General features: G+C 37.9%; 7 protein-coding genes and 5 long non-coding RNA genes across 87 annotated transcripts; 5 read left to right on the top strand and 7 right to left on the bottom strand.

The window, feature by feature from the left end:
- Positions 1 to 112,047: 112,047 nt before the first annotated feature.
- SLAIN1 (SLAIN motif family member 1) lies at positions 112,048 to 168,462 on the bottom strand. Of its 4 annotated transcripts, XM_008524084.2 has the most exons (8): positions 167,652 to 168,462; positions 153,979 to 154,118; positions 130,337 to 130,486; positions 129,058 to 129,207; positions 126,600 to 126,941; positions 120,275 to 120,430; positions 114,971 to 115,253; positions 112,048 to 113,132 (listed from the first exon to the last, which is right to left on the bottom strand). In XM_008524084.2, the coding sequence occupies exons 1-8, from the start codon at positions 168,266 to 168,268 to the stop codon at positions 113,057 to 113,059; spliced, it is 1,914 nt and encodes a 637-aa protein (XP_008522306.2). In that variant the 5' UTR covers positions 168,269 to 168,462; the 3' UTR covers positions 112,048 to 113,056. The 4 variants fall into 4 exon arrangements, with proteins under 4 accessions (XP_008522306.2, XP_070435127.1, XP_070435129.1 ...); XM_070579026.1 differs by lacking the exon at positions 130,337 to 130,486 and having other exon boundaries at positions 167,652 to 168,421; XM_070579028.1 differs by lacking the exons at positions 130,337 to 130,486; positions 153,979 to 154,118; positions 167,652 to 168,462 and adding an exon at positions 145,713 to 145,955.
- A 26,207-nt stretch (positions 168,463 to 194,669) lies between these two features.
- On the bottom strand, positions 194,670 to 467,542 carry SCEL (sciellin). Of its 39 annotated transcripts, XM_070578988.1 has the most exons (38): positions 467,383 to 467,542; positions 405,590 to 405,687; positions 365,033 to 365,113; positions 318,934 to 319,092; positions 283,774 to 283,835; positions 282,426 to 282,543; positions 279,290 to 279,349; positions 275,610 to 275,678; positions 270,215 to 270,283; positions 269,585 to 269,623; positions 268,419 to 268,499; positions 265,959 to 266,024; positions 249,217 to 249,297; positions 246,691 to 246,756; positions 244,908 to 244,967; positions 241,111 to 241,155; positions 239,861 to 239,920; positions 239,502 to 239,561; positions 238,796 to 238,855; positions 237,417 to 237,476; positions 236,836 to 236,895; positions 236,404 to 236,460; positions 235,280 to 235,339; positions 231,076 to 231,135; positions 230,385 to 230,444; positions 229,403 to 229,462; positions 226,807 to 226,857; positions 225,545 to 225,607; positions 221,859 to 221,918; positions 221,658 to 221,717; positions 221,232 to 221,288; positions 213,298 to 213,360; positions 206,908 to 207,000; positions 206,134 to 206,205; positions 204,222 to 204,296; positions 200,574 to 200,682; positions 198,130 to 198,232; positions 194,670 to 196,449 (listed from the first exon to the last, which is right to left on the bottom strand). In XM_070578988.1, the coding sequence occupies exons 5-38, from the start codon at positions 283,814 to 283,816 to the stop codon at positions 196,433 to 196,435; spliced, it is 2,217 nt and encodes a 738-aa protein (XP_070435089.1). In that variant the 5' UTR covers positions 283,817 to 283,835; positions 318,934 to 319,092; positions 365,033 to 365,113; positions 405,590 to 405,687; positions 467,383 to 467,542; the 3' UTR covers positions 194,670 to 196,432. The 39 variants fall into 39 exon arrangements, with proteins under 39 accessions (XP_070435089.1, XP_070435096.1, XP_070435090.1 ...); XM_070578995.1 differs by lacking the exon at positions 236,836 to 236,895; XM_070578989.1 differs by lacking the exons at positions 365,033 to 365,113; positions 405,590 to 405,687; positions 467,383 to 467,542 and adding an exon at positions 331,631 to 331,884.
- A 44-nt stretch (positions 467,543 to 467,586) lies between these two features.
- On the top strand, positions 467,587 to 723,760 carry MYCBP2 (MYC binding protein 2). 30 transcript variants are annotated; one of them, XM_070578951.1, is made up of 86 exons: positions 467,587 to 468,224; positions 495,564 to 495,639; positions 500,419 to 500,634; positions 508,479 to 508,632; positions 513,154 to 513,350; positions 519,616 to 519,858; positions 520,085 to 520,156; positions 521,864 to 521,960; positions 525,788 to 525,861; positions 526,003 to 526,141; positions 527,642 to 527,718; positions 528,615 to 528,819; positions 530,232 to 530,396; positions 532,650 to 532,808; positions 537,429 to 537,633; positions 540,330 to 540,475; positions 541,018 to 541,119; positions 550,174 to 550,281; positions 556,984 to 557,103; positions 558,067 to 558,148; positions 563,232 to 563,349; positions 568,956 to 569,160; positions 570,070 to 570,223; positions 579,190 to 579,362; positions 580,438 to 580,563; positions 580,651 to 580,778; positions 585,740 to 585,831; positions 587,831 to 587,965; positions 589,329 to 589,412; positions 590,759 to 590,855; positions 592,763 to 592,955; positions 593,456 to 593,730; positions 597,365 to 597,586; positions 601,475 to 601,666; positions 603,809 to 604,015; positions 604,883 to 605,014; positions 606,391 to 606,569; positions 608,965 to 609,107; positions 610,816 to 610,916; positions 611,614 to 611,832; positions 614,256 to 614,481; positions 615,514 to 615,632; positions 616,539 to 616,626; positions 618,937 to 618,986; positions 621,126 to 621,298; positions 622,802 to 622,946; positions 626,960 to 627,175; positions 631,735 to 631,790; positions 633,944 to 634,059; positions 636,240 to 636,337; positions 637,029 to 637,145; positions 637,846 to 637,986; positions 646,660 to 646,734; positions 649,397 to 649,621; positions 650,485 to 650,617; positions 654,201 to 654,323; positions 657,041 to 657,196; positions 670,986 to 671,087; positions 675,178 to 676,821; positions 677,752 to 677,921; positions 678,882 to 679,126; positions 681,659 to 681,826; positions 685,893 to 686,050; positions 687,088 to 687,287; positions 688,430 to 688,579; positions 689,915 to 690,075; positions 691,065 to 691,221; positions 691,383 to 691,607; positions 693,662 to 693,727; positions 695,123 to 695,362; positions 695,660 to 695,758; positions 701,637 to 701,717; positions 702,766 to 703,032; positions 703,513 to 703,796; positions 705,081 to 705,177; positions 706,517 to 706,636; positions 708,265 to 708,366; positions 709,152 to 709,280; positions 709,660 to 709,792; positions 711,074 to 711,177; positions 712,160 to 712,348; positions 713,166 to 713,273; positions 714,504 to 714,713; positions 717,243 to 717,350; positions 717,984 to 718,149; positions 722,927 to 723,760. In XM_070578951.1, the coding sequence occupies exons 1-86, from the start codon at positions 467,923 to 467,925 to the stop codon at positions 723,040 to 723,042; spliced, it is 14,370 nt and encodes a 4,789-aa protein (XP_070435052.1). In that variant the 5' UTR covers positions 467,587 to 467,922; the 3' UTR covers positions 723,043 to 723,760. The 30 variants fall into 30 exon arrangements, with proteins under 30 accessions (XP_070435052.1, XP_070435051.1, XP_070435050.1 ...); XM_070578950.1 differs by having other exon boundaries at positions 657,017 to 657,196; positions 695,660 to 695,749; XM_070578949.1 differs by having other exon boundaries at positions 657,017 to 657,196.
- On the bottom strand, positions 708,712 to 735,176 carry LOC139076486 (uncharacterized). Its single transcript, XR_011528142.1, has 3 exons — positions 735,050 to 735,176; positions 713,301 to 713,433; positions 708,712 to 709,314 (listed from the first exon to the last, which is right to left on the bottom strand). It is a non-coding gene; the product is annotated as an uncharacterized lncRNA (long non-coding RNA).
- Positions 735,177 to 735,206: 30 nt separating this feature from the next.
- On the top strand, positions 735,207 to 755,824 carry FBXL3 (F-box and leucine rich repeat protein 3). The gene is made up of 5 exons (XM_070578981.1): positions 735,207 to 735,619; positions 739,731 to 740,079; positions 742,902 to 743,024; positions 745,702 to 745,873; positions 752,156 to 755,824. The coding sequence occupies exons 2-5, from the start codon at positions 739,732 to 739,734 to the stop codon at positions 752,797 to 752,799; spliced, it is 1,287 nt and encodes a 428-aa protein (XP_070435082.1). The 5' UTR covers positions 735,207 to 735,619; position 739,731; the 3' UTR covers positions 752,800 to 755,824.
- Positions 755,825 to 756,113: 289 nt separating this feature from the next.
- On the bottom strand, positions 756,114 to 765,672 carry CLN5 (CLN5 intracellular trafficking protein). 2 transcript variants are annotated; one of them, XM_070578982.1, is made up of 4 exons: positions 765,430 to 765,672; positions 762,245 to 762,410; positions 761,336 to 761,561; positions 756,114 to 759,128 (listed from the first exon to the last, which is right to left on the bottom strand). In XM_070578982.1, exons 1-4 carry the CDS (start codon positions 765,582 to 765,584, stop codon positions 758,617 to 758,619), a joined length of 1,059 nt encoding a protein of 352 aa, XP_070435083.1. In that variant the 5' UTR covers positions 765,585 to 765,672; the 3' UTR covers positions 756,114 to 758,616. The 2 variants fall into 2 exon arrangements, with proteins under 2 accessions (XP_070435083.1, XP_070435084.1); XM_070578983.1 differs by having other exon boundaries at positions 756,114 to 760,379; positions 765,430 to 765,665.
- Positions 765,673 to 777,115: 11,443 nt separating this feature from the next.
- LOC139076484 (uncharacterized) lies at positions 777,116 to 1,089,944 on the top strand. The gene is made up of 3 exons (XR_011528138.1): positions 777,116 to 777,252; positions 844,067 to 844,124; positions 1,089,807 to 1,089,944. It is a non-coding gene; the product is annotated as an uncharacterized lncRNA (long non-coding RNA).
- On the bottom strand, positions 784,340 to 793,201 carry ACOD1 (aconitate decarboxylase 1). 2 transcript variants are annotated; one of them, XM_008526021.2, is made up of 5 exons: positions 793,000 to 793,201; positions 789,282 to 789,443; positions 788,426 to 788,515; positions 786,955 to 787,160; positions 784,340 to 786,069 (listed from the first exon to the last, which is right to left on the bottom strand). In XM_008526021.2, exons 1-5 carry the CDS (start codon positions 793,009 to 793,011, stop codon positions 785,124 to 785,126), a joined length of 1,416 nt encoding a protein of 471 aa, XP_008524243.2. In that variant the 5' UTR covers positions 793,012 to 793,201; the 3' UTR covers positions 784,340 to 785,123. The 2 variants fall into 2 exon arrangements, with proteins under 2 accessions (XP_008524243.2, XP_070435049.1); XM_070578948.1 differs by lacking the exon at positions 789,282 to 789,443 and having other exon boundaries at positions 793,000 to 793,091.
- On the bottom strand, positions 846,612 to 850,360 carry LOC139076483 (uncharacterized). Its single transcript, XR_011528137.1, has 2 exons — positions 849,356 to 850,360; positions 846,612 to 849,152 (listed from the first exon to the last, which is right to left on the bottom strand). It is a non-coding gene; the product is annotated as an uncharacterized lncRNA (long non-coding RNA).
- On the top strand, positions 850,409 to 856,703 carry KCTD12 (potassium channel tetramerization domain containing 12). Its single transcript, XM_008526028.2, has one exon. It carries the CDS (start codon positions 850,724 to 850,726, stop codon positions 851,702 to 851,704), a length of 981 nt encoding a protein of 326 aa, XP_008524250.2. The 5' UTR covers positions 850,409 to 850,723; the 3' UTR covers positions 851,705 to 856,703.
- Positions 956,424 to 1,001,982, top strand: LOC103554774 (uncharacterized). Of its 2 annotated transcripts, XR_011528135.1 has the most exons (8): positions 956,424 to 956,628; positions 957,146 to 957,361; positions 970,636 to 970,788; positions 972,665 to 972,773; positions 993,091 to 993,177; positions 993,827 to 993,965; positions 994,128 to 997,614; positions 1,001,719 to 1,001,982. It is a non-coding gene; the product is annotated as an uncharacterized lncRNA (long non-coding RNA). The 2 variants fall into 2 exon arrangements; XR_011528136.1 differs by lacking the exons at positions 956,424 to 956,628; positions 957,146 to 957,361; positions 970,636 to 970,788; positions 972,665 to 972,773 and adding an exon at positions 986,569 to 986,671.
- LOC139076485 (uncharacterized) lies at positions 967,062 to 1,028,634 on the bottom strand. 3 transcript variants are annotated; one of them, XR_011528139.1, is made up of 4 exons: positions 1,028,520 to 1,028,634; positions 1,008,092 to 1,008,224; positions 995,386 to 995,487; positions 967,062 to 968,715 (listed from the first exon to the last, which is right to left on the bottom strand). It is a non-coding gene; the product is annotated as an uncharacterized lncRNA (long non-coding RNA). The 3 variants fall into 3 exon arrangements; XR_011528141.1 differs by lacking the exon at positions 967,062 to 968,715 and adding an exon at positions 988,579 to 990,711; XR_011528140.1 differs by lacking the exons at positions 967,062 to 968,715; positions 995,386 to 995,487 and adding an exon at positions 1,005,594 to 1,006,172.
- Positions 1,089,945 to 1,153,433: the final 63,489 nt, after the last annotated feature.

Genomic DNA, 1,153,433 nt, shown 5'->3' with positions numbered 1-1,153,433 from the left:
AGACTGGGGTCACGAAACTCAGGGGAAGACAACACAAAAATAAAGGAGTAGGTTGCGAACCAGAGTAAGATGAGAATGGAAAAGTGACCTTTGAAACTGACAATTCAAAAAACATCAGAAACGTCATCTAGAGCAGTTTGTGTGCATGCATGTGTGTGTGACATATAGGATGACAATATGTCTTTATTTTCTCATCTCCTATTCACTCAATATATATTTTATACATGTCATATATCATGTCACCTTAGCAGTAGAAAAAGATTAAGCTTTTGGCTAAAGATAGTGTATTAAACATATATGCTTTTTTCCTCATCTTCCTTCCAAAATGCCACTAAAATGACAGGTAAAATAAAAATAAAAAGGTATAAATCCACAAAGACAGAGATGAAAGAGCAAACCAGCCAACTAGAAACATTAACAAAATTGTGTAAGATGAAAACCAGACAGATGAGGGACAACTTATTCAGATTTAACTTTCCCTACTAAATGTCTACCAGAGACAGGGCAACATGTTTCAGAGCCCAGAAGTGACGCAGGAATTGGAGGCAGTAAGTACCTTTGAAGACAAGAGACAGAAGTAAGGTCAAAAACAAAAGAATTGATTAAAAGTCCAAGAGCACAGACTCCAGCATTCAACTCCAGCCTGTACAACTGGTGATTGTCCCCAGTCAGCTAAGAGACATATGGCTTATTTCCTGGACAGGTTGTGCCAGATTACCCATGGACTTAGTCACAATGAGGACATCTGTTGGTGGAAATGAGGCCTCTTACTGGAATCAAAGGCTTCAGCAAAGACCTGCCTTATAGACTCTGAGAGCTGCAGCCCTCATTGCCGACTAGACACACAGAAGAGTGACCAGCAGCCTTACATGTCCCAGGCAAGAGACTGAAGATTCTGTTCTGAGAAATAACCAACTCAAGAAAAAAAAAATCAACATCAGGGATGAGGAGGTTCTCACTGAATTGAGTCTTGCACCTGCTCCATTCCGCCCACATACATAAAATGTCCAATTTGCCTCTTAGTGCCACACTATTACATATGAACAAGCAGGCAAAGGTCAGTAGACATTTTAGAAAAACTTCTGAAGTGAAAGATAGCACCTGAAGCAAACAGAAAAAGGGTAGGTAGACTGAGGAAACGCAAAAAGTGCAGAGAGCACAAGAAAAAATTCAACAAAATTATAATAAATTTCCCTATAACAATAAAAAACGAAAAGCAAAAGCATATGAACAAAAGGAACATTTAAAGATCTAGAAAATTTTCCTGCAAAATGAAAATATATTAAAAGAAGTAAAACAAAATACAATAAAAGAATTTCAAAGGTGAAGTTGAAGAAAAGTAGAATGTAAAGCTACTGGACCAAAGTGTGCTTAAGCAAAATGGAGGAAGGAAATTAGGGAAGCCAGGAAACAGGTGAATCCAACACAGGAAAGACTCACAAACTATTCCCAAGATGATTGAGGGGGGAAAAATACTGGTTAACCTGTCTCTGATGCAATCATCTGGTTAGGAGCCGACGAGAAAAGGAAGGATATCGCCATGAAAAAACAGAACAGAGAGAGAGCCTGTTATAGCTGATTTATTTGTAGGAGTTGGTAATTCTATGAAAGCATCTGAGGATCAATGAATGGGAGTTACATAGAAAGCAAGCAAATGAATAGTAATTAGGCAATTATTAATCTCCAAAATTTTTTCTTATGGAGAAAAAATATATATAATCGAAGCTACATGACTGGATATAAGCAAATCTACATTGTCAATGTAAACATGGAAGATTGTTTTAAATAATCTTGTGATATAAATAAAATTGATAGAAATAAATTGGAATAAAAAGGGGAGAAAATTATGTGTGATGGTTATGATACAAGAAAGCTGAATCTTAATTTTCTATTGTAAAAATGTAACATGCACTTTGGAAAATAATTGGGAACTATCTAGGAAAGTTGGAGATATGCTTATCCTGTGACCAAAATTTCTACTTGTAGAGAAACTGCTATGTGACCCGGATATAGATACCAGAATGTTGATGATAGTATTGTTTGTTTCAGCCAAAAATGGAAAATTCAAACTCCAATAGGAATAGTTTCAATAGCTAAATTTTGTGGCATGTCCATACAATGGAATGGTCTACTACAGGTTTCTCAACCTCACCACTAATGACATGTTGGGCCAGAAAATTCTTTATTGTAGGGGCTGTTCTGTGCCTTGTAGGGTGTTTAGCAGCATTCCCAGCCCCAACCCCACTAGATATCAGTGGCATCCCCTCTCAGTCGTGACAACCAAAATGTCTCCAGACATTGCCAAATGTCCCCTGAGGGCAAAATCACCCCCTGTTGAGAACTAGTGATGATTGAAAGGTGGGGGTAAGAGGGAGGAAAGAGTCAGTGATACCTCCCAGGTTTCTAGCATGGGTGATGCCTTTCACAAGGAAAAGCCAGCCTGCAATTCTTTTGAAGGATGTGTGTGTGTGTGTGTGCATGTGTACTAGAATTGAGAGGAGAACATGTATTTACATGTATTTGACTTGGCGCGTCTTAAACTTGAGTGGTTTGTAAAATGCTTGTCTTTTGTTTAATACACAATAGTCTTGGGAGAGTTTACATAATGATGGAGGTCAAACTGCTAGAGGGGAGACGTTGAAGGTACAGAAGAAAGGAGATATTTGAGGGATATTCGAGAGAAGAAAATCCTGAGAAAGTGTAAGGAGGTGGGAGTGCAGTCATAGCGGGAGAGACTGGGTTTAGACAAGAGGAGAGAGAGAAGGGAAAAAACCTCTTTTGATTAATTTTGGTTCAAGTCTCTGTTTTCTCATCTTGCTGCTTCTAAAAAGTTGTTCTTAAGACACATGTAATCATATATTTACAAAATATATTTTGGAGTACCAAAATAAATTACATTTAATTTTTTAATTGTACAGAATAGTTTCCTTATACATAATAAACCACGTTAGAGACAACAAAGACTTTGTTGAGATTATTATGAGAGAAAACTATTTAATTGCTTTTTATAAATATTGGCCAACAGCTTGAGTTGAAATTGTAAACTCCTTGGAGGTTTGTGGTTATGCCTCTGCCTCATTTGTAACTCACCACGATGCCTTATGTGATACTTTCTATGTTGTGGATATTCAGCTGATGCTGACCACAAGTTTATAGTCATTTAAGTGCAAATGTAAATTTTTGCTTATTAGATGACTTGGGTAAGCAGTAAAACTCAAAAGTTAGTGACTGATGACAAATTTTAAGTTCTAGGTCAGATGACATAAATACTGGTAACTGGACTATCTATTAAGCATTCCAGATACATCAGGAGCTGTGTAGCTTTAAAATTCTTTCAAAGACGGAAAGGCTACATTTCTTTTAAAGAAGAAATTGATTTTGACCATCAAAATTATTCCTAAATCAGCAGCATTGGATATGTGGTCTGATCTTAAGAGTGTATAACAGAAGGTGATCTTCCATGTCTTTCCTTCACATTTAATTCTTCGACCTAATGCAAATGATCTTCCAGCCCTACCAATTCCACTGAAACACCCATGTCAAGATCACCCAAAACCCAACATTGTCAAACTCAGTAGACATTACTCTGTCCTCAAGATATCTAAGAAGCAATCAACACAACTGACCACTCTCCCCTCCTTTCAACACTCTTCTCACGACTCCCGTGCACCATGTCCTGGATTTCCCCCTGCTCCATGGACCATCCTTTCTTAGATTCCTCTGTCTACTGCCCCAGCCTCTATTGTGCCCCTGGAGACTTGGTCCCCTGCACGTTCTTTTCTCTCCTTTCCATTCTGTTCATAGCTGATCGCATCCATTCCCAAAGCATTGAATTAGCTGCTGACTTCTACATTTATACCATTAACCCAGCCCTCCGCTGAAGCTCCAGATTTCTCTTTACAACAGTCTCTCTGACATCTCCATGGACATAGGAAATCTGACACATCTAAATTAAAATTCTTGATTTTCTCACCAAACCTGTTTTCCACCCCACCACTCTCAGTATGCCCCTGTTGAGCAAAGGGTACTACCAACCACCCACTAACTCAAAATAGAAACCTTGATTCCTTCCTTTTCCTCACTTCTCACTTCCAATGCAATAGGAAGCTCTGCCTCTGGGTTCTACTCCAACATGTCTCTCAAATCTATGCACTTTCTCCTTCTCTGCCTCCACATAGGCGGGTAAAGCCATCATCATCTGGATATTTTCATTGTTTACTGATTGGTCTCTCCACTTCCACTATTTGTAAAATTATAATATTTTAAAATGTATATTGGATCATGTCACTACCCCCATTTAACCCCTTAATAAACTCTCATTGTACTTGGAATAAAATCTAAAGCCTTTAACATGACTTATGAAGTCTGCCTGATGTAGACGTCTCTCTCTCCAGTCACATATTGAGTCACTCTCCCTTTTACTTCCCATCATCTAGTCACTGTGGTCTTCCTGTGGGTCCTCACAGCCAACCACTTTCCTGCCTCAGGGCCTTTGTACATACAAAGTGGTTAGAGCACTCTTCCTACCCCCACCCCCACTGTTCGGGTGGCTAGTTCCTTCTTTTTTCCTTTAGGTCTCAGCTTACATGCCACCTCCTCTAAAGGTGATACCTCCTCTAAAGGGGATATTTAAACTGAGACTGGAAAGAAAAGGCTCTCTTGTCTAAAGTAGATTCTTTTTGTTATTTCCTATCTGAGCCCTTTGCATGTTTCCTTCACAGCCCTTACTGCAATTTGTGATTTCTTTATTCTTGGTTTGCTTACCTGATTTGGGGGAGGGGGTTCTCCGAGACAAAACTTCCTAAGGGCAGGGTCCACACCTACCTTGTGTACCACTGTATACTTGGTATGAGTGCCCAAGAAACATTGACTGAATGAATGAAACGCCCTCTATAAAAAATACTCTCCGAAATAATTTTAAGGTAATTGTTTATTCAGCCTTGAACTTCCTCTTGTTCTGGACAAATAATTCAACTACCTGAAACTTTCAAAGACTTCTTTTTCCTCTAACAAATTGCTTGGTTTTGTAATTCTTTTCTGAATTGATTTCATTTTCTCTTTTATTCATTTACTCTAGTCAGTGAGAGAGCAATGAGAAGAGATATTCCAGTAATGTACTTTTCTCATCTTTCCTCGGGCCTGGAACCTCTTCTGTACCCAATGTTCTAGGGAAACACCACGTCTTACTTGTTATAAATAGAGCAACATGACACGAGCTCAGGTCACCTGCATGAGTAAATGGCCTTTCTTTTATGGAAAAGGAGGGTGATGGATATAAAAGTGATATTAGATTTGCTTTTCAATTTTCTTTTGTAAAACAATTGTTTGCCTACTTATCCAGCCAGATATCTTGTCTAACAAACATGTACTCTGTCTCATAAAACATTCTAAGTTTGCCTTTATGAAGAAAAGCATGAACCAGGAAATCACTTTAGAAAAAAGCATCAGAGAGTTTGTTTCCAGGACTATTACTTGAGAGATTATTTTTTCAGTGTCACCTTTAAGCTTTAAATATGATGTAAACCAATGTCAATAGGTCAAGGCACAACAAATAGAATAATAAATTCAGATAAACTCCAATACATCCAAAACAAATTATAGGCTATTCAGCCCACAACAGCAATAAGGAACAAATAAATCAAGCTGATGTCAATCCAAAGAACCCAGAATCGTGTGTCATGAAAAGTTCCCTCCAATACAATTGACCACTTAGGGACAACAAGGGGAATGGACTGTTTTCTTGTCCCCAACCTGTAGAATTTCTTTAAAAAGCCATTCCGTGCAATTATCTAGCTGAAATCTTCAATTCTGTTACTTAGGGGAAGAGTTATGAATCAATCAAAAGGATTTCTAGTGTATCTTTTCCCAAATATCTTGTTTCCTAAGAAATCAACTGTATCAAAAGCAGGAGTAAGCAGTAAGACGACACATGGTATCAAATCAAAAGAGGAAACCAAAATCAGGACATCGTATGTTTTTCTTCCTATTCAGAGACTGGTAAGAAATACGTTGTGTACCAAGAGAGCTGATAAAAACTGGATGCGAAGAAATACGTCCCTTGAATCCTATGTGCAAATAAATATTAAACTGGCCTCATGCAGTTGTTAACTAGCACTTACAGCTGGGGTCTGCACGTAATCATGCCTTTTAAATTGTCATAGTTTTAAGCTGAGCAATGAGAGCAATTTTTCTAACTACTTACCCCATCCCGTTTCTACCCCACCACACACACACACACACACACACACACACACACACAAACACACACACAAGCACCCACATCAAATAGACTCCCTGCCTCCAACACCATAAAGCATTTTAAAAATCCAGCACTGGATGAGCAAATAAAACTCTTTTCTTTCCTTCAGTAGCAGCCTCCTTTATCTAGCAGGCTGCAACATGTTAATGTCTAGTTTTCTGGGAGAACAAAGGGGGTGTGTGTGTGTGTGTGTATATATATACCTCTTGAAAATCCTGTAAAGACCCTAATATGTGATAAGCAGCAAATTTCCCCTTCTTTCCATTCATTCAAAATGAGCCCCTTCCTTTTGGGATAATCCATGAAATTTTAGATTATGCTTACACAAGAACATGTTTACATTCAAATCATATCAACAATCTCGCACTAACCTAGATTTGTGTCATTTAAGATTCTTATTGGCCACAATCTGAGGGTCGTCGCATTTGTGTGGCATGCAAAGAGTGCTGTGTGCCCCACAGTCCTCAGATCACCTGTGCCCCACAGTGGTTGGTGGCAAGAAGGCCCTTTCACCTTCACTTTGCAGCTTAGTTACCTTGTTTCTTAATAAAAATGTCATTAGAAACCAAGATTTTTCAGTGAAAGAGCAAGTACAGATATCAAATCAAAGAAGTTGAGTAGAAACTCTATAATCCTGTATTTGAATGGAAAATATCAGTCTGAACCCACAAAGTATTTTCTCTTAAAAATGTTGTTTTCTAGTTCTGTCCACTAAAAAGACTTAGAAAAAAATGACCAATATGGTAGCAATATATACCTTGAGGGCCCAGATTATAATTTCTAATTATATTTACCACCGGGAAGAACCAGGGCTCCTTGGAGAAGTGGAAGATTTCAGTTCTGAAGCAGGAAATGTACAAGGAGGGTCTTGAGCCTCTTGTAATACCACAGAGCAAGGAAATCTTCAAAGACTGGTAGGGTCGTGTCAAAGACATAGCAGCCAATTTGAAGAGGCTCCCCCTGGCCAAAGGAGTACCATTTGAACAATAAAGTAAATAGTGACTACCATGGATCAAAATGCATCATATGTTAAAAATCAGTGAGTTCAAAATAATACAATAAAGAAACAAAAACATCAACAGTTCTATTGCAGTTTGTAAATATTTCTATTGTATCACTTACCACATAATTGCCCATTTTTATGGCTCCTGATTAAACTGTGAGCTCCTGAAGTGCAAATATCACTGAAAGAGGTAAAGAACCACTGCCCTGTAGAAAATGTCCTTTGTACAGGGTCTGACTTTTAGTTGGAATTTTACCCCGGAACTCCACTGAAGTCATTCTTCCCAAGGTCACCCATGGCTGCCATGTTGTTCAGTCCAATGGTCAAATTTCTGTCCTTTCTTAACCTATCAATAGCATTTGACATAGATAATCACTCCTTCCTTCTTGAAACACTGTCTTCTTTCAGATTTTTTTTTTTTTTTTTGAGGATGATTAGCCCTGAGTTAACATCTGCCTCCAATCCTGCTCTTTTTGCTGAGGAAGACTGCCCCTGAGCTAACATCCATGCCCATCTTCCAGACGTGGGACGCCTACCACAGCATGGCTTGCCAAGAGGTGCCGTGTCCACACCCAGGATCCTAACTGGTAAACCCCGGGCTGCCCAAGTGGAACGTATAAACTTAACTGCTGCACCACTGGGCGGGCCCTTCTTTTAGTTTTTAAGATATTATTCCCTCTCTCCTTTCTTAGTTTTCTTTGTCAGATATTCTTCATCTTCCTAAACTCTAAATATTGGAGTGCTTCAGGGCTCAGTTCTCAGACTTCTTATCTTCTCTCCCTACACTCACTCCTTAAGTTATCTCTCCTAGTCTCCTGGCTTTAGATTCTATCTCTATGTTGATGACTCCCAAAGTTATATTGCTCGCCTCAACTTATCATATGAACTTCAGACTCATAAAACCAACTGCTTACTTGATAAATTCAATTGGATGTTTAATGGGTGTCTTAGTTTGAGGATGATCAAAACTAAACTCCTGATTGCCAGTTCCCCTCCAAAATTTGCCCTTCCAACAGCTTCCCCATTTCAGTTGATGACAACTCCATTCTTTCAGTTGCTCAGGACAAAAATCTTGAAGCCATCTCTGAGTTCTGTCAACCAACTTCCAACCTATTAGCAAATCCTGTTGAATTTACCTTCAAAATGCATCTAGAATCTGACCACTTCTCTCCAAATCCAACGCTACTTTCATTGTCCAAACAATCATCCTCTCTCCCCATCATTACTGTAATAGCCTCTTTGCTTCTGTCCTTATTTCGCTAGAACTCCTCAGAGTAAATCAGATCATTTCTCTTCTCTGTTTAGATCTTTACCCCCTTCCCAAAAAGTTTTCTATCTAGTCGAGAATAAAAGCCAAACTACAATTTTCACCCCAGTACGCCACTGAAACAGCTCTTATGAAGGTTACCCATGACCACCATATTGTTAAACCTGATGGTCAGTTTTCTCTCCTCCAGACACTACAAGATCTGGGCATCTTGCTACTTCCACATTCTCAACTCCCACCTCTCTCCTCTCTCACTCCGCTGTAGCCACACTGACTTCTTTGAATATGTCTTTAACACTCTTGCCCAGGGCTTTGTATCTGTTCTCTCTCACTTCTCTGCGGTGTCTACTCAAATGTCAACTTCTCCAGACCACCCTATATCATATAGCAACTGCCCCTTGCCTGGTATTTCCTGTCCCTCTATCTTAGTTTGGACTTCTATAACGAATACCGTAGACTGGGTAGCTTATAAACAACAGAAATTTATTTCTCAGTTCTGGAGGCTGGGAAGTTCAAGATCAAAGTCAGTAGATTGGGTGTCTGTGAGAGCCCTCTTCCTGCTTCATAGATGGCCATCTTCTCCTTGCGTCCCCACATGACAGAAGGGGCTATGAAGCTCTCTGGAGCCTCTTTTATAAGGACTCTAATCCCATGCATGAGGCCTCCACCCTATGAACTAATGACCTCCCCCACCTCCAAATACCATCTGATTGGAGATTAAGTTTCAACATATCATTTTGGGGGGACACAAACATTCAGTGTATGGCATCCCCTTTTCCTGCTTTATATTTCTCCAAAACAATGTTTATCAGATCTATCACACTATGGATTTACTTGTTTTGTTGTCTGTCTTCTTCAACTAGAATCTCGGCTCCACAAGGGCAGGAATCTTTGGTTTACTGCTCTGATCTTAGCACCTACAACAGTGCCTAGAACATGGTAGACACACAACAAATATTGGCTGAGTTAATGCATTAATTCGCCAAGTATTTATGATGAACACATTGGGTTCAGGCCAATTGTTGTTGAATGTTGTTACCCAAAATCACATAGCTGGTTGGAGGCACAGCCAGAATGAGTGTCAGGTCTTCCAACTCCATGTTCTGTACTCTTTGCAGTAGATCACACTGTCTGCTGCTTGGGGACTACTGTTTCCAGTAATTACTTAGATGAATGGACAGATTTTCTACAGTCTGTATACCTAAAAAGACATGAGGCACTGCCCACTTGGTATGTCATATTCTTTGAGATTCTTTAAATTAAAAATCAAGAAGGCAACAAGTATATATTGTAAAAAAATATTCTACATTTTAAAGTACATCAAAGAAATACAAAATGATGAAAGTGAACCTTTCTATTTTTTTGCATTTTAGACATTGGATTATGGATAATTGACCTGATCCCTTTGAAAGATACAAGATAATAAAAACCCAGGAAGAGGAAACAAGTTACTTGTTTTCCTGGCAATGTTTTTCAGTTGAACTGGTAACTATGAGTATATCTACCTCGTGAACATTACATAATATCAACTAAAAACTGCCTGGTGAAAAAAAATATATCCTTTTATTGCTATTCTAAGCCACTGGATAACTTCAGGTGCAAGAAGTGGGTTATTTCAGTAATGAACAACATAATTTAGAAACAATAATAACAAGCTTTACCTTAATCAGTCTTTTCTGTGAGTAATTCAATAACTAATGACATCATTACACGGTGTATGAGGAGCTTGGCTTCCCACTCCATTTCAAACAAAGGAAATCCTCTTATTTCTGATTAATATATTGGGCTTCCAGATAAGAGTTCTTTGACTAAAAAAAAAAGTATGAAATCCTCTGATTATTTTACCTTTCCCGTTCTGTGTATAAGGCAACTCAGTTCCAGAACCTGCTCAAGGTCCAGAAATTAGTGATCCAATATGAATAATAACCTGTATTCTGATTCCCAATCTAAACTTTATTTCATTATGCAAACTTCCTTCCCTATAAACAAATCCATTTTGAAACACAAATAATCTGGGGTAGGTCTACCAACTGTTACTCAAAAGTGTTTTAGTTGTGTGCTCTCAATTAGCTAAGGACAATGGGGAAAAATGATTAATTCTGAGGTATTTATCACCATAGAATCATTTACCAAAGATGAAGCTTGAAATAAGGACTCGCTTTCCCTCTGTCATATGACTTTTTCATGACCTTCTGGTTAGACCCAGGGAATCAGTAGGGAAATGTCCCTCAGATGTTCTGGGTCCTTAAAAGAGAGAGGACACATACAATTCCATTTCCCAGATCCCTGAGTCCTGATAAAAGGGACCAAATGGCTTCCCCTGAGGTTGAGAACAAGCTCCAGGACAGAAGGTACTATTCTCCTCTCGAGGAACAGAAGGGACCTCTGGAGTAAAGACATATTGCAAACACACTATCAAATCAATACTAAGAATTAATGTTCGCACATACCCACTAGAATGGCTATAATCAAAAAGACAAACAATAACAAGTGCTGGTGAAGACGTGGAGAAATTAGAACTCTCCTACATTGCTGGTGGGAACATAAAATGGTACAGCCAGTGGAAAATAGTTTGGCAGTTTCTTAGCAAGTCGTATATAAATGTATCATATGACCAAGTAATTCTGCTCTTAAGTATCTACTCTAGAGAAATGAACATCCGTGTCCACATAAAGACTTGTAATGCGGGGGCCAGCCCAGAGGCATAGTGCTTCAGTTCACACACTCTGCTTTGGTGGCCTGGGGTTCACGCAGACCTGCATACTGTTCATCAAGCCATGCTGAGGTAGTGCCCTACATAGAAGAACTAGAAAGATGTACAGCTAGGATATACAACTATGTACTGGGGCTTTGGGGAAGAAAAAACAAGGGAAGATTGGCAACAGATGTTAGCTCAGAGCCAATCTTCCTGACCTAAAAAAAAAAAGACTTGTAATGTAAATGTTCATAGCAGACTTGTCATAATATTCCCATGCTGGAAGCAATCCAAGTGTCCGTCAACTGGTGAATGAGTAAACACAATGTAGTATATCCATACAATGGAATTCTATTTATCAATAAAAGGGGAAAAAAGTACTGATACATGCTACACTGTAGATGAACCTCAAAAACATTATGCTAAGACAAAGCTAGACACAAGATCCAGATTTAAAGGCCACTTATTGCATAATTCCACTTGTATAAAATGTACAGAAAGGGCAAATCTCTACAAACAAAAAGCAGATTAGTGTTATCTAGTGCTGGGGTTGGGAAAGGAGACTGACAGCAAATGGACGGAGGAATCTTTCCAGGGTAATGGGAATGTTCTAAAAATGGATTGTGGCAATGTTGCAAAATTCCGTAAATTTGCTAAAAAATCTTTAAATTGTATACTTAAGTCAGATAACTTTATGGTATGTAAATTATATCTCAAAAAAGTTATTTTAAAAAGAGAAGTAGCAGACATTCACAGGGAATTAGGAAAGTCTGTAGAGAGATACTGGCTGCAGAAACTCCCATAGATCTTTTGAATCAGAATATGAGGTCACTTCAATACCTTATTTTCTCTTTGTTGTGCATCTTGCAAAGCAGTTGTGTATAATGGGAATCTGGTCCTGCCACACGTCAGTCCTCCTGTTCTGGAGCCTCTTTAATAGTGGTATGTCTTCTCACACACTGCTCTGCATCGTAAGCATTGCCAAGCCCAAGCACAATGCTGGGCACAAATGTAATACAGTTTGTTTTTAAAATGCTGTCTTGACCTAATTTTGAGGTCCTGACTAGTTAGAGGCCACTTAGTTCCCCTTCCTGAACAGTTAAGTCCACACCCCAACTGCTTCCCTTGTCAGACTTCCACACTCTGAGCTACTCTAAAACAGCCCTAATCACCCCAGGGCCTACGAACAGCCCCTGTACCCTGGGCCTGAAACTTGAATAGTTGGCCAAGCCACAGGGAGCCCAGAAACCTAGATAATCTCACTTCTTTGCCATATAAGCTACCCACTACAGCTTCAGCTGGTTGTTACCATGTCCCTGGGGGCAACACCGTGTATAGGTCTACCCGGCAGCCTTCTCTCTTTCTGAGCTCTAACTAACAAAGAGTTCTGCCTTTCATCCATCCAAGTGTCAGTGTGCTGTGTCCTGCCACCAAAAAGATGTTTAATTCTTTTTTTTTTTTTTAAGGTTTTATTTTTTCCTTTTTCTCCCCAAAGCCCCCCGGTACATAGTTGTGTATTCTTCGTTGTGGGTTCCTCTAGTTGTGGCATGTGGGACGCTGCCTCAGCGTGGTCTGACGAGCAGTGCCATGTCCGCGCCCAGGATTCGAACCGACGAAACACCAGGCCGCCTGCAGCGGAGCACACGAACTTAACCACTCGGCCACGGGGCCAGCCCCAAAAAGATGTTTAATTCTTATAAAACAACAGAGAAGACGCTCGATGGCTTACTAGGGAAGGATGTGTCCACGTGAAACCACGTATCAACAGAACTTTCAAGTGCATTTTTCCCAAAACTTCTCATTTGCTAAGCACTTGTGAAGTCAGTCTAACTGGTCTGGAAGTATGTACACTTGATTTGGCCCTGGAAAGCTCCAAGGTTAATGTATCTAACAGTTTTCTCTAAAGTATTTTTTGATTAAACAATATGGTACTGGCACAAAAACAAACACATGGATCAATGGAACAGAATAGGGAGACCAGAAATAAACTCATGCTTATATGGTCAATTAATCTATGACAAAGGAGGCAAGAATATACATTGGGGAGAAGAACATCTCTTCAATAAATAGTGTTGGGAAAACTGGACAGAAACATGCAAAAGAATGAAACTGGACCACTTTTTTACACCATATACAAAAATAAACTCAAAATAGTTTAAAGACTTAAATTTAAGACATGAAACCATAAAACTCTTAGAAGAAAACATGGGCAATAAACTCTTTGACATCAGTCTTAATATTTTTTTGGAGATGTCTCCTACACAAGGGCAACAAAAGCAACAATAAACAAATGGTACTAAATCAAACTAAAAGCTTTTGCACAGCAAAGGAAACTATCACAAAACAAAAAGGCAACCTAATGAATGAGAGAAGATATTTACAAATGATATATTCAATAAGGGGTTAATATCTAAAATATATAAACAAACAACTCAATAGCAAAAAAAACAAACAATCTGAATTAAAAATGGACAGAGGACTTGAATAGATGTTTTTCCAAAGAAGACATACAGACGGCCAACAGACACATGAAAAGATGCCCAACATCACTAATCATCAGAGAAACGCAAATCAAAACTACAATGAGATATCACCTTACACCTATCAGAATGACTGTCACCAAAAAGACACCAAATAACAAGTGTTGGTGGGCATGAGAAGGAAAGGCACCCTCATACACCTGGTGAGAATGTAAATTGGTGCAGCCACTATGGAAAACGGTATAGACGTTCCTCAAAATATTAAAAACAGAACTACCATACAATACAGCAATTCCACTTCTGGATATTTACCCGAAGAAAACAAAAACAATAATTCAAAAGATATATCACCCCTATGTTCATTGCAGCATTATTTACAGTAGTCAAGATACAGAAGCAACCTAAGTGTTAATTGATAGATGAATGGATAAAGAAGATGGTATATACTTATATAATGGATTATTATTCAGCCATAGAAAAGAAGGAAATCTCGCAATTTGCAACAGCATAGAGAGACTCAGGGGGTATTATGCTGAGTGAAATAAGTCAGATGGAGAAAGACAAATATCATATGATTTCACTTATATGTGGAATCTAAAAACAAAACAAATGAACAAACAAAACAAAACAGAAACAGACTCACAGATACTGAGAACAAACTGGTGGTTGCCAGAGGGGAGTAGAGTCAGCCACTGGGTGAAATAGGTAAAGGGGATTGAGGTACAAATTTCCAGTTAAAAAATAAATAAATTATGTGGATGTAATATACAGCATAGGGAATCTAGTCAATAGTTTATAATAACTTTGTATGGTGACAGATGATTACTAGACTTATCAGGGTGATCGTTTCATAATGTATTTAAAAGTCAAACCACTGTGTTGCATGCCTGAAACTAATGTAATATTGTGTCAACTATACTTCAGTAAAATAAAAGAAAAAGCATTCTTTGATTGTTTCTTTATTCTAAAACAGGACAGGTAATCACAGAACTCATTTTGACAAAGAGCCTAACAATGTGTCACTTTTAAAAAAACTATAGTCACTACTTTCCCAGGATTTTTATTATATCCTAGGAAACCTTTGATAGAATGAGAAATCACCGATGCTGAGGCAATCCAGCTTATCTCCTTTGTCACACAACTGGAAGAACATACCATTTTCATGCTTATAAAATTCAAAACTGAGCTATTGACTTAGAAACTGACAAACATCATTGACTTCCTTCATAACTCACTGGTGCATCTGCTATGTAGAGGGATTTGGGATAACTTAAAATATTCCTCATCTTGCGTCCTTCTTTTTTCCAAAGAGCTAAATGTTACGGTTACAGGGTACTGGTTGAGCAAGTAGCATTTAGTGGTTCCAGATTTTCTTTGGTAAACTCTTACATGCAAAAACCAGCAGTGTGACGTACTTTAATAAAGAGGAATGCGTTGTTTATTCTCTTTTCAAGTCTGTCTGGGAGATAACATCACTGTCCTCTTTCAGAGGCTGGCGCTTCAGCATGCTCACTGTTGCAGGAGGTTAAAGAGACGCAGCATATAGGCAGTAAGATGTCTATCAGAAGTTTGTCTCCTCCTCCGCCCATCACTCCTTCCAATCCTCACTAGTTGATTTGGAGCTGTTCTTAACTGCTTTCAGACCAGCTTTCTGAACATTTACATTGACTCCAGAAGGTACAGATTGAGACTAGATATAAGACCTCTTAAACAGCAGAGGATCCAGTAGAAGTTAAAGAAGATGTTAAAACCCATTTAAATGAGGATTATACTTACAGAGATTTATTTCCTCCACCAGACAAAATTTATTGGCGTTGCCTTAAATGGGAATCATTTGCATTGCTATAGACCTTTGAAAGATCCATTTAATTAAGTAATCAAATAAAGTTATCTGAGAGAAAACTGCCTATAGAGATAACTTGAGAAGTAAAACAAAGCTCCTGAATTCTAAAATATCCCCTTCACTAGTCTGCAAAGTGCTAGAGATTTTTTGCTGGCATTATACTTTGGGAATAGTTATTGTCTCCAGAATTTCCCTGCAATAAGGCATCATCACCAGATGGAAAGAATATAACAATTAGCTTAGATGGGTTTATTGAATTTCCTTGTGACAGAGAGCAGGTCTTGAGTGAATGTGGCCCAGCCTAGCCTGGTTATCCTGAAAACTTCTTTGGGGACAGCAAACATTGAAAGGCCTTATTTTTGCATTTACTCATTTATTTGCACAAACACAAGAGCTTTTACTATGACGTGGCTAGCTACAGTCAAAAATTTGGTATTAACCCAGCCATGCCCTGGCATGGACCCTGAAGAGGTCATGGATGTTCTACTTACAACAACTTTATTTCCACATGAGATTTGAGACAATCCACAACAAAGAATGTCCGTTAAAGAAGCTGGTAATTTAAAAGTAAGAATATATCAAAAATCTGAAAAAGACAAAAACTAAATCCAGATTTATATCTTTTCTATGAATGGGTAGAATTGGTTATGAGTGGGCTAACCTACTGACATACCATTTTGCAATATCAGAAAACCAAAACATTCTATCAGGGAAATGAAAGTTTTCACGGGTCCTAAATTATAGGAAATTTTTCAAATGAAACATATTTAGGAGACATTGACTAACACAGGGGACAAATTCTAAAGAAATAGTCTAAGAGCAAGTGCAAAATGGAGGCTCATGGGATAATTTCATGCACAAATCCTTAAGAATATGAGTCTCCAACATTTGTGAGAGAACGATTCTCACAAAGAACTACCAACATTCTGAAGGAAAAGAGACAAGACAACTAGCCACATATATCCTTCCCCCAAAAAGATGTGTGTAAACTCACATGAATAATTTTTAAATGATACTTTGAAGAAGAAAAACATTTTAAAGTATTTTGATTAACTACAGATTTTACATGAGCCTCCTTTCTACAACATCATGACTTCACGTTCACCCTTCACCCAGTAATTAATGGGAATTTGTCATTTAGTCATACGCAATGATAAATATCAGTGTCATTGGTTCACGAATTCATATTCTATGACTTGGCATGATTAAGCTGTGATAGCAGCTCATTCAGAGAAATAAAACTGTAATCTGTTTGACTAGTCTGCATCAAATAGAAAATAGAAAAAGGATATCACAGGGAGCTGCTAGCGGGTTGCCCACGGCAGTGACTCAGTGAGCAAAGCTGCTGAAAATGAGGTAAAACAGAAGTTTCCTTGCAACATCCCCTTCTCTGTAAAACTTTTATCTTTTGCCCATCAAGTTTCAGTGGATTCTGCTTTTGGAGGAAATTATTAGAGTTATATGTTTCATATTAGGAGGCCCACGCTTTAAGCTTTAGGCTCTGGAAGTTTGTATTTTGTCTAGCCGCTTTAAGTCTACTGGAGCCAAAATCATTTACCTGTTTCATTTCAAACATGCATTGCAATCCTTTGTTAGAACAGGATATTATTCAGATTCTTTGGAATCAAAACAGAAAGCTCAATGAAAATCAGAATTTGTCTCTCAAAGCGGGGTTTTGTGAACTTTAATTTCCTTTCTGTTCAATTTTAGAAAAATTATAAAGCTCTAATTCAGTTTATGTAATTATTTTCATTTAAGAAACACATGTTTTTAATCTCTTCATTACTAGACTATTGCAAATGTAAGTGGGAAAATACAACTTGAATACTTACATGGGTATATTAATAAATATACATACACATATATATGTATTATATATGTTTACTATGTACTCAGATATTCACCTAATTCATATATTGATGGCTGAGGTAACTAAAACATAAACGTTGGAATCGCAGGGCTCAAAAGAAGTGCATGAGTCCTATGGGCAGGCTCCTGCTACGTCAATGCTTTTAAAAGACTATACGATGTATGCGTTGAAGTGCTTGCGAAGTGCAAACCTCTGATGAAAATCTGGCTCCACCTGTCAGCTCCACTTCTACCCAAACACAGCAGAAATGCAAGATCCTCCTGTGGGTCCCAAAAGGATTAAATTTGGCATCCATTCAATGTGGCTGTCCTTTATGTCTATGCAGAATAACTTCTCTGCCAAAATCAGAAAGGAAATTCAATTCCATCAAGCATCTGCTAAAGGTTCCAAATATCTGAGAGTTTAGAGAGAATCCAAGAGATGATCAATTCTGACATCACTTAGCTCCTCCAAGTTCTTCCCTAAGCCCTCTTGCCTCAGACACCAGCACTATGGTTGTCTGCTTACTAATTGGGTCTCTTTGATTTGGTTTAAAAGTCCCCTCTGAATTCCCAGGCATCTAATCCCCCTAGGATGCCCCTCAGTGATGATTAAGAAAACATCACTTCCCACAAATCCCAATCTAATTTTAACTATTCTCCAGTCCTTTCCCTTGTGAATGCACACATGTGTGCGCACATGCACGCACTTGCGCGCACACACACACACACGCACGTCTTCCTTCAAGTGACTCATACTGAGGTAATGGAGAGGTGTGGAGAATCCTGGAAGGACCATCTTGCAGGATTAACCCCATCTGCTGCTTCTCGTGGCAGCTCTGGTCAGCAGGTCAACAGCTGCTACCCTGGCAGTTAGCACCAGGGCTTGTGGTTTCTCCCTTTCTCCCAGCTGTTTTAGGAAGACACAGCTTCGGCAGCTGTTTTCCTGCAGCAGCTCTTGCCAACATACAGGGTTTTGTGTGTGTGCCCAGCTTGTTCAGCTGTCTCTTAAGATGACTCCTCAAGTACCATGTCAACACCACCGTTACTGGGAACTCACAGTGCTGCATCTGTTCCAGTGGGAATTGCAGTGGTGTACATCTCTTCTAAAGAAAGGATCTATTTAAGATGCAATTGATTCTAGAGTTCTGCTACACTGTAATGCTTCCCAAAATTTCCAGCAAAATTCCGCTGACATCAGTGGAGAGAAGATATGTGACCCTTGAGGTTTTGAGGCTTAACATGAAGTTACACTGATTTATGGAATTTTACAATCACAAATTTCTTTGATGTCTCATATTTTAGCCTAAAAATCCATATGATTTAGAAATTTACTTCAGAATATATTTGTTTGTTTTAATGAAAAATGTTTCTTTCCCCATCTCAACTCATCAATCTTTTAGTAAAATTGACGCTCCAGAGATAAGCGTCCTGTCTGTCTTATTGTCTTGTCTACCTGGGAAACCTTTGCAATTCACTCCAGGGATAATGATGATGGGTGATGATGATGACAATGATGATAGCGAGGATGAAGACATCTATGATGACCACAAAAACAGCTAGTTTTTATGGAGTGATTACCATGTGTCAAGAATTGAGCAATGCCCTTGGCAAGCATTCTCTTACTTAATTCTTATAACAAACTTATCGGTTAGTATAATTATTATCCTTATTTTGTAGATGAGTTAAACGAGGCACAAAGGACTTAAATAACTTGCCACTTGAAGACTTTTAGCTAGAAAGTTGAGGATTCACAATACGAGCCCCCACAATGGTGAAAACCATTGATTTCTTTTTCTTAGTCTTCTTATTTCCTTTCTTATCCTTAAGAGGAACTAACAGTTTCCTACCATGAATCCCTATGGGGCTACATGCCCAGAAACTCAGGGAAGACTCTAGCCAATTAACAGAGATGACCCCACAGTAACTAGGCAGCCAGTGTGTTACCTAGAGGGCTACATAGGGACAGAACTTGAGGAACTAAATCGTGCCAAAATAAACTTGTCTGCTACATTCTTTCTCAACTCTCAGATATTTTGAACCCTATCAAGTGCTATCTCATGAATGAGCTCTCTTTCTGGTACCTGTAGAGCAGATATTCTTGTTGGTTACAAGAGCCATATGCTCTGGGGCACATGTGCCCCAGTAAGGTTTAGTGTCACTCTTCTGGATGGCCACTCGGCCCCCTTTTATTTATTTCCTAAGGCAGGACTCAGTTCCTTTCAGGTCCTGCCCTCTCTTATGTCTCAGAGGTAGCCTTTTCCCTTAAAGCTGCGGCTCTGCTTTCATCAGGGTCCCCCTCAAGCAAGTAACTATGGAACTTGGCCAAAGCTGAGATAGATTTTTATGTTTTCTCTGCATGAACACTGGGGTTCCTGTGCAAATCAGATCTCAAGAATATTCCTGGCCACTCTATGATTCCCCAGGCCAGATATGCAAACTAATTCTAATAGGGTAACTAGGTTATATCTAAATTAGTTTAATAATAAAAGAACTTTCTCTCTCAGGTCTCCTTGCTTCTTTACCTGGCCAAAACTTCTTCGCAGACCCATTTTAAGGAGATATCCTCTGCATCCATAACAGGTCTCTACAAGAAGTATTCATTTGAACAGCATGCCAGTATCTTTTGTAAGGATTCGATTGGAGATGTAAGTCACTACTCAAGACCTTACATAAGGGTCAACCAAGGAAAATTTAAATTCCATTCCAGAGATACCTCATCTCTAAAGAAGAGTTTTGTACACTTCACCCAGAAAATGGAAGCTAAGTAACATGCTTCTCCCTTAAATCATTGCCAGGAATTTTGATTTCAGTTTAACATCCAAATTAGATAATAAGTTTATTTCAGGTGCTTGGTATCATCTATTGAATATTGCAATTTGCTTTAGCAGCTCTCAAGCCTAGCTGTACATTAGAATCTTCTGTTTCAAAAATACTAGATGTCTGGGACAGAGTCCAGCCCAGATCTAAGGGTGGGGGCCAGGTACTAGAATATTTCAAATGCTCTCTGAGATGATTCAAATGTGGAGGGGGAGCTGAGAACCATTTCTACAGATTCTCTAAAATTGTTGGGGTTATTTTTCTTTTAATTCCAGTTGTCTTATTGTAAACTGACTTATTTACCCTAACTCAAGTTCTTTTGAAAGATAAGAATCATCATACGCAAATATATAAACTGTCAATCTTACAATGTTGAACAGGTCCATATCTAACCAGTCTTTCTCAGCCTTGGCTGTCCATCATTATCACTTGTGGAGCTGATAAAAATCCACACCCAGAGGCTGGCCCCGTGGCTGAGTGGTTAAGTTTGTGTGCTCCACTTTGGTGGCCCACGGTTTCACCAGTTCGGATCCTGGGTGCAGACCTAGCGCCACTCATCAAGCCATGCTGAGGTGGCATCCCACATAAGCAGAGCCATAAGGACCTGCAAGTAGAATGTACAACTATGTACTGGAGGGCTTTGGGGAGAAGAAGAAGAAAAAAAAAAAAAAAAGACGAGAAGATTGGCAACAGATGTTAGCTCAGGGCCAATCTTCAAAAAAAGAAAAATCCATACCCAGCCCATACCCCAAACCAGTTAAACCGTAATCTCTGAGGATGATATTGAGACATTGATAATTTTTAAAGCTCCTCAGGTGATTCCACGGTGCACCAATGTTGAAAATAACAGATCCATACTCTCTCTTCACCCTTATCCGTGTCTTCAAACATGCATTGTTCATGGACAAAATTACTAAACAAGTCAAGTTTATTTTGCTTCCAGCATAAGCTTTTTGTGGCCTTCTTTTCCAGCCATAGAGCATCTGCATCATGTTTCCTGACATCCTTTAAGCCTGCCCCAGGAGCACTTGCCCTTCCTACCCGGATCTCCTCCCTTCTCACTGAGTGTGTTCCACACCCACAGAAACGGTGCATCCTTCCAATCTGTCAAAGTCTGACTAGCTAAGTGCAAGGACACCCAAGTACAGAGAAACCCTGTTTGTTCCAATAAATAAAAAATTACAATACATTCCATCCTCCTTCTCTTTTCAAATTTCTTTTATTTTTTCCACATTTGTCACCCCTCCTGACACCTTCTGGGAAAGATTCTTGAACATCTCTCATCGCTAACTTGAATTGGCTAATCAATTTTCCTGTTTAATTCATTTGTTGACTTCATCTATTGTTTACTCAAAACTTCCAATTTCTTTAGAGCTGAATATCAAATTCGTGTTAAGAATTATCAATATTGTAGGGGCTGGCCCAGTGGCGCAGCAGTTAAGTTTGCATGTTCCGCTTCAGTGGCCCGGGGTTCGTGGGGTCAAATCCTGGGTGCGGACCTACACACCACTTGTCAAGCCATGCTGTGGTAGGCGTCCACATATAAAGTAGAGGAAGATGGGCACAGATGTTAGCTCAGGGCCAGTCTTGCTCAGCAAAAAGAGGAGGATTGGTGGTGAATGTTAGCTCAGGGCTAATCTTCCTCAAAAAAAAAAAAAGAATTATCAATATTGTTTGACATTTCAAAACTAGTATTGACCCAATTGCATAAGATTTCTTTGAAATTTCTAAGTGCTGCAAAACATCTACCTTGAACAATAAATTACTCTTCAAACTCTACCATCTTACTACGCAGTGGTTTGCCATTGCTCTTACAGAAATGGAGCACAGACTAGTGTTTGCCTGGGGATAAGAAAGAGGTAGGAGCAACAGGAAAGTGGATATGGCTGTAAAAGAGCAACATGAGAGATTTTTTTGGTGACAGAGATGTTCTGTACCTTGACTGTATCAATGTTAATATCTGGTTGCAATGTTGTACTGCAGTTTTACAAGATGTTGCAACTGAGGGAAACTGAGTAAAGGGTACACAGGTTCTCTCTCTATATTACTTATCACAAATGCATGTGGATCTACAATTATCTCAAAATGAAAAGTTTTAAAAAATCATTCCCATGGCTTACAAATCTCATGAACTAACACCAGTTTACCTCCAGCTTCACTTGGGCTTCTCTTTCCCTTCACTCTTTATACACACAATGCTCCATTCTGTCTCAAGGAAATTGCACATATTCCCTCTGTCCTAAATGGGGGCACAAATGCAGTGCCCTTCCTCCCTCTCGTGTATCATTCAGTTCTTGCTTTCAAAGTCACTTACTCAAGAAAGTGAATCATTTCCCCATACCAAGGGTAACTAAGTCAGAAGGATTGCCAGCATCAACTACACTGGGCCTAGAGCTAGCCTTCTCAAGACATTGGGGCCAGTTTGGGGTCCAGAATGTCAGTCCAGACCTATCACTCCCTCACGGTAAGTTTTCCTTCAGGATTCTGTGTGTATGTTCTTTGCATTTCAGCCATTATATTTTTTAAAATATTTTTTCTGCTTCTTTCTCCCTCTCCTCTCCTTTTGGCACTCCTATTACATGTATGTTGGTATGTTTAATAGTGTCTCACATTTCTCTGAGACCACATTCATTTTTCCTCATTTTTTTAAATCTCTTCTTCAGATTACATAATCTCTATTGATCTTTCTTCGAGTTAGCAGATTCTTTCTTCTGCCACTTCAAATCTACTGTGGAGCCACTCTAATGAAGTTTTTATTTCAGTTATGTTACTTTTCAACTCCACAGTTTCCATTTGGTTCTTTTTTAAAAAAAATAATAATTTCTATCTCTTTATTGGTAGTATCTGTTTAAATATGAGACATAGTCATCATATCTTTCTCTGTGTCTTTAAGCATCATTTCCTTATTCTTCAACCATTTATTTAATGGCTGTTTTGAAGTTATTGTCTCTTAAGTCCAACATTTGAGCCCTCTCACAGACTATTTCTGTTGCCTGCTTTTTTCCCTGTGTGTGGGCATTTTAAAGATTTTGGTTTTTTTCCTTTTTCTCCCCAAGGCCCCCCTGGACACAGCCGTACATTCCTAGTTGTGAGTCCTTCCATTTGTGGCATGTGGGATGCCGCCACAGCATGGCCCAATGAGCAGTGTCATGTCCATGCCCAGGATTCGAACTGGCAAAACCCTGGGCTGTGGTAGCGGAGCGCAAACTTAACCACTGAGCCAAGAGTCCGGCCACAGGCATTTTAGATAATATACTGTGACAAATGTAGGACTGATCCCTCCCTTGGGATTATTATTGTTACTGTTTGTTTATTTATTTGTTTAATGATATGGCTGTACTACTTTAGTGAAAACTTTTTACCCTACAGTCTGAAGCCTCTGATGTTGCCCCTCAGAGGGCACTATCCTGGCATAGCATAGTCTCTGTGGGATGACAGTAGTTTTAAGGGGGCTCTTTTTGACTATCTTTTGCCCTGATCTCTTTGTTGTCAGCTTCTGTTAGTATCACAACCATCTGTTAGTCTCCACTAAGTGCTGACTGATTCTCTCTTGTTTAGACAATGCCTTGGGGTATAAATTGCTCCATAGCCTGATCTAACTAAATTTAGGCCCCTTTGCAAGGGCAGTTTTTGAAACTAGTCTCTAAGTTTTGTTCTGACCTCAGGAGCACTCTTTTTATCTGTCTTTTTCTCTAATTCTTTCTAAAAAGTAGATACACTCCCCATACTCTGTTACAAATAAGTGTTCCTTTGGGCAGATTGTCAGCGCTCTCTGTTCTATGGCCTGCGTCTCATCCTCGGCAAAATCTCTGAGCCACCGCCCTAGAGCTGGGGGTTGGGACAGTGCCTGCTACTCTCAGAGCAATACCTCTGCTTTATGAGTAGGGAACTAGGCAAAGACTGAAGCCTTTGATCTTCTCAGCTTCCCTCTTGTCTTCCCTGGTGTGGGTCCTCTACCAACCAAAGCACAATTCAAGGCGAGGGCAATGGGAACCTGTGTTCTCAGTCTGCCATGCCTGGTGTAGATCCTCCACGCTCAGAGTGGAGGCTGGGTAAAGGAAGGTGAGCCCCCAACATCTCAGCCACACCCCCCTGGAATTTCCTCCTCTGCAACACAAAGCTGGGGGGAATGAAAAATGCCCATAGTCTGTGCTTCCTTGGGGAGATTCTACAGCCCTTGACTGGAAGCTGTGTGGGCAGAAGGAGCCCTGTCGTCTCAGCCACACCCATGCAGAGTGGAGCTTCTGTCATCATAAGTTAGGAGGGAGGGGGGAGAGGAAATAAGTCGTAACTCAACTGCTACAGACTTTCACTGTTCTTACTGAGATAGTGCATTTTCTTAAATAAATATTTCTTCATTTTCTGTATGACCTTAAGAAAATTTCCAAACTTTCTTTTTCTTTTTTTCCTAATAATTTTCACCAGTTATGGCTGTATCGCAAAGGAACAGGCCTGTGAAGCTCCTCTTACTCCCATTCTGGAATCAATTCCCATTAAGGCCAACTTGATTCGTAGAAAAGTTCTAGAGTGATTCTCAGAAGAGGAAGGCTGAGGTTCTTGATCCTTTTCCTTCCATGAAGTTTCTGAGACCTGCGTGAAAATCCCCAATACTTTGATACTATATACCAAGAGTATGAGGAGAAGCGATCTTTGTCAAACCAAAAGTAAGTATATTTTTCTATCCGTCTTCAGGAGAATAAGTATCTACTCTCATTAAAGCTACCTAACCAAAAATTTGCACTCTCCTCATAACAAAGAAATTTAAGAAGTAACTTGAGGGGCTGGCCCAGTGGCACAGCGGTTAAGTTCGCACGTTCCGCTTCTTGGCGGTTCGGAGCCTGGGTGCGGACATGGCACCGCTTGGCATGCCATGCTGTGGTAGGCGTCCCACATATACAGTAGAGGAAGATGGGCACGGATGTTAGGTCAAGACCAGGCTTTCTCAGCAAAAAAGAGGAGGATTGGCAGTAGTTAGCTCAAGGCTAATCTTCCTCAAAAAAAAAAAAAGAAGTAACTTGAGATTTCCAAAACAAGTCATAAAATTGGTAGGCAATAATTCTACCGCAGTTTTTCTTGATAATTTTTTTTATGCTCCACATTATCCGTCACACAATTATATAGACCTACTACACTGGTTTAATATCAGTCCTCCCATGTAGAATGTAAGCTCTGCGAATATAGGATCCATTTTGTCCTTAACACCTATCATAGAACATGATACATGGTATGAATCCAATAAATGCTAGTTGAATGAATAGACGTTGATAGTAGGACTTGGTGTTAGGACACTGATACACTTGAATATTTGGGGGAAAATTGACAATCCTTTCAGTGAACACGTAATTTGAAAGTAGCTTTAAGTCTAGGCCAACCCTAGGAAAGAGTACAATCTAAACTATCTTCCAGGAGTCTGACCGATGTCCCTTTTCCCCTGTCTTCCCCCTCCATTCCTCCTTTCCCCTTGAGTGAAATTAGACTGCATTTAATATCAAGGTTAGTCTTGAAAATGAAAACGATATCCCATGACAGAAGCCCAGGAAGAAAAGGAAAAACTTACCATTTGCCTTGATAGTATGGACCTTATGGATTGACTGTGCGTTTGACAAACTCCGCTGTTTTTAACTATCAGCTAGCCAAATCAATTCTTTCCATCAGGACATCCCTTCTTTTTCCATTTATTTTTTTATTGAATAAATTTGATGTGTTATGTTGTGTAAATTTAAGGTGTACGGTGTGTTACTCTGATACATTTATATATTGTAATATGATTGACACTGTAGTGCTATTTAGCACATTACATAATTATAGTACATTATTACCTATATTCTTTATACTGTGCATTAGAATTCTATGGCTTATTTACTACTCACTACAAGTTTATACTCTTGAACACCATCACTCTTATCCCCACCCCCATACACTGATAACTACCATTTATTCTGTTTTTTAAAGGTTTAAATTTTCTAGATTTCACGTATAAGTGATAGCTATTAAACCTTTATCCAATATATGGTTTGCAAAGGTTTTCTCCTATTTTGTAAGTTGTCTTTTCATTTTGTTAATTGTTTCTTTTGCTGTGCCGAAGCTTTCGAGTTTGATGTAGTCCCATTTGTTGTTTTTTTCTTTTGTTGTTTGTGCTTTTGGTGTCATACCCAGAAAGTTGTTGCCAAGACCAATATTACTGAGCTTCTTCCCTACATTTTCTTCTACGAGTTTTAAGACATCAGGCCTTATGTTTAAATGATCCATTTCCAGTTAATTTTTATGAGTGGTGTGAGATAGGGGTCCAGTTTCATTGTTTTGCATGTGTTCCTCCAGTTTTCCAAGCACCATTGTTGAAGAGATTATCCTTTCCCCATTGGATATTCTTAGCTGCCTTGTTGAATATTAGTTGACCATATTTTTTGACTGATTCTTTGGGATTTTCTATTTATAAGATGATATCATCAGCAAATAATTACAATTTTATTTCTTCCTTTCCAATTTGGATGCCTTTTATTTATTTTTCTTGCCTAATTGCTCTAGCTAGGACTTCCAGTACTATATTGAATAGGAGTGGTGAGAGTAGGCACACTTGCCCTGTTCCTGATCTTAAGGGAAATGCTTTCAATTTCTCTCCACTGAGTATAATGTTCATGAGCTCCCTTCTTGGTTCATATCTCAGGACCCTGAGCTTTGAATTAATCCAGAGTTCTAAGACCAAGATTATGACAAGATCTGCTGCACCTGAACGTTACATGCAGTTCCTCCTCAAAGCCATTTGTTCAGTTTTTATTCCATCTGATTGATTTGGGAACAAATAGCCCCATTCTGAAGGGGCTGACACATAAGGTTATCAACACTGAACCTTTGTTTCACAATCATTGTACTTGGTCTTCTGAGAATATAATAGGGATTTTTGTTTAGGAATTATTCCATTACTTGCTCAACATTGAGACCAAGCCCAACTCTCCAGAAAGCTTGTGATATATACCAGCAGCAATATACATCATCCCCAGGGTTATTTTTATGTGGTTATATTTCTTAGCGTCTGAAAGGTAGGGATTGGAAACCATAAAAGAAAGTAATGAATATTAAAATATTAAACAAGCAACATAACATGTGGCATATACTTTTACTATTACATTTGTCCTCCTCTAGAAATTTCAATTTTTCCTACTTAAAAAAAGAAATGAAGATCTAGGTTCTTACCTACCTACTTATTAAAATCAGAGGAAGAGAAGGAAAACTTTCAAGTTAAATTGTAACAAGAGGCAGGAGAGACAGAAATCACAGGCCAGATACACCTGCTGTGGAATTCCCAGTGTGATGCTCAAAATAATGGCTAAAAGTATTTCAATGGAAACTCTTTCCCAAAGGATTATGAACCCTGTTGCACTTCTCTGAGATATTTTATGTTATTTTGATTTCTACTATGATACCAAAGCTATCTACATGATACTGAAATAGTCAGTTATTATAATAATTTCAGTCAAATTTATGGATGGGTGTGACAGAACTAGATGAGGCATATCCAAAAACAAACAACTTGCCAAAATACCAATTCTAAATTGACAGAAGCATTAATAAAGTCACCAGTTAATGTTAACTCCTAACAAGAAAATATGAATTTAAAAATACATAAGTAAGCTTACTGTCTATAAAGATTTTCGCTGTGAGGAAGGCACAATAAAAGTGACATATCTATTTTGGAAGCACCACAAATCACAGGCGGACCACAAATTACTTCCAAGGAAAATAACTAGCAAAATAATGCTATCTAAAAAATGTCTCCATTTCATCTTTTCAGGATTATTCTGGCATTTAATAAGTCCAAAATTTTTATTGCTTCCATTTCTTTTAGCTCTAAAATACTAAACAATATTTTCTAAATTGACCTTCCAATAAATTTTGTTTATTTATATCCTGAGGTAATCAACAAATGACCAAAAACTTAAATGTTACTGAAAATTACATCACAAAACCTCGCTGTGGAGAATCTAAATTATCTGTTACCACGTAGCATATGGTTTAAGTCAAAATGACTTTACAGTTCAATCCTCTGCTCTAACAAGACTTTACTATTCCAGTAAACTGCCCAGGAAGATGAAGTTGCAAATAACTTAATTGTTTTTTTGGAGGAACTTCCCAAAACTCCATTTGTTCCAATAATGGACTACTCACCTAGCCCTCTTCAGAGTAAATATCCCATCTTGGGACATTGGATTGCTTCTCTAGGCTCATCAATCAATGAGTTACTCTTCCAGACTCATTTTAAAACTTTCACCTCACTGTGTCCACCAATTCTAAACTATTTTGGAACAAACTTTTCTCAGTCCCAGTCAGCCCCTCTACCGCACGTTAGAAGATGTGCCTTAACCAGAACCCTCAAAATCTTATAAATATCCCATCTACCCTTCCTCTTCTGAGAAGCTACAAAAACTGTCAAGGAAGGAGTCTCTCTTACTGAGGTAATAAATAACTTGACTTTGCTTTATCAATAGGTTATTTTGGTATTTTTTTCAGGACTTCATGGAATCAGCAAGTGGCACTGTAAACTTTAAATAATCCTACCATATATTACAAAATCAATGATACTATGCCCATTATCTTCATTTATGTACTACATTTATAATTATAGCAACTCCCTAGTAAGTGTTTTATTGGACTAAGTAGATAAATCTAACATAGAAGCTTAAGAAAAAATACTCATGAAAATAACCAAAAAGTACTCACATGAAAACTCATCTAATTACTTTTTACAGGATAGAAAATATGCCATAAAATCATTGAAGGTTTTTCATGCTTTCGGCCTTGGGTTGTTTTATCTAGTACTTTTCAAACTTCTGTTATAACTATATGAAGAAATCTGCACCTTCTCTAACTTGATTAACTTACCATAGTGAGCATAAGTCCTTTTGATAACAGCAGGTATACAGGACATTAGACTCACCCCATAACATAATTGACAGCCTAGTAAAAACTTCTAGACATTTTCCGATGTACTATAAATAGGTCAAGTCTTTTGTCTTCTAAAATTGAATGCCAAAAGATTTAACTAGATATTTCTATTCCACAACGTGGCTCTGTCATGTAACTTTATTCTGAAATCACTTCAATTTCTATTAAGGCATTCCTGAAACATACCTTGTTAATTAGTGTTAAAGCATGACAGTAGGAATTTGTATATTTATATATGGAAGACTAGTAGAGCAGTTCCTTTTCTTGGGCCTGGAGTTTGAGACCTAATACATAACTCCTCTTTTTCTCATCCAGGTTCTAAACCGTTTGAGAGGTAGATGCAAGCAATGGAATTCAAAATGTCAGATTCATTACTGATAAAGCTCTTGGAAAATGGAGCTGTAGGTCTATGAGTCTAGTGGACTTTACTGGCAATGCAGATAATGTTAGACCTCTCATTTTTAGTCCTTCCCCTTATAAAGTCTCTAAGATGAAAGCAGTTGATGCGAAAGAGCACCAGGAAAAAGAGATTGAGCTATGTTCCTTCTGAATTTTGTCCAATTTTTTCTTCTAGTCTCCCTAAGGAGATAAACCACTTTACCTCCCTTAGTGAGGCCTGAGTAAAGGGGTGGAGAAGACAAGAGAGTTTATTCCCAATGGAAAACCTTCCTGTGCAAACATAAAACCAAGAGAGGAGTTTGTCCCTAAGCACATAATACCTAGATAATAAGATTGGAGAGGTGACAATAGGTAACTACTACTAATCATTTATCAAACTATTTCCCCTGCTGTTTGGGGGAGATGCTGAAGATCCCCATCATCATAAATAGATTTAAAATAAGTTAATATTTCTCCAGAAATTTCCTGTCACTAGAAAATATATGTTAAAAGGTAATTTTCTTAAAGAGTGAAATCATGACTCTTATACCAATATAAAATTAAAACATGTCAAAGAATTTAACTCATTAATAAGCAAGGGAACCAGTAAGATGTTGCAATTGATTCAAAAAAGAATTCAACAAACACGTATACCTATATACACAATCAAGAATGAAAACAGATTCAAAATTGGTTAATGTCCACAGGAAAATAATAAATTGCATTTCCATTGGTAAAAGTTTTTTGCTTTTCTATGGAAAAGTTATTTACATTAGTATACAATTTAGACTGTAAATTTCTTAAAGACAGCAAAAGGCAGAGGTAATTAGGAAAAGTGCAGGATGCCCAGCCATTTTTTTGTACTTTTCAGTCTTCCATAACATTCCTTAATGTGTTCTATTAGTGACAAAAACTATTACGTAAACTGTTATCTCTTAATCTACATTTTCACATTAGCATATGTTATTTCACAGTCAAAAATATGAGATGCACAAAAAGTATGTAAGAACGTTCATCATTTTCTATAAATTTCTGTGATCGCCACATTTCCTCTGGACTCCGGTTGTCAGTATCCATTCCTGCTAGTATCAGCTGAGTGTATTTTCCGGCCTGGGAAAGGGCATGGGGCCTGAATGTGCCATTCCTCCCTCTCTCTCATCTCCCCAAAAGCAATTGCAGGAGCGATTACCTGGCTCTTCATCTGCTCTCTTCCAAAGATGGTCCTGAACCCATGAACTTTATTTCCTGATTCCCCCAGGGCTTTGCCTTTGATACTCAAAACCAAACTTTTGCTACTCAAAAACCTTATATAATCCAAAAGCCCAGTTACTGCAAACCAAAATTCTTGGCATTCAAAATTATTGTTTTTCTTTTAGTTCAAATCACTGTTTTAAAACTGAAGTGATGTCTCAACTGTTACTTTTTCTTGTCATCTCTGCTACAATAGTTGCAGTGTGCCCCAAAGCAACGGATGCTTCTGTCAGAAAAGGAAGACGTTTCTATATAAGGAAGTATAAGACCCTATGGTAAGTGCAAGATTGAATCTAAACAATATATCCTACTTGAAAATCTGCAAAAATTTATTATTTAATGATAACATAAAATCTAAGTCAAAACTATTTAGAACATGACCAAAAATACAATTACAGAAGGAATAAGCATTATGCTCACAATTTTTTTTAAAACTTGATATAAAGTCTATGCACTTGTTAACTCTTGTATAGGATGTAGACAAATTAGGTCTGCTAACAGAAAAGGGAAATTGTACAGATTCAGATAGATGTAGGTTATGTTGTCTCCTGCATGGCCCTCAGAAGACAAAATCATTTGATTCCTCTTTGAAACATGATTTCCAGGCTAAGCTCATCTTTTCTTTTTAAATGATTTATGTTTGGAAACACTATCCGAATTAACTGTGTTGATATCAGTAGACCTGGCTTTGCTTCTGACATCACCTAGCAGCTCTTACTCATATGGTTACTGCTGTGATTTACCAAAACTTTTCAGATTTTGAATTGCCGTTATATCTACGGCAGTTGAGCAAAACAGCTAAGGTAAAACAGGAAGATGGAGTTTACAGTTTGAGGAAAGCAACAGCTGTTGGATATCTGGGCAAGAGAATTGAGAACAAAACACAAACTTGTGTTGACCATGCATGCAAGCAGAGGAGATAAACGACTCAATGAAACGACTCACTTCATTTTCAAGTAAACTTTGTAGCTGTGGCTCCTTGGCTGCTGTGTTAAATATTTAAATTTACCTTTAATTATAGCCGAAGACTGGACATCAAAACCTAAATTCTTTCAGCCTGCTGCAGAAAAGATGTTAAATGCTTACTTCTAAAAATAACTTTGTTAATTGCTTTAGTAAGACATAGATCTGACAGCAGAGCCCTTGAAAATAAATACTGCATGGATCAAATTATCTATTATTTTAGACAAGCTATAAATGTGTTTTAATAGGCCAAAACTGTAAAATTGTTGGAGGTGTTGCCTAGTTTTTCAGGGGGGATTAAGTTGCTTTGCTTATTATTTTTTTGCTATTAATGATAGTATTTGTGTGTACTCAGATAAGACTTGGAACTGTACACAATATACGGTCAAGGAACTCTCAATTTTAGATTGAAAAGAAAAATAAAGCAGTCATGATTAAACACCTTCAAAATATTTTCATGTTTCTATTTTTGTGTTAGCTTTTTTCATTTTTCATTCATCCTTGAAAGCCTCCAAGTAAGAGAAAGAAAAACATGAGACTAGCAAGAAAGGAGGAGGGAAGTTTGAAAGAGAAGAAAAAATGAAGGGAAACAAAACAGAAAGGAAGTAGATGAGCAGTGGTTCAGCTGGGGGCACTGGTTGTAAGCAACAGTAACTGAGTCCAGCCAATGAAGCAAAAATGGAATTTACTGGGAGCCTATGAGTGAGTTCACAGAATGGTGAGTAAAGCTCAGAATCCAAGACTTGGAAAGGACAGGAATTAGGGTAGAAATGAATGCTCACATTCTTCCAGGTGGGATAGATCAGTTCTACTGATTTCCTGTCCTTCCATCACCGTGCCCTGGGTACAAATATCAAAGGCAGAGAGTCTGACCAACCTACTCTGGGTTAATGCCTGTCTCTTGGCTGTAGGGGATCCAGGTGGATTGTGATCCATCCAGATTGCATCTGTTGGGAGAATTGAGAAAGGAGAGTAGAATATCAAAACGATGAGCGAGAGGAAAAAGTGAATAACAGTAACCCGGAGCAAAAACAATGAATTCTTTGCATTTGTACATATCCATTCAATTAAAGCACACTTTTTGAGGCTTTCACTTGTTTTTTGTCAGGATGAGGATAGGGAAGGGATTAATGAGGATGATCAAAGGATAGGTAGAGGCTGATATTTCTCGGGAAACAGATAAGTAAACCATTTTTTTCAGAATAATTTCTAAATAGTAATATGAATAAAAGATATACCTTCTCATTGAAAATTCTGTCTTGAAATGGATTTATACTTGATAACTAACCAAGTAATTTGTAAAATCAACCCAAATTATAAGTTATGTTTAAAAGAAATACACTGTTTTTATGTTCACTTAAACACAGCAATTGAGCAAATGCCAAGAAATTTGAGTTTCTAGAATTCTGATAGAAATAATTTTAGTTAATAGACCATTTAATAAAATGCAAATAAATTATATTTAACATATCTAAAATAGTTTATTCTCTCAAAAAGCTTCTATTAGCATTTTTCATTGCATTATTTCTTTATTCATTTTTTTAAAGGGTCGTGCACAGGCAAACTCCACCTCAACCTGGATGAAATTCCTATGCCATTAGAATTACTAAGACCCAAATTAAAAAGGTTTTATGCTATCTTAATATACTAAAAATTATACTGAAAGTACTTGAACACCTTTGTTTTAGCATGCTTTAACTATTTTAGAAGCATTTCCAAATATTTGTTTCTTTTCAAAACTTAGCTTTAAATATTCAAATCTTAGGAAAGAGAGTTTCATTAACACAGGACCAGAATAATAATAAGGCAAGAAATGTAAAGGAAAATTATTTTGAAGGAGCTCATGTAACTAATGTTATTCAAATTCTGGGGATTATAGGCAAGCAAAAGAAACAAGAATTACAAGTAACAGCCTCATCATTAACCTACTGCTTCTGCTTCCTAGTTATATGACCTTATTAAGTCACTTAATCTCTCTAAATCTCAACTTACTTACCAGTAAAATGGGAATAATAATATTGCTTACCTCGTAGGTTTCTTGCAATGATTAAATTAACGTACAGTGTGTATTGTGATGTCTAGCACATGGTACTAGGTAGTTATTAAAATTGCTAGCTTTGCACCATATAAATAAAGATCTATAGTCTGAACAAAAAGAATGGAAAATTGACATCACTCCAGATATGAGGTAAAGATATTCCAAACTATGGAATTGCATTTCTTATAACTAGCCAATTAATATTTGTGATTGAGCTTACATAAAATAAAGTCTAAGCACACCAAAGCATCAGTGTAAACTTCCCATCCAGTTCTCCTCATCTTGAACCTAGCAGATGGTGCTAAAATAAACACTGATGGCAGTGAGAGGCCTTTCTCTGTATAGCATGACTATTTCCATTTAATTACCCAAACATGGCTATATGAATTGCTTCCTGATGAGAACTGAAAACCCCCCGGGACCTCCTTCATATCCATTCTATCCACGCTCAGCAATTGTGCTGTGCTCTGGCAATGAAGTCTGTCTGCATTCTTATTTCTAATTGTTCTCTCTTTGGAAACGTCCAGCTTCAAAGACACTGCAGAGCGAAGCCCCAACATCAAATGCTCTGCTCAAAAGCAGTAACCACATTTGACTGCTCTGCCTTGGTGGGTAGCTATTTAACTACTTGGGTGTCAGCTATTTGTTGAGCCCTACATTGCAGGCCTGTTCAACCCCTTAGGCACCCTGGGCTCAGTGCCTGGGGCCAATGAGCTTGTCAAAGACCTACAAAAATGTTTGAGACCCGAAAAAAAATTATGAACTCCAAAATACAAAAAGAAAAACCAAAGCTGAAGTAATAAATGTTTAAGTAAATGCCTATTTCTATTCAATTTCAATTTCTGTTCAATTTTATTTACTTTTCAAGTAAGTTGCTATGCATAAAAATTTCGTTATATTTGCAAAAACTTGCAGATTAGGTTTTCCTACTTCACTATTTCATGCAACTTTTTGACAATCCACAATGATTGCCAAGAAATATCAGCCATTCATAAATTAAATGTGTTATTTATGGCCAAGTAATTTTAATTATTTATAAAATAATTATTTTGATGTGGGATATGGGTGCATTGAAATGTATTTGTAATCACATGGCAGGGTGAATCCAAAGTAAAATGCTTATGGACTACTAAGATCTGTTCATTGAGGTTTCTCGGCTTTGAGAATACAAGAAGGACGACACATCTCCGCCCCCTAAGCTGTTGCTAAGTCTAAGGAAAGAGACCAACAAAGAAACATGAAAGGATCCACAACAGAAGGAAGTACAGGTCCTGTGGCTGTGCATAAGAACCAGCCACATGTACACACACACAGACACACAAACTGGTGGACACACACAAACGGGTGGGTGATGAGGAAGAAGGCATCATCCTCAAGTGACACTTACACTGAGCTATCAATCCCACTTTTGAAAACCTATTTGGAATTTCAGTCTAGTTTGGGAATCTTAAATCCATATTAATATGAACATGAGTCAAGAGTGATCAGGATACAGGATAGAGAAGCAGTTCTCCAAGTTTGTTTCTCACCCCAAAACACATGAATAGTGACCCTCTTATTGAAACTGGTGGCCAGATAGCCATTAATGATTAGGTAGATAGTAACTAAAGTTTTTTTTTCAGGCAATTATTAATTGTAGCCTTTAGTTGTTTGCCCATCCATTATTAGCTGTGCTGCTTATTCTTAAAAGTCACGTAGATAAGCAATATGTTATCAGACTCCCACAAGGTTCGTTATAGGTAACATCTCTGATGCTTGGGTCATGATGGTAGCAGTTGCCTAAGTTGTTTCTGAGGAACTGAGAGTTGACTCCTTGTCCAGTTCAAGTTGGTTGAGACCACCCATCCATCAACTAGGCTTGCATGGTTGAGTGTCCAATAGGTGACCCTTTGACATCTGGGGGGCCAAAAACTCCACCCTCAGATGATGAAGTCTTGTGAAGAGATATGAAGCTGGACTACATTTGTGCAGATCATCAATTCCCTCACTTTTCCTTACCTCCAATCATCTATCACCACACTTCAGACAACTCTGCCCTTTTATCCCATAAATATCCGTAATCCCCATTTTTGGAGAGGTGGATTTGAGACTTGTTCTCCTGTCCTCTCATTTGGCTGCCTTGTGAATAAAACCCTTTCTCTGCTGCAAAACTCATCATCTTGGTGATTGGCATGCTGCATGGTGGGAAAAATGAGCCTGGTTTGGTAACATTACATTTGATTCATCACTTAATGTGTATTGAGTACCTACTACATACACTTAATGTGTATTGAGTACTCCGTACCTTCTAGGTACTGGGAATACCTATATGAAACTCTCCTATGATTTTGAGGACATTCCTGCAAAATTCAGAGAATAAAGCCAAAAGATCTGCAGACTTCTTCTTTAAATATGATATTCACAAAGCCATGGATTAGTAACTTGCTTTCTAGAGGTAGCAAGCATTGATAAGATCCACTGTGAATTGTGGATCTTATATCCCCATTCCAGAAAACAAGAGAAAGCTAGTGAGTGATAGTGCATTAATAATTTTTTAATTGTAAATAATTTCCAGACATCCGTATTAAGGTCTTATTATCAACATCAGACCCCAGAATACCTTTTCCTACTGCTCTCAATTGCAAGAATAATAACTATTGGGTCAGAAGGGAATGCCAACAGATTGTTAGACTAAGAGGAAGGAGGGAGGGGATCTGTCCAGTCCTAGGGTTGGTAGCCAGGAGAGCCTTAAGTGTTCTTGAAGGTGAAATGACACTCACCACTCAAAGGCAACAGGGGGAAAAGCGAGAGTTCTATTGAGAAGGAAAGAAAGGGAGTGAGAAAGTCAGAGAAAAAGGGAAGAAAAAACAGGGAAAGGGAAGGAGGAGAGAAAGAAGAAAAAAGAGAGAGAGAAGAAGGAAAGATACAGAAAAGAAAAGGATGCAGATATTAGAACATTTCTGGGAACACGATGGCTCTGGAGATTACTATCCCCACTACTCCCCACTTCCTTTCTCCACCTTCCATTATTTCAGAATAACACATTTTGTAACCAACAGGAAGAAGTAATAAACGATACCTTCTCCCTCCAAGTTCTTGCAGATGGTTTGAGCACAAACAGTTAATAGATATATAAGATATATAACTGAATTCCTGGTCTAAAAGTTAAATCTAAAGCCTTTTTTCCCCCTCTCGTTCTCTTTCAATTTATTTAAAAAGTGGATGAAAGTATTTATCATCTTTGGTTCTTGGAAGTGAGTGTCATTTGATGTGGTAAGTCCTATCTTTGAGCCCAGCAATCATCATGGATTGCGTGGTTAGTGTGGTTTTATAGAGCAAAATGCTTGGCAGTCATAAAGCAAACGCATTGCTAAATCAGAACAAAAGGTACATTAATCCTCTGAATAAATTAGTATTAGATTCACTATTCTAGATGGAAGTGAACTAACAGGATATTCATTGTATGTGGCTTGCAAAGAGTAACTGAAAATGAATCTTCAACTGGCAAGAGAAAGGGAGATTCCGTCTGGTTTTCTTTTTCAACCTTCCAGTGCTGTTTTGAGATTGTGAAAAGACATGCCTGTAATATGACTTTATTAGCTTTCCAAAAGAAGTTTAAGATTAACCAGAAAGGATATGATTTAGCATAAAACATTAATAATATATTCTGCAAGGAAACAGATGCAAAAGAAGCCAATAAGCCCAGTCAAAACTAATTATTTAGTAGGCAAAACATCAAAACCGAGAAGCAAGATGTACTCCACACACGAGTTTGCATTTGTGCCTGAGCCACTGGAGCCCAAAAGGATCATTGCATTACTCCGTTGGCAGATGCATCCAAAGAACTGGCCGTGTTGTGTCTTGTCATCACAATGCTCCTTTCTGTTAAATGGTTTAAAATGTTTGACAAGCACATTACAAAGCCATCCAAGGAAATGCTTCCCTTCCAGGGATTAGATTCTTGCAGCCGACCATTAACACTGGCCTTTGTCAGTGATTCAACCCACATTAGCAACAGAAAGCTTCTTACAAACAGGCTGGCCTCTTAAGAAGCCTCTAAAGGGAACACTGAGCGCATTGTTATTGCTTCTTCACACATTATTAATGGAGGTTTAAGGGAGGGGAAGGGGGTTGTTCCTTATCCCCAGAAATTCGTCTTTTTTTTTAAACAATCATTTCCTATCTTTATCATATTAAGACAGTAGTCTAATCAGATTGCAATGAGATTAATGACTTGATTCTTAATGAAATGGAAAGAAGTCACCTAGCAAAATGGTCTTTTTCTCAAATGTGTACACCTACCAAAAAATCTTTGGCCAAATTACTGCCGGAAAAAGAATACTCAAAGTCACAGAAAATGAGACTTTGGCTCCAAATGAATATTTCTCTACATAATAAGGCAATGATACAAGAATGGATTCGTAGACCAACTTTCCTTTTCATTGAGTATTTATTACCATGAGATAGCTTGACTCTCAGTTGGTTTGCAACTTGCTTTCATGGAGTCATGTTTCTAATTAAAAATTATATCTCTCTCTCTCATCATCCATTCACGCTCTCAGGTTTCTTCGTCTTCTTATTCATGCTCTACCTCAGTTTCCAGACACCACTGACTGCACAAAGAAACTTCAATAGCTTGTCATGGCCCTCAAAAACTTTTCCCTGCTTGGGAGGGACATAGATGTATCTAAATTGGAAGCTGATTATTTGTCCTAACCTACTTTTCCTTACATTCAAATATAGAAGCAAAGTAAAATAGCGCAGTTTACTTTCTCTAAATCACATGCTCTGTTGTTGCCCTTCATTCCAATCTGAAGGCATGTTATGTAGCCAATAAAATACTAGACATGAAATAATTAAATAATGGCCCCAATCTCCAAACTATGGGCATGTTTGGAAGTTTCGTATAAGACCTCTTCTCTGACACAACGCGATTGGGATTTATAGATTATTACTAATTTATAGAGTCATTTTTATGTGTTTATTCTACGCATACGTAAAAAATATGTGTCCATACAACAACATTGCATTTTAACTTAATATTGTTGTACACTCATTTTCCAGTCTTCTGATGTAGAACCAAGGTCTTTTGAATGTTTGAATTTGGGTCCTGTTCTCTGCACAACTCCCGGAAAGATTTATCTAGGAATTTCAGGGTTACTTTTTAAATTCTTTTAAGTGAACCTAGAACTTACCAGTGCTCGCAAAGGACAAACACTGCAAAATCATCAATTTTAATTTTTCCCAATATTTTACAACTATCTCACCCACACTTAATTCAACACAATTTTTTAAATCCCTCTCCTTTGTGGTGTCTTTCCAATATTCTAAACATTTTCCACAGAAAACCTCTGTCTTTTCACATTTTAAATATTTAATTAAATATCTGTCACATTCTAACTGCAATAACACATACATCTGGAATAAACTGTTTAATAAACTTATATTTGTATCTTATATATATATCTCCTACATATATCTTAAATATATATATATTTATCTGGTATCTTATATATATATCTCCTACATATATCTTAAATATATATATATTTATCTGGAATAAACTGTTTAATGAACTTATATTTGTATCTTATATGTATATCTCCTATATATCTTAAATATATATATATATTTATATCTTAAATCACTAGAGCTTATAAACAAATTTAGGAAAGACACAAGTTAAAAGATCAACTTATACAAATCAACTGTATTTTTGTACACAAATATCAAACAATCAAAAGTGAAATTAGGAAAACAACATCATTGGCAGGAGAACCAAAAAGAATAAAATACTTGGAAATATATCTAATAAAAAAGTGTAAAAGTTATACACTAAAATGTGAAATATTACTGAGAAATTTTAAAGATTTTTTATTTTTCCTTTTTCTCCCAAAGCCCCTTGTTACATAGTTGTGTATTTTTGGTTGTGGGTCCTTCTAGTTGTGGCATGTGGGACGCCGCCTCAGCGTGGCCTGATGAGTGGTGCCATGTCTGCGCCCAAGATTCAAACAGGTGAAACCCTGGACCGGTGCAGCGGAACGCACAAACTTAACCACTCGGCCACGGGGCCGGCCACCTACTGAGAGAAATTTTAAAAGATCTAAACAAAAAATATTTCATGTTCATGGATCAAATGATTTAATATTGTTAAAATTACAATTTTTCCAAAATTAATCTTTATATTCAATGTAATCCTGATCAAAATCCCAGCAGGGTTTTTTGTATAAGTCAATAAGCTGATCCTAAAATATATATGACAATGCAAAGGACCTAGAAAATTGGGGAAAATTGAAGTTATCCAATTTTAAACCTTCCCATAATACTAAAGTAATGAGACAGTGTTGTATTGGCATAAGGATAGATGTACAGATCAACGGAATAGATTTGAAAGTACAGAAATAAACCCTTATATTTATGGTCAATTTACTTTCATTAAAAATGCCAACACAATGAATGAAGGAAAGGATGGTGTTTTCAACAACAGCTGCTGAGACAGCAGGATATTTTATGTAAAAAGAAGAAAAAGAAAAAAGCATCTAGATCCTTATCTCACACCATGCACAAAAGTTACCTCAAAATAGACCATAGATCAAAATGTAAGAAATAAAGGTAAATAACTCCTAGAAAAATAGAAATTTTCTAGAAGAGAAAAAGCTAGACTTATTATTGTGATCATTTTGCAGTATAAACAAATATGGAACCATTACATTGTACACTGGAAACTAACATGTTCTGAGAAACACATCATCAAGTGTTTTTGCTGTTGGGCAAACATCACAGAATGTACTTACACAAACCTAGGTGGTATAGCCTACTACTACCTAGGCCATATGGTACTAATCTTATAGGACCACCACCATATATGCAGTCCGTTGTTGACTGAATCATCATTATGCAGCACATGACTGTAATGCTATATGTCAGTTATATCTCAATAAAAGAAAAGAGAAAAATCTTTGTGATACTGAGTTAGCTAAAAATTTCCTAGATATGACCCAAAAAGCAAAATTCATTAAAAAATTAACAAATTCAACTTTAAGTTAGAATCTTTTGCTCTTCAAAAGACACTATTAAGGAAATGAAAAGATAAACCACAACAGGAAGAAAATTTTTACAAATCATATATCTTATAAAGGACTTGTATCCAGAATATATAAAGAACACTTACAACTCAATAATTAAAAGATGAACAACCCAACTAAAACATGAACAAATTTTTGAATGAATATTTAAACAAAGAAAAGATACACCAAACACTAACAAACACATGAAAAAACATTCCACATCATTAGTCTTTAGGGAACTGTAAGTTAAAACCACAGTGAGACACAATTTCATGCAAAATGACTACAAGTAAGAAAAACAAACAATTACAGGTTGTGGCAAGGACGTGGAGAAAGTGAAAGCTTCATACATTGCTAGTGGGAACATAAAATGGTGCAGATACTTTGGAAAATATTCGGCAGTTTCTTAAAAAGCTAAACACAAACTTACCATTCAACTTTGCAATTCTCAAGAGAAATGAACATATATGTCCACATGAAACTTGTATATTCATATCAGCTTTATTCATAATACTCCCAAACTGGAAAAAACCGTCAAGTGGTGAATAGATTAAACATGCAGTATATGATACAATGTAATAAAAAGAAACAACCTACTGATACATGCTATAACATAGTTGAACTTCAAAAATATTGAGCTAGGTAAAAGAAGCCAGACACAGAAGACTACAGATTCTATTATTCAATCTACATACGTTTTTTAGGAAAATGCAAATTGAGAGAGGCAGAAAGTAGGTCAGTGTTTATCTGGGCTGGGAATGGGAGCAGGAATTGACTGCAAACAGAAAAAAGGAAAATGTCCTAATACTACATTGTGGTGATTGTTGCACAACTCTCTAAATTTATGAAAAATTACTGAATTGTACACTTACAATGGATGAATTTTATGGTGTAAATTATACCTCAATGAAGCTGTTTAAGAATAACTAACATTTGGGGGCCAGCCTGGTGGTGCAGCAGTTAAGCTTGCACATTCCACTTCGGTGGCCTGGGGTTTGCCAGTTCAGATCCCAGGTGTGGGCCTATGCACCACTTGTTGAGCCATGCTGTGGCAGGTGTCCTACATATAACGTAGAGGAAGAAGGGGATGGATGTTAGCTCAGGGCCAGTCTTCCTCAGCAAAAAGAGGAGGATTGGCAGTAGATGTTAGCTCAGGGCTAATCTTCCTCAAAAAATAAAGTAAAATAACTAACATTTGGGGCCAGCCTGCTAGCATAGCAGTTAAGTTCACATGCTCCACTTCAGTGACCCGGGGTTCTCCAGTTTGGATCCTGGGCACAGACCTACGCACTGCTCATCAAGCCATGCTGTGATCCCACATATAAAATAGAGGAAGATAGGTACAGTTGTTAGCTCAGGGCTAATCTTCCTCCAAAAAAATAAAGTAACTAACATTTATTGAGCATTTACTAAGTGCCAAGCACAGTGTTGATTATTTTGCATCAATTATCTCATTTAATCTTCCCCAAAACATTATGAATGTATAAATCAAACTCGTAATGTTTTGAGGAAGACTAAATGAAATAATTTATTAATATCCCCACTTTATGGATAATGAAACTGAGTCAGATAGGGGTTAAATTATTTGCTCAATAGCATACAGTAAGTAACTAGTGGAGCCAGAACCCATACAGCCTGACTTCAGATTCCCATTTCTAAAGCACTGCACATATACTGTCTCCCAGTAAGACAGTCAGCCTGATTACTACATCCGACTTGTTTAGATTAGTATGATTCAGATCATTTTCTAGATTTTCCTATATTCCAGTAAAATAAAGTTCCCTACACCCTATATATTTATCTGTATGAAATTACTGATAGTGGACTATTCATGACTTCAAAAATGGCAATTTCACATAGTTCAATCTAATATAACTTTATTTTTTTTTAAGTTTCTGAACCAAGAGCCCATAGTCAAGTACATGTTATTTTAGATTCTAAAACTTTTCCCATAAACCAATTTCTGCAGTATCTTCCTATTAGTACCAATTCCGTAAAGCCTTTGGGCTCCTTATACAATGACTGCAAATAGTTCTATTCAAAACTGTTATCCCACTATTGCTGCCGATATAATCTGCTATTTTTCATGTCCTGGCTATTTTCTCTTTTCAGATTTCTTCGTTAGTATTTCTGAAGACATTTACTATCCCCCTTTGCATCCTTTTCAACAGAAATGCTTAAGTAATTTCTAACCAGAGACAATAAAGACACAGCATTGAGTCTTCATTTTCAATGACGTTATTCGATCACCATTGTTTCTTGAAAATGTTGGATGTTACTTTATAAGCATAAGACTCTCCACTTATTTTCTTAGTTCTGGACCTGTTTTTGTGAACTTCTAGATGCACAGTAAGTAAACAAACCTTCTATTTTGTTGTGCTCCTCCACACATACAAAGAGAAGTATTGTCCTGTGTTCTATTATTGATAAACAGTTCAAAATCCTTTCCTAAATAAAAAAAAGGAAGGTAAGTTTTTCTCTCAAATACCCTCACACTTTTGGAACAAGCTTTTCAAACTTTTCATTTCACATTCCCATGACACTTCCAGAAACACCTAAGCATTTACAAAATAAAAAATCCACTTTAAAAATATGCCATTTTTTTCTCTAGCTGTATATTACCTGTTATTTGATCACACCAAAATTATCCAATAGATGGGAAGATTCAATCCCACTGTCCCGTTGGGATCGGCACTCTGTTGGCACCACTCTTCCCTCCCAGCTCAAGATGTAGAGTCTTTAAACAGAGGGTCTAGCTTTGGGTTTCCTCTTTGGAGAATCTCTCTAAGTTTACCCACTCTTTGCCCTGTGGGACAGCTACGTTCACCTTGAGAATCTGTTTCTAACTGCCTTTCCCCTCCCTGTCATCCTTCCAAGATTAGAGGTTTTCTCCAGGCATGTGCTGTTCAGTACTCTGGCTACTGGCCACATATGGCTATGGAGCACTTGCAATATGGCTAGTCCAGATGGGTGTGTGGTGTAAGTGTAAAACACTCACACAACTTCAACTAGTACGAAAAATAATGTAAAATATCCCATGTATAGTTTTCATACTGATAACTTGTTGAAATGGTAATATTTCAGATGGTTTGAATTAAATGAAACATATTCTTAAAATTAATATCATGTTTCTTTTTGCTCTTTGAAGGTGGCTACTGGAAAGCTTAAAATCACGTATATAGTTGTATTACGCGTTTTGCATTACATTCCTTGTGGACAGCACTGATCTGTGCTAGCTCTTGGTAGGCAAGCTTCCTTCTTCCACTGGTGGAGAGCTTCTCACAGGCCCCTATCGAACCCTTGCTCGCAGCACCTCAGCCCCAGCCAGCCCTGCTGAACTCAACCAGAAGGGAATCTTGGCAATATCTGTAAAAATATCAATTAACAATTCCAAGGAAAAACTATAGAACTTCACAAAATGATTCTAGAATTCATCTGAAATGCAGGAATACCTAAGGATAATTTTCAAATGAAGAGAACCTTCCTAGAAACTCATAAGTTTTTGAGAAGCTTAAAGATTCTCATAAATGGGAATTATTTACTGCTATGTCTGCTGCATAGTAAGCAAGCACTCTATGTTAGCTATGAGTATTGTTGTTTCTTACCAAAACGGATAAAAGTATAACAACTAAAATCTTACAGACCTAAAAAAAAAGATGATTTTCAGACGGTTGGTATAGATCTATAAGTGACAACTTTTAGATATGTAGAGTATTTAGTACACTGTGTGATTAAATCTTATTGTAGATCAATGAGTAAAAGAATGGATTATTTAATAAGTAGTCTTCAGACAACCAACTAGATATTTGAAGAAAATGAATTCCAGACTGATGACTGGATGAAATTTTTTAAATATTTATTTTAGGAGAAGAAAAACTATAGGTGAATATTTATCTGATCTCCAGCATAGGAGGACATTCTTAGCAATAATAAAAAAATGGACCGTAATTAGTTTTTAGGTGGTGAACACTTGAAATATATTATGATGTACATCCAAAAGCTATATAATGTTATAATCCAATGTTACTGCAATTAAAAAAAAAAGAAAATATAAAAAAAAGAAAAAGAAAAAATTATACACGAAAAGAATGATATATTTGACAGCATCAGAACGTAAAGCTCTTTGTATAAAAAGCTGCTAAAACAAACAATAAACTATAAGGAAAAATCAATACAAATATTACAAAAATTCAAAGATTTTACTTTATTTATTTATTCTTTTCAGGAAGATTAGCCCTGAGCTAACATCTGCTGCCAATCCTCTTCTTTTTGCTGAGGAAGACTGCCCCTGAGCTAACATCTGTGCCCATCTTCCTCTACTTTATATGTGGGACACCTACCACAGCATGGCATGCCAAGTGGTGCCATGTCTGCACCGGCAAATCCCAGGCCACCGAAGCAGAATGTGCAAACTTAACCACTGTGCCACTGGGCTGGCCCCTGATTTTATTTTTAAAAAGGCATATATATCAATAAGAAATGTATCAGGAACAAAATAGAACTAAATACAAAAATGAACAAAAGATAAACCTGTCAAGAAATATTGAACTCCACTAATACAAATTATCAAACAGTTTAAAGTACTAATACTCACTGCTAGCAATGGTGCAATGAAATAACATTCTTACATGGTACGGATGAGATTCCAAGGGCTGTAATCCTTTTAAAAAATATTTGGCAGTATATAGCAAGAGCTTTATATCCCTTAATTTTAGGATTGTTACATAAGGAAATTATCATAATTTCCCTCTACGGGAAAGTTTAAATAAAGTTTTCTATAGCTATATGATGGAACATTGCACAATCATTAAAAGTAATGTATGTAGAGTGTTTAAAACTGTAGACATGTTTTATAATGTTAGAATAATATTAAGAATAGGTGGCAGGCTAGATCTAGTCTTGTGTGACAATCAGTAGACGTAACAGTTTATTTCTGTGATAGTCAACACTAGTCACAAATGATAGAAGCTCAGGTTGAAATCCAACATGCTACCAGGAGAATTTCATGGAAGTGCTAAGTACCGGATGAAGGGCAGGTCACAGCTGGGTCAAAGCAGTGGCTGGAAGCAGACTCGAAACAGTGTCAGAACACCCTGCCTCCCCCTCTGTGGTTCTGAGGTCATCTTTATTTTCTCAGATTGACTCTTTCTCCATGGCGGCAAGTATGGTGTCGATCTCATATCTCACAGCTTTATCTCCGGAGAAGAACTGGCTCACTTATAAGATTCTAAGGAGAAACATTTCTTGGTCTACTTTGGGTCATCTGTTTCATCCCCTGGACAAATCACTATGGCCAACAGGCAAGTTCCTGAGATTGACAAACACAACTTGAAATACAGGTTTGACAAAGCAAGTTAGCTGTTCCACAAAAGAATAGGGGTACTGGGCAGACAGAATGTGTTTGTAGCAAATGAAAACCTCTTTAAACAGGAAAATTTCAGAAATCAGCTTTTCTGATGGTCCTCAACAAAATAAAAACAACAACATATGTAAAAAGGGAAACATACCACTATGCTGTTTTAAAGATAAGTCCAGGGTAAAAAATCATAACAAAATGACAAATCCTTAAAGAAGTGACATTATTTCACTTAGTCTTCACGGTGAAGTATTATTATTTCTAGTTTACAGATGAGCAAATTGAGTTTTAATTTACTAAATTATTTAGCTACTAGTAGGTACTCCAAAAGAGATAAGTACTCAAGAAACTTAATTGCAGAGCCTCTAGTTTAAATACTATCATATGAATACAACAAAAATTAAGATGAAGTTCAAAGATCTGAAGAAAAGAAAAGAATTTTGTTCTGTGCGCCCAGGAATCTGGCTTTATTCTAGTTATTTTCTAATTATTGGCTCCTCTGACAATTTTTAAAAAGACTCCATGAGAGTGACATTATTATTCCTATCTTACAGATAAGGTAACAGAGGCTCAGAGAGGTGGAAGAACTAATAAAGTGTAAGTGGTAGAGTATAGATTCTAAATCAGCTCTGTCTGGCTCCAAGCTTAATAGAGTGAATTCTGACGTACTGTTGCCAAGGTGTGGAGCCATGAGCTGCTGGCTGGTTGGGGGATTATAAGCAGTTTGGTATGGTGCGATCATAGAGTGCAAGGGAGAAAATAAGAGTGGAGAGAAGAGTTGTTAATTTATTCTGGCAGTGATTTAATTTTAAGCAGGAGATTAATGCAGCCAATCAGATTAACACTGAAGTCACATATATACCCTGAAAAATTTGACTTTAGGAAAAAGTTCACCGTAAGTTTTTTCCTTAGACTTGGGGCTGAGGGGGGGAAAATTGACGATAATTGAACTTCCTAAGAAGGCACTAGCTTGTCTTGGCGTCTAAGTTTATTTGCATACTACAGTGCTTCCGTATTTAAATTTGTACACAAATGTCAGTAATAATTGATAAGTTGATTATTGTCCTTCTATTATTTATTAAGATGACATTTTATTGGGTATCTCCTTTCTCAATTGTCCACACTTGGGATAGTTATACAATCTTATGCTTAATTAAAGGACAGAAACCAGTCCTACAGACAAGTCTGAATGGCTTCCGGTGTCAAATCTCAATGAACTTTTTAATCTAGTATGTACAATCTGAATAGAAGACTATCTCCCTGGGATGGTTCCTGGAGGGTTATTATTATGATGATGATTTGCTTTTTCCTTGGCTAAAAAACAGCCATGTGGCTTTCACTTTAGGTCACCATCCCGTCATTAACTAATGGGTTTTAGGAACAAAAAGACAAAGTAGACAGTGTCTGATTTCCTCTTCCTTGTATCTCCACATAGTAGATGTTCACTAAATATTTATTGTATAAATAAATGAAACTCAGTTCAGGTCTTCTGGAACACTTACCGAGAATTTTCAGGATTTTTTTGTTGCTGTTACTGTACTGAAAATCCAAAGACAAATAAAACATTGTCCTTACCCTGTTTTAAATTATCATCAGGCACAAATGTTTATTGTAATCCCAATCTGGTAAATGCAATAACAGAGTGCCATGGGAGCATGGTTTGGCCACCTAGCCCTGGGCTTAAAAAGATCAGAAAAGATTCCTGGAACAGTTGATGCATTCGCTGAGTCTTAAAGGAAGGGTCAGAGTTAGAAAAGGAATAGGGAGATGGAGGCAGCAGTGTGGGGGCATGTGTGTGACAGGTATTAATTTCTCTCAACATTCCGGCGACAAAGATTTAATATAAATTCACTTGGAAGATGGTGCATATTTCACCTGTCAGTGTCTGGAGACCCTCCCATTTACCCCTGGGTTATCCCCACCCCCTCCCACCCACTACCACCCACCACAACACTCAGAGGAAGTTTTAAGTAATCATAAAGAAACTGCTGATGTTGATGAGATTTAGTATGAAAGTTAGACTCATACAAACCGAGCAAGGCCACTGGCCTGGAAAAGGCCTTTCTTCTGCGTGTATTCTTCCCCACATCTCCCATAGAAGACAGAGTTCCTTTGGATCAAAGAATCAGAGAATCCTGGAGCAACCAAGGAAAGATTTCCTTTTGTTTTTGTTCAAAACAGTTCCAGTAAACCAGCCCCAGGCTGCAAATCTCCGTCATAAATAATTTCTGCAGTGTGCGGTGAAATGCTAGTGCCTGGGGCAGTCACTAATGTCAGAGCAAGGGAAGACGGAAGTCTGCAGAAGTGTGATGATAAACTTGTCTAAGGATCCCTAAAGTTTGTTGTGCATACCTCACTGAGAGAGGAGGATTAGCCTACAGAAAAGGGCAGGGGCTTTGGGGTCAGACCCACGTGAGGTTGAATCCTGCCTCTCCTGCAAATAATTATGTGGCCTTGAGCAAATCACTCAACCTCCTTGAACTTCAGGGTCCACATCCACAAAATGGGAACAATAAAACCTTCCTTGCAGGGTTGTTCTGAAATTTTGTGAAAGTATATTTTAATTCTCCAACACAGTGCCTAGCCCGGAGAAGGTCCTCAATAATTGGTGAATACTACTATCATTGCATTATCATCATAACTTTAGTTATTTAATACATGTAGTTTTGGCAAGGAAGCTAGCAGCCCCAGAATCTTCCCTGATGGCCTTAACTCATTGAGTTCACTGGCCTAGGCCAGACCTGTGCTCCCTTGCTAATTGTAAATTAATAAAACGTCCAGCTAGATCTTATAGGATATTCTCTAACACTCCCACATAACCTGTCTTCACCCCTTATACCCTGAAACTCACCAACTCACCTTATTTGTTTGATGAGATGTGACATCCATCTTTCCTTGAGAAAGACTCTTCTCCCTGACGAGACTGGCCACATTACAGCTCAAGGCTTTAGTCATAAGATCTACTAAAAGGACTGACAGAAATTCAGTTTATTAGAACAAAAGTTGTTTTAAAAAATCAATTAATTAAATTCAATAGAAAAAGACAATTCCAACCAAAAGTTGGTTTTTAAATATTTTTGTTTGGTTTTGTGTTTGCTTTCTGTTTCATTGAATATAGAATTAATAGTCAAGGCATCTTCAAGGAAAAATTGCATTAATAAGAATACTGGGCACACTCTAGATTATATACTAAAACAGAATTCAAGTCCTTTTATGGAAAAGTAGCTTCAATATTTACTTTAGTCCATCTTTGCCCATTAAATATTTCTGTGTTTCTGAAGTACCATATGCTAAGAAATATATATATTTACCTTTGGGTGATATTTTTGTCAGTTGATACATCACATAGAATCTCTTTCCACACCATTGAATATTTCTATGAACAGATGCCAAAACTGCAAGATGAATGTTTGAGGGTTTTTTTCTGCTCTATTACATATCCAGAAAAATTCAAACTTTTTTTTCTTCCAATCATTTAGAACTTCTTCTTCTTTGGGAAGAAGAAAAAGCATATTCATATTATATTTATGCAATATAAAACAGGAGAGGAGTTTATTTTACTTATCCATTTTAGAATGTAGTAAACCAAGTTAAATAATTCAGATTAAAAAACCACGTTAGGTCTACAAGAGTTGGTTGTCTACACCGATGAAATTAGGCAGTTAATCGTGAGATCTGGACTTTACTTGGTATATTGAAAGCAACCTAAACACTGTGATTCATAATTTAAACTTCCCCTGTTAGTATAAGATGCATGCCTTGTTCTTAAGCATAAAACAATGCATCAAAGATTTGCTTTACAAAGCAAAGGATTTTTAACGATTACATTGATACTTTTCTTGTCCTTTGGACATTCCACCACGCTTTGGATTGTGGCAGAGAGGGCTGGCCGTTCTTTAAGCCTTCACGCTCTCTTTCCTTGGTAGCAAGTCATTGCTGGGAAGTGGCTACCCCACCAGAGACGGCATTTCCTAATCCCCTCCTTCTTTCATCTACATATGGGCATGTGACTGATTAGCCCCAGTGGAACGGGAGCAGCAGTGATGTATGCCACTGCCCTGCTGGGTTGGTTAAGAAGCAGATGTTTCTTTTTCCACTCAGCCAATACCCAAAGAGACCTGGTAAGCCACATGTTGAAGATGGCAGATCTCCCATCCACTTGTACCCTGTCTAATTAAATGGGTCAAAGCACCCCACCTCCCCACCGGGAACATCTGCATTGGAGACACATGAACAACAAGAAATAATTTACCCTGTTAAATGACTAGAATTTTGAGATTTGTGTCTTACAGTAGCTCGCAGTACCATAACTATTACAGGGTAGATACGTTCTAATTATTAAAAGCGAGAAACTGATCTATAAAACAAATTAATTACACAACATACTTACCATAGAATTCAACGCAGATAACGAATTGGGATTACTGCCAAAGTTAGGGAACAATGGCAAAGAGGCCAGTGACTAAGGACAATGTCTAAGGTCCAACGTCTAAGGACCTCAGGTAGAGCTTCCTACTGTGTAGTGTTTTAGTAGATTCATCATGATACAGGGTTTGGCCCTCTGTATTGTGGGAGCAAAGTTCACTTTACTCAGACGACCTAACCACATTAGTCAAACTCACAGGAGATGAATTTAGGAGGCTCAATGCCAATATACACATTTACTATGACACCTATACTTATTATGCTCTCTTGAGTACACTGGATAACTACTCCTAGAGACATATTCACCAATCCTATAGCTTTTGAGTTATTTCTTTCCCCTAAATTCTATGCAGCCGAAAATCCTGTTAACATAATTATTTTAAATAGTCAAGCTATAGCAAAAACGCATAGATAAATGTTACATGACTATCTCACTGCAAATATATCTGACTCACTTAGCAGACTTGGAAAGAATTTATTTTGAAACTATCTCTTAAGGAGAATTACTCCACAAATGACTATGGATATTTATCAGCTTTACTCTAAATGATTGACCTATTCTTCCATTTGGGGGCCACACTGTGCTGAAAAGAGATACACATGACGTAAAGTCATAGAAGGCAAGAAGTGGGAATGAAGAAGGAGGATTGAACAATTAGGTAGTGAGAGATAAGAGCCCAATTTGATGTATACATCAAATTAAAAGGATATTTTCCATGACATCAGTACCTAGATAGATGGCCAAGAAAACTGAGGTAATTGGATTATTTACAGAATCACTGTGCTTATGTTTGTGATCCATCTATATATTGCTACATCATCCTGCAGGCCTGAAGTGAACCTCTGGAATGTATTTATAGAACACCTGCTTCACATGCTATCATTTCCTCAGAGTCAAAATTCAGGTAAAAAAAGTCCCATCAAAAAGTAAAATTTGCTGGTCTAGGGGATTAGCAGGCCAATCTTAAATGGACAGATTCTTCCAGATAGAAGCAAAATGTTACTTTTAATATAAAATGTGGGTGATTCCTAGAGAATAGAGCATATCAGTTGAAAAGTACTAAGTGTGCTTGAACTCACTTCAACATAAGAAACATCCTACTACAAATCAAAGGTTGTAGACAGTGGAATATGTTTTAAAATCTGTGTTTTCAGGAAAATTCTGTACAGGGACTATCTTCTAGTTGATCAGACCATAAAAATACCTTTTCTATCATTGTACTTCATTGTATTCCTCTGGTCTACCAGATAAAATGTGAGCTTCCCAAAGCGGAGACTGCACCTTCTTCTTTTTTGCCTCCTTATAGCCAAGTCTCCAGAGCGGAAAGAAGGGAGGTAAGCAAGACAATCTACTGGAATGCAGGAATAAAAATATTAGAACTTCTACTAACTTACTTAATCATATTCTTCTACGTATTAAATGTGTTTTAAAACTTAACATTTTATTTTTAAAAGCACCTGTTTGGGGAGTGCATGCACAAGACTTCTTAATTAATAGTGATGTAGGACTAAAAATTGTATAGACCACTGCCTTATGGAAACTAGCATAAGAAAACAATTATTAAAATAATGTGCTGACTGGGCTGTTGCCACGCCACTGGTACAGCTGCAGAGAAAATGAAATGGATGTCCTTGAGATTGAATTCATTCTTTCATTCAGCAATTCTCCATTGGGTATCTACCATATGCCAGAGGCTGTGTGGGGCAGGAGCCACCAGAGAAGTGATTGTGTTGTTAAAAATAGAGTGAAGTGACAGTAAATCCATGACCATTTTCCCCACCTGGGATTGTCCTTCCCTGTCGTGAAAAGTGCTCTGATCCCTTATCTTCAGGTAAGGACATCCCTGGAGGAAACCCCCCATTCCTGTATGGCTAAGAAACTATGATCTACACTGTGATCACTTAGTGAACATTATTGACATACTGACAGTGGGATTGCCAAAACAGAAGAACAAAAGAAAAGTTCATTTAATTATTGCAGTATTGCTTAGGATGTTCAAGTACATATACTTTTCAATTATGTGGTCAGGATCTTAAGAGAGTAAATACGATCTACATACAGTTGTCATGAGTGGCAAAGAGTACTTTCTTACTACACGCTAACAACTGCCTAACAGATACCTGAGGAGCCCTGGCTGCTGCATTCACATGTAACCATATAATTAAATAGATGTAAACAAATTAGAGCAAGATTGTGATACAATACCAAAATTATAGTGATGCCTGAGTTTAACACACATGAGGGGGAAAGTCATAATTGACAAATTACAAACATAAGGCATCCATGTGATTTGGAATAATGTGCTGCAAAAAAGGAAATATCTAACCCAAGTTTGTTTTTTCTTTTCTATTTTTTTTTCACCTTAAAGGACACTCACATGGCTTGCATAGTCGTGTGATTTTCTGTCTTGCAGACATCTGGCTGAATACATCATAATGCATGTTGTGTCTCTCAAAGCAATGTTTCTTCAAAATTCAATCCCTGTTTTAACAAAAGTGACTTTCTCTCTCCATATTAAAATTGGATCCAAAGAAATAGTTTGGAGTATTATAACTACCACCAGCATTTCCCTTGCCTAAAAGTAAGGAAATTTGGCAAGATTTGATCCTTCTTCAAAAGGCCCACATACTTAAGAGATGTCTATTTATATGTAGATCACAATGATAAAACACGTGGTTGATTGGATTATCTTACTACATGGAAAAGTAGTAATCAGTCAGCCAGTCAAGTTCTACTCCACTCACTCCAGACATCCAATAGATGAGAACTCACAGCAGATCACTGCCTTTCTTCGCTCACAAAATCTACCAGAAACAGTCTCTGCTGTGAAGCACTAGAAAAAGAGATAGAGAATTTTGAATGTCACTGGTTTTCCTCCATCATTCTTTATTCAGTATGCCTGAGAGCAATTTTCAATAAATTCTTCATTGCCTGTAGTCTTATTCTATTTGATCCCTAGAAATAGGATCCAATCTGATTTAGATTTCTGTGTTAATATTCAAAGGTATCATAATAAGCTTATTATGTAAAGTAATTAAGAATTAAGCTATCAAATGTAAAGGAGTGCATTAGAAAAACATAAACCTATTCATCAAAAATATAAGCATAAATTTTAACATACCCCAGTGTATATGTGTGTATGAAATAGTGAATGTTTGTGATGAAAATATTATGATATAGACTCTGCCTAAAGTTTAGTCTTAAAATCTCAGAATCACAAATAAAAGACTCTAGTAGTCTAGCAACACAGTCTCGAAGAAAGGAAAAGTGGAAGCAAGCCAACTTAGGAACTGATTAAGTATTCAGCAGAGAATTTTCTGTGGCTCTGTCAAAAGGCTCGGTCAGTGCATTTAACTATCTGAACAAAAGGTTGTTGAAATCACACAAAGGATTTTCCTAATTCAAATGCTACAGATGAGATGATATTCACATAGAAGCACACCAGATCTTCAAAGCTTAATAAAGGCCACATCTATTCATTTTATGACTTTAACTTGCAAGCGGAGTAAGATATAAAACAAGCATAAAGAAATCTCTTTAGAAACGGAATTCCTGTTTTTACTTTACATATATACTTCAAGGCGCACATTCAGATAGAGGGCAAGTGCTAGATCAGACACAAAGAAGAGATGTGAGCAGGTTATTTTGCTCCAGTGTAAGAACAGCATCATTTTTATCAGGCCTAAAAACCCTCATTATGTGAAAAGTGGCCAAACACTTTTGAGTTAGAACATTTGTAAAAGAGAGATCGGCAGTTTAGCAGAACAGGCTGAAAACTTACATTCAAAGGAGCCACATATTCAAATTTGGATAAAGCTTAAGAAGTAAACAAAATGATTCCATGTATTTAGTGGCTCTTTGATAAAACTTCTTTACTTTCACGGGTCAGTGGGTACAATAGCTTCAATCAGTCTTAACAATAGAGAAAAAAAAGGAACAGGTCATACTGCCTCTCCAACTTGGGTGTGAATTCTGTGATATTCTTCCTGTTAATATTCTATCCTCACCCTGAAGTCAAATCGTATAAAGTTCCAATTAGAAAAATCTTGGTAACACTTACGAGAGAAGTTTTCAAACTATGTTCTACAGACGACTCAGTCCCACAGGGGCTGGCAGGAGAAGCCTGAAGTGAGAGAAGCCAGAGGAGCAGAACTTCAAACTGGTCTCTGGACCCCAGAGCAACCTTATTCTTTTTTTTTAAGTCACTTTATTGAAGTATGATTGACATACAAAAAGCTGTAATTTTTAACGTACACAGCTTGATGCATTTGGAGATAAGTATACACTGTGAAACCACCACATTCAAAGTTATAAACTTATCCATCATCTCCCAGACCTTTTATTTATTTGTTTATTTTAAAATTTTGTGTTAAGAGCACTTAACACAAGATTTACCCTCTTAGTAAATAAAGTGTTAAGTATACAACACAGTGTTGTTAATTACAGGCCCTTCATTGTGCACGAGATCTCCAGAATTTATTCACCTTGCATAACTGAAACTTTGTACCCTTTGGACAATAACTTCCCATTTTCCCCAGCCATCAGCCCCTGGCAGCCACCAGTCTGCTCTCTGGTTCTACGAATTTGACTATTCTGGATTCCTCACTAAAGTGGGGTCGTGCAATATTTGTCCTCTGTGTCTGAATTATTTCACTTAGCCTAAAGACATCTAGGTTCATTCATGTTGTCACAAATGCCAGGATTTCCTTCTTTTTAAAGGCTAAAGAATATTCTATTGTATGAATACACCACCTTTTCTTTATCCAACCATCCACTGATGGACATTTAGGTGATTTCCATGTCTTGGCTATTGTAAATAATGCCCAAAGAATAGGGGTGTGCAGATATCTCTCTGAAATCCTAATTTCAGTTCCTTGAATGTATACCCAGAAGTGGGATTGCTGGAGCAAATGGTAATTCTATTTTTATTTTTTTTGAGGAAGCTTCATGCTGTTTTCCATAAGTTCCAATTTACACTCCCACCAACAGCATGCGGGGTTTCCTTTTCTCTACTTCCTCACCAACACTTGTTACTTTTTTTTTCTTTTTTTTTAATAATAGCCATTCTAACAGGTATGAGGTGATATCTCATTGTAGTTTTGATTTGCGTTTCCCTGATGACTACTGATTTTGAGCACTGTTTCACATACCTGCTGGGGCCATTTGTAAGTCTTCTTTGGTGAAATGTCTATTCAGCCATATGCCCATTTTTTAATCAGGTCATTTGTTTTTTGTTTCTGGTTTTGTTTTTCTTTTCTATTCAGTTGTGTGAGTTCCGTGTGTATTTTGGGTACTAACTCATTCTCAGATATATGATTTGCAAATATTTTCTCCCATTCCACAGGCTGCCTTTTTATTTCGCTGAATGTTTCCTTTGCCGTGCAGAAACTTTTTAGTTGTTTGATGTAATCCTATTTGTCTATTCTTGCTTTTGTTGCCTGTGCTTTTCATGTCACACTCAAGAAATCATTGCTAAGTCCAATGTCCAACAGCTTTTTGCCTGTGTGTTCTTCTAGGAGTTGTATTGTTTCTGGTTTTACATTTAAGTCTTTAAATCATTTTGAGTTGATTTTGGATATGGTATAAGAAGTGATCCAGTTTCATTCTTTTGTGTGTGACTGTCCGGGTTTCCCAACACCATTTATTGAACAGACTATTATCTCCCCATTGTATATTCTTGACTCTATTGTTGTAAATTAATTGACCATACATGCATGGATTTATTTTTGGGCTCTGTATTCTGTTCCATTGATCTATGTGTCTGCTTTTATGCTAATATCACACTATTTTGATTATTATAGCTTTGTAATAGTCAGTGTTATGCCTCCAGCTTTATTATTCTTTCTCAAGATTGCTTTGGCTATTCAAAGTCTTTGTTTCCATACAAATTTTAGAATTTTTTGTTCTATTTCTGTGAAAAATGCCATTGGAATTTTGATAGGAATTGCATTGAATCTGCAGATTGCTTTCAGTAGTATGGACATTTTAAAAATATTAATTCTTCAAATCCGTGAGCACTGTTTCACATACCTGCTGGGGCCATTTGTAAGTCTTCTTTGGTGAAATGTCTATTCAGCCATATTTTCATTTATTTGTATCTTCTTCAATTTCTTCGATCAGTATCTTAGATTTTTCAATGTATAGATCTTTCACTTCCTTAATGAAATTTATTCCTAGATATTTAGTTCTTTTTGATGCAGTTGTAAATGGGATTAATTGATAGTTCATTATTAGTATATAGAAATACAACTGAATTTTATATATTGATTTTGTATCTTGCAACTTTAGTGAATTCATTTATTAGTTCTCACAGTTTTTGGAGGAGGCTTTAGGGTTTTCTATATATAATATCCTATCATCTACAAATAGTGAAATTTTACTTCTTCCTTTCCAATTTAGATGCTTTTTGTTTCCTTTTCTTGCCTAATTTCTCTGGCTAGGACTTCCAGTACTGTTTTGAAAAAAGTTATGACAGTGAGCATCTTTGTCTTATTCCTGGTCTTAGAGGAAAAATTTTTACCTTTTCATCATTGAGTATGATGATAGCCGTGGGCTTGTCATATAGGACCTTTATTATGTTGAGGTATGTTCCCCCCATTGAGAGGTTTTGTCATGAATAGATGAATTTCATCAAATGCTTTTTCTGCATCTGTTGGGATGATCAAATGATTTTTACCCTCCATTTCGTTAATGTGATGAATCACATTGATTGATTTGTGGATGTTGAACCATCCTTGCATCCCTGGAATAAATCTCACTTGATCATGGTGTATGATCCTTTTTATATATTGTTAAATTTGGTTTGCCATTATTTTCTTGAGGATTTTTGCATCTGTGTTCATTAGGGATATTGACCTGTCATTTTCTTGTCTTGTAATGTTCTTGTCTGGTTTTAGGACCAGGTTAATGCTGGCCTCGTAAAACAAATTTGGAAATACTCCTTCTTCTTCTATTTTTTGGAAGAGTTTGAGAAGGACTGGTATTAATCTTCTTTAAAGGTTTAGTAGAATTCACTCATGAAGCCATTTGGTCTTTGGTTTTTCTTTCTTGGGAATTTTTTGATTTCTGATTCAATTTCCTTATTTGTTATTGATCTATTCAGGCTTTCTAGTTCTTCTTGATTCAGTCTTGGTAGGTTGCATGTTTCTAGGAATTTATCCATTTCTTATAGGTTGCTTAATTTGTTGGTGTATAATTATTCATATTAGTGCCTTATGATCCTTTTTATTTCTGTGTCATCTGTTGTAATGTCTCTTCCTTCATTTCTGATCTTAGTTATTTGAGTCTTTGCTCTTTTTTTTTTTAGTTTAACTAAGGGTTTGTCAATTTTGTTTATATTTTCAAAAAACCAACTCACATTCATCACTTTTTTCTATTGTTTTTCTATTCTCTGTATCATTTATTTTGACTCTAATCTTTATTATTTCCTTCCTTCTCCTAAATTTGGGCTTAGTTTGCTCTTCTTTTTCAAATTCATTGAGATGTAAAGTTAGGTTGTTTATTTGAGGTCTTTCTTCTTTTTTAATGTAGGTGTTTATTGCTATAAACTTCCCTCTTAGTAATGCTTTTGCTTCATCCCATAAGATTTAGTCTGTCATGTTTTTGTTTTAGTTTATCTCAAAGTATTTTCTAATTTCCTTTGATCCCATCTTTGATCCAATGGTTGTTTAAGAGTGTGTTATTTAATTTCCACATGTTTGTGAATTTTCCCATTTTCCTTCTGTTATTGATTTCTGGATTCATTCTATGGTGATCAGAAAAGGTATTTGGAATGATTTCAGTCTTCTTAAATTTGATAAGGCTTTTTTGGTAACCTACCATGTGATCTATCCTGGAGAATGTTCCAAGTGTGCTTGAGAAGAATGAGTATTCTGCTGTTGTTGGGCAGAATGTTCTGTATAGTCTGTTGGGTCTGTTTGATCTATAATATTATTCAGTTCCTTATTGATTTTCTCTCTGGGCAATCTGTCCATTATTGATAGTGAGGTATTGAAGTCTCCTATTGTTATTGTATTGTTGTCTATTTCTTCCTTCAGATCTGTCAATATTTGCAAAACAGCTCTTCTTTTATGGGTCTAAATATGAAGGGTCCATGTAATAAGCCATTAAAAAAAAGAAGGGAGTGTTCTGCTAATTTTTTTAAAAAATTAAAATTCCATCCTTTTATAGAGAAGAAAACAGAAATTTGAGGAAACTACTTTCTCAAAGTCACAAAGCTAGGTGGAAGTAGAACCAAAGCCTGGATTTGGTTCCTTTGTCCATGCCTCCCTCAATGAGGAACCTGTGTGGTAAAGAGGCCATTTCCATTTAAGGGTGTGAAGACTTAGAGAATCATAGCCATTAACACTTAGAAGAGGCCATCTTATCCAACCTCCCAGCCAGCACAGATATCCTTTCAACAGTATCTATGACAGATGGTCATTCAGCTTCCACTTGGGTATCTCCAGAGATAGGAAAATCACTTCATGTAAGAGCATACTCTAGAGTGGAGACACTTCTAATCTAAAAGTGTTTTCAGACACTGGAAAAAACTCTACTACTTGGAACTTTCCTCCTTTAGCCTTAAACCTGATTTTAAGAGCCAAATGAAAGGATAAGCAATGCAAAATCATCACAAATGTGATTTTTTAGTGTTTGCATTTAACATGTTTAGGCGAATGTATCTCTTGTGCACTCCCATAAAGTCAAATGTATCAGTTAGGAAAAATGAGCTGAAAATCATGGAAAACTCAACTAATTGTGGCATAAACCATAAATATATTTTTTTGTTTTCTTATCAAGTGGTTTGGAGATAAGCAGTACAAAGATGGATTCAGTTGTTCAAAGATATTATTAAGGATCCAGGCTCCTTTGCTCTGCCATTTTGAGGGTCTCAGCAGTGTAGCTGCTCATCTAGTTAGCAAAGTGTTCTGTCTGAAGGACAACTGGTTTAAAAAACAGGTGGGAGCCTAGAGAGGAAAAATTTTTCAGAGTATCTCAAATACTGTAGAGGTGAAAGAGTATTCTCACTTATGAAACAAAACACTGGATTCCCTTAGATATATCCCTTTAGAGGAAATAAAATAATACAGCTAAGTTGCTCAATTACAGTAGCCCTATATTGGATCATTCAGCTTATCTCTCACCCTGATTTTAAATACTTCCAGTTATAATACAACTTTCCAAGAAGATTTTCCTGTAGTGAAAGAAGGCAGTTAGTGGACCAGAAGACTGTATATTCCAATGTGATAAAAATAAATAAACTAAAAAACAGCAGTAACTTTGAAGCTATACAGACCTCAGTTCATACCTGGGCTCTGCTATATAGGATCTATGTGAATATGAATGGTTTATTCAAAATTTTTGAACTTCAATTTCCTTTCTTTTCTTTTCTTTTATTGAGGTCGTAATAGTTTATAATGTTGTGAAATTTCAATTGTACATTATTATTTGTCAGTCACCATATATATGTGCCCCTTTACCCCTCTGGTAACCGCTAATCTGTTCTCTTTGTCCATGTATTTGTTTGTTTATCTTCCACATATGAGTGAAATCATATGGTGTTTGTCTTTCTCTGTCTGGCTTATTTCTCTTAACATAATACCCTCAAGATCCATCCATGTGCTTGCGAATGGGACGATTTTGTCTTTTTTATGGCTGAGTAGTATTCTATTTTGTATGTGTGTATATATACATATACCACATCTTCTTTATCCAGTCATCAGTCAATGGGCACTTGGGTTTCTTCCATGTCTTGGCAGTTGTGAATAATGTTTCAATGAACATAGAGGTGCATAAGTCTCTTTGTATTGCTGATTTCAATGAATTTCAATTTCTTCATCAATAAAAAGAAGACATTTATAAATAAGAGAGACTATGTAAAGATTCAAACAAGTGGGAGGAATTTACTAAATGGTTTCAGAAAGAAGGAAGGAGGGAAGGAAAAAGAAAGGCGTGAGTAAATACATATTTTTTCCATTATTTCATTAATATAGTATCACATGAGATTGGTTAGGGTGAGTCAGTCAAAAATCACCTCTGAAATCAGGCAAATTTTTGTTGGGATTTAAGGGCTAACCTTAAGTTCTAGTATCCCAATCAACAAACTACTCCAAGATTCTCTGCTCAAGCAGCCATAAGCATCTCAATGATAGCTCTAGATTGAAAATTCTGTACATCACATCCAATAGCTTCAACAAGCGCTTCATTGTTCTTGGGTCTGTACAAAAAAAATGACATCAACCAGGTCCCTGCCTTCTAGCAGTTATCCTCTGAGACGATCAGTACAGACACACCCATAAGACGCATGGAGACGGCAAAATAAAACCAAGATGCCTGCAGCTATGATATGACATAAACCCAGATAGAATGTTCTTCCGCCCCCATTGGAATCTTATTTTACCTTCCAATGGCAGAAGGCAGGTTAAGAGTCTAGTTGTCTTCCTGCATTTGGAGTCCCACAAAAACAAACTCTTCTGAAAATTCCTGAATGTGACCAAAATGACTTAAACACATGGGAGTTATTATCATGTGTGACAGAGTACAAAATATTTTTCCTTAAGCTAAAGAACTTTACGAAACACCATTTCCAGGTTAAAACAACATAGATTTTGATTGAAGCTGCAAAGAGGATATTTTGTTTGCAATCTGGCTGGTGGGAGGTGGGTACAGGCTGCCTATTATTGGGAAGAAAATGAGGGCAAAGACTTCATTCAGACTAGAAGATTCCTGCAAACAGCTATCAACCAGGAAATAGCGCAATACGCTTACCATTTATTAGGGAGATGGAATTATTGGGCCTCAACTAAATCCCTAAATAAAACATACTTTGAAAAAAAAGGAAATTACTTTTTGAAACGAAAGTGGCTTTTTAGTATAAACCCAATATTTTAATAGTTGAAACATTTATCAAACTAGTACTTTTCTTCAGATGCTTTCTCTCCATAAATGGAACAGTAACAGATGGCTCTACCAAAAATGAGTGGAAAGATCCTTGTAGGATTTAAGCCTTATGAACCAGCATACATTGTTTCACACAGCAGTAGTGTACTATGCCTGGAGGAAATTATCCTATGTAAATTAGGATCAGGACCAAAGGCCATTTCACCACTGACTCCTCAGTTTAAGCTGATGTCCTGTCTGTGAAACTATACCTGTGCCTGTGGCTGTACGCAAATAGCTAGTCTATTTCTTAGAGTTCTCATTCGGCAAATATTGGTAGATCAATCAAGCTCTTTGGGTTTTACCTTCTTAATCTACCTCACAGAAAATATCAATGCAGATCCATTCCCAGGATTCAAACTCCTCACAATTAAAAAGATGCTAAACAAATTCTTAAGTAAAATTGAGAGGTTTTAGGTAATTATGCAATGAGTTTTTCTCTGCCTTGCCCATGACAAACATCAGACACCATTGCTCTGCATTTCTAAAAACAGCATTCCCTGTCTTTAGAGACATTTAATCACAATACTGCAGAATATTTGAATACAGCTAGAGCAAGAGGCTCCTCTGAGTTAGAAAACTGCTGCTTGGTTACATATGTTCATTTGTCTGTCCTCACTGGATTCATTTAAATATTTGATCTACCCCAACCCTCTTCCCCGAAGCAATGCAAGTTGGCTCGGTGATTTTTTAATTAAAATTAAAAGAGAATGGGCTTGCCACACATCTCCTCTTGTTTTCATTTATGAGATGAGCTTGCTTAATAAAGCAAAAATGTTGGGAGAGATGACAAGTTCAAACTGTGTGGCAATTTGGCCAAATCTGAATTGCAGGGGGAAGGTGTAAAAAGGTGGATGAATGAATAAACTGGATGGGCAATTTGGGGTGAGTGCTTTGGGGACACCACCTGCTAAACACTGAAAGCTATAGAAACACTGCTTGTGTGGAGAATGAAGAAGGATAACCGTGGAGAAGAATTAAGAATTGTAGATGAGTTCACTGGATGGAGACAGTTAACAGAGGGAATACACTGAAGTTACCAAAGTGAGGACAACTGTCTTGTTAGTACTTAATTAGGATGATAGGTATATCCCTGGTACCCTATCAGGCCTCTTTCTTACTTTTAAATTGTAAGAGTTGGGTTATTAGGCCTGGTCTCTTTAATTACCTTTATAGTCACTTGTCTAATAAAACTGATAACAGTCATAGTGTCCTTCAGACTCAAAACATTAACTCTACCAGCAGTGCAAATGAATAAGAGGGAGAGGACCCCGTTCACCTCTAATGGGGCTTTTCAACCAGCCCTCTCATCAAGTCTACAGCCTGCTTAGTGCTATGAGCCCTGAAGATCAGTAACAATTACATGAATCCTGGAAGAGAGACTTTACTTTTTGCCTCTTGTGCCCATTTGAAAGCCCAGTCTTACCCAATACAACATGCGTAAACTACTCAAGAGACTTCTAGGAAAAGAATGCTTGGCTAGAAGTGGATTCAGTATCCAACATAGTCTATTCCATTATGTATACCTTAAATCAAAGTCATCAGTTCTTTTGGCAATCAGCCTTATAGGGCTTCACTAATTACCACATAAATCTGGAATCCTGGAACCAGAAGGGATCTTATTGAATAATCTAATTTAAACCTCATCTCACAAGTGCTATCCTCCTCAACCACAAAAAATGAGATGATTTATGCTTGAAAAAAGGATTCCATTTATTTCTGTCAGTATTAGTGCCTATATTTTAACCTTGACTTGATTATAAGTCAATTATGAAAAATATAAGTATCAAACTCTTTATGAGATGCCGTGGCGAATTAAAATGAAGACACAATTCCTGACTTCAACAAATTTACTATGGAATGCTGCAGGCAGAGCAAACGTAGGAAGTTAAAGACATTAGCTGTAAAAAGAACTTGTGATCCTCTTTGCTGAACTCTTGATCTAATAAGGGACCTGCCTGTAGCCAGGCGGCAAGATTCAGCTTCTCTGCCCAGCCCCTCTTGAATGATGTCTCAGTTGGAATATCTGTCATGTTTGTCCCTCAGGATAAGCCCTGCCTCACCCTGCACCCATAAGCCCACCCTCACCCAACTCCCAGAGGAGTTGTTGAGATAGAGAAAAAAGATGCATTGGATAAGAGAAATTCCAGCCAAGGGATCAGAGAGAAGCTGAGAGAGCAGAGGTTTTTACTTCGTGCTATTTCCCAGTGGAAATGAATAAACAGTACCTGTCCTACCATAAAATATTTACTAATTGACCCCTCAAACTGTTATTTTCACTTTACATTATTCTAATTATTTTAAGGACCCCAGGAAGTTCCCCTACTTCTAGTCTTTTAGTCACTTATATATATTTATTTTAAACTTTTTGCCTTCCATACAACTCTAAATGTATAACACATCTTTTATAGCAGAAAAATAAAGTTCTAGCTCTTGTTTGCCATAATTATAATTCTTGATTGATTCATTAATCATTGAGTTACATCATGTTTTGGTAAAGTCCAAATAAGTGTCAATCTGGTAATTCATTCAGTTAGGCTCCTGTCTATAATTCCATGGGGGAAACTCATTTTATTAGATCAAATCAGATGGATAACTTATTTACAATAACCATCATGGAAAAATATTAGGTAAACCTATGCCTGGTTAGAAATCTAAGACTTCAGTTCAAGCAAAGAGTTAGCACATCACTAAAGGAAATATATTAATAATTTCTCCATGATGTGGTCACTATAAAATGCGTCACTGAAAAGATCTTTCAGGGGCCTGTTCCATGGCCCAGTGGTTAAGTTCGTGTGCTCCGCTGCGGCAGCCCAGGGTTCGGATCCTGGGCGTGGACATGGCACCGCTCATCAGGCCACGTTGAGGCAGCGTCCCACATCCCACAACTCGAAGGACCTGCAACTAAGATATGCAACTGTGTACAGGGGTTTTGGGGAGATAAAGCAGAAAAAAAAAAAAAAGAGATTGGCAACAGTTGTTAGCCCAGGTGCCAATCTTAAAAAAAAACAAAAAAAAAAGATCTTTCAGATTCTTAACCATCCTATCTGATGTCTTAGAGTGGTTATATCATCTGTTAAATCTTATCCTATAATAATTATAAGTAATGTAATTAATATTTATGTTGGACACAATGTAATTCTCAGGGATACGACTACCTGCAAGTAAAAAATGTAAGAGTAGATCTGGATACTATGCTAAATGACCTATATTCTCAAATTTTGGAACTCCTGGTGGCAGGGAGTGATCCTCTTTTTAAATCCTGCGCTCCTAAGGGCTGTGAAATCTCACTTAGAGATAAGGAAGTACTAGAACTGGTATCCATCTGTCCTTATGTACTTAGACAATTGTATTAGCCAAGGTCCCAGCAAGAAACACAAGTCACTCCCTAGATTGTTCAAATGAAGAGACTTTAACAAGGGAAATAATTATAGAAGTGAGGGCAGAGCTAAAGGAACTAACATGGGATGTTGAGGCACTGAGATACTAGCAACAAAAGGAAATCATTACTATCACTTTGGTTAAAGAAGCAAGAGGAGGAAACAGTGTTATCAGAGCACAATGAAGGCTGGAGCCACAGAAGAGCATCTGCCGGACAAGTGCTGTATTTCAGCTACTGCCAAAGGCAAACTACCAAAGAAGAGAAGGAGTGGGGATGAAATACCGGGGTTATCTCTCCTCCAGCTCTTTCATCTCCTGCCAGTGTTTCCCAGTGGCTGAACCTAAGCAGAATCCAGAAAGGGAGCAGTCCTTAGGGATAAGCCTTCTGGGGCACAAAGCAGGACGGAGAAGAGAATAGATTTCAGGGAAGGCAAACAGAGGAGTACCAGCATAACCACCCCAAAGCAACAAAACCCAAGAGAAAGCAGTAACTTTGTAGTGTCTCCCAAGCTTTCTTCTCTACATTCCTAGAAACTTCTAATTTCCTAAGACAACAAATCCCTACAGTTTTCACTAGAAAATTCATGGGGCCATTCTAAATGCCTCTGGCTTTTACATACTGGGAGAAAACAGCCACATCTGTGGACAGAGAGTACTTGAAGCTGCTGACCAGACCCACAGAAACAGAAACAGTCAACAAATCTAGTCCTTTGGAGGCTGAACACAGAGCTCAGACTTTTTGGGAGCACTGACCAACCAAGGACCTGGATGAAGATGTCTGGTGGTGTACTTCAGCGACCTACTGAAGCTCAGAACAATTGTATATCTTTCTCTGCTTCTAAACATCCCCATGGGATGAACCATCAGCATTTCAAATGGAACATGTATCAAAAACAAACTGATAATTTCTCTCTCTACCTAAACTCGCCCATACCATTCTCCACCTGAGCCTACAACCAAACTTACACACACATACTACTAACCAAAACCTTGTTCTTCTTTCTGTCATTTCTAATAATTCTTTATAATATTTTAGTCTAAGGGATTTACTTTCATATCATCATCTTTAATTCCTCCCTATCCACTGAACCTGGAGCCCAATACCTCTAAAAGCCAACCTGCCCTTTCATGAGCACCCAACAAGAGTAAGCACCAGGCATCGTGCTTTGCTGACTCCACTGTCCAGAAGAATCTTGGTTCTTCCCACCTGAAAATTTCCTTTACAGTTCTTTCTGGATCCCATCCATTAGTGCTGCGTCCATTAATAAAAGACCCTGCTTCTCTGATGCTGACCTTGGCTCAACTGAGAGGATCATTTACACCTGTTCTGCACTATTCTTTGTTTCCAACATCTCCATGGTAATAAATATCCTGCCTGATTCTGTCTGATCCAGAAACTGACTCACTTGATGCATCCTTTCACCAAGTTTGCTCCAGGCCAAGGTAAGCGGAACTGAAGGATTGCCTCCCACATACAACTAGCTCCTAAATTCCATAGATTCTAAGTAAGTGAGCATTCTGTCCACTTTTCTGTATTCTCACTTATTACTCTTCTTCAAGTCTACATTGCTATATTATTTCGGCAATAATCTATTCCTTACAACCTTTTCTCCCTGCATCCAATCCATCTAACATCACAATGCTAGTAAATTAATCTTGAATGAAGCTCAGCTGTGAACACTGAATTCATCCACTCAAATATCTCCTTAGTCTTCCTTGTAGACAAAATTGCTTAACATGGTAGTCAAGGTCTAGCCTCTGCTTACCCTTCCAACTTTATTCTCTATTGCTTTTCTTTCATCCATCTAATATTCAAGCCAAACTCACTTACTATGTATTTCTTAAATGCACTTTATATTTTCTTCTTTTATTTTTGAAATACACCTTGTACTTTCTGCTTCTAAGACTTTCTTTTCTTCAATGAACGTCCCACCATCTTTATATGTCCAAAAAGTTCTTCTTTCTTATTCAAACCATCATTCATGGCCTTCCTCAAATGCCACTTATTTTTCAAAACATTCTTTGTTATCCACAGATTTTATAAAGTTATAAAGCACCTGGCATAGTGTACACCACAATTATAAGTGTCCCTTATCCTCTACCACCTTTTCTTATCTGAAGAATCAAAGAACGTTATATGTCCCTCTTGTAGGATTCATTACTTTATAGCTTGTATCATATAGTTATATATTTAACGTACCTCACAAGACTATATTCATGAGAGCAAAACAGTAGATGTTATTCGATCTTGTATATTCTACAACACCTAGAGGAGAAAAATGTTTAATAAGTACACCTTATACTTTGGAAACAGTATCTCATTTAGGCTCCATAACAACAGCAACTGATACAAATAGCCCTATTTTATAGATCAGAAAACTGAATCTCAGAATGGCTAATTAACTTGCATAAATCAGAGCCAGGGCTACAATCCATATCAGACTATGTAAAAGCTCTTATCCTTTTCAAAAAACTCTGCAGCATTATGTGGATGGATGGCCTCTACATGGTACTGTGGTGAGTTCAAAGGAAACTTAAGGCCCTCTGGTCTGAAGGGCATTTCAATTTACCAGTCATCCTCAGGTATAGTTCATCATCAAAGATTTTAACACTTTTATCAATCCTAATGGAAGCAACATCAAGAGATTTGCTTAGAATCAAAACCTGAGGGAGAACATTACAGACTTGAAACGATATACTTTTTTAAAAACGTGTTTTTCAAAACACGTTATATTAGTTTCCTAGAGCTGCTATAACAAATTATCACAAACTCAGTGTCTCTAAGAACAGACATTTATTTTCCCTTACTTCTGTAGAAGTCCAAAATCAAGGTGTCGACAGTGTTGGTTCCTCCTGGAGGCTCAGAGGGAGAGTTCATTCCACATACGGCTAGTGGCTGTAAGCAACCCTCGGTGCTTCTTGACTTGTAGCTGCGTCACTTCACTCTGTACCTCTGTCTTCACATCACCTTCTCCTCTAAGGCTTCCTCCTGTCTCTTCTTTCATAAAGAACTTGTCACTGGATTTAGGACCCACTCTAAGCCGTGATGATCTCATGTTGAGAGCCTTCATTACATCTGAAAATATTCTTATTCCAAATAAGATCAAATTCACAGTTTCTAGGCAAACATATCTTTCGAAGGGGAAAAAATTCAATCTACTTTGTGTGCTCTACAATTATCTGTTGAATCATTTGGGTAATATTGTCTTATTATTTTAAATTCAAAGATAGAGTTTGCATTTTAATAACTTTAGGGAAAATTTGGTTTGCTCATTTTTTTTGTCCAGGGTATGGGGATATAAAAACTATTTATATGAAGATGATCCACACTAACACTAGACAGCAATGTTTTGTTTCATTTTTCCACAAGATTTTGCTGATAAGAGAAGATGGAAAACATGGCATTTAAGAAGTTGCTACATGGCTGTATGTATGTAAAAAAAACCTACAGAATCTACAACAACAATAAAAAAGCCACAGGAACTACTACATGAAGTTAGGAAAGTTACAGAACGAAGGTCAATGTACAAAAATCATTTTTATTTCTACCTATGTAGAGTATAATACTGTACGGCCACTTTGGAAAGCAGCTAACATTTGGAAAATAAAATTTTTTAGAAATACTACTTATAATATCTTCCTCAAACATAAAGTGCTTAGGGACAAATTTTTTAAAATATGTGTAAAATATGTTCAATGAAGATTATAAAGCATTGCCGAGAGAAATTAAGGAATACTCAAATAAATGAAGAGGCTGCCATATACGTGGATCGGAACAACTAATACGGTTAAATGTCAATCCTCCCCAAAGTGAGCTATAGATTTGGTGCAATCCCAATAAAAATCCCAGCAGTTTCTTTTCTAGGAATTGAAAAGGTGATTCTAAAATTTATATCAAGATGCAAATAGCCAAAACAATTGTGACAAAAGGAAGAACCAATGTGGAAGGCTTTCACTGTCTGTAATGTTGTAGGCATGACAACACCAAATGTGGTATCAGCATGAGGATAGAAATTTAAATCAACAGAACAGAAAAGAAAGTTCACAAAAGTAGATGCATACATATAAGGTCAGTAACTTTTAAAAGGGATAGCAAAGTGATTCAATGAGGAAAGACAGAATCTTTTAACACATGGTATTAGCATGATTGGCTATTAACATGGGGAAAAAATGAACCTTTGACGCTTAGCTTATAACATACAAAAAATTAAACTCGAAACAGATCACAGACCTCTGTGTAAAAGTTAAAATTATAAAACTTCTGGAAGAAAACATAGGAGAAAATATTTTTAACTTTGAGGTGGGGGAGATTTCTAAGAAATGACAAAAAAAAATAAACCATTAAAAATGACAAATTAGGCCTCATCAAAATTAAAAACATCTCTCTGAAACTAAGAGAAAATGAAAAGACAAGCCACCAACTGGGAGAAAATGTTATTCATTACATAGACGTGAAAATGAATTTTAACAGGGCTCCTCATCTGAAACACAGGTCACAGAAATTGATTTGTGTGACTATTTTCTCTGTTCTCCCAAAATATTCTGCCAAGAGTGGTACATAACTTATGCTTTTATGGGAGCATTGGGGAGCAGTTAATACTTACATATAACATACTTTGGGCATAACTGTTTAATTCTTTCACTAAAATTCCCTTGAGAATAAATGCTAACTCAATAATAAGAAAACAATTAACCTAACTTAAGAATAGTTAAGAGTCAAACAGACGTTTCATCAAAGAGGATGTGCAAGTTATCAATATTAGTAGTAGAAGATGTTCAACATCAATGGTCATGAGAAAGAAGCAAGCTGAAACCACAATGAGATAGCACTGCAAAGCCTTTAAAATGGGTAAAATCAAAATCCTAATCATACCAAGTGTTGCAGTGATGTGCAGAGACCGGAACTCTCATACATTGCTGGCGGGACAGTAACATTGTACAGCCACCTTGGAAAACAGTTTCTTATAAAGTTAAATATCCTCCTACTATATTACCAAGCAATTCTATTCCTATGCATCTACCCAAGAGAAATGAAAACCCTGTCTACATGAAGACTCGTATACAAATGTTCCCTGCAACTTCATTCATAATAGCCAAAAACCTGGAACCAATCCAAGCGTCCAATAACAGATGCATCCTCAGCGCTTATCTATCTGTTTTGACAGGAACCTAGCAATTCACCTACACATAACTCTGAAGCACAATGCTTCTAAAATGTCTAAGTTAAAGTAATTTTATGAGTTCCTTTTCTCTCATATTAAAATGTGAAGCTTGGAGTCTATACAAGTTACCACTTATATCAAAGGAATGAGTTTGCTCTCACGCTTCCCTATGTGAGGCAGGTATGGCGGGGAGACGAGATCTTTCTTTGCGTCAATAGTTCTCAACCTGTGCTGCACATGTTGGCACCACCTGTGTGGAGTGTTAAAAAATTACCAGTACCTGGGTTCCACCCCCACAGATTCTGATTCCATTGTGCTGAGTGGGGTCTAGGCAAAATCATTTGTGTGTGTGTGTGCGTGTGTGTGTGAGGAAGATTGGTCCTGAGCTAACATCTGTGCCAATCTTCCTCTATTTTGTATGTGGGAGGCTGCCACAGCATGGCTTGATGAGTGGTGTGTAGGTCTGCGCCTGGAATCGGATCCAAACTCATGAACCCAGGCCACTGAAGCAGAGCATGCAAACTTAACCACTATGCCACCTGGCTGGCCCCAAGGCAAAGTGATTTTTTAAATCTCCCTTCACCCCCAGGTGATCCTAACATGCAGCCAAGGTTAAGAACTACTGCTGTGGGCTCAGCAAGCATCTCTATTTCTTCTGCAGCGGGTATGATGAATTAGAAGAATGCAGGGGCTTATGGTGACAATCAAATAAGATCACACATAGAAAACTGACTTCCTCAGTGAGTGGCACATGGTGGGTAGTCAACGATGTTTTTTTCCTATGCCCCTACTTCCCTTCCAGTTTACCCTCTAAAATTGCCAGTCTGTCTGGGGGAGGCCACATTCTTTTTAGGTGACATCTTCATTATCAAATAATCGTCAGGCAAGAACTAACCACTAGAAACAAAAATCCTGTAGGAGTTAGGCTAAGGGTAACAGCAGGAATGAGAAGAGGGTTGTTCATAGGGACAAGCTTGAGTTTGCCTAATTCAGACTCCTAACTTATTGTCAGTCTCTTCAAGGAAGCCAAAACTGTGATACACACAGATCCTTCCTTGGTAGTCAGTTTGTTTCTCAAAGATTCTACCATCATGGACTCAGAATTGGTCATTAATGGAAGCATTTTTAAACTATCTTTAAGAAGGACCAGAAAACCTTTCTTCCTAAGTCTTTCCCATCTGTCTGTTAAAGTCACCTTTCATCCATCAAGACCCAATTCCAATCTCACGTCTTCCAAGAAATCTTCCTAGATCCTCTGGGTTGGAATTATTCTCTCCCTCCTCCTTACCATTGTAACTTTTCATTTATGAGCACTGTGTGACTTAGCATTAGAGATACCTATATGTGTGACAGTCTCTGACAGACTGTGATCCTAGAAGGCAAGGACCAGAACTGGTCATCTGTACATCCTCCACCATGTCTGGTAACAGTGCCTCCCACATAACAAGTGCTGCATAAATGGTTGTGGAGTTTAAGAGTGTGATGATCTATATGCCACATAGGGTTCTTCTACAGTGTGGTATATGCTTTCCTAAGAACCCCTGTGCTATGCAATATCTTCCAATGTAAACCGCAGGGCACATGGGAAAATATGGGGTTAGGTGAACCACATTCATTAGTGACACATGAAAACACGATAGGAACTTATTAAAAGCAGTAGCACAGTTTTACACGTTAAGTGGTTAAGATACACAAATACTACAATAAATACGGCTCTTTACTTGAAAAAGACCTGAAGTTTGCTGGCAGACGTGGTGTCTAGAAGGATTGCAGCTTGTGAGTCATTGTGGAGTGGTGAAGGAGGGTTTTCTGAAGTCAGAGGGAAAGTTGTAACAGCAGATGTGGATGGGAGTGACTCATAATGCACCCAGTGGCCGGAGAGTTAGTAAATGTTTTAGGTGTGCGGGGGTGAGTTTCACGTATTCCCATGCCGCCAGGGAACCAGCTGCGTATATGGTTTTCTGTCTTTACTTAGTGTTTCTAAGGACAGAATTGCACCTACCTCCAAATTTGAAATTCTGTCATGCTCGAATCATTCTCTAATATATCAATCATGTTGGAGCAAACTCATATTTCCAAAATAAGTGTTACTGTAGGATTGACTTACCATACTATATATACAGTGTGAAATATTGTTGACTTATATTTGAAAATAGGCAGAAAACTCTAAGTGAAGACATATTCTTTAATGCCTCCAAAGAAAGCTAAAGTAAAACGATAGTGTGAAAGTATGAGCCAAAAATCTGGGTTATGATCTCCTTTTAGGATGTAATGTAGGCAAGTCACTTAGGCTTACCTTGCCCTTCTTTCACATTCCATAAAACGGGGACAACACGATGTCTCTTTACCACACAAGTGCAGTGTGAAGACTGGGTCATACTCTACAGACCACTGAAGATGAAAGTCATTCTGATGAACTCTGAGCAACGAGATTTTAGAAACTTCATAACGAAGTTATATTCTTTGCACATGAAGACCTGAGTGTTGTCAACAGATATGTTTTGTAATCTCTAGAATAAGTTTAGTAGCTGAGTGAAGGTCAATATTCCTATGTAAAGAGTACAGGGCCAGTGTTAGGCAAATAGAGGTCATTTAGGGGTCAGGCTTGCTTGTGTTATCCGTACTGATCATTGAAGTGACTGAAGCAGTTTGCTTCTCTCGCAGTAAAAAACTTACAGATTTGGACTACAGTTTAATATTAGACTTACCTTTCAAGACAAGTCTCAAGGAGCCAGCTTCACTTTCTGTGACTGTACTGAGGAAATGAGCCGATGCTCCTCAAAAATGGCTTAAGGCAAAAAGACAGTAATGGCTCTCTATTCTCAGATCAGAAGAAAGAGGAGGCCACACGAATACCGCAGGAGATCAGCCATTCATTTCCTGAGACGCTGCTTTAGAGTCATAGGTGATCAAATGGGAAATCACCATATTTTTTCACTTAGTGGCTACGATAAAGATTTTTTTTAAAAGAATGCTGTGTAGGTATTTACCATCTACCAGGAGATTATTTCCTACTGAAAGGTGTGAAGGTTATAATTTTCCTGCATTCTACTCATTGAAAATTGAGTGTTTCCTTTGCTGTCTCTTCATTCCATGTTTCTGAGACACATATTCTGTACTTCCTAAACAAAGTTGGAAATTTTATATTGGTTCTTAAAATTTCATATTGGTATACCTTTCAGAAGTTATTAATTTTGATACTTTAAACTGCGAAATAGAGTTAATATATTTGTATTCTGTTTTTCATATGACCCCTTATTGATTTTATGGAAAGATATAGTAACAACAGCAAATAATTATGTAGTGCGTACATGTGTTATAATTAATCTGCTCAACAGCACCATGTGTTAGGTAATTATTTCTATTTTACAGATGAGGAAACTGAGGCACAAAACAGTTAAGTAACTCATTCAAAGTCCGAAAGTTAGAAGGGTTAGAACTTGCATTTGAAACTAGGCAGGCTGACTCGACAGTTTATGCATTTAGCTACTATGCTATACTGCCTCCATATACATATATCCATGTTATGATATAGCATATCTTATTAACCTCATTAAAAGAAAGAACTTTGTAAATTCTTTGTTGCCAATTCAGGATCTCCATCGTGGTTCCAAATCAGTGCAAATTGCCTTTGCATGAAAACCTACCTACCCTCATCCTTCTTGTGCACGCTCTAATTTTACAGCTCTTGTTTTCTCCACCCTTTAGTTGATTTTGATGATTAAAGAGAACTGTTCATCTGCAACAAAAGCAAAGACATTTCTGCCAATAGCAAAAAATGACAGCTGAAACAGCATTTAAAGTACATCTTGAATAAATGTTCAAAAGCATAGCCTTAGGGCAATTTCCTGTTTTACTGGAAAATCTACTTTGCTAGTGTCTGATAAAATTGTACGAACAGTGGAAGCTTAATTCTCCCAGGCATGTTCTATGAAGCATTTGACAGCTTATCTGATGAAATCCACTCTACTACCCATTCAGAGAGACCACGAGCCCCTGACAGAGGAAGCCCAGCCTGAATGGCTCTTGTAGCCTTGGGGCTGACGATTATTAGTTACTAAATGAACTGGTTAGTGTTTTGTTGACTTATTTCCCAGCAACTGTACATATGCTTGACACGCCAAAGGTTTTCCGTGTTGTATAATCAATCCACTGTTGAAAATGACTTGCTTGTGCGTGGAAATCTTATTAGAGCTATTTAAAATTTTGAGCCATCCAGGTGATTCAATAAATTTAGACAAAATTAAATCACTACTTACATAAGATTGGATGAAGTGTCAGTTTAAGTCCACAATTAAATGTTTCACTTTCCACAAACCATGGCAGGAATAAGCAAGCAATCATTCATAAATGGAATGCCAAGCGGATGGCCCCAGTGCCTCAGATCTGCCACACAGTGGTAGAAAAGAGTATAACAGAAATTTGTTTTAAAATATTCCCCATTGCACAAGTTAACAATAATAAAACTTCAAATTCAGGTACAATTTCTTAAGATTTCCTACCCAAGATCCAGTGATCTGTGCCAGGGCTACTAGCCTATTCTAAGCCTCATTAAGTGTCAAAGTTTATGCTTACACATACAATCAGTACCAGAGTCTTTGCATTCCAGGTACTTGCCAGAAGGGGGGTGTGTGTGTGTGTGTGTGTGTGTGTATCCTACACTCCTTGCATCAAATGCTGATCAGTATTGATCAGCCTGGCTAGAGAGAACAGTATTATGACCTGATATAAACATGATCCTTCTAAATGGTCTAAAATTTATTCGTTGGATTAAGCCATTCCAGCACTGAGCTGGACAACTGGAAAGCTTTATTTTTGGGTTCTATAAAATTGATTTTGGGGTCCTTATATAATTATTTTTTATTCACTTAGGCTTTAGTGTGCTGTCATGTTATACGGAAAGAAACATAAAAACTTTGGCTATATTTACCACATAGACACTGTAGAGAATATTCCTCACATCACACAGTGTTCTCATTGTGAGAAAAGCCAAGAATACTTCTCTGGGGTCTCTAAATTGTCCTGCTTTTGAATCTCTGGTTAGTTTTTGCCTTATGAACACCATGAAGAATGGAATCGTTCTTTCTCTTCTAGGCAATGTAAAGCCAAAGTTGCAGCTGACCGTTAGAACGTGCACTAGAGTTTGTGATGAGCATTTTATGTACTGATTTCACCCCTGGCTTCATCCTACATCTTTAATTTCAGTTACTCTTGGGATGCTTTTCCTCTTCCACTTACTTGACCATGAATGTTATCTAACTTTATGGTGCATTTTTCTGAGCCACCTGAAATTTTGCTAGACTATGTCAGGGTATAAATGAATGAATGAATAAATGTCCTAAAGTTAAGCATATCAGTCGTTCACACTCCAAGGTGATTCTTGTGATAATATGACAAGGGTGAAGTTGAGAATAAAGATACAGTTATTGATGATTGTGAAAATCTGACAAATTCAGTGACATAGAAAATTCTGTTTGCTGGCTCTTCATAATCAAGGAAACTAGTAAACTTCTCTGAATCTCCATGTCTTTATTTTTTTAATGAGAAAAATAATATTTCACACAGTTATGAATACTTGATGAGATAATTTATTCATTTATTCAACCAAAACAGTAGCTACTATACTATATACAGTACATTATATATATACATATATACTACATACACTTCACACCACTCTGCATGCTGGAAACAGAACAGAAAACAAGATAGGCAAGGTTCCTTCTCTTTCGAAGTGTATATTCTCATGAGGGGAACCAGAAAATAAACACCCAAACCAATAAGCCAATAAGGCCATTTCAGATAGTAGTAAATGTTATGAATGCTGTGACCAGAGAAGCTGGTCATATGAGTCTTCTTGAGAAAGTGACATTAAGCTGAGAGACATGAGCCATGGGTAACATCAGTTATATGAAGCAAAGGGAGGAGCATTTCAAAGTGGTTGAGGCAAAAACCTCAGCAAACTCAAAGACTGCAAGTTGGAAAAATGCGCTTGTTGCCATCAAAGAACAGAAAGAAGGTCACTGGGTTGAGCGCGGTGAGTGAGGACAGAAGGGTTGAGGAGAGAGGATATAGATGTCATTGTCTCTGTGCTTGGCAAGTAGTCAGTCTTCTTAAATGCTAGAGAGCAATTACTATGTTATAATATCTTTAAACAGAGATTGCTTAAAGTTGTTTTTGCCACTCTTGGGAGAAAAAAAATATTCCATTTAGTTCTGCCATAAGCCAAGACATAAAGCGGAAAGTGAGGAAGGTGATGGACAAAGCGGGACAACGTCAGCTCCCTAAAGAGGCCAGCAGAGTTTGCTCTCTGAGTGTGATCGTAAAGTAGAAGCTGTGCTAAAGGTGCCGAAAGAAGTCATGAGTCCACCTCCAGAGTCCACACGAAGTCCTGACTCTTGATGAGGGTACAAAACTAGGACCAAGGGCTGAGGCAAGTTCATCTTCAGTCCTACTCCTTCAGGAGTAACCAATTCCCCAGTATGAGTCAACTGAGCTCCGTTTCCCTTCAGGAAAAGGTACTAAAAGAGAACCATGCTGCAGCCTCTGACTTTCAGATGCTTGATAACTACTAAGATAAGACATATGCACAAGAAAAAATTAAACATTACCGCAATGCAATAGGAACAATTACTACTCTCCGCAAAAGCTGAATAATAAAATGTAACCAATGCCATGTTTTACCAGCACTCTGGCTTTGGGGACATACTGGAAAAAATCTGGAAAATTCTTTATAAAATAATCCTTTAGAAAAGCAATAGCTATTTATTACATCAATTAACACAATTGTAAGGGAGCTTTGGGAGAACATGAAGCCTTTGGATCATTTTAAACCATTCAAACTATAGCCAGCATCCTGAAAAGCCTCAAAGTCTCAAGTGGCTTTTCTTTGTGAAATGAGAAGAGTCCAGTAGCCAAACCTGTGTAGCTGAACTATCAGAGGCGTCTAGAATTAGGTCAGATTCTTTCTTTCTGCCATCACTAGTGGGGGCTTTCCTGATGGTGAATATGCTGTGTGTTAGAAAACTTCCGATCTCAACCTAGAAGAACGAAGCAACAATTAAAGTGTCACTGTTCACATGCAGCTCTACTGCAGGCCACAGAAGCTCGTATCTCCCTGAGAGCCCCAGGAACTTCATAGTGGAGTCCATTCCCAACGCTGTTCCCTCAACACTGTCTCGGGGCCACAAATAAGCATTTGTTGCTGGTGCTTAGCAGATTCTGATGCCCTGCAACTGAGGGCTTCTCACCAGGCATCACACTTCACTATCTCCCGAGAAGAGATGGCAGGATTCTCCTCAGTGCCTTGAGTAGATCCAAATGTGGAAGGAAGGGCCTTCTTTACTTCCGACTCTAGAAGAAATTTATAGATAAAATAACAAGTGGTGGAGACAGGACAAAGAACAAAAACCAACAGGCCTGTCTGCCCATGTGACTTCTTGATATCTATGTGAGTTTTTATGAGATAAGAACCATCTGGTAGTTGTTGGACAGTCGGGTTTTGGATTTTGGTCTTATTTCTCTGTTGTTGCTATCATTCATTTGATGTAGAAAAATAGCAGCCAGAGCGGCCTTTGAGATGCTGCTTTTAACATTCTCCACTAAAACCTTAGAACTCTCACATGGAGGACATAAAGTTGATTTATCATGGGGGTTCCGAAAAGTTAAGCCTTTGTTGGTTAACACTGTAGAGAGTTGGGTGAATTTGCTCTGGGTATTTAAAGCTATTGAAACTACCTTAAAAAGAGGACCAAAACTAACCTTAAAATACTTCATATAACCCAGTGATTCACCTAGAACAACAGAACACTCATTTGGCTCTTTTACAAAATATTGAGAAGCTAACACCTGCAGGTTCGTGTTTGTGAAAGGATGCAATTTTTTTCAATTCAAAGTATTTCCTTCAGTTATAATTTGTTGTAGGAAATTAAAAAAAAGAGTTACTTCTTCCAAACATATCATGCACTTTGTAATGACGAGGTTTTCTAACAGGATTTTATTGAAATCATGAGACCCAGCATTTGCCACTTGGATTTTTCCCTGCCGCTTAACCAGATGTGAGCTCCAGGATCTAGTCACGTTGATGGGCTTCAGTGGTTTATATGACAGATACTTGTCTTCAAAGCCTAGATGAGAAACAAAATGTGGGTGGACAAGACTTTTCGGAGTTCACAAGTTTCTTCCATCCCAATCTGCTCCCTAGCCAAGAACTTCAACACCGCTCTAAGCACGTGTCCCTGGACCTCCACGTTTCCTTCATTTAAAAACAGCTCAGAGCAATTGCACATCAACTTACATCATTCGCTTTTCAAGCAGCCTTCAAGCTCAAAATCTCCCCCACAGACTAAACCAAAAGTTTGTTGTACAAACTTGGGCAAGATTCAAAATATAAATCACAGGTGCTTGTCAAGTTCATGTAAGCACTTGAGGGCTCCTGGGGAACACATGCACAGAAAACCTGCCTGGCTCCGAGAGCCTTCAGCTCCAATCAGTGTGTGGGTCCCATTTCCTTGTGCCTTCTCAATCAGTCCTAAGCAAAGCCTGCCTCCTTCCTCTTCACAGAGCGGCAGCTGAGTGTGACAAACACAACTTAGGCAAAAACAGGGGCCATAACCCTTGTTCAAGGGACATCAAGAAGCACATCTTGTCTCTACAGATTCATTTACCTCCACAAAACAATAAACAAAAGAGGCAGCCCAACCCACAACTCTCTCAGGAGAGTAATCGCTTCCTCAAGCGCCCCAGGACTCAGCTTCCTGAAATGTCACCATTTGTCACCAGGCACAGAAGTCTTCTACCTCCTGAGCAATGACTGTGGAGTAACAGTGCTGGGCAGCAGAGACGGCTGCTGGAAAGTGTTTCAAGGCCCAATCCGGAAGACTGTCAGGGCTAAATGACACCTGTAAATCACGCAAGAAGGGTAGGAACTCAGCAGCTCCATAAGCTGTTGACAACTCAGATTTCACAACTAAAAAGATATGATGCAGAAAGAAAAAAGTGGTGGGGAAAAGGGAGAGCATTGAAAGAGATCACAAAGTTAAGCTCCATGGAAGTTTCCACAGAGGTCTTTTATCATGTTTAGGCACTATCTGCTAAATAAGAACAGGAATGAGCTCTCCCTGCCCTCAACCACACGGAAGCAGGAGCAGCCAGAGGAGAGTCAAGTCACCCGGTGGGAAATTCCTAGGAAAATTACCCAACACTGCCATCATTGGTTGCATCTCTTTAAGAATTAAAAACATCCCCTTTTCCCCCCAAAATAAACAAGTATTGCTTGTAAGATCAGAAAATGAAAGGAAGAGAAAAATACAAGAAGATTAAGAAAAAGATGAAAGAGATGGAGAGAGAGAAAGAGAGAGATTGCTTCTCTTTAAAAAGAAAACAATAGAATTTCTCCTTTCAGGGAAAGCGTTCTGAGCACAGTGACTATTAACTTCACCTACACTAGGATGAAGCTGAAGCTGACATTTTTAACTGAACAATTTTTGTTTCTCCAGGATAAAAGAAATTTAAGGAGATAGAAGCCCTTCCCTTTGGCATGTGCCTCAGCATTCAATGACATAAATGGAATATTCATGCAACTTTTCTATAACTCAATAGAGAAGGAATCCAAGAGACTATGCTACTAGTCCCTTTGCATATGTTCTTCCAGTAATTTCTTGACATTGTCAATATTATTCCTACTTTATGCAAAGAAACCAAAACTCAAGAGGTTAATTGACTGAAGCTTGCACAGCTAGAAGAGTAAGGATTTGAATTCAAACCATGTGGCCTCGGTAATTGTGTACACTTTCTTTATCCCACACTGCCCATGAGCCAGAGCACCTGTATCTCAAGAACTCATCTCCTGTGTTCACTCATTTTACGACCTCAAGCTTCACGCAAACTAACAAAGATCTTGAACTCTGGCAACATCAATTATTTTAATCTTAACATCAATACATTGCTGAACATAAGAAAAATGTTGTTTCATTCTGTTTTGTTTTTGCACTCTATGTATTTTGTGTGTGTGTGCAAGTATGAGGAAGATTGGCCCTGAGCTGACATCTATTGCCAATCTTCCCCTTTTTGTTTCAGGAAGATTGTCACTAAGCTAACGTCTGTGCCAGTCCTCCTCTATTTTGTGTGTGGGATGTCCCCACAGCATGGCTTGATGAGTGGTGTGTAGGTCTGCATCCAGGATCCAAACCCATGAACCCCATGCCGCTGAAGTGGAGCGCGTGAAATTAACCACTACACCACCAGGCCAGCCCTGCATTCAATATATTTTTTAACCAGCTATTAAATCACTAAATAACATCAATTTGCTCAATTCAACCCCACCACTAAACTTCAGTCACTCTTGTCAAGGTGCCCAGTGGTTCCATCTTGCCAAATCCAGTTGTCAAGACAGTCTTCACCACACTTGATATGATTGACAGCATTTGATACTGTTGATTATTTCCTCCATCTTGAAAGTCTTTATTCACTTGGTTTCCAGAACTTTACATAGTCTGGCTTTCCTTCTGTCTCAGTTAATGATCCTCTACAGTCTCTTGTGTGGGCATTTTCTCCTTTTCTGCCCTCTTTTCTATCCACATCAACTCCCTGACTGATTTTATCCGCTGCCTCAGCTTCAAATATCATCTAGATAGCCCAGCTGCAACTCTCCCAAAAGCTCCAGATTTACATTTTGAATTGCCAAGACATCTTCCAATGGATGTCTAATAGACAGCTCAAACTCCACATATCCAAAACAAAATCCTTGCTTTCCCCTCAAATCATGATCCTTCCTCAGTCTTTCCAGTGTCAGTAAATGAAACCTCCATTATCCAGTTGCTCTGGCTAAAAATTCAGGAGTCATCCTTACATCCTTTTTCCTCTTACACACCATATAGAATCCAATAGTAATACTTTTGGCTTAACTTTAAAAAAAATACTTCTGAAATTTGCTAAGAAAGTAGAACTCAAATGTTCTCATCAAAAACAAAAACACAATAAATGTGTGAGGTGATGGACATGTTAGTTACATCTATGTGGGGAATCCTTTTATAATGTATACATATATCAAATCATCACATTGTACACTTTAAATAGCTTATAATTTTGTCAAGTATACCTCAAAAAAATTTTAATAAAATAAAACATTAAACCTCAGAAAAAAATTCTGGAACTCAAACACTTCTCCAGGATCTACTGCCATTTTTCTAATCCCAGATACCATCATCTCTCACCTATACAACCTACCCTCCTCTCTTACACTTTCAGAGTCCACGCCCAACACATAAAGTCAAACTTGTTGCCATGGCCTGCAAGTTCTTACATTATCTTGTCTCCCCTTCCTATTGTCCATCAAACTCACAAACTCATTTCTACCTCAGGGCCTTTGCATTTGCTATTCCCTCTGCCTAAAATGTTCTTCTACTAAATCTCATGATTCATCCTCTCATTTCCTTCATGCCTTTTTAAAAATGTTGTCTCCTTAAAAAGATCTCCTCAAATCACCCAAACCAAAGACATCTTCCTCTATCTTTGTCCTGCCATGCATACTGTATTTGGTTTCACTGCACGTATCCCTAACATGTTATATATTGTTTTGCTTTTTATCTGCCCATCCACCCAGGATACCAATTTCATATGGGTGAAGACTTTGTTACACCTGTTCTCATTGGTATTTGCATTGTATAGAACAGCAGCTAACACCTAACACATATCAGTTCCTCAAAAAATATTTGTCAAGTGAATCAATGAATCAGTGTCTTAGAGTAAGAGCATGTAGTAAGCAAAAGGAAATTAGTGAAAGAGACATTGCAGGGCTGGGCTAGGGTCAAGTGACACTGGGCCTTGAAGGCCACAGGACGTAGTTTGGATTCTATTCCAAATACAATAGAAAACCTAAATAGGATCTTAAGGAGAGACAAGATATCACCTGATTAATGTTTTAAAAGATGACTGACTGCTTTGTGGAAACTGATGTCCATGATTTCATGCAATTTCTTGAAAATCTGTGGGTGAATCAGATTTTGGTAAATCAAATAATATTCTTAAAGCATTATAGAAATCCTCAATTTTATAAAATAAAGAATCCATGGGCGATGAAACTGCTGTCTATTTTATGGGAACAAATTTTCCTCTTAAGGTACAACAAGAGCAGAAAGAATGCCAGCGATGAACTAAGTAAGCTTAAAAGAAAATATCTGAATATAGAAGAAGAAGAGTTACCCTTCATTTTTATCCCCTACAAACTTACGGACTTAGATCTTTTTTATTGTTTGTTTGAACAAGGAGAAAATTTAACCTCACTGTCAGACTTTTTAAAGTTAGTTTCACCTCAAGCAAGTGGAAAAATAACATATGGATATAGAAGCAAAGACACAGTGTGAAAAGACCAAGAGAGAGAATTATAAGGCAGAGAAAGTTATCTTTGTGAGATGGACTCATTTAAGCTTATCTTCTCTCATCAGAACAATATAACTTGCCCCAGAATAAGCACAAAGGCATGCAGCTGATTAATAAATTGAAAACAAACACTGAACTACACAAAAGAAATACAAAACATTACATGTTCTTGTTCCACGTCATGGCAATGGGGAGCCCTATTTGTGATATTCCACAGTCTCAAAAGTGGTTTAAACAGAAATGTCAACATTCCATGCCTATGTATGTAGCCTTTTTCTTATCTCTAACATCTTTGAAATAAACAGAGCCATTACTCTAAAGGGAATTCCCAGGATTGGAAAACTGAGGCAAAAGCATGCCTGTGGAGCATAGGATATTCAGCCAATTAACAACAAAAAGAAGTCTCAAACTTAAGGTCTTTGTCTAGCCTTGCACAATTTGCATTTTCTTTAAAAATGTTTACATGTAGAAGATGGATTCAATTAAGATAATGGGAGAAACCAACTCTAATCATGTGCACACAGAAATATGAAACAGATGGGAAGTTCATTTACAGTCAGTTGTATTTCAGGGGAAAGGAAGGAACCTCCCCCACACAAAAGGGATGGGTGGGTTTGAGGCAGACTTCTTAATTAAGGACTAACAAACCCAAACCAAAGATGACACATCCCTCTGTGAAAAAACAGGGGAGTTGAGCAAATGCAGGTGGCATGTGAGTTATAAAAAACAAATTTGGAAGGCTCATGTATGATGATGACAATGTTTTTGCAGAGATAAAGTGGAGCAGAGAGTAGAGAATTTAATTTTAAATGAAGAGAAACAGGGAAAATGAAAATCTAGTTCTTTCTGAAATATTTTCTTCTCTTCTTAACTAAATAACAATCTCAATGGTAAACATTATTGTCTGGACTATAAGTTCCTTGAAGACAGGAACTATGCCTTACCACTTTGTTTTTTTAAATTTCGAATATCAGGAACTCAAGGAAGGTTAAATAATAATAATCGAAGAGGAAAAACAGAGGAAGAGAAGAAACAAAAGAAAGTGAAGAAAAACAAGTGCTGTTATCAGAGGCCTTCTCCGTGTCTTGCAACAAGAAGCAAACAGGTAAAAATAGACGTCCACAGAATTTAGGGGCTTTCTGCATTTAAGTATTTGGCCTTAATTTCTAAATCAAAACTGCTCCCTTTAGAGTGAAGACAAGTGTCTAAGTCAAAGCAGAGATTTTAAAGTACACATTCCAAGGGCAGCTTTGCAAACTGGTACAGGATCATAAACCCTCTCAGAACTGGGATTGTCTTTAGAGCTTGCAGATTTAGGCGAAGGTAGGAGGTGGGAAAGGGAGCCCCATTCCACTGGGCCCTGCAAACTGCCCAGAGTGCCTATTGGTGCCCTATCTCCTCCTTTCCCTGGCCATCCCTCTCCACCAAAGCTCTGAGAGGTGGACAGAAGGGAGCTATCACCATCACCTCTAGAAGCCTGGCACTCACTCCAAAGATCCTTTACAGCCTACTAAGAAAATGACCAGAAGGAACTTTCAATCCCTGTAAGACAAAGACAATCCCCTTTCACTGGACCTGCAAATGGACCCAACTGACATCACTGGAGCTGCCTGTTTTGCTTACGTAGGATTTGGCACTGTAACCTTCCAGGAGGTAGAATTAGCCTGACTTCTGCTTTTAAATACAGATAAATGTACTCTTCCGTAGTGCATCTGAATGCTTTTGATAGTAATAATCACCGTGAGTGATTTGGTTAAGCTAGAATAATAAATCTATCCAACGAAGCATTACTTGTGTCAGGAGAGACAGGAGTGATCCAAAGATTCTAAAAGTAGGAATCTGGCTCAGCAGATGAGCCCAGCAGATACTGCAAGTCCAGGCAGGCCTGGTTTGAGATATACAGCCAGTTAATTTGTGAGGAAGAATTGTAGATCCATGTAAGACACCTGACATGAGCTCTACGAAAACAAGGAGATACAATGATCTGGACTGACACACTCACGCAAGGATTTCCAGCTAAAACGATTGGATTAAAAAAATGCTTTTTACTCTAGCACCCATTAAGTTCTAAAATTTAGAATGAAGGATAAAAATTATACCAGTTAATAAGAACAAAAAGAATTGTAGATGAGACGTTCAGAAGTAATATATGTCAATAACATTTTAGAAGATGAAAATTCCAGCTGACTCACTGGAGCCCAGCAGAGTTCTATGTGACTGAGGTCAGTCGCTACCTCAGATCCCAGCTCATCAGGCTGTTGTGGGAGGAGGTTGATAAAATAGGACTCATTTGGAAGTCTAACCATTTCAGTGCATTAGTCTTCCAGATCTACTCCCCGACTCTGACTGTTACAGCTGGGTTACTCTTCCCTTCAACACGATACACGACGGGAGATTATTCTCTCGTGAAGTTGGACCAAAAAGGCTCTGTGAGGAGAGAGAGCAGGGGAGGCCCAGGGTGAAGCGCCTCATTGAAAACAGGGGATTGTATTAAATTTTGCGTGTTGAATGTTTTAATGTTCTGCTGTGTGAGTAACAAAAGTTCCCAGGTCTGGGCTTGCAACCTGGGGGCTAGGAAGGGAATAATTTATAGATATAAATGAGCATATGGGCACAGGGCTTTGTCTTCCTGGGGATCTTACAATAGACTAGTAACACCTCATTTTTCTTAGTTAATAATAAAATAAAATGAGGGAAAAACAAAATGTAACAACCAAAGCTTTTCAGCATGCAATGCTTTTATAAACTCTTTATTACGGAGAATTTCAAACATGTACAAAAGTAGAGAGAATAGTGTAATGAACTCATTACCCACATTCAATAATTATGAACTTCAGCCATTATTAATTTATGGTCTATTGTATTTCATGTTTACTCCCTTCCCTCCCGGGCATTTCCTTCTTCCCTTATTATTTTGAAGCAAATCCCACACATCATGCCATTTCATCCACAAAGAGTTCAGTGTATAACTTAAAAAAATAAGAAGTATTTTAAAACTTCATAGATTTAGAACCAGCATATAGGTATGCCCATTTATCAAAGATCACGTTTATTGGTTGAGTTTTCTATAAGCATTTTTTTAATTAAAAAATAATAAGGAGGTAAATCTTACAGGCAGGACATCATGGAGTTGGAAAGACATTTAGAGAGACAATATAAATGCCCTTAGCCAGTGCACTATCTTAAGGTCAAGGTGTTTAAGTGACTTCCTAAAGGTGAGATGCTGGTTGGAGGTGAAGTCTAGATGAGTACCCAGGATTATCTGGAATCAATGAACTTCAAAGAAATATATATTTATGGCTGTATGGATTATAGAACCTTGTAAAATCTGCTATTTACTTAAAGTGACTTGGTCTTGTGTGAAATCAGCTAAACTAGAACCATGTTTCTCTGCATTGTTTGAGTTAGAATAGGCCAAAAGAAAAATTTGAGATTTAAAAGGTAGGAGAGAAGCAGCAGCCGTGTTTACACTGGGAAGATGGGTTGAGAGGCAGGCCCTGCTGTAGCTCACATCGTGCACAGTGTCGCAGATGTGCTGGGTCACTGTGTTGGCGTGGAGCAATACCCAGGCCTTAGTTCTTCCAGCTCCTCACAGATCTCCTCCTTCAACTTCTCCCCAGCGAAGCGCACCAGCTCTTTTGCAGTCACCCACATCATCAAAGTGGGAAGCTTGGAAGCTATCAGAGACCGCCATGAGTTCCAGTGAGAGACAGGCACACATTCCAGTTCCTCTTCAGGGGTTTCACTTTGTCCTTGACCTCCCACACTTTGTGTTCTGCTTCCCTTTCTGACTCCTCCCAGCTGACCTAGGCTCAGCACTAGCCACAAGGACAACATACTTCCATAACAGCTTAGCCAGCTCCCATAACTACATAGTGCCAAACCCTATAATGAATCCCTTTTATGACTCAGTGTGGTTCTGCTTCTCTGATCAAACCCTTACTGATATACCTGCATGACCAATTGCACTGAAATTCATTAAAATGTATGGTTTAAACATTATTTGAAAAACTGTTATTGGCTACCATTTTGTATCTAAATAGTCTCTTTTAAGATAGTATATTTCTCCAAATCAATAAAACAAGATGTCTCTAAGATATACATGTGGGGCCGGGCCCATGGTCGGGTGGTTAAGTTCATGTACTCTGCTTGGACGGCTCAGGGTTTCGCTGGTTCAGATCCTGGGTGCAGACCTAGCATGGCTCATCAAGCCATGCTGAGGCAGTGTCCCACATAGCACAACTAGAAGGACCTACAACTGGAATATACAACTATGGACTGGGGAGTTTTGGGAAGACAAAGAAAAAAAAATTGGCAACAGGTGTTAGCTCAGGGCCAATCTTAAAAAAAATAAAATAAAATACATATGTAATCTTAATTTGCACAATATTTTAAACTTTTCATAGCCTTCTCACTTCCATTATTTAATCCAATAAATTTCTAAGACTCTGTAAGTATTTAGCAGAGAAAGTTTTGGGGGCTTCTCATCAACAATTGTGCGCAAGCTTAACTGTATGGAAGCTAGAGGAACTGTTTTGCTAGCACTTTAGAAGGGGAGGGCTGAGCAATTGAGTTTCCTTTCTGTCTACAGAGATGCAGCAGGTCTTGACTTAAAAGTCAATTTAGGGATTTTCTGGAAAGTATATGAGAAATGTGGGGCCTGGTTGAGAGGATGTGCCCAAGGATCTCACGGAGATGAAATACTTCCTGGAAGATGATAGGTGATGTAAGAAGTAGTGGAGAAAACTAGTCATGACCTCATTTATTCATTCAATCTTTTGTCCAGATATGTTTATTGACAGCATACTACTATTTTCTGAATATAAAGTAGTGAACAAGACGAATGAAGTTCTGCCTGCACGGAACTTATTCTTGTTGGAATGTGGACATGAATGAATGATAAATAAACAAGCAAACAAAGACATAAATAATATAAATAACATAAATCCGAAGAATGATAAAGCTATGAAGACAATAAAATAGAGTAACAGGGGAAAAGGGTGAGTGGGAGTTGGAGCATCTATTGTCACCAGGGTGATCCGGGAAGACTTTTCTGAGGAAGTGGCATTTGTGCTAAGACATAGGTAATAAGACTGAGCCATCCCCACAAACATCTAGGAAAGAGCATGCTAGGCAGAGGGATTAGCAACTGCAAAGGCCTGGGTGGAAATAAGCGTAGAAGTGCAATGCGGCTAAAGCATGAGAAGGGCGAAGAGTATGGAGAGGCAGGCAGGACCGGATTGTGCAGAGCCTTGTGATCTCTCGTTATGGCTGTGGGAAACCATGAGAGATTTTAATCAGGGAAGAAACCTAGTCTGATTTATGTGTTGAAGAGTCTGTCTGGGGGTGGAAGAAGCAAGACAGGTACAAAATCAGCCATCTTCTTGAAGGCATTCTCCATGATATTGAGAATCTTTACAAGAATTATAAAGGACTAGATCCAAGAGGATAGTTAGTTTTCCCTCAAGATTATCCAAACAAAAAGCAAGGTAACAATCTGCGGGCATCCTTAATGACTGGGTAGTGGCTGGTGGGTCAGCCCCACTGCCTTGTAATGTCAGGCAGCAAATAGGCATCAATGCTATATTTTGCTGAACTCATTGGACAATATAAGAGGATATTCCCCTGTTTGCGGACTAGGGGCCCTGGCGAGAGCCCGTGAGGCCTGGAGCAGTATTGCAAGGTCACAGTCTCCACTGAGTGTAGGAGTCATTGCTAGAGGGAATTATTAACCTCTGATCACCAGACCATAGAAGGGTTCAGACCTCTGATGAACTCTCCTGTCCTGAAAAGGGTTGAGAAAGCTGTTAAGAACTCATATGAGGAACTGGGCTTACAGGCAAGATGCTTAATCATTTGAGAAATATCTTAGTTGTGACTGATTTATCTCATAAGTGGCTTGTTCTGCTACCCTGTTTATTTCAAATATTTGAAGCTCATATTTTACTGCTTAGGAAGTCGGAAGCAAGACTGTGGACAAAACCCTTATGTTCTTACTTGCAGGGCAGGCTGAGGCCTCAAAATCAGCTGCCAGAGAGGGGGAAGTGAGGATGGATCTGCAGAGAATGGGCTAGAAAAGCTAACTGAACTATAAGGCCAAGTCTTGCTGGAGTGGCCAGCAGCCCAAAGCACAGTGTCCGAGCGCAAGAAGAAATGCAGTTGGAATCCAGGCTGCTTTAACTCCTAAGTTGCCTGAGACGATGGGTTAAGTAGGGCACCATTTCAGATCCCCAAATGGTGGCATCATGATCCTGGAGAGCTTTGAGTGAGGAAGGAAGCGAAACCACACAATTGGAACAGGATATTTGTGGGCATAAGGGCAGATAAGGGTTAAAGAGTAGTCACAGCCCTAGCTTAGTAGCTTGTGGTTTAGGCTTTATCCCAAAGGGACACTCAAGAGCAAATCTGGGCTCCAGGCAAATCCAATCCCAGAATTACTCCAGAAACCAGCTGCTGGTGGGGTTGAGGCCAAGTTGGTCAGGATTAACTAAGGCACCAAGCAAGACAGAGCTTACAATTCTGCAGTTTCTGCAGCTGAGTGAGAATAGAGGCAGTATGCCCGAGAGCCACATCTCAGGCAGGCAGGTTAACGCTGGCTGTTATAGAAAGCATCCTTTTTTGTTCAGTAATGCAGATTTCCCTTTAGTTTTTCTGTGTCAACTCTTCTGCCTGCTCATCGTGACCTATGTTACACAGAACTGGTTGATAAGATGCAGGATTTTAGATAATGAGATAGCAAGTACTAACTTAAAAGTCGATTTATGATCATTCAGAGACATTGGGCTGTATCCACTTCTAGGCAGAACAGTGATTAAATATCAACTATGTTTAAGGTCAAAGGTTTGCTTCAAAATTTGTATTGTCTACTCCTACTTCCTGGTCTAAATCAGGCATGGAAAAATGTTTCTGTAAAAAGCTGCACAGGAAACATTTTAGAGTTTGTAGGCCATATGGTCCCTGTAGCAACTACGCAGTTCAGCTATAGACAACATGTAAACAAGTGAGCATGACTCCGTTCCAGTAAAACTTTACAAAGTCAGGTAATGGGCCAGATTTGATCCACAGTCTGTAATTTCCCAGCCTCTGGTCTATATCTCCACTCTCCAAACTTTTTTGATCACATATCTTATATGTGTATATAAACACACACACACATATATATACACATACATATATACACACACATATATATGATATAAATAATGTAGTATATATATTATAAGATGTACACAAAGTAGCAATTTTTAAAAGCTGAGATGAAAATACAAGTAAAAGTTCTAATATTTTCTTCCCATACTCTCAACTAATCAGCCTGTGTACCCACTGGGTGACACGTCCCCCACTTTAGAAATCCCTTCTGTAAACACAATGAAAGCATATGAGTGAGTGAATGTGTGTGTTGTGTTTATGCACCTGGATGCTCTCATTTGCATTATAACCCACTTCATGGCCCAAATGTTGAATCGTAGAATAAACATGGCTTCAAAGTCAAGTACCAACCTAGATTTAAATTCCACCTCCCCCTATTTACTAGACACATGACCCTGGGGAAGTAAATCTCTCTAAGCTTGGTTTTCTCTTCTAAAAACAATACTGTAATAATGTACAACTACATGTTGACAAGTGAATTTAAAACTTATTTTAAAATGTTCAACGAGATGCCTAGAACATAGTAAGAGCTCAAAACTAAGTATTTTTCTCTTTCCTTTCCACCAAAATCGAAAGTCCAGTCTAACTGAAATGTCACGTCTGTAGCCACGAGCAACAGTAGAATCTTCCCATCTTCTTCCTCCAAATGATCGCTCTTCTTCCTTCCCAACCATGCCACCCGACTCCATCCCTTAGGGTAGAAATCACACCATGTTGCTTCCACTGTGAGGGCTCTGGGCTTCCACTTTCATTTCTGCCTCCTTAGCTCCCATTCTGGTCCCTACAGAGATAATTTCTTCAATCACAAGTTGCTACCTACTATCCAGGAAGAGATTGACTGATGTCTTTAATTTCTCCGCATTCTGTAGAATCATTTTCCTTGCTAAGGTAGCTGGGCCTAGAGCCAAACCAACATCCACTTTACCACCACACAACAGCCGAAAGAAGCTATAAAACTTACATTCTAATATCCAGGGTGTTTTCTTTATCCTTTGGAAACAATCAGACTATTTGCGGTGCATCAAAAGATAGTTATTAGAAATTAGGATGATAATGGCAGAAAGATCTCTACTAAGTAAACAAAACAGTGTGCCAGTGCTCTCTGGCTCTCTACTTAGTAGCTGACCTGTGATATAAATAATCAACTCTGTCGGGACATTGTTAAACGTGTATCCTCATCTTCTTTTACCAAGAAAGCATGAGTATCTTGGGCCCAATGAACACGGATTTCTAGTTTTCCTGAATCATCTGGATGCAACTCTTACTATCTTTCTCAAAACACTAGTTTATAGACAAAAGCCATGAAAACTCTCAGAAATTTTATACAGGCACTGAGAGAAAATATACTAAGGCTCTGTCACAGTCAGGAATATTGAGTGCAAGTTCCTTTCAATAAAATCCAACAGAGGAACACACTGTCATTGTTCTCGACCTTTATCAATCCGGTAATGAGATGAGCCAAATGCAATCCAGACTAGCCTATCTCAGCAGGCCTTCCCAAGTCATTGTTCTTAGAACAGAGCCCTCCGGTTCCATGTTGAACAGGATGGGACCACTGGGATTGGCAGAGTGGCGCTGGTAATGCGATCCGAATCAGATTCTCAGGACCCCAGGGAGGCGACATGAGGGAATCCGTGTGAACCTGCTTTGAGCTGTTCAGAAGAACAACCAAAAGTTTTGTTATTGATATTTTTAGCTGCCTTTGTGTTCCCAGCACTTGGCTGGATATGCTGAGTTGGTTCAGGAAGATCAAAGACTACCGTTCCCTTCAAAGAGTCCCCATTTGTGAGGAAATAAAAACCTCCTGGTCGCCAAGACTTATATGGGTTTGCATTCCCCATCCCTCCTGCCACCTCTCCTTTCCCCAGTGATTTCTCAGAGTCACAGCATCAGGTAGGCACAATTTAATGAAATGGGGTTTCTGTTTGAAAGGGCTAAGAACCGATAAACTGAGTGTTCTCAGAATCGTTCTTATCTGAGGCTCAACTTTTAGATGCCTACATTCATAGGTCTCCTTAAATTTATTTTTATATTTCAAAACTATGAAAAATAACAAAATATAATATAACAGACATAAATGTATCTGTCACAAAAATTTAATTGTGGGATATTGGTTTCAGAATTTTATTTTTAAAAATATGCCACTATAGTTTCAGCTGTGATCCCCATGCCCCCATCCCCTTCCTCTCCCATCCCCTGGAAAATCAACATCCTGAACTTAGGATTTATCCTTTCCTGTATTTTCAAGTTTTGTTACAAATGTATACAATTTGTCATTTTGTTTTAACATCACCATTTACATAAATGTTCTCATTTTGTGCATATTGTCACTTGCTTTCTTCATTCAAAATTACGCTTTCATTATGTGTTAATTAGATGTCAATAAACTTGAAAAAAGTTGTCAAGATTTTTCCATGTTATACCATATAATTTAGCTCATTCAATTTAACATTTAACTATTATACAGTGTTCCACTGTGGCCCATGGTCTTTCACCCATATTTCTACTGATGCTCATCTAGATTATTTCCTCTTTTTCACTACTATAAAAAGTATCTCAGTGACTGTTCTTGTACTTGGATCTTTTCACCCATCATACATATGCCCTGCTCTTTAGATAGTTATTTTATTAGTCTCCTCCTTTTAGGCATAGTTATGAAAAACAAAATAAAAAAGAAACGTAAAGGAGACATGCTCAGCTCACCCCTCCTCTTAATGTTCCCACATGCATCCATAGCGAACAATCTTCTGTGCCTTCCCAAATACTTGTTCTGAATTAAGAAAAACTTGGTTTGTTTTCATCAATTGAATTATCATCTGTGATGGCAGCAAAGCGACTCAGCATTCATCTATTAACTTTCTGAAAATCGTTCTCTTCTGAGGGTTTGCCATTCCCTGACCACAGGGAGAATATCTGCATTCACAGGAGAGAAACTATCCAGTTTCCAGAATATGGCTCATTTTTGGGTTTTAGTAATAACAGTTTTTTCCCCAAGCCATCTTCAAACTGTGGTTTAAAAAGGTTGATTCTGGAATCCTTAACTGTGGAACCATATGCCATTCTGTGCTCCTCACAAAGCAGGTTCTGAACTGCTCTCCCCTAGGCTAGGCCTATTTCCATTTCAAGCGCTGAAATCACGATCTTGCCACCGGGGTTGCTCGGACACTCCAGGCCACAGCAAACCCAGGGCCCCGTCGCTTCTGGGAAGGAGGGAAAGATGAGTTCCGCCCGGCTGGGCAGTCCCTGCGCAGACGGGTGGGATGGGTGTTGAGTGTTCGGGGTTGCCTTTTAGGTTCCAGGACCTGGGAGACTGTGTGTGAAGGAGGAATGTGATGCTGAAGAGTTACAATAACTTTTTTTTTCTATGAGGAACTTGGAGTTTTTGTAATGAGATTTTTAAAAGAAGAAGAAAGAAAGGAGCATGTCTTTCGGAATAAAATCGGGAGCGCAGAGCTCTAGCAAACTTGTAGTTTTGGGTTTTTTCCACCTGGCAGGATGTTACTTCCCCTCCCTCCAGAATAGGTGGCTTCTCCTCTCCAGATTCCACTCAGGGTCCAGGGCAAGCGCCTGTGGTACACAGAGCATGAGTCCCCTCTGCTCTGCCAGGCCACCCTTCTGAGTTGGCGCCTCCTTCCAGCCCCAAGCAGCCGGCTGGCCTTCTGTGCCTCCTGGTGGTCGTGAGAACCAGAATAAAGGATGCCAAGCTGAAGACCTGTTGCCTGTCCCTCCCGAAACCAAAGTCTTTAGCTATATTTGCAACCCACACCTCCCAAACCTCTTCAGACTCTTGATGTGTCCATCGTCAGCTTACACGTCCCTTTCCCCACAATTTCTTGACCTCATCTCACCCTGTATTGGACACCTCTGCCATCCAAGCACATCTAATCTCCCACACCCCTGCCACGCTGTCCTCTTTCTACCCACAAGACCTTGTCTACCAACTTTTCTATCAAGGACCTTGTCTATCCACTCAAGGTTAACAACAGCATCAGCAGTTATTTCTGATTGTGTTCTACAAAAAGGCTCCTGTGTGCCCACTAGGGGCCAGGCACCATGACAGGTCTAGGAAGCGGCACAGTCTTGGTCTTGAAGGGGTATAGTCTGTTAAGAGACAGCGACAAGTCCACAGGCACCTACAATGCCGGATGATGAGGAACTTTAAGACACACTAGCCAAGGCCACACTTCCCAGAAGCAGTTTCAGGTGACTCCTGAAGCAGGGAACCGAGACAAGGAAAGGGCTGTGGGAACAGGACTTTGAGCAGCGCAAGCACCAAATGTAGAGGCCCAAAGGCAAGAGAAAACAGGTCAAGTGCAAAAACTCCCGAAGGGGCACAGTGGTAAGAAGAAAGAATATGAAATTCACATAGGTAGCTGTACTCATGCACTGCAGGCCCTTTAAAAATGTAGAAACATGATCTGGTTAACCCACCTCCTCCCAAAATAGAACCGTCTGAAACAAATACACACGAAAGGTCAGTGTTATCACCTGTGACAAATACGGGCCTAAGTAAAACAAAAGGCAGGGAATTCATTCCATATCTATCTAGAACGTTCAGGCCCTCTTCTCTATTTCCTGTTGACTGAGTCACAGGGTGATGTTAAATTAGACCACGATTTTAAGGTGAAACCGTAGTGGGTCCAGAGTAAGAGGTGAGAAGAAGGGATTCAAAATAGTACATTTCCTTCTACATTCATAATGAGAATTAAGCCTGAAAAGGCCTAACAGTCTAAGAACCCGTGATTAAATGTGCTGACTCATCTCCGGGCAGGACTCCCCTCTCACACACGTTAAGAGAGTGGTATCAGTTCGCAAAAGTGACACCACAAGAGCCACTGGTTAGCATAGGTAACAAGAGAGGTGGTGGAGGTCAAGTTCAGCTGGAAACTGAGGGACTCTACAATGAATCTGAGTCAGCATAAAATGTTTATGACTGACACTTCCTCAGGGCCCATGGTTATTGGGCCTTACATGGACCACCTGTTCTGGAACATAGGTGAGAGATAGACAGACAGGACAAAAAAGAAAAAGCAGGGAAAAAGAAAATGGAGTAAGAGAAATGCAAGAAGAAAGAAAGAAGGAATAAAAAAAGAATTCAGCTGATTCTCTTGGATCAGACAAAAAAAATAAATTGTAGTTCTTTTGGTTTTGACAGGACTGATTCTCAATTGCCAAGCATAAATCATTTTTTGCTTATACTAGTACAAGATAAATAATTCAATCACCAGAATACCTACTCGCTGGAAAACAGAGCACATTTAAGCCGAAAATATACTTAGAACAGATGCTGCCCTCTTGTGGCCTGCAATGATATTGCTAATTATCTTGTAATAATGTTAAGTAAAGTTTTGAAATTATCTATCTGCATCTATAATTAGGCCATATTAATTTATTTAGAGATAATTATTTTTGCATAAATATATTTGAGTGTTTCTATCAGGAAAAATGTTTCGAGATTACTAATTAAAATTTGTTCCTTACAACTGTTTTTCAAATCATGGATCATGAAATCCATTTTGTGAAATTCACTTTGAATCATAATCAACTTTTAAAAAAATGTCACAGGGCTGGCCCCATGGCCGAGTGGTTAAGTTTTCATGCTCCGCTTGGATGGCCCAGGGTTTGCGAGGTTTGGATCCTGGGCGTGGACATGGCACCACTCTCCAGGCCGCTCTAAGGCGGGGTCCCACATGCCACAACTAGAAGGACCCACAACTAAAATATACAACTATGTGCCAGGGGATTTGGGGAGAAAAAGCAGAGAAAAATAAATAAATAAAAAAAGAAGATTGGCAACAGTTGTTAGCTCAGGTGCCAATCTTTAAAAAAAAATGTCATAAAATAGAACAGGAAAGAATAAGTAGAAAATATTAGAAAGGATTGCACAGATCCTTAACAAGATGGTGGCACACTAAGAAATGGTCATAGTGAAGTATAAGTGCTGTAAGACTCAACTGATGAAATAAGTGATAAACTCACGTCTTTGCTAGGGAAGATCATTTGATCGTTTTTTTCACTAGCATCTCATTTGAATTTCTGGCTTGTGATAGTTAATTTGACCATCAACATAATGGACCAATGCGGTAGGCAGAATTCTAAGGTGGCCCCCTGGAACACTGCCCCCTAGTGTACACACTTTGTATAATTCCCTCCTGGGTGCATTCTGAACCTGCGTTTAGGATGGAATATCACGCTGGAGATTAGATTACTGACCCTTGACTTTTGAGCTGATCAAAAGAAAGATTATCCAGAGGGGCCAAACCTAATCAAGTCAGCCCTTAAAAGAACCTGGGCCTCTCCTGAAAGACAGATTCGAGGCATAAGGAGGGAGCCACATGACAAGGTAAGATCTTTAGGAGCTGAGACCCACCCCAAGCCGACAGCAGAAAAGAGGCATTGGTCCTACAAGTGCAAGGAAGTGAATCCAGCCCACAGCATGAATGAGCGTGGAAGAGAACCCTGAGCTTCAGAAAGTAAGGCAGCCCTTCGGGCTCCTGATTTCAGCCTTGAGAAAGCCTGAGCAGAGAACCCAATTCAGCTGAATCCTGACTTCTGAGCTATACAGACAGGTGAAAACGTGTTGTTCTAAGCTCCTAAATATATGGCAATTTGTTATGCAGCAATAGACAACTAATAGGTAATGTTCCCAGTGTACTGGCTTTGCTCTGGGGCTGTCAGCTCTGCCTGCCTGTCTCTCATCTGAAGCACTGCTGGGCTGCACAGCTTCCAGGGGTTACTGCCAGCCCTTCTGGTTGGATAGGGCCGGAAGGCACACTCCCCCGCAGGCCGGCCTGTGACTCCGCTCTTTGCCTGGGCTTAGGCAAACCAGGCTCTAGGGCCAGAAAACTCCTTGTTTGAAGATGCGAATTAGGTAGATCTGTACCCCGCCAAGTTCCCTGTTGGAGTGTGCCCCCAACTTGGTTCTACAGATGAGCAAAGCAGCCAGTTGGCCAAGGTCTGTGCGCTGGTTGTTGCAAGCCTTCTCCTTCACAGATTCCCAGTGGTTAAGCCCTGCAGATTCCTTTGCAATCCTCATGATGCGAAATCAGAATGGGGGCTCCCACAAAGCAACCCCAAAGATGGGGAGCAGGCGCTGTTTGTCCCCCTGTGTTCTCTTTCCCCACTGAAGGAACAGAGGCTCAGGGGAGACCTCACCATGTGTGCCTGCACTGGCCTGGGGGAGCGGCAAAGCGGTCAACATGCAGCTTTTCGTGCCCTTGGAAAGCAGTCTGTCTTGGTCTCCGAGGTTCAGGGGGTGTTTCAGCCTCACCTCTGTGTTCTAGGATCCTCTCAGTGATGTCTTGTTCTTGAATAGTTGTTAGCATTTCTTCTTTTGAGAGAGAGTGAAGTCAAAAATGACCCATTTCCCCATCTTAGTGACATCACTCACACCAGAATTTCTTTATCCATTCATCAATTGATAGACTCTTAGGTTGCTTCCATATCTTGGTTATTGTAAATAATGCTACAGTGAACATAGGAGTACATATACCTTTCCGATTAGTATTTGCATTCTCTTCAGACAAATACCCAGAAGTGGAATAGCTGGATCATATGGTAGTTCTATTTTTAATTTTTTGAGGAATTTCATACTGTTTTCCGCAGTGGCTGTGCCAATTTACCTTCCCACCAAGAGTGCACAAGGGTTCCCTTTTCTCTGCATCCTCACCAACACTTGTCTTTTTGATAATAGCCGTTCGAACAAGTGGGAGGTGATAGCTCACTGTGGTTTTGATTTGCATTTCCCTGATGATTAATGATGATCAGCAGCTTTTCATGTACCTGTTGGCCATCTACATGTCTTCTATGGGCAAATGTCTATTCATATCATCTGCCCATTTTTAAATGATTGTTTGATTTTTTGCTATTGAGTTGTATGAGTTCTTTGCATATTTTGGATATTAGCCCCTTGTCAAGTGTATGAATTGCCAATATTTTTTCCCATTCAGTAGGTTTCCTTTTCATTTTGTTGATGGTTTTCTTTGCTGTGCAGAGGATTTTTAGTTTGATGTAGTCCTGCTTGTTTATTTTATTAGCTAGTTATTGATGAGTCCCATTTGTTTATTTTTGTTTTTGTTTCCCTTGCCTGAGGAAAAAATATCCGAAAAGATATTATTAAGATGAAATGTCAAAGAGCATACTGCCTATGTATTCTTCTAGGAGTTTTATGCTTTCATGTCTTAAATTCAAGTCTTTAATCCATTTTGAGTTAATTTTTGTGTATGGTGTAAGATAGTGGTTTACGTTCATTCATTCTTTTTGCATGTGGCTATCCAGTTTTCTCAGCACCATTTATTGAAGAGACTTTTCTTTCTCCATTGTATGTTCTTGGCTCCTTTGTTGTAAATCAGTTGTCCCTGTATGTGTGGGTTTATTCCTGGACTCTCAGTTCTGTTCCATTGATTTGTGTGTGTGTGTGTTTCTACCAATACCATGCTGTTTTGATTACTATAGGTTTATAGTATAATTTGAAATGAGGGAGTGTGATTCCTCCAGCTTTATTCTTTTTTCTGAGGATTGCTTTGGCTATTCAGGGTCTTCCGTGGTTCCATAAGAATTTTAGGATTTTTTTGTTCTATTTGCATGAAAAATGCCATTGGGATTTTGATGGGGATTGCATTGATTGCTTTAGGTAATATGGACATTTTAACAATGTTACTTCTTCCAGTTCATGAGCACAGAATATTTTTCCACTTATTTGTCTTTTTCAATTTCTTTCAACAGTGTCTTATATTTTCAGTGTACAGGTCTTTCACTTCTTTGGTTAAATTTATTCCTAGATATTTTATTCTTTTTGTTACGATTGTAAATTGGATTTTTTTATTAATTTCTCTTTCTGCTTATTTGTTGTTAGTGTATAAAAATGCAAGAGATTTTTGTATATTAACTTTACCATGCAACTTTACTGTAATCATTTATTATTTCTAATAGTTCTTTGGTGGAGTCTTTAGGGTTTTCTATACATAAAATCATAGCATCTGCAAATAGTGACAGTTTTTCCTTTTTCAATTTGATGCCTTTTATTTCTTTTTCTTGCCTAATTGCTCTGGATAGGACTTTCCATACTGTTTTGAATAAGAGTGGTAATAATGGGCATCCTTTTCTTGTTTCTGATCTTAGAGGGATAGCTTTCAGTTTTTCACTGTTGACTATGATGCTAGCTATGGATTTGTCATATATGGCCTTTATTATGTTGAAGTGTGTTCTTTCTATACCATTTTATTGAGAGTTTTTATCATAAATGGATGTTGAATCTTGTCAAATGCTTTTTCTCCATCTGTTGAGATGATCATATGATTTTTATGTTTTAATTTGTTAATGTGGTGTATCACATTAATTGATTTGTGGGTGGTGAACCATCCTTGCATCCCTGGAACAAATCCCTCTTGATTGTGGTGTATGATCTTTTTAACATGTTGTTGTATTTGGTTTGCTAATATTTTGTTGAGGATTTTTACATCTATGTTCATCAGAGATACTGACCTATAATTTTGTGTGTGTGTTTTGTCATCATCTGGTTTTGGTATCAGGATAGTGTGGGCCTGATAAAATGAGTTAGGATGCATTCCTTCCTCTTCAATTTTTTGGAAGAGTTGAGAAGGATAGGTATTACATTTTCTCTGGATGTCTAGTAGAATTCACTAGTGAAGCCATCTGGTCCTGGACTTTTGTTTTTTGGGAGATTTTTTATTACTATTTTAATCTCCTTACTAGTGATTGGTCTATTCAGATTTTTTACTTCTTCATGATTTCATCTTAGAAGTTTGCATGACTCTAAGAATTTATCCATTTCTTCTAGGTTGTCCAATTTGTTGGTACACAGCTGTTCATAGTAGTGTCTTATAATCTTTTGTATTTCTATGGCATCCATTGTAACTTCTCTTGTTTCTGATTTTCTTTATTTGAGCCTTCTCTCTTTTTCTTTTCTTAGTCTAGCTAGGTTTTCAACTTTATTTATATTTTCAAAGAACCAGCTTTTAGTCTCATTGATCTTTTCTATTGTCTTCTTAGTCTCTATTTCATTTATTTCTGTTCTGATTTATATTATTTCCTTCCTTCTACTGACTTTGGACTTCATTTGTTCTTTTTCTAGTTCCTTTAAGTGTAAGGTTAGATTGCATATTTGAAATTTTTCTTGTTTCTTGAGGTAGGCCTCTATTGCTATAAACTTCTTAGTAATGCCTTTGGTGAATCCCATAGATTTTGTTCTGCTGTATTTTTATTTTCATTTGTCTTCAGATATTTTTTGATTTCTCATTTGATTTCTTCACTGACAAACTAGTTGTTCAGTAGCATGTTGTTTAGTCTCTGCATATTTGTGATTTTTCCAGCTTTCTTCTTGCCGTTGATTTCTAGTTTAATAGCATTGTGGTTGGAAAAGATGCTTGATATAATTTCAGTCTTCTTAAATTTGAGACTTATTTTGTGTCCCAAGATGTAGTCTATCCTTGAGAATGTTCCATATGCACTTGAGAAGAATGTATTCTGCTGCTTTTAGACGGAATGTCCTATATATATCTAAGTCCGTTTGGTGTAATGTTTCATTTAAGGCTGATGTTTCCTTGTTGACTTTTTGTCTGCATGATCTAGCCATTCGTATAAGTGAGGTGTTAAAGTGTCCTACTATTATTGTGCTGCTGTTAATTTTGCCCTTTAGGTCTGTTAATAATTGCTTTATATATTTTGATACTCCTATGTTAAGTGTATGTATATTAATAAATGTTACATCTTCTTGATGGATTATCTCCTTTATCATTATATAAATATATATATATATATATATATATATATATATATATATATATATATCTCATTATATATCCATCTTTGTTTCTTGTTACCTTTTTTTGGCCTCAAGTCTATTTTGTCTGATATGATCAGGGCTATTCCTGCTTTCTTTTGGTTATCATTTACTTAAAGTATCATCTTTATCCCTTCACTTTGAGCCTATGTTTGTCTTTAGATCTCAGTTTCCTGAAGGCAGCATATAGTTAGGTCTTGTTTTTTAATCCATGCATCTACTCTGTCTTTTGATTGGTGAATTCAATCCATTTATATTTAGGGTGATTATTGATACATGAGAACTTAGTACTGCCATTTATCTTTTGTTTTCTGATTGTTCTCTATATCCACTGTTTCTTTTTCCCTTGTGTTTCTGTCTGCCATTTTAGTTTGTTGGTTTTCTATGATGTTTTCCTCAGTTTCTTCTTTTTTTAATGTGTTTGTCTCTGTTCTAGGTTTTTGTTTTGCGGTTACCATGAAGTTTGTATAAAACGTCATATAGAGGAGCTGGCCCCGTGGCTGAGTGGTTAAGTTCATGCACTCCGCTTCAGTGGCCCAGGGTTTGGATCCTGGGTGCAGACATGGCACTGCTCATTAGGCCATGTTGAGATGGCATCCTACATGCCACAATTAGAAGGACCCAAAACTAAAATCTACAACTATGTACTGGGGGGGATTTGGGGAGAAAAAGCAGGCAAAAAAAAAAAAAAAAAAAGATTGGCAACAGTTGTTAGCTCAGATGCCAATCTTTAAAAAATAAATAAATAAATAACATGTCTTATAGATATAACAGTCTTTTTCTACTGATAGCATCTTATCTTCATTTGCCTATACAATGAAGCATTCCCTTTCCTTCTTCCCTTTTTGTTTTTCTTGTCACAAATTATCCCTTTTTATTTTGTTACCAAATTGAAGTAGCTATAGGGTTTTTTGGTTTGTTTGCTGAGGAAGATTTGCCCTGAGCCAACATCTGTTGCCAATCTTCCTCTTTTTTTGCTTGAGGAAGATTAGCCCTGAGCAAATATCTGTGCCAGTCTTCCTCTATTTTGCATATGGGTTGCCACCACAGCATGGCTGATCTGTGGCATAGATCTGTGTCCAAGATCCATACCCATGAACTTGTGCTGCCAAAGTGGAGTGTGCCAAACCCAACCACTAGGCCATGGGGCTGGCCCATGTAGTTATTTTTAATGCTTTTTTCCCTTTTTAACCTTTTGCTATTGTTTTACAACCAATTCTCATACAGAATTGTTATTTTCTGATTCTGTCTATTTATCACCTTACTCAAAGTTTTGTATACTTTTGCTTCTTCATTACAGATAGAAGAGCCCCTTTCAACATTTCTTGTAAGGCAGGCCTAGTGGTGATGAACTCCCTCAGCTTTTGTTTGTCTGGAAAAGCCTTTATTTCTCCTTCATATCTGAAGGATAGCTTTGCTAGATAGAGTATCCTTGGTTGACAGTATTTATCTTTCAACATTTTGAGTATGTCATTGGATTCTTTCCTGGCCTGGGGAGTTTCTACTGAGAAATCTGCTGGTAGCCTAATGGGGGTACTTTTGTAGATTACTGTCATTATTCCCCTGGCTGCCTTTACAATTCTTTTGACATTTCACAGTTTTAATACAATGTGTCCTGGAGAAGGTCTTTCTGTATTGAGAAAATTAGGTGTTCTATTATGTTCATGGACATATAGTCAGTTCCTTCTCCAGGTTTGGGAAGTTCTCAGCTATTATTTCTTGAAATAAGCTTTCTGCTCCTTTCTCTCTCTGCTCTCCTTCTGAGATGCTCATTATCCTTATGTTGTCTTTTCTAATGAAGTCAGATAGTTCTTGTAGAGTTTCTGCATTTTTAAAAAATCTTAGTTCTCTCTCCTCTTCTACCTGAATCATTTCTTGAGTTCTATCTTTGACTTTGTTAATTCTCTCTTCCATATGGTCTATTTGCAATGCTTTCTAATGCATTCTTTGTTAACTTATTGAATTCTTCACTCCAGAATTTCTGCTGGCTTCTTTTTTAGAGTTTCAATCTCTTTGGTAAAGTATTCCTTCTGTTCATTAATTTTATTCCTGAGCTTTTTAAACTGCCTTTCTGAGTTTTCTTGTAGCTCACTGAGTTTCTTCATGAGAGCTATTTTGAATTCTCTATCAGTTAGATCACAATCTTCCATGACTTTAAGTGTGGTTTCTGGTGAATTGTCATTTTCTTTTTTGCAATACTGTGTTACCATGTTTTTTTATGGTGTATGCTGAGTTCTTCCTCTGCTGGCACATTTGAAGGTGTAATGAACACCTTCCTTATTTAGGTTCAGCTTTGTTTACTTTGATTCTAACAGTTCAACAGGTTGTTAATTAGAGGCTTTTCTTGTATTTTTCAGTAGGTGCTGCTACAGTACAAGTTTTTGCTTTCTCTTACCTGAGATGCCTCTGGCTATATTTGAGAATCAGCCCTTTTTGTCCTCTACCACCACTGCCAGAGGTGTCACTATTGCTCTCCGCATTGCTGATTTTGCCTCTGGCATGACTGGTGCCTTGCGGCTGCCACTGTTGCTGTGGTTGCTGGCACCACTGGAATGGCGTGTGCCTCTACCGTGTCTGAGGTTGTCCAGATCCCAGGCACCACTGCTGCAGGAGCAGGGGCCAGATTTGCAGGTGCCTCTGTGGCTGGATGGACCAGGGTCATGGGTCCTGCCTCCACTGCTGCCCTGTTCCCTGTGGGCATAGGTGCTGTCGTGACTGAGAGGTAAGAATAGTATATGCTGCCTCCACACCTGCTACTAGGGTAGCTGGTGCTTTAGGCTCAGCTGCTGCAGCGTGGGGTTGGAGGAGAACCACAGGCACTACCTCCACTATTCCTCCACTTCTACCTCCTCTGTATGTTCCATCACCCACCTTCAGATGTGCAGATGTCTAGATCTCCCTAGTGTCCTAGTGTGTTGGGCAGAGGAAACTTTGTTGAGTTATGGATGTTTTAGTGGTTGTAGATTAAAGGGGAGAGATGAAGGCAGCATCTTATTGCTGCCATGATGCTGACATCACTCTCAAGAATTTTTGTTTTAAATGAAGCAGTTATTAACTCCAGGAAAATGTATAAATTTAATAAATATTGTTTTGATCAAAAATTTGTTTATTATATTGGGAAAATGGAGGGAAGATGTAAAAGAGCCATGGTAGACATGAGCAGTGCTCACCAATATTTCCAAGTCTCTTCCCCTTCCTGGACACAGAATGTTATGTTTCCTGCTTCCTTTGCAGCCAAGAGAGGCCATGTGAGTAGTTCTGGTAATACACAGTGATAGGAGATGGCACAAGTCCCTTTCAGTCTGGAGCACTAAAAGGTTTGTCTCTGATTCACATGTTCTCTCTCCCTGCTGTGATGAACCCTGGCCTCCTCTGTTGGCCGTGTCATAGGAAGGTACAGAATGCCTACATGGAGCAAACCCTCCTCTGACCTCCATTGGACCTAGAATGCATGTGAGAAACGGTTGTTTTTAACCTGAGATTTGAAGATTGTTACTGTAAGATAATCTACACTACAGGCTGGGAAACTTTTTCTGTAAAGGGTCATAAAGTTAATATTTTAGGCACCGAAAGCGACACAGTCTCTGTAACATGTGCTCCTTTTCGTTTTTAACAACTCTATAGAAATGTAAAAATCATTCTTAGCTTATAAGCTGAAGACAGGCCATGGGCCAGATTTGGCCTATTTGCTGACCTCAATCTAGACAATTGTAGCAGGTGCTGTCAGAGCGCTGACTGTGGTCTCCAAAGCTGGGGAAGGCAGCTTGGTCACCCAACACAGAAGGCCAGGAGGCCTGGGGAATTGACGTGCTTCGGGTGTATCCTCAACCATTGACTGGTGGGAGACTGTGAATAAATACCTCAGCTGTTGACTGGGAGACCCTGAAGGGTGTGTTCATACCACCTCCCAGAATTTCCTTGTGGGCTTAAGCTCAAGATGCCCACAGCGGCTACTCGCCTAATAAATAGTACTTTCCAAGTCCTCTCTTGATTCCTCACTCACCTATGACATTTCCTGCACCTCTCAGTTAAACTACTTACCCTTGTCTCAGGATCTGCTTCTGGGGAAAACCAAACTAACATATCTATCCTTAGTAATACAACTATTAGTGCAGGAAGTGGAGTGCTTCTGTGGCTAAAAATGTAAAAGGTGTGCCATTCATTGGCTTAGCAATCAAGCAGTGAGAGATCAGGAATACGGCATCGGAGTTGGAAAGATGGTGACCCGTGTTACATGGTGGCAAAGCATCTGGTAAAGCTGTTTCCTGTGATAACTTCTCTGGCTGGGAGGTTGTGAGAGAGCAGATCACAGCCCTCACTCACCTCTCATCACTGGACATATTGTTCACTTAAATGAATCTGCCAAGCACAAGCTGTTAAACTGGCTCAGCTCTGTTTAAACCAAAGTCTTTCCAATAAGTCACCAAGCCCTATCCATTTTACCTTCTGCGTCTCTCATATCTTTTCCTTCTATTCTATCCACTGTCCAATCATCTCCATTATAGATGTGGTGCTCCTTTGGGTGTGTCTCCCTACACTGCAGAGGACAGAAAGCTAAAAGCCTCATCTATCAGACTTCCTTGCTGCAAGGATCCGAGATGTGATCGAGGGTCCACTGATGACGTGCTCTTGCAGTGAAAGGTGACAGTTCAGGGGCGTCTGACATTTTTGTTGGCAAGCACAGCTATAGAGGCCTTGGCTTTATTAGCAGAGGTTCCCCTATCTGGTCACTTCCTTCACAGGTAGGACACATGGGACCTGTGGCCCATCCACTGTTTGTTGGTGCAGATCTGGAGAGCACGGCGACACAGCCTGGATGCAGTCCTGATCCCTGGACTATAACTATGGCAGTGTCTTAGTGGAGCCAATGGTTCCAGTGGCAGCTTCCAATTCCCTACTGCCCAGTCTCTGGCAACGTTAACAGGTCTCCTGGTCTGTGATGCTATGTGAGGAGCCATTCTGAGTCCCAGCCTGGCCTGACCCACTTGTCCTTCCAATAATCTTGAAGGCACTAATTTCCTCCATCAAATTCTTTCTGCTTCAAAATAGCTAGAATTGTTGTGTTACCTGCACTGAACCCTGGCTAACCAGTATTAGATGGCTTTCTTGCCTTCAAGTCTCCCCTTGGAGAGATCAGGCTCCCCATTCTTCCTTTGCATGGGTACAAGCCCCTCTCAAAATTACCTCCTGCCCATCCCTTCAGCTTAGTTTCTTACAGCACTCCCTTGCACCCTGCAGTGCAGCTAAATGAAACTACCCTGGCTTCAACAAGCAATTTAACTTTTGTTCTTTGCACATCCTGTTTTCTTGTACATACTGCTCTTTCTGTAAGGAATGCCCATCCTACCTTGTGCTTGCTTCCACTCTTGGCTCTCTTTAATCCATTCTCCATACAAAGCGGGTTATAAATTCACATTTGCTCAAGTTACTGCTTTTGGGTTAAAAGCCTGGGTTCAAATCCAGGCTCTGACACCTAATAGCTCTGTGATCTTGGGAAAGTTGTTTAACCTCTCTGTACCCGAGTTCCCTCATCTTTCAAATGGGGATAATAGAAACACAGCCAGCCCTGGTGGTCTAGTGGTTAAGATTCAGCACTCTCACTGCTGCCACCCGGGTTCATTTCCCAGTCAGGGAACCACACCAACCATCTGTTGGTTGTCATACTGTGGCAGTTGCGTGTTGCTGTGATGCTGAAATCTATGCCACCAGTATTTCAAATACCGGCTGGGTCACCCACGGTGGCTAGGTTTCAGTGGAGCTTCTAGACCAAGACAGACTAGGAAGAATGACCTGGCCACCCACTTCCAAAAAATTGGCCATGAGAACTCTATGAACAGCAGTGGGGTATTGTCTGATACAGCACCAGAAAGTGAGAGGATGGTGCAAAAAAGACCTGGCAGGGTTCTGCTCTGCTGTACGCAGGGTCGCTAGGAGTTGAAATAGACTTAATGGCACTAACAACAAAATAGACAAACATCGTATGATCTCACTTATACGTGCAGTCTAAAAAAAACAAAAGAGCTCATAGATAAAGAGAACAGATTGGTGGTTACCAGAGGTGGAGGGTGGGAAGTGGGTGAAATGGGTGAATGGGGTCCAAAGATACAAAATTCAAGTTATAAATATGTCATGGGAATATAAAAAAATAAAATGGGGATAATAATAGTACTTACCTCAGTGGGTGCTCTAACTGTGCTGTCTTCAATTCATTGTGTCTATCTGGCATCCATTCATCACGGGGCCAGACCATTTACCAAAGTGTTTACCTTTCACCTGAAGGTCAGCTTGCCCATGCAGACCAGCTGATTGAAGGCTGAGCCCCCACCACCTTCTTATCCAATTGTCACACACCAAACCAGTGTTTTCCCTGCCCTCAATCATCCCAGGGCCAAGTACCAGGCAACTAGAGACCACCCCGAGAGCCTGAAGCCTGCAAGAATTATTCAAACCTGGGGCCGGCCCCATGGCCGAGAGGTCAAGTTCGCAAGCTCCGCTGCAGTGGCCCAGGGTTTCACCGGTTCGAATCCTGGGTGTGGACATGGCACTGCTCATCAGGCCACGCTGAGGCAGCATCCCACAGGCCACAACTAGAAGGACCCACAACTAAAAATACACAACTATGTACCAGGGGGCTTTGGGAGAAAAAGGAAAAATAAAATCTTATAAAAAGAATTATCCAGGGGCTGGCCCCGTGGCCGAGTGGTTAAGTTCGCGCGCTCCGCTGCAGGTGGCCCAGTGTTTCGTCGGTTCGAATCCTGGGCGCGGACATGGCACTGCTCATCAGACCACGCTGAGGCAGCGTCCCACATGCCACAACTAGAGGAACCCACAACGAAGAATACACAACTATGTACCGGGGGGCTTTGGGGAGAAAAAGGAAAAAATAAAATCTTTAAAAAAAAAAAAAAAAAAAAGAATTATCCAAACCAGCCTGTCCTAAACTGTTTACTCTGCCTTTCCTACAGGAACCCCAATAAAGGCTGTGGCCTAGACTTTGCCCTCACTTCTGCTTCTGCCTCCACATCAAAATCTGACGCTTCTCACATGGCCCTGTGTGGTATGACCCACCCCTTCCTCTCGGGAAATGTAAGTAATAAAAATCTTCTTTTAATGGCATTGACCCATCTATGTCATCACTCAGTCATCTCCATAAATTAAAATCCCACAGGTATAATTTTACAACAGTAAGGCTGTGTGAGGATTAACTTGGTAAAACTTCTAAAGAATTTAGCAGAATGTCTGGCACATAGGAAGAGCATTGTGAGTGTTAGTATTACTATTAATATAACTTCCCATTGAACTTGGAATAAAATTCAAAGTCCTTACTTACTTGAGGTTCTTAAGGGCCCTGCCTCTGCCTCTTCCTCCGACTCAGCCCTCATTACTCTTCCTCTAGCCAGGGCTGGCTTCATGGTCCTGCGACCTGTGCAGCGGCACACAGCCCATGCTCAGAAGGACACTAATTGGTTTAATGCTGTACTGTTGCTATCCTGAAATTCTTAATATATTGTCAATTTTCATTTTGCACTGGGCCCCACAAATCACATAGCCAGTCCTGCTGCTAACACACTAAGGTCCAGCCCCACCACCCTTCTTTTGGCTCTTTATACAGTTCAAATTCTTCCCCATCTCTGCCTGAAATCATCCTTGCCTTCCTCTTCATTTGATTTAACTCCTCTACATTCTCAGCTTAAATATCCTCCTCTCAGAAAGGCTTTCCTGGAGCATCCTTGTCCCCCTCCTCTCACCCTCTACTTATCTTAGCCCCTTGCTTGTTCCTTTATAGGAAGGACATAGTATGTGGTTGGATTCGAACCTGTCTTTCTCACTAGAACCAAGAGTGTAACTTCCACGAGGGTGGGGACTGTATCTGACTTATTGACTCTGATATCCTCAGCATCTAGCACAAACCCTGACACGTAGTAGTCTCTCCACAAATATCTGTTGATTTGTAAACTTAGGGCCTGGTTTAGATAAAATAATTATACTACCTGGGAAATTTTCTGGCCTCATGGCAGCTGATCATTCCCTTGGTCCCATCACTACTCTGTGAACCTTTCTCTAAATATCTTTTATCATAGGATGTTGCATTGTTTATATGGCTAACTCTATGTTCTCTGAATTTCAGAGAGCGCAAAAAATCTACATATGATCTCTCCTCTCTAATCCCTGGCTGAAACTTGAATTACACATACAGAGATCAGATGTAAGAAGGTTAGGCGGTCCTTACGTTGCCTAAGAGGATGGTAAAGGTAAAGATTAATATTATCCTTTGAAGTTAAGGATACACAGTGTAACTTCTTGAGGTACCACTTAAAGAAGAGCAGAGGATTAGGGCATAATTTTCAAACTAATAGGACAGAAAAGTAGAATCATAAAATAGTCTAAAGGAAGACAAAAATGGGCAGAAAAGGAACAGATGTAACAAACAGGAAGCTCATAAGAAGGTGTTAGATTTATATCTACATATGTCAGTAATTATTTTATATATAATAGCTTAAAGGCTCAAGTTGAAGGGCAAAGATCTTCAAACTAGGTTTAAAAAAACTGAACTATACACTGTTTAACTTAAGAATGATAAGTTTGAAAGGAAATATTTAAAAATATATATCATACAACACTAAAAGAAGTCTGATATAGCTATTTAATATCAGAAAAATAGATTTTAAGACATTAATAAAAAAGAATAGTTTCAATGATAACATTCACTCTGGCAGGAAGATAAAAGATATCTAAATATGTAGATCCCAAATCTTATGGCCTCAAAGACAATGGCAAAATTTGACAGAACTGTGAGGAGTATATAGATACATCCACTATTGAAGTAGGAGATTTTATCATAATGCTCTTAGAAGTAAAATAAACACATGAGATTTTCCTGTGTGCTGGTCAGCAGCACACAGGAAAAGCATCCTGCCAACAACCATGTGAACTTGGAAGCAGATTCTTGCCCGGTGAGTCTCAAGATGACTGCAGCTTTGTGACAAACTCTGAGCCAGGGGACCCAGCGAGGCTGTGGCCAGGCTCCAGATCCACAGAAACTGTGAGATAATATTATTTTAAGCCTTAAGTTTTGTGATAACTTGTTACCCAGCAATAGAGAATACAAATGTAAACCAGGCTAGACTGTCTGTTAACCCAGAACCACAGCTCTCTCCCAGGACTGAAAATGAAGCTTCTCAGGATCCCTTTTCCTAAAGAGTCCTGGTTTGTTACCCAGTGTGTGGAAGTCGCATGAGATTGAAGGCATAAGTGATCTCACCCAGAATGAAGGTTTTCAAACCCACTCCCCCCATGGCCTTCCCCATCTCTATTGGAGGAATTCATCCTTGTATTTGCCAGCCCAAAACCCTTGGAGTTTTTTGTTTTTCTTTTTCTAACACAGTACCATCCAAATCCATAAAGAAATCCTGATAGCTGTATTTTTAGAATATATTCCAAATCTGACCATTTTTACCATCTCCACTGCTATCCTGCTGGTCCAATTCCTCGTTATCTCTTACCTGGATTACTGAATAGTTTAATTCATCTTCCCTGGCATCTACATGTTATCTTACTCTCTGTATGCCAGAGTGATGCTTTTAAAAATAAGTCAGAACATGAACTCTGCTGCCCAAAACCATGAGCAGCTCCCATTCTGGCGTAAAATCACTGTCCTCTCTGTGGCCCACAGTGCCCCACACCATCTTGCCCTGTCACCTTTCTGACCTCATCTCTACTACTTTGCTCCTTGTTTCCTCTGCTTACAGCCACACTGGCCTCTATGCTCTTCCTCAAACACACCAGGCATAATCTGCTTCAAGTCTTGGCACAAGCTGTTCCTGCTTTTCCAGCAGCCTTTCTTGAAGGAGGTTTTGCAAATCACCTGGAGGGCTGATTCAGCAGGTCTGGTGGGGCCTGAGAACCTGCATTTCTAATAAGTTCCCAAGAGATGCTGCTTCTGCTACTCCTGCTGCTGCTGATGGTATAGGGATCACACTTTGAGAACCACTCCCGTAGGGCATCCATTCCCCTAGGGCATCCACTGTATGCAATATATTAAATTGTCTCCCATGCATCTAGAAGGATAATTGCTATATACCGTCCCAGGGAGATTGTGAAAATCATCACTAACACCATTTGTGTTCTATAGAACTCCCGGTGAAAGAGGCCGTGAAACAGCCTTACGACTCACTCTCTCTTCATCTCCAGGTGTCAACTCCTTAATGAAATCTACCCAGATGACCCCATTTAATGGAGTGCCCTCTCCCCAGCTCCATTTTCTCAACTCACCTTACTCTGATTTTTCCTTTTTCTCCCACAGTGCTTAGGATCTAACATACTGTGATTTACTTACTTGTTTATTGTTTATTGTCTCTCTCTCCCCCAACTGGAACGTAAAATCCAAGATGGAGGAGTCTTTGTTTTTTTATCCTAAGGGCTAAACAGACTTTTTTGAATATAACGAAATATTTGAATTGAAAATGAAATCAAATCCTTTAATTTCCTCAGAATATAAACTCATTTTTTAAAAAAGTACTAACATAATTACATGTGTTCACAGGAAGAGAACACAATAATGGGAAAAAGAGACTTGAGATCCGTTAAACCTGGATTCAAAAGACACCTTCACTATTTACTAGCTAAATATTTCCACGAGGTCATATCCACCTCTCCAGCTCAGTGTCTTTATTTTTTAAATGGTGTAAGAGTAGATGATTGTTCAAATTAGACAAATGTATACAAAATACCCAGCACAGTTAGTCACTAAAGAAGTGCTCAAAAAATATAACTTCTCTTTTGATGTCTCACCTCCTAGTCTAGCTCACATTTCATTTAAAATGCAAGTTACTTAAATGCCGATTCTTTAGTTTTAGATAGAATTATCATGTAAAGGCACACTTTAAATAAAAATCTCTAACGACCGGAGGTAGAACTCTATTTTAAAACTTAACACTGGGGCCAGCCCAGTGGCGTAGTGGTTAATTTCGTGCACTCTGCTTCGGTGGCCCAGGGTTCGCAGATTTGGATCCCAGGTGCAGACCTAGCACTGCTTGTCAAGCCACGTTGTGGCAGCATCCCACATAAAATAGAGGAAGATTGGCACAGGTGTTAGCTCAGGGACAATCTTCCTCAAGCAAAAAGAAGAAGATTGGCAACCAATGTTGGCTCAGGGCCATTCTTCCTCACAAAAATAAATAAATAAATAAATAAATAAAATCTAACATTAAAACCTTTGCCTAACCTTTCCATAGTACCTTCAGGTAAAAAGTTTTCCAACATTTATCAAATGTAATATAGAATTATAATACTTTGCTATTTACTGATCTGAGAAAATATTCAAATTCAACCCCATAAAATATTAAAATCTCCACTGACAGTGTTCATCCATAAATGTGTTTTTGGGCATGAGGCTACTTGAGTTCCTATGGCCTTTCTAATAAATAGGATATAAACCTCAGTGCAAAACTAAAGCCTCACATTTCTTATCAGAACTATTGTTAGAGAAAAAAAGAAGTTTTACAAATGTGACTATTCTGTCTACCTGCCTTTGATATAAATGCCCTGTATAAGAACATAGCAACGATAACTACTCTTACAATTGTAGGGAAACATAGATATGGTATTTCTACTGTTCATGCTGCACATTCATGCGCGACCTGATATTGCTGAAATAATCTTTATTTCTGAACATTCCAAAACAGCAGTGTACACAGTAACAAATAGTAAGTCATATACCATAAGAAAGCATTCATTAGTGCAAATGGGTTTTGTAAAAGGTCTATCAAAAAGATTTATTTGCTTTAAAATGCATTCATTTCCAGAAGCATTGTTAATAAAACATTACAGTTTCATCCTCTGTAATAAAGTATTGAAAATCAATTGTGGTACAGTAGCAAACATTGCAGGTGTTAAGTGCAATGAGCTTATGATGCCATTATAAATAGGAAACCCATGTATGACAATAAATTAACAATGAAAAAGACAAGACCATTGAACTCTGCTGTCTATCTCCTTGCAATGCTTCAGATTATGTTGTGCTCATTCAACATAAAATTATGTCTCTCAAATTGCATGGTGGATTTTTGCTGATATATCCCTAGAGCTAAAAAAATAGTACCTTACCACAAAAATATTTTTATGGCACAAAATTTAAGTTGTTCCATAGTGGTTCACATAGGTGTAAAAAGAAATAGGCACAAAAAATAAAATTCCTGTAAACTATAAAAAAGTAAATCTCAAAGCATACGTTATAGAACCTAGTTGTAAATATGCAATGTATTAAAATACAGAACATGTAATGGGAAGAAGTTTAGAACATGTAAGTAAATCCAACAAGTTACTTTAAAAAACTCATATGGCAAAGAAAGCATTATTGATACATCTCAATTCTCTCAAAAAGTATTCAGGTACATAGCAGGTCTACAAAAACTTCCTAGATCTAAGTGTCAGAATACTGCAACCATGAATTTGAGAATGTTGCAGTATCTCAGGCAAATATTTAAGTGCAATAATTAGTCTCTGGTGATTGGTCCATTGAAAAACAATGCAGTAAATATGTTAAAATGCAAAAGGGAAAGAATATCCCGACATCCACTGCTACCCAGCCAGCTGGGTAACACAACCCTCATTTCCACTTCTTTCCCACTCTTTAAGGGTACAAAAAACTGCATCAGTAGCAACCATCTCTCCAGTTTCCATCCCTCAGAGTGCTGAGTGAAGACAGAGGCTTTGGAGGCTGAAGGAAACTATAAAAGGATGAAAAAAGGAAACAGCTCGTTAATAATCCCATGAGACATCACATACTGTGATCCACTCTCCCGTACAACTCCTCCACTCCAGCAGTGACAGCCTCTTGGCACTTCCCCAAGTGTACCTGTGTTTCTGGGCATTCAACACGCTCATCTGCTGACACCCAGTTCTCAGTGCCGTGACACCCAGCCCAGTGCCACGCACATTGTATGTGCACAAGTGAACTTGCAACATAAGTGAAAAACGATCAAAGGCTTAGTGTAGAAATTTTAAAATCAGGAAGAAAAAGATAAACTCCTCAATAGAAAAATGGACTAAAAAACATAAATGGTTACTTCACTGAATTCAAGTAGTAAATTAACTTGAAGAAATTTTTCACCTTATAAAAAAATCAAAGATTTGCCTATCATATTGGCAAAGAATTTAAAAAGAATAATACCCAGTGAGTGCCTAAGTTTGGGGGAACAGATCCTCTCAGAGAGTCTGGCAGTGACCACCTTTCCAGGAGGTGAGTTTGGAGACCTGTATCCGAGGGGAAATGGATGGGCCACAATAACCCATGTACCTTTAATAATGGGATTCTATTCAGCCATGGACACAACAACACAGCCCTGCGTTCACTGGGGAGAATAAGCCACGATTTACTGAATAAACACGCACCAAAAGGAAGTCTATCTGGGTAGCAGGATTATGGGTCTGCCTTTATTTACTTTTCTGTGTTTTTCAATAGGTTCTGAATTTGTTTTTGATCTGAGCACCTATTCTAATCAGGAAATAAAAAGTGAAACTGTATATATACTGACACATAAAGAAAGAAACATGACTTGTTCCCACATCCCTTTCAATCTTTCACTACGGTTCCCTCGCTCTCCTCCTTCATATCCAAATTTCTTGGAAGAGTCGTCCCTATTTCCTGCTTCCACTGTCTCATCTTCCAAATTCTCCTCAACCCACTGTTACGGAATTTTTTTAACCTCAAACACTCCAGAATATCTAGTGTAAGAAGGGGACATGAGCTCATCCAATACGTGCCCCACAAATAATCTGGGATTTTGAAAAATAAAGAAATTCTACCTGGACCATACTGAACTTACCAACATAAGCTAATAAAGCTCCAGCTAAATATTACTAAGATGCTTTTCAAACCATGAGTGTGGGGGGAGGGTGTGCGTGTGTATACATGCATATGCCTAACACATTTTTGCTCATGTTGATCAAGAGTTATTGATTCAACAAATACTTGCAGTCCTGTCCTGCACTGGGCGTAGTTCTTGGCATTGGGGATAAATAGCAGTGAACCAAAGAATCAACTACCCCTTCACGAGGCTTACATTCCAGTGGGGAGAGTCTGACCAGAAACTAATAGATAAATAGAATACACAGTCCATCAGATGGTGATAAATGCTAGGGCGAAAAAAACGGAGAAAGGGAAGGGGAACTGTCACAGGAGTTACAATTTTGGACAGACATGTCACCTGAGCAAAGACCTGAAGGGGCAGGGGGCAGGCTGTGCCAATAACATGGGGGAAGGAAAATATGAAAGCTCTGGAGATGGCACTTACCTGGTAAATTACAGCAAAAGCAAGCAGTGCCCAGGAGCGAAGTGATGGCGGAGGAAGGGAAGGGTGATGCGAGGGAAGGGGACCTGACCACACAGGGACACCCCCACCCCGTCACTTTCCAGAGGAAGGAGGACACAAGGCAGGCCATAAAGGGTGGCATGGCCTACTAGGGTTAGACTGAGACAAAGGAAAAGTCAGGATGGTTCCAGGAGCAGTTTCTAATTTCAAACTGCAAATAAAGTTAATGCAGACCAACGAACAAAGATTCTTACCTCCTAACGGGTTGTGCAATTTTGCTTCGAGGCAGGTTACTCCCATTTATTGCCAAAGAAGGTCTTGGAAGTGCGCTGCGGCCCATGATCCCAGAAGCAGCAGCTTTGTTTGGCGTGGGGATGCCCGTGTTGGAATGTAACTGTAAGCCGTTGGATAAAGGCATGTTACTGCTGCCTTGAACGGTTGGACTCACGTACGCTGTGGCTTTAAGAGGCTGTCGGACAGACACTGGGAAATGTCCCACGCTGTGGATTCTGTGTTGAAGCTGTCCTGGTGATGGAACTAGAAGAGAAAACGACATGCACGTGAGAGAAAAGCCCTACTGCTCTCTAAATCTGTGTTATATTAAAAAAAAAGCTGATATTGCTTCAAAGAGTAATATGTATGTATATAGAAGTAGATAAATGAAATAAGGGCTCCAGACAGCATTTAGTCCTGGAAAATTCTAATTTCTGACAAGACAGTCTCCTACTCTGTCAATCAGCAACAGTTCTGAGTGCCTAACTATATTTAGAACCCATTTCTAAGAAAAACCTCCTTTCCTTTAACAAATTTGATCATCTCTGTGATCGCACAGGGCAATTCTTCCTTGCCTGCTTGCAAGACAGGATTTCTTGATGGTTGCTTTGGGGATGGTTTCATGAAAATCAAACAAAGGGACAATTTAATAGCTGTAATTATAGAAAGGAAGACAGAGGTGACATCGGTAGGTACAAACAGCTTACATATAGATGTATTTCTTAAATAATTTTCATCACGACATTTAGCTATCTCATAGGCTTGGTGGAAAGATTAAATGAGTTAATCTACACATAAAGCCTCATAATGGCACCTGGCACTTAGTAAGCACTCAGCAAGTGCCAGCTATTATTACCTTGATAACAACAGCAAAATCTGTAAAACGAAGGGAGCACTCGGGGTTAAAAACCCATAAAAACTTCATCAATGTACTGGCCTAACATTGTGTATCATTTCCCATTAAAAAACACTGAACAGTTGGGCAGTAATTTTTCAATTTTATAATCCTTTTCTCCAAGGGAAAAAATTTAATCATAAATTTAACGGAAACTTAGGGACAACCTCTGCCTGCTCTTTATTAATGACTCTAGCCTTTGCTGCCTGGTACTTGAGATTCAGTTAGACAGGAACATACCTTGTTTTCTAGAACAGCCTAACTGATTTGAACTTGCTTAGCCATAAAATATACAATAAATATCTTTTTGAAATAAAAATAGGAGAAGGAAAGACAAAAAATGTCTATGGTTTTATTTACTATCTCTTGAAAACATTTCCTTAAAACATCAGTTTTGCTCAAGTATACATGAGGTGAAATCAACACAGGAACGCTGATGTATGCGTGGAGTAGTCAAAAACTTCTATGAAAGATAAGGTCTAGGTAAGATTCTGCTAGAGTTAGGTTCCCATCAAGTTCTGGGGACACAGTGAACTTCTGTTGGTTGACAAATCATCTCTAAGATCCTTTCCAACCAATTCTACAACTCCTTAATTTAGTAGCTTCTAATTATGAGTATTTCAATATATTGGCTTATCAGCTGGAACAAATGTACCATACTAATGCAAGAATGTTAACAATAGAAGAAACTAGAAGTGGGGGTATTTGGAACTCTATTTCTTGCTCAATTTTTCTATAAACCTAAAACTGCTAAAAAAAAATAATAAAGTCTATTAATTTTAAAAAATATATAAATTTGGCCCTATTTCTTTTGAAACATAATATACATACAGTACATAAATGTTAAGTCTAGGGTGCAATGAAATTTCAGTGAGCACACTCATGTAAACATTATCCATATCAAGATATAAAACATTACCACCACCTCAGAAGGCTCTCTTATGCCCCCTAGTGAATACCCCCCAAAGACAAGTGTTATTCTCACTTTTATCACCATTGGTTGGGTTATTCCTATTTTGAACTTCATATAAATGGAATTATGTAGTATGTTCTCTTTTGTGTCTAGCTTCTTTCATGAAACATGTTTCTGAGATTTATCTGTTGATGCATTGCCAAGTAGTATTCCATTGTATGAAAGTCACAATCTATACTCCTGATGATGAAAAGCTGGGTTATTCCCAGTTTGGGGTTTTACGAACATTCTTAAATATGTGTTGGTGTTCATATTTACTCATTTTATCAGATATATTCCAAATTCTATAACTATTAGGATAAATGAAGTTAGCAAAATCACTGACTACAACATCAAAATACAAAAGTAAACTACTAATAAACACCAGCAAACTGTGAAAATGTGCAAAAATGTGAAAAAAATACTATTTACCAAAAACAATTTATTTTAAAAATCAGATACTTAGGAATAACCTTAACTATAGATCTATAAAACGTGTATACAGAAAGCTACAAAACTTCACTGAGAGATGTGAAACAAAATCTAAATAAGTGAAGGAAAGTTCCCTGTTAATGAATTAGAAGACCTAATATTGTTAAGATACTAAGTCTCCTAAAATTTATCTACAGAGTCAATGAAATCCCAATGACTATCATTTGAAATGAAATTACAGAATAGTTATTTAGGAAAATAATTCTATTATCTCTCCTATACACAAAATAGATAACCACCCTTGATTTTAAAAAAAGTAGATAAGAAAAACTAGTTAAAATTAATAGACATAATCCTAATTTTACAAACGAGAAAACAAGAATCAGAAAGAATATATAATCAGAAAGAATATAATCTTGCCCAAGAGCTTATGATTAAGACCCAAACTCAAGTTTTTGACTTAAATCCTGTGTTCTTCCTTCTACATCATGCTGCCTTTCCAACTTTATCTTTGTTCTTTACAGAAAGTAAACTGGTCCAGAACTAGGAATCTTCATGCTATAAACTCAATGTTTAACTATTTGCTGGGAATGCTTAGGAATAAAAGCAAACGATGGCAGAATCCTAAGATTTGAAACAAGTTTATCACTGACCTTCTATTACACATTATCACTCTTCTCAAGTTTTTTCCTCTCATTATCCTTGGCTTACAAACAATGACTTTTCCATTTTTTTAATTTTTTTTACATTTATTAGTTGGAATTATATTGTAAAGAAGAATTTCCCTTCTTTATTTATTTACTCAATTAAGTATGAACCTATGGTTATTTATTTTATTCTATGGATTATAATCCTTTATTATTTTTTTTGTGGCTCAAATTGTCCCCGATTCGGTCACTGGGAGCTTCAAGTTGTCTCCTACATCTTTTTGACATGTTTCCATCATTTTTTGAGCACTTCCATCAAAACTGGCCATTCGGTGTAGTGTACATTCTATTCTATTCTGGGTTACATTTTTCTGGCACTCAAATCATGCTATTAACCCACACTGAGTTAGAGTTAACAAAAATTCCTAATCATTACCATATTTACCACTGTCAAACCATATTTTCCCATTCTACGCTTATACTATTGACTTTTGTACTCAAGTATACAACTGTATGTTTATCTCATGATAAATTTGGCCCATTGTCCTAACCTCCTGACATAAAATTAGTTAGCAGCCCTCTCAGCTTCCCACCATTAGTAAATTGCACTGGTTGTCTTCTGTGTCTTTACACAATCATTAATTCAAAGAATAACAGATCAAGCCCTAAGATACAACTCTATGGCATTCATTCATTCATTCATTCATTAAAACCTTTACTGAGAGCTCATTATGCACCAGGCAGCATGCTAGGTGCTGAGGACAGAAAATCAGATAAACTACGGTCCAAGCCCAGAGGGAGCTGACAATCTGTTATGGAAGATAAATATAACAACAGTAAAGTATGACACACTGAATTACAGAGGAAGGCACCAAAAATCTAATGCATTCTACACGTTTTGAGGGTACACAGGACAGTTTACTAGAGTCATCAGTGGAGGCTTTTCAGAAGGTGTGGTATTTGGCTGTACAATAATGGTAAATAGGAGTACACTGGATGAAGATGGGGACAGAAGAACAGCACGTGAGGGTCAGAATATAGTAGTGAAAAGCATAAACTCTGGGGTAAGCAGAGCTGTTTCCATCTCTATTCCTTCACCTGCATGGCCTTCGGCAAACGTTTACTTAACCTATAAAACTGTTTCCTCATCTGCGAAATGGGAACAACAACAGAAACCACCTCATGGGGTTGTTGGCAGAACTAAATAAGATATGAATATAAATCAGTTAGCACAGTTCCTTGTGCAGAGTAAATGTCATCATTTTGTCTTTAGGAACTAAGACACTAAAAGAATGAAAGAACATCACATGTTGAGGAAATACCACTTGAGCCCCAAAACTGGATCCAAGGGAGAAGGGCTACAAACCACTCTGGGTGCAGCCTTAGATGTCCGGTTGAGGACTCTCGGCCAGCACACTCTGAACACACTGCAGGCTTCCCAGGTTTGGGCACCTCAGTAATGAGACTGGGACCTTGAGTCTGCCTCCCAGGGGTCAGTCTCAGACTTAACCCCTACTACCCATACAGACAGCAAGAGCAGGAATGGGGGGAAAGAACCTGGAACTACCGCATCCCCACCCAAAGTGAAAATACACAAACGCTAGACTTAATGCTCACTGCACTGCTCATTGCTCGGTAAAACGTACAGAGAATGAGTCACAGACCATGAGTACGCTGAAATGGAGTGGATAAATACTACTTTAGACACTCTAAAATATAACTTCATTTGTAGGGGGGGAAGCTATAGACTGGTGAAAAACAAGACCAAAGTAACAACTAGACAAAAGTGCTTTCTTCAGAGTAAAGGTATCAAGTAGATACCTAGGAAGAGGTAGATCTGCAAAGAAAATAGATTATTTTTGTAGGACGAGTGGACAAATTAATCACCATTTAGTGCTTCTACTGCTATCCTGGGATATAAAGGATTACATATACAGTCATGCATTGCTTAACAACACGGACATATTCTGAGAAATGTGTCGTCGGGTGATTGTGCTGCTGTGTGAACATCATAGAGTGTGCTTTCACAAACCTAGATGGTAGAGCCTACTACACATCGAGACGATATGGTACTAATCTTATGGGACCACTGTCATAAATGGGGTCCATCGTTGACTGAAACCTTCTTATGCGGCCTGTGACTGTAATTTACTAATTATTAATTGGTAACATGGGCACTGGTGAAAACACTACTCAATTGTAATGACAAAATACACACAAAAAAGTCACAAGACAAGGAAAAAAGTTTCCTGTAATGATCTTAAGAGAAAAAAAAGAAAAAAATGGAACAGCAAGATATACTTGTCATGGCATCACAACTAATTAAAAATTACAAAAAATTAAAAATTGCTAGACTTACTACAAGACTGTATTCTTGAAATTCCATTTCCAGCTCCATGCAAGCTTGAGTCAAAGCTCTGACTATTTCGCACGGTGACTGGAGAACTAATGTTGCTACTAACGGTGGTTGTACTTGGCATCCGAGCTAGATTAGGCATACTTCTTCGGAGCTTATCTAGAAGAGAAAAGAAGGTTACTAAGTTAAAAAGAGCAAATTTTATGCAAATTTTAACACTAGCTTTCAAAAGTAAATACTAATAGAAATCATATTTTGCTCAGTAAAAAATAAAAATTATCATGTGCATTATGAATTGTATAATAAGCTAATATAAGATTGATCTCCTGTACAGGAAAACACAGTATCTCCAGAAAGGTTTCACCAAATAGCCTGTTAAAAGAAAACACACATTGCGGTCAGCCCCATGGCCTAGTGGTTCAGTTTGTCACGTTCCGCTTCGGTGGCCTGGGTTCACAGGTTCAGATCCTGGGTGCAGATCTACACCACTCGTCAGCCATGCTGTGGCTATGACCCACATACAAAGTAGAGGAAGGAAGACTGGCACAGATGTTAGCTCAGGGCAAATCTTCCTCAGTAAAAAAAAAAAAAAGAAAGAAAACACATGTTCTATAAAAAGAGGTGAAGACCAGCTAATCAATTAGCTATTTGTTCTTATACAATAAGTGGATGAATGTGTATCAAAGCGATTTTAGAAAATAATACAGCCATTTAGTCTAAAAAAAAAAAAACCCTAGAAATTGTTACATGTTAATAAAAAAAACCTAGAAGACTCAAAACCAACACTTACTGAATGTTTTGCTGGCATATCAAAATGGAAGAAACTATTAAATTTAACTTAGGATGTTTTGAGAAATCCACTCATCACATCAACATGGCCACATTAACTTCTGGAAAGTTTTAACTCTCATGAGTATGCCACCAAACGTTTGGAGACTTGAAAAAGAGAGAATGCTTCCATTTCTTTCTCCTTGCTAAGGACATCTTCTGCCACCAAAGGGCAGCAGAGAGTCACACACAGATCTCAGTGTCGCTGAGATTTGAAATCAGCTGCAGGACTGCAACTCAATAAGACAGTTTCTCTCTATTAATACACATCCTCCAAAAACTAAAGTACGTACAGCAGGTCACTCAAGCTCAGAAAACAAAGGATATATCTGAATACTAAGCCAAAACCCATTCGACTTCAAAACCAGATTCATTTCTTTCTCCCCTTCACACACGGCTCCTTCTACATAACTTACATGTACTGATTTGTAGCCCTGTCCAGCCACTTACCTAATCCAGAAGTCTGGGGAATCTCCCAAGATTCACCTCCCTTCTTCACTCTTTACTCCAAATCCTGTCAATTCCGCCTCATAAATATTTAATGAATCTTCCACACCTTCTAGTTTGGACCTCATTATTTATCAACACATTTTCACAAAATCCTCTAAATTGGTCCAAGGCACCTTATCTTTTTCCTCCAATCCATCTTCCACACAGAACAAGTTCCACTCTTCCCAGAGAACAAACACACACCTACTCATCTCTTGTTTAAAAACCTCCAATTACTCTCCCTCACCTTCATCTGACAGCCCAAGGCATCAGCTCTACATACTTCTCCAGCCTTATCTCCTGCTACTCCCACCACTCAGCCTTCTCTCCGACCATAGTGGGCAAATGAAGTTCCCAAACACTCCACACTCTTTTGTACCCGTGAGCGTACTGGTCCCTCCACTTGGACACCCTTCCTCACTTTGTGGAATGAATGAATGAACAGGGGAACAAGTATTGACTGTGGGTGTACTAAACACCAGATGCTCTAGAAGACATTGGGGATACCACAGTGGATTAGGTATAGTCCCCCATTCTCACTGAGTTTATTGTCTAGACAAGTGTCTCTCAATCTTTTTTTCCCAGTATCAATCCTAAGGAGAAAAACTAAAATAAATTTAAAATTATATTGAGTTTGTCCAAAATGAGAGAAATTAAATATTAAAGAATAACATTTTGAAAGACTGGGTTAAACTCTGGAAGACCACAAAGCATTGTAATATCTCAGATGTTTTTTACCCCCCCAATTCTATAGGATATTTTTATCTTTATTAATATGCACCCCAAAACACTAAAGTACACATATCACGACACTCAAGTTTGTGGTCATTTTCTTTCAAGCTCAGTCAGAAAACAAATGATACACTTGAATACTAATCCAAAATGTGTTCAACAGCAAAACCAAACTCATCTCTTCTCTCTTCCCCCTCACGCACGGCTCATGCTACATTACTTATACCCATTCACTGCAGCCCTGTCTAGCAATTTTCACCTCCTTGGGGTGGCCTAGGGAAAAGACAGAAAATTTATAAAGTATAATAAATATATTATAAGCATAAGAAAGTATAATAAATTGTAAAGACCACTATGATAGAAGACCAGAAAAAGACTATTATATCCACCTAGCTAACTTTCACTAAGTCTTTAAGATTTAGCACAACTATCCCTTCCTTAGAGAAGAGTTTCTATATACCTCCTAGCTGAGGTATCTATCACTCACACGTTTCCTTACTCCCTGTGCACATTTCTAGAGTAATAGTGCTCACATACTACCACTGACTTAGATTTCTTGTCCATTTTCCTCATTATCTCCTTGAAGCCTATTTTTAACAACCCTATGTCTCATATTCCCAAATTCTACTGAAGCGCCTAGACCCAAACAGCAGGCATTTAACACATTCAACAGATACTGTGTGTTGACAGGGGGTATGTGGTAGGAGTGAGGAAGTAAAGAGAAGAGAAAAGTCTTAGAGCCTTCATCCACATCTTTTGAACATCATAATAACTAGCACGAAAAAGTGAGCCTCTATCAATACAAGACTAAATTATTTGACTATATATCTTTAAGTAGCAAGAAGGCATAGGAAAATAAATATATGCTATTGCTTAGGAAATGAATTGAGTTTCTCCATTTCTTTTCTAAATTTCCCAACTATTTACTATAAAAGTTTTCTCATATATAGAAGCGTTGAAAAGTAGTATCATAAACGTGTAAGTTTTCCACCTGGATATTACTAGTTCTTTTCATTTTGCCACATTTAATTCATGTCCATATATACACATCTGTTTGCTGTTGTTAAACAATTTAAAGCTGCAGATATCTTGACACTTTACCCCTTAATACCCTCTCCCTCAGTTTTAATATGGTGCGATGACTTTGATTAAGCACATGGAATACAATGTCCTCCTGATATTATGAGCTTTAAAAAATTAGTCATCGTGACATTCTTTAGCTGCCACTGTTTTCTTTTAAATTTGTAATTTGAATATTCTCAGGTACTTTGAAATCTCAGGTATCTCCTAAGAATAACGAAATTCTATAGAATCACAATACTGTCATGACATATAAACAAATTAATAGGTTTTAATAATCCATACACAAAAGTTTCCAAACATCTCAAGAATGTGTTTCATAAGCATTTCCCCCCATATCACAATCCAACCAAGGTTCACACGTTACACTTGGTTGTTATGTCTCTAATCTCTGTTAATCTAAATGCATCCATCTTTAAAACTAATCTTTACTCACGTTTAAGCATCACGTCAGTTTTGCATAGCTTTAAATCTGAATTTAAATCTGAAATATTCTCTTTAAAATAAAGCCTTCCAAGTGTAAATATTTAAGACACTAGTCCTCTGGGAGCTAAGCTGTGATCTCCAAGCTGTATCAAGGACTATCTGGAAATGAGGTACACTTTCCTGTCAAACTATCAGGAATACATTAATGGCCATATATACTTTAAAGTTCAAGGAATCAAAAGTAATATTCTATTTCTAGCTTCACAAGAAATCAGCTCTCTCTCTTCAAGGACTGAGCTGCAGCAAGAAACTACAGAACAGACCAAGAAAAGAATTCCAATGGGTCTTCTCATATTAAAGAAGCAGCTAGACTCACCACTCTATGGAACAAAGACTAAGGAATCCTTAGGAACAAAGGGGATACTTGGTTACCCACCAAACAGCGAGATCTAGACCTCCAGTCAATACAGGGTCCAGGGGAGGTCCTCAGACAACACTGATAACATCATGCTATCAATGACCCCTGCCAAATCCTAAAAATTACCATTAATAAAGACCCTGCAAGATTCAGTCATTTTTCATATCTGGCAAATCATTCCAAATACATTCCTTTTAATTCTATGATCCCCAGAAGTCTTCCAAGAACTTTTTAAGAGCCATCTCTTTTGAACTTAGGCAGCGTAGGAGCTATGGAAGCAATGAATATACATACACATTTCTGGTTTATTTTTAATTATTTTAAAATGGATCAATGATTTAATAATTACTTTCTCCTATCTATATTATTTTAGTAGTTTAGAAAAATATTTGATAAATTAGTTTCAAAGTCACCATTCTCATTTCACAATTTTATTCAAGTAATATTCCATGGTAATAAATGAAGGCTCAAATATCTGAACAGTATGGTAATAAAAGTTAAAAAACAAAGAAAAGAGAGGGAGAGACAACCTTCACTTTCTCAGCACTTGTACTCCAGGCAGTGTCATAGTCATTATTTCATTTATTCCCTAAAACAAGCTTAGGTTGGGAGATATGTACCAGATGATTTATGTGCAATTATACCTGTTTTCTAAGGAAGAGATATTATTTTGTCCACATTTTGTAGCCAAGGAAATCAAAGCTTAGAGACATGAAAAACGCGTGAAAGCCCTCAGTGGTAGGACAAGACTAGAACTCAGGGTCTACTGGACTCTAGAGCCTGTGTTCTCAACCACTGAGTTCATTAGTAAGAAGTCCAATCCAGAAAAGTATTGTTTAATTCCGTTTTGCTTTGCATGTGGAGACCAGACCTTTTAGGAAAAACACAACTACCACAGTTGGACACTAAGCTGTGACATGTCTCCACTTTCCTAATAGGAATCATCACAGCACAGGTTCAGGGAAACCTAATCCTTTCCATAATGGTGTTTAACGTAAGGTAATATCACTTTTCTAAGGTAGGACAATGATCTCATTGACAATACTAATCAAGATGCAGAGCTAGCATCTGCTTGACAGGTAGGATATGACGTTCTAAGGCACCTGACAAAAACAAAAACCTTTAGAAAAACACCTCTAGGTGCCCTCTCCCTCAATTTTAAAATGATGCTATGACTTTCACTGAGCACATAGAATACATTGTCTTTCTGATATTATGAGCTTTAATAAATTAGTCACTATGACATACTTTAGTTGCCAATGTTTTCTGTTAAAATCTTTTGAAATCTGAAGGTACTGAAAAAGACGGAATTAAAAACATAAAACTTTATTTTCAAATGATCTCTCAATTAGAATGAATGACAGAAGTACAGAGAAAGAAAAGGTAAAAATTAAAAACATGATAGCAGGTGATCATTAATACAATTTGTATTTGGTGGCCCGGCAATATTTTTAAATAACCTGTTTGATCACTTCTGGGCTGAGCACTGAGAAATGATGCTATAAAATAATTAAAAGCTATAACTACAAATATGGTTTGTTTCTCCATATTACATGGGATTTGTGTGTGAGGGTCTCACTGATCATTAGTACGAAAACATACTAGGCTTGGAATATCACATGATTATTCTCACTATAGTTCTTGGAAGTCAAGGAACGTAACTCTTGAAAGTGGGGAAAGAAGATAAATGATGAAGAGACAGAGAAAAATACAACAGAGAATGACACATGTTGCAACTCACCATGTTGACATTAGGACAGATCAACTTCTCATTACCATGCCAAACATCAGCCTCTATATCCCTGCTGCTACACAGGTCTTAATTCTAGATGTTGGGAAATAAGAGGGAAAGACACAATCCAAACTTCCCCTAAATCTGGAGGTGCATGAGCAGCATCCTTTCCAAGCATCATCGTCCATGCTTACCATCATCCATCATTCTGCACTAGGAACATGCAATGAGAGACTGAACCTTGCGGGAAAGGTGAGGAAAGATGCAACTCAGTGCCTTTGATTCCATGGAGCAACACAATGAACTCCTCAACCTGCACAACCCTGCCCATCCTACAGCTGGACCAGCAACAACATAAAGATGCTCCACATTTATGATTCATCCTGTGCCAGCTGTATCATGGCAGGGGTTTTTTTTAAACTATAAACCTATAAATCTGGGACATGTAATCAGAAGCTGGTTAATTACAAATTTAAATTTAGACCAAACTGATAAAGGTCTTGAGGAAGTACTTAATAAATCTGGGAAACATTTAATAATTATTTATATGGACCTTAAAACCACTTTGTGACCACATATGAAAAACCAAAGCAAATCAAATATCAAAAGGGCATACAACCTACCTCCATTGGTCCTATTTGGTTGCTGATCTGGAGTTTGGGCTTGAGGTGAATAATACTGTTGCTGCTGGTAATTAGTTGAAGGAAAATACTGGGAACTGGGGCTCCTCCTACAGTCTCGAATGCTGGAGAAAGTCTGTGAATGGGGAATTCCTCTTTGGAAAGGTGAACATCTTGGAAGACGAGGTTGAGGTGGTGGCAAATGATCAAATTCTTCCTCATCTTCCAGACTGAATCGATCATATTCTTGATCGCTACATGTCCCTTTTTTTCCTGAACTCAGTGACACACTGGAACTATGTCTTGACACAGATGCTGAAGTAGAAGCATAATCTTGCCTGAGACCTATAAGATAACAAAAAATAGTATTATCTGATAAGACATTTCAATCTAGTAAGAATTAAGTTCCAATTATCAAGTATTGGAGGAAAATTTGTGCCCAACAAGTGATTCAAATGGAGACCCGTTATCTTTTTTTTTAGTTTATTAAATACCAAGAAAACAGACACATTTATCTACCAAACAGATGTAATATTAGACTATTCTGGTTTGCAAAAAGACTGCCCAATTCCAGGAAAGATTAAACGTACTGCAACAGTTCAATCAATGTCTATCAATTTCCCCAAATGATCCCTTCTCAAATCTGAAGAGAGACTTAGGAAGACTACTGAGGAAAAACTATTCATCATCATAGTTTGCTGGGACAATTAAATTAGATAATTAAAATAATCAAATTTCTGCCCAGGTAGGAATTGCTTCTGCTCCCCACCCTAACTTTTAAAGTCAAAAGAAAGTTTAAAATCTGGGTACAGTATTTTCTAACAAGGTCACCTCTCTTGTTTTGTTACTAACATTATCTTTTGCAAAGCATACATACACTTCAATACTTCAACAGTTTTGGGTCATCCTAAATGACAATCATCTAAAAATAGTCAAAGTTTCTGGTTATTCGTCTCATTGCCAAAGCCACAACTTTTTTTTAAGGTAGTCTACCCTGACTATTTAACTTCTGAAACTAACATCCCATCTTTTAGCCATATATTTTTAGAAAGAGTTACTGTTACTTTACTGTTATTAAATAATGACATAAAATAATCATGTTTCCCCTCAAAATGTATCTCATTAAATTCTGCACAAGCATTACCATGTTTCTCATAGTGGCCTTGACTAATTCTGAAAGCAGGAAATCGTTATGCTTAAACGATACTTGGCTGTTTCTACTTAGGTTGGCCTGAAAAGATAACCCCAAAACAAGCCTGGCCCAGTTCTGTGTTCTACATCTTATTGTGCCTTTTGATGTCATTAATACCCTTGAAGCAGTTCACTCCCAGATTGTTTGTTGTAACTTTATTGCGGAACCAGTGATAAATTGTCCAATTTCCAATGATCTTCTCTTCCATAATTATTTATCCTGGGAAGTATATCAATGCATTTTTAATTAAATTTTTATTAAGATAAACATAAACTCACAGGCACTTCTAAGAAGTAATACATAGAGATCCCTTGTGCACTTTGCCCAGTTTCCCCCAATGGTAATATTTTGCAAAATTGTAGGATAATAAGACAACCAGGATATTGGCAGTGATACAAACTAATCTTATTTAGATTTTCCCAGTTTTACTCATGTATGTGTGTATATATTAGTATTAAGTTCTATATAATTTTATCACCGTAGGATTAAATATCTACCACCAGTATCAAAATACTGAACAGTTCCAAAAATCCACAAAAAAACACAAAAATCCCTTGTGTTGCCCTTTAATAACCACATCTAGCTCCCTTCTGACATGGCACTTTGTCCCTAACCTCCAGCAACCACTAGTCTGTCCTCCATTTCTAAAATTCTGTCAGTCCAAAATGTTATATAAATAGAATGATACAGCATGCAGTCTCTTGGGATCATCTTTTTTCACTCAGCATAATTCCCTGGAGATTTATCCAAGATGTTACACGCATCAATAGTTCATTCCTTTTTATTGCTGAGTAGTACTTCATGGTATGGAGGTACCACAGTTTATTAACCTTTCACCTACTGAAGGACATCTAAGTTCATTCTCCTTTTTGGCTGTTACAAATAAAGCTAATACGAACATCATGAACAGGTTTTGTGTGAACACAAATTTCCATTGCTTTGGGATAAATGCCCAAAAGTACAACTTACTGGGCCTTATGGAAGGTACATGTTTAGTTTTTTGAGGAACTGACAAACTATTTCCAGAGTAGCTCTACCAGCAATGTCTTTATATCAATGAGTTTGGGTCAGAGTATGTCCTAATGCCTTATGATGCTCATGAGAGTATGAGGAGCATTTAACTGCTCCACTTACAAAGTAGAATATGAGAGAAAGAATCTAATTGTTGGCCCATTAGCGGGGGAGAAATGCCTCAAACCTCCCTGCCCCCTTTTATTGCAAGTAGAAGCCTCTAGGTTTAAGTTTTCTAGTTTAAAAAGAGGAACATACTTTCTTCTTGCAGACGAGCCATGATCTGAACGTCAGTGAGGTCCTGTAACTTATATCCCATGGAGATAGAATCATCCTCCAATTCTGAAGTGCTCAGCTCACTGTCTATAGACGACTGGGGACTGAGAGGGGAGCCCCTGGAGGTGTAACCTAAAAAACAAAGGAAATATGTTCATTATTTAGTCTAAAGAACTGATATCTATATATGCTTTATAATTCATATCGACAGTCAGCATTGTTTTTCCTGTTTTCATAATGTCACCAAGAAACTACCAATACATCACCATGTAATGGTGAGATAATATGCACATCTTCACATGTTCACAATCCGTATATACGAAACCATCTTTTTTCAAATTCAATTTTCACAATTTAAAAAATCGCTCTGTGCTGTACACTAAAAAATTGTTCAGAGGGTAGATTTCATGTTATGTTTTTCAACACAATAAAAAAAAGTCACTCACGCTAAAATCTGTATCCCATTAGATATGTATACACCTAAAGGCATGGTAGGAGAACACATATCCATGTATGCTTTCAGTGAATATTCAGATATGCTTGTCTCTGGTAGTAACTGAATATATATTTTAAAATTAAATTTTAATCTGGTCCATTTTTTAAACAGGTACAAACAGCAGTGCTATAAATGAATAAAATATCGCACATAAAAGGCACACATACATACAGAGAAGCATCTATAAAACCTTCCTGACTGAGAGCAGAGTAGTCACAGGGGACTTGTAGTCACTCATGAAAGGGAAAAAGCAATGGCTTGATGAGACAACCAAGGAAGGAAGGCCCCCAAGGGAGAGCGCTGTGGGATGGAACTGCACCAGTGCTGAGACGCATGAGGAAAGGTGAGCCCTTCACCTCATAGAAAGCCACGATGACAGTTTGTTCTACGTAGCCCTGGCTTAATCAAAAAACTACCAGAAAAATATAATGTAAAAAAAACAAGATATAAAAGCTTTATAATATTGAATCATAATAGAAACTATATGAATTGTGTTTGACATTTAATTTTGAAGGCATATTAGGCATGCGGAAACATGTAACAACACACGTATGCTTTTGTTAACCAGGAAGAAGGCCTTCTACCACACCCAACTGACAGCAGTAGATTGATGGTGTCAAACTACAAATTCACGGAGCCATTTCTGTACCCAAAGTAAGTGTGCAGCACAAACTCTCCACTCAAGCTTGTCAATGATGGATATTTAAACTGTGTTTAGTGACTGAATTACAAAGCAAGCGGCTAGACAAGAAGTTGAAATATTACCTGTTCTTTCAGGTGTTAGTATTGCTTTATTGGAGGTTTTAGAGAAGCTGGGAGTATTAATGCCATTGCTATAAGGGCTGAGTCTTGCAACAGGACTATAAGGAAAAGCCAGTGAGACATTTGAAGAGAAGAGACTCCGCCATCGGCTAGCTGTCACAGAAGCAGAAAAGAAACAGCAGCGGTTAGCGATATGGAAGCAGATGTCAGTTTGTCATGGGGAGAAAGAGGGGAGGTTAAAAAAAAATGAAGAGACAAAGCAACTTTCTCTAAGAACATCTTAACTGACTTGCAGTTATCTATCTAAGGGAAAAAACATGTAAAAATAGGCAATTTGTGAATTAGGGTCCTCTGTATACCTCCACTAAGAAAAATTCAATCAGTCTCACCCTGACTAAAACCAATATGCCTGTACAACAGAGGAAATTTGTTTTCAATGTCTAAATCAGAAAAGATTTCTATTTTCTATTTACGCACAAAGATCCAGCTGTTTGGTAATAATATAAAAGGTTAGTGTCAAAAGAAAAAGTGGAAACTTTAGAAATGGTAGGAAATATTCTTAAGTATTCATAGTCCTCGGTTTTTTCCTAAGTTTAATTTTCAACCCATTTAATATCAGAAAAATCTTGGTTAAAAACTTTTTATAGAAACTTGCTCTTGGATTATGGAAGAAACTTAGAATGACTACTGCATTTCTGAATGGCTTTGAATCCAAAACAAGGTTTATGGAAAAATGATCTACAAAATCACAAAATAGATCCACAAAACCAAAACTTAACAATAGTTATTTTAGATGGCAGGTATAGAAATAATTGGTGATCTGCTGAACTTTTTTAATAAAAAATATTCTCCAAATTTTCTGCATTGAACATATATTATTTCTGTTTAAAGGTAGAATTATACATAGCATTACTTTAATACTATACAATAATGAACAAAAAGGAATTTTACCTACAATAGGCAGATGATTTAATTCTTACATTAGCTCACCTATATTTCTCTCCTCCCAATTACCAACCCCTTGCTGTTTCTAAGTTCTTGGGATCATGAAAAGGACCCCAAACTTTAAAAACTTGAGTAGGTCACACCAAAAATCACTTACTCTCTCTTCAAGAGATACAAATTACTGTGCTAGTCAAAATCCATTTCTCTAAAAAGCAATCATTTAGATGTGTGCTAAGCAGGAAAGAGGGAATAGATAAAAAATACATTTTACATTAAATTTCACTTTAAGCAATAACTTGGTTTATATTTGCTGGAAATCTGACAAAACTTGAAGAAGCAAGTATAAAAAGGACTGCTTTGAAATGCTTTCCCCAGACCACTTTTAATGAGTAATGCTAATGAGCAGTCAAACATCTGAAAAGTGTTTAAAAAATAGGCAGTGGGTGGAGAGAAAGAAACTATGGGACATGGTTAGTCAAGAAAATAATCAGCTCCAAAACTGATCCTTGCAAAATATCATCAACCTAATTATTTAAAGAGCAAAATGCTGCCTTTTACTTTGGCAAGAATTCTTGAGATAAGTACCATCCCATTTCAGTAACTACATAAAAAATATCTTTTCCTTACATAGGTGAAAGAACTAGGCAAGGAAACCACATACACAGTGATTACACTTTCAGAATTCACAAGTTTCACGAAGTGGACACTGACGCAAAGCCACGCTCCTAATTGATGCCAGTCACGTCACTTACCCAATACATAATTAATTGTGGTTAAACAGCTCTTCTTAATCTGAGCCAGAGCAGAGACTTCCAGAGCTGGCACTTCCAGTCCCTTAACTTCTGAATATGTAAACCTGAGCCCCAATACACCATGTAACACATACAAGGTAGCTGTTCTCACATCTTTCATCTCTATTACTCAAAGTTTCTCATTAAAAATTCTATATTTAAAAAAAAGATCAATAGTTCTTTGTGACGGTTAACTTGCTTTACAGATGATGTTATTTTATACCAGTCTGACCATTCGCCAAGCAAATTACAGTGCCTGCGTGTTCTCACCCCCAGATGCAGGCAACGACACATCACAAGTAAACAGCATTCATTACTCTGCACAATAACTACTCTGACCCAGCCTCCCAGCACAATGACACAGTGATTGTGACTATGACAGCAAGATCCCAACTAAGAACACAATTAGCATCTATTGCAAGAAAGAATGCTCTCCATTGTCCTCTGGCAAGGAGGCTTTTCAGAAGAGGGAGGAGAATTATTGTGGAGGCAAGCTAACAAAACAACGATGCTATATTAGCGCCCAAGGTTGTGGTGGAGGAGGAGAGGGGGAAAGAGCGGAAGCCACCACATCCTAGTATCTCTTCACTATGTAGCAGAAGAATTGTAAGAATTGTAAGAGGAAGCATTTTTACACAGAAAAAAGCAAACAAAAGGAACTTCTTAAAGGGCAATTTTATCTTTCCCAATCAATTAATTTAACGGATTTTGTTCATATAGGGATGTTAAATTATTTGAGAGGCTCAGTGATAATCCAAATGACCCTCAAAGGAGTGAGACAACTTTACTAAAGGAGAAAATGGGTGATAAACTTCTGAACAATAACAGTTAAATTTTCCCATTCTCCTACTCCAAAGTTCTATAGTACAAGAGCTTCTCACACTTGGAGGTGGCATGAACTGTGTATTTTTCGGTTAAATCCAACACCTAGAATAGCAGAGTTGGGCCCAAACATAATGACACATTGGTTAAACGTACCTTACTTGGCGAGGTTTTCATTCCCAAATACCTTACGTTAAACTGCCTCACAGCACCCTTTCTGCAGCTCTCTGTAGCCCTCCTGCACCATCCTTAATCAAGACACTCGCAACCTCTCACCAGATTATTCCAATCTATTCCTCACCAAACTTCCAGCCACTGACACTGCCCTCCGCAAGCCTGTTCTGAACTTCACTATCAAAAGCTACTAGTTATATATTATTTTAACTGTGTTACTCTCTTCCATTAAAGTAGTGCAGTGACTTTTCATCGAATATACTCCAGACCATCTCACCAGCACTCTTATCTACTGCCATATAGCTCATGCCCACCTCTGGAGTGTGTCTGCAACTTCCTCGTTAAAAACACACTTGTATTACACTTCCTACTTTGCATCCCTTGTCTAATGAGTATTTTCTAATGAAATGAATGATAAAAAAGTACTAAGTTGTGGACTGAACCTTCATCTTTCTACAAAAACATAATTGGAGAGTGCCTAATGGTCTATTAATTTCCTGTGCATCTTCAAAGTTGCCCAACTTAAAAAATAATTTACAATGTATATGTGGTTATTTTTATATACCATTAAGTATGACCCCCCAAAAATAAAACTCAATTTGATAAATGCTCCAGTGATGATAGCATCAAGAAAAATCACAAAGAACAGGTGACAGAATAAGTTTAAGAAAGATCTAATTGTCTTTAATTCTCCATACAGAACATTATTCTTTTGACAACAAAAAAGTTCCCAGAAACAATTACATTCCTATTATGCCTTGATCATCTTTGCCTAGAGTTATAGTAAATATTCAAGTTTTTGTTGAATATGTAGGTCCTTGAGTATAATCAACATAAAGTTTAAGAAAGTAGCATGCCTTAATTCACATAAAAGGAAAAAAAGTAACTGATCTAACGAAAATTTTAGTGATAATCCCCAAAAGGTCAGTACTGCATCGCTCTAAAAGAATTCAAAAATAAAGCAACACTATAACATATTCTGGAAACATAATCATTTTCACTTTCTTCTCACTACAGAGAGCCAGTTCACTAATGTCCGTCTGCCACACAGCACACAGTCAGTAAATGTTAAATATGATCAAAATCTTCACAAGTTCAGTAATATTTCCTTACTTCAAATCATCCTACCATTCCTACCTTGACACATAAATGATTTTGCCCAATTTCTAAAACTTAATAACTATAATTTAGTATAATCTCTTTGAAGACAAAAGTTAGTCTAGACATTGCAGCCCAGCTAGAGGCTCAGTGAAAAAATAAACCTGTAGGAGCACTTTGTTAATATTTCCTAATAACTACTAAGTTGTTGAACTTTGTGTGTGTGAATCTCTTGGTTTCCACCTAAACGATTTTATATTACTACTGGCTAGGACCTGTGATTGGGTTATGTAAATGAACCATCAAGAGTAAACAGGAGTCACGGTCTAAGATGAGCTAGTTCCTACAGCACTGCATTGTACAAAGTGAAGACACTAGCTGGCAAGAAACCATGCAAGAAGGCAACAAAGCTCCCTCAAATTCTTGAAATGCTACCGAAGAAAGTCTTCACAAAACAGGTGAAAGTATGTTTAGCAGAATTTCTATAAATCCTACTGTCAATGATGTACCAACTGAGTTGGTTTGAGCTGGGTGAGGAAGTACTGGGGGGCAGTACTCTTACTCTTTCTAGTGCTTTCTAACAGTACAGCCAGATTTCTAATCAGGGTGCTACAGTCTGAATGTTTGTGTTCCCCCAAAATTCACATGTTCATGAGGTGGAACCCTCATGAACAGAATTAGTGCCTTACAAAAGAGGCTCTCGAGAGCTCCCTAACCCCTTCCACCAAGGGAGGACACAACAATAAGTCTTGCACCCAGAGGGGGGCCTCACCTCATCATGCTGGCCCCCTGATCTCAGAAGTCTAGCCTCCAGAACTGTGAGCAATAAACTGCTCTGTTTATAACGAAGTCTGTGGTACTTTGTTACAGCAGCCCAGACTGACTGAGACACAAGGGGAAGTTATTCTAGAAAACAAGCCCTACTCTACTTCTCCTATCCTTTTTCTCTTTTCTCATCTAAGAACAAGACTCTAAAAGGCAAAACCACAGCTTGCAGAGGCTATGGGTCACTCTCATTTGTCACACTCTATTACCTGCCTCTCACGCAAAGCAGGTGATCTAGAACCATCACTTCAGAAGGCTGGAAGGCTCCTGGCTGTGTGAAGAATTCAGTCCTTTCTCTCTTTCAGTTTTTAATGCCTGATGAAAACTCATTAACAGCAAATTTTAGATCTGTTTTACCAAAATTCACAGAACTGCTTTCTAAATAAGTCATAGTCTATCAACTCCTTGCTCATGGCTCTCTTCTTGGCTCCCAAAGTCATATTCTCCTTCATTCCCTATCCCAGGTTCTCCCTGAAGGAACTGGCCAACTATCATTTAAATCTTCAAAGGCAAAAAGCTATGTAGAAAGTGAAGTGCTCCAGAAGGATTCAGACACCCAACACTTACAGACCACATCCAGAGTCACTCCTTCATTCAACATTTACCAACAGATACCAAGATAATGATAAACATAACGGTCAGCTTCCAGTAGTTATCCAAGTATCTTTCATATATACACACAGCACATAGTTATTTCCCTGCTCCACAGTCATTCTGGGAAATCTGGCCTGACCCCCATGCTCCCCGCTGCTTTTTAAAATTCATTTCTCTATGCATTTGAGTGGGCACCCACCATGGTAGCTATAAAGTACCAGATGCTGCAGATATTGAGATGAGTCAAATATAGCTATTGTTCTCCCCTGCTTCCCACTCCAATTTGTAAAGACCAGCTTGTGCAGAAGACAGACAAGTAAGACATGAGTATCCTGTAACATGGTAAGTGCAAGAAAAGCACCATGAAGTACACGCAAAGTGAGGACAATGATTCACTGTGAGGGAATCCAAGGACTTCACCAGAAGACATGTTATCATGGCCCTTGAAGGTTGTGGAGCTTATCCCGCAGGGTACAACGCCATTCTAGGTAGAAATAACACACGCAAAGGCACGGAGGCATGAAAGAGCAGTGTATATCCAGGGGATGGCAAATGGTAGGACTGAAGAGCAGGGTACACAGGAGAAGAGTTAGGACTGCAGAGGCTGGCAGGATCAGTTTCTGCACTGTCAACTACAGTATACGCTCTAGTGTTCAATTAGCATTTTGACTTTGAGGAGGAGAAAGGCATGATCAGATGTGTATTTTCTGAAGATGACATCAACAGCCATATAGATGATGGATTAACTGGTCAGAGACTGATGACTGGGAGACCAGTTAGGAGGCCTCATAGCAGAGCTGGTAAGACATCACAAGGCACTGAATGATCAAGTATTAGGAGAACATCCGGTGAGAATACACTAAGCCACATCTGAGCTAAAGTAGAGATATCTGGTGACGCAATGAATTCAGGGAGTGGAGAAAAAGAGGAAGCCAAAGCTAACACCATGGTTTCTAAGACACTGCCGCCATCCACTAAGACAGGTAACAGGAGATAAGCAGGTTTAAGTGAAAGAAAAAACTGAGTTGCATTCAGGAGAGTTACAGGACATGCCTATGTGCTGGTGTCCAGTAAGGAGTTAGAGTTAAGGAAAGAGGGCTGGAGAGAAAGGGATCAGGGCACATCAACAAAGATATTAGATAAAGCCACAGGCATGAATGAAATCACCCAAGCAGAACGTAAAGAAGGAAAAGAGAAGGGGCCTAAGAGAAGGAAGATTTACGAGTGGATAAAGGGAGAATCAGAAGAGGAGACCGAGAAACGTTAGAGAGGATTCAAGACACTCAAGGATCAGTGGAGCCCAAAACAATAAAGATAATGAAGAGTTTCAACACAGGAGTGATAGTTAACAGTGGGAATTACTGCAGACAGGTCCTATACGATGAGGCCTAAACAAAGGTCACTGGTTAAGACAGCTAGGTCATTGATGACAGCAGGTCCAACAGAGGAATTAAAGCAGAAACCAGAGGTAATAGGTCAAACAGACAGAAGATGAGGAAGAAGAAATTATTCTTTCTAGAGAGATTCGGCTGTAAAAGTAAAAAGAAATCAGGTTGTAGTTTGAGGAGTATGAAACTCAGAGGAGGACAGTTTTTAGGATAAAGGAGACCTGCATGTTTACAGGATGCAGAGAATGGAACCAATGGAGAAAAGAAGAGTCTAGAGAAAAGGGGAAAGCACTGCAGTAAGATCCCGGAGATCAGAAGGAATGGGGCAAAGAGATTAGGTAGAGGGAATGGGTGAGGTAGAGCGGACAGCCTTGGAAAAAGGAGGATTCTTTCTTTCTCTGTACCACAGAGGCAAAGAGAGTGAGAATTATAGAGAACTGCAGGATATGAAGGTGGGTGTTATGGCCTCTTACCTGTAATTAGAAGGTAGTAAATATGCTGAGAAGGCAGAGGCTGGAATAAAGAACCTGTGTAGTAGTAATGGCCTGGCCACCACTGGGACAAGTAAAAGTTATTGCCTAGGTGAGTCTGGACAGCACCTCTTTGTAACAGTACTAATCTCAATGCGTCAGCCTAAACAAAACATTTGGAGATGTCAGCAAGAGTCTATTTTATGATTCTGTAAAGGACGTTTACGTCCTATGGGATTAGATTTAGGTAGCTGAAGTGTAGTCATACTGTTCATGGACATGTCAAAGTGACCAATTTTGTCATAAATAATTAAAAAAAAACAAAACAAAACAAATCCTAGTTACTGAAGGGTACTTCCCACTTGAAACTTTAGAGATCTAGGGTAAGATCCTGGTGAGAAGAGTTAGATGGGGGTCCAGAAGGGTTAGATGGCTGTATCCAACGTCAATGAAAGTCAGAGCGCACAATAGTCTAACACAAGAGTCAGCAAACATTTTCTGTAAAGGGCCAGCTAGCAAATATTTTAGGCTTTGCTGGCATATGGTTGGTCTCTGTTGAAACTACTCAACTCTGCCATCATAACGCTAAAGGAACCACAGACAATACATAAATGAATGAACGTGGCTATGCTCCAATAAAACTTTATTTATATACACTGATAGTTGAACTCCATAAAAATTATGGGTCATGAAATATTATTCTTTTGATTTTTTTCCAACAATTTCAAAATGTGAAGGGGGCAATACAAGAACAGGCAGAAGGCCAGATATGGCCGTAGTATGTCAACCCCAGGGTTAACATACATACCCATTTTATAATATTCACTGTGAAGAATGTGCAGGATTAGAACTCTATTGCAAGCGTATATCAGGTGTTGAGACATAACAATGATGGCTGATAGCATACTTCTTTATTGCAATTTTTCATAACATTCTAATAAAGACCAATAAGAGACTAAAAGGACAATGGACTAAGAATCCAGATACAAGAGTTCCAGTCTCCATTCTGCCACATGCTAGTTCTGAGATGTGGAGCAAATCAATGTAACATCCTAGTGTCACAGTGTTCTCATTTGAAAAAAAGGCATGTTTGTTGGAGGGTAATAAGCAGGGCTATGGCGAGCATAAAACAAAAGTCTGCAGCATGCATTCACAAATTATAAAGCACTTTCTTAGGAAAATTACTGAAAAGTTATAGCAAGTTGTAGCAAAAACATTCTCTAAATGCTGAGGGAAAGTGTTCTAGAAGCTAGGTGGGAGAAAAGAGAGTGCAGCAATTTTCCACTCTTTTCCACTTTTCCTAATACTTAGGCAGTTTAACCTGTCTTCTCAAAATCATGGGCATGCTTTTTATGTTATGTCTTATCTAGATGATTTCATAGACTTAGTCTTTCCTCAACTCAGAGGCAAAGTACTAAACCTTGTAATTTCAACAACTGGATCAGGATGGGTCAACAGTTCTCACTTATTTATCCAAAGACTATCTCAGAGGAAAGAAATGTCCTAAATGCCACAATTTAAAGAAATAAGGTTTCTTCAACACCACAGGCTCCTAAGGTCATGTTTTTGACTCTTAAATAATGATGTTCTTTACCACAGAGTCCTGGAAAGTAAGGGAAAAGGAAGCAAGGAGAGATTGACAAACTTTCAGTCCTTCTGCTTTTATTCTTTCCTGATACAACAGGCAGGCAGGCCTCAATTCCAAGTCAAACAATTAGAGAGATTTGATGACATGGCCCTTTACTAACACCAGTTACAGCATGGTCTAAGATCAGTGAAGGGATGGGAGACATCAGTTCTCTTAATACTTTTTATTCTTCCTTATAGTGGCAGGAAGTTTTACCCAGACCACAGCATTTTGACCTAAACCCACAAACAACCAGGGCAGAATGACCTTCATTTTCACAAATCATCCTCTCCTGTAAGAACTTCCCAGGTGACCATATGACACCTTTACATACCTAGAGCCCACAGAAATGCTTGGCATATAGATGCACTCAAACATTTGGACTAGGCTTAAACAATGGAATTAGGGACCCTAGGTGAAGATGGTATTTTACTGGTTCACTCTTACAAACTATGCACGGACTGAGGCAGAAGTTTTCTGGAGAGGCCATAAGTTCACAGTAAGCAAGCACTCCTGACTTGGCTCCAACCTAAGCAAGCTCCCCGGAGTAGTGACATATGGCTTGCAGCTTATCTGATCCACTATTTTTACTGGGTAAACTTGAGCTGTATTAATTTCTCCACACCTCTCCATGACCTGATAAATAAGCATATGGGTTCTAAGAAGTCCTGCTACTACTGTGCAACAGGTGTTTAAAGCCTTGTTTCCCAGATATACACAAAGTAAAGAGGATTTAACTATTATGTCTTTGCCAGGGTATTCATATAAGGAGAAGGGCTAAAGAACTAGTAAACAATGCCTCTCATTGATATTCCTAGGGACTATGTAATCAGGGTAAGTTAGTCATAACCCCCAAGTCTCTCAATCTTCAAATTATAGCTAGAAAAACCTCATAGGTTAACTTGAATCTTTTCCCACAGTTCCAGTTCATTCAACCTATGATGACAGGTGCAATGATTTAGAATTAGTAACCATGATTTATATGTGGTCCCAGAATGTTATAGTCACTCAATACTTAAATTTCCAGTTATATTAAAAAAATGTAATAGTTTACAAAAACATGACTTACATACCACCAATAAGAAACATCTAATAAAAGAGTTCATTTACCCATATAAATAATACCTAGAGCTAATCAAAGAAGTCATCTTCCCTATTAGGATTAAGTTCTAAAATACATTAGGTTTGAAAGTAACTAAGGGATTGTATATTTCCAACGACTGGCAGATAAATGCTTAATAAATATTTGTTGAATGAGAGTTACAAAATTTTACCATGAAGGAGTATTACTTAATAACCTTTAATCCATAGGGATCAGAGTTTTATAATTATTCTTGATTTGAATTTAATAGGTCAATTGTTTCCTAGGTCTTAATGGTTAAAGCGATCTTGCTGATTAAAGTATCTAGTTATCCTAATTAAAGCATCAGGCCCTTTCTCCTTCTCGGACTTTAACCAGCCCCAAGACCACACGCTGAATGTTCTTCTCTCACTGCCACCACTGCATCCTTCTGTGGGTCTTCTCTACCCGGACAATGGTCTACAAGTAAAGCTGAAAAATGAGGGTAGGAAAGGGGAAATTCTCTGGACTGTCAACTTGTTTCCACTTAATCACTGGTCAAAACTGAAGACCAGCTGCCAGCTTTAAGTACACACAGACCAAATCCACTGTTATCCTGGACTGGAGTGATCTCTGTAACTTCACAAGTCATCATTAGACTTCCCATCAGCAATTAACAGGGGAGATTAAAAAAAAAATCTAACTTTAGTAGTAATCACACTTCAAAGGCATGTTTAAAAATTCCCTTTTATGGAAGCCATTTTTTCCCTTAGGCCTGATTGCTATGGCTTAAGTCAAATTTAAGGACAGTGAAAATGGCCACGGAATGTGAGTAGAGGGCCTATGTGAAAGTAATACAGTCATGCACTATATAATGACATTTCAGTCGATGATGGACCATGTATACAATGATGGTCCTGTAAGATTAGTAGCATAGAGCCTGGGTGTGCAGCAGCTATACCATCTAGGTTTGTGCAAGCACATTCTATGATGTTTGCACAGTGACAAAATCGCCTAACAATGCATTTCTGAGAACTACCTTCATCATTAAGTGACATGACTATAATTCAACCTGAAAAGAACAAGGGGAGAGAGTAACCTAACAATCTGTCAATCATGTGGTGTTGTCATGCAGATTCTAGACAGCTGCTTTCAATTCAGACTACAGACACAATGCAAGCAGTGACAACCAGCTAGAAAAACTTCCACGTTCTACCCTGCAATAACGAGGTCAGTTAAGAAAGATGATAGAGACTCTAATTCTATGAAGAAATGGGCTAGATTATCTCATGTCTGAAAATAGTGGGTTCCCCCCCGAAACTAAGGATAGACTAGATAACCAATAAGTCTTCCCGCCCTTGACCATGTACAGTGTGATAGGAAATCCAAGCCCAGTCAGCCTTGGAAAGCACTTAAGTTCCTGCATAGAAGAGAGATGGAAACAGAATTTGGACAATCCTTCCTATTCAGTACCTCCTGGGGAAAAGTACTCAACATCCCGTAAGGGATACAATGTATGTCGCTTGTAGTCCAGTGGCAGAAAGGCCTCTGACCCACTAATCTTCAGAGGTGGTAGAAAGTAAACATAAATTTGATAGTTTTGACAAAGAAAAAACTATTTTTTTTGGCCCTAAAACTAACCACTTTCATGATTATATTAAAATACCAGCACGTAGAAGATTAAAATGCATATAAAGGTCTAAAACAGCCAGATCCACTTTCTAAGAGTTCTGTTTTGGAATTTAGGGACAATTATATAATTAGTTTGTAACTTTAAGTAGACAAACCCATACCACCTTGTTGGCATCTGACCCCCTAGTGAAAGGTTAGACATTTAGTACATGCAACCTTCTTTTATCTTCTACTTCCAGCTCCAGGTTTGACAGTTCCATCTGTACACTGTCAAGGTTTATTGTATTTTCATTCTGTTCTATAGCTGTGATAAGGAGAGCACGAAGGTGATCATTAGATGTTAAACCACATAAACATGGCATTTCAGTGTTTTGATGTATAAGTATATTAACTGGGGAAGGAAGCATTGTGAAAGGACCAAGGGAAAGAGGAGTAATTGGCACGAGACCCACTGGGTGAAGAACATCACAAGCCTTCAGGGTCAACTCATTTTCTTATTTCAATCTTTCTTGGCTTCTCCTAGCTTATTTTGGTAGCCACTGTTTTCTAGACCTCATGCATCTTTTTCCTTGTACTTTTTCCATCATTAAAGTAGGGTGCATAAAGTAAAACTTTAAATCTTTGCAGAACCAAAACCCTCTTCCATTTGTCTCCACAATTTATTACTTGCCTAGGTACAAAATTGTCATTTGAAAATAACTTCCCCTCAAAACTTTAAAGACCAAATTCATTTTTTGCCTAGCATCCAATATTACTTATGAAATGTCTGAGGTCTGTTACCATTGTAGATAACCTATTTCTTCCTTCAAACATTGTTAGGATTTTCTCTAAGCTTGGAAAATCTGAAATTCCACCAGGATGTCTAGGTACAGGTCCTTCTCACCTATCCTAGTTCATGCGGACACTTGTCTTTCTTCAGCTCAAAGAAATTTTCTCATTGTTGATTGATTTCTCCTTCCTCTAAATTATCTGTTCCTGCTTCTAGAACTGTTCAACATTAGAGGTTTTCATATGTCCTCCATGTCCCATAACGTCTCTCGCCTTCTCTCTCTTTTGGGAGATTCGTTGAATAAAAATAACCAGCTTGGTTCTTAGCCACGTCCAGTCTTATTTCAGTACTTCCAAGAAATTAAAAATGACTAAAAAACCCCCAATAATTTGACTGCTGCTTTTCCAATCTGTTCTTGTTTTACAGGTGTATTACCTTCTCAAATCTGAGCACACGAAGTTCTCCCATCCCTTAGTTATTTGTTTCCTACAAAGTCAGTTGATTTATTTCATTCATGCTATTATTAGTTTTCCCAAAGAGCAAACAAGACTTGGTTACTGCTTTGTATTTATGAATAAATACTAAGTTAAGCTGAATAGTAACTAGGATGAGTTTCCTCTGCACCAGTATAGGTATGACCCTGACAGGCCTCTAACTTAAAAGAGAAAATTAGGGGCCAGCCCGGTGGGGCAGCGGTTTAAGTTCACATGTTCTGCTTCTCTCTGGGTGACCCAGGTTTCACTGGTTTGGATCCCGGGTGCGGACACGGCCCTGCTTGGCAAAAGCCATGATGTGGTAGGCGTCCCACGTATAAAGTAGAGGAAGATGGGCATAGATGTTAGCTCAGGGCCAGTCTTCCTCAGCAAAAAGAGGAGAATTGGCAGTTATTAGCTCACAGCTAATCTTCCTCAAAAAAAAAGAAAATCAAAGAAAAAAAGAAAATTGACAACAGGCACTATGTAAATGCATGGATTATTCCATAAGCGAGACTTCCATAGGTGCCTAGCTATGCAGCAGCAGGGTGGCTGAGGACCCCAACAATGCAAAGGAAGGAGGTCTTTATTGTAGGAGCAGAATGCTTCCTAAGTTCATCCAGTACTCCTCCCACCCCCACTCCGTCCAATGTGGATGTATGAAGTTATCTCAGGCTCTGCTTCTCAATCAGGGCCAGGATCCCACACTTAGATCTCTCTACCTTCTTTAAGAGTAGGTCTCTAGTTCTACCCTGAAGACTAAACGCCCCACCCACTTGCAGTCACCACCTTCTAGCACAAGCTAGCAACTCCTACTGCTAGAATATCCTTTTACTGATCCGACTTATCTAAAAATGATATAAAAATGGAGGAGCAGACAGAGTATGCATGTGTATATATACACACACACATGCATATGAATACACAGATACATGCAAGATGACTATAAATCTTAATTCCAAAAGACTGATACTTTTACACACACACACACACACACACACACTATTCTTTGAAATACAATCTTAGAGCTATGACAGGGGGAAAAAATTAAACTCACAAACTGACAAGAGCTCCTGAACTCAAATGTATGAAACTTGTTACTATATAAAAGTTTAAAGCTCCACGTATTACAAATAATTGAAAATATCAAAGCCTTATATTTTCAAAGTAAATTAAGTATCATGAAGAGTTTGGCCACATTTTAAACTATCACTCCTCACATGAAGTCATGCAAGAAATTAAGGATATTAATGAGAGAAGCAGAAGAAAACATTTCCAAGTTTAACTAAGTTAAAGAATCCCCCTAAAAAAAAATGCTAAAGCCTAACTTTACTCATATTCTAAAGAATTTCTAAAATCACTATTTCAAAAACTCTCCGCATCTTGCCAGATTTCAAAAAAGACTCAGTCTTGTAAGATGATTCAGACAATAACCCGCAACTGTCCTATTCAGAGGCATGTCACTCCTTTGCTTAAAACTATCCAAAGGCTTCCCAGCCATCTTAAGATAAAGTCCAGAATCCTTAATGGCCCTGAAAACCCTACAGAGTTCTCTAGTTTCATTTATGGTCACTGAGAGAGCTCACATTTTCTCCCTCTTCGTTTCTCAACATTACACTCCCACCACAATGGTCTGCCAGCCTACCTCAGGGCCTTTCCATGTGCTGTCCTGAGGGCTGGGCCACTCTTCCACCCCCTAGCCTGCCCCACAGAGTTATCTGCTTAACTCCTGCTGACTTTCGACATGTCACATCCTGGGGAAAGCATTTCCTGGCCATACCCCTAAGACTCCGCTAGGTCTGTTAGCATCATCACGCTTATTTTAAGGCAAAGTAAGAAAAAAAAAACAAGAGTTGCTATCTGTGTAATCTGTTTCTTAAACTAGACTGCACACTCCAAAGGCCAGGTACTGAATTTGTCTTGTTTGCCACTAGCACTAGTACCTAGCACTGTGCCTGTACCGAGCAAGTAGTCAATACATTTATTTCATGATTTAGCATTCTAATTGTCTCTCAGTATTTCAGAAAAGAAGAATCTACAATTTCTTGCATAAACTTGACTCTACTTGGTAGAAATCCCAAGAAACAGGCATGGACACCTATCAAAATTAAATTTCACTGCCAAGAGGCAAATTTAATCAATCAGAGTAGGATGAAAGCAGTAAAGAACTATTTTAGAATTTCTATTGTTTTATTTTTCCTTGGTGGGCATGGGTAACAAAACAGCATGTCAAACATATATTCACCATAACAAACCTTACGCATCATCGTAAGTTATTGCTTCATTTAACAAACACTTTCTAATCATGGTGGAAAAGCAATACAAAAACAAAACAAAAAACTACAGAGAAACATATGCGTAACCGGCAAAAGAAATGAAAGGAGGATTGCTGAAGGATATCTGGCAATCATATATTTATGTTGCTGGACTTAATGGATGGAAACTGCAAATTTCATAGGAGCACAATCCTAATTATTTGTTACTTACTGTACTAAAAATTATTCCCAATACCAAAGTAAATGCACTGGAGCCATTCTGAACACAAGAGCAAAGCAAAGATGTGATGCAAGCCAAGAGCCATAACAATGTATCTTTAAGTTCCAGCCCACAGGAATAATAGCAAATGTCAAGAGACCCTGTCTCTGTACAAAACTTCGGTATGATTGCAGATTATTTTTCCAGTGAGAAAGGGAATCCATTACAAAGCTTACCTAAAATGAACCGCACAGACTAAGTTTTAATTTTGTGTTCCAAATTTGACAGAGCACCTCAAGACCGGAAACATGAGCTGATGGAGATAGCATCTTGGGCCACGCAAGGAGAGACTGGACAGGTCCCAGGAGACGGACACTTGATAAGCTTCTTAATGTCTCCGTTCAATCTGTGTGGCTTTACAAATGAAATGGCCACCTTCAGAACACTGGATTAGTCGACAACTTGCTTCTTCATTGGCTAAATTTAGAGAGAAACTCTCCATCATAACAACCTAGACAAGAATGGGAACTGGTATCATATGAAGATAAAAGAAAAACCCAAAAAAGAGGTAATATCTATTCACATTTGCTTAGCATATAATCCCAGAGGAAATGAGAGATGGTCACATGGAAACACGAGCCAAGACAGTAATTGTGCAGGGCTACACTATTTGTGAAAACTATACCCATACTCCTCAAATGTGACCTGTCCTGATTCAATAGTTATGGACATTCAAGTATCTTAAGGCAGGATAAACTTTTATTAACTGGCCCCAAATTAACTGAGCCACATATTGGGTGTTTCAAATTACTTAGATAAGCTTTATGATCATTATTTGGTTATTAACATCCCAGCCTCAGGACATGGATTTACCAAAACTCTAGATTAGCCTTAGTCCAATTCAGGACATCATGTGAGTTAGCACTACCCATAAAAGTCCTAAGAGTGTTTGTTATTTATATTCTAAAGTGGGGAAGAACAAAGAAAAGCATGTCAGAAATGGAATACATACAGATCTAAGAAACAGAAGAAAAGGAATAAACTAAGGTTGCCTTGAATTTTCTATTCTTGAATAAACTATACTCATAAAACTTTTCAATTTAAGATCCCTAAATCTAACAGTATCTTTATTTGTAGGTAAAGAAAACAGACCTCCACCAAAGAAAAAAAATGCTTAGTTTTCTATAAAGTACAAATAGTCAACTAAGAGGATTCTCTATATTTTTTGGTTCCATTTCTGAATAAAGAACTGCATATCAGGAATGTGTCCAAATATTTATATAGCTTTTCACATTTTTCAAACTAATTTCATTTTCTGAAATCAAACAGCCCTGTGAAATCTGTTAAATATCCCCACTTACTAGGTAAGACACTGGTAACAAGGGACATGCTCTTAATCACAGAGTTAAGTAGGGCTGAGGCACTAGGGGACACAAAGTCTAACTAGCAGATCAAACATCATTCCACCATATTCATTTATTCAACAATTAGCCTTCAACACCTACAATGTGATAGGAATTATTCCAGGTTCTGGGAGGGTTACAGCAGTGAACAAACAGACTCAAATCTCTACCCTCAGAACTGGTTTTTTTTTTTAGAAAGATTAGCCCTGAGCTAACTGCTGCCAATCCTCCTCTTTTTTGCTGAGGAAGACTGGCCCTGAGCTAACATCTGTGCCCATCTTCCTCTACTTTATATGTGGGACGCCTGCCACAGATGGCTTGCCAAGCAGTGCCATGTCTGCACCCAGGATCAGAACCAGCAAACCCTGGGCCACCGAAGCAGAACATGTGAACTTAACCGCTGCACCACCAGGCTGGCCCCTAGAACTAACATTTTAACAAGTACCACCATGTGATTTTTTTTTTTGGCTTGGCTAGTTGGATACCACTTACAACACTAAATGTTCGACTAGTTTCTTTGCTCATGTAAGGAATGCAAATGTACTCAAATTAATACATCACAAAAGTCAAACATTCAAAACTTAGAACATGTTTGAAAATTTATTAAGCATTGGCAATTCAAAAGGAAATTGAGGTATAGGCTTCTATCCTCAGATGCTTAATCTACTTGGAAAGAAGGCATATCCAAGCTAAAAATTCAATAGAAAGATGTTCACAAAACACGGTGCTTCCAAATGGAAAATAACAAACATTGTGGGACCATTTTCAAAAGAGAAAAACCAAGATATTGAGTTTTCCCTAAGACTGCATATTCAAACTTAACATTACTTTCTGTACGCTATAAAAAAAGCCATTTACATTATTCAAACATATTAGGAAGGAGAACTAATATTTAAGCCTTTACTACATCTGCTTCATAAACATCTTTATTTAATCCCTTACAACAACTCCACAAAATAAATGTAAATGTAGAAGAGGCTGAGAAAGCTTGTCACTTACCTGTGCTGACTACTTGATACATAAGGCTTTATAAATTATGAAATTTGAGTATTAAAAGACCAGTTTGGAAAAGGGAAAAATAAGTTTTGGGATCTACAATAAAATTAAAGTTTCAATTAATTTAATATTCAGTTAAAATATTAATTGACCAAGTCAATTAATATTCCCTATGAGAATTCAAGGGTATTGGATACACATTAGTCCTCTGTAAGTATATATATCTTGCACCAAAAATAATTATCCTATTACAGCTTAAATACACACACAAATTTAATCAATGTGCAAAACCGAAGCTGTGAAGACAACGCATTTCTTTTAGCAATAGCTTAAAATGGTCATAATGTGGGTGGCTACCTCCCCATAAAATTAAATATTATAAAACATCCCTTTCTTTCCCTCATTTTCTTCAGAAAAACTTTCTCCAGAAGGGCAGAATTTTAATAAGCCTGTTCTCACAACCTCAAGACAAAACTTCAACATCAACACTTCCCATACATTCTCCCACAATTTCCCAAGTTTTGTTATCTAGACCCTGGGTCACAAAGGCGTCAGACATAGCATGAAAGCTATTTGAGGATGCTCCCAAATAGAGCAGGTAGATGGCAAGAAGAGAGACAGAGGTTCTTCAAGAAGTTACCATCCCAATGAGCTCATTAGCAACTGTACGTTAGAGACAATCTTGGGAGAAATGTTACCCAATGTACCTCTAGAAACCAAGCTTGAGAAACCCTGACTCAGATGTGTTCCCAGGGATACTTACTCCTTAAGGAGGGAAGACAGCTAATTTGCAACGAAGAAAACAGCACAGGCTAAGTTCCCAGGGTACAAGAGGGAATAAGAAAGACCACGGGACCAGAGGGGTATAAGGTACACCCACTAGATACACTTTGGTTCCTCCTAACTATAGCCCCTCTCCACATGTTCTACAGGGAATTCATCTTTAATTTTTGAGTAATTTTCTTCCCAAAAACATCAGAGTCAACAAATAAAAACCAAATATCTAAAATATTTATTCTCTAAGGAGCAGCATCTTTCCTAAAGCCCCAGGCTAACATTAAAGAACACTTACCTATTCCTCCTTAAAAGAGAGTGCCTGTGCAAGAGACAAAGAGGATGGATGCCTCTACCCTTTCTTCAGGTCTAACCTTCAATCATTCCTTGTCAAGGCAGTGAATGGTCTTCGTGAACAGTCTTAAATTCGGGGGGAGCGTGTACAACTAGTAATCAGTTTGCAACAAAATGTGGTAAGTGAAAACTGATTAAAGTAAACATGCCTGTGAATGGGAAAACAAGGCTGCAAGCTGATACGTTCAACTGACACCAATGTTTCTTCTGAAAGAAAGAGATGGCAGGCAAGGAAAGTGGTGCAGATGCCAAAAACGCCGCCCCATCTTAAAATATTCAAAAACAAAAGTGAAATTATAACAGGAGTAATTGTGACATCGGGTTCAAAAAGAATTTAACAAAAATTCATTATTTTAGCAATAGCGTCTATTATATGTTGGGTTTCCTTCCAGCTGGTGTGATCAACAAAACAAAGTCCCTGTCCCTGGGCAATTTATATTCAAATGAAGGGAAATAACCCTGGTCTCAAAGAAAATGCTCAATAATATCTGTTACTTGAAAATGCTGACTGTTGAAGAGAGAAATGAAGTCTAAACAAACAGAAAATGATTTGAGTGTTACTTGAGACTTCTAAAATATGGAACGCTCACATTATTCCAATTAAATATTTATGCTATATTGTGAATAAAGTTAAAGTCAAAACTGAAATTTCTGTTAATTGCCATCATTGAAAGGACCCCCTTCACTGGAAGTCAGTAAGAGTTCTTCCATTCGGAGGACTAAACATGAATTCCTCCCTATTGTCCTCAAAACCACACCAGAATGACAGCTAAACTCAAAGTATTATAAACCCACCAGGAAGACTGAAATGAAAGGAGACAATATCAGTCTAACAGCGTCATTCCATTTAGAAAAGAAAAACAGATGAACATTAGGTATCAGACTTGGCTTTCAGCATCCTCTGCTCTAAGGGCCCAAGGTGGGGGATAAGCCAACAAGAACCTGGAAAGGCTGTGGAATTGAAGGTGCAGGGTACTACAGAGGGTAGGGGGTTCTACAGTGAAGCAGAAACAGGACGACTGCCTGCAAATCTGCAGGAAAGTACTGGAACCCTTGGGCTCCCTCCCCCGCCCAAGCAGCTGCTGTTCTCCTGCTGTTATCAAAAGGTCAGGTTCAAAAGGTTTTATCAAAAGGACAGGTTCTATTACTTAAATAAACTGAAGCAGGAAGCTGCTAGATTTAAGATATCTTACACAAATAAGGGAGCCTTACAAAAAACTGGGAGGGCTGAGTGAAGGTGTGCAGGCTAGAGGGTGAACTCAGGGGAGGCACGGACTTCACATCTGTTTCGGTCACTGCTGTGTATCCACACTTCCTACAATGATGCCTGGCACACAGAAGGTACTTAATAAATACGCAGCAGAGGAGTCTGGAAGAGGGGTTTTTAAAATCTCCAAGAAAGCAGAACATCACTAATATTAAGGATAGAAAACAGGAGAGGAAAATCTAAAATGTGAACATCAATCCAGGAGATGCAACATCTGCCTACAAGGAGTCTCTAGAAAGAAAGAATAGAGAAAACTGGAGGTGAGGGGGGATTACAAGGAAATAATACAAGAAATTTCACAGAGCTGAAGTTTCTTGGTTGAAAGAGCCCACTAACTGCCTAGCACAAAAAATTAAATTTCAAAATACCAGGAAGAAAAGATTCTAAGTTATCAGCTGCGTTTTAGACAGAAAGGTTTCAAGAATCAGAAATTAGAAGGGTGCAGGAATTCAACGGCAATCCTGAGGCTAAAATATAGTGGAATAATGCCTTCCAATCTGTTGGAAATGGTTTCTGACCTAGAATTCCACTCCTAGCCCAAAGGACAATCAAGTGTAAGAGTGAAGATTAATCAAGACATTTTCAGACATAAAAGCTCTCAAAGTTTACCTCCCACATATCCTCTCTCCTTTCCTACCCCCCCAAAAAGCAACGGGAGAAGGTATTCTACCCAAAGAGAGAATATAAGGAAAAGGAAGTCTTTGCTTCCAGGAAACAAGCAATACAGCACTGACGAAAGGACAGGGAATTCCCAGGATGAGAGCACAGGAGGACAGCTGTGCGCACGCCTGCAGAGGACCAGTGCAGACTGGGGCAAGAGAACAGAGGGCACCACCAGGAAGAACAGTTAAAAAACAAAACAGAAACTCTCACTGGATTTATATCTAACTGTACCAAGGATGGTTCATTTGGAGAGTTTGGGGATAACTTAACAAGAAACACCAAAAAGAGCAAGTAAGTGTGTTTTTACAATTAACTCCAGAAAAAACAAAAAGTTAGATGAAAAAACAAAACATGATGATAAAATATTGCATGGCTTAGATATGACTATTTCTACCGTAATCGATATTGATGTATCCTAAAATTGATAAAAAGCTACATGGGAGGATATACAGAGAAAAAATATAAGAGGGAGGGGGGTTAAAGAATTAAACCTTCACCATCCACAGGAGAAACTGACAACTCAAGTAACAACCAAACAGGCATGGAATTTAAAGAGAGGAAAACAGCAAAACGGAAGCAAACAGCTTTTGTTAAGTAACCGCGTCTAGGTAATAACATAGGAATGGGAGAATAGGGTAGCAATCCGCTATTTTCCTTACAATACCCATAAGATTAATATTTTCTAAACTGCAGATATATTGCTTTCTAAAATAGAAGTTAAATTTAAAAAAATTTTCATCCAATGAACAAATTATAATCAGTGACTTCTTATCTCATAAGGGGACCACGGATTACGGATCTTTGGAACAAAAGTATCTAGTCTCACAGCAAAAGAAGATTTAGATTTATATACAAATTTAGCAAAAGACTAATTTTAGTTTTGAAGAGCTAGTTCTCTGCTTAAACTCTCTCATGTGAAATTTAAATATATTACATCATGAATAAAACTGCAGCACGTCAATTCAGGTCCTATGACCTCACAATTCTGCTCTAACCCCTTGTCAAAGAAAGGAAAATTAGATAATCAAGCACTTAGTCTAAAATCTCAAAAGCAACCAGCAATTAGGATTATTTACATTAAATTTAACAAAGCCTCTCCTCTATCTTTTTTTTAACTCAACCTTATATGTAAATCTGACTTGTGTGCAAATGAACTAAGGCAGGGGTCAAACCTTGGCCTGGGTGGCCCAAATCCAACCTGCCCATTTTTGTTACACCCACCAGCTAGGAATGGTTTTTACCTTTTTTTTTAATAGTTAAAAAAAAAAAAAGATCAAAAGAAGAATATACTTTATGATGTATGAAAAAAATCACATGAAATTCAAATCTCAGTGTTCGCAGATAAAGATTCAATGGGACATGGCCTTGTTCATTAATTATTGCATCTACGGCTACTTTCTAGTGATGGCAGAGATTGTATGGCCTGCAAAGTCTCAAATGTTTACTATCCGGTCCCTTTCAGAAAAAGTTTGTTGACCCCTGAACTTTTTAGAGGACTCTAGTTTTGAATTTCATTTGAATTGTCTTCCAAATGAAATTGAGCCAAATTCATATATACAAATGTACATATACAAAGTCCTTGAATCAAGCATGTTTGAATAAAGAACCTTAGAGGTGGTCTTAGCTCTCTTCTAGAGAGAGAAAAGTCCAGTGGGATTTAATGGTTTGCTTAGGGTCACTCGGGGAAATGGAAACAGAATCATCTGGAATCTCCTGACTTGGAGATCTTTTGCTCCCTTAGATAAGCATCTGTCACCAAGTTAACCCTAATACTCCTTTGTTCCTACTCCACTCTTCAACTTACTACTATTGCTAATTAACTTACTTCGTTTTAGTCAAAATGTTAATAAAGCATGCTTTTTAATTTGACCATCTCCAAATATTTAAAACAGATTTCTGTTGATATTTACTTATGACTGTGCCAAAAAAGCGTAACAAATACTGGTTAAGGACAGTCTGGTGTGAGGGAGACCCAGGCTCTGGCTCTGCCCCCGGGGTATCACTGTGGCCTCTTGACCCTCTGAATTTCTCTAAACTGCACCTTTCTCATCTCTAAAAGCTAGTGTAGGACCTACCTTAGATGAATGTAGTTAGACCCAATAAAATGGAGGATGTCAAGAACTAATGCACTAACCATCACAGAATTAAGAGCTCAAGAAATGTTACCTTTATACTTTGTCTTACCAGGTCCAAATATTTTATAACCATTCCTGAAGAGCCTCAGAAGGAGTGTTCTCAAACTTCAGCGTACCCAAGAATCACACTGGGGAACTTGTCAGAGCAGATGCCCCTGAGCTACTGTGATTAATCTGGCCCGAGTGGGAATCTGCATTTCCAAGCTCAAGCATGATTTGGATACAGGCATGGAATAGAAACAGTGTTCCCAGATAATGAAACAGATAGCAAGAGGCTAAGAGACAAGCTAAGGCCTAAATAATCACAACCTTAATTAAGTAGTCTACTTTATTAAAATAGCAAGGAGCTGAGTACTACTAATTCCTTTTGCTGTTTTTCCTTCTACAACAGTTCTAATTTTTTTTTTTACTTATACTTATGTTGGGCTCCATAAATTAACCAATGTTACAAACAATATGAGGATTATTTCCCAGTTTATAAAGGTTAGGACTTTCAGTTATACATCCTTAAACATTTAAGGAACTCAAAAAGGTCAGTACTCAGGTCCCAACGGAACCTCAGTTTTCTATCTTAGAATTCAGTCACATGACCTTGGCACCATCCCCAGAGAACTTAAGACTGACTCATTTTACTTATTGGTAGACAGAAAGAAAAAAACAGAGAGAAAAATACATATTCCTACTTTACAACACAAACTAAAACAAGCTAAAAATCTGGCCAAAATCAAGCACAAAACTAAATGTATTCTATACTGAGAAACCCTATGTGTAATATATGTGAAGTGAACAACACGCAGCAGCCACACCTCTGGGTAAGGTTTTTCCATTTAACTGTCTCTTCCAAAACTAGCGACAAAAAAGGTGACAGTAGCAAGAGTTTGAGAATGTAAATGTACAGGGTCGCAGTTACCTTGCTCCAGTCTAAAGCACAGGGAACGCCTTGCTGCTTCCATCTCCGGAGTCGGATTATCTAGGACGTGTCTACACCACTGCAAGGGGCTCAGGGACTTCTCTGATGACGAGAATGTCTTTGAAGAGCCAGTGTATAACCTTAAAAAAAGAAATCTACATTATAGGTATTATATAGATACACAGAGATCACCTCTCTTCTAGAGAAAACAACATGCATTTAATAGTTTCTATTGAAAACAGAACTCAAATTTGATTACTTCAAATACCAAAATTATTTTTTAACAGGCAAATATCCCCAAATAGAATATGACACTTTCTGTAGCCTGGTGGGAAGAAGGACTTCAAAAAACTGAAACTCTCCGAGTCAGAGATCGGGGCTTATGTTACTGAGCTAACCTTGAAAGGGAACCTCGATGATCCGACTACCTCACTTACATTTCTAGAAACGAACATTTTCGTCTCTTTCTTTGGCAACAGAATCTTATGTGAACTTGGGTTAATGTATGTAAACATGATGTGCCAAACAAGGCAAATCTTAAGTGCTTTTTAAAAAAATACGTCTAAAATAAGTGAAAGTCAGTTCTTTATTGATTCTCTCAATGCTTAAATAACCAGATATTTCCCATCTCAAATCTATACTAAACTTGGCATGTGCTTCTTTCTCATTAAAGCCAAACAAACAGCTTTCAAAGATAATTTTAGAAGAGTCCACTTTCAGCATCTATACTATTACACAGTAATGGTTAGGATTCAAAATAACCACCGTGAGGCACTGTAAGTTAAAACAAAGATCTCACTGAGAGACTGTGCTAAGGTAAATTTTATATTTTCAGTGACAAGGTTATGCACAAAGGCTTCTCTTGAGGATTAACCAACAGTTGACTTAAAAAAGGAAGAAAGAAAATTATAGTCACTAGCTCCAGTAAGACCGTGCTTTATAAAGCTATGTTCTAATTACAAATCTCATTAAAGTGATACTCCTTCAAACAAAGTTATCCTAACTCTAATGAGCACATTTTCGGGAAGTAATATACTTCATTATTCACTCTTTCACTGTTATAGTCAGGATTTCCACCTACTAGTATAAATTACCAGTTACACAAGATGGTTGGGCAAAGTACTATTCTTTGGTAAATTATTCTTACAGATGAAGGGTTGGCAAACTTTTTGTGCAAAGGGCCAGCTGGTAAATATTTAGGCTTTGTGGGCCACGCAGTCTCTGTCACAACTACTCAACTCCACGATGGCAGCCCAAAAGCATCACAGATGATATGTAAATGAGTAAGAATGCCTGTGTTCCTATAAACTTCATAGACATTGAAAGGTAAATTTCCCACAATTTTCACATGTCACGACATAGTATTCTTTTGATTTTTTTCCAATCATTTAAAAATGTAAAAATCTAGATGACCAGCCATACAAAGCAGGCAGCAGATCCAATTTGCCCGTGGGATACAGTTCACTAACCTTTGCTACAGGTGAAGATTCTAAAATATCTTTTAATTGATATAATAGTAATCCTAATATATCATTCACCCCTTAGAGTATCGACCACAGTCCTGCCTTCATCAAGAGTAGATTGATTACAAATCCATAGTCCTGGGCCCCACCTCAGTCTACTAGGACAAGATTATTACCTACCTATGTAAATCCATCCCTTTCACCCTCCTTTGATAACAGACCCCTGATATAACTAGGTAGCTCTCCCTAGAACCTCCAAGGAAAGGCTAGTCAAGGCCAGTCATTCTCAATCTCTGATGTATCAAAATCTCTTAGAGGGCTGATTAAAACACAAATTGCTAACACCTGATTGCAGGCAGGTCTAACCTATCTGATTCAGTAGGTTTGGGGTGGAGTCAAAGAACCTGAATGTCTAACAAGTTTTCAGGTGATGCTGATATTGCTGTCAGGAGACCTCACCTGGAGATGGATGCACTGGGCTAAGCCAATCATAGTAATTCCATTATTCCCATTTGCCCAATGACTGGTTTAGTAACAAGCGCTGGGCACAATCCTAGCCAATAAAAACTAAGGGGAAATATTCTGATGGGCAAGTTTCTCCTCATGTTTAGAGTCACAAAATACCCCATTATATGCTGCCTACAAAATAGGCATTTCACATATCAAAAAACTACCCACAAAGAAAAGCCAAGCCCCAGAAATTTTCACCGCTGTATTCTACCAAATATTTAAAGAAAAATACCAGTTCTTCAAACTCTTTCAAAAAACAGAAGAGGAGGGAACACATCCTAACACATTCTATGACACCAGTATTACTGATGCCAAAACCAGACACAGATGTTACAAGGAAAGAAATTAAAGACCAATATCCCTCATCAACACAGAAGCAAAAAGTCTAAATATTTTAGTAAATTGAGTCCAACCGTATATAAAAGGAATACTTCATCATTACCAAGTGGGATTTATCCCAGGAATGAAAAGTTGGCTTGACATTCAAATATCATTGTAACCTACCACATATACTAAAACAGACAAATCATAAGATAATCTCAATAGACAAAGAAAAGGACATCCACTCCTGACAAAAACTCTTAGCAAATTAGGAATAGAAGGTAACATCCTCAATCTGATTAAAGGCACCTACAAAAACAGCATCCTTAATGGTGAAAGACCGAACACTTTTACCCTAATATCAGGAACAAGGCAAGGACCGGACATTCAAGCCAGTGCAATCAGGCAATAAATAAAAACATTTAGCGCCGGCCCGGTGGCGCAGCAGTTAAGTTGGCACGTTCCACTTCAGCAGCCCGGGGTTCGCCGGTTCGGATCCCAGGTGCAGACATGGCACTGCTTGACACGCCATGCTGTGGTAGGGGTCCCAGATATAAAGTAGAGGAAGATGGGCATGGATGTTACCTCAGGGCCAGTCTTCCTCAGCAAAAGGAGGAGGATTGGAAGCAGTTAGCTCAGGGCTAATCTCCCCCCGCCCACCAAAAAAGATTTAGATTGGAAAGAAAGAAGTACATCTGTTTTTATTCGCAGATGACATGATCATCTATGTAAAAAAAATCTGAGGAATCTACAAAAAAGATACTACAACTAATAAGTGAGTTTAGTAGCAGGATTGCAGGATACCAGATTAATATACAAAAATTAAAGATATTTCTATTAACAACAATCAGTATTTTTGAAATTTCACTTTCCATTTGCAATAGCATACAAAAACAGTAAGATGCCTAGGATAAATCTGACAAAAGATGTCAAGACCCGTACACTAAAATCTACAAAACGCTATGGGAGAAATTAAAGAAGATTTACTAAATGGAAAGACAGACCACGTTCACGGGTTAGAAGACTTAATATTGCTAAGATGCCAATTATCCCTAAATTCATTTATATAATAAAATTAAAATCAAAATCTCAGCAGGCTTTTTATAGAAATGCAAAAGCTGATTCTAAAATTCATATGGAAATGCAAAGATCCTAGAATAGCCAAAACCACCTTTAAAAAACAATGATTTTGGAGAGCTACCACTAACTGATTGAGACTTACTACAAAGCTACGATAAGCTACAATAATGAAGACAATATGGCACAAAGATAAACGGATCAATGGAAAAAAATAGATGGTCCAGAAATAGAATGACAAATACATGGCACACTGATTTCTGACCAAGTACAAAGAGAATTCAATGAGGAAAAGACAGTCTCTTGAACAAATGCTGCTGGAAGAAATGGATATCCATATGCAAAATTAAGTAAACTGTGATCCACATTTCAAACAATACCTGAAGTTAACTCAAACAGATCACAAAAATGTAAAACCTGAAACTATAAAACCTTTAGAAGAAACCATAGGTGAAAATCTCTGTGTCCTTGTGTTGGCAAGTACTTCTTAGATACAATTTCTCAGACTGAAAGCATGATCCATAAAAGAAAAAAATTTATCAACTGGACTTCATCAAAACTAAAAGCTTTGCTCTTTCAAAGACACTATTAAGAGAATATACGACAAACCACAAATTAGGAGTACTTGCAAATGACATATCTGATAAAAGAAGTTGTAATTAGAATATATATAAGAAATTCTGGAAACTCAATAACAAGCAACCTAATTTTTTAAAAAAAGGGCAGGGGCTGGCCCAGTGGCATGGTGGTTAAGTTCGCACACTCCGCTTCAGCAGCCCATTGTTTGTAGGGTCGGATCCTGGGCCCAGACCTACACACCACTCATCAAGCCATCCTGTAGTGGCAGCATCCCACATAGAAAATAGAGGAAGACTGGCAGACACGTTAGCTTAGCAACAATCTTCCTCACGCAAAAAGAGGGAGATGTTAGCTCAGGGCCAATCTTCCTCACCAAAAAGAAAAAAAGTGGGGGACAAAATATTTGAATAAACATTTCACCAAAGATGATATATGAACAGCAAACAGTTATATGAAAAGATGCTCATCATTATTCGTTAGGGAAATGCTAACTAGAACCACAATGAGATACTACTACACATCTATTAGAATGGCTAAACTTAAAAAGACCAGCCATAGCAAGTATTGGTGATGAAGTGGTGCAACTGACATTCTCATACACTGCTGGTGGAAATGTAAGATGACATACCCACTTTGGAAAAGATTTTGGCAGCTTCTTAAAAAGTTAACATGAACCTACTCTTTGTACCAACCACTCAAAAGTCATTAAGTATTTACCCGAAAGACATGAATGCCATGTGTTCACATAAAGACTTATTTGTAATAGCCAAAAATTGAAAACAATCCAAATGTTCGTTAAAAGATGCATAGATACACAAACAGTTGTTATGTCCATACAATCTAATAGCTCTCATAATAAAAAGAAATGAACTATTGATTCATGTAACACAGATGAATTTCAAAATAATTATCTTGATTGAAAGAAGCCAGACCAAACCAAACAAATGAAACGAAAAAAAGTACATTCTGTATGACTTCACTGATAGGAAAGTTACAGAGAACGCAAACTAATCTAGACTGACAGAAAGCAGATCAGTGGTGCCTGGGTTGGAGGTGGGCAGGATCAGGAGAGAGGGACCACAAAGGGTCCCGAGGAACTTGAGGTTGGGATACACTGACTGCGGAGACAGTCCTATGGTCATATATGTATGTCACAACCTATCAAACAGGACATTTTAAATATATATGGTTTATATTTCTTGTATAAGTTAATAAAGCTTTCCCAAAAGTCCTAAGACAGTAACTGACTGCTTCTTGTCCTTCAGTGTTCTTACAACTTAAGGTTGGCACTGCCATCTACCATGTAAGTAAATCAGAAGCAGGTGCCACAGCCCTGATGTAAATAAGCCTCTAAATTAGTCAACTGGGCAACTTCCTTATCTTTAGTCTTTTTTAAATTAATAATTTTCCTCTCTGTTTAATACACACAAATTTATGTCACTGTCTGAGCCTTTGCTTGTTCTCAAATCCCTCTCAGCTACTATCTGAAGCACTGTTCTGCCCACTGCCTCTAGCATCCTACAGGACGACTGCTCGTATCTTCTGCTGCTGGAGCTTCCACCAACCTGCTTGTCTCAGGATTCCAGATAGTCCCACCAGTTTTGTTTTCTTTTGTTTTGGTTGCTTTTTGCTTGCAGGGAAACTCCACAGGAAGATTTCCTTAATCTCTCATGGCCTATGTAATATAGTTCTCTCACTTGACCACACACCCTCACAGCATATTCACAAGAAGTGCTCACTTTCCACAGGCATACTGATTGCTAAGCAACCCACTGTGTCATATTCATTTATGAGGATTCCTCTCTTTCATCCTCTATTGTCCATCGATGCTGTCTGGTACTTATGTCTCATCCCCATGTGCAGTTCACAGAACATTGGGAAGATCATGTGATTGAAAGCAGGGAATTCAACTGAAAGTCTGTGTAAGGAACAAGTGGAACCCCACATCTCCTCCTCTCCTCCATACAGCCAGTTCCACCACCCCTTCTCCATCATTAAGATCAGAGGCTTACTATGGCAACAGGCTGACTCAGAGAAACTCTGACTTCAGGGTCACCAAACTTAGCTGAAGGAGGGATGAAGCATCTTCCTGAACCAGAGAGACTAAATCAAAATCTACATACCGACTGGTCAGAACCCAAGCCCCATTTTTCCTTTTACATTCCTAGAACGGACTGCCTTATTACTTACATCTCCCAGGAGTATAGAAGGTTTATGTCTGCAGAAACAGATGAACCCAAGAAAAGACCTAGAGATAACTGACTACCCACCCAATCACTAGTAGAGTGCACCAGTCAAAGAGCTCTACCACGCCAAGCTTTGGATCAACTTCAACACCTCCTTTGGGTATGAACAGACAACCAGAGACACCAGATAACTGAAATATCCTTTTAAATAAAACCCTGAGACTGGAAGTAGAGGAGAAAAACAATGCAGAGAACAGATGAAAAATCCAAGACAATGATAACTGATACTATCTATGAGAAAATGTTGCATTCACAAAACAAAAATAGGATATTAAAAAAGAAACAGTTTCTTCATTCTTGGCAAATGAAACTATTTAACTATTATAGCAGAAACGAAAGATTTAATAAGTGAGTTTGGAAGGTCAAGTTGAAGAAGTCACCCAGAAGCAAAAAAAGACAAAGATTAAGAATAGGAGAAGAGGTATAAAAAAACTAAATGATTGTACCAGGTGGGCCTACATCTGATTATTACAAGTTCTAAAACACACACATGAAAATGGAGAGGAAATTATTAAAAAAAAAAAAAAAAAACGCAGAAAATTTCTCAGAATTGAAGGAAGGCCATAGGGTTCTAGAGTAAAAGCCTCCACAAATATCCAGGACAACAAATGAATAGAGAGCCCTATATCAAGGTACAATGTGACATTTTAGAACACTAGAGACAAAGAAAGAAACCTAAAGAAAAAGTCAAGAGGGATTAGATACCCAAATCACAGTGCACTTCAGGAGCTATAAGATAAGAGAAATTAGAACAAAATGGAACAATGCCTTTAAACATGAGGGAAAACAACTGACTTAGACTTTTATAGCCACCCCAAATATGAGTCTCATATGAAGACGTTTTCAGATATGCAAGATTTCAAAGTGTACTTCTCATGCATGTCCCCTTTCTCAGAAAGCCACTGGAGGCTGTGTCCCACCTAAAGAATAAATGAAATATGAAGACAAAGGATTTAAGAAAGAGGAGATCCAACACTGGCAAGAAACCAAAGAAATTCCCACGACAATAGCACTGTGCATTCAGCAAACAATCAAGACTTGAGCAATGGGATTAAAACTTCCAGAAGGGATGGCACCACAAAATAAATTTTCAAAAACAGATTTAAGAGGTTATCAAATGTGTCTGATCTTGAGAATCTTCATGACTCCATTAGAGTGTCTGGAGAAATAATCAGTAAAAAGGGATTAAAGAAAGTGAAAGGGAAAAAGAGAGGCCATTATTAACTCTTGGAAGGACAAAGGAATTAGAGAAAATAAATGTAACATATATTAATGGGGCTCAGCTAGTAACAGTTATAATCCTACCACAAGCATTACATATGACTTAATAGAAAAATTATGAAAAGGAAAAAGAGAGATGGTGGTGGGAGGGTGAGGAAGAGAGAGCTTGGTCTTCATCTTCCAAAATAAGTCAACAGATGTCTAAGATCACATGGCTTAAAGACTGTTTACAAACAACAAAAGAAAACAGCTAGAGGACGATAAAGGGATGCCGATGTGGAGGACATGGAGGCAGGAAAGAGTAGAGGACTACTGCCTTCTGTAATAAGCCCTGCTATAGATGAGTTTTTGAACTACTTACATCCTATTTATTGTCCTACTTTGATAAAACTTTGAAGCACTATGCAAATATATGGTAATTTTCAGAGTCAGTCTGCAAACAATGTATCCAGAATAGCTTTGAGTCTACTATTTCTACAGCTAGGCCTAGAGCTAGATTTAAAGAAAGAAAAAGGGCAGTTCATTATGGAGTCACGTATGAGCTCTAGATAGAGATCATACAGCTACAAACATACAACATATCTCCAAAATCAGACGAGCAAGGTAAAACCCGTATTTCTCCTAAATGGTTTTAATCTTCTAAAAAGTCACCAAAAAATCACCTTATTCATGGTCATTACCATGCCAGCAACATTTACAATACCCTATTTTGCCATCATTAATACAACATACCTCCTAGTGACTTACAAACTACTCTTTCAACTTCCATAATTTCACTGATGGTGAATTGGGATCTGGCAGAAATATGCGAAAAACCTTAGTCGAAAACTTGAGAATTCTTTGAATATTAGAAAAGCTATCATTTGAAATCTCACTCTAATTTTCTTTAACGTTTCTTCAATAACTTCCAAAAACATATAACTAGAAACTATTATCTTTCTCATAGAATCTATTCCATACATTTCATATTCTGGACACTCTGGCTGAATACATGTGCTAACACTGGGAGTTCAGAAATAATACAAAGCCCACTAGAATAACCCTGAATGCTTCAAATTACATATTACAACTGTCTAGAAAAATAGTCTCAGTTATTTTCAAGCAAACATTTGGTTTTAAAGTCATCCTTTTGCAGATAACACAAAAACAAGTGGTACAGCAATATGCGCGCACACACACGTTACAGGCCTGTCACTGAAAAGCAGTATGTGGCAACTTGCAGAGAAGTAATTTTCAGAGCCTTCAATCACCCAAATTTTATTGTAAGGAAAGTTAAAACATCAGCACTGATGAACACAATGAATCCATCCTTAGTCAGCTTAAACAGTGTTGGATTCACTAGCACCTGCTAGGGTCAAACTGCAGAAGACACTTACCACTTACTCACCAGGCTACCGAAAGGATACATGAAGTCCAGATTTTAGTTACTGAGCTGTCCTACAGCAGACTCTCCCCGCTCCCTCCACAGGTAGATCTAAACTTGTTTCAGAGTCTCACGGTAGTGTTTCAAAGTTACTCATTTACAAGACACATCAGCACAGACTTCAGTCAACTCCAACTGCTCCCAGAAAACACTTCATATTTTCAATTAGCGCTGTCAGAAAGTGAAGCGCCCTCTGGTCTTTTCACTGAAAATCAATTATGCAAAAAAACAGTTTAGGTGGTCTAATTTCGCTGTGCCATATGTATAGTACAAGGTGTTCGACAGCTTTGATGAAGAACTGGCAATGATTTTAGCCAGCTGTCCGGGGTCTTGGTGTTACACATGGAAGATGAATATCTCATTCATTAAATTTTCATTAATTTGTATGTATCACCATTTCCCCCTTATATAATTAAGAACTTTTCTCCTGTCCTTTCCAGTTGGGCAAGTTTAAAATCCCTGCGACACCTCTTTTCCATAAGTCTCAATATTTTGTTAATTGCCGTTCCACTAAAACAAACGTCTCCTTATACAGCTGTATTTTATATGAGCTGGCATGTTTTAATCTTGGCATTTTCTGAATGTAGACTTGTCTTCCTAGTTGAGGAGTACATGACCTGACTTTCCCCAGCACTACACTATCTACAGAGAACTGTGCTCTTCCACCTGTTTTCTCCATTTTGCTATCAAACAGTATAAACTGGAGTTTTTCTAACTTTGGCCATAACACACAATACGTTTACTATTTTAACTAATGACACACACACATAAAACTGAAATAAGTTTAATCAAGACAAGTTTGTATTGTAAGATACAATGCCCTCTGATCCTGATTTTATATTCTACTGCATTTCATTTAAAAAAACTGTTGGTCACTCTATTGAGTTGACTTTATAACCCACTAATGGGTCACAACCATGCTTGTGGCGGAAAAAAGATCAATGGTGTAAATACTTCTGAATCAGTGTAAATAATCTGAATTTTAGCCTTAATTATTTCAGTAAATAATGGAGAGTTTGCATAAGTCATTTCACCTTGGAGCTTCAGTCCTTCAACAATGAATAAGAACACTGAAACAGGTCATGAGAAGGTCCAGTATGCAGTGACTGACTTACTGCTGCCAGTGCCCCCTCACTGCCACCTCCTATCAATCTGATTTCCTCTGCTTGCACCCTGGTGCTTCTCAACCTGTGACACTGGGACAGAGATCCTTAAAACATCCTTCTGCAGAGATTGGCAAAACATCCAGCTACACCAAGTCCCAGGTACGGCACCATGACTTTAGTCCTGTTGAGCTTTTTATTGGCTCCTAATACTCAGTTTCTCCACATTACTTTCTAGCCTACGGTCTTCTGGAGAGCTAAGGCTGTCAGATTAGCAGTACGATAACTGAAGAATCAGTACAGCAGGATGTGAACTTTGCGATGGCACTGTAATATCTGGACCTAAGAATAAGGTTCTGGAACTGCTTTAATTAATCAGCTTTAACTGTCTGCGATATTTAATTCTAGCAGCACCACGCTAAGATAACCAGGTTGCGTTAAGGCAAAATTAAATACTTTAAATTCAACTGAGATAAATATTTGAAGAAATAAGACAAAGCTTTTCATCAAAATGAGAAGCAAAACACACCATTCTTCTTACGAAGTTTTTTTTTAATAAATAGGGAATATTACAGATTAAATAATTGGAAATTATTTTGGAATAAAGACCTGAGACACCTGACTGATCATTCATTAACTAATGAACTATCATCAAGCAAATGCTTCTACTATTCACTGTGTTCCTTCTTCATGTAATTCTTGAGCCAAGTGTTGTCCAGATTAATAAAAGGTGACTAGTTACACTCTATGGTTTTATTAGGAAAAAATAAACTTACATAAAAGAACTTCTAAAATGTTCAATGATTAATCTACATTTGTGAACTTTCTTTCCTGAAGATATGACATTTTAGCAGGAAGTACTATTGTAATAAATTATCAAACATCAATTTTGTTTAACCCATTAGGATGAAATCATGATAAAAATTTATGAAAACTTGCAGGTGATACAGTTAACAGTAACTTGGTCCTTAATATTGTCACTTTACAATGATGCAATTGTTACACGGAGACAAAGAGGTTGAAGATGTGTTCAATGAAAAGTATGTGTAAAAAAACCTGATGTATATATATTTGCATATTGATTCATATAATTATATTTTTATCTTGAAGAATCAACAGAATAATAACCAAGTTAACTATGAGTCATGATAACAAACGGGACAAGAGGGAAGTTTTTTTATTTGTGACCTTATACTCACTTCTGTGTGTGTGTTTTTTAACGAAAATATAAAACTTCTAAAATATTTTTTAAATAATCAAGTATGTATTATTCACTATAGTTCTTTCTTAATAAACACAGGAAATGAAAATAAGTTGCCTTCCTGCAAACATATCAGAGAATCCATGTGAAAAGCACCCTGTGAGAGCACAGGACAGGGACACGTACACCCTGCAGTGGTGAAGGCACTTCAGAGGGCTTTGCGAGCATTAACAACTGCGTTAAACTTTGAAAATTAAACCCTCTTAATTATTTGTCCACCGGTAGGCCAAAACACTGCAATGCAAAAAGATCTTAATGTATAAAATGTGATGACCAAAGTCTTCTGTAAATCAAGTGACCCTAAAAAAAATCTGAAGTCCATCTCACTAAGATTAATGATCCCTCCCTGTTTTTCCACCTGGGATTCTAATCCTAGGTTTGTTTTGAGGAAGACACTCTATAAATAGTGTGCCATTTGTCTACAGAAACACTTGTAAAGTGTCAAGGCATTGATTTATTTATTCACCTACACTTGATGAGTAAAATTAGTAGAACCTGCTACAAATTTAGATTTGTCTCAAACCATTTTAAGTGCTAATAGGCTAATCCCACTAAGTAGGTGATTTTTTTAAAGTTAGCTATTTCAATGCTATTTTGATTAAAAAAATAAACCTACAGAAGGAAAGCCTAGATATCAAAATGCTAGCAACAGGTGGATGATAACTAAATATGGTAGAAGTCCATTCAAAAGATGATATTACAAGTATACTAACTATATATGTACTATCACCGATCCACCACTTTATTTTATAAGTGTATCATAATAAATTCAAAGCTGCTAATCTTTTTAAAACATAGGATTGATTGCCATCAAAAATACAAACAAGCTGTCTTCTACTATTTAAGTATATATCTTCAGAAAAGGCCAACGGGGGACTAAATCAATCTAAAATAATTTGAAAGTGGCATAAGGGCTTAGAGTTATTAGTGATAACCTAAGAATCATCATGAGAGCACGCTCCAGCACCATATTCAGGCTGAAACTGAGATCACAATACAGCCCACGCTCTACAAAAATAAAAGTGTAGCTTCTACACCTTTATGAATGGCTTAAAGTTTAAGAAAGGGGTGAGTTGTTGTGGTTTTCACAACGTGAGCTACCTGCACAGCTGCCAAAACGTAAAGTACTGAGGGGAGGATGAATATGCCTTTATTGTAGCTCCAAACATTTTAATTCTCAGAATCAAACCAACTGTAAAAGTACAGTTAGTGTACTTTACACTTCGAGTTCTCACATAAGAGTGTAAGGGAAAAGGAACACCACAGTCCCAGTAGGAAACCAGTAAGGTTCTCCATCTTCCACTCCCTCCTGTGCCATCATGCAACAGGAACACAAAGAAAGTGAGGAAAATCCAGCTTGGAAAAACAGGAAGGATCTTAAATAAAGGACCTAAGATAAAAAGATAGACGGAGGACTATTATTCCTGCCACTATGTTGAGGTGAATGCTGTTCATTTTCCCCCCATGAACCTAAATTGCACCTTATCTGACGCTTCTACTCATCTGACCACATCACACTACCTCTAGTGACCGGGAAAAACACATGAACCACCCAAAAGTCGGTCATGAAATGACTACTACTCCCTGAGCAAGTAGCATGAAAAACAAAGGAATCAGAACCGCCCCCCAAAGTTATTCATTGAGGGAAAGGAGAGCTAGCCAGATTTGAAGGAAGTAAATGCTGCCAGCCTCAAGTTTTCTGACAACCATCTTAAAGTTTCTCAAAAATAAACCTTCTCTAATCTCACCTTCCTTTAATCACCAGTTGAATTTTAAAAATTAAAGAAAGCTCCCTGGTTCCTAGATAACAGAGCGCCTTCAAGCTGCCCACTCCATTCTCTGAAAAGCCCTCATCTTTTACATCATCACTGATGGAAAAGCCAGTGAGCTCAGCACATTTTAAAAAGCCAGTCTCTCAAACGAGAAGCTATCAGAGAAAATGCAGCGAATGAGGACACACAACTGCACAACTCAAACCACAAGAACGCATCTCCAAGGAGACATCGATCCGATTCACCAGGCGGCTTGAGATGCCACAGGAAGAGGGACAACACGCAAATCCTGTCCAGCGTTCGTTTGAGAGGAAAGCACAGTAACGTCGCAGGCGGAGGCCAACCTCTACCCATCCCCCGCCACTTCCAAAAAAGATTGGGAAAAAGCGCAGGACTGAGCCACAAAAAGATAGCATGGATTTTGCAGTTAATGATAACGAGGACCTTGGGACCCAATAATCAGCAAACAGCAGAACACAGGAGATGGAGAGGACCCGTTCATCTCCAACTGGGTCAGCCTGAGCTATTAGAAAAGAGGTTTCCGCCCTCGTGACAAGCCCCCGCTCGTCGCCCAGCTCGCCACCTGCCAGGCCACCATGTCCGGGGGCAAAGGCGAGGTCCCCTCTCCCTTCCTGCCCACGCCCTCCCGGGGTCTCCGGGTCGCGGGTCCTGGGGCGGGAGCGGAGCGCGGCAGTACCAGGTGTAGTCGTCCTCGTCCCGCCAGGCGGCCACGCTCTCCAGGTCCAGCGGCTCCACCTCGTCCAGCAGCGTGGGGGGCGGCGGGGGTGGCGAGGGCGGCGCGGCGGCGACCCCCGGCGGGGTCCCCGCGCCCCCCGGCTCCGGCCCGCCGCCGCCCGCGCCGAAGAAACCCGCCGCCGGCTTGAAGTAGACGAAGGGCGCCTCGGGGGGCTGCGCCAGGCTGCAGAGCAGGGAGGGCGCCGGGCTGGGCAGGCAGTAGGTCCCCGAGAACGCGGGGCTGGAGCCGCCGCTGCCGCCGCCGCCCCCGGCACCCAGCGCCAGCCCGAGCCCCAGGGGGCTCCCCGAGGCGGCGGCGGCGGCTGGGGGGCTCCGTGGACCCAACGGGCTGCAGGCCCCTGCAGGGGGCGGCGCGGCGGGCGGCGGTGGCGGCAGCAGCAGCAGGTGCGGGGCGGCGGCCGCGCTGGCCGCCCGGCTCCGCAGCTGCTCGTTCTGCTTCTCCAGCTTGCGCACCAGCTCCTGCAGCTTCTTCACCTCCAGCTCCGCGTTCACCACCGGCCCGGAGCCCGCTCCGGAGCCGCCCCCCGCCGAGGCGCATTTCACCTGCTCCGCCATCATCGTGGGTCCCCAGGGCTCCGTGGCCGCCGGGGGTGCGCGCCGCCGCGCGGGCTCTTCGGACCGCGGGAAGGCTACAGCTTCTCTCCTGCCGCCCCGGCCCGCGGGCCCGACTACGCCGGGACTGAGAGCGAGCCGGCTTTGCGCATCAGCACTGGGCCCTCGCCTCGGGCTGAGGCAGTCGCCGCCGAGCCGCTCTGCACATGCTCAGAGCGTCCCTCCAGTCCCCTGGGCGCCGCGTCGGCTCCGGGTTTTAGCCGCGGCCCCGGGGCGGGGCGGGGCGGGGCGCGGGCGCCCGGTGGGAGGGGCCGGGGGCAGAGGACCTGCCTGGGGCTGAGGCACTGCGGAGGGGCGGGGCAGGCTGCGCAGCCTGGGGTCCTGGGGCCGCTGCCCCCGCCCACGCTACATAATCCCAGGTGCCTGATTGGACCCGGCCTGAACTTTCCCGCCAGAGGCGCTTCCTCCGGCTGCTGCGGAGAGGGCGAGTTGAGCGCGGCTCCGAGCCGGGGGCGGAGCTCCAAAGACCCCGCGGCAGGTGCCTGCCCTGGAGCGGTGCGCCTAGTGCCCGCTAGTTTGCTCTCTTCCGCGGGCGCTGTTATGCTTAACGACCTTATCCGCTGGCCACTGGCAATGAAACTTATAGAGAACCAAAAGGCCGGGGAACATTATCCTAAGAACCGAAAAGTAAATATGTGGAAGAAAAAGGCTTTGAGACGGTGCTATTAATCCACTACTTGGTAATACAGAAACAAAATGGTGGGAGTCCTCTCGAGAGGCCAAGGAAAAAGAAGAAATCCCTCACTAAGAGGGGGAGAGTGGCCAGATGCTAAAGAGCCAAGTGTTCACTTTATTGTAAAATAGTCAAATTTGAACTATTCTGTTACCACCAATGTTTGCCCCAATAAAACGAGCATTTTTTCATATTATATATATTCATACATTCATTAAACAAAAGATCTTTGAGCACCGAACTCTTGTGCCAGACATCATTCTAAGACTTGGCCATGCAAGCAGTGAACAAAACAGGCAAAATCGTTGTGGGAGAAACATGAGTAAAATTGTATAGTGCTCCATCTGTTTAATAATTTACAAGCTATTGAGGTCAGACTTACTGCAGGGAGGGGGGACAGAAAAACCCCAAAACTCTGCCCCAATATCCCTAATCTCTCTGCCGAACCTGCTCTTTCTTACGTCTTTTGGAAACCATTGGCAAATCTGCTTTTAAAAGGGCGGGTGGGGGGTGCTTTTAAGCAGAAGAATTAAATTGTTTGATTCAATTAATATTCACCTAGCATTTTGAGTGTTTAACACAATCAGAGAAAAGTCTGAGATGTTATTATGAGAAAAGTCCACACAACTGGTTCTCATCCCCAGATGACATACTATGTAGCGAAGGTCCCTGCTCAGGGACTTTACATTCCGATCTTTGTGACTATGTACCGCATCCCTCTGGAACTGCTGGCACATTGTATCCATTGGTTTAGATATGGCTCTGTGCCTTTCTGCTCAGAAACACTTGTGTCTTCTCAGTTGTCAATTTATATCTCTGGCTTCTGTGCGTAGGGTGGATGTTCTGCATTTAACTTGCTTGGTGGGAGCTCCCATGAATTAGATAACTATGTGTAGTAACTACCCCAAACCTTCCTATTTGGTGTCCCAGCTTGCTAGACCACCACTCAACCACCTGTATCACCCATCACCTTTCCGAGGTTTGGTCTATCTTCTGGATATTCTGGTTATTACTAAAACCTGGAGAAGTGGAGTGATACTACTGAAAGTCCTAACAGAAGAATCTATTGAAAGATTTTTCCGCATGCTCAGTGGCAGATGCGCGTAGCAGTTTCCTGCAACACAAAGAAAGGGAGACGACAGCCACAATGAGAACAAAGAGCAGCCGGGTTCCACATCAGCAAAAGAAATTGGGAATAGGCCCTAATAGCGAAGTCAACAAGAATTAAGAAGTAAAGGAAAGCAGTCATTTTTACTACAGAATTTATATACTCTAGAGAAGGACAGAAATAAGCAGCCTGCTCCTCCCCCATTTACCCAATGTGGTCTATAGACTACATGCAAGCAACAGTAGTCACGCTTTAGAACTGTTTTCTAGGTAACAATTATTATAAAACTCTTTGTTGCTTAAAAAGAAAGATTCATTGAAATTTAGACATAGAAAAGAGATGAAACATTTTGTTCTAAATTTCTATTCTGTATTCTTCCTCTGAAAAGACAAATTTGCCCTCTTCCTGTTTTAAAAGTGGGAAATGATTCGCGTCAAGTGAAATTTTAAATCATTTCTTTCTTTTCTATTAAAGCATCTCTTTTTCCCCCTCCTGTGAATTACACATGTACACACACCAGAGACCCTCAAAGTGCACAGATTTTAAGTTGGTGTCCCCAGGATGCCAGTCTTTTTAACACATAATTAAAGAGGTTGATGGTGTCAAGGCTTTAATTAAGCAGTCTTGATTTTTTATTTTGATGCAAATTTGTAAGCTTTAGGTTTTGAAAGAAACTGCATGCGTAGTTGCTCAATTTTAAGAGATTTTTATTTTGAATGAAGTACATCAGGTGATTTCAGAGGTTTGCAAAGAAGATATGAAAAATGAAAGTGCATGTCTCATTAAAAATGTTATGCTTTCAGGGTGCATTTGAAACACAATAAACTGATGAGAAACGTCCATATTTCACACATTCAAAACCAGATGAAAAAGTGTGTATTTCTCCAATGTGCCCCATCCTTTATACTTCAGAACTACGGTCACTCTAGTGAATTTTAAGAGAGAAAATAAACTTATTTTTATTTGTGTGTTTCACATATACCTGTAACAGGATCTACAGACATCAAATCGATCCAGCCACAGAATTGCAAAAGCAACATAGTTTCTTCTTGATTTTGTAAATGTAATTCTCCAAGGAAATCTAGGAACAGCCTGTTATTATCCTAGTTTTACAGATGAGGTAACAAGGTTAGGTTACTTGCCCAAGTTCAGTCATGAAAATGACAACAGTTCTCAGTACAGTTTCTAGGGGCCTAGCTGTTCTCCTTGTACATTTGTCTTAGAGTAAAATGCCTCTAAGAGTAAGCCCCATATGTTTTAAAGTAGATTTTCAATCAGTACATTGGACAAACCCTAATATGAGTACTACGTTCATTCAAGTTGCTAGATCCAATTCCTGCAAGAAGACAAAAGCACCTAATATGTTAAACTAAGATCAAAGATCCCCAAATGTGTTTTCAAGTTAAATCAGATGGACTACAGTGTTTGCATTTTTTTGCCCCTTAGTGCAGATTTCTGTTTATCCACCAAGAATAGACCTGAATACTGTGGGTCCCCACTGCCCTTGTGCAATGCCTAGCACAGTGTCAGGCCCATAGCAAAGAAACATCAAAAAGTTTTTTTTAAGAATAGATGAACAAATAAATGTATCCCCAAGTTCTAGCTGGAACTTAGACAAGAACCTAATTAGCTATTTCCGTAAGACTCGTTTATCACATGGTAACAACACAGGAGGGTTAGAAGGCTTTTTGCAGACCCCATAAGAATTGATTATTTCACATGTAACCCAACGAAAAGTTAGAAAACTACTTGCTGCATCTGATATATGTGTTTTCATGTAAGGGGATAATACAGAGAAAACAAAACACATGCAGCTGAGATTTATGTAATAATCCCAGTGTAGGTTGCTCCATTCGACCCCACCCAACTCTACTACTCAAATTCATGCCAACAACCCATGTAATTATACCCGGTAAAGTCACATAGAGTAGTAGCTGCAATGGCACTAATAGTAATAATTCTGTTTATCTGGCAAGCTATACTTGTCAGGGCCCTTTTTAATAAACACTTATTACATGTCTATTATGCTCAAGTCACAATGCTAGATGATTTTTTTAAAGTAAGACAGTGACTCCCCCACCAAGACTTTATCTAGTTAGAAAAAGAAACAAACAACTAACTATAGTATGAGTCTTAGAGTAATAAGTATCGTGATGAAAACACAAGTCAACAGCATAGGGAGTGCCCAAGAAGGAGCGATTAGTTTTGGCTAAAAATTGAGGGAAGACTTTACGTAGAAAGCGTCCATCTTTTCATTCAGTTCTCTTTATGAAGCTGTGAGGCACTGGGGTGGGTACTGTGATATTCAATTGTCAGACTGGATATCAGATGTATCAAAGCAACAGTAGAGCTAGGATACAGCACCAGCTCTAATTTCTAGTCAGTATTGCTTCCTCTGTGGTCACTTTGATTTGTTTTTATGAATAGCTCGCATATCTGCCACTCTCATTAGAATGAAACTTTTTATCTCCTAATAGCAGCTATTGGTGCTTTCTAAATGCCAGCAACTGCCCTAAGCTGTTTACTTGTATTAACTCATTCGATCATCAAACAACCCTTTGGGGTAGGTTCTATTATTACTCCTGTTTTATAAATGAGGAAACTGAGGCACCAAGAGGTCAGACAATCTGCCCAAGTTACCCAGCCAATAAGTGGCAGAGCCAGGATTTGAAGCTAGGCCTTCTGCCTTGAGAATCCAACTTGTAGACTGCAGATCTCTTTTCTGGTCTTCAGCAGCACCTAGCAGAATATTGTGCTCTGGTCTTGGTGGCTTATCAATAAAAACTATTGACTGATGCAAAATCAATAGCCAGGAATGTCTTGAACAAAGTCAGATTCATTAACAAGCAAATATTACTGAGACTTCAAAAGTCACCAAGCACAGATTAGAAAACAGTTGGTTTCCAAGATCAACAAAGTTGCCAGTGCTGGTACAACAGTTCTGAGAGTACAATGGCTATTCATTCAATGCTTATTTTTGTGCAGATGACAGAACAGCATAAACTATCACTGCTTTGTTTTGCATCTCTAGCTATTTGGATTCTTCGAATGTGAATACCACTCTAACAGCCTATGTTGGAACTGAACAGATCCCATAATGGTTTTGGAGGTATTTTAAAATTCAAAAATGTAAAAAAAATGTTCAGAAACTTTTTTCAAAATCTGAAACATATTTACCCAAAACAGATAGTAGACATTTTTGAACAAGGTTTTCCCTTCTTGAAAGTAAGTGTGAAAATCACTTAAACCTTGAAGGATAATGTCATACTGAAAATGATCTTTAAATTTTTTTTTCGAAATTTGTTAACTTTGTAAGAACAAAATGAATCTGGTATGATTTGAATCTTGCTGGCAGAATTGGTACTTTGCACTACGACCACACTGGATGGCTACTCTAGTGCTTTTGAAAGTATTTGGATTTAGAACAATCTATTTTCTTGTTTTCCTCAAATGTTTCTCTCATCGTAAAAGTCAATGTGGTAGAGTTTTCTTTCTTGAATTCAAAAGGGTTATTTACTTTGATAATTCCCAGAGCTTTTATAAAACTCCCTTGCAAAAAATTGCAGTCACACTGGAGTGTTGCAAACCAAAGTCAGAAATCATTTGAAAGTCTGTGTGACAGGACAGGGTGACCAGCCCTCCTATGAGTGTGGATCCTTTAGTTCTCCTTCAAGGCACTGGCACAACTACAAGGACATGACTCTTGGGATCAAAGTAAGTGGCAGTGGAATGCAGCACAGAGAAAACAGCGCCTCATTCTCTTGGGCAAATCATCACATTCTAGAAGTTAGAAGATACCCTCAGAGAAGTTCCTATAAGTGTATTCCAAACAAATTGTCAGTGAGTGCCCAATCACAGTCTGTGCACAGAATGAATTTTCAGAAAAGAAAAGTAATATCATAGAGGGGTGATCTGTGTTTCAACTGTAGTGTCTCATCCTAGGTCCTTCACAAAGACAATGATTCTAATCGTGTCACTGAAGGATTGTCACCATGATTACAGATATGTGCCTATTTCTTATCTTCAGGAATATCTTTTGTTTAGTTTTAGAAAGGAAGATATGTGTCAACTATCAGAAAATACTTTATTAAAGATATGGTTGCCTCCACCAGAACAGAATGCCAGAAAGCTTCAAAGATGATCGCACGCTCTCTGGTAACTAAAGAAGAGTCAGGTGGGTAGGATGGGGGAATTAACTCCTAGGACTGTTTTCCAGCTTTACAACCACTTAAAGTCTCTGTTTTCAGGCTCAGGGCTTTATTTGACAGTATTTGTTAGCCCTTTTTATTAGTCTGTGAAAAACAGTGTCTGAAAGTTCCCAGATGCTACTAAAAAACTGGAGACAGAGAAAACAATAAACAATAAAACACAATGCTTAAAAATCAGGCTCGTTAGGTGATTAGGCCAACAGATTGTAAATACAGCTCCAAAGAAGGAAATCTGCAATCATTCAGCTTGGGGAAGACAGAAATCCAGAGGATAACTGGAAACCTAACTTGGAAATGAGATGGTGGCAATGTGTCCCTTTGATGCTGTTGCACCGCACGTGTAGAGACAGGAAGAGAGTCAGAGGGGGACTCAGAAGATTGTCCTTACTCAGGTACCTAGGCTAAGTGAGGTTTCATCTCCATGCTTCTAGAATTGCCGAGGGAAGAAAAAAGGGCCTGGCCAACCAAATACTAGCTCATAAAGCTCCTGCCTAAAAAGTAGCAAAAACTTCTTCAACTCACATTTCATTGACCAAAGCAAGTCATATCACTACTTGTAACTTCAAGGCAACAGGGTATGCAGTCATCCCATGTGACCAGAAGAACTGGAAATATTTAGTGAACAGCAGAGGCTACTACTATACATAGTACACTTCCATGTAAATGTTTCCTGCTACTAAATAGACTTAAGGATTAGATTTATCTTAAATATTTTGGCTGATTCCCATCACTTTTGGAATCTCCTTCCTTTGTTTGACTGTAAATTCACCGTGATTGTGTCTTCTGCTCATCTGTAATTTAAAAACACAATTTTTGTTTGTTTATATATATGCTTTTTTCATCACCTTTTACTATTGATTCCTAATTTAATGGCATTGTGATGAGAGATCATGGTGTATGTAAATCTGATTCATTGAAATTGTTTTATTGAGATATAATCAACATATTATATTAGCTACAACATAGTGATTCAATATTGTGCATATTGCAAAATGATACCACAATAAATGTAGTTAACATCCATCACCACACATCATTACAATTTTTTTTTTCTCGTGATGAGAACTTTTAAGATCAACTCTCTTAGCAACTTTCAAATATACGATAAGAGTACTGTTAACTATAGTCACCACGCTGTCCATTACATCCCCAGGATTTATTTGTGTTGTAACTGGAAGTTTGTGCCTTTGGACTGCCTTCACCCATTCCACCCACCCCACTCCCTGCCTCTGGCAACCACTGATCTGTTCTCTGTATCTATGAGTTCAGCTTTTTGGTGTGTTTTTTTTTTTAGGTTCCACATATAAGTAAGATCATATAGTATTTGCCTCTCTCTGACTTATTTCACTTTGCTTCACTGAAATTTGATGAGATTTTCTTTGTACCCTAGTATACTGCTAATATTTGGAAATATTCCAGGCATACTTGAATAGTATGTATATATTCTATTTGTTAGGTGCAGGATACATGCACACATATATAATTTATATAAATATATGGCATTTATCTAAACACAATATTTATAAAAATATATAATTCATGTATATTTACTTGAAATCAAGTTGCTTATTGATGTTATTCAAATCTTCTATAGTCTCACTTACCTATCAGTTACTAATAGAAAAGTGTTTAAATGTCCAGTTGATAATGTATGTATAAATATATATATTTATTTTATATATTTTATGCATACATGTTCATGATTTATATCTTTATTGTGAAGTGTTCCATTTATTATTATGTAATGTTCCCTTCATCCTTTTTAACGCTTTTTTGCCTTAAAATGTATTTCGCTTAACATTAATAATATCAATGTTGCTATACCAGCTTTCTTTCAGGTAGCATTTTTTATCTTCTGATCTTTCTCTGTTGCTCGGTTTTAGAAGTGATTTACATAAGGTACATACAGCTGGATTTTGTTTTACCATCCATTCTGAGGGTCTCTGTTATTTATTAAGTGAATTCGTTTATTGTGATTATTGATATTTCTGGACTTATTTCTATCCTAATGTTTTAAATTTTCTGTTCATTCTTTTTTCCTTTTTCTTCCTCTTTTCTACATTTTCTTGAATTCATACGTTTTCATATTTCGTTTTTTTCCCTCTGCTGATCTAGAAGCTATGGGTTTTATTTCTGTCATTTTGCACTTACCCTTAAATTTTTAAGATTCACATTCAACTAGAAATTTTTCTAACGAAATTTCAATTTATTTCCTTGTACAAATAGGACAAGGGCTTTGAATGTATTGAGCACTGCTGCCTCAGAATCCTTGTTATTGTTGCTTAGAGTTTTAGTTTCATCTATTTTTAGCACACACTCATGCACACATAGTTATTTTAAAATTAAATATTGAATTGCAAACTTTTCAAAAAAACTAATTTATACTTTCATTGTTTTTTCTGTTATCTTTCTCTTAACTCTGAGTCTATTTCCTTCTTCTGAAATTGAGGATTTGCCTTTTTTTTCAGTAAGAGTCTGTAGCAAAATATTTTTCATTCTCATCCTTGAACAAGCGTTAGCTGGATGTGAAATTCTGGATGGACAGATATTTTCCTTAAGAACTTTGAAGATATGATTTTCTTTCTTTTGGCAAATACTGATAATAAGAAGCCTCATTGTAGGTAATCTGTCTTTTCTCCCTGGTCAATTTTAGGAATATCCTTGTGTGTTGCTGTTTTATTTTAATGTGTCTAGTTGTGCATTTACTTTTATTTATCTGGAGTGTACCCTCAATCTGACAGCCCATGTCTTTCATCAACTCTGCAAATTCTCAGTTTTTATCTCTCTGCTTGTTGTGTCTGCCTTTTCCTCTTTTCTCTTCTGGGATTCTGTGAGTGTGTGTGTGTCATTCATTTATAACTATCTCCATATCAGTCTATCTTGTGTCTCTTAATTGATCTTTCAAATGTTTGTCTTTCCCTTCACCTGTCTGCTATTTTCTGGGTGAAGGCCTTAGTATTTCCTCCCACTGCACCCTACTCTACCCTACTTCTCTGTGGTGCTGGGTACCTGTATCCCCACTGTCTCCACCATACCTGATACTGAGACTTGCAGTTCTGTGGCTTCAGTCCCACACTTCTCTTCAGTCCCTGGTCCATAAAAAGGATTATGTTTCTCTCCCATTGTTATATGTTTGGATGTGGAGTCTGTGGGTGGCTCAAAGGGTGAACTTTGAATGTCATTTTGATAAGAAGTCTACGTTCTTTGATTATCTGCTTAAAAAAAAAACAAACTAAACTAAACAGTGCATCATCACCCCAGTCTGCAGTACCCATCTGAGCGTGTACTACCTCTCTCTGCAGGTCACAGCTCCGGTAGCCTCCAGTGCCCTGTACACTGTACCATTTTTTTAAAGATTGGCAGCTAAACTAACAACCGTTGTCAATCTTTTTTTTCCTCCCCAAATCCCCCCAGTACATGGATGTACATTCTAGTTGTGGGTCCTTCCAGTTCTGGCATGTGGGATGCCGCCTCAACGTGGCCTGACGAGCCGTGACGTGTCCGTGCCCAGGATCGGAACCTGTGAAACCCTGGGCTGCGGGAGTGGAGCATGCAAACTTAACCACTCAGCCACGGGGCTGGCCCCCACTGTACCATTTAATCAGCATGCCCCATCCCTGCTCAAAGAAAGCTACAGTGGCTTTAAACATCTCTCTCCTGTATAAAAACTAGAAGATAAGTTACATAAAACAGTTTCTTATAAAGAGATAGATGAAACAATTTCACATTCATTCGGGTGTAGCGGTATGTTTTGTATCAATCTATAAGAGTCAACTGGGCAGTGGGTGCAGCTTGCCGCTCTGCTTCTGCCTCCTAGAAATTATAGTCTCATAACTCTTGTTTCCACATACAGGTCATCAGCCAGGAAAAGCTGATAAAAATGAGGCATTGGCTTACAAAAAAGCCACTGTTTAATATGAGTTGTAATGGGTTTTGAAACTTGGGATAAATGATACTTCTAAAATAAACATCTCAGAATCATACTTGTGATGTTTTTCTCTCCTTTTTTGGCAAAGAGTGGAATGGAGAAGAGGAGGGGGTTTACATTTGGATATGTTTTAAATTTTAAAAAGCTGTTCTTTTAAATTTACCATCTGCTACTTCAGTGCTTCCCAGTGGCCATGGGAACTGTTTGAGGATACCAGACAGAACCATGGTGTAATCGGGTATGGCTTGACCCCTACTGTGCCTTTCTCATGGAGGGAGATCAACTCATTGTGAGTCTTGTCACATTACAAGAGAGTTTCTCTGCAAATATGTTAGGCTTCTGGTTAATACACAGCAGAGATAAGAATTAGTTATAGACATTCTTGTGATTCATTTGAATTACAAGGTGTTAATTCTGAGGAGAAAATTCTACCATCCTCCTGAGCTGGGCTTCCACATGTACAGTACTTGAACATTTTTATACAGATCTTAAGTAACACCAAGTAAATGTGTCTAAGCCATGCAATTAGTCTTTGCTGAAGAAAGAATGATCTGTATTTCAGATTCCATCCTTATCCTAGAGTACTTTTATTTTAGTTGAAGAAGTTACTAGAAATATGTTGTTGGTAGTGGCGTTTAAATGGTTATTTTGAGACTGTGATGTGTGCACTATGGGCGTTATGTGTGTGTTGTTGAGAACTAGTATTAATGGCATGGGAGAAAAGAGATAATCACCAAAATCAATGAGTTTAACTTTATAATCCTGAATTGAATTGAATTAAATTGGAATATTAGTGTAAATTCATTTGTATTTTTTAGATAAAAATTAACTATGTTTAGCACTATACACTGAAATGGCCTAGAGATATTGACCAACCCAACAACAATGAGTAAGCCTTGTGCCTAGATTTAGGTCTTTAAATATCATTTTCCACAAAAACAGACCAGAGTTCTTGAAAAAAAGTGCTGATTGGAGGTTTAAGGTAGGAAATATACTAGATGAGCCAGAAAATTTTTATCAACGGCTGTAGGACTGTGTCAAAAGGACTCAGGAGCCAACTTGAATAGCACCCATTGTCCAAAGACGAGATGACTTATGTGTCAGTAAGGACAATAACTGCCATGGCTTGAAACACATCAAATACATTTAAATCCATGAGTTCAAAATGATAGTCAAACACACGGATCATCTTTGGGGAATACTAGGGCTTTGAATTATCATTTTGAAAACTAGTAAATAAAGGATAAATCCTTTATTCTGCGTTTGCTACGCAAATTCAGGGTAACCGAATTGTTGATGAGTGAAAGTACATTTTTATAGATGTGTTCTGGCTAATAAATGAAAAAGGAAAAATCAAATGAAACAGCATACTTTGCGATCCCTAGTTAATTGCTAAGACAACAAAATCAAAGATATTATGTGCCTCTGATGCAAATACCAAATGTCACTTTTTAAGTGGTCTGCACATACACAGGCATACACACGCCACCACCACCACCAAACCTGAACTTGACCACATCTCGAGACGTAGAAATACAAGGGCTGAGAAACATGAATAAAACAAAACAAAATGAAAATGCAAACTGCAGGAGACTCTGCGAGATAAAGGAAACAGCTTCTGCTTCTCTTTCCTCCCCTTCTCCTTTTCCTTCTTCTCCTTCTATGAGAACAAAATGGCAAGAGAAAAAAAGGAGAAAGACTTTATAGATCAAAAGAGATAAGATCGTATTAACCAAATGCAACGTACAGAGCTTTCTGAATCCCCACTCAAGCAAACTTAAATGGAGAGACAAGATGGACAGCATAATTTGGGAAATGTGAGTACTGCCTGGATATCTGAGGAGATTAAGGAATGATAGCTAATTTGGGAGACATATTGATGATGTTGCGTCATGTTTTAAAAATGTAAGCATGGTCACTGTAATGTAGGAAGCATACTGTATTAGCTACATGAACCAGTCTCCTGAGGCTGGAGGTAAGTGGAAGTAGGGTGGGATGGAAGAGTGGAGGGGTCAGGGAGGTGGGAAGGGAAGGTTTGTTGCTTCCTTTTGCCAAAAGAGTAAACTATAAATCGTATTTCAAATTTGGTTTTAATTCATCCTGAAGCATGTAGATGAGCAGTTTAACAAGTGAATTGATGATATTGTGAAGGCACGTAGATAGTGGAAAAAGTTTCTTGCTAGCTAATTTTGGTCTACTGAAGAAAGTGTATTGAAATTTTGTAACAGATGCAAGCATCTCCATACTGACTGGATTTACACAGAAGTCAATACCTTATGAAAGAGAGAAATATACATACATATGCCTGCATTTTAAGATTTTGTGTTTGTTAAAATTTGTTAGAATCCTAAGATTTTTTCCCTTTTCTCCCTAAATTAACCATCCAATATTGAGACAGAAGACAACCGTAAGACTAAAGAATAATAAAGAAAAAAAAGGAATCTTTGAAGCTGAATATTTTGATGGTTACATATTTAATTTTTCTTCCTGTGGCATATATTTCCTTTACAAAACCAAGATATCATGGAATTAAGCACTTCAGCAGTATATTCCTACAGTATTTCTTTCTTTTTTTTTTTTATCCTGGGAAAGATTTGTTCTTAGCCAACACCTGTTGCCAATCTTCCTCATTTTTTTTTAATGTGAGCCAGTGCCACAGCATAGCTACTGACAAATGAGTAGTGTGGTTCTGCACCTGGGAACCTAACTCAGGCTGCTCAAGCAGAGCCTGCTAAACTTTAACCACTAGGCCATCAGGGCTGGCTCACTACAGTATTTCTTGAATGATTTTGCCTCCACTTAGAATTGTTGAGAATTTTTTCCAGCTGTGACATCTCTGAAAAGGTGAGATATTAGATCTAGAAATATGTATATAAAGTGACTAAAACATAGTTCGTGTCTGGTGAGTGGAAGTTACTATTATTGTATCAGAAAAAATTATTAATATTGGCATATGCTTTAATTTTCCCCAGTTCCCTGGCTGTCAAAGAAAATCTGCATTGGTAAGCCCAATTTTCCACTTCTTCCTACCTCCTAAAGGGAATGGATAATTTTGTGCTGAATTTAACCCTAAATTAATCTCTCGAATAATGTGATGAGAAAAAGGAGAGAGAAAAGGAGGAAGGCAATATTAAGAAGTCTGGGAGCTTAAGAGGTTTTTTTGGGGGGAGGGGAGGTAGGGTTGAGGAGAAGAGAAGGGGATTTTAATAAAAGCGGATGTGGAGTAAGTATTTGGATCTTCTTGAATGTCTTTTGAGAGTGACTAGTAAAAGATGGACTTCTTCTTAATTACATCTCAAGAGTTGAACTGTGCTTCTTGAATGAAGCACTGTTATGGGACTGAACCCCAAGTGTCTCTGGATTTATAAGGCTTACATTATTGTTTACTTGAAAGTTGTGTAGTAAAGGATTACCCTTCCCCAAAGAGAGGTTTACCATTTGCCCTTGGCTCCTAGGAGGTCCTTGGAATGACCTGCCTGCTAAGTGTGACTTTGTTCACCTGGGGGCCTTGGGACCACTCCACATACTCCATGCTAACCATGTGCTTGATGGTGGAAGCTTTGCAGTATCAGCTCTATACCTGGAGGGGCTGGAGAGTAAGGTCAACTATGTGAGCCACCAAACAAGTCTACATGACTGAACACCAATGGCAACTCTGGACACCAAGGATGGGATGAACTTCCCTTATTGTCACAACTGAGTGAGTATTGTCACACATCAGTGCTGTGAGAAACAGGCACAGTCCACACAAATCCACCGGGAGAGGACAACTGAAACTTGGTGCCTCCTGAACACTGTCCTATGTGTCTCTTCCCTTGGCTGATGTTAATCCATATTCATAACAATGAGTATAACAGCTTTTCCAAGTTCTGGGAATACTAGCGAATTATCTAACTGAATGGTGATCTTGGAGACCTCTCAAACTCACAGTTAGTGTGAGAAGTGAGGATGATCTCAGGGACCACAAACTTTGCAAAAGTGCATGGTGAAATATATTTCTACACACAAATGTAAGGGGAAAGTATTTATGGAAAAGCCTAAAATTAAAAAAGGGAACCACAGGGGCTGGCCCAGTGGCACAGCACTTAAGTTTACACATTCCACTTCAGTGGCCTGGGGTTCACCAGTTTGGATCCCAGGTGCAGACCTATGCACCGCTTGTCAAGCCATGCTGTAGCAAGCATCCCACATATAAAGTAGAGGAAGATGGGTATGGATGTTAGCTCGGGGCCAGTCTTCCTCTGCAAAGACAGGAGGATTGGCGGTAGATGTTAGCTTAGGGCTAATCTGCCTCAAAAAAAAAAAAAAAAAGAAAGAATCCAAAAAAAAAAAAAGTGAACCACATTTAGGAGGAACTAGTCTAAAAATGTAGACCAATAAGCTATACTTCCAGAAGAAATACTTAAAATAGCAAAATATGGAAAATAATATGGCTGTTAAATGAGTAAATCCTAATCTTTTTAAATCATGATAAATATAATAAATTGGGGGCATATGATGGATATAATACATGTTAACTTTAGTAAAATTTTTATTTTGTCCCAGAGTTTGATTCTTTAAAGCATCTCATGTTAAATGGGATCTAAAAAGACTGTAAATTCAACTAATTCAACAGTGACACATGCAAAGTACAAAAAGGAACTCATGAAAGAGGAAATCTATACAAACGTAAGCTAGAACAGGACTTATCTTGCAAACGTATGGCATAAATTGATCCAGAATCATAAAAACCACAAGTTAAGTAGGAGTTAGCAGTGTGTCATTGCAATTCTAAAAGTTAATAAAATACTGAATTATCTAAATAAGAGACTGGCATGTGAGGCTTAGTCTGTCACTGTGTTCTATTCTGGTGAGATCATTTTTAGATTATTGTATTCATTTTAAAACTCCGTATTTAGTGAAAGAGACTTCAGCGTGCTGGTTCCCAATCCTAGCTTTGCCACTGACAAACTGTCTATATCACGGAACTGTTCAGGGACTCAGTTCTGTCCAGGACTCTTCATCTCCAGATCCCGTAAATTGAGGGCATGGGGCCAGAATCATACTCAAATGACCACAGAGATCTCAAATCCTGTGTTCGTCAGGAAAAGATGTTATTAAAAATGACTGGAAGGTTCGTTCGCAATGTCTTTGTATACAGAGAGCTGCTTTGTAGGAGACCCTGAGCTACCATCCACTGATAAGCTATCACAGGGGACAGGTCAGGAATCCCAGCTCAGAGGGCCCTGTGCCAAGACTACAACCCACTCCTACAATCCGTTTCTCCATCGTCCTTTAACAACAGAAACCACAGCATGTGTTAACAGGCGCGTGCTAGGAACGACATTTCACAGCCTCCCTTGTAGTTAAGCATGGCCAATGGGCTATGAAAGGCCAATTGCACATGAGGGACAGGAATGGGAGCAGCTTCTTCATCACATCCTTTCTTATCCTCATCCCTCAGGCAGGGGCACAGTTATGGAGCTGGTGAGTCAGCTTTGATCATGAGATAGTAGAGGATGGTACTACAACAATATGCTCTACTGAATTCCATGGACAAAGCTTACTTCTGTCTTGCTATGAGAAAGGGAAAAAAGATATCTGTTGTTCAAGCTACTGTATTTTAGAGGTTCTTTGTGACAGCCACTTAGTTGTGTCCTAACTTATTTAGAAACTGCTACTAGAAATAGGGTGTTATCAAACAAAAGCTAAAACATGCGGTATTGGCTAATTACTTGTGTAATAGGGAAGGAGGAAATAAATACTGTAGACTGGAAATTTCATGACCCTTGTTATGCCACGGCAAAACATTTAGCAAAGTTCTCACTTACCTTAACTACGGAGCCCATGATTCTAGAAGAGATTGGAAAAACTTGGAATACTGGTATATGTTGGCTGCTCCTTACTGCATTTAACAAGATACCAAGAAGGAGATTAAGTAAGCCATAAAGCAGCCAGTTTGCAAGCAGAAATGCTTAAACATTTCGGTTCTGCCCTGTCTGAAACCTGTGATTTAACTGAGTCTGGTGACTGAGGGCTTAACCAAGTTAGAAAAGCCAACTGCAACTTTCTGAGAAACAGCAAGAGATATCATTGTCTCTCAGAAATTGTGCCAGGGCCTTCCATTAAATGCCCTTCCCCAGACAATGGGAATCAATTCAACTGCAAAAATCATTTAATTAAAGGAGAGAGGGAGGAGCCTAGCACAGAGGACAGTAAATAGGAGAGGGGAATCTGCAGACAGAACTATGACCATGCAAGGCGCTTGCTAAAGTTACTTTCGTATGGAACTAACTAGAAGCAAATAGAATGGAAGCCTATTAATTTTTGAACAAATTGTTCTGCTGAAAAATAAAACATAACCCAGGCTTATTGAAGTCTATGATGGTTTGCCATCCCCCCAACCCTGAAGCAACCCCTTTGCCTCTAAGTCCATACCTCCAAATGGTTCAGATATGACCCTTGTGGATAATGGACAATGGAGTTCCTCTTAGAGAGCAGAACCAGGTCAAATCAAGGAACTCAATACTGGAGGGGACTTTTCAAAATTGCTGCCCAGCAAATGCTGTTACCTGCCACAGACCACTGACCACTGTGTGTCCCATTCTTCCCTTTTCTGAATGAGAGTTTTAGTTGTGATTACCCTGTTCCCACTCCACATTGTTTATTGGATGCCTGGGGGGATATGTAACTCCTCTTTCCATTTATAGGTCCCTGCACTGGAGGAGTCAGGTCAGGACCTGACAGAGGGCACTGAGAGTCAATCGGAATTCCTGGCCCTGGAACTGGGTGAATAAGTGAATGGGACTTAGGAATGCACCCCCTTGAGGGAGGTGTTGTGTGTGTGGGAAGAAAGGCGCGCTTGCATACTTGAGCAGGTAGCCAGAAGAACAGACTTACAATAGATACTACTCTTTGTTCCCAATATCCATCCTCCCTTCTTCCCTTAGTAATAGAAGCCCTTCGAATTTAATTGAGACTCATGGCTAGAGATTACGTTTCATCCTTTCGTGCAATCCGCCTAGCCATGAGTCCCAAGAAATTTCAAAAGGGATACGAGTAGAAGTGATGTGTGTAACTTTTGTGTCACATCTTTAAAAAGGAAGGTGGCTGGGGCTGGCCCCGTGGCCGAGTGGTTAAGTTCGCGCGCTCCGCTGCAGGCGGCCCAATGTTTCGTTGGTTCGAATCCTGGGCGCGGACATGGCACTGCTCATCAGACCACGCTGAGGCAGCGTCCCACATACCACAACTAGAAGGACCCACAACGAAGAATATACAACTATGTACCGGGGGGCTTTGGGGAGAAAAAGGAAAAAAAAAAAAAAAAAAAGAAGGTGGCTGCTTCCACTCTCTCTTTCCTGTGTGCTGGAAAAAGGAAGCAGCGCTGATGAGCCTGCTTGGGTCTTGCAGTAAAAGTAGTCTCCTAGGGGAGGGTGGGGCAACAAGACAGAAGGAACCAGCATCCCTAGGTGACCTCAGATCAGATCTGCTCACCTTTCCTGGGTTGTTACGTGAGAGAAAAATAAATTTCTATATGTTTGGAACCCCTCTCTTTCTGGATCTCATTGTTCTAGCAGCTTACACTGTACTCTTAACACCATATCTATCATTTGACAGTGTTTCCATGCCCAGCGTTAGTGAGATAGAATAGGATTTTAATATGAACTTCTCAATTCAATTTATTGAAAAAATTTATATTTTAGAGTAGTTTTCGGCATACTGAAGAATTGTGAAGATAGTACAGATTTCCCATATAGCTCACACAAAGTTTTACCTATTATTAACATCCTACATTAGTATGGTACATTTATCACAACTAATGAATCAATTATAAACTAAAGCCTTGGATGTGAGGGCAATCTGGCTGTGACATCTGTCACCCCATTGATTGCCAGGGTTGATATGGTTGATCTGGCTGGCTAGGCAGGTGTCCCCTTCCTCCCTCACTGCTCCATGTGCGTCCCTCCCAAAGCTGTGCACTCGGTCGAAGAGAATGACCTTCTCCGTTGGAGGAGGACTGTTCTTCGGTCAAAGGTATATGAGTAGCTGCGCTCCCTGCTAGAACTTCCAAACACGATCTCAAGGTCCGTTTGTAGGAGAACATAGGGAAGGCAGTCAAGCTTCCAAGACTCCAGACACATCCAAACAAGGCACTGCATGTGGCAGTCTCCTTGTCTTAAAAAGAAAGAAAAAGAAGTAAAAACCAAAACTAAAGCATATATTTTATTCAAAATTCTTTAGTTTTCACTTAACAACCTTTTTTTTGTTCCAGGATCTCACCCAGAAACCATGTTACATTTAGTTATCATGCGTCCTTAGGCTCTTCTTGGCTGTGACAATTTCTCAGATTTTCTTATTTTTGATGACTTTGACAGTTTTGAGGAGTATTGACCCCCCTCAATTAAGATATGTCTCATTTTTTCTCAAGATTAGAATGGAGTTTGGAGTTTTGGGGAATAAGATTACAGAGATATTGTGCCATTTTTAGCACATCCTATCAAGTACATGCTAGAAATAAGATTTATTATTGTTGATGTTAATCTTGATATCTTGTCTGAGGCAGTGTTTGCCAGGTCTCTCCCCTGTAAAGTTACTTTTTCCCCATCCCATACTGTCCTCTGGAAGGAAGCCACCGTGCAGCCCACACAAGAAGTGAAAAGTTATATTCTACCTCCTTGAGGATGGAGTAGTTTTATAAGGTATCTGGAATTCTTCTGCATGGGAGATTGTCTCCTCCATCATTCATTTGTTCGATCATTTAATTATACCAGCAAGGATTCATAGATCTTTATTTTATACTTTGAGTTGTAATTCAGTACTACATTATGTAGTCGGTCAAACTGTTCCAGCTTTGGCCATTGAGAGCTCTTTCAGTTGACTCCTACATCCCTTTGGTGTATTCACATCATTTTGTGTGTATATGTGTGTGCACGTGTGTGTTTGAGCACTTCCTTATTTTCTGGCACTAGAAGGTACTCCAGGTTCTTTTTTTTTTTTTTTTTGAGGAAGATTAGCCCTGAGCTAACATCTGCCACCAATTCTCCACTTTTTGCTGAGGAAGACTGGCCCTGAGATAACATGCATGCCTATCTTCCTCTACTTTATATGTGGGACACCTGCCGCAGCATAGCTTGATAAGTGGTGTGTAGGTCTGCACCCAGGATCCGAAACCTGGGCCACCGAAGCGGAATGTGCAAACTTAACTGCTGCACAACCGGGCCAGCCCAGAGATGCTCCAGGTTCATTTTATGTACATCCTGTCCCAGTTCTATAACCAGTCATTTCTCCAAGGAGCTTTGGTACCTTTTATTGGAGAATGGTATTAAAAATCAAGACCTGGGGCGGGGGCTGGTCCCATGGCCCAGTGGTTAAGTTCACCAGCTCAGTGACTAGGTGAAAAGATAGTTTTAAAAATAATGTTCTCAGATGATATTTCAAACAAGAGCTGAATGATGAGAAGCAGCCAGCTTGGGGAAAAGCACTCCAGGAGGAGATGTCTTAGTATCTGCCAAAATCAGACCATTTTCTGGGCTAAACCCGTCCTTGCTTCTTTTAAATGTAATGAGATGGAAGTTCAAAGATGCCAGGAGGGGCCGGCCCCATGGCCGAGTGGTTAATTTCCAGCGCTCTCCTCCAGCAGCCCAGGGTTTCACTGGTTCAGATTCTGGGTGCAGACATGGCACCGCTCATTAGGCCATGTTGAGGCAGCATCCCACATGCCACAACTAGAAGGACCCACAACTAAATATACAACTATGTACTGTGGGATTTGGGGAGAAAAAGCAGGGTAAAAAAAAAAAAAAAAAATCAAGACCTGGATTCATTGCTTCTAGCTTCTGTCAGCTGACAGAGCAAGAAAATATGTGTGAACAATAACCCATGTATATGCACATATCCATAAATATTTCTATATGTAACCATCTGTATATGTATTAAACTAAACATGAATTCATAGTGATGTCTCCAACTGTTATCCATCACCACATGAATCATTCTAGTCTCCTCCCCTTGCTTATCTGTAACCTCTCACTCCAACTGTGAGAAATCTGGGTCTGACCATCCACTGTCTATGTACTTAATTGTTCAATTCCAGTATACATATACAGTGTTTTCAGAGTTGTTAATCTGTACCCCATGAAAAACAACTTTATCAGCTAGAGTACAGCGTTCGTGTACAGTTACTTTTGTCTTCAGTCTTACACAGTGTTGCAGGAGGTCATGGAGAGGACATGACTGCTGGTTTGACCCGTCAGCTTGACCTGGGCAATTGGAGGCTCCTGACCCCTCCTCTGTCTTTGGAATGTGCATTCTGCTTGCCTTCCCTGCTCCCAGAAGCTGCCCCAAGGATACAACCTTGAGAGAGTAATGTGATGATGTGACTCTGGACTGTGTATGTGACTGAACCTCGTTAAGGCCTCCGTATAACTTTTAACTCCATATAAACTTTTAAGATTCTGGCGGGCTGGCGCGGAGATCTATTCGTCTTGCCATGGCCCAACACAAGCCTAAGTTCCCTTGCTTTTTAAAACTGCCACCTACCCATCTGGAGTGATCTGCATCTTTCTTTGATCTCTCCCTGCCCTCCACACACGGGTTGGGGGGGGCCCGAGGGGGGTGGGCAGTTTCAGATTTCACCCAGGAAGCTCCCAAGGAGGCTGAGAATCAACACACAATCCACTCATTTCCAAAGTTACTCAGGTCAGCACCTTTTCCCCTCCCCCCCTTTAGCGAAACTGTCACATACATTTGCAGAGCGGTTAGATGCATCTGTCACATTCCGCATTCCATCCAGGGATGCCCTGCCCCTGACCACCTAAATCAGATTTTTTTTCTTTCTCCCCAAAGCCCCCCAGTACCTAGTTGTAGATTCTAGTTTAGTTCCTTCCAGCTCTGCTATGTGGGACACCACCTCAGCATGGCTTGATGAGCCATGCTAGGTCCCAGGCCAGGATCAGAACTGGTGAAATCCTGGGACGCCAAAGTGGAGCACAGGAACTTAACCACTCAGCCACGGGGCCAGCCCCCTAAATAAGATTTTAAATTTGTGTACGTTAAGGTTCATTTCTACTGTAAAGTCCTACAGGTTTTGACAAATGCATAGTATCATGTATTCACCACTGCAGTATTATATAGAATAGGTTCATTGCACTAAAAAATTCCCTGTACTTCACCTATTCAACTCTCCATCTCCCCAGCCCCACTCCCCTTGAACCCCCAGCAATCACTGGTCTGCTTACTGTCTCCATGGTTTTGCCTTTTCCAGAATGTCATATAAGTGGAATCGTACAGAATGGAGCCTTTTTCAGGCTGGCTTTATTCATTTAGCAATACGCATTTAAGAAGTACCTATGTTTCTGCAGATTTGATAGCTCATTCCTTTTTAATGCTGAATATTACTCCATTGTGTGGATGTACCACACTTTGTTGAGACTTTTATTTATTGAAGGACATCTTGGTTTCTTCCAGTTTTTGATGACTATAAATAAAACTGCTATAAATATTCATGTGCAGCTTTTTTTATGGACATAAGTTTTCAAATCATTTGGGTTAAAAATCCAGGACACAATTGTTGGATTATATGATAAGACTATATTTAGCTTTGTAAGAAACTCCAAACTGTCTTCCAAAGTGGCTGCACCATTTTGTATCCCCATCACCAATGAATGAGAGTTCCTGTTGCTCTGCATCCTCGCCAGTAATTGTCATTGTCAATTTTTAGTTTTTAGCCATTCTGATAGGCATGAAGTAGTATCTCATTGTTGTTTTAATTTGTATTTTCCTAATGACAAATGACATTGGATAGCTTTCCTATGTTTATTTGCCATCTGTTTATCTTCTTTGGTTAAGTGTCTGTTTAGATCTTTTGCCAATTTTTTAATTAAGTTTTTTGTTTTCTTATTGTTTAGTTTTAAGAGTTATTTGTATATGGGGAACAAATTCTTTATCAGATGTGTGTTTTGCAAATATTTCCTCCCAGTCTGTGCCTTATCTTCTCATTTTCTTAACAGAGCCTTTCACAGAGCATGTTTTAATTTTTTTTTTTTTTTAAAGATGGGTACCTGAGCTAACATCTGTTGCCAGTCTTTTTTTCTTCTTCTCCCCAAAGCCTCCCAGTATGTAGCTGTATATTCTAGTCGTAGGTCCTTCTGGTTGTGTTGTGTGGGACGCTGCTTCAGCATGGCTTGATGAGCAGTGCCACGTCCATGCCAAGGATCCAAACCAGCGAAACCCTGGGCCACCGAAGCAGAGTGTGCAAACTTTACCACTCAGCCACAGGGCTGGCCCCAAGCACATTTAATTTTAATAAAGTTCAACTTAATTGATTTTTTTCTTTTTTAGATGGAGCTTTTGGTGTCGTATCTAAAAACTCTTCACCAAGCTCAAGGTCATTTTGTTTTCCTTCTGTGTTTTCTCATAGAAGTTTTATAGTTTTGTATTTTACGTTTAAGTCTATGATCCATTTTGAGTTAATTTTTGTGAAAGATGTAAGGTCTATGTCTAGGGTGTTTTTTTTTTTGTTTTTTCTTTGCATATGGGTGTCCAATTGTTTCAGCACCATTTATCAAAAAGATGATTCTTTCTCCATTGAATTGCCCCTTTGTGCTTTTGAATTGCCCCTTCGTGCTTTTATCAAAAATCAGTAGACTAGGGGCTGGCCCAGTGGCACAGCAGTTAAGTGCACACATTCTGCTTTGGTGGCCCAGGGTTTGCCAGTTTGGATCCTGGGTGCGGACATGGCACCGCTTGGCACATCGTGCTGTGGTAGGCGTCCCATATATACAGTAGAGGAAGATGGGCACAGATGTTAGCTCAGGGCCAGTCTTCCTCAGCAAAAAGAGGAGGATTGGCTGCAGTTAGCTCAAGGCTAATCTTCCTCAAAAACAAAAAAGAAAACAACAAAAGAAAATATCAATAAACTATATTTGTCTCAATACAATTTTAATCTGTTCATGAAATCAGTAATATTTTAATGACACAAATCTAAAAGGCATAAAATGAATTCTACCAAACGTCAACATTCATTTCATGATTTATATGTTTAATAATCCATTGTGAAACGACCTGTCTCTTGCCTGTTTCTTTAACCTCATCTCTTCATGTTCACTAATTCCAGCCTCCTGGCAGTCTTTCTGTTCCTAAATCACACCAAAGTCACAGTTGCCTTAGGGCCCAAACACTTCCTTGTGGGAGACTTTCAATCCAATTTGTCTTTATGGTCCTGAAGGGCCCTTGAAGCTCATGATCTTTCCTTTTCTCTTGGGAAGGGAGGTAAAATTAACAAATTGTGACTGTCAAGAAAGTTATACCAAGATCTGAATGTTCCTTTCCACCAGATACATTATTCATATTGCAATAAGGGAAGAGAACATGTAATGTTTATGAAATTCCTGTGAGAAGTCTCTCCTAAATTAGAAATGATGCTGCCTGTTTAATGTTTCTATTTGGAAAACAGAAAGGGACCTGATTCTGAGTGCCTCAAATGAGGTGAGGAAATGTCATATCTGGCCTATTGTTTCCATTCCAGGTGAGGGCTGGTTCAGACCCACCTTCGACACAGTCCCAGAGCATGCCTGTATCCTTTATCCAAGTGACCAACTACAGCCTGAGGTCCAGGACAAAGGAGCCATTTGGAGTAACCTACCCCTCGGCAGTAAGTCGAAAACTATCTGAGTAATATCGGGATATTTTCTTGCATGAGGAATAGAGGAAGCTTAAATATCCTTTGATTGGTCTCTGTCTCATGGCATCTTTGAACTTCTATCTCAGTATGTTTAAAAGAAGCAAGGACAGGGCCAGCCCGATGGCCCGGTGGTTAAGTTGGCATGTTCCACTTCTCGACGGCCTGGGGTTCACAGGTTCCGATCCCGGGTGCAGACATAGCACCGCTTGACAAAAGCCATGCTGTGGTAGGCGTCCCACGTATAAAATAGAGGAAGATGGGCATGGATATTAGCTCAGGGCCAGTCTTCCTCAGCAAAAAGAGGAAGATTGGCAGTAGTTAGCTCAGGGCTAATCTTCCTCAAAAAAAAAAAAAAAAGGCAAGGACAAGTTTAGCCCAGAAAATGGTCTGATTTTGGCCAATATTAAGACATCTCCTCCGGGAGTGCTTTTCCCCAAGCTGGTTGCTTCTCATCATTCAGCTCTTGTTTGAAATATCATCTGAGAACATTATTTTTAAAACTATCTTTTCACCTAGTCACTGTGAATTTTATTTTTTTCATGGGTCTTTCTTACTACTTTCAGAAATTACTGTGTTTGTTTTCTGTCCTTCAAACTGCTTGTCCACCCTCCCTTAAGAATGTAGGTTCCATGAAGGCAAAAATCTTAGCTATTTTGGTCATCATTAAGATCTGGAACATAGGTTCTAAATGAAAATTTTTAAGTGATTGAATAGTAGAACAAATGAATTACTGAATTCATGAATTACTGAATGATGGTAGATTATAAACCATGCATTTTTTTCCTACAGAGTCTGGAATGGTTGGGCATTTGAATGTATTAATGAGAAGAATGTATCAAAGAATATACAGAGGCAATGAAGTTAAAAGATATTTGTCAGACAGCATTTACAGCAGTCCCCCCTTACCCACAGGGGGTATGCTCCAAGACCACCAGTGGATGCTGAACTGCAGATAGTGCTGAACCCTATAAATGCTAAGTTTTTTCCTCTACATATGTATTTGAGGTGTGACAGCAAAACCATCACAAATTTCTTTTTCCTTCTTCACAATTTCATGGATAGTTTTGTTCTTACCGTAGATCTTAGCAACCTCAGCATACGATTTTTTATCTTTCCTTATTAAGTTGAGAACTTTCACCTTTTCACTTAAAGGAAGCACCTTACAGCTTCTCTTTGGCATATCAAATAGCCAGCATCACTACTCTTGTGCTTTGGGACCATTGTGAAATAAAATAAGGGTTACTTGAACACAAGAACTACGATACTGCCGCAGTCGATCTGATAATCAAGACGGCTGCTAAGGCACTAATGGGAGGGTAGCGTATACAGCTTGGAGACACTGGACAAAGGGATGATTCACATCCCTGGCAGGACAGAGCAGGAGCACACAAGATTTCATCAACTACTCAGAATGGTGGCAGGCAATTTAAAACTTATGAATTGTTTATTTCTGGAATTTTCCATTTAATATTTCAGATTGCTGTTGACCCCAGGTAACTGAAACCACTGAAAACAAAACCATGGATAAGGGGGGGACTACTGTACTATAAGGCAACGATCATGTTCAGTTTCCTTTCTTCTAGTGAAAAAACTGAGACTATTACCTAACTCACGTGTTTGAACAATTCAGTAATATCTCAGAAGCCATAGTTTTCAAATAGCAGAACAAAGATCTAGTAAATAAGATTCAAAATGGTACCCAACATTTGTGTTGTGATAAAGTCAAAATGCAATTCTAAAGTACATACAAAAACATTCAATGACTCGTAGGCATCTAATAAAAGAGAGAATCTAAGAATGTGGCAAGCAGCAGGAATAGATTCATAGATCCATGCAACGTCTGAGCTGGTGGGTACATTAGCGAGCCAATGTTCTAAATCTCACATTTTAAATAGCAGGGACTAGGCCCCTGAGGGAAATGGCCTGCCCAGGTTAATACAGATATTTATGGGTGCCTCTGGAAACTGTTGAGTACTATAGAACAGGTGGAACTCTAAAAGCAATTTACTTACATTGTACCAAAATAACCAGTAAATTCAGTAGTGCAAAAACATCACCACCATCATTGTTAGTTTGCCATGATGTAGACCAAACAGTCACTTATTTTGGTAGAGCTCTGAATCAAGCTGAGTAGGAAAATGTTCCATTCATGATTTTCTATCATAGTAAACAAGTCAGGGTATGCATGATAGTGAGAGCTGGACCATCTCATCACTCATATCTAAATTATAGGAGTGACTGCAATCATACAATTAAGGATGTACAGATTACTTCTTGAATACATTTTTACTTCTTGGCCTTATTTAAAAAAAGACATGATTTTAACCAATTCTATTTCTGAAATTATATTTTTGCATTTTGCTTTTTTAGGATATTGTCATATTGGAAAAATTGTTAGTATTTAGAGACATGTCTTAATTATTAATAGAATTCAGGACCTGATATTCCAAGATTTAGGCAGTTGTGTCCAGAAAAAGCATGCCAGTCATAACATAATTAGATGGTTGCAAAAAAAATGAGAGCTTCCAAATTGTTTGAGGAATTTGTCATTCCTATGGTGTGAATAAACCCAGACATAATGAAGTGGACTTGGTGAATCAGAAGCCCTTCTCTCTATGCTCCATATTTACTCAATTTTTATAACAGCTTTCGGTCTAATTTAATACATTATTCTAGAAGAAAGGATCCACAAAATGGCTACAGAAAAGTGAGAAATATGTTCCTTTTAGGTTTTTTAAAATAAAGCATTAAAAGTAGAATACTTTTAAAATGATATTCAAATGACTTTTAATTACCACAAAGGCATTGAGATGTTAATACACTTTATATAAAAGGGAAGGATACTATTCCATCCGTCCTTTTCTGCCATGAATTCCAACTCTAAGAAAATTATTTCTTTTGATCCACTCTGATAGCATGTAATAAAAGAACAATAAAACATATGGCCCAATTACCACTGCTTCTCATCAAGCATGAATTAATGAATATCAAATTATTATTAATTGTTTTTTCTGGCTCCCTCTCCATAGGACAACGATTATACATTGCTGTATTTTGATAAGCATTTTGTGTTTAACACTTTGTGGACCAGTCTCTAAGAGGAACAGATGCTTGAAATCATTATATAGAAGAATAATTCTTTAAATTTATCAACATTTAGAAAATACATGATTATCTTTTAATCTCTCTAGTTTATGCCAGTTTTTTACAACTGCCTTAAATTTCCCTAGAATTCCACCCTCTCTCAACGCTTCATATGCCTTCCTTCGAGAAGCAGTTGCTATGTGCATAGAAAATAGTTTATGTTTAATTTCTCAATTTTAATAACAATTCTAGTTCCTCACATAAGATTATTGAATTTTCAATTCCTTAAGAAAAAGATCTTTAAAAAATAAAAGCTATAGCTTCAGCAGTTAAATAATTAAGTTAAGCAGCATGGCAAAGAATATAGTAAATTGTGATCACCATAATTGACCAAATCAATGTCAGTGAATGATATTTATAGACATTCCACAAAAGATTCTGTGTAACTGACAGTTCACTTTTTTTTTTATAAGCCATCTGGAAATATAAAGTGCTATGGAATATGAACAGATGTTACACGCTAAAGGATATGTCTTTGTAGTCCATAACCGTTATTTCTTATACATTATTTATATGTCTAGATTTTGAAATGCATGCAAAGAAAACTTAGCAAATTACAATATGTAAACTACACGTCATATGATTTTACCTGTTACCCATAAATCCATGTCTTTCTGTTTTTAAAACACATTCTATAAAAATTATATGTGATAAACCGAAGGATGGCACTAGGGTTAAATTGTTTGGATGTCCTATCTAGTTCAATATGCTTAACAAACACATATTCGGATATGTTTCTAAAGAAAAAACAAAAACTTCTTTTAGAATCAGATGATTTTGAGAGCAGAAAGGAACCTTTGGAAACATTTTGGCCAATACCCCTCATGTTACAGATAATGGCACAGAGATCTGAAAAGTTTAAGTGATTTTTTGAGGTCCATACAACTTGATATGTTAACATCTTTTTGCCAAACTTCCTAAGAAAATTTCTATCAGTATTTCTTTTGCACATAAAGGAAACATATCTTGCTTCCTCGACAGTTTGTCAGGATGTCAAGAACATCTGTAAATCCAAATTCTTAGGGAAACAAAGGTGAGAAAATGAGAAACTTGTCTATAATGGAAACCATAAGGCACAGGCTAAATATGAAGCAGAGATGGACCTGGTTAAGGTTGACAATGTTCACTGCCATCAGAAGCATAATTCTTTTGACATTGGCAACTGGAACCACTTGAATTTTTGATAGCTAAATCTAGCCAGATACCAGATGGTTCCCTTTATGTGGATGACCTTATTGAAGGCAATTAGATTATTTATGCAATAGCAGAATTGTTAATTCTACACAAGAGTCAATCTTTGGGGTAAAAACTTTTCTAGATTACATATTCTTAAAATAAAAATTTAAATTCCTTAATGAGCGCTTTCATCTTGATGTCCGTGTGTCAGAATTATTGAATCCACTTTGCTGAAAATTTTAAAGAAAATAACAGTTAGATATATGAATTCAGTACAAAAATAAGCCTATAACTAAAATTTAAAAAATAATCATTCTTCCAGGCGTAGTGGCGGATTAAGCATTTCACTTTGTCCTTCTACTACATTCATCAACATTGCTTTTGGTCATACCATAATATGAAGTACCGATGCCTGGTACTCATATTTATGAGATGCCTCAGAGTGATGTCTTGACAATTTATATGTACTATAAAAAATGTGATGTCTATGGAGTGCACGTAGACAGGGAGGAAGACACAAAGATTCTGAGTCTTTTGGTAACCACGTTTCCCAAGCCATATCTCAGATCTGGGAGACTGAAAGTTTTAGAGCTGCCACTATGTACATCAAGGCCCTCGATATAATACTGGATCATGATAAGGCTGCTAAGTTAGGAAGGAAACGGAATATGAGAACTGGCTGGGGAAAGCAGAAGATAGAAGGCAAAGGATGAATATAGTGAGGTTTGTTCTTGTAACTGATTCTGCAGCCTGATGAAACGTGGGTTTCTGAATATTTTTCAGAGCACTTTCCAGATGTAGCCTCCCAGTACCTCATTAATATCACACATTTGTCATTAAATCCCATATTTTGGATTCCATGTAAAAGTCACAAATGGTCCTCTTTCATTCACCACAAGACTTGCACTTCACACGGTGCTGCTGACCATCTCCCCAGTATCATGCTGGTTATTCTATCTACTGACTATTGAATTTAAAAATAAAATATTGATACTAGCTTTAAAAACTAATCAAGTTTCGGGGCTGGCCCCGTGGCCGAGTGGTTAAGTTCACGCACTCCGCTGCAGGTGGCCCAGTGTTTCGTTGGTTCAAATCCTGGGTGCGGACATGGCACTGCTCATCAAACCACGCTGAGGCAGCGTCCCACATGCCACAACTAGAAGGACCCACAACGAAGAATACACAACTATGTACTGGGGGGCTTTGGGGAGAAAAAGGAAAAAAATTTTAAAAAATCTTTAAAAAAAATTAAAAAAAAATAAAAAAACTAATCAAGTTTCATAGGACTTTATATTGCTAACTTACTGTGCATTCTGCACATCTTTTATATCAACTTTTAAAGCTTTCATGCTGTTTGTAGAAAATATGAGTTAAAAATGCAGTTTTTAATGCTTTCTTCTAACATTATTTATGCTAATGAAGAGCCCAAATTATAGTAATGTTTGTCTTAAACTGATAAAAAGTACTTAGATGCGACATTTCATATGGAATTTTTAGAATTAACCCTAAATTTTCCATTTAAAAATAACATTAACGGGTATTTAGCATAATAACCAAATTAGGTAAAAAAGTATATTCTAGCACAAATGTAAGGTCATTCACAGAAATGGACTTCCATTCCAACCATTATTTGAGGAGAGAAGATCTACTTTTGTTTGAAAAAAGTTGAAAATTTTCTAAAATAAATGACCTCTTTGTTTAGTTATATCTATGTCTGGTCTGATATCAGAAGAAAATATAAACATTGATTGATTTTACACCATAATACTACCATAGTATAATTATCTGCACCTGAATTCTAAACTAAATATAATTAATAAAATATTTTTTACTTTTCAAATTCTTTATTTTCAACAATCTTAAATGCTCATTAATGTTAATGATAGTTCCTTACAGAGCTTAATACTCACCCACAACTTTAGAGTAGCAAGGTTCACAGTGTATCGTCTGTCTATAAATCCAAATGCTGTCACCTGCTTGTAGGTTTTCCAAAGGCCGTTTGCATATTTCACACTAAAGAAAAAATCAATATGTAATTCTGCATTATATATGAAGTCTAGATTCTTAGTGTAACAGCATAGAAAAGCCCTTTCAATTCATTCGGGACCATCCTCCATGGCAACACTCAGATGAAGCCTCAAGAAAAGCCACAAGGGAAAGTGAGAGGGTCCTTGTCATATGCCAAACTTTCCAAATAAATTCTCACAGCATCTCTCTATGGAGGTGTGCATTTCAGGCATATCTACCACTGAAGTTTCTACTTAACTCACAATAGCATAGATGTAAATTATCAAAAATTGGTTATGCCAAGGACAAGATCACCACTCAACATCTCAAACAAAAACACAAACTGTATTTATTGTTTGCTTACTAAAGAAGAGCCATGCTGTCCAGCTATAGACTCCTTAAGCAAAACAAACTTCTGCTCTTACACAGGGTTTAGGGGAAAGTTTGTTCTGAGTTGTGTTGGTTACGGAGGCAGGGAAGGGTTGAGCTCTGCTTCAGAACTGTGTGCACTGGAGCCGATCCACTACCCATTGGCTGACTTTCAAGCATGAGGCTTCACTGATTGGTTGGCTTTCAGAAGCGAGTTTACTGAAGCAAATTGTCATTGATCAATTTGACACGTTTAAACCAGTCCAGGTGGTTCTGTATTATCATGCTATAGAATAATCCATCTTTTCCCAGGAGTATGGGGACATTTTTATTCTCAGTTAGTAGTACTTTATAATTAACTTATAATTAAAGAAAATAGAAATAAGTCATCCAAATATAATAAATGGAAATTATTCCTATTTACAAAGGCAATAATCAGGAAAGTCTTCATTTTAAAAAGATTTATGCATAATAATTTAAAATAAAGAGCTACAGACTAACCTTTGTTTCACTGAGTAAATTTTATTAACTAAAAGAAATGTTCATTTTCTCATAATTAAATAATTATGCAATCTTCAGATTATATTTTATATAGAACTCTATATGTTATATACTGTTTGGGTTTTTTTGTTTGTTTGTTTTTTAAGGACGATTAGCCCTGAGCTAACATCTGCCACCAATCCTCCACTTTTTGCTGAGGAAGATTGGCCCTGAACTAACATTCATGCCCATCTTCCTCTACTTTACATGTGGGATGCCTGCCACAGCATGGCTTGATAAGCGGTGCATAGATCCGCACCAGGATCCGAACTGGCAAACCCTGGGCCGCCAAAGCAGAACAGGTGAACTTAATCGCTGCGCCACTGGGCTGGCCCCTATATGTTATATACTAAAATTGGATTTTCTTTTTTTGCTCAAAATGAGGTATCATATTTCTGATTGCTATGTGTCACTGCCTGAAGCTAATTGGAGGAGAAGCAATCAGTTGTCAAAGTATTATCTCTATTTGACTGAATTAGATAATTTGCACGGACCATAGAATGTCAGGACCAGAAAGAACCCATAGATTTGGGCTAATGGTTCTCCAACTGACTCCCATTAGATGTATCTAAGGAGCTTTTAAAAACACCAATGCCCAGGAATCATCTCTGAGATACTTAATGCATTGGGGCTGGTCCCAAGCATTCTATTTTTCTCCTAATCTCCCTAGATGACCACAATGTGCAGCCAGAATTTAGAACCAGTGGTCTAGTCAGCTACCTCATTTTACAGATGAGGAAACTGAAGCCAAGCTAATGTAGGTGATTAGCCAAAGTCACACAGTCCGTTAGTGGCATAGTTAGAACTCAAACTCAGGTCTCCTGATTCCCACTTCAGTGCTCATCCAGTTACACCAAAAACTATCATGCTGACCTACCCAATGTCACTGTGAGAAGTAAAAGAATGGCATAGGAAAATGCAAACTGTGAAGCATGCTAGTATGTAAGCTTTATTATTATTATACCAAGCCCCAATTCATTATAATTCACCATACTCTCAAAAGCAGATTGAGTTTCAACTGCTGTTAAGCCCATCAGTTCTAATTTCATGACGTAAGGAGCTGTTAGCTTTCTTCTCAACAATTTCTTTTCCTTTTTGGATTTCATTATATATTTTATGTAATGCATAATTTACTAAAATGTTGCAAAACTTTTATAAAGAGAACAAGTGTTTATCTTCTTACAAATTTAAATCTCTAAAGTAAGAGTAATAAATGTGTCCGTCGTCAATTCTAAACCTAAAGCCAAGATAGTAATTATAAACTTTGAGGTTTCGGCTGCAGACTCTGAGAAACATTCGAGTCGTGCATTATTAATGTAGATGATAGTGTTTCTGAAAGCTAAATTCATCCCAGGTATTTCATTAAATAATTATTTTTATTCCAGTCCAGTCGTTTTGCAATTTTATATTTACTTAAATGCAATAAACATATCCTTACCTTGAAGCAAGTGGAATGGCAGCAAATTTGTAATTCATCTAAAATCATTTTAGTTTCCACGCCCAAGGGTTTTCGGCAGTAAGTGCACATATCTCTTTCAATGACAGACCTATAGAGACGTAAGCAATTAAAAATAAATTTGTCTTCATGCAAAAGACAGATGTATTCCCCATAAATTCATGTGGAAATGATATGTTCATTTTGTTCATACTTTAGGAAATTGCATAAAAATCAAGGAAAGTTCAGAGTTTACTTATTCTAGTGATAGAATTGATTCTTCTGCTTACCTCAAAATGATATCAAAGAATTAACATGAAGAAAGGCTCAAATTATTAATTCATTAGCAATCAAGAGTGCATCTGGGCAGGGCAAAGATGTTCACAGTATCCTAATTGAACTAGGTCATAAGTACCCCTTGAAGCTAGAAGAGGGTTTTGAATTATTAATTTACATCTATCATGGAAAAATTATGCTACAGATTAATGTAAAATTTTAACTCTCAAAACATTCAACAAGGCAAAAATAGAAATCCATTTAAAGTGTGTTGGTAAATTTACAAATGATGGGTCTGTAGTACCCTAGACTCTAGGGTCTAGAGTCGCCAAAATGCTCCCCTATGACGCTTTTCTTGGTGTCGTTGTAAGACTCAGAATACTGTACTACTTTTCATGATAAAATTTATATTCTCCAACGAGACATAACCCTACCACCAATTTGATGGGGAAAAAAGAGTTTTGTTATTTATTTTGGAAAAATAATATTCAATAATAAATGAACTGTAGATGTGATCAGCAGAGTCCAAAATACCTTGGATCACAACAAAACGTTAAAAAAGGCTAATAAACGTGTGACTCTTCCTTTTGGAAAGTCTTTTGCAAGGTGTCTTAAATAGCACCTTGCAGAATTGACTAGTTTCAGGGTGTTAGCGTGCAGGTCTGAAATTTCCAGAGTAGGATACATAATGGGGTGGTGAAATAAAAATAGCTAATATTTATATAATGCTAATATGTTTAATGTATGCAGTGCATTTTTCCATGCACTTATATAAACTCATTTGTTCTTCACATCTCTGAGAAGTGGGTATTATTATTTATATCATCATTTTACAGAAGAGGAAACTGAGGCACAGAAGGGTAAGTAATTTGCTCCTGTCATGAAGCCAATGAGTGGCAGAGACAGGATTTGAATGAAGGTCCCAGAGTTCCTGTGCTAACTCTGGGCCTGCCCATGAGGTCTGTCGGGCTCACTGTGTTGAAATGAACTAGTCATGCCCAGGAACCATGATCCTAACATCAAGCCCAGGACTAGAAACAGAGAGGAGGAAAATCAGAAGGGAGGAGGAGGTGGGAGAGGAAAAGGATTAGAGTAGATAAACCCTGTCTCTTTCCACACTTTCGGTCATTCTAGTAACATCTTCCTAACCCTTATGTATATAAATAAGTATTTTCCTCTTTAGTTACTTGCTTATATATTCCTAGAAAATATTTGCCTATGGATAATTCATATATATATACATACATATATATATATAAATGTGCACACACACACACTCAAATTTCCCATGTAAGACCATAAGCACTTCAGAGTAGAACACAAGCACTCTATCATTATTCCATTCCAGAGGCACTGAGATAGGAGCTGGGAATATGAAGAAGAGCGAGACAGCCTCCTCCAATAAGAAGCTTTCTTTCCACTAGGGTTCTTATTGGATTCGATGATGGCAGCACATTATGGATATGTGGACAGAGTTAGGAGAGCAAGTCAAGGAAGTAACTAGTCCCTGGAGCGAAGCAAGGAAAAGTGCCATGTGAGTTAAAGCTTGAAGACAAAGGAGCTCTCAAGGTGAGCTCAGTGAGGTTGGGAGGGGCATTATGGAGGGGTCACAAGGGGAATGAACAGGACCTACCAAGGTGCTGCACAATGAGGGTGTCTGTAGTGACTGACCATCAGTCAGTAATCAGCAGGAGCAGGTTCTGAAGGCTCATAAATAATGTGCGAAGGAATTTAGTCTTTATCCTGTAAAGTGGGAAGCCACTTTAAATGGGATTAACATGCTTAGATAAGAACTGTGGGGACATAGCTAATTTCAAGCAATAATCAACAGAAAAAGTTACTTGATTGACTGGTCTTATAGACAATGGACTTTTGCTCTGATGACTAAGAAAAATTTCAAAGACCACTTGAGGAACAGAACTGAAATTTTTCATATTGAGAGCAGTACCTTTATGAAGAATGCTTTCTTTCCTTAAGTTGACAATAAAAATATGAGCCCAGAGAAAGCTCTGATGTTGGCATTGCCCTTATTAAGACCATGTCACTAGTCAAAGATCTTTTCAAAGCATTATGAAAAATCTAGCTCTGGGTTTTTTGTTGTTGTTATCTAGACAGTGTTTGTGGTTCTAATGCTTGTGTAGGTGACTTCACTCCTCAAAGAGGGGTGACTTAAAGGCGAGACGCTCAGAAGGGGATTGGTAATGGGCAATGTCTTATAAAAGTGACAGAAAGAGGATATAATTTTGATGCCTGGTCCATCAAGGTTAGCAAATGTGACATAGGTTCATTTTTTTAGAAAACATTTATTGAGTACTTGTTACTGAGTACTGTGTTACAGGCTGAGGCTGTGGATAAAAATAAGATTTGTCCTTACTCTCAATAAGTCATATTTCCAGCCCTGCTACAGAGAAACATCATCAGTAGAAGGTTGGACATTATAGCTGGTTTCCAGTGGTTGGCTGGAAATCTGCAGGCCACATTCTCCTGAGCGTCACCTATCTGCTCCACTGAACATTAAATGGTAAAAGAGGATCATCAACAGCAAAAGCCTGGGGTCAGTTTACCAGCGCTAAATTGAACTCATTGCAATCCCCCTCGTGGGAACTGAACCGTGGGCCTGGAGTGGGTCATAGCAGCACAGCCATGCAGCTGTTTGTAAGGTGAACTGGCCTTGGAAAACTGCAAGGAGGGAGGGCCGAGGGCACAGCCTAGTGATGCAAGAAGCCTATCGAGTAATAATGTGGCGGTACCGGAGACTCCTGGGAGTCATCCACAGCAGAGGGGCTGGCCTGGGAGGCAGCTGTAAGGCACAGAAAGCTCTACTGGCATAAAGTGCATCAAAACCAAAGAGCGGCAACAGTCAGGAAGCCAGGGAACAAATTCCTGGCAGCAGAGGGTGTTGTGCTTTGTTCCATTCATACACATGTATAACAATCACCATCAGGAGGGCCATCTCCAAGCACAACGGACAACAAGAATATACATATACAGAGTCAGCTTTCTGGATTCGCAGGTTCGAGATCTACCCATTCAACCAACCTCACATGAAAAGGCGTACAATGCTTGTGTCTGTACTGAACACGTACAGACTTCTTTGTCTTGTCATTATTCCCTGAACAATACACTGCAACAACTATCTACACAGCATTTACATTGTAGTAGGTATTCTAAGCAAACTAGAAATGATTTAAAGTATATAGGAGAATGTGCGTAGGTTATATGCAAATACTATGCCATTTTATATATGGGACTTGAGCATCTGTGGATTTTGGTATCTGTGGGGTCCTGGAACCAATCCCCCTGTGGATACAGAGGGAGGACAGTAATGTATATAAGCATGTGTATATATACTTCTATATACGGAAAAATACTCACCTATCTGAAGTTGAATAAACAGTTTGTATGTATTTTCCAGAGAAGTTCTCCTGATATCCACCCTTTGGTGGTTTACTAGAAACAAACACATACGGACATGTGAGAACCGGGCTATTTCCCTAGTATTGATATATATACCTCCAGGCAGGTGAGGAAGCACACACTTCTCCTCATGGAGCCTCATTCTGCTTCTTTGTGATGTTACAAGCCAGGGAAATGTCCTGACACTTTTTTTTTAATCCAGAGGAGTACTGATATGCAAACCACCCCCAAGTTAACACAAATTGATGTATCTACCAAAGTAAACAGAGAACTGGGCATGGAGTGCAGGAACAAGGGTGAGCAGGAAAAGAAGTTATCGTTTTTAATGAAACTTATACTTCTACCTCCCTCATCTATTTACCAAAAGAAAGCTATATGGAGTCCAACATAGATAAAGGAAATACATGTACCAAGCATGAGCTGGAGCTGGTGCAAGCACATATAGACATATTCTCTTCACATAGAGAAATACTCTTGAACTTTCAGAGAAAGCTATAGAAATTTTTATCTTTACTTGAAAACATCCAAGAAAGAATAGCTTAGAATGAAAGCAAAAAAACTGTAATTTTTAAAAGTCGTCTTCGTTCTATTTCTTAGATTGTTCCAGTTTGTAAATGTCTCTCTTTCCTGGAGACAAATGAAATCTGCAACGCGGTAACCAGCTGGCTGCTCATAATTGCTTCCCACGTACTTACGCTACCTGTGAGTGTATCAGGTCTGCAAGCAATATGTTCCTATTATTTCATACAGGGAGTGATAACTCCACAGCCCTCATTTGAGATTTGTTAATGAGCCATCTCTCCCTCCCTCCTAACTGCCCACGGGCAGACTGCTGTCAGAAATAGAATCTACTTCATAGAACACATAACTCACAATGCTAAATAAGAATGTGTACGTATTTATGCATGGTACATATATCATCACTCCACTTTATTGATGAGGAAACTGAGACATGAAGAGGTTAAGTAGCTTTGCCAAGGCCACATGGACATAAATGACAAACAAAGATTCAATCTCAAGACTGATTCTAGGGCCTCTATACTGAATGGCACTGCCAGTGTAGATTTTAGGAAGAATTGGGTTAAGCAGAAAAATCAAATCTGAGGTTGCGTTTCACAAGGTAAATTATGTGTGGGTTTGAGAAACCTTTTCTTGCATGGCACTCCTGGCACAAACTGTATTTCCAGGAGCCTCCTCCCCGCAGAAGCACTTTCCAGATACTCTGTTATTTGGTCTCTTTGAAGTGGGCTCTGATTAACATGTGTGTCACGAATATCTGCATTTGCATGCCCACCATTACATTACCCCACACTAGGCTAACTCTTGTTTTTATATTCTTTTAAAAGTGAATGGACCATGGATCCCTGACCTTGGTTGACATTTTCCTCAACATCTACCACATTGATGAGCAGATTTTGTAGGACATCAATTCCTTGAAATTTGGGCCAGAGTATATTACTAAAAGTTAGACCTTTTATTTCAGATTAGAGGTAAACAATAATAGATAGAACCATTTAATTAAAGTGTGACCCAAAATTAACATAATATTTGTGACTTTTACAAAGCTTGTTATAAACATATATTCATATATGTTTATGTGAGAACTTTCAAATGGCTATCTATTATGTATACACATGCTATATTAAAATATTATTTAGTCCATCTGATGACTTTTTATGATTATTTGACAACTGCTTAATATTGGAAACATTATAAAGAATTATATACCTAGAACTCAACGTACACTTAAATGGACTTCGATTTGAAAAAAGCCAACATACTCTAAAATAATAGCGTTTCTCCTTAAACATAGATCATTTCAAAATTATAAAATAAATATAGCAAAATAGTGAAAATAAATTTCCAGTACCTATTCTCCACATATGTCCTTGTGTACACAACTGTGTCCTTTGGTCCTGCATGCCTGGTTTCAGCATTGGAGCTGCAATACAAAAATTTTACTTTATTTTTAAAGTTAATTTATAAGGATAATCAAAATAAAAAAGCTATTATGCAATCTAATGCAAAAAATAATCCTCATCTATTCTTTCTAAACTCTAACCTTTGAAATATAAATGTTAAAGTGGTATTAATCCACCTTTGCAAAATTTCTTTATGTCTTCCATAGCATTCTTAACTTTCATGGTGTTGGCCTACTTTTAGAATACTGTTATAAAAACTGGTCTCTCAGTAAATCTGCTGTAGAGTATGAAGTTTATTTTGAATATTTGTGTAATATGTTTTAGTGTCTGTTTCCCTCATGTCCCATTCGTATTTCCAAACCAGAACCTCCCCCACAAACCTCTAACAAAAACCCTAATCAACTAACATGATAACATCTTATTTAATGAAACTTTTAAATCTACCTAAAGAATGTCAACACCAATGTCACAATCATGCCTTTTTAAAAAAAGAAAATTGTAGACTTTGTAGGGAAAAATCACGTCTTACACTTTCCTATCCAGATGTCACAACTTACCAAGGACCAAGATGCTAACTCAACACCTTTGTGTAAGCCTGTTTAGCCACTGATAAAATTAGAAATTTCTTCATTTCAAAGGAAGAGTCAGGTTGTATAAGGGATGTTTTTTAAAAACAGAAGGAGAATAGTCCCTGTCATTTGTTTCATAATTGATCACAGTACCTGAGCGTCTTTCTGGCTTCATAAGAATAGGCAGGGGTTCCAGTGGACTGGGGGTTTAAAGCATCAGTAGATCCATTGACTTGGCCATCTAGCCTGAGAAAGCAAATGCAAATATTTGGCACTTAAAAATTAGGCCACTGGGGCCGGCCCCATGGCTGAGTGGTTAAGTTCGCGTGCTCTGCTTCATCGGCTCAGGGTTTCACTGGTTTGGATTCTGGGCGCGGACATGGCACCACTCATCAGGCCACGTTGAGGCGGTGTCCCACATGCCACAACTAGAAGGACCCACAACTAAGAAAATATATATACAACTATGTACTGGGGGGATTTGGGGAGGAAAAAAAAGAAAAATGGCAAGAGTTATCTCAGGTGCCAATCTTTAAAAAAAAAATTAGGCTACTTAAACATTTTTTGTTTCATTAAAATTCTGTTCAGTTAACATCTTTTTGCATACAGTGAATCTCTTTATGTTTGCCTGCTTTCTGCACAGATACACAAATAGAATACATATACTGTTTTACTTCTCCCAGAGACCACTGTGTTACCTTTAAAAATAGTCTACAGGTATGTGTCACCTTACCTAAGGATAGGATAGAATACATTTTTATCAAGGGCAGGAGCCATCTGAAATTGGTTCCAGTAACGTTTTCACAACAGCAGTGCCATTTTAGAAAGCTTCTCATGTACAATATTTGTTGTTAGTCCCTGGACAAGTCAATTCCAACTCCTAGCAACCCTGTGTAAAGCAGAGCGGAATCCTGCCCCGTCTTTTTGTGCCGTCCTCTCACCTTCTGGTGCTGTATCAGACAATGCTCCACTGCTATTCATGGGGTTTTCATGGCCAGTTTTTTTGGAAGTGGGTGGCCAGGTCCTTCTTCCTTGTCTGTCTTAGTTTGGAAGCTCCGCTGAAAGCTCTTCACCATGGGTGACCCTGCTGGTATTTGACATATTGGTGGCACAGCTTTCAGCATCACAGCAACATGCAGCTGCCACAGTCTGACAGCCGATAGACGGGTGGTGTGGTTCCCTGACCAGGAAACCAACCCAGACTGCCTCAGTGAGAGTGCTGAGTGTTAACCACTAGGGCACCATGTGTACAATATATCTGAGAGTTTAACAATTTACTGAAAATTATCCAGGGGTTACTTTGAGAAATTACAGTTTCCACTTTATTTTTAATGGAAAGCAACGCTTTGAAGATTACAGAACTTTGACCTAGATTTCTGCTAATCTAAAAATGTCACTATGCTTAACAAAGCGTAGGCATGTTTGCTTTTTCTTTTGAAACAGAGGAACATTTTAATGCAGTTATAGTGAAAGTTTAACTCCTTTTCCTCCACCATATTAGTAAACTCTGACACAGGAGAGACACAAAAACCAAGAGCAGAGTTTAAATCTCAATCATGATGTCATTCTCAAACAGGCTGTTCCTTCCATTTCCAGAAAGCTCTTAAAGAAGAGGAAAACATTTATTCACATACTATCATCTCTGACCTCAGAAAATCATCTTCTAGTTTTAAGACAGATGTTTCACAAAACATACAGCTGAGTTAAAATAACACTAAGTAATGAAAATGTGGAATTAATATTATTAGAAGACTTCCTAAAGTGATTATGAAAATATTTCATTCCAGGAATAATGAAACCTAATTATGAATAGTTTGGAGATATTCAAATCATATAATATACAATACAAAATCCAATTTAACAAATAGCTTCAAAGGACAAAGGTTGTCAATGAGTTTGAAATGTGTTTGCATTGTCCTCAGCAATGTAAAATCAAATATCACCAGTTTGCAAAATAAGCAAATGGGAGAGGGAAATAATTTGCAAACAGTACTGTTATGGACTGAATTTTGTCCTCCCAGAATTCATATCTTGAAGCTCTAACCCCAGTGTGATTTGGAGACAGGGCCTATAAGGAGGTGATAAAAGTTAAGTGAGGTCCTAAGGGTAGAGTGTTAATCCCAGAGGACTGGTGTCCTTATAAAAAGAGGAAGAGACACCAGAGATTTCTCTATATGTGTGCACACACACAGAGGAAAGACCTCATGAGGACACAATGAGAAGGCGGCCATCTGTAAGCCAAGAAGAGAGGCTCACGAGAAACCAACCCTGACAGTACCTTGACCTTGGACTTCAGCCTCCAGAACTGGAAGAAAATAAATTTCTGTTGTTTAACCCACCCAGTCTGTAGTAGTTTGTTATGGCAGCCCAAATGGACTAATACAAGTAGCATTTCCTAGCAGTGTTTATAATGAGATTAATGACGATGCCTTCCTGAAAGATTCAATTTTTATAATTATGAATAAAAACCAATTGTTAGTAAATAAATTCGGAATGTGAAACAACAAACTTTTTGATAGATTTTGCTCCTTCAGTAGGTTTGGAGAACGATAGGTTCTTTTAAAAAATAGACCTTTTATTTTGGAATAATTTTAAATGTATAGAAAAATTGCAAAGATAGTGCAGAGAATCTCTGTTCCCCTCACCCAGCCTCTCTTAATGCCAATATCTTACAAAACCATGGTACTTTTGGCAAAACTAAAGAATTAACATTGGTATAATAGTATTAACTAAATTACAGACATTATTTATATTTCATTAGTTTTTCCACTGATGCCCTTTCTCAGTTCCAGAATCTAAATCAAAATATCACTTCCACATAATCATCCTGTCTCTTTAGTCACCTAGGGTCTGTGACAGTTGCTAGGTCTTTCTTTGTTTTTCATGAGATGGCAATAGATTGCATAAAGTAAATTCTATCTTGATGCCAGTTAGCAGTTACACTATTTTTTTTTATTATAATTTAGAACCATAGAAATAGTTAGACAATACTTTGGCAACCAATGAAATAACCAGTAGTGCTTTTTAAAATGCTAATGGATACCACATCCAGATATTCTGATTTAATTGATTTGAGGTACAACTTGGGCACTGGGACTTTTTAAAATCTCTCTAGTGATTCTCACAGGCAAGTCAAGGTCGAGAACCACTGCCTTAGAGGTTGGGCAGTTCAACGTCTTACCCAAATGAGCACTGTTTCTCAAAGTGTGGTCCCTAGATCAGCAGGTGATTCTGATATACACTAACGTTTGGGAACCAGTGCAATAGAAGACTCTCTGCCAAAGTATTCCCCTCAGATGCTTTGAATAATATTCATAAAGGAGAACTCATGACTCACAATGTTTGTTGCTTGACAGCATTACTGTTGAGAAGTTATCCTTCATTGAAACAAATTGCTTAGTTGTAACTTCCAATCAATGGTCATAATTTTGTTCCTTAATTAAATAATAACTCTATAAAATACCCAAACATTGTATTTGGTCTTAAAAAATTCCAAATGGAATTACACTTGAGAAAATGTTTCCTGCACTGGAAATTCACCTTGAAAATTTACCTATCTGGAACCCTCAAGCACTGCTAGCGAGAATATCAAATGGCACAGCTGATTTGAAACACAGTCTGGAGTTCCTCAAATGGTTAAACAGAGTTACTATACAATCCAGCAATTCCACTCCTAGGTATATACCCAAGAGAAATGAAAACATACTCCACACAGAAACTTATATATGAATGTTCATGGCAGTATTATTCACAATAGTGAATTACAATCCAATAGTGGAAACAACCCAAATGTCTATCAGTTGATGAATACATAAACAAAATGCTGTATATCCATACAATGGAACATTATTTGACAATAAAAAGAAATGAAGTACTGATACACACTATAATATGGATGAATCTTGAAAACATTATACTAAGTGAAAGAAGTCAGTCACAAAGGATCACATATTCTATGATTCCATTTATATTAAATGTCCAGGATAGGTAATTCATAGACAGAAAGTAGATTAGTAGTTGCACAGAGCTGAGGGGTTGGGGGAAAATGATGTGGACTGCTAATGGCTATGGGGTTTCTTTTCGAGTTGATGACAATGTTTTAAAATTGATTGTGGTGATGGTTGCACAACTCTGTGAATATACTAATTAGAAAACATATATTTACTTGGGCATCCAATTACTATACAAAGTGAATACATTCATAAAGTGAATCAAGTCTCAATTTAGCAGATTGGCCCAGGATTCTTATTTAGGTTTCCATTGTTTTATTAACCTTAGCAATTTGAGATTAAACAGCATAAAACAATTTCAACTGATAAACATCCATATTGCTACAAACTTTACAAATTTCTTTTGCATAAAGAATAAAAGCTTATTAAGAACTTGCCATTTGGTACCATATGTGTTAGAGTTTACATCTATAAAACTGTCAAGGTCTTGAGCTCTTGCAGAAATTACAAATTTTAAAACTATAAAAAGAAATACTCTACTGTAGAAAAATAAGGCGAGGACTTAATGCCAGAACACTTGGCTTCATTCTGCCTCTCTAATTTACTAACCTAATCAAGTCTCACTCGCTGATCCTCAATTTTCTTTCTGTTAATTATTTACCCATTTTGAGAGTCAAGCAAACTTTCCTTTCTGTAGCCAGAATACATAAGTACAAAAATTGAGGCCAGAGATTTCTTCTTTTCTTACTCTTTTTCAAGTCAAAATTTTTATTACAATTGTTCTGTCGGTGTTTGGATAGTGGTTACATTTTCCATTTAATTCGTAAATAGCAGAAACATGAGAAATCATACTGTAGGGATTATGATAGGACTGAAGGAGAATGAATCCCACCTGGAAACAGAACTCAGAGATCAACAAGTGGTTCTGTCATGGTGGTAGTTAAAGCCTCTGAATGTAGTAACTGAATGTGACGATCACCATCCCACTGGGGAGAGGGTGGGTGCATTTGTGAATGTGTATGTGATAGCTGGATTATGTCAGGCAGGAGGCACAGATGAAATTGCAGGAACGGAAAGGAGAGTGTGTGCAATTTATACTCAGCCATGGTGTTTTCCATCTACACGCCTTCTATGCAGATGGCCACACCCACGATGCCTGCTAAAGGAGGCCAGACAGACCATGGAAAGACAGAGTAAGCTGAAGTTATGAGGAAGCAGAAACTAGGAGGTAGCAAAAGTTCTTGGCTATCAAAGAGATAAAGAGTCAAGAATAAGGAAGCCAATAGGTAGAGGGAGGAGCAGGAGAAAGACAGGCAGAAGCCAACACTCAGGAAGTAGCTGAGTTAGATTAACGACAAGGAACTATGGTTATCGTTCAGGGATTCCTGATGGAATGTCCTCTGGTCAAGAATGAACAATCTTCCAGTTCAGGCCTCTATGAAGCGTGGCCACCCAATCATTCTTGCCTTTGAATTTTGATGAAATTCCATCTCCTCATTAATCTTTCCAATAAAATCCCATTTCATGAGCAAGTCCAACTGAAACTGGAGCTCCTCTCAAATAATATTAAATGGGAAGTTCCTTAATTAGATTTAATAATTTATTTGTAGTGTTTTTTACCTTGATCACTTCCAGATAATATTTGAATGAGATTGGTTAATTGTAAGCCCAGTCCTATTCCCAAAACAGTGGATGTATTTCCAGGATAAATAGATCCTATTGAAAATTTATCCTTCCTCTTTCTATCAAAGGCTTGCTTGGGATCACAAAACAAGAAGGCAGAAGATGATTTGGGAAATTAAGGGAATAAAAGGAAACTATCCACCTGTTAAATGCAAGAGACTTTTATAGATATTATGAAAAAAAAATTGAGCCAACTCTTTTCATGCTTTTCTACTCTCTGCACACAATATCAACAACATCATTTTTTTACAATCAAAAAAAATTTTTAAACAGAAAAAGCAGCAGCATTTTAGGAAGGTAGAAAACAGGAACCCATTGTTTTTAGGGTCCCCCCCCAAATGTGGGGGGAAGAATTGCTAAACGTGGAAGAGTTTTTTTAATTCTTTCTTAAGCAGTCTGTGACAGTGAAGTGTGGCTTGTATCCTAATCTTCCTTGTAAAACCAACCAAGGTACCACAGTTTTAAAGCCATTATACTCCGTGGTGTAAAGAAATTTCAAAGTTAGTTCCTTTTTTTGTAGCTGTGATGAATTTGCACATTCTTTTAGCACTATGCATCCAAGGACGAGATTCCCTGAGTGCTTTCTGCACCGCTGAAAACCGACCAAGCAACAGTAAGTAAAAATAAATCTTCACAGCCCCAGTGCAGAGCTCTGAATTTCCATGACGCCTTTCACACTAAGCAGTGGAACAGCAGGCCCTTAGTCAGAAATGTGAACAGAATTCCAACTCAGTTAATTTTTTTCTGTATCAGCTATTACACACCCTGTACATTGTTTTTGGTATTTAGATAGTATTTATATTTAAATACCATAATACAGTTCAACTCCTCAGAAAACTCTTCCAAGGTTATATAATTTATGCAGGCTCATACGGAATTCATAAGAAAAAAGTAAATTATAATGTCTTACCTTCCATTCTTATTTTTAGACACATTGGAATTTACTTCAATTAACTTTTCCAGGTCTTGGTCTCTATAGAAAAAAAAAAAAATATATATATATATATATATACACACATGCACACATACATAATTTAGTTACAATATAATTTTAGGAAATACATATTAGAATAAAATTTTTAAAAATCAGTACATAATCTTAGAAACAGTCATTTGTAGGCTAGAATGATATGGAATATTGAAAAATCTGACATCAAACTATTTGATCTATACAACTCAAGTATGAGAGCATGGATTACATCATGAGAGAGAAATAAAAAACTAGTTTTTTGGAAGGTTTGAGAAATCTGGTCTGAAAAGAAACAACTGACTGATATTCATATTCAGGTAACACTGAATGAGTGCTAACTTTGTGTCACAAAGTACTAACTATATTTCCTCATGGATTATCTCATTCAGATCTCACAAAATCCTGCAGGACAGCACCTGGGGCTCAGAAAGGCTAAATGAATGTTCCAAGGTCAATTAACAAATTTGTAAAAGAGTCAAGATTTGAGGCCGAGCCACCTGCCCATCTGAAATCAATTCTTGGATATTCAATTAGAACTGCATTCCAGCTTTTTGGATCACAGACACCTGAGAAGTCAACCCCAAATTTGAATAAATAATTCACAATGTGGAGGATAAATGGAATGATTAGATTCTTAAATCTTGGGCTGCAGTAACGATTTGACACTCTCTCATGAGAGACAATGTTCTCTGGTATGTTCTTTATATATTTGCTATAACACTGGTAGATCTTGATTTTTTTTTCGTGAGTTTGGAAAAGCCTTTGTCATGAACCGTATGGGTTAGCAGCATCGTTCAGGAGTCAGAACAATGAGGCCATCTCTTCCCCTACTTCCTTGGGCAAGCTAATCAACCTTTCCAAGCTTCATTTTGTAAACCAAGATAACAATACCTAATCTCATAAGTTGTGGTGGGAACGAATGAGTTAATGTAAATAAAATTTGTGTCACAATGACTCCCGTTGTGGGTGAACTGAAGAAGTGTAAATGAACGTTAGTAGAAGTGCAGTGACACAGCAGTAGGCACTAGTGAGTCCAAAATTTTGAGAGACTACCTTTTCAGTTTTATTTCTGCTCTGGCCTTTTACATGTGTGGAATTAACTCCAGTTTTTATAATTCTCCCTTCTCTTGGTCCCGAGCAGTGGATTTAAAGAAGGTTATCATACTTGGAATTAGTATATGGACTCTCACTCACAAAATTAATATTGATAAGGATGAAAAATAAGATAAAAGTTCTCATATTTATACGGAATGAGATTTAATACTCTTTTTATATAACATCCAAACCATCAATAATTGATAAATTTGCAAACTAAGCAGCATTCCATAGCTACACTTAAACTTCACATTTAAAGTACTAGCTGCATATTTTTAAAAATATAAAAATCGTTAAATTATTTTTTAATGTGAGTTACAGCAGAAAATATTCCAATTAGTATATTAAAAAAGCACAGGATTTCAGTAGTAGTTCAGAAGTATCAAAATCATTTGATTCGGCAGTCTGAATGATATAGAATTCAAAATTGACTTCCTCAAGATAACTACTACAACTGAGTAAGGATACCCCCCAGCTCGCATCCTTCAAATTTAGAAATGGAAACTGAGGGCTTTGCATTGGCCTAACCCCTGATGGTCCTTCACTAAGTACTAGAGCCACATTTTTGGCCTCAGGGGCCACCGTACTTTCTTAATAGCCCAGACATTGCCATCCTCCCCTTCACACTTTAAAGTAATACTTTACTACTAAATACTTGGGGACAATAGAATAAAACTAAGTGAAGTATCATGGTATTCCATAATCCAGTTTCCTAGGAATGCCAAACTGGGATGGTTGGCAGTGGTAAATAGTGAAAGATGGCCAGGAAATGTGAGTATTGCAGAATTAGAATTTTGCCCCAGGAAATGATTCTCCTTGTCCTGCTAACCTTGGATAAACCCAGTACCATTCTATAAGGAAGCTGGTGATTTTCATTATGACTTGGGAGTACAGTCACATTACCATGGCCTAACATGGCCTTGCATGTAGTAGCTGCTCCAAAAATACTTGTAGAGTTAAATTCAGTTCTCTTTTCCTCCTTCTCTGGGGGAAATCTATTACTGCCTTACCTAGCTCTGGGAAAAGACATTTCCCAAGGGAAAGATATTAGACCCTGAACCTTTAAGGCAATCAGTCAGCTCCACCCACATCCAGGTACATAGTGTACATGATGATCATGTAGAAAAAGATTAGTAAAGCCAGTGGTGGACATTTCACCTCTATTTGTGTCAATCACCCAGAACCTGCCTTACTTCATCCTTGAATTGTAGATATTTCTTTCCTTTTTTCATAGCTCTCAATCCTGGCTTTGTTTCCTTATTTGGGGATGTTGTTATGGGTCCAATCCTGCCCCCTGCTCCAAATTCACATGTTGAAGTTCTAATGCCAGTATGTCAGAATGTGACTTTATTTGGAGATGGGTTCTTTACAGAGGTAATCAAGTATAAATGAGGTCATTAGGGTGGTCCCTAATCCAATACGATGGGTATCCTTATGAGAAGAAGAAATTTGGACTCAGACACACATAGATGGAAGACAACGTGAAGACACAGGGTGAAGACAAGCCAAGGAGAGAGGCCTAGAGTAGACCCACCCTCTCTGCCCTCAGAAGAAACCAGCGCTACTGACATCTTGATCTTGAGTTCTAGGCTCCAGAACTGTGAGAAAATACATTTTTGTTTTAAGCCATCCAGTCTGTGGCACTTTGTTCTGGCAGCCCTCACAAATTAATACAGATCTGCTTCTGCCCTCACAACACGATTACCTGTAGTTTCTCTGCCTGATGCTGGACATCCTCACTTTCTCTGGCACTTTCCTGTCTTAGCTGCTTCAGACACTGCATCTTTGCTCTGCTTACACTTTTCCCCCTTTCCCCACCTAGTACCCAAGCCTTTTTGGACACCAGCTCTTGTGAGGGAGAGCAGGAATGGATTTGGACGTGAGGAAGGAGAAGAAATCAGAATCTTACAAATCCAACAACTACAGGTAGATAACTCAAAACTGGACCTATTCATGCCTTCAAAGAAGTACATTCCCAAACTGGTATAATTGCAAACCATCAAATAAACCATTTTATTAGTGGTTTCATAGAATTTTTGTTATTTTTATTAAACAGTATCACCTATCAGGTTTGGTAGAGTGGATTATAAAATTTTAATCTGAATAATCTACACTAATACTTAAAGCAAAATAGAAAGTTCCAGATTATGAAAAGTACAAAATGTGTATTTGCTTGTTCACCCTGGTTGATGTCATCAGCTAGATTTGAAGATCCAATAAAAGAAGTTCAGATTGCCCATAAACTCCTCAAGTTGAAAGATTTAAAAATAAATTTCATTCTTTAATTAAGACCACGTCTATTGCATCATGTCTTTTACACCACGGTAGAAGATGAAGAGCTGTGAGTCCAAGTGTGAAAAACCGACTTTTATAGAAGCCCAGCAAATGCTGCAGGGTCGAGCAAAGGCTTGATTCCAAACCCTTTTCACGGCAGTTGCAGTGGAAGGAAGACCTTATAATCCTGACTTGTATAATTTATGAGTAGTTGGAATTAACTCCAAGAAAAGTCACCAATTCTCTGTGATACAGTGAAAAATGCTAAAAAGAAACTGTTGTTAGTTATTGCAACTAAAAATGCTTTTTTAAATGTAGATTTTGAAACATTTAGGAGAAAATATGTTATCTATTTGGAAGGTCATAGCACAAATTTTGAATATAGGCATTTATCCATGTTATAATAATGTAATTTGTTTTTCACTGCCCCACTAAGGAATACAACAGTCCCTTACAGGGCAGATTAAGAAAAAAATACAGATTCTGGGGACCAAGTTATTATCATGTTTCTTATACAACTTTTCCTAGGATAAGCTCTTCATGAGCTTATCAGCTCACTCCCAACTGCTCTTCCTCTCTTATGAGAGTGTGGGAGGTATTTATTAAGAGCTGCAATATGTTTCTCGCTATATAGCTTACTTAAATTGCTTTTGTAGAGTATCAAACACATTTGCAAAATTAAGAGCCTCCATATAAAAAATTTACTATGGTACTTCTTTTTTGCCAAGAACTAAATCTTAGGCACTAAGCTTTAGTTCAAAAGGAATATTTGTCTCTCTGAAAGGAGTGTAGAATACAGTTAGATAACCGGTATAATTCTCCAACAATGCTATTGACATGGCAAAATGGGTCCAGCTTTATATATTTTCATAATTCATTTCAATGAGGGAGTCTTATAGATTTTAAATTAAAGAAATTAACAGGTCTATAGAGAAACTGGACACTTTAGGTATTTTAAGATGCGACCAAGAATTTCAGTGGCTCTAATTCACCAGGGTTCATTGAGATTATGTCATGGGCAAGAGGCAGTCATTTGCTTAAGCAAGGAGATCAGTCTTATATCAGATTCCTTTAGTCTGGTTTCATTCACAGGGGCTCGGAATATTAGAGTTGAAAAGAAATAGGCTTTACCTAGTGGATGATCACAGGGCCTCAATTAGTTTGAGATTTAACCTTTAATTCACAGAATATTTGTTAGGCACCTAGTGTATGCCAGGCATTGTGCTATGCCCTGTAGATAGAAATGAACAAGACAAACCCAATCCTTGCCATTAAAAATCCTATAGTCAGAGAGAGATGATTAAATAATAATTCTCTCTAAGAGACGAATGCCATGGGATGGGGAAGACAGAGAGCTTGATCATATCTAGAAGAAGCATCTGATGCAGATGTAATGGGCCAATGGGGCTTCCCAGAGCCTGAGAGAGAGACATTTAAGCTGACATCTAAAGGATAAGTAGAAGTTATCTATGCAACAGCGATGAAGGAGGAATGAGGAGTGTGAGAGTCAGGGTGTGTGTGAGAGTAGGGATTGCTTGGAGGTGGAGGGTAATAGGGGAGGGGAGTAGAAAGGTCTCTGGAGGCAGGATTGGTGGGCTTTGGAAACCAGGTTAAGGAGTACAGCACCTATCCAATGGCAGTGGGAAGCTACTGAAGGATTTCATCAGAAGAATGAGGTGATCAGATTTGTGTTTTAGGAAGATCACTCTACAATATGGCAAATAGAAGGGCAAAAGGAAGACTGGCAGCAGAGGGACCAATTAGGGGACTGCAGAATAATCTAGACAGTAGTGGCGGGGATGTTGAAGTGTCTCAGTTCCTGAGATAATTAGAAGCATCCAAAGTGACCTATTGATCACCAGAATTGAAGCAATGGAAAGAGTCAAGGTTACCCCTTCCCAGATTTCTGTCTCAAGGAAAAATATGAGAAATATGCAATAGGAAGATGGAAAGGAACTCTTATTGGAACACTAAAAACTTGAAGGTATGTGTCTTAGCAAATAGGAAGCCCTTAAAAAGATGGAAGGATGATACTACAAATAGTTTAGAATTTCTTTTTCTACTTCAGATGAAGGATGTTTTTTCTAACTGTAAAAGCCCAAGTGTCACTAGATGCTTTTCAATCTTCATTTGGGGGCAGCAGTTTATAGGCTGCAGATAAGTGGATATCTCTCTTTAATGTCTGTTCACCAAAATGTGAAACTGTCATCACCAGAAGTCATGCAGTTTCTCCCTGAATAAATGAAAATTCTGTGCACATCTGCATTCATTCAGGTTATTGTGTTCCTAGAAGGAGCTCAGGGACACCTGCTTACATTCTGATCAATGACTGGAGTTTATTCTGCCCCTAACTGTGAATTAAATAGACAGCTGCTGGAAATGCCAGCAAAGTCAGATAAAAAGAACTCTGATTCACTGCTGTTACACTATTAAATAATCAGTGCTCATGTCACACTGAATTGGATATAAAAGTGTATTGTGGCTGGCATTCCTAGGTGGAGGCACTTTAAAATGCCCCCTCTCTCTACCCGTTAAAATCAAGTGGGCAGCATAGACACACTATAGATACATGTGACTGAACCAATTGAATGAAGTCACTTTTTTTCAAATAGGCAGCTTTCCTGTTTGTCTGTTCTGTGATAATTCTTGAACATTCTGGCTGATTATGATCAAATCTGGTGTAACCACTAAAGAATAGTCAGACGTTGCTTAGGTTAGATCTGTGGATCAAGCTGCCATCCGAAAGCAACATCATGGTCAATATTTTTAAATTTCCTTTTTATAGTAATCCATCTATATAAAGGAAATCTCTCCTTTTTATAGATATTTTATTAGGGGTTGCTGAAATACAAACTACCTTTTTATAAAATTAACCTCTTCTAATGAGGCAAAACTCTTATGAGAAAGTTACCATTGTCTGTCAACATAACACGTTTCCCAGAGGGAGGGAGGAGGGAAGGAGGAGAAAGTAAGAAGGGCAAAGTGAGAGAGGGAGGGAAGTGCATTTTGTGGACTCGGCCACCGAGCGACGAACTGGCTACAGTAGAAGATACCGTGAGTTATTCCACATGTGGTTATTAAACCTAACCTCTTCCAGCATGGTTGGGAACCTCCTGAAACTGTTACTAATAGAAAGAAAAATCTACCCCAACCAATACCACTGTGAAGAAGTGGTTCTACTTAGCAAAGATATTTCCATACAATTATCAGTGGCAGGGTTGACACCCAAAATCTGCTGTTATTTCAGCTATGGGAAAACCTCTGTGAGACAAGTACTTTGTCTCCTCCCTGCCATTTTAACAATACTTTTCTAGAATAAATGTATCTAATTGTAGTCCTTTCACTCCCGGGCGGGAGGGGCATTGGAAGGGAAGCGACTGCAGAGAGTATGAAGGATGGAAAGAAGAGGAGAGTCTGAGCTTTTGTTTTTCACAGAACTTTTGTTTGTACTCGAGGTAATGACATCAGAAGGACTTGAGTTTAGATCCAGGATGTATTTTCTTTCTTGAGAAGGTTATTTCATGTCTTTGAGCTATAGTTTTCTCTTCTGTAAAATAGGGTGTATGACATGTTTGTCATGGGATGGCTGTGAGGATTAAATGTATATAAATTGCCAGTCACACCATCAGTGCTCAATAAATGCTACTCTCTAAGTAGCAATTGCTCTTCAGTTACCTTTGTACCTTCCCGCTTCAGAGACGCCAACACCCCAGTGATAAAAACGTACAAAAAAGAAAAAGCAAAATAAAGCACTAATGTAGAAAACAAACTAGGAGACATAAGAGCTTGGTCAATGAGTACATTACACTGTCCTCTTTCTCCCAGCGAGTTCAAAACACTTTTCCATATGTTAATTTGCTTTCTTCATCCAGAACATTGAGACTGTGATTCCCAGCTATATGATTATTATGATAACATTTCAAGTCAGCAGAAGTATTTGGACATTTAATACAATACACTCCAGCGTGTTATCTATTATCTATTAATAAAGCCCTTTTGGTGAAAGATATGACATAAGGACAGTGAATTATAAGATATTTGCAGAACTCAAAATGGAAGTTCAAGGTTAAAATCTGCTGTAATATTTTGCGAGCTCGCACTAGCTGTGGTTCCGTAATTCTGAAGACCCTGAATACCCTTTCCGATGCTCTGTAGGCATCCATGTAAACCACCAGTTAGGTTCAGCTTCTCCAAAATACTTTTTCTTCTTATTTAATTTCATTCATTTTCCATTTCAGTCCTGACACTTCATTTCCTATAAACAACAAATACTAAGTTGTCTTAGTGCAAATAAAAAGCACAGAATTGAGTGCAAAATAGTGCAATTGATTCCAAAAGAATGCAAGGTTTCCTTGCTGACAGGAGATACATGGGTTATCAATGTGTCCTTATTGGAACACTAAAGAAAAAGAGAAGGCTTCTTTAAAAGAGAGAGAGAGAAAAAGAGAAAATTCCTAACCTAGAATGTTGAGAACCTGTCAAGATAGTTAGACAAAGTCACTTACCGCTCCATGTTTCTGAGAGCTGAAGGTTTCACTTTAATAAGATTGTCCAAGTCTTGGCTATTCAAAACAGAAAAAAAGATGTTCAGATTAGTGATAGGTTTTTTGGTTGTGCTAGGTCAATAAAACAACATTTTATTTTATTTTACTGAGGTAACATTGGTTTATAACATTATATAAATTTCAGGTGTACATCATTATGTGTCGATTTCTGTGTAGACTACATCATGTTCACCACCCAAAGACTAATTACTATCCATCACCATACACAGGTGCCTTATCACCCCTTTTACCCTCCTCCCTCCCTGGTTCCCCTCTGGTAACCAATCTATTCTCTGTAACTGTGCAAATAAAACAACACTTTAAATCCACTCCATGCAGGGGCAACAGACAGATGAAAGTGTGAAATGATTGCTTTTATTTGATTACCTCTGATTGCTTCTGATTACTGCAGGATTCACTTTGATGAGGTTATCAAAATCCTTGTTTCTTTAAATAGAAAAAAAAAAGAAAGCCAGATATTATAAAGTTCTTTTGGTAAGATCATTAAGGTCATAAATCTTCTTGAAATGATAATAAAACAAAATATTCTTCCTGACCAAAGTACAAAAATGAATATAGTTCTATTACCTTCGATTGTTGGTGAGAGTTTCAGGATTCACTTTGATGAGTTTATCAAGATCTTGATTTCTTTAAGTGGAAAAACATTAAAGCAGCTTGGGTTAGAGATAATATGAGGGTAAATTGGTTGGAAATAGGAAGAAAGGATTAGCCATCTTATCATTTAGAATGAGACATACTGGTTTAGCATAGGACAGCCTTGAAATAAATTTTTTAACCAATCTAGGGTAGGATGAATTTTGCTGGGTCAGAAAATAAACTACTCTTACTTTACATACTTTATTGCCAGAGCACACCCACAAGAGCATGCTCCCTAAGTGTTCACGGCAAACATCCGGTGATTAACCACTTTTCACTCTCGAATGTTTTCACATTACAAATATATAAACTGATTTTAATGTCCTTGTTATTTTTAAAATCACATTCACGAACTAAAGATATTTTTTGAAACAATAATAAGCTCTAAAATTGGGATTGTACTTAACATAAGGCTTGGCAAAGAGAGTTCCAGCAATCCATCAAAATTGTAACCTTTCTTTTCTCTACAATGACTAAAAAGACAAATTAAAATCAGTTGTTCATGGTCAAATTACATACTCTGAAAACTATCCACTTTCTATTTGAAGTCCTACCAGTTTCTTTTCTCAGTCACAGAACAGTATTTCCTCCCACGTGGTTTGTTGTCATTCACTGTCTCAGCATAATACCTTGTTTTGAGGGTTCGAAAGTAGTGATTTTTCAAAGTGTTCCTCTAAATCCCTTTTTAATAGTTATTCAAAGAAATACAATAGCCTGCCATGGCAAGAAATCACAGGACTGATGACATCCGCTTCCAGTACCATCTTGGACAGCAATATCGCTGCGCTCCTTTCCCCCTAAGAGTCCTTTTTCCTTACACAAAAATGAAATACATTTCACTCATCAAAAAGACTGATGCAAGGTTAAGAACTGAAGGGGAACCACTTACAGGTTAACCGTCAGATAGGTCTGAGAAAGGTCTGCATTTCCCTTCCCCAGTCTTAAACCTTTCTGCAGAACGCGCTTCCCAGCTCATGGTTCCACTCAGTTTGGTCTGGTCCTCATTGTTCTCAGGTTTCCATGGTAGACAGACAACCCCTAATTGAATTTTCACTGTTTTGAATTACCTTCAAAATAATATTCTCAACTAAAGATAATCAACTGATGTCTACAAATACTATTAAAGGAATGATTAACAAATGAGAACTATTCAAAATATTATTTCCTTTCATAAATTGATTGCAAAATCTGTTATAAAACTGAGCTGTGCCTGGAACACAACAATCTTTAAAATGAGGTTAATTTCACATATTGCAAAAAAAATACAAGAATAAAACTTTGTAGAGGAGATAATATGTTCAAAGGCCACAACCTTTTCACGTAAAATTAATCACAATATTTTTTAGTGTAACTATGTTTAATATTCATGTACCAGCATAATTAAGAGTAAGCTGCACAGAAAGTGCAAACACAAACGTGAGAACTTCCATTTTCACTGTTCTGCTGAGCACAGAGAATTTGATTCATTCAACAACCTGGAACAGTGACATTCAAACTACTGTTTCATAAAGTCCATTAAGAAATACATTTTACATCACAGTCCAATACTCTCTTTTCAGACATAAACACACACAATACAATATACATTTCGTGAACTAACACTCTCACTACATTAGAACTCTCATATTTTCTGCTCGATTTAGTTCAATTTAATTGGGAAAAAATGCTGATTGCCACTCCCTAAATTAGTCACAAGACCCTTGAATGAGTTGCAACCCACAGTTTGAGAAACACTGACTAGAAAACATAGGAATGTATGCTATGTTCTACCCCTACACCTAAAAGACAATATCGTGTGTCAATAAAACAAGGATCTCAGTAACAGTCCTGAATTGCCTTGATTGATAGCATCATGCAATTTATCTCAATGAAGTGAAAGCAACAAATTTATAGATATTTTTTTCAGGGCCTGGATACCTGCAAACACAAGAATCTTATGTCTAAATTTAACCTGGAAAAATGTAACATTTTTCCTACTCAAGTTACTGCTTTTACTTATTTTGCTTTAAGGATGTAGTAAAGGGATAAACAGAATATTTAGCTGTGATTACTTCCATGTACTTTAAAAGCTGTAAAGAGCTTTGTAGTCATTTGCACATTTGTGCTGTTGTCATCTATGAAGTAATCTTTCAAAGGACACCTCCTGGCTGTCCCATGACAGGAGCAACAATCCTAGCTTTATAGCCTCTGCTATTTCCTGAGGTGCTTAATTAACTCATTTATTTTAAGATCAAAGTCTGTGTACTGTGGTTTAAAGACCAAGAGGTGGGCTGGGAGTTAGAAGAACTCACATAAGACTCTGAGATTTTTGCCCCTGGCCTCAGTATTCTCATCTGTGAAATGAAGAGATTGGATTGGATCATCTCCAAGGTTCTGTCCTCTCTAACATCCTCTACTCCTGGGAAAGGATGAATGTGAAGTTGACTGCCTGTCGTGTTTATTAAGTTATCTATTCAATGTCTCTTTTTCTTTTTAAATGCAATGCACCGACAATGCATTTTATATTCAGCAAGTAGTACATGAATATTCCAAAAATGTAATATATTAAATTGACAACCTATTATTGTCCTGGAGTAACATTTCTGTGCCCCTGGTACATAATTAGCTTTAATCTATGATAATTGCCTGCTGTTAATAAGATTGAGTATGTCTACCGAATTCTCTTTTTGGCGTTCACAGCCTGTAATTATACCTAATGTGCAACTAATGATACCTAGTTGTAAGCTTCAAACCCAGTAGGTGCTCAGTAATTATTCACTGCCTAACAGATCACAGAACTACTATCAGTCTTCCACTAGTTTTCTCTGTGACCCTGGTCAAATCACTTAACTTTTCTGATTCTTCATTTCCTCTTCTGTAAATTGAATAGGTTTGGCTGAAACAGTGGTTTTCAAAATTGTTCAAACTAATGGGGCTATGAGTTCTCTGAGGTTCCCTCCCTCTAGCTCTAAAATTTTGCAATTTTTATATGTACCAACTAAATTCAAAAAGGAAAATCATGAAAGCATTTTTAAGATATATTTATTAGTAGTGTATAATGATATAAAAATATTCATATAACCAGAGACAAAAAGTGAATTTCATCATCTTACAGACACTACTTAAAGTATTATCAAATTTTAGGTCCATAACTTTGCTGGGAGCAGCAAACCATCTAAGAAGCAATGACTCTCATGACATTTCCACTGACTAACAGAAAACACTCTTTGAAAACGAGGTGAATGATATTGCTGGTGATGAATCTAATGAAGCGTCTGGTCTTTTTTTCTAATTAACTATCATTAATAAATTTTAATCAGTTTCAGACAAAGGCATTAACATCAGTCCTATAAAACAAACAGTGCATAGACTAGCTGTGCTGTGCCCTAGTCACTCCTTCTAATTGCTTTCCTTGAGGCTGAAAGAAGTGAAGCCACCATCACATATTTTCCAGCTGCCCCTCTTTCTTGCTAGCAACAAATGGTTAAATATCTGTTTCCAGGGACATACAAAAATTGTGATGCTTTTCAAGACTTATATTCAATTTGCCCACAGAATGATTATAAGTGATTTATATTCATATTGTGTTTAGTTAAGGAGAAACAAAACAAAACAAATAAATAACATCCTTCTCTTACCCAGCCATGTTTTTGGCAGCTTTGGAGCTTACATTAATATGTTCATCAAGACCTTGTTCACTACTAAAACAAAATAAAATAAAAGGTCACATTCAGTTGGAAATCAGCAAATTTTATGATCAGTATGTTTTCTTTTGACAGTTGTGAATCATTCAATGCGATCCCAGATAAAAACTAATGTTAACTGAGTTTCTACTTTATGAAGTTTTTAAAAATTCTCAAAACAATCTAGTGAGGTAGATATGATCATCCTGCCTTTATAAATAAAGAAATTGAGCTTCATATAAGTTAAGGTACTCCTTGGGCCCAAGTACCTAAGAAGTGGCTGAGGGTGAACCAGGATTGAAACCATAGCAGCTGGACCCCAAACCTCATGCTTCCTCCTGCTGACATCCTTCCTTCCAATATGTTCACAATAATTCCTTCCATCTGCATAATGCTTTCATCAATGTTATCATCACAATAATTCTGAGAGGTAGCGTAGAGTTACTCTGTCATGCTTTCTTTTTTTTTTTGGTGAGGATGATTGGTCCTAAGCTAACATCTCTGTTGCCAATCTTCTTCTTTTTCTTGAGGAAGATTGTCCCTGAGCTAACACCTGTGCCAATCTTCCTCTATTTTGTAGGTGGGTCACTGCCACAGCATGGCTTGATAAGCAGTGCATAGGTCTGCACCTGGGATCTGAACCCATGAACTCCAGGCCACTGAGGCAGAGTGCACAATTTAAATACTGTGCCACAGGGCTAGCCCCATTGTCATGCTTTCCTAAATTTTGTTCCAGGGTATAATGGGTCTTAACTTCTCAAGAAGACAGAAGTATATTTAATGTCATGAAAAAATATTCTAATCAAGTATATGAATGCTGTGTCACCTTCTCAAGAGTCATTTAAAAATTAATCCTTGGGTTTGTGAAAGAGTAGAAAGCCAACATTCTTTGGTTTATTCAGTTTTATGAACTTACAATTTGTTAACTATACATTTACAGTAATAATCTAGTTATGTGATTGCATCAAAATGAATTTTTCAAGTAGTAATTAAACAAAATTAGTTTCAATATTATAATTTTAAACAATATTATAATGAAATAAATTGAAGCTATAATAAAAGAAGAATCTATCCGAGATTATTAAACATCAACAAATTAATATGTTCTCATTTTTTTATGTCTCCTTTCAAAATGTCCTAAAATATACAATTAATCTTATTTTTTGGCATAATTTGGAGACTTGCTCAGGAGTCTTCAACAGTCTTGATAAGCTTACCTTTTGTTTGCTGAGGGAATCACTTTGATAAGATTGTCCAGGTCTTTGTTCCTAAAAATATATTGTAAGTTTCAATAGCTGGTAAAATCAACTAAAATAAATAATAATTTACACATTTTTTCAACTTTAATATTGAATTAAGTGACTGTTGCTAATTTAAAACTTCATCATTACTTGAATTCCCTTTTTAGCTCTATGTAAAAGCAGTTGGCTACTATCAATCCATTTCTTACACAACTATGTACATATGAGAATTTAATTTAGTTTTAGTCATATTCCTTTCAAGACAACCTCAAATTTAAATTACTCTTAAACTCCTAATTTCCCATATTATATTTTGCAGTAGGATTAATATTTGGAATACTTTTGAAGGTTGTAATCAATAAGAGAAAAATGTAAAACTTTTCATCATTTCCATGTGCTCCTTGCTTCCCTTCAAAACAAAACCTAGGACGTAACAAAAAAAAGAGTTACGTCCTGATTCTAAGGTATGCAGGTAATAGACATAATGTGAATATGTAATATTGAGGCTATTCCAAGATATTAATCAAATCACTTTAGAATCGTACTTCATGCAATGCTAAATCAGAACAAGCAAGACTTCAGATTACACACCTTGTTTTTACTCCAAATGCTCAAATAGGCAGTCATAGCTCTAAAAAGGCCTTTCTATTATCACACTGGACTCTTATCCCAACTGTAACACCAAAAGGCCTGAACAAGAGGCTTAATCTGATATACCTTATTATTGGATGATATGTTATATATCCCAAAGAAAAAAGGACCAGAAAGGCTTATATCACTTAACTAATCTTTAGGATTAACCTATAAACTAATTTTACCATGCACATATCCTTGCATGTAAATTACTGCATTCTACTATGTTGAACTACATGAAATTGTCATTTTATAGATTCAAACATGGTTGACAGTCAATAATTTTGTAAGGTTCAACCTAATAGGATAATTTCTTTGCTATCTTCTCTGAATTAAGCATTGAGTGGTGCTATGTGACCCAACAATGAAGAAAAAATAGTAACTAATAATAATACCAATAGACAATGTCTAATAAGTACTTGAGCATTCAGTGCTTTACAAGCTTGATCTCATCTAATTTTTCTAGGAACTCATGAAGAAGTTAACTCTTACGATCCCCACTTTACAGATAAAGAAGCTGAGGCTTAAAGGGGATTAAGTGATTCGTCTAAAATTACAGTTAGTAAGTGATCTCTGAACTCAGAAATTTTACTACCAAGTGGAAGAAATGACACATGACCAAATGCAATACACGGTAGCATGCGGGTACTAAAATAGAGGCCCAAAGACTGTGCAGTAAAGGTCATATGATTAAGGCCATCTTCACCTTTAGATACTAAGTTATCTTGGAAGACGAACAAGGGACATCTATCTTTCTCTGAATCTTAATCTGTAATATAAGGTATTATACGGTCTCTGGATTCAGTACCTGACCCTCAGAAAATAATAATAACATTATATTCTCATTTAGTGATCAAAATCTAAGGACAATTTAGCACTAAATATTCAGGTAAAAGAATGATGGAATTTTTTATCTAACCATAAAATAAATAAAACGATATAAGTAAGGGAGAGGAGGATGGGCAGCAGGCTGTGTTCTGGCAGCTGCCCCAAATACATTCAGAGTTGATCCTCCTGCCCTACCCACATGAAATACTATCTAGTCCAGGGGTGAGCAATCTGCGGTTCTCAAACTAAATCCAGCCTGCAGTCTGGATTTGTAAATAAAGTTTTATTGGCACACAGCCATGCCTATTCATTTACAATGTATCATCTGTGGCTGTTAGTTGACTAGTTCAAACGGAGACTATTTTGGCCCCCCAAACCTCAAATATCTACTATCTATGCTGACCCCTGATGTAGTCTATTAAACTTTAAATGATAGTAAAAATAGAGAGTATTCCTATATGCAAAGTAAGATAGGAAATCTGTCAGAAAGAAGATACATACTTTGGTATCTTTTGTATTTAACTTATGTTCCAACTAGTGTAACAATGTATGTTTATAGCTCCCCAGTTTTGTCATGTCTCTTAGATTACATAACATGATGTGCCTTAGAGAAAATTCTCTCTATATAAAAGAAAAACGTCCTTCTTTGTATTCTTCTTTATTTCAATGAACTGAGTATAATTCTTGAAAACCATCTCCCAACTTTAGGAAGTGTTTGGGCGGCAGACAGAAAGAGGAGAGGGAATGGATGATGGAGGAAGAAAGGAGAATTTTTGTTCACATGAAGATCTTCCTTTAGACTGCTCAGCTCTAAGAAATTGTTTTGGGATGTTGTTTCATCTCATGGGGAATCCCAATTCATTTTGAGGAAATCCCAAGTGTGGGACATAAATCTTACATTGATATGAGATATTTTAAGGAATTCCCTCCCCTCCACTAAAGCTCACAGCTAGGGAGCCTGGAGCAAGGACTTGAACACCAGGTTTCTGACAGAAAGCTGTTGATTTTGGGTCCGTTACTGGCTGTCTCTATGGTGTGACAACAAATTCTATCATATTTTCAAGTTGAATAGAAAAAAAATGGAGAGCGAGAAGAGTTCCATAAACCTCACCCTTGGTTAGTTCTGTTTGTTTCAGGAGCCACTTTGATGAGGCTGTCAAGACTTTGGGCCCTATAAAACATGGAACAAATGATCAGATCCATGGTCAATTTACATCATGTGATTGCAAATATTTGTTAAAGCTGAGAAACATTTTTTCTTATAAAATACTTTATTATAAAATATTTATTAAAACAGAGATCACCTCAACAGTTTTTCAGTGCTGACTATGAATATATACTTTTGGACCTAACTATAACTGCATAGAAATAATAAACAATAACTAATGGTTTTAGACAATTCATGACATGCTGGGCATTGTCCTAAGTGATTTACATGATTTATATAAGTCAGTCCTCCCATCAATCCTTTGCCATAGGAAGCATTATCATTCCAATTTCACAAAGGGAAAAGTTGAGACACATAAAGATTAAGTTTTTCGCACGTAGGTAGTAGCGGCAGGGCTGGAATTTAAAGGTAAATAATCTAACTCCATGTTAGATAAACCACACGTGCTTTTCCATGACACCAACCCATCTTACTGGAACTTAGTAACTGAATTAGCGTTGGAAGTGACTAGAGCGTACTTGGTCCGGTTTCCTCACGTTGAGGATGAGAAAACTGAAGTCCAAACAGGGGAAGTGACCAGTCCCATTTCGCACAGTCAGTGAGGGGCAGAGCCAGGCTATGAGCTCCGTTCTTTCCCCTTGCCTGTGCCACCTTCTACTTAAGAAAAATAAACAAATCAACAAATAAAAGTGTCCTGTCCATCCTGGGAAAACAACTGTGCATCTAATGAATCAAAGGGTACCTCCCTTACATTAGAAATCAGTTGACCAAAATCTTTAACATTCCAGATGTGAGGTCATGAGGGTTGCATGGCTTTTCTTGAACTATTATTGACTTCAGTGTCAGTCTGCTGAAATGATAATTTAATTATGTTTGTAAGCATTGGTTAGTGTGAAAAAAATAAAAGGAGCGTATTAAATCTTACCCTTGCACACTTTTTCCCATTCTTGGATCCACTTTGATGAGGTTATCAAGGTCTTTGGAACTTTAAACAAAAAAAAAATGATAAGTAAAAATGGAATTAAATCAATTAAGTATTTTAATTGAAAGGATATATGTGCTCAAGATGAATTTTACTATTAAGTTTTGAGAAAAATAAACACCAGTCTATGCCCTTCATTTGAAAAAGTAAAAATTTTGACCTACATACAAATCATTGATATTCTGGCTCAGTTTCCCATTTTACCCTCAAAACGAAATTAGGGCAAGATTGAGTTAAAAAAATCAATTCAGGGACTACATAATGACTTGCCAAAAACTCTCACCTGGCCTCTCTAAATATTCCATCTAATGCTGCCACTGTAACTAAACTATATTTTGTTAATAATTTCTGTTTGTAGTGCCTTTTTGCTTTAAAGCGGTTTTATGTCTATTATTTCACTTGATTCTTACAACAATCAAGTGACAAAGATGGAACAGACATTATGATCTCGTTTGAGAACTAAAGATGTCTGAGCTCAGAGCGTTCAAGGGACTTGCTCAAAGGCATCCAGCTGGTAATTAATGGAGGTCAGACTTTCTGATTCCAATCCAAAGATTTTTCAACACAGCTTCTCTGATGAGTGCCACAAATTGATGCAGACAGGGAAGGAAGAAAGATAAGACATAATCCTTACCCTGGGGTGCTTCTGTTTACTTCAGGGGTCACTTGGATGAGATTGTCAAGGCTCTGGCCCCTTTAAAACAGAGAAGAAATGAAGAGGTTAATGATAGATTAGGACCAAGTGGATAAAACTATTCACTGAAATTCGAAAACAGTATAAAACACTCATAGATCATGCCAAAGACTTGAAGATGTTAAAAGTGACTATGCAGAAGTATGTAGGGATTTATACATCTCTGACACTCACTGAGACTCAGTGAGACAATATTTTAATCTTGGAGCCATTAGGCCTCTAGCAAACACTGCACTAGCATTCTATCTTTATTTTGATTCATTTAATGCTACGCTCTTAGCCTTTGCCAGGTACACTAAACATTTTTTAGTAGTCTATAGTCGCATCTCATGGAACATTCCAGAAGGCACGCCCTCTACATATCAACTTCCAACACATGGTGGGACTTTTGGACTTTGGAGAATCTGTATTTTGTAAAATTGCCATTCGTTAGCAGCTTTTCTATTCACAACACTGGAATAAGATAAATACACCATTTTGTTAAAGTCCATGATCTGCTTCTATTACTTATAACTGTGTGTTAAAACTACAAATCCTGACTAGTTGGGTGACAACAAACAATAGGAAGATGAAAACCTACAGAGTTCTGAAATGTAAGATGTATTTACTGTAATATAAAACTCCAAGTAGTAACTGAAAACACATCAGTATTTTATTGTTACCCTTCAGTATATCTGCTTCTGATCTTAATGAAAATTTGCTTTTCTTATCGCATCTACATGTATTTTCCACAAATGCAGTGCCAGGCAATGCTCCTCTGATCTACAAAGGATGCCATGTGGATAAAGAACATCCACAGAAGGTACTTATGTACCCTATTTCTCCATGCCTTCTGGCCAGAGTAAGAGCGTATCACAAAATCTCTGAGGTTGCATCTATACAACATCAAAGATACAGATATTTGGAAGCAACCAGATGTTGACTCAAGTTTTTACTTGTATCCAGATGTCTAAGAATTGTATACCTAAGCTAAAAGCAGCAATAAAAAATTTGGATCTTTTTTATGCAAATAATGAAACAATTAACCCAACAGAAACAACCACTCTACTCCAGAATATTCCTTGTTGATTATTTTTTTTTTTTGCCCTTTGTTGATTTTTGCCTCAATGAAGTATGTGAGATTTGAACGCCAGTGACTGGGAAAAAAACCTTCCAGGATTCTATTTCCAGATTTGAGTACTCAAAAAAATACATAAATAAATAACACAGGAGTATGCCTTGTAAATCCCCCCCTTGTAATATTTGTGTTGGTTGTGGAGTTTGCTTTGATTATATTATAGAGAACTTGATCTCTTTAAACATATTAAATAAAACACATATCAGTCTAAGGTTACTTAAATGTCAAAGTTCATAAAGTCAATGAAGAAGAGGATGCTAATTAATGAGGTAATGTAAAATAATATTTTGAGTTAAACTGTGTGAGGCAATGCCTCATAGTGCATCCATCTTCAATAGTTATGCATTCTCTCAACCCACAAATAGCTATAGAACTTCTACTATTGTCCCCAAGTGCTGGGATGGCTGTGAACAATATAGACACAGGCTTAGCCCTCATGAAGCTTCCATTCTAACTTGGGGAGAGCCAGGCAACATACAATCAAACATACAAATGAGTGCCACAATTCCAGATAACAATATATGTTATAAAGAAAATAAAAAAGGGTGCCTGGTGCCCACGGTGCTGGGGTTGGAGGAGGAGGTGGCAACTTAATTATATTCAGTGATCAGAAGCGGTCTCTTTAAGAAGGTGACAATATGCGGGCAGAGCATTCCCAAAGTGGGAACGGTATATACAGAAGTCTTGAGGCAAGAATGAACCTGGGATAGAAAAAAGAGTAATTTGGCTAGGCTATATTGAACAAGTAAAAGGCCATCGCTAAGGGTTAGATTTTTATTCTACCTGAAATGGGAGAATATTGAAAGTTTTTAGTAAGGGAGGGAGCATGATCTTATTTTACTTTTTTTTCTTTTTTTTTTTTTTTGCCGAGAAAGATTTACCCTGAGCTAACATCTATTGCTAATCTTCCTCTTTTTGTATGTGAGCTGTCACCACAGCATGGCCACCAAGAGACAAGCGATGTAGGTCAGCGCCTGGGAAGAGACTAGTGGTGTAGGTCTGACCCAGGAACTGAACTCAGGCCACCAAAGTGGAGCTTGCTGAACTTAACCACTAGGCCACTGGGGCTGGCCCAATCTTATTTTACTTTTAAAATATCTACAGAATTTAATTAGGTGTAGTAAAAGAAAATGACAACTACTGTCCCTAAAACCTCCCAGGAAGCACACACATATGAATAGACACACAAACAAACACACATGCACTGCAATGCTCCTACACACATACACACAGGTGCACACACATAGACACCCACGCATATATATACTCATATACATACAAAAGCACACAGATCCACTAACACATATATTTATGCACACACAAGCAAATATGCATATGTATGCGATCACACACATACATTTGCACAGACACGCACACACCCATACATATGCACTCACATACACTCATAGGCACACATATACACTCATGCACACACAAGCATACACACATAAATGCATACAAACATTTGTACATACATACGCATGCACACACACACACCAACATATGAAAAACAATAGGTTATGATTTGAAATATTCTCTTTAATAAAAATTGGAAAGAAAAACATGGATTTTTCTTGGAGAGTCAAAGAAAATTAAGTATTTGAACAGTATCTAAATCACTAAGAAAATATAATTCATGTGAATCTTTATTATTGCTAAGAACTACTTGTATCTATTACGCGCCAGCCATGATAGTCTTATGACCCCTATTTTGTAGATGAGTAAACTGAGACATGCAGGCACAGCCAGCTGGTGACACAGCCAGAATGTGAACCCAGGTCTTCTAGACTCCTTTGTTGCTCATATTCACTACCTCAGGTTACCTCCTCAAACCACCAAGGTAGCCAGGAAATTAATGCTTTCTTCTCAGTCTGTTGGTTGCAAAACTGTACAAGTCTCTAACTTATTGGGTCGCTGTGCCTTCAACCATGCCACACTGCTGGGAACAGGACATCCTGACAGTGTGAACACCAGCTTTTCATCTAGGCGAGCCCTTGCTCTGCTGAGTGGCCTGCAGGCATCGGTGACACACTTTAGAATCAACTAATAATATCATGTACTGAGGTAACTGAATGGAAAGGAGTTCAAAGGAAACCACATGGAATTATTTGATACACTGTTTTCAGCAACATGCCAACAAGCTCAGTTTCAAATATATTCCATCTGTTTTTTTAAAAATTAAAAGCAAGAGGACATAAGCTTTCCAGATTTACTTGCTAATTCATAGAAGAACTCTTTTAACAAAGTGCACTTTGTTAAGCTCTTCATCTTTAAACACACACCACACTACCTACAAATACACTATACATGTGCACACACAGTTCACACATCCACACACCCACACACATCCACACATACTATTTACACATCCACATACATACACTTATACACTGTTTATACACACACATACACTTATACACACATGCTACTTATACATACACACATACACATATATACACACATTATGATGGTTAATTTCTTGTGTCAACTTAACTGAGTGCCCAGATATTTGGCCAAACATTCTGCGTGTATCTATGACAGTGTTTCTGGATGAGATTAACATTGGAATTGGTAGGCTGAGCAAAGCAGATAGCCCTCCCTAACATGGGTGGGCCCCATCCAATTAGTGGAAGGCCTAGATAGAACAAAAAGGCTAAGTAAGAAGGGACTTCGCCCGCCTGACCACTTGACCTGAGACACTGGTCTTCCGCCCCTGGACTAGAGTTTATACCATACACACATACATACATACATACATACAAAGAAATTACGTAGCTCAGTAGAGAAAGTGGGTCAAATTCCCATTTAATTTCTCAAATCTACCTGATGGCAAACTTCATCCAAGAATAAAATGCAACAGATCACTTCTGTGTATCATTTGCATAAAATTGCTTAATAACATGTGTTTGGGGAAAAGAAAGCTCAGTTTTGGTTTGAATTTCAATTTACTCTTCTGTATATAAGCAGTCAGAATTCCAAAGTGCTCATACAATGCCAAAGGAAAAGAAAAAACTTTAAATGTCTCACCTCTTGATATTTTTATTTGTTTCGGAATTCACTTTAATAAGTCCATTGAGGTCTTGTTTTCTTTGAATATAAAAATGAGTTTTAATGAATGTCATTAAAATAAAATACTAATCAGGTGAACAATGGTTGGAAAAATTGTGGTAAATATTCAAGTTCACGATCTCTGTCAATGTAACTTTTAAAGATCTAAATGAAAATGAAAATTTTTCTCTTACACCTTGAGCTGAAGACCATTTAAGTTTTTATTTGTTAATAAGAAACATATAATTTTTTGTTTTGCTCTCAAAATGTGTAAGTATATGTGAAACTTGTTACTTAACAAAATCTACTTTGCCCTCAAATACGTCTTGCTAGAATACCCCAAAATGGGTGGCAGTAAAGTTATATAAGCTAGTTAAAATTCCATACTGGGTTCAAAGAGAACATAAATTTCTACTCAAAAAATCAGATATAATTGCCTATTTTGTTTTTAAATAATAGTAATAATAATGTTAATAATAGGAAAATTAATGACTCACTTCTCAGGGAGACACATTTCACCCTCATTAAAATGCATTGACTAATACAAAAGGGGCAGCACCTGAATCCGGAAGGGGCAGTAGAGGATGACAGAAGTATCATGATTGGGTATGATGTCATGTCAACATGCTGCCATGTCAACAGAGCTCTCAAGAGGACAGAAAGTGGTGGAATGTCCTCACTCCCAGTGTGTGTATCTGCCCAGCCCCTCCTCTGGGCTACCTTCTGAGACCACCATCTTTAGAGAATTGGTTTACCAGAGTTTTAGTCAAGCCCCCCTGGCTATCTTTGTGATTTTGGAGATCCACTTTGAAAATGTTGTCAAGATTATGCTTTCTTTAGACACAAAGAAATTCAATTCAGTAACTCATCTCTAAAAACAAACCAAAGCCCAAAATCTGGGAGAAAAGACAACTCACTATTAAATCTTGGGATAATTCTTAAAACAAATGATTTTACTGGAAGCAAGAAGGGAAGGTCATGTGGCCCATCATTATTGTCCAATTCCATGCTAATAAAATATGGTTATGAAGTTAAAATGCCAAATCATTTTATCTTCTTATTTGTCACATAGAGAAATCAGATTTAAAGACACTGAGTCTTACCCAGGCATATTTTCATTTCCTTTGGGATTCACTTTGATAATATTATCAAGGTCTTCACTGGTTTAAAAAAAAGTTTAGATCAGTTTCAAAGTATTCCCATCATATTATACATATATACACATTCCATATTATTGATGATTAATTCAAGCTTTTGAAGAAAATTACTATACTTATACTAAATTCATTTTGTTATAAAAATTGCCTGTTAATAATATAGTTTAATCTCTAGGATTTTATTGGGCTAATAAATAAATGTAAATTTAGATAGAATGTACTGTAGACTCTGCAAAGTGAAAATCAGGGCAATAGGGATCAGACACAGAAGAGAGAAGGCAAACTCAAAGACGTAACCCCCTCAATATCACTGAGAAGTTCACACAATTAATCTGGGAGAAAATAACCGAGTTTCAGAAACATCAAAGCAGTTCTCACCCTCTGCTAGTTTTATCTGTCCTGGCGTTTGCTTTGATAATCGTTTTGAGACCTTGGGTTCTTTGGAAAAAACATGAGAACCTTATGTCAGTTAGGTTACTTTCAATTTTCTCTGACATCTGTATAAACAAGAATGTCCTTGAAAGGGTGTCAGATGTTCCCAAGGCCAAATGACCAGAAAAACCTTTGATGTAATTATCCTTAGCTTATCTTTATTAATTTCTACAGTAGTACTTATTTTAAATCAGTTTAGGAAATCTTCCCAATGTATCTCTCACTTTGCAATTTTGTCCTTTTTATTTCTGAACTTAAATATAAGATTTGGCTCATTTTTAAAATTACTTAAGAAAACATAGAATAAGAGATTATCTAGCAGGTTTTCCTGCACTTACTTCAATGCAACTCAGACATGTGGTCCTATGGGACCAGGATTCATTGTGTCCCTTTGCCTATTATCTCTGATAGGCCAAAAGTGCAACAGTTCATCTGTGACAGAGGAAAGCACAACACTCCTATTTCTAATGAGGTGTAAAAAGCTAACCTGAAAAAAAGAGCCCCATCAAGGTAGGAGCTTTACTTACCCTTTCTCACTTTTGTCAGTCCTTTGATTAACTTTAATAAGACTTCCAAGACCTTGATTTCTTTATAACGTTGGGGGAAAGCGAGGGAGGGCAGAGCAACAGAGAGAAAAAGAGAGAGAACGATTCAATTTCTATGACAACAGCAGATTTCTCACAACAGGAGTAAGATGTTGTCAGTATCTAAAACATCAGAAGTCCTTAGAAATATTTAAGTCAAGTGGCTCTTCTTGCGCAAAATGCTGAAGAGAAATGCTAACTATCCTAACAGTAAGCTACCAACTATTACTCAGTAATGATGAAATCAATTGAAAAGTAAAAGTTCCTCCTAGTCTCAGCTTTTGCTTTCTTTGTCCTTTGAGGGTGGGTGGGTAGGAAATTAACTTTAATCCATTTGTTGAGATATTGTCTTCTTTAAACATGAAAATCATTCACATCAGGGGTAAAAATCAGGTGATCAACATTTTCTAAACACTTTGAAGATTTAGACAAGTCATTTTTAACAAAAGGTTCAAGGTTCTGAAGTAACCTTGGAAAAGTGGAAATAACTCTGATGGCTCCAGGACTTTATATAAATTGGCCACAACCAATAAAACTTTCACACAGGAATAGCTTAAAAGTTTTAGGGAACATGGAAGCTAATTCCTCTAAATTCCCCACTGTCCAAGGGTTCCCCTTTGCCGTTTTTATCTGTCTCCAATTTCATTGTGATAAGACTATTGATATTTTAGTTTCTTTCAGTATAAGAAAGAAGGAAGGGAGGAAGGGAGGAAAGAAGGAAAAGGAACTATGGACTCTCCCTACTACACCAATGAGATCAGTCATTCCTGCATCAAAGCCTGGTTGCTATCAAGTTATCCCAGGTCACAAATCACTTCTCAATTTACTTGCGATGCTCGTCCTACTTTTCCTATTTTCCATCACTTTTGTGGAACTTTCCAAACTTCATTTCCTAAATATCTGAAATCTCATCTTTTCCTGTAAAACTCATATAACCACTTACAGAGAATTGACTGCTTTCCCACTTCATCTGTTCTCCATTTGAAAAACATTCACCCATAATAATGCTTGCACATTTTCATTATAGTAATGTATTGTTAATAAGCATTCAATGTCTGTGGGATTGTTATTGCCAACACTTTTCATTATATAGACTTTGTTAAATGTTCTACCTCAGAGAGGGTTGAGAATGTATCTGCCAAGACAGACTTGAAAAACCAGAATACCATTCTGTGCACAGACCAGCACAGAAAAATGGTTTTTAAAGATAACCAAGACAATAGAAATAATTATTGCATTAGGAAAGCAAATTTAATGACTAAGAAATACAAGGTAGACAGTGAATCTAGAGAAAACACAATAGAGATCTTATAAATGCTTACCCTTTGTCATTCTCGACTGTTCTGGGATTTTCTTTAATGAAACTGTCAAGGCTTTGGTTTCTTTCAAGACAAAAAATAATATGAGTAATGTAACTCATTTTCTAGTATATCAATATCAGTCCAGAACTATAAGTTAAACTCTTAGATGCTTTCAATTTAGTTACTGATCACTCATTAACTCTTTTTGTGATACAAAATAAATAAAAGCATGGCTCTTGACCTTGAGATATTTACAGATATATCTGAAATACACATATGAAGTGATTCAATCAAGATTCCAACTGCAAAGTGTCTTAGTACATTATAAAGACTTCAGTGGTGAGGGGCTATGCTCCCAGCATCAAAATGTCTTATAGTAAATATATTTAGTTCATAAAGCAGCCTATTGTCCACTACTCATAATAACAAGTTTGATTTCTTTCATTTTTAGATATAAAAGGGAACTTGGAGATCATCTAGTTCATGGCCTCCATTTTATGAAATGAGGAAACAAAGGTCTCCAGAGGTTAAGCAACTTGTCCAGGGTCACCCAGATTGATGTTGGTGGCAGAGCCAGCACCAAGACAGTGACTCATCTCCAGTCCTTGACGGGGGGCCCTTTCCACCAGCCTATCTGACCTTTGTCCTGAGCAGGAGGTCTCCCGCAGGAAATGGTATACAGTCTAGGACTCAAAAGAGGCCTGTAAGAGTTTTAATCAAATCTTACCCTTTGCCGTTTTCGTCTGTCCGGGTATTCACAAAGATGAGATTTTCAAGGCTTTTGGCCCTGTAAAACACAAGGAAATTCAAATAAAAGACTGAATGTTGAAATTAAATTGTGTGGTATCTTAAAAGGTCAGATACAGTAAACATTCCTCATGAATTGCTCATTTACTTATCGAATAGAAGAGCAGAAATCTTTCTGGGCAATTATATCTGAACTAAAGGTACAATACTGAGAGTGCTACCCCATCTGCCAGTACATTCTCATGCCAGAGGATACAACTCCGTTCCAGCTAATGTCTGAAAGAATCAAACAAGCAATCTGGGAACTAATATTTTCAGGTTAGAGACAGATGCACTTACCTTTTCTCTGTTTGCTCTGCCTTAAGATTTGTTCTGAAGAGACCATCAAGACCTTGGTTTCTTTAAATATATTGAACAAAAAGCCTTGTCAGCGGTAACAACAGATACTTAACTCTATGGAAGCATAGAGCAGTTTACATCTAAGACACGAAATAGAAGCTGGTTGGGAAAGATGAGCCACAATTCTTGAAATTGCTTTATTCTAAACAGGTATTTTCATAGACTCAAAATTTAAATTGCAGTGGACCTTAGAGAAAATAAAGGAAAGATACAAACTGGGGATCCATAATCTGTAAGAGGTCCACAGATGTGTTGTTTGGGCTCATGGAGTGTTTTTGTTTTTAATGTGAGCCAATATTTACAAAGCTGGCCACGACACATAGAAACTGGAATTTTTAGGATCTGCTGAAAATGTCCCGCAACGTTGGGCTCAAATTCTCACACGTCAACCATCAGTGGGAGCTGAGAAACAGCTGGTCACTGTGGACAGGAGATTCGCCCTGTGCTTCACACAGTCAGCCCCCTTTGCTCATTTACACCTGCCTAGCCACAAGAGGCCATGAAGTCTCTGGTTCCTGATGTAATGCCTCCTCTGTTTATAAATGAGGAAACTAAAAAGCAGCCCATTTACATGAATCGTTGATAGTCAGTCATACAGATCATTATTGTCAGAATGAGGTATGAAAACCACAACTTTTCACCCTCAAACTAATTAACTAGTTTGGCATTTGCTTTGTTTCTCCTCTTTGTTCCCTGCCCATTGAGTATGTTAGTGTGCAAGCTGACAGAGAGATGATGAAAATTGCACACACCTCTAACACAAACCTCAATTATCATAACTTTTAAAATATGTAATTATAAACGATTCAAAATTAGCAGAGAATGTTAACTAAGATAAAAAGTGGTTTTTGTAATGTTAAAACTAAAAGCATTCAGTGACCAAACCAAACTCTATTTACATACTAAGATATTAATATTTCAGGAAGAGAAATGTGTTTACTTATATAACCGCCTTACTAAACAAATGGAGTATGAAAATTAAAAACATTTTAATATTAGTATCTTTAGATTGTAATAACCATTCATAATCACGATGAAATGATGATGATTTCTACAAGCTTTTTATTCAAGATTTGTAGGCTACCTTTAACGAGCCCAGTATGTGGGTCTTCACATAATGCTGAAGAGACATAAGAAGACACAATACGCAAGTGAGTACTAAAGCAAAAACAGATGTTTTAAAATCTTACCTATTCAAACTTTTGCTCATTTGGATGAGATTATCCAGTTCTTCACTTTTGGAAGAGAAAAAAAATCCTACATCAGTGAAAATCTGCTCAGGCTCAAAGGGAAGATTCACCTTAAAACAACTATTTCCATGTTCTGTGAAATACAACACGTGTCCCACCTTTTCATTTCAATAACCCTGTCTCTCTCTCAAGGTTCTCCTCACACACCTCCCTGTCCAAGAAATCTTTCCCAGTCCTCAGACTGAATAGAGTCCCTTATATTTTTGGTACCCTTGCAGCATTTGGGGGGTTTTTTCCTCTCCTTTATGGCACTTACATTACTATACTCAGCAATACAGCAATTGTACAATTGTCTCATGTCAATGCCCCTGCCCGCCGTCCCCCCACCACTTAAAATTTAGAGCCGTATTTTACATTGTATCCTCTTCAGTCTTCAATACAGTGTCTTTCACACAGTAGATGCTTAATACACGATTTTAATGGAATCAACAAATATGGGTACATTGACTAATTATAGATTCTATCTTTGCATAATGTACTTGCATAAAGTAGCTATTGGAAAACACTTGTTCATCAGGAAGTCTGGCTTCTTTCTTGAATTTTCCTCCTACCTCATTCCAAATCAGCTAAATTTGCTATCTTGTTTCCATATTTGAGAACCGCAACTTTCTGGCTGCTTCTTCAGGAGCAACCTGTTTAAGCTAAACCCCTCGTTCCAGAATATCCCTTAGAACCAATGAGCTCTGCTCCCTGCCCTATGAAGGCAGCCTCTGTGGGTTTCTTGTTCCTGTTCACTCCTCATAGTACGTCCTCTCCTCTTCTGTCCACCCATTTGTCTCCCATTTCTCTAGCCTCCCTCATCCAGTTTTTCAGTTCACAAATCTTGGTTCTCCCTTCTTGCTCTAGAATCACGTTTCCCACACTTTCTCAGTGTTTCTCTTTCTTCTTGATTCATCGCTGGTGTTAAACTCAGTAGCTACACATTCAGGACCCCAAGTGAGGGATACCTGGATTCCAATCCAGATTCACCACTTATTAGTTGGTGACTCCAGGTGAGTTACCTAACCTCTTGCTGCCTCAATTTTTTCATCTGTAAAATAAGAATACTAATTGTACCCTCCTAGGAAAAGAATCAATAATCTAATGAATATAGAGCACTTAGCATAATGCTTGGCAATTCATAAGCTCTCAATTAATTTTGCCCATTATCATAAACAGTTTCCAGTCAATACAAAATTTTTCATTTAATAAATGCTTGCAATATCTAATTTGTTAAACTGCACTTAGAGAGACTGAGACTTTGGCTCAGCTTTAAAGATGTATAGTTGCTGAGTCACTTATGTGCTTTGAAGATGCCTGGCACAAAATATTGCCAGAATAGCTGCTGAGGCAGTCTTCTTACAGATCCTAAAGACACCTTAAATTAACAGCCATCACACAGATGAACTCTTTCAAGTGATATTACACATTCAATGGTAGGATTGAAGGTTGAGAATAAATTCTGAAATACACAAGCTGTTGACCCTGAGAAAGAAAATGATCAACATTCTATCCTTGTATGGGACAAATGCTGCCTGGTCCCCTGACACAATGTCCCACTGTTGTTTCTTGCTTGAAACTCTACCTTCCAACACTGAGGCTTCCAATTTGTCCCTGTCCCCAGGGGAAAAAGCAAACCTAAGACTCCTGTAAATTTTAGCCCCAGATCTTCCTGACTGGTGTGAGTCACAATGATGAAATTATCAGGAGTTGGGGTTGCTCATGTTTATCACAAGAAAATTAGCCCAAATCACGGGAAGACACTCTGCAGTAAATTAAATAAAATGGAGATTGCATTCTGAACCAAGCAGTTGAGCTTTTAAAATGACCTTACACTGATGAAAGCTTTGAATATTAAGTTTCACCACTGCACTTGCAATAAATTAAATGCTGTTAATCAGATAGGAATAAGTCTATCGCACAAAGGAATATCACAAAAAGCAGCTCAGATAAATAAAGCTATTTCTAGTCCCTACGGACGGCCCACAGTAACAATACTTGGCTGTGTTGATGTAACAGACTTTCCCCCTGGCCCCTGTCAAAGCAGCAACTTCTCCCTGTGAAGAAAGTATCTGGCTGTGGAATTCGTGCATGTGACTAGGGAGAGAGGACAGGACAGTTAAACTAACTACGGCTCTCAATGTTTTTGTTCGATTAATGCCAAACCGTAATTTCCCTTCAGCATCACTCAGCTATCTCTCCCTCAAACACGCTGATCACTCACCAAAAAACTATCCAATCTCTATTAAAAACAAACTATCACCTGAGACGAAAATAAAGAAATAAAATTAGAGATCTAGACACTTAGGCAAGAGGAGAAATGGAAAAGACACACTCAGGATACTTTCTAGAGTCCTTGACTAGATTCAGAGCTCCTATTTTGTTTATGAATTTGCACAGAAAAGCTAAGTGTTATTTCTGTTTCTTCTCTTCAGTTCTTTTGACTGAGACCACGACCCCTAACAACACTGTTAGCATTGCTAAATTTCATTAGGCAAGGACATTTTTGTAGGTATGCGATTTAAACTATGGAATTTTTCTACTCAATGGTTTCTCACTGCTCATCACTATTTTACCATTAGCCATTATATAAACATCTACTTTGCACAAAGCATCATGTCAGATTCTGCAAATGATATACAGTGAATAAGACAAAATATCTACTCTAAGAGATTAAACAGATGATAGAGAAGATGAGACATTTACATAAAAACCATGAAAAAACACCAAATATAATCAGTTGTTATAAAACATGAATAGTGGGACTCTAATAACTAAGAGAAGCAGAAGTCACATCTCACTGGATCATTCAGGGAAGACTTCACAGAGGAGGTGGTATTTGATCTGGATCTTGAAAAGTGGGTCAGACTTGGATGGATTGATATGGTAGCTTTGAGGATGGAAAAGTCTGCCATGTGGGTTCAGTGGCATAAACAAAGGCAGAGTATCTGGAAACTGTAGAAAGGAAGTGGTTTAATTTGGTATTGCATGTAGGGTAAATGTAAGGGTGAAGTCAGAGATAACTCTGGAAGGTTAATTTGGAGCCAGGTAGCCTTGAATGAAGTTATAAGTAATTGAATGGGCAAAGGGGAGCCAGTGGAGTGATTGCTCAAGCAGAATCTTAGGAAGAAAACTCTGGCAGTGATGGGTTTAGTGGGAGGAGAGACTGAAGAAGTGTAAGTAAATGTGGACAGCTACGGCTACTCTAATAACTGATGGTGGAATCAACGATACTTTGAACTAGGGTGAGGCCATGTGGGCATGAGGGGTATTTTAGACATTTAATCTATACATTCCTGATCTACATAGAGGAGATAAGACATGGAAGAATCAAGACTGAGTCTAGAAAGATGAGCTTACCTGAATGAAAGAACAAAGAGAAGTCAAGAAACAGCATATTTGAGAATGAAGTTGAATATGGCTTAGGACATTCTAAATCGAGGTGCTGGGGAGACTGAGAGGTACAGATATGAGCCAGCAACATAAATACAGGACTGGGGATTTGGAACAAGGTCAAAACCACAGAGAGCTGAGGCAACTGGGATGAGTACAATCACCAGAAGGGGAAGCAGAGGAAACAGAGTATCCATAAATGTCAGGATCACTCAACTTTCAGGGACACATATCTAGAGACACTGATTCTTTCTTAAATTATATATAATACACAGCTCATACCTGGAACTTTTAAAAGTACTAGGTAAGCATTTTTGAAATACACAGAGAAGAAAAAAACAAGCTCAAAAGCTTTGGGATCTTACCCCTTGTCAGTTTTCTGAAGTGAAGTGGCCACTTTGACAGTGTTCTCAAAATCCTGACTCCTTCAATGAAAAATAAATCCAAGTCAGTGACAGTAGAGCTATCTTTGAAGTAGCTAAAACTTCTCATCTGTCTTCAGTGAAGAAAGTGAAAGTCCATGCGTTGTTCAGGAATTACTAGGTTTAACTGAATAACAAAATAGTTCTATCATACCAGCACACGCACAGACACACACACACACACACACACACACAGTTATTCCACCTGGACGTTGGCTCTGCCATCTAGTGTTCACTGAAATAACTACAGTTTCTTCTAAAGATTGTGTTGGCTGCTCCCAGGTTCTGTACTTAAAATAGGATACAGAAAAGAAAATAGTTAACTGCACAAGTACACATGGAAGTATGTTCAGAAGTTTTTCTACCAGAGCCAAGGAGCACTAAGCAACATATCCAGACGATTAATTAGTCCCTCGCCTGAAGTGAAAATATCTGTTGTCTTAGGCTTCCAAAGGGAAAGACAGTAAGTTTTAAACTATAGGAAAGGTGGAAACATCTGACACATAGAGGGCTTGACTCCATCCTGGTCTCCCTAGATCATGAAAAGGAGTAATTGTGAAAATCCTTATAGGTGCCCCTGTAATGAAGACCTATGTTTCACAAACAATGTCTCATAGAAGGTTAATAGGGTTCCATGAAGAATTTTGTAGTCAAGAAAATTTAGAAAATGTAACTGACTTTTGGAGATTCAGAATATATATGAGCACACTGAAAGTTCTGAGAAGTTCTGTGGCAGAGGACTCCATTAATTGTGTTTCCTAATGTGTTGAGCCATTAGCCCTTCTTTCACAGAACATGCATTGACATCTTGTGCCACATGGGACACAGTTTGGGAAAGCTGACATAGAGCCACACTTTAAGTTACCAGGTACAAGAGAACCATGATTCTCCCCAAAGGTAAGGTATCCATGTGACATCTGTTTCAAACTGGGACTCTTCAGAGAGTCAAGGGAAACGAGAGAAGAAAAGAATGAAAAATATGTAAGTTTTGAATTTTGAAAAACGTTTTCAGTCAAAAATGGTTTTGACTGAAAAATCGGCTTATAATAATGGTTAAGATGGCAAATTTAATGTTACGTGTTTTTTATCATAATAAAAAATTGGTTTATCATATTGGTACACCTATAAAATATCATTGTTCAAAAACTAATTTCAAAAATAGTGTTTTCCCCCCAAAATAAAAACAAGATATATCTAAAGCAAATACTAAACTAGATGGGATGTGCAAGACAACAGGCATAAATCAGGACTGTCATGGGGAAACCTTACCCAGAGGCATCAGTACAACTTATAAGCCTCTTCCTGATAATGCTGTTGGGGCTGGATGTGACCTTATCATATAGCCGATTCCAGGCAAAGCTTTTCTCGAACAAGTTCAATCAAATGACTATATTTCCACCTATTCATTTATGCATACATCAACACCAACTAGATCATAGACCTTGGGACAAGTGCTGGGGATAAAGAGGTATTTTCCTGTCTTAAGGAGTTTGATCTTATTCTGCTGTCATGTTCAGACAATTTTGGTAGTCTTCTTAATGTAAAGCTTAGAACAGAAATAAAAGGAATAAAATTCTTAGCTACATATAAAAATATTCATTATTCACTATATTTAAGTCAGTTGGAAAACTTATTTTATCTATTTTATTATTGTTTTGTATTTTTAAGTGTTCTAATAAAGGGTACTTTATCATTTCTAGAGTTATATAGATATAGATCATTGTACCTTATATTTCTTTCAGCAGATCTGTTGGTTTCCATATAAACACCTGGTTTAGGTGGACATATCTGCCTATATTTTTAAAGTTAAAGATAACATCTGTTAGGAAAGAAAACACTTCTCTGTTAAATTTAAATTTATAGGAAAACATTCATGTTCAAAAAAGATCAGTTCATAAGCACTACTTGAGATAAACTTACCTTAGGTCTTTCGGCTCACTAGAACTCAACTATCTTCTATTTGGAATTCTAGAGTTCAATATACCAACTTTGCAATTTAGCCTCTTTTTATATATATACATATATTTTATGTATATTATATACATATAGTATGTGAGTAAGGAAGATTAGTCCTGAGCTAACATCTGCTGCCAATCCTCCTCTTTTTGCTTGAGGAAGATGGTTACTGAACTAACATCTGTGCCCATCGTCCTCTACTTTATATGGGATGCCACCACAGCATGGCTGATGAGCAGTGCGAGGTCCATGCCCGGGATCCGAACCTGTGAACCCCGGGCCACCAAAGAGGAGCACGTAAACTTAAACACTATTCCACTGGGCTGGCCCATATTTTAATATATTTTTAACTGCTGGATATATCTAGATATATCTATTCCAAATATGTTCGTGTTTATTCTATTTTAGTTTCCAATCATCAATAAAGCATCTTCATACTTATCTCTATTAGATCACGATATAGTATTTTAAAATACTAAGAATCATTTTTTATTATTAGATGTCAGGGGAACGATTTTTTTCTTAAAACCATTCCATTTGAATACTATCAAGAAGTATATTTGCTCAGATAAGATGGGAAATATTTTCATATTTCTAGTACACCCATCACTTTGAGAAGGAAAACATTGAGTTGACAGTATTAAATTTTACAATGTTAGCTTCTGTCACAATTTATGATATAAGGCTTTTCTCTTCTCTTTTTCTAAGTATCTTATTGACCTACTTTATACATTCTTGCTTTTTCTCAAGAAGCTGTATTCAACTATTTTTTTGTACTCCTGAGGACATGTGTTAATTACATAGGAAACACTTCCCTTTCATATTCTTTCATTAAAATCATCTTGCTGTGATTAAAGTAATCAGGGTTTAAAACATGCAAGTTGTCCTAATTTTATTTTTAAGATCATTGGTGGAAGAAAGAAATCAGAGTAGTAAAGATGGATTGGACCATTTCCCATGAAATTTAGCCTCTTTCGAAACTGCACAAGCTCATTGCTTTAGAGCTGCTGATTTTAGGTTAGAATTCAGGTGGTACTAAAGCCAATTTATCTTAGCTCCCTAAAAAAAAAATCCTATTCAAATTAAGATTTAATTGTGTAATACAACAAGAGTAAAAGGCAAAATAAAATACAAAGCTTGAGAAGTTATTCTTAAGACTATAATTATAACCATCGTACAAATAAAAAGTTATAAATCTGGTCCATATTTTTTATTAATTCAATGAAAAAGTATTTTCTTGACTCATTAAGAAAAATTTAACCTCTCATCCTAAGGACAAAATTTCCAAGATCCTGTGAAGTTTCACTGAATAGGAATTCAGACCTGAGTTTTTAACTCAATGGGCTGAACACCTAATGCTACACGGGCTTGCCACCCAACTGGCATATTCTAGCTGAAGTTATCCTCTTACTGAAGAATAATTCTAGAATTGCCTCACATTTTGTCAAAAAATCAGCATGAAAAACGAAAATACAAAAGAATCAAAGCTAGGCCATAAAGTGGATCTAATGTATTCAGTCCTCATTGAGATACCATTTTTTAAATCTCGCAATCATAATGGAAATGTGCAATGCATGTCTTGAAAAATGGTTCAAGATTATTAAACAGTTTAACAGTAATGCATGGGAAGATTTTCACGTCTCTGAGTTTGTTTCTGAGGATTAATTATAGAGTGTCAGAGATTCAAAGTGGAAAAGCAAGTCTGTCATTTTTTCTTGATCCAGATACAAGTTAATTAGAACATTTTTCAAAATTTGTGGTAGTTTTGAAATAAATTACAAACTCCGTAGCTAAAACAAGACTCAAGAACTACCCAAAGGTATTTCTAACATGAGGGACGGTTCAAGCAGTAACCTAAAGTTTCAAGAACATATTTTATCAGAAAATGTATCTCTTAATGGCAAACTATACACACACACACAGGGTTTATATTATATACAATATATGTCGAATACATATATACATATATATTGGTATATTTACATACAGAGAGGGAGTTTCCTTACGTATTGGTTCCTAATACATAAATTAGAGGAACCCGAGTATGAACACTTCCTGGACATGAATGTTGCTCAGTTTCTATCTTGAAGGTGTAATGGCCATAAGTGTTCAAAGGCGAACATAAATACGCATTTGCATTGGCAAATAGAGTTAGAAAAGGTTTACAAGTGCCTCTTCAGTGAATGTGCACACAAAACATACCCATTCTTTGCACAAAACAGCTCAGAAATCATTTGCTTTCATTTCCCTTGAACTTCTTCATTTTGACACAAAGTTCTGGAGTGCTAGGTCTTACCTATTACCTCCTTTCAGCTGGTTAGGAGATGAAACTGGAGAACTGGGCTTTGGAGGTATTGGAGGGTGAATAGCTGATTCCCTTTAAAGCAGAAAACAGAAGTTCATTTCACCATGGGAGCATGGTAAATTTTAGCAACTATTAACCTGATGCATTTATTGCCTACGTGGAAATATCTCCTCCATCTTACAATCTCCATGCATGGAGTACATGAAAGGTCAGAATCTATGGAGCACTGAACTTTAATAAGTCAAATATTTAGATTGCAGATATTTTAAAAGTTCATTTAATCAGATTTTCGTAAACCCTATTCCCTTCAACTGTAGTTTGAAACATAACGTGTTCTTTAAACAGCTTAATATTTTGCTAGACTATCTCGCTCCAGTAGTGGCATTTTGGGTCAGCAGCACATGCGCACAGTAAGTGGTTCTTGGGCATTAACATATAAGCTTCTTTAGGAATTATGTCAACTATCAGGCTGCTACGGAAATAGCAAGAAAGAGTTTCAATTCCACAGACCTCCAGGTAAAGTTGATTTGAAGTTCTTAACTAAATCTGACTTCAATATTGTCAGCACAGGCCAGTTTGAGGCTAGCAAAGCATATATATACTGCCAGCCTAAACTTTCCAATGAAGCGCCAAGGTAGCCTCTGAGCTGGCATGACTGGATGACCAAGGAACTGAAGACAGACAATTATGTGCATATTTTGGATGGAGTCACCCAGGGCATGTCACTGCCCGCCCACCCACCCCCCCCCCACCACCACCATTACCACCCCAGGTGCTCCCTTTTATCCTCAAGATAAATTCCATACCTAGTAAAAGTACCCATGTGACCTAGACTCTGTGTACCCCTGTGGCTTCTGCAGCATGGAAGGTGAGCACATGGGCTCTGGAGTCAGGCTGCCTGAATTGCCAGCTGTGTGGCACTGGGTTAACCTGATTCCATTTTGTCATCTGTAATAACCCTTCTAATAAGATTGTCAGGGTGTTGTCAGGACTAAATGAGATCATGCTTTTATTTATTTATTTACTTTGACCAGCGTTGTGTACTTTATTTTTATTTTTTTATTTGTTTTTATTGGTGTATAATTGAATAGGTCATGCTTTTATTTAGCAAATGTTTTTGGGTAGCTTTCTATGTACAAGGCATTTTACAATGCAGATAATTTCCCTGTTCTCAAAAGGCTTTCAGTACACAAATTAACATATGACAAATGGAGAAAAGTGCTAAGAAAACAGAGTAAAAGGATATAGAGTGATGAGGGTAAGCACACTATTTTATATAAAATGGCCTGGGAAGGCCTCTCTGTGAGGTGAAATTTGAGCCAAGACCTGAAGGAAGTGATAAAATGAGCCGTGAGGATACTGGAGGAAGAGCATACAAACATAAATATTGTCAACTTAGACATGGTGTTTAATAGCTGAAACTGGACGAGATCACCAAGGGAGTAAGTGTAAGTAAAGATGAAAAGAGGGCCAGTGGTTGAACCCTGGGTCCTGAGATATTTTGATGTTAAGAATAGGATTAGAAAACAGCAGAAGAGTCTGAGGAGAAGTGGCCAAGGAGAAAAGAAGAGAAATATGAGGGTGTGGTATCCTGGAAGCCAAATGAGGAAAGTCTTTCAAGAAAGGAGTAATTGGCCATGCCAAATGCTACTGACAGATCAATAAAACAAGGATTGGGAAGTTAGCAAGATTTGGGCAATATAGCGGTCATTGGTAACCCTGGTAAGAGCAGCTTTGATGGAGCAGTGGTGAAAAACATTGTAGGAGGAGATTCAAGAGAAAACAGGAAGTAGAGGCATTCATGTCGATACTTCTTTTGAGGAATTTTGCAGTGAAGAGGGAGGAGAGAAATGAGTAGCCATCTGAAGGTTGGTGGGTCAAGAAAGCTTACTACACAATATAGTTATTATGACAGGAATGATCCAGTGAAGAGGCAAAATTTGATGGTGCAGGAGAGTGAGTAGAAAATTGTTAGACAGATGTCCTTGAGAACTGATGGGAACTAGGGCACATGTGGGGTGGTTGGTCCTAGATGGAGACACAAACAGCGCATCCATAGTAGCAGGAGAGAAGGAGACTAAATGGGTACAGCTGAGGTACGTTAGTTGATTTGGAATGGAAAAAGTTCTCTTTTGCTTGTTTCTATTTTCTCAGTAACATAGGAATCAAGATCACTAATTCAAAGTGAGGACGGGGAACAGGAGTTGAGGGAGAAGAGAAGCGAGAGAGAGAATGTGTGAAATGGTTTCTAGGAGAGGAGTAAATGGATTCAGGAAATATAATATGATGCTAATAAAAATAACACACCGTTATATGGAATTATTATGTGCCAGAAACTTCTCTAAGCACTTTACATATATTAAGTCATTTAATCTTCATTGCAATCCCAGAAATAAGTATTATGCTTCTTATTTTTTTTACAGATGAAAAGACCGAGGCACAGCAAGTAAAAATAAATATGCCATGATCATACAGCTGATAAGAGCAGAGTGAGGAATCGGAACTACGAAATCTGGTTCCATAAGTCCTCCTCATGCTATGATGCCTTTCAAGGGATTCTTGGGCAACACCAATGACTAGGTTAAGGTTAGTGGTCACGGAATCAAAATCAGGCTAGTTGGCACTGTTTTCTCTTACCATATTCAGCTCCTTCATGGGCAGGAACAGAATAGACAGAGTTGGATTTAACTAAGTTTATAATTCTGCCAAGTGAGTGCAACAAAAAGAAAGATGGCAAGGGAGGGGAAGAGGTACGCAAGGTAGTGATTACAACGAGGGACGGTGGAATCTGAGATGGACTTGGAGGGAAGTGAGATACGAGGGGAGAGGGACTGTGGTAGAATCAATGTATTGGTAGTTGTGTTGGACTGAAGAATTTCTGGAATCAGATGACTGGAGGGAGTGAGCTGGACAGATTGAAAGTGGAAGCCAGGGAAAGAAAGCTTCACAACTGAAACTTTGTAGCATGTGTGGTTACTTACAACGGCAAGATCTATGGATGGCTGAGGTCGGGTGAAGGACAAGATCATTGGAGAGGATGTCAAGGAAGTGAGAGGCCAGTGCAGGCAAGGATGCTCTACACAGATTTGGAAATCACCAAGCTCTATGACAGGAGGAGGGTTTGTGAGAGACAATGTGCCTGGTGCCAAAGTCTTCAAAGAGTGAGAGTGAGTGACTCAGAGACCTTCAGATGACTCCAGTGAGGAAGAGATGTTCATGATGGGATGGGTTCAGAGAAGATGGGGAGTTTAATGGGGGAAGGAATTAAAATTGAGAGGAAGTGGCAAGGAAGAACAAACAGGGCCCTCCCCCACTTCCTCCAGACCCCGTGATATGTGGAGTTAGGAGAAAAACAGCCCTCACTGAGAGGGAGTCTGTGGCAGCAGTGTCCTCTGGGAGAACTCAACAAAGAAGTGAGAGATCATGTAGAGGCGAGGCTGAAGGGTAGCAAGTTTTGATGGTAATGGACGACACATCCAGGGAGGCACTGTGCAAGGGTTTGAGAGGTTAGGATGCCATCAGGTTGGGTCAGGTTCAGTGATGCACAGAACTCTACGGAGATGCTCCAGGTAATAGGAAATGACCTGACTGGGGTTCCATTGGGGATCCATGGCCACAGGGATGGAGGACATGAGGGAATTAGTCCTGAAGCTTTCTCGGCAGAGTGCGGTAGGAAATCTCCTCATGATGGGCAGTAGAGCAGTAGAGCAGTAGAGCACAGAGCATGGTGGGTCTCCTGGGTCTTGTGTTGACGATGGCAGTGCAGCCAGCAGAAGGGCATGCAAAGCATTAGAGCCCTGACTGGCTCCTTGTAAGTGCTCAATAAATATCTAGTGCTGTGGTTGTTGTTGTTTTTACCCGACACGAACACAATACTGCAGCTGTACTGAAGCTAACAAAGTTGCACTTCCTAACCTGCCCCCACCACCATATTCTCTGCCCTCTCTGGCATGCCTCCTACTCCCTTACACCTGGACACCTCCTCTTCACCCTTTAGACTTTGGATTAGCCATTACTGTCTCTAGTGGTATCCAAAGCTATGCTGGAGACATCCCTATATCTCCCTGTAGGAAACAATCTATACAGCAAGTATCACATTGTTTTGGATTACCCATAATTTTCTGTCTCCACACTGGACTGAAAGCTCATAAAAGGATAGTTATACCCTAAGTGCTAGGATTGTGTATGATGCTGGTGCCCAATAAGGAAGTGTTGAAAGAGGGAGTGATTGACTGAATTTCTATTTGGTGAGGAGGGAAATGGATACTGAAGAGGGGCCTGAAACTTTTAACATCTGTTCAACTTCAGCTGTCCCATAGGAGAAGGCCATTGTTGATTCCACTACTAAACACCTAATAAGTACCGGGTGCTCAGATGAATTATTGTGTTACATGATATGCCTGAAAAAAACAATTTACATGAAAAAAGTCTCCTTCTTCTGGCTTAGTGTTAGGTTTTACAATTAGATGTTATTTTATTTGTATTACCGTCATCTTCTCTTTTCAAAAAATATCCCTGTGTGGAGGATAATGTGATAACACTCAAGTGATAATGTATCTCGAGCATGTCTGTGTGGATTAGCTGATGATATGCTTTTTTTTCAGGGGTAGAGGAAAAGGGTAAGAAGGTAGTTGGTCCTAGGTAATAATGAGTCTGCACAGGGTACTGGATATCTGAGAACAGGCGGGAGAGATGTAACAAGATGGAAAGGAGGATTACAAAAAGAAGAAATAAGATGGTACCCAACTCTGCTTATGCCAGAATCACCGTGATGAAAAGCTAAATTTCTTCCAGTTTAGAATGGCTAAGGCCTCAAAGAGGCGGGTAGATATTGATTGGGTGTGTCTGGGAGGCAGAGCCAGGTAGAGAGGTAGATCTGGGTACACAATGGGGAGACAGTTTGGGGGGAGCAGCCAGGAAAGGAAAGTGGGTGTGCAGTTGTGAAGGTCAAGAAAAGCAGAGGAGCACAGTTCTTTCTGAGGGTGATGCATTTATCTCCCTGCTGGGTGGGGCCAGGAGAGGCCACACTGACTTCAATTCACCTCAAAGGAGCTTTCATTTGCATCTCTGCAATGACAGCCACAGATGACAGAATCCGAGCCCTCAAGGGCAATGAGAGAAGTCATTCATGCCATGCCAGGAGCTTGATATGATGCCAAGCGGGGGGATTAAAATGCAAGAGCAGAGCAGGAAGCTGTGGTCTGGAATGTTTTGAAGAGAAGGAAACAAGAGACATTCATGTGCAATGAACCTGTTTGAATGCTATGATAAGATGTAATGTTTAAGCTTGGACAAGTTGACCCTGGCTCTACCCTGTCTTTCCTTCAACCCCATAAGACCTCTGCAAGATTGATGCCACCACATTAATGGTTATAATTGAAAAGAATAACTTGCAAGATAAAAAGGCAGCTTTCAGAAGAAACATGTGAAAACTTGTAGATAGTAGCCCAAAGGCCAGAGCTAACAGAAATAACACTGTAAAGCTATATATATTACTTCATTTTCATGTGCTGCTGCAAAGATCACTTCTTTCCATTATGACTCTTTTGGGTAACATGCTTGGCTCTGTGACTTCTGCTCAAGACTGACTTTGTGAAGAACATTCTATTACTGCAGCACAGGTCTAGGTTGAAACAAGAATATTGACTCTTAACATTTGTGAGTTTTGTTTTTACTTTCCCTTGTGCCTAGCTTTTGTATCCCACAAATAGAACTTTCATTCTAACAATGGCAAAGGAGATGCAACTTATATTTTTGAGTTCCAGTAACATGCCAACTTTGCCAAGTTCTCACATACGTTATTTTATTCCCCCATATATCTATCCTGTGGAAGTATATTATTTTTTTTCACTGAGTTTCAAAAAAGTTGAGCAATTTGCCCTGGGTCACGTGAACATATATAAACTTTAGCTGGTCGATAGCCACAAATAGACACAAATTTTTAAGTATTGCTGAATTCGTGGCAGTTTTTGGTTTTCAGATGTTTTTACAAAGATGTAGTAAGAATAGTCCAATTATTATCAAGTGAAACTGGAAATTTTCAGCATTAAAAAGGAGTCCACTCAAGATGGATCATAGACCTATATGTAAAAGATACAGCTATAAAACTTTTAGAAGAACACATAGAAGAAAAATCTTTGTGACCATAGGTTAGACAAAGAGTTCTTAGATATCACACGTGTAGCACAATTCATTTTTTAAAAACTTGATAAACTGGACTTCATTAAATTAAAAAAACTTTTGCTCTGAAAAATACATTGTTAAGAAAATGAAAATACAAGTCACACACTGAGAAAAAACTATTTGCAAATTACATATCTGACAAAGGACTTGTAAGCAGAATGTACTTTTTAACACTCTCAAAACTGAACAATAAGTAAACCGCCAATTGAAAAAGTAGGCAAATGATTTGAACAGATATTTTACCAAAGAAGATGTACAGATAACAAATAAGCATATGAAAAAATGCTCAACATCATCAGTCTTTGAGGAAATGCAAATTAAAACCACAATGAGACACACTACATACTTATTAGAATGTCTAAAATGCTTTTTTAAAAAACTGACAATACTAACTGATGTTAAGGAAACGAAGCAACTTTTTTACTTCTCACACATTGCTGGTGGGAATGCAAAATGGTACAGCCACTTTAAAAACTGTTTGGCAGTTTCTTATAAAGTTAAACATCTGCTTATCATATGTCTTAGCAATCCCACTTGTAGGCATTTATTCAAAGAAAGGATAACATGAAGAAAAATGTTCACATGAAATGTTCACACAAAAACTTGTGTGTGACCATTTAAAGCATCTTTGGAAGCAAGCCAAATGCCCTTCAACTGGTGAATGGATAAATGAAGGGTGTACCTCCATACAATGGAATACTACTCAGCAATGAAAAGGGATGAACCACTGATACTTGTAACACGGTGGATGAATCTCACATGCATTATGCTGAGTGGAAGAAGCCAGATTCAAAAGACTATATATACTTTGTGATTCCACTTATATAACATGCTGTATACATCTAAGAGAGGGAGAAGAAAGATCAGAGGACAAAGAAGTGTCCCCAAGTATGAAAACAGTCCTAAGTAAAATGGTGGTCTGTGCACCCCCCACCTCCTGTTTTTCACTGCCTTCCCCCAGACTCTTACAAGCACATTCCCTATGTCAGAGTATGCTCCTGTCACTCACACTACACCACACTCAGGCCTCCCTGCCTGCCAGAGTCTTCTTGCTATAAAGCCATCTCCTCTCTACAAAATCCAAACCACCATTCCCTGAGTGTGCTCCAATTCTACCTAGTTTTAGCAGGAAAGAAACCTGATTTACATAATTGACACTATGATTTGAGTAGCCAGAGACAGCCCCTTTAATCTCTCGGAGTTTTCATGCTTTTAATTGAGGTGAGATTTATAATCTCTAGTTGATAGACCTTTAGGCAATGCTACTAAAGGGTGTAATAAATGTTTTTAAAAATCAAATTGTTTGCTCTTTATGGTTGGGGCACAGGGAGCTGTAGCTTGGAGGGTGATGTTTTGGCAGAGCCCCTGCCCCCAGGCATCCTGATTCTCACAGCTTCTTCCTCGCCCCTGCTTCTGGACCTGGAGATGCTCTGCTGCATTGTCGTACTTGCTCAAGGGGCTCCCCTGGCAGGGGCAGAAGCAACAGGGGCTCAAAGGAGGGAGGGGCGTGGAATCTGGATTGGGGGAAGCATGGACTTTTTTTAGGGGGGGGGTTGTTGTTTGAATGTATGAGTTACTTAAAACTAGTGTTGGGAGATCAGAGACTATCTATGTTCGTCCTCATAGGACTGAGGAAAAGCAACTCATTGCTAAACGTTAAGCGCTTCATTTCCATATGCTGAGATAGCTTTCTCCTCAATCTATTCAAACAAGACTGTTTCAAAATAATAAAGCTTAACTCAGGTTAATATTTTAATTATTTTAAATGTTTAGAATGGATATTCTAAGCATTCAGATAAGATTTGAAAATCACTGTACTTTGACATTTTACTGAGAGTCTTAGAATTTTAATTTTTACAAAACAGATTCTAGTTAATATAAAGAAGATTTTTGTCGAGATAAAAATGAAATACATTGATTTAATTTAGCATGACAGCAAACTTTCTAGAAGGTTTGGTACAAATAGAGTTAAAAATGTTGCAGCATAATTAGAAAGGTTACATTTTACCATTTATAGTCACAGAAAGAAAAATATAACAGTAGTGCACGGTTGCCATGGCAACTGACTTCTCAATCAGGATTTCTTTTTCCTCCTTCAACTCTACCAATCAGCTAACTGGAAGTGGAAACCACTGAAGGAGAAGAGGTTGAAACAAATATGGATGACAAATTATGAAAGTACGTAGCAAGCATTTAAGTATATGGTAATTCCCCAGGTGTGTTCCCATTATTTTAATTTTATCAGACATTATTTTCTTCTCTGTCTTTGGAAACGATTCCAGAAAAAAAGACATTGTTTCTTTGTTGTTTGTGGTACTGGTGGTGTCTTCATTGTTGATCCTGAATCACTATAATGGGTAACATAATATTGCCTGTTAAGCAGCCACCTTAATTCAGCTTCAGTGGGTTTCTTAAATGAGCTTTACATGCCACTGGACTACTGAATCTCTAAGTCACCTAAATACATAGTCAGAAGCACTTGAATTTACCATGAACAGAAGACCAAGGTTTAATGGTGGGTTCTGAAATCAGAAGCAATTTCATTATCAACTTCTTAGAAATGCTGTTCAAACTTCACTATGATGCAACTAAACATTTCTCATGAATGGCACCTAACATCCATTCCATTGGCCCAAGACTAGTAAGTGTTATTACTCTTTTGAAGGACTCAAAGATGAGAAAAAGTTTAAGAACTTGACGAATGAAGACATACACCAGTGATTGCTGACAGATTGCTTTGCGTCATGCTTTCTGATAAATCTTAAAATGAAAGAAGTAGGAAAGGAAAAACTCTCACTGGCTCTGACCTAAAATTTTCTATATTGATGACATTTGTATTTTTAAAAAATATTTTATAATCTCTAGCACATAGTCAGAGCTCAAATTACATAACAGCAAAGCATTTACTCTTAAAACAGAAACATCATATTCTGAAAAATTATCTAAGCTTATCATAAATTGTGAATGGATATATACCCATAATGTCTTACACTGAAAGACATTTTTTCCATATGACATCTAATTTGTAATTACTGGATTTTCTGCTACCACTGAACATAAGTAATAAAGGATGAACGCAGAGAGTGCCTCTTGGATAGAAACCCCATAGCTGTACACATACAGACACATGCATGCACATGTTTGTGTGCAAACACACACATCCATACAGCATGCTCTCTGGCATTAAAACCTTTACTCCTCTTCTCCTTTCTACTTGGAATGGCTCCATCCCCACCTCACCTCTGCACCTGGCTTACTCGTGCTCATTCTTTAAAGTTCACCTCAAGCATCTTTTGACCCTACTGCACTTCTCAGTACTTCTGTACTACTATTGCTTCCCTCTCCATGCTTCCATTCATTTTGTGGCCATCTCCACCTTTGTGTTTATCATATCCCCAAGGACCTGCTCCCAGTTGGGGCCAGCCTTCACGTTTAGCATTCCTGGCTCAAACTGACTCCTTGACAGACTTTGCATTTCTTGGAATAGGGGCTGAGTCTAACACATGTCTGTATTCCTGGTTTCCAGCAAAGTGCTTTCCTAGCACACAGTCTGAGCTCAACAATTGCTCTGGAAAGAGAGAAAGACAGAGACAGACAGAGGGGAAGAAAACAGAGCAGGAGATGTTTAAACAGTCATCAAAACATAAGCGCATAGAATAATGCCTAACTACAAGTGACAAATAAAATAATGGATTGAGGAAAATTTCCTATCTTGTAGATACTAAGAAATATTAAAATTAATCAATCAATATGTACTTATTGACAAATTAGTATGGATAAATTTATTGATGATTCAAAGATTCATTGTGAAATGATGCCATCTAGTTGATGAGTATACCCCAAAAGTAAGAATGTTTCAAGATAATGCAGAATTAATTGTCAAGTGAGGATTGCAGACAATAAGCTTTCTGAGTTCAGGTGACAAAAACAACCCCTTGGGCTGAGAAAGCTGTTTGGAGGAAGTAAAATATATATAAGACTGAAGGATGGGCTGGTTTGGGATGGTAGGATGCATCTACCCTCTCTGTCTCCACCCCACCTACCTCCCATTACACCTCATCTTTATCATGTAATTACACTAATTAGGGTCTCATTTTCTAGTTCCTCCTTTACCACCTGATGTGTAGACACACATCCCCTGATGTTCAACTTTGATTCTCTTCTCGTTTAATATTTTCTCCATAGGTAACTTCACTCTGAAGATACCACATTTAAAATCTCTGGGCTTATTCTCAAATCTGGTTCTCTTATCCGAGCCCCTTCCCCATTTCTCATTGCTTGGCAATTACCTCCACAAATATATCCTTTCAGTATCCCAGACTCTACCTGCTCAAATCAATGCATACTCAGGTTCATAAGCTCAACTGTATACTCCCCATTCTGCTCCTATTTCTTCCTACTTTGATTGGTGACATCACTATGCTTCAAATCACCCTGGGCTTGAAAACCTAGCATTGTGTAATTCCTCTACTCCATACCCCCAACACGTCTTTCAGGACCTTTTCCCTGAATCTCCCATTAGGTGTTCTCCCTACTGCATCAGAGATCCCCCAAAATTGTGATGCTTATCTCATGATCCCACAGTAGATCTTGTGTTCTGGTTACTTGTGCATCCATGTTATCCAACTTTTGGAGCTATGAAAGACCTGAAGCTGCTGCTGCTCTTTGGAGTTCTCTGACCCAGGAATTGCCCACCATGCTGCTGAAGGGCCTCACCTAGACATGTAAGCCCCCTCTCTATTCCCTCCCTCCCTCAGGAGTTCCCTTGCCCTCCTCTCCTTCTGGGGGGTAGCCCCTGTACGGTTGCCTTTGGAAGGTCTCATGCTGTGAGTGACCCCCTCTCTGGGCAAACCTATCAAGGCACCATCCACATAAAGCTTGTGCTACTGGCACTCTGTGGTCAGACCTCTTTCCTTGATCAGCACCCAATCCCTCAAACTTGCTACAAGGACCGATTGAATAAGAGGATAAGGTAGGCAGAGAGGTTGATGACAGTTTTGGTTTTTCAAGCGTGGATTACTAGATGTTTATATTATTGTGACATCAGAAAATAATTCTATTTTAAAAGGTAGCATAGAGTGCCTCCCAAAGAGTGAATATATCATCAGGTTTGGTCGTAAGGATGAGATTCTCTGAGGATATCTTGGCACAGCAAGGAGAGAACTTAACTACCCGACATAAGTAATTAATAGGAATTGTGTGTGGAGGGGGAGGAAGAACAGAGCGAGAGAGGGAAAAGAGAAAAATAGAGATGGAAGAAAGAAGGAGTGAGGGGCTGCTGAGCAAAATAGCAACAGGGTCAGGCCTGTAGAGAAATGTCAGCCAACGAGAAAGGACCAATAACAGGGGTGGCCAAAGAATTCACAAACAGAAATTGCTAGTATTACAGCTTACGTAGTTTGGTCTGGGCTTCTGTGATGCATTGCTACCACTTGACCATCCCACCTCTTTATTAAAACTTTATGCAAGTGCCATTTGGACAAGTCAAGGAAAAGAAGCTGTCCTCTTCTATGCCTGGCTTAGTGTAGAGCAAAGAAAACAGACAGAGATAAGTCAGAAGTGATATTTTGAAAAGAAATCAGGTCAAAACATGACCACAAGAACATAAGTGTCTCAGGTGGGGAAGAAGACAGCATTGCAGGCAGAGGGAAGCTTATATGAGGGTCTGGGGAAGGTGGGAGTGCAGTGCATTTAAAACAAATTAAGTGACTGGAACAGAGTGCAAAGCAGAGTTATGAGGGATGGAAGGAAGGTAAGGACAGGCAGTCAACACTAAGGATTTGGGTCTTTAAGAACAACTAAAAGTGGTAATCTTTATTCAGGAGGGTGATAAGTTCCAATCATCTTTTTATAAATATCACTCTGGCAACTGTAAAGAAATGAGATGGGGGAGGTAATCAGGGTGAATGAAGACAGAATACTTAGGCAGCTACCATGATAGCCCAGGGGATTTATGATGACAGAAATAGAGACAGGTTTATGGATCAAGAGTTATTTAGGAGGTAAATTGACAGCATTTACAAATGGATTGGATAATAGTGGTTAAGGAGAAAAAGGTGTAAAATATAACTTCAAGTTTTTGGGGGTGTTGACTGGCTAGAGGATAGTATTATTAACTGAGATAGAAGCCCAGGTTAGCGTGGAGAACTATGAATCTCATTTTGAACATGCTGAGTTTGCAGTGTTTTTGAGACATTTTAAGTGGAGGTGTCAAATAGGCAGTTGGCTCTCCAAAGGTAATTCAGAGAAGAGTCTAGAGTAGACAAAAATGAAGGAGTCGCGAGTATGCAAATGGCCACTGAAGCCCTACACATGGATAATGCTGTCAAAGGACAGAGAACAAAATAAGAAGAGAAGAGGGACTTTGAGTTTTTAGGCACAGCCACATCTAACGGATTGGTAGAAGACGATAAGGTAGCAAAAGAGACTGAGAAAGAACGGCTGGAGAAACAAAAGAAAATCCAGGAGAGTGTGTTGATGGGGGCAAGGGATTCTCAAAAGGCAACAAGAGAGAAGATTTCATACAGATGTGAATAGCCAGTGGTGCCTTTTGAAAGGTCAAGTGATTACTGGGACTGATGTGTCAACAAGAATTTATCAGCAACGTTAATGATCTGGGGAGAGCTGTTTCCATGAACTAATGGTGGTAGGAGCCAGAAAAACTGGAGATGGAAAGTATCAAGTCTTCTGAGAACTTTGGCTGTGGTGGAGAGATAGGGTGCCGGTTGAATGGATTTGTAATATTAGGCTGTTCATTTTTAGGAGGCTATTTTTTCAGATGAAAGGCATTTGATCATGGAGAAGGGGGGAAACCTGTGAGGTGGGGGTTTGATCAGAGAGGTAGGAGGAGAGTCAGATGAATGCAACGAGCAACAGCAATTATAAAGCTAAAATTTTGATTCAATCTTGATTAAAATGGAAAGAAATTATAGGTCCTGATAGCATTTGACAAGAATATTTCAGAGGAAATAATTTTGCTGAAACAGGTTGGTCATTCAAAACACTATGTGGTTGTTTCCCTGCTCAGGAAGAGAAGGAAGAGGAGGTCAGAGAAAGGTTACATCCCAATGACTAAAAAGCAACCTTAGAAATCAGCTAGAAAAGGTTTTATTTAAGTTCAAAACTTTACATGTTGTCTTGCTATCATGAATTACAGCTTTTCTCTTTAATCTGGTTTTATCAAAAAGGGGGTAAGAGACTTTCAAAGATATTCAACTCTTAATCCCAAAATTTTGTTTGATTACCCAGGTCTTAACCCTCTCATGCAAGACTAATGTGTATCGTACATAAAATGATACTTGTTTTAAGAAAATGCTTTTTTCTTTAGCTATAAAATATGGCTATTTTAGAAAAGTAAATTTTCTCATTTACGCTCTAATTAAATTCACCAGGCTTATGTTAATTATATAGAGAGAACTACATGCAGAGAATTCCATCTATAGTTATAGATATAGAAATAAATACAGACATAGACAGACATATAGTCATAGTTATACATATAAATATAGATAAAGATGTGACGTCATGGGTTCTTCTGTTGATAAAAAAGCTTGAGACCCGGTGCAGTTTACCTCATGTCTCTAATAGATTTTAACGCAAACACAAATTTTCAATTCAAACACAACTAAGTTTGATTCTTCCACACTGTATAAGTCAAGAAAGGAACAACTGAGGATCAGGGTGATCCATAGTGTCAAAGGCTACAGAGGGGGGAAAAGGGAAGAAAGGTTCAGGAAAAGGACTCATTCCTGTAATGACTCGGAAGCCTGATGGTCTTTTCAAATGTGCTGCACAGACGCAGGTATGTGGGAGAAATGACATCTCCAGGAAAGACTAGGTGATGGAAAAAATGAAAGTTCACAAAATTAAGAACAGAAAAGAGAATGAGAGAGTCCATATTAAGGGGAAATTCTTTTGCAGAAGATAGGAGGGGAGAGAAGAGGGGCAAGGACACAGTGCATAAGTGTAGGATGAAGGGAAATAAGGTTAACATGGAGCCATTAGCTAGTATTAAAATCACAGTCCCTCATTTTTATCTATTTTTGACCTATTTTCATTTTCTTTGTGGTCTTCTGGGGACAAAGATCTCTTTTTGAAGACTTTGCTTCCTTTCATCATTTAATAATTGCTTCTATTTTCCAGTTTTTACTAAAAAGACTATTTCTCAGCCCTAGGAATGCACTGGCATTAAAGGTGAGAAACAGAAGTTGTACTTTGAGTTCTGCTGAAGAAAAGCACCTCAGAAATCAAAGGCATTGCTACATCGTTATTATTCTCTCCTTCCCCTGAAAACTTGGCATGACATTAGCTCTGATCCTCAAAGAGAAGTCTTTCAGTGTAGCCATTATATTAATAATCTGTGACTCTGAGAAAGGAATGGATATCTAAATTGATCAACCTAGTCCAATAATCTTCTCTTTTCCTTAGTTCCAGTGCTGTGGATCTGATCCAGGAATCAGAAATAGGAGCATTGGAACTCATTTTATCCTCCATGTAAATCACATCCAGCAATGCATAAATTGTAAGGGCATCTAGCCAAGCACTGTCAGTTCTAATGCAAACAGAGAGCCACAAGCTCAGTAGGCATTGAAAGCATGAGCTGGTAACTCATGAATAATCCTTCCATATTTTTACACAGTGATATAACCAGTTGCTTATTATAATGATAATTTATATCAATTTTGGAATAATGAATAGAAGACAAAAATAAGAAGTTATTTTAGAAATAAGTAATAAATATTTCTAAGTACCAGTTATTGTCTGTCAAGACAGAATTGGATGGATTTTACAATACTCAGGAAACAATAGTGTCTAGCAAAACTCCTAGTTAATATTCTCCCATTTAGGTAGCTCTATGAAATTTATCACTCATAGAGAAATATCTAAACACAGTTTGAGGGAAAATAAGGTTTTAAACTAGAAATATAATCCATACTTGGCAGTTCATATGATTGGAAGTCACCTATAAATGAGCAGGTTTAAAAGAAAAAAACATTTTAACAGAAGGTGTATGTAATTTCAAGTAGTGATTGTTCAACATGTTCAATAATTGTTATCTATATAAAATAATATATAACATATAAATAATATATATATATATATATACAGATACAACAACAGGTGTGAAAAAAGCAACTTGAGCTCTTTGTGTCTATTGGTCAACTAAAGTTTATTTACATCCTTATAGACCAAACCTAAGTTATAATAGAAGATATTTAGTTCCAAATATTTCCATTAGTTGGAAAGCACAGAGATATAAAAGCCTGCATAGCGGGTGAAAATTTTAGGAAATTAAAACAATATAGTATTAAACAAGCACAACATTTAAAAACTCTCTTTTCCAATTGTTGAATTTGGAAAATAAGTACCATTGAAACCTGGAAATATTTGGTGAAGATACTCTAAAGATTGGTGACCTGAAAACAATTTTGGATACCCTAAAGCAAAACCCAGTCAGAGACCTATTTTTCTTCGACATAGATTATAGGAGTTCTACACTTGTGTCTGCTTCCTTGAAGGCTGGAGTAAGGCTCCACGTTTTGTTTACTGACATATCTCAAGATCCTAGAAAAATATCTGGCACACAGTAATCACTTATTAAACATTTATTATATTAAATTGTTGTTGACATTCCTAGCATGGAAATGGTAGAACAAGGTGTCCTCCCCATATGGTCTATAATTTTAGTTATAATTATTGCTCTAAACAAAAAACTAAAAGTAAAAACCACCCATCTATCACTCAACGTTTTCAAGAAACTTGCCACAGCAACCCCATGCACTCCTCTGGGCTCATCACAGCCCGGAAGCAGCTGTGCACCAGGAGCTCATGTTGGAGCCCCACCTGCTGGTGGACTCCGTTCTCTTCTCTGCCACTCAAGCATTGGATTATGTTCCCCTCAAATTCATAGGTTGAAGTCCTAACTCACAGTGCTTCAGAATGTGAGCCTCTTCGGAAACAGGATCATTGCAGATGTAATTAGTGAAGTTAGGATGAGGTCCTACTGGAGCAGGATAGGCCCCAATCCAGTATGACTGGTGCCCTTACAAGAAGGGGAAATTTGGACACAGACATGCACGCAGGGAGAACGCCATCTAAAGATGAAGGCAGAGATCGGGATGGTGCTTACGCAAACTAGCGAATGCCAAAGATTGCCAGGAAACCACCATAAGTTAGAAGGGAGCGTGGAACAGATTCCCTCTCACAGCCCTCAGAAGGAACCAACTCTGCCAACACCTTGACCTTGGACTTCTAGCCTCTGCATCTGTGAGACAATATATTTCTGTCAAGCCACCCAGTGTTTGGTACTTTGTTATGGCAACCCTGGCAAACTAAAAAAGCTACGTACTTACTCATCGCAGCTTATCAGGGTTCCTGCCAGGGGCACTCATACCCTGACCTCACTCCCACTGGGCACTGTCTTATTCAGTGCTCAGAGTTCACAAAATTGCCTCCAATTTATTGCAAAGCATCCACAATTATACGTGTCAATATCCTACACCTTCCTCCATCAAGTTACATAGCAATTACATCTGACACCTTTCCCTTACCTTCTGCTTGCTCCTGTGCTTGGGGTGGCATTATAACCCGGAGGGGGTGGTGGAAACCAGGACTGTCTGTTAAGAAATGACATTAGTTATAAACATGGTGGTTGAAAGGCCTGGTCCCACCCACATGCCAGGCAAGAAAAGCTGAAAATAATTTGACAGTTAAAAAAGCAATGAGATGACTTTTCTACAAGGCCTTGGAAGTAAAATGAAAACTATTTCACAAATGCTATAGGAAGTAACTGCCCTACAATCCCAGCTATCCACTCCTCTGAGTAAATTCCTTTTCCCATGTCTTTTGACACTAAACAATGTAGACTTTTCTTTTAAAAGAAATCTGAGGGAAATCTGGAAAATAATAACATCTGTGAAATGTAAATACTAGGTTCATGGGTGTTTATCATCAACATACCTCTTTTTCTGTCTATTTTTCTACATATCTGAAATATTTCATGATAAAAATAACAATAGTCTTATGCTCTATTCAAAATACAGCTTTAAAAAAAAACTGTAATAGATGTTAGCTCAGCAACAATCTTCTTCAAGCAAAAAGAGGAAGATTGGCAACAGACGTTAACTCAGGGCCAATCTTCCTCACACACAATAAAACAACAAACAAACAAACAAAACTGTGTGATAGACAACTCTGACAAGTAAGAAAATTGGAAACATAAATGAACACCACAGTAATTCTAACTTCAATTATGTATATATGTATATGTATATACACAAATATATATACATCCGATTAGAAAGATGTTTTCCTATTACTAGAGCATAATTTTAATTGGTAGAGATAACTAAGGGCTCTTTCAAAAAGACTAAGATATGGACCAAAAATGAAGGTGTTCAGAGGAGAGTGACGTAGCTGAGAGAAGGAAAAGCTGGGATAAGCAGGATAGGAGAGCTGGCTGTAAATTCTTGAAGCAGGTATTCTCTGAGGCACCACAGGACTGAACCAAGATGAGATGAGAGTAGATCACAGCAGACTTCAGCTCAGTATAAGTAGTAGATGCTCTCCACGAGAGCTAGTCAAAGTTATGTCACAAAAGGGAGAGTCTCATTGCTGGCTAAAGTGGTCCTCAATTATGCCTAACTGGTCAAAAGAAAGATTCTTGCAGTGGGTAGAAGGTTGAACTAACTGACCTTAAATTTCCCTTCCAACCTTAGGAATCTGTTTCTAATAGGCAAAGTGTCAGGCGGATGTGAAATTTGAGTCTAAGAGAAAGGTGAGCACATTTCTGAGACTCTGCAGATACAAACAGAATTCCAACTACAGGAAAAATAGAATCGGTTGTTTCTCTCCAGGATGGCTATGGAAGCGTCATGGCAGTCAGCCAGTCCATCTACAAACATTGAGCACCTACCCTATACCAGGCATAATCCTAGGTGAAAGCAAAGAAAATAAGAAAACTGGGGCTGGCTCCGTGGCCGAGTGGTTAAGTTTGCGTGCTCCGCTGCAGCAGCCCAGGGTTCGGATCCTGGGCGCAGACATGGCATCGCTCGTCAGGCCACGTTGAGGTGGCGTCCCACATCCCACAACTAGAAGGACGTGCAACTAAGATATACAATCGTGTACAATCATGTACAGGGGGTTTGGGGAGATAAAGCAGAAAAAAGATTGGCAACAGTTGTTAGCCCAGGTGCCAATCTTTGGGGGAAAAAAAGGGAAGATTGGCAACAGTTGTTAGCCCAGGTGCCAATCTTTAAGAAAAAAGAAAAGAAAAAGAGAAAACTTAAAAAGCACTGAGGTTCATGAATGCTTGTTTTCCATTAGCATCATGAATCGCTAGCACTGTGTTCTCTTCAACAGGCAGAAATCACCTCCACCATCACATTCTGTGTCATGAAGAATATCCTGCCACCACAGGACTAGCTGCTCCGCCTACTAGATAAATGGAACTCAGCACAGGAAAAATGTTGGAGGCCACACAGGGAAGTCCAAGGAGGTGGCAATAATCACACAAACACAGATCTATGTCTCCAGATAGGGCCTTTGACTCTACTTGGAAGGAGGGTCGGCCCAGTCTACCAAGCAGAGGACGCGGCCGTGATGTGGGCTGGATTCAGGGGCATGGCAACATATAGTCACACTGCAGTCAATATTTCAGGGTAACACATCCCCTTTGGTAGGACTCTATTAAAAGGTGTTACCTGAAGTAGCTCACCCTTCAGTATTTGAGCTCTATCACCAAAAGCATTATCTAGATATTCAACACTGAAGGAAATGAAGAAAAGATCACATATTTGAAAAGGAGATTAGCAGAAAGAAGGACTGAAGTTTGAGGACAACAAAATCTAGTAGGCACTGAACCCCTGGGAAGTGGAGGAAGGAGCAAGGAGGAAGGGCAGAGCAACTTTCGAATGCTGCCCGGGGGCCTTGGAGGATGATTTGGTTCAGAAATTAAAGAACAGCCCCTTACAGAATATCAGCAAGAGGCAGACACAAGGAGCCCGTGGTACCTCTTTTTCTTTACAGGAGCAGCAGCAGAGGTGGAAGCGGGGGTGCTGGTGGCGTTTGCACTGAACAAACCTCCAGGTTGCCTGTTTAATGACAAGAACAGCAAATCATCACATTCCTGAAGCTTTTTTATTCTACCTTACCTTTGAAAGGTCTTATCATCTACTTATATCCCACTTGTGTTCTATCCACCACACAATGTTTCACTTGCAGAACGAAGAACAAAAAGAAAAATTTCCTCCCTAGTTGACCCATTTTATACAGTGTCAGGCTCTCATCTAAGTAACTAAAACAGAAGGAATTGAATGAAGAAAGCATTCATCATATGATGTTAATTGTGTGTCTGAAATCCAGACCAATCCATTCAGGTGTGCTATGGATTTGTATACATATGTATAGACTTATATATATATGTACTTTAATCCTGTAATTATATTGTGACCAACAGAATTATATAGCAATTTTTTTGCATTAAAAGCATTAACTTGTTTAAGAAAACACTTAAAAATATACCATTTAAAATCTCTATTTAGTATGTATTGATATACACAGACCCTCAAAAAAATGGAAGTGGTCCAGGCCTGTTTCAACTGCTGAGAAGTGTGGTCCATGGTGAAAATTACTTTATTTGTAATACAAATTTTAAAACTAATTAAGTTTTCAAAATTCTAGCAAGTTTGGGCTGTTTATAAGCGCCAGGAGTACATTCCAGGGAAAATCTGTTTTATTGAACTAGGTTGTTAGCAAACCCATGATTTCACGGATCAATTGAGTTGTAGACGTGATGGGTGTTTTGAGAGGCAAGTGCAACGGGGGGAAGAAAGAGTTAGTTGCCATAGGAATAGGGAAAATTAAAAAGGTTCTGTGGGGGAAAAAATAAAGAATCTAGATTTTAAAAAAAGGAAGAAAAGCAAAAAGAAGAGTTAAGCTTTGGTGTTTGATTAGAGGAAAGGTCGACAAACTCTTTGTCTTCAAGTCCAGATGGTAAATATCTGAAGCTGTGAGGACCGTTTTGGTATTTCTACCTCTCAAATCTGCCTAAGTGAAAGGGAGTGGCTATACTATAATGAAACTTTGGCCTGAGGGCAGAGTACCTTAGTTTTTCTTAAACACATGCAAGAGTTACACTTTATTCTTAAAACGTAACTTCAGTTAGAAAAGTACTTACGTCTTTGTTGCTTCTGGTGATCTAAACGTGGACATGTTTCTGGTAAGGAAAAAAAAATGCAACAGTTTGAGCAGCAAGAAAGAATTTATACTTGCATTGATTTGTAATTGTTCCTGGATTTAGAGTTATTATTATTAAAATTTAAACATTATTTGAGAGTAAGAAAGTCTCAGTATTTGAATAAATTTGATAAGGTAATTTCATAATCTTTTTATCTCTTATACGAGATTCCAAAGGAAACTTTTTTCCTTCAGAAAATTCAATATCATTTAAGCCCAAAGCTTTTATTTGTTGGGTTCAGTAATTTTCTTTAGCAATAAGAGTATAAAATTGGCAATTATATGTATTTCATAATCTTGCCACCAGGATAACTTAAACAGAAACATAAATCTGGTAGGAATGACGGCCTGAAGCAATGAGCTCTCTTGGTTTTTAACCCAGGCAACAAGATTTTATTTTTCTCTAACCACCAGCAGGAGTACTTTTTTACTCCAGAACTCTTGTATTAAAAAATAGACGATAAGAATTTACAGAAAGATATTAAGTAGGACTGAAGAATTGTAAGTAAATAAGTAATGCTTAGAGAAATATTATACTTGAGCCTTTCCCAAAGTCAGTAGATACTGGTACCTATTGGTTAGTCGGTTATCCAAGGTATTGGCCTTATAGGTTTTAGTGGCATCATTTCTGTCTGAGATCCTTTATAAAGAAACAAGACAAAAGTCTGGATGAACATTTGGATTATTAAACTCCTTTCAGACCTCTTTTATGCTAGAACAACTTCACAACACAATCTCTCTCTAATCAAGGGAACTTTTGCAGGTGTTACATTTAAAATTTTCTAATTTTACACTTAAAAAAAGCTGCTTATGGGGCCAACCCCATGGCCGAGTGGTTAAGTTCACACGCTCCACTGCAGGCGGCCCAGTGTTTCGTCAGTTCAAATCCTGGGCGCGGACATGGCACTGCTCATCGAGCCACGCTGAGGCGGTGTCCCACATGCCACAACTAGAAGGACCCACAACTAAGAATATACAACTATGTACCAGGGGGCTTTGGGGAGAAAAAGGAAAAAAATAAAATCTTTAAAAAAAAAAGCTGTTTATGACAAAATCTATTTATGAGGCTATTTTGATACAGTTTGGAATTTTTAAAGTTTATGCTTTTCTACTTGCCTCACTTGCCTTTCTGACTCATCGAGCATTTAACTCATTAACTATTTTATATTCATTATTGTTTAATAACATATCTACTCAATGACAGTAACTCCTATGTCAGTAAAAGGCATCAATGGAAGACATAAGGATTTTTTTTAATGTTTATGTTTGCCACACTCATTTTATTTTCCTTCTGAGCACACAGGAAGACCACATTTCCCAATCTTCATTGAAATTAAGTTGGGACCACGTGATTGAGTTCTAGACTGAAGAATGTGGCCAGAAATATTGTTTGCCACTTCCAGACCCATCATAAAACCTTTTGCATGATCCTCCATGCTCTTTCTTCCCCTTCCACCATGGCTTTGGTACCCATGGGTTGACGACGGAAGCATTAAAACATGGAAAGAACTTAGGTCCCTGAGTCACTTCATGGAGAGAGATCCCTCCACCTCTTCCAGCCAATCACAATGGACTCTGATGAGAGCAAGCAGTAATCTTCTGTTGTGCTAAACCACAGAGATTTAGGGGCAAGAGAGGGAACTTGTTAAAAGAGCTATTCTACCATGGCAAATTAGTTTACTTTGACTAACACATTTAGTTAATAGGCCCTACTGGCCATCAGAAGTTTTAATCTCGCTAATCTGGAGTCTCCTCAAGGAGGGTAGGTCTGGAAAAGGTATACTTGTCTGTTCTTTGGGTCAGGAAAGAAACTCAGGAATCCTCTAGTCTGCATGCTAATGGTGGGATCTCATGACTATAGCCCCTACTCCTTCCCTTTTCTCCCTCTCACCAGATAGGAAGGTTTTTCTTGTAATGTGGAACTGTCTTCTGGAGCATTCAGCAGGCTTGCACAAAACTAGGATGCAGCAAAATTAGGCTCAGGAAAAAAAAGAGTCAGAAAGAATCTTCTGTTGATCCCATACTATGGGTCTACTATAACTTTCTCTAAATATTCACTTTCACCATCAACTTTAGTACAGGGCTTTATATAAACTATTCCTGGGAAGATGGACACTAACTTTGCTTCACTCTACAAAATAAAAGTGGGGGGCTGGCCCAGTGGTTTAGCGGTTAAGATCACACATTCCACTTCAGCAGCCTGGGGTTCGAGGGTTCAGATCCCAGGTGTGGACCTACATACCGTTCATTAGGCCATGCTTTGGCAGCATCCCACATACAAAATAGAGGAAGACTGGCATGGATGTTAGCTCAGCAACAATCTTCCTCAAGCAAAAAGAGGAAGATTGGCAACAGATGTTAGCTTGGGGCCAATCTTCCTTACTAAAAAAAAAAAAAATCATGTAGGGAAAAATATGACTTAATTTTCTTAGCTTTAAAATAATTTCAATCCCTAGATGTTATTTTGACATGTGTAACTAAAATACTGGCTCAGGGGCCAGAGCCGTGGCTGTGGTTAAGTTCATGTTTTCCTTTTGGCTGGCCCAGGTTTTCACCAGTTTGGATCCGGGGCGTAGACATGGCACCACTCATCAGGCCATGCTGAGGCAGCATCCCACATAGCACAAGAGAGGCACTCACAACTAGAATATACAACTATGTATTGGGGGGCTTTGAGGAGAAGAAGAAGAAGAAGAAGAAAAAAAGAAGATTGGCAATAGATGTTAGCTCAGATGCCAATCTTAAAAAAAAATTAATAAAGTAAAGTAAAATAAAATAAAATACTGCATAAATATTTAACTCCAAAATTAAATATTGGGTAAATATTTAAACTCTAATATATTAAAATTCTATGAGTCAACCCCAAACACACTTTCTATTTATGGTACATACTGCCACAAACTGATAACTCTTGAATGCAAAAAGGAAGGAAGGCTGGAATCCTACAAGCCCCATAACCTCAAGAGACTGTTCACAGTACAGGAAGTGACTTGTACAGAATCCTAGAACCCACGTATAAAAACTCACACCTAAGGTGGTCATCAGGCCAAAGACTATGAACATCTCCCCTGCTACTGAGCCTCTGAGATGTTTACATTCAAAGGGCTTTGCAGCAAAACACCGTGAATACCATCAGTAGGATGTCAGGAAACCCTAAGTCTTAAATCTTATGTTCCTTGGGAACTCTACTTAGACTCTATAGCTCTCTGTGAGACCCTCATTCAAGATAAAAATAATCTTGGGAAATTGCTGCTCTGGTACAGTGAAAACAACAATCTGTCTAAAGCAAACAGAACTTTAATATCAAACCTTCTCAAAGTATAAATAAAGGTGAGTCAGATGTTAAAATCGAATGAAGTTAAATTCTACAGTGTAAATCTTTATGGGCAATACTGACTGCACGTAATAATAAAAATAGATACCCACTACTCTTTGCCACTCATTTTATACATTTTCCTCTACTCTTCAGAGGAATTACACCTACAGAGTAGGTGTAATTATTTCATTTTATAGATGAAAAAATGAAGTCTCAGAGAAGGTGGGTGACTTTCTCTTGGCCACACAGCTAGGAAGTAGCCTCTCTCTAAAATCTTTTCAGTAGGGCCCAATGTCATACGCCTGATTCTGTGGGGTGATTGTTCCAAGACTCATATGTTAGGTCAATGTGTCTTCCTTCAGTTATTATTCTTTCTCTCCCATGCCACTAGGGGTATCAGTCTATGAACAACAACGGAGAAAACTCTAAACCACCATTCCAAAGTATATTGCAATTTCTTATTAGGGAAATTAAGTTTGTACTTCTCTTGGAAATTAAGTTTCTGCCAACTTCTGATATAAAATAGATTGTTTTACTATGAGTCAGTCTTGGAGACAGGAAATACTCAAACAATATAAGCAGCAATATGATCGAAAGCAGCCAAGGAAAAGTTACACTTCCACCACAGAACACTAGAGGTCTCCCTAACCTCGGTTTTCCAACTTAGTAATTAAACTACCCTCAGGATTCAGGACATAATGCCTACTGCACACACTATTATTTACTGACGTCCCTGTAAAACATCTCATATTTTTACCTACATGTGTATATTTTAAAAGGGAACTCTTTAAATGTAAACTCAGTACTTTTCTCATATTCATTTAAAATAAACACAGTATTATTGAAATGCACACAACAGATGTATTTAATCATCTTCCTCCTAAAATTATTTCACATCTCGCATTTGGAGTGGCCTACGTTATAGAAGTCTGACTCCTGCTAACAGAACTTGCCTTTCTTCACTGACCCCTGTGTTCTCTCCCTCACATCTATTTCCACTCTTACAGAGATGTAGCTTACTGTTGGGAGACAGGACTGCCAGGGGAATGAGCTGACCAGGATACTTCTTCCAAACATGCCTTAAACCTCCATGTAATTAAAGCATGTAATCTCTGTCCTCATTTCCTAGTGTAGAAAAATGAAGGGGTCGGGCTAGATTTGTGGTTCTGAATTTTGGCTTCACATTAGAATCACTTCCTAAGGTTTAAACATGCCTGAGTCTCACCTCAGACTAATTAAATCAGAATCTGGGGGTAGGGTGAGAGGTGGTAGGATCAAATTGCCAGTAGAATTTTAAAGTTCAGTCTGTGTTTCTAATTTGCAGACCAAGCTGAGAACGACTCAACGAGTTTGCCTGTGCCGTCTGGTCTGGTCTGGTCCACTGCTAATGTTCCAAGGTTCTGTCTTGACCAACCTGAGAGAAACTTTCAGACACTCAGCCCACAAAAGCTTAAGTCTCCCAAATATTATATCGTTTCTTGAGGCCTAATTATCTCAATATCAAATTCATTCTTAGAAATAGTGTTTTCTTATTCAGTTAACGATGCAATAGGACAGTCTGCAAGGCCAGGGTGAATGAACAGAGGTCCTCTGACTCATCTCTCCACACGCTGCTGTGGAGACGAGATCTTGCACACATACTTCTACAAACTCATTTTTGTCAAGGCTTTAACTACAAGAGTGAGGCCAGCCCCTTAGGGATACCAGTCCTCTATTAGGGAGACTGACTTAAAAAAACCTATGAAGAGTGCAGAAGGATACACATTTGCTATATTAATTAACACTGGCATAGTCTGAATATAGAATCTGTTAGATACCATAAGTTTCAGCGTATCTGCTTAAAATGCGGCAGAGGACATTTTTGTCTACACTAGCAGCACGTCTTTGGCTACAGGGAGTGACCTCAACTCTCAATGGCCTCGGGTGTCTATTATGTAGAGACTCCAATTAAAAATGTTAACTCTTTTCTTATGCTTACTAAGCATCTCTACCAAATATAAAATAAAAATGTGATTTGTGGCATGTACACATCAACCTGAATAGACATTGCTACTTTTCTCTATACAGATGAGCCCTTTCCCTCTGAGCAAGAGAGAACTAACAGCAGGCACACTTAATAGATTCATTCTATGAGCCATATGGTGACTCCAGTGCCAAAAGAGCAGTTTCACTTTCCAAGGTAAAGAGGTAATGTCTTTATCCTAGAATAGATCAAACCTATTGTATTGTTAAAATTCACAGTCTCTCCAGAAAGTAGTTGTACAGAAACTGCTGTTTCTCCACCATCAGGATAGAAGGACCAAAAGTTAGAACAAGGACTGACTACTCATATTCACAAAAATAAATATTTTCTCTATTTTAAATTGAACAGATGCCACGTAGTGCCCACTCTACCTATACTCAATGCAATTTCTTTGGAATCTTTATATCAATTGACTATTAGCAGGATTTTAGAAAAATCTTTTAGAAAAAAAGATTTTATGAGTTGTGAAGAAAAAGATAATTCAGTCCTTATAGCCCTTCTGTCTCTGGGGATAAAATATCAATGGTTCAAAGCTTACTTTGGTAAACGTTTAAATACTTCATGCTTTATAAGAAATAGGATTTAACATGTTTCGCATTCCGCTTACAAGGTTCAAAAACACCTTACCTGTCCAAAGTGTCATCAGATCTGTACCGACTAATTGTGGCTTTTGGCTCATCTCTCTCATTTGTTTTCCTGTTGCAAAAAAAAAAAATCACAAAAAGATCAAATAAATTTCAAAAAAAAATAGTTTATAATGCCTATCATGTATTTAGTAAAATTTTGACCTATTCAGGTAGGAAATGTACATATTATCAAGAAAAGACAGATTTCGGGTATCCAAACTTCCGTTTTGACTTGAATAGAATAAATTATGGAAAACCCAATTCCCCATGCTAATAAAGGAGTTCTTCTCTAGGTCTGATTATTTCTAACTACAATGTAACACATTCAAACTGGGGATAAGGACATATAAAACAATATAACACAACATGCAAAATGGTTAATAACTAATATGTACTCTTGTCAATGTTGTTGATTTTTACATAATAGGTACTCAATCCCTTATAATCGGCTATGTCTTGTTTGCAGAGTTTCAGCAGCACCATAAGCCAGTATAACAGGCTAAACACAAATTGCTATATTTAAACTTCAGCACCGTGGACAGGGTTGAAAGAAGAGAATTTGCTGGCAATAGGGAGGGAAGGAGAGGGAAGAAAGAGGAAAAGAGAGAAACAGGAAACGCTGGAAAGAAATGAAAAGAAGAAAGTGGGAGGAGAGAGAAAGGATAGACGTGGGAAGAAAAGGAGAAGAGAGAGGAGATAGAGAGAAGGAGGAAGAGGAGAGACAGAGGCAGAGACAGTAGAGGAAAACAGATACACAGAAAAAAGGGGACAGGAAGAAGACAAGAAAACAAGGAAAGAGAGGAAAGAAGCTTCAATAATAGGAATCATGTTCATCAAAGCAGTGGAAATATCTTGATCAGGCATAAATCAGCAAAAAACAAAATCCTGTTTAATGCCTTATATGAGCCCATGGTAGAGGGAAAACAAGCTCTTTGAGAAATTATACCATGGTTTATTGTGTTTGCATTTCAAAGCTTCATTTGAAGCTGACAGATCAAAGGTATTGAATCAGTAAAACTACTAAAACAGTATATATAAGATTTAATTTTTAACTTAATGTAGTAAATTTTTATTAAGTAAATATTTGGAGGTAAACAATATATAACACACTGTGCGATGACTATGAGGAAGTCAAGAATGAAATAACTGCGGACACTACACACACAGAGCTAGAGGGACAAATTAGATACGTACATCCAAAGGTAGAAAATGGTCAGTGTTGTAAAAGAGGCTCAGGTGAAGTGCAAGGAAGTTCTAAGTTGAGAAACTTTATTTCCAGAGGTAGGAATCAGAAGGCTTTATGGATGAGGTACAGTTTGAGCTGCGTCTTGGAGGATAAACAGATATGAACATTTTCAAACAGAAGTAGAGGGAATAATGTCCATAAAGGCAAGAAAAAAAGTAAAGAAAAATGCCTAATGCAATTACCCAACTTTTTAAGGAAACCCGGAGTGAAATCATGGTATGGTTCAGCATCGTGTGTAATGGGTGAATGCAAATAGGTGGGGCCATCTGACCCCCTTCTATAAAACAGCCCCTTCACAGACACCATCACTTTACATCTCATTAGTTGGCTTTAGTCTTCCTAGCACTTGTGGCAACACTACATAGTACATTGTGTTTATTTATTTTCAGTCGTCCTCACCACCCACCTTCAACTAGGATGCAAGTTCTATGAAAGCAGGGACTTTGTTTTGTTCCCAGCCCTTAGGCCAGTGTCTGGCTCACAGTAGGCATCCCTGCAGGCATTTGTGCTATCAGCCTTATTTGACATGTTTTATTGATCTGGCAGAGGAAGTACACAGCAAAATTTCTTAGTTTGTGCATAATACGAAGCAGTTATCTAAGGTGATGAGAATATATTGTTTATCTTCCTTTTCCTTTATTTTCAGTCTGCCTATGCAGAGCTCTTTGCACACATTGTCACTTCTACAGGAAGCATTCTTTTCCCTGCTCCATGCCCACCAGCCACCCTTTCTTACTTGTAAACTTTTCCTCCTCACCCTTCAAGCAGCAGCAGCAACCCCAAAGACCACTTCCTTGGTGAGGTCCGATTTATTCAGGCAGAGTTAGTCTCTCTATTCCAACAGCACTGTCACACACTTCTACAGTAGCACTTTCCATAGCAAATGTTAGTGTTTTAGTTTATGGACCCATCTCTTTCCACGAATTTGAGAGCTCCTTAAAGTCATGGTAGTGTCAAGCATCTTTGTACTCCCAGCACCTGGCACAATGTCAGCATGAAGTAGGTGCTCTAAAGCAGTGTTGAGTGAAGCACCAAACAGCTTCTGCACAAGGGCAGGAAAGTGCCAAGTGGGCATCCATTTGAACAAATGCAAGGAGAAAAATAATCTACACTACCTTTTTAGGAAGATGTAGTTTGAGACACTAGTTATAGGTCAAGGTGAAAATGTCTCAGGCTTACAGATTTTTGTTACTGAAGGTAAAACCTCAATGTGCTACTTTAGCTAAAATGCTATCCACCAACAGGAAGGGTTCAGAAAACCGATACAGCTTAAAATACCAAATAAGCACACAAGGCATTAAGCTTCTGTTGTCCTAAAACATACAAAGAACATAAAGCTTAGTTTTCCCAGTTACACTTCAAAACCAGTATGTCCCTTTCGTTAATAGTTCCAGAGAAATGCAAATAAAATGGAGGGGGCCATGTCCACTGGTGGCTGAACTCAAAGATCAGGCTCCCTTTGTTTGGTGAGATGAAGCCCAACTGAGAACAAGGCTGTAATCTTCAAAATCATGAAAACCATGGAGAGGACACAGGTAGAATCTGTTGAATCACAGAACAGTCAATCAAATGGAGTAAGGCTGGAAACCAGAAAACCAATCAGATTCTTTGTGCAGAGGGCTATAAGCTCAGGACCCTTAGAACAAGTCAAAATTACGCACAAGGGTAAAAGAGGGCTTAGAGAAATTCATACATAAAAGTTTCTAAAGTAGTCATATTCAAGGTGTCTACTTAACTTTTTAAAGTCCACACAAAGAAAGACAATCACACTCCTTTACCAAGTACCTTTTGGTGACACAGAGCCTACTAGAGCAGATAAAATTGTATCTGATAAAGAATTAGTTTCTTCTGATGGGTGTGGTTGTTTGTTTGTGTTTGTGTGTAAACGTGTTTTAATAAGAATATTATTTAATTACTTGATCAATCTTAGATTATTTACATCATTGTGATTACTAATTTTGTCTGATTTTTCCTACTAATTTGTATTTGCCAGTCTAATTGCCACTGAGTATCATTTAGTGTTTTTCCACAAGCCTAAGAGTTTCTAAAAGAAGTGTACTGTCCAATACAGCAAGTGAACTTGGAGCTCTGTCTGTATTTTAGGTCTCCTTTCCCTAAGGTTCAGAGATGTTTCATCTGGTGATGTTTCTGTGGGAGCCCTTTCCCTTTCCCATCAGGAGGGCCCCCGCAGTGGGGCAGGCGGAGGATTGGTTCTTCGACACCTCCAGGCTGTAGTTCTGGAAGCACGGAGCTGAAGAAGCAGAGTTTACCCTGTAGAAACCCCTGATGATATCACAGATTCTCCTTCACGTGCTCAGAACATCAGGGAAAGCCTGAGGCTAGCCACAAATATTCAGCGTGTCTTAAACAAGTCTTCTCTCAAAACTACCGTCTTTGTGTTTCTGCTAATGATGTAACTTGTCTGAAACACTCACCTGTCCAAGGCATCATGGGAATTATGTCGGGTGAGCACCACCCTGCCATGATTTTCATCTCTACAGAGAAAGAACAAAATTAAGTCATGTGAAAAGTTACCACAGTATTTAGTAAGCACTAAATAAAGGAGACAGGAAAGAGCTCACAAGTTTTGGCAAGGTTAATTCATTTTACTTCAGGCATGAAAACACAACTACGTATTTATTTTAACCAGTCAGCACATGAAACATCATGGTGAAAAGAAATAAGTTTGTCAGTACAAATGACCATTATTCTAACTTATCCCACGAGATTTCCATGTGATTCAACAATGGAATGAGTGTTTCTTGTTTTGTTTGTTTCTTTGTTTTTACCAAAATATGAGAACATGCGGTCATCTACTTTATATGTACTAGAGAAGTCCTTTTCTATAGGAAGGCAAAAGCTTTCTACCAAGAAGTTTTAAATTTAATTATGCCTATTATGTCTGGAAATTTTCTTTTGATAGACTTGATAGTGTCCTTGACTAAAAGTAGGAAAATAAGCACCAATATTTGTGGTTAAGGATGTTTATCATTTGAAGGGAAATTTAGCCATTTTTGAACCGTGAGAACACATAGTTTGCTCTGTTTGGTCTTTAAAATAATCCTGTAAATTAAGCAGGGAAGACACCCTCATATCCAGTTCACAGATGAGGACATTGATCATGGATTTTGTGGCTTTCCCAAGGCCAAAAGGTTAGCAAGTGACAGAGGTGGATCTAGGACTCAATCTTTTTATTCCAAACCTCTGCTTTTCCTCTTGGTCCACCCTGCAACAGACCTTCCTACATAAAGTCCCAAAGCTATGTCTTTCTTACTTATATATAAGCAGACCTATAGCAGACCTGAAAGTACAGGCAATTTTAGGAAATGTCAAAGCTTGTAGTAGAGCCTTTGGCCTTGAGCCAATGCAGTATCTGAACCTTTTTCATATCAACCTAACCAAACCTGATATACCACATTTCTCCTGGTTCTGCTCCACTAACATTACTCAACACTCTGGAACCATTTATAATAAAGCTATAAAAGAACTATAGTACATAATTAAAAGGAAAGTTGAACAGTGAAACTGAAACAATTCCAGCAAATATACACCCTCAGGGACCCCAAGAGAACCTTTTCATCCCTCTTGTTATCCCCTCCCTGAGCTTGTGAGAGAGTAGCAAACACCAGACGTGTTTTTACCTGAAGTAGAAGTATAACACATAGCCCAGAACTGGGCCAGTGGGAGTGAGAGAAGCATCAGAGCCAATTTCCCTTTCATTCAGCAGCTGCCATGCCAGCCAAGCTGGCTTCCCTGGGCCTTTTTAAGGAGGCATGCCTGGCATAAAACCATCATTCCTACCAACTGTAATTTGTCTTAGACATCTCTATCTTTACCCATCTGTGCAAATGTTTGCAACCCAAAATTTATGATCTACATTTGACATCACTCTACCACTATGGGAAAATAGAAATGCTTCATTAGGCTTCAACAGTTGAAGAAGTAAATTTGCTTCATCGAAGGAAATGATTGCTGTCCAAGAGTGTTAACTCTAAAAGTTAGTGTGAGTCTCCAAAAACCCCTATAGTTCCTCAAAATAATAATATTTAATACCAGAAGTTAATAGACATTTTTATTTAACAGTTACAAGTATGGCTCCTCAAATAAGCACATATGGACAGTTTAGCAAAAGGTTTACAGTAAGTATTCTGTAATGCAGGGCTTTTCAACCTCAGCACTGTTGACATGGGTTTGATAAATTTTTGTTTTGAGGAGTGTCCTGTGCATTGTAGGCTGCTTAGCAGCATCCCAGACCTCCACCCATTAGATATCAGGAGTAATCCCCAATTTTGACAAGTAAAAATGTCTCCCGACCTTGTCAAATGTCCCCTGGGGATAAAACTGCCCCTGATTGAGAACTAGCGGTATAACGGAAAGGCAATGGGTCATGTTAAAAATCTCAACTCCACCACTTAATAGCTGCGTGCCACTGGACAAGTTACTAACTTCTCTGAGCCTCAGATTCCTCTTCTGTAAAATTATGATATAATACCTACCTTGTGTGATTGTTGTGAGATTTAATAATGCTTTATATGTAAAGTACCCAGTATCAAGCCTGACACATAAGAGGAATCAAAAAAGTATACATATTTGTATATATATATATATATAATTTATGATAAATATATCTAGGCTGGACAAGTGTCAATTGTAAATCTATGTTGGCAATGAGGCAATGTGCCTATGGTCATAGTTTTCAGATCTTTAAACATATACCTAACAGAAGCACAGCTCAAAGCAGACAAAACCTTCTTGGTGGTTAATATTTTCCCTTACAAATCTACCACCACCTTTCCAATACCTAGAGGTATATGGCCCAGTCAGGACTTAAATGAGCTGAGAATTTACTTCACTTGAGCATAAAGAAACTTTAGATTGGGGCCGCCCTGTGGCTGAATGGTTACGTTTGCGTGCTCCACTTCAGCGGCCCAGGGTTTCACCAGTTTGGATCCTGGGTGTGGACATGGCACCACTCATCAGACCATGCTGAGGCAGTGTCCCACACAGCACAAGCAGAGGCACTCACAAAACTAGAATCTACAACTATGTACTGGGGGACCTTGGGGAGAAGAAGGAAAAAAAAAAGAAGATTGGCAACAGATGTTAACTCAGGTGCCAATCTTTAAAAAAAAAAAGAAATTTTAGGTAAATGATTATTAAATTTGTAAATTTGGAGTAATACTACTATGCGTTTGTTTCAACTGACATCATCAACATGCCCCAGGACTGTCCCTACCATGGATTAAATATTAGCTTTTCGGAAACTGGAAAGCCATGTTTTCTTTTCAGTTTCTCAAGTAGGCACAAATGTCTATTCCAGTTATAACAATGAAACCCTGCTTTCTCTCACTAATGACTCACATTCTCTTAGCTATGTGAATATTAAAACTGGTAGCTATTCTTGAAAATATGATATAACAAATTTATGCTTGCTAAATTTTCCCAAAAATTAGGCCATGCAACAAAGTGTTTTAGAAGGAGAGTATGTGCTTTTCAGATGGCCATTAGCTTCCCAAACAGAGAATGGCTCTCTCTGCTCATCCGCCTTCCCCTCTCTCCATACCGTCTTACCTTTCTTCTTCAGGACGTTTCTTTATCCAGCTGTTATCCTGTAAGAAAGTCCTTCTTTTGTTCATCTCAAGAAAGCCCTGCTGCCTCAGTGTGGTCCCCTGAGTGGTACTCTTCATATCTATCAACAGAAAAATGAAAACCTGGGAGATGTAATTGCCTGGAGTTGAGTGTGGGTTTGTTAACCTGGAAATCTCGAGACGCACATCTGATGGGCCAGCGTCAATCTTCTAGGCTGGCAAGTCCAGTACTGTTTCAAAGTAGGACATACCAGCAAGAAAGAAGAAATCCCACACCCCATCATCAAAGATAACATATAAAACTGCTCAGGTGCCAACTGAAACTGCCAGTGCAGCTCATGAGGTCCCATCTGGCACCTGGGAATGTAGACCCACAGGCCTGGGATAAACCAAGCCAGGGTTTAGTGGGTTGGTCATTTTTCTTCTTTTTTTTTCCAAACTTGATTTTTTTTTTTTAATTGAGTTCCTAATAGTTTACACCGATGTGAGATTTCAGTTGTACATTATTTCTTGACTGTCACCACATAAGTGCTCCCCCTCACTTCACTCCCCTGTGCCCACCCCCCTTCCTCTGGTAACCACTGAACTGTTTTCTTTGTCCATGTGTTTGTTCATATTCCACATATGAGTGAAATCATCTGGTGTTTGTCTTTCTCAGTCTGGCTTATTTCGCTTAGCATAATTCCCTCTAGGTCCTTCCATGTTGTTGCAAATGGGATGATTTTGTCTTTTTTTATGGCTGAGTAGTAGGGTTGGTCATTTTACTCAAAAAGAAACACACCTCAGAAGTACACACAGGACTGTTTGTTGTACCTGGTAAATAACAGTCAATAAGTCCTGGTGCATTTCACTACAAATAACTAATTCTTTGATCTCATGAGAGCAAGCAGCAAAGAAGGTCACAGGTAAGAAAGGGCATATTTATTGATTAAAATAATATATTTAAATTGCAATTACATGAGTTAAAACTGTGGCACTTTTTTTTTCTTAAGCCTAACTTAAGCAATGCTAATTAAATTAGACTGTTGCTTCTAAGCTTTCAATATCTATATAAAAGAATTAGGGGGCCAGCCCCGGTTGCCTAGTGATTAAGTTCAGCATGCTTTGCTTTGGCTTCCTGGATTGGGTTCCTGGGAGCCAACTTACACCACTCTGTTAGCGGCCATGCTGACATACTAAAAAGTAGAGGAAGATTGGCACAGGTGCTAGCTCAGGACAAATCTTCCTCAGCAAAAAAAAAAAAAAAACCCAAAACAAAAGAACTAGGACCTTTGAGTTGTTTTTCCTGGATTTTTAAGTTTTCTGAGTAAGAGAAACATCATCTACATTACCATTTCCTGTAGGAGATGTTTTTCTCAAGGTAAAATTGGACATGCTGCCTTCCGGTAAGGATCTAAAAAAAAAATAGGGGTGGGGAAAACACAACAATGACTCTAAGAATCTACAAGTGACTCTTTCTTTGCTGACAAGACACATTCTTCAATGACATTGACAAAGTCACATGATCTGGTATAATGAATACACGACATAAAGTGTCCCCTAGGAATCTTAGAGTCCATCTATCCCAAAGAATTTATTTTATAGATGAAGAACACCAAGAGTGTTTAGTGTCCCTAATGTTATATAACAAGCAATTAGCTGAATCAGGTCATCAATTAATTCATTTATTCAATCAATAAGTAAGCAGGGGCCAGCCCCGTGGCCAAGTAGTTAAGTTCACATGCTCCACTTTGGCGGCTCAGGGTTCCACTCGTTTGGATCCTGGGCACGGACCTATCACGGCTCATCAAGCCATACTGAGGGGGGAGGAGGAAGAGGAGGAGGAGGGGGAGGAGGAGGAGGAAGGGGTGGGGGAGGAGGAGGAGGAGGAGGAGGAGGAGGAGGAGAAGAAGAAGAAGAAGAAGAAGAAGAAGAAGAAGAAAAAGAAGAAGAAGAAGAAGAAAAGAATGGCAACAGATGTTAGCTTAAATGCCAATCTTTAAAAAACAAAGTTTAAAATAAATAAGTATTGAGTGTCTGGCACTGATCCAGGAACTAGGGGGGAAAAGATGAGTAAGGCAAGTGTCTGGTCAGGTCAGTAGGGAGACAGAGACATGGAGCTGACTGCACAGTATGCAGGGTGCCCTGGGAATCTCGTCAGCCCTTCCCTAGGGAAGCCAGAGTGAACCCAGGCAACTGATGTGTGATCAGAAGGGAAGTAGCCAGAGGCAAGGAAATCACAGATCTGGGGAAACACGGGTGATTTTAGGCAACCACTGCATGGGAAAGCCCAAAGTTTCTTCGCTATGACCAACTGCTACGATTAGACTGTTAGGGAGTTGAGGGAGCCACAGTCCCAGTTTGCCCAGGACTGACTGGGTTTCCAGAGCTGCATTTTGACTGTGAATCCTAGGTACCTTTGCTTTCATGGCCTTCTTTCACACACACACACACACACACACACTTAAAAATTATATTTTATGACTGTGTTAGTATAAAGATGAATAATAATCCAGCCTGGCTCTATTACAATATATTCATTATTATTATAATATTCATTTTTTCTTCTGCTGTTAGAAGGAATTGAAATTGGAACCCTTTTGTAGGCCCCTAAAGGTATTGTGGACCCCAGGCACTGTCTTTTCTGCTTAAAAAATAAATCAGTTGGCCCTGGGTTTCCCTGAATGTGAGCCTTCCAGTTTTAAAACCAGGGAAGTCCCGGGCAAACAGGATGGCTGGTCACGCTAGGTGGGGTATCACGTTTTTTTGCAGAGCCCATACACAACCAGACAGTGTATGGAATGTTAGATGGAAATTAGATCTCAAGTCAGAAGCAAGTGCTAGGCTCAGCTCTATCGCATCCACGTTCTACAATTGAACCACTTAATCTCCCTGTAAAATGGGCTAATGAAACCTGCCATCTATTTTATAAGGTTGTTGTGATGATCAAATAAATAATGTATGCAAAAAATCACTGTAAGCTATCAATGCTATTTGGACTTACAGCAGTATTATCAGACAGCTGTTTATACGTATAACTTGGGGGTTCTGAAAGCCCTCATCTCCAGCCCTCTCATGCAAAACTATCTCCTACAATAACTCACCCACCATAGGACCTGAAGTGGTGAAGATCCATTCCTTTGGATGAAGGCATTGTTTTCCCTGGGGGCACCTTTTAGCATGTCAATTCCCCTAAAGTTGGTGAGAAGGGGAAGCTGTTGGTGCCCAGACCATTTTCCAGACTCGTGCTCGTGCTTCGGGGCTGCAGGCTCAAGCTGGACCTCCTCCGGAGATTGGCCCTCAGCTGGTGGGGCATGCTCCCCACGCACTACAACCTGCATCCAGTGACTGCCTGATCTGGAATAGACAGATGAGTCTCTTGCCTCAAAGTAGAGCAATTCTCCAGGTGATTTGTGCTTCAGAGCTCACTGTGGGATCAGACTGAAGCTAGACCATCAGAAAGCAGATCCTGCTCAGCTCCTTCCCTTGCCACCCCTTCCTGCTTCCTTTTCTCCTTTCCCCAGAGAGCACACCCTCAGTAAGTCACAGATGCCCAAATTCCTCTCAGACACTGCTTCAAGGGAACGCAACCTAAGACTGCCGACCGCTGTAATCAGTCGCAGCATTACCTTCACAGAGACCAGCAGCTGTGCACTCCACTGATAGCTGAGAGTCTGAAGGGTTAGTGAAGTTAGAAAGATCTGCATCTAAAGGGTGCTATTTACTGACGTGTCACCTTGAGTGTGTTATAGGCCATCTCCCTCATCTGTAAAATGAGATGTTTTGAGGATCAAATTAGATGACATATATAAAGTGTCTAATTATTGCCCAACACACAGTAGGTGCTCAATAATTCTTAACTTCATGCCTTGGAAAGCAGAGCAAAGACATAGGGGAGGTATGGTTGGGGGTGGGGAGGGGATGGAACAGCCTTGAATTTGGGCCACTGGGCACACAGGGAGTGTGGGGCAGCCCCTGGCTGGCTATGCTGGGGGATTGCTTAAACTTTGGCTGAAAGGGGAGGAAAAGAGACATGTAAAGACAATCGTCAATCTCAACTACTTGTACACTTCTTCTCAGTCTGGCCCCTCTTCTCTGGGTTCTTGGCTAATCTATTTCCTGTTTCTAAATGGGCTCTGATAAATTCTTTCCCTGAGCTAGTAAAGACCTGGAGAGTTCGCAGCTGATTGAGCTGGGATTCTGAGGTGATCAAAATGCTGAGTTATCTGATGATGCGTTTGTAGACACTGCACATTTGGTCGTGAGACAAGGGGCAGGGTAAACAGAGAGAAGGCATTTTACAATTATCTTGTATATTTGTCTCTCTCTCCTAAAAGGCTGAGAGTGTCCTGTGGGCTAGGCCTGAGTCATTCCCTTATATATTTTCAGCATCTGGGGCAGAGCAGGCACTCCCTAGGTGCTTGTTATGGGCTGAATTGTGTCCCTCCAAAATTCATATGTTGAAGCCCTAACCCCCGATACCTCAGGATGTGACTATATTTGCAGACAGAGCCTTTAAAGAGGGCAAGTTGAAACAAGTCTGTTAGGGTGGGCCCTAATCCCATCTGCTGGTGACTTTATAAGAGGAAAAATTTGCACACACAAAGAGACACTAGGGATGTGGGTGCACAGAGAAAAGTCCATGTGAGGACACAGAGAGAAGGCAGCCATCTGCAAGTCAAGGAGAGAGGCCTCGGAAAAAATCAAGCTTACTGACACCTTGATCTTGGACTTCTAGCCTCCAGAACTGTGAGACAATAAATTTTATTGTTTAAGTCAACCAGTCTGTAGTATTTTATTATGGCAGCCCTAGCAAACTAACAGAGAACTTATGGAAAAAGTGATTTAATCATTCCCAAAATAGCTAAGTCATTCAAAGAGCTTCGTGCCACACTATCTCTGACCTCCGCCCATTATGTTTTCAGTTATCCTACTGCATGGGGCAATTGCCAATAGCATTAATATCTGTTAGTTGAGCACCTGTTCTGAAGAGGGTACCTCACAAGCACTGTCTCTCATCCTTAAATAAAATCTGCAAGGTAGCTATTGTTACCTCCATCTCCCAGATAAGACAACGGAAGCTCAGGGAGACTATGCCCAAGGTGTAGAGGCAGAATTTGGCTTCTAAACCAAGCCAACTCCTTCCTTAGCAGCCAGCGATAATGCTCACCATGGGTGATTTGCAAGACTAGACCAGAGCCCTGGCACTAGAGTGAGAGAGGGGAGGGAGACAGCAGGGGTTACCTGACTCTTGATATCTCACTCTTTGGAAGTCGCCTGAGTTCTGCTTCCAGTGCCTGACAGCAAGAGAAGCATGGCAGCCTCTCAAGGAATCATTGCAGCAGACAAACCCTCACAGAGCAGACTTCTCTCGGTCTTCCCTTATATTCCCTTAGTTATAAATATATGTCCACAAACAAGAGTTATAGCAACATTATTCATAACAGCCAAAAAATAGAAAAAACTCAAATGTCCATCAACAAATGAATGGATACATAACGTGTGGTACATTCATACAGTGAAATATGACTCAGCAATAAAAAGGAATAAAGTACTGATAAGTGCTACAATATGGATGAAGTTTGAAACATGCTAAATGAAAAAAGCCAGACAAAAAGACAACGTATGTACGATTCCATATGGCTGTTGTCTTTTAGATTCTCCTTGGTCTGCTACACATATCCCACCTCAACTCTCCTCCCAAGCCAGGCTTCTGCTGCCCCTCTAGGTTCTGCTGGGCAAGGAGAAAAGTTTAATAATAACACTTTAGCTGATTTTATAGTAATTTATAATTTATCCCATTTGGTTTCCACAGCAACGTTTTAAGAGTTATATATATAACCCCTTCTTTGCAGAGACTCGGCTCCAGTAGCTAATGAGTGGCAAAGCTGGGACTGACCCTGAAGCTTTCTAGCTTGAGGCTCGTCACTTTTTCCTCTGTGTCAGGGACTGCCAGATGGTCAGCACTTCCTGCAGAGAGTTGGATAGAGAAAAGCAGGTATCTCTTCTTTACCTTATATTCAGGACTGGCTCTAACCAGATCCAATCTCCTGCTAGAGGGTCTGATATTTTCACGCCTTTGGTAGCAAGGCATTCTCCAGAAGGCCTAGTTGAATGGAGTCAAATGAGATAAGACATCTAAACAAGCTCACGGCCCTTAACTCTTTCTCCCCGCCAATGACTAGCCTCTGGTATCCTATAAACACCTCAGTGACTCCACCCCAGAGCCTCTGGGATACTTTCTAGGAATAGCTTCCAAGGAACCCACTCGCTTTCTCTTGGACATCCCAGTTTTACCCTGTTGGCTCTTATGTGAAAGTCAGCTGGAAGAACTTGGCCTTCTACACTTCACCCTTCCCCTTCTCTGAAACTAAGATGCCATGCAGAAGGTAGGAGCAGCCGTCTTGGAACCATGGACGAACCACAAGGACTAAAGGCACACACTGAGAAGGGCCCAGCAGGAAATAAGAAGGAGCCTAGTTCCTGGACAGTATCGTACAGCTGCCACAATAGTCCTGGATTATCTATCTCTGGACTGCTCTTTGCAAGAGAAAAATAAACCTCCTAGTTTGTTCAGGAGATTGCTTTACCATATTTTTGTTTCTCAAGTTTAATGCTTTTCCCACCTGTTACAAGGCCATTGTGGAACAAATAGAAGGTCTAAAATCCCATGGTGGTCTAGAAAATATAAGATATTAGTGACTCTTCTATTAATAAAACATTATTCGTAATGTTTAAATAAAACATTATTTCTGGGGCTGGCCCAGTGGCATAGCAGTTAAGTTCGCATGCTCTGCTTCGGTGGCCCAGGGTTCACCAGTTTGAATCCCGGGCATGGACCTACGCACTGCTTATCAAGCCACACTGTAGTAGGCATCTCATATATAAAGTAGAGGAAGATGAGCATGGATGTTAGCTCAGGGCCAATCTTCCTCAGCAAAAAGAGGAGGCTTGGTGGTGGGTGTTAGGTCAGGGCTAATCTTCCTCAAAAATAAATAAATGAATGAATGAATGAATGAATAAAAATAAAATATTATTTCCAGTGATATATGTGTTCAATGTTCCTAGCAAAAAGGATTACTTGTTGAGTCCCCACTATGAGCCACGTGATTTATGCACATTATCTTATTTAATCTTTTCAGGTGAGAACTATTAGCCCTAATTACAGGAACACATAACTCAGAGGAGTTAAATAACCTCCCCAACATCACTCAGTAAGTGTCAGAACCAGGAACTGTAATTAGGTCTATATCACCACAATGCCAGGGCTCTTTCCACTACATGACGCTATATTTCACTCAAAGTACCACGTGATATAGCCAACACCAACACTCAGGGAAATGCCCTGGAGTCCCAAAAGATGGAAAATAATAGCAGAGTAGCTGGGAGGAGCAGCAGTAATGAATGGCTACTCCAACATCCCTGGATGGCTCAGCCTTGAGCCTCACCCCTCCTGGGGCTACACTGAAGTCACGAGTGGCCTGGCACTAATCCTGACCAGACTACTTCCCTGTTTCTATCTCCCTACTAGATAGTTTGATAATGTTTTATACTCTTTCCTAGCCCCTTGTGGTCCATTGACACAAGGTAAATGAGAAGGGAAAAGATAATGTATTCTACTGTCAAGTGATAATGGTTTAATAAGTATGTAGGAGTTTGTTTTTAATTAAAATGGCTAATATTGTGGGAAAATAAATTTTTTCTCATCAAATCTACATGTTTTTCCTTACTCTCCAACACAAACTCCCTCAGCTCTGTCTGCACATTTTTTTTCCCTTAGGACCCATTGGCCGTGTCACCCTAACCATCTTGTCGGCCCATTTGGTGGCCCCGGAAGCATTTCTAGAAGCTCCAATTTAAAACCTCTAAGGTGAAGCCCCTATCTCATCAACCTCTAATTCCACAGAAATTTCACTGCAATGGACCTCTTTCCATCTTGCCCAGAATGTAAAGAAAACTTTTTATAAGTGGATATTTCTTGTACTGTTATTAAAAATAGATCAATAACATACGTCTCTGTGAATAACACCCTTTTTAAAAATATCCTTTTTTAGAGTGGATTAGAGATTATCAACCTCTCAAATTTGTAGTGTCAAAAAATATATGCAGCAAAATCTTTTATTTCTGTCATTCTTCAAAGAAATTACTGACTTCAGAGACTGAGGTTAGCCTGAGTTTCAGATCTACTCAACACCCAAATAATGACGCCTTAGTAGCCTCAATTTAGCCAACTGAACTTTCTAAGTGCCATCGTTCAGTTTCATTCTAATTAGCTTTTTAAATTCTCACAGGAAAGATGAAACTCTAATCTTGGCCCCTATAAAAAGCTGTTACCTGTACCATGCCTAACAATAGCCGACACCAGCAATTGTATTTTAAATGTGGAACATTATATGTAAAAGTTGCCTGTCTTTATTATGCTTGGAACTAGAAAAATGTTTCCCTTTAAAACATTGAATGCATAGGTGAAAAACTCTGATGTGAAATCACGATATCAAAGTCAGTAAGGGTAGTGGAAAAAAGACTTTTCAACTTCTGGTCCATCTTTCATTTCCTCTTTGCAGCCAAACACCAGAAGGAGCTAGTTTTTACTCACTACCTATAGCTTCCGCCCAAAGATATCTGTCTGTCTTTAGATTTTAGATAAAACCACTCTACTTAAATTCTGAATCACAAAACCAATCAACCTTATTAGTTCTCTTTGGATACATTTGAAACTATCAAGCATCCTCTATTTTTTAAATTTGTCGTTTCAGCTTCTCTCCATCTTCACATGGTTTTTCTCAATATCCTTCAGTGTCCTCTATTTTTAAATAATAGCACTTCCATGGGAGCGTTAGGGTCCATTAGGTAATCGATCCACTGCTCCCCTTGCCCAGTGCCAGCCCCAGCTGTCCTGTCCCAACTCCAGGAATTCCCTGGGCCGCCTCCCAACTAAGCCACAATCTTCTTCTTCTTCTTATGGGTCCTCTTGACAAAAAGACTTTGCAGATCTCACTCTTCCCTTCCCACCCCAGGACAAAATGCCTCTTGACTTACCTAATAATATCTTTACCACTCTCTGCTAATTTTCTCTTAAGAAAGATAGTGTGAGCAAAGAAACTGGAATGGGGTGGTGCATACAGGAAAGAGAACAGGAGAAATAAAACATAAAAGAAAAAGAGGAGGAGCAGAAAATAGATTAACAAAATAGAGGATGAGACACGAAAAGAGAAAAAACAAGAAAGAATTCAGTTCTGATTGATGATGTCTTGGATCACGTGATAGTTATAGCTATATTGGGCTTAGATTTTATATGTTGTATCTCATTTAAAACCCACATAATGCTTTAAGGTTGACACTATTATCATCCTCATTCTACACCTAAGTGAAACTTTATGGTGAATGATTTCAATGAAGTCAGAGTCGTTTTGCAGGCAGGGCAGGAGTTGGAAATGCCGACAGTGGGTGAAACTAGTTCTTTCTGGACAGACAGAGGCATTAGGATGAGTAGTTTGCCTGTGGTTACATAGCTAGCACACAGTTGGGATTCCAACCCAAATTATCCTGACACCACAGTTCCTGTCCCAGAAACCCAGGAAACAAAAAAAGGCCAACAGGTGGAAAGTTACTAGACTGAAAAGAAAGGGTGAGAAGAATGACATTCCCTTCGCGTAGAGATTCAAAATGGACCTCAACCAAGAGCAAGACTTGGAGCAGACTTTCTTTGATCATTTTACCAAAGGATCATGAGACCAGCACAGAGTGATAATTGGATATTTTACCTGCTCCCAGATCTTCCAATCAATTTATGAAGCTTGTAATATACTTATGTAAATTGATATCTTTATGGAAAAGACCAAATGTAAGTAGCTGCCTAGAGGAAATCTCTATAGTGATGGAAAGTATTAAAAAGCCAACATAGAATAAGGAAAGAAATACAGCAAAATTACCTAGAAAGTGGTATATGCACAAACTCTGGTGGTATTACCTTGGTGTATGAAAAATTCCTGAGAGTTTCACAGCCCACTAATAATGCCAGATTCACCAGTATTTGTTAACAGAAATCACTGGTAACAGGGAAAACCACCTAAGAAGTGGAAAAGAACAAATGCTGTAAAACCATTTTCAGTAGAAGAAGAGGAGCCCAATAATTACAAACCAATGAGCAGAAGCATTAACTCCTGGGAGATAAATAAAACAACCCATCAAACAACTAATTATCACCTAAGAGAACATGAAATATTACATAAGGAGAAAACAAATAGGGCTTCATGAAGTTTAAATATTAACAAGTCCATTTAAATTAATGGACTGTGTTTAGCCTGACTATGCAATGTAGAAGGAAATCCAGTAACTATCAAACTGGTAAAGACTCATTTAGCCTGCTGCAATGCTTAGAAATTGGCTAGTTCTTTAGTCTCATGGCCTCACAGTCTGTGCTTAGCATTGGGAAACTTGCTTACTGATGGCGAAACAGTTCAGAATGTAGCACAAATGAAATCTTTTAGCTAGCCAGAGGTCTATATGCTACCAATTTTCCGAGTCTGAGGAACCACCAACCATAAAATTTTCTCACTGTTGGTTCTTGTTTTTAATATAAGACCTTCACCCACGCATTTCCACAACCTATCTTTTCTGCAGAATGATAACATCAAGTTTCAGCATGAAGAGTCTTACTCTCTGGGGCAATTATCTATTTCATTTTAAAAAGACAATGGTCTAATGTTCATTAATAAAAATGTTATTTAATAAAAATTATGTATCACCTGAGCCCCTCATAGGGTATTTCCAGTTCAAGCTGAAAATATTTGTTAAATGAGTGAAAACTCAAATTTTGACTACAGACTATGAGGCAAAACGCTGTTAGTTACCTTAAATACTTTATCATATTTCAAATTCACAACACTTCTGTCACGTAGTCATTCTTGATTCCAATTTTACATAGTATAATCTTTCTCATTATATTGGTAATACGTGCTCATTATAGAAAATAGAAGAAAGCATAAAGAAGAAAATAATCAGATAACTTTCATCAATCATTGTTATTTTCCTCCAGGATTCTTCTTTGCCAATAGATCTACTGATACATATTTTTTTACTGGCATTTGAAAAATAATTAAATAATTCTTTCTGCTGCAAATACAAAATATATCATCTTACGGGTCTATTTATCAATATAATGTAATTCTTCTGATGTTTCCAACAGAACCATACACAAAATCTTTGACCACATCTCCAATTATTTCCTTTGGATGGATCCCTAGAAGTGAAATTACTTACCAAGGGGTATAACTTCTAAAATGTTATTGATCCCTATTGTCAAATTTCTTTTCATAAACTTTATACCAGTTTAAATCTACCAGCAGCATATGAGTGTCTATACATCTGCCAGCACTTAGAATGATCATTTCTTAATCTCTTTAACAATTTAATAGGAGAAATCAGAGTCATTTTGCTTCAACTGCATATTTTCATCATTTTACTGGTCATTTTATTTACTTTGTGACTTCTCCATTGACTATTATTATAGATTTATTATTGCTTTCTTACTTTCTTTACATATCAGAAACATTCATCTTTACTTTCTGAGTTTTTCATTTAGCTCCCAATTCTGATTTTTTTTTTTGATTGGCGGCTTTTAATTTTGTATTCTCCTTTCTTGTTATGAATCCTTCCACTCTTTAAAAATCTCTGTAGACCATCCATGAAACTTCTTTCTGACTTAAAATCCAAGCAATTGCCAAGTCCTACGATTCTACTCCTACATATCTCTTGATTGTATTTCTTTCTGTACTCAAGCTACCTATTCAAGTTATCATAATCTCCTTAGCATCTTAATGGTTTCCTAGCTATAGTCCCAGTCTCTAGATTTACTCTCTTCTAATCCATTCTTACTGGTGCCAAAGTAGACACTCCTCGCGTAACACTTTTCAATGATGCTCCATTTCTGTCAGGATGAAATCCAGATTTTAACAAGGCTGACAAGTCTATACTCTCCAGCCTCATTTATCCCCACTCTCCATTCCTCATTCAACTCTAGCTGCAGTTACAATGAGTCACTCCAGTTCCTCGAGCGTTTCATCCTTTTTATCACCTTTAGCTTGTTGCTCACTCTACGCCCTGTGCCTAAAACATTCTCCTTTTTGAGCTCTCCTTACCCTTTGCTCTCTTTTCAGGAAAAACTTCTATTCATCCTTCATGTCACACATTATATATCCTCTCAGAAGCATTCAGTGACACTATCCTAACCTGCCCGCATCCCTACCTCCCCAGGCTAAGTTTAGGGTCCTACTGAGTGCTCAAATAGCAAAAAGTACCTCTCCATAACAACACTTACTATATGGATTGCCCATTTGTGTGGCTGAGTATTCTTCCCCCATCCCCAACACACACACACAGACACACAGGTGCATGCACACACAAACACACACGCATTATAAATCTTGGGGGCTGTAACTAAGACTGTCTTCTCCAGACCTGTATTTCCAGAGCTTATTACAGTATCTAATGCATAATTAGTTCTAGAGAAATATTTGTTGAACAATGAGATTAAATATTTAAGCTTATCTTTCTAATTTTTAAAAAATATTTTCTTGTTACAAGGAAACTCTAATCCATATGGATTTACTTTGCTAATGGGGAAATGAATACCTCTCCCATTGATATATGATTCTTCCTTTGTCACATATTAAATTCTTCCATATTTTAGAACGTGCCTCATGGCTGTTTGTTTTATTCCAGAAATCTGTGTTTAGTTTCTTACAGTAGAAACAAACTATTTTGATTATTGTCTTTTTATAATGCATTTTATATCTAGTGCAAGCATGCCTCATTAATTTGCTTTGTAGAATTCTACCAGCTATTCTCACTCATTCATTTCTTTCAGATAAACTTTAAAAATTATTTTCTCAGGTTCCAAAATAAATGTTCTATTGGAAATTTTTATTGGAATTACATGAATCCTATAAAAAGGTTTGGGAAGAGCTGACATTTATGATACTCAATTTGTCCATCCAGGAAAAATACTCAAAGAAGCTTTTACTCAAGAAAGTCTTTATGCCTTACAGTAAACTTTTGTGATTTTTTTTATCCAGGTCCTACATTTTTCTTGCAGAGAGTTTTTTCTTGATATTTTATATCCCTTTGTGTTATGGTGAAATAGTCATATAATATACGTCACATTATGTCATATGATATGTATATTATATAATACTTTATATATTATATACACTATATATAATATATATACATTATATATAATATGTAAAATAGATAAAATTCAGTAAGAATCCTAAATTTTCCCTTTATCCATTGGTGCTGTGAGGTAAGCATGATCATATGTTACCCTTGGTCACAGTGGAGTCATGATTAAATCCAAGTTTATCTGGATTCCCGCCCTGCACTTTTTTCAATATGAATTCCTTTCAAACTTTTACCTAATGACAGAAGAGAAGACACTGGAAAGGAGTGAGGAGAGAGAAGGCTTGTAGGAGCAGTTTTCTCCAAAACCCCTTAACTAAAGTTGGCTCCCGATGCCTATGGCCCATGCTTATCCTGTGGTTTCTGTGCATTCTTTGCAATACTGCCACAGTTCCCCGAGATGGATGTATCCTAGTTTGAAAAGTATGGTCTATAGTTCACTATTTTCTCCCAGGAAGTTCAATGGAAACTCAGTCACATTTTAGGGCAGGGAAACTTAGATTTAGAGATAAAAAATAAATTATTTAGATGCTTAGCGCTCTCAAGTATACAATTACAATGAGTATTCAGGACTAGTGGCTCTCATGTCTAGAAGTGAGATGGCTGTCATTTAATGGATGTCTATAAAATTCGTTCTTTCAATTAATAATCACAATAAAAGCATGTTTCACATCAGTAAAAAAGTTTAGCAACTAACATAAAATGCAAATCTAATAACTGTAGCTGTTATGTGACAAAGCATCCATTTGAGGAAGGGACTTTCCAAAATTCTAAAATTAAATGGGTTTTCACAACAGTAAACTGGACATAATTCAAGATATTTCATAAAAACTTTTGATTAAAAAGTGAACTTTGAGCAACTGCAGACAGGTTCACATCAATTAATACATAAAACCCTTATCTCAAAGTTCTCAGCAAGAGAAAGGGGAAAAGTTTCAATAAATGGCCTAGAAGCAGAATTATGTCAGTAGACAAGCTGTGTGGGACCAGCAAAGATTTCCCATGGGCAGCTGCTGGCCAAGGACTTTATCACTTCCCTCTTGAAGAATGCTTCGAGTTAATGCCCAAATCATAAGGGAAACTATCAGTTAAATCATGTTTGCTTAAGTTGACTGCTTAGTGAATTATATGCGCTTCATTCCACAGTTTGAGTTCAGTCATTCAAAACATATCCTCTTTGTTTTGTTTACAAAGTCCTCAGGAAAATGAATCTCTCAGGTATTTCAGTCAAAATTCCAGTGGTTAGAGAAGACAGCCAGATAAGCAGCACCTGTGGAATGATAGTGAGGTGAGGGGTGTGCCTCACTGGGGGATTGGGTGTACCACAACCTACACACACATACCACACTACCTTCCCACAGAGAGGCTGCCGGCTCCTGAGATTAAGCCCCCATGAATATAATAAAAAACAAGACTGACTCCACAAACCACAAATTAAAAACATATCCCATTATGTTATAGTCATACCATACACACTATAACAACAGTTTCAGGTACTACTGGATAAGGAAATTCTCATTTACATACCACTGTAGTCCTTTTATAAAGCCAGAAGGAAGCTCATTTATTACTATTCCATATTTTACATGGAAAAATTTGAAAAATCATTGGGAAAATTCAGGTGATCTGGCTTCTCATTCCATTGCTGTTACTATGATCCTGGCAAAGTTACTTAGAATTTATACTTCTGTTGTCCTCATCCAGAGAATTCATAAGTTAGACTAAATAAGCCTATGCTCCATTCCAAGTGAAAATCTGTGTCAATTGGACCTACGATTAACAAGACGCTAAAATTTTAATTAAAATCCTGGCCTGTTTATCTGCATTCTCTGTCTATCCTGACATTTAGAATCAACTAAATGTCTTACTAAAATTTTTGATGATGTCATATCTCAGTTTTCTCAGATTGATTTTTTTCAGTACTTGAAACACTGGAGTACAGCAAATATCAGAAAGACCATATCTGCATTATAAACTGTGGAAGTGAAAGCCAGTTTTAAATTTGATCATATTTCATTAAAAGTAAAATTATAATTCACAAATGCTATACTTTAGCTTACTGATTACTCTACATGTTTGAAAGCCAAGTTATAAAATTCTTTAGTAAACCCTTGGGAATCGAACTCCAAACCCCTGAGATGGCACATGACCTAGTCAGCAATGGGAAGCAACAAAAACTCTAGAACTAAAGGCAGAGCCGATTGTGCTGTGGGGAACGCCCCTCTGGAAGACAGAGCTGCTAGCTGCAAACTGAGCGCCCCCTACGTTGGATTCCCACAGCTCTGTATCATAGATGGAAATGGTGGTTAAAAAAAGCAGGAGTCAGACAAGTCAGCTTAGCTATTAATTATAAAGGAAATCCTGGTTAAAATAACTTTTCCATTCTTATCAAAGGGCTTCCAAAACTGGTTTTTCAGGACTAGGATACGAATGGAGGTTGAAAATTGTCCCCATATCCCTTAATTAATTCTTAGGTTAGAACTCAGAATATAACACAGAAAAGTTGGTCAAACGCACACAGATCCCTGTGGGAAAACGCACGCCCCCGTTTAAGCCCACCCTGCTTTATTCCTTAGTACATTCATGCAAAAAAAAAAAATAAAATGTGATTTTCTTATTTGGGGAAGATAGGGTGGAGAGGGTATGGTTTTGGCATCTCTCTCACAGCTCAGTGACTTGTAATGTTTTTAGCAGTCAAGAAAAAACAATAAGACTTATCCATAAAACAATAGAGTTCACATTTCACTAAAAGCATCATCTGTGAAAACAGGGAGGTCCTTTTAAAAAATGCTTTCATAGTCACTTGAAAAAATAGACCAGCAAGTGCCAGTCCCTTGACTTAAAGACCTGACTATCGTAATATGTGACAGGATTCACTAGCTGACAGCTCCCACACGGAACTCAAATAGGCTTTTATTTCTATGATGCCTGTAAATTCGTAAAATTGCCAAGAAGTTAAAAGCCATGCAATCTGAAATCACAACAAGGAACAGCAGAGCTGTTGACAAGCAGAGCAGCCCGTTGGAAGCTGTGAAAATTTAACTGGAAAAAAGACAAAGTTAATACAGTCAGTTCTAATTTTAATCATTTGCGAAGAAAACAGGGAAAGTTATACAAGTAAAGCAGATGTATTTATGTTTGCAAATATAATTAAACTTACCTCTCTTGAGCAGAAAACCAGGACTTTTTGTCTAAACAGCCTGCACTGATCCGACGTGGATCCAGCTGAAACAAATGTGCACCTGGAGTTTACTGCATGTGGTTTCCACCCCTACCTGACTGCGTTAATGAACAGTTCAGAGGTTTCTCCCGCAGTGGCTGAGTCACCCAGGGAGGAGGTGGGTGGTGTGAAAGAGGGTGTCACCTTGTGTAAATACCAATTCAATTAAAACAGGCTCACTCATGGACCTACTGTCTTTGGTGAATTCTTCAAATAATTTATGGCCTTGTTATGCCAAAAAAAAAATGTGCTTCTCTTATCACCCTTTTAGCTGATATCAACAATATGTACAACTATATCACTGACAAGTTGGCATAGTACGCAGCCTATTTTGGATTCTCCTTTAAAAAACAAAAAACTCATGGCAGGAGGAATCTCCATCTGCCCATAGTACCTGGAAGGCTGGGGCACAGATACACACAGAGGAAGTACACTGCTCAGAGGAACCAAGATCCCTTAGGAGAGAAAAATCTTTTGGAATCCTGGGATCAGGAAATATGTAAGGAATTTGTTACACAAATTCTACACACAGAATATTTTGTAAAACTGTCAGAGGAAAACCACATTCTGAAATGTAGGAATTCGGATCCTCATATAATTTCACCATATATAAAAATGTGAGAAGGATGGTTGAAACTTCTCTCGCATCTGAGGAGGGCAGTAGACATCAGAGACAACACCTGCTTCTGGTGAGAGGAAGGAATAATGCAGAAGAGCCACCTAGCTGGGGGTTCCTATTACAGGTTCTGGAATGCACCTTCCATAATGGCCAGGAGGCTTTAAAAAAGCTTAGCAAATTTGGAACATTGCTGAGAGAAGCCGGGTCATTAGAATTTCCTGGGTCGCATTTATTCATCTGCCACACCAACAATTAACTAAATCCCCCCAGTTTCAAGACAGCTCCTGAAAACTACAGTCCAGCTGAGCTATGCCTATGGAGGGGACTATAACCAGAAATAGAAATGTTCAGCTTGGAAGGCATAGGCAATTGCTGTACACAATCATTATGAACGAGGACATCACTTCCTTAATGCGCCCATATCTGAGCTGAGTAATTTGAAAATCTAAAACGGAAAATGTTCTTTAAAAGTAAATCATATAGACATGTCTGTATAGCCCTTTTATGACGTTTTATATATGCAAAATATCTTAGAAATATATTTTAAATTTCTCTGATGCCCATAAATGTTGATTGGATTGAGGCTGGATATTAATACTACAGATGAGAAACTTGAAAAACCAAGATATGACTTGGCTCAATTCAAAAAGTAAATCAGAAGTTATGTTCAGCACCATAAACAGTTTATATTCAGCAAAATAGAAGTTATATTCAGCATCACTCAGTATTCATTTAGCCAAATGAAGGGCTAACAATTTAAGAGCCAGTTTGTAGGGACAAGTAGTAACTTTACAGAATGTTTAAATGTACATTTTTGTCCTTCATAAAATACAGAATCAGAAAAATAAATTTTTACCTTATAATGAAATAAAATACTACCCAAGGTAGATTCAAGGCTTTTGAGCTTACAAGCAATTATTTGTGCATGTAATTGAGAGTTTCTCTTATTTCACATACGAGGACCCCAAACCAAGTCACACCAGTGTCCTTTCATTTAGAACCAAATCTTTGATTCAAAAAAGAGATAAGTCTAAACGCTTGGGCAAAATTCAGACCTCCTCATTGCTGAACAGACATTCAGCAAAAAGACTGTCAAAAGTTAGGAACCTCAAAATTTGAAGAGGTCAGATCAAGAATGTGCACAGGTGTGGAGGTGGCCAAATAACTTCATTTAGGCCTTGAACTGGGAAGCCTTGAGTATGTTTAGAATAACTTGACTTCACCACACCTATTTCTAGGGGAGTGTCGGAGTTCTTGAGGTCTCTTTAGAACATAAGCTCCTAGGCTGGGACAGCAAATGTTTTATCGCAGGTGCCCATGCCAGTTGCTTGGTGCTGGCTGCCTGGAGGGATGTGATGAGGTTTGTAAGGCAACTTTGGACTTACACAGGGGAGGGCCGTGATTACTTAGCAGTGTCTGCCACAGGTCTCAGCTGGGGGAGTGTTTGCTGACTTGTCTCCTAAAAGAAGACAGTGCTTCTTCTCTGTTGTATCCAGTGAAACAATCAGGCAAAATGAGCACTTATTATGACATAATAATGAAAATAGCAAAACTTATATAACACTTTTAATGTGCCAGGTTTTGTTCTAATCACTTTTCACACATTAATTTAATAATTGTTATTAAATGATTGTTACCTCCTGCTGTGGTCTGAATGTATCCCCTCGAAATTCATATGTTGAAATCCTAACCCCCAAAGATGATGGTATTGGGTGGTGGGGCCTCTGGGAAGTGCTTAGGTCATGAGGGTGGAACCCTAGGTCATATAAGTGTTCTTATAAAAGAGACCCTACAGAGCTTTCTAGCCTCTTCCACCACGTGAGGACACAGCAAGAGGGCCCAGACTAAGATGCAACATGAAGAGGGCCCTCACCCAACCATGCTAACACCTGATCTTGGACTTCCCAGCCTCCAGGACTATGAGAATTAAAATTTGGTTGTTTATAAGCTGGCCAGTCTGTGGTATTTTGTTATAGCAACCCAAATGGACTAGGACACCTCCTCGCCCCAGAGAGATGCCAAACTTGATGCTGAACATGCCAAAAAACACAAAAAGGACAAACCAGCATCTCAAAGCTCCCTAATCTATTACACCGAGATTTAGAGGCTTTGAAAAATAGAAGTTTCCCCATTTTTCTCCCAGATGGAGAAAATAAATGTTAGGTATATTTTAAAACAAAAGAAATATCATTAGGGTGATAATTACAGAACCAATTCCTCCTTGGCTGGGAGTAGACAGATGTCAGCGTTAAGGAATAACCACCCATGCAGCAGAAGCTGGTGCATTGCTTAGTACACTTTGATGGCACCAACATGATGCAGACCAACGGAGAGCACAACACAGAGCCCACAGGAGCCCGGGTTCCATTTTCTGTACAGACCTGCTATTCACTATGGGCCAATCACTAACCCTTATGCCCACGTCTTTCTTGGGGCAGTGAGACCAACGAGATCTATCTCTTTGCCAACTGGACAGGTCACAATGAAGATATCAGGTTTTTTTAACCAGGACTCAAAACCTTTGCTCTTTAGATAACATCAGGAGGAACCAGGAGAACTCAGCCCTGAGTTCCTGCGGCTTTCTGACATGTCTTCATGCTCTAAATAGGCAACTACCCTTGCCCAAAGCAGCCAGCAGAGATTAGGCATGGTTGATGATGATTATAATGATGATGATAAAAATAACAATAATAGCTACAATAATAAAGTACGTACCAATCACTGCTAAGTGCTTTACATATATTATATCATCTGATCCTCACAAAAACCCTATGCTACAGGCACTGTTGTTCTGTCGTGATAGAGAGGAGAAAACAAAAGCCTAAGAACAAACAGCTAGGAATTAGATGAGTCCAGAATTCCAATCTAGACAGGCTGACTGTAGAGCCCACATTCTTGCTATGAAGATCCACTGTCTCTCATAAGTGCCAGAAAGAAGCCTGGGCACTTTAACTGAGAGCCTGTGGCTGGACTACAAGGTGAGTTAAACTTATGGCAGGCCTGAGCCCCAATTAATAGTGACAGAAAAGTGCAATGGTTGGTACCAGGAAATGTATGTTATATGCATGTATGCCTGAAATTACATCACGCATAGCATCAAAAACAATATACCACAGCCCACATATGCTAGATCACAATGTCAGACCAGAGAATGGCCAGGAATGGCTTCAGAATCTAGAATCTTTTAATGATATTGCAACTCTAACTCACTAGTTTTCTTTTCTTTTCTTTTTCCCTTCTAAAGAGACTATTTTTACAGCAGTTTTAGGTTCACAGCAAAATTGAGAAGAAGGTATAGAGGAATCCCATAATCCCCACCCCCTCCCCATGCATACATAGCTCCCCTATTATCAACATCTCCCACCAGAGTGGCACATTTGTTACAATCGGTGAACCTACATTGATACATCATTATCACTCAAAGTCCATAACTTACAGTAGGACATTACTCTTGGTGTTGTACATTCTATGAGTTTTGATGAATGAATAATGACATGTATCTACCATTATAGGATCATATGGAATAGTTTCACTGCCCCAGAAATCTGTGCTCTGCCTAGTCATCCCTCCCAGCCTGTTAATCCCTGGCAACCACTGACCTTTTTACTGTCTCCACAGTTTTGCCTTTTTCAAAATGTCATATAGTTGGAATAATACACTCTACAGTTTGTCCAGATTGGCTCCTTTCACTTAGTAATATGCACTTAAGTTTCCTCCATGTCTTTCATCGCTTGGCAGCTCATTTCTTTTTAGCACTGAACAATATTCCATTTTCTGGATGTACCATGGTTTATTTGTCCATTCACCTAATGAAGGACATCTTGGTTGCTAATAAGTTTTGGCAATTAAGAATAAATTTGCTATAACCAATCCATATGCAATTTTCTTTTTCAAAAAAAATATTTACACAATATTTTGAACCAGTCATATATTTATATTTTTCAGAAATTAAAAGTATGCAAAGGAATATAGTGAAAAGTCTTTCCCTCTCTTCAAATGGCAATCTCCAAAAAATGGCAGTTAGTTTCTTCTGGGTCCTTCCAGAGACATTCATATATATGTATATATTCATATATATATATATATACATACACAAACAAATGTAAGACATAGATATTTCCTCCTTTTTTTAACACAAATGTGTGCATATTACACTGTTCTGAATCTCACTTTTTTGTTTTAACTTTATATTGTGAAGATCTTTCCACACGGCGTTTTTCATAGCTGACTGGCATTCCATCGTATGGATATCCTGTAATCTCTTTCTTCAATCCGCTGTTAACAGACATTTTTTAATTTCTAAGCTTCTGCTAACAAACAATGCTGAAGTGAATAACAGTGTACCTAAATATTTGGCACATGTGTGTGTATATGTCTGTAAGATAAATTCTTGGAGATGTAATTGCTGGATCCAAGGATTTATACATTTTAACTTTGGTAGATAAATATTAACAAATTGTCCTCTGTAATGAATTTACCAATTTATTCCTCTTATCCTTATTTGTCTTCTTTAATCATTTGTTTATTTAAAAACTATTAAGAACCTAATATGCTTTTAGTACTGTTTCAGTCCCAAGGGACAGGAAAATTAATGAGACCCAGTGCTTGCTCTCTAGGAGTTCACTGTGTTTTGGGAGACAGACATTGAATTAAAAAGCTATAATACACCAGGATCAAGTAATACAGAGCAATATTATGGGCATCACCTAATGAAGAGACTGAAGAATTCTACCTGGACCTGGGAAATGATGTTGACACTGAGTTTTGAAGTTTAACTGGATAATGATTAGATGATCAAGAAGGAGAAGAGTCATCCATCCACTCTGCCTTCGTAGATCTTCTTCTTAATGTCTTCCAGATTTCTGCTTATGAATGTAGTTCACGGTTTGGCAATCTGAGGCATAGCTGATCCAATTAGTGAGAGATGTAGCAGCAGAGATATAATTGGGTAAGCAGGACTTGCAGCCAAACTCTCCTCAATGGTGCCAAAGTTGAGAAACCCTACTTGAAAGTTTTGCTGCTTTCTTCCTTATTCCCAGAACTACTAAAACAAGCATTTTTGCAGCCCATCATTACCAATTTCTCAGAGTGTTATATGTCCATATTTTCCTAGTCTGATAGTCTTCTGTAGACAAACACGAGCTGCACTGCAAATGTAGTGCCATCCTCCTGGCCCCAGGCTGAAATAAACAATTCCATAGGGAGTGGAAGGAAGAATTGCTCTTTCTTCCACTGAAAAACTTAGAATGGCAAATCAACTTTTATAAGTCTTACTTTTAAACCCAGATTATTTCATAATTTCATGATCATCATTTCTGATTTCTTCAATTCACAGTCATTTCTTCCACTTTACACCAGTCTATCCATTGCCAAATATTTCGTGGTATTATATCATAAACCCCTTGAGATCAGAGACCAGGCCTTTACATTTGCCTTTATTAAGACGATGTAATTAGGACAATGTGCTAAACATGTAGCATGTTCTTGACTCATAGTAGCACTCACTAATTGTTGATTGAATGAAGGACTAATGATCACAAACAATATGTGCATACACAAGGGATAGTCAATGTTTGCCAAAAATCTGTTCTATCTGTTTTTTAAACCTGATTTTCTTATCAGATTTTTCTATCCTTGGCTGAACTATAGACTATAGTAGGCTAAACTAAGGACTATACTAGTAGCTCTTTGACTCACCTGTAACACTCTGTTCTCTTAAAACAAGATTTCTCTACATTTTATAGAGATCGTTCAAATAATAGTTATCACAGCTGAACTTATTGCCCAAGGGTGAAACCTCTGTTGTCATTGCCTCCTCCCTCACTCTTTCCATATCCACATCCAATTAAATTTTCACTCACCCATCCCTGCCAATTCTATCTCCTAATTCAGTCTAACCTTCCCCTTCTACTTGACTCTCACCGCTCCTGCTTTGGTTGGGACCTCATAATCCTGAGGGAACACTACTTCAATTACCTGCTAACTCTCCTCTTCCCTGTCCAAATCTGTCGCCTGAAGGGTCAGTTAGGTTTTTTCAGGTTGCAGAGGTCAGAGATAAGCTCTGGAAACTTCAGGCAAGGGGAGTGCACTAACAGTGGCAGTTAAACAGGGAAGAGCCACAGTACCCAAAATGATGAAACTTAGAAATCTATAGTTTATTACAGGAAAAAGATGCAATGTAGCAACCACATGAAAGTAAAGATAAGCATCATAGCTAAAAGCTGTCTGACAGTAAGGCATCAGAGAAGCCACCTGTGAGCTCCAGTTGTCTCCCTCTGGAAAGGTCTTTGCAGCATCCACTTTCTCTCCCAGATAAGAACTCCTGACTTGTGAATGGATCACCCAAATGGAGTCTCAGCTGGAATTTCCTATATCCAGCCGGTCACATAAACATATTCCTGCTATGTGACCAGGTCACCAGGTATAAATCATCAATCTCACTGTTATTAATAAACAATGCTGACTAGCTGGTACAAACCATGCTGAAACTCTTAGGGCGCATGGTTACAAAGATATGCTATGAATCAGTATGTTTCACATCAATGTCGTGCATGCTCATTTCTTATTTTAGTAGAATAACTCAGGCTAATTCCAGGCCTGAAATTAACCTTCACAGCACAGAAGTTTAGTTTAAAAATTCAGGGGGCTATAAGGAAGACAGGATACAGTGTCAGCAGCCTTTCTTAGAAATTAAATAATATTTCCTTCTAGTTACTTTGCATAAACACTAGTTGTCCTGAGAAACTCTGGGCACCCAACAGCAAATCTATGAGTCTCCCTACCATGACTCAGTGCCCCAACCTCTGATTCTCTTCCTGCTTCTTCTTTTGACTAGGTTACCAATTTATCACAGACTCTACATATACAGTTTAAATTCTCCGAGCGAGATCTGTTTGAGTTGGTCAGTTCCCATCCCATTCTGGGTTCCTATAGGTAGGGGTCTTGCACCAGGCCATCTCCTGGGCTTCTGGTAAGCCCTAGAGGACAGTTTTGCCCAGACACCTACCCTATCTAAATCAGCTGTGACCAAGGCAACAGCACTGCCTAGTTCAAAGCACGGTTCCCCTAAGCCTTGCAACTGCTCAAAGGTGGGCTACAGGCATAGCACACATAAGTTATAGCTTTCTCCCTAGTAGACACATCACCCCCTAACATTATTTTTACAAAACAGATGCAATCATGTCACTCCCCAGCTTCAAACTCATCATAAATTCCCCATGTCCCATAAAATTCAAACACCTTACGTTCATAGCACTGTGCTGTCCAATGCAGCAGCCAATAGCCATGTGATGAGAAATATGTCAGTTTTATAGGGCTAGAGTCAATGTGTTGGCAGAGTTGGTTCCTTTTGGAGGTTCAGAGGGAAGAATCTATTTCCGCCTTTTTCAGATTCAGGAGGCTGCCTGCATCCCTTGGTCCATGACTCTGTCCTTGCATCTTTCTAACCTCTTGCTCCAGCATTACATCTCCTATTTCTGACTCTGATTCTTCTGTCTTCCTCTCATAAGGACACTTGTGATTATGTTGGGCCCATTCAGATAATCCAGGGTAATCTCCTCATCTCAAGATCCCTAATTTAGTAATATCTGCAAGCTCCTTTTTCCCAGGCCAGGTAACATATTCACAGGGTCGGGGGATTGGGATGTGGACATCTTTGGGGGAACATTATTAAGTCTATTGCACCTAGAATATTTTTACAATTTCTCAGCAGTCTCTATAATTTCATCTGCTTTTACAATTTAAAAACTAAACATTTCATTAAGTAAACAAAAATTCAAAATGCATGCAATTATTTGATTTAGTAAATAAATACAAAAAAATCTATCCTATTAAAAATAAGTAACCTCTTCAGGATTACATCTAAAATTTTGCATTTTAAAATCTTGCAAAATGCTAGAAAAACATGCAATTTTTATAAACAGTCATTCCCTATGTTCCATTCATGAGTGATACAAAAATATTAACTTCATCATGTTTTCAAATGATCACTGGATGCTTGAGTATTGACTGCAAAGATCATGGGAAAACTGTTCCCAGCTGAATTTTGGGGAAAACATACCTAAGCTGTATATATTACCTATGCAAGCACGCACACACATGCATACCTCTACATATATTCCCCCATATATTTATATTTCCACATGTATTTATATGTATATATCTCATATATATTTATACATATATAGAACATATATATTAGATTTATATATATCTACACACACACACATCGATAGTTTTACCTGCATTTTTCTTCCCCATCAGAACATAAGCATCTTGAGGGCTGGAGCCCAAGCTTATTTATCCTTGAGTCCTTAGTGTCTACACTGGGCCTGACCTATCCAATTCTCAGTAATTGTTTCTTAACTGAATACATTTGCATCACCATGTGGCACATGGAAAAATGGAACAGAAGTTATCTGACAAGAAAATGAAATCACCCTTTCTTTTCTTGCATCTTCCTTCTCAGTATCTCAGCCTTCAAGAGACTGAACTAGAGAAATGTGGTTCAAACCATCCTCCCCATTCATACTTATGTTTCTGTTGCTGTTTTCCTTTACTCCTTAGACGTTCTGATTGACTGAATCTCTCAAACCACCTGGGTTTCGCAAAATTGTGTTCTTGCTCCCTCCTCACACACAGTATCTGAAAAGCCCCCACTTACCTTACCTTCAGTCTCTCCCACTCACTTCCCCTGCCCACTACTTGATTCCTCCACCCTCTTCCTCCTCATGTTTTTCCTCACAATTCATCTTCAAATTATCTCCCATTTCCTTTACTTTGTATTATCAGAGGATAAATCCTGCAGAAGAGAGTAGAGAATTCTAAAAAAAAAATTAATTTCCAAACATTATTGTAAAACTAATGGATTATCATTTACTGAAACAAAACTGACGATAATTTTAATGACTTTCATAGAAAACAGTGATTCTCAAATATTTTGGAATTGGTGCACTTTATTATTTGATTTTGCAACAAATCCCCCTCCAACATCCCATTCCTCTCCTAAGTCTTTTAAAGTTATTAAAAACAGTTGGCCTCAATAATTTGGGAATGTGTGTGTGGGGGTGTGTGGGTGGGTGTGTGGGGGTGCGTATGAGAGAGATAGAAGCCTTAAGGTCATTGAGAATACTTTGAGGTAATTTGCTTTTTTTTTCATGTAACTAGTGCTCTTTTAAAATTTTTTATATGTTTTTAATTTTTTACTGTTGGCTTGCTTTTTATTTTCCATTTTCTCTACTTAATATTTAGTTATTTCAGGAAGAACAATTACATATGTTTATACCTTCAGATGCCTTCTATGAAAATAAATCTTGACTTTTATCACTTCTACTAATACCTGATGGAAAGAAGGTGAGGAAACGTTAAACTAACAGACCAATCAACTTCTCAAGGCATGAGAGAAAAGGATGTAAAGACTTGATTATATTCATTTTTATACATAAAAGGTACAATACCGACCTATAATTCCAAAGTCATCGTCTGTTCAAAATATGACAATTATTTTTAAAAAGTGCTTCATATGGAACATTTCCTCCCAATCAGGAGAAATTTCCAAGAAACCATCAAGATCCTTGTTCACAAATCCTGCATTAGCAAGTAAAATGTGACACTGCTTGGCTTTGAGCACAGATAGAGACAAAGGTTGATATGAAAGCATCGAACAGAATAAAAATGTTATGACAGCTTTCATTGTTAACAATAACTGATGCAACTCAGAATCAACCCCCTTTTTTGCTCTTTTTCTATGGCCAGAGGTCAGCAATCTTTTTCTTAAAGGGCCAGATAGCAAATATTTTATGTTAGGCTTTGTGAACCATATCCAAAAACTCAACTCGGCCATTGTAGCAGAAAGCAGCTGTAGACAATGTGATAAAGGAATGAGCACGGGCAGCACGGTCTGCAGCAGCTGGCGCTGGCAGCACTGGGTGAACTTCTGGTTCATGCTAACCAACTCTACTGGAAAAACATGTCTTTCATTTCCTCCTCTCCCTGTGGAGGGGGAATGATAAATGAGAAAAAAGATCATAAACACTTAGTCAAAAATCTCGTTTTCAAGACGAGAATACTGAGGTTATGAATGATCAGATGACTAGCCAAAGATTCAACAACTTCATTAGTGTGGAAGTGAGAGCAGAGGCCATTCAAAATTATGGAACATTTCTTGACCACTTACTATGTGAGGTAACCCTCACAGCACTTACATCTTATCTGATTTCATCGTCACAACAACTTTCTACAGTGCTATTATCATCTTCATTTCACAGACGAAGAAACTGAGATTCAGAGAGGTTAAGCAACATGCCTAGAGTTTCACAGCAGAAACATGGAACAGGGAAGAGCCAGAGTTTTTAACCCTCTGCTACTTGCTGTTGCATCTTCTGCTGCTCCTGCTGCAACACACCCACCATTCCACTTTCCTCTGCATACTATTGCATGATCCTCTTGAAAAGAAGCCTTTTCACTTTAGTGCATGTATTTTCTGTCCTTGGCAGCCAACACTAGACTTCCCACTGTCACATCTGACCTAAGCTGTCATGGTTAGGATTTTTTCCCCCTCAGAAGCACTCACGTAACCTGACTTGTCGATCCAGTCTAACTATAATTCTGCAACACAGAAACAGGGAGTGGACCCTGACTTCACACACCCATGGCCAACCCCATGTAGAAAGGCTGAGAAATTTAAGTGTTTGATCTTTGCTTGCACAACACCAACCCGAGAAGACCCACATAAGTGTCCCTCCTACTCTGTAGGACACCTGGGGAAGGTCTGTGGTTCATTCCAGTGTCACAGCCACTAGAGTCCAAGAAAGTTCCCCAGAAAAACTGGACTGGAATTCTCTTTCATTTTACAGCTCAAATATGTGATTCTTTTAGAAAATCAGACCTTTCCAGTACCCCTGACATTGCACTATATTCTCATCCACTCTCTTTACCTACTTTGTTTTTTCATAAGCCCTGTTGAACAAGTAGGTGTAGAAAATGTAGGAAGGAATAAAGAGACATTCAATGCACACTTCTTTTCTGAATAAATATACTCCCTCATGAATGTTTGGCAAGTGTCACGCTTAAAGGTCCACTGTTAAAAGAAAAAGTCATCACATCACATCAAATGGAAAGCTACGAGCTGAAAAAATGTTTTATAAGTTGATGTGCTCATGTTACAGAATCAAATATTATTCTTCACATATCCTATCCATGAATGCAAGCCACTGTTTCTTGTCCATTTGCTAAAGGAGAAGTTGTGTGGTCTTCATACTTTTATTTTCATCTCAGATTCTAGAAAAGGGCATATATAAAATGCATTATCCTCAGATTACTGAAACCTATAATCATGTATTCCCTCTCTGTCTTCCCCTTCCCAACCAAGCCCCATTTTGCTCTGTTAAAATAGATAGGTTCAACTGAAACAGTTAAATGAGAGCAAAGTTCTGTCTAGCAGCAAGAGTAATTCCTAGTGGATTTCTAATGAAGCTACTTGATAAGATCTATTGTCCATTACTCTTTCATCCAAATCTTTATTTCTGCAACAGTAAGAAAAAAAAAATCTGGAGTCAAATTGGGTAAGGTAGCCCATAGGAGTCCCCAGTAAGGTAGGACAAGACTGGGATACTGAAGCAATGGGTCACACTGTAAAACAGCAGCATTAAACACCTTACTTTCCCTTTCACTCACTCAGCAGACCCCATGGCAGAAAGAGTGGGGAGCTCTTCCAGGGGTTTCCTGAGCTGACTGCAAAGATTAGAAGGAAAGAAAGCCAACATTATTTCACCTAGCTGTGTGATTTGCCAAGATAGCCAAGGCAAGTTAAGAAATTTTAAAAATCATGTTATTGATGCCATTTACTGAAGGTAGATAAAGTTATTTAAAAAAAACAACAAATTTCCATGGAGAGGATCTCACTGAAGCACTTCAGATACCTCCAGGCAAAGGCCTAACCACAGGACAATAATTGTAATGTTGCACCTGAAGTTCCCACTGCCCTGTGAGTGGCTGGGCAGCTTCCTGGGTCTCCCAGGGAAGGTATGCAGCCCGCCCTGTGGGCTGACCCACCCTTCACAGCCAAATCTGACAAGGCCTGAGCAAATACACTCTCAAAAGCACAGACATTCTTTCGGGATTGTGCAGAGGAATTTGGCAGCTGTGTCTTCCTCATGAGGTGTGGCATAAAGAACAAGTTCCTCAGCCAGCGGCATAGGATTATCTACAGCCTCTCTAGAAGAAATCACTACTAAATTGTCTTTATTCAGAAATCTACTATCACCTTAAAAATACCTGTGCCCCTCCTCCGCTCATATCTTTAAAAAAATTTTTTTTAAATCATAAGAAAACAAAACACCCTGGCAAATGTTACTTGTACTGAACCAAGTAAAGGATGGAAACAATATAGTATACTTTGCATAAATACCATTTCTACTTCTCTCTTTTCTTCTGGTCCTTCCCTCCATAGAAAACCAATGAAACAGCTCCTGAGATTCATGGTGCATTCTGGGAACCCAGTAAGGATGACTCTGGTACCTCCTATATCCCAGGAGCGATGATAGCCCTCAGACATAGAACAGGCCCTCCCCAGGGTCCTTTTTCAATCCTGGAAAACTATGCAGAGAGATACCAATGTCTTTTGAACTATAATCTTGTTTCCACAGGCTACGTCAGTCATGGGAAAAGTCAAAGGGGTAAGAGTAATTTGGTTCCAGCCCCCATCTTTTTATCTCAAGGATTCCTACTAGACCCAACCTGAGGTCATTATCTGTTTATTTTTGATGTGTGCTTCTGTTTAGTTTGGACAGAATACAATATTGGGTGACAAAGGTGCCTCGTGGCCTGCAAATGGGTAAAACTACTTCTCTACTGGAGGGGAGGAGTCTTATGCTGAGTGAGAGAATCAGGGAGACTACAGAGGTGACCTGAGCTGTCACCCTGGGCTAAGGGCTGAGCCTCCTGTGGATTCTCAATGGGAGTCAATTGTCATGGCCCTGTGACTCATTTATGAACCAGGCATGACCCTCATGAATGCCAGCATTAAGTGGGTGGAGCACTGAAGGGGTTTTTGTTGTCATTATTTTGTTTTTTGCAATAAGGAAGACTCTCTGACTTGTCCATGGGTAGGGGTGGATGAAATAATAGGCCAGTTCCTGGAGCCCAGAAAGGCAAACTAAAAGACAAGAAGGATGCTGGGAGAAAGAATTCATACAAAATGTCCGTGGGATGGTTTCAACTCTGTGGGACTATACTTGAGTTACTTCAGGGACAGGAACCTGCACTGTCTAAATCATTTCTGTTCATGTCTGCTGGAGCAAAAATAATTAGTGAATAGTAGTTTATAGCCTTTCCGTCTCCCCAGCCTCTATTAGAGCATTAAAGCATTGCCCACTCAACTAGATCTTCTACTGCTTGTATTTCCAAGGTGAATCTTTAGGAGGAAAGTACCCATAGCTGAAGAACAACTACACACCATAGGACCTGCACAAGATGGAAGAGAAGGAAATTAATTTGTCCTAAAAGTCTATTGGATGGTGAGGAAGGAGGAGATCAAAAAGAAAGATGGTAGGGAGAAGGAGTGTGAACTAGAGAGAGAGTAAGTGCGGGATAAGAGAATGAGAGACTCCCTAGGGTTGCTGGGCACTAGAGAAGTACTATCCAAAAACACTTGATTGCACATCCTTACCAGCATAAAAACATTTTGAGCACATACCACCTATATAGTATATTGACTTCTTTTTTGTACTTTTGTGTATTTTGTGTTGTGTAGATTATCCATAGATAGCCCAGAACTATTCATCTTCCAAGATCTTTTATTCATAAGGGCTAAAAGACTAGAAACTACATTTCTTAGAATCCCTGCCAGCAGGGTTTCACGTTGTCTTCTGCCTGTGACAGATACTCATGTGAGCTTTGGAAGGTGGGAGAGAAGCAGAAATCATAATATTGTTCCTGTGCCATTGGTAGGCATGTTGTGTGCTTTGGCAGACAGTAGATTTAAGATGTTTCAAGAAGCTTCTGATATTTCTCCTATGATTTATTTCATTTCAGTAGTGAACAGGTATCTGAATCATGGCCAGCCATTTCCTGTAATTCCTCCAAGTTCTGACTTCCTGAAAGCCATCAGCACCATGGTTTAACCTTCATCCTCCCAGATTTTCTGTTTCCTTAACAGAAATTTGACACATATTCCTTATAAAGCATAATATACATCATAGAAATAAAAAAGAATAACATAAATACTACTTTAATTATTTTATTTTATAAATAGCATACAAACTTTTTTCTGAAATGTATTAGTTTATAATTAATTCTTTTCAATTAATTAGCATATAATTTGAATGTATGGTTCTAAATTCATTTATTTCAGTATTTAGTTTTAATATCTATAAGAGCTTAAAAAAGGCATCTCACAAAAACCTATAGAATAAAATGGAAGATGCACTCATTAGCTATGCCTACAAAATTGTGACATGCAGAAAATTATGAAACTTTCCAGAAGGACATTAAATAATACCTAAATAAAATGGAAACAGATCTTGTGTTCTTAGATAGGAAGATTTAATATTATAAAGACAGTAATTTTCCCCAAATATTCTACAGACTTAATGCAATTCCAATCCAGACATCAACAGAGCTCTTCATGGAAGTCAATGAGCTGATTCTAAAACTTACATAGACAAGAAAGAATATCTAACAACTCTCTGAATAAGAAGGCAGTTGTGGGGTGTAGAACTTATCTCACCAGGTATAAGAACTTGTAATAAAGCTATAATAATCAGTACAGTGCTGTATAAGGAGAGATAAGTTAATTAATTGGACCAACACTGTGGGAGGAAACCCACACAAATATTTAACTTTGACATATAACAGAGTTGTATGTATTAAGCCATCTAATTCATGGTACTTTGTTATGGCAGCCCTAGCTAACCAATACAGTCTCCAAGCCAGAATTTCTAAAGGTCACTCCTCCTCATATTTCCAGCTTTACATGAGTACAGCAAAGCCTGAAGCACACTAGCACCTTCTGCAGAATGATTTCTGTGTAGCTACTTTGCATCATTACAGAAAAAAGGAAACTGATAAACATTATTAGATTCTAAACTCTCCCACCAAATTCCCTTCTGATCTTATGATTACAAAATTAAATTTCACATGATGTGTGAATGTGTGCGTCAATCCTGTGTTTTGCTCCTTTTTGGTGATGACTGCATATTAGGCATATTAGCATTAATTATATTAATAACAGCCCACATGTCTGCCATTATTAATAGCTAAATAATATTCTTATATGTTTATGAAATCTACAAAATGGCCGGCATGAAAAGGTTATGCTGCTGTCACTAGAAATGGTTACCAGGGAAATGACATGAATCACATGACTAACTGCGAGAGACGTTGGAACCAACCTGAAAACCCACACTTCCCGTCAAAGCCAGCACGCTCCAGGCTGCTACTCAATTCCCTTCAAAGCCAAGAGAAACTAACAGAGCAGAACACTGAGGCAGCTAAGCAACAAGGACGTACAGTCCCAGAGCACAGCTATATGGCTGTGCTCAGAATGAGAGAAGACACTCCCTAAGTAAGAAGTAACTGGCACAAGAATTTTGCTCAGCATCTTAGAGCAAATGGACTTTGATTTAATGCAGGTGATTGAGATCACTGTCAGAGTGACACAAGTTTGATCCCTGAGCAGTGTTTTCCATGGCTGTGGAACACTAATAAGACTGTGTGTCTTCCCAGGAGTCAGGCCCAGGAGCATCGCTGCTACTCCACAGGTAAAGAACCAGGAGGCTGAAGAACAGCAGACACCACCATGAAAGCACAGTTTAGGAGTTTGCTTCTCTGAACTCAGACTCAGTGGGTTGGCCACTGAGAACAGTCCAGAAAAATCTCAGCATTGTAACTGTCAGGGGGTGTACAATGCAGAAGGAAACTAGATAATTCCTGTAGGATCTGCCTTAGCAGATCTATGAGAGTTTATTCTAAAGACAGCTTAAAGATCATTCATTGAAAGCCAAATAAAATATAATTGTTCCTACCTTTAAAAATCTCCAAATTTACTATAACTCCTAAAAAACAGAAAAACAATCAATCAGAAGCAACAACAAAAAACCTTTGCCAATATTTAGGTCAGCTTCTTAGATGATAAATGAATTAATGACTATGCTGGGTGTGTCTTATCTTTTGTTTGTTTGTTTTTGTTTTGCATTGTTTGGGTGGGGTAGATTGTTGCTGAGCTAACATCCATGCCAATCTTCCTCTATTTTGTACGTGGGACACCACCACAGCATGGCTGATGAACAGTATGTATGTCTGCACCCGGGATCCAAACCCATGAACCCCGCTGAAGCAGAGTACAGGGACTTAACCACTATACCACCAGGCCAGCCCTGCTGGGTGTGTTTTAAAAGCTCATAATAGTATACAGGCTCTCTGTTTCTCTCATTGAGTTTTTTTACATTTGAAAATGCTATTTTTTTTAATTACTAGACTTTATTTTTAGAGCAGTTTCAGGTTTACAGAAAAATTAGGCAAAGTACAGAGTTCCTATATGTCCTCTTGCCCATCCCACACCCCGGGTTTCCTCTATTATTAACCTCTTACGTTAGTGTGGTACATTTGTTACAACTGATGAGCCGATATTTATAGATTACTGTTAACTAAAGTCCATAGTTTGCATTAGCATACATTCTTTGTATTGTACCATTCTATGGATTTTAACAAATGCGTAATGTCATGTATTCACCACTACGCATCAGAAAGAAGAGTTTCACAGCCCTAAAAATCCCCTGTGCTCCACCTAATCCCCCTCCCTCTCCCCACCAAACCCTGGCAACCCCTGATCTTTTTACTGTCTGTATAATTATGCTTCTTCCAGAATTACGTGTAGTTGGAATCATAGTATGTAACCTTTCAAACGGGCTTCTTTCACTCAGCAGTATGCATTTAAGGTGCAACTTGCTATTGTACTTTAGAAAGTGGTGAAAAAGAGAAAAGTATAAAGAAAACAGTTAATACAGAAATACTCTTAGTGCTTTACCAGTGATTATCCCCCCCACACACACACACACATACACAAATCAGTCATTGAGGATCTACACTCACTATAAATGTGCCAAGTATAGGAAATACTGAGGTTTGGAGTAAGGACTATTCCCATGTTAAATCTGTAGCCTTAGGCCAACAGTAGATGGAAGTCCCACATTGGTGACTTTGAAATTTGTTCTCTCGTTAAAACAATATATATGGGGTAGAAAGTGGGGGCAGAGAATTTGAAAACAAGTTCAAATTCTTTTTAGTAGATTTACTTATTATAGTGGTATGAGTGCAGTGACTCTGAAACAACTGAGATATTTTATAGGATTGAGCAGTGAGTAAATGTGTTTATGTTGTTCAAAGCCAGAGTTCTCACTAAGAAAGAAGGGACATACAAATACACAACAGTGAATGGCAAAAAAGAACCTCATGGAAATGGATTGGAATTGGAAGTGTTGATGTAGACTCAATTTTTTTTTTATTTTTTTGAGGAAGATTAGCCCCCAGCTAACATCTGCCACCAATCCTCCTCTTTTTGCTGAGGAAGACTGGCCCTGAGCTAACATCTGTACCCATCTTCCTCTACTTTATATGTGGGACTCCTTCCACAACATGGCTTGACAAGCAGTGTGTAGGTCTGCACCCGGGATCCAAACCAGTGAACCCCAGGGCCGCCGAAGCAGAACATGCGAACTTAACCACTACGCCGCCAGACTGGCCCCAACTCTTAATTTTTTAAAATACATTGGGATGTGTATGTGCATGTGCTTGTGGACCTGTATACGCATATACATCTATATGTTTGTATATATGTGTGTACATATGTGTAAGTATATATGTATATACTTCCCAGCTTTGTGTACTGAAAGGGCCAAGAAGCAAAGACACCTCAGTAACCATAAGCGTACCTAATCCCAAAATTTGGCCTCTAATACCATTTCAACTAAAAGGAACCAAGGCTTTACTTCATGGAGATATGCTGAGCTAAATACTTTAAAATTAATATCAAATTTATGTGCACAAAGATTTGCAACATCAAGTAGGCTGAGGATCCAAAGATACAATATAATATTCACTAATCACCCACGAGGAGCTAGATTCTTTATAATACAAGATGACTCAGGAATGTATTATTATGTCTGAAAGTGAAGAAGTGTTTTAAAAAAAAGGTGATGGGGGCTTGCAACAAGGACAAGGAAGCAAATTGAATAGGCCTTCAATTGCCAAATCAAATTGGGGTTAATTTGAGCACCAACATACTAAGTACAGTAATGAACTACAAACCACTGAAAAATGAGCTAATGAGTTTATCTACTGATAAAAGATAGATAGATAAATAAATAAATGAGAGAGAAAGGAGGTCTCATGCTTTTCAGGCCAAACACTGAGTGCTGACTGGTTAACATGGAGGGGGCACTGGAGGTGAATCATCATTTTGCAGCACCATAGGAAAGACTAGATCAGGCAAGAATCATTAATGGGTGATCAATCTAGAGAGAAGTTTTGCTGAAAACCAGAAACTTGAAATGGACTTAAAGTGCCTCAATGCAAACTGCTAATTAGTTTCAAGTGAAGAAAAGTAATGATACAGAGGAGATCCTAGGCAACACCTTCCCTGGATGATTAATATTAATGTCACCAGTGAAGAGCAGATGCCCACTGTGTGCCCCTAGATGGGACACCTTGAGAAGGACACAATTTCACCTATGAAGTCTTTGGTTGAGAATATATAACCTCACTCTAGTCATGAGGAAACACCACATCAATGAAGAATATTAAAAAAAAGAGGAAGATTATAGTCTTCAAAAGTGTCATTGGCACAAAAGACAAGGAATGGCTGTGGAAATGTTCCAGATTAAAGAAAAAAAGACAACTTGTATTAATATGTCCCAGGTTAAAAATACAAGACAATTAAATGTAATATCTGACCCTAGATTGGATCCTAAATTGGGAGAGGAAATTCTATAGAGAACATTATTGGGGCAACTGAACAAGGACAATTGCTTGGATAAAACTATTGTATCAATGCTAAATTTACTGAAGTTGATGAGTGAACTGTGGTTATGAAAGAGAATATCCTTTATCTTAGGAAACATACAGCAAAATATTTAGGAGCAAAGTGATACAGGGGTAAAGGGTCATGATGTATATAATTTAATATTGGTAATATAATGTAAAATACATAAAAAAGCAAGACAGCAAATACAGTAGTCCCCCCTTTTCTGCAGGGGATATGTTCCAAGACCCCCAGTGGATGCCTGAAACCATAGATAGTATTGAGTCCTATATATACTATGTTTTTTCCCTAAACATAGATACCAATGATAAAGTTTAATTTATAAATTAGGCACAGTAAAAGATTAACAACAGTAACTAATAATAAAATAGAACAATTATAGCAATATACTGTAATAATAGTTATGTGAAAGTGGTCTCTCTCTATTTCAAAATATGTTGTTGTACTGTACTCACCCTTCTTCTTGTGATGATGTGAGATGATACAGCACTTACATGATGAGATGCCGTGAGGTGAATGGCATAGGCATCCATAACCTGACATCGTTTTCCAATCCCAGTTGATGAGCGGGTAACTGAAACTTTGGAAAGTGAAACCATAGATGGGGGAGATGTCTGTACAAACAAATAGAGTAAAATGTTCAGAATAGATGAACCTGAGTGGAGGGAATAAGAGGTGTTCTTTGTAGTATTCTTATTCTCAAAACTTTTTTGTAAATTTGAAATTATTTCCAAACCAAAGAAAACAGGATCTAGCGAAGTATGTGGTGACAATGAATGTTCTTCCACTGGATTCCTTATCTCCCGTCACGTGGGAAACTCCTATACATCCTTCAGAATAATCTGCCAAGGCATTCCTTTCTCTACATTACTTTCCCCAATACCTTCCTCTCAAAAAAAACCCTACATCAACTGAAATTGCATTCAGATTCTAGTAACAGAGTGAAAATAACAGTGGCTTAAACAAGACAAAAATGCATTTCTACCTCAAAATTAATGGAGAGACAGTTTAGGGTTCTGCTGTGTCATCAGTGACCAGCCTCGTTCTGTCTCCTTTCCTTGCCATCCTTCATATATGGCTTCCATCCTCAAGGTCACATCATCCTCCAGTATTCCCTCTGGAGCTCCAGCCATCACGTCCACATCCCAGCCATTTGTTCCCAGGCTAAAGAGACTTCCCAGAAGTCCAATCCCCAAACATCCCACTTGCATCTCGTGAGCCAAAACTTAGTCCCATGGCCACATGCAGCTGCAAGGGAGGATAGAGAACGGAGTTTTTATCTAGGCATTTTGCCACCTGTTATAAAATTGAAGTTCTTTTATATGAAAGAGGGGAAGAATTAATATTGGGTAGGCAATTAAATTATCAGTCTCTGAATACCTTCCTGTTGTGAAGTTGGCCATTATTTTGTACATATTCGGTTATTACCTGTATCATATCATATTTTGTTTATATTCATGTCACTATCCTAAACTATAGCCTACGATTTTTAGATATGAAATATCTGTGTTGGCTTTGGAGTGCTCCAACTCCTGGCTCAGGGCCTGTCCCATAGTAATTGCTCATGTAAGGCTGGTGAAGTTAAATGAGTTGATAGGCAGCCATTTGAAGTGTTCCAGATACATGTATTTGACTTTCCACAGAACTACCTCGCAATTATGGAAAGACCTTGAGAACCAACTCTCAAAATCTTATTTGGTTATAAGACTCAAGTTTAATTCTGGTGCTGACAAAATTCACTGATGATTACAGGTCATAGAATATAGAAGATAGTATACAACTGAAGGTTGTAACAGCAAAATAGCAATCATTTTTCCTTAGCTTCAATGACTTCCCTATATAGGCTCTGAATGCTGAGAGTTCCTTCATTTATTAAATGTTACAAAACATTTAATATTAGATATATCTCTGACCTCGTTTACCCAATCAATAAGGAAGTAGGCTCAGAAACAATTTCATCGGCATGCTCAACAATGAGCAACATAATAGGAAACAGGAAGCAAGGGATGTCAGATTTCTGAGTGATGTTTCATCTTTTCAAGCACGCAGTACACTGCAGAACCCAACAGATCTTCAGAAAAGAGCAGAGAAAAGAGCAATCTTTTTATATGAAAACACTAACTCAAAAGGAATTTTCATGCACAGAAAAAAAAATAAACAACACTCATGTAGTCATCAAATATACTTGAGCTTTTTCTATGCGCCAGGCAATTTGCTAGACACGAAAGGCAGAACGGCATAAAGGAAAGAAAAGACTCTTAATTTCATGGAGTCTTTAGCCTCAGAGAGCTCCCAGCTAGCAAGAGGTGGAGCATGTTTTCAGCCTCAAGGTTGTGTACTTTCAAAACCCACACACTTGACCACTATATTTTTATGTGAAAAATTAACTATTCTCAAATACTTCTATCCTAAATCTTGGGTCTACAGTCACGTGATAGCCGAATACCCTAAACTATTGCCTTTAGTACTCATTATTTCTCTTAAAGGTGAAGCTGGTGGTAAGGGGTAAGTGAACTGAAACACATTTTTTTTAAGTTAAAGAAAATGTTCATTGATATTTTATTTTTAAAGTCCCACTTCACTGAGTTCTATATAAATGAGTAACCAAAATTTTGGAGTGTTTGGATTGCTTTATGGTTGTCTCAACATAACAACCAACATTCTGAACTTCAAAGTAATGATCTGGATTATTATTTTTCTAATTGATGCCAAAAATTCAAATTACCTGATTTTTTTCCCCTAAACTGACCAGATAGTGGCACTGTGAGTAGCCTCAGCACGGTTGCCAGGGATGTTGGCAAAAATATTACCCAAAATTAAAGGTGGGGCTCCAGAATGAGTAAAACAAAAGCCATGCCAAAATAGATAAACACACAAACTCCTTTGAAGATTATTGCCAAGTGTCTTTAATGCCAAAGAAAACTTCTCATCCAGATTTACTTCATCTCAACCTTCCCTGTTCTAATTCTAAACACCCAAGATGTCAGCAGCACAATTGTTCTGTCTTGAGCTTTAAAAACATAGTAGGGAACTGATTGGCTGAAATCCGAGTGAAGCTGTTTTATTGTGCCATCTGATTATCATCTGATGGAGAACAGGCAAGAGTGTGAAGTTGAAATGGCTGGCCATGTATTTGAGAACACAAAAGGTCAGGGTTTGACGAGTTCCCAGTGCATCTATGTGTTTCCCTGCTGGCCTTTCTGGCACCTTCTTTGAGAAGAGGACAAAAGCGTCCCTGACTGGTTGTCACACCTAGATTTTCTGATTAATAGACCTGTTATTGTGGGAAGTTGTCCAATCTCAGTTGTGAGATCATCAAATCCGAGAAAAGCTATAAAAATATCATTTGGCCATATGCACCCTGCCTTCTGTCAAAATGATTTTAAATGGCTCTGAATCACAGTTCCAGAGCACCAGCCCAGAGCTACTGCCAAGCATATTCTTCCTCATTTAGAATATCAACAAGGTAGTAATTCTGCCCCAAAGGAATAACTCTTACTATGGTAGCACGCCAGGATCATTGTTCTCTATTTTAAGACTGGGGGAAAGACAGACATCTATTGCCTCAGATGCTCAGGGACGACCAGAAACATGACAAGGATGGTATCCCTGGGTCAAAAATGGAGTGCCTGACATCTGAAATTCAAATATTACTCTAATTCCCCCTTTAAAAAAATTACTATGTGTTATAATACAGTGAATATTTGATTGTGTTTGTATTAAGCCTATAACAATTTTTAGGCTAAAATTCTTCCAACTTGAGCCTAATACCTGCATATCATTATAATTTATAGCATTATTACATTCAGACAAAATACCAGGAACTGGTAGAAGATATGGAAGCAAATATGATCACGTGCTTGGTCCCTGGAAATCTGAGTGTTACCAGGAAAAGCAGTGTTCAGCGGTGCTGGTGGGTTAGAGAGGGAGAGGGGATTCAGGACTCTGGCCCACACATCGTCCTAAAAGGGGCAATAGTGCCCAGATTCTAAAAGGGACCGTAAGAATGAATCTTCCCAATTCCTTTCTAATGAACTTGAGTTGGACATGTCTCCACATAAAATACCCATGGACTTTTCAGTTTGGGGTACTAGAGGAAAACAAAGTAGGAAAAATGATGAAGTCTAAAGTATTAAGCTGTTAAAAGAACACTGGGTTTTTTCATTTTATGAATGCATTCTTCTGTTACCTTAGGGGGAAAAATGCTTTTAAATGGTAGCCTGGTTTCAAAATATACCAGTTTGGATTTTATTTCACAATATTTCAATCCTACTTTTGAGGAACAAATCTGTACACGGAACATTTATCTCCAATGAAGGCAGAAAAAAATAGTGAGGCAGTAAATCAGGTATGAGAAGGGCTTGGGTTACATAAGCCTATTATTCAAGGCTTATTCAAATTCTTTTTAGGAAATTACTTTCCCAATTAAATGTAGGAGCACATTTTTCACTGTTATTAAGAAAAGGAGGCAACAGCCCATTTTTGACTTCAGCTTCCTTTTTAAATATACCAATAGGAAGGTCATGGCTTTCAGAAATAGAAGAAAAAGAAGTATTACAATTTAGTGTACACACTTCATCGCCATCTTCCCATAAAGAAAATATCTCTGCGATTTCGTTGTTGACGATAACAAGTGTCACTAAGCCCTTTTGGGAGTTCTCAGTCTTTAACCCTCCTGTCTACCGTCCATTTCCATCTTTAAATGGAGCAAAATTTCAGGTGAAGGAAGTTTCATCTTCTAAGTGATACCCCAGTGATTATTCTTAATCATGTTTTACATATAAAATAATTTTAGAATTAGTTTTATATTGAGATGCTATTGATAACATTTGAAATTGAACTTGTAACTGGCCTCATCCAACCAAACAAAACCTAGGGATTATTCTTACTTAGAGGGAAAAAAACCCTACTAGGTCCCAGTAAATTTACTCAAAGTATTTGGGGAGGTAATACCTCATTTTAAAATGTGTACATGTAATGTGTGTGTACGTGTTTGAGTGTTATAGTTTTTTAAGAGGCAGTCATTATTAGAATAGAAAAAAAGTGATAAGTGCCAACTTTATTTATTTGAATTGTCTTTGTGAAAACAAAATATCCATATTTTGAGTGCTGGTGTACATTTGGTATTTATTTGCAGGGCTGAATGAGTACAAATTTAGTCCTTAGTCTTTTCTGGGTCCCTAAAATCTGGCAGTTTACAAGTGAAATGGTGTCTGGGGCCTCTAAATTTTTCCGTATAGTAATAGAATGACTCTGAAAAAGTAACATTGCACTTGTGTTTCATTGATTCCTGAGTTTGAAAACTTAATAACTCTCATAAATCTTATGAGTTATTAGAATTAAAATAATAATGGCAACACTTTTTTGTCTTTTCACCTTCATATTTTTGTTTGTGATGCTCAAATAAAAGTTACAGAAATGCAGCGAGCCATGTTCTGTAGAATTTGTCTAAAACAGAAAGGGAAACAATGTTGTAATAAAATATTGCAAACGCATTTACAGAGCGTACAGTGATTACTGGAATGCAAGCTCCATGAGGGCAGCAGCTTTCTTTGCCTTGTTCAGTGTTGTGTCCTTATCACTTGGACAGCGCTGAGTACATGGAGGGCACTCAGTCTTGGCTGAACGAATCTAAGTAGGGTTCAGGGAATGGAAAATTTGTACTCATCTTGAAAACAGAAATAAACAGGAGAGTTTAAACTGCATAAATTCTAAATATTCTGGCTAACAGGCTAGTCTCAGCTAGCCACTCAGGGTTCCCTAGGAAACGGACTGACCACACAGAGCCTTGTATCTGACCCTAAAATCTGTGGGAGTCATTGAAAGATTAAATGGGAAAAGAATCATTAATATTAGCCCATCTTATAGATGAGAAAACTGATTTACTCTGGTTTTCACAGTGGTAAATGGCAGACATGGAACTTAATCTCTGTCTGTCAACCCAAAGTTTGTGGGTTTTATCACTACACCAGCTCAAGCCAAGATAAGGAGCAAAATATGGGTACAGTAATTTAAACAGTGATCTTACTTTCTCACTAAAGCCAAGACCAAAGGTCATGACTAATGAATGGAAGAGAAGACAGAATTAGGGAACGTACAATTTTTAACAAATTAGTTGAAACAGATAGTGAGGACTACCACTCTGGCATAACTATTTCTAAAATGTAAACGTAATACATGATGTCAAATATTCTTCCCCTCAATGGCTCTCTGGGGACCTTGTCATAAAGCAGATTCTGATTCAGCCAGTTTGAGGTGGGGCCCAAGATTCTGCATTTCCAACAGACTCCCGGATGTTGCCAATTTACTGATCCATGAACTGCTCTGTGCATGGCAAAGCTTAACCTGATACCTGTTTGAAATACCAGGTGAGAACTGCATGTCTCTGCTTTGTCATATGAAGCAAGACATTTTCAGGTTTCACCAGCTTGAAACAGGTATAGTAATAGCCAGTTGTACCAGAAATCAAAGCAATCACAACAGGCTTAAAGTGTGATTTTGGAGATTAGAACTGGGATTTAGGTGGAGTAATAATTATGCAAAAATTCCAGAACACCTCCCTTTTGGTTTCCTTATTGAACCTGGCATATTCCCTTAATTTCTCACCACTCATAAAACTAGAATATAAACACCACAGTAATGGAGTTTAACATAGTATAACGGCAGAACATGCTAAGAGTTATGATTTTTCCAAGAGAACAGATTTGTGGTTACCAGAGGGGTAGGAGGATGAGGGAATTGGAGGAAGGTGGTCGAAAAGTACAAACATCCAGTTATAAGACAAGTAAGTAGCGGGGATGTCATGTACAACGTGATGACTATAGTTAACACTGCTGTATGGTATACTTGAAAGTTGTTAAGAGAAAAGATCCTGAGTTCTCATCACAACGAAAAAAATATTTTTTCTTTTTCTTTTCCTTGTATCTATACGAGATGTTGGATGTTAACTAAACTTATTATGGTAATCATTTCATGACATATGTCAGTCAAATCATTGTGCTGTATACCTTAAACTTATACAGTGCTGTACGTAAATTACATCAGGAAACAGAGGTTTAAGGAGATTATGCAGCTCTCCCAAAGTAACATAGTTGATAAGTGAGTCAGGATTCCCTGCAATCTGCCTGAACCCAAAGCCCAAGCTCCTACCCACTATGCTCTGATAGTTTCTTTTCTGAAAGAAAGGAGTACATTTTCTTTTGAATATTTGTAAAGAGCAAGTTTAAGGATTCTTTCTATAAGCAATTTTCAAGCCAAGAAGGCATTTTTGGCTTGCTGCAGGAAGTGATGCTTCCCATCCTGGACTGGATCACCAATAATCTCAAGTGTACCTGATTTTAATTTACATGATGATGAATTCTGACAGTATGCATGTTTATTCCTGTGGGGAATCCTTTTACACTGTGCATCTACAGCTCCAAATTTAATTGGTAGCTGAAGCTACCATAAGGAGTGTTCTCCCAATGCTAACTATTCCACCTTGGACTGTGTCTCTACAATGACAAGTATATAAGTACATAGGTTGTGTTTCTTTGTTTTACGCCATGCAATTACGACTTAGAACGAGTCATGGAACCTCTCGCTTTTCATCTGGATTGTTAGGCAGATGAAGACATAGGCTTTCTGGAACGCGCTGGAATAGAGAAGCAGAAACCCAGAGGATAAAGACACACCAGTGGGACAAGCAGTCCAGAAAGCTCCAGACAGTGCCCAGAAGCCCAGAGTGGCATAATGGTTCAGCAGCAGGTAGCAAATGGGTTTCTCAGCACCAGGGACACAGTATCAGAGACTCCAGTTAACATGAAGCTGTATGTGGCTGACATCAGGGACAGATGCTGACAGGACCTTGGAGAAAGGCTTAGGAAACATGTCCCCCAGAGGAATGGTGAGAACGTTGGTCCTATAGGAGTCATTGAATGAAGTTCAAGGCAAGGATTTGCTTAAAAAAAAAGCAGTCAATGTTTAGAATCACGTAAGGCATCTGAGAAGGAAATCCACAGCTTGTGACTTGATACTGAGCCTCCAAACCACAGACCTAGACTTCCCCAAATATCTTCCAGCTCAGAATGGAATTAACCCTCCACTCACTCATGCACCTAACCCTGTGAAGAATCCACTATGGGAATTTATCAAATGTGGCTTTAGGAAGCCAAGCAGATCACTAAAATCACATCATCTTGTTTTGAACTTCTAACTCACTGATTGAAATAAATGAGCTTCTTTTGTGATAATTAATTAAATAGTACATTTTTAAAAACTGAACAATTGGAGATGGCTCTGAAATACTTGGATAAACGTTTAAGTGCGTTTTTCATTGTATCTTCTTTTACAGGGTGACTCATAGTTACTCTAGACCCAGCATGGCAAAGGCTGCCATTGTCCCAAGAAAGCTGGTCTCCCTTCTTCCAGGGCACATGGCTGTATAGAATAAAGAGTAGAGCTCTCAGCCTTACAGATGGGCATAGCCCTGAGAGTAAGTTCTGGCCAGCGGGATATCAGCAGAGTGTTTTGTGAAGCATCAGGAGGTGTCCTTAAATGGTAGGAACATGCCCTTCTCCCTTTCTTGATTCCCAATGTCTGGATGGGGACATACTGGCTTGAACTGAGAAATGGAGACTGTGGGTGGAAGAGCAACAAGATAGAAAACTAGGTCCTTGAGCACTACAGGAAGCAGAGTTCTCTGCTATTAGAGCCATGGAATGCCTACATCCAGGAATTAACGGGAGAAAGAAATGAACTTTCTTGATTGAAGTGCTGTCATTTGAGTTTTATTGATTGTTACAACCAAACTCAATTCTAAGTAATTCACTGTGCCATCATCTTTGCAAAAGTAACATCAAGAAAAAAGTACTTTTGCTAAGTGGTCACAGTGGTTATCAATGTACAAAGCAGTAGAAATGAGGATAAGTCTGTGGGAAATCAGTTCTCAGGTCATCAGTTTCAGACATTTAACATTCCACTTAAGTCAACATGCAAGTTGAGCAGTAATGTTAACATTCCCAGAACAAAGCATCTTTACTTCTAGCACTATTTCTCTGAGAAATTTTCACAGTCACCAAATTTTCTTACACAGACATAAGATAGACATTGAACAACTTTTCCTTTTTTTTTTTTGAGAAAGATTAGCCCTGAACTAACATCTGCCACCAATCCTCCTCTTTTTGCTGAAGAAGATTGGCCCTGAGCCAACATCCATGCCCATCTTCCTCTATTTTATATGTGGGGCGCCTGCCACAGCATGGCTTGATAAGTGGTGCATGGGTCTGCACCCGGGATCTAAACTGGCAAACCTCTGGCCGCTGAAGCACAATGTACGAACTTAACCACTGTGCCACCAGGCTGGCCCCTGAACAGCTTTTATACTACTATTGCATAGTACAAAAAGTGTTTTTAAATTAATGGAACCGAAGGGAAAAAATATAACTGACTAGGGAACAAGAAAACTCTCCCGCTGACACATAACAGGGTTAGTGGACCGTAAGATGAGAGAGAAGGCTTACACTAATCTTTCTCTGGCAGCCACAGTGGTAAAGGTGCTTTAATCAGTGGCTGAATGACTCTCTGCAAAACAGTGAAAAAAAGAAAATCGATAATTTACACCCACTACCCTTCTGGGTGAGCTCTTCATATTATTTTCTAGCACTCCTACTGTTTTCAGCCCTATTGTTCTTATGATGCACCTTTGCTGCCCCCTACACACACACACCTCACTAAGATATGATTCCATCCTCTAGACTTTTCCTCTCATCTCGTTAACATAAGAGGAGTTGATACTTATACGGTTTTTATATATATTAGCTCATTCAACCCTATGAAGTACATGACTATGAGGTACCCTTATTATCCCCATTTAAAAGATGAATATGAGTTACACAGGTAGTAAATTGTGGAGCTGGCATCCAAATGCAGCCAGTCTGGCTCAAAGTAAATCTGTTCTAGAAATATATCTCATTCCCTCAGGAATATTTGTGAAATAAATACGATTGGCATTATCTATCAGGTAATAACATCTTCCACAAAGCACAACTTCTTAGCCTAGCTAAAATGTGTCCTCTTAAGGAGAATCAGTAACACAGATCTGAGCAGTCTATTGGAAGAGTATTTTGGGAAGGGGGCTTTATGGACCCCTCAAATCTCACTCTTTAGACACTCAACCAGTTAGTACAAACGGGCCTTTCATCAGAATCCTATGTGTAACCATGCTTGAGCTACTAAAATGCAATATGAACATTAGGAAGTAAGTTAACTTTGCAATTTTTTAAAATGAAATTAGTAAGAGTGAGCCCTGTTATATCTGAGCCCAACATATTCCCATTTTCAAAATTGTTTCCTTTTCTCTTTTATGAGGCTCAAGTCCTCGATCTAAGGAAACTGCTGGAGTTTTTTATTTCCAGCTTAGTACTGAGCTGCTGTTCTTCAACATCACTTATACTTCATTGTTATCTTCACTCTACCATTGATGTGTTTTTTCTCTGTGCTGCTAGCCTTTTGAATCTGGCAAATACAGACATTAAAAAGACTTTTTATCTATTGTGATCATGACATCCTCTATATTTCTGAGTTGTAATGCTGAATTTCTCAGTGAAGACACTACCTAGTGAAGTTACTCCTTGTGAAGTAGTATATTTATAATGATGTGATATTTGGCATTTTGTGAGATGAATTTTTTGGTCCCTGACTGCAGAAGAAAGTGAGGCTCTGAGAGATATCATGCATTGCCCAGGATTAATTGAGGGCAGGAACCCAGAACTCATCCAGATCACCTGACTCCAAATTTTGTGCTCTTTTCATAACACTGTGGTGTCATGTCTTTACCAGATTTAAAGGGTCCATGTTAGTAACAGTAAGAAGAAGTTCATGAATTATATCTTGGAGGTCATAAAATCAATGAAAATCATGATTCAATTTATAAAAATTTGTTAAAAATCCAATCAATGTTTCTATAAACATATTCACTTACATCTTTGGCCAATGCATGTTTTATGGTGTCTGTTGCCTACCCTTTCTTCTGCTGGAAACTGGGAACTGACTGACTTATACCTGAGCCCTCTACCAGGAGGCCGTTATACCCAGCTCTCTACCTGGTGAGAGACAGCAGCCATATTGTGCACATAGGATTCCACCTCCTACCCCTATCCATGGGATTGGACTAGAGCAAAGCACTTGCCTATGAGGCAGCCAATCCATTGGTCTGCTGAGAACTGATACCAATGTGGCCTAGCTCAAAAAGAAGAACTGAGCCAAAGAGATTCTTCTCTTGAGAATGTGGGACTGAGGTAGCAGCAGGGTCAGAGGTGTTTGTAGAAAGTATCAGGACAACCATCTTGATCCATAGGCAAGTGAAGTTATAAGGAAACGAAAATCAAATAATAAAAGCCACCATTTATATGGTAGTTACTATGGTGTTTCACTTTCTTAATTTATTTACCCTGTGAAGTAATGACTCTTATTAATGACTCTCCCCACCACATTACTGATGAGGATATTGAGACACAAAGGATCGAAGAAACTTTTCCCACAGCTAGGAAGAGGGAGAGCAAGACTGAAACCCAGGCCATGTGGCTTTGCTGCCGAACTTGATTTCACATAAAGGCAGCTTAGTGTACAGACACAGAGAAGATAATAAATGACAACATACATGCAAAGAGAAGCAGAAAGTTGCAAGAGAGAAAGACTCAGAGAGAAACAGGCAGAGAGAGAGCAACACACAAGACACACCAGTTCTCAGCTACACTTTAGCTCCTCTTCTCAGATTCCCATGAAATCCCTGATTATGTGCTCACACAGGACAGCTTAGTGAGTCTGTTCCTTGTAAATGAGAGACCCCTAAATAAAATAATACAGCTCATTTTGGTACTTTGTAATATACTACCCGAAGGTATGAAAGGTTATATCACTGTGTATTTCTTGTCTGAGGTAAAGATCGGACCTCTTAAAGATTTATGATTCAGTACAGAAGAGAAGGTAGAAAAATATGAATATAAAAGAAATATTTATAATTTCAAGAATACAATGAGAATATCATGTCAACTGAAGTTAAAGTAAGCTGAATAAACTCAAAACTGTTGATAATATATCATGAAAACTTCCTGAATAGACATAAGGCATAAGCAGGGATACAAAGGAAGGTAGGGAAATGTTTGTTTAATATACAGCTCGAACTAGGGTGAATAGAATACTTTTACCTCAATAGAGAGGAGGAAAATGCATGGGGAGGGTTGGATAATAAAATCTGTGTGCACACACGTGTGTGTGTGGTTTTGGAATGTAGAGGAAAGAAAAAGATAAAGCAGAAAATTTAAATGAAGTTAGGTATTGTACAACTGTATAAGAGCCCAGACCAGAGTAATGAATTTCTCTGGTCTCATAAAAATCTGACATATTTCTGGCTGATGCTTTAGCAAAAGCACTTAAAACAAACATAAAATTTTATGTTCATAAAACCATCACTAAATTCTTATTTTATTATGTTTAATCAAATAATCAAGTATCCTTAAGTTAAATGCCTCCTTGCTTGGTGTCTTCCAGCCACACCTGGTGTCTTTCTCACTGTCCTGTGTGCTGACACATTCTAGGCACTCAATAAATACATGAGGACTGAATAAATAAATGTTAGTGTTATCTCCACACTCAAACATGAGATCATATCAATAGAATTTAAAAATCTCATACAAATTCTTGTAATGAATTGCCTAGACTCACATCTTATGAAACCAAAAAATTCTTTGCTCCTATCTCCTTGCTTTCTGCATCCCCACCAGACTATCTATTCACATTGTGTCATGAACTTTTCATGAGCACAAAATAGATCAATTAAGAGATCCACTTATTGTGCTCATCAGTTTGCAATATATTCAAATATTGAATCACTATGTTGTACACCTGAAACTAATATAATGTTATATGTCAATTATACCTCAATAAAAAAAGATCAGTTAAAATATGAATTTTTAGTTATTTAAGCAGATTAGGTTTTGCCCTGAAATAAAGAGCTGATCATGCAATATTTGCAGATAAAGCCCAAATAACATCCCAGTTCTATCCAACCTGGAAATGCTAAATAGACTGAATCCAAGGAAACGTGATGCTAAAAATATGAACTAAAAACACTAGTAATATAAAAAGGAAAGAAAGTAATTCATAAATACATACCCAGAGAGCAACCGCCATATAAAATACCATTGAGAATCTTCTTTGGGCCTCTCAGGGACCTGTACAGAAAAACTTCAGGATAAAGCAGCTCTTTTCCCTTTTGTCAGAACATATATACTTGAAGAAGCAAGCCACCATGAGATCTATAGCTGCAGGAAATGAATTCTGCCAACAACCACTTGAGCTTGGAAATGCACCCCGAGCCTCAGATGAGACGACAGCCCTGACCAAAACCATGCATGCAGCCTCTGAGCAGGGAACCCAGCTTAGCTGTGCCCAGACTCCTGACTCACAGGAACTGTGAGATAATAAATGTATGTTGCTTGAAGCTACTAAGCCTGTGGTAATTTGTCATGCATCAATAGAAAATTAATACATTTCCTTTGCACGTCTCTGAATTTTTCAGATTTTCTGTAATAAATATGTTCATCTTATAACAGAAGAAAAACTTTCTGTAACAAAATAAAAGTAAATTAATGTAAGTGATTCGGATCAACCCAGCCATATTTTGCAGAAAAGTGAACTGACGTCATTTTTCTTCATGTTGTTAACAAACACATTAAACAGGAGGATATCTTCTCTTTGCATTTTAACACTTGGGATCAAATCTAGAGTTACCCAACTCAAGGACAAAAGCTAACACACTCTATATAATCAAACTGGGTGCGTTCTGAAAACAAATGTGCTGAAAGATAAACCCTTGCCTAAATCACTCTTCTCTTGCTGTACTAAGCTTCCGTGAAACCATCCTGAACAAACAGATTTTAATTTCAGTTTAGACACCAACACCCAGCAGACTACCCCACTGATTAGTGATGATAAAACTGAGTAGAAAGGGAAGCCATTCATGAAATAGACAATGTAACAATAAACAAGTTTACAGCACATACTATTTAAATACTGTATAGCACTCGACTCTCTAGCGCCACCCCATGGAGACCTGCTGAGCTGCCAAATGCTTTAAAATTAATACCAGAATTATCAGTGCAAAGGTTCACACTATCAGTTAGGATGAGGACTCAAAGATAAAACATGGTATTTACTGACCACCCGAAATGAACCGGATTCTCTATGTTGCATGTTTAGCTAAAATCCTAATAAAGAAATACGAATCCTTCTTTCCCCAGCACCCATTGCCTCCTGCATCTGCCACACAGGCGAGTTAAATGGAGAACAGATAGGGAATCGTCACCTCTGCATCTTTTAAGTCCTTGTTTGTGACTTTGATCCCTTCCACCAGGTGTAATTGGATTTTTGTTCATTATTTTTTGCAATCAGTGCTATGTATTATTTCATTATTCCCACAATCTACGTTTACATTGGTCACCACGAGAGGTCCAGGATCTCCCACATCAGCCCCCATCTCCTCGATTCTAATCCCAATTGGTTGTGTGAGAAATGAAGCAATCCCTCTGCCTCCACCTCCACTCCCACCCCATCCCTGATTTATTTTTTCCAGGGCACTAATCACTACCTGACATACCATACACTTCACTTACTCATTTGTCTTCTTCCTCTAGGATTCTTGCTCCACTAAGGCATAATTTGATTTGTTTTGTTCACTAATAAATTACCATTGCATAGTGTCTGACACATAGTAAGCATCAACAAGAATTGTTGAATGAAATAATGCATGAATAGCATTATTGTTTGAAAAACGTTAGGAAGAGTTCTAGCGGCTTCCACTCAGCTCTTCTTATCATAATAACCCATGTGTCAGGAAATCAACAAGGGAATTTTGTGGTTGCTAAGGGTTTTCATTCCAATAATGAAATCAGGAAAACAGTAAAGAAACAGAGATGAGTCCAAGTTTCACTGAGGAAGATTCAGCTCAAAGCACCATCTGTTACCTGGCCCCCTTAGGCCTTCACTCCTACTGAGAGGTCACAGTGGTCTTCTGGATGCCAGGAACCAGTGTTAGCTCAGAGTAACTCTTGTACTACATCTGAAAGGTCTGGGCATTTATTTCCCTTTCCCAGTGCACAGTGGTCCCAATAGCTGAAGGTCCCTTCTAGAAGGCTAGGAGAAACCCACACTTGTGATGTTATCACAGAATTCTTTTTCAAGAGTACCTGGTCTTCCTTTTAGCATCTGAAATTTAAGTTTGGAAATTGAGCAAAAGGTCAAACCTTTCTTATGTGTTAATTCAAGTTGGGCCTCTGATTGCCACACCTAGATTTTTCTGGGTTATTGTTGGTGTTGGCATTGTTTTACAAATCAAATGTTCTCTTGATGGGTTATACATATAGTTTGTTTCTAGAATAGCCCACAATAGCCATGAGTGATTAGCAAACACCTAAGATCTCTGGGGATGGAACCATTTTGATTACCACACTGACTCACTCTTTCTTTCCCCCTAAACCCACCCAAACCCTGATTGCCTCCAGTGCTCTGCCACTCTGGAATTCTGGTATCCCAGTGAAATCAGAGAGCTCATTTTAACTGTGCCTCCTCTCACTGCATTCTAGGTTCACAAAGAACACCCTCTATAGGGACCTTCTAAAAGGCTGGGACTCTCTTCACCAATGAATCAATGTGTGGCTCAGTAAGGAGGACTTGTGGCCACAGTCAGGAGTTAAGGGAATGGATTGCACACAAGAAACTCATTCTTACCTCCCTATACCTCTAAGTCTTTTAATTTCTTCCTCCATATTATATGAGAAATGTCCAGGCCACTGTTGAGTCTAAGTTTCATCAGTAGACCACCAAAAGTAACTAAAATGACCCCCAGTTGAATATAGCATTGCATATAAGGTGCATGTACATATATTGGTGCATGTACATATATCGACACATTCTGCTTTTTCTAAATTGCATTCCTCCACTCTTGGTCAACAGTCTTCAGAATTCATTCCCACATGTATCAGCCAGAGTTTTGCAAACGTAAGTTAATAAAATCTTGTAATTCTTTCAGGTTGACTTTGTAATAGGTCCTGGGGTATGCTTAAGCTGGGCGCAGAGCATTGGGGCAGGCACAGTGGTGTTTGATGGTCTGAACACTGAGCAACCAAATTCCACTCACACATCTCTATTCTATGTTGAGACCTCTACTTAGCATCCTTGTTAGTCAAAGTTGGAATTTCCACATAAGAGACTAGGGAAGGTTATAAATTGATATAAGCAACCTGAAGGCTAAATCTTTGAGTGTAGATTCCAATTGTCTCAGCTCTGTAGCTGAAAGAGATTACACATGTTTTTAGCACTATCTTAGAAGGTGACTGGTTTTCAGTTGCTGCCTTGAGCTGAGAGTTAAGGACTTGGAGTTTGTCATTTTCTGCCATTAAACTGCTGATTGCTATACCCCACAGTCCTGGAATTCCTCGTACCCTTCAACTGTCCTCTTGCAGCAATCACTTCGTCTCACAAACCCAGCCTTCAATGAGTCTGTCACTCAAGGGAACAAGAGGTAATAATTTGATTAGCTGTTTTTTCACCAATTTCAATGGCTGTTTAGGTCCATTTTGTTAATATTAACTTGATTTCCACTTCCCCTTAGCCCCTCCTAGGACAGGTAATAAATTTTAGTTTCCTTCCTATTTTCCTGAACGTCTATTGCTTACAACCTCTCCTGGTACAACTTTCAGTAACAGTGAGGGCTTTTGGATGCAAATAAAAGAAACTGACTCTGGCTAATTAAAGCAGAAATGGAAATTATTTTAAGAATGTTGGATAGCTCACATACTCTCTGGGAGGGTTGGAGAAACAAATTTAGGAATTTTACAGCCAAAAACAATTCCCAGAACCAAACCACAGGACTTGTCAAGTAAAGACATTTGGAAGATCCTACTGGGCACAGACACCGCAGCACATTCAGGCAGCCTTGGGGACCAGATCCTGGATGCTGCTGCAGGAGTTGCTGCCCCTGCACCCTTTTGGAATCCAATGTGGTGGTGGTTGCTGTCCTCAACTCCTCATGTTTTCCAAATATATTCTAGGTGGTGCCCACTTCTTGGTATCACTAGTTACCGATTCACAGTCTGAAGAGCAGAGCCTAGACCCATGCGCTAACTGCAAGGAGCCTGGAAAGGTGAGTACTTTTCAAGGCATCACAAAGGAAAACATTCCCTAAACATAGAAAGCAGGTTCTGATGCTAAGATGGACAAAAAAAAATGGATAAACGTCCACAATACCAGCTTTATAAGAAATGGCAAGGACTGTGGCTACAGACTGACTCAGGTTTGAATTTGTGCACTTCCTTCACTTTCTATTTGACTCTGGGCAAGTTAACCTCTCTGAACTTTGTTTTTTCTCATAAGCAAAACGGATATGACACCTCTCATATGGGAATTAAAAGTAAGGCATGTGGACCATGTTCAAAAATTAGAAGTGATTACTTGAAAAGTTAATCAAAATATACTCTATTTTTGGAGGCCTCATCTTGGTAAAATATTTTATTTTTATTGAACTTTTCAATGTATTTATGGTTATTTTCCCCATTTAGAAGATCACTTTACATTAGCAACCATGTTTTATACTATATTTATTTCCCCACAGCATTACACACACACACACACACACACACACACACACACTCTCTCTCTCTCTTAATAAATGAACTAATATCCCAGATCTCAGAAATCACAATGAAAGACAGCAATGCTTCACCCTATAGCAGTGACTCTAAGAATATCTGAGCACAGGGCATATCACACTGCAACTTTGAGATGGGCTCCTAGAGAGCCTCTGCTGGTGATCACAAAGTAACAGTGTCTTATTCTGCATTATACTGGGCTCTAAAAGACAAGTGAGCATGAATGAGAGCAAACAGGTCATCACTATTATAAGAAACACAAATAAAAGTTTCAATGATCTGAACTAAGTCAATTTAAGCAGAAACAAATGGCAGTATCTGGAAATAATATGATAGTAGCTAAAAGGTAATGTATTTCTTATACAAGTCAAAAAAATAAATCATGCCAAAAACACTAGAGCTTGAGTTAAAAAAAACAGAGTGAGAAATATTTTCTAAAATACATATAGTTTTTTAAAATTCATTCACAGAACTAAGAAATATTCCTGCTGGAATAACTTCCTGAAGTATAAATTTGATCAATTCACTATCTTTCTCAGATTCCCCACAGATTCTCAAATAGACCTCTTGGAATGGAGATTATACATGAAGAACAGGTAAATAAAACGTGATTTACATTTTTTTAAAAATCTCTCCTCCACTTACCCAGTGGTAGAAAATAGAATTTTTTTACTGTCTCTACCAAATATTAATGATTCTATAATGATTCAACCAAGCAGAGGAAATATGGCCTCCTATGTCTGCTCCCACACTATGGACTTGGCAAGTCACTTGGCCTCTTTAAGTTCAGTTTCTACACTTGCAAAATGGAGAAATTGGACAAGATTCTTTCTGGCCCTGAAGGATTGTCAACTTTGGTTGGCCAAAGTCCACTTGCTCATGTTCTACCCCACGTAAAGTGGGCTCTATTTCCATTTGGCTTGGTTCATCAAGGTAATCAGCCAAGGAGATAAAACACAAATTGTAAAGTTGCCAATTTTGAGTCACATAGCAAAAAATAATCTAGTTACCCAGAATCTCCATAATGCTTTATTATATTTTCAAATAGTGTTTAGCCATTAATCAACACAAATCATAGTCACAAGCCATAAAAGAAGACCAAGAGATAAAGGAAATTCTCTTTGGCAAAATTGGCACAAGTCAAAAGCAGACAAGATGAAATTTTTAAATTATGGGTGAATAATCCCATAGGTGACTAGGGGAGTCACACACAAGTGTGGTATGGGGTTGTATAATATAATGCTTAGTTGGGAGAAGGATGCCACAATCTGGATTGGGCCCTATTTCTTGGGTCCTCATCCCCTGAAGCTGGGATGATGACAGTTACTCTCTCACCTCACACCCAGGGACCACTATTCTCACCCTCCTATACATCTCTCTTTGTTACAATTAAATAATTCATTCAATCTTCCCTGACCATTTGTTATTCCTGTCAACGTTTCATAGAACCCCCAAAATAAATAAATAGTTGAATCTTTCTGCCTCATCCCCATCACCTCTCTGGCTTCTGCTCTCTCCCTGGCTCTGCCCCAGTCACCCTGGTCTTTCTTCCCCCTCACACATGGTGGAAGCCTCTGAGTGTCCTCTCCTGCTCTTCCTTCTCCTCGGATGCACCAACCCTCGTTTGCCTGTCCAGCTCCATCTCTGTCTCTGCCTGCTCCCCTAGCCCTACTTTCCCCCTCATGGCTCAGCCATCCTGAACCTGGGGCTTCATCTTGCGTGTGTGGGATTCCCTTGAACTCCAGCCTGGCATTCCACAGTTACATCTCCCTCCCCTTCCTTCAAATTTCAACCAGATTAGAGGTGACAACATTAGGCACTGACTGAACCTTAATTTTTGGTAAGGAAGTAACTTGTGGAATTTCAGAATAAAAGTTTTATATAGTAATAACATTAAGAATGACATCTCTGAAAATTAAAAATTAAGTTTTCCAGTGAAAATATAATGGAATCATACTTTTTCAAGAAAGACATTGAGTGCCTAATATGTCCTAAGGATAAAAAAGATGAAAAAGATATATTCTTGAGCACAACAAGTATACAGCCTACCAAGAGAGGTAGATGTACAAACAACTAAATTATAATGGCATAGTTGTTGCAATAGAGGCATGATTTAGACGGAAGAAAATGCAAAGCAAGGTACTACTCTGTTGTAGTTCTATTATGGTATTTACTGGAAGATATTAAAATTGCGTATTTATTTCTCTGTTTCTCCCTTTAGATTACAGGCTATTGAATAACTAAACTATATCTTTGACATCTTTGATATCCCCAACACCTAGAAAAATACTGTACTTTGCATATAGTAGTCACTCAATAAGTGTTGGACCTGAATTAGTTCCACCTGGGGAAGGGGGAATATTCATGGATGGATTTGCAGAGAAGGTAACACCTAAGCCGGATCTTAAACAATGAGTTGGAATTTTTTCCAAAGATAAAGGGATAGAGTAGCATTTGGAAAATTGTGAGAGACATGAAATAATAATAGTAATAATAACAGCTAACATAAAATATGCCAAGAACACTGCTAAGCACTTATATGCATTGCTATTTTATTGTTACATCAACCAAATGATGTAAGTACAATTTTTACAAAAGAGGAAAGTGAGGATATGGTGGTTAAAAAATATGTCCAAAGTCAGCCAGTAGGTGAGTGGTGAAGCTGAGATTTGAATCTCAGGGGCACCAAAGATTTTCTAACTCCAAAGCCCATGAATTAGGTAACACTATATGCTCTTCCAGAATTGAGCCAGCTCCAGTATCCCAAGCAACCCAGCACTATGGCCACCAGTTGTCTCACCACTCCCTAAGAGTAGGCATCTATCCATTCCTTCTACTCCTGTGATTCTACCATTTTCTTGACACAATTTCTGAATGTCCCACTTGCTGTTTGAGTCTATCTCATCTTTGCTTCTCTGTGCTATTGCTACTCTGTTTCTACTTCTCCTCTGTATCTGGCATTCTTGCTCTCCAGGAAAGCATCTCATTCTGTTAGGGAACCATCTATAGTCACCATTTGTTGGTTTGGGCTGTCTGGCATCCAACGCCTCTTAACACTCCAATCTTTTTTGGAGAGAATCTCTTACTGTGTGTAGATGTAGGGATGGAACCCATCTCCCATACAGTGGCCAGTGAGCCAGTGTTCTTTCTCCCCCCCAGCCCAACGTGGAACAAGCATGTCACTTGGCTTAGGCCAGTCAGACAAGTGTAGGGACAGCTGCAGACCACCTCCATCAAAGGAGCAGCAGTAGAAGCAGCAGGCTGAACATGCTGTTCTTCATGTATAACTTTTGCTATGCTCCCCACTGCAGAGTTCTTCAGAGCACCTTGGTTTCTGCCTCTTTTCTAAGCCAGGTTCTCTAGGTCCCTGTAGATATGTGAGCCACAGACCTCCTTCCAGTGAATATCCTATTGAGGTTAAATTAGCCAGAATCATTTTCTATTGCTTGCAAACAGGAATCCAAACAGGATGCAGACACCATGTAGTTTTGGCTCTCACATCTGAGCTGCCTTTGGCTACAGCCTTTACATCTGCTGCCTTTGGCTACAGCCTCTATCCATAATCCAATCCCCTGAGGCCAACGTGGCAGGATCACGTAACTGAAAACACGGCAGCTTCTGTCAAAGGAGCCACTTGTGGCCTCTGTGTTCCCCAGAAGGGAATTGGGGGTCATCACTTGGACTCTTATGGACCTTAAATCAATACTCTGGGACAGATGTGTGTCAGGTTTATATGCTGAGACAGTTGAGTCAGTGACCAGTGGGAGGTTGAAGATACCTGAGAAAGAAGAGACAAGGATGGAGCAAAGGCTCTGAAAAATTGGGAGTGAGGTGGAGGGATTGGTCTTGGAAAATCAGAAGAGTCTCCTTGCCCTCCATCCCCACCCCACTCCTGAGATTGCAGAGATAGATACATTTGAATGGAAGCTTGAAGGAGTTATTGTAGAGTCTATTTCCTCTGTGAAGTAAGAGCCAAGGTAATCTACAGACAGTGAGTGTAGTGGTTTGGGGGGAGGGTACGAAGAGAGAGATGAAGACTTGGAAAAGCCAAAATGAAAAACGGGAGGGGGATCTACTGGGAACTGGCAAAAGGGCTGTTGAGCTGCATTGAAGCAACTGTTTCTATTTGCATTCACTAATAGCAATTACCCACTCCATAGACATTTTTTGAACAAGGACCCAGACAAAGGATAACATAAGCTTTCCCTGAAACTGTTACAGTGCAAATTCAGGGACTTGGCAAAATCTAACAAATTTCACAAAACAGAAAAACCTTTGACCTCGCTTCTCAATTTTGCAGCTTTGGAACTCTTCAGAGTGAGCTCCTTTGCCTGCCCAAAAGAGAATAATTATTGGGCTAAAAAAAGAAACTTTGAGACAACAGAAATTTGTTCTTAAGGAATCTGGATTCCGTCTGATTCAGTTCTTCTTGAGATAAGTTGGTTCACTTTGTATATAAAAGTGTAAAAGAAAATTCAGACAAAAGACTTTTAGGGCCCTTACAGAAATATTAAATAGTGATAATCATATTGATAAATTTATTCAAAGTAGTCTTTATTATTCTTGGTGAAAAATGTAACCACAGAAATGATCCCTGTTGAAATTCAAATAGACAAGGAAAAGCTGGTCTCTAAAGTCTCTGAAGAATAACACAACTTGGGTGTGGTTACGTTTGATGATTCAGCACACTGAATTAAACCTTAAAATGCCCTGCCTGCTGGTTCTGGTAAGCAACTGAACTGATATATAAATTGTAGACTCCGTTTTAGACTGCTAGTGAGATTCACGAAGTAAACATGTGCTTCTGACATGTTATAAGAAAGCGAACAACAGCTCTGCATCAGTTGGCATATCCTAAAAGAAGACAGCATCTGGATAAAATTCAACATGCAATTTTAGCTTTTGTTGCATTTTGAATAAAAATAGTTGGCTGAACGACTACCTATTTAAATTATTGAAAGCGGGTGATTACAAATAAGCGTCCTGGTTGACAATTAGAGTGACAGTGGAAATCATTCAGAGTACGAAGAGCTTGGATAGGATTCCAAAAGTAGTTTTCCCTTAAATTGAGTAGTGCAGACAAAAGCAGTCTGGTCTTCAAAGAATAAGTATTCTTAAACTATTGCTTTCACTGAAGGAGGCTGCACAGATGTGGGTTCATTTACTTAACACTTCAGAGGTTTGGGGTTTTCAAAGTGCAGCAAAGATGAGGCAAAATAGAAATTAAAATTCATCATTATTCTCTTATTCTCTTATTCTTCTCAAACACGAAAGCATTGCATTCTTAGAGGAAAACTCCCAAGCACACAGGTTTTTATTTGAGACATGTTAAAGAAACAAAAAGATAAATTCTCTTTTTGAAACTTAATATGATTCAAAACAGCCACTAGAGGACAGTCAAAACACTGAAGATGTAGCAAGGCAAGTCGTTAGATCAGAGCCTTAAAAATGAAAGCTGTTTTGAAGGATTTTAAAAGCATTTGAATGTTTAACAGGGAGAGAGAGAGGGAAGGAGGGAAGGAGGGAGGGAGAGAGAGAACAAAGTATCTTCTTGATCACATTAATGTATAATTAATGGGAAACAGCAACAGAAATATCGCGCAACCCTGAGAAGATTTTTTACTGGCACATATCCATGACAGTGGGAGGACAGTGCAAAGTCTGCCCCATGCCTAGGCGACGACAGTTGTAGGACAGTGATTCAGCACATACAACGTAATGAGGTCAGTCCCCCAGTACACTCTGATTTAACGCTGCCTCCAAAACAGATAAAGATGAAGGATAACACACCAAAACACAAGTTTCTGGCATTGAGCTTATGGAACATTCACAGGCAGCTGTATTGGCAGGTTACTCACTGTCTATGTGTGTATTTTTAATGAAAGTGATGTCTTTTTAGATTCCAAAGTCAGAATTATTTACTTTTTTTTTTAATTCCCATGGCTCCATTTACCCACGCTATTTGTGGGAGGTGAGGAAGAAATGACTCATGTGATTGCTAAAATGCTTGTGAAAATGCTGATAAAATGGTGACAGACATTGAAACACTCTGCTCCTATTCTTTAAAAATCTTTCCAAAAAGAGAATTGGGCCAGCAGTGGGGAAGCAGTGAATAAGAATTAATTCTGAGCATTATGTAGAATCCTAGACTTTAAAGCTAAAAAAGTACTTTAAGGTTCTTAGTATATAATATTTTCCATTATTTCCAGCCTACAATTTTTCTCTTAGCCATTTTAAAGTAGAAAAATCTCTATCTATCACATACAAGAGACTTTTTCTGCTTCCTCCTGCTGAATTGCCCAAGAAAACAGGGCTATAGATACATTCTGCAAATGTTAAAGTCACTAAAGAATTGTTAGGGATTCTAGGCATAAATATGATGAATAAAGACAGAAGACAGGGCCAACACATTTTGATTTCCCGAAGCAGAGCTCCGTCAGCCAGTGTTGGGACTTCCGTGAATAGCACCCTGGCTCCTTGAGGAAAAGCCTTTGGATGCTTTGAGCTGAGACAATGGGAAATAACTACACCCTTGTTCCTTTAGAGTAAGATGACTAATCCTAACTTGTTGACAGTAAAAGGCAGTAAGCGTGATATTAAGTCCAAGAGAGTTTCTCAACCATCTGTCTAAAACATAGCTACAATTAATTTATTGAACATAATTATTTATATTTTTGTCAATAAATACTTATATTTCTTATGAACACTTTAAAAAGCAAATCATTTCGTCTAATGTAAGATATTTTATATGTAATGGGTCTTCTGACTATATTTTATTCTAATCTCGTCTCTAATAATCTATGTGACCTTGGGTTTGCCTTTCCTTTTTCTTCCATGAAAGAGTTGCATAGGGGCAGTAGAATCAGGCATGCCTTAAATATTTGGTCACTTGGATTCACTGGAGTCATTCTACTTAGTGTGGGAGACAAAGAAACCTGAATTAGTGATTCCTAAGATTCCTGAAGAGAGCTTCATAAGCTTAGTGGTTCTGAGCACCAAAGGGTTTTTCTATATCTGCTTCTACTGCAGGCAAAGAACCTCGCTTGTAGGGTGAGTTGTAAAATAAGTTAGTTATATGCAAGAGTAAAAGTTCAGATCCTAACGTGCCTGCAAGTTTGAGATTTGGGGTCCCAGTTAAAGTGTGCAATGGAATAGAGTCTAGAGATTCCTCTCTGATGCTTTCCTGATATCACCAGAAGAGAGATGTGCACCCCCATAGTTCCTAGTTGTATCTTCTAGATGGTCCATCCATCTTGCAGTATAGCTACCACACACTCCTAAAAAGCAGGTTGTGTCTCACACATCATTCAATTGCCCCAGACTGTCCTGCACATTTGTAATTCAATAAATTTTGACTGGATGAATGAGATGGCAAGGTGGAAGGTAAGCAAAGGATGAAATTCACCCAATACACATGCTACCAGAAGCCCGTGGTACTTATGTTCTAGCAGTGAGTCCTGCCAGGAGTGAATGCTGATAGACTAAGAGATGAGCTTATATAACTAAAAGAAAAGGAAAATAATTAAACCTGATGCCAGGGGGCAAGCCCTGTGGCCTACTGGTTAAGTTCAGTGCACTCCACTTCGGTGGCCTGGGTTTGGTTCCCTGGCATGCACCTACACCACTCAGTGGTGGTCATGCTGTTGTGGCAACCCACATACAAAATAGAGGAAGACTGGCACAGATGTTAGCTCAGGGCGAATCTTCCTCAGCAAAAAAAACAAAAACAAAGACAAAAACAAAAACAAAAACCTGAGGCCAAAATAAACACTGAAATAAAATTCTGCCTGTTTATTTTTTCACAGCTGGGAGGAAAATTTCAAAAATAATAGGATCAATTGCTTCACAAAACAGTACCAAAATTGTCATGAAAAATAAGTGTGAGGGTGTTTATATATTAAGTATGATTCTTCCTTCATGCCTTCCTCTCTCCCTTCCTTCCTTCTTTCTCTTTAATTTGCTCATTCATTCTTTCATGATTACACATGTAAACAGATAAAACAAAGGAGCTTTTCTCCTTTTGAAAACATGAAAAATGAGAGAAATGAGGAGGAGTCAAATATTCTGCAAAAGTGGCAAAAGTCTGACTGAATTGTCTTCAATGTACCCTACAATACTGTTAATTATTTTGCCATGAGAAAAATTTAATATATTGGCAGAGTTGCAATTCTGGTGTATCCACCATGGGTATTTTAAGCTTTGGTATACTTTCATATACCTAATTTTGTTTCCATAACTTGTTATATCAAAGTGTAATAGTTTTACAACTGTAAGAATCTTTGAGGACTTTGTACAAACTCTTTAAGGCTGTCATATTTTTTCTTAACATTTTAGTTAGAATCCTTTGAAACAGAGACTCACTCATGGCATCTGTGACAGCAACTAGTTAATTCGACAAACGTTTTTTCCTTTCATCCCAAGTCCACTGGTGGGCGACATGCCATAGCTACTTTTCCAATTCGATGTTGCCTTATGACTTGGGTGTTGGTCAATGGAATATGAATATAATGAGTAGTATATGAATAGTAGTAGTATATGAATAGTAATGTATATGACTTCCAGGCCTCACACACAAAATTCCCTCTTTTTTACCCTTGTACTCATTGAATGGAGAAATCTAGGGATGGAGAGAAGGATCTAGAGCCTACATCACTATTTGAAGGAAAGCTGCCTAGTAGAGCCAGCCAACCAGGCTAAGGCTGTAACATGAGTGACAAATAAACTTTTATTTTGGATTTCTAATCTAAATTCTAAACTTCGAAATTTTAAAGTTCTGTATTATAGCAGTTGGCTTTCAGTCCCAACTAATACTCTAGTCTGAGAAAATTGATGTTATTCTAAAGAGCTTCATGGACTGAGCTGGAATGGGAAGAACAAACTGCTGGGAAGTGGTGTGAATACAGAGATCTGCTGTTTTTTCCCTCTCTCTGTCACTCATTCATAAAGCACCAGACTAAAGTAAGACAGCCATGGAAAGATACTGTGAACATCCAATTCTAAAACATTTAGTAAGTAAGGTCATTTACTTACTAAATGCTTTAGTAAAAAACATTTATGTGCCAGGAATGAACAGGATGGGGCTTCCTTCAGTGAATCACTCCATGGGAGTGGTAAATAGTTCTTATTAAAAGGGTAGAGACCTAGAAAACAATACAGCTTAATAAGGACAATTAACTAAACGGTTGGGTAGGGATAAACAAACCAGGTATGAAGAAATGGGGGAGAAAGGGAGGACGGACACCAGAAGAAGGAAGTACAGACGGAAGCAGGCAGCAGGGCTTGAGACATCCCTTGCGGCACTCCAGAGGATTTTCAAAGGGACCTTGAGGTCCTGTCCAGGGATGGGGAGGATATGGTAACAAGTACCAATCTTGGATCTGATACTTTCAGCCTTCTCTTCATCATTCCCCATCTTCTTTAAACTTCTCTCATAAATCCTATTTTCTAACCATTTTATTATTTTATTCCCTTAGCTATCTTTTAAAATAAGTAGACTATTTCCTGGTTTTGCATAGACAGTTTCAATTATAGTCACCTAGATAGATACAAGCTAAAAGACTGACCAGAGGAAGCACTTCCCCATGCTTCTCCAGGCCATGCTCCATAGTTGTACCTCAGGGGATACCCCAGGTATCCAGCCAGCATCTGAGGGAACTGTCACACCAATCAAGCAATAGCAACTTCCAGATCCTTTCCTGCCACAGTGCAGCACAGACTATCATGCAGTGTCTTGGATTTCTATACAGTACTTTTGGTAAGATATAAAAAAATATATCCTGACCTAATTTTTGTGATTGTCTGGAGTTGGCTGCCACCAAGCAAGGTTGAGCAATCTAGTTCTCTGAAGGGAACACCCATTTTTCTGGGAAAATTTAGGCACATTCCTTCCTAGAAAAGAAGGGAGAGACTAAGCGGCTTTTGGCAGAATTTTAAGAACTTACTATCTTAAAAAATGACATTTCACAATGATAAAATGGTGTGGCAGTGAAAATTTTGATTTGACGTTGCTTATTATCTCCAAAAGATTCACAGCGCCTTTGCATCATTAGCCCTGAGATACTTAGTTTGGTAACAGCCTCACTTACAGAACTAAATAAATTACTTTGTCCAAGGCTTCCCAGAGACCTTTGAAGGTCTAGAACTGGTACTTTCATTTGAGGAATAACTAGACAGAGTCTGGAATCCTAATATTATCACTTTTGAGTCAAAGAGCCCTGAGCAGCCTAGGTAACTCTGACCTCTGGATCTTTATCTGTGAAACGGGAGTAGAGTGGCTAGACCAGGTTTCCTTTCCCTTCACTCCTTCAACTCATTTTATCCCATCCAATGGGTCAAGGTAGATTCTCTTTGGTTCCACCCCTACCCTCAGTGGAGAGGGGTCTTTTAGCATAATATTGAGAACGTTCCTGACTGCTCAATCTAATGTAAATATTCAGTAATTCTCCAGTACGTTGCCCTGGTTTATTTTACTCAGAAAATTCATCATTATCTGAAATTATCTTTTTAAAAAAATGTATTGGTTCATGTATCAACCATTTGCACCACCCCCCTCCCACATACACACACATTAGAATGTATGCTCCATGCTGCTTGTTCACCACTGCATAGTACAGTACCAGCAAATAGCAGCAACTTATTTAAACGGATAAGAACATGAATAAATCCAAGATGTACTGAAAAGTGATGAATATTAGCTTTTGTTGGTATTATGGGTGCTTCCCAAGAATGGGGCAATCCAACGCAAAGAGAATTTACCAATGTAGGTAAAAGTAGCACAGTGACGTAAAGTCAGGACTGAAGGAGAAGGCAGAGGGCAAGACAGAAATGAGAATGAGCCAGAAGGGACTCTGTGAGCCCCTGCTGAGAGCAAACTTGGCAGTGACTGGAAGGCAACCAAGGTGAGCAGTAGAGAAACATCTGCACTTTCCTTTGTACTTCAAGGACATTCCTAACAGACATGAGTAAGCCTGGGACCATTCTTGTCGGACTTCCTAGCCATTTGGATGTAACACAAGGTTACAACTGTGATTCTTATTCCTAGTGGTGTTGTGAGGATTAAAATGGATTCAAGTCTACAATACCCATAGTATCTTGATACAGAATAAGTAGTAGCCTCAACTTTTTGTCCCCCTTCTCCCAGGCATCTTCAGTATCACCTTCTCTCCTCATTACTCCCATCAGCATTCAGACAGGCACTCATAGCTCCTATCTTTTAAATAATATCTTTGTCCCTGCATCTATCTCTATTTAACTCTGTTTCTCTACTGCCCTTCACAACCAAGCTTCAGAAAAGAACCCTCTACCCCATCACTGATTGGTCTATCACAGTCCACTTACAGAAATTGCTCTTGCCAAGGCTGCTAGTAACCCCCTTGTTGTCAAAAACAAGCAGCTCATTCAAACCCTTTCCCCCTACTTCTTTCAGAATTCAACATTCTTGAGCATTCACTTCTTGAAACCCTTTTCTCCTGGCTTTTTCGACACCACACTCACCAAGACCCTCTCCTACCAGTCTGGCTACTCCTTCTCACTCCCCATTGCTGCCTTTTCTTCTTCTATCTGACTTTTAAATGTTGAAATTCTTCAAGACTCAGCCTCTAACCTTCTTCTCTATCTTCAAGCATTCACATCTGTTCATATGCTTTGAATTCATCTATATGACAACTCCCAAATTAGTAGCCTCCATATTTATATCTCAGCTCCAGATCTGTGTATCTAAACATTTATTTGACATGTCCACTTGGATATCCTACAGACATCACAAACTTAACATGTCCAAAACAGAATTCTTGCTCACCTCAGCCCAAATCAATGCATCCCTCTTCCAGTCTTCATCCTGGCAAATGACACCTCCATTCACCCAGAGAATAGCAAGCCTCTCCCTTGGCTGCTATGACCAATCTATTACTAAGCCTTGCCCATCTTCTCTCCAAATTAAATTTTGACTCTATCTCTTTCTCTTTATCTCCACTTACTTCCTCCATCATCTTGCATCTGAAATCTTTTTGTTTCCCTTTCAATTTTGTGCAACTCCAATTCATTCGTAGAATTCCTATTATATCCTAGAATGATAAACTTAAAACTCAAATTTGATCATGTCACTACCCAGCAAGCAGAATAAAATGTTCTTTTCCATGGCCCATCCAGAACAATCTAGCCTCTGACTACTCCTAAAGCTTCATCTCATCTGTTTCTTATCCCTTGCCATGTACCAAGCGCATGGTCTTCTTCCACCCTTCACATCTGCCGAGATTTTTCCTACTCCTGTACCTTTGCACAACCTGTTTCTTCTAGATGGCATGTTTTCCCCATCCCCTTCCTCTGCCTACTCTTAGTAACTCTTCAGATTGCCATTCAAATATTTCCCTGATTCATCAACCTAAATTAGACCCCTCCCCATTTTTTCCTGAACTCTGTTCTTTTCTTTCATACCATTTAACACAATTTGTAATTATATAGCTGTACATGTGATTATCCATGATATCTATCTGTAATTAAATATAATATGTAAGTATTGATGTAATATATCAACGTTATATATAATTTTATATATAATATATTTAAATATATAAAATATACAGATATTTATAGAGACAGATAGAGATATATCTATAATTATATAGCTGGACATGTGATTGTCTCCCCAGCTAGATAGCAGGGACTATGTAAGCTTTCCTCACTACTGTATATCCAGCACCTAGCAAAGTGCTTGGCACATAATGTGCATGCAATAAATATTTGTTTCATGAAAGAATATCATTACTTAGGAGTAGTAACACAAATATTTATAGTAGTATAGACCCAAATCCCTTTGTGAAAACTTTAGAACCAGAGGTATTTTGGAATTCAGCAATTTTCAAATTTTTGTAGCAATGTGGTGCATATGCAACATTATGGAATACTCCTGGCATGGTCTGGGGCACCATCTGTAATCAAACATTAATATTTCCACAGTTAAATATATGAATATTTATAATGAGTAGAACCAGTTAAAATTGCAAATAGCCCTGCATGAGGTCAGGTCCAATATTATCACCAATGCAGTTGTGAAAACAAACACTGAGTTTTCAGAGGAGCTTGGATTTGACAATTGCCCATAAAGGAGGATATCTGGCTTTCATAAGAGGTGCCCATAGAAGAGTTCATTTTTACCATGTGAAAAAGCACTTGACATTTATTCAGACTGACCCAAAATAAATTCAAACCACTCATGAGGAAACAACTGACTCTCGATGAACTCCAGTCCTTTCCACCACGAAATTCACTCTCACTGAAATAACCATCTCCTGGGAGCACTTGAAACTATATTTTGCAACATATTTGGGAAGGAAAAAAAAATTAAAGAATCTTGTCCGAAGTCAGGGCCACTGCTGCCCAAGATGTATTTAACAGTAAAAGTTCTGCCTTACACATCCCCATCCCTACTCCCACTCATGACTTACATGACTTCTCTGCTAATAACTTTCCTGAAACTTCCAAGTATGTTTGTACTCACGTTATAAATTCTTTCACCTTTAAATTCAGTAAAGTGTTACAGGATATTGATTATTCTTTGCAATAATTGTTTTATTTTAAATTCTTTATACAAGAACTAAGCATTTATGGAAAATTTCTGTCAAAATTTAAGTAATAACAGACTCATTATAAAAAGGGACTAATGAAGGTGAAAAATTCAAGGTGCTTTATACGCTGCCAAAAATGTGTCTAGGTGGTTGGATTTGTGTCTTCTCACCTATCTTTCATCACTATCCTATGGGAGGAATTCTTCTAAAATAAATCGTATGCAAGTTTTTGGAAGAGAAGCTGAATTTTAAAACACTTGATAGATTATTGTGATTTTACTTTAAAAAAAGGAAAAATTCTCACTCTAGTATTATTTGCATGAAACTTTGACACATAAAAGATATTCATGATAGTTATTATAACAGAAAAATAACTTTTGGGGGCATTATTAGCCTAGTTTAAGCATAATCAAAAAGTAAAAGAACAGTAGTAAGATTTGGTCAGATATTCATCAGGGAACAAGAAGCATATCATCAACAGCTGGGGCTCACTTTAGCAAATAAGAAAATATTCTATAAGTATCTTTAACTTGATGCCCAAATATGTATTTTTAAATATGTTCAATAATAAGAAGACACGGTAATAGCACATGTTTATGTAAATTGTTATGCATATACCCTCCCAAAAGGCAATTTTCCAAGATGATAACATTATTTTTCTTAATTAACCTTCCACATTTGTAATTGTAAAACAAATGCAAGATGTAACTGAGCTGTAACTCTATTTTGTCTGAATTCAAAGCCACGAAGATGTGTCTTAAAGCTCATGACCTACCAAGAGAGACATCTTAAAAGAGGCAAAAAGCTGTTGGTGACATATTATTCAGCCTTAAAGCAGCAGAGACATAGAATTTTGGAGAAATGAAACTCATCCCCCCATTAAATTAGGAAAAGGGATAAACATGAAGACGCAGTTGAAGTCATCTTGAACTTTTTTCAAGTAAAATTTAGTTTTTTTAATTGTGATAAAATATACGTAATGCAAAATTTGTCATTTTAGCTATTTTTAAGTGTTCTACTTAAGCCAGTTCTGGCTTTAAGTACATTCACACTGTTATGCAACCATCACCATTAACTATCTCCAGAACTTTTTCATCTTCTCAAACTGAAATTCTGTACCCATTAAACACTAATTCCTCATTCCCTACTCCTCCAGCCCCTGACAATCACCATTCTTCTTTCTGTCTCTATAAATTGGAATATTCTAAATACATAATATAAGTGAAATCATACAATATTTGTCCTCTTGTGACTGATTTACTTCACTTAGCATAATGTCTGCAAGGTTCATTCATGTTGTAGCAAGTGTCAGAATTTCCTTCCTTTTTTAAGGCTAAATAATTTCCACTTATGCATATCACATTTTGTTCACCTATTCATCTGTTGATGGACACGAGTTGCTTCCACCTTTTGGCTACTGTGAATTATGCTGCTTAAAACTCTTTTTTAAAATATTTCTTATAAAATCTTGGCAATAAAAATTTCCCAAGATAAAACTGACACTCTTTGCTTCTAAAGGAAATCTATTCAGTCAGGAAAGAAACTCCTCATTGTTCAGTAATACTACAATTACCCTCCCTCGAGTTAAATGTTGTTTCATTAGTAAACTGTTCTCTTAACCTCCTTCCCTCCCAAACACCAAACTTAGTTTTAGAATTCATGTAATATAGAGATTGTAACAAAACAGCCTCTTGTTGTTACTAAATTTGTGCCACTGAAAGGTGACAACCAGTTGCTAAATTCACCAAGTTAGGAACAAGAACAGAGAACAAATCCTTGTCTCCTAATTTTCCAGGAAATTAAGTTCACAACAACTCTGTGGATACATATAAGCTTCAGAATCACAACAGTCCCACCACCAGGTAGCTTCTAGGATAAATTTAGGTACACCTTAACACCACACAAGGAGGTTTATTATTAAGACGTCACCTTAATATGCTCCCTTGTAATACAGTTTTGAAGGACAGATTCCCCAAATTTTCCCATAAAAGCTGTGATATGGACGACACCTTAGAGATTATCTTGGGCAATTCCTCATTTTACGTAAGGCCAAGAAGCAGTATTTCCCCATTACATCTTATAGCCAGTTGCCTTAAATCATTTTAGGAATAAACGGGGAGATGAATTAACTACTAACATTCAATGTCTTACCTATGTCTTCCTTTTATGTCTAAAAGGAAGACTCTAGGATAATTTGATGGTTTTCAAGACAGCATACCAGGAAGTTATGATTTCATATTTTGAGGCTGCAGAGATTCAGTGGCATACATTTTGTTTCCTTGAAAGAATCTAAACCTTTCATCTCAGGAATTGCTCCTAAAGCGAATGTGATTCTCAAAGGCCAGATCTTGTTGATAGCTGGCCTCACTGAATGCTTCTTGGAGATGAACTATTCATGTGGGAGAATCATCACATTGCTCAGTAATACACACAGTTACCTTCTCGCAAGTCTAGGGCTTTTTCCTTGGATGAAAATTATACTTCCCTCCTCACACTCGCCTTTCCTCCCAATCACTGTCTTAATGTTGCCTCTCAATGTGATTTCATCAGGAAGGCACAGAGGAATAATTTTGGGGTTTCATACTATACAGAAATCATAATAAAACACTCTACTGTTGCTACTAAATTTGTGCCACTCAAAGGTGACACCTTGTCATCTATTTAAAAACACTGTACTCAATCTCTCAAACAATGTCACATGAAAAGTAAGCTAAAGGGAAAGAAAAGACAATTCATTCACCTTCCTGACTAATAAAGGATTCAATCATCGAAGTAAATGCTGAACAGGTATTTCTTGCTTTAAAGGGGTGAAAAAGTTTCTCTTCACAATTCCAAACTTACAAAGCCAATAAATTAGGGAAATTATTATTAACATTGTAAAGGAATTTTAATTTTTTTAAATATATGGGTTCAATGAGCCTCTATTCTGCCTTAAAAGTCTTGCATGAGCTCATTTCATTGACAGAACGTAAATTACACCCAGAACGCCAAAAGTAAAGGTGTCTGGGAAACAAGGTTCTCAGGCTTCCAGCCGTCGATACAGGGGAGGGTATAAAAGAGTGTGGAAATAAATGCTGGTGAGATATAGATAGAGACAGAGAGAGAGATACAGTATAGAGATATACAGTTATAGATGTAAAATCATTGTATGGAGAGAGACAGAGAGAGAGAACAAGTCATAATATAGAATATATTCATGTGAGATATACACACACACATCTGCCAAGACGGGCAGTGGGTTTCCCTTTGCTGCTTATTAACTGTGCTAGCTGGAAGCCACACCACCCATACAGTGTTTCCTGCATAGAATCATCTCTAGGCTCTTCCACAGAGATGGTTATAACACTGCATTGTGAAAGGTCATCCCTTGCTCTGCCCATGTACTCTCTTCTTAATGTTGTCACAGTTATTCAGCAATGTCGAGTTCAAACAAACAAAAAAAAAAAAGGGAGGAAAAAAAGGCAGTAAGCCTAGTAATTCCATTTCCCACTTATGAATTAGATGAAGAAGGCTTTCCTCCCAAGACTTTGTCTATAGCTGCCAGCTGGCTTGCATTTTATAAGCAAGTTTCAGCATGTGCTCTTGTGTTTGCATCTGAGTACTCACTTTTTTGGCAACATTTCTTGAATATCCACCCTAAAGGGAAAGAAAGAGAAACCACAGACATCTCCCTGGATGAACAGACATTCTAGTGAGTTTCCTGAGCACTTATTGAGCAGTAGAAACTTGACATATATTTACATATATCATTAAAATAAACATGCAAGGTAAATATTATCCTTATTTTACCAAAAAAAATTAAAAGGAGAAATTGAATATCTTGTAAAACCCAAACTCCAATCTAATTGCTGTTGACAATAGGAACACAAGTTCACTTGAGGCAGAAGTGCTGAAAGGATGCAGAGCCAAGTAGGGGGGGGAGTTGAGTAAAGAAAGGCGTACACAAAACCAAAGGTTGCTGAAGTAGATACATTGCCTCAGGTCTCTTTTAAAAAGCAAAAACATAACATTTATATAAAATTCTTGCACTAATGCTTTATGACATTTAAAACAATATGTCTAAATTAGTTTCAATTTGTGCTTCTAACATGCAAATTTTCCTTTAACAATAGATGGTATTACACACTAAATTTTTGACACCACACACATAAAAGTTCCAAGTTAATTAAGAACCTATGACTATACAATCATTTCCAAGGAAAGTTTGATGTCTAAAGGTGGTTCCATATTAACAAAGATAATGTGATATGACCAGAGTTCACAGGACTCAGCTACGAGAAAACCTAAAGTTCTCCTTGCATGGCATAGGTACATTCCCAGGCTCCTGTCATTCATTGAATTTATAGACTGGCTCCTGACAAATCACTGGTCAGATTTTCAGTTACTTTAGTTATGCTATACTGAGAGCGGACCCAGTCAAAACAAGGAGGAAATTGAATAATAATCTGGTAAATAAGATAACTAATCTGGAAAATTTGAGCTAAAATCACTTTCTCACAAGTAGGACTTTTGTATCCCTCAGCTGCCTTCTTCCTGTTAGCTATTTGCTCTCAGCCTTAGTGTCCTTCAAGGCCTGCAATTCTTTGAGGCACATGCATCAAATATGTGACCTTGCTTTGGAAATAAGTTTCTGAGATTAAAAAGGTCAATTTAGTAAACAATTGAGACTATTTTTAAGGCTATTTTTAAAAGCAAAAATTGTTTCTTGCTTGGAAATTACAGTAACCAAAAAAAAATTGTCTTAAGGATAAAACTTTTAGAATCTTGGACTTAGTTTGTTCAAACAATAATCTATTACCCAAACTGCAAAAGACTTAGCTCACCTCTCTTCCTAGGGAATGGTATTTGATGTTGCTGGGTTTATGTCATTCAGATGTTCACATCCTAAACCAAAGATCTAGTTATGCTGGACCATCACTTTACCTGCTTCCATATGCCACTACAGGGCTCTGGCAGGACTCACAGCTACAGGAGAGTATTCCGTGGTCTCTTCAGGTCATCACAATTGTCTTATTTCCAAAATGAAAAGGTTGACCTAAATTTTCTTTAAAATTTTTTTCAGGACTTATTATTGGCTAATTTTACAGTCTACACTGGAACTCTACGTGGATCAAATGATAAGATTCTTCCCAAAGCTACCATCTAAGTCAACACAGGTTGTTGGGTAGACAAAAGCAAGAGAAGATGACCACAGGGCCTTGTCACAGATGTAATCGTATCTTCTACTGAAGGACTCTACTAAAGCTGCCCGAGTCAACTCCATCAAAGGGGTTCATGATTGCAATATGTGTTTAAAGGAGAAGAATTTTTCTTAAAATGGACATTTCTTGGCAGTCACTCAATAATCATCCTTAGTCTCATATTCTTCTCTCTTTCCCAATAACTAAGTCTTAATGTAATTATCTCCAAACAACTATGGGTGATTGTGTATGGACCTCTGAGATTTAGTTAGTTATATTATTTTTGCACTATAATTAATTGTTATGATCCTGCCTGTCATCCCCATTCATCAACAGCAAGAACCATCTTGCTCTTTTTCTTCCCACACAGACCTATGTCCTCCACACTCCACTGGGGTATAGACACTCAATGGTATTTTATAAACAAAAATTTCAACAATCAAAAAATATGTTTTAATTGCTTTTACTTATTTTCTAATCTCTTAAATACCCATTGTAATGTTCTATACATTGCTTCCTACTCATTAATATCACAAAATCTTTTAATGTGACATCAAGAAGAAATATGTAAGCAAATTTAAAGATTTTTCAAATTAGAAATTTTATTTCAACATGTATTAGCATTGTCAACCTTCTTTGATCCAAATATGAACTTAAGGAAGTGACATTTACCTCCAGTTCCCAAGGAATGCCTTTGCTTGCATATTTAAAGTCTGAATGTCATCTACTAACACAATTTGAATCACTGTTATTTAATTTTCTAGCATGAGCCTTGCTCCCACAGGTTGCTAATTCTCCTGTACATGCTCTCTTTCTCCTAGTAAACTGTGGACTCCTCAAGGACAAGAGTAACATTTTATTCTTATGAACAGACAGGAACTGGCAGACTAAAAGATTCTTATTTATGCTTTATTATATCTATTAAAACATTCTGAACTAAAATCCACTTCACTAGAATAATAGTAATTATATCATTTCAGTGATTACAGTCCATACTTTCTATTTCAAAGGGAATATTGTAAAGCTTTCCTTTACTTTCCCTGAAAAAAAAGAAAAAGAAGTACAAAAAACATGAGGACAAAAGTTGGAAAATACTATAGCACAAAAAATAGCATTCATATGCCATTATTAAAATGATCCATTTATGTGAAACTAGTAGTAAAAGCGTCAAAATATAAGGCGAAATTTTGCAGAGTTAAGCTCATTTTCAGTTCACTAAAATGTATATTACTTGCTTACATACAAAATAAAGAATTCATTTTGATATAATATAATGTACTCTTCCACAAAATTATTATATCAGGTGCTGTTCTGCTGAACTTAAAGCAGGGAAGTTCAGACAAGCATTTAGGCCAAGATTTGGAGAGTCAGAATCTGGGTTAGATGCAGCTCCATTTCAACCAAAAAGGAATAAAGAACCTTATTTTTTAAGAGCCTATTACATCTGTGGTAAGCAGAATAATAACTGGCCTGCCCACTCCCACCCCGCCAAATATTTCCATGTCTTAATCCCTAGCATCTGTGAATATTGATTCATGTGGCAAAAGAGATTTTGAAGCTGTGATTAGATTAAGGATCTACGTGACTGAATTAAGAGGAGATTATCTGGGTGGGCTCAATGTAACCACAAGGGTCCTTATAAGTGAAAGAGGGAGGCAAGAGTCTAAGAGTCAGAGAAGGCGATATGATGAGGGAAACAAAGAGTGATAAGTATGAGAAAGACTTGCTTGGCCATTGCTGGCTTTGAAGACAGGAGAGGCCTCCATTGAAGGAATATAGGCAGTCTCCAGAAGTGGGAACAGGCAGGGAGTGGTTCTCTCCTAGAGTTTCTGAAAGGAACACAGCCCTGATGACACCTTGGTTTTAGCCCGGTGCAGCCCATTCCAGACATCTGACCTCCAGAAATGTAAATATAAAATCATATTGTTTTAAGTCACTAAATTTGTGGCAATTTGTTACAGCAGCAATAAGAACCTAATACAAGGCCACCAAGCCCTCAAAACTCTGGTCCAAATGCTAAATAATCACATTGTAATAATCACATTGAAAGAATTACGGCACAATTTATACCTAGAGGAAGTCAATGTGGAAGGAAGGAAAGAGAGAAGGAAGGGGGGGCGGGGGAAGGGAGAGGGTGAATCTAATTTACCAAGTTCACAAAAACACTAGAGTCTCTCAAAATTCAAAGCTTGTGGATTTTGTGGAAATGGGCTACGGGGAGGAGAAATATTATGAAGCCTAGTAAGTAATTCAAATTTTTAAAACTGAAAAAAAGGTTAAAAAAATTTAACAGGACATAGATGAGAAAGGAGTATAGATACACAGTCTTGCTGGATAAATCTAAGCATTGCAATGGTGAACTGAGATCTCTTTGGGGGCATGTGTCAAGTTTTATTCATTTTTTTATAGTCATGCTCCAGCATAGTACCTAACATAAAGTAGACACTTACTAAGTATTTGTGCATGTATAAACATGGGCTCTAGAGAAGCAGGCTCTAGAAAAAGAGATAGCAATACAAAAAAAAGTCATTCATTCATTCATTCATCCAACACTTAGTTATTGAGTGCTGATTTTGTGCCATGTGATAGAATAATAAGAAAATTACAGCCCCTGCTTTCATGAAGCTTCAAATTTTCTTTACTCCTCAAATACCCTCCAACCTTTAAGTATCTTTGACATCAGTATCTTAGGGAGATACAGCTTTAATTTCCTAAATTACCATTTCATTGTGTCAGGTTTTTACATACTCAATAATCTGAGCTATTTTGAGGTCAAGATTTACTTATTTCCCACCTTGTGCCAATAGAGCTAAGTTATTTTAAGCAGCATTTTTCAGACTCTATAAAAAAAAAAAAAAAGAACAAGCTCCTCAGTGTACCAAGCAGTTAATCCTCTAAGGGAATCCTCTGCCTCTAACTGCAGAGCTTCCATCACTCCCAAGTGCCTGAGACAAGTTGAGAAAATCCAGGCAATACAGTGAGAGTGGGTGTCCTAAGCACAAAGAGAAAACGAAGAGTACTTCAACTTAATGAAAGAAATGTGATCGACTTTTATTTAACATCATGGATGGGACTAACTGAGATACAGAACAGATTCTCTATGCCCTCAATCAAGCAGGAATTTTGTTACATTCACGGGGTACCACCAGTACATTGAAGAGTGTTGAAAAGAGTGTACCTGCTCAGTAAATGAATGAATGCCTGATGATCAGGGCTGGAGCCAAATTCTTCTTCCCAGAGACAAACCTGTTTTCCAGGTCAATAAGTAGTATACCCAGTGTGAGCCCTAGAAACAAAGAGGGCTCTAACCCATTTCCAGTTTGAGTGATGATGGAGAAGGCAAGCAGAGTTAAGCATCGGGTTAATAGTTCACTCATCACATCTTTAGTTTACCAACCTTCACCCTGGCAACCCTTACTTAGAGCCAACTCCAGCTCAGAGCCAGGAAGGTCAGATCTTCACTGCTTGTGGCAAATTTAAGCAAGGAGACAAGCAGAGTGTTGCAACTTTGTACAGACTCAGAAGAAAGCCAAATGGGGAACTGTTACTTGTATCTCGTGACTTTGGCTACACTAAAATTTTTTAAGAGAACTACTTTTTTTTTTTTAATTAGAAAATATCTTGCTTGCCAGCCTCAGGAAATTTTATGAAGAGGAGAAAATGTTTTTGATCCTCTCATGCCTTTCTTGGCTTCCTCCCCTGCCCTCTTGCCTTGTTCAGCTCAGAGAGACTCTCCCTGCGTTACTATGCCTCCTGTGTCAAATCTTGCTATTAAGGGCCTCCCCTCATCGGGACTATGGGCTCCATTAATTCCCAGCTGACTAGAAAATGCTCTGTTCCCCAACTCCATTCCCAACTGGGCTGTAACTGTTAGCAGCCTAAACTGTTCCTGCTAAGGAATCCTGCCCTTTAACATGGAGTGTATGGAGACCTTTCCTTGGCCCCAAGAAATGCAACTTAGTACAGGATTCTTATCTTACCAAAAAGGCTTCTCATCCACCAGAAGTCTTATTATAAATTCAGTGATGGCCACCCCTCTGGAAGTCCTCTCCCTATGAATGCAACACTCCAGGAGTTAGATAAATAGCAACATAGCATGCAGAGATCAAATCATGTACTAGAAGGTTCCCTCTATTGGCTTGCGAATGATCAAGGTGATTGAGGAAGAGTGAAACTATATTATGTAGTGTACTGCTCTAGCGTGTTTTCTTTTCTGAACATCAGGTTCAATTTTGGAAGATCTAACAAACATCCCAAAGGTGTGTCATGCTTCTGTAAAGTTAATATTTTCCTGCTTACAAAGATGTTCTTCTTTTGTCCTTGGAAAGCAGTGTAACAGAATTTCACTGTATTATGAACAGCTCTGCCAAGGAGGTATTTTTAGTCTCCTTTAGGGACTTTAGTATATATCTGTACCAGAACTTCCAAATTCTTAAACAGATTACATACAGCTTTTTTTTAGGAAGTGATACTGTTTTCAAAAAGATACAATCTATGTAAATGCTGCTACTACACAAAATATTATGCTGATCCAAGACATACCAGTTAATAGAAAACTCACTTTGAGAAACAATTTCTCTAATATAGACAGTATCATCTTTCTTATAGCCATTAATGCAGCAATGGCACATGTGGCCTGAAGTTGACTCGCCAAGCCTTGTGAAGAGTTTCATTAGTGGAATAGGATTGCTTAGGTGGGTGGTTTGTCAATATGTCTGAAGTGGTGTATAATGTAATCGTTTTTATGACTACAAGCACTAGAGAGGCTATTTTAAAATTACAACTGGGGAAAGATAAAAACACAAACTATAATCATTGTGGTTGTTGCCTGTCATTTTAGATCTATTCTTCTGTTGGTTGCCACTAGCAACAAGAAAATCAAGCTGAAGAAATTTTTATCAAATGAATACTGTTTGTTACCTCCCTGATCATTTACTCTGTTACACTGAAAAGTAGGTAAGTTCAATAGAAATCGATAATCTGAAATATGAATTCTTTGGATGAAACTTTTCCAAATCGTAAAACAACAATCATCAGTCATAAAGATTAGGTTCTTGGAGCATGAAAAATAACCTTCATTGAGCTCACGAGCATCTTTCTGCTCCGTGGCATGTACAACAGTGAGATTTGCTTCTTTAGCCCTCACAAACAGAGGCAGAGACAAAATTAAATATCCAGTATTTGAACCAGAAATTTATCTGAGCTCTACCATTGCTGATTGTAATCCTGAGGGCTATGATCATTCCAACACAGTGACAATTAGGTGTCTTGAAAAAAAACCTTAAAAAAATCTTGATAGCACATTAGTGACATAACTGAAGCTACTCTTAACTGAGCGTTTATTACGCCAGGCAGTGTGCTAGGTGTTCACATATCCTAACTCATTTAATCCTCACGTCTGCAGATACAATCTTCTTTTTCTTTTTTTATACATGAGGAAAGAGAAACTGAAAGAGGTTAAGTAATTTGTTTAAAATCAGACAGCAATGAGTAGCAAAGGAGAGTGAGGCTGGTTTTGTACAACTTCAAAGGCCTTGCTCTCTCCACCCTGCCACACTGGCTTTCTGAAAATGCAGAAAGTCACTAGGTGTTCAGAGTATGTTGTGGCATAGGGTAAAAGAAGGAAGAAAACAGAGAACCTCCTGTGTGCCAGGCACCTTATATACATTGTCTCCTCTAAAGCACACTGTAACCTTGTGAGGCAGGAATATTGACATTCAAACCTGTTAAGGGACATAATCAAGATTACAGAAATAATAGGTGGCGCAGCTAGTACTTGAAACCAATTTTACCTGACTCAAACGTATGTTCTTTCTGCTCTCCCATCCCACCTCCTACAAAATGGAATCTTCAGATAATACTGGTATGTATGGATTGAACAAAGATCATCTTATATGAGAATTTTTTTATTGAATATAGTTATGTTTCAGAGGATAATATTTGACCCACGGCATAGCCAAATCTGTATATATCACAAATTGCAGTATAACAAAGTTCTACAATATTTTCTAGCTCTCATTAGAGGTCACAATCTCCTCCAAAATTTTTTTATCTTATTCTACTTGCATGAAAATAAAAAGGCACAATGGAGTAAAAGAATGTTACTGTGAAATGGTATAAGAATAAAATGCTATTGCTTATGCATAATCTATTTAAACTTTTATTGAGTCTTATAAATGTCACTTAAGAAAGAAAAAACTTAAAAAATCCAAATTCAAATGGAAACTAACACCAAAAATTCACTGATCAAGTTACCATTTTCTATAGACCAAATTTTAACTTACATTCTTGCAAATATGCATGGCATTTGCAAATTTCAAGAGCATGTTAACTGGAGCAAGAACAGGTAGCCCTCACTTCTAGATGATATTCTCCTGGAGATCCTGTACTAAGACTAAACCTGGCCCTGCAGGCACTGCATCTTGAAAGGAATCTACATGGATTTGAATATTGCTGCAAACAAGCAAAGGCAATAGCAGTGAGAAATCAAGTGAGGTTCTCGTCAACAGTGTTGAATGGCAAGGAGAGAAATTGGAAGCACAGAAAAGTGGCAGGCACTACCTTTATTTTGAACAATGTAACATTACGCTAATATTTTAAATTTCAAAATGTTGTTAAAAATAATACATGCCTCACAACACTATTTGTGCACAGGCAGAACAACAGTGTCAGCAAGACCCCTCATATAACTGGATGTTTTCTACAAAGACTTGATGATATTGTGGGGTTTTGTTCAATTTCTCTATCAGTTTTTTCAATTTCATTGATTTCTGCTCTTGTCTTTGTTAGTTACTTCCTTCTATTTATTTCCACTTTACTTTGCGTTTCATTTTCAACCTGCTTAAGACGGAACTTTAGATTACTGACTTTAGGCCTTTCTTCTTCCCTAATAAAAGCATTGAAAGATTTAAATTTCTAAGCGCTGCTCTTGCTTCATCTGACAAATTTTGAAATGTTGTCATTTTGCTATTACTCAGTTTGAAGTATTTTCTAATTTCCTTTATTACTCCTTTGGTGCACAGGTTATTTTGAAGTCTGCTGTTTAATGTCCGAAATTTGAAATTTTCCTAGATGTGACATTCTTATTGATTCTTAATTAAATTGTTGTGGTTAGAAAACATATCTTATATGATTTTAATCCTTTCAAGTTTATTGAGGCTTGTTTTATAGCCTAGTATAGTATAAGTATCATGTACATTTTAAAATAAAATGTATTTTGCCCTTGTTGGGTGTAGTGATCTGTAAATGTCAGTTAGATTATGATGGTTGACAGTGTTGCTCACATCACCTATGTCCTTACTGATTCCTTTGTCCAGTCTATTGATTAGTTGGAGAAGAGTATTAAGCTCTCCAAATATGCTTGTGGAATTGTCTATTTCTCCCTTTAACTCTATTAATTTTCCTTCATGTATTTGGAGGCACCATTGCTAGCCATTGTATTATAATAAAAAATAAATGTTTGGGGCCAGCCCCGGTGGCCTAGTGGTTAAGTTCAGTGGCCTGTGTTCAGTTCCTAGGCATGGGACCTACACCACTCACCAGCTGCAGCCATGCTGTGGCAGCAGCTCACATGCAAAATAGAGGAAGATTGGCAACAGATATTAGCTCAGGGTGAATCTTCCTCAGCAAAAAAGAGGAAGATTGGCCACAGATGTTAGCTCGGGGCAAATCTTCCTCAGCAAATAAATAAATAATTTGGACTTTGTCCCTGGTTCCTGACATAGAGCTCCTAAAACCCCTGGAATTTACTGTTTTTTGTATGTTTATGAGATGCCTTATGGGAGGACCCTAGATAGCTTCAGCATAGGGGCTGCTCACCAGAAAAACCAACCGAGTGATTAAAGGGTTAGACCTCTGGGAGTCAAGAGGAGCTGGAGATTGAGTTCATTTACCAATGGCCAATGATTTCATCAATCATGTCTACATAATAAAACTTTCATAAAAACCCCTAAAAGACAAGGTTTGGGGGGCTTCTGGGTTGGTGAACACAATGATGTGCTGGGAGGGTGGTGAACCTGGAGAGGGCATGGAAGCCCTGTGCCTCTTCGTCCCAATCCTTGCCCTAACCGTTGCTCCCATTTGCCTGTTCCTGAGTTGTATCCTTTATAATAAACCAGTAATTGTGAGTTAAGTGCTTTCCTGAGTTCTATGATTCATTTTAGGGCATTTTTGAATCTGAGGGAGGGTTCTGAGAATCCCCCAATTTTTTGTCAGTGTGGAAGAAGTGTAGGTCTCCTGGGGACCCCACTTGTGGCTGGTGTCTGAAGTGAAGGCAGTCTTGTGGGACTCAGCCCTTAACTTGTGGGGTCTATACTAAGTCTGGGTAGTTAGTGTCAGAATTAAATTGAATTGAATCGTCAGACACTCAATTGGTGCCAGAGAATTGGAGAATTGGTTGGTGTCAGAAAAAAACCACACAGGCATATAAACATTCATAATTGTTACAGTTTCCTGCTGAATTGATTCTTTACCATTATGAAATATCCCTATTTATCTCTAATAATACTCTTTCTCTTGAAGTCTGTTTTATCTGACATTTGAATACTATATCTTTCTGCATCTTTATATTTAAAGCGTATCTTTTGTAAACAATACAAACTGAGTCTTGCTTTTTTTTAATTATCCATTTTGACCTTCTCTGTTTCCAACATTGTCTAACAGAAACTTATGCAATGAAGAAATGTTCTACACCTGCACTATCCAACATGGTAGCCACTATCCACATGTGCCTATGGAGCATTTGAAATGTGGTTAGTGCAGCTGAGAAACTGAATTTTTAGTTATATTTAATTTTAATTAATTTAAATTTAAACTAGCCACATGTGGCTGTGGCAGCCATATTAGACAACACAAGTTTAGTTAATTAACTTTCACTGTAATTGCTGATCTCATTAGATAGAGGTCTACCATTTTGTTCATTTTCTGTTTTGTGTCCCTCTTGGATAATTTCTATTGATCTCTTTCCAAGTTGTCTGATGCTTTATGATGTGAGCTTCAACGTTCGTGCACATTCCCTTCCTTTCCTCCATCACCAGGAAGCACATACCCATTGTTCAATACTCAGTTCAATGATTTACAACTCTTTAAAGAATTTCCTGAATTCCCACAAATGGACCTGACAATTCCTCTCCTTGTTGCCCTTACTATATTGTACACATTTATCTCTCCTAGCACATCTGATCTTATTTTTAGGTTGTAGCCCTGTCTCTCCCTCCTAGCTGTCTGTGTCTTATTCGTCTTTTTGATCTGTCTTCCTAACTCTGTGACCTGTTCTTCTAATACCATATAGATTTTTTTAAAAATCATTTTGTAAATCTCATGATAAGACCCACTAGAAGTAAAACCATTCCTTAGAATAAATCTTTTCTCTGCCGTGGACTGGACAAATGTTAATAATGCTATCCTCAGATTCATCTGACTGAAAAAGTTATGAAAGAATTGCCTCTCGGAAAAACTCCTAACAACAGCAGATCCTTTGTCAAGACAGGGCCTTGTTGCTGTAATATTGAATTGAAATCCACATCAATGGAAATAATTTAATCAGCTACAGGGAATCAGTATTCTATTAAAGAAGAGAATGTAGAATTCCCTCAGAGGTTGTGAAATCGGCAGCAAAATATTTGGTATTCACTAAGGAGACAAGGTGGTCTAGAGGTTAAGATTTGGTACTCTCACTGCCGAGGCCTGGGGTTCATTTCCTGGTCAGGGAACCACACCATCCATCTGTTGGTTGTCATACTGTGGCAGCTGTGTGTTGCTGTGATGCTAAAGCTATGCCGCTGGTATTTCAAACACCAGCAGGGTGCAGAGCTTCCAAACTAAGACAGACTAGGAAGAAGGACCTGGCCACCCACTTCAGAAAAGACTGGCCATGAGAACCCCATGAATAGCAGCGGAGCATTGCCTGATACAGCGCCAGAAAGTGAGAGAGGACGCCACAAAAAGACAGGGCAGGGTCTGCTCTGCTGTACACAAGGTTGTTCGACAGCACTAACAAAACAGGGAAACAAAACCCATGCTGATTTTCACTACATGTGACTGGAAGGACAAATTTCCCAGACCACTTGACGTATTCTGAGCATACAGCAGGTGTGGTAGAAAGAACAAAGGCTCTGGAGTAAAACAAACCTGGTTTTGAATCCCAGATCTTCTGTTTACTAGTTGTGTAGCTTTGAGATGTTTCTTAATCTTTCTGAGTCCCTGCTTTATCTATAAAATATGGAAAATGATAGTTAATTTGTGCCATTGTTATAAGTATTTAAATTATATATTTAAATTGCCTGGCAAATAAAGTTTACATGGAACACATAGAAACCATTAACGTTATTATTTTTATAAGCATTATTATTATTGTTTTTCTTTATCGTATACATCTAGTCAAGTTAACTGGAAACAATTTAGGGCATACTAAGGCTGATTTTGTAGCTACTCTTGGCAACATATTCTGTTCTGCATAAATTCAAGAGTCTCCAAAATTTTATCTTATTCTAGCTATTCCTAGGACTAATAATTCAACCTATGAGAAGAGAATTTCAGACCAAAAATGATTCTCCAGGATCACAGGACAACAACAGAAAAAAGCTATCACTTACCAAGCACTGAGTATGTGCCAGGTACTGTGCTAAATGCTTTACCTGAATTATCTAATTTAATCCTTACAACAGCCATTTAAGGTAGGTGCTGTTGCAAAAGGAGAAAACAAAGCCTTTGAGAAGTTAAACAACTTGCCCAAGCCCATACAGTAAAACACAAAGCTGGGATTCAAAGTCACATGTCTAAAGCCCTGGCCCTTTAATTACCACTCAATATTGCTTTCCATATGATCTAAACCCTCTCTTCTCCAAATCTGCTAGTTCACCTGGAGGCCAATCCAGGATTTGTACCTGCTTAAGGGTAAAACGAACGGTAAAACCAACACGAACTCGAAAAGAAAGTGCCTTGACATCAGGGAACCACATCATTTTAAAGCTGCTACAAATTAATATGTCCAGTAAAGCAGGGGGCAACCAATATTGGTAGGCATTAGCAATCCTAACACTAAGATTAGCTTTTCTTCTTAAAACTTAGCTATATATTTCACTAGCTCTCAAAGGGTTTTCCTGAAGGAGTTGTCTGCCCTGTTTACCAACTGAGAAAGCAGAGCCTGCTTCTATCCTCCCACAGACACTGCCCACACAACACGGTGAATCAGAGCTAGTGAAGGTACAAGTTCTCTTCTTCATCATCAGAATTCTTTCCACTTTGCTGCTTAGGCTTAAAAAATGAGAAACTTCTGTATAAAGTGGAAGATGAGAATTAAAGGGAACAACAGTTATTGAGATCCATCCACCGAGATCACACTTTTAAATGCATTTGGGGGCAGGAAATCAATGTTCTAACCTGAAAACTTGCAAACTGAATTGAAACATTCTCTTTCCCAAAAAACATAAAAATTGAAAATGATTCTGTGGTCCTTATTAAAAGCATATATATACAAATATCACTCTTAAAAAGCGTGTTACAGCAGCGCTATAATCAAGGCCAAAAAAGCTTTAACTGGCCTCTCCATTAGTCAAGAAAGGAACATTGGGGCTCGGTAGCACAGCGGTTAAGTGCGCACGTTCTGCTTTGGCGGCCTGGGGTTCTCCGGTTCGGATCTCGGGTGCACAGATGGCACCACTTGGCATGCCAAGCTGTGGTAGGTGTCCTACATATAAAGTAGAGGAAGATGGGCATGGATGTTAGTTCAGAGCAAAAAGAGGAGGCTTGGCAGCAGTTAGCTCAGGGCTAATCTTCCTCAAAAAAAAAAAAAAAAGGAACATTGGTCTTAATTCCTTATTTTTTTTGGAGCGTGTGTGTCTAAGTGATATGAAATGGAGTTCTAAGACTTCAGCTTTAACAAACTCTTCTTGAGAAACTATCACCACGATGATTATTTGCAATTATCGGAGCTGTTCAGAGAGCGACTAAATTCCAACAGAATTTCTGTGTTGCTTACTATGAATCAAGTTGCCCTTAAATTCTCACTTAGCACAGAAAAGCTGTGTGTGTGTGTGTATGTGTGTACGTGTGTGTTTGGTATGTGTGTGAGAGAGAGAATCTGGAAGAGAAAAAATGATTTCATGTTTTTTAGACTCTGGGTTTAACTAATTTTTTTTTCTAGTGGCTCATCTAACACAAAATAAGAAGAATGGCACAAGAAAATCAGTAGAAAATTCTCAGAATATTCCAGTACTAAAATATCCAGATTCAGGGCTCAATATTTTTGGTTTCCAAAATCTGAAAAGAGCCTACAGAAATTACTTATAGATTACAGTGTAAGGAGTGAAGGAACTAATCTACCTAATGAATTCTTCTTGAAAAATAAAGACTGACATGGATGTTTAATAAGATATAAATCAATAAAATGCAATCATTTTACATCTTTTCAAACGAGGCAGACTGGTTCTTTCTTAAGAAAGACAAAAGTATACTTGCCCTTCCCCCTAAAAAAAATCAAGAGGAAGATAAGATAAACCAGACCACGCTGTACAGTTGTACATTTTGTGCACTGCTTAAACATGCCTCACCAAGCTATTTGCCTAGCTGGAGTCCACGGCTCTCTGGAGCTGGCTCTCTGCAGGGTGGACCAAGTCAGAGAGAGCACATCTGCTCAGTGGGTGCCTTTTCCTAATTTATCCACCCAGAGGGAGCACTTTTTCTAATTTTTCTACAGCCACTGTAGAGGCTGACTGTGGCCTGACAGGGTCACATTCTTCATGATATGCATTTTCTTCGTTTAAATCTAAAATTGTTTATGCTCAATTTCTTACCTACTTCATTCACTCAATTTATCGAGTCCCTTGGCTATGCCATTCACTGATACAAGCATGAACAAACCATTGCACCTGGTCTAGGGACATGAAGACAAATGACCAAAGATTACAAGGCACAATTACTTCTAGCCTTTTGTGGGGTCATATTCCTAAAATTACCATGACTGCCAAAACTGAAGCTGGCAAAATTAAGATCTGGTAGAAAACAGGGGATCTGAAAGGATGTCATTTCCGCAACAAACCAGATTCCCCCATGTTAAAAACCTGCCCCAACGGCAAACATTTCTCTTGACTCATTTTATCCAGTTATTCAGAAAACATTCCTTGTAACATGGCTGTGATCTGGAAAACTGTAGAATTTCCTATTAATTCCACAATTTGTGGATTCTCCAGGTCTAAGACAAACTTCACCCTTTATTAGTATATGAACTGGGGCAGGTTCTGTGCCTCAGTTCTCACTTGTTAAATATGGATTATAATAATATATTTACCTTACAAAATTGTTATGAGGATTAAATGAGATAAATCACATAAAGTGACTAGTATATAATAAATATTCTATGTTTTCTGCATTTACTTTAAAGTTTTCAAATCTAATATTGCTAGCAAGTTTGAAGTTAATGGGTGGGTTTTGGTTTTGGTAGGGTTTTTTGCACTTATATTTTTCTTTGGTCTATTTTCACATTTCACAATTTTCAATAAGATTTTTATTTATCTCATGAGTCTTTCAGAAGTGTCATGGTAGTTGAGGAATGATTTTCTGAATCTGAAGAGCCAAGAATAATGGTAAAATATTGGTTCTGAAGTCATAAAGTCCTAAGTTCATACTTGCCTCTGCCACTCCTCAATTTGAATGCTTCTGACATCAGGATTATCTTAGAAGTAATATGTGTATATAAGGCCATGTTTCCTTCTCTTCTTGAAAAGCTATTGTTGAACCAATGTGTTTTGGTTGTTACTGTTTTGAGTTTTTGGTGTTTGGGTTTTTTGGTGTCTTGTTTTGTTTTATTTTTACAACCTATGATGTGTCAACATTTAGAAACAGTAATTTGTGTAATGGTGCACAATTTATTTAAACTCCTTAGGTCTCTGTTTCTTCCTTTATAAACCTATTTTACTCCTGAATCTGTTCCTTAAAGTTGATATCAAAGGAAGTGAAATACTGCATATAAGATGCCTGGCAGAGTGTCTGGTGTGTAGTGAGTGAGTTGTACATGTTAGCCATTAACAATTTGTATCTGCACTTTGCATTGAGAGGATAAAATATAAACAGCTTCTCTTTCTGTGCCGTAAACCACAAAACTGCCCCTAGAAGGGCCTATAAGAGGAAGAGTCATCATCACTGCCTTTTTCAAGAGAAACACATAGGAAGATTAGAGATCTCAACTTTTGGTATTTATATATAAGTAGGGGATTGTTACAGTGTGTTGGCTATTTTGATAAGATGAGTAGAGTCCAAAGAGAATTTGCAGATCAGCCTCCTGGAAATCATCCTTGGGGAAGTGATTTCTGGACTGAGCCCTGGAGGATGAACAGGAGTTAGCCAGGCAAGCACAGGGGAAGAGATCTGCAAGCAAGAGGAACAGGATGTGCCAAGTCTTGAAGGGAAGACGAAGTAGGGTGTGTTAGAGACTAAGTTAATGCTATTCATAAAGCTTTACTGTGTTTACAAAACACACTGTATATTTGACCATAAGTAATGAGTGCACTTCCTTCAAGATTAGGGAATCATTTCCAAACCACAGAACTTTAGATTCTTAAAGAACTTAGTCATCAAATTAAAGCCTTCCCTTTTTAAGACAAGGAAACCAAAGTTCAGAGATGAATGAAAGAGAAGAGGAGAAGAAAGAAGGTAGCTAACATGATGGGCACCTATTATGTGTCAGGAAAGTGACATTATGCAAATATAATAGATGAGGAGGCTGAGAAACAGAGATGCTAAATAACTCACTCAAAGCCATAGCTTTAGTAAGAGCAGAGTCAGAATTCAAATCCAGATCTACAACCTTCCAGATTCTAGGATCATTTTCACTATACTCCTCTGGAACTTTCATCCACTTGTGAATTTATCTCCACAAAGGCATTGTAATTGTTTATTTGTGTGTTTATTTATGCACTAGTCTGCAAGCTTCTGGGGAGTCTTTTTCTATTTGCAGGCACATTTTCTGGCAGATGGATGAATCCAACAAGATATCAGATGACTGGATAGATGAATGGGTGGTTGGATGGATGAATGAATGGATGGATGGATGGATGGATGGATGGATGGATAAATGAGCAGTTGAGGGATTACTTAGATGGGTTTTTCTGAGGATCTACCCAATCATCTTTCAAGAGTATTGTGATACTCTCAAATATTTTTCTAAATCTAATCAACACCTACATTTCAAAAAGACAATAAGAAATCTAACATAATTTTAAATTTTAAAAAATGTAAAACTGATGGTTCTGAATAAAGTAATAAGTGGCAGGACCAGGAACAGAAGTCCTGCATATTGAGCTACCTGTGGACACAGTCCATGGCCAATTCTCCTTTTGTCCCTAATATCTGGCCTCTGAACACATTTGGCATGCCTACACTGAGAGTCTAATAAATCAACAGCTCTGATTAAAGTCATGCATGGCTGGCCTTTTAAATGATAGAAAGAGTCCAATTCTGAAAATAACATTTTCTGGTGGACAAATAATTCTACACTGATCTTTAACAGAAGAAGAGAGCAGCTAATGCTTTACAATGCAAAGGATCTACATTTACTATCTTCGTAATGAGATTCCAGTAACGCTAACAGATATCAAGTTAAATGTTGACTCTGGGCAGGAATGACATGTAACATATCTAACCACATACAAGCAGCAACTAATCAGAACAGATGCCATGGCCCAGAAGGAGGATGCCTCGATACATCAGAACAGATACCAATATAAATAGTGAGTCCAAGGCACTGTGTGGGGCGTGGATATCTGCCCTGCTCATAGGTCCTTGGAGATGAGGAGCACAGATGTGGTTCATGAGGAGCAGAGACTGGTAAGAGGAAAGAGGACAACAGAACTAGGCTATAATATGAGGACTTTTTTTTAGGAACAGGATAGAGCACAGTTTTTAGAATTTAACCACATAATCCTTATCAGTCTTGTAGCAAGGCACAAGGGATACTAAAAAGACTGAGCACAGATATCAGATGCTTGCATATTTGGTGATGGAAAACCCAAGTATTGACCTGGAGGTCCTGAGAAAGGATGGGATCGGTCCAATCATCTCTGGGGTTAAACTGAAACTTTAGGTGGAGATTACTTGATTCAGCTGTGGAAAAGGAGAAAATCACTCCGACTTCAAAAAGAGTATCATATGTGTTAGCATGGCCAGCTTCCTTTCTTCTTTCCTCTTTTTGTTTCTTTTCTGTCTGAATTAGCTACAGTTAGTCTCTGTTGCTTGCAATCAGATAAGAACTGTTACATAAGATACTTTGCCTTACTCTTGACACACTATCCCTATTAATTCTATCTAAGCTCATTAGCTCTTTCAACAACCCACTGCTTACTCATTAGGTATTTCTGCAGATGTTCATGCAATTTGTGAGTTTAGCTCTAAAATAGTTCGATGCAAGATAATCGATAAAAACTACTTGAGTAAGATTTATCAATACAAAAAACAGGGTTTTATCCCCACAACTTTATATTGAAGAGGCCATTGTCAGTTATCGCCCACTGCCAAATTCCAACCGTCTCTTTCTCCACAGCCCCATCCCTTAGCTCATGCTGCTCTTTCTCCCAGAAATGCCCTTCCTAACATCTCCACATGTAGAAAACAAATTTATCCTTAAAGGACCAATTTAAATATCACTTCTGCAAAGCCTTCCCTATTTCCCAAGATAGAACTAATCACTCCACATCTGTGATTCCTGGCAACATCATCTCTGTTGGAAGGGTGCCCTGGTGTGCCTTAAACTACAGATAACTGGATTCCTCAAAGAATTCATCTTAGGTTACCTAGGGCCGCAACAATTATTAGAAGTTACATTTATGACTCACCAACATAAAGATAAAGATATTAATATTACACACTAAAACATTTACCTTGACCTATAAGTTCATTTTTTAATTCCAATTTCAAAAGAAAATATTTTTGTGGACCCCTAAAAGCAGAGTGGACTCTTGGCTCTGTGCCCACCATGTCTAATGAGTAAGTTGTCCCTGTGTGTGTGCTCTTACTTATACATTTTTCTCACTTATACAATCAACAGCTTACAGGGGTTTCTCTGAAGGAGGACAGGATTGGTTCCAGAATGTGAGGATAGGAAGAAACTTGAGGTGAGGGTCAAATGATTCATCTTGTAGAGGCTTCTATTAAAGGAGGCTTATTTTTTTTTCTAATTGAATGGCTCAAATATATAACGATTCTTTTAAAAGATTCTAAGCCCATTCACACTTTTCTAATTAAAAGTTTTCTCCAAAGAAAATTTTTCTAGATAGAATCAGGCCTACTACAGGCATTAGCAGTCATTTATTTTGTTTGAGTAATATTTGAATTAATCCGAAATAAAATAATTATCCTTTGCGTGATGCTTTACATTTTACAAAGCATTTTCAATATATTTACCTGAAAGTTTGATATCTTTTATTTTTCATTAGACAGGCAAAAAAATCAAGCCTCAGATGAATTAAGTGACTTACCCAAGGTCACACAGCTGATAGTGCCATGTCTGGGACTCATGCCCAGTTCTTCTAATTCCAGAATTTCACATTCTTTCCACTATATCATGTTGCCCATAGGAAAAAAGCATCTATGTAAACACATGCATAAAAATGTTGAGCTCATACTTCTAAGTAGATTGGTGTTCTTTTAGAAAACCTAATGGCATTTCTGGAGATGTAACTGTGTTGTGGGTTTAGATCTCAAACATTTGAACAAGAAAATGGTGGACAAATTTATTTAGTTTTATTTATTTATTTTTTTGATGAGGAAGATTGGCCCTGAGCTAACATCTGTGCCAATCTTCCTCTATTTTGTATACAGGATACTGGCACAGCATGGCTTCAAGAGTGGTGTATAGGTTCATGCCAGGGATCCAAACCTGCGAACGCCAGACCATGGAAGCAGAGCATGCAAACTTAACCATTATGCCACCAGGCCAGTCCCAACATATTTATTTTCAATAGAAGTCAAAATTAACTGAACAATATTTTGAATTTACATGAAATTCTACGGATCACGAACGTTGGTCAAAGTTATCGTAAATATGTCAGGAATGTATAGATAGCTATATATTTTTAATTTCAAGTTCCAAGTCTTTGTTCTTTAGGTTGTTAGATTTCCCTTTTCTTCCTTTCTCTCCTCAGTCTCTTAAGCCTGACCTTGGAGGTAGACTCCTTTCATACCTCTTTTTAGTTAACAAGCTAACATGAACTTGACTGTGAGTTATCTTTTATCAACTCCTTTGTTCCTGAAGGGAGTAATTTCCCCTCAAAAGAAACAAATGGAAGGAAGGAAATGGCATTGAGCAAGTCTGATCTTGAAAAAGGCATAATTCTGCAAAGCATGAAGACTAAATTATTCATTATCTAGAAAAACGAAATAAAGGCTATTAAAATCAGTCAGCATGGATACTCAATCTTCACAAGAAAGTTGGGCAAAACAAAGGATGAGATTTCAGAAAGATGTGTGACCCAATACTACACAATATCCAAATTGACTCTTTCAAGTATAAATTCAATAGTAGTTTTCACAGTTCTAGGAACCAGTCTAACAGAAAAGAAATTATATTAAGCTAAGTTTGCAAGTTCAGGAAGTGGATAATTGCATAATTGAATGCGAACATGTCATCTCAGTTCAATTTTATTTTGATTACCCACAGAAAAAAGGTTGGGAAATAGTTATAAGATTTTTCTGGTATGCATTTCTGAAGTTTTAAAATATTTGTGTATTATTTTACTCAGAAATACGAATGAAATTAATTTAATTTCACAAATATCTTGATTTTACATATCTTACCATATGGTATTCTATTCATTTGTGATATGAATAGAAATAATTATACTGAATATTTAAACACACAACTTTATGTCATTTTACATTCTATGTTCCTCAACTTTTTGGTCTCTGAGTCACAAAACAAAAGGCATATTTCAGGTGCAGTCTCATAAAGCTAGCATTGCACAGACTGCCTTATCTACAGCAGACATCCTAACCGGAAAGTCAACATTTCAACCAAATGCTGCACTTCAACCCAGCTCAGCACAGCAATGAAGTACTTGAAGCAATGTTTGCATAGTGTGTGTCCCTTGTCCTCAGGCAATTTGTTGCCATAGTAGTGACTTTCATTTGAAAATCTAAGAACAATATTTGCTCCCCTATATTTTACTGATTGGTACAAAGAATGTCCCCAAAATTTGAATAAACATTATTGGAACTAAGAGGAAACAGTCAATACAGATGGGATGCCTCACAGGGCAGATGGGTTTTGGGGGGATGCTTTTCTTAACAATTTATGGAAGTTCTGCTAGAGGTCAGGCGTGTGTCAAGCACTGGAGGGATACCAGGATGGAGAAAACCACCCCTAACCTCAAGGAGCTCAAAGGGACTACCATTATCTTATCTCCAAAATTCAGCACACTGATTGGCACATAAGAGGTCCTCAGTAAATCTTTGCCGAATTAGTGGAAGGCCTACTTACTGCTGAGAAAATGCTGCTACAAACATGCACACACACGAGAGTTCCAAGCCAGAGAGCCAGAGCAAATAAATGGAGGAGGCACGAACGGAGTGAAAGAATAATAATAGGTGTGACTGGTGTCAGACAACATGGAGGAGAAAGACGGTGTGGAAAAACATTCTTAAAGTGAAAGATGTAAGTGAATTTTGTCAGAAAGGAAATGAGAAACTAATGAAGACACTAGAAAACCAAAAAATGTACAATAAATAATTTATATTAGAAAACCAAAATTTACTTTGAAACAGAGAACTTAATTTCATTGATAAATACACTATATTGTGTTAATTTAAAGTATAAATTTTAAAAGAAATTTTAGAGACTTTAGTCATGACTTTCCATTAACAAAATCACCAATGTTTTAAAACTTCCATTTTTTCAACCATTTGAGCTCCTATGCTGAACAATGATAGATTGTTAAATATTGTTTTCCCATAGTATTCCTTAAATAGTTTTTAAGTTTGTTTTGAAACTTAAGGAAAGAGTGTTGTGCTACAGATATGGTGGTAAAAATTGTCAAAAATAAAATTAATAAAGAGCACACTTTAGGAAAAACTAGCACTCACATAATTTATGACTATCCTTGACAAACCTTAGTTTAACTTTTTTAAATTTTACTTTTAATAAAATTACACAAAGAAAATAGCTGGTAATGATTTGCATAAGTATACTGAAAATAATTTTTTCATCTTCACAATGAATTTTTTCATCCTTTTATAAATCAGTAGGATTGGAATCAGAAATACAAGCAAGTCATCACTTCACTTAATTGTTGAAACCTGCCAAGTTTCAGAGAGCAATTGGCAAACCAGACAAAGCAGAAAATGCGAGAATTTGATATTTCAGATCTCAGTGACATTTTGACTATGGGAGTTTTTTTAATTGAAAGTGTGATAAATCTTAAAAGGACAATTTCCACATAGCTTTTATGAGAGCTAGGCACTGTTGACAAATAATATATGATTCTGACAAAGATTTCTTCACCCTTAAAGCTAAAATGTAGCCAACTATCAAAGAGTTATCTGCTGCTAAGACAGCTGTTAGTCTTTGTTACTGCCCACAGAGACTTTTCTATTCTAAAAACCTAACAATGTTCCAAACCCTTTCAAAGAGGCCCTGACTTCCCGATAAGATACATTTATGCTTTCTTTACACAGTAAAGTAATACAGGCATGACATACTTTTCTCCCAAAGACCTGCACAATAATAAATGCGTTCATTTCACTTTAAACTTGTTCATTAACCAGAAAAATTCTGAATTACAAAAGACAAGTTCGACCTGCTCAGTGATATTATGTAGAGGTGAGCATTTACATTTTACCTGATGTTATACAATTTGGTTTCGTAACTGCTTAGCCATTTAGACATTAGTTAGGTGAGACAGTGTCTCAGGCATTTCGCAGAATAATATGTCAATTTTTTAGGTTATTGGAATAAAATATAGATTTTCTTTAAATCTATACCTACTCTATTCTTGTGAAAGCTAGTGACAAATTAAAATATGTATGCCAGTAGCAGTGATATTGCAGCCAAAACTGTTAAGAAAATCTGGCAAAATTTGATTCTATTCAAGAACAAGTTTTCATTTTCAAAAGAATATTGGCAACTATCAAAATTAGTAAAATTTTCTTTACTCATAAGCCCCTTATAGCCGGTGGACTCCAGCTTACTCCAGGGCTGCATTAACAAGTTCTACTCTGTTTAAAAAAAAAAATTAAAAAATTGATTTGGATCTATCAATTTATTTTGGGAATAAAAGGACTAACTCCATTAGAAATAATAAGAGCATTACCTGGAACAAGGACCCTCCCAGTGGAAGCAAAGCAAGTATTTTCCACGATACTGGGAAGAGAGTACTGAGAAGACGCCAATGTCCTGAAGATAGAAAGAGAAGCCTAACCAAGAACAAAGGACCTGCAAAGGGTCAAGAAAGGCAAGATGTTGCAGTCCCAGAAAGCAATGGGGTTCAGGAAATTTAAAAAGAGGTAATAGGAATAGGGCATAAGTAGGTTTGGCTAGAAAAAAAAAGACAGAAATATAAGTATTAAAACTGGGCCAAGCAATTAGAAGAGGTCCAAGTAAACTTTTCTCTGTTTTAGATTAATATCGAGCCCAGGGCTTACGTTTTGTCTGAGCCTACTGGTGGAAAGTAATTGAACTTAGCTGCTGGTAGAAAAAAAACTTCAGGGCAGAAGCCAAACAAGCAATATAGTAATCAGTAAGTTGAACTGATAAAAGGAATTTGCTCTTTTACAGGTAGCTACAATGTGGTAGATTGTTTTTAAAGATGGCCACCAACAATTCCTCTTATCTCTGTATGTGCATGCTGTTCTTCCCTTCAAGAGGAGGAATCAATTTCCCCTCTTCTTGGCTCTGGACTGGACTTGTGATTGATTTTTACCTAGAGGATGTGGCAGAGGTGACAGACACTGTGACAGTTTTAGGCTGAGGTAAGAAATGTAGCAGCATCCACTTTTGCTCTCTTGAGGAACAGCTATCATGTGTGAAGAAAGACAGTCTAGACTGCTGGAGAAAGGGATGTGCATGGAGGAGAACCAAGGTGCTCTAGCCACTCAGCTCACTCCAGTTGAGGCACCAGACACATGAGTGAGGACTTTTTTGATGTTCCAGACTCATTCCAGCCACCAACTACTTGCAGCCATGCGACCCCAGCTGACACCACATAGAGCAGAAGAGTTGCCAACCAAGCCATAAGAGAAATAATAAATCATTGCTTTAAGCCACTAACCTTTAAGGTACTTAGTTATATAGCAATAGATAATTAAAATTTGCAGCAAATTAAAAGAAAACATAAGGAGTGGCTGGAGAATAGTAAATGAATTTAAGGTGAACTTTTTTCAAAAACAACAAGAAGTAATAAATGCTGGAATAGAGAGCAAAAGAATGGCAATAGAAAGTGGCAAAGAAAACCAAGCAATGAGTCTGGGAGGCCTGATTATTGAATGTCTAAAAGTATTTTTTAAAAAGGTAAACAAAAAAGTATCATGAACATAAGGAGAAAAATAAATTGTCCTGATAAAAGAAAATTAGGTCATTTTCAGTAACAGTAAAAGAGCTTACTGCATTCCAATTTGAATATGACTAGAAAATTTAAACAAAAAATCTTTTTGGAGAAATCAGGATGCTACCAAGGTGTCAATACCTAAAGAACCAGGATCTCAGAGAGAAGGAAAGCTCATTAATATGAACCCAACATTCTGCAACACTTTTCTCCCTTAGGGTATTTGATGATTCCTAAGCTATATGGGAAGGAGAGATAAAGAAACGAAGCAGAAGACAGTGTCTAAAGGGCTGGATTCCTAAACTGGGATTTCAATAGTCTGACTGCTGAAAAATCAGAGTCCAAAGCCATACAAGGAGTAGGATCCCCATGAATCTCTCATACTTCCACTAATTGGGGCTGGCCCAGTGCTGTAATGGTTAAGTTCATGCTCCACTTCGGCGGCCTGGGGTTGATGGGTTTGGATCCCAGGCATAGACATGCACACTTACCAAGCCACACTGTGGTGATGTCTCACATATTAAATAAAGGAATATTGGCACAGATGTCAGCTCAGCAACAATCTTCCTCAAGCAAAAAGAGGAAGATTGGCAACAGATATTAGCTCAGGGCCAATCTTCCTCACCCCCACCTCCAAAAAAAAAATTCAGAAGGACTATATTCTAAGAATAAATATAAGCCAAAAATAGATAAAACCTTACCAAGGACTGAAACCCATCTTTGAATCAGCTCAACCCCAGGTAGGATTGAGATGATCTTCCCTTAATCTAATTGCCAATCAGAAAGGAGAAAGAAAATCCTCCTTGGAAGAAGAGACCTCCGTCAAAGCCTCAAATTATCTCTACTATTTTTTAACCCTAATGTCTCATACTCAATAAAAAACTGCCAGGCATGCCTGGAAAGGACCATATATCTGGAAAATAAAAGAAAAAACAGACAATAGAAGCAGACCTACAGGTGATCCAGATATTATAGTTATTATATACAGTGTTTGAAATTATCTGAGAAAATACATGACAAGATGGATAATTTCACTAGAGAATGGGAATCTATAAGAAATAAATTTAAATAAATATTCTGTAAATGGATATTACAATAATAAAAATTTAAAACTCAGTAGATGGACACCAACTAGACATACCAGAAGAAAGGATTAGGAACTGTAAGGAAGGTGAATAAAATACACCAACTGAAGCATGGAGAGAAAAAAATTATTTAAAAAAAAACACAGTAAAGAGTATAAACATATAAGACATGATGAAAAGATCTAACATACTTATAAGTATCCCAGAAAAAGTGATGAGAGAGAGAGAGAAGGAGGGGGAATGGGCATGAGGGTGGGAATGATGCAGAAATAATATATGAAGAGAAACTGGCTGAGAAATGTTCAAAATTGATAAAAGACGACATCACACATTTAAGAAATTCCATGAATCTCAAGCAGAACAACCACAACAAAATATCCAAGCACATCATAGCAAAACTGCTTAAAACCAAGGACAAAAGAAAAACCTTTAAAGTGGACACAGCAAAATAATCAGCTCCTTCAAAGGAACAACAATAAGACAGGGCTGACTTTTCAACAGAAATAATGAAGATTAAGTAAAAATGGAATAATGTATTTTTCAGGTTCTCAGAGAAACAGAACCATTATTTACTCTCCAGAGTAACTAAGAAAAGAATAATAAAAGAATGTACAGGTACACAGGTAATAGCTGGGGGGAACAGAATGCTGATTAATGAATTAATTAACTAATTAACTATAATTTCTTGTCCTCAAGAAAAAGAGAGGAAAAGGGAAGATAGATCAGGAGAAAAAAAGAGAAAAAAATATTAATGTAGTAAATTTAAGCTCAAATATATCAATAATTGCATTAAAATTAAACGGGCTAAATATTCTAATTAAAAGACAAAGTCCTCAAAGTGGATTTTTAAAAAATAAGCTGCTTATAAAAGATAGACCTTAAACATAAGGACATAAAAATATTGAAACTAAAAAAATGGAAAACACACCACAAATAAAAGCAATAAAAAAATAAAATTGTAACAATTATGATAACGAGATAAAATAGACCTCAAGGCAAGAAGGATTCCTAGAGATAATGAGTACTCCTAGCATGAAAAGTGACAATTGGGCTGGCCTGGTGGCGCAGCGGTTAAGTTCGCACATTCTGCTTCGGTGGCCTGGGGTTCACCGGTTCAGGTTCTGGGTGCAGACCTGTGCACTGCTTGTCAGGCCATGCTGTGGCAGGCATCCCACATATAAAGTAGAGGAAGATGGCAACGGATGTTAGTTCAGGGCCAGTCTTCCTCAGGAAAAGGAGGAGGATTGGCAGCAGATGTTAACTCAGGGCTAGTCTTCCTCAAAACAAAACAAAAAAAACCAAAAACAGTGACAATTGAAAAGAAAGATATAAAAAAGCTAAATTTGTATGCATCAAATAACATAGTTTCAAAATACAGAAAAAAATTAGCAGAACTCAAAGGAGAATAAGACAAATCCATAGAGTATGATACTTTAAAACAATTCTGTTAGTTACTAATAGAATAATTGTGGAAATGTATTAACTGAAATAGAGAAGATTTGAACAACACAGTTAATAAATTTGACCTGACACGCATAAATCATTGTATGGTATTCAACAACTAAAAATTATACATGCTTTTGAAGTGCACATGGAACATGCAAAATTGACTCTATGCTAGGGCATATAGCAAACCATAACAATGTTCTCTGACTAGAGTAGAATTAAGCGAAAAATCAGTAAGACAAAGATAATATTAAACCCTAAACTGTTTGGAAATTATCCCCAAAACTTCTAAATAACTAATGGATCAAGGAAGAAATCACAATAGGTATAAGATAATATTTTAAACTAAGTATAATTAAAATATGACATATCAAAAATATGCGAAATGCAGGGCTGGCCTGATGGCGTAGCAGTTAAGTTCATGTGTTCCACTTCAGCAGCCTGGGGTTCGCTGGTTCAGATCCCCGGCATGAACCTACACACCGCTTATCAAGCCATGCTGTGGCAGGCGTCCCACATATCAAATAGAGGAAGATGGGCACAGATGTCAGCTCAGGGTCAATCTTCCTCAGCAAAAAGAAGAGGATTGGTGGCGGATGTTAGCTCAGGGTTAACTTCTTCAAAAACTAAACAAAACAAAAAGTGAAATGCATCTAAAGCAATTGTTAGAGGAAATTTTATAGCCTTAAATACATATTTAGATAAAACATATCTTAGATAAAATATATCTTGTTTAGAAAAAATAAATAAGAAGGGAAATAGTTACAATAAAGGCAGATATTAATTTTTAAAAAGTCAAACAGCTCTCTGGAAAAAATTTTTAAATCTCTAATATGACTAAGAAAAAGAAAAAAGTCACAAATAATCATTACAAGAATGAAAATAGAGACAGCAATACAAATCCTAGAGTGATTAATAAGATAATAAGAGAATATTACAACATTTTGCCAATAGCTTTGAAAATTTAGATGAAGGTGCAAATCCTAGAAAAGCACAACATACCAGAACTAATTCAAGAAGAAACAAAATAAAGAGTCCTATATATAGTAAAGAAAGTAAATCCAAAATTAAGTGCTTTCCCAAGAAAAACAAAAATCAAAAACAAAAACTCCTCCAAGCTCAAAGGGCCTAACTAGTGAAGTTTAGAAATAGATAGACAAACTCTTCTACAAACTCTTCCAGAGAATAAAAAAGAGGGAACAAGTTGCAACTCATTAATGAAACCAGCATAACTTTTACCCGAAAACCTGACAAAGAAATTGTAAGAAAGAAAATTACAGGACAATATCTCTGAAAAACATTGATATAAAAGTCTTAAACAATGTATTAGCTAATATATAAAAAAATCATACATTATGACAAAGTGGATTTTTTTCTAGGAACTGAAAGGTGGGTTGACATTTGAAAACCAATAAGTGTAATTTACAATATTTACAGAAGAAAGAAGAAAAATAATGTTATAGTAGATTCAGGAAAAATATTTAATAATTTTCAACACCCATTTGTGATTTCAATACATAATAATATGTTTTAAAAACTTATAACAAGACAACAGTAGAAGGCATCAAAGATTAAAGATGGTCATCCGCTCCTTACCACTCCTCCCATTGAGAAGTGGAATCCAATTTCCTCTCCTTAAATCCGGGCTGGCCTTTGTAACTTTCCTGATCAAGAGCAGATGGTAGAAATGACATCCTGGGACTTCTAGGCTTGATCATAAGACCTGAAACTTCCACCCAAGTTTCTCTGAACACAATCTCTGGTAGCCTTGAGCTGCCATCTATAAAAGTCAACTATCCTGAGACAAGCATGCAGGAGAAGCCATGTGTAAGGAACTATGGTGAATACGTAGTACCAGCTGGGCCCAGCCTTCCAGTCATCCCCAGCAAGAGATACATGTGAAAGAAGTCATCCACCAGTTGAAAACCTCAAAGAAACCTCTGTCAATACCATATGAAACAAAAGAATTTCCCAGGGTTATGTTAATTAATAATATAGCAATTAATTAAAGGTCAAGTATATCTTGTACTTAAATGGGGTGTGTTGACAAATGCTACCAAGCACTTTCTGATTAGTTGTGGAAGACTGAGATGTCAGAAACTGTCACAATTACACAGATCCTCCCCTGCTTCCTTCACTAGAACAGGGATCAGCAAAAGTTTTCCATGAAGTCCCAGATATTTTAGGCTTTGTGGGCCAAGAGGCAAAAAAGGGGATATTTTATGTACTTATATAACAAGAGAGAAAACAAACTTCTACCAAGTTTTTATTCGAAATTTAAAATATAATAATAACAATTGAGTATAATTTTTTGTAACACAGGTCTGCTAATGAGAAGATTGGAATTCTTCGGGCAGTGACAGCTGAACTGGGGTTCAAAAATTAGTGGGCACAATCATAGAATAAATTATAAATGTTCGTCTGTAAAAACCATTCTTAGCTCGCAGGCCATACAAAAACAGGCAGCAGGCCAGATTTGGCTCACAGGCTACAGTTTGCCAACCTCTTCACTACAATATAAAAAAATTGAGGAGATTTCCTTGAAGATCCTCTGCAATTAAGTGAACACACACGGTCAGTTGTTGTTTTATATGCCCTTCTATTGGCTTTGGGCAGAGCAGAGCAGATTCTCAAACATTTGTTGGGTGCCTTTATATGATTACTGTTACATATAGGTAAGGGAATAAGAAACTTTGCCCTTCAGCCTTCTCTTTACTTTTTCCCACATCTCTTGACTTCCCTTAGCACCCCCTTTAGAAAGCTCCCCTATCTCTCTGGCATAGAATCTTAGAATTGGCTCTATCCCCTAAAAAAAAATACATTTGGGTCTTGAGACTTGGGTGACTCATCCTCCATCTATAAAATCTCTCTCTAACCAAGTTTAGGCATCTCCACTGTAAAAAAAACTTTTTTCAACCTCAATCACTTCCATCTCTTCCTCTAAGTGTGTGATAACGCCTCCTTGACTATGGTGAGTTGCTAAGAAGCACATTGTTGTGCTGGATCTAAGACAAAAACGAACACCGTCAATTAAAATAGTTACGCGATATTTTTATTTCCTACCTGTAATTAGCTACGGAGTTTTTGTTAAAACCCAACAGACTCCTTCTGGAAAACAATACGATTTGAGATGAATCAACATTGTTAGAAAACTTCCAGTAACTCCTATTGAAAATTGTACACTATCATTAAATAAATTCACATGTTGCTAGCAAATAAACACTCTTTAGATAATTGAATTCAATTACTCTATAATTGAAACAGTACTATGTTAGAAAAAACAGCATTTTAACTGTAATTACTAAGCATCCTCCTATTCTCCCATTGTATTTCTTGGCATGAAAACATTTCTTTTGCCCCACTAGTACTATTATTTGTGATTTGAGAACTAAATCATTTTCAAATTTTTCTGGTAGCACAATTTGTCTGAAATGATAGAGGATGGTGAGAAATATATAAGGTATAAAATCAGCAAACATTTACGCAGACAAATGAATAAGCTACAAGCGGAATTTCTTCATTATTTTCCTATGCCTGGAAATTCAAAAGAGTTTGTATCCATTTTACCTTCAGACTTTATCCATGGTGTTTCATTATTTCTTACTGCTTTCTAATGAGTGAGTTATCTTGTGTGCACATCTTATCTTACTTAGCAGGGATTTTCCCTGCCCCATGTCCATACATTTCCATCTGCAGCAATGGAATAATGATGGGCCAAATTAGATTGATTAAATTATCAGCTCCGAAGAGATCCCACCAACTTGAGCATTTTCATCTTTGTTGATAAGGCAATGAAAGGATCGCTGTGAACATTGTCCACTTTCATAACAGGATTGCATCCTGGCTCCAGTTGATCAGAACATTACTTTGGAGTGAGCCTTTCCTCTAGAATATACCAATTAGGACCCTAAGGAACATGGCGTTTTTGCTCACCCAACATGTAAAATACGACATCCACTTTCTATTAGAAGAAGTTCTCTTATGAGAAAAATAAGCTTTTCAAAATGTTGTGTTGTGGTTTTTTGTTTGTTTTTGTTTATTTGCTTGTTTTTAATCTCAACTAAGCTGCATTAATATTTGTAAGCCTAGGCATGACAGTTCCTAAGAGCACAGCAAAATTCATTGCAGCAAATTTGATTATCTCAAATGGGCAGATCCATCAGAAGACTCATTAGCTGCTGGCTTTGTTTGTCGCCTGGGAATGGCATTGAGGAACTGTCCCCAAGGACCTCTTTGCTCTTCTGAGTACTTTCATGAAAGGACGCAAATGTGTCCTGTCATTTTACTTACCATTTCCATATCACTTCATCAGGATTGCCCCATTTTGGCTTTGTGTGTTCTGGGAGGAATGGCTCAGTCTTAAAGTAATCATACATGGCAAGAAATTCCTTGTTAAACAATTGATTTTTAAGTGAATTCTACTATTTGCACTATCTGGACTATCTCACTCTTCTCTGAATTTTCCAAAAGCAATTTATTTGCATCTTTTATGACCCTGAGTATGTGTTATGGGCTGAATTATGTTCCCTCCAAATTCATATGTTGAAATCCAAACTCCCAGTACTTCAGAGTGTAGCTATATTTAGAGATAGGGTCTTTAAAGAGGTAATTAAGGTAAAATGAGGTCATTAGGGTGGGCCCTAATCCAGTATAACTGGTGTCCTTAATAGAAGAGGAGATTAGGGCACAGACAAGAATGGAGGGAAGGCCACGTGAAGACACAGGGAGAAGGCAGCCATCTACAAATCAAGGAGAGAGGCCTCAGAAGAAACCAACTCTGTTAATACCTTGATTTCAGACTTACAACCTCTAGAATTGTGAGAAAATAAATGTATGTTGTCTAAGCCAAACAGTTTGTTATGGCAATCCTAGCAAACTAATATGGCATGCTACCTTGAGCAAAAGTTATTCATGTATATATACCAGCTCCTAGGGACTGACCTTATCATATGTATGACTCATGGAATGTTAAACTGAGAAAATATTATGCAAATTTCACAAACACACACACTTTTGTCATGCCTTAAAAACATTCAAAACTTACAAAGGTATCTGAATAATTTTGAAACCCTTAAAATATAATGCTTATACCAACCATCACCAAACTTTTTCTAAACAGTCACTACATTTTAGATATATATGAGTAAACAGGCAAATTCAATATTCTATACCATTGGGTAGAGTAGCAAACAGAAATTCTTTTCCAAGTTTAACTCTTTATACTACCTGCAAAACCACAGGCAAATCACATACCTCATTAAGCCTCATTTTCCTCCTCTGAAAAATGAAAGAATTAAATTAGGAGATCATACAAATTGCTTCTGACTCTCAGATTCTATGATTTTTAAGACTGTGTGTTCTCATTACCCACATGGTAAAACCCCATTATGGTGAATTTAATACAAGCTTTACAATTTTTAGTCAAAACAAAATGTTAGAAAGGAATTCAATATTAGAATTCACACATTGTTCCAATAGAACCTAGAGATAAAACAGCCAAAAGAGGCATATTAAGGGAAAAGAAAGCCTTGGAATACACTATTAAAAAGGAAAAAACTTTTTCCCTCCATCTCAGCCCATCTTCCTACAAACTCCTGGATGCTCTCTGTGCAGTGGGTGCTCTGGAAATTCAGGTGTATTTTCCCAGTAGGAGTTGTTGAAATACAAGTGAGGCAAGAAAGCAAAAATGGAGGGATGGTCATTAGTTGATGTCTTTGACAAAAGAATTTGAGAAATACATGTCAGTGTGATCTTAGATCTATGATGCAAACAGCACACAAAATAAGCTATTTTGACAAGGTGTAACAAAGACCAAGAAAACCATTTCTAAAGGAGCATTCAGAGGATAGAGACAGCAGAAAACTGTGGGCCATTAGCAGGGGCAGAGAAATAACTTTGTTATGGCAAACTTTTCCTTTGTAATGGTTTTCTCATAAGTACACATTTAACTATAAATTTTCCTTTTACCTGACCGAGACCTGCCAGCCCTGTCCACCTTTAGTGGGTACCAGTAGCACCCATTGGCTGTGTGTGGAAAAGACTAAGGCATGTTTACAGAGAGAACAGATGGGTGCATATGGCCGTAGGCAGTTCTGCCTTCCCAGAAGAACCAGCTTGTTCTGGCAGAAGGGTTTAGAAAATGAGCTGAAGGAACCACTCTGTTCAGACAAAGCAAAAACATCACCATTTGCCCTTTTGCATGCATAACTGGAAGCTACATGATTTAGACTTCTTGATTACAAAAAAACAGTAAACAAGTGGAATATCTACAGTTCTCTGTTACCGAGAATGACTTTCATTAGATTTCATAGTTAATGAACTGGGTTACTGGAGCTTAGGGTGGGGAAAGGCATCTTTGTTTCGCCAAAGAATGTCTAAAATAAAACAAATTTGGTCATGGATGCTAATAAAAGCCTTTCAAAAACAAAATATCCCCTAACCACTAACCAAAGTTTGACCCATGATGAAGACAATGGTTTTATGGAAAAAACAAAAGCAAAATTTAAGCAATTACCTAATTATTTTTATCAAAGACATAATCTGAGCTGCCTAGACCTCCACCATTTGCCTTTTTTTCCTCTCCAAACAGGTATGTGATGTGAAAAATCTGGGTAATTTCCCTTAAGGCATAGTAGGATGTATGTAGTTTTTCAGGAAAAACCACATTCTCTAGTGAGCTCCAAATAAGAAAACGTCCTTCCTGATTCCTTTACTTATTTAATTATTTTTCTGGCTTGTTACTCATCACCTCATGACTGATCTCAGGGAAAAACTTGGCACTTTTACTAATGGACAGGTGACCTTCATTAGACCTGGCATGCCAATTATAAGGGAAGCTAGAGACTATAAAACCAAAAGAACATAGGCAATCAATCCTGACCATAATTCCTCAGAGTCTGCTTAAGGGAAGCTGCTGAATACAGGCAGAAATCCAAGTTGCCCAAACACTTCAAGTTTTGCAGTATCATAGAACATTAGATCTCAAAGGGTAGGCTGATGTCCTAACCCAAGCGGAAAGCAGTCAAAGCAAGTGCACAAGGAGCAAAGAAGAGAGATAAATGGCAGATCCTTCAGGCAATTGCATACCTGTGAATATTATTCCTTTAGACTGAGTTTTAAAGATTAGATATTCATATTCATTAATTTTGTTCCTTTAGTGGGGTTTTTGAAAATCACTGAGAAGCAGAGTCTTTAAGGTTAAGATTTTTGGTGGTTAACCTGAGGATGGCTAGTCTGTTTCTAAGGGCAGATCAACACGCTTTTAAATAAGTGAAACTAGTGCTTATCTACTACGAGTGCTGAAGAGCTGAACTAGGACTCGTGGTCACTAGACATCTGCATGAAGGGAGCAATAAAGCATTGTCATTGTGAGGTCACCCCTGAAGCATCACTCTCAACATTGCATATTACTTAAACAGAGGGAGTTCTAATAATATTTTATTATTACTTTTTATTTTTCTCTAAAATAGATTAAAATGTCTCTGTTATGTTATTCGGGGGGTGTGTGTGTGTGCGTGTGTATGTGATAACTGGAGCAAATTGAGCCCAGCAAAACTGAGTATCTCGATCGGCAAGGTAACATAGAGATCGAATTAGAAATAATTTCCTCATTCCCAAGCTGCTGTACAAGATGCCTAAGCAACTGACACATCAGTTAAAACCAGTGACTGAAATCAGGGAGGGCTAAACAACTAACTGAATTTCCACTTTCAACCAGTCACATGCTTCTGCTTGAAAGAGCTACGAGTAAATTGTATCAATTATCTCACACAAAACGGTACAAGTCTCAAGGTGCAATTTCAAAATTCCTTCTAAAGGGAAGCCATTCAGCAGCAAAATCTACAAATTATCTGCTGCTAAAAGACAGGCAAAATTATGTTTTCTTCCATGTGACATCAGACAGAAATCACTCAAATTCAAAATAGGACATTAGGTTGTGATGTAACTGGATTATCTTAATTAAATAAGCCAAATGTTTTTCTATTGCATTATAGCAGTAAAACAGCAGGACTGTTGCTGCTGCATGTTCATGGGTCAATATGCAGCACCTTGGAGATGTCGATGTGGACATCAACATTTAAAGTCAGAAAGGTTTTCCAATCTTTTACTGGAGAAAAAAAGGGACGATGTTTTATACGTGTCTTCTCTACCATACTAGTTCAGCTCTCAGATATATTTTAAATTTTATTCAAAATTGTTTTCCATAAAATGTTTATATCTATTTTATTATGGACATAACATATGCATAAAATGAAAAAATATTCAAGTTAAAAGTATACTAATGAGCTTTAAAGCTTCAAACAACTAAAGGTGTTTCCTATTAAACACATGAAAGCTTTTGTTAACATTGTACTTGCTTTCATAGAAATTGCTATAAAGGCTATTCTACAGACTTCCCCTTTCAACATACAATTTGGCTTTATTTTGGTAAGCATGAGATTTTTCAGTTATGCTGCAAGAACTGAAGGTCCAATCTGTGAAAAGATTTCACAATACTCAAGCAGATGTTTAAACAAACAAAAAGTGAGCAGCCCGTTAGAGAGGTGCCCCACATGAAATTAGTTTCCATTGTGGGACACTGCTTACTTTATGTTGAGCAGTTGTTTTGTTATAGGAAGGTGTGCTCAGAGGCCTGAAATAACTCAAAGTTGAGACGTGCCTCAGCCACAAACAACAATGCTCACAATAACTATTTAGGGCAATGATGATGCTGGATTCAGGGCAGACTACAGGTAGGTTAAGTCTCATGTTCATGAGCTTGACTTAGTAAATAGGAACCAAAGATTTCAGTACACGTTGAGCAGACTACATACAACGGTCAGGATCAAGCAGAGTGAGGAAGGAAAGCTGGCTTCCATGGAGACAGCTTGAGAGCTGCCTGCCAGTCCCTGAGGAGAAGGCTGATGCAATGGTGCTATAACCTTCAGGTCACCAAGCTGTAGAGAAGAGCCCAAGGGGCCCTTGGCAAAGATGATGTTGCTTTCATCTGGTCTCATGTGGAAAGCTATAAGTAGGAAATCAGAACTGAAATGGTTGCCTACATAGGAACCAGACCACCCAGGTTTTGTTCTCGGCTGCTAAGTGTGCTCTGGGTGTGCCCATGCCCAAGTCCCAGTCCTTGAGGGTCTCAGTGTGGGGCATGTGCGATGGGATAATGGTACCTTTCACAGGGCCTTTGGGAAGACTGGGAAAGAGCTCTGGACTGGGAGTTGGGATGTAGCCTCAGATTAGTCATCACCTGTGAGCCGGACTTGGCCCCTCCACTTCCCAGAGTCTCATCTTAGTCCCTGCTTCTCAATTCCTTTGTCTCTGCCCTGGCCGGGTCCCTCACCATCCTTCCCAAGGTCATTCAAGGTCATCTAAACTATCTTCCTGCTTCTAGTATCTCTTTTCACTTCATCCTTCAATAATTATCTTTTCAAGGTTACATTTGGTTTTTGAATACAAAAGTAATATGTGTCCAGAACAGAAAAGATGTTAAACATAAAAAAACAAAAAAGTCAAAATCACTCATAATCCCACTTTCATTTTTTAACTGAAATGAAATGACAAGTGAAACTCTCCTTTCCCTTTCTCCTGCCTCTTCAGCTCCCATCTCTGTAACCAACATTAAGAAATCATCTTATAGTCTTCCAGACTTTATTCTATGCTTAAAGGAATAAATAGTTTTGTTGGTTTTTTCCCAAATGAAAATAGAATCAGAGTATGAATATGGTTTTGCAATGTGCTTTTTGTTTTACTTATAATGAATATTTTTCCAAGTTAGTTCATATGAATCTACTACTTTCTTTTTAATTGCTATATGAATTTCCTTTAATGAATATTCTGTAATTGATTCAACATTTTCCTATTCATTGAGAGTTCTTCTGTTTTTGGCTAGTAAACAACACTGCAGTGAGCATCCCAGGACATAAATTATTTTGTAATTAAACTAATATTTTTCTAGGATTGGCCCCTAGAAGTAGAATTTCTAATGAAACTGCCAAAAGTCACGCATATTTTAATTTTGATAGAAAATATCAATTTGCCTTATAAAAAGCTATACCCATATTCACTCCCATCAATACAGAGTACTTATTTTCCCTCAACAAAGGTGGATGTTATCAATCTATTCAAATGTTGCCAGTCAAGTGGGTGAATAAGATACCTTGTTAATGTTTAATTTCATTTATTTAATAATGACTGAAACGGATCGTACTTTCATAAGTTAATTGGACATTTATATCCCTTCTTTAACTAATTTCTGTTTGTATTCTTTGTCAATTTTCTATTTGGCTGATTGTCTTTTTCATATTTATTAGTAGAATATTAGTAAAATATCCTAGATACTAATCTTTTGTCTTTACATATGTTGCATATATTTTTCTCCCAATTCTTCACTTATTTTTTAACTTTATTTTTATCTTTTCAAATAAAAGGGTTTTTTATTTTCAATATGTTGATTTTTTTAATAGTCTCTAGGTTTATATCATGCTGAAAAAGTGCTTCCTCATCCCATAATTATAAACCTATGTTTCATTCCTTTTCTTCTAGCATTTTTGTAGTTTGGGTTTGTTTTCTTTTCATGTCTAGAGCTTTAACCTATTTGGAGTTTACTTTTGTGAAAGGTGTGGTATAGAGATCTAACTAGATTGCCAAGTATCTTAACATCATTTGGAATAATCTTTTTGTCTATCATTTCTGAAATTCCACAATTGTTATTACAACAAATTCCCAGATGTGTCAGTGGATGTTTTTAATATAGACATAGGGGGAGTGTGTGTGTGTGTGTGTGTGTAGTTGCTACATATATACACATGTTTTAATATCTGGTAGGCAAGTTTCCTATACTACAGACTTCATCCTAAAGGTAGCAATAATGTCTATGGTCTATAGGGCATAAAACAATAAATGAAATTATGCTCAAGAAACTCTGATTTACTTATTAAAAATGATGCTATACGAAAGCACATAATGTTTTTTAATTAGTTCTTTTAAAATGTTGCAAAATATGTAGTTTAATGTTTAAAATAGTATTGTAGAAAACATTCCTCTTTTTTTTTAACATTATCTCACAATAGTCTAGTTGGAAAAAAAGATTTTTAAAAGAGAGCAATTTTCTGTCATTTCTTTAAGCTGAGAGTAAATTATTGCTACCACATTTTACAGTTCATGCCAGGACATAGCTTCAATTAGGAAACAATTTATTCTGTCCAGTGAGACAGAATAAATGGCTCGCAGTGGCAGTCCATTTTGCCATTGCCAGGTCTCTAGTCCAATAGAAATAGAAATTTTTCACAGATGGGTAGTTCCCAAGAGATCAAGTCTCTGGAATCTTCTCTCAGAGAGTCTGTATTTTTTTAAATCTTTGTTTCAGAACAGGAGAAATGATTTTACACTAAGGTTTATTCTTACTAGCACCAAAGTATAGAAAAGAAACTTTTTTTAAAGATTATTTAATAAGTCGGACAGAGCTAGCATGGACGATATCATCAGTAAGGGGTTGCTAAAGGCATAAGGTGCTAATAAACCCACCACTTCTTCAGCTCCATCAAATGTTCAGTTCACTGTTGCTAAAGTCACAGACATTCTAGAAGGAAAACTGGCATGGGGACAGGGTGGCAAAGAGACACCACATGAACGTGACTCCAACACAGGACATAGGTCTTTCCAATGCCTCCATCCCTGCACCATTGTTATGCAGTGTAACCATCTTCACAAGGAGGATGAATAGAAATGTACACAAACCACTGAATTATTAATGTTCTTCACACTGTGAAGTTAAGTGATGAAATGTGCCCTAAAGTAGCTTGATATGAAGACGTGGATTTTGTCATCAACTAGTCTGTCTTTGTAGTGGCTGAAGAATATTCAGGCAAAAGTCATACATAGTAGAAAACAATTTGAGAAAAGATCTTCTACCACATGGTAGATCTTAAAGAATGTAGCATGAATTGAAATCAATGAACATTTCCCGCTGCCCATAAAAAGATATAGATTAAGTGCTCCCAAGGGAGTATTAGCATCTGTCTACACACCTGATCGTCTGCTTCCTCAAATTGATAGAGATAATTAAGCCAGCTGTAATTTGCATATTGAGTATACAATTATTCTTCATCTTAGCCAAGGTAAGATCATGCCATTAATATTAAAACTGCTTGTTATCCTTTAAAGATAGTACTGACTAGCCCGCTCTGTGTCCATGTCTATCTGTAATTGTCTTAATCCCTCCACACTAAGGCCAGAACTATGCTTTACTCATTTTGATATTCCTTACATATCCCATACTTGTTTTTATATCCCTTATAGTATATTGCCTTGTACATAGTAGGTGTTCAATAACTATATGAATTAGGTGAATTATATGAAACATCAAATATTTTCTAGAACAGTATGATTTAGGTGCTCACCTGGTCCAATATAATTCATGTAAAAAGTCAGTACTCATTCGAAAATGTAATATTCACTGTAAGATTTAAAGATATAGTCATTCAGATTTTAAAAACCACTGTACAGAAAAACAGAGTTTGTAGACATAAATTGTGAATAAGTTAAGTCTCAGATTCTTTTGAATTAATAGCTCATCTGTTACATACCAAAGGAAGGAAACACACATCTAATTCCTTAACTATATAGCCTGCTTATTCCCCTACACATTAAGAATTTAATATTTACTACACTAGATATGTTCTCATGCATACATTGATGTCCCTCAGAATTAAGCAGGAAGCAACACTTCAAACACCTCCAAGAGACATAACAAACTCCAGTTCATTTAATCTGATATGGATACATGGGTGGCCCTCCTCCTCAGAACCACAACCATTTCAGTTTTGTGATTCTGAGCCAGTCTTTTGCCCTTAGCAGGTATTTTAGAGAGAATTACCAGAAAAGGAGCTGACAAAGTTAGGAAGAATATAGGGTCCTAGACAAGAGGGATGAGTTTAGAAGCATAACATCCATTATGAAGATGAAACTAATGTACAGAAAAATAAATCAGGAAAAGAATTTTGTCATTTTACAACATGTGAAAGTCAAATCATTATGCAGTACACCTTAAACTTATATACAGTGCTATCTGTCAATTAAATCTCAATAAAACTGGGGGAAAAAAGAATTTTGTTATCAAATTTGGGCAAATACGCTGAGAGGGTTGGGGGGGCACAATGATGGTTGAGGTGATGGTTCATAGGAATATGCTACTCAACTTAGACTCATTCCAGACCCCACCATCTGCTACGTTAGAGGTCAGTGATAGACTGTTGCCTCAGACAGGATAATTTAGAAGCTGGGTACGAGAGGAGTTTGCTACAGTGAAGATCTTCTGTATCTGCAGCTGAATGGGGCTGGGACAGCCATAATGGGAAACGGACCAAGGCATTAAATTCATTATTGGATCAGTGTTCTCTCCCCACTATCCCACTCACACCCAGTGACCATATCTTCAGAATAATTTAGTGTTGTGTGAACACAGTTCAAATATGCTGCTTTAAAAATATTTATTTTGAATAGTGATAATCATCATCAACATCTTCTTTTGAAGATGATAGGAGTTGATGAGGATTATCAAGGAGAGTAGGTAAAAATGTTTAGAAACATTTGTAAAACCGATTTTGTGGTTTTTAATCACAACCAATGATAAACATGCATCGAATTTATAAACAAGTGTATGAAATGGATATCAGTATATCACTGCCCTGGAGGCCTATGCTATGAAATTATCTTTCTGTGCACTAATTTATTTAAACACAAACACTACTTTTTATGCTTCATCCAATAAATTGTCTGAGATAGGATAGAGGGGATTCCATTTTATACCAAATTTGCCTCCATCAAAAATTGTAACTGATACCCTGGACTGGGATCTGGAACAAAGACTTTCGAATTGGGAATCAAAAATCAGTACTATAGTAAAACACTCTAGGTTAAGTCCAATAATCTGAATCAGGATATCCAGATATCCAGGAGAAGATATCCAGATACTTCTTACAAAGAGAGAAGTAAACAGTGTGGAAAACAGCCAACAGAGGCATGACTAGATTCAGAGCCTAAATTAAAGTAAAACTCCAAATAAGTTTTCAAAATAACATGATTTCTAGATCAGAATGTCAGGAAAACCAAAGAAAGCCAATGTTAGATTAAGGTCTTTGGGCTCTCATTCATGACAGAGGATTCTAAGACTCTGGGTTGGTAAGTGAGAGAAGGTTGAAAGGCAGCATAGGACAAGCGACTACCATCCTCTTATCAGCTACAGCCTAGCTGGTCAGCCTAAATAGTTAATAAATTTGAAACTTAAAAAAAAGAACTAGCTCAAAAGCATTTTATGAAAGCATATTAGAAAAGCTTTCAGTAAAAGTCTCATCTCTGCTTAACTAACCCAACCTTATCTGCCACTACTCTACAATGAGCTCACTAAACACATTTACTCACATCTCCCAAACATGCCTCATGCCTTCCTACATATTCACCTTTTGCTAGCTATTCCCCCAATCCAGTAATGCCCTCTACCATTCCCCATTTACCCAAGCATTCCCTAGGCAATAAGACCAATTCAAATCCCACATATCCCATAAGGCCTTTTTTATTCATCCCAACTTGAAATTATTTCTCACTCCTCTGAACTCTCAGGTCAGTCATTTGACCCTTCACAAATATTGCCTTGCATTATTAATTTTATTTTCCTTTTCCTATAATTAACTGGATTGCTAGGTCTGTGAGGAGGCACTTATTGTATCTTATCATCTCTGGATCCCTATTGTATATTAAAGTACTCAATAAAGATTTACTGAACTGAACTTGAAGTCAAAGGCCTTGTCTTAGAGTATATTATCTCCGTATCACTCCAGCCCTAGCACATGCCTTGCTATAAAGCTAAACAATTCAAAATGGTACCGAGTACTGGCTCTGATTGGTTAAAATACAAACACGTGTTTAATTTTCTTCTTGTTTTGCAAGTACATTTCATCTTTTCCAAAGCAACATCACATTGCTAGAATACGAAAATTCTCTACCAAATGGAATTATATCAAAACTAAAAACTACAGAGGAAAAAGTACAAATCACATTGTAGTGATATTATTTCCTTATTTCTCAAGTCATACATAATCATTGCAGAAAAATTAGAAAACAGAGAAACACAAAAAGAAGCATATATGTTTTTCAAATCATTTATAATCCTGCTACCCAGAGATAGCCAACATTAATTGTCTGGTGTCTAAACTTTCCTTATTAGAATTACTTTATGCTGCCTATCTGTCCAGGTGATTCTAAATGAAATTACCCTACCCACACCCTTCTACCATATAAAACTTACCACCCCAGCCCATGACCCCAGCTGTAAGTAAACATCTCCCTAAAGGAACTAAACAACAGGTTGTCCAGAAACAAATCTAGACCAACAAAATAAGCCAAGCAATAGGCTCTATCTTGATAATTTAAACTAAAAACAGTTAGCAATAGGATCTGAAACCAAAATTTCATGAATTGGAGACACCAAAATGTGCTTTGGGCAAGTTAAATTTACAAGGAGGGGATATTATGAGTATGCCAGCTGAAAGTGAAACAGAAAGAAGCTGAAAGGCACAATGTGACTTAGTCATGTTCAAGGGGAGTATTGGAGGGAAGGCTCTCAATTCTGATCCCCTAGAGCCTTCTTAAATCCAGACCTACCCCTAGCTCCAGACTTCACAATGCCAGCTGTACAATGACATGAACTCCTGGATTCCCAGATTTCCTTTGAAATTTCTTATGTAATCCATCAATGCTATCTTTTTATTTAGGCAGGCTTGAATGTTTTAAGAACCAAACTAAGGACTTTCCCAGATTTTTTCCATAGTTATCTTTTTTCAAAACATAGTATATATGCTGTTTAGAAGCCCACTTTTTGACACAGTGATATGTCATAAACACTAAATATCAATATACATCTTCATTACAAATGGATTCATGACATTTTGTTGTATCATAATCTGTCTAACCTATACTAAATTACTGAATATTGAATGATGTCTCCAGTTTTACCCTAATACAAATTATTCTTCAATTGGCACTCTTGGCTACACTGTGTTTTCGCATTATTTCCTCAGGATAAGAATACGCTCTTTATACAATATAACTTACTTAATAGGGTCATCAAAATTCTATCCTTGAAATTCTATGCTGTCAAATACTGATTAAAATAAGTAACTCAGAGTTTGGAAACAATGTTATTGCAATCACATTCTATAAACATTATACTACAGCAGGGATTCATATGGTAGGAATCTAGGAATTGGCTTCAGGAGATCCATAGGTCCCTAAAATCATATGCAAACATTTGTGTTCAGGTATATATTTGCTTCTTTCCTTAAGTGGGTCCATAGCTTTAAGCAACTTATCAAGAGTCCACAACCCAAAAGAGGTTAAAATATCACTGATATAGAGACTGAATGAACTTCATATATATACTGAACAATGATTATATGGACCCAAATTAAATTAACATAATGCATCTAACGTACTTAGCACTATACCTGACACATTAAACTTGAAATAAATATTAATTACTATAATTAATAATAATTGTGTATATCAGATATTCAGTTGCCTTCTACAGGGTTTTAATCTCTATCCCCAGATGACACAATCATTAAGAATGTATCCACTAAAATGATGGATATGAAATGGATATGAAATAAATCCACCAAAATGGTGATTTCTATGTACCCACAAATTAAGCAAAAGCTTGCTGGTCTATGCCTAGACTCATATTATGCAACTGCAGCATTTTTATTACTTGTGGAAAGAGATCAATTTATTTTCTGCTTGATAAGGTAGGTGATAGTAGTACAACTAACCAAACCTTGTGAATAACTGATTTTTCTCATCTCTTTTAGGTTTATCAAATAAAGTTGTCAGTGTATTTTCTTTTAGACAAGTCACTGCAGCTATACTTAACCTAAAGTCTTTATTAGTTTGCTTATGGTCTTGAGAGAGAAGATATTCCACTGAAATAAAATAATCACCTACAAAAACTTTGATTTTTTTTTTTTTGAGGAAGATTAGCCCTGAGCTAACATCCGCCACCAATCCTCCTCTTTTTGCTGAGGAAGATTGGCCCTGAGCTAACATCTGTGCCCATCTTCCTCTATTTTATATGTGGGACACCTGCCACACCAAGGCTTGATGGTGCTTATGTCCCCACCCAGGATCTAAACTGGTGTACCCCAGGCCACCTAAGTGGAGCTTGGGTAACCCAACCACTCCAACACTGGGCTGGCCACTGATTTTTTTTTAATAATCTGAGTTTAAATCACCTGAAAAAAATTCATCAGCCCACATAGATAGCTCCAAGCACCATTTTGAAGATGGCACTGATAGTGACTTTTCCTGAAACTGACTCACAGTTTCTATTTGATAAATATACTATTTGACTGCCTTCATTTCAAATGTTCCTGCATAGCTTAGTAATGTGTGGCCCACGATTTCATTCTGGATTATTGTTATAGCCAAAAATGTACAACCAATCACACAGAAGCTGGAATTCCCCTCTCAGAGCCCTTCAGGCAGTCTTATTTACCTTGTCAAGATTGCCTACTAAGAAATATTGTGGAAACATTTGATAATTAATGACTGTGTACTGACCATGAGGAAGGAGGGGCATATAATAACAACATTCCCTTCTCAAAATATAAATGAAGAATCCAAGACTAATCTCAGCTTTCCCATCCATCAAATTAAATGAATATCAACTTCACGATTTTTGTTTAACGATTAAACAAAATATGTGAAATCATTGAGTTAACCTAGTATATGGCACCTAAGTGTTCAGTAAGTGTTTGTTGCATCTGAATCTGAATTAGTCACCTCAGGAATCTGAGCATTGGTTTTGGTCTAGCTGAGAGCCAATGAAATCTCTCAAGAATTTGTGGCAGACTTAGAGGTAGTTCTACGTATAAATTCAGAAAAAGATGGGGAAAAAAAACATCAAATTCCCAGAAAAAGTCAAACGAGTTTTCTAGTCCCACTTACCCATAGTATTGAAGACAATTGACATCAAGAGAACCCCCAAAATGATCCATTTTTTGTTATTTCTAACATAATCTAAGTTTGGATACAATAGATCTCCAGATGGCGTTGAGAAATAAACAGGTTATGTAAATACCATCCTGGTTTTAAATAAAAGGAGAAAAAGGATTTTTAAATGAGCTAATAGAACCAACACAAAGAGACTTGGTTTTGAAGAATAAAACTAATCAAACTTTATTAACCAGACAGGGAGGATTGTTGGCAGTGGAGTGCTGGAGCTGACTCATACTGGCTTGCAAGAGACAATAGTCAAATTTTCAGGAATTTTGCAAGCCAATTGGTAGAGGCAGCCATTATTAAAAAGTGAATTACATAACTTATAATTAAATTGAAAGGTAATAAATACTCAAACTCATCACTTCCTAATTATTTACTAAATTTCAGTATTATCCATTCTCTTGAGATTATTTGTGTCTGTTATATCTGTATGGTAGAAATCCTATACAATTGTGTGCTACTGTGCATCTCTTGCTAACTCTGCGTTCAGCAGTGTCCTACTGGTAGCTTAAAATCAGCCATGATGGGAATCTTCACACCATAGAAATCAGCAAATGCTGCAAACCAGGACTTCCTCTTTCTCACTTTTTTTTTTGGTCTCAGAGAACCAGTTGTTGAACATTTGTCAGCACACTACAGAGTATTGGTCTCAGTTTTGCTTTTAAAATGACACAATTTGGACCAACTCTTGACTTTGAGAAAGAGATAGGTCTTTATATTCTTGTTGGAAGACATTTCCCCATGAGTCTCTTGTGATTCAACATCTCTTGTGAAACAAGGCACTGACCATTGTTCATTCTGAACTATTTTTCAAGGATTGTTTACAGCAAACAGCCTTGAAAGTTACAGGCATGCCTGTTATTCATTACCAAAAAAATCAGGTTCCTTAAGATCAGCGTTCCTCTCCTGTAATTCCAGCCACCGCGTGAAGGCATCCATCTGGGCCAATCTGTGTCGTTTCTGTGGAACTTGGAGACAAAGGGAACAAACACAAACGTGTGCCGATGCTCAGCCTGCTGGCTGTGCTGTATTTATGTTACTCTCAGGCCCAGGAGTCTCGTGTCTTCCACCAGTCTCCACCAAACTGTGGCCGGCTCACTCAGCTTGCAAAAAGGGTGAAATCTCAGGCCCTTCACAGTTCTTGATAATCCTTATCTAAAAGAATGATCTAATAGTTTAGAACAGCCTAAAATAAGGCTAAAATGGGCTAGAAAGGTTTTTTTCTTTATATTTCAATGTGTTTCTTTCCTTTAATGCAGTTCCAAGGATTTTAGTTGCTAAATGTTTCCTCAGTCCCTTTTCTACTTACCAGAATCTTCATATTCTCTCCATTCCAGACTAGGTCCCTTCGGTTCCTCTTCTATGGCACAAGCAACAAAATGTCTATTTTCAAGATAATGACAGAAAAAATAATAAAAGGAAAAATAATAGCTTGGAAAGAAAAAGAAATATTGTTCTTTTTCAATATTGAAAATTAAGTTTAGGGACCGGCCCCCTGGCTGAGAAGTTAAGTTCACACGTTCCGCTTCTGTGGCCCAGGTTTCACGGGTTCAGATCCTGGGCGTGGACCTACACACCACTCATCAAGCCATGCTGTAGCAGCATCCCACATAGAAGAACCAGAATGACTTACAACTAGGATATACAACTAGGTACCGGGGCTTTGGGGAGAAAAGAAAAAAATAATAAGAGAAAGATTGGCAACAGATGTTAGCTCAGGGTCAATCTTCCTTAATAAAAACAAAAAAGCATAGAGTTGCATATGGGACTTTATTTAAAAAAAACGAAAGAAAGAAAATCAAGTTTAAAATGCCAGTAAAAAGTAGAAATCTAAAGACTGTTAGAAAAATTAAGAAAATTTAAAAACCTGTTTTAAGAAAATGGCAATTGACATTGAATAATAAATAAATTCACCTAGGAAAAATGCTGTCTGAAGATTCCAAGAAGGCATGACTATATAATACATTGATTACTATCATTATTATTATTATTATTTTGAATGATACTATACCCATTTTAGAAATATCCATGTCCCCAAACATCACAAAATCTTATTTTGTAGGGGATTGTGATATCTGGAAGGAATGCCCTCTTAGCCAATCTGAGGCTCTATGAAGTCATATTCCTGTTTAGTTACTGCGACAGGCTCTGGGCACTAGAGGCAACCATGAGAGTCACCAGAATGAAGATTTGTGAAAGCTAAGTTCTGTATTATCACTAAAGCAAAGCCTGATCCAGATGGCACATGCTTGGAGCATAGCCAGCACTGTTTACGACAATTAAATTGCACCTATTCACAAAGAAATGAGTAACAGCATTTACAGACTACCATCCCTTAATAGTATATTCTAACATGAAATCTCTTTAGTTTACCATTTTCAAGTCAGTGGCTGTGTTTTATTTCTCAAAAACAAATGACAATGGCATAGCAATAGAAAAATAATCCATTACACATGAACTTAAAGTAGATAATATTTTTTTAAATCACATCCTCTGCACTCTTTACTATTTACAGACCCGAGAGAGCTTTAGAATTAATTAGCGCTTAGAAACCACAGCAAAGTTTTCATCATTTAAAAATAGTCAAGAATAGCAAGAAAATAATTACTGTGCCAACCAAGAGGTCCCTTTTATAAGGATATGTTGATTAGTAGCTGATTTTATCATTTTTTTTTCTTTCTTGTATCTCATTATCTGGACTCAAAATATACTACAGTATTTTAAATTAACCTAACCAGAATATGTTGCCCATGTCTCACCATGTAACACCCACCTAGAGGATAGAATTAGGGCACATTAATAGTGACAACCCATATTTCTTCTGACTTTGCCTCCCCAACCACAATTTTGGGATCCCCAGATTCTCTCAAAATCCCTCCAGTTTTATCTAAGAGTCCCCAGGAGCAAATCTGTTCTGCCTCCACTACCTGCAAAGAAGCAGCCACAGAGACTTTGTACCTGCAGATGCCAGCCCTCGTGATGCTAATTCTCATGATGCTAAATGTGGAGACCTCTCTGGAAACTCCTATGTGTCAAAGATATCCTGTTCCATCCAGAAAAGAGAGAGTACTTTCCTTTTTTGACTTTGTGCCTAGAGACCAAAGTAGAGCTGCTTAGTGCCCCACGTCTTATGTAGACGCTCCTATCCTCAACCCCTATTTTCCATAAGGCCTATGTGGTGCTGGATCAGTAACGTTGCTGAGAGGCTGACAAAGTGCTACACATTAAATCAAGGTTCCCTTTGATGCTAGAGGCATCTGTTCAGCCAAGTCTTGCCTGTCTGACTTTTCCTTCTTAAGCATGAGTTCTGTTCCAGGAGGCTTCACTTAGTCATGCAAATAGACCACCACAGGCAGGTCCACTCACCTAGCCAGCCGGACATGCTTGAACCCTAGCAGGAAATATAGCTTAAACTCTAGTGGGTCCCCTAGTATGCTCAAAAAAGAACCAAAATAAAAGTTGGCAGCCATCCTTAACTATCGTTATATACCCAGTGCTGAATAAAAGTCTAAAAATGGTCTGGTGAATTGAGACTATAGAAGGTTAAATGAGTTCTTCACAATCATCTAGAGAAATTCCTTTTCATCTGTTATTTAGAGCATCAGGTAAGGTATATTTACCTATTTATAGATTTACTCTTAAAAGATGAACTTCAAGAGATGATTGCTACATATAATGCAAAAATCCAAATCACCTAAGTTATTGTTAGAGGCCAATATTAACCACACGATTATCCAATATTCAAACAGAAGTGAAGTGAACTGCTTTGAACAGCACAAGCATTTACTTTGTTCCTTTTTCCTCTTTCTTTGTGTCATCAGGAATAACCAAGAGTTGTCTTTCCTCCAAAGCTGGATGTTTTAATACTGACTTAATAACTTTTTTGCCTCTATTACATGCTGCGTGTCTCTTTATTTCCAGAAATTTATCATCCTTCTGTTATAAAAATTTATATTAAAATCAGTATAATTTAGGAGTTTTGACATGCGGTCTGTCCCATCAACACTGGGGCAACATAGAAAGATTTCACCATGTATTAACAAGCTTAAAAAAATTATATAATCATATAAATAATGCAGTATTTGACAAAATCCAAACCCATTCTAGATAAAATTTCAGGAACATAAGAAGGGAACTTCCTCAAACTGCTAGGTGATATCTACAAAAAACCTACAGCCAACATCATACTTCTTGGTAAAAGACAGACGGCTTTCTCCTAAGATCATGATCAAGGCAAGGGTGTCCACTCTCAGCACTTCTACTCAGCAATATATTGGAGATTCTAGCCAGTGCAAAAGGGCAAGAGAAAGAAATAACGTCCTCCATACTGGAAAAGAAAAACAGTCTTTATTCAGAGATGATATAATTGATTATGTAGAAAATATTATAAAGAAAGCTATTAAGTGAGTTTAACAAGGTTTGGGATATAAGATTGACATTAAAAAATCTATTTATTTCTGTAGAGCAGGAACAAACAACCAGATTAAAATTGAAAAGACAATAGCATTTATAACAGCATAAATAGATGAAATATTTAGGGATAAATCTGACAAAAGATGTGCAAGACTTATACATTGAAAACTATAGAACATAGTTCAGAGAAATTAAGGAAGACCTAAACAAATTTAAAGATACGTCATTTTCATAGGTTGAAAAACCCAACATTGTTAAGATGTTTGCTTTTGCCAGATTGATCTATAGATTCAACATAATTCCAATCAAAAAAAGGAATTTTTCTGTGACAAGGTTCTAAAATTCATATGGAAAGGCAAAGGATTTAGAATAACCAAAACAACTTTGAAAAAGAACAAAGTTGGAGGATTAACACTACCTACCTGATTTCAATATTTTTGATAAAGCTACAATTATCAAGACACTGATATTGATGTAAAGAAAGACAAATAGATCAATAGTACAGAATAGAGATTCTAGAAGGAGACCGACACATATATGGATAACTGATTTTTTAACAGATCTGCACAAGCAATTCAGTAAGAAAGAACAGTCTTTTCAATAAACTGTGCTGGAATAATTTGGATACTAGCTTGGTTTTGTCAATTTTTTAAACTTCTGATCTTAAAAACTCACTGCTAAGAGAAAAAAAAGAAAAATCACACACTTGCAGAAAATATAAAGAATATATTTAAAATATTGTCAAAATTCAACAGTAAAAAGCAAATAATATAATAATTTAAAAACGGCCAGAATATTTGAACAGATACTTCACTAAAGAAGATACATTGATGGAAAATAATGATATAAAAAATTTTCAGCATCTTTAGTCATTAGGTAAATGCAAATTAAAACTACAATGAGATATCACTACACAACTACTAGAACTGTTAAAATTAAAAAGACTGACCATACCAAATGTTGGTGAAGATACCAAGCACCTACAATTCTCACCCACTGCTAGTAGGAATGTAAAATGGCACAATAGCTTTGGAAAACAGGTTGGCAGTTTTTGAAAAGTTAAACACAGACCTACCATATGATCCCCTCATTCTACTCCTAAATATACCTAAAGAAATGAAAGTATATGTCAATATAAAGATTTATATAAGAAGTTTCACAGCCACTTTATTGTAATGGCCCAAACTGGAATCAACCTAAATGACCATCAATAGGTAAATGGATAAACAAGTTGTGGTATATACTTACAACAGAATATTTCTCAGCATAAAAATGAATGAACTATTGATACACACAACATAGATGAATCTAAAATAATTGTGCTTAGTGAAAGAAGATAGACAAAAAAAGTACATAATGCACAATTCCTTTTATTTTAATTCTAAAACATGCAAACTAATTTATAGTAATAGAAAACAGATCAGTGGTTTCTTGGGGATATGGGGTGGGGAGGAAGAGGAGAGAGGAAGGATTCTAAAGGGGCACAAAAAACTTTGAATGTGATGAATGTGTGCACTATCATGATAGTGGTGATAGTTTCACAGGTATATAAATAAACCTATCAAATTTTATACTTTAAATATCTGTAGTTTATTGTATGTCAGTTATACCTCAATAATCCTACTAGAAACAAAACCAAGCACACACAAAATACTTTCCCTAGATTATCGAACGGCTAAGATCACTTGAAGTTTCAAACTTGGCACCAATATTAAGAATTACTAACATTCATATCAACTTCCTAACTTCTAAACAGTCTGCAAAACTTAAAATAAATGGATATTTGGAATTACAATACTTTGTCACTAATAGTCTTATTCTACCACAGTGAAACAGTAAAATATTGCATTACCACTCTTTTTGAAGCAGTGAAATATTAAATTACACAACCCTTTAACTTGAAAGGCTTTAATCAAATTTGTGAAAGACTATACAAAGGGATCCTGGAGTAGGAGTCTGCTCTCCCTGGAGTTTTACATTAAACGCCTAGAACACAGTGCATTTCAGTGGGCCATGCTAGGAACCCCAACCTCTGAAGGTGTTAACCAGCCACTAGATACCTAGCATTCTAGCAATTCAGTGGTAAAGAAATCCATTTCCTTAGCAATAGGATGATAACGCTTTTATCTCATCCATATTATAGGCCGCTCACTGTACTATGTGCTAGTCCTATATGTATACCAGGCATATAAGAGAGATTAACATCTCTGCCGTTAAGGAATTCATAGTTTAGTATTATTTTGATATCAACAAGCAATGCTATTGTGTCATGAATATAATTTAGCATACATATTGCTAAAGAATAAAGTGCAACTCTATAATTACAGAGATAATTGCTTTGAATTTATAAGAAATATAGCTTTATGCCCATGGAAGAATAAAGATTACTGAATTATAGTTTTGAGTTGTCAACACACTGTGAATCAGACACTATAACACAAAAAATATCAAGCATAGTGCATGGATGGTACAAAGAAAGAGAGAAAAATCTAACACTGTGTAGCAAATTATCTGTTCACTAGGCCTACATTATCTTTCATTTGAATTTATTCTTGTCAAATATGAAGATTGTTGTTTCCATATAGACTTTCTTTTGACATCTGTAGAATGTTTCAAGACTGATTCATTACCTTGGTGATAGACTTCACATTCTATTTCCAGGCTTTTTTCTTTCTTTCTTTCTTTTTTATTTTACAAATTTCAGGATCACGATTAACTTCCTGTTATGATCATTTTTTAAATAAAAAAGTATTTTGCATCATCCACATAGACGTGTCCTAGGTTGTGGTCAGCAAGTTTAAATAAACAAATGTATCTAATGGGTGTAGTCCAAGTACAATGAGTGTAATTAGGCAGGCACTTCCTTATCATTAGTTTGTAACCTTTCACAATAACCCTCACTCTTATTAACAAACCATTACTTTTTCGGCACTTAACCCTGCTTCTGAAACTTGCTTTAAATTCTACATGCTCTGGCCATTTCTACACAACACAGAGCAAAATGAAGACCTAGGGAAGTTAAGACAGACACAGTAAATCTGAATGATTCACACTCAGGTATATTGCTAACCTGTGACAGCTAAAACACTATTCAGTCCTAAATTTATCTCTTTCACTAAAAGTAAAAAAAAAAATTGTTTTAGTTAATACAAAGTAGAAATAATTACATATTGTACCTCTGGTTAACATTCCCAAGTTGAATTCCAGGGGCTTTGGTGAAGTTCTTGAGGTATCTCAGCTCATTGTACAAATTCAAATTTTCCACCAAGTAATACTGAAAGAAAGCACAATATAAAAATTACATTCTGAGTTTAGTAATACAAAATAACGTATTATTTTGAAGAGTAAGATTAGTTGGGCTAGCAACTAGATTATCACATTGCTAGAACACTCAGAGTTTGTTTCACTTCTTCATTCTTCTGAGTCAACATCAATCACAGCAAGCACAGTGATGCTGTGAAAACTCATTTCTACCATCAAGAACCAAAGTTAAATCAATACTGACTGATTTAGCTTACAGAGTACATTCTTAGTATAAACAGACATCAACTTGACTTCAGTTTTCTAGCTATTTTCAATTTGCTGGTAAACTGAATGCATCTTGCTGCTATACAAATTTTTGTAACATCATTATAATATTGTAATTAATCAAATTTTATGATATTGAAGTGAGTGAATGAAAATAACTGAAATATGAGCCTCCTTTGGGAATTTCTAGAATGCACACTCTAACATCGGCAAGAGAAATGAAAACAAAATCTAGTTTTCATGATTCTGCTCTCTTTCTAGATATTCCTTCACTAAGAATACAGCAATGCTAGTTTTTATCTATTTCCAAAATAAAAACAAAATGTTCTAAACAGGAACTGATCTGTGCATAGTTACAGAGAGAATTACAAACAGTACATTTATATCTCCTCTAGTGTTCTCTGCCCTCTTAATTACATATTTCAATTGCATTAACATTAGTTCTCTTGGGAATTTTCCATCAACTGATCAATCTGTCCATTAGGATATTTTCTCTGATATAATATTGAGCTCCTGCTCTCATTTGCTATTTTCCCCCATTAGTGCTAATTAGGTCCCCTTGGATCAGGGAGAATAATACTATTCCATCTTGTCATTCTCTCCCAGATGCTGTAGACAATGATGCACAGCTTTATTTATTATGCATTGAATACTTTTAAATTGTCCTGAATAATTCTGTCTGAGATCGTAATTATGTTGACTTGCCCTTCTTTGAAAGTTCTTACACTTTCTGATCTTTTCAAAGCAAAGGTATTTAAAATTTACTATAACATATTATAAAAAAAATCAGCTTCCACACCAATGACTTCCGACTGTAGCTAAAGAAGAAAGAGAGAAAGAAAGAGAGAGAGACAAAGGAGAAAAAGAAAAAAGAAAGAAAAGAAAAAAGATTTGATTTATCAAAGAACATTACATGCAGAATTTAACACAAAATACATTTGTGACCATTTTAACTATGAGATTAATTAACCCAATTTCTAATTTAAAGCAAAAATATTAGAACTTTAAAATTAGTCCAGTTCTTATGCTTAATGAGCTTAAAAAATTTGACAACTTTGTCTTCTTTCCTTTTGTATTCCTCCTCTCCTCTACTGTGATTCTCTCAAAAGGCCTTTTGCTCAAACCATCTTAGACATTCAATAAATACTGGTTAACTGATAAGTATAATATTGATGGATGATGGGGGAAGAAATACAAATAGGATTAAAATGTGTCACTTCTGTTAGATTTAATGTGTGACATGTGTTGCTATATAATTTAAGTAGCTATGGGAATCCATGTTCTAACTCTTTTAATGATTACGAAATTGTACAAAGTCAATGCCATGAAAAATATGTGAGGGAGACTGTTCTAGACTAAAAGAGGCAAAAAAAGCTCTAATAATAAATATAATGTGAGAATCTAGCTTGAATTCTGTTCTAAACAAACCAATTGTAAAAAGACATTTTGAGACAATTGGGGCAATTTGATTACAGACTGAGTGTTACATGATACCAAGGAATTATTGTCAATTTGTGAGGTATGATAATGGGTCTGTGGTTGTGTAATAAAATTTCTGTAATTCTTATTGACACATACTGAGTTAGTTAAGAGTGAAATTGTATGCTGTCTGAGATTTGCTGTAAGGCAAAGAAAATAAGAGGTAGGGAGTATATGAAGTAAATCAAGTAAAACCCTAACAATTGTCAGTTGTACTAGATTACATATATGGAGATTCACTATTCTATTTTCTACTTTTGTGTATATTTAAAAATTTCATAATAAAAATGTTTTAAATAATACAAAAGTAATACATATTCAGTATGTAAGAGTACTGTACAAATAATATAAGGCATGTATAAGTTAAAACGCAAAAGTCCTCCCTCACCACCACCCACCAAAGCTACTCACAGGAGGAAACCACTGTTAGCAATTTGGTGTATACCAATATGGACATTTCTATCTGCATACATACCTATATATACATATTTAATTTTTTTTTACCAAAATGCTTGTTACCTTCTTCTTTACTAAAACTATACCTTGGACATTTTTCCATGTCAGCAATTCTTATTCTTACTTAACTTAACTAAACCTTATTCTTACTAACTGATACAGAGAACTCCATTGTTTGGATATTTTGCATGGATGATTTTATTTTTACAATCGCATATAGGGGATGAATATTTAGTCTGTTCTCAGTCTTTAACTATTACAAGCAGTATTACAGGGAACCTTTTTGTACATGCACCTTTGTACGTTTGTGTGACCATGTCTGTAGGATGGAGTTTAGAAGTAAAATTGAGAGGAAGTCTAAATCAGTGGACAAGTGGGTGGACACTCCAATCAGGCTCCCTGGGTCCTAATCTCAGTGCTGTCTCTACGATCCAAGTGATGTTGGGCATATTGTTTAACTCTCTGAATGTCAGCTTTTTCTTCTGAAAATAGGATTCATAATAATTGTATTCATTTATAATATTATCATGAAAATAAATAACGTATATAAAGTGTTTAGAACAGCTGTGAAATAATAAGAAATATATCTGTTGGTCTCCTACTAATATTTGGTTTTTGACCCCATTTTCTGACACAGAGCTCCTAAAATCCTTGTAATTTCCTGAGTGATAGAGTGTCTGATACAGAGCTCCTAAATTCTTTGGAATTTCCTGGGTAAATAGAAGCATCTTTTGTTCTAATGAGGTGACTCTTGGTGGGCTCTTGGATGGAGGCAGGCTGCTAGAAAGACCAAGCCATGATTAGCAGCATGGAACTTTCAGTCCATGAAAGGTCCCCCCACGTTCCTACTCTCTGGAGAGGGGAGAGGAGTTGCAAATTGAGTTTATGATCAATTATGCCCAACTGATGAAGCCTCCATAAAAATCCAGAGCTTCCAGGTTAGTGAACACATCACATGCAGGGAGGATGGCACACCCCAATTCCTTGGGGACAGAATCTGCTGTACCTGAGACCTTCCCAGGCCTCGCCCTCAGTATCTCTTCATCTTGCTGTTCATCTATAACCTTTGTCACAGCATTTATAATAAACTAGTAAATGTAAATAAGTGTTTCTCTGAGTTCTGTGAGCCATTCCAGCAAATTATTGAACCTGAAGAGGGGATCATGGGAACCTCCAATTTATAGCCAGCCCATCAGAAGTAGAGGTGCCAACCTGGGACTTGATATTAGTGTCTGAAGTCAGGGCAATCTGTGGGACTAAGCCCTAACTTTTGGGATCTGATGCTAACTCTAGGTAGATAGTGTCAGAACTGAACTGAATTGTAGGACACCCACCTGGTATCAGAGAATCGGTTGGTGTGGGAAAAAACCCACACACCTGGTTACAGAAGTGTTCTGTATGAGTGTAGTGAGAAGGAAAAAACAGAGCTTTCCATTAGGTGGTGTAGAGAGTTTTTTCCCTTCCTGTAAAACAGTTTATGACACACACAGGAAGTGCTCAATAAGTGTCAGTTATCATTATTGTTAATGTAGGTTGGGTTCATTTACATTCCCATCAATAGTAAGAAAATCCTTTTTTTAATCTGATGTAAGAAAATCATCTTCTTGTTTCAATTTCCATTTTCTTAATGTTTATTGAGATTGAACATTTGTTTATAGATTTCCTGGCAACTTTTATATTATTTCTGTGAAGTACTACTTAGTTTCCTTAGTCCATTTTCCCACTGAGATAAAACTTAGTGATGGCACATTCTAGAGATGAACAGCCACCTACAAGTTCTGATCAGACCTGAATTTCCAGGTAAGAGAATCTGCATACTTTAGCTTCAACCTAACCTAAAGAAATTCCAGAGGACATCCACCTCCAGGTATGTATCAGACCAAGACTCTCACCATTAAGCCAGATGAAATCTTATAAAAGAAATCAGCTATTCAAAGGCACTAGAGAGCAATGTAGGCAGCCAATGCTTAAAGGGCCAACATCACAGAGAAAAGAAAAGCACATAGATGCGAGTTCAACATTCTGCTTCACTTTGTCCCTTGAGAAGTTTGCCAATATTTAAGCACCACAGGGCTTAGTGGCCAGCAGAGCATCCAACCTTCAAACTCAGAGCTTTCAACATTTTCATAGGGATGAAAAGATAAAAACTGATGCTCAAGAACCATCAAGGTAAACGTTTTGGCTTTGCATTAGACCCCAGAAGCCTATGTGCTAGGATTGAGAACAAATCAATATGCCAGAACTTACATGGATTGAATTCCATCACAAATCATCTTAATCATTCATTAAATCAAAGAGAGAAAATTTTACACAAACTGCCTATCAACAGAAAAGTAAATCCTCTCTGAAAGGAATATAAAATCATCCAGTCTATAATTTTTATACCTAATATCCACTATTCAAACAAAAATTACTAGGCATGCCAGGAGACAGGACCAAATTTCCAACAACTAAAAGCCAAAACAGAAACAACATAAAAGAAATGAATCCACAGATAACCAAATAATGGAGTATCATTTATGGCAAAGAAACAAAAAACATTTCCTTCAAATAAGCAACAATAATATTGACAGCTGACTTATCATCATAAATGTTGAAAGAAAATAATTGTCAACCTATATGTTGAAGGGGTTCAGAACGGGCCTCCCCAAGATGTGCCACTTTGGCATGTGGAATGTTTTGAGCTAGAGGCGATCAAGACTCTGAGGGCTCAATAGAAACTTTTACCTCTCCCTTAAAGAGTTTAAATTGTGGGTGTTGCCCATAATAAGAGCTATTACCAGAAATAACTTTTTATGACCTATCTGTTTGAGAGGGCAATCACCTAATTACTAAACATGTGCTCTTTTTATCATCCTGTGAGTTGCCCTCCTCCCCTCTGAAGCCTCGGGCCCCTACCCATTCCTTGGCTCAGAATGGCATATTTACTTCATTTTACCTTCCTGTCTCTGAACCTCTCATGTATGTAGAGTCTCTGATTTTCTCATGTCTGTGGGTTTTCTGTATGAAATTAAATTTGATTTTCTCCTGTTAATCTGTCTCATGTCAATTTAATTCTTAGACTAGCCAGAAGAACCTAGAAGGGTAGAGGAAAATTCCTTCCTCTCCCACAATGCCTATATCCTCCCCAAAATAAACATTAAAAGTAAAAGAGAAGTTTTGCAAGTTGAAAAAGTTCTAGAGCGTAAGTGCACAACAATGTTAATATCCCTTAGCACCACTGAACCATACACTTAAAAATGATTAAGATGGTAAATTTTTACACTGTGCGTTTTACCACAATTTTCTTTAAGTGAAGGAGAAAGTTAAAAACAAAGTGAAGAAGAAGACAGGGCTGGCCCCATGGCCGAGTGGTTGAAGTTATGCAGAGCGTTCCGCTTCGGCGGCTCGGTTCGTGGGTTTGGATCCCAGGCGCAGACCCGCTCCACTCATCAGCCATGCTGTAGAGGCATCCCACACACAGAGTCGAGGAGGATTGGCATGCGTGTTAGCCCAGGGCGAGTCTTCCTCACACACACACGTGAAAATAAATTTAAAAAAATAAAGTGAAGAAGAAGGTGACTTTTGTGGTACGTAAATTGTACCTCAGTAAAGCTGTTTTTAAAAAAGTGAAGAAGAAATAAAGACATTTTAAAACGAGAATTCATCATTAGCATACCATGATTTAAAGAAATATTAAAGGTAGTTCTTCAGAGAGAGGAAAACAATCCCAGGTAGAAACACAGAAGTGCAAGACAGAATTAAAAGCAATAGAAAGGAAATATAATAATTGTAATGACAAAAATCAATAATACTCTTGTGGGGGCTAAAATGTACATATATATATGAAATTAGAAGAAAAAATGCAGGAGTGTAGTATATGGAGTCTGTGTTCTAATGTGCTGACATTGTTAGGAAGTGGTAAAAGTGCTAACTTTTATAGACTTTAGTAAATCAAGAATAAATGTTGTAATGTCAATGGTAACCACTAGAAAATACTATAACATATAATCAACAATTAATAGTGGAGAAAATAGATTTATAAAATTTATTTATCAATTCAAAAGAGCCAAGAAAGGGAAGGAAAAAAAATCCAGAGGGACAAATAGGAAACAAATAATAAAATGACAGATTTTAAACCAAAAATATTAGCAATTTTGGATGAAAGTCTAGCATAAAAGAGATCATCCGGGGTCGGCCTGGTGGTGCAGCAGTTAAGTGTGCACGTTCCACTTTGGCGGTCCGGGGTTCCCCGGTTCAGATCCCAGGTGCAGACATGGCACCACTAGGCAAGCCATGCTCTGGCAGGCATCCCACATACAAAGTAAAAGAAGATGGGCACGGATGTTAGCTCAGGGCCAGTCTTCCTCAGCAAAAAGAGGATTTGTGGGAGCTGTTAGCTCAGGGCTAATCTGCCTCAAAAAAATAAAAAATAAAAGAGATCATCAGACTGGATTAAAAAATAAAACTCAACTATATATTCTTATAAGAGACTTACCTTCAACCTAAAGACACAGAGGGGTTAAAATCAAAATATTGGAAAAATGCACACACTGCAAAAACAAAACAAAAGCTGCTATAGCTACACCAATATCAGGAAAAAAAGAATTACTAGAGGTAGTGAATGTTTTATAAAGATTGAAGAGTCAATCCACTAAATTGACTTAATAAATGTATGTGCTACTAATAACAGCCTCAAAAGAAGCAAAAATTGACAGAATCAAAGGAAAAATGGGTGCATCACAATTAGATTTGAAGATTTGAACACATCTCTTCAGTAAAGGAAAGAACAAGCAAAAAAAACACAAAAGATTTAGATTTTAACAACATGATTAATGAGCCTCATTTACCTGCTATATACAATATAATAGCATGCATATTTTTTCAAGTGCACATAAACCATTTGCCAAAATTAACCAAGTGTCGAACCATAAATCAAGTCTCAGCAAATTTCAAAGTATTTATATCATTAATCTTACGAAATAAAGCTGGAAATCAATAATAAAAAATAACTAGAAAAGGCCCAAATGTATGGACAAAAAGCAGTACACTTCTAAATAACCCATTGGTCAAAGAATTACTCACAATAAAAATTTTGAACTAAATTATAACAGAAAATATGGCATATCAAAATGTGATAGATGCAACTAAAACTGTGCTTGGAGTGAAATTTAGAAACTTAAAGGCTGATATTAAGGAAACAAAGGGCTACAATTCAATGATCTCAGTATCCATCTCAATAAATTAACACACACTTTTGATTTGTGCATTTCTCAGTATGTATCTTCTACTTCACTTTTTAAGTTTACTTAAAAATTTTTTTAAGAAAAAGAAACTCCCCAAGGTCCAGTCTCTGGTTCTACAAGATCAAAGGATCTCAAAGTCTAAATTTATTTGATAAACCAGTCAGCTCTAGCCCCTCCTTAGCATATATTTAAAATCCTATGCATACTCTACTCTCCTAGGGTTTTGGAGGGATTTTTGGTGTGTCGTTTTTTCCATTTTACATATGATCTAGGGTCAGATTAGCTTCTTTATAAACTTTCTGCAGCAGAAAAGAATACTCAAACACTCAATAGTTCAGACTCACCCTTCCAGAAACAGGCAGACACAAGCCTCTGGGTTTATAGAAAAAACTAGTTACTCTGCAAATATTCATCTCACCACACCCATTCAGCAAGAAATATCTGTTCAGCCTATGTGTTATCACACCAGCCTCAAAACAAGATTTGCTAAGTATGAAATTACACAGGCAGTATCTTTGGAAAGTTTCTGACCTCTTTTCATAACACAATAAAGTACAAAGTTAAAACTCATTAGTTACATGTTTTAAATTATTAAGCAGCAGATACTTCGTTACTGTAATCTACTGCAACTGACACTGCTACTATATTAATGAAACTAAATATTGTTTTGAGAAAACAATGAATTCAGTATTTTAGTTCTAGAACTTAACTAATATACTAAAAGAATTTTCATGATGTAGTTATGAATTTTCATTTGAAAAAGTATTTGGGGTGTGGCTGTGTGTGTATTGTAAAGGTATTCAAATTTATTTCCTCATAAATAGAATTAGATATCTGTGAGCACTAATTAGAAAGACTTCATTGAAAACAGATTAACTTATTATTAATATGATATAATTCCCATCAGACTACATAGTTAAGACCTTTAAAATTTTCTTGCTTACTTTTCAAACACTAGTGTGACACTGGTCCACTCATATAGTATCGTTAAGTAAAAATGAAGGAAACTGCTTGTTCATTGAAATTACTAACTTCATTTTGAATAGTCTCCTTCTTACAGAAATATTATTAGAAATAATACTCTTGATAAATCTGAGATCAGTCCTCCCCATTGACTATAAGCAATGTATTTCCTGGAGCACAGAAGGACAAAGAAAAATTGCCCTGCCCTGTGCCTAGGTTACTGGGGTAGCAGGGTGCCTCTGCTGCCAACATGACTCCTTCTCTAGTCAGGACAGGAAAATCAGGGGGGAAAAGTCTCTGCTCTAGCCATTCCATCTTGGAGGTTTCCAAGGCCCCGGTCAATGTCTACTACACTACGAGTGACTGGGAGAAGACGATGCTCCTTCTCAAGAAACCCTTAAGGATTCTCTCTGGATGTTTACAACAGCCTGGCAAGCAGGGAGGATGACTGGATAGGAGGAGCTTGGGGCAGACTTTTAATCCCAGATATTGAGGACTGCCAAAGAGAAGAACTGTGCCCTTTTTGCAGTACTTGTGCATCGAGCACCACCCTTTGTTGAAAGATAATAAGTGTCTTGCAAATCTTTCTCCATCTCCACGTGTTTCCTCACTTCTCATGTTCCTTGTACATTTAAACTATTAGAACAGGCATTCCGCTAACTCGCTGCTTCCACTAATCCTGATCTGGACTGCTTTCTGTTTGAATTCTGCACCTATTTTTTAATGCACCCTTGGAAATTATAACACCCTTCTCTCATTGAAGCTACAGCTCTCTTTTAAAGCCATTATCTTTAAAAAAAATTGCTACCTATTTCAAATGTGTTCCTGCATCAAAACGTGTTGAATTACGGAATCAAATGTCTGTCAATCTGCAAGTAGAGCCCTAAATACTTACAGAAAAAAGAACCCTAAATGTTATTCAATGTATTGAGACACTACTAAAAAAGTCTTAAATGACAGCATTTTATCCATTTTTTCACTTATTTGTCAATGTTTCATTAAAATGTCTCTGATATATGGTAATGCATTCCTAGTTAAAGGATGTATTTCGGAAGAAAAAATTTTTTTTTAGAAAGCTAGACAAGGAGCAAGTCAACTAATAATGTCTTATGTTTGCATAGCATCCTAATGATCTTTCATTTTCATATGCTTTCTGTAACTTAACCTTTCAAATAACCACATGAGGTGGGCAAGGCAAGCCTCATTACTTGCATTCTAACACCAGAACCATCAGAATCTTGTGGCTAATACAGCATTGTAGTACTTTCATTTTAACTCACACTCTGCCTTTTCAAGCATTCATAGCAACTTAAATATTCATAGCAACAACCCATCACCATAGATAATATCTAAGCAATTCTAAGCAAACATGACATTTTCATTTTCTGTAACATCTTTAAACCAGAAAGGAAGACACCAAATATGAATTTAGCCCAAGGACCATAGGACTTAAAAGATATAATAGACTTGGCCTCCCAGGGGAAAAAGGCCCAAAGATTGTCACAAGTGCATGTCCCAGAGTCTGCTACTTATTTGGAAGGTATGAGTCCATATCCTTCTGCTAAGGAAAGGGCTTACGGAAAAAGTCATCATGAGTTTACCTGGGTATGCTGGTTTGTGACACTATTCCAAAGATTCAAGAGTGGGGAGTGGTAGAATCTTAACCTGTGGGTCTATGTGCAATAAAGAGGTCATTTCCACTCTCCCTCTCCACCCCACCCCAGCCTTTGAAGAGAGTGCTTGGACTCTTTCATGGTGAGAAAGGAATCTTGCGAGGGTCAGCTGGCCTAGAGAAGTGCCCAAAGACAATTAAGAGAGCCACTATTGCCCATGATTGGAGCTGCTCTGAGAGACATAAAAGTGAGTGCTTGAGTTTCCCTACCACTGTAGAGAAATCATGACATACAAGATGCTCCTTATGGCTCTCCAGCTTCACCTACCCTGAAATCTTGAAGGCTCTTGAATGCATCATGCTCTCTCTCAAGTCACAGAATTTGCACAATAGTCAGTTTAGAACAATCTTCACCTTTATCTGCCTATCTTCTACTCATCCTTTTTGAAACAGTTCTATCAACACCTCCTCCAGGAGGCTATCTTTCACACACTGCACTCCTCACCACCACCTTGTATGTATGCTCCTGGAGAGCCCTGTGCTTATGTTTAGCATGGTTCTTACCACACTTGATTGTAATCAGCTTCTCTAGTTTACGCATAAGACTCTAAATTATTGGAGGGCAGGGGCAATATCTTATCATCTTTGTATTCTCAAAACCTAGCATAGAGCCTGGCACCTAATATATACTGAATGAATGAAGGAAAGAAGGAATGGCTACCCCTGATTCCATCCCAGAACTTCTGATACCTTCTGGCCCCTCAGTTTGGCAGTGTATACAAATCTCTCTGAATCAATGCACTTAGCTTCACTCATGTTTAAACTCGCCCCAGATTTGGTTTAGAGGCTCTTAACCAATGCAAGCCTGGTGGACCCTCCCAGTCAAGGAAATTTTGTCCTCCAGCCAAGGGAGGGAGATACAGACAGCCTCATTCTTGCTCCAGTTATTCCTAACATCACAGCTATCACCAGGCACAGTCGCACCCAATCCCATAACAAACTGGATTGTAGTTTAGCAGGTTATTAGTAGCTCCTTCTTCACCTCATTTGCTTTGTTAAAATCGTCTGGTCAGACACTCATTGTCTGGTGCTTTGTTTTGCTGTAATTATCCCACCTGTCCTGAGCTGCCAATATTCCTGAATAATCCTTCTGTCTATATTCTTTTTTCCCAGTCTCTGCCACCAAGCTAAACTTTTCTTTTGCTTTCTTGCATTTCAAATCAAGGGATCTTCCCTCTTAACAAGCTGTCCTTGAAATCTGTTGTGGCTGTGTTCAGAATTCCTAAAGTCATCTGATTCTACCTGCTTCTCTTGGATTACCCTCCAACTCTGCCCTTCAATTTCTATACCTCCTTTGAACTTGGTTTACAACAACCAGTTCTGCTTCTGGGCCCAGGACCTTTACTTTGCTTGGGGTTTTTTCCAGTCCTGTTTGCCTTTTCTATTCCAAATTCAACTTTCAAAATCATGTTCCCCACTGAAGATAAGGATAAAATCAAACTGAAGGGCAACATAGGGCATTATACATTTCTAAGATAGTTAAACTGCTCCTAAATGTTCCGCTTAAAGTCATGAAAATTTGTACTTTTTGTAGATCCTGCCAATAACATTGATGGAATAGCTGATCAACCATTTAGAAGCGCACTATAAATAGGGCCAAAATTAAGAGTCTGAAATAGCTGGGGAGTTTTCTCCACAAACTTTCATGTGATCACACCGGGGCCATTGCATTTCACAGCATATCCATTTTTATAAGTCTATTTATGAGTACAAAGAGGCTTAGCCACCACTGCTTTGGCTTGCCAGCTTGGACTGACTGCTGCTATTTTAACCACATTCCCTTTTACAAAGAGCACAGCCAACAGTTCCAAATTCCTGAGGGAACTGTAACTGTTTATACTGAGAAAACTGAATGACACATCATTTGGAAATTTGTTACTATTTAAGCCACTGTCAACTTGTTTTTTTTTTTTTAATTTATCCATAGTGATCTCTTAAGGCCCAAAGTGCCATACTTCCACCCTGATACTCAAAGGTGACTGGTCCCAAGTGCCAAAGATCATCCTGGAGATGAGCCTAGACAACCAGACACGAAAACCAATACACCCTAAAAGAAGAAAGTCTCAGGGCTCAGCCAGTGTTCCCCAACAGGCAAAGAACATCACTTCCTCTTAAACAGTAATAGTGAAAATGACTAGGGCTTTGCATGCCGAGGGCTAGGAGATCCCAAGACTTAGAATTTAAGAACTCAAAGTCTTACCCTAAGGGTCACTTTTGGAGGAGGGAAAAGAGCCCAATCTGTATGAAAAGTCATGCTCTAGAATAGAAAAGAATGAAGTGGTTTCTTTCTGCCAACCTATTTCTGACCACTTTTGTCTGGGATTATGTGCCTACCTGAGCCATCCTAACCTCAGAGGGCTACCTATTTTCTAGTCTGTCCATTCATTTAGGTCTACTGGGAACCCAGCTTAGACAGCTTCTCTTAGATAATATCCAATTGCCCCTATTCACCTGAAAATTGCCTCAGGCCAGTAGTGCTTTTCCCTCCAGATATGCCCTACTCTGATTATTCAGCAATGATACACATCAGGGGTCCTGATCCAGGGCAAGCCTTGATGATACCCAGGAAAAAACCTTCCAAACTCATTTCCCTGGAAAGGATGCTTCTTTGCAAGTATCAAGAACTGCTACAGCTCTGAGATTTTACCAAGCTTTGCAAGCTGACAAGTTAGTCTGCCATAGTTTCTTGGACACTGGCAGAAGACATGAGATTCCTGGGTCAAAGACAAAGAATTTTATTACTCATGACACAGTCAGCACTTTGAGCATCATGTTCATATTGGTTCCCCTTATCCCTCAAGTCTCACAGGGGTTACACAGAACAGCCTGAGTAGATGCTGCTCACACCACGGGCTTGCACCACAGCTGAGAAACTCTGAGCTTAGGAAACTCCAATCTTTTAAGACTGGGCTGCAAGGAAGCCTGTCCAAAGATGCTTGAGAGGGAGACATTATTTTTATTATACTAGACAGCAAACAAACTGGCCCTCTGCTCTAGAGGGAGATACCATCTCTGTCTTCTGTTTGCTATCAAACATCTTTGAAAAGATCATCAAAACAAAAGGCTATCAGTACCTCTGTTCACAAGATGTGCAGAAACATGAGAAACCCAGGGGAAATTGTCTCTCAATAGTAAGTTGAAAAAGTTAGTGAATAAATGAATGAATGACAAAATTTATGGATACTTTATAGAAACAAAGTAATGAGTACTCAATACAAATATTTCACCCATTCTCTACTTCTCTAAATAAGCACACAGGCATATGTCAACAGAGGTCATTTCTGTTCACCAAGGAAGATTCTGATCTTATTTTTATTAATTTAAATGCGTATCGCTCTTTCAATAATTGGTACTCATTTGAAGGAATCCTGCAATACTTAACAAGTGACACTTTTGAACTTACCAAATACTATCTATCTCATGGAAATAATTTGTTTCAAATATCATTCCATCACTCCACACATAAGTTATTGCATATATCTTTTGATTCTGAAAATCCTTATCCCAAAGACTAAAATGAAAATGACATAGAATTTAAGATTGAAATTAGCCAAATTAAAGAAAGAATACAGAAAACTGTACATAAAGACTGTGCTCCCAACTTCATAGCAGAGAGTTGATCACAGACCTTGGAGGGCAGATAAACATGGGTTTAAATCACAGAATTAATTCGACAAGTCCTCCCTATCTTCTGTGGCTTCCTTCTTATAAGTGCCTTGTAATATCTTTTTGAGGATGGGGCCTTTTTCTAAATAAATTATTCCAGTCAGAAATGGCATGAGCAACATTCAAGGAATTCCAAGCATTATGATGGTTAAGCAGCATTTCACAAACTGTATTCTGGAAAACACAAGTGTCCTTCATGATGTTAATAAATATTCTGACATCCAAAAAATTCCTTGGTCAAATAAGTTTAGTAAACTATACATTAAATCGGTTTCTTACTGCCAAATTTTTCAGAGCCTCTAATTGGGCTAATGTACTCATTTATCATTGAACTTCCAATAGGTGGATTAGAGATATGGTATGAAATGTTTCCCAAACTTGTTTCACCATGCAAAATGTTTAATATCAGATGTTTTGTATTAGGGATACTAGATGCTTTATATTAGAGGACCCCAGAGCTCCATGGAACACATTTAGAAAAACTCTGGACCACAATGCAGGATAGATGTGGGACAGGAACAGTAAATGTATTGAGATAATTGAGTTAGTTTTGCAAAGGACCTTGAATTATATGCTAAGATATTTGGACTTTATTATGTAGGCAATGGAGATACAGCCTTTTGACATTCTTTTTATCTATTTGGTATGTTTAGATGCAGTCATTTTAGTCAGAAACATACTACAAGATCCTAGAAATTTTCTATTTTGTAATAAATTCTGCCATGGAAGAAGAGATCTACAAAAGAGAATTATTTCAGAACTCAATAGCCTCACTCTTAAGAAAGTCTTCCTTATGTCTAAGAATTCCTATGTAGTAGTTTAAATTAATTTTACTTTTTTTAAATCTGTTCTGTGTTCATTGTACTCCCTCTTCTCTGAATTCCAGCTCTAGGACTTAATCTTGCAACAGAGACCAGTTGAGACACCAGATCCATTCATGTATTATCCTGGTCTGCATAAATTCACTCTCCAAGTTTTATTATTGAGGCTGATTTTCCAAAGTTTGATCAAAGTTATGACTATCTTGGATACTCTAACCAAATTTTCTTTGCTCTGCCATTCAAGGAATATTTAATGAGCATCTACCTGATGCAAGGCATTGTAATAAGTGCTGAGAGAAATAAAAGGAGGACTTAGATATATTCCCCTTAAAACACTTTTGAATATTTTGCTTTAAGATCAACTTGACTTAATTTCTTTCAAGCTTTGATTGATTTGTACAGCTAGGAAGGGCCAAGTGTATAAAAAACAACTCAGTGCATCCATCAGTGAATGTTTATTGTGTTCCTACTATATGCCAAACACCAGATTAGGTGTTAGGGATGCAGCAATGAGCAAGACAGGCCTAGTTCCTGCCCTCATGAGCTTATAAATTTAGCTGTGACTAAAGGCAATAAAATGAGTATGAAATTTGTATTAGTTATCTCTTTTAAACTCTTTAAGAAATAAATATAATTAGTTATAAAGGAACATAAAACATATATGGCAAAATGTTAACAATTAGCTAACATAGGAAAAGGGTATAGACAGTGCTTAGGTCAACAACAAACTTCATATACAACAGTGGTCCCATGAGATGAGTACCATGTAGCCTAAGTGTGTAATAGGCTATACCATCTAGGTTTGTGTAAGTACTGTAGGGGAGGAAAACATTTTCTTCTACCTTTCTAGATTCTTTTGGCTGTTCTAAGAATTAAATTGACATGAGACAGATTAACAGGAGAAAAATAAGGTTTAATAACATATACACATGGGAGAAACCCAGGAAAACCAAGTAACTAGACAAAATGGCCAAAGCCCTCACCTTAAATACCATCCTCTGCTAAAGACAAAAGAAGATGTTGGGGGTGGGGAGAGTCAGGAACGTCAAAGGGAGGGAAGGCATTTCACAGGTAGGTGAAAAGAAGCAAACATTTTGGAAAATAAGTGTTTGGCCATACAGAAACAGAAGAACACACTGGGGAGTCCAACAAATGCTTTTCTAGGTTCCTCCCTGTCTACCACCTAGTTCATGTTATGCTAAGGTGATAGCTCACTTCCTAGACATATTTTTCAATCATTTGACTTCTTTTAGGCAGTAAAGGGAGAGGTAACAAGAAAAACTTTGAGTCTTTTGTTTCTTGAAAATAATCAGCCTAAAATAATCCTCACGTTAAAGAGATGCATTTTGGGGTGGTGAACTTTGTTCCCCTTCAGCACACTCTATGATGTTCATACAAGGACAAAATCATCTAATCACACATTGCTCTGAATGTGTCCCCATTGTTAAGCCACACATGACTGTATATGGATATTCATTTTACTATTCTTTTGATCTTTCCATTGAGTTGAAATTTTTCAAAATAAGAAGATGGAGGAAAGTTTATTAAGAACAAATCTGTCAAAAAATAAAAAAATTTTGGGACAGCTTGGTGGTGTAGTGGTTTAGTTTGCACACTCCACTTCAGTGGCTCAGGGTTCACGGGTTCAGATTCTGGGTGTGGACCTACACACTGCTCATCAAGCCTTGCTGTGGTGGCGCCCCACATACAAAATAGAGGAAGATTGGCATAGATATTAGCTCAGGGCCAATCTTCCTCAAGCAAAAAGAGGAAGATGGGCAACAGATGTTAGCTCATGGCCAATATTCCTCAATACATACCTACATACATACATACACAAATTTGGAGTCAGATTTCTTCCATAATCTAATACGTTCTTTGCTTGGTTTTAATGTTTCTGTGTTCTGATTTCTGATTCCATTGTTTCCATATCAGAACCCCAAAGGCAGAAACCAAAGCATTACCAAATGAATAAAAGCAAAAACTTGGATTGGATTTTCCCTAGCACAGAATGTCCTGCCACAAGTGAACGCTGTGGCTCTTGAATTTGGCCAGGATTTTTGCTAACTTTTCTATAAAATATGTCAGCATATTCAGTCTGTGGCTAAGTAGATAAGGAGAATTACAATGCCCAGATATGCTATTTGCTGTCATTCATTTGGCATTTCTTAAATCATTCTCTAATGCAAGCATATATGTTTATATGATTATAATAACCTATAACAAACAATAAACTCAATGTATTTGCTGTATTATGCTAAAATATACAAAGTGGAACCTCTTCATTTTACTAGTGGCATGGACAGGATTAACACTGCCTGTAATATATCCAAATAAAACAATGGGTGTTAAAAGAAAGTATGGGTAGATTTAAGTGGCTTTTAACAATGTCTTCCCATGACTCTTAACCCCAGGCTCACCAAATAGGTATTACCATTACTTGCATCTTTGTCTTCTTACCTTCTCAAGTTATTGGACACATCTTTGTCTCTGATGCATGATCTATCTGTATTTTCAGCAAGGAATGCATATAGGAGAAAATCTAGTGCATAAAAATGAAGGCCAATGATTAAAAGGGAAAAGAAGCATGAAGGAATTTTATAGGGAAGTAAATGTGAAATCAAAGATCTGCTACAGGTATTCCCAAAGAATAGAAATACGGGTTAATGGGTAAGCGACATTTCCATCTATTCATTCATTCAAAAAATGCATTGTATGTCTGCCATGTGCCAGACTCTATGCCAGTGGAGATAAAAGAATACAATACAGTCTCTACCTTCAAAAATTTACCAGCTTCCAACTAAGTAATCAGACCAGCAAAAGAGAATCCAGTATGCATGGTAGAGATAAGAGAGGTGATAGGTGTAGCAGAAACAGCAACGTGGGCCTTGGAATCAAACTCAAATTCAGTCTCTGTCATTTATGAACTAATGCCTTGGCCAAATTACCTACCTCTGAGCTTCAAGTTCCTCATCTGTAAATGCAAATAATAATACCTTCCTTGTCCTATAGTTATAAAAATTAGGAATAAGGTATGCAAAATGTCGGGCACATATAAGTACTCAAAAAACTGCTATTACAAATACTTCAATGGAGGTATGTGTGTAATGATTAAGGAATACAAAATTCATCCCTACTAATATTTTATAACCCAAGGAATCTCAAAAGTGATGCTATTAATCAGTGTCCTAAAGGAAATTGAGATTTTGAGTAGAATTTAATGAAGGGACTCTGCAGGGATAAGGGCAGGGTTAGGGGACCCAACAAGGCATGTTGAGTCCCCAAGGGGCCAGCAACTGAAGGGAGCCGTTACTACCCCTAGACCTGAGTCCAGTGAGAGGTAGAGCCTTGGAAGAGGCTCATCCCCTTTATAGCCACACCCTTGGTGTGGAGATGACAGCTCAAACTATCAGAGTCTGATGTCTTCAAAGATAACTATTACCCTTGCTCAATAATCAGCTGGCTAGGGGGCTGGCCTGGTGGCGCAGCGGTTAAGTTCACACATTCCGCTTTGGTGGCCCAGGTTTCGCCAGTTTGGATCCCAGGTGCGGACATGGCACTGCTTGGCAAGCCATGCTGTGGCAGGCATCCCACATATAAAAAGTAGAAGATGGGCACGGATGTTAGCTCAGGGCCAGTCTTCCTCAGCAAAAAGAGGTGGATTGGCAGATGTTAGCTCAGAGCTAATCTTCCTTAAAAATAATAATAATAATAATGATAATCAGCTAGCTAATTACAATTTTGTTTTTCTGTTTAGGTTGCCTGCTACAAATAGAAGTTGCTGGCCAGTTAGCACAAGTTTACACTGCTCATTGAAAAATAACGAATTGGTAGTAAGTATAAATAAACATTCAGACAATCAAATAACCTAAACAAGCATAATGCTCCAGATGTGGATTAAACCCAGCAGAATACACTGGCACCATTGTCTGGCTATTGTGCCTCTATTAATTCAGGTTACCTATTTTAACCACCATGTGGCCTGCAATTAAAATACCTAGGTCTTTTTACTCATGAGACGCTGCTAAGCTATGCTTCTATAGTAGATTTTTAACCTAAATTTCACATTTTACCTCTATCCCTGTTAAAATAGTTTTATTTTGGCACTTCATTTCAACACATTGAGATATTTATATATTCCATTTAAATTGGTAGTTTTACGTCATCTACAAATTTGATCAGCATGTCTTTCTATGTATTTTTCTAAGTTATTGATAAAAAGGTTGAATGAAGTAAACACAAGAACAGAGCCATTTGTATGCATTCTTTTAAAAAAAATTTGAGCATCTAATATGTACCAGGCTTTGTATTGATTGCTGGGGATGCAGATAACACAGAAAGAAGTAATAAAACTTTGGTTAGTGATAAATGCTACAAAGAAGCAAAATACAGTAATAAACTAGTGACTGGATAGGGTATAGGCAACTTTAGATAAGAGGACTAGGGAGGCGTCACTGAGCCTCAAGTGATGACAATGAGACTATTCTACGCATATCTGATGAGAAAATGTTCCAAGAAGAGGGACACGGGAAGTGCAAAGGTCCTAAAACTGAATGAGTTTGACATATTAGTGGAAAAGATAGGAAGACAATTTGGCTGGAAGAGAATAAGCAAGGGGAAGAATAATACTCCACGAATTTAGAGAGATGGACAGAGATCAGATTATGTAGGGATCTGTAGTCTCTAGTAAGGACTTTGAATTTTATTCAAAGTGCAATGCTACTTTCTTCTAAACTGGCACTGATCCCACTGATCTGTTTATGAATATAGCTTTAGAACAATAACCTTACTGTAGTAACAACCAGCCTACTTAAAATCAAGAATCAAGACACCATGGAAATCATTCACAGGGACACAAACAATCAAATATTCTCTGCCAAACAAGGATTTAATCTTCCTGAGAAACCTATTCATTACTTTAATATGGTTTACATATTGGGGTTCTACATAAGCAATCAGAAGAGAATTTACGTAAGCCCCCCCACCCCATCTACACACCTACCTGAATGGACTACCTGCCCACGGACTCTTTCTTGCCTCCTATTACTGTGGATGAAATGTCTTCCTCCTGAGACCAACCCCTCCACCTGTGCATTCGTGTCTACCACCTCTCTCTTAATCCACAACATCACTCCAACTATTCTTTCCTCTCTTGTGCATCTCAATTTTTGCCTTACTATAGGTTCATATCCATCAACATTAAACAATGCAGTAATTTCTCCAATCTTAAATGCATACACACATACATCTCTCTTGACCCCAACATCCCTCTCCAGCTACCACCTCATTTCTCTTCTAGCTTTTACAGCAAAAATTCTCAAAAGAGTTGTCTATACTTACTACTTAATCGCTCTCTTTTCATTCTTTCTTGAACCCTCTCCAATCATATTTTCATCCTCACAGCTTCCATAAAACTGCTCCTGTCCAGGTTACTTGACTTATCTGCTTCATGCATTGTAGTTGTCCAGGCAATAGCCATTTCTTTCTACCAACTTCCTTGCTCATAAAACAGCCATGTGCTTTAGGAGACTTGGGTCTTTCTCTAGCCCAAGCACTGGGAATCACAATTAGTCTCTGAGCCATTCACGATACCACCATTACCTGTACTGTGACCTGTCTTAAGTCAGACAGACACGTGTCACAATTCTGGCCAATGAAACCTGAGGGACTATTGCTTTGATAATGAAGTGAATGTACTAGTGTAACTATTGCCCTAGTAGCGAACATTAACCTGATTCCAACATAGTCTTAATTATTAATCAGACAGGGACAAACATCTTTGTGCATGTAGAGGTTCTCTTTCCATCCATTTTGTTGATTGGACAGAATCCTGGAAGTCATCCTTTCAAGAATGATTCCCCACTCCCACCTCCATTCCACACCCTCTCTCATAAATTGCTTATCTTTCAGCCCTCAAATCAAGATCACTCCCCACTCCCATCATCCACTCTTAATTAGGTTCTCTTGTTCTCACTTTCTTGTAAACAAGTTTCTTTCCTTTTGGATACTCATCTCTATAGTAATACAACAGCCAGTATCATTATTTGATGTTATCTATGTCCCCTATAAATTGTAAGCTCCATGAGGGCAGGACTCTCCTTATTTTTCTTGTCATTGAATATTGAGCACTTGTTACAGTGTAGGCACCCAGGAGGTACTCAATAATTATTTGTTGAAGGCAGGAAAGTGAGCCAGAAGAAAGGAAACCCTCTGCACAGTAATAGATGAAAATGTTTCACATGCAGAATTCTGTTGCTTTCAGACATTCTGTTCCTTGTAATATAAATGAGTTCATTTCATTCAGATGGTGCATTGGATAAGCATCTTTTGATTCTAAGTAACTCAGTAACAGAAAAGAATTCTGGATAGCTTAAACAAACAAAAAAAGTGGGGAGGAGGATTTACTGGATGAATCCTGAGGCATTTCACAAGATCAATGAAAGAGATAGACAACAAAACCACAGGAAGGCAGGAGCAAAGACAACCAGGAAACCTCAGAGCAAGAGTTCATAGGCCTTGTCTCTGGGCACTGCCATTAATGCAACAGGTCTCTAATCAGATCAGTCTGTGTGCTCCTTTCTTACAAGTTTCAAATTGTCAGAAGAGAGAGGATGATTGGCCCAGCTTGTGTCAACTGTCTGCCTATTACTACTAGAGGCCCACTCCTGTGTTTTGATCCATTATCAGGACAGAGGAAACTACCGTGAGCAAAATGGCCACCCCACATGACATCCCCTTTAGATAAGGATGGGGAAGACATTTATATTGTCCAGCAATCATTCCAGAGCAAGGGAAGGGGCAGTGTCAGGGGTCAATTCTGTTAACAAACAAATATTTTAATATAGATTTATATTTATTGCTTATTTTTATATTTCTTTATAGTTATATATAATTTATATTTATATTATCTACAGTTATATATAATTTAACCTTTATTATGGAAATTTTAAAACACATGAAAGTAGAGAAACAAAGTACAATGATCCCCCAATGTGCCCATAACACAACTTTAATAATTATCAATATTGTATTGTCTTTATTTTATCTTCTCTGTACCCCAAAACTTGTTCCCTGTGGTATTTATAAATAAATGCCAGATATCACATTTCACCTTATAAATATTTCAGAATATATCTCTATTAGGTAAGGAATTCTAAAATCATAACCATAATATCATTATCATACTGAACAAAGTAACCATAATTCCTTAATGTTAGATACTATTGGTGTATATCCAGTTCTATAAAAACTTGCTCCTTGCTATCAAAAAGCTTACAATCTAGAAAGAGTGATAAGACCTTTACTTAAATAACCAGGAGAAACAAACACCATAAGAAAAACAGAGATGAAGTACCATGTATCGGTTAAAGAAGGGAGATGGTAAAGAAGTAGAATATATATTACAATATGATCAGGAACCCAGAAACAAGTATGTGACCAAAAAAGTCAGGGAGATAACCAGAAGCTAAGTAAGTAGAAGACCCCAAATTCAGATCAGCACCTGGGACTGAAGGACTGAAGGAACAGTAGAAGTCAAAGCACCTGGCACAGTCCAGAATCACAGCAAGAGAGGACACAAAGACAAGGAAGGGAGACTCAGCTGTCCTGGACTCAACTGATGGGCAAGTGAAAACCCCCAGTGAATGGCCGACAGGCTGCAAGTGATGAAACCAAGAGTTAGGTCTTGGGGACACTCAGCTGGTATGCACTGGTCTAGCTGAATCTGTTGTTTACTGCTGGCTTTGCTCCTGATTGTATGGGACTGTGATGCGTGAGTTGTTAAGTATTTGAACATCACCCCTGATTACACATAATATTTCCATGATATCAGCTTTTATCAAGAAGTATCTTTAGTGCCTAGTCTTGTTCAGTGCCTGAAACAGAAAAGACACTCAAATATATTCTGATAGAACTGATGAATGCATGAATTCTATATTGCTGTTCAGACCCTTTATTAAGCTATTTCTAAAGCTGTATAGAAAAATCTCATTCATTTACCTGATGGTTTTAGAGCTCCTACTATGATAGCTCCCAGCATTATTGAGATATTTCTTCATTAACTCAAGTATAAATTGGCTCCAAGAAAAAAATAAAGAATATTCGAGAGAAATATTTTTCTCAATATGCCTCAAAAAGTATACATTTCCTGGTACTAATCAGAGAATAACCTTAGAAGAGATCCTTAAGATTATTGCCAAAGTAACACTGTTATCAATTAGATATTTCTCTTATTTGCAGAAGCATGAGTGTAAAAATCACACATCACAACAAAATATCTGATGGATGAATGCCCTTAACTGAAAGACAAAGTTCCTTTTTTTAAAAAACCATAACAGCGGTAATATTTTAGGTTGTTCGATGCTGTCAAGTTGGCTCCAGCTCCTGGCAACCCTATGAATGAGTGATGTCCACAATGTCCTGTCCTCAACTGCCCTACTCAGCTTCTGTAGACTCATGCCTATGGCTTCCTTTATGGAGTCGATCCCTCTCATATTTGATCTTCCTCTTTTCCTGCTGCTTTCTACTTTTCCCAACGTTATTGTCTTTTCCAAAGAATTTTGCCTTCTCGTGATGTGCCAAAAGTAGGACAGCCTCAGTTTTATCTTTTTTGCCTCCAGGGATAGTTCAGGCTTAATTCTCTCTAGGATCCACTTGTTTCTCTTTCTGGCAGTTCAGGGTATTCATAGAGCTCTCCGACACCATATTTCAAATGAATCACTCTTTTTTCTTGTCAGCCTTCTTCACTGTCCAGCTTTCCCACCATACATAGTGATTGGGAATATGAGGATGTGGATAATTTTGGTCTTCGTCTCTAATGACACTTCCTTATACTTGATGATCTTTGCTAATAGTATTTTAGTATTACTTTATTATTCCATAAATCAAGAGTTACCTAAAGATCACATATTTCTGCCATTTCTAATAGTATTGTGATCTTTCTTATCACTCTTTCACTATTGGAAAAAAGATGGAGTCAGTGTAACTATCATTTCTTATTCACATAAACATTTAATTCACACTCTCATCTACGTAACTACTCTAAAGGGGTTCCTGAGCAAGTTTTATCTCGTATGGGGGTGGTGGGGGGGGTGTGGGCTGAGTCAATTAAGCTCCTAAAACCATGTGTTAGAAAGAACAAGGTTGGCTAATAACGGATCATTGAATCATTGGGCAGGAAAGATCTTTGTCACACAAACAAGCTTATAAAAGTGCAGTGCTGAGTAAGAAATTTGGTTTGCTCCACAAATCACTGAAGGTCATAATTTAAAATTATATGTAGTTGCCTCAAGCATTCCTCTCAGAAGGTTGTACGTCTGCTTTTTTTTTTCTTCTGAGAAGTAAATATTCACATTAAATTAGAAAACACTTTGCTTGAAGTAATTAAAATAAAAATTGTGATTTCCAGAGTTACTCAGAAATTTATAGCCACTACCTGTATCAGCTAGAATGCTGTCAGGATATAGATGAGTAAGGAGAGCGTTTAATGAGAGATCTTTAGAAAAGGCAAGGTTAAGGAAATCAACAAGCGTTAGTGAAGAACCCAAAGGCTAAAATAATTGGGAGGTGTTACCACTCCTAGAGCTGAAGGCGCAAGAGGAGCAAGCTACTGCTGGAATCTGAAGAGAGTTGTAGCTGTATGTGTAGAAGGATACTGAGAACAGGCTGTGGACTCAGGTAGAAAGCAGCTATGAGGCCCTGCAGAGCAGAGCTGGGTGAATAAATACCCTTATCTCATTCCTTCTGCCCTTCGGATTTCCTTCCACTGCCTTCTACTGGCTGAACCCAAGTGGAAGCCAGAGGGCAAGGGAGGAAATTAACACAATCCACAAAGATCAGACAAAGTAGGATGGGGAGTGGGTCTGGAAGGATAATAGGAAATATCCAACACACATTCCTTTCTACGATAATAACTCTGGTTGACTAGCCTACAATATTTTTCAGCAGTTTCTCTCATCCCCATGATGAGAAGCAATCAAATATGTATTTAAGAAGCTCTATCTAGATTCTAGCACAATATTCACTACTTACAGGAAAAATATAAAGAAGTGCAAGACATGGATTTGGCCCCCAAGATGTAAGGACTATGGAATAAATGGGAGCAAGATAATATAAAGAGTAAGTTATAAATCATGAAAAGACTAAAGATTTGGCCTCAGGCAAGACCAGGTGTCCCCATTAAGGCAGTTTTCAGAAGGTTGTGTGTATAAATTGTAATTTTTACAATTTTTATAGATAATGCAGGAAAAGAAAGTTGCAGAGCAAAGATATTCTTTGGGAGTAACAGCAAACCAACATGCTTAGAAATATTCTCTAGCAACCTGGAACATTGCCCAGCCTATTTTGCTGGGTAACCTGTTCCAAAAGGAAAAGGAGGCTAAAGAAGGAGAAATTGACTACTCTTTTCATCCTCTTAACATGTACATTTCCCTAAAGAGCAAAGACTGACAGTCCACATAATATCTGCTTTCAACATTTGGAGAGCTATCATATAAAAGCTAAAGCCAACATCAACTGGCGAAGTCTATTCCCTCTCCCTGAAATTCTTTCCCCACTTCCTCATCATGTAAATTCCTACTAATTCTTCAAGACTCCACTCAAACATGACACTTATGTAGCTTTTGAGGAGTATTCTAAGCAGAGCCAGACCCTCTTCTGAAATTTAACTTCTAAAATGATTAAAAAGAGTTACTTTTCAACCATATCCCTGGTTCATATAATCATTTTTGAAGAAGCTACCAGGTATTTTCTTTTCCTACTTCATTCCAGTATTAAAATTTCATAAAAGATACATATGACTTGGTTTGTTCAGGATCAGAAGCATTGCCCAGAGAGATCTTTCCATGGTTAATAAAATTTTCTAAAAGAAAAAAGTAGGAACTTGCAATAACCATTGTAGCTTCTAAGACAATAACTCTAAATTTGAACATATGAAAATTTTTAATATAGCATTTAAAGAAAAACTCACTTCTCCCATTAAATAGCTCATCCTTTCTCGAATAAAAAGCTATTACTCAACCACCATTCATTTATCTTTTATGTATTTTGCATAGCAATAATTAAGGTTGTCACTTTTTTGTTCTCTAAGCATACATATGGGATCTGGTGACTTCATAACTTAACAAACTATCATTGAGCCTGATTAATTTTGAGACATAAAACAGAAGTACTTATGGATGCTCAATAAATACCTTTTTATTTGAAAACCAACCATGATGAAACCAAGGAGAGTGTATCCTGGAACTACATAGAGCAAAATAATCTAAACGGAATGAAAAACTAAATAAAATGGGTACAAATATGAAGAAACAATAGTTTTCCATTTATGATTCTAGAAAGTATGACCATTTAGAATCCAAAACAAGTTGGGGGTGAGGGAGAAAGTGAAATAGCTACAACCTCATCCAATTTTCCATTTGAATCGCATTTATGCCTGGTCTGAATACAGAACTGTTCACTTAAAGCAGGTAAAAAGTCACAATTTCCAAAGAAATTTGGAAGGAAATCAGAGCTATTCATTCATTAATCAAAGATTTATCGAGTGCCTAGTCAGGACCAGACACTGTGCTAAATCTCTCTCCCTGCCTGAATAATCTAGTGGGAGATGTAAACATGTTAAAATTATACATATTATAAGCCAAAATGAGAAGCAAGGAGTTAGTGTTTATTAATGGGCCAGGCACATTGTATACAGAATCCTATTTAATCTTCACAATGACTCTATAACTTAGGTATTATTTGTCCAATTTTAAAAATGGGAAACTAAGGTCAGAAGAGACTCAGTGAGTCACCAATTTGACCCTGATAATAAGTGGTAGGGTTTAGATGCCAACTAAGATCTGTCTGACTGCACAGTACATTCTCTTTTCTCTAGCCAGTGAGAGGTGAATCTTGAGGTATATGAGGAGAATCTTGAGGCACCTCTGCGTAGGTATCTTAGGGTGTGGGCAGTGTGAAAACCACTGTTGGACACAATGTCTAGAGGGTAGAGTGCAGTGGGACACAGGGCTAGGAGTGACTGATTCTATGTGGTGGAGCCAGGTGTGTCTTCACAGAGACAATGAACAGAAATTGGGCAGGCTAAGAAGGGGAAGGGAATCCCAGGGAAAGCAAGAAAAGTAATACTCACTTTTTACAAACATTAAGGACCATGGCTAATTTGGGGAAGGTGGAGAAGACCAATCTGTGCAGCTAGAGCATAGGAGGAAGTGGCCATGGTGCAAATGGAAAGTGAGGTTGGCTCAAATTGTAAAAATTTAAGAGGCATTTTTAACCATGCTGACAAGGAGCATGATGGTAAATTATGTACTCAAATTTGGATTCCGGAAAATAATGGAAAGAGGGACCAGCCATGTGGCCTAGTGGTTAAGTTCAGCTTGCTCCACTTCAGTGGCCTGGGTTCAGTTCCCGGGTGTGGACCTACACCGCTTGTTGAAAGCCATGCTGTGGCAGTGACCCACATACAAAACAGAGGAAGATTGGTGCAGATGTTAGTTCAGGGTGAATCTTCCTCAAGCAAAAAGAGGAAGCTTAGCAAGAGATGTTAGCTCAGGGCAAAACTTCCTCTGGAAAAATGAAAGGAAAAAAGAAAATAATGGAAAGATTACAAAATATTAAGATAAAAATATTGATGTGTCTTACAGAGATGAAACCCTTCATCTAAAGAAAACCAAATGCCAAGTTTTCCTAATGCCAAGGGAGTTATTGTTGTGCAAATCACTGTGGTGTTTCTGTTAATGGGGGCTTATTCTCTATAAAAGAAGAGGAGAAAAGTTTTTATCTTTAAAAACGCAAATTAAACGATTTTAAAGTATACAATGAAACTCAACAAAATTGCAAAGTCTGTCATTCTATAATTAACACTTTTTCAGTGACCCCATTTTCTATGTTGTCAGTATAGTATCCTCACAATTTGTATTGGGTTTTTTTCGTCACTTAGTAATATTCAGTAATTTTGTCTTTCAGTAATAGTAAATTCCTATCATTGGTTAAAACTTGTACAAAAAGCAAAAAAAAGTCCCCAGGCAATGATAAATAAGCATTTAACACTTTTAGAAATTCCTCCCAAGCTGAAATGTAAGGCTAGGATTGAAAAAAAGAAATCCTGGTTGATTGGATCTAGAGTTCTATAACCTAAGCTTGGTACTTGGGACAAACTTTGGAGATCTGTGACCACTAAAACGAAAGCATTTTCCGCATGCTCAACAATATTATCTAGTCCCTGTGGCTGGTCTTCCGTCCCAATCCCTGTCTCCTGTTACTGGGACAGGGGCCCTTAACCCCATCCTGCTATGACTGAGGTTCTGATATTCTTGCCAGTCACTCCACTAGTGAAATATATACATTAGCCAAGTTCCATTCTACAGTGAGTAAACCTTTGCAAATCATAATGCCACTTCTAGTCCAATAGTTTGACTATCATCACTGCCAAGATATTCCTGCTGCTATGCTCACAAAGAAGACTAGCATTCACCACATCCTTACCCCAGCTTCCAATCACCCTCCATCTGGCTTCCTTCTCTTCCTAATGGCAGGTACTCTGAGAAGTCAGCAAGTCTCATGAAATCAAATGGCTTTTGTCACTGTCACTGTCACTTACCCTTGCTAAAAGGGAGAAGTGTACGGATTTTGTTTTATGTTAATAATCACTAGCGTCTAAATAAGGCAAAGCTACTAAGGCTAGCAAGGCCAGAAGCAAAAATAGAAAAGTTGCATTCTTCTAAAATCACCAACATTTGTATCTTTGTATGACCTACATCAAATATTCAACCCTTCAAACCCTGCTACTGAAAACATTTTTGCAATGGGAATAGCTTTATGATTAGTTGCTAGCCATTAACATTAGGGGTTTTTTTTCTGGCATATAATTTTTTTTATTGAAATACAATTCATAGTTCATAAAGTGAGCCATTTTAAAGCGTACAATTCAGTGATTTTTAGTATATTTACAAGTTTGTACAACCATCACCACTATCTAATTCAGGAACATTTCCTTTACCCCCACAAGAAACTCCATACCCGCTAGTGATCGCTCTCCATTCTTTCCTCCCCCCATCTTCTGGCAATCACTAATCTACTTTCTGTTTCTATGGATTTGCCTCTTCTGGACATTTCACATAAATGGAATCATACAATATGTGGCCTTTTGTGTCTAACTTCTTTCACTTAGCAAAATGTTTTCAAGGTTCATCCATGTTGTAGCATGAATCAGTACTTCATTTCCTTTCATGGATGAATAACATTCCATTGTGTGGACATACAAATTTTGTGTATCCATTCATCAGTTGATAGACACCTGGGTTGTTTCTACTTTTTGGTTATCTTGAGTAATACTGCTATGAACATTTGTGCATAAGCTTTTTTGTAAACATGTTTTCAGTTATCTTAGATACATACCTAGAAATGGAATTGCTGGGTCATACAACAACTCTATGTTTAACTTTTTGAGAAACTATCAAACTGTTTTCCAAAGGTGGCTACACCTTTTTATATTCCCACCAGCAATGAATAAGGGTCCTAATTTTTTCACATCCTCACAGATACTTGTAATTTAAAAAAATTATTATAGCCATCCTAGTGGGTGTGAAGTGGTTTTTATTTGTATTGGCTAATGACTAATGATGCCATTTAAAAATAATAATAAAAATTATACAGTGTTGTTCAAATCAGCTGTTTCCTTATTCTCTATCTGGATGATCCATCCACTGTTGAAAGTAGCAAAAATAACAACAATAAAAATTAGGAAAGAGTTATTTTTATGAAAAAATAACAGTAATAAGTGCTTTATATGTTAGCATAAATAACATATTTTACAAAACTGAAAAACAAAAAGAGTGGTATTCTTTTACATTTTGTCAAATCTCTTTAATATATGGTTTAAATAGAAAAGAGTTGGATTTCCATATCTTCTTCTACATTTAATCTGTTGTGATATGTTCTTGTGGTTGAAGTACATGAAGAAACTCCAGTCTTACATAGATATGTAGTTGGAGAAGGGAGGAGTATTTTAATAGCTTTTTCAGATAATTGTGGATAATCTCTATTGATGAATTCACCAAAACTGGGTACTGATCATTTCTGAGAGGTTAGTTGTAATACGGCATCTAAAACCATACCAGTGAATTTTTCATTCTCTGTTATAAAATCTATTGGTCTATCTTGTACTATAAACAGATTTCTTTGCCATGATTTTGTAACGTCCTCCATTGGTCGCTTGGCAAATATTGGCTCACTGAGTTCCAAATGTTGACACAGTTCATTATATTATATTTTTAAAAATCACATCCATTCATTTTACCAACAGTCTCATTATAAAAATCTTTAAGTGTTAGGATGTTGTCAAGTTCATGGTAGCAGATACAAGGTTTTCAAAATTCTAATTTTATCATTGGCAACAAAAACAATTGGTTTCCTAAAGTGACAGACTCATTTCATTTACTTTCAAGAAAATATCTGCCAACTAACTAAGGCCCCAAAGTCATAGTTTGTCAGTTATTCTTTCAAATAAAAATGATGTTCTACTGGGGGAGAAATGGCTAGGTCAGCTCACAACTCAATCATGCAAGTGTTTTCCTTGAAGGAACTGTGCATTTTGATGGGAAGTAGAAGTGTTTCATTTGTACCTTCCTTTTCATTATACTGATTATTAAAAAGCTGTATACTTAAGGATCAAGTTTTAATAAAAATAATACTTTTTACTGCATCATCAAAAATATCCTTAAGTGAAACAGCTTTTTTTGTTTTTTGCTACAAGTATGTGGGTGAAGAATACAGTGATTACTATGTACTACTGACACAGTTTAGTGCCACTGCCTCGATTTGTGCTAAAGAGCAGTTTGCTTTTGTATTATCAGTGCAAATGTCACCATAATGTAAAAGGCAAACAATATCTTAGTATTACTACGAAAATAGTTTTAACCTTGCAGAATTTGCTGCAAGGGTCTCAGGGACCCCAGCTGTGCACACTCTGAGGACTATGGAATAGAACACTTATGAACAAGATGTTGGTAGTTATGCTACCAAGAAAATTGAATATGAGGATGCTTTGAAGAGAAGTGAGGATTCTTTAGGGAAGCTCTAGAATTTAATCTCTACAATTTTCTCACCTATTCTTTCATCTCCTTTGCTATAGACACTATCCAAGTTAAAGTACCTATGACTTTATGTTTGGATAACTCTCTGGACTGCCCACTGGTTTCTCTGCCTCCAAAACCTCCTTTCTTCAAGTGTTCTTCTATGCAAACTGCTGTAGATTAATATCCCTAAAGCCCGCTTTGATCCCTTTGTGTAGAAATTTCCAGGGACTTTTTCTGCCTACCAAATAAAGTCTAAATGCCTTAATTTGATTTCCAGGATATCCTTTGTTCTGGGTTCAACTTCCAGAGCTTTTCCCCCATGCTTCCCAACCACAGAACATACATAGCATTTCCCAACTTGTGTATTTGTATGAACTGCACCTCTGCCCCAACTCCCACCCATGCTCCGTTTCATGTCTGGAGCATTTCCTCACCTTTTGAATCTTCGTAGATGGCAGAGTCTAGCTCCCACTAAAGAAGTTGAAAAGGATGGATATTTGCTTTCCCAGGAAGTGTGGTAGTTAGGATATAGGTACATGAGCAAAGCTCAGCCAGCCATCAGGATCAAACTCATTAGGATTTTGAATTTGGAGCTAGTGACATAAAGAGCCATAAAGAAGGTGAGGTGGCAGATTCCTTTGGCAGTATTGAGGCAGGGCAATGAGCCACATTGGTAGTTGCAGTAGCATCCAGTATCCAGGGGCCACTGTGGTATCAGTGCCAGCAGCAGGAGCATCTGGGAATATCAGGTGGTACCAGTGGCATCGGAGCTGCAAGCAGTAGAGCCCAGCTCTTCACATCCCCTGGGCGAACTTGGCTGGAGTGACTGGTCCTGACTAGGGGGAAACAGGGTTTGCTTCTGCACAGCAAAGTCAAATGGCAAAATCAACAGGCTCAAAATAAATGTGAATTCACTTTTGCCAAGTAAGAAAGAAAATATTGCAAGTCGAATAGACGATTCATCTTCAGTCAGTTATTTATGAGTAGTTTATCAGAGCTTGGAACTAATGAGGCAATGTTCACTATTCCAAAGGTCAAAAAGGTAAACCAACTGTTCTGAGTTGTTTGGTCACACACCACTGGTTAGGGCACAGAGGTGGCAAGTGGTCATAGCGTAGTCCCAGGAAAAGAGAATATTTGGGTCAACGTCAATATTAAAATCACACTCTAAGTGCATGGTTCAGTGAATCGGTTTCAGTGTCTGTGTATACATTAACTAGAGTTCATTGACTATGTCTGCCCCTCAAACCTAATCTGGCAGAAAATTCCATTTATTTCATGAAATTTGAATCATCAGCTACTTCCTTGCTACTCATACCAGTACACTAGGGGGACAGAAACATTTCCCTCCATTAGGCTCACAGGAGGACTAACAAAAAGGACACCATATTAAACAAGCCCTCTGCTGTCTGATTTTTTTTTTCCAGAGGGCTGATGGGAGTGGTTATCATGTCCTAAGTTTGCTCTTGTTTTCATGATTCCAGTGACCTCTGGATCCCACAAGTATACGAATGACTTAACATCGTGCAAACAACAAAGCTTTAGTCTGAACTTTGTAAAGTGCATGGCAATCTCGAGAAAGTACATTATAAAGGTAAAGATATAATTTAAAGTTTGCTAGTAAGGAGTGTGAGTAAAAAAGTTGAATTTATATGACCTGAAGAAGGTTTAAGAGAGATTGATTCTTGTTTTTGAGTATGAAAAGGGTTCCTAAATAAATAATAGCAAACAATTATTCTCAGTTCCATGTGACAGATTAAAATTACAGCAGGGAGAATTTAAACTAGACATTAGAAGAACTCAAAGGATTGTGAAATGTGGGTATATACTGCCACAGGATTATAAAGGGGGTTTTTAGATATATCAAGTTAAGTTGAAAAATAAAGTCTTTTCTAACAAATATAACTTGTCCTTGGTATAACTTGAATAACTCACAACTGCGGGAAAGATGTTGGTTTCCTCTGAGGAAGCAATACGCTATATAGATATATTTTTACAACAGGATAGAGTTGATAGTTATTTTCAAATAATTTTAACACATACTAAAAACAGGATGACTCAACTCAATTTCCTAAAATAAAAATTCACATCAAGACTCTTTGCAGGGATGGAGTGACAAGACACGTCTCTGCCTTCTGAGAGTTACAATTGAAAGGGGGCAAGCAGAATTAGCCAAATACAAAAATAACTGCAAAACAAAGCAAAGTATAACTGATAAATACCAAAAACAAAATCCTATTTTTCTGCAGATCCTATCACTGTAAGGACCACTTATCAGGTTATATCATTGGTGATGAAAACTGCAAATCAGATGTCTCAGCCCATAGGGCCATGTTTGCTCCTCAAAGTGGAGCTGAGCAATAGTTGAATGACCATAAGATCAACTCACAACAGAAAATAAAAAGAAGCTGCCATTTGGCTATGCCCTTCAGCAATACCGTTTAACACAATTTGGCAACCAGGATTGAGCATTATGGGTTTTCTCATCTTATCTTTGAGGAAGTATATAGGAAGGGAGAGGTTTCAAGTTACCCAAGCTTGCAGAAGGAAGAAAACGTGCTTAAAGAAGAATCTTTATATTTCAAAAATTCCAATTTCAACATAGGCCTAGAAGAATTGTAATTTTAAAATTTCTACAGCATGTCCACGTATAGGTGACTCTCTGGTAATCGAAAGCATGACCATATCAAAAACACCATGAGGAAACGTCTACAGAGGAATTGAGCAGCAATGGAAGCAGAGTTTGGAAACTTGCTCCATGTTCAGTGCTATGCTTTGGACACTTAATAAACACATTCAGGTTCATTGCTGAAATATTTACCAAAATCAAATGTCCACTTTGCAATGGCATCGATTTTTAAATCACTTAGCATGCCTGATTCTCATCTGCATGTGCTAGAAAGAAGCTCTCTGGAAACAAAGTGCAGAGAAACCCTTTTCCCATGGTAGGATCATAGTATCTCTAATAAAACAGCCTTCTTCAAAAGTCAAACTGTAAAAATATAATTTGCAGTAAAATATAATCTAGTACATGGTTATTCAACATTCATCACTAAGAAAATGCTGAAATTGCAGTAGAAAAACTGGCAATGGAACGACCAAAACAATTTACAGAAAAAATACGTGTCGAATTAACATGAAAAAGAAAGAAATTAGAATAAAACATTTTTCTGTTATATTCAGAAAAGATTTTTAATTATAATGATCAGCATTTAGGAGTATATTTAAGTAAATACTTAAAAACACAGCTGGTGTAAGTGAAACTTGGTACAATCTTTATGAAAAGCTAACCAGCAATTCAGATCATTAGCCATAAGGTTTGTAACATTGACCGAGTTTTTATACTTTTAAGAATTTACTCTAATGGTTTGGCCACTATGGAAAACAGTATGGAGGTTTCTGAAAAAATTAAAAATAGAGCTACCATATGATCCAGCAATCTCACTTTGGGGTATATATCCAAAGGAAATGAAAACAAAATCTTGAAGAGATATCTGCATTTCCATGTTCATTGCAGCATTATTCACAATAGATAAGTTATGCAAACAACCTAAACGTCCATCAATGAATGAATGGATACAGAAGATGTGACATATATATACAATCGAATATTATTCAGCCATGAGAAAGAAGGACATCCTGCTGTTTGTGACAACACGGATGGACTTTGAGGGCATCATGCTAATGGAAAAGAAGTCAGACAGAGAAAAACAAATACTGTGCGATATCACTTATATGTGGAATCTATAAAAGCCAAACTCATAGAGACAGACTAGATGGTGGTTACCAGGGACTGGAGGGTTGGGGAAAGAGGAAATGTTGGTCAAAGAGTACAAACTTCCAGTTATAAAATGAATAAGTTCTGGGGATCTAATGTACAGCATAATGATCATAGTTAATAATACTGCATTATATACTTGAAAGTTGCTAAGAGGCTAGGTCTTAAAGCTCTTACCACAAAAAAAAATAGTAATTATGTGATGTGTTGTAGGTGTTAGCTAACACTCTAGTGAGAATCATTTTGCAATATATAAGTGGATCAAATCAACATATCATACATCTTAAACTTACACAATGTTCTATGCCAATTATATCTTAATAAAGGTGGCGGGGGAGAATTGACCTTGAGGAAAAAGATCTAGATTCAACAATATTCACTATTTATAATATAAAAGTTGGCCCCTTGGTCTTCCATGGTGAAGGCAGCCATGAGAACACTCTGCTTAGGATCACTTTTGTCTGCCGTGTACCGACTATACAGAAACAGCAATGAATATCCTGCTCAATGCTTTCAGCTTGTGTAATTCAGAGCAGAGGGTCATATTTCCTAAGAAAATGTCTGGCAATATGTGAGAAATTTGGTAGGAGTAGGAGTGGGACAAAGGGTTCTATAATACTTAGAAAACTATGTATTAGTCTGCTTAGGCTATCCTAACAAAATGCTATAGACTCAGTGGTTTAAACAACAGAAATTTATTTTCTGACAGTTCTGGAGGCTGGACATCCAAGATCATGGTACCAGCATTGTCGGGTTCTAGTGAGAGTTTTCTTCCTGGCTTCCAGCCGGCCACCTTCTCTCTGTGTCCTCACATGACAGGGATGGAGAGAGAGAGAGAGAGCAAGCTCTCCAGTGTCTCTTCTCATAAGAGCACTGATCCATGATGAGCGCCCCACCCTGATAACCTCATCTAAACCTAATAGTCTCCCAAAGGCTTCATCTCCAAATACCATCACACTGGGGGAGTAAGTCTTCAATACATGAATTCTGAGGTGACACAACTCAGTCCATAGATAGTACTGTATTAAAGAATTATATTTCTAGGTTAACCTAACTATAGAATAATAATAATAAATGATAATCATGTTAAATTTAACTCATTCATATAAGCTATCACTCTGATGCAATTCTTAGAAACAATAAAGGTATTGAACAAATTTCCCATTAGTATGACAGAATTAAAAAGTCAACATTTTGTAATATCTAGGAAATGGCTGTGAAAATCATTGAGTGGAAGGCTGTTGAGAGAACAGGATATTCCCACAGTCCCCAAATATCAGCTCTCAGATTACTTATTAATTCCAAAGAGTAAAATGCACCTTTACAACATGGAGATCTGGCAGTTCCCATCTGAACTTAATGATCACAGTAAGTATCACTAGCATTGGGAAAATCTGACATTATACCTCTCCTGTTTAGATGTGAAGTCACAATATTACCTGTGTTGTGAATGAAGGATTCTTGACAAACAGATTTAATCTGAATTTAATCAAGTCTAGACCTAAATTTCAGTTTACATGAAATGCAGAGAATAGAGGAACAGGTTAAATAACATCATGAGAAACAATCAAGATATAGAATATACTAGATAAGACAACTGGCCTGAACTCTTCAAAAAGTCAAAGTCATTAAAAAACGGGTTGACACAACCAGAGGCACTCACAACTGGAATATACACTTATGTACAGAAGGGTTTTATGGAGAAGAAGGAAAAGTAAAAAAAAAAACGATTGGCAACAGATGTTACCTCAGGTGCCAATCTTTAAAAAAAATAGGTTGAAATTGTTCTGGATTAAAAGAGACAACCATCAAATTCGATATGTCAAATTCACTATGTCCAAATACACCTCTATAAAAGGCATGTGGAGATAATTGGGAGAATTTGAATATGGAGTAGATATCAAATAATATTATGAAATTATCATTAATTTTCTTGGGTATAATAATGGCATTGGGATTAAGTAAGACATTCTTATTCTTAAGGGTTGTATGATAAAATATCAAAGGGTGGGGTTTTATATGTCTGCAAATAACTTTCAAATATCTCAGCAAGAAAATAAGGGTGGAGTTTTATATGTCTGCCAACGACTTTCAAATATTTCAGTAAGAAAATAAATTTATGCAGCTATATAGATAGAAATATTTTAAAATTTGGCAACATATTAATAATTGTTGAATTTAGTGGGGGTATATGAATGTTTTTTGGTATTATCCTTTCAACTTTTCTCTATATTTGAAATTTTAAAATAAAAAGTTGTCAGAAAAGTAAATTAAAATGTTTTCATTTACAAATAAATAATATTAAGTAAATAATATGCTATAAATATGTAAGTTATAAAACATAATATAATAAATACTCATAAATACACCATCCAACCCAAGATCTAGAACAGTAACAATATCATTAAGTCTACATAGATGCTCCTCTCCATCACATCCCCTGAACTCCTCCTCAGCTATCTTGATATTTTCTAAATTTATTACAGAAATTTTCAAGTATATACAAAAGTTCCAGTCCCAGCTTTGCTGTTCTATTTTTGTATTTTAGGAGTTATCCTTAGAGAATTCCCCTAACATTTTCAAAACCAGTAATCCCTTCAAGGTGCATAGTGTCCAGAAGTTAAATATTCTATAAAGGAAGATACTCTCAGAGATATTTAGACCAACAGAATATCAGAAGCAGAAATCTTTCATGTAATTCTTAACCTTTCTTTGGATGGAATCAATTCTAAAAAACAGCATTGATTTGGATACAATATTTTTTTTTATACAAAACCAAATAGATATTTAATATGAAATACAGAATATATCTTATAACAAGCAGCACCTGAAGAAGCTGTTCTGGCACTTCATTCAGTTTAATTTATTGCTATTGTGAAATGAGCTTGTAAAACAGAAATGAAACTTAGTTCTCTGTCATGAGAAACAGTTGAATCGAAAGCAAGTATACCAACCAGGACACTGATATTCTTGTTGTGTAATAATTAAAGTAGCTCAACAACAAAAAAACACATAGATACAGAGAACAGATTGGTGGTTATCAGAGGGGAAGAGGGTGGGGGAGGATGAAGGGGAAAGGAGGACATTTGTACGGCAACTAGACTTTTGGTGGTGAACACGATGTAGTCTATACAGAAGTCAAAACATAATGATGTACATCTGAAATTTATATAATGTTATAAATCAGTGTGACCTCAGAAATAAAAATTTTAACAAATATAATTAAAGTAGCTAGTACTTAGTCAAGGATGAAGAAAGAATTCTAGTTAGTAAATGTAATGAACCTAGCACAACACTGAAAGGATTAAGAACAAGAAGCATTAAAAAAAAAAAAAAAGGAAAGAAAGAAAGACTTGAGTCAAACTTTAGAGTTCTGTTAAAGAGGAAATAAGAAAAGGAAGTGGTTTACAGAGTGAGGGTTTTTATATATTAACTTGAGATTTTTACCTCTATTTAAAGAGAACATAAGAGCTACCATTTAAAATAAAGCTAATACATGATAGAAAGAAACTGTTAACGTACAAAGTAATTATATTTTCCCATTAATCACTTTTCCATTGTGTATCCAGATGCTCGCTCATCGTTTGATTTTAAAGGATGATAAAATGTTGCACGCTATTATGTGCTGGATTCTCTTACGGATCTTCTAATTCTCACAACCACCCCAGAAGACAAGGATCATCCTCTCCATTTTATAACTGAGTTAATTGAGGCTCAGAGAAATTAAGTATGGATACAGATCATAGAACTAGTAAGTGGTAAAAATAAATTTTGAACTCAGTTTTCTCTGGCTCCAGCTTAAGGCTTTTATTTACTAGGCTAAACTACCTCAATAGCCTAAATAAGTGTTCACAGTTAAGCCTACCTTCAGAAGACATGGGATTTCTGAGCTGTTAGCAAATGAAACATTAGACAACTTTATTTTTATTTAATCAAATCTGAAAAATAGAAATAACTAGAATGAGCTTTTAAAACTTGCCAGTGAGGGGGCTGACCTGGTGGTGTAGTGGTTAAGTTCACAGGCTTCACTTCAGTGGCCCGGGATTTGCCTGTTCAGATCCCGGGCATGGACCTACACACAGCTCATCAAGCCATGCTGTGGTGGCATCCCACATAGAAGATCTAGAAGGACTTACAACTATGATATACAACTATGTACTGAGGCTTAGAGGAGCAAAAGAAGAAAGAGGAAGATTGGTAACAGATGTTAGCTCAGGGTCAATCTTCCTCACCAAAAGAAAAAAGCTTTAAAAAAAATTGCCAGTGGTGGTTAGAAAAGGAAAGAACTGTTTCTTTGCTTGAGGAAGATTAGACCTGAGCTAACATCTGTGCCAATCTTCCTCCACTTTATATATGGGTTGTCACCACAGCATGGCTGATGAGTGGTATAGGTCTGCGCCCAGGATCTGAACCCACGAACCCATATGGCTAAAGTGGAATGTGCCAAACTTAACCACTACGCCACAGGGCCAGCCCCCACATATTTATTTTTTAAAACACCACTCTAGTAAACAAAAAATGACAAATAAAAACAATCATAGATCCATTTTGCCCATTAACTTGGCAAATTTATTTTAATGCTACAAGAGTGCTATGACACAGGTGCTTCCAGAATTGTTCTTGGGAGTTAAAATTGATATCATCTTTCTTGAAAGCAATGTATGGTATTCAAAAGCTTTAAAAAGAAAACCTGCTCATCTAGTATGTCCACTTTTAGGAATCTAGCCCAACAGAAATAAAATTGGAGATCATGGCAAAATTTTATGGAGAAAGATGTACACCTCAACATCATTTATAAGGGTGAAACAATGGAAACAATTGAACAACAAAATGGGAATTATGAATAAAACATGGTACTTTCATATGATGTTTATTATATAGGCATTAAAATGAATTTCTCAATTATATTAAAAAATGATTAAAATATAATTTTGAGTGAAAAAAGATACAGTATTGGATATACACTATAATCATAAAATATCTTAAGAAATACATCACACAGAGAAGAAATATTTAATGAAAATACACCAAAATATTAATTGATGTTATTGCTGGGTTGTGTGATTATGGGTGAATTTTTGTACTGCATTTCCAACATTTTCTATAAATGAGCACATAGCAATTTTATAACAAAAAATTATAAACCTGATTTTTTAAGTGGCAAGGTTTGGTCATCTTTTATTGATATAGTGGTAATGGTGTTTCCTATGAAAGAATACAGTATCAATCCTTGGATTCATTTCTTTTTAAAATTACTTGCCCATAATGACATGTTGTATTTCTTTTGGTCTAAATTTTGGGAACAAACAAGTATCATATTCTTTATGCTGGTTGTCCAACTAAAATGAACAGTGTATTTTATTACATGCTTGGTTTATTTAGGAGTAGCAGTTCAGGAGAGGTATAAATATAAGATGCTTGTGTCTTCTTTATTCAACCATGCTCTGTTAACATCATTTTTTTTTTTTAAAGATTTTATTTTTCCTTTTTCTCCCCAAAGCCCCCCGGTACATAGTTGTATATTCTTCGTTGTGGGTCCTTCTAGTTGTGGCATGTGGGATGCTGCCTCAGCGTGGTCTGATGAGCAGTGCCATGTCCGCGCCCAGGATTCGAACCAACGAAACACTGGGCCGCCTGCAGCGGAGCGCGTGAACTTAACCACTCGGCCACGGGGCCAGCCCCTGTTAACATCATTTTAAGCCGATTCCATAAGATTCAGTCACTTTTTTCTCTGCCCCTTATTGCCCCCATGGGGCTCTCTCCAGTTACTAGTTGTATTGCCACAGGTTTGCTAAAGGGTCTAAAACGTGAAAAGGGGTATGGTTTGCTCATTCACTCCTCTTTTCCATTCCTCTTCAAGGTATAGGTTTGATGGGTCTGGGGGTGGGAAAGAGGGATTAAGAGAAATTGAACAGGTGAGGAGGTAGTTCTCTCTACGTTGGTTCTCATTACTTGACTCGTTACAGATACCTCCTGCCCCAGGCATCCAAAACACTGGTTCTCTCGTGCAGTACATGTGTGAGTTCTTTGGCAACCTGTGAAGGATATCTCCACTACAGAATTCCCTAAACTGTGGGAGACCTGGCTCCAGTTCAGTCTCTTTTGCCTACCTGCTACCCACAGCTCCCACCATCTGTGGGACACCTACAGTCTCCAACTACTGGAGTCCCCCTTCCTGCAGCAAGTGATCCTAAGTGGCATTCTGAGTAGATGGCTCAAATCTGGCTCCATCCTGCCCCAACCTGCTCACTTGACCTAAGGAAACTCATGTCCCCTGGTCCTATGTGAAAGACTGATTGCATTAAGAGTCTCAATTTTTTACCTTCCCTGTATCAACCCCCTTTAACATGACTTTGAAGATTCTTTCATTGGCTTTAGTCTATATCCTTATTCCTTGAACCTGGACTTGTCTTAGTATTTCTTTGTTCCAAGATGGTTTCCTTTTCTTTAATCAACGTTATTTCCGGTTGTTCTTTAGCTAATGGGTTACTAGCAAACATGACACAAGTAGGAATTTGGAAAGTATTGGCACGATTGAGTTTGCCAGGCTCTTGCTTGCTGCCATCATTGTGAGATGGTCAAATTTGTGTTGATCCACTGATCCCAGGGTCAGAATGCTGAAGCCATCCTAGGTCATTCCAGAACCATGAACTCCCAGAGAAATGAGTGAACCTAGACCAAATCGGTGATCAGTAAATTTGTCAGAATTTTGAGTGTAATAAAAGTTCATTTTTGTAGCTACTGAAATTTCATTGTTGTTTTTTGTGTGACATTATTATGGCAATATATAACTTGTATACTCCAGCCAATGGTGGTTATGCAAAAGCTGTTCTATTCAATTTCTTCTTTCTGCCTTACCATCTTTCTCTGATTCCCTTTTCCTATGCTCAGTAAGGACAGGGGAAGAGCAACACCCATCTACCACCTAAGCAGACTGTCAAGAACTGTGAAGAGTCTGAGGCTTTCTCTTCCTTACAGTCTCACAAGTTAGCCTAGCAGTTTTAAGGATGCTGGTAGAAAACACAAATTTCCTGCATCAGAGAACAGGAGCAGTTTACCACTCACAGCAAGAATGTAGCCACAGTATCATTAGGTTTGTGCTGTTTCCCTAAGCCCCAATTCCCATATCACAGAGAGTCGTGAAGAGGGCCACATGACACCTGCACATGAAACGGGCTGCATTTGGGGAAAGAAATGTCCAGCTTAGGAAACCCGAATCTTTTAAGAAAGGCACTTAGTGGGCCTGACCTTTGCTCCAGAAGGAGACTTCTTCATTATACTAGATGGCAAGCATTCTTGCCCTTTGCTCTGGAGGGAGACACTATCCTTAACTGCCAAAACTGTTTGCTATACAAACATTCTTGAAAAGGTAGACTAGAACAAAGGGTAGTCCATGCGTCACTTGTAAGACATGCATATATGTGAAAGACTCATGAAGAATGGGAAGAATTTTCTCTCAACACAGATGTCTACCAGGAAACAGAATGGCAGTCTCTTCTTCTAGCCAGTTATACCCAATTTTTAGAAGAGATTTTCTTGGCCCCTCTCTTTACCACCCCTTCACCAGGCTAACAATTCCCAACTGTCTTTCATTATCTTTACTCTCAGACATATGTAGACTGAGAAAGGGTAGCGGGCACCAGTTTTTTCAGAGCCAGTTTCTGTGGCCTCTAAAAAATCCCTAGCCCAATTCTCAAGCAACAGGAAAAAGTCCATGTTTTGGTACAAATGGACTGTGTTGCTCAATCAGCGTGTGTACAATAGACTCTCCTAGGAATAAGGCAAGCTGGCAGCACAAATTCGATAAAAACTCATAGCCACACAAATTTATATGTGCAGCATAGATGTGTTCCACTGGAACTTGGCAGCAGATGCCATATGAACAAGTCTTGCAACAATCTTAGATAGAGAAGTTCTTTTTAGAATATACCAGAATCCACATAATATTATACAGCCTATGAGGCAAACAAGACTTAGAATTGGACTCAGCAAACGATAAATATCCTTTTCACGAATAACATCTCAAAGTTAACAGGCAAGTCACAGATATTTGCAACATTGCAACCAATTAGTCCTTTATTACAACCAATGAAGGATCAATATTTAAATATGTAATAGATTCCTTAGTATCAGTGAGAAAACACTAGACAATTGTGGTGTCCAGGGAGATGCATTACTCTCATCTCCCTTTAACAGAAACTGTGGCAAGAAGGGTAATTGGCAGAGCACTGCAACATCTTTGGATCCACTGCAGTGTTCATACCAAGGCCAGGCTCTCCAGGTTGGCTCCCAGCCAGTAACTGAGCACGGCAGGGGCACTGGGGCCTGACCATTCCCGCCCAACACAGGACTCCTTTGACAGGTATTCTTTGCTCTGGGACTCTCCATTGGCCTGGCTGACATTTTCTCAGAGCCACACTGCAATGAGTGACTCATATTCAATCATCTTTTCTTCCTTCTCTCCTTTCGTAGGTGTCAAATCCACACTCAGGTCAGAGGCTTTTACTATCTATTCCTAATCACTTTATCTTTCCTTTCTTCTTTTTTTTTTACAAATAATTATATATTTTTAATTTCAAAATTTGAAGGTAACCACAGATATATGTTTCCCTCACAACAATAAAATCAGAGGCAGGAAAATATAAAGGTGGCAGCCTTACATCTCAGCATTAACATATCTTAAGTCAACAGTTAAAATGGATGCTATTATTAAAAGATAATGTAACAAATAATCTCATAAAGCAGTAGCAGACACATCGCTATCTTTCCCACCCTAGACAGACAAATACTCCACTACAACACAGCCAGCCAAAGCAATAGCAACAGAAAGTTTCCCTGCACAAAGGAAAACCAGAGAAGAATCCTCCCTTCTCCATTCGCTCTATTAGCAGGTCACCCTTTTCCCACTGAGTTTGTCATGCAATTATAATTAATAATAAATGTCTCTGTAATGTCCATCTTGGCATCTGCTTCCTAGAGGACCCAGATTCACAAAGAACCCAATGAAAAATAGCAAATGATTTGAACAGGCAATTCATTAAAAAGGAAACTCAAAGTCAGTATACACAGATACACATACAATACACACACATAAATAAAAGTAGAGAAGACAGATTAAAAAAATCTACCTCAAATATATGAAACTGAAGACCTACTGGAGGAAAGAAAATGGAATTCGAATTCAGAAAAGTAAAGCTATCCTCCAAAAGAGCAGGATTATTTATGGACCAGGAAAAGGACTATGGAGCTCAATGGTCTCTCAAGAGCAAGGGTTAACATTTACTGAGCAGTTAGTCTGTGCTGAGCACTGCTATATGAGTTTCCACAAGTTAACTCACAACGGTCCTGTGAGGCAGGTACTACTCCCATCTTCATTTTAGAGATGAGGACATTGAGGGACAGAGAGATTAAGTAACATGCCCAAGGTGTTTAAAAAGAATTCACTCTATTTCAGTTTAAAAGGTTGTATACATACATGGTTTAGAGACTCTATTCTAAATGGAAAATGATAACAGAATGAAACATAGCACTCAGCCACATTTTAATTTTGTAACCTTGGGAACATTTTTTAACCTTCCTGGATTTAGTTTCTTATCTAGAATATAGTGATGGTACTTCATTATTTGCGATTATATTTTGGAAATTCTATTTACAACTATAGCATGCTATACAAATATGAGATATTAACATTAGCTTATGTGTTACAGACACTGAAGTTTAAAAAGAGAATAGCTATAAAGTACAATTTAGAAAATCCTAAATTTGGAGGCATGTAATAAATAAAGCCAAATATCAACTGAAAATTTATTTTAGCCAGTGATTTTCATTCTTCCTCAGCTATGAATTTATGTATGCACACATGCATGCATGTGTGTATACCTGAAGATTTGTAAGTAAATACGCATTTTACCAGAGCTGGCAATAAATAACAAAATTTAAATGGCACTACCTTCCAAGTTCACTCTCTTGGGAAGGGACCAGTAACCATGAATCAGCTTATTGAGGTTCTTTTTGACAAACAATTTATCATACTCATAAAGCATAAGATGCCATAGTGAAGATTTCTGTGTAGAATGGAATGGGAAGGACAAGAATGGAATGTTCTCTCTGATTCTGCAAAATTCTGCTAAACTTCTAATTATCTTCATGCCCCATCCTCTCACATTTTATCTCTCCAATCCAATTATTTCACTTTACAAACTAAGGCTGTTTTCTTTCTGAATGTTAGCCAAATTAAAGCAGTCAAATAAATTAAACAGTGCAATGGCCCCAGAAGTATTTTAGCTTTTTAAATTTGTTTATAGGGCTACATCATGTTCCCACATGGTAACAAGTTCGTTTCATATGAGACAAACTGTTACTGTGGTATTCTACAACTGCATTGTTCTATCACCAGTTACATAGAGTATGGAATCACAGCAGCAGGATTTACATAGTTGATAATAAGTTATTCAATAGTTATCAGATCTGTGCAATTATGAAAAAGTAATATCTCTAGTAAGTTAAAAGTCCATAAAAATAACCCCATTATTTTGAATATTGAAATTGTAATACTACTACTGATTAATGTGTTTATTATTTTTGAACGTGTCTCATGCTACACTTTGAATTGGGAGATGCATTTTTCTTGGACAGGCTAGGAAGTTGAGTCTTTCCTTTGTACTAATTTACATTTTTATGTCAGAGTAAAGAAAGAAATTTAGGAGTGGTGCTCAGTTCTGTAACAGTGGCTAGAAAATGGATTCATGGGGCAAGATATTGTACACACACACACACATACACACACACTATGAGGCAATGCTTCTGTTTGTCAACAGAATTAATTTTCTCTTGCATTCTGTAAATTTCTTTAGGACAGGCCAATGTTCATTTTTGAAACCTATATTGCTTTGAAATAAGGATAAATTAAAGCATGTCAGGGACATGGTATTAATTCAGACTATGCGCTTATAAACAATATTGGTGGCTTGACTTCTAAAATTTACCATTATTTGGTTTTCTGGTTATATTTTCCTTGGTTCAAATATTATGTAAAGTTAAATTTTTAACCCACTGAAGAAAGACTTTATCATTTACGTGGGAAGAAAAACGGGGTGACAAAGGAGATGAGTATGTCAAAAAAATATTTGTAATAGCTTTCAATACTGTATGTTGTCAGTGTTTTAAAAACTAACAGTTAACTTAGTCACTATTTGCACTTATAAGGAGCCAGACTAATTTTTCTGTTGCCACTTTAGAATTGGGGCTGATCTAGTTCCTCAAAATAAAACTGAAGTAGACATGGTGGTTGGCTTAGAGCGGGGATTTTCTCTCTGTGGTCAAATATTCATGGGGTTCCCACACCAGTCTTTAGTTTTATAAAGCATGTCGATAAAGCTTGACATGAAGGTGGATTTCTCTTGCCCCTCCTTAAAATAGTTTAAGAACGAAAATGATAGTGTTTACCTGAGTCTATTATAGCAACAGTAGTTAAGTAATTATGTCTCTTACATCCTTTCCATGATACACTTCTCAGGGGCTATTCATGCCTCACACCAGTGGTAACTAACAAAGAATTATTTACTCTGTTTCCTGAGCAGAAGCTGAGTGATGATTTATAGGACTGTTTTAGTTTGCGACCTTGCTTCTTACTGCTCTACCAGACCAGAAGGCCAACATCTACCTACTAGAGTAGAAGGGCAACGTCTGTCTACTGGATCAGGAAAGTAGCATCTACCTATTAAATAATGAAGTAGCATGTGTCTACCAGATCAGGAGAGGAGAATCTGTCAACCAGACCAGGAGGGTATTACCTGTTCACTAGGGCAGGAGGATAGTATCTGTCTACCAGAACCAAAGGTTAACATCTATTCAACAACTGGGAGGGTAGCCTTTGCCTACCAGACCAAGAGGGTAGCATTTTTCAGAGCTCACAGCAAAGAACATTAAGTAAATTTATTTGGTTTTTATATTTGTCTACTTGCTTTAAAAATCATATTGTGGGAAATTCTGATGATTTAATAATCAAAAACCCATTTATACATTTTGGTATGAAAGATAAATATTAAAAAACAAACTTTTGAATACAGAGTAAGATACTATAATTTTATAAGCAGTAGGTCACAGGAATAAATTATCAATACTTAGAGCTCTACAGAATCTACTTTCAGATGATAAATATATTCTAAGTACAGTATTTATTCAACAATACTTTAAGGAAAGCTATGGGATAAATACACTTGTACATAGGATGGCTTCACTAAAATGTCTAATGATATATCTTTTTCTCTTGAGAACATCTCAAAATGAGGTGAAGCACTTTGCAATGTTAGAAATCTAAAGTAGTTATGCGTAATTTCAGTCGTATTCCAAAAATATGATTATGTAGTAGATAAATCAAGAAACTATTCATATTAAGGTATACCAATAAAATATAACAGTGTTAATATGACACATGCCTAGACAATCTTACTAATCTAGCTCAAAGTAGAAAATAATAAAACTATTTCTGTGGGAGAAAAATCAGTTTTAAAGATAAATACTATATTTTCTACAAGAATTATACATTTTAATAATTGGGAAAAACCCAGAACTAGCTATTTACTTATTCATTCCTGTATTTATAGTCTCCACGTTATCATTCAGAGATTTCAGTTGATTTGTGTCCAGAGTACATATTTTGAGTTAACAAAATACAAACCAAAGTAGAAAATTAAGATCAAGGAGAAGACAAATATGGAAACCAAAAGGGAATGCCAGAGTATCAGTTCAGTTCGTTAAGATCAGTGATTTTTCAACTCTATTACCACATCTCTTCCTAATAGCAAATATTGTGTAACAACTTCTTTACTATCCTAATATTAAATTAATAACTTATCTCTATATGTAATTTAAAAAATACTATACCGTAAAATAAAGGAAAAGTAAAATGAAAGTTCGTATCTATCCTTCTATCTATCCATCTATAAATATTTTGGTGTTAAATCTATTTAATATACATTTAATAAATAATTTTTTATAAAATAAAAATATATTTACTTATAAATATATTTTAATATATTATTTTATCTTTTATATTTTATAAAATATAAATATTTTAATACATAAATATGCCTAAAGTAAACAAAAATGAAACACTTATATATACATATATATATATGTACATATATTTTATCATACAGCAGTCGACAACCAAAACAGCATTTATATGTAGAACTGAATTCGGCTCTAGGTTCAGGCCAATATAAACAGGTTTTTCACCTATTTGAAAATCTAGTGGGACATTTGACAGTCTTGCAGGACAGGGAAGAGTTCTTCATTGTGAAGGACTGTCCTATATAACACAGGATGTTTATTTAGCCCATACCCTAAATGTCAGTAGTGTTTCCTGGTTATTATGACAACCAAAAACACTTCTACAAATTTCCAAAATGCTCTTTAGGGGGATGGTACTGACTCTGCTTAGAACCACTAACTAAAATGATTATTTGTATAGTGACTACAGTGGTAGGTCCCGGGAAAGGGAGAAATGAAATACAACCCACGCCTTTAAGAAACTGATTTCAATTGACAAGATGAAGAAATGAATGAAATTATAACACAGAGTGATAAAGGTTATGATGGGATGTTGTCCTGGCACTGTGGTTGTACAGAGAACCAGCCGTTAAATCAATCTTGGGAAGGGTCAGGACAAGGTTCCCGGAGGAGTTAATTATTGAGCTGAGTTCTGAAGTCAGCCAAGTGGAGAAGAGGGAGAATAGAAACTCAGGAAGAGGAAACAGCTTGTGCAAAGGCATGGCGTGGGGCACTAGCAGCCATAAAGTAACAAGGAAAGGGGCCAAATGGTGGCATGTTTTTTTATGCCCTGTTAAAGAGTTCACAATTTTGTAGTACTAGCCAGGGATAATGTCATATGTTCACCACACCACTATCCCTGCATCCCCTGCAGTTAGCTTGAGGCCCTGTGACTTGTTCTGGGCAATGGAGATGGAACGAAGAGATGTAAGCCACTTCCAAGCCTGGCCCTTAATAGAATCCCCTGCAATCTTCCAATTCACTCTTTGCCTGCCTTGGGTTGGAGGCCATGTGGTCTAGATGGCAAAGCTCCAAGATGAAAGAGGGCTCTCTGACTTGTATCGGATGTGTGAGGAGTAAACCTTTATTGTGTTAAGCCTCTGAGATTTGGGGGGTATCAATCAGAATTCTGTCAGGAAACAAATCACCCCAGATGGTTCAAATGTAGAGATGTTAATGAAGGAAATCCTTTCACAGGTGTGGACAGGGTAAGACAAGAAATATGGGAGTCAGGAAGCTGTTCCCACTCCTAGAACTAAAGAGGCAAACAGAGGAAATAGAGTTATCATAGTCCTGAGGCTGCTGCCAAGGAGGAGGAGCTGCCCAGCAGGAACTCTAGTCATGAAGGGACATAGCTACCACCAGAAGAAGCGAGAGAGCTGGAAAAAAATACTCTGACCTGCCTCTTCTCCTATCCTTCTGTCTCCTGAGAAGGTATCCCCATTAGCCAAACCCAATCAGAATGCAGCCTTGAGGGAGCCCAGGTGATGTGTGCACAGGAGCCAACCTCCTGGGGCACAAAGCAGTTCAGTGAAGGGAAGAGAAGGCTCTGGGGGGTAAAGAGAATAAGCACTTCAGGAGGTTTGTCTCTTGTGGCAACTAGACTTACTCTGACTGATACAATACAAAATCACTGAAGGATTTTAAGCAGATTTTTGAAATAAATTTTATTGAAATGTAATTTACATAACATAAAATTCATCATTTTAAAGTGTGTAATTCAGTGGTTTTTAGTATATTTACACAGTTGTGCAATCATCTGCACTACCTAATTCTGGAACAATTTCATCACATTCCCCCCACCAAAAAAAACCCATACCCATCAAGCAGTCCCTCCCCATCCCACCTCTTCCCCCGGCCACTGGCAACCACCAATCTACTTTCTGTTTCAATGTATTTGTCTATTCTGGATGTTTCATATAAATGAAATCATACAATATATGGCCTCTGTGTCTGGCTTCTTTCATTTAGCATAACATCGTCAAGGTTCACTCATGTTGTGGCATATATTCCTTTTTATTGCTGGATAATATTTCATTGCATATGGTACAGTTTTCAAAGATGACAGCTGTGCAGAGAGTAGTTTGGAGCAAATCAAAAATCAATGGCAGAGGAATGTATGTAAGTCAGGGAGTGATTGCATTCTATGACGATCGTCTCAAATTATTTTCAGACCAAGAAATAAGTTAGAGAAGATAAACGGCACTCTTCATCTTCCATTCTGAAACAGCCCTCTTTTCCTGAGTTCCCATTTCAATGAATGACACCATTGTCCACCCAGAATCTGGGAGTCACCTTAGGATCCTCCATCTCCTTCACCCTCCACGTTAGATCACCTTTTCTTGTGCATCCTACCTCTTGAATGGCCCTCTCCCCTCTATGCTGATTGCCTTAGTTGAGGCCCTCAACGGTCATGCTGAACTACAACTGCCTAACTAGTGTCCTTTGTTTGTGATGCCCAGCCACGCCTATCATCCAGAGGAGCAATGATGACAGAAGAGGGATGGATGGGGGAGGTGCGGTACCTTTTCTCAATGTTGAGTTAGGAAGCAGAAATTGGGCATTTATATCCCAGCCCCTTCCTTCTTTCATTCAATTGGGAGTTAGGCGCCATCAGGGAGCATACAATCTCTTCCCTATAGCCTAAGGAGGACTGTCCTGCCAGTATTAAAGTGAGTGTATGGCTAAAACTGCTAATATCTGGGCTTCAGAGAAGAGAGCTCCTTTGCCATTACATTAAGCTCCGTCCTCTCATTTAGCCATTATTGTAACAAAGATGAGTTTTGCTTCCATTTGCTACAAACACTTTTACAATTTTTTTTTTCAAAAGTTGGGAGAGAAAGGACTGTAGCAAACACCAAATTTACTGTTTCTCAGTAGCCAAACGTAAAGGGAATCATGATAAATTATGTAATTTTTACTAATAAAAAGGGAAAAAAACAAGTTTTAGGGAAAGCAATGTTTTTCAGAGTACTTAATTGTAAAATAAGATTTGGAATATGGCATGATGTCATGAACAATGTCATCAATAGTTCAAGCAAATACAATGACAGATTTGATGTCTTTTAATCAGAGTAATTGTCTTAGTTTAAGTTCCCTGGGAAACCAGCTCTGAAACAAAAACTTGCATGCAGGAAGTTTATCAGGGAGTACACTTAGGAACAAAACGTGTAAAGGAGTGAGAGAAACAGGATTAGGTAGAGGGAGAAGTTGACCAACAGAGAGCTCTGGAATTGGGATGGCCCTTAGAGTTGTCCCCAAATTAAGGCAATGGGGCTAGACTCTTGGCCGACCGCAATGTTAAGTCACTTGAGGCAAACTGCACCTCAGGGAGGGGACATAGCGTAACCATGGTCCAGGCAGCAACCTTTCACTGACTTCTCATAGCGGGGCTCAGCTGTGAGCTGTCAGCAGCCAACACTTCTGACCCCTGGAAAATAAGTGAATCAATCCCGAAAGGGCAATCCATCTGGGCAACAACACTATAGTAGCCATTACAGTGTTGCTCCATTACAGCGCTCCAGCATTGCTCAGATTCATTTGTTTCTCTAGACAGTTCACCCCATATCCAGGATTCTGGGTAGTGTTTTTTTTTTTTTTTCTGCAGAAACCTAAAAGTGGAAGATAAGTGGGAGGAACCGCAGCCCTTGTTCCTACAGCTGGTCTCAGTGCTACAAATGAAATTCATACGACCCTCGTCCACACCTGTCCTAGATTGCCTTCACCTTCAGCTAGAACCTCTGCTAGTCTAGGTAACCTACCTAGTAGGGTCACCCACATCCTTGCTCTTGAGAGATCTGAGCCTCCTCTAGTCGCCTTGCCCTGCTCAGGCCATGGGGACTGTACATTAAAACTGTGTAAGGAGCACCAAGAGACATAACCATGGCTGGCTCACCTAAGTGGTATACATACTCTTCCCTGTTTCCATATGTAACAGCAGCCTTATCTACCCTTGATAGTAGGGGTTAGTTACTCCTACCAGCATTTCTTTGTCGGCTGGTCTCTTGGACTGAGGAGCCAGAAGTGACTTAAAGCAACCATAATTTAAAGTCCGATGGGGCTCTTACTGGGTCTGCTGGAAGCAATCCACCTTTGGGAAGCTCTAGAACTACAGAGCCCTAGCAGGGCAGAAAGCACATATTCTCTAGGGGTTGCTGGGAGTATGGCCACTACGACTTCCCCTCTGAGTTCCTGAACTCATATATTGCACCCCTTCAGGTCACAGCACCATGTAATAGCTGTTAATTTAAAAGGTATTATGTGTTGCTTGTGCCCCAACTGCACCTTCAAAATACCACACCATCATTCAATCATCAGCAGGTTCTGGATGGCATTTTATGTGACAGGATAAGTGGACCCAATGGACATTGTTATTAGTTTCCTTTTGCTGCTGTAACAAATTTACTGGGTTAAAACAAACCACATTTGCTATCTTACATTTCTGGTGGTCAGCAGTCCTAAAATCAAGGTGTTAGCAGGGCTATATTTCTTCTAGAGGCTCCAGGGAAGAATCTGTTTCCTTGACTTTTTCAGCCTCCAGAGGCCATCTGCATTTCTTGGCTCATAGCCCTTCCTCCATCATCAAAGCCAGCAGCATAGCATCTTCAAATCTCTTTCTTTCTTTTTCTCTCTTCTCTCCTTCTGTCATCATATTTTCTTCTCTGACTCTGCTTCCATTGTCACATTGCTTTCTCTCACTCTGACCTTCCTGCCTCCCCCTCATAAGAACACTTGTGATTACAGTGGGCCCACCTGGATAATCCAGGATAATCTCCCCATCTGAAGATCCTTAACTTAATCACATCTGCAAAAGCCCTTTTCCATGTAAGGTGACGTATTCACAAGTTCTGAGGATTAAAATGTGCATAACTTTCGAGGAGGGGGGTCACTATTCACCCTACCACACACATACACATCATTTACCATATATTGGGCCCCTTGGTCTGAGACAACGCTTTTCAAGATCCCATCAATGTTTCAAGATCTGTGAAACAGAACTCTCTGCAAGCCTTCAGATAATAGTGGTGGCCAATGTAGGCAGGGAAGGCAAATCCATACCAGAATATGCATTAGTCCTAGCCAAGTTGAATCACTGACCCTTCCAGGGTGGAGTGTAATCAATTATCCAGCAAGTGGCTGATTGGTCTCCTTGAGGGATCGTTCTGTACTGGGGGTTTAGTGTTGGTCTCTTTTGCTGGCAGGTTGTACATTTGGCAATAGCAGTAGCTAGACCAACACTGTTAAGTCAGAATCCTCACTGTAATTTCCACGCATAACTTCTATACTTGCCACCACGCATAGTTTCCATCTCAGCACCATGGCTACTCCATCCATCTGCCCTTTGTGCCCCCACTGGGTGGACAAAAGCAGAGGCTAGCTGACATCAACTGGTGGAGTCATCCTGTCTATGTGGTTGTTTACTGTCTCTTCCATGGTAAGATGTTCTCTGAGAGGCATCACCATGAGATTCAAAGATATTCACACTTCATGCCCACTCCCATAGGTCGCAGAGGTCCATTCACATGCCTCTTCCACAGACCTTCTCCCCAATCTTCCAACCTTTCTACTTCCAGGACCCTACCAAAAAGCTAAGCCATCTGCCACTACCCATGAGTCTTACACGTTCTTACTACAGGCCACTTCTCTTCATGTGCTTAATAGATGACCATGTACACTGCATGAAGTATGAACCATTGAGAGGACTTTGCCTCATCACCATCTGTCAGATCATAGTGCAGCAGCAGTTCACTTCAGCTTGCACCTACTTACCAAGTCAACCTGTTCTTGAAACAAACTCAACTTTTTCCTCCTCTACCATTTGGTCATAAGGGACTCCCCTGCCCCAACTCTGCTGCCAATCCCATGCAGCCACACATTTGAGCTTAGAGGCAGGTACCAGTGCCATAATGGTTCATCACATAGGAGTTGGGCCACACACTCATGCAGCTTGCTAGTGCTCTGGCCCTGCTGGTGCCTGATCCTGGGCGTGTCACCCCTATCTTACCATAGACTTTTGCTTATGTGTTGGTGGGTCTGACAAAACCCAGCTTCTGATGTGCAGTTCTAGCCACTTGACATCTTACAGTCAGGTGCTCTGTCTCAAATAGGCCCAAATAGCCTGCCAGGAGCCATTTTTCAATAGTGTATGATATTTTTTTGCTAAAAATTTTTTGCCTTGCTCCAGAACCCTTAGGCTTTTCTTTGTGATTTTCTCATTGAAACTTTCCATTCACTCTATGGCATCCTTCCCTACCAATGATATATCTAATGTCACAGGTTTTGTCATATTATATGGTCCAAGAAGCAGAATGCTTGCCCCACAGTTAAGTGATGATGCAGAGACCTTTCCTGCTCTGGGCACTACTTAAAGTTGGCAGCTATCTGTGTCAGAGGAAATGTGTCAGAGTAACATTTTCAAGTAAATGGTACGCCTTCAGAACCCAGAAAAGCCTAGCAGGTGTTGTCCCTTCTTCTTTGTGGTAGGAAGTGTGAGATGTGATAACTTATCCTTTAGTTTGTAGGAGATGTCGGGCATGCTCAGATCTTTGGACCCTTAACACAGCATTTCATTGTCTTTCTCCAATGCATCGATGACACTCAGCAAGAACAATCTAGTTCCATTACCTCTATAATGAACACCTTCCTGGAACCTCTCAAAAGCTTGAGATTTTGCACCTGTAACTACATTCCCATCTGCAGGTATCCCATCTTAGTTCACTTCCAGTGAGAGTTTCGGCAATTGCACAGTTCCATCCATCATACATCAGGGCTATCAATGCTCCTTCTATCATCAGTGATGGTCTATTAGCTTTCTATTGCTGCATAACAATATTACCACAGACTTAGTGGCTTAAAATACACATATTTATTATCCGACACTTTCTGTGCATTAGAAGACTGGGCATGGCCTAACTCCATCCTCTGCAAGGCTGTAATCAAGGTGTCAACTGAGACTACAGTCTCATCGGAGACTCAACTTGGAGAGGAACCACTTTCAAACTCACATAGTTTTTGGTAGAATTCAGTCCCTTGCAGGCTGCCAGACTGAGGGACTTAGTCTTTGTTGGCTGTTAGCCAGAGGCTACCATCAGCTCCTTGCCACCTGGACCTCTCCATATGGTGGCTCACAATATGGCAGCTTACTTTCTCAAAGTCAGCAAGGAAGAGAGGGTCCCAGTAAGACGGGAGTTATAAAATAATGTAACTTAATCACATATATGTAATCATGTACATCCTGTCACTTTTCCTGTATTCTATTGTTTAGAAGGAATTTGTATGTCCTACCCACACACAAAGAGAGAGACTTATACAAGGGTAGCGATATCATGGGGTCACTTTATAAATTGTCCACCACAAATAGGGTCTTCATTGTCACCTGGCCAGTGGATGATCCAGCTCCAAAATCCCATTTTAGAGTCTGCTTCTTCAGACCACTCTCCATACCAACTGACTTACATCAGGTTCCCTGGGAAAAGGCTCAGAGATGGAGACTTGCACACAGGATGTTTATTGTGGAGTCCTTTCAACAATACTGCCCGTGAAGGAGTGAGGAATGCAAGATCGGTCAAAAGGGAAAGAGAAATGGAACTGCAATGCAGTTGCAACAAACGCCTTAGCTAATTCCATGGGAAGTCCTGAAGCTGGGATGGCTCTTCCGAGTCATCCTGAATTAAGGTCAGAGGGCCAGGTCTTTGTACACCACAATGATGTTATCTGATGTGTGCTCCCCCTGGAGAGGGGGTGGAACCTTGGGTGAGACAGCTCCTTAAGGCCAAGAGCAATTTATGGGAAGATGCTTACCTGAGAGCAGCCAGCAGTTAACACTCCCAGGAGCTGGAGGAATAAATGCCTCAGACCTGGAAGGGTATCTGGGAGGCACATCACTATAGAAATCTTTAATAAACCAAAAGAATGATATAAAATGCAATTCAGTGAAGTTTCTGATGTTTGACTTGAATAAAGCAAGAATGTTTAAGACTTGGGGAAATGAGTGGATTTTTAGGTTTTGGATTATTTTCCACAAATATTTCTTTTTTCAGACAGCCTACTGATAGAATCTAGATGGAGAGTTCACTCTTTGACATGATGCTGGAGTTGGTGTATCAGGTAGGAACGTTTTTAGCTACAAGTAACAAGAATACTTCATTAACAGTAGCTGAGACAATTTGGAGTTTGCTTTTTTCTTGCATAAAAATCAGTTTGAAACTTTGTTCAATGGCTCTACAGTGTCAAGCCCAATGTCAGTCATGCTCTTGGCCTTTATCTTGTACCTCTGGTCTCATGGTTACAAACGTCAGCCATCCTGTGCATCTTTGAGGTAGAAAGAAAGAGAGAGAGACAGAAGTAGTTCCAGCATATTTTCTTTTATCCTGCCGGCCTGAATTGTGTCCCAAAGCCAACCCTAGATGCAAGAGATGGTGAGTCAACCAATATTGTTTTCAAAGCAGGTTTCTGTTTTGCTGATTGAGGTCAGATGCACAAGCTTTAAGGACCAGATGAAAGATGAAGAAATGCCATCATTTGGCTGAGAAGCTAAATCAGGTCTATTATTTGGATGGAAGACTATCTGCATCATTCAAGGTCCAAATAGGAAAACAGATAAGTGCATGCCAGGTCATTAAGAAAGGGAATTGAATATGGGGAGCTAATTGCAATGTTACTGAAGCAGCTGCAAAGCCAAACAAGGGACAGAGACATTGTAAGGATTAATATCAGCAAGAAGTCCAAAGGCTGGAGAGACCAAAAGAGGAGACGCTGCTGGCTGGGATTGCAAGTGAGAACTGGTTCCACAACAGAGGTGACCTGGCTGGAGCTGGATCATGGAAAGAGAAGCCGCCCAGCAGGAGCTGGAACCACAGAGGAGATATTGCCCAAAGCAGAAAGAGAGGCAGGGGTAGGAGGTGGGGGCTGGAGGAGGCATGGTTTCTCCCCTCTTCCCACTTTCCCATTATCCCTCTCACACCACAGGCTGAATCTAACTTGAAGCTAACTGGCAAGAGAGCCTAGAAAATGTAGTTTGCAGGACACATTCCCCTGCTGTACAGAGCAGAGCAGGGAAATGGAGAGGAACAGACTGAAGAGCACACAAAGAGATTATTGTCACCCCATCCCACGTGCACGTAGCGGTGGACTTTAGGAGTACCTGTAGAGAAGCCACAGTTTTCCTCTGGAAGCAGTGCTGTCTTTGCTCCACCACATAAATAATTCAGTTCCCAATACTTAACATCATATAGATAAGATTATTCTGTCTAAGCTAAGAAAATACTGTCACCACAAATTAATTCAGGAAAAGTATGAACGATTTTTCATGAATTATATGTTCTAAAAACTTTTAAAATAGCTTCCGGCCCGGTTGAAGGCAAATCTGACAATAAAAAAGAGGCAAAATATTTTTAAGAGCATTGACTTCTGAAGAACTGGTAAATTCATTCCTTTTTACTTTCAAAATATAAAAGTAAAAATATTGATCAAAACAGGAAGTTGAACTAGGTGGGTCTAAGATTTTTATGTTAATTACAGATAAATTAACAGAGAATGTGAGCCACGGATGATTTAAAATTTTTGACCCAAGAAGTGTACCATAGCCACTAGCCACTTGAGAAGAAACTATAATCTGACTGTGTGTCAAAATGTAGCCATCTTTTAAAATTCCAAAAACTCACTGAATTTTTGAAAGTAAGCAGTATGTTTTGTGAATTAACAAGTTATCCAAGAGCAGGATGTTTTAGGGAAACAACTAGTCTTTGGATTCTATTCTTCTTGTCATGTAAAGATATAGTAAATCTGTATTTGTAGATAAGACTGTTAAAAAACAAACTTCTATATTCAAGTGTTTATAACTCAAAATGTATAACTGTTTTGCTACTTCCTCTAGCACACAATTGGGACACCTCAAATAAGGGACAATACATAATATTAATAATAACAGTTATTGCCTGCCAGATAACGTGCTAAGCAAGTCCTTAATGCATAACTTAACCCTCAAAGAATCTAATGACGTAGGTGCTATTATTACTCTCATTTTATTGATGAGAAAACTTAGCTTAAGAGAGGTAAAATGTCTTTAAAATAAGACCATGTCTAGTATAATCAGTTAGAGCCATTTAGATATATCTTGATATCTGGATTAGCCAAGAACCCTGTTAAAAATAATATATTTCAAGAAAACTTTGATATGATAAAATTGCTATTATATATAAGAATTTCAATAGTCCTTTAGGAGTTGAGGAAATATCATTTAATTATTAAACTATTTAACCTTAATAATAAAGATCAACCAAATAATTTATAAACTATTCTAAAGTTCTCAAGGTTAAAATGCTATGGTTCTTACATTTCTCTCTTACATAAAGTTGCACTTTACATGACTTTCTACATGCCTTGTAAAAATTCCCTCTGGTTTAAAATGCATTACCACAATGAGATTTTTAAAAATGTGATTGCATTCAAATATATATTAGTGAATTCACATACTTCAAAGAATATCCTCACTTTCTAATAAATATTTTAGAATAATTTTTCAGTGAGTCCATTTTAACTCAGGCCTCCCTGGATCCAAATTTTTTATTTGTAGGAAAACTTGGACATAAAATTTGTACCTTTTGAAACTAATATGAATAAAAAGGAAAAAGCATTAACTCTCATGCCTATGAATTACTGAATCTTCGAAGTCTCTGAAAATGTAGTTGTTTAAAGCAAGAGGTTAAGATATCTAGGGGATCCAATATGTAATTTTTGTTTAAAAGAATTTCAAGTGCCAAGTTGAATTTTTCTGTTCAGTATGGAGTATTAAATATATTAAAATATATTTCATTTTAAAGTGTAATATGGTCAGATTTGTCAAGAATGTAGAATACGAAGGTTCTTAAAAAGTGAAGTTTACTCAAGAGTGAAGCATTTCTTCACTCTTCAAGTTGAGCACTTTTTTTTCTTCCAAATTTGTTCTCAGCTACCAAGCTTGTTTTAAAATGCTCAGTGACCAATTTTGTTTTTAACTACTCCAATACTTTACTGTACAAATCCAGGAAACAAATTCAGACTCTTGACCACAGGATTTTCAGCAGTCTTGATGTTCCTGATAATATACATGCTTCCTGTGTTTGTAATCTTGTAGCATTAGTACAATATTAACCTTTTAAATGAACCTAACAACATCAATCATTGCCCTCTTACATACACTTTATGGTTTCCGCGGTGTTATTTACTACAACAGTGCTGATGGTTTCCTTTAAAACAAACAAACAAAAATCCTTAAAGATACAGAGTATAAAAATATGTAAATCTGATGAGTTGAAAAAATTGTAGTCCTAGGTTTACAATTTCAAGTGGAAAGAGCATTAAAATCTGTGCTAATACGAATGAAGGATGAAGCCATAATCTTATATCATCAAAGACAAGAGAGATGCTTTTGTGAAATGAACATGATATCAACCAGAAAGACGAAAAGATACCACTAGGCAGATGTTTCACTAATAAAATGGGAAAAGTCAGGTTTTCCCTTAGTTTAATGTTATCCTTTGAGGGCGACTGTGTCCTGAACTCCCGTCCAGCCAATTCTGACACCCAATCCGCCCAGTGCTCTCTCCAGTGTCCCTTACTCCTCTAGCCCTCCCTCCCAACGCAAATGCACACACACGCCCAGCCTGGCCAGAAGATAAAGCTAAGATGGCAGCGTGGAAAGTACAGGAGCCGCGCTCAGGGGGGCTGGAAAAACAAAAGCAAAGCCCTCTACATTTTTTCATTCTGCACATTTCCTTGAATAACAAGACTTCCCCCCTCCCCCCAACACCTAGGCAGCGTTAAGGCATTCAAGAGTAGTGCGCGCAGGGTTGGCGGGAGGGGACGCTTGCTTTGCACACTGCGAGAAACACACCTCTCCCGTCTGCAGCGAAGGTTCAGGTGGCCCTCGCGACTTGCCTTGGGGGCCACCCTCCCCTTCATGTCCCCTTGACAGGGAATTAAGGGTGACTCCAAACGTCCTTTCCTTCCCAGCATGCGCCCCATTCCCCGCCACCCCAGGGGAGCCTTCCAAGGTGCCCAGCTGCCCAGGCAGAAACTGTAGCGGTTGCAGTGACCCGGGAGCGCACTGTGCGGAGGCAAGAAGAGGAGGAGGAGGAGAAAAAACGCTGCATTGGCTATCAATCTAGAGTAGAGCAGCCGCTGCCGCTGCCGTGGAAGGAAACGCTGCCAACCGCAACAGAAACGCCACCCTCGGATACCTAAGTGAGCATGTGTGTGACTCTGCGCACGCCTAGTGCGCCGCTCAATGACAACGGGTTTGTTAGGAAATTATCCAGTTACCGGGTTTTGTGTATACCCAGAAGGCTCAGGAAGGAGCCTGTTCGGGACCAAAAGGTCTGGTTAAGACTGAAGAGAAACTAAGGAAGGGGTGGCAGGAACTCGGAGACCGGTACAGCCGCTTAGGTCAGTCTCCACTAGAAAGTCTAAACGGGCAATGACTGCGCATGCCACCACCTAAGCCTGAGTTGGAAAGATTCTCTGTGCAGGCAACATTCATTCATTCATTCAACTCACATTTATCTCCCTCCTGCTTAGGGCTAGAATCTGTGCTAGGAGCTGGGAATGTAATGCGGGAACAGACATAATAGATATCATTCCAGTCCTTATGGAAAAGTCTAGTTATGTTTTGTTTTGTATGTTACCATTTATTAAAAGCCATGTGCCGAGGTGGACATTCTAGATGCTGAAGTCTTCCCACAATCTCATGCAGTATTATTTTGACCATTATTCAGAGGATGAAAGTTGCCCAAAGACATACAGGTAGCAGAGTCAAGATCAAATCCTCGTCTGTCGGAGACTTTTGGCTACGCCGCTGCCTCTTGGAACAGTAATAAGCCCTTGCAGCTGCTGCACGTTGCAGGCCTTTAACATTGCCAGCCTTTAGCTGCCTGGTACCTGTATCTTGGCTCTCATCCCAGGGTTTTAGTGCGCGGCCCTGAGGAGGGGGCGTTCCTGTTCCACCCTGAGTTTTATAACTGTGCTGAAGTATCAGGACAGGAATTTAGCCTAACAAATACTTATTGGATACCTACTATGTGCAAGGTTCTAGACTATGGGCTGAGGAAGATACAAAGATAAACAAGAAGCTCTGAAGGGGCTTCTAAGATAGTTGAGTAAAGAAGAGAAGTACAAAACCTGTTTAACAGGGCTACTTACAGTACTAAAATACTATGATTCTCTGTGCCTGTCTTTTGTCTCTATGTTTTCATTATTCCACTTCTAGCTATCCTTTTAAAATCAAAATGACACCCATTTATCATATAAAGCCCCAGATAAAATGCACTTCTTCAGCACTCCCTCTCCCCAAAAGCTAGAATTAATTTACTTCTCCATTCCTTGTTTGTACTTCTCAAAACACTAGACAGGGCTTTTTTTTTTTTTTTTTTTTTTTTAAATGAAGGCCATTCAAAGAAGATGCACAGACTTAAGAGCAAGTAAGCAGATAAAGGATATAGTACTGGGATGATAGGACTTAGAAACGATTTTGTCAGCAGTATAAATTAGGTAAACTCTTCAAATTGAGAGTCAAAAGGATAAAAATAGGAATCAGGGTGCATTGTTGCATATATTTCTAGAGCACTTGCTTAGAAGGGGTTAATAGAATAGCTTGGAACAGGGGACTCAGCAAACATTACATTTTTATAGATAATGTTAAGAGTTTTGGTAGATATGACATTTTCAGATATTATACAGTCATAGTCACAATTATAGTTTCAAGTCATATTCAAGATTTATCTTTAGTAACGTAAGTCTGGGCCGAAAAAGATCAGCCATTAAGTGACCACTGTCAAGAATATCAGTGCATTCTTAGGGTGAGTGTGGAGTCAACAAAAAAGTATTATTGCATTAAGATTTAGCTCTGATGTAAATGTTGAGAACAAGAATTTAGGAATGACCCTGGCTTGTGAATACTCGCATATCTGTGAATTCTACTTACACAGAAAAAGAGAATGCACTAGATTCTACCTATTTTTTGTAAGTAAAAGCTGTTTTAAACAGACAAATCCTAATGACAAAAAATCCAAAATAAGATCGCCAAAGGGACTTCTAATTCGGCTGGCCTTGTTTGCCTTGAATTCTGAATTAACCAACACTATTCACAGTAAATCTTCACGTCGGCAGCACACACTTTGGCAAAAGGTAGCAGGAGTGCGTACACACTCATCCTCTGACGGTGGGCACCCTCCTGCTTGCTTTCAGGTCCTAGTTCTCCCACCTGGAGGGAACCTCATTACCTGAAGCCGGTGGCATGTAGCTGACAGCCTTCCCAGCACTTTCCTTACTCCTCCTCAAGCTGCTAGTAAAACCCGGAGAAATGGATTTCTTTCGGATTCCGCACCACACCAGCGCCCCACACCCAAAGCCCCGAGGCTGAGGGAGTGGTGGCGGAGAGGCGGGGTGAGAGAGAAAGGGGCTGGAGTTACTGAGCATGTGCGAGGAGTGGCGCATGCCCAGTGCGGCCGGCAGCTTCCCATTGCGGGTAGCCCCGGCGGTGGCAGCGGTGGCGGCGGCGGCAGCGGCGGCACCGCCTCCTCCTCACGCTCCCGGGGTGGCGGGGTTAGATGAGCGGCCCCAGTAGCGGCGAGGGCGGCGCGGGGGGGAGGAGGAGGAGAAGGAGGAGGAGGAGGAGGTCGCTGTCTTTGTAGTCTCCCTGCTGCGGGAGCGAGAGGCCGCCGCCGGAGCCGTCGTCGTTGGAAAAGGGCTGTGTGTGCGCGCGCGTGTCTGCCTGCCCGGCCCGCGGGGACGAGGCGGCGGCGGCGGCGGCGGCGGCTAGGATGATGATGTGCGCAGCGACTGCCTCCCCCGCCGCCGCCTCCTCGGGGCCCGGCGGGGACGGGTTCTTCCCAGCCGCCACCTTCTCTTCCTCCCCGGCGCCGGGGGCGCTGTTCATGCCGGTTCCCGAGGGCTCCGTGGCTGCCGCGGGGCTGGGGCTGGGGCTGCCGGCCGCGGACTCCCGGGGTCACTACCAGCTGCTGCTGTCAGGCCGGGCCCTGGCCGACCGATACCGGAGGATTTACACAGCTGCGCTCAGTGACAGGGACCAGGGGGGCAGCAGCGCTGGACACCCGGCCTCCAGGTGCGTCTCCGGGTTCCCTTCCTTGCGCCACATGCCGCATGTGTGCCCGTGCCCGTTTGCGTGTGTGTGTCTACGTACATTTTTACCGAACTGTCTTTCAGCCAGCGCTTGACGCTGGGTGGTAGAAGCACTTACTGAGATGGAAGGGTGCGGTGGCAGCAGTTGCTGCTCTAAGTGTGTGACTCTCTTTATTGGGGGGGGGGGTGTTACTGAGGGTGGGAGGGTAGCGTGTGATGCTAGAAAAGGTGATCGTGCTGTTCGGTTATGACACGTGTGTGTGTATTGTTGAGGAAGGGGGAGGAATGGCTAGAGGGTAAGGGGGTAATACACGAAGAGAATTTGCAGGAGTGGTGAGGGAAGTGGCGTTTCCAGTGTCTCTGCCGCAATGGTATTTGCACGTATTTCTTATCCCCTCCTACCCCCCCCCCCCATGACATTCCATCCTCCCCTTTCCACTTCTCTAAAAAAATCTGCCTTTCACTAAGGGGAGCAGTGGTATAGGTTAAGGATAGTGTCATATATATAGGATGAGTTTTATATAATCAGCCTGTCGGATTAAGGCTTGGATTTCAATTTAAGAGATTTATGCAAAAAAGATTCAGAATGGGATTTATGTGGATGTGAAAGGTGGCTGATACAGATTTTTAGAGCTGTGCTGTGATAACCAGACCTTTTGGTCTTCTAGAGATGTGGTTGCATCTGCTCTTGTGTTCTGATGTCCCTTCGGCCATTTCCCTTCGTCTTCTGTTGTATTTCCTCTGTCACAGTCTTTATAGTAAAGGAGGTTTTGTGGGGAAAAGGGAAAGCTGAAGAAGTTCAAAATATGACAGCTGCTATAGTATTCAACTACCACCAACGAGAAAATTTGAGTAGCTCCTGGATCTCTTCCTAGGCTAGCTGCACCTTCAGCTTCATTGATGTGGGAGATGTTAAATCACTTTCATTTTCTTTTTCGTAAAATGTGGGTGTCTTTTTGCTAAGGCTTCTCCTATTGTTTTCTTTTCCATGCCCTTACATGCCACATACCCTGAAGGATGGTGACTGACTTGTTTTACCAGTTTGGCTTTGACAGTGGTAATTGGGAGTTGGCTTCATCTTTTTTCTGACTTGCAATACGTATGAAAAGCATTGTAGGATTTTGTCAAGTAAGTTAGAGTTTACTGTATTTATTTAAATGTGTAGTTTGTTGGACAATAACCGGATGTCATTTTCTCCCATTATGAAATGGGCTGGGCTGTAAGTCAGGTATTTGTAGTTTACCAGAATGTGTGGTGACTCTTAGCCATTGCAGAGGGTTGTAAAGATGGAGCTTTGTTCACACTTTTTCCGGATAAACCAGTCTTCTCGTGTCTATAATTGTTTACAGGATTGGGCACATGAGTACTTTTATCATAAGTCTATAAATGTTTGTAACTACCTTTTGCTGTCTAAACTGAAGGCCATAATGGCACAAGTCTGATTCTTGCTAATGTTTTTGAAAATAACACAGAACCTCGTTGGACAGTTTGCTCTGATAATTAGGTATAATTTTGAGCTGTGAGTCTCTAAATTATGGCACTGTAGGTACATCTTTACAGACCCCTCTCAACTTGAATTTATTTTGTATGTTGTTTCCATACTTAAGCAATAATTTGTGACTGGTATTTTCCTATTTTAACTTTCTACTACTATTTAACTTAAACTTTAACTTACTACTACTTTTAACTTAAAATTGTAATAATACAATTTCTATGTATCTAGAACTGTATTTAACACATATATAGATTAACCACATATATAAAATTTGTGAGTAATTTTTAGTCTTTGGTCTATGTTTCTACTAGCTGTCAATTAAAATTAATGAAGAATTCAAGTATTTCAAGAAGTACTCATGGAAACCAGCCTTAAATTGTATAATATTGCCTTCTAGAGCTTATTCAGAACATTATTGTTTGTTATAGTTCACGTTATTTTTTCTCAGTCTTAGCCTGTACCTATTCTTTATTGAGGATTTACTTAAGACTTCAATCACATTTCTTATTAAATATGATGGGGAAAGTGGAGCTAGGATTTAGGTTCTGAATGCATGACACAATTATTTGTATAGGGGCACTAGTTGAGGTAGAGGAGAGAGATAGATCTTTTCAGAGGCAGAGAATGGGGCAAAGAATAGAGGATGAAGCTGTAGTGAGCACCAAATGTAAAGGTGTGAGAGAAAGGAGACAGTGAAGGAAGCTGAAAAAAAGAGATAAAAAATTAAGAAGAGAACCATGAGACAGTAGCATCTCTGGTCCTAAGAAAGTGGAGTGAAAGTCCTCAGCAGTGTGAAATGCTGAAGAAAGCGAGAACACTTTCCAGGTCACTGATGACTTTTGAGGAAGTGGTCATACTAGAGAGATGTGGTGAGGAGTCAGTGGGAGATGTTGGGGTAACGGGGAGATGCATGGTTGAAGGAGGAGTATTCAAGTGTGGGAGGGTGGTGGGAAACATTCAGTAAGTGGAGAAGGAGGGATTGAAGAAGTGAGAGGGGATAATTGATGGGGAGAGGTCAAAGGGAGATCTCAGGGAAAGGTTTAAGAGGACAGGTGGAGAGGTTAGCCGTTGAAAAAAGTTAGGGGCTAGTCTTCCTTTATGAGAGAAGAGGAGGAGGTAAGTATTTATAAATGTCAAGACTAGGAGTTTATTGAGGGTAAGAAGTATATTCTGTTTATTTTGGTAATCCCAGTGTCTAGCATACTTTCTGGCACCGATTTTGTACATATCAAGTGCCTACTGTGTGTCAGACACTGTTTTAGGTGCTGAAGATGTAGCAGTGAACAGGATAGACAAGGGCTCTGTTCTCTTGCAACTTCCACTCTAGTGGGAAGAAATAAACAACTAGATAATTTCAGGTAGTGTTAACTATGAAGGAAATAAAACCAACTTTGTGTGATAGGCAATTTGTAGGGAGGGGTTATTTTAGGTAGGGTGCTCAGGACAGGTCTCTTTGGGAGTTGACATTTAAGTTGAATCGAAATGATGGGATGGCGGATCTAGAGGAAGAGTGCTTTAGGAAATTGTAAAGGCTCTGAGGCGGCAACCAGCTTGTTGTGTTCAAGGAACAAAAACAAGGTGAGTGAGTTATCAGTCAGTGTTGAATGAATTAATTACTGTGGATTAGGCATACAGTAGAGAAGTTGAGGGCTGCAAGCCTAATGGAGTCAGTGACTTTGATGGCATTCTAATGAAGTGGTTAAGAGCTTGGACTCTGAAGCTAGACTGGTTTTAAATCCTGACCCTGCTACTTTTTAGCTGTGTGACCTTGGGTGCATTATACAACTTCTATGCCTCAGTTTTGTTTTTTTTTAAAATTTTTTTAAATTGAGATATAACTGGCACGTAACGTTAGTTTTGGTTATACAACATAGTAATTCCATTTTTGTATATATTGCAAAATGTTCACCACAGTAAGTCTAGTTAACATCCATCACCACAGTTACAATTTTTTTCTTTAAATGAGTACTTTTTTTTTTTGAGGAAGATTAGCCCTGAGCTAACATCTGCCACCAATCCTCCTCTTTTTGCTGAGGAAGACTGGCCCTGAACTCATGTCCGTGCCCATCTTCCTCTACTTTATATGTGGGACGCCGACCACAGCATGGCTTGCCAAGTGGTGCCATGTCTGCATTCGGGATCCGAACCAGCAAACCCTGGGCCACCCAAGCAGAACATGTGCACTTAACTGCTGCTCGGGGGGTGGGGGGGGTGGGGGGGTTGGCCCCATAGATGAGTACTTTTAAGATTTACTCTTTCAGCAACTTTCAAATATACAATACAGTATTTCTTTCTTTCTTTGGTGAGGAAGATTGGCCCTGAGCTAACGTCTGTGCCACTCTTCCTCTATTTTGTATGTGGGACACTGCCACAGCATGGCTTAATGAGCAGTGTGTAGGTCCACGCCTGGGATCTGAACTCACAAACCCTGGGCCACTAAACAGAATGCTCGAACTTAACCACTATGCCACCAGGCCAGCCCCATACAATACAATATTATTAACTATAGTCACCATGCTGTACATTATATCCCCATGACTTACTTATTTTATAACTGAAAGTTTCTACCTTTTGACCACCTTCACACATTTTGCCACCCCCCTCCCCCCACTCCCCAACCCATCTGGCAGTCTGGCAACTACCAGTCTGTTCTCTGTATCTGTGAGTTTTGTTTTTGTTTTTGTTTAGATTTCACATATAAGTGAGATCATACAGTATTTGCCTTTCTCTGTCTGATTTATTTCACTTAGCATAATGCTCTCAAAATCTGTCCATAGTGTCACAAATGCAAGATTTCCTCCTTTTTTATGGCTGAACAGTATTCCATTGTATATATGTATCACATTGTCTTTATCCATCAGTGGACACTTAAGTTGCTTCCATGTCTTAGCTCTTGTAAATAATGCTGCAGTGAACATGGGGGTGCAGATATCTGTTCGAGCAGTATTTTCATTTCTTTCAGATAAATACCCAGAAGTGGAATAGCTGGATCATAATATAGTTCTATTTTTAATTTTTTGAGGAACCTCCATACTGTTTTCCAAAGTGGCTGCACCAATTTACATTCCCACCAACAGTGCACAAGGATTCCCTTTTCTCCACATCCTCTCCAATACTGATTTCTTGTCTTTTGTTTGATAACAGCTGTTCTACCAGGTGTGAGTTGATATCTCTTTGGGGTTTTGATATGCGGTGCCCTCATGATTAGTGATGTTGAGCACCTTTGCATGTACCTGTTGGCCATCTGAATGTCTTCTCTGGAAAAATGTTTATTCAGATCCGCTTTCCGTTTTTAAATTGGACTGTTTGCTTTTTTGCTGTTGAGTTGCATGAGTTCTTTATATATTTTGGATATTAACCCCTTATGAGATGTATGATTTGCAAATATTTTCTGCCCCTTGTTAGGTTGCCTTTTCATTTTGTTGATGGTTTCCTTTGCTGTGCTGAAGCTTTTTAGTTTGATGTAGTCTCACTTGTTTATTTTTGGTTTTGTTTGTACTTCAGTTTTCTTATATGTAGAATGGGGATGATAATGAGGATTGTTTGGTAGATGAAATGAATCCATATATGTAAAGTGCTTGGTACATTAAGTTCTATTAAATATTAGTTATTGATTTCTACTGAGAGTGCAGGGGCAGATGGGGTTTGGGGACTTAAAGAGAAGACAAGGATCATGTCTTACTCTTATTTATGGTCTCAATAACAGTTGAATGTGGGAATAACCTTCATTTGTTCAGTGACTGAATAAATATGTTTTTGTATGATTGGCTCAATCAAAATTGGAACATTCCCATGGGGAAAGGGATTGACCAGGAGGTGAATAAAGGAATGTTTGCTCAGCTCTGAGTGTGAATGGCAATATATCATTGCACTTGGGAAGACCCATAGCACCGTGCCTAAATCTGCTCTGGAGGCAGATTGCCTTAGTTTCAAACCCAGTCCTGCCTTTTTTTGTCTGTCTTAAATTGGGCAAGTTAATTAGCATTTCCTGGTTCCTTTACTTGTAACCTTATGCGGTTATTGAAAGGACGTTGTGCCTGTATATGGTAAGTGCTCATTAAACGTTAGCTGCTGTTGTTGTTGTTGTTGGTATTATTATTAAAATCACATATTTAAATTCCAATCCGTATGATATTGTAAGTTTTTCCACTCAAAAAAGAAATGGAAAAGACTGCTAGTTGAGTTGATTCAAGGCTGAAGTGTGACTGGAGGTCAAAGAAAAAAAGAAAGTGAAGGTTTTTGGTGACAGTGATTGACTAAATGGTAAAAAGAAAAGTGATGCTAGGAGGGGACTGATAGACTGGAAGATAAAGAGGAGTCAGGGTATCTGGGTTGAAGTGGTAGAGGAACAAGGGTGGTGGAAACAATAGCGGAGGTTGTGATTAAAATGGGGAATTGCTTTTCTTCTCTAAGCTAAAAGCATTTTGTTCCTCCAGCTGCTTTATCTCTTTCTTTTTAGAAATGGTATTTGAGCACATCCCTCAGATGCATGAGATTTCAGTTGTAAGAGGTTAAGTAATCAATCCAACAAAGGTTCAGGGATTACCACTTGATGCTAACCGTTGGCCTTGTAAAGATTTATAAGACACAGTTTCTATGCTTCAGTTTATTGTCTGGATGGGGGTGAAAAATACAAAGGCAGGTACTTATAAAAGTGTTAAATGAAATGACTAAGAAAACATAGCCTATTATAACAAAGGGATGGCATTCTGGGCTGGCGCAAAAGCATGAGCAAGAGATGAAGAAAGCACAGTTTGCGTGTAGGTAATGGTAATAATTTGTTAGAATTAGAATGTAGGTGTTAGGCGGGATAGTAGTGGGAATTCACCTGAAAATGGAGGTATTGGCCAGAGGGTAGGGCAGCTTGAACAGCAACGTAAGAATTAAATTTTATTCAGTAGACACTGATGGTTTTGAGCTATGAAGAGACATTATTATAGGAGTGTTTTAGGAAGTGATGTGGGATTGAATTAGTGAATCAGTGTATCTATATTTGTGGATGGGTAGCAATTTGCTTTGTAAGCTGTTACATCTATAGAGTCCCATATAAACACATGTTAAGGCAAAAACTGCTCTGTTGGCATATTGGTAGGTAGAAATATGAAATGACTTAGTCTCCTAGCTCAAGATAGGAGAAAATCTTGCCTTTGCCTTTTCTTAAAAAGAAAATAAAAATGTTAATTTCAAAATTCTTTTGCTTTTTAAGATATATGTTTAAAAAATCAACAGAATAGTGAGAATAGTCTCACATTTTTATTCAAAAACATTAAATATTCAGGTTTTTTGGGGGAGGGGCCAGGTTAATTGCGGTTTAATTTACTTACGTATAATAAAATTCAGCTTTTAAGTGTTCATTTGAAGTCTTAGAACCATCACCACATCCAAGCATAAAACGTTTCTATCACTCTGAAAAGTTTCTTCAGTCCTACCCCTGGCCACCACAGATCATTTTTGTCACCAGTATTTTCCCTTCTCTAGAATGTCTTATAAGTCTAGCTCCTTAAGGGCAGGGCCCCAGATATTGTTAATCTCTGTGTCTTCTATCCTCATATTTCCTGTAAATGGAAGTTAGGCCTTAAAGCTTCATTAGGTTTTGGTTAAACATTTTTTAGCAAGAATATTTGGTGTATAGTGCTGAGTGCTGCATATGGCATCCTATCCAGAGGTTTTCAGGTTGTCTCGCTGTTTAATAATGCTCAGTCTAATTACTTGGGTAAGATGGTACCGATCAGATCTTCTCTACTATGACAAGGGTATGGCATTGTGGGCTGGTGCAAAAGCATGGGCAAGAGGTGAGAAAGCACAGGTTGTGTGTAGGTTATGATGGAATTTTTCATTTGCAATAAGCAGGTAATCATGGGTAATAACTTCGGCATACTGTGAATATCTTTTATCTAATGGTTTTAGCATCCTTTGATAATCCTTGTCTGAGTTAGTAATTTCATTAGGGGTTTCAAAATGATGATTTTTATAATTCTCTTATTCGTTTTATATTTATGCATTGGTGCTCTTTTGCAAAGGGGACTTTTCCCTCATCAACTGGTGATGAACTGTAGTTCCTCCTGAGAAAGCAGGGTAAATGCTTAATTCTCTCCCCTAATTAGCCACATTGGTGTAATATCCAGTAGTGGTGTGGTGGGTGCTGTGGTTCACCGCCCAGATCTCTTGCTTCGGGTGGAAGTTCCCCTGGCTGCTGGGCATATTGGCATCTAAAACTGATTGCAGCGGAGCCCCTCTCCCTGTGTTGCCTGAGCCGGCAGAGCTGCTTCCCTCAAAGTCATGCCTCTTCTTCAGGGTCACCAGTCTCCAGTGCCTGTTCTGTGTGGGCATATAAATGCCCGGCCCTCTTGCTCCAATGCAGGACAACTTTGAAGATCTGTCTCAACTCCAGAGCTTCCCATGGGATTGGCTGAGGCCTTCCTATGACAGCACTGCAATTCAGCTTCTTCCTCTGTTTGGTCTTACTTCCTTCACTCTCCCATAATTGTTGATTTGGAGGGTGTTCCCCAATAAATTTCTGGTGTTTAGATCTCCGTTCAAGAGTCTGTTCCATAAGGAACTTTATTCAAGACAATTGTGGTGCCCTGAGTGGTCTGAGGAAGTAGCCTTTGATTAAGGAGGGGCCAACTCCCAGGCATAGTGGTTAAGTTCAGCAGGCTCCGCTTTGGTGCCCAGGTTCATGGGTTTGGATCCCTGGCGTGGAACTACACTGCTTGTCGGCCAAGCTGTGGTGGTGACCTACGTATAAAGTGGAGGAAGATTGGCACAGATATTACCTCAAGGCTAATCTTCCTCAAGCAAAAAAAGAGGAAGATTTGCAACAGATGTTAGCTCAAGGCTAATCTTCCTCAGCAAAAAATAAAGAATAAAAAAAATAAAATGGGATTAAGGAGCTAGATTATCTGCTGGCCTGGCTGGCAGTGATAACCCACTACTGGCTATAGAAGGAGCACTAATACTGATAACTTTTGGCATGCACTGTAGCTGTGCACCTGTTAAAACTTTAACTGATGGTGAATTGGAATGGGATTTCTGTAAAAGGGAATGCACTGGTGGGTACCATATGTTAGGCTTTTGAAAGGTTCAGAGAAGTTATTAATTATAAGGACAGCATAATCAGATGGTTGTTGGTGAGTGCCATTGATAGATTGGAGAAAGACACTGAAATGCTGAAGGTAATTTGGGGCAAAATGAGAAAGCGATTTCTTTAGCATCATGTAAAGAAACTCATCTTCTGCGGTAAGAGGAAAGGAAAAGCTAAAGAGTAGGCCCAAGACTTAATTTCAAGAGTAGCGGAGCTCCAGGATGGGTTGAATTCTGCACAAGTCAGCTATGCCAGTGTCTGTGCTTTCGTTAGAAATGAACGGGACCATGACCCTTGGGGTGGGACATCTGAGTTGATGTACTTGAAAAGCTTGAAACCCCTAATTCCCCCAAGCCCTCTGGGCCTGCAGAAGTGGCCTTTGTCTCCTGGCTAGAGGATAGTTGCTTGAAGACTATGCTACCCCTATTACCCCCATCTACTCTCCTTTCCCCTGCTGGATATCGCCAAACCATTGACTAGAATTACAACAAAACTTACTGGGAGGTGCTGGGCCTGCTATGGGGGAAAAGGGACTGCATGTTTGTGTGCGCATGGGTGCACACTCGCACGTGCACACACACACACACACACACACAGTGATTCCCCAACTGTGCACCAAGGCACCCCAAACACCACAGCAGACACACAGAAATTACCATGGAATATTTCAGAATTTCAAAGGAAACACCTCAACGTCTGTCAACAAACTACCAGCTTGAAGTAGTTCATGGTTCCGACGTTGGATCATCTTACATTCCTTTTGATGGTGTCATATCTTTTTGAAGTTGAATTTTTGATATTTGCTGTGATACGAATCAAGCACTGCACCAAAGTCAATGTGGAACAGGGAAGGAAGACTGCATGTTCAGTCTGATTCCACATTTGAGAAATTGTGCAGTACCCAGCAGGTGCATATATCCTATTATTAAGTAATTGTGGTTATTTAAGAATGAAATAAAAGTGTTTTTTCTTTCAATTTATGTGTATTCTTTTTTCAAATGGCTACTAAGTTGTTAGGACATAAATTCTTATTAATTATTTGAATCTAACTGCTTAGTAAACACTGCTGTTAAGTATTTCTTTTGGCCCTCAAGTGATGTGAAAAAATTACTGATGATGGCTGTACAAGGGTCCAGTAACAGACTTCTACTTATCAGTGCTGATCTAGGACCTGAGTTGCTGAATGTCTGGCCTGACAGTAGCAGAGACTAGCTGTTCTTCAGGGAGAACAACCAGTCCTTATGCCCTGGAAAGCACTGTGATTCATTTTGACTGGATTTGATGCGTATTCTGAGTCTGAGTTTGCCTTTCCAGCTTGCAGGGGCTCAGCCTGTGCCGCTGTTTGAGGTCTTACGGAGTGTTTGATCCTTCATCACAAGGTCCCACATAACATTGTTTCAGAGTAAGGGAGCTACGCAAAGGAGGATCCGTGGGATCCATTTGTCCCATCATGCGCCATACCACCCAGAAGCTGCTGACCTAATAGAGAGTAAAACAGTCTTTTGATGGCACAACCAATGATGATACCCTGGAGTTAGGACGTGATAACCCTGCAAGGATGAGGTCCCATCCTCCTTCCCAGGAGGAAGAACACATGGAAATTGTAGTGGCTCCACTTAGCATCACTCTCAGTGATTCACTAGGGAGTTTATGCTTCCCATTTCTTTAGCTCTGAGCACTAGGGGTCCTGGTTCTCAGAAAGGAAATGTTTCCAACAGAAAACACTCTAAGAGTCATCTTACATTTTAAGGCACAGCTACCTCTGGGACTTGGTGCTCCTTTTCCAGGAAAAGGAGTCACCATTTTGACAGGGCTTGTGCACCTGATCATCTGGAGGAGGTAGGGCTGCTGTTACATAATGGAGCATAGGGGTTTGGCACACAGGTGACCTGGTGGGTGTATCTTAGTACTTCCATGTCCAGTTTTTTAAAAAATTTTATTTCTTTATTTTTTATATATATATATTTTGTTTTTCCTTTTTCTTCCCAAAGCCCCCTGGTACATAGTTGTATATTCTTAGTTGTGGGTTCCTCCAGCTGTGGCACGTGGGATGCCACCCCAGCGTGGCTGGACGAGCAGTGCCATGTCTGCGCCCAGGATCCGAACTGACGAAACACGGCCGCCTGCAGCGGAGCGCACGAACCTAACCACTCGGCCACGGGGCCGGCCCCTTCCTTGTCCAGTTTTGATGATAAATAGACATGAGAAAAGTCTGAGGACCACCTCATGAGATCAGCCACCTGAACCGGGAGAATTGCTAGCCAAAGATGAAGGGAATCTAGAGTGGCTAGCAGAGAAGAGGTTGTGACTATAAATTTTGGCCTTGAAACCAATGGCAGGGGCTGTATTTTGTCCTACTTTACTTCCTCTGGAAAGTTTCTCCAGGAAATGAAACTAAGCAGAATTCTGGAGGAGCTTTTTCCAGTATTTATTTGAAGTAAATGAATCCTAGTAGTGTAATAGATGGACTATAGTAGAATGCTGTGGATTAATTTTAATAGTTGTTTTGTAGATTCTCTTAGATGTTCAGTGTAATCATATCATCATTCTTTCTGATCTCCTGATACCCCTGCACTCCCCCTACCTTTATTCTAATCACAAGAACGTCCATAACGGTGCTGAATAGAAGTGGTAAAAGTTGCATCCTTCCTTGTTCCTGTTCTGAAGAGGAAACAATTACAAATTAGTCTTTCAGGTTTTCAATGTTAAATATGATGTTAGCTGTAGGTGTTTTGATGGCCTTTGTCAATTTGAGGAAGTTCTTGACTATTCCTACTTTGCTGATAGTTTTTATCATAAATGTGTAGTAATTTTATCACATACTTTTTCTACATTGATTGAAATGATCATCTATTAAGAGAATAAAAGGCAAAATTAAATTAATTAGTTTTTGAATGTTGAGTCAACCTTGCATTCCTGGGTTAAAAGCGTCTTATATGTGGTGCATTGTTGAATTTGATTTGCTTATATTTTGTTAAGAATTTTTGGGTTTATATTTATGAAGGATATTGGTCTATAATTTTTTTTTTTTTAATGAGGAAGATTGGCCCTGAGCTAACATCTGTGCCAGTGTTCCTCTGTTTTGTTTGTGGGATGCCACCACAACATAGCTTGATGAGTAGTGTGTAGGTCTGTGCCTGGGATCCAAACCAGCAAACCCCAGGCCACCAAAGTGGATTGTGCTCCGCTAATCACTATGCCACTGAGTGGCCCCTTTAATATATATATTTCTTTATAATATCTTTGTCAGGTTTTAATATTACAGTTATCCTTGTTTTGTAAAATGAATTGGACAGCAATCCCTTCTCCTGTATTTTCAAAAAATTTGTATGAAATTGGTCTTATTTCATCTTGAATATTGGATAGCATTCACCAGGGACACCATCTGGTCCTGGAATTTTCTTTTGAGGAAGTTTTGGCAAATTCAGTTTCTTTACTAGATATAGAGGTATTCAGATATTTAGTTATTTCTCATGTCAGTTTTGGTAACTTGTATTTTTTTTGGAACAGTTTGTCCATGTCATCTAAATTGTTGAAATTTTTGGCATAAAGTTGTTCATAGCATTCTTTTATTATTTAATGTCTGTGGGATCTGTGATGATAATCCTTTTTTCATTTCTAGTATTGAGGTTTTCTCTTGTTTTCTTGATTAATCTAGCTAGAAGTTTGTCAATTTTGTTTATAAGATCAAAGAACCAACTTTTGGCTTTGTTAATTTTCTCTATTATTGATCTGTTTTCTATTTTATTAACTTTTCTGTTATCATTATAATTTATATTGGTTACCTATTTTGGGTTTACTTTGCTCTTTTTTCTAGTTTCTTAAGGTATTCTTAGATCACTGAGTTTAGATTTTTTTGCTCTTCTAATGTAAGTATTTCAAGCTATAAATTTTCACCTGAGCACTGCTTTAGTTACATCCCACAAATTTTGATATTCCATATATTCTTTGTCACTTAGTTTAAAACATTTAAAAATTTTCTCTTTGATCCATACATTATTTAGAATTATTTTATTTGACCTTCAAATATTTGATGTTTTCTTATATGTATTATTATTATTTTTCATGCACATCTTGTATGATTTTTATCTTTTAAAATTTATTACGAGGTGCTTTATATCCCAGGATATAGTCTGCTTTGGTGATTGTGCCATGCCCATGTGAAAACAAAAATTCTGCCATTTTTGCATGTGGAGTTCTATGAATATGAATAGTTGAAGTTGGTTGATGGTGCTGTTTGGATCTTTTATGTCTATACTCATTTTTTGTCCAGTTCTATGAGTTACTGAGAAGGGGTATTAAAAATATCCCACTCTAACTGTGGATTTGTCTTTGTAACTTTAATTTTGTCACTTTTTGCTTCATGTACTTTGGGGCTCTCTTATTAGGTACCTATACATTTATAATTGTTACAGCTTCCTGATAATTGTTCTTTTATTTCAATGACACATTTCTCTTTATCTCCAATAATACTCTTTGTCTTGAACTTATTTTATCTGATATTAAAATAGTCTTCCCAGCCTTCTTATGCTTACTGTTTGCATGGTAAATTTTTTTCCATCTGTTTCCCTTTTTTTTGAGAAAGATTAGCCCTGAGCTAACATCTGCTGCCAATCCTCCTCTTTTTGCTGAGGAAGACTGGCCTTGAGCTAACATCCTTTCCCATCTTCCTCTACTTTATATGTGGGACGCCTACCACAGCATGGCTTGCCAGGTGGCGCCATGTCTGCACCCAGGATCCGAACCAGTGAAGCCCGGGCCGCTGAAGCAGAACATGGGAACTTAACTGCTGCGCCACTGGGCCACCCCCCCCATCCATTTACTTTTGACGTATCTGTAGTTTTATATTTAAAGTATCTTTTCTTTGGGCAGTACATATAGGATTCTACTTTTTTTCTTCAGTCCACTCTGTCAATCTTTGCCTTTTATTTGGAGAATTTAGACTATTAATATTCAATGTAATTAATTATTGATATGGTTGGCTTTAGGTCTACCATTTTGTGTTTTGTTTCCCTCTTTGTTTTTCCTTCCTCTGTTTCTCCTTTTCTACCTTTGTGGGATTATTCTTTAGTATTCCATTTTAATATATCAATTAGCCTCTTTGGCTTTCTCTCTTTCTATTAATTTTTAATGCCCTAGAGATTACAGTATACATACCTAACGTTTCATGGCCTCCTTAGTGTTACTGTTATACTGCTTCACTTCACATGGAGAAAGCTTGCGACCATACAGATCCTTTTTTCTTCCTCTATCCTCCAACCCCAAGCTGCATGTTGTGGTTGTCATATATATTGTGGCTGCATACTTTGAAAACTTCACCATAGAGTATTAGAATTTTTGCTGTCAGTATTTTATTTTGCTGTCAAATCTTTTAAAGAACTTAAAGGAAAAAGTAATATTTTATGTTTACCTTTATATTTATTATTTCAGTTGTTCTTCCTTCATTCCTGAAGATGCTGCATTTCCTTTCAGCCTAAAATACTCAGTTTAGCACTTCTTGTAGAAAAGTCTACTGGGGATAAACTCTCTTTGTTTTTCTTCATCTGAGAATGTCTTTATTTTGCATTTATTCCTAAAGGATATTTTAGGTGAGCATAGAATTCTGAGTAGACACTTATTTAACCTTTCAGAATTTTAATGATGTTGTTTCACTGTCTCTTCACCTTTATTATTTCTGATGAGAAACCTTTGGTAATTTGAACCTTATTCCCCTCTATGTATGCCATTTTTCTCTGTCTTCTTTCAAGAAGTTTTTCTTTGTTTTTGGTTTTCAGCAGTTTGATTTGATGTATCTAGTCATTATTTTCTTTGAGTTTATCCTCTTTGGAGAATGTTCAGGTTCTTGAATCTGTAAATCGGTCTTTCACCAAATTTGGGATGCTTTCTGCCATTGTTTCTTAAAATATTCTGCCCTAGTTTCCTTCACTTTTCCTTCCAAAATTCCAGTGACAATTATAAAACTTTTGAGATTGTCCCATACGTCTCTGACTGTTTAGTTTTCCTTTTGTCAGTCTTTTTTTCTCTTTGTTCTTCAGATTGGATAATTTTTACTGATTCGTTTTCAGGTTCACAGACTCTTTTTCTCTGTTATCTCCATTCTCTTGAGCCCATCCAGTGAATTTTTTTATTTCATGTACTGTGTTGTCCAGTTTCAAAATTTACATTTGGTTCATTTTTAAAATAATTTCTCTTTGTCTTTTGAGAACTTTTTTCTGTTCAGTTCAAGTGTGTTTGCCTTAACTTGTTGGAGCATATTAATAGCAGTTGCTTTAAAGGTATTGTTGGGTAATTATAATATTTGGATTGTCTCAGGGTTGGCACCTGTTAATTGTTTCTTCCTTTGAAATTGATCACATTTTGTTGCATTGTGAGAATTTCGGATTGTATCGTGGACATTGTGAATGCTATGTTTTGTAAACTCTGAGGCATAATATAATTCTCTGAAGAATGTTGATTTTTGTCATTGTTACTTTTAGCTATCAACCCAGTTAGGTTCAGATGGCAAATTTGATCTTGCCTTCTTTGGGTGGTGATTCAAATCTCAGTTCAATTCTCAGAACCTTTCTTATGTTGGTATGGGTCTATCTTATACCTGTGCAGTTCCAGAGTGAGCCCAAGACTTGTGTGAGTTTATAGACAGGATTAGGGAATCCTTCTCCATCTTTCTCCTTTCCAGGATTTCTTCCACCTTATCCAGCATGCAGGAGCCCCTTTCCACAAGTTCTCTAGCCAGAAAGTTAGGGTTTCTTTTGGAGTTTTAACTTCCGTGTTGTTGCTCTGTATGCAATGATTGCTTCCTGGACTTAGAACAAAGCTTTTAGATGAAGGAGAAAAAGTAACCAAGCAGGAAGCTCAGTCTCCTGGGGGTCACTTTTCCAAGTTTCTCTGCTCTTCACAGTCTGCTTTTGTTTGCTTTCCAGAGTCCTCAAGTAATTTTATCTTTTTTCCTTTGTTTTTCTCTTTTTGCACTTTGTCCATGTTTTCAGTTGTGAACAGTGGGAAAGATAAGCTGTATTTGGTTTATGCCACCATACTGGAATCAGAATTTCTTACCTGACTGCTTTTAAGATTTTTCTCTTTTTCTTTGATTTTTTTAGTAATTTGACTATGCTGTCCCTAAGTATGTCTTATGTGTCTGTGTGCGTGTGTGTGTTTATGTTTATCCTTTGCTTGGTGTTGATGGAATATCTTAGATCTGTGTGATATTAATTTTTGTTTAATTTGGTACAGTTTGGCCTTTATTTCCTCAAATATTATTTCAAACCCAATTTCTCTCTTATTGCCTGCTGCGAATCCAATTATACACACATCAGTCTGACTGCTTGATATTGTCCCATTGGTGAGGGGTCAGCAGACTTATTCTGTGAAGGGCCGGATAGTAAATACTTGAGGCTTTACAGGCTGTACAGTCTCTGTCGCAGCTATCGCAACTCTGTTGTTACAGATTGAAAGCGCCATAGACAATTTGTAAATAGATGAACATGGCTGTGTTCCAGTATAACTGTATTTACAAAAATATGTGGCAGGCTAGATTTGGACTGCAGGCCGTATTTTGCTGACTCCTCAAGTAGACGGTCATAGTTGCTGGAGCAACGTTGTGAATTCAGGGATAAAATCAAAGAAGTGCAAAACACAAATATTGGCAATGACTAAAGTGTGGGGAACTGGATGAATGAGAATAAGGGCATATGAGAGACTAGAAAGATGTGTTCAGACCGGCTTATTATGTTCCACATATGTCTGAGAACAGCAGTGATAAAGTTAAACTTTCAATTTATAAACATATCTCTAGTAGCACTGTAGAGGATAAAAAGGCACAGATCCCCAAAGCAGGGCCACCTTTAAAGAAGCAATTGCAGTAGTTCTGACAGGTGATGATAAACTCTGAGAAAAGGCAGTGGGAATAGATGAAATAGAATGGATTTGAGAGACGTTTTGGTGTTAGAGAGATGAAGAAAGAATGATAGGTGTAACAGATGGCTGGATTTCAAGTATAGAGATAATAATGCCTTTCCTCTGGTTAGTAAGGGAGGAGGGAAGAGCTAGTTTCTCAAGAGTTCATTTTTGGTACCCTTCTCTCTAAATTTTCTTCCTTCGTTATTTCAGTTAGTCCTGTGCTTTCAGCTATTACCTAATTGTTTTTGACTTCCTGGTCTGTGGTTTGTATCTAAAACCTTTCCCTTCATCTCTGGACCTGTATTTTGGGAGGTATACTGTTAGGAGTCTCTCAAACCTGTCTCAACTACATTATGTTCAGTATATTTGAAGGCTCCTCATGAACATACTGTCATTTATAATAAACTGTCTCTTTCCCTGTAGGTCAGCTAAACAGAAGTCTGAGACATCATCTTGAAATTGACATTAAAAGATCATAATCACCTAACACCCACTCACCCTCACCTCCTTTTTCCAGAAGGCCAGGAAGAAGCCATATTTCAGTGAGAAAGTGAATTGAGGTTAGGTGGAGAAGAGAGTAGAGTATTTAGAAATTAGCGTTTAAAGGAAAAGGAGGAAGATGGTACCTTGAAGAAGGAGACAAAGAATTAGTTTTTCTTTTGGATAAGAGACACTGTAGCAGATGCTCTTAGTGTCCTAGTCATGTCTCTCTGGCATTCATCTCCATACTGTGTATTTACGTCTATGGCTCCCTGCCTGAGAGCTTTCTTACTGGCCATAGAGACATGCTTGGCCTGTATGCAGGGCAAGCCAAAAATGCCAAGGAGTTAATATCTTCAGAAGGGCTTTCAGCCAGTGATGAATGGGGAATTGGTGGATAAATACCTCATTTTTGTCATCCTTCAGTTGGGATAACTGAGCCATGTTCTATATAATCTACTTGAGTTCTCCAGTAGGATCACACTCTTGTTGCCCGTGAGGGTAACTGGCATAATAATGCACCCTTTGTTGACTGCCTTCCCTTCCCTATCTCACTTCTGATTTCCCTTACCTGTGTTTTCCGTGGATTGCCTCTCAAAACAACTACTTACACCTGAGTCAAATCTGCTCCTAGGGAAACCCAAATCAAGGTGGACACTTTACTTTAGCATGGTGATGATAAGAAATAAAATTTGTTTAGCACTTACTAATGCCAGCATAACTCAAAGTGCTTCATAATCCAATGGAAGAAGTACTATGTTCATTCTGTTTACAGATGAGACAACCGAGGCACAGAGAGATTAAGTAACTTTCCCAAGATTGCAGACCTAATAAACGACAGAGCCTGAGTTTGAATCTGTGCAATTTGTTTCTAAATTCTGTACTCTGAATCTGGTAGACTAAAGGAGAAAGACAGGAATAATGAACAAAAAAGAGAGAATGAGAATAATTAATGGAGTCAGGTCCTCAAAGAGATCATTTCAAGATGGGTGGAAGGAAAGTAAAGGGAGTACCTTCCTAATGGTGTCCCCATTTTAGCAATTAAGTAGAGGGTTAGATTGTCTGCTCTGAGCTAAATGGGTAGGGGTGGGATTTTGAAGTGGCTAGAAAAGCCACTTTTCATGGTGGATGTACCTTTATTGTCATAGAACATCACTGGCTCTAAACCAGCATTCTGATGATGTTCATGAGCTCTCAATAGCTATTATTGTTTAGAATTGTTTTAGCTTGTTGAAAACAAAGTTTCTAAGTTACCAATATAGAAACAAACATGGAATATGAACAGATAACTCTCATAAGTAATATATGTACTAAAGATTTAAGGAACAGGAAAAGGATGAAAAAGGAGCTAATAAGACTGAGAAGGAATCATCAAAGGTAGAAGAAACACTAAAATAAGGGTTGTTCTAGAAGCTAAGGGGGAGAAGTATTTAAAGTATGACAGTACTCATATGCAGAAGAATGGGAAGGATAAAGACTGAAGATAGGGAATTCACTAGGCAACAAGAAAGTTTGTGGTATCGAGAATCTCATATGCTGTAGGAGTTTGGTAGTAAGTGATTGAAAAAGTTGGAGACAGTTTTTCCTTAGGAAATTTAGTGATGAGGAGGGAAGAGGGATCGAGAATCATTTAAACTTCTTTTTTCAATTGGAGGAAGCTAGTAGGCCTCTAAGGTTAAAAGCCATAGAAAAAAGAGAGCGATTAAAGAGTGAACAAAGGAAGGTATAAGTGGTTGAGCAACATCCCAAGGATGCTGAGTGAGATGGGGCCCACTGGATGAGAGGAAGGGTGTGCTTGGCCAGGGCCAGTGCTGTCTCTGTTGGGATGGGGGGAGTTGAAGGAGGAGAGTTCAGATTTGGAAAAGGTCTTAGGGACGTGTTTTCACCCTTTTTATCTTTCTGTGCTGAATTCTAGATATATTTTTCCTGATCTCTTCAAATTCTCTGTTCACCTGTGTCTAATATGCTGTACACTCACCTGTTGAATCTTCAATTTCAGTTATTGTAGTTTTCATGTCTAGAAGTTTGGTTTGATTCTTTTTCAAATGGGCTATGTTCCCAATACCCTGCAGATATTTTAAAACTAGTCTTTTATTTGTTTTAATTTTTCTTAAATATGTATCTTTTAATGAATTAATATTTTTATATATTAATTTATTTAATATATTAAATGAAAAATCTTTTAGCTATTTATTTCTTTAAATTTAGTAAGCATCGTTGTGTCTGAAAATCTTACCTGAAGTCAGTTTGGGTGTCTTCCTGTTATCTATTCTGCTGGTTCTCCCTTATGGTGCCTTATACCTTTCTGTGCCTGATTATTTGACTGCTAACTCTCATTACCTTTGTGGTGGCTCTCTGAGGCCTGGGATGAATAGATGGTCTTCAGAAAGTTTTACAGTTGCTTCATGGCTTGAGTTTTCCTCACCCACCTAAGCTATGTGTACCTAGAGGCTAAATCTGCATGAGACATAATCTAAAGTCATAATTTTTCAGGGACTTCTCCTCCCCTCACTCCCTGCTCCCACCCTCTTCCCCACCTTCTTTTTCTTTTTCTTATGCTGCTCTGCCCATTGCCAAGGTAGCTTTATTTATAGTCCTTACCACCCCCCATCCCTCATGTGAAGACTTCCAAATAAAATCAAGAGACTGAAGCTATGTATAGGAAATGTGTTTGCATCTCTCTGCTAGATCAACTTGAACTGTTAAAATCTCTTTTCTTGTTACTAATTATCAGCTAGGTTAAGTAAATATAAGTTTTCTACTTAGTAATCAGACTACTATTCCTCCCTAATTTACTCACTGATGCTTGAACACAGTGGTGAGAGTATCATTACATTAATTACACAGGAGAAATTAGTCTGGCTTCTACAGAAAAGCTGTGGTTTACATATGGTATTTTATAAATTAGTTGATTTTTAAAAATTGGTCTTGTATCTAGTGACCTTGATAATTCACCTGTTAATTCTTTATTTATAAATTATTTTGCATTTTCTATAAATACAGTTATGTTGTCTACAAATAAAAATGCTTTATTTTTTCTTTTTCAACCATTATGACTATTATTCATTTTGCTTGACTTACTGACTTCCAATGAAGTATTAAATAGAATTGGTGGTAGTGTGAGTCCTTGTGTTTTTTCCCATACTTAGTGGAAGTATTTAAGTTTTCATCGTAGAGTATAATTAAGTATAATGTTAGCTGTAGGTTTTTTATAGATAATCTTTATATTAAGTAACTTCTTTTCTTTACCTAGTTTAATGAGGCATTTCATCACAAATGGTTCCTGAGTTTTATAAAATACTTTTTCTGCTTCTATTGAAGTGATCATAATTTTCCCCTTATTCTGGTATTATGTTGAATTACATCGATTGAATTTTGTATTTTACCTATTATCCTTTTCATATGTTACTGGACATTGAAATTATTTTTAGGTCAATGGCTTTTTTCCTCATAGTCTTTTTAATTGAGATATAATTCACACACCATAAAACACACCTTTTAAAAGTACAACTCTGTGGTTTTTAGTATATTCACAAAGTGTGCAACCACAACATTTTTCTTCGCCCCAGAAAGAAATCCCATACCTTTTAGCAGTCACTCCCCTTCTCCTTTCTGTTAGCCCATAGCAACCACTAATCAACTTCCTGTTTCTATGGATTTGCCTATCTGGACATTCATATAAATGGAATCATACAATTAGTGACCTTTTGTGGCCTTTGTTTCTTTCATTTAGCATAATGTTTTTAAGGTTCATCCATATTGTAACACGCATCTGTGTCATTCTTTTTTATGGCTGAATAATATTCCATTTTATAGATGTGTACCACATTTTGTTTATCCATTCATCAGTTGATGAACATTTGGGTTGTTTCCACTTTTTAGCTAGGTAGTATTTTTGCTTCTATGTTCATGGGAGGTGTTGGCCTGAAATTTTCTTATTTTGAAATATCCTTTTCAGATTTTGATATCAGAATTATACTAGTCTCATAAAATGAATTGGGAAATGTTTCTTCTTTTTTATTCTCTGGAAGAGTTAGTCTAAGATTGATATTGCTTGAAAGAATGTCCTAGTAAATTCTTTAAGAGTTTGAAGGAGTTCACTAGTGAAGCCATCTGAGTCTAGAGTTTTCTTTGTGGGAAGGTTTTGATTAAGGATTCAGTTTCTTTAACAGATATAAGACTATTCAGATTTTTTTCCCTGTTTAGTGTTGAGAAGTTACATTTTTCAAGGAATTTGTTCATTTTATTTAAGTTGTAAAATTTATGAGCAGCATCTGGAGTGATGTCCCCTTTCTTATTTCTCCTATGGGATAATTTTCTATATCCATGCTGCTTTGTCCTCTACTTGTTCTATCAGTTAGAGAGAGGTATTTTAAAATCTACTCTTTTGATTATGAATTTATCTTTTCTCCATTTACTTCTCAATTTTGCTTCATATATTTTGAAGCTATGTTATTAGATGCATTCAAATTTAGAATTATGTTTTCCTATTGAATTAACCCTTTTAGCATTATGAAATGCTCTGTTTATCCCTAATAACACTTCAGACCTTAAAAATTACTTTGTCAAATACTAATGTAGTACAACATCTTTCTTTGGGAGGCCAGTGAGTGTGTTCAAGCTATACCTTCTCCAGTTCTTTTACTTTTAGTCTATATTCTTTAACATAAGAATTATTTAACACAACAATTATTAAAGGTAACAAAACAATTATTAAAGAAATTCCTTTTGTATTTCTTGTAGTGTTGGTATGTTGACAATGAATTATGTCAGCTTTTGTGGGTCTAAAAACATCTCTGTCTTTTTTTTTTGCTTGAGGAAGATTTGCCCTGAGCTAACATCTGTGCCAATCTTCCTCTATCTTGTATGTGGGTTGCTGCCTCAGCATGGCCACTGATGAGTGGTGTAGGTCCACACCCAGGAACTGAACCTGGGCTTCCAAAGCAGAGCATGCCAAACTTAACTACTAGGCCATGGGGCCAGCCTCAAAACATTTCTATTTTTGTCTTTATTTTTAAAGGATATTTTTGATAGGTATATGATTCTAGTTTGCTAGGATTTTTTCCATTCCTCAGCACTTTTCAGCAAAAGGAATGAAAACTATCAATCTTGTTTCTTTGAGTGTATCTTTTTTTCTCTGGCTGCTTTTAAGATTTTCTCTTTATCCTTTGTTTCATCACTTTGTGCCTAGCATTTGGTGTGTCTAGGTGTCGTTTTCTTTGCATTTTCCTACTTGAGATTTCCCAGAGTTTCTTGAATCTCTGAGTTGATTTCTTTCCTCACTTTTGTAAAATTGTCATTAATTATCTCTTCACATATTGCTTTTGTTTTATCTCATTTTTATTTTCCTCTTTCTCTGTCTGGGATTCCAATTACATGAATATGAGACCATTTGACTGTGTCCCACATGTTTCATACTCTGTTTTGTTCATCCTATTCTTTTCTCTGTGCTTGAGTTTAGATAGTTTTCTTCTTGCCCTGTCTGCAAGTCCATGAATCCTGTTTTCTTCTGATCTAGTCTGCTCTTAAAACCATCTGACAAGTTCTTAATTTCAGATATTTATTTTTCAGTTCCAGAAAATCTGTTTGGTTTTTTCCTTTATAGGTTACATTGAAAATTACATCATTTTATCCATTTTTTTCATCTTTGGTGTATTTCAAGTCTTTGGCTCTTAACTTCAATATCTTGATTATTTGGAGTCTGCCTAATTGTTTGGTTTTCTCTTGATTGTCTGTCACATCATTTTGCTTCTTTGGATGTCTCTTAATATGTTTAGTGTGTGCCTAACATTGTGTGTAAAAGAACTGTTATTTTCTTCCAGAGAGTTTGCTTTTTGTTGTGTTAGACAGATAGGGTGAGGTGTTGACTACCTCAGTTCAATTATGGATCAAGTGTACTGCTCCCTCTGTTGGGATTCTGTCTTCTGAACACTGGGAGACTGTGGGAAATTGACTCTGCCCTGTTGGCCCATCCTCCCTATCCTTCTTCACTGGCCATCACTAAATAGATGAACCGTTGGAAAAACTGACCACACATCTGGCCTTTTCTGGATTTCAAGTCTGTCATTTAGATGCAGACATCAAAAACACCACTAGTTTCTGGCTTTCTTTAGTAGAGTTCTTCTGTTTGAGCTTGGCTCTTTGAGTTGTACCCAGACTCTGCAAATGCCCCCATGGAAGAAAACGCCAATGGTCTGAGCTTACCTTGGAAGTGCTTTTCTGTCACTGGAATTGTAGTTCATCTAGTCCTTAATTGCTTCCACAGCTTTCTTATGTTAGTCTAGGTTTTGAAGGAAGAGCAGTGGCTTACTCCTATCTAGTATCTTACATTAGTAAAGTGGATGTCAGGAGTTTATCTTTGCAAAAAGAAAAGGCAGATAATTTTAAGAGTGCTTATTTATATAAGTGTAGTGATGTTTTTAATAGTTTATCTGTGTTGCATATTAGTATTTTTTCTTTCTGATATGAGCCTGTTTATCAAAATATGCTCTAGAGCAGGGGTCAGCAAACTATGGTCCGCAGACCAAATTGGTCCCAATTCCTGGTTTTGTATGATATGTGAACTAAGAATGGCTTTTACTTTTTAAAAGGTTAAAAAAAAAAAGAAAAAATTTTTGTGGCACATGAAAATTATCTGAAATTTAAATTTCAGTGTCCAGAAATAAAGTTTTATTGTAATACAACCACGTTCCTCTGTGTGCTGTCTCTGGCCACTTTCATTGCTATAAGGGTTGAGTAGTTGCAGCAAAGATCCCATGGCTCACAAAGCATAAAATATTTACTATCTGGCCCTTTCCAGAAAAAAAAACTTTCCTACTTTTGCCTTAGACCATGGACTCAGGAATTTTTTCATTTCTCATTACTCAGGGAAAACAAAAGACTTGAAACCCTCTTATTCCAGAAGTTCTTTGAATTTGGACTTATTAAAATCCTAGCATTTTAGAGTTAAAAGAACCTCACAGATAATTTCCTTCATCTTGTTATTTTACAAATGGAGAAACAGATTCAGAGTGAGAAAGGTTTTTAAATTAAGTTATGACTAATTATTGTTTTGTTAGAAAACAGACTCAGTAATGAGCTGATAGAGAAACTAATGATCTGTATCGTGGAACAACTTGCAAAATTTGTTTGTTCTTGTACTGCAGAAGTATTTTGTTTTCCTTAAACAGTGGTAGCTATTAAGAAAACTTCTTTGGAATTTTTAAAGTAAATATTTTAAAATAATTGTATAAAGTGTGTTAATAGTCTTTGCCTTTCATTACCACTCATAATTCTTTCAAATATCATGGGTGGGAGGTTCTTTTTGTGAAAAGACTAAAAATCTTACAGGACCAATTCCAGACATTTTTCATTAAGCTCCTGTTTGATTTAGGATTTAAAGTCCTAAATTATCAGAAATTCCAAGGTGACTTATTAATGTGTTAAGACTGGTTTCTAGAGTTTTTCGTTTATCTGTCCATCCTCAGATATCATGAAAAGTTTTTTTAAGCTTAGTTCTTAAATGCAGTCATATAATGGGATGTTCTGTTACTAACAAATAGCGTTTTTGTTTTCTGATGTTGAATATAGGTTTTCTTCATATGATTTTTAACTTATTACTGGCTCTTTTTGACAACCTACTTCTAAAACAAGGCAAATCAACAAAAATCATGGTAACATCAATTTGTGGTTATTTGAGGAAAGCTGATTCTTCACCTGGTCTATATTCAGGAATTAGTGGGTCCAGATTCATTAAAATTGCTATGACTAATTAAATGCGAAATGCACAGAAAGAAGTATTTTAGGAATAAATATACAGTCGTTTGAACTTTAAAGGTCCATTAAACAAAACAGACAAAAAGTATTGGTGTATACTTGTGAAAATTTAAGTCTGTGATCACTTCACTGACTTCAGGAAATTATCTTAATCTGTATTTATATATTCTGCTTCTCTGAAGATTGGTTTTGAGTGAACCTTAATGTTTTTCTAAATTGTATAGATGGGGATAACCTTTTAGCAGTTAAATATTCGTTACTGAAACAACCGATTTCACTCAAGTAAACTTTAGTATAAAGGGAGGTTGGTTTCCTAACCGTACACGAGAAATACTCATTGCTTTTTATTAACTTGTTTCTTCATCTGATATTTCTTCAACATCCTTGATGTGTCAAAGACTGATGCAGGTGCTGAACATACAGAGTTGAAATAGACATTCTTCGTGCTCTCACAATGCTCATAGTTGAATAGATTATGTGAGCAGGTACATCTGTTCATGTGTAGCATTTGATACTATTAATCACTCTCTTTCTCTTTACTCTTTTAGCATACTGTCCCGGGGAAATCTCATCCACATGCATGGTTTCCATTACCTCCTTTGCACCAAAATCTGCTTAAGATAATCCCATGGATAACAGCTTAATGAATATTTCTGGCTAGATATCTTTTAAATGTTTTGGTGTATCTATGGACCTATCCTTGGTCCTTTGCTTATTTTACTCTCTGGGTAAGGCTTGTAGCTTCTGAACTTCCTTCTTTTCTCCCCTTCCTCTCTCCTTCCTCTTACTTTCTCTTTCTCTCAAAATAGTATTGAGTACTTTGTTACATGCACTTTTCTGGGCAAAGAGGCCACAGCAGTGAGCAAGAAAGACATGGCCTCTGTACTCTTGGAGTTTACAGCTTGGTGAGGGAGTGATACATTAAACCAATAATCCTGTACATACTGAACAGTTGTAGATTAGACAATGAAACACAAGTGTAAAATGAATGAGTGTATGTTAGAGAAACCAACCCAGTCTGAGACATTCCTGAGTAAGTGACACTTACACTTGGACATCAAAGATAAGTAGTGGTTAGCAGGAGAAGATGTGGGAGAGAATTCCAGGCAGGGGAGAACCTTTGTGAAAGCCCCTAAGGTGCTTAGCAGATTCAAACAACTGAAGGAGTGTCCTGTGGCTGGAGTATGGTAAGTTAGAGAGGGATGCAAAATGAGGCAGGAGAGGCTGGCAGAGGTCAAATCTTGGTCGAGGATCTTTTAAACCATGTCAGTGCTTTTGGACTTTAGCCTAACGGAATTGAGAAGTTATTAGTAGAGTTTTAAGTGGGGGAATTACTCAGATTTGTGTTTTAAAAACTCGGCTTGCGTTCCTATGTGAAGAACAGATTGAAGGGGCAGAAATGAGTTAAGTAGCTTTCGCAGCTGTCCAGGCAAGAGGTGGTGGTAACTTAGATGATTAGCATAGCAGAAGTAGAGATGATGTAGACAGATTTAAGAACTATTTACAGGGTATACTTGACAAGATTTTGTGATGATTTTGGTTTAGGGGGTGATGCTGAAGGAATTTTCATATGCTTGGTCGTGTCTGTCTTGTTGACATTTTAGTGTCTTGGCCTCAAACAACTTCAAAATCGAACCCATTTTTTCCTTTCGCAAACTGATTCTTCCCCTTCACTTCCCTATTTTTGTGATTGGCATCCCTACCTCCAGGTGACCTAGGCTCACAACTTTTTTTTGGTTACAGCTTCCACCAAATTAGTTACCCAAAGTGTTAAGGACTTGACCTCTGTTGCATCTAGAATCCCTTCCTTCTCCTCCTCCTTCTCCTCCTCACATTTTGTCTTTATTATAGTAGTAGCATCCTCTTGCTAGATCATTAAACTATGCTTTTCAGTCAAGTCTCTGAGCTCCTTGAGGGCAAGAACTATCTTTTTCATCTTGTGTCTTTAGTACCTAGCAGTGTGCACCTCAGCATGGTCGACATAAAAAAATATTAACTGAAATGCAAGTAAAATAAGCTATTTTCCTTGACTCTTATTTCTTCCAGTAGATTCTTATTCTTTGCCATGTATTTTTTTCTCTTTCTGAAAATCATTCAGGGGCTTCCTTTTGCTTAAAAAACAATCCGGTCTTAGGGTTGTGAGGTGATGAAAAACTGGCTGCTGGATATGAGAAATGTGTGACTTGGGATTTTCTTATAGTAATTTAGTAAAATTGGACTCCTGATCCTTTTTGCACTGTAGCCCGCACTACTGCAAAGAGCAGATTTTTCTGGGAAGGGAACAAAGCTGATATTTATTAGCATCTTCACTGTTAAATAAAGTTTTAAAAAGTTCATTTTATGCCTTTTTAAATTTTATAAAACTATTTGCAGAAGTTCAAACAGTTTTCGGTCATTTAATGTATATTTTCTTCCAGTATTGTATCATCTCAATAGCTATGTTATATTTTAATGTCTTATATGTACATGTAGAGTATATTGTTTCAAAGGAAGAAAGTTTGTGGAAGAACTACTCTAGTGTCTGCTTTGGAAGTACCTATTTTTAGTAGCTTTGTATGTCCTAATATGAACTTTTATAATTATTTTTTCCACTTTTTTTTTTACCTTTTTAGAAATAAGAAAATTTTAAATAAGAAGAAATTGAAAAGAAAACAGAAGAGCAAATCAAAAGTGAAGACAAGAAGCAAGGTAAAACTGCTGGCAATTTATGGGGAATAAGGACTTTTTCCGTATAGTAATTAGAATAAAAATGCCAAGATTAAAAAAGTATGAGTATAATTAACAAACCATTTCATTTCTGTGTGCTAAAGTAATTTTTTAAAAGACCCTTATTTGGTTACACTGTTTAGTTTCATCTTTTGGGTATTTCTTGACCAGTAGCCTGGAAGTTAACATCTGGGTGTTGAAAATTATTTATTATTTGTTCTTCATACCTTCGATCACTTCTTTGGGGGGACATGTTCATGTCTCTTCTCTTTTTCACTCTGATTACATGTACTAGAAACTGAGTGAAATCGTCTTGGGTGTTGAGACTTGGATTTGGGTTCATCATATGCCTATGCATATGTCATGGATTAGGGAGAATCTTGGTGCATCTGTATTGTTCTGAGCTGCTTTCAACTGTCGGTGGCTGTGCAAATGAAAAGGCAATATAGAATATTTGAGTTAGGTGGGACTTTAGAGATCAAGGATCTCTTTTTTCCACCTAGTACAGAAATCTTCTCTATAAAATCTGTCTAGTTTTTTCTTAAACATTTGGAGGGGCCAGATCCCATTTAGTCTAAAAGAGTCTCTTTTCTTTTGTACAGTACTTAGAAGCCTAGACAGGAAGAGAGGAGTCATAACTATGATTTCGAACAGCTCCACTTTTGGTTAAAGAAACAATAGCTTAGCTTGGCCTGTATATCATATTTAACTTCTAGAGACAATTGTTTCCAGTCCTTTAATTAGTGTTCTTGCAATTTTAACTGAGAGAAATATACTTTAAAGTAGTAAATCAAAAAAATAAAATAAAAGGATAGGGGGTAGAATTTATTTGGTGGGTCTATCTTGCGACATGGCTGGATCCAGGAATTAAGTAATGTCATCAAATTTATGTCTTCGTCTCTTGCTTCTGCTTTCTTCTCTGTGCAGGCTTATTGCCTGTGGCTGAGGACTAAGGCTACTGGCAACTCTAACTTCATTTTCTTTGAACAAGAGGCAATCTCTCTACTAATTCCAGCAGAAAGTCTTGGATATGATTTTTGGTTGACCTGCACCGTTCACTTTGGCTTGGAGATGGCATCTTTGATCGGTTAGACTGAGTTATGTTATAATCCATTGATGGGTGGTAGGTGAGCACCCTGATGAGCAGGCCATGTGGAATGGGAGAAGAGTGGTTACCCTAAGGAAAATGTTACTGGGTGCATGGATAAATAATATGTATTCACTACATCACCTCTTATTACTTCTGCTTTTGGGAGAGAAGAGGGAACTGGAGAACATTCTTAATATACTTAATATATAAAAACCTTTAACAAATACATAGTCATTCAGATTTCCAACCTTTACCCCTTTCCACTTTTTGGGGCTATGTGCAAAGTCAGAGTATGAGAATGTTGAAGGTCTTTTTAAGTTCTTTTAAGGTTTCCTTTGTTGATTTCCCTAAAAGTGGTGGCATATGATATCCAGGAAGAGGTGGGAAGTACAAGTCTTTCATCCCCTTCAGTTCCATCTCTAACTAGCTTTGTGCCCTTAGTAATTCATTTTTCTTCTCTTTTCCTCAGGTTTTGTATCTGCTTTTTAGAAGCAGCTTGTGATAAGTGATATAAAAAAACTTATTCAGTTATTCCTCAAACTTTAATTGCACGCCGACTGTGTGTAGGTATTATGCTAGGTATTTGGGATAGAAAGATGAGTAAGAAACATTTCCTGCTCCTGATGAGCATGTAAAAGTGGTAAAGTGGTGTCGTGAGTCTCCTTGCCCTCTATTACTGTTTTTGGACTATTTTCCATCTACTTTCTTTTTTAAAAATTTATTTAAGAAATGCCAGTGGGGTTTTTTTCATATATTTAAAAACAAGCGTTTCTTTTCAGCAAAAAAGTTAAAAAGCCATTTAGCTGTTTTCTTTATCTCCTCCTTTATTCTCTCATTGACCTCATCCACGAGCCATCTCCTTCATTTAACTTCCTTCTCAGCCAACTTACATACCACAGTCTTTTTAGAAAAACTCTTGCTTAATCTTCTGTAGTAGTTCTCTATAGCTACTGTAACAAATTACACAAACTTGATGGCTTAAAACAACATAAATTATCTTACAGTTCTGGAAATCTGAAGACCACAATGGGTGTCACTGGGCTGGAGGCTGAAGGAGAGAATTTATTTGCCTGCCTTTTCCAGCTTCTAGAAGCTGCCTGCATTCCTTGGGTTGTGCCCCCTTCCATCTTTGAAGCTGCCGGTGGTTGGTTGTCTTCTCATGCTGCATGACTGACACTTTTCTGTTGTTACTGCTTATTCTCTGACTGTCCTGCTACCCTTTCTCATTTATAAGGCCCTTGGGATTACTTTGGGCCCACCCAGATAATCCAAAATAACCTCCCCATCTCAAGATCCTTAATTTAATCACAACTGCAGGGTGACTTCTGCCATGTAAGGTAGCATTCACAGGTTTCAGGGATTAGGGGGAAGACATTTTTAGAGGCTATTATTCTGCCTATCTCATCTTCTTTTCCCTCATGTGTATTTGTTACACTCATCTGACAAAACTCTATCCTATACGAATCCAGCAGGTTTTTTCTTTCTCTGCAGGTGAGTACCATGTGCTACTAAAGGGAGTTAAACAAGTTAGTTGATACCAGTACACGTTCATGATCACCAATCTCAAATGGACCTTCTATAGAAGCCAGGCTGTGTTCTTATTTTTTCTGGTCAAATGGTTCTCCCATTTTCTCCTGTGACTATTTCAGACCTTTGCCACTGTCCTCACACTTCTGATAAATCCTGCCCTCCTGCAAATGACTTTACCTTCTTACAGGAGAAATCAAATGTGTCACATGGGAAACTCCCTCAGTATCCTGCTACCAAATTTGTCTGTCTTAAGTTAGGAGCCTTAATAGCAGAACCTGACACAGGGATTTTAAGTGTATAATTCAGTACGTTTTGAAAGATACAATCAAGATTCAGAAAATTTCTATCATCCCCAGGGGTTTCCTCATCCTCTGCTGCATTCCATCTCTCTGTATCGTCCTGGCTCTAAGCAATCACAGATGTTCTTTCTGTCACTATAGATTAATTTTCACTTTCTAGAATGTCATATAAATGTAATCATACAGTGTATACTCTTTTGTGTCTGTTTTTTTTCCCCTCAGCATAGTGATTTTGAGTTGCGTCCGTGTAGTTGTATATGTTAACAGATCATTCCATTGTTTTTCTTGATTAGTGTCCCATTGATTTGTTAATCATTCACTTGCTAATGGACATTTCAGTGTTTCCAGGTTTTGGCCATTGCAAATGAAGCTGCTGTGAACATTGCTGCTCTGTGTGGATATATGTTTTTGCTTTTTTGGGGGCGTAAATACTTGGGAGTGGAATGATTAGGTAGTATTTCCTTCTATGATTTGCCACAGAACTCAAAAGACTTAAAAGCAATTTATACTAATGGCTAAGATTTATTCCAACAAAAGTAGGGAGCAAGAAAGAAATGTATTGGTGATGTCTAGGGAGTTATGGTGTAGGCTTCCCAGTCCTTCCTTGTCTGAGCATACAGGACATGCTTTCTCTCTGGCAGTGAACTATTGGGATATGTGTGGAATGTTTCTGCCCAGGGAAGCCCTCTTGAGTCTTAGGATCCGAGACTTTTATCTTCTCAAGGGCATATCCTGCTATGTAGCCAGCCATGGCAAGTGAAACTCAGGTGCACGTCATCCATCTTGATGTTTGTGCAAAGTAATCGGACAAGCCAGGAGGCGTGGTCCATTGTTCCAGGTGTATAACAAAATCATCGATAACTAACTTAAGGGACGCTCTAAAGACCACATTCCCAAGGGTTGGTCAAGGGTCGAGCATGGTTCCCTTGGAGAAAGATAAGGAATAAGCAAGCATACCTACAGTGTTAACTCTTTCCTCACAGGTGGCATGGTAGATGAATGTTTCACTTTTTAAGAAATTGTGAAAACTGTTTTCCAAAGTGATTATTCCATTTTACTGTTCCAGCAGTAGTGTATGGAGAAATCCAATTGTTTTACATCTTTGCAAACACATGGTATTGTTTGCTAGCTTTTAAAATTTTAATCATTCTATTAGGTATATAGGGGTATCTCACTGTGATTTTAGCTTGCTTTTCTCTAATGACTAATGATGTGAAATCTTTTCATGTGCCTTTAGTTGTGAAATATCTTTTCTTTGTATTCATACAAAAAGCTTTAGGAAAAGCATATGCTTTAGGAAAGCGTATGTCTACAATCTGCAGTTTTCTTGGCATTACAGTTACTTGAATGAGAATGAAATTAGAAGAATTGATTAAAATTAAGGGTTTTTTAAAATCCCTATTTTCTTTTTAAATCCTTATATCTACTTTTAAAAGAATCAAAATGTAATTCAACATTTGTAGTACATCATTGAGACTCTGCAATACATCTGGTGTCCGTAGAAAAGCACCAAATTAATATCCTTCAATACTCCAGCAGTTAAGCTTTGTTGGCTTTATTCCTAACAAGGGGTAAAAGTGTATTCCTGTTAAGTTCTTTCCCTGCTGCTTTCCACCCCTTGTCAAGTTGGTTATTGCTGTGTTACTCAGAAAGTGGTGAAGTGTAGTAGAAAGGGTACTATAAGTTGAGTCAATAGACTTAGATTTTCTTTGCTATGCCTCTTATGTATGTGACTTCTGCAAATCAAATCATCTAGCATGTCTAATCTTCAATTTTTTATTTAAAATGAGAATCGATGATAGAAAGGAATATGAAATTGAAATATTATATCTTGTATTTTAGTCCGAAAACTTGGAGAATACAGTAATCATACCAGATATCAAACTACATAGCAATCCTTCTGCATTCAATATTTATTGCAATGTACGCCACTGCGTTCTGGAATGGCAGAAAAAGGAAACATCATTGGCAGCTGCATCTAAGAACTCTGTGCAGAGTGGAGAATCAGATAGTGATGAAGAGGAGGAATCCAAAGAGCCCCCTATCAAGCTTCCAAAGGTAAGTCACTAAATTCCGCTTAGATGCATAACCTACAGGTGTTTTGGCTATAATACATATATTTGCATTGCTAAAATACCTTGCTTTTTATAAAATTGTCCTCTAAAAATAACAGGGCTTATGTGTAAAAATAGGTTTGGGGCAGACCAGGAAACTCTGTGCAACTTGATAACTGGAGTGCTAAGAGTCAATAACTGGTAACTCAGTGGGGAGTGCTTGGAAAGCTCAGGCAGGGAGATCAGTGGGTTGGAGTCTGTTGCAGGGGCTGTTAAAAATGTACAAAAACAGTAGAGTGGAAATGGTCTTCTGTGGGTGTTGAGCCTTTGCAGATGGGCATAGAGCTCTGAGCCAGTGGGCTGCCATTAAGGTGGGCACAAGAGGAAGTGTAAGTTACTACAAACCAAGCGCCATGGGAAGCGGGGGGGTACTCCCCTCTGGGGAGGGAGCCTTGTGTACAGGTATACATTTTAGTTTTTCTTGAAATATAACTAGAAGGGCTCCTGGCTGTGCAGGAGCTGAGCTGAGAGCTTTTGCCTTTTCTGCCTAAAGTTATTTTGTACTCATGCTATTCTGGCTTCCCTTGCCTAGGAAAAAAATTACATGCGAACCAGCAAAACTTCTCCATTGTTCTGATGTCACTCTGTTATTTAACAGGGGCATATAAGCTAATTGAAGTTACAGAAACATATATTGTAGTACAACAAACTGTTCTTAAGGTATTAAGGAACTGTTCTATTTATGTATTGATATATTTCAAGACTATAATATTCTTTCATACATAATATATTTTTTCTGTGTAGTAGGTGTAGTTAGTATTTCTAACAAAAGATTATGTGAAAATATACATATTTTTAAAATGGTACCTTTATCATAAGTGATTTATGTATATTGCTTTTTTCTAAATAGAGACATTTTAAATTATTTCCTTTATCATAAAGGATTCATGTAGATTGCCTTTTTACCAAATTGATATCTTAAACTATGCTTTGAAAACTTATATATATATATATTTACACACATACATGAGGTACCACGTAAATACCGTCATGTGCCACATAATGATGTTTTGGTCAATGATGGACCATATATGATGGTGGTCCCATAGATTAGGACCGTATAGCCTAGGTGTGTAGTAGGCTGTACCATCTCGGTTTGTGAGCAGTACGCTCTATGATGTTTGCACAACAATGAACTCACCTAACGACACATTTCTTCCCGTCTTTAAGCAACACATGACTATATTTTTACTGTTTGGAAATAGCAGCCAGGATAGAAACTATGTTCCTACTCTCATTTCTTTTGCACATTTCATGGTGGCTGTTCCTAAGTGCACCACTGTCCTTAATCATTACTGTCAAGTTTTTCTCACCTTATTCTCAGTAGATAACTTGCTTCCTATTTCTTGGGGTAATAGAAGTTTTCTGAACTTTCTCAGCCTTCTAATCAACCATCTTCAAATGTCCTTATCTCCTCTTCTTGGGACCCTTCTCTTTCCCTTAGTCCTTTTCTCTCCAGTGTCCTTAGCTGTACTTCTCTACTAGCTTCTTTCTTCAACTTAAAACAAACAAGCTCATCTTTTCCATGTATACCCCTTCAGGTAGAGGTCATGATCTCTTATTCTAATTTCTTATGTTTAATTAGGGGAGGTTGAGGAACATATATTGTTAAGTTTAGGATATGAGGCTGTAGGACTTAGGTAGTGTACTTTGGTAAGAATTCCATTCTGTAATGTGAGTGAGTCACAGTATACTACTGTAATTGCCCAGCTTAAGTTCAGTATTGGGAAGAAAAATAAAAACCCAGAGAAATCATTCATACAGGTTTGCAGATTTTGAACAGTAAACCAGTTTAACTTCAGATACTGCACAATCAAGAATAACTGATTCTTAAGACTGTTTCAAAACATCAGGATAAATGAGTATTAAAGAAATAAAATATCAGGCATTCTTAAGACTTTTTTTTTTTATCATGATTAACAGAGTCAAAAGGGGATCTTTCAAAGAAAGTTAAAATAAAATTAGTTGGCCCAACTGATTAATATTGAGTTTTCCATCAAGTACTGACCCATCAGGAAACAGGATATAGTGATTAAGAACATGGGTAGTGGAGTCAGACTGCCTGGGTTCAAACACTCATTGGTAAAAATATTAGCTGTGTGATGCTAGGAAAGTTATTTGATCTCTCTGTGCCTCAGTTTTGTCATCTGCGAAATGGGGATAATATCTACCTGATAGAGTTGTAGTGAGGATTCAGTGAGGTAATAAACGTCAAATGCGTGCGTGCTTAATGAATGATAGCTATAGTTACAAGTATCACGTTAGGTCCAAACAAAGAAATGTGCGGATGCAGATGAATTTGAGTTACTTTTCAAGGAACTCATGAGTTTATTAAAAAATATTTTGTATCCAAGGAAATGAAACTTCTCGACAGTCAGAGAGATCATGCGATGAACGAGATGAACGAGAGAGGAAGAAGTGAGTGAGGAGATGCCTTTGTGCAGAGGCAGTTAGAATGCTCTGGGTTGGGGCCTGGGTGGGGAAGGAAACTTTGAGGGGATGTTTGTGGGAGCCGTTTGCATGACGTGAAGGATTGACATAGAGGAAGAGCTGAGGCCTTTAGGGTTTGAGGTGTTGGGAATTTGAGGACAGGTGAGAAATGTTGGCATTTTTCTTTTCCTTTTGACCATTTCCATGCTTCTGCTCCAGATGCCACTCTTTCACGTCAGTTCCTTCCTTCTCTTTGTTGTTCCTCTCTTGCTCCTCCCAAGTGTGTGGCTGTCGCTTTCCTTCTCTCCTGAGGTTTCTTTCTCTCCTACTCTTTTCTCTCATGTAATTAAGACAATTTTTATTTGTTGTTGAAATATCATTTTGACACAATTTCAGTTTTTCCCATCCTGAATTTTAAAAGTTAAATTGAATTTGACTATTATGTAGACCTTGCTTGTCAGGTTTTTTTGGTTTTTGGTTTGTGTGGGTCAATAATCATTGACTAAAAGGACTTTCTTAACCCCACATAAATGCTTCTATATTATATTTTTTATCCAAAGCACAGTTTTTGCCCAGCTCAAACTGTCTTTCACTATCTAATTTCCAGATCCTCTGAAGTATTCCAGATTTTATCGCTATGTGATTTTTTTTAATAGTATTTAGGATTCATACTTCCCGTTCAGTCTTATTCGGGGCTAGTAATGCCACATATTTTGTTAAAAGATGTAGACCTAGATAGACTCATTTATTTGCTTCTTAATTCAGTAAATTCCTTTTGAGTCTATCGCAAGCGTTTTATTAGGCCCTGAGAACAAAATGATGAGACACAGTCCCTACCCTCAAGAAAGTTATGTCTCCCTGGTATAGCAGGCTTGTGGAGTGCCTTGAGCATTGATAGGGGTGTGCTGGGCATAGTGGGACACGGTGGGGTAGAGATGCAGACTGACTGCAGATGCACTGGCAGGCAGAGGGAACAGGATCATCATAAAGTGTGAGTTGTCTATTTTGGCTAGAGTGGAATGGCTGAATAGGGCAAGAGGCAGAGAGCAGGAGCTGGATCATGAAGGGCCTCATATGCTATGCGGCCATTTTCAGATTTTGTCTATGAATTGGAACTCCTGAAGATCTTAAGCAAAAGAGTTTGATCAAACTTGTATTTTAGTAAAGTTACTCGGGTGCCAGTAAGGCAAGTCCGCTAGAGGGTGGTGTGATTAGAGCAGAGGGACCAGTTGGGCAGTTTCTGCAGTTGTCCAGGAAGTGTTAGTGAGGGGTGGAATTAGGGTATGGCAGTGTTTGGCGTACAAGAAATGTTAAGGAAGCAGAATTGACAGGAGTTGGTAATGAGTTGTATATGAAGGCTGAAAGAGAAGATGGAATCTAAACATATTTTCAAAGTTTCTGGGTGATGATGCTGTTTACAGAAAGGGAGAACTGGAGGAGAAACAGTGCTTTGTTGGCATGATGATCAAGTTTAGTTCTGGCTGTACAGAGTTTGAGGTAGCTGTGAAGTGTCCAGTGTACACCTTGTAGGGCTGAAGTTCAAAAGAAAGGTCCCAGCTAGAAGTAGAGACTTTGGAGTTATTACAGTGTGGTGGCAGAAGTTGAAACAATTCTGTTAGAAATGGAATGGAGGATGGGATCAAGAGCATTGTTTAAAAATTAAATTAGCTTTGAAAAGTTGTAAGAACACTTTTTCCTCTGAGTATGAAGAGAAGGGAAGAAGATGGTAGTAGTTGTAGATAAATTTGTTGTGTTTAGAGGATAGGAACTTCGACATTTCCCACCCAAATCTTCTGAGAAGCAGAATTCTTCTTCCTCCCCTTCTTCCCCTACCTCCTCTGCTGCCTTTGCTGTCGTCTCTTCCTCCTCCCTTCCTCTTGCTCCCCTCTAGATTTTTATTTTTTATTATTTGTAAGTGTTGTCTCTACCAAGTATTTACTTTATACAAAAAGTTTAAAAAGACAGTACACTTCATTCTGTAGTAACATATAAATTACTTTTGGTTTCCTCTTGAGCTTTTTCAAATGTATTCTGAAAGTATTAGTATTGATTCTAGGACTTTTTAATAGAACAAGATATAATTTCTAATAGCAAAGAATTGATTATTATTAGTTTGTTTTTTAAAGATTTTATTTTTTTCCTTTTTCTCCCCAAAGCCCCCCAGTACATAGTTTTATGTTCTTCGTTGTGGGTCCTTCTAGTTGTGGCATGTGGGACACTGCCTCAGCGTGGTCTGATGAGCAGTGCCATGTCCGCGCCCAGGATTCGAACTAACGAAACACTGGGCCGCCTGCAGCGGAGCGCGCGAACTTAACCACTCGGCCACGGGGCCAGCCCCAAGAGTTAATTATTATTAAATCTAAATGTAGTGTAACTAAACTTTATGTTCACACTTGTTAGTGAAATTAAGTCACCTTTGGAAATAACGAATTAACGAGAGCAAAGTAAAACCTTGAAAGACTCATTATGTTGTTATGTTCTTTGGCCACGTATGTTTTTATCTCAGTTTCCCCAGCAGTGACATTGGACTGGCTGTATCAGGTAGTTATTTGGGTTTTGTGTTCCTTCAAGTATAGTAGAGAGCCCTCAGGATTTAATTATTTGAAGGCAACAGTAAAGGTAAAATTCAGTAAATTTACAAAAGACTATTTTCTGAAGGTAAGTGGAAGACCATGTGTTGGGTAGTTAGTTATAGCTTCTTATTGAAAATATTGAATCTTAGAGTGTTATCTTATTATTATAATGAACTATTCTATTTAAAAGTCACATTTATTAACTTATTTTTGCTAATTATAAAGACAGTACATATTCGTTATAGATAATTTGAAAAATGCAGAACATTTTTATAAAAAGGAAATAGAAATTAAAAACTGGAAATCATTTCTAAAATTCTATTAACCAAAAAATACCCACTATAAACATTTTTATATGCACACATTGAGTATATTTATTTCTGCACAAATGAAATCATACAGTATTTGCAGTACTATATTTTTTCTCCTTATACTTTTCCTTCCTAATATTGAGGGAGGAGAAAGTATAGTCTGTTCTCAGTGACTATAAGATACGCTTCGTAGTGTAAAGTGCAATTTCAAAGTTCATGCCTATGGTAAAGTACTGTCAGCCAAAATACTCTCAGAAAAAAATGCTTACTTCACAACATGTTTTGTTCCTCTGCTCAATAATAAATATGATTGGAAAACTTGAGGTTGATTTTTATTTTGTTGTATATTGAATATATATCACTATTCTGGAAATAAATTAGTTTTCCTCCTTATTAAAAAAAAACCTACAGTGAATTAAGATAGAGGATTAGTGAGAATCCACAGTGGTTGACCTAGACAGATGGGTAATTCTTTGTCCTGATCATTATGACAATGTTTTGTGGGTACCTCTCAGTAAACTAGCTAGTGTCCTGTTCTTAGGCAGCCGTCCTGAGGTGCCTATTGTCATACTTTTGTTATTGCACCTTAAACTTAGCAGAGAGACAACTCAGGAACCTGTTCAGTAAGTAGCTTTACTGTTTTTGCAAGATTCAATACTTTCTCTATTACTGTAGGAATCTTACAACAAACAAACGCTAGCCAGAAATGTCATTTGTGAAGAATCTTCTTTGAATTATAAAAAGTCATGATTAATAGTAGTAGAGTAAGCAATCTTAAAGACTCTTGGGACCTAATAGTCTCCCATTGGCCTGAGAATAGAGCCTCATGTTTTGTACTTAGGAGATCCTTGACTTCAGATTTATTTCCTGTAAGTACATAAGCAGATGGAAATCTTGGACACCATATTGTTATTTTCTAGTCTATTCTAAGAAAAGAAACTATGTCAAATGGAAAATTTTCATTGCTTAATGCGTTTAATCAATTGAAACTATACAAGCACTTCTGTAATCTTAGCTATAATCAAGTCTGCTAGGATTTTAGATAACTTTTCTAAAGACTATCCTGCTAGTTATTTTGACTTCTCAGTCATATCTGTATTAATGAGAAACTTTGCAGATGGTAATCATAACTGCAGCTGACTTGCCTGCAATTGATTTGACCCTTGTCTGGAAAATTTATTTCGGAGTTGCAGTGGTTTTTAGCACACAACTGAGAGAGTAATTAAATGTTTATTGTCTGCCTATCATGTGCCTGGCACTGGGCTAGTCATGGAAGATATTAAGCTAAAGACATGCTCCTTGTCCACAAGGAGACCACAGTTTAGTTAGAAAAACAGAAACAAAAATAGTCAGTTGTGCTATAACATAATAAATGCTTTAACAGAGGTCTGGACTGGATAAGAATTACGTGCAAGGCTCATTTACCCTGTTAGATTATAAACTCTGAGAGGACAGAGTCTGGTATGTCTTTATATCTCCTGTAGGAAGGTGACCAAATAAATACTTAAGAAATATTTATTTAATATATAAATCAATGCACAAATCTCAACAGAGAGAATATTCTTCTACTGTTACATCTAATAGAATTAATGCTTTGATGCATTTCTAATAATTAGTCTTGTTTTAACTTTTTCTGTTACTTGTCCAAATAATTTAATATCTCCTGAAAAGATCTTATACATCGGGTTCTCAAAATGTTGGCATAGCCTGAGAGAGAGAATTTCATTGTCTGTTGTTCTGTCAGTCCTCTTGAGTATCTCCTTGTTTATACCAGTTCCTCACATTTCCTCTGTCTTGAGTTACAGATTTATCTATCTTTTGCTAGATACTGAGTCAGATTTTTCTTGGTCCTGATGAGGAATGGTAAGATAACTAAAGTAAAAGTAGCCATGATCTTTTAGGTAGGCAGTTATTAATTCTTTTTGTGATAAATCCTGTAAGAAAAAGGGGCACCATCTATAAGTAATATTATGGTGATTGTACCATTATAGGAAAGGCTAATGTGAAAAGCTCCTTTTTGAATCTTTTCACCATATGTGCTATATTGACTTTTTTTCTGATCGTAAGTCACAGTTAACATGACTTAACAGAAGAGTGCTGATTTTTACTTGAGTACAACCAAATTAACTTTGTAAATTAATACAATTTATTTTTTCTGGGTGAATGCAATCTAGTATCATCCCTGTTATAAACAGTTTTCATGATGTTTTATTATGGCTTCATTATACTAAAACTACTTTTTAAACAATGCCACCATTTTTAAACCTTCCATGTAACTAGACGGTTTTCTAAATCTTCAAATTAAACACACTTGATTTTTTTCTTTTTTTATGTGTTGATTTTTGTTTTTCTCATTTAAATATTGCAACATTAATCATTTGCCATGGAAGTAAGCTGCACCAATTAAACTGCCTGAGAAGTGTTATTTGCTTACATGTTATAAAGTGTAATTCTTTTTTTTTTATCTTAAATAGATCATTGAGGTTGGACTTTGTGAAGTTTTTGAATTGATCAAGGAGACACGATTTTCCCATCCATCACTGTGCCTCCGGAGTCTCCAAGCCCTGCTTAATGTGCTTCAGGGTCAGCAGCCAGAAGGCCTCCAATCAGAGCCACCTGAGGTCCTAGGTAAGCCCTCAGGCACATTGAATGAAGGCTTTAAATGTAAAGAGCTTCTTTTATGAAGCTCCTACAACCGCCTGGAATGCAGTCTTTGTTTAATTATGTTGCTGAAACAGCAGGGATATACATTTTAAGTGATTTTGCTATGTTCCACTGGAGTAATGGATTAAGAGTTATAGTTCATGTGCAGGCATCTTTTGATTATTGTGTTGATGGGGAAAAAGCAAAAGATAAATCCTTGGAACTCACAAATAATCCTCAAGCCTGATAGTCACTGTTAACTTAAATTGTTCTTATTAAACCTTTGGCCAAAATAGCTAACATTGACTTTCTCTAATTTTACATGTTACTTTGGAGAGTTAAAAAAGTAGCAAAAAAGGGGAACAAATGCTACCAATCCCAAACAGCACAATTAGGTTCTAAACTGAGAGAGCATTTCTTTTGTATTCATCATAAATAAATAATATTTTTGTTATAGTTCAAGCTTCTGAATTAGTAGCAACTTCCATTAAGTAAAAATGTTTGCTTTTTGTAAAGTGTGTTTGAATTTTATGAATGCCTGCCTTTTGTGCCAGTGACCTAGGTTCACCATATAATTCTGTAAGTGAGATAGGAACTCTTAAGGAACAGAAATAGAGGTGAAAGCACAATTGTGAAATTGCCTAATTGCTTTTCTCTGATGCTAATAACCATGGGCCTTCAAAGAGTCAAGAGTTTTCTAAATCTCAAGCATTAGCTTGTATCAGAGTCCTGTGGGCCCTACCTGTGGAGTGTCTGATTTGGTAGATTGGGGGTGGGGCCCAAGAATTTGCATTTGGCCTGAGTTTCAGGGTGATGCCCATGCTGCTGGTCTGGACTGGAGTTTGATCTTTTTTCTCTACTGGCTATTTGGATTTTATTCGACCCACATGTGAGAACCTAATTACATGTGAGATGGGGGGGATTTTGGGCCATGTATAGTGATTAGTTTTTGTGTTTGATTTTTTTGTTGTTTTGTTTTAGTGGAGAAGGGGAGTGCTGGCCGTGAAAACAAGCTGAGGAGTTTTTAAAACAACTCCCCTCACTCACCCCCCATGTTATTAAATGCTGCTGCAAGAAGCAGACACCTTGCTGGTTATTGTTACTGGTGGCACCAGTGATCAGATTACTATTGTGATGCACTGTATCAGATACTATTATGATAATTGGCTTCGTGGCTTTTTACTGAAGATTTTATTTAATTAATTAGTTAATTTTATTTGAGAATATCTTGCTAGCTATTCTTAGCTCTGGTCTGTCAATTACCAAATAATTGAAATATTTAAAATATCCACTAAAACCTGTATATCCTATTTCTTACTTTGAAAAATGTGCTGAATCATTGCTGTCCTCCTACATCTTCTACCATTCTTTTGTCTTCTATCTGTTGTTAGATGCTTTCTTTTGTATCCATCTGTACATAAATGCTACCTCCCATTTATTCTTTTCAAAGTAGATCTTGTTCTTAATACTGATTTTTGAAATTATAATGTGTGCTTTATCTTAATCATCTTCTATCAAAACTTTCATCTGATGAATTTGTTCATTTTTATTTTCTTAACAGTTTCAAATGCTATACTGTCTTTGGTCTCTCTCTTCTATCCTTTCAGTGCTTGCTTCTGATCTCTTCACTGCTTTGACATTTTTCTATTGAGGGATTTACCATAACTTCATATTTTTTATTTCGTTTAATTAGCACAAATATAAATAATTTGGTTCTTTAAAACTAAATTTCTATTGAAATCTGTCTCTGCTTTTTTCCTTTGATCTAATATCATAATCACATTACTTACACTTTTTTCAGCTTTGTTTTTTTATGACATTCATGAAAATCTATGTATATATGTGTTACTCTTACTGTCAGAATAACTTGATGATTATTGTACACCAAGCTTCTTCTCTTTGCAAATGGACTGTGATTTATAAATTATCTAGTTAAAAAAAATCGGGGCCAGCCCAGTGGCATAGTGGTTAAGTTTCTATGCTCCACTTCAGTGGCCCAGGGTTCGCAGGTTCAGATCCTGGGTGCAGACCTACACACTACTCATCAAGCCATGATGTGGCAGCGTCCCATATACAAAGTAGAGGAAGATTGGCATAGACGGTAGCTCAGGGACTGTCTTTGTCGACCAAAGAGAGGAAGGTTGGCAACAGATGTTAGCTCAGGGCCAATATTCCTCACCAAAAAGAAAAATTACTCCCTTATATCTTATCTTTCTATTCAACTTAAAGTTAGAATATCTGTTCTCAAGTATTCACTTAAATGTAATAGCACCTCCTGTGTTCTGTGCTAGGAGCGTATAATTCAGGGGTGATCAATACAGACATTGTCGCTGTTATCATGGGACCTAGGATCAGATAGTTGGACACATGTATGATTGTAAATGTGGATAAATAGTGTGGGGGAAAGTAGAGGGAGTTCTGAGAGTCTATACCAGGCTTCCCTGAAGATGTGACATTTGAGATTTGAAGGATGAGTAGGAAGGACTTAACTAAGTTTCTAGTCAGAAAGGACAGCATGCAGTAAGGCTCTGGGTCAAGAAGGAGAATGACTGAAAGAAGACTGTATGGCTAGAATGTGGAAAGTGAAGAGAGGGAGGGCTTTGCCATATATGAGGAAAGAGACATGGACCAGATCGTGTGGAGCTTTATAGGCCATGTACAAGGAGTCTGGTTATGGCTCTAGGAGGAGTGGAAAGTCACTCTCTATCTCCTTATGCTTAAAAAATATTCTTTATTATATAGCCCTTATACTCTTTTCTTCCACTCGAATCTAAGTTTTTTGGTGGCAGAGACATTCTTTGTCTTGTTTGCCAATGTATTACCCCAACTTAGAATAGTTCCTTATGTACAGGAACAATTCAGTAAATATTTGCTGAATAATGAAAAGAAATGGGCAAAAGGATAATAATAGAAGGAAAGATGGACTAACAGAGGGATAAATGAAAGGATGGGGGGAAGGAAAGGCAGAGAGACGGTTACATGGAAAAAAGGAAAGACTGAAGGATGTATAGACAAGTGAAGAAAGGGAGGGATAATAAAAAGGAGGAGGAGAAACAGGAAGGAATTAACAAAGGAGTGAATGGATTTTAAGTAGAAAACCAGAGTTTTGGTTTAAAAGTTCTCTTTGGCTCTAAGGGAGCAAAAGTGAATGGTAGAGGTTAATTTATGAACACTTTTTAGTAGTCCAGTTCAGAGATGGTGATAGACAGGATGAATTGGGAAGATGGTGATGAGATAGAGAAAGTGGAAGAGTTAATTAGGAAGGGAAATTGATAGAACATAATTGGGGATTAGATATGGAAGATGAGGAGTAGGTAGAGAGAGCCTAGGTTTCTGTGAGTTAACCAATAAACCACAGATGGCCTTTTAGTTTTCAGAGAATTGCAATACTCTTTCTCTTGTTCTCCTCCTTCCTTCCCCTTTACCTCTCCCTTTCTTCATCTTTCTCACGTTTTCTGTCTCTTTTTCTGACTGTTTCTTTCCTTTTCTCGCTAAGCGTTTTCAAATCCACCTTCTCTTCTACAGAGGAAATAGCCAGAAGTCTTTTGATTCAGTCTTGGGAGAAGTTGTTCAAGGACTTTTGTGTGGAGACTTCTGATGGCCATGGAAAATTCACGTGTTATTTTTCTGGTTTTGATACTAAATGGCTTTATGATTTAGGGACAGTCTTTTAACCTCCCTGTGTCTCAATTTCATTATCCATTACAGGAGGAGAATATCCATCCTGTTGACTTGGAGGTTTTTCTAGGCTATAAAATCAATTACATACGTACTCCCTCCACAATGTGAACTGCTGTTATGTTAGCAATACAGCCAATTTTCTATTAAAACAAAGTATAGCATGTGTTTTGTGTATTCTGTTGTTGTTTTCCAAATAAACACTTAATTTTCTGGACACTTAACATTTTAAGAAGCGTCTATTCTTCCCAGTCTAAAAGGTAAAATAAGTGCAATGAATACTCTGTTACTTGATAGGATATTTCTTGAATATGTGAATGCCTCAAGGCAGGTTTCTTCCTTTTTTTTTTTTTTTTTTCTGTGAGGAAGATTCACCCTGAGCTAGCATCCATTGCCAATCCTCTTTTTTTTTTTCCTTTTTTTGCTTGAGGAAGATTAGCCCTGAACTAACATCTGTGCCAGTTCCTCTGCTTTGTAAGTGCGTTGCTACCACATCATGGCTGATGAGTGGAGTAGGTCTGCACGCAGATCTGAACCTGTGAACTTTAACCACTCAGCCACAGGGCCAGCCCCAAGGCAGGTTTCTTTTAAATGAATTTGGAGAGATTCCATGTCTTCATTTAGAAAAATTAAGGACTAGATGTTCTCTAAGGTCCTTTTTATATAAATATTCTAACTTTGGGGGAAAAAAGGTACTAGATAGGATCTAATGCAAAGTGTCCCAGCTGCCTTAAATATTTTTTCATAATGAGGCAAGGTATAAATAAATATACACATAAAATGTTCTGTATGTCAAATGAATATAATTGAGTTCTGTTTTATCCACAGAGTCTCTTTTCCAGCTCCTTTTGGAAATCACTGTTCGGAGTACTGGGATGAATGACAGCACGGGACAGTCTCTGACAGCACTTTCCTGTGCTTGCCTCTTTAGTCTGGTGGCTTCTTGGGGAGAAACAGGAAGGACACTTCAGGCCATCTCTGCTATCCTCACCAACAATGGCAGCCATGCTTGCCAAACTATTCAGGTATTTCATATTTACAGCTGCTTAGAAAGTTATAAGATGCCAAGTTGCAATTTCATCTCAATTTCTGTGAGTAGGAATTCCCTGCTTTTTCTCATTCAGTATAGTGGTTTGATCTGTCCAAGGTTGATATATAAATAATCTACAGTATTCAAACTAAGCTACATGTGTGTTTAACTCTGTAGCATTGAAGGTAATAAAATGAAATTTGGCAAAACCCTAAATCTTTAGCCTGGTCTTTGTGTCAGTACCATAGCTTCCTCTTTCTGTGCATTAGTTTGTTCTCTGCCCTCCCACATCTCCCATCTTGCCCTGAATTTTCAAATATGGAATTCCTTCATAGTTTCTAAACATCTCTTCTCTGTTGAAAGAAGAGTATGATATCATTCTATATTTTTGATTGTTGATTATAGTTTTCTTGAATTTTATTTCTGAGCTACTTCAGCTTTGCATATAACTTTTCTTTTCTTTTTTTTTTTTTTTGCTGAGGAAGACTCACCGTAAGCTAACATCCATTGCCAATCCTCTTTTTTTTCTCTGCTTGAGGAAGATTAGCCCTGAGCTAACATCTCTGCCAGTCTTCCTCTATTTTGTATGTGGGACACCACCATAGTGTGGCTGGAGAGTGGAGTAGGTCCACACCCGGGATCCAAACCCACGAACCCAGGCAGCCAAAGCAGAGTGCATGGAACTTTAACCACTCAGCCATGGGGCTGGGCCTGCATATAACATTTTAAGCTTTTAACGTCCAATTGTGGAATAAACTCTTCATCATTGTTAGTGCTGGGAAATATAATGCTCCTTATAGGCAACTTGATTTAATTCTTTTGCAATGTTCTGGAAATTGAGTAAAAAGTTTCAGTTTTAAGTCTCTATTATGTGCTCTTCTCTGGCTGCTTTGACAACCTCCAGAACAGGTGAAAGGGCTGCCTCAATCCTGTTATTAGCAGGTCAAAGACAGCAAAAGGAGTATTTGGGTCATTTTCTGTGACTTATTCAGCAATGTTGAACTCTGCTTGTCAAACATGAATAGTCACCTTACTCCAGATTTCTGTTCTTAGTCTGTTTCCTCTTTATGCTCTTCTTAAAATCCTCTTTTCCCTGTTTTTGATCCTTAATTATTTTGAAGTTCCTCTAATGCAGTGGTTTTCAAACTGTTCTACACTGTTCTTTGAGGATTTGGCAAAATTTTAATTTAAATATATGCTTAAAATATACAAATACTTTTTAAGTTTTAAGAAAGTAACACAAAGATTCAGATACCATAGTGACCAGAAACACATGAGCTTATTTTAGGCATGCGTGTGATTTGTTTTTGTGTAGACTTATACCTGAGGATATGAGGTGAGGTCTAAATGATGATTTGAAATTAATCCAGAGAGTGGAGGTGTTAGCGTTGGGGGTGTGGAGGAAGAATGTTCTTGGTATCCATGTGTCACAGCCTGGAGGTAAGAGTGGAATATCGAAGGCTTAAAGAAATTTAGTATAGTTATAGAGAGCTGTCAGATAACGGAGACAGAACTTGAATGCATATCTGTCTGACTGCAGTATTATACTCAAGCACTAGGCTGCACTCAACTGCTAGCTCCCCTCGATCAACCGCTGAGGTTCTCGATAGACCTGCCCCATCACTGCATCCCCAGCTGCAGCCCAAACACCACATTAAAGCCCGCTATCTTAACACAGCTTACAATGTTCTTCATGATTTGGCCCCATCCCACCTACCAACTTCATTTCATAAAACTCTCTTGGCCAGGCTAAGCATGGAGAGAGAAAAGTGAGAGAAAAGTCTTCCCTGAAAATGTATAATCATAAGATCTCAAATCATTCTGGGGTCCAAATGTATATTACCTATTTTGTTCCAAAAAGCTTAATTTGAGAGTTTACAGTAGGGTAAGGATGGTAATACTGTGAGGGACCTTGTTGAAGGAGATGAAAATCCTTTCTGGAGGGATGAACTCCAGACTTCAGAGGCTTTCCACAGACAAAACACTGCTGCATCTGAGCTCACAAACAAAAAGCACATGGAAAAAGGCACCATCGTTGAGAGTCAGTAGGAACCAGTATTGATTATAGTAGAATCAATCCTGCGAAGTCTTTATACATTGAAATTATTTGATATAGAACGTAAAATTTATGTGTGTGTGTGTATATGTATATTTAAGAAGGTTAAAGTAATAAAACAAAGTGTCAAAAGTATGATTAAGGAATAAGAATATAAAAAGTAATCAGATCAGAAAGCGAACCAAATTGAACTCCTAGAAATGAAAAACCAAATAATAACAATTAGAGACTTAAAGGATGAGTTAACCAGGGGATAATATAGTTGAAGAAAGAAATAGTGAACTGAGAGATAAAGAGGAAGAATTGTTCAGAGTGCTGCACAGAGAGACAGAGAAATATGAAAGATAAAATGAGAAACATGGGTAGAGCATGAGGAAGTCTAATGTAATCAGTACAATATGAGTTCCACAAGGCAAAAATAGATTTCTGGAGAGGGAACATTTGAAATAATGGCTAAGATGTCCCAGAATTAGTGAATTACATGGAATCCTCAGATTAAGGAAGTCTCATTTCTCTAGGTCCTGCCACTGTGTTGGGGAGAGAAAATCAATAGGAGAGAAAAAGGGGAGTCTATCTGAGACTTCTTATTGTAGCACTGGGTTTCCCTGAAACTTCAGCACCTTGGTGGAAAGCGTGAGAGAAATAGAGCCATGTTGAAGACACTGGTTAATTTCTGCTCCCTCCCCAGTCTCCACTAAGATTATAATAAAGAAATTTTCTTTTTAAGTGTAAACTTTTAAGAACAGGACATTTTTGGAAGATAGAAATTAGGGAAAGCTTAAATTTAAGTTCCTCAAGAGGCTAATGTCCTTAGAAAGTATTTTCTAAGAAAATAAATCTTTCTAAATCTTAGAAAGATTTCCAACTAAAACTCCAGATAGGATTGGAATTGGAAATAATGGGTACGTGGAGAGGGGTGGTGAGGGGAAGAGCTAAAAATCAGTTAGAAAATGTGTATAATGAAAAGGTAGTGCACCCCAGGGCACTTCCTCCACCCTTCCCAACTAGGCAACTGCGCTTTTCTCATACCCCTAAGAGTTAGGTTTGCAGTCTAAAGAAATTGAGCCAGACAGGTCACGGGAAACCAGGCACGATGGAGAGTGGAATTGAGGAGGTAGGCTGAAACGGAGATTAAGTGAAAGTCTCTGTATTGATGACGAAGTTTCTTAATCCTCACAGAGTTCCCAGTACACTGACAGGGAGGCTTATTATAGCTTCTCTGAAAAAGACTGGCAGATTCTTCTTTGGAGAAAGAGTGAAAAAAGACCCACAGATGCAGACACTTGGGAGGGTCCTTCAATGAAACTGCTAAACTTAGTGTAATCGTTCTGACATGAGCTCACTAACATCAAACCGTATTCACTCACATCAAGCTTCCTATCAATTTTTTTGTAGCTTACTCTTAAAAATAAGTGTACAGCCAAGTATCACTAGGCTAACATGAAAGATGGAGGTCCTCCAAATCAATAATAATATAATAATAATAATAGTAAAAGAAACTTTGGATAAAAAGAGTGTTGAGAACAGAAGATACTCTAAGAAAATGTAATTCATTAGTTATTATTATTATTATTATTTTTTTTGGTGAGGAAGATTGGCCATGAGCTAACATCTGTTGCCAACCTTCCTCTTTTTGCTTGAGGAATGTTGTTTCTGAGCTAACATCTATGCTAGTCTTCCTCCACCTCGTATGTAGGATGCCACTGCCGCATGGCTTGATGAGCAGTGTGTAGGTCCACTCCCAGGCTCCGAACCCATGAACCCCAGACTGCCAAAGTGGAGCACACGAACTTAACCACTACGCCACCCGGCTGGCCCTGTAATTAATATTTCGAAGAGGGATAAGAGAAGAAAATTGTTTACATTAAACATCAGTATTCTATTTTTTTAATAACTCAGAGGACAAGAGAGAATTTTTATAAGTTAAAAATAAGATAGCAGCAATGAAAAGAAAGTCAGAGCAGTTAGAAGATCAGGTTGAAGAGGTCCCCAGAAAATAGGAAAAAGAGAGAGAGAGAAAATAGGTGATTTAAAATAAAATTAAAGGATCCATCCGGGAAATCCAGTATCTCATAGGCATTCAAGCAGAGTGGAAGAAATTTCCTAAGAAATCTTATAAGGAGAATTCCTCTACCCCACAGACAGACATTTTCAGATTGACAGAACACACACTGAGTGCTCAACACAATGAATGCAAAAAGATTCACACCAAGGTATAATTTTCCAAATCAGAACACAGATAATAAAGAGACAGTAAAGCTTCCAGAGAGCAAAGACACTTTACGAACCAAAGATCAGGCAGAGTGGCATTGGATCTTTCAAAAGCAATACTGGCGTGGAAAATAACAGAACAATGCCTTCAAAATTCAAAGGGACAATGATGTTCACTAACCCTGGCTCAACCATCAGTCATGTCTGAGGGAAGGTAAAGATGCTTTTGAACATGCAAGGTATGGAACAATTTTAATTTCTATGCCTGCCCCTGTCCTTAGTCTAGACAGGAGCTGGGCTTCACGAGGTGGGTTGCCAAGGGAAAAAATTAGAAATGACATGTTTGACTTTATTGAGAGGAGTGTAGGGAAGACTTAGCAAACACAAAAATGGGGCAATTGTTGACTCAACAAAAAAAGGGAAATTATACACAGAGGCAGATGGAGGATGTTATACAATTTGGCTTAGTTCTGAAACCATGACTACACAGTCAAAGTAAAATGACCTCTGAATATGGATTTAACCAGAAATTATTGTGTATCTCCATTTTGAGAATTTGAGAAGGGAGGAGAGGCATCCTCTTTGGTAATAGACACCGATAGAAAGTATCTGAAAGAAAAAAAAAAAGTTAACAATGGAAGCTTTGGCATATTGTATGGAAATGTGGATATTAATTGTAGATAAAACAGCTGTAAGTTTGGTGTAGCTGTTTCTAGGGAGATAATTTGTAGTATTCAATTATATATAAAAGTTTTCTAAAAATAAAAGTTATGTATTTTGGCTGAGTCACAGGCCTTAGAACTGGAAGGGGAAAAGAATCTCTGTGAACAGTGGGTCAGTTATCCCTTTGAAAGCTCTATCCTCTAGAACAGTACTGTCCAATAGAAATATAATGTAATCTACATATATAGTTAAAATTTTTTTATTAGCCATATTAAAAGGTAAAAAGAAACAGGTGAGGGTAATTTTAATAATGTATTTTACTCAAGTGAGTATATCCAAAAAATAATTTCGACATATAATCAGTATAAATTTATTGATTCCATGTTCTTATGTTTATATGAAGTCTTCAAAATCCAGTTTGTATTGTACATTTAAAGCACACCTCTAGTCACACTAACCACATTTCAAGAACTCAGTAGTCACATGTGGCTAGTGGCTGCCATATTGGACAGTGCAGGTGTAGACCTATAGTTGAGTACAGTGCCCTGGGCTCTGGTCCTGCAGTTGGATGTGTGGCAGTCCTCCTTGGGTGGTGAGAGGCATTTGATGAGGAGCAGAAAGTTTCCTCTAGTGGCAGTGTTGGTCTCATGCTGGTGATTCTGGAGGGCTCATTTACAATGCCCGGGATTTAACAAGTCTTTGATAAGTATTGGTTAAATGGATGCTGAATGAATACACAATTAACACAATCAAGTTTTCATATGATGAAAAATTTTTGATGTCAGTGGATATTAGGCATAATGGAGAAGCAAAGTAGAAGAGAAAGACTGGGAATGTTATTTTATCTATGGAAGCAGCACTGTTTCTCTCATGCTTTTGTGCTTCATTATCATGAGTTAGCACGTTAGTGATTATACATATCATACAAAAGAGATCATTTTGGCTTGTGTATTTTCTAATACAACAAATAATTTTATTTCTGTCCAGTGTTTATACTTTTTACTACTCTAGAATGTTTTCATCCACAAAACTTAAAATAATAGGCACTACTGGTTACTTGGTGTTTTGGAGAAACATGCATACGTCAGTGTTTTTGATCAAAAATACAAGTTAATATTCTTTGGCTTTGACATTTTTATCTTGGCGTGCTTGGGATTTGCTTCTTATTGGTGAATTTCTTGTTCATACTTTCTGCTTACATGCCAAGCATGATCATTCCAAACAAATTATTTTCTTATAAATGATGATATATTACTAAATTATTTTTATTTTGTCTGTTCTGTGTTTGGGACATTTAAAAATATCTTTTTTTTTCTTCTCTTTTGAATAGGTGCCAATGATACTAAATTCACTACAGAGAAGTGTACAGGCAGTGTTGGTGGGAAAAATTCAAATTCAGGACTGGTTCAGCAATGGTATTAAGAAGGCAGCTTTAATGCACAAGTGGCCACTGAAAGAAATATCTGTTGATGAAGATGATCAATGTCTACTTCAGAATGATGGATTTTTTCTTTATCTTTTGTGCAAGGATGGATTATACAAAATAGGCTCTGGATACAGTGGAACAGTTAGGGTAATATGATTCCTTACAGTTCTTAATCATAGCACAAGTTATATCCATACTGAATTGTGTTCTGTTTGTTTTCAACTTCATTTTTAGAGTACCGTCTAATTTTGTCATGGTAGTATTTCTTTAAAAATCGTAATGGAAACATATGTATTACATGTCATTTATCCATTTGTTATTTTCCATTGGTTACTAATTGAAACTATTCATAGGCTAACTTTTTATTTTGCAGGGCCATATATACAATTCTACATCTCGCATCAGAAACAGAAAGGAGAAAAAGTCTTGGTTAGGGTATGCTCAGGTAGGAGAATATTCACAACAAACCAAACTTTTCTTTGTCATCTTTTAAAACGTGGTTCATACTTATTTAACCAATAAATAATACCACTTCTATTTAAACAGATATGGTATATTTTTAATAACATGGCTGTAACAATGGCATAGTGTAGTGTGAAGAACATTAGCTTAGAATTCATAGGAGGTTTACTTTTGGTTCTAGCCCTGCTTCTTACTAGCTGTGTGACTTTGGACTACTCAGTTAACTTATTCGATCCTCTGTTATTTAGCTGTAAAATGTGAATAAAACTGTCTTCTGTGGGAGTTTTTGTTGAAGTGGGCCTTTAAATAAGAAAGACTGCCTTTGTCACTGGCAAATCTGAATTGGGGATGTATCTGTGCCCTGAGTCCAAATTAGAGCTTCTTGCCACAAACTCCTCCATTCTAAGTCTAGATCAGTACCTTCCAGGAAACTGTGTGGCCTACCCAGTAGCTGGCTACCTGCACCTGCATGGAGGATCATACAAAGTATGACCACAGAGAGAAAAGAGCTGGGCCCAGGTTACTTTCTTTTCTTTTCTTTTCTTTTTTGGTGAGGAAGATTCACCATGAGCTAACATCCATTACCAATCTTCCTTTTTTCTTTTGCTTGAGGAAGATTAGCTCTGAGCTAATGTCTGTGCCAGTCTTCCTTTATTTTGTATGCGGGATGCCTCCACAGCATGGCTGGCTGATGAGTGAGTAGGTCTGTGCCTGGGTCTGAACCCACGAAACTGGGCCGCCAAAGCAGAGCACATGGAACTTTAACCACTCGGCTACAGGGCTGATCCCCTCTGTTACTTTCTTAATGCTGTGGTCTCATCACCTGACTAATGTGGCCACTTGGGTGTCAACAGCCAGATGCATCACTCTCCTCCCATGGAGAGAAGCAAATGAACGATGGCCAAAGGGCTAGAAGTGTTTGTTTCTATATCTTCCCTTCCTGAGAGGTGAAGCCCAAGTTCCCTTGTGGAAGGCTGTAGAATAAATATGTCCCTGTAGACCTGTATTTCCCAGCTCAGAGTTTGTTGTCAGCATCAAATGATAAAAGATTTTTGAAAACTAAAGAAATTATTATTGTTTTTATATGAAAAATAATCCTGTTATATCAACTATTAGGGAGATTTTGAAATTAAATTTTAAATGTCAAATTAATTACTCAATAATTGTCTCTTAAAACTTAACCTGGTTTAAAATGTCTCATCAAACTTTTATTTGCCCCTATTGTATTTTGTCTAAGAAATAATGCCATGGAAAATACATTATTACAGAAATATGTTCAATGGCATATTATGTCACCTAAAACCACTACTCTATTCGTTTTAAAATATTAACCTAAATATTTCATTTTTTTTTTTTAAATATTTGTTAAAGTAACAGTGGTCATTTCTATTATTTACTTGTCAAGTGATATAAAAATTTTGAACAAGGTGTGCTATCCTGTGTAGTATATCTAATATATGTACCTGGGAATATGGTAGATTAAATTGGTATGCAGTATTGTACAATTCCTCTTATTGAAGTATATCTGTGTTCTTATATTTTTAATCTGTAATCTATTTTAGACATCAATATTGATGTATTACTGTATCTCAGAAAACTGTAATGCACACCTGTGTGACTACTTTTTCTGCTAAGTTGGTAATGAAAAAATATTTTAACATATAACAGCAAAACTTTTTGTTGTTATCAGGGTTATTTATTGTATAGAGATGTGAATAACCACAGCATGACAGCCATAAGAATAAGCCCTGAAACACTGGAACAAGATGGTACTGTAATGTTACCAGGTATGTTACTCAACTAGTCATTTGTTTGCTTTACAGGTGATTTAAGAGATGTGCATGTTAGGCCATTTAGACATATAAAGAATTGATTAGCAAGGAATAGTGCTTGCTTACAAGTAGGTTAAAAAAAATCTTGACATGCGAAACATTTTATAGGCTATATAAAGTTAACGCATGTGAGGAAAACAGACACAGAAATACAGTATAAAGTGTTTTAATTTTTTTTTTGATTTCCTATTTGCTTTATTTATTTATTTTTTATTGCGTAACATTTGTTTTCAAATTCTTGTCCATCTGCAGTCTGATCCCCTTGTCCCACCAAGACTGTTTCAGCGCTGAATTATTGGGGTGTTATTTTACACTGCTCTTAATAAAACCAAAACTCCAGCTCTCATATAGCCTGATATAAAGAACCTTCTGTTTACTTTTACTTTAACGACAGTGCACTTTGGGTTCACATCTTTATTTTAAAGGATTTTTAGAGACAGATTTTAGGATTGTTCAGGAATTTTTTTTTAATTCCATCATTTTATACTTTTTAATAATACTCAGATAAGGCATGTTGAACGTAATTCATTTTGCTTTATAATTTTGAGGTTGTACGTAGTGTTTATGACTCAAATCACTCTGCTGTCTAAATTCTGAGGCAGTGGGTCTTAAATTTTGTGAAACACTGGGCAAATGCATAATATATTCTCTATTGTAAGGGCTTTGAATTTGCATATACCTTTAATACATTCTAAAGGAGTTTGTTTATATTAAAATCTTGAATGTGTAATGTATCTATCAATAATTTCATGGTAAGCAGCCTTATTACTTCTGGGCACTTGGCCATCTGAAGATGATTGAGAGCTACTTCTGAAGAACACATTGAGGAGGATAATTACTCCCAGGCTGCTTGTTAATCTTTAAAATATTCTTATAACTTCGTCAAACATTTATTTGAACATTGTTATGGATACATATATCCAAATTAGTGTACATGACACCATGTTAAGGTAAATGCCACTTTTTGTATATTTCACAAGTAAAGCTACTTTGGAAAACTAATGACTTATTAAAGCCATTTTGTAGATAACTGTTTGTTTTCTGATATGTCTACAGGGTTGTTTTTTTTTTTTAATCATCATAAGTCCTGGGCCATGTCTCTGGTCCTAATAATAATAATAATAATAGTAATAATGATAATAAATATTTTTAAATGATAACATGCCCCCTCATATATATACATATATTAAAAGTAATCATATTTATTGTCTAAGTATCATGTAAGCAAAAAAATCAAAATTAACTGTAACCCCACTTACCATATATAAACACTATTAACTTATTGGTGAATATCCTTCCTGTCTTTTTCCTATGTATGTGTGTACATATTTGTAAAAAAGTGATCATATGCTACATATTGCTTTTTTAACCTTTCTTTTTCACTTAATATTCTGAATATATTTCCAGGCTGTTAAATAGTCTTCTACAACATCATTTTAATGTTTTAAAATGTATGCCACTGATTAATATATTGGAATGGAAGTTCCCTCCAATTTTTTGCCATATAGATTACACTATAATGAGCATCCCTATCACTCTGTCTTTGTGTAAGTCATTTTAGGATAATGTCCTGGAAGAAGAGTTCTTAACTCCCTGCCACCAACAGATGGATACTAATATAAAAGATTTACTTCTGAGAAACCCTGATCATTTAATAGAGATTGTGACTGAGAAGACCATTTGAAAATGGTTTACCTACAGCTGTTTTATTTATTCTACCGTGATAAAAACTGACTTGTTAATGTCCTCATTCAGTTTAAATCCTTCTATGTCATTTAACATATGAAATGCAGCTTTTAACAATACAAGTGAGTCTTTCTGTGTTTCATAAATAAGTGCCATATTCATGGTGAAGAATGAACCAAACTTTGGGAAGATAGTCCCATGTTGTGTGTCTTCTGAACTGCCAGATGTTGCTTGATGTTTTCCTGAAGATGCTGCCTTCTAACACTACATGATGGATAAAGAGAAAATCTTTTTGAAATCACACAGCAGGAAGATGTGCCCTCAAGCTTGAAGAAACCGTTGTCATTTTTCCGTTTCTTTGACCTGGACTGCAATTTCTTCAATAGTACTTTTTTTTTTAATTAGGGGCAAGTCTGCTCTGTAGCTTTCCCATCAAGAAGGAGCAGGAGTGAATTTTGAGGTTTATAGATGGTAATGAATACCATGTTTAAAAGTGACATAAATCTGGTAATTCCTTGAGCTTCGTGTTCCAACCTGTCTTACAGTCTAGTTTAGAAATAAGTTATTTTCAACCTAGCATTGACGAACGTAAAACATACTTTTTTTCCTTCTGTTAATTGTCATTTTGGCTTGTATATGTTGGCATACCTTTTATATTGTATCTTTATGTTATTTACTCTTCATGTCTGGTGACATGTTGCCTCAGATCATGAGGGTTTTTGCCACTCTTCTTGCGCCGCTTCACTCCTCACCCCTGCGTTTATCTGAAATTATAATGAGTTTTTCTTCTTTGCTTTTTAGTTTAAAATCTTACTGCTTAGAGCTTGAGAAGCATCTTTCTTGCGCCTCTTTGTATTCTGTACAGTGGACTAGGAACTCTTTCTTTCGATTTCTCCTCTCTTTGATTACCAAGTCTCTTGGGCTACCAGTGGGCCTTGTCTCCCAGTTTCTATTTCCAGTTTGTGATCACTGAATTCTCTATTTGGTAAGGGTCTGCCTGTGTTTTGCATATTTATAATAAGGAAGTATGCTAGTATGAAGCTCCTGGGCAAAGATATAGAGTAATCCAGCTTATTTGGGTGGGCTCATTACTGCATTCCAAAAACAGAATTTTATGTTTTGTTGATTCAGGTACAAATAGAAATGAAATATGTTTTTTTGGTATTCTAATTAATGGAGAGATTCATCCTAGTTCTCTGCAGTTATTTTGGGAAGTGTGTGTGCTTTTATACTTGCTTGCTGAACATTTGTTTTTTCAAAAGGATCAAGTTTATACTTAGATGTTGATTTTGCTTGTAGTTTCATGTTATTTAGTAGCAATCACTAACACATGTCCAGTGGTCCTTCTCTAATACTGGTATCCCTTGTTACAGTCAGGTTTGTGCATTATTTTGCTCAAAATATATAGTGTACTGTTCCACAGAGATATATACAGTATTGACAAAATATGGTATTCCAGCCAAAATATGAGCCCTTTCAGACAAAAAGAAACACATAAGCATAGCTTTGTCTGTTCTATAAAGGATGAACACTTAAAAAGTGTATGGCATCCTAAATGCTAAAAATACTGGGATAAGCATTAAACTTCTAAGTGGAAACTGAACGACCAGTTCTAGTTTATAAAGCAAGGGATATCTGTAGTTGGACACCATAGACCTCAAATACAGAAGCTTTAGGTCTATCTGTATTTTTCTGTGACACTAATGACTGTGATGTATGTCTGAGGGTAGAGTGTTGCCTACATTGCATGTGTTGGTATTGAAATGATTATAACTAATATTATAGTTTTGTTCATCGTGGTGCATGTTTATTATCAGACTACATCTAATATTAATTCATTTTGATATTAGGTGAGCTCTCAGGTCCTTGATTATGGAAGATTTATAAGTGTAAGCACAAAATATAATAAGTATTATTAGCTGAATTATTTAGTTTCTGCTAATTTCTAATTCTTTATTAAAAAGCACTATCTCTCTTTGAGTTTAAGTTTATCCTTATTGCGTGGAGAACTCTCATTCTGACTTCAACAGAGGAATAAAGTCATTTTGTGAGTTATTTATATTGTAATATAATTACCTTTTTCTTCTTTTGCACAGATTGCCACACTGAAGGTCAAAATATTTTATTCACTGATGGAGAATATATTAATCAGATAGCTGCTTCAAGAGATGTAAGTACTCTGAATCATGATTACCTGGTGTAAATGGAATCTCTCTCTCTCATAAATTATCTGATTTTTATTAGATGGAATATAGAGCCTTAAATGACCAATTTATGCAATATAATAATGTGGATATTTTATTTCTTTTAGGATGGCTTTGTTGTCAGAATATTTGCCACAAGCACTGAACCTGTGCTACAACAAGAATTACAGCTTAAATTGGCCAGAAAATGCTTACATGCCTGTGGTATCTCACTATTTGATCTGGAAAAGGACTTGCATATTATAAGTAAGATGGTCAAATAAGCCTTTCTGCCATATTTTAATTTTCAAATTCTGTATTTTTTTGAAAATTAACATTATGTTTTCAGTAGTGTAGCTTATATTTTAACCACTATTTTGCTCTTTGTTACTGTAAAGCAACTTTAGAATTAATATGCATAAGTAAATAAATATGGTCTTTAAAACAGAATCTGGTATGTGAATACCATTTTAAGGAAGTGACTGATAATTTCCATTTTTACTTTGAATAGAGAGCAAAAGAAAATAAATTTACATTTGATAAGAATTATAGACAGACAATACTTGTGTATGTCATTAGTTTATATGCTTCATCTTTAATTATTTAAAATTTTGAAAACTTCTGTTGCAAATGTTACTGCAATAATATGCATAGTTCTCTCATTGAAACCTTTAATTTTTATTTGAGCGTATTTTCAGGATAACCATAAAATGATCCCATAGGTTATGAAAATGATAATTGGCCTGACAAACTGATTAATAATCTTTCATTTGGATATAGAAATACAGACAACCACAGAGTATTTCTCAGGCTTAGTATTCTTACTCTTGCAGTGTCATAGTAGTAATTTAGGATCACTAGTTCCCATGAGGGTCTCAAAATTGGTCAGCCATGCTACGGATTTAATTGTGCCATTTTTTTTAACTATGGGATTCTTTGTAAGACCACCTTTTTGACTGATATCTCGTTAAACTTCATAAATTTGACATTAGTCATTTACTTTGCATATTTTATTTAATTATGTAGTATTTTTCTAATTCTTCCGTAGAAAAATATTGAATTGAAATTATAGTTTTTAAATTTAAAAAGCTCATAAACTGATTAGTAGTTTGTATAATTGGACAAAATCATAAGATGTGTAATATATAATTATTTACTTATAGTGTTATAATTTGAAAATGTGCATAAGGGTCTGTGTGTGTATATGTTTGCATATGTATTCAAATTCATGGAGTAGGTACATGAAATGTTCTTCTGTAGAAAAAGTACGAAACAGGGAATCTGAAATATCTTAATTCAAATATCTGCATCACATTGTTCAAGCCCGAATGACTCTGTGTCTGGACTAACCTAAGCATGCTTTATGTTTGCTCATTTGTAAACTGGACAATATAGTTGTGAGGATCAAATAGGCTAAGTTCATGCATTCTTTAATGCCTGATACCTAGTAGATGCTCAACAAAAGTTTGGCATTCATTAATTCAAGGAATATTGCTGACATTGATTTAAAAATATTTTTCTATATTAAAAAAATTAGTTTGGCACTACTGTGGAGCAAATAGAGAAGCTTATGGTAACTTTGTTTTTCCTTGGAGTAGTGTACCTATTGTTAATGTTTTTTTTAAATTCAGGCACATGACATGTTTCGTCATCCTTTGAGATTTATTAATTGAACTGATTTTTTAATCACCCAGAATAGTACAAGTTGTACTTGAAATTATTCATGTTAAAAAATAATGGTATTTATTAATCTTGTTGTATTATCAGGTACAGGATTTGATGAAGAGTCAGCAGTTCTTGGTGCCGGACGAGAGTTTGCATTAATGAAAACAGCAAATGGAAAGGTAGATTACTCTTTTAGGCTTAAAAATTAATATTCTCTGCTTTAGGAGACAGTCAGTTGATTCATTTATGTAGTTCACATGTTTAAGCATCAAATTTTAATTTTGTTTAAAAACATTTAAATTTTGATTTAAAATTATTTTATGTTGTTTTATATGGTAAAATTTTATTCATGTTGAAATAATATGAAAGAAAATTGTGACGTTTAAGATTATGAGACTTTATAAACTTTATCAAACGTTACATTTTTACAAATATTTAATTTTAATTATGGAGTTCTTTATATAATTTTTTGAGCTGAGGTGAATTCACATTTTGTGTTTATTTTGATGAATAGGCTATCCATTGCAAATTTCTCAAAATGTGCAGAAATACACAGACTACAACTTGGGGGAAGTAGGAGCATAAATAATTAAGTTATAGATTGTAGAGGTCAATCTATAGAGAGGGAAGCTTCTTTCTTCTCTAGTGGGTGTGGCAATAAAGTAAGATAAGTAAGTAAAAGAATTCTGAAAGTTAAAATTAGTAGTCTAATAGAGTATATGTGTATCTAGGGCTTTTTATGCTGTGAAAAACGAATTGAGAATTTTATGAATTCCCTCCTGTTGTGAGTTTGGGGTATATTTATTCATATCTATTCAGGATACTTAGAATGAAAGATTATAAATATCCTGAGTAGATATGAAAAAATTATTATGAACTGTGTCTTTTTGGAAAAATATGCCTATTTCTCTCCTGTGGAGCTCACAGAAGTCAAATAGTGTTAAAACAGGGTTTGGATTCTTGTTATTTTTGTTTTTTGGTGAAGTATGGAAGTTTTTTTTCTCTCGTATGAAACCTGGTGCGCTACTCCAAAAGGCATTATAATTCTGTTTTTTTCTTTTTTTTGATATATAAGATATATTACACTGGCAAATACCAGAGTCTTGGAATCAAACAAGGTGGTCCTTCAGCAGGAAAATGGGTTGAGTTACCAATTACAAAATCTCCAAAGATTGTACACTTCTCAGTTGGACACGATGGCTCTCATGCACTTTTAGTTGCAGAAGATGGAAGCATCTTCTTTACAGGATCTGCTAGTAAAGGAGAAGATGGAGAGTCAAGTAAGTTGACTGGTCAAATGGACATTCAGTAAAAATACTGTGGAATTTATTAAGATAAGGTATATCAATTTCAATAGCACTAACCTCACCAAGTTAATAGAGGATTTTACTTGGGGGCATATTTGGTTAATGGTGGTGCTATACTTTTCCTTAAAGAATTATGATTGCTGATTTCACCCTAGAGTTCATGTTCGTGAATTTTTATATGGTTTATGGATACATGGCTATTCATCTACTTTGTCAGTTGATGTTACTTTTAAAAACTGACTGACTTCAATGTATTGTTTTAGGTAACCCAGAATTTTGGAAGGAATAAATATTACAGAATGAAGTAAACTTTATATAACCTCATGTAATAATGTTAGTTATGGATCACTGTTCTTGGTGTTATTTCTTTCTGATGCAGTCATTCCTAAGCAATGAAAAAACAGTTTTATCTCTTATCTTCCCTATACTTCAGTTCAGTCTTCCTCAACGTGTCATTTTATTTCTTTTTGTAACTTTTCATATACTTTATGCATTGTAGCAGAGCATGGTAGCATTTTATGAGGATTAGGTTTGAAGTCAACATCTAATGTAAAAACTGTGAGTAAATAGAAGTTACCCTGAAAAACATCCCTTAAAATAGCCTGAAGTGTCTTACCATATCTCAGAAACATCACCACAATCAGTTTTTCCTTCTAGCATTCAGAAGACATTGTTCTTCTTTGCTTGAGCACCAGATAATGTAGTTGCCGTATGTTTGTAAATGGATCATGTTATATGAAAAAATATAATGGTGTTTTAAGTTCCAGAATTGTACCCAGCACAGCAATATGTTTTTGTTCCAAAAGGCATCTGCCAACTGGAGTCGACTGGAGGAACAGAAGATTGCTGTTTCCCATCTTTTGCTCATTTCAGGGTTTTAGTTTTTGAGAGCAGAGGCTGCTTGAATCACTCACATTTAAATTTCTTCGTTCTCCCTCCATTTGTATATCTCCCTTCCTTACAATCTCTCATTGACTAGGTGTTGATTTTACTTTCTAGGCTCTAGCATAAGAATACATGTGAGCAGAGTTTGAGGAAAAAGGGAACTTTTTTATATACACGATAATGGAATGGTGTTGATTATGTAAGTAGCTAAGCTAGAGATTGTGCTTTCCAGAAGTTTGGTAGGAAATTGGTGTTTCCCGTTGGGAATTCCAGTGTGCTACAAAGAAGAGGATCTGACAGTGATAGCCTAAATATTAATTAACCAGATGAGGCTTGTAGGTTGATTCATTTTAATTGACATGTTGGGAAGCCCAGGCCTTTGTGAAAATACGTAAATAAAGTGTATCATAAATGCAAATAATGTTTTTTTCCTTGGCTTTCTATGTCATTATTTTTATTTGTACATGGATGCTTTAAATTAATTTTATTTATTTTTTAAGCTAAGAGCAGACGGCAATCAAAACCTTATAAACCTAAAAAGATAATTAAGATGGAAGGAAAGATTGTGGTGTATACGGCCTGCAATAATGGAAGTAGTTCTGTTATTTCTAAAGATGGAGAGCTGTACATGTTTGGAAAAGATGCCATTTACTCTGATAGTTCAAGTAAGTTAAACTTAAATGCCGTTTTGCTTTTATACAAAGAAAGTCCAGGACTAGACATTATGAATTGCAAGATATGTCTAGAAAATTAACATTTGTAGCGTGCTTTTTCTACATTTTTCACATCTCTTTCCAAGTACAACATTTTGTGATTCCTTCCTGTCTTACTGCTGGGAACACTGTTGCTGGTTTTGGGGAAAGCTAATCATGGGATATGGCTCGTGCAGCTCCACCCTAGCTGTTACTTTCTCTGGAAAGCTTTCCATAGACTCAGTTAGATGCTCACGTGACATGTTCCTGGTAGTACCCTGGGAAATGCTTTTTATAACGTAGTTGATTTATGATTGGTGGATTAATCATCTCTTCCTGTTAGGGAGGGATTCTCTCTCTCTTATTTACTGTTAGATCCTCAGTGCCCAGCACAGCATCTGGTGCATGGGAGAGTCTTAGGAGTTACTTAAGTGGCTGAGTGACTGATAAACCAAAAGTAGTAGATATGAAGGATGGAACCAGCCAAATAAAGAGTTTTATATTTATAAACACTAATCTCAAAAACTTGTCATATTTGGTTGCTAGATTTTCTTTCTAGCACTTCGAAGTGAGTATAATAATTGTGGTAACCAACTTGGAAGGACGTTATGTGAGGTAAATGTGTAAAGCCTGTGAATTTCTTTGTCAAAAGGAAACCAGAATTAGGAAGTTTCTGATTGGAAATTTAAGTGATTATCTCATGCTGGGGAAATGACATACATCAAACATAAATAGCAATTAATTATTAAGTTGAACTGTACTCAGGTGATATGAGAGTTGGCTTAATGTGGTAATATTTAGGTTCTAAGTGGCCTCAACGGTCAGAGTGAATCAAAATTTTGGGGTGGGCTCGTGTATAGTTTAAAAATAATATTCAATATAACTATTGCTTGCTAAAGTCCTCTTGACTAAGGCTGATGGAAATTTGTGCATTTATTCAACATGTATTTCTTGAGCACAGATAATATGTCAGGAATTGGTGGACCAGACAGATGTGATCCCTTTCTTTTTGAGGATGTGAGAAACAACTGGGCATTATAGAACTTAAATATTAGAGACGTGTGGCTTTATGGTTATGGATATAGACTCAGATCCTGGCACCGCCACTTTTTAGTTGGCTAACTAGCTTAAATTACTTAACTTTTCAGAGCTTGCTTCCATTTTTTTTTTCCCACTTGCAAAAGGGAGCTAATGACAGTACCTGCTTCGTATGGTTGTTATAAGATTACAGGAGATAATGCTTATGAAATGCTTAGCACAGAACCTGGCACATGTAAGGGCTCAAGACATGTCAGCTAGTGCTGTTAATTATAATAAATACTGTTGCTATATATGTATATCTCTTTCAAGTATGCTAAATACTGAAAATGGGAGTTTTCGAGAAGTACTTAACAAAAAGACCTAAGCTAGTATAGAGTGGTAGAGAAGGTCACCTTAAGGAGGTGATATCTGAGCTTATAATGTAGAATAGTTTTCCCAAAGTGTATACAAGAATTATATTGTTTGTAATTTAAATAAAAGAAGTACTTTAATTTTTGAAAAAGTGTGTTTATTTTAGTGTATGTTGGAAAAAATCTTTTTTTACTGTTATTACTACTTGAAAAGGGTAAAAATGCTTCAGTCAATTTAAAATTGATGCAAAAAATATTAAAAGATAATATGGATGGCACTTGGATATAGCAAGTGTATGAAAGTAATATGTGAATAAGTGAAGTTTAGGAACTAGCTTTGTATTAGATTGTGGAAGAAAGCATTGTAGGTTAAAAAGGATTGAAAGATACAGCTTTGAAAAATCGCAGGTTTCTACAAAAACAATGTTATTTCAGTATACTCTAGTGAGTGTTTTACTGAGGTAGGACGTGATTTTAGGCTTCTTTGTGACCAGGAAAATTTGAGAACTAACTAGTGACCCTTCTGAGAATTGCTGACAGGTGTTGCCGTCTAGAGCAAGCATTCAGGAGAAGCGAGCTTGAGCTAATGCCACAGGAAAGATTTGTCCCACATCTGGGTGATAATATTTTAAGCTTTTGAAGGTTCATTACAAAATTACAGAATTGATATACCCTTTCAGTCTTTTGACCACTTATTTCCAATTTTGGTGGGTTATTTTATCCCAGAAATGAAAAGTTCTGCATTGGAATGGTCCTTTTACATTACTGGTGATTTACTAGGCTCAGAAAGCCTTTTTTGTTGTTGTTTCTTACCAAATTTGTATCTTTCCTATAGGTTTGGTAACAGATTTGAAGGGCCATTTTGTAACTCAGGTAGCTATGGGCAAAGCTCATACTTGTGTTTTAATGAAGAATGGAGAAGTTTGGACATTTGGTGTAAATAATAAAGGACAGTGTGGACGAGATACTGGTGCCATGAACCAAGGCGGGAAAGGTAGGTGTTGAATGTGTGGATGTTAAAGTTTGTGTTGTCTTTTTATTAGTTTTGCAGAACAACATGGTGAAGAATCGTACTCTTTTCAAAACAAATGACTCTTTGATTTCATACTTATAAATTCGGAAAACCACTGCATTTCTTGTTTATTGGACAGTATATCTCTGGAATAATCCAGTATACTTTAGACTTTTAATTTCTGAGCAAATGATCTTGCTTACTTTTGTATTCTTCTTAGTTTTATATAAAATATAATAGTACCTTTTTGACTTAGCATTTTTGGTGACTAAATTATTTCAGAAAAGTGCATTCCTTAAACTCTTTGTTATTAGCTGCTTTTATACATGTGTTTTTAGTTTTAACCATTTTTGGCAACAGTCTGTCTGTTTAATATTATCTTCCTGTCTAACAGCACACACTACCTGTAATTTAATCATTTCTTGACAACTAAGAATGATCCTTAAGAATGCTTGACCTTTATCAAGAACTCCATTGCAGATGCACTGTATCCTTTGCCCCAACACTCAGTCTGTTGAAGGGAATAAAAAGGTTTATCCTTTGCCATGCTCGTTGTGGTCTTCTTTTGGAAATAGTTTGTGTCTACATCATGCTGTTCTCAATTTTTATTTCTAGCTGCTGTCAGTACTATCCTGTACCCTTCACTCCAATTTCTGGTTTTCTGTTTTTAATTTTGTGTGGGCTGGAGAATAGGAAATAGATACGTATTATTAGAACTAAGCATTGAACTGTGTTTAAAGTACAAATGAGTCAGAGGATTAATATTGGTATAAATTTACAAAAACAAATTTAGCAGTTTTGGGGCCTTTTTGGTGGCAGACTTATCTGGATATCAAGAGCTCACTGTTTTGTTTCGTTTTTTGTTTCCCTTGCCATATTTATATGTGTGCGTATTTAAAATGCTTTAGTTTTTAAAAAAGCAAGTTTGTCAGAGCATATTGATTTTTTTTAAAAAAGGGAAAACAAAAGAAAGAAAAAAAATGGATTACTCCAAAATGGAAATATTTTTTCTATCTGCTAAACTAATGAATTGTAGCTTTGGATAATACCTGCTAGGCAAAGAGGAGAGAAGCAGTTTGCTTTTCTATATATAATATAAATATATATTCAAATCATATTTTATAAAAGTTCTGAACTGAACAAAATTGTTTATTGTTCCGAAACTCTTTTATGCAAATTTGGCATACATTTACACCTATGTTATGGATTCTTAATGTAAATTTTGTAATAACTAAAATAAAATTATTAAAAGGTTTTCTACTTAATAGAAATCACACCCACTCTGTTTATAAGTGATGAATTAGAAAGCAGGGTAGTAGTGTAAGACATGTAATGAATACAGATTGCACAGTCATAAAGAACATAAAGGGATTGTTTAAAAGTTGTTTTTAAAAAAAACAGGAATAGTACAGAAAATAATATTTAAATATTAAAAATTGTGTATCTACCACCATGTCTTATCATTTGTCAGTAAAAAAAAGAGAAACTATAAGATTCAAGTGTCCTGTATTCCCTTTCCAAGGTTTGGTATTATACTCCATCTCTCCAGAACTAACCACTATCATGACTTTATTAATATCCTCTCAGTCAGTTCCTATATTTTTACTTGTTCTTAGATATTTTATATGTAGAAAATATTTATACTCAGGTATTTTCCACATAAAAATAAGATTTTTTATAAGGCTAACCTATTCATATTTTTCTGTAAATTTTTTTGTCTCACCATTTTGTTTGAAATATATTTAAGTTGATACATATAAATCTAGATGATTCATGTTAACTGCTGTGTAGTAAACCACACCACCAACATACCACACTTTATTCTCCTGCTGATAGAGTTTATTTCCAATTTTTCATTATTATAAATAATTTTAAGACCTCCTCCATGTTTTCTGGCACACGTGTGTGAGAATTTCTCTAGTGTAATTGTGTTGTAGATTTCAGCTTTGTTAGATTTTTCTTGGAAGAGGTTGTACCAATTTATACTCCTACCAGTAGAGTTTAATTTTTCACATCACTCCAGTAGTTAGTATTGACAGACTCTGATTTTTGTCAGTTTAATAGCTATAACATTGTATTCCATTGTAATTTTTTATTTGTTATATTCAAGTATAACATACATGCAGAAAAATACACGTAGCATAAGTGTGCATCTTGATGAATTTTCACGAACTGAACACATTCATGTAATCAGCACCCAGATCAAGAAATAGTATATTACCAGCACTCCAGGAAGCCCCCTTTCCAATTACAGTCTACCTCTCCAGTTAACACCAGAAGTTAGTTTTGCATGCTTTTGTACTTTATCTAAGTGGAATCATGTGAATGAACTCTTTGGTGCCTAGTTTCTTTCCACTCAACTTTATGTTTATGAGATTCATCTATATTGTTACAAGTAGTTATAGATTATTCATTCTCATTGTTGTATAGTATTAAGTTGTATGAATATACCACAGTTTTAAAATCTTTTCTAGTATTATGGACGTTCGGATAGTTTCTAGTTTTGGTTATTATGAATAGTATTGCCGTGAACATTGCTAGTAAATGTCAGTGAAAACATATATGCATTTCTTCTGGGTATATAACTAGGAGTAGAATTGCCAGGTCTCTCATTTTTCTTTTAATTTGCATTCCCTTGATTATTAATAGTGAGTTAGACTATCTCTTCAAACTTCTTATTTTGCTTGCCTTTTTCTTACTGATTTGTAGGAATTTTTTATGTATTATGTTGTATGTGTTGCAAATATCTTTGACTAACTTGTGGCTTATCTTTTACATTTACTGATGGTTTCATTTGTTGTAAATAATTTTTAAATTTTGCTGACAAGTTTTTCATTCTTTTTCTTTATAAATTTTTGCTTTGTGTAGTCAAGTTGGGGCCTTTATTTCCCATATCAGTTAAAATTAGTTTTTGTACTTGGCTTTGAGATTGGGATTGCTTTGAATTTAGAAATTAATTTGAGGGTAATATTTATGGTCCTGTTGGGATGACTAAATGAGTAATACGTGTATATCCAGGTACAAGTAAGTGCTCAATATATTTTAGTTATTGTTAAAATAGAGTCACTCAGGCCGTCTTCAGGATTGCTTTATTCTAACTCTAGACATAGTTATCCAATACTTGGTTGTCTAATTTCCCAGCCTGTCCATAGATTACAAGTGGCAAAAATAAAGTAAGGCTGTATATTCTATGAGTTCGTTTCTTGATTAGACAGACATATACTGAGACTGTTACAAGTCTAAGTGATGAAAGAATAACGTTGACTAAGAATAAGAGATATAGCAAGGTATAACCTTGCCTTTGAGAATCTAAGTCTAATAGGAAAGACAAACATAACTAATTACTTGATTCCTGCAGACTTTCTCGTTCATTATCTGCTGTTATAGTACTACATGTTTCTTCATAGTCCTGTCACATTTGTATGTTTTCACTTTTCTGTATGGTTATTAATGACATTAATTCTGTATATATTGATGTCTATCTCTCTCCTTAGATTATAAGTTTAATAATAGCTCATTATCATAGTCCTCAGTGCCTAGAGCAAAGATCTGAAAGCCATAACTTTATGCCGTGTCTGCTCAGTGGCCAGTTTCTGTATGGCCCTCCAAGCTCAGGATGGATTTTACATTTGTAAAGGATGATTTTAAAAAAATGTGACAGACTTATATGGCCCACAGAGCCTAAGTTATTTACAACCTGGCCCTTTACAAAAAAGTTTGCTCACTCCTTGACATAAAGGAATGCCTATGGCATAGTAGGTGTTCAATAAAAAAAAAAATAGATGAATGAATTATAATACAATTAAATAAGTCGTAATTGAGGTATAAACAGGCTTAGAGGAGATAGTGACTGACTCCCTGAAAAAAGTGGTAAATCCTTTCATAGGAAATGACTTTGGAGCTGAGTTTTTGGAGGCTGCAAAGGAGTTTCTCTGGTAGATGAAGTAGGGAGAGGCACGTGGTAAGTGAAGTAAAGAGATACAGATGGAGTAGGAATGAGCAAAGGCCCTGAGCACATGAAAGGACACAGGATGTTTAGAAAGCAGAGGGAATTTCGGTTCAGGTAGAATGTAGTTTACATGGAAGGAATGAAGTTGGAGAAAATTGGGAGCCATATTGTGATTGACTGTATCCTGCTCAGGAGTTTTGTTCTTTTCAAGACCTTGGAAAGACATTGTAGGTTTGTAAATTGTAAAGTCATAGGATCAAATATATATTTCAAGAAGCTGGTTGCTAGCAGCGGGAGGATGTTCTAGAGTGGAGAGACTATGCTTAGAACGTGGTTAGGAGACTTTCTTTGGTCTGTTGAACAGTGAGGATGGGACAAAAATCAGAAAAAATTGAAAATATCATTGACAGAAAGTAACAGCTAAGAGATGTTCCGGCCTTCCCTGACTCTTTTTGCAGAAGGGAAATGGGGAGAGCATTTATTCGTGATCCCTAAATTAAATTTTGTTTTTGTTGCTGTGTATTTTAGCATTCCTTTGTGTATTCATTTGGATTATTATGTGTTATGTAGTTTTTCAATTGGGAAATATAATTATCAGCTTTTTAGACATGGGAGTAATCTACATAAAAATTATAAATTGATCTGTCAAATAGGATTTGGAGTTGAAAATATGGCAACAGCAATGGACGAAGACCTGGAAGAAGAGCTAGATGAAAAAGATGAGAAGTCCATGATGTGCCCTCCAGGCATGCATAAGTGGAAGCTGGAGCAGTGCATGGTGTGTACCGTCTGTGGAGACTGTACAGGTTATGGAGCCAGCTGTGTCAGTAGTGGGCGTCCAGACAGAGTCCCTGGAGGGTAAGACAGTGTTTAATGCTACAGAAGTAAATTAGTAGAAATGTGTAGAACACAGTTCTTTTCAAAATTTTTCTAGAGTGTATTCTACTGTGTTGTTTCTTAAAGACATATTGGCATATACTAACAATTCTTATAATTGTTTTCTAATATAATAATTTCTAATTCAGTGTCAGTTTTATTTAATTTGCTTTTCTTTCAATTGACTCATTTAAACTATTATTTAAAAACGGGTCATAAATTCCTTCAAGGCTTGGGGCTGTGCCTTCATTTGTTTTCTTTTCCTAAGACTGCTTTAATGCCAAGTATTTCTATTCATTTTTGTTGAACATGGATCTTTTCTGAGTATAATTATCAAATATCATATAAAATACTCAATTAGGGATATATAATTTTTTTAATGAAATTTACTGTTCACAGTTTTAGGAGTTCTAGGAGCTGTCGCTTCTAAGTTGTGTTATACCTGTTAGATTTATCCTTTTTTACTCTTGTTGGACCACTTTTTTCTTTCAGGAACCTGTATTGTTGTCATTTTAAAGTTAATATGTGAGTTTGGCAGAGTTGGAATGCAGATTTTTCCCTAGCATGTTGGGGAGAATTTTGAGTCCTGTTTTGTATTGCCATTTATAGCAATGTAACAAAATGGGGTATTCTTTGTAGGATCAAATTAATTATGCTAGATCTTTGCATTATGATAGCTCTGATCTTTGTAAGATCAGATTAATTATGATAATTAGCTGACTTTGGGAAGTAGGGGCAATCTTGTGAGGAAAAGCCCAAGTGAGTACAGGCACCCCCCATCTCTGACCTCCCCATGTGAGCCCTCTTGAATAGTCAGGTGCTTCTTCCCAAATCATGTCTGGATCTAGTACGACTACATTTCTGGGTTTATACTTGGCCTGACATAGCTAAATAGATCATATATAACAGGGCTTTTCTTCTAGATATTGAAATACTATGATTTTATAACAATAAATTTTCTTTGCGTTTTTAGCACATAAAAATATTATGGCTCTCTTTATCAAAGGATGATATTTCTTCTACAAAGCTGTCTTTTTGGCTCTGTTTACTATATTTAAGTCCCTAAATTGTTTATTTTAAAATTTAATTTGGATACAGAAAGATTCTACGATTTTTCTTTTTAAACAATATTGGAGTTGAAATTTGTCCTCCTGGATGCTCTCCCAAGTTGTTTCTACTAAAATTGTGTCCCCCAATCTCTGAACTTAAGCAGTTGATAAATATCATAATTGAATTTCTGAATTCTCTGGTCCTTCTTGAAATTAATTCTTCTTCTTTACATGCTTTTTCCCCCATAGATTTACTGTCGGTTTTCAATTTATAGATCTAAATGGACAGTACCTAACCAAGTACAGTAATTTCTTTATCAATGATGCAGAAATGAGTAAAGTCAACAAAAGAACATATGCCAGGACAGTAAGCACTGTTAAAAATGACTTTGATTATAAAATTGTGACTGGATATCTTAGAATAAATTTAGAATTAAACATTATTTTTTAAATAGTGCCCACGGACAATTCAATAGGGCAAATTATTTTATCAGTTTTTATTGTTGTAGTTAGTGATCCTCCAAATTGTCAGTAATGCTTGCATTTAAAAGCCAGGAGTTTCACAAGCTACCCAGCTGTGTCTTTCAAACCTACTGCCAGGTAGATCCTTCCTCTTGTACCTCCTCCAATCTGGATAGCCAGAGGCTCAATGAGGCTGTCCAAAGTTTTTTAGGACTGATCCAACATATAACATTAAAACTATGACTTCTACATTTACAAAATACGTGGATAAGAAGTTACTTGTTCACTGACCCGCTAGCCAACTTCTGAGAGTGGTTTTGTCTTCTTTATATTATACTCAAATGCCATACGCTTACTTAACAACTAATAGGAAAAAGACAAAGAAGAGAAAAAAGAACAGGTAATTGGACACAGTGAAAGGAGAGAATGGGAGATGGGGGCATAAAAAGCAGAGTGGGGGAAGGAGACGTAATGTGTGAAGCTGACAAGCTGGGCTCACTCAGTGAAGGCTGCCCATGCCTCCTTTAACTTACCTGGTAGATACAATGTTGTTTGTTTGTTAACCAACCAGCCTTATCCAGACTGCTTACTAGTAAAGCTTCTGGTGCCTCACTAATTGTGAAAACTTTAAAAGTATTTGTTAATAGCAGCTTTGAAGATAGCAGAATCCATTTGTATTTTCTGTAGAAGTAATACCAATTATGCCTTTGAGGAGCTTAATAAACTCTTGTTTTTTAATTATTCATCTTTTCATACCTTTTCTTTAAAATTGACACATCCTAATTGGAAGGCGTGATTTCATTGCTGACTCATTTAACACAATCTCAAAAATGCAGAAAAGGGGGCCGGCCGGGTTGCATAGTGGTTAAGTTCACATGTTCCACTTCAGCGACCCAGGGTTCACTGGTTCGGATCTTGGGTGTGGACATGGCACCACTTGGCATGCCATGCTGTGGCAGGCATCCCACATATAAAGTAGAGGAAGATGGGCACAAATGTTAGCTCAGGGCCAGTCTTCCTCAGCAAAAAGAGGAGGCTTGGCAGCAGATGTTAGCTCAGGGCTAATCTTCCTCAAAAAAAAAAAAAAATGCAGAAAAGGTGTTATAGAAGGCAGTTTTAAGGAAAGAGTAGAAGGATTTCAGTTAATTTTTTTCTTTTTCTTTTTAGGATCTGTGGTTGTGGTTCCGGAGAATCTGGCTGTGCTGTGTGTGGATGTTGCAAGGCTTGTGCAAGAGAGTTGGATGGTCAGGAGGCAAGACAAAGAGGAATTCTTGATGCAGTGAAAGAGATGATACCTTTAGATCTTCTGTTAGGTAATTTGATTGATTGTGCTAAACGTATTGTCCTCAACTCAATAATTCTGATAGTTTAAATATTTTCTATTAGATATATTTTAAAAAATTAAGATAATTATGCAGTAGTGCTTGTATGGCAACTGACAACATGTCATTAAGAAGGAGTGACATTCCCTTTCCCTAAGATTCTTGCAGTAAAAATAATTTGTGTTTTAGACGATAGTTTTTTGGTTTTGGCTGAGGAAGATTTGCCCTGAGCTATCGTCTGTGCCAGTCTTCCTCTATTCTGTATGTGAGTCCCCTCATGGCTTTGGACAAGTGGTGTAGGTCTGTGCCTAGGAACTGAACCCAGGCCGCCAAAGTGGAATGTGCCAAACTTAACCACTAGGCCACAGGGCTGGCTCCTGGACAATGTGTTTGTTAGCTTTTACTTTTTGGAATTTCACGTAGTTCTGTCATATCTATTATGTAACAAGTTTTAATTGTAAAGATAGATTTATTATTTATCTTTATATATATATGTAATTATTGTAATTTTTATCTTTTGGTCAATCATCTAGCTGTCCCAGTACCCGGGGTTAACATTGAAGAACACCTTCAGTTACGACAGGAAGAAAAACGGCAGCGTGTAATCAGGCGACACAGATTAGAGGAAGGAAGAGGTAAGATGTGGCTGCAGAGAAAAAGTATATGAAAATCCGTTTTCTTTCCCTATATGGAGACCACTGAAAAGTTTACAGAATAGCCTGATTTGGTAAGAAATTGAAATTAAAATTAGTAACATTCTAGTGACTCATGAAAATTATTCAGGATATTTACAATTGTGCTAATAACATACGTTTAATTCAGGAGGATGTTTATGGCGTAAGTCAACCATATTAAGAATTTTTGTGCCATTTACCAAGCATCAAAAGCTATTAGCAACAACAACTTTTTAAATAAAATGAATTCTAAGAACTTGTCTGTCACCCAGATTTTGGATTCATCTGTTTAACCATGAACAACGAATTAGGTTAATATAGTATTTTACTTTCTGTTTTCTTAGTCATTTATGACCATTATCATTCGGGCATAGTCCCGCCACTCTTCTTCCAATCTAGAGTAAAATGTGCTTTTCTGTCTCTTTTTTGGGAAAAACCTTATTCCGGTTATGTACAAGAAGGGTAAGTTGGAGAGTCTGCAAGTTTTATTAGCAAAGATAGATTTATTATTTATCTTTTCCTCATTGTTTATGAACATTTCTCAGCCTAAAAATACATTTAACAGAGGTTATAATAGGTATTTTAGTATATATCCAACAAGCAGAGATACGTAAGTATTACGTAAAGCTGTTGTTGCCCAATGGAATCTTTTCTTTGTAGAATTAAGACAGATTATTACAGAGGTCTGTGATTTTATTCTTCTACTAGGCAAAATCTTCAGTAGAAATATTTTCTGATACTGCGTATTTTAAATACTTATTGGAAATGACATGGTATTTGATACATGAGATAAAACCTATTGCCTGTTTAACTATCATTATAAGTTTTTCTAGACATTCTTTTTTTAATGTAAAATGGAATGAGTAGTAAAATATATAGCACACATGGTAAATCTGTTTTTATTAAACTTAAGTTGTAAAACACATGCTTGAAACTTGAAGATTGTTCTTTATAGTTTCTGATAAGCTATATTGATTCATTGACACAGTGAATATTTGCTTTTAATTTGGCTTTGTTTACATAAAATCATTGCCTATAAAGAATATTTTAATAAGATTCATGTATGTAGTCATGCGTCATTTAGATGGGGATACGTTTTGAGAAATACTTCATTAGATGGTTTTGTCATTGTGAGAACCTCATGGAGTGTATTTATACAAACCTAGATACTATAGCCTACTACACACCTAGCTATATGGTACTAATCTTTTGGGACCACCGTTCTGTGTGTGGTCTGTTGATGACTGAAATATTGTTATGCAGTGCATGACTATAGTGTCATTATTTACATTATATAAATATTTGGGAAAATTACATATTAAGTGTTTCATAGAAAACAGGGTAAAATTTAAGTTCTGCATTATGACGTGGTAGTTGAGTGATAATTCCTTTTATGTTAATGATATGATTTGCTTAAGGTTAATTATCAATGTATCTTTTTTACTACCTAGGTTGAATCATATGAACTGACCTATAAAACCCAGGAATTTCTTATGTTTTAACCAAAGTATAGCAAAAATTCTTATGATGACATTTACTTACTTGCCTAATGCTATGTATCTTGTTAATCTTTTTTCTCCCTCTATAAAAAGCTATTCTTCTCTAGCTATAGTATATTTCTGCATATCAGAAGTAAAAGAACATTGACTGTGCATGTTATTCAACAAAGCTTTGTGATTACAGAATATTCTTTTGCCATTGATTTTAAAACGTGTCATAGACCTCTAAAACATAAACTGTAACATTTTAAAGGTTAGAAAGCTTCATTATTTAAATATTTTCAGAAATTATTTTATTGTATCTGATTTTACAAACACTGACTTAGGTTCTAGGCAATTGGTGTATATTTTGTGACAAATCAGTTTCATCTGCAGTTCTCAATATATAGAAATACTTCTTCAGATTATTGGTGCCAAAATTTTGTGTTATCCTTATTTTTTGGTTGAGCTCTTTTCATTTTTGTTGAAACAGAATATGTAGTAAATATATTTTCTTGATGGGTTAGGCTCTTCATTATGGACCTTAATTATGGCAATCATTGCTTTGCAAGGTACCAAAATTAACTGAAATCTGTGCATATTAGAATCATGTCCTTGCTTTGCACAGTCACCATGGTTACTTTGGCATCATGCAGTGAGGACATAGTTCCAGTATACTTGACAACCGTGTGTGAAACACAGTACCATGCAACAAGAATCCTGCTTATATATTTTATTTTGTAAAAATCTTTTAAACAAGAATTCTAACTTTGTATCCATTTTTGAAAAGTCAAACTTCAAATTCTTATTCAGCGACTTTGGAAAATCCTTATACTATGTTAAATAATTAAAAACCAGTATTGTAATATGATACTTTCATGATTTTATCTTTATATTCCTTCTCATCACTCCCATTACAAGCAATTTTATAAGAAAACAGATTTTTGTAAGAAAACAAAATGTACACAGAGATACACCCACACTTGCATAGGGAAAAAATTAGAAAGGTAAATACCAAAATGTAATACCTGAGAAGTGAGTTTACAGGTGATTTTTATTTTGTTTTTTACAATTTGTTTTCTAAGTAGTCTTCAATATGCATATTACTTTTGTAAACGAAATAAGAGTTATGTTTTAAAACTTAAGCCATTGTTTCTTAAAAAATATAGACTAGTTCTGGGGTATTTACACTTTACCTTTGCTTTTTAAAAAATACTTCTCTTTTGATTGGATGGAGGATTCCCTTTCATCATTTTAGGGCAGTAGTTCTCAAAGTGGTTTCAACAGGACCAGTACAGCTTGGGCACATGTTAGAATTGCCTGTTCTCGGGCCCCACCCGAGGCCTACTGAATCAGAAACTTGGGGAGCGGAGCCCAGCCAACTCTGAAGAAGTCCCCCAGGTGATTCTGATGGTGGTAAAGCGTGAGAATCACTGCTCTAGGGCAGTGATGTCCAAAGTTTGTTCCATGGACCTTCTACACCAGAATCACCTGGGCCTAATGAGTCAGAATTTCTACGTGAGGGTCCTGGATGCAGATTTGAGTCACTTACACAGTATTCAAGGACTCTTGTTTGGCATCATGCTTTAGAGGATTTTCAGTCTTGTTTTGTCCTCATGAGGAACAGGAATGTCAAAAAAGTTTTTAGTGTTCCAACTGCCACACATAATTTTTTTTTTTTTCTTGGCCTCTGCTTGGTACTTTTTTTTTTTAAAGATTGACACCTGTGCTAACAACTGTTGCCAATCTTTTTTTTTTCTTTTTCTCCTCAAATCCCCCTAGTACATAGTTGTATATTTTAGTTGTGGGTCCTTCTAGTTGTGGCATGTGGGACGCCATCTCAGCGTGGCCTGATGAGTGGTGCCATGTCTGCGCCCAGAATCCAAACCACTGAAACCCTGGGCTGCCGAAGCAGAGCGCACAAACTCAACCACTCGGCCGTGGGGCCAGCCCCCTGCTTGGTACTTTTTAGATAACTGACCGTTTAGTAGTATGTTAGTAGTAACTATGCTCATTAGTAATTGGCTTTTACTTGTGTTGAAATTTCAGAACTTCAAGATTAGTTTATATTAAATTATTTTACTTGATTTATCTATCCTATTTACCCAGTTTGTATTAATTCTTTTGAAGGTGATCAGAATTTTAGGACCTAGCTGTTGTAGTAAAGCCTTGCTCAGTCAGCCTCAGGCTGATTGATGTAATTTAAGCTGCTGTTTATGACCCAGAGCCTTCTATAATGGAGTGTGCTGTTGAAACCCAAAAAGGAGTGTTATTACTGCTTTTCATAAGTTTGGAATTTTGCTTTTAAAGTTTTTATGATATTAATCTCCCAGATAATATTTTTCTTAAAATATATTCTTAAGTGCCAGTAGTATTCATTTACAGATTTTATTTCAAGACATTTGTGATAACTGTTAGTTTTTTAGATTGTATGGGGTTGATTGGTACATAAATTCTCTGAGACTTCAGTGGAATTTTTAAGTAGAATTCTCTTAAAGTTGTTGGCAGGACTACTGGGTGATTCTATCAATGATCCTATCTTTATATTCCTTCTCAGTACTCTATTGTAAGGAAAATTAAGCTCAAATATTGTTAGCTATTTTTCCTTCTTTCTTTTCTTCCTAAATCTCAAATCAAAGTTTCATAATTCTGAGCTATAGAGATGGGGTGAGCTTATGTCCTGGATTGCCTGGCACAGTACCATTTTATGCCTACTGTCCAGGCATATTTCTTAATAATGCCCTCTTTTACTCTGAGTAGGTTCTCCTTGGATAATAAGTTATATGGTTAGTGTTGCTGTATAGCATGGTGATTAAGAACATGGGTTCTGGAGTTAGACTTTGGTTCAAATCCTGTCTGCTCAACTTTTACTGGGGTTTATGACCCTGGAATTTAATCACTCTGAAGCTCAGTTTTCTTACCTTTAAAATGGGGATGACTACTGTATCTACCTAAGTAGGGATGTTAAGGAGGATTAAGTGATATGCATGAAAACGCCTGGCATGTGCTAAGCCCTGAGTAAATGTTTGGTGGTGGTGATGATAATGGTGATGAAGATGGTGCTAGTGGTAGTGGGCTGTTTAGCAGATTTCTGTTCTCTTTGGATTTGGTTCTTTTCCAGCTCTGGCCTTGACTTGATACATTGGAATGCTAATCACACGTCTTTGATTATTAATAACAAAAACCTCCACAGCTTCTGTAGAATAAAATAGATTGCATTTTGATAGGAAAAACAATCAATTTCCCATAGTTACAAATTAGAATGTAAAAAGAAATTTATTATAATTAGTGTCTCTAATTTCAAAGTGATTGAACAGTTATTGCTATTGACTTTTAAGCCTCTAAAACCATTGTTTTCTTGATTTGACATATTAAATCCAGTATTAGCTATCTTCCAGTGCTACATGAAAGTCCCTTTTTAAATTAAAATATTATATGAAGCATTTAGAAAACATAAGTAAGAAAAAAGGATCAACGTAATTCTTCATCCAAAGATAACCACTGGTAGAATTTTGATGTACTTCCTTACAATTTTTTCTATGCATACTTTTTTGTTTTTTTATATCATTTCATGCTGTGATATATATTGGTGTCCTGTTTTTTTCCCCTTAATGTTATATCAGAAAAATTTTTTTGTGCTTTATTGCAATACCATATTAAAGTAATATAGGAATTTAGGTCAAAAGTTTTCCACAAACCTATCCTTTAAGTAAATTAATTGCTTTTATTTTGTTGTCATCTTCTAATCAAGTTTTACACATTTCCAGTTGTATCACTGACTGAATTTTACATTTTATATATTTGCTTAACATTATAGCATATACATTTTTATATTTTGCTAGTATTTTTTCCCTTGCCTTCACATTCTCCTCCACCAAGCAAATAAGATTTATTCTAATACATATACTTGCATATCTTACTCCATTATAATATAATTGTGTGCTGACATCTGCACATGCGTGAAAGGATACGCATATATTATTTATAAAAGTGGTATTGTATTACATATAAGATTATTTACAACTTTTTCTCATTTTACAATATGATGTGAACACACACTAGGACAGTAAATATGGATCTACCACATTCTATTTAACAGAATAGGTTATAGTAACACCTTTGAACAGAAATCTTTTAAAAAGTATTTTAGTTTTCCTTAGGATAGATTTCTAGATGTACAATTACTGGGCCTAAGGATAGTAATAATTTTTAGGTTCTTGAAATGTATCACCAGTAATTTTCTGAAAGGCTTGTACTATTTTCCACGGCCACTTATTCCAGTCACCCTTTCTGCCTCCTGCCTATGGATGTGCTCTGAAAAACCCATTTTCTACACGTGAATGGAAGGAGCTTTTAAATATCTAAATCTGTATTTTCACACTCTTTTAAAATTCATGCCCCTCCTACTAAAACATGTAAACCAGCAAGTTCGGTTAATTTTACCTTCTTGGTTCTATTAAGAAACTAAAGCTTTTGAATATGTCTACTTCTTAGAATACCACTGCTGTTTTCTTAGTTCAGTCCCCTTCTGTTGTTTGACTGAACTACAGCGAAAAGCTTTTAAATGTTCTTTCCCCCAGTCCTATCTTTTAAGCCTTTGTCCACCTTCTGTCTAGAATGTTTTTTCTAAAATGCAAATCTGATCAGCAGCACTTCTCTGTTTAAAACCAAAAAGCTATTCATAGTTCTCTAAACGAATTACACATTTTATCTCTGCAGTTTCATCTCCTCTTACTCTTCTTCCCGTTCTCTGCTCCTGAACTTTTTTTCTTTGTATCTCTGAACCTTTACAGCACTCACTACCTCTTTTATTAGGTCTCAGCTTATGTGATATTTTTCTCTTCTTGTACTCCAAAACTTCCTACTTTCTCACCCTCAAGGTTTGCTAGCTGCACCTCCATTGTGCTTAATTTTGTCTTAGCACACTGTCATAATTTCTTGTTGAGTCGTGTGTGGTCTCTCCCTCCCCTATTAGACTGTAAGCTTCTTGAGGCAGAGATGTGTGTTCTTTAAGTGTTCCTAGGACCTAGCCTGGTATCTGAAATCAGTCAGTACTTAATATGTCTTTGTTGACTAATAGAAAACATTTCATGGACTTCTCATCAGCTCTACAGTGAAGTTGCGTGGTATAAAAAGATTTTAATTGTTTTTTGTATACATCTCCAAACTCATTTTCCACCAGTTTCTGCTAAATCATCCTATACTCCATTCATTTCAGCTATGTGTGTTTTTAATGGCTATACAATATTCTTGTTTAACATCTTCCTATTTTTATAAATCCTGTTCCTTTTACCTGGAATGCCCTCTCTTCCTTGCTTCTCTCTAGGCAAAGTTTTTCTCATTCTTTGAACCCTCTCTATTCACCCTGGTTGATTTGGTCACTTTTCATCCTTCAAGATATAATATGTTCAGATTTCCTTTATAACATTTATCACAACATATTGCAATTCTTTGTTTTTTTATTTCTGTCTTCCCTAGTGGACTGAATTCTGATAAGATCTGTGTCTTTGTCATTATATCCATCACACCTACTGTCTATTACATTAAAGATAATAAAAAATTTTTGGTGAATAAATGAATGACTGAACTATGTTTATTTAGGAAAACTATAAGGAAAATTATTTTAGTCCATGGATCACAAAAGTATTTTAGAACTTGATAGCCTGGTATTGTAAATGGTGATTTAAATTGAACTCAGATGGTATACTTTCTTGATATGATTGCCTGTGGACCTTCTATATTTATACATCAAAAGACTCTAAAAAGGTTAAATTTAGTGAGAAGCTAAATAACTATGAATGTTATGGGTGTAATATTTTTATGAGAAGAAATAATATCCCAAACAGACCATAGAAATCAGAAAATGGTAAATACAACTTAATATCATTATTATTTTAATATTTACAGTTCTTTTTGTGTAGTTGCAAAGTGTCTTACTTTTCAGAGTGATTTACATTATCTGCTTTAGTAAATCAACTAAAAATTAATGCATGTTGAAGACATAAGACATTTTGTTCATATTTGAAATATATTCCATTTTATCACATTTTTAAAATGGAGCTCAATATATATGATCTTAGCTTGCAAATAATTGGTACTGCATTACTAGGAAATAATATTTAATTCTTCTATTAACATTAATTAGCATATTTTTATCTGTGGTAATCACAGAATATGTTATTCTTGGATTTTCATAGAGTTACTGCTGCTTATATTTTTATCTATATCTAGAAACATAATTAAAATATATTTTTTCTACCTGTTTTTGATGGTTAATGAAGGATACTTTGGTATTTAATGTGGCATTTGTCAAATTTTAGTACAGACCAATAGTTTAATTTTTGTTCCATTGTTAGAAAAATTAATTATAGCTGAAGATCTATAGAGAATCCTGTCGAAACAGTGCTTACATACTGTCAATTCCCTTTTCAAATACTGGTAACCTCTTAACTGTCAAATTTAGAATGTTTTGAAATGTGCAGGCATTTTTGATGTTGCTAAAACTCAAGGAAGCTGTGGTTCTGTTCTGTAAGAAAAGAACTAAAATTTTAAGGTGTAATTTAAAGTTTCCTTTTCAAGCTAAAGGATAATGAGGAAAAGCAATTTTTAAGTTTTATTGAAATTAATTTGGCTGTAGATTTTTTCCTTTAATACTATATAAGTGGAAATAACTGTAGTCTATGTAAGTATGAATTTGTATATGTATGTTATGTATATGTACCTGGTGGAGCTTGAGAAAGAAATTATTTTATGAGAGAATGGTTAATGTTCCCGAGAATGTTACCTTGGGTTCGATTCCCCTATTCAGTGTCGATATGAAGCTCAGCTTATCCTTGTTTCTGATTTTGTGTATGTGGTTACAGAAATCATACATAAAGTTAGACTTATCTTTTTTAGGACATCAAATCACATACAACTTCTACAATTCTGTCTTCATAAAGCAGTGATTTTATATATATACATATACACGTATGTGTTTCAATTTTTAGTTGCTGTTTTTGACCATCTTGTGACCTCTTATGACCAAATGTAGTTAAGTCGGTAACATTTCTCTTGGTTTTATAGCAAGACTCATAAGGACATTAAATCTTGAGGACCTTGTTAAAACTTAATCATTAAATTAAAAATTAATTGGTTTTTGGTATTTCAATAGGAAACATATTTGTTTTTAATGAATGTATGGTTTACTAAGTTTGAATAAATATGATATTAAAAATGTTTATAAGATAATTTGATTTATTCTAATTGAAATTTCTGATTATTTGAGACTGTTAGTAACTACCTGATAATTTTATAATTATAAAAGATAGAATTTGTACGTTATAAACTATATTTAAGATATTAAAACTTGTGTGTGGAATAGTGAATAGATTATGGTTGGGGGTTGGGGGTTAATATAGGGGAATTGGGAAGACAGTATAATGTCCAAAACAGTAAAGAATAAATTTCCATGCTTTTTAGTTTGAATTATTTTTGTTCATTGTAGTGTTTTCATTTTGTGAGCTTTTCTATGCACATACAAAATGTTTCTCCTCAGGCCCCCTTGTATTTGCTGGTCCTATTTTTATGAACCATCGAGAACAGGCTCTAGCCAGACTCAGATCCCATCCAGCACAGCTAAAGCATAAACGGGACAAGCACAAAGGTATTTGGTCTTCCTTATCAACTAGGTGGGATACTTTCCCGATTTCTTCCACTCATTTGAATTTTGTCTCTGGGAAAATGTACAAACCTAATTCTTCTACTTTGCTCCTATCATTGTTATATAGCCTGAGGAGAAAGAACATGCTGAAAGTTGTACTGTTTGTCAATGACTGTCAATCTTATTTCTTTTTTGTTGTTGTTAATTTTAATAAAGAAGATGTTTTACAGTATATCTTTTTGTTTTCCATTTCTTTTCAAATTTCATTAAGTTAAGGGAAGGTAGAAAAAGTAATTATTGTTTTTCTATTTTTTATCCTTTATCATCTGCTCTTAGATGACTGCCATTTAACATTTTACAGTCTTTTTTTTAAGGCTGTTCATTTGCTTTAGAATTAGCAAAATTACTAAATTCAGTGTGCAAAGTGATAATGAATTGACTACTTTTACTCTTTTTTAAATTGTTTTAATATTAAAGTTTACATGCATAAGACATGTGGATTATTTGATATTTGAAGGTTAAATAGTGATAGATGTAAGCAAAGAGTGAATTTTGTAAACCTACTCTCTTCCTCAGAAACTGTCAGAGGTCTAAACAGAGTCTGTGAGTGACTGGGAGTCTATTTTTGTGTAATTCTTTGAGATCTCAGAGTTCTGGATTAATTAAAAATATTCCTAAAGCAACCTTATTTTCTTTCTAACCACAGACTATAGGTCACCTAAGATCAGGAAAGAATTTAATGCAGAGAATTTATAAGTTTATATGTAAATTCTGCCTTGAATCCTGGCATGTGAACCAGGGGCTCTTTGACTAATACAACTTACGGTTGCTGTTTTTCTTAAATGCCTAAGATAAACCCTGCAAAATAGAATAGAAAGGTTTAAAAACACGTTCCGTATAGACAAATTAATCTAACTAATGTTTTATGTCCTATTTTCTCCTTTGCTGTAAAACTGTTATACACTAATTATGCTTTTAAACTTTCACATATGATATATTATAATCAACTTTATTTTTATTTGCCCCTCTCAATCTGTCAGTTTGCCACTCAAAGCAAAAACGCAAAACACAACAGACAAAACCACTGTTTTTAGTAAAAAGCACAGAGTACTACTTAAGATATATTCTGCAGAAATAAAAATTGGAAGTATTTTAAGTCTAATGTGATTAATGATAGTAAAATTTGTGATTGCTTGATTTACTGAGTTCTCTAACAATGCCATAAATATTTAAATCTAAGGAACAATATTTGGACGTGCTATGTAAATTATTTTAATTATTGCCAGAATCTCTGATCTCGTATTTTCTGCTATGCCACTATTAGAACACATTTTCTCAGTGTCTTTTTTCCCCCCCAATTACATGAAAGTGGAGTTTTTCTAATACTTTACCTGAGGTTAAATATTTACATTTCATGAAACAGCTTAAAACTTTTTCAGCTCCGTGTTAGTATCTTATGGACAAACAGTTTTATTTTTTCCAGAATTTTAAAATGAAATGCTAAATGAAAACTAAGTTTACAAATTCAAAACAGACTTTTTACAACTTTTCATTGGTTGGCTATAGAAAGTACTCAACAATAGCTAGCCTTACTTCCATCTTGCCTGCCCCAGGGTTCTGTTATAAGAAGACTCTTTGTGTATTTGTAGCAACCTCTTTGGAGGGACTTACTTTGTAGTATTACAGTGTAGGGCCAGTTTTGCTTTTTTTTTTGTATTAGATGTTACGGTTTTATAGAGTGAAACAGTTTCATCTCTTTACCACCAAAATGAATTTAAAGTGTAAGTAATATTTTATGAAATGGTGCCCTATTTTATATAAAGAGTATTAACTTACCACTTACTAATTCCTGCACACCCACAGATTCTCTCTCCCTTACCTCCTTTGCATTCAATGTACCTAACTGTCATTTAATCATCTTCCCATTCACTGCTTTTACTCCTGCTACATATAGTCATAGTCTTTTAATAAATATATTTTTCCTACATTTACCTTCTCTCTTTTTTTCTTATTCTGTTTGTTTTCCACTGAGAAATTCACTCTATTAATTGCTATATTCTGTCTTACATTTAATTATGTTGATGGTACACATTGTGGGATGGTAATAGTTAAAATTTTCTAGACTATGACTCTTCCATGGGGGTGTGTGGAGGGTAAGAACTGTGGATTTATTGTTAACAGGATTGAGTTCTAAGATGGAAAGTTGGAGAGCTTCTGGCTGATTGGAGAGAATTCAGAGAAGGTGATGGAATCTATTGTATACAGGCAAATTTTGACTTGAGGCAAAATAGAGTATATAAGGCTGAATCAATAAGTATAAAATATAATCCATATAACATATAGTAAGTTATTTTAAAAATATAACCATAGACTATATTTCAAGCAGATATCTGGATTAACATTTGTTTCAGCTATTCAGTGCCTTACATAGAAAAAGATTTTAATATGGTATTCCTAGTTAGGAACGTCTGGAAATAGTCTTGAAATCTGTCTTGAAGTGACTGACTTGGAAGTCCAAAGGCACGCTGATAAACACTTGTATGTGTTTTATGCCTACCTTCTGTTTAGAAATGAATGGTGTGGTATAATGGAAATATTATAGCTTTTGGAATTAGTCCTCAGTTTTAATCCTAAATTTGTCGTTTACTAGAACTATGTGGCCATTCGTTAATTTCTTAATCTCTTTGGCTTCAGTTTCCTTATTTTAAAAATAAGAATGATTGTGGCCAGCTGCGTGGCGCAGCAGTTAAGTTTGCACATTCCGCTTTGGTGGCCCAGGGTTCACCGGTTCGGATCCCAGGTGCGGACGGACATGGCACTGCTTGGCAAGCCATGCTGTGGTAGGCGTCCCACATATAAAGTAGAGGAAGATGGGCACAGATGTTAATTCAGGGCCAGACTTCCTCAGCAAAAATAGGAGGCTTGGCAGCAGATGTTAGCTCAGGGCTAATCTTCCTCAAAAAAAAAATAATAATAATAGTAAGTATCATAATTCCTAACTGATTTTGTTGATATGAAGATTACATCAAGATACATGTGTGTGTGTGTATATATATATATATCTATATATATATTCTTTGCAAACAGAAGTCCTCCATGAATACTAGTTTAATTCTTTGAATTGAATTCTTTGCTTTGTCTTTTACAGTTATCCTAAAGGTACAAAATTTGAGATTTGTTAAATGTGTAGTTGGTTTATTTTTACAAAAGATTTAGGGTGTCAGCCATTTGATGGTGATAAAATGCTTCATGAGCCTTATTTTTTTAATCAAACTCCAAAACTGCTGTATCATGTATTACTTTGAGCTGGTTACTTAACCCCTCTAAGCCTTGGTTAGCCCAACTGCAAAATGGAATCACAGTACCTGTGTCATTGGATTATTGTATTAACTAAAGGAAGCAACAATAGTAAATACTGATTGAGCACTTTTCGTACATTATTTCACTTAATCCTCATAAGAACCTTGTGAGGTAACATACCATCATTGCTGTTTTATGGATGGGAAAGCTAAGACTTAAAAAGGTCCAGTGTCCACTTGTCACACAACCAGTAAATAGTAGAGCCAGGGTTCAAATCCAAATCTCTTAGGCTCCAGGGCCCCAAAACACTAGAGTGTTATCTACTGTGCACTTTAAATTTTCACAGTGTTTAGCACAAAGCAAGTGCTTAGCAAATTGTAGTTGCTGCTGCTTTGCTGTTTTATTTTAGTGATTTTGCTCAAAATACTCACTGTGTTCTGTGATACTTTTTGTGATATGCATAACTATAAGATTACCCCAAAAAGTGTAGATTTAAATAAAATTAGAAGTTGGAATCCTTTAGATACTGAATTCTCTTTTCTCTATATGTGTACACAAATACGCATATTGTATATATACTTACAGCGTTTTAGATACATATATGTCAAAACTTTATAGCTATTATAGTTTCAATATCACATGATATATGTATGAACATACTCATATTAGGGAAATACAGATATGCATATACCTAAATGGCCAATTATAAGAAAAATCTTGAGAGTATTTCAACACTTCACTAAATAATGATCTTAAGCAGTTAATCTTGCTACATTTCACTTGCTGATTCTTGAATTTTACACTAAATTTTTGGCCGCTTATTAGGTACCTTTCTTTTTTGATGAACTTTTATAAATTTCTAAATTATTAGAATTGTACTTGATTTTTTTTAATGGACATCAGATACCAGATACAGACATATATTTTTTAAATTCTGCCTCTGCTGCTGATAATGTTAAGAACCTCATACTTATTTTTGAGTTTGTAATACTAATGTTTTTGCCATCTATAGTAATTGAGAATTATTTTATATAGATAAAAGTTTGTTTAGATGAACTTGAACAAAATGTTTCTAGTATTATTTTTACCTTTAAATAATAGCCACTACTCTTTTAATCACTATGGTTTTGATCAGTATATTACTAGGCTTTTTTTTCCCTCCTTCCTAGATGCTATGTCTCTATTGTAGGATTTGTGTCTATATTTAATCTCTGACTCAAGGGAGGGGACAAAATGCTAAATTCAAAGTTAAAAGCTTGTAACCAGGCTCGATACATTTATATAAAGTGGAATGATACTTGTAATAATGAATTTAGTTAAGTCTGGCAAAATCAGATGAAGACAATTTGTTTTCTTTGTTAAATCAGATTTGATTTTAGTAATTAGATATTTTTACCAATTGAGATAAAAGCTGTAAAATTTCTATACGTCTGTCATTTTACTTAAATAGTCTTTGGAAGATACTCCTTTTGGTATAGGCCCTTGTTTATATTTAACCATCCCATTGTCTTTCCAAGATGAGGAGTCTTTGAACTAGGGTTGTGTTTCCTTTTGGATGGAGTGAAACTAAATGTGATTTTTTTTTTTTAGCCTATCCATTCTTGCAGATTTAATTTGGCAAACCCAGGTTAGATAATTTAACAGAAGAGGAATCATTATCTTTATGCTATTATAGTAAAACCTCTCACTAATTCAGAATTTATGATACTTCAGATGCAGTATTTGTGATCTTTTTTTGAGTAAAAAAATCAAAATAATTTCTTCCTCTGAATTTTCAGGGTCATACATATAAGGGGAAACCTGTCTAAAATCACTAGCTTTTCAAACCAAGGGCTCAAGAAATGAAGGATTCCTTCAACGTGCCTTCAACCTCTGGGTCCAGCAATTAATTCTTGTATGTTAAAGGACTTTTATGTTTATGGTACACTTTTATGTAATATAGGCCTATTTTGAATTATAATGTAGGTAACCACATTTTATTTATTGTAGCATTTAGTTTAATCTATAATCTGTACTGCTTGAAGGTAATAAAACTGAATTTTTACTTTGATGTTCTATGATTAAGACCTTTCCAGTAAGTCGTATGGGGCAATCCATTCTATGTTTTTCCGAATTAGTGAGGTTTTACTGTCCTAGTGTTATAGAGAGTTTAAAGCTTTTTGAAATGATAGCCATTTAGTTACAGAAAGGGAAGTCATAACTTAGGCCAATTTTGTCTTGTCTGGATATTACTAAAGGTTAGAAATATTAGATAAAAAAAGGAACACATAATGTGAACATGAAATGATTTGGTATTCTGTTTAGCATTCTAAAATGGGCAATGAAAATATAGAATTAATTAAAAATGTGTGTCTGTAGATCCACATGTGTATCTGCATATTATACACACTTGTTTAGAGTTGCTATACCACAGGACAGTAGCTTAGACTAGTTGACCTTTTGAAATTCCTTTTATATTTACATTTATTCCATGTGCAAGGAATTTGAATCTTGATGATACAGAGGTCATATTTTAGTGATATGTAGTTTTAGACTAGGAAAAGTAAGTTGCCTCCCTTATTTACACATTCCAAACTAGAATTTTTATATTCTTGAATGTGGCTTTTTATTTTGTGGTTAGGATGCCAGAATATTCAAAGTCAAATGTAGAAACCAGGGGTGGAGGGAAGGCCTAAAGCAAGCATAATAGAGGAAAGGATAAAAAGAAGGGAGAAGGAAAGAAGGAATGGAAGCAGGAAGGTTTGATTGAGAGTAGTGGTTGGGGGTCAGAAGAAGACCATAAAGCAGAATGGCTGAAGGGCCAGGTGGAACAGGAAAGATGAGTTGAGAGTAACCCATTGAACTACAATATATTGGATAAAGCTATTTGGTCTTTATAAATTTTTTAAAGTTCAGTTGAGTTTAGCAATATTCGTGGAGAGGGTAGCCTTTCTAAAATGTGTTTGGGGAATCTGCATCATTTGTAAGTCAGCTAGGAATTTTTAAAAAACTGGCTAGTACTAACAATATCACTAAGTTCAAAATAATTGTTAAATGACTTTGCATGCAGTTATTTTTTATGCAAACTAAATTTTCACATATAAACTATTACATTTAGAATTTTGTTATTTCTATAACTTAATGACCCATTTACATTACATAACTGATTAGCTTATTAGGTTTTATCCATAACCAGATCTTCTCTCTGTTTTTATTGATTTAGTGATGTTTGCAAACAGAAGTATGTAGTGTATCTTCTCAAAATGGCTTCTTTGCAGGTAGATTCTTGATCTATCAATTCTAACAGCTGCAGATTCTTCTTGCTTGTTCCTTTTAACATTTTTCTCTTGTTCTTCCATAGTAAACTGATGTAAAATTTTACTTTTAAGATGAATAATGGCTTAATACAAATTATAACACTTACAGATGGAAGTGGAGAACGGGGAGAAAAAGATGCAAGCAAAATCACGACATACCCTCCAGGCTCTGTGCGATTTGACTGTGAGCTCCGGGCAGTACAAGTCAGCTGTGGATTTCACCATTCAGGTAGCAGCCGGAACTTTAGGGTATAACTGCATTTTTACAATCGTGCTAAATAACTTATTTGTTTAGTTTTGATGAATCTAGTCTGTTATTTGTGTGTTAAAAGCTATAGTGTGGCAATATTTCTCAAATCCATAAAAGCTTTATATTTATTACAGAATCTCTTTGCTATGGCGTGATGAAATAGGTACTTGTCTAGAGTCTTCCAGTCTCTTCTGATGAACTTCTAGTCTGTCTTCTGATGGGTTTATTGTGTAATTCAATTCATGAAATTCCCAAAGATGAAATAATCACTGAAATCCCTTTGAACTCTAGAATTCTGTGATTTTTATAAAGTAGTCCCATATTTCCTTAATGTTCAATAAGAAGTGTGCATCAACAGATTTCTTTATTTTCTTAAAATGTAGAAAATAATTACATTCTTAGTAAATTATTGACATTGGATTATATAACTTAGGTTGTGCTAGTCAACCTTTACAAAAATAAAAAATGTTAAAATCTTTGATATTAAATATTTCCTTATTTGATAAGGCATTGACAGATATTAAAGTTCTAACATTTCATTGATTTTGCACATAATTGTGCAGAGCTCAAACCCATTTGCTACCTCTATAATTATCCTATATTTGAGGGAACAATATTTTATATGTGGTTACTCATTATTAGAAAGATTTTACAGCTGACCCAAACCAATGTTTTGTTAAATATTAGTGTTATTAAATGGTATTTGTAAGAGTTTTAAAGTATGTATTATGAACAACATTATGTATTTTATAACCTACAAAAGCATTTTACAGAACTAAAATTATATTTGTTTCTCATTAAATATAAATTTATGCTTCGATTGCCTATTTTTAATGGCTCTATAAATTTTAAATAATGAACATTACACTGCTTTCAGTATAGTTGGGATAGAAATATAAAATGCATATAATGAAAAAATAAAGCTGTGTGTTTTGGTTTCAGTGGTTTTAATGGAAAATGGAGATGTCTATACATTTGGATATGGACAGCATGGACAGCTAGGACATGGAGATGTCAATTCCAGGTGCTCTGACTTTTTGTTTGAAGGAACTGGAGTTTTTTTCTTTTCTTTCTTCTTCCTTTTCCTTCTTTCTAAATGTAATTTCTACACTTGAAATAGTATTTATACTGCTGTTTTGCAAAGTGTGGCTCATAGATTACTGGTGGTTCTTGATTTTGTGGTTGAGTGCTTTTGTGGGGATAGATGATTTTGTGGTTCAGGAGAAAAATTGATGTATATATTATACATTTAAAATATGAGTAATTATGATTATCACAAAATCCTATTATATTCTTAATAATTGTATCTTTTTAAAGGCCCTTCATGGCAATTGAAAAGACAATGAATATCCCCAAATTGCATTTTAAAAAAATCAGCAATGGATTCAATCATATTCCTTGATGTTATCTGTTTTGAAGTTTTGGTCTAATATTAACTTGAAGTTATTGGGGCTTTTGAATAATTTTCAAGCAAAACCTAATGGTCTCTCAGAGGAACCGTTTTGAGTTATCCAGAAGAGTGAAGAAGTAATTATGGTAGAGTCTGCTAGACGTTTCCTAATACCCATTCTTCCCTGCTTCGTTTGGTGATAGAGTTTTAGTTGGTGACATGACCGTGCAGCTAAAGACTTCATTTTCCTGCCTCCATTGCAGCAAGATATGGCCATGTGCACTGAGGTGACATGTGCAACTTTGAAATCATGCTGTTAAAGGGAAGAGGGATACTCTTCCGTTTCCCCTTCTCCCCTCCCTGCTTGCTGCCTGGAACCCATGCATGGTGGCAGGAACTGGAGAAGTCCTCAGAGCTGTCATAAGTTGGAAACCACGTGTTGAGAATGGGAGAATTATAAAATAGAAATAGTCTGGGTCCCTGACACCATGGAACTGCCACATAACCTCCTTACAATTGTACACTTACCTGAGAGAGAAATAAACTTCTATCTTGTTTAAGTCCCTCTTACTTTGGCTTTCATGAGAACAGCTAAAGCTGAATTCATATCCTGCTTAACACAGTGAAAGTACTTTTAGTCGAAAGTATAGAAAATCCATCCTTATTACTTCAGGTTTTCGAAGAAGATACTAAGACAGGATTAGATATGCAAGTGATTTATTGGGGGAAAGCTCTTGTGAAAGGAATAGACAGGGAAAGCCTTCAGACATGATGTAGGTCTGACTCCTGTAAAGGAAAGAAGGAAAAGGATGGGGTAGGAAGAATCTAGATTACAGTGCTATTCTGAGAGAGTTTCAGCTGGGCCAATGGGGTGTCCTCAAGCCAAAATTGCCTTTGGAAGTGTCCCAAATTGGGCAAGATGGGCCAACATTAATACCTTCATCACGCTTAGTCACAGGCTGATAGCATCCCAGGGGGAGAATGGCCTCGTGGATCCAAAGGGACAGCATCTGAGGCTATCAGTCAGCTATGAGTCTACAACCCTCTTTTTCGTTTGCTTATTTGGTTTAGTTTGCTCGTAAATTTCTGAATTCCAAATTCTTTTCCCATTTTCAGTAAACTTAAACCTGGATGTTGGGAAAGAGACTATATAGTTTAGATGCTTTTATTCTCCCTTTGCCTTTAGAATTTTGATGATTCTTATAGTGTTTCTGAGTTTCATCTTTTTCTTGTGTACTGTACTTCTTCATTAATATGCTACGCAGTCATCATGTCTGGAACCATTTAGACAAGGTTCACATCTTTGCTTCATCTCTTACCAACTGTGTGCCTATAATTTGCCAAATATCCCGTAGGATTGTTGAAGAATTAATATAGTGTATAAAGTGCCTGGCATGCATACATACACATAATTTTTCTTTTCTCTTCTTCCTATATTTTCCAAATAATTTAATAAATAGGCTCACTAGTATGATGGAAAGAGTTCAAAGACTGTGTGTTAGAAGCCCCCAACTCTTGGGAAGATCCTTTTAGCTCTTCAGATCTACCCATAGAGTTATTTTGATAATCAATGATTATTGACTCTAAATATTTATATATGAATAATTATATAATAATGTAAATAATGAATATTTTATGTGATGGTACTTTGTAAACTACCAAATAAACAGTTATAGGAACTTTCCCTTTAATTCTTTGTTTGAATTGAAGCGGATATTTCTATGAGGGCATTAGTTCACCAGTCAGCCTTTTAAAGTAATAATTGTTTATTTGCCAAAACTCCCTGTACCTCAGAATTGAGAACCACTTACCTTTCACTGCTGTTTCTAGCCATGAAGATGCTGTTCCATCTTCAAGTAAAATAGCTACTGCTCTTTTGAGGCATGACCATTCTGCTATACTCCCCTTTTATTACCTACCTACCTTTCATTCTTTGAAAATTTAGTGGCTGGCTCACAGTGTTTTCTCACTCTGAATCTCGTCAAACTTGTGAGTAACTTCAGTATCCATGTAAATGGTCTCATACAGTATACTTATCTTGACACCTTATATCTAGTGAACTTTACTTCCACATTCATGGTGGTTATTCCCAGACCCATCCTGGATCTAGCACAGCTCCAACTCTGAATTCTTAAGTTTAAACAACCCATAATCTGGTGACAATTTCTTCTTCTCTTATTTAGCTTTGCTTTATTTTACTTGGCCTTTGACTTTATCAGCACTTCATCCCTACAGCCCTCTACTTCTGTATTCTCTTTCATTGTTTTGACTTTATTTCCCACACAAGGTAGAGACTGTTACTTGTTCTCTTCACTTATGCTCTTCCAAGTATCCTCAGTTTTCTCACCCTCTTGGTCTTGATGCCAGGGCATGGCAAAATTTCAAGCATGAATCAATCTATCTGTGTTTTCCATGTCTAACATAGGCTTCAGGAAAAAAAATAACAAATGCAGATTGCTATGTGATTTCTAGATTTGACCAATCCTTCTACAATGGGCAGTAATCCTCACATTTTACAGTTTTGAACTATTTGGTTTAAGACCTTTTGAGAATTTGATGAAAGATATGGGCTCTCTCTTCAGAAAAATAAACATAAGAAATACACATAAAAGTTGGCTTACAAATTTAGGAGGTTCACGTATCTCCTGAAGTTCACTCATAGTCTTCCTAGAAAGTCTTTGGATCTAGGTTAAAAACTGCTGATCTGGGTATTTACTTGTTCCATTCACTACCATACCTTTTCTGTAATCTTCAAATTCTCTACTCACTCATTTCCTTCTTCCTTTCAGCACATGGCCTCTGTTCACATCACAACAAAAATAAAAACCATTAGATGGGAAATTCTTCAGCCCACCAGCTCTACTAACCTACCTGCATCCATACTACTTCATTGTTCCTTCTGCGTGTTCCACTGAAGGAGGAACCTCTTCTTGCCTGTGCTGTGAGGACTGTCTACCTTGTCCTTAGGGATCTAGGTCTGCTTCTTGTCTCCTTTCTGAACTATATCTTTAGCCTCTTTATCTTCCCTCACAGGTTTAAACTTCTGCAAATCTCTGTCATCTTAAAAAGAACAAAGCCTCTCCTTCAGCTTCATTTTCCCTTTAGCTTTTGATTCTCCTTCTTTTTCTTTTTTGTGCTGAGGTTCTTGAAGGGGTTTTGCATAGTCTCTGACCCCACTGTTAACTCCTCATCTGCTACAGTGTTCTGCCTACTTCCACCAGAGACTTTCTTCTTGCTAAATTGAAAGATCACTTGCATGTGTCTCTAGAGCATTTAGCATGTACATTATTTCCCCCTTCTTGAAACTTTCTCTTCCAATGACTCTCTTCAGACCACATTTTCCCAAAGTTCCTTTTCCTCTTTGTATGTCCTGGATTTCTATGAGCTCTTCTTCCTCTATCCATACCTAAAGTGTTAGAAGAGACCCATAATGGAAACTAGGATCTTGTCTTTTCTCTCTAATCATCTTTTTAGATCTCATTCTCATAGCTTAAGTGAATGTTACCACCATCTACCTTGTTGCTTAAGCAAAAAACTTTCCTTGCCCCTTATCAATCACTTACCAAGTCCAGTCAGTTCCATTCTGTACAGAGCTATCAAATTCATTCATTCCTTTCAGTCCACACTGTTCCTAGTTCAGACCTTCATCGTAACTCACCCAGATTATTGTAAAATTTTCTTAACTAGGTTTCCAGCTGCCAGTGTTGCCCCTTTACAGTTCATTTTTCATTGCAGCTTGAATAATCATTGAAAATATTATATGTAATTTTAAAATTTAAAGTATCGTAATTACATTTTCTCAGAAACAGAGCATTCCTATTATGTGGACTGTTTCTATAGTGATGGTGATTCTAATTACAGATAATGATTACTGAAAGTGGTTAGTAAATGGGAAAGTGATGCAAGGATGGATACAAGGATGTCGTTTATCGTAATAGTTACAATTTATTAAATGTTAACTGTGTGCTACACACTGACCCAAGCACTTGACATATATGAGCTTCTTTATTGTTCATAGGAACCCTATGGAGGAGATACTCTGTAGTATTATACTCCATGTTATGGAAGAGAAAACTGAAATGCAAAAAGGATGAGTAACTTGTTCAAAGTCCTGGTCATGTTGCTTTTACATAGTAGACCAAGGCTGCACACCCATGCAGCCTAGCTCTGGATCCTGAGCTTTTAGCCACTGCTGCAGTGCCCCTCACGATGCTGTGTTCTGATTCGTTAACTACTATGTTAAAATCTAAAATTATAGATCAGAGAAAAATGGTAGAAAAGAGGCCATAAAATTGTTTCCTATAGTTCCTGGATTGAATTCCTGTTAAAACAGTGCATGATTTTTTATTTCATTCAACAAATATTTGTAGAGATCTCTAACACACCATTCTGTATAAAAGATAAAATTTTTTCCTTTTAAAACAAATGTAGCACACCAGTCTTTCATAAAAAATAAAAATTATGTGTCCATAATTAGGGGAGTAAATTCAGGAAATCTTTTTAATGATCTCCGTAAAGTCAGTGATTAGATCTTTTTCATCTTTGTACACCTAGCATCTAGAATGGAGACAAGCATATAGTACCTAACTAAGTGTTTACCGGATATTCTTATTAGTGCCTTTTATCTCTTCTATTTCTTATTGCATTGTTTATTTATTGTTTTTTATTTCAGTTAGGTCTTGTAAGAAGTTAACTTAATTTTTTTTTTTTAACCTAGGGGATGTCCCACTCTTGTTCAAGCATTGCCAGGCCCTAGCACACAAGTTACTGCAGGCAGCAACCACACGGCAGTACTTTTATTGGATGGACAGGTCTTCACATTTGGAAGTTTTTCTGTAAGGAATTTTTTAAGCATTGATAATATTGCATTGTACCATTGCCTTAAAATTTGTCTGTTAGCTATTTTTTCTGGTTTCAGTGAAATTCTTATATTATAATTATTGCATATGCATATTTTTTGTCTCCACACCTAACACACCCAAAACCTGAATGATGTTACTTTGAAATAATTTTCTTCTGTAGTGTAGCATTACACTTTATTAAATTTAACAGCTGTGTTGGAATTGTACATGTTTATTCCAGGCCAAAGTCCTTTAAGCATTCAGTAGAACTGATTCTTTGATTTGAAAGCTTATTTCCCAAGTAGTTTGTAGAAATTCATTTTTCTTAACATATAGAATTATTTCTATTTTAGAACTGTTTAAGAACCTAGTTTTCTTATTAGATTTGTTTAAAATTATAGTTTCCTCTTTCCTCTCCCTCTCTCTCTGTGGTCTCTGTCTGTTTGCCTGTCTGTTTCGCTTTTCTCTTTTTGCCAAAGCTTGAAAAGAGTGAAAATGCTCTGAGAATTTTGTGTAGTTTGGGCCTAGTAGAGATCAAGGAAAAGCTTCGTTAAGACTGTGCTAGTAAACCTATACCATCTCTGACATGGGTAACTATTCAGAACTCTCTAACTTAAGTCTCTAGGATGTAATTTGCAACTCTTGATTTTTAAAAAAACGTAAATTTGAACTTAAAAAAAAAATCTTTTATTTGGAAATGATTTTAAGTTTACAGAAAGGTTGCAAAAAATAATACGTAAATTCACCTATTGGTAGCATTTTGATCGGTTTGCTTTACCATTTGCACATGTGCACTCTCATTGTCTCTCACACACTCTGTGGGTATGTATGTATATAAAACATTTTTTTTTCCCGGATCCTTTCAGAATAACTTACATACATTATGACCCTTTTACTCCTAAATACTTGAGTTGGTATTTTGCCAGTTGACCCAATAATTATTTTGGCGTTTTTTCTCCTCCAGTCTAGGATCAGGCATTGTATTTGCTTGTCATTTTCTTTAGTCTCCTTTGATCTATAACATTTCCAGACCTTTTCTTTGTCTATTAGAACATTGATATTTTCAAAGAATATGGTACTTTACAAAAAATGCTCCTCATTTTTGTTTCTCTCATATTTCCTCATGTTTAGATTCAGATTGTGCATTCCAGGCCAAAATGTTGTATAAGTGATGTTGGTGTTCTTCTCAGAGCATTCCATCTGGAAGCACACAATGCCCACCTGCCTCTTATTAGTGATGTAAATTTTGATCGCCTGGAAAATATTGTCTGATTTCTCTGCTGCATACTTAGTATTTTTTCCCTTGAAACTAATAAGCAATCTGTCAGTTGACGCATTTAAGAAAGTTTTAAGATATCTGTTTCTCATCAAAATTTCCCCCTACATTCAGCATCCATTGATTATTCTTGCCTGTACCAGTCTACTATAATGGCTGCAAAATGATTTTTCACCTCCAGCACACACTCACGTTTTACCTGTCGGCCCTTTGCATTTTACTGTCAGCAGGAGCCCTCTTTTATTATTTGTTTGTTTGTCTACGTATTATTGGTCTGTCAACTTACTATTGTATTTGTATTTTATTCATTACTGTCCTTAATTATTTGGGTACTTAGATTGTCCCAGAGTTGGCCAGTGGGAGTCTTTTCAAACTGGCTGTGTTCTTGCGACATGCCCCTTAATTTTTTTGAGCGCTTTCTTACTTTGTGGCATAATGGGTATCCCAGGCTTGTCTCTATCAGTCCTGGAATCAGCCATTTCTTCAAGAACCTGGGTTCTTTTTAGTGGGGAATAGTATTGGACATCAAATGAAGACTCGATGTATTCATTACTATAGGATGTCTTTGCATCCCCAGTACACATATATGTACGTATATACATACATGCATGTATTTTAGAAATCACAAGCACACACTGATACCTCTAATTCCAGTCCATTCCCACAGGGTACTTTCTTACCTTGTCCCATTCCATATTTATGCCCCTTCTTCTACAGTAAGAATCCTGGCTCCCAGAAATACCAGTACATTTATCTCTTGCTCACTTGTTTCTAAACTCTCTACAGTAGTTTTATATTTGCTTTGTCCACAGCACTGTAGCAAGCTCACTGAAAAGATGTCAGGGTTTGTCTGTCACTCTTGCTCCTGCCCCCTCTCACCTACGTCCTAACCCTAGACTGAAGGTATATGGTCACATACTGTGTTCGTAAGTTACTTAGATCCTTTCTCCCGACCCCCCTTCACTGGAATTATGTTATTCCTTTGGAATAGAATTGACTTTGTTTGGTTGTTTTTTTTATTATTAAAAAAACACTTTTATATGAATAAAAATAGATAGAAATGATAGATTCTTTGTAAAGAACAGCAACAGCCAAGGATCACCCCCCTTTCCCTTTGTCTCTGAAAACAGACCCTTTTACCAGGTCACTTTTATCTCACCCTATCCTGGACAAGGTTAATCTCTGTAAAGTGAATAAGATCTGATCTCAGGAGTTGGGGGAGAAAGCGGGATGACCCTTCAGCGTGGAGATAACTTTGGCCTTCAGCCATGAATGAAGAGTGAGGCTCCCTGGAATGCCATAGGTAGGGCAGAAAAGTCCCAGGTTCAAAGAACTGTCACACAGTGGGGTTCCTCTTCTCCCTAGATTGAAGATTGAAGATTGTTACCATCTTCCTAGCCTTCCCTAGGAAGGCACTGGTTAAAATGCTGACCCCTACCATGTCCTGCCAACTTGGAGCTCTCACACTTCCAAGGAGTGGGGTTTGTGGTCCAATATGCTGTTTCAGTTTGCTTTTAGTTTAAGGATCCCTCCTCCTACATCCTTAGATGGAATTTTATTTTTTGAATATGTAGAACATTAACATGTTTACAAAAGTTAAGTTATATAAAAATGGTATACTCAATCAAGTGTCATTCCCTCCCATATCCCTGGCATCTCTGCCTCCCTACCCCCTTTGCTCCATGCTTGTAGGTAACAAACTTCATTGTTTTTCAGTTCATTCTTCCTGTGTTCCTTCTTGTAAAAATTAATAAATAAATAAGCACACACTGTCTATCTATCTGTATCTGTATTGATCTAGATATAGCTATGTGTGTGTATATACGTATATATAATTATTTCCCTTTATTTTTTAAAAGGAAGCATTTTATATATGCTCTTCTACACTTTGCTCTTTTCACTTTACTGTATCTCCCAGAATCTTTCCATATCAGTTTATAGATATTTTTATTCTTTTTTTTAACATCCGCATAGTACATTGTGTATATGTACTATAGCTTATTCAATCAATTTCTTATGCTTGGACATTTAAGTACTTTCCAGTATTTTGCAAAATAGCAATGAATATTGTTAGAGGTATATCTTTGAGCTAAATTTCTGGATGTAAGATTGCTGGGTTGAAGGTTAATGCCTATGTAGTTTTGTGAGATATTAATTCTCCTCTATTTTGCATTCTTACCAGCAGTGTATGAGAGTGCCCATTTCTCCACAGCCTTGCCAATAGAATGTGTTGACAAACCTTTTAATGTGCATCATTCTGATGAGTGAGAAATGGTCCTGCACACTTTGGAGCCTTTTTCCTGTAGCTGATGCTATGAGCCTTCAAGCCCTTATACATATTTAGTATTTCGACATTAAGGGTTGGATTTTCTCCTTGAGGGGATGATTTTGCCAGTGCTTTTTCTAAGTCTGCTATACTCCTCTCCCTTTTAAGCCTCCCCTTTTGCACTTACCACCTGCTCAGGCTTGCAGTGGCAGGTGGGTAGAGAAAACTCTGTTGGAATTTGGTTTCTTCTCTGTTACAGGTCACTGGAAGGTCGTGAGATCTGCTGTTTCCTAATATTGCTGAAAGCTTGAGTCGTGTGATTTTCTTTGCTCTGTTTTTTGGTTTTATGTTGTTTTGGGAGAAATGTGAGTGGTAGTATTTGAAATCAGACAACCATTATTCTCCTGTATCCCCAGCAGTCCTACTTGTGAACTTTTATGAATTTGAATGTGGCTTATTTATAACCACAGCCTGAATCCCATGGAGCTGTCCAGACACTTGTCATATTTTTGGACTACTTTTCTTCACATTAGTTGGTTGATAATAAGGGAATAGATATTTGTTTCAATAGTCAATGAAAAATAGAATTAATTTCTTTTTCCTCCAATAGCATAATATATCCCTGAGTATGATGTACTTTGCTCACTGTTCACATTTTTATGTTCCTTTTCTTTGTTGTTAAAAAATAAGGGTAAAGGGGCAGCCTGTTGGCATAGTGGTTAAGTTTGCACGCTCCACTTCATCCACCCGGGGTTCACTGATTCTGATCCTGGGCACAGACCTAGCATGGCTCATCAAGCCATGCTGTGGCAGGCACCCCACGTATAAAGTAGAGGAAGATGGGCACAGATGTTAGCTCAGGGCCAGTCTTCCTCAGCAAAAAGAGGAGGATTGGCAGTGTATGTTAGCTTAGGACTAATCTTCCTCCAAAAATAATAATAATAATAATAAGGATAGATATTGAAATAAGCTGAGAATAAACACTAACATTTTTTGGCTGCTTCTCTCTCATGTGCTTGCCACTTTTCCCTCCCCTGGTTCAGCCCAGGGACTGAAGCTCTGTTGCTTCTGCAGTCACTTTGTGGCTGTGCTTTCTTGCTGTGGTGTTGAAGGAGTCATAGAACTTACCAGAAACCTGGTTGTCAGGTGAGAACTTAACTAGGCTGTTTGCAGTGCTCCAGGCTCCCCTGTTCTTTGGGTTTTTTGCTATGGTTTCTCATTCCTATCACTTGTAGATAACCCTGGGTGCCATGGTGGAGCATTTTCTACCCTGCAGAGGGTTTTTAGAAGGAAAACGCTGAGCCCCTGAGCCAGGGGAGGATGAGTAGTTACCAGTCCAACATCAACTGTCTTTTACAGCTGCTAGCTTAGTAGTGAGAAACTTTCTATTACTTTTTAAACTCTTACTTAACCAGGTACCTATAGACAGCCATACTTTTTAAGTGAGTTAACAGTTATTAACTTAAGACATCATTCCTTACCATTGATTTTGCTGTTTATCTTGAAACATAAATAACTTATTAACATATGATCATGAGGAAAATACGTAATTTTCTAATTGTCTTCACAGTTGCAGTATTTATGATTTTGATCTTTTACCCAAATATTTTCAGACTCTGTGAGTTCAACAGTGACTTTCTGTTATACTATCAACTTAAAATATAAAAGTGATTTTTTTAAATGAACGATTTGTAATGCTAATTTTTTAACGTATTGTATATTTATTATACTTTTCATTTAAATGTAGTGAAGATAGTCACAATACTTCAAGGAGATTTCTTGCATGGAAATACTTTAATCTTATTATTATTTTTCTTAATAATGCAATTTGTGGTTTATTAGGGGGAAAATTCCTAGGAATAGTAGAAATTGTGTTATCCCTTTATAAATCTTTGGTCCAAATTTCACATAAATGTCATTTGTTAAAAAACACTACTAACAATTGATGAAGAATAATGTCTCATAGAGCTATTTTTGTCTACTGTCTCCTTAACTTTATAAAAAATTATAGATTATTTATCCAGTAATATTGTTAATATGGTCTGTTTAATCTTTTAGAAAGGACAACTGGGCAGACCAATTTTGGATGTGCCATATTGGAATGCAAAACCAGCTCCCATGCCTAACATTGGATCAAAATATGGAAGAAAAGCTACCTGGATAGGTGCAAGTGGTGACCAGACTTTCTTACGAATTGATGAAGCACTTATTAATTCTCATGTGCTTGCTACATCAGAAATTTTTGCCAGTAAACACATAATAGGTAATACTCATCACAAACAAACGTCCTCCCCAAAAATCCTTGTCTTGACTGGTAGTAAATGGTTCATCTTTTCCTGTTATGAGATATAGTCTTGTAGCTTTTTTTTCTTTCTGTTTAAAGAAGTTTAAAAGAAGCTTCTAAGTATCTGTGTTTATCTGTGTCTATGTGCTAGAAGAATGAAATAATTGGGAGATCTAGAAACCAAAGTATTTGTAAGCTAAAGAGTGGTAGTAATATGAGCTAAATTGTAGTAGGATAAAACCTAGACTGGCGTGGCTGGCCCAGTTGCATAGTGGTTGAGTTCGTGTGCTCTGCTTTGGTGGCCTGGGGTTCATAGGTTTGGATCCCAGGCATGGACCTACACACCGCTCATCAAGCCATTTACTGTGGTGGTGTCGCACGTACAAAATAGAGGAAAATTGCCACAGATGCTCAGCAACAATCTTCCTCAAGCAAAAAGAGGAAGACGGGCAACCGATATCAGCTCAGGGCCAAACTTCTTCACACACAAAAGAAAACCTATATTGGAAGAAGAAATTTTTCTGCATTGATTCTTGTTAAATAAAGGGTAGAAATTAAATTTTATGGAAGATTACATAAATCAAACTTTGAAGTCTCATTAAGACCAAGGTATTAATCCATACTTGTGTCCATGGTATCATGAATAATATAGAATGGAGTGGTATAGCGTAGAAATTGAGTGTATATTGTGAATTTAGACAGCCTGAGGTTTTAGTCCTAATTCTGCTACTTAAAGATTTTTAGTTACTTAACATCTTTAAGTCTCAATTTCTTCATCTGTAAAATGGAGATAACAATACTTACCTTATAAGTAATACTTACCTTATAAGTTGGGGGGAGTATGAAAAGGTAATGCATCTTTAAAATATGTAAATATTTTTCCCCAAGGCTTGGTGCCTGCTTCTATATCAGAACCCCCTCCATTCAAATGTCTTCTAATAAATAAAGTCGATGGGAGTTGTAAAACTTTTAATGACTCTGAACAAGAGGATCTACAAGGATTTGGTGTGTGTCTTGATCCTGTGTATGATGTCATTTGGAGGTAAGCTTCTCTGTTTATAAAATAGTGTAGTAAATAAATTTTGATCAAATTATACTGTTGTGATAGTATGAAATTCATGTATAGGCAGACTCTTCACACATGAAAACTCTCCTGTTTGTTAACTACACTTCTGTCATAGTGATTCACAGGAACCGTTATAGGATGGGGTGGTGGTTAAGAACATGCATTCTGAGCCAGACTGCCTATGTTTATCCCAGCTTCACAATTTGCTTTCCATGTCACCTTGGAGGAGTTACTTTGACTCTCTGTGTCTCATTTTTCTCACTTATAAAGTAGGGATAATTATAGTACCCACCCCATATATTGTGATGAGGCTTGAAGAACTTAGAGCAGAGGCACGTAGTAGGTGCTACAGAAGTGTTGGCTACTGTCATTGTAATAAGCAGTTTACTTTCAAGAGTTTTATTGTTAATTATTTTTAGTCTATCAGTAATCTTGTCTATATTGTCTAGGATTCATTCTGTTTCTTGTTCCCATAAATATCTTATTATTGCCAACTATGTAGAAGAAATTACACTAAAGACAGTACAGAATAAATGAGATAAATGAGCTTTCCCTTTAAGAATGTACATAACAAAATTCTCATGTTGGTAGAGAAATGTGCAGGGTTATCACACTCTGGAAACAGTAAAAATGTAGAGATGGATACAGGTACACAAGAGATTCAAGAAATTATATTATTTGTTTAAAATTTATTATGGTGCTTTATATACATAATGAGTAAAGAATAGAGTTATCCTTCTCAGCATTTCTAGCTTTGAATACTAGTAGGAGGTGTACCCCACCATTACCAGAGTGGCTTATCACAGGACTTAGCATGTTTTCCGCCTCTGGCATTGTTTATTTGCCAGCCTTAGTAGGCAGGAGTTCAGATAAGTTGAAAGGTTTAAGTGGCTTGAGTCAGGAGAGGGAAAAGACTTTCTCTGTCTTGCTTCTCTGCCCATGCCTCCTTTACTCTCCATCAGCCAGGCAAGTCTTAAGAGGCCGTGTTTTCATTCCTGAGGCCTGCATTCGGGGTAAAGGAATTAGAGTTCTTCCCAGGTTGCTGACCAGCTTACTGTCTGTTGGGCATTTTGTGTGAAGGCCTGGAGGCCAGAATTGAGTTGTGCTTTTAGGTCTCCTTAGCAGCATTAAACAGGATAGATTAGATAACAAGAGACTAGAGGGGAGTAGTCTTAGAGTAATTCTTAAGACATGAGGTACTAAGAACCAAAATTAGAGTGGTCACAGTGGGATAGAGTGGAGGGGATAGAGAGGCGAGTGGTGTAAAGACAGAATTGTCCTCAATTGTTTACTGATTAGATGTCAGTGTACAAGAGACTTAGCAAAAAGTAGGCTCTGGTTTGGATCTAGGTTTGAATTGATATTTTACTTTCTATAATCCTTATATCTTTTATTTTTAAATGAAGTAAATTTGCGTAACAAAATAAAAATTGAAATTGGCAGTATGGAGTTTGTTTTTGGATACATTCGCTAAATTAGAAATTCATTCTCTAAATTAGAGGTAACAGTAGAACTGAGATTCTAACAGTAGACTAGAGCCATTTCCTTGGAGTGTTAACAGGACTCAGAAGTGTGCAGTCCAGTGCATTGAACCTTGCCTTCTCACATGTGGTAGTAGCAGTGGGTCAGATGATCTCAAATGCCTTGCCAGGTCCTGATTTAGCCCCTTGTTCCAAAAGGGAGATTAAAAGATGAGGGCAGTCTCCTTCTCTGTTTCAGTGAAACAGCTGGAAGGTGTTTTCCCTTAATCAGGATCAGAGTTTGTTACCTTATCCTTACTTCAGGCTGCTTTGTGTCCATTGTGTTTTTTAGCAGGGTACTTGCATTTTACAGCTTTCAAAAACATTGCAGATTCGGTATTAGCTTACTTTGACTTTCCTTCTGCCCTGAGTCTGCTTCCTGTTGTATTTTTTTTTATTGTGGTAACATTGGTTTATAACATTATATATATGTGTATATATATATATATATATATATATATATATATGTATATATATTCGAGGGTACATCATTATATTTCACTTTCTGTGTGGATTACATCATGCTCACCACCCAAAGACAAAGTACAATCAATCACCACACGCATGTACCTAATCACCCCTCTCGCCCTCCTCCCTCCCCCTCCTCTCTGGTAACTAGCAATCCAATCTCTGTCTCGATGTGTGTGTCTGTTGTTATTTTCTATTTATGAGTGAGATCACAAAGTATTTGACTATCTCCCTCTGACTTATTTTGCTGAGCATTATACCTTCAAGGTCCACCCATGTTCTCACAAAAACCCAGGTTTCATCATTTTTTATGGCTGAGTAGTAGTCTATCATGTATATCTACCACATCTTTATCCATTTGTCCCTTAATGGGCACTAGGTTGCTTCCAAATCTTAGATATTGTGAATAATGCTGTGATGAACATAGGAGTGCACGTATCTTTATGCATTCGTGTTTTCATATTCTTTGGATAAATACCCAGCAGTGGAATAGCTGGATCATATGGTAGTTCTATTAATTTTTTGAGGAATCTCCGTATTGTTTTCCATAATGGCCACACCAGTTTGCACTCTCACAAGCAGTGTATGAGGGTTCCCTTCTCTCCACATCCTCTCCAACACTTATTGTTTCCTGGCTTATTAATTATAGCCATTCTGATGGACGTGAGATGATATCTCATTGTAGTTTTGATTTTCATTTCCCTGAAAATTAGTGATGTTGAACATCTTTTTCATGTGCCTGTTCATCATCTGTATATCTTCTTTAGAGCATTGTCTATTCAGATCTTTTTCCCATTTTTTAATTGGGTGGTTAGTTTTTTTGTTGACTTAGATGTATGAGTTCTTTATATGTTTTGGATATTAACCCCTTATCAGTTATATGGTTTGAAAATATCTTCTCCCAATTGTTAGGTTGTCTTTTCATTTTGTTGATGGTTTCCTTTGCTGTACAAAAGCTTTTTAGTTTAATGTAATCCCATTTGTTTATTTTTTCTATTGTTTCCCTTGCCTGGGCAGACATGGTACTTGAAAATATGCTGCTAAGACAGATGTCAAAGAGTGAACTGACTATGTTTTCTTCTGGGAGTTTCATGGTTTCAGGTCTTAGATTCATGTCTTCAATCCATTTTGAGTTAATTTTGTGGTATGGTGTAAGATAATGGTCTCCTTTCATTCTTTTGCCTGTGGCTGTCCAGTTTTCCCAGCACCATTTATTGACGAGACTTTCTCCATTGTATGTTCTTGGCTCCCTTGTCAAAAATTAGCTGTCCATAGATGTGTGGATTTATTTCTGGGCTCTTGATTCTGTTCCATTGATCTGTGTGTCTGTTTTTGTGCCAGTAGCATGCTGTTTTGATTACTATAGCTTTGTAGTATATTTTGAAGTGAAGGAGTGTGATTCCTCCAGCTTTGTTCTTTGTTCTCTCTTTGTTCTTTCTTTGGAGTCTTTTGTTGTTCCATATAAATTTTAGGATTCTTTGTTCTATTTCTGTGAAAAATGTTGTTGAAACTTTGATAGGGATTGCTTTGAATCTATAGATTGCTTTAGGAAGTATGGATGTTTTAACTATGTTAATTCTTCTAATCCAAGAGCATGGAATATCTTTCCATTTCTTTCTGTCTTCAGTTTCCTTCAGTAATATTTAATAGTTTTCAGTGTACAGGTCTTTCACCTCTTTGCTTAAGTTTATTCCTAGGTATTTTTTGTTGTTGTTGCAGTTGTAAGTGGGATTATATTCTTAATTTCTCTTTCTGCTACTTTGTTAGTAGTGTATAGAAATGCAACTGACTTTTGTATGTTGATTTTGTATCTTGCGACTTTATTCACTTATTATTTCTAAAAGTTTTTAGGTGGATTCTTTAGGGTTTTCTATATATAAAATCATGTCATCTGCAAATAATGAAAGTTTCACTTCTTCCTTTCCAATTTGGATCCCTTTTATTCCTTTTTCTTGCTTGATTGCTCTGGCTAAGTCCTCCAATACTATGTTAAATAAGAGTGCTGAGAGTGGGCATCCTTGTCTCATTCCTGTTCTTAGAGGGATAGCTTTCAGTTTTTTTCCATTGAGAATGATATTAGCTGCGCATTTGTCATAGATGGCCTTTATTATGTTGAGGTACTTTCCTTCTATATCCATTTTATTCAGAGTTTTTTTATCATAAATGGATGCTGTATCCTGCCAAATCCTTTCTCTGTATCTATTGAGATGATCGTGTGATTTTTAGTCTTCATTTTGTTTATGTGGTGTATCACGTTGATTGATATGCAGATGGTGAACCATCCCTGCATCCCTGGAATAAATCCCACTCATCATGGTGTGATCATCATACATCATCATCATACATTTAATGTATTGTTGTATTTGATTTGCTAGTATTTTGTTGAGGATTTTTGCATCGATGTTCATCAGTGATATTGGCCTGTAATTTCCTTTTTTTGTGTTCTTGTCTAATTTTAGTATCAGGATAAAGTTGCCTTCATAGAATGAGTTAGGAAGCTTCCCCTCCTCTTCAGTTTTTTGGAAGAGTTTGAGAAGGACAGGTATTAAGTCTTCTTTGAATGTTTGGTAGAATTCACCACAGAAGCCATCTGGTCCTGGACTCATTTTTTGGGAGATTTTTGATTACTGTTTCAATCCCCTTACTGGTGATTGGTCTATTCAAATTCTCTGTTTCTTCTTGATTCACTTTTGGAAGGTTGTATGATTCTAAGAATTTACCCATTTCCTCTGTATTATCCAGTTTGTTGGCATATAGCATTTTGTAGTATTCTCTTATAATCTTTTGTATTTTTGAGGTGTCTATTGTAATTTCTCTTTCATTTCGATTTTATTTATTTGAGCCTTCTTTTTTTTTTTTTTGAACCTTCTCTCTGTTTTTCTTGGTGAGTCTAGCTAAAGGTTTGTCTATTTTTTCAAAGAACCAACTCTTAGTTTCATTGATTTTTTTTCCTGTTGTTTTTTAAGTCTCTATTTCATTTATTTCTGCTCTAATTTTTTTCCCTTCATCCTACTGATTTTGGGCTTTGTTCTCCTATTTCCAGTTCCTTTAGGTGCACTGTTAGATTGTTTATTTGGGATTTTTCTTGTTTCTTGAGGTAGGCCTGTATTGCCATAAACTTCCCTCTTAGAACTGCTTTTGCTGTATCCCATAAGTTTTGGCATGTCTTATTTTCATTTTCATTTGTTTCCAGGTATATTTTGATTTCTCCTTTGATTTCTGCGTTGATCCAATCGTTGTTCAGTAGCATTTTATTTAATCTCCACATATTTGTGGCTTTTCTAATTTTCTTCCTGTAGTTGATTTCTAGTTTCATACCCTTGTGGTCTGTGAAGATGCTTGCTATTATTTCTATCTTCTTAAATTTATTTAGACTTGTTTTATGGCCTAATATGTGATGTATCCTGGAGAGTGTTCTGTGTACATTTGAAAAGAGTGTGTATTCTGTGGGTTTTGGATGGAATGTTCTGTATATATCTGCTAAGCCCATCTGGTCTGTGTCATTTAGGGCCGGTGTTTCCTTATTGAGCTTCTGTTTGGATGATCTATCCATTGATGTAAGTGGAGTGTGAAAGTCCCCTACTATTAGTGTGTTACTATTTCTCCTTTTATGTCTGTTAATAATTTCTTTATATATTTCAGTGCTCCTATGTTGGGTGCATAGATGTTTACAAGTGTTAAATCCTCTTGTTGAATTGTTCCCTTTATCATTATATAGTGCCCTTCTTTTTCTCTTGTTGGTTTTTGTTTTAAAGTCTATTTTGTCCTATATAAGTATTGCTACCCCAGCAGAATATAAAAATCATACCTCCATGAAGTGACACTTGAGCAGTAAGTAGTCAACACTATAAGTACAGGATCTCGCTGAGGGTAAATGCTGATATCAGCACTGCAATTTGGCAAACAGATTGGGCCCACTGCAAGGTGAGGGCGATGGAAACTCATCCTGAAACTCTCCGATTAAGTTTCTGGCCTTGGAATGATGCTAAAGTGGGATCAGATAGGTAATACCCCTTTGTCTCCAGCAGAAGACAAGTGTAAATCATCTTTAGAGAAAAGTCTCCTCCATTTAGGCCCATAGGTTTTTAAGTAATTAAGAGTCAATCAAATAAGAGCACAAAGTCTAAGATTGCTTAACATATAAGGAGTATCACTGTTAGTGAAATTTAGCAAAAGAACAAGCAACAGGATCAATTTCAGAACTTGCAGTTGTCAGAATATAACAGTGTATGAAATGTTTAAAAAGTAAGCGATGGAACCTCCAAATTGAGCAAGCAGAAGAGACTCAGAATGGGGCCGGCCTGGTGGCGCAGCAGTTAGGTTTGTGTGTTCCACTGTGGTGGCCCAGGGTTCGCTGGTTTGGATGCCGAGCATGGACCTATGCACCACTTATCAAGCCATGCTGTGGCAGGTGTCTCACGTATAAATAGAGGAAGATGGACACAGATGTTACCTCTGGGCCACTCTTCCTCAGCAAAAAGAGGAGGATTGGTGACAGACGTTAGCTTAGGGCTAATCTTTCTCAAAAAAAAAAAGAGACTCAGAATGAGACTCAATGAGGTATATTTGAAAAACAACCAGCAGAACTTGTATAAATGAAGAATAGTTTTTTAAACAAATGCATGAGTAGATCAGGAGATTCAAACAGGTGAAATTACCCAAACTGCCACAGAGACAAGAATATAAAGAATATGAAAGTTAAGAGATTTGAAGAATATAATGAGAAGATCTAATAGACATCCAAGAAGGAAGTATTAGAGCTTAGAGAAAATAGAGGAGAAGCAATGTTTGAAGAAATAATGCCTAAGAATTTTTCAGAACCAAAAAGCGATTTGAATCCACAGATATTAGAAACAATGTGTTTCTATTATCTGCAATCAAGAGACATTATAGTGAACTTATAGAACAAAAAGACCAAAAGAAAAGAATGATCATCTACAAAAGAGCAACAATAAGATCAATAGATTAAATTAAAAAGCAATAATACAATAATATTAATGCTACTAATTATAGCAGCTGCTTTCATGGAATTTATTCTGTGCCAAGTATTATTTTTAAGTGTATTTTTTTATTTTTAATTGTAGTGAAAGGCATAACATAAAATTTACCATTTTAACCATTTTTAAGTGTACAATTCAGTAGTGTTAAGTATATTCACATTGTTATACAATAGATCTCCAGAATGTTTTCATCCTGCAAAAGTGAAATTCTGTACCCAAAGGACAGCTCTTCATTTCTCCCTTCCTCTAGCCCCTGGCAACCACCATTCTACTTTCTGTTTCTATGAATTTGACTACTTTAGTTATATAAGTGGAATCATGCAATAGTTGTCTTTTTGTGACTGGCTTATTTCACTTAGCATAATGCCCTCAAGGTTCATCTACTCTGTAGCGTGTGACAGGATTTCCTTCCTTTTTAAGGCCGAGTAATAGCCCATTGTATGTTTCTACTGCATTTTGTTTATCCATTCATCTATCCATGGGCAGTTGGGTTGCTTCCACCTCTTGGCTAGTGTGGCTAAGGCTGCAATGAACATTTGGTGTGCAAATATCTCTTCAGGATCCTGCTTTCAGTTCTTTTAGATATATGCCCAGAATTGGGATTGCTGGATTTAAGTGCTTTTATATTTAGAAAATTTGGATCATCAAGCACCATTGATTGAGAAGACCATCCTTTCTTAACTAATCTTAAATGTCAGCTATATCTGACATGAATCAAATTTTCAAGGGGATCAGTGTTTTCTGTGTAGACATACCAACGAGAGAAAGAATGAAGATTTTGTTGTACTCTTGTACCTATGCTTTAAGAGCTTTGAATAAGGTTGTCTATAGCAGCATTTTTTGTAATGAAAAATTGAGTAGTTTTCATGTTTTTGCCATCAATAGTAGAAGGGATAATTAGTTGTGATGATGACATGACAAATACTCTATGACAATGAGAATGAGCCATATGCCTCTGTATAAACATATTGTAAGAATATTCTATTGTTTGAAGAAAGCAAGCCACAGAAGAATAAAGTGTATATCCTGTTCGTATTCCATTCAAAAACATGAAACTTAAATAAGATACTATTTTGATACAAACATAGGAAAAATCATGAAGAAAAGCAAGGGAATGATAAATTTTAAATTTCAAGATGTTTGAAAAGGAATTGAGTAGAAAGAGAGACACAGGGTAATTAAAAGATGATGGTAAAGTTCTTTTTACTAGTGTACATCGTGTCATTATTCATCATACCTTATTTTTAAAATATTTTGTTACTGTTCTTTTGTGTGTACTCAGTAGTTGATAAAAACAACTTTCCAAAAAAGAATTCATGGAATAAAAGAGGTAAAGAAGTAGAGACAGCTTTTTGAGAATTTTGTTATGAAAGCGATAAAAGCAATGAGATAACGGCAAGAGGGCATTGTGAGCTCCTTATGGTTTTTATTGATGCTTTGCTGTTTTCTCGTAAGGTTGAACATCTGCACACCTTCTGTTTGTGCTTCCTTTCTAAGAACAGCCTTCCGTGTCTTTTGCCGTTTTGGGTATTGGATTGATTGTCTCAGTGGCTTGCTGTAACTCTTACACCTTATGGATATTGTTGTTTTGTCTCATATGTATGTTTCACATATTTTCTTTTAATTTATCCTTTGTCTTTAAACTTTTTTCATGGAGTTTTTGTTGTACAAAAGCTTCATATTTATATGTACGCATCAGACTGTTAAATATACTGTTACTCTATTATTCATGAAGTATTGTCATCTATTTTACTGTTTTGTTCAAATTATTTCACTTATTGTGACATAAATCATTTTATTTATATGTTTAGGTCAAGTATGGAAAATAATGAGGTACATTTTATCCTGTTTAAGCTGGCTGTGTGTTCTCTTTGTATTATCAACTATACTTCAGAAGTTTTTCTTAAATGAAACTATTATGTTGAGGTGCTGTAATTATTTTCTTTCTTGAAAGGTTTCGACCGAATACTAGAGAACTCTGGTGTTACAATGCAGTTGTTGCTGATGCCAGACTTCCCTCTGTAGCAGACATGCAGTCCAGATGTAGTATTCTAAGTCCTGAACTTGCCTTACCAACAGGATCAAGGGCTCTCACCACCCGATCTCATGCAGCTTTGCACATTCTAGGTAGGGTTGCTATTTGATAACCAGCTAATTTTCATTAATGTGTGCTGAGGAATTTTTTTCTAGAGTATTTAAATTTGTATATCAGTCTGTCACGTTTGTTAAGCAATAATATGCTACGTGCAAAATAAGTTAAATCCTCTAACTTTAAGAAGTTTATCCTACAGAAAACAATATATCAGACTTATACCAACACCATGAAGGATTCATATATGCCCAAATATAAAAGCAGTCCTGAATATAATTTTCCTAATAGGTAGATCTTTAAAAATCTTATTTTGCTTAACTTGAATATAAACTTTAGAGATCTAGGTTAAATATTCAAATATTTAATTATAATATTTAATTTATATACATTATAAAATAAATTCTATAAAATATTATATCAATTTTATAGATACTACTTCTTTCTCTTCTTACGTAGCACAGTTTTCCACAGCACATTATCTTCACTACTATTAAATTAATTTGAGATATAGGGCTTTTACAGTATATATTCTGTTGCTGGAAACTTTATATGAATCCACACAACTACTTATTTTATTGCTTTTAAACATTATTAAAGATAATTTTTAAGCACTCATTTATGTTTATCTAGAATTTCCAATTGTGAAATCATATTTCTAAACATAATTACTAGATCATAAACATAATTCCTTGCTGCTTTTTCCACAAATTTCATCTCATAACCATAATAAATATCCCAAACTAGCATCAATTAAAGTTATCTTAGGCTACTGTGTCTTTCTCAAATGGGACTTTAAGAATCAAACTAAAGTAATTTAGAGAGTTTCACAAAAGGAAGAACCTTGTAAGGGTTCAACAATTAAGCCATTCCAATGTTTCAAAGATACAGTTTTGTGTAAAACATTATGATATATGTTTAAATATGGTAATTACCCAGGCAGAGGAGAATTTTTGTAGGTTTTAAGTATTCCATGAAATGTTGCTTAAAGCTTGGAATAAATTTGTTGAGCACCCTCAGAGTTTATTATTTAATTATCCCCAGCATTCATATCTTTAATATTACGGGAAATTTTAATTTCAAGGAATTGAATTTTTGTCCGTTTCTTTTTAGGTTGTCTTGATACCTTGGCAACTATGCAGGATTTAAAAATGGGTGTCGCAAGTACGGAAGAAGAGACTCAAGCAGTAATGAAAGTTTATTCCAAAGAAGATTATAGTGTAGTGAATAGGTTTGAAAGTATGTATGTTTATGTTTAGGAGATACTGTCTTATAACTGAAACATATGGATATTTTAAAACATAAATTATTATTTGTATCTTTCAGGTCATGGCGGGGGCTGGGGTTACTCTGCCCATTCCGTGGAAGCTATCCGTTTCAGTGCTGACACCGATATTTTGCTTGGTGGTCTTGGTCTGTTTGGAGGTAGAGGAGAATATACTGCTAAAATTAAGGTAAGCAGTTCGTTGATGCCATTGCCCTTTTTGTTTGAGGATACTGATTTTTGACTTAGTTTATTATTTTATTTAATGCCTCTTTTTAAAAAGGACTTGAGACATTGCTGAAGTCTAGTATAACGCTACTAACTTAATTCATTAAAAAATCAAAAGTCACATAGTAAGGGAGTAAAATGAGTAGAAAATGATTTTTCAAGGATTTTAGACTGAAAAGGACTTAAATAGTCAGTCTCGGTCCTTTGTGCTGTACTTCCTGGTGGCCTGGGAACAGCAGTAACTTTCTATGTGCCTACTTTCTTGTAGTCTTTTAATGACAGGAGGCACAACTGTTTTGATGCAGGGACATTTTGATATGGCTTTAAAAGTTTTTAGCATTTTTATTGCCAAATACTATGTAACCAGACATCGTCACCCCAGGAATGGGGACCAGGGATGAAGTGAGAGACAGAGTATAGGGGCTGGATTCCCTCTGGTAGACAAACTGAAATTAATCAAGAGTCATAAGTTTACCACACTATTCATCTTAGAAAACGCCAGCAATTACATGCAGCAAAGGATATGCTCTTTCTTTGAAAATTCACTAATAGCTTAAATATTCTACTTCTCAAATGAACTGATTTTGCTCTTAAAGTAAAAGAGAAAATTATAGTTTCTACATTAATTTTAATAGCAGACTTCATCTTAATTAAATGCCATTTGCTCAGGAGGTATTTTCTTAGTTCTCTCAATAATATCTAAAAATTATATTAATATGTTAAAACTCCCATATAGTGATGGTTTGTGAGGACGCTTCCCATAGAGGCCCAGCCAGAACTGACAAACTTCAAAAAGTATTTGCTTATTTCTGGTTATAATTGGAATACATGTGCTAAAAAAAATTCAGATAACATAGAAATGAAGAAAATAAAAGTTAAAAGTCCCTGGAGTTATACAAAGAGTAGGGATGGAATAATGATTAAGGACATCTGTGGCATATATATGTTGATATAAGAAAAACAATAGTTTTAGTTGTGGCTCATTACAGAGTACCTGCTTTGAACTGGTTGTTTTAGGATGTCTTGATTCAGAGTCAAGATAGAAAAACAAACTCAGTGACTTCTGTAGTTCTTGCTGGAGTGTCTGTCGGCAAACTAAGCTTATCAGGAAGATATATTTTTTCCTGGCCATGAAAGGCTCTTTTTTATAGTAGTGAACACCATAGTGGACCCTGTCTCCAGTAGTTGTGGTATAGAGTTATAGAGGTCTTCCATTATGTTGTTTTTATATCGACACTACTTTTCTTTTTCAAGTCTCATATCCTCACTTACTCCTCTCCTTCTCTGGACATGATCTTGCCTTTGTATTTAGTTATTCGTTGAGTGGACTGAGGCCTTCCTACAGGTGTCTTTTTGTTTTTTCCCCCTTCACCACTCTAAGGTATACATTTTTTTCCTAGCAGTAAGCCTCTTCTTTACTTTGTTTTGTTTTGTTTTGTTTTCATGTTTCTGGTTGTTTCTTGTGTCTCCTCTGTAGGTTTTTCCTCTTCTATCAGGCAACTGAATGTTGGAGCCCTTCTAGGCCCAGCCCTGGGCCCTATTTCTTCACTCCTTATTTTCTCCTAGGCATTCTCTTCTAAGCCTGAAGTTTCAATAGCTGTCAGCACACCATGATGCCCAAATTTCTATCTCTAGTTCACACTTCCTTCATCCGTTTCCATGTAATGTTTTAAAGGCATGCCAGTTGTCAGTCATTATATCTCAATTGAATTCATGCTCTTCCACATGACTTGGTTCTCTTCCAGTGATCCCTCTCTCTTGAATAGTACCACTCACCATACGCTTGTTACATAAGCCAGAAACCGAGTTGTCTTTCTTGATAGGTCCTCTTTCATCTCTTTCCTCTCCTGAAAAAGACTTCCATCACTACCCTAGGCAAAGCTACTTGTCTTAGATTAGCCATCTAGCTGGATTCTGTGCATCTTCTTAACTTTCTGTCTCCATTCTCTCTCTTCCCGTTCCTTCTTGAACCTACTTTAATCAAGTTTTTTCCCCAACCTCTCCACTGACACTACTCCTGTCAAGGATACTAATGACTCTGTATTGCTAAAGCCAAGGGTCAAGTCTCAGTCCTCATCTTCCTTAACCAATCAACAGAATTTAATCCAATTGAGCTCTTCTTTGAAACACTTTCTTCACTTGGCTCCCAAGACACCACACTGGTTTCCTCGGTCTCACTGACTGCTCTTCTTACTCTTCTGCTGGTTACTAATTGTCTTCCTGACCTTTAAATGTTGGAATGCCAGAACTCAGTCTGGGACATCTTTTTAAAGTCTACTCACCCCATGGTGGTCCAGTCTTATGGCTTTAAGTATTTTTTCTCTGATCACTCTCAAACTTAGAGACCTCCAAAGTTATATATATAACTGCCTACTCTGCATCTCTACTTTTGATAGCTAATAGGCATTTTGGATGTAACACATTCAAAACTAGGCTTCTGATGATCTCTCTTAACTTGCTGTTCTCATGTTCTTCCCTATCCTAGTTAACTGACTCAGAATAGAGTTAACTTCATTCTTCCAATTACGCAGGCCAAAAATCTTGGAGTCATTCTTGACTTCTCTCTTTTCTTTCACACCCTGCGTCCACTTTATCAGCAAATATTGTTGGCTGCACTTTAAAAATAAATCCAGGATCTAACTACTTCTAAAAACTCTCCCTGGTACCAAGTTGATCCAAACCACAGCCATGCTCACCTGGATTATTACAGTACCCTCCCAACTTATATCCTCCTTATCTTCATGCTTTCTTCAGTCTGTTCTCAACACAGCAGTGTGATTCTCTTCAAATGTACACCAGAGAATGCCACCCCTCTGTTCAGATTTCTGCAGTGTCTTCCTATTTTGGAATAAAAGCCAAAGACCTCACAAGAGCCTACAAAACACCATCAGAACTGACTGCCATCATCACTCCATCCTTAAGTTATACTAGTTCCTTCATTCTAATCCAGTCACACCAGCCTGCCCTTGTTTCTCAAACATGCCAGGTGTAGTCAAGCCACAGGACCTTTGCACTTGCTGCTCCCTTTGACTACAACTCCTCACTATCTTCCTACCTTCGTGGCTCACTCTTCATCACCTTCAAATCTTGACTCCCTGGTGAGCCTAGTTAAAATTATAAATCTGGGGGCCGACCCCTTGGCCGAGTGGTTAAGTTCACACGCTCCGCTGCAGGCGGCCCAGTGTTTCGTCGGTTCGAGTCCTAGGCGCGGGCATGGCACCGCTCATCGAGCCACGCTGAGGCGGCATCCCACATGCAACAACTAGAAGGACCCGCAACTAAGAATATACAACTATGTACTGGGGGGCTTTGGGGAGGAAAAAAAAAAAGAAACTATAAATCTTCAGGCCAGCCCCAGTGGCCTAGTGGTTAAGTTTGGTGTGCTCTACTTCAACTGCCTGGGTTTGGTTCCTGGGCGGAGACCTAAACCACTGTCTATCAGTGGCCATGTTGTCACAGCGGCTTACATACAAAATAGAAGAAGATTGGCAATAGATGTTAGCTCAGGGTGAATCTTCCTCAGCAAAAACAAAAACACCTGTAAATCCTCTCCCTTACCACAAACTTATTCCCAATAGCCCCTGTTTTTTTGTTTGCATCGTTCACCCCTGTATGCCCAGTTCTTAGAACTATGCCTGGCACACAGTATGTATTCAGAAATATTTGTTAAACATAAGCAGGGGAGCCACGTTGGAGCAAATTATTAAGGATCTTTATATCACGCTAGGAAGAAGGAGATGAGAGACCATTGAAGAATTTTAGGTTAAGAAAATATTCTGATCAAATATTCATTTTAAAAAGAATACTAAGGATCATTAAACAAAAGCAAAAACCCTCAATTTTGTGGAATATTGATTAGAGCAAGGAGAGAATGGAGATAAGAAAACTAATTAGTTGTTATTAAAGTGTTCCAGCCAGTAACAGTGAATACAGTTGAATTGGCAAGTAATAGAATAGACATAGTGATGGCAGAGAGAGATGGAACAGAGGATTATTCCCGGTTTTTTGTCTGAGTGACTAGGTGAATGATAGTACCATTAATCAGAACAGGGAAGGAGAAGGGGAGAGATGAGTCGCTGTAGAACTAGTGAGATTGAGCTACCTGGGGGAATCCAACAACTGTTGAGAATCAGATCTTATGATAATACGTAATACATACTCTATATGTATTACGCCATTTTTTAACAAGACCTCTTGCTCATAATTCTTTATTTTCACTTAATATCGTAACTTCCCCTATTTGATATCTTCTTCTCTTCCTTCCTTTTCCCAGGCTCTTTGGTTCTCCTCATTTTCTCATAACCGTTTTTTTTCCACACTCCTTATCTCTCCTTTACCCATGCAATATTACTTTGAACTGTTTTTTTGTTCCTGTTTTTTTAAGAAGCTTTGTCTTCTGTTTTTCCTCTTTCTCTCCATAGCTAACATTTTCTAGCCTTTTTTGCTGGGTATTCTTCTGTGTTTTCCACAAGTATTATTTTATTTAATTCTCACAATTACAATGAAGCAGTAACTGTTAGTATCCATCTCCCATTTATGGATAAGTAAATTGGGTCCTAGGATCTCACAGCTAGTAAGTGATGAAGCAAGATTCTATCTCACTTAGATAAAATGCTTTGGTTGAGTTCTCTCATCTCCTTCAGATATTTATATCTGGTACAAAACTATTTGGAGAATTTGATATAAATAGATGAATGTGTAAATTAGGAAAAGTGAGATCAATATAGGCCAGAAAACATTTATATGTTTCTTAATTTAAATATATTTTTGTATATTTCACTTAACATTAAGAAAGCAGGTACTCTGATTTTTACACTCTGTATAGTCCAGCATATGTATTGGACACTTGCGAAATTATAAACATATTCATCTGATTTACATGACTGAATGACTGGGCACAATATGTTTTTCTCCTTTCCCCAGCTGTTTGAGTTGGGTCCTGATGGAGGAGATCATGAAACTGATGGCGACCTTCTTGCAGAGACTGATGTATTGGCTTATGACTGTGCTGCTAGGTAAAGATTTGTTCATTATTCAGTATAATCCTTATATACTTAAAATGAAAAATTCATTATAAGTGAATAAACATAGCTTAAAAAGGAAATTTTAAATAATCTTTTAATCATGCTTGAGAAATTAAATTTTATATTACCGTGAGTGTTGCTTTTAACAATGCTGCATTGAAACGAATAATATCTTTCACATTTGTATTTCACAAGATAAATTGAGTGTTTCTACATTGAAGATAAAATGGAAATATACACATATTTTACACACTTTTATCTTCATGCATCACTTAGAGAACACCTAATATGCTAGTGTTCTAGTGATGTGACACAATTACTTACTACCTGTAGCATTATGTACATAGTGTCAAATAGTCTCAGTGGGCCATAATTCAGATCCCCTGTGTATGCTGATACCGTGCCCATAGTATATGCTTGATTATAACACACCTGGGGAGGTGACCAGCTTTACTGGAACCTCTTAGGAGATTACCAGAATCAGGACATTTATTTGTGAAGGTTCATCAAGAAGAGACCTAGATTAGTCCTCTCTGTGTAATGCTAAGAATTTTCTCATCACTGTGTTGTGACAACTTAGTGATTTAAATCAGGGAATATTATGATGAAAAAAAATTAAAATTGAGCTTCTCAATAATAATAGTACACCATACTTCCTACAAGAATGATTTTAAGGAAACCTTGTGTGGTGTCCATAAGCTTTTTACTAGTGAAAATGTATATGTTCTGGAATAAGAATGGTGGTAAGGCATTGAATTTGCTTTAACAGATAAAGACTTTTGAGAACAAAATAGTTAACCTAAAGAAAATTTTGACTGTTTCTTCACGTGAGATGTGAACCAATATTAGGAGATAGTTTTTCAGTCATCTTTTATATTTTAAATGAATGAAGATTAGAGAAATTTCAGGAAAGTTAATTGGTTGATAAATTTTTAAGAAAGCCTTAAGATGCCATTGTCATTTAGCATTTATTTTTGAGCATGTGATTATGTCAAGAATATAATATATGGTTTCATGTATGAGAATCATCTAGATTTTCTTCATTTGCCTACTAACAAAGCTCAGATTCCTAAGGCCAACATTAAAGGACTTCCATAATCTTTCACAGCATCTTTTTTGACTTTCTACTTTCTACTCTCTTACATCTGTCGTAATGCTTTAACCTAACTGGACACCTTGCCTTTTCCAGACCCTGTTTTGTACTTTCATACATCTGTCGATCCATTCATCACATTCTTCCCCTTCCTACTTGCCCTTTATTCTTCTCTCTTTCCCAGTTACAACTGATACTCATTCCTTCTACTCTGTTACCTAAAACTTTGTAACTTGCTTATATCTTTATCAGATGCCCTTATTTTTATACATACCTTTTCTCTCCTAATTTAGTAAACTTTTTTGTGTAGTTACTGTGTGACAGTCACAATTCCAAACACTGTCTGAATTAACTCTAACCTCAGAACAACCCTATGAGCTAGACATTATTGTCATCCCTATTTTCAGATGAAGAAACTGAGGTACAGAGAAGATGTAGTAACTTGCCCAAGGTCGTGCAGCTAGCAGGTCACAAGCCAGGCCTGAACTCAGGCCATGTGACTCCAGAGCCGTTTTTTTAACATGCTACCTCTCAAAACACTGTAGTTAAATAAATAAATTATAGAATTGAAGTTCAGAGTTTTATTTTCCAACAAAACTGGCAAGGTTTTTTTTTCCAACAATTTAAAAAATTTTGTCTTATTTTAATATGAAAGTTTTAATTAGGCAAGTTTTAAAATTCAAGATGGGGGGAAGAAATGTAATTCCATCACCATAACACAAATACCTATTATCTGTATTTTTATTCAGACTTCCTAAAATCGAGGGTTTTTAACATTGTTTGACAAAGAATCTTGTAATACAATGAATTTTGTGTTTTTAAAAGCTTTAAAGAAATAAATGTATGTAACGGGGAAGTGCAAACACATTGTCTTTGACTTACTAATTTTTCTCTCAGAGAAAAGTATGCAATGATGTTTGATGAACCAGTTCTCCTGCAAGCTGGGTGGTGGTATGTAGCATGGGCTCGAGTGTCAGGACCCAGCAGTGACTGCGGCTCTCATGGGCAAGCTTCTATCACCACAGATGATGGGTAAGCGATTGTTTAAGTATTACTTAAGCAACTCATTTTTATTAGTGGAATACTGTTTTGAAAGCTTAGAGGTGTTTCAGTAGGATAAAAATCTTAGTAAGGCTAAAGCATAATATGACTGCTAAAAATTAAATTCATATCACCTCATGCCAGATTAAAGGTCTAGACAGAACAAGGAGGTAATAGGACTACTGTTCTTTGCTCTTGTCAGTTGGAATTTGTATGTATTTCTGGATGTTATGCTGTTTAAAAGCTTATTACCAAAGCAGAAATTATCTAGAGGAAAGTGACAAGGATAATGAGGAGTTTGGAAACCATAAAAAAGAAACATGTACTTACTATAAAATTCGACAGTGCTTATGAAAACAATAAATTGAGAAGCTTCAACGATATGAGATGTTATAGTTTTAATGAAATGTAGTGGAAAATTTACTGTTTAAATTTCATGTATAGAGTGCTTTTCAGTTTATAAATTTGATGCTCAAAAGAACTTTGTGGAGCAGTTATTAGCCCCATTTTATGCTCAGGGAAATAGAGAGACAAAAAGTGAAATGATTGGCTTTGAGTGATGCAGTAACTGTGTGGCAGGACCAAATCTGGACCTGGCGTCTCTTGACTCTAAGTCCAGCCTGCTTTATACTCTCTACTCTGGTTCATGTGTTTGAAAGGACCATCTTTTGTAGGAGAAATTCAATTTATTCTCTATTATTCTTGAACATAAACTATTTGATATGGGTAGAAGTTATATAGTAGTATATTTCAAATAGCTTTGTTCAACTCATAACAGAGCTGACCAAAAAAGAACAGACTAATTTATGAAGTCAGTTCCATGTTGCTGAATGTTCCAGTGGGATGCTTTAGAAAACTTAATTCTGTTGTTGTCTGTATCCTTTTCAACTTACACTGAGTTTGTATGCTGGAACCAGGGAGGCTGCTTTGATCCTGGACCATATGATTCCTATATACAGGTCATCCAACCTGGGAATATCATAGCATTTTGAAGCTAAAGCTTGTAATATATTTAGTTGAGCAGTTTTTAAGCAGATTTTAAATTGTTTTTAAGTAGAAATATTTTGTTAGAAGCTTATTGCTCTAGTTAAAGCTGGGCTGGGGGGTCGGGAGCGGGCAGGACAGCCACTCACCTAGCAGTTCCCGATCAGATTCAGTTCCTTTGTTTTACTAATAAAGCCATTCAGAGCTAGAACTAAAAACCATGCCTTTTCACTTGAATTGTTTTCCTTAAAGAATGAATCTCTATTCATCAGCATATGATTTGAAAACATGATTATTAAATTCCTTATTTCCTTCAATGAATTCTGAATCATGTTGTTTTTGGTATCATTGTTATTTTTTCTCTCCCTAGGGTTGTTTTCCAATTTAAGAGTTCAAAGAAATCAAATAATGGTACAGATGTTAATGCCGGTCAGATACCTCAATTATTATACAGGTATGTAGCATTTTTATAGTTAATTAATATGGTTTATTCTTTTACTGTAATGAGCTAGGATCACTATAAAATATACAGTAGAAGGGATGCTATTTGAGGCATTCAGCAAATTAGAATATACTGGTGGAAATATAGCTGCATTTAACAAAAATATTTAATGTTTTGCATATTTTTAAACATCTACATCAAGCTTAATTTTAAACTTAATGACTCAGATTATCTGTATTATGCCAATAACAATATTTTAATAATGTATTTTTTTAATCTATTGATTTTCTTACCAATTCCAGGATGTTATAAACTAATAAAATTTTTTAGAGAAATGAAATCAGTGTTTAGATGGGGGCTTTAGATGTAGACCCAATTGAGTTTTGGCAGTCTTATGTTTCTTGTTCATCTCACGATAGAACCAATTGAAAAATCACTTACTGCTGAAAAATGTCTGCTTTTAAGTGAAATATCAAAAAATAACTTACTCATGTGATAATATTTATTATATTTCTTGGTGGTAATTGAGACGTATATGGAAGCATATGCCTATATGTGTATCCATCTATTTCTAGGAGATTACTGCAATTATTTTTAGAATAAAAAATTCAAATAGGAGCCAGCCCAATGGCACAGTAGTTAAGTTCACATGCTCTGCTTTGGAAGCCCGGGGTTAGCAGATTCAGATCCTGGGTGCAGATGTACACACTTGCTCAACAAGCCATGCTGTGGTGGCATCCCACATACAAAATAGAGGAAGATTGGCAACAGATGTTAGCTCAGGGCCAATCTACCTCACCAAAAAAAAAAAAAAAAAAATCAAATAGATATATACTCTCACTTAAAAATGTCATTCTTACTTTAAGTAGTAAAAATCAAAGGAAATACCTCCAGAATAGTGATTCTCTGTCTCCCATATCTTCCTTTCTAGTAGTCACTTTAAGAATCTGGGTGATATAAACCTCACTTTTCCCAAGAAGGGACTTTTGCTTGTTTGTTTTTATGCAGTCTTGTATAGTTAGTAATCATAACGTAGCATTATGAGCATAAGTTGCTTAGACTACTCCTGGTAATAGTAGCATTACCAGAGAACATAAGTTATATATATTGTCTAGTAAGAGAAGAGATTCTCTACTACCCATTCTTACAAAGGTGAGATTTAAAAGATGAAGTGCTCCTGTGCTAGAAATGTTGCTTAGCATTGGAAAATGTTTCTAAAAAGCCCCATATTTGCATTTTACCTAAAAAAAAATTTAGATGTATAATTTAATTATTTTGCTATTGCAAAATGTATATTTTGAAGAGAAAAATGCCATTGGACTTTCCAACATAACTTTATGTGTGTCTGCTACCTTCAGACTTCCAACCAGTGATGGCAGTGCTTCAAAAGGGAAGCAGCAAACCAGTGAACCTGTACACATTTTAAAGAGATCTTTTGCAAGAACTGTCTCAGTGGTAAGCCTTTTTTAAGAATTTCAGCTTTTGTAGCCAGTGCTCAATTTCATTTTGGTGTTTAGCATTTAGCCACTCTTCTAAGAGTTTATCTCAGCATAGCTTTATGAACTCAGATTTGTTTTTGTATTAGCATTAACACCCAACTCCAGAGAATATGCACTTTAAATAATGGGAAGATAGAGAGGTTGACTGATTTTAACATGCCTTGCTATTTCTGAAATAATGGGTGGATTTTCTAATAAATCATGTATGAATACATATGCTGAAGGAGTCAGAAAGTGAAGGAAAATTTTGGGCTGGTTTTGACCAAAAAGTGTTCCTCTAATGCTTGAGGAACTAAATAAAAGAGTCATGTATCTAACTAGGGACTCTTGAGCTACTTGACTATCCCCATTCTACATTTAAAGATGCATAAAGTACCAAATTAATTTACGTCCCTGATGGGAATAGAGTGGAGTGGGAATAAAACTGTACTAAAAGTATATTAAAGTTTTTTCCTTATCACCTATTATTACCATATATGACTACTGTTTACATTTTGATGTTTGTGCTTCCAGACCATTTTTTATACACATGCAAGTTTATTAGTCTGTTATATACAGTGTGCTATACAACCTTCTTAGTTGTTTTTAATGATACTTTAAAGTTTTGCATCCTCCTTTTTAACATTTTCATAGTATGCACTATGGACATACTCCATGTTAGTACATTTGGCTCTATCTCAGTCTTGTGTTGCATAACGTCCCATAGAATGGTTGTACTTTAATTTATTCAACCCTATTCCTGTCAAAGGATTATTTGATTCTCGTTCTTTACTGTTATATCCGGTCTTTGATTATGTAGTTATGTGAATATTTCTACTGGAATTGTACTCATTTAAATTTTCATGTATATCAAATTGACCTTACGGCAGTTTACAGAGATTGTGCTTTGAATAAGAGACTGCAAGAATTTTGGTTCCTTGGTACCAAGTATTAAGGTCAATTTAGTGGTATCTTTTGATCCAAATAAGTATCTTTGACTTTGTTGTATCTTTTTCAGTGCTTTTTTCTGTGGTTAGTAATTCTTTTATATTTATGTCTAAGTGGTTTTGTGGTCATTAGGTAATTGTAATCCTTATATGAGAAACTTATTCAATCCTTTCTTTCAAAAGTTAAACTATAAACTCTTATTCTTGGTATTACTACACCAAAGGACTAGAATTTGGTGGGGATGAGGGAATAAGTGCTTTGCTTTGAGATTCGTCTAGTATCTGTCATCATGTAAGCATAATAAAACCTGCAGACCATGGGATGCTCACACCCTCAACTCGGATCCTAGAATTTTTAAATATCCAAATAAGAATTTTTTAGTATTTTCTAGTCAATTTTCATCTTCTGTTAACTTGTTTGTCAAAAGGTGGCTATAGTTTGTTTTGTAAAATTTAATATGTAGACGTAAGTTATTTGATACTGTCGCATATCTAATACTAAAATAGTTTATTATATTCAATAATTATTAAAGTGTTTAAAATATTTTTGGTTTATTTACATAAAACTACAGTCACAATGTAGAGTTTAATTTTCCTTTCAAGTAAACATGTATTTTTAAGTGTTTTCCCTTTTTTTTTCCTTACTTACATGATAAACTAGATAGATAGCACGGAAACTTAAAAATGTATTTTTAAAAAGGTAAATATTGAAGAAAGTTGTTTTTATAGTTGCCTAACTACCTGTTTTGTCAAGCTTCAAAGATGCTTCTAATGGTAATATAATGAATGAACTAATAGAACATCTAATATTTTGGCTACCAAAACTCAGTAAAAAGTTCAAGATAAAGTTTTGAAGTTGAATGTCATCTTTCCATTTGATTTAACTTATGGTGTCATTTGAACTAATTGTTATTTATTTTTTCATATTCTGGATTAGGAATGTTTTGAGTCATTGTTGAGTATTCTTCACTGGAGCTGGACCACCTTAGTCCTAGGAGTTGAAGAACTTAGAGGATTAAAAGGTTTCCAGTTCACAGCTACACTTCTAGATTTAGAGAGACTGCGCTTTGTGGGTACCTGTTGTCTGAGGTTATTGCGCGTCTATACCTGTGAAATTTACCCAGTGTCAGGTATGATGCATTTTTAAATTACTTTAGGGAGAAAATATTTGAGACATTGAGAAGTTTTATACAGGAAAACCAAGAGTTTAGATGCCCAGCTGCCTTTAAGCTGCTCCTAAAATGAAGGGAGAAAGTCGGCTTGCTATGGTGCTTATGTGTTTACTTATATAGAACCACTTAGATTCCATGTCATCCTCGTAACAAAAAGTCATGTTAGGCTAAAATTAAATACCTAAAGTGTTATTTTAAACAGATCCTGTCAAATAGAAATATTTTATTTTGAATTAATGTGGACTTAAATGCTCAAACTAGTGTTGTTATTATGTTTTTACTGTTAAGATTTTAAAACGAAATGCTTTTGGACCACACTTAATTTCTAAATTGTTTCGTTTCTAGGTGATGAGTACTTGTGATTTTTAGTTATATAGGACATTACTTGAATTATATTGAATGTTTCCATGCATATTTATTATTCTATTTAATTAGCTATCTGCTTTGTTCTCTCAAAGCTACAGGAAAAGCAGTTGTAGAAGAAACTAGCAAATTAGCAGAATGTATTGGAAAAACCAGAACTTTGTTAAGAAAGATTTTATCAGAAGGAGTTGATCACTGCATGGTGAAGTTGGATAATGATCCTCAAGGATATCTCAGTCAACCCTTGAGCCTCCTAGAAGCTGTCCTTCAGGAATGTCACAATACCTTTACTGCCTGTTTTCATTCTTTCTACCCAACTCCTGCCTTACAGTGGGCTTGCCTTTGTGATCTGCTGAATTGTTTGGATCAGGTAATTTAAGTTTGTAAAATGGTAGTTGCAAATATGACATACTGTATTACTTAGTACTCTTCAAGAAAATAAATTGCAGTTGTCTCAGTCTTTCTAACTTTTATGAAAGGTAAATTAGGAAATCAGTTTGGTATATGTGACTTAAATAATCAGAGTTAAAATTTTTTTCGTTTTGTGTTTATCATTTTTTAGCTATAAAATTGGCAGGCCTGTTGTGCAGCTGCTGATCTGCTCTCTGAATGTGTGGGTGAGTGTGTGTGTATAAGAGAGGGAGAGAACAGTAGTGAGGGAGGATGTGAGAGCAAAGACAGCACTAGAAGAGCAGTCACTTCTGCCCCACATCTGAGATCAGTCAGGAGAGAGCTGTGGGTGGACTTGGATGCTAACATCACTCATTGATTCGTTCACGAGGAAACCGTGACGCTCACAAGCGTGTCTGCCCCAAATCCCAGTTTCAAACACCTGAGGCGAAAATCTGAGAGAGCTAAAGAGAGAAATAGACAAATTCACATTGATACTTGGAGACTTCAGCACTCCTCTTTCAGTAATTAATAGAATAACTAGACCAAAAAATCAGTAGGGATACAGAAGATGTGCACAACACTGTTAACCACCTTGGCTTAACTGACATTTATAAAACAGAATGTGCAAGTGCAGTATACATGTTGTTTTCAAGTATACGTATAATGTTCACAAAGATAGATCATATGCTAGGCCATAAAATAAGCCTTAGTAAATTTCAAAAGATTAAATTCTTAAAAGTGTTTTCAGACCACAGTAGAATTAGAAATCAATAGCAACATATGCGGAGAAAAGCACCAAATGTTTGGAAAATAGACAACACTTGTAAGTAACCAGTGAATCAAAGAAGAAATCCAAAGGAAATTAGAAAATATTTCACACTGAAAGATAAAACTATTAAGATACCAAAATTTGTGAGATATAGCTAAAGCATTAACTAGAGAGAAATTTATGCTTGCTTATACTAGCAAGGGAAAAAGGTTTAAAATCAATGATCTAAGTTTCTACCTTAAGAAACCAGAAAGAAGAGCAAGTCAAAGCCGAAGTAAGAAGAAAGTAATAAAAGAAGGAAATAATAAAGATAAGAGCAGAAATCAGTGAAATAGAAAACAGAGAAAATTAGCAGTCAAAAGTTGGTTTCTTTGAATATAAAAAAAAATTAATAAATTCCTGCAAGTCTGATTGAGAGATAAGAGAGAAAGAAAAAACACAAAATACCAGTATCAGGCATGAAATAGGCAATATCGCTATAGATCCAACAGGTGTTAAGCTAAGAATAAGGAAATTTTATGAACAACTTCATACCAATAAATTATAACTTTAGATAAAGTAGACAAATTTCTTGAAAAATATAACTTAACTAAAACTGACACAATAAGAAATAAAAAAATCTGAATTGCTTTATATCCATTAAAAAATTGAATTCAGGGGCTGGCCCTGTGGCCGAGTGATTAAGTTAGCATGCTCCACCTCGTCAGCCCAGGGTTTCGCCGGTTCGCATCCTGGGTACAGACATGGCACCGTTCATCAAGCCATGCTCAGGTAGCATCCCACATGCTACAACTAGAAGGACCCACACTAAAAATATGCCACTATGTACTTGGAGGCTTTGGGAGAGAAAGGAAAAAATAAAATCTTAAAAAAAAAAAAATTGAATTCATTAGCAAAAACTTTCCCACACAAGAAAACTCCAGATCCAGATATTGTCACTGGTGAATTCTGTTAAACATATAAGAAAGAAAGAAGATCAATCTATTACAAACTCAGAAAATAAAGGAGACAACACTTCCCAACTAACTTTATCAAGGTAACCTTATCCTGATATCAAAATCTAACAAAGATTAAAAGAAAAAATTGTTACAAATATTACTCAGAAACATAGATGCAAAAGTTCTTAACAATATTATCAAATCAAATACAGCAATATAAAAAATATACCTAGTGGGGTTTATCTTAGAAATGCAAGTTTAGTTTAACATTCAAAAATCAACGTAGTTCATCATATTAGCTGAGTAAAGAGGGAAAATTGTGTGATCCTCTCAATAGAGACAGAAAAAGTATTTGACAGAATTAGCACTTAATCAGTGATGAAAACTTCTCAGCAAACGAGAATTTTTGAAGTTTGGAAGGAAGTTTTGAGGAAGAAAGGAAACTTCCTCAGTCTGGTAAAGGATATCTACAAAAAAATATACAGCTAACATCATATTTAGTTGTGAAATATTGATTACCCCCCTAAGTTCGGAAACAAGACACACAGTGTCTGTTCTCACTACTTCTATTCAACATTGTACTGGAAGTTCTAGCACCTCCTCCCCCTATAAAAAAACTCACTGTCACCACCAAGGCATCCTAGCCTAGTTGAAAGATATTCCAGAGGTCACAGCTGGGTAGGCAACTTTGTTTTTATGTTATTATTTTTAGCTATTAACATACTGAATTTATTTTTCTTGGCATTTAAAAAAAATTTATTTCATTATGGTAAGAACACTTAACATGAGATCTACCTTCTTAATGAATTTTGAGTGTGCAGTACAATACTGTTAACTACAGGTAGAGTGTTGTACAGCAGATCTCTAGCATTTATTCATCTTCCATAACTGAAACTTTAAACCCATTGAACAGCAATTCCCCATTTCCCCTCCCCTAGCGCCTAGCATCCACTGTTCTAGTCCCTGCTTCTGTGAGTTTGACTATTTGAGATACCTCATGTAGGTGAAATCATGCGGTATTTGTCTTTCTGTGACTGGCTTATTTCACATAGCATAGTGCCCTCCAGGTTCATCCATGCCATGTAGCAGGGTAGTCCATTGGGCCTCTCGATTTTCTGAGGCAAGATTATTGGTGGGACTAGTGCACAACTTAATTACTCTCTCAACTGCCAAGTCTGATGTGGTGGTTTTGTTCCTTTGCTACTGAACAGGCCAACTTCAACAAAGGTTCATTTAACGTGTAGAATGTTGCTTTACTTTTAGCCTGACTTATAACACAAATGTTTGATGAACTAAGTAATGTGTATACAATTTTTGTGAATTAGGATAGCCTATGTTAAGTTTTTAATGCTGTGTTATAGAATTTTACAAGTATGCTACTAATTTTTCTGAATAAACTGTACAGTGTGATGACATAAATTTTGTGACCCTAGTGAAATGTTATTAAAGTAGCATAATAACATTATGCTACATTAACATTAGTGAAACGTTATAGTAGCACAGAATTAGAATGTAAATCATTTATTTGTGGGAAATAGTTTCAGTGCTTATTTTTTGGAAGTGCCTTAGATGTGTACTAATTGGGAACTTTTTGATATCTTTCTTTAAGAGTAGAGCTGGAGAGCCCTGTGATTCTGAGGATATATAGATGTATAAATTCATTTGCTAAAGGACAGGAGGCTGATTTTTCATGACCATATTTCATAATTCTTCATCTTCATTGGGTAGTAAATTAAACAACCGCGTTTAAAGTATCGCTATCCTATAATAAGACAATTAAAATGACTGAATGCTAGAAAATTTTGGTATGATTTAAAAGGTTGTTTAACTCTTATATATCCATAAACTTGGATTATGTTGCTGCAGTATTTCTTTGACGAGGTGCGTATTTTTGTTTTTAAAAGGATATCCAAGAAGCAAACTTCAAGACGTCAAGTAGCCGACTCCTTGCAGCTGTCATGTCTGCTCTATGTCACACTTCTGTTAAGCTGACCTCTATCTTCCCTATTGCATATGACGGAGAAGTGCTACTACGATCAATTGTTAAGCAAGTTAGCACAGAGAATGACTCAACACTAGTTCACCGTTTTCCCCTTTTGGTAGCACATATGGAAAAACTCAGCCAGGTAGGTCTTTCTCTGAAATGTATTTTGTATTGAAGCACTAAAACTGTAACTGGAGGTGTCTTTAGCTTGATGCTTATTCTTCTAGATAGGTAAATATATTTACCAAATAATTATGTGTTTCACACAAAAAGCTGAAATTAAGAACAAAAACTTTGTCATGTTTACCTATAAATGAGCAATCTTTTTTCTCTAATTTTTTATTTTGAATGATCAATCCCTAACCTATAAAAAATTTGAGTGCACTACGCAATGAATTCCTATATATTTGTTTTATGCTGAACCATTTAAAGTTACAGATGCTATAAAGCAAACTTTTATATTCTGAATATAATATTTTAGATTGCCAAGATAGAATTCTAGGGAAATAAATAATGTTTAAAACATTTTTTTTGTAACATTTTGGTAAGTTAAAATAAGCAGTGTAAAACAATAGTCATGGGAAACATTCTTCAGGAACTGTTTGTAGTTTGTTAGAAAGCACTGTGGAGGAAAATTAACTTAAAGACCCATGAAAACTGTACATAATTACTACCAAGTTGATGAGAAGTAATCTTTAGAATAAAGCAAAAAAAAAAGAGTAGAAAATAGAATAGTTATCTTATTACTATACAGCAGCAGTCTTCTGTTGACTGAAACAACAAAATTTATGAGGAAAATTTCATATAGACATATAGAAACAAAAAAGGACGATGGCAGAATGAGAAGAAAATTTGTAGTTAGAATAATACCTTTGTGGGGTTACGGTAGAAATAATAAAAGTAAATGTAAGTGAGACTTTAGACAGTAAGCCAGAATGGGAAAAATTTTCATCCTTACTAGTAATTAAATGTGAGTAAAAGTTCTATTGAGGTATCAAGTTATTTGTAAAAAGATCAGGAAAAATAAATTTTTTCCTCTTATAAAGTCCTATGCTGATGAGGCTATGAGGAAACCTACTAAACTTATAGATGATTTATGGTATTATGTGATTTACCTAAATAATACTTTTCTTTCAGTCTTTCAGTGGGTATTTAGTGTGTGCTTGCTATTTACTGAGATTTTAATTAGGTACTAGTTGAGACAGGAATGAAAAAATAAATACAGCTCTTGAATTGGGGTTCTATAAATTGGAAGATGTTTTTACAAGATAAATTGTCAATTCGGTTTTGTGTGTGATAAGAATTTGCAAAGGAAATTATCCAAGGGATAATTGGAAGACTAAAGCTATATGTGTGTATTTTATTAAAAGGAAAAATGAAAAACCTTAATTAGAACCTTAAGTATTCATCATTAAGTGAAATAATTGAATTTGGATATGTCAACGTGATAGAATATGGTTCAGCCATTAAAAATAACTATATTTACGGGGCTGGCCCCGTGGCCGAGTGGTTAAGTTCGCGCGCTCCGCTGCAGGCGGCCCAATGTTTCGTTGGTTCGAATCCTGGGCGCGGACATGGCACTGCTCATTAAACCACGCTGAGGCAGCGTCCCACATGCCACAACTAGAAGGACACACAACAAAGAATATACAACTATGTACTGGGGGGCTTTGGGGAGAAAAAGGAAAAAAATAAAATCTTTAAAAAAAAAAAAAAAACTATATTTACTTTTAATATCAAGGCAGATGTTTTTAAATTTTTAAATTAAATCAGTAACCAAAAGTATATGACTATGTGAAATATGTAAGCAAAAGACATACATATGTTATAATATGTATATAATACATATTTTGGAAGAGAATACTGAGAAATGAAAATAATGCTTAGGTGATAAAGTTGGGGTAATCTATGTTTTTCTTTTGGAATTCCCTATAGTGTTGCAGTGTTTTCCTTAAAAATATAGTAAAATTTTAAAATATGTAAAAAACATTTTTGAGAAGTTCTAACATTTGGTAATTATTAACAATTGTATATTTGTATGTCTGTCTTAATGTTCTTTGAAGATATATCCTGGTTATTATATATTCTTCTACCTTCTTTTCAATATGTTATAAAATTCTACCATTTGAGTATAGCATAATATAGTTAATCCTTTATATACATATAATTATATATGTATGTATATTTAGATTATTCCCAATATGTCAGTATTTTAAGCAATGCTGCTGAAAATATCATTGAACAAATTTTTATGCATATTTATGGTGACTTTCCTAGAATAAATCTTCAGGAGTGGAAAAATTCTTAAGTCAAAAGAAAACATGTTAAGACTGCTACAAGTTGCCAAAATGCCATCCAGGAAGCTTGTGTCTGTCAGCTTGCTTAAGTGGGTGCCCCACCACTGGGGAATGAGAGTTCCTTTTTCTAAAATTTTAGTGGACAATGATGTGCTAATTTTTTTTTTTTTTTAGTCCTTCAACTAAAACATATTGACCCTATTAACTTTGTTTTCAGAGTATATGGAAAGCTTCTTGTATTAATCTTGTCAATTACTAATTAGAAACTAAATGGACATAACTAAATAAATACACTCCACTCATCCTCGTGCCCCACCCCCCAAATAAAGCCCTTCCAGATTATTGATTATGGAGTACAATTGGGGATTGAGTTTCGTCGAAAGCTAATTTTCTGAGATGTTCCAAAAAGTAAAGTTTTTGGAGAATGAAAATGATGTAAGGGATAAAAGAATTATAATTTTAACAAAATCAAGAGTTGATTATTTTAAAGCCAGGAAAACTAATTACGTAAGAAATCAACCTAAATGTTATGGTAATCTTATCTCCAAATGACTTTTTCTGGTCTAAGATTATACATTAAAAATATGTTGAGAGTGATTTATAATAACACTCATGATGATTTTAACTGAAGTTACTTTATTTCCTCTAATGGATTAAAAGTGCACTTAAGTACATATTTGATTTGTCTTGGGAAGAGAGATTTAACTCGAAGACCTTTTTCTACTCTAAGACTTTATCACTTTATGAAATCTGTTGAATCTGTTTTATATACTGTATCTTGTAAAAGCAGTGTGAAATGTAAGTATTGTGAAAAAAACTTGCTTGCTCAGGGGGCAACAAGGTGATTTTGATAACTGAATCATGGCAAATAGTTCCCCTGATTTTACAGATGAAGTTGAGGCACTATGAAAAAACTGGAACTGAGTCCCAAATTGTTTGATTCCCTACTCCACAGTAAAACTGAAACGGTCATTGGTCATGATTGGCTCCCTGATGAAATTGAATGCATTTTGCTTTCTGTTCACATAGGCTAAAAGATATTGAAGATGGTAAAAGAGATAAATAATGCTCATGTTGGATATCAGTTTTAAATAAATCATCTTTCCCTTTTTTTCTGAAAAAAAAATTTTCCCATGGGTTTTTAATAAGACTGTGTAATTTCTATCTTGAAATTTTTCCATTGGTAGAGGTTGGGATTTCTTATCTTCACTTATGAAATCTGGTACAGTAGAAATTGTAAAACTGCATAGGAATATTTGTAGTAGAATTCCATATTTTTATTACATTCATGTACAGAAAGAATTTTATTAGAAAATAGATTTGTACAGACTATTTCTCAGTTGCTTTACCTCTATATATACCAGAAATAATCATCTCAGATTAGGATCTTGTCCTATAGAAAAAGCTTAAATAGGAAGAGTTTTTTTCTGTCGTATACAATCATTATTGAAGAGTTGAATAAGTGAAAAAGACTCAAAGGTAATAAAAACACAAACTCCTTGTAAATGTGTGCTGTTTCTATAATATACAGAGACTAGTCATTCAAAAGACTTCCAAGTGAAAAGCAGATCTAGTGACACTCCGTGTACAACTGGGTAGGTTTCTAGTCATAAACTCAAGTCTGAATTTTAAAGGTATCGTCTAGAAAGACAAGATTTTGCAATTGAGTACTCATGTGATGGAAAATAAAGCAGTATCTTGGAAATGTTTTTTTTTTTTTTCACGTGTCATAGAATGAAGAGAATATCTCAGGGATGACAAGCTTCCGTGAAGTTCTGGAGAAAATGCTGGTTATTGTTGTGCTCCCAGTCAGGAACAGCCTGAGGAGAGAAAATGAGCTGTTCTCCTCCCACCTGGTCTCCAACACCTGTGGACTACTGGCCAGTATTGTCAGTGAACTGACAGCATCAGCCCTGGGATCTGAGGTGATGTTATATTTTGAGTTTGGATAATAAGTACGTGTTCAAACTTTCCTCATAGTTTCTTTTTTCATATACTTTGGCTTTGTAGAAACTCATTTTAACCCCATTGTATTTTTTTTCCCTTAAGAAAAGAAATACCTTCAAGCTAGGCTGTTTGTTTTACCCTTTCTTATACCCCTTCTCTACTCTTACGTGCTTCCTCTCTCTCGTCAGTTTACCCAGGATGTCACAGTAATACAAAGTGTATGTTTTCCCCTTACCTGCTCCATTGCACAGCCTCACTGCCATGTCCCAATAAAAGCAAAAGCAGTTCACATCGCTGGGTGATGAGTAATAGAAGTAGGACTAATAATAACATACAGTGGGGAAAAGGTAAAGAGGTTCAAACCTTAGCTCTGCCCACTTGATTGACCCTGGACAAATATGTATGTAAAATAGGAATAATAATTTTTAATTTCACTTATATCACAGGTTTTTTAAATTGTAGTAAATATAGATAACAAAATTTACTATTCTAACCATTTTTGTGTGTACAGTTGAGTGGCATTAAGTACATTTACGTTGTTCTACAGCCATTATCACAAAGTTTTAAAAAGATCAAATATAATGTTTGAGAAAACGACTTTGAAACATTTTAAAGTGCCTTTACATTTTGTAAAGTAACGTTATTTTTCACTATTTCCGTGCCCTGCTCACTCTGTTTTATAATTTATCTAAATATTTTGACTGAATGTGGAGAATGTTTTTTCCCAAAAAAGCAGACAGTAGATTGGTTTTGAAAATCATGTCATAATGTGAAATATCTCATATCATTGAAATGAATGTTTAATAACCAGCATGTACTCAATGCTCCCAGGCCTTAAGTTTTTCACTAAGGAACATCTTTCCTGTATTTTACTGTTATAATTACTAGTTTCGCTTTTTCTTACTTATAGATTTACTTTAGAATCTATTCTGAATGAATGCATCTGGTGTCATTTATTACTGATTCATAGTGACAGTTTAGCCTTTAGGATTTCTAAATGATTTCATGCACCTGAGCAGATTTTAGTGTCTCACCCTGGGAAGCACTTCCTCTATTTTTTTATCAGCTTTGACTTTGGCCTAGGAGGCCATTGAAGCCTTTGTCAGAAAATTTAAATTTTTTTTCGCTTATTCATTCAGCCTATGATATGCTTGCCTTCTGTCCTAGGTCCTGGAGGAAAAAGTCTATAATGCGTACTTCTCCCTCAGAAGGTTACTATCTAGTTATCCTCTGTGAACTTCCCTTTCTAATGAAAAAGAATGTCCAGAATTGCAGGTGCCTAAAATACAACCTTGGGAGTTCCCAAAAGTCCTGGCTTAGATATCCATATTTCTTTCTTTCCCAGAGCAGTATGTAATTCTTGCTAGAGTCATAAACTTCAATTGTTTTCCTTTTGTAGGTCTTCCAAATTTGTGCAGCCAGTTAGATCAGAAGCAGGCTCTATAATTAAAAAGTGGTTTCAAACCAAAATAAGTTCTCTGATCCTCTCTAATGAAAGTCTGTAATTAGTGAGGTTGTACTGGTATATATATGTTCAAATATTGAACGCAGAGTTATCATAATGTACATTAGTGATATTCAAACTTAAGACACAGAACATTTTCTGCAAGTGAAGTCTTACTTGAAAAGTATACAGAGAAGAGGAGGGACAGTCTGACTGAAGAGGCAAACCTTGAGTCCACTTCTTACTTGAATACCTATCTCTGCAGAATTCCTAGAGCTTTGTGTGGCGTAGTTTGAAAACTATTGTTCTATAAAATGTTGTTGGAACTTTTGGTATCTCTTTTCAAAGTGGATGATGATTCATTCATACATTACTATGTTCATATGATAACTTACAAATCACAGTTCTGATATTATAAATTAAGTAAAATGTGTGGTTTAATATGACTGAAAGAAGAAAATATGTCAAGTGATATTGATTTGTGAATTTGAAGGATAAAATCTGGTTTTATTGCTAATTAATCTCAGTAGAATGTACCTTTAGGAAGATTTAACCCCACTTATTAAATGCAGATTATTTTATGGAACTTCTTAAAAACCTTTGTGTAGTTTTGTTAAAGGTATATCATTAACGCTCAGGTACAGACTGCTGATGTAATTGCTTTTGTTGTTCACAGGTTGATGGACTTAATTCTCTTCACTCTGTTAAAGCCAGTGCTAACCGGTTCACAAAAACAAGTCAGGGAAGAAGTTGGAACACTGGGAATGGGTCCCCAGATGCAATTTGTTTTTCAGTAGACAAACCTGGAATAGTTGTGGTTGGTTTTTCTGTCTATGGTGGAGGTGGAATTCATGAATATGAATTAGAGGTGTTGGTTGATGATGTAAGTGCCCTCTTACAGTGTTCATCTTGCTGTGTGGGTTTGTGTCAGAGCTTAGCATCATTATAGGGTGATGGTCCAAATCTTTGAGGGTTTAGCAGATGAGTCATAGAGGGATGACATTAAAGAAATTGTAAGAGTGATTTTACATGATTGCTTGTGTGCCATTTTGGATCGCTCCTGCCTCATAGTTTTTACACTTCAAGGGAAGATTTTAAATGAAAAGACTAGAAATTGTATAGCTAAGCCTCTGATCACAAGTCTTGAGTATTTTTTTTTACTGTTGTAATTTTTCAAGAAACAAAAGCAATATTCAGACTGATATTACCTGTATCAATGATTAAGCAATTTTGTCATAGAGTGCTAATAGGTGATTCTTAGTAAAGATAGTATTTATTGACTGATTTAGCTGTATATTGCTATATTCTCTAAATTATTTAAAGTACCTGAGTTTTCACAAAGTTTTATTAAAATGGGACAGAAAGATAACATGTAACTCTTTTCCTAATACATAGTAATCTATCTCTATCTTGGTTCTTTTGAGCAATTATTTTAAATTAATTATTTTCGTACTTCATTAGGCTCTGTAATTAGATATATCACTCTTTTATGAGGAAGTGAGAATCATTTTAAGACATCAGATGAGAAAAGACGATTTATGTGATTTGGGTTGTAGATTCCTCAGGAAATCAGAAAAACATGAATTAAGTACTAAAAATTATTTCTTTAGTATGTATGGGGATATGCTAATAGATAATTTTATATGCAAGGAACTAAACTGCTTAAAAGCAATAATTGATTATAAGTCAAAATTGTTCATATAATAAAATTAAGAGTATGGTGGATTTTGTTTTCTTTTGTTTTAATTAGAGTGAACATGCAGGAGATTCAACTCATTCTCACAGATGGACATCTCTAGAATTAGTCAAAGGAACGTATACAACAGATGATTCACCCAGTGATATAGCTGAAATCAGACTTGACAAAGTTGTTCCTTTAAAGGTAAATTTAATGGCATATCTCTTTTGTAAATAAGAGGTATTCTTAGGTAGTTTACTTAAAAAATAGTGAAAGGATTCCTTTATGTGATGCTTTTAATGTTTGTGGGGTATCTACTATATTCCTGATATGGTACTGTATTCTATTTTTGCAAAAGATCTCTTAAAGTCTGATACAGTTGAAACTATTGTTAGGTTTTGGAGTCACACAGACCTAGCTTCAGATATCTGGTCTTCCGCATATTAGCTGTAAGACATTGGACTCATCATCATTTAACCACTCTGAGACTTCCCTGTAGATTGGGAAGGAGAATACCTACATTGTAGTGTTGTTCAGGTTAAATTAAATAATAGAATAAAATACTTGCCTCAATGTCTAGCACAGTATAGAAACTCAATAAATATTATCTCCTCTCTTTCCTTCTCTTGTGCCAAAACTCTTAAAAAATAAGTGGTCTTATTAGATAGTATTAACTATTAAAGTTATTATTACTTTATATAATTTAATTTTCTAGTAGTAAATAACTATTTAGCAAAACAGAGGAATTGTACTTAATGGTAAAGTAATTGTCAATAGAGTAATTCTGAATTCAACTGTAATGATTTTCATTATAGGGCAGAATTTTGGATAAGGTAAGTTTATCAAAGACTTCATCAAAAAGACGTTAAATACCAAAAAACAAAAAACCTTCGTTATGAAGTTTATATCATGGATCATAAGGCACGAGTATCCATATCTCACATTTTCTATGTATAGTGCATCTTATTATGGACAACTTTTTCTTGTGGATATTTTTTCCCATGTCTGTCTGCCTATCTATTTCTGTCTCTGAGTGTCTCTTAAAATAAAAATATAATAGACTCACCATTATTTTTTCCCATATTTAAAATTACTTCAAAAATTAAACTTGTCAAAGAAAAATATTAACTTATGTCTTTAACATCTTTTATTATGGTTAATACTTTTTACAGTATGATTAAGAGCAGGAACTAGAGTTACACTGCCCATATTCCCAAATTCTAGTTCCATCACTTATTAGCTGTGTGACTTTGGGCAAGTTACTTAACTTATCTGTGCCTCAGATTCCTCAGCTGTAAAATAAGGATAATAATGGTACTTACCTTATGAGATCGTTTTAACAATTAATTTGATTAAATTACATAAAGTACTTAGGATAGTTTCTGTTAAACATAATAAACATCAGTAAGTGTTTAATAAACATCATCTTGTTTGATTCATTAAAAACTCATTTAACCAAATTGTCTATAAATATGAGAAAGAAATTCAGTATATTTGCCCAGTTTACTGCTAGAGTTCTTTTTTATACCCTGTGTACATTATGAATAAATATAAACATGTCTTACATCTTTGTCGTGAAGGAGAATGTTAAATATGCTGTACGCTTGAGGAACTATGGGAGCCGCACAGCCAATGGAGATGGAGGAATGACCACGGTTCAGTGCCCTGATGGTGTGACGTTTACGTTCAGCACCTGCAGCTTGAGTAGTAACGGCACGAACCAAACCAGAGGACAGATTCCACAGATACTCTACTATCGGTAGGTGTGTGTGTAGAGGTAAGGGGACTGTTTTAAAGTGGTAGAACATACGCAATTTACTACCAAAGGAAAAATGCTAAGTGGGTGGTTATAGTTAAATTATACATTGTATCTTCCTTACACATACTTGTGCTCATTCATATAAAAAGGTCTCATTTTAATATATAAATTCACTGTTAACTCTAAAGGTGAATTCTTTAACATGTTTTTTATCATTATTTCTTTAATATCTTTGAATTTTATATGTACTGAGCCTGTGTGCCATTGTCACTTTTATAGGTTGTGGTCTACAGTTTCAAATTTAAATGGAATTTTTTCATTTCTTTTTTAAAAATACCAAACATTATTGATCAACTCTACCCAAGTATTAGAGTTGCCTTGATCTTATTATCCAGTCCGCAGAATATTGATGTCTGTGAATCTAGTCCTTGGGGCCCTAGAATATAATAGTGATGTATTTCTTATAGTATCTTTAACAAAAATCATTGCTTATGCAAACACTGGAAAACAAAGAATGATAATTTAGGGTTTAAAAAAAACTTTAAATATACATTTCTCACTAAGTGTGAATTTTTTCTAGAAACTTAGCTGGAATCGTAGGTGGTAGGCAGTACCATTCACTGCATTTGTTCTCAGCCTGACAGCATCAAATCACTGAAGTTGCATATCATTTTCAGAGGCTTGCTGCTTCCTCTGTTTCCTTCATAAATGATCTAGAGACACAGGTAGTACAAAACAGTTTCCCTAGATGTCAATTTTGTACTTTTTCTGTGTACAGTAGAATAGAAATAGTAGGTGTTAAATAGCTACATAGTGGCATGTTGCTGCTGAGATACAAAAACTTTCTAGTTCTTTTACCCTAATCATGAAAAACATTTTTTGTTACATAGCACTATGATAAACAGTACGTTATTCTCTAACCATAGAATAAAAACCATATTATGCACAAAAGAAGAGTTAGATATTTCAAAAAGCTGGAGAGCCCCTTAGAAGCATCTGCTGTCCAGACTTTATATCTTATACAAAATACAATGTTTTAGATATTTTGATGTTTTCCACCAAGTTTCACATACCCTTGGCTTTAAATTTAAAATTAACTAAATTTAAAAAAATTAAAATCGCTTAATGTTAAATGCCATCCTACTCTGATGGCTTCCAAGTGTCTATCTCTAGCTTTAGTCTCCTCTCAGCCCTGGACTGAATATCCAGGTCCCTCCTTGATGTCTTCATTTGAGTGACAACAGTGGTGATGATGATGGCACTTAATGTGTGCTGAGCACTTTAGGCCACACAGTGCTCTCGGTGCTCTTCCTGTTATCTCAGCTAGTCTCACGGTAACTCCATGAGGTGGGCGCTTTCCTGTCCCTGCTTTATAGAGGAGGGAACTGAGACTCTGAGTGGTTAAACAACTTGCCTAAAGTCACACTTCTAGTAAATTATGGTCCAGGGACTTGTAGGCAGGAAATTGGGCTTCAGATGACCTACCCTTAACCACTATGCCACACACGTCCTCTGTAATGCTCTAGGGAGTTGGCTCATAGACATCTTAGACTAATGTGTCCCAAGTACTCCTCCCCATACACAGTTACAGCCAAACACCTTGGAGTCATTCTTGACTTCCCTCTTTCCCTCACACTTTACATCAGCAAGACCTGGTGGCTGTACTTTTAAAATGTCCTAAATCTGACCTTTTCTACCACTCCCATAAGTAACGGTCTATAGTCCAACCATCACTACCCCTACCTGGGTCCCTGTAATAGCCTCTAAACCACTCTCTCCCTCCTTTCACTGTTGCCCCTCTACAGTCAGTTCTCCTCAGGGCAGCCAGCAGCCAGAGTGATCTTACAGAAATGTAAATCCTATCAAGTTATGCTCTTGCTCAAAATCTCCTCCCAGCTTCCCATTCCCAGTGCAGTGTAAGATGGAACGTTGTTACTGTGGCATCCAGACGTCACATCACGTGACTCCTGGTTACCGTGCCCACTCTGTCACCCTTCACTGTTCTCTTTTCATTCCAGTCACACTTGCCTTCATCTTATTCCTTGAGCTCACCAATCTAGTTCCTGTCTGAACCTTTATCTTCTTGTTCCTTTTGCCTGAATACTTTTCCCTCAGATCCTTTTGTTTTTTTTAAGATAATTCAGGCCTTTGTTTAAATATGGTTTCCTAAGATAGGCTGTCCTTGATCTTATTAAAATAACTTTATGCTGTTATCCTGCTTTATTTTTCTTCAAAGCCCTACCACTTTTTGAAATTATATGATTACATACTTACTTTTTTTAACTTTTAACTTTTTAAACTTTAAATGAGGAGCTCTGATCTAGATATGATTCCTAGAGTTAGATCGTATTTTACCTACCATGTTAAATAATCTCATGTGTTTCTCATGTTACAGGAGTGAGTTTGATGGAGATTTACAGTCGCAACTTCTGAGCAAGGCCAATGAAGAAGATAAAAACTGTAGCAGAGCTCTCTCTGTGGTAAGCACTGTTGTTCGAGCTGCAAAAGACCTCTTGCACAGAGCTCTTGCTGTGGATGGTAAGACTTTTCTTTTACTTTCTTAATAGGCATATTTTAGATTCTTTGTTCCCTAATTTATGCACAGAGTTATTGAAGAGGAACCATCTTATAGAATCCAAGTGTTTTATTCATTGTAGATCTGCAAACACATGCTTTCATTTTGGGTCAGCCAAACCCTTAATACTCCAATGCAGAATTTTTTAGAATGTTCAAAAGCAATTACCCGATACTGTTATTTTCTTAGTTAACTCAGTAAGAGAACAACTCTTGATTAAACTGAATCTTTGCTTTATCCTTCATTTAGTAGTGAAAAAGCATTTTGTTTTCTCCTTTGAACCTTCTTTTCTTCCTGTATGTCCTATTTCCAGTAATGGTGTCACCATTCACCCAAAGGTCTGGATAACCCTAAACATCTCCCCAAGTTCACTTGTCTAAATTGAGTTCTATGAGTTCTTCCAGGAGAAACTCTCCAGTTTGTATTCCTCTCTCTCTTCTCCCATAGTTCAGGCTGCCGTGGTACAAGAACGTGTGCTCTTTTTCATGGATGGATAACATCCTAATAATCTCACTGCCGCTTTTCCCTCCTTCCCCATCTAGTTATCTAGTCATCCTCCACACTGGCAGCAGTGTTATACGATCATGCACCACATAATAACTTTTGGGTCGATGATGGAATGCATGCACAACAGTAATCCCATAAGATTAGTACCATACAGCCTAGGTGTGTGGTAGGCTGTCTTATCTAGGTTTGTGTAAATACACTATGATGTTTGCACAATGATGAAATTGCCTAATAATACATTTTACAAAACATATCCCCGTCATTAAGCGACATGTCACTGTATTTACAAAAACATTAATTGTTACTCACCTCTCCCTCCTTACTATATTATCTGTAACATTTGTTCTTAAGCCGAGCTGCCTGTCAGAATTATCTGGAAAGCTTGCTAAAAATAAAGAATATTTGGCCCATCCAAACCAGGGAGTTAGGCTGGGGTGAGAAACTATATTTTAAATAAGTGCCCAGCCTGTTCTGATGCAATAGCAGATCTGGAGATGAGTATTTGCGAATAATTGGCCTGTAATGTAAAAGTCTTCACAATCTAGACAGCTTATCTTCCCAGTGCCGTGTTCATAGATAAATGATTAAAATGTCCATCAGCAAAGTGTTTTCTTTAGAAAAATAGAAGGCACTATAGCTTAATAACAGCAAACATTTTTGGAGTGCTTAAAATGTTCAGGAATTGTTCTAAGCATTTTACATGTATTAACTCATTTAATCTTCACAACATCCAATGAGGGAAATACTGTTATTATCATCTTTTACAGATGAATAACCTGAGGCACACACAGATGAAGTAATTTACCTAATTCACATGTATAGCCATGTGTGACACCAAGAGTGGTGGTTTAAAATTATGGCTGTTACTCTAGGTTCTAATGCTGGCTCTATCATTTTACAGGTGTATGATTTTGGGTTTGATACTTAAACACTGTGTGCCTTGATTTCCCCTTCTAAAAAGTGGGATAATAAAAGTATCTTATTGTGAGGATTAATTGAAGTAGCACATGTAAAGAAAGCCCTTAGAATAGTCCCAGCTTCCTTATAAGCGCTCAGTCAACGTCAACTATACTTTTGCTCAAGAGAAAAGAATATAGATTTAGTATAGAAAATATAAATTACAGCGAAATTGCCTTCTAACTATAGTTTTAATGCCTTTTTTAGCTGATGACATTCCAGAACTGCTTAGCTCTTCCAGTCTGTTTTCCATGCTGCTTCCCCTTATTATAGCCTACATAGGACCAGTAGCTGCTGCTATTCCCAAGGTGTGTAATTTAATTCTATAACTTTGAATCTTCTTTTAAATATAATTATTTTAGAGTTTGTATCTTTCCTTTAAAAATATTTTAATCTTTGAGGCACCTGGGTTGTAGATAATAAGCAGAGGTGGACATGTTAAATGGTAGAAGTTATTAGTTAAACCTCTCTGTTCTTAGTGTTGTTTACTGGGTTACTATGCTTACTTATTGGCTTTACATCTGAAGAATTTGGGAATGGGAAATATATTTTAGAAATATGAGATGTAAGGAAAGATTAAGTTAACTAAGATTTTTTTAATTTATGAAGTTGGTGCCTTATCCTTTTTCTGTTTTGAATAAAAATAGCAGTGTAAAAAGATAGGAGTGTTTTAAAATAGTGAAAGATTCAAGACATGGAAGAAATCATAAACTATTTATTCTTTGACGCAATTAAATATTGAATAAAACCTAGTTTACTGCAGATGACAAAAAGGCGGAAGTGTTCAAAAATATAGATTAGGTTATTTTCATATAACATCTAAGACATTTAAGATAAATCTTTTTTTTGCCCCATAGAGCAAATTTCTCTTTGAATGAAAGCTTAACTAGAAAAACCTCTAGATGGAAATTTTTACTAATAGGGTTAACCAATAATTATAGTAATTAGTAATTTTAAACAACTTTCACATTTATTATCACATTTAATCTTTTTTTTTAATATTAGGTGGCTGTAGAAGTCTTTGGCCTTGTCCAACAGCTGCTGCCCTCAGTCGCCATTTTGAATCAGAAGTATGCACCCCCTGCCTTCAATCCTAATCAGTCAACAGACAGCACCACAGGAAACCAGCCTGAACAAGGCCTCTCTGCTTGCACAACCTCTAATCACTATGCTGTCGTAGAGAGTGAGCACCCCTACAAACCTGCGTGTGTGATGCATTACAAGGTGGGCACCAACTCCAGGGAGACCTGAAACTTAAAACCTGGGTTGGACGTTCTATAGCGGTATCTTAAAGGATACTTTGTTCAGAAGTATAACTTCTTTTGTAGTGTTTAAATACAGAGAATCAGTAGATGGTTAGGTACTAGCAGATATACAAGAAGGTTTAGGACATAATTTTTACAATTAAGAGTATAGTTTTGTAGGATTTATGAGAGTTGTTCTGATGACATTTTATAAGTAGAGTGCAATATATAAAGCTAATCTGCATATTATAGATTGTAATAGTGGATATAAGCATTAAAATTTAAAAATCCTATTTTTTGAACTGATATTGTGTCACAGCGTGTGCTCTGAAAATTTACACACCCAAAGTAGGATTTAAAGTACTCTATATATATAATGTAAAAAAATACATATAAAACATTTATAAATATGTTATTATAGAGTATTCAAAATCCTTATTCCTTGCTTTTTAAATTGTATCATGTAAATTGAGGAGGAGGAGGATTTGTCCACTTCATCAATTTAATTATAAGTTTTATGTGCTTGTAAAATATTCAACTTTTTATCGTAGAATGTGGTAAACATATAAAAGGACAGATTAGTACAGTCACCCCATTTATCCGTCATCCCAGATTCAACAGTTGTCAACTCTTGGTCAAGCCTGTTTCGTTTATTCCCCACCCACTCTGTCCCACTCTGTCCCTTCCTATATTATTTTAAAGCACTGTCATGGATATTTCATTATGTGTCTCTAAAATACAAGGAACTGTACAAAATAACTATATTATCACACTAAAAATACAAATAATTCCATCATGTCATCAAATATACACATTTTAAGCTGTTTGAATTAGAACCCAAATAAAATCTGTATATTGTGATTGGTTATGTATGTCTTTTAAGTCTCTTTTAATCTATAGGTCCCTCTCCATCTGTTATTTTTTGTACTTGTTAAAGACATTGGTTTCTGTGTCTTTGTCAGATAGGAGCCTCTTCAGCTTGCCTCCTGAGTCCTGTAGATGCACTTTTTGTAGTCCTGTAGCATACTTGCTCTCTGGTATCATAAGAGGTTCCAGGCCCATCTTATACCTTTCGTGCCTCAGATCTGAAACCAACCATTTTTTCAAAGTGCCCTTGTTCCTTTCAATGGTGATGGGTATTTAAAAGCCAAAATCTGGCTCTAAGGATGCTCATTTCTCCTGGCTTGGTGGTTGTTTCTAGATATTTATGTTGCACAGAACTAGTTCATACACTCACGTATAAACAGACATGTATTTATACTCACAGGCACATATTGTTTTTATATGTGTGTATATATATTTCTGTGTATGTGTGTATATATTTATGTAGAGACACATTTATGTGTATATGTATTGTTTTAAAGATAAAATACCTTATGAGTTTGTATTGATGATACTAATTCAAAATAAAGACCACAGGATGTTAGACCTGAGTCTCCTTTCTCCTACATCGTCAATTTTAGAATTAGAAAGTCACTTAATTATTCATTTCCTCTATATGTGTGTATGTTTTTGTTTGTCTTTTGGGTATATCCCAGCTAAGGTGTATGGAGAAATGACTGTGTTTTAAAGTAAATGGGAATAATCTGTCTCTGTGCGAATACCACTAACTGGGTATACATTTGGTGTCTTTTGTTTTATTTTATTCTAGATTTTTAGGACTTGCTTTTTAAATCTTGCTTTGTTTTATAATAATTTAATATTTACATAGTCCCAAGTCAAATCTATGGCAGTCTAGGCTTTTATGAAGTGTGTAAGTGTGTGTGTGTGCGCGCATTTATATTTATATATAATATACTCATAATATGTGAAGTTGTAAAGCTTTTTTGCTAATGAAAAGAAGCATTTGTAACAGATACTATGAATGGTAGATAACCTATGACTAAAACAAATAAAACAAATGATGCCAAAACCTTACATTTTAATTATTTATTCATTTTCTATTAGTATCTTTATCTTGTACTTATCAAGTTGTATTTTCACTGACCCACTTATATTCCTTAAATGCATACTGACTGAAATGAAAAATTTATTATATAAATAAACTATTCCACAAAGAAATCAGATAGCTGAATGTTTATGGAAATTAAGCAGCTTTGTAATATTTTTTCTAAAGATATCAACATGTACTTAAAACATTATTAATGTAATATTAATCAATTAGGTATAAAGCACTAGATATTGCAAGTGGGGAGTAGGGACAATTGATAATGAACATTAATTACTACCTTGATTTCTGACCATATTTAAACTACTCTATTAATTCCTTACTTAAAATTTATTTTACAGTGTATTTATATGAAAATATCATCTTTACAGTATGAGGTCCTATTTCTAAAATAGACAATAAGCAGAAGTCTAATTCTTCTTAACAAATGTAAGTGTCTTGCCTCTTGACCTCAGGTGACATTCCCAGAATGTGTACGGTGGATGACAATCGAATTTGACCCTCAGTGTGGTACTGCACAGTCAGAAGATGTCCTCCGTTTGTTGATTCCTGTCAGAACTGTTCAGAATTCAGGATATGGACCAAAATTGACATCTGTTCATGAAAATCTTAATTCCTGGATAGAATTAAAGAAATTTTCGGGATCCTCTGGGTGGCCTACTATGGTTTTAGTGTTGCCAGGTAAGTTATTTTCTCTCTTCTATTTTATATGGTAGAATATATGCGCTTACAATAATTGTGTTTAGTAAGGATACATCACTGAAAATCTTTATTTAATTTTTAGAAGGATTTCTTTAAGACCTGTTGTGTCTCTGGGTTGCAGCTGAGGAATAAAGAAGACTCTCTAGACAAGGGGCATACCATGACTGAGTTTTAGAAGAGAGAATGTTTTGAGGATCTTGTGAAAAAAAGATTAGCTTGACCAAAGTAGAGTTAATATTGAGGAGTGGCTGTCTGTATAGTTGGGACCAAACTATAGCAAAAGTAGATTAGATCTTGTATTTTCCCAAACAGTGCTGAATTTTGAGAACTTACGGAGGCCTCCTCCCTTTCAAGAGAATTGGTGAACCACCTAACCCACTGAGTTGTGTTAAAACTATTGTTTTCAGTCCTTCGGGCTTGGTGGGCTAGGGGGTACGTGCACACATGCGAGAGAAAGAGAGAGAACAAGTGCACTTTTGTTATTGCAGTTACTAGTATTTTCCTTTAAAAGAAAGTTTGTAAGTTTTTAAAACTATATGTAGTCTGTTGTTTTTTTAACCAGTTAACCATAACTACTCTTATGATCCCTCAAACTAAGAGCCAATTTGAATTCAGAAACTTCCTTCTTCTAATCTGACCTGCCTTGTTTGTTAGTGAAGAGATCAGACAAAGCTAAATGCCAGGGCAGAGGATTGCTCACTCTGAAACAGAAAAGGCCAAGCTGAGTCACCTCAGTAATTGACAGATAACTGAAAAATGATTGTTCACGTAGGACGTTTGATTAAGGAGAATTTGATCAAAAAGAAAAATAATAACAGTTCACTTCAGATGGTTCTATTTTTTCTAGTGTTTTTAGCACAGTTTTGTTTAAGTAGATATAGGGACTCCAAAACAAGACCAGGTTTTTGGTATCTGATTTATATTGCTACCTATCTTGAGATGGATGAAAAATAGGGAAATTTTAATAAAGTTGTTTCAGATTTTGAGCTCAATGTTACCTTTTTTCCTTAGGAAATGAGGCCCTTTTTTCATTGGAGACTGCGTCAGATTATGTGAAAGATGAGAAAGCCTCTTTCTATGGTTTCAAATGTTTTGCAATTGGATATGAGTTTAGCCCTGGACCTGATGAGGTAAGAGTGAACTATCTTCTCATTCTCTTAAGAAAGACTGTGTTTCAAAGGGCTGCTATTGACTGCTATTGTGCTTGCTTCCTGTATTCAAGAAGTCTGAAATTTATTTTAAGCTAGGATGTATAAATTTAATAATTTAATATTTAATATTTTGTAGTTTAATTTTATTCAGTGATCTGTTTATGCTAATTGATTTTTTTTGGTGAGGAAGATTCGCCCTGAACTAACATCTGCTTCCTATCTTCCTCTTTTTTTGGCTTGAGGAAGATTGGCCCTGAGCTAACATCCGTGCCAGTCTTCTTCTATTTTATATGTGGGATGCCTCCCTAGCATGGTTGATGAGTGGAGGAGGTCCGCGCCTGGGATCTGAACCCATGCACCCGGGCCACCAAAGCAGAACACACAGAACTTTAACCATTCAGACATGGGGCCAGCCCCGTTTTTGTTACTTTTAACACATGAAGAGAATGGAGGCTGTGCAAGGAGACCCAGCCTTTAAAAACTTAGTACAATTGTGCCTGTTCCAAACCTGCGTAGGTGGCCATACTTTTCTGAGTAAATAATAGAACCTAATTTCACAATGGGCCTAACTTAATCTCTCTTCTGAATGTTTCAAATAATACAATAAAACAAAATCAAGGTGAAAAAATGATCATGTTCCTTCAAAATAATGAATGAAAAATTCTTTGGACAATGAACCTGTAGGCTCAATCTTATAACCAGCATGAGACATTATATTAAATCTCTTCCCCTCAATTTAACATTAGCTAACACATGCTTCCTCCGAGTTTCAAAAGTTACGCTTGAAAGTAAGTCACATTTTGTTGATAATCCACATTATCTTCCAAACATTTTTATCTTTCAAACATTTTTAAAGCAGCTGATTTTTTTTTTGTAATTCTCCAGGGAGTCATTCAGTTGGAAAAAGAATTAGCCAATCTTGGTGGAGTTTGTGCAGCAGCTTTGATGAAAAAAGATCTAGCACTTCCTATTGGTAAGTCTGGTCAAGCATTAGGTGTGTGTTTGTGATTTTTTAAAAAAATTTTAAGAATATGTTTATTATAGAACGTTCTGAAAATAGATTAGCAAAGTGAATTTGCTAGTCACATACATTTGTGAGCAATAACTGCTCGTTATACTGGTAGTTTGGTTTTTTTAAATAGAAACTGAACAGTGTTCTCTAGTCTTTTTTATTCACACACACACATGCACACAAACACCCTCCTTATGCACATATATGCCACGTGCCAGGCACTGGGTTAAGCACTGGATGTATAGTATTAAACCACAAGTTTGAGATATTTCTTAAATAACCTAGTGGACATATCAGGTAATCAATTGGATACTCATTGTCTGGAGCTCAGGGCACAAGTCAGTAGAAATGTCGTTTGAACATAGTTGATATCTAAAGACATAGGACCATGTGAAAGATGAGCTAGGAAGGGAATGCAAATGAGAAAGAGAAGATAGCCCAGGATCAAAGCTGGAACTTGGCAAAACTTCAAAGATGGACAAAACAGGAGGAAGAGGCTGTAAAAAAGACCGAAGCAGCAGCCAATGAGGTAGGAGTAAAACCAGGAGAGTGGATATGCATGGCATTTTTTTAATGTGGCCGAGAAGTCAATTAAAATTTATCCTTCAATTGAAAAACTTGTTGGTTATTTATATACTCAATAAGAAATATATCAGTAAAATGAGAGGAATATAGGGCCTATTAGAGTTGAGTTGGAGAATGGAAAGTCCGGAAGGGGAGTCAGGTTGAATATAAATAGCTCTTTGAGTTTTCCTGTGAAGCACAACAGAGAAATGAGGCAATGGCAGACATAGTGACTCTTTATATGATACAAAGTTGTATGATATGTAAGTTGATGTATAATCAAGATGGTAAAGATGAAAATAAAGCTAAAAATATTTACTAATTTTATGATGTTCACACGTCATAATGTAAAAATTTATTTTCACATTATTTGGGAATAAAAGGCATTATTGTTGTATTTCCTCAATTCTCATCCCCAAAACTCCATCTGTATCTTCTCCCTTTGAGACTGCCCTTTCCACTTAATCCTTTCTTTCCTCCCTTCTCTTTCTGTCTTTTCTTCCTTCTCTATTCCGTTTCCTCTTCCTGCTCCCCTTCATCCTCCTCTGTTCCCTTGCTCCTACTTAATGTTAATACATGTGTGAGGAAATAAGACATCTTGTATTCTTTTTACATGAAGAAAATTGGTACAACCTTTTTGGAGGAAATTTGTCAATAAGTGTTTAAATTTTACGTGCATATACCTTTTGATGTAGCAGTTTTTTATACATACTTGCACAAATACTCAACAAATATATGTTATAAGATAAATTTGGCAGTGCTTAATGATTGTAAAACCTAGAAGCAACGAAAATGCCTATCAGTTGAGAACTGGTTAAATAAGTAATGTTACATCCATACAATGCGATGTGTTAGCTGTTAAAAAACAACAGAGTAGACCTCTATGTCCTGACGAAGAAAGAGATCCAAATTATATTAACTGAGAAAAGCAAGTTGCAGAAGAGAGTCCCATTTTTACAAACATTATCTTATATGTGTATAAATATACGTATATATGTACATGTGTGTATGTTGACAAACACATGCATACACTTACTATTTGCACATAAAGTTTCTAGAACGATACATAAGGACCTCTTGACAACATATGTCTTTGGAAGGGTGGCAGTGGCAGGATTTTTCATTCTACACTTGTGTATAATTTGAATATTTCCCTTTGAACATGTATTACTTTAATAGTAACATTTTATAAATTAAACTATCAAAGAAAATTCAATAAATAAAATATGTTCTGTATTAAGCAATAAAGCAGAAAATGGCTAGAGGAGACAGTCACTACCTTATGTTTTCCTGTAAGTTATTACTGTTTACTAAAGGTACAGCTCTTCTATAAGATAACCAAAATAAAAAGACTCAGATTCTGAATAATCAGTTCCCCTATTTTTGGGGGGGGAAAAGGAAATAGACTAAATTCAAAAGTACACATTTATATACATAAATATAGTTTATATTTTTTGCGAATCACTCGATGGATGCTTTTTGAGTAAATATACTGAAATTCAAAATAATCTCAAAGCTTGAGAATTATAGCTTATATTCACACTGAAAATTACACTTTAAAATGTAAACCACTGAGATTTATCCAGAATGATAATAGTTCTCTTCAATCTGGAATATCAGAATTGTGAAAAAGGTATAAATGCAAAGGATTCATTAAGTTAACTAAGTATTGATATATTTTAGTAAAACTTTTCATTTACACAACAGGTAATGAATTAGAGGAAGATCTTGAAATTCTAGAAGAGGCTGCATTACAGGTATTGTCCCAAACATTGTAAAGATAAACTTTGTAGATTAATTTAAAAGCAGTATTTTCACTCAGATCAACCTTATTTTTCTTGAACATACAACTCGTTCATTAAGTACCTCATTCTATTCATTGGCGATTATAAAGATAAATAACTCATAATTTCTCCCTTTGATGGGAGAGACCCGTGTAGTCCTTGCTATGCTGCGTGGAGAGTGTTAACTCTGGAGTGAGACATAAATCCTGTGAGAGAAAGGAGAGCTACCAAGTGCCAGGGGTGCAGGGGAAGGCTTTGCAGAGCCGTGGACATTTAAATTGGATCTTGAAAGTTTTATTTACCGGTTAAAAAAGGGAGAAAAAAGGTGTTGGTAGTAGTAATTTAAATACTATGTATAGAGCACTTTATAGTTTGCCATATCTTTAGTATCATCTGTCTAGTTTTGCAGTTACACTTTGAGGTCAGTATTATCTCTTGTATCTTACTGTTCCAATAACTGAAATTCAGCAAAGTTGTGTGACTTGTCGAAGTACACAGCTAATTGGGAGATAGAGGCTAGTATCCAGGTCTTCTAAAACTCACAGCTAGTGGTCTACATTTTATTTATTTCCTGAAATGAATTGATCACAGCACTAGTAATAAAAACAAACATTTATTTAATCTTAACTTTATCAAGTACTATTCCAAATACTTTGCATATTTTAACTCATTTAGTCCTCACAACAACGCTATGAATTAGAGACTTTTATCTCCATTTACAGATAAGGAAACTGGGCCTGGAGAACTTAAGTAACTTGCCCAGAATTGCACAGCTAGTAAGCAACTGGGCTAGAATATGACCTCTGGTTGTTTGGTGACAAAATTCATCTTCTCGATCCCTATGCTCTAATCATAGGGAGCCATGGTGTCCTTAGTAATGTTAAGAAACGTCTGGGTTTTAAAAACCCATCTTTTGTTCCTGTTAAAAGAGTTAAATCTTTGTACCTTAAGATACAGAAATAGAAATTAATTCAGCAAACATTTAATAAACACAATATGTGTCAGACAACATTCTAGTTAAGGAGAACCATCAAGGAGCTCATGTATTATTCATCATTACAGGGAGTTTTATGGTTTATGTAATGCCATTTCGGCCAGATATGAAGAGATCTTTATTGTGCTGCTGTTCAAGAAAAAAAAATGTCCCCAGTTGCACGCCTTTTTCGCATGCAAGGTAGTCGTTGTGGTCTAACATGTTTTAAACACCTACTACTTGTCAGGCAATGTAGTGTGCATTTTATGTGTTATTTAATTTAAATTTTATAATAACCACAGAAGAGATGTATTATTTGATAACCAGATTATACATTTTACAGATTCAAGAATTGTCTATAACTTGTTAGCTCAAGAGCACGCAGCAATAACTTGTCCAAAGCCAGGGTTTGAATTCAAGTCTGTTTGATTTTAAACATCATGACTTTTGAAATTGCATAGCTTGTAGACTGCACAATTTACTGTTGTATAAATTTGATAGTACAGGAAGTATCATCCTTTTCTATGAAAAATGTTTTGAAGTTTCTAGAGTTTTAGCATTTAAAGCAGGTCTTTCCAAAACATAAGGCTTGCTTGTCAGATAGGTGAGAACTAAAATTCCAGTTTTATATACCTCTTTTTCTTAACTTTAATAAGGCTTAGATAGGCTAATGTAGTTTATGTGCAGCCACAATCAGGCTTCCATCCACTTTTTGCCCAAATCAAGACCTTGGTACCCACCCACCGAAGAAAATAGACACAACCTACCCGTGATAGCTGCTGATATTGGAGACACAAAAAGAGAGAGACTGCCACAGCTGTCTACAGAAGGGAGCCCTGTTCCTGACAAATGGGGATGTAACATGCAGGGGACTAGAGTGGGAGGAGATGCACCATTTCAACCAGCATGCAGATCTCTGATAAGTCGCTTATTTTTGTGGGGGGAATGAGACTGGAAGTATTATCCTGTATTTTTCTCTCCGGGAATTTTTCTGCTTTATAGGCTGAAGGAACACTGGGGCTTGGGCAGAAGATGATTTCCCCAAAAAGACCTATCAAAAATTGTGTGCAAGTTCAAAAAATTCATGTAATTAAAATTTTATATTGTAAAATAGTTAAATGTTCTCTTTTACCCAACAGGTGTGCAAAACCCATTCTGGTATTCTTGGAAAGGGTTTAGCTCTTTCTCATTCACCAACTATATTAGAGGCCCTTGAAGGAAACTTACCACTTCAAATCCAAAGCAATGAACAGTCCTTTCTGGATGATTTTATTGCTTGTGTTCCCGGATCAAGTGGTGGAAGGCTTGCAAGGTAATGTCCTTTAAGTGCTATAATTATTTCTTTCAGGGCTTGCCTCAGTCTTCATTTCTGAAGAGAAGTGAAAGGGGAGTCATTAGGATGTTAAAATGCTGCCTAAAATAATCTAGTCTATGTGTTTTGAACTTCCTGAATTATAAAATGGTAGTTAATATTTCAAAATATTTTTTAAATATATGCTAGTTGTTAGTTGATTATTTTCAAGTTTCCTAGGTGAACTTTTATTTAAAAAGCATGTGGAATGCATGGTATAATTGAGAAGTCTGCGTATTTGGTAGTAATATTTAATATATAGACTAAACTCCTAGATTTATCACCATATTTTATCTTAATAATATGAATGTTTTCAAATCCACAATCAGTGCAAATATAAATTTAGAATTTAAAATCAAATCATGAGTTTCTGGAGTTCTCATTTATTTTTGTTGCTATTTGCTTTTATCTTTTAAGAAAAAGAAAACTATGCTGACTTAATGGATTTACTAGTTAAAAATAGAAATCCAGGGGCCAGCCCAGTGGCCTGGTGGTTAAGTTCATGCACTCCACTTTGGTGGCCTGGGGTTCATGGGTCGGGACCCCAGATGTGGGCCTAGACACTGCTCATCAAATTATGCTGTGGCAGCATCCCACATATAAAATAGAGGAAGATTGGCACAGATGTTAGCTCAGGGACAATCTTCCTCAAGCGAAAAGAGGAAAATAGGCAACAGATGTTAGCCCAGGGCCAGTCTTCCTCACCAAAAAAATAAAAATCTAACTTCTTTCTGGTTTTAATTTTAAAAATACAGAGGTTACTCTTTAGTCTTTAAAAACCAGAATGGTGATGGGAGAGTAACACAAAATCTTTTAAGTCAGCCTCACTGCTATCTTTGTGGACATTTTTTATGTAACACATGACAGGATTACTTATTACTCATTTCACAGGACAGCTTGAATGTAGACCATGAAAAGAACTCAGGAATGGCTATCACAAAGTATAGAAAATTGACAAAATTTATCTGGAAAGGAAGGTAGTGAGGAACATAGTTGAGAAATTGTGTAGAGATGGACAGTACGTCTTGAACCTAACTGCTCTCAAGCAGGCAGAATGCCATTTCTGTTCCCGCTTTTACAGAGAAGCTGCTCTTTCCCAGGTTTTTAGGCTGGGAAATTAAGGCAGGTCTCCTTCAGTAAGAATGAATATACTCAGGACTTCAAATTATACACAACTCAAATTCATTTTCTTGGTTATTTTAAATCATCCATAGTTAAAATTTCAAGTTTCCTGATTTTAAAGTTATTTCTGTCTTATTTAAATCTCATGTGCTTTGTCATATTTTTTAATCAATTTGTCATTATCAGTTTCCAAGGGACACACTTGTGGTGACTATCACTGAAATGCAAATGAAGATCTTGTTTCAGTATTTTTTTTGATACAGTGTTATTCCTTTGGCTTAATTTCATGTTAATCATTGAAGATGTTGATGAATATTTGTTTTGTTTCTTTATTATTGTTAGGTGGCTTCAGCCAGACTCCTATGCTGACCCTCAGAAAACGTCCTTGATCCTGAATAAGGATGACATTCGTTGTGGCTGGCCTACTACCATAACTGTTCAAACAAAAGACCAGTATGGGGATGTGGTACATGTTCCCAATATGAAGGTAATTATATCAGAATTAAATTAGTAGGATCTGTGCACTGACTATAATAACTAAAGAAATTTTAGAAGTGGCAAGTACATAGAGTCCATGTGCAGTGTGCCCTTTTTACATAGACATAATAGAGGAAGCCAAAAAAAAAATGTTTAAATAATGTGTTGATATTAATTAGTCCCCACTTTTCCAAGTTACATGTTTTGTTGTTTGTTTTTTATATTTTGCTAGGTGCTATGGTGATTCAAAGGAGGGATAAGAAAGTGTCCATATAAAGAGTGCTAAGCACGTAGAGGGACAGCCCTCAATATACAGTGGTTGAATAAATCAATGAAAGAATACATTTTTAAATTTTGTATATATTTTTTAAAAGACTCAAATACATTCTGCATTTGGTGTTATTGAAACAACATTTAAAATATAATTTTAATACTTACGAAATGAATTAGAAATACATGAATTTGGATTGCAAAGAATGAGGAATGGAAATAGTCGTGTGCTATGTTGATGAATGTAGAGCTCTTTGGATACCCCTTTCCTGAGACATTAATTAATAATCACATTTTTTGAGCATATTGTAATGGCTAAAATTAAGTCATTTGTGATATAATCTATTAATGTAAATATCTCATTTAAAGCTTTTATTATATTTCTGAAAAAATCAATACTGAAGGAATTTTATTAATTTTTTTTCATGAGGAAGATTGGTCCTGAGTTAACATCTGTGCCACTCTTCCTCTGTTTTTTATGTGGGATGCTGCCACAGCATGGCTTGTTGAGCAGTGTGTGGGTCCACACCCAGGATCCAAACCCGTGAACCCCAGGCCGCTGAAGCAGAGCATGTGAATTTAACCACTACACCACTGGGCCGGCCCTGAATGAAAATTTTTATAGGCAATCCCCAGCCCTGAGCCCCCAGCCCCCAAAGGTGTATTACAAAGTGATTTGGTTGTTTGGAGGTTAGAGTTGATTAAACCACAAAATCCGTTTTAACTCATGGAGCAGCTAATTTTACCTCAATGGTACTTTTGGTAGAACTATTTCAATTACTTGTACATTCTTTGCTTTATACCATAAAGAAACACAATGCCAAGGGAGACTCTTTCCTGATACAGTAAAAATAGACAAGAGACATAATAGTTCACATGTCTTAAGACCAGTGAATAAAACTGTATGGAAAAGTATATGACTTTGATAAAAATATATGTCTCTGATACTAAGCAAAAATCAGTGTTTACCAGTGTCTTTCAAAGTTTTGGCCATGACCCACAGAAAGGGTTTGCATCAAGACCCAAACATACACGTATAGGATGGAATAGTACACACTCTTAATTACATACAATATATATATAAAAAATACATATTTATATAATATATTGCACTCTGATATTTTCTCTTCAATCTTACTTTTTTTTTTAATGAAGATCATACTCCATCAAAGTGATTTCATGGCCACTATGAATTACTCTATGGAATGCCAAAAGCATCACAAATTATAACAAAAAAAATTGAATAGAAAGTAAAGTAACTGTGGTAGTGCTGTGAAAAATAACTCCACCTAAGGACAGAATCTTGATCACAACATAATACGCATTAATATGTTGAGGGGCTTGTGTCTTCACTGAGAATTTCTCACTTGAGCATATGTAGTGAGTTGTTAAATCCAGACTTTGAGCCCCCAAGATTAAGTTCTTTGTTCACGTGACTACATTGTAATAACCATTTTCCAGGTCAGCATAACATTTCTTTTTAGTTTTCATACTGTTATGCTTATGGTATTTCTTTAGTTATATTTTCTTATGTTTTCTTCTTTCTCGTTTTGTTGTCTCTTATTCCTCTTCGGTCTGTGGATTTGTCTATATCTTACATTTCAAAATCAGACTTTATGCTTTGTCTTTTGTTCTTCTCCTCTTTTGGCTCTTTTTGTTAACCACATGGTCTGTCTTTCTTTACTTCCTCTTTTTCTCCCGTATATTTTGCTTCTCCTACTCTCTTTTCCTTTGCCCCAAAGCTCTTGCTTAGTATGCTGAAAATCCATATCAGATTTATCTCTAATTTAGAAACAGTATCTAGGAAACTCCTGTAAATACTATTTAGGAAAAGTGATTTGTGTACCTATTGATGTTTAATTCATTAATATCACGTTGTTATATTAGCTGAAAAGAAAATTTAATCTGTTTTATTTTCAGCCTCTGATAGATGGCACATGAAGTTTTAGGAGCATTTTAGACTTAAAAATTGTTGAAGTATCTTTATGTAGTAATACCCAATTATTTGAATCATAAAAGTTGATTTGCAGCTAATATTTTAGTGAGATCCAAAATGCTTTTTAAAGCACCAAGTATTATTGGTATTTTTTTTACTTATAAAATTATTATTCCAAGGAAATCTTATTTAGTGAAAAGAGAAAGTCACATAGGAAATAAAAGAATAACAAAAATTTTTAAAAGGAGCACAATTTATTTAAAAAAGCAGAAATGTCAGTGATTTCTTCAGTGATTTATGTCTCAGTATCTTAGAGTATAAAATTATTCAGTGATTTACTTCAAAGTTCCTAGTACACAGCAAATGTACTTCTACTGTTAGTTTACCTAGGGTAAATATAGTTGTTTAAAGAAAAATTAAATCAAAATGGTGTGTATAAAGATAGTGGCTATAATTTAAAATCAAGTGTCTTAAATTTTAGAAGCATTTACTTTTTTCTTTTGCTTTTTTAATTACATTTAAAGTTTAAAACTTTTAATGGTAGCAGTGTATATGAGCTGAAGAATTTTGCTATATACCTTTAAACTTCTGCGTTTTAAATATAAGATGGATTTTTAATTTTTAATATTTCCAGGGCATTTTGTCATTCCAAATACTGATTTCTCGTAACCGCAACCAAAGATTGTGGTTTTTTAATGGAACATATTTGCCAGCCACACTTAATTTTATGTAGACAGTAAGAGTCTCAAACTACTGCCTCCCTAGAATGGCATTAATAAGAAAAATAAACATTAACATTCCACATTTCTGGGATGTCCCTCAATTGCTTACGTAGTACTGTCACTTTCATTTATGCTACCCTTCCTGTTTCTATGAAAATCCTGTTATTGAATTACCTGTTCTTGCCAACCACAAAAGTAGTATCTGTAAGGAACAGAAGAAACTTTGAGTGAACCTCAGAATGATACCTGATAAAGAGCCAAAGTAGTATTTAAATTGTTGGTAACTTTGTGGTTGCCTAGGAATCAAGTGTTTTTTGCCAATGCATAAGTAAACAACAATGAAATGTTTTGTGATAATTCCTGGAAAGTATTTCTGAGTATTGGTTGTAAGATAATTTGTACTTTCAGTGTTTTAACGTGCCTTAGCAAATCTGTTCTTTGCATTTCTACAGTTAAGTAGATGAAAGATACCCCCTTTATGGTTGAAGAAATTGAGTTGAAAAGTTGAGATTACTTAGTTCAAATAATTTATGTTAGTGATAGAGCTATCTAATAGTACTGTTTCTGCACTAGAGTAAGTAAACATCTTTAGGCTTTAGGTATAAGATTTGTTTTATGATGTGTTAATTTTTAAGACTTCTATCACTGGAGTGCATTTTCTTCTGTAGAACAGTGCAGCTAAAACTGAGATTAGTGCTTTAAAATATATGGAGATTGTGGGAAAGTATTTATACTTGAATTACCTGATTAAATAATTTAATGTTAGTCTCTGCAAGACTTCAATGTAGATTCATTCTACTGTCTTTCCTGTACTTAATTAGTGGTGGCCTTTATTTTTATTTTATGTTTTGATATCTGTGATTGTTATTCCAAAAACAAGGCCTCTCTTTTACACTGTGTTCAGAATCCATATTGTGGACCATCTTGAGGTCATTCTGGCACTGTTAAATAAGCCTTTCAAGGGAATGCCCAAGATAGACCAATGATAGCATAGAATTTTTAGACTTATGAGCCCGTAATTATAAATTGCTTTTTTGGAGGTGTCACAGACAATTATGTAATGATAGCATTTGGTTTTTATAATATCATGGTTAGGTGGAAGTGAAAGCCGTTCCTGTTTCTCAGAAAAAAACATCTTTACAACAAGAGCAAGGAAAGAAACCTCAAAGGATTCCTGGCAGTCCTGCAGTAACAGCTGCATCTTCTAACACTGACATGACTTTTGGCGGGCTGGCATCACCAAAGCTGGATGTTTCCTATGAACCGATGATAGTGAAGGAGGCTCGATATATTGCCATAACAATGATGAAGGTAATTTATTTTACTTATCAGAAAAATTTTATTTTTCACCATTCGTTTATTTAACAAACATTTCAATGATTCAAATTCAGACACAAAATTACAGGTCTAGAAAGCTGTTGATAGATGTAAAAATTGCAGCATATTTTTTAAAATGATGTTATTGTCCTCCAAAGAGGATTTTCGTTTGTCTATGGCAGATGTCTAGAGAGGTTACCAATTATAGGTCAGGTTAATCCAGTCAGAGATTGAGATTGTTGAAAAGTGAATTTCAGTTCCTGCAGAAGTACTTGTCTGTTTCCAGGTGACCATTACTCCTAGGACGTAGCCCTTCTGGGATCAGCGTTTACCTGGGCCTCTTTTAATTTTGCTCAAGTGTCGTGATTCGGGTTAATCTCTTTGGGAGACTATTGATTTAATCTGGTGAGATATGCTGATCCCTTGGACTAGTAAATTGTCAATTAGAATAGATTGAAGTGATAATTGGGATCAGTAGGACTTGGAGGCTAATGGGGATGGGGTAAAGAGAAGAGGTAGGATAAAAGATGAAGTTCACATTTTGAGCTTAAGTAGTAAGATTGATCATTTTGAAGCAGGGACAGGTTTTGGTTGAGGAAGTCAGTAGATTCAGTTTTGAACGTGATGAGTTTTAGATATCTCTGAAATACCCATGTGAAATCTATAAAAGAAAGTTTGATGTTGGATCACCAGAAGTGATCAGTCTGATCTCAAGAAAAGAATTTGAGGATCATCAGCACTTGGATTACTCATGAAGTCATAGAAGTAGGTGATATCTATTTTCTATGGTGAGTGAAGAGAGAAGTTCCAGTATGGGATCTTAAGAAACACCAATATCAGTGATTCCCAAATTTTGTCTACCTCTGGAGCACTTATTAACAGAGATTTTCTGATCATCCAAAGATTTAGATTTAGTAGGTCTGGAAAGAGGTTTAATAATTTGCATGTAAAACAAATGCAGAGTGATTCAAATTCAAAACCTTCACTTTGAAAAACATTGATTTACATGCAATAGATAAGAGAGGGGAAAAAAAGAAAGAAAGAAAAAGGGAAGAGAAATACATACCACATTGGTAAGAATACTGGCCAAACAGGTAAGACATAAACTAGGACACCAGTGCTTACTTTTGCCATTTTCCCCACCACTTTTCATATAAAACTCATTAAATCCTCACAACAACCCTATGAATTACTGTTTTAATTCCCATTTTTACATATGTGGAAACTGAAGCACAGAGAGATTCAATAACTTGTCCAAGGCCACACAAATGGCAGGGAGTCTGGCTCCAGATTTGATTTTCCTAACTACTTTGCCCAGCTACCTTATAGCATGTCCTGAAAGTCCAGGAAAGAGCAGTTTAAGAAGGGTTAACATGTTATGCTGCAGAAGTGAAGTTTTAAAAAGAATCTAGCAGCAGTGAATTCAGCAATGATGTTGGCAGAAGTGGTTTTAGAAGCATAGTGGGTTGATGAATTTATAAATGAAGAGGAAGTGAAAATAGCTAAAGATAAAATGAGTGTAGGTAAGTCTTTTAAGATGTTTGCTTATGAAAAGAAGCAGAGGAAATGGAATTGAGTGATGGCTTTAGCGTTTGGAAATGAGTATAGAAAAACTTACATGTTTTAATACTGATAAGGAGACAGTTAGAGGAAGGAAACCATGAAGCTACTCAGAAAGATAAAAATAGTATCTAGACCTCAGATGCAGGAATTGGCCTTAAATAGGAGGAGTATTGCCTCTTTCACTCTACCAGGAAAGGGAAAAGAAAATAATTAATTCAGATGCTAGTAAATTTGTAGGTTGTGCAGCCAAAAGAATTACTTATATTAATAATCATTATGTTTTACTTTGGAGATGGGAGTGATGAATCTTAGAGTCAAGATTTTGAAACAAAGGGGACAAATGAAATAGTCATTGTGGAGAATGAAAGAGGACTGATCAGAAAAGATTCATCAGATATCCTTAAAGAATCAGTTGAAATTGAAGATTATATATAAACAGTGCGGTGTGAGTGATATGAACATGGATAAGATTATCATTTGGATTGGGTTCAGCATTGAAATTTTGCCAGATAGTTAATCAAAAGAATAGTGAAAGGCGGCTGGCCCCGTGGCCAAGTGGTTAAGTTCGCGCGCTCTGCTGCAGGCGGCCCAGTGTTTCGTTGGTTCGAATCCTGGGCGCGGACATGGCACTGCTCGTCAAGCCACACTGAGGCAGCATCCCGCATGCCACAGCTAGATGGACCCACAACAAAGAATATACAACTATGTAACGGCGGGGGGCTTTGGGGAGAAAAAAAAAGGAAAAAAAAAAAAAGAATAGTGAAAGAAGGGAGTGGAGCATATGATGCTTAAAGAAAGGACAGTGGAACCTAATTGGTTTGGAAAGGAAGATGGAAGAGGATTCAGAGAGAGAAAGTTGAGGGGGTTAGAAGGACTAGAAATCTAAGAATAGACATAGTAGGAGTTACTGAGGCAGAACAACTGGGCAGGCTGTTTTGTTTTCATTTCAGAGAGAGAACAATTCTGAGTAATGTCACAGGTCTATGACTTTTGGTATGAGTGGCTAAAATAAAGTTGAAGTTAAGATTAAAGCTGGAGTTTTGGATGAGTTGTCCACTACAGTTAAAAAATTCAAAGCTAAACATTCTCATGCATTTCAACTTTTATTTAAGGGATTTGGTTTCTGGTCTCCTTGCTTCCTTAATCATTCTTTTAGTTTCCTATGAACATGCTTAAATTTGTATAATTTCTTTGGAACGTCTAGTTACCAGAACTGAAAGCAGTATTTCAAGAATGCTCTGAGTTGCCCAGGGTTAGACCAGTTACAGAATACCCTTCCCAAACTGTCTCTTTGAGATGGTGATTCATGTTCCAGGAAAAGGGATTTTCTTATATCAACCATTCACAGATACTGTGAGCCAAATCTCGTGGAGGATAGAAAAGTGGTATATGATCTATTCTTTCATTATTAAATATAATAATATGTATTTGAGAGAAAATGGTGGAGTGGAAAACACATTGTATTGGGAACCTGGAAACCTGGATTTTCCTGCTATTCACACCTTTGTATTCTTGCTAAAGACTTAACCTTAAATTACGTTTTTCTCATTTATAACATTTTAGTAGGTGAAGGCAGCCAGATCATTTCTAAATCAAATTTCGTGAAAATAGAAAGGGTGAGGAGAAGGAAGGGGGCTTGTGAGTGGTGAGGGTATGCTTGTCTTGACTATAAGCACAGTGGAAGTTAGAAGTGAATGAACAGTTGGAGAACTTAAGCTGAACCTTGCAAGATAATGACTAATTTGGTAATGTTACAGGAATACAAAATTATCAGGAATAATGTGACAAGTTTGATGTACCTGCAGCCCATTTTTGTCTTTACATTTTACTATAATTCTTTCAGATGTTTTTGTTATTTTTATTAAGAAACAGATTGTTACCAGCACAATTGCACTCTCTGTAAACCCTGCCCTGGACCCATTCTTAGCCCTTCCCTAGAGGTAACCCACTATCCTGAATGTAATGGTTCTCATTCCCAGATATGTTTTTATACTTTACTGAATAAAGATTTGCCTTAAGTGATATTTAGAGTTTTTTTAATGTTTTTCAGAAGTTTGTAAAATTCGTGTCATATACACGTTGTTTTGTGAGTATTTTGCTCAAGCTTGCTTTTGAGGTTTTAGCCGTGTAGCTGTAGTTCATTCATTTTAACTGCCTTAAAGTACTCCAATGTATTACTGTTCCATAATTTGTTCATTCTCCTGTTGATGGGCATTTAGGTTGTTTCTAGTTTTTTTCACTGTTACGAACTGTGCTGAAATAAACATCCTTGTTTGTGTCTTCTTTTGTACATGAGCAAGAGTTTCTCTAAGATATGTCTAGAAGTGGAATTGCTGGATTGTAAGGCATGCATATCTTCAGCTGTATTAAATACTGGCAAATCTTACACTCCCATCTGCAGTGTATCAAACTGCTAGGTACTTCATGTTCTCATTAGCACTTGGTTCTTACCAGCATAATTTGATGACTGATATGATTATTTTGTTGTTTTAATTTGCATTTTCTTGACTCCCAGTCTAATTGAATAACTTTTCAAATGCTTATTGGCCTTCCAGATTTCTTCAGTAAATGATCTTTACTCACTTTTCTTTTGTATTGTTTCTCTCCTTTCTAGTGATTTGTTTTTTATATATTATGGATTCATGTCCCATTTGATTATGTAAGTTACAAATTCCCTTCTCCCAGGTGAAGGCTTATCTTTGCCCTCTTTATAGTGTCTTTGTCTTAGAGAATTTTAAAATTTTAAATGTACTCAAAAGGTATTATCTTTTGCTTCTTCTAAATTTTTTGATGTTTTGTGTGTTACATTTGGGCTCTTAACACACCTAGAATTTATTTTTGAAAATGGTGTGATGTAGGTAATTGAGTTTTTTCTTTTTCTCCTATATGATGAATAACCAGTCGTCTCAACACCACTTATTGAATATTCTACCACTACATTAATTAAGAATGTTTCTAATGATTTTATGATTCTTACTGGTCTCTTAAAGGTTTATGAAAATTACTCATTTGAAGAACTGCGTTTTGCATCACCAACTCCTAAGAGGTAAAGATTATTTTCTCAAAGCATAGCAGAAACATGTGCATTCAACTGCTTGCATCTAAAATCATCCTGCAATCCAACCTTATTCTCCATAAATAAATATTTCATAACAGTTTTTAATTTCAATAGAGATTTGCCACAGATTTTATAATGTATAGATTTGCAGATGTATTGATATTCAACTGTAATACTGCCAGTATATTGCATAATACTAAGTAAGGTACTAGAGAAAGAGGAACTAGTATCTAAAAATACATAAATTGGTTCTTTAGGCTTGGTTAGTTTGGTTTTTTTTGTTTTGTTTTTGCTATTTTTTTCAATTATTCCTTTTCCCCTTCACCTAATGAATTGCGGAGAGATTTCAGTGTGTGTTGTATTTTTATTTTTGGTCTTGAGATCTTAATTTTTCAGCCCCTAAATAATTCTAACTCCTGATTTAAGCAGATTTTTTGACTTACTGTTTTATTTGCTTGTTGGGAGAGGTACTTTTTAAAATAAATGCTTGGAAAAATGATTAAATGGATTGTACTCTGTAGAGATCACTTTGTAGAGAATTTAGAAAAAGCTCCAAAGTGAGTGTGAAAAAGCATAATTACTTATACCTTTCAGTGCATCACATATCACATGACTTGTTAATAGATTACTCTGACTTTATCTGACATGTATACAAAGTAGAGTTTTAATGCACAGTCTAGAAATTTTGTTTTGTTGGGTGCTGGCATGAGTGGGAAATAAAAGTTTTTCTTTGGATACATTAAAATTGAGATGCCAAGATGCCTCTTAGTTATCCAAGTGGGGCTATTTCCAGGTAACTATAAATATTAGTTTGAAATTCAGGGGAGAAATAAATTTTGGAGTCATCTATATAGAGATGGTATTTAAAACTGAGGAATAGATGAATGATTAACTAGAGAGATGGTATTGGAAGGAAAAAGAACACCTAAACCTAAATCCCAGGGCATCCTATAAATTAAAGGATGGTCAGAAGAGGGGGAGACAACAAAACAAAACTGAGAAAGAGTGGCTAGTGAGGTAAGAAAAAAACCAGGAGATGGGGCTGGTCCAGTGGCACCCTGGTTAAGTTCGCACGTTCTGCTTTGGCGGCCTGGGGTTCACCGGTTCGCATCCCGGCTGTGGACACAGCATCTCTTGGCAAGCCATGCTGTGGCACGCATCGCACATATTAAAAAAAAAAAAAGTAGAGGAAGATGGGCACGGATGTTAGCTCAGGGCCAGTCTTCCTCAGCAAAAAGAGGAGGATTGGCAGCAGAAGTTAGCTAAGGGTCATCTTCCTTAAAAAAAAAAAAAAAAAAAAAGGAGAAAATTGCATAAGCAAAAAGAAGGTATTTCAAGAAAGTAGGAGTTGTCAGTTATCAAATGCTACTGAGAAATTGCTAAGGACGAAGAAATGACCATTGAATTTGGGGACATGGTAAAAGTCTTTGGTGACTTTGACATAAGCAATTGCAATGAAGTGTTGGGAACAAAGGCCTAGTAAGGATAAGTTGTGGAAGAGAATTGGAAATGAGGAAATGGAGCAGGTGATTGTAGACCATTCTTTGGATAAATTTTGATATGAATGGTAGAAGAGATATGAGACTTTATTAGAGAGGGCTGTAATATCAAGGAGGGAGGTGTTTGTTAAGATGGAGGATTCTGAAGTTTGTCTAGAAATGAAATAGAAATAGAAATGATCCAGTGAAGTGGGAGAAATTGGTGATGAACGAGAGAGAACAAGATAATTACAGCATGGAAGTGTTGAGGGAATGAAATTCACAACACAAGTGGAGGGGCTGGCTTTGGATAAGACCCAGGACACTTCTTCTATTGTAACAGGAGAGAAGGCAGAGGAAAGTGTTTTATTAATCTGATTGCAACTTTGGGGTTTGTTAATATGATTGCCTCTGTTTTCTCACTGAAGAAAGTGATGAGGTCATGAGTGTGAGGAAGGAGGGCGATGGAGGTTTGAGGTGAGAAAAAAATAAGGAAATTCAGTCATTTTGGAGAGTAGGAAAACATAGTATGGCAAAGCAGTAGGATTGCCATTCATTGCAATAATACAATCAAAACATAAGTGTTTGCTGATGTGTCTTAATGATGTTGTCAGCTGTTTAACCAAAAGTAAATTTTCCAATATCCATCTTATTTCTTTTCAGACCCAGTGAGAATATGCTCATCCGTGTAAATAATGATGGCACTTATTGTGCAAATTGGACTCCAGGGGCTATTGGACTCTACACTATTCATGTTACCATTGATGGCATTGAAATAGGTAATTTTTTTTAAGTTATAGTTAGTACAAAGAACTAGAATCAAAATCGTCTTTCGGTTCTATTTTGCCGTTTAACTTGTGTCATAGACATGGACAGGTTTCATAACTTATCTGGGGCTTCATTTCCTCCTTTGTAATGAGTATTTACTTAGTACATTCATAAGTCCTTAAAATTTTGCAATAATTTATGGTGTCATTATAGCCCTCCTGACTCTTTTTCTCCATTCTCTAGTGTGACTGACCAGGTATGATCTCCATGCTGCTGTGTAAGGCTGTGCATACCTGGTCCCCCCTCGTAGTATATCTGTCTTCCTTTCCTAGCTGTGAGCAGAGACCATCTCATTCATCTTTGGATGTCCCAGTCTAGCTCAGTGCCTGGAATGTAATGACTGCTCAATACATACTGTTGAATGAATGAATTTTCTTTATCCACTGCTAACTTAGAGAAGTATATTGCTTTTCCTTTGGGCATTAATCTTTTTCTTTATTTTTAACTATCCATGTGATAGGACATAGCAGAACAAGAAAGCCCTGATAAGTGTTTGTCGATGTGAATTCCTTGTAACACTGTCTTTCCTTGAGAAAAACGGTTCCTATGATCAGATAAATTTAGAAAACCTGGTACAGTCAGCCCTTAGTATCTGCGAGTTCCACATCCACGGATTGAATTATGAGATACAGAGAACTTGCAGATACGGAGAGCCGGCTAAGGGGCTTTGTTATTCTCAAGCAGTCCTGGAACCAATCCTCCGTGGATACCAAGGGATGACTCTATATTATAGTCTTATCTTAGACATTCATACAATTCCCATTAACATGTTAGGCATTCTAAGAAGTCCTGAAGTATCTTGTCTAACTTTGTTTAATCCTTAATCTTGAGACCCTTGTATGTGGGGAAGAGGAAGCCAGGTAGAGATAAAAGTAATACTGATTAACATTCCGCCAAAATAGTCTTTGGGAAACTCTTGTTTAATTAGTTTGTTTTTGCGGTGGAGGTAAAGAGGTACTTTGCATTGATGTAACTGTATAGAATATATGTTAATGCAACTGTGTAGTATCAGATATGTCATATTTGTCTGTACCGTTCCAGAGGCCGTTATCCTCAGCCTTTGCTGCACTCTCCTTTATTTCAATATATCCATAAAGACTTTAGTTCAGCAAACAATTGTTGGTTCTGAGCAAAACATTGTTTTGGGTAAGACAGTTCCTTTCAAGTCTTAACAGTTTACTGACAATTACAAGGTAAAACAGGCAAACAGAATCATACAAAGTAGAATATAAGTAGTAACATGCGAGAGGAACAAATTACAGCAGGAATTCAAAAGTGGAGGTAGTCAAGAATGGCTTCATTTTTGCTAATAGTGGGGTGAAGGAAACTGATATAAAGTAGATAAGAGAAATCCACTTATATCTTTTTTTTGGAATGAAACTGAAGAAAAAGATTCATATTTACTTAAAATCATCTATTTTTTTGCCTGCCCTCTTAACTCAACTTTCTCCTGAGGTGACCAAACTGTTAGTAGGCTGGGACCTTGCTTGACCATAGACAAGGACAGATGATAATTCATTAGAATAATGATGATGGTAATAGTTTACATTTATTTAGCACTTAATATATATCCAACGTTGTTTTACGCACAATGTATATATTTTAAATCATTTCGTTCTGACAACAGCTCAGTGAGGTAGGTAGGTGCTATTTTCATTCCTATTTCATAGAGGAAAAAATTGAGGCACAGAGAGACAGACGATTGGCAGCAGATGTGGGAGCATCCACGGCAGTCTAACGTGAGCACCCCAGCCTTTAACCACCATGCTGTGCTGCCTGTTAGTCACGGAGATGAGTGGTGTGGATGACGAGTGGTGCTCTGATCTGATGTTGTGAGAGAGCATTTAATCACACTAGGATTTCTTTTTTTATTATTTTGATTTTTTTAGCCTATCATTTCATATGTTCCAGTTAAAGAATCAGAGCCCCTCCTCTTTCCCTTTTAGAATCTCAGGGCCATTTTTCAAGTATTTCTCTTTTTTAGCTATTAAATGTCAATCACCTTGAAAGAACAGAATTCAGATATTTGTTTTCATTGTTTAAAATAGCCTGTGAATGTTTATAGGGTTATTTTTAAGATCCTCCCTGCTGTCTATTTTCAAATGTTACAGTTCCCTTCCTTTTCTTACAGATGCTGGCCTAGAAGTAAAAGTAAAAGACCCACCAAAGGGGATGATACCGCCAGGAACTCAGCTGGTCAAACCAAAGACTGAACCTCAGCCAAATAAGGTTAGGGTAGAGTGAGATCAGGATTTAATTCTCTTCATTGATGCTTCAAGGTGGCCGTGAAACATGTAGTGTTTTACTTGATTTCAATATTTGAATTCTAAATATCCCTAAATAAATTTGGAGAGTAGTTCATAGTAATTCAGATCATGTCTAAATTGTAGAACCTATACTTTTTGGCTGCTTTGTATAATGCTATAGTAATTTATAGGCCTTGTATACTTTCTTTTACTGCAAGTTTACAATTAACAAAAAGTCTACTGAAATTGTGTGTGTAAGGTTTTCAAGGTTAAAAGAAAAATTAATTTCCTAATGTCTAAAAATTAAGTATAGAAATTTTAGTAAACTGCTTAGTAAAAAGGAGACCTTGGTAGTAGGATATCATACCTTTCTGAAAGGAAATAAATGGTTCTTTTCTCCATTTTATCATATGGCTTCAAAATTTAGGAAGGAAATTATAAATGTATATTAATAATCTTATTTTTTTCAGTAATACACATTTTAATACTTTATAAAAGTTCTACTGTTGTTGTTATAAATAAACCACTATTATTTGCAAAGGGTAATGAGCTACAAGTAATTTTGGAAATCTTTTCAGAGTTATACTTTCAAATCTGTTTAGTTTTACCTCTTACTACTTGTAAGACTTCTGTTCCATGATTTCCCTGTCTCACTGTCTATCTTTGCTTCTCAGGTTCGAAAATTTGTAGCCAAGGACAGTGCGGGGCTCCGTGTCCGTAGCCACCCTTCCCTTCAGAGTGAGCAGATAGGCGTAGTGAAAGTCAATGGCACCATCACTTTTATTGATGAGGTAATTTGTAAAGAAACACTGGGTAATAAATTTTGGGCAGAAAGTTTTTGTGTTGTTTGCACAAAAATAATGTTACAGATCTTCTGTTAGAATATGTTTTAAGCAGTTCGGAAATTTGTTTTGCAGAATATGTTCATTGAGTTTCAAACTTTCATTTATTTTCTTTGTCAGTAAACAAGTAACTGAAGTTATATTTTTAACATGAAAGGAACTCAATTAACATAGTAGTCAGTGCTTTGTTACAATTACTCCCTGAAAATGGGTACAGTTTTTCTTGAATTTTTAAACATTTGTTTTTAAATGTGTTTATTGTATTGCTTTAACTTTGGACAGTACATTTTTCTAGTAGTACAACCAAGTAACTTCTGATTATTAAAATCTGAATTGAGAGGAAGGAAGACTTATGTCTTTGGGAAGCTTCTGATTTCATATTTAAACTGTTTATCTTAAAGTGTGACTTCTTTGTGCTTTAACTCCTAAGTGACATTGTTTCTACAGTGTTACCATGTAAATTATTGTATTGCTTGGCATTCCCTGCTGCTTTTTTCTTTAAGTTTCTCTCATACTTACCTTCTGCAAAAACTAGATGTGTAGTCTCCACATTCCACGTTATTTGCCTGCTTTGTAGCCTTTCAGCCCTTTCTACCCTCAGAGGAGTTACAGAAAGGCATGGCTCGTTTTTGTTGCTTATTTCCCGTAGATCCACAACGATGATGGTGTGTGGCTGAGACTGAATGATGAGACGATAAAGAAGTATGTTCCTAACATGAATGGTTACACTGAAGCCTGGTGCCTCTCTTTTAATCAACATCTCGGCAAGAGTCTTCTGGTGCCTGTTGACGTAAGTAAAAGGTGGTTTTAAAAAGCTTTATAGGTGTGCTGTGTCCTCATTACAGGGCTTTCTTTAATTAAGGCTTTTCAGTTCTGAGGTAAACCACAACTAAATAACTTTTATTTTATAAATGCTTAAATTCTTAAGAGCTTCTGTGTAATGAAGGTGGAGTTTGGCAAGGCTCTCAGGACCTTAATACTTAATTTGATTCATCACAGGCGAGAAGTAGTAAATTAAAACTAGGCTTAATGAATTCCTTTCAAATGTGTAGGAAATGAGAGTAGTTGCATATTTTCTTTCCTTTCTTCTTCACATTACTGTGTAGAATGAATTCCAAACTAAAATCTGTGAATTCCATGTTATTATACGTGCAAAAACATGTGTAACGTGCTTGTTTTTTATGTTAGCATTTTGTAATTAGTTCTCTGTGTTTTGTCTAAATTTGAATCTTTTCTCTCTTTTGCCTTATAATTCTTTTGAGTTAAAATGAAACATGGGTTTTTAGACTTGTGGTGCTGTAGTGTTCTAGTTGAAGCTAAATTCTAGCATCTGAGAGAATTCGTTGAGCCTCTTTGACAAATGCAGTAGAATTCTTAGAGCCAGTGTTCACAAGATTGCCATATCACCAACTATGATAGTAACCCACAGCTTTTTTTGTAATTTAAAGAGAAGAGTATGATTTTTCTTCCTTTTCATCACTGTCAACTGTATGTACTCTGTATGACACTGCTAATAAGTAGCACTGAGGAGAATTTTATTTTAAGAAAACCCTAGTGTCTTAAACAGTTGACCCTCTTAAAAATCAGTGTACAAAGTTAATTATATCAAACCATTCGATATATTATTCGTTTTTCTCCTTCATAGGTCAGTAAGGTTCTCCAAAGGGGCAGTTATAAGATGATGATTATTTGGGAAAGAAAATAATGGAACTTCTATTTATATTTATTGATCTCATTCTTTTTTATATTCTTTTGGATATGTTTAAAATAGTACAGTGGGGAGAGATATACCTGTATATGTTTTTTACTAACAGATGCGTGATAAAGTTGGGAGAGTATTGGCTTACTGCTTTACTGCAGTTAAGCTAAACAATGGTAAATCTATAATTAAGATATAAAATTTTTTTTTTTTTAAAGATTTTATTTTTTCCTTTTTCTCCCCAAAGCCCCCCGGTACATAGTTGTATATTCTTTGTTGTGTGTCCTTCTAGTTGTGGCATGTGGGACGCTGCCTCAGCGTGGTTTGATGAGCAGTGTCATGTCCGCGCCCAGGATTCGAACCAACGAAACACTGGGCCGCCTGCAGCGGAGCGCGCAAACTTAACCGCTCGGCCACGGGGCCAGCCCCAACATATAAAATTTTAAATCAAATCTTCTTAAATTTTCCTCAGATTTGTATCTGTGGTTAAAAATGAAAAGGAAAGAGGGACTAGTCTGGAAGAGAAAGAATAATTCTTTATGATCTGTGGCTAAAAAGTTGGCTTTAATTAGATAACTATAAAAGCCATTTTTTTATTTTTAGTTTTTTAAAAAATTTTGACAAATTTAGACTTTCGTGTATTTTAAGTCTCTAATAAAGCATTATATTAGATTAGATTATCATTACTACCTCCTCCACTCCAAAATTTTCTTCCTAATTCCTTTGCTCATTTGAGGAGACGCTTTTGGAAAAGGAAAGTATTCACTCAGATAAAACAAGAGAATAAACAAAGCTAGAAAGGAAAAGGCAAGAAGTGCTGTTTTGAAGTTCTGAATTCCATGGTTTCATTTTGGAACATTGGTGTTTGTTATTTGATGCTTTGAAACCCCATCCAAGACACAATTTATAGTAGACAATCCTGTTGAGGTCAGAGAGAAGGGCAGTAACAAAGGTAAGAGAGAATGCTGAATGGAGTGAGCCATACAAATACTTGTTGATGAGTTTTCACTAGAATGTGAATGAGAAGGTTGTCACTGATTTGTTTGAAAAATCTAGATGCAGAATATTGGAGATAGAAAGTAAAATGAAGTGGCTTTTGGTATTTTCTAGGCTTTCTTTATGTTGAAGAAATTGCTATTGTAATGTAAATAACTCAGTGGTATCATTAAGAAGACAGGTTTTTCTGGTTCTTTTATTTTAAAGATGGCAGTGACTTGAGATCCTTACAAATTAAAGATGCCTATAGAAAGAGGAAAAATTAAAGATGTAGATGAGAAATCTGAAGACTGAAAAAGGAGGTGAAAATAGAATTAAGAGCACATTTGGGGAGTTGTTTCTGTGAAGGAGGAGGGGATATGCATGGCAGTAGCTAAGTTTTTAGGGATGGAAGGAGGAAGGGAAAAGGTTGAAGGAGACCATGATTTCCCTAAAAGAGAAGAGAGGAAAGTCATCAGTTGAGACTGAAACAAACAACTTAAGTTAGAGGGTTTAGAAAAGCAGTAAAGATTTGGAATAATGTTTGAGAGAAATACAAGAGGGATCTGATTAAAAACTACTTGTTTTTGGATTATTGGGCCACTAAGGACCCTATAAGACTACTGGATGGATCCATTTTGGATGCCCTTCCTCCTTCGCCCACTGTGGAGTCCGGCCTAAGTTAGACACCTGAAAGGACAAATGGAGCGTCCAAGAGACTTGGAGGACTTAATAAAATCCTAGAACAATATAATGAGTGTGCTGTAGTTAAAGAGCTGAAAGGATATAGGCAGTGCATGTGATCAGGTAGAATATTTGAGTCTGATTTCATAGTTAGAGCCCTTTGTTGAATGAGATGACCCATTAATGTGGCCGTGAGAGGGTGGCTGAAGTACACTAGAAGTGAAAGTCACTGGAACTGCCTACGTGTAAGAACTAAAAGACTAGGCAGTTGGATGATCATCCACATCAACACAAAGACACACAGATGATGACAGCACTGTGACCCACAAGGTTAAAGATGAAAACCAGTTTGTTTGCATTGGAGGAAGGGTCCTATTAGAAACAATACAAAGTCATGGGATGAATGGAAGTAGTTTGATGTTGGGTCAGGGAGAAGCATAGAGCAGCTTTAGTATAAAAATAAGAGAACAGGTAGATGACATAAGGGTTTATATTTTATGTGGTGACCAAAGATTACAGAGAGGATACAGTGTGGCAAAATTAACTCGCCTAGGGTTCCAAACAGATCTGGTGTAGAGTTGCTTCAGTGCAGGTGTTAGATGAGGACCCACACAGAGTCAGAATCTGGCCTAGGCAAGAATAAATAAGCTAGTTTTCCAAGGTTTGTCTGTAGGGACTGGTGTAGGCCCCGTATACAGTCAGTAGTTTTTAATGAGTACCTTACTCTGCAGGGCAAAACATGATAGGGCATGGAGGGAATAACGATACCATCTCATCCCCTCAGGGAACTAATACAGCTGAATAAATGCATCTTGCTACTTTTTTCTTTTTGTCTCTTACTACATTTACTCCTGGAAAAACACTTTCCACCTTTTCTCCCTTTTTACTTCAGTCTGTTTGTGAATAAATCAGCTATAATTATGGCTGATCATTGCAAAACACTATGCAATAAAGAAAGTGAAACCTGGGAGATTTGAAATAAAGTTAGAAATAATCAAGGATCAATGCCATTAACTTACAAAGAGGCAAAAGTACCAAGAAGTTGCCTTCAGCAATCTTTACCTCTACCTCTTCAACCTTTTCTAGTTAGAACAATTTTGCATTCGCATCAATGCGTACACATTGTTTGAATCCTGACTCAAACTGTTGTGGAGGGTGGAGGTGGGGATTGGAAATTTGAACACTGACTAAATATTTGATGAACTATTTTTTAAAAAGATTACCCTAAATAATCATATTAGGAATAAGCTTTAAAGTGACACTTGTTGCACTGTCTTGTTTATCTACTCATGTAACAGAACTCTTGCTTTCTTTGTAGATAGGTACTTTAGCTAAATTTTGGCCTGCCTAGCAATAGTTCTATTTAAACATCATTACTTTGCTAGGAAATAATGGCATTCCAGCTTAGTTCAAATGTGACTTTAACTCTGTTTTAGCACTTTAATAATGCTCTTGTTTAGAGATTAAATAGCAAGGCTTTCATATTATGACTATGTATTTTTTAAAATATTTTTAAATCAATGAGAAGAATAGCAATAAATATGAAGAAAGCAGATCCTTTTTGTGAGGAGCTCATGGTCTATTAGAACACCTTGCCCTTTTTAGAACACACTGTTCAATTTTACATCATAGTAAAATGTTATGTTTTATTTGTCTAGAATGCTTTTGCTTCCATTTTTTTCTAACTTTTCTAATATTTTCCTGGTTGACTAGGCTCAAAAATTTCTATTGACCTTTTTTCCTCTGTACCTCCTAATAATGCTGTATTTATTAATTCATTAACTGTTCATTCAGCAGATATTTATTGAGTCCATATTATGTATCAGATACTAAGCTCAGAAGTCATTGTTGGGTGGAGAGGCAGAGGGGAGAGATACAAAATCACTAAGATGGAGTGCAGTTCTTGCTCTTGGGATACTCACCATATAATGTGATAGACATATCATACTCGAATAATTAAGTTGCTTTGTGATAAATTATAGAGTGGCTTCACTTAGGAGGTGACATTTGAGATGATGTTGAAGAAAACTTGCCAGGAAAGAGTGAAGAAATTTCTAGACACAGAATCAAATGTCCAAAGTTATGGAGGTATGCTGTGTTTAGGAACTGATAAATAGTCAATATGGGTGAAGCAAAGGATTGGGGATAGAAAACATATAAGTACTGGGGAAATTGTTTCCCTCTCTCTTTTCAGGTAGCTCTTTGTAAAAGTAGGAAAGACTTACTTCTTTCTCCACCTACCTGTAAGGTTTAGGTTATCTTGCCTTCAGCTCATTTATATTTATACACCTCTTATTTCTGTTGTTAAGCTCCTTAAAGGTAAGGGCTCATTAAGGATGTCTTCTTACTCATAGTTGTTTCTTCCAAAGTGTTAAATGTTACATTTTGCTCATAGTAAGCTTTCAACATTCGTTGAATTTAGTTCTTGGCGTTTGGTATGATCATGCTGCTTAAAATAATTCCCGACACATATATGCTCCTTACTTTAATTCTTTCATTTAATTCTTAGTGTGACCCTGTGATGTTAAATATTTTATCGTTCTTATTTTTCCAATGACAAAAGATAGCTACTCTCCCAACATCACAAATAGAAATTAGTAGAGCTGGTTCTAGAACCCCAGTTGATGTGATTCCAAACCCATGCTTTTATGTTTAGTCTACCTTAATCTGGTGGAGAGATAAGGATGAATATAGTTATAAAAGGATAAAGTAAATATAGCTATAAAGATCATTACTTTGGCCAGAACTCCCAAATTAAATAAGTGTGAATACTCATAACCTTAATGGTTGAGTGAGGATGAATACCATGATACATGTTGAAGGTGACATGGGTCAGTCTGAGAAGGCATACTTGGGGAATGTTGATTTTAAATTAAAATTCTAAAGATTTGGAAACTATAAAATGTGAGCAAAAAGAATGTTTTGTATATCGGGGAACATATAGGTAAAAAAAGAGAGAGAATCAATTATGCATTTGATTGCCTAGAATAGAGCTTAAATTTTTTGGAAAGCAAGTTTACTTCTAGGATAGGAGATATTAGTGATATGAAACTTATATGCCCAATTCCAGCATTGTGAAGGATGTTGAATGGTAGAGAAAGTTTATATCAAGGAAAGTGGAAAATACCTCATTGCAAGTGTTTTAAGATATCTTTGTATTGCCTGTGTTATCTGAATTCTTGCAGAAGTGATTTGGGTCTCCAAACATCTCCACGCATGTATACAAACTATTTTTCTGCCTACTTAGGCTGATTGGTGTTCACATGTAGAAAGTAGGTGGATTTTTCCAAATTTTGAAGCCCCAAGGATTTGGAGGAGAGATGAAGAAAAAACATTATTTGGTAGTCTGTCTTATAGCATTACCTGGGGTAATTGGTAAAATTAGCAATTGTTTCTTGCATTTTATGTCCAATTTCATTTTGGGGGGCTACCTAATGATGCCTGCTAATCACAGCTTTAACATACCCCCAATTTTTTGGTTTTGTTTTATTAATAGATGTTTGTGTATGTGTATGCGTAACTTGTTTTTTAATCTTAGTGAATACTAAGTATTTACTTAATACACCACTGGTATAAATGTGCTGTCCTTAGATGGTTATCAAAAGCTTCATCTCATGGTTTAGCTTTGTGTTTAAGTTTCCTAAACAGAATGAGATTGAAGCAATTAAAATAACACTGTAATTGTTTGTATATATGCTATGTTTAATTTTCCTCAGATAGTTTATCTTTTTCCTTTTGAAAATGGCCATTCTTAATTCTGTGCTTTTCAGCACAATGAAAGAATTATCATCATTATTTTTTTGCATGAGCATTTGGCATATTTGATCATGTATTTTCACCATGAAAATTATTCACTTATTTGGTTTCTTCTATACCTTGAAAGATTATCAGTTTAGAGTTGCAATTTGATGCTCATTAATTTAATTAGGTTTTTAGTATGCTTTAATTTTCTTGACAGAACTTTTTTGCCTTTAAATAATCTTTGAGAATAAAATGACTCAGATTATTGTAGATATGTGTGTGCATATTTGTGTATTATATATATACATACACTTACACATACACATATAGTGGTGCTCATATTACGCAATGAAATTATACAGTGTGAAAGCCAATTTATATATTTTAAGAGTGAGAAATTGAGACTTTGGGGAAATTAATATTTTCATATACGTTCGTATCTTTAGACTAATCTTTCCTAAATTTTCAAAAGAGAACTGTGCAAGTATATTTTATTTTTAAGCTCTAGCTTTCTATTTGAGGCATTTTTGGTACTTGATAATTATCAGTGCAATTCTATTAGGGCACCATGTTTTGAAAATAATCTTAAAGTAGACCAAGTGCAGACTAAGAATTTTCTACAAACGCAGAACAAAGCAAAAAAGTGTGAAATTGGAATCCACATATAATTAACATCTACAAAATTGATTTTAGTGGCAATTCATTACCATGGTTAGCCATTGCATCACCTTAAAGTATCCTTATACGTGTTAACTCATGTACTCAGACTCAGGAAACACCTGTTTGCACGCTGAAATAAAAGAGAGGTGCAAGCTTTAAATATTGTCAGTCACCACATTGCTTCTTTATCACTAATTTCATCTGCATTGCTTTTCACAAGGTGTTTCGCATTGCTTTTAATACTAGAAAAATTTACGCTAAAAAATAGAAAATGCTGAAAAAAAATCTTGATATTCTTTTACATCAAAAGGTCTGCACCACTATTCTCTCTGAAGGAGTAAAACCATTCAGAAAATACTCAAGTTCTTATGTATGTGGATGAACCAATAAGGACGTCTTTTTCCCAAAAAAACAGCATTTCAGAATGCTTTGCACCATGTTTCTACTTCACCTAAAGAGAAAAGACCCTATCCACTGTCCATTTTTAGACATGGAGCGGGGATTGGGCTTTGGATTTTCTTTTGTTTTACATTTTTTTGTAGGCATATTATTAGAAACTCATTTGTACTGGCTTTTTATCTTATATTTCTAAATTGGCATATATGTATGTATATGGGTGTGTCTCCATCTGTCCATAACATATGTGAGGAAAATACGGAACTAGAGAATATTAGATAAATTCTCATTGTCTAAAATGCCTTATAAATGGTTGGGAATTGTGTTGTTTCTTTGTGTTGAGGTCTTGGATGGTGACAACTTTTATTAACATTTTTAATGTCCTTTTATTGTTCAAGATAACTATACATTATTTAGTAAAATTGTGTAATTGCTACTCACTGGAAAGATTTTAACTTCAAATCAGATAAATATATTCAATGGCATGATATATCTATGCAAAATGTGTATCATTTAAATTTTCATTAAGACATTTTGTGAAAATGTTGATTTTTCTCGGACCATGCTGCTGTAAATTGATGGTTCTTTAACAAAATATTTTTAGACTTTAATGTAGTGATCCTGAATGCTCTGTGCATTTCCCCAACTTTGAGATGGAGAAAACTAGGCCTGTCTTTTGATAAAAGATTCAGATTGAATTTTTTTGTATGCTTTTCTTAACAAATTTGCTAACACCTTTCAGTTATATTTCCAAATGATTTTTTCCCGTTTATAAAAAAGAAGAAAATTGAGAAATGACTTGGACTTTTTTTTTACTTATTGATTTTTTTCTTTTTCTACTTTAAAAAGTAATAAATAGTTCACATATACTACATGCCATTATTATTTGTGATAATTGCACTATCTGTACAATCTATATTGTTCACATTTTCTTTAAAAAACAGCAGACAGTTTTCTGTCATAAAACAAATCTGGCTTGTATCGATTGGAACAGATACATCGTCATTTAAAGGAGTTTTAAGGTTTCCTTCTTGCATTGACTGATGTAAGCTTTAAATCCATGTCTGGCTCTTAATTTTAGCAAATGGCATGACACACTATATCCATGAAGAGCTTTTGACAAAATTTATCAGAATATCTTTGGTGTGTGGTTTACTCAGGTGGCTTCAGTTTCCCTTTAGTAAAATACTATTCCAGTGCTGCTGCTAGAGTACAGAACAATGTTGTTACTGTGAACGCATCTTCTGCAGATGATATCCTGTTCCCTTTCTTTGTTGATATTTTTCTTTCTTAAACTTTGTCGCTCAGAATATCTTTAATGCTAGCCAAGGAGTCAGGGATTTGGACGTATTTTCATGGACTTCCAAAGCTTTTTTCCCCCAGGTGAGTTACCTGTAAGGAACAGTCATACATTATTCAGGTATTTCATTTCAGCATGTGTAACAAATTTTACATTATATCTTTGAAGCTTTTGCTTAAGATTAATAAAATTTTTTTTTTACCAAAAAGAATCTATACAAAGTGCTGTAATTGAGTTTCTCTTGTAATCTTTTTCCTTCTACTTCTGCCGAAGAATCTGTTATTAAGTTTAACTTGTACATGACTTCAAATTTGCTATATTTGATTTTATGACTAGCTTCTCCAACCACTGCATCGAAGTCTAGCATTTTGAGAACTTGCTTATTTAGGTGGGAGAGTCCTGACCCTATGGCTCTTCTCCTTTTTCCTAGCCTTTCACAATGCCCTTTTTAATGTTCATCTGAGATTGGAGTGGGAATGCAGGGAAAAAAAAACTTTGCAGTTTCATCAATCTCATCTGCTGGTGCCCACGTCTTACATTTCTGTGTTGAATAAAACGTGTATTTTAGGATTGTTTGAAAATGACGGGCAGTTCTGTCATTTTATATCTGTCAGGTTTTTTTTAATACTGAACGGTATTAAAACAGTATATACTGTTCAGTATTAAAAAAATGGGTAGACTCTTTTACATTTATTTATATAGTTTCTTTATTCAATTAAATCAATAAAGTTTCTCATATATTACCTTTTGGTGAATAACTTGCATTTATTCTTAGCTTGTGCCACGATTTACCTCTCAGTATTACCCTGAATGATCCAATTTGGAAATACTGTTATAACTTAATTAAATGCTCTAGCTATATCATTAAAGATCATTGAAATTGATTTTTTGCTAAATCTATTATTTGCTTGTTTTTAACGTCATACCATGTAATTTAAAAAAAAATCAGTTGTAAATAGGACTAACTTGCCTCTTCCAAATATGAAATGACATAATGTGTTTACTAAAATTAATCATTCACAACTAGACATTTTTAAATGTTTACTGAGAACCTTGTGAGTGTAGTAGCACAATTTAAGGTTTAGACCTTACTCTCCATTTTTATTTTGAGTGCTCTCTTTGTATTTATGTAATTTGCACATATATAAGTTTTACAAATATATATGCATAGGTATATAAAATGCATACTTTTAAGTTTATTTTAGATTGTAAATCTAGTTTAAATTGTTCAAGTATTTAAAATTCTCATTTCCATTGACTTGCTGATATATAACTAAAGAATGTTGGATAAATATGGTATTATAATTATAGTAAATGTAAATAAATATTGTCCATAGTGCATATTTGTATAAGTAAAAATTGATGATCATTCATCACCCCAATGAAATTTACAAAATATTGTGTAAAGGTTAATAGTGTGTTTAAAATTTTCCGTGACCAACCGTATGTTGAATTAAAGTTACAGTCACACAGAATTCTTGAATCCACATTTTTTTAGCGTCAGAATTTTATTTTTTATTTCCTGCTATGTAATGGACATGTATACATACCTCTTAGTATGAGACTACTTATAGGGATAGAGCTATTCAGTAATATTTTATCTTGCATAATATGTTAATGTTTTTTCATTTTTATTCTATTTATAACATTACTAAATATTACTAAATATTAATTTAATTTTAACCTAATATTTGAATAAGTGTGCCATTATGGTCATCTTTTAATGCATTTGAACATAAAGCAATTTGTAGGGTCTTTATTACTGTATTTAAAAGTTGCGTTTAAATCTGTTTTAAAGGAATAGTCATGACAGTGGAAGAACCCCCAGCGCGGAACTTTCATTTACATTTAGTTGGAAGGAAGAGCAAATATGGGAAGGCCATCATTTCTCTTTGTTGCATCCACGTAGGAAGCAATTTCATCACAGCATTCAGATTCAACAGAAAATTTAGAGCGTGTTCTTTAATTTAGAAGTGACTCTTTTATATCCAAATGCGCTGTATTTATGTAAAAACGTATCTTCAATGTTAATCTCTCCTCTCTACTAAAAATATAATCATTTTTTGTTAAGAGCATTAATATATCACTGATTAGTAATGACCTAGCAAATCCAGCAAGATATTTTTATTTGTACTACATTAAGAAAGTGTGAGTTAAAATCTTACAAGCATTCTTATTTCATTCATAACTAGTAAATATTAAGATGTAGCTATATTTTATGCACATTTTTCATCGTTATCTCTGTTTGTAGATAAGTGTCCAAAGTCTTCACACCTATTTTCTCTATGTATAAATAATTATTATAGACAAAAATAGAAGGAAGTGAAGTTTAGACTTTTTAACCCATACCAACCTACAGAATGGACGTAATAATTCAAAATTATTCAGTTGTGGTTCACATAGAAAATTATTTCTGTTTCTCGTATTGTTAAATGTTTCATTAAAAGATAAAAGTAAAATCAAGTCCTACTGTCTTTCTCATATTTTGGTGGGCAATGGCCAGAGGTTCAGCTGCTCTCCTGCTATATTTTCTTTCTTCAACTTTATTTTAAATATTATTCAGCATTGAAAAACTGAAAGAGTCTTTAATGGTGGTATTGACTAATACTTCAGTTACCTTTGGATATGTATTCTCTTTCTTAATTGGCAACATTGTAGATTGCTGTGAAAGCTATTAATAGGAGGATGTTGAAAGTGATAATAGATTGTATTTTGTTTATTTTTTTTTCCTATTCAAATTTTCAGGAACCTAAAACTAATACTGATGACTTTTTCAAAGACATAAACTCCTGCTGCCCACAGGAAGCAACAATGCAAGAACAAGATATGCCGTTCTTGCGAGGAGGGCCAGGCATGTACAAGGTAGTGAAGACAGGACCTTCCGGTCACAACATCAGAAGCTGCCCTAACCTTAGAGGTATCCCAATTGGAATGTTAGTTCTGGGAAACAAAGTCAAAGCAGTGGGAGAGGTATGGATTCTTGTAGCTTCATGACTTCTAGATGTTCATTTTTAATATAATACAACCAAAGCATCACTTTCTTCCAAAGGTTGCCATTTCCATCCCAGGTTTTTAAATGTTAATGTTCTTTATCTTCACTTGTATTGAAAATCCTAACGTAATTTTTCTGTGCTTCTTTTCTAATAACTTTATTCTAATAATTGTCCTTGTGAAAACAATATTTATATTAACAAAATGATGTGTATTGTATATATAAATGTTCGGTATTTGCATATATCTTTTCATTATTACAAATGTACTATACCGTCATGGATTAACAGCACTTTAAAATATTTGCTATGAATCGGTATGGAGGTGTGATATATAAAGGGTTTCATTTGTTTGTTCCCATTCGTGTGTCTCACTGAAGTCCTGAGCAAATAAAATTACTCCAGTCAACTGTGGCATTTGCCTCAGCTGATGAGCTTGAAGATGTAGTGTGTCATGCTATTTCTCAGTGTCAGGGTCATTTTCAAGTTGCATTGTAGGGGCTACCAACCTAAATAATAGAAAATGCTGTGTTAGGACATTTTAGGTACCAAAAAAAAAAAGAGCCATGTGTTTTTGAGTAACATTTAAAATTATTTAGGGATTATTTTTGTACCTTAAAAACTGTTATTTTAACTGAAGTCATAAATAAGCAGTATTTTACAGAACTCTTTTATTGATTTCTGTCTTACCTCAGTCTGTGGTCTTAATTTCAGAAACTAATTTCATGGTAGAAATTTATTGGAATGATTATACTGTTCAAACACTTAAACTTTTTGCTGGTTTTCAGCCTAAGTACCCCGAAAGAATCAAGCCAATCAATCATGCTTTTTGTTATGTACTAGGTAACCAATTCTGAAGGTACGTGGGTGCAGCTGGATAAGAACAGCATGGTAGAGTTCTGTGAGAGTGATGAAGGAGAGGCATGGTCCTTAGCTAGAGACAGAGGCGGAAACCAGTACCTCCGACATGAAGATGGCAAGTTGGCTTAACTTTGTGATTTATTCCCATTAACCTTTGAAATGCAGAAGTTTACAGTGTATTGTATTCTTTTGTTGTTGTAAAGAGCTTTTTGTGTGTTTATTTTTTAAGTAACAGCAAGACTCAGGGTTAAAAAATCTTGCATTTTCTAAAATTCGTTCATAAAATACATGGATACTAAATGCACTGAAAAAAGAGAATTAGAAGAAAATATGAAACATATGAATCCATTCTTCTGTGCCAGTCCAGGACTGAACATTTTACCATTTCTGCCAATAAATGGAAGTTAAGTTTTCAAACCACCAATGGTAGTACTTCTTTCAGGCAATTTCATCCAGTTGATTTCTGTTTCAGGAAAGGAGCATTGATTGAATAAATGCATAGCATCTTTTTAGGGACTCCTATTTTGTTGCTAGAGTTTCAATTTTAAACTTGATTTCACCTTTTTCAACAATGATCTCATTTAATAAAAGATTGTCCTTTTTGTCCCCCATCTTCATTCTCCTGTTGTCAAAAACTTGTTCTTCAAAAACTTGATGACCCTGTCATCACTTGGGTGAAGCTTTGACTGATCTTGACAGAGTCAAGAATTCCCTCCGTGTTCCTAAAGAACTGTATTCACCACTAAAACAAAACTGATATTATATTGAAGTTAATTTTTATTTCTTCATACCCAGATTGTGAGTTCCTTATCGACAGGCACAGGGTTTTTATCTTTGTATTGCTAATTCTAAAACAGTTTTGGCACACACTGACTGCTCACTAAGTTTTGTATATACAAGTTGAATCACAAAAATATTAGTTAGGACATCAAAATAAATAGACAAGTCAAGCATAGACTTTTCTACCAAATCCGAAAATTTTATAGGATAAGATCAGATAAATAAAAAAACATCCTTCTTTATCCAAAAGAGAATAAACTTATAATAGTCATAATCCAAGAGGTAATAATGGCCATGAGTATAGATAGATTCAAAAAAGCTTTGACATTTTGCGTGAATGACAGAGTACATTTAGATGTGTTAACGTTATACATTAAACATTCTCCCTTTTTCCTTACAACAAGACTTTGAGATAGGTTATATACTCTTCATTTTACAGGTAAGGAAACTAAAGTTCATAAAACTTAAAGTGACCTGCCTGTGGTTCTACAGCTGGATGCATGGCAAATGTAAGACTTGAGCCAGACTCTTCATTCGTATATCAAATGCTGTGCTCATTACAGCTTATCATACTGCATCAATAATCTGTTGAACAGTTTGAGAACCTGCTCCCTCCCTTGTCTTTACCAACAAACTTTTCTTAGTCAAAGATTATGTCATAAAATAATGTTCTGAGATGGTAGAACTATTCTTCCTTCTGTTTGGAGAAACAAAATGGTTTTATTTGGTATAAATCAGACATTTTACAAAATAACCTCCCATTTACAATATACTTACTACATATTACAGTATATTTATATATTCATAAATTCTTAAACATTTTTATTGTATAAGAATATTCAGATATAAATGAGAATACCTAAGCTGAGATCAGCTTTATATAAGACATAGTTAAAAATGAAGAGAATGGTTTAGGTGACCATCAAAGGACCTTTCTCGCTTAATAATGATTTTTACTGGCAGTACAGCATAATGTGTAAGAATGGACTCTGGAGCTGGACTGCCAGGGTACAAATGCCAGCTCTACAACTGGTCAGTTGTGTGACCTTGGCTAAATTACCTAACATCTCTGTGCCTCATTTTTCTCATTTACAAAATGAGGATACTTTATAAATTCAATATGAAAGCTAAACGAAAAATCCCATGTAGTTAGCAGATGGTAAGGTTAGCTATTATTGTGAAAATGTAAAATGCCTTCCATACTAAGGAGCAAGTTTTAACATGGGAAATTGAATTCCCATATACTTAGAAGGTAGAAGAGTCTTCGTAGAATACCTCTTAAACTAAACTAGGATATTGATTGTTCTAAGATGCATATTCAACCCTAAAAGAGGTTCTAGAGTTTCTCTCTGTAATAACTTATTACAAAAGAGTTAATCCTTTACTCTTTTGATAAATATATATATATTTGGTCATAATATGAGTCTTCATATTTTAACATGAAAGCTGGGATGATAAGGAAAGAAGCAATAAGAAGTTAGTACCTTAAAATCACTAAGAGTAGTTGATGTATCCAAATAGTCTGCTCACTGGAATTAGTATGTAAATGTATTTAATATGGAAATAAGAAAATTTGACACTTTTATAATTTATTTATATAAAGTAGTGTAAGTAAAGCAAAAGCTTTCCCCTTTGTAAAACTTCTCTATAGGTCTTTGGTATGTGTAGATAAAGCTAGTAGGCAAAGTTACTGCTATGGTAAAAACAGACTTCGCACTTGGTGCTAGATCGTCCTGAGTCTGGAAGGTGACAGTGATGCTGTCTTCTCCATTCAGATTACTATTCATGGGTATTATTTTCCAGAAGAAGTATTTCACTGCTGAAGTGTTTCATACTGAAGAGTATTGCCTAAGGGAAGTGCTAGGATTGGTTTCTTGAAAAAAGTCTTAAAAGTGCTGGTAAAGGGGTAGACCATACAGTACCACTGGTACAGCAGAATTCTGACTTACAGGTAGGAAGAAAACACTCCACCACTCTCTTCTGGTTCCATTTTTTGTTTAAAGGGGTATTGACTTTTAAAAATTTATTTAAAACTTTTTATTATTATTTTTTTTTTAGTGGAATAAATACTTTTTTCTTCCTTGTACCTTTTATTTGACAGATTTTCTTTTGCCTTTTTTCTAGCTGGCATTAATGTGACAATTTAATTATGGTATTAGTGTTTTTAGTATAATCTCAGACAGAATCTTATAGCTACTTGATTGATAATAGGAGATTAACTTAGTTTACCAGTTTATACATTGCATTCTTGCCATTTGTAAACTGGATAAAATATTTGCCATTTCCTTTTTGAAATAAGAGTTCTCATACATTTGTTGACGTCAGGATGTCTTAATAACCCTAATTACATGACCTGGTGTATTATCCTTTCACTTAGGGAAAATATCCTTATATAATAAGTAAAAATAAGTTAAAAGCTAAATTTTTCATAATTTTCTCATTCAGAACTTAAAATATTTTACAAGCGAAAATTCCTTTTGGTATCATGTACTCTTAGGTATTTTGAAGACACTTTTTTTTCTATTTGAGTACTAGCATCCAAAATATTTTGATTTCTGGTTTATAGGGTATCCATTTTTGTCTGGTAACATGCCCTTGTATAAATTTGTTAGAAATAAATGAGTTCTTGGTCTAGAAATATTAGTATACATTCAATGATGTATCCTGCCACAATAAAAGTAAATTGGCTGTATAAGAGCATATCCCATTTCTAAATTGCACTGTGTATTTGATAAAGGAAAAGAAAATTTTGTCATATACTTTGTCAGTGTCAATAACCTAATAGAATTATCATCAAATCTAAATGGAAGCTTATTTTAAAATCGAGCATAAAATCTTTCTTCAATTTTCTCTTTCTATTCTATGAATAGGGAATATCACAAAAGAAACTAATTTTATAGCTGTGCCTTTTATTGTAGAACAAGTTCTTCTGGATCAAAATGCCCAAACTCCTCCTCCTAGCCCCTTCTCAGTACAAGCTTTTAATAAAGGGGCGACTTGTAGTGCCCAAGGATTTGATTATGGACTCGGAAATAATAAAGGTAGGTGTTTAAAAGTGAGTCTTTTACTTACCTAACTTTACTATTTTTTATTACCTTCTCTCCTACCCATTTTTATTACTGTTCACCCACAAAATTTTGTCAAAGTTTGTTCCTAAGAAACTAATACTCAAAATTTTTACAAAGGTGTTCTTTTTACAGTATTGTTTTTACCAGTTTTAGCTGAAGTTTATAGGAGTTCTTGCTTATTGGTTCCTGTTTTAAAGACACTCACTTTGAATTCGCCACAAAGATTCCGTCACTGTACGTAGTAAGAGAACTCTGATTTTTATCATCAACTTATTATTAAGAGTGATGTTAATGAGTAAAAAAGAACTTTCCAAAATGATCCATTTAAAATCAGAATATTTTAAATAATATATTTAAGTAATATTGCACATCAGTTTAATTAAATATGTGTGGTCTCGGGTGTCTAACCAAGTATCTCAGTTAATTTAGAATTACATGAAATGATATTTTTGGGTTTGGAATGTATAGTAAAACCGGGAAGTGGTAAAAAGAAAAACAAAAACCCTAAGCCGCGTGAATATAAAATGTGTGCAGCTGTTTTTGGCTACGTTAATGGAAGAGACCAGCATCATGGACAGTCCAAACAATGATTATTTTAGAAAAATTTCTACCTGAATTTCATCCAAAATTGCATTTGTATTAAATTTGGACATTCGTGTTCTTTCCTGTGTACCTAATCCTGACTCCTTCAAGATCAGCCATATTGTCAGCAAGTAGCATACAGCTGGATGATGGGTAGGATGGAGAAGATAACCTACATCAAAATAATTTTACTTTAAAAGGTTATTTAAACTAATTCACAGGATTCGATTTCAAGAAACAAATACAGTGTCATTATACCTGATTTGCAGAGCAAGTGAAATAATGAAATAGTCAACAAAATACAAAATTACATCAATGTAGAGGACACATTCAGTGTAAAATAAAACCATTTTCTCTTCAATATCTTTATTACTTTCCACAAAGTACTTTTATGGAGGAAGCCTAGCCACAAGATTTCTTTTTTGGCTCTCCCTTCTGTACTGGATTGTTCTATCCTACAGGCTTGAGTACTGTCTGCTTTCTCATTTCTAGTAGCTCAGACTTCAACCAACCTAAGTTAGATCTTCATACTTAAATAGGGTGAATGCTTGGTGGTGTTTTCTTCATGTCCCTTTCTCTCTACCGTTGTCAATCCTTAAATTAAAATCTCAGTGTTTACTTACCACTACTATGCTTCTATAGTAATCTGTTTTAAAGCCATGTTTAATTCAAATTGTATGCTTTCAGTCTCTAAAGTGTCTAAATTGTGCTGGTGCCTACCACTTTAAATCAGTCTTTAAAATATAATTTGTTAAAACATCATAGGAATAAAAATCAACTTTTAGGAGACAGAGACATTGCTGAGAACATTTGTTATTAAATAGAAATAATAAAGTATTATTTTTTTAAAGGAGTGATTTGGGTAATATTGTTCAAAAATAGCATGCATTTGTTAATAGGCATTTTAAATATTTAAATGTAGCAAAGAAGTATTAAGAAACTTAAATCTGATTAAATATACCTGACCTTTATTTATTAACTTACATTTAACAGTAGTTCCCATTTTCTTTAACTCTTTATACTGTCCAAGAAATTGTTTTCTACAAAAGTTCTTTTTCCTTAAAACAATTTTATAAAATTCTTCATAATCTCTAAAATTCTTTCTATAATCTACAGCTTTAATTTTTTAAAAGTAAAGACGTGCAGCTGTGTACACATCTTTCCATGTAAATCTATTCCTTGTTAGTGCTTCATTTGAAATTTTCGTTTACAAAACTATTATGTTTAGGGAATATGGCTGGAAAGGTACTGTTTTCCAGTTTCGGCATCAACTAGTCTAGGTATTTTTTTTCCTCTTCTCTTCTTCAGCATCATTTAAACTGTTTAGTATACTTATTCTCGTAAATAAGGAGCTATCATCCTTCTAATTGTTTCATATTTTCAAAAATATTTTTCTGTTAAAGTCCCTTGTATTTAATTTTAAGGAAAAATGTCAGAATTCATTTTTAAGGTCTATTCGTATTAGGTAACTCATATTCCTTTTTATCTTATAGATGTTTATATTATCCATCCAAGCAAGAATTCATGCTTTTAAAAAAAAGTATAATTTCTTTGGCATAACAACTTAAAAATATACATTAATTTATTAACTATAAAGTAAATAAATTACTAAGTTTAACAACATATACTTTGCTTCCCTTCAATTCTACAATAAAAATAAAACTCTATTCATATTATTTACTTATTTTCTACATGAAATGTACTGCTTGTGAGTCAGGGTGGTCTAGTCATTGTTGGGCACTATGTAGAAGACATCATTTACTTAGATCTTCATTTATACTTCTATGATGTTGAATCAACTTATAGATTCTTCGTAAACTCTGCATTCTCTCATGCTGCTGCTGGATGTTGTATATGAATTTACATGGATTTGTTTTTGTAGGTAGGCTGTTATATAAGATTTTGGTGGGGTGGTCCATAATTAAAACAACATGCAGCACTTGGTCCCTATTTTGAGGATAACGAACACCAACTTCCACCCATTTCTGAATTGGCGTAGTTTTATTTAGTGTTTAACTTTACCTGAATGTCATAAAGCACCATTTACTTTGCCATTTGGGATGTTAATTAATAACGAGTTGTAGTTTTGACTGTTTTGCCTACTGCAGGTGACCAACTGAGTGCCATATTGAATTCCATTCAGTCACGGCCCAATCTCCCAGCTCCTTCCATCTTTGATCAAGCTGCAAAACCTCCCTCTTCCCTAGTCCACAGCCCATTTGTGTTCGGACAGCCCCTTTCCTTCCAGCAGCCTCAGCTTCAGAGTAAGTCTGTCAGTCTTACCTGCCTCATCAAGCCATTTCTGAAGCTTTGTTCTGAGTTGTTTATCAGTTAATAATTATTTATCAACTCACCTGACTGTTTTTATTTAATGAGGATGTTATCCCTTCCCACATTTCTGAAGCATTTAAGCTATTCTGAGCTAAGACCTTCTGCAGCTAAGACATTTATTTTTAATCACACATTTTTTAATTAAGTGTAGTTATTAAAATATGACTATTATGCTTTCTATTCTAATTCCAGTATAAGCAAATACATACTATAAAGCATTTTTTTAAAAAACTTATTTAAAATCTTTTATAATATGCACAACTATGCTAAGCATCAGTTATAGGGATAACTTTCATTGTTTTATGTTGGATTTTTGTTACTTTGCCCCAAGAGAATAAAACTATTTCACTATGCTGAATGAGATAGTTTATGAAAGTCTCAGCTTGCACACCCATTGTTTAGATTTAAATGCATGACTTCTTTGCTTTGATAAAGTACATTCACACTTAGGTATAAGTTATTTTTCTACAAAAATACTTTGATAACTGTTATTAGGATTACTTAAGAGAATGCCAGTTGGTTTAGTTTATATTAGGAACCAGGGTAGTATACAATTAGCAAATGATGTTATTCATTATGATATTATTATCTACCTTAGATAAAGAGTGTACAAAAGTATGAATGTTTCTAGGTTTGCACTATACATTAGACAAGTTTAATTAATGAAATTAGTTTGGAAACAAGTATTATCAATTTCTAGCTAATCATCTCTATTCATATGTAATATTCAGTTGAACGTCTCTTAAAAGAAGAATTTCAAGGAAACATAATAGTGTCACGTGTATGAAACAGTTTTTTCCTTCCTTGAGAAGCATTACAGAAGAATGAAAGAAAAGTGAAGACTTAGTTTACTCATTTTATGGAGCAGCAGACTTCTTAGATTTAGGTGTACCCAGGTTGCAGGAAGTTTTAAAAGTGAGGACAAAAAAAACAAGAAGTAAAAAATCATAGTCAGGCAGAGTATTCATATTAGATATAAAGTTTTAAAAGAGAAATTACCTTGATAATGTCACAGCAGCAGCAGACAAGAGAACAAAGGAGTAGGACCTTGTTCTTCCTAAAGGGCCATTGCAAGTCTCACCAAAAAAAGTGTAGTTACTACTTTTATTTTACCAAATTATTTAATAAAATATTTCAAAACAAAATATAAAGACCATGCTAAAGTCAGATTTGTCTCTTTCAAGGGATAATAGCTTTCCGACTGACATTGTGTCAATATAATTGTATGCATATTGTGTCTAAATGTTATCGGTACCACTATGTCCTTTACCACCATCTTGGGGAAAATTTGAAATTGTGGCCTAGAAATGTCTTAATTACCAGTTTTCTGAATCTTTGCTTGCCTGTACTTCAACAATGGGAATTACGTAGTTTTACAGACTACTTATTCTCAGCAGAGTATCAGTGAAATTTGACTTCCAAATTCCTGAAACCAGAAATCTTAATCTGTAGGATAACTAAAAAAAAGTATAGAGTCTAAAAGTAGTTTTAATTTTTTGGAAATAAACTTGAATTCTGTTAATTACATCATATTAGGAAAATTAAATGTGGCAGAGTGCTCATTAAGACCACCTAAGTAAGATATTCTTCTCTGAACTTCACTGCCATCCATCCCACCAGCATTTCACCTTGCTTTAGATTTATCCATACTGAACTTCTCTTTACTAATTAGTGAAATGAGAATCATTTTTGTCTTAAGCTTTTGTGACACTAAGATAAAACAGGTATAGAAGACCCGTATTTATTAATTTTGCTTATACTGATAGTCACCACCATGTACTAAATACTGTACTTAAGTATTTTTAATACATCTTCCTTTAAGATAAAGTCTCTATTTTACAAGTAAGGAAACAGAGGCTTAGAGAGGATTTTCCCTAGGTGCATACATAGTAAAACAGTAAAGCCAGGTGTGAGGCCAGTGCTACCTGACTACTAAGGCCTTGTTTTTAAATATTCACCTTTGCCTACTGATAAATAATGCAAAATCTGTCGTTTAATATGTATTTTTAAAATTTCTATCATCTAGAGTATTATCTTTTTTGGATTGGCTATTTTTTCCTTTATAATTTAATTTTAGGAATGTAGGATAGTTTTAAATGAAAAAAAAGATTTCTTAAATATCACAACTCAAGTTCTCAGTTAAGTAGACAAGTTCTACATAGACACACATAAACTGCCCCACATGTTAACTTTGTCAAGCATTTCTATGAGCATTATTATCAGTTGTTTTTTTGTTGTTGTTGTTGAGGCATAGTTTTTTTGCTAAGCTTTGGAATTGGTATTTAAAATTATTCTGGAACATTAATTTGATAACTTTTCAAACTAGCAAAATTATTTTGCTATATATATGCACACATGCAAATTATTTTGACTGTCATTCTAGTGAAATAAAATTATTAAAAAAAATAAAAGTTACAGATTTTCCTTGTCTTACTGTGTGTGTGTGTGTGGAAAGACATGAGGGAGGGATAATTTTGTATGTAGAATTTTCTTTACTGTTTTATAATTTACTTTTTTACTTCAAAATTATTTATGTAGTTTTTAGAATTGGTAAGCAGTTTGGCAATAAGGCCCTGGTGGACTGAGGTGGGGAATAATATCTGCACCTGCGTTCTTTAAGAATGTTGGGGCCAACCCAGTAGCATAGTGGTTAAGTTTGCGCTCTCCGCTTCAGCAGCCTGGGGTCCCTGGGTTCCAATCCCGGTCACGGACCTACACACTGCTCATCAAACTATGCTGTGGGGGCATCGCACATTAAGATAGAGGAAGATTGGCAACAGATGTTAGCTCAGAGCCAATCTTCCTCACACACACACACACACAAAAGAATATTACATTCTTATTTTCATTATCTTTCCTTATTCCTTTTGAAAGCATTCTTTTATGTCCCAAGCCCCTGACAGTGTCTTACACATCATATACATTCAGGGAGTACTTAATGACTGTAGATACCTAACATTATCACTTCTTCGTTGTAAACCGTGAATGCAAGAGCGCGTTTGTCTTGTTATCTTATGATAGATATTTCACTGTTTACTCAGAGTACATCTTCAAGGAAGTGAAAGAGTATTTCAGTCATAATTAAAACCAGCTATAATATGATGATATGACGTCCAATAATTCTGAGTTTATGGTAATTGAATCCTAAGCAAGATCCTCCATCTGAAAAACTATATTCCAAATGACTGTGTTTAACATAGACATTTCTATCTACTGTCCAAGAAGCTAAATAGTTTATTTTTGTTTTTCTTGGTAAGAAAAAGTGGTAAATAAAACATTAAGACAATTTACTATTCTCCCAGAGATTTTAAGCATATAACATATATGTCAAAATATATGTTACTTTCAGGCCCAGATAGGGGACCGCTAGGTTACCTTGCAATAAGCGTTTTTCTGTTATACCCCTGTCACAGTCTTAAATAAGACAAAAATGCTAAAAGTGACCCAAAAAGTCCACTTGAATATCTGCTTGTGTATTTATTTACATGTGAGAATACTAACATATACTAAAGCACTGTTTACTTAGTTTATAGAGACATAGTGATGGAAAGACTTTAAGCTCAAATTTCCCCTCCAGCCACTTACTAGCTTTAGTTAAGGTATTTGACATGTCTGAGCCCTTTTTAGCTCATCCATAAAATGAGATGCCTAATAAATATTATCTGCTAATATTATTATTGCCTTTTGATGCAAACGGTTAACATCTCTCATGCTGCAAGGAAGACTGGAAGAAATTACAGTCTGAAAGAGAGCTCTGTTGTCTGGAATGAGTTGCAGGAGGGAATTTGGAAAAGGACAAATGACGTTTCCTAGCTACTCCTTGGTACATTTTTACAGCATAACTTCATCATTTCTTTTGAGGTTAATTCTTTATATAGTAACACCATATTCAAATGTTAGTATGAATGTTAGTATCAAGGCCAAGTTTGTTCCCAGGAGTTAGAGATCATTTCTATCCTGGACTATAATGACATTACAGAATTTGTCCGTTAGTTTGCTTGCCTGCTGTGGAGGTGTGGCATGGATGGAACACTTAGGAAGGAGACCTGTATTTTAGTCTTTGTTCTCCCTCTGACGAGTTTTGTAACATTAGCCTGATTTCTAAGATCCTTTTTCTCTTTATAATTTTTATAAAGAAAAATTGTGTGATGATTTTTAGCAAAGATTTTATAAAATCAGGGTCATCTTTTATTCAAATATTCAAGTTCAATAAAATTTTTTACACTTGAATCTATAGCATCTATCATAGCAGCCAACATATTTATTTTAGTTTTGGTTCTAACATCTCTAGCATTCCTACAAATCCTTCTCATTTTAATCTTTGCCATAATTTATCATCACTCAGCTTTTCCATCTTCTCTGTGGTGTGAAAGCTTTGACCCGTATTCCTTTTCCTCTTCATCAGCAATTTCTCCATTGACTCTTTACTTTATCCTAGGAATTCAAACCAAAGAGAATGCTGCTGTTGTTTATAAGACAGTGTCTCCTGGTACATCTGTTTGCTTTCTCCTGTCCATATTTGAGCTTTTAGCTCTCCCTCTGCCCCCACCTCTTTCTTGGCTACTATGTTTATTCCATCCTTCATTACCTTCTTTCTTCAGGTTGGTCACTCATTCTTCCCTCATCTATTCACTTGCTTTTATTATCTACTCTACACTAGATTTTGGGGACCAAAAAGGTGAATAAAATACCATCACTAGTCTTGAAGGGCTTCTGGAATATTGTAGAAGGCAGCTATGTTTAAAAAAAAAAAGGTATTGTAAGTGCTGCAGGAACAGTATTCACAGGATGCACTGGAAACAGAAAAAGCTCCTGGCTCAGCTAGAGAAAGCATTCAAAAAAGAGGTGGCCCTTAGTCAGCATGTTGAAGGACTCATAGGAGTTCATCATGTGGCAGTGGGGGTGGGGAAGGTGGTTACAGGAGCATTCCTTCTGTGAGAATAGCATAAGCTCTGTTATTGTGCACTGCCTACGTGTCAGGCTCTCTTCTAAGCACTGGTCATGCAGAGTCCAATTTGGGAGACTTTTTGCAGTAATCAAGGTGAGAAATGATAGTAGCTTTACCAAGGTTGTAGCCAAAAGGATGGTAGTAAATCGTGCAATGCTAGATATATTTTGCAGGGGAAATCAATAGGATTTGCTTAAAGATTGAATAAGCAATGAGAACATTGAAATAGTACAGGGTGAATCTAAGTTTTTTGCCTAGGCACTTGGAAGAATGTAATTTCCAATTGCTAAGGAGACTCCAGGAGAACTGGGTTTGGTGGGCAGTAACAAAGGCTTAATTTTGGACCTTGTATTGGTAAGCTACTGTTGCATAACAAGCCACCTTAAAACTTAGTACTTAAAATGAACACTATTTAGCTCCCAGTTCTGTGAGTCGGCAGATTAGGCTGGGTTCATCTGCGTAGTTCCTTTAGTCATGGCTAGGTTCCTTCATGCATCTGTAGTTAGCTAGGTAGTCTTGCCTTGGGAAGTTGACTGGCCCTTGGCTGGCATCAAAAGGGTAATTGAGGGGCGAGCCCTGTGGGCAAGTGGTTAAGTTCCCCTGCTCCGTTTTGGCGGCCCATGGTTTCACCAGTTCGGATCCTTTGGGAAGGAGAAGGGAAAAAAAGAAAAAGATTGGCAACGGAGATTAGCTCAGGTGCCAATCTTAAAAAAATAAAAAAAGGGTAATTGAGTCAAGTGTATTATTAGGCAAGCCACCCTTACTTTATTTGCATGGACGTTGAAGGATTCTGAGAAAGCAAAAGCATGCAGTCTTTGAGGCCTAGGCTTGAAACTGACACAGCATTACATCTACCACATTCTGTTGGTCAAAGCAAGACACAAGGTAAGCCTGTGTTCAAGGATGGAGGTATAGACTCCACTTGTTGATTAGAATTGTTACAAAGGGGCATGGATACAGGGATAGAAATAATTGTAGCCATGTTTGTGAATGATCTATCCCAGATATAAGTTCCTATTAAATCCAGTAGAGATACTAAGTTGAGATCAATGTATGACACTGGAGTTCAGGGGAAGTGTCTAGGCAGAGCATGTAAGTTGGGAGCCCATTGGTGTATAGCAGAATAATTTGAGAATTATTATATATAGGTAATATTTAAAGCCATAAGCGTGGATTAAAGCAGCAAGAAAGTAGAGATATGTGAAAAAGAGAAGAAGCCTAAAGACTTGAGTCCTTGGGTACTCCATTGTTCAGAGGTGGCAGGGAGGAGGAAAAATCAGCAAAAGAGACTGAGAAGTAGCCCTGGAGACAGGAGGAAAACCAAGCAAATGTGGTGTTTATGAAAGCCAAGTGAACAAAATATTTCAAGGAAATAGTGATAAGCTGTATCAAATGTTGCTAATAGGTCAGTGAGGATTAAGAATGGACCATTGGATTTAGCAACGTGGAGGTCACTGATGATCTTGATAAGGGCAACTCCAGTAGTGTGAGATGCTAAAGCTTGGTTAGAGTGGGTTCAAGAGAAAAGAGGGAAAGAGAAATTGGAGACGAGTATCGATATATGTGTCAAGATTTACTGTAAAGGGGAAGAAAAAACATAAAGTGAAACCAGGAAAGGGGACGTGAGATCTGGAGAGGTTTTTGCTTTTTAATGGAAAAAAGGTAACATCAAGCTTGTTTTCTAATGAGAATGATCTAATATAGAGAGAAACTGCTGATACAGGAGAGAGAGGAAAATTGCTACAACAATATCCTTGCATAGGAGAGGGGATGGGATCCTAGTGCAAAGTGGAAAAGTTGGCTAAGTAGGAGCACAATTAGTTTTATCCATCACAACAGGAGAGAAAGAAGAATGTACAATGTTAGGAGCTTGAGAATGTCTCCTTTTTCTTTCCCCCACTCAGTAAAATAGGAAGCCATCATCAGCTCAGAGTTAGCTTGGGGAGAGTGTTATAGTGGTTTGAGGAAAGAGAAGTTATGAAATAGTAAAAGCTAGCACATATCAGATATTTGCCACATAACGGGCACCGTTTTAACCACTTCAAATGAATCAGCTCATCTGATCATATAAGAGAACATGATTCACTTGAAAAGTGTCATGCATTTGTAGCTTAGAGTGTGAGTACCCTGGTGGCGGTCTCTTACTCTAGAGAGGATGGGGCCAAGATTGCAAAGGGTCTTGTAAGCCATAGTTAGTAGTTTAGACTTTATCCTGTAAGTATAGTGAACAAAATGCAAGGAGCAGATGAAGGAAACATATAGTTCTGCAGAATTTTAAACAAAAGGAATGATATAACCAGCTTACATTTGTGAAAGATAACTGAAAATATTATGAGAGGGAGAATGTTTGAGTCATGGAGTCCAGAGAAAGCTGAGTGGGGCTTAAACTAAGGTAAATTACAGTGGGAATGTAGAAGAAGGAACAAGTTTAGAAATATTAAGGCAGTAAAATCCACAAGACATGCTAATCACAGTTAAGGGAGCCAGTCTAGAATGACATGCAGTTTTCTAGCTTTGTTTTGAAAGATAATATGCTTACCTAGTACCAATACAGGGAATAAAAAGCAGGTTTTAAGGAAAAATGAGTCGTTAGGTAACTTAGCTCTAGTAAGCTGTAACGTAATTTGAATATGAGAAACATATTTAGTATTCCCATAACTGAAGACGGCATTGCTGACTGACAAGTTGAAAATATATCAAGTTATTCATTTATACATTTTAGTAAAAAATCATGAAGCATTCTTAGGATTTTGCAATTATTTTAGAAAGTGTTTTTTTAAGTATTTCAACTATATTTTCATACTAGGTCTGCCATATCTTCCACTTTGCTATTCTCTGAAACTTCTACACTGTAGTATATTTCATTACTTGGGCTTAGCAAAACTAAAACTAAATGTTTACCTTTTTGTTTTTGACAGCTTTATTGAAATGAAATTGATATATAGGAAATTGCACTTATTTAATGTATGCATTTTGATACCATCACCATAATCAACTAAATGTTTATCTTTTAAATCAGACTTTTCATCCCTTATCATTAGGGATTGTCTTTCTTCTTTCTCCTCCTCCTTTTGTTTATTTAAGTAATATGTTATATGATGGTATAATTATTTTCTGGTGTTCAAGGGGCCTGAGAAGTCATCCAGCAATCGCTTTGGAGATAAGGGAATTCTCAGTGACTCGCAGAAGTTAGCTGGCAAATCTAAGACCTGAATTCTTAAGAGAGACTCTTAACTCACTCCAGTGATTGTTTTTCTACTACACCTCAGTTACCTTACATTGACTAAAAATTGGAAAAGTCAAGAGGTCATTTAATCTAGCCTTCTTATTTTATTCATTTAATTTTTTTTCCCACCCAAAGTCTAATTCCCATCCATCACCGTAAACATGTGCCCTTTTACCCTTCTCCCCTCCTTCTGCTCTGGTAACCACCAGTGTATTTTCTGCATCTCTGTGTGTGTTTGTTGTGGGTTTTTTGGGTGTTTTATCTTCCACATATGAGTGAAATTACGCTGTTTTTGGCTTTCTCCGTCTGACGCATTTCGCTTAGCATAATGCTGTCAAGGTCCATCCGTATTGCGGCAAATGGCAAGATTTCATCTTTTTTTTATAACCTTCTTATTTTATATCTTAAATCCCTCAACAACATCCCTGATAAACTTTTTCCACATAGGAATTTCACAGTATCACAAGGCTGTTGTCGTTGTCTCTTCTTCTCGGTTGGTTAGAGAATATGGAAATAAAAATCTACCCCCCTCCCCAATAATAATCAAAGAATGGAACAATGCCAGGACACTTAACTGTAGTTGACACTTGCTTAGGGTTCAAGGCAGTGAGCTGGTGCTTGCTTTTTTCTTCTTTCTCCAAACGTAAGTATCATGTCCCAAAAGCCCTTTGGTTTTATCTGTCTTCGTGCTACATAAGTGTATCCTTCTGAAGGCAGGGCGTAGTTACAGTTAATGTTAATCACCTGATCAAAGTGTCTGATTTCCCTGATGTATTGTTATTACGTTTTCCCTTACAACTAATAGGCAATTTATGGAGAACCAGGTTTTTATTTTTGAGAGCGTCTTCAGCCCTCCTGTGTCTCAAGTTATTGCTTAAGGAACAATACTTAATCTCTTCTTACAGTTTTTTGAAGTTAGTCTTTCTAAGGCCCAGGATACATAAAAATCAAATTTTTCTCAGAATTTTCCTATGTCAGCCATCATACACTCTGAAATATGCTTTTCCCTAATGTTGTATCCCTTAAACGTATTTACTAGCGATTTACTATATATTCAGTAATATGTTACAAATGTATTTTATGCAAGTGCAGTTATGTCTAGAAGTCATTTGGAGACACATAGTATTTTGGGGGTTTATCCACCTTACATGTTTTCATCCATCTTCCTTTCTACATTCATATCATGTGGATTAATGTTGTATTCTAGTGAATATCTTATTTCTATTTTATCCTTAAGTTGGAAATTTTATTCCAGTTTGCATTCTTTTCTAATTTGTTTAGTATACTTACATTTATGTAAATAAATTTTAGTTCCTATTTCTTAAGCTCTTAAGTGTTTTAAGCTCCTTCAGCATTCACGCAATTCCGCCTTTCTCCTGATAGATTTACTAGAATTCTGGATATACCAATCATGCAGTGATACTGCATCTAAAGTCCAGACTGCTGCTAGCTAAGAATATGTAATTATTGTCACTACTACCTTATTTTAAATCCTTCAAAACATCAATGGAGAAAAATGAGAATAATAATTATATTTAATTATACTTATTTGTTATCTGCATATTGTTTGGTTACTCACATTTTTTTGCCAGGTTGAAGATCAATTTATTGTCTCCTTAAGAACTAATAAACTAGTTTTTTATATTTTTAAAAATAAATAGTTTTAAAGTAAGTAATTTCCAGAATATCTGGAATATATATATATAAAACATATATCCAGAATTATAAGTTAGACGTAAGCATTTACTGCCTCTTGCAGGAGTCTATACTGTCAAAAATATCTGAAGTTCTATTCAAAGAATACAAACATACAATTACTGGGATTTTAATTGGATGAAGAAAGTCAGGAATACTGTTCCTATCATTCTACCATAAACTTGATAAAATTTTATCATTATTGTTTGTGAAGGATCTATTTTTTTCTCATATCTTAAAAAATATATACACACATAAATGTAGGTCTATATAAGCAGGAAAAGAATATAGTACATTTGAACATTGCCATAGACTTATTTATAAAACTTTCTCAACTTCTTTCAAATTTCTATGTTAGGATTAGGATTCTGTGTTAGTAGTTTTATTGAGACTATAAAATTTGTAACTGCTGCGCTGCCTCCTCAAGATTGAGAACTAGACAACATGAGCAGCAAAAATAGATGCTGAAGATTATTTCTGCCATTTGTTATTTGTAGCATCCCAGTGGAATGTTCTGTGAAAAAAATTCCCATCAATATTACTTCCCCTGTGTGCGTATCAGGGAGACCGTATGCAAGTGTCATTAGACACCCGACCTCTTGAATACAATGTATTTCCATTACAATGTCCTTCCTAACTAGTGTCCTGTTTGACCTTGCCTGCCAATAATTTGGTAATTAATAGCTTGAAGATAGCGCATAATAAGAAATCAACAAATTTAATGCTAAATTGAATTTACACAAGTACAATACTTGTGGGAGTTTGTATCAGAATCCCTAAGTAGTCAACTTTGTTTTATAGTGCTCTGGTGTATTACTGATTTTTAGTTGTGAAATTTACCAGTTCTGATCATTGCGTTATTGTTGACTCAACATTGAAAAGGAATATATGACATTTTTTAAACCCCAGAACTGCGGTTTTGTGTACTGCCACCACATGGTGACAGGTGCCTTGATTCTTCCAGTTTATGGTCCCAACAAGGCCAGGGTCCTGATATTCGTAGCAAAATCACAATTTGTCTTTGTTAAACTGACGTGAGAATGCTTTCCTTATAAAAAAGAAGAGTTATACTGTTTTATTATCATCAGTACCTAGGGAGTAATTTTTTAAAGTACAATTTACAATGACCTCCAAGTTTCTGTGACCAGAGAATGAATGAAGTCTCCCAGGGAACAGTATTTCAATGACTGAGGGTCCGCATATACAACAGTGGTGTCATAGGATTAGTACCATATAGCCTGGGTGCATCGTATCTGTACTATCTAGTTTTGTGTAAGTATACTGTGTGATGTTTGCAGAACGACGAAATTGCCTAACAACACATTGCTCAGAACATATTCCTGTTGTTAAGTGACACATGGGGCTGTATATCGAAGTATGTTTAAACATGAGCAAATTTTGTAAAAATTAAATGCGTAGAACAAATATTGTCTGCAGTCACAGCTTAATTTCTTTAGGCATTTAACAGAAACCTTTTTTAGACTTTCAAAAAATATTTTTTCTTCTTCACTCTGAAACCTGCCTAGGAATCCAATCTCTCTAAACTTTCTAACATATTGAAAAGCTCTCAAGGCTATTTGGGCTTCAAAACCGTTTCCAGGAGTTTGTCCTTAAACCTCTAACATGTTATCAAGTGTCTTTGTAGTTTTCACATATATGTTTATGAGTGCTTCCAATTAAGGTAGTAATCTGATTTCCTGCTCCTGTATCCTCCTGCTAAACCCGGTCTTCACAGATTTTTAGCAACCAAGCCACGAGACAGACTGTATCCTTACATTGGCAGTTTGAATTCCCCTTGTATTAACTCTTCTAGTCAAAAGCTGGCACCCTCCTAATTGATATTGTCAGTAAGAGTTGCAGACTGTGTATTGTATGTGATAAGCATAAGAATTCCTTTTGCAGTGCCTGGTACCTTTTAGGTTTTATAGACTTTGAAAAGAAGGCTGCTCAGAAACATTAAAAATTGAACATTTTTTTTAACTTAGGTGAAGATAGCTTAATGGCATGTGTGTCACATCTCTCTATCCACTTCTACCATTCTGCCTCTTTGTTTTTAAAGATTGGCACCTGAGCTAACATCTTTTGCCAATCTTCTTTTTTCTTTTCTTCTTCTTCTTTTTCTTCTCCTCAAAGTCCCCATTATATAGTTGTATATTCTAGTTGTAGGTCCTTCTGGTTCTTCTATGTGGGATGCTGCCTCAGCGTGGCTTGATGAGCGGTGCCATGTCCGCACCCAGGATCCCAACCGGTGAAACCCTGGGTCTCTGAAGTGGGTCACACAAACTTAACCATTCGGCCATGGGGCCGGCCCCCTACCATTCTCTCTTGAACCCACTACAAGGGGTCCTTGCAATTGTCCTTACCCACAGAAATTGCTTTAGTCAGTCTTTGACTTTGTTTTGCTAAGTTCGATTATCAATTCTAAGATTTCGTTTTACTTGATCTATCAGGTATCAGCAGTGTTTGACAGAGTTGCTCTCTCTTTCTTCCTTGAAACACCTTCTTCCTTTGCCTGCTGAATATTTCCTACCTCATCAATTTGTTTGTTTCCAGTCTCTTTCTTGCATCCTCCTCTATTCTGTATTCTAGGAATATCCCAGGGCATTGGTCTTTCTAGACCTCACTCCATAACTGATTTTATCCAGGCATAGAATATCATCCAACATCTGCATGCTTTTGACTCCCAAATTTATCATCCTTGATCTAGTATGTATTTACTTTTTCATTGTCTCTCTGCTTTCCCCTGAAGATAAGCTCCATAAGAACAGGGACTTTATTTCTTTTATCATTTTATCCTCAATTTCTAGAACAATATCTGACACATAATACATACTCAGTACCTTACGTGGAATGACTTCTTGATTTATGAGTAGTTCATCTTTAATAATGAATCAGTTAACTATTACTTTTTCTGTTTTGGGAAAAGTATATTGTATCCAGTTTTTTATTTCAATAATATTAAGAAAGTTATCTCCTTATTACCTGAATTTATTTCAGCTCAATTGATTACATTTATTTTAATTACAAGTTAAAGTTTTAAATAAAAGAGGGTTTTTTTCAGATTTAGATAAAGGGTTTTTTTTTTGTAGCATACTGCTTTTGAAAGACTGCACTTCAAAGATTCTAGTAATTCTTTGAAAAAAGATAAATTATTTAATTTTAAGTACTTCATTTTCTGCATGGTAAATCATTAATGTGTCTAACATTTTTCAGTGACTTGTAATTTTTTTTTGGCTTTGTGTTGTGAAACTTTTTATAAAGAAAATTTGGTATCTCAGGATCTACAAAACAGACGTTAAGTATTGAGATTAGCACTAACGTTTTTCACTGAAGGTGGACTCAGAAAAGTAGTCAACCATAAATGTCAGCTTAGGTCCATTCTGAGATACATACTGGAAAAATCATAGTCATATGTCCATACAGAAAACCAGGTGACAGTAGGTTAAACTGTAAGTAACATTTCTTTGTCTCTCACTATTTACAAAAAAAATTTACTTATAAACTTTCATTTATAAGTAAATGAGCACCAAATTACAGAAAACTGAGTTAAAGAAATATTAGTCTAAAAAGAAATGCTCAAATTTGATTTATCAGAGCCATGAACCTTAATTAACTTCTAAGTTAGCACATTTGGAGCTATCATTATTAATCTAAATTAACTAATTAGACCTTTGTTTCCAGTTTTAATTTTAGAGAAATATAAACTTGTTGAAAAATTTAGCAGAATATAAACTATTTAATAAGTTAATAGTTGCGCATACCATTTGAAATGCTTTGTTTCTGCTTGTGTTCTCTGCTGCATTTTTTTTCCATTGAATCTGTGCTGCTTCTTTGCCAATGTTTTCCACTGTAGAATCTCCATCTCGCAACCTTGCTTCTCGTGAGCGCATTTACAAAAATTATGGTGTAGCTGGGCCTGCCTCTGCTCTCTCATCTCTGTCTCACAAACTGAAGGGTGGGTATGCGTGCATTCACGGATGGGCCATTCTTAATGAACATAGGAGGTTTCAATAAAGAAGTTTTAGTTCACCTCAGTCATTTTCATCCCATTCCATTTTTTAAGATTAAATTTTATCATTTTATTTAAAATTTGATACTTTGACATAATTTGTGGTGTATCTATTCAATATTATAGTATTGATTATCCTAATTGATATGTATGTTTACTGTATCTGTAGGTTAAACATTACTGTTATTTAATTTCAAACCTATATGAGGTTTTAAAAAATAAAGTACGTATATAGAAAGAAGTGCCTGATTTGAGGAGTCGTAAAATCATTATTATCAGAACAAGATGGTGTATGTATAAGGTGTAAAGCACATTGTGATCTGTTAGAATATAGTATCTTTTGTGACAGGTTAGTCTTAAACTTATTTTTCTGTTATGTAATATAAAAATCATTTTCCTATTTTAGTTTTTTATGAGAAACACTGGTAATTAAGTTAAAGTTTTTTAGTTTAACTTAGTTATCAGGGCATATATATATATATATAAACCTACCTATCCTGTCTGGCATGAGTCTTCCTTATAGTATTTTCTTAATCACTTAGTTTTAATATTTTAAACTTAGAAATGTTTAAACTATTGACAATTGATAAAATTTCAGATAATTTAAAAATATGCCTTTGGTCTGTTAAAATACTACAGATGCCTACTCACATATTTTTATCTTAAAGTAATATTTAATTAAACTTTTAAAATCTTATCTTTTAAAAAAATGTTATCAGAAAGTTTTACAGCAGTGGCTAATGTACTGCATAACTTTTTCAAGTAATTATTAATTTTATTTTTTTCTTAGAAATGAGTAAAACAGTTTTACATTTCTCCTTTGTACAGTTGACAGATGATACTACATAATATTCTAATGTAATAAATGGTATTATAGAACCTGATCTCTGGAGCATATAGTGTTGTATAGCCTGATATACTATATATTATGGCATGCCATATTACCATATAGTATTATGCTATCTTATGACCTGATGCTTTACGATTTGGGCATGAAAAAAATTATGCAGGTCATTAATGAATGAATACTTAACATTTAACATGTTTACTAATTTGTTTGGCTGTACTAAATTTCTATCCTGTCCTGTATTATTTTTTTCTTCAGAATTTCTTTGTCTGAAGTTAGAAAATTTTTGGCCCATTATCACTTAAACTTAGATATGATAAATATAATCATTAAACTAAATTAAGTGACGAATGTGAAAGTATTATGTATGATCTAAAGATTTTTAACAGTATTTATTTTATTGATATTTCAAGCAGCTACAATATGACAATTTTTAGTAATGCTTACTACATGCTTCAAAACTTTTGAAACCCAAATGAAGATAAACATCAGTTAGTTAGCATACAGGTTTACAACACTTAACAAACATGACATATTCTTTTTTAAAAATATATGAAAAATATTTGGGAAAAGTAAATTTTTCAAAAGAATTTAGTTATAATTTGACAGTACATCTCAGGAAGAAATAACTCCACATTATTTTTGCACCTAGACTCCAACAGGTGTTCAGCTATCACCACTTACAGTACTTAAGAAAGTATTCACCACTGGTAGAGATATAGAAATAAGGTATACAGAGGCCTGTACTCTCTAACACTCTCTACATAACAAACATTTTTGCCAGCATATGACAAGTAGTGTTCCTGATATTTGAAAGATTCTGGTATTCAGCCAACCACAGAGGAGATTTCCTTTATGAGGAATTGCACACCATTAATTTAGAAAGCAAACCTCTTTAAGTTCATGAATTGAACTTCTAGAGAGAAGAGTGCCAGATATAAAAGATTTACTACTTACTTGTCTAGATTCACCACTATGTATGATTCAGCTTCTGAGATAAATGTGATGATGAAGGCATTTCCAGCTATCAAAAGTTAGTACTCCAAACATCACACACTCAAAATTAGTGGCAAGGACTAGGCTGTTATTTAATTCTACCAAATGCAATATATTTGTTTATCAGATTTGCATCTATTCGCAGATTGATAATATGGGCAACAGTTTCTTAAACTACTTTTGTGCAGTTTGAGAGCACTTATTATCAAGATTATAACAGCTTTTTATCTGTGCTCTACCAAGACAGCATCAATGTCTAGAATTTTTTTCTATATTGTGATTTTTTCACCACTTTTCCCCCAAATTTAGCCTAGTCTCATACACTGCTCTTATAAAAGGACACATATACGTAAATGAAATTCATGATAGAATAATAAATAACTTCAAGAAACTGAAGAACATTATATTTTGGTATAGTTACTTTTATTCATCCAAAGAATGAGAGTAGTTATTCGAAACACTGGCATGTGGAAATTAAGATAAATATTCAGTTCATCATTATGCCCTCAATAGGCTATTTGCCATACTTTGTTATTTTACTACAGAATTACTCAACTTGCATGCAGCTCACCCTTACACAACAATGGCTACTGTCACCTCTGTCCTGTGGCTTTGAGAGCCATAATTGTAAAAAGTGGATTTTTGGAGAATCTGAAGATTTGGGAATAGCAGAAGAAAAAGAAATTAAGAAAGTAGAAATTCATTTACTCAGTCAACAAATGTTATTGAGCACTTACTATATTCCAGGACCCATTTTTGACATTACATCAGTGAAGAGTAACAGACAAAAATACCAGGCCTTGCTGGACCTTCCTTTAGGAGGGCAGATTCTATGGCAATACTGTCTTGATTTATAAATAACTAGAGTGTGACTATAAGCACATGTGCGTGCTTTTGTGCATGCACAAACACATAAGCAGGCCCAAAAACATTTCTCTGCATTATCCAAATTTGTTCACATCTCTTTTGCCAAGAAAAGAAAGAAAGAAACACTTGCAATGTAAACAGTTAAGAGTATCAATTTACTAGATACCCTTTTTGAAAAAATATAAATACTTCTAGCAAAGTTTATGGCTTTTCAGTTTTTCGTGCCACTCAAATCTCTTCAATCAGACTGCTCTCCTCCTAACTAACTGATATCACTTATTCTAAGAGTAGGAGTTTTTATTTTAGGGAAGAAAGGTAATGTTGCAGGTTGTACCACTTACTGGCAACAAAGGCAACCTGGCTCAAATGCCTCAAAGGAAAGCATAAAGTAGTAGGAAAGAGAGACACTGAGTATGAGTAACAGCCAGGATGCCAAAAACAAATGGTGTTCATTTAGAAGTAGCTAGTGCTTTGCCTAGGCAAGAGGAAGATTATTTTTCTTTTTATCTTTTCTGTTATTCACCTGACTCCTTGTTTTGAGGCCCCGCAATTCAGACTCGTACTACTAATTCTGAGGAGCCTACCATTTCTCTTCTTTCCAAGGAGACACGCGCTGAGTTCTAACCGGCCAAGCTTAATGAACTAAATAAACTTTTAGAATACAGTCTGTTTATAAACAACGGACTGCCCGAATTACTTGTAATTAAATAATAGCTTTAGGGAATTCATATGTTAATTATAAATTATTCTAATCCACTCATTAAAATAGAGTGTCTTCTAAGCAGCTCTTTGTTAGCCTCATTGTATTTATTTGTGTACTTGAAAACAATAAGTGTATCTGTACATAAATTGAGTTCCCTAACTCAACAAGACCTGCACCATTACCCTAATAAGGATGTGAAGTATTAGTATACTGGAAATTTAGCTTGACTCCTTCATATTTAAAAATAATAGTTTTGCATAATTTTTTATTCCAAAAGAAATTCTTTTTTTTCTTTCTAGTCCCTCACTGAATTTAAATTCTAATTAATTATTGTACTAGGGTGAGGTTAACATATCACAAATAATTTATACTGGTGCATAGGCACTATTTATTCAGTCTGTTTTGCATCCATAAAAATAGTTTTTGGTGGAAATGTTTGTATACTGATGTAATAGAAATTTTATGAGAAATCTCTCCCTTTTTGTCTTTATTCTTAAAATACTTTTGTCTATGACAAGCAATATGCATTTTTTAGGTATGTTTTTTATTTTAGTGTTTAGTGGCTGAATTATCAGTGAGTTATATTTTTATTAACAAGTTTCACTATGAAATGGACCACACAGGTGACCGAGGAACTATTTCAACATCTTCTAGACCAGTCTCTACATCAGGAAAATTAGAACTGTCCTCCAAACACAGCAGAACACTTAAACCTGATGGACGTATGAGCCGAACTACTGCTGATCAGAAGAAGCCAAGGGGTACAGAAGGTTTATCAGCTAGTGAATCCCTCATGTTGAAATCTGATGCTGCAAAGTTGAGGTCAGATTCTCATAGTAGATCATTGTCCCCCAACCATAACACCTTGCAGACGCTAAAATCTGACGGGAGGATGTCTTCTAGCTTCAGAGCTGAATCCCCAGGACCTGGTTCTCGGTCATCATCTCCTAAGCCAAAGACTCTCCCAACCAATAGGTCTAGCCCATCTGGTGCCAGCTCCCCACGCTCCTCCTCACCACATGATAAAAACCTACCTCAGAAAAGCACTGCTCCTGTTAAGACAAAACTTGATCCTCCTCGGGAACGCTCCAAATCAGACTCTTACACTCTTGATCCAGATACCCTCCGCAAAAAGAAAATGCCCCTCACGGAACCATTACGGGGACGGTCAACATCACCAAAACCAAAACCAGTACCAAAAGATCCTAAAGAGTCCCCCGGATCTGAAAATAGAGCTCCCTCTCCCCATGTGGTACAAGAAAACCTTCACAGTGAGGTGGTTGAAGTCTGCACTTCAAGTACTTTAAAAACAAACAGCCTAACAGATAGCACCTGTGATGAAAGCAGTGAATTTAAGAGTGTGGATGAAGGTTCAAATAAAGTTCATTTCAGCATAGGAAAAGCACCGCTGAAAGATGAACAGGAAATGAGAGCATCCCCCAAAATAAGTCGAAAATGTGCTAATAGGCATACCAGGCCCAAAAAGGAAAAATCTAGCTTTCTCTTCAAAGGAGATGGATCCAAACCTTTAGAGCCAGCCAAGCAAGCCATGTCTCCTTCTGTGGCTGAGTGTGCCAGAGCAGTCTTTGCCTCTTTCTTGTGGCACGAGGGCATAGTGCACGATGCAATGGCTTGTTCTTCGTTCTTAAAATTTAATCCTGAACTTTCCAAAGAACATGCTCCTATAAGAAGTAGTTTAAACAGCCAACAGCCTACAGAAGAAAAGGAAACCAAATTAAAAAATAGACACTCATTGGAAATATCATCTGCACTGAATATGTTTAATATTGCACCTCATGGACCAGATATATCTAAAATGGGTAGTATCAACAAAAATAAGGTGTTGTCTATGCTTAAGGAACCACCTCTGCATGAAAAATGTGAGGATGGGAAAACCGAAGCCACTTTTGAAATGTCCATGCATCACCCAATGAAGTCTAAATCTCCTCTTCCCTTAACTTTACAACATTTAGTAGCTTTTTGGGAAGATATCTCTTTGGCTACTATCAAAGCTGCTTCCCAGAATATGATTTTTCCAAGTCCTGGTTCTTGTGCAGTTCTTAAAAAGAAAGAGTGTGAAAAAGAGAATAAGAAGGCCAAAAAAGAAAAAAAGAAAAAAGAAAAGACAGAAGTTCGGCCCAGGGGTAATCTGTTTGGTGAGATGGCCCAGCTGGCAGTAGGAGGACCAGAGAAAGATACCATCTGCGAGCTGTGTGGAGAGTCCCATCCGTACCCAGTGACATATCACATGAGACAGGCTCACCCAGGTAAGTGATGTAGTTGAATATGTATAAGTACTCTTTATGAAGAAATGAACTAGGTCACTTCTAAATTGAGCTGTTCTTTGAATTATGTTAAGGTACAGGGAAACTCTTGCCCAGAATTTATAGTGTCTTACAGTACGGGTTTTAAAGTGCGTTATTAATAGAGGTTTTGTGAAAAATAGGTAAGGAAATTCTGATAGAATGGTGGTAAGGCAATTTAGTACTATTTCATTTTAATGTATCACATTCTGAAGTATTGTTTATTTTTAAAAAGTTTTATGTGTTATCCAAAGGATGATTTTTAAGGTGTCTCACACAATAGAAATAAGGGCGTGTCCATACACACAGAAAAGATCCAAATATTAGGTCTGCTTTGACTTTAATTTTCAAAATTGCAAATTAGATTAGATTATACTGATTTCTTTGGGCATTTTTCTATGGAGGTGATATCAAGTGTTTCATCAGAAGACTGTATCTTAGATAAATGTAAGGATTTCTGTAGCAGTTGATTAGTATTTCAAAATTTGCCTGAGTTTGGTTAAATTTTTTCTCTTTCTACATATTACACCTGAAATCTTTTGTAAAATATGTGATTCCTTAAAATATATCATTCTTACAGAATATTTTATACCCATTTAGTCCAATTTTATTGACATACTCAAGTAAATCTAAATGTACTCATATCTTATATTTCTTTTTATCTACCTGTATTGAGTAGCTCTGATGTTTTAGGCATTATTTAATTGATTAGTTTTTGCTCAAGCATGCTATTTTTCTAATATAGGTAATAGCCTGAAAAGAAAAAGTCAGTAACTGGCTGTAGTAGGTTGCTTACTTTGAGAATGTAAATCTGTCATTTCTGTATAAGTGGCAAGGATCAGACTATTAAGTACACTTAAAGTGTTACGTATTTGTTTTTGTTCTTGTCTCCAGGTTGTGGCCGGTACGCTGGTGGACAAGGTTACAACAGCATTGGGCATTTTTGTGGAGGATGGGCTGGGAACTGTGGTGACGGTGGCATAGGAGGAAGCACTTGGTATCTGGTATGTGATCGCTGTAGAGAAAAATACCTCCGTGAGAAACAGGCTGCTGCACGGGAGAAGGTATATTTGTTCTGTTCTGGCTATACTGTCGCGATAAGGATAAACTTATAAAAATCTCTTTATGATCGTATTACATCAGATAACTCAACATAGTTGATATTAAAGATCAGCGTTTAAAACAAGAATAATATACCAATTTAATATTTGTTCTAGGCCAGCCGTTTTGAATTAGAAAAATGAATTATATCTTGGGATAACACAAGATGACTAACCTGTGGCACATATACCTTATTGACGAATGTTTATTGTGTAATTCTTTATTATTGTCTACACATATACATAGCTTTCCCGTTTCACCTTTCTCTCTTAACTCTCCCTCTTTTTCTTTTTCTTTTTTTTTTTCCTACTCTTTATCTCCTCTCTCTTTTTTTTAACCCCTAATTACGTTGTAGGATTCGTAGAAACTTAAGATCACACTAGTGGCACTCATAACTGAAAATTTTTGCTGAATACAGACACACACACACACAGAGATTATTTACTCTTCTTTAAAAAATAATGACATTTAGGTTTTACTAGTTAGGTTTTTAATTTTTCCAAGGAAAGAAAATAAATATAGTTTGTATTCAATATAAAGTAGTTTCGGGGTCTGGCCCCATGGCGTAGTGGTTAAGTTCTGTGCGCTCTACTTCAGCAGCCCGGGTTCATGGGTTCAGATCCTGGGTACAGACCTATACCATTCGTCAGCCATGCCATGGCAGCAACCCACATATAAAGTGGAGGAAGATTGGCACAGATGGTAGCTCAGGGCTAATCTTCCTCAGCAAAATAAAAAAAGTATAGATTCGGTCAATTCAAGAGAAGCATGAAGTAAATGTTGTTTTTGCTAATCACTGTTATTGTTTTAAAACAGTTCATAAGTGTTTAAGAATTTTTATTAGAAACTCAAAGTACTTAGGTTAAGAAATTTAAAATTTGAATATAAGTAGGCAAAGATCACTCCAAATTTTTCTTCTCCAGGTCAAACAGTCTAGGAGGAAGCCAATGCAAGTGAAGACCCCTCGTGCCTTGCCCACTATGGAAGCTCACCAGGTGATTAAAGCAAATGCTCTCTTCCTGCTGTCCCTGAGCAGTGCCGCGGAGCCCAGCATCCTGTGCTACCATCCTGCAAAGCCGTTCCAGTCTCAACTGCCCAGCGTGAAGGAGGGCATTTCTGAGGATATTCCCGTTAAAATGCCTTGTCTCTACCTGCAGACATTAGCCAGGTAATATAACTTGGTTGTTGTTTTTTCAAATGACTTTTAGATTAACAGCTATTGTTGATTAACACCATCACACTACATTACATATTGTGTACGATAAAAAGAGACCTCCAGGGGCTGGCCCAATGGCACAGCAGTTAAGTTTGCATGTTCCGCTTCGGCGGCCTGGGGTCCACCAGTTTGGATCCCAGGTGCAGACATGGCACCATTCATCACGCCATGCTGTGGTAGGCATCCCACATATAAAGTAGAGGAAAATGGGCACGGTTGTTAGCTCAGGGCCAGTCTTCCTCAGCAAAAAGACGAGGAATGGCAGCAGATGTTAGCTCAGGGCTGATCTACCTGAAAAAGAAAAAGAGACCTCTAAGAATTTATTTTCTGAGTTGCTTGGACCAACATATGACTGTTAAAGTACACACTTTATGGTAGTACGTATTTAAAAAGCACATAAATACTATGTCAATTTGTATTATTATTAATAAAAAATACGTCTTAGAAAGTAAAACTTTAGCTACCTTTTACTCTTTGGTAGGCTAACCTCAGTCTGTTGATAGTGGGAAATGCTAAAGTGGAAAGAAACTGATATTTGCTATTGAAATTTTTCATGTTTTTAAATTATTCATTCTGTTAGCATTTAAATGTTAGTTACCTGACTACCAGCTTTCTGCTAGACCTTGAACACCAAGATGAATGTAATAAAATCCTGACTTCCATGTGCTCACACTCCCGTGAAAAGACAGACATGTAAATGAAACATTTAAAATGTTATGTGAAGAGTACTATAATAGAAGTGTGTATAGGATTTTGTTAAAGCATAAAAGATGGAGAGCACCCCCAGAGGCCAGCCTGGTGGTTAAGTGTGCAGGCTCCGCTTCGGCAGCCTGGGGTTCACTGGTTCAGGTCCCAGGTGCGGACCTGTGCCCCACTTATCGAGTCATGCTGTGGCAGGCGTCCCACATATAGAGGAAGATGGGCACCAGTGTTAGCTCATGGCCAATCTTGCTCAGCAAAAAGAGGAGGATTGGCGGCAGGTCTTAGCGCAGGGCTAATCTTCCTCAACAACGACAAAAAAAGATGGAGAGCACCTAAATCTTCCCAAGGAAATCAGGAAAGGTTTCCCAGAGAATCTAGCACTTTTGCAGAGTCTTGAAGGATAAATAAAAATCAGTCAAGCAGGTGATGGGAAGAAAGTGATTCCTAACAAAATAAACCACATGAGTGAAGACACAAATGAAATAGCATTCCACATTTAAGGAATCACAGGCTTGTTAAAAAGCATTCGCTGTGGGGGAAATATATGAAATGCCCTAGAAGTAGTTACTCAAGACCAGGGGCTCTGTAACTCATGCTAAGGTTGGATTTTATCCCATAGACAGACGAAACACTGGGTGAATTTTAAACAGGGAAATACATGAACTGGTTTGCAGTTAGAAGATCACTCTGCTACTAATGTGGAAACTGGATAAAAGGGCATAACTGAAGGTGGAGAGAAGCCTGTTAATAATATACTATTTTCCTATATTGGACTTGAGTGGTGCAGCATGTACTTGCTTATATTATATACTGATACTCTAAAACAGCCTTTCATATACCAAATTTAAACTTTTTTCATCAACTAGCAAGTGAAGATTCTAGAAATTGTCTGCTGGCATGGCTTACCAACTCACAGTTCCACTTGGGCAGTGTTGTCCTCTTTGTGTAGAAGTGTTATATAGGGTTGGTTTCTTTTTTAGTTGTGTACTTACTATTTCAATAAAGTGAATAGGAAACGAAAATGAAAATGTACGACTGAATACATTTGAGACTGAGGTGGAAATCATCAGGTATGCCAAATGCCACGAATCTTTAGCTTCATTCAGACCATTTAGTGAACTTAGGTTAACCCCTCTTTGTTCCAGTTTGGAAAAAAAAAAGAATCAAATTGTAAAACATGTAAAAAATGTTAGCATACCATAATTATGGACTTTATATTTTTAGCTCTCTGGGGAATGGACACTCCCGCAACCCATGGAACATTTCATGTATCTAATCTTTCTCAAATTTGACTCTTTTATATGTTCCTACAAGAGAGGTGACTGCCTCTATTTCAGTCGTCCATGCGGGAAATATGAGCCTGAACCAAGGCAGTGATGATGGGGAATGAGGAGAAGAACAGTTGTGAGAACAAACCTGGTGTTCCTTGGCCTGAGTGACTGGTCATGGTTGAAACCTAAGCCTGCTGTGACACTGAAATAGTTTAGCTTAAGCAACTGGATAGTTGGTGGGGTCATTCACCAAAACACAGGAAGATGGAAAAGTTCTCAAAAGAAAAGAAAATGAGTTCAATTTTGGATTTGAAATGTTTCTGGCACCTGGAATATCTATGTGTAAAATTATCAGACTTTTATTTCCTCCGACCTACATCTATGGTTATTTTAATACTTTAATCCTTAATTATAGATTTACATGTCCTGCTTTTACTTCTGCAAAGCAGATTACAAATGGTAATTGTCTGTATTGCAATCATACTTTGTTAATGGATTTGATTTAATGCAGGCATCATCACGAAAATTTTGTGGGCTATCAAGATGACAACCTATTCCAGGATGAAATGAGATATCTACGTTCAACGTCTGTACCTGCCCCGTACATATCAGTAACTCCTGATGCAAGTCCTAATGTATTCGAAGAGCCAGAGAGCAATATGAAGTCTATGCCACCAAGGTATCTGAGTTCTCTCCTCTCTGTTGAATAGCCAGAGTTTGGTGGAAGAAAGACTCTGGACTAGAAAAGAATGGTCTAGAAGTTCTTTTGTACATCCTTCCATCTCAGGAAGGACACTGAGTCTGCTTTGCTAACGATTAGAATCGTAAGAAAAAGCATACATACATGAATAAGGTAAGGTCCTTTAGGGCAGAGTGAGACTAGTTGGAGAAAAAAGAACAATTAATGGAGTAATAAAATATTTGATTATGTGATATTATATCATTTCATGCTGTAGTAAATCAGACTAGAGAAATGTCACTTTGAGGCAGTGTTTAGAGAAGGTTTCACGGGAGAAGTAGCACTGAAAATAAATCTCAAACTTCTTGGATTATTGCTTGCAATGTGCCCCCTCACTTCCCCTGCTTAGGTGTGATATTATCAAAGAGCTTCTTGAAAACTGAATAGAAGCGTGTAAATATAATGCAGAAAGAAATAGGATACCACTGAGACTTTTTAGAGGAGGAATGACATGATAAAAATACAGATAGTCTCACAGTATCAATTAAGAAACTGAAAAATTTAATCAAAGATTTCAGCTAAGTCTGTAAATTGGATTATGTTGGCAATTGTTATGAAACGAAGATGGATAAAGAAAATATTTTGTAGGAAAAATCAGTGTGACTTGTTGACTGACTGACTAAGGGAAAGGATAAGTTTAGGAGCATCAAGATTTCAGGCATGAATAACTGTGAACATATTGGAAAGGAAGACATTCACTGACAGAGGAAAGAATGTGCTTATTAAGATATGCCACTGTGTTAATACTATACAGTTATAATTATATACTAATATAACAGATACTTTAGTAAAGATAATAGAACTTATATATCCAAATGAGTGTTTTTCCATTGAAAATACTTACTACTTTTTCCCCCAAGTGTGTGAATTATTCATCAGAGTTTTTTTAGGAACGCCCCTTGAAATTTTTTCTGAACAGTGCAGGGCAGCCTTTTCTATCTTTAAAGGTAGTAAAGTATCTTTAAAGGAGAGAGATTTTTTTTTAAAGTGTTAGAAACCGTTTTGAGACTAGTTTGATAAGTGTGATTCATTGGGTTAGTATTACCCTTTAGGATGAAAATCAAGTGGTATAAACTTTAGGTAAAGATAATGAAATATATCTATGATGTTTATTTTATGTATTATGGAATATCATAGTCAAGATAAAATCCTCTAGTGTAGAGGTGTCTAGTATCGTCAGTAGTGTCACAGAAGAAGTTGAAAATCTTCTAGGGAATTCTGTTTTCCATAGCTCCTTCCAGAAGCAAAGCCACAATCCAAGGACCTAGGGAATGCTGCCACCGAAATAGGATATACACCCAACTAGGTGGGATGGTCCCTGCTATAGAACATTGAATAAAATCTCAAGTTATCTCTTAGAGGGGAATAAAACAGACATCAAATATTGTGGAAAAGGACGTCTAGGGAAATCCACCCATACTTTATCAGAAATAACAAAAGACCTAGACAGAGCTGCCTACAGAAAATAAATGGTATGTCATATAGGTCAGATGAAGAACTCAATCTGAAAGAAAACTTTCTCAAGGAAAAAAAGAAAATTTCTGTAAATACTCTGTAGTACTGAAAAACTTGATATAAATTTAATAAAACAAAGACTCAAATGTGAGAATGGGTTAAAAAGCAGAATGAGGTAAAAAGATCCATTACAGAGCTAAGAGGACAGACTGAAAACCAAATCAGCATCATTATAAGACTAATAAGTTAGAAATGTTTAGAATAGTAACTTGAGTTATTGACATAGAGGAAAAGTTTGAGATAATCACAATGACGAAAGAATAAAAGGACAAAGAGATTATAGCAATTAGCGTGAAGATAACAGGTATGGAAACAGGACAATCCAACATAAGAATAACTGGTATTTTCATAGTAGAAAATCCAACAAATATAGAATAAAATTTATCTAAAGCAAAATATAAGAAAAAATTTCCCAAAATAATAAAGTGCTGAGTTTCCAGATTAAAAGGAAATTTTTGTAATAGGTAAATGTAAGAAATAGCTTAAGTTATTGAAACGCTATGAGAAAAACCATGAGAATTTTTCAAGTATCTGAGCAGAGAAAAACAAGTCATCTTGCAAAAGGAAAAAGACTGAATTCAGACTTCTGTATAACAACTTTGAATGAAAGAAAAAAATGAAATGATGTCTCTAAAGCTCCAAAAGAAAGAAAATATTACCTTAGAAGTTTTACCCAGTCAGACATACTCAGAAATATAAAAGATCTATATATAAGATAGATAACATTTTATATTTTATATAAGATAACACTTTATATAATACAATAAAATATAAAAGAATCTAATTATGGATTAATCAAATGATTAATGAAAAGCATGTTTAAAAGACTATACACTTATGTATATAAAATCCTAAAGAAAAAAACCGTGATCCAAGTGTTTTATATTCAGCCAGGTTGAGACATTCTTAAGCATACAATAATTCAGGAAACATAGCACCTTTGAGCTATTCTTTAAAGAAGTTTTGACAAACTGAAGCTATTATAAAAGGTGATGAATAATGAATCCATTAAATCAGTGGTTCTCAATGGGGGTTGATTTTGCCTCCCAGGTGACACCTGACAATGTTTGAAAGTATTTTTGGTTGTCATAACTGGGCTAGTTCCACGGGCACCCTAGTGAGTAGAGGCCAAGAATGTTGCTAAGCATCCTACAGTATGCAGGACAACCCCCTACAACAAGGAATTATCTAGCTCAAAGTAGCCAAGGTTGAATTAATGGTGGTCATCTTTGTTGCTTCTTTTGGGTATTCCTGTGTTGCTTGAGTTTTTTCACAAGCATGATCACTTTTATAACAACAAGTCATTATTTTTTAGGTTGTATAACAATTCTTTTTTTTAAGGTGTTAGATAAACTTCCTCTGAAAGCAGAACAGATATCTTGTGGTTTATAGTAGCACCATATGTAATGTGGATTAAATTAACATATCCCTATATTCTGGTCATTCTGGAACCAAACAGCCCAAACTAACATCCCGGCACATTTACTCCAGTCAGTTATGTACAACATTTATAGTTTATTTAAAAAAAATGTTTATACACTTAGAGAGGTGGGTGAGTAAAGAAGACAGCCAGGGAGTTAGCCACTTACTAGAAAATACCTAAGCTGTACTGGGGGATGTAGGATTTCAAACCTGGCTTGAAATAATGGAAAAGAAACAACTCCAGAACTCAAGGAGAGCAAAAATATCCCACTTTGGAATGAGGTCTCAGAAAAAATAATAAATGAAGAGAACAGTTTGTAAATTTGTCTCAGGGAAAAAGTAAGGGGAGATAATTTCTCTTTTTTATAAAATGCTTCAATAAAGGGAATTATATAACCATCGTAATAACTTTTCAAGTGTTTTTTAATGTTGCTATAGTAAATAGAGAAATTGTTTACTTGAACTTCAATGAAAATCATTGAGTTTTTATATAGAATGTAAGTATAATATAAGTGATGCCAAAAATCAGTTTGTTACCTTTCATTAACACTTTGGGGTGGCCATGCTCGAGAAAGGGCTTTGAGCGGCACTTCCCAAGAATGAGAAACCTACTAGGACACTCATATGCCAAAAGAAGATTGACTCATTTCACTTTCCATTTTATTAGGTCTCTGTATGTACATATCCATTTCCTTTCTATTCAGTGCTCTTATGAATATATCTGCCTGTTTTTCTTGAATGTCATGATACACGACTTTCACCACCATGCTTTTGATTCTGAAAGGAGCTTAGAACATTTGATGCCTTTTCTTCTTTTTCATTTAAAATGCAAAGTAGATTTAAGAAAACCGAAAGTTTTAAGATGCAGTTCTGAAATCAGTCAAAATGTTATTGCATGTGGAAAGATCAAACTATGATTTAAACAGAGATTGTCAAGTTGGCTTTGAATTTGTGTTTTTCCATGTGCATATAGGGTCACATAGTTGACTACACTATTATAAACTAAATATAGTCTCGTTTCATTGACTTTTTTCCTAAGTTTTTTTCTGTCCTCTTGTTCTGTCTGCAGTTTGGAAACTAGTCCCATAACTGATACTGATCTTGCAAAGAGAACTGTCTTCCAAAGATCATACTCAGTTGTTGCTTCTGAATATGACAAACAACACTCCATTTTACCTGCACGAGTTAAAGCCATTCCTAGAAGAAGAGTTAACAGTGGAGACACTGGTAAGTATAAAGAAGAAAAGGAAGACTGAGTGATCTAAATGGTTTTATTTGCAGATATTTTTTAAAATCTAATTTTTGAAGGAAGAGGAATGGATTAATTGTAAATTGTGGTACACATACGCTCTGTGACACAGCCATAAATGTGCCTTTCTAAATTTTGCATTAGTTAGAGGAGACCCCCCCGAGATCATTCAGTGATTATTCAAGAATAAATTGACGGTTAAAATCTTGCTTGTTAGATGTCTAAGCCAAATATTGCTGCCGTTATCTCTTCCACTAAGTGTCAGTGAACCAGTAGTTGCAATGACTTTACTTTCACAATTGTCTTCCGACTCCCAACAGAAGCTTATAACTCTTGCAGCTGCTACCACTCTACCTAGATAATAAAATTGGGTGATATGAGTAACTCTTAATCAGATAATCTGGACCAATTGCTATCTTGGCCCCAAATTGGGGTTGGTTGAGTCTGTCTCAAGAATAAAGAAAGAAACACAAGAGAAAAAGATAACATGGTACTGATTTATCAGGTAGGGCACTTACTAAAATGAAGATCTGACCTAATATTTATAGATAGATGATTATGTATCTTATTGAAGACCCCAAGGAAAACATTGAACATCTCCCAGTGATGTATAGATTCATTCAACAAATATTTTTGAGCTTTTATTGAGACAGCTTTGTTATAAAGCACTCCTTTAGAAAATGATGGGGATAAAATGTAGATGCCGTTTAGGGAGAAAATAAATCACTTAGTGTTTAGTGTTTTAGAAACATGAACTTTAGATTCAGTCCTGGATTCAAAACCCGCCTCTGCAACTTAATAGCTGTATGACTTTAGGAAAGTAAGATATTTACTCTTTCTGAGCCTCAGTAAAAATTGAAGTCGTTATGATTTGTGTCCCATGCAAAAAAAAAAAAAAAAACCCAAAGACTCTAAAGTGAATAAGCCAGATACTATTATTTTTAGTATCATCTGAAGTATATTAATCTTATGTATTGCATGTGAAAATTAATTTTCTTTTTTTTTTTTTTAATAGAAGTTGGTTCTTCCCTCTTGAGACATCCATCTCCTGAGCTTTCCCGGCTAATCTCAGCCCACAGCTCTCTTTCCAAAGGAGAACGAAATTTCCAGTGGCCAGTTTTAGCTTTTGTTATACAGCATCATGATCTAGAAGGTCTTGAAATAGCAATGAAACAGGCATTAAGGAAATCTGCTTGTCGAGTTTTTGCTATGGAGGTATGAATACATTCGTGGGGTTGTTGATTCATCATACAAATCATGTGATAATTCCATTTAATGATGTCCCTTTTTTACCAAACAGAAATTGCAACAAATTAAGAGAAACAGTAGCCAATTGAAAATATCAAACATTTACATCAAAATTAAACTCTTAATTTTATGAATATAAATGAATTTAGAGTTCCATAGTTAAGCACTCAGAAGAAATTTATTTGTGAATTGCTTTATTATTTGAATCCTGATATTATCTTTTTTAAAAGCTTTTTGAAATCACAGTGTCATTTCAGTTAGAATAATCAAAGGTTGCCACAACTAGAAGGACCCACAACTAAAATAGACAACTATATACTGGGGGGATTTGGGGAGAAAAAAGCAGGAAAAAAAAAAGAATAAAGGGGATGAGAAGTAGGGCTTTTGAGTTATAAATTTAATGATATCTGAGTCAATCTATTTTCTGGAAATGAGAGGATTGTTGTATATCATAGATTTGTATATAGCATACGTTTTTTTCTTTATCATAGGTATGATAACCTGCCACTTTGTTGATGGGAGCAATATAAATATATTTAACTAAGTGGTAGTTTGTGTAGAGCTTGAGGAACAGCCTATGTTTTTCCTAAATGCAAGTTGGAAAAAAATTTGCTTGAGTAAATTAATATTAAGATGAATTTTTGAAATAAAAAGTGGTTTGAGGGCCAGCCCCAATAGCCTAGTGGTTAAGTTCAAAATGCTCCACTTTGGTGGCCCAGGGTTCGGTTCCCAGATGCAGACCTACACTACTCGTTTGTCAGTGACCGTGCTGGGGTAGCAGCTCACATACAAAGAAAGAGAAATTGGCAACAGTTGTTAGCTAAGGGCAAATCTTCCTCAGCAAAAAAAACGTGGTTTGAAAAAGTATTTTGGTATTGCATTTTGTAAGTACTATTTTCCCTATTATTATGTTTTTTTTAAAATTAGGACCAAAAATATTGACTATTTCAAGTTCAGTGGGCTTTCAGTGGAATGAAGGTCAAACTTAGTATCTTTCCTTGAAACACTTAGTCTGTGGAGGTACTTTGTTTCTGAGTAAGAAAGGCCCTGCATTTTTTAATTGTATATTTTCTTTTTATCTTGGACTCATTTAACCATCATTTATTCAGGCTTTCAACTGGCTTCTGTGTAATGTCATCCAAACAACTTCTCTCCATGATATTCTGTGGCATTTTGTGGCATCATTGACTCCTGCTCCAGTAGAAACAGAGGAAGAAGAGGATGAGGAAAATAAAACAAACAAAGAAAATGCAGAACAAGTAAGTGAGATTTTTGTTTTTTTAATTGTCTATATTTTTATAAAAGAGTAGTACCACCTTCAGATAGTGCGGTAATTTGAATGAGGTCATTCACAGATTATATAACCTAAAGGCAAGAATAAAATTTTGTTGCTATGAGCAACATATTAACTATACTTACTGAAAGTTTTCTCTCTAGCGAAAATACTGTCAGTCAATTCTGATTTCTCACTAAACATCATTGTCAGGAAGCAATCAACTAGAAGGTATAAGCTATTACAGTAGAATATAAGACAGATAACCAGGGCAACATTATTACATAGACGATCAGTCTACTTTACGATATTGCTGTAAGATATCAGAGAGTAAAATGATACTGTGTAGGGACATGAAATTCAAAAATCTCCTTTTGGCTAGAAGACACTTGGATTTTATAAGAGGCAGCCTATATAATGGAAAAGCATTGAACTGGATCCCTGGGTTCCAGCCGCATTTTTACCTTTGTAGCTCACTGTGGGCCTCATTTCCATATCTAAAGTAAAAACATAGAGGACTAAATCCTCCATTTAAAAGACAAGGCTATCAAAATAGATAGCAAAAAAAAGCTAGATGCTGTTTATAAGAATCACATCTAAAACATAAGGATACAGGAAGATTAAAAGTAGAGAGTTAGACAAAGATATTCTGGATAAAAACCAACCAAAGTAAAGTTGGTACAGCTAATTAGCACCAGAAAAAATGGATTTCAAGACAAAATTATTACTAGGAATAAAAAGATTCTTTACAAAAATGATAAAAGATTAATTCTGAACATGTATGTCCCTAATAATATAGCCTTAAAAATATTAAGTAAAAATTGACAGAACTGCAAGGAAAAATAGAAAAAAATCCGCATTTACAATGTGAGATTGTCACACACCTGTACCAGCTATCTGTTCCTGCGTACCAAACATCTCCACAACTTACTGGATTAAAACAGTTTCTTATTGGCTTACAACTCTGTGGGTCAGCTTTGGGTGAGGCTCAACTGAGAGGAATGGCTCATTTTTACGTACACATATAGATTGACCCTGCTAATAGATTTGTGAGCACACTAGAATTGATACTTATATATGTTACTCATTTGTTTGGTGGTTTTATTTATGAGTGATCTTATGATTGTTTCCCATAAAAGTGGTATAAGCATAATTAGTTAATCTTAACGTATGTTTTGGGTATGGTTTGGTTTTGTTTACATTTCTGTTACACGAGTATCTTTAAAGTATACATAACACTTTTAAATATATGTAATATGTTTTTGTGGGGAAAATTCCTTCAAGCACACAGACTGATCAGTTTGCTTTCAATTTGTCTCAGGAGAAAGATACAAGAGTATGTGAGCATCCACTCTCAGACATAGTGATTGCAGGTGAAGCCGCTCATCCTTTGCCACATACGTTTCACCGCCTGCTTCAAACAATCTCCGATCTTATGATGTCTCTCCCCAGTGGCAGTTCATTACAGCAAATGGCCCTCAGGTAATTTTATATCTGAGCATTCTGAGTCTATTGGAGAAGAGGTTTTTATGGAGCATTCAAAGCACAAAATGCTTGAAAGACTTCTCTAAATAGTAAGTTACAAAGAATCCCTATGTGATGTGATGGTGCTTCCCTCGTTACTGTCATAGTTTAGAATTGTCCTTCTTAGCTCACACCTGTTTGCCCCTCTGTAAAATGTGGATAATGTACTTCTTAGTGCTCTAAATTATCACCGGCTGTGGCAGTCTTCCTCACTGAATCTTAAATGTCACAAAAGGGAGAGGGAGAATGACATCTCAAAAACAGAAATCAAGATGGGGTTTTGAATTGAAGAGAATCTTAAGAAGTGGAGCCTAGTTATATGCAACCAATCCTACAACTACCTTGAGAAGCATCACCTGCTTTTAAGTCCACATCTGCTCAGATTTAGCATTACTTTTACATTGTGAACCTTGTTTTCAGATCCACATACTAGACTACACATATATATAAATCCTCCAGTGATTTTTATAAGAAATAAGTTCATGGAGTGATTTTGACTACCCACATCCCTAATGATAAGATCAGCAAAGGGGAGATTTTCTTTCCTCTTCACAAGATTTTTGAAGTACAAGACGTGTCATACTCTGAATTAGTGTGGAATTGTAAGACTAGTAAATTTGAGGGGCTATTATAATTGGGGGAACACTTGTCTACAAAACTGATTTCTTAACCTTTTTTGCTTCTGTAGTCTTCATCTTCATATATCCAATTTTTCTATATTTAAAATGGGTGCACTTTCCTTAGAACTTGCCTTGTTCCAAAGAACTTACCTTTATCTCTCAAAAAAAATAACCCAGTAGCAATGAGTTTATTCCTCGAATTTTTACATTTTTTTTCTAGAGTATTAAGATTTCTTGAAATATTAACTCCAGAGTGCTTTTTTACCAGGAATTCTTAGAAATTCCTGGAAAAAAGAATTATTTAATGTATTGCTTCTGCCTTTATAGATGCTGGAGTCTGAAGTTCAAGCAGTCTGATCACCAGTTCCTCCATCAGAGCAACGTCTTTCATCACATTAACAACATTTTGTCAAAATCAGATGATGGAGATAGTGAAGAGAGTTTTAGCATCAGTATACAATCTGGCTTTGAAGCTATGAGTCAGGTCAGTCATTTAACTGTTAACCCTGTTAATATTCAACAATGTATTGAAGGAGAAACTGAAAGTTACTTGTAAACAATTTGATTCTTTTATTTCTTATGTCTTCCATTATCATGGAAGATTTCCATTTGAGTATTATAATTATTTATATTTGTTTCTGGTAGGAATTATGCATAGTGATGTCCTTAAAAGACTTAACCAGCATTGTTGACATAAAAACTTCAAGCCGGCCTGCCATGATTGGCAGTTTGACAGATGGTTCCACAGAAACCTTTTGGGAATCAGGAGATGAGGATAAAAACAAAACTAAGAACATCACCATCAACTGTGTAAAAGGAATCAATGCCCGCTATGTATCTATTCACGTGGACAATTCCCGAGATCTTGGGGTAAGATAGGAAACTTAACTTGTGATTCAGTAGTTCTTTTCAGACCTTTAGTAATCATGCACTCTCATTTGTGAGTTTAGCAAAAGGATTTTCATTTGGAACTTCACCAACCAAACAGCATTTTTATATTTCAAAAATAAATCTTGTCTAAAGACAGATTAATATGATTGGGGATACTGTGGAATATGAATTCTATAGACGTCTGATTACAAATATACCATGACTACAACTAAGCAAAATAAATGTCTGCTCTGTAATTTTCTACCTCCATGGCCTTGTTTAAGCTATTCTGTTGGCCCAGAAGTCCTCCCTTGAACTCTGCCCGTCAGCTTCTCCCAAAATCTCTAAGACCCAGCAGAGAAATCCACTACCAGTACCTCCTCTATATAAATTACTCTTTCTCTCCCCTGGGTTCTTTTTTACATTATTCTCATGGCACTTAATACACTTTGACCTGTAGTGTAAAGAGCTTTCAGTTTCTAATCCTCACACCCAGCCATCGTAGGGGAGTAGGAGAGTTCCTGGACTAACCTAAGTAATTATAATTTATATTCTCCCTAGCCTTAGCCTGTCCACATGTTTAAACTGAACTAAGCATTCTTTCATAAAAGGCACTGATCAGAGGAAAAAGCGTCCTATTTCTTGGAGTATTGAGACCAAGGACAAAGTAGCGCCAACGGCCAAACTCCCATACTTCTACCCCCATTCCTGGGGAAGAATACTGCTCGGAATTGTTTCCCTCAGAATGGATGTGGCTTGCTAGCAGATCAGTATTAATAAATCCCCGTGGACCGTTGCCAAGCTGCTCCTATCCCATTCCCATATTTCCTTTCCCAGGAAGAGCCACAGCAGTGGGGTTGGGTGTCAGATAACCTGGATGGAATGCCAACCACAGAAGTCCAGTCTGTGGTCAGAGCACTCCTTGCCGTCCATAGCCACCCCCAACTCCTGTCCATCTGTGCAGATTTTATCTTCCCTGGTATTGAAGAAGAAAAAGGGACTTAACTAGTATATCATGAGCTTATCTCCTCTTCAGTCTCAAGTTTCAATTGGTACAACTACTTTATCAAGTGTAATAACTCAAAACATTTTTTTGGCTAGAACTCACTGCTCAGTATGAAGTTATCTTTGATTCATGATACATTTAAGCCAGAACATACTCTCCCCTAGAACAATGATTGCAATCGATATGACATTTTTGCCTTTTAGAGGAGATAATCATAACAATATTTATGGGACATAATAGTCTCAGTATATATACTGGCATCTGCTTTACTTTTAAGAAACCTCCTTTATATGCAAACTTAAGGCTTATGTACCTCTATGTCCCTCAGCCTGCCCACCACAGTGCCTTATATGCTGCATTTGTTGATTTGAATTGCATCAACCTATGGCACTTAAAGTATGCAGCTCTCCAAGGAATTAATATGTTAGTTAATCTTTTTCTTGATGTGCTTTGCATAAAATTTACTCATCCTTGAGGTCTCTAGCTCTAGTACCAGCATGACTCTTTTCAGTCCTTAACGCTATTAAACTTCTGCTATTTGCTATTTATTTTATGTGTTAGATTCCTCCCCTAGGTTGGCAAGGATCTCAAGGGCATGAAACCTATCATTCTCATATATCTTTCTCCAAGTCCATAAGACAGTCTTGGTACATTGTGATACGCACAAGTATTTGTTGGTTAAACTACCTGCCTTCCTTCCTTTTCCTTGCAGAAGCCATGAGAATATAGTGATAAGAGTGGGACAAGAGTGACAAGCAGAGTTGTTGAAAGGCTTCTTAATAGAGATAGAATTTAAATGTTTAGACTTTGGATAAAAAGAAAGAATGCCAAGCCACTCTCTCAGAACCCGTGGAGAAAGGCTGAAATGTGAGATTTAAGATAGTTTGTAAGAATAAAAGACTGGAGTTGTAAGAATTGTGGCTAGATAGACAGATGGAGTAAGGTCAGTTAGAAAGGACCGTAAAAGACAGGCAGAAGAGCTGATGTGATATTGTGAGTTCTGGAGCAGGAATATGACAAAATAACTATTTTGAATTGTCTGTTTTAGAATAAAGTTACCTCAATGACCTTCTTAACTGGCAAAGCAGTAGAAGATTTGTGCAGAATAAAGCAGGTAACTAAAATTTTGTCATTAAATGTTTGGCTACCTAGGGAGAAATTTCTTCTTCTCAGTCTCCACTGTTGAGTTCTAATCTTGGCATGCTACCAAAGCATTATAGGAAATCGGCTACTTACAGAACACTAAATTGACAAATGGTCCATATATAGGAACAGTTACGACCATCCCTGTGCTAAACATCTTACCCATTGTTGCCCAAAATGTTCTCTAGTCATGAGCAATTATACTCTGCCTATAGTCCTCCACCCTCTACAGCCTTCTGCTCCCCTGCAAAGATTTAGGGTGACTTAAAATTTGTCACAGATCCGATTCACAATTAACACCTAAATTCATCTACACTTCAGGTTAAAATGTGGGCTGTTGTCCTCTATCTATCACTTTAACACTGCAACTGTATCTAGGTTGCAAGTCAGTTTACAAACCAACTCTAGAAACAAGTTAAGGTTTATCTGGGCATGTGTCTGAGATTCTCTATAAACTCGCTTGTGTTAGTGAAACTTTTATCAAAGGTCTTCTGCAGCTACTTTATCCCACTAAAGTTGACCTTTTGTTTTCTTTTCGGATCATATTGAAAGAATGAATTGAGATTTTGGATTAAAGAAATATTAAATTTTGCTTAAATTTTTAAAGAATTTGGGGAAATAATCTTTAATGAGATATTTGTTTATGCTTAATACTGTTTAGAAAATTGACCTTATCAATTAAAATAATATCAATTTAGGTATCTATAGAAATAATGTAGAAGTTCCAAGTCATTCCTAGGACATCAAATGCCATAAGAGCAAATTTTCATTTTATAAAGAGAATAGTGTCAAAAACCATTTCACGGTGCACTGAAATTTAATCTTTGAAAAAAGTTATATTCTCAATGAAATACAGTGAAATAAGGAATCACAAATGTGAAGTTATGTATTATATAATTTTCCTTCAAAAGTAAAACATATTAACTGTACATTGAAAATGCCTATCTTTTATGATGCTTTAATGTGAAGATGTACAAAACAAGACCTCATTAGTGATCTGGTGTTTCTACTTACAGTCAGTATAGGTAAAATACAGTCACATAAATTGTAATGGTTTCACTTATGTAACTTGGGCCCAGAAGCCATATAGTGGTCAAACCTGTGTTTCAATTCTCAACTTTGTCACTTACTAGAATCTTTCCACCTGTGTGGATAATAGCTCACTTCTTCGTCTGTATAATAGCTATCATAGTATTACTTATCCTCACAAGGTTTAAATAAGGTAATCGATGTGAAATAACCTAATGAACTTGAATGTGTACAGTTGTTTGTCATTTGAGCTTGGTGTCATTAGTGCTAAATCTAGGACAGTGATAAGACAGTAGTACGGCTGTGTCAGGTTTATATCCCTTTTCTGCTTTACTAGGTTGATCTGGATTCCAGGCACATTGGCTGGGTAACAAGTGAACTTCCAGGAGGAGATAATCACATCATCAAAATTGAATTAAAAGGCCCAGAAAATACACTGAGAGTTCGACAAGTTAAGGTTCTGGGCTGGAAGGATGGTGAAAGCACTAAAATTGCTGGCCAGATTTCAGCCAGTGTGGCCCAGCAAAGGAACTGTGAAGCTGAGACTCTGCGAGTGTTCAGACTTATTACATCTCAAGTGAGTGGCCTTACTACATTTTCTAGCACAGGATAAATTGAAATAATATATTGTTTTAATAAGAGGGTAGCAAAATATTTTGTAAAACTGGCTAAAAATGTGGCTGGCCCATTTTTTCTTCTTATAGCCCTAAATTCTTGTTTCATTTTTCATTCATAACTCTGAAAAGTAGTGGTGTATAGCAGGAATAGCATAGTAATGTTATAAAACCTGCAGAATCAGCTAATGAGTCCTCTAGCTTTCACAGTGATAATGCCTGCCATTAGTTCCTTCTCATGTTCCTGTCTTCTGTATCAGGTATTTGGAAAGCTCATCTCTGGAGATGCTGAACCCACACCAGAACAAGAGGAAAAAGCACTGTTGTCATCACCTGAAGGAGAGGAAAAAGTATACAATGTATTTATTTGTATTCTAAAAATATTTATTTACATTTTTCATTTTCTTTCTTTTGTTGTATGAAATAATCCATGTATTGCTATGTATTTTTAATGATTATATGATATTAGTTTATATGCGGTTAATTTTTTTTACTTAGAAAGAAAATGAAGGAGCTATCAAAAGAAATTCATTATTTGTTCATGTATAATCTAGCTAGTATTTTAAGTAACAAAAAAATTTCCTCTAGGGCCGGCCTGGTGGTATAGTGGTTAAGTTCACACACTCCGCTTCTGCAGCCCGGGGTTCGCAGGTTCAGATCCCAGGCGTGAACCTAGCACCACTCGTCAAGCCACGCTGTGGTGGCATCCCACGTAAAATAAAGGAAGATTGGCACAGATATTAGCTCAGCGACAATCTTCCTCAAGCAAAAAGAAGATGATGGCAACAGATGTTAGCTCAGGGCCAATCTTCTTCACACACACACAAAAAATTTGCTGTGTACCTTGGGCTGTTGTGCTCAAATGTTAGCATTTGTAGAATTAACTTAGTCATTTACTGTGCTGTGCACTATCAGTTATCTTCTCCTTTCTCTATTTTATCTGTCCTTCACAGTCCAGCTCAAGAACACTGTCTTCTCCATGAACCTTCTTTATGATTTCCCCCAAACAAAAAGCAGTTTTCCTTCTGCTAAACTTTGTAGTAATCTCTACATGTCTCTTCTTAGTTTCTCTCTTGTTATTTTTATTTATATGCATATGTTACTTCTACTGAATCATAGCGTCTTAAAGACCAAGTGCATGTCTGGTTTGTCTGTGTATCCACCATGGCATAAACACACATACATTCAGTAAATTTTTATTGTGATAACCTGTTCTTTATACTGTCCTTGAAATTTCTTCTAAAATGCAGTTGCCTTCTTTATTTGGTATAAAGTAAAGCACTACACCTAATAGGAAAACCTCATGCATTTCCAAGAAAGAGAAGTCACCCCTGGTCCTACTATTCTTGTGTCTTTAGATGTTACAAATAATCACCTTGGCAGCCCTTTGAAAGATAATTTCAAGGACTTACCTAGGCTAACCCTGTGCATTCTGATACAGTAGTATCTATATCAACTACATATTTCTATGTGGGGTGGTCTGTGAAAAATAGAATTTCATAAACTCTGGTAATTTCTTCCAGCATCTTTTGGAGATATCATTTACTTGACTACAGGACTGTGTTACCACTCATTAAATCAACTAGATTTTAGCAAATGGCAATTCTGTGCTAAACAACCATGAGCATTGGTACCAAGCCCTTAAAAAGCTTACATTCTATTCTTAGATATGAACCCTCCACCCTTCCTAGAAAAGAAATCAACCAGGATACGGTATAGTATATAACCAGCTTATTAAATATGTGAAAAAATTGTGCATGTCATAGGATTTCAGAGTACATTGAGATGCTTGTACACAGGAGTAGTCAGAGAAGGCTTCTTGGGGGATATTGGATATGAGTTACCTGAAAGAGAATGAATGAAAGTTAGATTAATAGAGAGGATGGGAGCAAGGGCTCGTTGAAGAGGCTGGCCCAATAGTAGGAGAGTGTATGTTGAAGTGTTAAGGTTGAATAGGAAAGATTGTGATAGCTGTTGGATGCCCATGATAACATAATTTTTAAGAAAATAATTTGTCAGGTTTTTTAAGTAAAATTTACATATAAAAAAAATTCATCCTTTTAAACTGATGAGTTTTGGCCAATGTATACAGTAGTAAAATTATCACCACAATCAAGTTTTAAAACATCACTCCCAAAATTTCCTTCATACTCCTTTGTATTCAGTCCCCATATCTCATGCTAGACCCTAGCAACCTCTGAAGTGTTTTCTGCCCCTGTGGTGTTGCTTCTCCTGGATGTCATATAAATGGAACCACATAGAATGTAGCCTTATATCTGCTTTCTTTCACTTAGCGTAGTGCTTTTGAGATTCATCCATGTAGGAGCATGTATCAGTAGTGCATTCTTTTGGTTGTGAGAAGTATTCCATTATAAGAATTTACCATAATTTGTTTATCCTTACACTTTTTGATGGATATTTAGGTTGCTTCTCCTATTTCGCTATCATTAATAAAGCTGCTATGAATATTTGCATACAGATCTTTCTATGGGTATGTTTTAATTTTTTGGGTGGTAAATACCTATGAGTAGGATTGCAGGTTGTATGGTAAGTGTATGTTTAACTTTATAAGAAATTGCCAAACTTTTTCCAAGGTGGGTAAACCATTTCACATTTTTACTGGCAGTGTATCAGATTTCCAGTTGCTCCACATCCTCAACAGCACTTGGTATTGTCAGTCTCTTTAACTTTAGCCATTCTAGTAGGTGTGTAGTAGTATCTCTTTGGGGGTTTTAATATGGATTTCTCTGATGATTAATAATGTTTAGCAGATTTTCATGTGCTTCTTTGCTGCCATCTCTGTACTTTATTTAGTGAAATATGTGTTCACGTCTTTTACCCATATTTTTTATATTGGGTTGTTTGTGTTATTATTAGGTTGTAAAATATTTTTGTATATTCAGGATATAGGTCCTTCACCAAATATGTGTTTTCAAATATTTTCTCCTAGTCTGTGGTTTATCTTTCAGAGAGCAGAAAGTTTTAATTTTGATGAAGTCCAGTTGATCTGTTTTTTTCTAAGTGACTCATGGTTTTTGTGTCTTATCTAAAACCTACAGTCACAAAGATTTTCTCCTATTTTCTTCTAGAAACATTAGAGTTTTAGGTCTTTTGTTTAGAGATATATACATTTTCAGTTAATTTTTCTAAACAGTGTGAGGTAAGGGTTGAGGTTAATTTTTTTCATGCAGCTGTCAATTGTTCCACCAACATTTGTTGAAAAGATTATCCTTTGTCAGTGATCAATTCACCATAATGTGTAGGTCTGTTTCTGGACTCTCTTTCTCTTCCACTGATTTATATGTATATTCTTACACCAACATCAGACTGTCTTGATTACTGCAGATTGATTAGTGCAGTCTTGATTACTGGAGATTTATAGAAAATTATGAAATTAGATTCCAACCTGGTTCTTTTTCAAAGTTGTTTTGGTTATTCTAGGTCCTTTACATTTCCATATAAAGCTTAGAATCAGCTTGTCAGTTTCGTCCCCCTCTAAAAAACCCTGCTGCACCAAATTGATGAGCCACTTTGGGGAGAATTGACGTTGTAATAATATTGAGTCTTCCTATCTGTAAACGTGGTATATCTCTGTATTTATTTAGATCTTCTTTAATTTCTGTCAACAGTGTTTTGTAGTTCAGTGTAAAAATCTTGTACACGTCTTATTAAATTGATTCCTAAATGTTTCATGTTTTTGTAAATGGTATTTTTTATTTTGCTTTCCACTTGTTCATTTCTGCTATATAAAAATACAATTGACTTTCTTAAGGTTATAAGTATACTGACCGTATAACCTGTGATCTTCTTAAATTCACTTATTAGTTCTAGAAGCTTTTTGTAGAATCTTTAGGATTCTCTTAATAATCATGTAGTCTGTAAAGAAACTTGGTTTTACTTTTTCCTTTCCTATCTATATGCCCTAAATTTCTTTTCTTGTGTTATTGCAATGGCTAAGACCTTCAGTACCATGTTGAATAGAAGTAGTGAGATCAGACATCTTTGCTTTTTCTGGGTCTTAAAAGGAAAGCATTCAGTCTTTCACCATTCTATGATCTTAACTATAGATTTTTTGTAAATGCTTTTAATCAGATTAGATTGAGGATGTTTCCTTCTATTCCTAGTTTACTGAGAATTTTTATCAGAATCGATATTCTTGTGTATTTCTCTTTTGTCATTTTCTTTTATTCAGTAAAATAATCTACATATTGCTATGTTTGTTAATGGATATGCAGTATTCGCTTATATGCAGCTCATTTTTCTTTAATAAATATGAAGATAAATTAGGGGAGTGATAGCTAAATGGTACATTGTTTTTGGGGGGAGTGTTGAAAATGCTTTCAATTCACTGTGGTGCTGGTTGCACATGTCTGTGACTATACTAAAAACCATTAAATTGTACATTTTTAAATGAGTAAATAGTAAGGTATGTGAACTATATTGCAATAAAACTGTTTTAAGAAAGCAAAAAAAGAAACAAATTATGAAAGTAGTTTAAAAATAAGGAGGTAAAAAAAGTATCTGAAAGGAGCTCATTTGTTAATGTTTAATCTAGCTAGTATTTTAGATAGCCAAAAAAATACTCTAAAATTTACTCTCTTTACTAGATACAGGGCTATTGCAGTTATCTATTCTTGAGTGAGCTCTGGTAGTTCTTTCAAGTAATTTGTCCATTTCATCTAAGTTGCTGAATTTACTGGTAGAAGTTGTTCATAATGCACCTTTATTATCCTTTTAATATTGGTAGAATCTGTAGTGATATATCTTCTCTTATTATTTATTTCTACCTGTTTTCTTTGGGTTTGATTTGTACTTTATCTAGTTTCTTAAGGTGCAAACACAGATCATAGACTTGAGACCTTTCTTTTCTCGTAGAAGTAATGCTGTAGTTTTCTTCTAAGCACTGCTTTAGTTGAGGGTCACAAATTTTGGTGTGTTGTTTTTTTCATTACATTCAGTTCAAAATATTTTCTGATTTCCATTTTGATTTCTTCTTGAACCCCTGGTTAATTTAGAAGTGTCTTGTTTAATTTCAAAATATTTGGGCGTTTTCCTGATACCTTCTTATTATTTATTTCTACTTTAATTACATTGTGGTCAAAGAATATACTTTATATAAGTCATTTTAGAATTGTTAAGATTTGAATTTTGACTCATAATGTGGTATATTTTAGTTAATGTCTGTGTACACTTGAAAAGAATGTGAGCTCTGCTTTGGTCTGTGAGGGGGTTCTATAAATATCAATTAGTTCAACTTGGTTGATGGTTTTGTTCAAGTCTTCAAGAGCTTTACTGATTTTTGTTTGCTCATTTACTTGTTCTGTCAAGTACAGAAAGAGGAGTTTTGAAGTGTCCAGCTACTATATAGATTTGTCTCTTTGGATTTCAGTTTACCTGGTTGCCAAGCTCAGCTCTCCAATGGGTACCAAAAAAGTTATGGTTTTGTAGATTATGAGCTTTTTCTCATTGTTAAGGTGGGAGTGACATTCTCTTGTGGCTTTCTCTATTCTACGAAAAGTGAAACCAAGAGTCATTTTTTATTCTTAAACAAAAGAGTGCCTTCTGTCAGTTTTCTTACCTGTAAAATAGGCAAGACATCAGATCTTAGCTTAGGAGGTTGTTGTGAAGATTAAATAAGATTATGTGTGTGTGTGTGTGTGTGTATGTGTGTATATATGTATGTATGCCTGTCTGTATATCTGTCTATCACTTAGAAGAGTGCCATGCATGTAGTAAGCACTGTAAAACTTCTTCCGTCATTTTTCTTCTTATGATATGTTTCTTTGATTACTGCTGGTATTGGAAGGAGCGTAGTTCAAGACCACCATTATCATAGAGTTTTGTTAGGACACTTTCCTTTTAACCAAATGTCATTTTCCTAAATTGCTCTTCTAACAACTGAATGTAGGATGTGAACTAATAATGTTCACAATTTAGAAATAGATTCAATCAAAGTGACCTCAATTGACTACATTAAAGAAATCCGTGAAAACCTGGTATACTCCTCTAGATTTCTTAAATTTGGAAATTTTGTTCTTTTTATAGTCACCTTAGCCAGTAGTGATTTCTTCACACTTTATCCTTTGTCTTAGTATTATAGACATCAATTTAAAGTAAGTTCACCTTATAAAAATACCTGCATAATTATTTCTCAAGATACTTTAAAATGTCAAATATACAAATTTTATTCAAAGAGCCTGCTTCTTTCTTTTTTTTTTTTCTTTTTTCTATTTAAAGGCAACATCAGATGCTGACCTGAAAGAACATATGGTTGGAATCATATTCAGCAGGAGTAAACTGACTAACTTACAAAAACAGGTTGGTTAATAGCCATCTCATTGTCTTCTCTTGTTTTTTTTCAGGTGTAAAGTGTTTTCCAAAATTTATGGAAGCTTTTTTATGCTGACTTTTTTATAGGTCCTCCATCGTGTGTCTCCCTTTTTCTAGAGAGAAGGGAGTATATTGGCATACCTGCATCACTTTAAAGCTTTTGTTATGAACGTTAACTTTCTTTCTTTGCTGCTCTTTGTTATTTCTCATTTTCAGGTAGATTGTTTTCGTTTTCGTGTCAAATACCCAGCTATGTCAGATTTCATTTGTGTTTCCTGTGATCCTTTCCCCACTGTTTTTTTAATTTGTTGGTGGATTATTTTTATTGTTATTTTGCTGAGCAGTTATAATATTAGCTAAATCAGTGCTTATGTTTTAATGAGAAGGAGGTGGGACAGCAGCACTAGACTGTTCAGACAGTGGTGTGCCTGGGTGACTTAAAAGTTAGCCCTTCAAAGGTTAGACACAGTATTGGTTTTAAATTAGCCCGTTATTTTAACTTTCAACACTATTAAGTCTTTTCTTAAATAAATATCATAAATTTATTTGTGCTTTATCTTTTTAAGAACATTTCATGGAATCCTAGATGCTACCAGTTATAAAATGTGCTCTTATTTTATATATCACTAAAAAAGAAAATTTGCTACCAATTAAATTGTGGATGCCATTAATTATAAAGCACATTGTGAATAGAAATGTTAAAATGTGAGGGAAAATGTACCTTGGAAGTGATAAAATATGGTAATTTGTTTTTGTTTGATATCTTAAACCACAGGCAGAGATATTGGTAACTTGTAAAAAAGTAATTTCTACACCGTAGTTGATTTCAATATTCAGATTTTTAATCATGGTTCCATTAGTTTTTCTTGATTGTTTTTAAGATGAGTTAAGAGAATGGTATGATGGAGAATTAACTGAGAGGAAGAGTATTAAATTGAGTATCAGCTAATATTTTTTGCCTTTTTTTTTAGCCTAGGAGTAGTAAATTGGTCTTAAAAATGTGTTTTTACGTTTTCTTTATGTTGCTTTTAAATAGGTGTGTGCTCACATAGTCCAGGCTATTCGCATGGAAGCTACCAGAGTTCGTGAAGAATGGGAACATGCCATATCAAGCAAAGAAAATGCCAATTCTCAGCCCAATGATGAAGATGCCTCCTCTGATGCTTACTGCTTTGAGCTGCTCTCGATGGTTTTAGCACTGAGTGGCTCTAACGTGGGCCGGCAGTATCTGGCTCAGCAACTAACTCTGCTCCAGGATCTCTTTTCACTGCTCCACACAGCCTCCCCTCGAGTCCAGAGACAGGTGACTGCTCATACCACTGAAACGTTGTTTAAAATTATACTAGCAAAGAGAATCACCTTAGGGCCTTAAGTATTGATTTTTATTTTGTTTTGTAAGTTTTAGTTTTTGGATTGTATTTTAACTCCATGCTTTTTATTTTTGACTCATTGTAATGAGAATATGAAGAAGCAAGATATGTTCCATTTTACTAATGTGCTGTTGTAATAAAGAGTATCCTGGCTATTGATTGTCATATTACCATGAGATATATAGCGTAATTTTCCTTTAATCCTGACCAAATGAAAGACACGTTTTTTTTTTTTTCTTGCTGCCCTGCAGTGTTAATTACCACTTGAGAAATTTAAAATAGTGTTTAAATCATATTTCTATCCTTTTCAAAGTTTTCGAAGTCATAGAATGGCAGCTAGGCTTATTAAACAGATGAAAACTTTAAAACACCAATCTTTAAATGGAATTTGTTCCTTTTATTTTTCTTACCAGGTGACCTCCTTACTAAGACGAGTTTTACCTGAAGTGACCCCTAATCGGCTGGCCAGCATCATAGGAGTGAAATCCCTTCCCCCAGCAGATATCAGTGATATCATTCACTCAACAGAGAAAGGAGATTGGAATAAGCTAGGTATCTTGGACATGTTTCTAGGATGCATTGCCAAAGCACTCACAGTACAGCTAAAAGCCAAAGGAACCACCATCACAGGAACAGCTGGTACCACCGTGGGCAAAGGAGTTACAACAGTTACCCTTCCAATGATTTTCAATTCCAGGTTTGTCATTGCGTCTCTTTTAGTGCAAAAATAGAACAGAGCAAGCCACTCTTTGAAGAGTTAAGACATGATTTCAAATTGCACCTTGTCTGCTTCTTCACCAACTATAAGCCATAAACGACTGACCTGTATATAAAAAAGAATGCCATTTATAATAAAAGTGTCATTTTGAATTAGTGGGGAAAAGAAAGTCTGCTGAATAATGTTGGAATACTTCTCATGTAGAAAAAAATTGTAGGCCCCTACCTCACACTGTATACAAAAGTGACCTTGAGATCAATTAAAGCTTTATATATATTTCTTTTAAAACTCTACCAGAACGAATTATAGGAGAATATTTTTGTTATCTTCAATTTGGGAAGACCTCCTTAAACAAAACACAGGACCTAAAAGTTTCAGAAGAAAAGATTCACAGATTTGGCTATATAAAAATGTAAATTAACTGATAGCACAATTTAAATGTTTTAAAATACAAGCAACTTACTTGGAAAAAACATTTAACACAGATAGAGTAGGCAATGAATTATTAGTTGTAATATTAGAAGAATGACTACAAATCAATGAGAAAAAGACAAACATTTTGAGAAATAGGCATTTTTTTATGACACCTAATGTACATTGCTACAGCCTTTTTGGATGTCAATTTGAGAACATATCATGTATTTAAAATATATATCCTTTGACCTACCAATTCTACTTCTAGAACTGTTTCCCTCAAAAATGTTCATACATGCACACAAAGATATATATACAAAGATATTTGTTACAGAATTGTGTGTGACAGCAAAAAATTAGAGACATCTGGAATAATGCTAGTCAAAGAGCCAATACATGACATTAAGCAAATAACACCAGAATGTAAATCAATGTATCGCTTCCTTCATTTAGTCTTGCTAGGGGAAAAAAAATGTCAGGTGAACTAAATGGTAGTATACTCAATGATATAGTTGGCATATTCTGGTGCAAGCTCTTTATCATCTCTATGTGGACTGGTAACAAATAGTTTGAAGTCTATGGAATATACTTTAAATAGCACTGTTCTAGAAAATGCCTACAAAAATAATATATAAACAGAAATATTTGAAAAAGAACACATCAGAATAGCTATTCTCTGGGGGTTGAAGAGATAGATTCTGGGTAATGTTTTGATTAATTTTCTTTTAAAATGCTTTAATTGATTGAATCATTTAAAAAGTTAAAATACCTGCATGCTGAAATAAGTTTTCATCTTATTCATTTATAACTGTCACTGATTGGTTTGCAAATGCTGACTTTCCTTTGTAGTTATATCCGACGAGGTGAAAGTCATTGGTGGATGAAGGGCTCAACTCCCACCCAGATCTCAGAGATCATCATTAAACTTATTAAGGATATGGCGGCAGTAAGTTCCCATCCTCCTGTCCATTATGTCAGGGAAGTGCAGTAGAAATCTGATGAGTAAAACAAGCAGCTTATTCTACTGGATTGATAGGAGAAGTACATTCATGTTATTTTCTTTACTTAAAGACTCTGTTTAGTAGGTTAACTATTGTGCCATTTGTCTTTTCAGTTAATAGTGAATTTATCCTTTGTGTAAAGTATGTTCATTTCAAGCTTCCCAATTAATTTACTTGAGAATTGTTATGAAAGTTTTCCAAGACTTTAAAACTTAAATTAAAAAATAAAACATACTCTTTGAACCCTAAAAAACAGCCTGAGTCACGAGCCTAAAGGGAGAAAAAAAGGGCTCCCCAAAGTAGAAGTTTCTTATTCTCTTCAGTTCTCATGGTTCATAAAACCTTTTCTCTTCTTTATTAATGTCCTATACCACTATCTTTAGATGTTGGCTTTGGGGGGAGATCTGGGAATGTGGAGGAAAGGGAATTACTTCTCAGAGTGCCCGGCTCTTACTGGTTTCTCCGTAATCTTAGTTTCCGTACATTCCATTATATTTCCAGGAGTCCAGCCTGAGGAGGGCAGGATACTGTGGATTATAGGTTCCTGAGGGGTAGAGTAGACAGCAGGCATTTTGGAGGAGAAGGAATTTGAATTTGAACTGCCCCGTAAAAGATTAGTAGCATGTGGATATGAGACGAGGAAGGATATTCTGGGGAAGGAGGAAGTTCTATCACTTTTCCCAACAGTGTGAACATTTCCTCAATCAGAGAAAAGGAGAATTTTTTCAGTTCTTAAGTAGGCTTTCTCAATATGTTCATTGGATGAAAATACTTTGGAAAAATGTTTAGGAACACCTAAATTCTATGGTAGTATTGGTGTTTGGTAAAAATCAAGTTAGCAAATTAAGGTAGTTATAATTTGAACCCATTGAGGCTCTTGGGTTCCAGCAATACTCATCTAAAGCAGTTAGCTTAGCTGTATAAATTTCATGTTAAATAACAAGGTTTCATAATTTAAATTTCTCATGCATAGACACCTTAGTACCTCTGTTATGTTTTTGTCTACATGTAAGAGGAAATGCCCTTGAACTCTACAGGAAAAGAGTATTGAGAACCTACATTTTTATTTACTTTTCTTTTGAATCATCAAAATAGTGATCTGGAGTTGAATTTTTCTTAGGCTTGTAAAGGATTTTTATTTCAAAAGTATGCCCCTTGATCTAAAAGTTCACTAATGATTAAATCTTTTCTTTTTGGTGAGAAATGTTATTTAAGAGAATAGAATTTGCTACTATGATTAATCATTTCTGGTTGTTTATTAAATTATTCTCTCCTGCTCAATAGGGTCATCTGTCAGAAGCATGGTCCCGAGTGACAAAAAATGCCATTGCAGAAACCATCATTGCCTTGACCAAGATGGAGGAAGAATTCAGATCTCCAGTGAGGTGTATTGCAACAACTAGGGTAGGTTTCTGTTTCATTTGCCTGTGTCATTCTATGTTCTTTTTCAGTAATAGGTTTGAACAATTTTAAATCAATAACGTAGCTTAATCCATGTGGTTTTTTTTTTTTTTTTACCAAATACTGTATTTATTGAAAACATTTGAAGGCTTTTTTGAATTATGAGCTAAGTATGGTGATTATTAATATTCACTGCTATATGTTCTTTATCGCTTGTTTTTGTTATTATTTAGGAAGCTAGGGATATACTGGTTAGAAAAGGCTAAATTACCCATATGTCAGTGTATTGTCTTTCTAATAATGTATTTACTGTAACTTACCACAGTATGTTTAGTGTCAGCATTATGCTGTGATAGACTGAAGGTCCTCCAAAGGAAAGGCCCCTCCCTACTCCTTTTGGTATGGCCATATAGTAGAGCCCAAAAGTATGGTCCCAAAGTAGAGCGCTAGAGCCTACTTCTGGGTTTATGGGCCTTACTTTTAAAAAGCAAAAAGTTTGAGTGCCCAGGGCGGGGTAGGGCAGAATCTCTTAGGAAGTGGAATTGCTTTCTTCACATGTAAATTTGTACATACAGTAAATTTTCACCTACTAAATTTCGTGTCCCATATACTTCCAAAAGAGGTTTGAGGTTTCCTTGAAGCAGGGCAATGTAACAGCATCAGGAAGAAGTAAATACTGGTAGAAATTGCTTAAGTTAATCCTCAGAAGTCTGAAAAAGAAGATAAATTGTATTTCCCTAGGGCAGAAAAGGCCAATTTATGGGCTGTTGCTAGTGAGTGTGACTTCGGAAGCATCTGTTCTGACAGTAAGCCTTTCCCACCATGCACGCATTTCCTTCATTCTGCGCTCCCCTTTCTCCTTGCATACTTTCTTTTTCTTTTTCTGCTTTTTCTTTCCCTGTTTTTTCCTCTCTTACTCTTCATATCTAGTGACACTCACATGTACCTCATAGAGTTGAGACAGTTAAGTAATCTTCTATTTTTCAGTAATGAAGAAATGTATCATTTTATATAAAACTGAACTTTACCCTTTAAGCCTCAGAAAGTTTAAAACTATTTTTGAGGGCAATTTTCTAAAGTTTTTAGACATTTACTTATTTCTGATAAAGTGTAACAAGCATAGTGCTAGACGATTGGGGGCTTACAGAGACTTCTAAGGAACTATTATTATCCGAAGGAATTTAATATATACTCAACTCCTCAGGGAACTGCGCAAAATTAAACACCCATTTTTGCCACCTTCCTTTGAATGTGATGCCTCAGGCAGACAACACTAGATTGGAAAAATCTGCAGGAGGCATTGGTATATTAAATATTTAAATTCATTTACTGATATATAATTTACACAGTAGACCAATAAAGAATAATTTTATATGTCAGGTAGAAAACAGAATGGTTCATCAGAGCAACAGTCCTTTATTCAGTAAATATTTGAGTGCTACTATGTGCGTGGCACATACTGCAGTGAGCGTGTGTGCCTGGTAGCACATCAGGAAAACTTGAGTGCCACAAGGTAGCTGTGTATTTTCAAGTTTAGCTGGCATTTATTAAGCTGCTATCATGTGCCAGGCAGTCAGTGTTTTTTAAATCTTTCCTAAAAATTCACTTGTAACAGTCTTTCCTTTCAACAGCTCTGGCTTGCTCTAGCATCACTGTGTGTTCTTGATCAGGACCATGTAGATCGTCTCTCCTCAGGGAGATGGATGGGAAAGGATGGACAACAAAAACAAATGGTGAGATCAAAATTATTTTATAAAAATTTATCTTGTTTTACTTTCTGGTAAGCTTTAGCTTGGCTTTAAAAAACACCCTGCAAGTCAAAATACACAATTAGTGGAACTCTTGAAAAATTGTGTCACATTGCCCAAGTTCATCTTACAAACCTGTCTCACTTGGGATCCCCTCTCCATAGTAGATTAGGGGCTTTAATTATATAAAAAGCTTGCCCGTTCTTCTCTGAGTCACGTTTGCATCATATCAAAATGTGTTTTTAGCCAGACTTTGATTCTATTTCTAGATTTTGTACTAAATTGTAATCCATCTTATGGTAAGAAGAAAATAAAGCAGTTAAGAGAGGCAACATGACATTACCATTTATTCACAAATGTACTTAAAGCAGTTTTGATAGAAATCCCGAAGTTCACTGGAAGGAAAGACTTTAGGTGCTTTCAGCATTTCCTTATTAACGTTCAAGTTTCAAAAATGAATCATTTATTCATTTAGCATACACAATGTTTGAATATAATGGGGAGAAGTTTTCTTAAGTCACTAAGCAAAATATATGTGTTTATTTATCATTAAACCTGCATAGCACATTAATCACTGAATTGAGGGTTTTGAGAGATTTTTAGTTAAGTACACTTGCCATAATTCTGTTTAGTGTTCAGATTCTAAATTCTTCATAGACTTCAGTTCAGCATAATAGTCTCATTGTTGTAAGTAAATTATATTCAATTTGTATGAGTACTTGAGACTTTCTTCTTAATCTAATATAACAAATGGAAATGTCTTATTTTAGCCCATGTGTGATAACCATGATGATGGTGAAACTGCTGCGATCATTTTATGCAATGTATGTGGAAATTTATGTACTGACTGTGACAGATTCCTCCATCTTCATCGGCGAACCAAAACTCATCAGAGACAGGTGACGGTTTCTGTCTTTACATGCAGAACAGTATCTGGAACATAGAATATATACAATAAATTTTGAAATAAATGTGGAAGGAGGCTTGGTGTAACGGGAAAAAATGGACTTTGGAATCAAAGACCTCCGGGGAGTTCCCAACTGTCTAGCTTATCAACTGTGTAAATCAAGCAAATTGTTTAACCTGTGTGAGACTCAGTTTCTACATTTATGAAAATGGGGCTGTTGTGAAGATGAAAGAGAAGATTGGAAATATCTGGAACTTCTTAGTGTGCTTAGTAAATAAAAGCCATTATTATTGTTATTGAATAATTAAAATTTATACTTCGTCTTTCAGGGAGATAAATATACTTTTCCCTTTTCTTTGATGATGCTATAGGTCTTCAAAGAAGAAGAAGAAGCTATAAAGGTTGACCTTCATGAAGGTTGTGGTAGAACCAAATTGTTCTGGTTGATGGCACTAGCAGATTCTAAAACAATGAAGGCAATGGTGGAATTCCGAGAACACACAGGTAAAAAAGATTCAAGATTGAACCGTCCCTTAAAAAAAAGATTGAACCCTGCGTACTGATTATAATTAAACTAGATGTTTAATTATTTAATGTGAATAATTTTGAGTGTATTCTGATAAGTGGTTATGACATCATTGATCACTGTCTATATTATTATATTTACTAGACAAAGTTCTATGGTAGAAAGAGCATTAGACTAAAAGTCAGGAAACCTGGTTTGCCACTAACAAGCTGTGTGACTTTGGGCAAGTCATTTTATCTCCAAAACGTGGTTTTTCATTTTGACTTTTTTTCTAAAGTCTGGCATATTCCCAGCTTAAAGTTACAGGGAATCTTACAAATCCTCAATTTACGGCATCTCTGTAGTCTGCCATTTGTCTGACTAACACAAATGTCTCATGTTGGAATTAGGTGTAAACCTGAACAAATGTAACTCTAAATACAGGTAACTTTTCATGCTACAAGAGCATGGTATTTTTTTTCTCATAGCTGACTTTTTTCCCCCTATAATCTGTCTGTGCCATATATTATATTAATAAATGTTCTAATGTTGAACCATTATTCATAATATAAACTATCCTTTTTTAAAAACCATTTTCTATAAATATTGCTCAATTTAGTGTATTACTGTTATGGTTAGAGTTTTTGTATCTATGTTTAAAAAAGAACTTGATCTGTATTTTCCAAATCCTTCTGTTCTTTTTCCTGTTCTATTCTGGTTTTATGGATTCTGTTCCTTCTTTAACTATTTCACACATATTTAAAGTCCTTTTCAAATTGCTCTGTCTCTAGTTCCTTGGGTGTTAATTCTTCTGTCTTTGAAGTTTCATGTTCTCTGATGATAAGTTTTCTCCTATGTCTTGTAATATTGTTATTATAGAAAGTTACTTAAATGTTTCCCTTTCTTCTTTGTATTTTTATTTAATTTTTGTTGTTATATTTTGTATGGTATTGTGCTTTATAGTGAGGGGCTTGCCATATCTGCTCAAGCTGCTATATTTACTAGAAGTCTAGTCTATTTCTTTTTACTAAAAAAGTGTAAATAAATCAGTTAATTTATTTGGCTTTGGATAGATCTTTAGTTTCTTATCCCTTTTTTTGTGTAATTATTTACTGTGTAATTAGGGCCGCTGCAACCCTTCAGCTGTAGAACTGCCAGGCTGATTTCCCAACTGATACAAACGTGGCGTGGCTTCTTGTTATTGTTTTTTAATTAGTTATATTAAAATGTGTAGAAAATATATCCTTAAGGAGGATTCCTCTTGTTCTGCTTGAACCTAGGCAAACCCACAACCAGTAGCTCGGAAGCATGTCGCTTCTGTGGTTCCAGGAGTGGAACAGAGTTATCTGCTGTTGGCAGTGTTTGTTCTGATGCAGATTGCCAGGTGAGTATACAGGCAGACCACCCAGTAAGGAATAGCACGCATTCCCTCATGACACCTTCACTTCATATTAATAAGAGTTCCAGCTCAGCATCACTCAATTTTCTAAATATATCAAGAGTTAAATGCTGGGGCGAGCCCCGTGGCATAGTGGTTAAGTTCTGTGTGCTCCACTTTGGTAGCCCAGGTTTGCGGGTTCAGATCCTGGGCACAGACCTACATCACTCATCAGCCATGCTGTGGCAGCACCCACCTATAAAATAGAGGAAGATTGGCACTGATGTCAGGGCTAATCAGGAAAAAACAAAGAGTTAAATGCTTTATCAGAGCTAGAGAATGGATCAGATAAGGCTCTCAAGCCCAAACCAGACTTTTTTGTGTTTCCCAACTACCATCACCATATATATTTAACATTTGCTTTTGTGCCTAGAAGCAGTTAAAAATCTTTGGACTACATTTTCTTTGCCTCTTACGTGTTTTATTCGCTTATTTCTCTAAAATAAAATTCCAGAATCTGGAAGTTCTTTAGGCCTGAACATCTATACACATTTCCATGCTATCCAAATATTTTTGATTACTAATTTAATCAACAAGAATTTGGATTGTGCCCAGATAGCAAAAGATAGCTGTATTTTTTTTTTCCAGTTCCCATTTTGGGGAGGGGATGGGTGGTGATTGGGAGATTGTAACAGGAATTTTTTTGCTTCATGGCTATGCCTGATAACAGATGAAAATTGTAATTCACTTTTTATCAGCATTCCTTTTATGTGGAGTAAAATTTTTTTAAATCACATTAAAAGAAAAATGAACTCTGTGAATAATCCTAAGTTATATTCAAATAAAGAAGAAAAATAACTTTCCTTTGTTGTAATTTAGCCTTAACATGTATTTCCTGTGGGAAAATATAAATTAATATAATGGATATAATTACCAGGATGTGTGCCATTTTGATACGTTGTGTGCCATTGTAATTCATCTTTAACAGGAATATGCTAAGATAGCCTGCAGTAAGACACACCCTTGTGGCCATCCCTGTGGAGGTGTTAAAAATGAAGAGCATTGTCTGCCCTGTCTACATGGCTGTGATAAAAATGCCACATCGCTGAAGCAAGATGCTGATGACATGTGCATGATATGTTTCACTGAAGCACTCTCGGCAGCACCAGCCATTCAGGTTGTCTCAGCTTTTAAAGTATTAAATGTGTCTAGATTTTAAAATGGGAAATGTAAATATACTTGTCAAATAAAGAATTGATTGAATGTTTTTTGTATAATTGAGAGAAAATGTCCCATTAATACCTACTAGTTTAGTAAAGAGCAAATTCTGTCTCATTATGCTCATTAAGCACTCATTTTGTGTGCTTAGCTTTAATGTGTGATTTGTATGAGCCTATATAATCAATAGAAGGTATATAATGTTCATAAGTGAGGAAAAAATAATTAGATTATTCAATAGCTACTCTCTCCTTGATTTCCAAAATCCAGAATGGTAGTTTATAGCATTATGTAATTGATCTGATACATACCTCTATACATAATGTATACACTTACATCTATAATATTAATAATATTATGGAAGTTACTATTTGCTAAATACTTTTTTTATAACTTTTACTGGTTGTTTATTTATATTTTCAGTTCTTGTGATTCCAAGATAATGAACATTCTCAAAAATAAATCTTAAATCTTTATTCAGTAGCTTGCTCTTCGTTCTGTGAGATACGAGATTGAATGATTTTACATTTCTCCCTAACCCAGCTTTCTCTCTATAAGATGGCCTTAATATATGAATGATGAAAAACTGGGAGATGCTGAAGAGCTAGTTATAACATTCCATGAATAGTAGAGAAGTGCTGAAATTTCATTGTACTAAGTTTCTTGATTTTTCTCTTAGCTGCTTTAAGTAGCACCTTACATTGAGTAATCTGCCAGTTACTCAAGTGTTTATCATGATTACATTTACTTATCTCCTTCTCTTTTCTTTATTTAAGCTGGACTGTAGTCACGTATTCCACTTACAGTGCTGTCAACGAGTTTTAGAAAACAGATGGCTTGGTCCAAGGATAACATTTGGATTTATATCTTGTCCCATTTGCAAGGTATGAAAAGAACCAGAAGTGACCTACTTTTTATTTTCATCTTTATCTTCATCTTTTATCTTTCAAGATAAATGTGTTTTCAGCATCTCTCAGTGTCCTTTGCAGTTTATTCTTTACCACCAGCTTCCATCAGGTTCTGCTCTCCTCATCCAGGTGGTACCTGAGAATATTATAAGATCCCTGTATCTATTATAATGCGTTTCAAAACAGTAATTGTCAATTAAAGGTTGGTTAATTTAAACATATTGTGTCAGGAAATTCATGTAAACATTTAGACATGCATTAAAGGGCATGCATGCATGCATCATTATTTTCAGACCCCCTAAGAGTTCGGATCATGTGACATGGCAATGAGTGACTACCAAAAAGAAAAATGAGTTTCTGATGCTTGTAGGTACTGATACCTGCAATTAAAGAGTGAAATCTGAACTTTCAGTGCCATTAGGACAGAATCTTTTAGAGCTTAGGTAAAATACGGAGAAAATTTTTGACATTTTGACACATCTTTACAAAGATCGTATGCAAAATAGCAAATTGTTTTGCCAAGCTAATACTGATTAACAAAAAAACCTTTGTTTAAGAATGTGATTGACACTGTGTTGTCTATTAATTCTTCATCCCCTTTTGTTTTGTTCAGTTCTCCCTATTTTCTTATCCTCAGATTTACAGACTGGTATACAGGGTATAAAATGAAAAGACTTAACACAGTCATTGCTTAGTTAGACTGAGAAATAATTTAAAAGATTGTAGTATTTTGCTCTTCCTTCTCAGATAGTACCGCAAAGAAAGGTCACGTTTAGAGAATGATACATGAAAATGGTATAGAAAATATTACCTGCACATTTCCATCACCTGGCGTTCTACCCTGCCCCTAAGGAACCAAAATACACACACATGCATGCACAGAGGGAGTGTGTCTTATTTGTGGTAGCAAGGTAACCTTCTATCCCCAGAATGGCTAAGGCAACAGGAGATATATTTCATACTCAGGAATATGAAGCTAATAAAATGGGATTTTCATGCTCTTGCCCCACTTGCCCCCATTTTTCCTGTCTTGGAAAAATATGGGCTTGTAAGAACTTCACAAGATTATTTTTAAATGGCATTTTTGTTTTAGAAAATGTTTGGTTATCTCCTAGCACAGTGCTTAGCACTTAGGTGCACACTAAATGTTTGTTGAATTAATTAATAAATGATTCCATTAAAGAGTGATCATTTTTTTAATTTCAGAACAAAATAAATCATATAGTATTAAAAGACCTGCTTGATCCAATAAAAGAACTCTATGAGGATGTCAGAAGAAAAGCCTTAATGAGATTGGAATATGAAGGTCTTCATAAGAGTGAAGCTATCACAACTCCTGGTGTGAGATTTTATAATGACCCCGCTGGCTATGCCATGAATAGATATGCATATTATGTCTGCTACAAATGCAGAAAGGTATGCTATAAATTATACTAAGAACTTTTAAGAACTAGAGATTACGGATGTGATTAAGGAGTTGAATTATATAGTGATAGCCAATTATTCTTATGCATGTCTGAAGTTAAAAATGAGAAAGCTTGGTACTGTGATTCAAGTTGAATTTATTTACTTAATTTGTTTTAAGATTCTTTTTAACCCATATAAACTATTTCTAAAACATGAAGTATTTCTGTACACAAGCCATTTCTCATCAGTAATAACCTCCTGTTTGCCGAATCCAGTTGGTTCTTGAATAAATTTCTCATACTTGATTCTTTTGACTATTCCCTCCTTAAAATTCTCACTTCCTTGGTTCCCAGGAGAACCTCCTTCCTTTCTGGTGATTTGTCTTGAACTCCCTCAAAGAGTTCCTTTTCATTCGCCTATCCCTGACATATCTGTTTCCCCAGCACTCCATTCTTGCCTCATAATACCTCATCTTGGGTGACCTCTGTACATCCATGCCTTCGCCTACCGCCTATACTGTTCTGACCTTCCAGAATTTTTGAGTTTTACATACAGATATCTAACTGCCTACCAGACGTTTGTATTTCCTACAGATACTTCAAAGTCCACGTGTCCAGTATTACCGTCATCAACTATGACTCTCTCAATCTCCAGTCTTTATTTACTAAGACCTGTCAATTCTGTCTTCAAATCTCTCAATTTTTTTCTTTCTCTTACATCTTTGGCAGCCCTAATCATTAATTATAGTAGCCTTGTTACTGAGCTCCTGTGTGGAGCCCCTTCCCTCTCTATTCCATCCTTTATACTTACGCTGCTACTAGTAGATTAATATAGATCTCAATGTGATTATGTTATTCTTCTGTAGCCCTGTCCACCTCTCCAGTCTCATCTTCTGATATGCTACCATTTGTGCCCCATGCTACAAAATACTGAACAACTTGCAATTCCCCAAACTTGGCCATGTTTGCTCACTCACTGACACCTCCTTGCCATCGTGTAGGCTATTTCTCTTCACAGAATGCTCTTCTCTACCAGCTGCTCTGCATTTCACTCTCACCTGCCACCTGCCTGCACACACGTGCTCATATGCATAGTCAAATCTATCCAATCATACTTTCAGATCCAGCTCAGGTCTCACCTCCTCTCTGAGGTGCCTATGCCTCTCCACCACCACCACACAATTTTGATATCTTGCACACATCCATCCTAGCACTCGTTATTCTGCATTATGATTACTGGTTCACTTGTCTGTCTGCCCCACTTGATAAGATCCATGAGGGCAAAGACTTTTTTCATTTCTCTGTCATTAGACACTAAGTTAATTAGAGAATGAATAAATGATTGAAGGAATCAATAAATGAAAGGTGCATAGTCTCCCAAGGTAACCAAAAAAAAAACAGATAACGAATGGAAGGCTAAAGAGGTAGATGATAGCCAGAAATGCAGACAAATATGCATACACCCAAGGAAAGACCAATAGTGTGCATTTGTGAAACTTGTATTGTTACAAATAATAAAATATTATTTATTGTGTTTAGTATACTAAACATCATAAATGAATATTGTTGTCATCACAGGGATGACAGTCAAATGTCCAGAAAGCCAGGCAGAGAATCGAGAAAATTGAAACAGCTAGAATAGGCCCCAGGATAAATGAAATATTTCTGAGGCTGGATTTAGCTGGTGGACAACCATTTATAATGTCTGTATCAATGGAGCCTATCTTTTGACCTGTTTTTCTAGTATAGATAATAGATTTATCTTGACTCATCTTGTTTATCCCCAATTATGGACATAGCTTTTTGGCTATGCAGATTGCCCCAGCTACAACTGGCCTCATTTATTTTGTGCCCAGAGCAAATAGAGATAAATCATCTATCATGATAATTTCGTTTATTCAAGTATCTACATTGGATGCTGTTGAGTTCCTGCAATTAATGTAGCTTTCTAAGTATGAGCAGTATTCTGAACAGAATTGCCAAACTTTCCTTTCCTTTTTGAAGATTTTTGTATGATCAAAACTGATTTTTTCTTTCTCATTAGCCTCAGGATTATAATTCTGTACTAATATTTATTTTAGGCATATTTTTTTCTATAGTATTAAAATTTGGAAATTTCTAAGCATACTTTTTAAAGCAGAAGAAGGGAATATGTTATTTAATATTTCAAAATGAGAAAAACTAAACTTTGCCCTGAAAAAGCATAGTTTCTCTTTACTACTTAATATCCTATTATTGATATTTATTTGAAATCTTATACAGTTTTTTTTGTTATTTTGCTTTGACAGTACAATGTTTGAACTTCGTACTGTAATGATTCTGTAATGAATCCATCCCAGAATTGAAGTAGCTTTCTCTCTTACTCTGATCTGCCCTACAGGCAGCAAAGTGGGCATCCACTTGGCATTGCCAGGGAGTGTCTAATAGACAGTAATACTTCCTAAGGCCTCTTGATCTTACTTCCACTCCATCCATACTGGATCTCCCATGGCAGAGTTTTCCTTTTTCCTGCTATAATATAAATATGTTTTCTCCACAGGCATATTTTGGTGGCGAAGCTCGCTGTGATGCCGAGGCTGGACAAGGAGATGATTATGATCCCAGAGAGCTCATTTGTGGTGCCTGTTCTGATGTGTCCAGAGCTCAGGTGGGCAGAACACTTTATTAGAAAGGACAGTTTAAAAACCTTAAATGTTAAACTTCTATTTTTTTGTTAATAATAACATAACCAATATGGTGGGAATGGTATAGCAGACTTTTTCCCCAGTGTTTTCTGGTGTTTGTACGGCAGTATATACTTTTCCAAATTGTTTCATGTATATTATTTCTTTCGGATGGTATTTGTATTTTATAATTTTGTCTCTCATGAAAATAAGTAGTAAATTTACTTATTTCACTTTCTTAAACCTGCAGTCACACTTTTATGTTTTCCCCTCTTCACTGAAATCTTTATAGTACATCTATGAGACAAGTGAAATATTAATTTTCAATTTGGCGGACAGAAAACATTCACAAGGAAATTAAGTGGCTAGCTTATTAAATAAGATTGGTTATGATGGAGCTGGGGTTAGAACTTGGGGATTTGTCAGGACATGTTATGCAAAGCCACGTATTTATTCATTAATTTTTTTAATGGATGTATCGTCAGTTTTTCAATCAGTTTTAAGAGGTATGGATACTCTCAAAAGTATGAATCACTGAGCTATATATATGACCATCTTAAGTATAATTTAAAAAGACTCGCTATAATCTTGTGTCTATCTATTTTCTTTTGCTATAGATGTGTCCAAAACATGGCACAGACTTTTTGGAATATAAATGTCGCTACTGCTGTTCAGTGGCTGTCTTTTTCTGTTTTGGAACAACACATTTTTGTAATGCTTGTCATGATGATTTTCAAAGAATGACTAGCATTCCTAAGGAAGAACTACCACACTGTCCTGCAGGTATGCTTTTAATATTTTTAAATAGGATTATGATGTATATGGTATCTAGTTTTATTTAATAGTCACATGAGAACACTTTGTTTCAAGTGGCAGAAACCCAGTTCAAACTATCTAAAGAGGTCTGGCCTGGTGGTGCAGCGGTTAAGTTCCCACATTCCGCTTGGGCAGCCCGGGGTTCACCGGTGTGCGGACATGACACCTCTTGGCAGGCCATGCTGTGGTAGGCATCCCACATATAAAGTAGAGGAAGATGGGCACGGATGTTAGCTCAGGGCCTGTCTTCCTCAGCAAAAAGAGGAGGATTGGCAGCAGATGTTAGCTCATCTTCCTAAAAAAAAAAAACCTATCTAAAGAATCAGAGGGAATCCCTTGGCCCTTGTAAGCTTCTGACTTTTGACTTTCTGAGTGAAGTAGAAGGTAAGATCATCATCATGAGTGAGGGGTGAGGACCTAAAATGGAGCAGACTGCTTGCAGAATGAGAAGGCAGTCAGCTAAGATTATTAAAAGGGTTGCTGTTCAGCACTAAAGGGCATGTGAAGTTTGAAATTGTAAGTTGATAACAGAACCATTTAAAGGGATTTCGTGGGTTTTTTTTTTTTTTTTATTTAAGAAGCTTAGAACTAGTGCCATAAAATGTACAAGTGGTGTGATCTAGAATGGCTGGGAATTGGCAGTGTGTGAGAATTATAAAGCCAAGAGAATTAAAGAAGCCACTGAGAATATAGGAGAAATGATTGTGGAGGTCAGGCTGAGAAAAAATGAATATGAAGCCAAAAAGATACTCAAAAAATTGGAAAAGGTCAGGAAGCTGGTGATGACAGTGAGGTGGAATACTAGGCTTAACAGAAGTGAGAGAAGTAGAAGGAGAGGCAAATGGGGCCGTCAAAGAGAAGTTTATATGAGCTGTATCTGGAGTTAGTGAAAATACCTATACAAGTACACATGCCGCAATGTGCAGTGTTGTAAAGCTGGGAAACACACTCTCATCCATGGCTGGTCAGAGTGCAAATGGTCAAACCCTAACGTGTCTCTCAAAATTCAAATACATCTAGTGTTCCACAATCCCACTTCTGGGGATATACCTACATATGTGAGGGAAATAAAAAGGGCAAATACACCAGGTTATTGATTGCATCATGCTTATAATAATAAAATATGTAAACAATGCAAGTATCCAGTAGGAGGTTGGTTAAACACTAAATACTATGCACCATTAAGAAAAAGAAGATGACTGAGGATGGAGTTTGTATGTACTGATAGGGAAAGATCTATAGGGATAGTGTTAAATGAAAAATCAAATTACAGAACAAGGTATATATAGTATACCTTGTATGTCACCTTTTGTAAGAAAGGGAGAAATCAGTATATATACTCATTTGTTTATATTTGCATTAAAAAACTGGAAAGATATGTAAGAAATTAATAAAATTGATTAACTATTGGGGAAAAAGGGAAGATGGGGTAGAGATGGGGGAGGGTGACTTCTTATTGTGTAAAATTTTTTAACATTGTAATTTTTAAACCATGTGAAATATATTATCAATTCAAAACCAAAGATAAGATAAATCAGATTTTTTAAGTATGGCTACTTTTTGCTCTTTGCTCATGTCTAATAGATATTGTTGTATTGTTCCTCCTCTATTTTTAAAAAAATAGAAGTGGTGGACTTTGAAAGAAGCAAGATCAGAATACTGTGAGGCCAGAAGGTTTAAGATAATAGCCAGATTGGAGATGTGAGCCATGATTAGCAGGAGGAGAGTGGTGAGCTGGAGGTCAGCAAAAAAGGGAGTGAAAAGGGGCCAGTGTTTTAGCTTCAGGGGAAGAGGGATTATTGAGTGAAAGTTGGAGGTTAGTGGTCTGGAAATTAATGGCAACCAGGAAAGTCAGTCTTGCCTCCTGGCCTTATGACGTGGAGGAGCTTGGGAGATAACCAGCTTCTAGTTGAGAAAGTGTAGAGGCAAGCAGTGTAGTCAAGGAAAATCCAAATTTTACTTATTGAAAGCAAGTTTCTTCTATGTTAAAAAACAAAGCAAACAAAAAAACACTGAAAACTTTAAGGAAGTTAGCGGGGTAGTCACTGAAAGAGGACCGTCAACGCTTCTCCTCATACATTCACATGATCGTCCCAGTCAGCCAAGAAAAAGGACTTTGTCCTTTAAACAGTTGTGAATTACAGGAATGAGGCGGGAAAGGAGTTAGGGAGAGGCAGAAGAAGGAACTGACATTGATCCTGGGTATTTTTACATATATTTTCCTCACCTAATTTTTCTAACCTACAAGGTAGATAGTATTATCCCCACGTTCACAAATGGAAAATTAGGGCCTTAGAGAGGTTAAATAACTGGCCTCAGATCAAGATTGAGGTGTGCTCTCCCAGCCTCACACATTCCTCCAACTCATCTGATCATTTAGAGAATTGGAAGAGAATTAAAGGAGACCCCACAGTGAAATCAGCAGGGAAGATGGCCATGCAGCCTACTTACAAGGACGGAAGGATCATTCTCTAACCGTTGTCAACCCATTAATTCTAATTTTTAATAGATGGATGAGGACAAGAGTCCAGATTAAGAAATTGAAGTAGATAATCCCTCTATCCATTCCTTTCTAAAATATTTCTTGACCACCTTCTTGAGCCAGGATATTTAATCTTCACAGCACCCTGTGAGTTAGATATTGTTGTGCCTATTTTAAAGATGAGGAATTTAAGAATCAGAAAAATTAAGGTAACTTTGCCTCAGTTTCCTTATCTGCAAGATGGGGCTATTTCCTGCCTCTAGGACTGAGAGAAGATTAAGTGGGTTCACACACTAGAACAGTGCCTCAATAATAAGCACTCAAATGTCTGCAGGTGTTTTTTATTTTTTAGCATAACGTTAGATTATGAACTCCTTGAAGATAGGGGCCATATACATCCATCTTTAAATCCCAAGCGTCTAACATAACGCCATTCATTTGTTAGGCACTCAGTAAATATTTGCTGAATAAATGACCATTTATTTTTCCCTGAAGAAGCGCAAGGGCTGCAGTTTGCAGGAGCCACCGTTGATGGCGTTGCGTGCCTCAGCTAGCTCCACCGTTGATGGCGTTGCGTGCCTCAGCTAGCTCCACCATTGAGTGTCCCCGTCCTGACCACTCTCCCCACCCACTGGGGGCAGGCAGAGTATCAGTGTGTAGTATGATTTGAGGATGAGATACTGATATACTTTATAACAGGAATAATCACCTTCCTAACAAACCTCTGGTGTGCTCCCACCTTGACCCATCCTGGGGTCACATGCCTGCATTTATCTGAGGCAGCACTAACTGCCATCCTTGTGTCTGTTAACTGGAACCAGCGGTTGACTTCTCCCTCTGAGATCAGCTGTCTTCGGTTTGATATTTCCCTTCATGCCTTGGTTTTACTCCTATACGAAACTTTTTATTCCTCTAGATCAGGCCATAGTGTGTTCTTGTTCAGGAATCGTAATAACAGCTTAACATTTATTGAGTATTTATACATGCCAGGCTAAGAGCTTCTTAAATACTAACCTTTTATCCCTCGTGTTTTGCTTTTTTAACGTCACAGAAGTTTTTAAATCTGGAAGAGGTAATTTAAATGAGATCTCATTCCCCATTGATCTGGATAAGCTCATTTCATCCGATGTCATGCTAGTTTTCTCTCAAACAAAATCAAAATTTACATTAATTATTTTGGAAACTAGCTGTAGGAAACGAAGGCATAGTTGTATTCCTCCCTCTGCTGTTAATAAGGACTCTGCATTCAAGTATGAGCCCAGCCTGTATTCCCTACACAGTAAAGCTCTTCGCTTATAGAGGAGTTAAAAATCCTTTTTAAATAATATGAAACACATGACACGAAGCACATTAGCATAGCAAGTCTTTTAAAAAAATAGAAAAGTATAGTTTTTCATACATTTTTAAGCCTAGTTTATTTTGATTAATATCCACAAATTTTTATCTTCCCCAAAGTGTTTCTTCCAGATTATTACATTTTATATTATTTTACCATTCACATTTTTAAGATGATTAATTTTCATTTTTCTACTAATCTCCCTTCAAATACTTTTTAAAATAACACTAATACAGTCAGGCATTGTTTACTGGTGGGGATACGTTCTGAGAAATGAATCGTTAGGCGATGTTGTGTGAACATCATAGAGTGCACTTACACAAACCTAGGTGGTATAGCCTACTACACACCTAGGCTCTATGGTACTAATCTTAGGGGACCACCATCGTATATGTGGGCCATTGTTGACTGAAACACATGACTGTAATCATTCTTCCCATTTTACCAATTGTGCTTTTTCTTCACAGAAGGTAGAAGGGTAACATGGCCTATTTACACTTAAATTTGATTTTACCTGGAGGATAACATTCTATATAAAGTCTCCATATGTTCTCATCCAGAATAATTTTCTGCTAGGCTAAACTGAGAGATTTTGTTGATTGCTCTTTGTTTTCAGATGATGCATCTAATTCATTTATTAATAGAAAAAGATCTGTAGCGCATCGTAGTTATCCCTGGGCAGGGTGTTGTGGGTGAGGGACCCTGTCCCTTCTTCTGTTGTATATATCTGGAATGTTGAATTTTTTACGGTGAACGTTTTTACTTTTGTGGTTAGAAGAAAAGATAATGTTTTGATTTTATATTTGCATAACCATAGTCATGTTATTTCTTTGAAGAACTTTTCGGTGATGTATATTTACATTAGGTTTTTATGTGTGTATTTTTTTTTCAATTACATTCTTTTGCCTCCTTCAAAATTTATACAGGTCCCAAAGGCAAACAGTTGGAAGGAACTGAATGTCCACTCCATGTTGTTCATCCACCCACCGGGGAAGAGTTTGCACTGGGTTGTGGAGTGTGCAGAAATGCTCACACTTTTTAGAACACTCAGATTCCTTTGTCTACGGAGAGAAAAGTTGCCTTCATCTTCCAAGCGGATGTGATGAAGTTTAAACTCTGCTCAGGATAAGGACGGGACCATTTTTACATCCATGAAAATGAACCATTCACAGTGCAAGAAGGATGCCAAATACCATGTACATAATTCTTGCTATGGAAAGTTTCCCCATTATTTCGGTTTATCTTCTTTTGAACCAAGACATCAAACTTGTGAGGTGTTTGCATGTGGCCATTACCGTCATTGGCCTGTGAAGCATTGGACATTTATAGATAATTGATATAAAAGAATTGCCATACCTATGGACTAAGAATGATGCTGGCTTTCAAGCAAAAAAGAAAAATAATCATTGTTTATTGTATACTACCTTTTTGTAATCCTGTACAATTGCATCACGGGTGGGGATAAAAAAATGAATATTCTGGTTTATTTCCTAGACTGTTATTTAAAAAAAAAATTGTGTTAGGACGGCATATAAATGTAATAAGTATCACACTGTATATAAAGATATCAATGTTTGTCCTGTATAAGAATTACTAAATTACAAATGCAGTTTCATTTAAACTTCTAGGTTAAGTTTGAGCCTGAAATTTTAATGAAGTGCAATACTGAGTGTGCCTCATTATCTTGCAGCTGTAAACATATTGGAATGTACATGTCAATAAACCACTGTACATTTTTATACAGTGATAAAGTCTAACAATTGTGTATGGTGTTGCTTGAAAAACAAAATTTAAATACTTTTAAAGTCTAAAAAACTCCATCCAATTTTCCTTGGAAAGAAATTTACTACCACAGCACAGTGATAACTTTCAAAACTGTTAGGGAAAATAAGAGTAATGAAGTAGAGCCAGCCGTGATGAGCCCAGTGGTTAAAGTTCAGCGTCCTCACTGCTTCGGTGGCCTGGGTTCGTTTCCCAGCCTCACAACCACCCATCTGCCGTTTGCCATGCTATGGCAGCTCACACAGAAGAACTAGAAGGACTTACAACTATGCACTGGGGTTTTGGGAAGGGAAAAAAAAAGAGGAAGTAAATGTTGGAATAGTAATTACACTGGGTAGAAATATATATATATATTTATTTTTATCCATAAACAGACATATGCCAAAGACAGAAGAAAACTTTTAGGATATCGACCAACCTCCATCTTATTAACCAACTCCTTTTTGAACTTTTATAAAACAATTAACAAATTCACTAGTGTTTTCTTTATCTACTATAGACTACAGTGTATTTCAGTAGCTCTTTTTTCAGTTAACTCATGAAATTGACAAATTGTTGACTTATGACTCATCGTAAATCAGATTATATTTATTTCACGAGACTGACAAAAGTTTTGATCAGTTTTATTCTAAATTCCCATTTTTGAAAATATATAATTTGTTACTATCCATGATCTTAATGACATTTATTGCATTTGTGAGAAATTTAAAATAATCTTTGCCTTGAAGGAACTTGAAATATAAAGTAAAGATCAAATCTGAGCACAGATAACTATTTAGAATCATCGAATTTCATAAAAATGTCCAAGCCAAATGCTTCAGGATTTGGGAAAGATCGTGGTTATTGGTGTTTTTGTTTTTGTTACAATTGTTGTTGTGGGGGGGGGGGTAACTAAGAGACTGAGCTGCATCTTGAAGAATAAGTCACATTTCAAAGGGCAGAGATGTGAAAAAGGCATGAGGAAAAATGTATGTAAGTAGAAAATTCTAGAATGTGAGAACAGTGTAAGTAGTCTAACTTCCCAGTAGTGGAGACCTTACTGCATAAAAAAAAAAAAAAACCTGAAAATCACAAGGACTGATCTCTTCATGATGCAGTTTGTGGATCCACTGTATAAGCACCGGGGCTTCCTGAGTAAGGAAGGACTTTGAAACAGTACAGAAGTTTTCCCTTCATCTAAATAAGAGACATCTGAAGAATCCCTGAAAAAGTAATAATACCACTTTCTTTTAAAATCTCTCAAGAGCAGATTATGCAAACTTCCTTTGCAGCACCTGATGGTGCCTCAGAGTTGCAAGCAATTTTTAATTGCCCAATGTGTTTGAAAGCAGGAGGAGTAATTTGTTGTCATTGGGTCCCAAGCCAAGCTGAAAGGGTTGCAGGCAGGACTAGTTCAGTTTCAACCTCTAGAATACCTGGGATTAACATTTCATGAAGAAACCCTGATACCTTAAGCAGAAAAGTTTGTTCAAAAGAGATTCCAGAACCTTCTATTATGTAGGCAACACAGCCTGTTTCTTCAAAACAATCATTCTGCCATGAGGATGTTGGGCGACAGGCATCAGGAAGGACGACCCTGCTCCTCAGACAACCCCTCCACCCAGCTTCCACCTCTCAGGACCTGCTTAGGAAGCCCTGCCTCTCCTTTGCCAGCCCTCGCCTGTCACAGTAATCTCATTCCATGCCCAGGCCTATGGGGGACAACCGAGGGGACAGGCTCAGGATTGGCTTTAAATGTTTCCAGAAAACACGAAGTAAGTACAGAGACAGAAGCTCTTCCTAGGTATAAGCCAGGGAAACTGGAGGGGAGAATGCGATGAGGCCATTGTAAATAAAGCTGACTTAAATTCATAGGCCACAGCAAAGAAACTAACCTTGAGAATGCCACACAGATAGGAGACATCACAGACACTTAATGAGAACTGTAAAGAATACCATTTTGTGTCTGTTAACATTGCTGGCAAATCGATCAACTCCAGTGCGTAGCTTGGAATGGAAAAGAAAGGGAAACTATCGAGATGGTTTGACTAGCAGGAGCCATCTCAAGTTAATATTCTAGTAACAAAAGGGATAAACGCAGCAAAGCCCTGTAATGGATTCTCACAATGACTTCAACTTAGCTTCATTTATGAGGAAGCTATTTTTAATCATATCCTAAGTGTCTATAACCAGAACACTTAAACATTATAGGAATAAGTTGTGACAAAGCACAGAAGGGAGATGGCTTTGGCACACGTTCGTCTCAAGTATACTGTGCACAGACCACCTCCAAATGCTGTATGTAATGTACCAGGTAGGAAACAGCAGAACCATGACAGCAGGTACTGGAGAACCTGGAAAGAAACTTTCTTTTCCTGTTATATTTTCAGGCCTAGGAAAAGCCACTTTTCTTCAGCAGTTTTCTGGCCACATTGTTTAGGTCTGAAAACGCCATATTCCATCTATTTGAAAAATATATGCAGTACTCTCTTCATTCACTTTTCATTCACAGTGGTTACTGATGCTCCTTCCTTTCCAGATTTTTCAGCCCCAACATCTCTCCCTGCCTATTTCGTCACTGAATTCCACCTGTACACAGTCACATGTGTTTCTGACGGTGGCTGTAGAATGGAACATGGCAACTCATTTTCCTGAAAACTGACAATAGTACATAAAGAGTGCTGAAATTGAAGCCAGAAGACTTTAAGTCCCAACCCTGCCTGTTTCGGTCCTGTGACCTTGAGTCAACCCTTACCCTTTATTAGTCACAATTTGTTAGAAATAATACCTAATCTAAATCAAATGAGGAAATATTTACAAAAGCACATTATCCCACAGTGAAATATTATTCAAAAGTGAAAAGCAAAGGAGAGAACATTTATTCAATTCCTCAGTAACAGACACTAAAAGGTAGGCATTTTATTTAATCCTCTCAGCAACTGTATAGGGTAAAACATTATTAATCTTATTTTAGCAGATGACTTTTAAAGGCTTAGAGAAGTTAAATAGTTTGCATTAGATTCCAGCAAATCTAATATAGATTTGACTGAAAAAATACCTGAGATGTGAATCCAGATCTTTCTGTCTCTCAAACCCAAACTCTTTCTAACACATCATGCTATTACTATTACGTTACCAACTGGTGCTAAGAAAAGAATTTATAAAGTCGTAACTGGACACTTGTAATATGGGCAAGTTTGCAAAGGGAACAAGACAAGCATTTGCCTCAAAGAGTGTGCAGTATAGATCTGGAGTGCACGGCTCAGATCTCCCTTCAGGGGAGACCCTACTTCTAGGAAGGCAATTAGCCGACAGCCTCCAGCTGCAGCACCTGTGGGATCCACCACAGCATTTGATTGAAAGCCACGCTCTTCCCAGGCAGCCCCAGTCAATGACAGAGCATGGCAGGGGTGCTAGAGCCTGGCCATTTCCTCCCAAGGGAGCACTCCTTCCTGGACAATCTGCACCAGACTCACGCCAGCAGAGACTTCCTCAGTGCTGCACTGCAGTCAGAGGCTTTCCTACCCAATCTTCCTTCTCCCTGTCCTCTCATAGACACCAAACCCACATGGCAGTTGAAGGCTCTCCCTGCCTACTCCTGCTCCCTCACGCCTTGATCTCTCATCGGCACTACCCCCAAAAGATTTCTTGCACTTCTAACCTTATTTTGGCATCTGATTCCTAGAGGACCTGACCGACCAACACAGGAGGATAATACATTTAAATGACTTATGGTTGCTTCATTTCACCAATGACATAAGGTAGCTTAGAAAAAATACATAGACAAATACTAAAAGACAAATACTGGAGGGAGTTACAATGAAGAAAAATTATGAAAAAAAATAAAACAAAGATTAGAGATGAGTGTCCAGGAAGTAACCATACAGTTTTACATAGTTGCTAGCGAATAGGCCATCAGCTTTGCACTAAATATCTTGGCTAACAAAGCACTAAAAGAAACATATTCAATAAAAACTTAACAATGTCCATTTCCTCAAAAAAAGCAAACGCAGGTATTCGAGCCTAATCTTGAAGGATGGATAAGTTTTGGCAAGCAGAAGTGGGCAAGAGCATTCCTGGGAGAGTGTGGTGAGAATTAAGGCAGTAATGTGTCCTCAGAAGAGCAAATAAGATGTTTTGCTTCATCAATTCATTCAATAAACACTGGAGCGCGTGTTCTACATCCACTCGATGGTACAAGCTCCTGAGGGTGCGAACCATATTCCACTTGCTTAGTAACCAAGACTTATACAGAGAAGATGCCTGATGAATGAACTGGGTGTGTTACTGAATAAATATGTGTGGCATGCTGTGCCAGGTGCTAGGGATGAGACGTTCACAGAACACAAATGCAGAAACAAGTAAATAAAAGGTTATTAAGAACTATAATCAAGGTTTTCTAATCATAAGAGAGAACATTTATTGAGGGCTTACAGTGGTCAAGCACTGTGCTAATACATGGGTGTGGTAGGCAGAATAATGGCCCCCCCAAATATGCCCACATCCTAATCCCCGGGAGATGTGAATATGTTGCCTTACATGGCAAAAGGCACTTTGCAGACGTGATTAGGGTACAGACCCTGAGATGGGGAGATTTTCCTAGATAAACCCAGTGGGCCCAATGTAATCACGAGAGTCCTAATATGGAAAAGAGGAGCAAGAGTGTCAAAGTCAGAGAAGGAGATTTGATGACTTGAGCAGAGCTCAGAGATAGAGACATGAAGACTGTTCACTGTTGGTCTCAAAGATGGAAGAAGGGTCCAGGAGCGAAGGAACACAGGCAGCCTCCAGAAGCTGGAAAAGGAGAGGAAACACATCTTCCCCCAGAGCCTCCAGAAGGAATGCAGCTCTGCCAACACCTTGATTTTACCTACTTTACATACGTTAATTCATTTAATTTTAATGACAATTCTATGTGGTATATTCTTCTTCTTCTTATTATTGTTATTGTTATTATCTACATTTTACAGATGAGGAAACTGAAGCACAAAGAAGTAACTTGTCCAAGCTCACATATCCAGTAAAGGCAGAACTGTGATCAAAACCTAAACCATGACCCAGATCCACATCTTCTCCATCTCACTCTGCAGCAGCTCTGACTGAGCAGTGGAGACTGGGGGCTCTCAAGCTTGCAAGGCCTGAGAAGAGGATGAGGAGACAAAAATTCCTCCTCTTGCGAGGGAACACCAAACTGGGAGACCTGAAAGGAAAGAGCTTCAGAAGAAGGAGAGGAAATGGGGAAGAAAAAAAGAGAGGTCAAAGAGTGAGAAAGAACATGTGGAGCATCCTCCTTATGAAACCAGAAATCCATAAGGCCCTTCCCTTGTATGATTCAAAGGAAGGACTAAGAGAGAACTGAAAGTTCCTTTCCTCGTCAATCCAACTGCTATTTAGAGATCTACCTGCCCCTCGGGAAAGAACTTCATGCATCTTTCTCATAGTAAGTTCTGTGGTTCATCTGTCAACTTGGAAGGCAGAAAATCCTTCAAAAAGAGGCAGTTGTCATGCCCAGTCTTTTTCCTGGGGCTCCATCCAAGACAGGCCCATCCCCATCCACCACCATCTCTATATTACTAGGCAGAACCCCCCTTGGTTCATGGCAGCTATGGAGAAGATGCCACGCCCAGCCCCACTCCCAGACACAGGACACGGTGAACCAAATTCCATGACCACCTTTCAGTTAAAAGGAAGCATGATCTGAGACCCAAAGAGGAGCCTTTCCAGGTCAAGTTTGCACTGGTAAGGAGTTTTTGTTGCAAGCCTAAGGAAGCAAATTCAAAATAACTTCAACAAGCAAGAACAAAATGCAATCTCTGGGATATCTCCAGGCCTGGGAATAGGGTAGAATCAGGGCTGGGGACTGTGGCTCCATCACTCCTCTAGGTCCTCTCTCTGCATCTATTTTGCTCTTCTTTCTCACTGCAGGGCACTTTTTTCTGCTTTCCAGAGCATGTGGTAGGAAATGACCACCTATAGCTCCTGGGTCTATATGTTACAAGTTCAAGCACCCAAGGAAAGGACTACTCTCTTTCTTTCAGTATTCATTCCAAATTCCCAGGGGAGAGACTGTCTTAGCTTGGATAGCTAAGGTGTCCATTTCTGGACCAATCAATTGTGGACAGGGGCCAGATTCATGTGCTACAGGAAGCCACTACTAAACCAAGTAGACGGGGAGGAGCTTCCCCCAAAAAGAGCTACCAGGTGGACAACTGAATATGTGTCCACTACAGGCGCCATAACAGATTTCAGTGCCAGGTGAGAGTTGAACAGGATGACCTTCTAATTACAATTCTATCAACTTACTAACTCCTGGTTTTGTGCTTTTCTTGCCACCTGGATAGATTGCCTGTCTCTCTTCTGCCAAATTTCCTTACTTTCTTCAAGATTTGATTCAAAACTGCCCTTCATCAATGAATGAGCTCTCCCTGTCTATCCCTATTCCATCCTGCATCTGATGCCCTTAGCACTTTTGTACACAGTGTTAATCTTATTATAAAGAACTTATACATATTTATACAAGTGTTTTCTAATTTCATTGGCGGCTGTTATCTTTCTAGACAGCTATCAAACAACAGAGCTCAGAGGAGTTTCCTCATTAGCAACCACCAAGTACCTTGTAGACAGCGGAGGAGAAAGAGGAGAAGGTGGAGAAGGAAGAAGAAGAGGAAGAGGAGGAGGAGGAAGAGGAAGGAGAGCAGGGGGAAGATCAGAAAGCGGAGGTGGAGTAGGATGAAGAGAAGAAGAGGAAGAAGAGGGGGAAGCGAAGGAAAAGGAGGAGAAGGAGGAACTTGGTAGCTGCAGTTTCTTTCTCCTGTGTTTTATTAACAGATTTCCTGTTTTCCATGAAGAGGTTCCCCATTCTTCAAGGGACTTGAGAAATTGGTGAATCATAAAAGCACAAGGATTCCTTGTATAATCTGAGTCTTCTGGTCCATAATCAAACTCACTTATGACTGTCCTCTCATCACCATCCCATTCACCTCTTAAGATTCTTCCCTCCCCTGTAATATCTAACTGCCCATGTACTCCCCATGACAGATTTATCTTTGTCACAGCATGGCTCAAGTCCAAGACACTACACCATAAGCCCTGCCCTGTCACGTTCTTTCATTCTTCAAAGAAACATTTACTGGGGCCAGCCCCACGGCCGAGTGGTTAAGTTCGTGGGCTCCACTTCAGCGGCCCAGGGTTTCACTGGTTGGGAACCTGGGTGTGGACCTGGCACCACTCATCAAGCCATGCTGAGGCAGCATCCCACATAGCAAAGCCAGAAGGACCTACAACTAGAATATACAACTATGTACTGGGAAGCTTTGGGGAGAAGAAGAAAGAAAAAAGAACACTGGCAACAGATGTTAGCTCAGGTGCCACTCTTTAAAGAAAAAAAAAGAAACATTTACTGAGCCAGGAACTATTCTAGGAGCCTAGTATCCATGAATAAAACAGACTAAGATTCACATTTTCATGGTGCTTAAATTCAACTAGAAATATAACGGGAGACAGACATTAAACACAGACATACAATATATAACATGCTACGAGGTGAGACATGCTGTGAAGGAAAAAAGGGGTTTCTGGAGTGTTATTGCCATGGTTTTATTTTTTGGTTTTAGTGGTACCTTGTGGGATTTGATTAATATTTCTTTTTAAATTTTTGCACCTATTTTCAAAAGGAAGATGTGGCTACAGTGGTTTTTTTTTCTTTTCCACATTTGGTTTGGTAATCACAATTATAGTAGCCTCATAAAATGACCTGGTGACTTTCCATCTTTTTTCTCCAACAACTTGTACAAGAAAGGATTAACTCTTCCTTGCAAGTCTGGTGGGGCTCACTTGCAATTCCCTCAGGGCCTACGGTTACTTGGAGAACAGGGCTTTGATAATTATTTCAGTGCTTATTGATCCATTCAAATTCTGGCATTTTATATTTTTCTAGGACTTTATTCATTTTATCTAGGCTTTCCATTTTATAGTTGATAATTATAACATACTTTTATTATTTTAAGTATCTGTAGTGGCTATATTTGTTCCCCCTTTTAAAAATTCCATATTTTGTTAATTTGCAACTTTTTTCCCCTTAATCAACCAGACCAAAGTTGTATCTACCTTATTCACTTTTATTTAAACCAGGTTTTGTTTTTGACAATCTTCTCTTTTTATTTTTTTCCTATTTTATTGATTCCTGCCCTCACGTTTGTTACTAAATCTCTTCCAGTTCTCTGGAAGATAACTGTCCACTACCATAGGACAAACCACTCAACACCTACTGGGTTAGAACAGTAGTTTATCATTGTCTCTCGGTTCCACGGGTTCACTGAGCATCGCTCCCTGAGGTTTTGTCTTCTCACAACATGACAACTGGTTCTTTGGACACACTGTCCAAGGATTAAGCAAGCATTCCAAGAGACTCAGGTGAAAGCTATAAGGTATCTTATGATGTAGCCTCAAGTTTTAGAACATCACTTCTGCCTCATGCTATTGGTGAAACAAAGCACTAAGGCAAGCCCAGGTTTAAGGGCAAGGGAACAGGGCTTTACATCTCAATGTGAAGAGCAGCACTTGCTTACGGGGAAGGGAGGCATAGATGATGGCCATCTTGTAAACCGTCACTGTACTTTTTTGTTGTTTTGGATTTTTTCTGTTGCTTTTCCTTTCTTTCTTTTTGTGACTTGAGTTAAATACTTGGCTTTTGTTAAATTGTATTTGTTTCTGGATTACTATATTTAAAACTATGAATTTTACTTGGTGGCAGTAGAAATGTTTTTCACAAATATTGAAAAATATGGCATTTCATTATTACACAAGAAAACATTTTCTTAATCTTTGTTTTGATTTATTTTCTAACTTATTTTAGTTATGTTATTTAGTATCCAAACAATGGCATTTTTAGCTCTCCCTTTGTTGTTTATTCCTAACCTTATCATATTATGGCTCACAAACATAGTCTGTATGATGCTAAAACTCAATTATTTCATATAATTAAAGTGATTAGAGAAAAAAAGAATTAAAAACAAGAGAACATCAAGAGAGATCAGGAAGATGTGAAAAAGAATCAAGTCCAAGTTTTAGAAATAAAAAATATAGGCAGAGATTGGCTTAAGAGACTAAACACAGCTAAAGAAAGAATTAGTGACTTGGAAGACAGATCTGAGGAAATTATGAAGATTTTAGTAGGGAAAAATAAAGACACAAAAATATGAAATTAAGAGACATAGAGGCAATCCTCCCATGCATTATGTAGACATTATGCATGGAGGTAGAGCATAACTCCACATCTCTTTAGTGTGAGCCATACTTAGTGACTTCTTCCAAAGAGGACAGTATGGAAAGGGAGAAAAAAAGTAACTTCACAGCAGAGCAACTTGACCTCAATCTCTGATTAATATTAACACCAAAAGGAATAAGTCCTTTTGACAGCATGTGCTGTTGATGTGAAGTGATGAGAATGGTACCTTATTCATTTGTGATCTTCCTCCCAAACACTCATAAACTCAGGCTAATCATGAGAAAAACAAGAGACAAACCCAAAATGAGGAACATTCTACAATATACTGGAGCAGTACTCTTAAAAACTGTGAAGATTATCAAAACAAGGAATTATAAGATGGTGTTTAAGGAACTACTCAACATAACCTAAGGTATCCTTATCAGTGGAGTGCCAAGGTGGGGTGGGGGTGGGAGGGGCTCATCCCCAGTGGAGAGGGTACACTGTCTGTGGAGAATTTAAAAACAATAATAAAGCTGATTAAATGTTGGCTTGCTTTTCATGACATTTCATGCATTGACAATTCTAAGCAAGGCTGGTAATAAAATAGCCTTTCCTGCTGGATGAAACTACTCCACAGCCAGCCTACCCCTGCCTCTCACCCCCCAAGCCACTGACCCTGACTAAGACAACTTATAAACGTAAACAAGTATTGACTGATTTAAACGTAAGCATGTTTCTTTTTTCTAAAAGGTGAAATAAAATCTTTAAATACCAATAACAGGGAAGAAGAGGAAACACTCAGTAAAGTGTGCCAAGATCCTTATCTTCTTTAGGGAGAGAATAGACTATAATAAGGAATTAAAAAGAGTCTACAACTGGAGTGTGAACATTTTAATGTAATATAATATATAGTAGTTATGTTTGCTGATTTCGTTTAATGTGTTTTGCTGACGCTTTATACTGTTAATCTACCTTTAAATAAACGGGGCTGTATTTGACTGACTTGTTCTTCTTCCTCTAATAATTATCATTGCCTGTCTTAGAACTTCCTATTGTCCTTCATCATCAGTCACTGAGGGACCTAAAAAAATGTTGCAGTTCAGGAACACCCACATTATTATGTTGGTCGAGACTTGTTCAGTTTGACTTGATCAGAGAGCCAGGCCCTAACAGAAAGTACAGACAATTTCCCACACTGAATCTTAATATAATTTTACACATGGCTTCCTACCTCAATTTGGGGGGGGCAGTAGAAGGGGAGAGGCTCCCTAAGCATCAATGCCTTCCAGTCTCTTACACATGGGTCAGAAGGTTGACATCTTTCGATAGAAAATGACTTTCTTTTGTTTTATTTTTGAGGGAGGCAGGAGGGATGGTGCATGAGTCAAGTTATGATTTGGAGCCAAAGGACATTTCTGACTTTAAGAAAACCCAGGATCCAAAAGTCGAAATTTTTAAAACAAAGTTAACTAGGCAGCAGTTACCCACAAAGATGCCTGAACGTACAAAAAGCTTCATCAGAGGCTTTCTTTCAAATAGCCATCTTCTCCTTTATACTTTCCTTATGTGTTTCACAAAGCTATTTACAAATTTCAGGGGTCTATCTACTTTATAAAGGTGGTGTTTAAAAAGTAATAACTCTGATGACAAAAGTCGTTTTTAGAAAAATAGGAAAATACAATTATTGTACATATAAAAATCATCTGTAACCCCAGCCTTAACACTGTCACCTGCTGTCACTACTGTTAACCTCTTGTTAACACTGTCATTCTGCTATAATTCCTCGCACTTTTAAAAACACACCTTATGGATATATGATGTGTGTACTGTATTTTTACAGGCTGTGTTTTAACCCCCTGGGTCACCTGGCGCGGGCGTGACCATCCGCGGCCGCAGCTGGCCGCGAGGAGGTGTGTCCGCTGTCAGCAGCTGCTGTGCATCCTTCTGCCTGGACCCAGCTGCTGCGCTACAGCAGGCGCCAGACACGCCCTCCTTTCTTCTTTCTGCTCCACCTCCCTAAACTGGCCAGTTCCAGCCGCAGATCGTCTCTTAGGCATCTACCTAGCTCCAGCCCTCCTACCTTCGGCTGCAAAACGAAAAAGCTCCTAAAAGCAGTAGTCACGTCTCAGGAGAAAGGCGACAGACTCTCCTTCTGGAACAGGGAGGCGGAGGCCCCCAGTTGCGCCGGCGGCGCGCGCTCCCGCGTGGGCGGGCCCCGCCCCCGCCCTCCTCGTGCGCGCCGCGGCGGACACGCGCCCGCCCCCTCGGGCGGAGACGCGCGGGGAGAGGCGCGCGGCCGCGAGCCCCGGGCGCCATTTTGGACTCGGTGTCTGGGCCGAGGCGCTGGGAACTACGCGCTGGCCGCCGCTCGCCGAAGGAGTCCCTTGCGACGACGAGGGATCCCGGGAGAAGGCCGCAGACGGCGCGGGACTGCGAAGGAAGCTTCTTTCTGGGCAGCCGGAGCCGCCGAGGTGGAGCCGCGTTGGCGCCCCACCCGGGACCGGCGCCTCGGATGCGGGCGGAGCGCGGGGGTCCGCAGCGGCGGGAGCGCGACGCGCGGGGCCCCGGGGGCCTCATGTGAGAGCCGCGGGAGCAGCCGGCGACCCCGGAGCCCGGGGTGCTGTGTGCGGGAAGCCGCCTCCGGCCGCAGGTAACGGCGGAGGGCCAGCGGCCTTCGCGGGAGCAGGGCGGGCCGGGGGCTCGGGGGCCGGGCGCGTGCGGGGCGGGACGGGACGGGGCGGGGCGCGGCGCCCAGACCTGGGAGTTACTGGGGGCGTTTCTCCGCCGTGCCTGCTTCAAAACATGTCACCAAGGCGTGGCGCTGTGTCAGCGACCCCGCGGCCCCGCGCACGGCCTCGGTACCCTCGGCGGGGGCTGGTGACAGGCGCTGCAGGGCTCGCGCTCTCCGGGCTCTGCCCGGCGTCGACTGTGCGCGTGCTTGTAGCTGGAGAAGTGAGGGGCGTTAAGATGTCAAAACAGACTGCCCGGGGAGGCGCAGGGGAGACGTCAGGGCGAGCCAATCCGGGGAGGTGGCGCAGGGAGGCGGGCACGCCCCCGCCGCGTCGCTAAGTGGAAAACTTGGTTAACTTGTGCTGAGCAGCTCCGCGCCTGCTTGTGGCGTGAGCAGCCGTCTCAGTTCGGGTTGCAGACAGGGATCGGGAAGCAGCCTGTTAAATGATTGGCTTGCATCTCCAAGCTGAGAGGTGAGATTACTATTGTTTTGCTGCGGATGGTGTCCAATCGAATGGCCCAGATCTTTTCATTAGGCTTTTTTCTGCTGTTCTTGAAATATTTCTAAAAAGACCGTCGACTCCCAGTTATCTGCAAATGACCACTAGATGGATTTTCCCCATCACGCTCTCCCTACCGTCTTGTTCTGAGAGTTAATCTCTTTCCACTGTTTTATTCTTGTATTCCAGCCAAGGAATCCATTTTAATTTTGATATTAGTCAAAGCGAAACATGAATGGAAAGGAAATGTGATGCCCAAACAGGCGTTTTAGAGCTAAGTGCAAATGGGCTTTTAAAATTACTACATACTATAGTGTACTAAAAGTGTCTAACACAATGGGGGACACCAAACTAAGTGTTCTCTTCCGCCCTTCGTCGGATGGGCATGTTGACTGCTCATTTCAGAGTGTATGGAGATGCTGAGCGTGTTCAGTAACTCCCTGTGCTGCTCGACTAGTCTGTAGTCTTTCCTCACTAGTTTGCTTTTGGGTGCTTTGTAGAAATACCAGTCCCTCACTACGTGCTCTTGGTGGCCTAAGTTGCATCAGTTACTTATTTGGGGCCTGGAACAGTTGGAATTTGAAACTGAACTGTCAGAGCCCCGAAGGGGCCTGGTTTTGGTGCTCTGCAGTCTCAGTGTTTATTGTCCAGCTTCGTCCTCTGCACTCCTGTTCAAATGTAAGAGCTGTTTTCGCTTTGATTAAAAGTAGGAGATAAATAGTCCATTCTTTGCAGATTGGTGGGTGCTCTGAATTATTTAACTTTCCATACAGCAGAGTTTCATGTGTAAAAGATTTAATAAGGTACTTCTGAAAGCAGTGTAACTTTTTGCGTGAGTAAATGAGATCATCTTGGGGAAAACTGACATTTAAAAATGTAATCAGGTGCCCACTGTGTTGTGTTATTTTCATGCATATGTGAGGATAATACAGAGATCATTTTTATTGGCATTTGGCCTTACATTTTTTTTCCGTTGCATAATATACTATAATTCTGACATGTTATAGTCATATTACATGGGACAATTTACAGACTTCTGTTCAGCTATTCATAAACCAGTAAGTGCTTAAAATATACTTTGGTGGTCATACAGTCTTATATCCAGACGAAGAAATACTATTCCTCCGTGTTGCATCTTTCTTTTTGATATGTCAGCTTTTTTCTCCTCTCAACTTGGAAAGGTATTGAAATATACTTTGATAGACAATGAAAGTGTCTATTGTTAGAAGATCAGCAAAGTATTAGCAAAGATAATTTTGTGAATAAGGCTGTCATTTTATTTTGTTTATATGTCCATATCTTACAAAGTAAAATGAATCATTCCATCTTTAAGTTGAATAGTTCTGGTTTTAGAAGACTTTTCTCCAGAAACAGGCAATCAGTATTCTATAATAAGGAGTAGAAATTATAAAGACAGCTTCATTCTTTTTTGAATCTTTTTATCTCAAAATTCTGAGTAGTTTTAGGTAGTCAGAAGAGAAATGATAAACCCTGGGTAGCAAACTCTTTGTTGTTTGACCCAAATTTTATATGCTAAAATTAAAGAAAGCCTTCAGAATGAGTTAAAGCAGAAAAATGGGTCATAATGACAGTGTTATCTCAGCGTCTAGTGGGACATTATTACTAGGAGAGATTTTTTTAAATTAAAGACTATGTTGCAGGTTATACTACTTTTTCTCTAAACACATTTTTAAACATGTATTCTTAGATTCACACGTAAGTTTTAGGTTTCCATGAAACTACCCTCTTCCTGTCACCTCTGTCATTCTCTTTTCTCCCTTCTTCTCCTGGTAGGATATATACATTATTTACTTCACTTAACTCACGCAGTTGGAAGTAGGAGCAATGAGGAATAGGCAGTTTATTGCACGTGTGCTAAGACCTCCTGGGCTGAGTTTAATGGCATGAAGGCCAAGGGCCTCTGCCATTGTGTTTCCCTCCAGCCTCCAATCCTCTTACAAGGTTTGCTAGCTACCGGATAGAGAGAGAGTCTGCAGAGACATATTTGGTTGAGTCATGCATGTGCACATCCTTTGACTCACGCAGAAACCAGAAATTCAAATATGCTAATGTGCCAGAAGAAGGGAGTTTGAGCCACAAGCCATCTTTTTCAAAAGCTGTGACTCCAAATCCAAACCTGCTCTGCCAGAACTGCTCTCTTGAGACAAAAGAAAAGCATTGCAGGCTCTAAACTAGGTGGGGGTGCAAAATGCTCTGCAGTTACCTCACTTAGTGTAGAGACTGCAATACCTATTTTTCCAAACAACAAATCAAAACAGCACTTTTTTTAATCTGATTACAATGTAATTCATTGACATTAAAAGAAACCTGTAAAATATAGAGAGACATATTGGCAAAAACAAAAATTCACCTGCAAGCCCACCACTATTATAATCCCATTCACTATTATAGTTACTATATTAATATGGTAATTATATTACCAATGTGTGTTTCTTATACATAAGCGTGTGTTCTTGCACTCTCTCTCTTTCTCACACACTTCATTTTAAAACAAAAATAGGGTCCCTCTTTGCCTTCTGGTTGGTAACCTCTGTTTTTACTGTGTCGAGCACTTCAATGTCTTTGACACTGGACTGCTTTCCTATACCTGAATTCAACAATCATCTGTCTCCTTTCAAAAGCCCTGATATATTTAATTCCTCAACAAGAATCCTATGTGTTATTATCTCCATTTTACAAACTGAAGCACAGGGAACGTCAAGTGATTTGTTCAAGGCCACATAACCAGTGAGAAGTAGAGCCAGGCTTCAAACTCAGGGAGCTTGATTCCAGAGCCCATTCTCCTTGACCATACTGCTGTTTTGCAATAAAAAGATTATTTTCAAAGAAACAAATGGAATGAAGGTAGTACAAATACACAGAATAGAAACATACCTATCATTCAGAAATAGAACTTGGGGAAAACATTTCATTAGTAAGTGATGTGTTGGAAGAAGAAACCACATTTCAGACAAACCCAATGCTTATTTTTTAAGCAGAGATTGGGTTTGGCAGTAACACAAATCACAGACTGTTGAATGTGGAAACATCTGTTGGCTACTTAATTCACATCCTCTCTGGAGGTTCCTGGGACTCTGGTCTGCCCTGAATTCAGGAACTCAAATACCTATAGCAGGTATCCTTAGATGACTTGTAAGAAACCTTTAAAAAGTGTCACTGTAGGTTCTCTTTTATATTCCTTTTAGTTAGTTGCCTACAACTTTTGAAATGTAGATTCTTGATTTTGTTTCAAAAATCATGAAAAACTTTTCCCCCAGGTAGTACAACATAAATACAAATATTTAAAAACACCTGTATAGAATCTCTAAAACAACAATTGGTCTCCACTGGCATTTTTCATTATATTTTGTTTTGATATTCTTCTTGAATAACTGGTCTAATTCTTCCTGCTTGTTTCCGTTTGTATTTATAAACACATGTATACACATCTCAGTGACAGAAAAATGAATTTTGAATTTATTTCTATTCAAAAGTTAAGTATGAAAAAAAATGATGCATTTTTCTGAATAGGATGAAACGAGGAGGAAGAGATCATGACGATAATTCATCAGAAGAAGGTACTACAGAGAAATCCAAGAAACTGAGGACTACAAATGAGCATTCTCCAACTTGTGATTGGGGTAACCTCCTTCAGGACATTGTTCTTCAAGTATTTAAGTATTTGCCTCTTCTTGACCGGGCTCATGCTTCACAAGTTTGCCGCAGCTGGAACCAGGTATTTCACATGCCTGACTTGTGGAGATGTTTTGAATTTGAACTGAATCAGCCAGCTACGTCTTATTTGAAAGCTACACATCCAGAGCTGATCAAACAGATTATTAAAAGACATTCAAATCATCTACAGTATGTCAGCTTCAAGGTAATTCTTTAAATCCTTCTTTTAAAAACTCAAGCATATTTAGTGGCTTTTGTATACTAAACCAGTACATCTTTCCATGTCTTTAAAATAATGTCTTTTTAGGGGAAGTGCTTAAAAACTTAGAATTATCATATATCTTAGAAGCTGTCAAAAATAATTAATTTGAGCTAAATTACTCCATTATAATTATTAGTAATTTCTTAAAAGAGTAGAAGTAACCACTAAATAAGCATAAATCATAAACCAAAGCTGTCAGTCACATTGAATTATTGTGAACACAAATCTGAGGAAAGAGAAATATATAATAAAAAATGTGGAGCTTTTGATTGACTAAAACTTAATTACTGTCTCTAATAGGGACTGAGTTTTGCTTATTGATGGCTTTATCAGAGTCTTCAAAGAAAAAGATATAGACACTTTATGTAAAAGGTTTAGATGAATATATTTTAGAGAGAAATAGAAGGTACATGGAGAATGCCAAAAAGAGCAGTTTGTTTCTTTCCATTGCCAGAAAGGACGTATTGGAAATCATGCAGCAATGAGATAAATGAAGTAGGGTGGCTTTTTGAGGTTCCAGAATAGTTTAAGGAACCACAGCGGTTTGTATAAGCACTGAGGCTTGTAATGTTTTGTTTTGGGGATGAATAATGGAATGTGGGCATGTTTACTAAATCCTTAACACACCTGATACTTATTGTTGAAAAATAATGCATGAGGGGCCGGCCCTGTGGCCGAGTGGTTAAGTTCGTGTGCTCCGCTTTGGCGGCCCAGGCGCTAGTTTGGATCCTGGACGCGGACATGGCATCGCTCGTCAGGCCATGCTGAGGCAGCGTCCCACATGCCACAACTAAAATATACAGCTATGTACCAGAGGAATTTGGGGAGAAAAAGCCAAAAAAAAAAAAAAAAAAGAAAAGTAATGCATGAGTACCGGATTTTCCTATGTGTAGCAGTTGTTAAACAGGTCAAGTTAAACTTAAGTTATGGTTCTTAATCCAGAGTTCCTTGCCCAAACTAGTCTTGTCTGCTTCCCAGAGTATCATTCCTTCTTAGCTGGAGATCACTTGCTTGTTCTCTAATATATGTCTGAGGAGGAGCGGAGACCTGGTGGGGGGAATGGTTGGGTGTATTATGGCTTTCCTCCCAGAAAAATGCACAAAGTCACTTAGGCCACTGGGGCTAGGATTGCTAGGTTTAGCAAATAAAAATAGAGGATGTCTAGTTAAATTTGAATTTCACATAATCAATGAATAATTTTTATTATAAATATGCCCCATGCATTATTTCAGACATACTTAATTCTTATTTAACTGGATGTCCTCTATGTTATCTGGCAATGCTAACTTAGGGGCAAGGGTTGGGGAATAATGGGAGGATCAAACAAAAATCCAGAAACTCCTCATATGTTGCCCCTACCTCACCTCCCTGTGAAGAAGCCTGAAGAGCCTTCCCTTTGTTTTCAGTTCTTTGAGTTGTCTGAGAGTGTTTTAATGGTAAATCCTATAAAAAGATGAGTATAATATGTTAATCTCATAGGTCTAAAGACCAGTTCCATCCAGTGGATTGGCTTGGTCGATGTTATTCTTTTACAGCCCTGTGACATCATTCAGCTGTATCCAACTTGTATAGCCCTCATAAAACCATTTGTCCTGTAAGCTTTAACATTTTTATTAGGAATTATTTTCCTGAGGAAATAATTTCTGATTTGCAAAAAAAGCCACATCACAGGATTCTTCTGGGCTCTCCTGATAATATTTGTGTTTAATTCATCTCTGACTGTATGCCAAAGAGGCTTGTACTCAAAGCTATTAGTGTAGAACAGTGATTTTCAAACTTTATGTGTATCAGAAATACCTAGAATGCTTGTTGAGCCAAAGATTCCTGGGTCCCACCCCTAGAGTTTCTGATTCAGATAGTCTGGGTTGGGCGTGAGAATTTGCATTTCAAACAAATGCCCAGGTGATGTTGATGCTGTTGGTCCAGGGGCCACATTTTGAGAACCACTGTTGTAGAGAAACGTAGCCAAAAGATAATAATATAAGAGCTCTGAAACTGTAATATAAATCAGTACATCAGTTTTACAACCAGCTCTTCAGAACGTTCTTGGGTTATGGTAATGTACATCAATATAGAAATTAAATTAATGATACTACTTTTAAGTGTCCTGTTTAAGATGCTTTTTAACCCAGGGCACAACTTGGTTTTTGATAGAAGACTTTGTCTTATATCCTTGAGTTTTTTGGCCATATTATCCTTACCCCAGGAAATGTCTATGCAGAAGAGCATGTAGGAGCAGCTACTTCTCGATTGGTTCAGATTTTCATGCTTAACTGGTTGGAGGCTCTCATTTTACTTCACATTCAGCTTTCTTTTAATAATAGATCCCAGGTTGTAATTCACTTGAATCTTCTGAGTAAATACTCATTTATTTTCTGGTGTCTTGAAATGTGTACCATAGACACTGTATTTACGTGTATGATGGGCTCTACTGCCAAATATATAGTATTTTTCACAGATTATGAATTCATGTTTTCCATTCAGTTATATAGTCAGTTTGGAATAAATCAGCTTAAAAGCTAAGTCCTTTCAACATTAAATATATGTCTTATCATAACAAAAGTCTTGACAATTGCCCTTAATGCTTCTTCAAGGGGACTCAGAAAAGGCTAACGTTGTATGTGAGGGTGGATGATTGAAAGAATAAATATTAATTCTTTAAATTATAATGCAGTAAACCAGTAACTTTCTTGCTTTTGTAAAATTAAGATATGCACAGAGAAATGTAAATATATGTATGGGTAAATGATGTTTTCTTTTCTAAGGTGGACAGCAGCAAAGAGTCAGCTGAAGCAGCTTGTGATATATTATCACAACTTGTGAATTGCTCTTTAAAAACACTTGGACTTATTTCAACTGCTCGGCCAAGCTTTATGGATTTACCAAAGGTATCTGCTGGTTTTGTTTTATTAGCTGTTAGTGAGAAATCCAGTGAAACCCTACCCATTTCTTTGACAGTGAGAGTGTAAGAAAAGTAGTATATATAATGGAAAACCACTTACTGTTTAGAATGTTAAGCAATAGGATTTTTTTAAAAGCTTTTCCTTTTTTTCATCACCTTGTGCTTCTTCATGGGTAAGGTTAAAGAGTGAATGAATTTGCAGAGGATTCTATAGGAAGTACTAAAAGAGACTAAGTAAAACTGAGAAACGAGCTTATTAGGAAAAAATATAAAGATGCTCCTTTTTGGACTCTCAGAGCAGATTGGTGAAATTATAATCAAAGAAAAGTAGACAATGTGCCAGTATTGAGAGTAGGTATAGCTTACTTATAAAATCTTTTGGTAAGTGTATAAAGATTTATTCTTGAGCAAAGTTAGTATCAGTATAGCTTGGATTAATTTACAGATTTCATTTAAGGAAAACATGTTTTTTTTGGTGAAGAGTTAACTATTTATATTCATATATATGTTCTCACATGATCCTGCAGGTAATTCGAGATCGTCTCTCTCTTTAATAACTGTTGTCTTAAAAAAGAAAAATAAATGTGCATTATTAGAAAGGCAACTGATAAAGGCCCCTGAGTATGTCAGCTGATGTTCAGTAGGTTAGCACCCAACAATAATTTGAAAGTTTTTTCCAAAGTACACCATGATCTAAAATATAGACACCCCTTTAAACACCTTTACTAGGATGATTCAGGAAGAAATATTAGAAAATGGAGTGTATATTATAACCCAGGTGGTTCAATGGAATATCAGTATCACCAGTTGATTTCAGTCTTAATTGATTTTTAAAAAGGCTCATTAAGTATGTATATTTGAGATAAAATGTTTTCCTCGTGTAAAATAAGGGAGGTAGGCAAGAGAATCTCTGTCCATTTCAATATAAGATTCTAAGTACATGTGTTAGATCACAGTGATTCTCAAACTTAATGTGCATAAAAATCATCTGAGGAACTTCTAAGTTCTGGATTATTATTCCTATTCCAAATCTCCCCTTCCTAAGAGCAGTCCAGGTGATTCTGATTAAGATGGTTCAAGGACCTCTAAGAAGCACTGAGTTACATGGTATAGTAGCACCTTGTTCAAGGTTCATATGGGAAACGAAACATTCTGAATTGATTTTCTATGTTCATACCATAGTTAAAAAAGAAATATACATATGGCATCTATAAAACATTGCATATTAAAAGATATGTTGAACATAATTTAGTTTCCTTCTTTTTCTTATTACTCAGGATTATTCTTATGCATATCTAGGACAAATACTATGCTTATATGCAGTAGTTTTGTCTTTGGGAACTATTGATGCATCTAGGACTACTTCCTTCTTATTAAATGGGCCTAGGATACTTATACTTTTTTCCTTTTTTTCTTTCCTATTATGGCTGTTGTAGGAGGTTGAAATAGGGTGTGGCTATGTCTTGGAAATCCTGGGAGAACTGAAGAGAACATGAAAGAAGTATATTTGACCAGAGCTAAACCTGAGGGAAATGGGAAAAGAAGGCAGTGATGCAGTCATGAGTATACTAATGAAGAAATATGATTGTGCAAATATAATTGAGTTTGATATGAAAATATTAGGAGACAGATGTTAACATTTAAGTAGTTCAACAGTTACTTAATCAAAATTTAAGTAGTTAACCCATTATTTAATCACAGTAGGGAAAAGTTTTAAGTTAGAGAATGTGACCAGAAAGATAATGTTTCATTGTAGTTTCTTGGCTGTTAGCCTGCCCTTATCCCTTTTCACTGCTGTAGTGAATTTATAAAGCTAAGTGGAGGGTGAGATTGGTTATGTGGAGGAGCGAGTTGGCACATGTATTGGCCTCTCTTTCCTTTCTCTCCCGGATTCTCTGTCCCTTGATATGCCTTCTTACCTTGGATTCAAAGTTACACACTTTAACCATGCTTTAATTCCTGTTTCCCTACAGTGGTTCCTTTAGGTCAGATTCTGTGTCCAACAGATAGTTATATGTATATAATAAATGGTATGATACTAATTGGTACATTTGTGGGAAAAATACATTAAAATAGGCTTGAAAATATTGTGGATAACGTAACATATTTAAAGGAGTTTTAAATTTAGAATTTTATCTAGGTATGATATTGAATATTTTTGAATCAAACTTTGTGTTTCCATATTCCAAACAAGTCTTTCATAGCTTCTGAGTTGATTGTTATTTTAATTTTTAATGATTATGCCAATAGTTATTTCTATTTTAATGGCCATTACCATCAGACCAAAAAAGAATGCATTTCAGTTTTATAAACCACTAGAGTAGGGTTTCCAGATAAGGGGATGTGAAGTATCTGAAAGGTATTCTCATCCTGGATTCCAGAATTCCTTTTTACTTACCAATGATTGTTGTGATTTAGAGACACTCATCCTAAGGCTTGAAATCTTCTTTTTTCTCCTACAGGTAAAAAGGCTCTTCTTAAAGATGGCAGATAGTCACCTCTCTTTTTTACCATACTCCCAACAAGAGTGAGGGGATGCTACCCCTAAAATAGTTAGGAAATAGATCATTATCATTCAGATGAACCATACATGTATTATATGAAAACCCCTCATTTCGCATTTGTAAAAATTTAAACAATGTTTTAATTTTTTTGCTTTTCAGTCTCACTTTATCTCTGCACTGACGGTTGTGTTTGTAAACTCCAAATCCTTGTCCTCACTTAAGATAGATGATACCCCAGTAGATGATCCATCCCTCAAAGTACTAGTGGCCAACAACAGTGATACGCTCAAGCTGCTAAAAATGAGCAGTTGTCCTCACGTCTCTCCAGCAGGTACATTGTGTTTTTTGCCAGATAACATTTTAGTAAAGTGTATTGATATGTATCAAATAAGAAAAATGTTGATTATTAACCTTGAAGGTGAGTTAATATAATTATTTTGTCTCTTTTGCATAAAGATATTTTTAATGTCATAATAGCATAAATTTTGTAGCATTCCTACCCTAGACACTTAGTTTCAACTTACTGTCTAATCTTATTTGGTAATTTGTGTCCAACTTATGCTAGAAAATGGATAAATTAAAAAAATAAAACAAAAAGACAATATGAAGTCTACTTGAGGTGCCCCTTTAGGTAAAACAGAATTTTCTCTAATTGTAGTTGAGCTAACTGGGTAGGTTTTGAGTCAGAGCAGTCTCATAATTACTTTCCTTCTGACTACTTAGAGAGAGAAGAGTTGTGTTGAAGTTGTTGCCTTGACCTTTTGCATGATAATACTTTCCTAAGTTGAATTTTAGAGCCCATCAAATGGGAGAATAACATTATAAAATCTCTTTCCAACTTTTCACATATAGAATTTCTGTGCATTATTGCATTATCAGTTTGAGACAATTTAAATTCCAAGTGGTTTGTATTGTAAAGTAAGTATAAACCTGCACTTCATATTACTCTCTGAGCTTCACTCCTGACTCATCCTCCCACTATTGACATCCCTCCCTATCCTGTGACTGTGTTATTTGGGAAACCTGTTTTTAAGGGACAATGTTAAATCCTTGATCTCTTTATGGAGAACACTTCCCACCTTCTTGCCAGAACTAAAGCCTGGCCTTCCCCCAAGAAAATGATTCCCTCTTGGATGGAGATTACTTGCTCCTTCTCCCATGTCTCCTACACAAAGGGTCTTGGTGATGGGAATGGCTAGATCTATTGCAGTATTTTCCTAACCACTTCTGCCACTTCTAGATTATCACTGAAGGTGGTAATCTAAATAAATTAGAAGTTAAGAAGAATGGGCTTTGGGAGTTACTACTTATGTGACCGTGGTCACATTTTCCTGTGTACTGTATAGGTTTGCTATGAGAGTAAGGTCCATACTTCGTAGCTTCATAGTGTACAATGTCCCTTGTATCCTGACCTTTACCTATCTCTTTAATCTTTTTTGCTGCTTACTCACATGCAGCTTGTACTTGAGCCCTACACAACTACAGTTCTTTGTACCTGTGTAGTTAGTACACTGTACGTTGTGGGATACCTTTTTATTTTTCCACTTCTTCATCTAGCTAACTCCAACCCAGCCTTCACAGTTCAGCTCAAGTGTTGCGGTTTTGTTCCTGTTTCTCTTCCTCTCTGGTTTAGATCCCCCACCGGTTGTTTCCATAGCTCTCTGAACATAACTTGTAGCACTTACCACACTGTATGAGAGCCTTTGTGTCTCTGCTTTCTCTGTAAGACCGTGAGCTCATTGTTCTCTTTATCCTGGTACACCCCATGTTCACTTGTATTTATTAAATACACACATCAGTTCTGATAATGCAGTATAAGCTTGCTTGGTCTTACCTAATGGCTTTTGGACTAGATGTTCAGGAAGAGGAGGGAAGAGGAAGAGCACTTGTAATACTTTTTAATTTAAGAGTATAACTATAAAAGATTTCAGTTTAAAATTTAACATAGTTGTATATTTTCTTTCTGTCCATATTTGGACAGATTTTTTTCTCTAAGTTGAAATTAAGGACTATTTTCTATTCTTTCTTCACTAACATTTTATCAAACTTTTTTCCCATTTCATATAGTCCTTATAATTGTCTATTACGGGACCTCTAGGCACCATTTGACATTAGTGACTGTTGCCTCTTTGATATCATACTCATGCCTTTCCTCCTTCCTCTCTGATTGTTCCTACTCTGTTTCCTTTGCTTGTTTTTCTTTTCATTCCTTATGTTTTGGTGTTTCACTGTGTTCTTTACTGAGTCCTTTTCTGTTGTACTCCGTAAACTTTGGGCTGTCTCTTCATCATCGATGGCTTCAGTTACGTTCTGTGTGTTGATACCTCCTCCTTTTGGTGTCTCTGGAACTCCAGAGCTATGTGTTGAGCTGCCGATGGCCCAGTGCCTCTAGAATGTCTTGCCGCTACTTCAGATTAATGAACTTCTTTTTTCCCCATCCAGATCTCTTGCTTGTCCCTTTTTACTGTTTCAGTGAATGGCACTATCCATCTAGTTGTCAGGGATCTAGCAGACAGGTCGTTGATTTCTCCTACCCTTACTTTCTCCATCCCTTCAGTCACTGAGGTGTGGTGACTCCATCATTGAAACATACCTTGAATCTCTATGCTATGGACTGAATGTGTGGTTCTCCTCACTTCCCTCCCAATTCATATGTTGAAGCCCTAATCCCCAGTGTGATGGTGTTTAGACGTGGGTTGGAGCTAATTAGGTCATAAGGGTGGAGCCCTCATAAATGAGATTAGTGCTCTTATAAGAAGAGAAAGAAGAGAGATGATCTGTCTTTCAGCCATATGAAGACACAGTGAGAAGGTGGCCATCTACAAATTGAGAAGAATTGTGGTCCTCACCAGAAACCGACCATGCTAGTACAGTGATCTTGGACTTCCAACCCTCTGAACTATGAGAAATAAATGTTTATTATTTAAGCCACCCAGTCTATATATTCTGTTAGGCAGCCCAGACTGACTAAGACCACCTACCTTTCTTCATCTCCACTGTTGCTACTCTAGTCCAGGCCCCCATACTCTTTGTGCAGCACCCTCTTAACTGATTTCCCAACTCGCATCCTTGCTCTTTGTTAATCTCATTTCCATGCTACAGCCAGAGTAATCTTTCTAAAATATAAATCTGATTTTTTTCTCCAGCCTCCCTTGGAACTTCTCACTGTGCTTTACATAAGATCCGAATTCCTTTCCAAGGCTGACAAAGTCCTATATAATCTGGTCCTTGCCTATCTATTGGGCTTCATCCTTTAAGATACTCTCTTACTTGCATACTGTGTGTTGAGCTCCCTTCAGCTTAGAATGCTTGTGTTTTCTTCCAAGTCTGGGTATTCACACAGGAAGTAATACTCACTTTCCTTCTCCACTCGCCTTTTGCGCTAGCTTAATCCTTCTAATTCTTTAGGTCTCACTGTATTAGTTCTCGGAAATCTTCCCTGATTCCCTTGTTATGACTCCCAGAGCATTCTTGTTTAATTACCTGCTGCCTTCTATTAGGGATAAGGATGTCATTCCTGTTGTATCTTTACCTTTGTAGCACCAATGCTTGACGTATAAGACACCCATTAATTACCAGATGACCTAATGGTCATTTACTTAGTATTCTACCTTGTTGACAAGCCAACATTTGTCTTATAGTTCTTTTAAGGTTGGACACTTAACTTGGTTCCACATTTTTGCTGGCCTTAAAAAAACAAACTATTTTGGCACATAACAGTTTGCTTCTATTAATTTCTTCCTTAGGACAAATTAAGAAGTGGAAGAGCTAGATCAGAGGGTCCAGATCTTTTTAATGCTTTTTGCTGCCTTTTTTCCAAATGAGTTTTTTGAATTTATAATACCAACAATGGATTTCTATACCAGTTTTGTAACAGCTTTAATTGAGATATAATTCATATACCATACAGTTCACAATTTATTGGCTTTTAGTATATTGACGGAGTGCATCCATCACTACAATCAATTTTAGAATATTTTTGTTAATTATCTCAAAAAGAAACCACGTACCTCTTAACTGTCACCCCTGCCCCCTAGACCTTCATTGCAACCAGCCCTGGGCAACCACTAATGTACATTCTGTCTCTGTAGATGTGCCTATTTTGGACATTTCGTATAAATGGAATCATACTATATGTGGTCCTTTGTGACTGGCTTCTTTCACTTAATGTGATGTTTTCAAGGTTCATCCATGTTGTAGCATGGATCATTATTTCATTTCTTTTTATTGCCAAATAATATTCTGCTGTATGGATATACCACATTTATCCATTGATCAGTTGATGAGTATTTGGGTTGTTTCCACCTTTTGACTGTTCGGAATATTGCTGCTATGAAAATTCATATAGAAGCTTTGTGTGGACATATAGTTTAATTTCTCTTGAGGATATATGTGGGAGTGGAATTGTTGAATTATCTATTAACTCTGTTTAACCATTTGAGGAATCGCCAGACTGTTTTCCAAAGCAGCTGCACCATTTTACATTTCCACTTGCAGTGTGTCAGGGTTCCATCTTTTCCACATCCTCACCAACACTTATCTTTTTGATAATAGCCATCCTAGTGGGTGTGAAGTGGCATCTCACTGTGGTTTTGATTTGTATTTTCTTGATGACTCAAATGTCTTTTCATGTGCTTTTGGCCATTTGTATATCTTCTTCGAAGAGTTGTCTATTCAGATCATTCACTTATGTTTTAATTAGGTTATTTGTCTTTTTATTATTGAGTTGTAATAGTTTACCAGTTTTATCTTGGAAACTATTTTGTGTTCAGTACTTAAACACTTTAACTCTGTATTAGTTTTCTATTGTTGCATAACTAAGAACTACAAATTTAGTAGCTTAAACCAAAACTCATTTATTAGCACCACAGTTCTGTTGGCCAGAGCTATAGGTGTGATTCAGCTGGCTTCTCTGAGGCTAGAGAAACTGATTCTCTCTGAATTCCTCTTCTGCAACCAGCCAGAAAAACTCTTGGCTTTTAAAGGGTTCATGTGATTCGATTAGAACCACCTGAATAATGTTATTTTAAAGCCAGCTGTGCTGTATAACATAACATAATCATGGGAGTGATATCACATTCACAGATCCCAGGAATTAGGGCATGGAATCTTGGGGACCACTTTTAGAATTATGCCCACCACAACTACTTTAGTAGTATTAGTGATATCTCAAAGTTTCCTTTGTTTGCATCTTTGGTTACCATTTCCCATCTGTTTGTTTTCTTTTTATATCTGGCTTTATGAGATTGCAGAGAACATTGATGTGCTCAGGTTACCTTGGGTGATCGGGGTTCATTTCAAAGTATATACATACCTCGTGGAGAATGAAAACTTTGCATTGGCTGAAGAGTGAACCACAGATGTCTTTTACTCTCTCTTCTGCTGACTCTCTTATTACTAGTGATTCCATTTATCTCTTCACTGATTCTGTTGCCTGTATTCTGCCACTGCTCTACAGCTTTTGGCTTATTGGTGGCCTCTGTCTTGTCACTTCTTGAGCAGTAGTTAAGCACATGAACTTGAGAGTCACACAGTCTGTTTGAATGCTAGCTTTGCTAACTTTAGCTAGCTGCCTCAACTTCAAAATAGAAATACTTATTTTCTAGATTTATTGGAGTATTTGTGGTGTAACATGTCTGGTACCTAACATACTTGTACAATAAATAGTAGATATGATGTGTTTGGTTGTTCCTATCCTTGTTTCCAAACACAATGAAATGGTTTGAGTGGGCCATTTACCAAGTAGTTTGGGGTGTCTCCTTGGGGCAGAGTTCTTATACTAGGCCACTTCAGAGATCAGATATTGACCTTTGGTGAAATCATCTGCTGCTAGGGGTTTGGGGCAGTTTTGAAGCCTAGTAAGCCTAAGTATATAGGGAACCATTTAAGGAACTGCTTTCTGTGTATGTGTTAGAGCTTTAAAAGTCATAGTGTCTATTTCCATTAATGTGAATTGGGTAGTTATCTTTTGACTCCTTTATCAGGTGGTATCTTGGTATTTTTTAAGAAATTTGACAAGGTTATTATATACTATTAGCAGTTAAACTCTTTGTTGCTCATTTGATGAAAATCTTTTTAATTTTTCAAATGTTTTATTTAGTTACATCAGTCATATTTGATATGGTTTTACCTCATCTGTTTTTTTTTATTAGGAGTAGGTTTTGAATTTCAGAAAATGTCCTCTGACCTCTGTTGCAATGATCATTTAATTTTTCTTCCTTAACCTATAAGTTTACTGTTAGTAATCAGTTTTTTTAAAAATAGACACTGTCCGTGCATTACTGGGATAAACCTTACTTAGAGTCATGATATATTTTAAAATGACAGTTATTTATTAATAATTTATAATTATTCTGAGTTAAGTGAGCTTCATTTCTTCTTAAGGTATCGGATTTAGAATTGGTCTCATTTTCTTGTAGACAAAATTAGTAATAGATTTTTAAGTGTGACTTTCTGCTCTGTTCAACCATACAACTGAATTTTAAATTGTATAGCTTTGTGGTAAGGGAAATATGGTAAAATTTTATTGTGGGATATGTATTTGATTAAATTTTTGAACATATGATGAACTTGTACAAAAATTTGTAAATAACTACCTATTTTTTCTTCCAAGGTATCCTTTGTGTGGCTGATCAATGTCATGGCTTACGTGAATTGGCCTTGAATTACCACTTGTTAAGTGATGAATTGCTGCTTGCTTTATCTTCTGAAAAACACGTTCGATTAGAACATTTGCGTATTGATGTAGTCAGTGAGAATCCTGGACAGACACACTTTCATACTATTCAGAAGAGCAGCTGGGATGCTTTCATCAGACATTCACCCAAAGTGAACTTAGTGATGTATTTTTTTTTATATGAAGAGGAGTTTGATCCATTTTTTCGGTATGAAATACCTGCTACCCATCTTTACTTTGGGAGATCAGTAAGCAAAGATGTGCTTGGCCGAGTGGGAATGACATGCCCTAGACTAGTTGAACTAGTAGTGTGTGCAAATGGATTACGGCCACTTGATGAAGAGCTAATTCGCATTGCAGAACGTTGCAAAAATCTGTCAGCTATTGGACTGGGGGAATGCGAAGTCTCATGTAGTGCCTTTGTTGAGTTTGTGAAGATGTGTGGTGGCCGCCTGTCTCAATTATCCATTATGGAAGAAGTATTAATTCCTGACCAAAAGTATAGTCTGGAGCAGATTCATTGGGAAGTGTCCAAGCATCTTGGTAGGGTGTGGTTTCCAGACATGATGCCCACTTGGTAAAGACTGAATGATGTAGGGCATGATGAATAGCACCTTAACTTTAAGCATATTGTATTATAATAAAAGTTTTATTTCTTGTAGTTTTACTATTTTGTGGCATGGAAATTTGATATCTGCATTGAGTATATAAGGACGGTTTATTGGAGGACCCACGGACCAGTTTTGGTCAGAAAACATCTGTCTCTTTAGCCTAACAGCAGTCAAATGTTAGAAAAGTTTTTTAAAAATGTGGTTCAGATCTGAAAGTAATAACCAGTTATAAAGATTAAAATGTTACAGTCTGAAGGAAGCAAAACATATAATATCCAAGAAGTGAGTACTAATAGATTTTCCAAAATGTTATGTTCTCTATGCATTTTTTTAAAAATGAAACTTGACATTTTAGGGTCTTCAGTTATACTTACACCTGTTATAAGGTGTTTAATATAGCTCAGGAAAGTGAGCATTTTGTGAGAAAAATGTAGGATATATTGTATCTAATGAAAGAGATTGGTTGAATGTTCTCAAATGTTACAGAGCTATTTAAAGAGGTATATATAGATAATTGGAATACTTAGAAAACTGATGTCACACAGTTGTTAGCACAGAAGGATAATAAACAGAACCAAGATCAAATTAAAAGAAAATAAGTGGAATAGAAGGGAGGCAGTGTTTAGCTTTGTATAAATTTCTGTTTCCTCTATAATCTGCCAAACCATATAATTCTTTTCTGTGATATGTTACTATGTATATGGCACTTGAGGCATCATGTGTAAAGTAAGGAATGCTTTACCAGTTCTCCTTGGTTTTGTTTATCTTTGTTTAAACTAGTTTTGAAGTGTTATATAACAATTGAAATGATAAGCTTATCTATTTTAAAAAGCCAAATTGAAATAATTAAAGGTAGAATTTTAAAATGTTGATAAATTGTTTCCATGAAAGAATATTAGTCTCCACTGAATTTTAGTGGTGGCTCATTTTTCCATTTTGGAATTATATAGTAATGTAAGTAGAATTTTCAAAAATCATAAAAGCACCAATGTACAGTTCAGCATAAAGAGTAAATTTAAAAGATATATTTAAATTCATAATCATATTTTTGAGTAAGTATTGCTCAGTGAACTGGAAAGTTTTAATAGAAAAATGTCTGCAATTTTGTGATTGTTAATTTGGTTAAAGTGCTATTTTATATTATTTAAGTTAGGTAGCATTTTTATTACTTTCATATGAATAAAGGTAATTCATATATTGTAGAATCTGTAAAAATATTAAGTTTTGGGCTACACTGAGTTTTAGATATTATATAAACTTTGATTCTGAGCACTAGTGCTAGTAGATATCACCCCCCAAGGGGAATTAGAAGTGATTTGCCCCCAATGGAATATATTAATACTTGAGACTTGGAGAAAGCATTTCCGTAGTTATGGAAGCTAATAGTTTTACAGATTGAATCTATTTTTAAAATAGATTACCTTCCTAAGAATAAAGTAAAAGGTGATTTTCTACATAATTTATGCTTTTCAAAAGTGATGGTATTCTGGCCACATAAAAATGAGATGAGGAAAGGCTGATCCAGACTTAGAAATGAAAAGCAATTATTGTAATCTTTTCCCCTCTTACTAAATAGTAAAAAGCTTTGATTGTACAAGAAATACTGTGTTAGTGGATAAAGTTATTTTTCCTTGAATAACTTTGGAAAATGGATTTGGCAGTACATAATCAGTTCTACTAACCAAAGCTTTATTTGGAAATTTACTTTTTGTACAAATTGAATTATATAATGCTTGAAATACTTTAAGTTACTTTATAAGCAAAATGCATAGCACTTGATTTGTTTATACTGTAAAGTATGTTAAATGCTTTTATCAGTTTCAGAATAAAGATAGTTACTAATGCTGTTGTTATTACAATTCTTCAGAACTACACTAACATATATACTTACTTGATTTTAAAACAAGTTAAATTTACACATTTATAGTTTTAGTTTCAAATACATATTTGATGGATATAATGCTTAACATTAAATAATGTTTTTGGTAGAGTAACTTTTTTGAAGATACAAGATTAAGCAAATGGACTCTATTCTTGAAATATGCTCTGATGTCTGAAGTGATAGTAAATTAAAAATGGACCATGAAATGTAAATTTATTTTTCAAATTTTATAAATAAAATGGTTAAATTAAAAATAAGGAATAGGGTCTTCCTGCATTTAGAATAAGAATTTATAAAACAGATTATTTAAAAAAGAATTCTTAGGGTCCTTGAACTCAGCCAGCCTTTTTAGAGAGAATGTCTATATAAATCCATGCAATAAGAATAGTTTTTAAACTACTGAAATTATTTTCATCTCCTGTCTGTCTTAGCTTCCAGAAAAGAACTTTAATTTACCTTGATATTCTGGACTATTTTAACAATATTATCAGAAAAAACAGGCATGATTGAAGATTAAATCAATTTACTGCATTCACAGAATTTTTTCTATTTACAGAAAAGCTTAGGCCAGAAGGGAGGGTTGGTGTGAAGAAGGCTCAGGCTGAACTAAGTCCTTTAAGACGCTGTAAGCAATGTCTACCCTGTACACGGCTGGACAGTCTTTGCACAGGCTCCAGCCCCCTTTATCTGTGGGGCTGGCTGTAGCGTTACCAAGCAGCCGGAAGAGTTTTCCCTGCTCACTGACACCCAACTTTCCTTTCAAAAGGGGCATATCATGAGATAACATCATAAAAGGACACAAAGCCTGGTACTCCAAAAGTGAATTAAGAGCTTATTCTTAGAATAATCAGTCCAGTAAAAGAATATATGTTTAATAGCCTATCTTGTTTTAAATAGGGGAGAGAAAATAATGGAAAGGAACGTTTGAGGAGCAGGAAGCTGCTTGGAAAACAAAGGGTAAATATGAGAAAGACGCTGGAAACAAACTGGCCAGCCCATTTGCCTTTGGCTGTGAATAGGGTAAAGCATCTGTGTGGTTTATGAAGCATTGCCCTTTGTATAACATGCCAGTAATTTCTTGAAAAAAAAAATAAAGTCATCTTCTTAAAGGAACTGTAGTCCCAGAGAATTCATTAAATGCCACCAGAGCAGATTATAAAACTGGATGAAATTTCCCAAGACTTTTTTTTTTCTGATTGATTTCTAAGAAGGAGCCAATATTGATTGAGGGTTCCAAATAATCTAAAGTTTAGTAGTTATTTTCACCTTTTGACCATTTAACTGTACCTACAGAAATATATTTGACGACACTTTGTGAGTATACTTACCTAATACCCAGATTTGAGTGAGAATATATATATTCTAAAGCCCTAATAAAATAATTCAAACTTCAACACAATGGTTTTTCTTAGGAAATTTAATACATTTACAACTTAAATTGACAGAAAAACAAATCATATTTAAGTTATACAGTAGTTAATGGCAGCAAAATTTAATTGGCAAATTCCTGCCTGGCCATGATTTGGTTTCCCAACTACCATTTTGAAAGCATGTTCCTGAATCATTTCTACTCCAAAGCCCTACGTCGTCATCTAAGTACAGTTGACAGGTCTGATACATTCTTAAGAAGTACTTACTTGTATGAATGCTGTGCTCTGGTGCTATAGTCATCTGAGTCTATGTTACTTTCACAGAATTTCTTCATTTATTAATATTCTTAGGAACAATGAAAAATCTTGAATGCTTTTTTAATGTAACTATTAGAATCTTGCTTTAAAATTCATGCACACAGGTCCTCATTTGTCTCTGCCTATGGAACCAAGTTCTGTGATTTACAGTTAACACAAACTTGGCACAAGAGTTTTTGCCTGTTACCCCAGTGCAGTTCTGGAAATCCAAAATACAGTTTTCCCAGAGCAATTTTCCTAAGAATCTAGTAGAAGTTGGTATTGCCCAATTTTAGCCACTAGATGGTGATAATGCAAAGATCCAAGTTTTCTGGTGACATACCCTGAAGACAACTAGTAGGTTAAAGAGGCAAAATTAATTCGGAATGTTTAGGCACTATTAACATGAGCAGACAGACTAAATGATGGGCAGTGAAAGAAAGTTCTCCCTAGGTATTTGAGTAAGACTTTACTTCTGTGTAATAAGCAGAATAGTGCAGTACTTCTCAAGCTATTGGTGGTAAAGGGCTGGGTTTTTATTTTCAGACTGTTGTAGTGCCTATAGTTTTGAAAAAGAGTAAAAACGAATTCCTAGACAAATAGAAACAAAGAAAATATAAATCCCAATTTTTTAATTAGGTTCAACAGAAACAAAATTACTCCAACAAGTTGCTTTACAAGTTTCTAAATGCTTCCTATCAGCATCTGTACTTACCTCCTCACAGACCAGTACCACACGGTGTTAGTGACATACAGTGCAGGCACTGGTTTGAGGACCACACTTTGAGTAGTGCTGAAAAACTGGCTTGATAGTGCATCCCATTCAGTCAGCAGAGCCTGGTTCAAAATGTGGCTCCATAACCACCAGCTGGGTAGCTGTGGAAAGGTCACTCAACGTTTCTAAGCCCCAGTTTACTCATTTGGATCAGGTAAACAATATCTATGCTTAGGCTTTTTATGAGAACTCTGTGATAATGTGCTAAACTCTCAGGAAGCACTCAAATGTAAGCAGAAACTGAATAATATAATTGGTACCTTTACATAGTAAACAGGGATCGTTTTCTCTGATTTCTGTTTCATCATCTTACTGACTGGTGTTTTTTCCATGAATAGAAAGAATGTGTTCAGTTGATCATCAAACACTTAGAGGACCTTGAAATTTTGTTTGATGGTCCTGATGGAAACACAGCTACTTGGAGACCCTTGACAATACCTGTCCTCTCTCTGGGAAGTGGACCCTCTTCCACTGAGCCGGCAGCTTTGGTGGGCAGAGCGAGGACTACACGAAGCAGTGAAAGAGTCAGAGGGTGCATGTCCACCCAGACGTGTCTGCGTTCAGATACTTCCAGGCCCCACGCATCTGAAGAACTGCAGAAGCACTCTGCTGTCAGCTCAAAGTCTAGGTGGTTATTACAAAACTCAGGAAAGGCTGGCACGTAAACGACATTAGGCAAGATGAAGGATGGCAGTTTGTTCCTTGATTAATCATTATATTGTGATTAAATACCATTTATTACCATTTAATACCAGTAAATACCATTTATTGTGACCTTACTATGCCAAACACACACGACTTCACTCTTTACAACCATCCTGACAGATGAATCGTTTTAGAAATAAGGAAACTAAGGTTTGGAGCTGTTAAGCTGCTTAAATCACAAAATGCTAACCAGAAACTTGTGCTCTTTAACACTGTATTTACCACATCTGGAAGCACAACCACTCCAGCTATGGTGTCCCAATCGGTCTTTAAGGTTATGTAAACGGAACAAAATCAACTATCAGACCTGGTTCCAAAAGTTACAAAAGCTGTAAAGTCACTCAAAATGACCAAAAAGTACTTAAATGAAAAAGCATAACCACCATACCGGAAAAAAGTAGCTCCCACCATGAAAATGTCACTGGGGGTATTTTTAAAATCTTGGTACACCATATCCACAATTTAAAAATACTGGGTTCAAAGATCCTCTATATCTGCTATGAACTATATAACTCAAAAAGCTTGGTAACTGAAATCAAAATCTCCTAACATGCTCACTTTGGCCAATACATTAAGAGTTTCAGCTTCTTTACAAAAAAGGTCCTGAGATATTATGATGCAGCAATTCTGCCCATGTGCATTTTACCTTTCTGCCCCAAGGAAGAAAGGACTAAGAAATCCACAAAAGTAAAACCAGGCAGGCCCTGAAAAACTGATATGCTGGTGGCAGGAGAAAAAAGAGCAGTAGAATTAAGGTTTTATAAACTGGAGAACGTTTTGTTTTTGTTAGGTAAAGGGATTTCTTCATATGTTATTTTAATAAAAGGGAATTTCATAGGTAAAAACCAATATTCAAAATTATAAAACAAATAGAACTGTCTGTGTATAATCACTGCATCAAAAATTTGCAAGAGACTCAACAGAAATTCTTTAGTTGGCAAATGCGGTTTGAAGGGGTAATAAAATCTTTTTATGGCTAAAGCAAGAGTCTTGTTTCCTGTTGGCCCAAAAATAGATGTTTCATTTCCCAAATAAGTAGGTTCTCCACTGTAAAGAAATATTCTTGTATAGTTGGTTTCTATCTTCTTGAACTCTGCTCCAAATTCAGCCAACTTCTCATACGTCCTTAACACAAATTTGGAACAGTCGTAGGATTCGAACCATGTCTCCGCCCCTTTTTCTGGGCTGGCTTGAACAGTCCACGTCTCGTAATAAATGCCTGTTTCATTGTCCCGTTTTACCCACTTTGCCATTTTGTTAAATGCGTTTCCTAGTTAAAAGAAAAAAATCACCTATGTAAACATCAAAGCTAATCACATTAGTTTTAAGCAAGATGTTCCAACCTGATTAAGGCTAGGGATGTATGTGAATAAACAACAGGTTTTGAATTTCCAAACCTGCATCTCACAATAGGAATCCAAGCTCAGCCAATTTGTATTCCATTCTTCAAGGCTCAAGGTGTTTCTGAATTGTGAACACTGAATATAATACTTGTATAAAGAAGTCTTACACACTAATTCTATAATCATTTAAGCTACAGTCAAAAGCAAAATTATGCATATACAGAAGCCCTCTTTCTCTACCCTACTCAACAAATCTTGGATTTAGAAGCAAAAGGGAGAAAGAAAGGAAGGAAAAGATTGTGGAAGAGGAAAAGGTGAATGGGGCAAAGACAGTAAGAATTGAGGAGGGTGAAATATGAGGTTTTCAGTCCCAAAGTGTAGTACGCATACTGTAGGAATGGCTGTCTGAGGCACAGCTACTCTAGAAGGCTGGCCTACTTATGTTAGTTACAAGACAAAACACCATAGCCCCTCCACTTTGAATATCTGGTATTTCCCTTTTCTCCCAGTACTCACAGCTATTGGGAATCTGCTTACAACCTTGCCAACCACCACGCAAATTCTTCCAATGAATCAACTAAACTGGAAATGTTTTTGCCCAAGTTCATGAACTATACAGACTCTAGGATGGCTAACACTCTCTCCTGCCACCTTGTACCAGACCAGAGGAATGTGGTCCAACGTTAACAAAACACCACACTCCACATGGTTACAACCTCATCTGGGCATTTATAATGCCCAATAGAGCTCGGCTCCAACATTTCACTTTGTCACCGTGGGAACCTTTCCCAGGTTACTCCAACACGAGTCCATAAAATCAATACCTCATGTCCTAGAAAATGAACAGAGTGGCTGCCTGTATCAATTTTAGGGAATTAAAATTGTGGAATAATATAAAGCCTGTTTTCTTAGAACTGGGGATACTGTTCCTAGTGTTCTTCAACTTTGAAAAGCCACTGCTCTAATTAAGAGTTAAGAATGCTTCAAAACACTATTTTGTAATGTGAAACAAAGATCAATGAACAGGATTAATCACAAGGCAAATGGATAACAAAAGATTTAAGTGCGGTCGTATTAGAGAAAATAGTGATCACTTGTTCGAACATATGATCATACACTGATGCAGTAGGAAGAATTTTCAGATAATGGAAGTGAAGAAAGGAGAGATGCAAACTGGCCTGGAATGAAAGAAAGAGCAGCTATTTATTATATGGAGCACTGTTAAAAGAGAAAGACTTTTATATTGTTGGGATGGTTTGGGGCACATCTGTATTCGATATACGAGGCAATGAGTCGATATGGTAAAATATGACCCAAGGTCACCTAACCAGTTGCTGATAAAAGTTCTCCTGAACTCCCTTCATCACTAACCAACAATGCTGCACACGCAGCAACATTTCAAGTGTTTCAGCAACTTTCCCACACATCCAAAAGGATAGACAATCTCGGGGATAAAATATTTAAATTTCTCAGGGGTCCTCAAATGCATAAGATCATATCTGTTTTGAGAGGCAATGTAGCAAAGCGGTTAAGAAAATGGTCAATGGGACTTCACTGCCAGGGTTGGAGTCCCACTTACTTAGTTCTGTGACTTTAAGCGCTTTGTGCCTCAGTTTCCCCATCTATAAAATGGGGAAAATAACAACTACTCTCTCAGGAGGTGGTTGTGATGAAAAATGATGTGATATATGTAAACACTCAGAACACCGCCAGGACCAGAGAAAGTCCGCATGAATGGGAGCTATTATTATTTCTTGACATAAAAACATTTTAATTTACCATCACTAAAATCTTTTTTCAGATATAGTTAATAGGTCCTTTAACCAATTATTTTTTCTGGTATTTTATGGATTTTCCTCCACTATTTTATTTAGAAAGTGCAAATCAATTACAAAATGTTTTATCATGGCATTCATTTTTCCTATGGGAACACAGCAGGAGGAAAACTACTCATGACCTGTAGGGGAAGTTTTGCATGAGTAATAGTTTGGGTCAAAAGTTAGCGGTTCCAGAAGTACATTTTATAAATTCACCTCTAAAAAGCAGAACATTAGAGACATGCCTGAATGCCACTAATTTCTTTCATTTTGCTATCGATACAATCATCACATACTGCCATATTTTTTAAACTTACCTGATATGGTCGCTACTAGAACTAACGTCCCATTTTCCTTCCAGTGAATATCATCAATTCCTTCAAAAAAGCAGGCAGCACCTTGATTACACCAGAAAGGGGCATTCATTTCAGGTCGGAGATGGGGAAATGTGCAGTTTCCAAGTTGGAAAAGTTCATACCATTCCATCGTGTAATTCTTGCCCGTTAAGGTACTCCGGAATCCAATGGCATCATGCATAATTTTCTGCGTAAGGATCATACATGTATAAAAAACATTTGTGAAGTGGCCATTGATCGAGGAACCAGGTGGGAGAAAATGTGATCTACCACAACGGCACATCAAGGAGAACAACTGCTCAGCTGTTCCTCTTCCAAGCTGCTACTCTCATGGCCACTCCATGGGTCCTCAAGCTCCAGGCCCTCTTCCACTCTGTTTTGGCCACTGCAGCTCAGCTCAGATAGGAAGACGTATGCTATGTGGACACACTTGTAATTGCCTTACAGCTCAGAGTGAATGCCAGAAGCCTCCATGCCAGTCTCAGGAAGGGCATCTGTGTACCTCGCAGGGTGATGAGAGGCTCAAATGGGGAGCTAACCTAGGAAAAGCATGTAACCAGGGCCTGGAAAAGAAGCTTCCTGCCTGCCTGCTCTTCCTCTGGGTCTCCTCCTTTCCCACTTTCCAGGAGCTGAGTACAGGAGTTGGGTTTGGATTCAGAATATTAAAAGGGATTCAAGTGATTGCGTTTGCTATTGTCAAGATCACAGAACCTGATAATATTCTTTGACAACTCATTTTAAATATGCTAAGAGGAACACCAATAAACCTGATCTGAAATCAGCCTTTTGAATAGTGATTATTCCCTCAAATCCACTTAATAATGGCATCATTTAACTGACGAAAGTTGTAAGATCAAGATGCATCCTTACCAAGTGTCCCAGGAGGTCCCCGTATTTGAACTCCCATACCGGGGCTTGTAACCGAAAGACTTCAATGACGTCATCACCCTTCATAACTGGCATAGGGGAGCTAGCTGGACAGAAAGTATATTTAGCTTGACAGTAAGGATCCGGCTCCGGACGGAAGGAAAAGCGTCTAATAAAGAAAAAGAAGCCATCAACTTAGATTCTGACAGGAATTGGGTTCCTCTCGCATATTTTAGAACGCATAAATTTCACTGTCAATAACATTTTTAGAGAAAACATTCAAAACTCAGTCCATAGTGTATAAACATACGTTTTATTTGTTATAAACAAACTCCACTGTCGTTAATAGCAAATGACACTTTAAAAACACTTTGATAAATGTATGCTTCCTTGTTTCCTGCTCCCATTCTGAGAATTTTGAAGACAGGGATCCTATCTTAAAATGTTTATAGCTCCAGATTTTATTATAGTAGACAAATATTTACTGAATACATGAATATTTTTCAAATGATACTTAATTTTCCAAACAACCCATACATTAAGATTATCTAAAAATAATTAGGATTAAACAGAATCTGTTTTCTATTTTCCTAAGAATTAACCAACATTCCTTGAACCAATATTCATTGAGGATCTACTATGTGTGGGACACTGTAGTAGAAAGAGAGAAACAAAAATTCATACACGGTTCTCTTCCGTAAGGAGCTGTGGTGGAGGAGGGCGAGGCTGGGAGGAGATTACAGAAGCAACGCAGGACAGTGTGCTAAGTGCTAAAGGAATACAGACAGTCCTATGGGCACGAAGGAGGGAGAAATCATTTTTACCTGGTGTGGGATGGCTGGGGGTGATGAGGGCAAAGAAAGACACGAAGACTTGGCCTAGGTTTTTAAAATACTTTCCAAGGTCAGAACAGAAAATGAGGGAAAACATGAAGTATTACAAGACAAGTATGATGTGCTGGGAGTCTCACATGGGTAAATAAGGCTGGAATTCAGGCTTCAGGCAAGGGTCGTGGGAGTGGCATTCGGGAGGCAGAGCTGTCAGTCTGCACTAACACAGTGTGAACCACACCCCCCTGGGGGGTCCCACCACCAGGGAGGACTGAGCCCCGAGCCCGGGAGGGAGCCTAAAGGATTTTAAGTAGCACATCTGATATAACTGAGTTTGCTATAAAATCCACTTTATGAATTAGGAGAAGGTGGTGAGAGAGGCCAAATTCAGGCTGACAGGTCAGCTAGGAGGTTACCGCAATAATGCAACCAGAAAAGAAGGTGGCCTGAGGAGGCCATGGCAATAGGACCCGAGAGGGGACTACGGCTGAATTCAGCTCAACAGACACACACTGGCCACATTCCATGTTTGGCACTGGGAGGGAAAGATGAAAGAGCCAGAAGCTGCCTCTATCTATCCTCTACAAATCCTAGATCCCTAAGATTCTAGCCAGATCTATTGTTTTATCATCCTAACACATCAACAAAAAAATTTAACTTTTTTATTTTTATTTTTTGCTGAGGAAAATTTGTGCTGAGCTAACATCCATTACCAATCTTCCTCTTCTTTGCTTGAGGAAGATTAGCCCGAGGTAACATCTGCACCAATCTTCCTCTATTTTGTATGTGGGACATCGCCACTGCATGGCTTGACAAGTGGTGCAGGTCTGAGCCCAGGATCCAAACCCATGAACCCCAGGCCACCAAGACGGAGTGTGTGGAACTTGAACCACTCATCCATGGGACTGGCCCCCAAAAATTTTCTTTAAGAAGTTAACAAAATGTTGATGTTAGCCAAAAATATTAATGACCTTCCCCAGAATTTATGAGACTTAGGTATACTTATCTATTTTATAGGTATTTACCTGGTTTAAACAAATACATAACTATACACAGGTTTTACTTGCCCACAGCAAAACCCACTTTAAGTCAAAGGTAATTCCAAAAGCATAATTTAAGTATGAGCTTAATAAAGTTAAATTTTATTATACTCAGTTGAAAGGATGAGATGGCAGGATGAACTTAATACCTGAAACTTTTAAAGAAATGTAAGAAGTCAGAGTCAATACCTTGCCCTTAAATCTAGTAGTTCTGGATCTACAATCTCTTTCTTGTTTTACAGAATATTTAATTTTTACTTCTTATAAACATTTTATTAACATTTTCCAGAAAACTAGCTTCAACCTCAAACTTCCCTTTTCTTGTATATCAAGCAAAACAAGGAAGTGATGCAAACCATTCAGTGAGCAGAATACACTAATATCCACGGTTGACAATACCTGGCATTTACTAGATTTAATCGTCCCAACAAACCTGAGGTGAGTGCTACTACTATTCCTACTTTCTGACTCAGGACACGTGGGCACAGAGATTTGGAGTCACTTTCCCAAGATCACACAGCTCCTAATGGTGGAGCTTGCTTTGATCTGCAGCAGTCGGAAGCTAGAACTCGCTCCCGAACCGCGATTTTGACATTCAAAATACTTGTGCGTTTTCAAAAGCTGCTGGCCTTTCCTCTGCCTGATGTTGACACGGTGTTATCTTTCTGTTTAGCCATCTCTGACGGTCCTAGGCCTGTCAATACTTTTCCAGGTCAAAGGCTCAAATCAGCTTCACAGGTTTGAGTCTCTGGCCTCGACTTATGACCAGGGTCCCCACTCCAGGCTGAAGACAGTGGACAAACGAGGTCACCAACCTCCCCAGTCTGCCCGGGACCGAGGGGGCGGGGGATTCCCCGGAGGCAGGACTTTCAGTGCGAAAAACGGGAAGTCTCAGCGAAGCGGGGCGAGTTGGTCAGGCTGTAAATTGGGCCAAAGGTTCCGCACCCATAACTAATGACAGGGCATGCCAGAAGTGATAAATGCGACATTAAAAGTCCCCCCAAAACATTCAGAGTCAATCGCATCTAAAAGGCACACGATAAGATACCAGTACTCCCTTTTCCTCCATGATTCGGGACAGCCCTGAGCCTACGTCACCTCGCAACTGGCTCAAGGGTCCCGAAAGAAAGAAAAGCCCCGGGCGGCGCGCACCCAGCAGCTCGCCTAGCGAGCCCCAACTTCGTTCACCCTGAGCCCGGAGCGTCACTGGGCTCCGCCTCCAGGACGCGTGACCAGTACAGAGACGCCCGGGCCCCGCCCCGCCGCCCCCGGCCGTGCGCGCGCCCGCCCCGCGCGCCCCCGCGCCGCGCGCACTCACCTGTAGGGCACTGGCCACTGGCGCCGGGAGCGGGTGCCGGCGGCCGCCGCCAGCCAGAGCAGCGCCAGCGTCCAGCTCCAAGGCGCGCGCTCGGGGGCCGCGCCCGCGCCCCGCAGCCCCCGGTTCCCCGGGCCTGCGCTCCCCGCCTGCGCCATGCGGCGGCTCCCGGTGCTTCCGACGCCTCCCGAGCCCGGACGCGGCGGAGGGCCCGCGAGCCGAGCATGCGCGGAGCCGCTCCTCCGCGCCCGCGCGCACCCCGGGCTCGCGCCGCTGTGGCCCCGCCCTCTGCCCGGCGCGCCCCGGCCCAAGACTCGGTGCCCCAGGTGCCGGGCGCCTACCCGAGCTCCAGCGTGCAGGACCACGGCCCCCGCGCGGCCGTGGCCTCTCCTCCCCAGCGCCCTCCCTGCACGGCGGCGGCTTCCAAACTTTGCTGGCCGGCAAGGCACTCCGGGCCGCTCTCAGGAGCGCTCCCTCTGAGCCTTGGGGTCGCAGTCTCCGACTGACAGGTGGTGATGCCCAGTTCTTCTGGCCTCACGTCTCCGGTTAAGGCTCACCGCTTCCTTGGCGCTTCCTCTGACTTTCCCCCACTAAACACCAAAACCAAACCAAACCGAACCAAACCAAACAAGCCAGCTTCTGGGCTCCTCCCTTGGATTCTCTATCACTGAGCTCTTCTTATCTCACAGGGCCCAGACTAGGTGGCAACAAAATTTGAGTGAAGGAGAATCTTTGGGGTGGCGGGTGCAGTGAGGAAGACAGTAATGGGCAAGTGATTTGTCCTCTCCCAACCTGAGTAGTGTCAGCAGTGGCCAACACTAACAATATATAGCCCACGCTGCTGCTCTAAACCCTATTGAATCCAGCCTCCCAGCTTCCCCAAGATGTTCTTCCTTGTTTGGATCTGCCGCTTCAGTGGGGAAGAAGATTCTACATTATCCTCTCTTCTTTGACCCCTCGACCACCCCAAGAAAACAATGGGAGCAACTGTCCTGCTTCTGATGAGACACTCATGGCCTGACCTGCTGTTAGACAGATGTTGACTTAAGTCTGTAACTAGCACAGTCATGGCCTTGTCACTTACAATCACTTGTTTTACAAGAGAGCAACCAGCAGAGAAAGCCAGGGCTTTCCAGTGCCTTGACTTCCCTCACAAGTGAGCCATCCTGATAGTTGTAAGCTTATTGGAATAAGGGAGGTGGCTACAATTATTACTGCCCAAGGGGGATCCTCTGCTCACCACAAGACATGCCAATAGACAGGAGGCAAGGTAGGAGAGAAAGGACTGTATTACAGCTTGCTAGCAAGAGGGAAGGTGGTTGACTAATGTCTGAAAGAACCCACTCACCGAACAAAGACTACAGGCCAGTAATATGTGGGGCTATTCTCCAGGTGGGGGAGGTGGCTGGTCTCTGGGTGGGGCAGACATCTGGTCCCAGTTCCTCATAGTCCTTTGTTTTACTGGCTATGCGTCAGAGAATGGAGCAATGCCCTCTACCCTGATCTTTCAGTCGTCATTGATGATGGCTATCGGCATAGGCTCTCTGCCCCGGGCTCATCACATTCCTAAGGAACTCAAAAGAATAAAGTTATCATATTAAAGCAGCTGGGAGGGGGCCACAAAATCTACAGAGTATCTCTGGGCTAGTTAGTCAGAGGTCATTTAAAGTTACAATATGGTTCAACCTTGTGTTGAGCTAGTAGCACCATGGCCAGAGATGACCATCATGACCCATGGCGGAGAGGGGTGGGAGTGTCGCTGGCTTCCCCAGGCCTGCCAGGCCACCTCTCCTATACACGCACACACACCTTTGCCCATTTGCTGCACTGGGGTGGGGAGTTCTGTGGAGGTTCAGGCAGGCCCCAATTTGACACCCACTTGCCTAAGTGTTTAGGTGGCTCCAAGTCTAGCTCTCCTCCATTTACCACTCACCAATTTCAAATCACCAAGGCTAAACCGGCCTAACCACAGACCCTCCAAGATGAGAGGGGAACACATCCTAGCCACGAAAGCTGAAATGTACGTAATGTCTGATTTGAAGGGCACCTGTGGGCTCGCAAGCGGTCCCATGCTGGAGCATGGCTCAAAACTAATTAAAAGAAACAGTTCCCCTAAGCAACGTTATAACTTTACAAACAATGGGACCAAATACTAGAGGGCCACAAGGGAACTTCCCATCCAGCTCAGGACCTCCCAGAGCTACCAAAACAAGCTTCAGGTTGACCTTGGGCAGTGGTGGGGATCTCCCCTCTTGGGTCTGCAGTTTCTTCGCTTGTGTGCAGAGAGCTCTAATGGTGAGAAAGCATGTCCTCATATTAACCCTAACACAGCCTCTTGGTAGCTCCCATCTGCTCTGGTCTGGTTCTACCACCTTCTGTTTCTCTGAGCTATGATCCAGCACCCTAGGCTAAAGATGTTTGTAGATTGTTGTTGCCTGATCCTTCATTGTACTTGTTCTTTCTCTCTGGTCCGTGGTTTTTAAACCTTGAGGGCCCGTCAGTAGACTGAATTTTAATTCAATTGGTCCTTGCCCAATTAGCTTAAGACCACAAGAAGCATTGCTGTAGCCTGATAAAATCGGGTTTGTCAACCATTGCAACGTGGGCGATTTGCACACCAGAGGAACAGCTTGGCATCTCCCCAGTGGAAAAGATGGAGTTATAGGATTCTGGAGTATGGTGGAATTTAGGTGAAATTTACATGAGCAATATTTCAGGAGGCCCAAAACCAAGCAAGGCTGTGTGTCAACACACAGGGTCAATGTGCAGTGTAGACTACAAAGTGGACCTAGGGTCCTATTTCCTTGGAAGCCCCGATGTTAAAATAGAGGTGGAATTTTGTGTTTAGAAACCCCTTATTGGAAGCTCTGCACCTGGGTTGTAAAGGTTATAAATTGAGGCTGGTTCTGTGTGTCATGACTGGGATTCCTCAGGCAAAGGTGGGGTAGTTCGTTCTTACTGATATAATTTCAAATACAAAGTCTCTTTAAGTCGTTAATTTTAGAGAATGCATTTTCTCAATGAGTCAGAAAGCAGAAGGTTATGACACTTCACAACTCTACTGTGTTTGGGAAGAAATATTGTTTTCTGTTAATTTTGCAACTGGTTTTATCTGCCTTTTATTCCAGGCTCATGAATGGCAGGGTAGATTTTTTACTGTCCAAGCTGATTTTCACTTTCTCACTTATAATCCGATGGTTTTTAATTATTATTTTAGACATTAAAAAAACATTCTGAGAAGAGGTTTTCCCAGGCTGCCAAAGAGGTCCATGGAACACAAAGAAAGGTTAAGAGTCCCTGCCCCGGACAATAATTTTCTGCACTAATTTTAGTGCAAGAGGTTAACAACCTCTTGATGTTAACCAAAACATTAACAGTCTCGCTCAAAAATCTTATGAGACTTGGGTACACTTACCTGCTGTATAGGAGCTTAACTCACTTAAATACATCAATTATATGTAGGTCCTATTATCAGATTTTTATTGGCAGTTTCATTACCTACAGCATAATTTATTTTAGGTCAAAGATAATTTTAAAAGTATAGTTTGTGTGAATTTAATAAAGTTAAAATTGTAAAATTCGTGGGGCTGGCTGGGTGGCGCAGCCGTTAAGTGTGCACGTTCTGCTGCGGCAGCCCAGGGTTTGCAGTTCAGATCCTGGGTGTGGACATGGTACCGCTTGGCAAACCATGCTGTGGTAGGTGTCCCACATATAAAGTAGAGGAGGATGGGCACAGATGGTAGCTCAGGGCCAGTCTTCCTCAGCAAAAAGAGGAAGATTGGTGGCAAATGTTAGCTCAGGGCTAATGTTCCTCAAAAAAAAAAAAATTGTAAAATTCGCTTAAGGAGGGAGTTGGGGAGGTATCTACTTAATATGTGATACTTTAAAATAAACAACTACAAAGCTATACTCAACACCTCACTATAATCTGTATCTGGACCTCAACCTCTCAGTTTTAAGTGTCATAAGAAATTGTTTGTCTTTCAGCTCTGATGTAGAAAGTGTGCAATGGCATTTCCCATTCAGTCTTCACTGTCAAAACACCACTTCAACTTTCAGCTTGGGAATTGAGCAGTTTAAAAATCTATTATATACGATTAAAAATTATTTTTAAATTTAAAAATTATTGTATATTAATATTGCCATTCTCTCTTGAAGTAAGTTCCGTGGAAGTTACTTTAGTCCAGCTAAGGATAAAATCCATATTTCTTTCTTGCTCTTTCATTTAAAGATAATTTTCAAATGAAAGTCTCTAGTGTGAAAGATGACATGAGTGGAGCCATATTAAAGCAGAGCTGGAGCAACCATTTCAAAGGAATTGCCTTGCATGTCTTGTTTTCTTTATTTTGCAAACGTCTTGTATTCTTTATTTTTATTGTCCAAAAAAAAAATTTCTTTATTGGACCAAACCGCCAACATTCCAACAAGTCAGTAAGGACAAGAATATCCTGTTTGTAAGGACTGATGAAACTGGACTTTGCTGATGACCAAATCGCTAACCAATCAACGAAGTACAAGTCTAGCCTTTTACCTGATGATGGAATCTCAGGCCAATCTGTGAAGTACAAACCTAGCCTTACCTCATCTAGCACCAGTGAACTCTTCCTTAATACAACTCAACTCATCTTCCTGCCTTTTACCCATGAAAACTCTGAGCCCCTCTCTTATAATCGGGACATTGTTTGGGTCTCTGAATCTGTGCTCCCGGAATTGCTACTCTTTGATCCCAAATAAACACTTTGCTTCCTAAACTGTTTCTGTTTTCGTAGATTGACGCTAGTTAATAAAATGGGAGCTCTCCCTTCCTTCCTAACACCAAGACAGAATAGTTGCATTCTCCGCAGGTCCCTAATGAGCAGTTTCAGCAGGCACGTGTCTGTCCCACCGCCACCGGCGGCCGGCTGGACTCTGCGCCAACGCCGGATCAGCCCCCAGGGGGCGCGCGGGGACAGCCGGGAGACGAGCGCAGCGCTACTGCCGCCGAACTGCAGCTAGGCTCAGCTGCCCATCCTGGCCGGAGCAGCCTCAATGGCAGCCAAATGCACGTAGCCTGGGCAGGGCTGGCGCATCTGAGGCGGAGGGACTAGGACAGGGCAGCCCTGGGCCTGCGGGCAGGAGGGGCACGCGCCCTCTTCCCTCTGGAGCATGCGCAGTTGCGGGGAGCCTAGGCTTCAAAGACTTTTTCCTTTCTTGGGGTTTACTTCTGTCTAATTTTAAACTGTATCCAACGCTTCTCCCTCAGGCCCCTCCAATCAGTCGCCAGTTACTGCGCTTTAGACAAAAAGCGGGCAGTGGGGATGCCCGCCATCCAAGCGAGAAAGCAAGGCTGAGGCCAGACGTACACGCCCACACTTCACCCCCAGCACCCTTAACCCCACACGTCGCTGTCCTTTAGTCAACAGTGGGTCTTTGGTTTGTCGTCGTCTTCTTTTTTTGTAGTGAAATATGCGCAAGAAATTTTACCATCTTTACTATTTTTAAGCGTACATTTCAGTAGCATTGAGTACATTCACAATGTTGTGCAACCACACCACTCTTCATTTTCATAACTCTTTCATCATCCCAAATTGAAGTTTGATGCCCATTTGTGATATTGTGATTTATAATAAATGTATATTTGGTCTTCATCCCCTGGCTTTATACTCTGGCACAGAGTTCCTAAAACCCCTGGAATTTCCTAAGTGATGAGAGAATTAAAGGTGTCTTTTGTTAAATCAATGAGTGACTTTTAGAATCAGCTAAAGATGGGGGCTGATTGCTAGGAGAACCAACCATGTGATTAGAGGGTTGGAACTTGCAATCCCTCCCGGCTCACCTCTGGGGAGGGGAGAAGGGCAGGGAGGTTGAATCAATCGCCAATGACAGGGGATTTAATCAATCGTGCCTGTGCCTATGTAATGAAACCTCCGTAAAAACTTACAAGGAATAGTTTGGAGAGCTTCCAGGGTGGTGAAGACTGAGTGAACTAGAGTTGGTGAACTAGAGTTTTGGGGAGAGTGGTGAGCTGGAAGAGGTCGTGGAAGCTCCACGCCCTTTCCCCATACTTTGCCCTATGCATCTCTTCCATCTGGCCATTCCTGAGTTATATCCTTTTAAAATAAACTGGTGATCTAGTAAATAGAAGGTTTCCTTGAGTTCTGTGAGCAGCTGCTAGGAAATTAATTGAACCCAAGGAGGGGGTCCTGGGAACCTCCCATCTATGACCAGTTGGTCAGAAATGCAGGTGACAACCTGGACTGGCATCTGAATGGGGAGAGCAGTCTTGTAGGAATGAGCCCTTAACCTGTGGCATCAGATGCTATCTCCAGGTAGATAGTATCAGAATTGAGTTGAAGGGTAGGAAACCCAGCTGGTGCCTGAGAACTGCTTATTGGTGCAGAGAAAAAAGCCACATATTGGAGGTGGGTGCAGAATCTTACCATTAAACAATAACTCCTCATTCCCCTCTCTCCTCCGCCCCTGGTAACCTCTATTCCACTTTCCGTCTTTATGAATTTGACTACTCTAGGTACCTCATATAAGTGGGATCATACAATATTTGCTCTTTTGTGGCTGGCTTCTTTCACTTAGTGTAGTGTCTTCAAGGTTCATCCACATTTTAGCACATATCTGAATTTCATTCCTTTTTAAGGCTAATATTCCATTGTATGCGTATCTCACATTTTTTTGATCCATTCATCTTTTGATGGATATTTGGGTGGTTTCCATTTTTGGCTGTAGTGAATAATGCTGCTGTGAACATTGATGGAGAAGTGTCTGTTGAGTTCCTACTTTTAATTCTTTTGGGTACATACCTAGAAGTGGAATTGTTGAATGATATGGTAATTCTGTGTTTAGCTTTTGAGGCACTGCCATACTGATTTCCACAGCGGCTGCACCATTCTTTTCATTATTATTTAGGATAAGCTACTCGTTAATTTCTTTGACTGAAGGACTTGAAGTTTGAAGTCAGAGGACATTCCTGTTCCTGAGGAACTCACTGAGTTTCCCTGGGAGGAAAAATAACTTGTTCAAGGTCATTACTAGTTAGCGACAAAGCTCATCCTCTTAGAGGCCAGGTCTTTTGTCTAAAACTTAGGAAACTGTTTAAACTGACCCCTGTTTAACTTGAGGGGTATTAAAATTAATGTGGCTGTTCTTCATTCCTTTGTTCCACGAGTAGTTGTGGACTTCCTAACAGGTGAAGCGTCGTGTCCTGCCTGCTCTGTTCTTGTTGTTGTTTGATGAGCCCAGGTCTCTGTCCTTGAGGTGAAGTCGGGCGGAGGTAGGGGGACTTGTACTCTCGATTACAATGCATCACTTTGTTACCGGCTCCAAGGAACACGCAAGTGTTGAAAGTGTGTTTCACCTTCACCTCCTCCTCTGGCAGGTGCATTAATTCCATGAAGCAACTGCAGGCCAACCTGCTTCCAGAATTATTGGTTTAAAAACCAATCTATGTTTCTTTGCATCTGTCTTTCTTGCCCTTCAGAATGTTCTAAGTATTTTTCACTAATAATGGGATATATATATATGCTTAGAATCTCTCTCATATATTTCACAAATAGGAGATATGACTCAATTTTGCAAAACCAAAAATAAGAAGAGAGAATGTTCAGAATATTAATATATATTTTAATCAAGTACAAAGTTTCGTAACAGGACTCATGAGCTAAGACTCATGATCTTGTGCTTTCTCCCCTAATGATACCTTCTCAGAAAGTCAAGAGACATTTGACTCAGACCAGCCTTGTCCACTTTCCCTGGAAGTGGACCTCTGTGTTTTGGGATGGAGTCGAAGGCAGGGAAGAAGGTATGACTCAAAGTCCCCCTAGTATAGAGGTGCCTACCCTGAGCTTCCTCCCTTGCCTCCGAATCCTTGTGTCTCCATCAGTGCCTTTGCAGGATCCAAGGGTTGGGGGCAGGGGAACTAGAGCGATCCCTTCCTTCTTCAAGTGTTTCTGTTGGCAGACTGGGGGTGTTAATCCAGGGCTTGATGAGGCTGGATGCGTGGAAGCAGGTCAAATGAGAGCTTCCAGATGGTCTGCTTTTGGGTTCTTGGCATTAAAACTCCTGGGATTTTAACCTGAGGTTGTGAGTTTTACCTCCCATTTGCTTTAGATCAGTGGTTGCCAACCCTGACAAAGGATAGAATCACCTGGGGAGATTTTAAGACGTACCAATGCCCAGGCTAGTGCCTCTCTCTGAGATTTCCCTCTAGCTGGTCTGTTTGGGTCTCAAACTCCCCAGATAATTCTAATATGCAGCCAGGGTTGAGAATCACTGCTTTGGAAAGATTTCAAGTGCGGATTTAACCAATCCTCCCACGTTTTTGAGCCCTATATTTTCCTATCTATAAAATCAAATCCTCTCTTCCATCTCTTTAAAAAACATATATAGGGGCTGGCCCTGTGGCCGAGTGGCTAAGTTCACGTACTCCGCTGCAGGCGGCCCAGTGTTTCGTTGGTTCGAATCCTGGGCGCGGACATGGCACTACTCATCAAACCACGCTGAGGCAGCATCCCACATGCCACAACTAGAAGGACCCACAACTAAGAATATACAACTATGTACTGGGGGGCTTTGGGGAGGAAAAGAAAAAAATAAAATCTTTAAAAAAAATTATAGTCTTAAAAAATATATATATTTTTTATATACAAATATATATATGTGTGTATTTGGGAACCAACCTCTTTCTGTTCTGCTTTCTTTCTAGAAGCTAATTTATAGCTCTTTTCTTTTTCCTCTAGAAGTCTCCTGCAATTTCTTCCTTGTGGTTGAGCTGTAATATTTGTAGTTGGTGTTGGCCCTGAGGACTTGCAGAATTACTTAGTGGTTTGCTGACTTTCCTTTCTGGTTTAGGCTCTGAGATTGATTTGCTTGATTGTTTTCATAGAGGCAATGACATCATTTGTTTTTGTTTCTATTTTTGAAGGTGAAGATATTTGCTCCTAATGCCAAGCAGATGCACATCGTTAATCACTTGAAAGGGAGCCCAACAGAAGAGAAGAGAAATGTGCTGGAGGAAACTGCCAGGAGCACTCGTGGGGATATACAAGATTTGGCAAACTTGAACTTTAGCGAGCTTGATGCTGTCATTATACCTGGTGAGTTAGCTGAAAGCTGTGATACCAACTGTTCATTTTAATTAATGCTCACTGACTTTAAAACCCTCTTTCTGAAAGAGTGGTGCAGGCTCAGCTACCATTTTGAACCCTTCTGTGCCAGGCTTTAGCTCTGTGGTTCTCAAACTTTGCTGCACATGAGCTTCTCTTGGGGAGCTTTTAAAAACTCCCAGTATCTGGGTCATACCTGAAACCAGCTACATCAGACTCTCTGGGGGTGGAAACAGATATTAGTGTTTATTGTGTTTTAGGTGACTCCATTGTGCAGCTAAGTTTGAGAACCAGTGCTCTAGAGGGAGAGACTAGTGATTCCCAAACATGGCTGCACCTGGAATCACCTGGTGGGCTTCAAGACCACCAATGCCTGTGTCCCTATAGAATGGGTTTTGGAATTTTTAAGATTCCCAGATGATTCTCATATGCAGACAAGTTTGGGAACCACTGATCTGTACCAATATGTCTCTAACTTTAATGGGCATATGAATCACCTGGCTATCTTGTTACAATGCAGTTTCTGATTCATCTCCTAGGCGGCATGCGGCGTGCAGCCACCATTCTGAGGCCTCAAGGCTCTGGAAATCACAGTGGAGGATTGCCTGTTTCTGGAACTTTTCAGTGCAGGAATCATTTATAGATGAGTGACTCCACCTTTTAAAATAAAAGATTGATTTGTAAGGATAATTGTCTTAGATATTTTTGATTTCTAAGTTCTTTTAAGTTCCTTCATAAGGAACTGTATGTTATATATTTATTCTTTTCAAACCAAACAATTAAAATGTTTCATTTTAAGATTATTTTAAAAGTTCACAATATTCTTGAAATTTTTGGAGGCAATTTGGAGATGTCCCACAGTGAGAATCAGGAATCATTGTTTTAGATCAGGAGTGTGTTGCTTGTGGATACTTATATATCTCTATCTAAATAGGAAGTATTTCAGATATCTATTGCTATGTAACAAACACAGCCAAAATTTAGTGAGTGGCTTAAACAATAACTTATTATGTGTAGATTGACTGGGCTTCCCTGGGCTTTGCTCGAGGTCTCGCATGCAGTTGCAGTTGGATAGCGGCTGGGGCTGCTGAAATCTGAAGGCTTTACTGGGCTGGAAGATGCTACTTGGGTGTCTTGACTCCCATGTCTGGTGCCTGGGCTGGGATTGGCTGGAACAGCTGAGGGATGGCCATGCAGCCATATGACACATTTCATGTGATGATTTTGGGCTTCCTCATAACCACAGATCATAGACCTCGAGGTGGTTGAGCTTCTTACGTGAAAGCTGGCACCGCCCCAGAACAAGCATTCCAAGAGACCCAGGCTTTCTGCTTATGATCTAGCCAAAGCAGTCCCTCAGTGTCACTTCTGCCACAATCTATTGATCAAAACGAGACCAGATTCAAGGAGAAGGGACTTCAAAAGGGCATGAACACAGGGAGGCATGGATATTGGGGCACCATCTTTGGAGACTTGCTACATGTTACGTATACAATATAAGTTTAAATACTTATTTACAAAACCCCAGAGAGGGTGAAGGGGTGAGGGAGAGAAATTTTATCTGAGCTGCTGCTGTGTGAGGATTGACTCTTTTCTTCCTTTGCAAATGGTTGGCCCTAAGACAACTTTGGAAAGATTGTTGCCTCTGACATTTGACGCTACAATTAGTGTTTTCACATCTAAGACAGCATTACTTGTAAATCAATTGAAAACATTACTGCTATTTTAAAAAATCTTTCATTCTAGCACATAAAGATAGGTATTTGTTTTTGGGAGAAATGAAGATGTCTCAAATGCTTGTTAAAAAATATATTCTACTTTGGGGCTGGCCCCGTGTCTGAGTGGTTAAGTTCGCGCGCTCCGCAGCAGGCGGCCCAGTGTTTCGTTGGTTTGAATCCTGGGCGCGGCCATGACACTGCTCATCAAACCACGCTGAGGCGGCGTCCCACATACCACAACTAGAAGGACCCACAACGAAGAATATACAACTATGTACCGGGGGGCTTTGGGGAGAAAAAGAAAAAAATAAAATCTTTAAAAGAAAAAAATATATAGTTCTACTTTGTACGAAACTTGAAATATTTAGCGAAAATTAGCGTCATGAAAGGTTTCTCAGCTTGTGTCCTCAGAATGTCATACTGTTGATGCAAAATGTTTATTATTTTTATTATAGTTAGGTAAATATAAACCCTTTAGGTCTGTAAAGTCCACTTGCTACGAGGGTTACACTGAAGCCTGTAAAACCCCTAATGTTTGGCTGTATGTTTTAGCGCTTGGCACCAACTTTTTACAAAAGAATCTCTGAGCCACTCTGACAAATAAAAGTTGCTATCTTGACTTTTTAAAACAAAGCTAATGAATTAATCAAAGTCATTATCAACTCCAGAAGATTGTAAAGAGATGCTATTTTTACATTCTCATCATGTGTGTTATTGCTCTTCTATGCCTTAATTCTTTGCTTAAGGATGAATTGTTCCCAGGTTCTTCTTGTCAGCTGCCTCAGATAGTCCTGGGTCCCCCGTCTGTGCAGGTGGTTTGAGGTGGCCCAGCACTGCACTGTCAACAGTTCTGCAAAGGACTCTTCAAGCCTTCCACTGTGCTAAGAAGCTCGTCAGCTGGTGCCGCATTTCCCCTGCGCTGGCAGCTAAAACCTTCCAGCTTGTCTAGTCACAGTGGGTCAGGGTAGTAATGTGGATGGAGGGGAAGGAAAAGATGAAACGCTTACTGCCGGGTAAGCAGGTTCTACAGTGCTTTTCTATTTTCCTTCCTCCAGATAAATAGAAATGTGACTGCTTTTCTGATAGCTTAACAAGTTATCTTTTCATTATGGGGCTGCGGTATTTGGTGATTGGCATTAGGGTGGGGGTGGGCATGGTAAGGGACTGTGGTTTAAGGTGATAAGACCAGGTAGCTTTAAATCATAGAGAAGATGTAGTCTTTCAAAATACATGGGCTTACTCTGTAAGAACAAAATTCGATATAGCAATTCTCTTGTATCATTTAGCTGTGTCGATCAAATTGTAGTTACTATAATTATTTTCTATTGATCCCAGTATGTATAGCCTTCATTTCTCTAACTGGATATTTAAATGAGCCTCATGTTGGAACAGATTTCTTATGTGCACAATGTCTGTGAGCTTTTGTTCTGAATATTGCAGTGCTTGAGAAGCCCATGTGAGCTGATAATTTTAACTTTCCTCACAGTCATGCTGTCAGGTGCCTAAGAAACATTTTCTCCCACTTGGTTAGATCTTCTCTTCTGGTAGTTTTGCTGATGCAGAGAGAGCCACTGCCGTATAGAAGCCTAGATGCAAACACGGCTGCAGGGATGTGAGAGAATCCTGCCAGGATGCTACCGACTAAGTGGTGCAGATGTGCGCTTTCATGGCCTGGCCCCTCTGCATGACATTTTTTACAAAATAGGAAAAATGGTGGGGGATTGTTTATAATGTATTTAATAAGTGATGCTTTAGTTATAATATTTAGAAGAAATCGTTCAAATCAAAATATTTTAGCTCTAACCAATGAATTACATACTCTATTACTTGATAGGTACTTTCAATGTGACCTTGACTCAAAGATAAAGTAAGCATCATTGAAGTATTCAGATATACATGGTTTCTACACAAGCATATTGTCATTTTTATTTTTCATTTTTTAAGTCAGAAGCAATACTCTCATGCCATGTTTCAAACAGATGGACATTGGGCTGTTCCAAAGGCTTTTTCCTGAACCTCCAGGCTGGCTCCTACATGGGCACCAGCTGTAACTGGGCAGGTTGACTTATTTTTAATAATAACTACAACAAAAAGCAGGGAGAATTTTTTAAGTGAGATGATGATATCTGAATGTTGATTTCTGCATTAACTTCTGAACTAGATGACTAGGCTAATTTTCATGATTTCTGAGAGGTATTTATTCTGTACGTTATGATTCGAATAAAGCCATGACACCTTAAGTTACTATGTATCATAAATTCTTTTGATGTGCTTTATAGCTGTCAACTGCTGGGCCCCCAGGATTTAGCAGGAGCCAGAGTAGCTGCTTCTGAAGCACTCGTCTGCTTTGGATGTCTTTTGAATGATCACTTTTTGTGAACTATCCCTATGCTATTTTTTTTTTTAACGTAGGGTAGAAGAGAGCAATTTCACTAATGAGTAATAAAAAGAAACTGCTGTGTTGCAGATAGATTTCCTCTTGGTGGGAAGAGACCACACATTCGTGCATACATACATAGCATGTACCTGCACACACGTGCATACTTCTGCTGAAGGAAAAGCAGTATATCTTCTTGCAAATTCGCCCCCTTCCTTCGGTTCCCTATACCTTTGCTCCATGCAGGGAAGTCCTGCCAGAATTGACAAGGAAGCCACATTTCTATAGTTCCACAAGTCTTTTGTTGTCACAGGCTATATTATGGCCCAGGAAGGACTGGAAGCTATTAATTTCACTTAAGGAAGGCTCACATTCATTGGACTCCCTGGTGCCTGAACCCAACTCAGCCTCTAGAAGCTCACATTGCCACCAGAGGAGGAACAAAGGAAACACAGCTGGCCTGGAAGAAGTTCAGAGCACTTTCCTTGTCCTGATTTACTTATTTTGCTTGTCTCTCTCCTCACGCTAGATTGTAAGCTCACAATTGTGAGGGATTTTTGCCTGTTTTCCTCACTGCTCTATCACTGTACCAAGGACATTCTCTGGCACCTCATAAGCCCTCAATACACGTTTGTTGAACTGAGTGGATGCCCTCCATTTACCCAGCATTGCCAAAGAGGTTCCCTACCAAGCTATCACAGACCTTAAAGTGGTCCCAGATCTCTTGGGGGACTTATCTGACTGCGATCTCCTTTTTAGATAAAGGCTTCCAAGCAAAGTAGTTATAAAATATAATTTATAAAGATTTTCTTTAAACTCACATATTCTCATTTTTAGTGCCTGGGTTAAGACCACTATAGCTCTTTGGTCTGTGTCAGTTTTAAGCCTATTGGGGACATCAGTTTCAGTTAATACTATGATAAAACACACAGCTTATGGAGCTCAAGTGCTGCAGAGCAGAAACAATTCCTAAAGTGGGGGCAAAGTCCAATTTTTCTGTAATATTTTTCTACCCTACGAAGCCACGCAAAGAGGAAAGGAAGATGTTTCAGGATGGGAAAAGCTGTTTAGGAAAGAGATAACACAGCTGGCCGGAGGCTGCTATCTTTAGCAGGTCCTATTTATAAGGTTGGTCCTGGGCTGACGTCTGGGAACTGGGCACTTGACTCACTCTCTAACCGATAAAATTGGTTCACATTGCCTGGACTGTGCAAACAATGTGAATTATGTCGAACTCCTGCTTTCCTTCTTTGAGATTTGAATTATGGTTGTTGCTGGACAGAGGGTGCCTACATGACCAGCCACTAATAAAAACCATGGGTGCTAAGTCTCTTCCCAGGGCAGAAACGTTGTATACACTTTACTGAATTTTTCGCTGCTGGAGAAAGGAGCACATTGGTGTATCCCCTCCCTGGAGGGAGAGAGCATCGAAAGCCTATGTGTGGATTTCTCCACACTCTGCCTGTGTCTTTTTCTCTTATTGATCCTGTCATGTCTCTTTTCACTGTGATAAACCTTAGCCATGAGGACAACTATATGCTAAGTGCCATGAGTTCTTCTAGGGAATCTCTGAAAGTGTACGCTGTCTTGGGGACCCCAAGACATAGACAACAACCAGCACTAGGGCTCCTCAGAGCTGGCAAGTATGTGTCTGGTGGCTAAGGCAGTTTGACTCAGGGCTCTGGCTGTGAGCTGAGGAGGCAGAAATACAGAGAGGGGCTGGAATGAACCTCCCTCTGGGAGCTGAGCCTCTGTCTTAGTCTCATGGTGGGTTTTCTCGCTGGTGGTCTGGCCCGATGCATGTGGAGGATTCATTTGCCTACACATAGGGCTTATAACACTAAAAGTAGGCTGAACAGCATCCTTTGTTGCTATCCCCAAGGGAAGGGAAGGCAAGGGAAAAAGCAAGCATTTGTCACCATGCCTAGACATCAGATCAGAGCTGTCTAAGCTGCCATCTTGGGCTTTCTCAGGGTAAAGTAGCTCACAGCAGTCCTTGTTCTCTGGCCTCATGGAAGGAAGAGACAAGGGGCTCAGCTTTAACTCTCCCATTCCATCAAATGATCTCCCTAGTATGCTGGCTCAAAAATGCCCTAGCTTTTGACCCTCATAGAAAGGAATCATCTAGAAACAAATGTGGGGAGCCAATCTCTCTTGCTGTCTCTTTTCTATTTTTTTGTATGTGGTTCTGTAGGTGTGGATGGTGTTCAGGGCTGCTGGTGAGAGGACCCATAAACTCTCTCTACAGACCTGTATTCCTCCATATTTTCTCCTGCTTTTAGTTAACTCAGTGGGCATTATAACCAATGTCAAGGTCACCTTGAGTGCTGTAGTCCCCCTCACGAGACATGACCTTCCCAAACATCTGTGGTTGGTCCGAAGCATCCATCAGGGGAGTTAAAGATAAATAGGCATATTAAAAAAATTTGAGTTTATTTGAGCAAAAATTGATTCAAATTTGGCAGCATCCAATCTAACAAATAGAAAGGAGCTTCAAGGAGCTGTACAAAATGAAAGACTTTCCCAGTGAAGGGGAGCGGGAACTAGGAAGCTATACTAGGCAAAAAGGCAGGTAGGTTATTGCAAGGTTACTTCCTTTAGGGGATGGCAAGGATCTGTCAGGTAGATTACCTAACTATTGCTGACCAGGAGATTCCTGATTGACTGGTTTAAGATTCTATTTCTGGGAGGGCTGAAACTGTAATTAAGTCTTAGTCTGGTGATGTGGGGCTTAGCATAAGCAACACCATTTTGGACCTGGTTGTCTTGTTTTTAACAGGGGTTATCTGAAGATATTATTAAAGACCCTGAGTTCTTGCCCCTAGAAACTTCCAAAATGTGTAAAGAGAGGATAATAAATTTTATCTCAAGGTGACAATAGAAACCACTTCTTCTATATTCTCTTTTATCAACTGTGTTCAAACAAATTCATTGGAGTTAACATGATGTGTCCCATAGAACAGCATAATCCAGGTAATTGGAGCCAGTAATATAAAATTCTACACATTTCTAAGTACTGCTTTTGCTATATCCTACAAATTTTGGTATGTGATATTTTTGTTATTGGTAAGTTCTAAATGTTTTATAATTTTCATTATAATTTCTTCTGTGACCCAAGAGTTATTTAGAGGAATGTTTATTTCCAAACATTTCAAGCTTTTCTAATTATCTTTTTTTATATTGATTTTTAACTTAATTGCATTGTGATTAGAGAAAATGATCTGTATGATCCAGTCCTTTGAAAAGTTGTTGAGACTTGCTTTATGGCTCAGTATATAGTCCATTTTTATAAATGTTCTGTGAGATTTTTAAAAAATTGTAAGTTGTCTAGACATTGGATGCAGAGTTCTCTATATATCCATTGGATAAAATATGTTGATTGTGTTTACAACTTATATAGTCTATTTATTTTTGTTTTCCTTGAAATATCAATTATTCAGAAAGAAATGTTAAAATCCTCTCAGTACAATGTTGGATTTGTCCATTTCTCCTTGCAGTTCAATATTATTTAGATGCATATAGGATTAGAGTTACTTTAGGTAGCTAGTGATTTGAATTTTTTGGCATTGTGTAGTGACCCTCTTTATTTCTAGTAATGCTCTTTGCTTGAATTCTGTTTTGTCTGTTAACATTTATTTATTCCAGCTTTCTTTTGTTAACATTCCATCCATATTTTCCTCATCTTTTTTAAAAAATTTATTATTTATTTAATTTTTTTATTTTGAGGAAGATTAGCCCTGAGCTAACATCTGCCACAAATCCTCCTCTTTTTGCTAAGGAAGACTGGCCCTGAGCTAACATCAATGCCCATCTTCCTCTGTTTTAAGTGGGACACCTACCACGGCATGGCCTGACAAGTGGAGTGTAGGTCTGAACCTGGGATCCAAACTGGAGAACCCAGGGCTGCCAAAGTGGAACGTGCGAACTTAACCACTGCACCACTGGGCCAGCCCCTCCCCATCTTTTTAATTTCAACTTTTCTGTACCCTTATGTGTCTTGAATGAAATATATAACTGGATTTGAAAAGATTCCTGCTGATGACACCAAAAACAGGAGCAATAAAATTTTTTTTAAAATATGGTAAAATGGACTTGATCAAAATTGAAAACTTTTGCTCTTCAAAAGAGACCATTAAAAAGATGAAAAAGCATGCTACACACTAGGAGAAAATATTTGCAAAACATATATCTGATAAAGAACTTACACCCAGAATATATAAATAACTCTTACAACCCAATAATAAGACAACCTAATTAAATTAATTGTCAAAAATGGGCAAGAATTAGTCATTCGGGAAATGCAAATTAAAACCACAATGAGATACTATTGCACACTCACTAGACTGGCTAAAATAAAAAAGAGTGACAATTCCAAGGGTTAGTGAGGATAAGGAAAAACCAGAACCTTCCTACATTGCTGGTGGATGTAACGTGATAGAGCTACTTTAGAAAACAGCTTTTTATAAAGTTAAACATGTACTTAACAAATATCCCAGCATTCCAGGAAACTCCTAGGTATCTACCCAATATATGTCCACACCGAGACATGTTATGTGAGTGTTCATAGAAGCATTGTGCGTTATAGCCCGGAACTGGGAACAAGCCAACTGTCCATTAACTACTGAATGGTGAACAAATGTGATACATCCATACAATGGAATGCTACTCAGCAATGAAAGGGAATAAAGTACTGATACATATGTGGAAAAATCTTAAAACCATTATGCTAAGTGAAAGAGCCAGACACATAAGACTGCATGTCTTATGATTCCATTTATATGAAATGTCTGGAAAAGATAAGACTATAGAGACAGAAAATGGATCACAGGTTGCTGAAGGCTGGGGTGGGAGTAAGGATTGATTACAAGCTGCATAAGGGAGTTTTTGGAGTGATAGAAATATTCCAAATCTGGATTGTGAGTTGTTTGCACAACTCTATAAATTTACTAAAACTCATTGAACTGTACATATAAAGTGGATGAATTAATAGTATGTAAATTAGATGTTAATAAAACTATTAAACATTAAAAACAAATTTTTTTTTGATCCCTTTTTTTTTTTTGCTGGGAAAGATTCACCCTGAGCTAACATCTGTTGCCAATCTTTCCCTTTTTTCTCCCCCTCCCCAAAGCCCCAGTACATAGTTGTATATCCTTGATATAGGTTCTTCTATTCTTCTATGTGACCTGCAGCCACACCATGGCTACTGACAGAGGAGTGGTGTGGTTCTGTGCCCAGGAACCAGGCCCAGGCTGCTGAAGCAGATTGAGCAGAATTTTAACCACTAGGCCCTCAGGGCTGCCTCTAAACATTTTTAAAAATGTATTCATAGTCTTTGTCTTTTTTAACTGCAGCATTTAGTCCATTTACTCTTTTTGTAATTATAGATATATTTGGATTTTTTTCTATCATTTCATATTGTGCTTTCTGTCTGTTCTGCCTTTTCTATATTTCTTTCCCCCCTCTTTTCTTGCCTTCCTTTGGATTTTTTTTTTTCTAATTCTGTATTTCTTCCTCTATTAACCTGGAAGTAATACATTCTTCTGCTGTCTTGTAATGGCTACCCTGGAAATGTCAACATGCATACTTACAAATCAAAGTCTAGAGTTAATAGCTTTGCCCTTTTCTCAAATGACACAAGGAATTTAGAACACTAACTATGATAGTTCCCTGCTTTTATCTATTGCTAATGTTATAATTTTTAACCTCATAAGACATTGTTATTATTGTTTATCGTCAATATTTATTTAATTACCCCATATATACTTTTATTTTTGCTGTCATTCTTTATTACATCTTAGACTCTTCATCCATGATCTTTTTCTCAAAAATTTTCTTTGTAATGAAAGGTGATATATTGTAGTGGTTAACAGCATGGCTTCCAGAGCCGAACTGCTTTATTTTTTAATTTCTCCTTTACAAATAGAGAAAGTGAGGCAGAGCGACACCCAGTGACATGCCCAGGGTCACATCAAGTAAGTGATGGAGGCAGGATCTGAACCCACTACGCTGTCATATTTAAACCCAATAGCATCCCCTCCACTGAGGAGGGCTTCTAATAATCCATGGTCTAAGAAATCTGTTAGTGGCACGACAGACGAGAGCTCTTCTCTGCTGTCAGCAAATAAATATATAGGTTCAAATTTCTCTCACACGTTGAGGTTCGTGAAGTTCATAAATAACTCCTCTGAAAAGATGAACTTTACAAGCAAATTACAGGTGACTTGAATTTTAGCCTTATGAATGCTTATAAAGTCAATTTCTCTGCGTTTCTTGCATATTTATTATTTTGCTTTAAGTAATTGGAACTGTCTTGCAAAATTTAGAAGGCTCCTTCCATAAAAATCCAGTTTTACTCCTGGACTCTTTCCACCTTGCTTCATTTATTCCTGGGCAGACCAACAGCATACTCTGGCTTTATAAAGCAAGTCATTGAATTTCCCCAAGTACAAAGTCATTAGATGTCGGTAAGCCCCAGGAGAGATTGTGCGATGGCGCTGTTAAATGCTAGATGGATTTTGACATCATCTTTGGTGGGGAAGGGCCTTTCAGAAGTGCGATTAATACAGAACAGTCTTCTAGGTCTTCCAGGCTTTCCACTCTCTCTATAAGTCTTTCAACTGTGTCACAGGACAGCATCCTGGAGGCATTGGCTCTGAACTTCTCCTGCAGGTCCTCCTGACTCAGTGGCTTCCTCCAGTGACCGTAGAAGGTATCCGCGCGCTCTGTGAAGGTGGCTCCATCTTTGAGAGTGACACTTATCTCACAGTACAGTGTGTTGAAGCTTGGCAGGTTGTCCTGAGGGTGCTCCAGCTCCACCTTACCAAGCAGCTCCCTCACCTGGGGCCTGTGGATCTGGCGTTCATAGAATGATGGCACAGTGATGCCACCATCCAGCAGTGTGGTACAGGCCACATACTGGAAGGAGTGACGGGCTTCATGCTCCGAGTCTGGAAAGGGCCTATTTACATACTGGACCTCTGGAATTCTGAGCACAATTCTCTCAATGTGGTCAACAGGAAGCAGGGCTCTGTCTGTTACAAGGTGCTTTCTCACAGATACAGCTGCGTCTGCCACCCAGTGGGTGGCCAAATGTGCAGGGAAACGCTTGAAGGCCACATCCTGCTGGTCCAGCAGCCAAGTGTGGGAATCCAGGTTTGGAAGGACTTTAGGGGAATAGTTGGTGTAGAAGGCCCCAAACCCTGTCTCCAGATCCAAGACTCGCTTGTTTCCTTGGAGACCCAGCATTGCCAGAAAAACAGCCTCAAGCCCATGCCTGGCGGCATTGCCAATATGAAGAGGCTTGGTCTGAGTGGCAGCATTTGCCATGGGTGCTCCAGCATGAGACACAGCAATAGCCAGGGCCTCTTGGCACTTTGTCATGCTGAGCCCTAAAATCTTGGATGCAGCAGCAGCACTCCCCAAAGTTCCTACCACTGAGGGGGGATGGAATCTGGAAAGCAAAAAAAGCAAAGAGTTGGAGATTTACAAACCTCAGTCACCAGGAGGCAGTATAGAGTAGCGGTCAGGAGCGTAGATAATGGAGCCACACTGCCTGGGTTCAAATCTCAGCTACCACTTATTATCTGTGTGACCTGGGGAAAGTTATTTAACTTCTTTGTACCTGTTTTCTCTTACATAAAACGGTGATAATAATAGTATCTACCTCATAGGGTTTTGTGAGTTTTAAATGAGTTCATGTGCTTACAACAGTGCCTGATACAGTAAATTCTATATAAATGGTACTGTCACAATTATTGCCAGAATGCTGAAATCCCATGTAAGTAACTGTAAAAATTGAAGGCCCTGTAAAAATGTGAAAGTTCACTCAATATTCTAATTTACTCCTCTCCCAGCAGGCTGGACCAAGTGGCAAAATAAATATTAGAGTGAACCATATGATACAGCCAACATTTGACCATTTTTGATCTGTTGGTTGAACAGTCAGATGCAGGACATTCTGAATGTTCTAAGTCTGAAGGACCCTAGCAAATATCAAAGTCGATTCCGTTTTGAGATGGAGTAGGGAATGTTCAGGGTACCCATGGATGGCAGACATGAGTTACTCTGGGATGAGAGACCCCAACTTATTTCATGGTCTTGGTTGCTGGATTGGCTCTCTAAACCCAAAGGAGATTTTTCATTAGCAACTTCTGAAATCACAATTTGTGTATGGACATATGGTTTGATATGTGACAGGTACATTGACTCATCTGCCAGCACTAATGTTAACATCTTCAACTGACCTAACCTCTGTGGCAGAAGGTTCTACTGAGGCAACCACTGACAGCTGAAGGGGAACGTGATTGCCTCTCAATCGGGCAAATTCTCTCCATACCTCTTTGGTATGTCATTGGCTTCCTTGGAGAAATGCATTAATCGACCTTGTACTTCAATCCCAACATTGAAAGCCAGTAGCAGGTCAAGGCCAGAAAACTTTGGACTTGGAGGCAGGGCTTCTGATAAAGCCATGAGGACAGGAAGGACAGCTCCGGAAGGGTGGGTGGCAGGGTGCCAGGTGTCATCGAAATCCATTGAGTGAATCTATGTAAACAGAAACACAAACAACCACCAAAACCCAAAATGTATTTCCGTGAATGCAACAGCTTTTGGACCAGTAAGCGTTTAGTTTGATGTGAGACTTTTAGGTCTGATTCTCTGAAAATAAAACTTATGAACTGGCTGTAATTCCAAATTACATGGCTGGACCCTGGACATGCTGTCCTCTGCCCAGAGCAGGTGGGACTGTGGGGAGCAGCTAGTGAGCCCCAAGGAGCTTGGATCTTAGCTAGGTGGCCAGAACTCTCTGCCATGGCCCCTGGAAAAATCTAGATACCCCCAAAAACACAGCTCTGGAATTAGGTGGCTGCTCCTTTCTCACCTACCCTTCAAACGATCGCACTAAAAGTTTAATCTCATTTGTTCCATATCAGGCCATATATTTCTGTACCTTTAATTATAAAATAATTTAAAACTTATGGAGAAGTTGCAAGAACTCATGAACCTAGATTAACTATTAAGCTATATTTTAAAATCATTATTTTCTGCTATAAGGTTTTATTCCTCTTTCTCTCAGCCATTTGCTTTTCCCTTATAAGAAATAGTTAGTAATAAGTAGAAGTTCGTTTAAAAGTAGATTTTATGATTATTGGATGTGGCTGGTGCATTTCCTATTGTTTACTGGACGTTTACTCCTGGATACACTTTGGATTTGGCTTTCAATATTCTGGGCCACTGTTCCCCAAACCATAAAAATATCTCAGAAATCCCAACACATTATGTCCAGGGTATATCTTGTAGACTGCTCCTGACACATAAAAAAAGCATAAAAATTGTCGGATGAGAAGTGCTGATTTTTGGTTCAGAAAGTATAGACATCATATGGCCATTGTTTCTTTCTCAATAAACATCTATTAATGAATGAGTGAATGAGTGAATGAATGAATGAATGAAGAGCTGGTTACTGGATAGAAACTGGTACTAGCCACAACAAAAGGAATTGAGTCTGGATATTGGGTTTTATATTTTTTGCTACGTACATTCAAAGTTTAAAGTTGAGATACCTTAAGGGTGTTTTTATCTAAGTCCTTCCACCTTATTTCCTCTACTTCATAATTTGTTTGAAAAGCCTCAGTTCACTGTAAAACATGCAAACTGAAATTACTACATAGAAGAGGGGGTGGGCCACTTCATTTCTCTGAACCTCAATGATCTCATCAATGAAATATGGAAATTGGCCCATTTCTGAGATATTTCCTGGCTATGAAATTATTATGATTGACATGGAAAAGACACGGAAACCTCCTTACAGCCACACCGTTGACAAAAGCAGCATATGTTGGTGGGAGCCTGAGGTCTGGCCGGCCCCAAACAGTGCTGGACATATTGGAACTGTAGATCTGGAACAAAAGAATATCAATCAGTGATACAGAGTGTGAACATGACATGCCAAGTCACCATTTCAGGAGTTCTTCTTCATATTTTGAGTCATTACATTAATAGTCCTTGTTTGAACCCTTTGTGCTAACTTGAAGCCTTGATCATTGGATTCCTCTCTTCCTTGTAGAAGAATACACTTTCTCCTTGGAAGGGAGAGGAGATGCTGTTGCGCCATCCCAGAGAGTAATCCAGAAGTGCTCCAGGAAATGGAGTCTGAATTTACTCGTATTTACTCATTGGAGTAAATTCTGAGGAAGGTGGACTATCTAGCACCAAAGCACATCCTTTGGAGGGGGAGTGTTACATCTCCTACATACACGCCCGCTCTCTGCTCGGAGTACTGGCCCAGCCTTTTCTCCAGAGATTCTCAAAGTTTTTGTATGAATGAATGGTCTGGGGTAGGTACTATTGCTTCTAAGACTCTTGGGTAAAAAGCGTTTTCAATTATAATAGTAATAAACTATGAGATATGACTAGAGTTAAGACTAGTCTTCAGACAGTGACTTAATAAGGGATACGGATAGACATTAAAACTCAGATAAATAGAGCATAGAAAAGCATAAACTATATACAGCAATGCTATATACACGAAGTACTATCTCTAGAATGAAGAGTAGAGTGATTGAAGACAAACACACAACTCTGTGTACACTCATGGGTCCACCTCACAAGCAGCCATGTGCGCACACTAGGTTTTATCTCTAAAGGAGAGATTGAGCTTCTTACTTTACTATATTCGCTGACTTTGTGAAACACTTCTGTACTGGTTCCCAGGAACCCAACGCCCAGCGTATCCAGAATCATCCTCTTGCTCCTCTGAATAACTTGATCTGTCAGGTGTCCCACGCTCAAGCCATGAATCACTTTGGCAAAGCTTTCTGTGACAGACTTTAAAGGGAAGAGTGTTAGAACAGTGCTACACCCACTTTGCATTTGCATAATTCCTTTCTATACAAGAATTTGAGGTACTTTTCTGTAAAGAGTTTACTCCACTAGAGGAAACCCGGTTGGTCAAATTAAGTTCAATTCCTAAAATTGATGAGTACTGAGCACCAACTATGTGTGAGGCAGAGGGATATGGAAATGCACAAGAGCAAGTTTCTGTCTTCAGATGAGTTGAGGACACAGACTAGCAAGCAGCTGATGACCACAGGTTGTGGTGGGCCATGGGGAAGGAAGCACAGAGAATCAGCACAGGAGGACAGGAAGGACATCTCGCCCATCAAGTGGGCACGCCTGGGCTGGGGTGCATCCAGACAGCTAGGAGCTGCCATTCTTAGTTATGTGCTGACCTTTTAAAATACAGTATCCATTTAATACCCACACATCTCCAGGTAGGTATGATGAGTCTTACTTTGCAGGTAAGAAGACTAAGACCTAGAAAGATGACGTCACTAAGTTACACAGCTATACGCAAGTCTGGACGCAAACTCCTATAAGTCTAACTCCAAAATCAGTGCATCGTAGCATCTGGCTATGAAGCCCTCATTTCCTAAAATGTGGTCTGAGAACCATGTACATCAGAAACACCTGGGATTCTTGTTGAACATTTCTGGTCTCCACTCCAGACCTAGAACTAGAACCTCCAGGGAATTAGAAGCTTTGGAAGCATCGCACAGGGTTCTATGTTTTCAATAAGATCTCTAGGTGATTCTTAATTGCTCCAGTGCTGTCACGTCCAATGTGGTAGCTACTCTTCACGTGTGGCTGCTGAGCATTTGAAACGTGGCTAGTCCGAACTGAGATATATTGTAGGAGTAAAATCAACATTGGATTTTGAAGTCTAGTAGGCAAAAAAGAATATAAAGCATCTCATTATTAATTGTAAAATATTGATTACAAACTGAATGGGTAATATTTAGATATTATTAAAGTTTCATCGGTTTCTTCTTACTTTTTAAACTATGGCTACTAGAAAATTTTAAATTATACTTGAGAACCACTGCTTGCTTTCGCTGTTGGTGGAGGATACCTGGAGGCACTGATACCTGAGCTGGTTATAAAATTTCTGGGAGTCAGCTGGGTGAAGTTGCAGGGGATGAGGATGGAGGTTAGAGGCAGAGGTAGCAGCATGGGCCAAGGCTTGGGTGGTGAGGGAGGTGCAGTGAATTCAGCAAATTCCAGCTGCAGAGCTGCATGCCAGGGGCAGAGGTGAGAGGGAGAATGGATTGCAGGCTAGGACAGAGTGGTGAAAGTTACATTATGCTAAAGACTGTGACATCAGCAGGGAGCCATAATGCTGTCTTAAGAAACAGAGAGAGATGATTGGAACTGTGTTTTCCATAGATCTCTGAGGGCACTTGTACAGAGAAGGGATCAGAGTTGGGTAGATAAGGGCAGGTAAGAGACTGATACTGTAGCCCTGGCTCTGGATGGGGAAATGGCAGTGCCATTTGCCAAGAAAGGGAACATAGGAAGAGGAGCAGACTTTTGGGCAACGACGATGGGCTCATTGTGAACTTGTTGCATATGAAGTGCCTGTGGTCACCCTGTGGAAACCATTCCACTTCCATGGAGAAGCACTGCTTCACAGCAGGGGAGAAGCTCATTCTCTTTCTTCCCACAGACCAGATAAAACAGCCTGCAGGATTATTTGCATTTCATAAACAGCAGAGTACTTTGCAGTTCCTTTAAATATCAAGTTCTTCAATGCATAGGCAATTATTTTGTTTTCTATACGTCTTCAAAAGAGAATGTCTATTATGTGTGGTTAAAAACATCCACTCTTAAGTCATATTTCGCTATATGCCAAACACTTAGTACCACTTAGTAAATGCCGGGTCACTTCTTTTCTCTCCTCTGATTATTGCATCATTGTACAACTTCCTGCATCTCTGAGCATCAGATACATCAAGTGAAATGTTAGCTGTAGGGTGACGAGTTGTCTTGTGAAAGGAGGTGGGGTGTTTGGGGCTCTCTGACACTAAGCTCAGCGCTGGGGCAGAGGTGCAGAGATGGAAGCAGTGCTCCACTGAAGGTCCTTCAACCTGGCCACTGACTAGTCCCATATTTTCAGTCTCCAGATTATTAAGTTCCGGGAAATACTGCCATTTTCAAAAGAATACCCTGCTTTTTATGTCTCTGAAGCTTTGGTAGAAAGGCAAGGGAGTCTGGAGTGGGAGAAAGCAGAAGCTAAGCTGGTTGGAGAGAGAAAGGGTACTGGCACAAAACTTTCTGATTAGGATGGAGAATAACAATAGTTTTGATTGTCATGCTGCTAGAAGTTTAGGTAAACATATTTAGCGGCAGAGGGAGGGAAGGAGAGAAAGCACTGGCTTGGTGATCTGCCAATTAAACTTAAAATTTCAAGTACTGGTTGGATCCCCTGTTCCAAACAAAACTGCCTCTTTTCAACCTCTCTTCCCACCCCTCACAATTCCCAGAGTTGAGGGCATTTAATGATTGATTGCTCATCTCTTTAGGATTAGATCTGACCTGGGACTGCCTGGTGGGGGAGCATGTATGCCTAGGGAGCATGTGTTAGTTCGGCACCAACATGGAACCTGGAACCTGATTGTGGTGTCCATCCACACAATCCCATAGGGTTAGGGACTCATGAAAGCAGAACCCTACGGGCATCCCCTGACAAGTCCTGCACACCGCTCCATGTCCCGAAGAACAAATGGCCTCTTTCTGGCCCCTGAGAAAGGGTACATGAGGAAGTAAACAAGCGGCTGCTCAGGTGTCTGTGCCCTTATACCCATCCATTTCTAAAACATCTTTTTGGTCCTCTTGACTTTCTCTTGGCATTTACATCTCTTTTTAGTAAAATACTGTGATTAATGTATAAATTAAGGCAAAATATGCTGTCATTTAATAAATATTTCACAAGTTCTTGCTGTGTCTGGCACTATGCTAAGCTCTCTAGAATACCAAACCAAGATGTTATGCTTCCTGCTGCAAAAAGCTTATCTTCTCCATGGGATAATTAGAAACGCAACTTGGGGGGCTGGTCCAGTGGCACAGTGGTTAAGTTCGCACACTCCATTTTGGTGGCCCAGGGTTCACTGGTTTGGGTCCCAGGCACGGACCTACGCATAGCTTATCAAGCCACGCTGTGGCAGGCGTCCCACACATAAACTACAGGAAGATGGGCACGGATGTTAGCTCAGGGCTAATCTTCCTCAAGAAAAAAAAAAGAAAGAAATGCAACCTGGCAATGCCATAATGGACATATACAAAACTAGGAGGTTAAAATTCAATGAACTTATAATGATTCATTTTCCTCCTAGTGTTATAGAATAGAATCATGCCTATTACTGTTAAAACACCAATTAAAAAAACCCAGGATGCAGTTAGAGAGCCCAGAGGCTATGAGAAACGTTAAAATGCCGTTTTTGAAGTAGAAGCAGGTACTAGAAGGAGAGGGCAACTGAGAAAATTGAGAAAGCGAGAGACAAGGTAGAAAACTAATTTAAATAAGCCACATAAGATGTAACAATACCTTGAGTGCCATGTTCTAAAGAGAGGTTGTCTCACGAGTGAGTCCAAGGAGTAATGCGTGTGCTGGGTGGCTGCTTTTGGACCCTCTGCTCCTCTTGAGCCCATTCTCTTTCACTTTGGTCTAATTCTAAAACTTTCCACCATTTCAACATCTGCCAGCTAAACTTACTTCCACTTCCTCTGTAACAAGTTAACTCATCTGCAGATAAAGAATTAGATATGACCAGGAAGTACAGCAACAATAATCAAGTGTTTTCTCCCAGGCCTCAGAAAAGTACATTGATGGCAAAACTAAGATCGCATCTTGTGCCTAGATACCGTGTGTCAAACTTAGAAAAATAGTAACACTCTTTTATCTAGGTATCACACTTCCAAAAATGTATGCTAAGGAAATAAGCATAGGTGTGTGGAAAAATTTAGCCAAAAAAGAAAATAAAATTCATGGTCTTGCTTATAAGATTAAACATTGGAGACAATCAAATGCCCCCCAGTAGGGGATTGGTTAAGTAAAACATGGCATGGACAGTATTTAAGGCACACTCTCATTTTCCCCTTCTACCTCACCCCTGCTGTTCACCATTGTCTAGGGACAAATGTGCCATCCAGAATTTTCTGGTAGGTTGAGATTATTCTGAACCTGTTGTTCCAGATGTTGTGGCAGAAAATGTCTTGGGGGAAGATTGCATTTCAGTTTTGGAGGGAATCTCCATGAGCCTATGGTTCTTCTCCAATCCTATTACAGAAGGCTTTGTGACAAAGAGGAACTAAATTGCCCTGCATGAAAGTGCAAAAGGCTATCTTTTGTGTGAGCAGGTGATGTCTCTGGGAGAAGGAGTTGAGTGGTTTGGCTTCTCTTGGTTGAAGCCTGTGGAGAAAGAGTGCTGAGAGTCTGGACACAGGGCCAAGGGCAGGATTAGTGGGAACCTTTATGGATTGTTGGGGGTGATACCCTGGTTATAAGCCAGAACTACATGGGGTGGTGAGGGTGGGGGGAGGTGGTCAGCAGGGAACCCCATGGGGAAGGACACACTTAAAGGAGCAGCAAGATCGGGTATCTAATTTGAAGTGTTCTTTACAACACCCTAATTCCCTTCTGTCATCCTCCGAAAAGTTTGCTACATATCACAACCTAGCGTCAGCCATGCTTTGGGGAATGAAGGTGCTATCGAACCAAAATGAGTTTGCTCCCTGGTGAGTTAAAATCAAACTCTCTGCCAGAAGTAGTTATCACACAAAGTAAAGTATATTTGCAGTAAATAGGAGACCACATGGAATCATTTCCTAAGTCGTGGTGGTCCCCAAACAGAGGGAGGCAGGTCCTTTTATTTCTTCAGGTTGGGAATGAATATCTAAAAGGGAAGTTTTGTCATCACATATATAGTTGGGTATTAGCTGGCATAGGAACAGTCTGAAAACATGCTCTCGTGTGTTATGTTATTAGCATCGTGTGTTACGCTAATAAGGCCTAGACCCCTCCTACGGCAGAGACTATAGTATTAAGGTGAGGAAAAGGGCATTTTCTGGTCATCTTCAGGTCGTCTGCTCAGGCACTGCCCTTGCAGTGGGGCTCGATCTGGTTCAGGCCGGTTGATACTGGTATCTCTTCCTAACATCGCTCTGAAAAACAACCTTGAGGGAGTGTTAAGAACCTTTAAACTTCCTTCGAGCTGCTTAGGGAATGCACTGGTGACAAAGGCAGGGGTGGTTGTTTGTGAATAGAGAGCTAGAGAGAGAAGCTCAAGGTACCAATCGGAGGGAGAAGTGACCAGCAGCAACCTGGGGAAGGTAGGTAGTCTCTGGTTATCCTCCATAGATAAGGAAGAGGCAAAGGAAGTGGGTGTGATTATATCTACTGGATGGTATAGGGAAGAGGGACTCGGAAGGATGAGGACTTGGGATGTTTGGATTCTACTCTTAAGCCAACTGCTGCCTAAAGTGGGCTTCCCAGCCATGGTCGAGATCGGGGAAACGCAGAGCTGGGTTCAGCACTGGCACACATGGTGGTTGTGTGCGTCGGGGTCCATTTCAGATGGTCTTTATTTTGCCTTAGTGGACTCCAAAGCCAGCTTCCAGTGGAAGGGTGGATTTCTGTATCCAAAGAATAAGATGGGTGTTTGGGGATGGGGGGCAAGATGGGTATTTTGGGGCCATTTGGATAGACTCCAGCAAATAAGAACACTCTCATTATAGGATTTTGTGATTTATTGGTGGTTAGTCTACATAAATTAGTGTTAAGAGTAATCTTATCAAGTTGAAAGGAAATAGACGTCTAGTTTGACAAACACTTAAAATAGAGCTATCCTAAGCATTATCCCAATTGGGAGTTCTGGAGTTTTCAACTTAAATGTCTATAGTTGGACATTTAGAGACTCTGAAGACCACTTTTACATGAAAGTGAAGAAGGGGCTCTCATGAGCCCAACCAGCTCACCGAGCAAAACTTTATAAAGGGATGATGAGCTTTATCAAGGCTGATGAGCTTTAACAGCAGCTCCCTCATTTAGCTTCTCTGGGCCTCAGGTTTTGCCACTATTAAATTCAGAAGAAAAGTTCAATTATTTGCTCATTTAATTACTTTGCGCTTTTACGGAGCTGTGACCAATTTAAAGACCAAGGCCCTCTGTAATTAGAGTCACTTCCTAACTATCCAGGGGCTTGAATGATAAGTTGGATATTGAATGTCACCTCTCCAGTCAAAAACAGTTGCTCACTTCCTGTGGCCTTTTGCACCTAGCCCTAAGTAGAAGCCAGAGCAATTGTTTTGAAATGCAAATCTTCTCTTCCATCAATCTCTGTGGGGAAGCCATATGGTGAGCAGCCCTATGCCTCCTGCTAATAGCCAGTTGGATGCTCATCTTTCCATAGCAAGTCTTCAGCCGCTGCAAGCCCAGGCCCATAGCTTGACTTGTAACCTTGTGAGAGACCCTAAGCCAGAGCCACCCGGCGGAACTGCTCCAGGATTCCTGACTCTCAGAAACTGTTGGGATAATAAAGGTTTATTGTTTTAAGTGGAAAAGTCTTGAGGGTAATTTGTTACCTCAATAGTAATAGATAATTAATTAATAAAAATTAATTAATAAAAAATAATTAATACAAACTCCAAGCTGTTAATGTGACTTATATGAGTGTTTAGGACTTAATCATCTCATCATTCTCATATTGGGATTAACATCTCCCCCAACGTAAGGGGCCCAGTTCTTTATCGTCTTAGGGAAATTTGTACCAGTGATTTCTTCTCACTTTTCATGTCTTCCCCTCTTCTCTCCTTACCCCATAACTTTCCTCTTCTCATCTTCCATCTAAGTCAGTGTTTCTCAGCCAGGAATAAGTTTGTCCCTCAATGGACATTTGGCAATGTGTGGAGACACTCACCATATTGCGGCATCTAGTGGGTAGAGCCCAGGGATGCTGCTAAGCATCTACCCTGTTTATCACTCTGTCCCAGGGTCTCACAAAGGACTCCACAAGTAGTAGCCGCTCAGTAAGTTTTTGTTGAATGAATTAATGCAAGCCTGATGATTTCAATAAGTCAATCATACTAACACATGAATGACATTTCACCCCTCTTCATCCCAAATGGAAATGTGTCGGGAAGGTACTGTTTTAATGGCTGTGGCTTTTATTCAAGGAGGAATGCTGGTGTGACAGCAAGTAGTGTGCAATGAGCAGATTTTTCTCTTGGCAACAGCAGTTTTAGGTGTAAGGGATTGCTCGTGAATGTGAGCTATGAGAGGAAATCAGAAGTTTTTGAAACAGCAAAGCAGGAAGATTGGGGTGTTTGATTTTGTTTCCCTTTTCCTGCCCTGCCCTTCCTGTGCTGCTATTAAGTAACACCTGAGGAGTTAAGTTTCACTTTCTTGGAAGCCTGTTTTATGAGAGAGCTCGGCAGCAACTGGGGTTTCTTTTCCTGATTAACTCTTTGTGAACTCTTTTGGGATTTTGAAACATGCTTACCATGAGAATGTCTTTGTAGAAGAGGAAACTTTGGGGGCAAAGTATGTTTAATTTCCTTAAAACAACAGTAACCACAGCAATAACACATTCAAAATCTTCTCTACTACTTAGGCTGTTATCTATCAGCCATTGTTCTGGCTCCATTTTCCTTAGCCCCTGGGCAATAAGACAAAATTAATTTTTAACAGGGAAGATGTTAACTTCAGTAAGACATTAAAAGAGAACATTTTAAAACAGATATTTAAGAGAATGCCTCACAGTTAACGGTCAATGTTTATTTTGTATGTTCTGTGTGTGTGTGTGTGTGTGTGTGTGTGTGAACTTTTCTTTACTAACTTATTAAACTTTAAATGAAACTTTGTAAGTGCACAGGAAAGGATTAGGTTCCAGAGATTACGAATGAATATGCGGCCATAGAATCATTGCTAAATACAGTTGATTCAACATATTTTATTGTGAAGAAATCTTTCCATTTGTGGAAGCTCAGGTGGTTATAATTTATCCTCTAAATCACACTACCTCAAAGAAAAGTATTTTTTTGTAGTTCTCATAAACATAAAACAGCCTGTTAGTGTTTTTAAGTTAACTAGCAAATACTGAGCGATAATCCATGGGCTATATTGCCCTACACCAGATGTTTGCTAAAAGCAGAATAAAATGAATGAATGCCTTATTTGAATAAGTCTGGCAAGTATATAAAAAATATTCCTTGCAGAAATTGTGTATGCACATTTAGCAGACAGATTCTACGTAGTTCTTGTTCTTTCGAAGCTATATTTAAATATAGAATTGTCATGGACCTCAAAAGAAATGTAGTGAAGCACTTTAGAAGCAAAGTTCTAGTTACTGTCTTCTGGTATCCCATTTCACACCAGAAGCTCTTTTTCGGATGACGAAATCTTTATTTGGCTCAGGGAAATTCTCTTTTATTATTTTCTTGATTCAGTTTCCTATCTATTCTCTTTTATCTTGCATTTATCCTCTTTGTTTCTACTTGATTCTTATAATTTCCATATTTTTACATGTCTGTTCAATGCTCTGATAGGATTGCATGACCTGGTCTTCCAATCACTAATTCAGTCTTCAGTTGTACACATTCTGCTAGTCAGCTTTTTTAGCGAGTTTCTTATTTTGGCAAGAATGTTTTCATTTTATAAGAACTCTTTCTTGTTCTCTAATTAGCATTTTATATAGCAGCTTTTTCTTGCTTTATGAATACTGTAACTTAATCTCTTTGAGAAAATTACTTCAAAGATTAAATAAGTTTTTTTCTGTTTCTTCGGGGATCATTCACAATGCTTTTTCATCTGGTACCTCTCTTTCATGCTGTTGGTTTTCCTCTTGTTTACCTGTGAAAAGTTCCACATGAAATTAGGACTGGTCGCTGCTGTTGGGACATACCCTTGACTGCAGGATCCCTCTGTCTGTGGTGGATGCTCCCCCATCCCCTCCATCGCCCCATCTGGAGAGTCCCTTTTATCATTATGTATTGTCCCTCTTTGTCTTTCTTTATCTGTTTTGCTTTGAAGTCTACCTTGTCTGATATTAGTATAGCGACACCTGCTTTCTTTCGTTCATTATTAGCTTGGAGTATTGTTCTCCATCCCTTCACTCTGAGTCTGTGTTTGTCTTTGGGGCTGAGGTGTGTTTCCTGGAGGCAGCATATTGTTGGGTCTTGTTCTTTGATCCATCCTGCCACTCTGTGTCTTTTGATTGGGGAGTTCAATCCATTTACATTTAGAGTGATTATTGAGATGTGGGGGCCTACCACTACCATTTTATGTCTTGGTTTCTGGTTTTCTTCAATTTCCTTTGTTTCTCGTCCCATGGTTTAATCTGTTCTGATGTAGAGCTGCTACTCTCTGTTGTTGTCCTTCTACTTATCTCCTCTGCTCTTGGTTTTGTAGCCCCTTTCCTTTTTTGGATTTTTCAGGAATGAGGGTTTTCCTGAGGATTTCCTGAAGAGGAGGTTTTGTGGCAATGAACTCCCTTAATTTTTGTTTATCTGGGAAAGTTTTTATTTCTCCATCGTATTTGAAGGATATTTTCACTAGGTAGAGAATTCTCAGCTGTAGGTTTTTGTCCTTCAGATTTTTGAATATATCATTCCACTCTCTTCTAGCCTGTAAAGTTTCTGCTGAGAAATCTGCTGATAGCCTGATGGGGGTTCCTTTGTAGGTTAGTTTCTTTTGCCTGGCTGTCCTTAGTATTTTCTCCTTGTCGTTGACTTTTGCTAGCTTCACTACTATATGCCGTGGGGTTGGTCTTCTTGCATTGATAAAGTTTGGAGATCTATTGGCTTCTGTCACCTGAAGATCCATCTCTCTCACCAGATTTGGGAAGTTCTCAGCCATTATTTCTTTGAATAGGCTTTCTGCCCCCTTCTCCCACTCTTCTCCCTCTGGTATACCTATAATCCTTACGTTGCATCTCCTAATGGCGTCTGATAATTCTCGGAGAGTTTCTTCATTTCTTTTTAGTCTTACTTCTCTCTCCTCCTCTGCCTGCAGCATTTCTATATTCCCATCTTCCAAATTGCTAATTCTTTCCTCCATATTATCGGCCCTACTGTTCAGTGCATCTAGATTTTTCTTAATCTCCTCTATTGTGTTCTTCATTTCCAGTATTTCTGTTTGGTTCTTCTTTAGCGTATCAAACTCTTTTGTGACATAGCTCCTGAACTCGTTGAGTTGTTGGTCAGAATTCTCTCTTAACTCATTGAGTATTTTAATGATGGCTGTTTTGAAGTCATCATCATTTAGGTTATATATTTCATTTTCTTTGGGATTGTTGTCTGTGTATTTGTTGTTTTCCTTCTGTTCTGGAGATTTAATGTATTTTTTCATATTGCTTGATGTTGTAGATTTGTGCCTCTGCATAGAGATAGAGATTAGTTGCTCCTTCCACTTGTTTCTGCTGGTGTGGTGGGGGAGCAGCTGTTTATACTGCACCAACCAGGAACCCTATCCACAGTTGCTAACTGGGCCTGGGCCCCTCCTCGTAGTCACAGTGGTCCTTTGGATTCCCTCTTCTGCCGTGGGGGCCGTCACGGGGGGGCTTCAGGCTGCTGGTGCCTACTGTTGCAGCCCACCTAGACGTGCTCCCTCCTTGGGGTCTGCAACGGTGTTGTGGGCTTTTCCAGTGGCCAGGGGTAGGATCACTTATATTTGTCGCTCCGTCACTGTCGGCACCCACAAAATCTCACTTGTCCACTATGGGTCGCAGGAGAGCTATTGGCATCTTCTACAGTCTGTGGTTAGCTCACCTAGCTATGCTACTTTTGTCCCAGGGTCTTCCAGCCTTGTGGCTGCCGGATGGGTGCTTTCTACTAGTGCTGTGCAGAGGCTTTCCCTGAGGCTGCTGTGAGCCTGTAGGGTTTCCCCCTAGGCTATGGAGCTGGGCTGCTGGAACTCCACCCAGCCCCAGTCCTGTTCCCCAGGAACTCGGGGAGCCCTTTGCTCTGACTGTGGGATAGTCAGAGATCCTGATTTCAGTGGTAGCTGGTCAGCTGCTGCCCTGCCTGATATTCTCCTCTCCGGGACCCTCCCGGTGTTGTGGATGCTGGGCGTAGCCCCTCTGCTAATGGCAGACAGAGAGTTTTGTCTGCTGCCCGGGCGGAACTCTGGAGCTTCCCCCCCGGGCCGCGGAGATGGCCTCTGGAGCTCCACCCAGCCCCAGTCCTCTCCGAGATCTCCGGCAATCCCTTGCCCCATGGGACGGGCAATGGCAGCTGGGGGTCACCTCACCCTCTGGGATTCTCTCCGGGACTTTCCCGGAGTTGTGGATACTGGGTGTGGCCCCTCTGCTAATGGCAGACAGAGAGTTTTGTCTGCTGCCCAGGCGCAACTCTGGAGCTTCTCCTCTGGGGTGCAGAGCCGGCCTCTGGAGCTCCACCCAGCCCCAGTCCTCTCTGAGATCTCTGGTAATCCCTTGCCCGGCCATGCAGGCAGCCGGGGGGCCACCACTCCCTCTGTGATTCTCTCTGGGACCCTCCAGGCGCCGTGGACACCAGGCAGGATCTCCCCACCAATGGCGGGGCGAGACTCTCCCCACGGGCTCAAGTGTGTAACTCTAGAGTTTCCCTCTGCATTTAGGAGTAATTGCGGGGGGTTTAGGTAGGGTTCTGGTCACCTGTTTCCAACGTCGCTCCTCTGGTGTGTGTTCGCTCCTGCCCTAGGTGTGTGTTGATCTTCTGGGGGCGTCCGTTGGAAGAAAGCCGCTTGCAGGTACTAGGCTGTTCGGTCGGGGTTGGAGAGTTTTCACCTATCTCCACCTCCTCCCGGAGGGAAGTCCGTTCGCCTTCTGATGTATAGTCGTGTGGGTCTCTCAGACGTCCTGAGATGCTATCTGGATATCCTTTGTTAAGCGATGAGTGTCCAAATAATTGTAGACTCGAAGGGGGAAAGACAAAGAGGACTACTCATGGCGCTATCTTGGATCTTCCACCCTCCATCGCCCCATCTGGAATGACCATCCCTAGGCTTGGAGACCATCTGGCCTCCCTGGTCAGATCTCAAGGGAGCTCTCAAACTCAGCTGGGCTGAGAAGTACTGGTCAGGATACAAAAATAGGAGGGCTAACATGGTCAGCCGTGCTTGCATATTACAGTTTTAACATTCAAAAAACTATCTACAGACCCCAGAAGCTACAGAGAGAACTTCAGGTTTATTCACTGTCACCTCACTTTGCTAGAACTTTTGGATCAAACTGTCACCACACCACTAGTAGTCTCTAGATTGCTCTCCTTAGATCTGTGTCCACTGCTGATCCAGTCATGGCCAGAGCTGCTGGGGTCTTGCGGGTCCTGTGGGGTTACTTAGTGTTCAGAGGTGGACCATGACGTGGTGTACAGTGTTTGGCTTGGTTTCTCAGGCATGATGATATTCCCTCAAGAATTGTCATGATTTACTTTTCATATTTTGTGCTTATTTTTCATGGTGCTTTGCCTGCCCCATTCAGTTGAACATAAACCATTAAGCAGGGTGTTTTGCTGATGTCTCAGTGATTTTATCCCCTTCTCTATTTGCATATTTTCCTCAAGGTGATAAACAAGAGTTCTAAAACTTGTTTCATGAAATGAGAAAAGAGAGAGAGAGAGTGAATCATAAAGAGACATGAACTGGTTCTAACAGATTGCTGAGGCTGGGCCCCACAGAAACATCACCTATGGGTTCACCTTGGTAGATGACCACATCTGTGGGACTGATTATCAGTTTTTCAGGTCTTGAGTTTATCAGTGCACCCAAAGTTGACTAGAGTCTTGGGGACTGACATTCACCAACCCAAGTTATATGAGAATGAGAAGTCAATCAGAATTCCAATTTATTAATTTACGTTGATCAGAATTTTATAATTTCTAGTATCCACAGGAGTCTGCTATTTAGGCCTTTTTCTGTATCAAGGTGCCCGAGAAGGTGAGTTAGCAATGCTCACTTGGTTAGTAGCAGAGGAATGGGTAGAGAGCTATCTTACACAGACCATGGAAAAGCCAGATGCCATCCTTGCCCCATGAAATCATCCACCTCCCTGGTACCCAGAAAATGTGGGTCCACCAGATTCTCTGCTAGACGCACTTGACAAATCCTTATTTTGCTCTACAGAAATTACCTTTATTTTATTAACCTTTTAGTCTTTGCTCTATGAAAACATGATGCTAACTTATAGCACAAAACAATCAGACATTCCTGGATTTTAAATTTCACACCCAAAACATGTCAGCCTTGTCTGTCAGTGGGGTGGGTGAGATCTGTACCCTGCAAGTTCACTACACAATAAAAGATGGACTCTGGTTATCAACGAGATTACAGCTAATAGGCAAAACTCACTATTGTTACATTTCAATGAGAGAAAAATTCCTGTCTGCTGAAATGTCTGGCGTGACTCATTCAAACTATACGAATTAGCTGTGCATTTCAACACCATAGTAGTTCCTCAAATTTTTAGAAAAATATTTAGAATTAACACGGTGTCTTGTGATGTTTCTAAGACTTGGTATTTTTCTTATGACTACTTGTGCTCTGCCTTCTGGAGTTCTCCTTAGCCCTTTTCCTTCCCCTCTTCCCTCTATACTTCCTGGTATCCACAAAGAACATTATCCTTATTCTGCTGTTTAACATTCATTAAAAAAAGCTAGTTTTCAAAGATTTTTCAAACTCTCTGACTGTGGTTTCATTCCTTGAATCAGTATTACTATTCTTTTTTCCACCAATTAAAAAAAATGTGTCTTGATCTCAGATGTATGAAAATTAGGAAAAGGAATGATCAAAATCAGCAAAGAATCTTCTATGTGTGAGCAAACACTGTGCTAAAGTCTGTGGATGTGGAAGAATAAGATGTTGGGGAAATATAACTAAAAACAAAATATTTCAACCCAGAAATCCTCTCTACAGAGGTAATAGAGAAAGAAAACACTTAAATTATTGAGTAAGCGTTAAACCAGAAGACGATGCACATCATAGGCAATCCCCTAAGAGACTGCAAAGACTGCAAAGAATCGTAACTCCTTAAACCCCCTTGCATAATGGGTTGAGTATAGTCAACCCATTACTTACATGACACAACCCATTACATACATGTTCTTGAGATAAACAAGAACTAGTCCCCAAGTCAGGGGTCTTAGCGGTGTCATTTATCACAGACAGTTCATCCTAAATTTACCTGGTAATTGAGGTGACTGTGTTGGCTAATTGACTTTATATAAAGGAAAAGCAAATTCCTTCTAACTTTATGACAGGAAGTGGTTTTGCAACACAGGCTGGCCCATTCAAGTTAGGCTCCTACCTTCCCAGGGAAACTGGGAGACGGGCGCCATCTCCCTTGATGTTTACATTTCGAAGAGATGGCTCCCAGGTCCCTGAGAAATGTTCCTGAGTCAAAAAGCTGACAAAAGGCCTATCTAGTCTTCAAAAGGATTTATATACATTTTAAAGGGGGGAGAAAGTACCTAAATTTTAAGTTTTCTAAAGAAAATTCGAAACAGGAGGGGAGGAGAATCTCTTCCCCTATTTGCAACAGGGAGAATGAAGCTTCTTTCATTATTGTTGTTATTGTTATTCTTATTGCCTCTTATTTTAAGTTTTATTTGTCTTTACAAAGACAAAATAGCCCAACGCTCCAGGAGGGACCCGGAGACGTGGATGTTAAAGATAACCCTAGAGAGCAGTAACTATGGGATGAGGGGTTTGAGCAGTCGGAGGTGCAGACTTCCACGGAGGCGAGAGTGGGTGCTGCGGTGGAAGTGCTTCAGAAGCTCTGCAGAGCGTGGAGGCCTTGGGCTGCTGTGGGGCGATTCAGATGAAGAGGGTGGGGGGTCTGGCTCAGGGGACCATGCAAGCCAGCTTCTCCTCCTCTAATTCTCCCTATTTCCAAGGAAAGGGGCAAGTGTTGCACCTCAGTGCTCGTTTGCTTGCTCTGCGGTGAGAATGGGGGCTTCCTTTGGGCAAAGCTTGGGAGGAGTAGAGGCAGGGGAATTTGCAGGCGGAAGCGGTTGGTGAATTTCCCTCCCTTCCTTCCCTGTCTAGCCGTGGAGCCATGAATGCCTCTAAACAGGGGTGTGTTCTGGCATGAGTTTTCTGAGGGAATCCAAAAGGCTTCAAAATTTATATTTGCATCTCCCTCCTCTGGAAGCTTCTTGGTTTAGCAAGCTTGGTGGTAAAGAATTATAGGGAGGGATTCACAGGATACAGGTTATTTTAAAAAACATCCTGCACTTCTTTCAATGATAGAGAACATGTGTGTGTGTGTGTTTGTGTGTGTGTGATGGTGGAGGTGTCTGGGAGTGAAGTGATGAGGGTGGAGGGGAGGCTGGGAATGGCCCTCTCTGAGTCTGTGGAACACTTTGTACTATAAAACTGTGATGGTTAATTTTATCTGTCAACTTGGCTAGGCTATGGTACCCAGTTGTTTGGTCAAACACTTGTCTAGATATTGCTGTGAAGGTACTTTTTTAGATATGATTAACATTTAAATCAGTAGACTTTGAGTAAAGTGGATTACCCTCCATAACGGGCCTCATCCAATCAGTTGAAGGCCTTAAGAAAGAAATTGGAGTCCCTCAAGGAGGAATTCCAGACTGCCTTTGGACTCAAAACTGCGACATCAACCCTTCCCTGGGTCTCCAGTCCGCCAGCTGCTCTGCAGGTTTTGCACTTGCCAACCCTCACAATTGCATGAACCGGTTCCCTAAAATCTCTCTCTCTCTTTTGATTTGATGCTAATGATACATATTTATCATCCTGCTGTTTCTCTTTCTCTGGGGAGCCCTGAGAGACCCTCTCAGGGCAGGCAGATCCCATATCATTTGTCTTTGTGTCTCCAGTACCTATTAACTGTCTCTGCCCCATTCTGGGTGCTGTGTGAATGAATGTATGAGAGTGAAAAACTGTGGACCCAGGTGAGTGTGATGGTTCCAAGTCCCTATCTTACTCTGGTTTTTTAACAGTTGAGAAGTTGCATTTCAGTCCTGGGAGTGGCATTCTGCCTGCATGTCCTAAAATGGACAGCTGGAGCCTTCCTGAAAGGCTCTGTAATTGCTCTGCCTCCATGGACTTCTGGAATGTTGGGGACCCGTTTCAGCTCAGGAATTCATCTGGGGGAGGGATGAAAGCTGACAGTGGGAGCAGTTCCCATCAGGAAGTGATGAGGGGGAGCTGGTCCTACTCCAGGAGGACCTCCCTGGGAAATGCCTTCATGAGGACACCTGAGTGACTGTGTTGGATGCAGCTCTGAGTGCTGAGCTCTGGGGGTGACCTGCCTCTTGGGAGGGACCGTCACTCCTCATGAGAGGCTGAGGTGTAGATCAGAATGCCAGTGTATCATTTTACACTTTGGCTGTTCCTTTACATTGCAAAGCTAGGTGCTTTCCCTGTGTAGGGTCCTTCCTTGTGATAGTGTGGGTGGGATGTCGGATGAGTAATGGGATGTCGCTTGCTGAATGTGGAACTGAAATAAAGCAGTGGCAGGGATTTAAAGAACACTTACCAGGTCTTTGGGAAAGCTGGGTGAAGTCCCAGCTCCCACGCAATGGGTATTTCTCTGTTGGTCTTCACCAGAGGCCGTCTTCCTAGGATGTGCTAAGCAGTCTCTGTTTACTTCTTTTTCTTTATTCCCCTTTAAAAATTACGTATTGATCATCTTCCTGTTGTTGCAACATCCAGACACATGACATCACATTTTTGTTTGGCCACCTTTGTGGTGTAGTTCTTATGAAAGTTAAATTTGAGTTCTTGTAACTGGTAAGATGGCAGCTTACTTGTGGCACACCACGTCTTCCTGAAGTGTCCTCATGCCCCTGAGACCATGTCAAAATACTTAGAAATCAATCATTTCACCTCTTCCTTAGCATAGATCATGGGTTGTTTGTTCAGAACTCAGTCATTATATGTAGATTTTGCTAGTTTAACTTCAAGAGCTAATCTGTGTGTCCTGGTCCTGATGGCACCTTATGTTGCTCCAATGTGCTAAGAATAAGGATTAGGCTCAGGAAAGTATGGGGCTGGTCATGTCTAAAACTATCAGAATCTTAAGGTAAATAATATCTTGGGAAACAAAGCAAGAATCAATAAGTTCAAGAGGGTTGAAATAATATCAAGCATCTTTTCTGATCACAATGCGATGAAACTAGAAATCAACTACAAGAATAAAGCTGGGAAAGGGCCAAAAATGTGGAGACTAAACAACATGCTACTGAGCAAACAATGGATTATTGAAGAAATTAAAGAAGAAATCAAATATTATTGGGAGACAAATGAAAATGAAAACACACCATACCAAATTATGTGGGACACAGCAAAGGCAGTCCTAAGAGGAAAATTCATTGTAATACAGGCTCACCTCAATAAGCAAGAAAAATCTTACATAAACAACCTCAAACGGCACCTAATGAAATTAGAAAAAGAAGAACAAACAAAGCCCAAAGTCAGTAGAAGGAGGGAAATAATAAGAATTAGAGCAGAAATAAATGATATTGAAACAAAAAAGACAGTAGAAAGGATCAATGAAACAAAGAGTTGGTTCTTCAAAAAAATTAACAAAATCGACAAACCCTTAGCCAGACTCACTAAAAAAAAAGAGAGAAGTCTCAAATAAATAAAATTAGAAACAAGAGAGGAGAAATCACAACAGATACCGAAGAAATACAGAGGATCATAAGAGAATACAATGAAAAACTATATGCCAACAAATTGAACAACCTAGAAGAAATGGATAAATTCCTAGACTCATACAACCTACCCAAACTGAATCAGGAAGAAATAGAGAATCTCAATAGACCAATCACAAGTAAAGAAATAGAAACAGTAATAAAAAACCTCCCCAAAAATAAGAGTCCAGGACCAGACGGCTTCTCTGGAGAATTCTACCAAACATTCAAAGAAGATTTAATACCTATCCTTCTCAAACTGTTCCAGAAAATAGAGGAAGATGGAACACTCCCTAATACATTCTATGAAGCCAACGTCACCCTGATCCCCAAACCTGACAAGGACAACACAAAGAAGGAAAACTACAGGCCAATATCACTGATGAACATAGATGCAAAAATCCACAACAAAATTTTGGCGAACCGAATACAGCAATATATCAAAAAGATTATACACCATGATCAAGTGGGATTTATACCAGGGATGGTTCAACATCTGCAAGTCAATCAACGTGATTCACTACATTAACAAAATGAGAAACAAAAACCACATGATCATCTCAATAGATGCAGAGAAAGCATTTGACAAGATCCAACATCCATTTATGATAAAAACCCTCAATAAAATAGGTATAGAAGGAAAGTACCTCAACATAATAAAGGCCATATATGACGAACCCACAGCCAACATCATACTCAACGGACGAAAACTGAAACCCATCCCTCTCAGAACAGGAACAAGACAAGGGTGCCCCCTTTCACCACTCTTATTCAACATAGTACTGCAGGTGTTGGCCAGAGCTATTCGGCAGGAAAAAGAAATACAAGGAATCCAAATAGGCAATGAAGAAATAAAACTCTCGCTGTTTGCAGACAACATGATCTTATATATAGAAAACCCCAAAGAATCCATACAAAAACTATTAGAAGCAATCAACAACTACAGCAAAGTTGCAGGGTATAAAATCAACATACATAAATCAGTAGCATTTCTATATGCTAACAACGAACTAACAGAAAAAGATCTCAAGAACTTAATCCCATTCACAATTACAACAAAAAGAATAAAATACCTTGGGATAAATTTAACCAAGGAAGTGAAAGATCTATACAACGAAAACTACAAGACCTTCTTGAAAGAAATCGACGATGACATAAAGAGATGGAAAGACATTCCATGCACATGGATTGGAAGAATAAACATAGTTAAAATGTCCATACTACCTAAAGCAATCTACAGATTCAATGCTATCCCAATCAGAATTCCAATGTCATTCTTTACAGAAATTGAACAAAGAATCCAAAAATTCATATGGGGCAGCAAAAGACCCCGAATTGCTAAAGCAATCCTGAGAAAGAAGAACAAAGCTGGAGGCATCACAATCCCTGACTTCAAAACATACTACAAAGCCACAGTAATCAAAACAGCATGGTACTGGTACAAAAACAGATGCACAGATCAATGGAACAGAATTGAAAGCCCAGAAATAAAACCACACATCTATGGACAGCTAATCTTTGACAAAGGAGCTGAGGGCCTACAATGGAGGAAAGAAAGTCTCTTCAACAAATGATGCTGGGAAAACTGGACAGCCACATGTAAAAGAATGAAAATCAACCATTCTTTTTCACCATTTACTAAAATAAACTCAAAATGGATCAAAGACCTAAAGATTAGGCCTGAAACAATAAGTCTTCTAGAAGAGAATATCGGCAGCACACTCTTTGACATCAGCTTCAAAAGAATCTTTTCGGACACCATAACCCCACACATGAGGGAAACAGTAGAAAGAATAAAGAAATGGGACTTCATCAGGCTAAAGAGCGTCTTCAAGGCAAGGGAAAACAGGATTGAAACAAAAAAACAGGCCACTAATTGGGAAAAAATATTCACAAGTTATTTATCCGACAAAGGATTAATCTCCATAATATACAAAGAACTCACACAACTCCACAATAAAAAATCAAATAACCCAATTACAAAATGGGCAGGGGACATGAACAGACATTTCTCCAAAGAAGATATACGGATGGCCAATAGACACATGAAAAGATGCTCATCATCACTAATCATCAGGGAAATGCAAATCAAAACTACACTAAGATATCACCTTACACCTGTTAGAATGGCAAAAATATCCAAAACCAAGAGTGACAAATATTGGAGAGGCTGTGGAGAAGAGGGAACCCTCATACACTGTTGGTGGGAATGCAAACTGGTGCAGCCACTATGGAAAACAGTATGGAGATTCCTCAAAAAGTTAAGAATAGAAATACCTTATGACCCAGCCATCCCACTACTGGGTATATATCTAAGAACCTAAAATCAGCAATTCCAGAAGTTCCATGCACCCCTATCTTCATTGCAGCATTATTCACAATAGCCAAGTCATGGAACCAACCTAAGTGCCCAGCAACTGATGATTGGATAAAGAAGTTGTGATATATATATACAATGGAATACTACTCAGCCATAAAAAAGGACAAAGTTGTCCCATTCACAACAACATGGATAGACCTTGAGAGTATTATGTTGAGTGAAATAAGCCAGACAGAGAAAGACGAACTCTATATGACTCCACTCATAGGCGGTAGTTAACATATGGACAAAGAGAACTGATCGGTGGTTGCCAGGGGAAAGGGGGTGGGGGGAGGGCACTAGGGGTGAAGTGGTGTACCTACAACATGACTAATAATAATGTAAACTGTAATTTCACAAGGATGTTAACTTTTATAACCTTAATAAAAAAAAATCTTAAGGTAAATAACTAGTGGAAAATTGAGGTAGAAGTAGGAAAAGGATTATAAAGAAGATAATTGAAAAAATAAAAGAAGTTTGAAGGCAAGGGAGAATAGGGACCAACAAGGATAGAGGAGGAAAGCAAGATAAAAGTATAAAAGCTGAGACACAATGCCACAGGGTACAATTGTGCAGGTCATGGACTGCTCAATGATGCCATATGTAAGAGGGATCCATTCACATCACAGACATTGTAGTTTTGCATATTTATTATGATAGCTGCATAGCAGAGGACATAAAATTTTTCGCTCTGATAATGTTAGTATGTTCTAACAATTTTTCTGACAATAAAGTGTCTGGGAGACAAGTTTCCATGGGTCTCACATGTTTATTCATATTTTGCCAGCAGAGGCACTGACTGCATTTATTCCTGATTATCTTTTCAAGGTTGTGTACAGCAAACAGCCTTGGAAGGTAGAACTATAATCTCTCTGGAGTAAATGGCAGGCAGGCTTATTGCCTGTTATAAAAGATTTAAGTTTCCTGAGTTAAGAGTTCCTCTCCTATAACAAAGCCCACTGCATGTGCCGATGTCATCTGGCCCCCTTTGCATTGTTATGGGAAAGGCAGCTAGGAGAAATGATGCAAGAAAAGCCTGTACTCTGGTTACTGCTATTTCTATGAGTAATAAAGTCCTTTGTCTCTGACCCAGGAAGCTCATGTCTTCTGCCACCAGCCCTGAAACTGTGGTAGGCTAGCTAGTTAGCTTCCATGTAGGGTGACAGCATAGGCCCTTCTCAATTCTTGACAAAGTGTGTTGAAGAAGGGGAGCATTTTTCTGAATCATGAAGAGGCACTATGTGGAGTAGCAGCAGCCAGGGATGGAGTAAGTCCAGAGCACAGATATGAAGAGGAGAGAAGGTAGGGATGAGTAAGCAGGGACTATGTTTTTCTAGCCATTTACCTACAGTTGGGTGCATCACAACTTCCAGGATCAATGCTGACAAGCTTAAAGGAGTGTAAGTGCTCAACCCTGGTTATCTAATAAACTCTCTTGGGGAGATTTTAGAAGTCTGTTGCCCAGTTAATGTCCCAGACCAACAAAACAGACTCTTTGGGGGTGGGACCCATATCTTAGTATTTTTCAAAGCTCTTCCGCTTAGCAACCCAGGTGAGAGCCACTGATCCAGCCTAAAGTTCTGAGATTTACTCATTATGTTACCACCCTTGTGGGCAGCCAGCATTTACAAGGCTCCTTGCTTATACTCCAGGATTTAAGGCTTGTTCCTTTTCCTGATATGCACCTGACTTTGTGCAGAGCCCCACAGTTTCTCTAGTTCTATCCTGCTCTCGCTGGGACTTTCCCTAGGGCTCATAGACCTTCTGGATGCTGTCTCCTTGCGTTTCTGACCTGACTCTGATTTCTGGCAAGCCATGTCAGGCTCCATTGGGGAATAAATTCATTCTTTTAAGACCCTAAGCACTGACAAAAACTGTGGGGCCCTTCTGCCATTTCTACCCACTTGTAATAAAAGTTAATATTTACTTAGCACTTAATGAATACCGGGCACTATTCTAAGAGTTTTGCAAATATTAACATAATGCTTAATTTTCACAAAACATCATTATCGCCATCTTACAGTTGAGGAAACTGAGTAATGGGAGATGAATAACTGGCCCAAGATTACACAGCTGGTCCCTGCTACAGCCGGGACTTAGAGACAGGCAGGCTGGCTCCAGAGACTATAGTAAATCACACTAAACAGTGAAATGAGTGTAAAGAAGTCAAATAATGCGATTTGCTCCATGGGGTCTACTTTGATTTTCTTTTTTGGAAATGTCAAATTCTTAAAAAAAATTTTTTTCTCATTCTTTTGGTGTCCTTGCATAGCAGATGGCTTAAGTACATGCTTATCCTTTTCTGTTGGGCGATCCAGCGCTGCTTGGTTAACAGATGTCAGATATCCCTGATGCTGAATGCCTGTGTCAATGCCACCTGGACACTTGGATGTAGAGAACACACCTGCTTGACGAGGTTTCAGCCAGCACCCTGGCAAGGCCGGTGTCCCCAAAGCCCACTTCCCAGTGTGGGCGGATCTGTTAAATGATTCTTTTCTGCAGTTAACTGAGCATTGACTTCTCTGTTCTGATTGTCTCAGCCCCAAGACAGCCTTGGTTCCCTTCCTCGTGGCAAACAACACAATACCTAGTCCATCTAGGCAAGCAGATTTACTTGTTTGGAGCATGGTTCTCAAACTTTGTCTGTATCAGAGTCACCTGGAGGGCTTGTTCAAACACGGATTACTGGGTCTAACCCCAGAATTTCTAAATGAGAAATTTAGGTGTGCCCTGAGAATTTGCATTCCTGACAACTTCCCAGGTGACACCCATGCTGCTGATCCTGTGACCACACTCTGAGAACAACTGCTTTAGACCCGGGCTGCGGCAGTGTGGTCTACAGACCAGCAGCATTAGCACCACCTGGGAGCTTGCTAGAAAAGCAGAATTCCGGGCCATAGCCCAGACCTGTAGAATCAGAATCTGTGTGTAACAAGTTTCTCAAAATGTGGTTTGTATGCACATTAAAGTCTGCGAAGCGCTGATTTAGATCACCTGTTGTGATCCCTTCTAGGACTTTTCATGTCAAACAAAGATAAATCTTATTTGACAGAATTATCCAAACTTGTCATGACATTAAACTATGTTCTGGCCACAAGGAGACCAAATATGATTATGTGGGTGATTTGGGGCAAATCTTGCACAATTCACTCCAAATGGCTCAGTATTGTGTCCTTCTATCAGAGGGAGGGTAATGTCTTCAACTTGATAGCCATTTAAAAGACTGTTAATATGCACATGCTCAATGTAGCCTAATGCCAGGGGGAAAATGGACTTTTTAGCTCCTTCTCTATCAGTAAAACAATGGATGGCATAAAATATACACTGGTTATTTAGAGTTTGAATCCTGTGAAAATCTGTCAATTAGAAATGAAAACTGTTGATTCTAGGTCACTGATGGTAAGAGGTGGGAAAAGGAAAAGCTATTTTCACTGTTACTTTTACATTTTGTAAAAAAAGCATAGGCAGACAAGACAAAGTCCGTCAAGTTTTGTTTTTTAAAAAGTAAAAAAAGTAACTATTGAGATTATTGTTATTTTCCCTAAATTTCAATAAAGATTTTTGAATTTTGAAAGTCAGTGAATGAATGATCAGAGAGGTGTCCAAACTCAGTAAGGGAAAATCATCTGCATCTGTCAATCGATTCTGACGTGTTGCGTGAGAACAATCAAACAGTGTCAACAACGCTGCTACTTCAAACCCAAAATGTGGAAAACGGAAGCATTTAATAAATGTTTCTGAAATACAAAATCTAAGTGCTACAAAAGTCTAAAACTTAATAATCAAAATAGCTATCTTTCTTGCATGGTTGCTATGTGCCAGGAACTAAGCTAAGTTCTTTATGTTCTACATGATCTCCTTAATCCTCATCAAAACCTTATGGTTCATGGTTGTTTGTATCTTGCAGACCAGGAAACCGAAGCTCAAGGAAGCTTTAGAGTGAATGTGATATTTGCATACTTATATGCATGTGTGTATATATACATATTTATACACATATACTGCAATTACAGACACTCTCTGCATAACCTACCTCTTGAAGAAATAATTATTAGTTTATTTTGCCTGAACGTTGCTGGTAGGAGAATAAAGAGGAAAACTTTCACATATTTACTTAATTTGCCTTTTATTAGAATGAAGAATGTTTCCTGTGACCAACTATCTTGTTTTGCCCAGGACTGAGAAGTTTCACTGCTAAAACTGGGAAAGCCTCAGGCAAACTGGGGCAGCTGACGGGTCTATAGGGAGTTCAGGGAAGTGAGGCTTTGCAACTGAACCTTTAAGAGCAGATGGCTCACATGTTTCTTTAGTTTGAGTTAACAAGTGGTTCTTATGATAAAACGGAGCTAAAAGCACTGAAGAGTCTTAGGTCTCTCCTTAATGGATTCATGAATGCTGAACCTGCATCCCTAGAACTGACTTTTTGGTTTGGTTTGGTTTTTCTCAGCAGTGGTGATGGATTTGTACGCGATGGTTGGCCAGGTAAGAATCGTAGTCTGAAGTCACGGAATTGAATACTGTGATTTGCCCCACCTATGGGAACACAGAGAAGAAATCAGCTTTGAACGACCCTCACTCTGAACATGTCTCAAAGGCTTTGTGCCCTTTGGTTTTTTTAGCTGGCTAATGAAAGAGTCCATCTTGCTTGCTGTACACAAGCACCCCTCACTCCCACCTGTGTTTTGTAATTTTGGGTTGTGAGTTCATCTTTGGTGAGGTTTTATCTGTGGACTTCTGCAGTGGCCTCAGTTGAGGGTGCGCCTCCTCCCCATCTAGAGCAGGTTTGTATTTGCTTCTGCTAGGAGTCCTGGGATATCATGGTGGGGGGTCTGGGGGGAGGAGATTTGTTATGCTAATTTCTGGTTGGGTAGATGCAGATCATGCAGATAGTGTAAAGTTGAGTCATACATCCATGTAAGAGCAGGCCTATGATTGTTAATTCTTGGGGGGCTGCTTTCTCCCCCTACTCAGAGCCCACGTGGAAATAGGCATGCATTCTTGTTGACTCTCTATAGTAGTGGGTAAGTTTTCTGGTGTACCTAGTGTTGCCAGATGAAGTATAGGGCTCCCAGTTAAATCTGAATTTCAGATAACAAATAATATTCTAGTATAACTGAGTCCCAAATACTGTACTGAACATACTTATATTAAAAATTTATTCATCGTTCATCTGCAATCCCAATTTAACTGAATGTTTCGTATTTTTATTTGCTAAATCTGGCAACCCTATGTGGACCTTTTATTTAGGCTGAGGTCCTAACTCCCCAACTTGAGTTATAACTCCCCAACTTGGGGTCTTCTGCTTTCATGAAGCCTTTAAAACCTCAGCCCTAGGGTTGTAATGCTAACATTGAACTGGAAAGCCCTCACCCACATAACAGCTACACTCTTGGTTCTCTGACTTACTGCTGTAGTTTTCAGTTTCACTTTCATTTTTGGCCCCTGGAGTTCTCATATTTTCTTCCAGGCTCAGGTACATCTTTAAGAAAATGTTTGTTATATTTTGTCCAGGATTTTCAGGTGTTTGAAGTGAAAGGGTTAGGTTATCTGGTCTACCCTATCTCAGTAGACAGAAACTCTGACACACACTCTGTAACAGTCAACTAAGGCCTCTGATACTATCTTGATTTGGGGAAAAGTTAACATGTTGCTCTCCAGACTTTCTCAGCTGTTTGCGGGAGGGAGATATTATGCGTGATGAAGTATACTTGACCTAAGTATAACCAAGTCAATGGTATAGTGAGATACTTCAAAATTGGGTTATCACAAAACAAACAAATTTCAAATGCACCAAAGGTTAAAGATATCAGGGAAGAAATAATTAAAGAGCACTTAACTAGTTTAAGAAAAAGTAATCTTAAGTCCAGATGACTTAATTCCTAGAGGAGTGTCATAGATAGTGTTATCAATCACCAAATATTCTGTTCCCTCCCTGAGAGGGTTACATATCTCCTTCCTGGCTGTGTGACTGGGGTTTGGCTAGTAAAGCAGAAGTACTAGCAAGAAATTTGTGGTTTGCCCTATGTCTTTCTTTTTGCCATGATGATCTTCCCGTGGATATGAGGCAGAATAGAGCCATAGCTAACTGCTCTGATGGATATGTAGAGTAAACACAAAAAATCCCTTTGTTCTTTTAAGCCACTGGGGTTTCAGTCTGCTAATTACTGCAGCACAACTTGGTCTGATTTTTGGGGGGTCTTTTTGGAGGAAGATTAGCCCTGAGCTAACTGCTGCCAATCCTCCTTTTTTTTGCTGAGGAAGACTAGACCTGAGCTAACATCTGTGCTCATCTTCCTCTACTTTTTTATATGTGGGACGCCTACCACAGCATGGCTTTACCAAGTGGTGCCACGTCCACAGCTGGGATCCCAACCGGTGAATCCCGGGCGGCCAAAGCGGAATGTGCAAACTTAACCGCTGCACCACTGGGCTGGCCCCAACTTGGTCGATCTTGATTGACACAGGAACCATGAACCTCAGACATTATGTGACGCACTGAGGATACAACAGTGAGCAGATTAGATGTAGTCTCTCCCCCTCATGGAACTTAGGTTCTAATAGAGGTGACAGAAATTAATCAAGTAAAAAAATTAATGCAGGGGCTGGCCCAGTGGCATAGTGGTTAAGTTCGTGTGCTGAAGTTTGCTTTGGCAGCCTGGAGTTCACAGGTTCGGATCCCAGGCGCGGACCTGCACACTGCTCAAGTCATGCTGCGGTGGTGTCTCACAAAATAGTAGAAAATCGGCACAGATGTTAGCTCACGGGCAATCTTTCTCACCAAAAAAATAAATAAGAATAATCTAAAAATAAAACGGAGATAAATGTTGTGAAGGAAACGAATTCTTGGTAAAATTAAAATGCATTTCTTTCAAATGTTACCCCACCTATTTCCAGAAAAGCCTGAGGCTATTTACAAAATCAAACACAATGAACAATTTAGACCAGAGACACATTAATATCTCAGAGGAATCAATGTCACAGGGCCCTTGAGATAAATCAGTTAATGCAATGGGGCACAATAATTCCTACTTTTCTGGAGCTAAGGCAAAAAGGGAAATAGTTGGGTAATACTGTTCTTGTTGTTTGACAGCAAGATTCCAGGGAGCTCTTTGAGGAACTGACATTTTTCTTGCTCTAAAACAAGAAGCAATTTTTCAACCAAGTCTTCATGTTAGGGACATGTCACAATGTAACCGGCAATTTCTCTAAATTTGGCCTTGCGAAGTCATAGGAACATTGCTTAAGTAGATAGTCCTTCTCTAAACCATGTACAAAAGTGAAAGAGAAAACATCTTAATTGAGGGAAGCCATTTCTGCAGGGACCTCAGGTAATATTAACCGGATTGGTTACTTCCTGCTGTCTAACATTGGTGGGGCAGTGCTGGCAGAGGGGCAAGAAATAGCGCACTATGAGATGACCCATAAGACTAACATCAGAGGTCTCATATGAATCTTTGGAAAGGGCTGGTTTTAAATTGGCTTGTGGTTGGATTTTTTCAACCCAGACCTCACATTATATTCTGTGTTGCTGGCAGAAGAATCCATCATTCACTTTAGAGGCCAGAAGGAGGCAGAATTGCCAACATGTCAGTTATGTTCAAGAGCCTGATTTCTGTCTTTTGTCATATGCAAGTCACAGGGTCCTGTGGGAAGGATCCATATTGTCCTCAAAAAGGAGCATTGCCTTCCCTCGAGTACTTCAACGGGTTAGTTAAGACACCAGTGGTTTGCATCATCAAACATATAAAAGATTATTTGGGTCTGAAAACTTTAAGGGCTTTTGTTTACAATGAACTATTTCAGCCAAACAAGAACGTGACAGGCCATACCTGGCTTCTTAAGTGGAGGGATAGTGAACACTTGGTCTAGATCAGCGCTAGTTACAGGAGAAAAAGTCTGTCACCTTCAAAGTCATCTCACTTCTTTCTTGGAACGCTGATTAGGCTGTGTAAACCAGGGTGACACCACAGGCATGAGCACAGTGCTGTGTGGTTTTAGCGGGACGTTTGTCAGAATTTCGGTGTGTCAGATGTAGCAGGCACACATCTCCACCCATAAACACAGGTATTTAAGAATGTTTCTTTTGTAAAATTTCTAAACCTGAGTGTATTTTCTTGTTGAATCTGCATTCTGCAGAAGCTAAATCCCAGTTGGTTCCAGGATCTCAGCCTCCTTCATCTTCCTGTACATTGTGGAGAGGGGGAAGGCACTAGTGTTGTCTCAAGGCACTGGCTAGGGACCGTCAGATATCGGGTCTCGGGTAGTCATCGTCAATCTAAGCTGGCTTTGGTGGAGACATCTTTGCTTTTTCTGGCATCTGGTCTCTGGTCCACCTAGCCTGGAGATCTGCTGTACAATACTGTGCCTATAGTTAACAAAACTGTATTGTGCACTTGGAAATTAGTTAAGACAGTAGATCTCATGTTGAGTGTTCTTACCACACACACACACACACATACACACACACATGCTCGCACACGGATACAAGGAAACTTTTGGAGGTGATGGATATTTCTATTACCTTGATTGTGGTGATAGTTTCATGTGTGTAGGCATATGTCCAAACTCCTCAAATTATATACATAAAATATATAGAGGTTTTTGTATATCAACTATACTTCAATGAAGGTGTTTTTAGAAATTTTTAATTTATTTTTATTTTTTTAATTTTATTGAGGTTATAATAGTTTATAACGTGAAATTTCAGATGCACATTATTATTTGTCAGTCACTGTATATAAGTGCCTCTTTACCCTTTGTGCCCACTCCCCAAACTCCTTTCCCTCTGGTAACCACTAATCTGTTTTCTTTGTCCATGTGTTCATTTATCTTCCACCTATGAGTGAAATCATGTGATGTTTTTCTTTCTCAGTCTAGCTTATTTTGCTTAATATAATACCCTCGAGGTCCATCCATGTTGTTGCAAACGGGACTATTTTGTCTTTTTTAATGGCTGAGTAGTATTCCATTGTATATGTATATATATACCACGTCTTCTTTATCCATTCCTCAGTCGATGGGCACTTGGGTTACTTCCATGTCTTGCCTATTGTGGATAATGTTGCGATGAACCTAGGGGTACATAAGTCTCTTTGTACTGTTGATTTCAAGTTCTTTGGATAAATACCAGAAGTGGGATAGCTGGGTCATATGGTATTTCTATTTTTAATTTTTTGACAAATCTTCATGCTGTTTTCCATAGTGGCTCCGCTAGTTTGCATTCCTACCAGCAGTGTATAAGGGTTCCCTTTTCTCCACAGCCTCTCCAACATTTGTTGTTTTTTGTCTTGGTAATTAAAGCCATTCTAAGAGGTATAAGGTGATATCTCATTGTAGTTTTCATTTGCGTTTCCCAAATGATTAGTGATGTTGAACATCTTTTAGTGTGCCTGTTGGCCATTGTATATCTTTGGAAAAATGTCTGTTCATATCCTCTGCCCATTTTTTGATCAGTTTGTTTTTTTTGTTGTTGTTGAGTTGTGTGAGTCCTTTATATATTTTGGAAATTAATCCCTTCTCAGATATATGATTTGCAAATACTTTCTCCCAGTTGGTGGGTTGTCTTTTTGTTTTGTTTCTGGTTTCCTTTGTCTTGCAGAAGCTCTTTGGTACAACGACGTCCCATTTGTTTATTTTTTCTTTTGTTTCCCTCGTCTGAACAGACATGGTATTCAAAAAGATCCTTCTAAGACTGATGTTAAAGGGTGTATTGCCTTTATTTTCTTCTAGGAGTTTTATGGTTTTACGTCTTACTTTCAAGTCTTTATCCATTTCGAGTTAATTTTTGTGTATGGTGCAAGATAATGGTCTACTTTCATTCTTTTGCATGTGGCTGCCCAGTTTTCCCAGCACCATTTATTGAAGAGACTTTCCTTTCTCTATTGTATGTTCTTAGCTCCTTTGTTGAAGATTAGCTGTCCATAGATGTGTGGTTTTGTTTCTGGGCTTTCAATTCTGTTCCATTGATCTGTGTGTCTGTTTTTCTACCAGTACCATGCTTTTTTGATTACTATAACTTTGCAGTATATTTTGAAGTTGGGGATTGTGATGCCTCCAGCTTTGTTCTTTTTTCTCAGAATTGCTTTCACTATTCAGGGTCTTTTATTGCCCTATATGAATTTTAGGATTCTTTGTTCTATTTCCGTGAAGAATGTCATTGGGATTCTGATTGCGATTGCATTGAATCTGTAGATTGCTTTAGGTAGTAGGGACATTTTAATTATGTTTATTCTTCCAATCTATGTGCATGGAATATCTTTCAATTTCGTTATGTCATCACTGATTTCTTTCAATAATGTCTTATAGTTTTCATTGTATAGGTCTTTCACTTCCTTGGTTAAATTTATTCCTAGGTATTTTATTCTTTTTGTTGCTATAGTAAATGGGATTGTGTTCTTGAGTTCTCTTTCTGTTAGTTCATTACTAGAGCATAGAAATGCAACTGATTTTTGTAAGTTGATTTTGTATCCTGAAACTTTGCTGTAGTTGTTGATTATTTCTAATACTTTTCCAATGGATTCTTTAGGGTTTTCTCTATATAAAATCGTGTCATCTGCAAACAGAGAGCTTTTCACTTCTTCTTTGACAGTTTGGATTCCTTTTATTTCTTTTTCTTGCCTAATTGCTCTGGCCAAAACCTCTAGTACTATGTTGAATGAGAGTGGGAACCTTGTCTTATTCCTGTTCTTAGAGGGATGGCTTTCAGTTTTTTCCCCATTGAGTATGATGTTGATGTGGGTTTGTCATATATGGCCTTTATTATGTTGAGGTACTTTCCTTCTATACCCATTTTATTGAGAGTTTTTATCTTAAATAGATGTTGAATCTTGTCAAATGCTTTCTCTGCATCTATTGAAATGATCATGTGGTTTTTATTCCTCATTTTGTTAACATGGTGTATCACATTGATTGATTTGCAGATGTTTAACTATCCCTGTGTCCCTGATATAAATCTAACTTGATCATAGTGTATGATCCTTTTAACATATTCCTGTATTTGAGTTGCCAATATTTTGTTGAGGATTTTTGTGCTCATATTTCTCAGCATGTTGGCCTGTAATTTTCCTTCTTTGTGTTGTCCTTATCTAGCTTTGGAGTCAGGGTGATGTTGGCCTCATAGAATGTGTTAGGAAGTGTTCTTTTTTCAATTTTTTGTAATTGTTTGAGAAGGATAGGTATTAAATCTTCTTTGAATGTTTGGTAGAATTCTCCAGAAAACTCATTTGGTCCTGGACTTTTATTTTTCAGTTTATTGTTTCAATCTCTTTACTTGTGATTGATCTATTCAGATTCTCTTTTCCTTCTTGATTCAGTTTTGTGAGATTGTATGAGTCTAAGAATTTATCTGTTTCTTCTAGATTGTCCAATTTGTTGGTATATAGTTTTTCATAGTATTCTGTTATAATCCTTTGTATTTCTGTGGTATCCATTGTAATTTCTTGTCTTTCATTCCTAATGTTATTTATTTGAGCCTCCCCTTTTTTTTCTTTAGTGAGTCTGGCTAAGGGTTTGTCAGTTTTGTTTGTCTTCTCAAAGAATCAGCTCTTAGTATCATTGATCCTTTCTACTGGGTTTTTTTTTTTTTTTTTGGCTTCAATTTAATTTATTTCTGCTCTAATTTTTTATTATTTCCCTCCTTCTGCTGACTTTGAACTTTGTTCTTCTTTTTCTAGTTCTGTTAGATGTAGTTTAAGATTGCTTACTTGAGATTTTCTTGTTTGTTAAGGTGGGCCTGTATTGCTATGAATTTCCCTTTAGGACTGCTTTTGCTGCATCCCATATGAGTTGCTATGGTGAATTTTCATTTTCATTTGTCTCAAGATATTTTTTGATTTCTCCTTTAATTTCTTCATTGATCCATTGGTTGTTCAGTAGCATGTTGTTTAGTCTCCACATATTTGTCACTTTCCCAGCTTTTTTTGTAGTTTATTTCTAGTTTCATAGCAGTATGGTCGGAAAAGTTGCTTGAGATGATTTCAATCTTCTTAAATTTATTGAGGCTTGCCTTGTTTCCCAACATATGGTCTATCTTTGAGAATGTTCCATGTGCACTTGAGAAGAATGTGTATCCTGGTGTTTTTGGATGGAGTGTTCTCTATATATCTATTAAGTCCATTTGGTCTAGTTTTTCATTTAATTCCACTATTTCCTTGTTGACCTTCTGTCTGGATGATCTATCCATTGATGTAAGTGGGGTGTTGAGATCCCCTACCATTATTGTGTTGCTGTTAATTTCTCATTTTAGGTCTGTTAATAGTTGCTTTATATACTTTGGTGCTCCTCTGTTTGGTGCATATATATTTATAAGTGTTGTGTCCTCTCGGTGTGTCCCTTTTATCATTATATACTGCCCTTCTTTGTCTCTTATTGCCTTTTTTATCTTGAACTCTAGTTTGTCTGATATAAATATGGCAACATCTGCTTTCTTTTGTTTGCCATTAGCTTGGAGTATCATCTTCCATCGCTTCACTCTGAGCCTCTGTTTGTCTTTATAGCTGAAATATGTTTCCTGGAGGCAGTATATTGCTGGGTCTTGTTTTTAAATCCATCCAGCCACTCTGTGTCTTTTGATTGGAGAATTCAATCCATTTACATTTAGAGTGATTATTGATATATGAGGGCTTCATACTGCCATTTTATCCCTTGTTTTCCAGTTGTTCTGTATTTCCCTTGTTTCTCATCTCATGTATTTCTGACTGCCAATTCAGTTTGGTGTTTCTCTGTGATGGCTTTCTCAGTTTTCTCTTTATCATTTACGTCTCTCTTCTGATTTTTTGTTTAGTGGTTACCATGAGGTTTGTATAATAGATCTCATAGATGAGATAGTCCATTTTCTGATAGCCTCTTATTTCCTTAGTCTAAGCAGTTTCCATCCCTTTCCTCTTCCCCGTCTAAGTTATTGTTGTCACATTTTGTGTTGTGAGTTTGTGGTTAAAATGAAGTGATTATAGTTATTGTTCATGTTTTTCTTCCCTTTATCTTTAGTGTTATAATTGTTTGCTAACCTGTTCTGATAGCTGCAATTTTCTGATTTTGTCTGTCTGTTTTTCTACTTGCTTAAGGCTTTGTAAACCCTTTTTTTTGTTTTTCAGGTATGAAGGCCTTCTTGATCATTTCTTGTAGGGGGCATCTTGTGGTGCTGAACTCCCTCAGCTTTTGTTTATCTGGGAAAGTTTTTATTTCTCCATCATATCTCAGGGATAGTTTCACTGTATAGAGTATTCTTGGCTCAAAGTTTTTGTCTTTGTGAATTTTGAATATATTATTCCACTCTCTCCTAACCTGCAAAGTTTCTGCTGAGAAATCTGCTGAAAGCCTGACAGGGAATCCTTTGTAGGTTATTTTTGTCTGCCTTGCTGCCCTTAATATTTATTCTTTTCATTGACTTTTGCCAGTTTTACTACTATATGCCTTGGTGAAGGTCTTTTTACAGTGATGTAATTAGGAGTTCTATTAGCTTAATTTACATGTAATTCCAGCTCCTTCCTCAGATTTGGGAAGTTTCAGCTATTATTTCTCTGAATAAGCTCTTTGCTCCTTTTTCCCTCTCTTCTCCCTCTGGAATACCTATAATACTTTTGTTGCATTTCCTAATTGAATTGGATATTTCTAGGAGAATTTCTTCATTTCTTTTTAGTCTTAGTTCTCTCTCCTCCATCTGAAGCATTTCTATATTTCTGTCCTCTAAATTGATAATTCTGTCCTCCATAATATCAGCTCTGCTATTTAAAGGCTCTAGATTTTTCTTTATGTCCTTCATTGTTTTTCATCTCCAACATTTCCTATTGTGTTTTTTTAATAGTTCAATCTCTTTTGTGAATAATTCCCTCTGTTCATTAATTCTATCCCTGATCTCATTGAACTGTCCTTCTGAGTTTTCTTGTAACTTGTTGAGGTTTTTTATAATAGCTATTTTGAATTCTCTGTCATTTAGATTGTAAATTTCTTTGACTTCAGGATTGATTTCTGGGTGTTTGTCATTTTCCTTCTGGTCTGGAGTGTTAACATATCCCTTCATAGTATCTGATGTGGTGGATTTGTGCCATTGCATAATGGTAGTATCTGGTCGCAGATTCCACCTGCCGCCACTGGGTAGGGGACGGGAGCTGTGTATTCTCAGCCCTCCGTGATCCCTGGCAGGTGTGCCTGTCCTTTGGAAGCTGTGCTGAGAGGGCCTGTCTGTGGTTTCCCGCTGGCTGCTGCTGCTTTACACACATAGGTGTGCAGGCACTCTGGTGGGCATCCCCTGCTCTGACTGGTGTGCCAGGCAGGGGGATGGGTGCTTTCTTTTGTGTGTGTTGTTCCACAGTGTACTCACTGTCTGCCCTCCTGGGCAGCTCAGCTTGGTGAAGATGCCCCTGTGATTGCTTAGCCTCCTTGGTGTGGAGCATTCCCACGGGCTTGGAGGCAGCTCAGAGAGTGAAGGTGTTCCTGTGGATGGCTGCCCTTCCCCCCCCCCCCCCCCCCTCAGAGCTGCGCATGGTCCTGTGCCCTAGGTCGTGGCCATTCAGGGAGGGAGAGGAGGTCCTCTTACCTCCTTCCACTGCCTCTTAGGGTGTCCAGCACCTCCACCTTCAGACATATGGCTGCATGGATCTCTCAGATGTCTATTGTGTTGTATGAATGTCTTCTGTTGGTTTATGAGTGTCCTTTTCATGTTATCTTAGGAGGGAGAGTCTAAGGGAAGAGCTCACTCCATCATGATGCTGATGTCACTCCTCCAACAAAGGTGCTTTTACAAAGCACTTTAAAAGAAGAACATACTATGTAGCAGGTAGTAGTCTAAATGCTTTTCATATTAACTTATTGTACTATCACAATAATCTTATGAGATGGATATCCTCCAGTGTGCCCATTTTACAAATGAGGAAACTGAGACATGTAGTAAAAATAACTCTATTTCACCCAACTAGTAAGTGCTGGAGCTGGGACCAGCTCAGAGACAGTCAACTTCAGGACCTATGCCCTTAACCCCAGCATTGTTCTCCCTCCTGAAACATCCTTCCTTTGGATCCCTTCACACCATGCATTCCTGCTTCTCCTCCAGTCTCTCTAACCATGCTCTCCATGTCCTCTTCCTCAGCCAGCCCATTTCACCTGGTGCTTGCTCTCTACAGCTCTGCCTAGGCTTTCTTCTTCTTATGCTGAACCCTCTCACCAGGGGCTCTTTTTCAGTCTTATGGTCCCCAACCACTAGTCAGGGGCGGACGACTCCAAGATCTGTCTTCTCAGCTCATTCTGCCTCCCCAGGCTTCAGGCTCAGGCATTCGGCTGCCTCTTAGGTATAGGCATCTAATGCCCTATATGAAGATGACTGAATGCATTATCTTTCCCCTTAAATTGACTTCTCCTATGTACTCCATATCCCACTTGGGGCCCCATCCATGCTGGAAAACTAGGAGTAATGTTTGACTTCTCTCTCACTCTTCAGTCTATCTAATAACCAAGTTTGGGGAATTTCATTTTCCCCTTGACTATGCTCTGGCTGGGGCCCTTATCACTTCTTAATTTGACCACTGAAAAGGCCTCCAGAGTGGTCTTTCTGCTTCCAGTCTCGTCCTCTTAAAGGCATCCTCCTCTAAACCATGAGTGTTCTCTCTAAAACACAAGTCTGTTATTGGTTTTTGTAAATCCCTCAAAAGCTTCCTATCATTTACAAAAGTGTTTCTTAAAAATGTGCTTCTTGGACAAGATGCATCAGAACTACCCAAGTGTGTGTTATAGTGGACGATTTCTGGCTCTTGCTCAGACCTGCTAAATCAGCACCCCTAGGGGTGCAGCCTAGGTCTATGAATGTGGACATTTCTGATGCTACCAGGGGGATTCCTAATCTGCTGCTTGGGTAAAATCTAAGCATCCTAAAAGAATGTGAATGTTCTGATCTCTATTTGTCTCTCCAACCTTCTCTCTTACCAGTCTCTCCCAGTTCTCCCAAACACGTAGCTGCTTATATGTTCTACCCAACACCACACATGTGTAACTCATCTACCCGCCTTTCCACTGTCCCCTCTGCCCAGAATGCCTTCGCATTGTTGATTCTCCTTCCATTGTCTGTTTAGGCCTCTTTTCCTATTGAGCATCTTGACCCCCTCCCCTTCCCAGGCTCAGTAATTTGTGCCTCCTCCCTAACTTTCCCACTTGCGCATCCTTGTCCATCGTTATCATACCATCTTGTAATCATGTTCCTGTCTCTCCTCTAGCTTGCCAGGTTCTTGAAAGCAGACCCCAGGTGATATTCATCTTTCTGTTGCCAGGGCTGGATATGATGTCTGATCCATGGCAGATTATCAATAAATATTTTTTGAAGAAATAAATGAGTGAATATGAAGTGTTAGTGCAGCATAACAGAGGGAATTGATAGAGTGCTGAGGAAGCACTGAAGTTGGGGTTGCACATTCTGCTTGGAAGACCCAGTTGGTGCCACATGGGAGGTGACATTTCATTAAGGCTTTAAGAGAAAAGAATGAGTAGAAATTTGCTGGTAGAGCAAAGAGGAAGAGGGCATTGCTGGCCAAGGAGACTTTCAGGGAGAGGTGGGGACTTTGGCAAGGCTGGACACAGGGGGACCTGAGAGGGGTGGCAGCAGATGAGATGGGAGGCAGCTGGCAGCAGGACTGGGGAGCTCAACAATGCCTCCCCAAGTAGTGGTGGCCAAATGATGCTGACCGAGAAACCCAGGGGAGGCAGTGCCACCTACTGTGCCAAACTGGTCTTCCAGCTTCTTCAGTGTGAAGAAGATACTAAGTCCCTCATTATCTAGTCAACACAATGGAAGTTTTAAGTTAAAATCTCTCATAGAATTAGAATATCCACGTGTGGTGATATGTAGAACACACTTGACAGATGACAATAAGCATCATTCTAACCTGTGACATTTTCTTGCCATCAAGCATTTAAAAAGGGACCTATCCTTTATTACTTTATGGAAGGTGTCTCTCTTGCTTGAGCGATTTTCCCTTTATCTTTCTTGACTTTTTCATCCTAAAGTTATATAAGTATCTAGGCTTAATTGCTGCTGCTGCTGCTTTTAATAACCCGCATTTGCACTTGGGATTTTTATTTCCATGTAATAATGATATAGCAAGAATTACACCACAATTATTGGTAGAGTTAATGGGAATCCAGCTCCTTCAATATTTCTTGTTTTATCTGTAATTCCCACAGTTACAACTGTTACAATCTGTATCATACCTGACACAGTTCTGAGCTTCCACTGGGTGCTCAGTAAGAATAAGAGTGTATTAGGAAAGCATTTCTTGCAATCAAATCTGGTGATCTAGAAGTTTTTGAATAGTGCTATTTCTATTTAAGGCTACCTTTCCTCCAAAATTTCAGAGTTGAGTCCTTAAGATTATTCTAGGGGGCAGAGCAGGCAACTGTGCAGCCAATTCACTGTCCAAGTCTTTTCACAGAATCAAAAGGCATCGTGGCTTACAAGACCTCCAGAGAGAGGCACTGGCTCCTCTACTCTTAGATCCACAAACTTACATGGGGGCCTCTATCATCTTTTCTTACAGAGACTGAGGAGGTTGGAGTGGGTGCATAAAATCTGCTTCCAGTGACCAATTATATTTTTCATAATTCCATGCAAGTAGTAGCAGAAAAAACAGATTCTCCCTCATTGTGTCTTCTCCCAAATCTTTCTATCTTATACATAGACAGGTCCAAATTTTTCTAAAGCCAAGAACTTGATTTTATTCTTACATTCCTCCTGGTTTTCCACACAGGGGTGGGTCACATGGTTAAATCAAATTCAGAAGAAGCCACGTCAGTTAGCACTGTGGGAGCATCCCACACTCTGATAGGGTTGTCATGGGAGCAGATGAGGTCATCCGAGGGTGTGATGTAGATTGGTGCACCTCAAACCTTAGAGAGCATCAGAATCCCCTGGAGAGCTTGTTAGAACACACATTATAGGCCCTGTCCCCAGAGTTTCAGTAGGACTGTGACAGGGACCAGTCATTTGCATTTAGGATTGTAAAATTTAGCAAATAAAAATACAAGCTGCCCAAGTAAATTTGAATTTCAGGTAAACAACAATTTTTTAAAGGATAATTATGTCCCAAATGGGATATGGGACATAATTATCCTAAATTTTGTTTTTTTTATGAGAAAGATTGTCCCTGAGCTAACATCTGTGGCAATCTCCCTCCATTTTTTATGTGGGACACCACCACAGCATGGCTTGATGAGCAGTGCTAGGTCTGCAGCCAGGATCTGAACCTGTGAACCCTGGGCCACCGAAGCAGAGTACGTGAACTTAACCATTGCACAACTGGGCTGGCCCCCTAAGTTTTTTAAATCATAAAATTTATTAATTGCTTAGCTGAAATTCCAGTTTAACTGAGTGTCCTGTATTCTACCTGGCAACTGAATTTGCATTTCTAACAAGGGCCCTGGTGATGGGGATGTTGCTGGTCTGGAGACCAGTTTGAACCACAGGTATAGACCATCCGTGAGTGCAGAGCCCTGAGGAATACCAACATTCAATCAGCAAAATGTCTGAGAAGGAATGTAAGTGAGGTAGCAGAATTAAGAGCGTTTTCTGAGAACCCAAAGGAGGAAAAGTTTCGAAGAACGGAGTGGTCAACAGAGTCACATGTCACAGAGAATTTGGGGGACGCTGAGGATTGAAAAGAAGAAATTAGATTTGGCAATGAGGAGGCCTTTGGAGATGTTTGTTAAAGTATTTTCAGTGCGGTAATGGGGTCAGGAACCAGCTCACAGTGATGAAAAGGGTGGGAGTGTCACGGTGGAGATGACAGTTTGCACAGGATTATTCAGGCGGGGAGCTTCTATGTGAAGCAAAATAGACGGGGATGCGGGGGCACTTGAGGGTATTTTTTATTAAGGGAGACAGCCATATTTATGGCTGAAGAAGAAGTCAGTAGAGAAGGAACGTCTGAGATTACAGAAGATAGAGAATTGCAATGGGGCACAAGGCGGAGGGAATACTGGCTGGGAAGCAGGAAGAAGATGGAACTGGGGAGAAAAGCGGGAGGGAGTAGCTGGCCTGGGTGCAGATTCAGCATCCCACCCTGGGGCAAAGAGTCAGATGTCAATTTTACAATTTGGCCCCTAAAAGAGAAAGATCATCTGCTTGGAGAAATCTCTGCTCACATCGATGTTTACCATGGCAAAGTCAAAAAACACCTGTTTGTGTGTGTGTGTGTGTGTGTGTGTGTGTGTGTGTGTGTAGGTGTGTTCAATAGCACATTAAAAAAATTCTGTGCTTAAGTTTTTTTCTTGGGGCTGGCCCCATGGCCGAGTGGTTAAGTTCTTGCGCTCTGCTTTGGTGGCCCAGGGTTTCGCTGGTTTGGATCCTGGGCGCCGACCTAGCACTGCTCATCAAGCCGTGCTGAGGCGGTGTCCCACCTAGAGCAACCAGAAGAACCTACGAATAGGATGTGCAACTATGTACTGGGGGGATTTGGGGAGGAAAAAAAAAAAGAGGAAGATTGGCACAGATGTTAGCTCAGGGCCAATCTTCCAAAACATTTTTTTTATGTATAATTTATTCTTTGATCCCCTCTTTTATTTAGTTTCATCGGGTCATTTTCTCCATTTTCTAAAATTGTTTTTTCTTCCTCTGGGCTTTCTTTTGCTTGTGGAACAAGCCATTTTAATTTTCGTTTCGGGGCTGCAGCTTCTGATTTAGTTTGTTCCTCATGTATTTCCTTCCAGGGCTGCGATTCACTGGCTGTGCTTTATCCATGAACATCCCCACTCAGGCTCACTGCATCACCTCTGATGCTTTTCATCCTAGCCTTTTCCACTTAGTTCTGTGTTAAAAAAAAAATGGCATTATATATTAGATAACCTAAACCTAATCATTAAAGCATTGCTTCACTCTGTAGTATTGGAATGATCTCAGGCTTAGGTTGTTTAAGTGATCAGAGTTTTGGTGCCAGCCCCATGGCATAGTGATTGGATTCAGCTTGCTCTGTTTTCATGGCCTGGGTTTGTGGGTTCTGACCCAGGCATGGACCTACACCACTCGCTAGCCATGCTGTAGTGGCGACCCACATATAAACTAGAGGAGGATTGGCACAGATGTTAGCTCAGGGCTAATCTTCCTCACTAAAAAAAAAAAAAAGAGAGAGAGATCGGAGTTTCTCAGATTGTAGTCTTGGGAGCATCTGCCCCAGAATCACTTACTGATTTATTCTTTAGGGGGAATCAGGAAGGGTGAATCTCTTAGGAGCCATTGAGAACCATTTTGATAACTCCTGGCAGGAACGGGGAGGTTCTGAGGCAGAGCCACCAGGCTCCTTCTCCAGTAATTTTGCCTGGCTTGCATTTTCTCTGCTGCAGTCAACCTGGACTGTCTTTCTTGGCCAAGAGAACTTGGAGGTGGGTCAGTGACGTAAAGAACCAGAACCTAGCAAATGGAAGGAGGTGTGGGCTACTGCGAGGTCTGCAGAATGAGGTGGTGAATGCTGATGTAGATGGGCATGGTGGGTCATTGGCAGAGCGGTGGGCAAAAATCCAAGAGATGTTCCAGGCAACTTGTCCACCCTCTCTCCCCGACCTGCTGCGGGACAAGGGTATGAGATTTGAAGTTAACGTATGTATCTCATCCTCACTATTGTAAATGTCAACTCTAGAATGCATTCTCCCTTAGCTTTTTTCTATTTGTATTTGACTTAACTATTTACATTTTACATATTGGAAGTTTGATACTTAATTTTAAAATCAAATGTATTATTATTATTCAATAAATAACATTTATTTAGTGTATATTATTTGTCATATTATTAAATAAGCATTATTTAATACATGATATTCATTCAATATTATTTAATAAATAGCATTAATATTACTAAGAATAACATTTATGAAAAGTTATTCAATAAATAGTATTCAATTTTTGTTAATATGGGTTCCAAATATGGAACTGACTTAATTTTGACACCCCGATCCATGTTCTCTTGCACAGTGATATAACCAAGTATTGCATATGAGAATGTCCACACGTTGATCCCATCCTCGTCATGGCCAGTGTCCCTGGATCTCTCTTTATTGTGAACATCTGAAGAAGGGCTGTGCCTCCTCTGCAGGGAAGAAGTGATACAGAGATGGTCCAACCACAGTCTAGTGGGTATAAGCAATTTCTGTTCCTGCCCCTTCCCCAGCTTAACTGAGGAGGAATTTGGGGAAACAAAATGTCAGAATTACATCAAATCACAAACCAATACTATGACATCCATCACTCTGCCCTCTCTTGGAAGTTTCCCAGTGGTGCTGACTTTGAAATGGGTAGACTTCTGTGACCCAGAAGTAGAAGGGAATGCGTATTGCCTGGACAGACAGATCTGACAGTAATGGAATGCCCTTTGTTATTTAGGGAGGTATGATAATGCATTAAATAAACATTTTGTTAGTGGATTTGGGAGAGAGTGTGTGTTTTGCAACACTGGCAACTATCTGTTGAGACTGAGGTTCCAGGATACAGTTCCAATTTGTGTAATTCTGAGAAAAGAATACCCAGGATAGAGTTTTTGTGTCTGTCCCCATTCCTGGTTGATGTAGTGTGCTTATTCTAAAGAGGTGAGAATTCATTAATTTGTTGTTTAAATATCTCAGTACAATAGAGGGAGCACTTGAACACTGATAAAAGGTTGAACCCGAATGCCTCCAAACTAACGTTGAGCACAGAAAATCCAAAAAGCAGTGTTAAATTCTTTAAACTTCAGCAATGTTTCTGTCCATTAAAAATAACTGACAGTTTATTTCCCAATTTCAAGATACTTTCTCAGTTTCTCTTCCTAACTTATCCAATTTATCAGTGAATGAAAAATGGCCTTATTTTGACTCACAACTTGTAAAACTCACCTGTGTGTGGGGAGATGGTCTTCCTGCGGCCAGATCATTGAGACCAGAACAACAGCCTGACGTTAGCACCTGGTTGGGGTACCTGAGGACAGAAGGACAGGGTAAGGTTGTTCCTCTCTTCATCTCAGAAGTGAAGGAAGTTATGGTCTCTCCATCTCAAAGCAGGATTCAGGAAGCATGCTAATATAGTTCTGTAGTTATTTACTATACTTATTTATTTTATAAATAGATATTTCAAGGCCATTGAGCTTGGTAGATATGTCAGGACTAAAGAAATAGGAAGAAAAAACCAATTATATCTGCCTAATTGTCTGTCATAGTAATGAATAACATTACAGTAATGAATAAACCCAATGAAAGTTAAATAAAGTTTAATAAAATGAAAACATCTGCAACAGGTACAAATTAGGTAAGTATTAAATTGACCATTAATGTGACGTTTTGTTTTCTGAATTTGTTCTTTAGTTTTAATACAACTAACAATTTAAAAAGAAGAAAATATTTTAATTTTAAAATTATTATCAACATTAAGTAAAATATTTCATGTATAAATTAAAATTTTCAGTCACAAAACAGAAACAATACACCTCACAGTTTACATACTGTTTTGCTGTTTTAAGTTTAAACACAAAAAAACCTACTCCAAGCAGTTACACAGGATAAAAGGATTGAAGTAATTCAATTTCTGTTTCTTTCCTGTACTGTCATTGTTCACTTGGGATCTGCTGTTGAAATGCAGAAATACGTAGTTCCACTGCGGCTGGAGACACAATTTGGGCCTGAAGGGAGCTCAGAAATCTTAGGTGTTGGAAGCTAAGTGGGAGTTCTTTGAATTAATTTCCAAGGAGAGTACCACGTTATTAGAAGATAAATAATAAAAATGTGCTGATTTGAAATTTCCACATATAGTATTAAAACTCAGCAGTAATCACATCAATTCTTGACAATTTAAACCACCAACATGATGTTTTTCAGGGAGGAGTAGTCTATCAATGTATTGTTTAGAATCGTTGGTGGATGGTGATGATAAAAAGCAAACTGACTTGAAGTTAGTTTTATTGCTTCTTAACAACTTCTCTACAGATGATGCATTCCCTTACAGCCTGCACCTGAGGCTAAAGAGATTTAAGTGAACATGTTGTGTGGGACTTCTGCAAAGTCTGCGTATGGGCAATTGACCCAGGAATTGAGAGGAATACTCTTTCTTGCTCTATTTCTCTGCTCCTCTCTGCAGTATGTCAGGCGGACATGATGGTTAGAGCTCTAGCAGCCTTTTTGGACCATGAGGGAAATTTGAGGATGGAAGCTAGTGATAGGGTAGAGCAGAAAAAAGAGAGGACCCAGATCCCTGATTGTGTGGACACACACTAAGGTGACCCCCAATGAGCCACACCCTTGTATAACCCCCTCTCACTGAGTTGGGATGAAACCTGTGACTTGCTTCTTTTAATCAAAAGAATATGGCAAAGGAGATGGGAGATCACTCCATGATTATGTTACATTATATGGCAATGGTGAAGGAAGTTTGCAGATGTAATTAAGATCCTTAATTAGTTGACTTTGAGTTCGTCAAAAGGGAGATTATTCTGGGTAGGCCTGACCTAATGAAGTGAACCTTTCAAAGAGGGACTATGCTTTCCCTGAATTCAGAGATTCCAAGCATCAGAGATTTTTCTCTGTTGCTGGCTTTGAAGAAGTCATGTTCCAGAAACGTTACAGCCACAAGGAAATGAATTCTGCCAACAACCTGAGGCAGCTTGGAAGTGGGTTCTAGACTAGAAGGCAGCCCAGCCAACACCTTGATTTCAGGCTTGTGAAACCACCCAGCTAAGCCACAGTCAGACTCCTGATGCATGGAAACTGTGAGATAATAAATATGAGTTGTTCAAAGCTGTTAAGTGTGCGCTAATTTGTTATGCAGCACAGAATACTAATACATTGATGTCCTGTTGTTGCTGTAACAGCCTGGGAATACCTACCTCCAGCCTTCTTTTATGTGAGCAAGAATTAAATTTCTCACTTCTTTAAGCCATTGTGATTTTAGATTTTCATTTATAGGCAGCTGAACCTAACCTTAACCAATTCATGGGGTCATGAGGAAGGATTAATGGAAGATCAATCATTAGTGGTTGGTCTTGAAAAGTGGATACAGTTTCAGAAGGTGGAAACCAGGGTGGCTGGAGGTAGAACATAATTTTTCTGGGGCAGAATGAATAAGGGAAAGTAGTAGGTATTTTGAAGGAGTAAAAAATAATTCGGTTTCACTAGATTGAGTGAGATAAGCCTGGAAAGGTAGATTAGAGCCAAATCACAGATCTGAAATCCAAAAGATCTTGGGATATTTTTCAGGCAATGGAGATTTTCTTTTTCTTTTTTTGTTTTTTTAAAAGATTTTTATTTTTCCTTTTTCTCTCCAAAGCCCCCTGGTACATAGTTGTATATTTTTAGTTGTGGGTCCCTCTAGTTGTAGCAGGTGGGATGCCGCCTCAGTGTGGCCTAATGAGCAGTGCAATGTCTGTCCCCAGGATCTGAACCGGCGAAACCCTGGGCCACCAAAGTGGAGTGCGCAAACTTAACCACTTGGCGACAGGGCCGGACCCAAAGGAGATTTTCTGACCAGGGTGGTAGCATGATCAAAGATACACCTTATTTTAAAAAGGCGGTATGAGTCAGTTCTCTTTAGGTTGCAGAAACATATCTCGAAATAGATTTTGACTCAAAGAGACTTATGGGAAGAGAAATTGGGGAAGAAAAACAGGAACCGGAAACAGGAGCCAGGGGCCTGGGCAACCAGCCCAAGAGACTCACAAGAGCCTGAGGGCCCATTCGCCCTCCTCTCTCCTATCCCACTTCGTTCTCTGCTGTGATGTTTCTTACGGCTAGAGCTTTGCCCGTTACAGCTGCCCACCAAAGAGGAAACAAGGGACTTCCCTGTCAGCTCTGGTTCAGAATAGCAGTGCTGGAAGCTGCACTTTGGTTGCACAACCTTGGAATAACCTCAAAGGCCAAGGGAGGGGATATGGTGATCGGCCTGGGGGTGTGTGTGTGTGATGTCTGCTACTAGAAAAAGGAGCCTGAGGAATAAAAACAAAATGGTTGTAGGTGCGATTCAAATTTCACAATTCTGTCTTTTCATATCAGGGTCTCAAGGACAGATGACATACTCATATGATTACACCCCCCACTAAGGGAATAAAAGTTTAGTTGAATTTATAGTTAATTTAGGAATCAAAGTAGGCACAATTTATTCATGATTTTTCCAATTATTTCTCCTTATCACTATCAACACCAATCAAACTATAAACTATATAACTGAAACTACTTTCCACGTTAAAAGTTTTTTTAATGCTCAATTATTAATTTATTCGGTGTCCAAAGTGTGTAAAATACTGTGTTATGCTTATGGAATCCATCACCAGAAGAAACAAGAATTTCAGGATAGCTATGAACAGGTACTTCTGAGTTCTTGAAATAATTTCAGTGAAATACTAACTTCTTGTTTAAGAAAGCAACACTCTTTTGCTTAAAGGTATTAGTAGACATAGATAGAGAATTGTTAAGTAATATCGCAGGTCATCTAACAAATATACTATTTTAACCTGCACATTTTACCAAATATACTTTAGGTACCTGTGGAATGTTTGGAAAGGTTAGGGTTTTTTTGTAAAATCTTGTATATGTTGATCATTTCTACATTTTATTTGGAAATATTCAAACACATAAAGTTGACTCAAATCTGTAACTGACACGATAAACACCCATCTTAGGAATCGAAGATACCAGCCCTTAAAACGCCTGAAATGCGTTTTTTAAAATGTGGCCAAAACACTTCCTGGAAGCCTTCCAGGCAGCTCCCTGGTGGGTGCAGCTGACACTTCTCACCACTAGGTGCTCCTCTTCCTCCATCACATATGCATCTAGTGTCTCAAAAGCAATGTTTTGGATACAAAACCGACCTGGTTCTTTATCTCCTGGCTACTATTTAAACATAAGATACAATTTTACCTCCCATATTTACTCATCATTGTAACCATACGGTATTTTGAAAGTGGTGGGCTAAGCACGCAACAATTTGTAGAAAGTCAAATCCGTATCTGCCTTCTGTAGTATTATCCCACACCACGTGTCAGAAAACTAGACTATCAATACGTCTGGTTGCTGTTAATTCTTATTAATCTATGGAAGCTACAGGGTTACAGTCTCATTAAAGAGACAGTGGATGTGTCCATGATTTCTCCCTGAAAAGCTAACATATTGTGGTGTCTGAACAATTTTACGTGAGATAATAAAAAATACAAAAATTCTAAGTTATTAGCTACGTGTTACTAATCACTCAAAGGTATTATTATTGATATCCTGTACATCTACGAAGGAGGAAAATATATGGAATCTCTTTATAGTCCCATGCCAAATGTTTTGAGATTGATGGTACAGCTGAGAGATAGCGGTCCCTACGTGTTTAACTTTCCTGGAAGCATTTCTGCCACCCACTGCTGTGAATGCACAGTAAACATTTTTGAAGATGAAGAGGACATAAACCATCTTCATATTTATGTCCACTGAACCCTTTTGAGAGGAGATTTATGCATATTACTAAGGCATCTGATTTTAAATTCAGCAATTCTAAATATTAAAACTTTAAAAATTTTCTCCCTCCAATGGATAAAAAAATATATCAGGAAGGAAATAATTAAAAGCTAAATAAATTGTGATTTAAAAATTACAACAAGGCAACTGGGCAAATTAGATGCTTGGGACATATTTATTCACTTCTTCCCTCAGATTCATCCATCCACTTTAGTTGTCCATTCACTGACTCATTCCTTCATTTATTTGTCGAAAAAAGTTATGGGACAAGCTCATGTATTTCAGATACCAAAATGAAATGAAATGACCTCTATTTTGTGGAGGCTTAAAGTTTAGGGCGAAGTGGGTCTGCTAAGGAGGAGAATCAGATTTGCAAACAGAAAATTACATAGTGATAGCTCATGGGGTCAGATTTCACTTGGGCATGACTGCAGATATGAATATAAAGATCTTTTGGTGACTTTAACACACTTTGAGACTAAGTGAACAAAAATGTTCCGTGTGGTTAAATTTCCACGGGCTCAACTTTGGCAGCCCAGGTTTGCAGGTTCGAATCCCAGGTGTGGACTTACTCCACTCACCAAGCCATGGTGTGGAGGCATCACACATACAGAATAGAGGAAGACTGGCACAGATGTTAGCTCAGGGCTAATCCTCCTAAAGCAAAAAAAAAAGAGGAGGATTGGCAAGGGATGTTGGCTCAGGGCAAATCTTCCTCACACACACACACAAATGTTTCACTGTCTGAATAGATGTGTTGCTGAACCGCTGGTGGCTTTGCTGCCTATTGCCTGTTACCCTCCAGGTGGATTGCTTCCACCTGCCTGCTCTTGTTATGCCACTGCACTGGATGTGGCCACAGACTACGTTTTTGCCAAGGAGATTAATGTGAAAGGGTTGGGTGGAATTTTCAGGTTTTGGCCAAGAGATCTATGTGAAAGTGTTGGGCAGGACTTCCAGGTTTTGGCCAAGAGATGATGTGAAATTGTTGGATGGGACTTCTGAGACAAAAGAGTTGTCAGGTGCTGTCTGCCTTCCTCTCTGCCACCACCATGTGCCACAGTCACAACTGGTGACATCTACTCCCTTTCATTCTAATTAGGTCTGTGTAAGCTGGGAATAAAGTCAACACTGCTTTTTATTTTACTTATGTCTATTGAATCTAGTTTCCTTTTTAAGGGCCTATTGTAGGAATAAAACCCTGCTTTTTGTTCTAACTTTGGAAATAGGATATTAGCGTTTAGCCAAACAGAAATAGATAAAAATAACAAAATGATCAAATCCAGAGATTCAACCTCTTTTACACAAGCAAGAGTGCAAGTCACCAACAAAGGTTACTTTTGAAGGTATAAAGGGAATTTAAGTGAAAGAAATATTGATTAATCCAGGAGAAGCTGAAAAGGCTCTGTTCTAAACTGTGGGCTTCAGACATGTGATGTTAATAATGGAAGCTAGAGAGATACTGAGAGACAGCAAAGGCGGGAGGTGGGAAAGGATCTTCCCATTATCCCTTCTTGGTTAGAAACCACATTATCTGCACTGCTGGATCCCTGAACTCTTCCTTTGAGGAGAAAAGAATACTGAAGAGTAATCCTATGTCTTTAAGTGCTATTTTGAGAAGGCCCCACTCATGGCCTCATTTCCCTCCTGGCACAGCTTGGATTCATTCCATCATTTTAATCACTCCCTTGCCTACACCTTCAACTCCCTCCCTGGGCAAATCCAACTCTCAGCTTCACCTGAGTAGCTGAAAATAGCTGGAGGAAAAAAAAAAATATATGCCTCTTGATGTTCCTGGACAGGGCGCATTGTTACTGCCTTATCCTGCCCATAGGACAAAGAGAGAGCATTCACTCGCTGCTTCTCTGGATTGAACATCTAAGGTTTGATCAGAACGCTTAAATACCTAACACGTTAGTATATATTTAGCCTTCCTAAGGTGCTCTGAGCAAGCACTCAGGGATGATCTTTTGGTCAGTGGAAGTTGCTGTGTAACTAGGGAAAAATATTATTCTTAAATTAAAAAAACTAGGCAGCGCTTATTTGAAACTTATAATGTCAAATAAGTGATTTCACCCATATTTTAAAGATATTCAGTTTAAACAGGTTGAATATGCATACATGATTCTGTCAGGCATTATTTTTCCCTAGTAAACTCTTTGTAGGTGGTATGAAGGAAAAATTTAACTGAGTCCGGATTATCTTCCTAATGAGTTGAGTTCATTCATTCATTCATTCAACCACTATTTGTTGAGTGTACATTATGATTGTGATAAACTGAATTGTTTATTATAAAGTTTGTTTAATGTCTGTATTCTCTGTTGAGGATAGGAACTCTGTCTGCCTTAGACACAGCTGTATCTAGAACCCAACACAGTGCCTTACATGTAAGAGGCACTTAATGAGTGGAGACAGCTACTTCCACTGACTGAAGGCATGAATCCTCAGGCCTGTTCGGGACAGCTTAATATAACTTCTAGTTAGATGACTAGAAGAGTTAAAAGGATGATGGAGACTGTTTCAGGAAAAGGGATCAGATACTCCGTATGTAGAAAATTCTTAACCATGGAGCAACTATTCCCCTGTCCTTGGGAACACCTGGTCTTAAGGACACCTGGTGCTATATTAAATTGAGCGAGGTAAATTTAAACGTCCAGATTTCACACATTGTGTGACGATGTCACACACTGGGACAATTCCTGAGATAAATGAAAGCTGTTTCTTTCTATCTTTAGTATCTCTATGTCTCTACGAACAGGATATTTGTAAACAATTATGATTGCAGGGTGATAGACCCTTTGGGGGCATGGCCCAAGGATAAATAATAAGAGGGCTGATGAAAGTTTGGCTCCTTCAGTTTTTTTTTTATTAATAGACTTTATTTATTTATTTATTTATTTTTGGAGGAAGATTAGCCCTGAGCTAACATCCGCCACCGATCCTCCTTTTTTTTTTTGCTGAGGAAGATTGGCCCTGAGCTAACATCCATACCCATCTTCCTCTACTTCATATGTGGGATACGTGCCACAGCATGGCTTGACAGCAGTGCATTGACCCAAGCCTGGGATCTGAACTGTGGAACCCTTGGCGCTGAAGAGAAGTGCACGAACTTAACCGCTGCAACACAGGGCCGGCCCCTAGACTTTATCTTTTAGAGCTGTTTTAGGTTTACAGAAAAATTGAACAGAAAGAAGAGAAAGTTCCAGTATACTTCCCTCACCCCTACAGTTTCTTCTATTATTAGTGTCTTGCATTGGTGTGATATATTTGTTACAATTGATGAACCAATATAGATACATTATTATTAACTAAAGTCCATAGTTTACATTAGGATTTACTCTGTGTTGTACAATTCTATGGATTTTGCCAAATGCCTAATGACTGCTTCAATTTTTATCCAGCATAAGTGCTAAATCGTGTAAGATTTTAGTAGAATGAACAGGTGAGAAACCAACATAATTAAAAAATCAATTTGTGCAATAAAATGATTTAAATTATGTGGATTGGTGCTGTATTATTTAACAGGTTTTTACTTCCACTGTAATGTACTTCTAAAAGGAGATTTATGAGTAAACGTTCACTTGTTATATGTGTATGGTTGGATTTATTTAAATAAATGAATAAAACTGATTATAAAACACTCTGGAAACATTTGATAATAATGAGAATATTGCCCTTACATTTAATTGAAGATTTAACAACAACAAGAAAATTATTCCATTTTTTCAAATCTGTGAATCACTGGGTATTCAGACATCTAAGGCATGACTGGTCTACTGTTTGCCATATATCCTGCACATAAGGAGTCTATAAGATATACTGGCTATTGATTATGATGATAACACCTCTAATATTAGAGGTATTAAATCAAGCTTTGATCCCTAAAAATGGGAGAGAAGATTAGAAAAAAAGGTGCTTATTTTTGCATTAGAACTCGGTGAGGAAAATTGTTCTCTGAAATCATGGAATCTTAGAAATAGAAAAGAAGTAGAGATCATCTAGTGCAGCTTCTTAACCCAAGTCATGAATCCCTTCTATGTCTCCTGTCTTCAGTGGGTCTACAGCTTAGATCTATAGCAGGAATGGGAACCCAGTTCACGTTGAAATGGCCTTTCCCACCCACGGGTGGCTCTGGTTGTTCAAAAGGTTTTTCTTAAGCTAAACCAGAACTTTTCCTTTTAATCAGTTTTACCTGTAGGCCCTAGTTTTGCCCTTTGGTGTTGGAAAGAATACAGCTGCCATGCTGCCTCAAACAGTACTCCCTTCTAAGCTATTCTACTATATCCTAGGCTAAAATAGAAACTCTCTTGCCATTATATTGTTTTTGCATTCCTCACAACCTTGCTTACACTCCTTGAAATACACTCTTTCCTATAGAATAGCTCTTTATTTAATCCTTGTTATTATTATTTGTGATAAGAACACAACATAAGACCCACCCTCTTAGCAAAATTTTAAGTATACAATACAGCATTACTAACTATAGGAACTATGCTGTACCGTAGATCTCTAGGATTTATTCACTTTGTATAACTGAAATATTGTGCCCTTTGACTAATACCTCCCTTTTTTCCCCTCCTCCCAGGCCCTGGCAACCACTATTCTCTCTGCTTGTATGAGTTTGACTATTTTAGATTCCTCATATAAGTGATATCCTGTAGTATTTGTCCTTCTGTGTCTGGCTTATTTCACTTAGCATAATGTCCTCCAGGCTCATCCATGTTGTCCCAAATGGCAAGGTTTCCTTCTTTTTTAAAGGCTGAATAATAGTTCATTGTAGGTATATACCACATTTTCTTTATCTATTTATCCATCGATGGACATTTAGGCAATGAAAGAAAAATAGACAAATGAGACTACATCAAACTAAAAAGCTCCTGCACAGCAAGGGAAAAAAATCAACAAAATGAAAAGACAACCTACAGAATAGGAGAAAATATTTGCAAACCATCTATCTGATAAGGGGTTACTATCCAAAACATATGAGGAACTCCTATACCTCAACAGCAAAAAAAAAAAAAAACCCCACTAAGAAATGGGCAAAGGAATTGAATAGATATTTCTCCAGAGAAGGCATCCAAATGGCCAACAGGTATACGAAAAGCACTCAACATCACTAATCATCAGACAAATGCAAATCAAGACCACAATAAAATAACTACTAAGATTGTGATGTTTACAATAAAACATACACATATTGTGTTTCTATTATTGGATGCTCATCTTTTCTCTGTAAAATGAGGGGTTTGACTTCAATAATTTCTAAGGTCCTTTCCGATTGTTTTTTTTTTTTTGCAGGGAAGGATTCGCCCTGAGCTAACATCTGTTGCCATTCTTCCTCTTTTTTAAATTTTTTCTCCCCAAAGCCCTAGTGCATGGCTGTATATCCTAGTTGTAGGTCATTCTGGTTCTTCTACATGAGTAGCCGCTACAGCATGGAAACTGACAGACAGGTGGTGTGGTTCTAAGACTGGCAAATGAACCCGGGCCACTGAAGCGATAAGAACACTGAACCTTAACTGCTACGCCATCAGGGCTGGCTCCCTATCCAACTTTTAAGAGCTATTGAATTCTGAGTGTGTGTATGTGCGTGTGTTACAGACATGCCATCTGATTGGCTTCTTGAACTTGCAGCTGATGCAGAGTCACAGATAATTTTTCACCTGAACTTCTGTTAAGCTGCATCTTAAGCAACTGCATGACTTTACATTTATCCTTACTACATCCTCTCTTATTTGTTTCTCTTTGATGCTGAAGCTGATGTGGATAATTTTGAATGTTAATTCCTATTTGTTGGATTGGTTAGCCCACCAAGATCTGTGTCATCTATAAATTTTATTAGCATGATTCCTACATATTCATTTAATTTGTTGATAAAAGTCCAGTAGAAAAGGTCTAAAGCAGAATCTTGTTCCTAGCCCTTTCGCTTCCGTTCAACATTATTCCATTAATCATCAATCTTTGAATAGACCTGTCTTACCAAAAATGTGTTCATCTAATTGATATTATCCAGCCTACATTTCTCTAAACTGTTCAAAAAGACATCATGAGTGCGCTGTCAAATGCCTTGCAAAAATACAATATACCGTGCCTCGAATATTACCACACTTGTGAGATTAGCAGTGAGGTCCAGGAAGGCAAGGGAAAAAAATCAACAAAATGAAATTTTCCCTTTTGTTTGACCTGATTTACTTGAGGTGAGCTCCAGAGGTCAATGCGCTCTCTCTCTTTTTAAAAAGCTTGTAAACAATCTACTTAATAATCCATTAAGGATTTTTGGGGGAAAGGAATGTTAAGTTTTCTAGTTTCTATTTTCTGGGAACATCTTTTCTCTCTCCTTGAAATGCAGAACAAGCTTTCTTTGTCTCCCATTCATGGGTAAAAAGGTCAATCCTTTAACGCCCTGCTCATACAGACCCGAGAGAATGAAGACTAGAAAGTACTTTGAGGATGGCAGAAGTGATTTTTGGAGGGGACTGGGCATCGTCAATTTAGTTATGAAATGCTTCCTTCCCCTATGATCTCTTTACGCCTCTTTTAGAGAGTCATTAATAAATGATACATAATAGATTAACAGTAGAGAATACCTTCATTAATAAGTGAGCATTTACATATGTAATGTGATGTACCCAAACCCCTGTTTTATCTCTGCTCACGGCACTATAAATGGAGTAGAGAGCCCCTCCATCCCGACAGCACGCAGCTGTGAGAGGGACCACTCTAGCTTCTCTGTTAACACACAGCTTGGATCCCACAAGTCTGTCTGAAAATCTCCTCGATCATAAGTACAGAGTGACTAAGGGGAATAAACTTGTAATCCCAGATGCTCTTACACTAAACATGAGTATAGTATCAGTTCTTTACAACTTACGAAACTGTGGCTTCTTGCTGACGGACAGGCATCTTTCCTCAAAAGAAGCTTAGTTTCACCACTAATAAAACACTTTCTGGAAAATATCATGTTTAATTTTATGTGTCAACTTAGCTAACCAATGGTGCCCAGTTGTTTGGTCAAACACTAGTTAGATGTCGCAGTGAAGGTATTTTGAAGATGTGATTAACATTTACAATTAGTTGGCTTTAAGTAAAGGAGATAATTCTCGATAATGTGGGTGGGCCTCATGCAATCAATTAAGGTTATAAGAACAAAAAACTGAGGTTTCCCAGAAAATGAAGAATTTTGTCTTAAGATTGTAACATAGAAACCTTGCCTGAATTTCCAGCCTGCCTGTCTGCCCTACAGATTTTAGACTCAAGACTCCACTTCAACTGTCACCTCAATTTCCAGTTAGCTTTCAGACTTACCAGTCCTCACAATGACATGAGCCAATTCCTTAAAATCAATCAATCTGTCTCTCTTTCTGTATGTATATTAATTAATAGATATAAAGATCTATCCTATTGGTTCTGTTTCTCCAGAGAACCCTGACTCACATAGGAAGGTAAATTCCATCCTTATGATCTTTACATGTGACATGTGGAACTCTCAATGACCTGCCATTGCCGGCCACTCACTTTGAGATTGCAGATTCTCATGGACCATGGGTCTGTGGAGCCATCCACGACTTGTAGCAAGGTCAGGCACACAGCAGGCACTTCATAATTACTTGAAGGGATGCTGAATGCAATGTGAAGAGGAGCTAAACTTCTCCTGTGCTGTTGATATTTCTTCCAGTAATATCTGCTACTGTGATGTCAAACTTCTGCTTCCTTTACAGTATGCACATGTGCTCTTCCTCTTGTGGACCCATTGCAGCCTGGGAGCTATGGGGAAACCCTACAGTTGCCATTTGGGTTGGTGCTCTTGCTGCTCCGCCCTCTTCAGGCTTGGTTCTTCATCATTTTCTGGCCTAGGCCCCTGGGTTCTGCACACAGAGGAAGTCACTCTCTTCAGAGTCTAAGAACACCTGGAGTTTTTTAGGCCCCCTTCCTACACCTCTGCACACCCCTTCCCAGACCTTACCTCCCAGATGTTGCCATGGCTGAACTTTTAGTTAGAGATAAAACTATGCAATTTTATTAATTGTCATTTGAGTTGCAAAATCTAGGATGAGAAATAAACTCTGAAACAGAGAGTTCCAAACTGTCTAGATTTTGACTAAATCTTCCAACCAGAGAAAAAATTTGTGAGAAATGACCGACTACTGGGAAGAATGGGGAACAGCAGATGAAATGCCATTTACCTTGTCCATTTCAGATGCTACTGAGGAGATGTCATCCCAGAGAAAGAGAAATAACACTAAGAGAAGAGCAAGGTAAGCATCTCAGCGAGGAACTGTTTGGATGACAGATGTGTGATGGAGACGGGCATGGGAGGTGGAGCTAGAAACTTATGTTTCGGATGTGTCTATTATGTGCTAGACACTGCGAAATGAAATGCTTTATATCATCTCATTTAATCTCACAAGAATCCAACGGGGTTGGTGTTTTTGCTCTGTTTTAAGCTAAAGAGCCAAAATTTAGAATATTTAAATAACTTTGCCCAATACCTTAGATTTTAAGCAACAAAGTCAAGAGAAGAATATAGGCTCATCCAACTCCAAAGTGTAGGATTTTCTCATCTATACTTTAGCAAAAGAAACATTTTCTAAAACCAAATCATATTAAGCAATATAAATTTAAAGTTTAGCAACGTTTGAGGCCATTCTCCTACTGTGAAATATCATGCACATTTCTGTAGAAACTGGAAAGCAAATTGGGTAAAGGTTTTTTTATCCCTCCTTAATTATATCAAAAAATGGTCTTACAATTACATAAGAAGTCACCCATTATAGTCTAGCCAGTGGCTTGGCTTCCTGTCCAAACCTCACAGTGAAATATGCAGACTTTCTGGAACCACATATTAAAATCTCTGCAGTTGAATCAGCCCTTCTTCTTTGTGAGTAACCTAAACTCAATACTATTCAGCATATTAGAGAACTCCAGGGATGAGATCTTTAAAACCCAATGTCAAAAGGTGAATACTTGATCATCCTCACCTTACTTTCACACTCATGAAAACTGACTTTGCCCTAATTTATTCTGAGTCACGTGGGTCTGTCCTGCCGTGCGGTGCCGTTTTACAGCCTTGTACAAAGAGATTGACCCCAAATTTGGGATAAGTATAGAGTAATGGAATGATGTTCTTGTGTGAACTGGCTCTGAAGAAAATTCGTAAACAGATGTGCAAAACAATGGTGAGTGATTCTGACATCTCTCAAAGAAGCGCACAGTCTCCAAGGTGATTATTTTGAATGATAACCCTCATTTGGGGCATTAAATTGAGAAGACTGATAGGGCTGCTCAAGAGTTCGAAGAGCACTGAACCTGGAGTCAGGAAGCATCTATTTGCAGGTCAGTACTGCACCCCAGCTACCCGCGTGGTACCATTTGCAATCCGGTGCTACGTGAGAGGCAGCATAAGTCACTTAAACTTTCTGAGCTTCTTTCTTCATTTGTGACACTGTTGAATAGAACCTCCCAAAACTGTTGTGTTAATCAAGAACCTGACAATAGGAAAGCCCTCAAAACAGTGAAGCACTGGAATAGAATGTGGTAACTCACTCATAGCTAACCTCTAAGTTTAATACCACAATTTGAAACCAAGGCCTTCAAATTCTTTTGAAACATCAGTGGTGTTAATAATTAGCCTTAGTCAGAAATTCCAGAATCACCCATGTGTGTGAGGTCCAGTTATTTTTGTGCTGAGTTTGAGATGTAAAGCCACAAGTAGAATGTATTTCTTCAATTTTACAAGTGCCTGAAGCCCACTGGATGCTTCTCGCTTTTATATACTGGAACCTGGATCTCAGCAGTTTCCGTGGACGTGCTCTGTCCTTATCTAGAGTTAATGAGATCAGAATAAAACTAAATAAACATACTAAGAACCTGGTACTCCGCAAACCATAATGGTATTTTAGAGAGCCAGAAATAAAATATTTATGGTGTGTAGGACTGAGTTAGGCAAAGAGTAGGACAATGGTGTGCCATTGTATCTGTGGGCTCAAATATGTCCTTGGCAAGTCCCATCTGAGGCAGGATTGTGCCATCAATAGGAGGCAGAAACGAGAGCCAAGGACTTGACTCCTTCCTAATCCTAGTTCTTTCACAGTTACACAGCTACCCTGAGTTTCTGGTTACCAGCCCTGTATATCATAAGCACATGGATGTTAGAATACCATTTCTGCCCCTAGCAGGGATAAATAGCTGTTATTTTGGTCAAGCTACGTAACCTCTCTTTGCCTTGGGTTCCCCATCTGTAAAGTGGGGGGAAAAAATAGAACCTATTTCTTAATACATGTAAAGCACTTAAAGAAGTGAGAGGCTGTAAATTACAGTGTTTAAAGGTACAGATTCTACAGTCAGACTGCCTGGGTTCCAGTCCCGGCTCCACCACTTATTTCCTCATAAGATCTTCTAAAAATTGGGTAATAATAGTACCAACCCCCTAGAGTTACTGTGGGGATTAAATGTGTTAATATGGGTAGAGTTCTAGTGACAGGGCTGGCACATGGTAAGTGCTATATAAATGCTTGCTATTATATTGCTACTTGTTTCCTGGAAAAGCTTAAAATACTGTTTATAAGGAAATGGAAATAAAAATTTAAAAATTTCCAACATTATTAACTTTTGTTTCTCCAGTTCTATTAAGTATAAAAATCATATAATAGCAATACTGGGACTTTATTTTCTAGACCTAATGTTTTGGCAATGTCCCTCATATAACATTCTCTCTCTCTTTTTTTTAAGACTAGATATTGGCATATCTTTTACCAAATCTTTATTAAGATAATTTTATCCCCTGATTTACTTAACTTTACTGTATCCAATTCTTTTCTTCCTCTGAATGCAAAAAGTCACTGATTTTTAAAGCCTGCATACAGCAACGATTCACACACACTGGGAGGATGAGAAATGAAATAAACATTTGTTTGGGATAATTCCTGATTCTATTTCTTCTCCCCTTTCCTTATAGCATTCATTTTAATGTTTCTGCCATTCATGTATTCATTCAGTATTCATTGAACAGACTCGTCAAGCACCACGATAGGCAGTGGGAAATCATGACTGTGACACTTGAATGGTGTTTTACAGCGTACAGATCGTTTTCACATATATTAAATTCATTCAATCCTCGCTTTATTTCCCCCCAGTTCTTTCTCTCCTTTTAACTTTACATTTCTCTTAATCTTCCTCATTCCTTCTCAAATCTTTCAAGGGCAGAATATTTACCAAGTGCATTGGGAGTTGGTGTGTGGGGGAGGGGGAGCTGACTGAAGAGAAGGTAGCAGGTGGGAGAAGATGCAAATCAGAGGAAAATGAGGTCCAGAGATATTTCCAATGCCCTACACTTTAGGATAAAAGGACAAAGCATTTCCAAGGGACACTGCCTCTTATCTAGGAAACAAACAGTCACTTGCAAAGGAACAATGATCATCCATGTATCCATCACTAGAAACTCGACTGAGACTAGACACAGGGCTAGTGGTTTCCCAAATCCTCCCGTACCCTCTGACAATTAAGCATATTTAACAGACTGAAGAAGCTAAGGGGCTACCATCCTCCCTTCCCCCACAAACACTAAGTCCCAGCACTGAAGTTCCCTAATTATATTTCCTCCTGAATTTCCTGACAACAACCAGTAAGGCAGGAAATAGAAGACACAAAATTTATCAGAAAATTATTCTTTCAGTCTCACATCACTTGTTTCACTCATTATTATGCTTCTCATGCACAACCTAGGCTTCTATAAGGAAATACCAATGGCTTCCTGCAGTCAATGAGTTTATGATGAACAAATACGTTATGTCAGCTGGTAGAGAACGAAACGAAGGTAGCACACTGCTTGGGTCTAGGCACGCCATCCCTCTCATATTTGATCTTGAATGGATCTCCTAGAGGGTACTTTGGAGAGTCACAGGATACAAGCAGATACCACAACAGACAAACTTCTACTGTGAGATGTGCCAAGCTCATTTCTGACCCAGCCACCTTTAACTTGCTATGCCTTCTGCCTGGAATGCTCTTCCTCCAGAACTTCCCATGGCTATCTCTTTCTTATTATCCAGCTTAAACATTACTTTCAGGGAGAGGCCTTCCCAGCCACTCTATATAAAGTAGTATCCCCTCTATCTCATTTCACAACTTTATTTCTTCGAGGTATTTATCTCTACCCGAAGTGGACTGACTTCTCTATATATTTATTATCTGTCTCCCTCATGAGACTGAAAGCTCCAAGAAGGCAGAGGGTATTTTTTCACATGCTGCCTGGAATACAGTAGTAGGCATGTAATACATATTGGTGGAATAAATGAATGGGCAACAGGTATTTATTGAACTCCTATTATACACCAGCTCTGTTCGAGGCACTGGGGATATAGTAATGAATCACGCTGACCAAAATCTCTGAGCTCTTGGAGTTTATATTCTAACCCAGGGAAACAGTAAACAAAGCGGGAAAGAGATGTTGCTGGAGTGGGTCCGGGATCTATTAAACAGGGTGACCAAGGGAAGGTCTTGCTGCCGAGACCTGGAGGAGATGAGAAGGGAGGCACCCGAACAAGCCAGAACAAGCCGAGAAAGCTATGAGGGAGACGGGGAAAGGAGTCTTAGCAAAGAAACAGGAAGTGCAAAGGCCCGAGGAAACAGCAGGGGGGCTCACGTAACTAAAGCCAGCAGCTTCTGGGAGAGTTCGTTGCTGACACAATGAACAAAGTAATGATACAAAACTATGTGCAGAATTGATACAAAGAAGGCTTTTCTTGGATTTATCGAAAATAGACTGGTTTTGTCCGGCCTGTGACACTGATACAACAAACGGAAGCACAACCAACTAGAAATTCAGCCTCCTGGGAATGTGGAAGTTTTGTGTCATCTATTACTTATTCCAAGAATAAACCCCCCCAAAAGTGGTCAAATATATTCAGTATCAAAATCTGTACTTGCAATTAAGCGAGCTGCTTCGGGCCTTGATCTTATTTCAGCACGCTGACATGAATGAGATAATTGTTCAGCAGACATAAACATTTCAAAGTAAAGATGACACTTATCTGTGAGGAGACTGCAAAGCTCATGGGGTAGTTCATAAAAGGGTAAACACTATCATCAAGAACAAAGATCTCGCCTGGTTTATCCTGACTGACGTCTGTCGACTGACGGTCCCAGAACCACTCAGACTTCTGACCCTCCGCCCACCGGGTTGCGCTCACAGCGCTTTGGCGCCAATTCGACCTCTCATTCTTCACCACCTGGCGCGGGCGAACAGCGGCTGCACAACAAATATTCATTGTCCCGGTGGTTGTTTTCTAAATCGAGATAAAATTGGTATATAATATTATACAAGTATCAAGTGTACAGCGTTATAATTCGACAAATACACTACACTACAATGTGATCATCCAAAGACCTCACGATTCTTAACGTCCATCGCTCCCTTCTCTTCTGTCCTCTTTCTGCAGGGCTCAGGAGCACCTTACTTATCAAAGTCAGAGATCAGATAATCACTCACAAATACGAAATTTCAGAATGCGCTGGGCGTTATGCAGGCAGGGCGGGTGGAGGGAGCATTCCGGAGGCCCCACCCGCCTACGAAGCCAGGCCGGGGTGGGGGAGGAGTCCCCTGGGCTGCAACGAGGAGACTGTGGAGGGAGCAGGAGGTGGAAGACCAGACGGAATCTGGAGAGTGGGTCAAACGTACAAAAGCCCCGAGGCTAGAGGGGACCTGGACGGGATGGAACAGAAGGACCGCGGCGCGCGGCAGAGCAGGGACGCCTGGACCTTGGGGAGGATAGACGCGCAGGCGCTGAAAGGTGGCTTTCTGTTACGCGAGGTCCACAAACCCTAGAGTTTTAAGGCGAGGGCTGAGAGGACCCTTCGGCCTCCCTGTACCGCTGCAGCCTGGCCTCGAAGGCGCCGCGGGAGGGGGCTGCGTCGGCCCTCGGGACCGCGCCTCCAAGTCACTCTTTCGCTCGCTCAAGTCCCCCCACTGCCATTTCAATTCATCTCTTCCAATTCTGAGGTCTCCCAACCAGCGAGTTTGTCTCTTTACCCAGAAAATAAACCATCGGAGAGAGTTCTACGGCAGGATACCACGGTTAACTTTTTGTTTCTAGGGCTTTTTCGAGGCTACCCATCCTGGCGGCCTCCGGGCTGGGGAGGCCCTATGGTCTCTCCAGATTTTTTTTCGTCTCTCTCGAGAACTTTCAGCAACACAACGACTGACTAGGACCGCGCCACAGCTCCAGTGCTTAAAGCGGCCGGTTCCAGAAGCGGCCAAGCACTTCCACTCCTGGGCGGGGGAAGCCGGAAAGTTTCGGTCCTCCTTCCAGAGTCGCCGGGCCAGGGTGGAGTTAGCAGGCGAGGGGGCGCAGTCTCTGCCCTGCCAAAGACAGCTTGTCTTCCGACGCTGCCCGTCCCGAGCTCGGCTCGCTGTGGCAGCGGAGGAAAGTTGGGCAGGAGCGGGAAGGGGCTGGAGCGCGTCGTCTGGTCGCCCCGGGCGCGCGCGAGCCGGGGTGGAGCCCGCGGCGGGCGCGGCTCAGATGCAAATCGCCTCCCCGCCCCCGCCCGCCCGCTCGCCGCGCGGGGAGCGCCGCCCGCAGCCGCCCACGCCTCCTGCGCGCCGCTGCGCCCGAGCGGGCGGCTCTACTTAAGCGGCGCGCCGGCCGCGACCCGGCACTCTCCTGGAGCGCGCGGCTGGGCGGGCGGAGCGCGGCGGGGCTCTCGGGGGCGCACAGCGGCGCGCTCGCACCGCGCGGCTCCGCGCGGCTCTCGGCGGCGGCCGGGGCGCAGGGCTGAGCGAGCGTCCGGAAGAGGCAGCGGCGGCTCCCGCGCGCGGTCCCGCTCCCTGCGACTACCCCAGCCCGGCCACCTCTCTGCCATGGCTCTGGCGGACAGCACACGTGGATTACCCAACGGGGGTGGCGGCGGGGGCGGCAGCGGCTCCTCGTCGTCCTCGGCAGAGCCGCCGCTCTTCCCCGATATCGTGGAGCTGAACGTGGGGGGCCAGGTGTATGTGACCCGACGCTGTACCGTGGTGTCGGTGCCCGACTCCCTGCTCTGGCGCATGTTCACGCAGCAGCAGCCGCAGGAGCTGGCCCGGGACAGCAAAGGCCGCTTCTTTCTGGACCGAGACGGCTTCCTCTTCCGCTACATCCTGGACTACCTACGGGACTTGCAGCTCGTGCTGCCCGACTACTTCCCCGAGCGCAGCCGGCTGCAGCGCGAGGCCGAGTACTTCGAGCTGCCCGAGCTCGTGCGCCGCCTCGGGGCGCCCCAGCAGCCCGGCCCCGGGCCGCCGCCGCCCTCGCGGCGCGGGGTGCAAAAGGAGGGCTCGCTGGGCGATGAGCTGCTGCCGCTCGGCTACGCGGAGCCCGAGCAGCAGGAGGGCGCCTCGGCCGGGGCCCCGTCGCCCACGCTGGAGCTGGCTAGCCGCAGCCCGTCCGGGGGCGCGGCGGGCCCGCTGCTCACGCCGTCCCAGTCGTTGGACGGCAGCCGGCGCTCGGGCTACATCACCATCGGCTACCGCGGCTCCTACACGATCGGGCGGGACGCGCAGGCGGACGCCAAGTTCCGGCGAGTGGCGCGCATCACCGTGTGCGGCAAGACGTCGCTGGCCAAGGAGGTGTTCGGGGACACCCTGAACGAGAGCCGGGACCCCGACCGGCCGCCGGAGCGCTACACCTCCCGCTATTACCTCAAGTTCAACTTCCTGGAGCAAGCCTTCGACAAGCTATCCGAGTCGGGCTTCCACATGGTGGCGTGCAGTTCCACGGGCACCTGCGCCTTCGCTGGCAGCACCGACCAGAGCGAGGACAAGATCTGGACCAGCTACACCGAGTACGTCTTCTGCAGGGAGTGAGCTCCCCAGACCCCCTCGCGACTCCAGCGCGCCCATTCCCCCTCCTTCTTGCCCGGGAGAGGATTATAGAGCTCCTCTCCCGCGCCACGGCCTCCCCTCCCCCTGTCCCCCAGCTCGAGTAGCTGGGCCGGACTCACTCGGCCCCCACTCCAGAAGCTGCAGCCGCGAATCCTCTCGGCTTCTTCGTCTTCTTTGGACCCCACTAACCGAGAGAGCTCAGACACACCCCCCTCCCCATTACCCCAGGCTTCCTCTTCCCCGTGCCTCAAACCTCCCCTTTCCCCGGATTGCCCTTCAGTCTGGATCTAGTGGGGCAGCGTGGCCACGGAGTCCCCGAGGACCTGCGAGTGACTGAATTGTTCAGAACCTGATTGGACCCTGTCCATTGTGGAAGATTCCTTGAAATCTTTTCAAGCCCTTGTGTCTCATTCGCGGTAGAAGAGTTCAGAATTGATAGCACTGTTTGGGAATAGTGTTTTAAAAGGTCGTTACCTAGTCTTTTTGACCGTCTTTCAAGGTAGAGCTTTAGAAGGCCGGATGGAAGACTGTGGACCTGGAGTTAGGATCCCAGTGACTATAAATGAATAAAGTTCTGAAAAGTTACAGGTAGAAGTGGAAGAATCTAGTGCAGGCACAATGAAGGATCGTAACTTTTCCATGCAGAATGAAGAGTCTCCGCCTGGGGCTTAAACTTGTAGAAAGTTACCCTCCTGCCTGGGGAGGCTCCCTTTCTCCTCGGCTCACCGCCAGCAGCCCTTGGTTCGACGGGTTGACACGGCAGCCATTATTGCAAGAGCGAGAAAGAGCACTGCCGCTGATAGGGGCAAGACAGCCCGGGTCACCAAACGCTGCGGGAAGTCAGCTGGCAGTGACTATGGTCGGAGCTGGGTAGTATTGCACGTCGTGGGTGTGTTAGCAAAGTCCGTCTTCTTGCAGAGAATGGGAGTAGGACTTCAGCTCTACAAACTTGAGGGGGGCGGGTGGGGAGGGAGGATGGAGGGTAGGAGGGGTGGGATGGGAGGAGCAGACATACTCATTTATTGTTTGAAAGTTGGTAGTTTGTACCATCCGTTTGAGTACATGCACGTTAAAAAAATAGTCCACAAAAACATGCAAAGCGTTTTGTAAAGATTAAGAGATCTACTCTTAACTGGCAGTTTGAACTAACTGTGTTGAGTCCTAAACTTAGAAGTTGCTGATACTTACATAACCTAACCAAAGAGCTATCCAGTAGGGTTTTAGTTTGTGAACTTTATTTTCCTGTTGATTATAAATCCTGATTTTTAAGATCTATTTACTTGAGCAAAATATGTTTGATTTCGGTTAGTTAGACTTAAGATCTCTTATTAAAAGTCCTTACTTTCTCCAAGCCCAGTCAGTGTTGACTTCTGGGCAAACCTGAAAATGCCACTTCTTTCATGCAGATTCTTTGAAGTTAAGATGGAATCTTTTCGAGTGATAGAGCTGCAGAGAAATAGAAGCTCCATGGGCTGCCCATCTGTAGATAGCTGTAAAATGGAATATTTTTAATTGAAGGCAAAAAAGTGCTTAAAAGTGAGCTGAGCAATAAAATAGTGTTTGAGGTAAATGCAACAGAAACAGAAGGAGACCTGGTTGCCTTATACCTTTACGCGAACACGGAATAAACTCCCACTGCACATCCTGTCTACACCATAAGTGGAGGGAAACGACTCCTTGTCTTTCATGCTGTGAGGCTCCTTTGGATATTCTGTGATGACCGAGAAGCCTTTCTTTTTTTATTTGTTTCAACATCTTTATCCGAAGTACGTTTTTAAAGATTTTGTAAGAGTCGTTTTCAGTGTTTAAATTAGCGCTATTTTTCCTTCTTTTTAAAAATGAATCTTGTACTGTATCTTACTATGTCTGTAACAGGTGTTAAGAATTGAAACAGTTTTATTCTTAGATTCATGCGATCCAGTCTGTATATACCATATATAAACATTTTACACGAATCATTTAGTTTTTTAATTCATTTACTAATGCTATAAAATTTCCTATATTTACCCCTAGTGACTTGCATCAGATGGTGTATATACTAAAGCAACATGTTTTGATGAGTTTCTTATATCCTTGTCTATGGGGAAGTTGAGTTAGAAAAAAATACGTAAAACTGAGTTTGCTCCATACTTTTTTGCTTAGATATTAGTTGTATACTAATAATATACGATTAACTGTCTCCTTAAATCAAGGTACCTGTATTTTTAATCCACTCCTTTTTTTTTTTTAACTTGGGAAAGAGAAAGATTTGAGGTCTTTATTGGAGTTACATTGTTAGAAAAGTAAAGTTAGCTTTATATGCAAAGACTGTAATTGTAAGAGAAATGGAAGCAGAGATCCAGAAGGTTGTGTTTGCTTATGTGTTGAGTGTGTTCTCAGACTCGGTAATAATACATCAGAACTTATCTCTGTTTCAAGCCTGAAGTGATTTAGGAATGTTGCTCAGTGGCCAAAAGTGAGTGTCACAGAGGTTTCTCCTCCATGAATGGTATTCTTTTAGATTGTTCAACAAAAAGCACAGAATTGAGAACATCTTGGGACAGATCAAAACCATTGACTTGGCAAGACTCCGAGATTCTGATTTTCCTTGTTAAATCTTCACAACTCCAGGAGTCATGGGAAACTACTAAGGTTTTGTCTCTGCCACTCAAGTCTTATAAATTTTATCCTGTAAAACTTTGAGGTGAACTATTCCACTGCTTTGGGCATGCACATCTTTCTCTCTCACATACCCTTGCTGCCCTGCAGTACTCCGCTTACCCCTTTCATGATCTGAAAGGCTGGGAATTAATGGTTAGAGACAGTAAACCCCCCTGTTTTTCTAGGGATGATGTCCTCTCTAAAGTTGGAAGTCAACTTGTGAAAACATTCTACTTTTAGCCCAAAGTAAAGGCTGGGGAGGAAACTCATTTTCCATTGGGTAGATGATTTAACTGAGGTAAGATGACTTGGCATGGGTACTTTTGGGACACTTCGCCTCCATGTGCTCTGGGCCGCAGAAGGACCCTTAACCATCTACAAAGTGGGCTGGAGTGTTGATTGTCAGCTATGAGCTTGGATGGGATATTGAGAGTCTGTTTGAGTAAGCTCTCCAAAGACACCATTCAAATCACCTGGGAGAATTCATAAATTATTCACATAATTATGACTGCATTAATCTGACTCAGTGTAGCATGCATTTTCATATGTAATGGCTCTAATTACCATTTGGTTCATAAGTACAACTGAATGACATTTGATTTTAATAAATTTAATTTTTAAAGAAGAAGAATTGTCGACAGTGTTGGTTAAAAAACAGGTACCATGTTCAATGCTTTTGCACCAAGTGTTTGACAAGTTGTCTGTTTTTTAGTACATGTAGACTATGAACCATATTCATTCTAATTTTTCAAATTATATGTTATGGAAAATATTCCTTGAAGGTGTGAAACAAAAATTCTTTTCCCTTTCAATACCATTTTTTATTCTTGTATTTCTTATTTGTTTTTTTGCATTGATAGCAAAGTGGTAATTTATAATACTAGCCAAAATTGTCTTCTCTTTCAAACCAGATCCATATGTATATGGGGCCTCTTACGTCTCTGAGGAAATGCATAATTTGTGGATTCTCAGACAAAATGGGCAACTGGCAATGCTCAATAACATATTTCAATTTTTATTGGAGTTTTCCATGGAATGTTATTATTACATTGAAGCCATTTAAGGTGAAGCTTTGATAACTTTTTACTTTTTAAATTATGGTAAATTCTAGTATTCAAAAGACTTTTGTACTCCACATGAAAAATGCTAAATTATAGTGCAGGCATAAGTATTGACTTGAGGGGTTGAATTCCTTAAGAATTTCTTTAATGGTCTACGTCATAAATACTTTACTCAATTGACTTAAATTTCTAAAATAGTAAACTGAATATTTTTATTATAAACCTACCAGAGTAAATCCTTTGACTTTTTTCCCCTTACTATAACTCATTTAAAAACTGAAATTAGTTTTCCTAGATGACCGAAGTCTGTCTCTCGAGAAATAAATACAATACTCTTGTGTTTCCAGTGGCTATAATACCTGAAATAAGTTTTCTTAGAAATAAGTTATATTGAAGTTAACTTTGCTTTGTCACAATTTTGGACAATTGAAATCTAAAAGTATTACTGTTTGAAGCTTTAGATTCTCTACTGGGGCCTTTGAAACTTAGATAAAAGAAATTCAACCACAATATGTAATTTAGAGTATAATCTTGTGTGGTAGGAAGATGGACTAGTTGACCAAGAATTCTTGTCACCTTATACATTTTGTGATTTTTTTTCCCCAAGTGAGGTTTTCTTTAATTTTAAGTGTTTTGAAGTATGTGAACATTAATTGTAGTGTAAGCTGTTATGCAACTGTCTTTGTGACTTTATAGGCAGGTGAGTTTTGCTATTACTATCAAATACGGATGATGACAATTCATTTGTGACAACTCAAACAGCATTAGTGACATTTAATGACAAAAAGTTAAAACATCCATCATGGATGTTAATTTTGAAGATGTAAATTATATGTTATTTAAATTTTTCTGGGCATCTGAAAAACTTACCTGCTGAACATTCTAAGATTCCCATAGAGCTATCTGGGATTATGAATTGTTGAAAGTGTTATATGCTGAGTGATACACATCACTGACCCATTTTCTCAAAATAGCAGAAAGAAGGAAAAAAATCATGATTATCAGACTTCTAATGAAACAGAAAGCCAAGAAAAAAAAAATCCCTCTCTATTTTAAAAAAGACACTGATGAAGTCTTTTCAGACATGCCCAAACTTTAAGTGAAAATTTCTTCAATCATCTAAATGCTCTAAAGATTTTTGTTCTCTCCGTTCACAACCAGTTGTATAACAGAAGTACTCGATACTGTTTTCCTCCCTGTGTGTGAACTAATGAATCATAGATTATGTGACTTGTTATGTATTCTATTAAACACTAAAGAATAAAACATTCACTCCTTTAGTTATTTCTCTTGGTTCCTGGGTATGGATTGGCTGGAACACTGGTCTGATTTCATTTTAGGGGTTCTCTAAATTCTGGGAATGCTTCCAAAGTTGTTGTGGGACTAATGGTGAGCATTATGCCATCAGAACTCCTCACTGTGTAATTGGCCAGCTGGGCCAGAAGCAAATAGGCTCTTTCCCCAGAGTTTATGGTCAAGAAGGCCTGTTGTCGAGGTGGTTTGGTACTCAGTGTGGAGGAAAGGTCCTTCACAAATGTTTCCTTTGACCTGTATTTGTACCCTATGTGGATTGTTTTGAACATGAGGAATGTAGGTAGAGATGACCTCTTAAAATTTGTAGGGGAAAGGAAATAGAAGCTGTGGACATGTCTTAATTAAAAGTACACTTCATGAAGATAAAATTCTAAAGAATGTTGGGAGAGGATCTGCATGTTTAATATGGGGGCTCCTTCCTGAATCATCTCCAGTCATTGATGTCCTTCCTCTTGAAAGAAAGCACAGTGCCTCCCAGATTGAGAAATCACAGAAGATGGAGCCAGGGACCCCAGCCCGGGTCTGCTGGATTGTGGCACAGGAAGCCAAGAGCCGGGTGGGGAGAGTGAGGCTGGCTTCGCCCTTCCTCTTTGCTTTTGCCGTACTTCCTCTAGATAGTGTTTGTTTTAAAAGTGTGTATAAATACACATACATATACAATCTTAGTTTTTAAAAGGTTTATCATGGAGAATGTAAGCAGTACAAGAGTGTAGATAATAAAAAGTAAATCTCACTCCTCCTATAACCTCTAATTTCTCACTGGGACAGCCGTTGGTGTCTCTTTACAGAGACATTCTATACATATATAAATATAGAGATATTCCTTCCTTTTTTTTATTCAATAGGAATTATACCTGTTCTGTGCCTTACTTTTTTCTTTAACCACATATCCTGGAGCTCTTGCGATGCATGCGTGAACGTGGAGCAGTGATCCACTTCATTTTATTTGAAAGCTACGCAATAGTCTGCATGACATGCTATTGTCTGGATGTGCTGCCATTTATGTTACCAGTCCTTTCTTGATGGGCATTTAAATTTCTAGATATTTTGTTTCTACTCCAAAGAATGCTATATTGAATATCTCTTTTCATATATGCAAATATATCTGAGTCTTTTTTTATGAAGTGATGCCAAGAGAGGAATGACCTCGAGGTACTTTTTCTTCTTCAGGGGCTATGGAAAGAATAGGATTCCTTGGAAGCTCTTGAGGGAATGGGGATGATGGTGGGATGAAATAACTCCAGAATCATTAAACATTACAAGTATGAAGTCTTATGTAGCTTTCATCTTGAGGACAAACCCCCCACATGCCTTTTTTTTCCTTTCTATTTCTGAAGTTCCTCCTCCTTCCATTTTTATTCTAGGTTTTTGGCTTTTTTTGTTTTTTTTTTTAATGAATCATGACTGACACTTAGTTTTAAGGGATATAGACTATGAAGAGAAGCCATAATGTGTCCCATACTTCTTAATGAGGCACCTCTCGGGGAGCTGGTAAAGGATGGAAGCTATAGAATAAATATGGAACACCTTCCTGGAATATTAGCTTGACCGATTGAGATGTGTATATAAGAGTTGGGGAATTAAACCATTTCACTGGTAAGTGATTTACAAAGATCTATTTCATTTTATAGAAAACATAAATATACATGAATTTAAACGACAAAATGCTAAACATTAAAGATATTCTGAATTTATAGGATCCGAGGGATGAGTTCACCCTCTTCTGCCATTAAGAACTTGGTGGTGGGGTGGTGGTGATGGGGTTGAGAACTTCTGCTGGTATATACTGGCCTTGCGTTTTGATGGATGGTTTAGGGGAAATGTTAGTCTCTTAAGTTCTCTGTTTTACTCTGCTCACATAAGAAATTTCAAGGTGAGTGTCCATTTGGGGCCAGAGTGCATCTCTCTTTCCACTCACAGATCTCCTAGGAGTGGCCTAAGGGGCTCAGCAGAAAGGAGGTGTTCAGGGCAACTTTAGGCCATCAACTATTAACTTGGCTGCTGCAGTTTTCCCCCATGTACAGCCATTCAGTATTTATTGTCGTTCAAATTCTCTTGAGTACCTACTATGTGCCAGATTTTGCCAATGTGATAGGGACACCGAAATGAGTAAATGCTGAGGATTAGTAAGGGAGCCGAATAACAATAAAATAACTTGGAAGTGCAGTGCTAAGTAGTAGGTATTTTATTGAGCACCTATTATAATACACCAAGAACTCTGACATACCAACTCCTCTTTTCAGATTCCAATTGTTAATTCAGCCCCTAGTATATATGAGACACAGCCCTCTCCATTCAGGTATGTTTTCTTTACCTTCAAAAACAGAAAGCAAAATGGTAAACTGGCCACTTAAAGGGCCTGTCCTTCTGGAACTACTGGACATCACAGGAAACTTAGCAGTGTTGGGCCTTATACACTTTGCATGTTTGGAGTTTTATGAACACTGTCTTTTCCCCCACAATTCTTTAAAATACATATAATAGCTACTAAAATGATTTTTTCTCCCTGTTTTTCAAAGTGGGAAAGATGGAGCACAGTAATGACAGATTCTAAAATTAGTTATTTGGACTTGTCTTTTCTCACAGTAACTGGGAACATTTCCTAAGTTGTTTACAAATTATTCCTATTCAATTCATTATCTCTCTCCATTCTGTTACTTTCTAGGTAGGCGAGGGGAAGAATCCAAGGTTAGAGCCAACCCTAATTTCTGCCTATAGAAAGAAAAGGGTAGAAGAAGTGTCTTCTCGTTCAGCCTTTATCTATCTTCTTTGAAAAGCATTGAATAAAAATCACACAGTTTAGAGTGAGAGGAATGGGAAGGAAATGACACCAGGATTTAGACTCCTTGGTGACTTGGATTGCTTGCTTCTCCTTTATGGTATAGTCTTAATCTTCACTCATCCTGACATCTATTTGGCCATTTATAGGAGGTGGAAAAAACCCATTTATTTCTTTATATTTGCCTCAGGGCTTAATGCAGTGCCTAGCATGTAATAGATCACCAATAAAAGTTTGTTGAATAAATGAATGAGTGCTTATGTTAATTCATTCTTTTTTGTATATTAGGGAGAAAAATTATAACTGTTGTTTATATACATAAAAATGTTTAAATGTAAAAAAAGTTTAAATACATAAAAATTACTATCTTTCTATCTGATTTGAAAGTCACAGAGATTACAAGAAAACCTAAACTGATTTGGGTATTATTTTCTGAATAGTAATTAGGTGGCAGCTGCTCTAGAAGTCAAAACTCTCAACAATGTTTCCATTTTATGATGGAAGTCAAGTTTACTGACAGCTATATTATAGACTTTCCCCTGGGGCTGTTATTTGTTACAAACTTTTGAAAATCTTAACTAGAAAGTTTCAAGAGGTGCCTCTGAAGAGTTGTAGGAAAGAAATTTGACCTCCTTGTAACGGTGGAGTTTACTGTTCCCAGTGTTCTGCTGGTGAGAGTTGTGGGGTTTTTTTGTTTTGTTTTTTTTTTTGAGGAAGATTAGCCCTGAACTAACATCTGCTGCCAAGCCTCCTCCTTTTGCTGAGCTAACATCCATGCCCATCTTCCTCTACTTTGTATGTGGGATGTCTTGCCATAGCATGGCTTGACAAATGGTGCATAAGTCCACACCCGGGATCCAAACCTGCGAACCCTGGGCCACTGAAGTGGAGCGTGCGAACTTAACTGCTGTGCCACCGGGCTGGCCTCAAGTGAGTTGTGGGTTTTAAAAATGACATTTGCGAAGACTTTTAAAAAATAAATGATCTGTGCAATGATGCCCTGACCTTACAATAGTGGAGGTGTTGTTTTTTTCTGTGCTCAGAGCCACGTGTGTTCAAAGTATAAGTTCTTTCCGTGAGCTAACATCAGAAACACAGCCGTTAGGTCAAAGTTTTGCCAGCTAGATCTGGCAATGTTACTTTTAAAATGTGAGTAAGGAACAACAACAATGCTATAGACTGAATGTTTCCCCCTCGAATTCACATGTTGAAATCCTAACCTCTAGTGTGATGGTATTTGGAAGCAGGGCCTTTGGGAGGTGATTAGGTCATGAGGGTGGAGCCCTCAAGAGCGGGATTAGTGCTGTTATAAAAGAGACCCCAGAGAGCAACTTTGTCCCTTCCACCATGTGAAGACACAATGAGAAGCTGGCCATCTATGGACCAAAAAAGTGGCCCCTCAGCAGACACCGAATCAGCCAGCTCCTTGATCTTGGACTTCCCAGCCTCCAGAACTGTGAGAAAGAAATGTTTGTTAAGCCCCTCAGTCTATGATATTTTTGTTATAGCAGCCCAGACTAACTCTGACAAACAACAGTGAAAGTTTATTATGTTGTTGTCGTGTTTCTCCTCTGTAGTCTATAGTCTCCTTCTCCCAGTGTCTTAGAAGAGTTCTTTAAAAAGTCTCATGTTATTATTATCCTATGGTTTAATTCCAGGTTTGAGTCAATTTGGGGATAAGTAAGGCAGGTCAATACTTTTTGTATCTGGATCTAACAGGTGAAGAGAATCCATGGGGCTTGAATCCTTTGCCATTTGTCTTTGATCCAGTTACTTTATGGACTTAGACATAATTGATAAATCTACCAGCAACTTCCCAGTTAAGAGGACCATATTAGCTCTTATTTATCTATAGGAAATAAACCAGAAATAATCATTAGCCAAGAAAGAGCAGAGAGAAGGGAGTCACCTTCTCTTAAAAAAGGTTGACCTTAACATTGTCACGCTCTGTACTCACTCCTTTAATTGTGGCATGACATTTCCTTATAGGGAACTTTTACACAAGGGCTGGAGTTCTGTGGCGATTCTTGTTAGCAGCTCTGTGAAGATCACCACTGCCATCCACTTCAGTCTTCAGACATGAAAGTCTTCTTCAGAAAATGAGAGTGTCTTCAGTTCTAGTACAAAAAACAATGTAGAAATGTTTTCCTCAATCCTCAAAAAATCCAAAAGTTTGGAGTTTTGTGATAGTTGGATAGTATTTTAAAGTTTCCATAGTCTTTATGAGAGATGTACAACTAAAATAAATTTTATTAATAAAGCTAGGGCTATGGGAAGCTGAAACAAACTTTATTAATAAAGCTTTATGGAGCTTCTGTCTTCCTTAATAGTTAATACTTTGCATCTGTTAAACCAAAAATGATGTAGTCTAAAAGCTAAAGGCTGAAAAAAAACAAAAACAGAACAAAACAGATGAGCATGTCTTTGTCTTGATATCCTTTAACCAATGTCCATGATATCTTTTTAAGCAAAATAGAGTACATTTGTTAAAAAAAGTTTCAATTTTGCAGATACAGAAACATACTTCTCTAGTCAACAATCCTGTGCTCTGTCTCTGTACTGTTTGAGGCAACCAAAAGCACTTTGCACATGTTAAGTTCCCTAGATTGTTGAAGGGGAAATGGTGGAAGGACAGGCTTAGTCAGGCATTGAATAGTGGGAATGTATGAAGCGTAGCTATAAAAAGATGAGCATTCCCTTTTTATATAAGAAAGGCTAATTAATAAACCTATATAAATGCTGTTCTTCAAAACAATCATTTTGGTAGACTTTACATTTATTTCAATAAGACCTACAGGAAATTAACTTAAAATGATATTAGCGGGGGCCAGCCCCGTGGCTGGGTGGTTAAGTTCGCGTACTCTGCTTTGGCGGCCCAGGGTTTCACCAGTTTGGATCCTGGGCACGGACATGGCACCACTTGTCAGACCATGCTGAGGTGGCATCCCACAAAGCACAACCAGAAGGATCTACAACTAGAATATACAACTATGTACTGGGGGGCTTTGGGGAGAAGAAGAAAAAAAGAAAGAAGTTTGGCAACATGTTAGCTCAGGTACCAAGCTTTAAAAAAAAAAAGATATTAGATTATTAGTAGACAAAGTGGAGGGGCTATCTGTTAAAAATTGATGATACTGGAGAAGATGAGAAAGTTCTGGATATAGTTGGTGGTGATGGCTGCACAACAATGTGAATGCACTTATGCCACAGAGCTGTACACTTAAAAATTGTTAAAATGGTAAATTGTATGTTGTGTATTTTGTTACAATCAAAAATAATAGGAGTTTAATGAAGATAATGTGAAAAATATAAAAATTATAAAGAGAATAAAGGTTCTTATATAAACCTACCAAAAAAATGTTGACATTGAAATCACCTCCAATTATAATGAAGAAATATGGAAAGTCACTCCTCTGCTTCTGTTATGCCAGTAAGATAATGCTCAAACATATTAGTGATTCTTGATTTGGAAGCGTTATGAATCATGCAATAAAATCAGTCTAACAACTTTTTGCAACCTTTTAATTTCTGAAAATCTGAGAATGTGTGTTTGTGTCAGTATGAGCTTAAATTTGTATTATGTAAATATTCTATTTTTGGTGCTTCGTCCCTCTCCATTAGCTCAACTAATTAAGAGTTGGTACGTGAATTCAAATGAAACTCCACCCAGTTTGGAATTTTAAAGGACTTTGCAAAGACATTATAATTCCCATTCCACTGTTAGAGGAAGGAATGAAAAATTGTTCAGGAGGGTGACAGCGTTTAGAGTCAGGAACCAACTTAGCATTTCTAAAGTTAAGAAAGGTCTTGGTCTATGTTCTATTAACACTCTCATTGTTATATAAATTCATTTAGTGTTTGTCAGGCTTATGGCATAAGGCCAGTATTTCTGGAACAAAAGTTTGTAATGAAAAATTATAGTCGTGATGTTAAGGAGATATCAGAATAAACAGACTCTGCATGGATTGGAACTCTATACTGGGAGACCTTCCACAGAATCCTCCTAGCATTCATCTGCAATGGGAGGGTTAAGGATGACCAGCAGATGTGAGAATCTGTCTGAGCTTCTTTTATCATTTGGAAAGTTGAATCAAAGCTGAAGGTTGCCAACTCAGGAGGAAGAAGATGCTTCAGAGTAATGGATTGTAAGCATGGGTGAAAATCAAAACTGGGAAGAATACATATGCCAGATGGCAGAGGAACCAACTTGATTGAAGTAGTTTGAGAGACTGGACATACAGAGAGAGCGGTGGTTCTCAATGGGGTCGGGGTGGGGGGAGCAATTCTTCCCTCTGCCAAGGGATCGTTGGCCAATGTCTGGAGACACCTTTGGTTGTCATAAGTTGGGGGAAGGGTGCTACTGGTATCTGGTGAGCAGAGACCAGGGATGTTGCTAAGCATCTTATTAATATACAAGACAGCCTCCTACAACAAAGAATTATTTGGCCCTACGTGGTGATAGTCCTGAACTTGAGAAGCCCTGTGATAGAAAGGAGAATGCATAGGCGGGCAGGCGAATAGCCATGGTGAGGCATTTAGTCCAAATGTGGCCCAAAGTGTTGCATGCTATTGAATTCCAAGAGGAAAGGGTTATGTGACTTGTCAGATTTGATATGGGTTAAAGTGAAGGAGGGAAATGGCTGGTGGGTAGGAGGACCCTTGCTAAGGTATTTTTGTAACCTTGGTGGGTGTCCCGTTGGGGCAAGTCAGGGGAAGCCAGAACCTGGAAAAGAATTGAACAGAATCTTGCCATGCAATGTATCAAGTCTGGAGAACAGCGAGATGGTACCATAGCTTCAGGGAGCAAAATGAAAGTTAAGAGACCCTAGGAAGACACCCCATAAATATGGGTAGGTGAATGTGGAAGAAAGTCTGGCAAGGCATGGAAAGCAAAAAATAATAGAAGCTAGCAGGCAGAACAATGGTTCTCAAATCTGTTTGCACATTAGAATCACTTAGGGAATTAAGAAAAATATTGATGCCTGGGTCCCACTGAGACCAGTTCAGTCCAAGTGTTTGGGAGTGGGTTCTAGACTTCTAGTATGTTTATAGACATTCCCCAAGTGTTTCTAAAATGCAGCTATGATTGAGAACTGCTGTCCTAATAGGTCAATAAAATCAAGGAGGAATAAACAGGGCAACTAGAACAATACTCTGAAATGGGCTGCCGTCTGAGATTAGGGGCTGCTGTCCTCTGTCCTGGAGTTTTGCTCCCCGTCTTTCGCAGGGATGTGTGTGGGTTGCTGCGTGCTGGTCTATGTGCTAGGAGCTGGAGACTGAGTTTTGCTTACAATTTGATGCTAGGGAGGCAGAGCCAGGCAGGCAGGGGCTCCCTTCTTACTAATGACCCATGGCTGAACTTTCAATTTAAACTTTCAGAGAGACCCCAAATTACCTTCTGATGAAAAGGAATCACTTAGGAGTAAAAATAATATTGAGTTGCATGGACTATTAAAAATTATTTCATATTTTATATATATAAGAAAGAATGACATTATAAGAGAAGAAAAGCCACCAAACTACAGATATTTTGGAGAAAGTGCATATTTTCTCTATAAGTGGGTGATAAAGGCAGCCAGTTTTCTCACCTCTTGGTGCCCAAGGAAGGATGGTTAACCGGCCAGGACGGTGCCTCTCCCGGCCTCCATTTCAGAGGGGCATCCCTTATCTGCCTTTTTCAGTTTGGAAACATTCCTGAGAAAACATTCCTTTCCAGTAGAAAGGGAATTGGAGTGAAAGCATTCTTTGTCTGCAGATTCCTGGGACATTTTCAAAGGGATTGAGTAAGTGACTGGTGGTGAGAATCTGTTCTGTTTTCATTTGTCTCTGGCAGGGCCTGGTGGCAATTTAATATTCTTTATTATTCTTTTACATGCAACTTCCTTCCTAGCTTATGATTCCTGTCAGGACTGTGTATTATTGCCCATTAGTCATTTTTCTTGGGTTGGCCTATAATGCCTCAAAGGAGGGCTGGTGTATTTCAGTAATTTTGCTTACAATTTGATTTGCATTCTCTAAAATCCCAATTTGGTTTCATCAGCACATTTCAACATAAAACAGCTGGGCCCCAGGATGGGCTTATTTACATACATTAGCAGCTGAAAGCTAAGCGACGCAGAGGCTGGCCTGGTATTTTCTCAGAGCCTCACCTGACATTTTTTGAAATAAACTCTGCCTCCTTATTTGTACCTGTGTCAGTGACAATATCCTGTGAACGATTTAAGAAAACCGTTGGTCTCCAGGCAACTTTGAAGCTGAAATGCCTTGGTAAAAAGCCTTGAAGAATAATCAGAGAAAACACGTTCTGTCCTACTTCAGTGTCAGGTAAGACATTGCCCCCTCTCATTACAAATATCTTTATTATTAGACAAATGGTAGAGAAATCATCTTGTTAATTGGTCAATGGTTGCCTGAAGGCAGATAATCCATTAATCCATAAACATCATTGTGACTGAGACCCCAGCTGACATTACAATCATGACATGAGGACGTTGTGTGAGTCTTGTGGAAAACTCAGGTTTCTTTTCACCATTTTCTTTCCTTATGTTTAAATTCTTGAACTGTGGTCTTGGTCCGTGTGGTAGACTTAAAAAATGCCCCTACCCTACCCTGGCAAAAGATATCTGCATCCTAATTCCTGCAACCTGTAATTGTGAAAAAAGTGTCTTTGCAGATATTGATGAGTTAAGGATTTTGAAGTGAGACTATCTTCAGTTGTCTGGGAGGACCCTAAATGCCATCCCAAATGTCCTTAGGGAGGCAGAGGGAGATTGGGGCACAGAGAGAAGAGGAGGAGGTCATACCACCACAGAAGCAGGGATTGGAATGGTGGGGCCATGAGTCAAGGACTGCTGTAGCCACTAGAGGCTGGAAGAGGCAAGGAAAGGATTTTCCCCTAGAGCTGCGGGAGGGAGTGTGGCCCTGTCAATGCCTTGATTTCAGCCCAGCGATGCTGATTTTGGACATCTGGCCTCTGGATTGTGAGAGAATCCATTTATGCTTCAGTTTTATTACTGTAAAATGGAATTACTTCACAGTTTTGTTTTGAGCACTAAATAAAATAACATATATGAAAGCTGCTAAAACGGATTTATGTGTAGAAGGGGCTCAATTCATTTTTTGTGTGTGATTGTTCATTGAGGCACCTCCTCTTGGTCGTAGTCTAGATGCCAAAGGTTCCCTGGAAATATTTCACAAAATTTTTATTATTTTGAAATAATAACAAATGAACAGAAGAATTAAGGACTTTGTATGTGCACATATCTGCATCTATATACCTATCTATGCATCTATCTATTCTATCTGCTTTTTTTTTTGTTGAGGGGAGATCCTGTCCTTTCCTTGCCTCTTTTTTCCACGTTTTTTCTCAAACTGGACTAACTTGGGCTGATGTTAATGAGATCAATTCTAACTTGGACGATGGCAGAGGACTGCCAACAGGGGCCCCAGACAAAGTTTTGAATTTTGTTTTGGCAGCAACTCCTGCTGTCCTTTCATGTGTGAGCTTCGCTCTTGCTTCCTACCATTTCCCATTTCTGTCTCTAGGAACAACTTACATATCACGCTGCTGTGGCAGTCGACCAGGTGTAGGATCTCAAAAACCCATTTTCTGAGAGCTAGGACATGACTTAGGTTTACATTTCTTAGGAGAAATTTCTCTTTGTAAAGAGGAGCTGGTTAGCCCCTTTGGGGGGAAACGCAGAGATGAGGGAAGGCCTTCTCCCGGGCTTCTCTTCCTCCCAAGTGCAACCTCTTCCAGGATTTGCAGGTGGAGCCAAAGATTTGCAAATGTAGGTAACGGATGTGATTTATTTGTCTTGGAGAGAATAAAAAAAAAAAAATAAATTAGCTGCCAATTTTTCAAACTCAGCAGATTTCCCGCCTGAATCTAGTTTCTCCTAAAAAAGATCTGCAACATCCCAACAGGGTAAGGATTGATGGATGACAAATAGCTGCCTTTAGAAAAGCAAGTAATCCCCAGTCTGGACAGTTCTCTCCCAACCCGTGTAATTGTCTAAATTAGCTGTTTGGCCCTTGTAGGTATTTGAATTTGCCACACCCACTCTACACTTAGCATTGCTTACCCACCTCTATGTCTCCTGGTCACATCTTCCTTCCTCCTCTCCTGGCATCCACTCATACATATTTGTTTTTCCAGCAGAGCCCATGAGCTCAGTAAAATTAAGAACTGGTCATCGGAGAAAGAACAGGGTTTACCATGGCAAACCAATGATATTCAAAACCACAAACCGTAATTCCAGAAATGCCATGTCTGTTTCTTTTGAGAAGAGAATAATCTTATTTTGGAAGCTAGAACTACATTTAGAACATTGCAGTGATTGTGGTATTATGGAATCACTTAAAAAGCAGTGGAGATGATAAAGGAAAATTGGAATTAAATGGATGGAAAAAGATAAATCAGGCAAATTCTCACCAAAAGAAAGCTGACGAGGTTATATAAGTTTATTAAAAAATAGACCTTAAGGCAAAAAAGCGTTACTAGAGATAAAGATAACGTTAAATTCCCTTGAATGATGTAACAGTTTTAAATTTGGATGCTCCAAATAATATGGTTTCACAGTTTCAGAACTGTGAAGAGAAATAAGCAACTCTACAATCATAGTGGGAGATTTCAACACATCTCTCTAAGTAAGTAATATAATTAGTTAACAACAAAATCAATAAGGAGAGAGAAAATTTCGAGCTACTTATTAACAAATTTGATCTAATTGTCATATATAGAACACCCAAGAACTGAAGAGTGCATTTCTTTTTAACAACAGATGGGTTGTTTATAATAATTGATGTATCCTGCACCATAATGGAAGTCTAAACAAATTTAAAATTTTAAAATCATACAGAGCATGACCACAAATACAAATAAGTTAGAAATCACTAACAAAAAGATAATTAGAAAAAACTCAATATATGTGAAAATTAAGAAAGAAGGTTCTAAATAACCCATGGGTTAAAGAAGAAATCATAATAGAAATTAGAAGCTATTTAGAATGACACCCAAATAAAGATATTACTTATAAAACTCATGGAGTGCAACCAAAGCTGTACACAGAGGGGAAGTTTTAGCCTTAAACTTGTATGTCAGAAAACTATGCTAATACATTTGAAAACATAGATGAATTCCTAGAAAAATATAACTCCTCAAAACTGACTCGAGAAGAAATAAAAAGCCCTTCTACAAAAATCATTCCAGGTCCACATAACTTTACCAGAAGTTTTACAAAATCTTTAAGAAACAACCGTCTAATACCATACAAACTTAGAGAACAGAAAAAGAGGAGTGGTGTCTAGAATGAAAAACTCCTTAGAATCAATATGGAAAAGACGATTCCATAGAAAAAGAGGCAACATATTTGAACATTTTTACAAAAGAGAACGTCTTTTTAAAAACAACTTTATTGAGGTATAATTGATACACGAAAAAACCTGGACATGTTTAATGTCTAGAATTTGCTGAGTTTGGACATATGCATGTACCTGTGAAACCACCACCACAATCAAATTACAATTACCTCCAAAAATTTCCTCCTGTCCTCCCACCCCCCTTTTTTTATGTTAAGAACACTTAGCATGAGACCCATCCTCTCCACAAGTTTTTAAATGTACAATATTGAATTGTTAACTATAGGCACTATGTTGTGCAGTAGATCTCATGAAAAGATTTTCAACCTCAAAAACTATCCCCCTACTCCCCTCCCCTCCCCTGTCTTCCCTCTCCTCTCTTGTCTTCCTTCTTCTCTCTTGAATAATCATCAGCATATTCCCAGAGCGTAGAAAATGGAACAGGATCTGGTTCATAGTAGACTTTCAATAAATATTTATGTAAACTCTAAATAAATATTTACAGCTGAAGTCATCCAAGTGGAAGAGAAAGCAAGCACAAAGAGAAAGACAACGGAATAATAAGAGGAGGACAAAGGTCAAACTGTCCAGAACATTAACATGCAAGGGGTGGTGGAGTTCAGGAGAGGGCCTGAAGAGTAGGCAGGATGTAGAAGGGAGGCCAGGAAGGAGAGTATATCAGCATCAACTGGGATATCTATGGCTGCAAGGATCAGAACATCTAAGAGTGGCTTAAACAATAGGAACTTATTATTTCACATAATAGTCTCGGGGTAGGGGGTTCCAGGGTTGGTTAGTTCAGTATTTTTTCCACATCATAGCTCTATGTTAGCTTGTAGTGATTCTCCTGGCTTTCCTTGCATGGTCACAAAAAGGCTGTCACAGCACCAAATATCAAAAATTGAGTTCAAAGATAGGAATTCGTGCCTTGGGAAGAACTTATCCTCTGGTCCTAATAGGCAGTACCAATTCCTAAATCAACTACAGCAAAGGGGAATGAGATTTCCTTCATTGGTTTAGGCCAACACCGTGCATCTCCTGGGTCTGAGGGGGAGGCCTACTTCCCCTGAGCATGCTGCAGTCCCACACTTGAACACAGATGGGCCTGTATGAGCAAAGAAGTAGATGTGCGTTCACATGAACGTGGAGTAATGCCTGCTGGGGAGACAACCAACAGCATATTTGTCACAGGAATCAAGGAAGGAGATGTTCAAAGGACGAGTCACTTGGGTCAATTGTAGCTGAGGGGTCATTCATAGAAGACAAGGATTGGATTTGACGGAAAGAGAACATTGATGGCAGTGGTGAGAGCAATTTCTCTGGAGTTGGGGGAGGAAATTATGGGGAACAGACCAGGTTAGGGTGAGTTAAAAACTAAATGGGCAATGAGGGAGTGGAGGTGGGAGGGAATGCAGCTCAGTCATTGGTCCTAGCTATGAGGGAGATGAGAGACAATGGAGCTGGCCTGGGCCGCTGTCCTGTTTCTAGCTGGAAATTCTATCCATTTTGTTCCCCAGACAGGACTATGTCAGCTGTGACATTGCTTGCCTGTGTAGTTCAGAACTTTTTGAATAATTCCCAGATCTGATAATGTTAGTTTATTACCTACTCCTCTGACTAATTACCCGCCTTAGTTCCAACATTTCCTTCATGAGAAGTGGGAATGGGAACTGTACATATGCTTTTTTTGAGTTTGAAAAGGACTCTTTTCTCATTATAAAAATAATATTTATTCATCACAAAAAACACAAAAAATGGAGAGAAGCAGAAGGAAAAGTAAAAATTATATACGATCCTAATTCACAGAGATAATCAGAGATAACATGTTGCTGTGTGTTTCTTTTAGCTTTTCCCCTCATCCACGTATATATTTATTTTACATAGTGACATACTCTACATTCTGTTTCATAACCTTCTTTTTTCTTGATATTAAATGATGAGTTTCTCATCTCATAAAACTTGATGGATATGATTTTTTCTTTTGGTGAGGAAGATTAGTCCTGGGCTAACATCTGTTGCCAATCTTCCTCTATTTTGTATGTGGGACACTGCCACAACGTGGCTTGATGAGTGGTGGGTAGGTCTGCACCCGAGATCTGAACTCGCGAACCCTGGGTCACCAAAGTGGGGCATGTGAACTTAACCACTACATCACCATGCTGGCCCGAATATAATTTTTTGACTGAAAGATACTTTATCGTATGAATAGATCACTTAACAGTTTTCAGTTGCTGAACATTTACATCACTTCAAATCTGTGCCCGCCTATGACATAGTATCTTGGGATAGGTTTGTAGTAGGGTCAAAGAGAATAGGATGATTTTAAGATTTTTGGCAGGGCAGCAATTTGGTTGAATGTAGGTGTTCTGAGTCCTGCTTGTATTCCAACTCAGATTCTGCCATTTTCTAGGTGTATGACTTTGGGTAGTAACGGACCCAAGGCTCAGTTTCCTAACCTGTGAAATGTGGATCATCTTATCTGCCTCCCAGTATTCTTAATGGGCTAAATAAAATAATTTGTGTAGCGCTTTTATCACAGAGTCTAACAAAAAATATGAGCTATTTCTAGAAATGATGCATCAATTTATGTCTAAAAGCAGAGTCTATTTTATTTTAATCTACTATCTATAAAGTTTAGCCTACGGATTTAAAAATATTCTACAATGATATAAATTGTGATGTGTCCAAAGACACTTGTCTTAATAAATTGAGGGTCAATAAATCTTCAGGCTTTAGGTTTTTTCCCTTGGGCCAAATATTTCAAGTTCAGAGAACACTGTATTGGCCCCATAGAATGTTCTCTAGAAAATATTTATTTCACCCTCACTGGGTGTCTCTAGCTAGTGCATTCTATGTACAATCTCTTGCATTTGATTAAAGCATTTGAGTGGATGTGAGCAGTGCTTAAAATATTTATTCCTTAAAGTGCTTTCCTCACCTCTAATCTGGTTTAGTTTCTATTACATAGTTAGCCACTAGGACTAAACAAAGTTGTAAATTGACTTTGAGTACAAATAATGCTTAGATCTGTGAAAAAATCACTAATCCCAAATGTAACCTTTAGATCTTCTGGAATCTCGCAGAACAGAGAAAAGGCAATCTTATAAATTTGCTGAATGCCAAAGGATTTTCAATAGCTAGTAAGGTGTTCTATAGCTCTGATAGTGTCTGACTTTTCCACTTTCTGCCCTGAGGCTCAGTTCCAGCTCAGGGGAGACTTCTGGCCCGTGGATTTGCTTTAGTGGGGCTGTCATGGAGCCTGGCGTCCTAACCTCACATAATAGTGTTCTCAGGATCTGAGAATAATCGTTGGGGGATGGAGCCAAGTTTGTCCACTTGGCGCTTTTATCTACCAGAAACAGCCCCTATGGAATTTTCAGTTACCAAATAGAAACTTAGATGTTATTTTTTCATATATAAGCTTATTTTATTATTTAATAAGCTTCATATATAAGCTTATTTTCAATATATTTTTTCAATATAAGCTTGTTTTCCTTTTACGATAAAACATAAAATTCAAATACTGAACAATTATTTATTATGTGATTTGTTTTTCAGAACTTCAGTTTCTGTATCTCTTCAGAGGGTTTTGCAGTGGTCTGCTGGAGCAGGCTCGTACCTGCTCATCAGAACTAATTGTTAAATTCTCATGAATTGGTTGAGGTCATGTTGGTAGCTTCAGTCACCCATGGTGGGGGTGCTTACACTGTAGATATCAGCCAACAATACAAATCAGGGTTCCCCACTCCCAAAGCTGGTTGGTAAACATTCACCAGCAGACCACTGCTTTTCAGACATTTTTAAAGGCACCAGAAATTTTAACCTATCATACCAAAGTTCAATGTAATATATTTGAAGTAGAATAAAAAGGTTAATTATCAGCTTTGCACATTCTACCAGTGGATATTTGTGAAATGCTATCATTTACTCAAAAATAGTCATTTAGAACATGACAGACAAATTGAATGTGGGAAGAAAGGAAACCACAAATAGGAGGCACACATTACAGTAAATGTAGAAAAATAGGCAATAGAGGTAAGAAAATAGAAAGCCAAAGGAAAAAATCTTGAAGAATGAAGGATAGGAAGAAGACTGCTAAGTGAAATTGATGTTAGAATTGAATTTGAGACATACAGAGAGGTCAAAAAAAGGCGTCAAAATGAAACAGTTTTGAAAATGGTCACCAATGCCAACTGGTGAAGTAATGTTTTCCATCCAAGGTGACATTTGCTGAGATGGAAAGTGGCACTAAAACCACCAGCCTCTGAAAAACAAAACATTTTGCCCTTGGTGTTTTGGAACACATTTAGAAAATAGCATTATGGGTAGGTAACTATATATTTATTGTCCAAACTGGGACTTTTGTGAGTGAAAGGGGACTCTATTAATACTCACTTTTGCACAACAACATAAGCCAGAGCGATTGAGGCAAACTGGGATATGTATACACACTAATTACAGGCTATATTATTGGCCACCCAGTTTTTAATCCAATAGGTTAAAAGAACTTGTCTGATAGATACCACAGTGAAAAGATTAAAATAAATATTCCTAGAGTCTATGATTATATGTAATTAGGTGTTTTCCCATTATAAGAAGGTTAAAAAATGTAAAAGGTAATTCATAATTCTATTGATTACAACAAAATATTTGTGGGGACCTGGCGTCCAGTAGTCACAGCACAGTCCTGGAACCCCATCTCTCTCGTCTCTTTTGACCTTGGTGTGGTCCGGGTACCTGTTCTTGTTGTAACTGTCAACACTGGAAATTCTTGGCCCAGAATCTCTCTCACTTCAGGTTACTTATCAAGTCCTCTTCTTTCCACTGTTCCCTATAATATTTCTAGCCTTTTTTCTTTGTCTGGCTTTGGTGATTAAGTTTCTCATAGCTCACAATATGTGGATGGGAATCCTCAGTACCACGTGAGAACATGGCTGCCTTCCAGAGATGGACTCATAAACTCTATTGAATTCTATGGTTTTCCTTCCGCAAACTTGCTGTTCCTCATCTTAACTGTATATTTTAGCTAACTTTCAAAAATCTTTCTCAGAGACTCATGCAGGATTTCTCTGGAAAATCACCAATTTTCTGATTTTTGTGGCTTGTATAAGGGCCTTGCTGAATTACATACCACCTCCGCCCCAATATCTAGGCATACCTTTCTCACGATATAATGGGGCTTGATATAATGGAATAATTTCATGCTCTGTGGCTTTGGCCATATTTTACAGTGTATTCATTTTGCTTCTAGGATATGGGTCAGCTTCTTTAAAAATTTGGTGTCTGAGTCAGGGGACGCAGAAATTCTTTTTCCTGGCACTCTCTTCACTAGTATCTTCCTAGAGATCGGAAGGTCATCCTTCTGTAAGGAAAGCTGTAGGAAGACTGTGTTCCCATTCCCTTCACTGTACACACCAGAGCAAGTGTGCCATTCTGGCACGGTCCAGTAGACTTTGTTGTGATGATGGAAATGTTCTATGTCTATGCTGTCCAATATAATAGCCAGTTATCCACATGTGGCTATTGAGCACTTGAAATCTGGCTAATGTGACTGAGAACTAAATTTTTAATTTAATTTAGTTTAAGTTCATTTAAATGTAAATAGCTGCGTCTGGTGAGTGGCTACTGTATTGGATGGTGCAGCTCAGTACAAACCCAGTGGCCATAAAATCTGTCTATTCAGTGAAGCCTTTGCCACAGTTCAGTTCAACAATATTTCCCAAGCTAGGAGTGGTGTGTAAGGGCCCACGCTGATCCCACTAGGTCATTTAAATGTCTCACTGCAATTTTCTACAATATCAAGGAGCTGAATTCAAGAGGGGGCAGTTAGTCTATGGTGTAGATGAACATTGTACCAGAATTTGGATTACTCTTGATAAAACCCCTTCTCTTCCAAAGACTATAAATGTTTCTGAAGGCTCCCCAGTCTAAAGTAAGAATAAAAGAGTAGGGCTCACAACAATACTATGAACACTGTGAATACTATGTTTGTACTCTTGACAATAACGCTATGAATACGGACATCATCTCTGACTCAGTCCCTCTCATTATTGTAACCAATGGAACTTCCAAGTCATCTGTACCCCTGACAGTGACTGAGTACAGGTCAGAAGTGGTCTATGCTGTAGCCATTGATGGTGCCAGTTGCTCCCTCCATGAGGGTGGCTGAGACAGCGCCTACTCCAGTCATCATCCTGTGGTTGCTCCTAGTTCTGCCAATGCCATTTTCCTCTTTTGTAGACATGTCATCATGTACTCACAGCCGCTTCCAAGGGAAACTTTTTTATAGTTTCCCATGAAAAAACAGTCTCAGATGGCCATGCCAAGCATCACATGACTCTTGTCCTCAATTGTATTTCATTGTCCCAGAGATGGGTACCTGTCCTAAAGGCAGCCAATTCATGGGCTGTCCAGAGGCCTACACCATGATCTGGCCCAAAAAGATGAGCTGTGCCAGCTCAATTCTCTCAGTCAGGAATGTGATCTGTGAATTTTCATGATAGGAAAGATGCCAGCCAGGGACTGAAGCTAAAAGATTGCTTAGAGAAAAGCCGTAGAGTAGTTTTGGCACCATGTGGGTCACGACAAACCAAAGTCACAAGGAAGCAGAAATGATGGAGAAGACGAAAAGGCAGAAACTATGCTATGAGAAAGCAGAAGATACAGGCAAAGAATAGATAAACAGATTAACATATGAGGGGTCAATCTCTAGCTACTGGAGAATGGCAGAGTCTTGAAGTGAGTAGCAGAGACACAATGATGACAAAGCCCTAGAATGAGAAGCACAAACTCCTGCTGCTGAGGCGCTCAGTAACTGGGCATCTGAATAGTCCTGGTCTCCAAGAGCCTGACTCCACCTTTCCTTCACTGTGTGAAGAAGGGCTGTGGGCTTCTACTGGGTTCCCTAGTGTGGATCTGTATTGAGCAGAGTTTCCCAGAGAAACAGACCAATATTATTATTGGTTAATAATATTATTATCAGGGCTGGCCCTGTGGCATAGTGTTTAAGTTTGGCACGCTCTGCTTTGGAGGCCTGGGTTTGTGGATTTGGTTCCTGGGCACGGACCTATACCACTTGTCAGCCTTACTGTGGTGGTGACCCACATACAAAATAGAGGAAGATTGGCACAGATGTTAGCTCGGGGCTAATCTTCCTCAGCAAAACAAAACAAAACAACATTATATTTTATAATTGGTTAATATTATTATTATAGTCATATATTATACATTTATATATTATTATAACTATTATATATTATATATGTGTATGTGTGTATATATATACATAGAGAGAGACAGAGAGAAGGAGATTTATTTTTAGAAATTGGCTCATACAATTGTGGGGATTGGTAAGTCTGAAATTTGTAGGGCTGGAAATTCAGGTAAGAGTTGATGTTGCAGTCTTGAGTCTGAACTCCACAGGGCAGCAGGTTGGAAACTCAAGCAGGGTTTCTATATTGCAGTCTTAAGGAGAATTCCTTCCTCTTGGAGAAACCTCAGTTTTTTCTCTTAAGGCCTTCAACTTATTGGATGAGGCCCACCCACATTATGGAGGGCAATCTGCTTTACTCAAAGTCTAATGATTGTAAAGGTTAATCACAACTAAAAAATACCCTCACAGCAATGGTTTTTGATCAAACGATTGGGTACCATAGCCTAGTCAAGTTGGTACATAAAATTAACCATCATAGGATCCTTACCAAAAGTTTCCTGTTGCTGGAGCCAACTTTATTCTCTGTACTTTCCTCATGTTTTTTCAGCTAGTGTCAAAGAAGGATAGAGTCTAGCAATCTGACTCAAAACTTGCATTTTTAACCACTAAGAGCTTACATCATTTTGTCTTATGTGTATCATTTACTAATTCACTTCTTTTGTTTTGTAAGGAAGATTGGCCCTGAGCTAACATCTGTGCCAACCTCTACTTTATGTGGGATGCCGCTACAATGTGGCTTCATGAGTGGTGCTAGGTTCGTGCCTGGGATCTGAAACAGTGAACCCTGGGTCCACCAAAGTGGAGCACGTGAACTTAACCATTACGCCACTGGGCCAGCCCCTACTTCATTTCTTTATTCAGGAACATTTATTGGGAACCTCCTAAATGGTTGGTGTGGTATTAGGTTCTGGAGATACAGAGAATAAATAATTAAAACATATAGTAATATACTCATTAAAGATAATAAATATGTTTAAAAGACAATGGCTTCATGATATATGTATTAAATATAATATATTTTAAATAAAATATAAAATATTTAAAATGTAAATTAGAATCTAATGTGATAATAGATGGGGATAGAAGGCATAATAAGGAGGGGCAACTACTGTGGTTGGGAGGTAGGTTTAGAGAAGGTGTCTACTGGGCAACACTGGGTGTCAGATCTGAGGATGAATTGGCACTAACTAGACAGGAGGAGAATGGGATAAGAAAGGATATGCAGTGAGGGGCTACTGCAGGCAAAGGACCAGCAGGTACAGAAGCACAGGCCGGAGAGAACAGATCACATCACTGGCATGTTAGCTGGATGTTTCCATTTAAGTTCCTTGAAACGGTGACTTGCATTTCCTTCCTTCCTTCCCCCCTTCTTTCCTTTTTCTTTCGTTCTTTTTCTTTTTCCTTTCTTCCTCCCTCCTTCCCTTCTTCTCTCCTTTATTTCCTTCCTTCCTTTCTCTCCCTCCCTCCCTTTCTCTCTCTTTTTCTCTTTTTTCCTTCTCCTTCAATTCCACTCAGCCCTAGCCACTTAATTAAGATCTTATATATTCTACACTCTTTATTAAAATTATTGAATAAATGAATGACTGATAAGAAATAGACACTTTATCTTATCACCAGATTCTTCCACAAGTTACTTGCTGCCCCTCAGAGACCAAAACACTGAGATCAACTTGTATAATAATTCTTGTTCTTTCAAGCAATTTTCCTTTGACGGTGATATTTTGAATTATTCTTGCCTCTTCCCCTTTCTGCATAGATAATCACGGACTGATTATGACTCTGAACTAGCTAGGCAGAGGAAGAGCCTGAAGACTACATTGAAACTTAGGCACAAGCAATGAAATGCTGCAGCTGACCATGGGGTACAGCTGTCACAAGCAGCCCCTTCTGGCGGCCATCAATTAGGAAAGAGGAATCTCAGAGTTCAGTGTCAACAGAAGCATTGGGCCATCTGGAGGGTCAAAGGGCGAGGCCGTGAATCGGGGTGAATATTGCAAGAAACAGTGTGTGGATACATATAATACCTTAGGAAAGTTTCAGGTCATGAAGGTTTTTTTGTTTTTTTTTTTTTTGAGGAATATTAGCCCTGAGCTAACATCCGTGCCCATCTTCCTCTACTTTATATGTGGGATGCCTGCCGCAACACGGCTTGTTAAGCGGTGCGCATGACCAAGCCCAGGATCTGAACCAGCAACTGAGGGCCACCCAAGCAGAGCTGCAAACTTAACTGCTAAGTTGAGTTAGCGGCTGGCTCCAAGAATGTTTTTTTACTTAAAGGATTGTTAATACAGAATGGTGACATGGAGAACTATTATCTTGGCTTAAAAAGTTATTATAAAGATTTGATCTTCTAATTACATATTTTAAAATTTGGAAGGAACTGAGTAATTTGGTTTAATTCAATGGACTGCCTCAGGGCAATTAGCTAGTAAAAAGATGTAAGATTTTCCCCCATTCCAATAGCCTAGCACATGTGACATAAACAGACACACTCTCAGGTCTACGTAGAGTGATGAAAATAACCAGCTGAAACTCACTTCTCCTGACTGTAACCATATAATACAGAACAGTCCAAAGGTTCATATGTAATTGAAAAATTCTTCTCAAACTGATACTTTTTAGGCTCCAAGCATGGCACTGTTGACTACTTATGAGTAAATTCTTTAGCTTTTGTGAGCCACAGTTTCTTCATCAGTAAAATGGGGACCAAAGCAGTTGATTTTTACAATTCATAAAATGTTGTGTTCGTCAGAGGAGTTCATATTTAAAAAAGCACTTTGAAATGTGTAAGATCTCATACAAATATGGGAAGCAGAGCTATCTCTCATTCATTCATTTACGCAATATACTGAGAATATTATACTGCTCATATATATATATATAATTATATATTATACATACATACTGAGCACCTATTATATGCTAGGGACCATGCTAATTACTGGGGCCACATTGATAAAAAAAGACAGATGTTGTCCCTGTCTGCATGATCTCTTTGGAGGGGGTGAAGACAATTGGAAAATTCTTATGTTTCTACATTACCATTTAATGCTTGTGTTATTTCAGGTAGATATAGAATGGACGGTAATTAGACCTGTCAGGACTATGTGATAGGATGGCCATGAGAATCAAAATGTGATAATTGTTGTAAAATGTATAAAGTGCTGTACAAATGTGACCCTACCATGAACTAACAAGTGGAGAGAGAGAAGAAATTGGAAGAAGATTGAACTGTGGAAACTTTCCCAAACTAAGGATAAAGATAAAGGAAAGAAAAAGAGAGAGAGAGAGAGAGAAGAGAGTAGACAATTGACAAAGAGGGAGGTAGAAAAATGAGAAGTAATGCATGTAAAATATGTTAGTTGTGCTAAAAGTATTTTTCCGATTTTACCTAGTTTAATAGGTTAAATTCGTAGCTCTTATTTCAGCAAGATTTCCCTCAAAATTTGGGTAAAAAGTCCATTAAACGTCTCTGATTTTTATATTCAAATGCTAAATTAGTTTATTTTTACCTTAAAGAAAGACAGATCAGTTCTACAAAACTTTTCTGCATTTGCACTTTATCCTGAGTCTGTTTTTCAGTAACTTCGCTAAAAACGTCTTTTCGCTCTGGACTTGGAGAAAGGGCAAGTAGTGTTGCAGAAGAAAGATTCTACCCAGTTGACCAGAGATTTTAGCCGTGCATGGGAGCACACCTTCTGGCTGAGATCTGACAACAAAGCTTCACATCTGAAAGAACAATTCTTGCTGGTCAATATAACTGTTTCATTGGTTTTGTTGAAGGAAGTCAGACAAGATTAAATGCTTTGTTGATGCAAGAACAAGGTCAGCTTGGAAATCTGGCAAATGTTGAACAGGATATTTTCAAAGTGAAGATGACACCTTTCTCCTCAATTTTTATGATTTGGCTAGTCACGTTTTAGTTGAAAATCTAATCTTGTCCTAAGACTAAAAGGACAAATTGATACCCTCTTGACAACACATGAGATGTTTAAAGATAAAACTATTTGATTATTTTTACTCTGACATGTAGAGAAACTGTCATTTTAATCAATAAAATGAATTAGTATGACATCATGTTTGAAGCTTTCATAAAAGTAAAAACCTTGTTTGTGAGTAGATTTGCTTATATTTACCTGGTCGTCTCTCTTCTTCCATCTCCAGCATTTTGGCTAATGCGAATAGTCTTTCTCTTGATTTAAACTCTAGTCATTATCTAATTTGATTTACTCAAGAATCTCAAAATATTTTGCTGAAATAAAACCTTTGATATTTAGGGCAAGTTTTAATAATCAGTCTTCTTCTGGAATGACTAATTTTAAAGAAAAAAAATGCTGAGTCACATTCACACTTTCCTTGCATGCATTATTTTGTGACAAATTTTCTCCAGCATGAAGAATTTCTTCTTAGAACAAAAACTTGCAGGAACAGAGGTGCCAGGACCAAAGCATTTACAAGGGGTCTGTCTACAAGGGGAAGAGCTTATCTTAAATTTATGCAGCAATCAGGAATAAAGGTAGATAAAACCTTCTTACACTGTCACTGTAGGGAGGAAAAGGACAAATGAATACTTATTGCTTAGTATTTTTTCTTACATATCTTGTCAGAAAAAGATTTTCGTGGTCCAAGCATCATTGTTAAATTTATCTCCAGAGGGATACTGCTATTCAATTGAATCTTTGCAAGATTTTACCCTGGTTTTCTAAAAAGAAAAATTACTCAGTGTGATATGTTTTATTATTTTCTTTGAATAATTCCAGGAATAGTTCATAAGGTATTTTGGTCAGCAAGTGTTCCAAACTGAGTCTTGGAGATTAAGTGGTCAAATTAAGACAGCGAGTTTACAGAATCTTGTCTGTGATGGTTTAACATTTACTGTGTCAAGATGGAAAGTAGCTTGATGTTTATTTATTTCAGAGAATGAAACTTGGAGTAGACACAGTTTTGCTTTTGCTGAGCTTTCTCATTTTAAAGTGAGAAGATGATCTTTTATAAAAAAATTAAAAAACATTGAATTCGTTTCTAAGGCATGAGGTAAAGAGGTGTAGTGATTTTTCCTGTAGCACACAGACATTAACTCTACCTTTAGTGTGTTTTGTTCTGCTAAAAAATATATACCCATTTGGTCTGTTTTAATGTGACCCAGTGTTTTCCATAATTTTTGAAACTAATAGAAAAAATAACCGTTCCCTCCCCAAAATTTCAATGTGAGAAAAATATTGGTATACTCTTACGCTACCTGGGAATAAACTGATCAATAGCATCTGTGTCACCTTGGGATTTAGAAGGATAGAACAAAAAGTTCTCTGTGTGTGTGTTTCCTCTTTTTTTCTCATTATTTTGCATAGTTTTTACTTGTAACTTTAAACCTAAAACTCATTCTAAATGTCAAAAGTTGACTTACCTGTTAAGGTTTATGAGCCTTCAACAATTAAGTTATTAATTTTTAGAGTTTTTGTAGTTTCAATGAAAAGTTTCAGTCTCTATGTACAACATATGTAAACAGGATGAATAAAAATTGGTTCTCAAATTAAAAAGAATAGTAAACCCAACCACAGGCTTAAAAGAGGGACCTAACATAGAAAGACAAATATTTTATAAAAGTATTTAGTTAAAAATTAATTTCCTGCCAAGAATCCCAGTCCTAAGGAAACTACTGATGAAGATTCCCACTCTCCATGGTAAACTAGTTGAGGGTGACAGTGATCTGACTATAGCAGAGGAAGTGGATAACCACTGTCACTCTTTTCCCATATTCTCAGTTGAATGTTATACACGGTATAAATCTTTAGAATGCTAGAAGTTCTGAGATGTGAATGAGCAAGGAAGAATTTTACTTTGTAGAAGAATTTTACTTCTGATTTTACTTCCAGAGTTTGCTCAGTCTCCTTTTTTTCCAACCTAATAGTCTATTTCTGAGTTTTTACAAACTTAATGTATATTAATAATCAGAAAAAGACTTGTGGATTATTTGTTGAGAAGCCTTTACTTTAACCAAAACTGTGACAGACTTTTCCCTTGGATCAAGTATTGGGGCCTTGACAGCACCGTGACTTAGAATGCCATTTTTAGATAATAGATTTCCATCTCAACAAGTTGAAATTTTTAAAGTGAAATTAGCCCTCCAATTTCATTATTATTTAATTATTTATCAAAGGAATCAGGGCCAACAGAACTTTACTTTTTGCTTTTACATGCCTGAGTTTTAATTTTTGATTTGACACCAGAACTTCAGTGCTTCAAGTACGACTTCTCTGAAGTGATACATTGAAATGGAATGCCATTGCAAGGAAATTGATGGGTGGTATGAGGGAGACTACAAGTGATTGGAATTTCCCTATGACATTCACTTTTATTACAAAATTTCTACCATTTTGTCGTCGTTCCTACACACTATCCTAGCTGGAATCAGTCTCATTTCCTCTCTTCCACCATTTTCTTTTTGGTTATTGGTATAAAGACTTTTAAGGATTTGTAAATAACTTTCTAAACTAATCAAATAAATATGTGTCACATGTATTTTTTCTTTCAATGTTAAATTTTAATAGTTAATCCCTGAGTTCATTTTCTTGCCGTGCTAAAAGCACTTCCAGGATGGGTTCTATTTCATTCGTGTTGAAATAGAGATCTCTGAAATCTCATGCTGTATCACCTGACTGGTACTGTTATGCCAGGGAATCCTGTTCGATAACTTTTCTTGGTGAAGTTTAATTTATATTTGTGGAATTAATCAGAAAATTTAAACCAAGAACTCCTTTTATATCCCCTTTCTCAATCTTAGAAATGGAATTATTAAAGACAGTTCAGGTTTCTTCTTCCTGTCCTGGGTCTCATTTGTTGTCCTAAATGAGCCGATCCTCCCACCATTCTAAGAGAGGTTCCACTTTGGCACCTGGCTTCAGGCCTTCTGTGGACCCTCAGGCTGTGTCATATCCTGGGTGATTTCAACATCTGCCCAAAGGACACATGCTTCTCAGAGCTTTGACTTATTTATCTCCAACAGCTTCCACCATATCCCCTCCTCAGTGAGTCCTTCCAGAGCCATACTCTGCACTTGGTCATCTCTCACTGAAATTTTATATCCAGACATTTGCTCTCTGGACACAGCCTTCAACAAATAACATCTCTTTTTTTCCAATAGGCTCTCCAGACTTTTGATTCCTCTATGTTTTCTTTTTCTGTCATCCACTTTCTATACTAAATTCATTTCCCAAGCATTTAGATTTTATATTCCATCATTTCAGTTTCTCTTCAACAGTATCAACTCTTTTGTCCGCATGCTCATCTTTCACATCTGCTTGGCAAAATCCTAAGCCTGGATGAATCCAACCATCAGTCTTCCACTCCTGATTCTTGCTGACTAGAAAATCTCCCCCATGAGCAGATTGGTGCTGCTGAAGGTTTAATGGGTTCAATTGGGTTTCCAGTACTTCCTGGCGTTGACTCCTTACCACACTCAGGAACACAGCATGTATCTTGATTTATTGGAGACTCCTTCAGAAAAAGAAGTTGAGGCTTTCATTATACATGGGTTTGCCCATTTCTTCTTCAAGTTCCTCTTTAGTATCTGCAGTTCAAATTGTGATGTTGAAAGACACATGGTAAATTTGGGCCCAATATCCACAGTAGTAGGAGATTCTTGGCCAGCAGTGCTAATATTGAAAGTCTAGTGAGAGGTGGCATGATGATGGAGGTCTTTCCAGTGGTTTCCGGCAAGATCCCAGGTAGTAACTGAATAACAGGGATCTGGAAATGGACTGGGAATGTTGTTGGGCCCCAGTTAAGTGTCTAGGTTTAGGGAAGAGCTTCATCCCCAGTCAGGAAACAGGAAGGCTCAGTGAAGAACTAAGTTAGAAGGCCATGCATAGTGTGCTCAGTGGTAGGGGTAGGGTTAATGTCAGAGAAAGGCACGTTTCAGCTCTGTCTTCCAGAGCTCACTTCAGCCACGCTAGTTAGTGATTGTCTTGCCACGGGATTGATTTGAGAACTTACCAACTGCCTCCTTTGTCAGGAGTGATTTGGAGAAGTGAGTCGAGCTGGGAGTGCAGGTGAGTAGGGCTGGTGACACTCTAGGGGTGACAGTGATAGATTGTCATCAGAGAAGAGGCAAGAGAGGTAAATTGGGGTCAGCCTGTAGAAAGCTTTGCTCAAGAGCCTTACCTGATAGACAGCCCTGGAATAGAGTCACCCAAATGTGGAATCAAGTTAATTGGAAACTGAATGAATAGGAAAGGGTTCCTTATAGTGTTTTTTCATAATATTATTTTTATTTATGTAAAAGGGATGCAAGGGAACGTTTAAACCAAAGAATCAGCTCTTGGTTTGCCATGCGAAGAGTGTACATTTTAAGGATGTTTTAGACCCAGGCATAGTTTTTTGGGTCTGTAGCCTCCTGGCTCTTTCTTCTGCATGCTAATCTTCCGGTTTCAGTACATTAGGAAAGTAAACTAATTTTAGTATTAATGTAATCAAAGTACAGGAAGGCAGATCTGCTGTAATAACATAATATAATATAATCCAAAGCTTAATATATTTGTATCCTGCTTTAGGCAACTATAATATGTTACTAGATAGTTACATAAAAAATCAATTGGAGGATAGTTATTTGCTTTGCAAAGTTTTCATCATGAGATTTCCATTAAAAAGATCCAATTTCCTCTAGGGGATTTAAAATTTGATTTGGTGTACCGAGATTCCATGTGCACAAACGTTTATCCTAATTAATAATCAAGCAGGACTTATTAATAGGGATAGATATACTTCTTTGAGTTTAGGCTTAAACATTTCAATGTAAAGATGGAGCTGAGCTCTCTGGCTTTTCAGCAGCTCAAGAGGCTAGTTTTATTAACTGAAAGCTAAGTATAAATTGATAGGGTGACACAGATGCCAAAAAATGGGAATGCAATCTGAGCCTCAGTTACTCGAAATCAAGGTCCAGAATGACAGTGGCAGATATGCTGCACAGACCACATCTGGGGACTTCATGCCCCACTTTACTGGAGGATCTCACAAACTCAGTGCCTACAGAGGCAGGTGTTAGGGCCGATGAAGCAGCTGGGGCCTCAGCAAAGTGGAAAAGGATGAAGACATAGAGGATGCTGGGCTTGAGGAAGAGAAGGCAGAGCAGGCAGTGATGGTTCCTTAAACAGTGTGATGGGTTGTCATATAGAAATCGACTTGGATTTCCTCGTTATTGTTTCAGATTTAGAATTTAGGTGGGAATTATAGTGAGGTAGTTTCCCCTTCCTCACAGTGTGTCAAAGACTTTTTATTTTTTTGGAGGATTCTTGTATGAGATAAGTGGTTGGACTGGAGGCTTCCAGAACTCCTTCCACTGACCGATTAGTTTAAATTTATCCTTTCAGATGAGCTACTCAGCTGTTATTATTTGTTATTTATACTTATATATATCACTATGTGTCTGGAACTGTTCTAAACACTGTACAAATACCAACTCATTTATTTTAACAACCCTACAAGTTAGCTTTTACTCATTTTATAGATGTGGCTACTGAGGCCCAGAGATGTTAAGTTACTTGACAGAGTAACACAGCAGGAGCCAGATCCCGACCTAAGCTCTCTGCCTCTTTATTTTAGGAATGTGTGTCTTGAGGGTTACATTATACTTGACTTATGTATGCGGTGGCTCCATTCCTAGTATATTATTGAGCTATTGTCTGAAAATGACTTTCATCTTTATTATTATGATGATTTAAAGTTTTTTTTTTTGTCTGGGAAGAGTTTCTGATTCACCTCAATTCACATATGCATCTTCTGCTTGAAAACAAAAAATATTGTTATGTATCCTCTGTGGCCTAAATCATTTTCAAATAGTAATTTGGATGATTTGAATACTTTATCAGCTCATCCCCCTTTGCATAGGTAAATTATACTGAATTTTAAAGAAAAATGACATTCACACAATTGCTTCCTTCACTATTCATTTGATTTCTTTACAATCACAGACTCTTACGTTGTAACTCCAAGACTTGGAAGAAACTGTTTTTTTTTAACAAATATTTTAACTCCCTGTCAGGGGTCCTCTCAGTCCTGGAGGGTAGACGGCTTATTAAACACAGAGTAGTGTTCGAGCTCTTTCTGTTCACAACCTCAAAAGCCTCATCTGTTAGCAGACAGCTGTAACACACCCATAACGGCCTTCCCAGCATTTATGTTTAGTTCATGAAGCAGAAAATATGACAAGTTCTGTATCTTTCAAAACAACTCCCCCCAAACGCTAGTTAATCCCCTGGCTTTCAAAGGCCAACAAAATTTATCTTTCTGCTGGCAGCAAGAATGTAGTGTCTTTTTTTTTTTCTGTCTTGTGTAGGTGCTATTTACTGACACTATTGTTTAGCTAAGATGACTATAATTTTTCACATGATATTAAACAAACCTTTGTTTCCAGAATACAAATTAATTTTATGAGAAAAATTTATCAATCACGTAGTCTAGGTTCCAATTTTTTCTTTTTTATTGAACTGGTTGAATAATTTTAGATCTGAAGGAGTACTATCTTAGATAAGTCGATGGACAATTTAAAAATAGTTTAATAACGTATTTCAGTAAGCAATTTGATTGTCAAAATAACACTAACACAAAATGACAATTGGAGACAATCCTTGGAAACACTTAATATTCTGCATAGCTTTTAGCAATCTTATTGTGTATACAGCTGTAACTAGACTTCAATAGAGAGCAGGAAGGGACTGAGGATTGACTGGGCAGGAAGGCTTTTTGAGAACCATTGGGGACCGGAAAAACTGGTCAAGATAATAAAACTGATATGGTGGAGAGAGATAAGTGATGGGAAGATGTAGGCCCGTTCCTGTGTAACACTGAAGAGAAATCTTGTGATGTTGGTGTCAAGGGTAACGAGCGGCACTAGTAGCATGTGCACCAGTCACCCAGAATGTGGCTTCCTGGAAGGCAAGGAATGAAAAGGCTGCAGCATGAGCAGCAGGAAGTGGGATGAGCACGTGAGTGAGGAGATGGAATGAGGAAGACCTGGAAGGAAGGGCATCCTGGATATTACCAGGATTCAGCTTATGCTGGGAAAGGTGGAAGGCTGAACGGACAGAGGCACAAGCACCAAGGACCTAGTTTTAGGCCAGGAAGATGCATCAGGCGTCAGTGGCCTTGGTGAGTAGGAGAGCTGCCGACTAATATCTCTCGGGTCGTCTTGAGAGCAATGTAGAGTCTATAAATGTACCTGTCAGTGATGCTTTCGGCTGTGTGTGTGAGAAAACCTGGATATGATGCCTTAATGGTAAAGGGGTTGATTTTTCATACACACTGAAAAATCTGTGGGTGGGCTGTTGCTGGCACTCGTTCAGGGGTGCAGAAATGTGAGTACTGACGTCTCTGATTCTTTTGGGATTTCCTTCATTGGGTGAGGAAGTCTCCTGCAGCCCAGCCATCATTTCAGCAGGAAGGAGAAGGAAGACTTTTCCTGTTGAACTGTGTCATGTGGACTTTCCAAGCTGGAAGAGTACCTAGGGAAGAGGCTGGAAGTGGGCTAGGGTCACTCAACCAATGGTGTCTACCACATCAGACTTTTCTGCTAACTAATCTTTGTAATGCAATCTTTTAAGAAGATTTTTTTTCCTCTTGTGTCTCAAACACTCCAAGAAGTGCTGGAAAAGAAGGGGGGTTGTGAATATGAAATACCCTGTGATAGTCCATGAAATGATTTTCTGAGAATTAATGAGATTACTGGATTATGGTGCCTTACAATAATGATGATGATGATACCAATAACAGCTAGCACATGCAGCTTCCTATGTGCGAAGCTCTGGTTTAAATGCTGTGTATAAATTACTTTTAAAATCTTGTCAACAACATTATGAGATAAGAACTGGCATATTATTCCCATTTTACACATTGGGTAACTGAGACTTTGAATGATGAAATCACCTATCCAAAGTCATCCAGCTAGTAAGTGGGAAAGCCAAGAGTCACGCCTTGCAGTCTGGTCCCAGGTCCCATGCTCTCTTCACCACTGCTCTACCTGCCTATACATTTTGTTAAGTATCACACTTACCTCTTTAATATTATTCTAAGTTTTATCATCATTATTATTTTTCCAAATGATTACTTAATTCTATGGTCCTGAAAAGACGGAAAGCAATGTAAATATGGGCATATGCCCCAACTCCAACAAGTGATATCACTGCTAGGACAACAACACCTGCACAGGTGAGATGGAAGGAGGAGATGCTGTATCTACATACAGTGAGGTTGGCAGCAGAAGGCCATGTTTATCCGCCTTCACTCATTTTGAAGAGTCTGGCTCAGATTAGGAGCCATTAAGGAAAACAATGTGCAAAGTTCAGTTGGAGAGATGACATATTTCAAAGGCAGGCAGTTGAATGATTCTAGCTTATACATAACTTTGGGTATAATTTATTTTGTCACCTGCCTGAGCCAGACAGAATTACTTCCTGCTGCTATTTTTCTTCTGTGCTAATAGTTTTGAGCATCTAGACCAAACAGTTTATTTTTTTTTATACTGAGGCAGAATTTCACAAAATGCCAACATTCAAATGAGCTACCTTCTCACCTATCAAAATTGATTAAAAATCTATGCGTGTGCGTGTGTAAGTATAAAGCAAATAACTGAACGAGTTGGTTGCAAATGAAAAAACAACCCATTAAACATTTTAAATTAAAATACTAAGAAGAAAGAAATAGTAAACACATACATTTGTCTGACAGGATGAGCTAAAATTGGAGAAAAAGTATAGTTTGCTGGAAAGAAAAGGCAGCTAGGAGTGAGAAGAAGCAGGCTTCTGTCCCCAGTTGTCTTTAATTCTATAGCACCTGTAATGCTGCTTTCATTTTACTGCCCTACCTTTAATAACACTGTGGTATTTCTCCCGCAGTGTGGCTTAGTGTCTTCCAGAGGACAGATCCATGTTATAGGTCCACAGTGTTGTTGGCCATTTGGAATCAGAAAATAGAATCTCGGCTGCAAGGGATTTATCTCAGAGGTCATTTCCTCCAACACCCGTCTGTAGAGATGATCCGTGAAATGTTCGAATCAGTATCTAGGTGGCCATACTGATGAGGATTCTATGGCATTTAATGTAGGTGTGGTTTATCTAGAATTTAAGCTGTTCTTACTTTGCATGTTGGATCTTGGAAGCTGCATGAAGTCTTTCAAGCTTAGACATTCTCCAGTTGCCTTTAAGACAAAGTCTAAGCGTTTTGCCTCCAAACTTATTGACTAGTAGGTGGTTACTACCTCTGTGGAGGAAACCTCATCACTTCCTGTAGTTCCTGCCGAACTACCTGTCTAAGCTCCTTCCACATACCATGATATCAGTTAACTCTTCTGTCTCCATACCTGCTTCCTCCTAACTGGAATATCCATCTTCATCTTTCACTTGGCTAATTCCTTTGCCAACTCTAAGGGTCAACTCAAGCATCACCACCTCCAAAAAGCCCACCTTGATTGCTTCAGATTGAGTTAGCAGCCCTTCCTTGTGCTCCAGTAATAACCTCCATATGTGAACTCGAGTACCGCATGTTCCACATTGTGTTGAAATGATCTCTTTAGGTTTCCTCCCATTAAGACTGTGAGCAACTTGATGGCAAAGACGTGTCTCAGCCCTCTTCCTGTTTCTGGGGCCTACTACAGGACTGTTGTTAATTCTCAATAATATTTATGGACTTTATGAAAGGATAGAAAAAATCTACCCCTGAATATTCCTGCTGCAATGTATGGGGTCATTCCATCGGGGAGTGGAATGGAATGAGTTTTGGGACTGCCTGTACCATGGAGGACACAGTCCTGGTCTGGAGCCCCATATGCTTTTCTTTACACGTCATGGGCTGGGTTGGCTACCAACACCTTTTGGTCAACGGTAGCTGTCGGTAGCTGAGGGATTTTATTTGATTAGTTGTCCTTAGCAACGATGATATGAAATGTTTCTACTTATACTCTTAGTTGATACCTGATATTATGTTGTCTTGCTTTCATTTTTGATACTTATTTTCTCTAGTTATTTAAAACAGTTCACTATCTGTTTGTACAGCATGTTATTTTGCAACTCCTGTGTTCAGCATATCGAAAGTTTTAATACCAGCAAAGCTTAGATGTTGTAAATTTTTTACTAGTTTCTAGACTCAGATTTATAGGTTTCATGTATTATATAGTTTGCCATCAGAGATCTAAGTCAAAGCCAAACACCAAATATTCCTTGAATCTATTAAGTGTAAAGCCCCGTGGCAGATACAAAGGCATGGAAGTGATGGACTGGTGGGGGCCACAAGCAGAAGTACCTGGGAAGTTAAGAGCAAAATAAGGGTTAAATAATAAAACAAGAACAGCCCTGAGGTTGGATGGTGTGTAGCTAGACAAGCACTATAAAATTAGAGGCAGGTGAGAACCCTAGGGCTGGGGAGATCTGAGAAGGTTTTGGAGAGGAGAGGCTTATTTGGGACTTTGAGAAATAAGAATGCTGCCTTTAGGTAGACAGGAGGGGAGAGGGCTTTGCAGATGGTGGGCAAGGGGGCTGGGAGAGCAAAGGCCTGGAAGCTGGAGGTGGTCTGGTTGGTGGGAGCAAGGTATTCATGGAGGGCTTAGACCACAAAGAGGGAGCCCTCAAAAAACTTATTTTAACACCAGATTGATAAAAGCAGTTTACTGGTAGCGCTTCTCAAACATGAATGTAGCTGTGGGTTCCCTTGAGGAACTAGGTAAAATGCAGACTCTGATTCGGTTGGTCTGGGGCGGGGCCATAGATTCTGCATCTCTGACAAGCTGCTAATCTATGGACCTCACGTTGAGTAGCAAGGGATTCGAGGACTAGGCGAAAAATTGTGCAGATTTAATTGGAAGAATGGTTAATGACGTTCTTATTATATAACTGACTATTTCAGGGTTTTACATAGCACTTCGGAGTCCAGAGAGTTATGGTTTCCAAAGGGGTGTAATATTTCACCAGGAGTCACACAGACAAAGTCTACGTTCAGTGGGTAGTGACGCAGTTCCATGGAGCTGTCCTGGAAGAGAAAATATTGGGTTGGCTTTTATGAAGCATCATTATAAAACATGTAGTTTAATGAATATTAAGCAAATTAAAAAAATCTAGAGGAATTACTTGTTTAAATTAAGCTGGGATAACTTCTTTAGTATTTGTCTGTCCAAACAGTCCTTATTAAGCAATTCGTTTTTGCATGTGGCAGGAGGCTCAGCACTGTGCATGTTTTGGGTTTAGATTCTTGACTCATGACCCTGGCTCCCTTTGAACTATCTGTGGAGCTTTAGAAAATACTGCTCTGCCCCAGACCATTTAAATCAGAACCTCTTGGACTGGCGCCTGGGGGTTAGTAATTTTTAAAGGCTTCCAAGAAATTCAGGGATGTTTCCGGATTGAGATCCACTGGATTGACTGATCTGATTGTCTAACACAGAATTAAAATGCTGGAACTGGGGGTTTTGACTAACATACTGTGGGTTTAACAGGATCGAAACCAGTGTTGGTGTTGAGAGTCGGTCTGCGATCCGAGAGGCAGACTCCCTGGGATTCACCTCTGTGGGGTTCTAGGAGCTCACCGGGGAAACTGCAGACAGACGGGGGTGGGCTCAGAGGTGTGCTAGAGATTGGGAGCACTGGTTACTAGGGAAGCGGGCAAGGTAACCAGAGACATGGATGTGGGAGCAGTTGCTAGGGAGAGGCAAAAGTATCCTGCCAGATGGTGCCTGGCATCTCCACGGCATGGAACTGTTTTTAATGGGCTGAGCTTGTTCTTGCAACACAGTCTTCAAACTGCCATCCTGGGTGTGTATTCAGAACACCAGAGCCCTTTGATGTGGACAGGCAACATGAAGATGGGGTCTGCAGACAGAGAACAAAGAGAAGCTTCCAAGGGATTCTATAAAATGTAAGAGGGTGCTAAAACAGAGGAGAGGGGACACACAATACAAACTTCATGCACTTCCTAATCCTTCTTAGTGCACCTGCATTGAAGTCCACACTCAGTGCCCGGGGCTGCGCCAGTCATTCATAAAACAAGGTCCTGGTGTCCAGATTCTTGCCATGTATTCATATCAAATATCAGCTGATGGTGTAAGGCCTTTGCCCAAGATATTTGTTAGGTTTTAATAAGCTTCTTATTGGACTCTACCAAGCTGAGTGATTTTGCTATTGAAACAAGTCTTTCAAAACAAGGTGAAACTAGATGGCTTAGTTTAATTTTTGCTTTCTAGATGTAAAAATCTTATTTTATGTGAGATTATTTTTCAAGGATTTATGGTGGCAAACATTTAAAAATATGCACATCTACCGGTGCCAAAACCCTTGCAATGAACTTGATGATGATGACTTGCACCCTATTGAAATAAGAGGGATATGATTGCTATGGAGCAGATCTGACGTGTTGGTTCTCTTCTGGGGTCCCATGTATAACAAACAAACAGGCAGAAAGAGAAAGAAAAGCACTTCCCGACCGTGGAGGAGTTAGGCAAACATAAATTATTATCTGCTCTTGGTCTGAGACTGAAATAGGCACAAGGGAGACCATTCTTATTCTTGGCAAAAGGCTCTGGCTTGTTAAATGTGTTTTTCGCAGAGATTTATCTGAGCCCTTCTAACATGGGACCCTAGAGCTGATGTCTTTTAGGGCAGGAGACAAGTATCTGAGACTCGGGTTTGGGGGAAAGATGCTGGCCAGGAGCTGAGCTGCAGCTGCCCGCCTCTGTTCCCTGCCTTTGCCCTTGGATGTGTAGGAGGCCTCGTGAAGGCTAGGCAGGGTCACAAGCACAGGCTTGCTGGAGGTGGGGTCGGGGGAGGGGAATGGAGCAGTCCGGCTTTGGCAGGGGAGGCCAGGTTTTTTAATTTTTATTTTTTATTTTTAGGAAGATTGGCCCTGAGCTAATATCTGTTGCCAATCTTCCTCTTTTTTTTTCTTTCTTTTTTGCTTGAGGAAGATTTTCACTGAGCTAACATCTGTGCCAACCTTCCTCTACTTTATGTGGGATGCCCCTTGAGGAATGGTGCCAGGTCCGCACCTGGGAGCTGAACTTGTGAACTTCTGGCTGCCAAAGCGGAGCACATGGGAACTTAACCACTATGCCACTGGCGGGCCCCAAGGAGAGGCCAGTTTTGATAAAAAATGTTAAGGATGGGGAGAAACACGGGCAAGGATTTGTCAAACTGTCAGCTTGTAATTTTGCTATTCAATTTAAGGCCAACTATACACTCAGTATTTCCTTGGTGATGAGGCCATGGGTCTTTTTTTTTCTTTCTTAAATAAAATCTCCCACAATTGGGAAGAATATAGCCATTTGAAATAATTATTTAGCAAAATGTTTCAAATGTTAAGATCAATTCCTTTTTTAGAAACTAGTATTTCTTCCATGCTGGCTTGGACAAAGCCAGACAGCAGAGGACAGCTCTTGTCACACCCTCCCTTCCACTTCTATTGACACCCCCGATTCTCTGTATTAAAATATATTACCTGGGATAAGGTATGAAGGGCTGGTAAGAATTTAGAGTATTCTCTCTGCAGGGATCGCGTTTAACAGGAATCCAAACCTTAGGCCATAGGGTAATTCCAGATCTGATGGAGGAGGGCTCTCCCTATGCTGGATGCTCATTCCTCTGAGTCAGAAAACTCTTCGAAAGGCAGGTGGAGGGAGTGACACCAATTCATACGCTGTTTGTTTAAATGCAGAGTCTTCCCCGATTATGGGTCACCCTCCTTTCCCTTTTTTGCCAGTGAAGACCTCCCCTTTACTTCCTTCCCATCTCCAGTTCCTTGAGAGGTTGGGATCTTTCATGTGACAAGGGCTGCAACTCCTCTCTAAAGAGAGGCCATGAGTCCTGAGACATCTTGGGGAGGGAGTCTATTTGGGGCCTCAGGGAGTCTGTAAACCTCTGAAATGGCAGGCAGACGTTTTCGCTTATTTTTCAAAGAAGAGGATTGATTAGACTCATTAGATTCTCAAAGCCTCTGTAACATCCTCCACACCTCCCTCTACCCCCCACCAACATCGCAGATGCTCCGTGATGGCATTTCAGGAAGCAGCCAGCAGGTGGAAGAAGTTATGTGAGGTCACTGGGGTCTTTTTGGGGCACAGCTCACATGGGTCAGTGCTCAGGTCCTGCCAGTACCTCCCAACACAGCGTCATCCATTAATGTGCATCCACAGGTGTTCTCTGTGGAGTGTAGACTCAGCAGTAACACAGTGAGCCTCACAATTGAGCCTCACAGCAGTCTTGGGAATCCCAAGACTGATGTGTGAATTATTCAGCACTCTTTCGGTTGCAAGTTGATTTACATAGAAGAGAATATTTATTGGCTCACATAAATGGGATATTTTGGGGGATTAGTGGATTTCAGGGATGATTCAGCTAATGTCATCAGGAATTGCTTTCCCTCTCAAAGATAAAGATGGTTATCAAGACTGCAGGCTTTCATTCTGCTGCTTTAGTAGCCATAATGTGAAGACTTCCCTCCCTCCCTCCCCCACTTCCTCCCTTCCTTCCTTCCTTCCCTTCCCCTGATGAGAACTCTCATCAACGTTGTGCCATCCATGAGCCCTTCATTGTGGCTAGGGGAATGAAGGATTCTGCCTGGTCAGGTTTGGGTGACTTAACCACTTCTTGAGTTGGGGGGAGTTGGTCCACTTTTCTTGAAACATGTTGACTAAGAATGGTAAAGAGGTGGTTTCACAAAGGGAAACTCGTGCCGCTACCAAAAGGAAAGGGAGGGAATGCTGGGCAGGCAAAGCAATGGATATCTACCAGGATGTCCTTCTACTTCAGATACAGTCACCATATTAGAGATGGAAGGGATCTCAGGACATCTTATAGTTGAGGGACTTATGATTCCCTGAAATTGTATGGAAAAAAAGTCTGGCACATGTGTAATATGTGCCTAGTTACAGGGAGAAAATCCATAGCTTTTATCAGATTCTCAGATAAGAACCACTGATTGAGTCACTTTATTTTTCAGATGAGGAGACAGAGGGCTCAGAGACTCTAGGTGACTTGCCCTAGGAGACACTTTGTCCAGCACTTATCAACAATGCCAGAGTTTTCTAGCAGGACACTAGTCTCTGGATACTCTATTAAAAACAGGCTTATCTGATCAAATACATTTGGGAAGTACTGTACACCATATCCACCTCTGGAGATTCACAATGCATTTAGGCATGTTAGAAACTCTGAGAAATATTATTCTAAAGAAATATGTTTAATTCTGCTTGCCCCAGAAACCTATTTGAATACTTTTTTTCATGAGCCACCTGTAACACACTTAGGGAAACTGTGTTGTAGCCCTTTGCCTCTCCCTTAGGCTGTATGGTGTCCTGTGGGTCCTTGTTGGGTATCCAGGACACCTAATTTCCAGTGCCATGTGCTCCCTATTTATCTGGTTCAGTTCCAGAGATTCTGGGACACAGTTACTTTCCAATTTACAGAGGCCTCTCCCCACTGCACTTTTCCTCATTGGCCACAGCATAGCAGTTAGCTTCTGGCTCAACCCAGGAGGGAAAGGATGGCCACAATTCATTGCCAGGCCCTCAGCGGACCTTGGTAAGTGCCAGGTGCCTGGGACATGGGCAGTGTCCACAGATTTGTTCTGTGCACACTTGTGTAGTAGGAGAAGCTAGTTTTGCTCTCTGTTCCCTTTCTGCCTAGCGCCCACTTCCTCACAGACCCCTCCCTTCAGTATCACCCCACTGGGGCCTTCTGGTTCCAGTTCTCTAGACCTTTCTGTTCTCCCATTATTTGTGTGTTTTCTTAGTCATTAATAATAATAATAATAGTCAATATTTACTGGGAGCTTGCTATATTCCAGGAACTGTTCTAAGCATTTTAGACATGTTAATCATTAACTCTTCACAACGACGTGATGTGCTAGGTACTATTCTGTCCCCACTTTATGGAGGTGGATTCATATTACATTTTATGTCCAGGGATTTGCACAGCTCTGAGGATATAGCAGAGAATAAACATATGACAATGGTTGGATTTTTTTCCCTTGGGACAGCTAACTAAGGTGACCACCAGGGAGTACAATACCCCAGTGTTCATGAAATTATTAGCAGGCACCACCCCAGGAAGAGTTCTGCTTTTATCAAATGTCTTGGGAGGAGAGGACGTCTTTAATTTAAGAATGATGCTAATGATGAACATTTTCGACCCTGAGGGGGTGATGGGAAGATGACTTTGAAGTAGGGAATTATTTCCTCCGACTTAAAGCAGACCGTGCACCTGACTGCCTAAGGTGAGGCTGCCTCTTACAGGCCATCTATCTCTATTTGGGGTTTCTAGAGTGGGAGAAACAAGCGTGCTTATAGTGGAGACAGAAAGAGGGGCAATGCTTATGGATCCATTTTTGCCAAGACTTTTGATCTGTAACAAAACTTAGTAACTCCTCTCAATTCCCTAGTTTTTATTGGCTCGGGCCAGTTTGAGTGAACATTGATGTGTCTCTGCTCACACACACATGCACTGTCTTTGCTCCTTCCTTTACGGTCTTCTTGTTCCACGGAGGAGCCTCGTGCCCTAATATGACCCCTAACCCTGCAATTCATATGAAGGAGTTAGTGGCATAATGTATTGCCCTTCCCCAAACTTCCTACATTTCAAATAAGAACTTGGGCTTCAACATAGAAATGAGAAGGGCTCTCCTACAGATGCACTAAAATGTCCTTCTTACCATCTCTACCATTTTTGTATAGATTGCACCTGTTTGGCAGAGTATAGCGAGTTTAACGCAGCTGCTTTGTGGTTGTGGTTCTTTGAATTAAGGAATCAACTTAAAGGGGGGAGGGGTGGGTAGGGAAGAGGATCTGTGAGTGCAGGCCTGGCAGTGTGGGACGGGAGGGAGTAGAGACCAGGAGAAGCTAGAGGGAGCAAGGCTGAAGGTGGTCGTCGCTGGTCAGTGTCCAGAAAAGGGGAGGTGGGGAGGAATTAGGAGGTTCTTAAATTATGGACTTACCTGTGCTTTACCTCATGGGTGTATTATATAGAACCCATATTCCAGAAACTGTGGTAAAGCAGAAATTGTTCTCCAAATAGCTAACTGATAGTTCACTATGGAGGAAGGGCACTAGGCTGCCACCTCTAGGCAGAAAACTAAGGACAGGTGAATTGCGTCCCCCACAAAAAGATATATTGCCTGTCCAGTGCATAGTGGTTAAGTTCGCACACTCGACTTTGACACCCCGGGGTTCACAGGTTTGCATCCTAGGCAGGGACCTAGCACTGCTCATCAAGCCACACTGTGGTGGCATCCCACATAAAATAGAGGAATATTGGCACAAGTGTTAGCTTAGCGACAATTTTCCTCAAGCAAAAAGAGGAAGATTGGCAACAGATGTTAGCTCAGGGCCAATCTTTCTCACAAATAAGAAAAAAAGAAAAAAAAGAAAAAGATGTGTTAAAGTCCTAACCCCAGTACCTCAGAATGTGACCTTATTTAGAAATAGGGTCTTCAGAAGATTAATCAGGTTAAAATGACATCATTAGGGTGGGTCCTAATCCAGGATGACTGATATCCTTATAAAAAGGGGAAATTTGGACACAGAGGCAGACATGCACGGAGGGAAGACTGTGTGAGGAAACACAGGAAGAAAGCCATGGGAGGATGCAGGCAGAGACTGGAATTATGCTGCCACAAGCCAAGGAAAGTCTGGGGCTACTAGAAGCTGTAAGAGGCAAGGAAGGACCCCTTGTCTACAGGCTTCAGAGGCAGCGTGGCCAAGGCGACATCTTGATTCTGGCCTTGTTGCTTACAGAGCTATGAGACAATACATTCCTGCTGTTCTAAGTCATCCAGTTTGGGGTACTTTGATATGGCAGCCCTAGGAAACTGCTATCAGGGGAGAAGGACTTACATTTGCTAAGACTTCCTATGTGCCAGGCACCGCGGTAAGGTAAGGGCATTCATATTCAGACCTCCTTTTTATCCTCATGGCAACCCCAGGAGGCAGGCATTGTTAGGATACTGAGGTTAGGGAACTGCTCAAGGGTGTGTAACTAGTATGACACAGAGCCAGGGGTTTCAAACCAAAGCCAGCTCCTCTCACCACACCAGATCTCTCAATCCCCTGGGAGGTGGTAATGGAACTGATGGTTAACCTGGGAAGTTTTCAACTGGGGCCACCTTGGGAATTTGATCTGAGACCTTACTTCTTAATCATCACAATGCTCACTAACCTCTGCTATGTACATCTGAAATGTCAGCCTCTGCTCTGTTACATTAGGTTGAAAAATCTCTATTGTATCTCATTAGAATTTTCCACATCCATCTCCGTCCATCTCTCTGGTGCAGGCCACATGAATTTCAGGAAATGTCTGGGAAAAGAAGATTTCGATTTGAGAAGCGCAGTGATGAACTATTATTACCATGGGTCTCTCTAATAGCTTTGTTATTCTTTCTACTCACATCTAAACTTCTAGGAAGTCCTATTTCGGTTGTAAGAAAGTCTTACCTGGGCCAGCATGACCTGGGATCATCAGCCTCATTATCTTTATCAAAAAATAATTGGTTTATTGCATTGAGCCTGGTTCTTTTCTGGAAATGGTATGCAGCAACAGGCATGACTCTGCACACACATTTCAATTAATTAACAGCCTTCAAATTCCACTAATAGTTTAAAGTAGGCCAAAGAAACAATGTACATAATACAGTAGTGAAATCTGAATTTTAAAAATAATAGAAGAAAGGGGTAAAACATATTTGAGTAGACGTCAGGGTAGGAAGAAAATATAAAATGCACGTATGTTAAGTGTATCAGTCTGGGTCTGATGAGGAGAGAGAAACAACACAGAACACGGAAAGCTTAATATAAAGAATTATTAATTATAACAGGGGACTGAAGCTAGAAGGGGTTCCCGGGGAAGAAGTAAAGAGAACTCTACAGAATATGGGAGTGGCAGAGATCAGGAGCGGTCACTATCTCCAGGGCTGAGAGAGCGGGAGGAGGACTCCCCCAGAGTTGAGATCCAGACCTCACTGGAGAGGGTGCAGCTGGGGCTGAAGTTGAGAGCAGAGAAGTCACTGTGATGCTGTGCTGTTAGAATTCTCTAGAAATTTGCCCTTAGGAACTTGCTGGAAATCTGCCCTCTAGGGTGTTGGAGAAAGTTGTTCATAGGGAGGTGTCTCACGAGAAAAAGTGTGCTACAAATCTGCCTGAGGGGGTATTGGGGAAGCTGCTGACTGTTCCGCAATGTTGCCCACTGTGCCTCACAGAGTCGGCATTGGAGAAGCTGCCTCTACTGCACGTGCTGGGCCCTGGGAGACCACATGTGCTGTGGGAGGACCCTAGAGAAGTTGTGAGCCCTGCAGGAGCCTGGAGAGCAAGCACCAGAACCAGGAAACAAAATCCCTTCCTCCTGAAATGCCTCTGCAGAGCCCTCTACTGACAAAGGTTATCATCGTGCCAGCTGACAAAGGAAAAACATTTAAAGGGCCCATATCATTTTTCACAGAGCAGACAAAAAGGATGAATTTGGAGCTGAGAGGCAATAAGGTGAAAACTGGCATATTCAGCCATAAAATTCTAAACAACTGCAATTCTGACTGCAGCTAATATAGATCCAAATATGATTGCCTGCAAATTGGCACTGAGTTTCCTGGTGGCCAAAGTAAAATGAGAAATATGACAAGTTTTCACTGTTTATAAGACAAATAATTTCAATTCTTCAGGACAGGCAAAACATTTTCTAGAAAAAAATATTAGAAGGAGTTTCTCATGCGGTATCTGCTATCAGAAGGCACTAGAAGGGGCTGGCCCTATGGCCGAGTGGATAAGTTTGTGCGCTCCACTTCTGCAGCCCAGGGTTTCACTGGTTTGGATCCCGGGTTGCAGACATGGCACCACTCATCAGGTTATGTTGAGGTGGCGTCCCACATGCCACAACTAGAAGGACTCACAACTAAAAATATACAACTGTCTACTGGGGGGATTTGGGGAGAAAAAGCCAAAAAAAAAAAAAAAAAGAAGACACTAGAAGACGAAGGGCACAAAATTCCCATAGTAACATCTGTTCAAAATGGATTTTCTGTAATTTTATAGTTTTGCTTGGTGAAAGCTGAAAACCTAACATACTTATTGAGATCTTACTATTTATCAGACACTGATGTTTAGACACTTGGACATCTTATGCATTTTATGCAGACACTTAGCATCTTAGGCGGGAAACACGGAGGGAGGTAATAATTAAGTCAACTCTATTTCTGATGAGAAGAAAGTCAAACACCTAGCAATATATTACCAAAAATACCCTCCTCGACTGAACACAGCATAATAGAATAAAAGCAAAAGGGGTTTTTTGACTTGGCCCACTGGAAAATTGTAACCTTCTTCTATAAGTTTGTGTTATAAATATTTGAACAAGAGAATTTGATTTCTAGGCTGTAGATAGCCATCTATACCACACTCTTAGTATTTTCTTGAAAATAGAGGCCTTTGGAGTTTGTTCTCAGACATGTCTCAGATAGTATGATTAGCATACCATTAAATTGAAGAGTGGAGGGAAAGTTTGGTTTCTTCGCAGAAACTTTATAATTTATGAGATGTTTCCATGTGAATTTCTGTGCCACAAAAAGGCAGATGTTTCTCTAACCTGCTTTATCTGACTTGACTCTTTGAGGAGGTGAGAGGAAGCGTAGTGTGTGCCATCCGAAGTCCCCTCAAATAAAGTTGAAGACAGAGAAATATTAATAAGCCTTTTCCTGTTGAACTATTCTCCGTGCTAAAATAAAATAGTTTGTGAAAATTTACTTTAGAATTCTTATAACATGCTCTTTCTGTGGAGACCATGAGTAACTTTGCAACACGAAATAGAGTCTCTTGGTCACTAGCCAGTACCTAAGAGCACTGCCTCTGGAGCCAGCTTGCCTGGGTTCAACTCTGGGTCTGTCCCTTTCTCATTGCATGACCCCGTTCAGTTAACATAGGTTTCCCATCTGTAAAATGGGCATGATGGCATTTACTTGATGGAGTTTCCATAAGGACTTGTGAGCTCTCAGAATGTACGTAACACCTAATCAGCACTATTCAGATGACTGTGGGACCAATGTTCCTGGATAATGACAGCTGCTGAGGTGTTATCTCTGTTTCTGCCAGCACGCTTGCTGGGGAAGAGTCAACTGCTGACCTCTTATTTCCTGGCTCCCTGAAGAAAGATGTCCTACTTAAGAAAATGCACAAGTGTCAGCATGTGGGACATGGCCATGCTAATAAGCAAGGGCATCCATAGTCATGTCGATAGGTAAAAACTCTGTGGAGTAAATTTAAAGTCACATATCTTTATTGACTGCCTATGATGTACAAAGCCTTATGTGAGCTGCTGTGGACATTCCAAGAAGTCTAACAAAGAGCCTTTTTCATTAAGGACTTTAGTGACTAAATGGGGAGATAAGACATATTTATGCATAGATAAATAAATAAACAACAAAAGACACAAAGAAGAGTTTGAGACAATGAAAGAAGTGATGTCACATGGTACATGATCTGCTAACAAATGGATTATGAAGATAATAGCTACTATTGAAGTTTGAAGAAGAGAAAAAGTCCTTCTTATTAGGGAGTTATGGAAGGTGATGGTGATGGATGTGGGATCAGAGCTGTGTGTTTAAAGATGTAGGATTTGGGTAGGCAATTGATGGTGGCTGGTCCTGTAAGGACGTGAAATGAGCAAAAAAGCCCAAAGTGAAAGCATGTGCTGGATCTCAAGATGGGGAGTAGGAGCCAACCAGTGTAGTTGTAGTAGGATAGAGAATTTTAGAAAGTAAGTGGAGAAATGCTGAAAAGGCAGATTGGACCCTGTTGTGGAAAACTTTGAATGGTGGTCTAAAGACTTTGCTCTTTTCCCCAAAGGCAGTGGGGGTACTTTTGGTACTATTGAGGGTTTTTGAGTCTACATAATTAGCCTTCCTTCTTCTCTTAGCAAAGATAGAATCTCATTTTCTGGGTTGCAAAGCTTTATCTGAAGCATTGTTGTAGAGCAGCAGAAGTAGAAGAAGAGCTCATTGGTAGCAACAATACCCCCAAAGGGTATGATCCATTCTTTTTGCCTGCCCAGTATTCATAGGTATGACTTATGATTGGAGAATTCACTAACTGAGACACCCACCAGTTTCCCATATTCTTACCCAGGATCTCTCCAGTTAGGGCACAGGTGTGTGATCTAGGTCTCACTAATCAGACTTTGAATTGGAAGCTGGTGAAGCTAGGGATAGCGTGAGATCCATTTTGGCTAGTGCAGTGATAAGAGCAGCCAGTTTCTAGAGACCATGTGGTAGATGGTCTAGGGTAGCCTGGCACGTCCACGTTGGCAGTATTGGTTGTATGGGCCTATATCTCTAACTACAAGGCTGATTGACTGTGATTTGGGGAATTTTCTGGGCTGCTTAGCCCCCAAGCCTACTGATGGGCTCTTCTAAAGATCCTGTGAGTGAACTAATCTGCTTTAGTAACATTTTTGCTCCTTAAACTGTTTAGAATTGGTTTTGGATTGCCTAAAATTAAGCTAACGCGACAAGCTGCTCAGGGGGCAGAGGGGGACAGGTACTCTGAGTATCTCGTCATCACTGTAGGGAACAGCCATACTTTTTGCATCTTTTATGAACATCCTATGCCCTCTCTATCCCCCTTCCCCTGGCCTTGTGAATAATTTATAGATCTAGGCCCTTTGGTGCCTTGGGTCAGCTGTCTTGGCCACCTTTATAAATGGGAGTGATCAGTGTCGACAACTCCAATTCATTGCACATTATCTTATTTCACACACTTGATGTACTGTCTTGAACACATAGTATGTGGATCCCAAACTCTGAACATAGGATTCCTGTTGGTTTGGAACTTCTAGTATAGTGAAAGTAATAGAATTAATGGACAGATCTTCAGGAAGGAAAATGGAAATGGTGAAAACAGCAGGATATCTGCAGTCATTTAGTGCCTCAAGCAGAGTGGAAACTGAGAAGGGTTTCCTGATCAAGGTCAGAAGCATGAGCAAAAGGAGAGGTGAGCTAGTATCAAGGGCAGGCCAGGGCTTGCTCCTGTCCTGGTCCTCCTTTTATCTTCTTTGTTGTTAACACAGAGTGCATGCCCCCAGCAGGGGCCAGCCCACCTACCATGGCACCCTCTGCCAAAGACTCAGTTTCTCTGGGTTTTCTTTCTCACTGCATTGTCCTGGCAGAAGTCCTTGAGGGGAAGAAGTGCCATCTAGTTACTTTTACCAAAACAAGTCTGCTTTTATTTATTTTTTATTTTATTATTATTATTTTTTCTGAGGAAGGTTAGCCCTGAGCTAACATCCACTGCCAATCTTCCTCTTTTGGAAGATTGGCCCTGAGCTAACAGCTGTGCCCATCTTCCTCTATTTTATACGTGAGACGTCTGCCACAGCATGGCTTGATAAGTGGTGCATATGTCTGCGCTCAGGATCCGAACTGGCGAACCCCAGGCCGCCAAAATGGAGCACGCGAACTTGATCACTGTGCCACTGAGCGGGCCCCAGCAAGTCTGCTTTTAATTTTAAACCAAGAAATCTCAGTTAAGGGGGCCAAAGGACAGGGTCAGTGTCTGGGATTTAAGAAGCTACACAAAGCTAGGCTTGATGGTTTTCTGTGGGAATGGCTGGCTGTCTGGGAATGGCTGCTCTAAGAGGAAGCTCCTGGGTGAAGTCTGAAAAACTGCCGTAAGCAGACTTCCAGAGGAAGACAATTAGAGAAAGCCCTGGAACCAGCCCACCAGCCAAATGTCTGGGCTGGGAGAAGTCGGTAACTGTACTAACTTCACTGGGGATCTGGAAGCGGAGAGGTGGACTTGAGGCATAAGAGCACAGGTAGCATGCAGTATCCTTCTTTCAGTTTTTTTCCCCCTGTGAGATATATTCTCTAAATGATATGTTTTTTTATTGTAGTAAAATATGCATAAAACATAGTTTACTATTTTAACCATTTTTAGGTGTATACTTTAGTGGCATGAAGTTCGTTCACATTATTATACAACATCACCACCATCCATTGCCAGAACTTCTTTTCTCCAAACTGAAACTCTGTACCCATTGAAACCTATCTCCCCATTTCCCCCTCCTCCCAGTCTCTAACAGCCACCATTCTACTTTCTGTCTCTATGAGTTTAATTACTCTAGTTGCTTCATATAAATGGAATCAGAGAATGTTTGTCTATTGTGACTGGCTTATTTCACTGAGCATAATGTCCTCAAGGTTCATCCACGTTGTAGCATTTGTCAGAATTTCCTTCCTTTTTAAGAACAAATAGAATTCCGTTGTGTGTGTATACCGCATTTTATTATCCATTCTTCTGTCAATGAACATTTTGGTTGTTTCCACTTGTTGGCTATTGTGAATACTGCTGCTTTGAACGTGGGAGTAGAGACGTCTGTTTGAGTCCCTGCTTTCAATTTTTTTGGTTATATACCCAGAAGTGGGATTGCTGGATCATATGGTAATTCTATATTTAATTTTTTAAGGAGCCACCATAATGTTTCTAAATAATATTTTTAATAAACCTTCTTATTAAGGAAAAATTTAAATACAACAAAATAGAATAGTATAATGAATTGTCATGTGCACAACATTTGGTTTCAATAGTTGTTTAGGATGATTATTTGGTGTGCAGGATGGATCAAAATATCAGTGCAGCAAATATGTATCCAGTAGTTAAGTACCAAATGATGAATCAGACGTGATTCCTGTCAGCTGAGGTCACCCTGGGTGGTGGTGATGATGCTCAGCTTTAACTCCGTCTTCTGGGAGAAAGGCCGACTCACAGCCCCAGTTGCTGCCTCTCTGGATGTACCATCACGTTTGCATTGAGTACACACTTTCCATGGGCTGTTACCAGCATGGTGGGGGTACTATGCCTGGCTGTGAGATGCAGGACTCCTTCAACAGTGACTCAAGGGCTTTCCATCAGCCTGGCTGGATCTTTCTTAGAACTGTCTGTGATCTAAGACTCTTTCCAACCAGTTTTCCTTACTTCCCCCTCTCCTGTCACAGGAATCAGACCTGCATCTCACTCTGAAGTCTCTTCTCACCTTCTCCAGCTCCCACCTCGTACTCCATCACAGGTGTTTCCCCCAGTCAATCTCTTACACATTCCCTCCTGTCTGCTTTTTGGAGGACCTGAGCCAACACACCTGTATTTTGGTATTTAAATAATACAGCCTTGAGCCTTTCATTGCGTGTATCCCGGGAAGCCCAACCTCATCACCAAGACTTCTTCAAATTCCTGAAGGTTTACATTTTCATTCTGGTTCCAGATTGTAAGCAGTCCCTGAACTCCTATATGCAGTTGCTCTCATTTCCATGGCTCCTCTCCTCCCTCCACAATTCCAATGTGGAACTCAGCTCTTTTTCCTTGATTTGGCCCCACACCACTTACCACAAGCCCTTTGTGTGTGTATCAGGCTCTACTTAAGTTTTGGGTCTTTTTCACATCTCAGAAATGCAAACAATTTGAACTTAAAGATGACTCATTCCTACCTTAAATGTCCTCAGCTCCTGCCACCAGAAATCTCTCACTGGCCGCCATTTTCTGGACCTTGAAACATTTTTTTATGTTGTCTTACTGCCTTTTCCCGCTCACCCAACTTTTTTCTCACTCCTTACCTGAACCCCAGGTGTGTGTGTACTTCTCTTCATATAGAGGAGTCTTTCTTTCTCTTTTTCCTTACAGAGTATTTGGGATTCATCTTTCCCGCCAAAATTTACCAAGTATTTGGTAAATTTATCAAGGTAAATTTATCATGTATTCCCTAAATGAAGACAATTTTCTGTCTAAGTGGACTTCTGATATTGGCTATTAAGATACGTGTTTTTTAGCCCCACTGCACATAAACATAGATAGACAAAAGGAAGTAAAAAGTGTAGTGGGGACTGTGATAGAAATGTCTACTGGACAATGTGAACTGTGAAGGAGGGGATGTTAGATTTGAACTGGAGGTGGGTGGAGTGGGGTATACGAGAAACAGGAAGCCCCCCTGGGATCCTGCTTGTTGCAGTTGACTAGGGGAGGGGCGGCGGTGGGGGGTGGGAAGTAGGGGATGGAGAAGAGTGGGAGTGGAAGCCCTAAGGAAGGCATCAACATGAAAAAAAATCGTTATCAAAAGAGCTGATGCTTATGTATCATTTCTTATGTGCCAGACACTGTTCTAAGTACTTTCCATATAACTCAATGAATCTGTGCAACAGGTGGAGTTACTAGCCCCACTTTCCAGATGAGGAGAATGAGGCACAGAGTGAGTGACTAGGCATCTTGTCAATGTCACAGCGCTAGTAAGTGGTAGAGTCAGGATTTAGACTCAGGCTGGCTCCAGACTGTGTGCTCTTTCCCGCTCCTCTCCCCTGCAGCTGTAAGACCATGTGGTAGTCCTAGTAACTATTGAGTTGTGGGTGTTAGAGAGAAGGAATTGTCAGAGTTCATCATCTTAGAAACTGGCACACTAATCTTTCTATTTGACCTTACATGCAGACATAGTAGTATCATTACTAATGCTTACTCTAATATAAAAGACAACATTTAATATTTACAGCAGGCCAATGTCATTTATTTAAGCAGTTGCCATCAAAGACGTGACTGTTATTTGTCTGTTGCAATGCCATATACAAGGAAATGACCGGTATTTCTGAATTTAACTGTCATGCATCTTTCAATGCCCCATCTCGTATGGCTCATAATGCACTCAACCTTTTTTTGCTGAATTGTAATAAAATGTCCTCACTGTAGGTATCATCTTTACCTGCAATTAAAACAGAATAAGGATATATATGAGTCAAAAAGCACATTTTTATTCTTTTTCCGTTCTTATTTCTATGAGCTATGGAATAAAATAGCAAAAATGACAAGAGATGGTTGAAATATGAATTCGTGGATTGATTTCTGTGTCCTATTTCTAAAGCAATCTAGAAAGTGCTCACATTAAAGTAAATTTCCTTTCCAAAAATGTACAGCTTCTTAAATGATTGCAAGCAATTGACATACAATTGCTTATAAGTGTAAAATTATTTGAAAGTAAAAAAGACTTCCAATTTATGAATTCCCTGTGCTGTTCTTTCAAAGCTTTATTTATTCTCCCTGAAAGCACTCAGCTAGACCATGAATGCAATAAAAAACAAATGTTGTAAATGCAAGATGGGATCAGGGCAACAGCTATTAGACTGAGGTGTGTTATATATTCACTCAGTGCATAACATAAGCTATTTGTATTCTTTATTTACAGTCACTTAAGTCTAATTGCTTCAGAAGCTAAAGGTAATTTTTGACTTATGTAGAAAAGCTGCGGGAAAAGTTTCTGATCATTTTAAAAGATATTCACAGCCAGGGTCTGAGTGCCTTCTTGGGGCAGTCCCTTCCTGATGTGAAAGTGTCTCCACAGTTCTTATCTTTGTTATTTCTGCCCTTATTTCACACTCAGACCACAGCTATGGCTGTTACTGTTTAGTGTGCGAGGCTCTGTACCATCACCCATCACACTGACCCTACTCAGTGAGCTTGGCAATGGTATGCAGAGCCTTCTGGGAGAAGGTGGAGACATGCGGCTGGCTCATGGGGGACCAGGCTGTCTGCTCCAACTTCTCCCACTTAGAGTCATGCTCAGCATGTTATCAGGGAAACCAGTAGTCCACGCACCCTGTGTGAAGCTTCCGTTGACTTCTTTCTCCAGCCTGTCAGTTTGGCTCTGAGCTTGGTGAATTATGACTCAGAGATGGTTGGTTCCCTGTTGTGGGGGCAGGTGATGCTTCTGTTTGCTGACAGGCACTTCTTCCTGAAGCAGTTGCCTCCTGCAGCCTCTGAGTCTCTTCTGCTCCCTCTGTCAGTGCCCTGGGAAAGAGGATACTAAACCCTTATCTGGTACTACCAGAGAAAATCAGTTCACAGAGACTCTGCTTCCCATGTCTACTGAGTCCTCTACTGCAGCTCGTTGGGAAATCTTTATGGATAATTTCAGTGAAGTACTCTGAGTCTTTTACAGGACAGAGCTTCACAGGCCTTTATCCCACCACCACCACCATCATCATCTTCATCTTCATCCTGGAGATCAAAGATTCATTAAGCACCTAATTCTGGGTTATTTTCTGTTTGATGCTGAATCAAAAAAGTAAAAAGTCTGGATATCTTTTGTCTAGGATTATAACCTAAGGTAGACACACTGGTATGGGCATATGTTTATAAGTATTACAGAAAGATGAAACCAACTTGATAGCAGCCACCATGGGGAGCTCACTTTAAAAGTGGATCCATGGTTGGCATATCAGAAGGAGAACTTTTAGGTATCTCATGGAAAAGGAGGTAGTTCGCCTTTCTCTGGTTAGTATTTTGGGGGAACAGCGACAGTAGAGTTCACCTTTTCTGGGTCTTGAAGTTCAAGAAGAGTGTGGAGTGGATGGGTGTATTGGAGTTTCTGTGTGCTTAGCTTTGAGGAGAGTAGGATTGAGTTGATTAAGGGAGCTTTGACCAGCTGTACCCGAGATGGGTGGAAGGAGAATCACTGTGGAAAGAATCCAGGTTCCAGACTCAAGCCTGGACCCACAGCCCTGTTACCAGCTAGCTGTAAGATCTGGGGAAAATCAAGCAACCAGAAATTCTTCATTTTGTTCATCTGTAAAATGGGAATAATAACATGTACTTTGCCTAATGTATTTGAGATCCCTACCATGTACCACAAAGAGTAATTACTGTTATCTTGGTACATGAGAAGAGACAAGGCAGGTAACAACACCTGGAGGACCCACACGAAAAATCCTGGAGGCTTGCATCTCACCATGAATATGCATTTCCTGAAGATGGCTTGGCCTGGGGTTACGATCTAGGGTTTGTGCTACAAGTAGATCCACAATCTAAACAGGAGGAAACTGTGTTTTTTATTTTTAAACTTTCAAAACTCTCTTTTAAAATGAGTTAATGGGACTGTTTATGCCACAGGCACTAGCTTTTACACGACACCTGCGGAGGCGGTAGAAAGACAGGGACCTCTGCAGCTGTGGGTTAGCTTGAAGCCCTCAGCACTCTATCTCTGCATATTGTCTGCTGATGCTGACCACAGCTTCCCTTTTGTAAGTTTCCACATTTCCACTGTAACTGCAGGCCGCCCAGGCTGCAAGAGGGAGGTCCTGGGATCCAGAGGGCTCTTCCTCTGAGCCTGGGGAGGGAGCTGAGTTCTGTTACTGCCCCACTGCATTCAGAGCTGGCACAACGCGATGAGGACAGGTGTTAGGAGCCGACAACCAGATGCCTCATGAGGAATGTGGGCAGAGCAGATTGAAGTTAAACCATTTCTGATTCAGAAAACCCTTGGGCTGGACTTTTCCAGTTCTCAAACTTTTCCACTCTAAGATCCTCTTTACTGCCTTCTCTTCTCAGGAGACAGTAAGGAGTAGTAGGCAGAGTGTCATCAGAAGACCTGAATTCTAGTCCTTGTTCTGCCCCGGTGTAATCTCGGGTTCCCATCACCCCTTCCAATCTAGTTTTTCCATCAATAAATGACTAAGGTGGACAGAAGTCCCTCTATGTTCAAATGCCTGGAACTTACACTCTAAGGGCACTTAGAACCTCTCTACACTCCCCTGAACCCGGTGGCCCACATGCCTGGGGGCTCTGCTTTTCCTGTCTCTGCTCCCCTGACTGCCCCAGAGCCTGACTCTTTGCCACCCACCTTCTGTGTGGAGCAGAGGGTGCTGAGAGCTTGTGCTCAGGAAGGAAGTGAGAAAAGTCAAAGCCTGTTGCAAACCCTTGGTGCTTTGGGAGGGTGAGGAGGAGGAGGCAGTGGAAAGTTTGCATTCATTTCTATTTGCCTGATGGAAATCGAGACCGGGTTGCTGAGAGCCAGAGACCATCTAATAAATGCTATTTCCGGGATAGGAGTCAGGGGACTCCATTCCCTGAAAATTTTACTGCTCTGCTTTAGGATTTTTGCCTGAAACTTTTCAACACCAAGTGCTTAGCTAAAGCTTGGCGCTATTTCTTAGCCTCTGGCCTTCCTGTCAGACTGGCCAGGCTGCCAAAAGTGTCTCATTGTGTTTGGGGGCAGTAGGGTTTAGTGAAAGCTATGATCTCATTCTCACACTTTCCTCTTCACAGTCCACACTTGAACAGCAAATCTCATGCCCACGATGGAGCTGGAGAAGCTGAAAGGAAAGCTGGGTCGACACATGAAGTAAGGGTTAGGAGAGATGTTACAAGAAAAATCTCATCAGTGTGGCATGCTCATTATCTGGATATTCCAGATGGAACCTCCAGAATGATTTTCTTTTTTGAATATAGATACATCTAAAGACAATGAGATTTTGTGACCCATACTATTCTCTGCCTGGTGCCCAGTAATGTGCTCAATGGAGGTAAAAATGCAAAGTACAGCCTGTAAAAAAATTTTTTATGCTTTCTTAGAAATGACTGCCATCCATAGCACTTAGCATGTGAAGCGGCAGATGGAGTTGCATATTCCTCATGGGAGTAAGAATGTGTGCCAAGATTTCTTTCTGACTCCAGTGCATTTCTTACTGACACATAGGAAGAATCATGAAACTTGATGCCTTTGCTTATCACTGCTCAAGACTAAATTCAGCCCAAATTGCTCTTGTTAGAGAAGTGAACTTGGTTCCTTTAATGAGGCAGGAAGGGGAACTTCCATTTTCTGCCTGAGCTCAATGCAGACTGCGCAAGGGCTGAGGGCTCCGGATGCTGAGCCGGCGACCAACTTGGATTCGACAGGAGCAGTGTCAGCAGATCTGGAGGCTCAGCCCTCACTTGGAAACAGATGCCATTCGAGCAGAATGGAATCCACTCTGAACAAGCTGCCATCACAGCTCACAGGGGCACCATCTGCTGTAGTAATGTCCCCACCATGACATGCTCCCTGCTTCTTCTGGTAACCTTCCATTGGGAGTAGAGCTGCCTGATGTGGGAGGCTGTAAGCTATAAATAATGGCTTTAGCATCCCAGTGCAAGCCAGGAGCAGAATTCTCTACTGTAGGATTGGTCCCAGCAAAGGGTGGTTGCTCACATCTGCCCTCCTCACTCCTTCTTTCTCTTCTTGTCAGTTCTCTCCTCCCAATGTCTCTCCCACCCCCACCCCAGGCATCTGGGGCTCTCTTGTTTTGCCAGTTGTGTCTAATAGGCCAGTTCAGAGCAATGAGCTCCTGCCTGCTAACTCAGTGGAATTTGTAGGTTAAAAGAGAGCCTCAGGAGGAGAGCAGTGCTTATTCCAGAAGAACGGGCTTTCGAATGGTGGCTTAGCAGGTGCCCAACTTGCTAGCTCCCAGACCAGGGAGATACTTTTGCACGAGGTGGCCTCTAGAGTGCTTGTTCTTCAAATCAGACCACCTAGGTCGTTTGCTCCACATTTGGGGGTAGGCTTGGCACTGACACAAATTAATTTCTAATCCTGCTCTCAGAGTATCAGCACCCAAGAACTGGGACTGTTGGCATTCAGCAGGCCGCCCTGGGGACAATTTCTTCAGACATTTTTGTCGTTTCATTTGACCTCTATGTTTAGTACAGGATTCAGGTCTAGTACTAACTGTAGGGCATTGGGTGACTTAGTTAGCTTGGGTAGATGTAACAAAAGACCACAGACTGCGTGGCTTAAGCAACGGACATTTATTTCTTACAGTTCTACAGCTGGAAGTCCAAGATGAAGGTGCTAGCTGATTTGGTTCCTGGTAAGCGCTCAAAGCCTGGCTTGCAGACAGCTGCCTTCTTGCTGAGTCCTCACATGGCAGAGAGAGAGAGAGAGAGAGAGAGAGAGGAGTTTTCTCATGTCTTCTTATAAGGGCACTGGTCCTATCATGAGGAGGGGGAGTGATGCCCCACCTCATGACCTCATCTAAACCAAGTCACCTCCCACAGGCCCCACCTCCAAAGACTGTCACATTAGGGGTTAGGACTTCAACATATGAATTTTGGGGGATACAAACATTCAGTGCATAACATTGGGCAAACCACTGAACTTCACTGGACCTCAGTGTCTTCGTCTGTGAAATGCAGATGATGGTAGGACCTACTCATAGGGTGGTTTTAGGGAGTGAATGAGACGGTGTGTGCAAAGCGCCTGGAACGTGGTAGAGACTCAGTCACTGGTAGCTCTTTTCCTCCCTCCATCTTAGCAATCTTTTTCAGTAGTATGGCATGTCAGCTCTAGTATCTTAGATTCATAAAAATTTAGAGCTGAGAGAAACCTTGGAAGTGATCACATCTAACTCTTTCACATTCCAGATAAGGAACAGAGATTGCAGAAGAAAATAAAGGTTTCCCAGAGCTTTAGTGGCTGAATGAGGTCAAGAACTCAGGTATTCTAAATCCCAGTCTATTGTTATTTCAGCCACCTCCTTGTGCCTCAGGTACCAGTTGTTTTTTAAGTTACAAAATCTGCCATTCCAGACTTCCTTTGGCAGAGAGTTTGTGCCTATGAAGCCAATTTAATGAGAAGAATATTTGTGTCTCAGATGAAAATTCAATATAAGGATTTGCAGATGAAACCATCAAATGGGTAGTATTTGCTTCAGAAACAGGCCAAATATATTCTTCTCTGGAGAAAAGTAACACCAGTTCTTATAAGCAGAGGTGACAACTTGAATAAAATATCACACAGTCCTTGAGAGTAGATATTGGCAAGATTCACCTTAGAAATAAAGTGTTTCACATGCAATCACCAGGAAGCTTAAGAACCTAGTTTGAGCTTATCAGTATTATGAAGAACGAGAAAGAATATGACATCCAGGTGTAGGTGGGGGAGTGAAGGACAGGTGAGTGTGGGATGCAGGGAAATAAGAGACAAAGAGGCCCAAGCTGGCACTGTCCATTCAAACTCTCTCCTAGGAAGGTAGAAGGCATCCATCCTCCCCAGCTTGATTCACTGACCCCTCGAGTGTGTTCCTGTTCTGTGATGAATAGACCAAAAGTCCTGTAATCTGAACCCTCCAAATAGCTCCAAGGCCAGGCTCACAAAGTGAACTTCTGCTTTCAGTCTGTATTTCCATGTTGTATATTCATAATCAGAGAGGCTGGCCTCGTTAAAGGAGACACTCCTGAGGATCCCAAATACTACATGGTTCAGTGTAAATGAATAGGTTGCCTTTCTTGTTTATCCCTCAATCTCTCATGATCTTAAATCCTCCAGGGGTGAATTCATTTGTGTGTGCTGACAACATTAAATATCAGGGACTACAAAGAGGAGGGGCCTTGCCCAAAAGAGAAAGCCTCAAGGAAATGTAAATTTGAGGGGTCATTTGGCCTTAAGCTTGGCAGCCCTCCTGGTGACCCTTCTGACTTGATCACACCTTCTTTCAAACCTCGTCAGATGTAATCAGGGCAATTATTTATACACAGTGTAATTGAACTACTTTTCCTCCAGCTATGTCAAAGCTTAATTTCAACCTATTTTTCTCATGTCAGCTCTTGCTCTGCCTTCTCCTCCCAATTCCTATTTTTCATTTCTAATCATTGTCGAAACAATTTTGAGAAAGTGAAAAGTGACTTACCACCTGTTAGTCTTACTTGCCTGTGATACAGTCTTGTCTTAGACGAAACGAAATGCCTTATTACTCTATTTTCTAAGAAGTGAATCATTTCTGGGTGTATTTCCAAGAAACAATTTGATAATAAAAATGTTTGTCTTTGTGTCATATATTTGTCTTTATGTAATATGAGAATATTTGTCTTAATAATAATAGTATTACTTTATGTCCCTGTCTTATGCAGGAAAAGAATGTGACATAGGGTCTCCCACCAGATGAGGAGAAAGGATCAAAATCACAAGAGTGCTGATCACAAAGATGACATAAGATGGCTTTTGTGATAACAACAATGCCAATGATAATAGTACCCCTCCATATATGCATATCACCTCACATCTGTTGTGGTGTTTGACCTTCATGACAACTTTGTGAGGTAGGCTGGGAAGGCTGTATTGTTTTACTTTAATTACACAAGTGGGAACTGGAGGATGCTTAGCTTTGAATCAGTGTTCTGGTCGTGGTGAGGAGCGATGAACATACGTGGTATGGGATGCCTTAGAACTCCAGGCTACTCTTGTTTTGGAATCTAGATTCTCTCACTGACCCATCACCTATATAGCAACCACTGCCTCCTTGCAGTCCACAGGACTGGAATCGCATCATCTACCTACCAGAGAGAAATTAGTTTATTAATTACTATTGTTGTGGGCTTATTATGTGCAGGTCATCCTTCTAGATTCTAGAGAAAGAGCTATAGACATGATCCTTGCTTTGGAGGTCACAGCTAGTGAATAATATGGATACTAAGGATAGCTTTCCTTCACTGAGGTAATCATCAGTGCTGTAGCTGTGGGGTTGCAAAGGTAAATTCAATGTAATCCATGTCTTCTAGGAGTTCATGCTTGATGCTGAAGATAAAAGGATGGATAAGATACTGTTCCTGTACTTAAAGAGTACAATAAAACAAACACTAATACATATAAATAAGAATGATAAGATTAGCTCCTATTTATTGAAGATCTACCATGTACCAGGCACTGTGCTAAGTGCTTTGATTCTACTCCTTAAACTTTACTTCTTGCAACTATCCTAATAATTAATTGGGATAATTAGTTATCCCAATTACAGAGATGGGTTTAGGGTCAGAGTGATACAGTAAGTTGATACTGATTGCCTGGGCAGAATATTGTGGAAAAGGGATCCAACTCAGTCTGACTGTAAATCTTGCTATTTCTTCTGCACAATAATATAGAAGCCTGTTGTTCAGCAAAATTTTATCGTCAGTAAGGAACAGGTTCTTTTACAGCATCTGCAGTGTTTTCAGAAGCACAATTGCCCAATGAAATGCTCTAGTGAAAAACAGTGTGTTGGAAAGCACACAGATATGGGGGCATCTCAGAAAGAAGGTGCATGTTGCTTAAGATAACTACATTGCTGTAACAAACACATTTGGGTAAAGAATGTATAATGGCTCAAACAGAGCAGAATTTTATTTCTTGCTTATGTGATGCCTTAAAGTGTATTCTTTGACTGGAGGTTCCTGTTGGTGATTCAGGGACCCAGGCTCCGTCTATCTTGTGGCTCTGCCATCCTTGCCATGTGGCTTCCAAAGTGACTGTGTTTGTTGCATCAGGCTAGTGGATGGAGAAAGAGGATGGGTTACTACTGTGTATGGAAGTTTCATGGGCCTGACTGTGAGTGGCGCACATCTCTTACAATCTACTTGTTAGAATTCAATCTCACGGCTATACCTAATGAGGGAGCTGGGAAGTGAGGTCCAGTTGTGTGTCCAGGATAGCAGAGGGAAGTGGCTGCCAGTCTCCACCACTTCAATACCAAAAAAGCATGATTAACTCGGCAGCACCAGGTATCCTGTGAAAGGGTACGTGTTATTTTGGCTATAGCATCAGCGTAGTGGCCTAGAAGTTCTGGCTGGAGTATTTGTAGGGAGGAAGTTTCTGAAGGAGAGAGAAGTAAAGGAGAGGTCAGGAGAGAGAGATCCTGGATTGTAGAGAGCCCTAATTTAATGACTTGTATCCATACAAGAGGAGGAAGCTTAGCATACAGGAACACAGAGACACACGAGGAGAGTGCCATGTGGTGACGGAGGCACAGATTGGAGCGATGCAGCTGCAAGCCAAGGAATGCCAAGGATTCTCGGCACGCTCTAGAAGCTGGAAGAGAGGCATGGATCCTCCCTCAGCATCTCCAGAAGGACCCAACCCTGCCAATACCTGGATTTCAGACTTCTAGCCCCTAGAGCTGTGAGAGAACAAATTTGTGTTGTTTGAAGCCACCCAGTTTGTGGTGCTTTGTTATGGCGGCTCCACAGGAAACTAATACCGAGGGGAATGTTGGAATTGTCTTTTCCTTCATCAACCTGCCTACGTTATAGTTTTGCCTTGTGTCAGAAGACCCTGGAAATGTCCACTGGTGGGAAAATAATTTCGTTATCATATTGCTCCCTCTTAGAGCTATGAGAACTTTCTCTCTCTCCCTCTCTCTCTCTCCTTTTCTATTTCTCCTGGCATCTTAAACACTCACTCATTGGTAAAAGCATCACAATGATGCCTACAGTTTCTTTAAAAAGATGTGTAGACAGGGACCTATGTTTTTCTCTTTCCTTTTCAAATGCTGAAGGTTTTAGGGAGCCCTTTCTTGTTAATACTGCAGGGCTTCCATCAAACAGCACTTGAAGTCTTGCAAAGACCTACAATAGTGAAAAAGATTCCAGCCTATTAGAATGGGGACTAATAGGCTTCACACACCCACCTGCCTCATTCCTACAAATATCTTCTCTTCCCTTGCTGGCTAGAACTGTGAAAGAGAAGGGGACCTGTGCTCAGAAGAGGTGTGAGGAGTGTGGCAGTACAGGGCAGCATGAAGAAGAGGAACTGGCATCCTGTGGATTATGCCGATTTACTGATTATCCCAGAACAGTACAGGGCAGCATGAAGAAGAGGAACTGGCATTCTGTGGACCATGCCGATTTACTGATTATCCCAGAACAGTCTGTTGAATCCAAGGAGCCTGTTAAAACCACGCCAGCAGTCCCACTGCTGCCTTTGATATTTAGAATTAAGGTGGTTGAGGGAAACCCAGTCCAATTAAGCATGTGGTACTTTAATCAAAGAAGGATTAAGGGCAAGCAAAGACAAAGATAGTACCTTTACTGATTTCTGGGAGATAATTAAATGAGACACTGCACAGGGAGAGAAAGGATATTATAAGTTTATAAAAGAGAAGACCTTAAATTCTGCAACATTAAGTTAATGATCTGCATCAACAAAGCAAAGAAATCCCCTCATTGCCTGGTAATGGGGGGGAATCAGGATAGTTAGTAGCTATTAAATAAGTTAGACGGAGAAAGACAGTAACCGTATGATTTCATTTATATGTAGAAGGCAAACAAATAAACAGATACAGAGAATAGATTGGTGGTTACCAGAGGGGAAGGTGGTAGAGGTGGAGTGAACCAGGTAAAGGGGGACATTTGTACGATGACAGATGGCAACTAAACTTTAGGGGTGAACATGATGCAGTCTATACAGAAGTTGAAATGTAATGTACGCCTGAAATTTATATAATGTTATAAACCAATGTGACCTAATAAAAGAAAAGGAAAAAAGAGATTGCAAAGGGTGAAAAATAAAATATCCTTAACCGTCTGAGCATAATAAACTACACATTTATTGAATAGTTATATCAAATGTCCTTTAAACTTGCTGCATAAGGTATGAAATTTTTCGAAACAGGGAGGTGACTCATTTCTTTGCTATTGGAGTTCTCACTGAACAACCCTGTCGCCAATTTTAACTCATACTCCATTGAAGGTATTAATGAAATTTCAGGACATACCAATAGATCTGAAACATACGTATCGTGTCTGGAAAAGATGCTTTCTCAGCTCTTGTCATTCCCCTGGAAAGAGCTCATGGCAGCCTTTTTACCTGAAAATTCAACTTCCCTGTATCCTCTTTACTCATTGATCAACAGAATGCATCTGCCCATATATACTAGTTGCCTAGAATGTAAATAATATGTTTACTGTGTGTTCTTACTCCCTGTTTATTTCATAAGCAGCTGTAATGGTCAGGGTCCTTGGGTTACAGGCAACAGAATCTGACTTTGGGCAATGTAGGAAGGGAATTTCCTGGAAATTTACCAGGAACTCAGCGAATCGACTCGAAAGCTGAGAACAGGGCTTGATGATTGTCATTACTTAAGGATGCTCTAGAGGACTGAGAATGCTTCCAGACCAGGAATAATCATGTCAGGGCACCACAGCTGGAAAGTATTGGATTCCAACAGCTTCTTCCATCCTGGCATCTCTCACGTAAGATGCAAATCCTGGAAGACAGCAGTTGATTCCCTGGGCTTCTGACTCTTCTGGGAAAGTGTGAGGAAATCTGATTTATTTGACATTCTTAGTGGGAGGCAGGCACCTGAATTTACTGTTCCACGAAGACAATAGAATAGGAAAGCAGAAATTCTCCAAAAGAAAATTTGCGTCCTATGGAAAGCAGAAGAGATGCTGAGCTGCCAAAAATATTAAACATATATGCACACACTATCTACTGCAGTAATGTATATTTATTTACATTTGATTTAAGTTGTTATATATGCATTTGTGTATACACATAGATCTGTTCCACTTTTAATAGTATCTTGCAATGATAGTGCTTAATTAATACTTCATAATCAAAGTTTTACAGATGTGATGTACATTTAGAAGGCCATGAAACACTTCTTTGATGATTCTCTTCTGGAAATTATTTCCTCTAATCTGAATGATATCTTCTTTATGGTCTAGCAGAGAAGGAAGAGGGTAATGCATTGAATCAAAAGCACACCCGTGGAGGTGGGAGTGGGGAGGGCGAAAGAGATAAAGGGGCACATATGTATGGTGATGGATAAAAATTAGACTACTGGTGTTGAGCACGATGAAGTGTAATCAGAAACTGATAAACAATAATGTACACCTGAAATTACACAATGTTATAAACTATTATAATCCCAACAAAATTACTTGGGGGGAGGGAAAAGCACATCCATTGATTTATGGGGTGTTTCAATAGTGACTTAGAGATGACAGATCATTGATTTGATAATTGCTGAGAAGTTGGATGGAAAGGCAGAGAGAGAAGGGTTGAAATTACAACAATACCACTGGGCTTTTGACATACTGGGAAAAGGGATCTCAAGTGTGGAGGGGTCTGGCTTATGATACAAAGTGAGTAGTTGGGAAGGAAAAGAGAAATGAATATGAAATCATTTAGTCTAGTCATTTTTAAGACTTCTGAAGCTAACCTAAAAATTGTCAGATTTTTATGCTCGAGTGTATGGTTTTGTCTTGATTTATGGAAGAAGGAGTTAGTTGTTACATAGCTATATTTATGGTTAAACATCTTGGTCAAATTCAATAGATGTACTAAAATTTTATTTAATTAAAAAGTGGAATGATCCCATTAAATTCATACACAAATACAATTAAGAGGCCTAACTTTTTTTTTAGTGGTTGCTATTAAAGTATGTTATAGTAATTTGAAAACACTGTGACATCTGTGATCAAAACAATCAATTCTGAGTTACTACATGTTGAACCATGATTTTTTGTTAGTGGCTTGATCTATAATTACTGATACACATACTCTGCAAACTAAGTGCTTTCAATAGAAGAGAGTGGGCATTTCAAAACTACTAGTAGAACTAAATGTTATTTAATTGGGTGGACCAAATTTCTTCTATGTAATTTCCTTTTTTTATTGAGGTACAGTTAACATATAACATAATATTTGTTTCAGGTGTACAACATAATGATTTGATATTTGTATATATTGTGAAATGAATACCACAATAAGTCTAGTTAACACTCATCACCATACATAGTTACAAAAAATGTAATTTCCTTTTAAACCCAAACCAGTTTGGCTTTATTTTATTCTAACATGATGGTGTTTAGTTGAGGTTGAGCTCTTTTTTTTCCCAAAGCTCTCCAATGGTGGGTATTACTTTATTATCGCCCAGCCTGACTGTGTGTGTATGAATTACAGGATGGTCTATGCTGTAGACCAGACTTTGCTTTACCGACATGGAGCTAAATGAGCTTGTCAACCATTTAAAAACTACAATAGGAAGTGGATGGTAATGTATGTGGTCTCCAAGGTGAAAAGTGAACAGATTCCGCATTACTATGATTTTCTTAAAGAAAGAATCTTTAGCCATGGCATTGCCATATTTTGTGTAGTCTTGAAAGCAGCAATGCATATATGTAAATGTGAGAGTCTCAAACAAAATCTTAAGCAAGGACGTTTAATGTGGGCGTAATAGTTCCCTGGGATCTGGAGGAGGTCTGATGGAGAAACTGCTGGACCAGAAGAAGCATCGTAGGAGAGAGGTTGTATTAGGGAAAGATAAGGGGAGATGCTATACCTTGGGGAGAAGTGGGCTCGGCTTCTTTCCCTAAGTTTCCTTTTATCATCCTACTCCCTCTATGCTCCCTCCCACTCCTCCCAAATTCCCTAGAAAACTTCGTCTGGGGGTGGATGCTATAACTGGGCTTAAAGGCTTTTCTTCTATTATTCTTACAAAATCTCTCTGGAGTAGGCTAATATTATCACCATTTTACAGATGAAGGAACATATGTCACTAGCCCACAATTATAAAGAAAATGGCAAAGCAGAGATTAGAAAATTGTTCTGTGCTTAGTTACCTAAAAAAGATTCATGATATTCATGTGATTAATCTCAGAGTAAGCGATGTGAAGGTTCAGAAAGATCAGGGAAATTTCAGAAGGAAAATTGCACTCCCCAAGGATTTTTTTTTTTTCTAAAAAAATGTCAGCGGGAATCTGATTTCAGAAAATGAGAAAGGAAAAAAGTGGTCCCCCCCCAGAGCATTTGTTTTGTTATATGTTTTCATACTTCAACCCAGAGAGAGGGGAATATGGGGTACTGTCTTGAGACCCAGTAATTTGGAAAGTCCTATATACTTACTGGAAACAGGTGTCTGGAGTCAGGTTTCTGCAGGAGGCAACAGAAGGAGGTGTGGCAACCAGCAGATGCTAAGACAGCCTTGCAGTCTTCATGTATAATGAACAGCACACAATGGCTTCTCTGCCTCACGTCACTGAGGCCAACATTGGGATTGGCTGCCGGGCAGCGCCCTGGGACGCATCCTTCAGGATGTGTTTGCAGCCCTCTTAGAATCCTTCTCCCCTTCTGACTGTTTCTTTTGCTTGTGTCACTTGTGAAAATCTAGGGCAAGTAGAAGCAGAAGTTAATTTTGTAATACTAGATCTCAGAGATGAGGGACCATGGTAAACACTGAAGAATACTATGATAAACTCAAAGAAATAGGCTGAATCCATGATTGATTTATTTTCTATTTTAACTCCATTTGGCACTTATGTGAGCTTCATCAAGTCACAAGTCTCCAAGCCTCAGTATCCTCATCTGTAAAATGAAGCCCATCTTCCTGGTCTTGACAGGATATTTTGGAGGATAACTGAGTTAAAATAGGTAAAGGCGCTGTACACAGTAGAAGCTGGGTCTATATTGAATGCTTTGGTCTGACCTGAGATCATAACCCAGGTCTTTCAGACGAGGTCTAAATTCTACCTTTTGGAGTGAAGTGTTAGAGTTACCTATCTAACTAACGTAGAAATGTGTAGACAGCACCTCAGTGTTTGGAACTCACATCTGTGGTTTCCATAGTTGGTCAGCACTTCAATCTCTCTCAGTTTATGTGATTGCCACCAAATCACTAAAAATGGTATCTCATGTTCTCTGTTTGTAAAAGCATCACTTACCCAGTACCTTGGACTTAATAAATTGAAAGTTTTACTACTGAGAAAATAATCAGGCGTTAAGAGAAGCACAAAATGTACTATCCTTTTCTGAAGGTTAATAGGCTTGTTCTATTTCTGTTTTTTCCTCCACAGCATTACTATCTAGCATGAGGCTGGTTCTCCAGATGAAGCAGAGATTGAAATGTCACACCAGCATGATCCATTCAATGGTGTAGAATAGAGGCGTTTGCTACCTGACCTTAATGCACAGGCAAGAACAACTGATTGGGGAAGACAGAATACAGAGAGACTCAAAGCTAGAGGAAATCAGCTGAGTATAGTTCAAGCAGACACAAAGCAGGATAAATGTTGACTCAGGACAAAAAGAATTATCCTTAAGGGTAAATGCTGATATGACATGTACTGGTCTACTTATTTGTTCAATTCTGAACAAATAATCTAATCTGTTAAAAGGAATATAAACACCTTTACCAAAAGAAATATGGTAGAAAAGGAAGCAGGTAAATTTTTCAAAAAATTTAGATTTTGTGTCACTTAACTAGCTTAACAAAGTGACAGGGAAAAAGATGCAAAATATATTCGGGCTGGAGGATGTTCTATGAAGAAGACAGTAGGAGATAAGATGAAGAAGGGAACACCATAGCTGTCTTCCTCTATGTAAAGGCTTAGTCATGGGAAGAAGAATTAGGCATATTTAGGTGGGAATGACAGAGAAGAGGGGTGTAAGGAATTGGCTTTGACTTAGTATAACAAGTAGCTTCCCAACATTTGGAACTTGACAAGGGTCATCGGAGCAGGCCTGCCCAGCTTCCATTGCTGGATCAATGGATAACCACAGTGGCAGAGAGATTGTTGCATTAAACAAGATGACCCAGTCACCCCTAATATACCTGCTCTGAAGGTTTCAATCATCCTGGAGAGGTCGGAAATGGCTTGGAAGTTTCTTCAGGAGCAGAACTGCCTGAACTTTGGAGCTGCTTAGGCCTTGGTAGAATTAGTCCTTCCCAGCAGCACGTATGTAAATCATGGGCCTGGGAATGGTTGCTGGTCTATTTTGACTGTGGGCAGCTGATTTTAGCTAAGGGATTTATTGGCTTAGTCATCCCTAGTAACAATGACATGAAGTGTTTCTCCCTGGATTATTAGTTAATATCTGTTATGTTTACTCCTTCAGTTTTATATTTATTTTTCGTTTCCGTTCAAGCACAACTTAATGTAAAAGTGTTGTGGTTGGGAATCTACTTCCCAAAATAAGCCATTATTTTTTTCTAGAATCCATTTCATTGTTTCTATTTGAGGAATTCAATCATGAAACATCAATTTATCATAGATGTGGAAAACCAGCAGAAGGTTCAGAGGAAAGCCATGGAAACGACGAGGGACTAGGAAAATGAAATGCAGACATGAGTCCTGGACAGGTGAGGTGGAGTAGAACGGTTACAGTTATTTTCATGTCACTTTTCCTAGCACAGCTACTCAAATCCATAATAACATTGATCAACTTATGTAAAACCTACTGTGGTCTTCTGTTTATGAAGCCTCATGCAGAGGATGTTTTCTGTTGAGACTTGGGCATGAACTTCAAGGTGGTCACATAGTAGGTACTCTGTATTTAACAAATGTTCATTATTGGATTAAATTAAATTTAATGTTAGTTTCTACATAAGCATCATGCTGATAGTGAAGATCATTAAAATGTGTTCCCAAGGAACACTGTGGCATCTTCACTTGAGAACATCTTTTAAATTGGATAGCTAATTATCTGTTAAGAATAAAAGCAGAGGAATCATTCTGAGCCTTCATAAGGACTCATACAGTTCTTATTTTACTTATGTGTTTTGCTTGTGTGTAAGCAAAGCACTAAATCCGTAACTCAGGGGTGCAATAACATATGCATAAAAGATGACTACGTAGAAAGAATCTTCTCATTTGAAATCTTGATTTTCCTCTAATCACAACATATATGATAGTCTTAGTACTACACTATCAAATTTCCTGATTAAAAAACTAGCACACGCATTCCTGAGAGTGCCCAACATGTACTGCAAAACTATTGTAGTCCCTGGGAGAAACTGATTCTGGAGACCACGGGATAGAATAAACATTTGACTTTTCTTAAAAAAGTAACTGTGTGGAGGACATATTGTTCCACAACAAATAGTTTAATTATTTGGGATTATTAACAGGAACTAATAGTTTCAAGTGGAATATGATTATAATTATAGTGTTGGCGAAACTCTCTGTCCTTTTTCTCGATGATGGGTGGTGTAGACACTTGGCAGTTACCTCTCCTGCATTTATTACCCCTCTTCTCCTACTGTTTCCATTCTCAGCCAGGAAGTTTAGGTGACATTGACCCTACTTTTATCTTTCAGTACAATCAAGGGGATCTGTTTGGCTGAGTCTAACTGGCATACCCCAGTCTCCCTGTCCATGTGAGAAGAGTGTGTAACACAATCAGGCCAATAGAATGTGAATTCTAGAAGATAGCTTCTTTTCCTCTGGATAGGGTGGTGAGAAGACATGAAGGCTGACACTGCTATAGCCACTTTACTGTTAGGAGAGAGATCCTGCGAAGATGAAACTGACTAGCTCTCTGTTCTTTAGTTTCCTCATTTTTAAAATAGAGATGACAATAGGGCCTTCCTCTAGGTTTGTTAGGAAATTAAATTGTTTTACGTAAGATGCTTAGAATAGTAAGCACTCAATAAATGATAGTTTTTATTAGTAGATGTAGTATATTTCCTCTACTGTAACAAAAAGCATTATTTCCCCTCCTTGAGCCCAATATAATAATTTTTTGGACCTGAGCTGTCTAGTTAGTTATATTTAATTCCTTAAATTACTTTTTCCCCCTATTGGCTCTACACTCAAGGAAACTCTGCAACATCTTCACTGATTTTTTAGATTTTCCACAGAATTGGTTTTACCAGTAGTACATTGTCCATGTCAGCACTTAAATAATGAAACCTTAGAGACTAACCTCTAAGAGCCACCTCCAGACTTCTAGTATCTCCAGAGCATGCTGATTCTTTGTCTCAAACCCACCACTCTATCTGGGAGTAGTTTTGCAGAGCAGGGAGAGTTGAGAGTGAGAAGAAGGAAGAGGGAGAAAGAAGAGTTGTCATGCTGTTTCCTAGCAGCGCCCACAGGCTGGATGTGTTTCCAAATGGTAACTAACCTGGGGGCATCTGTTGAGCTCAGTGAAGTCTGAGCTAATAAAGGTCTGCATATGCCTATGTCTGGGAGGCCAAAAACTGCACTCACAGGCTTCTGTGCGGTTCTTGCTGTCCTACTAACATTTCCTCCTTTAATGCCCATGTTTACTTGCTTATTATTTTAAAGATAACAAGATTAGCAGTGATAGAGAGTAACGTTTAGAATCACTTCTAGAAGATACAAATGATGGATTTTTCTTTGAAAAGAAACTATTCTGTTTTAGTAAGAAGTTTGTCAAGTTTTCGGTTCAATTTGACAGAGCAAAGACATCTGGTATTTATAGATATTCTTGTAACGCTTTGGGAGAGGTATGAACCATGGAAAATAAGTACATTCAAAGCAAAAAGGTCTAAAACATAGGTTATCTGTGGACAGACGAGAGGGATGGGAGAAGGTGAGGCTTGAAGGGGAATTGCCATTTCTTTTACTCTGTGTACATCTGTATGGTTTGAATTTTATTTTACAGTGAATTTATAACTTACTTGTATAATTTTAATAAATTAACTTTAAAATGTTAATAAGTCCCTCTAAGTTAAGAGTTATGCTTTCTACCACTAACTGTTCAAATCAGATTATTGTAATCATTCCAGGTGTTTATGCTTCAGTCACCAGATGACTCAGGTGAATTCAGACTCTATTAAACTTAAATATTGGGAATACAGCTAACTCCTTATTTATGTTCATGACATTACATAATTTAATCTTTCTGAAATGCTACCTTCCGATCTCTTTTTTGACACACCCCCTCCCCCCATTTTCAATACCGTAGATATCTGGGCTGTATTTACATCTGCAAGGAATATTTTGCCTGAGAGATTTGTTCTGAGATAACACAGTGTGTTGGATCTCCTGGATATTTATGAGTATTGGCTTTCATCACTTTGTGTTGAATGTGAATCATTTGCCTGTGAACGGAACTTCGCAGTAACCTCCCGCTCATGGTGATTAGAACTTTCTGCTGCAGTTGGCTCTAGCCAGCTCATGAAAAGTTGAAATTTCAAGCTAGATGGGCCTTTGGGGTCATCCAGACCAAACTTTTAGTTCATATATGGGGAGAAGTTGGCCCCGGATGCTCAGAGGGATTTCCAAGGTTCCTGCATTACTGTTAGGGGCAGGATGTGGACTAGAAATCAGTTCTTCTGGCTCATTCTGCTTCCTGACACATGATGTGCTGAGGAGTCACCCAGAAGTCAGCCTGCTTGCTTCATTTGCATTCTGGATGCTGGAAACAAAGTTGAACCATGTGGGACTTGGGGAGTCCAGATAGTAGGAAGTGCAGTTAGTGGAGTAGAATGTGGAGCAAATCAACAATAAAATATAGGTTTAAACTGAGGAATATCTTACATTTGTGTAGCATTTGAAAAGATTATTTTTTTCTGCTTATAAAAATAACATATGCTTAATTTAGTAAATCTTTTGAAGCATAAAAGAAGAAAATTAAAATTTCTCAACTGTCTTGTCAAGAAATGATCAAGATTAATATTTTGGAATTACATACACATATGTAAAATCAAATCAGATCACATTGCATATGTAATTTTGTATCCTAGTTTTTTCATTTAATGTTATATGCTGAGCACTTTCCTATGTCATTGAATGTTCTGCAAAAATATGATTTTTTTTTTTGGTGAGGAAGATTGGCCCTGAGCTAATGTCTGTTGCCAATCTTCCTCTTTTTGCTTGAGAAAGATTGAGGCTGAGCTAACATCTGTGCCTATCTTCGTCTATTTTATGTGAGACACTGCTACAGCGTGGCTTGATGAGTAGTGCTAGGGCTGCACCCGGGATCTGAACCTGTAAACCCCAGGCCGCTGAAGAAGAACGAGTGAACTTAACCACTACTTCACCAGGCCAGCTCCCCAAAATAAGATTTTTAAATGGATAAGTAATATTCTCAGATTGTTCTTTCTGATTTTTATTCTTCTAAGCAATGAACTATTAGAACTGGGCAATGTGGAAAAAATCCTGGTGCAGAAATAGAATAAACGGGTGCTAAGGTTTGATGCTAGGATCTGAGGTGCCAGCATGGAATGAACGGTGACAACAGTTAAAAGCAGTCTGTCCTCTACAAGAAGCAACTTGGGGTCATTTAGAGGCAGGTGACAGAAGTCAATTCAAAGACACACTTAAGACAATGCAATAGTTTCTTATTTTGTCCTCTTTGTCAGCATAAATTTATAATGCAAAGCACTGTTTAGGCCACAGACTGGTCACTGAGGCTGCCACGAAATAAAGCCCTCAACTCGGGATGGAGTGGCTCAGATGCGTAGCCAACTCTTCAGAATTGAGGCATTGATTATCCAGCTCACTTTGTTCCCCTTCTACACATGGCCTTTAGACCATGTCCCTGCTTCTTCCTCTTCCACCAGAAGTAGGGCAATTAAAGGAGGAAGAGGTAAAATTTAAAACAGTCCATTTGTTTCAGGTTAATCAGTTTTGCTAAAAGATGTGATGAAGAACGAGGTAAAGTATTGGAAGTGTTTGCCTTCTTTTACGTCATGTGTCCCCGTTGCCATAGATAATTGAGACCTTGCAGCTAACATAACCTCAAAGGTGAAAGTCAAAACCGGTGTCAAGGCTGGTCTATCATTTGGGGCCGTGAGGCAGCTTAAATGATTAGAGAGGCCCTACTTCTGAAAAGTGCCGGGAGAATGGAGCTGGAACGTAAGAAAAACCCAGCCTCCCTCCAGTACTCTGGGCACAATAATGCTTTTTCATCCCTCTTTCCCCATTTCCACAGAGGTCTAGTATGTTGATCATTAAGGAAGCTAATTATACCTCTGTTCTAATGAGTTAAACAGAATTCAATTAAGGAGGACTGTACTTCAGGTGAAAAGAGTGTTTATGTAATGATTCCAGGAAATGTTCCTAAGTCTGATAAATACTCACAAGCTACTGAGATCAATAAAGGTGCAGGGGTATTTTGCTTTCTTTGTGTTTTCATCGTGGGTTGGGTTGATGATCAGTCTATTGCCAGGAGGGTATGGTTTCCTCCTGTGCAGAAATGCCAAATTTGCAGCTCTTGGTGGGGGCTGAGCTTGGAATGTGATTTCTTCTTTTCTCCAGCAATTTTCTGACTGCCTGCATGAAATGCTAATGAACATCTCACATATGACAGAGCGATGAGAGGTATCCTGATTTCACTATTTTTGGCAGATTTTGACTTTGCAAAGTCTAGGTCTTAATGCAACAGCGACAAGACACTTCTAGCAGACGCTTCCTCCTCCTCCTCCAAGTTTGCACACTGGATGCTCCTCTCCCTGCACTGAAGTGACATGTGGTGTCTCTGAGTTGAAGTAAGCTCTATACTGCTGTGGCAGCCCTGTGTCCCATTTTCTTCCATCAAGCCTCTCTGTCCAAAAGTCTAGGATCAGCAAAGTTAGGCTTGAACTTCAATCTCAGACCAATTCAGACATTTATTATCAGTTGTAAGTGAGTAGCATGAAAGTCAGATTTTATTTCTTTGTTATTTTAACTAGTTGGGAGTGGGCTAAGGCAGAAATAGGGAGTTGAGCATGCTTATGGGCTACAGGTTAAATGCCTAAATGATTTTATAATTGCACCATCAAGTGAATTTACTTGTAGGAGGGACTGCAGTGAAAACAGAGCTTCTGGTAATCAAATTTTGATTTATGGACTTGGATGATTGATGGGCCAGTGGGACAGCTTAATTTGAGCATGGTGACCTGCATTTGTGGAATCAATTGGTGGTACTCTGATACTCCTGCCACATCTGCAGGAGGGCCGCCCACAGATTCTGTGAGCGACTGAAGAGTGCATGAGGCACAAGGATGGAACCTCGCTAACTGCACAGACAAATAGAGATGCTGCTTTGGGGGAGGTCTTCTGTGAGCATTGATTGATGAGGATCTCTAACACGCGAAGTTGGGATTCATCCTGCTTCCTGTTTGCAACCCAAGGCTGCCTGTGGCAGTTGGGCACAATTTATTTTGACTGTAGAAGCATGAGAGAGACAAGAGAAGAAAGAGACAGATTTTGTAAATGCAATATAGCTTAGAAAGATCCAAGGCAGAGAGAAAGATGGGCCTGGGGATACATTCCCCAGCACGAACTCAGCTTGTGCAGGGTCCCCTGGTTCCGAGGTTTAATTCAGGCTCTGTGTCTTCTTATTGCCGTTCCATCTTCACCTTCTGTTCTCCTCATTCATCTTTTCAGTGACCTCAGAAATTCTAGTGTTTAATATTAAAGTTACTATCTGAAAGTCCACAGCTGCAAAATATGCCAGCTAAAAGGCCCTTTGATCACTAACACATTCAGAAAAAGGTGTGTTTTCTCTTTTGTTCCTCTTAGTTTCTGTTGTAGAGAAAAGAAATGGCAAGATGCCCAGTTGGATAAATAACATAGGAATATACTTGGTCTGCTATAGACCTGATTTCAGATTAGCCCAGATTGGTGAACTTGGAATAGTTAAAAATACTAAGAAAGATGAGTTGGAAAGTTCCTTATCTGAAAGATCTTCAATATTTAGAGGAAAAAATTAATAAAATAGCATTTGTGGTTGGAGTAGCAAAGGCCAAGAAAGTTTTTCTGAAAGTTATGAAGATGTGAAGAACATAGATTGGGTTGACATTTACTGGATCAATCCAGGAACACCAGCAAGGACATAGAATTTGAAGCTTGTGAATCTATATAATGTATTTCTCATAAAAAAAATAAGAATATGAGATATGAATGAATTCATAAAAGGCTTAGCCAGATAACAATAGTGGGTTATAAAGGAAGTTGTTAGTGCCTGGAGGGTACATTTCCATCTTTGCTTTTAGTATTCTAAAATTATTTTTAACTAATTTAGAAAACATATTCTTTTAGTAATAATTTGGAAAACAAAAAAAAGAAGAAAGATTAAGTATAATCTCATTTAACAGACTTTTAACATCTTGATGTATTTGCTTTTACTTTTTCCACACTATTTTAAAATTGTCTTACATAGTTGTGACTGTTTGCAATTTTGTATTCTTCTTTTGTATTTTTATTTAAGTCCAAAGTTTTCTCTACATCTCCAGGAAGTCTTTATTTTAAACATTATTTTAAGAGGCCATTGACTTTAGGACACGTTATTTTACAAACTGCTATAAAAGGAAAACTATTTCCAATTAAGCTGTGACACAAAGCCTTAATGATCTCCTTACATGACACCCCATTAGTTGGTCACTCAGCTTTTTGATGCTTTGACATTTCTTTCATCTATTATAGGGATTTGGCAATTCTTTTGCCTTTAGTTGTGTTGCTTAGTGTGTAGGAGATGCTGCTTTTGCATATTTCTCAGAAAACAAAATGTAGCACGATTTCATCCACTTTAGTTTCATAAAGCACTTACATGATTTGTTGCTTTGGAACAAATTATGGAATAGTGATCATTCCTCCTATGATGAATATTTGCTTCACCAATATAAAATTTACCCGCTATGCTCTGTTTGCATGCCTTTTTTGTGTACACAATAACTTCGTCTCAATGTTGAATCAATGTCTCACTTTTGAAGACATTTTAAATAGCAGTAAAATCAACATGTATAGTACCAACAACGTACATAATTCAGTTGAGGTAACGACAAGATGAACATCTGTCACCAAGTTCATACGTGTCTGGCAATGACAGCTACTTTGTGTCTACTGCATGGCTGATAGGGATAATAAGATGCCAGCTACTACAAGACACATTCCAATTTCAGAGATGTTAAAATGTGGAAAAAGGTAAATTTTAGCATCAATGGATGCACCAAAATTTAATTAACCATTTCATAATTCTGAGTCTTTTATTTATAAAAATTTATTTATTTGTAAAAAGCAAACTTTATTTCTCTTGTAGTGCAAATGTTTCTTTGCATTTGTGACTATTTCTTCGGGATAGATTCTGAGAAGTGGAATTATTCAGTGAAAGAATATAAACATTTTAAAGGTTTCTGACATATTTCCAAATAGCTTTACAGAAATGTAGTTCCAATTTCATAGTCTTATGAACAATGTCTTTTTAGCTTCCTAAACATGACTCGATGGAAGAAAGCTATGATAGGTGATCTGGAAGATGGCACCAAAGATCCAAAGTGATGACATGTGGCTTTGAGGATAGGTCATACAAGATTGGAGCTGCTACCTTGCTTTTTTGGAGCACATGTTCTGGGGGAAGCCAGGCGCCGTGTTAGGAAAACACTCAACAGCCTGTGGAGAGGCCCATATAGGGAGGGACTAAACCTTACAATGAGAAACTATGAGTAAACTACCTTAAAAATGAATCCTTATGTCCCAGTCAAGTCTTCAGGTGTCTGTAATGCCCTTCACAAAAAACCCACTGTGAGACTCTTTCTGGATTTGATGAAGAAATAAGAAAGTCTACCTTAAATCTAGGTCTGTATCACGTAATATTACATGCCTCTGTCAACATGCATTATCTTATATATTAAACAGAACCATTTAAAATAATGAGCATTTTCCATTTTCAATGTGGAATGTTTCCATCTTCCTTGAGTTGATGTGTCTGATCTGTGTGGTTTGGGGTGGGATTATTGGCAGATGGGACAGTGGGACATTGGCAGATGCTTAATGTGGGTCGGATCCAAATGCATGTCAAATTGAGTGTTGCTAGATGTTGAGAGTTCAGGAGAAAACAGGGGGGTCTAATATCTGTGTGTTGTACATGAAGATCACAGTAGCAATTTGATGTGATTCAAATCTAGAAAACTTATTGAGTGTTATTTCAGCAAGTGCCGGGTGGTACAAGTAGAGTGGTCACTAAACTGATGGTCTTCCTGCCCGCCTGGAGCTTACAATCAAGGGGCAGCATAACTCGTCCCAACTTTCTTGAAATGTACACTCATCCTCTGTAATAAAATGTAGTATTTAGGGTATTCGAAGGGCACTGAAGTTGGGAGAGGACTACAAAATATTTCACTGGTAGAGGGAGTTTTTCTCTTTCTTATATAGTGTTTCCTAAAATTTATTAATTGACTCATTTGTTCATTCAATATATTTTTTGTCTGTTTTGAGTTCTATGGTAAGTCAGGTACTGTTGGCTGGAAATTCCTTATCAGCTCCCATGATGTCCAGCTGGACACTATGTCACCAATATAATTTCCTAAGATTCTGAGTGTTAAACAGAGTCTGTCTTCTATAAGCTATCCCAGGACCCCAATGTCTGCGTTCTCCTTGGAATAGAAACACTGCTGGGGTCAACGTCTTTCTCCTCTTTGGTACCTTCTATCTGCATGCCATCTCTGTCACCCTCAGAAGTGGTGTGATAAGTGGAAAGTGGTAGGAATTAGAAAGTTTGACATTAGGAGAGCTAGGCTCGAATCTGGTTCTTCTACTTCCTAGCTGTGTGTGATGTTAGGAAAATTGCTTAATTTTCTTGGTCATCACCTTTCTCATCGTTTTCACAGCAACCTTTTGATATAGACACTATTAAGCATATTTTTGCCCTTGAGAAAATGGAAGTTTAGCAAGGTCAGGTAATTTTCCCAATAGCCAGGGTTCAAATACATGGAGCCTGACTTTAGCATCCATACTTAAGGATTCCTATATGTCAATTATCAAGAGCTGAACACAGTATTTTGTGCATTGAAAACCTGCAATAAGATATAGCTATTATTATGGCTGCTATGACTCAGAACCAAGACAATGAAAGTATTTACTAAAGGAGGAAACAAAACCTCAGAGGTAGATCTGTGCTGGAGTTATTTTGGAGTATAGAATCATTCTCATTCTACCTCTGACCCCAACCACATGTGAGGCTAACCTTGGTTAGAGTAGTAAATGTCATTTGTAATTGAAAGATCTAATTTTTATAATTCTATTTCCACTGTAATGAAGAATTATACTTTTGACATTTTAAGTTAATGCTCTAGATTGCCCTGGATTGACATATGTGGTACTAGAGGCCTTAAACCAAGAACTGAAATATAGAGATGAATCCTTAATTAATGAATTATGGCTCCTGTTAAAAGGTTAAAGTTAAATAAAATATCTGCAATTAATACTGTTTTGAAGTATTTAAAAATATTCAGATTCTACATGTATAAAAACATAGGGCAAAATATATATAGATTTTCATAAATGGCAACACATATAAAAATTCTTGGCTAATGATGCATTGTTATCTCTTCGGCTCAGCATGGAGAAATACAGTCTAATTTCTTTGTCACTTCCTCCCCTATCTTATTAGCATTTCAGAGGTTAATCCTCTGTTAACACATCTTCTCAGAGCGCTTCTGTTTTTCACTCATGAGTTTTAATTTTTTTATCACCGTAGAGAGATATTGTCCTCATTTTTTTTTGCAGTTAGGTAGAGGGTCGATGTTGTTCAAGTGTCACGTTTCAGAATGTCTTTCCCTTTCTTTTTCCATTCCATTCTTTTTGAGTTCTCTGTTGCATCTGAAATAGTCTGTAAGTTCCTGGAGAGCATACAAAAAATCATTTTATGGCAAAGTTAGAACAAAAACTACTTCAATTATTTCTGCTTTTTTGAAACAGAGAATCAAACCTCATTTCCTATATAATTTTGACCCAAGTCATCTTGTTTGGGTAGACAAACAGAACAGCAACTCGGCCATGAACACATCCACCCTCACAGTCCCTGGGGAGAGGGAAGAGCTTGTGATATGAACACCAAAACGTGCGTTCGGTTTGATTTTCCAGAGAAGCATGAAAATTCAATTCAAATAATATTGCTTACTGCACCCGTTTAAGAAAGGATATTTTAAACCTACACCAAGTAAAGATAAACTTATCCGGGGGCTGCTGGCAACACCTAACTGTGGCTTTGCGGATTTGTACCAGCAACTTGATATGATTCCAAAGCAAGGAAGGACAATGAAAAATGAAAATCTAAACCAAAATATTTCTGCTTTTGGAGGAAGAGAAGAAGAAACCTCATTGCTTTACACTTAGGTAAACACTTATAAACCTGCAAGCACACCAGTTTTGTTTCTAGAGTACGTCAGTTCTTTTGAGATGAGAAAAGTCAGACTTCAGGCCTGGACCTAATGGGAATCACTTCTTCTTCATGATTTGGTGGACAATAAGTGATTTACTTTTTTCAGAGTTCATTACTCTTCAGAGTCAAATAACAATAATAAAAAAGAACTTCTCTTTCAACTTTACACCACTGTAAATGAGAATATACTGAGGATTTTGTCAAAAAGAAATAAATGAATTTGAAAATTTAAGACGTCCTGCTCACCTGGAATGTGGCTAGGTCCAGTCTATCATCATCCTTTACATAATTTTTCCTAAAGAAAATTTAGACAAATGAATGAATCTGAAATATTTTGTTTGGGAACTCCAAAGTTGTGACTCTTAGTGTGTATTTATCGAAAATTGTAAGAGCCAAGAAAGCAAGAGTCAATTTTAGGAGCATGAGAATGTATAATTAAATCACTCTCCTTTGTTCCATAAAAGTGACTGAAGACTAACGGGATCCATTTTCATCTCTAATGTGATGCCGTTTGTGATTGTGACAATTCGTATGATGTAGAAGTTAACCTGCCTCGTGAAAAAGATGTAATAGAGGTTTCTGTTTATGTTACTGAATCACGATCCTTTCAAACTCTTCTCCCCAGTGCATTTGTCTCTACTAGAGAACTCTATCAGAAATCCCCTATAATCTGTGTGGGAAGACAGGCGTAGAAGTACTGGGGAGTTATTAATGATGGGGGAAATGGAAGATTAACTTCTTTCTAAAACACTGAAAGCCATCTCAGAACATGTCCTTTGATTTCACCGAAATATGAGGATCTGGAAAATGTCTCATTTAAATATACAGGTATTACATTTACGGGGCTCTTAAATCTTCGTTCTATACTGTAGCTTCCTTCCATGTGTTTATTGTCAACTAACAGCTTAGAACTGATGAGTTGTGTGGAAACGTTTTGTAAAGCTGCAGCTCTTTCTTTCTGACAACTGCTTCTTTTGTTTAACTCAAACTTCTTCTCAAAAAAACAACATGATTTATTTGCCTTTTTTTGGTCAATAAAACATGGCCAATAAGGGTACCTTTTACATTATATGAAAGAGGGTTTAATTAGATATAATTTCTTTAATTGTGATTTAGATGGATGTGACACAAACATGCTTGTGTATTGGGAAGGTCATTCTGGCCACAGTGAGGGAAGTTCGATGAGACTGGAGCCAGGGAGAACAGATTGAGAGTGTTACCACAGTCCCTGGAAGAAATAGTAATGGCCTGAAGGAGGCCATTAAGGCAGTAGGAGGGTTGTAGAGAGGAGGGAACAGAATTCAAGGATGTTCTAGGAAACAGATTTATGGGAAGGATGTATTGAAGGGGAAAGAGGATGTATTATGAATCAAAATGTCTTCCTTGGTTGATGGTAAATAACATTAATGGAGATAGGGAATGCACAGGAAAGATGCTGCTTCGACATTTTGAGATTGAGATGCTTTTGATACACACACGTGGTTCAGTTAGGAGTTGAGCTGGTAAGAGAAATCTGCACTGAAGATTCCGAATGGGTAGTTGTCCATCTATGTGACAGTTGGGAGCGTGTGGTTTGAAAAGAAAAGGGAGGGGAGGGAGAAAAATGAGAAAATCCAAACATGAAAGGGTGGGTAGAAGAGGAGATTGTGAAAGAGTGTCCGAGAAGGGAGGCAAGAATGTTTGAGTCTCCACACCCATCACATGAAGAAAGGTTGAGCGAATGGGCCATGTTTGCTCCAGGGAGAGCAGATCCTCTCGAGAGTGGAATAGTGTGCCTTTCACTCTTTTTAAAGAGGGACTAGATTTAGTCTGTGTTGCTCCTGAGGGCACTGAGGAACTTTGTGAAAGTCAAGGCTGCTTTCATTTATGGAAGCTCTTTGAAAGAATAGAAACACACAGCATAGGATGTAACTACCTCAAACCGTCCTTAGCTGCCTCCTTATTGAAGAGAGCCTTACAGCCCATCAGTCAAGAAGCAAGTCCTGATCGGAAAGGGCCGGGTGGGAACACTAGGTGACTTCTAAAATTCTCTGAAGTCTAAGAGTGGATAAAAAGTTTATAAAAAGTCTATAAAAAGTCATACTTTTTATGAAAACGTTTTGCCAAATTTAAGTTCAACTTCAAGGGGACTGTAGCGTGCCATGGTGACAGAGCACAGTGAAACGGTATTTCCCCTTCATGTTCATGTTCTCCTCCAAATTGTGATACCTTCTCCCCTTTCTTCACATTGTAATATTCAGGCTTACAAATTACATGAATTAACTGTTCTGAGGAAAGATCAGACAACTTTTCTTGCATTGCTATCCAATTTGTATTTGAAAATAAGGAGGTATGTTTATAGTTGTTTGGAGTCTGATAGTCAAATGATCAACATTGTTTTTCCAAAGAGGATATGATCTTTCATAATACAGATTTGTTACTATGCTAACTCCACATCAGAACCTGAAAATATCTTAAAGAGTTTCACTTATTGTGGCACCATAATGCCATATCTGTTGTACCAAAGAAGACTCAGACAGAAACATTCATTGTTGATGGGGAATCCTTGAGAATACATTAAGTGGAAATAACCAAATGTGTTAGTCATATTTGATCCTATCACAGCCAGGCAAGTGTGGCAATGTTGGGAAGGATATGGCTTATCTTACAGAAAAACATCTCTCATGGGACATGTAGATTGAAGTTAACATGTTGGGATTAAAACTAGGAGTAGACTTGACTGAGAGTTGGGTTGTTCATGTAATTTCTCCCTCTCAGTTACATAGACTTTATTATACTAAATTACAATTTGCATCATTCAAATGCAAATGAATTTTCAAAAGCCCTGTGTGGGCTTAATGTAATTCTTTTTGGGCAAGAGCTACTCAATGTTTCACTTATTCAAAAGAATTCAGTGGTACAACTAGTTCCAAGAAAAAAAATGTGAATTTGAAAGGGCTCTTCCTCTTGGAAGGGGTGGTGTAATCAGATCAAATTCACATCTGGTTTTATTTTGCTGACTGTCTCTCCTCTTGTTTCCCCTAAAGTATGTATATGTGACTCATGGAATATAATGCTCTTTACCTGACTTTCCCTTGTTTCCAGGGTCTGAATCTTCCCAGAATTGTGATCCCACTTAAATATTGTCTATAAAAGTAAGAAACACAGAGGAAAGTTTTGAAAAGCATAACAAGTTAACAATGTTATTATGGAAATGTGGAAATTCATTCAATGGTAACGCTTCATTTTTGGCCTTTATGAACCAATCTTGCAGCCGACCAAACTGCTCATAACGCAGAGCACTTCATAAGTCACCAAACGTCCCTTGGCAGTTTAACATCTTTTGTTCTAGAAGGTAAGAAAATATTCACACAGCTTTTAATACTCTCCAGCTGTTCACTGGTAAAGACTTCAGCATAAGACTTATAGGGAGAAAATTATGCTTCGTTTAAATTCTAAAAGAGATTCTAGAAAGGCCTGACTCTCCTTAGCTTTTGCCCTCAGGAAATATATCTTTTCTGATCAGCCCTGTGACGCTCGTACTGCTTCATAAAACTTTTCAACAGTGACTCTGTGGTCACTGGTTCAGGTTATTTAGTGAGCAGCTAACTGCTGTGAGCTTCTTTTCTGATGTTTTTCTGACCCAGTTTTTCCAGATGGAGAATCTAGTGTAGTTCTAAACAGGTCCTGTGGAGCATTGATCACACAGGATGCTTCGTGGTGAAAAGGGTACATGGGATAAATCACTTTGGGAAACGAATTTAGAGCTTAGAATTAGAGATAGCATATTAAAGGGTCTGAGAAATTCTGCAGTAAAGAATTCCTACTTAACTCTGTTTAATCCTGTAGTAGAACGTAGTATTTAAGAGCACCAGCTTTGAATACAGATAGACTTGGACACAAATTCCAGGCTCACTATTAGCCATGCAACTTGGGCAAGTCACTTCCCTGTGCAATGGAATCCTCTCTACATCAGCTGTGCAGTGGGAATAGTGAGTGCCAGCTCACAAGCTTATTGTGGACAGCAAATAATATAACGTGTGTAAAATATCTGGCAAAGTGCCAGGATCACAGTCCACACTGCTATTCATTTTTAGTAGAATATTATTATCTTACTTGACCTTATGACTCTTTTGGGGCAACATACAAGAAACTACTCTTCTAAGGAAACGTGGTGGGAAATGCTGATCTGATTGATTGGGATGTGTCTATAGAACTGAGAGAGCCAGTATCTGTTATATCATGAGATTTCTCTGCTAAGTTGGTGGAAACTTCTCTCCCAGTGTTGTTTCATAGAAAACATATATAGAATTTTGGGTGAATAATGCGAAATTGGCTTTGAAATATAATACACAAAGTTTGTGATAACCAAGGCTTATTTTCTGTCTTGAATATCAGAATCTAAGTTCTTGGTTGTAAGTGTCCAGAAAGAAGCCCCAAGAGGGTGAGTGAGAAAGAAGGGAAATTTGTTTCCTTTGGTAAAAAAAAAGTTAATGGAGAATTTGAACACCGGTGGGAACAGGATTGGAGCCAAGTCTTCTTTTAGAAAAGAGACGAGGTAACAAGGCTGGTTATTAGTAAGGTTCTAGTAGGTAATTGGTTTTTAAGCCCAAGTGAAATGTAGGAAAGGTTTGTGTTCTTTTTAGTTTTTTCTCTCCCTCTGAGATATCTCCTGCTCTTGTCTTAATTCCTCCTCTCCCTAGGCACCTTGCTCAGATAAGATAAAACCTAACGGAAACCTGCTCTTAGTTAGCGAAACTTTTGAAAAGATCTGATCATCAATTCATGTGAAAGTATAAAGCAGTATTTCTCAGCCTCTGCACTATGGACATTTTGGCCTGGATAATTATTTATTGTGGGAGGCCATCCTGCGCATTGTAGAATTTGAACCAAATCTCTGTCTTCTACCCACTAGATACCAATAGCACCCTTCATCCTCGTTGTGACAACCAACAATGTCTCTGGACATTGCTAAATGGTCCCTGGAGGGCACCCCTCCATGGCCTCCCACTGAAATCCACTGACTATAAGGGTTTTACAACAGTTAAATCTATACCACTGTCTGAGTTAGATTCTCTTTTTATCATATGTAATTTCTTAATTAGCAAAGATACGACTTTGAACAGAATATTCATATATAAGACCCAGGTCATGAAAGAATGGTTTTGTACTCCAGGAAATCATATAGGGGAGGTGGATGCCTCCTTTATTTACCAAATAGGCCGTACCTGTTAGGCAGTAAACGCTCCTCCTCAGTGGACGGCTTGAGACAAGGTTTGAGCTTTGTTCACATCTGTATTAAACCTTGAAGTCTATTTCCCACCCTTCACTCCAAATATGTTGAACAGTTGAGCATTAAACAATGGAAAGGGGTCCAAGAGTCCATCTGACTTTGTCGTTAAAACACAATAGATGGACTGCTAGTTTTTGTCCGCTGGTAACTGATTCACGTTATTGTTCAACAAATCCTGTGGCAGAAAGGCACTTCCACCAAAGGCAAAAAATAAATCCTCAACTGGTGATTTTTCAAGGTGTCTTTAAAATACATATTTGGGATTGAATCCAAAAGAATAGGGGCTGAAGTCCAAAGACTGCTGTTTTTTCTTTAATTTGCATTTGGCTTTTTGAGTCCCATCTTTCCGAATCCACATCCCTCCCATCTCCCATCTCCCTCCTCAATTGCAGTTCTTCTCTGTGAACTTTTGTTTAACAAAGAGGAACATGCACTGTGCAATGAAAACATTGGCTGTAAATCATTTCAGCTGTAAAATGTAGCTGTTTGGAGCCGGGTAATTGGGCCTGTGGTTCTGACAATAAGAAGGACTGCCAACATCTGACTGTGCTGGTTAATTGGTCCACAGGGAGAGACCCTGGGAGTGTCCAAGAGACCATTTTTCGACTTTTTATTGTTCTAGTTTTTCCACAGGACCTGCAATATTCCCTTGCTAATCGTTTGCCGCAACTGTTTATTTTGCTTGGTAAAATACTGTTGGTACCACAGAATTCATAGCTCTGACACAGGGGGAGCCTTTCAAAGCCTTGAATGCTTGGCAGGCAAAAATATGTGTGCTTTGTAGATTCAGTGCAAAGTAAGCGGGAACATTTCTTTATGGCCACAGTGTGACTTGGGACACCGGGTACAATGTTATCTGTGAAACCCAGGTTGGGAGCAATGCAAAATCCCTGCATTGGTCACAGAGCAAATAATTAACTAATTTATTTTAGATATTAAAAATGTGCTCAGAATTCTCACTGCTTCATGAAATCCTTAGTTTAAGAATAAGGATGTATGCTATATAAATGTGCAGATTTGAAGTAAAAATGTCAAGCATTGAGTGACCCGGTGTGTGTTGCAATGATTTGTTTTCTGAAAGTCAGATATAAAGGAGATAGTTTATTCTCTGAAGTTTGAAAATATGAATTCCCTGCAATGAGATAAGAAGACGGTTTAGTCCTCTTTCCATTTTGCCACACCTGAGAAAATGTACTAAATGCATATAACCTTGCACTTCTTTCTTTTAATTAATAAATGTAATCCCTGAGACAAAGAAGTATGGTTCCTGGGATGTGGGGAGTATCCATTCCAGGAACAAAGGGAGATTCTGGGGAAAATCAAAGTTGAGGCGAGCTGAGCCAATGGTTGACTATCAACTTCTTGAGAACGTGGAGAGCAATAATGGTTTGATGTTACATCCTCTGCTGGGGTTTAGGGTCTGATATCCCTAGCATCCAGTACCACAGGGTACTCAGCAAATGCTGACTGAACTAATTAGTAGTAATCATCATCTTCATAGTATTTCTTCTTGCCTCACAGGCCAAGAGAGGACTCAGGAAGGTGGACAATGATGGGCAGGTGTGGTAGGTCAGCCTCGTGGAGAATAGATCATAGAAGAATGGCTCAAAGAAGACTGATTCTTTGCATGAAAGTAATAGAAACTCTATTTAAAGCAGCTAAACTAAAAGGGGGAGGAATTTATTAAATGTTGGGGGGTTTCACTGAACCCAAGGACAGGAATTCAGTCAAGACTGAGGAACTAACTCGAAGCAGAGGCTCAACCACCAGCAGACTTTCTCTCTAGTCTTTGATTCTGCTTATTTCTGTTCAGTTGCACATTTTTTTCTCCATTTGAACATTAGCCTTCTCTGCCTCTCTTTTACCCATAGCAAGAGACATGGCAGATATCACAATATCAGCATCCGAACTTTTCTTTTTATGGTCTCAAATCTCTGGGCACTGAGTCTAAAAATCCTGGGGAAGGACCTTATTGTCCTAGTTTGGATTAGAGAGTCACCCCTGCTCCACTGAATAGGATCAGTGGTGCGATGTCATGCTACCAACTGGGTGGCGCAGACCTGGGACGAACGAAGTGAGAGGGGCAGTTCCTAGAAGGGAACACAGAACTGATGATACCATGTCCACAGGTTTCAACAGAAGCCAAATCATAAGTGAATAAGGAGGAAGAATAAATTTTTCGGTCACATGGAGGTTTACTATCTGTAAAGAGAGAAATAAGGAAATACATCAATCACTTCACAGGAATTCGTTAGGGGCCATTATGTGCTGGTGAAGTCAGAAATGGCTTATATGGGAAGGAAAGGTTTGAGTTTGGCCTGGAAGGATGGGCTAGATCAAGAGAAGTAGAGGAGAGAGGAAGGCTTCCAGACAAGGGCTGCACAAAAAATAGTCCAGAGGCGCTAATGGGCTCCACATTTGATGACAGGGAGAACCTGGCCTGCTTGTATTTAGATATACCTACAGAGAAAGTGCAAGATAAATGTGGATAATTAGGGTGGCCGCAAATTTTAGAGGGCCTTGAAAGGTGGGCAGAGGATTTAGATTTGGCAAGCAAGAATGAATTTTTTTTTAGAGATTTTTGTAGAAAGAGGAATATGATAAAAACAAGTTTTAGAGGGTGAGTTTGGTAGCCATGGATAAGACACGCTCGATGACTGAGCCGCTGAGCGCAGGACGGCTTTCTAGTAGACTACTTTGGCGTTCAGCATAAAATACATGTTCTCAGACCTCATTCCTTCTATTGAATCTGAATCTCTGGGGTTAGGGCTGGGACTTTCTATGTTAGGAAAATTTCTCAGGTAGCAAATGCTGAGGATAGACCTAACTGGTTAATGACCTGCTCTTTTTCAGCTTGGGCAGCGACAAACTAAAATTTTTTAAGTAGGGAAACTATCGTCCTTTGAGAAGTACAGTTCATTCTTCATTAATTGGAGGAATGCGAGAGGAGAGGAAAGGAATAAATAACCCTGAATCTCAGCTTATTTAAGACTAAGGTCAACTCAACGATCCAGTTTCCCCTTGCTTTTATCTGTTTAATTACTTCTTTAATTTTGTTCTTTTGAACAATGTAACTCCTTTGAATCCACCATCCAAATCAAAAGCTGGGACCATGGTTTTTGCTAAATCTAACTTGTTCCATGCCTCCATCCCACTTCATTGTCTGGATGTTTATACCACTAGAGGTAACCATCATCCAGGATCTCATGGTCATCATTTACCTGCTTTTATTTTTGCATAGTTTATTGTATGTGATACTGTTTATTGTATGCATTATTGTAGTGTTCCTAAAAAGTATATGCAGTTTTAAATGTTTGACTTTATGAAAAGGGTAGCATACTGTAAACAGTGTTTTGGAACTTACTTTTTAAATTTAGTATTACCTTCCTAAGATTCTTCCACATTGTTGGGTGTTGCTGTAGTTCATGTGATCAAGCTTGTGGAGTAACTGCGGGAATGGGGCACTGGGACCTGGGCTGAACTCACCAAGCCCCCAACAAGCAGTTAAGAAGCAACTGACTGGCTCTGGCAACCTCCCCTTCTCAGGGCAGGAGGTGGGAAGCCACGCCGTGGTGTGTCTTTTCCAGAAAAGTGGAGGTTGAGCCAATGGATTTCCTGTTCCTCAACCAGAGTAGCTCAGAGGGGCAATAGCTTCTTCCTTTGCATACCTGTAATCAACTGTAATCTATGCCTGCCATAACATTAAGGAGAACAGCCAGGGAAGTGGGTGTTAATTATGGTTAATGTGCAAATTGCTGAATTCACCCTGATGCCAAGAACCAACTGTACGTTCTGACTATTTTTCTCATATTATTTATAATACACATTTATGATATCTTACCTTCATGTAATATACAATTTTATATACTATATTATTATATGATGTATTGTTATGGGCTAAATTGTGTCCTTTCCCAAATTTATGTGTTGAAATCCTAACCCCTAGTACCTCAGCATGAGACTGTATTTGGAGATAGGGTCTTAAAGAGGTAATTAAGTAAAAATGAGGTTCTTGGTGTGGTCCCTAATCCAATATGACTAGCTTTATAAAAAGAGAAAATTTGGACACAGACACACACAGAGGGAATGTCATGTGAAGAGGCAATGAGAAGGCAGCCATCTCCAAGCCAAGAAGAGAGGCCTCAGAAGAAACCGAACCTGCTGACACCTTGATCCTGGACTTCCAGGCTCCAGAATCATGAGCAAATGAATTTGCTAGATAAGCCATACAGTCTATGGTATTTTGTTATGGCAGACCTAGCAAACTAACAGACATATAATTTTTATTATGACTAGGGCTAGCATGACAATTAAAATAATGGCTTCTATGACTAGACTTCCTGGGTTCAAATAATAAGTTTATAACACCTTGGGTACTTTGGCTCCACCAAGATGGAGTAGCCCCATTCCTCCCAGGTCCCCCACTTTACAACTAAGCATCTCCGGACATTATACAACAAACAAGAATACAAAGTCTCTGGAGGTGAAAGAAGAATGGGCTGCCTGGAACCAGGGGACTTGAGGAAAGAGATGGTGGTGAGTTCCTGGGTTAACTATTGCCATCTATGTATTTTGTACAGGTACTGCAGACCCCTCAAACCAGAGCCACAGACACAAAAAGCTCCAAGAAAAGCCTGTTCCCATTAGGCAGATGACCAGGAAGCATTTTGAAAACACCTACCCTACTCTAGCTAAATGCCAAACATCAATGGAAAAATGCCCCTCCATCTGCTACTTGCTCACTGGGTGGAAGCAGGCAGCATAGTCCTGTCACCCCACGGGGTGGAATCAGCAGGGCTGATGGGGAAGCTAACTTCTATCCTGCACATGGCAGAAGCAGGCGGTGCTTCAGTTCCCTTGCCAGGCAGTGTTGGCAGGACCAAGTGGGCAGCTGATCTTCCGTGCCCCGCCCAGTGGAACCAGGCAGTGCAAATCTGCCAGGGTAGTGTCAGTAGGGCCCAGTGGTCACCTGAGTCTCCGTCTTCACCCAGAAGCAATGAGACTTCAGGAGTTGGTGCATGCTGGGGCTGGTCAGTGCTTCTCTTTCCCCTGGGGTGGGGAGCTGAGCCTCCACCCCATCCAGGAGCAACAAGACAGAATAAGGTGGTGGAACATAGGGCTTGTTGGCACTCTGCCTCCCACTTCCCTTCCCCTGGTGGCAGCAGAGCCCAGCAGGGTGGGAGTTGGTGCCTCCTTTTCACCATGAAGGTGTCAATAGGGCAGAAGGGGGACTGACTATGACCCTCCTCTCTGTAGTGAGCCAGCATGAGTCAGTGCCCTGCTCTTGCCAAGATGGTGTTGGCAGGGCCCAGAGGAACCTGGACATACACCCATCCCACCCTCGCACTGTACCTCATCAGGGGACCACCTGCTGAAAACAGAAGATAAAATAGGATTCAAAGTCTCATAGTACAATATCCAAAATGCCCAGCATACAATAGAAAGTCACCTGTCGTACCAAGAACAGAAAATCAAGACATGATGGAGTAAAGATAATTAACAGATGCCAACGCCAAGATGAATCAGATTTTGAAATGGTCTGACAATTTTAAAGTAGCCTCATAAAAGTGCTTCACAATGATTATAAATTCTCTTGAAACAATTGAAAAATCAGGAAATCTCAGCAAAAAAACCCAGAAGTTATTATAATAAGAACCAAATGGGAGCCTGCTGATGGCATAGTGGTTAAGTTTGAAAGCTCTGCTTTGGCGATCCTGGGTTCCCAGGTTCGGATCCAGGCCACAGATCTACACACTGCTGATCAATCCATGCTGTGGCAGCATCCCACATATAAAGTAGAGGGAGACTGGCAGGAATGTTAGCTCAGGGACCATCTTCCTCAAGCAAAAAGAGGAGGATTGGCAACAGATGTTAGCTCAGGGCTAATCTTTCTCACACACACACAAAAGAACCAAATGGAAATTACAGGACTTAAAAATACAATAACCAAAGAAAAAACTCATTGGATGGGCTAAATAGCAGAACAGTAGAGTGAAGAAGACAGGATAAAAATCAGTGAATTTGAGGACAGATCAATAGAATTTACTCAATAGGAACAACAGAGAACATAGGAAAAAAAAGACTTTGGCTAAGTTAATTAGACTGTCTGGATTTCAGTTTCCTCGCCTTTAAAATGAAGGTCTTGATTGTAGCTATGTCAAAGGAATGTTGTGAAAATTAATTGAGATGTATATAAAAGGCTTATTTGGCAGAGAGCCAGGCACACAGTAAGTTCTCAATAAAAGTTAACTGTTACAATTATTATGATCACCCTGTGTAGACAGCCATGTGATTTCATGTCTTTGTACACTTAATTCAATTCAATATGTAATTCAAAATGACAAATGCTATTTTTAAGAGCTGAGGGAGAGATCGGCGTGGGGGAGGCTGGGCAGGAAAGGTTTCTTGAATGAAAGTGTTTTTAATCTGGGCTTGGAAGAAGTCGTGGGCCTGGATGAGCAGGTGGAGGTGGCACCTTCTATACAGAGGTAGCAGAGTGCCTAGAAATGAGAACGGCCTGGTCAGGAGCTAATTAGGAATATGACTGGAGTTCTTTTTGCCTTCTTGGTCTAATTAGGATAAAAAGAGCAGCAAATGGATGGACAGGAAGGCAGGCCTTAGCTCTAGGGGACCATTTAGGAAATGACTTTAGTGCTGAATGTGGTTCTGGTCTCAGTGATCTCACAGGAAGCAGGTTGCTATGCTAATTATCCCTTCGATATCTCTACTCTTTTTCTTTCCTTCCAGGCCATGGCAATGTCTTACCCCTTTGGTTTATTAGAATGTTCTTCTGTTAGCAACACCTCCTACATGTGTTTACATCTGCACAAATACGCTCACACCCACATCCACACTCACATATATATTCATGCACAGTTACATACTCGCACATATACTCATGAACATTTGCCCCCACATATACCTGCACATATTCACAATCACATACCCCACAGACACTCATGCATGCAATTACATACATTCAAACACACTCACACATTCATACACACACGGCACACGTGTACATATACGCTCATATGCACGACCACACACATTATGCACACCACATATATACACACACTCAAGTCATACAGACATACATAAACATACCATATGTATGCAACCAGTCACAAATGTGTACTCACACCTCCCACCATTCATACATACGTAAACACACATACACAAGCACCCTTTGAAACATCCCAACGTGTTTATTTTATATGACATAATACTAATATGTAGACAATTTTCACAAAATAAGCTAAAAATAGATAATCTACTATTTAGTTAAGATTGAATCTCTACCAATAGTAATAAAAATGTCATATAGTGAAATACTCGTCTTTGTATGATTTCTCAAGATTTATTTTTGTAGGAAAGCTCTTAGGATTCTATAACTTTTCTTATGAGACAAGAGAAATGTAGTGTTTCTCTTTTTTTCTTTTTTAATTTGCTTTGGGTCACCGTAGTACCTTTTAATAATGACATACCTTCTGGCTATAAACCCTCTTAAAATAAATAAGTGCAGTTTTGTTTACCATCTCCTTTCTATCTTCTCAGCATTTTCAGTTTTATTCTATTTTCTGGAACAACCATTTATTTTTCACTTGGTCTTCAATGTTGTTTTCCTTAATCATCCTTTTGTAGCGGTTAAGTTAATCTCCCAAATCTTTGAATTTTTTATCTTCCATCTTTGAAATCTCTGAGACGTTTTTTCTTACAATCAATTACTTGCATTTCATTTTCTTTCACCTCTACTTGTTTTTATAGAAACATCCTTTTTCTTATTTTGGTATTGCCTTTAGTATTATTGCATGCGGCTTCTTGGCCTTGGCTGTGAGTAGCCTGCACAGGCAGGTAGAGAACTAAAACCTACGATAAAGAGCCTGACATCATTTGCACAAGGTTCCAAATATGCATTTGTCATGCTGTGCACCTAATGTTTGTATCTATCACCAAAGCAATAAAGGGAGCACATTAAGCAGATATATTAGTGCTGGGGATGCTTGCTTAAGAGAGAATAAATAAATAAAATACTTCTCAAATAGATAAACACCATCTGAGTTTCCATCTTACCAAAGACAATTGGGAGTCATAATGATAACCAGGAATTGCTTCTTTATGGGTTTCTTGGTTTTCAGTTACGTAAAGAAGGGTCTGTACTTAGATCAGGGCCATTGGCTCCATAATGGTCAAACAGGGACTAATAATGCCAGTTAAACCAGTAATATATCTTATCTCTGAGGATATAGGATAGGATAATATTCAGAATGAGAAAGTGCTTAGGTAACTAGGTATATTTAGCCTTTTTAAAAATTAGAAACCTGGTCTATTAACTAATTAGACAATTTTAGACTAGCCCAGTAGGAAAATTAGGTAATTGTGCAGTGACCCAGAAGTCAAGTTATGCTTTCCAGGTTAGGGGAGGGCCAGGGTCTTTATGGTTTGCTTCAATGCTGTTTCCAGGCACCCTACTCTGCCCCTGAGTGACATGGTGCATGATGATGCCAAATCTTAGGTGTCCAGCCAGACTGGCGTCTATTTCATTGACAGAAACTAGTCCAAGCCTGTCATGCTTCAACTCAATGTTTATTCTTCCCCTTGGTGTTGATGTCATTGGTGATTGTGGTAGAAATAGCAGTAATAGCCTTTTCAGTGGCTCCTTGCTGAGTATAAGGTCTTCACATTAATTCTCTTAACCTTATGAGAAAGCTTGAATTACTCCTTTGACTCGATCAATGAAAAAATTGTCTTAGAAGAGTTAGATGACTTGTTGAAGAACTGTGCTTTTCCCACTCATGGAAGAAGTATTTACTGAATATCCATGTTCTCCCCGCATCTGGTAGCGCCCTCCCGGTACGGTAGAGCATTTAAGAGCCAGTGCACGGCATTGTGATCCCTTGCTCAGTGGATCTGTGTTGCCACAGTGATCCACATCTTGAGATGTTGGAGTCCCAAGATGCAAGTGGACTGGATTCCTGATTTACTGCTTGAAGGGAGTTGCCCTGGATTGCTGCCAGCCTTGCTGGTAATTTTCCCCTAGTGAGAAATAAACCTTTGATGTATTTATTTACTGAGATTTTATTTGTTACTTATTCTGCAACATAACTTAGCCTATCCACTATAGTAAAATGATCCCTATTTTTATCTAAGTATGTGGAGTTTAAAAATACGTTTTTGTGTATATCTCCACAAGAATTTTGAAAGTTAAATATATTTATTTCATCTTGATCAGTATAGTAACAATACTGACATTCAGATTATTTTCTGCTCTTTGAGGGCTATGTGTCTTTCATTCAAAGCGTTTGTCACAACTGGGATTTTATACTATTTATATAATTCTTTGATCAATGTCTGTCTAGAATTCCAGCTCCAGGACAATACTACATTTCTAAGTCTGAATCAGGCAGTTAATGCCTATTTGTTGAATTGAGTTAAAAAAATGAGTGCTGGTATCAGCAGATAAGTGCATCTTATCTCTATAGACGAGCCGCAAAGATTCTTAGAACCAGGACAGTTAGTTGCATGATTTGAGTAATCCATGGTATTTGGCAAAGGAAGCTTGATTAATTCATCCTCATGATAGGGATATATCCACCCCTGGGACAGGATGGGCCATGTCTTTGGGCCAGGACATCCACCTTCTGGCTGTTTTGATGTTGGAAATATCGACTTAAGCGCTTTATGTTTTCATGTTAAATATGATCTGTATTGGTGAACAGCCTTAATGCCCAGTTTATTAATATAGTAAATTCTGATGGCATGCTAAACCTTGTCACAGTTACTCTGGGGGCAGAGCCAATTTCATTGGATTTTATGCTTCAAGATCATAGAGAAAATCCATGAAAGCTTCAGTTATGGTGATGCCATTACTTGTGTGAATATTAGAGTCTGAACTTTTGACTCTGTAGATATTAATTACAGACATTAGGTGTTAGTACAGGTGCTGGTTTGGAGTTGTTTACATACAAAAACACTGAGTGAATGGCACTCTTCTATATTCAAGGCAACTGTTTACACAGGAAAAATGACCCATGTTTTTGCAGGATGGGTGCCTTTGAATTGTTTTATCGCTTAGAGTGGTTGATTTACTGCTGATGAAGCCACTTTTTCTTGAGTTTGTCTTCTTGGTAGCCTGTAGACATTTCTGAGACAATTGGCTAGGACTAGTACAGTCTGTGACACGGAACTGAGCGACGTTAACTGACAAATGAATAGATTAATGGGTGGTCTTATTAAAGTGGTGTGCTAATCACCTAAACCAAAGATCACTGACTTCAGAGAGAACTCTTGGAACCAAAGAGAGCTACAGGGATAAAATGCAAAACTCATAATTCATGTTTGTTTTCTCTGGATTCAACCAGCAACACAAATCCTGCTCAACTGTATAAATCTAGCCACCATGGACTTAGGGACACCCATAATTAGGTAACTTTAATCACTCAATCTAGTGAAGAAAATGCAACAGCACTTTGCTTATTTGGGCACAGCTCTTCTTATCTGTACCTGTGAACAGGATGTGTGATAACAAGATGTCAAAGCAATTGCTGCACTGTTTGCTGACGGAGGGCAGTCTACTCAAAGCAGACGGTAGGAACAATCAAGGGCATGTGTGAGAGCCATGGACAGGGAGGTGGCTGTGGCTGCAGGCAGAGCCCACTGACTTGTTGTTTGAGATGGGGCTGTCGCCTGAGCATGTCTTACTTGTGGGCAGACTCACAGGGCCCCCAGTAGTAAGTAGCCCAATGCCTCTTATGTCAAATACAGGCCAGATCTCTGAAAAGAAAAGGCGTGTAGGTACAAAGCTGATCTTTTAATAAAACCAACGAGTTGAGGAGTCACTGTTGGCCAGATGTAGATCCCTTGGCTCAGAGGATGGAGCCGTTGTCCTCAAGCTCGCAGGAAGCAGAGTGTCTTATGATATCCTGTTTAGGAAAACGCCTCCATGTCTGACCATGCAGCTGTTTTACCATTTATCTGGTTTCTTTCAAAATTTCCTGAGCAAATCCTTTCATTTGAAGTTGTAACATGTGGGTCAGGGTTGCGAGTTATTGCAGTGAATTACTGTGGAAACATGGATTCAGGTATTTCTGAAGCTGTAGAAAGCAGAAGGCGTTTCCTGCTTTTAAGTTTCAGAACTCTTCTCAGTGCACAAAGTGAGGCAAGAGTTAAATGTGAATAATTTAAAATTCATGGCTTGGGGAATAGATTCTGAATGAGGAAGATGAACAGTCCCCTGAAAAAGTAGGAGGAAACAGAGAAGTTTCCATCAGGTGGTGTGAAAATTGTCAGTGGATTGTGCAATGAGATGGGATAACTTTGCTTAGCAGTTTATTTCCACTAAATCTCCATAGTGGGAGTTATATAAGCAAAGGATGCCTCTTTTTTTTTTATTGTACTGTTCTCTTTTCTTTTCCTTCTTGTAAATTTCTTTCAAAAGAAGCCTAAGCAGCAGCATGCAAACCACTGAGAAAAATGAAAATTTACTCTCACATGCTGATAAATGTAAAATAGCTTTTTTCTTTTTTTGCATTTGAACAAGTACGTTTTCTTATTCTGTGGAAGTTTTTGTTTTGTGGAAGTTTGTGTCACATTTCTCACAGTGGCAGACTTTAACCAGCTTGGCTATTCCTGAAAATGAGGCCCACAACATTTCTTTCAAAAATTTCCGTTTAAAGAATCTTTCTTTGTTTAATCTCATGGAAAGAAATGTTGGTTGCACAGAGGTCTTTTAAGAAAGAAAAACACTATAGAAAAAGCAAGTATTATTAAATCAACCGAATTCTGCACTCCATGAGGCAGAAAACAAGCTTTCTTGAAAACCAGGGGCAGAAAGTGTTTCTAGATTGAGAAGAGTTTGGGAACCGAGGAGGAGGAAGGCACATGTCCTCGGTCCATGCCAGGGCAGTGACCAGGGGACTGAATAATCTTGATAATAATTGCAAACATTTACACAGCACTTACCTGGTGTCAAGAACTTTTCTAAACACCGCTTTCTGTATATAGATCAACGAATCTTCTCACACCCTACAAAGTAGATCTATTTTTATCCCCTTTTGCAAATGGAAAACTGAGGTAGAGAGAGATGAGATGATTTGTCAGAGATCACACAGGCAGTATGTGGCCTACTGTGGTTTTAGCCAGCTTTGCTTATGGACAAAGACAACCACTCAGGAGGTGCGATTTGTGGTCTGTCAGAAAGAGACCCCCTCAGTCCATAACGCTCTCTGAGATTTTTACCTTAGCGTCTGAAGCCTGAGCCATAAAAACTTCATTAGAGTTGAAGTATTAGACTATTAAAAGGAAAGCCTCAGTAATAGATTAACCCCTTTCCTTTCCTACACAACTGAGGGAAAGGGGTTTTGAAGGAAGGAGGAAAGAGAGGATAATGCGTCTGTGTGGAGCCTTGCAGGCTGGGGAGAGGGTGGTGAGGGTGGGCATCTGATGGACAGCCACCTACCCTCCCACCAGAGGAATGGTTTAGAAAAAGCTAGAAGAGGCTAGAAGAAGATGGGCTTGAAGAGTCAGACTGACCTGAGTTTGAAACCCTCTCTACCAATTCCCACGCTGCTGACTTCACCTCTCTAAGCTTCAGTTTCCTTTTCTGTTATCTCTTGGGGTGGTTTTAAACATTTAATGAGATATCAGGGTTAACATATTTTATCACAGATGTTAGCACAAAGTGGAGAGGCAAAATGAAGAGCAAACTCCAGGGCCAGGCTGCAGGGGTTCAAGTCCAGGGGGCCTCACTCATTGGCTGTGTGTCTTTGGACACATTGCTAAAACTCTCTGTAATCTGGGGCCCATTAGAGTGTCTACCTCCTAGTGTTGTCTGGGAGTATTGGTTGGGTTAGTATGTGTAAACTGTTTAGACTAGTCCTTGGTACATAATATGTGCTATTTAACTGCTGCTATTTTCATGGCAAGCACTAAAAGAAATAGCAACTGATATCAGTAAGTATAAGTTAGCCAACTTAGAATTTTTTTCTAGCGTATCCATGCCTTGCATTGGTACTTGTTAGCCTGTAAATAAGCTCTCTTCATTGACTTTGAGCTTTCCTATACCCACTGTGAACTCTGACCCTTGGTTTTGGTTAAATTCTATCTTTTACCAAGCACAGGGTTGGTTCAAAAGTGAAATGCAGGGGGTAAGGAGGTGGGATTTTGTTCTTCCAGGCTTTGAGAAACAGTCATGGTAGGAGCGAAGGATTTGTCTTTGCATTTGGACTGACAACCAAAGGGTGGATGTAAATGGTCGGTGACCTTGTTCTCCAGGTTATGAGGGATTGGGCTTGTGACTTCCTGTTTAGCTTCCTGAGCTGTGTATTCCGATGTGACGCTTCAGAACTGGAGTTTCCACAGTCTTGTTCTAGTGACGCAGAAATGCGAGAACTCTAGCCAGGTGGCTCAGTGCACTGTTGACGTGCCCATTTACAAATATATATTTGTTGCTATTTTCTAGGAACAATTTTGTTTTTTTTAAGAATTTTTTTTAAAGATTTTATTGTTTTCCTTTTTCTCCCCAAAGCCCCCCAGTACACAGTTGTATATTCTTAGTTGTGGGTCCTTCTAGTTGTGGCATGTGGGATGCTGCCTCAGCATGGCCTGGCGAGCAGTGCCACGTCCGCACCCAGGATTTGAACGGGCGAAACCCTGGGCCACCGCAGTGGAGTGCGCAAACTTAACCACTCAGCCACAGGGCTGGCCCCTCTAGGAACAATTTTAAATGCTCTTGGTGCTTTGTTCTGGCCTCCATTTTAATGTGTCCTGAATGGCGTTCTACACAGGAACATTGTGAACAAATGCTGGCAATCATATTTTCTAGTTAGTGATTGTTTACTCATCTATCCATCCATTCACTTAAAACATATTTGTTGAGCATCTATTATGCACCAGGAGTTGTTCCAGACACTGGGAATTCAGCAAGGAACAAAACAGACACAAGTCCCTGCCTTCCAGGTCCTTGCATTTTGGTGAAGATAAGGGCAGTCAAGTATGTGGCGAGTTAGGTGGTGATAATGTACTAAGGGGAAAAAGAAAGCAGGGAAGGTTGGTAAGGAGGTAGGGGGGCTAGGAAAGCCTCACCGAGAGAGATGTTTGAATAAAGACTTGAAAGAGTTTGGGAATGAGCTTTGTGGGAAGAGCATTCCAGTCAGAGGGAACAGCAAATGTGAAGTTGACAAGAGAGTGCCTGGCACATGTGGGGCAGAGCAAGGAGGCCATTATCATAGTTGGAGAGGAGTAAATGATGGGACGAATAATTGGAAATAGCGCCAGAGAACAAGGAAGAGCCAGATTATACAGGTCAGGGGAGGAATTTGGCTTTACTCAGGGTGACATGGGAAAGTCCCAGGTAGAGGAGAAACCCAGCCTGATTTTCATTTTACCAGGATCACTCTGGCTGCTGGACAGAGAATAGACTGAAGGGGTAGGGAGAGAACATGGATCAAAGTGGAGACAGCAGTTAAGATGCTATTACTGTGATCCTGGGGAGGGATGACAGTGACTCGGATCAGGGTGCTGGCCTGGTGGGAGGAAGTGGTCGGACTCTGGAAACATTCTGGAGTGTAAAACGACATTGTCACTCTGGAAAGCAGTTCAACAGTTTCTTAAACAAAATGAAAACAATAAATAAACAAACACAAAACCCTAAACCTACACTTACGATACACAACCCAGCCATTGCACTCCTGGGCAGTTATCTCAGAGAAATGAATGCTTATGTTCACACAAAAACCTACACAGGAGTATTCATAGCAGCTTTATAGGTACCGGTAAAAAACTGGAAACAACTGAGATGTCCTTCAATAAGTGAACAGTTAAACAACTGTGGAACATCCACACTATAGAATACTACTCAGCAATAAAAAGGGAACAAATTCGTGATACATGTAATAACTTCTAAGGACCTCGAGGGTATTATGCCAAATGAAAAAAGCCAATCTCAAAGGGTCTCATACTATTTGGCTCCATTTATATGACATTATCAAAATGACAAAATTAAAGAGATGGAAAACAGACTAGTGATTTGCAGGGGTTAGGGCTGAGAGGAGGTAGATACCATTATAAAGGGGTGGCACAAGGAAGTTCTTTGTGGTGATGGACTAGTTCTGTATCTTGATTGCAGTGGTGCTTACAGGAATCTATATATATGATTAAATGACATGGAACTATGTGCATGAACCAATGTCAATTTCCTGCTTTGACATGCTGTAGTTATGTAAGATGTTAACATCAATGGAAACTGGGTGAAGGATACATGCAATCTCTGTGCTATCTTTGCAACTTCCTGTATATCTGTGATTCCTTCAAAACAAAAAATTAAACAATATTATTAGCTGATGGGAGGGTGGGGCAGAACCCTCAGAGAAGCAGAGAATGAGGAAGACTGAGGGTCAGGCAGAGTTGTGGCTCTCTCTTGGGGTCTTCTGCATTCTTTGGCATTTTTGATAGCATTTGTGCTTCCTTTTAAATTTCTGTAGTTGTGTGAAGCTTTGAGCCCTTTAATAATAATAGAAGATGCTGACGAAAGCAAAAAATAAGTGGAGTCAATAGAATTTGCTGACAGAGTTGATGTAGGGTAAAGAGAAAAAGGAGCTAAAGATGACTCCAAGCGTTTTGGCCTGAGCGACTGAAAGAATTGAGTTGCAATTAACTGTCAAAGGAGCTAATTTGGGGGTCTATATTGAGAGTTCAGTTTTGGACGTGATAAGTTTAAGATGCCTATTTGACATCTTTGGAAATCATCAGCACGAAAATGGTATTTCAAACTATAAATCTAGATGAGATTGCCAAGGGAGTGAGTATAGATAGAGAAGAGACTTCAGGGCTGAGCTTGGGCTATTCTGACATTTAGATCTTAGGGAGATGAGGAGGAGTCAGAGAAGAAGACCAGGATGGCATGTCCAGAGGGGTAGGATAAAAAGCAGGAGAGTGAAATATGCTCAAAGCCAGTGACGGAGGTATTAGAAAAAGGTAGCAATCACCTGTCTCAAATGCTGACGAAATGTCAATAAGACGAAGACAGATTTGACCACAGCTTTAGCTACGTGGAGGGCATTGGGGACCTCAGTGAAGTTTTGAGGGTGAGGGTACGACTAGAGTGGACTCAAGTCACCACAGGAAGAGTTAAGTTGAAAACCCTACTCTCAGCAGCTCCTGGGGAGCCTTGCTGTGAAGGGAAGGAGAAAAAGTGGAAGTAACTTGGAAGAAGGTTTTTTTTTCTTTTTTCTTTTTTAAAACGTGAGGCGAAGAGCATGTTGTGATGGAAATATCCAGTATAAGAAGGGAAAATTGATGCTTCATGAGAAAGGAGGGACCAGCTGAAGAAATGTCCTAGAAGAGGCAAGAAGGGCTAGGATCTAGTATCTGAGTGGAAGCATTAACCTTTTTCAGGAGAGAACGAGAGTCTGAGAGTGCGGATGTAGATGGATGGGACAGGCGAGTGGAGGTGCGAGCTCATGGGAGTTCTCTCGGGTGGAGTCCGTCCTTCCAGTGAAAGGGTAAGCAAGGTCACAGCAGTAAAGGGTGAGAATAAGTAGGCGGGGCTGGAGGTTTGAGGAGGGGAGAAAGTGTGAAAGCTAGAAGGAATGCACCCTGGGAACATATGTACACAGTGTGCTTCTAGGGCAGCACGATGTGCCTTGCCGAGGGTGGCGGCGTGGTGTTCAAGTGCACCTTCGTTCCGCTGCAGTACGGGTGTGGAACGCAATGAGACCTCTCTACCATTGGTTTGGTGTCTCTTTCATTACAAGAAGTGTACTTCCTATTTAGTCAATTATTTCGCAATTCGTGCAACCCCTGTGACCTCGTCTCTCTTAACCTTTTGAGTTGAGAGGTTAATTTTGAAATCATAGATTTTAGAAGAAAGCAAAAGAAGAGAGAAGAAGCCTCCTGAGAGGAGGTATGGAAATCAGAGTCAAGAGAACAGAAAATAGAACAGTTTCTTATTTGATCACTTAAGGAACTTGTGAAAGCGTTTTAAGCCATCGACATGCAAACAGTGACAGTTTTACCTAAATGGAATAGTTGGGATATTTTTACTTGTGTTGCTTTCATTCAAACAAATATTTATTGAGAATCCAGGCACTGTGTGTGTTCCAGGGATGTGAAAGCAGATGAGCTCTAGGTGCTATAGAAGCAGAAATGCAAAAAGTGTGGTAAGTGCGAGGATGCAAGGATAGAAATATACACTTGGGCACCAGTAAGGGAGGCATTTGAATCCCATCTGGGCAGTGGGTGGGAGTGATTCAGAAAGATGCTGAGCTAGGGATGCTGGAGTGGAGATTTACAGGAGGGAGGGAAGGATAGCCAGGTGACCTGGATGGGAGCCGGGGGTGGGGGTTGGGGCAGGGAGAGAGGCATTTCGTGCAGAAAGTGAGAGCAAAGGTGAAAGGGTAGAAGGGAAGAGAAGCAGGGAGATAAGGGCTCCAAGGGAGAGTCTATAGGGCGAGTGGTCAAAGTGCCTAGATGGAAAGGGCCAGAGCAGAGAGGAACCATGCTGAGTAAGGAGGAGAAGACACGGGTAGAAGGGTTTTGACCCTGGGAACCTGAATTTTATTGTGAAAGCCACGTTAGTGCTGCATCTTCTTGGAAGGCTGGCTCGGGCGTAGGAGGGGAAGAGGAACTGACCAAGAAGGAAATAAGGCAGGGGAGGGAAGAATGTCAACTTACTGGTAGATGCTGCTGAGATAGAGCCAGTGAATGAGGCCCAGCACTGAGTCTGCCTTTCCCTCCCCAAACCTGGATCAGAGTTTGTACAACTTGTCAGGAAGCTAGGGAGCTGTGGAAGAGCACTGGTCTAGGCATCAGGCGACCTGGACTCTGGTCCATGATGCGAACTCTTTGGGTGAGTCCTTTTCCTCTGGGCCCTGCTTCTCTCCTCTGTGAAACCAGGTGGTGGGGCCTGAAGCTCAGATGAGTCATTCCTAAAGAATGTTCTCTTGTGCTGTATGTTAAACCTTAGTGACTTCAAGGATATCATATTTCACTATTCAGCACCATGTGCTAGGCCTCTTTCATGGTTGTGATCTATTCTAATTCAGGTCTCTGGTGTAGCGCATTTGTGACCTGTCTGCATTTGTCTTCTTATTCTTCTGTCACTTAGTGATGCTGGTTGCCATAGAAGAAGATTTGGCAGTTTCACAGAGAGGATGATGGATTGTCACACTTGTGGGTGGATGCTTTTAGAGGAGTGAGGAATGTGTGTAGTAATGATGGAGATGATGAAGAAGAAGATAATGATGACAATGATGATGAAGAAGATAGTGACGACGATACTGATGAAGATAGAGATGAGGATGGTGATTCTAATAGCTAATGTTTATTGATCATCTATATATTTTTTTTCCTTTTTCTCCCCAAAGCCCCCCAGTACATAGTTGTATATTCTTCGTTGTGGGTCCCTCCAGTTGTGGCATGTGGGACGCTGCCCCAGCATGGCTCGATGAGCAGTGCCATGTCCGCCCCCAGGATTCGAACCGGGGAAACACTGGGCCGCCTGCAGCGGAGTGCGCAAACTCAACCACTCGGCCATGGGGCCAGCCCCGATCATCTATATTTTTTAGTATATATTATCACAGGTAATCCTCACAACAAACCTTTGATGTAAGTATTTCCATTATCTGCATTTAGCAGATGAGGAAATTGAGGCACAGAGAGGTAAAGTAACTTTCTCAAAGTCACGTGGCATTTGAATCCATGTAGCCTGACCATGGGCCTATAATTCAGCATGACAGAGGGCTTCATATAGGAATGGCAGCTCTGTGCAGAGACACAGAACACCATTTGAGGGTGTGAGTAGAGGAGGGCAAGGGGAAAGCAGGGCGAACGTTGAGGAGTACATTGTTGTTGCAGTTCTGTGGTAGGCTCCCAAACATCTCAAGCTGCTAGGAGTTATCCTTTCTGTAGGTGGACTCTCAAAAATCTTTTCAAGGTGTATATATGCTGCAAGATGAAAATTGTTGCTGTACCAGCAACAGAATGACTTTCTGGGGAGATAAATCTCTTCAGCTCTGTTAAAATGGCGGAGGGAGGTTGGAACCCGAGCCTCTTCCCTCACCTTCCTCCTCAGTTCTGAGGGCACCTCCGGGATACTTCAGCCTTCTCCAGCCAGACAGGAAACTCACCAGGACATGCCACGTGGCTCTGTTTACCGAAAGGAAGCACGTTACCTAGAAGCAATAATGAGCTGACTCTATGACCATTCCTGTCATGTAAGAGCGACGTAATAACCTGCCTTTGTGCTGTACTTGACAGTTTGCAAAGCGCTCTCACATTATCATTATAGTTAACAGTTACTGAGACGACTATGTGCCAGCTCCCATGCTAGGTGGTTTTACATGTGTCATTTCACTCAATCCTCACAATAACCCTTTGAGATTGGTTTCATTCTTATCTCCGTTTTACAAATGAGGAGACTGAGACACAAGTGTTAAGTGAGTTGTTTAGAGTCACATGGCTGGCTAGTGTATCAGGAATTTGACTCAGGCCAAAATGACCCACTATAAAGCAGGAATCAGATTTCTTGTTTGTTATAAGGAAATTTCCTTTGTATGTCAAATTCAAGATGTGGCAACAAGGGCTGTTTTAAGTTTTCTGTTTTCTGAGTGACTCTGACTACAACTTGAACGATGAAGAACTTTTTCATTCATCAGAAATCAGAACCTCTTCAATTCAGTAATAAATGTTTAATAATTTTCAGGTCTTTTCTCTACCGTACTGTGAACCATTTCTGTAAATAATGTTCCCTTTGTCACAAAAGTCCTACAAAACAGGTCAATGGGTGAAGGAAAGAAATGACACATTTCCAAAAATCCTCTTTCTTTTCTGGCCACTTCTTTTTCCTGTTGTGCAATCAGGTAATTCTCGGTCTGATGAGGTAAGTCTGCGTCCTCTTGCTGTAGATTTTTGGTGGTTGGTCTTTGTTGGCGTTTGGGGCTGAAATTCGGCCAGGAACCCGCTGGGCAACTTTTGGCTTTGCTAGGCGTTTAGTACACCCTTGGTGCTAGGCAAATATTAATCGCCAGTGATGATATCGAGGCAGATAAAATCAGCCTTTCATGCTGTTCAGCTTCCCTCTTAGGGATGGGGACAGGCCAGCATGAAGCAGAAATGGTGGCCACTTCCCTGTTTATGGCACGGCTCCCCGGGCGCTGTCTGCAGTGTCCAGTACTACTGGAATAATCTATTGTACTAAGAATAGAGGAACTAATTTAATTTCTACAGGCTGCTAGGATCTACAGTAACTCATTTTATGAGGCTGCAGTTGCTTGCAATTGTCTTGCTAGAGAACAAATAAGTATTTGGAAAATTTCATGCCTGGGGGTGATGCTGTTGTTTGCATTTTGTTTTTCACTCTGCTGAACTACATTCCTCTCCCTTTGCCTCCAGAACTCTGTATGAAACCTCTGTGTATAAAAGTGATGCCAACTGGGGGGAAGTGAGTGTTCTACCCGTTTTTCCTCTGGTTTTGATTTCGGTGCTCTCTCCCTCCTGACTTGCCCTGTGGCTTCAGGGACCCATTTCACGTGGCTTCTGAGCGTGGGATGTATCTTCTTAGATCTGTGTTTTCTCAGTGCTGTAATTTCTGTTTCAGAAACAGCAGGGAAGGGCTTTATTCCTGAAACTAAGAGTAAGCTTAGAGATTAAATGAACACATTTCCTGCTGTGCATAAACGTTGATAGGCTATAAATGCCCAATTTTTAAGTAAAATGTTACCGATCTAGGGATCTCTGAATAATTTATAAATATTTAAGGAATATTGTTTGGATGGTCAAGAGATACAGCCTAAAAGTATGTGGCAGGTGGATTTTGTAACTGTATCAATCGTTTAACTCATTTGCTGAGGTAAAGGGGTTCTGTTACGATCTATACAAGGGGGTAGGGAGTGAGGACCCACTTTCTGTCTTCAGGCAGGATGTTGTGCTCTGGAGAAGAGAGATGAGCCTCTTGGATGTGGGGTGGCTGAGAAGCCTCTGGGGCTTAGTAATCTTTCACTGGTGTTTGGGTTGGGGCCATGGGGGGGTGACTGTACTTATGGAGGATGGCTCAGCTCCCAGGCTAAGTGACCTCGAGAACAGGAGGTAGTGCTTGGAGCATCCCTGGGGGACTCTAGGCTTCTTGAACCCTGTGGTGGTTAATTGTATGTGTCAATTGGCTGCGCTATGGTGTCCACTTGTTTGGTCAAATAGGAGTCTAGATGTTGTGAAGGCATTTTTTAGATGTGATTAACATTTAAATCATCACAGTTTGAGAAAAGCAGATTGCCTTCCACGATGTGGGTGGGCCTCATCCAATCAATTGAAGGCCTTTGGAGAAAAAGAAGAAGGAATTCTGCTTCCTGTATGCCTTTGGACTCAAGACTGCAACATCAACTCCTGCTGGAATTGCTAGCCTGCCAGTCTACCCTGCAGGATTTGACCATGCCAGTTCCTACAGTCACTTGAGCCAATTACTTAAAATAAATCTGTCTCTCTATATATATCCTATTGGTTCTTTTTATCTGCAGAGCCCTGACTAATACGGAACTCCACTGGACCCTGGGTTGAGACTTCAGCACGTGTTCTTGGGGCTGCTGGAGGAAACCTCACCTGGAGCCGTGGGCAGCCACAGGGATTCCACATGTGGCTGCCCTTCCAGGGTGGCCTCAAGTCCCCCAAATCACTCAGGCTGGCCTGTGGTTTGGACTTCAGTGTCAGCCCATTGCAGTAGCTCATGACCCTTTGGCTTCCAAGTCTCATTGGTGACAGATGGGCTGTTCATATTTGCAGACTGGGATTTCATTAGCCTACTCTGAGTATATGGCAACGTCTCTGCATCTCTGCTTCCTGTCTCTAAAGGATGAGTGGCTGTCTTGACAAGGTGGACAGTCTTTTTGGTGGGTAGCAATGAAGATGTGGCAGGAAAAATAGCGTATTTCAAGATTTGAAGGTGTAGTGTACCTTTTGGGGGACAGGAAGGATAGGGTATTGTTGAAGGTGGAAAATGTGAGGGTTTTTCTTTTTTTTTTTGGTGAGGAAGATTTGGCCTGAGCTAACATCCATTGCCAATCTTCCTCTCTTTTTTTTTTGTTGAAGAAGATTAGCCCTGAGCCAACAATTTTCCTCCATTTTGCACATGGGACATCACTACAGCATGGATGATGAATGGAGTAGGTCTGCGCCAGGATCCCAACCAGCAAACCCAGGCTGCCGAAGTGGAGTGCAGAGAACTTTAACCACTTGGCCACAGGGCCACCCCCTGCAAATGTGAGTTTTAATAAGTCAACCAATTAAATTAAGACAAAGAGGGGCCAGTAAGGAGAGAAGTGACAACTCAAGAACTAGGCCAGTGGGGGCTGGCCCAGAGGCATAGTGATTAAGTTCGTGTACTCCACTTCCACTGACTGGGATTCATAGGCCTGGATCCTGAGCACTGACCTCTACCCTGCTCATCAAGCCATGCTATGGCAGTACGCCACATGCAAAACACAGAGGAAGATTGTCACAGATGTTAGCTCAGTGACAATTTTCCTCTTGCAAAAAGAGGAAGATTGTCACAGATTTTAGCTCAGGGCCAATTTTCCTCACCATAAAAAAAAGAAAAATAGAACTAAGCCAGGGTGGAGGTGGCGGACAGCTTCAAATAATGAGGCAGGAGGGTGATATCAGGCACAGAGGTCAAATAAAGTCTGGCTCACGGCATTTCATCCGCCATATGCACTGAGGTATGTGCAGTAGGCCTGCAGGGCCGTGACAGAAGATTGAAGTTTATATAAGTGAGATTGAATTCTTTCCATTTTCCCCTCAGGGACTGTTTCCTCTTCACCTTTTACAGGTTTTCGTTTAATCAACTTGTTTGCTTATCTTTACATTTTGGCAGCAGTTATATCTGACAACAACCCTCATAAATGCGAATTTAGCTAGATAATTTGGAGGTGCTGGGATATCCTGTCGCATGCTTTTAAAGCCTCATAAACTCAGGGCTGGAAAGTAAACTGCCCGTAAATGTGGCAGATTCACCTTGTGGCACCACGGGAAATTTATATCTTGGCTTCAACTCAGTTGAATGCAATTGCTACCTTACTCTAAATAGACATTGCAGTATTATTTTAAAGATTAGTTAGAATGATTCTTGTTTGTCCCTCAGATATTATTATGATATGTAAATGAGGGACATTCCAGGTCATTCTCATTATATTTACACTTGAATTTTCAGTCTAGCTTTCTTTACAAGGGCAGAGTTACATGGATTATATCAAAGCTATCATCAGTGGCCTATAAAGGAAAGGATGGCGGGGCATCCGGGAAGTTTGCGTGGGGCCAGAAAAGATGCTGGAATAGATGAATCCATCTGCTCAACTCCATTTGAAAGGATGGTGTTAGGGAGCTGCGAGTGTTGACGGGTGTGGAATCTTTGCCCACTTGGGAGATACATGGGGGTGCTGAGTAACTGGTGATGGAGAGGACTGTGCATGAGGCGGTCGCTGTTGCTTCATGAGAAGACGAAATGCACGTGCGACAAGCCCATTTGATCTATCAGACAATACGTCACTCAGTTATTTTGTTATTTTGTCTGAGCTGTGTGGTGTATATTAAACTTTCTGGGGTCTGAATTATAAATATGACTACACAGTAGTCGTTCTTGTGCCAGCTAACAAGCTAGTATAATAAGCTACTAGGTGTATCCCAACTTTTACACCCAAATCACAGGGCAACTTGGTCAATGGAAATAGAGACCTAATTTCACCCTGAAAGGACAGGCACATAGAGGAGCCCTCCTGTGTCCCATCATCCAGCTTCGGGCTTCATCTAGACATCAGATTCGTTCACGTGGTTGAAGATTGGCCCTCGGACCCAGGGGGGTCTCTAGAAGTTACATTCTCTTAGGTTACTTGGAGCCCATTGCAGAGTTCATGGGAAGTTCTAGAAACCCTTGCTTTTCTCAGTTCTGTATCAGACAGGATTATGTCTGGCTGCATATGACAGAGAATCTAAATTTAAAGTTGTTTAAACATACATAGTATTTCTCTCATGTGAAAAGTTAAGCGGGAGGCATTCCATGGCTGGTATGGTATATCCCAAAGTCACCAGGCGTCTGGGCCCCTTCCTCCTCTCTGGTCCACAGTTCCTAAGGTGCAGCCTTTATTCACATGGTCCCAAAGAGTTGTCACTGTTTTAGCCATCACTTCTATGTTTTAGGCAGCGGGATGAAGGAAGGGTAAACAAGGTTATACTACTTCCCCCTAAGGACATTCCTCAGAAGTTAGCCACAGCACCTCTGCTTACCCACCATGGTCCAGAACTCCATCACCTGAGCATGCTGAGCATCAAGGGAGCTGGAAAATACACTCTTTATTCCTGGTGGCCAAGCGCCCAGCTAACTGTCAGCGCCCAGTCACTAAGGAAGCAGGGGAGAATGGATATCATAGACAGCTAGCAATACCTTCTTCTCTTCCACCACATGGTATTTGGTAGTATTTAAATTTACACATTTTAAAACTTTTTATTATTTATTCATTTATTTTTTTGAGGAAGATTAGCCCTGAGCTAACATCTTTTGCCAATCCTCCTCTTTTTGCTGAAGAAGATAGGCCCTGAGCTAACATCTGTGTCCACCTTCCTCTATTTTATATGTGGGACGCCTGCCATAGCATGGCTTGTTAAGTGGTGTGTAGGTCTGCACCCGGGATGCAGGCTGGTGAACCCTGGGCCACTGAAATGGAGTGTGTGAACTTAACTGTTGCGCCACCGAGCCGGCCCCTAAATTTACACATTTTTTTTTTTTTTTACACATTTTTTTAAATGTAAGAATTATTGAATGTCTACCCTGTACCAGGATGGGGTTGGGTGCTACGGAGGAATTAAATATGACCAAGACAGGAGGCTATACAGGGTTGTAGAAACAAAGATATCATAGGTCATGAGAGTGTCATTTTATGTACCATTAAGGAAGAAAACAACCGCCAGTTTTAATTATAATAAGCCTTCGTGGTTAGATATGCTAATAATTTCAGAGGTGTTTAAATGTGAAAAATATGTCTCTTGGGGGTTTATTTCTCTTTCAAAACCTTAGCACTCCCATCTATAAAACAAGCATAATAATAGTTCCTAACTCATAGTGTTATGAAAGGATTAAATGAGATAACTCATATGAAGCTTGCAGCCCAATGGCAGACATACAGTTAGTGCTCATCAAATGCTGGCTGTTTGTTAGTGGTTCTAAGTAAAGTTTCCTACCCTCAAAACAGCTTAGTGGGAGACACAGCTAATGTAGGAGAGCCAACAAAATGGGGAGATGAATGGGAAAATTCCCCAGCCTGTTTGTTGCAAATGGGAAACTGGTGTTTGCCTGTGCGCTGCTTCTCCAAGTATACAGAGAGGCATGCTTTGTTTAAAAGAGGTCAGTTGTGGGGGCTGGCCTCGTGGCCGAGTGGTTAAGTTCGCACGCTCCGCTGCAGGCGGCCCAGTGTTTCGTTGGTTCGAATCCTGGGTACGGACATGGCACTGCTCATCAAACCATGCTGAAGCGGCGTCCCACATGCCACAACTAGAAGGACCCACAACGAAGAATATACAACTATGTACCGGTGGACTTTGGGGAGAAAAAGGAAAAAGTAAAATCTTTAAAAAAAAAAAAAAGAGGTCAGTTGGAAGAGTCATTTTAAAAATAGTTTTCGAATAGGTAACATGTGTGATAAATATGATCCCTATTGAAATGTCTGAAGAAAATCTCCCTAAGTAGCAGGGGAGAAATAGTCACCCTTCCGACCATTCCATCGCATTGTGTCTATCTCCTGCCCCTCATCTGCCTAGGGTGGACCCATCTGGGAAGGTTGTCTCTTGCAAGGACCTTCAGAGTCATTGGAAAGACCTGTGTGTGGCTGAGGGAGTTAGAGGTTTCTGTTAATAGGAGACTTACAGAATGTGTTCTGGAAAGTTCTCACATTTTCACCTGTGACTGGGCACATAAGTTCCCAAGTGGAATTGTTCTTCAGAGGCAAAAATCCCATGCATGGAGAGAAACTCCCATTTGTTTTCAAGGAAATGTTGATTGTTACAAAGGACTGAAATCATTCCCCTGGAAAAAAGCTGCTTACAATAGGTTTTATGGTTCTTTGGGAAAGGATACTTGCCCAACGCATTTTCTTTGCTGTGTTTGATTTAGTGCAGGCAGCCTCTATCTCAAGTGTGTTTATTCCTTTTGGTTAAGTGGTGCCTACGACATTTACGGCCTAGAAGAGTAAAACATATCTATTATGTTTTGGAGAAATGAACCAACCTGAAGCTCACAAAGTTATCTCTTGAGAATTTTTGGCTTCTAAAAGTATCTCTTATATCATATTATATAGTTTAAGTTTGAGACAACAAAGTTGGAAATTCTAGATTTTTACTGTTTATCTCAAAATAGTATTTTATTGTATTCAGGGAGATATTTTTAATGGATTAGTCTTGCTTAATAATGTCTATTTCTAAGTTTTACAGTACTTAAGGCCAACTTTGGTGTGTTGTTACTTATAATAGTATTTATATAAAATATTTTTGTTTGTATCTATAGAACCTGAATATTTCCTAGTTTCCACCAGCTTGTGGAAGCCACGTGGTTGAGGTGACTTTCACAGTAGTAGTCCTCTGGCTCATGGATCAATAGCCACTTCTTGTGAGAGGCAGGCCCTGGTTTGTCATTGTTTCTGTGTTACTCAGAGAATCCTCCAGAAGACAGGAGGAAAGGGACCCTTGTAATACAGTCACTGCCTGGGGGGCTGCTGTCCCTGTGCTGGCTGCTGCTGGTGCCTTCATGGAAGCCAGCTGTCTTGACCTCTCTGGTCCTAGAGTGGCTACTGCTGTTCTTCTTGGTGTGCACGACTTGCCCTTGACCTCTAATGACCTGGAGTGTTTATCCTCTGAGTTGCCATGGCCTGGAATTCTGTCTCCTGAGCTGTTGTGCTCAGCTCCCTCTTTGGTCAAGAGGAAAATGCCTTCCTCCCCCTCTAGAGCCCAGCTCTGTTTTTCTTTGGCATGTGGGTGGGTGGGAGATGTCTCAGATCAGACTCCCAGAGAGAGATACAGCCCTACCAGTTATATTTCCAAACCCCTCAATGGCGTGGTGGCAAAATTCACACAGCAGAGTGGCTTAGAGTCTTAGAGATACAACTTTGCATATTTAAACGTTTCTTTTTCTACATATTTCTCTCTATTTTAGTGTGCATAGCCAGCCCTGCCGCCAACATTTTTGAGGCCTGGGGGAGAGTAAAAATGGAAGCAAACATAGAAAAGTCTAAATACTTGAGTATAAATCAAGTGAACATACTGTTATATAAAATATACCTTATCACCCTATCTTGGCAAATATCCTTTCATTACAACAAAATTCTTATTTTTTAAATTTCGGCCTTTTTACTTTTCTGAACTCCATTTTGTATTTTATATCATGATTTTCGCTTGTTCTCAACCTTAGTGATTGAAAGCATGAAAAAGTAAAATGTAACTTTAGAGTGTACAAAATTTGAACACGTTAAAAAAAACAGATGAAAATAAATGTAAACATTGGAAAAGAAAATCTTTTCATGATTTCAAAAAGGTTGTTTTTTGAGCCAGCCCTGATGGTTTAGTGGTTAAAGTTCGGTGCTCTCACCTCATCAATGCCCAGGGTTTGCTTCCTGGTCATGGAACCACACCACCCATCTGTCAGTTGCCATGCTGTGGTGGTGGCTCACATAGAAAAACAAGAAGGACCTACCACTAGGATATACAGCCACACACTGGGGCTTTGGGGAGAGAGAAAAAAAAAAGGAGGCAGATTGGCAACAAATGTTGGCTCAGAGTGAATCTTTCCTAGGGAAAAAAAAAAATCATAACAATGAAAAAAAAAGGTTATTTTTTTCTTCTGAAATATTAAAAAAATCTTTGAAAGTAAGAGGTAAAATTCAAATTGGAATTAATATCATAAATTTCAATCAATTTTTTGAATACAGCTGACGTTTTAATTTTCTGACTATAAGTTAAATCATTTAAATATATCTATAAAAATAAAAACATTACTACTTCCAGTGTTCAATGTCCATCTAGTTGCCCATGTCGAGAAATGATATTTTGCTTCAGGAATGTTATGTCTAGATTTTATGTTTAGTTTTAGAGTATAAACTTATATATGTATAATTTAAGAGTAACGTAAACTATCTGTATTGAAGAATGTTCCTTATCTTCCACATGCGACTGCTGTGAATGGTGTGCTAATTTGTGAGTGCCTCCAGAACCCCAATTTGGAACATGAAGAAAAGAAAGACAATAGATGCTCAGTAGTAATGTGAAATGATACTTCATTATGCAAGAATCCATTACATTCATCATATTGGAGAGGATTACGACGCATCATTTAATTGGTTTTTCCCTTACTTAAGCACTTTTAACTACTTGAAGGCTCCTTGCACTCTGAAGGGTTGTCAGTCTCTGAAGTCAGCAGTGGCATAGTGCACAAACTATCATGGCATTTGGATACAGGTGTCATTTCTTCCAAAGACAGGGCCAGAGATGTGAAGACTTTCCCTGGGGCTTGGTTGGCATTGTGATGAGAACTGATATTTAGGATTATAGATTGTGCTGGAATTCTGGAGTCTTGGATCCCAAGAGCCAGAGATGCCCAAGTGTTCTTTAGTGAATTCTTTTTGCTAGGGCTGAGGTACCACCAGAGACTGATTTTTGAAGGATGGGTGTCAGCGTACCACTTTACATTGTACCTGCCAGGGCTTTCCCTGTGGATGCTCAGGTCTCATGCTACTTCTCACCCACCATGCCAGATTCTCTCTTGATTTACAATGCTTTTCTCTGAAGGACTTGGCTGTCCCTCCCTGACATCTGGTTTCCTCTTGGCTTTCCCAGCAGACATATTTCTAATGTATCTGAAAGTCATTGTCATAGTTCGATTCCTTTCCCATGGACATGTGGCTGGAAAGTTTTTGCGTGTTCCTGACTATCCTGTGACAGTGATAGACTCTTTTTCCTAGGCTCTTAGGGAAGGTCCTAAGTACTTACAAGAGTGATATCTAAATCCACTATGTTGGTCCAACATAATGTCTGTTCCAGCCAGCAAAAGCATCCTCTGACACTTGATATTACTGTCTTTGTAAATAGTCTCTTCTCAACACCGGTGGTCTAAACAATGACAAAATATAACAGATATTTAATGTGCTTTGAAGATAAGCATGGTATTGTTGAGAGAGCTCAATTCCTCTAGTCTTTGGTTCTGCTATCAGTCTTACTTCCTCATTGGAGGTTGTCACCACCAAGCAGTAAAAATAAAGACCATTTCTCCTCCTTGGGCAACACCCTAGAGCTTCTAGTCTTTGGTCTGTCTGAGAAGGTCACTTTCCCCAGTTGTCTATAGTGAGGCAGAACACAGCCCACAAATAATTTATGATAAAAGTAGCGAACTTAGGGGCTTAGATTATTTATAGCTGAGATCAAGCAATTAACTTTCTAGGTTTCACTCATCAGTTCTGTATCTTTCATTGGTTCTGAACTCTTTAATTCTAGTTCTTCTTCAGTTACCGTCTTACTTCAGAATGGCAGGTCAGTCATTTTGACACAAGTACCGTCTTTTCAGTTCCTCCCTTGTGTTAATTTCATGTCCTCCTCTAGCTCTTCTTTCCTTTCACTTTCTCCATCCTCAGTATTGGAATGTACGTAGTGGTTAAGGGCAAGCCTTGAATCCTAGCTCCATCACTTGCTAAAATGTGACTTTGGAAAATTACCCAAACTCTCTAAGTGTCAATTGCCTCATTTATGAAATGAGGATTATAATGCCTACCTCAGAGGATGGCAGGAAGGATTAAGTGAGATAATTCAGGTAAAGCACCTGGCAGAGATCCGACATTTGAAAGATATCAGTCAATGGTATCTGATATTATTGGTCATCCCTTTGTCTTCAGGTTATTTCACAGCTTTACCTAGACGTTACCTGGCTCAATTGAAGGAGACAAATTAAAGGGCAATTTCAAAGCTAAACAATAGAAACAACAGTTTTACAATAACCTGAAGGATATTATTTGAACACAGAAAAATAGGGTGCCTCCTCAAAGCTATATTGTCTTAAGAAAGAAAGGGATTCTTTTATGCATGTTACCAAACCTTAATGAAATAAATACTGTTCTTCTCTACAGCTATATGTTTTGGGCACCATTTCCATTTCCAGTGAATTTAAAGTTAAGTAATTAATGGAACCTTACCTGTACATAGAACACTAACAAACAAATCCCACTGAAGCCCTAAAATGGAAAAATTCAAGCCCAGGTCATTTGGCCACTATGCTCTCTTACTCCCCCTGCTCCCGGCCCCCAACTATTATTACGCTGGACACTAAAGCTGGGCAGGCGGTGTGAGGAACTTGCGCCGTTAACATGTGGTTTCTGCAGTGCAAGAGCTCGTACTTTGGTCATGAGGAAGCTCTACTTCAGGTCCTGCATGCAGTTTGCTACCAAAACTAAAAAAATATAAAAGAATCTGTGCATTAAAGGAAATAGAACTTGAGATAAATGAGAAGAAAAAATAAAACATCTATTTAAAGCATTTGATGCCCAAATGAGCAGAAAAATGACCCCTTCCTAGGATTGAAATAATTGAAACTCTTTTTTAACATGTTAATTGGCTTTCTTAGTTTGCTTCCTCTTCGGTTTACTTGGTGTTCCTGAAAATTCTCAGGGCTTCCCTCCCTCGTGCCTTTAATCTTGCTGTTCCCAGGCTGTAGTCCCCTCTCTCTACCTCTCCAGGAATCCTAGGAATTCAAGGTCTTGCTGGCATTTCTGTTCCTCCTGAGATCTCCTTTCCTCTTGCCTGCCTTTTCATTACTCTCTGAATTGTTTCAGTTAAATTTTAAACTATGTAGGTGCAAGGACCATGTCTTGTATTTTAAAAATGCCATATCTCTTACAGTGCCTGGTTACAGTTCTGGGCACATAGTAGATCTAAACTGAATACATTTTAGCTGATGGTTTGACGAACTTCCTTTTACTCAATCAGAAAAATAAGAAAAATTTGCCAAGTCTTTTATCCCTTTCAAAATATGATTAATGAGATTTTGAGAAAAACCCTGTTTCTCAAGTTTTAAAGTTTCATGTTATTATTGATATTATTATATATTATTATAATTACAATATTATGAATATTATTCTCACTTTAATGCAGGGCAGCTGAGGTAGTGTACTTTTGGGTGTACTTTCATATACAACAGGTAAGGTGTACAGATGTCACTGAAATCCATCAGGAAGAGTAAAGGTGGTAGAAACATCAAACTAGAAAATAAGTTCATAAAACATAGTAGAGATTTTGTCATTACCCTGAAGAATTGTCCCAAATGTACTGGATAACAGCCTCAAATTCCCATGACGCCAAACAAGTAGAGCTTCTGGAAAATAATTGCTTTTGGCTTGCTTGTTTTTCTTGATTCAACAAAGAAAACAAGATGTAAATGGATTGCAGTGTAGTGGCCAAAGGAAAAAGGAAAACCCCAAACCCAGAAGGCCGTGAGTGTGAGATGACCTTCCAGTTAATTTCTCCTTTTTATCTGCTGCTGTTTGCGATTCAGGAAACACAGCTCTTCATGTTGTCTGCTAAACCTGCAGTAGCATTTCTTTCCATTTTTAAAAGTCCCTCAGCAGATGCTATCTTTTGGAAAACAAAACAAAACAAAACAAAACAGCACAGACCCACAGATAACTCTCCCTCCCTGTACCAAATCCAGGCATACTCTTAAGTCAGAAAAGAGCAATTCATCTTTTTTAAAATTTCTCTATTTTCAATGGTGGCTTTGAGTGTGTGCTTATGTCTCTTAGAATTTTCTTCTTTTAGGGATTTACATTATGTTCTTTTTTTACAAATCCAGATTAGATAATTAGATGTGGAGGGTTTCTACTAATTACTGCATAAATCATCACAGTGACTGCACAACAGAGGTTGTTGATGGACGGGTTATTGAAAATGGAAGCCTCTATCATCATTTTCTACTCTCTTGTCAGAAATGACATTTTTGTATGAGGTAAGTAGGCTTGGTTTGTTCTGTTACTAAATTCTTCTTTTCCTTCCTTTTCTTTTTGCCTTCTTTCTATTTCTCCTTCCCTTTTCTCAGCCTGCTATACAGTGATTCTTACATATAATGACCTCACCATGTCTAGTATTTACTCGCTTAATATAGGAAGCAGGACACTGGCCTGGGTTTGCTGCTTTCTTTAATATCTACTTCTATAGCTTCATTTTTAGCTTATGGACACAGAATCAGAATTTTTAAAAAGTTCGGCCCCCATGTTAAGCTCCACTCAACGTGCTCCTCTTTAACGCCCGACTCATTGTGTCACGTAGATTTCCCACATATTTTAGCATGCATTTTCCTCCAATCTCTGCTGAATTAAATTTCATTGCTCTTTAGTTCTTGCTGATGATTCTTTTCAGGAATGTTGTCCTACTAAACAAAAAAATACTTGGGAAATAATTTGATGTTTACAAGATATGTTTTGATTTTGCAAGAAAAGGGATGTTATTTTTTTTCATTCCCTGTCCAACTATTTGAGAAAAATCAGAAAATGGATGACAAATAGTGGCTAATATGTGTTCCAGTATATAATGAGGAATATTAAATAGTCATTCCTAAAGCCCCTGACATTTGCCTACTATGTCGGACACCAGTGAGAAATAATAATGTATCTGTAATGTTGTATCAATAACATTACTGGTAACATTTGCTGGAGTTGTGAGTGCCCTTGGTTTTGAAACTAGCTTTGAAACCCAAGTGTAATAACACTAGAGCAAATAAGAGAGTGAAGGACCCATGAAATGTGTCAAACTTGGAAGAAGGGAAGGACGCAGGAGGGTTTAGCTAGCAGAAGAGATCAAAATCAGATGTGAAAGAGAGAACAGACTCTGTCTACATTGTCCTTCAGGGCCTTCGAGAAATAGTCTAGCCAAGGCTGGGTGACTAAGCTTCAGGAATGTTACCATCAGAATTCTTTCACTGGGTGAGAGCGCAGGGCAGATGGGAACTGTGGTCCATCCACAGATTGGGAATGGGGAGAATTCCAAGTTGCCTAGTTGACAAAGGTGCAGGTTGTCATTGGGGCAGATGATGGAAACCTGGCATTGAGCTTTTCCGGTGGCTTGGGGCTCTGACCCCATTTCATGTAGTAGGTTACCCTGCTTCCTGTTTGCTGAGAGTTGTGAGGTTGCGGTCCCTGGTGGTTGTCAGGGAAGTCTGTAAGCCTGCACCGGAAGAGTGGGCTGCAGAGAAGCTGGGAGGAGCACCCAGCCTGGGTTCAGCCGGGCAGGATTGAATATTTTGTTTCATCAACTGATTAGGGAATTTATTGATTGTTACTATATTGCTACAATATTCTTCCACTGGGATTGCAAGAGTTTTCTTCTTGTTAATTTTAGCGAATTTGGGAGGGTGAAGGTAAAAGCATTTGTGGAGGACTCCCCTATAAAAGCTACAGGTCCTCTCAGCGAGGCCCTGAACACAGTGTGAACTGAATACAAAACATTAGTGGAAACGTGTGTGTCATCCAGGAACCCAGCTGTCATGGAGGTTTCTACTGTTTTGTCACCAAAGCATCATAGAGACAGCCAATTCCTGTAATGGCTTTGGTGTAGCAAGCTAATAGGAAGAAAAGACAAGACAGGGTGGGTTTGGGAATGAGAGAAACAGTATGAGAAATACATGGATGTACTGAGAGGAGAGGGCAGAACTCATTGTGGGATGGGAGTTTGAAACATGGAAATAAGAAAGGAAAAACAGGTAATCTTTAGATGCTAACAGATCAAAGAATTCAAACTAGAAAATGAGATTGACTTACAGAAACAAAAATTCATATTGACTAAGTAAGAAGGGAACAACAGAAATAATTCTATCTCATCTAAAATAGGAGTCAGCCCTTCTTATTGCTGTGCCTCATCTACCCTGGCAAAGAGGATTCTCCTTTGGTGAAAGATGTATTATTTGGCCTACCTCCAACCTCCAAGCCTGAGCAGTAGGTACTTGTGATATTTCTTGTTTCTATCTAGGAACCAGCTGGATCAATCAGGATGATACATACATGCTTGAAGTAGATTTGACTTTAAAAAAAAAACAGCTAAGGATAGGTTGCAACCAAAATTTCATATTGGTGGAAATCAGAAAGCTTAAGAAGTCCATGAAAAGATCCTTTTTTGTTTTCATTTTGACAAAATTTGATTAGAAACACAAGAAACTAGAGGTGGTTCTTAAAAACTGGTAACGACAATAATAAAATACCTGTGCACGACATATTCAGGCTGAGCCAGAGACCAGGATAAGTCCCAGTTTCCTGAGGAGGAGGAAGGATACTCAGGTTTGTCAGAGGGGAAATAGAAGTCATGCTGGTTGAGAGCTGAGAATGTCAGGCATTGGGCTAAGTACTTGCTATCTATGATCTCATTTATTCGTCAAAACTCTGAAATTAAGTATTGTTATTACTATTATGCAAAAGAGGAAACTATAGGAAAAAAAGAACATATATGGACTGCAATTTTTTGAACTATATCCTCTATTTATTAGGTATCTGTGGCTTGGATTCAAATGTAAGATTTCCCTTTTTTTTTTTTTTAAAGATTGTCACCTGAGCTAACAACTGTTGCCCATCTTCTTATTTTTTTTCTGCTTTTTCCTCCCCAAATCCCTCCATTACATAGTTGTATATTTTCTTTTAGTTGTGGGTCCTTCTAGTTGTGGCATGTGGGACGCTGCCTCAACACGGCCTAATGAACGGTGCCATGTCCACGCCCAGGATCCAAACCCTGGGCTGCCAAAGCGGAGCGCGCAAATTTAACCACTCGGCCACAGGGCCGGCCTCCAAAAGTAAGATTTCTATAGCTTGACTTTCAAGTCCATGAAATTTCTTTTGAGAAATTGCCACCTCCTCTCTTCTGTAACAGTCTGTTGATACTGTACACTTCCTACCATTGCCACTGCCTGAATATTACTCATGTCAACTAAGATGCTAAGAAAGGCCAGAGACCTCCAAACCATAACGCCCCGCCATCCTGAAGCTTCACCTGCGGCTCCTGATGGTGACACTTCTTAAAACTTGGTCAAGCCTGTAGCTGGACAGTAGGACAACTTGCCTGACCTTCTATTGACTCCAGTTAAGTAGCTCTCACATTTGTGATGGAGTGTCCCTGGGATAGCAACATGGAACTGATGTTCCCCTCCTGGAAGGGCCTATCTCAGAATGTTGTCATGCACTGAACTGTGTCCTCTCCCCACCTCCATTCATGTGCTGAAGCCCTAACCCCCAGGGTGACTGTATTTTGAGATAGGGCCTGTGAGGGAATAATAAAGGTTAAATGAGGTCATAGGGATGGGGCCTTAATCAATAGGACTGGTGTCTTGATGAGAAGAGGAAAAGACCCCAGAGATCTCTCTCTCTGCATATGCACAGAGAAGAGGCCCTGTGAGAACACGGCAACAAGGTGGCCATCTACAAGCCAGGAAGAGAGGTTTCATCAGAAACCAACCCTCTCAGCACCACGACCTTGGACTTCTAACCTCCGGAACTGCGAGAGAATAAATTTCTGTTTTTTAAGCCACCCCGTCTGTGGTTGTAGTTTGTTATGGCAGCCTGAGCAGAGCAATACACCAGAACAGTTAAAACCCTTCCTGGGAACTGTCAGGAGTGAGGCACGGTCCTTTTGCTGAAATGGCTAGCTCAAAGGATTATGAACTCCTCCAGCTGCTGGTGGCCATCTTTGTCATGCTGGTGGGGAGTCACTTCCTGAGAATGAGGCCAGCGCAGATGGGAGAGAATATCTTAAGAACATCTTTAATCAGTGGTGTCCAGTCATGCCTAGGCTAGCTGCACTTTTTGAACTTCCTAGTGGTATGAGCCAATACTTCTCTTTTTTTTCTAGCAAGTTTGAGTTGGGGTTCTCTCATTAGCAATCAAAGATTCCTGACTAATACCCCACTTCTTTTGACAAGGTAGCTTTCCCACACTGCATTATAATGGGTACCTGATATTTTGATATTATGGTTTGCTGCTGTGGACAATTTGATATTCATTCTTATTTCACTTAAAAAATGTTAAATTTCATATTAAAAAGAAATTATTATATAATGTATGTAATAGATACCCTATTCCATCTCTGCACCGTACCTTATCCTGGTCCATATTTGATCATAGCCTTCATCCCATTCCTGCAACTCATCCTTTGCTGACCTGCTCTGGATTCTGCAATTTCCCCACCTCAGGTTTGGGGTAATATTTAGCGACGGAGGAAAAGTCACAAACATCTGCATGTCAGAACCACGCAGTCAAAAGTCTCCACATTGAAATGAAGAGCTTTGTTTCTAGTGGGGTGGTCTTGGCAAACAATTGACAAGTACTTGCATGAGAAGTCTAATTAGACTGGAAAGTCCCCTGACAAAATCCCCACCACTGTCTAGCATTGGTACGGGAAATTCTCACCATGAATTTTGCCTTTTTATTATGGCATTGGGTCCACCAAAAGGCTAACCAAATGTAAATTAAAAGGGAAGGAGTGAACACCACAAGTGTACATTAGTTCCCATTAGCACTGTTATCAGGGCTAAAGGTAGGAGAGTAGAATTGGTTGTATTTTACTGGGGCAGAGAGATGAAGGGCACAAACACTCCTGAGGGCTTTGCTGGTGAGAGTGCACCTCTCACTTCCTATAGCTATTGCTGTTCTGCCGAGGACTCCATCCCGAAATGAAGTTTCCTTTAGTGAATTTAGATGGCAGCTCTTATTGGCAAAGGTGTGTTCAGTACTTTCTCACTGATTGTTTGATGTGTCTTAGTTGTGTTTCCCTCAGACTTGAGTGCATCCACTGAATCTTTTCCTCTCTTTCCACACATCCAATCCTCCTTTCTCTCGCTTCCTCCTATTTCCTTCTTTCTGTATCTAAGTCATATAAAGAATATTGATGGCCAACAGACTCATGAGAAGATGTCCGACATCACGAATTATTAGAGACATGCAAATAAAAACTGCAACGAGATATCACCTGACACCTGTCAGAATGGCTCTAATTAACAAGACAAGAAATAACAAATGCTGGAGAGGATGTGGAGAATAGGGAGCCCTTATACACTGCTGGTGGGAATTCAAACTGGTGCAGCCACTGTGAAAAACAGTATGGAGATTTCTCAAAAAATTAAAAATAGAAATACCATATGATCCAGACATCCCACTACTGGGTATTTGTCCAAAGAACATGAAATAAATAATTCAAAGACATTTATGCACCTCTGTGTTCATCATAGCATTGTTTACAATAACCAAGATGTGGAAGCAACCCAAGTGCCCATAAGTGGATGAATGGATAAAGAAGATGTGGTATATACATACATATATATATATACACGTATATATAATATATATATATATATATATATATATATATATATATACATACACACACAACAGAATACTACTCAGTCATAAAAAAGACAAAATTGTCCCATTTGTGACAACTTGGATGGACCTTGAGGGTATTATGCTAAGTGAAATAAGTCAGACAGAAAAAGGCAAATATTGTCTGATTTCACTCATATGTAGAAGATAAACAAACAAACATATAGATAAGGAGAACAGATTAGTGGTTAACAGAGAGTAAGGGGGTAGGGGGAGGGTAAAAGGGGTAAAGGGGCACCTATGAATGGTGACAGATAAAATGTAGACTATTGGTGGTGAACACAATGCAATCTATACAGAAACTGAAATATAATAATGTATACCTGAAGTTTACACAATATTATAAGTCAATATGACCTCAATAAAATAATTTTCAAAAAAGAATATCGACGTTAACTTTAAAAAAAATAATACTTGTTTACCATAAAAAATCAAGCAATACTGAAATGAATAAAACTGAAATTAAACATCTTCTTAAATTGCACTACCAGTGGTTATTTTAGACACCTCTCTATGTATATTGGAAAGATAGACATGTAGAGATATAAACACTTTTAGAAAAATGGGATTATTCTATGGATGCTTCGAAAATAGCATACGTTAAATTTTGTTTTATTTTAACTTAACCAAACAAAGAAGAAACAAAATTACAGTATTGCTGAACTTCAGATAAATTTTCACTGTAAGGCAAATTTACTCTCAAGGAATCTTGCTAAGAAAATAGAGAGAATGTAGTCATTTTTTAAAACTATAGATGCCAATTTAGACACTATCTATTGACTCTTTGTAGATTAAAAAATTAGCACACTTCCTCCAGCTTTCACCTCTCCTCCAGCTTTTTGTTATTCATACTGTAAGTTTTTTATTTTCAAGATTTTTGAAATATGTATTTTATTTAAGCATTGTTCTATTTATTTATTTATTGAGATATAATTGGCATAGAACATTGTATTAGTCCAAGGTGTACAACATAATGATTTGATACATGTATATATTGCCAAATGACTACCAAAACAAGTCTAGTCAGCATCCATCACCATACATAGTTACAATTATTTTTTTCTTGTGATGAGAACTTTTAAGATCTGCTCTCTTAGCAACTTTTAAATATACGATATAGTATTGTTAACTATTGTTACCATGCTGTACATTATATCCCCAGGACTTATTTATCTTAAAACTGGAAATTTGTACCTTTTGATCACCTTCACCCATTTTGCCCACCTCTTCACGCTTACCTCTGGCCGCCACCAATCTATTCTGTGTATCTATGAGTTTGGGTTTATTTTTTGGATCCACATATAAGTGAGATCATACAGTATTTGTTTTTCTCTATCTGACTTATTTCACTTAGCATAATGCCCTTAAGTTCCATCCACATTGTCACAACTGGCAAGATTTCTTTCTTTTTTATAACTAATATTCCATTATATATATATATATAGTGCATATATACATATACAATATAATATTATATAATAATTATATATACATATATAATATAATATATATAATATTATATATATATATATATTGCATTTTCTTTATCCATTCATCCATTGATGGACACAGCTTATTTCGATGTCTTGGCTGTTGTAAGTAATGCTGCAAGGAACATGGGGGTGCACCTATCTTTTTGAGAAGTTGTTTTCATTTCCTTTGGATAAATACCCAGAAGTGATATTGCTGGATCTAAGCATAGTTCTATATACACACTGACTCAATGCTTACCAGGAGTCCTTTTCAAAGTAAGTTATTTTGGTTCACTTTTTAGTTGGCTGGATTTTACCTTCTAGTTATGTTTTTTTAACTTTTTTTTTAGGTCTCATAGAGGCATGGATTCTCCAAGTTCTTACCTATTTAAGCAGATCTCTCTTTTGCTTTTGTTTTTGTTCTTAAAGAAAAAATTGGCTGTATGTAAAATTCTTGGCTCAGATGTACCCTCAAGATTATAAATATTTCACCACTGTTTTCTGGATTTGAGAAATTTCGTGGAGAAATCTGGGGTCTCTTTTGTTAATTACTTGCTTTGTATTCCCAGATTTAAATAACATTTGTTAATTTTTAATGATGATCAGTAACTTTGCCAGGATACATATTGCTGTTGATCATACTGGGCTCATTTTGACAGTTCCTTGTAATCTGACAATTTGTATATGGAAGGATTTTAGTTCAAAGAAATTTATTTATTTTTCTGTGATATCTTTGTACTTTTTTCCTTCTGTTGCATTTATTCTGTTCTGTCTTCAAGAACAATTGTGTATATGTTAAATTTCTTTTGTCTGTCTTCCATATCTATCACTTTTTCTAGACTTATTTTTACATATTATTCTTTACCCTCTGATTTTGTTTAATTTTCTCAAGCCAACATTTATGACGTTCCCGAGGATAGTTTCAGTTGTGCTTATTCCATTATCTACATTTTTCTAGTGTAGTTTCCGTCTCTGAAATGTTTTTATTTTTCTCTCATTTATTTCCTGAGTTCTGTTCACTTACATAACACATTCTTCTGTAATCTAACAAGCTCTTCTCTGAACTGTTTTCTCATTTGGTTTTCTCCCCTTCCCTCAATAATTTTGCTTCTCTTTCCTATGAGACCAAGGAGAGTTACTCATCTCTTATCCTCATCTTTTCCCTTTCCCCTATTTATTCCTCATTTTTTTAGTAGGACCAAATATTTACTGACAAATAGGTGTGTTTATGTGTGTGTGTGTGTGTGTGTCAGAACTCGGATTAGGGTGAGGTAAGCAAGGTGCCTGGAGTGAAAAATTTAAGGAGGCAACTCACTTTCAGGGTCTCCCTGGGCTCCTTCCTCACCTTCCTCCTGGCCCTGGTGTGTGTATGTGTGTGTGTGTGAGTGTGTATGTGTGTGGAGAAGGGGGTAACATTGAGACAGTAGCAGTGGTGGAGTGAACCATGGATATCCACTGCCCTCTTAGGGTTTCTTGTCTTGAAAACTTTCTCCCTCCCAGAAATTACACTCTCCTTTTGCCTAGATCACAATTTCCCTGTGATATTCAGTAAACAGAAGATAGTATAGTTAACAGCAAAGCCATTTGGATCACAGGCTCACTGTTCTCTGCCCATCACTGCTTCCTCTCCTCCCTCCACTGTGCTTCACATCTGGCTGTTTCTCTTGGATAAGAGGCTGGATCATCCCATATAAAAAGCAAGATGTCATGCTTTTTCCTCAAGCTCCCTACTTTTTCTTGTTTTGTGACATTGCACTATAACTGTTCAGGAACATTCCCTGCTTCTCTCATAATCTGTCCTCATGCCAAGAACTCGTAGTTTCAGTTCAAAGATTATTGGCTGTGCCCCTCACTTCTTGCAGGGTAAGTCTCCATCCTTCCTGATATCCAAGGAGCAGTGCTCCTAGGCAGGCTACCTGACTCAGCCCACATTGCAGGGTGCCTGGCAGGTTGGCCGCAGGGTGTGTGGTCTGTGGCTGTGACAGTTCCTGTGTTTTGCAAAAGGGGGAAATTTTTCTGTATATTTTTAGATATTTTTGGTTGTCTTTTGTGGTTTTTTTAGGTGACAAGCTGAGCAAAACTGCTTTTATGCTACATTCAACAACTGAGAGCATACTCCAGGCAGATGGCAGATGCACGATAATTACTAATTGATTTTGGGTAAGAAGATCTGGGGTAGAACTTTAAAGGAGGCAGAGAGTAAAAGTTGATGTGGAGTATTCAGAAGGGGACTTTGTTGCTGTCAAGGATGTCACTTCCACAAAGCACAAATTCTCGCCTTTTCTACAGCCTTCAAGCTGAAATCTTTAGGGGCATTGATTAAGAAGGGAGGGAGATTTCTCTTAGCTTTTCATCTTCTCTGTTAAAAAGAAGCTGGGCTCGGGGCTGGCCCTGTGGTATAGTGGTTAAGTTCAGCATGCTCTGCTTCAGCAGCCCAGGCTTGTGGATTCAGATCCTGGATGCAGACCTATACCACTCATCAGCCGTGCTGTGGCAGCCACCGACATACAAAAAAAATAGAGGAAGATTGGTATAGATGTTAGCTCAGGGTAAATCTTCCTCACCAAAAAAAAAAAAAAGCTGGACTGTGGAGGGCCTTTTTGAAGTCTATGGCTGAAGATTCCAGCTATAGATAGTGCCCAGGCACATTAATTGCTCCAGCATTGCCATTTCCAGACCTAGATTAGCTGTGGTGATTCACTAGGTGAGTCAGTCATCTCATGGCTTGCTTACAGCAGACACAAGGTCTCCTTGGAGCCAGACTGGTGTGTTTCTGGGTCTTTCCCAGGCGCCTCCTTGGACCAGCTGGTCTCTTTACTTAATCTAAATAATTTTTTGTTCTGACAAAATGGGTTACAAATAATTTATATTTTTTAATCAGAAGAAGAAGGCAACAAATTATTGTAATTTCAAAAGACAATATTTAGAAAAAAATGTCTTTTCTGAAAGCTGATTATTGTGTTTTTATTGGTCCCACATTAGAGTTAAAAATAATCTTTCAAGGTTGTTGAGAATTGACTGATGGGCATTTTCAAGACTGATTGTAGCATCTCCTTTTCTGAGCTTTATAAGAAAAGGTTAAATAGGACTAAATTTTGCCTGGCTTGAAATCATTACTGTCTGGAAGAATGTGGATTTTGAGACAACTGCTTGAGGATATTTCCAGATCTACAATTCTATGATAAGTTCTTTTAAGTTTACAAGTTTCACTATTTACAGAAAAAGAAGAATTATTGTAAATATTTTTTTGTAATATCTTTGACTGAATCTTTTTTATTTTAACAACTAGTTTGACATACTAAGCATAAAGATTCTTTTTTTTTTTGTGAAAGACCTTTGTCTCATTTATAAAACATATGATGAACGATGTTCATCTGATCTCAGATAATTCTGTCATGTCAATAAATAAGTTTTCTTTTACCTTTGGGTATCCTGGAATAAGCTGCCTTAAGTCTTTGTCTGGATTTACATTTCAAGGGTCAGCACATTATTGAGGTTATCACGTTACTTTATGTGATATTTTCCATTTCTTCTCTTTTTTTAATGCATTTAATTTCACTATTATATCTAACTTATGGTTTTAAATAGGTATAGTAACGGCATCTTTGAGATTTACTCTCATTTCTTAAACTACTTCAATTGTTTATAACAACTTGAATATAAACTTTAATCGTGCGCTTTTTTGCATAGGAGTCATTTCCTGTGCTTCTGAGTGGTCCCTTTGCCCGTTCCTTGCATTTTTTCTTTCATTCTCATCCTTTACTTCTGTCTACACTCCTTCTCTGAATCAGTGCTTGTTCATTTTGGGGTAGTCATATATAACTAATCGCTTTGCAACTTAATAGATTGACCATATGACTCCCTACTTTGATATTACAATTACTTTGATATTGATATTACAATGGGCCAACACTTTGATATAATCCAGATGGTACTATGAAATGGAGAATATTAGGTCAATAACGTCGGCAAAAATTAAAGAATCAGTACTAGGAAAACAGCTAATTTTTGCATGCTCTAATCATGTTTCTTTGATCATGGTTTTTTTTATGCTTCTTTTTTCCCATAATCCCTTCTCAACTAACATGAATGCTTTGCCCAGCATTGGAGTTTCTCTCCTGCGAGCCTTACCTCTTATCAAGCTCAACCTTCATTCTTATCAAGAGATGGATTATGAAAGGAGCAGATTTAAATTCACTGCCTGCTCATGAATACACATGGTAAAGAGAGATGTTAAGATAAAGTTATATTACAGCATGTTCTTTCAAAAAACTCATCATTTTGCTGCCATGGGAATTTCTATATTAAATTTTATTTTGGCAAATAATGGCACTCATAAAAAAATCTACCCAAAGGCTTTAATAAAAACAAAGAGCCAACACACAGCATTTTATGTCATGAAAATAATAGCTCTGAGAAGTTAACAGGAAAGCCCACTGCTTCATGTTGACTTTGGCCAGTGATTCCCCTCAAGTTCTGTGCAAGTGCATACAGGCACACAAGCACATGTGGGCATAAAGCCCACACACTGATTAGAATTTTGTTTATTTTAATTTCCTGATTGTTTTTGTTCATCAAAGTGCTTATTTAAAATAAGTGAAGTTGATGGCAGTCCACTCCTCTCTCATGTTGACCTCCTCCCCAGTCTTTATTTCTAGTGTAATAGGAACTCATTGTTCTTCCCAAATAGTTCAGTTGCAATTGTAAATTACTTGAGTTGGTAGGTTCTCACTGTGGCTCTGAGTAGAAGACAACTGTCTGCTACAATGGCCTACACAGCCACAAGAAAGTCACTGTTCATTGCCCTTACAAAAATATAAACTCTGCTGCTGCTCTCTCTCTCTCTAGCTTCTTTTGAGCTTTCTCAAACAAACTATTCCGAAGGGCAGAATAGCAGACTACTCAAAAGCTGATTTCTGGAGCTAGATCTGGGCTTAAATTCTGACTCCACCATTACTGTGTGGCAGTAAGTAAATTATTTAACCTTTCTAAGTCTCAGTTTCCTCATCTATCACATAGTTATTTGTGAAGATAAAATAAAATGATGCATGAAATAACCACTATCACAGAATAAAACTTCAGTAAAATGTATCTCATTATTGTTGTCTTATTATAATAGTGACGTGTTTGCAAACCATTTTATTATTTTTAAAGTATTTTGCACCCTTTTTATTACCACTAGATTCCTATCTTTGAAGGAGTCTTACAAGAGCATTGCCATTATCTGACTTTAGCAATCACAGGTATTTTTTTGAGCAACTATGATCAGAATATCACTGGACTGGGCTCTTTGATTGCTGCTAAAAAAATAGTGGAAGTCGGCATCCATTCTCTTAATGTGCTAAATGTCTGACCTCAGCTAAATATAAAGGCTGGGGACTCAGTAAGGGAGGATGAGTTCTTGGAGAGAGGAGTACATATTTAGAATTCTGAGAAGCAGGCAAGGTTCTTCCTCTGTACAGAAGGGACCAGTAGAACAAAGACTTGCATCTTACTTCCATCTCTGACACTAACTAGGTGTCTTACCACTTAACCTTTTAGAATTTTCATCTCTTTGTTGAGCAGGTTAGTTTTCCAAGAGAACTGCTTCAATGATGTTCTGCTTAAAAGCTTCTCCCTTGCTCATTGTATTAAAGTCAAACTCCTTGCTTGGCATTCATATCCCACAACCTGCTTTCCCCGCTTGGTCTGCTATGACGCTGATGCGTGTAGCCCACACTCTGTCCTGGGTGTCATTCCCTAAGGACCTCCCATGCTCTTTTGTCTTGGCCTGGCCTAAATGCCCTTCTCCATCTCTGCCATGCTTGCCAGCGGTGAACGGCACTGCTTCCCACCCAGCTGCCGAAGGCAGAGGTCTTGATGCTCCTTTTCACATTCCCTCACTGTCCCTCAACAACCCGTCATTTGCAGCCAGTCCTGTTAACCTCACCTGACTAAAATCTTCTTGCTCATTCTCTGCATTCTCTCTGTACTCCGTGCATTATGGTGGGCCTCCTTTGTATCTTGCCTAAATTATCGCAGTGGCTCCTACTGCTTTTTGCCTCCCTTATTCCCTTTAAATCTGTTCTCCATCTTGCCAGCAGGGCCATCTTTCTAAAATGCAGTTACAATTGTTTCACTTTTCTTCATATAACCCTTCAGTGTTTTTCCATTAGTTTATGGAAATCAACTAAAAGCTTTTCATAGCCCACTCTGTATTGTAGTTATATGTGCTTTTGCTTTGTCTTTCCTCTTGATGAAAAGCTACTGGAGAATGGGGATTATGTGCTACTGAACTTTGTATTTCCCAAAGAACCTAACAGAGCAGTGTGCATTCTAGTGGGTGTTCATTACATGCCTGTTACATGATTCTATCAAATGGAACTAATGTTATTGACTTTACCTTTTTCAAAGTAGATGTGATGATTCAAGGAAGTATTATATAGAAGTGCATTGACCAAATTAAATTGGCCCATCCTCAGCAATGATATTTCAAAAAAAAAAAAAAAAAGAAACCCAAAAGCCTATGGGAGTCACATATTCATAAATCCATCTGAAAATTTCATTCTTTCAACAAACTACTCAACAAAAACTCATCTTCACATGACTGACATTAAGAGATGATGAACTCTTGCAAATCTCAAAAATAATGGCAAAGCTTTATCACTAGAGTCCAAAGAAGGTAGAGAAGGGATGCAGTCTATACAGCTATCAGCAACAGCTAGATCAGCAGGCCTTGATGAGGTCTAGGCTCCCTATAGACAGCCGACAAGCATTGAATGAGCACCCCAGAGGAACTTGATCGTCCATCCTGTTACTCAACGACTTTTTTTTTCGGCCAAGATGACTTGGTAAACCCATAACCCTAAGTCACCAGTTGCCCGAGTTCAAATATTCTTTCTCTCTTCTCAATTCTTCCTTCCCTCTCCTCACTGCCAGACTAGAGTAAAAAGAAATGAGATGGAAAAGCTCTCATCCTGGTCCACTTTAAGTACTATTTCACCATAAAAATGGAACTCTTCCCTGCTCCTCTTAAAGGAATGAAAACTTTTCTGCTTAGAATTCAGTGACTCATTCCTCTTGGATACAACCACATTCTTTCTAGGGCGGAAACCCTGAATTCAAGTGCAACTGGCCAAGTTGGGGTAGGAACTCTAAGTTGTTTCTGGGAAACAACTTTAAGCTCTCTTACTGATGATGAGAAACAATTTTTACTCTTTGCAAAGGGTTAGCAGCCTAAGTGTGCTAGTGAATAATAAACTTGGACCTAGCCAAAGAATGCTTGGGTGGTGTTTTGATTACCACGGAATTTTTTTTTTAACTTAAGTTCCTGAACTCTTAAGATAAATTTAATTCTGGGGATGCATCAAGGGAGGAAGAAGTACAAACTGGAGTGAAAATAGGGGTGGATTACCGTATAGTTGTATAGCAAAATGTTTTTTTGCTAGTCTGTAGCTAAAGCCAGAATTTTCAATGCTATATGTAATTTATGATAGCCACCATATGTGATTGCTTCTTATATGGCAGGATCTAAGTTAAGTGCTTAACCTGCAAAATTTTATTTAACCGTTATGTCGACCCTATAGGGTGGACAAACTCTAACTGCCAAACTGAGTCTATATTTGCCAGGCGATATTTATTCAGCACTAGGGGAGAACTATTTAGAGACTAACATGAAACTGTGATAGAGGAGGAATGCAGTATTTAATAGAATCCCAGCGAGGAACAGGACTGTTGAAGGATCAGGACTGATGCTAAACTCCCTTGGGCAGGTAATCACTTCTTCCGGCTTTAAAAAATCACAAAAATGTGTTTCAAGTTTTTCTGATCTGTGTGTTTCTGTAGTCTGCTGAGTCCTTTAGGATTACTGAGCAGTATGCTCTCATCCGGGTTAAAGGGAAACCAGAAAGAGGGAAATTAGCTTCATTATCTAACCTAAAACCTTGTGCAATGAACCTGGAGGTTCCTAAGCGCCTGCTATGGTGTAAGGTCCCGCAGGGCTGCATTTCAGCAGCTAGCCAAGGCATTCTTTTGTGTATATCTTGCCAAAATCCCTTAAGAGCATCTATACTGCTTGGCAATTTTCAGGACAAATCCTTTTCAAGTGTAAAATAAACAGAGATTTTAAAATCTTTCCTTCTGTTTCGGACAGAATTCCAGCTGTCTGCTTCTTCCTTCCCTCCAACAAAAACAAAGCGAGTGACCTGTATCCATTTCCAGTCCGCAAAGTTTAATCTTGGTGATCTCTTGCAGGATGGATTCTGTTTGCTGTATTTCCTGTGTTGGTGAGCGCTTCATCTTCTGCATAATCGCGGTGTCCCTCAGCGCTTCTCCATACTCACTGCAACTCTGTAGTTCAAGCCTGTATTCGTTTTCCTATTGCTGTAGCTTACTCAATTGTTTGTTCTTGTTTCCAGACTTACTCCCTTCCTACTGATCCCCCATGCTGCCTTTACAAAACACACCACAAGTCTTATCTGCCTTAAATCTGCTTAAAACTGGTGATAAGTCCCTACTGTTCCCTAATGCCTTCAGGATAAATGACCAACTCCCTGGTGTTGGGGTTTGAGGCAGAGCTTAATTACTTACCATTCTTCCTTTCCAGATTCCGAACCAATTGTGGGTTAGACACACAAGCCAGATGGAGAGGAAAATGCACTATTCATTTTGTTGCTGATCATGCTGCATTGGGGCTTGGGCCAGAGGCAGGCTAATATATGGCTTCCTGCAATCCTTTCCTTGAACTTACTCACAAAGTTCAGGAAGAGCTTCTGGTGAACTGTAGCCTATTTCCTTTCGGTGCAAGCAGGTTTGGGGGCCTAGAGATTGCCTTAGGAGTTGAGCAATCAATCACAAGCCTGTTTGCAGGGCTTGAAGAGTTTCTGGAAATAACACTTCCTTAAAATCTCAGAGGGAGGCCAGCCTATTCAATTTCTGGTGACCCAGTGGGCTAGCAACCAAGACCAGCAATCAGACCATGGTATGGTCCTTGAATCCAACCTGGATTTGGAATTTCGCTCTCTTGGCAGTAAGTCTTTACCTGCTTGCCTCTCAGTCCCTATCCTTGAACAGTGGGCTGGGTTAATGAGGCGGGTTCGTCCTCATGGATGTCTCTTTAAAATGGGCAAATTTTGAGGTAGGAAGCATACAGCCAGTAGTGTTTGGTGAAGATCTGGGAAATGAGGTTTCCACAGGGCTCTGGCTCTTCCTGCATCCCATTATTATTTCCCCTTGAAACGGAAAAATCAGTCTTTGCGTATGGAAGTCTAAGAGTTGTCTCTGTTTGGCCTCAAGTTTGGCTGCATCCAAGGGTTTAAACTGCATTATAATGATTTTCTCTCTATATCTTGATTCTTTCTTCTGGTAGTCTTTAGCTTCAGACATCTGTATTTTTATAACTGCTTCTAGTACCAGAGAAAGAAAGACTTTTCTTTTCCTGGAGACCTTGTCTCAAATATGATGGAGAGAGTCTGATTAGCCCACCTTGGGGCATGTGCCTCTCCCTTGACCAGTTGCAGTGCCTGAGGGAAGGGGTTCTCTGAGCAACCAGGTTTGTATCCTACATTATATGCCTACCTCTGGGGCACACAGGAGTTGGGGTGGAGGAGACACCTCATCTTAATCACCCTGGAAGGAGGTTGGGGTTTCCTGAAGGAAGCAAGCAGAACAGACAAGAAACATATGCCATGCCATGTGACATGGGCCTCATCACATTGTACCATAATTATGTGTTTACCTGTCTCCTTTGGCCTCCACATGAAACTCAGAGCTATAGCACAAAGAAGATCACAATGGTCATTCTCACAAAGCCAGAAGGAAAAGAAAAGAGACTCCCCAAGCACCGCAGACTTGTGACCATGCAGCATTTCCTCTAACCACCATAGCCAGCTGGGTCAACACCCCTTCAGTCACACTGAGAAAGGATGCTGGCACAGCCACTTGCCCTGCTGAGCCTGGTGCCTCCCCTGCTGAAGCCTGAGGCTCAGTGTAGCTGTTGCCTGGGAGGTCTGCAGAGACGTGGCCTCAGCCAAGCCACCTGCTCTGGCTTTTCAGTGCCCCACATGCTGCCAGTTTCCCAGGTCACAGGGGTTTCTGAACATAGGATGGAGCGTTCTCCATGACTCAGTGATGCACGCCGTTAAGGTCTGCACCAAATGGTCTGCACTCCAGGTTCTTTTTCGTAATGTCCTTTAAAAAATAAACTTCTTATTTTGAATTAATTTTAGTTTTGCAGAAAAGTTTCAAAGACAGTAAAGTTTCCATATGTCCTTCACCTAGCTTCTCCTCTTAACATCTTATAACCACGATGAATTTGTCAGAACTGTGAAATTAATATTACTATTAACTACAATACAGACTTTATTCAGATTTCAGCAGTTTTCTCATTTTTTTCCCTTCCAGGATATCACATTGCCTTTAACCAAGTTCTCTTGATTTACTCATAGAACAAATTCTATTATGTCAGGATGCCAGTGTGGCAGATTAATTGCCCTAATGGCTTCCATTTATCACCCCTCCTTGTAACTGTGCTCCTTGCAATGTGAAATTGTATCTCCTCCTATAAAGAGGTGGTCTATTTCCCCACCCATGAATCTGGGCTGGCCTTGTGACTTTTTTTGGCCAATAAAATGCAGCAGATATGAAAATGTGCACTTTCTGAATCTGGGCCCCAAGAGGCCTTGAATGCTGCTGCTTGCTTTCTTGGAGCCTGGCCTCCTTCATAAGAACAAGGCTGGGCTAACCTGCTGGATTGAGGGCCCACATGAATCAGAGAGGAGATATCCCAGCTGAATGCAGAGGCCATAAAAGACAGCCAGGCCCCAGCTGACTGCAGATCCATGAGGAAGTCCTGCCAAGGTCAGCTAAGGCCATCCCAGAGCAGCAGGACTACCCAAATGGCCTAAAAAGGGAAGGAAGCAAAATAAATGCTTCTTATTGGCAGACACGGAGGTTTTTTGGTTGTATTTGTATAATAGTATTGTGGCAATAGATAACTGAGACAGCTAGGTGGGGATAGATTCTAACATCGATCATATGGTGACTCAGGTTTCACTGACACCAAGAAGTTGAGTTAAATTTGTTGAATTTTTCAAATTGTGGTTCTTCTTGGGTCCTAGACTTTTGTAACCACATTCGGCGAACACTTCTTATAGGATCTTCCTCTCTTGATCTGAATGGGTTTGAATAGAAAACTCACACATGGAAAAATATGTCTTCTATAACACTGGATAGTTCTGGATGGTTCTCTAACTGTGGTGCATACTGGCTTGTGCATACTGACTGAAGTTTTGGGTCACCACAATACAGTAGTACCCATCTTATCTGCAGTTTTGCTTTCTGTGGTTAACTACAGTTGAAAAATATTAAAGGAAAATTCCAGAAATAAACAATTCAAAAATTTTAAATTGCTCACTGTTCTGAGTAGCTGATGAAATTTCGTCCCATCCTCCTCAGTCCGGCCGGAGATGTGAATCATCCCTTTGTCTGCTGCATCCACGCTGTATGCACTACCTGTCCATTAGTCACCTAGTAGCCGTCTCGGTTATCAGATCAACTGTCCAGATATCACAGTGCTTGTGCTCAAGTAACCTTTATTTTACCTAATAATGGCCCCAAAGTTTGAGTAGTAATACTGGCAATTCAGATATGTCAAAGAGAAAGCACCAAAGTGCTTCCTTTAAGTGAAAGGGTGAATGGTGAAAGAAAATAATTGTATGGTGAGGTCACTAAGATCTATGGTAAGAATGAATCTTCTATCTGTGAAATTGTGAAGAAGGAGAAAGAAATTCATGCTAGTTTTGCTGTTGCACCCCAAATTGTATGTATAGGAAAAAATCTAGTATGTATAGGGTTTGGTGCTATCCATGGTTTTCGGCATCTACTGGAAGTCTTGGAATGCGTCCCCTGCAGACAAAGCGAGATTATGGTATGTCCCCAGGTTTCTTTCTATCTGATTCCAAGGACAAGCGATATACACAGACTTGCTCTAGGATTTTGCTGCTTTGGGTATTTCCCAAATAAGCTGTCTGTGTTGGCGGGGTTTTCTGCTGACTGCAGTAGGTTACAAGTCTGGAATTTAAATCTGATGTCTTCAGCCATCTTAGATTAAAAAACTTTTTTTCTTTTCCTCTCCCAGTGTAGAAAATAGTCATTTTCTTTCTTAAATTTTTCTGTTTTTTTGGTGCTCTCAAAACTGTGGAATGCGACTTTTGGGCAAAACCAGTTGTAAAGGGAAATGATATCATTAGTATAATGCCCATTAAATAGCTTTGCTTTCTCAGTCTTGGAACTAAATTCTGGTTCCCCTGGAGAATGCTCTGGTCTTCTCCCTTAGAAGATCTCAAGCTTTTCGTTGGCCCTTTCCACTCTCTTGGATTCCTCCTACCTCCTCCTGGGATGGTGGCAGTCTTCCCAGGATTACAAAGATGCAAGTGGCAGCCCCAAACTTTTTGCCATTCTCCCTCCAGGGAGTATCTTACCCCTAACTCTCTTGCAGCAGGAGTTTCGGTATCTTGTGCATGGGGAAGCAATAGAAGGAGTTGCTGCATGTTTCTGAGCTCTGATCCACTGCAATTGCCTGGATGTGTCAGAGGAGGAGGGATCCAGAGGTCGAACATCTCTATTATGGACTTTCAGACTCTCCTGCTGTCTGAAATCCCCTGCCCAACTTTTTAAGGCAACTGTGCACCTAGTGACTTAGTCTTTCTGAATTTTGTGGAATGAAGTGACTTGCTTCACGTTAGCCTCCTCTCCCATCCGCCACCAAGCGACCAAGCCAGGCACCTGTTGTTCAGCTTTCTCTGTTCTTTAACGCTTTTCCATCTTCCAAAAATGTGTTGACACTTCTTTTTCACTATTGTATCCTCTTACATTCTTTTGGTCTTTGTGGGTTTACATCTGGATTTTATTCCTCCTGTCTTATTTTAGTGGGGTTTTGCAAGAGAGTAACATCCATGTTGTATCTGCCACGTTTAGCCTGAAGTCTTCAGACTCCTTAGGTTTTTAGAAACACACATAAATTTATTCTACTATAGCTCAATAATTGCCTTCTTCAGGAATCTTGTCTTGCTGTTACAAAAAATCACATTATAAACTATTTTAGTAGAAAAAGAGTTTGGAAGTAAAGAGTTCAGAATTTTAAAGCGAAATTAATTTTTACCTATAGGAATTTCAGTAACTCTTAGAGTTATAAAAATAGCAACAAAACCTAAACATCACTGGGCATATCTAGCATTTGATTATACACAGCTTTTGTTCAAGAGAATGGATTTTCTCTTCCTCGCACTATCAACGCTCTCGTTAACACAGAGCTCATATTCATTGGTATTGTTTTAATCACCCATTTTGCTGGTTATTATGAGAAACAAAGGAGGAAGTTGCACAAAGAAAGCAGCTTTGGTGCTACAGCCTCTCTTTTGTGAAGCTGATGTTGGCTGTGATGGGGACAATATAACCCAAAGTCCGTTCTATAACAAATCAAGGATGTGACATTATAGTCAAATCATACGTAAGCTTTCACATATGCAAATATTATTATCTGTTAAATATAAATTGGATCATAACACACCCACTGTTTTGCAACTTGCTCGGTTCTCTTTGTCTATCATGAGCCCCTTCCATGTCATTACATAAAGAACTAACTCATTCTTCTTTTTCTAAAACAACTTCTCAGATGGTTTCCAATTCAAAGTGATGTTGTAATAAACACACTTTAATATACCTTTCTGCTCATTTGTTTAGGTATTTCTATAAGATATCTTTTTCCAGAAGTAGAATTCTGAGTCAAAGAACCTGCACCTGTCACATTTTAATACATAAGGCCAGATTAGCTTTCAAAAAACTATCAATTCATACTTTCTGAGTGTTTGTCAGAAAGACCATTTTTTCATCCCCTTTCCAAAACTGTTGTCCTTTTAATCTTTGCCTAGCTGATAAGTGAGACAGTATTGTCTTAGTTCACACTGGATCCTCAGTGTGACGGTGTTGCTCTTCACTCTACCTGAGTCCCCAGACAAAAACAGATACTTTTCTCCCATTTCTGATAAATGGTAGAAGAATGAAGTCAGGCCTAATGTTTTCAACAAGTCCAGATGCTTGTTAGTCATAGAGTAGTTATCCTTGAGAACATGAATGACTTGAATAGCTTATCTTTCCCACCTCTTGATTGCACCATTCTGGCAGCATTTTAGAAATACTCCCGGTCAGGGCTCAAATGCCCCCTCTCTGGTACCTCTCTCCCTAGGGCTTTCTGAGAAGAGTTTGAAGTCTCAGTAAGCATTGTCTCTAACTAGGTGGAGAATAATTTCCTTAACTGCCTTTCTTGGTGTCTTAGTTGAATCTTTGGGAGCTTCCTTTTGTTATCAGTTTCTTGTAGTAGTCACTAGAGAAGTATTCTGATTCTGTCTTTTTAGACTTTTGAAAAGGTTGCACTCTCCTCCCCCCACCTCCATGAGTTGTGGCCATGGGGATGCTTCCTCTTCACCTGAAGCCCTGTGAGAAGGGTTTGTAGGGGAGGAAGGCAATTCCTCTACCCTCTAGGTCCTTCTGGCTGGTCTAAGAATTAAACTGACATGAGACAGAGTAACAGGAGAAAATCAAACAAAGTTTAATAACATGTATACACGGGAGAAACCCAGGAAAACTGAGTAACTCACCAAAATGGCTGAATCCACCACCTTAAATACCATCTTTAGCTAAAGACAAAGGAAGATTTGGGGGGTATTGGTTTGGGACTTCAAAGGGGAGGAAAGCAATTCACATGGAGATGGAAAAGAAAATGTTTGATAAAACAAGTGTTTGCTGGGCCGTCTATGGACAATGAGACTCATGGGAGAACATTGATAAAAATGGGCTTAGCAAGGATCCTCCTGTCCAACACACCTAGTTTATATCATACTATAGTTATGGCATTAGCTCCTTCCTGGAACAGGTCTTCTATCTTAAATTCTGTCAGGCAGTTAGCGGGAAGGTCAAAGTTTCCTTCAGAGTCTTTCATTCTTAAAAATAATCATGCCAAAGAGATACATTTTGGGGTGGCCAATTCTGATCCCCCACAGGTTCTAAGGAAGGAAGAGCAGAGTAACGCATGACTCATGCTTGAGAAAGGGAGACAAACTGGTTAAAGCTGTCTGTGTCTTTGGATTAGAGTGGGGAAGTGAATTGGACACCTATTATGTATCTTTTCAAATTCTCTAGGCTTCATTTCTTATTCCAGCCATGTGGGCTTCAACCAATTTTGGGAAGTAAAAATTGACTCTACCTTACCTTGAACCTCTTACTTCCTCTGCTGGGGCTTCTCTGAGGCTGTGGCATGGGATGCTGTAGGACCCCACCGGGCGCTAATGCACATCTCTCTTGGACTCGTGGGAGAGTTAACACCCTGGGGACAACCTTGATCAATAGGGGATGGGTGCTGCCAGATAACTTTGTCTCCCTTTCTTGCCCTAGGTGAATGGTTCTGAGATGGATTTCATTAGACTACTTAAAAGGTTCTGCTGGAACGAATTGCCCATAGCAGTGACCAGTGCATCTGCGGTAGGCTGAATAATGACACCCCAAGGATGGCCATGTTCTTATCCCTAGAATCTGTAAATATGTTATCTTATATGGTGAAAGGGATTTTTCAGATGTGATGAAGTGAAGGATTTTGATATGGGTAGATTATCCTGGGTTATCTGGATGATCCAAATGTAATCACAAGGGTCTTTATAAGAAGGAGGCAATAGAGTTAGCGGTAGTAGAATGTATGATGAGCAAGAGGTTGGAGTGATGTAAGAAAGGGGTTATGAGTCAAGGAATACAGGCAGCCTCAAGAATCTGAAAAATACAAGGGCATGGACTCTGCTTTCAGAGGCTCAAGAAGAAACCAGCTCTGACAACACCTTGATTTTAACCCATAAGATCGGTTTTAGACTTCTTACCTCAGAAATATAAAATAATACATCTCTGTTGTTTTAAGACACTAAATTTGTCGTAATGTGATACAGCAGTAATAGGAAACTAATGTGGCATCCTTGTTTCATTCCCTCATCCTTCACTCCTATTCCTTGGAATCATATTCACAGATTAAGTGCTCATAGAGAAGGCTTTGTCTCAGTGTCTGCTTTCAGGGGAACTCAGGCTAAGATAGAAAGCAATTAGACTTCCACTGACAGTTTCTATGTGTGTTTTTCTTGAGGATCAGATCTAGGACGTGTGCAGTTGGCTCATCTTAGATTCCATGCAAGATGGCATTGGAAGGGAAAGGAGACCTCAACTGAAAGATGCTCAAGTGTGCACAGTGACCAGGGATGGAGAGAGAAGCTGCAATTGGCTAGCTAGTGGTGAGTACACTCCCAGGTCAGAGGATTGAAAGTGAAGTTCTAGTAATAGGGGAGGCAGTGTGAGTGTGTGTTGGGGTGTATCATCAGAGTCTAACTAGGAAAACAGAAATACCTTCAAGTATTCTAGTGGAGGAAATTTACTGCAGGAAATTGTTTATACAGGTGACAGAGGAGCTGAGAATCAAACAGGGGATGGAGAGGTAATCCAGAGATTGGCAAGAGCATGAAGCCACTGCATCCTGAGGTTGGAGGACAAAGTGAGAGGTGGTGTTACTGGAGCCCAAAAGCTGGGGCCGCTAGAAAGAAGCTGGAATCAGAGTGGGGCTCTTCAGTAGGAACTGAGCTTCTGAGGAAGCACAGCCAGTGCGGGAGAGGCCAGCAGAGGCGAAGTGAGATGGGGAGAAGTACCCTGGCTTTTCCCTTCCCTCTCACCTTCTCTTCCCCGTTGAGAACCTCCAAATGGCCAAAGCCAAAGAAGCTAGCTCTGCTGAAATATAGAGCAGGTGGAGTAGGGGATGGGTCTGAGAGCAAACAGATATAGCACTGGCATAGAGCATGCTGCCAAAGAACCTATGAAGAAACACCCACGGAAGAAAGAATCCATTTTAAACACTTGCCAATCCCTGTGGAAACCAATTCCAGATTGGAGCCAATTGGGGGACATTTTTTCCTGCCATTAACTCCTCTCTCTTACTATGCTGGCAAGCCCTGAGGGGTCAGAAACTATAGCCAGTAAGTTGGGCATATTCCTGGAGATGCTGACAGAATAAAGAAGGAGGAACCTGCCTTCTGCCTCCTTTTCCACTCCTGGATTCCCACTCACCATTGGCTTGAGCTGGAGGATGTAGAAGGTTTAACTCTGAATGAAATTTGGGTTTTTGGTTATTACATTGGAGCACACATTAATTACTAAAACAAGTCTGTTTTAGGCAGCACTGACATGACTGGAGGACATTATCTGAGAGAAGTCAGATAACCTATGGGGCCTGCTTTAGAGTTCATCTAAAGTAGTGTGAATAAATAAGCCTTCTCACACTGAACAGTTATGCAAAGAAAGTTGTGAGAGAAGAACAAAGTTTAGTTGCATTAGAACCCTTTTAATCCCATCTGTGAATGGGAAGCTTTGTGACTGGTCCCTTTGAAGCTCTTCTCACTTGAGTAGAGGTGACAGTGAAGATTCCAGACTCCTCCATTTACACACAGTAGTGGGTTAGGAGCCAATGGTCGTGTGCACGCTTTTTTCTCTTTTCACTGCCTCCACCATAGGAACCGAAATGTGGGAATAGTTGACATCTATTATTTTTAACATTCTTTAATATTCACACTTGGAATGATGAAGTCTTTAGCCTCAGCAGACAAGAAGGAGTGTATGCGATATCTTTAGTTGTGAAAATATAAAGTGCTACCTGTCCATACTCACCTTTTGTGATTGTTGAAATTCATGTCTCTTCCACATGGACTCTTGTCTGGAATTCTGAAGAATCCTGTATAAGGCACACCTGCTCCACAGACTAACATAATCCTAGGTTAGAATAGGAACAAGTCAACTTGAAATCAGAGTTGTGACCCTAGGAAAAAAATGGTGCACAGCAATGAAGTAAATTCTCAGAAGTCCCTGCTGATTTTGGAACAGAGACTGTCATAAACCCATGATTGAGAGTGTTATCACAGAAAGGGATGGGAATGGAAAGATATTGATTGAAGTGTTGAAAGTACTAAATCTCTTCTTGGAGAGGGAATGCTGTATGATCTTAGATAAGACATGTGGAGGGCTGGGGCATATTAAGAGGGTCTTCACTTTGAAGGGAGAGATTGGCCCAATAATTAGGCAAGGAGGAGATCTTAAAGCTGGGAATTGAGATGTTAAAGCAGGCTTGGGATATCTGGGGGAAAGTGAGAGAGGGCCCAGAAAGTGGAGCCGGAAACTACCTTTCAAACTAGGTGACCACACCTCAGAGACCCAGTGACTCTGGGGAGGAGGAGGGAATGGCAATAGATTGGGTTAGTATTTCACCCAATACTTTTCTTTGCCTTTAGGCAAGAAAGCTGCTCATCATTATTGAGCAAGGACTACCCAAAGTTTGTCCACTGTCAGGGGAAGCCAGGCCTACACCTGAGCCTAGCAATCTGCTTTGGGTGGAGTGGATGTGGTCAATGATGCTGGGAGAAAGGAGAGTGCTCTAAGAAAACAAGTAGTGATTCTCTAGTAGAAAAATATGGGCACTTCACCAGGATTTAGGTCCAACCCACATGCTCTTGGGTAGTTAGTACTCTGAAAAAACAGATTCCAGATGTTAACTTTGTTCCCATATCCTGGGAAGGGCAGATTGTGTGGGGTGCACTAGTATGCCAGCAAATGTCATTTATAAGAATGCAAAGTTTACTTGAGGAGGAATGCAACAGAGTGACATGCACACACACATACACACACACAATTACCAGGGAAGAAAATGAATGAAGAGCTCTGGCAGACTAGGATTAGATTGGTCAGCATTGGGAGGTGGTGCTAGGAGTATGCATGGATTGTGACACTTGAGGAAGCCTGTGAGCTGTGCAATGAAAGCAACAGGCTTGGAACGAATCACATGAAGAAGAGCAGAGGCACCTTGAGAATCTGCCAGCTTCTGCCGTATGAGCAGTATTGAGGGCATGGTGGCTTAGTCAATGCCTGCCCATCCCCATCCATGCGCCCTGTGCCTACAACAGGAGAGGAGCCACAATAGCTATCCTTCTAGGAGGTATCTGGTGAGAAACTCCAGCAAGAGCTGATGTAATAGGCAAAAGTGATAACTGTTCAGCTCTCTCTAAACCCCTCAGTATGGATCTCTCCCTTGGAACACTTACAAGTTCCAATGTCACTCCCAAACCTGTCTACAGAATACAGATTGAAACAGAAATTTAGCCCTTGACAAATAGCGGGCTGCGTGACATGAGAGAGAAAACGTTAATGCCTTTATTTTGTGTGACTTAAGAGAAACAACTTGATATTCTTTCCCAGAGCTGGGACATGTGGAAACATGGCCCTGTGTACCATCTCTGTTACATAAGTAACAAAATCACATTTTCAGATGTCATCTCCCTACCCCATAACTCACATTAGTACTTTAATGAAACCAATTAATATTCTACTTCAACTTTGATTTCTAAAGGGGACCCAAAATATGAGTGTCACTAAGATTTTTATCATTTGCATTTCTCTTTGACACCATGGTGTACATTATCTGCATAATCTCAGTATCAGCAAATGTTACCCAGAAGTTTATAGGTGTTGCTGAAACCATACACTTTCTGTTCCCACACCCTGGCTAGAAGTATGGTTAGTAAGTAGTCTCTAAAAGATCAGGTAGACTGCTTCTTGATGGAGCTTGTTCTAATTTGAATGATCCAGAATTACAGGCAGAAAAAGTGAAAGATTGTTTTGTAATTATTCGCAATTTATGAATATTTAATATACTACTCCATTGGACATAGATCTACTTTGCTGTTTTAAAAGTGCTTTCATATACAAGCCTAGAAATACATTTGGCCCAACTCTGGAAAACTTACAGTGAAGTCATTACAGCAGATGCCTCTGCAGTTGCTGAATTTAAGTCCTGCCTTGGTCAGGGGAGAGAAGAGGCCTGCCTCCAGCATGATCTGATATAAGAAGGTAGGTGAGTGGTCATCTCATCTGAGTAATCCCTTAGAGGGCTCACTTCCTCTGTGCATATTTGAGTGTCTTATGGTAAACTCTTAGGCTGGTAGTGAAAACATTAGGAAATTGCTGCGTTTGGAAAATTCTCTGTATCTACTCATTTTTGTTGTTTAAGTAGATAAAGCTATTAGGCTGCTATTAGAGGTAACTGGTTTTCTAAATTCAATTTGTCAAAATTAATCTTTTTTGAGTTATGCAAACATACACACAAATACAAATCTGCCAAAAATATATTTACCTAATTTAAAAATTAGTTAATCATTTTTTAACTAAAAGTCCCCCAAGAGTGAATGTAAACTTGCAAATTAGATCTTACAGAGGATTTAAAGAAAAATCTCAGTGAGATCTCAAGCCACAAGGGATAATTTTTTAACCCCAGAATTCATCCAGCCTCAGAAGCATTTGAAAAAAAATCAATTTTCTTTAGGGAATTTCCATGTAAGACGCTACTATTCTCATATTGCATCTTGCTTGTATTTTTAAACATGGAATGGCAGATTTGGTGAAGTATGAAAGGAACCAAATGCTTTTAAATTTTGCGTGGGAGGTCTTTTGAAGGGGAGGGGATTTTTACTTTTATGACTGTATTCAGATCTACATCAAATGTAGCTGCAAGATGATAGAGTGACGTGAACATGACTGGAAATCAGAAAGTGAGACTCCATTAACGTCGTGATAGACTGTCCTCTATCACAGAGGTCAACACCTCTCTCCCCACGATTGGGCACATTGACCAACTCTTTCTGACTTAAGCATACAAAGACTTTGTAGGAAGGATAAGGATAGCTCATAGATCCAAGGAATTGCTGAATCATCAAACCTCTGGAAGGACAGGAGTGGGAATAGCTCCAGGGAACCTTCAGGAAAATTCACTGACACTGTCTTCTCTGGACAGTGCCCTTGGAAAAACTCAGCCCCGATGGATTCTATCTGTTTTTCATGATGGTATAAATAGGTGCAGCCTCCCAGGAAAGAAAGTCCAATTGGTCTGGCCTGGGTCACATGCCCTTCTTTCAGCACCCTTGAGATAGCCCCACGGGACGAGAAGAACAGGAAGGGATATGATCCTTCAAAGGAAAAGTCAAGGTTGTTGCCAAGAGAAAGGGAAAGGGAGATTGGGCCAGCATCCCTCGTACTGTGGCAAAGCAAAACCATCAAAAGGAGTTTTATTTCCAGCTGCTCCTTGAGCCTTATCATCTAACCCAAAGTCAACATGAATGCAGCTGAAAAAAGAATATGCAGATTAAAAATCTGCTTCTTTAACATGCTTTTCACGTTCTTCTGATGTTTTCAAATGGATTCGCAGTGGAAAATTCTTATAGAAGAGGCACTGAGCTGAAGGAAAGGCATAGATTAGGAAAATTGGGTGGCAAAAGCATGCAGACAACAATGACATCTCTTTCTTCTTTATCAGATACGCATCTCTCATTGTTAGAAGAATTTAGTAAAACAAGCCCAATCTACTTTCTGCTTATTTTACACCTATAATTATAATAATAACATGCACTATAATTCATGCAAATTATATGCAAATCTTAATAAGAGTAACTGGAAACCAGTGCAATCAACATTCTATATATACTTACCTCAACACTGGGAATTACCATGTATTTAAATATAACGACATAAACTCTTCCTATCTGATTATACTCACATAATGAGATGGTTTCTATATCAGACATGCATTTAATTAAAAGAATGTGTAATGGTGGGTATATAGGAAATGATTTAGATAATTAATGACTAACACTGACTTTACAAACAACATTATTTTTATATATTCCCGTCCCCTCTCCACTCTATCCAGAGTTCTGAGGTTTTTGCCTTTTGTGAAGAACAGTCTCGAACAATATGCATATTTCTTTTAGGAAAAGTCCTCACAATTTGACTAACTTATAGGCAAAGGTGGATTTACTTCGAAGAAAATGAAGCTTTAGTTTTAGTACCCCTCACTTATATGGACCATGGAGCTAAGTTCTGATATTTGTAGAAATTTTTCTTAAAAGAGAATCCCTCAAATTATGTTACTTTAGTCTCCAGAAAACCTGGATCTGCCCCACTTATGGATTTTGTGTATGTAACCAACCTAAGGTCAGCTATCCCTTCAGCCATGCCCTGATTATGTTTCAGGCTGCATCAAAGCAGATTTGGAACATTGTACGTTCAATGGTTTTGTCAAGACATCCAATAAACACTGAGGATTTTTTTTGTGTGTACTCTTTTGGTAGTGTTTACTGAAGATATGGGGGAAGGAGGCGGGGCTGGGGGTGGGGAGGAACTGAGTAGGAGTGAGAGCTCTATGTTACATAACATATAGCATTTGAAAAACATAGCATACTAGATATCTGTGTTCACTGGACTTCTTTCTTGGCCTTGCCTCTAACAAGATTCCACTGCTGATTCTTTTTTCCCTTGCCTCCTCTTCTCTGGATCCGCTTTCTCCTTTTGGTTTTCCCAGAGGTCTCAAGATCCTTTGCCCTGTATTACACAGAACCATCTGGCTCTCTCACTAGCCTATCCCCTGCGTGCTTGCTCACCCATCACAGGACCTCGGAACATAAGGCCACATTTAAATGGCCTTTGATCTTTAGAAAACACTTTAATGAAAATCTTTTACTTGAGTTTGTCCTCTGGTGTCTCAAATCTCACTAAAATGACTCTTAAAAGTATTCTGTTTTCCAAAAATGCACAATGCTTGCACCAAGAGGAATTTTGGGAACTGAAATATTCTCTACCTCCATCTTTTTCATGCATGTTTTTACATTTAAACTGAATTTAATTGAAAAACACTTGGGATGGCATGATTTGCTGCTGGATTGCTGTCTTGTCTCTTCATCTCTTATCCCAGCAGTAGTACCACATAGGAGAGGCTCAATGAATGAATGTTGAATGTTTATTGAATGAAATTACCATTTTATAAGAGGTGCATACTGGTGTCTACATTTTTCATGTGGCCTGATACAGAAGCTAGAGGAAACACACACACTGACCGGGCCCTTTCCCCAGAGAGTTCACAGAATCTGTGTAGATTGAAAGAACAAACAAAGGAAAAGAAAAGAAAACCAAATCAAACTAGTCTATCTGTTTACAACTTAAGTGATTAATAATAGGGGCATTTTGAACTAAATAAACTCCTGCTATTGACATATGTGTGCTTTCATATCATTTTACAAGCAATGCTTTATAGGCTTTGGAATTTTCGCAAAACAGATAGATGCTATGGGAAAGTAATCTAACTTTTAGGGGGCGTTTTTATACTGCAAATGAGAAAATACAGAGATAGAATACATAAAATGGTAAAGAATAGACTTTATGACAAAGAAAAGAGGTAACAAGGTTTTTTGTTCATCTCAAATATTCTGAATCCTGCTGAATTTTATCATACAGTGAAAAGCAATTTTCAAAATAGCAACTGAAGAAACAAAGTATTTTTAGTCCCCTGAAATGGTTTTCTACTTTGTAGGGCTCCTGGCTTGTACCAAATTGTAACTTTTCTTTTCCTTTAATTAGTGCCAATTCTCTTCTCAAAGAGGAGACATATTTTCTGATTCCACCAACATGCCCCCTTAGTAGCATCTGTCACTGTTGTCTCATCCTTGGAGTTGACTGGGACCAACTCTTTGATTCAGCTTAGGAAGAATGCACTAGTCAGGGGTGAAGCTTCTGACTGACATGCCAGGGATTTTATCAGGCATATCTCAGGTCAGGTTTTGTCACACAGGCACTTGATTTGGGATGAAGAGAAGGAAGGCCATGAAGGTGTTATTATCATGCTGCTCTGGGTGTATAATTGGGTCTGTTGAAGGGATATATAAGTGAAGAAACTCAGCATTTTAGTGGTGATCTTACTATCAACCATTTTCTTAAATAAACTTACTAGACTCCAGTTAAATCTACTCTTAGAGTCCGAGATTATTGTTTCTGAGAGACAACATTAACACCAGAATTTTCCATGATAAATCATGACTTGGGAATTTTTTGGTTCAGCATATTTCATAAGGCATGAGATTTAATAGAATAAAATAAGGATTAAAAGGAGCATTTTTCTTTCTTTTACAGGTTCCCATGACACTATTTATTGCAACTCCATTTCCCATTCCTCTTCAAGAAGTTTAGTCATCATACTTTTTCTTAGCGTAGACACGAACTGAAAATCTGAACCTAAAATATTTTTAGGGACAGATTGACAAGAGCTGGATTTAGTATTAGGAGACTTTGTTAGTTTGGGACAATATGTTCTTTCGAAAAAGTACACATAGCCTGGGACTTCTGTAAAAATTTATTTTATAAATTCAAAAGTAAATAAAGAAAACATAAGAAAAATTTTCCTTTCCTTTGCTTTTTTTCTTGGTATTATAGCAGTCTTTAAAAAATGACAGCAGCCTCTATTTATCACTTAAGCTATTGATGTAACCATAGTGGTATCATTGATTTCCAATTTTCAGGCAAACTGTTATTGCTGGTGGAAGCCCAAGTCTATTCATTTATTATTGTGTGTACTCAAGGGAGGGAGAAGAGCCCGTTGATCCAGCAGTTCACAAGCTGGTAAATATTTAATGTTTATTCCCATCACTGAGATTATTTAAAGTTTGGATATTGACAGTCATTCACATGTATGAATTGGTGTGGCCTGCAGTACAGAACATAGTCTCCAGCAGTTAGTCTCCAGTTTATTTCGTCTTTGTAGATTGATGTATTTGCTATGTAGTAGTTTTGCAGCATTATTTTCCAGATGGCTGTTTTATGCCCAAATTTAAATTTCAGTTAACCTTGATGTCTTTTGGTGGAAGGATTGTGTAAAAGACACTTCATCTCTACTCTTTCTCACCAATTGAACATTATTAGAACGTTAACATCCTCAAGTGTACTTGCGAATTATTGACCTTTACAATTACCATAACACCTGTGTCTTCTCATGCTGTTTCTCACTAGAGATCCTTTGCTACATCAAGAGAAAGATTCTGCTTTCAGATTTTCACCACAGCAACAAATACTTTGCTTCATACCAGTACAGTTATTCACATTTAAGTGCTTAAACCTTGGTTTTTATTTTGACATCCTTAGTGGTCTGCCCAGCCTTAGTCTTTGAAGCCATTGTCCTCTTCCCAGCTATCATATACCTGCTGACCCTTCCAGGGAAGCATGCATACCTAGAAGCAGTGGAGACAGTTCTCTTGGAGACTCATGTTCTGCTGAACTGGTTCTGATCAACTCGAATTTTGACTTCAAGATCACTTGGCTTTTTGGACCTTGTGTTGATTTCTGCCTTTTACCCTTGGATTTAATGCTTGGCTTCTGTCTCCTGGGCCTTTGAACCTCATTTTTCCCAGTGGTTTTTGGGCTGATCGTCCCTTGTATTCACAGCCTCTACTGCTCCCTTTCAAGCCTACAGAATCTGATCCTGACCCCACCCAAATACTTGATCATCAACCCAGTTGAGTCAGACCCGCAACCCCTTCAAGAGAAAAAGAAATCATATATTGGTTAAACAACTATTTCTCTGTCCTTTACAACAAAACAGGTATAAGACTCTTGCTTTCTTGTTAATGTTGTGTGCTATTATAGCAGGATTATACTTCCATTTTAAAAATTGTGAATTAATATTAAACTACAGCTTACACATTAGAAATTACACATTCCACTGGCTTCTCTACAAAATTAGTTTTATTATTTCTCTCATCTTTTGGGGAAACATATGAGAGTCTGAGAGATGTAGAGTCTCTAAACAAACTTTTGGCTAGTCTTCCCTGTGAGACAGAAAATTGGAAAACAGTGTAATATTCTACCTGTTATATGTTTAATTCATCAAGTGCATTTTTAAAGAACTGTGTATTTTTGCTTGGTTCTGATAGAGATTGTTAAAATACCCTAGAAGATAATGTTTTGTTAAAAAAAAAAAAAGGCCCTGGAGTCAAACTGCCTGAGTCCCAACCCTGGCTCTGTGTGGTATTGGACAAGTCACTTAACTTTTTTGGGACTTGGTTTCCTCATCTCTAAATGATAATGTTTTGACTATAAAATGAGATAATGTATGAAGTGTTTAGCATGAGGTCTTATTCATAACAAGCGCTAAATAAATGTTATTATGATATGTATGTTATATCAATTAGTGCTCTTTCAACTAAAAGTAACAAAAATCCTGACTCAAACTGGCTTAAACACTAAGGAAATTTACTTTCTCATGTAACAGGAAGACTGATGGTAGGACCCTGGTTACTGCCCTTAAGGGGTGGTTGAGTCCATAGCTCAATGATGTTATATTCAGATACTCATATTCTTTCCATCTGTAATCTGTAATTCTTAACATTGGCTTCATGTGTAGATAGCAACATGGCCATTGTAGTTTCTGGACGTGAAAAAATCCAGTAGAACAGGGAAGCTATTCCATCTTGTAGATCTCTTAAGCAGGGATAGTTTTCCAGGAAGCTCCCCAAAAGACATCTTTATACTTTTCTTTGGTCTGAGCTGAGTTACAAGCCTGTTACTGAACCAATCACTAACAAAGGAAGTGAGATCCCTCTTAGACTAACTAAGTACATCTTCTGGATTTGAAGATGGAGTCTGCTTCCTCTGAAGGAAGAAGTTCATTTTCCAAGATTGTGCAAACAACCTCAACGACACAAGAAAGGTAAGGTGATTGAACTTAACGATTCTTCTGACACTGACCCCAGGCCTTTTCGTTATCTCATGTACTCTGTGTCTATTGTTTTCCTTGATGTTCTGTCTCCTTAACTAGAGGGTATGCCTTTTAAGGTAAGGGATGTATCTCCTTTGTATTATAGTGTCCAGTATTTTAGGATTCAGGAAACGTTTGTTGATTATAAATGATCTGCTGAACCAAGGCAAAATTAAAAATCTTGAGTTTGAATCTTTCCTCGACAGTGATACACTTGTGGACAAAGCAATTAATTTCTGCCTGCGTCATTCTTAGAGGGTATTTATTTATATGCAAGTAAATCCATTTTCCTACAAAATGAAAAAAGGCAATTTGGTACTTAATTTCCTTTCCTTGACTTTTTTTTGGCTATTTCATAGAATTTCTCACAAGCTAGTTTTATTTTAAAGACTTGAAACTATTAACATACCAGGAAAGCCAAAAATTATAAAGTAAGCCAAAGGCACATGTAGACAAAGCCGAAATCCAATCCAACCAAAACAAACAAAAAAGGAAATCAGAAACCATTCTGCAGAAGCAGACAGAATAACCAGCTTCTAAATTGGGGTTTTCTGGGAAAGAAGAGCACAATCAGTTGGAAAGGGATCAACCTAACATGTGCAGTTTAGGGTAAGATAACAGCATCAGAATAAACAAAATCTACCATAATTAAATAGTTGAAGACATCTGAGACCGAATGCTTTCTATCATAAATAAATTTATTTCTATCAAATTATGTTATTGTAATCTAAGAATAACTTTCTAAATGAATTAAGTGGAACAGTACTGTTTTCTTCTGGCCTTCATTTGTGACTGATACGCCGCTGACTCCATTGGAACCACCTGTGTGGGTCCTGCTCCGTCCGTGGACTTAGTTAGGAGGATTCCTCCATGATAAAGCCCAGGATAAAGAACTAAATGCTAGAATTTAAACCCAGACAGATAAAGATGTGGCCTTGTACCAACATTTACATGTTTGGAGTCATTTGAAAAGTAGGCTAATTGTTCATTTTTTTCCCATTTTCACCTTGAGCTCTCTCTCATTCCAAATTTGTTTTGATTTTGATCAATGCTTTGAACACAACCAAAGTTAACAAGGTCATCTGCATGGACAGTTGCTGCAAAGGCTTTTTGTAGGCAATGAATGTCTTTATTCTGTGGTGTGTGGTCTGCACAAGTCCACAGGAAGAAAAATACTGACATAAAAATATCTATTAGTATTCAATCAGTGTATGACACATCCCAGTAATGTGTGAATAAAAATACAAGACTAAAAATGTTTCTTTCCAACTATTTATTAAAATATATCATTATTTAAATGCGGTATAATATATATTTTTGTGAATGCTATTTGTACACAATTGTGCATTCACTTTCTGTGAATGAAAGAGAAAAATTGGGGGGCTAAGAAGAATGTACTGTTTCTGTTGTAGCACACATCTCTAGTTTTGATTTAAAAAAGAAAATGAACATTTTTAAAACCCAAAAGTGGGCAATTTCTATTACAGTAAATGTTGCAATATTCAACATATGTGCATTGAATTAATTGATTGTCTAGTTCCTTTCTCTTCTTTTAAAAATCTGCCTTCATTTCAGTCACTTCACCAGAGAAAATATATATTAAAGATTAAAAAAGAATGAACTATGATGGCTAAATAAAATTTTATTGTTCAAAATACATTTTTTTTAAAGATTTTTTTTATTTTTTCCTTTTTGTCCCCAAAGTCCCCCGTACATAGTTGTATATTCTTCGTTGTGGGTCCTTCTAGTTGTGGCATGTGGGACGCTGCCTCAGCGTGGTCTGATGAGCAGTGCCATGTCCGCGCCCAGGATTCGAACCAACAAAACACTGGGCTGCCTGCAGCAGAGCGCGCGAACTTAACCACTCGGCCACGGGGCCAGCCCCTCAAAATACATTTTAATCACTCATTCTTGTCTTGTCTCCTCATTTGTTAAGGCCACTTTCAACCCTGAGCATTGCTCGGATTTAATCATGTGCTGAATTGCTTGTGTTAACCTCTTGGCTGTTTTGGTCTGGTAAGGCATGGTGGACCCATCTTAATTGACAGTGATTCTATCCCAATTAAATGCAAACAACTCTGACAAGTTTTTTTTCAGCCAGTACATTTTCATAAAATATTTCTTGACTCTAGGAGAAACCAAATTTGAAATTACACTTTAGGTAAAGAGAAAAGGTATTCAAAAGTCTTGATATAATTTCTGCTTCCTTCTGGGAAACATGCTAGCTGTAGTTTCAGCAATACTTTCCATTATTAATCTTATTGCTAAATTATTAAAATATTTCGGGGGAAAATGGATTGTCATTAAATCTGACAAGTTCTATTGATTTGAAATGGTAGATAGATCTGTAAGCACTAAGGAGTCACTCAGTTATGTAGATCTTCGGAAAATATTGCCTTTCACTCTGGAGAACCGGAAGCTGTTGCTGGGGGAGGCAGTGGATTCTTCTACGGGGAAGGGTGTGAAGGAATGCTGTTTGCTTGTGATGGTTTGAATGTGAACAGGTTACAGTCAGGGAAACGGGCTAAATGACTCCAGAGATGTCGGGACCAAAGACTCAATGACCTTTTCCCGTATTTAACTGTAATTGACCTTGTTCAGTATCAGCAATTTCAGTCTCTATATTCAGACTTCTGTACGTTCCATTGCTTATTTTCATATGTAACCCAGATAGGAAGTAAAGTCACTCTCCTGATGTCCAACTATTGTTTTCTAAGATGTTGTTAGTGCTGTTGAGTTGCTTCTGACTCCTAGTGACCGTGTGTACAGCAGAGTGGAACCCTGCCTGATCTTTTTGCATCATCCTCTCATCTTCTGGCGCTGTATCAGACAGTGCTTTGCTGCTATTCCTAGGGTTTTCATGGCTAATTTTTTTGGGAGTGGGTGGCCAGGTCCTTTTTCCTAGTCTGTCTTAGTCTGGAAGCCCTCCTGAAAACTGTCCACCATGGATGACCCAGCTGGTATTTGAAATACCAGTGGCATAGCTTTCGGCATCACAGCAGCATGCAGCCATCACAGTATGACAACCACCAGACGGATGATGTGGTACCCTGACTGGGAAAGGAACCCCGACTGCTGGGGTGGGAGCCAAATCTTAACCTCTAGACCGCCAGGCTGTCTTGTTTTCTAAGACCTTGCTAAAATCATGGTTTTGAGAGTCTAGAGCTTGCCTTATGGTTTCTGTTAATTTTTGGACCTTTCACTCATATAGTCCTCAATTTTTCTGTCTGTCTCTTATCCCATATCAACCACAGAGCTTGAAATTCTTTTCCTGCTTTTTTCACAGTAATACCCGACCCCCAAAATTTGCATAACCTAAGCTCATAAAAGCACTCAGCAGAACAAAGGAGGCTTCACTTTCTTATATAGCAGTTGGAGATCTTAGCAAAAAAGAGAAATATCCACAGGAATAGAGAAGATGCGGAAGAATGGAAGGTGACTGGACTAGCAGTGTTTTCTTCCTTGTATTTTTTAAATAAAAATTTACTTAAGTGATTAACAGCCAGTCGAGTGTTTTTCTAGCCTAATTCAGAAAGGATTACCTCTTTGGATAACTAGTCACTTCAGCGAGACACTGACTTATTAAACATACGTCATATTTGACTGCTAGCTCTCCTTTCCCAAACATCAGCTGCAAAAGAATCCTTTCTTCTTTCCTTTCTTAGCCTCCCTCCCTTAAAATTATCTTAAAAACTTTACTCCATGGTGTAACAACCCATCTGGAGCCGTTTGCATGTAGCCTGCCTGTTTACTTACAGAGTCATCTCCGGGCATAACCTCTGTAGCTTCACTCACACAGGATACAGTCAGGGAAAATGGGGTCAAAGTAAAATTCCAGCACAGCTTGGTCCAATTGATGTTGATAAGCCCTTCTACTTCAGCCTTGTCTCTGTTAGGGATAAAGATGAAATTTTAGCTGAAAGGCAGCATGTTGCAACAAGTTAGAAAGATAGGTGTCCAGAATAAAGACGTTCTCATTGCAATTTTTTTCCCCCTGTGCATATAATCAAATCCTCATTAAACCTCTGGGACCACATGGTACTGCTACATTGAATGATAAATTCGGGACAGATAATGCATCCAGCTGGGAATACTTAAGAAAACTTGAATACTTTTTGAAGTTTTTAATAAAAATTGGTTTTAACACTCAAATGAAGAACTGTGCAAGATTTAGGTTTAATGGGATGCTGGTCTAAAATAGAATAAACCATAGTTGAATATCTTCTTATAACTTGAGAAATGCTATTGAATGTCTTCTGATTGTTTTCCTAGCCACAGCTGAATGTAGCAATTTTTTTTTCCCCAAATGTTTTTGAGAGTTTGTAAAACTTGGCTTACAATTGGGACTTAAACAATTATAGGTTTGAGTTCAGTTAGTAGGACTATGAAGCAATTATGTATTTAAATCTGTAGAGTGAAGTTCTGGTGTTTAGTTGTATGTTTTAGCAATGTGGCAAATCTACCATAAATTCATCTTTCTTTATATTAACCGTGCATTTACCTGCGTGATAACTTCCTTTTTTTTCTTGAAGGTATCTGTTTTTATTGTATTCTGAGATTTGTTTCATCTTCCTTTAATTTTTTTCATTTAATCCAAGGATTAACTTTATTCTCTCTTTTCTTTTTCTTCCCTAAGAGATGAAACATTTTCATGATGTTTTAAATCTTACAGCATTGAATAGAATATAAATGGAATTCTAAACAAGTAAGTGCACAGTCTATCACCGCTTTCTGGGGCTGCCAGATATCAAAGGAAGTTTATTCTTTGCTTTCAGGGTTTTTACATATACATATTATTTTCACTTAGGCATTTAAAATACTTTATTAAGTTTTAGTGTTTTCTGAGGCTCTTCTATTTTTACATAAACTGATATATTGAGTAAATAGAATATTTCTCTATTGCTATAATTCTGTGATTGGACTATTCCAAAGAAATATGTTCCTTTTTGCAGAAAAACAATATAAATGTGCTTGATTTGGAGTTACAGGGCCAGCAGCAAATTATTCAACACTAGGGTTTCCAAGTAATAAGACCAATCCCCTCCTGTTACAGAAAAGGATCTGAGACTCAGAAGAAAAGTGACTTATCGAAGTTAATGGTAGAGCTGAGTGCTCTTTTGGGTACAACCTGCTGCCTCTTATCTAGAAACCTTTCCAGATTCATTGAACTCTTACTGCATGCCAAGACTGTATAGGGGATGTTTTATAAATTCATTTTTTTCTGCTTTATTGAGATATAATTGACATATAACATTGTGTACATTTAAGGTGTACAATGTGATGATTTGATATACACATATATCACAAAATGATTACCACAATAAGGTTAGTTAACACATACATCACCTCATATAATTACAATATTTTTTGTATATGGTAAGAACATTTAAGATCTAGTCTCTTAGCAACTTTCAAGTGTACAATACAGTATTGTTAACTATAGTCAACATGCTAAATATTAGATCCCCAGAACTTAGTCATCTTATAACTAGAAGTTTGTATCCTTTGACCAAAATCTCTCCATTTTCCCCATCTCCCAGCACCTGGCAACCACCATTCTATTCTCTTTCTATGAGTTTGGCTTTTTTTTTTAGATTCCACATATAAGTGAGATCATACAGTATTGGTCTTTTTCAGCCTGACTTGTTTCGCTTAGCATAAATGCCATGAAGATCCAATCATATTATTGCAAATGGCAGGACTTCCTTCCTTTTTATGGCTGAATAGTATTCCATCATGTATACACATGTAACATTTTTTTTATCACTCATCCGTTGAAGGACAATTAGGTTGTTTCCACATCTTGGTTATTGTGAACACCACCACAATCAACATGGCAGTGTAGATATCTCTTCGAGATCCTGATTTCATTTCCTTTAAATATATACCCAGAAGTGGGATTGTTGGATCATATGGTAGTTCTATTTTTAATTTTTTAAGGAAACTCCACACTATTTTACATAGTGGCTGTGCCAATTTACATTCCCACCAACTATGCACTAGGGTTTCCTTTTCTCCACATCCTCACCAACACTTGTTATCTCTTGTCCTTTTGATAATTGTTGGAGGAGGTCATCAAAGGATGTGACCGATGGTTGGCCTGCAAGCTGGACAAGGCAATCAGAGGCTCCTCATCTCTGACCCCTGTCCTTGGAATGTACATTCTACCCACCATTTCTACACTGCTTCAAAGATGTAGCCTTGAGAAGGTAAGGTATTGTTGAGACCATCTGGACTGAATAGATGACTGAATCCAGTCAAGGCCTCTATATGAACTTTTAAGATTCTGGCTGGTTGGTGCAGAGATCTATGCATCTTGCAGCTGCCCAAGACAAGCCTCATATGTAAGTTCTCATGCATATTAAACCTGCCATCTACCAATCTGGAGTGACCTGCCTCTTTCTTCTGACTCTCCTTGCCCTCTGTGCACAGGGGCCAGTTTGTGAGACAACAATAATGGCCAAGAGGGGCTGGAGCCAGTTCATGGGCCTCTCCAGGGTCCATAGCCAGGGCCAAGGTCTGTAGGTCTATTACCCAGTGTATGGCTGGGTGTGACACCTCCTGGGTCCCTTGGCATATAGTGCTGGTGACAGACCCAAAGCCAAATGGGGCTGTAGCCAAGTCTTCAGGGGTTTGGAGCTGTTTCCATTTCTGTAACTAGGACCACAGTTGGCAAGTCAGCTGCCTGGTTGCGAGTCTGTCTTCTCAAAAAGACTCTCCTTGGTCTTGGGCTGCACTGGGATTTCACAGTCTCCTCCCTGGGTCCCAAATCTCCTACGAAGGCACTTTTGTCCATGGAGGGATGCCAAATTATCGTTGTTGAGGAGGAATACGTATGAGGGACATCTTATTAGGCCATTTTACTCAGGGATATATTTTTATATAGTATATATTTCTTCTTCATCTTTATGATTTTACAAACTCCAGAATATATATACTGTGAGAGGCACATTGATAGATATTGTTTAAATAAATTTCGTTTAAGAAATATTGGACTTAAGCAAATCAAAAAAATGATAGTAATAATTCACCTAAAAGGACACTAAAATACAAAGTAATAGGATTTGTTATTCCAGGATCAATGATTCCATATAAATGGTTTCACATACTTTTTTCCCCCCTGCTTTTTCTCCCCAAATTCCACCAGTACACAGCTGCATGTCTTAGTTGTAAGTCCCTCTAGCTGTGGCATGTGGGACGCCGCCACAACACGGCCTAATGAGTGGCGCCACGTCCGCACCCAGGATCCGAACCAGCGAAACCCTGGGCCGCCGAAACGGAGCACGCAAACTTAACCACTTGGCCATGGGGCCGGCCCCTTGACACAGTTTTTGTATACATTTTCAGACAAGAAGCCACAACATAAAAATCAAAAACTCATAGGCTCTGATACCAGAGAGGCCCAGGTTCAAATCCTGTCTCCATCATCTACTGGTTGTTACGCTTGGCCAGGTTACTTTGACCTGGGGGGCATCAACATACAAATAGAAATATGTGATAGAGATAGCATGTGGTATGATTGGGACATGTACAGGATGCTATGAGAGCATGGAGAAGGGACCCCCTAACAGAGCTGGGGATGTTGGAGAAGTCATATCCAATCCTGTGCAATTGAGAGGCTAATACCTGTAGTGTAATTTGTGAGGTGCAGAAAAGCTCTGTTGTTCAAAAAGTATCTCCCTCCATCATCAACCATTATGCTCAGTAGCATACTGCTGGATTCCTAAAATTGCCACTGTTGTAATAACTTCTTTGAGCTAAATCTTTCTCTAAAATGCCTGAGTAAAATACAAGTCTGTCCAAAGAGTGGGGCAACATATTTAGAACACATCCCTTCCTGTTCTCTCCTCTCCCTCTTGTTACCTGGAGGCAGATCAGGGATTTGGGAAAATGAACAAGGATAAAGGAGTTGTGGGGAAGAGGCTGGGAGAGGTTTGGTGAAAGGGTTGAGTCCCAGATGTCTGGAATGGCACTTGTCTGGAGGACAGAGGGACTGTGTAGTGGGTGTGGTGGATGCCAAGGATAAACTTTCCTGACTCGATTATTTTTTTGAGACCCAGCTGAGTTCCTAAAGGTGGAGACAAATTTTGGGGACAGTGACCATAGAAGACACTGACAGTTGGAAACCTGAAATTATCAAGGAAGGGTTTTCCTTTATCTACAGCTTTAGGAAACACATTTTATATTTAACAAAACCGTGAGAAGAGAGTCAGCATGATTACAAATGTGGAAGACGCAGAAAAGTAGCTACCATGAAGGAATTACCTTTCATTTGAATAACATTTTTTATATATTTGTCAAAGCCTAAAACCAAGATTGAATGAGAATGAGAATGCGAAGAGAAACCTTTGGGAGAAATTGTCTAAATCAACTCTAAAAACAGAGTTTTCAACCTAGTATATCTTCTTACACTGACCCGCTGACTGAATGCTAGGAAAATTCAGCATTTCCTTCAGCACTCCTAAGTGCGGCAAAGGGCACCTTGGGCCACCATGTTTGGCTCAAATATGCTCATAGGCCTCCATCTTAGCCCTTGGAAGGCCAAATAGCTGAAGGTTTACTTCATTTCCGGCATCCTGGCATTTTTGCAATTTTATCAGATGTCTGAAGTCAAATGTGCAGTAATAAGAGATTATTAAGAAAGTTGTTAGTTTTATTAAAAAAATGATGATAACTTTTAAGTAATTGATTAGGGAAACAGATTGGCAGATACTAAAATATTTAGAGTGTTTTAACTTAACTGTAGGAAGAATAGTATATATATTTAGGTATATGTTTACAGAAATTTAAATAATACTAGATAGGATAATAGGAAGCAGATGATATAATTTTAAACTTTGTGGAGTCATTTGGGGTATTAGCATTTATAAATGTAAACAAAAATAACTTGTAAGAACTGCACTTCATTTTTATTCATTTAATTGCATTTAGGGCTTAAGTCTTCTAAGAAAAAAACATCCTTTCTTTGCATTTGTGAGGAAAAATTAAAGAAGATCAACTGTACCACCTGAAGATTTTAAAAGCAGGAACATCTTCAACATTATGATACATCCATGAAAATCATCTCTGATTCAGACATAGTGAAGGCTATAAAGAATGTGGACAAGAAATAATTAAATGTCGTTAGACCAAGTAGTTATGATGATAAACAGACATTCTCCAGAAAATTTATTAGCCACATGATTAGTGATGCCAGAAATGATGTTGAAATATGCATTCGGGCAATCCCAATCAGAACCCAATGACATTCTTCACAGAAATAGAACAAGGAATCCAAAAGTTTATATGGAATGACAAAAGACCCTGAATAGCCAAAGAAATCCTGAGAAAAAAGAACAAAGCTGGAGGCATCACTATCCCTGACTTCAAAATATACTACAAAGCTATAGTAATAAAAACAGCATGGTACTGACACAAAAAGATCAATGGATCAGAATTGAAAGCCCAGAAATAAAACCATACATCCATGGACAGTTAATCTTCGACAAAGGAGTCAAGAACATGGAATGGAGAAAGGAAGGTCTTTTCAATAAATGGTGTTGGGAAAACTGGACAGCCACATGCAAAAGACCAAAAGTAGACCATTATCTTGCACCATACACAAAAATGAACCCAAAATGGATTAAAGACTTGAATGTAAGGCCTGAAACCATAAAACTCCTAGAAGAAAATAGAAGCAGTACACTGTTTGACATTGGTGTTAGCAACATCTTTTCAAATACCATGTCTACTCGGGCAAGGAAAACAAAAGAAAAGGTTAACAAATGGGACTACATCAGACTAAAAAGCTTCTGCAAGGCAAAGGAAACCATGAACAAAATGAAAAGCAGCCCACCAACTGGGAGAAAATAATTGCAAATCATTTATCAGGCAAGGTGTTGATCTCCAAAATATATAAAAAACTCATACAATTCAACAACAAAACCCAAACAATCCAATCAAAAAATGGGCAAGGAATATGAACAGACACTTTTCCAAAGAAGATATACAGATGACCAACAGACACATGAAAAGATGTTCAATATCACTAATTATTAGGGAAATGCAAATCAAAATGACAATGAGATACCTTACACTGGTCAGAATGGCTATAATTACCAAGAGAAGAACAACAAATGTTGGAGAGGATGTGGAGAAAAGGGAATGCTCACACACTGCACAAACTGGTGCAGCCACTGTGGAAAACAGTATGGAGATTTCTCAAAAAATTAAAAATAGAAATACCATATGATCCAGGTACCCACTACCAGGTACTTATCCAAAGAACCTGAAATCGATGATCCAAAGAGATTTATGTACCATGTTCATTGCCCCATTATCCACAATAGCCAAGATGTGGAAGCAACCCAAGTACCCTTCTACAGACGAACGGATGAAGAAGATGTGGTATATTTATACAGTGGAATATACTCAGCCATAAAAACGACAAAACTGTCCCATTTGCAGCAACATGGATGGACCCTTAGGGTATGATGTTAAGGGAAATAAGCCAGATAGAGAAAGACAAATACTGCATGATTTCACTCATATGTGGAAGATACATGGATAAAGAGAACTGATTAGTGGTTACCTGGGGGGAAGAAGCTTGGGGGAGTGGGCAAAAGGGATAAAGGGCCACATATGTATGGTGATGGATAAAAATTATACTACTGGGGGCGAGCACGATGAAGAGTATTCAGAAATTGATAAACAACAATATACACCTGAAATTACACAATGTTATAAACCATTATGATTCCAATAAAATTACTTAAAAAAAATGAAATATGCATTTGGCTATTTAGCCTTCAGAAGGTGAGGGCCAAGGCCAAGAAGCTGACTGGCAATTTTGGGGAGGTCTGTGGCTGAAGTTGTAGAAGTTCATATCTCCAAATTTGTGGGAAATAAGGGCTGCCTCAAATGCTGCCGTGTCCCCAGAATTAATAACAGCAGGTCATATGGTGAGTATGGGTGCCTGCCATTCAGAGAGACCTTTAACAATTCAGAAGACAGGGAACCATCAGTGGATGTTTTAGCCAGCTTAAGTATGTTAGTTAAGGTCACTTATGGGAGAAAGCATAACCAGGCCCAGGCACACAGAGGCAAAGACTCACACACTTTGGAGCAGGTGGTCTTGGCTTACACTGTTGTCAGAAAGCAATCACCCAGGAAAAAATTGGGATCTTAACTTCCACAAGATGATTTACCATATTCCTAACATAAACAAATATTTTCTCCCTTTCCCATTTCCAATGGCCAGAGTCAGGTCTTCAAAATCTATCCAACCAATATGTTGGAGAAACTTGCTTCCATGATCTCATTGAATCACTTGTGTAAGCTGTCCAAGTAAATTCTAAAGTTTGAGATTCCCTGCTATTATGGAATGCTCTAATTCCAGGCAGTTTGACAAATGAAATAGGAAAAGAGATCTGGGTGGTAGTGATTGGGGTATCCATAATATTTTCAATACTACTACTGATAAAGGAGACAAATAGGGGCCAGCCCTGTGGCTTAGGGGTTAAGTTTGGTGCACTCTGCTTTGGAAGCCCAGGTTTGCTTCCTGGGTCCAGACCTACACCACTCATTGGCAGCAATGCTGTGGTGGTGACCCACATACAAAATGGAGGAAGATTGGCACAGATGTTAGCTCAGGGCAAATCTTCCTCTCAGCAAAGAAAAGAAAAGAAAAGAAATGAATAGATGAGCCAAATTATACGTGAGTCTTTTGGGTCAAGTCTGATGCAATAAGCCCTCTATATGGCTATAGCTTCTATTGTACCATCTTCCGCACATATACATCAGGAGGTTCAGCACCACCTAGTTCCTTATCAAGGAAGGCCAATGGCATTTGTCTAAGCCCCAGCATTCCCTGGGTATAACCAACTCCAGGGTCTTCTTCCATGACTTCTGACAAATCTTGAAGATGTTGGAGACAATGAATTTTCAAATGCACTGTTTCAAAAGCACTATTCTTTTTAAGTGCTTGACAGAACCTGCAGAGGAGCAGTAGCTCTTGTTGCTAGCCTGGCTTGGAGTAGTGGCTGGGAAGTCTAGAAGCACAGGTCTTGTTTCCAGGCCAGTTTCTGGAGCTGAGCCTGAGTCAAAGGCAGCATCCGAGGTGGAAACCGATTGACAGCAAGACAGTCCTGTGGTGTTCTCATCCGAAGAGAATAGTCAGGAGTGGGGGTTGGGGATGGGTTCCAAGTAGGAAGCCATAGGACAAAGATAAGGTAAAAGAAATTAATGAGCTACAGTTTTGCGGGCAATTCATTCAACAATTTATTCATTCAACAAATATTTATTGGATCCTTATGTGCGATAGGATATACTAGGCACAGGTTTAGATATGCTAAACACGTATAGCTAGCACATAGACTTATGTGGTATATAAGGGTACAGCAAAGGGTAGAGTAGAGCCTGAAGGAGACTGTGCCAGAAAGCTTAGCTCCAGCTGCTTTTCATAGGACGTCTGAAGCCACGGGCAGAGATGGGATTAAAAGGTCTGATTGATGTGATACATCCAACTCCTCAACATGACTTACAATACCTTTCTTTGTCTAGCTCTCACTTAACAATTTAGCCTGAACTATTGCCATGGCTATTTTCAAAAACATATGGCTCTTCCTAGCCATGAAGAATTCTTTTATGACTGTGCCGTACGCTGTCTTGCCTCTGGAACTGTGAACCTACTCTTCCCTCTGTTTTAAGTAATTCTGTCCTCTCCTTTTCCTCCATCTTGTATACTTATTTCCTGGCTAACTCCTACTTATTCATCCTTTCTAGGTCAGACGTCACTTCCTTTGGGAAGTCGTTCCCAATTGCCAGGCCTGGGTGATGTGACTACCCCATGTACTTCCGTAGAAACTTTTACTTACCATTGTTCTCATACAAAACACACTGAATTATAATTTCTGGTTTACTATCTGTATTGCCCACAAAACTGTAGGTAAGGATAAGGATTCTGTAATGTTACCGCTATTTCTCCAGACCCAAGTGCAGTGACGGAGACATGGCAGACACTCTAAAATATTTGTAGTATGCTTGAGTGGTTGACAATATCTGGGAGAAATGAACCAGATGGAGGGAAGAGAAGTGTATTGTCCTGAACCATTCTAAGGTAACCAGGTCAAGTTATTTATTTATATATTTATTTTTATAGCCAAACTTGCAAGCGTGTAGTTTCATTTAGAGGAAACTTGAAGGACTGTTTCAGATGCATCTGGCACTCTAATGAATTGTATTTTCCAAATGTGGCTGCACCAATATATATCCCATCCCATATGCTCTTCAGAGAATGTGACATTGACTACATTCTTTCTCAATTAAAACTAGATGTGTGTTTGCAACTGCCTTGACCAACAGAATGTGGCAGAAGTGATGCTGTGTCACTTTCAAGTCTGGGTTATAATTAGGGAGTGTGATTTTACCTCACTCTCTTTTTTTCTCTCTCAGCTTGCTCACTTTTAGAACACAGTCACCATGTTGTGCGGAAGCCCAGGCCACATGGTGAGGCCATGTGTGCGTGTCCTGGACAACAGCCCTGGCTCAGGCCTCAGCTGACAGCCGGAATCAAATGCCAGACTTGTGAGTAAACAAGCCTTCAGATGATTCCAGGTGCCAGCCTTTAAATCTTCCAGCTGAGGCCTCAGACATAATGAGGTAGAGACAAGCTGCCTTGTGGTCCCTGTACGGATTCCTGACCCACAGAAACCATGAGAGCTAACGAATAACCATTGCTGCTTTAAGTCACTACATTTGGGATGATGATGATTATGCAGCAGATAATACAGGCCGGAGAGCCATTTTCCCACCTCTCCTCTTCTCTGCCTTTCCACTGCAGTCAGAACCTGCTTCTTCATAAACAAAGTCAGTATGTTAAGTTTGTACAGAAGATGAGGAAATGGAAATGGAGTTCCAACGGGGGGATAAAAGGTTAATAAGGGTAATTTAAAAAATGAAGTGATTGAAAATTAACAATTAAGATGCTAATGTAAATTAAAACTATAAAGATTAAGAATGAAAGAAAATGGAATTTTTTAAAACTATACTAAAATAAAACTATCAAAGTTAAGGATAATACAATGAATTAAAAATGTTAAAACGACAAATCCACTCTGTTTCAGCATTCCTTATCCCTGTCTTGTCTTCTCTCTCCTGCCTGCCTTCCTCCCTTCCTTGCTTCTTTCCACAAAGAACCAATTTTCAAAGAAACCCTATCCTTATAAAAAAGAATTAAACATGTGAAAAGATTAATTTCACTCACATTACTTTCCAGTTAAAGTTCTGATTACATGTATGTTAGTACATGTATATACGCAAATGTAATATATATTTTATACTAAAAATCAATCCTTTGCTCAGATTTCTTTGGTTTTTACCTAATGTTCTTTTTGTGTTCCAGGATCTCATCCAAGATACCACATTACATTTAGTTACAGTGTCTCTTTACTTTCCTCTTGGAAATGACAGTTTCTTACTTTTCTTGTTTTTGATGACCTTGAAAGTTTTGGGGAGCACTGCTCAGGTATTTTGCAGAATGTCTTTCAGTTGGGAAATGTCTGATCTTTTTCTTGTGTTTAGACTGAGAGTTTCTCCAGTTTTTGGAGGAAGACCGCAGAGATAAAATACCATTCGCATCATATCATATCAAAGGTATATACTATCAGCATGATTTATCCCTGTTGATATTGGTCTTGAGCACCTGGTTGACATAATGTGTGTTAGGTTTCTCCACTGTAAAGTGACACCTTCCCCCCTTTCTTCCTTGTGCTCTTTGGATGGAAGTCTCTATGCGTAGCTCTCATTTAAGGCAAGCGACACTCTGCCTCCTCGAGCGCAGTATGTTTACATAAACTTGGAATTCTTCTGCATAGGAGATTTGTATTTTCTCCCTCGTTTATTTGTTTACCGAATCATTTATTTATACCAGTACGAATTCATAGATATTTATTTTATACTCTGGGTTATAATACAATTCTACTTTGTTTATTTGGTTGCTCGTATTTTTCCAGCCTTGGGCATTCTGAGCTCCGTTGGTTGGCTCCAGTGTCCTCTTGACATATACCTGTCATGGTGATTTTACATTTTTTTTTTAACACTTCTTTACTTTCTGGAACTACAAGATGCTCCAGGCACATTTTGTATATTTCATGCTGCCTGGACCTTCCTCCGAGAGTCCTAGTTTCTCTTATTGAAGAATGGTATTAGAAACAAAGACCTGAGTGTTAGGTGTGCTTGTCACTACTGGGTGGTTGTTGATTCTTGGCCCTCTCAGCTGACAGAGCAAGGAAATGTATGTGTGTACTCTAATCTGTGCATATACACATATCTGTAAATATTTCCACAGTATATCCATCTATATCTATATTAAGCTAAACATGACTTTATGCTGATGTCTCCAACTCTAATCCATTACCACATGGACGGTTCTAGCCTCCTTGCCTTGCTTGTCTGTAAGCTCTCACTCCAAAGTAAGTGGGTGGTTCCAACCATCCACCATCCATTTATTTAACTGCTAACTTCCAGCATACATGTGCAGTGGTTTCTGAATGGTGAGCAAGTACTCCTATAGGAAATAATTTTGTCAACTAGAGTATAGATAGCGCTTATCTACAATTTCTTTTGCCTTTAGTCTTACAGTCTCCACTCATTTCCAGTGTTACTTAGATCAGCACTTTGTCCCCATTCTCTTCAGTGAGGTTGTTTCCCATATTTGTACTACACTTAGATTCTTTTGTCACATACTACATTGCATCCTTGGATCTTCTGATCTCCTAAATGTTTAAAAAAATTTTTTTCATACAGTAATGGTTATTCCTTGTGCTGTAAAGCTCTGTGGGTTTTACAAATGTGTAGTGTCAAGTATCCACCATTATAGGATTATAAAGAACAGATTCACCACCCTAAAACTCGCCCATGCTTTATCTATAACACACCCTCCGATATAACTGGACTAACATCTACAGTATTTATAACTGTTCCCTATTCTCTGCATTTGTTCTTTGTTTCATTTCTCCCTCTTTAAGTGAGCATTTTATATGATTCCATTTTATCTTCTCTCTTAGTGTATCAATTATATTTCCTTTAAAAATTTTTTTAGTGATTGTCCTAGAGTTTAAAATACACATTTTTAACTAATCTAAGTCTACTTTTGAATAACTCTCTATCACGTTACATGGAGCACAGGTAACTTAGAGCATTCCCAATTCCTCCCTCCCACTGCTTTTGACATTGCTGTCACTCATTTCACTTATTTATATGCTATAATTACCCAATACATTGTTACTGTATTGTTTAACAAATCGTTATTTTTTTAGATTAGTTAAGAATAAGAAAAATAAAAAACAGTATTTTAGCTCTTTTGCTGTCAGGATTCAATCAGAGAAATAGAACCAAGAGGAGATTTATATTGAGATTTATTACAAGGAATTGGCTTATGCAATTTTGATGGCTGGTTGGGCAAGGCCAAAATCCACAGGGTAGGCTGTCTGGAAGGGCAGGGCAAGGTAGAACTCTTGGGATGCTGAAGCTGAAGCTACTGTCCACGTATGAAATTTCTTCTTTAGGAAAACTTAAGTTCTGCTCTTATAAACTTTGAACTGATCGAAACCAGCCCATTCAGGTTATCTAGGATAGTCTCCTTTACTTTATCTCAACTGATTATGGACTTTAAGCATATCTACAAGACACCGTCACAGCAATACCTAGATTAGTGTTTGAACAACTGAAGACTGCAGCTCAACCAAGTTGACGCATAAAACTGACCACCATGCCTTCATTTATTCTTTCCCCAACACTCTTCCTTTCTTAATGTAGACCGAAGCTTCTGATCAATATTCTTTTGCTTCTGCTTGCAGTTCTGCTGGTGATAAGTTCCATGTTTTCATTTGTCTGAGAAAGTTTTTATTTCTCTTTTACTTCTTAAAGATAATTTTGCTGTATGTAGAATTCTAGATTGGTGGAGGTTTTTTTTTCCCAATACTTTATGTATTTTACACCATTCTCTTGTTGCTTGCATGGTTTTTAGCAAGAAGTGCACTATAAGTCTTCTGCTTATTCCTCTAGAGTTAAGGTATTGTTTTCCCCCTCTATCTCCTTTCAAGATGTTTTCTTTGTCTTTGCTTTTCTGCAGTTTGAATATGATATGCCTAGGTTTAAAGTGATTTTTGAAAAAATTTTGCTTGGTGTTCTCTGAGCTTCCTGGATTTGGTGTCTGTCATTAATTTTGGTAAGTTCTTGGTCATTATTACTTACAATATTTCTTCTGCTTTGTTCATTCGCTCTTCTCGGTCTGGTATTCCAATTACATGTGCTTATATATTTTCACATTGTCTCACAGTCTTGGATGTTTTGCTCTATTTTTTAAAATTTTTGCTTTTTCTTTGATTTCACTTTTGGAAGTTTCTATTAACCTATGTTCAAATTCGCTGATTCTTTTCTTTGCTGTGTCCAGTCTGGTAATGAGCTCATCAAATGCATTCTTCATTTCTGCTAGTGCCTTTGATTTGTAATATTTCCTTTTGATTCTTTCTTGTAGTTTCCATCTCTCTGATTACCTCACTCATCTATTCTTACATGTTGTCTACTTTTTCTATTAGAGCTCTTCATGTTATAGTTGTCTTAAATTTCCTTTCTAATCACTTCAACATCTGTGTTATATCTGAGTCTGCTCTGATTATTGCTTTGTCTGGCACAAAGTAAGTGTTCAACTCTATGTGGAAAGAATGAGTGAATAAAAAACAGGATAAATAAGAATAACAGAAAGCTGTGTTACCGAGGTGCAAATGCTTAAAAACTCATACAAATACATGTTTAGTAAAACAAGTTAAAAATGGAAAGAAATGAATTTTTAAAAAATTCTGCTTGTTGTTCTCTGAACTTCCTGAATCTGTGGTTTGGTGTCTTTCACTAATTTTGGAAAGAAAACACAGTGATAGATTGGATAATGGCTTTTAAAGATATCCAGATTCTAATCCCTGGAACCCATGAATATTACTTTATATGAGAAAAGAGACTTTTCAAATGTGACTAAATTAAGGATCTTGAGAGGGAGAGTGATCCTGGATTACCCGGGTGGCCCTTAAATGTCATTACAAGTGTCCTAACAGGAAGGAGGCAAAGGGAGTCTTAATACAGACAAAGAAGGCAACATGACTGATACCAGCTCAACACAAGGTTGATATAAGAGAAGCCATGTCGTAGAAAGGAAACCATATTGTAACTTTAAATGACTTCTGACTAACTAGCCCAGACATGCTCTGTAGATTTTGTGGTCCCTCCTAGCTTCTTTAAGTTGATAACTTTGTTCTTTAGAGTTCCTTAGGAATGTGATGGTCCCCTGGCAGAGACCCTATGCCGATAGCCATCATCAATAACAACTGAAAGATAAGAGTATAGGCCATTGCTCCATTCTCTGATGTATATCCAGTAAAACAAAGGACTATCAGGAACTGGGACCAGATGTCTGCCCCCATGCAGAGACCAGCTGCCTCCTCCACCTGGATAATAGCCCCGTATATAACTGGCCTGTAGTCTTTGTTTGGTGAGATGTTTCTTTCAGACATGAGTTGGCCATCTTCCCTCTTGCTAGCAAGCTGTAATAAAGTCCTTTCTCTCCTATCACCTTGCCTCCTGACTATTGGCGTGTCTTGCGGTGAGCAGACGCCCTGCAGTGGGTGGTAACAATGGCCAATGAAGCAAGATTCTATGCTGCTGGTTTTGAAGATGGAGGACAGGGCCGGAGCCACAATGCAAGGAATGCAGCTGTAGAAGCTGGGAAAAGCAAAGGAATGGATTTTTCTCTAGAGCATGGTCTTGCTGACAACTTGGTTTCAGGCTAGGGAAACTATTTTGCACTTCTGGCCTCCAGAATTTGAGAATAAGTAAGTATTGCTGTAGGCCACCAAATTTGTGATACTTTGTGATGTAGTGATAAGAAACTAATATAAATGCTGAAGTCCTTAAAAGAACTTCGAGTTGCCTCTGGCTTCCTATAGAATTGAAGACTCCACACGAATGGAAACTCTCCATGGGGTGGAACCCGGGATGAATGGAGAGCCTAGGGCAGAATACCCTAGAGAGCTGTTCTTCTCTGTCTTTGTCTCACTGTCTAACAGCTTGAGCTCCTTGCCAAATCATCTATTTCAAGTGGAGTTCACCTGCCAACTAATTAGAGATTATTAAGTAAAAAGGAGTGATTCATGCCTCTTTGGCTGTGTAGCTTCAAAGTCTCCAAGGCTGAGCCTCTTGGCGCAGCCACAGAACTTAATACTCAGCAAAAATTTAAATAAAATGAAAGTTGTCTCAGATAAATCAGACAAAAAAAATCCTGAATATGAGCAAACTAGAAAGGGATACCTTTGAAAGGATGACAAAAATATCAAAGAGGCTGAGAATATGCTAGCATATATGAAATGCTGTTAATTTGTTGAACTCTTTTTAGAAATAAGAAATTAAAACATAAGTGTCTCCGTGTTGGCTAAAGACATTTTTGAAGTACTTAGATTGTCAAAATAGAAAACTAAAGGGGTAGAAAAAAATCTCAGGAAGAGTTACAGTGATCTAGCATAGAAAAAATAATAAATGTTAACAATAATGGATTTTAGGTAAATATACCATTAGAGAGATTAATAAGGAAATGAGTCCATATGTTCCCATGTGTGGCAGGAAGTAATTCTAATATTTAAAAGACTGTAAATGTCTGTAGTACATATCATTTTAGTAAGTTTGTCCCTCCAATGATTCCTATTTTACTCCAGCAAGTGACTAAAAAGCCTTCATCAAGAATGCATCCTGGTGGAGCACCCAAATTCCTTCTGAAATGTCTACCCTCCCAATCCCAGATCTGCCGCAGTGATATGCAACAAAGAGACCCTTGTACATCATCCTTTCAATTCAATAAACATTCACTGAATACCTAGCACGTGTTAGGCATTACTGGAGTTTCTGTCCCCAAGGGGCTCCATGAATTTGAGGTTTTGTGGACAGCAACTTTATTTGATCTATCGTCATCACTTTTAAGCAAATGGCTCAGATGGAAAGGTGATACTGTTTTCAAAGAATGTGAATTAGGCTGCTGAAAACGTTTTGCCAATACAACAGGTTTCTTGTCTATCTGTGTATTTCTTTTTTTCCCCAAATTTTATTGAGAAATAATTCACATATATCACTATGTAAGTTTAAGGCATACAGCATGATATCCACATATTTCTTACTGGTCAGCATTAGGAGTCATTTTACATTCTCAAAGGTTTCCTCTCATGTCGATTGAAAAATTTAAAGATAATTTAATCATTATATGAACATAATGAGGCCGTGTCTTCCGATCTATAATCTGGCTTTTATGAGAATCTGCTCTTGGCTGTTCACAGCATTGAGTCTTCACTGTTCTTGACTTTTCCTTATAGGCAGTGGCAAGAACATTTCCTCATTACCTGCTATATCCATTCCATTGCCATGCCTAAAGCATGACATCTGTAGCCGCCCCTGACACAGGAAGGGTTAATAATCACTGGAAAAAGCTTGCCAACAAACTGTGACCCGCAGGTGAGAAGGCCGGTTAGCCAATGACGGGTAAGACCTCCAGGGGGAGGCAACCTAAGACAGGCAGCGGTCACCCTGGGGCACAGATGGAGACACGATATTGGGAGCAGGAGGAGCCGTTGCCTAGGAGGCCTTGCATGCTCTGAGATAAAATATACGAGCACAGCAATAACATGATAATATCAAAACAGAGGCCAAGGGAGGGCTCCTTGAGAAATCACTAAGAATTCTTGGCATTCTCTAATTACTTCATCCAGAACACCTGTGTATGTTTAACAGATGCAAGCTATGTATATATTGAAACTCAGAGCGGCCATCAGCCCTCTCCGCCTCTATTCTGATGTGTACATTGGATTGCGACACCGACAACATCAACTACTATTTCTATCTCTATGAGCAAAAGACAGAGGCAACCTTGAAAAAGATATTTCTTTATTGGTTTCTTTAAATTTGGCATATTATTTTACGAATTGCGTGCTTGTATCAAATACATTGTGTAGTAAAAAGTGAACAGCTCACCTTCTTTCTCCTCTGATCTCACTCTTTGAAGAAATTAAGAGTTAACAATCTAGCAGAAGTAGTTTCCAACCCTACCTGCATGTTAGAATTATCAAAAGAGTTTAAAAAATTACAGATACCTGGTCTCTACCCAGTGGTGTGCTGCTATGTAGGGTGGGCGTAGTGCGTGGTGGCTGGTTCCTGAGCCACCATGAGCTGGCTCCAGCATCCACTGCTTCCTCCTTTATCCCTCTCCACCATAGATGAATCAGGCACTCTAGGGATCTGTCCAAGGATATCTGTCTGACACAGAGCCCTTGTAAGGCAGTGCCTGGCCCCCAGATTTGTAACCTGTTTCTATCACTTAACATCTATATAACTTTGGGAAATTTATCATGCCTCAATTTTCTCCAGTTATAATATGGTGATATTAATTGTCCCTACCTCATAGGGTAATTACAAAGATTAAATGAATTTATGTAAGGCCCGTAGATGAATGCCAGGTCTGTTAGCTCTTATTAGTTTCTCTTAGCTCAGTTTCTTTCTCTTCACTTGGCCTCTTGGAGAAGACTGCCCAGAATTGAATGGTAGCTTTTGTGTATATTGGGTTATCCTAAACAGCTCAGACATCTGTGTTGGAAAGAATTTAAGATGAGCCTAGATAAAGAGTTAGAGTGAGGACAAATAAGAGTTTTAATTAAAATGATAACTAAAATTCATAGAACAGTGTGTTTCATTCCTTGCCCCAGGCTGGGGTGATGAAGTTAGAGAATGTTCTGATCAGCTGGAAACATTTCCTGTCGACACCCCAACACTGTGGGCCTGGGTTAGAAATGCATGCTGCTTTGGCAGTGCACATGGCACAGAGGCATGCTCCTCTGCAGAAGCTCGCCTCCACGGAGAAAGTACAGGCTTGGGCTTTGATGAATACTGAAAGCAGAATTCAGTCCCTTGAAATGACTTTCTGAAGAAGAGCTTTAGGGTTCAGATCCACTGTTCATATCATTAAAACGCTTGCTCTTTTAAGGAAACCCCGCTCATTTTAAATCATAGAAATTTACAGCCAGAAGGCACCTTAGAGATCATTCCTTATTCGCCTAAAAGAGAAGACCTTGTTGCTAACTGGGCCTGAGGTTTAATAAGGAAGTTCTGAACAAGCCTCTGGCATTTTCTCAAATGTTCCTAGGCTCTCAGTTCTTTCCTCCCTCACTGAGCCTTCTGAATGGATTTTTAAAAATTCACTGCAAGTTCCTGTTAGTCTTGCTTTGCCAGGTCATTCTGAACAAAGGGACAGTTACTAAACAAGAAAATAAAGGAAAATAATAGAAGGTGACTTGTAAATAATGATACGGGATCAGCTTTGAAATGTGTCCTTTTGCAGCAATTCATCCTTTGCAATTGTGTGTTGATTCCACTCCAAGGCCAGTTGTGGTCAGTGTTAAGTGATAATGAAAGATCCATTCTGTATAGATGACCCACTTTCCCACAGTTCTTTGGTTAGGGGAAACTGTTTACAGTGGAAGAAGTAAGATACCAGTAAGATACAATTATGTGTAGGCTGCCCAACGGAGTGGCAATTATACTCCTAGCTTTGGACATTTTCTTCTCTGGTTCAGAAATCTGGAATTTCATCTTTTTAAAAAATGTTTTAAAATTCCACATATGACATTAGATAGCGGGTAGGGAAGGAATGAGAGCCAGCATTTTTTAAAGTTCTTACTTCACACAGGACACTGCAAGTCATAGTTTCCTTATGTTCTCTCACAAAACCTCACGACAATGGTGAAAGTTAGGTTACATAATGTGTTAAAATCCTAGGGTTAACACTTACCAAAATTGTTTTGCACAGCTGGCTCTGCCTCCAAGCCTCTGGGTCAGTATTATCAGACCCCTGCTGTTTATGAAAATGCAGTATTGCTGTAAGGCATTGCCTGCCTAAGTGTTTGCCTTGCCCATTCTTCAGTAAGCTCCACCATCTTAGTAGAGTAGAAACACTGTCTTATTTATTTTTACATCTATCACCAAGCTTTGTCCCCTGGTACATAGAGAAATGCTCTCTGTATGCAATAACTCAAAAGACTGCAGCATTAACATATGATTATATAATTACAGGCTGTGGTAGACTTTTAATGACTGGATTTTCAAATGTCTTGTTGGTAGGGAATTAAGTATGACTTAACATACTGCCCCATCTCGGCACTTATTTAGTAGTTGATAAATAAATGTTAGTTTTCTTCTCCCTCTTTCTGCAGTCCTAGAGGTGGGACAAGGAAGGATATGTAAGAGTGAGGAGGTTTGGTGAAGCAGACGATGTGTTCTGGGATTCTTGAGAACACATGGAGGTTTACTACAATAAAAATGGTACCATGTGTCAAATGGAATCAAATGTGCTAATGAAGATTAGTTCCATCATCTAAGCATCATTTATATCATTATCTCTATGAAGAAATTCACTGAATCCTAAATAATTTACAATAAACTTTTGGAGCAACACTAGTCTGTATTTTGTCTGAACTGCATAGGACTAAACTTTTTTGAGTTGAATATGTTGAAATTATTCAAGAAGTTAAGGTTTTCTGAGGAAATACTGAATAATTTTATCTTTTTACATTTATTATTTAATATTTATGAGTTAATATGTTCATGGCATAAGTTTACACAAGAAATATTATCATGATGAATAATTACTAAAGTTTCGGTTGGGAAGCATATTACAAGAGAATAGACCAGATGATGTTTGAAAACACTATATCTTGTGTGAGAAACAGGTCTGGAGAACTTCTCCTTAGATGGTACCTCATCCTAAACCCTTGCTTAGAAAACAAGAAATTCCTTGCCCAAAGATGTTTATAGTTTCAAAGAAGGCATGAGGTAACCCGACAAAGATCCAACAGCTTCTTCCACAGAAAGAACCCAGGTAGTGTGTGTTCTTGGGTCAAGCTGAAATAGGAAGCCTGTAGATGGCAGATTCTACCTCAGAGCTTCAGCTGGGGAGATTAAGATCACAGAGAAGCTAGAAAAGATGCTGAGAGAAGGTTCCCATTGACATTCCTTTGAAGCTGCAGGGATTTCTTCAAAGTATTGTGAGGCTTGAAAGCCTCCTCTTCTCAAATGCCTGCTGGCAAGATTGGGACTGATTGAACCTAGAGGGAACCATAGCTCTTACCTTGTTCTCCCCACTCAGTTCTCCAGACAGAATTCTTGGTGCTCTAACTGTGGGTTGAAGTGTCTAAATGCGGCATCTGGATGATGAGAAAACTACTGTTTTTCTTTTGGGGGATCAAGATGTGGGAAAAAGCTATTGAAGCATAACAAAACAAAACTTTGACAACAACCTCAAATCAGGAGAAAGGAAGCAATCAGCTTGCTGACCTTGGAGAACCCTGTGGAAATCTATCCCGTCAGACTTTGCTATTCTATTTAAAATCTTGTATCTGCTCTGTCTTGATAGGCTTCAGCTCTTTTACTATCTTTTTCATCTCTATTTTTTGTCAGGTTTCATATCCCTGAGTTCATGATTTCTTGCTGATGTCTTGTTTGTGCTAACGTTAGTTACTGTTTGTGGGCAGTCGGGGGTGAGGTGGGGAGCGGAAGGTGTTTTGGAGCTCCCTCAAAGCAGTGACTGATTCTATTTCCAGACTTTAAAGTGAATTCTAGACAGGAGATGGATATTTAGAGATGACAGCGAGGAATTATAGTCTGTAAGAACTGGAGAAGCCCTGTGGTAGAAACAGCCAGGGAGAAGAGGGCTTGGAATGGGCGAATAAAGTTGGGGACGTAGATTTTGTATATGTGTATATATCTCAAAGAGCCTTCACATAAAGTGGACTGAACCTGACCTATGGAAGGGATAGAAGTAGGTTGGAATTTGAAAGAGGATTTAAACTTCTTGGATGTTCAAGGAGGGAAGACCTAATTCAAGAATAGTCTGTCTTTCAATGGCCAAAGAAAGCCACGGTCAAAGAGTCTTCTAGGTAAGTTTTTCTGTGCAAATTATCTTCCTTCTTGGATTCTAATTTCTCCTCTATACATGATTCATATACTTTACTCTATATATTCATTTTAAGAGCAATTTAAAAGTTACCATCCCATGATAATACCTCTATCACACAGCACTAACCCCTCATAATATAGTAACTGGACCATCTCTCTCATAAGGAACTTTGTGCTCCTAGGGGATGGGCCATGTCCCATTTGCCTGTGATGTTCCAGTGCCTGCAAGAGACTCACACTGAAGTATTTGTTGAAATAAAATGTTGCAGTGGTGTGAGGGTGTTGCTGAAGTTGAACTATAACCACTGAAAGGAAAACCAAGACCTTGGACAAAGATAAGGAGGAAGAGAATATGCCACAATATTTCATATCCTTTTCCAAAATATGGCATGCTTTCACTCGCTTTCCTTTACAAAGTCTTTTCATGCTTTCTCTTAGACCATAACTAAATATTCTTCTTTTATTTAAGGTTAGCTTGGAAATATAATCACTGAAGATTGAAATGTGATTAGAAAAGGTTGACAAGGGCTGTAAAGGAAAGTCCCAAAGTATTTATATAGCAATTTTTCAGACATAAATGCCAAGTGTTTAGAAACATGTGATGCCCCACAGCTGACAAAAAAGTGTAACAAAAAAATTAAAATCCCAGGAAAAAAAAGGGTCTACAGGAGGCAGAGAAGTAAAAGACAAGTTAGAATTAAGAGACCTTCCAGGAGGAGTTGAATTCAGTTAAATACGATGGTCTTATTCTAATTGGACGATCTCAAGATTTCCTTTATTGGTAAAAACACATGGGCACATTATTTAGTGGAATAGAAACATTATACATTTCTCAGTAATTCTCTAATGATAGAGTTGATAAGACCATGGCAGTGATTTCTCTAGCTATTCTGACAAAAGCATTGATTTTTTCATTGTTACAATTTAAGAATGTAATGTAGATACTTCCTTCTTTCAGAAAAATATAGTAGTATGAAAATCCAAACCTAATATTGATGAAAGGATACTTATTTGCATTAAAAATAATTCATTTCAGAGTTTCTTTTAATAGCAAATTTCCTTTGTGTATTTAAAGTAGCATTCCTACTGTACAACTTTTCAGAAAGATCTTAATTCATCCTTGCAGAAATTCAAGAAATATTTGCTTTCTGCTTATTCTAAGGACTTGTCTTAGGGAGGTAGAATAGGGAGAGGAAAGATTACTTAGTAACTGTGAGATCTTGAGCATCTTATTTAACTGCTCTGCTCTGGTCTAATCTATAAAAGGAAAGAGCTGAGATAGGCATTTCTAAGATGGCTTCCAGTTAACCTCTCTATAGGTCTATAATTCTGATACATACAAATTTTCTGAGTAAATTGTGTGAATGTATTTCTGTGTATTAAAGGATGACCTGGCAAAGAGCAGAAGAGGCTTGTTTACCTGATTCTAACCCATTCCCCCCTTTCTTTGGTTCCTGTCCCTGTAGCAGTGGTCCTCTGTGGTGTGATGGGAAGAGGAGAAATCAGTAGAGTTCTACCCACATTCTTCCTGGGCTTTTGTTTCAATAGTGCAGTTGCAAGTAGCAGTCATCTTTCAATGCCTCTTTTCCCTCCACTCCTTAGTTTAAACATCTTCAATTTCTCCTTAAAGAAAAACAACCAACTAATCTTAAAGAAAAACTACCCCAAACAAATCATGAGAATCATTAATATATAGAAAACACTTTATAATTGGTTAATTAATTTAAAAAAGGATGATGAGTGAGTGCATGACCACAGCACCCTGTGCTCCCTTTGTTTTTACCCTCGTCATACCTACATGACTCTGTGAGGTTAGGGACTGCACTTGTCTTGTAAAAGGGTGAAAATATAAATGCCAGAAACTTAGAGGAGACTAATAGGGGAACATTTATGATCTTGTTTCTCCTCCTGAATTTGAATTCCAAATTAATACTTTTTGTTGATCATTTCTACTAGCTAGGCAACATCTTTACTTCTCTACATTTTTCAGAAAAGGATATTTATTTTTAGCACAATTTTAGTCCAATAGGTAATCTTCTATAATTCATGTGGTTATAATTCATGTGTCATTCATGTGAATGGCAACATACAACCTCTGTTTGCAATGTCAGGAATGCCAGCCCTCCTCTTTGTTCATCTGGCAAAGCCACTCATCTTTCTGCAGGATTCTGCTCCAACGGCTCAGCCCCATGCTACTTTTTGGTATTTCAGAATGTGCTTCTGCATGCTTCTATAGGGGAGGAAGACATTTCTTCTATCCACCCTGGGTTCTTCTGGCCAGAGAATGAATTAAATTCACAGAATAACAGGAGACAGAATAACAGGAGAAAATTAAACAAAGCTTTATATCATGTATACATGGGAAGGCTCAGGCAACCTGAGCAACTCACCAAAATGGCTGAAGCTACCACCTTAAATATAATCTTCAGCTAAAGACAAAGGAGGATGCTGGGGGTGGGGGGAGTTAGTTATGGGAGATTACCATACAAGTACAGTAAAACAAGAGTCAGGTTATTATGCAGACTTGAGTCCTTGCCTTCCACATTGATAAGAGTTTCTAGAGATAAGGTCATCCCTCCTTCCTGGTACAGAGAGGGAGACACCTTTACAGATGGAGATTTCCTTTACAAATGTAAATGTCTCTTAACAAAGGGTAAGTAAATTCTACTTTTCAGAGTTTCTTTCCTGTCTGCAGTTTTTAAAAGTAACCAGCCCAAAATATTCCTCAGGCCAAAGAGACATATCTTGGGATGGCCAATTCTAGTCCCCCACACTTTCCTCTAGGAAGTCAATGTATGTTACATTAGGAGATTATCTCATCCTATTTTAATTTTTCGATTTCCATATCTGTTCCCTACATTCCTCTGAATTTGTAGGGGAATTTGGTACCACGAAAAGTGCGTAAGTAAATTAGAGACCATAAACACATGGAAAAGGAATGGCTACGAGAAGGAATTAGCAGAAATCATTTTTTCCAAGAATAAGTGAGGAAAAGTTGCTAGCAAGGGAGATAGAGATGGAATAGAAAGAGGGGAAAAGGAAAGAAGAATGCTAGAGAAGTTAAGGGAAAGAGTTTATATTAGAAGGTGTAAGGTCAACACGGTCAAATGTCCATTTTCAATCAGCCAACAAGTATTCTAGAAAAAGTGTTTAGTAATATTTGTAATTACAGAAATTTGTGCTCATTGAAATTGGTGAAACAATGCAAACATGCATTAAAAAGATCATTTTTCCTCATTCCCTCTATTCCTAGGTGTTCCAAACTAACATGCATGTGGATGTTAAAATTCCATGACTCTCTCAGTGCTCATACAAATGCATATACATATATAGGATCTCATTTGCTCTTTTACAAAAAAATTATCATACTATACTAACTCACATGCAAATTAAGAAGACATCTTGGATATCCCTGTAAATGAACAGATACTGAGTCTTTTCCTTTCCTTTCCTTTCTTTTCTTTTCTTAATTCAAAATTTTATTTAATTGTGGTAAGAACACAATATGAGATCTACCCTTTTAACAGTACTGTACAATGCAGCATTGTTAACTACAGGCACAATGTTGGATAGCAGAACTCCAGAACTTACTCATCTTGCGTTACTGCAACTTAATACCCATTGATTAGCAATTCCCCATTTCCTCTTTCCTTTGTTTTCTTTTTCAAGAGCCACTCTAGAGAATGGATATTCCAAATCTATTTCACTATTTCTGTATTGACGACATTCATTTCCAGGAATTTTTCTTTTTCTTTTTTTTATCTTGACAAAAATTGTTGCAACGACCGTCCTTGTATTCCTCATCGTGCATTGGTGCTTTTGTTTCTGTAGGATCGATTTTCTCTTGGTCAAAAGATATGTATATTTTGAATGTTTACAGCACTTGCTGGACCACTTGACTTTAGCTTACTATGAAGAGCTTGAGCAACTCGTGGTTCCAGCAATAAAATACGGTAGTGCCCATTTCCCCATATCTTCATCAGCACCAAATGCCGTAAATCTTATTTTTGCTGATATGGGTGAAAAATGCCACTTTAATTGTGCTTTAGTTTCTACTTCTCCAGATACTAGGGAAACTAAGCATCTTTTCACGTTTATTGTCTAATTGAGTTTCATTTTCTATGAATTGTCTGTTTATAGCTTTTGTCCATTTTTCTTTCATTTTTTTCCCCAAATTATAGACATTCTTTATTCTTGTTAGATGTAGTTGCCCTTTGTCACATGAACTGCAAACGTTTTCCTAATCATTTTTATTTTGACTTTATTTATAGTGGATTTGCCATGTATTTTAATTTTATGAAGTCAAAATATGTCTATTTTCTTTTATTTATGACTTCAGACAATTATGTTTTGCACAGGAAGATTTGCCTATCTCAAGTTTGTGAAAATATCTTAATTTCCTAATTTTTAAAAACTTCGAAAATATTTTTGCATTTAAATTTTATCCATCTGGAATTCATTTTGACATACGGTCTGTAGTAGATGATGTAGCTTGTTTTCTTCCAGACAGTTAGCCAATTATGCCAGGATCATTTATTAATAAATTAATTCTTTCCCACTGAATGAAATTGTCACTTTTGTGGATTTATTTCTGGACTCTTGATTTTGTTCCCCAAATGTATTTGTCTGTCTCTGTGTCAGTGCCAGAGATTACAATGACTTTATAGTAAATTTAAATATCTCGTAAGGTACATATTCTCCTTACTAATTTTTTTTTTTGTTCATAATCTTCTTTTCTATCACAGACACTTCTTTTATCTATGAATTAGATATTAAAACAATTTTACCCATCTACCCTCAAAACAACAAAAGAATCATCCAAATTAGGATTCTGATTGAAATTGCATTAAATTAATAAATTAATGTTGGCTTAACTAAATTTTCCTCAAAATTTAAAAATACTTTTTATTAGCGTTGTTTGAGAATTTACACATTGATTACAATATTCTTACTTGCTTTCTTAAGCAACTTTCTAATGTTGATCCCCCCTATTTATTTTTCCATTAGTTGTAGCTTTTGTTGTAAAGGACACTATACATACAAATCATAAACACACAGGTTAGTGAATTATCACAATAGTATCATCAGTCTTTTTAATTTCTGTCATTCTGGTGGGTTTATAGTGATATTGATCTATGATCTTAGCTTGCATTTCCTTGACTATCATTGAAGTTGGACAATTTTTGTAACTTTCTTGGCCATTTGGTCATCTTCTTTTGTGAAATGTCTATTCGAGTCTATAGGGCTATCTCTTCAAGGATGATTTGTGTCAGCTCTTTCGTCGAGAATAAGCCCTTTGTTGGTTGTAAGTGTTGCAAATATCTTCTTCACTCCTGTAACTTGCCTATTTACTTTTTTGCATTGTGATCTTTCAGTGGGGGTTAATAATCTTATTGTAATCTTATCAATCTCTTTCTTTATCATTAGGTCTTTTTATATTGAGTTGAAACTACTTCAAGGTCCTAAGGATATATGCAAACATGTTCATCTAGGAACTTTGTTTGGCATTTTACATTTAGATCTCCAATCAACCCCAAACTGATTTTTCTATATGATATGGGGTAGGAATCTAGTTTCACTATTTTCCAATTGGATATCCAATTGACCTAGAACCATTTATTGAAAGATTCTCTTTTCCCCTAGTGCACTGCAGTGTTATCTTTATCATAAATCAACTCATCAGATATATGTAAGTTTCTTTCTGGACTCTTTAATTAGTTGTACTGGTCTATTTGTCTATCTTTGAGGCAATATCACACTGTTTTAGTTACTGCAGCTGTATATTTAGTTGAGTAAACACTCTCACCTTGCTGTTCATCTTGGTTATTCTTGGTCTTTTGCACTTTACTATGGAGTTTAGATTGACAAATTCCACCAAAAACTGTAGAAATTTGAATCCATAGACAAATTTTGGAAGAACTGACACCTTTATAACATTCATGAAATGAATTCGTGGAATTCATTTTGTGAAAATGATTATAGCCCTCCATTTATTTAGGTTTTATTTAATTTCTCTCAATAATGTTTTATAATTTATTGATTCCTAGGTATTTGATATCTTGATGCTATTGTAAATGCTATTTAAAAAATATTTTACAACTATTTATTAGTATATGGAAACAAAATAGATTTTGTATATTGATTTTTATATCTAGAACTCTTGCTACTATCACATTAATTCTAATAATTTACTTGTTTGTTTACAAACTTTTATATGTATTGCAATCATATCTTTGTGTCACATGGTACTTTAGACAAGAAAACAAGGGAAGACTTCCTCTTTGTAGAAGGAATATATAGAAGAAAGCTTGCTTCTACCTTTTCAGTCTTTTCTCAAAACAGAAGCCAGAAAGATCCTTAAAAATGTGCCAGATCATGTAATATACTCAATTTTATACCTTTTTATTTGATATTTACCATTTTTTTCCTCTATTTCCCTACTTTTGTTGGCTTGCTAAAATTTTCTTTCTTTCTTTTTTATCTGCTTGTCAGTTTGGAAGTTCTATTATACTTTTAAGTTTTGACAAATGTATAAACCAATGTAACCACCAACACAATAAAGATGTATGGCATTTCCTTCACCCCAAAAAGTTTGCTCATGCTCCTTTGCAGACAAGCTCCTAACTCCTCCTCTCAGGCAACCACTAATTTGTTTTCTGTCTCTATGGGTTGGTTTTGAATATTCTAAAATTTTATGTAGATGGACTCCTTCAGTATATACTCCCTGGATTCTGGTTTATTTTGCTTAGCATAATGATGTCAAGATTTAGCTACGTTGTTGCATGTATCGGCAGTCCACTCTTTTTTACTGCTAACTAGTACCCCATTGTATGGATATACTTCAGTTTGTTTATCATTTCATCTTTTGATAGATATTTGAGTTGTTCCATCTTTTGGTTGTTATTAATAAAGCTTCTTTGAATATTTATTTCAAGGCTTTGTTTAAACAGATTTTTATGTCTCTTTGGTAAATACCTAAGAGTGCAATTGCTGGGTCAAAACATTCTCCAATGTGACTGTACCAGTTCACGCTCCACAAGCAATGTATAAGAGTTCCAGTTGCTCTACGTTCATGTCAACAATTAGTACTATCAGTCTTTTTTATTTTTTGATGAGGAAGGTTCACCTTGAGCAAACATCTGTTGCCTATCTTCCTCGTGGTTTTTTGCTTGAGGAAGATTACCCCTGAGCTAATGTCTGTGCCAGTCTTGCTCTATTTTGTATGTAGGTCACCACCAGAGTATGGCTGACAAGTGTTGTCTGTCCGTGCCTGGGATGCAAATCTGTGAACCCAGGCTGCCGAAGTGGAGTGCGCAGAACTTAACCACTACATCCCTGGGCCGGCCCCACTATCAGTCTTTTTAATGTTAGCAACTGTAGCGGGCTTGTAGTAGTATCTCATTGCTATTTTAATTAGCATGTCCTTGAAGACTAAAGATGCTGAGCACACTTCCATGTACTTATTAGCCATACGTATGTCTTCTTTTGTGAAACATCTGTTGAAATCTTTTGATTACGTTGTTTTTAGTTCAGTTATCTTCTTTTTTGGGTTGTAAGAGTTCTATATGTATTTTGGGCATAAGTCCTTTATTGGATAAATGCATTGCAAAAAATTTTCCCAGTCTTTGACCTGGCTTTTCCACTTTCTTAGTGGTGTTTTTGAGGAGCAAAAGTTTTAAAATTTTCTAAAGTCCAGCTAATTACTTCCTTAAAAATGGTTTATTTTTGTGTGTCCTCTTTATGAAATCTTTGTCTCCCTCAAGTTTCCAAAGGATTTCTCTTACGTTTTTTCCTAGAAGTTTTATAGTTTTAAAGTTTACATTTAGGTTGATGATCCATTTGGAGTTGATTTTTGTATGCAATGTGAAGTAAGGGTCAAAGCTCATCTTTTTTTTCCACATTGATATCCAGTTTTTCAGTATCATTTGCTGAAAAAACAAATTTTTTCTCCCTGAATTACTTTGGTGACTTTGTTAAAAAAAATAAACGAAAACCAAACAACAACAGCAACAACAAACTCTGAACCGAGCATATGTGTGTGGATCTACATTTGGATTTTCTATTTTATTCCACTTTTTTTACATATCTCTTTTTATGCTACTATCACACTGTCTTGACAGCTGTAGCTTAGTATAGCAAATGTTAAAATCATCTTCAAACTTTGTTCTTCATATCAAAAATTGTTTCTTCTATCTTAGGTCCTTTCCATTTCCACATGATCATTAGAATCAATTTGTCAATCCAAAAACACCTTATGGCATTTTGATTGAAATTGCGTTGAATCTATAGATCAACTTGGGGGGAGTTCATATCTTAACTTTGAATCAGTCATTCCATGGATGTGGTATATTTCTCCATATACTTAGGTCTTCATTTATTTTCTCAACAATGTTTTGTTTTTTCAGTGTCAAAGTCATACACTTGTGTTTTAAGATTATTCTCAGTATTTCATTTTTTAATACTATTGTAAATGGCATTTAAATTTCTTTATTTTCCAATTGTTTATTGGAACATAAACATTGTTGTTGGAGTTGTTAGAAATGTGGTTGATTTTTTACATTTACCTTGTATCTTCTGACTCTGTTATATCCACTTACTGATTCTGATACCTTATTTTGTAGATTCCTCAGAATTTACTATGTACAAAATTATTTCATCTATGAACAAAGAAAACTTTACTTGTTTCTTTCCAATTGGAATGCTTTTTCTTTTTCTTGACTTCTAGCCAGACTGGCTAGGACCTGAAATATAATACATAAAGACAGAGACAACAGACATCCTTGACTTGTTCTCACTGCGTATCACTTGCAATTCATTTTTATTCTTTTACTTATGCACATATATTCTAATTTTCTGTAGTGGATACATTATTTCTTATGTAAGAAATCATTAAAATGCTGATCTCAGAATATGGAAACTAATATTCACAGCTAAAAATTTTGTTTTTCCAAATTTAAATAAATCAGATAGAATTTTAGGATTCCTGTCTTGAGATAAAGTATATGTATAGTTTTAAAATTTCAGATAGCAGTATAAGTCTTGGTTTTGTAGATTATAACTATGAGATTAAAATATATGCAGATCACGGCAATGCTGAAATAGTCTTGTTGGCCCTCTCAGGGATATATGTGGTTCACCCCACAATCAATTTTAGCCATGAATATTGTTATTGACCACCAAGAGACTGAAACTTGAAGGTTGGCTTGCTCTGCTGGTAGCATTTGGTGTCTGAATATAGATAATCATAGGCTCAAATTCTTTTATTGCAACCATTTTCTGATTGGATTTTTAAATTTGGGAACTAAAATTCACATCTAAAAATGTTATTTCTTAACATTTAAATAGGTAGAATTTTTATTGTGGTGAGTGCGTTGACTTTACAGCTCTATCCTTTAACAACTCCATCCTGAAAGATGATACTTGGCATGATATTACCTATGAACCTGGTCTGAATATAAAAATGTTATCAGCAATGACAGACAACCTTATTACAAACTGCCTTGCACTCAGTTTCCTTTGGTTTGCACAAGATGGATTGCTGAAATTGGATTTTGATGCCTAAATTCTTTCTGTTTGTAGAACACTTGGTTCTGAAAATCACTGTTGATGCATTGGCTCTTGCCCAAATTTTCTCAAATTAATGTGGTTGCCCATTTATATTTACTTTTGTTTCCCCTTTTGCTTCTTGGCATTTGTGGTTCCTTTCCAGATTTTCTAAAACCTAAGATGAAAGATATAAGACACCTGTATATGGCTCTTATACAATGTTAAATTTCCCAGTAAGCCAACACAAAGTAAGTGGGGGAAAAGGATTAACAAATATTAACTATTTGTTTCATAATTTCTGCTTATCTTCATTAGCCTGGCTTTTAAATTTTCATTAATCTCATCCTGATTTCATTAAGATTCAGACTATTTGCTTACAGAGCTGCCTTATACTTTATGTGAAGATGTTTTTCAGTGGATCCATTATTCCTTAGCATGGTCTATCTACTTTAAATTGATTGCCAGCCCATTGTTTTCAGTACCATCTGTGGAGTCAGGACGTCTGAGTTTTTGTCCCTGTTCTGCTTCTAACTAGTTGTGTGACACTGTATAAAACACTTATCCTTCCTGGGATTCCGTTTCCTCATTTGTTAGATGAGGAGATTGGTCTGGATGGTCCCTGAGATCCTTCATAGTTCCAGTATCTCCGGATTATAAACTGATTAATGCTCTTCATTAGAAATTTCAGTCTCCAGATGGACTCCTATAATGGAAGATTACATGTAGCTATTTGGTTTCTATGTCAAATTTGTTCTGCATGTGTATATCACACAAATGATGTCAAATGGGTTATTTTAAAGAGCACAAAATGAGGACATTTATAATAGCAGCCAGCATGATAGATGACAAATGATGCATCTGTCATGTCAGTAAAGGAGAAAGAGATTCACGCAGTTACGTTAAATCACTACCATTGTATTTATTGTCTACCTAGAGTAAAACAAAAACTATTTTGCCACATTAATGTTTCTCAGATGGAAATGTTTTGCAATGTACTCTCTGAAAATGCGGCAAAGAAAATCATTTTTCTGGTTTTTGACAAGTCTTCAGTTGGTTCAAGAAAGCATTCCCTTAGAGCCAATAACCCTCACGTCCACTAGAAATCGTAATCTTGTATTTAGAACTCTTTTGGAGCAAGTTTTATTTAGGCTGAGTTACTGAGTTGTCACTGGTGCTGCCAGATTAGCAGGCAGAATTGTCTATAATAGAGAAAAAAAAGGTGTTTATAACCTCCTGGCTTCCAACCTTTTATATCAGAAACTTTCAAATTAAATGTTTCCATGGGCTTCCTGGGATTTTGGATTTCTGGGTATAGGATGACACAACCAAGGATAATTGAAACTTTACCTCTTTTGGTAAGGTTGGCACCTATTTTCAACCTGTTCTCATCACTCCTTGACTCCCTTTCTATAGTTTATTTTAATAGAATTCGAAGCATTTTAGCAGTCAGGGTTCACTGCATTATTTATTATTGGCTGATAGTAGCTATCACCTATTCAACTCCATTAAATTCCAGGTACTGTACGATGTGCTTGACAACATCCAGCATTGTTGAACTCTTACAATTAGAAGAGTATTGTCCTTTGAGAGACAAGGAGGCTAAAAATCAACAAGGTGAACTAGTTTGCCCAAGGCCACGCAGTAAGAAGAGGATCTGGAGGATGATCTCAGTTCTGTAACTGCAAAGCTTTTGCTCTTCCACTAGGTCTCAGGTATGGTGTGCAACAGAGCACCACTTAAATATGTTTACTCTGAATATGAAAGATGTTCATTAAGCTTATTGTATCAGGTTGGTAACATATTAAGTAGTGAGACCACTGCTTCTCCCATCAAATTAAAAAAGCTTCTCCTTTCCTAGTCATTTTCATCTTTTTTTCCCATTGATATTATATTCTGTTAGTTAATTGCATTATGGGTTTATTTCCTTCTATTAGGCCCATCTCCTGCAAATAAGACCACAATCACTCGACATTAGCATAGACATGCAAGATATGGCCTTTAAGTGAGCTTACTCTTACTCCTAGCTGTGGATTCTTTTATTAATAATTTAGCCTCTGATCTTTGATCATAGTTACAGAATCATAAAATAGGAAAAAACTTTTGAGGCTATATGAGAATAACACTTCACAGAAGAGGAAAATAAGGTTGAATATTGTCTATACTTATGCATCTTGGCAATGTTTTTCACTTGCTTAAATTACTCAAAGAAAAAAGTGGGCTCCTGTTACTATGGTTAGGTCTACATAATGACACATAACTCAATTAATTTAGTCCTTAAGTCTTTCAACTTCTTGGATATCTTGTATATAGCAGTCTACATAATCGTTTTAAAATGATTTTTCCCAAAAGATTCTTATCCTAACCTGTTTGCTGATTTCTAAAAATGTTTCTGATCTATGGCTACTTCATATTTTGGTGAAAATAAACCAATCTAGACATCTTTGTTTATGACAGACTCTGTTTCACTTGTCCAAGCTTAGTGGAGTTTTCAGAGCTTCATTTAAGAGTCTCAACATCAAAATTAAAAAAAAATATGCTGTAAGTAGACAAAAACACTAATAAAAACCTTCCAATTATTCCATATGAAGAAATACTTGAGTGATACAAACATTTATTTTGTAAGGAATTAAGAATGACCTTCTGGAGTAGAAGACACACAGAGCCTTTATTGAAGACTCTTGGCTTCTGTTGGTTTGGTCAGGTTGGTCATTCTTGGCTTTGAGCAGATGTTCTGCCATATACACACATTCTATTGTAAAAGAAAGCTTCATTGCATGCTCTCATGTAGATAATTAGCTAGGTATGCTATGCATCCACTCAGGAGAGAGCTAGCCACTCACTTCCCACCCCATGCAACTTTGTTTCCATGTTTCATCATCATAAACCAACACCTTCCCTAAAGTCCTTCATCTGCTTTGGTGTACTTACCTAGTTAAAATCTGTTAGTCATCTACTCCAATGATGCTGTTATATAGGGCAAAATTACCATATATTCCTTGCATATTTATTTTTCAAAGCAATTTCAAATCCTCTCTCTCAAACTCTCCTCAAACTCTTACACACCCTTTTCCCTCATTCTTAGCTGATGACTATGTCTCATATTTCACTATTAAAATAGAAGTAATCAAATAGAAACTCTCCAAGATCCCAAACTACCAACTTACCCAGTCGTGTAGCTAACTCTCTGACTTGTCTTCTGTGGTTCAGGATGGAGTGAATGTCTCTGCTCCTATCAAGAGCCAACATTCTCAATTTGCTGTGTTCTGAATCATAAATTTGTTTAACTTTTTAAGGTCTTGGCTCCATTTCTTGCATCTTCTGCACCTCTCTACTGGATAATTTCCATCAATATATAAATTTTCCATTTTACCTCCTATCTTAAATATCCTATCTTTAAAAGAAGAAAAACTCATTCCTCTGTGGCTACAGCCCCGTTTCTCTGCTCTCCTTTGAAACAAAATTTCTTCAAAATAGGTTTTTTTTAATATTCTCAACCCACTCTAATTTTGCTTCTTTCCTGTCAACTAAACTGGGGTTGCTACTGTCTAAATCATCAAATGATCTCCAGGCTGCCAATACAATGGTCACTCTGTTTTTGTCTTTCTTGATCTCTCAGCATTGAAGTACTGAGAGGTCCCTTTCTCCCTTCAGTCTATATGCTCTCCTTTGGTACTTTCATCCAGCCTCGTTTTTAAAAATACAATATATATGCCAATGACTCCCAAATCTATATCTTGAGTCCTGATATTTCCTCAGAATTCTAGATTCATATATCCAATGCCCACTGGAAATCTCCACACAGATGTTTGATTTTTTGAACTTAACATAGCCAAAACTGAATTTTAAAATCTAGCACACCTGAACTCCACTGATTTTTCAGTCTTTCTCATCCTGGTAAATGGTATCACTGTCCTTTCAGTTGCCCAAGTAAAAAATCCAGGACTTATCCCTAAATTTACACTTCACCTCGCTTGCTACATCCAGTATCTCAATGAATTTGTTGATTATATCTCAAATATACTGACTTCCTTGATTTGCTTTCAAATTTTCATTTGACCTACTGCATTAGCCACCTTTTAGATTCCCTGTTTATACTTTTGATCCCTGGGCTGGCCAATTATTCTTTTGTTTCTTAACTTCTTGCTCAGAGACGTAAATTTACCAGCCTCTCTTGCTCTCCAGCTTCTGCATAGACTTGGCCAATGGAAGGAACTGGTGAAAGACTGCTTCCTGTGATGTCTTCCACACTGGAGGCGTTTTTTTCTGTGGCTCCAGTTCCAGCCAGATAGATCTTCCTTCTGTAGACCCAACTCTCCCAGGAAGCCCTTATCATGCTATTGTCAGTTGGATGACTCCAGCTTCTGTGCCCTGATCACACTACCTCTTCCCTTGGCTCCTTCAGTTCTGGAAGTAGTAGTGTGAAATGTGTTGAATTTCAGTTTGCTTCATCATACCCCGTTTGAACTCTTAGGTTTGCTATCAGCTGTGTAACTGATTCCTAGTATTAAATATCCCTTGTTTAAAAGACCCTAAGTGATTTCTATTTCTTTGTTTAACACTAATTAATATACCCCTACAAGGTATAATTTCCACACAGCAGCCAGAGAAATTGTTTTAAAAATGTTACCTAAGGGCTGGCCTGGTGGCTCAGCGCTTAGGTTCTCACATTCTGCTTCTGTGGCCCAGGATTCGCTGGTCCCGATCCCGGGTGTGGACATGGCACCGCCTGGCAAGCCATGCTGTGGCAGGAGTCCCACATATAAAGTAGAGGAAGATAGGCATATATGTTAGCTCAGGGCTAATCTTACTCAAAAATAAATAAATAAAATTTAAAAAAAAAATGTTTTTTAAATCCTGTTACCTCCACCTCCCCCTCCCTCTCAAACTCATTTAAATCTTTCCAAAATCTTCTTATCACTTTAGAATAAAATATATACTCCTTATCCCAGCTGACAGAGCCCACCATGATTTGGTGTCAGTTTGTGGCTCTTACCTCATTTATACCACTTTCCCATTCACTCATTCTTCAGCCACACTGCCTTTTGTTTTGTCTTTTGAATAAAGCAAGCTTGTCCTGTCTTCAGGGACTTGCACAAACACTTCCCTTTACCTGAAGTGCTCCTCTCTCTGATCCTTATGCTGCGGCTCCTTCTTACTGTTCAGATCGCGCTTCGACGTCGACTCTTCAGTGAAGCCTTTTAGGATTCCCATTCGAAAGTGATTACTCTTCACTCTCTCAGGTTAATCTATATTCATTCTTTGAATATCATTTGTTAATACATAGTCTTTTTTCCTTTTCTGTCAATTTTCTGATTTATTCAAGTATTTATTTGGTTTCTGTCTTTTAGGCAGAGATCTTGCCTGTCTTGTTCTGGTTCCTAGAACAATGTTTGGTACATAGAAACCATCAATAAATATTTGATGTCTGTATGAATGAATGCAAACCAGAATTCTGGTTAGGCAAGGGTTGAATGGATAAGCACAAGAATCCCCAAATTGAATAGTTAAATAATCGCTTAGTGTGTAGAAGTTAAATTGAAAGTTAAAATGTTGTCAGAGTGCTCAATACTACATTTAACAGAAGATTGTAGCCTAATATAAAAGAAGATAAAATACTGGGGTCAAGTTCACTACTCTATGTCTGCATGCTGAGCCATAAATATACTCTCATGTTCTTTGTAGCTGAGTGGAAAGAGGTTAAAAAGAATGACTGCAGGTTTCATCTGTATGGGACTTCCCCTTCTGCTAATGGCTGATTAGGTAAATCAGTCCAACTCTAACACTGAGAATACCTATAAAAGATGGGGGGGAACCCTAAAAATATCTACTTGAAAGCATTGGTGAGCTAACAAGGCAGTAAAGAATTACATTCAAGATCTGGATGGAAACAGAAGTTCATAGGAGTAGGCCCTGCATTTGGGTCAGTTTTTCCCTACGGCTATCTACTGATTCTGAAAGAGGTAGCACAGAGGCTGAGAAACACAGCAGTGCTTTTGATAGCTTCATGGGACCAAGGGGACAAAACTGGAATCAAAGGTAAGGGTGAACCAGAAGTAGACTGAAAATGTATTTATATCTAGAATATATAAAGAACTGCTACAAATCAATAAACTAAAGACAGACAATGAAATAGAAAGAAAAAGACTTGAATAGGCACTTCACTAAGAGGATGTCAAATGGCCCATAACGTGAAGGTGTTCAACCTCATTGACAATAAGGTAAATGTAAAGTAAAAGCACGATGAATATATTATACTACTGCTGAGGATATGGAACAACTGGAACTTGCATATGGCTAGTGAGACTGTGAATTGATACAACAAACTTGGCGGCACAGTTCTGCATATCTTTCAAAGTTGAAGTTATGCAACTCCAACAGAAATGCATGTGTTTGTGTACCAAGAGACATGCGTGAGAATATTTATACCATTATTATGTATTACTTCAAATATTTCTTCTGCTCCTCTCTCTCTTTCTTCTCCTTCTAGTATTTCAATTACCTGTATGCTATACTTTTTTAGATTGTCCCACATTTCCTGTATGCCCTGTCCTGTTCTTGTTTTTTCATTCTTCTTTTCTCTTTGAATTTCAGTTTGAGAAGTTTTTATTGACACCTACCGAAGCTCATGATTTTTTCACTGGCTATGTTTACCATGCAGCCCCATTACTCATCATTCTTGCTACAATGACAACTCTGGAGGCTAAAGAGCTCTCTACTTGTACCTTAGAGGTGCAATCCACCACTCGTTCTTCTGGTTACTTTACCACTCTGGAGTTTCAGCTTCTCTTTGTCTCCACCTTTCCATCTCCTACTCTCACATCACCTTTATTTCTTTGTTTTTCTTTACCTGTGACTTATACCCACTCATGACACCTTCTATGTCGTAACTGTTGCTTATTCCCTCTTCCACGGGTGACTCCTTCAGTTTTTGCTCCTACCTACAGTAGTTTTTGCATTCAGAGTCCCTGGAAAGACCTGCTCAGATTCCATGTTCACACACCAGTACTGAGTAGCAGTGTTGTGCAGGCTTCTCCTGCCTGATGTCCTACAGAGTTTGCTGGCTCTCCTCCCATCTAACCTATTAAGGAAGGCTTTTGGGTCAGAGGCTGATCCCTGGGCCCTGAGCCCACAGTAATTTATGATCATGAATGGATATTATGGCTCTCAGAGAGTATGATGCATTGTCCAATATTGGGAAAATGTTTGGAAGAAACTCTCATGTAGAAGGAAGAGAGGGCAGTGGTGTTAAGAGCTAGGAAAGCTGTGGAAAGAAGCACAACCTGTATTTAGACAGGAAACAACAAGTCAGAGTATCTGGAGATCAAGAGGGACCTCAGAAGTTCTAGTTTTCTCAGAACAAGTCTGTGCTATTTGCTCTAGGGACTTAAGTGGCTGCAGGGAAACTCTACATCTTTCTTTGAGAGGTAGGGCAAAGGTCCAGAGGGGCTGGAAATTTGAGAGACAATGCTCAGACCTCAGCATTTTTGTTCAAATGGGTAAGGTCAATAAGAACAAATTGCTTCGATGAATACATTGTACTCAGCAAATGCCGCAGCTATGCATCTGGTTGACCATTTAAGGAGAGCTAGTCCTCTCATGCACTAGCTCTAGACAAGGTACTCTTGTATACTCCAGATTCATCAATAGGGTTTCATTCACAAAGCTACTTTGGGCACCTGGGAGCTATCTAAACTCTTCCTGGTACTTGAATTACGTACATGTCTTTCCAACTTGTGGTGATGGAACAGTTGAAGAAGAGTTTGGGGGCCTTTTCTGTGTCTATAGTTGGACTTTACTAGGAGGGAATAATAGCCACAGTTCAGTTCACCAAAAGGCAGTCCCTTTAAGGAAGTTAAGAATATACCCTGAAGTTAGGAAGAATTTACTGGATATAAATTTTAGTTATGCAACATGAGTAAGTTCTAGAAATTTGCTGTGTAACCTAGTGACTATACTTAACAATACTGCACTGCGCTCTTCCAAATTTGTTAAGTGGGTAGATCTCATGTTAAATGTTCTTACCACAAGAAAAAAGAAAAGAAGGGGGCTGGCCTCCTGGCCGAGGGGTTAAGTTTGTGCACTCTGCTTCGGCGGCCTAGGGTTTGGCCAATTTGGATCCTGGGCACAGACATAGCACTGCTCATCAAGCCATGCCAGGGTGGCATCCCACATAGCAGAGCTAGAAGGACCTACAACTAGAATATACAACTATGTATTGGGGGGCGTTGGGAGGAAGAAGAAGAAGAAGAAGGAGAAGGAGAAAAGAAGATTGGCAACAAATGTTAGCTTAGGGCCGATCTTTGAAGAAAAAAAAGAAAGAAAAGAAAGCAAACAAACGGACACAAGGACACTTTGGACATGATGGAAATTTGTCTGTTACCTTGATTGTGGTGATGGTTTCACAGGCGTTTGCCTATGTTTGTGTCTGAAATCATTAAATATATACACTCAATATGTACAGCTGTTCTGCATATAAATTATATCTCAGTAAGGAGTTAAAAAAAAAAATGAGTGGATCTGTGTCCTAAGTCCTGTGTCCCAGGAGCGAAAAGGAGTGTGGTCTGAGGAGGGTTTATTGGGGGAGCTCAGATCAGAGGATCTTTGAACTCCTTTGAAGGAGCTACAAAGTAAGTATGGTAGGCAGAACTTCTTGGAAAGGCCTTCAAGATCACACCCCTCTAATCCCTGGAACCTAGGAATGTGATGAGTTATCCCTGCTTTGATTATATTGTTATATGTCTGGAATCAAGGTGTCAGCAGGTCCATGCTCCCTCTGAGACTCTGGGTAGAATCCTTCCTTGCCTCTTCCTAGCTTCTGGTGGGGATAGGAAGTCCTTGGCATTCCTTTGCAGTTTCCTCCATCCAATTTCTGCCTTCGTCTTTACATGATGTTTTTCTTGTATGTCTTCACATCGTCTTCCTTCTGTCCCTGACTCAATGTCCAAATTTTCCCTTTTTATAAGGACATCAGTCAAATTGGATTAGGGTCCACCCTAAAGACCTTGTTTTAACTTGATTACCTCTTTAAAGACTCTATTTCAAAATAAGGTCACATTGTGGGGTATTGGGGGTTAGGACTTGAACCTATCTTTTTGGGGCAACACAATCGAACCCATAACATAAGTCATAGTTGACCTTAGAAAAGAGAAATTATCTAAGTGGGCTTAATATAATCACATGAGCCTTTAAGGAAGCAGACTTTCTCTGGCTGATGAGGAGAGGAAGTCAGAGAGATTTGAGGCATGAAATTGAGGCAGAGGGATTTAACGTGCCATTGCTCGCTTGAAGATGAAGAGGGCCATGAATCAAGCAATGTGGGCACCCTCTAGGATCTGAGGATGGACTCTGATTTGCAGTCAGCAAAAAATGGGACCTGAGACCTAGAGCTACAAGGAAAGGAGAGTTCTTCCAACAACCTGAATAGTTTTGAAGGTGGATTCTTTCCCTGAGCCTTCAGAAAAGAGTCCAGTTCAGTCAACATTTTGATTTTGGCCCCACGCAAAGAACCTGTCTGAGTCCACCTGGATTTCTGATTTATAGACCTGTGATATAAATGGAAATTGTTTTAAGTCCCTAAGTTTATGGTAGTTTTTCTACAGCAATAAAAAACCAATACAGTAAGGTACAGAGTGCTGTAAGTTCCTCCATTGAGTTGATGCTAAAAGAGCCACACTGGGACCCAGAACCATTCTTAAATGACATTAGGTTACCTTACCCCACAAGAGCCGCTGACACAATCAGATTTTGGGAACAGACTATAACTGACAGTGGAAACAGATCCTGGAAGCTACTGGGAGCTAAGGGAAAATTTAAGAATTTGCTGTGCTCAAGTAACCATTAAGTAACATTAAACCCTGCTAAAGGCTACTTCCTGGGAGTACCAAATAAACCTATTGACAGGAGCTGTCACTGGAAGTAATGGAGACCGTTTTAATTGGAAACTCCTAGTCTTTTATATTAGTGCTTCTAGAAATAGGGGTTTCCTACAGCTTAGATAAGTATAGGCCCAGGTGAGCAGACTGGAGTTTAGGGCAAAATTCAAGAGTCAGTGGGGGAACTCAAGAACCAATTAGGACCAAGAAAAGAAGCCCTATCATGTGATTTGGGCACACACAGTAGGGTTCAGACATCAGCTTGAAGCTTGAGGACAAACAGCTCCTCAAGGGCTCACTTGTGACAAACTGGATAACACCCACAGGGCAGCCAGACTAAGGGTGGGGCTAAACCTTCTGTACATGGTAGGGCTTGCTTATTAACCGAAGGACTGGCTAGGGTTGAGCAAGCAGCATGGAAATCTTCATTCCTCACCCTTGGGCAGGAGCTTGGACATGTGGGAGCTGATCTGGTGTGGTTAGAGACCCAGAAATCCTAGATGAAAATCTAATATCAGTGCAGAATCTTTTAATTGAACCTGATATTCACATTCTCAGCTTTTCAGGGGCTTATTTGAACTTGGAAAAGGAATACATACACACCTATTCCTTAGATCCCTTATCTAATTTCTAACTCACTATTTTCCCTGAGATGTATTTTTGTCCTTTACTTAATAAGAAGAATCCAGTGTGAAAAACTGTTTCAATAGAAAGTGAAGGTTATATGCTCTATTATGAAATAGAATTTGGCTTCTTACTTACATTCATTTTAAAATTACATACCAGTAACTTATGCAATCAACATGATATATAGGAAACAACTTTTTAAGAACAGCTTGGTCTCAGCTTATTAATCCTTCTTTCCCTTTGGTTGGGGTTATTGTTCCCCTCAGCACAATGAGCCTGGTCCCAGCACCTGGACATAGCCTGACCCTGGCCAAGTTAGATTTAAGGGCCGCTGGCTCAGCATCGTCGCTGTTACTGCTCAGCTGGCCCTGCCCTTGGCCCCAGAATCTGCTCCTAGACTCTGTACCAGCTCACCTCAGTGGGCAAGTTCAGGTCCCAAGTCACACCATCCAGTCACAATCATTCCAACCTAGTCTGCTCTAGATGCTCCTGGGGGTCTTACCCTGGCCAGGCAGCAGTGACTGATCCTGGCTCTGAACCACCTTAGCACTTAATATCCATAGTTGTTTAACACTTAGCATAAGTTACCTTGTCAAGATAGTTATGTGTTTTTTTTTTTTTTTTTTTTTTTTTACCTAAACTCATTGAAATTTTAGAGCTATGAGACATCTACACAAGTACGTATTCTAATTTCCCCATTTTCAGAATTGGAAATCTGCCTTGGGATATTAGGCTAAATCATATCGAGGAAGAGCCAAGACTAGAATTCTATCAAATAAAACTCCTTGACTTCTGTTATTTTTCTTGTACAATGATGCCATAATTATTTTATATTCTCACTAAAGTGTCAGTCCCTTAAGGATCAATGACCTATCTTTGTTTCCTCTACAGATGCGTGTTCCTCTAGTAGTACGAATTGATGTCATTGACGAGAAAGCTCACCAATAGGCATCTTAACCATCTTCTATGGCTATTTAAAGATCATAATGATTATGGCTACCTTTATTTATATGGTGAGGATTGACATCAGTTCCGTAAGTTATTGTTCCCTTTGTTGAATTCAAGTAGATATTGTCCAAGATTTAGCTTCTCTGTAAGTAAAATGGGAACCAATCCTGTGGTAAAATTCCACAGAGGTAATGATTTCGACAAAGGAATGGCATTAGCCAAAATATATTTCTTTAAAAGATAAGAGGAACACCTAAAATATTCCATACCAGACAATTTTATCGGTTTTGTTCTCACTGAGAACACAGGCATACTTGAACTAGAAAGGTTAATTAAATACTAGATATTTGATAATGGGATGGAATTTTTTGTTATATTATATATTGACTATGAAGCATTTTGACCCTGCGTTTACTGAGGAATATAGTGCACTCCAATAATGTATATGTAAAATGTTCTCTTAATAAGTCAGTGATGTAAAACATATATTATTATTTGCTGTAGTCTGGTAATAAGGCCTGTTAATAAATTCAATCAGAAATCTAGACGTAATTAGCATACTTCAAATTACTGGTATGCCTTGATTAGAAAGGTTACTTCCTGGGTACCATTCTTGAGATAAAAAAGTAACAGGGTTGACATGCCTATTTATTTAAAGGAATTCAAGTTACCTGTGCAAGAATTGAATACTTTTCTGGTAAGTTATTAGTGTCTGTTCTGCCTCAAAGAACAGTTTCAATCAACAGTCCCCTTTTCCCTCTTACCTTTTTGTGCAACAGCTTACTATAGAAAACACATTAAGCAGTTGTTTAATATTCTTCACTGAATTTGGCAACATACATTCAAGTATTAAAGTATTTATTTGTGAGATTTCTACTGACTCATCAGTTGGGTCATAAAATGAAAGATTAAATGGAAAATCGCAATAAGCAGTAAGCAAAAAGTAACAGCTTGGATCAGCACTGTACCTGATGGGGAATAGAATATAGCTTATAAAGTGTCCTTCCTCATGGAGTTAGGACTCACAGGCTTGAGGAGCATGGGGGAGATTCGGTATAGCCATGTCAACAACACAGGCAACTGGTGAGCAGGAATCAGGATGACTATCCCCACCCCCACAACAAAACCACATTAACTGGCAAGTTTCACAGTGATGTTGGCAGTATGTTTTTTTCTCCTGAGGCTCAGTCTAATCTAAACCAATGCTATTTTTCATTTCCTGGAATTAGTTTAATCAGCTATGTCATGTTAAAGTCAATTTATCAATAGAATTAAACATCCTGCAGTAAGTCACAAAACTCTCTTAGAAGGTGGATGTCCCTTTTACGTCTGTGACCAGGACACCTAGCCAGAATCGGATCTGCTCCCCAGACCAGGCTGTGCAGGCAGCAGCTGTGGTTCCCTCTCACCAGGGAGACCACGAAGCAGCTTTTCCTTGAGGCCATGCGGGGCTTTGGTGTCACAAGCAGCATCATTCTGAGGAAACAAAACCTGAAGCGTAAACATTTTTGGAAAATAGTCTGTAACTGTACCTAATGAACCGTGGAAGAACAAGAATTTCTAAGGAGGACACACATTTTTAAGTTTCTTTTTTTTAGTCCAGTAATTAGGCTGCTCATATGAGAAATTTCTGTTGTAATTTACAAATTTAGTAGAGTTATAAAATGACATAAACTGTCAAGTTATAAATAAAATCTACTGTTTTAGATAAAAAGAAAAATGTATGGACTGAAAGTGATGCATCTAAAGGAAGTTTTATGCTTGAGTTAGTTCCCGGGGATCATCCCAGGCTCCGGTTTTTGCTATCCCTTGGGAGGGAGAATTGACTCCTGGGGAACTGACTGCTGGAGTTTTTCTTGCATATTGTTTTCTTATTACGAAAAGCTCCCCTTTTCATCCTTAAATACCTTCGCAGTCAAGTGAGTGTTCACTTCTGCCCCTCACTGTTGACCTCCTTTGTTCCCGCTCTGATTGCACTTCTGGACAGTTTCTCACTGCTTAATACTTTGCTCATATTTAATCATTCCAGGCTTATTAGTTTTGCTTCCCAAGTTAAATTTATGTCCTTGAAAACAGGGATTTGAGTCTCAGACAGCTTTTATCTCTCTTACTTCAGTAGTTCTCAAACAGCAGATTCATTTACTACTCAATTTACATAAGTCTGTAAATCTGACATAAATTCTTGGAAATTAAAAAACATCCTTTGAAAAGGGAGCCCGTGGACTAAGATTCTTTAATAGGATGGTTGGTGGTGCCTGATGTAGATAAGTTGGCAAACCATGCCTTACAGCACCTGGCACCCTGCTGGGCTTATGCTGATAATGATATGGTCAAATGGTTACTTGCCTGTGAAAGTCCTGGTTGTTTTACTTTACAAATGTGACTTATTATTGGCTTGAATATTAAAAACCGTTTCCTATTATCTTAGTTTCTCTTGCTTCAAAATGAAAAAAATAAATAAAAATAAATAAAACAAAACAAAAAATCCAAAACAAATCTTACTTGAAAGACTCTATATAGCAAACCAAAATATTCTATGATGCTAAACAGCATAATTGATAACAGGTGCTTAGTTAAATTCTACCAGCTGTAGTCATAAAGACAAAGAGAACTTTCATGGTCAAGGTCATGATCTTGAACATATTTTTGATGTGAATGGAAGCTTTGTAAGGGTAAGGAATAAGAATACAATGAAATATTGTATCAGCAGAATGATACCAAATGCTGGGAAAACTAAAAATTATAGTCATTTTTTAATTAAAAAATACCTTACATTCCTCATAATAAATCCTTATTTTATTTCCCACTTTTCATTCACAGATGTAAGGATTTACATGATTTTAGAGAAAAATTATTTTCTCTACTAAGTATGTGATGCTTAATGGCTATATTTAAGACAAAATTATTTGGTGAAGCATAATTTGTTCTTACTTAAAGTAACGACCTGTGTTGTTTAGATTAGTTATTCTGTAATGTTTCTTTGGAAAGAGTGAATTACTTTATTTATAAATTTATTTTAGTGCAACATTGAAGCCAGTTAGAGACAATGAGTCTAAGGATGAAACTTCATGGATACTAGACTTACCAAGTCACATAACCATGGAGTTGGCAGAAGCAAACACACGCTTAAGCTAATCAGACAGATTGGTGTTGACTCCATATTTTTAAAAAGTCCGTGTAGGAGTGCCCATAAGGACTTTGGTGGAGTTTTCCAGTGTTTGACAAGAACTTTGATTTCCATGTTACTAGTATTTATATTGTCACTATCCATGAATTTGATATTTTTTCTTCTACCCTTAGTTTTGTTGTAGGGGAAAGTCAAAAGGAAAAGTGCCTGTGCCTTATTTTCCTTCCTAAGATAGTACCTTATTTCTCTCCTTCAATCTATCGCCGCACTTCTTCAAAGATTAACATATTGTGTCATATATGTATTGCTCTCTGGTTTCTTGAAATCCTCTTTTTTTTTTTTTTTAAGATTGGCAGCTGAGCTAACAATTGTTGACAATCTTTTTTTTTTTCTGATTTTTTTTTTTCTCGCCAAATACCCCCAGCACATAGTTGTACATTTTTAGTTGTGGGTCCTCCCAGTTGTGGCATGTGGGACACCGTCTCAAAGTGGCCTGACAAGCAGTGCCATGTCCGTGCCCAGGATCCGAACCAGCGAAGCACTGGGCCGCTGAAGTGGAGCGCACAAACTTAACCCCTTGGCCGCGGGCCAGCCCCTATTGAAATCTTATAATAATAAATAACAGCAGCAAACGTTCACCTGGAGCTTGTGTCAGGCAGTGGTGTCAGTACTCTAAACCTGTTAACTCATGTGATCCTCATGTCAATTCTCTGAAGTAGGTGCTGACATTAGCTCTATTTTATAGATGCGGATGCTAAGGCAGAGAGAGAATAAATAATCTGCCAAGGTCACAGAGCTAACAAAGGTTTCACTAGGATGCAAACCCAGGCAGTCCCACTCCACAGTTAGCTAGGCTGCCTTCCACTCGAGGTTTACTTGATCTTTTAATGACCATAGCTAGGGCAGGCCCTGTCTCCAAGTGGTTAAGTTCATGCGCTCCGCTTTTGTGGCCCAGGGTTTCACCGGTTCGGATCCTAGGCGCGGACATGGCACCGCTCGTCAGGCCACTTTGAGGCGGCGTCCCACATAGCACAGCCAGAGGCACTCACAACTAGAACATACAACTACGTACTAGGGGGCTCTGGGGAGAAGAAAAAGAAAAAAAAAAAAAGAAGATTGGCAACAGTTGTTAGCTCAAGTGCCAATCTTTAAAGAAAAAAAATGACCATATCTAATGATTTTTTTTCAGTTCTCCTGCTGCTTAGCATCTTGATATTACTTGACACTGTTGATCCTCCCTTGGCTTCTGTGACCATGAAGTCTTCTGGTTCTCCTACCTGTCTGCTTTCTTCTTTTTTTGTGGATTTTATTATACTGTTTGCATTTTTTGTGCCTTATTTTCATATATTTACCAAGATGCTGTCCCCATTACTCTTATTTATTTTCTCCCTTTACTATCATTCCCTTGGCAATCTATTCATCTATCACTGCTTTGTTTTAATGATTCTCATGTATTTATTGCCTTCCCCAATCTCTGCCTGAATGATTTCCTTCATAACTCTTTCTTCTGAAATGTTTTATAGGTACTTTAAAGAAAAAAGCCACCTAAGTTCATTATCTACACTATCCCTTTCCCTCCCAAATCTGTCCCTCACTCTGTGTCTGCATCTCAATCCACTTAATGGCACCACTTTCTTTGCATCCACCTGGATTAGGCACCATCAGAGTTATCCTCAAAAACTCTCTTTCCCTTACTTCTTTGATATAGCCAATCATGAGGAATTTTAGACAGAAAGAACAATTGGAGGAAAAGATAGAGAGATGAATGTTCTTGGCATATTAGGGAAATGGTGAGTAGCCTAGAGGGTTAAAGGAAGAAAGAGCAAAGCAAGGAAAGAAGAGATTAGAAAAGATTGATTGAGTACAGTTTGTTGACTCTTGAATGAAAGTGTTCTGTGAGGTCAAAGTGTGTTATTGACTGATTGGCTCTTCACCAACAGGCTTCTTTTCTTTAGAGCTTCCCAGCCTTGGTGAAGAGACTGAAGTCAGATCTGGTCTTCATTCCTGCAGCTCCAGGACCTTGGCAGTACCAGTACTTACAGAGACCAAGAGACTCTCAGAGATGGACTGACACCAATCAAAACACCATCAGCCAGTCATGGGGATTAGAAGTAGAAATTAAGCCTGGGAGAGGGGAGCATTCTTTTCCAATGCTTATGCCCCCTATTTGGGACACTACCCCAAGCATCAAGCCACTTCGGAAGACAATCCAGTCATCAAAGTACCTGGTGAGCTTGAGAGAGAGAGAGAGGGAGAGACGGCAGAAAGTAGCCTGGAAACAGGGAGGGTGGTTTCTCCTCCATTTCCCTACCCTGAAAGCTGATGACTTACTACCTTCCACAGAATGGTATAGTGACCTCCCACATAAGGGTCTCCTGACCATATCAAGCACACCTGCCAAAGGTTACTTTTGCAAATTCTATTCCACACCCTCATTCTGGCCATCTTTTAAGCATATGTTCTTAGGTAATTCAATACCATTGGTAAGCTAGAGGAAAGGAGATAATTTCTTAGGATACAGGAAGCACTCTATTTTTTTACTTTAATCTCTTTTATTGTAAGATCAAGTCATTCCTTGGTTTGGGGGGTGGGATTTAGAAAAATAAATGAACTTTTAGTGAGTCAGAATAGGTAAGTACTTTGTCTTGTACAGAAAATCTGTAATCCTCAATTAGGGCAGTGACCTGGCCTTAGCGGGGGCCTCTAGCTGATATCCGACTTCAGAGAAGGGCCATCTGGGGAGATCTCTAAGTATGTGGGTTGCTGAAAGAGGGGGAAAGAACCTCACATGAGAGGTACTTGCTTACTTCCTTTGTGAGATCCTGTTTAGACGGTTAGATATTAGGGCAGATTTGGGAGTGTCCTAGGGTTTTTTAATTCAAGATGTTTTCTTTTTATTTTGATAAAGCTAGAGTAAGAAAACGTGTTCTCTAATAATGCTCAATAACCTATCAGTTCCTTTGCACTTCTTTTAGGAGGCTCGCTCATTTAAATTGAGTAAGTATTCCCCCCTCCCTGGCCAAATGGAGGTAAAACATAGAACATCGTAGTTTGGTCACCTCTGAGTGGTTCTCCCTCCCCTTGAGTGTTATAGGGGCCCGAAGGTTGGAAGCAGATCATACTTTGTGATGGGAAATATTTTGTTATATTCTTTCTGTTTGCTTTAGATTTTCATTGTTTTGGTTTCCTCACTATGGTTACTTTACACTTAGTCTGTTTTATAAATTAAGAGTTGGCAATTTGTCAATGAAAAGAAACTATAAACTGCTAAAGAAAGGAGAGGAGGAAATAGAACTAGTAAAACATAGAAATCTAAACATATGGTGACCATATTTCCTGCATGAAAAATCAGTACACACAGTCTGACCAGTTTACGTCTATCTGGGGACAGTAACACCAAATATATCACACCAGGAGTTTTCCTGACAACTTGGTTTGTGTGATTTCTAGTCTCACATGAGCCTTAGAATAAGGAACTTACTTGGGGGCCTCTGCTGCCCACTGCACAGGTCACAAATGGATCCTTGGAGAGGAATAAACCCTTCCACTTTTTCTCTTAAGGGCATATTGGCAGGGAAGGGATATTTATTCCCTCATTCCTGTGAAGGCATCAGCAGGCTTTGAAGAGCAAAATCTCTCACCAAAGTTTAGATGTTTGATGATTGGGTTTTCTAACATAAAAACTTCAGGAAAGCATTCATAAGTTTACCAAGAGCTCAAAACTGTATATCCTATTGACCTTACAATGCGTTAAAAAGTTGATTCAAATAAAACTTGATTCTTACTGTGTCATCGTGCTCTTTCTATTTGAAAGAGATTCACACAGAGCCATACACTTAAAAAGAGGTATGTATTTTTCTACAGCAGATTTCCTCTTATCTATACGTTCTCAGACCCTTTTATCCTTTACTTATCTGTGCACTTTTTTGTGATCCAGTGGCTGGAAACATTTTTGTGACAATAAAAAATATTTCCATTAAGACTAGTCCTATAAAAATGCTCTTTCTCTATTTTAATTTGCATGACAACTTCAACTTTTATTTTGTCCCTACTGGATAAGACTAGAGTGATAATGATAGATAGAGTGATAATTTACTTTTTTTATTTGAAGCCATTGCAAGCTGTTAAAACACATAAAAATGTAGAATACTACAGAGATGGAAAGCTTAGGTTTTGTGAATATGAAGAAAAACATTCCTTGGTATGTCTTCTTTTAAACTGTCATCCAAAGTTCATTGCTGGGGGAATATTCTGGCTTTGATATTTTGATAGGCCTGGAAGTAATTTTGTAAGTGCCAGTTTCCTCATTGATTTCACACCCTCCTCCACAGTCATACCACTGATGAAAATTAAAAGACAACATTGGTCTATGGGGAGAAGAAGTCCCCTGTCTCTCTGTTTGATCCCTGTCCTTCCTTCCCCAACCCTCCTCAATAGGAGAGCTAACATCCTATCTCTGCCAGTTCAGTTTATGAGGCAAAGAGGAACATTAGTAATAAGACTTATAAGTTGTCCCAAGCTAAAGCCAGAAATTGTAAAGGACTTATTGGTCTCTAGGGTGAGGAACTCATCTTACTTTTAATGAAGGCAAGCCTCCTGAGAACTATCGTAATAGAAAAAGATTCAATTCCCACACCACAGGATGTTCCTCAGTTGCCCCTGTTTTTAGCAAAGAAAGTTCACATGCTCCCTGTCCCTCCCTCCAACCCCACCCATGTTCTCAAATTCCTGCATCATAGAAATTCCGGCCAAGGTGTGGGCTTCCAATATCAAATAAAACCACATGCTGCATTACTGCCAAAAAGTAAATTGGTAGGTTGTAGTGTCTATACTCCATTTATTACCAAGTACATGGATTAGAAGCCCTGTTTTTATCAAGTATCAATGTCTAGCCTTGTCTCAAAAAAGCACTCTTGACTACACTCTAACAGCTGTGCTCAAAGGTGAGCAATAGTCCCTTCCTCATAAAGAGCTTCCAAAATGCCTCACCCGTGTGTCAGCAATAATTGTACTCTCTTCAGACATTATCTATAAAAACATTAGGATGCAGAATCCCTTGGTCTTTACTTTACCACCCTTTGTGTTGCACCCTCATGAATTTCTCCATGTAAAAATGAGCCATCTCATTGTGTCAGAGGGTGGACTTATACAAAGAACTTTGAGAATCTTGGCTGTGATGGTTAACTTTCTGTGTCGATTTGACCGGGCTAAGATAGCTGTTAATGTGTTTGAGAAGGTGTTTCAGAAAAATTAACATTTTAATCAGCAGACTGACTAACAAAGATGACCCTCACCAGTGCAGGTGGGCATCACCCAATCTATTGAGTAGAATACTCAGTAGTACTCAATACTCTACTGCTTGAGTAGAATAAAAAGGCAGAGGAAGGGCGAATTTGCTGTCTGTTTAATCTGGGACATGTGTCTTCTCCTGCCTTCAGACGTCGGTGCGCCTGGTTCTCAGGCCTTTGAACTTGGACCAGGACTTCACACCACTGGCTCCCTGAATTCTCAGGCCTTCAGATTTGGACTGGAACTATGCCACTGGCCTTACTGGACCTCCAGCTTGTGGATGGCAAATCATGAGACTTCTCAGCCTCCATAACTGTTTGAGCCAATTCCTTATAATAAATCTCTTTCTATATACCTGTATATATCCTATTAGTTCTGTTCTTTGGGAGAACCCCAATTAATACATTAGCTAAATGTCATAATGCAAAGTTCAAACCAGTCAGGTGACTAAAGAGCTCAATAGGCCTGTGTAGGACAATGATTAAGAGAGGGCTCCAGAGTCAGTATGTGAATCTTGGCTCTGTCACTCGCATTACCCATGCATCTTGGGAAAGTTATTTAACATTGATTTGCCTCAAATTTCTTAGCTGCAGACTGAGAGTATGAATAGTACTTACATGATAAGATTGTAAGCACCACACGGTATATGCTTGCAAGGTTTTTAGAATAGTCCTTGTCACCTGTTAGCCCTTATTTAAAAATTTCCCATATTCCAATATGCTGCCATATCTCCTTCCCCCTTTATCTTCCTTGGTTCCATGTGTTGGGTCGTCATACTCCTGACTATGCAGGTCCCATATATGCTTGATAATAATGCCCTGTACTCTGGACCTACCCTTCCTCTTACCACTAATGAAAACTTTGTCAAGTGGGCCCTCCATTTCGGATATAATGAAATAATTCATCCTAAGATGTTAATGACTGAAAATATCTATGCAAGTTCTTTCTTCCCTATCTTTGTATTATAACAGGGCACAAGTCTTAATTCAAAGGCACGGATTCTTAAGGGGTAGGGTTCAAGATGGGGTATATTTCCACTGGTAGTTAGTGCTAGGATATTTCTGACATCCTTCAAGTCACACATAAAAGGCAGTGGTCAACTCTAGCAGTTTAAAGTCTAATAATTAGCTTCTTTGCCCATTTAAGACTTGTCACCATCACCATCATCATCATTGTCATTGTCATCATGTGAATAAGAACTCCTGTTATCTGAGCACTTTCCTTGGTATTTTACAAGATTATCTGAATCCTAACAATCTCCACAAGCTAGTTATTACTATTCCCTTTTTACATATAAGAAAAGCAAGGCTCAGAGAAATAAAGAAACTTGCCCAAAGACACACAAGTGGTAAGTATTTGAAATTTGAGCTCAGATTGTGCTTCAGGTCCATCTGGCTCTGAGGGAAATGCTGTAATCACTATAGAAATAGAAAGGACAGCCACCTGGTTTGTGTCATTCTTCCTCCTATGGACAGCAGGCTCAGTGTCTACCTCTTTCCACGATTACCCTCCATTCCTAGTACAGTGCCTTGCTCATAGGGTCCCACTACATGTTTGTGGGAAGAATATGTAGACGTGTGAATGCATATCTCCCCAAAGAAATGCGATGTAACCAATGACTCTGTTGACTGTGTTTGTTAGTTGTCATACAATGGCATGAAGAGTATTAAGGAAGTAAACTGTGATATCCACTATTCACAGACCATCTTAGTTAAGTTAATAAGTCAGAAATACTAGGTATCTGAATCACATTCATTTGCACCTATGCAAACAGAACTGCTTACAATCGCAAACAATATCTGACAATTATATGATTAATCTGACCAATAAGCAGAGCAGTTCCTAGATTCACTTTAAGATTTAAATGATGTCACTTAGGCAGTCCTCCTTGTCCAAATTAACTGACCTCATCAGATCCTCAACTTTCTTTGTGCTTTACCTGCCCAACCATAGAAGGTGTAGCCTGCTAGTTTCAGTTTTACTGTATTCTGAGTGTGGTCCTACTGGCATCAATTTCAGCACGGTGGGTGGAAAGGTATTTCTCACTGCACAGTAAGGCTATTGCAAGTTTCATGGTGAAAACCTATCACTGCTTGCTGTGATGAAAATGGATCTCATGGTGTCATATATTTCACTGCCCTATGAACAAAATTATTGAGTAATAATGAAAATAGCAATAACCTGAAGCATAGATCCAGTGTCACTACAAATTTCTGTTCCAAAGATTAGCTCTCTATTTTTAAACAAAAGGGTGGCATGTAGTGCATATTTAAGAAATTTCCTTTTCGTGTTTTAGACTTTCTATTTTTTAAAGAACTCAAAAACGTTATATCGTATCGATAATGTTCAAATACAGTACCTAGCTGATACAGTTGAAGGAGAGGGCTGCTACATCTCTCTTGAGTGATTTCTAACTTCAAAACAACAGAAGACATAACCATGGACTAAAACTTGAGGGCCAAGAGTGAATATTTCATATCATGGCGTTATTTTTAAAAAATCCTGAATAAAACACGTATGTGGGATTAAAATAAATTGCAAAAGCAAGACAGAAAGCTAATGTTTTTATATATTTAGAATTCAAAAATAGTTTTTTCACTCTGAATTAAAGTTGCATCAGAGACCACTGATAATGTGTACATTTGCTTGGAGACATGCAGAAAAACCTAACCAAATTAAAAAACATTAAATGCATTGTTAAGAATTTGTACTTTGTTTTTTTTTCTTAAGTTTGTTTTCTTTCAGAAACTTCGTTGTGTTCTCAAGGAAATGGTTCTAAAGCTTTTTTAGTAAGTCTGATGCAGTCATATAATAGATTAAAATCACTCCAAAAAAGGCAATTAAAGTCAAATAGATCTACAATCAGCTGGTAAGGGTGAACAGACTATAACTATATTTTCTTTTGCTGAGCGATTGGGAGAAAAAATTGCTATAACTTATTTTTTACTCCAAATAGTGAAAGAATGCTTACGTTACTAGTCTCTGCTTTTGTGCACAGGTGATTGTGCTGATACATGAATTACTTTCCATATATTGATTTTCTGTTGAAACGAGAATCTACAAGGTGCTCTAAAATGGATGGGCAGGGTCTTAAAGTCTATAAAGTAGTTTGCTGGTAGCGATTCAGAGGAATTTCAGTTTCAAGCTGTATGTGCCATATGAAGAGAGGTGGGTTCATACTGCAGACTGGGTGTTAATGGTGCTTGAGGCATTTATGAGCACCCTGGACAGCGACTCTGTTAACCTAGGCATTCCCAAAGTGAGAGAACACTACAAAAGGACTATGCATCTGTCACCAATGTGACTGCTCGGGCTATCTAGATGCTGAGTTAGGTCCGTTTATAATCCAACAAAGCCACAAGATCACCATGATGCAGGGGACATAATATTCATCAGCGAAATAAAACCTAGGACCCCTTGGGTCAGGCCCTGAAAGAGAATCTTCAAAGGGGAGAGGTCAGCATCCAGTGCCCTAACTTTTCTCTTTTCTCTTAGAGTCCTCTCCCTTTAATTCCTATTACTGTTAGGGATGTACTCAATCGCTTAGAAGGACTTAGATTTCCTCATAGAAAAGAGCTTTCAAAAACTACTTTTTAAAGTACTAACGGTAAATAAAGGTATAATATACGGAGTCATGGGCAGAAAATTATAGCCAGCATATAGAGTATTAGGGTTGTTCTGCTATGTCTAACCTGACCATGGCTTCCAGAAGAACACCTTAGCTGAATTCCTCATTTCCAAGCTTCTCAATTGCATTTCACTTGTTGTTTCCAGAAAATGCCTTTATTCACTTAGTTCCTTTGTTACAGGGTCAAGAAAAGGTGTTTTAACTTCGATCCTCTCCTAAAGCCGTCTAATTCTTTCTGGCTTTTAATCCAGGGCGAAGTCTTTACCCTAGGAGAATGCCAGAACAGGATACATTTTCAGATGAAAATATTTCAGGGCTCCATGTATAAGAAATGGCTTGGTCTCTCAGGCCACACATATAATATTCCCTTAAACTAGCATCACAGCCATATGTATCAATCAGGTTGCTTTTGGTCACAAGGAACAGAAACTTGACTTACCTGGCTTAAATGTTGAGGAAATATATAGGGTCACTTAGCAGAAGCAGGCAGGCATCAGGACTGGTTGATCTAGCTGCTCAGTGTGTCATAAAAGATCCACATTCTTCCCATTTCATCTGCCTTTCACAGTGTAGACCTCTTGCTAAGGCTGGATTCCTGACAATCATAAAGGTACTGCCAGCAGCAAAGCTACCTGCTTTCTCAACCATTTTAGCAGAAGAGAGAGAAAGCATTTCTACCTGTGACTCTCTATCTTTATCTCTCTCTCTCTGGAAAGTGGCCTCTGATATCTCATTGAACTGATTTGAGTGACATGCCTGTTCCTGAACTGATGGCTGTTTCCTGGGAAATGCCATGAGCTGTTGGCCTAAACCTGGCTTCTTGATGCTTGTGTGGGTGAAAAAATTTCCGTTATTGGCATAGACTGCTTAGTGCTCACTCTGGAGTAGGGTCAGTCCCCTAAACTGTATTGATGGTGCACAATGAGGAGTGGTAGAATCAACAGGGACCAGTCAATCAAGGAAGTATCTGCACAGAAAAATTAATTATCAACAAAAGCTGAATGAAAGGCTACTCCGTTATGCTCTATGTTTTTTAAAATAACACGACTTCTTTATCAGAGTATTCAGTAAGCATTATAAATGACTAAGATGGTGTGGAAATCTCTTTGGTTTAATGGCTGTCTTGGAACTCTGGGATCCTCAAGGATATTTGGAGGAGAATAGGAATTCTGTCTTTTCTCTCATTAATTGTACACACATATTTACCTGGAGAGGGGGCTCTCAGATTGACTTTGTTTGATTTCAGCTAATATGTGGAGTTTCTCTCGTGCCCCTGACCACTTCACCAAGTGTCAGGCTTCCAATCCCCACACAGATCTGGAGCTTATGACTTCTTTGGGACAAGGGGATTTTGTAGAAGCTAGGTTGACAGAGACCAAGCAGAGCCTTGGAGCTCAGATGGATGTTGCTAATGTTTGCTGGTCAGTGGCCATTTGATCAATGCTAGCTGCTGTCAAAGGGAGATCCTCACTGAACTCCAATGGGGAGGATAACTGGTATGCAGGCACCATTCACATGAGTAGAGACTGGGAAGCTTATAGGCTCTGACTCTGCACCCATGGTGCTTCTGAGTGTTAGCAATGGCCTGGACACCTGGGTGGAGGCTAGACCATTTCTGCATCCCGACTTGGCTTCAATCTGCACAATATCTTCACAGTGGGACCTCTAGTCCCAAGCTCCATCAATCTCTGTATGTTCTATCTTTGCCTCCTTAACACAGCCCAGGCAATCCCATTGAGACCCTTGCTCATCACATGTTCCTTCAAATCTATTGTTTATTCCTTGAGTTGTTTCTTTCCTTCCTAAAATGCTTTGCACCTTAAGAACCAGGGAGAGACTCCTTCTTGCAACTCTCTGTTTATACATGCATATTGATCAAACTACTTTTTAACTCTCTTTCACAGAATGTAGCCACTTTCTGTGCCTTTAATTTCAAGTTAGCCTCACTGTTTAGTCTTCTTTGAAAATTACATGCCCTCAGAGCCCTGAGGACTGGAATATTTTTTATAAGATGAAATAATAAATCAATATGATACTGTGGGTCATTTATTTTTACATTAATGGCTTTGAGCCAGCTAGATAGTAGATGAGATGACTCTTGGAGAATCTTTTTAACTTTCCCGAGATAAACATAGTATATAAACTCGCTTTGAATTTTAGGTTTTTTGAAATCAAAAACATTTTATGACTAATTTAAAGGGAGAGCCTAACACTTCTTATTCTTACATCATTATCCTTATTTCTAAGACATTATTGATGCACCTTAAATGCATATTTTATATATGTAATAACAATAATGACTAGTACTTACAGTGCTTTTAGAGATTACAGAGTGTTTTCTTGTTTTTTATCTCAATTTTCTTTAACGTGTGATGGCAAGTATAATTATTATGTCTATTATACAGAAAGTATAAGCAACAAGCTCAAGGCCATGCATGCAATGTGGTAGAACTGCTGCTTAGATGAAGATAATCTAACTCCAAAACCTACACTCTTTCCATTAGACTAAGTGGTGAGAAAGCCCCTCTACTAAAATCTAAATGTTTCTTTAGCTTCCAGGAACTCTTTCCCTTTTTGCCTTGGAAAGAATTGATGGGCACTAAGGAAACATTTAGATGCATTTGAATAAAATGAAAAATGGTTTTGTAATCTCAATGCCAAGGAAGAATGCTAAAAGAGATTTTGTTATTTTTGAACGGACACCCACTGCTACGTAATATATAGCTTGTTGACTCAGGGAGTGATCGATCTCATTTTTGTTAAAGGATAACACTATTCCCTTAAAATTATGGACTAATTAGATTCTCAGACACTCCATCTGAAAGGTAACTCAATGCCTGTTGCTTAATTGATATATGGCAAATTTCATTTGCACAGGCCTATATTTTATGAGAGAAGAGGAAAGATTTAATTCGAGAGAGAGAAAAGGAGCCCCCGCCAGCTAGGAACTGGCCTGGCACTATCAGTTAGGTGTTGGTGTTGCTGGGAAGTGGGTTGAAACTCCCAGCAAGGCCTTGGTGTTGTCCTGTTGAACGAGAACCTCACAGAGCGTCAACATCGGATGAGGCCACGCTGTGACCATGACAAAGTGAGACACAAAACAAGACCACTCTGTAATCTTGTCTACACACAAACAAAACAAGGTCACTGTGCAAACCACAAAATACCAAACATTCCCCTATCCTGACTAATATGAGTGACTGCCTCTTCTTTACTAATCACAGCCTCAGCCTCATAGCTTGTTTCACTCCTTCTGTATAAGATATAATTCTAGAACTATAGAATTACTCCTGCTTCCTGAAAGCATCCAATCCAGAGCAAAGCTTTGCTTCCTGAAACTTCCCCAAAGTCACCTAACCCAAGCCTGACAACTGCAATAAGTTCTTTCCAACATCCTCTTACTGAGATGTCACATGGTTCCCCATGGTGTGTGGTCGCCCTTATTGCAGTAATCAATAAGTCTAACTTATCTAAATACAGATGTGTTCCTCATTGCTTTTGGCTGGAGGACATTGACAAAGTTTAGTTATTCAACTAGAGGAAAGATTTATGTACAGTTAATGGTTAATGATAGAAGTGCATCCTACCATTAACCTCTTTTAGTTATACACTTTATTATCTGGGAGAGATCTCCTGGGAATAATAGTGGTTTTTATTGAAAGGAGTAGTTTATGGATTAATGATATGCTCTCCACAGAGACCACTCCCACCCAGTTATTGACAGTTATTTAGAACCTGCACCTTAATATAAGATCAATAGTTCTTACAGTTTGCAGTGGGTAAACTAGAGCTATGCCTTGGAACTCTTTTTAGTGTCCAGAGTCTAAATCCAACACCTGCTATCACTAGTTGGGTGACTTTGGGAAGACGTTTAACTATTTTTGAAATGAGGATGATGATAGTGCTTAATTCATAGGGCTATTGTGAGGACTGAGTGAGATGACGTGTCATGTCTTAAGCACTCAACATATTTCAGTGATTACAGTAGTTCTCCTCTATCCTCAGTTTCACTTTCCTTGGTTCAGTTACCTGCAGTCAACCGAGGTCCAGAAGCAGATGATCCTCCTTCTGATATATCTTTAGGAAGTCCATAGTAGCCAAATGCTATGTCAGGATTCCGACGTCATTCACATCACTGCATCTCATCACATAGGCACTGTATCATTTCACATCATCACAAGAAGAAGGGCGAGCACAGTACAATAAGATATTTTGAGAGAGAGAGATCATTTATATGACCTTTATTACATTGTTATTAATGTTATTATTACATTATTAAATTGTTATAATTGCTCTGTTTCATTATTCGTTATTGTTCCTAATCTCCTACTGTGCCTAATTTTTAAAAATTTTACTGTAGGTATGCATGTATAGGAAAAAACATAGTATATATAGGGCTTGGTACTGTCCACGGTTTCAGGCATCCACTGGGGGAGGAATGTAGCCCCTGTGGATAAGGGGGACTATTCTATAATAGTTTTTGCTATTGTCATGACCTAGGAGTGGTATGTTAGTCTGCTGCAGCTGCCATAACCAAATACCACAGACAAGGTGGCTTAAAAAACAGAAATTTATTTCTCACAGATCTCGAGACTGGAAGTCTGAGATCAGGATGCCAACATGGTTGGGTTCTGGTGAAAACCCTCTTGCTGGCTTCCTTCTCACAATATCTTCACATGGCAGAAGCGGAGAGAGAAAGAGAGAGAGAGAGGAAGCTCTGATGCTCTCACGTCTTATCTTATAAGAACACTAATCCCATCATGTGGGACTCACCCTCATGACCTCATCTAAACCTAATGACCTCCCAAAGGCCCATATCCAAATAATATCACATTAAGGATTAGGGCTTCAACATATGAACTTTAGGGAGACATAATTCAGTCCCTATCAAGAGGCCTTATCTTTCAATTCATGGAAAGAGCTACAAATGAACTATTTTAAAACCCAAATAATTTTTGGTGGTTAGTTCCCCAAATTGAGCTGATTTATGGTTAATCATTTGATACAGTGAGTTGTGTAAGATATATCAAAAATTTACACAGTTCAAGGTTCTACTTTCTATGAGTCCCTTACGGAGATTTTTCATGACGTTTCTCATCTGTACCTCTTCGAACCTCTCTGGCCTGAGGCAGAGTGGTTTTCGATTAGGACTGGAGCACTTATCAGTCTTCTCAGCTTTTGTAAGAGAACAGCAATTCCACCCCCAGTTGGGCTGATTCAAAAAGCACGTGGCCCTGGATTTAACTGAAACAATAGAATATTGCACTCCAGGTACTCATGGGGAGAATTTTCTCAAATTCTCTGCCACTTACTGTTTATTAAAAGCTCAGTCTAGAGAACTAATACTTACCTATTGTGACCCATTTATTCCTCTACATTTTCTAAAATCTGTCCTAAGTTTAAGTCAGAGCAGAGGCTAGCTGAGTACCTGGATTTTGTTAGTACAGCTCCTGTAGAATTGCTTTTACAAATTGTGTTTTGTCATTGTGCCCTTAGCCTGCATTGGAAGATGTTTCAAACTAAGGTCTTCTGCTACTTATTGCTAAATCCAGTTACTGGTAGAATGTCTAGAAAAATATTCAGTGCTTGGTAAGTGTTTGTTAAGTGAATGAATACATAAATAAACAAAAAAATGAATAAATTATCGCATGGGTTCACCCTTAGGATGGTTGGTATTCACAGCCGTTTGTTGCACTGCATTCATAGGATCATGGGAGAAATTTCTCGCAGGACTCAGTACTAAGATCAGAGGCATTTCACCAGTACTTTTTTCATTTTGTTTTTTAAATTAACATATAGTAAAATTTACCTTTTTGGGGGTGTACAGTCAGTAGGTATTCAGAAGAATTTTAACGTGTGTACTTTCAGGGAGCCATCACCACAATAGGATACAGAATAGTTCCATCATCCCAAAAAACTCCCTTGTGCTTTCATTTTGTAGTCATACCTTCCCTCTCCCCCTAATCTCCAACCACTGATCTCTTCTCAGTCACTACAGTTTTGTCATTTTAACAAAGTCTTATAAATAGAATCATACAGTTTGTAATCTTTTGAGACTGGCTTCTTTCATTCAGCATAAGGCCTTTGAGATCATCCAAGTTGTTGTGTGTATCATTAATTAATTTATTTTTATTGCTGAGTAGTATTCCATTGTATGGACGTAACACTGTTTATCTCCTCACCCATTGAAGGGCGTCTGGGTTGTTTCCAGTTTTTAACTATTATGAATAAAGCTGCTATTATTATTCATGCACCGTTTTTTTGTGTGGATGTTAAGTTTTTGTTTCCCAGGGGAAATACAAGTCACGAGTTGCTTAATGATGGGGACACATTCTGAAAAATGCATCATTAGGCAATTTTGTCACTGTGTGAACATCATAAAGTATACTTACACAAAGCTAGATGATATAGCCTACTACACACCTAGGTTATATCTTACGGGACCACTGTCATAAATGTGGTCTTTTTTGACCAAAACGTTGCTATGTGGTGCATGACTGTAACTAGGAGTGAGAATGTGGGATCATACGGCAAGTATATATTTAGCTTTGTAATAAACTGCCAAACTGCTTTCCAGAGTGGTTGTGCTGTTTTCCACTTCCACCAGCAATGTATGAGAGTTCTGGTTGCTCTGTATGCTTGTCAACCCTTAGTAATGTCAGTAATTTTTATTTTGGATATTCTAATAGATACCTTAGAGTATTTCATTATAGGTTTAATTTGCATTTACCCAATGGTTAATGATGTTGAATATCTTTTCAGGTGTTTAATTGTCTTCTGTATATCTTTCTTTGTGAAGTGTTCAAATCTTTTGCTCATTTTTAAAAATTGGATTATCTTACTGTTGAGTTTGAGAGTTCTTTACATATTTTGGATAAAAGTTCTTTGTCGAACATGTGATTTGCAAATATTTTCTTTCAGTCTGTAGCTTGTCTTTTCTTCTCTTAGTGTCTATCACAGAGCAAACATTCTTAATTCTGATTTGGTCCAATTTATTATTTTTTTCTATTATATCCAAGAACCTTTGCCTATTTTCTGCTTTTGCCATAGAAAATGTTTACCATATTTTTGTTTTTGTCTGGAGGTTTTATAGTTTTGCATTTATGTTTAGATCTGAGATCAATTTTGAGTTAATATTTGCATATGGGGTAAAGCCTAGGTTAAGGTTCACTTTTTTGCCTACGGATGACTAATTGCTCTGTATCATTTGTTGAAAAGGCTATCGTTCCTCTACTGAACAGCTTTTGCATCTGTGTCAAAAGTGAATTGGCCATATTTGTGTGAGTCTATTTCTGCACTCTTTATTCTCTTTTGTTGATCTATGTGTCTATCCCTTTTCTAATATTACACTGTCTTTGTACTAAACTTTATAGTCAGATTAGAACTGGGTGGTGGGAATACTCCAATTTTATTCTTAGTTTTCAAAGTTGCCTTGACTATTTTAGTTCTTCTGCCTTTCACGTAAATTTTAGAAGTAGCTTGTCTGGATCTACCCCAAATCCTGTAAAGATTTTGATTAAATTGAGTTAAAGCTATAGATCAGTGTGGGGGAGAATTGGCATTTTGAAAATATAATGTCTTCTAATCCACAGACATGCTATGACTCCTTTTATCAAGGTCTTCTTTGATAACTTTCACCAGCATTTTGTAATTTTCAGCATACAAATTCAGTGTATGCTTGGTTAGATTCACACCTAAATATTTCATATTTTTGGAGCTACTATAAGTGGTATTTTTTAAAACATTTCAGTTTCTAATTGTTCGTTACTAATATAAATATGATTGATTTCAGTGTGTTGACTTTTTATCATACATCCTTGCTAAACTCACTTCTTTGTCTTAGGAGATTTATTATGGATTCCTTGGGACTTTCTACGTAGACAATCATGCCATCTTTCAATAGAGTTTTATTTCTCCCTTTCCAATGTGTATGCATTTTTAGTTCTTGTTCTTGTCATATTGTCCTGACTAAGAATTCCAGTACAATTTTGAATAAAAGTGGCAAGATGGACTTCCTGTGTTGTCCCTTATCTAAGGAGGAAAGTATTTCAGTCTTTCACTCTTCAGTACGATGCTGACTCTGGGTTTCTTGTAGATACCCTTTATCAGGCTGAGGAAGTTCTCTTCTGTTCCTATGTTGCTTGGAGTTTTTTATCACGAATAGATGCTAAATTTTAGCAAATATCTTCTCTGCATCAACTGATATGGTTGGGTAGTTTTTCTTCTTTAGAGTCTTAAAATACAGTAGATGTATTGACTGATTTTCAATTGTTGAACCAGCTTTGCATTTGTTGTGATGTGTCATACTTTTCAAAATTGCTGAATCTGATTTGCTGATATTTTGTTGAGGAGTTTTGCATCTGTACTTTGATCTGTAGTTGTCTTTCTTGTTGAGTCTTTGGTTTTGGTATGAGAGTAATAACTTTATAAAGTGATTTGGAACTGTCTCCTTTTCTTCTGTTATCTGGAAAAGATTGTATAGAATTGATGTTATTTCTTTTTTAAGTGTTTGGTGGAATTCACCAGTGCAACTATAAAAAACAAATTCAATTCTTTTAAATTTGTTGAGGATGTTTTAGCGGTCCAAGATATGGTCTATCTTAGCATATCTGTGAGTATTTGAAATAATGTATATTCTACTGTTACTGGGTGGAGTGTTCCACAAACGTGCATTAGATCATGTTGGTTGATGACGTTATTAAGTTATTCTATATCTCAGCTAATTTCCTGTCCATTCGTTCTATTAATTTTTGAGAGAGGGGTGTTGAAATCTCCAACTAAATTTGTGGACTTGTCTATTTCTCCTTTCTGATTTATCAGTCTTTACGTATTTTGAATCTCTGTTGTTAGAGCAAACTTATTTAGGATTATTGTGCCTTGATGGTGAATTGATGCTTTTATTAACGTTCCTCTTTATCCTTAATTATCTTCTGTGCTCTGAAGTTTACTTTATTTGGTAATATAGTCACTCTGGCTATCTTTTATTGTCATTTGTATGACATATCTTTCCCATTCTTTTACTTTGAATCAACCTATATTGTTATATTTGAAGTGAGTTTCTTATAGGCAGCACTCAGTTGTGTCTTTCTAAAAATCCATCCTGATAATGATTGTCTTTTAGTTGTCTTAATCCATTTGGGCTGCTATAAAAAAACTACCACAGACTGGGTAGCTTATAAACAACAGGAATTTATTGCTCACAGTTCTGGAAGCTGGAAGTTAGAAATCATGGTGCCAGCATGGTCATCTTCTGGTGAGGGCCTGCTTCCTGGTTCACAGCTGGGGCCTTCTTACTGTGTCCTCACATGGTGGAAGGGGTTAGAGATCTCTCTGGAGCTTCTTTTATAAGGGTGCTCATCCCATTCATGAGGGTTCCACCTTTATAACTTAAGCACCTCCCAAAGTCCTCACCTTCTAAAAACCATCTTTGAGGCTTAGGATTTCAACATCTGAATTTTGGGGAATACAAACATTCAGACCATAGCAGTAAGTTTTAAAAAATTTACATTTAATGTAATTATTACTATGTTTGAATTTAGGTCTACCGTTTTACTATCTGTTTTCTGTTTGCACTTTCTATTTTTCTTTTCCCTATTTAACGTTTTTCTTCCTTTTTGAGGTTACTTTAACATTTTTTAGGGTTGCGTTTTATCTATTGTATTTTTGACTATATTTCTTTGTATAGATTTTTTTCCTAGTGGTTCCTTTAGGGATTATGATATACATGCACAACTTTCACAGTCTGCTTAGAATTAATATTCAAGTGATATGTAGAAAGCTTACCAACTTTACTCTTCCCCCTTTATCATGTAGTTGTCTTAAATATTACATACACATGCATCGTAAACACTATCGCTGTTATAATTTTTTCTCTCAGCCAAATTTTAAAGAACTCAAGAACTATTATATTAACCATTTCTGTTGCTTTTCTTTTCTTCTTGATGTTCCAAATTTCTTTCTGGTATCTTTCCCTTCTGTCTGAAGGGATTCTTTAGCAATTCCTTTAAAGCTGCTCTTCTGGCAGTAAATTCTCTTGGTGTTTCTCCATCTGAGAATGCTTTTATTTCCCTTCATTCCTGAAACACATTTTCAAGAATCCTGGACTGGCAGTTCTTTTCTTTCAGTATTTTTAAAACGTTCCACTTTCTCCTGGCCTCCATGGTTTCTAATGAGAAATACACAGTAATTAAAATCATTGTTCTTGTGTAAGTAGTGCGTCATTTTTCTCTGGATGCTTTCATGATATTTTCTTTGTGTTTAGTTGTCAGCAATTTGATTATAATATGTCTGGGAATGAATTTCTTTATATTTATCCTATTTGGGGTTCACTGCACTTTATGTATTTCATCAAATTTAGGAAGTTTTTATCCATTATTATTTCAAATATTTTGTTCTGCATTATTCTCTTTCTTTGCATTCTGGGCTTCTTATGAGACAAATATGAGATCTTTTGGTATTGCCTCACAGATCCCTGAGGCTACTTCCATTTTTTAAAAAACAATTTTCCTCTGTGTTGTTCAGATTGGATAATTTCTATTGATCTATTTTCAAGTTCATTGAATCTTTCCTCTGTCATTTCCATTTTGCTATTAAACCCATATAGTGAGTTTTATTTTGGTTACTATATTTTTTCAGTCCTAAAATTTCTATTTGATTCTTCTTCCAGTCTTCTGTTTCTTTGCCAAAATTTTCTAGCTCTCTGTTTGTTTCAACGGTGTTTGTAATTGCTTGTTCACACATTTTTATAGTAGTTGCTTTAATGTCTTTGCCAGATAATTTCAATGTATATGTCAACTTGGTCGTGACATTTGTTTATTTCCTTTTGCCACGTGAGTTGAGATTTTCCTGGTTCTTCATATATTGAGTAAATGTTGATTATATTCTGCACACTTTGAATATTACAAAACTCTACATATTGTTTAAATCCCATGGAGAGTGTTGATATTTTTGATTTAGCAGACAATCAGCTCAGCTGGGTTCAGGTTACACATTTCCACCAACCATGTGTTGGATGTGGTTTCAATGTTCTTCCATCTTCAAAGCCTTTTCAGTGCTATTCAGATCTGTGTCATCTATGCGTCACCCAATGGGACAGGTCTGGGACCTGGGTGGTGGTCTATATGTTAGTTCAGTTCTCAAAGTCTTTACTATGCTATGTAGGATTAGATCCACACATGTGCAGCTCAAGGTGAATCTCAGTCATCACAAACTTCTTTATGGAATCAGTTTCCTGAGTCCTTCCCTTTCAGTGATCTCCCTGGTACTTTCCAGTTCTTTCAAGATAGTATTTTCAGTCTTTTTCTAGAAACTCAAAACTTTACTTACCTCACATTGCCATGTACTCCCATGACTGCACCCATGTCTGGGTCCAATAGGTAGAACAGGGAGAGAAAAAAAGTTAGTGCCAATAGACTTCTTTCTCATTCTTTGAGACTGAAGTACTGGGCTTCTTCTGTAGCTATCTTAGTCCTTGTTGATACCCCTTCTTGTGTTTCTTCCAAGACCTGGCTGGAGGTACTAGAGAAAAACAATGATAAACTCACCACCATTTCAGCAATACTTCAGATTTTGGTCTGCTTTCCTAATATACCTGCTACTTTTCAGAGTCTTTAAATAGCTGTGCCTTGCATTCTGTCCAGGTTTTATAGCTGCATTTGGTGGGAGAGACAGGATGGCGAGTGCTTACTTCATTTTTCCTGGAACCAGAACCCCCTTGTAGTTTGTTTTTATATTCTGAACATAGTGACTCATGTAACCAACAGTTTCTCTTTCTCTGCCTTTCAGAAATTTTAGAGCCAAACTTTGGCTGACCTATACCCACATCCAAAACTCAAGTTACTCTGTGGTGTTTTCAACCTTTAGCCACTATGTCATATTTCAAATGTTTAAGAAAGGTCTAGGAAATTTAAGTAAACAACATCGTCTCCTAAATCTTACCATTTTCTCAGGCTGCCCCCTTGAATCACATGTGCTTTCATGTGTGTATGTGTATGTGCTTTACACTCTGAAGAATCTTATGATCTAGCTGGGGCTAAAGAAAGACACTTGTGAAACAAAATGTGATATTCATCCTCGCAAGATTATTCACAGTTTTCTAAATATAATATGCTATTTAATGCCTGCATGCTAACGTGCATAGTGTTTTTTCTACCTAGAGTGATTTTTCATTCTTTTATGCCTGGAAAACTCCTATTTATCCTGCAAAGGCCTTTGGAGCATGTTTTCCCCTCTTTACTTAATCTGCTATAGGCACAGCTGGTTGCCTTTTTTTATGCTCCAAGAAAGCATCATTCACATACCAGTATTTTTACGCTGCGATACGTTGCATTATTGTTTCCACTTATTTGCTCCTTCTCCTGTAAGAGTATAATTCATCCTCCCCCTTGCTGTGATGCCAAGTAGATGGTACTTTTCTGTCCCAAGGTTAGGGTGGGCCATATGACTTTCTTTGGTTGATAGAATGTGGGTGGACATGATTCATGAGCTTTCAAACAGGAACTTATATATACTGTGTGGTTTAGTTCAGCCTTTTGTTCTTGATGTTTTCCATGAGTACAGGATATCTTGATGGGGGCTACCCTTTCAACCAGAATGAGAAGGCACATGGAGCAGAGACAAGGAAAGTCCCAGCTGATGTGCAGACCCATAAATGAGGAATAAACACTTCTTGCTGAGTTAGTCACTGGGATTTTCAAGTTTTTAAAAATTATTATCATTACTATAACAAAATCTGACTAAAAGTATATCTTATTCCCCAGCTGAACTGCTCTGCAGGGTCAGAAACTGCACGGGCAGAGCTTGAAATGTGAGAGGTACTTGTGGAAGGTTGTTGGACAAAAGAAACAAAGCAGACAATAAAACAAATGAAGATTTCACACAGAGGAGTTCCTGGGGCCTCTTATGCTTCCGGCCTGGACCTTCTGGGGCAAGTTCAGACAACATGGACAAATTGACAGCGACTGGGTTAGGCCAAGTCTGAATATATGCTTTGGAATGGCACAGGTTTTCTAATCTAATCTCTCTCCTCATCCTCATTTTTTATCATCCATAAAGAAGAAGGAACATAAAGGTGGATAAGAGTTGGATTACCCACTTTCAAAGGTCCCTTTTTCAGTGTTATTATTCTCTGATCTTTTTTTTTTTTTACATTTTTTTCTTTAGTTCCTCATGTACCTACATAGTTTAGATGTACCTATAGAAGGGGCCAAGTCATTATATGGAAGATTCCTGCAAAGAATACAATTTCAATTATTTGGAATTTTATTATAGTAAAGAACTACAGATTGCATCAAACGAAATTATCAACAGCTCAACTCTATTTGGTGCCTGCCAAGCTGGGAGTGTGCAGCCTTTCCTGGGCATCTCAGGATCTTGGTTGTAAGCTGCCTTCTTAGCTTCCTTTCCAGCTTTGCTTGGTCCCTGCATGCCACTCTCAACTTCCAACCCTGTGGCTCCTTTGCCTTGGTGTCGGCAAGAATAAATAGTGATTCACCCTTCTGTGCTGCCCACTGCTGCTTCTACCGAGAAAGGAAGATAAAGAGATGGTATTTTTGGCTTCTCATGTGCAACCGAGGAAAAGCGCATTTGGTCCCTTGCTGTTCAGGAGCGTGGGAGCTGTGCATAAAGACTAACAAAACCATTGAGCTAGAATAAAGATTACCCAGTTCCATCAATTTAGAGATGAGGCATCAAAACCTGGAGATTTGGATTTACTCAGCACAGCTAAGCTGACTAGTGGCAGGGTTGGGATAAGAATTGGGTTTGTGACCCTCCCCCTGCAACTTGTTAATGCTCTAAAGATGGAAGCTTCAGGAATCTGAGGAAAATAAACTACATAATAAAATGCAAAATGATCCCTAAATTACACCAGGTAAGAAGCAGAAAAGAGATCTGATAGTTCAGTGCCTGTCTCCCCAATTCTTCTCTTTCTCTGCCATTAAACGTGTAATTTTGGGCAGACTTGATGACAATCAATCTTTAAAAAGGCCTTTGCAGATAATCAGCTTTTAAACAGCAACTAAAACATCAAAAGAAAAAAAAAGAAAGAAAAGAAAAGAAAGCACAGCAAAAAACCCAGTAGGCTGCTGTTTTTATGAGGATCACGAGAAAACTGACAAGTCACTCAGCCCCTAAGCCTCAGCTACTGTAGTTATCAATTACGTATCATAATTCTTGCTTGTAAAGTTCTTTGAAATATTCAGATAAGATACTCTAAAGGGACAAAGTAATTAAGATGATTAATTACGACAGAAAAACGTTTAAATCAGTGTTCCATATAGTGTCTTTCATATTACATTATTCTTAGTTCTTATCCTTCCTATTGCGGACACAGGAAATGGGCTGAGAGACACAGAAAGGATGTGATTCAGTTGAGGGGAGGGGTGCAAAAAGCTAGTCCTTGCTCCTCTGTCATGTGCTTTTCATGCATGGCCTCATCCATTACTTCTAACAAGGTCCTCTAAAGGAAAGAAAGGTAAGGAAACTCAGGCTCAGAGGGGTATATTTCTCAAGATTGCACAGAACCTAGACTTGAAGACAGACCTTTCTAACTCCAAAATCTAGGCTCCTGAGATAGGTTGATTTCTCCCCTTGCTTTGTGAGTGCATCTTAGAGGTAAGTGGGGCAAGTGGTGTGTAGCGGGGTGAGCAGGGATATGTAAACAATATTGGCTTACTGTCTCTGCACATTTATTAATTCATTGTTTTGTGCAGTCTTGCCAACTAGTCTTGAGGCACTGTGAGATAGTGATGAAGCTGACACTGTCCTCATCCTCAAGGAACTTAGGGTCTTGTAAGGGAAGGCAGACACTAAAAAACCACAGGAAAGTATTCTACCTACTCAGAGGTGTACAGAGCAGTGGTGGTTCTAAAATTTTTCTATAGGAGGGGCAGTTTGATATTGTCAGTTGACGCTAGACATCCATTCCCACCTCTTTGTATGTCCTGTCTTGTGTTGCAAAAGGCTAGAAAGTGAAAGCTTAGTTCTCCCAGAATCCCTAGCACTTAATGTTCTCAGTGTAAAATACCTTCCACCAAATAGATGCATTTGCTTGAGACTTGGAAAGCAGAAGACAAGCAGAGGCCATCTTCCTGACACTCCTGCTGATATGCTAGGCTCGGAGTTGTGAATGTTGAGAGACAGTTATAGCAGCTGAAGTCGGCCTATCTATCACCTGCATTGTGGGGGTCATAAGATAGTTGCGGTACAGTTGGGTTGATGGCAGTGTCTTCCTGGTTCCTGTGGCAGTGTTCTTGAACCCAATAGTACCCAAAGCACCCCCTGAATTCTTCTCCTCCAGCCCTTCTAACAATTTTATAAGCACTTAATCCTTATAATCAATCCCTTTCTTATTTATATATGTAGAGCAGGGTCTATTTCTTGCCCACATACCTGACAGACATAAAGGGGTTTAGGGAGAGGAATTGGTTGGAAGAGGGAGGTAGTAAGGAAATTACCTGGAGAAGTCATTTGCATGGTAAGTCCGTTGTGTTTCTGTATCTGTGTGTTTATTTTGATTGGCTTAGGGTGGAGAAGCTAATCAAGTTTGAGAGAGTATAAAAGCCACTTCAAACAATCCCCATTGTCTTCCTAGTCTCTATAATCTAGAGAAAGCCATACAGGTCCTGAAAGGTGATAATAAGGCCTGTTTATGAGATGTGGGTTGGGAGACAGGGAGGCTTGTCAGGGAAAACTCCACAGAGGAGGCAATGCTTGAGTTGGGTCTTGGAAGATGGTGGCCCTTTGTTGGCAGATATGGGAAAGGGCAGATCATTCCGGGTAAAGGGGCACAAAGATTAAGAGCCTGAAGTAAAAGAAGGCATTGGGAATCCTCAGAACTGCAAACTGTTGTGTGACCAGAGCACGGGGGGTTGGCAGAGGGAAGCCTAGGGAGGTCTCCACTGGTCCAAATCTGCAGGGTCAGGTACACCTCCCACAGAGTTTGCATTGCATCCTGCAGGGAATGGAGAACTTCTGATGGGTTTTAAACCAGGAAGTGACATGTCTGGTTTGAATTTTGGAAGAATATTCTCGCTGTAGCAATGAGGATAGAGAATGAGATTGGAAGTGGGGGGATACTTGGGAAATTCAGTGACAGAAGATGTGAGATGACAGAAGCCTGATTCCAATGGGTTGAAGAGTGAAAGTGGAGGTCATGTTACCAGGAGTGCAGACTGGTCACTGCAGGAGCTTAATTGGGAAGCAAAGTTTGTGGGGGGAGAGTAACTAGAGAGAGCTACAGGGTCAAGAGAGTGTTTTGCTTATTTTTTTGTTTGTCTGTCCAATGTGCAAGGCTTCAGCCAGCTTATTGGTTAAATGAAGGAAACAAGGAAAGCAAAGCACTAGAAATACAAGAGAGACAAGTATATTTATTTGTTCATTTTTTGTGAAGTTTAAATAAATGATATACTATACTCAAATAAAGTGTAGATTTTTCTAATTATAAAAATCAAAATCACATTATAGTGGAAGACTCTATGGGTAATGATGCTTATAATCTTTTGATTGAGATGTATGGTAGACAGAATAATGACCCCTCAAAGATGTCTATGTCCTACTTCTTGAAACCTGTTAATACGTTACCTTACAAAACCAAAGGGACTTTGCGGATTGATTAAATTAAGGGAATTGAGATGGCAAGATTATTCTGGCTTATCCAAGTGAGCGCAATGTAATCATAAGGGTCTTTATAAGAGGGAGGCAGTAAGGTCAGAGTCAGAGACAGAGATGGAAAATGTGATGATGGAAGCAGAGGAGAGAGAGAGAGATTTGAAAATGCTATACTGCTAGATTTAAAAATGGAGGACAAGGAAAGAGCGATGAGCCAAGGAATGCAGGCAGCCTCTGGAAGCTGGAAAAGGAAAGAAAATGGATACTTCCCTAGAACCTCCAGAAGGAATGCAGCCAACACCTTAACTGTAAGATTTCCGACCTCCAAAACTGCAAGCCAATAATTTTGGGTTGTCTTAAGCTACAAGTTTATGATAATTTGTTACAGCAGCATAGAAAACTAATACAAGAAGAGATGAGATGGAAACCAGAAAATAAAGGAAAAATGGATATTCTAGATTACATAAAGTTTTTAACTTTTTGCACTAGGTCCAGATTATAAACCTGCTGAAAGACAATTGAAAGATGAAAAAAGGTTATACAAAAGGCAATATACATGCAGACAAAAAGTGTTGACAACAATGATATATAAAGCACATTAAAATCAGTATAAAAAGACTAATCCAATAGAAAGTGAGCAAAGAATAATAAATTGGTAGTGTCAGAAGAAATAAAAAAAATAGGTAAATATGTGTTGCTCAGAAATGCAAATGTAAGCATTGCGATAACTGTTTTCATCTGGACAAGTAGCAATGACTTATTAGACACCTGGCACTGGCCAGGGTGTAGAGAACAGGTATTGCCATGAACTCTAGGTGTGGTTGTAATAAGATCTTTCTCAAAAGCCGCTTGGCAGTTATTACTAAGTGGTAACTGTACGTGCCCTTTGATTTAACAATTCCATTTCTAGGATTTCATTTTTTAGAAATGCTGACTCAAGTGAACAAAGACACACATATAAGAACATTCAAAGCAGTATTGTTTGCATAGAAAAAAAAGAGAAATAGCCTAAAATGGGTACAATTAGGAGATTGTTTGAAAAACATTTGCTATATTCAAATAATGGACAACCATGCTGCCTTTTAAAAGATCGGGGTAGATAAGAGTAAATGTTTATAATACGTTGATAAGTGACCAAAACTAGCTGCAGGATAATGTGTTCATTTTGATTCTTTTTTCTTTTTTTTAAAGATTGTCCTTGAGCTAACACCTGTTGCTAATCTCTCTCTCTCTCTTTTTTTACCTTTCTTCTCCCCAAAGCCCCCCAGTACATAGTTGTATATTCTAGTTGTAGGTCCTTGTAGTTCTGCTATATGGGATGCTGTCTCAGCACGGCTTTAAGAGTGGTGCCATGTCCATGCCCAGGATCTGAACTGGCGAAATCCTGGGCCACCAAAGCAGAGCGTAGGAACTTAACACTCAGCAATGGGGCCAGCCCCTACATTTTTATTCCATTATAAAAATTTGTATACGTGCATTTCTATATTTGTGAATTATGTGCACATATAATTTTCATCAGTATTTGCATAGGAAAGAATCTAGCAGAAATCATAAACAAACTATTAACAGGAAAGGGTGTGATTGCAGGTGACTACTTTCTGTTTTATTTATTTCTCTATCATTTGGATTTTTTTTACAATGTAAACTTTTTAATTCAGGAGTAAAACACTTATACAACTGTGAAAATGTTAGATGTTTAATGACTCTAAAGTGACTCATAATTGAGCATGGTGGAGCACATTCTTCTCTTGGTAACAAATGACCAATCTAAATACATGTGGAAGAAAGAGTCTGGCAAATTATTATTTTTTGCAGAGTAGACAACAAATAACTACTTGCTGAGTGAATAAATAAGTAAGTAGAAATAAATTCATATGCTTTGGTAGCTAAGAAAGGAAGGGCTGTATAAATCTCTCATAAGAACCAACAGTCATTTCTTTGACGCTACCTGAAGAAAGAAGTGTTCAAATATCTCTGGCCATTTCTTTCCTCCTTCTTCCAATTCCTGAAGCTACCCTCAGTATCCTGACATCAATTTGGAATCTTCATATAATACAAGTTATAAACATTACCTATTAGGGAGCTCAAGCACAATGTTTCATATTGATTAAGAGTGAATTATTTCAAGAAGAAATTCCGGAAGAAATCATCTCTCAAGTCCAATATTCTGAATTATGTGAACCGAGTGGCAACAACTACTAAATCAGTATAATTTTGAAAGGCATTTAAAGATCTCTCATTTAAAATGTGATTATGCTTAATTGCATCCTACTATTTTAAAAAATATTTCAACCTCGATAGTTTAAAAAAGTATTTGGATCATTAGCTACATTATGAAGGTGAATGAAGTTGAACATTCACATAACCAATTTCAAATGGACAAATGGAATCCAGTGACTGAAGTTTGCATTATATCTGATGAGAACTTAAAATTAGGCTTTACAGTTGAAATTTTAGAACTTTTATCTATTTACATGCTCCCGAGAGCCCCCTCCACCCCCATCAAGTTTTTTTTGGCCAGAGTGGGACAACGCATAGACACCTAGTCCGTTCATCTCTGTCCAGGGAAATTGGAAATGGATTCAGAGGGGCCAGTTCTTCTTTAGGTGTAAGTAATCTAGAATCAGGAGCAGTGGTGGATTCATATTTGTCTATGTGAATGGAGAGTAGAGAAATCCCATGGGGTGGGGAGAGGGGGAGAAGAAGGAGGGGGAGCAAAAGGAGGGGAGGTGTGGGAGAAGGAAGAAGAGACAAGGAAAGTAAGAGAACATTGCCTGGATTCCTGAGGGCTTCACAGTGCCAGCTCCTTCCTAGGTCCATGTTATATTTGTATAACCATTTCTGCCTTTTTCCTCAAGCTACTTTGGTATAATTTCTACTACTTTCAAGAAAAAAATTGTAATTAGCACTAGAGAATAAATAGAAGCATCTTTTGTCCAGTATTATTTCAAATAAGTCTGGAAATCAAATTCTGTCTAGCTTGCCAGAACATCCTTGCACCTGCTGGAGCCTGTGTCTCATTTCCGGACTCTGGAGTCGAATAACTGTGGAGTCTGCCCCCATCCCTCGCAGCCTCAGAGTGTTGTGTTGTTCCATTCCAGCACTTGGGTTTCCACTGGAAGCAAGGGATTGTTGACTGTTGGGGGAGTCACATCATCACACAAGTTCTGCCTTATCCTTCCTTCACTCCTGACCACAAATGCACACACCACAGAATATTGGAGCTGGAAAGGGCCTCAGAAATCATCAGATACAACCTCCTCATTTAATAGATGAGGAAACAGAGGTTCTAAGGGATGAAGAGGCGTATTCAACGTTACATGATAAATTAGTAGCAAAACCAGGAACAGAACCTTCCAACACTAGACTTTTCCTGTGTACCACCAGCTGAAGTGAGCATCTGTGTTGGGCCACAGCCAAGGAAAAAAAACAATGCTGTGGGGAAATGGTGATAAACTTCATGAAAAACAGCAATTTTCATCAGCTTTCCTCTTCTTGGGAGGCGACTTAGAGTTTTTGTTCCCTCTTGCAGAGCATTCAGCCCTGCTCTCACAGCAAGAACAGCATTCAACTTTTCCCAGCTTTTGTTTCCAGCCAGGGTCAGGATAGTAAATAAGAGGAAAGCTCTGAGCTTAATTGGGGCTTCTTTTGTAAAACAGAATGGAAGGGTCACTTAAATGTCAAAACATTTTCCAGGGATCTGGGCAACTTACCTTTCCCTAAAGCAATTACCAAAATCTTCAGCATGACATTTGCATTGGAGAAAGGCTTGCATAGAATCAGAAATCACATGAAGCCAGGTTTTCACTCTCTGCAATGATGGAAATAGGGAATTCCCACAGAGGTTTTGCAAATATTTTGCTTTTGTTTTTTTCAATTATTTTTGGCCTTAAACGTGGTTTCCAAGCTATTTCATGAACCATACTTTTCCTATGCAGAAATTGCGGTCATTAAATCATCCCAGAGTCAAACATTTCAACAAATTACTGGGACAAATTAATCTTAAAGCAGTCAAATGAATATTCACTCTCAATAAAATTAATAATCAAACTGACATCAAAGCTATATTCATGGAGGTCTTTTAATGGATGGTAACATATGCACTATTCATTTCGTAATTTTAATTAATGGCCAATGATATGCACTTTTAATTAATTATTCCCTATCTTGTGTACTGAAAGAGGAGAGTGAATTTAGTTGAACTTTACTATTTCAAGACTTAATCATTCAGAGCTCTGTTACTTTCAGTTCTAAAGTTTAGCTTGCTTGGTAAAAATTTTCTCATTGTTAAAGCAAATTTATAGTACATTCAAGGTGTCAGGGGAAAGGTTAAAATGCTTACCTCAGTCTCTCATTTCCTTGTCAGAGCAACCCTGTACGGTAGGCATTTTTACCCACTGTTACCCTCCTTTTATTGAGACAAGAGGGACTCAGAGAGATTGAGAGACTTAAGATCATGCAGCCACTGTCTGGCTGAGCTGGAAAGTGAACCCAAGTTTTTCTGACGCTATAGCCTGTGCTATTTTCTCTGCCAAGATGCATCCAACAGCCATTCAGCTGCAGTTTATTTATTCATTAATTAACTTACTCATCAAACATTCATTAAGTCCCTATAATACATGGACCAGACAGACTCTGGCAATACTAAGATGAATAAGATCCAGACTCTAACCTGGGGGTGGGAGGTGGAGATGGTTATACTTGGAAACAGAAGATCACCAAACAATGTGGCCACCTCTGTCACAGAGCTGTGCACACAAAGTAACAATAAGAAACGCTTTATTTGTTAATAATAAATTTTACTTATTTCTTCACTGAAGTCATATTGTTGGCATTCTTTGAGTTGCTTTGTGTAATTCAAAATAGTAGAACTTCATTTCTTTAATAGCTTTTGGTACTTCAGATTATACTGCCTAAGGCTGGCCATTCACCAAGCAGCCCAACATTAGTTAGGCTTTACCTTATTCACCTTATTGATGTCTGAGCTAGGGAAATTGTAAAAGATACAGCAAGCCAGGCTGACATTTCATCCAAGGGATGACTTAGGTTCAGAATATGAGTCAAGAGACCTTTTACCTCTTTCAGGAAGCTAGGAAATCAACACCCTTGCTGCATCAGCATTTCACCATATGTGTTATTCTTGCAAACATTGTTCTTTGAAATCCCTTAAGACATAATTTTGAAAGTGAATATTTTCTTCAGGTTTATATATATATATATTTTTTCCAGAAACATTTATTGAGCTCCTTCTAGCTTTTAGCTACTGCTAAAGTAGCTAAAGTATATGCAAAGTAGGAACACTTATTTGAAGGAAGCCTGTTTTCATTCATTTTAACAAGGCATTTCACCATCTATATATTGGAGACAAGAGCTGCTCTGCATGCTTATCAGGGTTGTAAATGGGATCAAGTGAGATAATACATGCAAAATTATTTTGAGAACTCTGATAAATATTATAATTCTCATAAAAGTAAACTTATGTGCTCCAAAGTATATAGTTCATAAATTGCAAGGTACGTGGGTGTGGTTTAGGCAAACTAAAGGATTTCATTTTTGACAAATTCCAGTTGATTACACATTCTATTGGTATGAATGACTTTAAAACACATTTGTTTTGTGGGTTCAGGTGTTGAACTTTTTCGTAGCAGGACACACTTGCCCTTTCTTTTTAAAGCACATCTATTTTAATGGATTTTTGTTTTTTACACAATGCTTCTGATTCAATGCAACTAGAAGTCAGTTTGATCATTCTTTTTTGGCCTTTCTAGAACTCCAGTATATATCAGATGACAAAAAAACAAGTGAAAGCTTTCAACACAGCCAAATTAAAAGTCTAAAAGCTTCTTAAAACCAGGAATTTAACTTTTCACAAAGATGGACCCCTGGTTTTGAGAATAACACTGATCAACAGTGCCGTCATAGTCCCAGATCTGTTGTACTGTACTTCAATGCTGTTACAATTTGTTACAGAAAGTGCATCAAAATCAAGTGATTAAATCTGAGATCTGGCTGCTGTGAAAGTTTGAAATAACCACATAAAAGGAGACAGGCTTGTGTTGTCAGCACATGCAAGTGCAGCTCAAATGTGCTGAAGGAGCCAGTAATTAATGATCCCGAGAAATCAAGAGATCGGAGGGCTGAGCAAAGAAAGGTTCAGGGTGGGGCTGCACCTATGGATGGAGTCGGCTGGTGTTAGTGAGTGTTACTGCTGGAGCTATGGATTGCCTCTGGGAACGTGTCAATACTTCTTCCTAATTCTAGTTACTATTTCCAAAGGCTATAAAAGGAGAGTCAATTTTGTGTAGGCTGCCTGGAAAAAGAAAGTAAAACACCCAGTGAGCCATTGGCATTATAAAATTATCACATAGAATGCATTTAAAAATGTGGGGAAAATTGGGGGCAGGGGAAATCTATTCTTCTATTTCCAGGCAGATGACAGAGTCTGGCAATAAAGTTTCATTGCTCATAAAGTTAGAGTGCTTTGATATAACAGTTCTAAGAGAGGCTTAGAACGCCCCAGACGAATTCTTTACACCACAGTCACCATCCATGAGAATACATTGGAGGCAGGCATTGATGTAAGGCAGGGAGAGGAATACTGGAAGCTCAGTTAGGTTTGAGAATTGGCTGTACCACTCATCCCACAATGGTTAACTTTGCTTTCAAACTTTTTTTGAGATTTTCATTTTGCTATGATACTATTTTTAAAGTTCAAAGATCTGTTTTTCTCTCAATGCTCTTAGATTTACAGCCTTGTGTTTTTATTTGGTGAATTAAGTATGCTACTTTCCTCCCTGAGGGTGTCAATTATAGCTTATTCAGTTTCTATCTGCTTACTGCGATATTTCTGGTTCTCCTGAATTATTTTTTACTTGTTGGATATCTTAACTCCTCTTTTTCATGTTGGGGCTTTCCTTAAATGACTTTTGATCCTTGGCTTCCACTCATTTTTGAGAATGAGGCAATAAAAGTTTGATCAATAATTGTGTATAAATGGGAAGGGCTTATCAATGGATGGCTTTTTCATGGAGGGACCCCCATCTATCAGTACATGCAAGTCTTTTCTCTTGGTTTGGCCAGTTTCCTACCTGAAAGGGGTAAGCCTTTCTATCAGCATTCTGGAAGAAGAGAGCAGGGATCTTACCATTTACTTAATGCCCATATTTTCAATATTACACGATGACCCTCAGTTCTGCCTATGCATTGAGCTCAGAATCTCTCTGGCCCACACTTTTTAGAGAGTAAACCTCTGTCTTCTGTTGGAGTGGGAGAGACTTCTATGGTCCTAAATGCATTTTGTACAGATTTTCAATTATCTTCTTATTTTTATAGCCCATCTGTACTCCCACTCTTATATAATAGGGTGCCTCCCACTCCTGAGCTTTTCCATGGATCAGCCTGGCTTCCTCCTACTGCTCGTGGTAAGGTCACTTCTCTCAGCTCTACGTCACCGATTACCTTTCATCTGCCAGCTTTTTAGTTTCCAAAGGTATTTTGCTGTTGTCTCCTTTCCTGTTCTCTTTTTGTTTAAAAAAAAAATCTCTACTTTCATCTAGTAGAGTTTTGGGAAGGAATTGATAAACACCATGAGTAAGTGTTTATTTTTAATGTTGCTTTTTAAAATTAGATTGTAAATGTAACGTGTGTTATTATAGACAATTTGTTAATTAAATTATAATGTGTAATAAAAATAATCCAGATCCTACTTTCTGTGGGTAATTAACATTTTGGTCATTTTCTTGAAGCCATTTTTTTCTAGAATTATGTTTTACATAATGGAGACCATTTCATAATTATAATTTTGTATCTTCTTTTTTTATTTTTTTACTAAATGTTATAAGGATTTCCCATGTTATTAAAACAATTTGTAAACATTATTTTCATAAGTTCCATTATGTTGATTTTAATATACCACAGTTTATTTAGCCATGTGTTTACTACTGGGCATTTGGGAAGTTTCTCTTTTGTACTATCTTAAAAAAAAATAGAGGGGATGAAAACCTGTATACAAAGCCTTTTCTGTATTTTGAAATATTTTCAAGGATTAAATTTCAGGATGTCAAGTTATTGAGTCAATAAGTGTGAACAATATTAAGGTCACTAGCATATTAAATCAAGCATTATATATTTTTAGCATTTAGTAGAAATGAAATCAGCATAATAGTTACTTGGCTATTCACAGTTACCTGGTATTTCCTTGTCTCCTATCATGTCATAAAGAAGCCAAAGGGCAACTCACAGCCATGTCTGGCTTTGTTCCAACCCCTTCTTCAGAGCCAGGTTCACCTCTGACATTTGCAGGACCTTGGGTCAAAGAACGAATGGAATCTCTCAACCCATAGGCCTCCTCCTACCTTTACTTCCCATATCTGACTTTGGCCTGGACTACAGGTATATAGATGTTCCAGTCTCTTCATCCAAGTGAATTCACACCTTAAATATGCTCATCTTGGGCATCTCTCAGGGTTAGTGGTGTCTACACTGGTGGGGTAGTCCATCTTTGAGAAGAAAGACTTTGGAGCTCTTTGGGCAGGGAATTTAAAGATTGCAGTCTCCAGAATGTGGTCTAGAATGGGAGGGGGAGGGCATGAGCTCTAGATAGGCACTTCTCCTCGACCCATGGACTCTTCACTTTGTGGGGAGGGGTGCAGCAGTAGTGAGACCAGAGTGGGGCCTCCAAAGGTCAGGACCCATGGCAGGGGCCCTAGGAGCCTGGGTCTAAGGGCAGTGTTACTTATAGCCTATGGCTCACCTGTTCTCCAGAAACAGTTCTCTATAAACATGGCCCAATTTAGCAGGGGATAAAGGTGGGGTGGAGGATAGGGAGTGGGAAGGGTGGTAGGAACATGGGGAGGAAAGGGATAAAGAATAATAGCTCGTCCATTTTTTTCTGAGGAAGTCAAGATAGACTGAAAAGCTAACTACTATTACATGTAGTTCTCCTGTATGTGAGTGAAAAATAGATTACACCAAATATAATACTACAATATTACAAATTGACTAGTGACCGGTCAAAGATATTAAGTCCCAATCCCTGGGATTTGTAAATGGCAACTTAATTGGAAAAGGGGTCTTTGTAGATGCAATTAAGTTAAGAATTTTGAGATGAGGAAATTATCCTGGATTATCCGGGTGGCTCCTAAATGCCATCATGAATATTGTTATGAGAGAGACACAGAGAGAGATAATACAGACACACAGAGGAGAAGGCTATGTGGAGACAGAGCACAAGAGATGTGGCTAGAAGCCAAGGAATGCCGACAGCCACCAGAAGCTGGAAGAGCCGAGGAAAGGACCCTCTCCTAGAGCATCCAGAGAGAGAGAGCATGGTCCCGCCGGTACCTTGATTTTGGACCTCTGTCTCCAGGACTGTGAGGAAATAAATTTATCTTGTTTTAAGCCACACAGCTTGTGGTAATCTATTTTAGCAGCAATGGGAAATTTATGCACATACTATTAAATGGAAACTATCATTATCACCTACCTGTCAATCCCTAATACATGGGTTTCAAGAAATAGAAAATGAAATCCTTAGGTCATATTTTGCCTGGCCAAGGATTTTTGCAGAATACCAGTTAACATTTTAATAGTCTGCAGTGCCTGTCATTCAAGACAAAGACATGCTAAAATTCCTGTGATTGTTGCATATTACCACAGATTAAACCCTCATTTCTACTCCCCTAAGCAACATGATATGGGGTAAAGACTAGAGGTGTGAAATCAGATCTTGGCTCAACGCTCAGCTCTACCATTTACTAGCTGTGTGATCTTGGACATATTACCTAACCTCTTACTCTGCAACATGGAGAAAAACTTGTCCTGGTACCATCTTCAGAGATACTTCAAAGGAATCGTGGACTCTTCATGAAGATCTCTCCTGATCAATCTCAGCTTCATACACGTATTCCTTTAATGTAGTTCAGGGCCTCATAAACTCTGGGCACTCAAAGATTGTAGTGTGGAGGATGTAAGTTTTTCAAATTTTGGATAATTTGGTTCATATCAAAATGTGAATGGTTTTACGTAGTACTTTTTTAAACCAGAGGAATTAGTCTCTAATAGTAGAAATTTATTCATTATGGCTGACCAAGAGGATGATATTTTAGTCAGAATAGCATTTTGTGTATAAATTTCAGGAATAATCTATTGAAAAATCAGCCCTTTTATGTCAGTATTTCTGTCTCATTAGACACAAAACAACATAGAGGAGAGGGAAAAGCAGTGCAGTCATAAAAATAATAAAAAAACAGGATTCATCTTCTTACGTTATTATTGCAGTCTCGAAGAGTTTACATTTAGAACAAGGCTTATTTCCCTTTCTGTGCGAGAGAAATCAATTGAAAATCACAAGGGGTAAACAATCCCCGTTATAGATCTTAAAGAGCAGAGCTGTGAACATTAAAATTTCCATGAACAGCAGCAGACCATCCCTAACTTATCAAACTGGATTGAAGCCAACATTCACAGCTGCTCTTTCTTCTCAATTTTGCAGAAACAGCTTGGGAGGAATTAGTCTTACTCTGTATTTCTTATGGAGGAGGTGCTCCTTTTGACTTGGCCTGGAATTAAAATATTTAGCACTAAATATTTTCAAATGCCCACTTTTAATTTAATCTTTTAAAAGCATTTTAAGCCTCCTTTTGGAGGATCTGTAGGTGGTGGGTTGGGTTGCAGAATGTTCCTTGTGATTGCAGCTGTTGCTGCTGTAGGAGTATCGTGAGTGATTACAAGATGGATTCTCTGATGTGTGGACCAGATGTGTTAGTGGGAGATATAACAGATGATTTCCTTTGTTTCTTTGTTGTTCTGTGGCAGGTGGAGGATGATAAACTGGTAGATCGCCAAATGGAAGACATCGAGAAGCTGAAACTTGGTGAGCAAGTGGCTGGACAGTTCAAGAAAGTAGAATATCTGAAAAAAAAGAGGGACATTTTGGCTGGTGCAGTTGGGGAGGAAGAAGATCAGTGGTGTTCTGGTTAATGTTGAACATCAAGCTCTCTGACAAAACACACAAAAAAGATCCTGATTCGTAGTATTTGCTGATGTTTGTGAAATAAATACTCCCAAGATGGCTGATTTTAAGCAACAGTATAATGTTAATTGGCTGACAAAATTTCTGAAAATGTGACTTTTGCCTCTGACAAGCTGGTACAAGCCAGATCCAGTGCATCATTGGCAAGATATGAGCTGAAATGTGCTTTTGTTTTTGTTTTTTATGATGGAATCTTCCATTATAAATGGAAGTGGTTTAGGTCTGAGATAAAGTCTAACGGCACAGGTTCTTGGAGACATCTGGACATTAGGAAGTCAGGAAAGTGTGTGACATCTCTAGTCTGTCTTTGACCCTACACATGAGTTGTTTCCAGTATTAACATTCTGACCATGTGTTGATGGGTGCAAGGTTATTGTGAGTTTCATGGACCATGTGAATGCCTCTGAAAACTGGCCAGGATGGCATCATGAGTTATGTGTCTCTGTGGCCAGTGACGGTATATACTGTGTCCTATCCTTATAGGGCAGGTACAAACTTCTTTTTTTGCCTCCAGGGACACCAGGAGGCACTCATATGCACTCTACTGTCATTGAGCATTTGATCAGTGGTGACATCAGACTGCCTCCATTATAGCTGCCGTGTGGCTGTTGACCTATACTGGTTTCTGCATCTAGATATACTTGTGATAAGGGTTCCCCTTCCTTAACATGCTCCTTTTGTTTCTGAGAAAGAACATTTGTATGGCAATTTGTCAACAAATGGTGAAGCGTGACTTCCAGCACACAGTGAAATTCTGAAGTTTTCTCAGTTGTTCCAAGTGACACAGGAAGGTCTTAACACATCTTCAAGGGGCACCAGGCTCCTTGGGGGTAATACCTCCTGCCTTGAAGGTGTTATCATTGACCATGTGTGTTCCCATACCCTGTAATTGACTGTAGCTGAGGCCCATTTTTGGAGAAACAGGGAAGGGAAGAAGTCATTGAGGCAGTGCTCTCCTGGATAGGATGTTAGACACTGCCATGCTGGGTGCGAAGCAATGAAAAACCGTCTCAGAAACCAGCACAGCTGTCTGCACTTGTCCTCTAGAATAGCCTACAGGTCAAATCCAATCCCTACCCCTGTTTTTGTAGTTTTATCACAACAGGGCCACGCCCATTTATTTGCCTATTGTCTATGGCTGCTTTTGTTGCTACAACTTTTGACGGAGACTGTACAGTCTGCGAAGCCAACAACCTTTACCATCTGCTCCTTTACAGACTTATTCCCTGGTCCCTCCTGTTTTTCTACTCCACTGCCCTACATCCTCACTTTCCTGATTTCTCTACTTCCATTGGTAACTATGTGATGTGATAGGGGCTAATGCTATTGTAGTAATCATATTTCAGTATACACATGTATCAAACCAACAAGTTGTACACCTTAAACTCACAAACTGCGATAGGTCAGTTATATCTCAATTAAAAAAAAGATAAAAGGGATCAAATGGGAAATGTTAGATAGCATATTGTAGCTGTTTCTTTCTTGGACTATATCTCAGTTTATAATACCTTCCAGGATGCTAATGAGAACAGAAGAATTCAAAAGATGATAGATGGTCAATGCTAAGTATGAAATCTTTCCTGTATTTAAATTCTCTTTGAAAAGTATGAGCACTTGGGTAGAAGAAAAAAAAAAGACAGAACTTCATTAGTTCCCGTTTTAGAAGAATCAATTTTTCTTCATTTTGAAATTTTCCCCTTTCCCAGAAATTGGAGAATAAATCATGCATTTCTGACAAAAAAAGAACAGACCCTGCCTCTTTTTTTTGAGAAAAGTTTTTATTAGCAATAGTTACCAGGTATGTTCTCGACAAGAAATATGGACATCAGCTACTTACTCCTACAACTTCTCTGGGAAAAATGTCTTCCCACAAGCCCAGCGAAAGGGCAAAAGTGTCATATTTTGGACATATGGCACCCTCCAAATATTTGCATCAGGCTTGGACAGCTGACCACAGTGACTGTATTAGTTTCTAGGACTCCTGTAATGCAGTAGCACCAACTGAGTGGCTTCAAATAACAGAAATGTATTCTCTCATAGTTCTGGAATCTAGAAGTTCAAAATTAAGGTGTTGGCAGCGAGCCTGTAAGAGAGGATCTTTCCTTGCTTCTTCTAGCTTCTGTTAGCCTCAGGCATTCCTTGGTTAATGAGAACACAACCCCAATCTCTGCCTCAGTCTCACATGGCCATCTTCCCTCTATGCCTGTGTCCAAGTTTCCCTCTTCTTACAAGGACACCAGTCATAATGGACGAAAGCTCACCCCAATGACCTCTTCTTAACTTCATTACATCTGCAGAGACCCTATTTCCAAATAAGGTCACATTCACAGCTATTGGGAGGGTAAGGATATCAACATATCTTTTGGGGGGGACACAATTCAAGCCATACTAGTAACCAAATATTTGTGAACCGTGACTGGACAGAAAGGAATGAATTGAGCCAACCACATTCTCTATCTTGGGAATCTGAAATTAAAGCAAAATAGGAACTTTTTCTTAAAGGATGTCATGAATCAGGCCTGTAACTAGCCAAAGCCATGTGCAAACTGAAATTATAAAGGAGCAAAAGATATACATAGGTGGAGAGTATAAAAGAGAGATGATGTGCATAGTGAAACAAGGATGAAGAGAGACAGAAGGAAAAAGAAAGAAGAGTTTGCACAGCAGCGTCAGTTCTTCAAATGAGCAGCCTTATATTTAAGCTCTTTGTTCCCCTACATGAGATAACCCAAATGGTTTCTTGTTGCTTGAAAAGAGAAGAACAAAATCCTAATACCTGTTCTTGGTCCAGAAGATTTGGGCGGGGACGCTCAGGTTGGGAGGTAGGATGAGGAAGGAGGCAGAAGGAGTAAAACCTGCCAGCTCCTTCGTTTCCTCTTTTGTTTGTGCTTGTCGCTAATCTTTGTTTTCTGTCCTGGCTTCTCATAGGCACCATTTGTTTGTAAAATCACCCTGACCTTCAAATCTAGCTGGAACAAAGGATGGGGAAGAGCTCTTACTGATATTACATCCTTTAATTAAATCATGCATCTCTCATTCTCCTGGGCTCAGCTGGATGAATAGAAAGTAAAGTATGAGCCCACGCGTGCGCCCACGCATGCGCGCGCGCGCCCACACACTCCCCCGTCCTTTTTGCTTCTCAAATTCACTCTCCAATCTGAACTAAAATTTTCCTTTCAGTGTATGTTTTGTATAATATGAATTGTTTGCTGCGTCAATAAAAGACAAGGTGATGGAAAAACCAAATGTTAGATATTTCCTAGTCCACATACTGACACTTTCTATATGGGAAGCATGGTTTCAGGTGTGCCCTAGACTTGCTATTTGAAGTAGAGAACCTAGTTGCTAGCTCAGGGTACACTCCCTCACAACTGGAGACTGGTGTCACTCTTTCCTAAACATCCTGCATGTTAACATTCTCAACACTCGTGAGTGCAACACGCTGTGCACTCAAAGAGATGGCAAAGTAAATTGCATGCAGCCTCAGCTTTTCTTCCTGATCAATAGAAACAATCATGTGGTTTTTCAGCTTTCCAAGAAGGTGGCTTTGATAGTCTGTTCAATTAAAGTTTCCTATATCAACCTCCAGAAAATCTAAGAAAATTTTCCAGAAATAATTTTAGTTCTCTTGAATACATTTGCTTTCTGGCACTTTTAAACCTAGGTTGGAAAGATCTTTTTATTCTTAAAAGGTTTCAGGATGGAAATTTTCATCCTTGCTCTTTGAAGATAATGTCTTTACGCTTCTTGGTGACCTTGCCTTTGAGGTGTGGAGCCAAGAAGAATCCTGAAGTCTGTTTGCTACTTTTGACTTTGCTAAGCAATTTCCATCCAAACACCTTTATCTCCCAATCTTTAGCAATAGCTATTTCAGCTGTAAGGGTGTTCCATTTTATTGAGAAACCTTTTACCAATTGCGAGAGTTTCTTTTATATGAACCTTGACACACCTTACTAGCTCGGTTGTAAAATCTTTACAATCATGTTATCTGTCAGGATCTGAGAACGATGTACGAACAATGTCAAGTAAAAGGTACATCTTGTGGCAAAAACTATATTATGCAGTTGCCTGGCACATTTAAATCAGTCATGCTTTGTTTTAACTCAAGGAAAATAGTTTATGTGTTTGACAAAACCAAATTATGTTATAAAAATCCTATATGACACACTGTGAGAAGTTCTCTCATATTCATGAAATTTTTAATTTAACTAGAGATTATCATATAAGAAAAAAATCAGATACAGCATCATCAGGAAGCACAGCAATAAAATCAGCAGGAAAATAACTGCACCAGTGATTGTCTTCCTTTTAGGACCTTTGGTTTCTTCTTTATAAATCTAGATTTTCAAGTGTTTATCATTTGTCATTTATTAACTTTAACTTTATCCTGTTGAAGGTAAAGAAACATATGACAAAATAAAGCCCATATTTTTTTTCTGCTGTGCTCCATTCAAAAGAAAGAAAAATGAGGAGTAGGATGTGATAATCCCCTTTAAAGAAACCGTTCTGGTTTCTTATTTTTTGTGCAGCTGTGATGCTATCATATTAAGAGGGAAGGAATAATCGCTACATAATTAAATTTGCTCTCTCAGATACCACTGTCAATTTATTTTTCTTTATATTCTTAAAAGTTACTAGAAAATATATCCCATGCTTGCTTTTGAAAAACCCAGCCTGGATAATAAATCAAGTGCTGTGCCAAATATTTCTTTCATTGCAGATCTCGTGAACTCTAAGGATTTTTTTGTTATTTTCCTTTGATTTGAGGGAAAAACCAGGATCTCTGTTTAAGACGAGCCAAGATTCTGGAGGCAGACTACTTGTTTTCAAATCTTGCCTCTGCCACATATTAGCTTTATGACCAAGGGCAAGGCACATAATCTCTCTTGAACTGAGTTTCCTCATGTGTAAAATGAGATTAATAACGTTATTTTTCCCACAGGGTTAGAAGAGCACCAGACAAAAGCTGGTACAATGTGTATGTTAGCTCTTATTATTATTTGCATGATGACTAGACAACCTGTTCCACACGGCAAACATTTGATCATGAGCACTTACCTGGTAAATTCATTTGTTATCTGCTCTTCATGGGGCCATCATGCTGCACAGCATAGAAGATAATGTAAGTGACCCCCCCCCCCGGGACCCAGTATTGCGTTCGGCAAGAATGATGTCTCCTGGTGTTGTGTAATTTGGAGGGTTTGACCCATCTGCTTCTATTGTATACCTATCAAAGCAGACCACCAAGTATTTTGAGGAACTTCCAAACCATATTAAGATGATGAATTTCCTCTCTACATTCTAGAAAAGGAGAGGAAAAAACCTCCCATTGTAGAAGAAAACAAATTAAACAAACATCATGTATACAGAGATGTGATCAAATTAGACTAAGCATTGTAGTCAGTGTCATATTCTGTAATTCATTTAAAACACGCAGATTATTCTGGGGAGACCTCAGAGTGCTGTGCGTGTTGCTCAGGTGACATAAAATTGCTCTTAGGGAATTGGTATAACTAAATGTTTTGGTTCTGTTATCACTGCATTATTTCCAGTGGCTCTTCCCCAATAGCTGTTGCTTTCAGAAATGTGTCTTTTATAGGGTAAGGCAGGGTAAGATGTTCTGTTTCTTATTCTGTATTTAAGACTTTGAATATGTGATCCAGAGTGGTGAAGTCACTCATTGTATTAGCATTTCAGAGCTCACCCATAGACATCAATACTCAAGAGACATTGATACTCAGTTGGACTAAATTCAAAAGGACCCTTTGAACTTTAAGGTATGGGAATTTGAGTTTATTTTCTGTTTCAAAACGATAACCACCTGCTGCCTTGCCAGAGTTTGTTTCTTCCAGTCAAAATAATGTAGCTCTTAAAAATTCATTTGCTGTACTGAGAAGCAGAACATTAGGAGGAAATGTTCTTTTCTATTTCTTTAGTTTTCGTTTGTTCCCCAAGTTGATCACTAAACCCCAGAGGTAATGAAATTTAATTCATCATCATAAATATAGCATGAGGCACATTTAGGAATTTTCTAGTCTGCAATCCAATCATATCATCCTCTTTTTCTGGCCAAAAAGAGACTGTTGCCAACGGTACAGGGAAGGCATCTGAAGTTCCTTTTCATGACTTCACATTGATAACAACTACTTGCAAAAATAGACTGTGTTCAAAAGATGAAGCGCTTCTTCATATCTCCTCAAAGAATTGTGAAATTACTATGTGCCAATGTTTGTAAAGGCTTTAATTAACGCCTTATGATTTCACATCATAGAGATTTGTAAATAAATGGTGGATTGAAATTTCAAAAGTATTTTTGTACACAATACATTTAATTAAGGCTTAATATCTCTTATTATTTCTAGGAACTTCTGTAACCCTATATCCTAGTTTCTGCCATTTCTTTCTGTCTACAGTATTCTTACTTCCGATCCTTCCAACTGCCTTATTCTGCATCAGTTTGTCATTACATCATGGACTGACGATGGCTTCTCTCTCAGATTCTGATTTTTCTGCCTATATTTGACCATGTCATCATCCATTTCAATAACACTTTTATATACTTAATGCCCTTGACTTTCTGTAGTATTTTCCATTTATTATTTTATTTTATTTTGGTCTACAACCTGAATTTTCCACGTTCCCTGCTCTTGGATTGCTGGAGAAAGTCATGGTGATTAGGTGCTCTAAGAATCTATGGCGTGTAAAGTTTGATGAGCCTGCAGCAAACCCTTTTAGCCAATTGCTATGATTCAGAGTCACAGTCCTCAGAGCTGCCGTTCCAAAGATTTTTTTTTTCTTTCTTTAGACCTATAATCCCATCCACAGCCCCTTTCATCTTCACCCAGATGAATAACACCATCTGAAAAACGTCCAACTCATTTCCCAACTCACATTCCCTCAGGTATTTCCAAGCTTACGTTTTTTTGTATTTTCACCTGTCATCTTATTCTTAATTCTTATAATGAAGGAAATCCATTTCCTTCTCAAGGGCAATGGTTTACTCTATGCTCGCGATTCCATTCTTTTTGCAAGACTCGCTTCATTAATTATTCCTTTTATTTCACATTTTCAAGCGCTCTGTTTCCAATTTCTTTCTTTCTTTCTTCCAATTAACACACCTGTATCTTCCCTTTAAACTGCTTCTTTCTATGTGTTTCCTTTTCAGTAGCAGTCGATGCACATTAGCTCCACTTTTTAATAACTTGCTGATTCCATAAACACTTTAGAATTTGATGTCTAGCATTCCATTGAGAGAAATACTCTCTTGGAAGACACAATCTCCTAATCGTAACTATCTTATATTTAAAATAAATCTTATGTATGTTTACATGCTTATTGTCTATCTCTCCAAACAAGAATGTAAGTCCCTTCTAGACAGAGACTTCATCTGTCCGGTTCCACTCTGTATCTCCTATATATCCTGCCTGGTGAAGAGCTGGCACTCCATATTCATTGAATGACTAGGTAATCACCTAATCCAAGAGCCCCTTCTCAAAACTCCTTCAATTTTCAAAGACTTCTGATAATAATTCTGTTCAATATTAATGTTATTGAGGCAACATATTTTTTAGGAGTCATTTTTGTCGTCTTTCATTTCCACCGCCATATCCAGTCAGCCCCCAATTTCTTGTTTGGCAAACTCTCATTCTTTTCTTATCCATTCTCACTTCAGCATTCTCAACTGGAAAATTTCAGTGCCATCTAACAGTATCCTAGCCTCCTTCCATGCCTCTCTCCCAATCCATTCTGCATTGAGCTACCTTGTGTAATCTTCATCTAAAACAAAGTTCTGGTCGCACAACTCTCAGGAGCTTCTGTTGCTCACCCACTAGAATTGGAGGGGTTCTGTGGTTTGGCTCTAAGTGGTCTTTTTAGCCTCATCCCTTGATAATTTCCTACATGATCTTTATGCCTCAGTTAAACATTCTCTGAAGACACTCCATGGTGTTCATAAATGTAGACACCTTTCTAATCCAGTTCTTCTGAAACTTCTTCTCTTAGCTATCTAACCCATCTGCCAGAATTTAATTCAAATTCTGCGTCGTCTAGTAAGCTCTGTCAACACTCTCCAAATGGAAGTGACCTCTTCCACCTTTAAATCTTCATAACACTTTGCACTCCTTTAGTGATATGCCTCACATTATGTATTTATTAAACACATCTGTGTGCATTTTCCTCTTACGTACAAAATTATATATCATTTGAGCACAGGGATATTGTACTTACATCCTTTTATTTCCTTAGTGCTTATCATAGTATCTTTTTTTCCCCAGCTTTATTGAGGCATAATTTAGACCCAATGAAATCGATTTTAAGTGTACAGTTTGATGAATTTTGGAAGTTATATAAAGTTATCACACCATAATCAAGATACAGAATATTCCTAATATTGTAAAAAGTTTCCTCATGAATCTTTGAAATCTATCTTCTTCCTTTAATCCCCAGCCTCGAGTGATTACAGATCATTCTAGAACTATAGTTTTGCCTTTTCCAGAATTTATATGAGTAGAATCACAGAGTGATTTTTTTGTGTTTGTGTTTGACTGCTTTCACTTAGCATACTGTTTTTGAGATTCTCCACTGTGTTTCATGTTTCAATTAATTTCATGTATTAATATTCCATTTTATTGCTGAGTATGAATACACTGCAATTTGTTTATCCATTCACAAATTGATGGGCATTTCAGTTGTTTCCAGCTTTTGGATATTTGGATATCCAGATTTGGATATTATATAAAGCTGCTATGAACATTTGTGTACAAGTTTTGGTATGGACATGAACGTTCATTTCTCTTGGGTAAATACCTAGCAGTGGAATAGCTAAATCATATGGTAGGTGTGTGTTTAACATTTTAAGAAACTTTAAAAACATTTTAAGAATTCGTGGAGAAGGCTTAGTAGAGTACAGGGTCTCTGGGGAAAATAGATGTGCTGTTTAACGTCTATAATCACAAGAAGGCATGAAGGAGGAGCAGGAGGCTGAGGGGAGTCACTCTAATAGAAAATCATAATCCTTTGCTCAGTTCCTGAGCCAATTTTCAGATCTAGAACCCATTGACTAAAAGATGGGCTCCTTCCTAGGACGAAGGTCACAGCAACTCTCTGGCAATTGTATATTGTAATGATTTCCAAGTCACTTCCCAAAAGGACCTATGTCATTTACTCAAATGACTGTATACTTGGGAGAGGGGTAGGCTCAGACGTTTCAAGGACTACTGGACAAAGGTAGCACTTGAATTTGATGCTTGGGGAACCAAGGCATCATCATAGCTCCCCTACTAGAGTGATGGTTTATGAAGGTCAGATAATAAACGGAATTCTGATTAGAATCCACTGGGTCCATTGGTTCCACAGATAGACGTTGGTCATTTCCTGAATGTATAACTGGGATGGACATACTCCGTAGTTGGAATAATCCTTTCATTGGGTACTTGGCCTGTTAGATAAGAGATAACATTACTAGGAAGGCCAAATAGAAACCTCTGAAACTGCCCCCACCCATGAATGAATGAAGTTTCATTTCCCTTCCTCTAATTAATGATGAATTAAAATTCCTTGTCAAGCTAAATCCAAGAGATAGTAAAAGAAGGTAATGGCTTTCTGATTATGAGATAACACATGTTCATTACATGGAATTTTAGAAATGTGGAAGATTATTAAGAAGAAATTAAGAATCAGTTACTGCTAAGTTTATCAAGAAAGAAAAATCAGAATATTTTAGTGTGTAAATCCTTTAACATCTGTATACATATATAGATATATATAATATTTACACATACGTATATGCAAATACAGAGAAATGCATATACATATGTGTGTGTATACTTTCAAAATTAGCATGTTGCTTTAAATGAGTGCTTATTTACTTAACCTTATATTAGAAGCATATATAACTATTATTAAGTGTTTTTCAAAAACATCGTTTAATATCTGGATAATACTCATCCTACAGATAAGCCATAACTTATTTTACCATTTTTCTTACTTTCAGTATTTTTTAAGATAACAATTCAATGTTTCCATACGTATACATCACTATGCACATCTCTGAAATTTTGCAAATGATAGAGTTGCCACAGTGGAGAAAGTAGATCTTAAATGTTCTCACCACAAAAAAGGAATGATAATGATGTGATGTGATGGAGGCATTAGCTAACGCCTTGGGGGTAACTATATTGCAGTATATAAGGGTACCAAATCATCATGTCGTACACTTTAAACTTACACAATGTTATATGTCAATTATGTCTCAGTAGAAAAAAAGAAAGAGTGAACTTGTTAAATTTCTCGATTCATCTTGCCTGATTGCTTCCCAGAAAGGTTGTGGGTAACTAAACAAAAGTATGCAAGGGTACCTATCCTATTATGCCTTTATCAGCATTAAATGTTTCTCCCAGAAACAAAATCTTTGATGATCAAAAACCTTGATAACAATGTGTCAATTAGTGTTTGACAAACAGACATTCTCTTATTTTGTTAATATGTATAAAAGTTTCTAAAACTGTAGAGTGGAAAATTTGGAAATTCCTGATAAAATTCAAGATCGTCTATCTCTGGATAGCAATTTATTAGTTTCGAGGAATTATTTCTCCAGGTATATTGAAGCTTGTCCTCCAAGTTGTGTGTACAAACATACTCATGGCCATCTTGTTTATAACAGCAAAAGGTTGTAAGCATCTCAACTACCCATCTGAAGGAGGTTGGTTACATAGATGTGGTATAACCATATCACAGACTACTGGATCAATCAGAGCTCTTTATGCTGAAAATAACAGAAATCTAACTCAAAGTGGCTTACACTATGAGAAAATACATTGATAACTTGAACATCCAGAGGTAGAGTAGACTTCAGGGTAGCCTTAACCCCTTGACTCTCACCATTCCCAGAGACCTAGTTTCTCTGCTCTGCCTTCCGCAGTATCTGCTACAACACAGGGCTGGCTCCACTTGTGATTACAAGGTGCTCTGAACTGCTTCATCTAATGGAGCGAGGGAGCAGCTCCCTGAGTCATTAAGAAACCTAGGCTTCATTTTGATTGGACCAACACGGGTCATTTGACACTCTGAAATAATCACTGTTGATCAGAGACAACACCTACCCCTGGAGTTGCAGGAGCTATTAGTCTCACTCAACTTTAGTGCGGTGACACAAGGAGGTGGGGAAGTGGAGGGATACTGGGAGGCAACCTCAACATCCACTACGATTTCTATGCATTAATTAATTTTTAAGTTTTATATGCACTGATATTGAATGAACTCCAGGATATGATATAAGCCTAAAAATAACAATAAGGTATTAATTATGAAAACACACATATACACTTATATTTGCTCTGTATATACAAAGAATCTTCCTAGAAAGGCACACAGGATCTGGTAGCATGAGTTGCTTTTGGGGAAGGAAATTTGGGATAATGGAATAGATGGGAAGAAGACTTTTCATTGTATACTTTATTTTTATTTTTTAGCTTTGTGTTATCTATTTTAAATGAATATATGAAAAAATACAGTGCCTTATTCTACTATCTTTTTGAATATACTGAGGTTGAAATTTTTAAGTATGAATTGGCCATTTATATTTATTCTTCTATGAACTGTCCATTAATATCTTGGGCCGCCTTTTTCTATTGGGATGTATGGTTGTCAGCCTCCAAGAGGGCCCCCAGTGACCTCCTGCAGGTATTAATGCCTTCGAATATCTCCTTTTTAAATTAAATTGATTGGTCTGTGTGACCAATAGAACATGGCAGAAGAGGTGGAGTGAGACTTCCAAGACCAGGTCATAAATAGCATTGTAGCTTCTAACCTGGTCTCTTAGATCCCTCGCTCTGGAGGCAACCAGCCATCATGTCATGAAGACGCACAAGCAGCCTTGTAGAGAAGCTCATGGGGAAGAGGAAATGAGTCCTCCCACCAATAGCCAGAACCATGTGAGGGAATCCAGGGTGAAGGGGATCCTCCAGTCACTGTCAAACTCAAGGTGAATGCAGTATTTGACTACAACCTCAGGAGAGATTCCAAGCAAGAACTTTCAAATTCCTGACCCACAGAAATTGTGAGAGATACTAAATGGTTACTATTTTAAGCCACTAAGTTTTAGGATAATTTGTTATGCAGTAATAGAGTACACATGAGCATTTTTCTTATTGATCTGTCAGAGATCTTTATATTTTGAAAGTTCATGTTTTTTTGCAATCTACTAGTCTTCTTAATAAATGTTTTTAAAAAATTTATGCAAATGAATATTTTTTAAATTAGTGATTCATTTTTCATCTGAACACTTTGCCAAGTAAAAAAATAATTCTCTTTTTCTTTATATGTTTGAAGCCAAAGATATTTAATTTTGCTTCATGTCCTATTTCTTTCTAATAACTCTCAGAATGATGTGAAATGACAATGGTGATTAAAGATTTTCTAATGTGTTTCTTTGATTTTAATGAAAATCACTCTAGTGTTTCACTAGCCAGTACTATGCTGTCTATTGGCTTAAGTTAGATATTCTTTATTATGTTGAAGAAGATTCTTCCAAATTTTCTTTAAAAAGCCAGTAATAGTGAATATTATCAAATGTTTTTCTGTCATTTACTGAAATTATATTTTAAAATATAATCTCAATGTGACATACTATATTCACAATGTTAATCAAATGAATACTAAGTCAACATTGCACTTCTGGGAAAAACAGTTCTTATTTGTGTGAGTAGTAAATATTTAATATATTTTTAAGTTCTCATGCAATTTTAAGAAAAGTATGCAAACTTACAGCTACACCAACAGGAAATTAGAACATCCATTAAGTATTTACATAGTGTTCAGGTACTTTATCAATACGGAAATTTTATTTTCTGCTTTTACTTCAAACACAGGAACAAGGCTTACAGAGGATAGAAATTTAAAAGCATTTTAAATGACAAAAACTGGAGCTGAATGATGAAGCAAAAAGTTCAGTAGCACTGCGGGCAGAAGGAGTTAATGGGGAACATTGCTTCAGGAAGGCCCAGGGCTTCTGGAAAAAGCAGTGATGTCAGAGCTTGGCTGAGGCCAAGTTTTGACCTCCACTATTAACTGTCAACCTCTCTGTGCTTACTAGGATTTTACTTGATATTTTTCTTCCATTTCATTACTAAAGCTGGTTTTTAGTTTCCTTTTTTTGTGCTTTATTTCAGGATTTTATATAAAACTTTCGTTAGCCCTATCTTACCTTGGAATCTTATTTATATATAAATCTTTAATAACAGTTTCAAGTTCTTCATAGGTTATTGGTTTATTCTTTTTTAAAAAAACTTCCTTTGAGTTAATTTCGGTAATTTTTATTATGCAATTGTAATTTGGTAGCTTATACAAGACTAGTGATTTTCAAAGTGTAGTCCAAGATATTTTTTAGGGGATTGCGAGGTCAAAATGATTTTCATAATAGAACTAAGATGCAATTTGCCTTTTTCATTCTCATTCTCTTCTGGGTATATAGAGTTTTCCAGAAAGTAAATGATGTGTAATGACATCATTATTCTGACAACTAACAGAAAATGTGCTTGTATATTCTTGTGTTTTAAGTATTCCCAGTTTTAATTTTTAATATGGTAACATATTGATAGATATGAAAGAAACATAAACAAAACCACTTTGGGTTCTTTGATAAATTTTAAGTGTTTAAAGGAGTCCTGAGACAAAAAGTTTGAGCATTACAGTTCTATCTAGATATTGTCCATTAAAAAAAAATACAAAGTTTTTGATATTGTAGGTAGGAAATATTTTTTATTAATGTTAGTCTTTTCTCTCTCTCCCTTTTCTTCTCCCTCTGCCCCTCTATATATCTAAATCTCTTTCCTAATAGTCCTATTTGTATTTTGTTCCCTTTTAAAAATGAGATATGCCAGAAGTCTGTCCATTTGATTGGTTATACTTTTTGAAGAACCATAGCCATGACTGTGACCCTATTCTGAATTATTTAGTATTTAGCTTTTTGTTCTATCTTTTCTAAAAATCTGAAGCTTAAGTTTTATTCATTGAAGTTCATTAGGTTTTATTTGTTAGAGTTCATTAAGTTTTATTCCTTATTGTTCAACATAAAAGCAGTTAAAGCTACGTTTAAGGGCAAAAATACTTGGTCTAAAAATTTGAAACAAGCCAAGCTAATGTTCATGTGCTACTGCAAGAAAAACATTTTTATAGATATGCAACATTTTATAGATCCACTTGCTTTTCCTTGAAAACTTACCTGAAGACATGCTACAGTCAATCAAAAAATTGTTCACAATTAAAATTTCAATAGCAAAGAAGTGGTATTATAAAAGCAAAGTGATATTATTCATTGAAACTATCTAAACAGAGATTTAGTCAGTAAAATTGATATAAATAAGTATATTTACCCAGCCCTTGACTTCCTGATGGTATTTATCTATTTCTTTCATTCATTAAAAACAATTTACTGTGTAAATAGACTTAAGGTACAATTTTTTCCCTTTAAATTTTGTTAGATCATGTATATTAGTATCCTATTGTACCATAACAAATTATCACAGACTTAGTTATTTAAAACAACGCAAATGTATTGTCTTATACTTTTAGAGGTTGGAAGTCTGAAATTAATTTCACCAGACTAAAAAGTCTCAGCAGGGCTGGCTCCTTTGGGAAGCTCCAGAAGAGAATTTGTTTTCTTTCCTTTTCCAGCTTTTAGAGGACACTGACATTTTGTCTCCTGGTCTCTTCTTCCACCTTCACAGCCAGCACCATAGCATCGTCTCTCCTCTCTGACCTTGGCGTCCTTCATTTCATCTCTATCTGATTTGGATCTTCCTGCCTCTGTCTTATAAGGACTCTTTTGATTACACATGGGGCTCACCTGGATAATCTAGGATCATCTCCTCATCTCAAAATCCTTAATTGATCATGTCTGCAAATCCCTTTGACCATGTAAGACAGCATATTCACAGATTCTGGGGATTAGGATGTAGACGTTTTATGGGGAGGGTATTGTTCAGCCTCCCACACTGTGTTTCTTTTATTCTGGTACTTAGTGTTCCAGAGGAAGAACTGAAGTCATAATTATTTTTATTTTACTAAATCTATAGTTATTTTTTAAACATTTAAAAAATTTCCTTCTATCTTCGTTTTCAAAATCTTTGAAAGAATACAATAGTGGTAAATTTCACTGGTAGGTTGAATTATTGACCCCAATTCTTTCTCCCTTTCGGTATTCAAACTCTTTGCCATAGAACTTTGCAGTCCCTGACACCCATGGGGAGCGTACTTCCCAGCCCATCTTTGGTCTTGGCCTGCTGGCTTGCTCTCCAGCCTCATTTCATGACTCCTCTCTTCCCTAGTCCAGCCACAGGCACCAGACCTTCATATAAAACATTCCCTTAGCCTTGAAAGTTACTTCCCTCATTCTTGGACTTGGGTAAGTTCTCTTCATCCTCCCTGTCACTTTGTCAGGGAAGCCTTCCCTGATTCCTGGACAAAGTTTTACTGCTTAGCAGCCATTCCCTGTTGTTCAGTCTCATTAAGCCGGTTGCTAAGACAAAAGACTCATGTTCAACTGTTCTTGGAATAATCTATTTGACAAATATTTACTGTGCACCTACTAATTAATGTCTTTGAGAGTGCTCTCAATTCAAGAAAAATATCTCAACCTCAAAAAAAGCACCTGTTGACTGAGGTGGTAGGACCTGCTCAAGCAGCTTGGCAGGTGCAGCTCACATCTGTTTTCAGCCACCCAAACATATACCCACACATATTTGGAGGATATGCCTATAGTTCCTTCTTAGAGGCTGATATTGAAGCTCACAGAAGTGATTTCAAAGTAATTTAATGACTTTCTCTGTGCTCTGCTTTCATTTTAATATATTGCTGCTTCTTCTCTCTCTCTAGATAGATAGATAGAAGTAGATATAGATATAGATATATAAACAACTTTTGGGAGTCAGGCTTAATTTACTTTAGAGTTTGTGGACTCTGAGGACTGCTGAAGATATGCCTGGCTAGACAGCCTTGACAGGAGACAGGGCTTGTTAGCAACACAGACAACTCGGATGATCTTAAGGCATCTGACACATGAATAAAATCAAGGTACCTTCTCCACCATTTGTACAGAATTTTGCCTTCAGAAAACACATTTGGCTCTGAAAGCCCCCCTGGGAACACTTTGCAGTATACCGGGACTGACTGATGAGCCCAGGAGCCGGTGCTCCTCGGTGAAAGCTGAATATGTTGCTCTGCACCTCATTTCCCAGCCTGCCAGGCAGAATGCGATGGCCTGGATGACAGCTGACACCACGGGATAGCCGTGAGATTTCATTTACTTGTGAAACGAGGTCACAGAACTGCTCGGTTTGGCTATAAGAGGCAGTGTTTTAAACTATCTTGTGGAAAAGGAAGAATTCTTCAAACTGTTACAGAATTCTGCTTTCAGACCTCTAAGTTCTAATTATGCACTCTCTGTGACCTTGAGTTCAGCAGTGTGTCACTTGCTTTGACTGACACTAAGGACATAGAGCGTCCGTCTGTAGACCACCCCTCTTCTCCAGTCCTGGTAAAGAGGAGAGTGGAGATGGCTTCTTTGATAGTTCAATCTCTGGAGAAATATGCTTCCTAGGATGGTAACATCCTCCCATCATCCCTCCTTTGTGTTCCTGTTCATTGAGGCATATCTCTTCCCTCTTATCAAGATGTGTCAGGAGATTCAACATGTTTATATGGCCTCTTGATTGCTGATCTTTCTGGAAATCTCTCTCCTTTTGTAACACTGGATCAACTACTTCTTACTTAGCATATAGTCTGGTCCCACACATCATAAGGAGCTTGTGATTTTTGGTGTCTTAAGCTGACATCTTTCTTGGCCTCAAGACATGCTGCAGCAATAGCCTTCTTTCTCAAAAGGAACACAACTCTAAGCTGAAGCTCCATGAGGAGAGGCACTGTCTATTTTGCTCAATGCTGTATCCTTAGCAACCCATATATTTCTTCGACTGTGGTAAGTCTTCAGTAATGAATGAGTGAATAGTCTCCTTGGAAACCTCCTAAAAACTTAGATCTACTCCTGCTTTCTGCCCATCTCTCTCAATGTTTCATCTCAAGTGAAGTGGAAATGGAAAGAATGGGTCTTGTGCAAGTGCTAAACAAGTCCTTTCATTGTGTTTTCTGGCATCTTCATGAAACTACACTTGGTTCTGAAAGTGCTCTGGCATCAATTATTTTGACATTGTGATTTCTTAGCTTTGCCCAACTTCTGTTCCTTAGGTCTGTATTTTATAAAACATTTAGTTTTTGATTATTAGAATAATCCCAAATTTATTAGGATAATTTTGGTTATTGAATTAAATTAAACAAAAATGTGGGAATTTGTTGGTTTATGTAACCAATGGGTATAGCTGGACTCAGGGACAACTGGAATCAGGATTCAAATATTGTCAAGATTCCCTTTATGTGCTTATGGTCTCTGCTTCTCTCTGGGGGAAGCTTCATCTGCTCTGCTTCTATTGCAGAGCAACTTTCTTCCTATTGTGTTGATGATGGCTGCCAACAGCTTTCAAGTGTCATCTCAGAATCTCTATTCCAAAACTCAGTATGAAAAATCACAGGAAGAGACTTAGGTTGGCCTGGCTTGGATCACATGATCCCCCATGGACCTACCTATGGCCAGAGAACTAGAGTATTAGGATCAGAAATCTCTTTTAGTGAAAGAAGAAAGTGATATCTCTCTTAAATCAATATAATTTCCAGAAAAGAGTGGCCTATTACTCAGTGTCTGAGTAGACTAAGAGAAAATAGTGATTATTTCCTAAAGTACTTATGAAAGCCAAGTTTGTGCTAAGTTATATCATCCTTTACATCATTGAACATAGCTATAATAGTTATTCTTGTTTGCTAATTCTAACATCTGGGTCATCTTGGAGTGAGTCTCTGTTGATTATCTTTTCTCTTGAAAATGGGTCACGTTTTGCTATTTTTCATTTGTCTAGTAATTTTGGATTGTATCCTATACCTTGTGAACATTATATTAGAGTCTCTGGATTCTGTTGTATTCTTTTGAAGAATGTTGATTTTATTGTTTTAGTAGGCAATTAAGTGGATGGGGCTAAAACTGCAAACTTTGTATTTTAGGCAGCAACTCTGACATTAGCTTAGTTCTTTCATCTTTTGTTTGACTATCTTATATGTGCATGCTTCAGGGATCAACCAGAGATTTGGGCAGCAATTACAAACAAAATTTGAGATTCTCCTTTTCTAGCTCTCACCTTTCCGGGATTCCCCCACTTGCTTTCCAGTGGCTGTGATTATCCCAAACTCGCTCCTCAAGTTCTTTAGGCCAGAAAGACTGTGGCTTTGCTATCAGAGTTTTTGATGTCCTTCATCTAAAGAGGATATATGTTAATCTACATTTAAGTTGTACTCCCAATCAGATCAGTTGATCTTGAAAAACTTTGAATGTGTTCCCTTTGCACTTATAAAAAGAGGTGCTTTTTCCCAAGAATGGTGGAAAGTTGTAGCCAACAGCTGTGTTATCTTAGGCTAGTCACGTAGTTTGTCTGAGATGTGATTTCCTCATTTGGAACATAAAGTATCTGCCTCAAATTTCTTTAACACTAATGTGTCTACAAGTTCTAAAGTTCTGTGATTTTCATGGTGAGATGACTTGGAGAAATATGAAGAGCTCTCCCTTCTCTTCATTCCCTTTTTTTTAAATGGCTATATTCAGATTCGATTGGTGTACAATAGAACGCACAGATTTAAATTGAACAAGTTAATGTGCTTTGATTCGTGCGTACCCCTGGGAAACCATTACCACGATCAAGATAGTAAACGTATCCGTCACTTCCAGAATTAACTTGTGCTCCTCCTCCTCCCCCCTACCTCCTTCTCTCTAGCCAGGTAACCACTAATCTGCTTTTAGTCTCTATAAATTAATATGTAGTTGTATCTCCTCATGATTTCCATTTGTATTACCCCAATGGCTAATGATATTGAGTATCTTTTCATGAATTTATTTACCATTCCTATATCTTCTTTGGTGAAGTGTCTCTCAAATGTTTTGCCTACATTTTTATCAGATTTTTTGTTTTCTTATTATTTCATTTTCAGAGGTTTTTAATATATTCTGGATACAAGTCCTGCATCAGATATATGCTTTGTAATTATTTTCTGCCATTTTGTATCTTATCTTTTCATTCTCTTAACAGTGTCTTTTAAAGAGCAGAAGTTATGTGCAGCTTGAATTTCTGACCCATATAAATACAAGATACCATGAAATGGTGATGGTTTTAAGTCACTAAGTTTTAAGGTAGTTTATTACATAGCAGTACATTATCAGAACATTCACCATACAATCTTTAATCTTAAATCACCAAGGAATGAAGAAAGGAGGGAGCAGTAATGGAGTCAGACAGCAGATACAGTGATGAAATCTGCTTTTTGCTTCACCCAGTGGCTCTGTTTTCACTCCTTTAGGAAACTGGATCGCTCCTTGAATTTTGTAGTTTCAGCTCTTGAAAAAAGAGAAGGAAACTTAAGTTTCTTCTCTTCAGAAACGAGGTTACCCTCTCTTCTAAGTCACCTATTTTGGAAAATAGAACCTGGTAACAAGGCAGATCTTTGAGACGCCTCTGAAGTTAGTGGGTGTAGGGCAAGGACCAGTGGGGAGGCATGATCTCCAGCATAAAGAATTTGAAGTAGTCCAGGTTTTCCTCTAGTCCTCCTGGAGATTCATCCTCTCATAGAGTCCTCTCCCTTTTCTGCTGGGACCTTATGCTATCTCCATCCTTTTATCTGATAAAATGTATTCTTTTTTTTTCCTAAAGATTTGCACCTGAGCTGACATCTGTTGCCAATCTTCTTTTTTTCTCCCTTTTTTCTTTTCTTCTTCTTCTCCCCAAAGCCCCCCAGTACATAGTTGTATATTCTAGTTGTAGGTCCTTCTGGCTCTGCTATGTGGGATGCCTCCTCAGCGTGGCCTGATGAGCGGTGCTAGGTCTGCGCCCAGGATCCGAAACGGTGAAACCCTGGGCCACTGAAGTGGAGTGCGTGAACTTAACCACTTAGCCACAGGGCCAGCCCCTGATAAAACTTATTCTTAAGATAGAATCTGTTATCAGTCATGTATCTGTTATGGTGGCCTTATTTTGCTTTTATTCCACCTCTTATCCTGTGCAATTCATTCATTCATTCACTTATTCATTTATCTTTTTAATCACTTACCCTACAGGTATTATCAAAACTTCTGCATGCCTAGTGCCGAGGACACGATGGGGAACCAGTTTTAGTGCCTGCTCTCAGGGAGCTTGCAGAGAGTGATGCCATTGCCTCTCTGGCGAGCAGTGGGTATTGGGGTGGACCCAAGAGTTCTGCCTGTGATAACCTTTTATCTATCTGCACTATACATAGGTCCCACCGTAAAATATTTTCAATGAACATATGCCATTTCCTGTAAGAGCGTGTGAGTCTGAGGGCTGCAGAGGTTCTTCCAGTTCAGAGCAGATATCTCAGGTGACCTCTGCAGAAAATTACATCTTGTTCTTCGACAGAGGGAAGTGGGGGAGGAAGTGTTAACCTTCTATATGAACAATATTCTCAGACTGCAGTTGATGGACAGTTACTTTTCTCAGGGGACGTGCCTTTGGCACCTCAAGATGATAGGTTTGGAAATCCTGAAATATCTGCCTCCTTTTCTGAATGTGAAATGTGAAGGGGAATATTTTGACATGATTTCTCGTACTAAATGGTACCCGAACATTTGCAGACACAATGTAATTAGAGTCTCACTTGATACTTACAGGGTAAGGTTTGTCAAGAACTAGGGCAAGTCAATGTGGAAAAAATCAATAAGATATGAGTGAAAAGGATAGTGAACTAAGTTGGTAGCCAAGTTCCTTTTGCTTCTAAACTCGGAATGAAACACCACAAAAGACAAGGGAGATATCTAGGCAAAAATGGAGGTATCTAGAACAAAAGTCCAAATAGTTTCTGTTTGAAGTTGCAAAGCCACACATAACGGCAAGAACAATTCTCAAAATCCAAGCAGACTGTTAGCAGTGGAAGGTCAGATTCTCCCTCTCTTAACTGAAATAGGCTTGTGTTAATGCTACGTGTTTTTGTTTGCAGTTGTTTTTAAAAATAATTTTGGGCTCAATAAAGGAAGTGCAATAGCTATAACAGTTGAATTAATTGAAGAATGTGAAATGTCTTAGATTATGTAAGAGTGAAATTAAAATCACTTTGGGGCATTTTTTATTCTAAAAGTGATACATATTCATTGTTGTAAATCTTGAAAATACAGACAAGCAAAGATTGCCTCTCAACTATTAATATTTTGTCATATAGCTTTTAGTCTTTTCTTTATTTGTTTTTATGCATTTGTCTTAATTATATAAGGAATATAAAATTAAAATTCAAGTTATAAAATATAATAGAAACATATAATATAAAAGGAGAAAGTGCTTCTTCACCCAGATAGTCACTGGTAAGAGTCCATTGTCAAGCTCCGCTCTTTCTAATATGCATGTATATTTACCAAAAATGGGATTCTATTGTACATTCTGCTTTATGACCTACTATTTGTCTAATCATATATCAATTATATATAATATTCTTTTACATGATCATTTCATATTTTTTATGGATGAATTTAGTGATTTAATTACTCAATTCCTTATTAATATTTAGGTTGTTATAATGTTATCTATCATCCTGATAGATAGGTATTTGTATGTATCCGTAATTAGTTCCTTAGGATAAATTTCCAGAGGGGAGATATTGAATTAAATGTTTTCTGAACTTTTGAGGTTTCTCTTCAGATTAAAAGAAATTATCCTCTAGGGGAGTTTTACAAATTTGGATTTCTAACAGCAGAGTATGAAAAAGCCTCTTTTCTTTATTGTTGTCAATGGTGGGTATTATACTTTTAATCTTCTCCAATCTGATTGTAAGAATATCTTATTATTGTAATTTATATTTCTTTGATTTCTAGTAGGATAAGAGTGTGCCACTTTCCAGCATAAAGGAAATGGTAAAGTGAATGATTTTATTATTGTACTCAGGGCTGAGCTGAGTACCTTGGATCAAAGTGGGAAAAGAGGGAACGTTGCTGTTTACCACTAGGTCAGATGAAGTGGGATGTGTGGCAGTAAGCAACTCAGAGATTCCATACTAACAGCTTGAGTGCATGTTTTTTTCCCATAAGAAGTGACAGCAGCATGAGATGTGCTGGGAGCAAGGACTAAAGCAATGGAAGCCATTGTGGGGCCATGTTTTATTCCTTTGGGAGTTTCTTGGCTTTGGGCTCTCTGGTGTCTCTACAACTTGAAAGTGGGACAACCTCTTTGAATGCTCTCTTCTTTCTGTGGCAGTTGTTGACACCAACCCAGTTTTGAGTGCCAGTCCATGTACTTGAATTTCATTTTGAACAACTATCCTCTCTCCTCTGCCTAACTCAGTAGTTCTCAACTCTGGACTGCGTGTTAGACCCACCTGTGGAGCTTTCATAATTCATACTTCTCTCCCTTCTACATCCCCTCAGACCAATTAAATTAGAATCTCTGGGCAATGGGACTTGGGCATGGTGGTATTTTATTAAAAGCTCCAGATATGACACAAGTGTGCGTCCAGGGTAGAAAACAACTGGGCTAATTTGTTTCTACCCTGCAGTTATGACAGGAATCAACTCTCTTCATAGCTTCCCTCTCTTCGTATACATATGTCTTTTCCTTAGCCAGCTCCAAGTTGGATTTTATTGTGAAGAATCAGAACAATATAGGTGAATAATATACAGCTTTACTACACAGGCCCATGTAATTGTGATAAATATCACAAGGGTCTTTTCTTGTTTGATCAGCAATCTCTCCTTCAAGAGACAGTTCAGCATGTTATATGCATATAATCAATTTCAAACGTGTATTAGCACCAGCAAATAAATCATTCCCTTAGCTTCAAGAATGTGGGTCTAGAGGTTTAGTTAGGGGACTAGGAATGGCAATCAGTGTTCTGAGGCAGCCTATGAGCCTGGAGAAACTGTCCTGTCCAGAGCTATGGCCTGACCTCTGGCAACCAGACCACAGTTCCAAGTCTATCTCCTCTGTTTCGTTCTGACGCTTCGGCTACAGAAGTCACCAGTCACACTGGCTAACCTGACCCATGGCTCCCACGATGGCTTTTCTTCAATCTGTCTGTCCAGGTTGGCTCTGATGCAAGACTTTATAGTTTCCTTCTAGTCTCTCAATACTAGTCCAAAGTGTTTATCTTTCCCCCATGGTTCTGAGGAACACAGGAAAGAATAGCTCCAAGCCAAACAGGGCAGCCTGCTCCCCTGGCAACAATAGTCTCCTTTTTCTATGGTCTTCTCCAGTTCCCTCTTTGGAAAGCTTCCCCATTCTCTAGAACAGTGGGCAAGAGACAAAAGTGTATATTTGATATGCAAAGGCTATGTTTGGTATTCAAATAGTGCTATCCCAGCAGAAAAGTTCTTGTCAGCACTTTCAAATCCATGAACCCTTCTATTTCAGTACTAGTGGCCCTGCTCCCGCTTGCTGCTGGGGGAAATGGAAATGCAGTGTAAAGAAAATGAGATCGTGGCCAAAGACCCACGGCACACAGGAGACTTTAGCAGATCACATTTTTCTGAGCTTTAATATCCTCATCTGTAAAGTCCATAATAACACCAGCCCTGCCAGTCGCACAGGGTTGTTTCAAACAAGGTGACGTGTGGGAATATATGATTTGAAAACCGTGAAGGCATAAACACTTCTTTATTGGTGCTTAATTTATAAATAATAAAATATACAGATAAAATTCATTGTGCTTTTGACAAACACATACACCTGTGCAACCAACATTCAATGCAAGATACAAAAGCTTACCGTCACTGTAGAAAGATCCCTCTTTTGGAAAAAAAAAAAACACACACACACACACACACAATAATTCTTTCTCTTTTCTTTTCCAGGGAAAGATTCTCCCTGAGCTAACATCTGTTGCCAATCTTCCTCTTCTTTTTTTCCTCCCCAAAGCCCCAGTGCATGGTTGTATATCCTAGTTGTAAATCCTTCTAGTTCTATGTGAGCCACTGGCACAGCATGGCAACTGACAGATGGGTGGTGTGATTCCACAACCAGGAAGCAAACCCCAGCCACCAAAACGGTGAGAGTGCCAAACTTTAACCACTAGGTCATCAGGGCTGGCCCAAAAGATCCCTCTGCTCTTTTATGATTAATCCACACCACACCTCCCATTTCCACTCAGGAAACCGCTATTCTGAGTGCTGTAACCATAGATTCATTTTCCTTGTCCCTGAATGTCAGGTCAACATGATCATACAGTATGTGTTTTTGTATTTGGCTCCTTTCTCCACAATAATGTCAGTGAGATACATCTATGTTTTGCATATCATTCCTTTTTATTGCTGAGGCATATTTCATGGCATAAATATACCACATTTTGCTTATCCATACTCCTATTAATGAATATTTGGGTTACTTCCAGTTTTAGCTATTATGAATAAAACCACTGTGAAGATTCTTGGGTGTGTTGCTTTGCGGATAAACACTTCCATTTCTCTCGGATATGTACTCAAAGTGCAATTGCTAGATCATAGAGTAGGTACATTTTACCTTTATAAGAAACTGCTGAACTGCTTTTCAAGGTGGTTTCATGAGAGTTCCAGATGCTCCACATCCTTGTGAATCTTTTCAACTTCTTTAATTTCAGCCATTCTAGTGGATTTTGGCATGGTTTTAATAGCATTTCCCTAATGACTAATGTACTGATTGTCTTTTCATGTGCTTATAGGTCACTTGTATATATTCTTTGATGAAGTGTCAAGTCTTTCGCCTATTTAAAAATTAGGTTATCACTGGAGTGTCGAATCTCTTTGTTTCCATTTTTACAGTCAAAAATCCTTCTAATTATATTAGTTTGTTTTCCTAGCAAACACAATTGAGGACAAATTTAAGAATGGAATTCTAAATTTAAGAACCAATGTCTTCAAACTTTAAGGCTAATATAAGTCACCTGGATATCCTGTTAAAATGACATTGTGATTCAGTAGGGCTGGGGTATGGCCCAGGATTCTGAATTTCAAACAAGGTACTGCAAGATGTCAATACTTCCAGTCCAGTTACCACCTTTGAGTAGCAAAGTAATAAATGCTTCTTTGATGATGGAGCCCAGGCACTACTGGAAGGTCATTTTATATAGGTACATCTGTATTTATGGTAGATTGCTGTTCTCATGGAATCACAGCCCTAGAAGGCCAAAAATGAACGAGGCTTCAGAAATAAGATTAAAGTTGTAGATTCTAGTATATTGATTTCACTAATGGCCCAATTCTTCAACCTCATTTATTCAAACCATTTGCCATGTAGCTTTGTTTTGTCCTTTCACTTTGATTCTCTATGAGCCATGTGACCTGATTTGTCCAATGGGATATTCACAGATTTGACAAAGCAGAGGCCTGAAGTGTGCTTGTGCATTTGGGTTTGCCCTTGCTTGTTTATATTCACCAGTTTAGCCTCCTGAAGAATGCAAGAGACACACGATTCCGTCCTCTGCCGCCCCAGTCAACACTGGAAGAACTGCCCCACCCAGCCCCACCCAAATTGTTAACTTGCAAATTCTTAAGCTAAATAAATACGTTTTGTTTTAAGCCAGTGAGTGTTTAGGGTAATTTGTTACAGAGAATTATTGGGGTTATAGACAATGAATGATCTTCTTTGGATGGAGGGAGGAGCTACTGAAGGGAGGCACAAGGGTACTAAAAAAACCCTCATCCAATTCTTCCTTCATCCTCTCCTCCCGCTAAAACTCTAGAGTCTTTATTTCCCCTTCCACGTGCTGCTTTAGTCTGCCTAACCTTGGTTGCTAAAACTTCACCTAGAGTCAGTCAGAAAAAAATGGGTTTAAATCTTAGTTCTGGGTATTATTACCTGTGGATCATTGAACTTTTCTGGGTTTCAATGTCCTCAATAGTCCTACCTATGGCATGGGGTTATTATGAGAAGTGAACTGAGAAAATATAAGTAATGCAATTCACATGGTGCCTGATGCACAGTAAATGCTCGATAATTGGGAGGCTCTAAGGAAACACTGACCACAACAATCACAGTTTTAGTTAAAAAAGGGTTGTGTTAATTATACCTCTGTATAGAAAATGCTCAGTACTTGGTAATTAACTTAGAAGGCAAATGTAGTATATTTATTAAATACTGTTAAGAACTAGGATTTTGCTAGATATCAAGAAAGAAGATAAACAAAGACGCTGAACGAATGTATAATCGAATATTTCTATTTTTACCTTTCTGAGATTCAAGGAAAAAATAGACATAGGCTATTATAATGTATTACTCAATATAATGTATTTTTTAAAAATAACTGAAGCACAAATATAGGACAATAGAGATTGCTGTCAATTCATGGCAATTTTGGCATATTTAATCTGGCTTTGTTTCTGGTATTTAATTGTCCAATAAGCCATCTTAGTTTGTGTTGAATTTGCTTTACAGAAAGATGTTATAATTATTTTTATTTTTACCTGGATTTTATATAATTATCGTTTTATTTTTTATTTTTTAAAAAAACAGAGTGATAATAGACGTTAATATTCAAGATAAGGTGAAAAGCTTTGTTTTACTGGGTTCTGTTCCAGGCAGAGCATGCTATTCAGACGGTTGTGAAACTTTGATTGAGAAGCCAAAATATTTTACTTTTATGGGTAATAATTTTATTCATTATATTGATTCCCTAAACTCACTATCTGAGTCTGGGCTGATAAATCTGTCTTTAACGGATCTTAAATCACTTCCTAAAAGTTAGTTTTATAAGTAACATCCTACTCTTGGCAGCTATACCAGCTTTACCATGAACGTTTTCTTTAGATTGAACCACCGCTTGTTTCAGCTAAAAAATATCTAACAAAAATTCCCCATTCAAAATGCTATTTGGAGGATTGGTTAACTTGGTCAGTAAGACAGACAACCAGTGATTTTGGTTAGTAGCTGAGTAAAGCAGAATGATTAAAATGATATGCTCTCCATGTTAGTAGAATCGATTTTCTTGTGTGCAACTTCTATCTTATGATCTTTATTTCTGTTTTTTTATTCTTCAGGCTGTTGGACAATACACATTTCATGGTTTGGAAAAGACAATTATTTGTCTGTAATTCCCCCAACAATAAATAGAAGAACCTTAGAAGGGAAATGTTATTTTTAGCAATACAGATATTCCTCAACTTGCAACAGGGTTATGTCCCAATAAATCCGTCATAAGCTGGAAATATCATGTTAAAAGTGCATTTAATACACCTAACCTACTGAACATCATAGCTTAGCCTAGCCTACCTTAAACATGTTCAGAACACTTACATTAGCCTACAGTTGGGCAAAATCATCTAACACATAGCCTATTTTATAATAAAATGTTGAATATCTCACATAATTTATTGAATACTGTACTGAAAGTGAATAACAGAATGGTTGTGTGGGTACAGAATGGTTGTAAGTGTATGAGTTGTTTACTCTCACGATCACGTGGCTGACTGGAGCTGCAGCTTGCTGCCACCTCCCAGCATCACGAGAGAGGATTGTACTGCATATGACCAGCCCAGGAAAAGATCAAAATTCAAAATTTGAAGGATGGTTTCTACTGAATATCTATCATTTTCACACCATCGTAAAGCTGAAAAATCGTAAGACGAACCATTATAAGTTGGGGACCATCTGTAGTAAAAGGAAGAAAGTGTCCTTTGTGGTTAAAATTATGAAGGAGAGCTCTGTGTCTTGACTCGGATTCTGTTGATATATATTGAGAGTGTCTGGAACAATGAAGATAAGTATGAGCCAAGAGAGCTGGAAAGCAGTTTGTCTGATGTTTCATTTATTATTTTCTCTCTGGGACAACTCATTCAGACACTAGGATCCTGGAGAGATCAGAAACAGGAGGAGTTTATGTATGAATTGCCATGAATGACAGGCACCTAAACATTTAAGCTCAGAAGTTGGGTACTTAAAATAAGTTTGCTGTTAGCTGGTCACAGGGCCATTATCTCTAGTATGGAAAATGAGAGTCTTCTCTTGGGTTTTAGGTTTGGATAAACAGAGGGAAAAAGATAATGAGTTTGCACTATATATATTGCTCACAGCAGTACATAAAGAACAATGTTCTAAGAGGGCAAGCAACAATAATAAATAATAGATTCAAAATGCAAATCTGGAGAGAAGAGTTTTCTGTTAGGCTTTAATCTTTCAGGGTTCTTAAAGCCTTTAAAAGGTATGTAACTTTTTGTAGTCTTGAGCAATAATGACAAACAGCCTAATTGTCAATATGCAGTGTACTGAAGAAACAAAGGAGGTACAGAGATGCAATTTAATAAGAAACAAGATGGAAACAAAACAAAATAAAACCTCAAGTGGAAACAGAAGCTGCAAAGTAGAATGCTGTTTTCTTGGCCTGAGCTAAAGCTAAATCAAACAGCTATTAATAATTGGTTTTTATAAAACCTTTTATTTGGCTAATGCTAAACATAAGGTGTTTCATTGGAGAATTAGCTAGAGCATTGGCAGTAGTTATAGCTCACAAAATGACAGTTAAAAAAAGCATTCTCCAGCAAAGTTTTTAACTTTTCTTTTTTTATATTTATTTTTGAAATAGTATGAGAATATACAAATATTAGTGGAGTATTTCTTTTCTTTTTTCTCATTTTCTATTTATGGAAGCTGAGCTTCTAAAAGTCTACCTGGGTGAATTATTATTATTATTATTATTATTGTTGTTGTTGTTGTTATAAATTTTATTAACTAGGGCTTGATGGCTAATCTTTTGGCAAACATTAGAATGCAGACCTCTTAAGAATCAGACATATGTAGCCTGTACGACAGAAGGCACAGAGAGGAAAATAATGCAGCCTCAGGCTGCTGCAGTTAGGAATGTCCCTTTTTCTACCTAAAGGGAGATCCTTGTAAACAAGACTAATATGAAAAATTCTTTCTTGACCCAAAAGGGAAGATTTAAAAAAAAAAAACCAAAACTGTGTGTCACAATATAACAGAATACATGACGCTGAACAAAGTATTTAGAAACAGAGAAAGTTTCAGTGCAGGGCAAGTGAGGAGAGAAGTCATTCTTTAAGTTGAAGTAAATGGCAGTGGCATTTTTCTGAATCTGTTGGAGGAAGCAATCTCCTTCGTAATAGAGTTAATGAGGACTTTGCTCTTTGAAGTCTGAACTTTGAGCACTTCCAGAGAGACTTGGAATTTTCTCTACTTGGTTATAAAGGAAAAGAAATATGGGTGTAATTGCTTCAGCACAAAGCAGACTGCGTCAAGAGCAAGGAGGGCACGGAAAGCTCATCCGGTCAGACAGATGGAAACATAAGGGAACACACAACATTAAAAATATTCCCCCAGCCTAATCCCCTACTAATTCTTCAAGGAGCAGGGGAGGGGAGGTCGTTACCGAGAGAACATCACTTTGGATCCCTCATAAGAGTTGTATTCCCCTGCACTTTTGTCAATTGTATACTAAGATGTCTCCTTCATAAATTTCAGACTGTAAGTTTAGTCATTCTCAGCTCAGTTCTTGTTGTCTTTTTATAGTCATGTATCAAAGAGCTTCATGTAATGTTGTGCATCTATATCTGAACCAGTTGGATTCCCAACTGGAAAGATTCTGGTACCTTAGACTAAATAAGCAGCATCCGTCTACCATGTTACATACTAAGACTCTCTTCCTATCTGGAAGTGACGTACATCATAGGCACATTTCATAAGAGGTAACATTTGACTTCAGAAATGGAAGCTAGTATTGTGTTTCCAGTTGTAAGATATTTAGTTTTGTCATACCACAAAAAGAACTAAAGTAACTTGCCCATTTTTGATGCTTTCTAAGTTACAGGCACTGTAATATCTATTCTTTCGCTTTTTTTTCTATCCTTGTGGGGTAGGTATAGATTTTTAAAGATAGTAAATCAGGTTGAGGTGACTTAAATAACTAACTGGGGCCATGCTTCTAGTCAAAAGATCTATAATTAAGCTTTCTTTTTTTAGATCTTATACTCCTGTCACCTTGCCATTCTTTCCAATATAAACTACCAGAGAACGGTTTCTAGGTTACAACTAAAGTCTTTCTTAGTAAGGTTCTTTTTCTGGACCATTTATCTGAACTTTTCTTTCTCATTGAAAATTTGTCTTAACCACACTCTTATTTTACACGTCATTTAGTCATTTCTTTTGTTTAATAAAAGTCCTTTTATAAGAATATTATACAGTTTTTGTTGTTTAATTAAAAAGCAATAAATAGGTAAGATATTCTTTTAGGAAAATACAAATGTGTGTTCTATAGTAAGAAACACCAGTTCAGAATTCTCAAGTGCTGGCTTCCAATCAGAGAATGGAAACAGGCATGTTCATTTATGAAAACATGCTTGCAAAGCCCTTAATAAGGTGAATGATGGTGTATAAACAAAGGCTCTGTAACTGTGAGGTGAATAGGCTTGAATAAACTATGTTTTTCTACTGATAAAAATGAAAGAATTGACGCATTTGAACTCTGTCATCCTTCACAAAGTTTCACTAACCGTAATGTACTAAGTCCTCCAGGGTGATCTTGAGTATAAACTAAAGGCTAGGCTGTAGCAAGGATAAAGGGCAACTATTTCAATTTTTTTTTTTTTTAGACTATTGTTTGTTTGGTAAATGCTATGGGGAAGCAAAAGTTAAGATCAATACTGTTTTTTTTTCAAAGCTACAGTAAATAATTCCAAATTCCTCATAGGCCTGTATTAAAATGGCTGATGTAGGCAAAAGGGATTACTGACCAGATTGTGAAATTATGGAATCTTTACAACTACAGAGAAAAGGAAATACCACCTTGTCCAATCTATAATTTGACTGATTATTTTCTGAAACCTGAAATCCTAAAGCTGAGCACCAATTGCTTTCTTCTGGTCCCAGACTTTTAGTTTTCTGGTTATGTTACAATACTATACATTTTCTATTGTTAGAAAACAACTAAAAAGTATGATTTTTTGAAGAAAATGCAAATGTATGTACTATGCTAAGACATATCCATTTGTGTGCCGCAAGATCACTCTCCTGAACAACTACAAGCTTCTCATTGCTGTAGTTGACTGCATAATGAGTCATTCTCTTCCTGGCTCTACACCTCACATTGGCATAACCATTTGTTTTATGGATGGAAGAGAGGCAGATATCCTAGGTTATTTGTATGGAGACAACAGCCTTTTCAGCCAGATTTCCCTTGTCAAAATTACAGCATGATCACAGAGTGTGTCAGATTTTCCATCAGAACTGGACGGGAAAGCCACATGACTCTGGAAAGACCAGACAGCAACTTGACACATCTGTACTTGTGAAGCGTCAAGTTGGGAAGCTACTAAAAAAGAAAAATGTTGGTTCACTCAATGAAACAGTCAAATCAAAGGGCAAAAAGGACAAATGAGTTGGAAAATATGTCCAGCCAAAGATTGTTCCCTCAGATAAGAGAGGCTCTAAAAACAACAGGAGACCACCCCAGCCTTAGCTGTCCTAATTTAGGGGTGGTTTGAGAAATGTAAAAGCCAGTGTAAAACAGGGCCAACACAGATAATGCTAGCTTTTCTCCTTTTCAGTATAAAATAAGGACCTACTCAAACACTTACCTAGAACTGTAGTTAAAACTTGGTGATTTGAATATGTCAAAACAATGGCAAACAAAGGCTATTTTTCCTTTACACCCATATGCTTCTTGATGTTTCCAAGAGCAGAGGTCTCATAACAGCCCATCCAGAGTTCAGTGGTCGAAGGACTACCTGTACATCTTGGGAAAACATCTGGCAGAGAAAGCCCAGTAATGGAGGAGGTGAAGTGAACTCTCAGATGCGAGTGATAATGGCGGATACAGGGGTGGCAGCTGTACTCTCCCCCCGTATGTCTGTGTCTGGCCTTTGCCTAGGAGCTTCGACTCAGTGAGAGGCTCAGTTCCAAACACCTTTGTCCTTGTCTCCAAAGAGACACTTGAGTTGGAATTGCCAACTCAAGGAAACTGCTGTCCTTTGGGGCAGTGGAATACTGAAGACTGGGGCTCCCTTTCAACTAGGATTTTCCATCCTGAGTGTTCCTTATTTCCTCAAGCAATGTTGGGTGGCAGTGGTGCCTGGCCCATTGGAATCAGCCTCTACAGAGGAAGAGTCCTATGTTCTATCCAAAACTCACCAACACACACTCTTTGAGAGCAGGGACTCTTCTGTGTCACATCCCCAGAGTCTGGTGCTTTGTAAGTGCACAGCAGGGGCTTGTTGGATGGATAAAATATGGCATAGTTTTTTCAGATTAAAGCCTTTTATAAGTAGGTGTTATAATTCACATCTCCATTATTCTTACACAAGTTTCCACAGGATCATAACTACTAAAACAGCTAGAGATTTATGCCTCTACTGGAGTTGATAAGTCAGGGAGCTTATATCTGATAACTGGAATCTGATTTTGAAGACAACGTAAATGAATTTCTTTGCAATTTGTCCATGCAGGTTTACTCTTCCGTTCTCTGATATTTCTCATATGGGTTGAGCTAAGTGGAACAGTTGGGAAGCCACTCTTGCCTGGTAGGGTTTGTACTGCTATCTCGTGAAGTTAGCAGTTGTATCTTTGCTTTAGGGGCTGAAAAGAGATGCTAGCGATTGTCCTAGCTGCCAGTGAAATCACTTTCAAAGCAATTAAGATATCTTGGATCCCTGTTGTGCAAGGTCCTAAGAGGAGGGGAAAGGAGATCGAAGGCATTTAATTAGGTTGTCTCTGCCCTTCAGCGGCGTAAATCTCAGATGAGAGGCAGAGATGTGTACATATCTACATGGCTTACACCTTCATTTCACAGAGGACTTACTCAACTGTCACCTTATTAGAAATATCTGCTGTGAGTGTCCTCACCATCACTTTCTATGCCCTTACCTGACCTTATTCTTTTTCATAGTACTTATCACTACTGAAGATAGAATTTATCTGTTTGTTCATTATCTATCCATCTCTTCTCACTGGAATCTACCCATGAGCATAAAAGGACTTCATTTATCTTTTTCTTTGCTCTGTTTCCAGTGCCCTGGGTACTGGTTGGCACATAGTAGCCCCTTAATAAAGATTTGTTGTTGAATGCACTATCAATATCAGGTAGCCTATAATTTCCTCATTGATTTGAGACCAGATAATCTGTGAGTCATTCAATGATAACATTTTATAGTTATCTATGGTCAAGGACAAATGTCCAGCCAATAAATGATACAGGAATTAAAAGGAAAAACCTGTTCTTATCTTATTCTGAAAAGAAATGTGGGATCCAGTGGATTCCACCTTTTGCAAACATTTATTGAAGACAGTTTTAGCAAAGTATCTCTCTCTCTCTTTTTTTTAAGATCTCGTGTTTCTACAAGAGTCAATTGTCTTTATCACCTCTGTTGCTGAAGTGACCACAGTGCAGATGGTCTCAAAAATGTCTGATATCATTTTGTAGTACACAGAATCTTATACTCACAGAAATAATCTTCTTATGGATGTTACGGTCTTTTAGGAAATAAAGGCTACAGGATCTGAAGTGATTACTTGAGGGGAAAAAAAGAATCAATACATAACTGCTTAATGTCTCCCAGACTCTGAATTACAGGAAAATTTTTGTTGAAACACAGTGAAGTTATACTGTGCAATTCAATCACAGACTAAATCATTCAGAGTTGTTTTTGTCCTAAAAATCCATCAATAATAGCAATAATGTTGAGCAGCAAATGCAATTTTGAAGACTGATTGAACTGTCTACTTAAATAGCCATACACCAACCAATTAAATTTTCTCACAGTCATTTCCCCTGTTTTTGTAGACATGGTATCTTGAATAATACCTGATGATGATAACTAAGGAACTGTAATTCCACAGCCTTAGCTTGACTTATTTTATGCCTTAGGGAATGAATAAGCATGTAAATTAGACATGAATCAGTACAGTCACTTGTCAATCCAAAAATATGTGAGCAAGGTAGGCCCAAAATGACTAGCTGGGAATTGTAAAATCTAGTAAAATATATTGCTTTCTTTCAGATTATTGCTTTCTCTAATTGAATTAGGTTAGCTTCATGTGATGGGCACATACATTAACTTGAGGGGTTGATGAGCAGGAGGTGATAGCCAGACGGTCAGGCAAATTTGAAAAAAGATAGGAAGTCACTTAAGATTGGGCGAGATGACCTTTAAGTTACCTTCCAAGCAGACACTGTATGATTTTGAGAAATCGTAGCCCATCTCTACGTGCCTCCTTCCAGCATAATCTCGCCTAGTAACAGTAGGGGGCTGAAAGAAATGCGAGTGGAATTTTTTTAAAAAAAGTAGAAGAAATAATTAACGATTTCCTTAACCTGGATTCTCAAATAGCCTAACCAATATTTCCCAGGCTTATTGGGTCCTAAGGGTCACCAGATGAGCTTGTTAAAAACATCTAGTCTCAGGTTTCTCTCTGATTCTGAGCTCTGTAGATTCGGATGGAGTGAACACAATTAGAAAATGAGGGGAAAACCCTTCCTATAATCCTATAAGGAATTAGATTAATATAGATTTATCTTTTCACATTAACTAAATAATAACGACACACCCTATACATGATTATTTCTAATTATCTTCATGTTTGTCTGATCCAGGGGTATGAATTTAGATTTTAAATTACCAGGGACTTTGATCATATCCAAATTTGATTAATGTTTTGCATATATACAAGTATTTTAAAATTATATATACTTACATATATAATATGTAACACACATAAAATAGTTATGTATACAATTGTATATGTGGTTGTTTTTGAAAACATTGAATGGGAAAGAGATTGATGTTTTCTCCTCCTGATTTGTATTGCAATATCAATTCTCAGGGAAAGAGGACTTGTCAAAGTTTTAAAGTAGTGTGCAATTGCCAATCAGATGTTTTTGACTACATTCTTAACACTCTATTCATCACGGAGAAAATGACGTGACGAGGATGGGCACACTGATATATGAGCAACATCATTAAAAATAAAAAAAGTTTTACGGCCTCATGTGTATGAACTGAGATGCTATTTAATTATAGACACAAATAAATGACTCTCTCAGGATCATTTTTGGCTTATTTGTATACGGTTACTCTGGGAACAACATATTTGTTTTTTATAACTTTAAAAATTCACTCTGTACAAAAAAAGTCCTTGGAATTAATGTGATAAGATCATTAATTAAAATAGTTAACTCTCTGCTGATATTCTATAATGGAGTTGTCACCAGAAAAACACAGCATGACCATTTTTTCCTCTAAGAATGTTTTGCATTCATTATATGCACACTCATTGAGGGGATGAATGAAGATGTTTGCACTCATGTAGCTATGCGGACAAATGAACACATGCTTCCTGTGCAACTAATTGTTTTTTGCATTCATAGGTGAAGAAACCAACATTCGTTACTATATGTTTAGAGCTAATGAGAGATGGACCTTCTTCCTTGACATTTGCAAGTTAAAGACAACATTAAAATATTTTCCAATATTGCAGGGAAATATATATATTTCTAGTTCAAGACGAGACTGAGGACTAGAGGGATGGATTAACAGTGAAGCTAATGCACAAGTGTCCTGGGGCACGTTCTGTGCTTCAGCCTCTTCACTGGGAAAATTGTAAGACTTTCTCTGATGTTGCAAGGATTTGATGAGTTCACACATGTAAAGTGCTTGGAAGAGTGCCCAGCAAATAAAGATATCCAACAATAATAGCTATTATCATCAGAGGTCTTAGAACGGGAAGCAGTCTCAAGGAATGCCTTAGACCAGGCAGCCCCGTCCAGCAGTATTATCATCTCAGGTCTAAAGATGAGGCGATGTGGCCTCACAAGGAGAAAATCTAGAACCTGTCTCATAAGGCAACTTTTCTCACATACGTCCACTGAAATGCTGCCCTGGCTCTTCTCTGCTTCAGAAAAGAATTTTAGAACAATTTCTGTCACATGGTAGCGCTTACCAAATATCTGAGAAATAACTAAGAACTATCCTTTTGGAGCCCTTGTTTGATACAGAATGCACCTGATTGAGGGTTTCAGCATAAACATTCAGGGCTAGTTTAAATTTAATCTCAGAGTGAAGTTTTACAATTTCTATTTTTCAAAGGTGATTTTGTTTAAGGCAGTTGAGATTCCAAAAAGATCACATATATTGAGATACACACACATACACACTCCATTTTTCAAAAGGGAGTTTTGTATGAGGGAGTTGAGATCTAATTTTTCCAAGAAGATTTAAGATGGTATATCTTGGCACACGCAGACACACACATACACACACACACACATACATACACATACAAACTCACTCAGGAGATTAAGTTAAGAAGGTGTCTTAATTAGTGGAACAGTGCTTAGTTAATTTGTCAGTTTCTTCTTTGGAGATGGGATGTACCACTGTTAGTAGCAGTTCATTTGAAATTTGTTTTTAAATTGTAAAGCTCTTGACATCATACAGTTCTTTGACTCTCTCTCCCTTCCCTGTGATTAATAACACTATATTGCACATATGTATAAGATTGAACTTATCGTTTGCTATTATAATTTTTTAAAGGTTTGTGTAAATGTTCATCTTCTCCAGTTGATTCCAAGTCATCTTTGTATTCGGAGTGTAGTTTTACGCGCTCCTAAGCATATGCACATATGTGTGTTTGTGTGTGTGTGTATAATATTGTCCCGCTGTTCTCCAGTCCTACTACCACTGTGTTAGTCAGAGTCGCTGCCATCTCCCACCTGGACTTTTGAAAATCTCACTATTTTCTCCTCTTTCAATTTTGCCCTATCCAAATCATTCATCACTCAGCAGAGTAACTTTTTAAAACCAATTGGTTAGGTCACTCTACTGCTAAAACCCTCTTTGATTTTCCATTAAACTTATGAATATCTTACTTTGACATGAATTCTTTTTTTTTTTTAAGGATTGGCACCTGGGCTAACAACTTGTTGCCAATCTTTGTTTTTTTTTCCTGCTTTATCTCCCCAACCCCCCCCCCCCACCCCCCCAGTACACAGTTGTATATCTTAGTTACAGGTCCTTCCAGTTGTGGGATGTGGGACACCACCTCAACGTGGCCTGACGAGCGGTGCCATGTCCGCACCCGGGATCCGAAGCCTGGGCTGATGCAGTGGAGTGCGCGAACTTAACCACTCGGCCATGGAGCTGGCCCCTGACATGAATTCTTAAAGACCTGGCTCCCCCATCACTCTTGTATCTCATTTTATGTGAGTCTCTCTAACACCTCGTGCTAGCTTTCTTTCAATGTCTTGCAATTGCTAAGTGCTTTCCCTCATTTGACCCTTCACTCAGGCTCTTCAGTCTGCCAGAAGTTTCTTTTCATTTGTAGGAGCCCATGTTGGATCATCTAATCTCATTCTGATCATTTTCCTTTGTAGTACTAGTCAAAATTTGTCTAACATGAGGCTGACCCAGTGGTGAAGTGGTTAAGTTTGCATGTTCTGCTTCGGTGGCCTGGAGTTCTCTGGTTTGGATCCCGGGTATGGACCTATGCACCACTTGTCAAGACATGCTGTAACAGGCATCCTACATATAAAGTAGAGGAAGATGGACATGTATGTTAGCTCAGGGCCAGTCTTCCTTGGCAAAAAAAAAAAAAAAAAAAAAGGAGGATTAGCAGCAGATGTTAACTCAGGGTTAATCTTCCTCAAAAAAAAAAAGAAAAAAGTTTGTATAATGTATTTATATCTTGGTTTCTTGAGTAGTGGGTATATATCTCACTCACCAAACTTTTTGTATTTCCTTTAAATCAAAGTAAATCTGACAATGAGCCCCCATCACATCCCACTTGCTTGGCAGGAAATTCCATCTCAGTCATAACTAAGGCTTTTTTCTCTCACATGGTAGCACCAATGAGACTTATGTGACATTTGGAGAAAAGGAGAGAAAGCCTGTAAGCACCAATTTATCCTGGAAAAAACAAGCCATTCTCATCCAAGCTCATAGTGGCCCCTTGAAATGTGGTGGCTCCTAGGTTTTATGTCATGCCCAGGGTACATTGCGAGTCTAAAAACCCTAATGTCTCTAGGAGGCCACCACCTCCTCGAAGTCTGACCAGCTTCTTGGAGTACTGCCACAGAACAGTGACTTGTACTCTCCATTCTAGAGTCTTTAAACTTTTTCTTCTTGCCCAGCTGGGAAAACTCTCTTTAATTTGAAGGCGCTGCATCTTTTTTACTCAACTTTGAATATTACCAGTGGGCATAAGCTTTTGGAATAAAGGCCAAGAAATCTCAAGCATACTTCTACTTTCTACCTTGCTTCAAACCTCCCATCAATTAATGAAGACACTACTTCCTAAATATCAAGAAATAGGGAAAGAGGAGCAGCCATGGAGACAATCACTTGAATTATTACAGAATAGTATACATCCATGCTGATCTATTTTCTGTTACAGATTTACTTTTTCTTCCCAACTTCTCAGGCTAAAAGTTTTATGAAAGCAAAGACTGTTGTTATTTTTTACCAATACGTACCTAGTAACTAGTCCAGTGTCTGGTACAAAGTAGACACTCAAAAATTTGTGTTAAATAAATGAATAAACACAAGAAGCATTACATAAATGTTTATTGTATTCCCATTGCTGGATACGTTACTTCACATAGAGTACATATTTAATAAATATTGAATGAATAAACAATAAAAGGTTGACAATGAGATGCAGCCTCAACACATTGGAAGTCATTCCACACAGTCTTGAGTCAGCTGAGTCGGTAAGATTCAACAAAGTATGCTGAATGTGTCAAAGTAAGCTCTGATCTAATCAGAGCACCAATAACAAATAAAAATCAGTAAGAAAAGCTCCTGCTCTCCATTATATGCCCCTTATTCTTCTGATACAAGTTGACTGTACCAAGTCCCTATCAAGATGTTTGCTTTGACTTTTTAACAGTGGTTCTGGGCTTATACAAAATTTCACTTTGAGATGGTGATTAGAAGACAGGTGTATGGTTTATGAGACTGGTAAAAAGAGTGAAATTGGAGCCAGCCCTGATGGTCTAGTGGTTAAAGTTTGGTGTGCTCCACTTTGGCGGCCCAGGTTTGGTTTCTGGGTCTGGAACCACATCACTGTCTGTCAATAGCCATGCTGTGGTGGCGGCTTACATAGAAGAACTAGAAAGACGTACAACTAGAACACACAACTATGTACTGGGGCTTTGGGGAAGATAAAAAAAAAGAGACAGAGGAAGATTGGCAACAGATGTTAGCTCAGGATGAATCTTTCCTAGCAAAATAAAAGAGTGAAAGGAATTGACCTAATTAGATGTATGCTCCAACAACAACATGGAGCATCTCATCTGTTTTTATAAAAGAGAAAGAGAGAGGACTGTTGTATTGATGAGAGTTCTTTTGGAATTCACATACAATATTAGAGAGAACATGCTTTGTCATTAAACAAATTCATAACCTAGCAAATTCAAGTTTTTATTCCTCTCTGAAAAATAAAACTAATTATTGAGCAATGAAAAATAAAATTACTTATTATCTCATGGTTAACGCAGAAAAGGAACAAATATAAAAACATTCTCTCTTGCTAAAGAGTGTTCTGCACATGCTCTGTTATAGAAATACCTCACTATTAAGTAGCTGTCTATTCATATACATGTGAGATGAGATTTAGTCTTAATCAATATTCTGTCCACAGTGCCAAATGTAGTACCCACAACTTTACTGAAATTACATACTTTTCTTTTGAGTTTAAATGGCTTAGCAAACATGCTTATCTTGTCAAATAATATTAACCTTCCTATTTACTTCTCCTGGTTCTTTTCATTTGTGCATGTGGACTCATGTGGTGTCATTTTCTTATTTCAGTACAACTTGGCTCCCATCCTCCTTTGAGTTGTTATTTTCAAATAAATTACATTCCCATATGTTATAGGCTTAACAATACAATTATATTCACATTGTTTTATACACTTACTTTTTGAACAAGTTATAGGAAGGAAGAAGAAAAGATCCCTTCTGAATAAAGGTGTGCTTTTCTAATTTAAGTCATGAGAACCACATTTAATTTCGTCAATCATATTCCCTGCACCTTTTTTGTGCTGAATCAAACATTCAGATTCATGTGCTGTTCTGTTTCATTATACCATAAACTTGTAGAAGGTTTGATAGTGCTCAGCCAGTGAGTAAGTGCATGCCTATAGCGTGTAAGGAGACCATAAAATGTTTGTGACTTTTATGTCTACAAGCTTTATAATACTTTCGTATTAACTTTTCTCAATAACCATGACACTACTTCTCTCACCTGAAAATAATGAGCTTCAAGTCACATCTGAATATATGACAGGAAAATGCAGAGTGTAAACTGGAAAGAGAGGCACCACTCCATTGCCTTACATTTAGTCCAAAGGCCACATTGCTAGTCCTACCCATTCATTCTCACTTTTTATTTTATTTTTGAACATTTCTCACTGCCTTTGTGTCTTCTCTCTTCATTATCCAGAACTATTCTCTCAGAATCCTGCTGCCCTTTGGCTGCTGTCAGGTAGCTACTTTATTTCTGAGAGAAATTAACACTCCAAGTGACTGTGTTGCTACACCTGCTGTGGAATTAGAAAGGGGTTAAGTATATGCCGTTAATTTTTTTCCATGGACAACTAATGGGAATCTGGAATGCCACCTGAGAAGAGGTAGATTGGAGAGAAGAAGATGAAATCTTGAAAAATTGTTAACCTATTTCTGGATTCATATGTGGACAACTCTTCAAGGAGGTTTGGCATTTTACATTATCTTGAAATGATTGTAAGACAATAAGTGGTGTAAAAAAGTTAGTTACTTTTATTTGTTTCTAAGTCATATTTATTGAGGTGTAATTTGCTTACAGTGAAAATAATCTTTTTTAGGTGTATAATTTGTTATTTTCACAAATGTATACAGTTGTGTAATCACCATGACAGCCATGATATAGAACATTTCCATCATCTCAGAAAGTTTCTAGTGGCTCTTTGTGGTGCATATTCTCTACTTCCTTGCCCACCCCTGTCTGGCAACCACTGATCTAATTTCTGTATCTATAGTTTTGCCTTTTCCAGAATTCTATACAAGTGCATCATACAGTATGTAGCCTTTTGTGTCTAACTTGTTGCACTTAGCTTAATGCCTTTGAGATTAATTTATGCTGTTGCAGGTATAAGTAGTCTGTTTCTATTGCTGGATAGTATTCAATTGTGTCATTTACCATAATTTCTTTATATAGTCACCAATTTTTGGACATTTGAATGGTTTCAATTTTTGGAAATTATGAATAAAGCTTCGGACTTTGTGGGCACATACATTTTTATTTCTCTTGGGTAAATACTTAGGAGTGGACTTGCTGGGTTATATGGTGAGTATATGTTGAATGTTATGAGAAACTACACGTTTTCCAAAGTAGCTATTTCTTTCTGTGCCATTTGTATTTTCCCACCAGTAACGTACAAGAGTTCCAACTGCTCCACATGCTCGTCAGCACTTACTATTATTGCTGGCTTATTTTTTAAAATGTAGCCATTCTACGAGGTGTGTGTAACAGTAGGTGTGTAGTTGCTTTGTGGTTTTAGTTTGCATTTCTCTAATGACAGATTATATTGACCTTCTTTTTATGTGCTTATTTACTATTTGTATCTCAACTTCGTTGAAATGTCTGTTCAGATTTCTTAGTCCATTTTTCTAAATTAGTTTTTTATTATTGTAAATGAGTTGTTATGAGTTTTTAAAAATATACATTTTTTTTGGATACAAGTTCTTTATCAGATATGCGTTTTGCAAATATTTTCTCCCAGTCTGTGGCTTGTCCTTCCATTTTCTCAACAGCATTCTTAAAAAGAGTAGAAAATTTTAATATTGATAAAGTCCAATTTATCACTTTTTTTCTTTAATGACACATGCCTTTTTGATTCTAAGATGTCTTTTCCTAACCAAATGTCATAAAGATTTTCTCTTATGTTTTCTTCTGAAAGATACACAATTTCGGCGCTGGCCAAGTGGCACAGCAGTTAAGTTTGCATGTTCTGCTTTGGTGGCCCGGGGTTTGCTGGTTCGGATCCTGGGTGCGGACATGGCACTGTATGTCAAGCCATGCTGTGGTAGGCACCCACATATGAAGTAGAGGAAGATGCGCACAGATGTTAGCTCAGGGCCGGTCTTCCTCAGCAAAAATATGAGGATTGATGGCAGATGTTAGCTCAGGGCTAATCTTCCTCAAAAAAAAAAAAATTTTAAAAAAGAGATACACAATTTCATGTTTTACATTTAGGTCTATGATCCATTTTAAGCTGACTTATGTTAATGGTGTGAGGTATGGGTTGAGCTTAGTTTTTTTGCGTGTGGACGTCCATACGCAAAAATAACATTTATTAAAAAGGCTATCTTCTGCCCATTGATTTACTATGACATCTTTGTTGAAAATCAGTTGACCGTATGTATATGTATAGGTTCAGTTCTGTACTCTCTTCTTGTCCATATTTTACACTTATACTGTATCATTTCAGTGTTATAGTTAGTCTGAAATCATGTAGTGCAAATCCTACAACTTTTTTCTTCTTTTCAAAATTGTTTTGGCTATATAAATTTAGAGTCAGCTTACAATTTATACATAAAAAGAACATCTTGGGATTTTGATTGGAATTGTGTTGAATTTATATACTACTTTATGAAAAATTAATGTCTTAATATTAGTTATTTCAATCTATAGACATGATATAGCTCCCATCTTTTTAGATTTTATTAGTTTTTCCCAATGATTTTTAAAGCTTTCAGCATATAGATTTTGCAATTATTTTGTTAGATTATACCTAAGAATTTCGTGTTTTATGGTCCTACCGTAAATGGTATTATTTTTAAAAATCTTTAATTTCTAATATGTATTAGTAATGTATGGAAAATCTTTGATTTTTGCATATTGATCTTTATCATACAACCCTGCTAAACTCACTTATTAGTTCTAGTTACTTTTTTTTTCTGTAGATTATTTGGGATTTCTACTTAGATGATCATGTCACCTGTGACTAAAAACTTTTGTTTCTTCCCTTCCCATTTTTATGCCTTTTATTTTTTTTCTTGCCTTAATGCAATTATTAGGATCTCTAGTGCAATGTTTAATAGACGTGGTAAGAGCAGAGATACTTGCTTTCTTTTCTTAATAAATGTATTCAATTAAAAGTATAAAGATAATAAACAATATTAGAGTGGTGTGAGAAACTTCAAGTCCAGGTCCCAGATCTACTGTTAACTAATTATGCATAGTTTGAGACACTATTTTCCCCTTTACTTTATTGCAGTGAATATCCCCAAGCATGAAAAGTATTTATATAATATCTAATTAAATACCATATCCACAGTATGAAACAGAGTATCAGATTTCTTGACAGTAGTTTGTATTTGTATGAATGGAATAGAAAAATGCCTGAGACCTGGTTAAGCTTCATGATTCATAGACAGTAGCATGTAAGGACATATCTATATAGTTGTACCTATTACTCAACATTACTTGAATTTTATTGCCTAGTCATGTATTATATACACATTAAAAGAGTTCAGATAATTACAGATCTAAAGTTAAAAATATCAGATTTTGTTGTACATAAATTAAAAAGTTATCTACTTGCACAATTTTAGTCTTTGTGGACAATGCCTCCTAGTAGCTGATGGATGATTGTAGTTGATGGATGACCAAGAAGATATGTATCACATCATAAATGATAATATTAGTTTTATGGTTTCAAAATTAGATTCTTATGAGTTGAAATTGTGGGAATTTGTTCATTGGGTCTGAATGCCTTTAAGTAAACTAATACAATTAAAAATTTCCTACATCATTTAAAAGTAGACTTTCGATGATGGTGATCCTACCCGAAGTGTGAACCTAATCCTCAATGGTGTTTTGTTTCGCTTTACATTACACGTATAAGTGAGATCACATGGTATTTGTCTTTCTTTGTCTGATTTATGTCACTTAGCAAAATGCCCTCAAGTTACATCCATATTGTTGCAAATGGCAAGATTTCATTCTTTTCTATGGCTTAATAATATTCCATTGTATGTCTGTGTGTGTGTGTGTGTGTGTGTATATATATACATATACATACACACATTTTCTCTGTTCATTCATCCATCGATGGGCACTTAGGCTGCTTCCATGTCTTGGCTATTGCAAATAATGCTGCAATGAATATAGCGGTGCATATATCTTTTAGAATTATTGTTTTTGTTTCCTTTGGGAAAATATCCAGAGGTGGAATTGCTTGATCAAATAGTAGTTCTATTTTTAATTTTTTGAGGAAACTCCATACTATTTTCCATAGTGGCTGCCCCAATTTGTATTCCTACCAATAGTGGCCAAGAGTTCCCTTTTCTCCACATCCTTGACAACACTTGTTATATGTCTATTTGATAATAGCCATTCTAACAGGTACGAGGTGATATCTCATTGTGGTTTTGATTTGCATTTCCCTGATGATTAGTGATGGTGAGCACATTTTCATGTACCTGTTGGCCATCTGTATATCTTCTTTGGAAAAATGTCTATTCAGATCCTCTGTCCATTTTTTAACCTAATTTGTTGGGTTTTTTTACTATTAAATTGCATGAGTTCTTTTTATATTTTGGATATTAACTCCTTATCAGAGCCTCATTGTTTTTAATAAAAAATACCTAAAACATTGTAAATTCAATAGGGAATTTAAAAATATATACTAATGTGCTTTTTTTTTCATACTTGCTTAAATTTGACCTCTTTTTGTTTTTTCCTTTTCAGGCAGTGTTATCCATTATCTTGGGAAGATATGGATTGTAATAATTAGGAAGGCAAAAATAAAGAGTCAATTTTAACTTTTGACTGACAAAATTGGATCTTATACCCACAGACAGGCAATAGTTCTGAAAGGTTTGCTATATTAGAAGAAAGACTTTTCTAAAATTTCAAAGCTTTTCTTTACATATCAAAACTTGGTGATCTGAACTGAGATTTTAAGGCATAAGTAGTAAGAATTGAAGATACGCTCAGGTTAAAAGCGAAGAGTCTTTATAACTTTAGGGTGTGGAGAAGGCAGAGACTCAGAAGACTTCCTCTTCTCCAGCCTTTATCCTTCAGGTCTTGCCTTGGGTATGAGCACCGAGAAGAAAGAAACTCCAGGTGGGGACTTCATGGAACTCAGGGAAAAGATAGCCACTCAGAGGGTCTCTTCTTCAACATGCAACACAGAGCAGCTGCAGATGAAGGAAACAGTGTCCATAACCAGAATGACATGTTTAGGTGAAAAGAGAGGCTGAAATAATGTCCCTGAGTAAATCTCAGCTCTCAAGGGGAGTGTGTGGATTCCACAAACTCCTCGGGAGCCTCTGAAGGGTATAGAAGATCAATGAGGATAAGATTAAGCAGATAGCTGCAAAGAGGTCCCACAAAACAAAATTGTGGCTCCATGGAAGGAAATCTGCAGTGCCCATGAGGGGAGGGGAAGACTGGCCAATAGTGAGAAGCAGCTGATGTCCTTGGGCAGTTAGCATGCCCTGCCACAATGAAGAAGCAATTCGCAATGGAGATCAGCCACGGACACTCAGCGTTAGAGGCTGCAACCAGATGCCCAGAGACAAGTGAGACAAATCATTCATCCAAATCACAGCATTTGAACCTCTGATAATTCAATGCCATGAGAACCTTAGCTCTTCTCTGTACCTAGGCACTATTTTGGGAGGAGGCAGGGATGGGAGACCCCTTGAGGAGGAAGAGAGACCCTGGGAGGAAGATTAAACCTTGACCTGGTCCCATATTTATCCGAAAGAGAATAAGTTCCCTTTAGTTAGAAAGTTTAAATCATTCCTCTGAGCCTGTCATCAGAGGGAAAGGCACTCAGGAACAAACTAAAATATGTTTTGAACAATAAAGAAAGGAACTTTTTGTTTTTTGTACTTTGGGGGTATCATGTGTGAATTCTCATCCCATTCCACCCTTACAGATAAAAATATCAAATTTCCAGAGAAGAAAATCTGCTTTATGCGTGTGATGTGAGGCTGCTGACCCTTTCGGTGATGGTACAAAGGTGAATGCTTGACTTCTTGGCAGAGACAAACACTGCCCCACCTCTTACTTCTATCTTATCAAATTTGGTCTTAGAGACTCTTTGAAAAAGCTTTGAAATTTGACTCTCCTTCAGTGAAAAATTTATTTTGTGTATCATGATAAATCAATTACGGTCTAAGTTTGTGAACAGTAAAATGTTCTTCATGAGAAAGTAATTCATATGTTACCAAGAACAAATTTCAAAAGTACACGATGGGATTTATACGGTTTTAATTTAGATGATAAGCCTGAGATGATCCAATTCTACCTGCCAACATCAGTTAAAAATAAAATACGAACATGCTCTAAGGTAGTGTTCTTGAATGGAGGTATTGTCTGTCCAGAACAAAGCAAGACTGTTTCCTCTTGACTGCAAAGGGCTTCTTGCTTCCTCTGGTGCTCAAAATTTATGTCGTGGGCTATTTATAAGTGGGTCTGTATTCAGATCTTCTATAGTTTGAGAGTGGGAGCTGTCATTTGAGTTTCAGGCTTTCCTCGATACCTATACCAATTTTAGTTTCAATATATGGAGGCAACAGTAGTTCAAATGTGTTATTTATTCTTAGATATAAGTTTAGAATACGAATCAGATAGACAAGTTTAGAATTAAGAAAGAATTTCTTGTCTCTTGACATCATTGACCCAGCGATGATTCTTTTTTTTTTTAAATTATTTTATTAAGGTCATATTGGCTTATAGCATTGTGCAGATTTCAGGTGTACATCACTGTATTTCAGTTTCTGTATAGACTGTTCACCACCAACAGTCTAATTTTTATCTGTCACCATACATTTGTGCCCCTTTACCCCTTTCAGCCTCCCCCTACCTCCTTCCTCTCTTGTAACCATTAATCTGTTTTCATTATCTACGTGTTTGTTTACCTTACATATATAAGTGAAATGATATGGTATTTGTTTTACTCTGTTTGACTTATTTCACTTAGCATAATATCCTAAAGGTCCATCCATGTTGTCACATATGGCACAATTTTATCCTTTTTTTTTGTTGAGGAAGATTTGCCCTGAGCCAACATCAGTGCAAATCTTCTTCTATTTTGTGTGTGGGTCACTGCCACAGCATGGCCACTGATGAGTGGTGTAGGAGCCAAACCCATGCTACCAAAGCAGAGCACACTGAATTTAATCACTAGGCCATGGGGCCAGCCCCCAATTTTGTCTTTTTATAGTTGAGTAGTATTCTATCTAAATATATTCTGATGAGCATGAGGTGATATCTCATTGTAGTTTTGATTTGCATTTACCAAATAATTAGTGATGTTGAATATCTTTTCATGTGCCTGTTGGCCATCTGTATATCTTCTTTGGAAAAAATGTCTGTTCACATCCTTTGCCCATTTTTTGATTGGATTGTTCATTTTTTTGTTGTTGAGTTACATGAGTTCTTTGTATATTTTGGAAATTAGTCCCTTGTTGGATATATGATTTGAAAATATTTTTTCCCAGTTGGTGGGTCGGTTGTCTTTTTGTTTTGTTCATGGTTTTCTTTGCCATGCAGAAGCTTTTTAATCTGATCTAGTCCCATTTGTTTAGTTTTTCTTTTGTTTCCCTCGCTTGAGTAGACGTGGTATTAAAAAAGATACTGCTAAGATCGATGTCAAAGAGTGTACTGCCTATATTTTCTTCTAGGAGTTTTATGGTTTCAGGTCTTACGTTAAAGTCTAATCCATTTTGAGTTCATTTCTGTGTATGATATAAGAGGATGAGCTACTTTCATTCTTTTGCATGTGGCTGTCTAGTTTTCCCAGCAGCATTTATTGAAGAGACTTTCCTTTCTCTGTTTTATGATCTTGGCTCCTTTGTCAAAGATTAGCTGTCCATGGATATGTGGTTTTACTTCTGGGCTCGCAGTTCTGTTCCATTCATCTATGTGTCTGTTTTTGTGCCAGTACCATACTGTTTTGATTACTATAGCTTTGTAATATATTTTGAATTCGGGGAATGTGATACCTCCAACTTTGTTCTTTTTTCTCAGAATTGCTTTGGCTATTGGAAGTCTTTTGTTGTCTCATATAAATTTTAGGATTCTTTGTTCTATTTCCTTGCAGGATGTCACTGGGCTTCTGATTGGGATTGCATTGAATCTGTAGATTGCTTTAGGCAATATGGACACTTTATGTTTGTTCTTCCAATCCATGAGCATGGAATATCTTTCCATTTCTTTATGTCTTCTTTGATTTCTTTCAATAATGTCATACTTTTCAGTGTATACATCTTTCACCTTGGTTAAATCTATTCCTAGGTATTCTTTTTGTTGTGATTGTAGAGGGATTATATTCTTGGATTTCTCTTTCTGCTAGCTCAGTATTAGTGTATTTAAATGCAACTGATTTTTGTATGTTGATTTTGTACTCAGCAACTTTAATGTATTCATTGATTATTTCTAACTATTTTTGGTGGATTCTTTAGGATTTTCTATATAGAGAAGCATTCATCCACAAATAGGGGCAGTTTTACTTCTTCCTTTCCAGTTTGGATACCTTTTGTTTCTTCTTGTAGCCTAATTGCTCTGCCTAAGCTTCCAGTACTGTGATGAGAGCGATGAATGAGAGTGATGAGAGTCAGCATCCTTGTCTTGTTCCTATTCTCAGAGGAATAGCTTTCAGCTTTTCACAGTTGACTATGATGTTGGCTGTGGGTTTGTCATACATGGCCTTTATGATGTTAACATGCTTTACTTCTATACCTATTTTTTTGAGAGTTTTTTTTTTTAAACTGTAGTGTTATTTGTCAGAAGATATTTTGTTTTCAAAGATTGACACCTGAGCTAACAACTGTTGCCAATATTCATGGTTTTTTTTTTTCCCCTGAATTTTCTCCCCCAAATCCCTCCCAGTACATAGTTGTATATTTTTTTGTTGTGGGTCCTTATAGTTGTGCATGTGGGATGCTGCCTCAACATGGCCTGATTAGTGGTGCCATGTCTGTGCCCAGGATCGGAACTGGTGAAACTCTGGGCCGCCTAAGTGGAGTGTGCGAACTGAACCACTTGGCCACGGGGCTGGCTCCTTATTGACAGTTTTTATCATAAATGGATGTTGGATCTCGTCAAACTCTTCCTCTGTATTCTCCTATCTGAAGGAGCCCTTATATCTGAAGCAATGATTCTTAAACTGATGTCACTAGACCATCAGCTTCACCTGGGAATGTGTGATGAGAACTTATTAAAAATGGCAGTTCTCAAGCCTCACTCTAGAAATACTGAATCAGAAACTCTGGGGGTGGGGCTTTGTAGTTTAATAAGCCTTCCAGGTGATTCTGATGCATGCTGAAGATTGAGAATCACTAATCTATAGAATATTACTAAAGAAACATCACGTTTCCTGAAATCTCTTAAAAACAAGACAGTTGCATACATAGAATGCTATCAAAATCTTTCCAAGAAATAGTTGGAACAATAATCTATTTAATATTATTTCATTTATGTGTATCTAAAATATTTAATTATGAATTTCTCAAAATGGTACACATAGTGGTAGTTTCAGTTTGGTCACTTTTGAATGTTAGCATATGTGGTATACAAAGGATAAGAAAGGTAAATATATATAAAGTATTTAGAACAGTGTTCAGAACTGTGTTTAGAACACACTTTAGAACTGTGTTGTTTAGCTAAGAGACTCATTAATGACTGTAATTAGATCTTATTTTGAAGTACTAATCTGTTGGTAATAATCACTGTCCAGATAATAGCTTGTGTTTGATTAACATGGTGATGCACTTTGGAATAAAGCCATTGAGGAGGTGGCCCATTATTAACAGCATTTATACTTATGATATACTTAAATATATCTTCCGTCACTTATCTTTGATATTAAATCCTCTTCGTAATGTGAACACTTTAGTGGTATTACCTTTCCCATGACTCTATTAATATCACTTACTTCAAGAACAATCCTCATAACTAGACCAAGAGGAGCATACAAAAATGGCATTTAAGTGAGTAATTTGCTAGACTAAAATTTTATTGCATTACTACAAAAAGAGTCTTTCTTCTGAAAACTTGGACTCCAAGCTACATTATGGCTATCTCAGACATTTTTTGTAAAGAGTGGAGATAAAGTAAATTTGAAAGATACATTATCACTCTGTGGTATGTTAGTTGATATTCCAGTTCTGTAGGAGTACAGATCAACGTCAATTAAATGAAATCCAACTGCCCTCAACAATTAGGTATAACTAACAATATCTTGAGAGCTGATATTATAGGTAGAAGTAAGGAGGAGCAGACAGTTAGGAGACTAGATTTCAATAAAAAGCTACAAGTTTTTCATTTATGGCACAGAGTTCAAGACAACACAGCTATTGTTCAGTCAAACTATTATGAGGTCACGCAAGACTTTAGGTCAAATAAGACTTTCATTTTCTCCTGAAAGTGCAGTAAAGAACTTCTTTTTGAAAGCATAAACAGATTAAAATGAATGTTAAGGGTTGAATTGTGTCCCCCAAAAAAGATATGTTGAGATTCAAACCCCCAGTAGCTCAAAAAGAGACCTTATTTGGAAATAGGGTCATTGTAGATGTAGTTAGTTAAGATGAGGTCATACTAGAGTAGGATGGGCCCTTAATCCAAAATTACTGGTGTCCTTATAAGAAGACAAAGACATGAAGGGAAGATAGGTGTGTGAAGACACACAGGGGGAATGCCGTGTGAGGATGGAGACAGAGATTAGAGTGATGCAACCCCAAACCAAAGAATACTTGGGACTATGAGAAGTTGGAAGATGCAAGCAAAGATACTCCCCTAGGAGTTGAAAGGAGTGTGACCCTGTCAATACCTTGATCCTGGACTTCTGGCCTATAGAGCTGTGAGAGAACAAATTTCTGGTGTTTTAAACCTCCCAGGGTCTGGTACTTTGTTATGGCAGCCCTAGGAAATTAATATAATAAGGTAATGGGAGAGGAGAAAAAGAACAAAAAAAATGAGGAATTGAAAAGTCTAGCAAAAGTGTTAAGAAATTCAGCAGAACCAAGAAAGCTGACTCTCAAGCTTGCTATGGAAAAGTCAAGATATGACCTGATTTACCTTGCCTGATCCTCAGCCCAAAAACTCAGGAAATGATAATACAAAGCAGCAATGGAAGCAGGGATTAGGGAGAGTAGGGGACTGAAGGACATGTGGGTAGAGATAGAAAGAATCAAGCACAATGTAATAGTAGAGAAACAAGGATAATCAGACCAACCAGTTAACCCTGGCTATTGAGGAATAGCAAGGATAAGGACAATGACACTTGGCTGCAACCAAGGAATTGCCAGTTAGTTCACTTTACAACTATTGTAAGAAGAATCACTATATTTTACCTAAACAGGGGTAAATGCAAATCCTTTAAAACCTAATTTATAGGAAGAAAATCCTATGAGCAGTTTATTAAAGATTTTATTTTTCTGGTTTGTTAGAATTCTCAAAGTAACTTGGTGTTTTGTTTTTAAGTATATATGACATGTTTGTAAAAATGCTGTCTGCACTTAAGTTCTTATTTTATGATATATTTAGTTAATGAGGCGCTTTTCATTTGGAAAATAATACTTGTCCTTCTAGGCCGTTTTTCTATCTCAAGGCTGAAAAACAATGAACGTGATACTGACCATAAAATGAGTAAATGCAAATTCTTTGGTGTGCTGATTGAAAAATCACGAGTTGGACTAATCCATTAGGTACAATCTTCCAAATTAAAATGCACAATTAGAATTAAAATTTTATTGTGCTTTTATAGAATATATTTATACTCAGTGGAAATACATGTATTATTAGATGACTAACAGAAATATGTCTATTTCTAATAAAGATGATATGTTTTTAAAGACTTTTAATTTAGGAAAATTATGGAATAACAATATCGATGATTAATTTAATAAAGTAGTATAGATGGATATCAATTTTCCATGACTTAGAAAGGACTTTGAAACTAAAGCTCAACACTTCTTATTTTGCCTAAATAGTCTCAGATGCATGAAGCCAAATAATGTGTTAATTGTGGGAAAGTAAATATCTCCAATTATGTGTAAAAACTATTTAACTAGAAGAATGCAAATAATGGAAGTTAAATTTAATCCCCATATTATAGTCTGTCTTAAAATTTTCTATCTATCTGTGTATCTTAGACTGCTTGTATAATTTAAGTTTGATATTACATTTTCCAAAACCAATGCAGTTCATTTTAACTGGGAAATGTGAGATTAAATAAACACTTTAAATTTTGAAAAATTGGTACACGTGGAAAATACATCACTCATTTTGTGGTTTACTTTGCCTTTAGAAAATAGTTCTAATGCTAACTCTTTTTGTTCACAATGTCCTATTTTCAAACTGTTTAAAAAAATGAATTTAGGTCAAGGGCTATTTTGAAAATCAAACAGGGTCATTAATTCCCCCACAGAATTATAACCAGTTGTGAAGTGAACCATTTCTCCTAAATGCTGACTGGATGCTGTGTATTGCTTTAATTCAGATATTGGAACATTAATGTTTCTTTCCATTGTGTATCATGTATGTTTCAAAAAGATCACATTCTTTCACCTCATAATTTGATATTGCACTTTTTTATGGCTTTCCTTTTAGCTACAGGGTAATTTGTGTTCTCAACAGACTAAGCTACATAAATCAGAAATTCAGACTATAATTTCTTCACAAACTATTCAGTTCAATGAAAAATTTAAACTGAAAAATGTTTAGTTCCACAAACTTTGATGAATACGTATTATACTGAAAGAATCATAATTATTGTGACACAAGCAAAGATGACACGATATATAATAATTTGCATTATTATATTTATACCATTATTATTATTAGTAGTATGCAAAAACATGATGCTTCCTAAAAAAGAAGAAGATGTCAACTTTTTTCTACCACCAGATTTAAAAGCTAGAATTGTTGACAAAAAAATTTCCTACAAAGATAAGTGTTTCAAAAGTTTCATTGTTTTAATCCCTAGTTGTAAAATTCTATCTATCTTCATCAAATATGAACATAGACAGGCAATTTTTGCAAATAATGGTAATGCTTCACCCACCACTACTAAATAGGTTATTTTATTGTTTTGGAAGTGGGATGGATTTATTCTGATCAATTTTCACATTGTTGTTGAGTGTGAGTGTTCCTTATGATTAATGTTTCCCTGGGTAAATAGTCGGAATTAAGTGCACAGCCTATAGATGCAGACAAATAATAGCTAGCACTTATGTAGTGCTTATTGTGTGCTAGGCACTTTGAATCTCTTTACACAGTTTAATACAGTTAATTCTCAGAACTACCCAACAAGATGTGTACAATTATTATCTCCATTTAACAGAGATTAAGCAACTTGTCCAGTGTTCCACAGCTGTTAAGTGACGGGCAGAATTCAGACCCACGTAGTCTGGTCTTGGAGACTGTGCCCTAATACTGACTATCATACTGTAGCCCAAGATTTTAAAGCAACAGCTCTGTAGAGTTACTCACAGACTCATGACTAAAAACATTGATTATGCTAAATTGGGTGAAGAATGGAAGAGAGAGAAAGAAGCTACTCTGAGGCACCGTGCAGCTGAGGGAATCCATCGAATTCATAATCTTGTAGTTGTAGGATTCATCCAATGACCCACACGATCGTTTTCAGGACACTGGCAATTATAAAAGAGAAAGAAAGGCATAGTAGAAAAAGTCTCCTAAGACTCATCGTTCAAACTATTAAATGTTTAAGTCACAACAACAAAAAAAGGGCCCTTGGGCCTGTTTTGATCTTGGTCACAGAGGTATTTGGAATAAATCATTTATGTTATATCTGACAGTTCCAACAATTTAACTACATTCAGATCCCTCAAGTCAATTAACAAATAAACATTATGGACAACGGTTAATAAATATGTGTCATCTAGGTGTCTATCACAACCAAGTGTCTGAAGAACTGAAACAACTGGCACCCTTCTCCTCTCTGGACATAACACTACAGAGCAGGCGTAACAAGTAGGTTTCAGGTAACACGCCAGCTCCAGTGGCTTGCTAGGGTGCCTTGGTGCCCAGGTAGCTGTGTTGTGGACATTCTTGAGGCTGAATCCAAACACCAAAGGGAAAGAGTCTGCACTGAGTTGTCAGCAGTTACTAAGGTATTTGTCATCTTGGTTAGAGGGTAAAATGTCTTAATTCTAATTATTATGAAGAGTCCTCCAATTTAATGTGGAGCCCTAATCAAGTTCTCCCTTTGGCTCAGTTTGCCTTTCAGAGGCGGTAATCATTTACTTATACTACTTTGCTTCTGCAGGTTGTCAGGACACAATATGGTCCCAATTTAAACTCCTTTAAATGAAGGTATTATGGAAGTATAAAACATTTTAATTCACTCGTTCAAGGTAGCATCATAAACCCAGTTGGAAGAATAAACAAATGAGGAAATATACCTCAAAAACATTATTGCTTTCTACTTTCTGTTCTGAACAAGCCGTAGTTCTGGAGAAAATATTTTATTTCTTCCAAGAAGCAAAGCATTGCTTATAATATAAGTGCTCATGGCACATATACTGGAGAAATAATCACCTGTTTGCAATAAAAAGACTGAGCCAGAATCTCACCACGTATACACAATAGTCAGGGTGATTATAATTCCTGCACACAGCTATTTCTGCAACAACCACTTGAATTTAGTAAGACAAGTAACTATGCAGTGAGCAGGTTTCATGGTCACAGACTGCTTCAAAAGTGTTGGTATGAGAACACTATTAGTAACAAGTTAACTGTTAAAAATTATTCAGCATCTGGGCCTTGTGGTTGCCAAGAAGTATGGTGTGTTCTTGATTGTTGGCTGAAATCCTCGAGCAGATGAAAGAGGACGAGGAAGAAGAGCAGAATCTTGTGCTGACATCAGATGAGGCAGGTGCCAAAATGATTGATGGGATGAAGTCACCTACAGTACCTTTAATTCAATAAACATTTCTGTTTCATAGTGATAACTAAAAATGGAAAAACCCTAGCAAATTTGGAAGTCTAATCTCTAAAGTTGCAACTGTAGACACTTTAGGCTAGAAATTCAGAAGTTTCTTTATCTCAATATTGATGGTTTTGTGAGCATATAGGTTTTTGCACATTTATTAGTAGGCAAGAGGAAGCTATCTGCTTTGAACCTAAGGGGCAGTCTTAAATTTTGCTGGTCCTCACAGGAAAGCAGAACAGCTTGGCTCAAGTTATGTTAGCTCTTCAGCAGGCACTATTGCAATAAAGCTTACTCTGTTTTGGTACACAGATTTGCAACCATTGCTCCCAGAACACCCCATGGCTGTGGGGTGCTGGACATCAGATGGGGCGACTCCTGGGCCTGTTGCCGTCAGCAGCGGACTCTTTAATATTACCATCCTCATTCAGCTTCCTGGTTTCAACTAATTCTCTTGTGTTTTTGTGCCTTTATATGGAATTTCCTTAGCTGGAAACACCTGTCTTCCTTTTCTTTTCAATAAAAATCTTATTAATCATTCAAAACAAAAAAAAGACACATTTAAAGGACAACTGAAGAGGAGACTGTGCTCCTCAGCCTGGCAATGGCCTTCACCTTCAAATCTCTCCAGGGTGGGGCTCTCCTACTGTCCTGCAAACTATATAGATTAATTGTATTTGCTTAAACGTGGGTCTGGCACTTGGAAACTGATTGTCCCCAAGGAGAAAGGCTAAAAGGAAGGAAATAAATAGCAGAATATTTAAAAGCATATTTACTAGATGTAACTGAGTCCACCACTTGCACGAAGATTTTAACTACCTTCTACGTACAGATTGTGGTTACCTATGCTTACCAATTTTCATTAGCAGGTAAATTAAAATGAAAACTCAATTTTAAAACTGCCTGTATTCAAACGCAATTGTCCCATCAGGTTGGAGCTTTCCTTCCCTCTTGGAGAAGGAGAGAGAAGGACATTTCAATGTGCTCTTCTGCACTCTGTAAGGCTATAGCTCTTTTCCTATTAAACCATTTTGAAAATGTAGGCCAAAATTTCAGCTTTTGCATTATAAAGCTTGACACACTTTTGTTAAGTATGTCATTGCCTTGATGTCCTTCAAAGCCTTGTTTAGAAAATTACTTCTACTGGCCTATTTCCCCTCTCATAGCACCTTTGGGAATATTGCTGCGTGGAAATAGGAAGATAATGACCCAACCTCTTCTTAGAACTCTGAAGGAGTGATTTTCAAAGACATTAATTACAAAGATTACCAACTAGTAAACACACAAGTACTTCTTCAGTAAGAGACTAACCATGCGCGGTCGTTGGAATATGTCCGTACTATTTCTAGACTTTCCAGTGGGCTGCAAAACAGACAGTTGTCTCCTGGTCTAGGATCATGGTCACTGAGCCATCACCTTCCTGACGGACCAGAGTACGCTTCTGGGATTCTTCATTTCCAGCCTTTTAACAGCTGGTTATTTGCTCTCAAGTCACAAGGGCCTTTAGAAGAGCAGCTTTGATTTTTCCTGGGCAAAGTAGACTTATTGTCTCCTCTGAAATCTCTTTCTGAGCCTTTTTTTTTTTTTAAATTGCCAAGAATGTCATATTGGAAGGAATAGTGGTTGAGATTTTATATATCACTTTACAATTTGCACAGCACATTTCCATATTCAATTCTTATAACATGTGAAATAGATGTTATTATTAGACGCCAATTAAATTGGCTGTAGAACTCACAGATTCTTCCAGTAGCCGAGTCTTTGCTAACCCCTTTCCTCCCTTTGGAGAACTGATTTCTTTTTCCATCCACAGACAAGGGGTTCCAAATCATCCAATATTTTCATGACTCTGACTTTCCAGTTTAGTGATTATTAATGAATGGTCATGTGATCCAAGCCAATCAAAGTCCTTTCTTGGAATTTTTTTTTAATATCAAGCATGTCAATTGTGGGCAGATCAATAAGTCGACACGCATTAAATCTAGAACTACAGACGGCCATGTATGTCCCAGCAGTTTGGCATAAGGTTCTTTCAGAGATTGAAATCGGAATGAAGAGAGAGGCTGAGGAAAGCCTGATGGAAGAGAGAAAGACCTCACATGCAGTTTGGTTACACGAGCCAATTAATTACCCTTTACGCGTTGAAGCCACCAGTACAACCAAAGAAAGTTGATACGATACTTATTCCTAACTTAAACTGGAGAAATTGAAATCTTGCAAATATAAGTGACTTTTCTGAGGTGTTAAAATGAGTTCTGTTTTTTGCCCCTTTTAGAATTGTTTCTATTGAACTCTTATTTCATCATATGCCATTAGCAAGATAGGAAGGAATTTATAAGAATAAAATTCTCATTATTTTAACTCAAGGCTCTTTCAACCTGTTATTCACTAAGATTGTACAGTGCTTCCACCTGTAGCCAGGAAGAGGTTACTGGCAAGGTGTTTTCTCACATGTCCAGATAGGGAAACACATGTCAATATAAGGAGAAAACACAGATTATCCTGAATAAAGAGTTTATTTGCATTTTGGAAACATGATGAATTTTCTAGCTGATTTTATTTCCCTCTTTGTTTGGCTGGTGGAGCAAAGAGATAAATTTTCAGCTTACCCTTAGCAACTGCGCAGAACTATATAGTATACATTCTACTGTCCATCTCACCTTTAATGCTATTAATTTTTTGTGCATTTATTCCTTTTGCAAACAAATATCGATTTTACTCCTTTTTGCATTTTCTGTATTTTTGTAAGTAAACAAGCAAATGAATACACGAAACAAAAAGAGTGAATGAATAGCTAAATAAATGATTTGTGTTGCTGCGGTTCTGGCTTGGTATGCTTTCTTCCAAACTTCCGTTAAATACTATTGAAAGGCTCATAAAGGCAGAAACTAGCAATAGTACCTTAAGTTAAAGATGAAGGAAGACCACATGTGAAGTCTTTTTCCTTCCACGGGCCAGAACAACTTGCATTAATAGTACATCCTCTAGAGGCGTGTATTGAGGTCCTTAGATAATATGTCTTGTTTTTTGCTCTCTCAATGGGAAACACATGAATGGTCACTATTGCGACAGGAAAGGACTTTGGCACCTCATTGCCTGCTGCTAATTATTGGAAATGGTGATTAGGAGAAACACTGATGTGAAAAGCAAATAGCCACTCACTCTATAATTGTTCAGGATCAATTTTTCTGAGCCAGTCAGTACCAGGAAAACCTGTGTCTCTCATCTCTCTCCACCCACTTCCCAATACATAGGACTATCAACTTTTCCCTTAACTGCTGAGAAACCACATCTATTAGTAGGTAGCATGGCAGAGGTATATTGCAGCTTGGGATGCTGTGAGATAATGGAAAAGATTGGTCTCTGCCCCTGGTGCCTGGCACGGAGCTCCTGAAACTCTGGTCATTTCCTGAGTGATAAGAACACTAGGAACATCTCTTGTTCTAATATTTGCTTTTGACCCCATTCCTGACACAGGCCTCCTAAAACCCTTGCAAATTCCTAAGTGATAAAAGCACTAGGAGCATTTTGTGTTCTGTTGAGGTGATTCTGAATGGGCTCCAGAAAGATAGCTGGTAACCAGAAAGGTCAAGCCATGATTAGAAGCGTGGAATTTTTAGCCACACTGCTCATCCTCCAGAAAGGGGAAAGGGGATAGAAATGGAGTTAATAGTCTATCATGCCTACGTGAGAAAGTCTCCACAAAATCCCAATAGCTTGGGATTTGAGAGCTTACAGGTTGGCGAACACATCCATACCTGGACGATGACACACTCCAACTCCACAGGAACAGAAGCTCCTGCGCTTGGCAAGCTCCCAGACCTCTCCCTGTGTATCTCTTTATCTGGCTGTTCATTTGTATGCTTTACCATATCCTTTACTAAACTGGTAAACATAAGTAACAGTTTCCCTGAGTTCTGTGAGCTGCTCTCGTAAATTAAATGAAGCCAAGAAAGGGGTCATTGAAACTTCCGATCTATAGCTGATGGATCAGAAGCACAGGTGATAACCCCGGCTTGCTACTGGCATCTGAAGTTAAGGGGGGACAGGAAGCAGTCTTGTGGGACTGAGGTCTTACCCTGTGGGATTTGATGCTATCTCTGGGTAGATGGTGTCAGAATTGAATTAAATTGTAGAACACCCAGGTGGTGTCACAGAGAATTGCTTGGTGTGAGGAATAACCTCCACACATTTGGTGACCAGAAGTGAAGTGTTTTCTGTTAGTATAGGAGGCTCATAGGGAAGAAAGACACAATAGGGAAGAACTGGGATTTTTCCTACTCAGGAGGCAGACTGAATGGAGTTTCTTCTAAAGCAGATGCTTAGGTACCTAATGAAGCGTTTCAGTGCCCTGTTCATCTTTTTGCTGTAGATTTCTACTGGTCAATGTCCAGACTAAGGATGAGCAACTCTTGGATCACAAGCTGACCTTTGGTCCAGTTGACCATGTCTGGAGGAAGTACCTATGGTACAGGGCATCTCTGTGTGGCAGGAGGGCTTGTGAACAGGCAGTTCACTTCACAAGAGGGCGTGGACGAGGCAGACATTTTGAAGACTGTCTAGTTCATTACAAAGGCTTATTTCATTTATTGCCTTTTTTCTTCTTTTTATTTATTTATTTATTTATTTTTAAAGAGGACTTCTTTTCTTTTGTTTTTTCTTCTTCTCCTCAAAGACCACAGTACATAGTTGTATATTCTAGCTGTAGGTCCTTCTAGCTCTGTTATGCAGGACACCACCTCAGCATGGCCTGATGAGTGGTGCTGGGTCCGCGCCCAGGATCTGAACCAGTGAAACCCTGGGCTGCCCAAGGGGAGCGCATGAACTTAATCACTTGGCTGCAGGGTGGCCTCTCCTTTTTTCTTCTTTAAATTATGAAATTTTTACATGTAAGTATTTACCTCTTTGTGAATTTGTCTATATCCTTTATGTTTTCATGTTAAGTATTCTTGATTTCAAAATACTATGTAATTATCATGTGAATTTCCTCTTTGACCCACGAGTTTTTAGGCGGCTTTTTGAATCTTCAATTGATATACTTTAAATGTAAACATTTGCCATTAATTTCTAGGTACTTTTGTACTGTAGTTAGAAAACAGTCTGAAAAACTTATACTTTTTAGAATTTATTAGGATTCCTTTATGATTTAAAATAGGGTATTGTTTGAATTAAAAATTTATACTTTTTTCTCCCTGATCTCTCATACAATGAGAATACTACATCGAAATCAATATGGTGTTTATTTTGTGTTTTTTAATTGCTTATATAGCAATTAAAATTATAAAAAACTTATAAAAGCAACAGTTGCTTATATTGTGTCTTTACCCATTTCTTTTATAATTCATATAGTTTTTTTCATGTATCTTAATGAAATGCTATTTAGTGTATCCAAGTTTATTTATTTATTTCATTTATTTTACTATTATTGTGTACTTTAAGCTTTTATTAACATGAAATTATTCTCTTTTTCCTATTTAATGCATTGTGCATAAAATTCTGTGTTACTATTACTGATAACTTTTTAAAAATACATCTTCTTTGTTCCTTTTATTTTTAAATTTCTGAAGCATTTTGTTTTAGGTACCTCTTTAAAATAGCATATAGTTGGAATATTTACAAACTTAATCTTTGTATATATTTTTCATAATAAACTTTTAAAACTTCTTTTCTTTTTTTTTGATTTTATTTTTTCCTTTTGCCCCCAAAGCCCCCCTGTACATAGTTGTATATTTTTCGTTGTGGGTCCTAGTTGTGGCATGTGGGACGCTGCCTCAGCATGGTTTGATGAGCAGTGCCATGTCCGCGCCCAGGACTCGAACTAATGAAACACTGGGCCGCCTGCAGCGGAGCGCGCGAACTTAACCACTCGGCCACGGGGCCAGCCCCAAAGCTTATTTTCTTAACTGAAGAAAATATTAACAAATATTTACCCAATCGTTGACTGGTGAAGTAATCACTAAAGAGAAAAATGATGAAATAATTACAAAGGAAAGGAGTAATATGTTAGAATGCCTACATGTTAAAATTGTGTATTGCAAAAACAGTCACAAGCTCCTTGAAAATAGAGAAACCACTGAAAAATGTGACCAAAACAAAGCAAAACTAAACAAACGTATAAACATTATGATAAAATTTACATAATTAGAAATGTAGAGAAGACTGAAAAGAATTAAGAATATACAGTGGATAATTTTATGGCAACAAATTTGAAAGTATAGCTAGAATGGAGAGACATCAAATGTTCCTCAGCAATCATGTAAAGATGTCAATACTCCTTCAAAGTAATCCATAATTTTAATATATTTCCTATTGTGTACAACTGTAACTTGTTTTTAAATTTTCAGTGGAAAAATAAATCAATAAAAGCAATATGAACCTTTTTTAAAAAGCAATTTTTTTTCTTTGCCAACCAGTGTATCTACAGCGCAAACAATCTCAACCAAAAGCAAGTGCACAATAATTATTAGTTACATGAACGCATGGATAAATATGACTTGCATTATCTGGTATTAAAACGCAGCAAAAAGGCACAGTAATTAAAAGAATATGGTGTTGGTCTTAATGCTGTACCTGAATTCTAGATATGGACATTCAAGAGGATATAGAATAGGCTTATTAGAATAAACAGAATAGGATAGCATAGAATAGGTATTTTGAAAGAGAAGGCAAATCTCTCTATAATATTGTGGGAAGGGATCTATGAATTACTGATAAGTGACAAAACAGTTAAAGAACATTTTATAGTATAATAATGACTAATATTAACACATTGTTTACCATGTATTAGGCATTTTCCTAGATGCTTTTCTAAATTGATACTAAAATCAATCTTGTGAAGTAGACATTATTATTTTCTCAATTACAGATAAGAAAAGAGAAGCTCAGAGAGGTTAAGTTACTTACATATTTAGAGAGGAGATTTGAATCCGGGTAAACTGTAGAGTCCATGCTTATAACCACTTGGCTATATTGTCTTGCATGTGTGTGTGTGTGTGTGTGTGTAAATATACCCATTATATAAATATATAAATAATGCAATCTTGTAGAATATATGATAAATATTAGTAATGGTTGTCTCTTGCAAGAGAGAGAGTGTAAGGGATTATTAGCTTTCTCTATAGAATTGAATTTTGTGCAAAGATCATGTATGATTAGAGCTAAAAGCAAAACTTGAATATTCTTTCTGGAAAAAAAGAGGAGCCTCTCTTTTCAATAAATGTGGTTGAACAACTAGGTATCCTTATGGGAGAAAGATGAAGCTCAAATCTTAACCCCTACGATACACAAAAATACCATTTGGACAGTAAGAGGTACAGCCAAAAGTTCAAGTGTCCAGAAAAGTATCAAAAAGTGTCAGCCTGGCGGGCTCAGGGAGGATCCAGGGTTTATGCTAAAGCCTGACCCCAAGAGCCAGGTGAAAGGTCTGTACCAACCAAGAAGGCAAGCGGTTCAGGAGCAAACACGGAGCCCAACCACATCTGTGGGGCCTCACACAGCTGCTCCCATGAGTCAGTGGAGCTACTTCTTAAATCCACCAGATTGTACTGAACGTCAAGCCAGCTTGAAAGCTTTGAAAGTCCCCCAACCAACCCCATCAATTCAATGATCCGGCTAGTGATAAGGTACTAATTACTGCAATTACTCAAATTATCTTTTTTTAAACATTGATCTTAAAAGACCAAAGAACACTCCCTGCAAGTTAAAGTTGGCGACTCACGATTTGATTATACTTCAAAGTGAACTTTTTTCCCTACTTTCACCTTCAGTTTCTCTTCTTTCTTCATTGTCCCCATACCTTGTCAGTGTGGGATGTCTATCTGTGGATTTGAAAGGAATCTTTACTGGAGGAGAACAAGAGACATTTTCCTCCATGAGAGGAGGAGCTCTGCTCTGCCGGAAAGTGGACTATGTCAGCACAATAATTTTACACTCCATGAGTAGGACAGAGAGAGTCAGTACAACATCTGAAATTTATAAATAACCACTTAAATTTTCTACTCTGTTTCCTTCAGAAACTCTCCCCCTTATTAATATGTGTTTATTGGCATTTATGCAAAATTATGAACTGAAGCTAATAGATTTAGCTAATGTTTATTAAATGAGAAGAAATCACCTCCTTTATTTTCCTGTGGTGAAAAAACAGTCAGAAATTGGAACTTGAAGCACCTTGAGAACTATTATAATTTTGACTCACAATGAAAGGATAACTGTTCTAACTCCGAAAAACAGTTAAAATTCTAGAAAGCGCTAAAGAAAGAAGCAAATGAATGAAAGTTTCAGAGTGATGCCTCAAAAGAGGAAAGAGAGAGGGAGACTACGGAGGGATGTGTCCTCAGTGGAAATTAGACAACCACTGCTATTCATTAATGCTCAAGTTCTAGAAACTTCAGCCTCGCCATAATGAA

This window comes from Equus przewalskii, chromosome 16, assembly GCF_037783145.1.
Source record: "Equus przewalskii isolate Varuska chromosome 16, EquPr2, whole genome shotgun sequence".
In the NCBI taxonomy this organism is placed as follows: Eukaryota; Metazoa; Chordata; class Mammalia; order Perissodactyla; family Equidae; genus Equus; species Equus przewalskii.
This window is presented reverse-complemented; position numbering and strand designations above follow the sequence as displayed.

What these genes read in the sequence shown, in the direction of transcription:
- SCEL (XM_070578988.1), bottom strand. Translation starts at nt 283,816, where the DNA reads ATGTCCAATTTTACCTTGAGAAAAACATCTCCTACAGGAAATG. An exon ending in TCACCAGAAGCAACAAAGAC is followed by an intron (nt 268,500 to 269,584) that starts GTAAGTACTTTT and finishes GTCATTAAACAG; the next exon opens with GCAACCTGGAGGTTTGTTCA. An exon ending in AGCACAGGAGCAAGCAGAAG is followed by an intron (nt 249,298 to 265,958) that starts GTAAGGGAAAGG and finishes TCTGCTTTAAAG; the next exon opens with GGAATCAGCTATTCACCCTC.
- FBXL3 (XM_070578981.1), top strand. Translation starts at nt 739,732, where the DNA reads ATGAAACGAGGAGGAAGAGATCATGACGATAATTCATCAGAAGAAGGT. An exon ending in TACAGTATGTCAGCTTCAAG is followed by an intron (nt 740,080 to 742,901) that starts GTAATTCTTTAA and finishes TTCTTTTCTAAG; the next exon opens with GTGGACAGCAGCAAAGAGTC. An exon ending in GCTTTATGGATTTACCAAAG is followed by an intron (nt 743,025 to 745,701) that starts GTATCTGCTGGT and finishes TTTGCTTTTCAG; the next exon opens with TCTCACTTTATCTCTGCACT.
- ACOD1 (XM_008526021.2), bottom strand. An exon ending in CTTTTGTCAACGGTGTGGCT is followed by an intron (nt 787,161 to 788,425) that starts GTAAGGAGGTTT and finishes CTGTTTACATAG; the next exon opens with ATTCACTCAATGGATTTCGA. An exon ending in GCCAATGACATACCAAAGAG is followed by an intron (nt 786,070 to 786,954) that starts GTATGGAGAGAA and finishes TTTGCTTTCCAG; the next exon opens with ATTCCATCCCCCCTCAGTGG.
- CLN5 (XM_070578982.1), bottom strand. Translation starts at nt 765,584, where the DNA reads ATGGCGCAGGCGGGGAGCGCAGGCCCGGGGAACCGGGGGCTGCGGGGC. An exon ending in CAGTGGCCAGTGCCCTACAG is followed by an intron (nt 762,411 to 765,429) that starts GTGAGTGCGCGC and finishes TTTCTTTATTAG; the next exon opens with ACGCTTTTCCTTCCGTCCGG. An exon ending in GGGACCTCCTGGGACACTTG is followed by an intron (nt 761,562 to 762,244) that starts GTAAGGATGCAT and finishes ATCCTTACGCAG; the next exon opens with AAAATTATGCATGATGCCAT.
- SLAIN1 (XM_008524084.2), bottom strand. Translation starts at nt 168,268, where the DNA reads ATGATGGCGGAGCAGGTGAAATGCGCCTCGGCGGGGGGCGGCTCCGGA. An exon ending in GGCTCGTCTGCAAGAAGAAA is followed by an intron (nt 126,942 to 129,057) that starts GTATGTTCCTCT and finishes GTTATCTTATAG; the next exon opens with GTCTCAGGCAAGATTATGCT. An exon ending in ATTGCACAACCCGTTAGGAG is followed by an intron (nt 113,133 to 114,970) that starts GTAAGAATCTTT and finishes ATCCTTTTATAG; the next exon opens with TTTCCTTCAGCCTCCAAAGC.
- KCTD12 (XM_008526028.2), top strand. Translation starts at nt 850,724, where the DNA reads ATGGCTCTGGCGGACAGCACACGTGGATTACCCAACGGGGGTGGCGGC.
- MYCBP2 (XM_070578949.1), top strand. Translation starts at nt 467,923, where the DNA reads ATGATGATGTGCGCAGCGACTGCCTCCCCCGCCGCCGCCTCCTCGGGG. An exon ending in AAGTGAAGACAAGAAGCAAG is followed by an intron (nt 495,640 to 500,418) that starts GTAAAACTGCTG and finishes CTTGTATTTTAG; the next exon opens with TCCGAAAACTTGGAGAATAC. An exon ending in TGCCAGTAAACACATAATAG is followed by an intron (nt 569,161 to 570,069) that starts GTAATACTCATC and finishes TTTTTCCCCAAG; the next exon opens with GCTTGGTGCCTGCTTCTATA.